We start from the raw sequence: 1,153,433 nt of genomic DNA, 5'->3' as shown, positions 1-1,153,433 counted from the left end.
AGCTAGCCCTTGGTTGTGTTTTATTTTTCCTATTGGGGTAATCATGTGCACAATGTTGGTTTTTGTTTTTTAAAGTTTTTTTTTCTGTAAGTTTTTAATGCCCCAGTTTCATCTGTAGAAGTCATAGTTTGGGGATTAGAGACCTCCTCTACATAGCTGAGGAAAATGAATTTCCCAGAGTTACAAGGTGTGGTTTTTGGCATATTCAGTAAAAAAAAAAAAAAAAAACAGGCAGTAAAAAGGAATTCCTAAGAACATTTCCCTACCTATGAGTAATCTGGTTTTGCTTCCTGCTTGACCTGTCTGAAGGGAACTGATCCTCCTGGGAATACCCCTGGGTTTCATGAGACCTTGACAGAATTGCGGTTTATGGGCAGAGCTAAAAAGAGTTGCTATTACGGAAGGAGGAACTGACAGCTTTGCTTTGTGACGAAAGACTGCTTGCCTTCTCTATCCCTTGACTCATCCGTGAAGTTTTTTGGGTCCAGGAATGTGAGTTGGGAATGACGAGAAAATGGCATCACTAATGGTTCAACACAGGCTCCTCTGGATGAGTGTTTGATAGAGAGAATGATACAATCGTTAATAGAAACAAAACTGGAAATTGTCCATTTGAGACCGATGTTTACTCTTAAGCCCATGGTTTTTTAGTCTTTATTATTAGTTTTGAATACTTTGGGAACATCTGAGCAGTTATGGATTGGGTCCCTAGAGAAAGAGATACACCAAATTTTTCTTATGGTTTTCAAGGGATTCAAAGACTGTGCCTTAGAATGGAAACCTGTGGTTTAAAATTCTACTGTAGAACTTACATTTTGAAAGGCACACCTCATATGTACTATATAAGTTCTTCTGAGTCCTATTTCATGGATGAACCCTTTGCCGACCATGACAGTTTTGTTTCAATGCTATAATCCAAGAGTGAGTAAACTGTGGTCTGGGGCCCTGAAACAGCCAGCCACCTGCTTTTGTAAATAAAGTTTTATTAGAACACGGCCACGACCATTTGTCTATGCGTTCTTTATGGCTGCTTTCAAGCTACAAAAACCAAGTGGATAGTTGAGAGAGAGACTGTATGACCCACAAAAACTGGAAATGATATTTATCATTAGAAAAAGTTGGCTGACTCTTGCTATAGAAATGGCACTTGGGAAAATGGCATTTATGGCTTTATATTTAACACATGTCAATAATTAACGATATTTGAGACATTCTCCAAATCACATGATCCTGGCAACCATGTGGCAGGGGGCTCCACCGGCCTTTCCCTGTAACCTGGGAATGTGGTCCAAGGCTCCAAGTGGAGGATGATTCTCACCCCTAGGGTGGAGACAAGGCCCTCCCAGGCCCCAGCCTGCCTCTGCAACGTCATCCCTGCACCACCGGTCACCTGGCATTGCACAGGCCGGCCTTGCCTGGCTGGTTCCTTCCTATACTCCAAGCTCTTGAGCACACTGGTGCCTAAATGCATGTAGGAAACTCCAAAGGTCACCGTTTATTTCATATTAATGAGGTGTGAGGTCTGCTTGCCCTCCTCGAGCGGCCAATGCCCAGCCCTTGCTCCTTGCCAATGTTGCCACTTCTATTTCCTGTAAAAAAAAAGTTACAAACTCTGAGGCCTTGAGTTCCACGGGGATAACACAGGGTGGTTTTGAGCGCCTCATCCATTCCTTCCCTCCGCCAGCTTCCCCCGCTGGCAAGTGTGAACACCAGGCCGGAAAGAGAGACAACGCCGCGGGTGCTGAAGGCGGGGCCCCTGGTGGCAGAGACAGGCTCCAGTTCCCGCCCCGTCGGCCTGCGAGGGTTGGGTCCTTCCTCTTACTCCCGACCGAGCACCAGGATGGCGCTGCCCTGCTCGCTGGGTTTGTGCCAGTCTAGGAAAGAAGAAAAGATCTCACAGAAGTCGTGTGAGATCTGCCCATCTTCGTCGAGGGTAAATACAATCCGATGAGCGGCGCCTAAATGGGAACCCAATTTGGCACGTAGGCCAGGCTGCGCAGTCATCATGGGAGAGGACTGGAAAGGCAAGACAGTCCAGGTTCAGAGCCCCGCTTCGAGGCAGGAAGCGCCTGAGGGGGTCTGTCACCCCCCCCACCGCCCATGCCAGGGAGGAGCCGGGTGCGGGAGGGAGGCAGACTGCACCTGCTTGGGCGCGTGCACCTGTTTTGGGCGCGTGCACCTGCTCGGGGCACTTGCACCTTTTCTGGGCACGTGCACCTGCCTGGGTGCGTGCACCTGCTCTGTGCGCATGCACCTGGTTTGGGCGCGTGCACCTGCTTGGGCGGGTGCACCTGCTCTGGGCGCGTGCACCTGTCCGGGGCGCGTGCTGGGAATGGCCGTCTCGGGGCGGGAGGGGGTTACACAAGGCTGAGCCTTCCTCCGGCCCCACGGGGCGCGCGAGCCGCACGCAGGGGGAGCTTCGAGGGCCTCGTCTGGCCCGCACAAAAGGCTGCCTGCTCTGATTAATGCTCAGAGGCCGCGCCTGTACCTGTTACCGGACATATGCTTGTCGTTACAGCCATCTGCCGCGCTGGCATCTGGCCCGCTCGCGCACGTTGGTGCCAAACGCTGACTTGAGAGGCGTGGACCGAAGGTAGGCTGCCCCGGGCGGCTGCCGGCTGGCGTCCTCCGGGGCACCAGCCAAGTGGGACCTGCTCGCTCCTGCAGAAGGCCGGGCCCCTCCTCATCATGCGGGGTGTGCAGGCACTTCCGTTTGTGATATATAATAATACATTTTCTCTTTCCTACTCACAACCCCTAAGACATTTGAATATTCTCCCAACGCGCTGGGTAGCGCGGTTCCCTTCTCGCCTGTGATGCAGACCCCTCCCTGGGAGTACTTGTCACCTGGCATCCCTTCAACATCACATTTCCTGCCCCGTCGCCTCCCTCGCTCAGTCCCCGGTGACCTCAAAGGGAGACGCAGTGGGTGGGACAGCATCTCTCAAAACCCTCCGTGGGAAGAAGCTGTCACTTCTACACGTGGGGCAGTGCCTGCGAGTATCGGCTTTAAGGTCAGGATGGCCATATGTTAAGAAAACGCAAAAAAGATTTCAAAAGCCACAGCCGCCCTCTCTGCAGGTAGTGTTTCCTAAAAACGGGGCGGGGGAGTCACGGGCTATGCAGAAATGCGTTCTCAGCAGCGCGAATCCTCTTGAGGAGGTGACCGCAGATCCTTGGTGGTCCCCAAGCCCTTGGCGAGGACAACAGTCTGTGTGCCTTCAAATGGCCGCAGGACACACAGGTCTACAGTGTGTGTGACATAAAAGTTTTATGGGAAGGTATCAAGAAAGAAACGTCAGGAGGGCTCTGGAAGGGGCAGTCATAGCGAAAGTCCCAGGGTTACTGAGGTGGGGAGGGGGGTGGCCCACGGATGCTGGGGCCACGCGCACGGCTGCAGTGACATCGCAGGATGGGCTGAGCAGGAGACAAAGGTGGTAGCGGTTTACAACGGCGAGCTCCCTGCTCTGGCCCTGAGCCCGCTGCCCAGTGAGGCACACCCCAGTCTACCCCCAAGGAGATCACCTTCCAAGTGGAAAAAGGAGACAAAATAACAAGCCAAATATCAATTGAGATCCAGAAGGACCCACTCAAATAGGTGACGGGGACGTCTTCTCTGAAGAAGGGCCATTTTGGTCAAAACCTGAGCGATGAGAAGGAGCCAGCGCCCCAGACGGAGGAGGCTGCAAACATGTCGAGGGGGGTAGTGGGCAGAGGGGACCGAGAGGGGCCCAGTGCACCCCAGGACTGTGAGGGGGGTTTGCATGCGACTCTGAGATGGGCGGGTGCTGTGCTTGTTTGAACAGTTTCCCAGGAACTCGTGTCCCTCCGGAACCTGAGAATGTGGCCTTATTTGGAGATAGGGTCATTGCTGAGGTCATCAGGTTAAGACCAGGTGGGTTAAGATGGGCCCTAATCAGTGACCGGCCTCCTGTAAGAAGCAGGAGGTAACACACACACACACACACACACACGCACACACACACGGAAGGGGAGTGGCCATGGGAAGACAGGGGTGGGGGAGCTCCGAGTGCCACATGCCCAGGGGCACCCAGGGGTCCCTGCTGCCACCAGAGTCAGGAAGAGGCAGGAGGGTGTGGCCCTGCTGACACCCATGACTTTGGACTTCCAGCCAGAGGGAATGTGGGAGAACACTGTGTGGCTGGGAGGCAGCCCCAGGAAAAGCAGGTGGCAGCCAGCAGCTCAGCCGGGGCCTGGGTGCCACGGGGGAGAGTTTGGGTTTCACTCAGCAGGGAAAGGGGAGCGGGTACGATCTGCCGGTAGTGTGGTCCTATGATGGGGTTTCCATGTAAAAAGGCGTCCACGGTGGTGGCCGTGGAGGTTCCGGCGAGGTCCAGGGGTCCCGGCCAGGGGGCCGCAGTGGGACAGGTGGGCCACAGAGACGGGGACAGCCCAGCGTGAAGCCGGTGGCGGGAAGGTGACATCCAGGCCACTGGGGAGGCAGTGGCAGTGGAGAGAGGGGTGGGGTGGGGGGAACTGGGCTGTAGGGGGTGAGCCGGAGCGAGGGCATTCCTGGGTTTCTGGCTACAGATGCCGGGTGCTGAGATGGGAAGGAGGGGTGAGGCCAGGTTGCGGGGAGGGACAGAGCCCTGCTCTGGGCATCTGTTTCAGATGCCTGCAAAGTCTGAGTGGAGAGGTGACCTTTCTTTCTCCCTCAGCCCTCCATTTCCGATCCTTTTTTCTTTTTTTTTTTTTTTAGTTTCCTGGAGAAAGTAACTTTTCTCTTTGGCCCAGCATGCGCATCTGGTGGGTTATATTTGCTTTTCAAGGCCGGGAACATCTTTCTGTGATCTCAACCCTGGGGAAGACACTCATGCTGGCGTCCTGGTGACATATGTTGGACTCCGGAGCCTCCCCGCTCTGAAGCTCCCCCTGGAGCAAGTCAGTAGGTCAGGGAGACCGTCCAGCTGCAGAAGGTACTGGTGATCTTGGTCCCCGTTCCAGCGGGTCCCGAGAACCGCCGTGCCTCTCTCCGTCCCTGCCAGGGCCAGACCCCGGGCTCTGCTCACCTCCTCTGGCTCACAATCACTTCTGTGTCCCCTGGGTCCCCTGCCACCGCTCCGTCTCAGAGGGGCTGGGGCCTGTGTCCCGCCAGCCTCCTAACCCCTGGGGAGCTTTCCAAATGGGGCTTGCTCTTTTCTTCCCTGACACTTTAGTGTGACACAGGGGATTTAATTTTATTTCCCTTGTAGTGTCTTATCGTTCTCTGTCTCAAGGGACTTGGGCCACTTGACCAGATGCTTGTTTTGGGGGGATGTTTGAAGAATCCCCTTGTAGCACCCCAACACCTGCTTCCCGGTGACGTCAGCCCAATCCCAGGGTGGGCGCTAACCCGGGAACCTCCTGTGCTCCGGACCTTCAGAGGCTGTAAATAAACCGTTCCCTTCTGTTTCAAAAATCCCGGCTTCAGCTTGCAGCCGACTCAGCCCCAGAGAGGTCCTTGCCCTTCCGCGCTTGCGCTGTGCGGCCTGGCCGCCTGACTCCGGGCCTTTCCTTGTCAAGTGAGGATTTGCGTGCAGGACATAATCACCAGGAGGACCCTTCCAGAATCTTCCTGATGCCTACCAACATGTTTCAACTCTCTCGTCACAATTGATATTCTTCTGTGTGGAGGCAATAAAGAAAATTTATGGCTCCTGATACATGGATTTTCTCCAGAAATTTACCGATGACATAAAAGGAAGTCGAGCAAAACCTGTTGCGTTTTACAACTCTTTTTAATATCTTCGTGAAATCTTCCTCTTTAAAGAGATGGGAATGTTTTAGGGCTGAGGCATTCTGCAAGGTGCCAGGTCCCAATTCCCATGTTGGTGTGACACAGGTCTCACAGCGCACCTGTCCTCCGGAGATCGTCGTTTTCCACGTGGAGCAAAAGCCTGGAAATGTCAGAAAATGAAGGGTCTTCTCACTTTCTGACCAGGAAGGCTGATCCAGACTCACTTGTAGCGACTTGAGTTGGATAAGCTGACGTGTAAACAGAGTGTTCAGAAGTGTTTAGCCTGGTGGCTATTGCGTAATCCAAACCACAGGATCCCCACAAGCAAACGGATAAAAATACTGTTTTGGGGCTTGTGGGAACCTAAGACACGATTTGAATTCGTTGCCCTTATCATACAATTGGCTGTGAGGGCCCTGAGGCAAAGATACAAGGGTGGGTGGGGGGCGTGGCCACAAAACAAACAGATTCTGGCTTCTGCATGATGTCACTTTGCGTGTTTCTCCCAAAGACTTGTTCATTTGGACAAACGATGTCCCCAGTGTGCAAAACAAACGATGTCCCCAGTGTGCAAAACCTGAGTTTGCAAAGTCACCGAACTAACAAAGATGAACGGTTGGAGGAGACAGAAAGCCTAAATCAATTCAACAAAGTGAAGAGGTGGGAAAAAGGACCAGCGATGGGAAAAATGTGAATTTTTCAATGTGACGGTGAATTTCAGTGTCAACGTGAGAAATAATGACATGGGAGACCCCCCCCCCCCCCCGCAGCCTTGGTCAGAACGCGACAAGTGCCCTGGACATAGGAGGCTGAAATGCGGCAAATTGTACCCTGCCTTGTCTCTGCTTCTGAACGGCACGGACTTTTTGTTTATGATGGAAATCATCAGTATGTGAAAAGAAATCAATCTGCCAGCATGTTCTTGTTTTTCTCCCCCAGCAAGGAACTCAGCTTATTTTGAAAAGCCAAAAGGAACACAGGCTGCCTCTTATAATTAAGTCCCCCCAGGAAGCCTTAGCCTCTGGAAGTCACACTTTCTCGAGGGACAGTTGGAACTACTTGGCTTGTATGACCTTGCAGGGACTTGAAAGCAAGCCTGTGAGATGATGTGCCCTTTCTGAGGTGCCTAGGGAGACACGCTGTGGAGAGTGGGTCGGGCAGGGGGATCCACAGGGGCCCGTGTGGTGGGGACGAATGTAAACCCCGGCACAATAGGGGAGGCCCTTCTGCATTAAGAGGCTGCCTACCAGCAGAGATCTGGGCACCTTCCTAAACTCCTGCGCGGAGCACTGTGACTGCCACCTGGCTTACCTACCCAAGTCCTCTTTTCAACAGGTACCAAGTCCCCCGAGAGTTTAGGGAGCAGAGGGATGACAGGCTACTCTAACTCCCACGTAGTGGCTTATCTAAAAAAAAAATGTGGCCTTAATTTGTCTTCTGCCTATGATCCCCTCTCCTCCTGAGCCCGATTCCACCCTGGCCTTCTCATCTTGAAGGAAGGAAAAAATAAATTTATATCAATCTTAGGATATTTTTGCCAGGCCTACTCAAGGCGATTGTTCAAAGCTCTTGGATTTGTGTGTGTATACACACACACACACACACACACACACACACACAGCAAAGCCCAAAACCTCAAACAATTTGAAATACACAGTTAAATGAGTGACAATATTTATCTTTTGGAAACGGCCTTTAAATAAAGACTCAGAGGAAAAACAAAAGAAAAATAATCATTTGGTATATTTCCCCAACATATTGGCTTTTTAATTGTCAGTGTATGTATTGCAGCTTCCGCCAAGAAATCTGCACCCGTGCTTATTACTAAAGATTGAGCATCACCAGGAAATTCTGTTACTATGGCAAACGCTTTTGTGGGAAGAGTAATGAAAGGAGTGTAACTCACCAAATGTGCGGCTGAAACCCGAAGACAGGAAGACGCTCTTTGCTCTTGGGCTTTAGCGTTTTGGAGGAAATGGCAACAATTAAATCAAAGATTTAGCAATCACTTGCTAGGTAAACAACCCTATTTTGAGAGCCGTGAGAGAAACAAAGGCAGATGCGAGGTCGGTTTCCTGGTCTCAAGGACCTTTCTTTCTAATGGGGAAAGGCAGACGTAATCACAGAAGAAGTTCAAGATAAGCTCCAAACAGCAAGCAGATGCTTACCTTAACATAAGACATGCGTGTTTAACGGAGAAATAGATTAGACAGTGGCTTCGAAGGGAGTCCAGGTGAGGGAGACAGGACGGGCAATGTTTGCTCAAGGAAGGCCTCGCTGGGGAAGAGGTCTGGGAATTGACTTTAATGGCGGAAGGTGTTGGGACAGGTCAGAGAGGGTAAGGATTGTGGAAAAGTTAAATTATATATTTGAGGGCTTAGAGGATTGACTAAAATAGGGCATCCATAAAGTTAGAGGTTGAGATCCTGGATTAAAAAGATGAATGAGTCTACATTCTGCAAGGGAGGGAGGTTCTTTTTGAAATGCTAAGGGATCTGGATATCATCCTAGGGGAGTGGAACAGAGGCACAAGATTTTCGATGGGGTTTGGTTTCCTTCTTCTTCCCAAAAGATGACAGCTGTGCAGTGATGGCAGTCAGTCTTGGCGGTGGGGAGCAGAGGAAGTCCTAATCCAGTAGTTTGTTCGCTCGCCCTCGAGTCTCGCTCTAGTTCCTGCTCTGAGGTTGGCAAACATGTTCCTGAAGTGTGTTACACTTTGCGTTTCCAGGCTTTGCGTTTCCTCCCCAGAGTTTGGGCTTTCTGCCAACAAGCCCCAGTCTGTCCATGAATCAACTTTGAGCATCTACAGCAGTGTCTCCCCAAAGCTTACTGCCCACCTTCTTGAACCCGCTGGTTTCCAGGGATACAGACACGGTCCGCCCCTGCTCCCACCAGGCTGCCGCCTGTCATGGGCAGTTCCGGGCTTTTGTGTAGAGGGCATACACACTCCCCACATCCTTGACCATCTTCAGACAGTTTCCTGGTTGCCACTCACCTCTCCAGACTCACGTTCCCACATGCTTCTCGCTAGAAAGTCAAGTCTCGTCTTGATTATGCCTCCATAGCTGGATGCTTAGACCTAAGGAGTCCTCTATTTCCACCCGGGACTGTGGCTCAGTACTCGCCCACCCAGTGCCTCCCATAGCTAGCCAGGCCAGGCCAAGGAATAGAGGTATAGAGCCAGGCATTAAGAGTATTAAATTTGCTATTGTGTAATATATATTAGAAAGTAAAAAAAATGGTAGGAGGGAAACTAGTTAAGATGAGTTAAATGTACCATGAGGGAGAAGGACCTGGGCTCTGGAGGTCAAAAAGGGACAGAAAAGGAGGTGAGAGAAATGAAAGAGGAAAAAAACATAGGGAAGGGCCTGGGAGCTTCCTGGCCCCGAAGAAGAGGGAAGAAGGGTGTCAAAGGGGACTGGAGAGCTTCTTGTGTGGAGGACGGAGGGAGGGAACGAGGGCACCACCAGCAGAGCTGGGGAAGTGGAAGGGACATTGAGCATTCGGACATTGAATTTAATTCCACAACATAGTAAAAATGAAAACCTCAATGCCTTACAGTGAGACAGGTTGCTAGTGGGTGGTTTTGTCAGTGAAGAGAACATAGGAACAAATCAGTAAGAGATAAAAGAATGACTTTAGAGAGCTGTTAGTATTTAAGTAGAAGTGGAGGGAGGGAGAGGAAGAAAAGCCAATAAAGAGAGAAGCAAAAGCCAAAGAAGGTTGCAATTGAACCAAGTTGTTTTAGGGTCACAGAAGTCAAAAAAAAAAAGGCTGAAAACTTAAAAGGAGATATTGCTACTGTCAAATGCTCTCGAGAGGTCACTGTGAATGCAGAAAACACAGAACACGGCAGTGAGGAACTCACTCATGCTCACTGGTGCAATCCCTGTCCAGCGGTGGAGACAGAAGTGAGACTATGCTAACCAAGAAGTCAGCAATTATGAACAGTCCTGCAAGTTTGCAGCTAGGTTTGGGTACGGATAAGTAGTAATCATTGGGAGATTTGGTGGTGAAAAGCGTGAGAACTTCTGCTCTCTGTGTGAGGACAGAGAAACCAGTCCCTGCATTTGTAAAGGCTGGAAAGACACAGGATAAAGGAAGCACCTATTTAGAAAGGGGGAAAAAGAAGATAGAGTGAAGCCCTCCTGCCTCTTGACCTGTTTTGTAAATCGCAGTGAGATCATTTATGGGGGGGAGGGGGATATGAAAGATTGAGTACTTAAGGAGAGGAAAAATGGTGGGGACGGTCATTACAGATTATGAGTTAGGGGGGAAGAAACAAGGTTGGAAAGAAACCCTGAAGAAATCATAGTGGTACAGCAAGAAGGGCCAATTAAGAGTAGAGAATATATATGTTCACCGTGAGCTCAGGCAGCTTTGCGAGAGCAAGGCTGTGGAGCCCAACTCCAGGGGAAGAAAGAAACGGACAAAGATGAGCTGAAGGCAGATTCTGCCCGGTAGAGGTGGCTGAGGTTCAGACGGTGAAGGGAGTCTGTGTCAGTACAAGTTGAAGTTGCTGACCATTGAGTCTAGTCCGGACCAATTTTGAAGTTCAGCGTTATCCACAGGGGTGCGGAGAGTGAGTTGAGAGAAGGCACAGGTGCACAGATCGGCCGTGGGGTAGACGGCAGGGAGGAGGAACCAGTGGAGGTGAGGGTGGTTCGGGGGAGGGTGCGCTGTTTCTTGGCTGGTGTGGTCCGTGGAATCACGAAGCAAAGAGACACATAGGATGAGGCACTAAATAATCCAATTTAAAATAGGGATCTTCTAGATAGGATTTCTGGACCCTGAATTACGACAGTCTGCGGTGGATCATTCTCTGTTGTGGGGCTGTCCCGTGCAGCATCCCTGGTCTCTACCCACCAGGGGCAACAGCGTCGCCCTCTGTTTGGGCAACCAGAAAGTCACCGGACATTCCCAAGTGTCCCCTGTGGGGAAGGGGGTGTGCAAAATCGCTCCGAGGTTGAGAGCCTTTGGGGTAGATGGTAGCAGATTTTAAAGAACAAGAGAAAAATAGCAAAGAAGTCCTCTGAATATGAGAAGGGAGTTAACAAATACAAGTGGCTCGTTGAATGGTTGCATATGTAATGGGATGTTATTCAGCTTTAAAAAAGGACTTTCTGATACATGTTACAACAGGGATAAACTTGAAGACATTCTGCTAAATGAAAAAAGCCAGACCCAAAAAGACAAACATCGTAGGTTCCATTTATATGAGGTCCCCGGAGCCATCAAATTCATACAGACAGCCAGTAGAACAGAGGTCACCAGGAGCTGGGGGAGAGGAAGAGGGCGAGTTAGTGTTTCCTGGGGACAGAGTTCCAGCCAAGGATGATGGAACCGTTCCTGGAGAGGATGGTGGTGATGGGTGGCCCATGACAGTGCATTTAGTGCTGCTGAACTGAACACTGAGAAATTGTTAAAGTGGTAAATGTTGTGTGGTGTATATTTTACGACAATACAGAACGGTATCCACACATAGTGGTCAGGCACAGTGCGTGCTGGTGGTGACCTCCGGTTTTCAGTGGCTCCAGAAGGGCATTTAACAACCATAGTGGTGATTGAAAGGGAGAACAGAGGGGCGCCGGGGGGGGGGGAGGGGCTCGGTCGGTTGAGCGTCAGACTTCGGCTCAGGTCCTGAGCTCACGGTTCGTGGGTTCGAGCCCCGCGTCGGGCTCCGTGCTGACAGCTCGGAGCCTGGAGCCTGCTTCCGATTCTGTGTCTCCCTCTCTCTCTGCCCCTCCCCCATGCTCTGTCTCTCTCTCTCTCTCTCTCTCTCTCTCTCATGCTCTGTCTCGTGCTGGCCTGAGCAGTAAGTGGCAAGCAGGCACGTGTATTCGCTCGGGTGCGTAACATACCGCCACGGACTGGGGGTTTCAAACAAGAGAAACCCATGTTCTCAGAGTCCTCTAGGCTGGAATGTGAGATCAGGTGCCTCGCGGTCACTTTGTGGCGAGGACTGTCCTCCTGGCTTGCAGACGGCCGGCTCTTTGCTCATCATCCTCACATGGCCTCCTCCCTGTGCACGCTGACTCCTGGTGTCTCCTTCTCTTCTTATAGAATCCAGTTCTATGGGATTAGATCCTCATATGTGTGGCCTGTCTTATCCTTGACTGCCTTCCAAAATGCCCTGTCTCCAAATACAGTCACACAGGGTTAGGGCTTCAACAGGTGACTTTTGAAGGGGGGGCGGAGTTGGGTCCACACCGCTTCCTTCTTTCCCAGTTAAATGGGGCGGTGGGCGAGGCCTACGTGAGAGGACAGGAAGGCAATGGCTTCGGCGTGATCCCCACCCAGGCACAGGCTTTCCTCCAGTTCAGGAGACGCCAGAAAGCAGTGATGGAGAGGAGCGCCCCGCAAGGAAAAGCGGCAGCCGTCTACAGGTGCAGACACAGCAGACTTGGACAGGAGCAGTCCTGAGGACTCAATGTCACTAGTAAAAGACACACATGGTTTATGGCCTCGGGAATAAATGACGGCCATTGCACTTGTTTACAAGGCAGAGAACCGCTTAAAACCATGGATATTTACAACACTCTAAATATATAATTCCTTCGAGGAGAGCAAAATAACCCACTATTTTCCAAGGCTATTAAATATTCATAAGGAGGAGATGGCCTTCCCTTTAAAAGCACTCACGGAGTTTTCTGTAGAGCAGGTGACAGACAGACTTGCGTTAATCTCTGACCAGGGAGACCAAGAGCATTTAAAGTAACAGCCTTTCCTGGTCCAGTGCTTTCCCCCTATTTATTTCTAAAAGCCTCGTCTCTCCATGCTTATGTTCTCACGCAGCTACGGCCAGGTAGGTGGCATTTAGCTGTTCAACATGATGAGACGCTAAATATGGTTTATGCCGGACCTAATTGCCTCTACAAACGGCATGGAGACTCTGTGCCTGCGAATGGAATTGGACTGCAGCTCGGCTGATCCGTCCTTGGCCACTCCTCTGACGGATGCAGATTGCTGCAAGATTGATTTGCCCATTGGATGGTGGGGAGAGCTCGAGTGAGCAGGCGGGTGGCACCAAAGTCCAGTTCAGATGGCCCATGTAGATACAGCCCCAGTCTAAATGCACGTTTAAAAATGCAAATTACAAAAGGGAGAGAACAACTAACTAGGGGAGCGCATGGTCTAGAAAAGCCTACGCGAGTCAGATAGGTTGTAGCAGATCAACATTCTAGAATGTGCAGGACCTCCTCCAGTGAGGGACTTGCAACCAGGAACTCTCCTTTCCTCATTCCGTCATGAAACGAGCTTTGGTGATCCACCTTGGACATTTCCTCTTTCTTTTTTTTTTTTTTTTTAACGTTTATTTATTTTTGAGAGACACAGAGAGACACAGAGAGACAGAGCGTGAGCAGGGGAGGGGCAGAGAGAGAGGGAGACACAGAATCGGAAGCAGGCTCCAGGCTCCGAGCTGTCAGCAAAGAGTCCGATGCGGGCCTCAAACCCACAGACTGCGAGATCATGACCTGAGCCGAAGTCAGTTGCTCAAATGACTGAGCCACCCAGGTGCCCCTTCTCTTTCTTAAATAAGCTACGAAAGCTTGTGTGTGAGACAGTTGGTCTGGCTTCTCCCACTATCTCCCCTGCCTGCACCCCAGGGTCTTCCCCCCTCCCCGCCCCTCTTCCTCGGGGCAGCCTTTTGGCCACGTGTCTGTAGACTTGTTCCCATTCAGGTCGTCTTCCACAACTCGTTGCTCACTGACTCAGGAACATCCTCCTCCCTCACTCTTCACGCCTGTGCATCCAGAACGCTGGATTCTCGGAGCTGAAGACCCGTGTCTCCTGGCCTGTGACCCCAGAGAACAACAGTTACCTACACCGCGCCTGGCTGTTGGCTTTCCAGACTTCTTCATTTCGTCAGACAAGCGCGTCTCCACAGCCTTGCTACCGTCCTTCTGTGTTCCTTAACTCTGATGCTGGGAATACAGTCAAGGTACGGATCCCTGGGAAAACCTGTTGGTGACACAACTGTAAGCTCGCTGTAAGCACAACATAACCGCGCTAGCTTATTCACTCTCTCTTCCTAGCAAATCACATCGTGATGAACCAGGAGCTTCTACCTTTGTCGTGACATCATTTACGCCTTGTGCAGTGGGGGTGAAGGGCAGCAGCCGTGTGAGCCCACGGGCACGGGCCGTCACATCGGCCCAGTGCTCCCCCGGGTGCCTCTCCCGCGGGCTTGGCTAGGACACAAGACAAGGCCGGTGCGTCCCTCAAGTTCTAGATCTGTGTTTGTCTTCCGGTTTAAACCCACCAAATCCATCAGACCTTTCATAGAGAACTGCTTTTCGTTGCTAGTGTGCCATTGAGATCAGTCGGTTGCCATCATCCCTCCGGAGGGAGCGCCCGGTGCCACTGCGATCCATGAGGACTGTGGCTGTCAGGCGGTTGTTGGCTTGAGAGGAACGTGGTAAAGAGTCAGCAGGAGCATTTCACATACCTGACCCCCTCCTGCCCGTTTATGTTCTCTTTCCTGCCTCCCATGTTCTCCTGCAAAGAGGCACCATATCCGAAAGGAGCCAGCTAGTACGGAGGACACACTATCAAGGAATTCTTGAGGGTCATTGCACAGTTTTGGAAGTTGGCCTTGAGGCCATGCTGGCCCCTAACGACAACCTGTCGCCCTGTGGTCTTGCTTCCGCCTGGACACTGCTACCTGCTGGGCCATGGGCGGGGAGCCCCCAGGCACACAGACCCACAGCTTGAATGCTTAAGGGACAGCAGAGAGAATAGAGGTCGGATGTGCAATAAGAACGGTGATGAACCCAGGTAGGAGGAGACGACACGATGGCAGCATCGTCCTGAGGTCCCTAAGCCAGCTGGAGCGGCCAGAGAAAGGCGTCCCGGGGAAGGGACTTCCCAGTGGCCCTCGGAGCGCCGGAAGGGGCTAGCTGGGTGAAAGGGGCAGGGGGCTGGTGGACACGGGGAACCACAGTGCCTGCCAGTCTGAGACCTGAAACACTGTGGAGCTCAGTTTCAGGACAGTTAGAAAAAAAAAATACACAATTGCTTGACGCAGCTAGAAACGGAGAGGCGTGAGATCGCAGGACAGAGGAGTTGGGCCCGAGATCCTGTGGGGACACGGCAGCCAGACTACATGTGCCAGGTGTTAGTCACCCGGGGACGCCTGGGAAGAGTCTCAAGCAAGTCACACTTGCATTTCACAAAGCCAACTGCAGGCAGGGAAGCTGGCCGGCCAGGCAGGCAGGCAGGTGGGCAGGACGCAGTTGCCAGGCAGGAACAGCAGATGCCAGTGGTGTGGTGTGGGTGGGACAGTGTTGCCCGCTAATGAAACCTGGTCGGCGGGTGCCAGGCACCTTGTGTCCAGTCAGGGTCGTGGCCGTGGAGTCCCAGTGACACGGACACAGCTGGTTGCGTGAGGTGCTCCAGCAGGCTCAATCTGTCGGCGCCGGTACAGATGGGCTTGAGATTTTGAGTCCTGCCCCCTCTTGTTTCTAGGCAGACCCGCTGGACCGAAACGGGCAAGGGCCTAGGTTATTTGGAAGAGAGCCACTGAAGTTATCAACAAGAGCTTGTATGCTGGGAAAGTGGGTAAGCACAGAGGGAGAGAGATGGTGTGAGGAGAAGAAGGGCGGAGGGACTGATGGGGTCAAAGTGAGGCTGAGATCAGAGAATAATGTCTGATTTTCATGGTAGAGTCTTTTCTGGTGGGAACTGGTAAAAACAGAAACCATTAGGGATGAGTGAAGAGACCGAGTGGCCCAAATACGACGGTGCGTCTGCACAGACGCCGAGCCCCTCGGACCACGGCAAGGTTAGTTGTGCAGAAGACTGACTGGATCAGAGACAGCAGCTCCAATGGACCCGTCAGGGTGCCACCAGAACCAGGGCAAGTCGCCATGGCAACCATGACAGGTGCGCTTCTGGGAGCTATGAGCAGGCTCAGAGCAAGGCAGCCACATCCTAGGCTCCATTCCCACGGGGAAGGTGCTTGGTGCTCAGTATGCTACGTGCAGAGCAGCACAGACTGGTGGGAAACTCTTGTACCCGGAAGCTGTCAGCCTTCTCTCAGGCTGAGCTGCCCCTTCAAACTGTGGGGAGCTTGGCTTGTAGCCGTTCCTCTCCCACATCAGGACTTCCCTGATGGGGACTCCTGATATGTCACCAGGGCTTAGCACCTTGTTGGCCCAGATCTTCCGTGTGCAGATGACCCCTACCACCAGGCCGGACCTCACAGCTGAGATCAGGAAGGGGACTCTGGTCATCCCTCTCCACGTCCTTCGTCCTCTGGTAAAATGGGCTAGGAAATAGGTCCAGGATAAAAATGGCAATGGCAACGTGCGTGTGGATTTAGATACTCACCGCTTTTGAGTCTAAAAAGATCCTTTCTGAGAGTCAAAAAAAAAAAAAGTGCAGGTGTAGATTTTATTCATCATCCCCTTAAGCGTTATCTTTCTAGAAAGTAAATCTAACTCTGTTGCATCCTTACTGATTATAGCACCAAGCCCCGCCCCCACAGCATGGCATCTCCAAAATCTCTGGCAGGTCCCGTAAATCTTCCAACTACTTCTTACGATGGACCCTAAACCACAAGCAGTCCAAGTGCACATCAGGGCTCAACATCTAGTCGATGAATTAGGAAATCTGGCCCCATGGCTGGGCTACACACTCCTCTCGCCCTTCTGGTGAATAGAACTCATCCTTTCGAATGAACTGGAACATCACAGCCTCTTGGGAGCCTCCTCTAGACCCTTCTGCAGTTTACTGTGTCCTCACTACTCTTCTCCATATACACAGTCCTGTATCACATCATGCGTCAAAGACCACTCATAAGATGACTACGTGTAACTGACTTTTTTATAGAGCAAAAACTGTCAAATATCAGCAGTTTCATACAGTTCAACCAAATGGTTGTCCCTCATTGTATGTGTGTATGTGTGTGTGTGTGTGTGTGTGTGTGTGTGTGTGTATTTAATAGAAATATAACCCTGCATTATATATCTGGGCCAGTTGCTGCTGATAAGTAAGATTATATCTTGCAAGTGTGGTCATCTGACTGAGTTCTGGCCAATGAAATGTAAGCAGATGTACTGACCGACAGCTTCTAGGAAACTTACTTAATAGATAACTTGTGTATACCCTTTGTGATTTCTTCATAGTCCTTCATCCATCCTGATTACTGGAATGTAGTTAAGATTGCTGGACCTCTTGCAACTCTTCGGGAATACGAGGATAAGGGATGCACCCTAGAGTTTATGGAGTGGTGAACTTCAAGTAGGTTGAACCTTTGATGGCAAATTGACCACATCAGCTCTGAACAGCTAGAGAATTTCTACTTTAGTAGGCCATGTTATCTGCAGCAGAACTTTCTTCTTGCTGATGCTTAATGATTTGAATTATTATTATATGCTTGCTTTCTCACTAGACTGTGAGTTCCTCAAAGGCAGGGGTTATACTGGTAAATCTGTGCCCTCAAGCATTCAGTAGCAAGCACTGGGCCTGGAATATGCTCAATAATCTTTGCAAAGTATTTTGGTGTTGTTTTGAACAGAGTGATTCAAGAATTGCTTACGTGAACAAAAGGCAACATTTAAATATTATCAAAGTTAAAAGCAAAACAGACTCCCTCCAAGCATATCAGTAAATGAACAGGAAAATAGATGTAAGTATGATCCACAGGCGTTTTTCACAGAAACAATGTCAGTGCATGCAAGCCTGTATTGCTATGTCAAAACATGACAATATGTATCCAATTTGTGGAGAAAAACTCACCTCAGGCACCTGACACACTATGGGATTCAAAGGGTTGAGACCGAATGAATAATAACCAAAGCAAATGGTCAGTAGACACATTTGAAGGAAAATGGAGGAAGGGAAGGAATGATAATTGGCAGAACGTGTAACTTCCTCCAATAATTGGCTTCCACGGGCTTAAACCCAAGTAAAAGCTGCACACCTAGCTTCGGTGGGAATCCGATCTGAATTTAGAGAGAGCCAACACTCCTTTCCAAAATTGAAAAGTTAGAAACTCTAAATCTTCCCTCTGTAAATTATGGCTTTCCGTTTAACTGCCAGGAACAATATAAAGTGTGCAAATAGCAGGCTATGAAATTGTTATAAATCAGAAATCAAGCACCCAGCCTCTCCATGACAACATGTGATTGTATGTTGCACTCTGCTCTCAATGCGGTCCACCGGGCACAGGCTTCATAATGAGATCATGGCAAGCGTATTTTCACTCGATGTGAAAAGTTTATTAGTACAACTCCAGCTATCAAAATAATCGATTTCTAAATCTAAACAAGCCGTTAGGGTGAGGGAGTCCTAGTAGATACAAGGGTTCAATGTCTAAATCAATAAAATTGTACAAGTCCAGTGACAAGTCAGATGTGCACAAGAGCGTCAGTTTTGCTGTTGCAAATGAATCACTAGCAATCAAATATAATTTTGCGTCATAAAGACCTGTGGCCGGAATCATAGATCTAATTCCCCTCCTCTGATCCAGGAAGAGACGGGAGTTCAATGATTGCTCTGCTCCCCAGAAAACAACTTGCTAAAGGAAGGACATTTTCTGGGCTCCTGGGTGGCTCAGCTGGTTAAGAGTCCAACTCTTTTTTTTTTTTTTTTAATGTTTATTTTTGAGAGAGAGAGAGGCAGAGTGTGAGCTGGGGACGGGCAGAGAGAGAGAGAGAGAGAGAGAGAGACATAGAATATGAAGCAGGCTCCAGCCTCCACAAGGTAAACACAGAACCCGACGCAGGGCTCGAACCCATGAACTGTGAGATCATGACCTGAGCTGAAGTCGGACACTCAATCGACTGAGCCCCCCGGGCACCCCAAGCGTCTGACTCTTGATCTCAGCTCAGGTCATGATCTCAAGACCATGAGACCAAGCCCCGCGTTGGGCTCTGTGCATAAAATGCAGATCCTGCTTGGGATTCTCTCTTCCTCTCTTTCTGCCTTGCCCCGTTCGTGTGCTCATTCTTGCTCTCAAAGTAAATAAATAAACTAAAAAAAAAAAAAAAAAAAAAAAGACATTTTCACCACAAAGGAGACAGAAATGCAGAGGGCACAGTGGCAGTGCAACCTGATGGAAGCAGCAGTTGATGAAGGCAGGGATTTCCGGGATTATAATGTGGCACCTGGTTCCCCCCAGCTGGCTGAGCTTGTCCGGGGTTTGGCGTCTTCCTGTGTAAAATCAGAGTAGTGGTTTAAGGGAAGGGAGAGTGTGATGAGCTGTAAAATTGTTGGGGAAGTGGTCCATTTAGAATCGTGGAGAGAGGGGAAAGGTGGTGTAGACAGATTCCACGGCACAAGCAGTCAGTGGAAATGGGCACCTGGTTTTGGACAGCAGGAAGTAAACCAAACTGGTGGGGGAACAGGCTGGGCCCTGGGTGGGTGGAGCCGCTGGGAACCATCGCAGATTTCTCACCGGCAGCCACCTGCTCCGCACAGTCCTCAGGTGGCTTCGAGAATCTGTGGGCCGCCAACCCGCAGCCCCCATGTGGGGCCCTCATCACGTCTGTGATTTTCCTAGACCTCTGCTGTAACTCCAGATCGGGCAGGGGTGGGCCAAAGCCTCTCTGCCTCCCCCTAGCTTCTGGCATGGGGGCAGTTGGAGTCTGGGCTCTAGAGACCTCCCCGTGGAGTCTGCCCCCGTCTCCATGCTGCCTCCCCTCTGTGTCTGCGTCCTCTTCTTATCAGGACACTTTGGTCTAGGGCCCGTCCTCCCTACTATGACCCATCTTCTTCTACCTAATTCCATCTGCAAAGGTGCTATTTCCAAATAAGGCCACATTCTGAGGCTGCCAGTGAACGTGAATTTTGCAGAGACACCGTTCCCCCATGACATCACGTACTTCTTTCCTGCCCAGGGGCTTCTCTGACTCGCGTGGGGTGCCCTCAGGAGTCCCGGCTGTCACGTGTGCGGGTGGCAGGTGACCCGCCAGATCCAGAACATGTGGACCACAGATTCCTGCTTGTGCCCCAGCAGAGGCGACAGATCGCAGGGGCCACTAGGGTGAAGCTGTGTGTGGAACTGAGTTTTTTTCTGAGGCCTGAGATTCTCAGGTTGTGGCTGCCTTGGGTGCCCGTGAATGCCTCCACTTGGCTCTTTTTTGGCAATTTATTCAGCACTGGTGGCTGTTCTTGGAAGAGTTGCGCCCGCAGAAGCTGCTCATTGCAGCCAAGAGCTGAAGTCCGCTCGCTCTCCATGCTCCTGTCAGTCACATGCTCCCTCCTGGTGGGAGAGAAAGCAGCAGGGTATTAAATGTGCCGTCTCTCCTCCCGCTACCATCATCTCAGCACTATTTCTAATCTGGTCGTTTAAAAAGCTCCTTCAAAAAAAAAAGCTCCTTCATACATGCCATCCTCACAACCAACTCTGTGAAGTCATTAATGTGGATATTATGTCCCCACTTCACATATGGATAAATTGCGACACAGAGAGTTGGATGATCATCCCAGGGGTGTATCTAGCGAATGACTGGAAGGACAGGCACACACACGTGTTTCCTAACCCCAAACGTGGTACTGTGGCGGGGGGGGGGATTGTTAAATGACCTTGTCAGGTGCCAAATGAGGACCGGACCCTACAGACAGATCCTAATACAGGCTTTATGGGAAATAAGTTAATCACATGTGCTTCTCTTGTGGCCTTTCTTCTGTGCCTATGCGTTTCTATTTTGTGTAGGAAGCATGTGAACTAATTAAGTAATATTCATCCCTTCAGTTAACTTTCGGGATAATGAGCTTCCATTGCAAATCCTGATTTATTCCTCTCAATAATTGCATTGATTTTGGTCTCATTTACGGTGTAAGGAATCCGGCGTGTGCTGGGCTCATGGCGCCAGCATGAGCCTACGGTTCCCGCCACGTTTGCACATGTCCTCCCAGCAAAGTGCAACATCGGCCATTCGGCCTTCTTTGCCTCAGTTACTTGCAAAATAGTGATAATAAAGCCTTTATTAGAAAAGAAGAAAGAAAGGAGGGAGGGAAGTCGACAGAATATTTAGCATTTTGATCGTTTAAGTTAGTATTGGTTAACGTTAACTGAAGGCACACAGAGTTTTGCGGTGTACTTGTCTTTTAAATTCTATTTTTGCTGTTGGTCTTGCTATCGTGGAGAGCCAAAAACTGTGCTGGGCGTCTTCCTTATATTTTTCCCCTCAAGAGTGCTGTTTCTTCACTAATACCCAGCGAGCCAGGTTTACCACCTGTGTTATCGATCTTGTGTACTGAATTATGGAATGTACCGGTAATGGAGATATAAAATAAATGAAAAACATAAAATATACGAAAACAATGAAAAAGTTTGTGCATTTGGTGTGCACAAGCTGCTTTTGGATTAATGTGCAAATAGACACCAGGAAAAATGACACATCATCACTGGATTCAATACCAAGTTGTGTGAGGAAGCTTCAAGGCTATAGAGAAGAACTCGGGTTGTATTCGATGGGAAAGTCCTACTGCAGGGAACAGAATGAAGCTAGTGTGCATTTATTTATTTATCTATTTTAAACTGTTTTTCATTTAAATAATTTCTACTCCCCACGTGGGGCTTGAACTTACAACCCTGAGATTGAGATTCTCATACTCTTCAGACTGAGCCAACCAGGTGCCCCCAGAATGAAGCTAGTATTTAAATGCACACGTTTAATTTGGTAGATGCTGTGAGCAAAGAACTTGAGCAATAAAATTGCTCGGGGAAAGAGCAGGATGTCTGGGTGTGACAGTACTGTTTTTGAAGGTCCCTTTTTGAAAATTGTTAGAGGAAACCTTTTAGAAGAGACGTGTCATCCTAAGGGGTTCCTGCTGCCAGATCGAGGGCTTAGATCCGCGTGGTTGACAAGAAAGACTGGATCTTTACTGTACAGGTATTTTCTGATAGGTGATACCGATCTTACCGCAGAGAATGTGGAAAGCTCAGGAAGGTGTAACGGAGAAAAAAGACACTTGTGATCTTGCTACTGGGAGAAGGCATGTAAGTCTTTGTGTGTGGTTATGTTGGCCTTGTAGGGGGCTGCAAAGAGATACATATTTTTCTGCATAAAAATGGAATTATTCTCCATAGTCTGTTATTATCCTGATTTTAATTTTAATTTTTAATTTTTTATAATTTTTAAAGTTTATTAATTTTGAGAGAGACAGAGAGAGTGCAAGCTGGGGAGGGGCAGAGAGAGATGGAGAGAGAGACAGAGACAGAGACAAAAACAGAGGATCCTAAGCGGGCTTGGCAGAGCCAGTGCAGAGCCCGACGTGAGGCTCGAACCCACGAAACTGTGAGATCATGACCTGAGCCGAAATCAAGAATCGGATGCTTAACTGACTGAGCCACCCAGAGGCCCTGATATCTTGATTTTTAAAATTAATATTATCTTACAGTTATTTTCAAGTTGTCACTCTTTGAAACATGTTCAATAGTATTGATATGGTCCCTAATATTAAACAATTCTTGTATTCTTGGAATAAATTTTACTTGATGATGTATTAGTATAGAATATGTTACTGGATTAAATATTACTAATTTTTTTAAACTTTTATTTTTAATGTTTATTTATTTTTAAGAGAGAGAGAGACAAAGTGTGAGCAGGGAAGGGGCAGAGAGAGAGGGAGATACAGAATTGGAAGCAGGCTTCAGGTTCTGAGCTGTCAGCTCAGAATCACCCAAGCGCCCCTAAATACTAATAATTTTTGAAAAAAATGTCTATTCATAGGGAAAATTGGCCCTGTTTTGTGACTACAATTTTATTTTTTAATACATCAAGCTTATATAGGTGTCACTGAATTAATTGGGATGCTTCTTATATTCTGCCATGCTCTGGAAAAATTTAAATACTAGCTAGACAGACATTGCTGCTTCTGGGACTTCTGGTTCCAGCAACGTGTTTGGCAAAATAGGAGTGTAGAACACTCCTATTACAAATACCTAGATGTGCTAAGTAAAAATAAAAAGGAGAACAAAAATTAAATAGACAGACAAGCTCCTGAGAAAAATAAAACTCTGAAGGTTCCAGAACAAGTCAGTGTTGAAAAGCTTGAGCATTGAGGGGGTGGGCCCATGCCCTGTGGTTGTTAACAGAGGCAGGGGCTCTGAGGCCTGGCCTTTGTGTAAATACAGGGATCTGAGATGGGAGGAAGGGCGGTCAGGGTCAGGGTTTGAAGTTTTTTGCCTCCTGTAGCACTGGGGCCATGCAGTACTGGTACCCTCGTGAAAAGGACAGCAGAAAAATCACGTAACCCTGGACTTCAGGTTCAAGTTATACAGCCAGAGGAATGACAGAAGTACTTCCGTTGTATCAGCAGTAATAATGGGAGGAAGATAATGGAATATCTTCAATGTTTTTGGGGAACAAATGCTGCCAGCCTGTAATTCTGATCCAACAAAACGTCTTAAGAGTATAAAGACAAAATAAATATATTTTTAGAAAAACAAATGCTGAAAGATTTTGACTCCAAGACGCTCTAATTAAGGGAAACTCCAACAGATATACTTTAAGCAGAAGGGAAGGTATTCCAGATGGTATGTCTGAGATTAAGGAAGGAATAAAGAGCAGAAAGTGGTAGAACAAATAGGTTAGAAGGTATGGGTTAACCTAGACACATACAGCATATATAAAACGATAAAGATGGGGGGCGCCTGGGTGGTGCAGTCGGTTAAGCGTCCGACTTCAGCTCAGGTCACGATCTCGCGGTCCGTGAGTTCGAGCCCCACGTCAGGCTCTGGGCTGATGGCTCAGAGCCTGGAGCCTGTTTCCGATTCTGTGTCTCCCTCTCTCTCTGCGCCTCCCCCCTTCATGCTCTGTCTCTCTCTGTCCCAAAAATAAATAAACGTTGAAAAAAAAAATTTAAAACGATAAAGATGGTTTCTTAGGGGGTTCAGGACACGAAGAAAAGTTGCCTGGTCAACTTCGGATGGAGGGTAAAAAACTCACTGTTTTGAGGTCTGTATATGATCCGAATATTTTAGTTAACTTTGCACTTGAATAGATGAACCCTACCTGGTGCAATTTCTAGAGTATCAGGAAAAGAATGGAGAATGCGTAATTCCAGACGAGAGGAGAAAAAAATGGACGGAAGTAGAAGACAAGTAGAAGACAAGACAAAAAATTAAATAGTAAGTATACATCAACTTTGAGAGATTTAACCAAAGAAAGATGATGCTGGGGTGCCTGGTTGGCTCGGTCGGTTAAGCCTCCAACTTCCGCTCAGGTCATGATCTCACAGTTTGTGAGTTCGAGCCCTGCGTCAAGCTCTGTGCCGACAGCTCAGAGCCTGGAACCTGCTTCGGACTCTGTGTCTCCCTCTCTCTCTGCCCTTCCCCTGCTCATGCTCTGTCTCTCTCTCAAAAATAAACATTAAAAAAAAGAAAGATGATGTTGCAATATTAAAATGAGATAAAATACATTTTAAAACAAAAAAAACATTAACAGACATAGAGGTTACGTGTGGTGATAAGGAGTTAAATACATCCGCCCACTCCCCAAAAAACCTACCCAGGATTTGCACATGCCTAATGGTTTGTATGTGCCAAAATCTGTAGAGCAAAAATTGATAAAAACAGATAATCACAGTGGGTGACTTTTAACACATGTGTCACAGTAACTGTGATGAAGCAGACAGGTAAACACGGATAAAATGATACAGAAATTCTGGACAACATAGAGAGGAAAACAGGCTCAGCAGTCACATGCAGAACACCACATCCCTGAGCCACAGAATATAGATAAGATATTGATAAAAAGTGGATCAGGTTCTGGGCCATTAAGCCAATTTTCCTACATGTCAGAGGACTGAAGTCACACCGGGTGTGTTCACTGAACACAGTGCAGTTAAGCTAGAAACCAGCAACTGAAGAAAACTCAGGCAGGTTCAGAAGTGATCAAGTACATTACGAAAGAACTCACGAGTCGAATGAACTATCTGAGTTGGATAAGAGACAGTACGATACTTGCAAACACTGGTGAAAAACACTAAACGCTAGTGAAGGGGGAAGAAAAGACCCAGACAAAGCTATCAGGAATGAAATGGGGGTTTATAACCATGGCTGGTGTAGACATTAAAAAAAACATACTAAAACAATAAGAGAATCTTACGAATAACTTTATGACATTACTTTTTTTTTTTTTTTTTGGTTGAAGAATGATTGACATATAACATCATATCGGTTTCAGGCATATAACATAGTGATTTGGTATTGATATACATTATGAAATGGTCACCCCAGTAACTGTAGCTACCACCTGTCACCATGCACAGTTGTGACAATAATACTGACCATATTCCCTACACTATACGTTGTGTGCGACTTACTTATTTTCTAACTGGCAGTTTGTAGCTCTTAACCTTCATCAGCTCTTTTGTACTTCCCCCCACCCTTTTCCCTTCCTACAATCACCAGTTTATTCCCTGTATTTATGAGTCTGTTCCCATGTTTGTTTGCTTGTTTGTTTAGTTTTTTAGATTTCACGTACAAGTGAGATCATAGGGTATTTGTCTTTCTCTGTCTGACTTGCTTCACTTAATATAGTGCCTCCAGGTCCAATCTTATGAATGGCAAGACTTCATTCTCATGGCTGAGTAATATTTCATGGTGTGTATGGATTTATATATCGTATTTGTGCATGAGGATTCACTTTGAAAGATGTGTACAAAGCAGTGTTTTTTTATAAAAGCAAAACTTGGAAATAACTTGGATGTCCACCAACTGTAAATGGATAAAGTTATTTAGATATGCACAATGGAATTCTAGACAACAATCTAAAACTGCTTCTGGCAGATTGGGCAAACTCCACAAATATAATATTAGGGTGGGGGAAACTTTACAAAAGAATGTGTTAGGGGCTGAATTGAATTCCCCGCCCCCTCACCATTCATATGTTGAAGTGTTACCCACCCTGCCCCCAGTGTGACTGTATTTGGAAGTGGGGCCTGTAAAGAGATAATGAAAGTAAATTGAAATCATTAGGGTGGGCCCTAATCCCACATGACTGGTGTCCTTATAAAAACAGGAAAAGACACAGAATGTGCACAGAAAAAAGGCCGCGTGAGGAACCCGCCAGAGGTGACCACATGCACCCCGGGAGAAACCAAACCCACCAATACCTCCATCGGGGATTTCCAGCCTCCAGAACCTCGGGAGGGTGGGGGGAGAGGAATTTTGTTGGTTAAGCTGTCCAGCCTGTCATATTTTCTTAGGGCAACCCTACCACACGAATATAGAATATCTACTTGAAATAAATGATTCCATTTATGTAAGTGTCAAGGACAGGCAAAATTAAACCATATACATGATGGAATATACACGAAGATGATAAGACTGTAAAGAAAAGCAAGAAAATGATTTTCATGAGAAGTCTAGACCGTGGTTGTCTGTAGAGGAGGGGGCCGAATGCCACGAGGGAAGGTTCTGGAGAATACTTCTAGGGATCGACACTGATCACATTCTTGCCTGCATGGTGGCTCTACAGGTCTCTCTGTGTAATTCCTTATACTGCCCATGTGTTTTATGTATTACTGGGTGTAGATAGAGCACTAAGGTGGCATGTGATAGGAGGAGCCTAGGGCAGGGGGGGGGTGTGGAATGGGGAAGGCAGAAGGGGCTTCCCAAGTTATGGGGAGTATTCTTACCCTGCTAACTGGTGAGCATGAGGGCATTCATTCACCACCGTTCTTTGTAACCTACTACATATACTTTGGAGTCACCTTGTGTCTACTCAATATTTTAGAAGAGCAATTTTTTTTTAAAGGTAAAAACCAATAGCAGTACGTGGCAGCTTCAGAAATTCCACTAGTATTTTGCTTGTAAAGGTGCCTAACAGGGTTGTTAGAAAAAATACAGGATACCCAGTTAAATTGGGAAGTCAGATAAACAACGAAACATTTTTAGAATAGATTGTCCTAAATATTGTGTGGGATACGTTTATACTAAAAAAAAAAAAAAAGAAATGTTCACTGTTTATAGGCAAATTCAGATTTAACTAGATGCCCTCCATTTTTATTCACAAAATCTGACAACCCTGTTCATATCACTGCCGGAACAATACCCTCAGGAACACCCCCTCCTAGAACTTTATTTCAATGAAAAGCATCAGTACCCAGCCTAAGATTTATATCCATTTTTCATATCATTGATTCCTCTCTGTCTTAGCAAAGGGCTGTTATACAAATTTCTTCATTCCTCGGGCATCTCCAAGGAATGTATCCAAGAACAAGCTAATTATCTTGTCTCTAAAACAAGATAATGATTCACCCCTGAACTTCCCTGTTTATGTTAAGGATGCTGTCTTAGGATTCTTTGTCGTAAGTGGCAGAAACTCAATGGGGCCAAATGTAGTCAAATGGCAGTTGATGGCCTCCTGGGGTTGACCTGCTTGGAGGGCAGGACACCACTGGGCCCCAAGGCCAAGGGGCCCAGGACTGGGACTGCCTCAGCGCCCCCTCTCTACAGGGTGGCCCCGTTCCCTCTCAGCTCTCACGGCTTCTCCCTGGACAGCCTGGGCTGGATTTGGGCTGTCGCTTTAGAGCTGGGCTCTTGCGATGCCTGTGTTCTTGGCTAGAGTAATGGTTGTCTGCTCCTGTGGGGGGTTCTGGAAAATGGACTGCGGTACAATGTGGGTCCCAGCTGGAGGCCCGGAGCTGGCCTGTGTGCCCCTGTGTGGCTGGCTGCAGGCTACAGACTGCCTCACTGGGAGGCAGGGGCAGGAAGGAATAACCTGTGGCTCCTAATTGGTCAAGGCCAGTTGAGGCGCAGGGCCCACCCCTGGGCCATTCCCAGCTGTGACACCTGGCAGTAAAGGCGGCCGGGGTGGGACACCAGCATCTTCCACTGCACGAGCGACCACATCTTGCTGTCAGTGGGACCCACCTCAGGGGTCTGTGTGTGGCCGAGTGGATGGACGCATGTGGCGTGCGTATCCCAATAGCTGGCGTGCTGTAGGCACTCCACGCATGTGCTGTTAGGATTATAGTTAATTTTGTTTTTACTAGTGGCTCACGAGGGGTATTATTTTGGGGGAAAAAATAGAAAAAAATACAGATACCAGTTTTTTTTCCCCCAGGAGTCCAGAATCCAAAATTTGAAAATTTCATTGCTTCCATCTTCTTTGTCTATCAGACCCTCTGGCTGGATCTGGAATGTTCGGCGTAGGAACCCCGTGTGGTGTCTGGGCCCTCACTGCTGAAACAGTCTGACAGACTTTTCTCCCAACAACACCCTCCCCCGAATACATCCTCAGTCACGTGATGTATTTCTCTTGTGAGTCTGTCTCTCTCTCCCTCTTCCTCTTTCTCCCTCTGTTGTTTTTTTTTATTTTTTCTGTCACAGGTAGGCCTCGATGTCTGTTCTAAATGTTTATTTGTACTCAAATAATAGCTGCATATTTAAGCCAAATCAAATAGGAGGAAAGATGTATAACAAACCCCAGAAACTCTCTGCCTCACCCCTCCTGGCCGGTCTGTCCAGTCCCCAGAGCCAACCTTCTAGCCCTTATAGATATGTTTCTTCTGGGTTTTTTCTTATCTCCTCCATAGGTTTGTAATCATGACAATCATTTATCAATTTTAAGCCCGATCATTTTCTTTCTGGTAGGATGAATGCACGCCACAAGGAGCCCCTCACTGACACGGCGTCCCCACATCCGGCTTGTCCCCGCACTGACACTGTGTCCCATGTCTGGCTCGTCCCCACACTGATGTCATGTCCCCAGGTCTGGGTAGGTGGGAACCCCTGTTGACATCTGCACATATACATCCTTTGCAAAGCCAGGAAGTGTGTTATGATTGCATTTCCTGGTGTATTAATCCCTTTAACTGGACAATGCTTGCTTCGTTTTCTTCCTCGTATGCGTTGAATTCTGTCCCCAGGCCTTCTCATGTCTTAAAAGGTCATTCCTCTTCCCTCCCACTTGATATTTTGACTGATGTTAGAATTCTAAATTGAAAATGTCACTTTGTGTTCTTTCATACCCAGCGTTGTAGTTGGGAAGCCTCGTGGTTTCTGATTTCTATTTCCTGGTGTGTTTCTAGTATTGTTTAGTTTTGTGTTAGACTTCACCCACATAGGCACGTTATGAAGTGAGGTGACTGATCACGGAAGACATTGTTCCCTCACTGGACACACACTCACTACAACAGGGACCTTTCCTAAGCCACTCACACTAGGGTTTCTCTCTTACTTCCCTCTCTGCCCTGAAAGTCTTGGCCGTTTCTTCCCTTGTCCCCAGAGCGTGTGTTATATTTCACTTTGAGTCACTTCTTAGCGACTGCCTCCAAGACATCAATTAGACTGTCCTCAGTTAGAGCTCCAAGGGCACACGCCATGCTTCTTCATATCAGAGCTTTTACACAACTTTTAGTTTTTGCTCAAGAAACTGTGGTTGATGATCCGTAGTCCTATCAATTTTTGGCACGATTTCTGAAATTCCAGATATTCAACAAGGTCAATACGTGTGACAATCTTTTGACTGTTGATTTTTAAACAGATATTCAACTCAGACTCAAAGGTCATTTTTGTTGTTGTTTTTGTAAGTTAGGGTTTAAAGTATGGAGCGAGAAGACAGTACTGTCTGTTCCTACTCGTTCACTAGCACGTTCTGCCTGGTTTCTGTTCTAGTGATGGTCCCGATGTACACAAATGGATTTTGCAAGTGGGATTTTGTGCAATACTGTATCAAATGTATTTTAATTGTCATTCTAGACATATTACATCAACTACATTGCTTTCATCTTTAAATCTTGTAATTCCATCAAAAAAGCAATCAAGTTGTCTATAGAATGATTTGCTCCTCACAAACACCTGGTTGATTATGGCTCCTGGTTCTATTATCCTATGGATGCCTTCAGATTTCCACCTCCCTTTCCTCTATTACTTACTGGAGATTCAAGATGTATGCAGATAATTCAAATTTACCATGTTTCGCTGATTATTTTATAATGCCATTAAGTAGAAACGTGGTACTGTATCTCACAACTGAAGAAGTTAAAACAAAGACATGCATGAATTGAGGTGCAAAGATGCAAACGAGATTTTCCCTGGAACTGAAAATTGAGTTTTGTCAGAGACAGCTTTGCCTGTCAGTTCCTTTGAGGCCTCTCAAGCCCTCCCAAATCTGTAAAGTTGTAAGTGACCACCACACCTTATCTGCCCACCTAACACCAAATCCTTGGGAGTAAGCTTCTCTCAGTATACTCACTTAATTCGCACCTTTTTTTGGTTTTTGTTTTTATTTTTACACTTTCTCCACCTTGCACAATTTGAGTACACATCCAAATATTGTAATTTGCGTGATCACAGCACCAAAATGTATCCATGAACATGGGATATGTGTAGCTCTCGGTCCAGACTGTAAAGACCATCAAGCTGCTGACCAAAGCAGACACTCCATGTGGCCAGCTCTGCTATCCTTGCCCAGGGGCAGAGCACTCTGAGCCGTGCACACCCACTCCTCCCCTGACAGATAATCAGGCAGTTTTACTGGGGCTAAGAAAAGAAAATAAGAGGAGAGGGATGGGGAAAAGAAGTGGTCGAAATATTTTTTGGCTTGAGTGGGAAGTGGCAAGCAGGATGTGCACATAGCAGTGGCTGTCAAATGGTGTGGACACTGAGAGGTGTCCGAGAGGAACAGAAGTGTTGAGTTGTACTAGTAAATGCAGTTTTGAGATATCATTCAGAGGCTAATGGTGAAATTTTAGCCAGAGCAATTCTACAAAACTATTGGCACAATTGCTGTATGACGTATTTTCTTGAAAGATAAAGGAGAGTCTGGTTCCTGGGGACTCTGCAAAGACATCTAAGAAACTGGGGGATTGGGGAACGTTACCTCCATCCACCGGCAAGGCAGCTCTCCCCCTTTTGGCGCCAGAATCGGTGAGAGGGAAGTACAGCATCTTGCTGCTGGGCTCAGGTCTCGCAAGGTGTCAGTTTCTGAAGACAAGGCAGAGCATACACAGGACCTGGTGTTCATTGGCAAGGAGAAGTGAGCAAGGCTCCTTGGTCGTGTTGTTTTTACATTTGGTGACTGCATTTGCAAGTCAAACATTTGACGTGAATCCCAGAGGAGGTTTATAACTGGAGTTTACAGATATATATTTGACCTCATTTGCCTTTGGTCTTGTAGAATGATGCCCCGTAATTTATCTCATCTACACATTGGTCACCAGACACATGTGCCATTTGTGAATTGAGAACAGAGCAGAGTTCCAAACACACTGGATGAAAGAGACACCATGAATAAATACTTTGTGTATGGATGCCAGTGAGGTTGCACCAAAAACTCTGCCATCTGTTGGGTTTTATTGGCGCATTAATGGTGACCTGTGGGTCACATAAACACTTCATATATTTATAATACAAATGCTTTGGACCAAATATGCCACATTTACTGTGGGGCCAAATATTTCCAGCTGTATGCACTCCACAGCCTGTACTTTCCACATAATTTAAGCCATGTGCTTTGTAGTGTGTATAAAGTATAACATATTCATTCTCAAAAACAAGTAAGATTTGCTCCTCTTTACTACGATTCACTGAAGGACAAGTTAAAGATTGTGAAACTGGATGTTCCAGACTCACCCTTTCCCATCCGCAGGGATGACAGTCCTGCTGAAATGGAAGCTCTCTTCCAGAGAGTGGAGGGCTGTGGGTTGAGCACAGATGCCTTCTCTGAAGGTGTCTAGGCAAACCTAGGAGGCTGCCCAAGGCTTGCATATGGAGTCTCCTGCTCTTAGGATAAAACAATGGCTGTCACTGGCAATAAAACTCCCAGCAACTAACTGCCACCGAGAATGGGGAGGCCAATTGGTTTTGTTCTGTGTCTGCCCTCAGGGTATCACAGATTGTATGGGATTGGGAAGTCCTCATGAAGGATATGAAATGTTGCCTTGTTTGCTATAACTACAGTCTATGGAAACCATTCTCCATGTATTTCCCTAACCCCACTCCTTCATGAATAACACAGTAAAGTGAAAATAGTACGACTTTGAAGTTCAATAGATTTGAGCTTTAATCCTAGATTTGCCTCTGTATGATTTTAGGCTGCTCTTAATTTGTGTGAATACTCAGTTTCCTTCTGTGGAAAATGGCAGTCATGATCTACGTTGCAAGATCATCAAACACTTTATCACTGATGTATAGAAGCAGTCGGCAGAGAGTGGCCATTCTAGACACTGTACTCGTCCTTACTTTCTTTATCACAGCAGGTAAATAAATGAGACAGAGCTTAGATCTTCCGGATCTTTTCTGCTTTGCTTTGATCTTTAGCACTGGGTACAGATTATCCCGAACAGCAAAGACATGGAAATGGCTTTGCAAAGCTGAACAAGTTTGTATTACTTATAAAACCATCTAATCAAGAGGCTGTAGATTAGCTCTGATGACAAATGACCTCTGATTTCCAAATCAGCATGCTCTGCCTCATTTCTTTATCAAGATTTCAGTTCTTTGGCCAAGGTCAAGCACGAAAGGGAGAAAATATTTCTTTAGTGGAAGGTAATAGGGAAACGTTTATTTATATAAAAAAATTAATGTTTATTTTATTTTTGAGAGAGAGAGAGAGAGAGAGAGAGAGAGAGAGAGAGAGAGAGCCAGTGGGGGAAAGGCAGAGAGAGAGGGAGACACAGAATCTGAAACAGGCTCCAGGCTCTGAGCTGTCAGCACAGGGCCCAACGCAGGGTTCAAAATCACAAATGGTGAGATCATGACCTCGGCTGAAGTCAGACCCTTAACCAACTGAGCCACCAAGGCACCCCAACAGGAAAACATTTAAATGAATGCTCTTAAAAAATATATATATATATTTTAAAGAAAAGTAGAAGTTGTCCCAAATACATACAGGATAATTAGAAATTCCAGAGCATAGGAACACTATGGCTATTAGGCTATTAGGTCATTGATCAGGATCTAAAACTTTACTTGCTAAATTTCTCTTCCATTTCACTAGTGCTAGGATGATAATAACAGCCATGATCCGGCAGATGTGTACATTTCATCTGTGACTCAATTCGAACATCTAATTATGAGATGTCTACTGGTAACATTGGGTAGTTTTAGTCTACACAAATGTGTCTGTAAGAAACGAAAAGCATCCATGCTTTCTTGAGTTCATGTGGCTTTACCATTGGATATGGGGGATCTCACAGCAACCAACTGTGGGAGGCAGAGCTAGAGTGCACGGGGATAAGAAAGTGAGGAGCAAGAAATTTCCTATGCACATGGTCCTCTCCCCTAGATTTCAGTTCCTCACCTACCCCCTCCATGAACAGCTGCTCCTTAGCACACCTTGCAGGCCATGTGGCCTTGCTTCGACCTGGCCTGGCCGGACACTGAAGATCTTGGTGCCCTGTTCATCATTGATTCTGATTATTCTTGGTGGTTATGTTCTATGAAATCACCACAAACACTGAACTGGTAAACACTGACACCTCGCTCCTAGAGGAAAGACAGGGTTAGGTTCCTGTGAGCTCCTAGTGACCACATTTTCATCAACTGGTCATAACCTTGCTTTGTGTGTGTTTCTGTTTAAGGATAACTTCTTTAATCTGTTGATTCATCAACAGTCCATCAACTGTTCATTCATCAACTGTTGACTCATCAACAATGGATGCATGGCCATCAGCTCTACAACCCACGCCTGGAGGAAGCTCATCTGAGAACCACAACCCAGACTTCCTGAAGTTAGAAACAGCACATCACTTCATCACCATATGTGGGAGCCATTTTAATTCTTAAAAAAAATTTTTTAATTCTTTATTTATTTTTGAGATTGAGACAGAGTGTAAGCAGGAGAGGGGCAGAGAGAGAGGAAGATACAGAATCCGAAGCGGGCTCCAGGCTGTGAGCTGCTGGCACAGAACCTGACATGGGGCTCGAACTCACGAACCGTGAGGTCATGATCTGAGATGAAGTTGGACGCTCAGCTGACTGAGCCACCCAGGCGCCCCATGAGGAAGACGTTTTAAACAGTGAAATCACCAACAAAAAGCATAGAAAGGCATAAAACACAGCACTAAATGGATTGCAAAAAGGCACTTACAGTATGAGAGATGAATCAGGAAGGCAAAGTGTGGCCTTGTTGGACTCATGTGGGTCAAGAGACTCAGAGATTTGCTCTGTGCACGTCTGTGCATGACTGCAGAAGCACCACTCGTACTGATTTGGGGGTTACACATAAATTTGCACACACAAATCTCTGAATAATGAGGATCGACCGTCTATGACTTTGTAGGTTTAGCAGCCCTTGGCCTCTGTATTTTGACACCAGTCTTGTGGGAGAAAGACAGTTGGGATCAGGCAGCTGTGCCCCGCTCTAGTCCCCTGTCTGGCTGCGCACCAGGACAGGGGCAGGGGACCTCCCATTTTCCTTCCAGTGCACTTGACACGTGGGCTCCTAGTAACATCCTTCGTCTCCTTTGTATTGCTGCAAAGAGGAACTTAGCATCCCTAAATTCAGTGAGTGTTTCAGGCCAGAAATGCAAGGCCATATTTATGTAACTGACTGTCCTCTTCTCACTTCTTGTTCCATATGTTGTCACGGGGTCCCACAGAAAGGAGGACCGGACCAGCTGAGTGGGGGCGGGGGAGGACTTCTGTGGCTCACAAGCGGATGGGTTGTACTTCACTCAACCTCTTTGGGCTCTAAGTCCCAAGTCCCTAAGATGATGATGCTGTTGCCTCTCAAGATTACTGCTGTGATGATCAACCCAGAGCCCTACACCGTCCAAGTTATACCAAAATAATACATGGCACTTTGGAGTCTTGGGCATATGACCGTGTGACTGTGCTCATCATGTCTGCTTGTGCCTATGGCCCAGCAAACAAAGCTACTGAGGATGCTTCCACCCTGACTCTACCAGATACTTTCATAGACAGGAGGACAGCCAGGCCATACTGTGTCTGACCCTGTCTTCCTTCACGGGAGTGTGGTTGATGGCCTCCAGGGTACACTCTGAACCCGGAGGGTGGGGTGATGCATGAGTCACCTCTTAACACAAAGTCACACAAACACAAGCCTTTCTTTCATTTTCACGGGCAAAGGGCCAGGAGTCACTCCATCTTGCACGTATGTCTTTGTCTTCGACCAGGAATAAAGAGGCTTTTGCATTTGCAGAATCTCTTTCTTTTCTTCTTTTTTTTTCTTTTCTTTTCTTTTCTTTTCTTTAATGTTTTTATTTATTTTTGAGACAGAGAGAGACAGAGCATGAATGGGGGAGGGTCAGAGAGATAGGGAGACACAGAATCTGAAACAGGCTCCAGGCTCTGAGCTGTCAGCACAGAGCCCGATGCAGGGCTCGAACTCACGGACTGTGAGATCATGACCTGAGCCGAAGTTGGATGCTCAACCGACTGAGCCACCCAGGCGCCCCAGAATCTCTTTCTTCATAGACTGGGAAGGTAGCAGTGGAATGAAGGGTCTTCCTGGGGATCCCCCAAGTCCTCAGTTCTGATTTGAGCACATGGGCACAGATATAAACATACACAGATGAGAGAAGTCAACCACAGTGGCTGTCTGCCAGCTTGTGTGCAGGTGGGTGGTCTGAGGCAGGAGCCCTGTTGGGGGTGGGGGGGCGTGCTCAGCTGCTCGCTGAGGTGCTAAAGTGGTGGGTTTGCAATGGAATTTCGTTCCAGCCCTGAGAACCACCCCCCCACCTCAGATGAAGTCATAAACGACAGCAATAACATACTGACCTAGACATAAGTCAACAGGATTCTGTTCATTTTACTTATTTGAGTCAAATACTGGTCTCACCACAATCTGAGATAGGGCAACAAAGGGAATCAAAGAACTCAATTCAGATAGTTGTTCAAAATCTGGAAGGTGGCACCAACTGTTATTTCCCCCCTGGTGATGGGGACAGTCTTCTAGTTCATATGCGATGTCTTGTCCAAAACTGTGTTTGATGGTTGCTTATCCAAATGTCGACTAGACCAATATGTTATCATCAGCAAGAGGGCCCATTTTCACAGAGCGAACGCTGTTCGTTTCCTTCTCTCAAGCCCTAGGCGGCCCCATTGCCGCACCGGGGGGAGCCCAGATTCCCTTGTTTCCCCACCCAGGCGGCCACCGTCTCTGTCTCTCTTGGGAGACCAGTCAGGCACCTGCATTTTCCAGAGACTCTTGCTTCTCCCTCAGTTCCTGCTAATGGTGGCTTAGCTTCTAAATTCTAAACTTTCCTTCCAAAATCACTAGATACCTGAATTAAGAGCGCATTTTTTTTTTCTTTCAAAATGCAAAGTTCATGCTTGGGCTCCAAAAATCCCTACAGGTCGGCAGCCCACAGCACGTTACTGAGAGCAAGGACAGCCTGCACAGCTGGGTATGGAAAGGCTCTGTGACTTGATAAGCACCGCCCCCCACCTTGTTCAGGAGTCTCAGTGAGAAAACAATTTCTAGTCCCGGATTGAGTCAGTTAAGAGGCTAGAGAAGAGGGCAATGGATGCTGATGAGGCCAAGAGAGCCAGTGACAGCCTTTCCTGCCACTGAGAAAAGCACTGTCCCCATGTGTCTTGTGTCCCTCACTGCCGTGTCTCCGTGTTCTCTCTCCTTCCCCAGAGTCTCTGGAAAACCACGATCCAGTAAGTAAGGGGTTAACAGGGATTCGGCAGGGCCCGCCTCCTTCTCATTGGTCTCCTGGGCATTACCAGTTAACTATTTTGGATATTGCCCTGGCGTGCTGCACAGCACTGCTTTGGAGGGAAGAGGTATCTGTCTCACCCGGGTCGTAGAAAGAGAATTGTCCTAAGTCAAAGGAAGACAAGGCTGGAAATAAAGGAGGATCAGGGATGCCATGGGGATGGGAGTGTGGCATCGCCCTAATTGAGATGCCATCTCAGCTTCCCCTTCCCCTACGGTCCTGCTTAGGGGACTGTCCCCTTCTGAACAGAATGGGAAACAGGGTGGAGGCACCTCGAATGCTTGGCAAGGAAGGGAGGTGGAGGGAGCAGGAGTGATTTATAAATCCTCCTTAGAGCGGAGAAGCACCTTGCTATCAGTTTTATAGCTGACTCTCCCAGCGCTTACAGACAGACCTGTGATATCTGCATTATTACAGCTTCCCCACACCCATCCTTCGCACTTTTGTAATGTAGGGAAGAGAGAGATTAATTGTATGGTGAAACTCTTCAACAATCTGCGGAAGCTCTGCATTCCTGACATTAATCTTTCCCCAAGTGCCCTGTCATTAACTTGAAAAATCAACCGGGCAAAACCTTAGAGAAGGTTCATGCAAATGGAAACACATAAATAGTGTGCAGGATGAGATGGGGCAGGGCTGTCTGGCTGCCTGAGGACCTAGCAAGATGATACATAAAGCTTTTTTCCAGAATGCTCCATCCATGGAACATGTCATTTATCCACAACCCTGGACTGTTGAGTTAGAATCGCTTATTTTGGGCTTGGGCCTGGTAAGAGCATGAAAAACATTTCCATCTTCAAGTTGGTTTTTTTTTTTTTTCAAATTATGCAAATAAAAAATCACTTTTCTCCCTCAGTCTCCAAAAGAAAATCTCATTCCCCTCTCCATTTGTGGAACCAACCAGCTGCCTTTACCTAAATTGTCTCCGATGTGAAAAGAGAACAAGCAGAATGCGTTCATTTGGAGATTTTCCCCTATGATAAGTGTTCCGTGATGCCAAATTTGATTAGTCTGATCGTATGTAAAATTGGCTGGAGCGCTCTATTGATGTATTAATTTTGGAACTTTCGGATCTGCTTTTCCCGATAAGACTCTTCCACTCGTGAATGTGCTCTTATGTAAATAGAGCTCTCCGTGCTGGCAAAATCATGATGACAAGCCAGACGAAAAAAAAAAAAAAAGAAGTTTCTACCCAGGAGAAATGGTCCTCAAGTGGGGTTTGGTGGGTATGGATTTCACCACAGAGGCAGTCCGGGGTGGTGGGTGCAGATTGTATGTCTCTGAACTGGCCACTCCTCTGTAAGTTCACACTTTAAGTTTCTTGCTGCAGAGTTTGACGTGACACGTTGGTGGCTTGAAGATGAGAAGTACGGAGGCACCACTATTTCACCTGCTGCTTGCAAGGCATCTCTGGTGTTTGCAGGGAGCCGAATCTCCCCAGCGCAGAGTGCACTCTTCCAAGGTCATGTTGACCAGTCACCTGGTGTAGGCAGAGCCAAGGATACACGATTGAAATACAACCAGGCTAAACGAACAGACATAACTAGAGATTCTTAAAAAGGGAAACTTAGGGATTTGCTCAGTCAGTTTCTCTAGGTTTAGTGGAAAGCTAACTACATAAATCGCATCAAACCTGTCATGTGTGTGATTGAAACCCAGAATAGAGTAGAATTTAAGATAAAAGGTGACTTAGCACTGACTAGATTTTGTCCTTTGTGAATGGTAAGTGATCACAAAAGTTAAAACTTAGCAGAGGCTTAGATTTAAGGGTTTGTTTTCAATTACTCATTCAATTAATGTTTCTTGAGAGTCTCTGGGATGTGGATGTCACTATTAAATGAGGCAAATGGTCAAGAAGCTTATAATTTCAACAGCCTAAGAAAAATACTGGGATAACAGATAATTTAATCACATATAAACAGGTCACATGTGGACTCTCCCGAAAAAACCCTCTTGTCTCTGGTCCTGTAATGTCTGTAGCTGGGAAGAATAAAAGAATGATTTGACGTCATGATTAGGGATTTGTCTGGACTTTGATTACTAACTAAATTAATAGTTTATTTTTATTTATTTTTACTTTGTTGTAAGTGTATTTATTTATTTTGAGAGAGCACGAGCGGGAAGGGGCAGTGAGAGAGGGAGAGAGAATCCTAAGCAGGTTCCCCACTATGGGCATGCAGCCCGATGGGGGCAGGAACTCAAGAGACAAGTGAGATAGTGACCTGAGCCACCAAAACCAAGAATTGTACGTTCAACCTACTGAGGCACCCAGGTGCCCCAATAATTTATTTTTACAAACTAGATGTTCAACCGAAGTCAAAGTCATTTGTGCGCAAAGTAAACATGTTTGAATTTTCACACTTTTTACAAAGAACATCAGGAAGGCAGGTTGGACTAAAATTTGGTGGAACTTTACCTATTCAGATCATTTCCTTAAACTAAAAGTAGTAATTAATACTTGTGTAGCACTTATTAAGTGCCAGGCCCTGTTCTAAGACACAGACATGCACACACTTCATTGATTTCTCTAAAGCAACCATATGAGGGGCATATAGCCATCGTCTGCATAAATGAATGAGGGGCGGCAGAACGTGTCACCTGAAAACATGACGCTTTGGCGTAAGGGTTATTTTGAGCACAAGACAGTTGAAAACAGCAGGTGCAGGAAGGATGCTTACCCCTCCCCTTTCTTCCTAAAGCAAGAGCTAACCCCCCCTGTGAAATGTGCCCTCCCTGAACCGGGAAGAAAGAAACATTCTCAACACCAGGGATGAGAGTTGAGGTGGACAGAAATCCCTACAACCAGACCTTGTTATGATAACCACTTCCTTTGGTCTCCCCTTAGTTTTTAGTCACTGTCCCTCAGTTGCCTTTGTTCAACCTACCCTATGGCTTTGCCACTTCTTTGGGTCTTCATTTTCCTGTAGGGCCTCCTGTGTACATGTCCGTATACAAACCCGTGTGTGCTTCTCCTCTTAACCTGTTTCAGGTCATCTTAAATCTCAGGAGCAGCCATAATAGAATACTTCATTAGGCACAGGACTCAGGATGATGGTGGTCAACCCCACAGATGGTCCCACATTCATCAAATTCATACCACAGACCCTGGAGATAGAAAAACGGCCAAGACCTGACCCTTGCCCCATGGCATACCTTCTAGAAAATGGATACCGTACGGACACAGAGGAGCCCGGAGTGGTGGCCTCCTTTCATGGAGGATGAAAGGCCCCGATGGTGGGCGGGGCGTACGATTCTGCCTGGAGCCTTCACCAAGCATTCGACACATTGAATTCTTGGGTTGTCAGTTCCTGCAAGGTGGCTTGGGCAAGCTGAAGTCATGTGTAAAGATTCCCCAAATTCTGACTGTGGACTTGAGGCAATACAGTGGTTCCAGCTGTGATCTTTTTCCAAACAGAGCAAGAATCAAGGTTACAGTATCCTTAGAAGTAAGAAAGTGCATTGCTAGGTTTATTGCATCTAATGTGAAGATCTTGGTCAGCACCAGGAGGAGGGAGTGGAGATAATGTCCTTCGTGTAGAAGTAGAAGAGATTACAGGTCTCTGGGGATTGCCTGAGACCCCCCCCGCTCCCCCACATGCCCCTATTCTGTTCATGAGACAGTTCATCAGCAACAGTCCCTGACCTCGACTCCATATCCGGAGTAATAACAGTATGAAAGGTAACAATAAAAGGAAATTAATACTTCTGAGAATTGCAGAATCGAGTGGTTTTAGCAGCAACTTTACATTATTTTGCAAACATTTTTCAGGGCCAGGGCTCACAAAGAACTTCATGACAGCAGTGTATTGGTAGCACGTTTGCTTGGATGGTGTGGTCCAATAATATGTGTGTGCTTGTGTGTGTCTGTACGTGGTTTACCAGTCTCAAACAGCCGTGTGTAATGTGTACATCCCAACAAAAGTCACCTGAGACCCTTCACCTAATCTGGTTAGATCAATCTCACTTTCACGTTCACCGCTGTGTCTAAAAGAATCATGCACATTCTACGGTTATTTACGTATGCTGGCTCCATAAAGGGCAAGGTTGAACTCTTTTCCTAAAGCACCCTGTACATTTTCACATGCTAGCACTGTAATAGAATTTCAAGTATTTGCCCGTCACTAGCAATCTGTTCTAACTTCTAAAAGGTGAGGAAATTGAACGTGGTATTCAAATCAGGAATTCCTGAAGGCTCGCTGAATTGGCTGCTCCTGGCTGTCGTCTTGCGGCCATGCTGTGCACCTTAATTTTGCTTCAAGAATGTGCCTAAGGGAAACATTTAGCCACTGACACTTCGAAACCTTTATCGGACGACTGGGCACTGGCTTCATGAAAGATGCATGGTAATCATAAGAAAAGTCAAAAGTTCCAATTAGAAAGTATAAATCATCTCTACAGCATGAGAGGCAAACCATGAGCCAACGCTTGGAGTTCACAGCCTTGAAAAACAATGCTCTCAGCCCGCATACTATAGTTTGTCTGCATTAGGGAGATGCTGAAGTGATGCTCCTTCCTCCACCAGGGTAATGGCCAAGTCCCTCAGCACTCAGCGCTGTGGTTGTGAGGGATTCACTTCCCAGAATCATGGAATCCTGGCAAACAGAGGCACAGGGATTCTAGAAGCCGTCAGTGTGAGAGAAAGGCAGCATTCTCACCTTCTCTAAAGAAGATTGTCACAGTGTGCTTTGATCATATTCTTTGTTTTATTTTATTTTTTTTAAAGTTTATTTATTTACTCTGAGAGAGAGAGAGGGAGCAAGAGGGGCAGAGAGAGAGAGAGAGGGAGAGAGAGAGAATCCCAAGCAGGCTCAGTGCTGGCAGCACAGAGCCCAACATGGGGCTCAATCCCATGAACCTGAGCCCAAGTCAAGAGCCAGACGCCCGACCGACTGAAGGGCCCAGGTGCCCCTTTCATCATATTCTTTGAAAAGGAATATGAGAAATGAAGACACTTTATTCACATGCGACTGCAAAGGTCTTTCTGAAAGAAGCGTTGGTGAGGGTGTGGAGAAATTAGAATTTCCATCATTGCTGGCGGGAATGCCACACGGTGTGTTCCTTTCGGAAAACGCTTGGACACTTCCTCAAAATGTTAAACGTAGAGTTACCATATGACCGGGAGGTTCTACCCCGACCTACACACGAAGAGAATCGAAAACTCACGTCTCTGTGAAAACCTGTGTACCGAAGTTCTTACTGGCATTTTTTCATAATAGCCAAATTGGAAATAGCCCAAATGTTCATCAACAGATGGATGAGTAAACAGAATGTGGGTTTTTGCGCAGTGGGCTATTTGATATTTTGTTAAAAAAAAGAATGAAGTTCTGATATACTTTACAACATGGACGACCCTTGAAAACACTGTGCTCAGTGAAAGAAGCAGTAACAATAGGCCACATATTGTGTGATTTCTTGACACGCAATGTCCACTCGAGGCCAATCCAGAACCATAGACGGTGGATCAGTGGTTTCCAGAACCTGGGGTGGGGAGGCCTGGAGGGCAGAGCTGAGTCACCTGAAGTGCTTGTTTTGGGGTGATGCCGATGACACAGTGGTGATGTTTCACAACTCTGTGAATACATTAAAAACCACTGAACTTTAAAGAGTGAATGCTATGTGGATTATAGTTCAGGAAAGCTGTTATAAAATTTTTATTTTGAGCTGCGTTAGATGGTCCAAGCCTCTGTCCCTGCAAATTCCTGTAGATGATCAAGATTTAGCTGGTTATTTCGAGACGTATTATAGCCTGAAGATAAAATAAAGCCGCCTTTAAAGATAAACAAAGACAACAAAGCAACAAGAAGTTATTTTTTTCACATGTGCTAGGATTTCATGTTTTCAAACATCTGAAGGGAATCATCCATAAAATGAATCAGAATGATAATAGATATGTTTTTGCAATACTTTCCCAGATGGTTTATTCAAACACATTCCGGGCGATGATAAATACAGAAGCTTGTGGAGTTTCGTACTACGAGACTCAGTTGGAGATGAGGCCAGAGAGCAAGTCCTCGGAGGGAGCATTTCCTACTCGTATTTTCTAGGCTGTAGAGCATGTGTTAGTTGAGGGAATGATTAAATGGTTTATTATTTTACGGTTGTTCCTCGATGGAGGAAGTAGTAAACGCACGAGTGGATAAATATGGGATACGTACAAGCGGGTGTCATTGTGGAGCCCTGACTGTACTTCCGAAGTCGGCTTCTTCCTTTGGCTCCAAGAAGAACTTTGGAATTTTGAAGCGCTTTCAAGAAATGAAATGATCCTAAAATATTTGTGGTCTGGTTTATGTGCAGAATGCGTCCCAGAGGGTTCTCTGGTTTCCTAACTACATGAACAACGACGTTAAGAACTTTGAGCATAATGACACAACACGCCATAGTCCTCCAAACCAAAATGAGAACAATGTTTCCTGAAAAGTGTCCTGAAAAGTAATTATTTTGGAGTGAAACCTCATACTCAGTTACATCATGTAATCCTAAAATACTTTCAAAGGAATTAAAGCAATATTGAGACGACACGGGACTTTTCATCAATCTTTAACTATTGGTTTTCCCTCCCGAGCCCAGGAAAACCAAGACTCCCTATGAATACATGTGCTGTAAAATGTCCCCAGTAGAGAACCCACAACCCCAAGGTCAGGAGTATGTTCTACTGACTGAGCCAGCCAGGTGCACCTAAGCATTTGAAAAGTTAAAATAAAATAAAATAAAATAAAATAAAATAAAATAAAATATACCCAATAGAAAAACAATTTATAAACATACTGTTTGCAAAGGGAACCTAAGAGAATACTGTTTCTGAATGTTATCACACTCTTTGAGTCCTTTGACATGGGGTCACTTGCCATTTTTGAAAACATTTTTAAGCAAGAGTTAGCAGTCTTCCCTCAACAAACAATCAAATTGGCAGAGTTTATAGTTGTTAGAATGTGATAATTTATTGATTGAAACAACATGAAGGTCATCATTGGACTTTCTCTAGAATGCCATTGCTTCCATCAACGTCTCCTTATGAGGTTAAGAGCTCACAACCCAGGAGGGCAGAAACCTCAGGTCCAATCATTGATGTTTAAACATTTTGAGAATTCCTTACTGATTTATTAACATGAACTCGCGCACTCTTGAGACCACATAAGAAGTAAGTCCATCAGAATTATCCTGGGGAAATTCTTTGGTTAAAGAAAATGCTATGAAAATATTAGTCAATATCACGGTGTTTTACACATGGAAAAATGTGATGCAGTCTGCCAACTCTCTTAATTCTGGAGTTTGAACAGTTATTCTAGTTTCCTTGACTATAGGGCTCCTTCTTCCCACCCTCTGACAGCTGTTAAACTCATACAAAATAGAAGACCTCCATGACATTCATTGGCAGTCACATGTCCACCGCCCCTGTTCAGAGACCAAGCCCCCTCCCGTCTAGCCAAAGTCTCTAGATGAATTCTTGACCCCTTGGCTTCCCTGCCTCTCCTTCCTCTTCCTGGCATTTCTTCTTATTAACATCTTGCTAGCCATTCCTTCACTCCAAATCTATTTATTCTGTAAAATGGTCTCTGAATGACAGGTTAACAGACTACAAGTATATAGCCCTACTCCCAACCCTTATCAGTGATCATCTGTATCAGACTCGTGGCACACACATTTACAACTTTGTTTTTAAGTTAATTCGGGCACATTATGACCAGTGCAGATTGTGTCGTCTCGGAACCCACAGACCACCCTGACTTGATTTTTGCAAGGTACCTCACACAGCCAGCCTTGCAATGAATGTCCGTCGACCGCATGAGCAAAGCGGGGAGAGACGAAGACTCAGGCAGACGCTCATCAAAGAAGCATCTAAACGGTGAATGATTACCAGTGCAACAACACGCCATTCTTCCTCTGACCTGTGACATTGTTCTGGAAGTCAAGATCCTCTGGTCACTGAGTAATCAGATGTATGGATTTACTCCCTTGAGCTGTACTTGAGAAGAACTTTGATCGTTACACTCACAGCAGAGACGAAAACAGATTTGACTCCAGCTCACTCCGGTAGTTTGCAAAGAGGTAGGCTTCACAGACACACTTTGGTCACAAAAGTGGGCATCGTTGCTCAAAATAGTGTTTAAATTTTCACTTCAGAGTGCTTAGAAGTAACCCAGGGTGAGTATGTTTATCTCAGGGTGACAATTGGATTTTGTAAATGGAACTGTGCTTTTGGTCTCTCTTACATGGCAGGATGTTATAGGAACAGAGCCATAGGATTTCAGTGAGTGCTGTTCGCACATTCGGCCAGCTAGATTGTTCTTGAGTGGCTCCAACACAGACCACTTGGGTACAAAGGGTCAAACACAGTCCAAACAAATGCTTGACAATAATAGGTACAAAGGGCCCCGTGTCCTTGGTGAATGATTAATCATAAGCTATCATAAACAAAAGCGTTCTATACATTTGATAAACAGGTTTGTAAAAGAGTACAGGAAATACAGAAGAAAGTCACAGCTTTCAAAATTCAGTGCCAGCCATAGGTAGCTGGGCGATATTTGGGGGCATTAATCTTTTTGAGGATTCTCATTAACACTTTGAGTCAGGCTAGGGTGACTACGTCTGCGGCCCCAAGTGGGTAACATAAATGCGTCCGTAATCAACATGCACCTGAGCATTCTCACGTAATTCTTTCTTTCTGTTCTCCATTCAGCAGATTATTTTATGCATATTCACTCCCAGAAGCCGCTGTAAGGGAACATCACTTTTTTGCGCCTATATATTTCCTCTGCTTGTGAGAATCAGGGAGCAATTAGCCATGACCACCACCAAGACGAAAAGGCTGCTAAACCCTTCTCACAAAAATAAAAGGGAAACACTGCCACGTATTGAGAATGGTCGAAGGATAAAATGAGACCGTAAAAAAAAAAAAAAAAGAAAAAAAGGGAAAAGATGGATGTTTTTTTGCAGATGTGTGGAATGTATAGAGCCAAACACACGTGGCCCTCCCAAGTGGCCTGCTTGGAAGATTGTACAAATCTTTTCCAACTTCCCAATAACTTTGCTGTAGCTCAGAACATTTCTGAAGTTTACCCGCTAGAGCTTATACTGAGGCTCACTTTGTAAGTCACTTAAGAAAACGGTTTGCTCCCTCAGCAAGAGGGTCAACCTCGGTAGGGGCAGGGTTATGAACACCTTTCTTGGTCCAGAAGAGAGGGAAGTGAGCCCACTGTACTGGCAAAGAAATGATTGCAGAAGGAAATCACAGGCCAACCAGGAGCTGGGCAGGCCTCAGGGACTAACGGAAATTATAGCGAAAATGCGAAAGGAATGGGCTCTGGTGATGATCTTGCTTTTGGGCGACTGGTCAGTCTGTCCAATGGAAATGCTTGAGAAATGGCTCTGAGCCTCCTCAGTCACTGGGGGAGGAGAGGACAGGGGCACCTGTCAGCTCCTTCTCCTGCCACACTTCCCTCTCCCTCAACACCATGGCCCACGCCTCACACTTGTATGGACAATAAAACCAAACAACGCAAACAACACAACACATTGATTCCAGAACCTTTTGGTCGTAAAGGGCAGCATGGCTGGTTGACCCACAGAAAGCAAAGGGAAGGCAGAAAATATAGCCCCAAATGTCCTCTACATTCTTTCTTTCGTATGTCACAACCATTTAAAAAAATTCTAGAACCTTTATTCTCTTCCTTCTCCTCTCAAGAAGACAGGTCTGTAGGATCCATAAAAGGAGTTTCTCATGGATTCATGTTGTCTATACTTTATGTCATGGCCCCTCCTGTAGGCAAGAGCCCTGAGTGAGTATGTCCCCCCTGGCCTGTCCCAGGACACTCCACTCCTGCACTGGCCTCCTCCCGTGTCCCCAGTCTCTGGGGGTCCCTACTAGTGATGGTGCTTGGTTCTCTTCTGCACTCTAGGGCAGGGTCATGGAGACCATAGCCCAGGGATATTACACATTCTATGATTTTATTACCATTTTGTATCAAATTCACTTTATACTATTCCTTTAAGAGGGCCTCCAATCCTCTGGAATTCTGTTGGAGAGAAATCTCAACCCCCCAAAGTGGTATAAGGATTAAAGGAGGTAATGCGTGGAACTTGTATGTGCGGGGCTGGGGCATGGTGGGAACTCATTTGATGAATTATTTGTCCTTCAGAAAGCTCCGGCAAGCATTGAGCGGTGGACTTCACTGATCAGAAGTTTGTCCCTATAACTTCTACCCACTGATTCCAGATGTATTGCGGCAACCACATGAAACCAGGATGATGCTTGAACATCTCTCCGTGTCTACTTTTATCCATGCCCAACAGCCTTATTTTTGATGGTTTTTCCTAAGAGATGAGTGTTCTTCTCCTCTTATGTTCCAGTTTCTTTTTACGTGCCAGACGAGTATTTTGAAATGACCTTTCTGCTGGATATGCTAGAGTACACGTTCGTCAAATCATCAAGCTGTAAGCCTTAAATATATACAGCTTTCCGACTGTCAACTCTATCTCAATAAGGCTGGGAAATAATTTTTATATCCGTCTCCTACGGTGACACTGTTTTATAATTTATTTTTTATAAATGCATGCTTCCCTTTCTTAAACGTTCTCGAGCTAAACTTTATCCTAATTGGTGTTGGCGATAGGAGCAAATCTGTACTGAACTCTCGTTGCCGGCCACAAGCTGTCGCGTAGCCTGTTTCCCTCCCATCAGTCTCTAAGGTAGCACACTTAGCGCCAGCAGTTTGCAAACGAAAACCACAATCAAGTCCCCCCGCAGGCACGTCCAAAATCCCCCCAAGGACACCTGGAAGGAGAAGGATAAAGCCAGATTCAAACCCAGATTCAGACCCAGACCTGCCAGAGTCCATACTCCCTTCTGCATTCCTCTCTGTCTTTCTGGCTCTCCTTTTGATTCTGAATATGGCTGCAAGGTCCTTTGTGTTGCCTGTTTACATTCTGTGAGTCTAGCTCGTTGGAACTTCAGCCTCGTGGCAGTACTTTTGGAGCCCCACCTCTCTCTGCTATCCTTATCTTTGGTTAGATGCCCATCTTTTAAAATTATGTCCGGGAACTTTGAAGCACCGGCGCCTGTAGATTATCTCTCTGACCACACCAGTCAGTCAAACCGCCTGTTGTCAGGTATGTTCCCTTTTCTTCATCTGAATTGGGATTCCCTTTCGAGGGATCTCTTTACCTTTCTTCAGAAAGTTTGAATTGCCTTGTTGATGCCATGGTTGTATGTGTGACTTTGGAAAGCCTTTGCTCTTTGTCTCTGTCCCCCAGCGTACCTGTTTCTTCCCCTTTTTCCATTAGTAGTCAACATCAAAGCCTTTTCCATTTCAAGCTCCCAGGTCGTATGGTCTCTGTCACAGCTGCTCAAATCTGCTGTTGTGTTGCAAAAGCAGCCAGAAGCAACGTGTAAATGAATGGGCAAGCTGTGTTCCGATAAAACTTTATTCATAAAAGTGTTCGGCGTGCAGGATCTGCCGGTAGGCTAGAGTTGGACCCCCCTGCCTTAGACTATAAAATTTCCATTGGAAAATCAAAGCTTCGATCTAATATGAAACCATTGTGGATTTATGATTAAGTTCACCGTAAAAACCAAACTCCTTTCCCATTAAAATAGCTCCTTTCCTAGATCTCCCTATTTCTGGCAACGACAGCCACATTTTCCTACTCATACACATTTAAAAATGTAGAGCTGAATATTTGATTCCTCCTTTCTGTTCACTGCCATATATCCCACATCTGTGTGTTTCCATTCTCCTAGCTGCTGGGACTTTATCACTTCGCATCTGTATTTGTACTCTTGGCTTCGCACCGATAGACCTGCCTTCAGTTTTTCTCCCCAACTCGTCCTTACCATGGCTTTTGGATAATTATTTTGAAAACATTGCTTTTAACAATTCTTTACTCTTCAGCCTTGAAAACCTACCAGACTCTGACCTCAGTCTGCCTTTCTCCTTCTCTTACTCTGCACAGGCACACTAATGCTGCCGCTTGCTTTCTCGTTCAACGCTCTGTTGAGGTGGGGCTGACATTTAAGAAAGCTATGTTTATGTAATGTATAGAACTCTGAGCAAAACCAGTGTCCCCGTGTCACCACCAGGGCCATAGACAGATACATCATCTCCCAAATTTCCCTTCTGTCTCCATTAGTATTCTTATCATCATCATCGTCAGTGTGTGTGTGTGTGTGTGTGTGTGTGTGTGTGTGTGCATCTAGTAAGAACACTTAAAATAGGAGCTACCCTCTTAGCAAATTCTAAGTATACAGAACAGTATTGTGAACCACAGGCACCATGCTGGACAGTAGCTCGCCAGAGCTTCTTATCTTGCAGAACTGAAGCTTCATACCTTTGACCCTCACCTGCCCATTTCCCCCGCCCCCAGCCCTTCTCAACCACCTTTCTGTTCTCTGCTTCTCTGAGTTTGATTGCATAAAATTTGTCTTTTATTTTTTTGTGTGTTTTTGTTTTAGAGACAGAGCACGAACAGGGGAGAGAGGCAGAGGGGGAGAGAGAGAATCTGAAGCAGGCTCCACACCCAGTGCCCAGACCAACACGGGGCTCAGTCTCCTGACCCGGGGATCGTGACCTGAGCCAAAACCAAGAGTCGGATGCTCAACCGAGCCACCCAGGTGCCCTGAGTTTGATTATTTTAGATTCAACCTGTAAGTGAGCTCACGTGCTATTGGCCTTTCTGTGTCTTGCTTATTTCACTCAGCCGACTGTTCTCCACGTCCCTCTCTGTTGTTGCAAATGGTAGGATTTCCTTTCTTTTTAACCAACGGCTGAGTAACATTCTATTGAATGTGCACACCACAGTTTTTAATCCATTTCTCCGTGGATGGACACTCAGGTAATTTCCACGTCTCGGCCCTGGTGGATAACGTGGCAGTGAACTTAAGTGCAGACGTTTCAAGATCGGGATTCCACCGCAAAATAAAAAGACAACATACAATCGGGGAAAATATTTGCAATGCATATATCTGGCGAGGGGTTGATATACAAATTATAAAAGGACCTCACACAACTCAGTAGCAGGGGAACAAATGCTATTTTCCTCTGCTAGGGAGCCTGCCTTGATGCATTCTCCTGCCCCTGTTCTTTTGCCCACTCTATTTCCTCTGTTCAGAATACCGTTTTATCTGGGAAACACCCATCCACATTGTCTCTGCTTTCAAAAGGAGAGCTTGGCTCTTACCTTTTCCATGACGCCTTCTTTGTCTCCTCTATCCCATAACGCTGTCTCCAGCGTTCCTTGTAGGGCAGGCTGTCTCTAAGGATCATCTGTCGCCTAGTCATACCCTGCTTTGTGTCGTTTTCTACTGTTTTGGAAGAGTTTGCTTTCTCTCTCTAATTAAAGCCCCATTTGCCAAAGTCAGTGGTGTGTCCGACCATGCCGGATGTCGTATTGATGGGGGAGTCACTCGACATCTTTGTTGAATATATGAATGAATAGATGAATGAATGAATGGATGGATGCATGAATGAATGAATACTGATATTCTTTCCTGCCCCCAGTCTCCTGCCTTATCTCTTATCAGCTATTGGATTTCAATGTGAGGTAGCTTGAGAAAAGAAAGTTAAATGAATTAATCCTTATAGGCCATCCCCAATTTTCAAATTAGCTGTGTTTTAGATGTTCATTTGTCAACAGAGAGCCAAAATTCAAAGGACTTTATCATAGAGACGCTATTCAAACCAGAGGTTATAATAGGATCCCAGATTGCTACATCCAAGGCCATTGTTTTGTAAGTGGTTTGAAATCCAGGAAGATGAAAAGGCACACATAACAAAACAGTGCTGTGCAAGGCCCCTGATTAAAACAAAAACGAATTAGAGTATTTCCCTCTCTGTTTTGGGGGGGGATGGGGTTGGAGAAGGAATAATCATGCTTAGGATAAAGCAGATTTTATTATAGGAAAATAAAATGATAGGCAATTTCATGGATTTGCTAAAGGGGGCCTTTATGTTGCTTTAAAGATACTAGATGTTGATTAAAAAAAAGTGTTTTTCCCCCAAATATACAATTTCCTTAGAAATTAATGGCTTTCATTTTCTTTTAGACGTAGGATTATCGTCGCCACGGCTTTTATGTGTATCAGCTTTAACTGAAATCTTTTTGTTCTGGATCAGAAACAGAATGAAAATGTTCATGAAGCATAGAATGCATAAACGAACGCCGTCTGCTTCTTACAGCCTGTAAAACATTTTTAATGTAAAATATTTTGAAAAAAATAAAAGAAGAGAAACGTTTCATATCATGGGAAAAGATACCGAACTTGAATTTCAGCGCCCATAAACCAAGTTTTATCAGAACACGACCAGGATCACGTGTTGACAGACCGGCTGCGGCTGCCTTTCCCACTACGATGCCAGAGTCGAGGAGTCAGACAGGGACTCGTATGGCCCTTTTTACAGAAATGTTTGCGGACCCCTGCTGTGTGGCCATGGGGTTGGTGCACAAGGAGACTTTCATAAATACAATGTGGAGAGAAAAGAGCTAGCCTCCAGAGTGCTTGCCTGTAACCCACGCAAAATTAATCTATGGGGAGAGGAGTCTGAAGGCAGTGACCTCCGTGAGGGGGCGGTGAATGGGTTTCCTGAACTAGGGGGCATTTTCTGGGTGCTGGAAGGATCTGCTTCTTGATGTAGGCTCTGGATACACGAATGGGTTCCCCCAAATTCACTGGACACTTAAACGATTTGTTCTCTTTCCTGCATCCGTGTTAGACCTCGATCTTAAAAGTTTACTTTAAAATTTAAAGAAAGAGGGGTATCTGGGGGGCTCAGTTAAGCGTCAGCCTTTTGACTTCAGCTCAGGTCATGATCTTATGGTTTGAGGGTTTAAGCCCTGCATCTGCCTCTGCACTGACAGGGCAGAGCCTGCTTGGTATACTCTCTCTCTCCCTCTCTCTCTTCCTCTCCCCCACTGGTGCTCTCTCAAAATAAATAAACAAACTTCAAAAAAAAGCTTTAAAAAAATGAAACAGGAACACCTGGGTGGCTCAGTCGGTTAAGCATCCAACTTCGGCTCAGGTCATGGTCTCACAGTTCGTGGGTTCGAGCCCTGCGTCGGGCTCTGTGCTGATAGCTCAGAGCCTGGAGTCTGCTTCGGATTCTGTGTCTCCCTCTCTCTCTGCCCCTCCCCTATTCATGCTGTTTCTCTCTCTCTCTCTCAAAAATAAAACATGAAAAAAATAAAAAAAATATGGGGCGCCTGGGTGGCTCAGTCGATTAAGCGTCTGAATTTGGCTCAGGGCACGATCTCGTGGTCTGTGAGTTCGAGCCCCGCGTCGGGCTCTGTGCTGATAGATCAGAGCCTGGAGCCTGTTTCAGATTCTGTATCTCCCTCTCTCTCTGACCCTCCCCCGTTCATGCCCTGTCTCTCTCTCTCTCTGTCAAAAATAAATAAATGTTAAAAAAAAAATAAAATTTAAGGAAAGAGTCAAGGAAGAGCAAAAAAAAAAAAAAAAAAGAACGATGAGACAAAGAAGTGAAAGTAGAGGGAGGAGCAGAAGGGCAGCCCCCCCTTGGTGTGGCCATCGCTGTCACCCCAGGGCCGGGGGCAGGTGATCCTGTCTCTGTTTGATCGGAAAGGAAACCGAGGCTGAGAAAGACCCAGCATCCTGCCCAAGGTCTTCTAACTGATGTAGATGGCACATATTTTAATTCAATAAGAAACCGCTGTTGGTCCCTCCTTTTTCTGAAGAGAAGGAACGACTCCCCCAGCCACAGCCAGAAACCTGAACTGGCTTTTTCCCACCTTGGGATGGGGAGGCTGGAGAGTCCTGGGGGGGGGTGGGGAGCCATGGGACCAGAGCTTTGGAGGACAGAGACCCTGGCTGTGTCTGCATGCTTATATCACTCCTGGGCACTTGAAAATATACAGTTTCTCATTTCTTCCACATTTGGTGCCGCTGCCTTTCCAGTCTGGAGGTGAGATGCTTTATCCATATGTAATATCCAGATGTAAGCTGCACAACCCTTTCAATGGCCTATAACGTGAAGACCAGTTTTCAGCAAGATGAAATATACTGCTGAAAACCCGTGGCGTGCAGATATTTAAAATTATCAACAGAAGAAGCAAGGAAAGTTTTGCTCTCCTGGAATGGGATACGGTCTCCAAAATTCCATTTCAGGATCACGTCTGTGTGGGCCTGGATGTATGCTGCTAAGTTGAGTGAGTGAGCAGGTGAGGAGCGAGTCTCAACGCGATGCTGATTCTGATTTGGCTTCTAGGAAATGCAAGTGGTTGCACGGAATTCAGTGTCGTAAAAACAAAACGAACAAATAAACGTCCGGGTAGGTGACTGCAGTCTGTGGGTGAGTCTGCAGTGACCGTTTACGTTTATTTCTTGCTCTTCACGCGTGTGTGGTCCGTTTCGGCGTGGGGCTTGGACTTGCGTTTGGTACAAAGCCCCTGTGGGGATCTGTGCCCTCAAAGCCAGCTGGGAAAAGAGTCCCAGCAGCCCGTGGATGTCCAAGCATACCTTCTCACTGCAAGGACAGGTAAGGTGTGCTAGCCCAGTGGAGCCCTCCTCGGATGCTGGCTTTAAGTCCCTTGACTCTGGGGCACCTGGTGGCTAAGTCCATTGAGCGTCCAACTCTTGACCATGACCTCACAGTCATGAGAGATCGAGCCCTACATCGGGGTCCGTGCTGAGCACAGAGCCTGCTTAGGGTTCTTTCTCTCTCTCTCTGTCCCTCTGCCCTTCTCCCTCGTTTGATCACGCTCTCTCCAAAATAAACGGTCCCTTGACTTTATTAGGAAACAACACAACAGAACGCTCTCCTTCATTTACTCTTCTGCTCATCCTCCTTCTGTTTCTTTCCTTCCTAAGCGATTGGGTATGGCATGCTATTACCACATGGCAAGACTCAGAGCCATCCCCGGGTTATCCGTCCCAGTTCTGATCTCCTCACCTCCTTCCTGCGGGCAACCTCACGTCTACACGCATGGTCTACACATGCAATGCCTTCATGATTCTTCACTCACTGCTCTGAGGATGTCGCAGTGGATGCAACACAACCCATCTCATTTACCACGTATCCACAACGTTCCATTGTTCCCCTCCTGGGAGATCAGTCACACAAATCCAAAATGTTATTTCTTCCCCTTGGAAAACAGTTCCGTAACTCTGTATTATGGAAGGACACGCTCCCAGGCACCTCTGAAGACAGACCCGAGAACCAGATGAGGAAGTGGCATTAAGCTCACCGGGGCCGGCTCTTCTGGAGATGGAGAAAATCTTACCTGTGCGCTGGCAGGCGGCATTCATCCACCAGCTGAGACACTGGCCAGGGACAGACTCGTGAAGGTGTGTGTCTATTATTGCTGAAGGGCGGCCAGCACTGACTGTAACCGGAAAGACCTTTCCTTTGATCCCAAGTAGGTCAATGCAGCAAACACACCGTGGTGACAGTGACGAGTGAATGGCAAATTACTGGTTCCAGACGTGAGTACCCAGGAAGTGACCTCCGAAAGGAGCCAGAACCTTCCAAAATCAATAAACTAATGCCAGAAACGCCACACGTTTTTCTCTATATTGCACATATCAATGATAAAGTGCTACTCTGGTGAGAAAGATCCGCAGGTATCACACATTCAGGCTCACATACCAACTTTTTCTAGCACTGGAAGATGGCAGTATGGACGTCAATGAACTCAAGGGTCCGGGGATGTCTCCGAGCACCTGCAGCCCTAACAGGTTACAGGGGCAGCGGCGAGAGCTAGTATCTGCAGAGCTCAGTTGTCGCATGACTCTGACTCACATTTTCGGCAGAAAATGGACTACACGCCTGCCCCCACCCTAGGCCACCCCACCCCTACCTCTCTCTGTTCCACCCCACCCCACCCCACTCCACCCCTAACCCCACCCCACACCTACCCCACCCCTACCGCACTCTGTTCCACCCCAACCTCCACCTCACCCCACCCCACCCCTACCGCACTCTGTTCCACCCCACCCCACACGACCCCTACCCCACTAAGTTCCACCCCTACCCCCACCCCACCCCACTCTACCCCTATCCCCACCCCACACCTACCCCACCCCTACCCCACTCAGTTCCACCCCAACCTCCACCTCACCCCACCCCACCCCTACCCCACTCTGTTCCACCCTACCCCACCCTTATCCCACTCTGTTCCACTCCACACCACTCTGCTCCATCCTACCCCACCCACCCTTACCTCCACCCCACCACACCCACCCCTACCCCTACCCCCAATCATTGTCTCCGGCCCCAGTGTTGCCTGTCAGGTTGCTCCATTCTTCACTGTTTTTTCTCTATGTGCTTTCCTTGTAGGCTTACTCCATTCTTAGACAAGAACAAGCTTTCTTTTTATTTTTTAAAATGTTTTTTTTATTTTTGAGAGAGAGAGAAACAGAGCACGAGTGGGGGAGGGGCAGAGAGAGAGAGGGAGACACAGAGTCCGAAGCAGCTCCAGGCTCGGAGCTGTCAACACAGAGCCCGACTCAGGGCTTGAACTCACAAACCGTGAGACCATGACCTGAGTTGAAGTTGGATGCTTAACTGACTGAGCCACCCAGACGCCCCTCTTTTTTGAAGTTTGTTTATTTATTTTGAGAGAGAGAGACCGAGAGCGAGAGTGGGGGAGGGGCAGAGAGAGAGGGAGGGAGAGACAGAATCCCAAGCAGACTCGGCACTGTCAGCGCAGAGCCCAATGTGGGGCTTAACTCATGACCCTGAGATCATGACCTGAGCCGAGATCAAGAGTCGGGCACTTAACCGACTGAGTCTTAAACGACTCGGGCACTTAACCGACTGAGCCACTCAGGTGCCCCAACAACAGGCTTTCATAAATAAGAGGTAGTTTGTTATATTGAACAAAAGCTTTCCTCAGAAGAGGGTGAAGGTCCTTGGGGTCTCATCAGGTCCTCATCAGGTCAGGGACCATCAGACAGGATGTACGGCCCCTGGGAGGTCACGGTGGTCTGTCCGTGCCCGGGCCCTGGACTGGGGAAGGTGGCAGACTGTTCCAGGGCAGCTGAAGAAGGGTGGTCACACGTTAGACTGATCCACTAGACCCCTGTGCACGAGGGGTCTTTGTGTGTAACTCTGAGTTATTACTGAGTTTGGAGCAAAACGAGCCAGAGAAAAATCACTTTTCTCTGGCATCTCCCGAAAATTCCTACGACCCCCACTTTCTAGCGACAATCTCCTGTTTGTCCTCATCCCCTGATAGGACAGGGCCGGGGTGGAGGCGGGATCTGCTCTACTGCCCCCACTGACCCTGATGTTAAACTCGTCCACAAACACCCTCACAGACACCCCAGAAGAAGCTTTGGCCAAATGTCCGGGCACTCCGTGGCCCAGACAAGTTGACACATAAAATTAACCATCACGCATCCCAACAACCCCAATTCCTGGCCCCTGTAAAGATATTTTTAATAGTGGAAAAAGAGGGTTCCCCCACCCCCATCCTCTTGAAGCATCTTAGGTGTGTGAGGGAGTGGGTGATAACCATCCGCAGTGTAACAGTGTGAGTCGCAGTGCATAATGTGTGTGTGTGAGATGAATGGAATCTGTAATGTCGACAAACAAGGTGACAACAGGCTTTCACAGTGTTTCGCACACTAACTAGCTGCTAGCACATCACATGTAATTTGCTTTTCCAAATAAGCTGACACACAGGTCTCCATGCAACCCGAACACACAGATTTCTCTCTGAAACAGCCTTGGGCACATTCTAAAATCTCAGCGAGCCAAGTGGTGTTGAAATTATTCTTCATACCGGCTTTCCTTTCTGGGAGTCAGTATCAGAGGGGAAGGTGATTTGCAATTAAATGTCTGTCCGTCTTCCCAAGACAAACCTCAGATGTTCCAAAAGAGGGATGGGTCTAGTATTGGAAGGCGCTTGCTTCAACTCTCCAGCCGATGAAGGTCATGGCCTACATTTACGAAGGATTTTTCATGGAGGCACACACACATATGCACGCACATGCACACATGCATGCACACATGCACACATGCACACACATGCACATGGACACACATGCACATATGTGCACACATGTGCACAACGCACACACACATCCGTATACACGCAGGGACACGATGCATGAGCGTGCACACACACATGTGCACACACGCACGTGGACATGCATCACACACACAGGCACACACATGCATGCACGTGGACACACATGCATACATATACACGCATGCACACGTGTGCACACGTCCACCCACATTCACACACGTGCACACATGCACACACACATGCACACAAAGCATACACATGTACACATGCACGTGTACACACACATTCCCACACACACATGCACACGCACACAGGGCAACTAAAACACGAGAAGCAAAGGGAAAGGAATGAGTTGAAGAGGGAGGTACCCCCGGGATTTCTATATTTCTTGGGCAATTTTCATGTCGATGGGAAAATAGGAAATGTGAACAAGAGCTTGTTTCCTGAGGGAAGATTCTGCCTTTACCCCCAATTCCAGCGTGTACTTGGTGAGAGCTGCCAATCTGCGTGAGCTTTCAAAGCGAGACTCCCGGCTCACCCTTCCTTCCTGTGGGGGAAGCCTCCCCGTCACCTACATAACAGGATGTCCCTGTCCCCGTATCTTCAGAGCTATAGAAGTCTATGGCACTCTTATCTTAAAGTTAGAACTGCTACCCAAAACTCAACCTTTTTCTGCAGATAAAACAAGTTCTCGGTCTCATTCTGACAATTGCTTTTCTCATCCCTGCATCTGATTAGAGGGATCCCCCGGGATTGTACTAACTTAAATTAATTCTTTTGTACCGAGAGATATTGGCCAGGTTCTTCCTCTTGATCATTTCAATGGTTTCTAAATTTTACTTCTCCCTGAGCCTCTAGTGGCCACCAGCCAGCTTCGAGGCAGAGACTCCTCACCCACTTACATGAGGCGAGAATGGCCGCCCGGGGCCCTCTGGGGTCCTCCCCTGCCTCCGATGCCCCCCCTCAAATTGTGTCCATGTTACGGAAGTTTGCTTTATATTTTATGATCTGGGATTACTCCGAGCTGGGGGGGGGAGGGGTTCTGTTTCCACGTGTACCTTTATTCCGCATTCCCGAAAGTTCTGTCTTACATGGGGAGCTCCCGGGGTGGACCTTGACTCACCACTTTGAGCAATGGCTCTCATTGGAGTCACAGATCCCCCTCTAATATTTCCAGTAAATGGCGATTATAGTAAAATGGAATTCTGAAGCGAGCTTCGGCTTAACAGACATCCACCCAAGTTGCCAACAAAGGTTGTAGTATCACATTCAACCATGAACTCAGTCATTACTTGAACGAATTGTTGTGATGTGTGGCTATGATTCCCGCTTCATATCAGGCAATGGGTGCAGTGACGTCACAGCATGCACACGGCTCCTGCTCACAACAGCAGATGTGCCCTGGAAATAGTTCTCCGTGTGCCCTCTCCCACGGGGTCTGCAGGTATGGAATTGAGGTACTCTGCACAACGAGGAGGGGGGCTTCTTCATCAAGCTGTTAGCAGCTTTGGGATTTCTCCACTGGGTTGGTTTAAGCGATTGCTTGGTTCCCTTCTTTCCTGCACAGCCCCACTCAGACTCTCTGTGTTCGTGAACGTGGTGGCGATGGGGGTGTGGAGGGAGACGCTATTTCCTCGCTAACTGTTGTAAAAAGGATTGCCATCGTCACCAGCCAAAATGCATGGCACCCATGCAGCAATGGAGCTAACCTGTCAGCTTGTCAGGAGAGGTGCTTTGGGGAGCTGCAACACTCCCATCAGCAAAGCACGTCTCTCTGGACAGACATCTTCCAGTCATTTCCAACGCGAACCCCTTTCCGTATTAATTATGCTTCCTTTAACATTATAAGCAATATGATTTCGCTTCAGAAGTCATCACATTTGCTGGAGAGCCTCAAAATATTTATTGTTTCCCCACATCAAGCCTCCCTCAACGCTTGAGGATTTCACTCACTCAGGTTATTCTGGAGTCCCCAAAAGAGATTCTTTGCGTCCCCGAAAGAGATTTTTTTTTTTTTTAATGAGCACCAAGAAATGTTTTGAACAAACGAAGGACTTCAGTGAATCACAAGCATGGTGTACCAGGTCATCACAGGGCTGTTGACCAACGAGGTTGGAAGTGTCCGAACTTCTAGGTTTGTATTTAAAAAAAAAGATATTCTACTCCGTGCAACTGGACACAAGGTGTGTGAGGAGACACAGATTGGTAGCCAGCACCTGAGATCCTCCTTGCATACATCCACCCTCCTCTGTGGCTTGAAAAGGCACATGTGACTTTCACCATCCTGCGCTGTCATGGCCGCTACAGAAAGATCCAGAGCCCGAATCTGAGTGCCTGCATCCTCCCCAGTGTTCATACATGGAAGGAAAAATAAACCACGAGTCTTCTGGGGTAGCCTCCCTGCGGCGGTTACCATAAAAACTAACACGAGGGCCGCCTGGGTGGCTCAGCCAGTTAAATGTCCAACTTCGGCCCAGGTCATGATCTCGTGGCTTGTGGGTTCGAGCCCCAGGTCAGGCTCTGTGCTGACAGCTCAGAGCCTGGAGCCTGCTTCAGATTCTGTGTGTGTATCTCTCTCTCCCCTGACCCCCCCCCCAAAATAAATAAGCATTTAAAAATTAAAAAAAACAAACAAACATGAATGGATAAAGAAAATGTGGTATATATATCATGGAATATTACTCCGTGATCAAAAAGAATGAAATCTTGCCATTTGCAAGACGTGGATGGAACTGGAGGGTATTATGTCAAGCGAAATATATCCCTCAGAGAGACAGATATCATATGATTTCACCCATGTGTGGAATTTGAGAAACTCAACAGATGAACGTAGGGGAAGGGAAGGAAAAATAAGATAAAAACAGACAGGGAGACAAACCATAAGAGACTCTTAAACACGGAGAACAAACTGAGGGCAGCTGGAGGGAGGCGGGTGGGGGATGGGCTGGATGGGCGACGGGCACTGAGGAGGGCACCTGTTGGCAGGAGCCCTGGGTGTCGTATGGAAGTGATGAATCACTTGAATTAAAAAAAAAAAAAAAATCTAGCACATGCTTCCGTAAGGCTGTGAATGAAGTCAGTTTGGCTGAAGTAGGAGCAAACACAGTGACCCTTGAGGAATCGTATATCCTCTCCCACTCTTGTTTGCCTTTTGGCACGTTTTCATGGGAATCTGTGTATTTGCTGAGGGCAGGTTTTTGTGCTCATAGTTGAAAAGGAGGAGGAAGAAGCAGGGGACTCGAGTAGCAGGTCTCATTGACGAATGTGGTCGCGTCCAAAACAAATTCTGATTTTTTTTTTTTTTAACTTGTGGACTCGAAGCCCTTTCAAAAATAATTTTTAATCTCATCGGGCTTTTCAACTCCTGCTAATAATAATACGACGATGCTGCTGCTGGTAAATCCAGGCCCAGAACGTCAGGATGATCACTTTCAAAGCGGGCTGCAAATTCATGCCTTTGTATGTCTTCCCGTGGCTTTTCAGACTTGGGTGCAGTCAGGGCACAGCTTCTCACTTTCAACACAGGACGGGGAGGAGAAGGTGGGACACCTATTCCCTGACCGAAGAAGGAAACAGACTCAGAATCTCAAGGACTTGCCCGAGACCTCCAGGCTGAGAGCTGGGTCTGCAAGACGAATCATGGCCACGTGGCCTCTGTTCTCTGGAGACAGAGGTTACCTCGTGGGCTTTGCCAAGTGGAATTTCCTAAATGACTCTGGTCCGCACACAGATGCACTATGTCAAGTCAATGACGTGTTTTTCTTTTAAAACAGAACAATGAACCTCACAGTTGTCCCCTTGTGCGTAGATGGTGGCAAATTATTGTTTGCCAAGCCTTCTATCTCCTCCCTTTCTGTGTTCCATTGAGATCATGGAAATGCAAAGTAAATAACCATGGAGTAAAATGCCTCGGAGAGTATTTATTTAAGAGTATTGTTCCAGGATGTGCACAAAGATAAAGACTTTGTGTAATGAATGAGTGACTCCAGAGGCCAAATAGCAAGAAGTTATATTCTGTACCCAGTGCGTCCTGGCCTGGGTGAGGTCACCACGGGGTCCCTGAGGACATGCCCTTACAAAGGGGGTCACCTTGTCCCGTGAAAACCAGTCCTCGGAATCCGCAGGGGCAGGTAGGAAAATTCTCGGCCGGTTGTCAGTGTGTCAAAATGTCAAGGTGGAAAGAGGCCCACTGGACGATACGGGTTCGAGAGGGGGAACAGGCAGCATGGGCCCCCAGAGCCAACTGTGCGGCACGCAGACGTCAGAGAGAGGCCATCCGGAGAGGGCAGGCCGGGCCCCGGGAAGGAGGTTTGGGCCACGCACAGTGGGCAGCGTTCTCTTCCCCCGTCCCTCAAGGGCCCAACGGGGAAAGAACAGTTTTCATGTAACGTCTGCAGGGGGCGGGGGGGGGGGAACCATCGGCATTGGGGGATCCAGCATAATTGATTTTGACATCACACCGTTCCCCACAGATGCAGCAAACAAACAGACAGACAGACAAAACACGGATGGCCTAATTTGGAATGAAATACGATGCAGGAAGCACACAGATGTCTCTGCATATTTAATGATTATTGACTTTTTAAATTGGTTTTAAAATAAAAGCTTTCTAGATGAAATACAGATTTGGAAGGATTACTAGAAAGAGTGGCTTGAGCACCCACAAATTTTACATTAATTTCTTGCCCGTATGCATTAAAGCTCCACCATTTGCCTAATTTCCCGTAAGCGTATATCTGCTGTGCAAATTGTTTCGCCGTTGAAAATGCCATCCAGGCAATCTAGTGATGTGATGAACGGACTTTTCAGAAACAGACCTGTTTATTCACTAATTGCGTACGAAGTAAGCTGTAAGGTATCCCCGAAAAAACACAACACAACAAAACAAAAACCCACAGCAGGGCAAGGCGCTGTCTTCTTCGGGGAGCAGGGTGTATTGATTTACATAATAAGAACATAGAGAATTGAGTTTTATTGATATGGGAACACATTTTATTGCTTTCTCTGATGTAGTGGGTTGGATTCCCCATTTCATTAAAGCCAGATTACTGGCCCTGTTTCATTATCACTGTTCTGATTCTCAGGGAAAGTAATCTTCCCCATAGCTTTTTGTTACTTAATTATTATAGTGCGTAACAATCATAAAATTTACACAGAGCAGTCTTTGTAGAAATACGCGGAAAGCACGGTCTTTATGTGAGCGGTATGGAGAAAATACCTTTGGTCTTTTTCTTTTTCTTTTTTAAATTAGACCATCCTAGTGGGAGAACCCCCCAGAAGCTCACACACCTTTCTTGAGATTTTACACTCGGTGTGCATTATATGATGGCTCCTATCACACAGGGTCTCAGGTCAGATGGATACCAAAGAAATTCCCCTTTCATAGATGGAAAGACAGAACATCAGCATCAGTAACTCGCCCGGGAAGAGGACAGGTGAGAGTTCAAAAGTCAGGAGGAGAATTCGAGATGCCCCAGCATCAACTCCTCAATCCAAGACACACACAAAAAAATTGACCACAAGTTGCAACCAAAGTTTTTGCTAAGTGACGGCACATCCAGTCTTTTCAGCTTCCCCTGTCTTGTGCTAGACCCAAGCAAACCCCTTGTTTGTCTCTCTCCCGACTATTCTGTTCCACTAGGACGCTTGCCTGCTTCCAGTAGATGACCCCGCACCTGCAGGTGCCGGTTCTGAAGCAACCCCAGACGCTCCTGGCTGCCCACAAAACCCCCAGGCCCTACTGCTAGGAGCACAACATTGATACCAGCATGAGAGGGCACTTGGTCTCTAACCTCGGGCTCTCGAGCAGGAGGTCGTCCGGGAAGCTTCACGAACACTGAAGCCTGGCTTGCTGCCATACATTCTGACTCCGCTGGGGTGGGGTCTGACCCAGGCAGAACCTCCCAGATGATTGTGAGAGGCAGCCTAGCTTAAGAACCACTGCTCCCATCCCTGGGGCGGAAACGATTTGTCCCTTAATTTCCAGAGGTGAACACAGAGGCCCAGAGACGTGGACTCATGTGTCGAAAGTCACACAGCAGGGTGTTGGAGTCCTAGGTTTTCTGAGCCCAAAGCTGATACCCTCCAGACAGTCACCTCAGACGTGGGCTGAGCCTGGGGATCATGGAGGAAGATTTTATAAGGACTGATGCCTGGACCCCATCTGGCAACCAACCCCCTTATCGTCAGAGTTCCCTGGAGGAATCTAGCATGAAACATGGATCTGGAGACAATTTTACTAACCTGAAAGTGAACCCCTATAGGTAGGTTCCCTGCAGGGCGTGTGAGCCGGGTCGGTTCCAGGACGCCAGCCCAGGTCCCCCAGGACGCCAGCCCGGGTTTCCCAGGTCAGAAGACACGGGGTGGGGGACAAGGATCTGGGTTTAAAAATGACATAAAACTTCCCTGACAATGTTTTTTACAGACAGGATTTCGGGAACTAGTGCCATCCATTATGCACCATGGGTTTACATTCAGATGGATCTCCCTGCTCGTCCCTCCCTCTCTCCTCCCCACCTCCTGCTCTCCCTCTCTGTCCCTCTTCTCTTCCCCACCATCTCCTCTTTCGGTTCCTATTGTAACAATATGAAAAATAATTTCTAAATTATGCTTTATTCTACCATTGCAGCCTGCGAGTATTTTTTAGTCAACAGTAGTTTATGGAAAAAGATTTCACGCATACACGCGTGCGTGTGTCCTCGGCACTTGGTCTGTGTATTAACAGGAAATGAATCTAGCTTCTTAGGATAGGCTTATTTTACTTTAAAAAAAATTTTTTTTTTAAATTATCTAGTTTTGAGAGAGAGAGAGAGAGCACGAACGGAAGAGGGGCTTAGAGAGGGAGACATGGAATCCGAAGCAGACTCCAGGCTCCAAGCTGTCAGCACAGAGCCTGATGCAGGGCTTGAACTCAGGAACTGTGAGATCATGACCTGAGTTGAAGTCGGCTGCTTAACCTGCTGAGCCACCCAGATGCCCCAGGATAAGCTTACTCCAGTCTGAAAACATTTAGTGCACCTGGGTGGCTCTGTCGGTTGAGATTCGATTCTTGGTTTCGGCTCAGGTCACGATCTCATGGCGGGTGAGATCAAGCCCCGCATCGAGCTGTTCGCTGACAGTGAAGAATCCTGCTTCGGATTCTTTCTCTCCCTCTCTCTCTCTCTGTCCCTCCCCCACTCGTATTCTCTCTCTTTAAAAAAAATAAAAATAAAAAAAACCAAATAGACTGAAAACGCCGAGGAGAAAGTCACACACAATTCTCTCATCTCTCAGCAAAGTTATCTGAGCGGTACAGTCTCGTCCTTCATTGTCTCTAGCAGGCAGGATCGTGTGTATGTTTGGAACATTTCTAATTTAGATGCATCTGGTTGTAGCCCTCCTTTTCTTGCCAGCGAGGGTGAAATGGTAAGGTAAGCTTTTGTTGACACTTTCTGAATTCCCCGGTACAGAGGACAGAGAAAGAGAACACAAAAATAGAGACAGAAGGGAGAAAAGCTGGTAAAAGGAGAAACTGAAGGCAATAAGGGGTCGCTGGTGAGGACAGAGCGGAGGAGAGCTGGGCAAAAGTAGCTGGGGAAAGATCTAGAAGAAATGGAGTCGCAAAGAGCGGACGAGCCCCAGGCAATCCTTTCAGAGTTTCGTCAAGTGCTTTCTTATGGGATCCTCAAAAACTCTGCGGGGGGCAAACCCATCTGGCGCTAAGGGGACTCTGAGGTTCAAAGCGGTCAGGGAGGAGGTGGCAGGAAGCCAGAACCTTCTTCTGATCACTATTCCCGCCTTGCCCGCAGGCCCCCTGTGTCTTCCTGCCAGGCAGGAGGGGGCGAGCGCAAAGCAGACTGGGCCCAGGCTCCCCCCCTGCACCTGCATTGCCTGGGAGGGACCTCCTGACTCAAAGCACGAGTCAGACGCACGGGTGGGTATTTTGTTTTCCTTCTCTGCCTAATGGGGGCCAGTTCCGGTCAGATGCTGGGCCTACAATTTCCTTCCGGGGAGCTGGTTGATCCCACCGCCCCGAAGCTTGTGGGTGCCCCTGCGTCACGACAGCAACTACACCTGCACAGTTGTGGGGTGACGGCCAAGCTCCCCACGGTGTCAGTGCACACTGAGGCCTCGCTGAGCCGCATGACCCGTAGGACATTGGTGCTCCATACTTACCACTCGCCAACAATGCCTTTTTCTTTCCTGAGCTTGAAGGGAGAGGTGTTTAAATGTCACTGGCCCTTATCTCTCCTTTACTGTGTAGAAATGCAGGGACTGGGCCTTCTTAGCTGATTTGCATGGCAAACCCTCCATGCGGTCGTGTTCCTACGAGTAGAGGCTAGGGAGCAGGTTTCTGTCTTTCCACTGGAAGACGTAGCCACCTGCGTTTAGAGCTCAGAGCAGGTGGCCGGCTGGGAGATAAGGGGACAGTAATTTTAATCAACCGGAGCAGAGGCAGAAGACTCCAGCAGGGAGCCAGCACCCAGCAGAGGATGAACGGAGCAGTTGGAGGGAGCCTCTAGGAAGAAAACGGAAGAAGCTGCCAATGGCTGGGATAAATGTATCCAAATGTAACAGGCTGACAGGTCCGGGCAGGCCAGATACACAGGGCAGAGACACCTCCGGCAGCCGGCAGGGTGGGGGATTTTAAGAGTCTCTGTCCCTCGTTGCTGGGTCAGTTTACATGCCTGCCCTTGTCCTCTGCTGGGGACGGTGTGTCGCTGGAAAAGACCTCACAAGATTATCATGTTTTTCTCCGTTTGCCTCGAGTGCATGTTTCATGGGCCAAAAGTCACGTCGTCTGAGCCACAGAGGAGTAAAAACAGGGGCACAAGGATCCTGCTCCGAGCGCAGGGGTCGGGAATCTGTTTTCTCAGACAAACAAGTTAGCCTGAAGGAACAAAGTCTGAAAGTGAATCATAAACTCTTGTTTTGTTCGAGAACAGAAACTGTTCTTGAAAACATCTCTGTTGGATTTGGGGGCACAGACCGGCACTGGGGGGCCAAAAGTAAACTAGAAACTTCCAAGAAGGAGCAGACCAGCTGAAAAGTCCGTTCCGTCTTTTTTTTTTCTTTAATAATCAAAAGGCAAATATAACACACATTTTTCAACACACTGAAAACATGATAGCCTGTTTGAGCATTCAAGTAAACAGCTTTTGTTAACTGTCACATAAGTGAATCTAATAAATGAAACAAACAAAACAAAACAAAACAAAACAAAACAAAACATCCTTACTATAAAAGCTTTGTCAGAGGCCCAAAATGAATTTTGAACGTGGCTTTACAAGAATTAATGTAAGCAATCTGGTGATGACTCTTTCTTTTAAAATAAATCCTAAGGCATTTATGGATTATTGAAAATTATGTAGTTGAAAGAATTCCTCCGAATTGTATTACTTTCTTTACTGGAAGATGGTTAACGTTCTTTTGAATGGGAAAGCAAGCAATATTAAATTTAAAAATCCACATACGTTACCTTGAGGCAATACATTCAGATTACTTTCTCTTCAGGACATTAACACATGTATTGGGACAGCTCTGGGCATCTGCATAAAATGTATACGGCTCCTTAGAAGGTAGACCTACTTGTTGAGACTTCGAAAAACTACTTACAATTTATCTTTAACATCATGATCTGGAGAGGAAGCCTGACTTGTGCAGCTTCTATTTATATGCACACTGTGCCTGGGGGATGTTCGTCCATTTGTAAAAGCTGACTGACTTTGAAAATGTCCGAGATTCCAGCAAAAATAAAATATCAATCAGCTTAAGCATTAGGCAAATTATTTCACAAGCTAAACCGAGAAGATTTTCCCAAGTTTAACGATGAGTAGATTAAGAAAAGTTTCCCGTTTGGGGATAATACATTAAAAACCAGGGCACTTTAATTGTTTGGAAATACCTGAATGAAGGTCTCCGTTCCTGTCCTCCGGCAGAGGAGAGGACTGGATTTGACTCGAATGAATGAATAAAAGTACATAAAAGTATGAATTCTCCCCTCTGACCATCTGCCATTTTAATTTTTTTACTGATTTCCAAAATACTTGATCAATGTTGCTTCCCATTCTCGGGTATGGCTGTCATTCAAGGTCAAGGTCATGAAAATGCAATCTTAGTTCTGTACATGCTGAGTTTTCAGAGTTTTTTATCAGTTTCTCATTTGGTCTCGATCTACCAGTGTAAGCTTAGGGAAATTATTTCTTTTGCTTCACACTACTGAGAACCCAGAATGTTCTAGAGAGCAGGGGCCAGGGTCCTGGCAAACATTTGCGGAATGCCCGGGCCCTGCCGTGGCCAGGGCTGGCTTGCAGGCACACAGCCCTTTAGAACATACCGTTTAGGTGCGGCACGGATGCGATTTTGTTTACAGGGCAATGGTCCTCCCGGTTACCCTCTGCCAGGAATCCAGGCTCTTTTCCCAGAAATAATGCTCTTCCAAAGGGTAGATAAATATCCCCTCCCATTATATGGAGAGTTAATAAGATAACCTGAGAACTGCAGGCACACACCCAAGGGCAGCGCATGGCTGGAGCATGACCCTGTCACGGGAAGACTGAGGGCGTGGACGACACCAGACAGGTGACCGGAGAGCAGCGTACAGACCTCGGCGCCAACCGGGACTGGCTGCGGCACAGGCGGAGGAGGGAGGGGCAAGGAGGCACCTGTGAGTTTCCCCCGGGAGACTGGAGGAGGCCAGACTCCGGGTGGGGTCTGTAAGAGTGGCAGAGGGTAGGAAAGCCGTCACACGTGCAGCCTTCAGCTGACAGGTTGAGGTGTATGACAGACAGTAGAGGAGACGTCGTTAACAAAATAGGTGATGTTTCCTTAGAACGCGGCCCCAAGGAGGAGCCGGGAACGGTCAGCCAGCACCTGAGCGCAGGTATGAGTGGGGAGGAGGCACAGATGAAAGGGAGCGGCTAACTGTGCCCTGGGACCGTGGGGCGTCCCTGCTGAGGGACACACTTGGAGCTGTGTCAGTGGAGGAGAAATAATTTTCTAGATGTAAATTTAAAAGTTAAGTGTATTCTTGGCACAAATCAATGAAGGGAAAACGCACGCCCGAGGCATAATGGGGATTTGAGGGCCGCTGAAGCACAGGTGTGATGTGGGGAAGGAGAGAGGGAGGGAAGGGATCCAGGAGAGGTGACAGGCACAGGGACTTCGGGGCAAGAGCATAGTGGGCAAAATGAATAGGGATCACACACGCACACACATGCTGGCATGCATGTGACCATATCCACATTTATTTCATTACCTGAGAATGGGTGTAGACACCGGGGAGCGTGGGGGAAGACAACGGTTTCCATTTGGGGTGTCTTCCGCGTGCGGTGATGGCCAGAATGCAGACAGACTTACAAGAGTAAGGAAATCTTTCACAAAATAACGGGCACAGGCAGGATAGTGTCCCCGTGAAGAAGGCAGCCCGAGCCGAGGACTTCGTGACTGTCCCCTCAGGGAGAAGCAGAAACAACCATTCCATCTTGTTTTTCTTTTAAGTTTATTTATTCATTTTTGAGAGAGAGAGGGAGAGAGGGAGAGGGAGGGAGACAGAATCCCAGGCAGGTTTCACACCGTCAGTGCAGAACCTGAAGGGGGCTCAAACTCATGAACCGTGAGATGATGACCCGAGCCCAAACCAAGAGTCGGTGGCTTACCTGACTGAGCCCTCCAGGCGCTCCCCCACCCCCACCCCCCCCCCGCCACCCACAACCTACCACCTTTAACAGTGTGCCCAAAACGATACTTTGCCTCTATCACGTCACTGTATAGCACTGCTGAAAAGAGTTTGGACTGTCGAAACAGCAACCCAAGGTGAATGAAGACTTACCAGAGAACATTCCTGCGAGATTTCTGTTAAAAAGAATCAGTTTCACAACCGCCCTGTAATGTCTGTGTATCACCAGTTCTAAGCATACATTGATGTTGTGCATTGTAACATCCCTGAAATCCTTATGCACCTGCTAAGCACAGGTGGCCAATCTGCCATTGCCCTAATGACATGTGACTTAGCTGTAAATCCTACAGCATGAGGGGGTAGTGAGAACCCCTCGATATTTCAGTCAACAAAACACTTACAGGATAAGAAAGTTCATTGGATAAAGGCAAAGGAATCGATTCGCCAAGAGAATACAGCATTTCTGAAGGTTTATGCACCAAAAAGAGCTTGTAAATACCTGAGATAAGAACCGAGAGATGTGCAAGAAGAAGCAGAAAACCTGGAGATTTCAATACCTGTCTCTCAGTAATTGATACAAAAAGATAAAGAGATAGTCTGGGTGGCTCAGTTGATTAAACATCCAACTTTTGATTTCAGCCCAGGTCAGAATAATCTCACAGTTCATGGGATTGAGCCCTGCATCAGGCTCTGTGTTGATGGTGTGGAGCCTGCTTGAGATTCTTTCTCTCTCTCTCTCTCTCTCTGTCCCTCCACTCCCCCCTCTCAAAAATAAAGAAAGAAACATTAAAAAAGATAGAAAACCGATAAGAACATAGAAGATTTGAACAACGCTCCCAACCAACTTGACCTGACAATTGTAGACAAAGCAGAATACACAGTGTTTTCAAATGCACACAGAATATTTACCAAGATAGGCTGCATTTTTGGTCATAAAACCAAAGAAATGAAAGCATATTTTCACATAAGGAATGTACGAAAGTATTTATAGCAGGTTATTTTGTAATATCCAAAAGGTGGAGACAACCCCAAACCCCATGAAAGGTGACCAGATAAACAAACCAGTCTATTCACACAATGGAACACCATTCGGCACTAAAATGAACTGGTGATATTTATTCTAAGTAGATGACTCTTAACTCTGCCGCAAGGAAGAAGTCAGATACAAAGAAGAATCTGTACAATTCCACGTAAATGGAATTCTAGCACAATGTTGTGTAGAGACAGGAATCAGATCAGCATTTCCCTGGGGAGAAGGGTGGAGGTAGGAGGGAGGGACAGGGAGGTACGACGAAGGGGCAGGAGGAGACATCTGGACGTGGCGGGTGAGTTCATTTTGATAGTGGCCATGGCATCGCAGGTAAACACACACAAAAACTGAACAGTAGATATGCAGTTTGTTGAGTGTCAGTTACACCTCAATAAGATATTGAAAACCTCAATCGGTAGAAATCAGAAATCTGAAATGAGAAGAAAGCCTTGTCTCACAGTTTTATGGGCATTATTTTTCTTCCTGTCCTGGTGGCACATGAAACAACGGTGCATCTTACAATGAAGAACACACAAGACTCAGTACGTTACAAGTATACCTTCCCCCGCCCCCAAATCCCCTGTAACGAGTGTCTCCGAGAAGACGAGGGGCTTTGCAACCTATTTGCCCGGGGAATGGATTTTTCAAGTAACACGTAGAAGCCATGGGCAAGAGGGATAACCAAGGATCTGCGCGGAGAAGTAAGGATCTAGACAACCCACATTACAGAGTAGAGCTTTCTATCAAGGCGCACGGGTACTATCCCAACTTGTGCTTTTTCGTCTTCCTTGAGAACAGTGAACTCTCCAAATGCAATCTCATGCTCTCGACGTGTGTAGTATTTACCCACTTTCACAACAGTAGCAGGGTGTTATTTGGTTGTGACGGGTTCCGGAACTTGAAGAGATTCTGTAGCCGGAAGTTTGGGTTGGGAGCTGTGGGCTCAGAGGCAGGTGAAACCCGCCAAGAGGTGAATCCATGAACTCAGGTGGGGAGAAGTTGGAAGAGGGCAGCTCAGAACTCCACGGAGGATGAACAGGAGAACCTTCTGGGTCCCTTCTGAGAGAAGAGGGTGGGGAGGAAAGGACGGACGCGAGCAGTACAAGCCGGGCAGTGGCCACGGGGGCCACACACGAGGATCGTTCGTGGTTACCATGGGCGACTATTTCATCGTGTTCATCGTAATAACTGATAATAAAGTAACACTGCACGCATTTGCCGTTTATCACAGTAACACTGTGACTTCGCGGGAACCCCTACCTGTCCTCTCTCTAAAAGGGAGTTCAGGCATCTTGCAAACAAAACAGAAGAAAACAAACAAACAAACACCATGTGAAAAATTCAGTGCATCAGAAACAAAGCAGGCTACAGCGGCGAGGTGCATAAAATAAACCCAAACTTTGAGCTTCCTGGCAGCCCCAGGGAGCAGGAAACATAGCACGTGAGAGGTAGCAGCTCCCGGTAACTCACAGAAGGGAAGATCGCTCTCCGCGTGGCCTACGCCCAGCCGGCAAGATTCAGACACTACACTGCACAGTCATATCACCATCATTTCACGGCAAGTACATCGATAGTATTCATTTACATATAGCTTGGGGCAACTTTTAGTAAAAATCAGACATGATATTGAGGTATAATTTCATGAACATGTTTATTTTTTCTGGCCATTAATTGGGTCCAAAGATGGAACTTAGCATATCTACATCACAGCTTCCCTTAGATTATCTTCCCCAGTATTATTTCCCGGAAAGCAGGCTGTTGATGGCAGCTGGACGGCCGGAGATAACAGTGACGGTCGTTAGCATGGAAACGGATCGCCTTAATTGCTGAGTGGGGACGGACACAGGAACCTTGGTGGCCAGATAAACAGGGACAGAGTTAATTCTTCCCTTAAAAAATCAGGAAACCCGAAGGGAAGGCTACCCCACTCGGCACAGAGCGGGGCTGTAGGGACAGCTGCATGTAAAGTTGTAGTCCTTCTCAGGAAGCAGTTTGGGGTCTGTGCCAGAGCTTGAACCTGTGCTCCTGGGAGCCGGTGGTTCTCTGTCCCTGTTGATCCCCGGGCTGCCCCCATCACTGGTACCCGAATCTTGTGAGGAGGGCAGAGTCCCAGCCCCCACTCCAGACCTGCTGAATAGGAATGTTAACAGCGGGTGACGGAAAGACTCCGGGGTCTGTGGTTTAGCAAGCCGCTACCCACGGACCCTCTGAAGTTCGGGAACTCTTGCCCACAAAGGTCAGAGCCTGAAAAAAAGTCTCAGAGTTGGCGTTGCCACTTAGGCAGGGCGGGAAGCAGACCCTCCGGGTTCATGCCTGATTTCCATTCCTTCTCTTCTTTCCTTTATTACATTTCTTTCTTCCCCGTGCATTTATTGAGCAGCTACTATGTTTGAGGCCCTGCATGAAGGCCTTAGGCTCAGAGATGGATGGAAGTTCTAACAGCACACGAAGCCCCAGGAACGTACCGGAATAAACCGGTCTGTGGGGTTTTTTTTGAAGCTTTTTAATTAAATGTTGGAGATCATTGCTTTGGTGTGGTGAATGTTCAGCCCATCCTTCTGAAAATAGATGGAAAATAGAACCGTATGTCTTCTGTGACCCTTGCTGGTCCCCGATAATAAAACTCTGGGCTGTTTCTGATTCAAGTTCGAGTTTAAAGGCCTTAATGTAATACAGGCTATATCAAAATAATTTTTTTAAATTTTTTTATGTTTGTTTATTCTTGAGAGACAGAGAGACACAAAGCGCTAGTGGGAGAGGGGCAGAGAGGGAGGGAGACACAGAATCCAAAGCAGGCTCCAGGCTCCGAGCTGTCAGCACAGAGCCGGACGTGGGGCTCAAACCCACGAACTGCGAGATCATGACCTGAGCTGAAGTCGGACGCTTCACCGACTGAGCCAGCCAGGCGCCCCAAAATAATTTTTTTCCAAAAAAAAAAAAAAACCAGTACCTGGGAGAGGTGAACCTCACTCACTGAGTCATCTAGAAATTCTGCCTATTTGGTATAAAAAAAGAAAGGGGGAACAAAACTGAAGCTCCAGGACATGGCGGGAGTGGTGAGAGCTTAATGCAGAACTTGTGGAAGGTATGGAGAATCAGTCAGCTGCAGGCATTTCTTGCACACCTGTCATGTTCCAGGCAGAGTGGGAAGCTCCGAGAATTCAAAGATGGGAAACACGGAATTTCTTCCCTAGCGCTGCTGAGGACCCAGCAGGGAAGGCAGGTGTGCTCGGGCCAAACAGATACAAACGTGGCTCTTCCGCGATCCCCGTAGGTTGTGACCGCATAGGAGTGTTTGTTTTCTATTTACAGATCAATTCTGGTTTCTTGACCTCATCTTGCTTTCTGCTCCCTGCCTGCACCTGTCACCCGTCCAGAGTGAGAGAAGCCCTCGCTGCTTTTGGAGCCAAGGACAGGTCTAGGCGGGAGCCCCTTTGTGCGGGGTGGTCATGATCACTGTGCTGTCTTCCTGTTTTCAGCGGGGCGTGGGAATACCATAAGGCCAGCTTCACTTTCTGGCTAGATTCTGGGATTTCTCTTTGAAGTTGCAAAGGAAGCATTGAGATTTCAGAAGCAGAGCCTCAAATTGTTAACCAAATGTGTAAAAGTTGGCCATGGTTATAACCGGACAGCACTCAACGTAAACAGGAGGAACCCCCGGCCTGCTTAAGATCCTGTCGCTTCGTAGGGACAAAATGCCTGGTGGTCAAGTCCAGAGAGGAAAGCGCACCTTCCTTGGGAGGTGGATTTCTTTTCCTCCAGTTACCCCACTTCTGAGACCCTTCCCCAAACTGCCACGTCTTTGCTGATGCACCTGTCTGCCTTTATGGCAAGCATGGCTTTCTCTTCATTTTTCCTGCCTTCATTCATTCACTCATCACCCACTTAATAAATATTCTGAGGGCCTTACAGGTGCCAGGCAAATGTGGTCATCAGCTGGCTCCCGATGGCATGGCTGGACAGTTGTTCAAGTCGCCCCTTCCTTAGTTCAGCCGGTGCCCAGCTTCTCGTCAGCTACCGTGGCTGTTAGTGTGGTCTTGGGTGGCCCAGAACCCTAAATAGCTCATCAGGGAGCATGGTGCGATCCCCAGAATTCCTTCTCCGCACCCATTGCTATGACCTTGACATGAGAGGTGACTAAATGAGGGAAGGCTTGCGTTGAGCTGCCAGCATGGAAGGTGGGGGCTGGGTGTCAGCTCAGAGGGAGTGTGAGTCAGAAAGACTGAGGTAAAAGAAAAGACAAATTAATTAGCTTGTCAAATCCTTCTTCTCAGAGAGCAAGGATGCTACAGACTCTTGCATAATCAAGTGTCACTCCCCAGCAACGGGGAGATTCCATACCTCGCTTCTCTTCAGGTATCAGTTTTTGTTTCAAAGGTGTTTGTGAATTAGTGCAGATTTCACAAAGGTGGAGAAAGATGCAGAGAGGAACATTTTGCAACATTAAATAAGTCCAGTTGGATCTTAAATCTGTATACGTGTAGGTCTAGATGTTACAAGATTGAACATGATACTCATTTTTTACATGGGAACTCAATGGTTATTGAACACAAAATTGTGAATTGTTTTAATAAAAGTAGTTAATGAGACTTCTATGACATTTTCAAAAGCACTTTTCAGCTTGTTTGAATATTTCTATGTGCTTTCTTGCCATTCATTAATGTATGGTTTGTATTTTGCAGGACTAACATGAGGAAAATTCCTGGGTACATCACCCCCAGATGAATGTCTAAGGAGATTGTTCTGACCATGAATGACATATTCCAATTTGGGGTTTTATTTAAAATTTCCCTGCATTGAAAAACTTGAAAGACTCAAGACATACTTTGTGGGTCCAGCTACTGATTCAAGAGAAAATTGCTATGTTAGTAATAGTCATTTATATGACAAAATTATAATATTTCAATATTTTCTGCAATAATGATTCATCCCATACAGCCGCATTGGAATGTTCAGATATGACATATAGAGCTCATGCTTTATTTTCCAACCTGTGAATTGCCTTAAGAATTTTATTTATCAGGGACGCCTGGGTGGCTCAGTTGGTTAAGCGCCTGAATTTGACTCAAGTCATGATCTCATAGTTCGTGGGTTCCAGCCCCACGTCAGGCTCTCTGCTGTCAGCACAGAGTCTGTTTCAGATCCTCTGTCCCCCTCTCTCTGCCCCTCCCCTGCTTACATTCTCCTCCCCACCCCCGGTCTCTCTCTCTCTCTCTCACTCACAAAAATAAATATTAAAAGCGTTTTTAAAAATATTGTATTTATCATTTCCACTTCCGTTGCTTTGGCGGCGTGATATTTTTCCAAATTGAAATAACAAAACCTTGCCTACAAAGCTCTTAAAACCATGACCCAAGAAAGATTGCTTAACCTGCCATTATCATCAGTAGAACACAAATATGTGAAAAATATCCTCATTATACGACCATAATCAGTGATTTTTATTCAAATAAAGGCAAGGAAAATTGCATGAAATAAATACATGATAATTTATTAATTTTGTGTGTGAATATTTTATTGCCTCCCCAAACATGTCTGCCCCACCATCAGAACATCTAGACCTAGGCACGTTTAATTTATTTTGTAATTATGAAGATCTATTTGTCAGGGCAGAAGACAGAGTGCATTTTATTCAGCAGTTTGCTAGCGTCTAAGTTGTTTGGGCTGCTCGAACTCAGCAGTTTGCTAGCGTCTAAGTTGTTTGGGCTGCTCGAACTGGATACGGCAGGCAGAGCGGCTTGTAAACAGCATGGCGTTATCACTCACAGTTCTGGGGCTGGAAATCTGGGACTGGGGTGGCAGGCTGGGCGGGTGAGGGGTCTTTCCCAGCTGCAGGCTTGTCACTATATGTCCCCACACGGTGGAAGGGGTGAGGGAGCTCTGTGGGGTCTCTTTTCAAAGGGCACTAATCCTGGTAATCCTGGGCGCCTGGGGTGCTCAGTCGGTTGGGTATCTGGCTCTTGATTTTGGCTCAGGTCATGATCTCACAGGCATGGGATTGAGCCCTGTGTCCGGCTCCAAGCTGATAGTGTAGAGTCTGCCTGGGATTCTCTCTCTACCTCTCTCTCTGCCCCTCCCTCCGTTGAGTGCACTCTCTCTCTCTCTCTCTCTCTCAAAATAAATAAATAAACATTAAAAAAAAACATTTAAAAAAGGGGCTCTAATCCTAATTAGGAGGGCTCTGCCCTTATGACCTGATCATTCCCCAGTGGCCTTACCTCCCCATACCATCATCTTGGGGGTTAGGATTCCAACACATGAATTTGGGGGGGGGGCACACACATTCAGTGGTGCCTCCCATTGGCAGGGGCGAGTTTGGAAGAAGGCACAGCCTTCCACGAGATGTTGGCGTCAGTCTTTGGCTTGTTTCGGGGGAACTATCAGAGAGGGTGCTTGAAGAACCCCTAAGTCTGTTGAACTTTCCAATGGAGGACTTAGTTCTGTTGTTGCAGGAAATGTTGGGCGTCCCACAGTCTTTACCACCCCTTCTCGGGTCATGGTCCGCTGTTCTCTTGGGAGTTTACAGGTGTTCTAGTGTTGCAGGCAAACCAAAACAGCACGCCTCTAGACAGCTATTATCCACAGAACGGGTGCCCAAATGCTGAGCTTCCCCTTTCCCCATTTTTATAGAAAGAAATCAGGTTGTCAAAGGCAAGGCCCACTTAGCAATTAAGCCTCAGAAACTTGACCTGAGAAATACAGTGTGGGTAGAAAGGAGAAACACACTTCCCCAGCCTTCAAGGAGGAACCCTCTCACACGCCAGCCCTACCACAGGGCACAGTATCTGGGCGCACAGTAGGTGTTCAATGGAGGAGAAAGGAATGGGTGAAGTTATGTGTGTTAAGTTATGTGTACGAAGTATGTGTGTTAAGCTCATTCAGTAACTAGAATAAATTATGACAAGAGCTTGAAATCAGCTTCATGTTAAAAGTCAAGGGAGAAGCTATGTACTCAGGGCAATTTGGCAACTCTCAAAATAACAAATGTTTCTCTTGGACCAACCGATAAGAATAACCCCTTCCTCCCAACAGTTACTGGTGCTGGACGGCCACAAAACTCCTGAAACAGAGGAGTTGGTGATGCACCTACAATTTTTTTTTCATTCTTTTTTCTGTACCTTCTTAGAGTATTTGGTTGTTACCCATACCTATGTGGCCATGTTTAAATTTTTTTTTAATGTTTATTTATTTTGAGAGGGGGGAGGGGCAGAGAGAGAGGGAGACACAGACTCTGAAGCTGGCTCCAGGCTCCGAGCTGTCAGCATAGAGCCCGACACGGGGCTCAAACCCATGAACCCTGAGATCACTACCTGAGCCGAAGTTGGCGGCCACCTGGGCGCTCCCCTATGTGGCCATGTTTAAATACTACTTTGATTCTGTGAGTCGCGTGTTCCAGAATTCAAAGGCAAAAAGAGAGGGATCTGCACTGTTCTGTTTGGGCCTCATCTGTTTACAGCAGTGGACGCAGAATAAAATTTGCCCAGATTTTCCAGCGACTAAGCGTTTCTGGTTTGAGGAATGCTCTTTAGAAAGCCTCCTTTCTAGGCTTCAGATCACGGGGATTCTACGTAGCACCCTGGCTTGCAAAGTTGCAGAGTCATTTACAAACGAACTCTTCTAACTTGCGAAAACTTCAGTGGACTAGGAACAAGGAGAATTCAAATTTTATTTTTTGAAACCACTGAAATGGGCATACCTACGTGACCAGCACTCATTAGTGTTAATAAAGGGTAACCTGTTAAACTTTAAAAAGGGGAAGCTCAATTGTGCACGGGCAGGGGGCAGGGGTGCTATCAGCATAGTCATCACCCAGCATCCTTAGAATCAAAGCCGCCCTGGTGTTTACTCCAGGGTCCCTGAATCCGCATCTCTTCAGCTGCGCTGCCCCAAAGTCTTTTTCCTTCAACTGGTTCCTTTGCCCGGTATTTTCATTGCCCCCTTAGAAATTTCTAGAACAATTTTGACAAATCCCTCTACTTAAGAAAGGAGTTGTAGTGTGGTATTTCCATACTGTGTGAAAGAAAAAAAAAGTGCCAGAGTAGCAAATTGATGACTGAAACGATTATAAACCCAGGAAGCCTCGTGCCAGTGGCAGGACCAGATTCTGAGTGCTTCTGTGAGCTCCCAGCCCTCTTGGTCTCCTCTCACGTGCGGCTCCGTCGCTGCTGAATCTTTCCTTCGTCTTAAAAACAAAACTACTCTACGGGGTCTGAAGCCTTGATGAACACTTACTAACGAGCTTATATCCCAAAAAGTAGATTTCAAACTTTAATCTTGACTGACTTTTAAATGGAACCTAAGCCCAATAAGGATCCCTATTAAAAAAAAAATACAATTGAAAGCCTTACGAAGCTCTGGAATAGTGGGGGAAAGTGCTGATTTCCTATGCTATTATGAGCTCCCATCCCCCCCTTCTTTCAGAGAATTAACATATTATGCAAATTATTTTACAAATATGGTGCAGATGTCATTAATAAAACATGGCAGTGGATCTGAGCCTCCCATTAGCATTTTCATTGTGTTTCCGTCCACTCGGCTGCCTACAGCTTTCTCTGCCTCATGAAAAGCTCTGTTGCTGTCATCAGAAGGCTCTGTTCGAAAGAGCATCAGAAGCCTGTGTGCTCCAGAGCTGGTCGAGCTCCGCGGGCCAAGAAGGGGACAGAGGGAGGGAAGCCCGGGTGGAGTCAGCATCACGCCTGCTAGCCAAGCACCTACGCTCTTCACAAAGCCATACTCCCTTCCTTCCACCTGTTTTCCTGGGGATGACATCATAGGCTCCTCTATGGATGCCCTCGACGCAGAAGGTCAGATTAGACACGGTCAAGTTTACAAGTTTGCTCTCTTCCAGTAGGTGGAAATATTGTTTGAGGGCTGGATCCAGAGCCGGCAGCACAGCATGGTTTGACCTTCAGTGATTTGTTCTTTGATGTTTGTTCTGACTGGGAGATGCACGGTCTCTGCGTCTGCGCTGAGGTTTCTGAGTGGCCATTTCTGAGCAAGCATTCATTTCTGCCATGGTGGACATCGAAAGCCCAACACACTTTAAAGCAACCCCCATCTCTCATTCGATGGGCACGTGCTATTTGCAAGGAAAAGAATTTTTTTAAACGTCAATAGTGTAGTAATTGCCATCAGTCTTCATAAGGTGTCAGGGAGAGGTAGCAATGCTGATAGCCAGCTTAGAAACCATCCGAGGAAAATTACCCTGGAAGTTATGTCCCAAGCACACACTCTAAAATTAATTCCTCGGCCGACTGGAAACTAATACTGCTAATAATGAAAAGGGTGTGTGTTGTCAGGGGGCCAGATAGGAAAGGCATTTACATCTCTTAGCTCAGATCAACTCAGGTGAAATCATGTAGATGATTCAGCAAGAAAGGGACCATGCTGTTGCCTCAGTGAATCAGATTGGGGGCGGGGAATGTGGTGACCCCCCCAAGTGAGTGAACTAAAGCTGGGGGACGGATAACCCCGTGGCTGAGCTGACCGCGTATGGGGAGTGCCCACACACTCTCTCTCTCTCTCTCTCTCTCTGTCTCGGAGCTGAGTGGGCCCAGCTGCTGATAACAGGTACACATCCTCCCGTGTTTCAGAATCCTCGTTTCTACCGTCAATCTCAGGTAACGGGACGCTGGCAGCCGCTCAGAGGTGGGCATGCACGCGTGGGTACCCACGTCGCTTGCCCCACAGGGAAGATCCAAGCAAAGGACACATCTGGCCCACAGAGGCCACCAGCACCCGTCACCGCACGTTACAAACACTACCAGGAGGCAGCCGCACTAGGGCGCCTCGCCTGGACCTTCTCTGAGGGACTCGAGCTGCCTCGAGTTTTCAAATATTTAACTTTAACCTGTTTAATATTTAGCAAGGCTAAAGAAATAAAAGATGAATTATTGAAGAGACTGATGTTTTTAAAACAAAAAAAAAGTCACAGGCACACGGCTTTGTATCAAAAACTCATTTCACAGGCATTAATTTTTTAATAAAACGCTGATTGCATGATGAAGTGGTGTTTCTAAGGAGCCCAGTAGCCACCAGGAAGCGTGTCCTTGTATTCTCGGGTTACACGCGCTCTGAGTTGAATTCTGTCTGAGGTGGGTTCTAGAAACTGTTGAAAGGAATCGGGAAGGACAGGACCCTTGATTTTTCTCCTGATTTGTGACCTGAACCAGCACTGGAAACCTAGCCTGGGAAGAAGGGGGGGGGGGCAGCGCGCCTTTTCAGATCATGACTCTGTAGACAAAGGGATCAGCATTAGGGAGTCGTGTTTTCTGGGGGCACAAGGAGAGGGAGGGGGGCCGGGGTGGTGAATTCAAGCAGAATCACTAGGTGGGGCTTTGTTAATAGAGAAATCTAGTGCCAGAGCCAGCACAGATGGTGGCATGGGGGAGGGGCGGGCATCTGGGAGGGGCAGAGGAAGGACAGTGGCTAATTTCTCCCTCTACCTTTTTTTTGAGGGGGGGGTAGACGTAATTTGCAATATCACTTTGCATCTCTCTATTGTCTCTGTAATTGAGAAAATGCAGGAGCTTTACATCTATTGTCAACAGCTCACAGAAACTCCTCAGTAATGCTTGGCCGGGAGCAGATATTTGCAGGGGTGTATGAAAGTCATGCTGCGGACAACCTTGCGTTGCGAACTGTCTTACGATGAATATTGTAGACAGAGGCATAAACAGAATGTAGGTGAACGGACTGGGGTCTGGGGAACATTGACAGGATGTAGGCTAAAAGATAAACAAACAAACAAACAAACAAAAAACCACACTGTCACCAGGAGAAATTTTCCAAGGTCATAAAATCAAATTGGAAAAGAGGGAGAGAGAATCTCAGACTCCAAAAACAAAAACGAAAACAAAACGTTAAGTTGTTTTAATTGGAGAAGGAGAAAAGAGTCGGTCTTCGTGGCAAGCACTGTAAAATTTACTTTCTGCATGGCGACAGTTTATGGGGATTTATGTCTGCCCCACCGCAGGGATGCATTTGTAAATGCATATTTATAAGTCCTCCTGAAGCTCAGAAGGAAAGCAGTGTGATAGTGACGCTCCGTTCAGGAAGTGACTGATTCCTGCACCCCTGGGCTGAGGGAGGCTCCAACGATCAGAGACCGGGGCCCCTCTGTTCCCTCTGTTCCCCGGGGGAGGCCAAGCCTGCACTGCATTTAAGGATCTTTCAGAAGCTCTAGAACCAAGTGCGTTATTCCAAAGACAGCACGGCTTTGGGCGTTGATGGCCACATGGGTCGGGGGAGAGAGAAAAGACGGGGTGCCTCTAAAATAAGTGGGAAGGCACCCCCAGGAGACGCTCTTTCAACAGGCTGGATGCATTCCTTTTGTGTTTTATTCTTTTGAAGGAATGGAAACTTGATTCCGTTGTGAGGGCAGTTGCCGCTGTAGACAGAAGCACACTTAGCTTTTCACCGAGAAAATGCAAGACAGTGAACAGCGCTCTGTAAAAACATCAATACTTTCTATTTATAGAGCTGGTAAAAATGGTTTGAGGTCAAACGCAGTGATGGCCAACGCTTTCAAATTCTACACATGCAAACCACACTCGCAAAGATCTTTAAAAACATCAGGTCAAAGGTCCAGAAATGCGACTCTGAGTCTGCCATGTTGATTTCATTTCCAACACACAGAGGTGGGTGTTTAAACTAATTCCAGAAAGAGGGTTTTAGGGCCGCTCTTACCATGTGATCTGACGTACCCTGCACGTTTGCTGGGGATAGATTTCTTTTTAGAGGTTTGTCTGCTGGCTTTTGTAAGGTCGCATGTCCTGAGGTACAATGGAGGAGTCATTCATTGCCAGTGCGGGGGACTGACCAGATTTGGGTCTGCATAAAGGTTTCCAAGCAGCATCACTGAACTTGGAGATTCTCTAGCCTTTCAACCAAATAAAAACTTTTCCCAGTTTTGGTGGGGAAGAAGGGTGGAAAGATTGGGGGTAGATAATCCACATACAGCCCTTTTTACATCACACACGCACCCGCACACACACCTGCTTGTTTTTGTAAAATACTTGATTTAAAAAACTCTTTGGGAAGCCTTAAGGTGCCTTCTCTGGATGAGCCCTCTCTGAACGTGCTCGTCAGCCCTGTGCTCAGGAGCTGGTGCTCATCCGCAGAGCCTTGAGGGTCTTTGCCAGAGACACAGAGACCCCCGCATGCTTCCCCTCCCGTGGGCTCTCCACCTAAACCCTGAGCTCTCAGCTCGGAATTTGCGAGACGAACACACCGGGTTACTGGCTATTCGCGGTCCTCCCCCACTGGTGTTCGTCTTCCTTGCTCGCCCCCACTTCCCCTGCCTTCCTGTGCTCTCCGGTGACTTTCTCCTGCAGGACTGCGTGCCTCTTATCTTCAGAGGGGGGCACTGCAACCCCCAGCCCCACACGTGATCGTCGATGTGCGTGAAATCCTCCAGTGCTCTTTCCCTCTGTCTTTCCTCCGGCCCCGGCATCCCTGGCCGCCCCCACAGCCTTCCTGAAGCCTCTCAGGGCCCCAGAAGCAGCGGCCCCTGTATGACAGGTGCCCAGGGCTGGGAGCGGGCAGGGAGCGGGACACACAGAGGCCCGGGGTGGTGCCCCTACACCTGCCCGCAGCTGTCTCGGGATGCTCACGTCCACAGGGCTCGTTCAGTCTGCTGGCCCTCCCTGGACCATAACCATGAGTGCTCCTGGGACTTCACCCCTCGCTCCTCAAGCTGCAGGTTCTCAGCCATCGATGAGGAGCTGCTAACCGCAGGGCACTTCCTGGGCCCGATGCTGATGTGGGACTAGTGGGGGGGGGGGGCAAAGTGTGCACTGAGGCCACCCAGGACAGTGTGGCCGCTCACTGCAGAAAGATGGCATGGCTGCAGCGAGAGGGGACAGGGCACCCAGGAACCCCAAGCTGGTGAGGCCGAGGGGGAAAGGACAGGGAGACAGAAAAGCACAGTCTTCCCGGATCTGCAGGTGGCTGGGTGCGGCTGGAGCAGGAGCACGGGTGGCTTGTTCAAGGCTCCAGCCGGTGCACACAGACCGGGGTGCACCTCACAAACCTCCGGGACCTGGCACTTTAGCCTGGGGCCCTGAAGGTTCTTAAGCAAAAGAGTAAAAACAATCATTTGCACTTTAGAAGCCGACTCTGACAGCTGTGTGGGGAGCAGGCTGGAGTCCGCCAGGGAGAAAGCAGGCGGACCAGTTAAGGGTTTGTGGCAAAGCCGCGGGAGACGGTTTACGTGAAGGAGCATCTCGGCAGCCCGCATGGGCAGAGGCCAAGATTACTGGCAGGCGGGAGGCCCTGCATCAGTTGTGACTCACTAGTAGCTTACCAGTGCTCGCAAAATTGGTCAGCCTGATAGCTTCGGTATTAAAGTCCTTGCACAAACTCTGGTCTGCCCACACTTGGCCCGGAGGCAGGGGTGTGGGTTGCATTGATGGGACAGCCTGCGTGTGACCGCGCACTGGGGAGCAGCATCACCTGTCGTCTCTACCGCCCGAAAAGCCCCCACGAGGAGAGTTCTTCCGTTAGCAAAAGAAGGGGGTAATAAGTCGAGGAAATCCAGAGCAACGTGCGTCTACCATGTACTGTTTTCCAGTTAAAAGTACCTCCCCTGGGTTTCTGGTTAGCTGCCTGAGGTGGTAAACATAAATAAGTCTGTCGAAAACAATGAAATTACAGTCTGCTCAGTGAGAATCTGAAAGCAGAGCTTTTCCGCAAAAGTTTTGATGCAGATATAAATAATTGCAAGTGTCTGTATCCCACGGTTCAGGGATATCGTGCGACAGCGGTACCTTCGCATTGAAAACGGCGGACGCTTTCACTGTTCGGAGCAGGACGTCTCTGACTTCCGAGATCCTTCTAGAAACAAAGACCTCTTTCTCCCCAATCTCTTCCACCTCTAGATGAGAACGTTACCTTCATCAGCCCTTAGCCATCCTGTTATGTTTTGTGATTTGCTTTGTAAGTTCCCAAACCTGTACACAGGGTAACCGCAGAAGGAGTACGCGGAAAGAAGGGGAGAAATCTTCGCGAACAACGGTTGTCTGCAGGTGTGAGCTTATGGCGGTGGTGGCTTACCTTCAGTCCCCCAGTAAGAACGAGCCCCCGGTCTGTTCCTGCACCGCCGAGGCTCCGGTAGAAACTGGTCAGAGCTCACCTGCTGTTGTGAACCTCACGTCTAGGAAGACAAATCTATCCGTTCCTGATGAGGGTGCCTTATGTCAAGTGCTTTGGCAGAGCACCTAGAAGGAAAAAGAGCCTATGAAAAGTGTTGGCAAGTCTCAATCCAGAAATCTGTTTACTATCCACATCATTTTGTGCTGTGGGAGAAAAAGCAGCAGAAGGTATTTCAAAGAAAAGTATAATACTATCTTACGTTATGTGGGGGACTGATTATTTTAAATTAACCTGTTTCATCTGGTTGGTGCAGGTGTGAGAAAGGACAGCTTTGGTGGCTGTCACTGGCCGATTCACTCACTTCCCATATCTGCCACTGGGACAGATGTTGGGACGACAGGAAAGCATCGGTCGTGATTTGTGCCATCTGAGAGAGCACAGCTGAGACAGAGAGAGAGACAGAGAGAGAGAGTTAAAAAACTCATAACACAGTGTAACATGTATGGGGTCAGACAAGTGCAGGAACATCCTGGGCCCCAAAGGGGAGAGCGCCTGCCTTTGTTTACAGACACGGAGAAGACGCTCCAGTGACGTCTGACCTTGAAGACGGAGTTAGTGTTTATCAAATGTCCTGCCTCTCCTTGAACAGGGGGAACACAGGCCTGACACCAGAAAACACCAGGACCCACCTTTTGTGGAGACTCGATGGATGAGAAATCTTCAGATACGGGGACCTCCAAACACATCCGCTGAGAACGTGCTAGTTTTCTGATCATTGTAATTTGAAAGCAGATCTTCATTTCAACCATATTTATGAAGCAGAAGGTTCCAGCAATTTGGGGTGGGCCTCAGAGGCAGGTTTTATTCTTGCCCTCGTCGCCTGGAGAATCCCTGCCAGGGTTGCCGGGCTCACGAATGTCTATACCCAAGAGCAAATGAATATTACTTTACAAATAGCGGGCACCCCTTCGACACCCCCCCCCCCCGGCCCCCGATGTCTGGTGAATGCTCAGTTCAACAGTTTGGGTTAATGACGAAGCCAGGTTACGGGACCTAAGCCTTATGCTCCCTTCTCCTTCCTCCGTGGCCTCTGTGTGGACTCTGTGAGGCCACCACCACCTAGGGCATCACAGCCAGTTGGGCTGGGAGACTGGGGTCCGTCGGCACAGTATGGGTCTTCTCGTCTGTCGATGCCCAGCCATCCAGCCACCTTTCAGGACTTCACAGAAGACAGGAGGCAGAGGAGTGGCCGACGGCTGGCTGTGTGCTGCTCTAAGATGCCGTAGCCCCGCCCACCAGAAGACCCAGGTCCAGGGGTCTAACCCCTGGGATAGAGTGTCCTCCAACTGTGGCACGAGGTAAGGTGGCTCGGAGGGGCGTGTGTGCGTATGTGTGCACGGGCGTGTGCCGCAGAGACAGAGAGAGTTTTGAGCCAGGGTTTCACGCCCTTCTGGGTGGGCCCAGAGCAAAAGCCTCAAGCCACGCTGTGGCCACGAATGATGGGGAAGAAGGAGATAACATGAGAGCCGGATACCTTCCCATACGTTACTCTCCTGCCAGGGATCTCGCAGTCTCCGCAGGAGCAGTGATTCCCAAGCAAAACTGCTCAGGAATGATTACACACTAGCCCTATAGACGAATTGGAGGGGTTCCAACAAGATCTGCTCGAGTTCCCCGAGCTGGCGTCTCTTGGGAAGGTTTTAACTAAAATTTGGATGATGGATTCTGTTTCAATAAACGAAGTGATGGCAGCATTTTATTTATTTATTTACTTACTTACTGAGACAGAGAGGGAGAGGGCACAAGCAGGGGGAGGGGCAGAGAGAGAGAGAGAGAGAGAGAGAATCTTAGGCAGGGGCTTGATTCCACAACCCTGGGATCATGACCTGAACCAAAATCAAGAGTTGAACACTCAACTGACTGCACCACTCAGGCATCCCAGGAGTGGCCTTTTGTTTATTTGTTTGTTTGTTTGCTTATTTGTTTGTTTATATTTATATAGACAGAGAGAGAGTGCACAAGGGGAGGGGTGAGGGAGAGAGAGAGAATTCCCAGCCGGTGCCACACTCAGCACGGAGCCCATTGTGGGGCTTGATCCCACGACCCTGGGATCCTGACCTGAGCCAAAATCGAGTCAGATGCTCAGCTGAGCCACACAGGCGCCCCAGAGTGGCATTTTAGATAGATGAGCCAAAAGCAATATCAAACGTCCAATTTCTTAACTAGTTACTCAGTAAACCCTTTGAGTTTGGCATTACAAAGTGGTGGCAATGACCAGGTAGCCTGATAATTTCACATCAAACACTCGTTCCTGTTTTACAGACAAAAAAATGTAGCTTTTACGGACCAGGGAACCGGCCCTCACCCAGGGCTCCTCCTCCTCCACGTGACGGCTCTGTATGTGACAAGCCACGGCCAGCACGTCAGCCACTGCACACTAGTGAACACTTCCCGTGTCTTCAATCACTTTACTTCCTGGAGGTGATGCTGGGACCGCAGGTGCAAAGTAACGGTGCCCCCAGCACTGGAAGACTCACCCGCGGAGGGGACACGCTTGCCCTTCGGAGCTGGGTCTCCTTGTCCCACTTCAGGTAAGGCAGCTGCTGATGCGCAAGAGCCTGGGGGGATCGGGTCCTGTCGAACAGCGTACAACGCGATCCCGCAGCCAAGATTCTCGTCCGTCGCCAAGACTGCAGGCACGGCTTTGGGACCGTCCTTGCATCACAGCAATGCCTGGGAGCTGCGTCCAACTCGCCTCCCGAACTTCCTCTCCTCCGTGATTTGTGATCCTGATATTTCTGGTGGAGATACTGACATCTTTATGGAGCTTTGGGAAAAACGCTTTCCCAGAAATCAGTTATTAAGAAACCGTCGTCCAGATATCCCCAGACTTCTCTCAGTCCCGGCTTCTCCGTCCGCATACCCTGGGAATAATAACATTTATCCACTTATCCGGCATGGCATTTTGAGGATATGTAGGTGGATTGCTTCAACACGCATTTTCCAACTCACTGGTCTACAGATCAAACCTATTTACAGAGTGCCTAGTGTGGACCGGGAATAATGTGAGCCAAGGCGTGAGGGTGAACACAACCCATGTTCTTTGTCTCTCACGGAGCGCAATTAAGTAGAGGAGATGCACACCGTGCTGTTACACGGCCGCACAACGCAGGCACGTTTTGAATGGGGCGTACGGAAGAAGTTCAGCACGAGCGTCGCATCTGATTTTCATCCTCAGGATACTGAGGACGCTGAGAAAGTAAACTTTAAGCCGAGATCTGAAGGGTAGTTTGGATGAATCCAAGCATAGCACGTCCCAGAGAGATGGGAACTGTGTGTGGTCGACGCGGAGCAAGGGCAGGTATGGGTGTGATGCCTATCTTGAGGGGTCACGAGGAGAGGACGCATTTTCATTTTAAAAGCAAAGGAAAGCCACTTAATGATCCTGGCGTGGCCTCACGTGTCTCTCCTACCAGACCATCAACTCTTTAAGGCGAGAAACCCAGATGAACCTGTCGTGCCTCCCCCACAGCAGCAGATACTGTGACTCGTTAACTAAATATTCGCTAAGGACAATGTCCCACGTTACAGAAGTAGCAAAAGTGCTTCAGGAGGTAGTTTCCTCCAGCTTTGCCGCCACTTGAAAGGTCCTTGTGCCGCACGAAGACGGGAATGTGAGCTGTGTTCCATGGAGCGGGGTAGGTTTTAAAATTAGAGGCAAGTACCGCACCCCGTACCCTCCACACGTATGTGTGGATGACGACGAATACCTCAACACGTTACACTTCCTTCCTTCTGAAGAGGCTCGGGGTGACCTTTGCTCGTTCCCTTTGGGGCTTGCAGGCTATTACAGGGAAGCTGGGGAAGGTTTCACGCAGCTCTTGGCTGACACTTCCCGGAAGGAAACACACATGGAAAGACCTCGGGGCACGCGTCCCGATGCTCTGGATGAGGACCAGCAGCCTCGTCTAGCAAGTGGGCGTCCCCTCCCGTGGCTCAGGTGGGAACAGAGGGGCGTCCCCCCAAACGGTTCTGATGCCCTCGCCCGGCCACCTGCACATTCAGCATTTGACACTCGGGAAGGGAGACATGCTATCTCCTTCCACAGAAGGTTCCATAAAAGGGAAAAACTCAAGTTCTCATCATGTGTTCCGTGTGCCTCGCAAGGTGTTTCTTGACGTATACTTCCTTTTGTAAATTCATTATTGTAACAATTAGGGATAAAAATGGGTTTGACTTAAATGCTCTCTGAACAGTCTGAGTCTGTCCTCTGTCTTGAGTTAAAAATGCTGAGGGGTTTGTTTTGTTTTTGCCCCCAGGGGAGAAATGCCTTATTATACGTCTGTATTGAGGGGCTCCTGGGTGGCTCAGCTGGTTGAGTGTCTGGCTCTTGATTTTGGCTCAGGTCACGATCTCCTGGTTCATGAGTTCGAGCCCTGTGTCAGGCTCTGTGCTGACTTCGTGGAGCCTGCTTGGGATTCCCTCTCTCTCTCTCTCTCTCTCTCTCTCTCTCTCTTTCTCCTTCTTTCTCTCTCTTTATCCAAATAAATGAACATTTCTTTAAAAAGACTATTTTTAGCATTATCATTTGGGGAAGCGAACATTAGGGTGATATCAAAGAAGGGGCGCCTGGTGGCTCAGTCGGTTGGGCATCCGACTTCGGCTCAGGTCATGATCTCGCGGTCTGTGGGTTCGAGCCCCGTGTCGGGCTCTGTGCTGACAGCTCGGAGCCTGGAACCTGCTTTGGACTCTGCGTCTCCCTCTCTCTCTGCCCCACCCCCACTGATGCTCTGTCTCTCTCTGTCTCAAAAATAAATAAACATTAAAAATTAAAAAAGAAAACAAAGAAAACTGATCCTTCTACGGTGCTAGGAACCCAGTTGACACACAGACCCTTCTGTGTCGAGAGAGCACAAGGCAGAGCATTGTTCGTGTCCTAGGGATGGACAGGAAGGTGATGAAGCCGCAGCAACGAGCACGTCCTAACGGGTGGTCAGCCTCTGTGTGTGGACGCTGGGACCCCTATGAACGATTTTAAGGCATTTTGGCTGTTCAGCTGGTCAGGTTCTTACAGTGACAGACTGGGGCTTCCTCCCCAGCGATGTCACCACGAAGGACACGGCAGCAAGAAAGCAACTCGCGGGCCTAATGGAAACTTTTCTTCTCCGGTAGGCACAGAAAGCAGCGATACAGCCTTTTCTGTGCATCTGGGGTTCTCTTCAGGCGACCCCGCGGGACTTGTGCGTGGAGAGCAAGCTGCTCCAGCATCTGAGGACAGGGTCAGAGAACCTGGAGGCTGCACACATCTCTGGTCCTGTGGCTCCTCAAGGAATGTGGGACAGCGTGTACACGTTTAAGTTGAAAACGAGCATTTTATCACGTTCCACAGCTGCATGGATTCACTTTCCGTTAGAACGTGCATTGCGGTGTATTTGTTCCGGAGGTAGTTTTGTAAACACTTTGGAGTTGAAGGGGTACCTGGGTGGCTCAGTCGGTTGAGCATCTGACCCTCGGTTTCGGCTCAGGTCATGATCTCATGGTGCATGAGTTTGAGTCCCACGGTAGGCTCTGCACTGACAGCACAGAACCTGCTTGGGATTCTCTCTCTCTGCCCCTCCCCTGCTCCACTCTCTCTCTCCCTCTCTGAAAATAAACAAACAAACAAGCAAACAAAAACTTTGGAGTTGAAGTTTCCCCCCCCCACACACACTCACGTAAAATGAGTATCGCATACTCCAACAGGATGAGCCAATCTCCAAGGTCAAACCAGTTGGTGAACGTGGGCTTATTTTTGACAGACTAAGTCTATCTTGGTTTCGTACTTTGACTAAACACTCTCCTGTGACAACCGTGTTGTTCTGAGTCCATCACAGGTGGGCTGGCAGGTGCAGCCAGCACAGAGCTGCCACGAGTTGTCACCCACCTGACTCGGGGCGCTGCCCCTCGGCACCTCCTTCCTAGGCTTCCTCTGCTCGTGGTCAAAGACTCTGGCTGCCCTGCGCCGGCCCAGCCCAGTACCAGCGCAGTCAGGGCGGGCGTGCGTGCACCTCCAGTGCAGAGGGAGAGACGAGACAGGCAAATGTGAGGGGGTGATTGTGGACAGGGGCTTCCAGGGTGCCATTTTGAGCCAGAGGAAAGAGTCCATGCAAAGCAAGGATTTGGGAAATGACTCCATTACGATCAGTCCTCCCCACGGACTCCTGGTCCCTCTTTCCACCCAGGGCACGTGCCCTCCTAGCTGATGCTGCCTGCCAGCCATGGCTCTGGTGGGGACGGTGAGAAGTCATCTTGGTGAATGACAAGACCCAGCAAATGCACAAGAGGGGGTGGAGTCGAGAAAAATAATTGAGGATGAGTTTGATTTTTGCTATTATTTTGATATGTGACTTTCACCGCTGGAGGGGAGACGTTCTTTTGCACCTGGATGCTGGGCTTGGCCTCCTTTCCCACCTGAGCTTCCTCCCTGCTGCCTCCGCGGTGACTTCCAGCCCCCTCGTGCCTCTCAGCCCTCTCCCCCTTCTTCCCAGGGCCTCCCCGGCAGCTTCCCACGGTCTCCATCACCCCACGGTCTCCATCACCAGCTTGCTCCTCTCCACTGCACCAGTCCCATCGCCATGGAAACATGCAGGCATCTCTCTGGTCTTAAGCTGACCGTCTCCTGACTCCATTTCCCCTCTGGCTTTGCTTTGCAGCAAAACTCTTCGCAAGAGCTGCCTCTGCTTTCTGGGTAAACTCCCCCTGCCCATCCTCTCCCAAACACGGCCAGATCGTGCCCACAGGTCAGTTTCTGCACGGAGCTGCTCGTACCAAGACCCCCAGGACCACCCCAGTCTCAGTCTTTGGCTCTCTTGACCTGAATATGTAACACATTTGGTCTTTGCCTCCACCTTGGTCGTTCCAGGACACTGCACCTTCTCGTCTGTCTTCTGATGACACTGGTTGTCCCTTCTCTGTCTCTTCTGCTGGCAATGTCTCTTCCGCCTGCCTTCCTACAGTTTGAGTGTCCAAGGACGGATGTCTGGCCCTTCTTCTCTCCCAGATCACCACGCATTTTCCTGGGGATTCTCCTCCAGTCTCGGGGCCTTAATTATCCACCCCCAGTGTGCTCGGGGCTCACACGTGTACGGGCCTGACTCAGACCTCGTTCCCGAGGCCCACCCTCTCCCAGCCATCTCACTTCCCACCATCTCCACTTGTCTGTCTGGTAGCACCTCAGACTCAACACAGCCAACTCTGACTTCTGGTCTGTCTGTCCTCAGCTGCCGCACAGCCTTCCCCATCTTACCGTGGTGGCAGCGACATTTTTTTCCTTATCGTTGAGGCCACACAACCATCTGTCACATTGGGTTCTGCTCTCAGAGGACTTCATACCCAGTATCCAACTGCTTCTCCCCCTGCACTGCTGTCCCTGCTCTGAGCATTTGTAAGCTCTTGCCTGGACCACCATAATAGCCTCCTGACCGTTCTGCCCCAGTTTCTTCTTCTTCTCTTTATTCTCAACCCGAAAGTTAGAATGACCTTTTGAAAACAAGGCACATTAAGCCCTTCAATTCCTTAAAACCTGCAGCACTTTGCCATTTTAGTCGGAATAAAAACCAGAGTTCTTTTATAATGGCCACAAGACCCTAAATCTGACTTCATTTCAACAACACTCTCCCTCCTGCTCTGTCTGCACTGACTTCCTCCTTTTTCTTTAAACATACCCAGAGTTACTTGCCACAGGGCATTTGCACTGCGGGGCGCTTAGGCCCGAATACTCTTCCACCAGATTTCCTTCACATCTTTGCCCAAATCTTACCTTCTCAAGGTCACCTATTCAGATAAGTCCGTGTAACATTATGATTTGCTGTTAGTTTTTCTGGGTCCCTTTTATTCTGCTCTCCATTTTTTTTTCTACTGTATTTCTTAGCACTGTATAACATGCTCTATCATTTAGTTACCCATTATGTTTGGTACTGATTGTTTGCCTGCGTTGGGATAGAAGGTCAGCTCTGTGAGGGCAGGGCGCTGCGTTGATTTTGTTCAGTAGTGTTTATCCCAAGAAGCTAAAATAGTGCCTGGCTTATGGGCAATTAAATAAAGCAGTCATCAGCATCAAAATGAGCACCAGGGTAGGGACTACAAGAGGAAAAGGTGAAGGCTTAACTGTGGAAACAGACCTGCTAGATGTTGGATGGAGAGGGCAGGCTGTGGTTAACAACGGAAAAGCAGTTTTCTGCTTCAGGTGGGTAAGAAGGCCTTGGAAGGAGTTTTTGGGGCTCCACAGAATCAGCCACGTCTAGGAGCAAGGGGAGAGCTGGGGAAGGAGATGTGACACATGGCAGGGAGACTCCGAGCCTCTCAGAGAGTTAAGCGCAGACCCGAATGAGGGTTATGGCACAGGCCGGCTCTCTAAAGAGCAGAACACATTCTGGAAACCAAGAGTTGGAAATGAACACAACTGGGTTGTCAGTTTCTAGAATGAGGGACTTTGCCCCTCTCTGCCGCATGTTCCCAATGGGTATGGCGGGAGTGCTCTTGGTTTCCGATGGCTTCCGGAGGACACCGAGTTTGAGAGTGACAGAGAGCAGTGTGGTGTCTGTCCCCACGTGAGGAGCCCTAGAAACAGTTTTGTTCTGACGCTGGCCGCGCCTGCCTGTCAGGCCTGTTTTCGCTTTGACCCATCACAAAGCCTACCCATCAGCAGAACCTTCTCTATTGCCCTGTGTCTGCCGATTTGCATCTTATAATGTCACTGTCCCTCTTACGACAGACTGCCCAGCGATTAGAAAGCTTAATGTGGAAAAATCTCAGATGCGGTCAAGACCTGGCTTGAATTCAGAAAGTTCTTGAAGATTTTTTTTAAGTTTATTTGTTTATTTATTTATTTATTTTGAGAGAGAAAGCATGAGCAGGGGAGGGGCAGAGAGCGAGGGAGAGAGAGAGAATCCCAAGCAGACTCCTCACTGTCAGCGTGGAGCCCCCTACCCCCTCCCGGACGCAGGGCTCAAACCCACAAACCATGAAATCATGACCTGAGCTTCAGTCAGATACTTAATGGACTGAGCCACCCCGGCGCCCCTGATGATTTTATATTCCAGAAGAATCTTAAGGGTAAGACTGAAGAAAGTGTTTTTCTTCCTACAGGAGAAAAGAAGGCAGAACTTTCCCCAGATTCTTAGTGTTAATGCCTCCTGAGCTATTCTATGTAAAATGCTACTGGGTTAAGAAGAGTTGCATATTTGCAAATATTTAAATACTGCTCCTTTTCCATTTTCAAACAAGTTTTGTTGCCATCTGATTGTTGATAGGTATCTGCTGAATTTCTAGCCTTTCTTGTCCAGTTGGAGATGAAAATGCCAGGAGACAACTCTTTCCGCACCAGGGTTTATGTTTTACTAGAGAGACAAGGACATTTCCGTAGTATTTTCCTCTGGCATCAATTCATCAATTTGCTGTTATCAAAAGCCCTACTGTATGCAGGATGTTTTCTCAGTGCCCTGGACACTTTAGGGAGTGCAAACTCTTGTGCTGTCTCCGGAGGTGGTAAAGAAATTACGGGAACAACTTTGAGGAGACATCAGAGGGCAAGACACAGGCTCCTGGACAAACCAGAGGAGGCTTCCTGGAGGAAGGGACACCGTCACTGCTCACGCATCTGAAAGCCATCACATAGGAAGTCCCCGAAGCGGAGAGAAGGTAAAGGATTTACCCAAAACGGAGTGAATAGAATCAGGAGAGATGTGCGGAAAACTTTCAGCGTGCCTTGTTTTTTTTTTTTAATGCTATTGAAAACTAAGAGATTGAGAAGAACCAAAAAGGAGCAGCTAAGGTCATGTCCTCTAACAGCCCAAGTGAGGGCATGAAGGTCAAACGGGCAGGTGGGCCCGGCACCACCTCTCTCTCTGGTCCGAAGGTCAGGGTTTTCTGTATTTTTCTCCCAACTGTTCGCCTACCTAGATTCCCTTGTCTCTTCTCATCCACTTTTGTCAAGATTCTACCGCACTTTGAGTCACGACACAGGAGGCCGCCTCCTCTGGGACCCTCCCTGCATCCCTGCCTCCCTCAGAAGCATGACGGACCGTACTCGTACCCGTGTTGCTGTTGGCCGCTGAACACAGCCATCCTGCACGGGGACTGCACTTTAACTAATCTCGGGGACCACCCCGGAGGTGGCCGTACTGACACAGCATGTAGGCCCCCAGTGGAGAAATGCTGGAAAGACTGATTAAGCGAACAAGAAAGGCGCCCCTCCTGTGCTCCTGCCTCACAGGGCAAAGGGGACTCCGGGGAGAAGGAGGGGCCCCGTGAGGGGGATTCGGGTTCTCCTGTGTCATGTTGTCCTGGATCCAGGTGCACTTGTCCTGAGGACTAGGCTTCCATAACAGTGCGATGGCTCAAAAGTGTGTTGTTTTTTCTTCTGGACACAAACTTGCAAAATGGAAGCCTTTATTATTTTTTTTAAAAAATTTAAAATATTTATTTTTGAGAGACAGAGTGCAAACAGGGGAGGGGCAGAGACAGAGGGAAACACAGAATTGAAAGCAGGATCTGGGCTCCGAGCTGTCAGCACGGAGCCCGATGTGGGGCTCGAACCTACGAACCATGACACCTGAGCTGAAGTCAGACGTCTGACAGAGCCACCCAGGCATCCCTATTAATCTTTTCTAAATCCATTTCAAGACAGGAAAAAGAACCACTTTTTCTCTGATTTTTTAAAAACTTTCTTTTTAAAACCTGCGTCAAGAGTTCTAATTGTGGTATAGAAAAAGGGCACGAAAGGAGCTTGTGGTAGCCCAAGGTAACACCCCCACGTTTCACGGCCGCTACCACGTTTCACGGCAGATGCCGGTGACTGGCCTTGCCTTTACCAGTCAGTAGCAAAGAACATGAGTCAAAACCACGCTGGAAAGGAATCAAATGTTCTATCACTGGAAATCACCTTTTCCATGAAAAAAGAAAATAAAAGCGTATGGGTAAATGTATTCCTCATCTCAAGAACTAGAAATCCAGCTTCAAATAGACTCGGTAGTTTCCTGCTCTGCTGAGCCAGAGCTATCCCATTAATTATGGATGACATTATGTTTTAAACAAATACAAATTGTTTCGCTCTCACCTTTAGAACTTCCTGTAGCAAATGTTTTATTCCCAGTGAGAATCATTTTGCACAGCTCAGGTCCTTGGATTATTAGAAAAGCTGCAGTAATATAATGCCATCCAAAAATGTAATGTCTTGTTGATACCTGACTTCCGTTGTGCTGTGTCATTTCATGGGAGGAGGCAGAGGAGAGGAAGACGCAGTCCTCTCTCCGGTTACTGGTGATGACTCACTCACTCAATAGGCAGGATGAAGGGGGAGACTCCATCCCCAGGCCGAGGACAGTGCACATTCCGAAGTTGTCCCCTATTTTCGGCTCGTGGCAGACATCACTGATGGGTGGAAGTTTTCCACGTGGTCCAAATGCAACGTTAGAATTTGTTCTGGCCCAGGGCTCCAGTTACCCAATGATGGAAGAGGCTGGCGTGACCTTATCTAAGTCAGTAAGTCTTTCTTTGGGTCACTATGGACTTAGAAGGCTTGATCTCTCCTCTCCTCTCCTCTCCTCTCCTCTCCTCTCCTCTCCTCTCCTCTCCTCTCCCCTCCTTCTAGGAAGGCTCAAGTCAGTGTTTGGAAACCTTTTCTAGACCTTCCTTGCTGGACTGGTGTGTGGCCTGCAGACAGCAAGACTCCAAGGGTCATCCTCTCCTGCAACCCAGTGTCCGTTCTGTGTGACAGCTGCCCAGTGTGGGTCTGAAATACCAACGTTCAGGGGCTGCCCCACAGGAAGGAATGTGTTTTTCCAGCCAATTGTTCACATGAGATGTCACCAGATCAGAGGCTCCATTTGCGGAAGTGAGGCGGAGTCATTTACCCATTGCCTACATGGGGTCAGCTGACCCGGCTTCTGGTTTCACTCCTCATCACCCACCTTTGGGTCTTCTCCACTGGACTCGCAAATCTCTCTTGACCACCTCTAGACGGAGAACATGTTTTCATGAAAAAGGATACCGGCTCTGGAATCAGATCCTAGATTCAAATCCAGTGTTTTATTTATCTTTAAACAAACACCCAGTGAGAGTTTACTTTGCTTGAGGCACTGAGGTCCAGCCTTTTGCATTCATAATCTCATTTGACTTCACAACACCTCTAATGCAGACTCATTCATTATCCACCTTTACCACCATGAAAATGGAGAAGCTGGGGAAGAGGGGAGGATTTGAATCCTGTTCTCCTCCGCCCCGGAGAGGATGTCCTCAAGCCAACTGCCTGCCCCTGGACAAGTAAAGCATCTCAGACCCAGGATTTTCCCACCTGAGCTTTACCTTTGTCATGTGAAAGAGTGAGGGTGAAAATAAGGGTGAAAATAAGGGTGAAAGTGTGGCATCACTGTGTTTGCCAAAAGAGATGTGAACATTCTCATAGGCATTCGTAGCCTGTAAGAAGGTTTGGTGCTATTCTTATAAAGGAGGAAGAAGAACACAGTTTGCAAGTGGGGAATTGGTGAGAAATAAGGAAGCCTTCACTGTGCCTGTCCTGAAAGCATCCCTACTGACATAGAAGCAGCAGCGAGAGCTCAAGTTTTCTCTCCATTTCTGGGCCCTGTGCATATGTGGCCGTCTGGCAGAGCTGCGGTGAGAGGAACTCGGCTTTAAAATATATAAAACTGACATTAGAAGAGAGAAATTTGGGTCCCGTACAAGCGACTACATAAACCAGAAAGAAAGGAAGAAAGAAAGAAAAAAGAGGAAGGGAAGAGAGAAAGGGAAGTCTTCAGTTTCCCTTGGTAGCAGATTATATTCATTGTAGTAACAGACGGTATGAACATGAAGACTTAAAGGAAAAGTTTTATCAGTCCCTTATTCATTATGCCGATGGGGAAAGGCATATAGAGTGAGGATTTAGGCTTCAAAAATTCATCTGACTTTTTCAAACAGGTTTCCAAATGCACGTAGAAGACAAATTGGGTAAAATCAAGAGTTTTGGTGACCAGAACAAAGAAGAAAATAGGACAAGGTAAGGCGAGGACCCAGAAAGGCAGACATTATGGCCCATATGGGTGGGCCTCCACGTAGCCAAATCAAAGACAGAGAAGTGATTCACAGTGTGTTGAGATTAAGCGGACAACAAAGAAACATCCAGCCAGGTGCAACACATCTTCTGAAAGTTATATACGAGTGGGGGTTTTTCCTACTGGTCCTCAAAAACAGTACCTGTGAACATATGAACATTTACACATTAAATAGCTTAAGTTTGGGGAGGGTGGTTCTTAACACATCCATCAATGAAGTTCTGTAAAAAAATCAAAGCATTCTGTGTCGGGCTCTGTGCTGAGCATGGGGCCTGCTTGGGCTTCTTTCTTTCTCTGTCTCTCTGTGCCCCTCCCTCATGTGTGTGTGCACCCGCTCTCTCTCTCTCTTTTAAGATAAATAAATAAATATAAAAATAAAAATAATCAAAGCCATGTGGGCCAGATGTAGAGCCCTTGGTGGTGCGACTCGATCCATGTGGGCAACTAAAACCGTAGACTTCCTGGCATATCAGGGAAGTGAGTCAAGTGTGTCACTGCCTGTTCCTGTGCACCTGGTGATAGGAAGGTGGGAGCAGGGGTGAGTCCTAATGATCAAACTTGGAGTCAGAACACACGGGGCTCAGGGGCCCTGACAGAGCTCGGAGCCAGACCCCCAGCAACAGCAATGACCCCCCTCCCACCCCACTGCCATAGTGCCGCCATCCTGCTGGGTCGAGTTCCACAGGGGCCACTTGGACACGGACGTGGAGACCATGAGCTGACTTCAGGCACAAAACAAAGCCAGGCTGAACCAAGATGAAGCTCGTACAGCAGAAAGACTGCTGCTCCTTCCTCCAATCTTCCATACTCTGTTGGCTGGAAGGGCATCTGGCCAATTAACTATTCACACAAGTCTTCCGCAAATCTGTCCTGATCACACTTTGTCCCAGGAACCACTCTACATGCCTGGTTATGAAACAATCCCTAACCTCATGGGACTTCTTCAGTCACAAAGAAACTCGACAGAGTGCGTAATCCTATCGGGTCAGGAAGCAAAGTTTGCCGGGAACGGAGGGCTGAGGACCATTTCCCAGGGCTGGGCCATTCCAATGAGTGTCAAAGATGGGTCTGAAGTCCAGCAAAGGCACCGATGAAGGACGTGAGAGGAGAGGGTGCCAGACGGAAGGCTGGAGAGAACATGCGGCTTTCATGGAAGGAACAGTCATGCTGGCTGGAATGTACTGGGTGGGGGGGAACCGGGGAATGGAGACGAAGGTGTACAATCTAAGAATGGGCACAGAAAACAAGATAATTGATATGGAGCTGCTATTCCTTTTACAAAATGTAACAGGGGTGGTTTAAAACGCCTTATGAACAGGTAAACTAGCTCAGATTTTCCATATACAGAGGAGTAAACTCCAACCATCTGTCACTAAGTCTAAAAATACGGAAGTGGAAAACACATACCTGGGAAAGCGGGCAGAGGAAGGCGAAGGAAAGGAAGGGAGGAAAAGGAAAGAAGGGGCATAAAGAATACTCAGCCAAGGTGGGATTCCAGGTGTACAGGGACAAGAAAACAGACTTGAAAGCTGGGCCCGTAACAGGAAGATCAAACGTCGTAGACGTTCCGAATGTCTTCTTGCCCCCAATCCTGCAGGGGGACGGCGACCTGGTGCCCAGTTCACACCCACCAGTCCCATGCCTTCAGGCGTCAGAGGCGATGCTTCTGGTTTCGTGTCACTGGTGCCACTGCAGTGGTGGCGGCCACTCAGCCTGGGGGATTTCTGTGCGGCGCCCTCCCATACGCACACAGGCAGTATACCTGATGGCCCAGATGAGCGAAGGTGTTTGTAAAAAATACGACGGAGTCAGAAGTCTTCCTTACGCTCACTGAAGCCACAGGACCTAGAAAGGTGCTGGGGACTCCCCGCTTGGTTGTCTGGAGAGGTGACGTAGCCCCTCCTATGTCTGCAGACACCTTGATCATTGTGGATGCATTCCGCTGACTGGAAGCCGGTGTGACGATGTGGGAATTATATGGGGGCAGGGAGAGCGTTTCCATCAGGAAGACGGAGGGCGAGTCAAGCGGAGATGATTCACGCTGGGAGAACAGAGGCGACACCAGTGAGGGGGAGCGTGACGGTGACTCAGTCGTAAAAGGTGAAAAAGTGGGCATGGTGTGGGTGGGATCAGCTTGTGACCCACGCTCCACCTCGTGGTGTTCCCATGGGGGCACATTCACACACACAGCTCAGAAGAGAGCAGAGCTCAGGACGGTCGAGGTGTTGTGTGAAGAGGTTGTCTTGTGGGACAGATAGTAATGAGCAGGCCAGGCAGGTCCGTGCAGGCGGACGGACAGCACCACGCTGGGCCAGGCGCCTGAGAGCAATATGGTGGCAGGAGAAACAGCAGCCGGGACAGTCGGCCGTCCGTGCAGCTGTGTGACCCTGGGCTCGGTGTCCCCATGTGTCCCCAGGCGTCGGTGGCCTGGAATGGCGAGTTGGCTCCAGTCTCCTGCCATCCCACAGCCATGCACGGAGAGCAAGCATCCTCTCTGGTCTTTGTACGAGGGGTGGGGAGTTCTGCTGGTTCCATCCAGTGCCAGTTGCACACCATGTACGGATCTCTGCCCCGCACGCCAGAAGCGAGGATGTGAGTGCATTTACAGGGGCTCAGGACGGAGACAGACAAGGGCCCCCCAGCCGTGCAAGGAGACTCGGATTCCACTCCCCACCCAGGGAGGCGGCTCCAAAGGGATCCAGAAAGCTGTCCCATTTTATGCCCTGATGGAAAGCTTTTCCATGGCTGCCCAACTGCCTTACAATTGATGAGGTGAATGAGAAAGTCTTGGTCTTGGTCGCTGGCTTTTCATGCTCCTTCTTACCTCAAGGACAGGGCAAACTCTAGTCCCTCCTACTGGGAGGATCTCAACATCTCCTTCACCCCCAGCGGTTGTGAACTCTATTCCCCTTTGAAGGCAGCTCAACTGTCTCTAACCTGGGAGGCCGTGCTTGCCCCGTTTCCCCCAGATTGAGCACTAATAAGCTAATGGGTGCTCTGTCTGTCGTTACAGACTAGTTATACACAAACATGTGCCATTATGTATTCCTCTTTCTCGCTGTGCTGGAATCACTGTGAGGCAGGTACCGACTTTACTCCCAGATGGATTCCCAGTATCCATCCCGAGACTGTACATAATAGGCATGCGAGCCTGTGTTACATAAATGGATCTATGCAATCCAGACATCACTGTATTTTAAGGGCTCTCTAGCTTCCTGTTACGGACCGAATGATGTTCCCTGAAAAGGCGTGTTGAAATTCTAACCCCCCAGTACCTGTGGACGTGACCTGATTTAATGAAGTGTTGTTGCAGATATAATGGAGTTAAGATGAGGTCACTAAGGGGGGGTGACACCAGTATGACTGGTGTCATTACAGGAAGAGGAAATGCCATGTGAAGACAGCCCCACGGGGAGACGACCACGAGGACACAGAGGCAGGGGATAGAGGGACGCAGCCACAATCCCAGGAATGCTGAGGATGGTCACCGCCACCACCATGAGCCAGAAGAGGCAAGTGCTCAACCCGGGGTCTCAGGGAGAGCATGCCTTGCTGACGCGGTGACTTAGGACTTCTGCCCCCAGAACTGCGAAGCTCAGAGCTAGATTTCCATTGCTTCAAGCCACTGGGGTTGTGGTGCTGTGTTTCAGCAGCCCCAGGGAACAGGTACACCTCCCAGCGCGTATGTACAGGGAACACCTTCAGGTGAAGAGTCTTAGGAAAGACTCCCTGAATCAAACAAAGTCATTTGAATGACAAATGCCAAAGTGACACGAATGTTCTCTTCAAGTTTGAAACCGCTGACGGAGACATGATCTGGAAAGCAGACCAACACGTCCACGGTGCAAATATTTCAGTTCCTTCAAAGTGTGCCTGTTGGTGAGGAGAGAAAAGATGCTATGGTGGCATCAGAATTTCTAGAAAGCTTCCACTTCTAAATGCCATCCCGTGTTTTTGTTTTCAGTCGTACAAAGAAAGAGGACATCTAAGTGTTAATATATGTTCTGAAATCGGTCACTTATTAACAGGAATGCCCTTGGAAAAGTTATTTACCATGGCTCTGTTCCCATTTCATCACATGTAAGCGGAAATAATCAAGCCCATTTATAGCTTATTAGCATCAAATGAGATAATATGTGAACAATTCTTAGAAGAGTGTCCAACATATATTAAACCCACTCTTATTTGATTGCTAATTATATTGCTAAGCGCTCGACTCCAGAATCCGGTTTGACATTTCTTTTTTCCCCGCCTGTTCTGTGTTCTGGTGTTTTCATCCTGTGGTTTGGTCCTCTCGCAGGATCTTGCTGGAGCCCTGACATGACCCTTCACATGTATTCTGGGCTTTGCACTCTGTCTAATCAGTAACGTCCAGCAGCCATATGTTTCCCCCCAAAGAAAGACAATTTATATAAATATATAAAACTTACAACTAGAAGAAATTTGTCCTGGCTCTTTCCAGACTGGGAGGGAGGTACCAGTGGGACTGCGGTGCCTGAGACTATGTGACAAGGAGACTCAGAAGGCTCTGCCCCCTCAAGCCCCACCCCAAAGAGTCTGGAGAGCAGCAGAGAGTGGCCGGTCACTGGGGGTCCATCCGGCACAGGCTGTTGAAGACTGAGCATTCCTGGGGCCCTGCCCGTGGATCCCTCCTGTGCTTGGGGCTTCCGCGGTCAGGGAATCCGGGGGGCCACAGGCGCCCCCCCACCAGCCCCTGGGCTCTCTGACACACATGGGCCTCTGGGGGCTGGTTTCCCACAAGTTGAGTGCAGGCTGAAATGCAACAGAAGAGAGAAAAGCAAAGCAGTTTGAGCAGGACTAGGGAGTAAAGAACTTGGCAACGTAAAACACTGAGTTTTTTCAGTTCCTTGTCGAGTATAATAACCCCCTGAATATTCATATGTAACCTTTTCTAGCGCTGTGTTCGGTGCTTATTCATGCACCGAGAGTGGGTGCTGGTGACTCACGGAGCCTGTTCCGGGCTGTTGATGTTCGTCTCCAAGCCCCCACCCCACGCTTACCCCACTGTCAATTCTGCGCAGAAGGCTTTGTTGGTTGGAGCTGCGGCTGTTGTTGCTATGTTATTTCTCTAGGACTTTGAAAAGACATGCATCCGCCTGCACCCCAGCCCTGGACCGGCTCATCTGCATGCGCCTGTGGTGCACAGAATGCCCTCTCTCCACCCCTAAAATCCGTGTCCTGGTCCGCAGAACCTGTGAACGAGTGAACTCACATGGCAGAGTCTCCTTTGAGTAGGTCCAGATCTTCAGGTGGGAGATGATTTAGGATTATCTGAACAGGCTCAGTATCACCACAGGGGTCCCCGTGAGCACAAGGGGGGGGGTAGGAGGTACAATGTCACAGTGGTGCAATGGGGAACACCCCCAACTGGCCACTGCCGGCTTTCAAGGCGGAGGAAGGGGCCGTGAGCCAAGGAACACGGTAGCCTGTAGAAGCTGGGAAAGACGAGGGCTGGGATCCTCCAGAAGGAACCAGCCTGCCCACGGCTTGGTTGCAGCCTGGTGAGATCTGTTTCGGACTCCCAACAATTGCAAGTGTAATCGGATGAATTTTCGTTGTTTTCTGAGCTTCGGATTGTGGCAGTCGGCTACAGCAACAACCGGAAATGAACATATCCCCCCGCCATCTTGAAATGCTGCAGCTTAAGTGGGCTTTTCTTCACAGCTTAGGAAGTATACAGCCAGTGTCATGATACAATTTCTCAGGCAGACCAGGACACTTTCTTGGGAGTGAAAGAAAGTGGCATTAATGAATACATGGAAACAACGGGCATGACTGAGAATATCTGCCCCAACTGTAATGTGGTGTTGTCTTCTGAGCATGCGAGACAAACATCCTGACTCCGTTGCTGATCGGTTCTGAGCTGAAGGAAGTGGCCAGCCGGGAAGCAGCCAATGTGGGTGGGTGGTCTTTCCTCCTGCAAAGTCGTGTCTCCACACAGGGACCAGGGACGCTTGTGATTCTAAAACCAGATTTCTTTGTCCCTGCCTGTTTTTCTCCTCCTGGTACCCTCTTCCTGATACCTGCCTGCACGTGCCGGGGGAAGTGACATGCACTTTGGGGCAGAGGTGGGAGGAAGGGAGTCGAGGAGGTGCACTGAAGATTCGAGGGAAAATTATGACATTTAAGGGGGAGACATTCCCCACAGCTCCAGATCCACACTATCTCATCCCTCATCGCCTCCCCTGCCTATTATTCTGGAATTCCACATTCTTTCTTTCCTCTTTTTATTCAGGTCAATAATTTAAACGGGAAAATAAAGCATCAGTAGAAGCCTTACAAGAAAAGAAAGATAATTAACTGGGGACGCTCTCTCTGAATCCACCCTGGGCCACAGCAGAGAAGTCAGAGTATCAATGGAAATCAGAAGTCAACAAGGTGAGAAGCCCCAGGTGGTTAAGAAGCTGATTGTGTGTTCGTTGGATATGTGTTCCCAGAAAAAAACTAACCAGGCATCTGACCACTGGCACCCAGTGGGAGAAAGAACAGGGACTGAATAACTTTTTGAAAGGAGAGTAGACTTAATGGATGATGCAGAGGTTAACTTAAAATAATACTAATTGCAAGGACGTGGAGAAAGAGGAACCCTCGTGCACTGTTGGTGGGGATGCAAACTGGTGCAGCCGCTGTGGAGAACAGTGTGGAGGCTCCTCAAGAAGTTGAAGATGAAACTACCCAACAATCCTGTAATTGCACTACTGGGTATTAACCCAAAGGATACAGAAACACTAACTTAAGGGGATACACGCACTCCTCTGTTTATAGCAGCATTATCAACAATAGCCAAATTATGGAAAGAGCCCACATGTACACCGACTGATAAATGCATAAAAAAGGGGTGATATATAGCACCTCTTTATATATATCTACATATGTGCGTGTATATATATCCATGTAGATACATACACAATGGAATATTACTCAGCCATAAGAAGAATGGAATCTTGCCATTTGCAGTGACATGGAAGGAGCTAGAGAGTATAACACTAGTGAAATTCATCAGACAGAGAAAGACAAATACCTTAAGATCTCATGCATATGTGGAATTTAAGAAACAAAACAAAGGGGCAAAGAGATAAAAAAAAAAAAAAAGCCAAGAGAGAGGAAAACCAAGAAACAGACCCTTAACTGTAGAGAACAAACTGATAGTCGCCAGAGGGGAGGTGGGGGGGGGGGGGCAAGTAGGGGATGTGGATTAAGGAGCGAACTTGTCGTGATGAGCACCAGGTGATGTATGGAAGTGTTGACAACTGTATCCTGCACCTGAAACGAATATAACACTGTATCTTAACCAACTGGAATTTGAATGAAAGCTAATATTAATAATAATCGCTCACATTTATTGAGCAACTAAAATGCATCAAGAACTGTTCTAAGCAGCTTTCCGACTTTATCTCACTTGCTCTTCCCCATGTCACCACTTACCTCTATTCTAAAGCAAAGAGCACTTTAGCATCTTGCTGAAAACCACACAGTAGGAGGCGGAGTTCAATTCAGACCAGCCCAGTACCAGAGCCCATAGACTTGAATTCAGATACAGGAGAACGTAACGGAAGTCTGAGCTGGGAGCAAGCCATCACCATGTAAAGCAAATGGAAATATTTTGTACGGAAGATACACTAATAAAAATAATGAAGTTAAGAGACATGGAGGAAAGAGGTTGAACAGGAGAAAGACCCGTAATGTAGATGGACGAGTAGGAGAAAAATAAGGAACAGAGAAGGTGAGATACTTTAATAGACAAAGACAGAGGCCTCCCAGTATTAAAGGGAGATTAAGACCAAAGGCTGAAAGGACGGATAAGGCACCCAGCAGAGCAGAGAAGAGAAAACCCACACCTGCTTATGTGAGAAGAGATTTAAGAACATGAAGAACAGAGAACACTGTCAGAGAGAATAAGTACGTCACCCACAGAGGAAAGAGTCAGGCTGGTGGGCGGCCAGCTAATGGCAAACCGAATGCAGGAAGACAACGGTCAGATTTCCCCATGTTGGAGTGAAGAGAGCCACAGGCGTCCATCTGTGTACACATAAACACACGAGGTAGATAAGCTCTCTGGCACAAAGGACCACAGGACGTTTGCACTCAAATTCGTCTTTGGAAACATATTTGGAGGCTGTGAACTTCTACAGAGAGACGTTAACTCAGGAGCACACTATGACATACGGGCAGCAAGGGAAGTCAATAAATTAGTACATTATGTTGTTTTCTCAGTCAGCGGTGACCCAAACCCACACCGCACGGGTGACCACAGCAAGAAGGAGAAGCAAGCCTGTAGGAATCTAAAACCCCAACTGTGGGTGACAGCAGCATGGTGGGGGGCATGGGCGGGTGCCTAGACAGGTGGAGGGGTAGCTGGAGAGAGGACCATGCTCAGTAAGAAAGGAGTAAAAAAGTAAAATTACAGGTCTTAATAAAATAAAGAGAAATATAACAAATTTAAAGGTAGAATAAATCACATTATAAGGCACCAGGAAAAAAAAAAAAAACAAAACACCTACCCAGTTAGAAATAATGAGGAGGAAAAAAGAAATAAAAATAAAATTTAGCAAAGACAATAAAAAGAAGGTATCAGTAATGTCTGTAAGGGTAAACAAATTAGCTCACCAACGGTCAGGCTGCTCAGATTTGCTGGATGAGAAAAAGGCAAACACGGGAAGTGATCCTGCAATGAGATGTTACAAAAGACGCATTGAAAACAAGTATATGCTGCATTTTCTGAAGATAGATAAGCCATCAAATATACGCCAATAAGAAACTTAAGATGGTGATTTTGTCAGTAGGCAAAAGAAAATTCAAGGCAAAATGCTTATAAAGGATATAAAGGGGACACTTCATTTGACAAAGTAGGGAACAGTGATGCTGGGCGTGACACGACCCCATAGACAGAAGACATACTGTCCAGGACGCAGGGGCCAGTGGTGGGGACCCACCCTGATTTCCTCTATGAATACAACCTCAGTGAATTCTCAGCTGCCTCCAGACATGATTCTCTGTCCATAACTCATTAAAATTGTAACCCAATGAAAGAATAGTTTCAAATTAAAAAATATTTTTTTAAATGTTTATTTATTTTTGAGAGAGCGAGAAAGAGACAGAGCACAAGTTGGGGAGGGTCAGAGAGAGGCAGACACAGAATCCGAAGCAGGCTCCAGGCTGTCAGCACAGAGCCCGACGCGGGGCTGAAACTCACGAGATCATGACCTGAGATGAAGTTGGAAGCTTAAACTTGACTGGGCCCCCCAAGCGTCCCGGGAAAGAGTAGTTTTAAAACTCCACAGATGAAGAAGCAAACAAAAAAAATGTTAAACAAGTCTTTTGTTAAAACAAATACAGAATGAATTTGGGAAACGCTTACGAATGAGTAACAGTGGGAGCAGATCACGTCAGATTTCCTGGAAAACTGCTAATGTGCCTGAGGAAGGTTATAGCTGTGATCACATTTCTTAGACAAACAAAAGTTTAAAAAAACTTAAAAAGACGGGAGAAATCAGCATGCAAATCAAAAAGCCGGACAAAACCAAATAAGAACATAAAAATGAGCAGAATCAATGCAACTCAGCGGCAATCGCTAACACAAACATCAACAAATTTTCCTCCCCTGAAATGTTAGTACAAAGATATACTCTGGCAAAAGAAAATTCAAAATAATGTTGGAAGGAAAGGGGGGAAATAATAGCAGATATAATTGATTTAAAAATAAAAAGAATATCGGGAATAATACACCTTAAGACCTGTTGAAAGGGTGAACTCCTGGGTAAAAAAAAATCATAAAATGTCCAAATGGTCAGAAGTGATAGAAAAACTGAGCAGTCAGATCACCATTAAAGAAATTAAAATGATAATCAAAGAGTTTCTCAGGCCAGGTAAAAAGTCGGGGGGAGCTACGAGTAAGGTGAGTTCCATCCGACTCTCAAGAACATCTCTGTCCTCCCAGGGGACCCCCAGTGTTCAAGAAGGTCAGGAGAGCTGAGAGCCAGGGGCCTCCATGAAAGGAGGTTGCAGGTATCTCCCACACCCGCCTCTGAGCTTGTTCCCCTCTCGCTGCAGATTTTCACCCTCAAGGTCAAAGTCTAGCTTTGTCATTGCCAACAAATGCCATTTCACCTTCATCTCAAATCTGTGTCTGCTGTACTCTGACCACCACCTCCCCTCTTTCCAGAACCCTCTCCCTGGTTCCCTGACCCTCCCCCACCCCCCATGGCATGGGTCCACCTGCAACCACACTCCGTGGCCTCATTTACTCATCCCTCTGTCTGCGGAGGCCCTCTCTTTCCTCACTATCCCACAGAAGTTCCATGGCCAACCACAACTGCCACGCCCTTGAGTACCTGTCAGCCCCTCTCCCCTTTCTTGTTTCTTGATGCTCACTTGTCACAATCACAGACTAACTAGAACTTTCCACCAAATCCTTGCTGACATCAATTCAGCCTAAATTGGGGTAGAGAAAAAACAACCGTGATTCTGGCCTTGTGTTAAAGGTCACAGACCTCGAGGAGGCCCTTGATGCTTCCGGCATTTGCCCTGTATTTCTGTGGTTCATCTGTTTGTTGGCTCACCTCAGTGGCTGTTCCTTCCTACCTGTCTCTGTTGCCACCCAAGTCCACACCCTCTGCATGGCCCCATCGCCCAGATAGTGTCCCAGCCTGGACTCCTCCTTCCCGTACCCCTGAGTTTTCCCTCTCCTGGACCAGTTCTGTCACCACATCAATGTTACAGGTTTCCCTGTCTGAAAAAATAATGTACAAAACACTGGGATCTCGGGAACCTGGGGGGCTCAGTCGGTTGAGCGTCCGGCTTCGACTCAGGTCATGATCTCGCGGTTTGTGAGTTCAAGCACCGCATCGGGCCCTGTGCTGACAGCTCAGAGCCTGGTGGCTGCTTCGGATTCTGTGTCTCCTCCTCTCTCTGCCCCTCCCCTGCTCATGCTCTGTCTCTCTCTGTTCCTCAATAATAAATAAATGTTAAAAAAAAAAACTTAAAAAAAAAAAAACACTGGGACCTCTCCATCCTCACAGACATGGCTTTGAAAGTAAAGTGCCTTAAAAACATGGTCTATATTGTCTCCCATTTTCACTTGAACCCAATCCTACAATATAGATGCTTGGCGCCCCGAGCAGCTCCCGTCCCCCAGTCACTGATGGCCTCCTTCTAGCTATTCCGGGCGGCGGGTATCTTCATTCTCGTGCTTGACCTTCCAAATTTACTGAGCAAAGCACATTCCTCCCCCCTCCTTGATATACGTTCTTCTTTTGACTTCCAGGGTGACTTTTCTGTCTTCTCGGATCTTTGCGTCTCCGGCCTCGTCTTCCTCCCGCATCTCATCCTCGTGTGATGATTGCAGCTGCAACAATTTTAGGGACTTGGTTCCGATTACTTGAGTTCCCCTGCTCCCCGTCTCTCTCACACCCCTAACTGGTTCTGCCAGAAACGCTTTTGAGGTCCACTTTCAGAATATACCCATAATCTTGTTTCTTACCCCTTCCCTGCTAGTGCTCGGTCCAAACCTGATCCCTAGTCCTTCTACTAGTTATGAAACAGCAAATGGGTTCCCTGATTCCTTGTAGGGAGAGAAGGCAGATTCACTCATCCTGGAGAGCTTCCTGTGGTGTTCGTGAAAGGCAAGTAGGCATGTACCCCATAAATCGGAGGAGTTCACACAGGTCCATATGGAGATGTGTGTGTGTGTTATTTGTGGGAGGAGGGTTTGGAAGAAACACAGGTGCCCATCACTAGGTGAACAGAGAAGTGTATTTGATGAAAGCATATGGTTGCGTTTTATGCCACATTGTGAAGCAAAATTTAGCAACATGGAGAGATCTTGAAAACATAGCACTGAGTGGAGAAACAAAGCAGGATCTGTACCACAAAATTATTTGTGTGCTTTAAGATCACATTTATACTGTGTGTCTTTCAAGGATGCATTTGTATCCAAGGACATTTAATAAGCACATCTGAGTTAGTGCCTTGGTGTGGAAATGGTTGCATCCATGGCGAACAATGAAGAAAATAAAGCGGAGGGTCCTTGGGTAGACCAGGAATTACAGTGTGCTGTGACTCACCTGAATCTCTTCCCTGGTGGGAGAGAGAGGAAATTAGGCAAAAAGTTTTCTCAATTACCTTAACCTAATCTCTGCTTTAGATACACGTGTGCTATCATATCTTGTCCTAACAGTGCTTCAGACATTCTCTAGAAAGTAGAAACTTAAGGGAATCTGATTGTCAAAACCCCTCTTTTACAGAAGAACACGTTTTCCAAAATGTCATCATCCTGAATAAGTTACAAAAAAAATACCTGTTGCTCACCACACATATGCACATATGCACACACACACACACACCCAGACACACACATCCCAGAGCTCTTTAAGGGCTAGAAAAAAAAAAAAAACTATGGATAAAATGAAGCCAGAGCCCAGTCAAAGTAAGCACGGAAGCCAATGTGACAAAGTTGAAGACAAATACCGAAGTGGTAGCCTAGTTCTGGGATTAATGGGGTCACTTAGGGGAAGAGATTGGGCTTTGGGAATGCTTGAGAAGTGTCCTCCTTGAATTCCAGCCGCTATCCAGAGCTAGGGCGACTGAAGGAATTGCAGCTCAGAGAAGTGAAAAAAAAAAAAAAAAAAAAAAAGCCTGATCGCCTTCCTGCAAGGAAACCCAAAACAACATCTCTAACCCTGTTCTTTTCCAGAAAGAAACAGTGCCCTCTGAGAATAAGGGGGCAGAAGCTTGGTCTCATGTGGATCGGGAGTCTAACTGTACACAACCCTGTACTCAAGGAAACTCCAGGCTACGGCATTTATATGAACATCCTTCTGGAAGATGGCATCTAATATATTTTAGGGCAAATCCCCTCTGGAGCAAACAACCCTCAACCTTGTTCCCTAGAGATTTCTATACATCACACTTGGCCAAGTATTAGCTCACAATAAAAAAGGAAATAACCATACCGTAAGGAAACAAGTCTCTACAAGGGAGACTAAACAAAAGCCACAAGTAACTTACTGCCATTCTCAAAGATTTCACGTACCATAAGAATCAGACTCAAGGGGCGCCTGGGTGGCTCAGTCGGTTGGGCGGCTGACTTCAGCTCAGGTCACAATCTCGCGGTTCGTGAGTTCGAGCCCTGCGTCGGGCTCTGGGCTGATGGCTCAGAGCCTGGAGCCTGCTTCCAATTCTGTGTCTCCCTCTCTCTCTGCCCCTCCCCCGTTCATGCTCTGTCTCTCTCTGTCTCAAAAATAATTAAAACGTTAAAAAAAATTAAAAAAAAAAGAATCAGACTCAAAATGTAAGATGGGCGAGAAAATAGAAGATGAGGGAGGGAATAAAAAAGACTTGATAACTGGGAATTTTTCAGAGCTGATTAAAATAAATGAAATCAGAAGAAAGTAGAGTGACACCTTTAAAGAAATGAGAAAAGTAAATGTCAGTCTAGATTGCTGTACATGACGAAATCATCTCTCAAGATCAAGAGTGAAATAAGATTTTTCAGACAAAACGAAACCTGTAAGCTCACATTTATACTGTCTGTCTTTCATATAGTAAGAACGTCCAAGCCCAGATCTATCCTAAAGGATCTTTGGCAGGAATACTTCAGAAAGAATAAAAAGCACCCTCCAAAAAAGTGCACCAAGCCATTGGCCTTGGGAGCTCGTGGGAGCACCTAGCTAACATTGGCATGTGAGAGAGTAATTGAAATGTCTCATCAGTTGGGGTAAAATTAATACTGAGATCGTATGGCCAACATAGCACATAAGCATCATGGGGTAAGAGGAGAGATGCCAAGGTCTTTGTCTCCTTCATGAGAAGAGTAGATATACTGAATTAACGTTAGGCTTATTATTTTAAATGGAAGTATACAAAATGCATACAAAATTATATATATATATATATATATGTATATGATATTTTATCATATACATGAATTAAGTGAAAGGAGAAAAACAAAGTGATATGGAAAACAGAAGAACAAACAGCACGCAGGGCGGTGGTGGAAATAAATCCAAATATATTAGTAATCACAAGGAATACGTTTGTGAAGTGAAAGACATTTCCAGATGAGACTTTAAAAATCAAATTATAAGCCCTTTGCAAGAGATAAGCCTAGAGCACAAGAGCATAGAAATGCTCAGGTAATTAACTGAAAACTGTGTGCCAGGCAAACAGCGGCCAAAAGAAATCTGACATAGTCATATCAATATAAGGGGAAAAAAGGCTGAAAGGCAAAAACCATTATTACAGATGAAGAGGGTCATTATATCTTAATTTAAGTTTAAATTGCCCAGGAGGGCATAAAAATTCTAAATATTTATGGATGTAATAAAACAGCTGCAAATATAATAGCAAACAATAGACAGAATCCTGTGGAGATGTGGGCAAAGCCTTCGGTGGAATGAGACCCACTCACCTAACTTGGTGAGCGACTGACGGGTCAGGCGGAAAATGTGTGGCTCAGGGAGGGAGATTTCAGGAACACAATTAACAGGCTGGATGTAATGGGTACATAATGAAACTTCTGGTCAACAATTGAGAATTCTGTTATTTTCATTACTATAAGGAATATTGACGTAACTATCGTGCACTGTGCCGCAAGGTAAGTCTAAATGAATTTCAAAGAAGCAAAATAGAGCAGGCCACGTTCTCAGATTACAGTGCAACCGACTTGTAAATCAGAAAGGGGAAGAGTACTTGAAAAAACAGAATATATTGAGAAACTTTTAGAACTTCTAATTCACGGGGCACCTGGGTGGTTCGGTCAGTTAAGCCACCGACTTCGGCTCAGGTCATGATCTCACGGTTGGTTTGGGAGTTCGAGCTCCACATCGGGCTCTGTGCTGATGGCTCAGAGCCTGGAGCTTGTTTCGGATCTGTGTCTCCCTCTCTCTCTGCTCCTCCTCCACTCCTGCTCTGTCTCTCTCTGTCTCTCAAAAATAAATAAACCTTAAAAAATTTAAAAAAAAATAAAACTTCTAATTCATATACCAAACAGGAACTAAAGAGACGCCAGATGCAAAGGGACAGAGCACCAATAAGCGTTAATGAAAGTTGCACGGATCCGTGCACGTGGGGCAGCATAGGAAGGCTGGAAGGGACATTCCGGGCTTTATACTAGAAAATAAAATCAATGAAATATGAATAAACTAAGCTTGACATTTAAGAAATTAGGAAAAATAGTTTCAAGCAGAGAGGGAGGCAAAGCATAAGAGACTCTTGAATGCGGAGAACAAACTGAGGGTTGATGTGGGGGTTGGGTGATGGGCATTGAAGAGGGCACTTGTGTGTAGACAATGAATCATGGGAGTCTACCCCCAAAACCAAGAGCACCCTGTACACACTGTATGATAGCTAACTTGACAATGAATTTTATTTATTCATATTTATTCATATATATATATTAAATTAAGAAAAGCAAAATGAGAAGTCTAGAAAGTGGAATGAAAGATGTGATAAAGGTGGGAAGAAAGAAACAAATTAGCAAACACAAATGGAGAGGGTCAACAATATCAAAACAAAATGGCAGTGTTCTTGGACAAAATGGCAATTTAACCACCAGCAAGACTGATCAAGAAAAGTGGTGGTCAAGGGTGGGGGGCACAGGGCACAGATGGTCCCCACTGGGGCTGCAAAGGGAGCAAAAGTAGAGACTTGGAAGGTTTTTTAGAATTATAAAAATCTAAACAAAATGGACAGATGCCTAGAGATCTACTGAAGTTGGCCTTTGAAAATCTGAGATTATCTCTATTTGAATTAGAAGGCTTGAACAATCTCATAAGCATTAGACAAATTGAGTAAGTATTTGAAAATCTTTCCTCAAAGAACACATCAGCCTTGTGCAATTCTACAGGTGAATTCTTGCAATTTTCAAGGAAAACACAGTTACAAATTCTTCTTGAAAAGAAACAAACAAACAAAAAGACTGAGGCTCTTGGGTGGCTCAGTCCATTGAGTGTCCGACTCTTGATTTCAGCTCAGGTCACGATCTCGCTGTTAGTTTGTGGGTTTGAGCCCTGAATTTGGCTCCATGCTGTCCGTGTGGAGCCTGCTGGGGATTCTCTGTCTCTCCCTCTCTCTCTGCCCCTTCCCTGCTCATGGTATCTCTTTCTCTCTCTCTCAAAATAAATAAACATTAAATAAAAAGAGAGAAGAGAGAAAATCCCTCCATTCATTCTTGATATCAGAATGAAACAAGCAAAGTCTGAAAAAATAACAAGGAAGGATAAATATGTTTCAGGAGCAGAGGTGAAACCCTTGGCCGTGACGGTGGTAATAATGGCAACACTGGGGCATCAGTCCCCATCTGCCTCCTTGGTGGGCTCCACACCTGTGCCTCCAGGCTCCCTGGCCATCACCTTCCTCCTCACTTCTCACGGTGAGGGGAGGAGATCCTGGCAGAGGTAGAAGGTCCCTGTGAGTGACAGCAGGGACCTTGAGGAAGGAAGGCAGTCGCTTCAGCATGCTGTGGATAATGAGGATTTACCTGACGCCATGGGTTCCTGCCTTTGTCCTGTGTTCCCTGAAACTTCGCTGAGAACCAGCTGGAGAGGGGTTTCTCTGTCTTGATGCTGACAAGGAGCAAAACAACCTGCATCCTTGTCCTCACGGAGCTTCGAATCTCCTCAGAAAGACAGAGTTCCTAGAGGAAGAAGGAAGAAAATGCAGTCCCAGGGTGTTAAGAGCCTGACTTTGCCCGGTGGTTAGGGAAGGCCATGCCAGGGAGATGATATTTGGTCTGAGATTTAAACAGGGGTGAAGAGTCAGTCAGTCAAGGAAAGGAAGAGAAGATCCAGGTAGGTGGAGGGAACTGTGTGTCCATGCGTCTGCCCACGGGAGGGAACATGTGGCCTAAGGATCCAGAGTCTAGTAAAGGAGAGGGGAGGAGCGGGGCTCGGTCAACCAGGTCCAGCAGTCCCCAAGAAAGATCGGGTTTGAACTCAGGACTTCAGTCACTCTAAAGGAAGGACACAACCAAGTTAGTCTTTTTCTAAAGCCGTTTCTGTCTGTGCATAAAGGCAAGGAGCAGGGAGCAGTAATTAGGAGACCATTGCATCAGTGCAGAGCAGGGTTGGATGCAGCCTGGACAGGGTCGGTGGAGGGGGGGGGGGTGGGGGTGCTCTGAGATTTGGAAGGTAACCACCGAACTTGAGGAGCAGGTGTGGGGAGTGAGGAAGACAAAGGTATTGGGGGATGGGTTGATAGAAGGTGGCACGGCCACTCACAGGAAGGAAACAGAGAGAAGGACCAAGGAAGGGTGAGGCGTAGACGCGCGTGAGGTGGACGCACTTTGGAGACAGCCAGGTGGGGACCTCATGGGAAACACAAGTCTGTAACCTGGAGGTGAGCTCTGGGTACAGACTGGAAGTTATAAGGCGTCCAGCGCAGGTGGGAATTTGGACCCCATGGGCTGTTGGTCACGAGCAGTGGAAGACTGCAGAGAGCAGGGCACAGAGTTCAGGATCGAGGAACTCCCACCCTGAGATTTGGACAGATGACGAAGAAGGAGCCCCAGAGAAAGAGAAGGAAAAGTGGGAAGACTCAGCACACAGAGAAGCGCGTGCCCAGGAAGTCGCGATCGACCAGGTCAGAGGCTGCTCTTGGATCGTAACCCAAGAGCTGAAGGAGTCTCCTGGACCAGACACGGGCACGCTGTGGATGTCGGTGGGGTGGTTCTCAGCCCAGTTCAAGCGGTGACGTAAAGGTGGATCATGAGAAATTGGGGCAGCCGTTCTCGTTCCCAGTCGATGCTGTGATGCCTTCGCCTGCTCGCTGTGTCAGTCATTTCCCACTTCTCTCCCGCATAGCTTTTTGGGTAACACGTTGAGAGGAGACTCGAGCATCAAAGAGAAGATACACGATCAGTATATAATCAGAGCGACGCCGTGCTACAGGGACCCTCCAATGTGTCAGTCAATACGCTGGGGTCTTGTGCATCTTGGTTTTACAACAAAAAAGCATGACCCCATCCATCACTATACTACATGCCGCCAATTATCAGGAGTGGTTCTAAGTCACAGAATTCGTGTCCCACCCCAGGATCGCCAGGGCCTCGGGGTGGCCTCCTACTCCCTACACCGTGGTCTCCCTGTACTGTACTCTCCTTGGACTCCAGGAACATATGCTTATGTGCTGTGCGACACTCAGTCACTTGTTCCAGGGCATCAGAAATGCCAGGGACTCAGTAAAATGAAGTTCTTATGCCCCCCCCGCCCCACCCCGCCCCGCCCCACCCCGTGACATCAATTCTGATTTATTGCTTCTTTGGGGGAACTCTGAAATCTCTCTCCAGGCTGTGCCGATAGAGTCGGCCCAGGGTTGGGACTCAGAGGAAGCCCGCCCTTTATGTCATCCTGCCACACGTGGGATTCGGAATAACTATGCTCATCGTAGGATTATTCGCCATCAAACAGTCTAAATGATACCATGAGGTTTTGTTCACTGAGAGAGGGTACACTCACCAAGGACCAAAGGAAGAAAGGAGAGCTGGCGAAGTTTGAGTTGACCAACAGACACTTTTGTCTCCCCTGGGCCCCGGAGAGCTCCCTGTCCTGCTGGCCGCAGACACACGGGACCAGTGGAATCCTTTGGGGGGGGACAGCGGCTGCCCTTTGCCAGTGATACGGACCCTACCACTAAGCCAAGGCTGGCTACAACCGTGTCTATACAGGGACAAAGAAGGAAGAGGTGAAATCTAAGATACAAACTTAGATTTTTTGTAATTTAGATTTTTTTTTCCCTTTCCTCAAATCTTTGAGGCTTCAGGCCAAACGATAGCTGAGAAAAACGAAGAGGGGGGAAAAAAAAACCTGGGCATATACGTTCAAAATCCTATTTTTAAATTGTTCATAATTTGATTACTGTTTGCTGAGCTCTATTAATCTCCAGAAGAGTAGCTACATGCAAATGTAAGCATTTTAAGGCATTAAAAATTATGCAGAATAAATCTGAGTAAAACTCCAAGAATATGTATGTATATGCAACATATAAATTATAATTTAAGGGCCTTTCCAAGAACATTTGCTTAATAAATAGGAATGAGAATAGGGGTTTTTGCATTGCTAATTATTACACTGCTTTCGCTTTCCAGATCTCACAAGATGCTAGCACATATGATACAGGTATTCATCTGGATGAAAAGGCATCTTTAACACCGATTTCATGAGAAGAGAGGAAGGTTCAAGAAAGGCAAGGCCTGTGATTCAGAAAGGGTGTTCCGGAATACTGTAGATATTAAATGGTGCTTGTGTAGTAACAGAAAGAAGTCATATTTACTCCAAGGTAACAAAAGATGGTCATAGCTCCCATCCAGGAAATAGATTGGAATAAGTCCATGCAGTTCAAAAATAGAATATGGAGAGGCTTGGTTTGGACCAAGATTGCTTAAACTACTCTTTCACTAAGGAAGAGGGTATTATAATAGAAGGACAAGTTTGCTCAGTTACCTCTAGAGTATTGGCACTCTCAGAACAATAAAGTTGTCAGTGATGTTCTGGCACCAACCAGCTGGGTTCGTGAAAAGCAGAGGTCACGCGGGATCCAGGGCCGCGAGCGAGCTCACAAGTCTCTCACCTCTGGTGCCCTGTACCTTGGGCTGCTCTCCTCCAGTTACTGTCTAGAACTCTTCTCCCTTCTCCAGATTTTAGCCAGTTCAGTTCCGAAACACAGAGACCAGTCACCGAGGGCTCAGGAAGAGTAATAAGAAACAAGCTGGTGAGCAACTCTGGATGTTGTCAAGGAAACTGCATGAAGGTCTCTCCTCGATCAAAATATTTATCCCGATCTGTGCCTGTTTGTTGTTGTGATTCTTTCCTGCTGGACTTAACATTTTCACAGCGCTGACCACAGGGATGTGCCCAGTGAGTTCTGACTCTTTGGAACAGGAGCCATGAAAAACTCAGAACGTGGACACAATGTCGCTGTTCAGCACCCGTGCCCTCTGCCCCTAAAATCCTGTGTAGGTAGGTGGTGGGAAACACGGGCTTCTCCGCTCTGATTATTGGGAAATGATGTGTCTTGCAACCACATGACTTATGTGAGCCCACAGTGAGAATCAGTGACCACCAAGAAGAGAGTTGTAGGGTCCTGGCTGCATGGTAGAGGGAACCCCCTGCATAAAGCTTGTGTGAAGTTCAACACTGGGAAGCAAAAGTATTGGAAGTGGAAGCCAATCATCGGTCCCATCTTGTAAGTCTCATTTTCCCTTTAAAGACAGTAGACTGTGTCACACTTTGTTTAAAATGGCAAGTGAAATTACAGATTTTTAGGCACATAACCCTATCGTTACATCCAAGGTGAAGAGCGACCACGTAGGGTACTGCTGGAAGGGTCCCTAAGCTGTGTCAGGTTCTCAGACGCCTTTAGAACCTTCCAGGTGTACTATTGGGAGAATGAGCAAGTGTAAGCTGGGCTTTAGCCTAATATCTGGGGTGAAGACAAAAATGGTTCAAGCTCTCTCAGAAGTGTCGTGGTTCTCATTATTTGAAGCTCTGAGGTGTGAACACAAGTGTGAAGCATGTGGCAGTGAGCACCCCCTGGCACCATGAAAGTGGCTTAAGTCGATATTCAATCAAAAAGCAGACAATTTGCATATTATTTTGCTTTTCTTTCTTGTGTGTTCTTTTTCCTTCTTTCCCTACCGTCCCCTCTTCCCCCCTCCTTCCTCCTTGCTTTCCCTTCCCCAAGGCTCTCACATCCCTCCCCTACCCCCTGCCATGCACCTGCTCCCACTCATTCCTAATGCCGTCACTCTTGAACATTGAAGTGGAAAGAGGAGGGGACTGTTGTCACCTCGGTGACACTCCAGAGCAAGGGTTAAAGTACATTCTGGATTTCCCCCTCCACTGCCTCTCATTTTTGGGGTATGTTGGGAGAATTGACATCACCTCCAAAATGGCAGCTCAGGAGACAGAATTGGTTAATTGAACTGGGCAGGCAAGTTTCTGGGGTTCCAAGCAACGAAACAGGCTTCTTTGATTCTATATTTGTTTTTCTTTTATGCTGTGTTATCAATTGTGATTTGTAAAGAAAATAACATAATTACTTATTTGCTATACTGTACATTGTGTATATATTTAATGCTTGCCAGCAAAAGAATAGCAATGCTCTTATTAAATAATATGATCTTGGGAAGAGCTTAATGTTTTTATATTTTGTTTCTAGTGTTTAGTTCTTTTTGTCCTTCCATTTTCTGACACGGAGAAGGCACATTGAAATCACTGCTTAAGAGTCACTTGAAGGGCGGCGCCTGGGTGGCTCAGTCGGTTAAGCAGCCGACTTCGGCTCAGGTCGCGATCTCGGGGTCCAGGAGTTCGAGCCCCGCGTCGGGCTCTGTGCTGATGGCTCGGAGCCTGGAGCCTGTTTCCGATTCTGGGTCTCCCTCTCTCTGCCCCTCCCCCGCTCAAGCTCTGTCCCTGTCTCTCAAAAATCAACAAACATTGGGGCACCTGGGTGGCTCAGTCGGTTGGGCGGCCGACTTCGGCTCAGGTCGCGATCTCGCGGTCCGTGAGTTCGAGCCCCACGTTGGGCTCTGTGCTGACGGCTCGGAGCCTGGAGCCTGTTTCCGATTCTGGGTCTCCCTCTATCTGCCCCTCCCCCATTCATGCTCTGTCTCTCTCTGTCTCAAAAATAAATAAACGTTAAAAAAAAAAGTCACTTGAAGGAATTCCTCTTTGTGTGACTATGTATGCCTCCATCTCAATATACTGTCGGTTCATTTACCCCATTCTTTTTAGTTTTCAGGGACTGCTCTTGTAAAATTATGTATAATTACATAAAACATTTACATAATTTCAAAATTAAATCTAAAAAATGTAGTATAGGCAAAGAAGCTTAACCTCCAGTCCCCTGGACCTTATTCTCTTTCCCTCTCTCCACTGCTGAATTGCCTCATCTGGATATTTTGATGGATAGATGTATGTGGACATACATATGTCTCATACACATGCATATATTTAATACATTCTGTTCAGCTCTTTATTGGTTACATTTGGTTCGGTTAATCATATTAGGTTAATAATATTTGGTTAATAGCATTTATTTGGTTAATAATCCAGAATTATTGGTTATTCCTGTCAGAAGACTAAATGAGTTAAAAGTAACAACAATCAGGGTGGTCTGGGTGGCTCAGTGGGGTAAGAATCGTACTCCTGATTTTGGTTCAGGTCCTGATCTCACTGTTTGTGGGATCGAGCCCCCCATGGGGCTCTGTGCTGAACAGCAGAACCTGCTTGGGATTCTGGCCCTCCCTCTCTTTTTCTCTGCCCCTCTCATACTCACACTCTGTCTCTCAAAAATAAATAAATAAATATTTTTTGAAAAAGTAGCAACAATAATTTGAGTGCCTCGGTTTCTGTGGTTCAGAAACTCTGCAGACTAGCTGGAGGGCACAGTGGGGAGGGGCTCAGTTGAGCTGAGAGACTCTGGCGGTGAGAGGCAGATAGCGCCTGGCTCCGAAGCCAAGACAGGGCCACCGGGGGCAGCAGGGCAGCTATCTGAGATCACAGGAGTAATGGAGGTAGACGTGGGGGCCCATCTGAAATCACCCCCACTGGCCAACGGGCAATGTGAACATCAGTAAGAGTAACTGCATTGAAACACATCAAATGTGTTCCAATCTACTGGTTCATAATGAAGAAAAAACCCAACTCATTGGCTTTGTTGCCTGCTTAGAAGATACTAGAGAAACAGCTCCCTATTTGGAAAACTGGAAGAAAGGGGGGAAACTCAAGTATTTATCCTGCCTTTCAAGTTTCATCTTATGGAAATATTCTGGCTTTTGAATGAAAAAAAGTAATGACAGATTCAGAACATCACCGTGTCACTACTGCCGATGGAATAATGGATTGACATCAGTTAGCATCACGGGTACTTTCAGTTCCTAACAAATATGGCAGGAAAGCACATTAGACAGCACCTGAGGAAGGCAGTCAGCAAGATTCTTCAACAAATACATTGTCACAAACAAAAAAAGGAAAAAATGACCTAAAAGTTAAAAGGGTCTTAAAAGAATAGTATATCATTGCAGTGTGTGTTTTGTCTTGAATTCTGATTTAAGAAAATAGATAGCTAATTTGGGACATTAAAATATTGACATTTAATAAAATTAAGAAATAACTATTTCTATTTTTTATATATCATAATCACATTGTTATTATTTACATTTTGAAGTCATTGACTTTTAGCCATTTATAATAAAATATTTACAAATCATGTGACCTCATGACTGAAATAACCAGCTGGCGTCTGCAGCAGGGGAAAGTGTAAGGGGGGATATACGTGGAACAAAATTGACTGAACTGACCATCCGTACAGCCCAGTGAATGGGCATATTTGAATGTATTACACTATTTTCTCTGCTTGGTGTAGATTACGAATTTCCCATAATAAAACTTTATGAACATTTTATATGTATATTTCTTTTTATTGTTTAAGATTCTTTTAAATGGCTCAGTTGGTTGAGCGCCAAACTTCGGCTCAAGTCATGATCTCGCGGTTTGTGGGTTCGAGCCCCACATCGGGCTCTGTGCCGACAGCTCAGAGTCTGAAGCCTGCTTCGGATTCTGTGTCTCCCTCTCTCTCTGCCCCTACCCCACTCATGCTCTGTCTGCCTCTCAAAAATAAATACATATTAAATTTTTTTTAATTAAAAAAAAGATTTTTTTAATGATTATTTTTTAGACAGCGTAAGTTGGGGAGTGGAAGAGAGAGAGGAAGACAGAGAATCTGAAGCAGGATCTGCACTGCCAGCACAGAGCCCAACATGGGACTCAAACCCACCAACCCTGAGATCATGACCTGAGCTGAAGTCTGACACTCAGCTGGTTGAGTCATCCATACGCCCCTTATGTATGTTTCTTTTCTCTTTCTATTCACACATATACACATGTAGATATGTATTCTTTATATAATAGGAATTATATTGTTTTTTTAATTTAACTTATACTCCTAAAAATAGACTCATTTTTTTCTGTAATTAAATGCAACATGACTTAATGGTGGACATTTGTGTCCAGTTCTTTCACGCTCCACTCTGCTTACCACTGTGGTTAAATCTTTGTGCTCATTCTTGTTAATTTTCCTTTTTCTTTAACTTTGTTTATTTATTTATTTATTTATTTATTTAGAGGCAGAGAGAGAGAGAGAGAGAGAGAGAGAGAGAGGGAGGGAGGGAGAGAGAGAGAATCCCAAGCAGGCTCCATGCTCAGTGTGGTGCCAGATGAGAGGCTCAAAACCACAAACTTGACATCATGACCTGAGTGGAAATCAAGAGGCAGATGCTTAAGCAACTGAGCCCCCCAGGCACTCCTTTTGTTAAGTTTCTTAAGTGTACTTGTTGGATACGATATGCACCTGTTTTTAGTATTTTTGCTACTGGTTGTCAACCCGCCCTCCCACAAAGTCTTGACATTGCTAATAGTTGGTTCAAGATGCATTCTTGTCCAAAGGTTCCATATGTTTTCCTAGTTTGTTACTTTGATAGACAAAAATTGGACCCTAATTTTTTTTTGCATCTCCATGGCTTATGGTCAAAGGCCTGGATGGGAAAGGCTCAGGATTATACACCTGGAATCTTTTTATAGAAATTAGGATTGAATGCATATTTGAAAAGAAAAGGTCTAGGTTTGATATTGATCATCATGAAATCTCAGGATATAAGGAGTGATGTCACTTCCACATCTATAAGAATATATTTCTTTCAAGATCATTTCCCCAAGAACAACCTATATCCAAATAAAACAATTGACATATGAAATCAAAAAAACAATTTTTATTTATTGTTGTTTTTATTTATTTTTTACTTTTTAAATGCTTATTTATTTTTGAGAGAGACAGAGCATGAACGGGGGAGGGTCAGAGAGAGAGGGAGACACAGAATCTGGAGCAGGCTCCAGGCTCTGAGCTGTCAGCACAGAGCCCGATGTGGGGCTCGAACTCACAAACCGCGAGATCATGACTGAGCTGAAGTCGGACGCTTAAATGACTGAGCCACCGAGGTGCCCCTGAAATCTAAAAGGCAACAAAGCTAAAATATAAACAAATGAAAAAGAAATAGAATTCATTAATTTTTTTCTTGTTGACTCCTACATATATTATTTGAAAATCATGGTAGTAGTTTGCTCCTATCCTGTGATCTGTGTGGATTCCAACAAGGAAGCAATTAATAATTCTTTTGACCCTGACTTATTAAAAAATGTGCTTTTTCCAGAAGTGAAGGCTTTGATTTTGCCCCCAAGGACAAGTCCGGATCAATCTTCTCCAGACAGCTAAGAAAGCCCAGGAAAGTCGAGAACACCCTACCATCTCTGAGCCTCCCCTCCCATGGTGGCCACTGACCTTCAGGATGGGACATATCTGTCTGGGCATGCCCGACACCTGGCTCCCGCTCGGGAGCTTCCCATCATACCCGCTGCTCACCCTACATGAAGCAGTTGTCTTTTTGGTGTTTCCATAGAAATCCTGCAGATATGAAACAGACTTACCAGGCCCCCGGAAGACATCCTGGCATCTCTCTTATTTTGGTGATGTGTTGACCACACTTTGAGAAAGAAAACCCCAATGTGTTATCTCAGAAGACGGTGATCAGAACGTTGGTATGGTTCTCACCTGATCCTTGCGGTGATGGGGAGTTGTTGTTACCTCTCAAGATGGCTGCCTCAGTTCACCCTTCCCTTCACCCTGCACCCAGGAAACCATTCCTGTTAATTCTTCTCTCATGAGACAATCATTCCGATGTTTCACATCATTTCGTGTTCTTCAGTCTTCAGGAGAAAACACTCCTCGTCTTCCAATTGTGACTCAAATTGTGTGGTTTCGGATTCTTTCTCTGTCTTTCTCCATGGTGGCTTCCCTGCAGGGACAAGCAGAGCTATATTCTGTCTTTCCGTCTGTGTCAAACTGACACCAGTTCCCACAGCCCATGAGTTTCTCTCAGCTTATCGTCTATGAAACTCCTAACTGGTTTTTATGCCAACTGCTGCCCTCTATCTTGGGCACATACAATTCGATTTTTTAAGACCCAGGTGAAGAGTTAAATTTCATTTTGTTAGAGTTCGCCATTGCAGTAGGCACCATCAAATCTTCTTTGGGTCTTGGTTCTGGCATCCGTTGAGGCACCTCTAGGAACAAGCAGCAGACAGCCTGAGTAGGCAGTTTAAGTATCATATATCCCAAGTATCATATATTAAGCTCAGATAGGACGCTCCAAAGTCTGGAACCTGGGAAGGTTCACACCTCCCTCTCCAGCATCCCTGTCTGTGCACACTGCCTGCCCACAGAGTGTGGACGGGACAGGGTGTCACTGGCCCTACCACTGAGAACCACCAACTCTGACTCCCCAGGTCCTGGGCCACTGTCTGGGCATGTATATAAGCACCGACCCTCCTGATATGAATATAGACTATGGACTATATAACTACTTAAAGTGGGGTACTGTTGTAAACTTAATAAGGGTAGCTATTCTGGTTCTCCTCTATTATCTCCTGTAACACCTTCTAAATGAGTAGGAGTGCTGTAGGCATTTAATTACTAATTCAAGAATAATGGGTGAAGCAATCCTAAACTTTCATGTTCTTTGCCATTTTCAAGAGGTTGTTCTACTAAAATTAGGTGGATCTTGCTGAAGTTATTTTTTAAGTGTTTTTTTTTTTTTTTGCATTTTTAAATGTTTATCTATTTTTGAGAGAGAGAGACAGAGACAGAGAGAGAGTGCAAGAGGTGGAGGGGCAGAGAGAGAGGGGACAGAGAACCCAAAGCAGGCTCCAGGCTCCAAGCTGTCAGCAGAGCCTGACGCGGGGCTTGAACTCAACAGTGAGATTGTGACCTGAGTCGAAGTCAGATGTTTAACCAACTGAGCCACCCAGGTGCCCTTCTTTATTAATTCTGAGAGAGAGAGAGAGAGAGACAGAGAGAGCATTTGTGTGTGCTCATGCACGTGCATGCATTCGGATGAGGGAGGGCAGAGGAGGGGGGAAAGAGAAAATCTGAAGCAGGGTCCACACTGTCAGAGCAGAACCCAACTCAGGGCTTGATCCCATGACTGTGAGGTCATGACCCGAGCCAAAATCAACAGTCAAACGCTCAGTTGACTGAGCCACTCGGGCATCCCTGAAATTACTTTTCTTCACTGTTCCAATTTGCTTTTTTTCACCAATGAACTGAGGTTCGTTCACACCTAAGATTATCGAGTGTGATTCTATCAAATCACAAGACTTCCCGTTTGTCCATTTTTATAAATGAAAAGAAGCTCTTTCAACCGCATTATGACCATTCTCAGGCTTTTACGATCTTCATCCATTTGAGTATATGGCTGAGGGGTCATGTACAGTGAGTCCTCCTCATTCACAGATTCCGTATTTGCAAATTAACCTACAGGCGGAAGTTTATTTGTGACCCCAGCTCCTCCCCCACGGGGCTCGTGTGGTCATTTGCAGACATGTGCTGAGCGGCCAAATGTTGGAGTTGCTCCTGGTGCACATTCCCAGCCGAGGCTGAGCAGATGGAGCCCTGACTTCCTGTCTCAGCTCTCACAGAGTGAACAAGCATAGTTTTTGCAGCGTCTTTAGTGCCACGTTTGTCACATTTTTTGTGTGTGACTTCACTGTTTTACAATGTCCCAGGCATAGTGCTGAAGGGCTGACCACTAGGGGAAAAACACAGGTCTTAGATGAGCTTTGTCCGGCATGAGCCACAGCGCTGTTGGGTCTGAGTTCAGTGTTAGTGAATCAACAATCTATACCAAATAAGGCATCTTTAAAGAGAAAGGCATATAAGTCACGGCTACGTATTGATCAGTTGATGGAAATATGGTGACCGGAGGCGGGTAGGAACTTCACCCTGTATTTCCTGGAGAACTCCAGGTAGACCAGAACTATGCGAATAATCGACTATACTTCATCCATGCACCAATATCTGTCCCCCTCCGATTCTTCCATTCCTCACACAGCTTTTTCAGGTGTGTAATTGTGTTCCTTAAATGGGACAACAGAGATAAATTCACAGCTGCCAATATCCAAGCTGGAAGGGCGGGCAGCTGAGCCTGACATCAGAGAAGTGGAGACACAAAATGACCTGCCGTTGATTGAGTGGCTGTTGTGTGCCAGGCCCCGTGGAGAGCACGTGGACGCATTAGCTCCTTACATGCTCACAGAAACTGCCTGATCTGGTGGAAATTGCCGTCCTCCACGATTTATGTTTGAAAACACTGACACTTGGACAGGTTATTTAGATTGTCAGGGTGACATAGAGAAGACATCAGAATTAGATTTTAAACCCTAGTCTGTCTAACTCAAAGTATACACCCTAAACTACCCACATCCTCTCCAATGTCTGAACAAATTAAAGCAATTTTCTTTCTGGGGAGGACCCCTCCCATTGGCTAATACCTCCATGACGCTAGGCTCCAACTTGAAAAGCTGGATATATTCATAAAGTAAATTATGCAAACATTTCAGCTTGCTTAACGGCCTGAAGTCTGGGAAGTCATGTGTGTGCATGTGTGCATGTGCGCGTACGTGTGCGTGTGTGTGTGTGTGTGTGTGTGTGTGCCGGGTGGAACAGAAGCTCCAGGAGAGCTTGACTTTTTACACCGTTCCCGCCTCTACTGAGTTTGGCACTTGGCAGATGCTTGGTAAGTATTTGTGGAATGAATGATTATCGCAAACAAACGCGTGTCTGGTAGAAAACACTGAAGCGATGGCCTGTTTCAGTGCGTACTCTAGAAGAGACTCCAGAGTCCAGCCTGCCTGTCAGCTTGCTGTGGCAGTGCCAGCAGGTAACCAATTTCAGCCTCGGATGGGCTGGGTATAAACTAAGCCGTTTAATAATTTAGTCCTATCTACCTTAAAAGAGAAGGGTGAAAAATGCTTCACTGGTCTGGACACTTACCTGGGGAAACCTCTGTTCGTTTCTGGTAATGGCTGATGTGATAAGGGATTCCAGAAAGCTGGTGGATAATGTTATACGAAGTCTCCTATGACTCGTTCAGACCCACATTTAGGTTGACTTGTATGAAAAAAGAACCATATCATCTTCTTTCTTAACGTCAGGTAATAATCTCATGACGAAATATGGGGGGAATCAATTAACGATACACAGTCTCAGTAGAATTAGTAGGTAGCATAAGGAATGAGACGCAGAGACTTCCTTAGAAGGAACAATATTATTCTGCCCGTTGTGTACTTTGTCATTGCCACGATTAAATACTCTTTTAAAATGAATCACATAGTAAATCATTCCATAAGGGCCTGTCATTAAAATGAGGAGCATTTATTACATTCAAACGTAGCTAATACTCGTCTACTCGGTAACATATCAGCAGCCTCACCTCCTTTCCCTTTACAGCATGAGTAGAGAGAAATGAAAGAAAGAAGAGGAAATAACATATCGGATCCTGTACTTTATCCTTCACCCCGCAGGACGAATCTAAGATCTTATAATGAATATGTATAAGATAATGTGGCCTCATTTTTTACAAGGTGAGTAAACATCACCGGTGCACTTACATCCTCCTGGTAATACGTTAGTTTTATGCTGGCTTTTAATGTTGGTGGCGAAAATCAAGTTTATATTTCTGCACAAACACAGCAGTTTATGCCATCAGCTTTATGAGGTAACTGACGTCAGTCTGCCGCTGATTAATAGCCAGTGATTGAAAATAAATTGTTGTTGAATGGCATGCCATTAAAATAACATCGAAAATATCCCCAGAAATCATAAACAGGGGCAGCCAGTGCCAGTATCTGTTTGTGATGAGGCATCTCTTCGTCACCCTTCCCGATCCCCAAAGCCTTCTAGAAAACACAATTTCTGTGAAATCTAGGTTGTCAGCATGAAAAGAAAGTTGGCAGAACACTGGGTTCCGTTGCTAAGCGATCCTTGGCAAATAAGATACGTGTACATTATGGCATTTGATGACACCTTCGGGAGAGAGGAGACTCCAACTGGATGGGAACACACGATTTCCTGGAGATGGGTGAAAGGCCACGGGAGCCCAGAGTGGGGGGGTCTGCCCTGCTACCGAGGACCCCGAACCAGAGGCCACCTCAGTTGGGAGATAAAATTAAGTTCTACTGAATATTTAGAGTCTAAGTACTTTCTTCCCATAGCTACCCTTGGTTAGCCTTTGAGAGGGAGAGAGTGATGGTTCCACTGTTCATTGATCACTGTGTGAAAGAGGCGTTAGTCTTTGAGGATCGTAGGACCTTAATTGATTATCTCCATAATTCTAGTGAAAGTTACCCATAAAGATCCAGCAAGGACATGCTCCAAACTAAGAGAAACATGAACGAGACCTTTGACTGGACCATTGTCAGCTTGCTTCCTGGGGTTTCCAGAAACACTTTCAAGTGCTCTGTAGCCTCCAGTGGCTTGGTTGTGGATGTTTCCTCCTGCTTTTGGTAAATAAGTCACATTTTCCAGGCCTGTTGTTCTCTGTGAGATGTGACAGCTTTCTCCAGATGTTCCCAATGCTTCAGCCTGACAGATCAACCCACAATAACACGGCGGCTCGTCCGGTCTCTTTTGTATGAACATTGTATTCCGAGTCATATCCGCTCCCCTGAAGGTGTTCCATGCGCGCGCTGTGGGATGTTCACCAGGATGGTCAGCAACCAGGCGCCTTGACAAGAGTCATCAGAAATTTGCAACCCCGAGGGGAGAGAACATTTCAGAGCAGTATGTTATTCTGAAACTGAGGCATCCTCTGGTGAAACAACATGGGCCAGTTAAAAATGACTCGACGAGGCGGATGTTCAAAGTTCATTTCATTTCAGTGGAAGCTGCGTTAGCAGACGTAAAAGAACAGCATTGACTCGCAGGCCTCATGTGCTTCTTAATCCTTCACAGGCCACGTTCTTAAAACGTGCTGTTAACAAGGAGGGAGATCCCCAGTGCAAGGACTGTCAAGGGTTGCATCAGAGACGCATTCGGGGGCCTTGACACTTACAAGCTCATTCTCTGGGGACCTTTGGACATAACTTTGTTGGAAGCCTGGTTGTTACCCACCAGCTGGAAAACTGGACAAGTGAGGGTCTCCACACTTCTGTCTCCTCCCCCATGAAATGTGGAAACTAGAGCTATCTACCTTTCAGGGTTGTTATAAGAATTAAACGACCTGGGTGGCTCAGTTGGTTGAGCGTCTGACTTCAGCTCAGGTCACGATCTCGCAGTTCCTGAGTTCAAGCTCCGCATCAGGCTCCGTGCTGACAGCTTGGAGCCTGGATCCTGGTTCTGATTCTGTGTCTCCTTCTCTCTCTCTGCCCCTCCCCCACTTGCACTCTGTGTGTGTGTCTCTCTCTCTAAAAAATAAAAAAAATTTTTTAGAAGACTCACCTAAGAGATTTCTAGAAGATAATTGTCCCTAGCTCGAAAATATATATTCAGCAGAGTCCACCTTGTGGGCCTTATGGACCTTCCTGAGGCCCTTAGATCTGTCTCTGGACCCTCCCACATGAGCATGTTGCCCACACTGTCCATTTCTATCAACAAAAAAGCGTGCCCTATCTTAACAGCATGATCTGTCTCCTGTGGGCAGGCCAATGGGAATTAGAGTATCATACGGTTTCCAAGTCCAACACTTTACTTTAGCAAAAGAAAACAGTCGTCGGAATTAATTTGTTTACCACTATTTTCAGTTCACACACAATCTACATTATCAAAATGTGTAAAGATTATTTAGCTGGATTTACTATCAAATGAGAAAAATCAGGTCTGTCATCCCCAAATCACTGGTTTAATGTTCTTACGCTTGGGAAAACAACTGTAAATTAGCACCCAATTACTTGCGGCTAATTCAAAATTTCACAGCCAAAATTTGAGAGTCCACCAGATTTTAGAAGAGTTGATATTTGGTAAGTAATTACCACTTTTTGTATTTTGTACAATTGTTTCAAGCAAGGTGTTACTCTGTTTTAAAGTACTGTGGTCTGGGGGTGCCTGGGTGGCTCAGTTGATTAAGAGTCCAACTTTGGCTCAGGTCATGATCTCACAGTTTGTGAGATACATTGGAAATAATGATAATAAAATACAATCTATGCAAATCTGTGCCGCACAGCTGAAACAACACTCGAAAGGATGATTAATAGGCTTAAGTATTTATTTATACTAATAAACAAGGCGTGAAAACCAAATAAATAAGCACAAAATTCAATAAGTTAGAAAAGAACGATAAAGTTCACCTAATGCAGCATATGGGAAGCACTAACAAATAAACAAATAAAAATGTCAGAGTCAAAAAAGAAAGAATAGTAGTAGCAATTGTTCAAGAATTTAAAAAAAACTTAAAGCCAGATTCTCTCATAACTAAGTCATTGATAAGGACAAAAGGGCTAACCCACAAATACACACATTTCTCAAGGATTCAGTAAGGGAAGACAGAACTACAACAAAAGATCACATCAACTATCAGACACTGTTTTGATCCAATCTATGCACACAAATTGGAGAATCAGGATAAATGGGTGATTTGGAAGCAGTAATGGAACTGACCCCAGATGACAGGAATAAACAGAGCAGACAAATAGGCAACAGTTGACAAATTGTAACCCTTAAAATGTAGCAGATAAGCTCCACTGGGGATTTCTCTGCAATCTTTCTTCTTTTTTTTTAATTTTTTTTAATGTTTTTTATTTATTTTTGAGACAGAGAGAGACAGAGCATGAGCAGGGGAGGGGCAGAGAGAGAGGGAAACACAGAATTCAAAGCAGGCTCTGGGCTCTGAGCTGTCAGCACAGAGCCTGATGCAGGGCTCGAACTCACAGACCATGAGATCATGACCTGAGCCGAAGTCCGACGCTCAACCGACTGAGCGACCAATATTCAGGTAACCTCCATGCCATTTAAACTGCTTCAGAACAGAGAAAATAATTTTGAATTTTTTTTTAATGTTAGCATGGATGGTAAAAAGGAAAAGAAAAAGAAACCACAGGTCAGTCTCACTGAGGAATAATGAAACAGAAATACTAAACCAAATATTAGCTTACAAAATCCAAATTTATATGAAAAAACACCCTATGAAGAAGTAGGGACGTCTTGTTTAAGAATATAAAAACGATTTAATATTAGAGAACTTATCAATGTAATTTTTATAAGAAAGTAGTAAAAGAAAAAAGTCATAGGCTTATCTCCATCGAAGCTGAAAAGGCATTTAATAAAATTTAACATCTGGGGTGCCTGGGTGGCTCAGTTGGTTGAGTGTCCGACTTTGGCTCAGGCCACAATCTCATGATTCGTGAGTTCGAGCCCTGCATCGGTCTCTGTGCTGACAGCTCAGAGCCTGGTACTTGCTTGGGATTCTGGGTCTCCCTCTCTCTCTCCCCCTCCCCCACTCATGCTCTGTCTCTGTCTCTCAAAAATAAATAAACGTTAAAAATTTTTTTACATTTAACATCTATTCTTAATTTACCAGAATATCTTATCAAAATAGGAATAAATAGATAACAACTAGATACGAATGCTTCTATATATCAACCCCAAAGCCAGCATAGTATCATGCTGAGCAGGCAAACATTGGTAACATTCCCATTAACATCAGCCTCAAGCAGTGATGTTTATCGTCACTGCCCACCCTCTTCCCCTTGTAACATGGGTTTGGAGAAACTCGTGGCATCATTAGATAGGAGGGAGGAATAAGAGACTCAAATTTAGGAAAGAAGGGGAAAAAGTAAGTAAATTCATAAACAAATTTAATATATACATGACTTTAATAGAAATAGTAGTTATAGTCCTTCAGGGGAAAACCGGTTTGATTATTTAATAAATGGTGTTGGAACAATTGAATCTCCATCTGCAGGAAAAAATAACGAAGTGACATTCCCTTCCTCGTTGCCAACTCCAAAATAACTTTCAGCTGGGTTAAACATTTGTTAAAATCAATAACAAAAATAAACCGTTATAAACATACAAATAATACAGATTCCCACAAAGACCTCTCTCACAATTATTCAGGAAGGAGAAAGCTTTCTTAAGAACACTAAAAACTCAGAAAACTCAAAGAACGGGCTGATAAACTTGTTACATTATACTTTTTAGGACCCTTCATTAAAAAAACACTTAAAAAACAGAGTAATGGCATAGTTAGAAAAAACAGAACACAAATTCCTGTGGTAGAAATTGAAAACATCAGACTAGCTAACCTCTCAATTAGGTCCAGCTTTAAATTTCCATTAACTTAATGCATTTAATATATTCACATGCACTGAGCCATAGACACAGGCTTCCCTGGGCACATAAAACCAAAGATCTGTGTTGAGGTCCTTACCCCTGAAGGACTCAAAAATGCAATTGAAGCAGCAACATAAGCACATGAGATAATCAGAAGACTTTGAAAGAATGATTATTGGTCATGGTGATGATGGTACCAAGATGGTTTTGAACCTCCCCAAATACGTAGATGGAAACAGCACTTACAGGATCAAAGAAAAAATCCGCTGACAACATTTATAATAAAATGAAATAACAAGGCTCTTCTAGCAAGCCTGAACACAAGTTGCTAGAATGAGGGGTCCCCCCACACAAGCCTGGACACTCTCTGTGTCTGTGTGGGAAGCAGTGTGAGCAGAGGTAGGGGTGGTATATGGAAGAAACCCCAAAGAGCCAGGAGAGGAAGTGGGGGGTGCTGATCTGTGGTGTTCGTTCTGACTGACTGCGAAGGGTCTGTGGTCAGATCTAGAGACACGATCTAGATTATTTTATTTTATTTTATTTTATTTTATTTTATTTTATTTTTGAGAGAAAGAGAGAGAGATAGTGGGGGGGAGGGTCAGAGAGAGAGGGAGACACAGAATCCGAAGCAGGCTCCAGGCTCCGAGCTGTCAACACAGGGCCCTGACATGGGGCTCGAACTCACGGAACCTCAAGGTCATGACCTGAGCCGACGTCGGACGCTTAACTGACTGAGCCACCCAGGTGCCCCGCCATGTTTTCTAAAACTGTACAGATCAGCACAAGAAGGAGTTCTTCATAAGTTGACAGACTTATAAATATATAAATGTTATAAATAACATGGACAAATCTGGAGACTTTTCTTCCCTGCTCTCTTCTTGCAGAATCTACAAAAGAACTAGCTCCAGGCAGCCAAAGCAATTACAGAAAAATTGACGGAAGTCCCAGTAGTGACGATGGAGTCTGTGATCACTGAGGGGAGCCAGACCAAGTGAGGGATCGGGAGCTGACACAAAATGCCTCCAGAGCAGAGGACAAGAAAGGACAGAGAGAGAATATGGATACATATGTGGATTTTAACTATATTTAATCATCAAAATTGGGACTGGTCATTTAATGTTACTACTATTCTGAGATTCTTATTTCTGTGATGTGGGAAAGCGATCGGTAGTTAAAGGATGTTATAAGCTTTTCACCATCTTCCTCTTTCAGAGCCAGGATTCTTAGTCTGAAAGAAGTAGGCATATACTTAATATAGAATTGGTCTAATATAAACTCTTTCAACCTGGATTTAAATTGAAAACATTGAGGGAAGAAAACGGGGGTGGGGGGCACCTCAGTGGCTCAATTGGTTAAGTGGCCAACTTCAGCTCAGGTCATGATCTCATGGTTCGTGGGCTCGAGCCCCGCGTCAGGCTCTGTGCTGACAGTTCGAGCCTGGAGCCTGCTTCGGATTCTGTGTCTCCCTCTCTCTCAGCCCCTTATTTGCTCTGTTTCTCTCTCTCAAAAATAAATAAGCATTAAAAAAATTTAAAAAATAATTGAAAACGTTGATATATACTTAAAATATTTTTATGATTAAATAGATAATTAATCATGTCTCTCAATCTATTAAGTATCTAGTTGAAAACTCTTTTTACCGAAAAGCATCAAAACAATAATCCATCGGGTAGCAGTGAAGGGTCCCAATGCCTAGACTGTGGCCTTGTTTTGAAAGAAAACTGGCCTTCTCAGAGAAATGGCTGACTCCAGATCCGCAGAAGGAGACCTTCAGGGTAGAGTTGGAGCACCTTGCAATACCAGACCTCGAGGAGGCTATCAAGGTTAGCAGAATGAAGTCAAAAGACTCAGGAGCCAATTTCAGAAGACTTCCACTGGCCAAAATAGAAAAATCTGAACTTCAAAAAGAATAAAAAACTCAATGAATTACAACCCTCATTGAGTAGATTTAAATTCATAAGTTCAAAACGATATTAAAAAATAATAATTGCATTTTGGAGATGTCTTTACAACTGCATAAGTATAAGGGAAGAATGAAGCATTTGTCCTGGTTTTTAAAATATGAAATGTAGCATTGGCTAACCAAATAAGAGATGAGAGAACGTTTCTTGCTTTAAACTTATTCCACATTATTTTTGAAATGATAGAATTGAAATAGCATCAGTTTGCAACCCCAGTGAAGGAACGGACTTAGGCTGTGGGCATAAACAACAGCTACCCAGCGAAAAGGAAGAACATTCCAGATATTCTGTGCCTTGTGATGAAACAATCTGACATCGCCTGTGCTCCTGCCAAAGGCATCAATCTGGACTCAGCTGTCAGTTCGCGGGAAAAACAAAGGACAGACGAGCTCGTTGAACGGCACAAAGAAAGTGCGGTCGGTGAAATCCAGACTGTGGGAGGCTCTGCGGGCCAATTAACGTATCCCAGATCTTCTGAACAGTGTAATTGTAAGGGAAATAAAAGATGGGAAAGGTAACGTGACCAAAAAGAGACTTTTAAAAAATATGAATTCTTTTTTTGATGAGCAAACCTGAATAATTGCATGCAGGGATGCCCAGCTGGATGCATAAACTGTCAAGAAATGCAAGGAAGTAATTGCCACAAAAGTCGGTGAGGACGGAGAGACTTTGAGGGGCACAGGCCCCATGGAAGAGCTTCTATCCTGTTTGTGAATGCTGGTGTGGACCTTACAACGGTTCACTAAGCTGTATCTTTGTTCTGGGTGTTTTTCTGCATGTGGGCTTTATTTTACAATAATAAAAATATTCTTTTTAGTCTATAATGCAAAACTAAAAGAGAATTTACTACGAAATGTAATTTACGTTCATCTCTGTATTTATTCAGCAAATATATAAAGAGCACTCTGAATGTGCCAGGCACAGACTCTACTGAATATTGTCCAAAGGGAGCCAAAGGTGGGCAGACAGATTAAATCTTGGGAGATTTCAGAAACCTGGGATCACATCCAATGGAATGGTTTTCTAAAATCTTGCTCAGAATTCCAACCAATGTGAAAGCAGAGGTAAAACCCTCGAAGATGACTGTCGCTGAAGCGGGGACGTGACAGAAAGGATCGCCACTCGCAGGTGTAATGAAACTAACTCCGGACCTGGTCGCCAGTGAGGCAGGGACGGGGGGGAGGGGACTGTGACAATCCCCTGTCCCACAGGTTTTTAACCGGTCAAATCATCAATTACAATGCAGCAGAAGATGTCAAATGGCCAAAAGTCTGGCCAGAACATTCCCTAACAGCATTGGCAAGAAAAGAACTTTATAGAAGACACTTGAACCAAATCTAGATGCCTTAAACTTGTATTAGGAGTGCTTTTAAGACAAACCACAAAAATAAAATCTGTGCCTGGTTCCAGCTCGTATCCATGACATAAGACAAAAGGCTGTCTTTGTGAACAGATATTAACAGATATTAACTGTCTCTGTGAACCAATATTTGTCACCTCTGGCAAAGGATTTGGTCACTGGGAAGATATCTTTATTTAGCAACACTCGATTCCTTTGTTGGAAGCTATTTTATGTTGCATTTGTGTGTGAAAAAGGAAAGTTTCTAAGCAACCGTATTGTATGCTGACTGTCTAATCCCAGGAAAATCAGAGTGGGTTTTTTTTTTTTTTCTAGAAAAAGGCTATGTATCTATTTCTTATAAACGAAACCCTTCAAGCCTGTGTTGCTTGGTTATCAGAACTGTTTGGAAATGGATAATATTTTTGACATCAAAGTTTCCAGGTGAGAGAAAAGATAAAGCCAAAGGGATCACAGACAGAGCCCGGCTTGTTTCCCTCAGCCCACAAATGAGATGCCTACAGCTTATTCCCATTTAATCCCTTATCTTTGCCAATAAATAGAAAAATCAAATGAGTTTTCTCTGCCCCCCGACAAACCCACTGGTAAATATGATGGTGAACCTGATGGCCCGTACTCCGTCCAGTGGAAGAATAATGGTTTTGGTCTTCATAACCAGTGCTCCACCAGAAGAGAGGTTTTCTCAAAACAGGGCCGTGTGGCCAATTTCTGTCTACATTTGTTAACGAACAAAGAACTTTTTTTCCCCCTAAGCCTTCCAGTGAAGCTAGCTTTATCCCTCAGCTTGGGGAGTTAATTTAGATGATTGTCTTTGCCTTTTCAAATGCTCTCTTCCTGATAGATGGTATCTGCTTGTTCCTGACATAACAGTGCTCAGCTCATTATATCATGCTTACAAAGCAACATTATAGGACAATAATTACGGACCGATAATAAACAGTGGTTCTTTTCTTAGCTCCCTAGAGTGGGGTGTTAAATGCTGAGAGGCTATATTTTTGTAGTTAAGCATGCAGACAGGCAAGACAAACTGGGTTTGTATCACGGACCCATTCACTATGCCTGCTTCCAGACAGGTTAGTTAGCCTGTGTGTGTCTCCATTTCCTCTTGGCAAAATGGAGCAAAGCGTATCTCTGGGACATAAATGCTCAATAAACGTCACCCACTAGGAGAGGTTCGGTGCTCAGCATTGCAATTTCCCCACAAAATGGATATTTATGTAGAAATCGAAGTGTGTTTTCTACATTTCTAAATTTTTTCGAGTTTTCTAGAAAATACATATGTAAGGAATGACAGATTTGAGCATGTCTAACATCTGAGAATCAGTCTTTGATCTTATATGAAGTGTTCTTTTGGGGTGTTTGGGTAGCTCGGTCAGGTAAGTGTCTCTCTCTCTTTTTTTTAAATGTTTATTTATTTGAAAGAGAGAGAGAAAGGGAGACAGAGAGAGAAAGACAGCGTGAGTGGGGGAGGGGGAGACAGAGAGGGAGACACAGACTCCGAAGCAGGCTCCAGGCTCTGAGCTGTCAGCACAGAGCCCGACGTGGGGCTCGAACCCACAAGCCACAAGATCATGACCTGAGCCGAAGTCAGATGCTCAACCGACAGAGCCACCAGGCGCCCCAAGCATCTAACTCTTGATTTTGGCTCAGGTCATGATCTCACGGTTCATGGGTTCAAGCCCCGCATGGAGCTCTGCGCTGACAGCTTGGAACCTGCTTGAGATTCTCTCTCTCTCTCTTTTTCTCCCTGCCCTCCCCTGTTCTCTCTCTCTCTGTCTCTAAAAATAAATAAACTTAAAAATAAAAATATATACATATTTTTATTTTAAAAAGCATTCTTTGAACCACCTACTTTGAGAAGAATTTGGAAAGTGAAAACTCCCGGACCCTGCTTCGGACTTAGAGGGGGTGTGGCTGACCTGACGGGATTTCGTAATTGGTGTGAACAAAATAACTCCAACGCTTTTGCACATTTTGAGGCAGAACGGTTTGTCAACATCCTTTCCATGGTGCCCCTGTTTCTCCGGGCTTCTCTTTCACTGGAACCTTCTCCACCAGGAGCAGAGTAACCAAGGAGAGACCGGGATGGAATACTAAATAGAAAATGGCCTAGAGGATTCAACCTGGGTTCGCTGCCAGGTCAGCTGGAAGCAGGAGAGGGAAAAAAGGAGCCAAGAGACTAATGAAGCTGGAAAGGGTGGAGCTTGGAACACGGGCAGCCCTGAGTGGACGTGGGCCACCGTGCATGCGTGTGCCCCCGGGAAGGGGGAGCAGGGTGACCTCACCATCCGGCGTCCCCTGCAGAGCGCTGGCGCTGCGACAGACTCCCTGGGATGCTATATTTATCTCTGGGTGCATCCAATTTTTTTTTTTTAACTTGGGCAGCGCGAGATGCAGCCCAGTGAAATGCAGAAACGCCCCCCACCCCATACCTCTCCTGCACCCTCTACCCGCAGTGTGGACATTGCCTTCTGGGGAACAGTGGGCCTCGGGCAAGGGGCGGGGTGTGCAGAAGGGAGACATCCTCCTGACCCAGAAGAGCAGCACCGGAGTCAACACCACACCTGTGTCCTCTGACTTTGTGTCAGGTCCTGGGGGGACCGCGGGCGTTTCCAATTCTGCCTGTGGCACTGGGGGAGGGGCACAAGAACCAGCCATCGGTGTGTTCCTCAGAGCAGACGGAAGGTAGGCTGGGGTAGGAGCACAAGAGGAAGGCTCCTTTATTTGCACGACGTCCCGGGTGCCCTCAGCGGAGGGGAGGCTCAGCTGAGCTGTCCCCTCGGCTACAATCACTGCAGCCCTGGGTAATCACTTACGGCCCGAGAGAAGGCCCAGTTCCATGGCTGCAGTTATCCTTGTAGGAGATAGTGGAGGCCCTGGAAAGAGGAGAATGTTGGGGTGGAGATCCCTGGCCCCCCTGCCCTCAGCTGCAGCACTGGGGCTGGATGCACCGGTTCCTTCCTCCCACCTGCTCTTCCCCGGCCTCCCCTCCTCTTCCCCCCTAAGACCGGCACTTCCTGCAACCGAGAGCTCCCTCCCCTTGAGGCCACCAGGCCTCCTGCTCCCCCAGGACAGGCCCCCTGGCCCAGCAGAAGCCACCAAAGGGTGGTGTCCACGGACTGCTGGCCTCTGTCCCTCGCACGGGGCACCCATGTCTGTTTCTGCTCAGACCCTGGTCCACCTGTCTAAGGCTGTGGAGTCATTTTAGTTGGTCGTGATCCTTATGGTCTTAACTGAATGGAATAGAGAAGGAGCCAGCGTTCATCACGGCTGATAAAGACGGGTGTTACTCAAATCTCCCTTCAGCGGTGTGTGAGCTGGGGGTGTGTGCACACATGTGTTCTCCTGTGGGAGACGTGTTCCTGCCGTGAGTCACGGTGCAATGGGAGGTCCTGCCCCACCCGACACCAGTCCACACCCGGTGTGCACACATGGGGGCTGGCCCGTCTGGATGCTGCAAATGAATTTGGGCCACAACTCTCCTCACATCACCCCTGGACCAGTTGTTGAGGGCTCCAGACGCGTTTCCAATCCTCACTCTTTTCATTTGATGTTTGATGAGTGCCCCATTCCTGACCGGACTCTGGGTTCCCCACTTGGTGTTTCCTCATGCCCTTTGCTCTCGTCCTCTGCCCACCCCCTAATACCAGGGCAGAGACTTGGAGCCCTCATTTCACGACAGACGCGTCTGTGAGCGATAGGGTCAAACCAGCCTCCATGGACTTGGGTGTTGGAAATTCTCCATTTTGATGACGCTGTTAGACTTCTCTTACTTAACATCAGTTTTCTGCTCATGAACTTCATGGCAGGGGGTGGACACATTGCATATGACTCTAGAGTTTTTGTAATTATGGAACTCATCATTCCAACATTCATTACACATCTATGTCTCCGTGGAAAATTAGAGAGAAGCAATACTCACTCGTCAGTATAATGCACACACGTACGGTAACGGCATGTCACACGGCACATGTCACAGGCCAATGTGCTGTTTGTGACGATGCACAACACAACAAGAACGCAATTACAGCAACAATACTGGTCCCTTCTGTGTGGAGGCTTTCCAGGAAATGACGGTGTCTGGAGTTGATGGCTGCTGGCCAGCCTGAGGTCCTGCCCAATCACCTGACCCTCTCTGCCGGGGAGTCTTTAACGCACCAGCCTGGCTGTCTGCAGCGGTCATGCAGGACAATTAAAACTTGTTTCCACGCTGCGTGTCCTGCTTTCAAAATTATTCACACCATCCAGAAATCCTCTCCCAGTCAGCCTTTTCCTGCAGGCTCCACCATGCAATTTTCTATACCTCTTGCTGCTCCTAATTCTATAGCTAAATTGATCTTCTGCACCACACTTGGAAGAGGGAAATGAAGCTTTTAAAGCTTGCTACAGATTCAGAGAGCTCCTCTCTTGGGTGTTGTCTATGGTCTCAGCAATTATATTTTTTTGGCGAAGGCATTTTTATGTGAATAAAACAATCTCAGTTTCTTAAATGAGACAATTAAACTCCATTTTACCTTGCTTCCCCAGGGCCGTGAGGTCCTTACTCTGCGAGAACATCTTTGTTCAAGTCCCTGATAGACTTTTACTCTCTTTATTGACTGACATCTATGTTCTGAATTTTTCATGCCTGCGTTACACGGACAAGACAAGGTAGGAGTTGAATGCTGCCCTGCGGGTGTCAGGCGGGATAGTTGAGACCCATGTGGTAACTGCCAGTGCTAGAATTCAGCTTCCCACACTCTTGCTCATATGATCTTTGGGTTGATAGCCCTTCCCACCCTGAAAGTAGTCTTTCTACATGCTGATGGGAGCAACGACTTGGTTACTCAACACCAATTCTCGCAGCTCTGTATGTTCCAGAGTGTTTTGCCACCGTGCCCAGGGTCTTGCAATTTGTAGATCCGCTCTTGCTGGGAAAAGGCCGGGCTGACTGAGTACTTGAAGTCAAGGGAGAAGTGTGGTGCAACAGGGAAAGCCCAATGTCTCGGGGGTGGATTTTATTATTGTTCAAAATACTCATTTTCCCTCCCTGGGGACATGATACTTCTTTGCCCATAGATATCAGGCTTGTCCAAGGATCGGCAACTGTTCCTTCAGAGAGAAGATTTGGAAGGATTGTGAAAGCCCGGCCCCCACCTTGCTGAGTGCAAGTCACTTGTGCTGACGTTGGGAAGTGAGACAAAGTGGCATGTGTCATCCCTGAGCAGAGGCTTCATAAGCTAGCTCAGGCCCTCTTATCTCCCTTTTCCTTCTGCATCAAGATCTATAGCATCCCAGATGGCAACTCCATTAGACTGGACCCCAGACTGAAGATAACACTGAACAGAGCCAAGGCTGGCCCCAAATGACGTGGAACACCAGCATGGAATCAACCTGTGCTGTTATAGTCCCTGAGAGGGGAAGAGTGTTTGTTAGCAAGCGCTGCACCCTGACTGATACACTTTCTAGTCTGTGAGTGTTTCTTTTGTAGTCACCATGCCTCAGAGCCTGGAGCTGTTACAGATCCTTCTGTCCTCAGTACCTTCTTTTGTTACAAAGTTGTGCAATGACTTTGAAAGAAAAGTTTCCAGTTCAGAGATAAGGCTGGTGGTGGAAAACACTGTCCCAGGAGAGGGGCTGAGATGGGCTGGAGAAGGGGGTGCGCCCACAGGGCAGAAGCACACGGCCAAGAAGACATCTGCTGGGCCTGGGGGTCAGCTGATCAGTGGAGGCTCAGTGCGGGGGAGGGGGTGCTGAGCTCAACAGCAGGATGTGTGAGCCTCTCAAACACAAAAGCCATAAACAGTTTACTCTTCTACATTGTACCCAAGGTTTATAATCCATCCACAACTGTGGCCTGTACAAATTTACATCAAAGCTTAAAAGGCATGGAATGATGAGTGAAATCCATGGACACCATTGCCCGGGGAATCATCCAACTTCCACACATCACGTTCAACAGTGCCGGACATGGACTGAGGGAACTCGGCTGTGTGGAACTTGATCTCTTAAAAAACATATTCTGAACTGAACCGCTACATGAAATTTGTGGACATATGATGTTTGTCTGTCTGTGTATTTACGCATGAAGTACATTGATTTTGACAAGGCGCCATTGAGTCCAAACAGCTCATGAAGCACACGGAAAAGAGGAAACTTCTCGTTGTTGTTTAACGCGTGAGGACACTGTAGAACCGATGCTGAAGGTTTCCAGATGAGGATCTTCAGAGAGGTCAGGGATGTGTGCCTGCAGGTGTGGAGAGAGTGTGGAAATATACGATTTCATAAAGATGTACGGCCTTGTTTCATGACTGTGCTGGCCTTGAGAAAGAAACCAGGATGTGTTTATTGGTCCTCAGTGCTCTTTGGATGGACACAACTGCCATAGACCGTAGACATGCCCTGGGCACCTCAAGCCTCTCTGTGCGTCATCTGGACGATGATCACCTCCTCTTTCTGGCTTTCCTGCCCCCGCCTAGGGCACTTTGATCTATTCTGTTTTCCCACCACACACAGAATCCCTGGTGGCCAGTTCTGATGTCCCTGCAGCTATGTCCCTGCACAAGGTGGGCACATGTCCCTTCCACAGGAACTCACATCACCTTTGTGGTTTTCACATTACTGCTCCTGATGGGCTCACCTTTCCCTCGTGGCCGGTGATAGACGTTGAGAGATCACAAGTAACCTTAACTATACTTAGTGTTGGGTCTTTAGGGATCGCTGTCTTCTGTCCTTGGACACGACAGGTGTTATTTCACAAGAAGTCTTTACATTTGTGCTTCCTTCACCTGGAAACACCCCCCCTCCCACCCTACCCCGTGCACCTGGAAATGCAACCCCCACCCCGTGCACCTGGAAATGCACCCCCCCAACCCGTGCACCTGGAAACACACCTCCACCCCCCCTCACCCCGTGCACTTCCCGGGACTGCGGGCTGTTTGTTCTTCAAGACTCAGCTGAACTGTGAACTGGCCTCCCTACATCCCCTGGACTCCACTGTCCGTCTGCATCACAGTGTCATTTCTTTCCTTCCAAACCCAGTAGGGCCAGTTGGGACGGAACAGTCTCTTCCTCTTTCACTCTGATCTGTGAGAAGCAGTGGGAGGAACCATGAAGGTCAAGGTGTATCCTAGTCATGAGCCCAGAATGCGGCCTCTCGGGGTGACCATGATGCCTACAGCCCATGAGGGTAAAGTCCAGACAACGGCCCTCTCTGCACCTCCTGGAGCCACAATGGAAACAGTTCGGGGTCACGGTGGCACCTTGACCCCTCACAGAGCCCCAACATGCTAGCTCGCAGGGCCTCCTGGGGGCTGCAGGGCTGCCTGTGTCTTGGAAGGGTTTTTTATAAGTAAATAAAGTTGCTTTAAAACTGAAAAGACAAGGATGGGACTTGTTGTTCCTGGAATTATTCCCAGGACACACTATATAACAGAATGAATGTGTTTATGAGTTAAATGGAAGAGCCATGAAAGTCTTGGATAAAAAGAGAGCATGTTTTGGTTTCAGAAAAGGGCAACATACCCTTTTCATGGTGCCGGAAAGGAATAAACTTTTTGTATAAAAATAAATTGTAGTCATTAGGGTGTACAGAAAAATATGTGCTATTAGTACACTTAGGAAAAGGCCATCAATGAAAGAAATTTTCAGACACTCCTGATTTTAAACATAATGTAGAATGATTCTGTTATGAGGGGCAGTAATTGGGTAATGACAGAGGGTGCTAGGTGGGTGACTTAGTTTGCATTAATTAGAAATTAGGGATTATAAGAAGACATTATTATAAACAAAGTACTACTTTAAAAATAATTCAGTCATATAACTCCTTATTTCACTACAGTTTAGGAAGTATTTTCATTGCATGTATGTGCTTCTGGACATGGATAGTAGATACATCTTTGGTTTCATAAATTGTATTAGAATATTTCATCTATCAATTCTGTTCTATTACATGCAACATAGAGAAATACACTGAACAACCTTTATGCATTCGGGCAGCCTGCTGTCAAGCCTCTTTTCTTCTGTAAGAAGCATTTAAATATGCTTGCCTTCCTGTCTCCTTCCTTCCTTCCTTCCTTCCTTCCTTCCTTCCTTCCTTCTCTCCTTCCTTCCTTCCTTCTTCCCTTTCTTCCCTCCCTCCTTCCTTTCCTCCTTCCCTCCTTTCCTCTGTCCATTCTTTCCTCCCTCCCTTCTTTCCTCCCACCTTCCTTCCTTTTTTCCTTCCATCCTTCCCTCTTCGTTCTTTTCTTCTCCTTCCTTCCTTCCTTCCTCCCTTCATCTTTCTTTCTCTTTCTTTCTTTCTTTCTTTCTACCTCCTTTCCTCCCTTCCTTCCTTCCCTCTCTCAAATTTGTCCTCCTCTGTAGTGAAATGATGTAGAAACATTTAGATAGATAGCTTCAAAAACACAAAGCAATTTATCTTGGAAGCAGACGTGTGAAGGCACAGCCTTCCCTGTGCTGAGAAATTCTTTGAAATAGAAAGGAAAACCCCAAGTGAAAAGGGTTTATTTAACTGTAAATTTAATCAAGAATAAAGATCAATAGGGGTGAATGTAACAAAGGAAAAATCACTTATTACTTATAATGTACGAAACTGCAACAGAAGAAGCATATTAACAAGACCCCTAGTAAAGTAATACTGAAAAACCATGAAAGAGATTTTTATATCCTATGAAATCCCTAATTGGTTAATCCCTGGGTGTTTCAGGCTGTTTTTCCAAGTTATACAGATGAGGAAATTGAGGGATTCTGTGGCTGAAGGCCATGGAAGGAGCCAGTAAAAGAGTAAAGCTTGGAATCAACAGCTCTGAGCTCAGACCGCAGACAGAGACAGCTTCTCCAGTTTACAGAAAACAAACTGTTCCACAGACCCCTGCTGTCTGGGGAATATGGGGGCTCAGGAGGCTCCGCACATTTGCGGGGGAAGAATCAGTCCTGCCCCCGTCCTCTCCCACATAAAGCTCCATGCTTGGCCCTGCAGGGAATGAAGAAAACAGACAGGCAAATAGTCCTTTGAGACAACAGCCCTGTGTGTGCTGGAGACCCAGTTACCAAATGTTCCCAGAGAGAACCTGGTCTCACAGGCAGGACAGGGCTCTGACAGATCAGCCCTGGGGTCCATTAGAACCATCACTTTTCATACAAAGCCAGAAGCCCTGAAGTAGGCTTTTCCATCTTCCGTGCTCTACATAATTAAGATCCTTTCATTTTCCATTTATGCACTCAGCAGTAACACCGTTAAATAGCAAACATTGCCCATTGGTTTCTTTTTTCAGCCTCGTGGAAGGACGCGGGCGACCAGGAGCCAAGGGTCTCCTCCACTTGTGTCTATGGGATTTGTGGTTGAGGCTGGGGCATGGGAAGTTCAGGTGAACATCAGAGGTTTAGTGATCGACTCGGCTGTTCCCCTGCTCCCTTCGACCGACCTTCCTGCCTACTGAGGGGACGTGGCCAGGTACGCTGAACACCCGCATTTAGCACAACATCATTCTGTCGCTGGTGAGCAAGGAGCTCCTGGAGACAGCAGCCATGCCCCAGATGTGTCAGAGAGAACGTGGTGTTGACCTGGTGGTCTCCATCCCCCCGAATGCCGCTCTGCAGAGAGGATCAGCAGTTGGACCACGGGACGAACAGGTGCACGCTGGTTCTGGGCGCTGGCCTCCTGTTTAAGCTTCAGAGGGTGAGACCAAGGAAATGGCCAAAGGGCATCCTTCCTCGACATCTCTGGAGGAAGTACTTTGAATAAGGAAACCCTTACGGTCGGTCACAAGGTAGAACGTGCATGTGGAGGGCAACAGAAAAGCCAGTGGTGGGCCAGGGAGCTCAGAGCATCACCACAAATCTCACCAAAGTGAACCATCCCCTCCCCCACCCCCAAGGCTTCTCACTTCCTTTATTAAGCTTGAGAGTTCATTACCTAGGAAGATCCGGAAGAAAAGCTTCAGCTACAGGTTGGTTTGGCTTCCAGAAAAATAGGCAAAGGGAGAAAAACTTGAGAAAGTTGGGAAAGATAGTGCTTTTCTGGGCTGAAAGGGCACAACATTACTGAGGGGGTTCATTGCATTTAAAAAGTTGGCCAGTTGTGCATAGGAAACTGCCAGCCTATCAGCTCAAACTGTTCTGTTCTGTTTATTTACAGCAGGCATTAAATTGGTACATTAGTGATTTTCATTCTTGCTTTGCAATAATACAGCACATGTCTAATTACATTTATTGTAAATATCTCAATCTATGGCAATTAAAATATATTTTCATGCTCGTTCATATTTTTTTTAATGTTTATTTTTGAGAGAGAAAGAACACAAGCACAGAAGTGGCAGAGACAGAATCCCAAGCAGGCTCCACGCTGTCGGCACAGAGCCCAACATGGGACTCGATCTCACAAACTGAGAGATCATGACCTGAACAGAAATCAGGAGTCGGACGCTTAACTGACTGAGCCACCCAGGAACCCCATGCCTTTTAATGTTTTAAAAATCCACTCAACCTTGATGCAAGAGATTTCTGCAGGGGGGAGAGGATGTTGAAAACACAATGAGAGGATAATCCAGCCCTAAAGGCTTCTGAGTCATAGTCCTGGATCTTCCCCTGAACTTTCCTCCACATCCTTCCCTTCATCGCCGAGCCCCTGACTTCAGAAATACACCATCATCTGTGACAAGAACAGCTTACGAAAACCTGTCCAAATTTCCAGCATCCCTCCCAACTGTTTTGACCTTTCCCCCTGTGACTCCACACACAAGAGTGCATCCCCGTCCTGGGAGCTCATCTGGCAAATGGGCCAATCCCAGCACAGCCACGGCAGGTGTTTGAGGATTCCGTCTACGAGATCCGTTTGAGTTGGATGGGCACTGAGCTCTTGTCTCATGTAGGGACTCCTGTTTCTACAGATCTGGGCTTGTGTTTGAACCTTTCTTCCCTGGTCTCAGCCAACTTCATCAATCACCAGTGATCACTGAGTACACGTAAGGCTTCTCTCTTCACATCCAGAAGCAACAGCTGGGTAATTAGTTTTTACCCCACAGCAAATGGGGTTGGAAAATAGTTGTTTTCTGGGTCCAGTCTGGGGGCCGAAGCACCATGCAGAGACCCATGAGAAAGTCTCATTTATCCAGGAACAGAATGTCTGAGGCTTTTGTCTTCCTGGTTCTTCAGAGCCCTGTGGGACTGTCCTTGCTCCATTGTCTTTTTTTTTTTTTTTTTTTTCAGTACAAATTGGTTAATCTCTAAAAAACCTAAGTGCCGGACATGTCAACATCTGACCTGTTGTAGATTCCAGATTATCAAACAGGATTAAAAAAAAAAGAAAAAAGATGCTTTGCTGGAGCCCACACTGTGACTTGGGGGTCCAAAAGCAACATCCATTTTCTCCCTTTTATAGCCAAATGGAGGACTCCATGGTACCACGAGCTTCAGCCATGGTATCCATGGTACCATTTTAAACACTGCAACATTTTGGGGGAACAGCCTTGGTCTCTCCAGATATCTTTTTACCTTGTTTCAGTTTTATGCACTATGAAAATTCTCCCCAAAAGGCTGAGAGGAAAGAAAACAAGAGAGATACCAGAATACTCTGGGCTACGGAAACAGAACGCTGAATGAGTGTATGTGGTGGATCCCATCTGCTGAGTATCCAAAACTCGGACAAAGGGTCAGGGATTTGTCTGTTTTGTTTAGTGCTGTAATGCCAAAACCTATTATGGTGACTGGCATAATCAATAAAGATTTGTTGAATGGATGATATGCATTTTACAAGAGGGCAAGCCAGCCTTGGGGACATTTTTTTAAAAGCAGGATTCAATATTGCCTGAGTCTGATCTTCAGGTTAACAATGCATTAATTACTGGAGATATACTCCTTAAATCTTTTTTTTTTTTTAAACAAACAAAAACTGATCTATTTTTTTCTTTTTACGATTTCTATTTTCACGCTCAAGTTTGGCATTTTGGAACACCATCTGAATGAAGTCACCATCACATTTAAAGGGCAAGGTCAGATGAACCGAGAAAACAACATGGCAATCATCATAAAAGGAAATAGCAATAATCATATCCATAAAAGCAAATTTTAATCCAGTTAACTAAAAAGAGAGTGAGAAAGACAACGGCTATATTGTGGCTAATGGACAATTCCTATCTTTATTCTGTGCTGGAAAAAAATGCATGGAAGCATTCATCGTTTGTTTTTTTTTTTTTCTCAAAAATGAAAGCAATAAAACAAATGAGAGTCCTAATCTTTATTTCAAATAAATGAAAAGAAATGGGCTGAAATCTCCTTAGTTCTCTAAGAAAAAAGAAAGAATACAAATGAGGTTTACTCTGAGGCTTTTGGAAGCTAATGATGGAAAGTTAGCTGTAGGAACACACTCTTTGACAGCGTGTAGGTCATGAGTGCAGAAATCTCAATCTTGCGTTAAGTTTCAACCTGGCCTAAAAGGGTGTGTGTTTGCTGCGGAGATTTGAATGTGGTGCCCACTGAGTAAGAGTGTGAGTATTTTCAGCTACATGTAGCTGTACCCTCTCCCCACTCCAGACGTGCGTAGAACGTCTCTGAGCCACCATGTTGGTTCGGTTGGATCAGCTGCTGTGTATAAGGGCTGACGGTCCTTGGGACTGTAAGTGCACCTTTGATGCCATCCAAGTGCCTGCACATCCCCACAAGGCTGTGTGTGCAAGTCCAGGAAGGTATCAATCAGCAGATATCAAGAAAATAACAATTGACAAAACTCGACCTAAAAGAACATCAGACTACAATTGTCATCTTTGACTTCTTCTGAAGTCTAGACGGAAAGAAAACCTCCAGTCGAGCCTTTATAATTTCCTTCCCTACGCCTCCCCTGTGCCTTTACCAGACTGAGACTTTCACTTCCTATGGCTAAGGACAAGTCATGTTGTTAGGGATCACATTCCTCATTGCACAGCATTTAGTAGGATGACTATCTTGTGTACAAAGAGAAGCTACCCCAACTCCATGTATCATTCACATAAATTCCATGCTACATGCTCTCGACGTTTTACAGAACACATTGATTCAGAGGACTTTATGCAGCCTCACACAAAACGGGGCCATTGAGGTCCATAAATGTTCATGCACACACCCTAATTCCTAAGATTCGCATGTGCCCTCCTTCCTAGATTTCCAGACATCCCTGCCCAGGGACTGATCTCATGATATTGTTTGAACACAAAACAGCACCTCAGTATTTTGCAAGTGTTATCATAGCTCTGAATTGGAAGGAGCTGGACCAAGGTTTATCTGTAGTTAGCTGTTTTTAAAGTCATTATGTAGGCAAAAATCACACAGAGAAAATTATTTAAAACCACAAAGTATATCATATCAAAAGAACATTTGGCCAAGAGCTAAAAATCAACCAAGAATTTATTAAAAACCAGGAAAAAGAATGGAAAACAAAATACTTATCACAATTTCAGAAAAAGTATGCCAGACAAGAAATGAAATCATGAAAGAAATGGTTGACAGATTTTTGCCATTAAAGTGTTAATCATATAAAAGATGAAAAGAAGCCCATATGAAAGAAAAATGAAAACAATAATAGGGAAGATATTTGCATCAAATAAACCATATAGAGAATTAATACCTATAATAAATAAAATTGTTTGCAGACAAAAATAACATTATAAGGACTATAATAAGTGAAAGAGCCCGGGAAATGAATGGAAAATTTACAATGGAATGTAACTACTAGGGATAAAATGTCTATGTTCCTAGTTATCAAAGAAACGGAAATTAAAACAAGGCTTGCAACCATCGTATCCCTGCTAATACTTTTGTAAACGCTAGTATTCCCCACTCTTCAGCCTTTTGGAAATTTGCCATAAAAAATAGGTGGTGCTATAAACAGATACAGTTCTTCTTGGTGAAAGCAGTTTGAGGATGTTCCAGTGCCATGATGTTTCAGTCACTCTCTCATTCATTCAAGAAATATTTGTTGATCGTCTACATATGCCAGTGACGCTAACATCCGTTGGGAATTCAATCATGGACATGGCAGGCATATTATTGCCTTCATAGTTCGTACAGTTGTTCTGAGGAAACAGGCATTAAAAAATAAAATAATACGTATTTTCAATAGTTGGGATACTTTTGATGAAACACGAGTAACTGTAACTGAGTAGATTACAGGTTGGGGGGCAGATTAAATCAGTGAATGAGAGGGTTCAGTAACCTGGATGGTCCCAGGGAAGTCAGGACACACCGTCACCTTTATTATAGAGGATTCAACCTCTCTGGTTATCTGCCCGATTTTCCCAAGAAAGCAAAATGTCAGCAGAAAATCTTAAATTTGAATAGAACGCCGCAGGTAAAAAGGGAAGGAGGAAAGAATATTCTAGAAGGAAGACAGTGAAAGAGACACTACGTTGGAAGGGAGGGAGCTGCAGGTCGGGGGCGGGGGGCTCCTCTGCAGGGAATGCAAGGGACACTGCGGAGTCCTGGAGGGTCCGGGTGCTGCACAGCCAGTAAGCCTTGCTGAGAATTTGTTTCTTTATCCCAAGAACAATGGGAATCCAGCTGGAGAGGATTAGCGAAGAAGAGGCGTGGCTTCCATTCTTAAAATGCCCCTCCGGCTGCAATCAGTGTCTGAGGAAAGTGTCTACAAAACTCCAGGAGGGATCATGTGGCGATAGTCCAGGTGAGACGTGATAAAGACAGGTGTTCTTTATACTGGGGTATAAATACCCTGGGAGGTACACAAAGTTTCTGCATGTGGTTTGGGGCAAACGGGCAGCTTTGAAAGACTCACCTTCAAGATCCCTGAATTCCTCACCTAATCTCTCTTAAAGCTGACTAGCCTGAAAACAGGCCCACAGTTTGTAGGGAACAGAACCTAGTTCTCTCACATTGCCCTTCAGCCAAGACCGTTTCCCCGAGTAGAAGTTGGCTGGGGTGCTGCTGGCAGGTGGGGAAACACTCACTCTGTCCTGAAGGGGGCCTGGGAGATGTGCTGCGTCCCCCACTGAGCCCCCTCCCTCCTGCCCCCCAACCTGTGTTCCTCGTCCCACCTGTCACCCCTCCAAGGTCTGGGCTGGCCTTGCCTTGGGGACCCATCAAGAATCGGGCTAGTGTTACAAAATGCGGACCCCTCACTGCAGCTGCTCACAGAGCTTCAAAGGATTCAAGTCGCTCCACTCCTTCCACTACTCTGTTTAGATGGCCTTCTGTCTTGGTCAGCATCGCTGCTGGTCCACGCAGCTTATCTGTGGACCCATTCATTCTCCCTAAGGTACCCCAGTTCCTGTTCCCCATTCCTTTCTCAGGCTGTGGCCACTGCCTTTATTCGGTTACCCTCAAAATTGGACAGGGGCCCGTGAAGAGATGCCCCCCTGGGTCACCTGGGTACCACATCTATTTTTTACCTGTTCCTATTTATGATAGGAGCCCAGGTTCCTCCTGATGATTGCAGTCAATTATGCTTGTAAAGATGGCCTCTCTGTCTTGTCTGCCAGTCTCTTGGCACAAGGACTTTGAAGCCACTGGCCAGGAGGTGTAGCTGACAGTTTATGGGACTCTGTGTATCATGATGGAAGTGTTTCACTCTTAAACCCTAGAATTTTGGAGACAAGAGGGACATATTTACAAAGGAAGGGGTGAAGAAAATGGGGCTACTCTAACTTTCACACCTGGGACCTATATATTCTACCCAATATGGACACAACACTTTATAGTGGTATTTGATTTGGGGTATATGATATGTAATAGAGAATGGCGTCCCATTATCATATGGTATCACCCCCAAGCTTGCACCTTAGCTCTGCCTTCAAGAGGCTACCCCATTACCCTATCAGGTCAGTAACCTTGGGGGTAGTGTGGTATGGGAGAGGATCACTGGATTCCATGGTGGGTGCTCACTCCTCAGGACTTGTGCTGTGATGTGGGTTGCTCCGTCCAACATGACACGGTTCAGACAACTAAACTCCAGCAGGTCCTGGAGGAGAGGTGTTGGCCCAGGTACTACAAGGCAGGAAAAGCAAACCCATAATGAACATACGTATCAAGGCCAAGCGAGGGAAGTTGTTGTCGATTCCAGGGGAATCAACTTGCTACTGAGAGGCTAGTTGACCTCCTCAAATGTTGGTGTTTTACCAGGGGGGCTCAGCATTGGTCTTCATTGTTTTCAGGCTGGATGTTCTGCAGCACCAGTAGTGAATTAGCCATGGAGAAGGGGAAACTTTGCTGTTGGGCCCAACTAGCCTTAATTCTTGACACTGTGGTACTCTGTTTATGTGCTCATTGTTCCAGAGCCAGGGTAACCCAAGAGGGCAGCCAACTGACATCGTCCGGTCTAGCCTTTTTGTTTAAATGGCTACTCGGTATTTTTTCCATGGTGGATGGTCTCCGAGGGACATTAATCCATGGCGGACAGTCTCTGGGGCACATTAATGTGTGATATGAAGACTTGCTTGCTTTTGACCATCCCCATAGATGTCTCTTCTTGCATAGGCCCCGGACCTCTTTGTACACAATATTCCAATCTTTTTCATCCAGGCCCCTAAGTAGCCAAGCCATTTGTCACTGCCAATGAGTCCTTATACATCTTGCCTTGCTTATTTCTCTTTGTATACAATATGGATAAGCAGGTGAGACACCTGGCACTCTGCCCAGTTAGAAGACTTCCCCTCACTACAGGCTTGCGGGGCCAACCCGACGAGGCTGTGATTCAGCAGCAGCTTATTCTTATCCTGCACCCGTGCACTGAGTGGACCCAACTGCATCCAAAACAAGTTCTTGAACATTCACAAGTTTTTAGTGTGCAGTTGTTGAAGGTCCTTTGTCGGCCAAGCCTTTGTTAACTTCTTTCTTGTGCATGTATCAGGCGATGATAAAACTTTACACCTTGAAAATTCTGTAATTCATATTTTGAGCCTGTTTTTGTGTTTATAATTCACCAGAGGCTTCACATTCTGTTCAAGTATGGTGTCTTCTGGTCAACGTCCAGGAAGCAAAGTGAGTTCATCCAGATCTGCCTAGATGCAGACACCAAGACAGGACTAGACATGCAGGAGAATGATAGCGCTGGGTGCTGGTATGGAGTAGGGCATGTGGGTCACGTGTGGATCTGACACCTGTGAAAGGCGGGGGGAGGGAGGGAGAGCTGGGTAGGAGGAATCTTGGGCCACAGGGAAGACCCTTCCAAGTGAAGACTTGAACTAAAGTTGCCAATGACTGCGTGTTGCGTGTTATGGGGAGAGCCCGCCAGGCTTGGTGGTTGTCTCTGAATAACCTGTGGGTGGCGATTGTGGTCATGGATACAGAAGCTGGAGCACCAGCCATTTATGCTTCTGTAGTAGGAAGTCCGAGGGGTGCATTCTCATGGCAACCGCACCAAGGTCCTGTGTGGAACCTCTCTTCCAGCACATGGATGGACACCAGAAGAAACAGCCGTGCTGGAGGCAGATTTCAAAATCAGATGCACCAAGGCTTTGCAGATTACAGTAACGCTTTCTTACTCTTACCAAAAAATTAAACGGAAGCCATAAAATGTCATTTCAATGAGTGTAAGAGTTCAGGGAAGACTTTCTCCAAATCATGTGATGCAGAACCTAGTCCCATGTTTTGCCGGTGCTGATAGGCAATATCAGCACAAAATATCTGCCTAATTTCTGAAATATTCCTAGCTCTCCATGAGTTATTTGTGTAAACCCACATCTGCTCTGCATGAATATAGGAACTTTGCTATATACCCCCCAGATTCTCCTCCCGAGAGCTGATCAAAGCGTCCCGTGATTGGAGAAAGTTGATGCCCTGGGTTTTGTTGACTTCAAAGGGATGAGGTTAGACTCTAATCACTGTGGTGTCTGTTAAAGATTCATTCGGAGTAAACACTCATGAATGTACCTTGGCATGTCAGTTGCTATTTTTAGCCTAAAGTGAGTTTTTGTCTTGTTTTGTTTGTTTGTTTTTTAGAAACTCTCACTGTGTTGCACACATTCTAAGCATGGGAAAATTATTTTTGTGATTGATTATTCGGAAAAAAAATCAGGATTTTCACATGTCCTTTTGGGATGGAGAGGCTATGACTTCTTATGTGCTGCTTTAGGGCATTTGTACTGTGCTTATGAAGTCTCTTACTGCTTGGCTCACAATCTTCCAGTGGATGGTAATGGAAAGTCTTCCTATGTTTTAAGTGGAGACTAAGTGCTTCCTTTGAATAGGTAATCACAGTGGAAGATGAAAAAGAAGAATTATGCCCACAATAAGACGCTAATAAGCCTCAGGAACTACTTGCCATTGCTTTTTCAACTTGAAATCGCCTTTTCGCATCAAATAGCTAAGGGCAGGATACACAGTTTATTTAAGCTTGAAATAAAAATAATAAAGAACTACAGAAGTTTATAAACATATTTAGAAAAGTCAGCATAAATTCTAACATGAATCCAAAAATAAGCAGAACAGAAAAATAAATAAATAAACTAGCCCCAAACTGACGTTTCTTTATTTGAAGTTCTAGCTTCTCGCGGAAACAGTACATGTGATGGATGCTGAAAAATTAGCTGTGGGAAGGAGGTCCTCGCACTTTTCTAACACTTTTCATGAATTGTAACTAAGCCTTGAAATAGTACTAAATTCTGTTGGATGTTGTGCAACCCAAGCATGAAGGCGATGATTTGGAAGTCATTAGAAAGGAGCGTTGGTGCGATGAATAATTGGCTCACCTTATCCCTGAGGGACTTGGAATACTCCTCCACTTGTAATGCCTTGACTGTATCAGACCTTACACTTCTCGAATCCCTTGGGGGCAGCAGCAGGGGGTCGCCTGCCTTCTCGCAGTGTCCAGTTCTCCTTTGTTGGAAAGCACATACTCTCGTCAGCGTGGCCACAACCTAGGGTACCATAGGGCCAAACCCACTTCTGGGGATGGCTCTTTCTTAACTTAAGCCAACCCTAGGGACTGATCCTTCTCTCTAGAGTTGAGTTTGGGCAAGGGTGTGTGGTGCGAACGCAGCCAAGGACGTTAAAGAGAAGATTCGCTGGGTATTTGGGAACTGTTTCTTTGCTTTTACAAAACCCTTCCAGGAGGTAAAGAACCAGTAAAGTCATGCTGTGATGCTCGGATTCAGGACAGCTACCTTACAACTGGGAATATTAGGATGAGAAGCAAAACAAAGAATGGGAAAAGCCACCGTGTTGTTTTGACCTTGAAGAACTTGCTGGACTGTTGAGCTATGGTTTCCATATCAAAAACAAGGGTCAACACTGCAGGTCAATGAACCAGACTTCGATGTGTCCTGCTTCAACAGTGGGAGGCATTGCTGACTCCTGATGACAAAACATCTTGGGGGGGCCCTGAGATACCGTTACGGTTTCTGAGAGTACAGACCTACTTTTTCCAGCAATTGCAATATGAGATATTTATCCAAAGGATACAAAAATGCTGATTCAAAGGGACACACATGCCCCAATGTTTATAGCAGCACTATCAACAATAGTCAATGGAAAGAGCCCAATGTCCGTCAACTGACAAATGGATAAAGAAGATGTGGTATATATATATATATATATATATATATATATATATACACACACACACATATATATGATGAAATATTATGTATTATTATAATATATATTATATATGTATTATATACAACGGAATGGAAAGAATGAAATCTTGCCATTTGCAACAACGTGGATGAAACTAGATGGTATTATGATAAGCAAAATAAGTCAGGCAGAGAAAGATAAATGTCATATGATTTCTCTCATATGTGGAATTTAAGACACAAAACAGATGAGCATAGGGGAAGGAAAGGAAAGATAAGATAAAATCAGAGATGGAGGTCAAACATAAGAGACTCTTAAATACAGAGAACAAACTGAGGATTGTTGGAGAGGAGGCAGGTGGGGGGTGGGCTACATGGGGGATGGGCATTAAGGAGGGCACTTGTTAGGATGAGTACTGGGTGTCATGTATAAGGGAGGGATCGCTGGGTTCTGTTCCTGAAACTAAGACTGTATGGTAATGTTAACTCACTTGAATTTAAATTTAAGAAAAGAAGAAAAAACCCACAGGTTTTGTATTAATATTACAGCATCATTTGCCTTTTTACTCTCTTTGTTGCATAAGGGTATATATATATGCTAGGTGTTTTCCAAAGTTTCCATGACCTTTGATATAACAACAGACTCATTTAGGAGCAGATATAAGAATCCAATTTCTTTTTATTCAGCCAGGCATTAAAAGAATTTTTTAAAATGTCAAACAATGCCCATCTTAGCAAGGAATGTTTTGTTTTTTAGTTATTTTTCATACGCATATGTTATTTATGCTACCATGTAATAGATGTCTTATTAATTGCAAATAGCTTCATAAATATTTACAATCTTTTCTATGCTCTATTATCTAACACTGAAGGTACTAGTAGATAGAATCGACATAAACGAGAGCTTTTTGGAATTATCAGTGATTTTGTAAGGGTATAAAAGTCACCTGAGACCCAAATATTTGGGCATTGTAGACCAAACATATACTTTTTAAGTGGAAAAAAAAATCTTAAAATTCATTTACAGTAGCTCGAGATCCTCATTTGACAACAAAAAATTCATACCAAAATTAAGGCATTTGTCCAAGTTTCCATGGGTTCTTGGTGCTATCTAGGACCCAAAGCGTGCCGATCCGACTTCCAAGTCTACATCCTACCAGGTACCACTGTTATTGGTGGTAAAGATGTTGGCATTAGAGTCTACTGTAGTTAGGTGGACATTGGTTGAACTTTACCCAATGTCCTGGTCATTCAGAGAATCTGCTGTGTCACTGTTCCAACATAGGATGGTCATGTCTGTGTCTCATAAATCCAAACCCTGTAAGACTTTAGATAATTGACTTCATTTCACTGGACTGCTCAGAATATGGTGATGATTCTTCTTTTATTGTTATTTTTTCTCTAAGGTTTGGCCTCCAGATCTGTCCCAATTCGATCTCGAGCATTTGAGGCGGTCTTAAAGGTGACAGCGCTCAGAAGGCAGGAAAGCATGCCATTGCCAGCAGTTACCTCCTTCTGCAGCTCGACTTGACCTGTAACCTGCATCATTATAAAATTCATATTCATTTATTCCTCACTATGAAGCTAATACTGAGCTGTAACTTGGAGAAGTTACCTGCTATTTTTTTGATGTTTAATGTTTATTTATTTTTGAGAGAGAGAGAGAGAGACGGAGCATGAGCAGGGGGGAGGGTGAGAGAGAGAGGGAGACACAGAATCGGAAGCAGGATCCAGGCTATGAGCTGGCAGCACAGAGCCCGACGGGGGCTCTAACTCACAAACTGTGAGATCGTGACCTGAGCCAAAGTCGGATGCTTAACCGACTGAGCCACCCAGGTGCCCTGCAGGCGCACCTGCTATTAATTAAACTGATTAATGTGACTATTAGACTCAGTTAAAAATACTTTTTAATTTTACAACAGTGTGGCTTCCTACAGACTTAGAAAACAAGAAAGAACAAAACAATTAACACATAGGGAAAAACAAGAAGGGTGCTGGGATTCCATTCCCAGCCTTATGCAGTGGTCCAAAGTAACTACCAGTTTGCATTCCCCACTGTGTACTCAGCACATCTCCACCTTTGATTTGCAGGACTTGGGGAACTGATTTTTGGTGGAGAAGAATGCTTAAGACTGCAACAGATACAGATACAAGAAGGAAGATGTGGGAGAAGCCCGGGAAGAGGGCTGGACCCAGTGGACAGAGCAAGTGTTGGGTGAACACAGAGACCCTGTCTCTTATCTGAGCTAGTTAGTATTTGCTTTGATTGTGACTATGTAAAGCATGATCCGTTATTTCAGTATTAGAAATAGAACAGTTTTTATTCTAGAAATAGAAATACAATATTTCAGTATTCTATTCATCTGCTCAGCTGTATTGAACACACCTTGGGTATTCAAGAAACTTTTTTTTTTTTGAAAGAATAAATCAATGCTGGGGCACATGGGTGGCTCAGTTGGATTTAAGTGTCCGACTCTGGATTTCGGCTCAGATCATGATCCCAGGGTCCTGGGATCGAGCCCTGCGTTGACATCCCTGCTAAGCGAGGAGCCTGCTTAAGGTTCTGTTTCTCTTTCTCTCACGTTTTCCCCAGCTCTCCCTCTCTCTCTCTCTCTCTCTCTCTCTCAAAAAGAAGGAGAAGGAGGACGAGGAGGAAGAGAAGGAGGAGGGGGAGGGAGAGGGGGAGGACGAGGAGAAAACAATGCTACTGGAGGCAGAACAGTTTCCCAAGCGTCCACATGTATCCATGGACCAATCTCCAGGACCTATGGGTTGTTATCTTCATGGCAAATGAGGCTTTGTGGATGCAATCAAATTAATCTCCCTGAGATGGGGAGATTATCCTGGATTATCTAGGTGGGCCCAGGGTAATCACAAGAGTCCTCATAAGAGGGAGAGGTGACAATGGCAGAGGTCCAAGCATGATGCGAGAAGGACCCAATTCGTCATTGCTGGCTTTGCAGATGGAGGAAGGGAGCCATGAGCCGTGGGAGGCGGAAGCCTCCGGAAACAGCAGAGATAAGACACAAGGTTCTTCCCTAGAGCCTCCCAAAGCAGCCATCCCAGACAGAGCAGCAGAGACACTCCTAGTGTGGCCCAGCGGGTCCCTGTCAGACTCTGACTTACTGAACAGTTAGATGGTAAATTTATGTTCTTTCGAGCCACTAAGTTTGTAGTAATTTGCTATAGCAGCCACAGGAAAAGGATACAGTGTTTAATAAATATTTATTGAAATTGAACCCCAAAAGCTTGCAACTATATAATATGCGATGCACTAAACATCCCTAGGAGGAGAAGAGTTTTAATGCCAGAGGGTCTAGTCATTAATTTCCTGAACGTCACGTTTCAGGGTAGAAGAGGAAAGGTAGGGCTCAATTTAAGATTCAGATGGGAGAAAATTTCCCAATTAGGAGACATGGCAGTCAAGCTGAAGAATCAATTTCCTTGAAGCATCTCCTGGAATAATGTTCGGAAAAGACAAAATATTAGGCAGGACATAAGTTACTGCGTTTCCATTGCCTTAATACCTTCTTTCAACTCATGTCTCTGCAGTGCATTAAAAAGTGGCTTAAAGCCCATTTAGTTAGTGGCTTTCCTTCTGTGATGTATTCCTTGGGAAGCCTCACTACCCTTTTCTGGTTCGTGACTCCTCTGACCAGGTAAGCCTCTGCTTTCAAGAGCTCTGCATAAGAAATAGTGTTTAATTTTGTTTTGTTTTTTTTTTTTAACGTTTATTTAGTTTTGAGAGACAGAGACAGAGCAGGGGAGGGGCAGAGAGAGAGGGAGACACAGAATCTGAAACAGGCTCCAGGCTCCAGGCTGTCAGCACAGAGCCCGATGGCAGGACTCGAACTCATGAACCCTGAGATCATGACCTGAGCCAAAGTCAGCAGTTAACCAACTGAGCCACCCAGACACCCCAAAAGATAGTGATTTTTATTAAAAAAGTATTTTGCAACATAGAAGGCATGTTTGTTCTCCTAATTTAAGTGTCTGATGAGAAAATTGAAGGATGCTACATTGTTTCCAGCCAAGATTACTTTTATGAATCTAATTCTGATACATGGTCATAGAAACTTGATTTAACACTGCAATCTATGTCATTGTAAATGCTTTTCTTAAACCTCCAAGAATAGTGTATTACTAAAAACCCTTAATTTTTGCTAATAGCCATATAGATCTAATGTTCTATAACTAGATTTGGAGAAATAGTACAATTCTTTCTTTTGGGGCAAAAAAAAAGGTATGTTACTTTATTATCTTTTGGTTTCTAAAAATAGGCTGGAATTAAATGTCATGTACCTTTGGAATTCATTTTATAAATATACTTGGTAACTAGGAAACTCACATTGTCATTATTTATAATCTAGGAATTCTTTCCATGGTAACTGTTATAAGGTCACAATTATGAAGCCACATGGAGGCTCAGAGGCTATTTGAGAATTCACCAAAAAAAGCCTATTCATAGGAGGTGGCAATGTCTGATGTTCAGATCACTAGATTAATGAGGTGAGGGCTTACGGACTTACATGAGTGGTTGCACCTATGGTTCAGCCTGGTCTTCTCTGCCTTGGACCTTCTTCTTCTTCTCCTTCTTTTTTAATATTTACACATTTTTGAGACACAGAGAGAGACAGAGCATGAGCAGGGGAGGGGCAGAGAGAGAGGGAGACACAGAATCCGAAGCAGGCTCCAGGCTCTGAGCTGTCAGCACAGAGCCCGATGTAGGGCTGGAACTCACGAACTGTGAGATCATGACCTGATCTGAAGACGGATGCTTAATGAACTGAGCCCCTACCTTGGACCTTCTTTTGGCCAGGAAATATTGCCAATGGTACCAAGGCTCATTCTGCAGCCTTGGAGATGCCATGTGCCATTTATAGCATTTTCTCCTTCTTGTGACATCACATGTAGGTTAATCAAATTGCTACATACTGGGGCTGCCAGAGCCCAAGATTTGAGGCAGAAGTCCATCTGAGGGCTCGGTCTACACAACTTCAAGTATGGTCTTCGGAGTATGTCCCAGAGCCTTGCTAGGCAGCTCCCTAGGGAGCCCCAAGCAACAAGTGCCCGTGGTCAGCTTTGCTCCAATCCCACAAGAGCTGGGGCCGGGCCCTTCACGAACCACACAGATAACACTTGCTCCGAGATGCCTTCGTGGTTTGTCCATCCCAATGGGAGACCCAGCTTCTTGTCACAAACCCATCAACCCTTGCAGAGCCAACATCAACCTGAGCCCCCTGAGTCATGGGAAGGAGGCTGTGCCTGGACTGTACAGGGACATCAGAAGATCCAGGGGTCTAAACGTGATGGAATGATGGAAGGGTGTTGCTGTTCTTAGAACCAGATTGGCTAAGGAGGACTTAACACCCATTTTGTATATGACAGGAAGGAAAAACATTGGTGTCATCAAACACTACAAAGAAAAATGATGTGAATTAAGAATTTAGAGAATAAAATCTATTAAAATCTAGCTCCCATAAATGGCAGAAAGCCATACAACTTCGGCAACGTCTTCTTGAGGGTAAATCACACGCTTCATGAGATTCGTTCACACGGTTTCATACAATTCGCTGTAGCTGCCTGACCCAGCTTGGCCCGCAAAAGTTTGTTATTCAAAGGCCATCAAAAAGCAGCTTAAATAAATACCAATATGAAGAAAGGGGAGTAGGCAATACCTTACTTATAATTAAGTAACAATAAATAGAAAGGAGATGCTATATTATTTTAGTCTTTCAGATCAGCAAAGACTGAGAAGTCGGTATTTCACAATGTATAAGGATGTGGGACAAGCGTCTTACCTGCCTTGGGTGGGTGTGAAACTCGGCAGACTCTGTTGGAAGAGCGTTTTTGGGAATACCTAACAATATGAAAGACAGATTTCCTTTGACCTGGCAGTTTCATGTTGTGACCTTGTATATTTGTTTTATTTTCTTAGTTTTTAACATTTTTATTTACTTCTGAGAGAGGGAGACAGAGTGTGAGTGGGGGGGAGCAGACAGAGAGGGAGACACAGAATCGGAAGTAGGCTCCAGGCTCCGAGCTGTCAGTACAGAGCCGGATGCGGGGCTCGAACTCACCAACTGTGAGATCATGACCTGATGCACGCTTAACCCACTGAGCCACCCAGGTACCTTGTGACCTTGTGTATTTGTATGAAGGATTTACTTTGTAGCATTGTTTGAAATACTGAAAGTGCAAACTCGGTAAGTGTCTATCCACATGAATTCCTTAGTTAAATGATGGCACATCTGGAAAGTAGAGCTGTTTTTTTTAAAAAATAAGACAGATAAATCTGTGCAAGTATGGAAATTTATTCGAGATATGGTGTAACTTTTAAAAGATGCACAACACTGCACAGGATAAACTCTCATCTGTACCATAAAACAAAGAGAAAAAATATATATATATGTATCGGTGTTCACAGACGTAGAAACCTCTGAAACACACATAAGAAACTGTTCGTGCTAGTTTCTTCCAAGATAGTGAATGAGACAAGGTGGCCTTTTCATTATACTTCTACTTGACTCTGCAGGGGGAAAAGCATACCATGTACACCTGTTGCTTTCAATTGCAAAACTAATTAACTAAAGTTTCCCATTTACTGGAAGCATGCCAGGATGCAGCTAAAAGAAACGGTAACATTAGGAGACCAATTTCAAAAACTATATACTAGTTAGTGTTACTACTTTCAGTAAGCAGCCAAATAAAATGCAAAGAGCTACATACGCATCCACTGAAGATTTGTCTGTAGTAGCAGAACGATTTTATAAGTAAAAGAAGACAAGGACTTTCGGCTGCCATACAGTAACTGGTAGAAGTAACTACGAAGCTGCACAAAATCGCAGAGGCAACTATTTCCAGCTGCAGCGGACAGCGCAAGTGCAGAACGGGGTTGCCCCAGAAAAGAGACACACGGTGGTCCTGGGTCAACCACCTTTCTGCCCACAGCCCCTTGGTGGACCAAAGGCAAGGAAGGGAGCCCCAGGGGACCGGGGGGGGGGCTGCTTCCGAGTGGCTGGAATTTGGGGACAGGACCCAGGGGAAGGAGCGTGTGCAGTGTAAGAGCTCCAGAAAGTGCCCAGGGTCTGTGAGCAAAGGCAAAGTGATGCTGTTGGGCGGGGAGGCGGGGAGGGGGGGGGGGTGGGCTGGAGGGGTGGAGGGGTGGCTGGGTCTGGGAAAGGGCAGCTCCGGGAAGCTGTTGGCAGTGGGGGATGCTGCAGACAGAGAGAAAGTGCCCCACACTGGCCCCAGGGCACTCGGCCACCACCCAGGCCAGGGTGCTGCCTTAGCCAGCCGGAGCCTCTATCCCAAAGTCCCACCGATTGGATGGCTTCAACAACCATCATTTGTCTCTCATGGCTCCGGACGCTGGAAGTCTGAGCTCAGGTGCCAGCATGGTCCGGTTCTGGTGGGGGCTTTTGGGTCCTGTCCCCACATGGCCCCCTCCTTGGTGTGTGCAAGCAGAGAGGGGGCTCTCCCGTCGCACCCACTTGACCTCATCTAAACCTAATTACCTCCCAAGAGCCTCATCCCCCAACGCCCTCACATTGGGAGGTAGGGCTCCAACATACTAATTTGGAAAGGACCTATCCAGCCCCTACCAGATATTCCCCATGTTACATTAAACGAAACGTGTGTGTATGTGAGAGAGACAGAGAGCAATCTGGAAATAAACCACCTGAAATGCTAGTAATGTTTACGCCTGGATGTTCTCTAAGATCAGGTACAGGAATTTTCCAAAAGGCACCTCCTTTCTGCTTTGGGGACTTCACAAGTGCTGTTTCTTCTGCCTGGGATGCTGTGTCCCCATTAGTCATTAGAAAATGATACTCAAACCGCGGTGAGATGCCACCTCACAACCAATAGCACAGCTCTTCTAAAAGTCTGTCAATAAATCATTGTGAGGGTGTTGATTCACAGAAACTCTCGCATTGCTGGCTGGAGCCTAAAATGGTAGGGCACAGTGGAGAATGACTTGGGAGTTTCTTAAAAGTTGAACAAATATCTACTGTACCGGCCAACAATTCTGCTCCTCAAAGAAAGGAAACCAATGACCACGGTAAGTTTTCTACAAAAACGTTTGCAAAAGATGTATCCGTAATCACCCAGACCTGCAAATACGCATCAACATCTGGGGATCACATCAGCATCCAGGGAGGCAGACCTCTGGAGGGCTGGGGGCTCCAAGGTTGGTGATTACCTGACTTTCCGCCCGATTAAAATTGTTTACCGTGTGCACGTATTTGATTTGAAAATGTTCAACTAAATATAAATTGCCCACAGCACAGAGCAAGCCAGGGTTTAAATAAGGAAAATCTTACAATATCATACTATGTTTTCAAGCCAATTTTGGATTCTCTTTGAATCAGCAAATTCATGTTTAGAAATGTATCTGTGGGATAACAAGAATGTTCTTTTAGAGGACTATTCACAATAGCAAAAAATTAGAGGCTATTCCAATATCCCGAAGCAGGGGTCTGGGTGTATCGATGACAGCATATCCTTACAAGCACAGTTTTGCAAGCCACTCCGGTCACGTTGAAGAAGAATGTTCAACCATACGCAACGACTCTCCCCATATTGTAAGTAAACGATGTGCATTCGTGTGTGAGGTCAGGAAGGGTGTGTTGTGAAATGCTAATAATGAACACGCCCCCATTTTCTCTATGAGCGTGTCTGGATTTTCCAACAGGTCTCCTTTCTGCCTTAGTTCTTGGAAAGCTGAGTCCTGATGATGCAAGCTCACAGGACGGACTCCTCTTCAACCTTCAAACCCCCAGGCTCAGTTACCTACAGCCAGACCTCTTCCCAACTGGCCCCCAGCCCGGCCTGCCCCCAACACCACCCTGAGTCAGGGCTCTGTGTTCTTGACTCACATACCACTTTCCTGCATTTCTAATTCTGCAGTTATTTAGTCTGCGTCTGATGCCCTCCCCACTCTCTTTCGTCGGAGGCTGGGGATCCGTGTTGACAACCACTGTGTACCCAGTAGGCAGGTCACACGTGGCACATGATAAGGACTCCGCACATACTTGCCCAACGAGGGAAGGAAGAGACAAGCGAGCCAAGCCACACACAGCAAGGGCAGGTGAGGGCAGGTGAGGGCTGGTCACAAAGTCACCAGCACTGAACCCACAGGCACAGGACCAAAAGCAACCTCTGTATTTCTAGCAAATCCGTGTTTTTCACAAGTTCTCTCTAGTTTGGATGTGGGAGCAATGTAATCAAATTTGTCGTACTCGGTAGGATTCGACCAGCTTCTTGGGCACCCGATGACCCTAGAATAGTGTCTGGCATGTCCTTGGCATTCAATGAACGTTCTTTGGAAAACTGAAGTTGGTCTGTTTAGAGCAATTGCTCAGTCTTTCATATTCCCTCCCCTTCCCCTGGCAGACTCCCCAGGAGATGCTGAGATGCTCACTGAGTCGAGTTTGGTAAGGATGCTGGTCTTTACACTGCCTCCTCTTCCTCCAGTTTCTAGAGGGATGTCGCTTGTACCCCCGGGTGATGGGACCTCTACTGCCCAGCCACAGGCTGGTCAACTCCTGCTTTGTTCTCCCCCAGCTCAGCTCTGAGTCTGCGTGAATGAGCCGTCTTGACTCTTGCTGGCCTGCAGGGTCCCGAGGGACCCACAGTGCTGTGCGCCGAGCCCTAGGCTGGAGGTCTGCGGGGAGGTCCCACTGCAGGCTTAGCTCCCCTCAGGGCAGGCTCCTCAGCTGACTCAACTTTCTCAACACCACCTGGCAGGATCTAGGAACTTTTGGTCCCTTCCTTTCCTGGGACTGCTCTTGGGAGAGCCCAGCTGCTGACTGGCTCACCGTGGCGGAACCCCATTGAGATATATTATTCCCATGCCTGGGAAGCAGTGTGTAATACCTCAGAGAATAAAGTCCTTACAATGGTCCTTTTCCAAGCTAAAAAAAAAAAGAAAGAAAGAAAGAAAGAGAGAGAAAGAAAGAAAGAAAGAAAGAAAGAAAGAAAGAAAGAAAGAAGAATGGGTGTGTTGAAGGGGGAAAAACAGATGTTAGGACATATACATTTTTTTGTCCGTAAGTAATGCGTCAAATTTAGATTAGAAACTATACGTGAAGCACAAATCCCAATGGCATGGATGCTATGATAAGGTCAAGGCTGAAGTCTCTCTTACGGCTGAAGTGTATTTGGATACAATGAATGGAAAGAAAGATGAACCGACCTCTCCGTCTCCATGTGTGTGCACGTATGAGTGTGCACGAGTGTGCATGTGTGTGCTGTGGTGTGGCTGAGACCTCCCCACAGCTATGGAACCAGATGAGAGGGACATTTTGAGATGCTTACTTTTTAAAGCCCTCCTTTAATGAAGGCCACAAAACACCTGAACACAAAATACCAAGCAGTGAGAAAATTAAAGTAATCCAGCAAGCAAGACACTAGTGTTGCCCCAACAACAAAAAAACGTCAGAAAAGGCCATTTAGAATACATCTCACAAATAAACCATAATTTCTCTGTTTTTAAGTTTTGTTTATTTATTTTGAGAGAGAGAGAGAGAGAGAGAGAGAGAGAGCAGGGGAGGGGGCAGAGAGAGAGGGAGAGGCAGGGAATCCCAAGCAGGTTCCACACTCTCAGCACAGAGCCCAATGCGGGGCTCGAACTCCCAAACTGTGAGCTCATGACTTGAGCCGAAACCAAGAGATGGACGCTCCGCTGACTGAGGCACCCAGGTCCCCCCATAAACCCTGATTTCTGTTTGTATTCACAGGTTTATCTTCTAGGAGGCAAAGCTACTTGAGACATTAAAGCAAATGGCGCTGCTGTTCAGAGGTGCCCGGCTGCTTTATTTAATCAGCTTATCTAATGAAACTGAAGAATTAATTGGTGGCATGCAGAGGTGACAGATAATGCTGGTGGTCAGCCACGTAAGGAGACCTTCCCACGCGCCCCTGGCCATGAATCCCAGCTCCTGTCAACACAGCTCCATTGGCCTTATTTCCCATGCCACCTCTGTTTGCTGGGACGGATAAGTTACAGAAGAAGGATGAGAACTCAAGCCCGGAACAGAAGCAAAGAATGACAGTGTTTCTTTTGTTGTTGCTGTTGCACTTTCGTCGGTAATCTCTCCTCCCTCTCCCTTGTTCTCAGTATGTACCCACGCACCCATACGTATGTCCATGTGTTATGCATACATAATGTATACGCATTATATATAGCTGTATATATAATGTGCCTTACAATTCCAAAATATTTTCACATACATTACTTATTTATTTTATATTTTTGCAAATGCTTGCTTTGGAAGATAAGGCAGGGATCAATTTATTTGTTATTTATAATTAACCAACTAGTAAGAACAAAAACACGAGGACAAGTTGCACAGCATTCAAAATTAAGTAGTGGGGCACCTGAGGGGCTCAGTGGGTTAAGCGTCTGACTTCAGCTCAGGTCACGATCTTGCGGTTCGTGGGTTCGAGCCCAGTGTCGGGCTCTGTGCTGACAGCTTGGAGCCTGGAGCCTGCTTCAGATTCTGTGTTTCCCTCTCTGTCTGCCCCTCCCCTGCTTGAGCTCTCTCTCTATCTCTCTTTCAAAAATAAGTAAACATGAAAAAATAAAAAAAGTCAGTAGTAATAAGGCTGAAAAGAATAGCACAGAATGAAAGGAAAATTAAAAATTGATTCAGCTAAACAAAACTGAGGATGTCAAAAAGTTTGAATAGAAAATGTAATATTACCTAAGAATTCCAAGGTTTTAAAAATTCTCACTGCGTAATGAGAGGAAACCATAGAAGATATTGGTTGTGTTTTCCGTACACACAGGGGGACTTAGAGCTATTTTAAGGTTGCATGACCAACAGGCATCTGACTCTCCGCTCAGACCTGGGTCTCTGGATTGGGACATTCATACTCTTTCCAACCAACTCTGTAGTGAGGCTCGGTGCTAAACAACTAGCTATTGGTGTAGGTGAGTCTACTCCTCAAAAAGAGAAACCAGCTGAGTCTTGATAACCCAGTGCACCGTTGCAATAATGTAGAATGTCTTCTAGCTCAAAGCAAACCTATGTGACTGAGTTGCATACCATGGAGTTGGTCAGGGTGACGGGCATTGCTTTGGACAATGGCCGATGTGATTGGCTTGGGACAGCCACGTTCTGATTCGTGGTAGACCAGTAGACAATGCACTGAGGAAAATTGAAATGTTTCAATGGCAAGAAATGCTCATCGTCTCTGGGCGTCATTGATGTCCTAGGCATGGAAGCATTCATGAGCAAACTACAGACACCTGCCCGACAGACTGATGATTTGTCCACCCAGAACAATGCAAACGTGGCCGTAGGAAGCATGGTCGTGCTGTCCCACACTTGCCTGGGGAACATCCCCACTGGAGCATGTATTGTGCAAACCCTGGGATAGGTGATCAGAGGCTGTGGTTTGCCCTAAAATAGCAGGTGCTTCTTCGGACGTGGCCAGACACAGAAAACTTAGTGCACTTGCCCAAAGGCTGAGCGCTTCCAGACTGGGATGAATCCACAATATGAAGGCAAGCTTCCAGCTCATTCTCCTCTGCTCCGGGCACTCCAAAGACCACACACTTTCAACGGCTGGTGACGGCTGATGACAGGAATGATCAGGACTCACGTTCTCCCGCTGTCAAAGAGTTTCCCCAAGCTCTTGTCAGCAGTCCTAGCTCAGCCCTCTTTCCAGGTGTCTTCTCATCTTTCAGTTAACTCCAACCCAACTCCTCCTGGAACAGCGGACTCAAACGGATCCATGCGAGGGCCCTTTTTTCTCTGAAAATATGTGTTTTTTTTATTCCCAGCCCCCTGGAAGTCCATTCTTATTTGGTTTGTTATTTTGTTGAAGATGGATTAGCAGGGGTCCTTGCGTGCACGAGACTGGTCTCCGCTGGATAAGGGGTCATTTTCTTCAAGAGGCATCTTCCAAGAAGGGTTTCAGCAGCCAGGATGTGCCCTCTGGAAAGGAGTGCCTATTGTTGTGAAATTCTCTCTTTTTACGCCTTTTAAGAATTCCGTCATTTTTTCCATCTACACAGATATGTGGACTTATTCATTGTGCATTTCTTTCCATGTCGTTTAATAGCATTGAAACTCAGACTTCAGCTTAGGTCATGATCTCACAGTTTGTGGTTTCGAGCCCCGTGTCGGGCTCTGTGCTGACAGCTCGGAGCCTGGAGCTGCTCATGCTGTGTCTCTAAAAAATAAATAAATGTAAAAAAAATTTTTTTTTAAATATTTATTGTAGTGAAGTAAGAATTTAATTCACTAGGTTGATATGCTTTTAAATACCAATAGCTTTCCCTCTCTCTCTGCCCCTCCCCCGCTCATGCTGTGTCTCTAAAAAATAAATAAATATAAAAAAAGTAAAAAAAAATATTTACCTTAACGTAGTAAGAATTTAATTCACTATGTTGATATGCTTTTAAATATGAATAGCTTTATGATAATCCAGTGTTAATTTTCTAAAGAAAGGCAGACACTTGATTGATAAAGTATGTATAGCAATTTACACGGTATGCTCACTACAGCAGGGCACATGAGAAAAGCAGTGAAATGGGGCCACAACTCTGAAAAGAAAACCAGAAAGGAAAATCCAGAGGGAAATAACCCAAAAAGTAACCTCTGTGGGGTCACATGGTGTGAATACTACCTGACTTGTTTTCTTTTGTCCCTTCTAGTTTTTTGGCGAGAGGATACTGTCCCGTGAGAGAAAAGTCTCATTAACAATTACGCTCGGTTTGTCACTGATGAGAACGTGTCAGCAGATCAGGACAGCATAAACCTGCCAGTACGGATCAGGAAGCCCCGTCACTGACGTAGCCGTAATAATTCAGGCCACTTCGCGTTACAGGTTATGTGTCCACACGTTTATGCTCTTAGGTCCCAGCTGCCAGCTGTCAGGGAGTCGGGAGCCCTGTTCGCGACCGCTGGCCTGTCCTCCCCCATCACCTCGGCTGCACCTGCACCCGGCGGGGGACGGGAGCCTCGGACAACCTGGCCCCGGGCCTTGCCTCCTGTCCTGGACTCCAGCCTCCCTGCCTGTGTCCGTTTTGTGTCTATGTGGCCCCAGGAAACAAGCCCAAGTCAGCTCTTCAGAGAGGCTGACGTATCTAAAGACAGTTCTCGAAACATTCTGAATTTCCTCTTTGCCTGGTCCTTCCTCCCCGGAAATGGGATGATTCAAAACTTCCCCACCACACTTCGGTCTCTAGCAGGGACCCGCATTTGGAGGGGGTCTAATGCAGGAAGGCCCCTCTTTCCACTTCCACTGTAGGCAGCAAAGGTGTGTGTGGGTTCTGTCTCTGCCGACCAGCTGTGGCCACCTGGGGTCTGACCTGGGGGCAGGGGGTGGGAGGCCGTCTCTCTCTGTCCCTACTCCTTCCTCAATGTCTCTCTGCCTCTCTCTGTCTCTGTCTCTATCTCTCTCTGCAGAGGCAGCGTTGAACTTCCAGCAACGAGAATCTCCATGGAGCTGCTGTTCTGACAAGTTCTGGAAGGTGTGGTTTGAGGCGCTGTTCCTGGACTCTTAGCTCCAAGCCTGGGCTTAAAGCTGTTTCACTGGTTCTGTGAACGCCACGATACGCTGTCCACAAATTCATTTATTTTAGGGACACCGGCAGGAACCAGTTTCTACTGTTTGCAGGTAAGGACTCCAACTAGTAATTCGCTGTAAGGAAGAGCCTCCCAAACTTTCTCTATTCAAAGCATCCGAAATGCTGTAGTGTTTTTCACAGCATGCTGAGGCCAAAAGAAATGTCTGACAGTATGTATTTGTTAAATTCATATGGGTACTTAAATTTATTAAACAGGTTCAAACATCTTAATGAGTATTTACACCCTAACAACTTAGTCGTCATATGAAAAATAATGTAGCTATACTGAAAGCAAAAGTATGGATTTCGCTCTTACCTAAGCACAGTCACTTACCGCAGGACGCGTGCACCTGTTGGCCACTGAACAACCCGTTTAATCTTGGACTGGACTGAGTGCAGTCCCCTCCTTTCCCATTGGCGTTGATGTTCCTGTACAACCTTTTTATCCTCGTGAGAGCCAAAAATCTGGTTTACTGAGGTATGACGTCATCCCATGAAAAGTAACGTGATGTAATGTTGAGACGAATTACTTGGAGCTGGTAATTCATGAGATGGCCCACTGATGTGGAGCGTGGCTGTGCCCCCCTCAACTGTGCAAGATATCCTGTGTTCCCCTGTGTTTCCTGAGCCTCCCTGGGGGCATTTCAGCACGCAGTTTAAGAATCAGGGCTCTAGGATAATATAAAGTGTTATAGACGTACAGGATACAAACTAAGACACCAAGGAGGACCCCTTCACTTATTCAACAAGCATGAATTGAGCGCAGCCCAGGATGTAAAGATACACAATTCCTCACTCAAGAACCTTAGAGGCTACTGAGAAACTAACTATCTGTAGTAGCTAAAATACGGTCAAATTTTAATTTTCAGGGAGGTATGTGAAAAATGCATTGGGAACACAGGAAAAAAAGAGCCACACTCTGCATGGGTTTTATCAGAAGAGACTTATCAGAAGAAATTTATCAGATTTATCAGAAGAGATTTATCAGCAGGTCAATACTTGCAAAGAGACACAAAGAATGGGCAGAAAGGGGCACCTGGGCGGCTCAGGCAGTTGAGTGTCCGACTTCGGCTCAGGTTGAGATCTTGTGGTCCGTGAGTTCGAGCCCCGTGTCGGGCTCTGTGCCAACAGCTCGGAGCCTGGAGCTTCTTTGGATTCTGTGTCTCCCTCTCTCTGCCCCTCTCCTGCTCTGTCTCTGTCTCTGTCTCTCTCTGTCAAAAATAAATAAACATTAAAAAAAAGAAAGAATGGGCAGAAAGATGGAAGAAGGGCATTCGGGGTGAGGAGGAAAGATGTTGTAAGAAAATACAGTGACACGTGCTGGGATTGAGGGAGAGACAGCATCTGAGGCTGAAAACGTCAAACGGGGTGAGCTGGCAGGAAGGGGACCTAACAGGCCTCCAATGATCAGCTGTGGATATGTGTGTGATGAGAAACTGTGCACAGGACATTGCTATCTCGTCTTCTTGACTGAATGATGACTGTATACGTTTGGGGATCTGGGAGTTAGAGTTGGGGGAAAGAGGGGGGCGCCGTAGCAAAGCCAAGAAGAGACTAGTAAGGAGGCCCCATATGGATAAACCACCGGAAACAGAGACACAAATGGGGCTTGCGTTTGTTAATGGGGAGGAGCTACAGATAAACAAGTAAGCGGGGGGGGGGGGGGGGGTCGGTAAGTGCTAGGGAGTAAATCCAGTGAGCGGGAGAAGCTCGTGGGAGTCCAGTCTGGGTGCAGGTGGGTGGATTTGCCACAGGATGGCCACGCATGGCCTCCCCAACACTGTGACATGTCATAGAACACCTGAGGGAGGCAGGTGAGCAGAACACGCGTGGACCTCAGAAAGAGCGTCGCAGCGGCTCTTAACTGGGCACCATTTTGTCCCCAAGAGGCCTTTTGACTGTGTCTGCAGACATTTTTGTTCATCACAAAAGGGGGTGGCTGCTGATAATTCACGGGTAGACCCCGAGTCTACCTCCTAAAATGCACAGGACACCACTGTCAACAAGGAAATCACCAGCCCAGGTTGTAATTCGTGCCCAGGCTGAGAGACCCCGGATGGAGGGAGAGACTGGTGTCACGTCCTGAGTCATGACAATAGTTGAGAGGGTGTGTCTGCGTTGACAATATGTCGGCAGAGAAAGAAAAGCAATGGACGCATTTGCAAAAATGTTTAAGGACAGAATCCAGAAAATTAGGATTAGACGGCAGCTCTAGGGAGGAGGCCGCCTTTAGGAAGACGCTCGGGTCTCTGGGTGGCCCGTCACAGCGGGGAGCACTCAGAGATGACCTGGGATGACGTGTGAATGAAGCCAGTCCTCTCACAATTCCCTGCACCTGGTAGGCGCTCAATACTTGCTGAATGACTGCAGATTGATTCTGAAGGTGTTTGAAAGTCCCGGGAACAGAGATGGGGCCGCACCTGCCCTAGGCATCCATCACTCATCTGTTTTCTTTTCTTCATGTCCACGATTAAAGGAGAGTTTCTATGTATACAGTTGCTTACTTGTCTATCACCTGTCTCTTCCCTCCAAAATGTTAGCTCCACAGCGGCAGGGATCTTGTCCACCTTCTTGGGTGCCGTGTCCCCAGATCCTGGAACTGCGCTCACCCCGGGATAGGGGCTCGCCACACAACTGTAGAATGTGGGACACAGGCAGCACACATGGGAGAAGCCGTGTATGGAACCCGGCCAAGTTCTAGGACAGAAAAAGAAATCCTCGAACAGGTGTCTGGGCAAGGTGTGCTGGGTAAGGGAATCCTGGGGGAAATATTAGCTCTTAGGAGACAAGAGAACCAATCCTGGAAACCAAACTAAACTTGAGAAATAACCTAGATTAAGCATTTGGAGTCAGGGAAAGGGAAAGTCTGGAAAGGAATTAAAGAAGGAGGGGCTCCTGGGTGGCTCAGTCGGTTAAGTGTCTGACTTCGGCTCAGGTCATGATCTCATGATTTGTGGGTTCAGGCCCAGCCTCAGGCTCTATGCTGACAGCTCGGAACCTGCTTCAGATTCTGTGTCTTTCTCTCTCTCTGCCCCTCCCCTGCTTATGCTCTGTCTGTTTCTCAAAAATAAATAAAAATTAAAAAAATAAAAAAATATAGCAGTTAAAGAAGGAGTAGTTGGAGGTAAGGATAAGAACAAAAAGCAAACAAACACCAGCTGGGAAGGAGGAAGTTTGGCAGAGGAGTGACCGCAGCTCCTGGGACCCCCAGGGACACAGCACAGCACAAGGATGCTGTTCAACCTTCCAGGGCGAGACCACTGGCCACAGGCGGAAAGGTTATTCTAAGCCTGAGACTCTCTTGTCCATCACGGGGGTCACCTGGCCAGCCCCGACCCTACAGGACCCCACCCGACTATAGCCCCGTACAGCACCCCATCCCCACTCTCCCCAGGAGTCTCAGCCTCCTGGGCCCCCAGCCCTGATCCAGAGCATCCATGCAGAGTCCTTCCTCCAACTGGGGTGCTGCCCCTTTGCCTGGAGGTCCCTTCAGTTCCTGCAGCCCCTGTCTGCAGGGGCGACCACACGGAGACTCAAGGACCGTCCAGCTCTGGGACTCGGCAGAGTCCCAGAACCCAGATCCCGGGGGTTATGGAAGAGAAGGCGAGGAAGGGATTAGAGACATGTAAACCAGTTTTCCTGGGAGTGTGATTATTTCAGCAAATGAAAGAGTGAAGACATGGAATTCTCCCAAAAATGTTATCCTACAGTCCATAGTCCTCTGTCTTGTCCTCAGACAGAAGCATCAAGAAATCCTACAAAATTGCTCTAATGCTTTACCCAGCCCAGATACTATTATAAGACCAGGGGTTAAGAGCATACAGTCTGGGCACTTGTCACGTGTAGGGCAATGCGCCTCCCCCAGCAATGCAGTGGCAACCCCGGGGGCTGGGCGCACCCCACAGAGGGCCCGGTCCCCTGTAGTATTTAATGGGAACCCTTCGAAAGAAAAACGAAGGACATTTGCAATGAAGAGAGTGACTTTCAAGAGATCCAGGAACTTACCAGAGGCCTCCCAGCCACTGGGTATGAGAGCGGGTGTCTGTCCCCATCTCTGAGACCCTCCTGGCCCTGCGGGCTGTTGGTGGTCCAGGCACCACAGCTCCCTACGGGAGGGCTCACCACCCACCCGGTTCAGAGCACCTGGTTTCAGTCAGAATCGCCTACCCATCCTCCAGTCTTGGGTATGGTAGGACATGCTTGTTTTCTCTGTGGGTGACATTTGGGCAGCTGAAGCTTGATGGCTCAGGTGCTGAGGTCTTCAGGAGGAGAAAGTGGGCCCGCCCTCTTTCCCGGCTGCCTCTTCTGTCCTTTCTTAAGAATCCTGGGCTCAAGAATTGAAGGAAGCCATCTCCCACCCACACCGCTTTTCACCTTCTCACAGATAAGAGATTATTTCCTGGGTCTATTGATTTCCTGATTCTTGAGAACAGAACATGCGTCCCCAGGACTGTGGGAGTGTGAAACGACAGGGTTGGGGGGAGAGGTTCAAGTGTACTTGAAAATACGGACATCCACGGTTTTCATATATGCCCGGCGAGCGTCAACTCCGTATTAAAATTTCAGGGCTCACACAGCTAAGATCAAAGATCCCGTGTCATTTAATCATCGTAAAGCTCCTGTCCACACAGCTAATGAGAGCACGTCATGCCCTAAGCCTGTTAAAAATGATATGAACGAAGTATAGAAAATGCTTTGCAGGGAACAGTCTCAAGCTGGTCCCTTTAGGGATGACTGAGACGAACTAATCGGTCTCTTTCATGTCTAATTTATAGGATTCTAATTATAGAGGCACGCCATTCCTGTGGCTTTATCCCCAGCTGCCAGCATCCGTGTGCCTGGGACCCTGCCATCCTGCCTCCACTCTGTGACTCTCTCCGGCGTCTTCTCTCCAGCTCTGATATCCATCCATGCAGGAGACGTTTGCCGAATTGCCAACTTCTCCACGGCAGCCCTGCGCATTTAACAGAGAAGGAAGACACTCAAGAGAAAACTCTTTTTCTGTGCGGAGCAGAAAAAAACTTAGTGGGGGTCAATAGCGGGGAATGATATAGTACCTCACCCCAGAGGAATGTGTGACTTCTCCATGGAATCTGTGGTCTTGCTCTTTGGTTGGGACTGGGTCTGACGTAGCACATTCGCATTAAATATTGATGCAAACAGCTCGCATTATTGAAAAGAGGAGGGAGTGTGCGTCTAAGACTTGGCGGCCTTGGCCGCTACTGAAATTCGCCAGATTTCAGAACGACCGAGGAAGAGCTCCAGAAAGAGCCACGCACACCACCGAATCCTCTGCCTTGCGCCTAGGTTTAGACGAGCACGTGGGGAACGCACTTGGAAATTTAAGATGCTCTAGGGCAGATGTGCTTAGCGCGGGACAGCGCGCTCCGAAAGTACTTCGGAAGCCTGCGGACTTTGCTCTTTGCTCCGACCCAACCAAACAGCAAAGGAGACAACCTGGGAGACAGAGAAAACAGCTTGGGGCAGGAGGCAGACCCCTCCTGGACGCCTTCTTCCAGATGCCGGATCCCTAGGAATGTGCTTCTCCATGTCCTGGGGGACCGCGTGGCAGACCGATGTGTCGGGGGGAGGGCAGGGAGGGTGGCCGGACAGGGCGCGGGGGGAATTTCTGCACTGTGGTTACCCTGTCTTTGTCCTATTTTACGTGATGGGGTTTTGCGACCCATTGTCAAGGGGACCACGCGTGTATTTCACCGGCACGTCTTTGTTTTCACGCCAGCTCTCACCCAGGCTGATTTCCTCTGAAGGTGGGAGTAGCACAGTGGTGGCTGGCAGACATAAATATTCAGCCCCTGGAAATGCACACTAATCAAACAATTTCCTGATGTCGTTTGCATATTTTGGTTAGTCGCAGATGAAATTAACTCACCAGGCGATGTTTACATGCGCACTGTCATCACCGGCGAATTTATCAAGAGTATGCGGGGTGAGATACTTTTTATCACACAAAGACACCACCTCCAGATGGGTATTTTTGTCTAAAGTGTAGCCTGACCAGCTGAGAAAGGAAAGACGACAAAACGCTCCCGCGAAACAGTTTTGAGTGTGTTTTAAGTGTGGTGTGGCTCCTTGGGCCCATGAAAGCGGCCTGTCTCGGCAACAAAAGTCGGAGCCACCACAGGACGGGATTGGAATTATGCGTGTCCCTTATAATGAACCTCATTATGCAAGGTGGCCTTGTTCTATTATGAAGCAGGGCAGTTTACGGTCTTAACTGCTATTCAGCTTCGAACAATGACAAGGAAAAAAATCCCCTACCCCATGTCACAGCTAATCCTTTGTCATGCTCACAATTTTGTGTCGTTTGTATGTGTCCCTCAAAGAGAACTTCCCTGCCGTGTTCCTTGCGCCCAGCAGCCTGGATCCCTCACCGCAGCCCCGTTTCACATCTCACTTTCACTTCTCCTGAGAAAAGCTACCAAATTCCATATGCCGTTTTGCTTCGAAGAAGTTATAACACAACGGTCCCCTCCACAGTCTAATCTGACATTATATTTATAAACAATAAGGCCCATTTACCATTCCGTGTGAGCCCCTAATTCCACCGGCGGTTTATGTGCGCTCCTGGACAGAATTATAGCTGGGGGCACGTTATGTGGCCCAACGCTACATCGTGGCTGTTTGCATGGCTCCTATGTTTAATAAGACTATTCACCGTCAAATCCCTTTTCTGCACATTTTTATTACCCCACAATAAATACAGAGGGAGATCCTGTTTGGTGCCTGCATATTTTGAGGTATTTGGGGGCCATTATTTTTAAGCACCAACCCATAAATTCCAGAATATTGTTTTAAATGCCCGAGCATTTCATCCTGGTGTGGCTCCCATTTCCAATATAACACCCCAGAGGCTCCACACGTGTATTGGGAACGGCTCACCTGGGGTACTTGTCAACGTCATGTATTTACCTGCACCGAGAAGAGGGTCCTGTTAGGGCCATGCAGAGATGGGGAAAAAAAAAACAGAAAAAAAAATTGTTTTAGAAGAGGTATTTGCCTGTCGCACGTTGAAGGAGGCAGAGGAACTGCCTGTCCCTGTCACGCAAGAACACTGAAAAGACTGCACAATTAACTGATGATGAGTGCAGTCAACAGGGGGTCTAGATCTTTCCTTCTGTTCTCTCTCCTGCCCCTCTTCCTCCCTCTCCCTCCCTCTCCCTCCTGCTCCTTCTCAGGCAGAGGGTCTGTGATATGGAGGTTTGGAATTCAGCTCCACGACTTACTAGCTGACTTTGGGCAAGGTATTTAATATCGCGGAGTCTCATTTTCCCCAGCTGGGGGAGAAAGACAATAACAGCCCCCACCTCATATGGATGTCATTAAATTTATTCACACGAGATGTGTCCATACGTCCCGGGGTTTGATGTGTCATAACCACTCAGTAAGCGTTGGCCCCTACTTACCTTACAGCTTTGCTTTTGAACTTATATCATTGTGATGAAATAAATGAGAGCACTGATTTGGAAAGTGTGTTTTGTCTTAAGCAAGGCAAAAAGGCAAACTGTGTGTTTCTAGGGCTCTGATTATCTGAGTGATTATTGCGACAGTGATCAGAGACAATGATCATGATCAAGCATGAGGTATCACTACACAAGCCACCACGTAGAGGAACCTTGAAAACGTCGTGCTGAGTGAAAGGTGCCCGTCACAAAAGACCACATATCGCGTGATTCCATTTTTATGAAATGTCCAGAGTCAGGACATCCATAGACAAAAGTCGACTTGCGGTGGCCAGGGGCTGAAGACAGGGGACTGAGGAGTGGATGGTAATAGGGTCACACAACCCAGCGACTATCCTAAGAACACAAATTTTCCACTTCAGTGGCGTTCAGAGTATGTGAATTATACCTCAATAAACCTTTTACGGAAAATGGGTATCAGACAGAGCAGAGCCAAGTTCAGAATTCTGAGGTTCTTACTGAGGGTCCTTTCATGGTTTGATAACTAATGAATTACTGAGTGTGTTGGGGGGGGTGGGGATTTGTTCAACAGACATAAATCCAAATACCATCCAGCACATGCACATACATAAGATGAGAGGCTGTGATATTTCTAAAATTTCACAAAGTGTCTGCTAATCTAAAGGTAGTCTGTCACTGCAGGGGACAGGTGAACGAAGTCAGACATTGGAGAAGCCCACCCTTCTCTCAGAAGTGACCCTTCACCCTAATTCGCCAGCAAAAGGCTCGCAGGGAAGCAAGACACCTAAATAAAGAATATTAAGATAACATCATGGATCATTTTGATACTATCAAGTATTGGCATAATAAAAACTCCCAAGGGGCGCCTGGGTGGCTCAGTCGGTTAAGCGTCCGACTTCGGCTCAGGTCATGATCTCACAGTCCGTGAGTTCGAGCCCTGCGTCGGGCTCTGTGCTGACAGCTCAGAGCCTGGAGCCTGTTTCAGATTCTGTGTCTCCCTCTCTCTCTGGCCCTCCCCCGTTCATGCTCTGTCTCTGTCTCAAAAATAAATAAACGTTAAAAAAAATTAAAAATAAAAAAATAAAAATTCCCAAAAATACATATCAAAAAAGTGTTGATAAAGGAGAGGAAAATATACAGAATGAACCACCAGGATTTTTACCATTATTTAATTGTTAGAAACTGTTGAGTATTTTAGATGGTAAATGTTAACCACAACTTAAAAAAAATTAATATCAATAAGCGTGTTTCACTGCAAATTAAAATTATGAGGTTTGACACCACAGCACTTTTTTCTATTCAAGTAAGACAGCACCTTTTCGGAAAAACATAAACATTGAGGTAGTAAAATTTCAATTTTTATTGATGAAAAACGTTTCGCACAAAACTGTTTTAATAATTTCGAGTGAAAATCAGTTATTTTTGAACTTAGTGATGTTTGTTTCCTGGCACCTCCAAGCAATGTCATCTGAAAAATAAAATTAAGCCTGAAAGTCTCAAAAATCAAGTGTACATGGGAAAAATATATATATCTTTAATTTCTGAGAGAGAGAGAGAGAGTGTGTGTGCGTGAGCAGGGCAGAGGCAGAGAGAGAGGGAGACAGAGAATCCCAAGCAGGCTCCACATTCAAAACAGAGCCCAACACAGGGCTCAATCCCATGACCCTGGGATCATGACCTGAGCCGAAATCAAGAGTTGGACACTCAACTGACTGAGTCGTCCAGGTGTCCCTCTTTTTTTTTTTTTTTTTTTTTTACAAGGGAAAATATTTTAAAGTGAAAGATTTACAATAAAACTTTACTGGATTCTGTACAGATGCAATCCAGATTACTTTATGGAGAAAATCTGAAGTTGCCACCAAAATTTAGACACATTTCTACACATTTAAATTTGCAACACCAGAGCCATGATAAGTTAACTACATCCGAATGTGTTCTAAAAGATACAAATTAAATAAGCACTTTATTTACCACCTGCACAGGTAATCTCATGTTTCTACTGTGCACCAAATAAAACTGGAGAAGTTAAATAACGTATCTGAAAAGATAGGGCTTCAATGAAAGAAAACTGGAAGACTTTTGGGGTATCACTTGTAGCAGAGGAGTGTGGGAGTTGCAAAAACGGGTTGAAAATTGCATCACACTTGGTACATTCACTTTAATAGTAACTGAATGTGGAAACAGGAAAACATTAGTAAATAATCCCTTTTGAAATCTGACTTCAGCAAAAATCATTCGGAAACAGTCGTTACCCTCTCTGGCTTGAAAATACGCCCATGTCCTCAGTCAGTAAGGCTGCTGATGTTCCTGAAAATCTCCTTGGATCGAAAATGACCTAATGAGCAAGGGTAAGTCAACAAATACACAGAACACGCCAAAATAAATGATGTTTGCCACTTTGATAACAGAGAAAGTATAAAGAAACTATGGACCTGGAAATGATTGGAAATTTAACTGCTGCTTGTGCACAAGAGTTTATTCAGTAGCAGTTTGAAAATGTGGGTGAGGATATAAAGTGTCTCCTTGGTCAGACGACAAGGTACCTCGTGACTGTCCGTTCAATAGGATTCCCGTCTTCCGGGCACCTGAGTGGCTCAGTCGGTTAAATGTCCAATTTCGGCTCAGGTCATGATCTCATGGTTCATGAGTTCGAGCCGCACATCAGGCTCTGTGCTGACAGCTCAGAGCCTGAAGCCTGCTTCGGATTCTGTGTCTCCCTCTGTCTCTGCCCCTTCCCTACTCACACTCTGTCTTGGTCTCTGTCTCTCTCTAAAAAATAAATAAATAATTTGTTTTAAAAATAGGGTTATCTTTGGAAGACTCTGAAGCACTTGCCTATGTCAGTCATGACATAGACTGGATCATCATTTAAACGGTGATAGCAGTATCCAAAATATTACAGAAACAATTTCCAAACGATCCACAAATAATCTGGAACTTTTAGAGAAAGTTACGCTAAGCATATCACATGGTAAACATTTAAAAATATGTGTAGTTTAATGCAACTAGTTAATGCACAAAGGAGGACGTATTTTTACTCTGTGGCACATACATCGATTCATATATACTTCTATTTTAATAACAGTTGTTAAAATTTTAATTTCATAAAACTACCACTTTTCTCAAAGGTACATAAAAATAAATAAATAAGAGCTAAAAACTTAGGAAACTGAATAAAAATCTTTTTTTTTCCTCTCAGAGTCATCCTATATTGTATGTCTAGTACAAATTCAATCAAAATCCCTGTGGGAAATTTTGGAGGTGGGGAATATAGGCACATTCATCCTGAAGATTACCTGGAATATCACCCATAAGAAATCAAAGAGTAAAATTTTGAGAAAGAAGAGTAATGAGGGACATTTTCCAACAGACTTAAAGCCTTGAGAGACGAATCACTTTGGTCCCGGTGAACGGGTCGATGGGTTGAAGAGATGAATTAGAGACATATTGACATATTGCAAAAACAGCAAATAATAATAAAAGCAACATGAAGTGAAGAAAGACAGGATTCCATATTACATTTTTATGAAGCAACGTATTATTCTTTGAGAGGGAAAAAAACGAATCAGGCTATCGTTACACGTAACAGACAATACCGGGGAATATTTTTCTTTTCTCAAGATGGCGACGAATCTTATGCTCATGAAGTGATGGGGCGATCGATACAGTCAACCACATAAGAAGCTCCCCTATTTCATAAATCAGCATAAATAATATTAAAAGGCAAACAACTACCTAGGAAGAACTGAAACAAATACGGCAGACAATAGATGAATGTCCTTCATGCATGAAAATGGGGCACAAATCAATAGATGAGACAATAATACAGCTAGGAAAGAAGTTTGCAAAGAATGTGAACGGGCCATTTACTAAAGAAAAAGCATTTAACCAGCGTATATTACACGTAGTATCTTTTCTTTCACATTAAACAACTTTTTAAGATCATATGAATAACATTTTTTTTCCTCGAGAAGGCTTACGAAAATATGTCGCGGTTTGTTGTGTTTTCCCCTCATAAAGTTACTATTTTCCCTCTTTGTAATTAATGAGTATCACATAGAGAGATAATTTGAGATTATGTAAAAACCTTGTTTCTCATCATATTTTGGGTACTACTTTTAGCATCCAGGGATGATTTTGCCTGAAACAATGTTTACGGAGGTGTTTGCCAAATGGGGGTTTTCTATGTTCATCATTCTTTCTATATTTATTCGCTGGAATGCTACCGAAGGTCAGGTTTCTCTATTGGTGGAGAAACCTGGCAGACAACACCACCTATGGTGTCTACCAAATGGCGATTTTCTATTTCTATCTTTCCTTCAACACATATTAATTGGGATTCTACTGTGAAGACAGATTTTTCCCTTAGTGGACAAACCAGGCAGAAGCCACATTAACCGAATGATCCCAGCAAACATCGGTAGGGGCAGGCACATCGCCTCGCATTTCCAGGTGTATATGCCAAGAACCCAACACCTTCTCTGTCAAGAACACAACACTGGAATTTAGTTATGAGGAAGTTTCAGACAAACCAAAATGAAGGACGTTATGTGAAGTAACTGGCCAGTTATCCTCCAAGTGTCAAGGTCTTAAAAGACAGACTGAGGCTATGGCTTGGAAATTAAGAAGACATAGCCGTGAGTGCAACCAACACTCGATCTCGAGTGACATCCTGGACCAGAAAATGGACGTGAGGGGGGGGGGGCACTTGATGAAATTTGGATGAAATATACAAGTTAGATAATAGTAATATACCAGTGTTTTTTTTTTGCCCTAATTTTTATATTCTGTGCTCCTATCGTGGGCAGAATTGCAGTGAAGGATATACAGGAATTCTTTGTAGTACTTTTGTAACTTTTAAAGTCAACATACTTTTGCTAAATGAAAAGTTAAAAAGAAACAAAGAATTAAAGATGAAAAGGATTATTGAGGAGGGCACCTTTTGGGATGAGCGCTGGGTGTTGTATGGAAATCAATTTGACAATAAATTTCATATATTGGAAAAAAAGTAAATGTTAAAAAAATAAAATAAAGATGAAAAGGATGTATCCTTTCAAATCCTTTTGAAAATCATTTATTGATACACTTGAGGACACCATTTCACCATTTCCCACTTTGCACTACTGGAGAACAACTCTAAAGAAATAATCAGAGTTGTGGGCAAAAAAAAACCCCATACATTATAAAAATTTTCATAGCATTTTAATTTTCATATATATGCAATATACTTATAGAAAGACTGCTGTGGAAAGAACAAAAAAGTTTATTTAAATATTTTCTGATGACATGGTTTTTTGAAGGCTTGATGGAGGTTTTATACACAGGGAAATCCCAAGCCTTGCCAAGATCCCCAGAAGAATACGTATCCAAGGATAAGAATCAGTTGAGAGAGTTCAGGTACATTTCATTAGTAAATAGATCTACAATGATGATGTGTTCAGATGTGTCTTGCTACTTTAAAAAATATAACACTCCTGGAAGAGAGGCAGAGAAACTGCACAGATCTCGTGGTGACTATTTGAGCTTCTAGGACTTCTCCAAATGTTGTAAAGACTGATGTAGGACACACACACACACACACACACACACACACACACACACCAAAAACCCTCTGTACAAATAGCCTCTAAGCAAAGTACATGGCTGCTGGTGACTTCGCTGTCCAAGACACTAACTACTCATAGCCACTACACGTGGAAAAGTTACATGATACCAATACAGGCTACAATATACAATGTCCTTACAAATTTTGCATGGGTATACAAATAGAAGGATAGAAAGATGAGAGACAGAGACAGACCCAGACACAGGGAGAGACGGAGGGAGACAGAGAGATGGACTGATTGTTAACAGAGGCAGCCACCCCACGCTGTATCAGGGATAAGGGATCTAGGCAAGCTTGGGAGTAAAAACTAATTCTTATGGTGGTAGGAGTCCAATCCTTTGACCTCTTATCTAGATGCTGTGGACCATGGGTTTTCTGCATACAGGTCTCTTTCAAGAAGTTCATTCAAGAAGGCAGGTAGGATCTGTCTATCTTTGATGTCCCCCACTTTCCAATTACATTGCCTCCTCCGAAGAATTCACATTTGGTAGGGAAAATTGGGACCCAAGTGTCTGTTCTGTGTAGGTCAAGACCTCTTCCAAGAAACAAAGGGCTTGATCAAATTTCGTTAAGTTAAACCGTGTTTACCAGAGTAACTATTTCAGGGGCACCTGAATGGCTCACTCAGTTAAGTGTTTGACTTCAGCTCAGGTCAGGGTCTCACAGTTCATGAGTTTGACCCCTGCGTCGGGCACTGTGCTGACAGCTCAGAGCTGGAGCCTGCCTCGGATCCTCTGCTTCCCTCTCTCTGCCCCTCCCCTGCTCATGCTGTCTCTAAAATAAGTAAACAGTGAATAAAACTTAAAGGATAAAAAATAGAGTAACTATTTCAAACATGAGGCATGAAACATGTTGGTTTGGAGACACAGCCCCAGGGTGGAAAGCCGTGCTGGAGCTAGCAACTGCAGAATGCCTTTGTGGTCGCTAAATTGATGGGCCAAGAGGGAGGAGTGGTGTCGAGCACCCGAGACTCCAAGAAGCTGATGGGAGCAGTGGTCTGCTGTGGAGGGATGCCCCAATGCCCAGAGATTGGCAGGTGAGTGCCCAGAGCATGGGTTATGCCTCTGGCCCCCTCTCTCTGTTCTCACCACTCCAGCAGCGAGTAGGGTGGAGAGAGAGAGGTGGAGAGGAAGTGTCCAGCTCAAGCCTGCACTCATTTCTTAACCTTTGGATTTTCCATGGTGCCTACTCACACCAGAAAGACAGCTCCCACCTTTTCTTTCCTCATGATCTGGACCTCCATCGAGTATAAACCTGGACTCTGAGTCACCAAGCCTGGCCCTTGACGTGTTAAAGGAGCAAACGGTGGAAGTTAGAAAAATCTCAGGGCAGAACGATACGAAAATGTCCCATGAACCTAGAAGGGTGAATCACTGACCCCTCTGAGCCTGAGATGAAAAGAAACAATTCTTTCTCAGCGTGTCTTACAGGGAGGACTCCCATTTGAATGTAAAAAGCGGAACCTTCTCTGGGCACTTTTGGTCTAAAATCTCAATTTCCCCAAAGCAGTTGTGTATTTGGGAAACTGCAGACAGACTGTCTCTTGAATAAAAGCGAAAGATCCCCCAACACATTTATATTCACGTTTTTCAAACGATTTCTCCTATTTCCTTAGCCTAGAAAAAAAAACTAGAAGAAATTATGACAGATTAATATTGTTTCTGCCGAGGTAATAACAGGGTGAGAAATTCTTTATTTTTTCTTACTTTCACTTTTCCCCCCAAAATTTTCACCAGGAATATTACTTACTTTTGTAATCAGGACAAAAATTCCCCCTTTTTCAAAGCGATCAGAGTCAAAGAGGTGACATAACACTGAGTGAAAGGGGTTGTGTGCGGGCAAGGTGAGGCAGCTCCAAGCGCATCCTTCTGTAGATACCCAACATCCTTTTCTTTGGTAAATTTTGATCCTTAGAGGCACACATCATTATCTCATATTAGCTTTTTGCCGAATTCGCCTTTTCCCAATTCTGTTTTAGCCTTACTTCTTACCCAATGCTGCTGTTCTTTGACAATTTATGAGATTTCACGTGCATATGTTAAAAGATACCTTATAAAATTGTTCCTTTCTCTGGAACATCTGTCTTCCTTATGTGGCAGATATACAGCAATTTCCTGGGAAATTTATTATTAAAACAGGAGAAAGAAGAGAGATCTCAGGATAAACTGTGACGATTATGATGGCAAGGCATGATTAAGAGATCAGATGCCCTCTGACACTGGAATTCTGAGGGGGTAATTTTGCTTTCAAATGTTCTTGCTTTTATGCAAATGATTTGCGCTCACTTTTTGCCTCAGTTTCTCAGGATGCAAAATTAGGTTTAACACATGTTCTAGTCAGCCAAGCACAAGATAATGTTTGGAAAACTTAAAATATTATGATATCCACTTTCTTTTGAAAACTGTCAGTTAAATTGGTATTTTCTTTGAGATACCGTACCAGGTACCAAAATAAAAGGCAGTTTCTGTAAGAAACTGCTCTGTGGATCCTTGGGTTTTCATTTTATTAGACAGGAATTATAACAGCTCCCCAAGAATTCACTACTTGGAAACAGTGAGTGTCCTGGCCAACAATTGTTGTTAAAAATTCTGCCTGCCTTCCTTCCTTCCTTCCTTCCTTCCTTCCTTCCTTCCTTCTTCCCTGCCTCCCTCCCTCCTTCTTTCCCTCCCTCTTTCCCTTCCTTCCATTTCTCTCTATATTTCTCTCTCTCTCTCTCTCTCTCACACACACACACACACTCACACACACACACACACACACACTCACACACACACACACACACAATTTAATGCCCTTAAGAGTGCAAGGTGCTATTCAAGATAAGAATTATGCTATCTAATATGCTTATCATTCAGATTTGATAAAAACAAGGATGTAAAAGTTTAGGGTCTGAGGTAAGAGTTAAATATTTTCCCCACATGTGTGCTCTTTGAGTACTAGCCTACACGTCTCTGTGTTACTACTATCATCAGTCAGACGGAAGCAAAAAAAAAAAAACAAAAAAAAACCACACACAACTTCACTTTAGGGTCTGCAAGGCTCAAATATTTAATAAATGTGGACTACGTGGTCATACCTAGGGCAACACATGTGCCTTAGTGGGGGGAGATGGTAACAGGACGAGAAAAATGGTGGGTCAGCTGTGGGCGCGTGCGTGTCCTGTGACTGGGGGTGGAGAAGGAGATTTAACTCTATCCCCAGGAACCCCTAGCAAAGCCAGTCTGAATTTTCCAAGTTAATTTTGCAAATGTAGATAATTTTATACTCTGCTCACATAGAGGAATATAGTTAGATCTTTTTTCTTAAAAAAAAAGATATCTCTTTAAAATTTATCTTCTGAGGAAATAAATGAGTTCTATGTACAGTTGTAGGGTTTTATTTTTAGTTCACTACGAGCTATCATAAGACGTCTTATGCAAAACATCTCTTCAAAAAGTACCTTTTAGGGAATATTAGTTAGTTCTTTGAAATGGGAATTTATGATTAGTTCAAAGGGAACTAAGCGATGCTTAGGGAACTGAGCGACGCTTTAAAAAGCCCGAGCAACGGAATTCTGGATTTTCGTCCAAGAACAATGAAAAACAAAATAAAACTTCTTTCACTAGGTACAATCAAAAAATGCAAGTTATTTGTCCCACGGTGTCTGATCTGGAAAATCTGATAGCCACAGGGCATTTGAGTTCTTTGAAGGTTTCATTAGAGCAAGGAGAATAACACAGGACAGAAAGAATGCACGCACGATATGGAGAGCACCCAGCATATAAACTTTTATGGAGCTAATTCCCCTCATTAAATAGGAGAAGCCACTTTGAACCGCTGGGTTAACACCTGCAGAGCAGTAGGCTTCGCGTGGATTATAACATTTCCATTTGATGTTGAACGTTTCTTGGAATCACCGTGCACGTCCAAGATTTTGACTTCTGAGGTTAAAGCGAGTGCGTTTATGGCGAGGCCTAATTGGGAGCTGGGAAGGGCCGAGCTGTTTGAGAGCAACCGTGTTTTTTAAACCGGCCGTCTTTCTGGCTAGTCAGGCTCCCTCTCCTTCCCAACAAGGGACGTTGTGCTCATCATCTGCAAGCAAAGTGCTCTCTTTCACAGAGAGCTGCTGCTGCTGGGAGAGCCACGCCTGCAGCTGGCGGCTCCCCACCGAAGAGGGTAAACCGCCCTGCACACTCGGGGGCATACGCAAAGCCACTGAGCCCGACTTTGACCTTGCGGCATCTTCAGGAGGAGCGCTCGTGGATTTCAAACATTTTGAAAGGCAGCCTCATCACAGAGCTGCCTTGGGTGCTGTCGGCCTTGAGAATAAAAACTAGAACATACGGTCTCTCCCTGTCTAGACAGAATGGTACTGTCCCAGACAGAAAGGTCTCCACAGGCCAGACAGTCTGGGCGCCACTGCAGTGCTGAGCGCCCCACGATGCCCCCGTGTGAGGGAGCGAAACACGAAAACAGCCGCAGTGTCTGCTGGATAATTAGCAGGACCCGGTTCAGCAGCAGCTCGTGCTGTGTGTGTGTGTGTGTGTGTGTGCAGATCTCTGCATGAAGCTCCTGTTATCATACACGAATTTAGACACAGGCCAGATGCAAAAGCAGTCCACATGGGTTTGTTTGGTTTTTTTTTTAATGATATAACCGCAAAGAGTAAATTATGTTGAGTCTGAGATCGCTTATAAAGGACAAACGAAATTTTGTTTGGGTATTTTATCTTAAAATCCATTTTCAAACCCCGGAATTAAGAAGCTCAGAATTCAAACAGTTCCGTAGGCAACACCTAGATTTCCTTGGATTTGGTGTCGAAGAGAAAAATGATTGAGGGAAATGTTATTGGGAAGGCATGTGTTTTTAAATCTTGGTGGCTTTCACACTTAAAAAAAAAAAAAACACTTCTCCTCAGTTTACACCTGGGTTCACAGCTATAAAAGATGGCAATTACCTGTCTGCCCTGTCTCTCCTGTGACACATGTGTCAGTGCAAGCAGCAGCTCTTGGCCATTAGTGGATCCAAGACAAAAGTCTGGGTGACTTTTGAGGTACATTTCATTCTTAAGGGTCTTGCTTTACTCTTAGACCCTTATTGAATACCTCAGAGGATAGCAGTTTAATCTCTCTTCCAATATTTTCTGCTCTAAGGAACGTAGCAAAATGTACGTGGCTTTGAGCAACTTGTACTCTGTGCTGATGGGGACAGGGAGGAAAGAAGTCCCAGTGTATCTCAGGGTGCATGCTGACTGGTACCCGTTCAATGATGAACACTGCTTCTTCTGCTCACAGACTGGTGCAATGTCTTGCCTTTGGATGGAAATGATATAGATTCAAGACACCTTGTGAGATAAAGCCACAGCCAGAGTCCCAAAGATGTTCCTGCCTCACTAGAAACGTTGCATCTTAAAAGGTAAGAATGTAGATGTTTCCATCGCTGTTATTTCAAGGTGTTTTTTTAAACTCCCTGGGTAGGTGAGTTTTCTGAAAGATACATCGCAGGGAATTTTTCAGGGCTTGTCCTGGTTTAAAAGAGTTATTCTGTTGGCAGAGGAAGGTGTGACCGGGATCAGAGCGGACATTGTGCCATTGGGTTGCTCAGGGCAGGACACGGACTCAAGCCCGGGGATCCAGGAGGGTTGTGTCCTTGCCTGCAGTCCCCGAGTCAAGACTGAGCTCATCTTCGGGTGAGCCTGGGTTATGCAGGACAATGCGTGGAGACACTGATCACTGGGGCCTGGAACCAAGTGGGTCCCAGCAGCCTCTAGCCCAGCAGCGAGGTGGCCTCTCAAGGTTCTGGAGGGAGTGAGCCCAGTCCATGCCATCTGCCCCAAAGCTGCCTCAGCTATACCTTAGTCCTGAGCACAGTTTCCTGTTCTTCCCTTGATGCTCTTCCACTCCCACCCACGTGGCAATCCATGGTTTCCTGTGCATTGTGGCTGCAAGCCTGCCTCTCCAGTCTGTGGTGTCCCCTCTTTAGCATCCAGCCAAGGGGAAGCTGAGAATTTGCTTGCACATGGCCAGACACAATGAAGGCTCCTCAAACCTCAGGTGGCCACGAACAGCTGAGCATTTGTTTTAGTCTGGTTTGTGGACTCTGGACATGTGGGCCAGCACTTAAATCTATCCCTGATGTAGAATCTAAAACTGTTCTGGAAAAAATGCCTACGGTTAGGCAATCAGAATAGAGAAGAATGTAAAAGCAAACAAAAATGGCGAAATCAATGGAAGATCCCAAAGAGCAGCTACATTACTCAACAAAGAGCAGCTACAACTCAACAAAGAGCAGCTACATTACTCAAAGTCACAGGAAGAAGCTACTGTATAGAAACTGGTCCCTCCAGACACTTGTTTGAAAAGTATACGAAGGTTTTACCTGACTTAGAAAAGCTGAAACTTGGTTTCTTAGAATTTTGGTCTGCAAAATTTAAATGTATGTTTTTTGAGTTTATATATTTAAGAAGGCTATGTTAAAATATTTTAATTGAAAAATTCCCACCGTAAGAATAATTTTCTGCAGATGGGATACAGCTCATCTATACATAGTTCTGTGGAAATGTTTATCAGTTCTCTATGTTTGAGGCTAAAACAATAAATGCATTTCCCTCAAAATGAAAGGGTGTATCATTATATGTCGAAGTGTAGAAGTCAACTGCAAAAAACAAAAAAGCAAATTCTTTCTTCACTTGGAACTTTTTGTGTTTTTTTTTTCTTGAGAAAGAGAGAGAGAGAGAGAGATAGCAGGGTAGGGGTAGAGAGAGAGGGAGAGATCCCAAGCAGGTTTCCAGCTGTCAGTGCAGAGCCTGATGCAGGGCCCGAACTCATGAACCATGAGATCATGACCTGAGCCGAACCCAAGACTCATATGCTTAACCTACTGAGCCATCAGGTGTCCCTATATATATATATTTTTAAGGTGGCAGTAGTTTAAGTGATGCATATAATTGAGATGCATGGAAAAGGGTGAAAAGTGGTCTTTCCAGAAGGATGGGATTATGGGAAACTGTATTTTTATATATACAAGTATATATTTTCCAAGCTTTAAACAACGAACCGTGATAATTTAAAAATAATCAGAGTAATCCTTTTAGGCAAACAAGGAGACGTTACATGTTGCTGGACTAGAAAGAATGCAAGCTCCCTCCCCAACCGCTCCTTTTCCAGTTCCTTCTCAGGCTCCGCGTTCTCCGCAGCCCAGTGATGGCTGTTCTCTGGGGCCTCTGGTGTCTTCCTGTCATGCCCTTCGTCCCACCTCACACGTGGCCTTCCAGCCCCCCTGACTTCCGGGTTATGCTCTGATTGCCTCCACAGCTGAATCTCCAGTCCCAGACCCCAGTCACCTCCAGGCAGGCCCCAGGCTATGTCACATAAGCACCTGCACCTTCAGCTCTGAGCCAGAGTAATCTGCTCCACTCCCCTTCTCCCCATCCCACATTCCCAGTCCGCCATGGCGGGGCTGCCATTCTGTGGGGACCTCCATGGAAGCCTCAGGCTTTCCTTCGTCTTCCTCCTGCCTCTGCCCAATGCAGTGCCCTCTGTCCCAACCTGGTGCTCGCCCTCCTCACCCTCGCCATCACCAGGAGCCTCTCGATGGGTTTTCTTAGACGTCGCCCTCATCCTCCTCCTCTACCAATTAATTCATCTTCTCATAGCTGCCGGAATGACTTCGTTTCCTAAACCAAGTCTCGTCACCTTGTTTCTCTGCTCCAGATTGCCCTGAGGTGAATTCAGACTTGCTGGCTGGGCCAGCAATTCCATAATCTGCCACTCCTCTCCTAACACAAAAATACTTGCTCTTTCTTTAAGGAGCCCCTTTTGTTCAAGTGTCCCTGACAATGAACTTGCAGCCCTTGTTTCCCAGAGGCTCTGCTCCCATGACCTGCCCAACCAAAACCCCACTTCTTATTTCAAACTGGGATCTAAGGTCACCTTCTCCAAAAAGACTCCATTGAGCGCTACAAAACTGAGTTAGGAACCTATCCAGGGTTCTCGCACGGTACGTATTTGTCTCCGCCACTGTTTTCTGCCCTACATTTTGAGCTCTTTCAAGGCAGCCATGTCTCATTTCAGGGTGGTGTTCTCAGCCTCCTGCACAGTGCCTGGCACATAGTAGAACTCAATAAATATTGTCGGGTGAGTGAATGCATAGAGGCTCTCTCAGCAAATGTTTATGACTATTTGTAAATAGGTGTTGGAGCCATTCAGGTGCCAGATATGATTCATCACTGTCAAGGACAAGATACGCCATCTCTTTACTGATGTTTGGCCTTTCAAACCTGGTCCTGTATTAAGCATCTCAGGTGTGAGATAATAAGGGACATGGAAATGCACTCGAATCTCAGGGTTGCTGGATAAGGAGGCTTCCCAGTGACAGATTGGCAGCCTGGCCTGAGCAGAGGACTCTAGTGTCATGGTCTGACCTCTCTAAGCCTGTGTCCCCATGTTTACATCAAATTCCTACCCCGTGTGGGGATGGGGAGAGCTTTAAAGAAATCAACATCCAATTATGGGTGTCAAAGCTTACGATTGACTACCTCATTCCCAACAAATAGTCCATCAGATCTCAACTTTTTCTTCAGATTCCGTTTCATTGAGGTTGTTGGGTGTCAGTCTTTAAAGAGCTCAGCATCTGTGTGTCTCTCTTACTTTTTCTTTAAATCCAGCAGTTTTAGGCTATTATGGTAAGTATTTTATCTTCAACTTGACATTAGTTATCTATGATTCCTAGATACACATTTTAAAACTAAATCAATGTTTAGAAACAGTAACCAATAATATCGAACTAGTGGGTGTCTCTTAAAATGTTAATATTCACGGAAGCAGTCACCAACGTATCTGAAATGTCTCAGTCTAACAATTTCACATTTCTTCTCCTTTGAGGCTGACCTTCTATACATTTAATTACCAATAATTGTCCACTAGGTATAATATTATAAGAAGTAAATATCAATAATTAGTAATTGTGTAAGACAGTTTAATTTTTTTCTTTGGAGATATTTATTTTTAACTGTCTCAAGTGTGCAGCAGTTGAAATATTAGATAATGGATTTTTATTGATTTTTAGCTGAACATTGAAGACGTACAAAATACATTTCCATAACTTTGATGCTCATGAGTTTCAAAGTGTATTGATTAGATTGATGTAATATGTCTGTTTGTTTAGAATATTAACGTCATGAGAAAAGTGCGTTCCAGCAGATAGATGTGACATGTTGTATTGAAGAGGAAGGAGGGGGAGAGGGAGGAGGGGCGAGGAGGGGTGGAGAGGAAGGAGGTAGGAGAGGAGGAGGAGGAGAGAGGATGGAGAAGAGGGGGAAGGGAGGGGGAAGGAGGAGGGGGAAGGGAGAAGAAATGTCCTTCCGATACCAGGCATCAGCTGATCTGTGGATCAGAGAACCACTTACCTAACATCCTGCTGCACATGTCCAGGTAACGGGACCGCCTCATGCAAATCCTGAACAGCCACAGCCTCCTTTCCTCTTAAATGATTGAGACCATAAAGCAGCCACTGCCCCTTAATATGTTTGTGGAACGAGGGTTTAGGAAAACACAAGATAGAGCTCTGATTTTCACAACAATTAGGGAAGTGATGCTTTTTCATCAGGGTCACTCTCAGATAAACGATGCTTGGAAGTGAGTTGCTGAAGGCTCCCAGCGGCTGAGTAACTTATGGAATCCTCTTTTCTTCCAGAGAGAGGTCTCTGAAAAGTTCATTCAAATGCAAATGACGCTAGTGACAAATGCCGTGTTAATTTATTTATCAGAGTGAGCTACATAATTTTAACCTCGGGACTGTCTTTCTCTCTGAAATAACTGGGCCACAGCAGAATCAATCCAGTTCCTGAAGCCATCATAGAAAATAAATCAAAATGAATATAGTCAATCCAATCAGTTGCCCGTCTATTGATCTGGAGGGTCAGAAACACAAAACTGATGGTGCACAGGCCCATGTGACTGGATCTCGTGGTCTTGGTGGAAGTAAGCTGTAAACTTAAACCTCCGTGAATGATCTCTGCCTGTTTCCCTTACTTTGTGCTTAGGGAGCAGTGATAAAGCAAGGCTTTGGGTCAGATAAGATGTGACTGAATCCTTCCTCTTGCATTTATTAAACATATGACTGTGGGCGAACTGGTTTATTTCTCGTATAATCATCATCTATAGAGTGGGAATAAATAGACCTAGCTTGCAGCATCACTCTGAGTAACAAGTGTGCAGAGCATATGTGACTGCCGTGTAATCCGTGGTGGCCCTGCCCCCTCTCCCCGACCAAGGGCTCTTCTCAGCTGACTGTTGTTTCGTGGGAAAGAATCGTTGTCTTTGAGGACAGAGGTGGCAGTACAGATTTCTAAAATTATTTTCCAGTGATTTGTTTGGGGATCTTAAAAAGTGGCCAGACAAATCCTGACCTGTACATCCCATTATCTATAAAAATCAATCCCTGTTGGATGACGCACCGAAATGTGAAAGGTAAAATAATACACTTGTTAGAATAAAGCATACGAGAATATCTTGGTGACTCTGAATACAGAAACACATCTTAACTGAAACCCCCAAAACACTAATCATTAAAAACTGATGAATTGGGCCACATTAAAGTCAATAAATTCAGTTCACAAAAAAAGACCATTACGAGACTGAAAATATAAGCTGGACAGCAGAGAAAGATATTTGCAGGTACATCTATTAGACGAAAGACTTGTATCTGCAAGGTGCAAACAGCTCCCATAAATCAATAAGACACAGACAAATAATGCAAGAGGAAGACTGGTTTACAAGGCTAGAAAACTCACATCACAAGAGAGGATATCCAACTGGCTGTTAGACATCTGAAAAGGTGCGTGATGCGCCTTCATGATGCGTGAGAGAAATGCAAACTGAAGCCTCTAAAATGGCTAAGGGTCAGTGAGGATGTGTGACAACCAGGACATATGGACAGTTAGTGAGAGGGTAAAAGGCACGGTCACTCGGAAAGACTCTGAAACACCCCCTGAAGGAGAGCTTGTGCATCACATATGGTCAGCGGGGCACCCGGGGGGCTCAGTTGGTTGAGCGTCGGACTCTTGATTTCGGCTCAGGTCATGATCCCAGGGCTGTGGGATTGAGCATTGTGTCGGGTTCTGTGCTGAGCACAGAGGCTGCTTGAGATTCTCTCTCTCTCTCTCTCTCTCTCTCTCTCTCTTTCAAATAATATATATATATATATATATATATGGCCCAGCAATTCCACTCCTAAAGATGTACCCAAAGAAATGCACTCACATGTTGACCAAAAAGTATACTTGAGAGTGTTCAGAGCAACACTGTTGCTAACAGCTCCAACACGGAGACAATCTCAAGGCAGCGTTCTCACACACTGAATATGATGTGGCACAGAGAACGGAAAACCGTTGCTACGTACAAGAGTGTGGATGGATTCTCATAAGCTGGTGTTACTCTAAATCAGCCAAATGCATTCCACTCCACTTATATAAAATTCAAAAAGAAACAACTTTTCTGTGGTGTTAGAATTTATGATTAAAAGGTGGTGATGGTGGGAGGAGCATGAGAGAAGCTTCTGGAAATGTTGGTAATGTTCTCTTTCTTGATCTGGGTGCTGGTTACATGAAGGTGTCTACCTGGGGCGCTTAACCAGCTTACCATTATGATTTGTGTACTTTTATTGGTGTATATCTCAATAAAAAAGATGCTTTTGTAAGTTTCTTATGACAATTTTTTTTAATGTTGGTTGGTTATTTATTTATTTATTTATTTATTCATTTATGTAGAGAGAGAACAGGGGTGGTCCAGAAAGGGATAGAGAGAGAGAATCCCAAGCAGGCTCCACACTGATGCTGTCAGTGCAGAGCCCAATGTGAAGCTCAATCCCAGGAACAATGAGATCATGACATGAGTTGAAATCAAGAGTTGGATGCTTAACTGACTGAGCCACCCAGGTGCGTTCCCTCTTGTGACATTATTTCTTGAAGAAAATAATTCTTCTTTTTTTTTAAGTAAGGTCTACCCCCACCGTGGGGCTCGAACTCACGACCCCGGGATCAAGAGTCACGTGCTCTACTGACTGGGCCAGCCAGGTGCCCTGAAAATAATTCTGTAGTGTAAAATGCAATACATGTTCATTATTGAGAATTTTGAAAATACAGAAAAGTTAACGTTATCTATAAATCTGCTATTCTGTTTGTGTACGCCATTTTTGTTTTGACACATTCCATTCCAGCATTTTCCCTTCTAGTCATACTGTGTGTGCGTGTGTGTGTGTGTGTGTGTGTGTGAGTGACTATAAAACACATTATCCAATATACAGCATATCAGTTTTTCAGCCTGCTTTTCTCACTCAACAGTGTATCCAGAGCACTCTCTTCTGCCATTAAATACACTTCAGGACACTTCAAAGCCTCCCTCCTCCAGATGAAGCCTGCTGCTGTGGTTAGCCCGTGGCCTTGACCATATGTACTTTCATCTCAGCATTGCTTAAACTACACATTTGCTGGAGCCTGCAGCTAAGTAAAACCAGATCATTAAAAACAGATCAATTGAGACCTAACAGGATCTTAGCCACAGTCTTCGGCAGTGGGCGGCCCTGAACCCAGTGTTACTTCATGTCGTCATTGTTGAACTGGGTTAGGAAGCCCTTGCCAGCGTCGTCAGCAAGAAGGGCACCGATCGCACGCCGACTCGGCCCTCGCCCGGGTCCAGTCGCCGGCTCTGAGCTTGGTGGTCGGCAAGCTTGAACAACAGGAAGACTCCAGGCTCTTCGACACCTCGGTCAGGGAGCCAGCCCCGCGGCTGCCCCTGTGTGACTCTGGGCGAGGGGCCTGGGAGTAGCAGGAAAATGAGGGTAGTAACTCCTACCTCGTAGCACAACGCACGCATTTATAAGATGACCGAGCAGGGCAAGAGTGTAATAGATGCTGGACACATTTAAAGAGGCAACGATCGAGTCACTTCCGTGCTTACAAACCTTTGGGTCCGCGCCTTAGCATGACCATGAGATCCTCGCGCTGTGTGTTCTGCCTCTAATGGGATGTCAGGTCACACGCTGTGTGCTATCCACTCGGGGCGACGCGCAGCTTCCTGACCCCAAAATGCCTTATGCACTTTTCTCTACCTGGAAGCCACTTTTGCCTCATTCTTCTCCCCATGTTACCAATCTTCACCCATGTACCCTAGTAACTCATGCCCCACCCCGCCTCCCGGACATTTTCATGCAGATCTGCTATGTCATCGTAGAAACGTTCTCTGAAGCTCACCTGCGCTCTCGACCTCTATGGCCCCTGGATTGACCACATGGCAGGAATTACCGCTGAAGTAGCCTATTCCCCCTGCTGGGACTCTCTCAGATGGCGAGCTCCCTGAGGGTAACGCGGGGTTTGCTTGTCCGTCTATCGCCAAGGGCCGGCACAGAAGCTGAGAAATAGCAGCTGTACACAGCTGGGACTTCCGGTACGATGCTGAACAGAAGTGGTGACAGTGGGCACCGCTGTCTTGTTCCCGGTCTTGGAGGAAAAGCTTTCAACCTTCAACCTCTTCACCACTGAAGAGGATGTTAGCTGTGGGCTTGTCATGCATGGCCTTTGTCCTGTTGAGGTAAGTTCGTTCTATGCCCAGTCTGTTGAGGGATTTTATTATGAATGGGTGTTGTGCTTTGTCAAACGTCTTTTTCTGCATCGATTGAGATGATCGTGTTTTTACAAATCCTTTATTCTATTCATGCAATGTATCACGATGATGGATTTGTGCATGTTGAACCCATCCTTCTATCCTAGGGATGAGTCCCACTTGGTCATGATGTATGATCCTTTTAATGTGTTTCTGAATTCAGTTTCCTAATATTTCCATGACAATATTTGCATCTATATTCAGATCGGAGTCTACAGTTTTCTTTTCATGTAGTGTCCCTATCTATCTTTGATATCAGAGGAATGCAGGCTTCATAAAATGAGTTTGGATGTGTTCTTTCCTCTTCGATTTTTCGGAAGAGTTTGAGAAGGACGGGCATTAGTTCTGTAAATAAAATGTCTTTGCTCATGGGGAAAAGAACTCTTGGAGGTATTTGGCACAAAAATCTGACTCCATAAACTCTAGGGAAGCAATGTCTACCTTTGTGTCAGTTGTTAAAATTTTATCAGTGTGTGCATGGCCCCACCCCTCTCCTTCAACCCCCTGACAATGTTTTTCTTTTTTTTCAGTCATGATGCTAAAGTTAAGTTTTGTAGACATGAGAGCCTGTCTGTTTCTCTAAGTTGATTTTCTATCTCTGCTCTGATACACGTTTATTTCAGAGCTGGGCTCTCTAAAATAAATCTCAATTTTTAATGTCCAAGCAATTGACAGGCACCTTCCTGAAAGGCCTTCATTACAGACTACAGCTTATCACTGACTTGGTAACACAAATATTAAATGATACGGTGATGACATATGATAGGGTCCCCAACCTGAAGAACTTGCAATCTGATTAGGGTCTAAAAAATAGTTGTAATTTATCATATAAATAATCTTGAAGCAAGGAGTTATTATAAGGATATTTGTTGCAGTGTTAGTTATTTTAGTTGAAAATCGAGAAATAACGAGGACTCGACTTTTTTAATTATAATGAATTATATTGCTGCTACTGAAATTATACTTTCAAAGGTACTTAATAATGTTTCCAAGGATAATTCATTTAGAGAAGAAAAGTAAAGAGAACAAATTCCAAATAGCTCATTATCTGCTATCCTATGGGAGAAGAGTGATGCGGGTATGGGAAAGGAAGGTGTGCTTAAGCCAGCAAAATTAGGTTTAAAAAAATTAATTACAGATCTCTTCTCATTTTATTTACTATCCCTATAAAAGTTTGTCTTCTGTCTTTAATACTGGTGAGATTTCTCCTCACCTGTTTTGTCTAATTGCGGGCTCTCTGGCAGATCAAGAATTTGGAACCAGTTTAGAGAAGGGCCAGCATGGCGAGTGAAAAAGCAGGCTGTATATTCCCATTTTCTACAGGTCTCAAACAGATGACTCTATATTTGGTTTACTTATGTCATGGTCTTAAGTTTGATCTTGTCTCATATATGAAGACACCAGGCTCATGCATTGCCTACTTGTGAATCTCTCCTTAAAAAAAGGTGCTTTCTAGGCAATTGCCAGAAGGCACTAAACAATAATGGGTTTTAGTTTCGCAAAGAACCTTGAAGATCTGTTGCAACCCTTCTCTTTATGAGGAGGGAAACTGCGGTTCAGAGTCTGGGGCACTTGTTGGTACTTAATGGCGAAATCTTCTTCCTCGGTGTCATTTTTTGCTTGTCTCTGCTGGATGACTTCCCTTGTAATTAGCACATAACTCTGCAGGGCTACTGGGGATGAAGCTGGGCCATTTTCTGCCTCTTTGCTGAGTAATGCTGGAAGGCCTAGCAGGGTCGAGCAGGGTCGAGCAGCCCAGAGCACAGTGCCGTGCGCAAATTCAGGAAGCAGTAGAAAAAAACATCACGGCAAGTGTATGCGGTCCTCAATGCATCATGTTTAGCTACGACTTGCCTACGTTTTGATGATGTTTATTTTCTCAGAATTTTGTTTATTAATTTGGAAACCTTTAGGAGATAACATAATAAGGAGAAAGAGACTCAAATATTTAGAAACATAAACTGACCCAATATGATCACATTTTAGCCATTGCAGAGGAATATTTCCAAGAAATTTAGTTTGCGAATTAAATCTCGGAAATGAAAGAGTAACCTAAAGACTGTTGGTTGACCAGGGGATATGATATGATTGAGATAATTCTACTACAGAGAGATTATCTCAGCTTTGTTTTGTATGACATAGGTCACGTTTGACATTTTTCCTTAGGGTCCTCTAAATCACAGTGCACATCATAAAACAGGTGTCGAGCGCTGTCCCACATTGGTACTCTTCTCTCACCATTAATAAAATAAAACACACAGCCGCCTCTTTGACCTTCAAAGGCCAGGTGTGAATATTGGGTGAAACTGAATGTCGTGTTATTTGTGGGAGAAAAAATCGCCATTTTCTTAAAGAACTCTCGGGCAGCGCTCTGTCACGTGTGCAATGGGGCCAGCGGGCGGCAGGCACCCAAGCCCCTAGAGGTTTGCTGGGCTCTGGATCAGTGTGCTGCCTGGGGCACCCTCCCTGCCTCACGTTCCCCTTGCTTTCTCCCCAAATCCCCTCTCAGAGGAGTTCAAATGACCGGGGCCGTTTTCCAAAGCACAAAGGAAGCGAAGCAGGCACAACTTCGCTTTGTTACCGCATGAAAGATCCACACGTTCACCTGTCCATCAAGCATGATGGGCCCTAATGGGTTCCACTCAAACCAAAGATTAAAAAAAAAAATCTGTTGGAGTCATTCCCTTGGCCTTTCTTCAGTTTTCATGTTTAAGGAGTGGAAAAATCAATAGAGCTGAGGGCAGCAGGATGGGATTATAACTCATCTACCCTCCTTCGCTCTATGCCTATGCAATATGACCTCTCTCTTTGCTTTGCAATTTCCTATCATTAATCATCGATTCCTTGTTTGCGCGACTTCCCCTCCCATCGGCGATGATCCATGGCATTGGAAGCTGTCTGTTGTTTTCTATCTGAGTTGCCTTAAGTGAATAATCAGAAGACAAATTGCTGCTTAATATTGTGTCGAGATGAACTAAGGACGAGCATCTGCAAAGTATCTTCCATGGTGTGGCTGAGGTATCTCCCACACAGCCCTGCTTGTGTGTGTGTGTGTGAGTCCTTCACGCGGAGGCCGATACTCAGGGTTGTTTAAACAAGTTACTCTGAACCTGTTAGTCTCTCTACAACGAGACCCCGTGCAATTTTTTTGTTTGTTTCTCTGCCCTGTGCTCACAGCACTGCCTATTTGCAGGGATGTTTAAATTTTCAGCGCTGCCCTTTTCCTTGGTTTCATTTACGTTTTTGTGGCATCTTTTTTGCAATGTGTTTTAGTCTGCTACATACTGTTTGTCCACTGAGCTCTTTCATTGTAACATGATTTCAAGAGGTCTCACCATATTCTCGCCTTTCTTTTCTCAGCGCATACTATTTTCAGTTTCCTTGCCAGAGCTTTCCCTGGTGCCCAGGACGGTCCTAGTTCTCTACCTGTTGGGCCATGGCCCTTGCCAACAGTCCCTCCTTTCATGCTGAAGAGCAAAGGCATCAGAGGGAAAATTGTGATGGTCTCTTTACCCGGGAAGTTGTTACTTCTCTCAGATTTTATAGCCCTCTTCCAGGCATCTTTATTCCTGGGAAAAAGTGATTCAGTAGGCATTTAATTTAGATCCACCTTTTCTTGTCACGAAAAAAATCATAAAACAGTGCCAGAGAGTCACTGGTATACAGATTGGTTAAAGTCAGTGGACAGAAATAGGGTAATCTGGAAAGAAAGGAGGGGGAAAGAGTCCCACCCAGACTCCACGCCAAGGGGACTGTGATATGGGGCAAATATTGGAGATGGGGGTTCTGGAGGCCGAGAGAAGACATGTTTCAATAGGTGAAGCATATTGCTGTGTGCTCAGAGGCCTGGAGAGTTGGGGGGGGGGGGCGGTGAGACCTTAGGGCCAGCAGCATGACCACCAGTCGTCCCCCGGGAAAGGACACTCTCTGGGAAGAGACCAGCCCAGAGGGGAGAGGGTGTGGCCAGAGTGAGAGGTGAAGAAAGTGAAGAGGAGGGCTCAGATCCTTTCAGGAAGCTTTGTCATCCAAGGGAGCCAAGACATTGGATGTTACCGGACAGAAATAAGAAATCAAGAGGTTTCTATTTTTTTAATAAAAGAAGCCAGAACACATTTGTATGCAGGTAGAAACGAGCCAGTGCAGAGAAAGCGGAGATGTGGCAGGGGGAGGAGGTATCTTTCTGCAGGAGGAGAGGAGGCATGGTGTGGGGGATACCAATGGGTGACCATCAGTGTGAAGGAGATTGCCTCATCACTGGAAGCTGAGGAGGGAGAGAGACATGGGAGCACCACACTGTCTGGCTGGTGGCAGTGAGTGAGCTCCTCCCCCATTCTTTCTGTCTTCTTAATGAAATATGAGGCAAGTGCAGGACTTAGGAAGATGCTACAGGGTGGAGGTCCCGTGGGAATGATTTCCATGTGTGACCTGTGCGCTCTGGGATGAATTTATGCCCATACACCGACACTGCTTGAGACCGGTGCCCTGCAGACGCCCGTCACAGCCAGGACGTGCCTCCACTGTCTAAACAATCCTCTGCAATCTTGGCCCCGTCTACATTTCTGATATTTTCTTACATTTCTCCACTTCGCTGTGTCTTTCTTACTTTTCCTCCCTCTTCTTTTGAGGCTGCCTCTTTCTGGGCCCTTATTCCCATCATTGTTCTGGCTGGAAGTTTCATATCCTACCTCTGCGAGGGCAACGGGTCAACTCTTTTATTCCAGTCCAAGTAATACCCTCAAGATGACACTTCCCATTCACTTCCCTTGCTCCCTCCAATCTGAACAGAGTAAGTTCTGTCTTTGGAAAGCCATAAAGATTTCATTCATCCATCCATCCATCCATCCATCCGTCCATCAATATTTTTGGATCATCTAGGATGTACTGGAAGTATGCCAGGTGGGCTCCAGGGAGACAGTAGTGAGTAAAGTGATCTGGTCTTGTCCTCATGGAGTTTACAATCTAGAGAAGGTGCTATGAAGGAGAAGACACCCCTAGTAGCTTTATCCCCTGTCTACCCTTATTATTGGCTGGGCACTGGCCATCTGTTGTTGACAATATTTTTAGACTTCTTTGCAGCTAGGTGTGACAGGTGAATCAGTTCAAGCCAATGGTTTGTAAACGGAAGTGTCATGTACAGTTTATGGAAGGTATTCCTTTTTTTAAAATCTTTTTATTTATTTTTGAGACAGAGAGAAACAAAGGATGAGCAGGGGAGGAGCAGAGAGAGAGGCAGACCCAGAATCCCAAGCAGGCTCCAGGCTCTGAGCTGTCAGCACAGAGCCCAACATGGGGCTCGAACTCACGGACCGTGAGATCATGACCTGAGCTGAAGTCAGACGCCCAACCGACTGAGCCACCCAGGCACCCCTGGAATGTATTCTTAAAGTAAGGGTGCATGGCTCTCCTTTCCCTATTTCCGCATCATGCTGCTTGGATTGCAGTTTGGACTCAGGAGCTTGGTTGACCATCACAGACAATATGGTGGAAGCCAAACGTTGAGCCTCATCAGGGTAAGGTTCTGGAAGGACCCTGGGTCCCTGGCACCTTCAGAGCTTCATCTGGCTCTATCTGGCACTGAACTGTTTAGATAAGAAAGTATAGGATTGTTTTAAGCCATTGGTATTTCAACTCTTCTGTCACGCACAGTCGGGTCTAATTAAAATAAGGGCAAATAATAACCCCCCAAAAAATGCAGGATGCTCCAAGAATGTATAATCTAATCTAGTTTAGTGACATAAAGGAGTTTTTTGAGGGGTACTCGACATGTAGCTGAGGTCAGCAGGAAGACGTGGAATTTTAGACACCGTGGAATGAGGCTATTCCAGGTGTGGGGAGTGGTATCACAAAGACCCTAAAATGGGAGAGGATGTAGCACATTCAGAGATCCCCAAACTGTGGCTCTAGCAGCATAGAAGAGGGGGCGTGACACAGCATGAGCCTGAAGAGGTGGGAGGGGCCAGCCGTCCACGTCAGCACCCATGACGGGGTGGGCCATGGTGAGAATTTCAGTCTTTATTCTACAATGTAATGGGAAGCTATGTAAGGTTTTATGCAGCTATTTCAGTGATGAGATCTGGGCTTTTAAACTATACTTACTACAGTAGGGGGGAACTTAATGGAAGTGAACAAGGGCAGGTGCTCAGGGCCACCTAGGAGGCTGGCATGGTGCCATTTACTCCAAGGAGGAAGAGAAGGAGGAGGAAATTGTCAGGCACAGACAGAATAGAATATGGAGGGTCCAGGAGAGGGTGGGGTTTCTGGTTTTTTCTGGGTTTCCCTTAGATGGGCATTACCTTGGGGCTCCTGGGCGGCTCAGTCGGTTGAGTGTCCAACTTCAGCTCAGGCTATGAGCTCGTGGTTCGTGGGTTCGAGCCTTGTGTCGGGCTCTGTGCTGACAGCTCAGAGCCTGAAGCCTGCTTGGGATTCTGGGTCTCCCTCTCTCTCTGCCCCTCCCCTGCTCTCTCTCTCTCAAAAATAAACATTAAAAGAGACATTTTTTTAAATAAAAAGAAAAGACGGGAATTACCTTCTCTCTCTTATTTTTTAGGTATCAGCATTTATAATTTACCTCCTCTATGACATTCCAGGCTGTCTTTTGTGCCTCTGTGTGTCTCCTCTCCCACCTAGCACAGTGCACTGCTCACAGTAGGTTCGCAAAGCATATTTAGTGTTTTCGTTAACAGATGAGTGAATAAACAGTATAATTCTTCCCAAGGGAATCCAAGTTAGCAGAACTTGCTAGAAAGCTCCTTTGAGACTTGTTTATTTGCTGACTTTGTTGATATTTGTAGCTAAGGCAGCATAATCTGGAAGATGAGGTCTGATTTTGCAAATTTATTTGCCTCTGAAAACAGCCCATATTACGGAGTTATCAGTACGAGCCACGGAAATGGTGCAGTCTGTGTTCTCTGGCAAATAGAGTTTTTTTTTTTTATATGAAATTTGTTGTCAAATTAGTTTCCATACAACACCCAGTGCTCATCCCAAAAGATGCCCTCTTCAATGCCCATCACCCACCCCCCATCAACCCTCAGTTTGTTCTCAGTTTTTAAGAGCCTCTTATGAGTTTCTGAAGAAAAATAAAATAACAACTTTAACCCACTGAGCTTTTGCAATCATGTGGCAATAACTGGAGAAGGCCAGTGGCTTTTCCTCCTTTGTAATCATGCAGGTTTGAGTAACAAGTTTTCAGTGGCAAATGATTTCACTGCACCCGGTGACTTATTAGGGGTGGTTTATCCATTGTTTTAATGCCCTTTCTAAGTATCAGGAAGTGAGCACAGAAACACACGTATTCTGGGAATTGATGACGAGCAGAGAATCAAATGTTCTGTGCTTAGCAACGCTCCTGAGCTGTGGCCTCATTTCTGCGGGAAGCATTCCACGGCGGCTCAGAGGCCCAGGGCAAGACAGGGCCACCCTGAGCCCGAGGCTCCGGTGTCAGCAGGGCCTGGGGGACAAGTGGAGACAAGAACACACGCAGACCACAGTTCAGGGGCTGCTGGAAACAATGTTCCTTAAAAGAATTCAGACTGTTCCTGATTTTAAGAGCTCATTCAGCAGTTTGAAAGGTAGTGTCCCCACCGCCCCCTTCGCAAAGGAGAGGGAGAGCCAGGGAGCCCACGGAAGGTCCACGGCAACCGCACAGATGTGCATGAGCTGCCCAACGCCAAGTTAAGAGCTCAGGAGGAGGGGGGGCTTAAGCTCACACCAGCAGGTCTCCTGGGAGGCACCAAAGAACGGCGTTTTCCCAGCAGGTCACTTTAGTGTCCACTTACATGTAATTGTTGATAGCCCATCACAAATCAATCTGTCGTAAAAACCCCTGCATGGGGCAAAATACACCTTTGAGAAGAAAATACGTGGATGTACGCATGCGGTCTCTCTCTCTCTCTCTCACACACACACACACACACACACACACACACACACAATCCCAATAAATAAATTTTGGAAAGGCAAAACTCTCTTAACCAGTAAGCTCCCGGGTAGTAATCAGTAGATTTAAATAACTCAAAAAATTTTCAGAACAATTAAGTCAATCAGTAAAGCTAATAACAACTACCTTTGAAAGAAAAGTTCACACTGGAGGTTAAATCATGGGTTTTATTTTTACCGCATGACAGCTTCAGTCCTCTGTCTCATTTGTGAATATCAGAATGAAATCTTCACTGTTTTTTTTATTTTTTTCGCTTTTTTTTTAAATGTTTATTTATTTTTGAGAGAGAGAGAGAATGAACAAGGGAGGGGCGGAGAGAGGGACAGAGGATTCGAAGTGGGCTCCATGCTGACAGCAGAGAGCCTGACACAGGGCTTGAACCCACGAACTGTGAGATCACGACCTGAGCAGAAACCAAGAGTCGGATGCTCAACCGACTGAGCCCCCAGGCGCCCCAAATCTTTGCTGTTGTTTCAAAAATGCGTGGCCATGCACATATAGTTCCCCCCCTTTCTGTAAATAATTTCGTTTTAATTATATTATAAAATCACTGCACACAATTTAGAAAATGCATAAGGATATAAAAAATGAAATTACCAGAAATCTTGTTCTGAAGGCTGTGTTCCATAGCCTGACTTTTTTTCTAGTGTCCAGGTGTGCATTGGTCGAGGTGATTATGAGCATTGATTGGGCATCAGTCAGGCACCGTGGTGTATACTGGGTCAGCATCAGCTGATTTATTCAATTAATTCTGCACGAATGTCACTAATTTTTAACACTCTACTGTATAGTCTTTTCCATATCACTAAAATTTCTTAGTAAATATGTTTTTAACATCTACACATTTTATAAGATGGACACATCAATAGCAGGTTTATATAACTCACAGATTGGCTCTTTCCAATTTTCATTAATGTAAATAATGTAAATATTCTCACTGTAATTTACTACAAATATTAGCATAATAAAATTTTAACAATTAAATCATTTATGTAAATCCTTATATGTGTTTATTTTTTTTCTTTCTTTTTTTTCTATTTTATTTATTTTGAGACAGAGAAAACGAGCAGAGGAGGGGCAGAGAGAGACGGGGACAGAGGATCCGAAGCGGGCTCTGCACTGACAGCAAAGACCCTGACACAGGGCTCGAACTCAGGAACCATGAGATCACAACGTAAGCTGAAGTCAGATGCTTAACTGACTGAGCCACACAGGTACCCCCTTCATGTGTGTTTCTGATTGCAGCATTCAGATAGACACCCCCCCCCCCACCCAGTAGTGAAATGCTAGGTCGAATACTTAGAACATTTTCAAGACATAGCATTTTTTAAAAGAGAATTTTTATAGCAAAAGATATTCTACGTTGATCAGATTTGCCTCGTTGAAGTACAAGTTAAGGGCTGAAAATCAGTCAATCATTTGGGCATCTCTACACAGGCAAGCTGAGTGATCGGAGCCGTTAGTCAATCGGATAGTTGCTTGTAATCCAGTTCTGGTTTAATTCAAATTCCTTGTGGAAAGTGGGAAAGATCACAGTGAGTGTTCACTGTCCTGACGACCTCTGGGGACCGAGGCACATGGATGCTGTGTGGTCAGGAGCTGAGTGGTGTTGAGCTAGGTCCTGCTGCCCCAGGGGCGACTTGGGTGCTGTCAGGGCCCCTCTGATGAGGGGGCCGCTGGAGCCCAGAGTGGGTGTCTGCCAGCCAGAGCGGGTGCCTGGTGCCTAATAATACTCTCTGCCTTCTCTCACTATTCCAAGAACAATGATTCCAGGATCGTCCCCAGCAGAGCAAACAAATACCAGCAGTCGGACCAGTACCGGTCTGACTCGCCCACACCTTGAAATCCCATGAATGCCTTCCATGCAGAGAGTCGATTTGGGGCCACACGCAAAGCCCCCAGCTTAGCAAATTCCTGACAGCATCATCTTCCTTCTCTTCCTGTCCTCCTGGAAAGCAAAGGCTGCCGGACGAAGTAAACCTCCACGAGGAAAACCAAAGAGCAGGAAGTCAGATCGTCATAAGGAAACACATTTGGATCGTTTTATCCCGCTTCATGCTGACAAAAAGCACCTAGGATAGTGAAGTCAGAGTGAGGATATACCGCTGAACCAGGAATCCAGCTGACGTAACGACAAGGAAGAAGAAAATGGTTCAGTGATTTGTGAAGCCTGAAAAGGTATAAAGAAAAGTGCTGGAAAATTTACTCTGATAATTAAGTGAAAGGAGAAATAGTAACCTGATTTTGGATTTGGTAGAATACACATTTGGTGCAATATGCAAACAGGTCAGAGCAACCCCCAACTCATTCTAGGAGAAAAACGATATGGATTTAATTGTAACAGCTTTATTGAAGAACGACTGGCAATCATAAAGTGCACATACTGGGGCACCTGGATGGCTCAGTCCGTTAAGCATCTGAGTCTTGATCTTGGCTCCAGTCATGATCTCACAGTTCGCGAGAGGGAGCCCTGAGTCGGGCTGTCTGCTGGCAGCATGGAACCTGCTTGGGGTTCTCTCTCTCTCTCTCTCTCTCCCTCTCTCTCTCTCCCTCTCTCTCTGCCCCTCCCCTGCTCACACTCCATCTCTCTGTCGAAAAAAATAAATAAACTTAACAAAATATAAAGCGCACATATTTAGGGTGCACAACTTCCAGGCCTGGCATGTGCCACACCCGTAACCCGCGTCCCAAGGGTGACGCGTGCCCCTGTCTCCCCCACAGCGGCCTTGCGCTCCCCTGGGATGCCCCACCCCTGCCCCTCAGACCTCTCTCCGGGCAAATCCTGCTCCACAATCTGGGTCCACCCGTTTGCTGGGACGTTATGGGAAAGACAACCATTCGTCCACTGCGGTCAGAGTAGGTGCTGCCCGAAGCGAGAGGCGCAGCGACCTAGGGGAGCCACTGCCTCTAAGGGCACGCGGAGGAGCCTCCTTGCGCTCTATGTTGGTGTGCAATAGCGTGTTGTTTTCATCCCGTTTCCCTCCAAACTCTCCTCCACACGCCTCCGTTTCACAATGTGCCTACTTTCCTTGTCGTCTGACCGTTTGCAGTGTCGTAGACTGAGGAAACACGTAAGGAATGACATCACGGGCAGCGCTGTGGCTAGGAATCAGAATTTTCAGTTTTTTAGGATCTCCGGTAGCACACCTATGGGTCCCGTTAAGGTGAAAACGGAGGGACCGGTTTTGGAGAAATGTGGCCCAGAGAATGCAAGCCGAGGAGAGGACACAGGGCCACCCGACTCATCGGGCCCTCCTACGCGAGGTCACCAAACACTCCGAGCCGCTGAGAAATGCACTCATTTGGATGCCTTCTCCAGCACGAGGGTCCAGATTTAGCCTGAGCCCACGGCGGAAACTTTTTGCGAAGCTGCTCTGTGCGGACAGGAGCCCCGGGGAGGCGACGCTCTGAGGACATCCGAGGCCCAGATTCCCGCCAGCGTTGCCTTGCTAATTATTCCAACTTCTTATCTTAACCCCTGAGTCATGAACTCACCAAGGCTGAGAACAGACATTTCCATATTTGGAGGCCTGAGCAGGCCCTGAGCTCCTCGATCTACTTGTGTTTGTTTTATTTTGCTTTATCTCAGTGCTGGGAGGGTCCACCCAGCTGTCTAAATTTTCGCCCTCGGAGCCGCAGAGTTTGTCTGGCCTAACTTCCTATCTTCCCGGAGCACCTGTCTCTCCCTGAAGTTTCCCTTCCCTTCCCTGTGCCAGTCACTCCCCCACCTCCCGCCCCTTCTCAGAGGCAGGGTCTGGGAGCCTCGCCCAGCCCCGCGCTGGAGCCTGATGCCCCCTGGTCCCCACCCGGTAGGAGCAACGTCCCTGCTCGGGACTGGGACATCACACCCGCTCTCCCTAAACTGCAGCTTTTGCCTGCAGGGCATTGAGAGGAGTTTTGGATTCGGACCCTGCCGTCCATTGTATTTGCTGTCCCCGGGTCCCTTGTGCCTCTGGGACTCACGGGTGTGAGGAAACGTCTCCCACCTCGGCACTGAGTCACTGAGAAAAACACCCAAGAGCACAAACGGAAGACTGCACGCTTCTCTCCGTAATGACACCAATGCATCGGTCAGGGGGCTCCGCGTGTGGCTGTTACCTTGTCCCCGATTCTCTTCTCTGAGCCGAAGCGTCACCAGCACGGCATGGGGGCCAGGTCTTCCCATCTGCGTAGCCCAGGCTGCCAAGCAACAAGGCAGGTGTTTAGAAAACACATTGGCTGGATAAGATGCTTGTCCAAATGCCGTATTTCGAACTTTCGTCTCCTCTGGAAGGACGTAATACCCTGTGACGGAAGTCCACATAATTGCCCATTAAAACATCGGCGTGAAGTCTGAGTCTAGGAATCCTGTCAAGGAAAGAAACGATCCTCTCCCCCCTTCCTGGGTCCTAGTTACCATGGTTTCCTCTTCAGACTGTTATCTTAGCAACCTGTTCTAGACTCTTCGCAGGGATCTACTTCAAATTCACCAGTCTGTAGTTGGCCTCAAAGGGAACTTCTGTTTCACGTGGTTATTGAAACGTCACTTAATCACTTCTGGGATCTGCGTTCTTTTCTCCCGCTCTGTTTGTTGAAGATCACCAAGATGTCCCCCATTCACAGAAGCTCCCTGGCCTCTGAGGTCTCCCTCAAGGTGCTGTCAGGTTGTCCACAGTTCCACCCACGTTGGCTTTCTACTCTCCTGGTGTCTTCCCTGAGCTGACTTTCCATCTGTACCGGCACAGCGTTATGTCTGAGATTGTCCAAGAGGGAGACACAGAGACAGAGGAGAGGAGAGAGGAAGGGAAGGAGGGAGAAAAGAGGGAGGGAGGGAGGAGGCTGTGCATTCAATCCATTACAGCGTAATCCCGTGAAATCCTTGAGACCCTACAAGCCGTGCTGAGGCCGAGTCCAGGCCACGCATTAATATGTTTTCCAGCTTTTCTCTCTGGCCAGCTTTTCTTGGATTTCTCTTTTCTAATGGACGTTTAATCAGATCTCCACGCATGGCAGCTTTTGCCGCAACTGCCTTCTTTTAGCCTTTTCCCGCAGAAGCACTAAGAGATTTCCGTTTTCATGGCTCTGGTCTGCAGGCCGTGGTGGCGCCCACAACTTTCCTGTGCAGCATCGGGAACGCTTTCAACTCCCACACAGCCCATTTGCCTGAGCGTCGTCCTGACCGGAAAACGCAAGAGCGTGTTGGAGTGAGTATGGCTCACAGTGAGGAAAGGGCCTGCCGGGAGCCAGGAGGGCAGCCAGGCCAGGTGTTGGGGGCATCTGGGCACAGAAGCCAGGACAGTATGTGGCCAGTGTCAGCCTCCTTTTCCGGGGACGGGACGGGTTTCAAGTTCCAGAGGGAGGCGTGCAACAAAGGCCGCATTCTTCTGGTTGCATGCGCGCCCTTGAAAGCCCACGGTACCTCCTACCGCAGCCACCCGAGCAATCTGGGATCCCACACAAGCGTGCCGTGCCTTCTGGAGAGGAAGTGTTTAAGAATATTTTAGAAACAACAACAACGAAAACAAGAACAAAAACAAAACCGGCTGCCAGAGGCTGAAACTCGGAAATCTCAAAATTCTTATGCATCCCCGGACCTTCTAAACAATACGAATACTCTGCTTGGGTAAGTCCATAAGAGAAGTCACTCTCTGAAACAATAATACTCTGTTTCGCTCAACCTGGGGCACCGAAATAATAGAGAAAGTCTCTGCTCTTAATTTCTCTAGCTGGATGAGATCTGAAGAGCTTGTGGCCGGAGTTTGAGTTGGGTAAACACAAGCGGGACAGTGGGACACAGGAACCTCCCACTAGCTGGGCACTGACAGATTTCCCTTCATTCCCTAAAGAATTGCTAAAACCAGCAGTTAACAACAGTAAACATCATTACTTGGCCTTGAGGGGCACTCAAGTTAAAATAAGAGATTCGAAATCTGTACTTAAATACAGCCTTGGTCTTAAAAGTCCATAATCCTTCTTTTGTTCCTAACTTTGCTGCAGTAACTTCCTTCTGAAGTACTCTGCCTCTGTTTACCTGTTGAGATTTCGTAAGTAATAATCTCCAGAAACAACTCCTTGGTCAAGTGCTCTTGGGTTGTGTTTCCGGTTTTCTTCACTGGAAGACATTAACATAGGACTTGGCTTTAACCTCTTTTTCCTTGGGCTCAAAACCAAAGGGGATTAACATTATTTACATATGCATGCATTTGCTTATTTTCAAATTTTTAAATGTTTATTGATTTTTGAGAGAGAGAGAGACAGAGCACCAGCAGAGGAGGGGCAGAGGGAGAGAGAGAGAGAGAGAGAGGGAAACAGTGAATGGGAAGCAGGCTCCAGGCTCCGAGCTGTCAGCACAGAGCCCGGTGCAGGGCTTGAACTCACGAACCACAAGATCATGACCTGACCTGAAGTCAAATGCTTAACTGACTGAGCCACCCACATTTGTTTATTTTCAATCCCAAGGGCCTCATTAACATGAGGTGAAGGTTGAGCAATGTGGGAAAAAATTATCCTCCCCTTTGCTGCACCTCAAGTCAATGGTAGAGCAAAAATGAAAGTGGAGTAATGATATTTTGGGTAGTATTGTTTCTACTGAGAAGTTGATTGTAGTTGTATTTTGGACCGAGGCAGTTTACTAAAATGTTTTGCTGAAAACTTCTTATAGTACAGCTAATTCTCATTATTAGCAGGTATTAAATTCCATAAAGCCACCATGAACACAGGATGAGCAAAGGCTGAGCCATTGTTCCTAGGGGAAATACTGGGTCGGGTTCCTCCAAGCTCTGGTTACAACACTTTCACCAACCAATCAGTCCATACTTTTGTCCTATATGTGTTTCTCTTTGAAGGCATCTGGCATGAGCAAACATTATCTAACGTGCATTTTCCCTGTAAGTCTCCTCCCAGCCTTCTTGCATTTAGGAACAACTGGAAACTCTGCAGGACTACATGTGGGGGCTATTTTGAACAGTGAAATTACCAATAGAAAGCACAAAATGTGGAAGGCATGACGCTAAATACCACAAAGATGACTGTTGTCCCAGCCCAGGAACTGAGACGCAGAGGCAGGGTGTGGCCTGTTTCCACCTCAGCTGGGAACATGCACGACGGGCCACACAAATTTGGGGGCACTCTGTGCGTGTGCATGAGTGAGAGGAAAAACCATCTTGAGTCTTGTTTTGGAGGGGTGGGGGCTTACAAATAAATGTTAATGAACAGATGGGTGTGCCAATACAGGATCTATACATAACGAGGATTGACTGGACTTCTGAAAGAAGCACGTAAATTATCTACATTCTAAGATATCTATATTCTAAGATATTCTTTTGCCAATACGAATATTGACACTTCTGAATATTCCCAGCTTTCTTTACCTTACTGTCTCTTCTTAGAAAATCTCTTGGAATTAAAAATATTTCCCCAGGTTATGACCCTCCACACCACCCTCAAATTCACTAAGGATGATGATGTGCTTGTGTGCTGTTACACGTGGACTCACTGACGGGAAGGGACGTGGCGGATGCAGTCAACACCTCCACGCTTATGCCCTCAGCTACCCCACGTGCCATGTTCCGCCATGTTTTAGGTGTTCTGGACATTCTGCCTGAGGATATTCTCTGTCCCACAGAGGGCAGACCAGAAGTGAGGCCGAGTGACTGAATCCCCCTCTTTTGGATGACTCTGGGCGGCCTCCCAGCAGGAAGGTGCCCCATTGCCCCCAACACTCTCCTGAACTATTGACCACCCCACCTTTCCTGTGTCCACACCCCTGCTATGGACTGCCTCTCATGTTAACGACTCATACAAATCTGCAACTCAGGTTCTGCTTTTATAGTAACTCACACCAAAGTAGAAATCACTTTCTCTGGGAAGCTTGGTCAAACCGTTTGCTTCTCTGCAGAATTGTTTGAGCTTCCAGCTTAACGACACAGCGGGGTCTGGCTGACACGGCCTCTCTTTGCACTAATTCCTTGGTGCCCAGGTCAGCCTCCTATGGCTGCTGTTACAGATTACTACAAACTGGGTCACTTAAAACAAAGAGGTGTACTCTTTCACCGTTGTGGAGGCCAGGAGTCTGAAAGCCAGGTGTCTACACGGCCATGTCCCTGAACTCTCTAAGGGAGAATCTGTTCTGGGTTTCTCAGTCCCCAGTGTTGCTAGCAGTCTTTGGCTGGTAGAGCCATCACTCTGGTCTCTGTCTCCATCATTACATGTGTATGTCTTTGTTTTTTTCTCTCTTCTTATAAGGACATGGATCAGTAGGTTAGGGTATACCCTAACATCGCATCTTAACTGCATTACATCTGCAAAGACCCTGTCTGAGCAAGGTTACATGCACAGGGGCTTGCTTGGGGCTTGAACATGTCATTCTGGGGACACAACCCACAACAGTGAACATTACTGTAGGTGCTATTTGTCTTTTCCTCTTGACTCTTTTACTTTCCTATAATTGCCACAGTGTAAGTCCAGTTGTGGTTCGCCTAAAAAGAAATACACATATCGTGCATATTAAAATATAGAGAAAATAAGGGCACCTGGGTGGCTCAGTAGGTGAAGAGTCTGACTCTCAGTTTTGGCTCAAGTCATGGTCTTGCGGTTGATGGGTTTGAGCCCCATGTCATGCTCTGTGCTGACAGTGCTGAGTCTGCTTGGGATTCTCTCTCTCTCTCCTCCTCTCCATCTCCTGCTCTCCATCTCTCTCTCTCTCTCAAAAATAAATTAATAAACATTTAAAAAAATAGAAAATAAAGCATATATCAAGTTGATGTCTCTTAAAATAATTACATTCTCAACCTTAAGCATTAAACATTTAATATTCTAATTCAACCAGAGATACTCATTTAACATTTGCAAAATATTTTGAAAGCCCTGGGTGAAAGTAACAATTAACAGCGGCATGGCTGTTCAGGGACAATCAAATAAAACATTGAGGTCAGAACTGTATCTGCCCAGGACTGGATGGGGGTTTGCAAAATTCCAGGTGTCCTGCACAGTCTTACTTCCTCCTGCCAGGGCATGGGCATTAACAGAGCCGACAGTATTTTATGTTTCTTCCAGCTATAATGTATTCTGCACGAGCACAGTGCTGCGGACCGCGGATAAAACAACAGGTATAAATCACAGCATTCACCCTGAGGAGCAAAGCTTGAGAAGGTCCGCTCTCCTTGAAGGTTGTTTTATTTCTGATTGCTTATTTTGTACGATTTTTACTTTTTTTTTTTTTTAATGTTCTGTTGATGTTATAGCAGCCAATGGAAATGAAGGCGAGTTACCCCGGAAGGAAGGTGTGCAGGGAGTTGGCAGTGTTGTGCCCAGAGCCACAGGTGCGTCCTCCAAAAGGCAAGTGATGCCTGGCCCCCGAAGTGCGGCTTGGAGTGGAGCTAGGCCCGTGGGTCTGCCTCCTCTCCTCGCCCCCCCAAGCAGAGTCTGTTGGGCTTTAGTGACAGGAAGTCACAGTGGTGTCATTTTCAGCTGGAGAGAGAGACAGATGCACCCAGATCAGTATCACTGTCCCGGATCAATGACACATTGTTGCCTCCCCAGGCTTTTTCAACCATGGCGAACAACCGACTTTTTCATTCTGTCTGAGGGTCTTCTTGGTCAACGTGGTGCAAAAAGGCTGCGTTAGCAGCAGGTTGAGATTCCTGTATTTGGCAACCTTCTTCCGAGAAACATTATTATCATTTTGGTCCAAATCACACTGCTGGTTGGTGTCAGTGTCGTCTGTAGGTGAGCTGATGACAGCAACCCCCTCCCGACCTCTCCTGACTGTAGAGAAGAGGGGACAGCCTGAGTGGTCTCCATGATGGTGAAGAAGCTTGCCAGCACCCCAGACCCTCTGTGAACACTTTCTTTTGTTTTTAATGTTTATTTATTTTTGAGAGAGACAGAACATGAGCGGAGGAGGGGCAGAGAGAGAGAGGGAGACACAGAATCGGAAGCAGGCTCCAGGCTCCGAGCTGGCAGCACAGAGCCCGACATGAGGCTCAAACTCACGGACCGTGAGATCATGACCTGAGCCGAAGTTGGATGCTTCAGCGGCCAAGCCCCCCAGGTACCCCTCTGCGCGCACTTCCGAAGAGTTGCTGAACCATTTCCCAGGTGAACAGGTGAGCAGGACTCTCTGATGTCGCGGAGAAGGGGTGGCAGGTGGGGCTCTGCTCTCAGCAGGTACCTGGGCACCGAGCAGAGAATCGAGGTGCTCTACTCGGAAAGAACAGGAGAGACTTTGTTTCCTCTTTGCCTTCGCAGGATAATTGGCCCACTTTCCCCTTGGCACCTGGGTGAACTTGGTTACACACCCTACAGAAACGCTTCCCTGGCTGTCCTGTCCTCACCGGGGGACTTCCTAGCATACCATGTGGCACTCATAGGTGCACGTAGCAGGAGCAGGTCAGCATAAGAGCGTGTCACGGTCCCTCTGATGCCACATTCTACACGTACGTCCGCAGGTGGTGGGAAGGGGTCTTAGGGCCATATTTCTGGGCAGTGAGGAAGTATATGCACTTGTCATATGCATTTTAACAGCTGGAGATCACATAATGTCACTGAGATCATCCCAGGGCAGGAACGGCGGAGAGGGAACATTTCTAAGTCCCGGGTCACTGCTGGCTCCACTCTACATACTGAGCCAAAAAGCTATGGTCACAATGTGTCTAGATTCAGGTAGAGATGACAGGGGGCTCCTGGGGCGGGGAAGGGGGTGGGGAGCTGAGCCCCAGAGCCAAAAATAGGCCTGCTTTTCTGATGCAACTGGAAACTCTTCGGTCACTCAGATGATGTTCCTAATATGTATCTTCTCATTACCTGCCTCCACTGCTGACTTGTTTTGGTGAGGACAAATTCAGAAGGCCAAAACTCCGCAGCAAACATCGCGAGCCAGAGAAGGATACACCGTGTGCCGTGTGAATGGCGTGTAGTGCCATTTCCCCTGGTATCATCACGGAGCACAGACGGCTATTATCACCATGTTTCCATTTTCCTACAAGACGTAGTTTTGGTAAGAGAAAACAGGCCAACAGTTTATTTAGTAAGCGATAAAAATACATTCTTAAGGACTGACTTTGACTTTGAGTAGTTCGTGTTTTCCAACCTGAGCTGGAAAATGGGCTTCCTTCCAGCACCTGTTAATCGTGTCCCGAATCCCTAGGGCTCCAGCGAGCACATAAATTTGGGCGCCCATTAAAATATCTCACATTCCCCAAATCTGGCGTTTAATCGTTTGCATGTTCTCGTATCACACCGCCTGCCCAGCGATTTCTTCTTCAGAGAGCCTTTAGATGCTAATTAATTAGATAATGTGTTCAGGCTGTACCTTTAAGTCCAATTCACAATTGCATCTGGCAGATGGAGCCAAAGGAATCTGTCCCAAGACACCACTGAAAGACACACAGCCGCGCGGCGGCCCCCCTCCCACGTGGCCGCTCTCCCTGCAGGAATTAGCAGAGGCACAGAGGGAGACAGCGCTGTCTAGAGCGGAAAGATGCCAGGCGGGCCTCTAAGCTCGGGAGAGGCTTCACAAAAGGAGAAAACATGTTTTTCATCTCTCATAATTAGCCTTGGTAAATATGTAAGGAGTTGTTTTATTTTGCTTGGAAAAAGGAAAAAATACAACCACCCTGCTGTGAATTGGTTCATTCGCTTGTTGATGAAGCAAACAAACTGCGTTCGACAAGGGCGGGGGTCCTCCCGGTGGCCCGGAGCCCAGGGCAGGGAGCACCGCCCGCCTGCCAAGAGGACGTCGGCCCCAGGGTTCATCTGCACAGAGGCGGGTTTAGGGTAACAGGCTTCACATGGTTAGGTGTCTGGGTCCCCGATGTCGCGGGGAGCTGCCCAGAGAGCACTGCAGGAGGGGCGCACATGCCCCTGTGGCCTGACCCCCCCCCCCCCCCCCAGGGAACCGCCTGAGCCAGAGTGAGCTACTCCGGCCGGGGCTAGGCCTTCTGCGGCCGCCTCTGTCTTAGCCCGTTTTGGCTGCTGTAACAAAAACACCATAGAACGGGGGCTTAAAGAGCCAATGCTTACTTCTCATACTCTTGGAGACCAGAAGCTAGTCCGCGATCAGGGTACTGGCACAGAGGGGCTCTGGCGAGGACCCTCCTCTGGCCAGCTTCCCCCTGTGTCCTCATGTGGAGGAAAGAGGGTAAGTGAGCTCTCTGGGGTCCCTTTTACAAGAGCGTCGAGCCCACTCACAAGAGCTTTGTGACCTAATTGCCTCCCCAAGGCCCCACCTCCTGACACCATCACACTGAGGGCTGGGATTGCAGCACATGTATGAGGAGGGCACACAACTCTCACTCCGTTGCACCTCTGTCTTTCCAGTGACAGAGAAAAACTCAGCCCCTTTGCCGTGACTCCCAGCACCATCAGGGACCATCCCAGAGCCACAAGCCCCTGTGAGCTCCGGGAGGTGTCTGTCATGCCTGAACTGCCATTCTGTTCGTGCACAGTCCTGCTTCCTGACCCCCGCGGCCGCCTGTCCCAGCCACCAGCCCCAACGCACTTTCTGTGTGCCTCCGCGTCGGCCTCTGGGGACTTGCCCCATTTAAGCCGCCACCAAAGTTGTCACTTGTGGTGCTCAGAGCCCAGACAGCCTCCAGTGCACAGGGGTGTGCAAAACATCCGTTCCAGGAGATCCACGCTGGGGTGGGGGTGGAAAGGGACTCAGGCTGATGCGTTGTCTTGGGTGTTTCACAGGCTCCAGAGAGTAGTAATTATAAGGATGATGGAATGCAGTGTTTCTTGCGAGGGCTCTTGCTATGTCAAAGCAATGGATCCCATCAAGGGGACAGTTTGCTCCCCAGGGGATTTGTGGTGAAAAGATGTCACAGCTGAGGGGAGGAAGAGTTGTTCTGACTGACATTTGGTTGGCAGAGTCCAAAAAGGCTGCTCACCCCCTACTGTACACAAGGCGGTCCCCCCCAGACAAAGAGTGATCAGGTCTCAAATGTCAATGGCGCCCAACTGGAGAAAATCTGCTTCAGAGAAAATCAACGTAGGCAAGAGTGGTGAGTTTAAGACAAGCATGGGAGTCAGAATGCTATGAGCCGAATGTTTGTGTCCCCCCAGGTTCACTAGTTGAAACCCTCACTCCCAGTGCGATGGTATTAAAAAGTGGGGGCATTGGGAGGGGCGCGTGGGTGGCTCAGTCGGTGAAGCATCCGACTTTGGCTCGGGTCATGATCTCACGATTCCTGAGTTCCAGCCCTGTGTCAGGCTCTGTGCTGACAGCTCAGAGCCTGGAGCCTGCTTCGGATTCTGTGTCTCCCTCTCTCTCTGCCCCTCCCCCACTCACACTCTCTCTCTCTCTCTCTCTCTCTCTCTCTCTTTCAAAAATAAGTAAACATTTAAAAACAATTTTTTTAAAAACTGGGGACATTAGGAGGTGATTAGGTTTGGACAAAGCCCAGAGTATGGAGCCACTATGGATGTAGCACCCTTGTAAGAGCAGGAAGAGACACCACATGGGGACACAGGGAGAAGATGGCCCCCTGCAAGCCGGGAAGGGGGCTCTCACCAGGAACTGAGTCTGCCGTCATTTGATGTTGGGCTTTCCAGCCTCCAGAGCTGTGAGAAAGAAGGGTCTGTTGTGTGAGCCCTTCCCTACCCACCATCTACCTATCGTTACAGCACACTGAGCCGACTAAGACAGCTTCTGGCAAAATATAAAGAGATCACCCTGGTCTTCAGCTGGAGGGCAGAAGAAGCTGAGAATCCAGAGTCAGATAGCACTCCATTGTTCCTAGAGTGGTGGGTCCCAGAGGGGACTGTTCGCAACCCCAGTAAATTTGCTACGCTGTCCTCAAGACTCTGATTTCGAAATAGAAACTGACCCTGAAAACTGGGTCAATGAACTTGAATCCTGAATCCCTGGACAAACGGACAGCCGTCAACCCTGTGCACCTGCCGAGGGGGACTACGTGTCCCTGTTAAAGGCCGGCACTGTCGCCTTGCTTGAAGATCACGTGATGTTCTCTGCCTTGCAGTCACACCTCCACCTGTCCCCACCCATCCTCCACGTCAGAACATCGCCCCACTGGGGAAGGGCAGCACCTGCCCAGGGAGGAAATGCACTTCACATGGGATCTCGCAGATATTTCTGGAAGCCAGGAGACTGTGTGGGGATGAATTCCAAGGGCATTAATCACAGTGGGGAAGAACACCACATGGGAGAAGGGAAGGAATGTGCAGATAGGAAACTCGGGGATATAAGACTTGGCACCTTAGGACTGTGGGAGACAGTGGGAAGGTCGTGAGGACTCTCGGATGCTTGGAGAAAGTCGTGGCTCGCACCAAGTGATCTCGAAATGTTGGAGCCTCCATGGCAGATGAAGGGAGAAGGTAAGAAAGTTCAGAGAAGTGGCCATGCTCCCTGGGAACCAGGTGTCAGAAGTATGAGTGACCGGCTTCCCACCCTCCCCGCTGAGCCCCTGTGTTCCATGTTTGCAACTCGGCTCCTGGAGTCTGGACACCCTTGACCTCAGAGGGAGTGTTTCTGCTCAAAGAGGGTCCCTTACGGGTTTTGTCTGTCCAGCTTCCCATGCCAAGACACCAGGACAAAGGTATCGCTGTGCTGGTGGGAGCCACGGCCCTGATGTTCAGAGACAGGGGCCACAGTGGGGACGCATGTGTGTGGGAACCCAGGGCTGGGGGCACACGTCATCCTGGGGACTCTGCGGAGTGGGGGTGGTTGGCCATAGATGAGGCAATGGTAGATATGCAAACTCATCACAAAATGAAAGCTTTTCACCCAGATTTTTCAGACGTTTCAGTTCTTCCTTATTAGACACAAAGTGAAAATACCACCAGTGAGCAAACATCTCAGAAGATACTCAGGTTTCTGCATTGAGTAAATGAAAACAAACAGCAAGCAACTTTTTTTTTTCTCACTGATCAAATGGCAAAAATATTCTAAATGGCAATAGGTACCGATGATAGTTCTGTTAAAACAGACTTCTCACCCTCGGGTGGGAGTATGATGGCTACAGCCTTCTAGGTAGTGATTAAGTAAAGATAGCCTTTGGTCCAGTACATACTTCTCTGGGAATGCATCCTAAGGCAGTACATCTAACTAGGAAAATAAAGCTTGATGAAGAAGTTATGTTTAATGGAGTGATTTATAAGATGGAAAGGGAAAAAAGTAGAGGAACAGTTAAAACCACAATTATTTAGCTCTTCGGCAGAATACCGTGCTGTCTGCTCAATGATTATGCACACCTTATAATAAGATGTAACTATAGGCAGAATAATATTGAAATTATATGGTAAATGCTCGAAATGCAATACTAAGTGTAAAACTCGATACCTTCCAGAGAACATGATCAAAACATATAAAATATTTGCTTAAAGATGTGAAACTTGTATCAAAGCAGACACTTTTTCCGTTAGGCTGGAACGTTGGAATGGTTTTACGTGCAGAGCAGTTCGATATGGCCCTGCACGCAACTGGCCCAATAAACCACTGTGTCTAAAATATTTTTCTTAATAAAATAGGAGTATAAACGTATAAGTACCTTACCCCTAGCCACATCTGTGATTTATACGGTTCTATGCCCTGCCCTCCACTGATATCCAGCCCAGGGGTTGAGAAGTACCTGATTCGAATTCCTCCTGCCCAGTGAGGGGAATTTTCTAGAGAGTAGGTGGGCACAGGTGTCCTGGGAAGGAAAACAGAGAGGTTTTTCAGGCTGCTGCCCGCCAAGGGGACAGCCCTGCCTTTATTTGCTTTGCAAAGGAATTTCCCAGATGAAGTGATTTAACCCCTGCCCTCAGAGGACTTTAGAGTCAGACAAATCAGCCTCTCCTGGATATGGAGCTTGAGGAGCTTCCTTTCTGTAAAATGGGGATGTGTAAAGTCCCTAGCACAGGGCAGAGGATAGCTTTCCAGGTGGCCCTTTCTGTCTCTTCTCCCCACCCCACCCCCGCCTTTCTAGCAAAGGCCCTGTTTCCCAGGCCAGTTCTTGGGCTTTTGCGAACAGATGCTAGGGACAGATGCTGGGAAGACGGTGGCGTGCCTCGTCCCAGGTGCCTTGACTCTTGAGAGCATGGAATGGGGAAGAACAGGACGCGCTTGTGTTGAGACTATGTGTCCACCTGCCACCCTGGAGAAAGAAAGAAAAGCCACTGCAGGCGTAGCCCTGCCTGTGGGAGACACAGCTGGATGACACGGGAACAGGACATCGGTGTCATGGGGTCCATCTCATGGAGGGCTGGAAACGGTGCACGTGGCACCTGCTAGGTGCTCCACATATGTGTGTTTCCTCCTCCATCCCCGGTGTAAGAGATGGCGAGAACACGGAGAAACAGGGTAGACTGTCGTGAGCTGGGAAATTGACTGTAGGAGGGGGTCTAGCTGGGGAGGCTAGGTTAGGAAATGGTGGGTGAGGACACGGAGGAAAAGGTGGAGGTTTACAACACCAGCCCCAGGAACTGGGAGAGGCCGCTGTCCAGGGGCAGGGACAGGGAGGGCAGGGGGACACCGTCCTTCCCTCGAGGGTCTCCCTGTGGGACCGCTGCATTGGCTCGTGTCTGTGCACTGCACTGGGTTTGCTTCTTTCTTCTTGGACAAGGGGCTCCTCATTAAGGAGGTGACAGAGGGGGTCCTGAGCCAGCCTCTGGCTTGCACGCTGACGTGTCATTTCAGCCAGGAGTCGAATAAGCAAGACCAAGTGCGGTTCAAGTGCCAGCTGGGGACCGAAGGAGCGAGAAAAAGCGCGAGCTGCTCCCTCCGGGTTTGGAGAGGAGCAGGGAGCCCCGGAGAGAGCTTTTTCAGGCTGGCATGTCCTGTGCTTCAGCAACTCTTGTCCTGGGTTCGGGTGCCTGGAAGAGATGGGCTCCCCCGTCCTGGCTGAGGTGGCACCGCTCAGGTCCCCCTCACGGGGGATCTGCCTGTCCCCTCCCTTCAGCCGACTCCAGTTCGGGGGCTGTCGGACTGGGGACCCACATGCTTCAAATGGATTTTTCTATTTTTGCCACTGCCTCTTGCTGCCACTGGCAGATGCGAGCATTTTCTGCACTTCTTACCCCCCTCGCTGCCCGGGTGCAGAGGGAAACATAATGCACCAGGGCCAAGGCTGTTCAGAATCCAGGCACCAGAGGAATTGGAACAAAGACAGGAACAGCAGGTGTTTGCGCTGGACCACCTTTCCTCTGCCTGCCCGTGGCACTTTGTGACGTCACTGGGGGCGGGTATCCACCGTCAGTTAGCATTCTGGTGCCTTGTTACCACGTTAGGGGTCTTTAACAAATTAGCCTGCCTCTTGTGGTGACACATCGGCCGTAGAGGTTTTGGATATGGGATGACGTACGCAAAAGACGTACACAGATGCACACACACTGGAGGGAGGGCTTTCCTTTCCTGGCGGTGATATTAATATGCACCGGGGTTGATTTAATGGTGGAATGTTAATATCTCACAGCAAAGCTTAGAACAGCCCAAGGGGGTGGAAACCCGGGACATTATCAGATGAATTTCAACCAAGGTGGATAAAGAGTCAAGGTCATTCTTCAGTGGGAACTTGTGTCACGGGGCCTGTCCCAAACGTCACATCAGGACCAGGATGGCACTCCCTTCAGCGGACGCAGGTCAGCTCCTCCAGAGGGCATCTCAGCATCTCTTCCATCCCAGGGGAACTGCTCTGTGTCTGAGGCCACTGAGAAGTAAAGTGATTGAGGACAGGAAACAGATCGGAAGCACTCAACTTAGAATGTGTCGTTTTTTCCTGCCCTCAATTCCTGGCGTGATATCTGGCCAAAAATATGTCCTCCTCCTGTGAGTGGTTAGAGCCAGCGCATACATTTCATTGCCTTTTCTCGTCTTTCCTTCTTTTTCAGTCCAGCTTGTCTTTTTGTGACAGGTGAGTCATCTGTGAGGGCTTTCTTTTTCCCTTGATCTTTATGTCACCTTGGACACAGCTGGAAAGACCCACTGTTGCTACAGATCTGTTCACTGGAGGCCCCCCTCCTCCTTTTTTTAAAGTTTATTTATTTTGAGAGAGACAGAGAGAAAAAGCGTGAGCAGACGAGAGGCAGAGAGGGAAGCAGAGAGAGAATTCCAAGCAGGTTCCACAGTCACAGCATGGAGCCCAACCTGGGGCTTGAACCCATGAACGATGAGATCATAACCTGAGCCGCAGTCAAGAGTCAAAGGCTTAATCGACTGAGCCAGCCAGGTGCCCCTCATGCGAGCCCTTCTAATTTTATTTAATATGTTCAGTATCTAACTAAGAAGCTGAAGGTAAAGTCTGCAGCCAGCAAGTCATGAAAAGGGCCCATTTGGGGGCCAAATCTGAGGAGATATACTCTCCTTAATTGCTCATGCTGGGATAGACACGTGGGGTCTGGGAGGCCTCTAACATGGGGAGAGGGGTCAGAGGGTTCAAGGGGTTGATCCAGAATGAGTTTGGCCCTCAATTCCAGATCCCCGGCCAGTGGCCAATAAGCAGAGATGCCGAGCTGGTGTTTCCCGGCTGCTGTGGCAAAATAACCACCGAGGGAAGATCAGACCACAAGGGAAGTTTATTCTCTGTTGGGTCTAGAGGACAGAGGTCTGCGGCCAGCGTGTGGACAAGCCTGGCTCCTCCCAAGGCTGCAAGGGGAACCTGGCTTCTCGAATCCACCTGCCCACGTGTGGGGCGCCCAACCGCCATGGTGATCGCCTGGGGGCGCATCTGGGTCCAACATCCCCTTTCACACTCCGTCCTGTTGGATTAGGGCACACCCTAATGACCGCATCTTAACTCGATTACCTTCAACTAAGATCACTTTCTGTGGTTTAGAGGACTTCAACATGTCTTTTTTTTTTTTTTAATGTTTATTTATTTATTGAGAAAGAGAGAGTGACAGAGTGTGCACAAGTGGGGGAGGGGCAGAGAGAGAGGGAGACACAGAATCCAAAGCAGGCTCCAGGCTCTGAGCTGTCAACACAGAGCCCAATGCGGGGCTCCAACTCATGGATTGTGAGATCATGACCTGAGCCAAAGTTGGGAGGCTTCACCGAATGAGCCACCCAGGCGCCCCTCAACATGTCTTTTTTGAGGGAGACACAATTCGGCCCCTAACAGGTGCCAGTGAAAACTCTACCAACTCAGGTTTTGTCCTAGTGACGTGTTCTATGTCACACGTTTACGGTGCAGGAGCTTCTAAGGCCCCTCCACAGAGCTTCCTGTACGATCAGGGAAAGCTTAAAAACAGCATTAAAATTAAATATTTATCCTGATCTTTCATAACCCTACTTAGATAAGGGGCAGCTATTGCCATGCTAATTAGTTTTACCTGCGTACAGTTCTTGGCAATAAAAGGCCCTTGCACATAATTAGTTTGCATGAAGAAACAACCTTGGCAAACATTAAATATTTAGTAACGAATATCTAATAACTGAAAATACTACGTATCATAGCTGACCATAGAACATACGGTTCTGGGTTCACAGTGTGCCAGTGGATAGAGGCTTCATAAAGCACGTGGGTCTGTCCCCTTAACCTCACCTGGGGAAGCTGACCTCTGGTCCTCTGCATCTCCACACACAGAGCCCCCTGGGCAGGTGTGAGACCCACATGTACAAACCTTATCGTGATCTTTCGCTTTATTCAGGGCTCCTGAGACCCAGGCTGTATGTTTCACTAAAAGTCCAATTTCTTAGAACTTATCTTTCAGAAAGTCCTCTGTGCACTTTATTTTTTTTAATTTTTTAATTTTTATTTATTTTTGAGAGAGAGAGAGACACAGACTGTGAGCAGGGGAGGGGAAAAGAGAGAGGGAGACACAGAATCCAAAACAGCTTCAGGCTCTGAGCTGTCAGCACAGAGCCTGACGCGGGGCTCGAACTCACGAACTGTGGGATCATGACCTGAGCTGAAGTCGGATGCTTCACCAACTGAGCCCCCCAGGCATCCCCCTCTGTGCACTTTAAATGGAGATGTGAGGAAGACTAGGGTGTTTCCTCATCACGGTCATCACTGCGATTATTTCTGCCAGCATTACCTTCTCGGGTCCCGGTACAGCCTGGCCCCTCAGCTGGAGGGTGGGCAGCTAGGTGCAGCTCCCCTACATGGGCCCCTGTGATGTCTGGGTTCAGGCCTTCTGTAGTACCCTGTCACCCCAACTGTGGTTGGACTCAGTCACCCTCCTGGTGAGCAGCGCATGTGCTGCAGAGGTGCAGCAGGCCAGCCCCGAGGTCGGGTGGCAGGGTTGTGGTGCTGTGTGCTGCCCAGCTCTCTTCTCTCTCCTCCAGGGCTTGCTCTGATGCAGCCAGAGGGGCTCCCAGGACAGGTGCTGAGGCCCTCAACCCCACTCCCTGGGAGCATACTTACGTGTGAATAAGCTCAGAAGAGAGCTTCTTGGTGGAGTGTGGGGTGACTGCGTCCCTGGGTAACATCCTGATGGCAGCCTAAGAGAGCCTGAGCCAGAGGACTAGCCCATTAGGTCCAGGGTCCTGATGCACAGGAATCATGAGTAGTAAATGGTGTTCAAGACTGTTGGAGACCAAGCTGTGTTCCCCACCCCAGATTCACAGTTTGCAGCCCTGACCCCAAAGAGACTGTACTGGGAAATAGGGCCTTTAAGGAGAGGTGATTAATGGGGTCATAAAGGAGAGGACCTGAGCTGAGAGGCCCAGTGTCCTCGTAAGAAGAGGGAAAAGCAACATGTGCACAGAGGAAGTGCAAGGACCCAGCAAGAAGCAAAGTAGCCTATACCTTGACCTTGGACGTCTGGCCTCCAGAACAGTGAGACAGTACATGTCCTCTGTTTAAGCCACCCAATCTACGGCACTTTATTAGGAAAGCTGCTAAATTTGGGGATAATTTGTTACGCGGCAATAGATAACTAATACACCAGCCAACACTTGTGAGGTTCCCGTTACTCTGGGCTGGGAACAAGATAGGACAAGATGAAGTCTCTGGCCCTTCAGATTCTCACAGTATATGAAGGGTACACCAGCAAGGGGAATAAAGTAACGGGACTCAGCAACAACAAACCGTCACAATCCTGGACAGATGGGCAAAGTATCATTGGGGATTTGGGTGGGGGGGGCCCTTCACTGTGCCATGGAGGAGGCAGGGGGGAACGAATCCCACCTCTCTGAAGACCGGTGGCCAAGGGGGCCCATAAAGGATGAGTAGGAGTCCCACAGCTGATAGGGGTGGAAGGGGAGGGCAGTTCGTGAAGAAGGAAGCCCTGGACACAACATAGAGCACCCCACGTGCTTGCCCCCGTGTTCTGGAACACACTCAGCAGTCCTCGGGCTTTGCCTCTGTCATCCTCATGGTAGCCCACTGAGGTTGGTTCTGAAATGACCCATTTTGTCATGGAGTCTGTGGTGACTGAAAGAGGTGAGTAAGTTGCCTGTGGCCATATGGCCCTCCCTCTGGTTGCCAGGTTTCACACCCTGCCTGCAAGGGAAGGAGAGAAGAGGTCCTTGATGTACAGCAACTTCTAGGGGGTCAGACAGAGCAATCATCTAGGAGAGCAATTGAGAAGGAGCAGGATGAGTGATAAAAGGAAAATTAATATTGTCCAGAATCAAAGACAGAGTTTTCATAGGTTGGAATAGTGTTCCCTGCCAAAGGCAGCAGAATGATCACGTCAACTATAGGCTTTGGGGAAGTGACAAGTGTCGATGGCTTAACAAGAACAGAGACAAGACTCCCATCCAATGTGGGGGGGGGGGGGGCAGGGCAGGGGTGAGGAGGTGGGAGCTAAGACCTCTCCTTCAAGAAGTCTGACTGCAAAGTGAAGGAGAGAAGCTAGGGCACCGTTCAATCTCATGATAAATTATGGTGGGTGGACCCTTGCTTCCTTGATTCCTTTCTCATCTGATTCTAGAAATTTCTTCAAGTCAGTTGGCTTTTGGATGTCCAGACATCTGCTTATGGCTCTCTTTGAACATTGTCCTCCTCTTTTAATCAATCTGGAGTATCCCTGTTAAGGACGCCTTCAGATGGTGACTGGTAACTGGCCTATAGTGGGGAAAGCGCTGGACTTCAACAGGACGCGTGAAGAGGTCAGATGACAGTGTACTGGCAAGTAGAAAGGAGACCTCAGAAGGAAAGCTCTCTTCGGTGAGCTTCCCCCCAGCCCCGCCAGGCCTGTGAGTATGGGGTCTTCGAACTCTTGTGCCAGAGAGAAGGTTGAATTGAAAAAATACAAACTTTAGAATTTCTTGAAATGTTGATTTTTATAAAACCCTGGGAAGCCACTCTCTGAACCAGGCTGGGCCCAGGATATTACCTAAATCCCACAGCATGGAGAAAGGTTGCAAAGGTGACACACTTTCCTAGATTCTCCAAGTTGACATCATTTTTGTTTTTAATTTGCCTTACCTTGCTAACGCAGAGGGTCACGCTTATCAGGGGCAGTGATTTCTGGAAAGCTGCACACGCACACACACACACAAACTCAGTTTGCTGGATAGTGAGGGACTGGATTTGTGCATGGAGCCACCGCTGAGGCAAGATCTTGAAAGAGTTGAAGCAAGCTAACGGATAGAGCAGGAGGCATGATCAGCCTTAGAGAGGAAGCAGCAGGTCAGAAACCTCATGAAAAGGAGAACCATGGATGCGGAGCAGGTCACAGCTGGGGTCCGACTTCATCCCCGTTGCATAAAACACACGGATGTACGTGATGTTGAGTTCAGTTGTGAATTTCCCAGACTTACAGTGTGGAAGTTCAGCCAGGGTCCCGGAGCAGACCCCACAGTTCTGCAGTAGAATGTGGCTCAGTGTGCGGGGACTACAACCCAAATGCCGTGCAAGCTTGGGTGGGCATTGTTGGTGTGGACAGCGGGATCCACATGGGGCTCGGTGTAACGTAATGCTGAGGTCATAGTGGGGCTTCTGAGTTTTTAAGTCTCTTATGGTTTGCCTCCCTCCCTCTCTAACTTTTTTTTTTCTCCTTCCCCTCCCCCATGGTCTTCTGTTAAGTTTCTCAGGATCCACCTAAGAGTGAAAACATATGGTATATGCCTTTCTCTGCCTGACTTATTTCACTTAGCATAACACTTTCCAGTTCCATCCACGTTGGTACAAATTTCATATTAAAAAAATAGTAATAATAAGAAAAAACATAGTGGGGCTTCTGTAACTGTCCAAACGGTCATGAGATCCTCGACTTGTAAACTGTGACATGTCAGACTAGTAAATGCCCTGAGGAAACTGCAGTTTCTGCCTGCTGGAGGGACCCACCCTGAGCCTGTCCACTCTGCCCACCTGCTGGTGGGACCCACCCTGAGCCCGTCCATTCTGCCTACCTGCTGGAGGGACCCACCCTGAGCCCATCCACTCTGTCCAGGGTAGAGGAACCACTATACATGCCCAATCTCAGAAGCTATTACTTCTCTACAGAGTACTTATTATGAACCAACACTTCTCTATTAATTCATACTTCTTATTGTCCAATGGGCTGGCCGTTTGTTCTGTTGGTCTCCATAGCCAAGAAAATGTCACCTATGTGATATCAGAGCCACTGTCCCTCTCGTTCTTTCCATCATCCCTCCCTCACCCGACCTCTGCCTGAACTGATGGCACAGGGCTGTGGTTGCTTAGTATTGCAAACTGCGTGGACATGCCCACCATCCCTCTCCCACGTTCCTATCCCCAGATACCTTTCCTGCGCAGAGGGTGTAAGAATAATAAGGTGAGAAATGAAGGCTCTGATCACAAGCCGTGGTTTGCTTCTGTGCTGTAGAGAAGCGTCCTGTGTTGAATTCTGTTTCCCCCAAAGAGATAGGTTACAAGGCATAATCCTCAGTACTCCAGAGGGTGACTTTAATTGGACACGAGGTTGTCTCAGATATGATTAGTCCAGGTGAGATGAGGTCACGCTGGAGTAGGGTGACTTCTAATCCAGTAACGACTGATAAGAAGTTATACAAGACGACGGCTGTGCAAAAACAGACACAGAAGCCACACGAAGACCAAGACAGACGTGGAACCGAGCAGGCGCTGAGCAGGGAACGCCTGGGGCTTCTAGAGCTGGAAGGGGCAAAGGAGTCGCCCCCACCCTGGGTGGCAAAGGGCTCAAGACCCTACTGACACCTTGATGTGGGACCTCTGGCCTCCAGATGCGAGGGAGAAGTAAGTTCTGTTGTTTGCAGCAACCCGTTCGTGGAGCCTTGTCACAGCAGCCCCAGGACTCTCCCACAGCCATCTCCCGGGGCATCTCCACGCCTAATGCTTCTCATCTCAACAGTGGGAATCCCAACCGAGAGACGTAAGGAGAACAATCAACAAAAATCTGAAAAGACCTTCATCGGGTTGACGCACAGACTATGCTATGTCTGATGGGTAAAGTCCAGGCACTTTGCCTCTGAAAACAGGGGTAGACCCATCCTGGCTACGATTCTGCCCCTAAGTCACGCTCAGTTCTGTTGTCTTCAAAACTGGTGCAGGGACATGGGCACCACTCATCTTCATTCAGCCACACAAAAACGCAACGGCTCTTACATATTTCATTGACTTTTGATTGATATCCCTCCCGCTTCCAGCACGGAAGTGAGGCAGCAGACCATCAAAACACGGACCCGAGTTTTATGCATTCCAAGCATGGTAACCCTGCAAAGACCAGACAGTAAAATACATGATAATATATGGTTATGTGGTCTAGTACATGCTGAAAGGGTGATAAATTTTTGTGACTCGTGTATGAAGATGTATCTTTCTAATACCGTGGGACTCGGGTTATTCCATTTATTTATTTCATCAATTTTGTTCTTTTGTTTTCCTAGCGATTTCTAGGAATGACAAACTGATCATGGTTTAATACAAACTGTGAATCTTGCCGTCCCCTGTGTGTGACTTACAGGGTAATGAATGGTGGGGGTGGGTGCGTTTTGAAGATGCTCTCGGTTTTCTCTGTCTTCGGGCAGTATTTGCCTTGATCAATTGGTCGCAGGTCAGACATCAATTTCTGTTTGGTGACGCAGACAGCGTGCGTAGCCGTGTCTGTGGGTCGGCTCCCCAGCACCGCCTGGGAAGCAAGTCAGGGGGAGGCTGATAATTGAGAGTTCTGGCTCAAGGAGTGAGGGCATCTCCCACTTTTTCTACTAATTTCTTCAAGGTCAAGTTCAAATCAATTGTCACTTAGCATTTCACCTATTTTTTACTTCAGTGTTCAACTAATTAACCAAATGTTACTTTATGTTGTAAAACACCATAAAGTTTATAAAATACTGTCATCTTAAAATAATTATCTTTTCCTTATTTTTCCTCTTTCTCCCCTGCCTCCCTCCCTCCCTCCTTTCCTTCCTCCCTTCCTTTCTCCCTCCCTCCCCCTTCTCTTCTTTCTTTCTTTCTTTCTTTCTTTCTTTCTTTCTTTCTTTCTTTCTTCTTTCTTTTTCCCTCGCTGCCTCACTCCCTCTCTTCCTCCCTCCTTCTCTCCCTCCCCCTCTCTCCCTTTCTTTCTTGTGTGTGTTTGTGTGGTTTGTCATTCTAATATGAAGATCACCTGAGCCACCTGACTTCTCCCAGGTCCCTCTTTCAGGAACAGGAAAGGCTGACCCAGAAGGCCCATGTCTGACTTCATCTACTCTTTCCATGACACCAGGACCTGCTGGTCAATGTCTCCAGATTGTCCTTAGGACCTGCCGTGATGTGGAACACAGCAGACACCTCACACACGTCTGCCCCGCCGATCAGGGTTGGGGCTGGTCTGGGGGGCAAACATGAGAAGCAGAGATCTCTTATGTGCTCCTTGCCTTCAGAAGACAACCCCGTCCAGTAAGCTGAACATTCACCTGAATGCACTATCTTTTCACCAATAAGATTTGTAGAAATGCATCAAAGGACCCCAGAAAACCACACGTGTGTCTGTTCCCAGGAAGACGGGTTTGTACTGGGCGACAGAGAGACGGTGTAAACCTTCCCCTGAGGACAGGAGGAGTGAGACAGTGTGGGAGGTGACCACGGCTCTTCTTCTCATGAGGATTGCAAAGTTGTGATTGGACCCTTCCCTCCTGTTTCTCCAGAGTCCACAGATTTTATGGCCTGTTTGTCACCGGTAGACACTCCTCAATGATTCCATTGAACAAAATAGAAACACAGAACAAAATAAGAAAGATGGGGGGAGGGGAAAGTGATCAGCCTGCGTGCTGAATTATCTTTGATTTCTGCTTCTCCGTCCCAAACGCTTGGTTCTCCCGGTGTTCACCTTCCTACACTGTCTCCCATACATCTTTCTTTCATCCTGTGATGGAAGCACCAGACATGTTTTCCCATTTTGGGGGCGTGAGAGGATTGATTATTCTTGAGACCACAGGCCTTGTGTCTACTGCTTGGGGGAACGTGGATCCCAGACTGGCCTTGTAACATTGGCCTTGTCCCTACCACTTCGTGTGAAATACTGACTTCGTGGGTCCGGGCACAAATAGGAGCCCAGGCAAGCTAACAATTGAAACAGGGCTCAGGGACAAGGCCACGTGAAAATTACGCTCAATAAGTATCTGACACGAGAGGGGATATTTTGTAAGTAACGTTAAACTTCCCTTTCTTCTGTCACTACAGGACCTCACAACTGCTCTTTCTTCTATGACTATGTCAATAAGTCATGGGGCCTGGTGGGAGCGTGTCTATACATCAGTACATCCTGAATGATTGGGAGAACGGAGTATCACCTCTCATAGTTACTTTTCCCATGTACATTACTAGTGCATTTCAACTGGCTATACAGATATGAACGCCATGAAGTTTGTGCCTTAAGTAATAATATTTTGCCTATTGGGCATGGCTATAGTTATTTCTTACAGTCAAGCAGATTAGATCTACGAATAAAGGAGAAAATTCAGACAGACCTGGGTCATGTCAATTATGTAGAACGCAAATCTAAAACCTCTACTGAAAGTGTATTAGAATTTTGTGACCAGGTAAGTAGTTTGGGTTGGAGGATATGACAAGACGGTCTGTAATGAAAAGGGAATTAAGGAACCAGTGGCCTCTCACAATAATGAAGAATTATGTAAAGCAGAAATGTAAGAAGGATTATGGAAGTAATTGAATTTCTCTTTTTAGTTTTCTTGACACCTCTGTGTTATATGGTCATCACAGCACTCCTCATTTATCCACCTCTGAGTAGACAGAAGGATCTGGAAATACCTAAATACAGTAGCGATACAGACGTATTAACAAGCCATCTATTTGCCAGCTAGTGAGTCAGTCATATCTCATCCGTCTCATGTAATCAGGGGCTACAAAATTTAATCAAGGGCTACAATATTTCATGCTTGTGAGGCCATTACTTTGAAATATTGTTGTTGTTGTTGTTGTTGTTGTTTTTAAGTACAAGAAAAGACCAGTACTTGCATTGGGCTTTAAAGCAATACTATTGAAGTATTTACAATAACTTCGATGAAACTTGGAATACGGAGCTCACATGATTGGGAATCTTAATCTTAAAGGTGAAAAAAATTTTCCAGATGACAGGCAAAGAACAAAGTTCTCAACTGTTTATTTCCCCACCTCCTTTCTCTACATCTTTCAAATCGATGCCTAATGGGTGGTGAATACAGAGGAAGATTTTGAGGACAATTGTTGCCTGAATATTATCTCTTTTTTTTTCCGAATGGTTTTAAAGCCAAAATATCAGAGGGATACTAGATTTAGTGGAAGGTCCTGAGGCATGATAAAACTGCCCAATACCCCTCATTGTGTTTACTTTGTTACATTTTCCAGTTTAGTGCCTATAGCCCTGGTCTTTGTGAGAGAGAACACGTGATCAGGTGATCTGGGGAAACATGACATCCTATGTCTGATCTGCCTTTCAGAAAGTCACTAGATATATTTGCCAGTTGAAGACTAGTAACTCTTGGAGGAAAGAGACATTAACAGTGGAATCATGGCAATCAGGTAAGTCGCCATCAGAAGAAAGGCCAAAGACGTCTATATGCATTTCTTTATTCTGAAACCTGAAGTGGTACACAGATTATCGAACTGTATTGTAAAAGGAAACAAAATGTCCTACAAATATTCAGAAAATAAGAGCTCTGTGATCATCTGAAGTGGAACTATTTATATATATTGAAGCAATTTCACCCCCGTAATCATAGAGAAGTCTTAGACTTGCATTTATTTATTTATTTATGTTTAAAGTTTATTTAAACAGTCTCTACACCCAATATGGGGCTCAAACTCACAGCCCCGAGACTAAGAGCTGCATGCTCTACTGACAGAGCCAGCCAGGCGCCCCAACATTGCCTTTACAACACCTCTTGGGTTGGTGATAAAACCCAGAATTTCTAGGTATGACATTTCCATGGTGTATGATTTGATACTCTTCAAAACTGGATTGCTTTTCCCCATTGCGATATTTCTTCAGATGACAAAGCAGCGTGTTCAGTGTCAGGACAGTAATGCGAGGCGGTGGGTTTCTCTTTAATCACTACCTCACCGGACACCCCACGATCTCAGGGAGCAAGGGCGTGAGTCCTGGAGCTCCCTGTTAGGCTGGAGTTTCTTCCACCTTCGTGAGTCTCTAATGGGGAGAGAAGAAGGAAGGAAGTGAGGAAGAAGGTGGAAAGCACTCAGACTTTATGTTCCTTGACTTCATGAATAATGATAGTGTCACAGGTTGACACAATGGCCCTGTGCAAGTCCTAATCGTTGGTGCCTGTGCATGTGGCCTTATTTAGAAATAGGTCTTTGCAGATGCAATCAGGTTAGGATCAGGTCATTAGGGAAGATCTTAATCAATGACCTTTGTCCTTATAGACGCAGAAACCCAGGGAGAACACCATGGTGGCTGTAGAGGTGAGGCAGTTGCATACCAAGCGACACCAAAGCCTTCTGGAAAGAGCCAGATGTAGGACAGGGCCCTGCAAACAGCTTGACTGCAGATTTCTGCCTCCAGAGCTGAGAAAATACATGTCAATGTGATAAGCCACTCAGTCCTCAGTACTTTGTTATGGCCACCCCAGGAAACAGGCATAGATAGCAAACAATTCCTTTCTTTTGACCACTTTAGGCCTGATGTGAGGCCATTTACATACTTTATTCTTTACATCCGCTCTGGTAGTCGGCTGTTACCTTCCACCCTAGCGGTGACAGGACATTTGGTGGTCTTGGAGCACAGAGCTGGCCTCATTATGGAAGCTGCCAGAAATTCAGCTTCTCAGGCCCATCCCGGACTTGAGTGAATCAGAAACTCTGGGGGTGGGTCCAGCTGATGCTGAAACATGATCAGGCATAAGCACCAATCATGTAATCATCCTGGGAAGGATGGGGGGGAGATTTGGATCCAAATCTCTGGGGCTCAGAAGCTCCCATCCCACTTGACAAACAGGGTACACACATACCCACTCACACACACAGCAAAACACACACAACTGCACATTCACCCATAAGCATGCATACACACACACATACACACACACACACACACACACACACACACACACACACAGCTTTGGAGAATTAGTCCAAATAGCAGAAAGCCTAGGCTGCCCTCCACTGGATTCTGTTACTTCCCTGAGGGTCAGGCATTCTTTCATTGCTTCAGGAGTTTGAGGGATGCCTGGGAGGCCCAGTTGGTTAAGCATCTTGATTTTGGCTCAGGTCGTGATGCCAGGGTGGTAGGATCAAGTCCCATGTTGGGCTCCACATTGAGTGTAGAGCCTGCTTGGGATTCTCTCTCTCTCCTTCTGTCCCTTCCCCCTGCTTGTGCTCTCTCTCTCTCTCTCTCTCTAAAATAATATTAAAAATAAATAAATAAAAAGAGTTTGCAATGATGATGGCTGTTTCTGCTGGTATTTCTCCAAAGGTCGAATGACAGAAGGCCACACGGTCTCCTCATCAGGAAGAAAAAAGAGTGAACTCATCTAAAACAATGCCTTTGCTTGCTTTTATCTCTGCAAAGATCATTTTTCGTTAACGTACTAACTTGACTTTGCCCTATACAAGATTTCTTCCAGAATATTCTCACCTACTCAGGGTGAAATCTTTAAGGACCCTGACTCCAGCTTGTGAAGTTTAAAGCATTTGCAAGACAGGGGTGCCTGGGAGGCTCAGTCAGTTAAGTGTCCGATGTTGGCTCAGGTCACAGTCTCATGGTTCGTGGGTTCGAGGCCCACATTGGTCTCTGTGCTGACAGCTCAGAGCGTGGAGCCTACTTCAGATTCTGTGTCTCCCTTTCTCTCTCTGCCCCTTCCCTGCTTGTGCTCTGTCTCTCTTTCTCTCTTGGAAAAAAAATTAACAAATTTTAAACAAGTCCCATTTTCTAAAGACTTAAGCACCAAGGCAAAGCAGCCCATTTCAGTGGCAGCCCTGGGGATAGAATTGTAGGGTAGAGAGTAGTTTGTGATTCCAGTAAGTCCTTTTTTGTTCTGTCATGGGCATTAGCTAACAGTCTTCTGCTACTACATTAGACTTTGGTACAAAGTTATATTGGAGATACAATAATTACATCAGCATTTCCAGTTCTCTCCCCTGGGAAAGACCTGAGCCCTGCTCAGAAGTGTTCCTACCTCAGTGGGAGCGTCCAGGGACCCAGGGCAGCCCCAGCTTTATCTGGTTTACAGGTTCACCTCTGCTTAGATGTATTTGTAGTTCAAAAGTACGCTTTTCAATACCCCTTGACCGGATGATTTCTAAGCTTTCTTCCAGCCCTTAGTGCTTTAGATTTCTGTTCTGCTAATCAGGGGACTTTGAGGCACCGGAGTGCTGTTTTTCTAGCTTTGGGCTTTGCCAGTATCTTCCCCAGCCAACCCCATCTAAGAGGCATGTCTTTGGTGGAAGTGTTACAAGAAGGACGTGTTTTTGTACAGATTCCCTTTGACAATACATTGACCCAAAGCATACAAATTCCTTTGACTCTGAAGTTGAATGAAAACCACACCTCCTTGCCTCCCACCTCGGGACTGTCTTCACAGGGTTCCACATGCTGTCTAGGAGTGGGTCCCTGAAGTGCAGAGCGTAACTGTCTTTAAATAGCTGCTGATCTTTGTATCATTAATTTCCCGCTCTGAACACTGAAAGGCCTTGTAATTATCCAGCTGTAGGAACACATAAGATGGTACTAAATTTTGCTTAAGTAGAGCCTATTGCGAAGACGGAAGCCAAAATATATAATTAGGTTGGCATTAACATGCGATAGCTGTGCTAGCTCAGGGGCACAATGGCTGGGATGCGTGTGAAGGGCAGGCTGTCTGGGTAACGTGGCAGAAACACTTACCTAACAGCGTGGCCTCCGGTGGCCCTGTCACAGCACAGCACTGGAGTGCGGGTACCGCTGTGCGCAGACAGTAGGATTGCACCTTGTGGCCCCTGCAGAGAGGAAGAAACAGCCTTCCCTGTCCAGGGAGCGAAGTCTACACACATAAGTGAAATGCAGAGTAATTAGATTATACCGTCTCAGGCTGATCCCAGTGCAAGAAAACAGTTGCTCTGCCCACTTACATGAAGATCCATCCCGCTGTTCCCAGGCAATGTTGACAGGGCGAGGGTCACGATTTTCCATAATGAATTCTAAGAGAACCCTTTAGACGAGGGAAGGAAAGTGGCTGCTTTGACTTATTGCCTGCCTATAATCATGATTAAAAGTCATTGGTGGTTCTGTGACAAGCACGTTGTTTCCCTGTCCAGCCGTGGTTTGTAGAAATCTGCAGTATGGCTGTGTCAGGCCAATTTAAGACATTCAGGCAAGAACATAAACATTTTCTGCTTAGAAGTCTATTGAAGCATGTAACATATTCTTTAAGGGACAAAATGGTGCTGTCAGTTGTTCAGGAGCTGTCCAAGGTGTAAGCTTGTTTGACCTATAAAAGCAAGGGTATCAGCCATGGAAGCTTGGGAGAAAGAAATCCTAATTACTATTAATGAGATTCATTATAATATGGAGTCTCCCTGCGATGAATTTTAAATGTCCCTTGTCAGTTTTTCTATCAACATGGCGCAGAAGAAAACATCTGCTCCTGAGTGCCATGTTGCTGCATTCTTATGAGCTGATATGGATAATCTATTTATTGTTGGACTTGTCATGTTGGTGGAGGGGGGATCAATCCTGCCCTCAAATCAATTTTTCCACCAAAAGTGAAAAGCTGAGGTGCTTGTGTGGTATGTTTTTAAAATCACATATTACAAATAATTGAGAAGAATTAAATTCTGTGTTTTCCTTCCCTTTTCCTGTCCCCCCGCCCCCTCCCCCTCCCCCCCCATTTGGATTAGTACAAATTACTCTAGCTGTTTCTCGTTATCAGATGGAGGGAATTATTGTCAACATAGAAGCAACATAAAAATTGGGAATAACCTATTTTATTTTCTTTTTTCATATTCCACACTCACAGCACACCAGTACCATATTTCAAGACCCCAACAGACTGATATGTCTTCTACGCTGGGCAATACTGTTCCTGAGAGAGTATTTTTCTCTGATTCTTACTTGAAAAACTGGAAGATGATTTAAAAATCTCTTTGCAATTTAACTTCTTTAAGTAAAATGTTGTTTGCAACTCTACTTCTCTAGCATAGATTAAATACCTTATAGCCGTTGAGCCTTACTTTTCTAAAATGTGGCGATGTTTCATTGCTAAAATACAAACTTCTGAGGGAGATTTGTTTTCATTTTTGTAACTTTTTATTTTTTAGAAAGAGACAGAGGTCACATGCACACGTACAAGTGGGGCAGGGGCAGAGAGAAAGAGAGGGAAAGAGAGAATCTCAGGCAGGTTCCACACTTAACACCAAGCCCTACCTGGGGCTCAATCTCAGAACCCTGAAATCATGCCCTGAGCAGAAATCAAGAGTCAGACGCTTAAGGGACTGAGCCACCAGGCACCCCAAACTTCTGTTTCTTAAAGGTAAGACTTAACTGAATACATTAGGGATAAGTTCCACTCAGGATGGTATTGGTTCTTTAGAAATACTTGCATCTGGCCGTAAAACAATACAAAATTTCCACATATAGACACAAATGATTTCTCACTGTTTATATTGCATATAAAAATTTAAAAAATTAAACCTGTCACGTGAAGTTTTTATAGTACTTTTAATTAGTCAAACATATCTAAAAATGTTTCTAAAAAAGTGTAAAAATTTTTACTAATCTTTATTTCCATCTAAATCCAGCCTAATGTTTCAGTATTATTTCCATCGACTATCAGAAACATTGCCTACCCCATTTTACCTGACAACTTCACTATATCTGGTTCTTGTTGATGACTGCCAACCATTTATGCAACCAAAGGAAGCATTTTTAATCAGCATAAAAATTTCGGCACCTTGTCTGTGCTTTGTCTTCTTCCCAGCTACAGGGGAGTCAAGAGTATATTGGATGTAAAGGAAACTGTGACGACCTACCTGGAGACGTAAGAGGCATGAGGAATTGATTTTTACTAGAAGGCAGAGAAGAGCTGGTCTCCGAGCAGATCATACCATCAGCACTGGGGTGGGGGTGCTCCTTGGGGGAGCAGTCTTTTCCTGGGCAGGTCCTTAAGGACTTTTGGGGAGCAAATGTGATTAAATGATGAATGGGACTTAGCAACCTGGAAAGGAACAGAACATTCCAGGCAAGGGGAATATTTGAGGAAAAGCACGATGAAGAGTGGTCGGCACGCAATTTTAGTAAAAACAGAAATAAGGTAAAGCAGTGGTAGCCTCATTACGGTATAAAGTCATGGGACATTTTCGTGTCGTTATTTAAGCAGTAACACAGTAACGGTACTGGTTCCGAGGGATGGTCAGGTGACCCCTCACCAGGATGACCGGAGATTGAAAGAGTAATCAAAGACAGGGGGCAAAGGAGTTGTGAAAGCTGAAACATCTTCATCCTACGTCTTTAAAACAGGGGTCCTTGGCGTGGTGAAGTGCAAACTTCAGATATTTAAGACAAACATTCAATAACTTCCAGGCATTATTTTTTTTTTTATCTCCAACACCTTGATGATTTTAAAGCACACACAGAAAGGAGGAGTGTAGTGATGTAGTTTTTAACAATGGAAATAAATGTCAGTTTTTACTTTGTACCGACCAGTGTGTGTGGGCCCTGAGCTGGCTAGGTGAGTTTGAAGCTCATTCCTGCCACTTACGTGGTTGGCGAGCCCAGGAGACAAGCCGATCATCCCTGTGACTCTTCTCATCTGTAAAACAAGGATGATCACAGGACCTAACTCAGGGCTTTTCCAAATAGACTTGATTTTTTTCGGGAAGCTTCAGATTCACAGCAGTATTAAGCAGAGAGTACAGAGAGTTCCCCGATGCCCCTGGTGGCCCCCTGACACTGCCTCCCCGCTACAAAAGAGTGAGACATCAACTGCAATCCACGAACCTACGTGGATACGTGTTCATCCCCCAGGTGCCGATACTTTAGATAGTCTACATCAAGTCACTCCTGGTGTTGCACACTCTACAGGTTTGGAAGGTGTACATAGGCTCTTTTGTGTTTTTTTGTTTTTGTTTATGTTTTTTTTATTTTTGAGATAGAGAGTGGGAGCGGGGGGAGGGGCAGAGAGAGAGGGAGACCCAGAATCTGCAGCTGTCTCCAGGTTCTGAGCTGCCAGGACAGAGCCCGACTCAGGGCTTGAACTCATGAACCGTGAGATCATGACTTGAGCTGAAGTCAGATGCTTAACTGACTAAGCCACCCAGGCGCCCCCAAAAGAAGTAATTTTTAAGAGTTCTGAAACCAATGTAGGCTGTCAGGGAAAGCATGAGATCAGCTTGTAGACAGTTCCGGAAAACGTTCATTCTAGGAGGTACTTGGCTTCTTTCATTCACGTAAATTATTACTTTAACAAGAATTTATCTAAGGATCTATTGTGCACTAGGCACTGTCTTTACACCTAGTAGAGAATTAGAATCTTGTTAGTAATGATTCTAACGTATTTTTTCAAGTGAATGAAACTACAATAGCAATGAAAATGTAAAAGCATTGAGAACAGTGATTATATCTCAAATGCGTTATAAACAAAATCTTTGAGAGTTAGAATTTGAATCAGTAGATTTGCCATTCATTTCTCTTCTTATTTGGAGGTGAGGTATTTGATCTGTATAGCTATTTATCTACCAATATCTATATCTATATGTAACTATCTATGCATTTATTTGAAGCAAAAAATCACTTGTGACCTTATGAATTATTCAGAACTTCCACTTTGACACAAGTGGTAATCTTTCCATGTATTTTAACTCAAATTTCTTTGAACAAACATCCCGTCTAATTTTTTCTTTTACATAAAGCAGATTTGATTCCAGTGAAAGTAAACACTTCAAAACCTTTGATGATAAAATTAGTAGATGCCAATATTCGAGATGTCTATTTAGCATTTTTCTTCCCTCACACATTTCATTGCCTACATGAGGTATGATCTTTGCCACTCCTAAGGGTGAGCCAACTTAGCTCTAGCAGAGAGTTTCAAGCTACAGCATCCGGAAAAAATCCCCCTTGGAGATGTTCACATAGATCAATACTCAGAGATTAAAGTAACTCCAAGAAATGTTAACGGGTAACAAATCTGTTCCCTTTCTACAGATTTATAATAATTATTGATTAGGCTCATTATCCTCCAAAGCTCTAAAGTTAGTTGAGAACAAATAGTTAAAAGTTTTAGAAGAATGGCCTTGTCAAGATTTCCCTTTTTGTGTATTTCATGCTGATGTGCGGAACAAATCTTAACGTGATACATCTGAGCACAATCTTTGCTGATTTTTTTTTACTGGTGTTTCCATTTCCTGATAACTGATTTGGAAGATGTTTCAGTATGTTAACAAATCTTTAGCAAGCTGGTATCATTATTAAATTAATGCCTAAGAATATCCACCTGGCAGCAGAGGGCAGACATAATGTCAGGGAAACTGGCACAAAACATGTTGAACTAGTAAGAAGGAGAAATGCCAAGAAATAGTGAAAGATGGTAGCCAGAGAGATGAAGGGAAGGAGGGAGACTCAGCAACTTTATGAAGGCGAGATCAGCAGAAATTGGTCGTTCTATGGGATACACGGAGAAGAGGAAACCCATGGTCAGAGACTCGAAACGAAGCATCCATTTGAGACAGATAAATAATATTTAAAAAGTCCTCATTATATCCCTGGTGAGTTTGGCAAGAAAGAAAATTGCGGACACTGATCATAAAACCATGCCTCTAAAGAGTTCAGATTGTAAAAAGCCAGGCACAAAAAGTCCAAACAGGCACACACAATCGAGAACTTCTAGAAATGTAGCAGCCAGCTATCACTATCAGGAGAGGGAAGCTGATGTCAGGGAGAGTGTGCCCATTAGAACGCCTTGGATATTGACCACGACAATGACTCAGCTCATTTTGAGGCTAGGCTGCAGGTGGCCGGCACTATTCTGAGTTACCTGAAATGTATCATCTCCGTCCTTGAAGGGGACTCTCAGGTCGCGCTGTGATTCTCCCCATTTAAAAGGAGAAATGATTTGCCAAAGGGCCAGTAACAGAGGAGCTTTGGGAGGATGCTCAGAACAAGAAGTGCCATCAAGAACTGCGTGGGCCCACAGTTTGGGTTCAGAGTTAATAGATGACCATCAACATTGCTCCTCTGCTATTTGTCCCCCCCCTCCCCCGCCGACCTTCCCTGTTAGCAAGATCCGTCTTTCAGGGGCGGGTCAGGGGCGGGTCAGGGCGGGTCAGGGCGTTCGCCTGGGGACTGGAGTCCCGGATTGCTGAGCAGATGATCAGACAGTGCCAGCTCCTTGACAGGGTTGGGGTCTCCAGGTCCCCTGTGCAGAACATAAATGTGTGATTGCAAAACCAGTTTCAGCTATCTTTGGAGAATCGCAAAGGGAGTGAGAGGGCAAAGCCAGGAGCGCCCGAAACTTCAGAAGCACCCACTCGATGACAGGCCAGTTCGTGGTTGGATCGTGGAGTGGATTGTGGAGTGATGAGGCAATAGATTCGCGAGGCCTATTTGAAAAAGGGGTAATAATTTCGAGGAGTCAGCGGGGTTCACTGCCAACAAGTCGTACCTCACTTGTCCTCCGACACTCTTACAAGACTGGCGGCTCGCGGGATGACATCGACGGGGTGTATCTGGGTCTCATCAAAGCTTGTGACAGAACCTTCTGTCAAATGTCCATGGAAACAGCAGGATGACTGAGCTGGCTGATAGTAAAACTGAATGCAATGTAAAGTAGCAAATAACTGTAAAAAAAAAAAAAAAGTGGTGATTAATGTACTGATAGCAACCCGAAAGGAAGTTATTAGCAGCAAAGCCAAAAGGTTCTGATATGATTAAGTCCAGTCAAATGCTATTACCATTCACTTACTCGAAGCCATAGAAAACATGCTTCTCAAATTAGTGAGCAATCTAATGATCGGGGAGGGAGGGGGCGTATAAATCTCCTACAGCAGGTGACTGCATTGTGATTCAAATTATCCAGACATGCCTGCGTGAAGCTAAAAAGAAACTGTCACAAAAAATCTTTCAGAATGAGGTAGATACCTATCAGTTCAGAGTTGGTAAGGATTTCTGCTTTTACTGTGGTGGCGTGAGGCTGGATTCCTCCTCTGGAGATTAAGGTAAGCAAAATGGAAGTAAATAAAGCTCACCTTTGATGAGACAAACAAAAAAAGAGGAAGGAAGGGGGGAGGGAGGGAGGAAGGAAGGAAGGAAGGAAGGAAGGAAGGAAGGAAGGAAGGGGAAAACCCTTGTAACCTCCCTTGCTGCTGAAACTGTCGCTTCCATATCTTACTGGGGGAAATAAAAATGTGCACAACATTTAAGGCAAGCCATTCGGTCATTTACCTAAATTTGAATGTATGTAATCTTTGAATCAGCGACTTCACTTCTAGAAGTTTGTTCTACTGACGGATCTCCATGTTGGAAAGATGATGTGAAACACGTAACATATAAAGTATTACTATAACGTAGCCCCAATATAAATATCCATTAGTCCATCTATTATAAAAAAATAAATAAGTAAACAAATAAGAATAGGCCATTCCTCCAGCAGAAGAATTTCAAATAAGTTATACAGATTCCTCACCCTGGGGGAGTCATGCTGGTAATAAGGACCCCTGATAGAGTCTGATGAAAATGGCACTTTATCTCTGGGGTGGTCTTCCGAGAAACCCAAGCCCCCAGTCTAACCATGAGAAAACCATCAGACAAATTCTATGCACGAGCTTTCTGCAGGAGACCTGGCCAATCCTCATAATTGTCACATGCAGGGAGAGCCCAGGAAACTGTCACAGGCAAGCAGAGCCTCAGGTGACATGGCAGGGAAATGTAATGTGGGACCCTGGGTGGGATTCCCAAGTAGAAAAAGGCATTAAGTGAGACGAGGCAGATCTGAATATACTATGGGCAGAATCTAGTAATTAAGAATCGATCAATATTGACTCATCACTTATAACAAGTGCACCCTACTTGTTAATAACAAGGGAAGCTGAGTGTATCACTAGAGAGGAGCTCTTTCTAGCATCTTCTTAATTTTTCTGTATTTCTAAGGCTGTTAAATATATAGCACTTATTAAATTAAGGGGATGGGGAAAAATGGAAATCATGACATAGAAAGCCTTAAGGTGTAGCCAAAACAATGCTTACAAGGAAATTTTTAGCTTTATTTATTTATTTTTTCAATATATGAAATTTATTGTCAAATTGGTTTCCATACTACACCCAGTGCTCGTCCCAACAGGTGCCCTCCTCAATACCCATCACCCCCCCTCCCCTCCCTCCCACCCCCCATCAACCCTCAGTTTGTTCTCAGTTTTTAAGAGTCTCTTATGCTTTGGATCTCTCCCACTCTAACCTCTTTTTTTTTCCTTCCCCTCCCCCATGGGTTTCTGTTAAGTTTCTCAGGATCCACATAAGAGTGAAAACATATGGTATCTGTCTTTCTCTGTATGGCTTATTTCACTTAGCATCACACTCTCCAGTTCCATCCATGTTGCTACAAAGGGCCATATTTCATTCTTTCTCATGGCCACGCAGTACTCCATTGTGTATATAAACCACAATTTCTTTATCCATTCATCAGCTGATGGACATTTAGGCTCTTTCCACAATTTGGCTATTGTTGAGAGTGCTGCTATAAACATTGGGGTACAAGTGCCCCTATGCATCAGTACTCCTGTATCCCTTGGGTAAATTCCTAGCAGTGCTATTGCTGGGTCATAGGGTAGGTCTATTTTTAGTTTTTTGAGGAACCTCCACACTGTTTTCCAGAGTGCTGAAATCAGTTGCATTCTTATACACTAATAATGAAGCAACAGAAAGACAACTAAAGAAACTGATCCCATTCACAATTGCACCCAGAAGCATCAAATACCTAGGAATAAATCTAACCAAGATGTAAAAGATCTGTATGCTGAAAACTATAGAAAGCTAATGAAGGAAATTGAAGAAGATATAAAGAAATGGAAAAACATTCCGTGCTCATGGATTGGAAGAATAAATATTGTCAAAATGTCAATACTACCCAAAGCTATCTACACATTCAATGCAATCCCAATCAAAATTGCACCAGCATTTTTCTCGAAACTAGAACAAGAAATCCTAAAATTCATATGGAACCACAAAAGGCCCCGAATAGCCAAAGTAATTTTGAAGAAGAAGACCAAAGCAGGAGGCATCACAATCCCAGACTTTAGCCTCTACTACAAAGCTGTAATCATCAAGACAGCATGGTATTGGCACAAAAACAGACACATAGACCAATGGAATAGAATAGAAACCCCAGAACTAGACCCACAAACGTATGGCCAACTAATCTTTGACAAAGCAGGAAAGAACATCCAATGGAAGAAAGCAGTCTCTTTAACAAATGGTGCTGGGAGAACTAGACAGAAACATGCAGAAGGTTGAAAGTAGACCACTTTCTCACACCATTCACAAAAATAAACTCAAAATGGATAAAGGACCTGAATGTGAGACAGGAAACCATCAAAACCCTAGAGGAGAAAGCAGGAAAAGACCTCTCTGACCTCAGCCGTAGCAGTTTCCTACTCGACACATCCCCAAAGGCAAGGGAATTAAAAGCAAAAATGAACTACTGGGACCTTATGAAGATAAAAAGCTTCTGCACAGCAAAGGAAACAACCAACAAAACTAAAAGGCAACCAACGGAATGGGAAAAGATATTTGCAAATGACATATCGGACAAAGGGCTAGTATCCAAAATCTATAAAGAGCTCGCCAAACTCCACACCCAGAAAACAAATAACCCAGTGAAGAAATGGGCAGAAAACATGAATAGACACTTCTCTAAAGAAGACATCCGGATGGCCAACAGGCACATGAAAAGATGCTCAACGTTGCTCCTCATCGGGGAAATACAAATCAAAACCACACTCAGATATCACCTCATGCCAGTCAGAGTGGCCAAAATGAACAAATAAGGAGACTGTAGATGCTGGAGAGGATGTGGAGAAATGGGAACCTTCTTGTTGGTGGAAATTTTTAGCTTTAAAAGCCTACCTAAGAAGGGAAGAAAGTTTCCAAATCAGTGATCTAGACTTTCACCTTAAGATCACAGAAAGAAGAACAAATCAAAACCAAAAAAGAAGTAAGGAAAAAGAGAGAAGGGAAATCAATAAAATACAAAAAGAACAAGCGATAAAAAAATTATCATGGAAACTTAAGCTGGTTTTCTGAAAAGATAGACATTATCAACAGACTTCCAGCTAGATTAAAAGAGAGAGAGAGAGACAGAGACAGAGAGGTCTGTTCATATCTATTTTTACATTTATCTATTTTACCCTTTGTCTCTCAAATTTTAAGAGATGCTTATATGTGAAAGGTATCAGCTCTTTGTCTGAATTATTTGTTTTGTATATTTTCTCCCAGTTTCAATTGCCTTTTGCTTATGAGTTTTCAACATACAGTTTTTATGTATTTTAAATAGTCGAATTTATCAATCTTTTCTTTTATTGAATCTGAATTTTGAGCCATGGTTAGAAAGCTTTCCTTTACACCAGGTTAGAGAGATTTTTTCTTTTAGTACTTGTATGATTTATTTAATTATATTTTTCTTTTAGTACTTGTATGATTTATTTAATTATATTTAGTTCCCTAATCAGTGGAGTATATTCTTAATTATAGACTGAGATATGCATCTAATTTTGTCTTTCCCCAGGCGCCTGTGTGGCTCAGTCAGTTAAGCATCCGACTTCAGCCCAGGTCATGATCTCGTGGTTCGTGGGCTTGTTGAGCCCCACGTCGGGCTCTGTGCTGAGCCTGGAGCTCAGAGCCTGGAGCCTGCTTCGGATTCTGTGTCTCCCTCTCCCTCTGCCCTTCCCCCACTCGTGCTTTGTCTCTCTCTCTCTCTCTGTCTCTCTCTCTCAAAAAAAAATTTAAAAATTAAAAAAAATAATTTAATCTTTTCCCAAATGGTTGCTTATTTGTTCTTCTGCTATTTATTAACAAAGCCATCTTTTCTCCAGTGGGTCAAGAAACTATTGTAAACTTGTAAATTTCCATAGGTGCCTATGATTCTGTACTTTATATATTTACCCCCTACTGGTCTATTGTCTATGCCCACATCAGTACCGCACTGTGTTCATTACAGAAGTCGTGTTATAGGTCTTAATCTCTGATAGAGTGAGCCCCATCCTTAGTTTTTGTCTCTCAGACTCTTCATGAGTATATTTGCATGTTAGTTTCTCATATGAATTTTATCCAGTTGTCTAACATTGCAACATGGTTTGTTGGCATGTTCACTGACATGACATTCATTTTGTAAATCAACTAGAGACAACACACATCTTTACAATGTTGAGTCTTTGAATCCAGAACACAGAACTGATTTTCCATTTGGTCAAGTTGACTTTTGCAATTTTCATGAACACTTTCAAATTTTCCTCCTAGGGGTTGTGCACAGTTCTTGTTACGTGCGTTTCTAAAGGACTAAATTTTTTATTGCGATTGCAAGTGGAACTTTCTCTCCCTGCTTGTTGTTTGTACATACAGAAGCTGTTGATGTTTGTGGGCTAATTCTATATTCTGATACATCACAGAATTCTCTGGTTGAGATTTTACAAGTACGCTATCTTACCATCTGTAAATAGAGAAAAAAAATCTTACTTTTTTACTCATTCTCATGCCTAATCAATTTATCTTGTATGATTGAATTGTCTAATACCTCTACTGAATGTTGAGCAGTAGCAGACATTGGTGATGTTCTTGCTTTCCCCCAACCCTAAGGGAAATGTCTCTAGTATCTCTACAATTTCCCTCATTAAATAATATGGTGGAGGGATTAAGGAGTGCCCTTGTTGTTATGAGCACCGGCTGATGTATGGAATTGTTGAAACACTATATTGTACACCTAAAACTAATATAACACTGTATATTACCTATGATGGAAATGAAATGAAATGAAATGAAATGAAATGAAGTAAAATAAAACAAAATATGGTAGATTGGACACTATGTATCTATCTGTGTATATATGGTATGTGCATATGGTAGGTATATTTTTATTAAGAAAGCATTCTATTTTCTTGAGTGTTCTTTTTTTTACCATGAACAGATGTTGAATTTTGATAAAGGCTTTTTCCCATCTATGGGGATTGAGAGAAATAGGAATGAAGCTATTTTTTTACTGAAAACATCTCAGATCTTTTCATTGGGAAAGAATCACAGAAAATCTTTAAGAAAATACACTGTATAGTATTTCCTAAATTAAGAAATGTGAATTTTTTTTTCAAAAGCAAACTTTCAGAACTTGTGTACCGATGAACACACTTTGGGGAGCAAAGACCTTGCTGATCCCCATCTGCCCTCCTCTGTTTTGTGGAAGGATAAAAGTGGTCCTGCAGAGGTTAGCACAAATACTAGATAGTGTTAGAGTCAGAACGGAAGCTGGCATCTCAGGACCCTTCTTCCTGTGGTGGGGTAACTCTCACAGCCATTCTCAGGAACTTTATTAGAGGATCTTAAGAGAACTCTCATATAATATGCCCAGCCAACTGGTGTGGTGATCTTCAAACTCAAACTAGTTGAGAAGGCAACACATCTTTATGGAGATGCTGTGAGTAAGGGCTCACGTGAAAGAAAGACTTTTGGCAAGAGAGTCTTCTGACACCCTGGCAAATTATTTTGTATGTGTTTATTTCTTGTGAATTACCAAGGTTCATACAAGTTAGAAATCCAAGAGCAGGAATTGTTTGGTTTGTTTCTTTCTTTCCCCTGTCCAGTGTATAAAGGAAGCAGCACAGAGGATAAGAATCCCATGGTCAAGATCATGACTTTCCATGAATGTGAATTCTAAGAACAGACTCACTGAAACAAGGAGAAACAGCAAAGGCGTGCCTGTGAAACCAGTGGGTCCATCAATACGTCTGGGCGTCTAGCCCACGAGCTGGCTCACCTTCAAGGCCAACTTGATACAGCCTTAAACCCAACAGGTGTGTTGAAGCTATAAGCACCATCATTTGTCTTTTCCTGGGGCGATTTGATTATGTTGTCCTTCGCTCTCCAAATGGGCCTAGACATTTCCACTGTCAAGACTGAAAACCCAGTTTTTCTTGTCACTTGGTGGCTTCCCCCAGCTTTATTGGCTGTCTTCAGGGATTCCACTAAAAATCACCAGGCGTGTACTAACGACCACTCTCGGATGAAGCCAAAGCCGCTCAAGAGATGACCGTTTTGCCCTTTGCTCTGTGCTACTGACATTTTCATGCACCCAGAAATAAATTAAATCCAAATTTGATCTTTCTTTATTTGCCAGAGCTCTTGGACTTGAACAGTGACTATGAGCCACCATGCACAAAGGGCATATTTTACAGAGGTGTAAAGATAATGTATTTATCTCGTTATGGCCCATAAATTGCCCTTTTAGAGTGTGGGCTTTCTACCATTTTTACTCCCGCGAAACTAAGCATCTTTTGAGGCATCTGCCTCAAAAGTTTGGCTCATCACTTCTCTGTGTGGAGACCTGCCTGTTGTCATAGAACCTTTTGCACTGGGCTCAAGACCCCCAAGTTTCCCCCAAAACCTCAGACTTCAGGCTCCAGCGCAGTCTTGTAGGCTTGGCCTCTAGATCTTTCAGGTCTCTTTGGCTATCCACTGTCTGCCAGTGGATTTACTCTAACCGTTAGGCTTAAATGCATTTTCTCAGGAGAAGTCAGCCATAGTGTTGCATTGATAACGCTACTCGTTTGGGTTACATGGTGTCTTTCTCTTCCGTGGACGCGCAGGGTTACCTCCCATTAACGTGAGTTACGTGGACACATTGACGTAGGAGCAGATCCCCTGGGCACTATGTATACTGCACAGTTGTTAGTGGGGAAGTACTTTAAGCAAATACCCCACACGTCAGAAAATGATTAAAATTACTTTCGAAAGAAAGAGGAAAACTCTTTGGCTGACCTGGGAAGGGCTCAGTTCGAGAAGATGGCAAGTTCTAATTCCCCAGCGTTCCCCGGTATGAAGCATCCAGAAAGCATCCCACCATTGACTATTCCAGCCTCCCGTACCTTCTTGACGTCATCTCCTCGGGTACAATTCACTCTTTCTGTAGCTGCCCTGCCTGCGGTGGTGGCTTTGCCGGCCAGCAGCGCGCCCCTTTGCAGGCAGAGATGTGCAGGACCGGTCAGCTCACGGCCGCGGAGCCTCCAATCAGAAGCCTTTCTCCTGAGGTCCTCAACGGATTCCAGCAACTGTCCCAAGGATCTTTGCTAATTTAAGACCCTTGGCCTCGGTATTTCCTAAAACCTGTTAGTTCCCAGCAAGTGGCCAAGGCTCCTGAGGTCCCCCAAGCAACTTGAGTGCCTGTCCCCTGTAGTCTCATGATGACTATGGTGAACTTGACTTGCAAGCGAGGGGTTCACCTAGCACCGAACACACAATACAGAATCAGCATTCGAGCAGTGCCCATTCTGGATCATTCCATTTCTCGTATGGCACATGGCGCCGCAGTGTGGTTTGTTTATTTCCTGGGCTCCCGGGCCGGACTGAGACACGTTGAGTCTTTTCCATCACAAAGTGAATGAGCGCTACAAAGGAGTCAGGTCTGCTCCAGGAATGCGCTGGGTCTCACCGAGCCTCCCTCAGGACCAGACAACCTGAGCTAGTTTGACATCCTGCACAGATGGTGTTGGCAGCTGTGGGGACCAGGTGCACATTTGGACCTGCTTCAGGAGGTCTATCGTATTGTTGTGCCGCTGTCCACACTCTCTAGAGAGGGATGCGGAAGAAAAGGGGAGTGGGCAGGAGTGCCAGCTGTCTTTCTGGTCTGCCTGGGTTGGCACACCCTCGTGTGACCTTCATGTCACCTACATACAAGCCTGGCTCTGTCACCCCCTCTCCCAGCCATGAGATGTCACAGGAAGACAGTGGGGATAGAGAGAGAAAGTTAAATGCTCATCAGAAGCACAGGAAATAGTAAACAAATGCTCTCCTCTCCCCTTCCCTCCCCCGTTTCAATTAGAGATGTAAATATATTCAAATGCCTCCTACACCCTAGGGTGGTGCTGAGAATTTGCTGCCCTTGGCAAGATGGGGGAAAAAGAGCCACAAAAGCGCCCACCCCCTCACAGCTTACAGACCCTCCCATCACAGACTCAAGGAAATATTGTGCTGCCCTAGGCAGCCTCCTGCTCTTCCTGAAAATCCCTCCCCGGTGCAACTTAATTCATCTCTGCCGGGCCGATCCATATCACACGTAGACAATCTAAGGTCAGGGTGGAAAAACCATTCAAATGCATTCTAATATAAAAGGGAACATCTACTCCCAGACTAGACTGTCTTCATGTTATCATTAAACCATGGATATTTAGCTCTGTGTATTGCTGTCATATTTTCCTCTGGGATTACAAATTCTAGATAGCTGGATAGAAAGAAGGAAAGAAGGAAACTTGAATGAGGTTGTTACCAGGAATGAATTTTAGCTTTCTCTCTCTCCCTCCCTTCTGACCCCTTTTCCAATTTTATCACCATGTGTATAACACATCCATTCCAATGTTGCCTGGCCAATCGTTGTAGTTTTGTTTTGTTTTGTTTTGTTTTACAAAACCTTTAAACACACACACACACACACACACACACACACAAAGTGATTGCTGCATAGAACAGTCTCTTGGCATTAATGTACATGCTGTGCCTATGTGTGATGTATACCCTGTGTGTGTGAACACCGTCATGGATGGCTGCGGGACCCAACACAACATGCAAATGGCGCCTTCACACCATTTGTATAAATATTATGAAGCCGTAGATCCAACCAGCAAACAGTTAAATAAGATACATTCTGTCTACTTGGACACACGTATTGAGATAATGTCCGGAAAGACCAGGTTTGCACTGGGAATGCTCAGACTTCCATTTCAGAGCCAGACACGGGAGAGGCAGGGAATGGCTCAACCCCCTCACCCCCCTGGGGTGTGTGGGTGGGCACCCAGCCTGTCCAATTCCACCTGCCCCCCTGACCCCCAACAAACAGCCCCCCGTGGGCTACCTGAAGCTGCAGAAACCTTCACGAGGATGGGCCGGAGTGTGCTCACAGGCCTGGGAAGCAAACTCAAGACTGTTTCCCTGCGTCCCCTTGGCCCATTCAGCATCTTGTCCCTTTAGGGGGGCAAGGCCAGGCGAGGACCTGTGCAAGGCCCATGACGGGACTTCCCTTGCCTGAGCCTAAGCGATCAGTCATCTTTGTTGGGCTCTTACGAGCCCGCCTCTAGGAACAGCTCTGCCCAAGTCCCCACTCCAGTCACACACGTCATGTTCATTATCTGACTTAATTCCTCCAGGGTGGGTGTTGTTCCAAGCAGGGAAAGGGACTCTGGAGGAATTAGCTCAGGGAGCTGGTATGTGAGGAGCAAGGACTCGGCCGAGCCACGCCCGAGCCATGCCTGCTGGCCCCCTGCTCTCCACCTCACCCAGCGACTCAGGGCCTCCTGACACATGACAGGACGACTTAAGAGGCACCATTGGAAGCTTGCAGTTGACAATTTGGTAACAGCATCAGAGGGAAAATCAAGTATTGGTGAGTTGGGAATGACAGATGGCCGGTGGGGGGGGGGCAGGGGGGCGCTGTCAGTGAAGACAGAAGAATCCAAGATTTGCTGTAGGCACTCCTGTAGGACAGTGAGGTTCCCTGGCCAGGGTGCAGAGACACCCAGGCCCCATTTTTGCCTACATACAAGTCTGTCGCCCCATCAAGCTTTCCTCAAAGGGCCCATACTCCAGCCTGGACACAATTGGGCTTGACCTGTCCTCTGTTTTGCTTCTCAAACCCCTCCAGGCCTGTGCTTTCAAGAGGTTTTGAAAGCTGAGGTCAGACACCTGTTCTACAAATTTCAAACTGCTCCAGAAAGTGGCTCTGTGCGCCCTCTGTGATGAGCTGATGCACGCAGGACGTCTCTAAACCGTGTCTGGAAACATAACACCCGAGCTCCACGCCCTTCTGGAAACCCTGGTTCTTGTATTCTGATATGTCTGTTTAGAGTCATGTTCCAAACCCAGCGAGTCAGGGTTGAAATGACAATGTTTCCCAGCCCACAAGCCTCCTTCCTTGGCGGTTTGGGTAGCGTTGCTATGGTAACCCCCAGCCTGTTTCAAGACACGCTGATGGTTTCCCAGCGCATGACAATGGGGAAGAGATCAGGTTGCCAGGCCAGCAGCCGCTGTGGAACATCCCCTGCGATGAACACCCAGTGCAGGGGGGAAGGTGGGGAGCTGCACGAAGTCACAATACAACCCAGGTTTGCAAATACTGGCTGCAAACATCATCAAACCATGCTGTTTGCATTGTGCTTTCGTCTTCCCGAGGCCTCCAGTCAGTTCTGTGTTCTTCTCAGCTATTATCCTAACCTGTAAATGCCGGACAGAAGAGAGAGTCTGGGAAACCATTCTTTTGTGTTTAGGGGGAGAAATAGACATTGGGGATGAAAAACAGCGCCTTCGTTTTCCGGCTGCCTTTCGGCGTGGCGGTCTCCAGCCGCAGTTACATGGCACCTGTTGGTCTGGCTGTGCACCTGCGGAGGGGGCGGGGCCAGGACGTGCAGGTCGAGGTGCCCAGGGTGCAGCCGCCCCACACAGCATTTCACTGCCGCTGCCAACATGTGGATCCAAGAAAAGGTTATGTGGTACTTCTTACAAAATTGAATTGACCCAGAAAATGCAAGAACGTCACACCTAACGGTTGAATCATTGGGCTCTGAAATAGATCCGTTCTCTGACTTTTAAAAGACCACGATCGCGGTACGTGAAGTGCGATGTTTGTGCCATTATTACTGACGTGGACAACACAAGCCTGATTCCACGCAGTGTCTGTATCTCTTGCTTCGTTATCCCATCAGCGGTGGGTCGCCTCACAAGATGAACGATTGTGTGTGTCCGAGAAAATCCAGGATGGCTGAGAAAGCAAGGTGATCGTTAATTAAGGGCTGGAGCACTAGCAAAGATGCCTGCTTATGACTCATGCAGGCCCCAAACGGATCGTGAATCTTGAAGACGATGCATCGATGATTTGATTTTACACGATAGCACAGCACGAGTTTTCCTTGATTCCGCGTGAGGCTCGCTGTGCTGTGGGCATGGGGCCCTGGTGGTCTCTGGGCCAGCTCAGGGCGTGGGCCCCTCAGCCTCTCCCCCTCCTCTGGCTCACCAGCAAAAGGAGGGGCTGGGCTTCCTTGATTTTCAGCCTCCACTGCACAAACACCAGCCCCTGGGAAGCATTTTTAAAAACACGATGCCAGAGTCCTGTCCCTGGCAAATTGAATTGGAGCGTGACCAGGACATGTGTATTTTTTTTTAATAAGCTCTCCAGATATTTCTAATTTCACCCAGGATTTAGAACTACTATAGGAGATAAACTCCGAAAATCTCAGTTAATCCAAAAATAATGTGTTTTAGGGCACTGGTTCTCACCTGAGCGTGTGCCAGAATCATCTATAGGGCAAACACAAGGTGCACAGGCTGCCCCCCCCCCCTCCCTGGGGTTGAGTTTCTGGTTCAGTAGGCTGGGGCCGTGGCCTGGAAATCTGCCTTTCTAGCAAGTGTCTGAGTAGCACTGAAACTGCTCCTAGGGACCAGACTTTGAGAACTTCTGCACTAGGGTGTATTTACACGAAAATGCACACCTTTTTGTGATTGTTGTTCTTGTTGTTTATTTATTTTGAGAGAGAGAGACAGAGACAGAAAGCAAGCAGAGAAGGGGCAGAGAGAGAGAGAAGGAGACAGAGAATCCAAGCAGACTCCGTTCAGTCAGCACAGAGCCCCATGTGGGGTTTGAACTCACGACTGTGAGATCATGACCTGAGTCCAAATCAAGAGTCAGAGGCTTAACCGACCGAGCCACCCAGGTGCCCACCCCCCAGGAAAAAAAAAAAGACACAATTTTTAACAACATGTGTGACAGCTTGGTGTTGTAATTTTGCATCACAGATGCAAAATTGATCTTTAAATGATCAATCTTCAAATGATCACGTTCCTGTAGTTGGTGAATGGTGAGATGGCCCTGCCAGTAGGAAGGTGTTAGGGTATCTGGAGGTGTCTGATGGGCAGTCCCTAGCTTCCTTGCTCTGCCTTCAATTTCTGATCACCTCTGGAACATGCCCAGTGAGTGACAATGCTGGGAGCAGTACGAGCCACACCAGGGTGATCCCCATACTCTAAGCAAACCACCGTTAACTCTGTTTTGTCGTTGTGACGTTTGCCCAGGGCTGACGTATCTGTGACGGGCCCGAGGCACTGGGGTCCTTTCGGTTCCCGTATGCTGCTCGGCCCGCATCACCTCCCCAAAAGAGAAGTCACCCAGATCTTTCCTATAGAGCCTGCAGATCTTTCCTCTGACGCCCAGGACGTGTCCCTACACTGGGACTTTGCATCGTGATTACTCAAGTCTCAACCAAAAACTTGGTTTTCCTGCCAAGGTCTCTGTGCTTGCCCCCAGCTTGCCCATCTGTTTGCAGCAGTGGCCTTGAGGCCAGCGTGATCGTACTCAGAAAAGGGGCTTCAGCCTTATTTGAGCTGTTTGCTAAACCTCCCCTGTCCCCGCTTGTGGGGACCTGGAAGGGTCCCCATGGTGGAGTTAGGGCCACTTGGCAGCTGTGGTCAGTGAGTTATGAGAGACATGTCCTTGTCCTTGCCGGGCCAGGCGTTCAGTTGTCGTTAAGAAAGACCCAGAAGGATGCATACCTTTCCTTGGGTCACGAGCACAGGCTAGCCTCCTCCGCTGTAGTCAGAACGGGCTGGCCGGAGCAGGGAGCCCCCGGTGGCCTGAAACGGACAAGGAGAAGGAGGAACAAGCCTCAAAGACCCAGGTGGCTGCTGTCACAGAACCAAGCATGTCCTGACGATGCTGTTTCCTAGGAAACCTCCTACACTGTCAGTACCTCTGCTCTCTTCTCTTTTTTCAGTACGAATTCCCACCCTTGGGAAGGCCCAGGCCTTAGGTATTCACCGATTACTAATCGGAATTCTTTAGCTTTCAAACTATCTCATGTCCACAAGCGAGCATGCAGCTGAAGCGCTGAAGTTCTGGGTCCTTGGAGTTCACAGTTAATTCTTCTTCAAGACCAGGTCACACAACAAATGCGGAAGGGGCCTTGAGAAGATTGGTGACCTTGTCTGTAAGAGTTTCAGTGGACTCCCTGATTCCAGATCGGCCTGTGTCCTGACTCCATGCTTTCCACGTTTTGTGGTACATGATGAAGAGTCCTTCTCACACTGGTGGATATTCTCCTGCAGCAACTTTGTGTAAGTCCACCTCACTTTCTGTGGCTAGTTCTCTGAAGAAGACTAGTTTGGAAGGAAGAACTAAGGGTTTTTATTTTGATGCATTGAGAAGAAAACAGGTACATTACAAAAAAATTTTTTTAATGTTTATTTATTTTTGAGAGAGAGAGAGCACGGCGGGGGGAGGGTTGGAGAGAGAGGGAGACACAGAATCCGAAACAGGCTCCAGGCTCCAAGCTGGCAGCCCAGAGCCTGATGCGGGGCTTGAACTCATGAACCACGAGATCATGACCTGAGCTGAGACGGACACTCAACCAACTGAGCCACCCAGGCACCCCAAAAACAGGTACTTTGTATGTGAGGTTTCTCCAAATATACTGATGGGTGGAATCATTTCCTGAGTGGCTCCTATGGGCTAGGCATCGAAGTAAGAGCCTTCCACAGCCATCGAACCTTCACAACACTCTGAGACAAGAGTATTAATCCCTATTTTATGGATGAAGGGACTGAGCCTCAGAAAAGAGCATGCTGCCCAAGGTTACTCAGCAGGGCTAGGCTTGGAATCCAGGCCCATCAGAACATAATCAGTGGCTTTTCCAAGGACCTGCATGGTGACCTGACACTTCAGGGACGTGAGAAAGTTGTCCCACCTGGAAGTCTCACCGTTTGGAGAGTTTTTGTAGTTATCCAGCCCAGACTGCAAGTGTCTCTGCTCCCCAGGAACTTTCCTTCAGAGATAATGATGGGGGAGGATATGACCGGGTGGAGAGAAGAAACACTAATCTGATTGCTTCTACATTCAAATGGTTTATGATAGATGTTGGGGGAGGGACGGACACACTGCCCTGCTGCTGTGAGGCACACAGAGTCCTTTCCTTTCAGACATATACATATTGAACAAACACCTCCCCTATCTTCCTCTGTTTCTGAATCTGAAGGTGCACATATATAGCTAACGTTCAAGCCACATTCTTGTGGTTTTCTTCTTTCATCAAGGGTTTGAGTCTTTCTCATAAATGTACAAATAAATGGAGAATTCTCAACAAACGATACAACCTGATTTCTGCCAGGGTTCTAAGGTGCAAACTACGGCCCTGGGTGTGGGAAGTTAGTGTTCTTTCCAAAGGCCAGAATGATTCAGACTCACCCCAAGCAGTTCTCAAAACTAATAGCCCATGTGACTATTCTTGTTAGTGACCATCAGGGGCATATTATTTTCTCCAAAGTCGTTCTGTCTAACTCACTTTTGGCATCAGGAATGGGCACTTTCGAGCTGTAGCCCAAATGACAATGATGGTCCACTCAGCCGTGCGGCAGTGGAAGCCATTTAGAGCAGCCTGGTGAAAGTACAATTATCTTAATACCCTCCTGATCCCAGACTAATTTGCAGGGACACATGTCTGTTTTCATTTTCTCCTGAGATAATCCCATAAGACGAAGCTTCTACACTGGAGGAAGATTCTATGGTGGAGCAGGAAGGGCCCGGCTGCACACTGAGGATTCACATCTGGGGGACAGGCTCCGTGGGGCTCCATGGGGCTCTGCTCTCCTAAGACCCCAAATCCCACCAAGGAGACAATGAAGCCCAGACATTCTTTACGTCATTCCACTCAAAGTGGAGACATCCAGCTAATTATCAGCTTCCATTTGACTAATTCATTAGCTAAACAAAATTAATGCTTGGGAAATTTGAGAGGCAGCTTTGTTAGGCTCTAAGAGGACTTGCTCATCAAAACTTAATTTCTACAAAATAGAAATAAATACAGATGAACTGAAGACTTTCAAACCCACGCACACACATACACACACACACACACACACACAATGATTGGTGTAGGGGTTTGGAGAAAGGAGAAGAGATCAATTCATTTTTACCAAACCAAAGTGGATCATAAAAATTGTTTTGAATTTTCGTCTCTGAAGAGTCAAATTTTCTGTAACAGGTTTGGTTTATTTGGGGAAAGGAATCGCTTTGCAAGCTTCTACTATATTCTGGAAGTGAAGGACACAACCTTCAGTGAGAGAGCGACTTTCCTCTGTGTGCATGATAACAACTGGCCATCAGTTGTGTGAGAGAAAAGCGATCTCTACTGAGTCTCCAGTCGACTAACTAGACACAAGGTTGGGAACACACCACATTTTTCTCACTAAAATATGTTGCAATTTAAAATTATACTCAGTGATGCAGGAGTGAAACCCAAGGAAAGTATGAACCAACTAGGTTAGAGGAGAAAACATGGCAATGTCCATTTGCAGGGCCAGATGGCCATGCCTGGGCCACGTCTGCTAAATGTTCTATGCCTTTGGATTGACTTCTTTAGGGAGCAGAGTGGCAAAAAGTGAGCATCCCTTGCACCAAGCTCGGTGGGGGGATTTGTCATTTGGGCTGATAATTTAGGCCACGTCAGCTATCTGTACAGCCTGGAACCAACTTCCATGTAGCAACCACTTTTTGCTCTATCATTTGAACAGATAATGGTTTCCAAATGTATAGAAATTTGACTTCTGTACCTTTTACTAACAGAATATATGCAGCACAGACATACCCCACTTTTAACCTCTCTCTCCCTCCCTCTCTCTTCCCCCCCCCAACACACACATTGACAAATTACAGTCCATCACAATTTCCTTTGCTTTTTAAATAGTTCCATTTAGTAATTTTTTTTCCTATTTCAACACAAGCAAAGGAAGAGACATCATTAACAAGTCGTTACTGCCTTGCCTCCCCCTAGAACTCATATGCACCCAGTTCCGGTGGTAATACCAGAGTCTGGGAGGGGGCGGAGGGTAGTTGGAGATCAGTTAAGCAGGGGTGATATTCCACCCTCCTCGGCCATAGCTAACACCTCACTTTGTAAGTGTGGGTGTTCTAAGTGAATGGTCTCCTGGTATATTGAAATGGAACCTGACGAACCGATCAATGCTTCTACCCAACTCTCCTTCTTTTTGGCAATGAATGAAGCCCTACATGGCAATCCACAAGACTGACTCCACATGACGGCAAACAAGTTTTGAAGCATCGCTTTCCAGACAAACCATGGGGTTCCGACGCGGAATACATGCATGCCTTCTATTTTCTCCCTTGCTTTCAGAACATTGGTTTCCACCAATTAGAAAAGAGTTTGGGTGTTTTATCCCCTTTTATTAGCCATTCGTGGAATAGTACTAGGAGGGCTTCTTTTGGTCGTTTTGGTTGCCTCTGTGTCATCATGCAAAATGCCTTCCTCAGTGATAGGTATGAAGACTGCTTAAGGATGCTGATTGTGTCTACACAGGTAGAAACAGAGAAAAAAAAACACCAAGTGAAAATCGTCTATATTGGGATGGCCTCTTGATTCCACATGACTCTAAATAACTGATTTGGTCCATTATTTTCTCAAATTTACTGAATTTCGTCCTGAATTAGCCAACCATTTTCAAGTTCTCCAGAGACCGCCTGTTCACCATAACTGCCAAGAAATTAATATTCATCAGTATCCTCCTTTGCTAATCAGGAAGCAGCCCAACTGTTATGACTTGTTATGAACTTTGAGACTAACAGAATAGCCATTTGATGTACTAGAGAGAGTGGGGCAGGGATTTATTTTAAGGGGTTGGCTCACACGATTATGGCGGGTCCAGCCCAGAGTCCACAGGGTGGGCCAGCAGGCTGGAGACCCAGAGAAGAGATGCACCCGTGGTTATTTCTGATTCTAGAAGCATCAGTCTTGTCATTGCCCGATAGGAGGATCATCACAAACACAGCTTTTGTGGCTCCTCAAGCAGATCCTGAACAGATGCTGAGGGTCCCTCTGGAGGGCACACACCATGCGTCCCACCACCACGCGGGGAGGGGCCGCTCAAGAAGAGCTCTCCAGCCCCAGGACCCAGCTGTGCCGGGATCCAAAGCCTGATTTCCAGCAAGAATCTCAGCTGATCGTCTCCTGGTGGGGTGAACTGAACATTCATTCCTGTAGGGTCCAGGACACTGGCAGTCCTACCTGTATGAGATGTTAAAGTCTTTCATTAACTTTCTCCACAGGATATGCGAGAGGTCAGAAACATCCCAGATACACTCTTCCTTGCCCCCACTGCATAGAAACAACCCAATTCCCCTTAATAATCAAGACGGATCACTCTAGCCAGTACAGTAACCCTCTTCTTTGACTGCTGGTTCACTGGCATGAGAAATGACACCGGCCAGAGGACATCTTGCCTTCTGTTTATGGAACCATTGTGGTCCCCAGTGAAGGCATTCCTCTTTGGGAACAAAGACCTATAAGTTGTCAGAGTCCAGGGGTGCCTGGGTGGCTGAATCTGTTAAGCGTCTGACTTCGGCTCAGGTCATGATCTCACAGTCCGTGGGTTCAAGCCCCGCATCGGGCTCTGTGCTGACAGCTCAGAGCCTGGAGCCTGCCTTGGATTCTGTGTCTTCCTCTCTCTGTGCTCCTCCCCAGTTGCACTGTCTCTCTCTCTCTCTCAAAAATAAATGAATGTCAAAAAATTAAAAAAATAAATAACTTGTCAGAGTCCAAAACTGCAAAGACAGGAAAGCAAAATTTTATCAGCTACATATTAGTGAGATTGGTCTGTTGGCAGAGTGGGCACACAGCAGTGGCTAAAGTCAGATTAATCCCAGTGAGGGAAAGTCCATAGAGCTGAACCCATGCATAACCTCCATCCCTACTGTCATGGTCTCTTTGTTCATGAGTCTATTGAATAAGAGTGAGGGTAGCTGGGGAGACAGATTGACTGATATGCCCAGATGGATCACATCATCTGTCCACCTGATTCCTTAAGATCTCTTCTTCTAACAATGATCTTTGTTGAGCATTCACATGGACACAAATATCTTCATAATCTACGATTGTCTGGAGAATCATTTTCTGATCCCTCCTTGCACTTTGGATGATTAATAGAAGGGTTGGAGTATCATGTCCAATGATTATATAGGTGGCTGACTCTGGAGGGTAAACAGAAGTCAATTAGTTGATTAATAGGTATATTTGTCAGCACCCTTTTTGTGCCGGACACTTATTATTTCTTGGGTAAGAAAAACTAAACAAATTTTAATCAATAAATGCAACTTGAACTGACTGAAACAAACCAACAAAAAAAGTATTCCATTTATATCATTGTAAAGTCTTCAGGAATGGCTGGATCCAGAAGCTCAATCAAAGTCATTGAGTCTCCCTTTTGCATGTTGGCTTTACCGTTGCATGTTTGACTCTCGGCATAGCAAGGAAAATGTCCTGGGACTGGGATTGCATCATTTCCTTCTGCTAAAAGCAAGCGACATTTTCTGAAAACGTTACTGAGAGGGGGCTGCATCGATTACTATTTTTTTTAAGTTTTTAATGTTTATTTATTTTTGAGAGAGAGAGGGAGACAGAGCACAAGTGGGGGAGAGGCAGAGAGAGAGGGAGACACAGAATCTGAGGCAGGTTCCAGGCTCTGGGCTGTCAGCACAGAGCCCGAAGCAGGGCTTGAACCCATGGACTGTGAGATCATGACCTGAGCCGAAGTCGGACGCTTAACGGACTGAGCCACCCAGGCGCCCCTGTATTGATTACTTGTATTGATTATATTATCCACGTATTTGCCCAAACTTCATTTAACTTAGTGCAGTGTAAACAGAGTCCCAGGATACAGGGCACATAGCAAATCATCACCCAGGTCAGTGTGAAGCTCCAAGAAATGTTCATACCCATAGCAACCGCTCTGCCTTTACTACTGGCCCTACAGGCAGGGTTTCAGATCAATTTCAGATGAACAACTCCAACTTTTCACCTGACTTCTCAATTATCTCAGGGTGGGCGAGGCCGACAGGCAAATTGCTGTCCCCTTCCTCTGAAATGCAGACCTACATTGTCCAACAGTGAGACGCTGAATAGAGACTTGAACAGTGACCATGGAAATCTCGCGTAGACCTGCAACCTGTCAGCCCCAAACCTTCCAGAAGAGTGAGTCTCTCCCCCTTTCGGTGGAGGCTTGGCTATGGGGTAGACAAGAAAGTAGGGCGAGATGAGCAGGAGATCTTGGAAGATCTCAATACCTGGATGAGCAGATTTATGGACAGGAAGTAATTGTGGAACAATACAATTTACCAGAGTCAAGCATTTAACTGGCTATAAACACAACCAAAATTATGAGAGGAGGTGTTTAATGAGTGCTGATGAAGAGAATAGACTTTTTGAAAGAAGGCAAAAACTGAGCTGAATTTGAAATACTTTTATCCCACATATGTTAATTTTTTACAAAGCTGCATATATTTTTAATATTTAACACATGTATATGTGTGTGTGTAGCTTTGCCAAAAATGACTTATGAACAAAATGCCACAGAATATAATACATACAACACCTTACCATGCAACGTACTTGTTACACACACACACACACACACACACCACCACCACCACCACCACCACTATATGTTCCAACAACACCAAACTATGTGAGCACTCAAAAAAAAACAAAAACAAAAACAAAAACAAAAACGAAACAAAAAACACCTAGCAGGTTGATTCAAAGTTTGTACTGATCCTTAACCTTGACCACACAGATAAATCACCAAGGAGCTTGAAAAATTATCCCTGTTTAAAATACTCAAATCCCAGATTTGGGTGGTGGGGACCTGCATTTTTAGGGCTTCTGGCTGATTCTAAGGTGCAATGAGGGTTGGAACACATTGCTTCCAGCAAGCTATGCTCTCTGTCAAATTTCCTCTATCAAAGTTTTGTCTTTCAGGCAAACTCCTATGGACCCTTCAAAGCCCTTCACTGGGTTAATCTTTGGAGTAAAGTCTCTGCTCTTTCCATCTTCCAAACTGCTAGTGAAGAGAGTCACTCTTCCCTCTGTATCTTCAACTAGGAGAGATAGCAGGTGCACAGATTGCCACCACGAAGACAAAATAGGTGACATCCACAGAGCGCTGTTGTCTGAGAGCCGTGTTTCGTGCTCCACAGTCCCTCTTGGGACCAGACTGAATAACCCATTGCGGGACTTTCTACAGTCGAAATCCTGCTTGCTATCTTGTCCAACTCTGTCCCGCTCTCATGGTAGCACACTCTCAATAAACCACATGCGTCCAAATCCTTGACTCAGCGTTGATTCTGCAAGAACTTGACCAAAGACACACATTCATAAAAAGTATTCCTTGCTCCAGGGCTGTGCTGGAGCTGGCTTTCACCAGATTACAAGAGCTGCCCTCCCTTATTATTTCAGTTTTTCATTCAAGGAAGTCATTTTGGTAGCTTGAGGCCAGCCACGGTTGGAGTAGTTCCACCGAAGAAATTAGCAGCTACTACAAATCAGGGCTTTTGACTTTTCTGGAGAACCGTTTGTTAAACATGTATTAGCACTGGTTATTACTCTGGCTTTCTTAGCCACGAATGAGTGAATAAAGCACATTTGACCTGGATTTCCTCCAATTTTCCTAACATACCCTTGCCTCCTTTCAACAAGTCTTTTGTTCTATACCAAGTTCCTAGACAGTTTTCGTCTTCCAAGCTTATCTCATTTTCTTCACAGACTCTATCTCCATGGTTCCCTCCATTTTTCCCATACCCATGACGTCCCGTGGGCTCCAGCTTCTAATATTTGGCTATCTCCATCAGTCCTCAGGAATATCAGATAAGACTGAGTTAGCCTCCAGGACGCCTAGAACTTGATTACACTCTGCAAACGCCTAGCTGGAGGAAGGTATCCCTGGCAGCTTGAGCCATGCCTCAGACCCTTGCCATGGGACCCTGTAGACCTGGCTAAGGACAAAGAAGTGTCATTAAGGGCATTTCTAGCCTCCCACTTGCCACACGATTTCAACCAGTGCTACCCCGACCCACGCCCTGGGGACACCAGAGTCAGCTCCTCCTTAGGTTGGCTACGTATCCAAGTATTGGATCCCCAGAAAGGAAAGGTTCTTGTGCTCCTATTGAGTGTAGGGTCATAGTGGCCTGAGCGTGACAGAGAGGGGATGAAACTGTGTCTGAATTTGTCTGGAAAGTCAGGCATATTCAGAAAATCAAAGGGTTAAACAACTCAGCCATCTGCAAGCTCAGATAGCAGCAATGATCTGCACATGTCTCCATAAATCATATGCCACATTCTCCCGATAGAACTTCCCAACACCCGCAGCCCACTTTTCTGCACCCTACGCTATAGAGCTTCCAGTAAGTTCTTCAGGACAATGGGCTGTGGATGGTCCAAAGAGAGGGAAGGGGCTAGAGAAATCATGTGAGTAGAAGCCATGAGAGCGGGTGTTGGGTAAAGACATTTTATGAATAGTTTTAAAACAACCCTGAATGAGTGCAGTGAGCAGTTTGGTCCCATTCCTGGCAGTAGGTGTAAGCAGAAATGCAATTCGAGAATCCAGAAAATAAACCAGAGCCCCCACGTCAGAGGTCAGGCTCAGCACAGAAGGTCAGGGCCAGGGCTGGAAAGATGCTTGTATCATGGGGTGGGGACTCTGGGACTGTTCAAGACGCCCAAAGCCTTCTTCAAAGGCCGGAAGTAGCTCATTAAAAGCAGATGTCGGCCTATTTCCTCAGACCTTCCCATAACGCATCACACATTTGTTTCTCCGCATCATCCTTTCTTGTTTTCCAGGGGACCAGCCTCACCACCATCCAGACGCGCCTTTCCCTTGCTGCGTATCCTGGCCACAACTTCTCCAGTCTGTCCTCCTCCTGCATGTTCTGTGTTGTCATCTTTTGTGGCCCCTTTGTTCCCCCATGACCCCTCTTCCATGGGGCTCTCGCCCACCACCCCCTGAAAACGCTCCCGGAGGGGGCAGGTGGCTTCACCGCTGCTGCCCACAAAGAGCCACGGGGCCCGGTTTCCAGCAGCCCCCGACACCCCCCTTTACTCCATGCTTGTGGAAAAGACATTCCAGGTTTTCTCCTACTTCTCAGTGTCCTTTGCTGGGTATCCCACATCATGCCAGCTCCACCTTCCGCACACAGAGTGTTGTTCAGGACCCCATTCGTGGTCCCCTTCTCTTCTTTACAGACATTACCTCCGTGGCTCTCCCAGAGCCCCGGTCACACTCCACTCAGGGTTTCCATTTGGACTCCTAAGAGGACACTGGCTCCAACACACCCCACACAGGGCCTCTGCCTTCCAGCGCACACAAACATGCGTGCACACGCCCTTCCTCTGGCCTCTCCCATCTCAGACCTCCTTCCTTCTACTTTCTCACCTTTGACCCCTCCTTTTTTGTACATCCCACACCTAATGCATTAGGAAGTCAATCTGACTCTACCTTCAAAATATATCCAGCATCTGACCCCGTGGTCTCCCCTGGGAGCACCCTGGCCCATCACAGGAGGATCATCCCAGCCACCGTCCCCTGCTGGGGCTCCCCACTACCTTTCTTACCCCCATACCATTGTCCGCCTCCACCGGTTGGTCAGTGCACTGGCCGCTCCTCTTCCCAGAGTCCTTTGGTACTCTCTAGTTCTCCGTGAAACCAAAGTCCCCACAACGGTTGTCAAAGCCTTGTGTAGTCCGGCCCCTGCCTTTCTCTGACCTTAGGTGTCTCATGATACCTCACCAGCCTCCTCACAAGTTCTCAAACCAGCTGGAGGCTCCCTCCTGAAGCTCTTGCCCTAGTCCCTGTCTGCTTGGAACTTCTTCTGAGTATCACCTTTCCAGCGAGGCTCTCTACACTAGCTCATGTTGCAATCCCTTCCCCCTCCGGGCTGTCACTGCCACTCTCCCTGGGTCACTTTTCTCCCCGGCCTTTATCCCCTTCTGACAAATTGCATAAAACTTGCCTTCACTGCTTGGTTCTATTTGATTCCCGAGTTGGGGTGTTGAGTTTTAACACTGAGAGATAATGCGTTATCTGAATCTATTTGCTGCCTGAATTCCAGATAGCAAGTAACAAGAATTTGGATGACAAGAGATTTGTCCAGATATTTTGGTGGTGGGGGGGGGCAACAAGGAGTGTAGTCAGAGTAGATAACACCTCATGTGTCCTCCAGCCCTCGGATCCTGGGCTTCGGTGATTCTGGCCCTATTATCTCCAAGAACAAACAGCAGCTCTGGTCCCGAGATCAGGCACGAAGCACAGGTGTCATTTGTGACCACGGTCCGTTCTGCACAGCCCCAGACATCTTGCTGGGTTCCCGTACAAGAGTCCAGTCTTCTGAAAGGACACGTGGCTCTTCTGCAGCCCCCTGGACACAGCAGTGCCTCTGTGTGCCTCGTCTTCCATAAGATGCACCTGTCGGAGACCCTGCCCGCGAAGCCTGCCAAGGGAGCAAAGTCCCCCACACAGCGCTCCTCCCTCCCGAGAATGACGGAGGCCGCGTCCCTGGTCCCCAGCTACCCTGGCACCGTACCAGTGGTTCCTGAGACATGCATCCCTGCGGTTCTAGGAAGCCCAGCGCTGTCCTCACAACAGTTTTTCGAGCTACCCAATTTTCTGTAATCGTCTTTCTTTGGGGCTGAAAATAGACAGAGTGGGATTCGATGTTTGCAAGTTAGGACCAGATCTGGAGAGAGAGGTTTTTGTGTCTGTGACAGCTCCTGTTCGCTCTGCTAGAAACGGAGGGGAACAAAGTTCCTGGTAGTTTGGTCTTTTAATTCCGACTTGAAACTTTTAAAGGCGCAATGCTTGACCTCCTTCATAAATTATTTGACTGCAAAACAGTCACCTGGGCTGGGATTTCCCAACCTCAGCACCACTGACACCTTGGGCCGGGCCGTTGTCTGCCGTGTGCTGACCTGTGCCGTGAAGCGTGACTGCGGCGTCCCTGCTTCTACCCACGGGGCCCAACAGCACGCGAGCTCCAGCCGTGACGACCAGGACATCTCCAGGGCACGTCCAGTGTCCCCCCCAGAGCGGGAGAACCACTGATCCTGAGGCAGGTGGGAGTGTCCTGTGTATTTCGTTGTCATATGAGGAATCCAGGGGACAGACAGAACCCCGGATTTTATTCTTTGGATGTGAAATTCCGAAAGAATGGTTTCAGTCTGATGCATTCTTCCTTGCTGCACTAAAAAGAAGACAGAACACCTGCATAAATATTCTAAATTGTTTTATTGCCTAAATATGTGTAATTTAGTCACCTCTCCGTTACAAGAAATCCTCACTTAAACATTATGTGTTATTTCTTGAAATGACAGTAGGCTGTGTCGGGCTAAAACCAGGGGTGATACACTTGGAAAACTTTGCAATTGTGAATAAGTGGTTATATTTTATGTTTTTTCCCCTCACATCAAACTCTGTTTTCTGTCCACCTGTTCTTACTGAGGACAAACGTTCTGTTATTTTCACATTCATGTTGTGCTTTCTAATATTGATTCCTTCCTAGATTACATTGTTGTAGAAGTGTTACTAAAGCCATTTATTTAGCAATAATAAGGTAGATGCGATATTTATAGCTGTTGCATTTTTTTAAAATACTATAAACACATTTTACAAATCTCATAGACCATAACTAGAATTTTGACATGTGGAAAATCTATTCTTAACACAACAGAATTAGTAATTTTCCAGCACAACTGCTAAAATATGCTATGGCAATTTCTAACGGTAAAAAATAAATAAATAAATAAATAAATAAATAAGCAAACTGTTGTTAATATGATAAATAATTGATTATCATTTATTACGAAATAATTACCTTTGAGCAATTATCACAGTTAACAAGTGATTGCTCTGGGATTATTGCTTAATTACTATTAAACAGCGAAGTACATATGGCATATGAAATTCATTGTTTATTATTATTTTTACAAGCACAGATGGCTTTAGTGCAATCAGCAAGACTAATGGAGAGTAATCTTTTTTAATGTAATTACCACATGAGTATGTCAAATCATTTTTTCTTTTTGCTAATACAATAATGCTATTTTAATTAAGATGCTAAGGGCAGTAATTTTTTCCACCTAACTAGACCAAAAGGAAAAGGATATATATTCAATATATTTTTAAAACTTTATTACAAAAAATCACATTTTGTAAATACGAATCACACTGGTGCCTCTAACCTTGCTTTTATCGTCGCTGAAAAAAAACATTTAAAAAATCTTATGACTCAGAGACAGTTCAATATACCATCAAACTTTAGTGGTCTGTAACAAAGTAATACATTGTACATTTGGGTATGTGTGTAGTTTTGGAAAGAATGTTGATGGAAGGAAAGAGCATAAGGTAAAGGAGATCATTCAGGTTTCTGTGGGTCTTTATTAGACCAAGGGGACTCTTCCTAAAGAACATACAGGGTTTCCATTATTCTGTAAATAGAGAAGGGATAATGTAGAAATACAGTTGTCAGATGTGCAGATGTCTTTCTAAATCTCCACCAATATCTCCCTCCCAGAGACTCTGACCCACCGTCCGTTCCCCATGACAAACCCAACATGAGCATTGTCCTTAGATCCCAGCCAAAGCAAATGTGCACGGAAAATCCACCTGTGCAGGCATGGGGCCTGGGGCTCTCAGGAGGACCAGGGTCTCTGGGCACATCTCTTCCTGAGGCCTGGGGACCCAGGGACTCAGAGCACACCTGGTTCAAAATGGCTGTGTGTGAAATGCCAATGGTCAGCTGACTTCCTGTCGATTGTAGGACAATTCTGGGTCAAGTCTGTACGAGATCGTGTCTGGTCGGGATCAGTGCTTTCGGCCCCAGATGGTCGCAAGATGATGGCACAGGTGGTTATTTCCACCTGATGGTACTGTCATCTCCAAATATGAGACTCAGATCACAAACATACCTTTCATGACTCCCCAGTCAACCCTGGATGGCTGCCGAGGTGACCCCCGGGGGCCACACACCATCCGCCCCATCACGCAGGGAGGGGCCGCTCAAGACGAGCTCTCCAGTCCCAGGGCCCAGCTGTGCTGGGATCCACAGCCTGGTTTCCTCAGTCACTTGCGTCTTGTTTGGATTTCGAAAAGCTCTTCTCTTCCGGTGGACACATGTACTCTCCTCTACTAAGGCAACGCCCAGTGCAGGCAGGTCACTGGGATCTACCTGCTTCTTCTCTTTCTTCCACACTCGCATGAGAATAAACTCTCAAAAGTGCATCTGAGAGGCCACCTGATCCGCTCCCAGCCCTTCAGCACACCCCCACGCTGCTCACGGTGAATCTCAGACCCCGTGGCACAGCACAGTCATCTGGCAGACCTTGAGAAACTACTACGTCAGGTCATCGGCCCTTTCCTGCACACCCAGGGAGAGGACAGCCTTCATTCTGCCAAACACGAAGCCCTGTGGTTTGTTCAGAAAGGCCCATGAAATTAAAACTTTTTCAAACCTGGGATTGTCCATCAGAGAAATGATGAAGAAGGACTGGGTGGAATAACCGAAGCTCTTTAATTGATTCAAGATATAAAAAAACAAAGCGGGGCGGGGGGGCAACTGGGTGGCTCAGTCAGTTGAGCATCCAACTTTGGCTCAGGTCGTGATCTCGTGGGTCGTGAGTTCAAGCCCCGGGTACGGCTCTGTGCTGACAGCTCAGAGCCTGGAGCCTGCTTCGGATTCTGTGTCTCCCTCTCTCTCTGCTCCTCCACCACTTGCGCTCTGTCTCTCTCTCTCTCTCTCTCTCTCTCTCTCTCTCTCTCTCAAAAATGAATAAACATTTAAAAATTTAATAAAAAAGAAATTTTTAAAAAAGAAGAAAAGTGAAGAAAGGAAGAAAGAGAAAGAGGGGCGCCTGGGTGGCTCAGTCAGTTGAGCATCTAACTTTGGCTCAGGTCATGATCTCGCGGTCCGTGAGTTCAAGCCCCGCGTCAGGCTCTGTGCTGATGGCTCAGAGCCTGGAGCCCGCTTCGGATTCTGTGTCTTCCTCTCTCTCTGCCCCTCCCCTGCTCTCACTCTGTCTCTCTCTCAAAAATAAATAAATATTTAAAAAAAGTTAAAAAAGAGAGAAATAAAATGAAGGAAGGAGAGACAGACAGAGACAGACAGAGGCAGGCAGACAGACAGAGACAGAGCTACTAATGACCGCTGGGTCGTTTAGGCTGTTCTGCCACCAATCATCCATTCCAAATAAGCAACTTGTATTGTATTCTAAAGAGAATTATGAATCGCTAACTTTAATAATGTAAAAAGGCCTTCAAACAGACAATTTTTGGTGGAAAGCAATAACTGACAAGTTACGTTTGCCAGACCTCACCCGGCTTCGGCTGTCAAATGAAGGTGCGTGTACTTTTACACCCAAGCGTTTGTAGCGTGCAAGTAACGCACCCACTAGGTAGACGTGAGCTCACTTCAAAGCGTTTCCAGCTAATTTTGCAAGTTTTTGAGAGACTGCCATCCAGAAGCAGCCTCCCCACTACCCGCCCTGTGGCCCTCTCCGCCAGCTTCTCCTGTCACCTGTGTCTGCTTCAGTGACTAATGGCTCTCTGACTGCTTCTGTTCTGCTCCCGGCTGTGAGCCCAGGGGCCAGTGTGGTCCCACAGAAACTCAAACGGCATATCTCTCTGCTGTAGGTGACAAATGCGTGTCTTTTCTTTTTAAATTTTTTTTAATCTTTATTTTTGAGAGAGAGAGAGCAAGCAGGGGAGAAACAGAGAGAGAGGGAGACACAGAATCCGAAGCAGGCTCCAGGCTCTGAGCTGTCAGCACAGAGCCCGACGTGGGGCTCAAACTCACTGACTGTGAGATCATGAGCTGAGCCGAAGATGGACGCTCAAGCGACTGAGCCACCCAGGCACCCCCTAACGTGTGTCTTTATTGCAAGTCAATTGCATGAAGCCGTTCAGCACTCAGCTGTGGGCAACCCAAGGCTGGGAGTCTCCTCCACTGTTACCTGGACCCCGCCGTCCTCCACGATGCTTGGCTCACAGAGCTGCCTGTACAGGTCCCAGCTAATGCCTACAGCAGCAGCACGGACCTGGGCCTAGCACTTACCCCCACTCGGAGCCACAAGGTCGGGCAAAACACCCCAAAACACCCCACGGCTTCCCTCGTTTCCTACTGAGAAATCGTCACAAATTTTTAGAACCATTGAGCAAGACGCTTTGACCCTGAGTACAGAATGTTATTAAATTGCACGTTTTGCAAAGTGCCATCGGCACACTGCATGGGGCACTTCCTGTGATCAGGGAAGTGTCCTATGTCTGCGCTGTCCAGTGCGAGGACAGCTAGCCACGTGTGGACGTTGAGTGCTCGAAATGTGGCGAGTGTGGCCGACAAACTGTTTTTAATTCAATTTAATTTTAATTTATTGAAATTTAAATGTCCTCCAGTGGCTAGCGGCTGCTACACCGCCGACAGCTCAGGCCTAGACTTTTCCGTGATCACCTTTTCACAGGCAGCTTATTTGCCTTTTATAACATCAGGATCATCAGATCAAACCCATCACGCAAACATGTGCTAGAAGGATCTCTCTAAACCCTGGATCCAATTATCATCAGATCGCCTTCATAGTTTTCCTCACCTTCTGCACTGGGCCCTCCTCTGTGTCGTCCAAATGTCCTGGCCGGACTGTCAAGGCCTCCTCGGGCTGGCCCCTGCCCTTCTCACCCACCTCACTTCCCAAGATTCATCTACACAACGCTGCAAATGAAATTGTTGCGTGAGTGGACCCTGAGTTACGGCGAATCATCTTCCATCCGTCCGTTTCCTGGGGGTAAGTTCATAATAATTCCCACTTATTGAGCTATCTTCCTGTGCCAGACACTGGACTAAGCAAGTCACTATGTTCTTTCTTGAGATCCTCATAGGAACTCTACAAACTATGCACTCACAGCCCTCTCTTACTGCTAAGGATAAACTGACCCTCAGAAAAACAACCTTCTTCTAATTTCCACCTTGGATTGATGGGCCCACTAGACGGTAGAGAGGAAGTCCCGCCTTGCCCACACTGTCATCTCATACCTGGAGTAGAACCTGACCGAGTGGACACCGCATTGATGTTCGTTGAATGAATCCATGAGTCAGCTTTTACATCCAGGTCCGTCTATCTCCAACGCATGCACACCTTCCTGACCACAGCTATGCTGCCCGGCAATCGATTATTCCAAACCATTTGGAATTGAAGTCTCAGAGAACGTGGGTGGGCAAAACTTTTCTGTGAAGGGCCAGACACCAAATGCTGCCTGTGGACTTGGCACCTGGTAAGGTCTCCGTCGCGAATGGGCAGCTGTACTGTGTGTGCCCGGCTGGCACGCACAGCAGGTCAGTGAGTGGGGAAGGTGGCAGTGCCACAACACGTTACTTGCAGAAACAGGCAGTAGCCAGATTTGACCCACAGACCCAAGTTTGCGGACTCCCACTAACTATCAGCAAGTAGTAAATTTTCACCATTTAATTACCACAGAGCTGCTCACGTGCTTTGGAAAGTCACATCCAATAATCTCGTGTGGCAGCTTTAGCTCGAATTTCTTCCCCAGTTGTCATCAAAATGTCAGTAAAGTACTCTGTATTATTTCTTCTTCATTTGGATTACTAGAATAAGGATCTTTTATTCTCCTTCGCAATTCCCTTGCCGTCCCGTTAGTGATAAATACCCCAGAGGCCAGGCTGAAAGTCACATCCACTAATAAGGGTAATCATGTCGAAGAGAAGCTCTGATTCATCTCCCAGATGCAGGCACATAAACGGAATTTCTGCTTCCTCCAGTTCTCAGATGCATGCACTCAACAGTGTGAAAGTATTTTGCCAGTGAGAGAAATAAATGATACCCAGGCTGTAGAAATATAGAATCTAAGGGTGACTTTAAGGTTAATTGGCAAATGAATAAAGACCCAAAGTCTACCCTGGATATAGGCGAGAACAAGGGGCGTGTTTCCCAGTGTGGTTCGATGCTGAGATCATATCATCTAGGTCTTACAATAATACTCCGGAGCGAACATTCCGTTCCTGTGTTATTTTATTTGTGCTGTTAGGGTTGACTCTGTGCTTGACGGGAAGTAAGTTCAGGTTTTGAAAATAAATTCAGTTGTTAGCATGCTTTTGTTGCAGCCCCGTGAACTCTGCCGGGATCTGTCCACATGTCTGAGTAACTATGCACGTGTTGTCTACACATGTGTATCGTCACCGTCCAGGAATCAGGCAGAAATCATAGAATTCCAGCTGAAGGACCCCAGGCAAAGAGGCCAGGTTGCCCAGAGGCCACTCTCCCGCCAGCTTGCTCTGTGTCTAGTCTGTGCGTGCAAGCTTGGATGCCCCGGTCGGGCAGCAGATGTGAGTAACCCAGCCTTCGAAGAACAACCAAAGAAGAAAGGCCATGAAGGGCCACTGCCTCGGTCTCTGGGATAAGGGAGCAGTGGGGTCCTGGAGGTACGGCAGCCTTCGTGTCTGACAGAGACTACCTGCCAAGGTTGCCTTGAAGAAACGCAGGCCCTGGGGTTTCAGATCTAATTTCGGGGAGCCGGTGAGCACATTCCCAATGTGTAAATATCAGCGACTCCTAGTTTTTCCCTCCATGAGGAAGGGGCCAAGCTTCCCATATATGTCAGTTGCACTTGGTCAGACGGTCATCACTTATGACCTCTGCTTTGGTGCTCTGAAGACTGTTGAGGTTTTAAGGATCTCCCTCAATAACAAATGAAATGATCTGGAGGGGTACTAAGGTCATTGTCAACCGTTGTCTTCGTGGAAAAGCGAGTCGAGAGTTTCTACTAGCAAACACTGGAGGCAGACAGGTAGGGAAGCCCCAGTGATGGACATCACTGTCCTCACAGGTCGGCCTTGCTGATCCAGGGTGAACAGACCAATGGGCCCATGTTTCCTATGTCTCGATATCAGCAAGTTCTGCACCAAAAAGGCATTGAATGAAAAGTGTTCCCTCCCTGCTGCTTCCCTCACAGATGTACCTGCGTGATGACAACATACACAACGCACGCAGATTTTTGGTGTAAGGATGGAATGTCAGCAAGCTATGAAAAAGGAGGTGGTTCATATTGAGAATGTCTGGGTGTGCTCTTCATGGACAGCAATACTTAGGGGAGTACTAAAATATGAACGCGGAATGTGACGATCAGGCAGAGATTTTAAGTTTTTAATATTGCAGAGATTTTAAGTTTTTAATATTGCAGAAATATTCTTCTGCAGCTGTTGTGGGCGCCAAGCTGCCTTCAGACCCACAAATGGACAGGAAGGGAGCCAGAGGACAGAGGGCCTGCCCTCCTGGAAAGGAGAACTTGGCCACACCCAGGCTACCCCACCCCGCCTCCAAGAGAGGGCTGCATGGCATGCTGACTTGCCCTTTCTCTTGCCACCGAAATTATTCTGCCCATCTGGCAGAGCCTGTCTCTTACACCACATTGGCTCAACCCAAAACCTTCTTTGCTTTTGGACAAAGTAGGTTGCCATTTTAAAGATACTAGGGAAAGAGCTGTGGAAATATTTTGCTTCGGGTCTGAGGGCCTTGGTCATGAGAACAATGTTTCAGGTAATGGAAAATGTATGCCAGCACAGGGTGCTGGGTCTTGAGTGACCCAGGGACCCATGCGCTCTTAAATAATTTCCATGTGTGAGAGAGAGAGAGAGAGAGATCGGAGGTGCTTTGAAACGCAGGGTCCAAAGCACTCCATCTGCTTGGATTCTTAGAGTATTTCCTGACTCAGACCACATTTGTCCTACGAGGGTTAAGAAATCTGAACCCACCATCCTGCCTCTTTTCTTGGCTTATAGTATTAGGCTTATCCCACATAAAGTCTACGAAACAGAGGACACTTTTTATTACACGTGGGACCTGACCGGTGTCAGGGAAGAACATCCTCTGTTCCATGGCTGGGGCCCATGGAACAAACTGGTGGAAAGATTCACTAGAGAAAAAAACAATTCAAGGAGAGTTTTACAAAGACAGAGGAAGCCAGACGGTCCAGGCCTGTATACACGTGAGGCCACACAAAGGGAGAGGGGCTTTGAGCTTCCGGGAAGGGTCACAAGTCATGGAAAGGTGAGGGACAAAAGACGGGGAAAATAAGGATTATTTTGCCACCTAGCAGAGAGCCTCTCAGGCCATCAGACTTGTTTCCCAGAGTAACTTCCTTCCTCGTATGGAAACACCTTGACCACTGGAAATTTCCTTTACACAAGCGGAAATTTATTCTCTGTTTTGTGGCAGCTGGCGGGAGGTAAGTCGCTTTTCTTGTGTCCGCCTTTAATGTAAAGTACTCCAGAAGCCGGAGAGGCACATTTTGGGGTGGCGTCCTCTGATTCCCATGAGTGACGTCAGCCCAGATTGTTTTGGGGGGCAGAATATGGCCCTAACAGACTCCTTCAAATCATTATAACTGAAGAGTTAAGGGTGGTTTACAACAAGATTCTAAATAGAACAGTCAATATAGTTTAATGTTAAAGCACTGCTCTCTAACTATTATACCTGCAAAGGATAAAGTAAGTAGGAGTGGGAGATGTGGAGGGCGTGGTAGAGTTTTGGGGTGTGCCTAACTGGGCGCCACGGCCCCCATGTGGTGTCACAGTGGTGCATTTACCGCAGCGGATTCGTTCCAGTCCGGGCACTGGCTGCTGCTTGCCGGGGACCCGAAGAGGGAGTCTGGTGACACACACACTCACAAAACTGATAGCCATGCTTTGTGGGCTGAGGGGGCCCTTGCTGGTGGGGAGACTGAGGGAAATGAAAAGTGCTCCCTTTGTCGGATTTTGGCACTTGGTGAGTTAATTGTCTATTTTATGGATAATTAATGGACGGACTGGAAAAGTGGCTAAAGGAGAGCAGGCCCAGCAAAGACAAAGAGGCACAGCAAGAAGCCTATTTATTGTCCGGCCTGGAGGCCCGGAAGCCACGCCCAGGTCACTGCATCCCTCGTGTCCCCTTGCAGTCACAGGAGGCACCCTTGTCAGCAACTTCCACTAATAGATCCTCCTCCTTCTTAGACCTGCGACCTGACCCCGCCGTGATCGCCTCTGAGCTGGTCTTCTGGCCAGTGTGCACGCCCAGCACTTCCTGGTCCCCCGGCCGGTGGGCGTGACTTCGGGAAATCAGGTGTCCACCCCTCACCATCAGACTGCTTTCCGGCAATTTCAACTGTGGAGTTTAATGGGCTATTGTGAGATTTAATACAGTGAAACAGAAGCATAACTAGATCATCACGTGTATGAAAATCAAAAGTTACCTGGAAGAATTCAATAAAAGCAACTTTGTGTTTTACTTTGTTTTGAAATCACTTTTCCGAACGGGTGTAGATGAGGTAGCTGTAAATTTCAAGGCAAAAACTCAAGAGCTAAGTTATCTGAATTTAACTGCTGCATAGGGGTTAATAAGTTCTTGCTCTGACATCAAGAAATACAAACCGGAGGAGACAATCCATTATTTATCCTCTGCGTGTATTAATGCAAGAAATACCATGGCAAGTCTGATTAGCAGAAGCATTAGCAAGAACATCAACATGGGTGAATGGGTATTTATATATTTTAAGACATTCAACCAAAATATTTAAGATGTGTATGGTTCATTTGTGTATTTCTGTGCATTAATCTTCTCTTTTTTTTCCTATGAACCAGCAGCCAGTCCCAATCACGGAGGGTAGTAGGATTTCTTTTCCTCTTTTTTAATGTTTATTTATTTTTGAGAAAGAGGTGGGGGTGGGGGGGGGAGAGGCAGAGGAGGGGCAGAGAAAGAGGGAGACACAGAATCCGAAGCAGGCTCCAGGCTCTGAGCTGTCAGCACAGAGCCTGATGCCAGGCTTGAACCCATGAGCCATGAGATCATGACCTGAGCTGAAGTCAGACGCTCAACCCGCTGAGCCACCCAGGAGCCACAGGTAGTAGGACTTCTACTGGGTAATCTTAAACTTGTGTAGTGAGCATTTAATTGGAAAAGAAGCCTCTGCTAGACCACTCCAGATGTTGAAAGGGACAGGCTTCCCACACAGGAAACGAACTCGTTCCCCAGATGGGGCTGGGCCAGTCACACAGGGCCACTCTGCCTTCCTACTTTTCTTCAACCATTCCTGCGTTCTCTCCCTTTTTGAAAAGACACATTCTTTCTCCAGATAATCGACTTCTTTCCATGAAGTCAGTTAAATGTAAAGTTAGCCTGTGAGCTCTTCCATTTTCTTAGAGTAACCTTGCACTGATTCTGCTCTGAACCATTCAGTTGGTTTATGATTTCACTCCCAACTGACAGTCTTAGCCTCATTCGTTGGTTGCGTTCCTGGAGACGAACCTCAAACAAGCTTTCATGCATCCCACGGGCGCCAGTCAGTGCACGGAATGACAGGCAGATGTCGGTAGCTTGTTGTGAAGATGTCCTTCATGCTGCCTTTCCTATATATTTCACCTCTCTTTTCCTAGCCTACTTTTTTGAGTTTAACAGCACAATTATCTTAATCTTAAAAAACCACCAATATCCAATATGTTATCCCTTACCTTCAGAAATCTTGCAAGACTTAGGACTCTATGTGACGCTTGGGCCTGATTTCAAAGCTGTAGAGGAAAAAAAGAGAACAGACCTGTATCAACCGAATGGCTTTCTATTGTCATCGTCAGTACAGGGTGCTTCCTGTTACAAAGCCTTCTCAGATGCTGAACCCCTTTTCTGAGCCTGTGACAGTGCAGAATTCCTCCTCAGCCCCGTGTTCCTGGTCACCAGTGACGGTTAAAAATTACCCCCTGCTTGGGATTCTCTCTCTCCCTCTTTCTCTCCCCCTCCCACGGGCCCACACTCTTGCCCTCTGCCTGTCAAAGTAAATAAATAAACATTAAAAACAAAAACAAAAACAAAAACCCTATTCCCATCTTTTTTTGTTCTGGAAAACCACTAACTGCAAATGACCACCCATTCTTACTGGTCTGGGATAAGACTCAGCTTCACACTTCTGCAATGACTACAGAAGACCTTCTCCTTCCTTCTACAGACCCGTGGGCAACTCTGTGGTCCACTTGCCCTTGTAGACCGGCCCCTATGAAACCCCAGGCCCCTCCCTTTTCTCCGAGGTATTAGTCATCAGTGAAGGTCCCCCCGATTGCAATCACCTGAAGGAACTTGTCTCTGATGCACATTGTCTTCCAAGTCTGTCCATGTTTCCATATGTTAAGTGTTAATTTGACAACAACTACTACTCGCTTCCTCACCGGGTTGTTGTAAGGCTTAAGCGCAGTTAGCACTTAAGTGCTTAGCAAGATATTTACACACAATCACAGTTATTTTTACCGGTAGCAATACATCGCATAGTCATTTATGCTTATATAATCATTGCAATAACTACTGTCAAGACAGACATTATTTATTCCCATTCTACAGATTAGGAAACTGAGAAACGTCCGTCCGTTCATCCAAATCCCTCACCTAAGGGCCAAACCTGGGATTCAAACCCATAGCGTTTTCAATAGTAAGCAGCCTAGAGACAGAACTGAGTAGTCAAATCTGACGTCACGGAAAAGATAGACTGTCATGCTGATTTGCCCTGTTCCTCCTCCCAGGGCACTGTCACACGTGCTTGGCACCCTGGGCGGCTGTTCCTGAACAGGCCACGGCATCTCTGACCCCCCACTAATCTCAATCTCGCAAAACCCCTGAGTAGTGGAATCATCTTTGCTGAACCCCGGGAGCTGGCCTGGCAAGTTGCCCCACAACCGAGCCGCCTCCAGTGTATCCACTTGGAACAGAAAGGCTGCCTGCCTCCTGCAGGAAGCTGGGTGCCCCTTGCAATGCTGCTGGTCCCTTGCCTCCACCTCCGAAATGTGCCTGGAGTTTAGACTATTGAGTGACAAAAATAACTAGCCATCAGAATGGATTTGAAAACTTCCTTTTCACAAAATCAATTCATTGAAGGGATTTATTTATGAGCATGTCTACCCTGGCGTTCTTTTTTTTTTTTTTTTTTTACTATAATATCAATTTCAATCCATTGTTAATCCAATGAGCACTAAAAAACGTACTCAATTGAGCAGACGTTTTATTGATGACTTTGCTCTCTGCCGGCGGGCTGCAGGTGCCGCACAGAATGGCAGGATCTTTCAAACAGCAGCCAGTCTAGTGTGGGAGGTGTGGGAAGTGTCATTGGGTAAGGGCGCTAATTCCTCCCTCTTTCTCTCCTCCCTCCCTCCTTCCCGCCCTCCTTCCCCTTCTCCTCCCTCTCCACCCTCTCCTCCTTCCTTCAGCTATTGGCTTAGTATCTGCTGTGCAGCAAACACAGAGTATATACTGCTGAATATATTAGACATCCCTTCTGTTTCCTGGAGTTTACAATAAGAAGAGACAAACGGTAAGTGAACAACATTTAAAAGGGCATTTTCAGGCTCTCACACACAGGGAGAGTATTGAATGGTGGCAGAACGAGGCTACATCTGCATGGCCCATACGGCCCGCACAGGAGCTGAACGTCACGTGTGTCCCCTTCACCTTTGTGAGCTGGCCTCGGATCCCTCTTAGGCTGAAGCGTGGCCCATCACCATGGCTCCTTGGTGTGGCTCCCTCGACACTTTCTCTTACGTACTCTGTGGCTTCAAACAGAAACACTATCTTTCTCGCCCCCTTGGGAGGGAGTTCTTTTCTCATCTGACCCTCCAAGGCATTCTATTCTGTGCAGAGGTTGGTGGCAGAGGGTGATAGAGAGTCAGTCCCCTGGCAGACGAACAAGTCTGTCTTTCTAACAAAAATAAACAGACAGCCAAATGTGACAGAGCGGCAGGGTTGAAAATAGCTTGAGATATTAGGCTTTCTGGCTTTTATTAGAAACACAACCTTGCTCTGGGAGTGGAGTCCTGGTTGTGACACGTTGGAACGCAGCAAGGAAGTGGCCTTTCTCTTTGGGCTGTCACAGCTCTGGGGGCACAACAACTTTTCCCTGGGACACGGGGAACCTTGGGGGCCCTCGGGGGCCTTTCAACAGTGTGAGGCAGAAACGGGCACAATCTGAGAACCAATCCTGCATGTTAGACTCTACAAGGCTGTTCTAGTTGGTTTTTCTCTGAGTGACAACCTCAGAAACCACGCAAATCCAGACTCCGATCCAGAAGAGATTTGGCAAGCCGTATGAACATGCTCACCCCCTTCCACTTCGACAGGAAAGAGAAACACACGCAGCCGTGCTCATTGAAACCGCAATGACATACGAGCCCAAGATGTATTCGGAACGAGCCAGGTCTTAAGGGGCGGGGCAAGGGAGCCATCCTGCTATCACCTGTCATCACAGGGAAACCGAGAGATCTTTGGCACTTGCTTCCTAGAGTTAGCATATGGGCTATTTCATCATGTGCTGCGACATGAATTTAGACAGGTGTTGTTGGTGACATATATTCACAATTCACAATCAGTTTAAGAGACAATCCAGGCTGAACCTCCCCGGCAGATAGGGTCCCTCTCTTTGCTCACCCACTCTTTCTTCTTCTCTCCCCTCCTTCTTTTTCAAGTGATGACACTGTTACCTTCTTTTAGGACAAACCAATAGTCAATAGTAGGGTGAGGGCTCTGGGACCTGGGGCTAACGCCATCTCTCCAGACCACACAGAACTGGGCGATAACGTCAGGACAGGGGAGGCACGGTGAAAGGTATACCCTGAGTTTTCCAAGGTGAAAAGAGCTTATTTCATTACATATATGATAACATGACCACTGGGGGAAAAACAGATAATACTATAAGTGACAAAGAAGAGAAAATCTCTAGTAATCATTTAGGGAAAACCACCACTGATATTTAGATATTTATTCCCAGAAGTTTCTCCGTGTTTGCATATTTGTGTGTATAATTTTTGAAAGGTTGCATTGTATGGTTTCGTCCTTTGTAACAGACACATGTTGCATGTATGTGCCATAACGTATTTAATAATTCCCCTATTAATGGTCATTGGTTTCTGACACCTGTTCTCGAAAAGCAATGCTCTGAACATTCTCTACGTGTATCTGTGTATCTGTCTCTATTTTATCAGATCAATTTCTGCCAGTAAGTTTGCTGGGTCAAAAGTTGCTGACATCTGAATGTTGATTCCTATGCTCAGAGGGCCATGGGAGAAGTTGACAACATAGAACCCCATAACAAGAGCCTGCCCTGTGTTGACCCCAGGCAGAAGGGAGAAGACGGCACGGATTGAAGCTGAAAGATGGAAAAAGGAAGATGAAAAAAGGAAAGATGAAAAAAGGAAGTGCCCTTTTGACTCAGTGGCCCTTCTTCCGCACTCTCGAAAACACCTCGAACAAGTTTCCCTTCAAGACCAGCTTCACCCAGAGTTGTCACCACTGAAAGAAGTCCACTCTACAGCCCCCAAATGTCCCAGGTTTCATAATTAATGAGAAGAGACTGCCGAGAGAGACAAAGATGGCAGAGAGGTAGGCAAGACACTTGCCCGTGTGTGCATGTGAGCAGGGAGAGGGTCATGGGAGGGATGAGGTTAAAATGGGAAGCCAAGAGGGGAGAAGTCAGGACAGGGACTTGGGGGTGTGAGACTGAGCAACCACTGGTCAGACAGGATTTAGTCCTTTTTGTGTGTGAAATCGTTCACTTCATTTCAAGCAACAGTCACAATCATCTCTCAAACAACCACGCTTTTATTCGGCTCATACTATTTGCACCGAAAAAGAAATCTGGAAAGATCCACCCTGAGCATAATGATTTTCTTCTGGAGGGTGGAACTGGAGGGGCAAGGGTAAAATATCTTACGTCGTACAGTTTTGAAAGTATTTTCTGAAGCATCTGAACATTTATTTTGCATTTTATGGTTTCTACATATCAAAATAAATGTGTGCTGGTTGAATAGGTGGAATTTTAGATGGTGGGTTTTTTCTGAGTCTACCACAGGGAAACTTTGTGTTGGAAAGAAGAGGAATACAGACGCAAAGAATCGCTTTTGTTGAAAAGATCAGGAATAAAAATAAGTCAGCGAGGTAGGGATGAGCACGCTGTGCCTATTTTCTCCCTCACCTATTCCACACGAACAAAGACATGATAAGCGCCAGGCCAGGCCAGGTATTATGCTGAGCACTAGGGACAAAGGGAACAACAGATGCAGTTCTTGCGGGATGACTAGGAATACTGATCAATGCCTGTGGGCCAGACATCCCTCTTTCCAGTGCTTTGTGTGATCATCTTTCCTGATTTATCACAAGTGCCAAAGCTTTGGGTATTGCCACACTGCACAGATGAAAGAGCTTGGGCAGTGCAAGGTTAAGTAATTTGCCCAAGGTCACATGATGCTGTTCATCAAATCTGAGATATTATCAAGTGCGAGATAATACCATGATTTTATGTGCTATAAAAAAAAGTTGGGGCTGGGGTGCCTGGGTGGCTCAGTCCCTTAAGCTTCTGACTTCAGATCTCTTGGTTTGTGGGTTGAGCCCCACGTCGGGCTCGGTGCTGACAGCTCTGAGGGTGGAACCTGCTTCGGATTCTGTCTGTCTGTCTGTCTCTCTCTGATCCTCACCTGCTCACGCTCTCTCTTTCTTTCTCACGAATAAACATTAAAAAGAAAAGGTGTGGCTTATTAACAATATAAAATGCCATTGAATAAATGCCAATATGAACGGGATTGGAAGACTGATTTTAGGGATATTAACCTGTGAAAAATGTGCATCTTTTGTTTATGAAACATGGGAGTTAGCAGTTGGAACACCAGGACTTCCCCCTGCACTATACAGGCTCTGACACTATGCTGTTGGACAGGGGACAGCCACCCTGGGAGTGCCTAGTAGGGTTCTTGTACAGAAGCACACCCTGACAGTGGGGCAGGGAGGGGGCGGGGCTCAGAGAGGGACAGACACCTGCCAGGATCGAGCTCCACCTAAAAGCCACAGATTGGGTACAGTGCACCAGGAAGAAAGATAAACAGTGTTCTCTTTATGGATGGGACATGGTGCTTTAGAAGAAACATGTAATCCAGAAAGGGGAAAGCTGACAAATGGGGTGGGGGTGAGGGAGTCGCCCCAGGGGATTGTGGGACTGGGGTAGGGTTGGAGGAGTCACCCCAGGGGATTGTGGGACTGGGGTGGGGTTGGAGGAGTCGCCCCAGGGGATTGTGGGAGAAGATTTGGGAGAAGAAGGTGGGTCAGGGAAGCCATGTTAGGATATAGCTCTGCCCCTATGTGCAGGAAAGGTGTTCACGTCCCGGGATGACATAATCAGGCTTGTGTGTGAGCCCGGTCACCCGCACTAAGTGGTCACGTGACTATAGGGCTGGAGTGATGCGGCCAGAGCAGTGAGCACCCTTGTGTGGCTAGCCTCACCCGGCGGTGGCTCGGTGACCCCGTTTGGGGGGCCGGGGAGGACCAAGTGGGAAGAATGAAGACACATAGGGAGGGTTTAGACATTGTTCACTGTGTCCGCAGCAGCAAGAGTCCTCCGGAAACCATGGAGGGGAGGCCACGGAGACAAGACGTCTTGGCTCCCGGCACCTGTGAGCCTGCACACCTGTGTAAGTGACCTTTCCTGTCCCTGGTGAAGCTACTCCCCGGTGAAGCTACCCCCTCCAGGGTGCTGCTGCAGTAGCTCTGCCGTCAGCCCTGCAGGGCCGGATGGGAGCACCGGATGGGAGCACGGTGCTGAGTGAGCGGAGGGGGAGCACGTGGAGGGGACAGAGGGGGACTGGCCGGGAAGTCCAAGGAATCCCAGAGGAGCGTCCTGTCCTAGAAGTTACCAGAACATATCTGAAGAAGAGAAGGTCGCTGGCTTCCTGGGCTTCCCAGGTGGATGGCACTGGAGGGTGCTCCCTTGGGAAGAGTGGAGACGGTGGGAGCAGCAGAAACCAAGAGAGGCCACTTTGGTGTGGCTGGACGTCGTGTCCCCTGACCACGGTGGGGGCCGTTTCATGAGGCCGGGTTGCAGGGTCTCCCTGGCCTCTGAACTTTTCTGTGGATTTTAAGGGTCACACTTGACCTTGGCCCCTGGCTCCCCGCCTCCTTCCTACCTGGAAGCCAGGCCAGTGGCCACCAGAGGAGCAACGAAGGATCTTGCAACCGTCAGAAGACGAAAGTGACGCGCTAAGTTCCCTTCGCATGGTGATGGACTGTCCGGGCCCTGGGCTTCCCGTTACGTGGAAATCATTGCGTCTATGCGGCGATTCACTTACTCGGGTTTCTGCTCTTGTCAGCCCAGCTCCGCCCGCAGCGAGGCCCTCACCTTAGGGAGCCCTGCTCTGTTGTGGGCAGGAGGCCTGCCTGGCCGACGGAAGGGTGGGACCCCGGAGAGTACATGTTCACGGCGCGAGGGTCACAAAGAAAGAGCTGGGCGACCCAGGAGCCAAGGCAGCCTTGGGAGGATTCTTTCGTTTTAATGAAAAAGACGGGTGTATTGACATGGTGCAAAGGGCCCAGGAGTGAGTCAAAGGCCGGACACGGATGAGAGAACTGAAGGCATAGTCTGTGGTTTCTAGCCAGGTGACATGAGAGGCCCCCCCACCCCCAGGGGAAGATGTGACTTTCAAGTCAGTAGGGCAGTTCTGGAAAGGGGAGAGAAGGAGGAGTGGGCGCAGTGCCTACAGCGGCCTCCGTGAGCTCGTGGCACGTCAGGAGCACCCCGGGAGCAGGGGGGACGCGAGGTCACGGGCGGCGCTCTGCGCGGGGAGGCCCTCAGGTCCGGTGGCGGTGGTCCAGAGGCAGAGGAGTTCCTGCAGGCAGCAGGTGGTAGGTAAGCGCCCGGACCAGCGAGATCCCGGAGCGGCCAGAGAGACGGAAGAATGGAATTTTAAGAAATTGTAACTTTATGACCTACTTCTGCTGACCTCCTTCTTCACCCTCCCCGAAACTCAGCCGAAAGCGACCGCTCGTGGCTCTCTCCCCACTTCTTGCGCTCCGTGCACGGAGTCCACCCCTCGTTCTGTCGGTTCTGAGTCTGGCCGGTTCCGGCTCCCAGGCTGCCTCCTTCTGTCTCAGCCACTTGGAGGTGAGCGTGTGCTGCTCGGAGAGCCCTCACCGGGTCAGCAAGGATCTGAGTTACGTTCCCTCTCTCGTGTCCCTGTCATTTCTTACCTTGACTCCTAATGATCTACGTCCTGGTTTCATCTCCATGAGATTATAAAGCCATCACATCTGGACATTCTTGCTCTTCCTGTCACGGTGCCTGCAGGTCAAAGCGCAGTGTGGTCTGGCCAGATTAGCGCTGTTCCCCAATTGCACGTTGCCTTCCAAAGGACATGGCTGGAGCCTGGCTTCGATGGGAGAGCGAGAGAGAAATGACCAAAGATGACTGCTAGGTGTTGAAACCGGGAGCCCAGAACGCAGGGGGGCACCACTGGCGAGGTGGGAAGAGTTGAGAGGGGTGGGTTGTGGAGGGAAGATCATGAATTTCTTTTTGGCTTGCTTGAGTTTGGGAAGACGCCAAGCAGGGGACCGGATTCTGACACCGTGTTGGGTGATGCAGGCTGCGGACCTCGCCCCGGCGGGCAGAGCACCCAGCAGCAGCCAGACATCACCCCTGCAAACGCGGGCGAGGCCAGGCTGGCCCTCCACCTCTCCCTGGCTGCTCTCCCTCATCCCGACGCTGGAGATAGTGCGGACGGGAGGAGAAAGGACGTCTCATCTCATAGGCGGTGACGAAGGGGAAACGAGAGGAGTTCTCTGGAAACACTTTTTAAGGCTTCCTAGGACGTTTTGCGGTGTATGTCAGTTGTTATTATTCTGACATGTCCCAAACAATGCTTTCTCATGGGAAACAGAGTGAGCTCTGAAGCCAGATGCCATCTGGAGAGCCTACCTCCTAGGGTCGTTGTTAAGATTAGATTAAGTTAACGCATGGAAACTTCTCAAGCAGTCTCTGGTCCATGGTGAATGCTTGATGAGGCAGAATGAAACACTTCCTACCAGGGTCACCGTTACTCTTCTGTGTGCCTGGAAATAGGTGAGAACACAGGGGAGGGTCATCTGTATGAAGTCTTTCTGATAACGTAAGACACGAGTAGAGACTGACTGGGGACATTTCCTCAGCTGGGTTATTTGGGAGGAAACAGACTTTGCCCCACAGGAGCCACAGCTCTGGGCGGAGTTCAGACACTCCCATTACCATCTTGCCGGGAAAGATCAGGGAAATATGGCCCCGTTGTCTCTCTCTGGAAGCTAAGGACGAAGTTCTTCTCAATCTCCAAAGAAGGCAAAGAAAACAAAGCCTGGAGTGTGTCAGATGCTCTCCAACCGTTCAACCTCCTCGTTTCTCATCGAGGACAGAGTTTAGGGGAAAGGGCTTTGCTTTTGAGTTCTGACTGTATTCTCCAGAATGGATTCCGAGGATACCTTGTAGGGGCTGTGAGCCTCGCGGGCACGGGCAGAGGACTGGAGAGGAGGCTGCCGGAAAGCGAACACGGGGAATTCTTGGCCGGCCCTGAGCTCACCAAGCCCCGTCCCCAAGCGACATTTAATCCACAGAAAGCTTCTGTCTTCACATGGAGGGTTTCTGCAGATTCTAAATCATCAAAATAATAATATTTAGATGCCTTCACCATGAAGTCTCTTGGAGGGATACAGTCGTCAAAGTCAACCTGGACTAAGGCTATCTGTGTGGGCTCTCACCTTCACACAGGAGGGCTGGCTGAGCTAAATTTAGCCTTTGGAGGGAAGGCCGACCAAGTGCCTCTGTGGCCAAACGAGTAAGAGTTGGCTATGGTGACTTGTTGTCTGTAGCAATCCAGAGAGACTTCAGATTTCAGTAGGCTCCAGAGCACCCGCCCTTTCAAACTCACTACTCTTCCCTCACAGCCGTTCCGTTGTGAGCAGGAGATAAAAGAAATAGTAACCGTGCTTCCTTTCATCTGAGAATCAGTGTTGTAAAAGAAGAAGGAGGAGAAGGAAGAAGGAGGAAGGATGAAGGTGGAAGGAAGAAGGAGAAAGGGAGGAAGGAAGGAAGGAAGGAGAAGGAAAAGAAGAAGAAGGAGAAGAAAAAGGCAAAACAAAACGGAACATCTCTAGGTGACCAACTGTTAAAGAAAGATTTCTTCAGACAGATGCCCAGAACCTTTTGATAGTTGCGGTGTATGTGTTCGCTGTTTTGCTTTATGACTCAACACTTCTGGGATTAGATTCCCATGAATGTGTCGTCAATTGCTTCAAATTCGTTAGATTTTCAAATACAGTGTTCAGTTGGTTGTCTTCGTATCATGATAATCATTTCATGCCCAACTTAGCTGTGCTACACTGCCCAGATCTTTGGTCAAACATTATTCTAGATGTGTCTATGGAGGTACTTTTTAGATGAGATTAGCATTGGAATTAGTAGACTTTGAGGAAAGCAGATTACCTTCCATGAGGTGGGTGGGCCTCGTCTAATCAGTAGAAGGCCCGAACAGGAAAAAAAGCCTAACGTCTCCAGAGGAGGAAGGAATTCTGCCAGCAGGTGGCATTTGGACTCAAGTTGGAACATCAGCAGCTGTGGGACACGCCCACCCCACAGGATCACAATCTCTCTCAAGCTCTCAGTGTTGATGGTAACACGTCAGGGTTCTCCAGGGACACAGAGCTAATCGCACGGTGTAAGTACCCTACATGCTTACACTAAAAACTCATTGGTTGTGCATCTGAAACTCACACTTATGTGGCTGTCCTCTATTTTACCTAGCGGCCTTCATAGGAGGGGCCAGCTCATTCCTTCCTGGGGTTCTCTAAGCCCTGCTCTTTCCTCCACTCATGCGATCCTTTCTCCAGCCTTCAGCCCTGGTTTGTGAAGCCATCCCTTGCTCGTCACCCCCTCGGTGCCCATCCCATCCACCCTGGTCACGGCAACAGAACGAAGCTTTGAAAACCTTTCATCACACGTTTCATAAATTACATCCTTTGCAAGATCAGGGCCACATCTCTTCTGATGCGGTTGGGGACCAGCTGTCACCGCATTACTGAACCTGGGGAACACGGCCCTCTGCGGTATCGCTCTGCTTTCTCTGTTTGACAGTCCACCCTCGCTAGTCCTGCCTCATCTGACTGACAGGTCTGTTTCCTGTCTCTAGGAGCATCCGGGATGTTTTCCTGGTAGCAAAGTAATAACACAAGAGAAAATAGGACCAAGATCCATCAGTACAGTCAATCCTTCTCATCCTAAACACCCACTGTTTGCAGAATGAATAAACGATGGTATTACTTAATACCGTAGGTCAAGACAATGCTAAAATCTTACAGATAAAAAGTCCTGGATCACCGTTTGTAACTACTTGTCTAACATGCTGCCCTTTCACTATCCTGTCATCTGAGTGGTAGGGAGCCATTAAGGATAATTAGTAACAATGGCAGTTAATGTCAGTTGGTACTTACCACGTTCAAGGCACAACAACAGTAAGAAGAAGGTACTGATGTCCTCCCCGGCACCTCGGTAGCAGCTACGTTGGTTAAGTGTCCGACTCTCGATTTCAGCTCAGATCGTGATCTCAAGGTTCGTGAGTTCGAGCCCCACGTCAGGCTCTGCGCTGACACACAGATCCTGCTTGGGATTCTCTCTCTCCTTCTCTCTCTCTGCCCCACCCCTGCTCATGCTCTGCTCCCCTCCCCAAAATAAATAAATAAGTAAACTTAAAAAAAAAAGGAGGTACTGATGTCAATGCAAGTTTAGAGATGAACAAACTGGTGTGCACATGACTCAGAGCTTTTGGGGGCGCACTTAGGGAGTCTTGGGCACTGGGCCCGGGGCCATATGGGCTCCAAGTCACCTGCTCAAACACTTTTAGACCTGAGAAATCCTTATTCATGGGCAACGTTTTTCGTTTTTATAGGTCTTTATGAAAAGTGGCTGTCAGATTTTCCTTATTCAGAGTGGAGCCTGGAGAGCTGGAACAGAGTTTCCTCCAGTGTGCGCATAGGGGACGGGACAGCGCCCAACAGCACCACACGGAGGGGACAGCGTCCAGCAACGCATACACGGGAGAGGACAGAGTCTAGCAGCATGTACACAGGAGGGGACAGTGTCCAGTGTCTAGAGCAGGACATGGCAATGTTTTCCTCGACCCTGTTGGGGGCCTGGCTGACAAAGACAGACTCACCGGAAAAGCACACACACTTATTTCATATTAAGTAAAGGGGGCCTTCCTGGGGGAAGGAGGAGGCGAGGCAGCGGAGGGAGTGCTTAGCTGGGTCGGATGAGGGGCAGGCGGTCCCGGAGAAGCAGGACAGGCCCAGGGCAGGAGGGGCAGGTGCAAACAGCACAGCCTGCTTGTTCTGATTCTTCTGGAGCCCTTGTGTCTTCCAAGATAAGGACGTGCCTTCCCTCTGGGAACAGGAAGACCACCTTCCGGGGAAGTTCTGCACCTGTCTCAGGGCCGGGCGGGGGGAGGGGGTGTTCAGAATGACCATCCTGCTTCAAACTCCTTCAGTAGCCTCAGGGCCATATTTGAAATGGGTATCAAGTCAGGGACTTGCCGCTGCTTGGATGTGGGAGGATTCTGTTTCTTTTTTCCCATTGTTGCTGGTCTGCAACCGGCCAGGGAGAAAAGGGAAGACGTGGAAGGAGGCTAGAGAGCAGAAAAGAGAAGGCCGGGGGGATAGGATCCAGAGACCCTGGGAGGGCCTGGCCGCGGTCGAAGCGCAGAGGACTCTTGTGTTCGCATCTGCGCCCCACACGCTGACCCATTCGACGCAGCTTCCTCGAGAGTTTTGTTGTTGTTGTGTAAATCTTCAAATCTGTATTCTCTGGTCTGGCTGAGCTGGAAGGAGGGAGGGAACACTGAAATGTGGCTTCAGATCCTCTCTTGGAAAGTCAACCCTCCCTCAGGAATCTCTGCGGGGTGGGGGGGGGGCTTCCTGTGGGCTGGTCTGGCAAGGCCTCCTTTACCCTAAACAGGCAGGTGCACCTCCCTCCTCGCCCCCAACCCCTGACAGGCTTTGGCAGCCCAAGACTGGAAAATTCCAGGATGAGAGAGAGAAAGCCAAGCAACCCCCAGCTCTGTGTTCTTACTGCCGGTGGTAGTAGTCCTGAAAAGTGAGACTTTTCTCTCGGGAGAGCTCTCCAGTGTGGACAGAGAACGTTCCCCCTGGAGAGGGTAGTGTCAGGACCGGGGCCTAGGCCTCCAGAGATCTGTCCATCCTTACCGCAGTGTGTGTCTTCCCCGTGGGGACGGTGGAATAATGCACATCTACAAGGAGCTGCCTTCTGGGACCAGAGTCGCTGGATAAATGGGTAGAAAAGGTCACACTTCTGTTCTGGACCGGGCTTCTCCCCATGTATTCTCCAGCCCGGCTTCAGGGATGGCTTGCCCTTGCCTTCCTCTGACCATGTGGTCCTTCCTTTCCTAGGAAGGGGCATGCTGGACTGCAGGGCTCTCTCAGGGTGAGCCATGCCAGGAATATGCTTCTCACACCCCTGTCTGTACTGAGCACCGTTCAAACAGGCTGTTCCATAGACACTGGTCTGGATTTTTTTAATTTTTTTTTTTCGACGTTTATTTATTTTTGGGACAGAGAGAGACAGAGCATGAACGGGGGAGGCGCAGAGAGAGAGGGAGACACAGAATCGGAAACAGGCTCCAGGCTCTGAGCCATCAGCCCAGAGCCTGACGCGGGGCTCGAACTCACGGACCGCGAGATCATGACCTGGCTGAAGTCGGACGCTTAACCGACCGCGCCACCCAGGCGCCCCAACACTGGTCTGGATTTTAAGTGCATCTGACCACCTTCCCACTCTGGGCTCCCCTGCAGAGGGAGGTGGGAGCCTGCCCAGGGGTGCCGTGCTCTGGACCTTTATCCCCTTGGTCACTATGGAGAAATCCACCCTCCAAAGTTACCTGCCTTCGATAAAAAGACAAACGTCTCATTTCCATCCATAACTTTCCCAACTGGTTTGTATTCCTCTGGGCTTCTCTTGCAAAGCTGTGCTTTGAAAATTCCAGGAGATCTGCTTCATTCTTCTCTGTGCCCTTTCACAGCTGTCCCTTCCCTGGCCGGCCCAGGACTCCTCTAGGATGCTCCCAGCGCCTTGTTCTTTTGGTTTCCTGTGAGACTCCTTATTTGAGTGTGTCTGAGTGTGAGTTAGTGTGTGTGAGGATGTGAGCATGTGGGTGTGTTTGTGAACAAGTGAGTGTACATGTGAGTGTGTGTGTGTGTGTGTGTGTGTGTGTGTGACTGAGGGCTCACCATCCACCGCGGCTTGAGTACCAGACGGAACCTTTCCACAAAAAGATTACCGAAGGAGCGCTGATTAACTTGTCCTCTTCCTTTTTGATTATGTTTTTTAAAGAATTTTTGTGTCTGACATAGCAAGAATTGGAAGATTTCATGTTTCGTTGGAAAAGAGATGATGCAAGCTCCAAACTCCTTGCTTCCGGTTTCCAAAAGGTGCCAGAAAGGGCCCCCCGAGAGTTAGGCTGGCGCTTCGGGAGCCCAGCCCTCCTTCGGAACAAAGGAGCCCTCGATTTACTCCTCTCTAGGCCGATTTGAGCAAGTTCAATCTTTCCATTAACCCCCGGTAGCCAAAATGACTTCCTAATACCAGTTAATTAACAAATGCTGGTGTGCCAGCAAATGGATTGCCGCGAGGGTCTTTGGTGTGGTCCCGGCCTGCTACAATGAAGTGTGAGCCCCCCTTTGTTCTCCAGTCACTCTTCCAGTGGGCTCACAGCACTCAGAATCTCAAATGAGCTGCCTGATTAATCCCGGGGACTCTCCTGGGGGAGGGAAGGGCCTGTCCATTATCGCCACTTTGCAGATAGTAACAATTTATAGGGCTTGGCAGAGGTCATGGGAGAATTAGCATCTGAGCCGGAATAAAATTCCCAGGTCCCAAACCCCTCTCCTCTCATCCCGTTCCCAAGACAACACGGCTTCCTCCTCTTGCGGTGAAACCAGTAAATGTGCAGGCAGGCCTCCTTGCGTCCAAACGAACGACTGTTCCGTACGTGCGGCCTGGCTGGCATCCCACGGTCAGAAAAGGTACGGAAACGTCGTTAGTTTGGGCACGTATCTTACTGAAGGGCTTTTAGGCCCCACGCACGAATCTGTGGCCAGGAAAGCAAGGCCACTCACGTGAGCCGGGGAGCCTCTCCTGCTCGGGTATTCCCGTGCGGGGTCCCCGAGAACAGGGGCTCCCGGGTGCCTCCTGCCCACGACGGGTGGGTGGCGTGTTTCCGTCTCTCTCTCCGCGTGGGTCACGGTTGTGCTATGGCCACAGCCACCTCCCGCCACAGCAGAGGAGGAAACGTCTTAACAGCATCGCAGGGCTGAAGTGCAGGCCTCTGCTTTTCCAGAACCAGACGTCTGACTGGAAGGAATAGACACCTGAGGTGAATTCATTCAATTCAACAAGCATTCATTACGCACCGTCTAAGGAGGAGCCAGTGCCGGGAGCCGCGAATGGGATCACAGGCAGGCAAATTTCCCAGAGTGACTTTGGGGCGACCTTTCTGATGTGCTCCTGTGGAAAGTCAGAAAGGCCCTGATGATCTCTTGATTCCCTCCAGCTCAAGTGTTCGGGAACACTGTGGTCACGTCAGACATGTTTATCTTAGTTTGGAGGTTCAATTGTCAGAGATTCCTAAGGCTAGACTCCCCACCCTCTCCGTTAACATAAACAAGTTCTTAAAGAGATTGTGGGAACTAACTAATGAGTAATTAGATGCCTTCCGTAAAGTCACTAGGATGAAATTCCAGCAGGGACCCTTTGGTAAAGCAGAGTTCTTTGATAATGCAAACACATTCTTTGCATTCCAGATTCCAGCTGGCCTTCAGGGTGGCTGGGGGGGGCGGGGGTGCTTGCTTTGGGGAGCTGACGGGAGGAGGGCCTGTCTGACCCTGCTAGCTGTTATCCGGAGGACTCTGGGGAGGGTGGCTGGAAGCAGGAGGATAATTCTGGGTTTTGTTGTATCTGCTTGGAGAATGAAAAAGAAAAAAAAAAAACAACAACCTTGAATATAGAGATCATACTATTCTACACTCACAGGTTATTACCAACCTGCTGTGCTGAAAAGCTTTACAGTTATTATTAATGTATTTGAGGTGAGTATCAAAGAAATAGGCATTCTTTACATTTAGAAAATTGCAACCAATAAGAGGCATGCCATTGGTCATGCATTTAACTTCTGAGATAATGAATCATTGTCCTGATCGTTATCAAACCTGAATGTTTATGGAAGAAACACCCTCTCCATGAATCTTAAAAATTGCATGCCCTTATAAGCGCGTCACATCTCAAAATTTGGAAGTCATTACAAACATTTATGGACTATTTAAAGCTGACAAATGGTAAACAGAAATGTCATTTCCTTCATTAGCACCGAAAAAGCACCTTCTTCCCACCTCCCGCCCCTCCCCAAGTCTGCTGTTCCCTTTGATGAATTGGTCGATTATTTCAAACAATATCGTTGCACAAATAGACATTAACAGGAGTGATGGCAGCCTGCAGCTTCTTCCGAATTGCATTCCGGAGGAACATGAATGACAGCTCACATGTGGTCTGCAGGCCCGTATTTATGCAATGAGGAAGGACTTGTTCCGCGGATCACCTCACCACAGGTGGCTCACCTACCTGAGAGACATCTTAGCCTCAGAACTGGCAGGCTTTCTCATGCATAACTCACCTTTATTTCCATGGCAACTGAAAGATGACTAATCAGATGAAAAGAGTTAATTTGTTTAGTTTGTCAAACTCAAGAAGAAGCCTCAAGGTTTAAGTTTTACAGGAGGCTGCGCCTTTTGACATTGGAAAGAAAACCAAGAAAGTGAAGAGAGAGAGAAGTCAGTGAGAGTCTCAACAAAGAGACTCAGAGATGAAGAAGTCTGAGAAATTCAAGGGTAACCCACTCTTTGACATACTATCAAAGCCAAGCCCAGAGGTGACACAATTTGGCAAGTTTAAAGAAGGGGGGGAAAGGCATCTGGTAGACCTCAGTACTGCTTGCTGGTGCCCGGGACCCTCTGGTGGGGGGTACATGGTCACCCCCGCAGCCTTGAGGCATCAGAGGGTGTCTTGATTTTGTTAGAATATGAGAATGTTGAAGGATGTTGCTGGAAAAAGACACCACTGCCCTGTACTGGGAAATGTCATAAATGTGCTGGTCGGAATAAGAAATGTCCCTGCAACCTGTCCCTGGAGCTGTGGTCCCTCAGTGGCCGCTCAGCCCTGAGCCTGCTCCCAGCCGGAAGCTATAAGGGTAGGACCTGCCCAGCCCCCAAGGCCACAAGCCCCTATGGCAGGCTGGCCTAGGATTCCTGGTGGTGGCTGCCCGGAGGCAAAGAGCTTCTGCAAGTTATTCGGTGGGTTGTACTTTCTTCCACATGTGATTTCTCGGTTATGGCTGTCGAGCCATCTTACCAAAGATGTAAGTAAAATACTTTAAAACTGACCTTACCTTGGAGTAATTTTCAGCGACCTAGACTTACTGCTTTCATCACTTTTTAAAACTCCGTACAAGTACTGAAAAAGTTTGTGTATTGGCCATAGTTTTCTTTTTCCCTTCCTTCCTTCCTCCCTCCCTCCCTCCCTCCCTCCCTCCCTTCCTTCCTTCCTTCTTCTCTCCCTCCTTTCCTTCCTTCTTTCCTCCCTCCCTTCTTTCCTTCCTTCCTATCTTCCTTCATTCCTTCCTTCCTCCCTCCCTCCCTCCCTTCCCCCTTCCTTCCTTCCTTCCTTCCTTCCTCCCTCCCTTCCTCCCTCCCTCCCTCCCTCCCTTCCTTCTTTCCTCCCTCCCTCCCTCCCTTCCTTCTTTCCTCCCTCCCTCCCTTCCTTCCATCCATCCTTCCTCCCTCCCTCCTTTCTTCCCTTCTTTCCTTCCTTCCTTCTTTTCTTCCTTCTTTTCTCCCTCCCTCCCTTCCTTCCTTCCTCCCTCCCTTCTTTCCTTCCTTCCTATCTTCCTTCATTCCTTCCTTCCTCCCTCCCTCCCTTCCTTCTTTCCTCCCTCCCTCCCCTCTTCCTTCCTTCCCTCCCTCCCTTCCTTCCATCCATCCTTCCTCCCTCCTTCTTCTCCTCCTCCCTTCTTCCTCCCTCCCTCCCTTCTTTCCTCCCTTCCTTCCTTCCTTCCTTCCTTCCTTTCTTCCTTCCGGAATTTAGAGAATGTTAACTTTTGACTATCTTTTTACCACCAAAAGATCTATTATATTTCTATATATATATAACTTCTTTTCTTTAAACTAATATCAGTGCTAAGCATTTTTAAAGACATTACTTTAAATTTTTTATGGTGGAAATTTCAAACCTGTAGGAATTAGAGGATAATATAAGTTTATATACTAATCACCCAGCTTCGAAAGTTCACTTGAAGACAGCTTTGCTCCATCTATAATCCTACCTTGTGCCCCTCCCCCCTGAGAATCTTGAATCAAATTCCACAGGTCATATTGAAACCCTTTAAAAGTATAAAGTTGAAGAAAAATCAACAGAGCTGCACGAATGCTTCAGTGAAGCTCGATTTTAAAGTAACCTTTATAAGGGGCACCTGTGTGGCTCAGTGGGTTAAGTGTTGGACTTTGGTTCAGGTCATGATCTCATAGTTTGTGAGTTCGAACCCCAGGTCGGGCTCTGTGATGACAGCTTGGAGCCTGGAGCCTGCTTCGGATTCCGAGTCTACTCCTTCCCTCTCTGTCCCTCCCGTGCTCATGCTCTGTCTCTCAAAAATAAATATTAAAAAACATTTTAAATAAAGTAACTTTATAACATAAAATAAAGTAAAATAAAATAATAAAAGAAAAGTAAAATAAAGTAACAGGTTTCCTCTCTTCCTCATACCTCCCCTCCTCCCTTCTTAACCTTCTGTTTCAGGAACTTGGTACCACCCGGAAAACATGTTCAGGGAGGCTGTCAGCACATACACAACCCCTGTGGAAACCGTCTGGATCCTGTATTTCCTGTAAAACCCCTCAGCCCCTTCCTTGGGGGTACGGCGGTGGGGGGGGGGCTCACAGTTTTCTGAAAACCATTGTCTGCCCAACAAAGCAACAAAACCACTGTTCCTCTTTATCCCAAACTCTGTCTTCATGGCATATTTTGTCACGGAGGATGGTTTTCAGGAAGAATATCATTTCTTCCATAAATATTTTAATGCCTCTCTGAAAGATAAGGCTTCCTCCCACATGTAACCTCAACACCATTATCACACTCCGAGATTAACAATCACTCCTCACTATTACTAAATATCCACTCAGTGTGACATTTTCCTGATCTTCTTTTCCTTTCTTCTGGTTTGCTTGATTCGGGAATCTCATAGAGGTCCGTTCGCTGCAAATGGCTGACCTGTCTCTCGAATCTCTTTTAATAAATACGTAGCTTCTGTTGTTTTCCTTACAGTTTCTTTGTTGAAGGAATTTGGTTGTTTGTTCACAGTTTGCTGTGTGCCTGTTGTGTAATTCCTTTGCGTCCTGTATTTTCTGTAAATTGGTAGCTAGATCTAAAGATTTGATGAGATTTGAGTTACAACTTTATTTTATTTTATTTTATTTTACTTTTTATGTAAAAATTCCTTATAGGCAGTGTAAGGTTTCTATTAAGAAGTTCATGATGTCTGGCCATCCTTCTCTTTGTAAAGATAGCTTCCATTATTAATAATAGGCCCAGAATAGATTAAAAATAATTTAGGGCTTGTGAAATGGTGATATATTAATTTGATCATTCCTCTTTAATTTATTGTCTATAATGTGCCTATAAAGAATATCTTTCCCTCACATATTATTGAATTACCCTGAGGTAGAATTCTTTTTTATTTATTTATTTTAATGTTTATTTATTTTTGAGAGAGAGACAGACAGAACACAAGTTGGGGATGGTCAGAGAGAGAGGGAGACACGGAATCTGAAGCAGGCTCCAGGCTCCGAGCTGTCAGCACAGAGCCCGACGCGGGGCTCCAAAGCACAAACTGTGAGATCATGACCTGAGCTGCAGTCGTTGCTCAACCCACTGAGCCACCCAGGTGCCCCCCTGAGGTAGAATTCTAACAGAAAATTTACAGAAAATATTATATGTGCTCGATTATACCTTATTATTTACTAGTTTTCAAAACAGCGAGCTGTTTTCCTAGTATGCTCTAAATATGATTTATGAGATGTAAGTATCATGATAAACACACAAATTAGCATCTTTGATGTACTTCAGTTCATTGTATTTATTAACCTTAAATGTCTCCATTGTTGGCTAGCGGGAGTCTTTCGAAAGTGGTTCCTGAATTCTAGTGGTCTTTGCTAGCTCCCTGCTTTCCAGAATGATTGGATGTTGCGGACTTACCTTAACCATTTTCCTCCTCAAGCTGGAAGCAGTCGTGTCACCAAGTGTCCTGGTTCCTTTTAGTGGGAAATAGGATTTAGAGACCATAGTCTTGGTACTAGGGTTGCTAATCCCTAGATTCACTAGACGTTTTCAGAGGTCAGAGCTAAACACACACACATCCATAAAGATGAGATAAAATGTGAGTTCATACTGATTGATAAAAGCACATTACATTCAGGACTACAGTCATATTCGTGTCAACAGCCTTAATTCTGTACCTTTCTCCATGTTCAATGACAACCTAATTGCTCATTTGAGTTATCTCGCACCAGCTACTCATTACACACACAGTGTGATAGTATTGTCTCAGAATGGCTACCTCAATATAGTCACTAGCAATTTGATTATTTAAGAATATAATATCTCCCTCCAGTTCTGTTTTAGCATCCAAACCACTAGGGAAGCACAGATAATTAATATTCTTTAAAGTTACTTGGGATTTTTCCTCTCCATGTGGATATGCCCTTAACCTGATAAACAGTTAGGGTCATTGTTTTTCTTTTGCTTTTGCTTTTTAAAAATCACCTATCTGACATGACTTTTGTGTAAGTATTTGTGTGGGCTTTTTGTTAAATATACAAAATGAACCGCATTGAGGGAAGACTGGCTTCTATGGTTGTCTCTCCTACAGATTCCTTCTATCCCTCTGTAGGTACTATTTTTGAAGATTGTTGTATGGAAAATACTCCTGTGCTTTTTCTCTTCTCTACTGCTCATACTGAACACTTCTATGACCAGCTGTGAGTAAGCTTTTCTTCATACCAGTCAGTTCTCCAACTCAGCAGCCGACACTGACTGGGTGTCCTTCCTACGTTAGCTCATTCCTGACACTATCTCCCAGGAGATGGAGTCAGATCCTACAGGTAAGGAGCTCAATCCCACAAGGTTTGTTAACTCCTTCACTTATCCAGTCATCAAGTTTTGAGTTCCTGTTATGGGCCAGTGTTGTGGCATCATGTTAATTGGCAGAGAGACAGGAGTTACCAAAGTAGATGCAGTTACTACCCACACAAAGCTTATGATCTGAGTGGGGAGAGGGCCATTAAAGAGAAAATACACAATGCTTTTGTCACAATTGTGATAAGCATTGCTGACCTTGGATCTTCTAGTGTTCTGTATTCAGAAACCTGTATAAAAGGAGATGAGTCCAGCACTATTTTAAGTACTTACAAACATTAGCTCTAAGGAATACTGTCTGAATTAAGTTATAGATAACCAATCAGTGAGGAAGGACGATTAATGCATCTTCTCAAATCAGGTTCTGTCTTCCTCTTCTTTGTTAGTCTCTTATATGCACTGACACATTTCTTTCTTCCATTTATGCCCCAATACTCTGAAAACTCAGTTCTGCTTTCTCTGCTATTACTGAACATACTTTTTCTGAGAGCCCTCATGAGATTTCTGACTCAGAACAAACTGTAGTAGCTGGTACTGGACTAGCCTTCTAGCAATAGACAGCTAGAAAAATGTTAGAAAATATATGTTTGCAGATATCAACAAAAGAAAGATATAACAAAAGAAAGTATGGGAACATAATCCACAACAGGAAAGACACAAATGAGGTGATCCCTCGATGCCTTGGCTTTCTGCCTGGCTTATTCTTCTGGATTATGGCCCAGGAAGGGGGGGCCCAAGCAGAGCCTGGGGCCTCACTGAGATGAGGTGATAGAGATCAGAACTCAGGGAGGCTGAGATTTCTGGTTCAAAGGTAACTTCACAGGGAACGCGCATTTGGAATTTGGGGGGCAGAGTACTTGAGAGCAAGGGGCCACACAGAGAAAGAAATCCAGAGTCTACTGTGAATTTCCTTTGAGTCTTGGTCTGAACATTCTGAAATAGCAGTAAAGTCAAGAACAACTATCAAGGAAAGATAACTAGCAGGGGAGTACAAGCTAAAACAAAACAAAACAAAATAAGCAACAACAACAACAACAACAAAAATGACTGAGGTTCATATAGAGCTGGGAGACACTTGCCTTCTATCTAGCTTGAACATCCAGGGCATTCAGTAGAGCTTCTAGAAAGGCCATACTGCAAAAGTAAGACCAAACTAGCCTTACCCCAAGTCTACTCTAACAGAGCATAAAAACAACCCATCAAAGAATTATAAAGGGGGAGCTGATGTTCCAATAAATTAGCAGGCTTCCAGAACAAAGCCCAGTGCTCTGACAGGAAGGCAGGAATCCAGACACTGAACGATACGGATGATGTCAAGTGTCCAGCTGAAATTACTAGACATAAGGAGAAGCGGGACACGTGGCCCACGACCAGGAGAAAAATCAGGTAATAGAAGCAGAGCTGTGCCGTGCCTTTCTCATGATCATATTTAAAGATTTCAGTTTCATTGTGATCTTCCTACTTGCCTGTTGCATGACGCCTGGAACTGCTTCTCTGAGTCTGTGTCTTCTATAACCAGACACGCCTGTCGGCGTCATTTCCAGCATCCCTGCTGGCTCTCCTCTGCCTGCTCTTGGGCAGGCCTTCTTCCTAAGCATTAGTCTCCATCACAGCTCTTATTTCTTTGGTCTCTTCCTGACCGGCCCTAAAAGTTTTCTTGGACAGTTTTATTTACTCCTATATCTTCAACTAAAACTCCATTCGGAATAAATTTCAACAGCCACTGCTTTTATTATGATAAAATACGATCGGAACTATTATCTTGTTTCTGTGCGTGAGACTTCATCAGATGTTACACTCATTATTTTCTTTTCATTGTCACTTAACTCCGGTGTGATGAAAAGCTTGGGCACTCCTTAACACAGAAGGAAAGGACAGCTCAGTGAGATTAAGGTACTTGCTCAAGGTCACCTGTCTGGGAAGTGGTCTGGCACAATCTAGAATCTAGGATTTCTGCCCTTTGTAACATGCTCTTTCCAGATCTGTAGTTTCCTAGAGGAGGAGTTTCATATCCCACGAAGGCTGAACACATGGTGGATTATCTCATATTCAGTACTCGTGACACCTGCCGCTGAGAAATTAGCTGCGGGTTTCCTTGCATTTTGAAAGGGAAAAGTCTCCTTTTTGGGCAGTGATGTGTAGACGGAGTTCCTTTGAATAATGTCTTTAAATGGACTGAGGCAAAGCCTCTCAGGTGATTCATGCATCACACTGACATTCCAAAGAGTCGGATTGCACAACGCACTTTTGACTTTCTCCCTCTGAGCAATTTCAACTATGTGTGCTCACATGTCCTGTCGTGGAGTTCTGTGCCGATGTGGATGTTTGGTTTCATTCTAGACCAGGATTTTTATCTGTGTGGAAACAGGCAGGAAAGTCCAGGCTAACTCCAATAACAGGCCTTGGGTTGCTTACATTTTTAATTCATTGGTATTCGCTTTCTTTATGGGGTATTCAGTGCCTTACATAACAAGCATCTGTCAGTGGTGATGATAGCTTCCTTATATAGTTCATGCCCCATCACAGCAGTGAGGAATGCTACACACAGTTTCTTCCCTTAACTCAGGCATCTCTAATATGCTCTTTGATGTAATCCCATAGTATTTGGTTTGATAGCTGACCTGGAAAGTCAAGTGGTTGGACACATTTTGACTTTTCACAGTTTGCCTTAGCACATTCAAGTATGGGTCAAACTCAGTAGCCCGTAGGAAACAACTGTCTTTCCCCCACCTACCACGCACCCCCACACAGACCTGCCCACACGTATACAGTCAAGCAACAACAGAAACTAAAGCACAAACACACAGATAAACAAAAACACTCTGAGAAAACCAAATTTTCACTGAAGCTCTTTTCTGTCCAGATCCATGTTACCATTCAAAATTTAAAGTATTAAAGCAAAACTTCTAAAATAAGCTAACCGTGTTTTACATTAGTGCCTTTGTTCGATGTGTGCCTCTAACATGTATCTCTTATATTCCTCAGAATTGCACATATGATTGCATATCTAAACTCTGCATACTAACAAAGCTAAACTTGTGTTGTTCTCAAAGAGGAAACAAATTTCATATTTATAGGCATTAGCATTTTCAAATGCTCTAAGATTTATGTCTTAGTGCCCCGTGCGTATAGAGTCTCTTTCAGTGGGGGGATGCAGTAGTATTTTGTAGCTTTGTATTCTTCTTTCTATCTAACACATACGTGCTTGTCAGTAGAAGGTGGAAGTGAGGATTAAATGAGTAGGGTCAGAGAGAGAGTTCACGGTGTGCTTTCTGAGCCCCGTTGCCCAAGAGCCCATGTCTGTGCGACAGGGGAGTGTTGGTTTCTCTTGGTTGTTGAGTTCTGTGTTGAATTCGTCGCACACTTCATCATACCGGGGGTATGCTCGATGCTACACAATTTGAAGCGTTTCTGTTTCCCGAAAGTGCAGCCACACATCACATCCACAGAATGTGCTTGGCGACCAACTGTATTTCCTCTCGCAAATAGCCTAAACAAATAAAGTTCTAGACGCTTCTTGCCACCTTGAAACAATCAGGTTTAAAATGGAATTGTAGAGCTAGCTAGCTGTGGCAATTAAATTGGCATGGGAGCAAGAAAGGGCTTTGTTGACTTGTGTTTCTAGGAAATATACAGTGTAGATGTCACTGGAAAATGTATTTACACCAGTGGTTTAATAAATAGAGGATTGAGGGACTGTTGGCCAGGGTGCACACAATTTAAAGTTGAAACAGGTGATAAAATAGCACTATGTGAGCCCCCAGATCTTAAATTGAGGGCTTGCAAGACTTTTAGCAGCACCAACGTGCACGGAACCTTGATTCTGCTATACAGTAAGGACTGTACTATTTGGTAGAGCCTGCTTAGAGCTAAGGACCGATGGCTGCCCCAGGAACTCTGCAGGGATTCGTTATTACCCCATTTTATAAGCGAGGAAACTGAGGTTCATATCATGTCAGAAATTTAGCCAAAGTCAGAAAGGTAGAAAGCAGTAGAGACGAGATTTGAACCAAATCTTCAAAATCCATTCTATATTTTAATAATCCCTCTCTCATTAGGTTATTCTACATTAAAAAAAAAAAAGATGTTTTCCTTTGTTCATTAGTGACTAGAATGCATAGTCTAAGTCCCATAAGTATCGACATCAGATTTCTAATAAGTCAGTTTCTTTAGAATATGCAAATTGTATTCAGATGATGTTCCTTTCAAAGGCAGACAAGGGCTCAGAACCAGGACTCGGAAAACTGGGCACAGAGCTGCAGTGGCCTGTGTTCTGTCTTCGGACTTCTTGGGTTTTTTGTGACTTAGTTCCTTCATCTGAGCCAAAAAGGACTCAGCTCTCAATCTTTATCATCTCCCATTGCTCAGTTTCTGTGATTCTGTGATTCTATGTTGTATCATTGGGCGAAAAAGCACGTTCCCCTTCAGTCTCTACGGCTCATCTGCTCCGTAACCAACGAGATAGACTAGAAACAGGTTTTGGTTCAATCATGTAACATGGTCTGTGGGGACTGGCCCCTGGCAGGCATGAGAACTGACCTTTAACGGTGGCCCCAGAGAGAATGCTACCTGTCCCACACAATTCCTTTAGAGATGACAAATGGCCCTGGGTCATAAGGGGGTCGCCCTGTTGCCTCTCAAATCCACCAAAGTGGATTATGTGACTTCTTTCTGATTTGGGGGAGAACTTGTAGAATGAAAAGTTGGTGTTAGCCGTCTGGGTCAGCGTGCAGATTATTTGGCTGAAAATGCAGGAAAATAAGTACACTCAAATCAAACATTGAGCTAAGCTGTATTCTTCTCTGCTGATTTGGTATCAGCCAAAAGAGTGGTGGCCTCTCTTTCCAGTACCCATTTTATTTCCTTTCAGTATATTGATGTCCAATAAATACGTAGGTTTTTTTTAAGGTTTATTTATATTTGGGGGGGGGGGGGAGGAGAGCAGAGGAGAGGCAGAGAGAGACAGAGACAGAATCTGAAGCAGACTCCAGGCTCCAGGCTCTGAACTGTCAGCACAGAGCCCGACGCAGGGCCCGAACTCACAAGCAGGGAGATCACGACCTGAGCCGAAGTTGGACGCTTGATGAACTGAGCCACCCAGGCTCTGAGCCCCTAACTACTGAGCCCCTAAATACGTAGGTTTTAAAGTAAATATGACTGAAAATACTTAAGTATTTCATTGTTTTCTTTAAAAAATGTGCAACCTTACAGCCTCTATATATTGTTCAATCTCAAAATCTGTTTTGATTCACTTATTCAACAAATATATGAATAAATAAGTGAATATATTATGAAAGCGGGAGTCTCACCGAGTTAGGGTTTTTGTGGTGTTCTCATCTAGACTGCAAACAATGTACAGGCACAGCTCACAGATATTCCGCTTCCGGACTGCTGCGATAAAGCAAATATCACAATAAAACAAGCTGAATGAACGTTTTTGTTTCCCGGTGCATATAAAAGTTATGTCTACACTATGCTGTAGTCTATTAAGTGTGCAATAGCATTGTGTCCACAAAAGCAATGTACATACCTAAACCAAAAAGTACGTCATTGCTAAAAAATGCTAACCATCACCTGAACTTTCAGCGAGCCATAACCACGGATCACGGATCACCATAACAAATGCAAGAATGATGAAAAATCTCTAAAATATGTGACAGTTACTAAAGCATGACCCCGAGACACAAAGTGAGCAGACTATTGGTAACCACAAAACCTTCCATTTGTGAAAAACACAACATCTGCGAAACCCAGTAACGCCAAGTGCAATAAAACGAGGTCTGCCTGCACTTACCTCTGGGTCCCCAAATTCTGGTGAGGACAGATGAAGCTAGACTGTGCTCTGGTGATGTACCCCCAAATCTCAGTGGGCGTGACACAAAGTTCTATGTCCCACTTATGGCCCAGACTTAGGTGGGTCAGGCGGCTGTCTCCCGAGCGTAGACGAAAGACCCGGGATCCTGCCATTTTAAACATGTGGCAGAGAGATCACAGAAAAACGCACACAAGTTTGGGTTTTTTTCGGTCATGAGATTTGGTGACAACACAGCATCATGTCTGTCACGATCCCTGACGCACCTTTAGCATGATACTTTCTTCTTTTGAGAAATCGGGCAAATCCATTTCCACACACCTCAACACCAAAGGAAAGCAACAGACTTGAAATTGTCTAATAAGATGGCAAGAATTCCCTAAAACATACTCATTCGATGACAGTGAAAATTGGTTTGAAATATTTACTCTTCGTGAACGCAAACAGATCTGGCTCCTATGATTCAACAGAGGGCATGGACGCTGATTCCTCCGGTTTGCTACTTGAAGAAAAAGGTTATGCTTCAGACAAGGGGAAACTCGAGAAGGCACACGACTTAGTGCCTTCAAAATACAGCTTACAAGGAAAAACGAACAGACAGAGGGGAACCGATATGTCATAAAATGCTTAAGTGATTTATCAACCAATTGCAGTTGTGGGCCTTATTTGGATTCCATTCAAACAAACCATAAAAAAATAATGGGACATTTATGAGACAATTAGAAGTTTGTACACTAACCAGGTATTTGATCACATAATAAATTATTAATTTTTAGATGTGATAATAAGATTGTGATTCTTTCATTTAAATAAGCTTTTGTACATTTTAGAGGTACCTACTGAAATATTTAAAAATTAAATGATGTGATGTCTGGGATTTTTTTTTTTTCTCTCAAAATAATGAGGGAGGGGAGTGGATGGGGTAGGATATAACCAAACTAACTTCTTTGGTTTGGTGGTCTTTTTGTCATTTTTTTAAGTTTATTTATTTATTTTGAGAGAGAGAGAGTGAGAGGGAGAATCCCAAGCAGGCTCCACACCGTGAGTGCAGAGCCCGAAGGGAGGCTCAAACTCACGAACCATGAGCTTATGACCTGAGCTGAAGTTGGATTCTCAACCGATTGAGCCCCCCTTGGGTTGCTAAATTTTGAAGCTGGGGTCTGGGTACATACGGATTTGTTTTATCATTCTGTCTACTTTGCTTATGTGTATTATATCTCACAATAAAAATTTTACAAGTCCCCATAACACAGTATTTTATTTAGGGGATTAATTTTTTCACTCTTGATTAATTGCCTCTTTTTTAATATATTGATTTCTCTTCCTGCTTCCTTCTTTATTTTACAAAAAGCATTCACCTGCTTCACCTTGTCTGTGGTTCTATCAGAGTCATCTTTAACTGTCTGGGCAGAGAACAAAGATGTGGGTGCTTGAGCAGAACACAAAGATAGGTTTTGCCCATCCTACAGCTGTCCTGGGTATGGATTCGATGCCATCCTGGGCACCTCGGGATGCAGAAGTGGTGTGTGAGCTCCTTGCCACAATCGCATTCTGTAGAAGTGGCCAGTGAAGGAATCTTTCCTGCTTTCATCATTTCCCAAGCATCTGCCTTGAATTTGAACAATGGCTCGAAAAAGATTATGTTCCCGAAGAAATTGACAGAGCATTGGTACCAAAAAACAAATGAAAACCCCTTTTATTCCTGACTTAACAAATTGTGCTGATTCAGTAGTGCTGAAAAATATTCTTCTCAAGACATTTGGGGTCTTGTTTCCAGTCCTGAAGCTCTTGAGATTCAGCTACTGACTATTACCTAGAACGTTCTCAGTACAGAATTCAGGGATCTCGGGAGTAAGCTCTGTGGTTCCAGTTAGGACCAACTATTGACTTTCTAGAGAAATAACATTGCTTTGTAATTTTTTTTTCTTTGTCTTCAGCACTCTTTATCAAAGGAATGAAGCTTTGTTTTTAGTACTTGGAGTAAACAAGGAAGGAAAAAGATTTATAAAGTTATAGTTCATAGTTTAAAATAAGACCAAATGCCATCCATTTTCCCTGCCAAGCTGAGAACTGGATCCCTCTTAAACCTGATCAGGTTCCTGATAGAGAGCACCTAATCATTGTGTTGCATTTCAGGCCCTCTAATTGAACTTCAAATTACACATTTAATATGATGACACTTATTCTGATGACACTTCAGTATAGAGAATATGTCTTTCGGTGTTCTTCAATCCTTTCCAACTGGGTTTCCATTGTATCTTCAATATGATTTAAAAAAAAAAAAAAACCTGTTGTCAGAGAAGAAAATCTCCATGATCTGTTCATTTGGAATGTTCTGGCTCTTCTTGTTACACCCCTACACTCATCTAAAAGACCTTGAATGTGGTACACTTATTTGATGTCATGTAATGGGCTCATTAAATGCCTTTCTGAACTATTAGGGTTTCACTTGGAAAATGTCAGTATTAATTCAAGGAACTTAGAAGAAACCAATTAGCTTCCTCAAATCAACAATTCAGACTTCCAGGTGGTGTTCAGGGGATTCTTGATAATGAACACTTAGCAATATCGATCTAGAAAACACCCTCTATTACTTTAAATAAATCCCATTGGCTCCATAGATAGGGAAGTCAAACTAAATTTGGGTATTGCTCAAATGACAATAGGGAAGAAGGTTGCTCTGTAAACCCAACTAGACTTTTCAGAACCTTTGCCAATCAGTAAGACAAAAAGTGTCTCTGAGCTTTCACCTAAACAAACACCAGAAATAAAAAGATATAGTTCTAGCTCCACAGTTCTAGCCCCATAAGCATTGCTATATAGCATCTAAAAATTTGCCAAATCATTACAGTGTGCCTGGTTCTTTCCATGCTCAGGGAGCATTAAAGCTTGCTTCTGGAAGAGCTGCGAATAATCAGTGATGAGAAAATGAGTGGAGTAGAAGACACAAGCTGGGTAGTAATAAGATAGACATTTTGATGGATGAGAGAATTTTTTACAACTTTTCAAGCGCCACCAAAATGAATGTGTGTTGAAGACCATCTTTATCACCTTTCTTTTTTTTTTCTGTACGACAAAGGGGTGAGTTTCTCCCAAAGGACACCCGCATCATTAAAGCGGAGGATTGGAGGCCGTGAGAAAGGGAAAGATTCCAGCCTGCCCTTGTGGGGTTTCCCACTCTGGCTGAGTCAGTATGTCCTGTCTTCCCCACTCCATTGCCTTTCCTGTCCGCTCTGTTGACCTCAAGCTGCAGCCCCAGAACTCAGGGAGATAGTTTCCCACTGAGTGTTCCCCCATCTCCTACAGCTGCCTGAGGTTAAATATCTCAAACAAACCCTTTGTTAAATATGATGGTCCATCACATCTTAGCGACTCTGCTTCCTTGACCGAACACATACTCAGTGAATCCTCTGCTCTGTTCACAACCCTGCATTTGTTGTCCACCTGGCATTGTCTCATGACCTTGGAGACCACTGGAGACGAAGCACTGATTTATTGAGCCAGTCAGTTAAAAGAGTTAACCGAGCAACTGTCATGTGGTAGCCACTCTACAAGCCATAGGGATACAAACTTGCATCGTTAAAGGGCTCTAGTGAGAGAGACCGACATAAAGAAGACTATTTACTGTGAAGCCCCTAAAGCTTGAGCATTTGACTCAAAGGGCCTCTTCCAAAGCCCCATGGCTAATGCTTCTCCTTTCTTGTTGAAACAGCTTTTCTTAGGTAAAACTGACATGTATTAAATTGTATATATTCGGTGTATAACCTGATAAGTGCTGACGTGTGTGGATGCCTATGAAACCATCAAAATCAACATAACAAGTACATCCGTCAGCCCTCCAAGTATCCTCATGTTCCGTTGCATGGCTTTGTCACTGTGGATTAGTTTGCATTTTCTAAAAACGTATATAAATAGGATCACATGCTTTGTACTGTTTTGTCCATCTTCCTCCCCAGCATAGTTATGTTGACAGTCACCCATGTGGTAGGTAGCGTGTGTCCCGTTCACCCGTCATGATTGCTGAGCAGCTTTTCCTGGTACAGATGCCCTGCGTTGTGTTTATCCATTCACGTGTTGATGGACATTTGGATGGTGTCCAGTTTGGGTCTATTACAAATAACGCTGCTGTGAATACCCATCTAGAAGTCTCTGTGTGGACCTCTGCTCTCATTTCTCCTGGGCAGAGAGGAGTGGAATGGTTGGATCATATGAGAAACCTATATCCCCAGTTTTCAGAAACTCGTTGATTGTTTTCCAAACTGGTTATATCATTCCACATCCTCACCAGCACTTGTCATTATCAGTCTTTGGCATTTTAGCTATGGAAATTGGGATGTAGTAGCATTCATACCGTGGTTTCACTTTTCCACATGACTGGTGATGCGGAGCATCTTTTCACGTGCTCATTTGTCATTCATATACCTTCTTTGGTGCAGCGTCTGGGTAAATACTTTTTGCCTGTTTTTTTTTTTTTTTTTTGTATTGAGGTGTTTGGTTGCTGATCACTGAGTAAAAGACATCCTGTCTTAGACATTCTGGATATACATCCTTTATCAGTATGTGATTTTTGCCTCTTGTGTATTTATAATCTCTAATGTTATGGTGCATAAACTTTTAGAATTATTATATACTTTTTTAAAAAAAAATCTATTTTTAAGTAACCTCTACACCTCACATGAGGCTCGAACTTACAACCCCAAGATCAAGAGTCACACGCTCCACTGACTGAGCCAGCCAGGTACCCCAAGAATTATTATATACTCTTAATGAAATGAGTCTTTCATGAAATGACTTTAGCTTTGGTATTTTTTGCTCTATTTTGTGTGATATTCATGCAGTAACTCTAGTATTACTTCTATTAGTTTTAGCATAATGTACTTCCATAGTTTTAACTTTTTTGTGTGGCTACTTTTATTAATTGTTTTCATGTTTATTAATTTTTGAAAGAGAGAGAGAGAGACAGAGCACAAGTGGGGGACGGACAGAGAGAGAGAGAGAGAGGCAGGCTCCAGGCCCTGAGCTGTCAGCACAGAGCCCTGCACGAGCTTAAACTCACAACCCATGAGATCATGACCTCAGCCGAAGTCAGACACTTAACCGACTGAGCCACCCAGGTGCCCCTTGTGTGACTACTTTTAAAATGAATTTTTTTCAAATGCCGTATAAGTTTGAGTCTCAGTTTTTTATCTAATGTGACAATCTTTCTCTTTTAATTCGGGTATTTAGAGCATTTACATGTAGTATGATTATTGACAGGGTAAGGTTAAGGTAACCATCCCTCTACTTATCTTCTGTTTGTCTCATCTGTTCTTTTTTTCATTTCTCCTTTTTTCCTTGCCTTCTTTTGAGTGGGGTATTTTTTATACTTCTACTTCATCTCTTATGTTGGCTTATTGGATGTAACCTTTATCTATTTTGTGTTTTTTTTTTTTAGATTTTTGGATATAACATTTATATCTAATTTGTTATTATAGTGGTTTCCTTAGTGTGTATAGGATACATTTTAACCTTAAAGTCAAATGTCCATGGTATTATTATGCCATTTCACAAGTAGTACAAGAATCTCACAATAATATACTTCTAAATAAATATAGTCATGTATGGGTGGGCATCTTTGTCGGGTCAAAGGGAAGGGTAGAGTAGACAGTCCATTTTAATTCAATGTGAATTAATTCAACTACATTAATTATTAATTACTTATTTTATTATTCTATATTATATACAATATGTTAATTGCACTAGTAAAACTATTCATATCTTATGGTAGTATATGTTATTATTCATTGTTACACATTGAATTCACTCATTGAATTCAAATCTTGAAATTGGAAAGGTTATCATTGTTACACATTGAATTCACTCATTGAATTCAAATCTTGAAATTGGAAAGGTTATCTTGAATTAATGTTATGCAGCAGGTGACGACTACTTAACTCCTATCTCATAGCAGTGAGAGGAAAAAAAAAGAGGAGAAAAGGAGAAAGATGAAGAAGAGAAGGATGAGAAGGAGAGGAATCTAGAGCACAATCATGAAAGTCCATTTTAAGAGATTATTTTAAAATGTTTGTTTATTTTTGAGAGACAGAGAGAAAGTGAGTAAGCAGGGCAGGGGCAGAGAGAGAAGGAGACAGAGAATCCCAAGCAGGCTCCACGCTGTCAGCACAGAGCCCGACTCGGGGGTCAGTCTCAGGAGCCACGAGATCTGAAACCAAGTGTGAGACGCTTAACTGACTGAGCCATCCGGGTGTCCCAGAAACTCCTTTTTAAATATGAGAAGTATTTTTCTCGAGAACCAGCTTTCCCACAGCCTTTCTCCGAGTTGTGAACACACACCAGGCTTGTTACCCTCGGCCTTACCTGTCTGCTGGCTCATCCCGGATTCCACCTGGGCTGCTGTCAGGAGCATTATTTATTCTCCCCGTCATGCTCTGCCTCTCAAGACTCCGCGCATGTTCCCTGAGCTCGAAATCGGACCCCCTGCAACAAGTTCCCGTCGACTGCCCACGTTCTCTTCCTCACTCCCATTGCTGTAACTGATCTATGGCTGGACAGATTTTCACTTTCCTCTCGACGGACAAATTCTTCTTGTTCTCTTGATGCTGATTTAGGCGATGCTTGCTGTGTGCTCACTCTTTTTATAGAAGCAGAAACAGAAGGAAACGGGGGGTGGGGGGGTGGAAAATGGTGGGGAAGAAACTCCCAGGAGCGTGCGATCACCTGGCCCCTCTCCATGCTGTCTCCTCTTCATGCTCCTGGTCTCCTGGTATCTAAGGTCCAGAGGAAAACGCAGACACAGATGTCTCAGCCTTCCTCACTTCAGAAAAAAGTCTCAGGGAGTCACAGAGAAATACTAGGTCTTATTTTTCCGTAACATGAAGAAGGCCCACGGTGAGAGATCCTGAATGTAAAATAGATTCGGGTGGTGGCTGCTTTTTGAAAAGCTGAAACTCAGAAGATAGGTTAGAGTAGGCAAATTGTACAGATGGACAAAGGATGGAAGAAAATAGGAGGGAAAGGGACAGACAGATGGCCAACTCCACGCTTCCTGCTTTTCCTCCAAGACGATTCTTCTGGGTAAGGACCCCAGGGCATTCTAGAAGGGATTTCTCTCTCTTGTTTTGGTTCCATTAGCTTGTTTGTATTTAATCAGGGTTTGCTGTAAACAGTATAGCCAAGCTTCTCTTAATCATGCCTGCCATTCAGGGGGTTAAATACCAAACTCCTACTTAAAATCACAGCTACACTTTGATGAAAAACCTTGCCAACCCACCCCGTTTTACATTCTTCCCATTGGTTTTCTAAAACAGGACTAGAAAGTGCTAGTAGCGTGTTTTGGAACTCCGCGTTCTTTGTGGTTTTCTAAGTCACTTAAAATTTGGTTCTACTTACTGCCTTATCACCACTAATCAGGGCTTATGTGCGACTGGAAAATTAGAACCTTCACACGTGGCAGGCAGGAGACAGAGGCAATGGCCTCAGAAAGCAAACATCTAAACACCGATGTGATTGCTAAGGACAGAATATCCCCCTGTGCCTGCGCGGTTCTGGAAGCCACCCAAGTTATTAATAGCTATGGTGACAGGCCCGTACATTATATTGTTTCCTCATCGTCGAGAACGGAATGTCAGGCTGTGGGGAGTGTGACTATGTGCGTTGGCCCTGTTGGGGCTGATTTTCTCCTTTTGAGGGCTTTCTGTCCTTTGTGCTCTGCCCACTGCTGGCAGGCAGTCATCTCCGTGGACGATGAACAAGAAATGACCTCACAGAACCAGTCCGGTGATGACCCACCACCCGTTCCAAGTAGGGGCAGGCACCGGGGCCACCATCCAATGTATACAGAGGGGCATGAAGCCACGTGGTTTGTCCCCGTGCCGGGAAGATCCACTGCACGGGATAATTCTGCACCTGTTACCTGAGTCCCCGCGTCACAGGGCTTGCCCCCTCCTAGGCTGGCCCCAGGCTCCCATCCAGTGTTTTTGTGGCTTTGCGGGCACACAGATCGGGGTGACCGCGGCCCCCCCTCCCCCCGCCGGGTGGCTCAGACAAAAACCAGGTCCGGGCACAGATACGCATTTGGTGCCTGGGGGTGGGGGTGTGGGAGTAAAAGGAAGAAGTGGCTGGAAACTCCCAAGGGGACATTAAAAACAAAAAAGCCCAAGATGATGCCCCCCCCATCAGTTAATGTTAATGCATTTCCTCAGTTACTTATTCAGAGGGGCGTATTTTACATCCACCATACAACATCTCACGAGTTTTGCAGGCTTTCCACACAGCCCTTTACATGGAGGGATGACATCACTTCTCATTCCTTCCTGCCCCCTCCCAGTTTTGATGGCACATGGTGAATTGGGGAGACACCCTCCCCTGCTCCAGCTTTTATAATGAATTTACTATCCTCTCCAATCAATCTGTTCTCGTAACGGCAAGATTGTGATGCTTTAAAAGCATTATTGCTGCTGTTCCTTCACTCAACCATCCAGATTTTCATATACTTGAGAACCTGGGGCTCTGGAATTTGTGCACAATTTTTTTTTTTTTTTTGCTAAGCCCTGGGACCACTGTAAGCCTACTCCTTCACAGGTGCTCAGAAATATTGGTTGGTCGTATCAATGAGCTAAGGTACTCCCTTTGGAAATCTGACATGGGAACCCATTCACTTCGGTTTCTGCCCCTTCAGGATAATCGGTGGGGGATGGGAGGAGAGATTACCCAGACCAAACAAACATGCAACAGATTAATCTGAAAAAACAAGGTGTACCGTCTGTCTAGTTCAGTGTCGGTTTTGGTGGTATTCTATGTATTTAACACGTGCAAGGGGACAGCGGCTTGGAGCCTTTTTAGCTGCTTTGGTTTCAGGATCCTCCTAGATTTTCTGCAGACCCACACACCAATTCTCTCCATTTCCACTTTACGGTTCTTGCCAGTTTTAGGTTCCCACGTGTCCTTTGGCACCATCAAATGCGAAAGAAGTGTGCAATTCGGAGTTTTTCGCGTTGCTCCTGAATCCTCCACTTGGTCAAGTTAGATGCTCTTTCCTATGAAATCATTCTTGCAACCTTCCTTGCTATTTTGAAAAGATACTGTTTTGACTTTGATAAGCTTTGGCACCCTGAATTCCTTGTGTTTGTCTTTTTCCTTGGGCTTGCCCAAGGCAAGGTCTAACACTGTCACGTCAGTAGGGGAGGGCTTGATTTCCAATTCCAAATCATTTTTATTTTTACCACTCAAAAAGAAACGCCATGTCTGGGGGATAAGTGTCAGTGGCCACTTTGAAGACAGTGGGCTCATGTTTCTAGCACAGTTAATCCTTGAAGTCATTTTTCTGGTTTTTTTTTTTTTTGTAACATGTATATATTCTTAAAATTTACTTTGTTGCCTTGAATGAGTCTCTAACTAGAGATATGCCTTCCCTTCCTTTGGGATCTATCATCGTTTTTATACTTACTGGTTGGGGCAAAGCAATCTCTTAGCTATTCTCTCTCATTCTTTTTTTTTTTTTTTCCAAAATGTCAGTTATCTTATGATACAAATCATAGCATCTTAGAATAGTCACTTAGGAATTTGTTACACATCCTTTTCCTTCCCTGTCCCCAACAGATACACACACACACACATACACACACACACACACCTCCTACTACAAAAAAAAAAAAAAAAACATGCAAGCTAGGGTGCCTGGGTGGCTCAGTCAGTTGAACGTCGGACTCTTGATTTCAGCTCAAGTCATGATCTCACAGTTCATGGGATCAAACCCTGCATCAGGCTCTGCGCTGACAGCACAGAGCCTGCTTAGGATTCTGTATGCCACTCCACCCTCCCTCAAAATAAATAAGTAAACTTAAAAAAAATGGCAGGCTAACTACTAAGCTAGGACAGAACCTAGATTCCTAAGTCCTGCCCAGTGCTCTCTGTGGGTGATGAATGGATACCGGGCTCCTACGCTCGGCACATTATGGTAGCTGGCCATTAGTTCTGTCTTTCCTGAGGCAAAGATAGAATAACAAATAGGACACATATTTATTCTTTTTCTTCCTTTACCTCAGGGCTTTGTGAGATCAACTAAGAAAAGCAAAAGTCAAGTATTCTTTTGCTATTTAAACATCCACAGAGTTAACTAATAAAGCAGTAACTCTAGATAACCAATGTTAGCACAGTTCACAAATGACCTTCACGCGTATCATCTCATTTAATAGTTGACTGTATATGGTAGACGTAAATGTTACACCTCTTCTATTGTTGAGCATGTGGAGGCTCAGGTGAATGAATTTTTTTACGTTCTAATACTCATCCGTAGGAAGGCAATATATTCTGACACCAAATCCATTTTTTGTCCATTGTAGGCTGTGGGTTCCTTTCCAAATTCCATTGTCAGTCTGTTCTACACTTCAATAATTTTCTCACTTTGCGCAAGTCTTATATCATGGTTTAAGTATTAAAATGTTTATATGTTATTCTGGGGGATTTAGGAAGGAGCAGAAGGATATCAGGGGCTACAGGCTGACACCCTGAAAAACGGCCTCATTGGCATTCTTTCATTCGTGCATCATTTCGTTTATTGATCCATTAGTAGTGGGTTGCTGCATCCTCTGCGCCAAAGACAATTGTAGAGTCTGAGGGATACCAACGTCTCTTAAACTTCACAGTTTAGAGGGAAGGTTAGAAATTGTGATACCAGCTGGCAGGTGCCAGAGTGAAGGTATGCGCAGAGGACGTTGAGCACTTGGACAGGAAGAGTCACTTAGCGGGAAGCCGCCATCTTGTCTCTACTTTCCACGTGGTGTCTGACTGACGCACTCTTCTCATCCTCTGGCTGCCCAGTTAGGTTCCAATATAAGTACTAGTTTCAAAAATAATTCCATCACTCCTTTATGTAAATTAGATTTTCCTGTAGAGTTTTGTGATGCTCCACACTTTGCCTTCACAGAACTTGACAACATTGGTTTTAAATAGTTATATGTGGAATTACTTGTCTGCCTTTCTTCCCCAAACTGTAACCTCCTAGGAGCAGGAACCGTATCTGTTTGATTTGAAAAGGACATTCGAGGCCAAATATGCAGAGGAGAAATTTTAGAAATATGTTTTACTTTCAATAAGTGAACTTGCTTCAGGTGTACCATACATAAAATTAAAGCATCTTCATAGAGAAAATTTCAATGGGCTTCTTGATGAATTTGGTACCAAAATGTAAGTTCTGCTTCCCAGTTAAAAATGTAGGTGGAGTTCATTAACTACCCCGTGTCTTTCTCACGTTCCACCCCCCTGCCCCCCTACTAATCCAAGATGAGAGTGCAATGACACTCCCTTTCCACAGCTCCTGGATCCCTCTTCCCCAGAAGAACAAGGAACCCAGACTTCTGCCCAGCAGGTCCCAGCCTGTCCTACCCGCCCCGTGGCAGGGGGCAAGGATGTTACTGGCCACACACTACAGCCACTGCTGTCAAATGAAGGACCCACTCCACAGTTTGGACGAGTGACCTGTCCTCTCATATAGAGAGTAAAGTGGGGAGACTACAAAGAGGCCATAGGTTGAGGCAAACTAAGAAACCATAGAACATGAGAAAATATTTAAGAAGTAAAATTTCGAAGGGTCTGCTATTTGGAAAGGCAGTTAAAAATGTTCAGAACATTTCTCACATTGACTTATTTTCCAGGGGCACCCGTCTCCAGGTAAAAGAGTCTAGTATGTTTTCCTATTTAGAGATGATACGGAAAGCATAGACTACACATGAATTGGAATCATCGAGAGCAAATTTGTTTTTGCTTCATTTCACCTGGCGTTAATGGCTCGGCAGGAGCCATGGGAAGGCTTATTCTTGATTTAAGAGATGGAAATCCAAACCAATTCAATGTTAAGTATGATGTAAAAACCTATAAACAAATTGCAGATGGAAACTTTGAAACAGGAATAGTTATAAATGAAAATATCAGTGTGACTCAAAGCATAAAGCCAACTCTAGTTGACCCGTGAAGAACACAGGTTTGAACTGTGTGGCCCCCTTGTGTGCAGATGGTTTTTGATAAATAGAGTACAGTATTATTAATGCATTTTTTTTAAAGTTTATTTTTGAGAGAGAGAGAGAGAGAGAGAGAGAGTGCACAAGGGGGGAGGGGCAGAGAGAGAAGGAGACACAGCATCTGAAGCAGGCTCCAGGCTCCGAGCTGTCAGCACAGAGCCTGGCGCAGGGCTCGAACCCACCAACTGCTGGATTCTGACCTGAGCTGAAGTCGGATGCTTAACCAACTGAGCCACACAAGTGCCCTTCTAATGATTTTCTTAATAACATTTTCTTTTCTCTACTTAACTGTAAGAATACAGTATATAATACATATGACATACAAGATATGTTAACTGACTGTTATCGGTAAGGCTTCTGGTCAACAGCAGGGTTCAGTTGTTGGCGAATCAGGAATTATGCATGGAGGGGTGGGTCCTTAGCCTCTTTGTTGTTCAGCTGTACTATCTGAACATTGAAATTGTGCTAAAAACCCAAAACTCTTGACCTGAGTTATACCCGTAAGAATCAGCTGTGAAGGTGTCAGGGCACCCGAGATCAGAGTGGAAGTGCAGGCATAAGGGACAGATGACAGGAAACACTCCTGCAACAAATAATCAATTTGGAACCTCTCCTCTTGTTACGGACCCTCTCCAAAGCCAGACTTGAACGAGCACATTTGTAGAAAGTTTTGGTGAGTACTTGCACCTCCAAAGACACGTGGAGTTAAGAACGGTGTGCTTCCTAGGATGCCAGAGGGAGTGAGTTATGGGGTTGGATTCTTAGTCTAGCACAAATTATAACTCTCAGCGCTCAGTTTTACCTGGAGGAAACCTTTGGTGACATCACTCTTCCAATGAGTATAGAAGATGGTTTGATGTGTGTGAGTCACGATTTCCTTAGCTTCAGAATGATAAAAATGGAGATGGTCCCACCGAGGGAGCCAGCGTGAAGGAGTCCAGGGCATGTGGTCAGTCTTTCCGGACCACACAAATCACCTGCAGGTCTTGTGAAAATGCAGACTCTGATTCAGCGGGTCTGGGGGTAGTGCTCCTGGTGATGTCATCGCTTGCTGATCCTTAGACACCTTGAGAGGCCAAGAGCACCATCTGATGGGAGTCTCTTGTGGAGATGAGGGGGACCTCATCGAAGAGAGGCATTTCTCCCAATGCCCATGGGCTCAGCAGGTGTTGTCGGCAGCACTGGGAGTAGAATTGCATCAATGTGCCCAGGACTCACTGAGAGAGAACATCGCTGGGAATCGCCTGTAAGAGAAAGGTGGCTTTGTCCACAGCCAGACCCAGAGCGGGAGCCACTGGGCCAGCAAGAATGTTCCCATCTCTTCTCTCAACTCTGACCCATCCTCACTATGTGAGCTTCCAGGGTGGCCAAGGACAATTTACTCTGGGACACTGGGAAAGGTGGGTGGGTGGCAGCTGGATGTAGGCGGGTCCTGCACTCATGGCTGGTGGAAGGTGAGCTGCCCTAGGCACCTATTGCACGCAAAAGGCAATAGAAAACAGATTTGAAGATATTTGTTCCAGGAGTTCCCTGCCTCATGTAGTGTGACAGATACTGGCTAATTGTTCACCGGGTGACTTCCCCTTCCTCTGGGTCATAGAGCAGGGCCATTTCCCAGCTTGCCTTCCAGTTGTGTCATCACACAACCGAGTCCTGGCCATTGCCATACGAGAAGTGACACGAGCCAGTCTTAGGCAGGCTGTGACTCCCCCCTGCCCCATCTTCTGCGCTCCAGTCCCCACCTGCTGGCTGAACAGGGGAGCCCTCCACAGACCATGAGGAGGTTGGAGACATGAGAAGGGAGGACCGTTGGTCTCTGGATGACTGGGGTCAACAGACTGTGTCATAAGGGAGAGAACTAGAATAGGAGCACAGGTTTATTGTGTGGAGCTACTAGCCTCTGTGTTTGTTGGCTAAGATGTCTAGCCTACTCGAGGATAAACACGGGTGGGGTTGGAGACTCACTAGGGCCAAACACCAACCACTGGGAGTAAAACTGGGTGATGTAGCAGCTTGTACCTTTAACGAGGTCTTTCTTTGAGTCACTGTGGGCAAATGTTTGGCTTGTGACTGCCCTTGGCACCGAGTCTTCTGTCTTTGTAGGGTTTACCGTTTCATCCTGGGCTGAAAGGGGTAATGGTCCCTGGCAATCAGCAAGGCTTCTCTTCTCTTCATCCAGGGAACTTCTCTTGCTTTTTAAAATATGGGATGTTATCTTTTTATAACAGCTTCTAAGCCCAAGAGAATGACAACTGTCTACCAATTGCAAAGTTGTCCGGAGAACTATTTTCCCCGACAATGCACACGTATGTACAACCTACTTACCTACAAAGGTGTTCAAAAAGTCACTTTTGTAATACTAGGATTGGTTATTTTATTCAACAGTAATGTTGATGAACCACAATAGGGACCATTGGGTGAAGTGGTTTTTCTTGTTATCACACAAGACCCAGTTAGACTGAAATCAGTTTAACAGATTCCCAAAAATAGGTTCAGCAAAGAAAACTGTTCTCCAGCATGTGACAGAATTTATACACGTTTCAACCAATCGTTTGAGATCATGGCCCTCCAGCCCCTTTGTTTGCTGAAATCTTAAAAGATCAAAACCTCAAATTGAATTTGGTTTCATTTCATTTTTCTCCAGAGCTTTGATCTCCCCCTTGGAATTTATCAATAGTTTCATTCTCTTTCATTTTCTTTAGACTTTGGACACTAAGTGGTGACATCAGGAAAATGTCACCTGGGCAGGCTCACGCACCTTTCTTTGAAGCAGTGCATGTTCCCTGGGGCTGTCGGAAAGGCGAGCCCGCAGGTATGCCAGCGATCTGCTCAGGACTAATTCAAAGCAAAGCAAAGGCACATTTGAGGCATTCTTATTGTGAAACAGCAATGGAAATGAATGCATAGATTTATTCGCCTTTACTATTTTCTATGAGAAGACACCTAGATCTGCTTCTGCCATTGTAACAATCAGGGAAACCACAGAAAATCCAGATTGCATTGTGCTGAAGTCAAAGCATACAAAAAAACGTGATCGGTATAAGTAGGCTTTTTAAAAATCTGAAAATGATCTGAGAAATTAGAACAGGTAATAGGAATGTATTATAGGCATCTAATGAGACCTAGCCTTTGAAAAGCTCATCTTTAAAGTTTTACAAAGCATCTTGAATTTTAGAGAAACTTCCTGGGTCCACAATAATGGAGCAGCCCAGGGGGCTACAGTACTTAGGGAAAGTGAACGAACTACAAAGGTAATTCTTTCCAGTCTGTAACCACGCAGGCTACAACCCGGTGCTATATGGGGATCTTTGTAACTCACATGGGTAGAACATTGTACTAGAATTTGTTTGATAAAGTCATTGCTTATGAATAAGATGTAAAGGGAGTAGAATGGGGGGAGAATATATTTTTAGTTTTTGAAAGCAGTGCTACTGTGTTGGGAAACCATGAGCATTCCAGAGAATTTACCATTGCACCATAAATAGAAATATAATTGCTTTCATCTTCATTACACAGATTTTTATGTGCAGCTAAAAACAATTTGAAAACTTTAATGAAATTATACTAAACTTTTACTTGGAACAGCGTTGTTGTTTTTCCAGCTAATTTGATGATTTTTTTGTTGTTCTTATAGTTGTTGTTGAAAATTTCCTGATGAGACTAAAAATAAAAATAAATCTTATTAACTTCTAGATAAAGATATACATTTAAAAGTTGTGGGGGGGAGGGGGGAATCAGTAAGTAGTGCAGAGTAATAGCCAGGGGTGAAATATGTCCCATCGCAGAATGTTATTATAAAATAACCTTATGCTCTTTATTGTGACATGAGTTGAGTTTGTTGCTGGAAACTGACGGCAATAGAATTTTGACAGAAACTTAACCCTCTTTGTAGATTGTGGGATTTGTAACATACTTTTTGTCCAACTTATGTAATGTTCATATGTGATACTCATTTACAAATGTCAGATTTTAATTGGTTGTTGCTTTTATTGGGTAGATTTATGTAAGCATAATTCTGCTAAATTAGGTACCACAATTTGAGAATAGTAATAATATATTTTTCCACTCGAGAAAATACATTTTAAATCATTTTAACCCACTATAAACATTTTGATAGTAGTTTTTAGAGACCACTCGTAAAGCATTTTTAAAAAAAGCAATAATATTGGGCAGTGTTTGAACACAGAGTAATAATTCATACCAATTACTTTGCTAAACATAAGGTCTCAGGCCCAATAATATATCATAATTCATACCTTATGGGCTGATAGCAATTAAAATACCGTCATGAAGTATATTGCAAACATACATAACTGTTGAAATCTTGCTTATGTGGAATAACATTTGGTGTTTTATTAACCAGAATAGTACCTCTGTTTATTTTGTTGACAATGTTGTAATCATTAGAGAACCATTCCGGGAGTACCTTTAATATACACACAGACTCGGACTTTATGTCATATTATTATGACTCTTAATACTGTTTCTATTGTCACGGCTATTAACGCTTTTGAGTCTGCTGACTATCCAGTCATGTCAGAACAGGTACAATGAGATGGTTCTAAAGTGAGGTCAACACACACCCGAACTCTCCCTCCAACTGTGAAGAAAACAAACCAACTGAACAGAAAGGCCTACTTACTGACTTGGGAAAATGTGTTCTAGAAAGTCTCCGAGGGGTTTGGCCTCTGCCTCTAGAAAGTCAACAAACATTAGATGAGACAAAAGGGATTACTAGATTGAGTACATATAAACTATCCCGGGATGCCCACGGTACCTCTAGCGGGTGGCAGTTGGGTCACCTTACACCTACGCAAGCCCTAACATGAGACCAGGTTAACAGAATAGACAGTGGTGTCGTCTGGACCCACACGTGTTCAGGACGGCCTACTTCCCGTAAGCTTTCCCTTGAAGTCTTACCTCACAGTTTCATACAACACCGTATCCCCAGTCATTGAGTTGGAAGATTGTAAAGACACATTTTGATATAATAAATAGAAAATTTCTGCACCTCAAGTTAAAATGATGTAGACCTTGGAACCGTAAAGTTGAGGGTTTATGGTCTGACAGCCCACTTAACGCTCTGAGCTTCAAATCCAGGATGAGTGTGTGTACATGAGACTTGCCATGCCATTGGTATATATCCGTGTTAGGAATAGTGTGTGCGAAGCACCCAGAGCCGTCATAGCCAGTGCTCGGTGCACATTTGAAACAGGTTCTGGAAAGGTGCAATGCTTGAAAAGTTTACTTTTCACTCTAGTCCACATAAATATATTGTGTGTGTGGGGGGGGGGGATCAGTTCAAACTTTTGATCCAGTGTAGACATTAAGTGTCTACAGTATGCAAGGAATGGGCAAGGAACCATGTACATCAAGGAATGGTGGCTTCTTTCAGTTGCTTGGTGGCTGAGATCAGGAAGTCAGGCATCAGGGAGTGAGAGGAGAGAGGCAGCGTGTGGGGCTTGGCTGCGGTTAAGCTGGAGGTCAAGCAGAATGCTTCCCTGTTAGATACATCTGTAACGTTATTCGCTTAACTGTGCCTTAACTTTGCCTTTCCGGTTTTCTGTCTTCTGATGCTTTAACCCCTGCGCCTTGCCAATCCTGGAGGAGCCGCCCCTGGGGACTAGTCACATTTTACAGAAAGTAAGCAACTCCCACCACTGCAGAGCCCACACTCAACAACCTCCCCCTCCAGCCACTGATCCTTCCTCCCTTTGCCCCTGCCTGGGGCCAGGTACCAGATAACTAGGGACCACCCCGCACATGAAGCCCTCTGAAATGATTCAAACTTACCAGATTCTATGCCTGCATACCCTGCATCGCCCAGCCCTTCCCAAGGGCATCATAATAAAAGCTTCGGCTCCGAAGTTCCGTGGCCCCCTTTGCTGCCTAGCCGATCCTGAGCTTCTCCCCCTGGCAGGTAAGAAACTATCTGTTTTAATGGAAACTGTCTCCAGATCTGGCGGCCTCATTATTATTCCTAAATGACAATTATTCTTAAAAACTGACATATGCCTACATGGTGGTTACGTCTGAGTAATCCATAAAATCCTTATTTTAAACCACTAGGGCCTGTAGCCTGCAAAATGCCGTAAGAACAGAAGAAGGTGGGCAGCAGAGACGGGATGGCCTGTCACTGCCCCTGCTGGTCGCGCCAGGGAGACGGCAGCAGCAACAAATAAACACAACCAGAAGAACACAGCTGCACCTTTTATTGGTATGGTGACTTCGCAAAGTCTGGTCTGAATACAGAGTTCCTAGTAGCGACACAGCGCGGTCTGACGGCACGGCTGAGGACGTCCCCGCAGCCACAGAAGCACATGGATAAACGGGGTGGTCGTGTTACAGGGGGGTTGAGCACATACAGCAGGTGAGCCATGCAGCGCAGCTCCGAGGGGACGGCCACCCGGGGACGCAGCATCTCTGCCCCAGGCGGCAAGTCTCAGCGAGCTCCTCTGGATCGCGTAGACCTCTCACTGGAACGACCCTGTCACCCCACCAGCTATGGATGTGAAGCCACACGTGTCTGAGCTCCTGTGACCGATGGTGGCGCCAGGAAAGGCCACGACGGACGGAAGGAGCTCGCGAGACACGTAAGCAGAGACACGGCGCAGGGAGGAGCGGCCTCCTCATCAGGGAAATGAAAAACTCGGGACTCCGTGCATGCGTGTACAGGCTTGGCGCTGGCGGGGCTGAAGCAGGGGCACAGTCTCGAGGGCTTTAGGTCCTCTAGGAGAAACAAAGAAAAGCATGTGGAGGAAAGAAAATTCTAGAAACGAGCTCTTTCAAACGGGTGTTTTGAAGGGAGCACCACCAATTGCATAAAGTTATAAAACAGGGTAATAAACATGTACATCGTGATCACGTTTGTAAAGTCCAAGGAAACACCACACCTACAAAGAAACGGAACATGTGTCCCGCACAGCGTGTTCTAGAAAAGCGACGGGCCAGCGAGGAACACGTGGGCGGCGCTACTGTACGGCGGGCGCGCCCTTCCTCCCCCCACGCTTTTCCAGGCCCTTCTCTCGCCACGTAGGGGAAACACGGCCCCAGGGCCGCAGAGCCCAGGAGCCAGAACGGACGGATTCCGCCGGAACTAGCGAGAAAGAATGCGCACGCGCACAGCGCACGCACGCACGCACGCACGCACGCACGCATGTGTGCGCATGCGCACAAGCACAGGCGGGCCCTGGTGGCCTCTGCTGGCGCGTCCTGGGTGGCTCTGCGTCCACGCCGCGGGAAGCACCGGGGACAGGGCAGCCTCGGCGGCGGCCATCACCGGGCAATGTCGCTGCGTCCACCTGCTGTGCGGCTCTCACATGGTGGAGTCCCACAGCTCGGAAGGCAGCCGGCCGCAGGAGGCCCCGTCGGGCTTCTTCACCAGCGTGGGCTTCTTGCAGGGAGGAGGGGGCGGGGCCCTGGGCTCCGAGGGCTGCAGGAGGTGCTGCCAGTCTCCTCTCCCCTCGCAGAGCTTCCGCCTCCAGTCCAGGAGCTCCTGCAGGGCCACGCTTTCGTTCTCCGAGAGCCTCAGCTGATGGATGACCTGGGGTGTGGGGGGAGGGGAGGAACAGCACACACAGTGAGCGAGTGGAGAGAGGAGAAGAGCCACACCGGGGCCGGGATGGGTGTGAGGGGGGCTCAGGCGCTGCTTGGAGGCCTCCAGGCACTGCTGTCAAGAAACTATACGGCCGCTGGGCAGGGGGCCGCTGAAGTAAGATGGCAGACAACATAGTATGTACGACAGGTGCACCGGCCCAGGAGATGAACCTCCAGGCGATTCCAGAAACACTCAAACATGTGTATGCCCTTCGCCCGCTGTCATTATACATGTTCTTACGACATCTCACACTTTCCCCTCATTTATCACAATTGTAACCCTGTTTGTAATGGGTGCTTTTGGGTTCTTCGAGGCTTGCCAGATGCTAGGGTTCAGCTCTCCCATCTGTGGGAACATGACCCTACTCCTGACTACAGCAGGATAACCCAAGGATGGAGCCCTGCTCCAGAGGGCCCCTTCACGGTCTGTGTTAACAGAGGACCACACTAATATAGAAGTGGTTTCCAAGAGTTGGGTGTGGCAAGGGACAGCCACCGCAATATCCAACGGGCTAGTATGACCCGGGCACCTGCAACCCCAATGGAGAATCAGCACATACTCCTTTGCAGCAGCAACTCAAAGCAGCGATCTCAACTAGCAGCTATGTGCTCTCTGACCTTGCGCCTACAGAGACAGACTAGGAGAGCATCGTGCGGTGCAATTCCCTCTTGCTTCCTCAGGATACCATTTTTTCTGGCCATTCTAAAGTGAGTATGCCAGACATCACAGTGGGAACACAGGAAAATTCAGAAGAAACAAGAAGTCAACCCACTTCCAAAATACCTACTGCTCTGTTCTGGTGCCCCTTCCAGCCTCCCCAACAAAACAAAAGAGAATACAGGAAAGCAGGACATGGCATTTGGCTCCTGGGTAGAAGCAGTCACTCAAAAGCAGCAAGCACAGTCAGTGCTCCAGGATGGTTCTAGAGCGAACACCTTTAACCTGGACACGTGAGCCTACAGTCTACCCGCAAAAGAAGAATTAAAGCTAGAATAAAAAAAAAAAAAGATGGCAGAAGATGGAGATGTGGTGGTAAACCACAGAAACTGGGAATTCAAACCCATACTGAGAGTGCAGAACTAGATTTCTGGAGCTGGTTACTAGCGAAAATAGATCCCTCAGACTGGATGTACATATAATCAGAAAAAAACACCAAAAAAACCCCCCAAAAAACCTAAGTGTGGAAAATAGGACTGTGATGGTCTGATCCCTGAAGCCACCTCCAGGAATGAATGCCGAAGTAGTACCCCCCACCCCTTAAAAGGGTATTTTTCTCCAGTGTCCAGGATTGCACCAGAACAACCTGGAAATGAGGCATTCTCCTGCTGGGAAGGCTTTTGTGGAAGCCAGACTGACCCTACAGTCACAAAAGTGAGCCAAGAAAGAGAAGATGTAAAAATTATTATTATTGTTTATTTGAGAGAGAGAGAGAGAGAGAGAGAGAGAGAGAGAGAGAGAATCCCAAGCAGGCCCCATGCTTTCAGTGCAGAGCCTGATGCGGGGCTGGAACTCACAAACTGTGAGATCATGACCTGAGCGGAAACCAAGAGCCGGATGCTTCACCGACGGAGCCACCCAGGTGCCCCCAGACTATTTTTCAGTAATTATTTGGGGTGCTAAATATGTACCAGGTCCTTTTCTAAGCACCTTAGAAACATTAACTCAGCAGTCGTCCTGAGAATTGTATAAAGCAGTGCCACCTTTTTGCAGATGAGGAAATTGAGGCCCAAAAATGTAAAGTGTAATTTGCCCAAAGTTCCATGGGAAATGGTGTAACCAACCAGTCAAGCTCTAGAGTCTGTCTTTTCAAGTATTACTTTATGCTGCTTATCACTGACTGAATAGCTGTGGGGCAGAGTTTGATGTATGCTAACGACCAGCATCCCTATGCCATGGTCTTCTTTGTTCCTTTCCTCAGTGGGGTTCACGTGGAATCTGTATGCTTCCCCCACCAATATATTTTAACCCCTCTATTCCCTCCACCAGTGTATGCTCGGCGATTACATTTAGCCTCAATCCTGTTCACTCTATGGTTTTTAAGCATCGTATACATGTTCCTTGACCCATGGTTAGCACATAGTAGCGATCTCTGGAAAATACTGTCATGGGATTTATTCTTGTGAGAGAACATTTAATTCTACCAGTCTCAGCTGATTTTTTTCCCACCAAGTGTCCTTGAGAGATCATCTTTCTTAAGTAACTTAGCTTGAGGATGATCTAATTAGAAACAAAACAAAACTTTCATATCTGCATGGGATTTGATAGGTCATGGCAGTTTACTTACTAGAAGGAAAAAAAAAAAAAGAGAGATAAATTACCCAAATCATATATTTAAAGCATCGGATAGCTCTGGCAAACTGAGAACCAGAAAAACTGAAATTCTGGATGGGGAGACTCTTTCTGAACAGATCATTACCAGCTGCTCCCCCCCCCCCCTCCTGGGACATTTGCCAATTCTGAGTTCTTTTGTAGGTCTAGAGAGCCTTTTCTAGAAGAGAGAGGAACCATACAATGTGTTGCAGTTGTATGAGACTAGAGGCACAAATTGGGAAATTGAGGACCCTCAAAGGATGGCCATTTTCCCCAAGGGACATCTGTTACATTCTTCAGCTGTAAGCACGCGTGGTGACTTAAGCCAAAGGCTTATGAAAAGCAGCGTGAAATTCCCCTGCATGGTTGGAGGCGCTTCTGAAGCAAGTATCTGACCGGGGAGATAGGAGCCTCAAGCCCCTGACTGCTCTGCAGATTTTGCAGCCGAGTGGGGCAGGTGGGCCTGGGAGCTCTGAAATGCACAGCTGGAACACATCTGCACTCCATCGGGGCTAAGGAGCACAGACACCTGGCAGGCTCTGGGCCAAAGCATGGCAGGCGGTGCTGCCTGGAGATCAGGGATGGAGTAGACGCAGGCTGGTTCTCCGCTGCAGCTCTATCTGTGACTGGATTCTGGAGGTCCTCCCTGCCTCAGCTTCCTAGCGCGATGGTGGAATCTCTGGGGTAGAAAACATCGTCTGTGGGGGCACCTGGGCGGCTCAGTCCATTAGGTGTCAGACCGAGGCCCAGGGCATGATCTCACAGGGTGTGAGTTCGAGCCCTGTGTCGGGCTCTGTGCTGACAGCTCAGAGCCTGCTTGGGATTCTCTGTCTCCCTCCCTCTCTCCTTCTCCACCCCTTGTGCTTTCTCTCTCTGTCTCAAAAGTAAATAAGCCAAAAAATAATAATAAACATAAATAAATAAGTAAATAAATAAAACCATGGTCCACAGCATCTACAGTTTGTTAACACACATGCTTACTGTGCGATCAGAAATTACATGCAGAGACAAGGAAATTTACCCGAGAGTCAAAAGATAAAATGGATTCACAGATGATCCAGATGTAGGGCTAGCTGATAACAACTTGAAAGTACTTATGATGAAATGCCTAGGGGAGAGGAAAAGATGGACAAATCGAGGAGATAGCGGAATATACCCACATAAAAGGAGCCCCAGAAGGAAGAGGTGTACAAAGAACGTGGCAAGGCAATATCCCAACAGATAAGTCCCCCGACTTGCAAATGGAATCAATGCACACACTTCAGAGGCTCAGCAAACCACACAGAAGGCAGACCACACGCAGGCCACCACCACCAATAAGAAAACACGAGGCGGATCCTAGGAAAGCAAAGGCAAAGCAGAAAAGCTTTAAAACCCTAAAAAAAGACACGTTGCCTTCAGAGGAACAACAGCGAGAGGCAAAACGAACTTCTAAGCAGAAGCCAGGAAACCGCAAATCACAGGTGACAGTACTGGGAGAAAGGAATTCAGCCTAAGACTCTGTTCTCGAATAAAAATACCCCTCAGAAATAACAATGAAGTAAAGTTGTTTTTAGACAACAAAAAGGAGGATATTTGCCGTCAGAAGTCTTTAATTTTTTTTTTTTTAAAGTGAAAGAAAATGATCCCGGACAGAAAAATGGAAATTTAAGAGAGAAAGACACCGGAATTAAATCCAGGGGTAAATAGGAGTAACATGCTTGGAACGTCTTGCAGACTATAAATTTTCTGCGGAACAAGAATGCATGCCAACAGCAACGGCGGGAGCCCCGAGGGGTTACGTGGAGTTTAGAGGTTCTAAGGTTCTAGCAATATGAGGAAAATAGCCAAAGTAACAGAATCCCTTAAGAGTCAGTAAGTCAAAAATGCAGGCTTTCTTCTCTAGTGAGACTACAGGAACGACAGGGGAAGAATGTATAATGAGCCAGTTATATGCAGAAAATGTGAAATAAGAAATACTGCATTAATTAAAAGAAATCAAGGAGGGTACAGAAAGAATATAAAAATGGAGGCCCAGTCTAACAAAACAGAGAAGAGCCTAAAAACTAGACAAACAGAATCCAAATCTCTACCCAGCTGCTGGCATCGCTCTTCCGTGGCGTGAGGGCCCCGGCTAGATCATGTCCTTGCCAGTGCATCTGATAAGCATCCAGCCCTGTCCACTCACCAGAAGCCGAGTACCACCACTCTGCGTGTCTTCTCAGTCCTAGACTCTCTCTAGCAGAGCCCTTCCTAATGACCAAAGATATATGTGAGATGCGACGCTCCGCAAAGACCTTCATGATAGGAACACATTTGCAGATTGAGCCACTGGATGGCAGTCTGTGGAGAGTGCCTTTTCGTGGCCGCCGATCTGAGGCTTGTGGGGAGGGGTCTTGACATAAAATGCCCCAATCCCCCGAGTTACTGCTTCCCTTTTTTGAAAAAATAAATAAATAAACGCACTTTCTCAGAGCTTCTCAGTGTTTACTAAAAATATCTGTATTCCCAAGTATATTATAAAAGGTGAAACTCCTATGCCCAAACCATTAGAAAGCATTTTCTTAATGAGGATATTGATGTCTTGAATAATGGAGTAAGTAAAAAAGACAGCCATCTTTGAATCAACAACCAAGAGCTTTCTGTGCTTCCTTGATAAGCAAAAATTTGACTGATGTTTGCAATAATCAACTAATGCTCAGAATAAACCCTTTCATTGAGAGATCCCATGGAACTTTATTGTCTATTATGGAGATTAATAGGTATTGAGTAAAGTCTAATAGGCACATAAGGATAGTTGCCAGAATGGTATAAATGAGATGTTAAAATACTAACATTATTGATCGTCGTTTAAGAAAGAAAAACAAAGAATTTTCACAGCTTATTCCTTAGATGAAGGTTAAAATTCCAGGTAAGGATACACGATAGGTCACTACTTTCAACGTAACAAAGTTCAGAGGGCATTTTAAAATTATCATCTGTGAGACAATACATAGAAGATCTGGAGATGAGCGCGGTATGCCCGGATGAATGATGTTCAATCTGCTTTATTTAGATTTTATTACATTTATTAGACTGTGAGGCAAAAAATCATATTTGTTACAGGCAGAAAAGGAGCTTTAATATTTTAGAATAGCCAACAAATGCAACTACGGATGTCATGTAAGTGGTGGTCAAGGAGGGACACCCGGGTGGCTCAGTCGGTTAAGCGTCCGACTCTTGGTTTCAGCTCAGGTCATGGGTTCGTGGGTTTGAGCCCTGTGTCGGGCTCTGTGGTAACAGCATGGAGCCTGCTTGGGATGCGCTCTCTCTCTCTCTCTCTCTCTCCCTCTTTGCCCCTCCCCTGCTCTCTCTTTAAAAATAAATAAATAAACTTTAAAAAAAATGGTGGTCAGCGCGCCTGGGTGGCTCAGGGAGTTAAGCGTCTGACTCTTGGTTTGGGCTCAGGTCATGATCTCAAGGCTTCATGGGTTCGAGCCCCACATCGGGCTCTGTGCTGGCAGCATGGAGCCTGCCTGGGATTCTCTCTCTTCCTCTCTCTCTGCCCCTCCCCTGCTCACCTCGTCTCTGTCTCTCTCAAAATAAATAAATAAACTTTAAGAATAATGGTGGTCAAGTACTATATAAGCACCCCCAAAGTATTCACCATATTATTCAGCACTATAAACACATCTGGGTCAATGTTTCTCCATTTTTTTTAACATTTTTTTTTCAACGTTTATTTTTTTATTTTTGGGACAGAGAGAGACAGAGCATGAACGGGGGAGGGGCAGAGAGAGAGGGAGACACAGAATCGGAAACAGGCTCCAGGCTCTGAGCCATCAGCCCAGAGCCCGACGCGGGGCTCGAACTCACAGACCGCGAGATCGTGACCTGGCTGAAGTCGGACGCTTAACCGACTGCGCCACCCAGGCGCCCCAATGTTTCTCCATTCTTTAAATTTCCTGCCCTCTTGGTAACAACAATAACCCTCTTCCTCTACCATTATTTCGAGTTTCATGATAAATTAAGTATTATCATGAAAAAAGAAATAATGGACTTTTTAACAAAAACTTTAGTTTTGAAAACAGACTTGTAACTACAGAGAACACACTGATGGCTTCCAGAAAGGGAAGGGGTGGGGGGAAGGGAGAAATAGGGGCTGGGAATGAAAGAGAACACTATCATGATGAAAATAATTGTTTGAATTTAGTTTTGGTATTGGGGGGGAACCATTTCTTTTCAGGAAGAGAAGAAATGATGCCAGGGATCAGGGATGCAACTGGAAATGAGTGCCTAGCATCTGCTGGCTTGACACGCAGGTTTCACTTACTGATTTGTTGTTTGGCTAAAGGATGCCATATGGGTATCTTTTAGCTTCAAGCTTGTTTACCGTTGCTTCAAAGATTTATCTCCACCCCATGTCACTTCAGACAGCTAGTCACTTATTTATTTTCTTTTCTGGCATGTTTTATATTATAGTGTTTGGACACAAAATCATCATCTTTCGGAACCAGGAAGCAACTGTTATAACTGGGAACTTAGAAATTGTCCCATACCTATGATGCTGGACGCCCACACTCTATCACCTCTGTGCCACACGAATATTACAAATGCTCTGCTGTTTAAAATTTTTTTTAAAATATTTATTTATTTTTGAGAGAGAGAGAGAGGGAGAGAGAGATTGCAAACTGGGGAGGGGCAGAGAGAGAGGGAAACACAGAATCTGAAGCAGGCTCCAGGCTCTGAGTCATCAGCACAGAGCCTGATGCGGGGCTTGAACTCAAGAACTGTGAGATCATGACCTGAGCCACCCAGGCGCCCCGCAAATGCCCTGCTTTTAAAGGAACCATGCTTAAAAGTGTATTAACGTGTTGCACATGGCGTAGAGATGGAGTTGCTCAAAAAGAAGGAGTTTTTTTAAAACCTTCTTTCCCCCATTTACCTGGGAAAGGGGACTTATGGAGGACGGTCTGGAGAAACTTCACAGAGGAGGAAGTACCATTTGATATGAATGCTGAAAGTTGAGGTTGCCACCATTTGGAAAAGGGGGAAAGAATAGGCAAGAAGAGGCATCTCCACAGGACCTGAGGTAGACAAGTGTCAGTAGTGACCCTGGACTCCCATCCTGTCTCAGAGGACCACCAGTCCATGAGCAGATGGGTGCTGGCTGGAGGCAGCATGGTGGAAGATCCAGGGTCTACAGTAGTGCTTGATTCAAATCTGAAATCTGCCACCCAGTGACAGTCTGTGACCCAACTCATCATCCTCATCTGTAAAGTGGGACCACAGTAACAATCTACCTCCCCAAAACGCGTGAGGATTTACATGAGTAATGTGTGTGGGCCACATAAAAGAGTATGTGAAAATAGTGAGTGCCCTATAAATGTAGGGCATTATGATCTCATCATCATTTGCTCTGTGACTTGAGAAAATCCCTAAACATTGCTGAATGATGATTATCCTGATGAGTCAATTGGACAACATTAAATGAAAACACTTCTCACAACTTAGGGCCTTAAATAAAGATAAAGATAAAAATTAAAATTAAAATAAAAATAGGGCACCTGGGTGGCTCAGTCGGTTAAGCAACTGACTTCGGCTCAGGTCATGATCTCACGGTTCGTGGGTTTGAGCCCTGTGTCGGGCTCTGTGCTGATGGCTCAGAGCCTGGATCCTGTTTCAGACTCTGTCTCCCTCTCTCTCTGCCCCTCCCCTGCTTATGCTCTGTCTCTCAAAAATAAATAAAAACTTCAAAAAACATTTAAAAAATAAGTAAAAATAAATACAAATACAAATAAGTCTCTTCCTTAGCAACACGAAGCTGTCAAAATACTGAGCACCATACTGCATTTATAAAATAACTATGATTTCTGCACATATGATTTAAAACTAAAGAAAGTTGTACAGAAAGAAATGAAAGGTCCGGAGGTCCTTTGAATTTCAGGAGTAAGATAAAAAAGGGTATAAATAGATTTTAGTGAGTAATTTAAACTGTTAAGCGTAATGTTGCAGAAACAGATTTGTATATGTACTTTTCAGGGGTCCTCAAGTTCTCTGGATGATCTAATATATTTCGTATTTTTATTTTCATGATATTTTTTCAAAAGTAATACAATCGTGCCTTGGATCATTTGAATGCCTACTTTTAAAGCCAGTGCTCAGCGAGACTTTATTCTCTAACTTCTTATTTTATTTACAAGCAGGATGCCACACGGAATATCACTGATATTGTTGCAGGCTAACCAGAAGAGAGTAGTTGCGTTTAATATGCAAATAAGGCATCTCCCCCAAGAAAGCACTAAGTGATATTTCAGCATGGGTGAGATTAATAGTTTCCCAGCAGTTCAAGCAGAGAAAAGTGGAAGGGCCTTGGGTTAACCAACAGCACAAGACAGTAGAATGTAGTTCTTGGAATCTGAGTCAATGCCACGTCCATATTTTCACCAGGACTCTCATTCCAGCTAAACGCACTCATACCTACCATGAATGTGATAAATTTTAATTGTTTGCTTTTGTAGGTTTTTGCCATGTTGAATTTATAAATTTGCTTCAGTTTTATAGCTGTAATGAGAACAAAGAGGATGAAGACATTTTATGGAACAATGTGTGTGTCTACATTTAATCACCATTATAATAAGTTAACTTCAGAAATGTTAAGGGTTTAGGGGGATTTTTTTTTCGTTTAAAAAGGGTCATATGTAATATGTGAGAAAATGTTGATCTATGTGGGTGGAATTCCCCGGAGGTAGAATCTGTTGCTTGATCAGATCACGGGTGTCCTTTAGGGTCCCAAATGAGTAAATTAATCTCTGCTCAGCAAGCACAATGCATCCAATGTACTTCGAGAGCTTAAACAGAGTTCGTGTCTGAATGTCTGCATGCAAAGGTTTAAGGAAGGGAAGGGAGGGAGTTTTTATCATAATTGACAACCAAGAAAGAATTTACTAAAAATCCAAGCAAACGGGCATTTAGTTGGGCAATTTGAATTGCAATGTGGGAGACAGATTCACGTGGAAACCTGACTCATGCTCCCAGGAAGACAGGGCAGTTACAAAGGCGGAAGGGTGTGAGTGCAGTTCTCAGGTCCTCCAGATAAAAGAGGGGTGGAGAGGAGCCTAACTCAGGTTGGTTGGGTTAAGATGGAAATTAGGGGCTGAAACTTGTCCAACAAATCGCACTGCCTCCTCTGAAAGTGAAGGCGAACAGCTCCTGGTGTCCTGGTGAGGAAGGACTCAAGTCCGGGGGAAGGCTTGCAGCTGGCAAAGAGCTCAGAGGCCCATGAGAACGTGCAGAAATTCCCCCTCCCTGGTGGCCTCCTGATGCTGTTTTCAGAGACGCTTGCAGCCAGGCTTACTTGCTCTATATTGAAATCTTCTTTCACACAGTCTATCAGATTTGTGTTTTCATTTTTTTTTAAAATAAACTTAGGGCCAATTGGGCATCTCACCCCCATCAGGGACAGGGAAGGAAAGGAGGAGAGTGCCTTCAAGCAATGGCGGACTGACCCCGATCTTACACTTGAGATGTAGTTCACATGTCACAGATTCAGATAAGACCCTTTCAAACACCATACAGCCCTGGGAACTTATTCAAAATGCTCTGTTGCTCTGAAGTCACATAGGGTGTGGGTGGTCCCAGACCCATTAGTTACTCGGAATTCAGACATGGCTAGATGGCTCTGAATGGCTAGTGAGTGGGGCCATTGAAAGACAGTGGGACAGTCACTGCAGACTTCAGGGTGGCCAGAGAGTGCAATGCCTTAGACGATCAGACAAGCTTATCCTATGCAGTGGTCGGAGAGTTTGTGTTTCCCCCACCCCAGATTCGCATGTTGGGATCCTAACCCTCAGTGTGGTGCTATCTATAGCTGGGCCTTTGGGGAGGTGATGAGGTCATGAGGGTAGAGCCTCAGTGAATGGGATTAATGGTTTTATAAAAGAGACGTCACAGAGCCCCCTCACCCCTTCTGCCTCTGAGGACACAGAGAGAAGTCTGCGACCTGGAAAAGACCCCTCTCCTGACCGTGCAGGTACCCCGACCTTGGACTTCTGGCCTCAGAACTGTGAGAAATACATTTCTGTTGTTTATAAGCCACCCAGTCTGTGGCATTTTGTTATAGCGGCCCGAGCAGACTAAGACATCCCATGCCCAGAATTATTATTTTTGGATGGCGTGGGGAAAAAAATGATACTATGGTGTAAGAGGTACAACTCCCAGACTTCTAGAAAATGGAGCAGGCCATCTGTCCATTTAAATGCCTTTGAAAACAAAGTCAGTACAGGATCTAATAATATACCTGGAAATTATTCTGTGATTTTTATTTTAAAATTTGACATTCAAAAGAAGTAGGAAAGCTTCAAAGCTTAGGGGCCAGTTGTTATTTGGAGTGGGAAAGCCGAAAGTCACAGTTCATGGGAAGTTGGGACAATCTGGCCCTCAAAGGAACAGACAGATGGAGCCACCTCGCAGCCATGCAAGGCCTGGCAGCATCATCGGAGTGTCCCAACCTCCCCCCACCCCCCCACCAAGTGGGCTGCACGGGATGGGGTGGTGTTTGTGATCTACAACCTCTGGTCAGTTTCGACCTCCTCAAACCTGTAGCCTCACGTTCTCCTCTCTGTTCTCAAGGACAGATCAGGGAAGGCAAAGACAAGCCATCCACACTCAATAAACAGGTGCCTTGGAACACCTCCTTTCGAGCTCCCAGTGGGCGCGAGCAGAAGATATACATGAACCACATGGTCCAGGCGTTTCCCTGTGGGCTGCAATACTCATCCTCAAGCAAAATCCCCTCCTTTCTGCAGGGTCTTAACAGGAAGATTGCCTCATCGATAGTGTAATCCTTAGAAAATAGTGCCACTTGTAACACCTGCTATTACTACGTCAACGACTCACTATAGGGATTTAAAAAAAGGGTTTCATCCTGTTTTTGAGAAAATCTTGCTGATTTGATATTTAGAAGTTCAAGACATGAATCTAGTTCTCATTTCCCCGCCTGGACTTGTAAAGTATTTTGTGTCTTCTAAAGTCCAGAGGTATCAGGCAGACATGAAGACAGAATTTGCTAAAAGGATGTAAAGACTGAGTTCATGGAAGGTCTACATCTCAAATGGGTCATTTTCACTAGGTTCCTCCCTTTCCAGGGTCAATGACTCTCTCACAAGCCAGAGAAAACCACAACGTGGTGTAAAGGCTTAATGAGGTTTATTACTTGTATATCTTTTTCATTAATTTTCAATAGATTTCTATTGTGTCATTAATAGAGTTCTCTGAGATGAACTAATTAAAAAATGAGATATAGATTTCTTTACTTCCTGTGGATACGCACTTCTATGAATAATATTAATAAATGTAAATTAATAATTTGCTACTGATGTTTTACCTTAAGTCTTTCTCTTCCAGGGTAAAAATAAACTTTGTTAAATAATTCATATGTAAAATCATGTTGCTGTTCATTTGTCGCAGAATTGATTTCTCTATTGACTATTCACCCAAAGGTGAAAAGAGGCATTTACTGACATTTATGGAAATTAAAACAAGGAAGCTTCTTGGCTGACTGAATAGTGAATATTAGTGTTTCAAATGCAAATCCCATTCCTACTTGATGCTAACAAGATGTTGGAGGAGAAACCATTAAAAAGTGAAATTTGAAAATCACAGTTTCCAAAGCCAAAGTCTACCTAAATAGAACTGAAAGATGTGGCATAAAATAACATGTGATTCAAAAAAAAAAACTTTGATGAAAGGGTTGTATATTTTCATTCTGTGAAAAAAAAAATTAAGAAAATGATCTGAACGTCAAAGTAGCATTTCTGGTTTAGGCAAAAAAGAGTTGATCCTTCTAACTCAGAAATAGGTATTTATACAGGATTTCAATTGAGTTCATTCTTGCTCTTTTGTTTCTTCTGTTGCCATTTTGTTTCCTTTGTTGCCAAGGGGCCAAATAAAGGGGAAAATATCTTTTTAAAGGCACTTTGCGAATTCTATTGTAAGCAATGGGCAACCAGGCAGTGAGGGAGGAGAGAGAGAATTTGAGCTTTTTACCTTATCTTTCAGTTTGATTTCTTAAAAAAGTTACTAACTGTTCTTGACTTTTATAAGTAGTACTATACTGGAACACATTTAATATCATTGAAATGGACATTTATTTGCATTTGGTAGACGATTTTAGGTTAATAGCTATGAATGAAAATGGACTCTGATGAGTGAATGTATAGTTCTTCCTATTAATGGACAGTTATAAAATAGAAATTTATGATTGTACTATACATCATGCAATGTAATTAATTTGTGACATGCTGGGATATGGATTTTATATGAGCTCTGGTCTTTCACCTCAATTCATTAAAAAAAAAAAAAACCATGGCAGCATCAGTATGAGTGACTAGATTGTAACAAATTGATAACCTATATTTAGGGTATGTTTGTAGTAATGACGTATGATAGTAATGGGGTTGGAATCCAGAGAATATACAGAAAAACAAATCTATTATACTGGAAACACGGAAAGTAAGAACATTACAATTTTTTTTTTTAAAACGTGTTTCTTGGGATTATATGGGAGACTCACTGCCAACAACAGGAGGTATTATTGAGGATAATTAATCTACTAGGTTTGATCTTTCCAAAGAATAAATCTATTCATGTAATTGCTGTGTTCAAAACGCTGCAGTGCCGCCATTTTGCCTGACCTAAACCATCAAGTCTCCACTCTTTAGCAGGTCATGGGAAGTCCAGTATTTTCTGGCCACGCTGATTATTACTGCTTCGTCACCATCCATTCTCCCACGGACTCTCTCTGTCAGCCCATCAGATGTAGCCAGAATACACCTGAAGTTCTGTTTCTCTGCAGTGGTCCCATCTGTACGCCTAAACGTGGGATCCTTTGAGGCTTCTAAGGCCCTATGTCTAACATCATCTTCATGCTATTATTTTATATTCTTAAAGCATTTTTCACATGTGATTATTCTAGTAGTTTCTCATAACCATGTGAAGTAAGCAGGTTCTGTATTATTAGCCTCATTTCAGAGATGCTGAAACTCATCTTTAGAGCCCAAACTCACTTGGCTAGTACCTGATGCATGCAAGTTCAAGCACACTGAGTTTAGCTGGTCTTCTCGGGTACAAACATAAGGACGTCCTTGTGTGTGAACCAGCAGGTCAAACCATGGTAGTGAAGTCTCCAGAGCCTTTGGAGGCTGCATGTAGAAGGATCCTCTCTCTTGTTTGGTTGTTCCGCTCGCCAGGATCCTCATTTGCGTTAGTATGTAGGACACAGTCTATCTGTTAATTTATTGATATCACAATTTTTTTTTTCTGGAAACAACCACAATCTGTGTGTTATGGCAATAAATATAATTAAAGAAGAATGAGAAAAGACACTTCAGGAAACTGGATATTAATAAAATAACCTAATCCGAGTTGATTTTTGAAAATCAGATAATTAGGAGAAGGGCATAGTTTAGCAACTCCATGAGCCATGGGATACACTGTGTTGGGGAAAGTTATTCTCTGTCATCAACCTTGATCTTTCCGTCCAAAATGGAGTTACTGGAGTTCAAGTTTCCACTTGAAAACTGGAGGTAAGAGAGGCCCTTCTTTACAATCATTACATGCACAAAAAGGTCCTATAAGTATTAAAACATTTCTCAAGGTGCCCAAGTTGTTATACAGGATTAACTTTGTGCCTGGGAAAAATTAAGTCCACAGGTTTTAAGGAATTTCTGAGAGACCAGTTGTCAAGAGTTATAAGCTTTCCTCCCTCTCTCTCTCTCTCTCTATATATATATATATATTCATTTAAATATATTGGAATATTGCTTACATCCATATATATATGGATGTAATAATTCTATCATCAGAAGATATAATTTTTGATATAATAAATACTACAGGGGCACCTGGGTGGTTCAGTTAGTTAAGCGTCTGACTCCTGATTTCCACTCAGGTCATGATCTCACTGTTCGTGAGTTCGAGCCCAAGTCAGGCTCTCTGCTGGAGGCACGAAGCCTGCTTGGGATTCTCCCTCTCCTCTCTCCTCTCATTGCCCTTCCCCCTGCTCATGTGCACATGCTCTCTCAGAGCTCTCTCTCAAAATAAATACTTAAACTTTGAAAAACAGACTTCTTTCCAAAAATATATAATAAAAATCACCTGGAAGTGTATAAAATTAATTTGAATCCACTTGGGCTTTAAGATCCAGGCTTTCTATATCATTGACTTCGTGAAACTTCTTCCCAATATCACGGTTCAGTTGCTTTAGAACCTATTTCTGACAGTCAGGTTTTTTTTTTCATAAAATAAATTCTTTCACCGTAATTAGCTGATTACAATTTCAGCACAATTGAAAACTTTCTGTTCTTTCAGTCTGAATTTTGCATTTAAAAAACGTTAGGCCACATTCGTGTCCAGAGCACCACATGTAACAAGTCAGGGAATGAGCGACACAGGTTCCCAAGTGACTCTCTTCCAGTTCTCTTTATCTTGAGCGGAAATAGAGCTGTTTGTCTACCTTTTCTCCTTACAGAAAAGGCAAGAGATTACCTTTCACTTTAGATTTAGAGCAGACCCAAGTTTTCAAACCTGGCAAATGGTTCTCAAGAAAGACAGTACAATAAGAGTCCTAATTGATATTTTACATTTAGCCCCTAGCTGTAGTTTACAATGAGAAAGTCTCCCTTTTCTAGACTTAACACTTACCACGGATGCCGATTCCAACTTGTCTTCATTTAAACATCTAGTGATACGTAGAGTTCACGCCCCTTCAGCCACACTGGCCACCTTGCAACTCAGGCAAGGTCCTATTTCAGGGCCTTTGCTCTCCCCCCACCTAGAATGTTCCACCCTGACATCAGCATGGCACACTCCTTACTTCTTTGCTCTGTCTTTGCTCAATGAAGCTTTTGTTGACTTTCTTAGAACTCGCTACTCAACCCAACCTCCTTCCATATCTGCTCTTGTCACTCCCAAGCTTGCTTATCCTGTTTACCTTTCCTCGTATGTTTTATTACCTTTTAGCATTTTATACATCTCACTTAAATATCATTCATTGTTTGCTTTCCAATGCTAGAATTTAACTCCCAGGAGGGCAAGGACGTTTGTTTTATAGACCAAGGTGCCTAGATCTGTGCTGGACACAAGCTGGTACCCAGTAAATATTTGTGGAATGAATAAATGAATCTCTGAAAATTCAGTTCTGTGCCACCCACTTCCTTAGAATCCAAAACACTGTATGTATCTTATTATATGCTTTAAGTTGTTTTATGCATTACGCATAAATATATGCATATAATGTGCAGAGTTGTATACAAGAAAAGCACACTGTTTTATACATAAAACATATAAAGGCATATTGTTCTTTATAGCCAATATAAGGGATGTTCCAGAGTCTTTTCTGTTGCATGTGACTTTTACATAACACGCCAGCTTTAGAGCCTAATCACCATATAAAATGTGACTTTAATATCCTCCAACCAGTCATGCAACTGCCTGTGATTCTATTTACCAAGTTTATTGGTACATTTTTAACATGAGACTGAATTTAAATATTTGAATAAATTTAGGAAATATTCTATCAGTCTGCTTCTCTTAATTCATCGAAAGCTGCTACCAGATGACAATTACACTGAGTTGGCAATTTATTGAGCGTTTGTGTTGGAATGCAAAAATGATTAAGATACAGTCAATGCATTCTCTATATGCTCAAAGTCCCAGGGTCTACACACATGTGCATAATTATAATACAACAAAATAGGTCATATAAAGAAGATATGCACTGTAGAATTACAGGGACCAATTTATAAAGGCAAATGACGACTTTGCTTAGAAGGAGTGCTCAAGGAAAGCCATCAGGAGGCAAGTAATATTAAAGAAGAGTCTAGAAGGTCAGAGATGAATACAGAAAACAGTCCATTTCAGGCAACGTACTCAGCATTGAGAGGAAGTGGGAAACATGGCCTTATATTGTAAAAGGCAGGGGAGAATCGTTATTGGTACAGAAAAATGTAAAACTACATTGTCAATTTACACCATTCTCAAAAATAAAGTCCAGGTAGTTTAAATTCCTAAATGCAAGAAAAAAAGAAAAAAATGTAAAAACAACAACAAACCACACACACACACACCCTAAACTTTAAAACATATATGGAGAGAGAGATCTTTATGGCAGCAGGGTAAGAGAACTTTTGGGGGAGGGCTTTCTCAATGAGAAAGATTTTTTAAACAGTACAACAAAAGCACAATCTATAAAGATAAGGGTTAATCAGTTTGACTATATTAACACTATAAATTTATGTGTGGTAAATGCGTCAGCTGGGCCACAATGAAAGAAGCCCACCTCTGCCTATTTCTCTCAGTAATTATATCTAAACTTTGGATAAAACACACATCTATCTGAGGACCAGAAAAGTAAACCAAAACAAGTGAACTGTGGAGGGAAATCCAAATTTGGAGAATGCACGCAGAATAAGGACACACTCGGATTAAGGAAAACTAGGAAGTTCTTGAGGCTGATGGAAATGGAACTAGAAGGAGTGAAGCTATAGAAATGGTAAGTACTGGGATAATAAAAAGAAGATTTTTCTCTACTGACGTTGTCTGAAGCGTGCATGACAGTTTAAGGCAAAACTTATAACACCTCCTAGGAGAATGTGTTCAATGTATGCAGATATAACGTTTCTGACAACAATTAAGTAGATGTAACATATGTGACAATTATAAAGAATGTAGATGTAATATATTTATAACTGTAAACGTATGTAGATGTAGCATATGTGGTGACGATAAAGTAAAGATCAGCGAAAGAGGTTAAAAGGAATGATACGGTTGACTGCAAATAGAGTGACAGGTGTGTATATATTACAATTGCTAAATCAACTACCAAGAAAACACATACAAAGACATATAGCTGAAATGCCAACAGATAAATTAAAATAGAGGACTTAAAAATACTCAAATAATCTGAAAGAAAGCATCATTGGGAAATAGAAGAACAAAAACGGTGGTGAGAAACAGAAAAACATAAAATGGACAGACCAAAATCCAATCACATCCATAATTACATTAAATGTAAATGGTCTGAACACACCAAATAAAATACAAAGACTATCAGACTGGATAAAAATAAACAAGACACATCTATATATTATTTACAAAAATCACAAGTTAAATATAGAGACATAAATAGGTTAAAAGTAAAGGCATGGATTTTCATTGGGATAGTGAGGGGGTTAATAGTTGTGATAATAGTTGCATAACCCTAACAGCTTACTAAAGAACCCTTGATTGTATAGTTTAAAGGTGTGAACTGTATGGTATGTGAATTATATCTTAATAAAGCTGTTTAAAAGTAATTAAATGAATGGAAAAACATACCTTGCACACAATGATCAAAAGAATGGTTATTTCAATTTCAGTCAAAGAAGACCTCAGGAAAAGGAATATTAATTATCAGAAGTACAAATGATAAACAGATCTATTCATCAAAAAGATGCAATACTCTTCAAGGTCTACACACCTAATGACAAAACTTCCAAATATATAAGGTAAAAACAGATTAACCTGAAAGGAAAAGTAGCCAAAATCTCAATTATAGATGGAGACTCAGGGTACTCTTCTCTCAGTATTCAGCGGAAGAAGTGGACAGAAAATCAGTCACAATACAGAAGCCCCACACAACACGGTCAATCAACTTGACCCAATAGACATTTCCAGATCACTATATGACAATAGCAGGATACTCCTTTTCATGGAAATTCCACCCAGATAGACCCTATTCTGGGCCATAAAGTAATTCCTGATAAATTGAAGAGAACTGAAATTATGGAAAGTATATATTCTGAGATCATAATGTAGCTAAACTAGAAATAAAAAACCAGAAAGATATCTGGAAAGTCCTCAAATGTTTGGAAGGCAACAACATTAGTCAAAGAGGAAACCCTAAGAGAAATCAGAAAGCATGAACTGAATGAAAATAAAAGCAAAACTATCAGAATTTTCAGAACACAGGTAACATAGCCAGAGATGGGAGTGTACTACATTAAATACTATTAGAAAAAAACAGAAGGCATGAAATCAATGTTCTACACTTGCTAGTTAAGAAACTAGAAATAGAATCAATTACACCCAAAGCAAGCAAAAGGAAGGAAATATTAAAGAGCACAGAAATCAATGAAGCAGAAAAATAATAGAGAATATCAATACAATCAAAAGCTGTTTTTAAAAGATCAATGAAGTTGACAAACTTCTGGTTAGACTAAGAAAACACTATAACCAGGGGCACCTGGGTGGCTCAGTCGGTTAAGCGTCCGACTTTGGCTCAGGTCATGACCTCACAGTCTGTGGGTTCGAGCCCCGCATCGGGCTCTGTGCTGACAGCTCAGAGCCTGGAGCCTGCTTCCGATTCTGTGTCTCCCTCTCTCTCTGCCCCTCCCCTGTTCATGCTCTGTCTCTCTCTGTCACAAAAATAAATAAAAACATTAAAAAAAATTAAAAAAAAAAAAAAGAAAACACTATAACCGAAGTGTTTGCCATGCAAGTGACTGACGAGGAATATTATTCAGAATATGTAAAGAATTCTTTCAAGTCCTCTAGAAACTCATGCAAACCAGTTCGGAAATAGGAAAAGGATATCTTTGGGCTACTAGGTCTGAGGACATATGAAAACACTCGACGGCAACCAGGGAAATGTAAGACAAAGCCATAATAAGATCTGTTTTACACTTACCACATCATTAAAAAAAATAAAATTAAATTGAAAAATTAAAAAAGAAAGATTAATTAAACCAAGCGACTTCCAGGAAAAAAAGTTGGGGGAGAAACATTCCCTTTTAGAGGTGTGTTCAACTATTTTGGGGAATTATTGGCAGTAACTCCTATGGTTGAAAATGTGCACCCTCAGAAATGCAGTATTTCCATTTCTAGGGGAAACCTTTGGATTTTTTTCCCCCTAAATTACAAGTTAGGGGCACATTCTATGATCTTCACCGTAGCACTGTTTGTAACAGTAATAATTTGGAAACTTGCTTTTGATCAAGTTTTCCACTCCACTTTGTCAAACTGCAAACATGTTGTTTTTAAGAAATGTCATGAATATATCTATGGAAACCCTCTTTCTGGGAAAAGTTTAACGTGGAGGAGGCATATTGACACCTACAGTTATGTTTTTAATTAAAAAATTTTTTTTTGGTGTTGAAAGGGAGCTTCTAGAGGCACCAGTAAGGATCTGCGCCAAAGCCCTGGTTGTAGCCCTCTGGCAAATGTTTGTGCATCTGAGTCCGTGCTGCCATATTGTCACTGGACATTCAGTACATCCCCGTGCATCTTTCATAGAGCTCACTGGATTAAGAGTCTCAGGACCCCGAGAGACACGTCCAACCACCTTGTGAGGATCTGGAGGAAGACAGTCTGGCTGCCAGAGGCACTGCTGTCCCCTGAGGCTGGAGGTGGCAGCAAGGCGAGACCCGCCCTTCCCGCTGGGGCCGGGTGTTCCTAAGGCCTTACCTCTTCCAATGGACTTGCTCTCTCCCGAGCTTGCGGAGGGAACTTGAACGCCATGTCGTGCTCAGAGCCTGTGAGTGTGTCCCCTGTAATCTCCCTTCCTACTGCCTCCCTCCTCCCGCTGCACGTTAAGGCTTTACATTTAACCTTGAGCTAATACTCAGAATGAAACAGCAAATGAGAGCACCATGCATCCAAATGGTGGAAAAAACACCTCAACAAGTAGAAAATAATCCGCAAATCAGCTCAGAGTGACACCTTTATGTACACTGTAAAAGCATACGAATCATCCAGTTTTACTTACGGACATGATATAATTTATGGGTACGTTCATATTAGTAAAAGTGCAAACATGGATGGAGGGTTATGCCCTAATTTCCGGATGGGATTCACCCCGGCGTGGCAGGTGGGGATGGGATATAGATTTCTCTAAAATATATGGTGCCAGAGCAGATATGGTGAAATGTAACGATTTATTGAAGTTGGGTGTTTTACTCGTCACTGTGCTCCCCCCCCAAATATATAGTATTCCATAGCAAAATGTTTTTGAAAATCACATACATGCCAGCCACATTTTATCAAAATCCCAGAGAAGTGCTGTGTCATGCTGATTCTGTCTAACCCCCTATATATTTTAGATAGCATCTACTATGTTAGAATCAGAATTGATGTTCAGAATACTGACCTTGAAAAAAAAAAAGAACACCAAGATAACATAGCAAACATTGTTTATACGCACTTGTTATATGGCAGGCTGCAGGCTTGACATGTTACAGGTATTTTCTTTAATCAATTTGAAAACTAACTGCTACGTTCTGTACCTACCTGCTAAATAACAGTTATGGGATTTATACCCATAAATTTTGTTTTTTCTTTTTCTCTTTAGTTTTGTTTTCCTTTTTCTTTTAGTTTTTTCTTTTCTTTTAATTTTAAAAATTAAATCTTTTTAAGGGAATAGTGCAGTTCCTAAGTTAACTAGAATTTGTACTCAACCACATTTTCTCAGATGCAATGTTACTTCCTCCCTCATACAGTGGTATTGACTCACTATAGCCTTCCCATCTGTAAGGTGAGCATGGAGAGATATCACAAGACCTTCTTATTTTGCATTCTTCTCATACTTCTTAAAACTGAATTATCTCCTCATTGATAATAGTCAACATGTTCACTAGAAAAATATGCATTTGAATGCATTTGGGAGAGACACAGGGTGCAATTTTATGGAGGAAAAATACAAAATAGGAGATTTGCTTTTGTCTTTTATTTCGCAAGTTTCTCTATAACTATACAGGATTCTTCCCTTCTCTTTTGAAAATGCTGCCACTCAACTCATACCATCAAATTAATTTACTGCCTTCATTTCTGGCACGTACTATGCAAGTCACGAGGGGTGCGTGCCGATTCCCTGAAACCTCAGCTGTGTGAACAAGCTTCCCATGATATGTCTCATCTCGTGTTTGCAGCTTATAAATGAAATATTTATACCTTGCCTTTTGAAACAGTTATCTAATTTCTATTTCCCACCATGTGCTTTAGAATCCTCCCTTAATGACTGAGTGTGTCTACATTTTGTTATTTTATCTAGCACTGTTTCTCTGCCATGATACCTATCAGGCATTTACGTGACAAATACGATGAAATACTGAGAAGGCACTGGCTTTATTTAGTGCCCCCACCAGTCTTCACTTTGTTGATATGTGATATTACAAAAAGGTTTCTTTGCTGGTTCAGTAAAACAAACCACATAACAATTTGTCTCTTGACTGTGGATCAATTGACATTGATTACGTTTCTGCTTTCTTTGGTGGCGGTGGTCTGAGTGGGCTAAATACTCATGAAGCTCTTGGGTGCTGGACTGCCACTCTTTTATCCGAAACCACCAATGATTTCTTACGATGGATATTTGAATATGATAGATATTAATGATAACTTTTTATGCTCTTTAAAAAATCATAACAAAAAGTTTGGTAAGTAATATGATAACTGTCCACAATGAAACTCAAAGATCATGAACCACACAATGTCGTCGAGGAGAACAAAACCTGAGAGGAATCAATGGCGAGAAGTGGATGGTAGTAAAGGTAAAATGAGAACGTACATACATAAGGTACGCTCAAGTGAAAAAAGAAAGTGGCCCATTTGTCAATAGTAGGTGTAGAGCCCTAAACAGGTGTATAAATTGACTTCAGGCTGAGGGCAAGAACTGAGAATTTTATTTTATCCCTTCCCTCCTTGTACCCTCCTGCCTTTGGGTCCCTCCCCCACGGGGTTCATGATTTTGCTCTATTTATAATCCACGGGGTTCCTGTGTCAGGTTACCCGGCCTTCTGAGTCAGCAGAGGGTTGCAATCACGGCGAAAAGAGCTAAGTCACCCTGGGTTGGAAGGTGCTCTCAGTGTTTCCCTCACTGCTGAGTCTCCTGCCGCTGCGTTACTTCGGACGGATCTTTTTTCATGCCAAATGGCACACACTCTTTTAAAAAAGCTACTATACATCTCATAAAATAGCCAGTAGATAAATGGCATATTATTTTTATAAACACCATCTAATTTCAAAACCGACCTGGATCTCTGGGATTGCAGAGTTGAGCGCTGGAAAGTGCCACAAAGCCCTCATCAGGGCCAGCGTGCGGGATTGCAAGGTATCACGCACTCACTGCTGGCTGTGTAAGGTCATGGCTATTCTATTTTGCTCCACAGCAAGGACCTACAGAGCCTTCGCTGTAAGGAGCAACAACGAACACAGCCACATGCACGATATGGCTAAGGTCCCAGCTTTCATTATTTTCAAATATTTCAAGGGCAATATATTTTCACTACTTTTTAAAAATTGTTTATTTTTGAGAAAGAGAGAGAGACAGAATGCGAGCAAGGGAGGGGTAGAGAGAGGGGGAGAGGCAGAATCTGAAACAGGCTCCAGGCTCTGAGCTGTCAGCACAGAGCACAACGTGGGGCTTGAACCCACGAAGCGTGAGATCATGACCTGAGCTGAAGTTGGATGCTTACCCGACGGAGCCACCCAGGCGCCCCTATTTTTACTACATTTCTGTGAAGTCATTATGTTTTAAAAATTGTAAGAAATGTTATGATGGAAAAGAACATAAACTACATTGTCTCTCCCCTGCACCTTGAGGAAAGAGACTACTAGTCTTTGCTGAGGCGCTAACCTCATGAGAAAACGTTCCACGTCTATATCGGTGTCAGTGACAATTGTTATTTGCGAGCCATGAAAAGTAATTCTGGACATCTGAACAGGTCGGACCTTCACTGGAAGGTGAGAGAGAGAGACTGGAGTGAGAAGGAAAGTGTGTGGCAAGTGGGCAGGAACCCAAGTGGATTCAGTGCCCGGAGGTCATCGTAACACTGCCTAACAGCTGCCCCAGAGGGAAGTCACCTCTGCCACATGTCACCTCCTTGGTGACATCTACTCTTCTCGTCCCTTCCATCATATGTCTCTCACGCCATAATCCACGGTTGACAGATTGGCTGAGCCCCCCTCACACGTATCGTCTACCTCACAAAGGAGGGAAGGAAAGATGAGCCTCTCCCTTTCTGTTTTCATCGTGAGAAATCTCAGCATGTGACTGGCAGCTAAAAAGCCAAGTCATAAATGTCCACCATGGCTACTTAGGTTTTTGTCCTGACCCAAAAGTCTTCAAACTGTGTGAAAAAGTTGGATGACTCCTGCAGTGCTATTAATGGGTTTTGGTCACGTTCATTCTCAGGAATAGGACATATGATCTTGATATCCATTCAAACCGTGCACTCCGAATTTTCCCTATGATCTTTGGCAAATGACTGAATCTGTTTCCTGTTTTCTTTATCTACAATAATGCACACGCATTTTATCTTTCTTAAAGGGATTTCACTAAAATCCTTGATGATGCCAATTAAACTCTAGACCTCCACAAAGAGAAATTCAATTTGTAGTCAACATTTAATTTTACTGCTACATACCCCATCAGTCGAGGGCTGATTTTATAGAATTCTTATCTAATTGCATTAGTAGAAAATTTAAAATGCGATATGCCTGTATGTGTCCATATTTCCTGTGGAATATGTCACACAAGAGTCGTTTTCGCAGAAAGACGTGTGGCCATTAAATGTGCAATTTCACATAACTCTTACAGCTTTTCAACAGCGAGAAACGTGTCCTAGCATGAGAATCCCCACACTTTACAGGGAAGAAAATGAGCCTGGTTTCCTGCTCCCTTGAAGAAAGGCACTGTGAGATGACTGCAAGCCAAGACTGTTTGCATCTGAACAAAAAGTCCCCGCTGACAGGTAGGAATGGACACTAATTCCTCATGATCTTTCCCATCTCTATTTGCTTCTTAGCCAAACCCATGCAAGACCAGGGAAAAAGTTACCTTCTTTCAAAATTAACCCTTTCTCTATGAACCACGTTATAGTGGGAGCCCTGGAAAGGGTGTCAGGTGGCCGGCATCTGTGCTCTGAAGTATAGGAGTCAGTCTTCTAATAAAAATCAAACCAGTGTTCCTTACAAGTAGGCTCCCCCTGTGAATTCTCTCAGATAAAGCATCTGTAAGGCTTACAAAGTAAAGTCAATACACCTCTAAGGACCAGAGGGGAGATAGGATGATCCGTTATTGTAGCCTATCAGCATTTTCTTTCTATTTCAGTACCTATACATCAGTGCAAGTGATTTGAGCCGACTGAATACTGTAAGATTTATTTTTAAGATTAAAGTTATTGATTTTTCTCACTACCTCACCAGTGTTATTTGGAAAAAAATCTCAGCTGATGCCAATAGACTTATCTATATAATGCCAAGTATGCAGACGAAAACAGATCAGTGGCTGGGTTGTTGACTTTATGGAAGCATCTGGATACTCCACTGAGTTTTTTAAAAAGATTTTGATGTAGATATTTGACATCATCAAAGTGGTACTATAGCTCCATACAAAATAAGAACCCTGTTGCTAAAGCAATAATTTTGACCCTGTTGATAACAAGCTCTTTGATACATTGTTGGGTGTGTTTCACCTTGAAATGCAAAGTCATCTTTTTGAAGATAATGACCAAAAACAGTATTTTAAATATTTTAAAATTCAGCATTAAAAGAACACTAAATTATATGATATAAATCCTTTTTCTTTCTAAACACACTAGTGGTGTCGTTGGTTTTTTTTTTGTTTGCTTTTTTCTTGAAGCGATAATCTTCTTTAGTTTGGTGAACTTTTTAAAGCCAAACACATTAAGCATATACACAAAATCACTGAAACATGTCAAAAACGGCTTTGTGAACTGTAATCTCATTTTGGCTTTATAGTGTCCTGATCATATGATACATTTTATTTACCTATTTTTTTACGTTTATGCATTTTGAGAGAGAGAGACAGAGAGACAGAGAGAGAGAGAGAGAGAGGGAGAAAACACAAGTGGAGTATGGGCAGAGAGAGAAAGAGGGAGAATCCCAAGCAGTATCCCTGCGGTCAGTGCACAGCCCGATGTGGGGCTTGATCCCAGAACTGTGAGATCATGATCTGAGCCGGAATCAAGAGTGGAATGCTTAACCAACTGAGCCACCCGGGTGCCCCTAAAGTAAGCTCTATGCCCACGTGGGGCCTGAACTCACGACCCCAAGATCCAGAGTCATGTGCTTGACCATGTGCCCCCATATGCTATATTTTAAATCAATCTGGGCTATGTGGAATTTAGAGGCAGTCAACGAGATAGGATGGCATGCCGTAACACCACAGGTGCCTCAAGCATTTTATTTCTGTGCGCTTTGCCCTCAGAGTCCTATTTTAGCCGAGGTCAAATGCGGAAACTGTGTTAGCATCACTCGGTGGACGTAACATCGTCTTCATCTGACAGTGATTTTTTAAAGACCACAACATAAATTATGTCTATAATATTCAATTTAAAAGTATTACATTTTGTTTGTTTTGGGCATTCTTCTTCTTCCCCTTCTAACCAGCAGAGAGCTGGAGTCTGCTGACAGAGAGAAAGAGGGATGTTGAGCTGGAGATAACTTAGGGCCGGAGTGAGAGCAACCGTGTGGTCTAGTCCAGGAGGAACGTACATTCTTGGTCACGCCACACCAAGTCTGTGGTCGTAACTTATTTCCAGCTGTCACTCAAATGTGAATATCTGAGGGTCCTTACCTGAGTGGTGTGGGTCTCTCTCTGTCTCTGAAACGATGAGGTCGTGAAGGTGCTCACAGAAAATCTGGGGAACCCCTCTTCTTCAGGTAAACCTGTTGAGGTCAACACCAAGTCGAGGTTAAGTTGGGTGTCCTTCCCCCAAATAAAAAAAGCTGTGTACTTACTGCAAAAAAAGTCTACTTTTTGCATCTCATGGATGGAAATGATGGTCAGCAAATACTCATTGGATAAAAATTTCCTAAGGAAACATGGGAACACAAAATACTGTTGCAATTCCATTAAATAAAAGATGCAGGATGTTGAAAAAAGCAATGAAGGGATGGTGAGGAAATGTTCCATAATGGCACAAAGTGAGCAGAGAAGTACTGTAGGGGAAACTGAGGATGGTTTGGTGAAGCAGCGACAGCAGCGGGAGGAGCCTAAGGGCCTCAGAGAGTGAACGGGTACCTTGGGCCACTACAGTGGAAAGTTGGCATCTCATTTGGGCCGCAGGGAGGAGAAGAGGGGAGTGGAGGACAGACCAGACATTATCGAGTCTACGCGTCACACGAACTCCATTGGCTAGTGTTCACACACAATGGGGAGGAAGGGGTTGGTGGACTCCTATGAGGAAAAGGCCATGGTAACTGCCCACCCCCAGCAGACCAATTCATCACCAGCCTTGCAGGACAAATAGAGGGTTCAAGGACATGGATAGCCCCCACTGAAACACTACAGAAGTCCCCATAGGCACCAGAGGATTTTATCAGTGATCCCTCACGATAGAAACAGGGTTTCTCCACCTCAGTGCAGCTGGCGCTTTGGGCTGGAAGTTTCTCCGTTGTGGGGCTGCCCTGTGCACTGTGGGATGGTTAGCAGCATCTCTAGTCTCTGCCCTATATGGTAGTAGCACCTCACAACTGAGACAGCCAAAAAATGTCCCCCTGGTGGCAAAACCACCGCTGACTCAGCACCAACAGGAGACAGGGGTTGAGAGTCACCACAAGTGACTTGTTCATAAAGATAAAAGCAAAAATGAATGACTGGGACCTCATGAAGATAAAAAGTTTCTGCACTGCAAAGGAAACAATCAACAAAACTAAAAGGCAACCGAAAGAAAGGGAAAAGGTGTTTGCAAATGACATATCAGACAAAGGGCTAGTATCCAAAATTTATAAAGAACTCACCAAACTCCACACCCAAAAAACAAATAATCCAGTGAAGAAATGGGCAGAAGACATGAATAGACACTTCTCTAAAGAAGACATCCAGATAGCCAATAGGCACACGAAAAGATGCTCAATGTCACTCCTTATCAGGGAAATACAAATCAAAGCCAGACTCAGATACCACCTCACACTAGTCAGAGTGGCTAAAATGAACAAATCAGGAGACTATAGATGCTGGCAAGGATGTGGAGAAACAGGAACCCTCTTGCACTATTGGTGGGAATGCAAACTGGTGCAGACACTCTGGAAAACAGTGTGGAGTTTCCTCAAAAAATTAAAAATAGATCTACCCTATGACCCAGCAATAGCACTGCTAAGAATTTACCCAAGGGATACAGGAGTGTTGATGCATAGGGGCACTGTACCCCAGTGTTTATAGCAGCACTTTCAACAATAGCCAAATTATGGAAAGAGCCTAAATGTCTAACTGACAAATGGAGAAAGAAGATGTGGTTTATATACATAATGGAATACTACTTGGCAATGAGAAAGAATGAAATCTGGCCATTTGCAGCAATGTGGATAGAACTGGAAGGTATTATGCTAACTGAAATAAGTCAGGCAGAGAAAGACACCATATGTTTTCACTCTTATGTGGATCCTGAGAAACTTAACAGAAGACCATGGGGGAGGGGAAGGAAGAAAAAAGTTGAAGAGGGAGGGAGCCAAACCATAAGAGACTCTTAAAAACTGAGAACAAACTGAGGGTTGATGGGGGGTGGGGAGGGAGGGGAAAGTGGGTGATGGGCATTGAGGAGGGCACCTGTTGGGATGAACACTGGGTGTTGCATGGAAACCAATTTGACAATAAGTTTCATATTAAAAAAAAAAAAAGATGGAAACATGAAAAGAGGAAAATTACCTGACGGAATGAGCTCAATCCAGGGGCCTTAAATTATGAAGTGATAGCTGCTCTTCTCTAAAATTGTAATTAACCAGTATGGTATAATTGATCAGGCATATACAGGCTTCCCAAATTCAAGATCATTGGGAAATCACTGCACGCTTTTTCAGATCAGGAGTGAGTGAGCTCCCCAGGAAGTCCACAGAACCCTATCAGCACATAACAAGCCCCCCTACCCCCAGTCAATCTTCCTGTTACAGATACAAAGGCCTTGGCATGGAAAGGTTAGCTTCATCGAGACCAGGCACACTGGGGCCAGCACCTGGAAAGGGACAGGCCTACACATGGAAGTCATGGGGCAAGATGGGTCCTGGCCACAAGCAACAGCAATGTCTGAAGTTGGCCAGGGGAAATTATATTAGAGACTGGCATAGCAGGTGTGGGAAAGGGGCCAATCAATCAGTGTTTGAGTGATCTGGAAACTAAACCAGGAGGGAGGAATGATGGACACCTGAGATCAGTCACAAATTGGAATCCCAGGCATCCAAATAAGCAGGGAGTCAGCAAAAACTGGGTGTCCAGGCAGGAGGGCACAGCCGAGTCCGGGATTCATGTGTAGCAGGAGTGTCAGAGGTGTGGGGGCTGGTGGGGGAAACACAGAGCTGACTGACGAGCAAGGACAGACGTCCACCTTCTGGAGCACTGGGTTCCAGGAATTGGACGGTGGGGAAGAAAGCTGTCATCCATTTTCCAAAACTAAATTATAAATCAGAAGTTTGTGCCCCAAATAAAACAGAAACTCAGTGTGCCGAGGATACAAACTCAGAGCCAAATCAATAGCATAATGTGCTATATATCACGTCATAAAGAAAGTTAAGAAGTATTTGTGGTCATTGTCTGAATAAGGCACTGGGAAATACAATGACTAAAGGAAAGTCCTGCCATTGCACAGGAGTGGCCTTCCACCAGCACACACAGCAGGGTGATTTGTGGGTTAGCATCCTGGAGAGAGCAGGGATGAATTATGATGGAGGGGATTAGGGGAATGTGATGGTGGGGACGCCAAAGGGTCTGGGCATTCCGGGATGAGAAGGCTCCGAATGGTCAAGAAGGTGAGATGGGCCTCCTTGGGAGAGCTCCAGGGAAGAAGTTCCAGATGGTTCCATGCCTCAGGAAAGGACCACTGAGAGGGTGTGGTCAGTGGGGGCCCCTGCAGAATGTGCTGGAAGGTAGAGAGATCAAGGGCAAGCACTTCACATGCCATCTCACAGATGTCTGACAGTAGCCTGTAAGCCACGGGCAACACTGTGGGTTTCCAGAGGGGATGGGATATGACGCCATTTTACCTGAGTGGTGAGTGAAGAGGCATTTCTTACCTGTTGACTAAAGAAATCACTGATCCCAGAACCTGTGGCAGGGTCACCAGGGTAGGGACAGAGGGTGTCACTGTGGGGCAGGTGAATGTGTGGGGACCCCGGTGTGGAGGGGGGGTCAGGGAGAAGAAAGCGGTGCTGGAAACCTTGGTGTGGATGGTATCTCCTCCCCTTGGGCAGGTGCAGGTTGGGGGAGAAGCTGAGACTGACCAGCCTGGGGTGCAGAAAACCCTGCCTGGATGTCTATAGCAAACAGGTGGGAGAACCCCACTTGGGCCAATATACCCAGCAAGTGGAAGCAGCAGATAAAGTAATAGCCAGGCAGCCCTGGAGGTGCAGACGATGTTAGAAGGCAGAGTTTTGTTCCGCTTTGTTTTTGACCAAAAAGATTTCTATCTTATTGTCATATCGGAAGCAGCACGTGTTAAAGGCAAATAATCTAAAAGTGACACCAGAAGAAAAAAAATTTGTGGAGGAAAAATGTATTACTATCTCTATTTGAACATTTAAAAATAAACATATGACAAAAATCATAAAAATTTATACATATAAAATATTTTACATAAATTTTATATATAAATATAAAATATTAAAAAATGAAAAAGAATACAGAATATTTAAATACACTAAATAAAAGGCTCTATTGTTCTTAAAACATCCTACAAATCAAAATAAAGGACCTACTGTCAGATTTTAAAATACGGGAAAAGAATATGTATAGAGAGGAAAGAGAGTATATGGCCCCTAAATGATGAACATGTTCATTTTCATTAAGTACCTGAAGAAATGCACATAAAGGTACAATAACTTAGCCACCTTATTGGTCAAGATAACAAATATTTCAAAACTTTTTGTTACTGAAATTTCATACACATATAAGAGTCAAGAGAATATGCAAGGAAAGTCCACGTGCCCATGACCAAGCTTTGGGATGTTCGTTATTTCAATTTTGTTTCATTTACTTCTCATTAGCTTTGAAAAAAAAGAAAGAAAAGAAAGATGTAGCGATTGTGTCATTTCACCTGTCAGCTAGCCAAAGACCCCAGAAAAGGCCCCAAGTCTTGGGGTAAAGAATTCTACTGTGTTCCTACCAAGTTAAAGGTTCTTGATCAGTGTTGGGGGCCATCGAAGGTCAATCTGGAACCTTTATTTGTCGACTTCCATTGAAGGCTTCTACCATGGACAATTGCTCGCACATACTCATGAACGTGCTTTCGTTTTCTTGCAGCCACAGCCTTGTCCCCAGACCCCATTCTGTGGTGATAATTCCCAGTGGATGTAGTTCTGTGTCCTCAACACATTCTTACTACAGCGGCAACAGTGGGCCTCAAAATGCTAAGCATGTCCATTTGATATGAAACCATCCGTTTAAGGAGCCATGCTTATCCAAATTAGAGCAAGGGCTAAGAACTTCTGAAACTGTCCCTGTCCTACTCCCCAGATACCCAGCTCTTCTGTTCAAAGAAAGCATGCAGAGGCTCCGAGAAGGCATTCCCCACCTGCTGATCTGGGCCACGTAATAGATGGCAGCACTCTGTACAACATGCTGTTTGGCACTGGGGCTTGGCAGGGGGGAGTCAGGAAGTCATCAGCCTTGATCCAGGGGCCAGGTAGAGGGAGGAGGCTCCCTGCTCCTCTCCCTGAGCAGTGGGTGCTGCTCAGAGCTTTGTCAATTCATCCTTCCCCGGGATGCTCAGGGGAAGTGTATTTAGGACACTCTCCTCATCATGTGCAGTGTGGATCCAGGCCCTGGACTTCCCTGAGTTTGTAAGGTGATTTTGAAAAGGGAGAGACTCTGCGGTGGTGAAGTCTACGCATAAAACCCCGTGGGTTCATGTAGAGCCTTCTAAGAAGAGAAGAATAGGGCAGGCTGGAGAGGGTGGTGTGGCTCTGAGTCTTAAGTAATGAACCCCTTAGAATCTGCCAGCCACAATCCCTGAGGCTCTGTTGGGACCCAAGTGTGTTTAGTTGATAGCAATATATGATTCTCCTTGCGTGTGCTCCCAGCTTACCAAATACCTCCGATCTCAAAGTCATGATTCTCCTGGTTTTTGTGAAACTGCATGCTGGCGTTCCCGTCTCTGATCATTTATTCTGTATCTCCACGCCGGTCCTTCTCAAAGTATGTTTCTCAAAGCTTGGCACTCCACATAGTTTTGTGGTCAGATTTTTTCCTCATTTCTCTTTAAAACTTTTCCTCTGATGCTGCAAATGATCCCCATTTCTCCAGCTCCCGTGAAAATCCTGCCTTCCCTATCTTTCCCTCCTGGAGCTCCCCTTAGACTCCCGAATTATCACCAGCATTTATGTCACGACTGTCTACCGCCAGAAGTCCTTCTCATCGCTCAAACTCCAAACCCAACCCACAGGATAAACCTCTCAGAACTCCGTTTCTTCTGTGAAAGAGTGCGCTGTTCTCTCCCTCCTATCCCAGTCCACCCTGGAACATTCTCCTTGGTGTTAACAGGACCAACCCACACCTGCTGTTCCCAACCTCAGGCTTTGTTCCACTCTTCACCCTGAGTAACACAATCAGGGAGGTTTCTCCAAAAGAGCCGATGTATGGTGCCCCACCCTCTCCAAGCAAAGATGAGTCTTCCAGAGACACTCTTTGAACTGGCATTCAACGCCATCTTATTCACTGACCTACGCCATCAAAGTAGCTCACTCCGATCCCGCCACGGAGATAGATTTTCTTCCCTGGAAGGTGTGTCCTTCTAGTCTGAATCTCCTTCATTTTGAAAATCCCAATCCTCACCAGGAGCATCTGTGAAATCCCAGCCCTCGTGAATCTCTTCCTCCATGTGGTGGCAACACCAGAGCGCTCCTTTTTTGTGTGGTTGACCTGACACTTGTCACTGGCTGCCCTGTTCTGTGATCTCTCTTGACACATAATGCTAATGCTCTACATATGCTCTGCTTATACCCAAAGAGCACCTCGTGATTTGCTTAGACTTCCTACTGCTCTGCACGCATTGCACAATGCCTGCATGCAACTGGTGCTTAATAAATGCTTTGTGACTGATGTGCACCTGCCTCTCACTAGGCTTCTTCAGGCCATTCTGTCCTTTATATTATTTTGAATCTTCGAACCCTCCAAGGGATTACACAGAACCTTTCCTGGAACGCTCCCATAAATCCCGACGTCCATTCATTCCACCAAAATGATATGCGAGTTTGACTCTATGCATGTGTGTATTGGGGTCGATGTCATTGGCATAGATTCTAGCATTACAGTCTGTCTGGTCTTGGACAAATTAATTCGCGGCCTTGTGCCTTATCGACATCATGCATTTTTGTTTTTATTGGACACATTTTTCAGTGATCTTGCAGCTCCAAGAAACCTAAGCTTTTCTGATATCTGTGTATTAGGTAATGTATATCGAGCACTATTTGGGGTGGCATCATTGTACCTCATAACAATCCCATACGGCAGGTCCCCTGATTATCCCCATTTTTAAGATGAGAAAACAGAGGACCAGAAAGGTTACGTAATTTGCTCACAGCCATGGAATCAATGAACCTCAGAGCTGGGGCCTGAGCACAGGCAAACAGGAACAATGCAGCGTTGCCAGGAAAGAACAGTCAGCCTTTGAATCCAGCTGTTTTTAATCGGGACTTCTTAACTACAGTGGAGGAGATTTAATTAAATGGAGTCCAAATTAGCAATTATTCAATATGACTTCAAAATATTTTTAGCCAGAAGGAGTGGGGCAGGGCTTTCTACATGCCCGAGAAGCTGGCTTTCTTTGCAAAGCTACCTTCTGCTGCTGAAAATAGATAATTGCACAATATTCCAGATTGTCAAGTGAAGGCTTGCTTCCTCCTGGCAGCCAGCTTTTGAGTCAGACAACAGTATGAGTTCCAAAGAATCTATACAATTCCCATAAACAAAGTGATGTTGTAAAACGTATATGTGAATGTTTTTCACGGGCTCCAACCAGAGGAGCCCTGCCAGCATTCCACATCTACCTCGAGCAGTGCTGACGAAAGCCGTTTTTAGATGTTTCCAGAATCACTGGGGTTTGGTGCTGCAGTGGCGCTCGGTTCGATACGGAATCTACAAAAAATGCAGAGCGTCCCATCCAGTCCGTCCCCACGGAAAGCCCTTTACACCCAGATAACCCTTACTGCGCACCGACGATAAACATAACGCAGATAAAAAGAGAGATAGTCTTCACAGAATGACAAATGTAAAATCAAATGCAATGACTGTGTTCTTTAGTTGCCATTTGTTTCCTGATGCCCAGCAATAAAATGTATATTCACTGAGCAGCAAGCAAGCAAATCATACTGAACATAAAATGGCCTGGCTGGAACTTCTTTATGTCTTTATTTCCCCCACGAAATAAACATCTTTATACTCACAATATTTTGTGTGATACAACGAAAATGTCCTAACACTGAAAACTGTTCTTTAATCTAATGATAAATACCCACAAGTCCAGGGAATAATTAAGTATACCAAAAAAGATCTAAGTCTGTGTTCACATCAATAAAAGGATGGCAATTAGAGTAAATGATAGCTATAATTACCCACACATAACTATACTTCAGCAAACGAACAAACAGAGAATTATTTCTGGGAAGCAGAGGTAGCATGCAGATCCTGGCATTCAAGATAAATCATTTCCTAGAAAAATAACACTATTTCTGATTCAATTAGAATTCCAAGTTATTTTAAACATTTATTTCCATCTTGCGCCTTTATTTAGAAAGCACACGGACTATCCCTGGTGAATTAGGAATCGGTACCAGTAACCGCTTTCAGAGCGAGGATGGGTCACACCTACATCAGGCGTGGCACAGGTGTCATATCGGGTCAGTTCTTATCATACTGATGGGCAGAAGTTTTCTGACTCCACACCCTGCACAGAACTTACTGGTCCCTACGTAACATGCAACATGGCCCCAGTCGGTAAGTGCTTACCCAGTGCTAAGTATCCACGGCACGGTGCCCGATGCTGTAATGATGATGAGAAGGTGGCAAGAGCCGGGACATCCATGGTGTTCATGAAAATAGAACCACATAAACGTGGCAAGTGGCTTTGAAAGACTGAAATCCCAACTGAAATAATTTTCCTTTTGTGCGTGTGGCTCCTGATTATTTCCAAGGGATCATCAATTAATGACAACTCAGAACTAGCTTTATTTTAAACTCTGGTCCCTATGAGATTTAAGGGGTAGTGTGTTCTAGGGTCTGAACATTTGTCAGATGCTGAAGTTGAGAAGCCCGAGAGCCCTACATATTTAATGTGATACTATTAATTTCAGGCAATGTATTCCACAAAAATTTCCATCTGGGGCTAGAGGATTTTTTGTCTGTTCCATTGGTTTTTGACTTTACTTTGATTTTTAGAGTAAAACTCACAGATTTTTGTATGAGGTTTTCCAGGATTATTGTCCAAGCCATAACGTTTGGCTTTTGACTCAGGACACAGACAAATTAAATAATTTGGTGACAACAAGTTTCTATTTTCTTTTTCTTTATGGTAGGATAAACTTCACCCAAGTTGCTAGGGAGAAGGACACTGGGTGAAATTTTAGCAAAAACGAATGAGGATAAGGTCATCTTTCTTAAATAGATGTGTATTCAGTTTTGGTCATTCTAACATATTTTAAATTCCTTTTTTTTCTGTTTAGTGGTGATCTTTAAATGCTCCAAAATTGCAAGGAAAACAGGTATTAATTACTTTCTTAATGGGTAAGTGTAGTCCTTGTGAAATATACTTCTATCGCATACTTGCTGGCTATTATTGTCACTCAAATTCCATTTTTATTACATTAGGACTATTTAAGTTCAATATAAGGGTATACAATTGTTTTTGTTATCTTTACCTCCTCACAAAGGAATTACTTCTCACATCAGAGATTTCAGAAAGTAACCATCTTAATTTTTTTTAATTTAAAAAATTTTTACTTTATGTATGTAGGTATTAATTTATTCAGAGAGAGTGAGCGCATGTGCGGTCGGGGGTGGGGCCAGAGAAAGAGGAAAAGACAGAATCTTGAACAGGATTCACACCCAGTGTGCCTGATGTAGGGCTAAATCTCAGGACCGTGAGATCATGACCTGAGAGGAAATCAAGAGGTGAATGCTTCACAGACTGAGCCACCCTAACTCCCCAGAAATTCACCATCTTAAAAGAAAGATTGTATCTCAAAAAAAAAAAAAAAGAAAAAAAAAAAGGAAGATCGTATCTGTATACGTCCAGCTAAACAGATGCACATAGATGTGAACGTCAAACATTGACATGGGGAGTTTTACAAAATTCCTCTTTTAATTAAGATGTTGTCTCAAGGGTGGAAAGGTGGGAGATAATCTTGCTGTCTGACAGCTTATTTACTGTAAATCCTGGCAGCCCTAAAGGATGGAGTGCATGTACTGAACACATGTATGGCTATCTGTAATCAACTCAGATTTGTAGTTGTTGACACAGAGATATACCACGGTATTCCAAATGGGGGGAGCAGAACAGTAAAACTACATCCATGTATAACTCAAACTTTATAAAAATAACGCCAAATATACGATGTAGATACACGCATTTGTGTGAAAAAATAAAACTCAACACAGTGAAATAATAGACATTTTTGGAGTATTTCTAGGTAATAGGATTGATGGTAGTTTTTATTCTTTATTATTCTTCCCTAAAAGAATTGTTCTTCGCACTATTCTAAAACATGTATAATTTTCATAACATGCATGAAATTATAAATGCCACATTAATAATATGTTATTTTTAAAAGCTGTGAAATTCAGTCAGGAGACAATGTTTAGAAAGGTCAAAACTGGGGCACCTGGGTGTCTCAGCTGGTTAAGTGTTTGACTCTTGACTTCAGCTCAGGTCATGATCTCCTGGGATCGGGATCGAGCCCTGCATTGGGCTCTGTGCTGACAGGGCAGAGCCTGCTTGGGATTCTGTCTCTCCCTCTTTCTCTGCCCCCTCTCCCCCACGTTGCTTGTGCTGTCCCTCTCTCAAAATAAATAAAGAAACGTTTTTTTTTTTAAAGGCAGGACAATACTTTGGGGTCCCGAGAGCCTGCATCACTCTTTGCTGAACTTTGGTCTTTTCGCGGTGGCAATACAATTCGGTCAGTGGTTTCCTTTTTCTAGCGGTCTTTCTTGCTGGTAGAAAAATCCTTCTGTATCTTACTGATGTAAGATACTTACTGCCACCCCCCACCCCACACCTCCATTGCACCAAAAAGCCTCTGCCTTGTGATCTGCCTACTTTTGATCATTATTCATTATGCTTGCTTAATATGGTGGGTGAGATTCCTAAACACATTTGGGTTTTTCTCCTTGCATGTGATTCCAACAATCTTTTTTCCGAGTGTCAACAGAGAATCCCCACACTGCTCTGGAGACCTTAATGCTCTGTTCCCACCGACTACCTGCCTCTGGTCCCTCCAGGTAACCTGTGACTTGTCACTGCAGTGCCCTGCCTGGTTTTCATCCTACACCCGCTGTCCTCCTCCTGCTCTGGACCCTGGCGGAAAGCACACGTGGGCGGGCAATGTACTAGGCCTAGAAGCTGCACCCCCAGCCTCCCTATGTTCTCCTGGACCTAGAGGGACTTCTGACACAGGATGGGGAGGGACATCCCTATGCGGGATGCATAGAGTCCCTCCCTCCTGGAGCCCCTCCCCCCAGCCCCTCCCTCGCCAAACCCCCTCTTCCTTTCCAGAGTCCCACCCCCCTGGAGCCCTTCCTCCCCAGCACCCCCCTCCCAGAGCCTCTCCTCCCGGAGCCCCTCCCCTATCTCTCAACCCCTCTCCTCAGAGCCCCTCCCCTATCTCTCAACCCTGCTCCCCTCCCCCAGCTCCCCTTCCTAGGAGCCCCTCCTCCTGCAGCCCCTCCTCCCCTGCGCTCAGTGCTCCCATTCTGCAGGTTGTGTTGTGTTGTGTGTCGTTCTCTTGTGCTTTTCATGTGCATTTTCTCTACCAATGAAGTTGGGCTCTGAAAAATGTTTGTGCTTATTAATGTCCAAAAACAATTTCCTATTCAATAGTCTTGTTTATAAGTAAACTCTGAATATGAGTCTTCATTAGTTAAATGTGTTGAATACATGTGTATACTTATACACACACACACTAACACACACACACACACACAGTTTTTCCCCTTTGTGGTTAGCACTCTTTTGTGGCCTGTGTAAGAAGTTCTTCTTTCTTTTCCTACCTCTGAAGTTAAAAAAAATCATCCTATATTTTCTACTACAAATTTTATTTTATGTTTGACACTTGGATGTCTAATCCACCAGAAATCTTTTGTGTGTAGGGCACCAAGTAGGGGTCAAGTTCACTGTTTTCCTCACATGGGTAGCCATCGATTATCCTTCCCCCAGCGCCCTGCAATGCCAAGTTCGTCATAAATTAAGTGGTTATTTATGCAAGCTGGGAAGCTTTTCTTTATTCCCCCCTTCTTCTGCATCCCTAGTCTCTGGAAGAGTTTGTGTAATATTGGCATTGTTTCGTCCTTTTTAAAATTTTGAGGCAACTCACTGGAAAAGTCATTTGGGCCTAGTGTTTTCCTCATAGAAAAGTGTTCAATTACAAATTCAATTAATTTAATATTTACGTTACCGTTTAGCCTTTTTTATTTTTTTTGGGCCCATTTTGGTTAGTTGTATTTGTTTTTTAATGTGTCTCCTCATCTAAATCCACAAATTAAAAATAAATAAGTAAATTGGCAAAACTGTCTTGGCACAAACTGTTTGTACAATACTCAGTATTATTTTTCATTTCTGTAAGATCTGTGGCAGGTCTCTTTGTCCCCAGAGTTGGCCTTCTGGGTCCCCTTCTTTATTTCCCTGTCACCCTTGCAGGAAACTTGGCAATTTTATTCATGCTGCAAAGATTGTTTTTGTTTGAAAACTTTTGGGTTTGTTATTTGTTACCTATTTGTTATAAATTTCAGTGACACAGTTCTTACCTTTGTCACATCTTTCCTCCTACTTGCTTGGTGTTTAATTTGTGGTTCTGTTTCAAACTTGTTGACATTTAAAAACCCCAATTTTTGGCCTTTCTTCTTTTGTAATGTATGGGTTTACAGACGTACATTTCCACTGATTAAGACATTAGCAGTATCCTGTGCGTTCTGTTATGTTTTCATTGGCATTCGTTCCAATATTCTGTGCCTTCCCCTCACATTTAAATGTTAAGCATCATGTTTTACATGGTTTTCAGAAATTTTAGGCTTTAAAATATTGTATTAATCAATTCACCTTTTTTTAAAAAAAGCACAGCATGTTTTTTTTTAAATATTTAATGTTTATTTACTTTTAAGAGACAGAGCATGAGTGGGGCAGGGGCAGAAAGAGAGGGAGACAGAATCCGAAGCAGGCTCCAGGCTCTGAGCTGTCAGCACAGAGCCTGACATGGGGCTCAAACCCATGCACTGGTAGATCATGACCTGAGCCGAAGTCAGATGTTTAACCGACTGAGCCACCCAGGCACCCCAATCAACTCATCTATAATGGAAATTCACATTAAACGGGTCTCTTAAAATTTCATGGATTTCGAGTTTAGTCATTTTCAAAGGTGCTTTTGTGTCTACCATCTACGACCTTTCTATTTGGCCTGTTTTCCAGAAATCTCCGGTTTACCTCTTTTTTGACAACTTTTGGGTGGGCTGGCTTTTATTAATCTGTTTTACCCTCTCTATTAGTTTGGAAATTATGTACTCCACTATTATTCCTTCTGTGGTGGCCTTTGAAATTACAGCTAGTTTGAGTTATCTGTGCGTAATCAGAAACGCTGTTTTACCAGCTCGACTTCACTTGGTTTTTTCATTCTTTTTCCTGTTTGTATCTCCGAGAATTTGGGTATGCCTGGCCTTCATCTTCCAGTTCTTACCTTTTTCTAAAACTATCTTTAGCTCCTTTTCATTCTTACAGAAGTTTTTTATTGCTTATAAAAATCTAGGGACACTAGGGTGGCTCAGTCCATTAAGCAGCCGACTCTGGCTCAGGTCATGATCTCAGGGTTCGTGGGTTCAAGCTCCGTGTGGGGCTCTGTGCTGACAGCTCGGACCCTGGAGCTGCTTTGGATTCTGCGTCACCCCCCCCACCCCTCTCCTGCTTGCACTCTGTCTCTCTCAAAAATAAGCAAACAATTTTTTTTTTTTTAATTCTAGCTTGGCAATTATTTTATTTGAGCACATGACATACGTGACTTTGGTGTCTTTGGACTTCCATTGTTGCTCTTTGGAACTTGTCTTTTTTTTAACTTCTGGCTGCTTTTAAGATTCACTCTTAGTTACCCGTGGTTCACTATGATATGCCTAGGAGCAGTTTTGTTTTTATTTATTCTACTCAGGCTTTGTTTGTTTCAAGAAAAGTCACATTTATAGACAGAAAGATGTCTATAAATTTCGAGGAACATGTACATTCTTGTTTGTCAACAGCAATTCATGGCCCTCTGCAGTCTGCTATGGTCTGAGTGTCTGTCCCCCCTCCTCCCAAATGTTTATTTTGGAATCCCAGCCTTCAAGGTGATGGCTTTAGGAGGGAGGGCCTCTCAGAGGATGTTAGGTCATGAGGCTGGAGCCCTCACGACTGGGGTTCATGCACTTCTGAAAGAGACCCCAGAGCCCTGGCTCATTCCTTCCAATCTTGTGAGGACACAGGGAGACTGGCAATCAGCCAGGTGGAGGAGGGCCCACGTCGGCACCGACCGCACCGGCCCCGCTGATCGTGATCGTGGACATCCGGGACTGTGAGCAAATACTTCTGCTGTTGATGAGCCGCCCGGTCTGGGTATTTTGCTACAGCTGCCTGGACGGAACTAGACAGCAGACCATCCCCTGCCACTCACGCAGCCTTGGGCAATGTCGGATTCTTTCTGCACTTAGCGCAATGTGCTTGAGAGGCACCCGTTTCGTGGCGTGTAAGGTTAGTGCCCCCCCCAAACTTTTTTGGCTGTTTATCCACGTGCCAGGCAGCCTATACAATGGCCCCCAGTGAGCCCACCACCAGGCACTCACAACTCATCTAACCCCCTCCCATCGGGTAGCCGGCACGGATGACCTACAGACAGAATGTGGCAGACGTGCTGGGCATCGCCTGCAGGGGTGGGCTAGGTAAGGACCGCAGCCCCCACCCAGATGCTCTTTCTTGCTCTCTCATGGCCAGCTGCCCTGGTTCGAGGCCACCCTTATGGTGAAGGCCGTGTGAGTGGGCTGGTGAGGTCTGCCAGCGGCCATGTAAGTGATCCTGAAATTGGGCCACTTTTCCATCAAGCGACAAGATGACTAGGGTTTTGGCCAACAGTCAGTTGACAGCCGCCTCACAGGGGACCTTGCAACAAAGGCACTCCCCTCAGCCACAGCCAGATTCCTGACCCACAGAAGGTATGAAAACATAGCCTTTTGTTGAATTAAGCCTTTGAGTTCTGGGAGGCGGTAGTTTTTACACAGGAGTAGATAACGAACATGACCCGGTCACCAGTTGAAGGTATCCATTTTAAATATGTGTATTTTTTAATGCTGATTTATTCTTCAGAGAGAGAGAGAACACAAGTGGTGGAGGGGCAGAGAGAGGGGGAGACACAGAATCCAAAGCAGCATCCAGGCTCTGAGCTGTCAGCACAGAGCCCAACACAGGGCTCCATCCCATGGACCGTGAGATCATGACCTGAGCCGAAGTTGGACACTTAACCAACTGAGCCCCCCCCAGGCTCCTGGAAGGATATCCATTGTAGGTGATTATCAATAATCATTTGCACACAGGCATTCACATGGACACAGTCTTCTCCGCTGCCTGCATAATCTCTTTCTCTAAAATTCCGATGACTCTCTCAACCAAGACTTCCATGTCTCCAAACACTTTCTGGAATCCTTAATCTTCTCTTCGCTTCTTTGTGTTTCATTCCAGATATCCTCTGATTTATCTCCCACTTCCCAGGTTGTTTTTTTTTTTCCCTTCTCCCAAATGACTGTGTCTAATTAACTTTATACCCATCCTCTGTTGTACTTAATTTTATGACTATTTCTCAATTTCAGAATTTCCATTTGACACGTTTTTATAGTTTCCCATTGTTTCTGCTGATTCCTTCTTTTATCTCCTTGGGCAGAGTGTAAACATACTTATTTTAAAGTATGTGCGTTTGAACTCCAATCTTTCAGGACCCCATGGATGTAATGGCAATCAACAGATATTTCTGCTTGTTCATTTTTCATCTTGCTTTCTGTCCTCATGTGCTCGGTTTTTTTTGACTATGTGTTGAATTACTTGAAAAATGGTCTGTTAGAGCAGTTTGAAGCCTCAGATGCTGTAATTGTCCTTTGGGGGACACACACACACACACACACACACACACACACACACACACACACTCTGCCTCCCAGGCACCGGTGGGCCCTGTCAGTCCGGGAGGACCTCCGTCCAACATCAGGGATTGAAATGATCCATAACTGTGCTGTGGCTTCTAGTTGGGTCCACCTGACCTTTGGACACTTCAAGGCTCCAGCCCACGGCCTTGGTAGGCCCTGGACTTAGTCTCCCCACAATCCTTGGAGGCAGTCAGAAGTCCCTCCCCGCCTCTGAGTTGCCTTCTGGGGATGAGGAAAGTGCCCTGGACGTCCCTCAGAGAAAAGCCTAGAATGTCAGCCTCCTTGCTTGGCCTCTATACATTCCATACTGCCTTCCTCAGTGTCTTCCCAGGATCTCACTGTCTTAATAGTTTCCTAGTGCCTTTAATCAGATTAAACAACAAAGAAAGTTTTGGCCAGCTTTTCTGCATGTTCTCAGGAAAAGATTGGTCTGAATCTTCCCGAGATTCAAGTGGCTTTGTCTAAGCCACTATTTTGGATACACACAGTCTAGCCAAGTTCTAGATGATGCATTCATTGATACTCTCCAATTAGATGCTTAAGGCCTGTTTGGTGTTTACCATGACTTCAATATTATTTCCCTTCACACCATTCAGAGATGAGAAGAAAAAGGTATGTTTTTTTTTAAATTAAAACTATTGTTAAAGCACCTATCTCTTCCTTTGGTCCTGTATAATCTCATTTTATATTGGTTCCCACATATGAGATACTCTGTAACAATCTCTGAAAAGTCAACTAACACCAAATGCAACTGTAATTCTTTAACCTAACCAATAAAATGCTACAATACACCCTACAGTAAAGTTTATGATCTATGTTGCAGGTTTTAAGCCTACTTCATTTTTATGTCTCAAATCCATTCTCCCTAGAAAGTTGATAGAGCTTAATACTTTCATCTATTTACTTCCGAGTTTAAAAAGCACTTACCATTTGAGACAGAATTCCCATTTTCAGCCGTGATAGCACTTGAGAGTGAATTAGATAATTGAATTCCATGGTTATTTGCATTTCTGTCTTGAGTCTCGGATACAATTTCTGCTCTACCAGGATCATCTCGGCCAGTTAGGTTCATGTTAGTCTCAAAACCTAAAACAAATTTCGGAAAGGATTATTCTTTACTCATAAAATGGACCGAATAATTTAATAAAATAGTAGAAGAAAATAATAAAACTTACCAAATGAAACCTTAATTGTATGGTAAATTCATAATCACCGTTAATTAACTTTACGGCCTACAAAATATTCACCGAATTTTGCCACAACACTCTAACACATCATAGGAAATATTAAGTGGTGATAATGAATTTCATGATTTGTTATTTTCAAGCATATCTATACACAAAGTTTGATGTCGTAGTCTAATAACCTGTCACTGTAGCCCTGTGTGTCTTGAGAGCACTATTTCCTAAAAGAAGCATGGAAATAAATTCAGAAGTTTTCTCAATTATTAAATTAAGCAGAGCTGAGCCAACCCTCTAGATTGCAAAAAATCACAAATATATTTTCGGCATCATTACAAAATTAGTTATTATCCATTTAGGAAGATTAAACTTTACAACCCCACTTCTGGATTCTGTACACTAACCACATTACCTAATTGTTCACTGTCCGTCCCCTATCGGGGGCTTGGAGATCTATGAACATGGAAACTGTTGTCCATATTAGGCCAAAGAGCCAAATGAAGATTTTTTTTTTTAAATTATGTAGGAATAATAAAGTAAAACGCAGCAAGTGCCATAGACCAGAGCATGTCAAGCAAGCACAACTGTCCATCACAGGGTCAGGTGTGGCCCTCGCCACCTCCCATTCCCCCAATCGGGACCCCTCTGTTGGACTGGCCAGTGAGCCGTGATTGGCTCTTGCTTCCCCAGGGACCTCAAAAAGCTCCAACGTACTGGGGGATTTTTGTTCACCCCAGAATAAGCATGCTGCTTCTGATCTTTGTGTGCTGGGACACAGTGGATTGTGACTGCTGTTAGGTTGGCCTTTCTCAAGTTTTAGGCTAACAAATTATTCTAAAGGGATAAAAAGCATAATTCACTTTATTATACTTTACATGTGGCAGAACAGTTCATCTCCAGTGATCCCAAAGGAGGGAGGGAGGAAGGGAAGAAGGGGGAAGGTTGGATGGAAGAAGGAAGGATGGGGGGAGGGAGAAAAGGAAGGAGGGAGAAGGATGGAGGGAAGGAGGAAGGATGGAAGGAGGGAGGGAAAGAAAAAAGGAGAAGGCCAGCAGTCCAGAGCTGTGCCTCCAGGCTGCACCTGCCATGACCCTTTTTAACTCTTCCTTCTAGACATGATCTCCCCTTGCCCTTGACCTTACATTCAAGGAGCGCTGCATATCCAGGCATATCCAGAGCTCCTTACTGACCCGTGTTTCTGTGCTTTGCTGTATGCACTCCCCGGACCTAGAGCACCCCGTCCTCACCAGCCCTGCCTCTTCCTGCCCACCAGTGGGACTCCTGGTCAGAGCACCCACAGTGGCCTGTCATTTACAAGTGGAGTCTGGCCCAAAAGCACAGAGAGGAGCTAGGTCTGCCCAGATGGGAAGGAGTTTTTAGGCAGCAAATGCTGGATGAAGGCAAAATGGACAGAGCTTTGAAAACCGTGCAGGGGAGTTGAGATTCCAGGGACCGAGGAAGCCACTGCAGCTCCTGACAGGTCGCATTTAGGAACCAGGCAGAAAGGCTTTAGCCCAGCCAGTGTGCATAAGAACAGTGGTGAACCTGAGATCCGGGGGTCAGAACCATGTGAGGTCGTGACAACGAGCAGTTATCGAACAGGCTGGCACTAAATGAGTATCTATTTCATTCGGTTGACTGTAGTTTGCCATTAAAAAAAATCTGAAAGTCAGTAAAACTGGTTTGGATTTAAAGCCATCTCCAGGGTGCCTGGGTAGCTCAGTCAGTTGAGCATCTGACTTCGGCTCAGGTCACGATCTTGTGGACTGAGGTCGAGCCCTGCGTCGGGCTCTGTGCTGACAGCTCGGAGCCTGGAGCCTGCTTTGGATTCTGTGTCTCCCTCTCTCTCTCTGCCCCTCCCCTGCTTGAGCTCTGTCTCTCAAAAATAAATAAACGTTAAAAAAAATTTTAAAGCCATCTCAAGACATATTTATCTGCCTCTCTTCAAGCTATTTTTTTTTCATTCTTTAATTCACTTGCCTGCTGAATGCCTACTAGGTGACACTCTTCGGATGCTCCAGATGCGATTATGATGCTCACCTCCCAGTAGGACAACCAAGAAGTAAACAAACGAGCGGATCATTAAAAGTGGCAGCCTCCAGGCTGGGTACAAAGCTGAAGGGCAGCAGGGGTGAGAGTCACCGTGTCAGGCAGTTTGGTCAGGGAAGCATATTTAGGGGGTCGCACTGGGGCTCAGAGAAGGAGGGAAAAAAGTGACTGTGGAGAAAGACGATGTCCCACGCACATGAACACATAAGGCAGGAACCAGGGTGTAGGGTCCTAATGGGTTGGGCATGTGAAAGGAAGGGGCAGGTGGGACCGGGGACAGGCATATGGCCCGGGGCCTCGGAGGCCACCGCAGGAAGGAGCTTACGAAGGGTGTGAGCCAGAAAGCCCCTCACTGGGTAACTCGGGACAGTCCCCTTCCATCTGGCAGGACAAAAGTCAACCCTCCAAGATACTGCTTACACTCTTGGTACCAACGCTCAATGCTAGTTTCCCTCATAACTGATTCCCAGCTCGTAATAACCCACGTATTTGTAGTCAACACCTCCCATTTTGCTATGAGTGTTTTAAAAATATTTCCAGTCAGGTTAAACTGTAGCCAAGGACTGATTTTAAATTTGTCCTACACGTGAGGCTGGGATCCTTACACGACCTACTAAAATTTTCTTTATAGTTTTACCTTAAAAGCATATGTCCACCCAAGGATGGCTTTGGACTGGAAAGAGGATTTAAGTCCTTCTTCATGTAAAAGGCAAGCACTCACGGCCAATCTGATGGTGATCATTCACTTTGCTCTGACAAAAATTACCATGGCCTGGGGGTTTATGCTGGGCCACCGCTCTGCTAGAGGTGACATCTGGTTTTTCTGATTCTGAGCAGCTGTCTCTTCCACGCCCGTTTTCGAGATGAGCTCACTGAGGTTTGGGGAGGTTACCCACATGCAAACCTTTCTCAATTAGTAGGTGTTGCAGCCGGGTTCAGACCGGGGCGGGCCGGCTCCGCCATCCACCCACATTCACTCCTCCGCTTGGCCCTTCTATGCAAAGTCTTCCATCATTTCATTTGCTGATCAAAAGGATAAGGCAGCTGTTTTCCTGTGGCTTTATTGGATCACCGTGCCTCGGTGGTAATGAACTGAGAACCGTAGGGTAAGCATTATATTGCAGCCACTGAAAGAGTTGCAACATCGATATAGACGTCTCCACTTTGGCGTTATCCAATATTCATTAATATTAATTGCGGGGATGGTTCTTGGCTTACTAAATTCTGTGTCAGCCTCTGCTCATAAACGCCTTTGCTCCAAGTTAAATCCAAACACGCAAAGACGTCTGTGCCCCAACTTGTTAATGCCTGATTCAACTACAGTGAGGGTCAAACACAGAAACGCTCAACACTTTGATTTTGCTGTAAAGGGGCAGTTCGGTACACGAGTGGTTACAACATTCCTCGTGGAGAGTGTGCCTGGACCCTGCACTTAGGCAGTGAAGGAACTCCAGCAGCGAAAAATCAAGAGGACAGCGGCATGAAGCCTGGAGAAGCCTTACTTATAATTGTGCAAATACGAGTGCATCCTTTAGGGAGAATTCTAAGAGGAATCATCCAGAGCAAACCAAGCCGCGAAGCCTGTTCACGCCTCCAAGCGGTGGCCGCTGGGGTTTTGAGGGTGAAGAAAAGGCGGTCACAGTCACAGCAAAGGAAAATATCTGAGACTCTCAGGAAATCTAAGCAAACAAATACAGGCGTGTGTGCTGTAAAATCCTGTATAACGATTCGAGGTATGTCTGAATCACTTTTGTATCTGCGCGTGTTGTGTAATCAGTGGTTTATGCAATTCAGTGGCACCTCTGGTTGGCTGCTTCACCACACAAGTTAATTTGAATACCTGTGCTGTTTTCTCCCAGCCTGTAAACAGGACTGCTCTGTGACCCCTGCCTGGTGCTGTTGTTACAGGTACGGGAGAAATGAATCACCCTGGGATCTGACTCAAAGATAAAGCCTTGGCCTTTCCACTGGGATACGATTGTTAAACACAAGCATGCAACGTGGACACAGTTGAGTTGAATCTTAATCTAGGGGGAGAGTTCTAGCAAATCTCAGAAAACGGGAATTCAGTTTTGCTGTGTTCGTTTTTATGTAACGAAAATATCACACTGGGTGGGTGTGATCCTTTGAACACTGGGTTTCAAGAGAAGGTGATATTGCCCACCAGGAGACACGTGGCAGTGTCTGGAGACGGTTCTAGTCCTCACACTGGAGGAGGGGGTGGCTGCTGGTATCTAGTGGGTAGAGGTCAGCGATGCTGCAACGCCTCCAGCAATGCACAGCCAGCCAGCCCACCCCCGCGGTGAGGAATGGTCCTGCCCAGGATGTCCGTGGGGCTGAGGCTGAGAAGCCTAGGTCAGACGGTGCCATTTGCCCAGTCGAGTCTCTCCACTCATTTCTTATTTCATTTAGATTGAGGTCCAAAGGCTTCCTGTGGCTGAGACCATCCACCACCTGATTCCCGGCTCGTCCTGGACCTCATTTCCAACTACGCCCTTGCCACTTAAGCCTGGGGCCCCTCCGCTAACACATCCCCCTGTCCGGAGAGAGCATGGACAGAGCTCTGTGTGTAGCTTAGGCTCTGCTCAAATCTGCCCTGAGCAGACAGGCTTTCTGGACCACCTTCTAGAAGATAGCACCTCTCTCCGCCTCAGGTCAGTTTCTTTCCTTACTCCCGGCTTTAGTGCCCTGGGTGGTCCTTCTCACGGCAGGCACATTCCACTCCCATCATTTGTTTTCCGCCTGCCCCTTGTGGAGTGCAAGTACGGGCACAGGGTAGGTGCTCGATAAAATATTTGCTGAAAGAAAGAAAAAATAGATGGGGCGCCCAGGTGGCTCAGACGGGTAAGCGTCTGACTTTGGCTCAGGTCATAATCTCACGGTTCGTGGGTTCAAGCCCCGCGTTGGGCTCTGTGCTGATGGCTCGGGAGCCTGGAGCCTGCTTCAGATTCTGTGTCTCCCTCCCTCTCTCTCTGCCCCTCCCCTGCTCGCACTCTGTCTCTCAAAATAAATAAACGTTAAAAATTTAAAAAAAAAAAGAAAGAAAAAATAGAATAAAGAATAAACGAATTTCTATGACAAAATTGCTATAGAGACTTTGTTTTCTAAAAGGAAACTACGTGTTGTGTAATTGGAAGAACTGACGAAGTTACTGGCTGAAGAATTCATGTGAACGATGAGGGAGAAAAGTCAGGAACAGTTTCTCCTCGTTCATAAGAGATTACTGGAATCGTGAAAAGACTTCCACTGTTTTTACACGTTTGAGTTCTAATCTCTACTTATTTAAAATTATGAGGTGAAGAAAATTTCACGTTGTGCGAGGGGGACGTTTTCTCCATATTCAAAGGGCCAGAGCTGGTTGTTTTCCACCTGCTTGTTAACTTGAGTGGAGGAAAGGGCTTTGGGATCTTTGAAATCTGTTCCTGACCCACAGTAAGCATTCAGGTTTCTACTACTGTGCTACCAATCAGCAAGGTTTATGCGTGGTCAGGTTTTTAAGACCTTAGTTTACATGGTTTTAGGAACTTTAATGTCAGACAACTGCAAGGAGCGTGACAGATGTTGGCTCTGGAATCTTGGTGCCTGGACAGGGGCAGAGGGGGGTTGACCAGGAGTCTTGGCCGTGAGGGTCCCAGACTCACACTCACTTGCAAAGGCCAAGTCAGAAACCCAAGGGTCAGTTGGTCAATGCATGTAGTTATCGCTTGCATGAGACAGCTTTGCTTTATTTCCTCATTTTAAATAAACCTTCAATTCACTCCCTAAATTGTCATTTTTATTCTTTTTCTTTTTAAAAAAAATGTTTAGTGCTTATTTATTTTTGAGAGAGAGAGAGAGAGAGAGAGAGAGAGCGAGCGAGCATGATCGGGGGAGGGGCAGAGAGAGAGGGAGACACAGAATCCGAAGCAGGCTCCGGGCTTCGAGCTGTCAGCATAGAGCCCGACACTGGGCTCAAACTCTTCAACTGTGAGATCGTGACCTGAGCTGAAGTCAGACACTCAACCAACTGAGCCACCAGGCGCCCCATCATTTTTATTCTTTTTCTTAAAGACACTTCCACACCTGTCCCCCACCATGGTATAATCTTCAATGTCTGGAAAAAACGACTGTCTGGAAAGCCTTTCTGCCCACAGACGAGGGGAAACGAGGGGAGGGAGGAGAGAAGAGAGAGGAGAGGGAAAGGGCAGAGAGAAGTGGGCATAAGTTTGCAAGTTACGCACCGTCACCAGAGTGGGATCTAGCACGTTCTTAGGTAAGGAAGGGCATAACATAAAGACTGTATTGGGGGGGGGAGGGGCAGAGGGAGGAAGAGAGAATCTTAAGCTGTCTCCACGCTCAGCACAGAGCCCAACACCAGGCTTGATCCCATGACCCTGGGATCATGACTGGAGCCAAAATTGAGAGTCGGACTGTCAATGGACTGAGCCATCCAGGTGCCCCAAGACTGTAATTTTTAAATGTTATTAATCTAGCAAAAATGTGTCCAGCTGGATGAGGCTGGAGGAAAGTTCAGAGAGAAGAGCACAGAGCATTTAGGCTTGGGCAGGGTCAGAAGGACCGGCTGGGCAGGGAGGTCCGAGTTACAGGTCCCTTGGAGCTGAGGGACCTCAGTAAGTCAGCACCAGCCGAGGTGAGTGGACACAGGACAAGTCTGGGGCTGTGCACATCGACCTTCAAGGGACAGCCACATGCCCAAGGCCTAAACAGAGTGGCAATGATTTGAAGCAGAGCATTTATTAGGACTGAGAAGACCGTGTGTGGGAGAGACTCCAGGGTCTCTTGCAGGAGAGCGATGCAACCCCCCCCTCCCCGCAATGGGCAGCAGAAGGTGAGGCCCAGTGACGGTGGACACAAGCAGGCAGGTGTGGGCTGGGAGACAGGGCGGAGGGACAAAGGGGGGCTGAGGGCACCCATGCCACTGAAAGGTCGTACAGAACAAGTAAGGAATGAGCCACGGTGTGTTCCTTTAAGATGAATGCTAAGCACGTCATTTCGTTCTTAGTTACCTGAACTGGAGATAATTTTAGAGTGTATTTTGGAAACATAGGAGACAGGATCCAGGTTTCAGTAACGCAGGAGAGAAAAACAAACTATAGCCGTTTGACTGATTTAATACCGAGAGTGCTATGCAAGGCAGAAAAAATGTGAAAATACATTTTCAACTCATTACTCATGCTGGCTGGGATTCATTCCGCAACTCTATAGGAAAATTCCTCTTCTAGAAAGGCTATGCGCAAAGGGAATGTGCTTGCTTTTTCCTCTTTGGCATTAAGGAAAGGTACAAACAGCGAGACGTGGCTGGCATAGTCCTGCTACTTCTCGAGTTCTCGTTCCTAAAATTTAGGAGTTACAGCTGGACTGTGCTTACAGATACACATAGATGGTGTGTAATTAAATTTGGATGGGATCACTTAGCCCAAGTCGGCATCTAGTTTGTATTACAAGGAACAATGTCTTTTACGCCTCTGATTTTTCTAAAATCTTAGAGGAAGAAATACAAATAAGGGTTTAGCACTCCTAAATTGCCCTGCGTTCTGCTATAACAAGTTTCTAGGAAGTGAATTAAACTCTAAAAAAAAAAATACACGATAGCACAACCCAAACATATGGCTTATTGCCTCAGAGAAAGACAAATGTCAAGTGTAAGGATTCCCACAGACAGTGTCTGATCCTAACCTCAAATAAGCAGACAGACCTCATGTGCAGGCTTGCGTAACGAGACATGAGATGTATGCAGACTGGGGTCTTCCCTACAGGGGGTGCGTCTGCTCACACTGAGGGGTGCACGCTCAGTCTCTACAGCTTTTGTACAGCACAGGTGTAACGGACCCTAAGCCATGTGAATCTGACTTTATCGCCCCTTTGCTCATATTTGCAGAAAGGTGTCAAGGGAGGGCTGCAGGGTCTAAAAGTATCAGGGCACTGGAGACGGAAAACCAGATTCCCATGCGATTACCCTTGGGACGCACCTGCGTCCCACGATCCAGTTGTATTTCCATAGGAACTTGATTGCTTAGGAAAACAGAAAACAAAAAATAGAGCACTGTAGCAGTTGCAAAGGCTGCGTGGGTTGAGAAAACATAATTTCCCGACGCTACTGATCTTAAAAGGCTAACTCCGGCCCCCAGTGCACCTTCCTACTCTTTAACAACCCTTATGAAATCGCCGTTCTTGAGTAGATCAAAATCCCCCCTTGAACTTATGTTTCAAGCATTCTTCTGTGCCAGCAAGTGCCACAGATGCTGACCCTCCAGGCTAAGTAGGTTGGAACGGCAATGCTTCCTCGTCCCCCTCTCCGAACTCCTGCCACCCTCTCCCCTGCTAAGTGCAAGGAGGGGGTTGCACTAGAAAACACCAACTGAGTCAGGAAATAGAGTGATATCTTCAACAACATATGTGCTGAGCCGGGGAAGAATAGTAAAGCTAAAAAATGCCTGTGGGTATAAATAGGGCTTTTAGAACCCAGAAATGCACAGAAAATTATGTCGTGCCAATTTTCCTTTAAATTTAACTAGCTGGATCCTTTTGTGCCCATCTATCCATTCTGTCCCTGCCATAATGGGAAACAAATCACGCCAATCCCTTCCCTTTCCGTGTGCTTGGGTAGCTCGCCTCTCCTATAATTAGCTGAATATGCAACATCTAAACAACACGCTGGCCTGGCCCGGAGACCCATTCCTCATGTGTAATTTCATAGGTCATGCGGTTATTTATATTGCTGTTATTTTTACATTTCCCAAGTGCCAGGTGGTAATGTAAATCCAGGAGTCATGGAATGCAGCTCTGTGGGCCCTGGCGGGGGAGCGCTTTGGTTTAGGGAAATGGGTCCCCCTCACTTTCCAAGGCGAGGAGGATAATATTCTGCTCTTTTATCAGGAACATGTAGTATTTGTGACACCCGTGGGGCATTGCGTGATGGAACACAGAGGAGTCCCATGCCCTTCTACTGGCACACGCATCCTTTCTTACGTCAACGTCCATCCCTGGATCTGATAGAACCTCGGAGGGCATTTATTTAATTTTTGTGAGAACTGTATGGAGTCTATTTTGTCCTCCCGGTATTTGGTCGCCTTTATATGTAGCTAGTAATAGAGCCCTTCTTGGATCTTTAATAGATAATCTGCTTTAAGAATAACTACTTTGGGGGCGCCTGGGTGGCTCAGTAGGTTAAGCGTCCAACTCTTGATCTGGGCTCAGGTCATGATCTCACGGTTTGTGGGATGGAGCCCTGCGTCGGGCTCTGTGCTGACAGCACGGAGTCTTCTTGGGATTCTCTGTCTCTCTCTTTCTCTGCCCGTTCCTCACCTGCTCTCTATCTCTGTCTCAAAATAAATAAATAAGCATTAAAAAGAAGTTCATATACATAAAAAAAAGGATAACAGCTTTGGTCCTTAAGAATAATATAATCTATGTTCCTCCATTTCAGGGACATTGGCTCACATTCCAGTCCTACCCTGATGTTCCGAGCCCTCCAGCCAGCCCCGATCTCCATCACATAGACTTGAGCATGACTAGAGGTTTACTGATCCACATGCCTGTCATTCCGGACAGGAGAGCTCTCTACTTTCGGACATTAATTTCAACCGTGTGACTGCGGCAGGTGAGAGAGAACCAGTAAAATCAGCAAGAGTTAAAAAAAAAAATCGCAGTGATGTATGCTGAGTCTTTTCAAACTCCTTGTTCAGGAGTAATCACAAAATTTGCCCACCTCAACTATTTAAACCCAAAGGGCACGGGCCAACACCAACCGAATAAGCACAAACCATTTACCTCAAGCCCGTTGTGTCAACATCTAACCGAGAAGAAACTGGACAGGCCTGGGGCCAGGACACCCAAGGCGGGATGGGGCGGGTGCTGGGCTTGGGGACCCCACAGGCCCTGAATGACAGTCACTTCCAACTGGTACAGAGATATTTCAATATTTTAACAACAGCAAGGTGGCACTGTGCTTGTCTCTTGAGGAACAGCCCCACCTGCCCACATTGGCTGGTTGGCATTGCTAATTCCTTAGGCTTCTAAACTCATGTGCGCCTGTCCTTGGATTTCCCTTGAGCCGCCGCAGTGACATGTCACAGTATAGATATCAGTTACTCAGAGGGAGGACACTGGGACCCTGTAGGGCAAGGCTGCCCCTGTGTCTCAAATGGGTTCTCCTTTCTTCCAGGAGAGCAGGAAGAAACCACCAAATGGCTGGTTGGCAGGTGCGATCCCCTTTCCGCATGCCCCACAACTAAGCATTTCTCATGAATCCTTGCTAAAGTTATATGTTTACATTTACATGAATATAGAGAAATCAGAGAGAGAGAGAGACACCTATTCTACCCACGCGGCCTCGTGTAGGTACCCCCAAACCTAACTTGACCATGTCACCATGCCCTTGTATAAAACCCTATGACCATAGTGCACGACAGAGCACAGACTGGCCCCTAGCATGAAGGCCGGGGTCCACCTGTCCTGGAGCTCCCTCTCCTCATGTTTGGTCTAACACCTCCCCCCCCCACTCCTGTCCCTCCATATAAACCCCACCTTCTGGACCAGTGCTCCAAAAGACATATTTATAGGTTGGGAAATCAACTTAATGGGTCATGGTAAGCACCTAAAGATGGAGAAGAATGGAATGAACTGAATAAAAATGCTGCATTGCACACGCATGGAGGGGAAGTGGCGTTCTGTGACACCCAAATGGTGTTTTCACACAAGCCGTTTCCCACCGCCTGGATCCATTGGATTTTTCATGTTTCCCTGCTGTCTGCTGCTTCTGAACAGTCCCCACATTTGACCTGAAAAATCCATACAACTTAGTACAATGCCTGACACAAAACAGATCCTCAATGCATTTTTTAAATAAATGAACAAAACTTGGGGCAAATTGCCCGGTGTTAGTGTCTAATTTTTTTTTTTTTTTAGTGCCTGAAAAGAACTGCATGTTTTGGGGCCATGTCATAGAATTATTTTGTTACCTGAATTTAAAAAAAAAAAAAAAAAAAAAAAAAAAAGGACATTTCTCCTAAAATCATTACAAAGGGTTCCCAGGACGGATTCAATCCTCACAGCAATGAAAATGCTCTCTGACTAGCAGCTGGACCACATCGCTGGGTTTTCTAACGACCATCAGATTAAAAAGACATTTTTATGATCCCTCATCACCATACATAAGCCCAGCGCCTCTTGTGTTGTGCTGCTCTTTAGTCTCTGTGAATTAGGCACGATTTCAAGGATCGGTAAACGAACGGAGACCCCTGCACATCACAACTGCACCAGTGAAATTAATGTTAACAATTAGAGTTTTACTGTCTTGTATGACACATAAGTGATTCAATCAGCCTCTAGTTGGGCTAAGGTTTATGTGGACACGAGGGGTGGCCCGAAGGCGCTCGAACAGCATGGTAACACCGGAAGGCGAGCCAATGTCTGGGAAATGGAGCACGTAGACTATTTTTTTCCTTAAGGATTGCAGCTGTTATTTTGAAAGCAATTTATCCATTAAAAAATCTGAGAAGGACTCCATCACCGGATATATGTAAAGGTACCAAAATACCAAGAGACGAAGCAGAGTCAATGCAATTCTCATGAAAATAAAATACATTAAAAAATACTCTTTTGCTGCACAGTGTCTTGGGGCTGGGCGCTGGCTGGGTACCTAAGAAAGGACGTGGGAGGGGGCCCCCCATATCACAGCAGTTGTTTGCACATTGCTGCGTCCCCTCCATTCTGCTGCGAAAACCAGCCTGCCTCCGTCCAACCAGTGAGGTCACCTGAGAACAAGATCAAGTAAACGTAGCTCCAGCGAACGGACCTGGCATGACGTCAGAAGGTAATTTAAAGGCTGGGAGCTCAGCTTCACTTTCTGGTAACAGGGAGATGCCTTTTTGGGGATCCTAGTTTTCCCCCGACGCTTTGTCTCCATCTCAGACTTACTTCTTCCTGGATTGTCCACCTTTCCACATCAAAGAATAGTAAGACCAAAATCCAAAACAGGCACATTTGCCTGGGAGATTCCCTCACGTACCCACTGTGTACACGTCAGTTCTCTGATTCTTTAAAAGGAAACTTTCCTTGGCAAAATTAGGTTTGGTGATGAGCTAGACTTTTGGGTGTGAGGAAGCTGTTTTGTAGGTTTCTCAGCAATTCCGGGGAATGCACCAATTCTCAGGCATCATGGTACAAGACGGGTTTCACTGTAAAGCTGTGTAATGTCAGATGCAGCTCATGCCTGCCATTGTCTGGGCCCTGCATCCTGGAGGACCTAGTCACCTGAGTGCAGACCAAAAGAAACGAGATTGTTGTTTACTGTCTTATTACAATTACCATGTGTGACTGCAATAGGCCAGTGATTTGCAAATGTACAGAGGACGGGTATGAACGTTACAGATTTCAAGGAGAAACCAGAAAAAAGATGGAAGTAAAGCCAGAGCAGAAAGCACCCCGTGAAGCTTCGCACACAGCGGATGCCAGGTGACCGTTGTGGACCCATGGAACCGAGCGCTGGATAAAGTGATATTGGATAGAGCCGGCTTTCAGGTAGTGTGAGATTTTCTAGGCTAATCTGAGGATTAATCATAAAAATGATTCAAGTCGGCATAAAGGACCTGAACGCTGGTAGGCAATTAAGAAATAGGTTTTCCTCTGCCAACACTCTTAAGGAGAGACAGACCATGGCACAGATCCAGCCCGTCTTTAGGAAAACATTCCATGCACCGTGTCGCTTTTAAGCATTTCTTCACAGAAGGAAGAAGACCCCAGGATGTTGTATTATGTGGCAATAATGAGATGCAGATTGTCAGGAAGGTCTTTATTAACTTGCTTAAGGAGAGGTGCTGAGAGCCTCCGAAGATAAAGCCCTGGGCTTCTCTTTGGAGCCCCCAGTGGGAGTTTAATTCACAATCCAGTAGAGAGACCCACAATTCACAATAGCTGCTTGCTTTAACGGGTTGATAGCATGAAAAATATTTACTGGTTATGAAAGATAATCCACTTCTGAAAAGACGACCTCTTTTTTTTTTTTTTTCTTCAGAATTCCAGGTACAATAGATTCTTCTCCCGCTGACAGTGCATCACAGAACATCCCAGTGGTGATGGCTGCTCAGCTGCCTTTGGCTCATTGCAGAAGTGACGAGCTATTCATGCAAGATACATGTCTCTGGGAAGACTGGTGGCTACAGACCCACAGCCAATATGTTCAGGTAATTTCCCATGATTCCCACTACTCAAAGGTAACTTCTTGATTGGGTTGATCTACGTATTTAATTGCCACACCTCTCTTCTTGGTTTTGCTACTGGGTTTCAAAGGATAACGAAACACCACGGTCTAGTGAGCATACCATGGCTGTGAGACCTGTGAGCTTAATATTTCCCCAACAAATCCTTACTGAGGGGCCCTGAATGGAGGCCTGACGCTAGATTTTTGTCCAGACCTATTTCTAACTTCCGGCCATTACCTTCACCTGTTTCTAGGTTGCCATGATTCAGAAACTACTGAATCGCCGCTGCTTGTTTTCATTTCTTTTGTCTAGAAGGGCACCAAGAGGCGAGTGATGGAGGCTTTTCTGGGTGCCTTTGTCCTATCCCAATCATGGGGGCAGCTGAAAAAAAATCACCGGAAAGGAAAAGGATTCCCGTCTCTTTTCCTGGTCATGAGTTCCTGTGTAACTTTCAAAAGTAATTATCCTCTCGGACGAGGACTCCGCATCTTTTCAAAATCTCAATTGGTTTTCGAGGCTGACAATGGCCTCACAGAACAGAAATAGGAATCTCTCCCTGGTTTTGGAGAAAGGAGCCTTGTTTGATTCCTGACTCTGGGGCCCGTTAGTTCCTGTGATTATGGGAGAATCACTTAATCCCTCCAGGTCTCGGATTGCTCATTAGCAGAGGGGAATGCTGACACCTGCTTCGCTGGCCTCACACAGGGCTGAGGATCTGGGGACAGAAGAGACTGTGCGTGCTCGGGGCAACAGGAAAGAACCGTCCACAAACATTGGCTATTAATATTATTAGCAGAATACCATTAACAGATGTTCCACAGCATTTCTGAGTATTTCCAGTTACACGAGGTCACATGCCCATACCTAGAACTGCTATTATCCGTCTGGTTCGTTTCCCTCCCCTGGCTCTTTGCACTCTTGTGGGGAAGATCCTAAGCGTTCCTGCTGAACTGCCACGTGACCAAGAGAGAGGATGGAGACCGTTCAGGACCTTGTCACGGAACTTCCAGGTGGAAAGCTCATCCTGCCTTCATCCCACGCAAGGCGACTAGTGCTTGCTGTTCCATCTCTGTACATTCTTTGCCCTTCACGACTACGCTCTGATGGGACCATGTACCCCAGGCTCACGTGTCTCTGCACACAGCGGGTCCCCTGGCTGTCATGCCTACTCCCACTTGCGCACCTGGATGGCCCTATCCTCTCCGGGTTGGGTACCATTCTCCCTGTTCGCAGGGCAGCCCTGGGGTGAGGTTCTTGCAGCCTCTCCGGCAGCCACTCACCAAGCACACCGTGTGACGTGTCGTGAGAATCTGAGGAGGTCCAGGACCTCTCTCCACCAACAAGGTGCGAGCACAACCCTGAGGCTCACGGGCCACTGGGAGCTCAGTTATGGACCCACCGATGGTTTATGACCTTCAGACTAAAGCCTCTCTCTTCTCCTAGACTTTGACTCACTGAATTGGATGGGACTGGCCGCCTCCGACAGTTGGTGAGAGGGCAGGGGCCGGATTTCTCCATTTCTTGACTCCCCGTAGCAAGCCCTGTACTTGCATTAAGTAAATGGGTTAGGGAATTAGCTCTACAAGTTAATGCAAGTCCCTTACGGGCCCCCGGTTGCACAATTTCCTTGTGTGAATTCTCGGGCATTTATAAAGAGAAGGTGCTCTAAATGGTGGGAAGAATGTCACAGCCATTCACAACACACATTAGGCTTTTTAAAGAGTGTCCAACTGATACAGAGGACAGACAGCCCTGTGCTTGTCACACAGGTGGGTTGGCTGCTGACCAATTTATTAACACTGAAAGCTCATTTTTAAGCAGAGGTGAACCAAGTATTATCTGGGAAATTAGAAACACTACAAACACGTCCCAAACACAGAGGCCACCTGTTCCTGCAGAAGGGCCAAGAACTTGGTGAAAAACATCCTTTTCTCCCAGAGAGGGATCTTCTTCTTATGTCAAAGCTCGGCTCCCCGGCACTGGGAGAAACCTAGATGGCTCTTCCTCGCCTAATATCCACTTGCTTCTCGGGGATGCTAAGCTCATCTTTCCAAAGGACTTACTCATTTGGAAAATCAGGGACATTTAGTGTTAACTCCAGATGGTTCCAGAACGCGGAGGAATGCCTTCTTTCACGGGAAGGAGGCTCTTACGTGATGCAGGAAGGCAGACAGCAACGCATCAGTAAACTATGTGCCTGTCTGTCCACGCCCTTCATGGCTGTCAGGATGCCTCAGGCCACTCCCCTGCCCCCAGGAAGTCACCAAGGAGAGAAAGCGTGCAGGGAGGGAGGAAGGCGAATGGCCCTGCACTAGACTGTGCTAGAAGTGTCTGCGTAGAGGCAGGAAGCCTAGGGGAGGCCAAGCCCTGCATCCCGTCACGGGAGGCAGAGACATGCATAAGGCACACCCATTTCTTGTGCTGTGATCTCACCAGAACGCGTCAGAGATGAAATGAAGAAAGTGTCCCCAAATGGCAGCTCACAGACACCGTCCTTGAGCAAGTCACAGATCTCTGCCAGGAAGTGCACGACATTTCTGTGATTTCAAAGCATTCTTCTTGTTACTAAACAATGACTGAGTAGCTGTCCCTAACGTGGCATAGAAGCATCGAAACCTCATAAAATCTTGATTTCAGAAGCACCTGTAGCTTGTCTTTTGGAACGTTGGTCTTTCACCCTTAGTCTGGGTATAATATTTAGAGATCCACACCTGTGTGTGTGTGTGTGTGTGTGTGTGTGGTAGTAGAAGGGGCTCCCTGAGACAGCTGCCCTCCTCAGGGGTTTCCCTCAAAGCTCCTTGGGAAGATCTCACAGGCCGGTAGTGTATTTTCGGTGGAAATCTAACCCCAGAGAATTATTCTGTCTCTGTCATGAAAACTGATGCCATGCTTTCCGGAAGCAGGTTTCTCTTACTCTTAGGAGCAGTGGATCATGTCTGTGAAGGCTGAAGTGGACGGAGTGGTCTGTACTAATTAAAGTGATTTAAGAATACATCTTTCATTTTTTTCTAAAGCACTTTCTAGAATAAATCTTTTAGTTTTTCTAAAGGACTTCAATAATAAAATATTTATAAATATTTATTGATAAATTGATTTGACATTGGAATGTGCTTCAAAATCATCCAGTAGGGGTGGAGGGGCCCCGGGCGGGATTAGAGACAAAGCGAGACTGGCCGTGGAGAGTCCATTAATCTGTTCCCTCTGCTTTTGCATATGCTTGATGCCTTCCATACGGCCAACTTTAAAAAGAACTCCTTTTCAAACAAATGGCCCAATGGGATAATATATTAAACGGTGAAAATTCATCTAACACTCTGATCGGAAAACTCAAAATACTCTTTACTCAGAATGTTCCTGCAGGATAATCAAGTATTTGAGATGAACAAGAATTTCCATTTGGCTTAGGTGATTCTCTTTAAGTAAAACTGCCTCGAGGGCTGCTTTTTTTCAGGGAGGCTTTTCACCAAATAGGTATTTAATAAACACCGACTATATGCAAAGAGACGTACAGTTTTTGTTGTTCTTTACATCATTTTTGACTACCTATTTATATCTTATAAACTATGGATGCACTATATCAAAAGTAATAAAACAATTTTTGTAAGAACATTCTGCAGATCGGACCCTTCCTTACTCAGCTTGGCTCTCCTCCTTTCTTCTCCAGATATGCTACATTTTTGCCCAACTCCTATCATCCTGGTCTTTTCAATGGGTGGAGAGAACAGCATGCTGACTTTATTTCATGTTCTAAAATAAACCCAACTAGACGCTGGACACCATTTGGTGCAATGGAGCACCCTAGTGGCCTACACCAGCCGATGACTCTCTCCCTTCATTTGAATTAGGTCTCATAATTTTTGAAACTGAGCAACTAGAAATAATTGGCATAATAATATTAGTCATATTATGACATCAGATGAAAAACATTTTGGGACCAAATGGGGTAATTGCGTCTAGAAAGGCACAGATAATTCAACATCCAGTCATTCTCAACGTCAAGGGCCAAGTGGCCCACATATGGTATTCCAAAATTGTATATACACCCCAATAGCCGTAAAGTGCATGTTTGGCATTTTTAAATGTACATAACCACTTTCTCTACCCCAACCATATGGCTCCCACCTGCTGCGCCTCAGGTAAGCAAATGTGAACTTTCCAAACCTTGTCTTAAAGACAAGAGGGAGGTAAGAGACCTGCCCTGGTGGGTGATGGGGGGGGGGGTGCAGAATCGCTGTGTGCTCAAGGCATGTCGATGTCTCTCTCCCAGATGGATGGGCGCAGGGCAAGGGGGTTCCTCTCTGTGCCTTAAGCTTCCCATCTGTGCAATGGGGATAATAGCAGCAGACAACTCTTCATCTCCGGAAAATTAACTGGGTTATTAAAACGGTAACTACAGGGCAAGCACTACAACCACTCACTGCTAATATCATTCCTCTCGGGCTATGGGTTCATCGCCACCTCCACCCTTCCGTCTGGATGTGCATCCTGCTCTCTTAGCATCTGAGTGACTTTGCACATCTCAGATCGCACGCCCACTAGTCAACAGAACGTGAACTGTTTTGAGGAAGATCATGTTTGTGAAATCCTACATCTAAGTCTGTGGAGCAGTGACGGAGCAGAATTATACACGGTAGGACTTCGTTACTACACAGGACTCATTGTACTTGATATTTTAACTGGAGATGCCCAGAGCGGGGTACTAATGATTACTAATGTAATCTCCTCAAGGTCACTTTCCAAAGAAGCGAGGGGAATATTTCCAACGCTTCTGCAAAATCGGCGGAACAATTTCCCCAGACCACAACCGCAAGAGATGAGGGTAATTAATTCAGGTGCCTGGAGGGTGAATTAGCCACCCACTGGATTATTTGGTAAGAAAGCCATTTCAGGTGAAAATACGGATATCTTTAAATATAAAGAGGATAAAGGAAAAGATTTAAAACCTTAAAGGGAAGAAGTCCCAAGACTATAGTAAATCATTAATAACAGCCATTCAATTCATTCAGAAGAAAATGGATTACTGACTTCAGGATCAAATTGTGTAAACCTTAATCATCACGTAGCAGCTCTAGTGATTAGTGCCAGCACGAAAAACTTTTCTCTTCCGCATCTTATGTCTCTTTTATTCTGCAAGAATAACCTGTAAGATCCCATGAGGACATGCCATGCAAACGTGCCAAGCTACTTCCCACATCACAGACCATCAAGAACTACCCAGTTCTCAACCGTTGTAGGTGGAACTCCTGGAATCTGGTGTGGGGGGATGACCTGGTCTCATATTGCTAAGTTTTCGGTTATGAAAACTATGGTGTTTGCACAGAAGCTGCCAATTCATGTGTTTATGAGAAAGTCGTAAATGGCTCAAGCTATTTTTTTTTTTCAAATTAAGAGTGTTTTGTAAAAGCGCACAGTAGAAAAATAGATATTTTGTAATTTTAGGCTTGCACTAACAGTGTTGTACTTGAGGGCTTTTGAATTTTTTTTAATGCTTTTATTTATTTTTGAGAGAGAGAGACAGAGAGAAGGAGACCACAGAATCCAAAGCAGGCTCCAGGCTCCGAGCTGTCAGCACAGAGGCTGACGTGGGGCTCAAACCCACAAGCCGTGAGATCATGACTTGAGCTGAAGTTGGACGCTTAACCGACTGAGCCACCCAGGTGCCCCATACTTGAGGTTTTGATACGTGTTCTCAAATACTGGTTCATGCCACCGCAGGGAAATGTAATTAGCAAATTCACACACCACGCCGGAGGCCTCACTATACCTCTCACTATGCTGAGTCCTCAGCTCAGAGATTTCCAGAAGACCAACTGTGTCTAGAAATCCATTCACTTCACTTTCGTCAATCAAGTCAAGAAGAATTCACCCAATTCCTAACTCCAGTAAAATGAGCTGTATGTGGTTTTTTTAGTTCTAAAAGCAAATATTAATTTGTTCCTTTAATGCTTTGCTCTTAGATTCCATTTTGTTCCTTCGAATACAACATATGACTCGTGAAATTCAAACATTCCTCTACCTACAAGGATAATTTCATTTTTTAATGGGCCTATCCTTAAATTGTTAGCAAAACAATTCGCATATTTTTTTTGAAAAATGAAGAGGGAGTAAGTTATCGAGTCATTTGCTAAGTATTCCTACCTTGATCTACTTGTCACTTACTCAGATTGCTTTCTAAATATTTTAGAGTTTTTGTAATTTTCCTGAACAGAAAAGTAATTTTCCTAATCAAATGATGAAAGCTAACATGTTTACATATTTTCTTTTGGAGACACAGCAGGTTCGCGTGTCCATAAAATGTCAACATTTTATTCCCACTCCTACCACTTGACCCGAAGAAGGCATTTAACCTCTTCACCTTGAAGTTTCCCATCTCAGTCTGTAAAGCTAGGATGTTAATGGTTTGCCATTTACCTGGAGGGGTGGGTATCGATGGCATTATGACAAAAGGGACCTGTTACAACTTCCTTAGACAGAAGATATGAACGTATTTCTTCCTTAAGATACAATACATTGGGAAATATTTTGGTTTTGTATAAAAGCCTTAGAATGTTTTTTGGAAGATGAATACATTAGTTGCGATTATTATGAGAATCTGTTCCCCGGGGGGGCCTGGGTGGCTCAGTCATTTAAACGTCCAACTTTCAGCTTGGGCTCAGGTCAGGTGTTGTGCCCGCCTGAGTGGATGGTCAGTGCAAACCCCCCTCTAGGCTGAGTTACTCAATGAGAAGATACAGGTGTTAACAGAACTGCGTTAAGATGTCCCTGGGGTGGTACTCGAACCGAAGAAAAATCATTCATCCGAAGCAATACAAAGGTGAGCAGCATGCAATCTAAGGTTGTGAATGGACAGGTGGTCACGTGGAGTCACCTCTGCCCAGGACACTCGGGCACTCGTGGTGAGCTGTGAATGCAGCGGGAATCGGCAATGTGATGCTACAAAAATACCACTTCCGGGTTATCACGAAGCATATTATTAGAGAAAAGAGCACCAGCTCAAGCTCAGCCTTGCTCTAACACCTTGAAGTCACTAGACTTTGCTGATCCCAGTTTTGGCACTATGTATTTTCATATCACGAGGCTTTATGTGCAGAATGGAAATATTCTTACCCCCTTGACCATATTGGCTGCACAAGATGTTTTTAAGTGGGCATCTGCTCGGAATGGCCACTCGGTCCCCTGAAGCCGTGTTTAAGCAACAGACAAGGATGTGCGCGTGTGCAGGCACGTGGACCCCAAGGCGGAGATGCACACCCGTGTGCTATGCACCCCGGCGCGGGTTCCTCTTTTGCCTGCCTTCGGGGTCCCCGATTCTCCTCCCTGCGGGTTCCTCTCCGCCCACCTCCGGGGTCCCCGATTCTCCTCTCCGCCTACCTTCGGGGTCCCTGATTCTCCTCCCGGCCGCCGACTTGCGTAGCAAGCTCCTTCCGGAGTTGAAGAGGCTGGTCAGCTCGTCCAGGGGGCTGCTGAGGGCTCTGCAGTTCGGGGGGCTGTAGGGCACCGGGGAGGACGGGCTGGCGCTGGCCTTGCGGTGCTCGGGCCTGGTGGCCCTCCCGGGGGAGTAGGGGGCCTTGGGGAGAGAGCTGCACGCACCCCCCGCGGGCGCAGAGTGGGGCGGCTGGTGCGCCCTGGGCGCGTCGGGGCCGGCTGTCGCTCGGGCCGCGGCGCCCACGGACTCCGGGGGGAAGGCGAAGTGCGTGGGCGGCCGGGGGGTCGGGGGCGCGGGGGGAGGCGGCGGCGTGGGGGGCGAGCCGCCGGTCGCGGGCGGGCCGGGGGACGCGGGCCCATCCCCGTCGCTCTTGGGGTTCCTGGCGTGCTGCGGGGACAGCGGGCTGGAGCCTTCGGCCTGCACGGGGTACTTGAGGTTGGTCTCCAGCACCGGCAGCTTCTTCACCTCCAGCGGCGTCAAGGGCGACTCGTCGGACGCCGGGGAGCAGGTGACTGGGGTCGGGGGGAACACCAGGAGCGGGGGGCGGTGAGGGAGCAGGTTGGGGAAAGGGGCCGGGATGTCGCACGCGTCTCTGCAGGACCCGGCGGCCAGGCAGCCCCCGTCGCCCTCTTCCCCGGGGACGGGGTTCCGACTGTCACTGGGCAGAGCTGGGGGCGACGCGGACGCCTCGGGGGGCGCGAAGTACTTCATCTCCTCGTACACGGCCTCGGCCTGCTCAGGGCTGCCGGCGCGGCCCAGCATCTCGATGTACACGGGCTCGGGCTCGGGGTCGGGCTCCGGCGGGGCGCGCGCGGGGGGCGCGGGGGGCGCGGGGACCCCGAGCGCGCACCTCGGGCCGCCTCTGCGCCGCGCGCCCGCGATCTCCTCGGAGGAGCCGCTGAGCTTGGTGTTGGGGCTGCGCTTGGGCTTGCGGGGAGGAATCTTCTTCATGGTGCTGTAGTCGTCGCTGTGCGGCCTGGGCCGGGTCAGAGCTGGAGGGGGCACAGGGGAGGGACGCAGGTGTCAGCCAGGCCCCCTCCTTACCCCGGGGTCCCACCGCGAGCACCCCGCCTGCCTCCCTCCGCCCTCCAGAGCCCTGGACTCCCAGCGAGGAGACCTATCCAGACCCCGCAGCTGGAGGCCAAGTGTACCGGTTGAGGAAGGCGTCAGGTGGGCAGCGAGGTGGCCCGGGATGGTCAGCCACCTGCACAGGGGAAGGGCGAAGCCCTGGGGAGGGCCTTTCAGATCTGCTTTCTGGAACATACTCTGCCTGCACTCCTCGGGCCTGATACAGCTGTGAAGTAAGTGTGGACTGAACCGACCCTCCCCAGGGCCGGCAGGGACCTTGGCTAGTTAGTGGCATATGGATGCTTCCTGTAGGAAAGGCCTCGGCTCCTTGTGAATGGTATACGGGCGACAAAACACCAACATGTCCTGGGGAGATTACTTTCTTAGAAAGGACTTTCTAAAAAAGATGCCAAGGGTGAGTTTTACAATTAACCAGTATATTTGAATCCTTAACAGAAGCACGTATTTAACGGGAATCAAGATACAACATGTCACTAGGAACTTCTAAGTGGAAGGGGGTGCTGGGCTGGCTCAGGAAGAGCCTGGGCCGCTTGATCTCAGGGGTCAGGGTTTGGGCCCCACGCTAGGCTTAGAGATCACTTAAAAAAAAAAAAAAACAGAAGGTAAAAACACAAAAACAAAAACAACATCTAAGATGGAAACTTATTTTTTTAAATTATTTCAAATTTTTTTAACTTTTATTTTTGAGGGGCGAGGGCAGACAGCATGAGCAGGAGAGGGGCAGAGAGAGAGGGAGACACAGAATCCAAAGCAGGTTCCGGGCTCTGAGCTGTCAGCACAGAGCCCTACACGGGGCTCAAACCCACGAACTGCGAGATCATGACCTGAGCCTGTCATAAGTCCAACCGACTGAGCCACCCAGGCGCCCCGCCCCCTGAGGCGGAAACTTCTTGTTGAAACAGGAGATATTTAGAAAAACAATGAACGAAGAAGAAAAACTATTTAAATATGACCCCAACATTTATTAAAGGCTAATTTTTAAAAATTCCAGGGGTGCCTGGGTGGTTCAGTCAGTTCCGCACCCGTCTGGATCTTGGCTCAGATTTGTGAGTTCTCACAGTTTGTGAGTTCCAGGCTCACATCTGCCTCTGTACTAACGGCGTGGAGCCTGTTTGGGATTCTGTCCCTCCTCTCTGCCCCTCCCCCGTTTATGCGTGCATGTGTGTGTGCGCCCGCTGTCTCTCTCTCTCTCAGAAAAAGTAAATAAACCTAAAAGAAATGAAAAACTTCCAAAAAAACTTTTTAAAACATATTTTTACTATACATTGTAATCGTGTTCTTGTTCACTATAATGGCTCTGGAAACCGAGATGTTAATTTTAAAAAACTGCAGCCAGTGTTGCTGAAATAGCAAAAGTTCTCAAAAATCTTGAACTATTTGATTAATGTGGTCTTTTATTCCTCTGAAGGAATCCTTCATAGAAGCACAGCTAATTCTGCTGAGTTCCTGAGCTGTTCAAAGCAGCCAGGTTTTCTGTCACATGCACGTATGGACAGTGGATTTAGGTCCCGGTGTGTTGTCTCCTTCCTGCAGTCATTCATTTTGTCCTGCATTCCAGCAGCACTGACTGAGACACATTTGTGAACACGGACAAAATGTTCCCTACCTTCTTCTGCCCTGGTGGGAGGTGCAGACAATACAAACAGTAAAAACAGACAAGTAAATATGCTCACACGTTGGAATGTGCTACATGCTAGGACCAAGAACAACAGGTCACAATAAATGGTCAGAGAACCGTGTGTGTGTGTGTGTGCGCGTGCATGTGTGTGTACGTGTGTGTGGGGGGGGAGGGGATGGCAAGGTGCCAGCTGTGAACTTGAAGGAGGTCATGGGCAAGTCTCTCTAAGCTCCAGTAGAGTCACACACAAAATGATGATGTCAGTAATTATCTCAGAGGAATAAAAAGGAGAGACATTGTATGTGAAGTGGCCAGCTCGTGCTCTGGCACACTGTAATCATGGACCAAATTGGGGCGGGGGGGGGAATCGAAATGAGAAAGGAAAAGAACAAAATTAATTTTCCAACCCACTGGACATCTTTGTAAGCCAGTATTATACAGGGTTCCCCAAAGCAGCCAACTTTTAAGAGCAGAAAATACCAAACATGCATAACTCCGTAATTCGTGAGCATTATTCCAAAGGCTTTCAATGTGCTAAAACACAGCAGCTCATAAGCTTCTAGAAAGCTAATGAAGCAAACACATTTTTAACATTAGTATTACAGAATTGTTCCGAAGATTTGAATAATTTAAAGGATTTGTGGCAGATTGTATTTGCCAAAACTGGCTTCAGTGGTATTTTCAACCCCACATGCTCTTCCAGAACCTCTGTGACTGCCTGCCCCCGATGAATAAACTATGACAAAGGGGAAGCCACCTGCCTTCTGAGGCTGGATCATGGGCAGTACAGCTTCTGTCTGGCTCTTGTACCCTTGGGACACATCTTGGGGGCCCTGATCTTTATGCATGGCATCTGTCTACCCTGGAGCAGCCCTGCTGTGGAGCACATGTGTGGAGAGGCCACAGAGATGAAAGAAATACCGGGGGACCCCATCCGCTGGGGCCCTCAGCTGTCTGGGTTTCCCCAGCCTAGACACCAGAAATATCTAGTGAACTGAGTCTTCTGATGATTCCACACCAGCCACCATATCACCACAGCTGTGGCAGAACCAGGAGGTGGCTTTGCTGAGCCCAGCCAGCTGCTGAGAGAGAACAACATCATGCTTGTTATTTTAAGCCACTGGATTTTGGAGAGGTTTGTTATATGGCAATAGAAAGCTACTGTAGATATCGGTACCTGGAGGGTGCTACTATGAGATTACTTGAAAAGTGTGCCAGTGGCTTTGGAAAATTGGAGGATCCTTGAAGAGCATGTTAGCAGAAGCGTGGTGATCCTTAAGAGTGCTCTTGGTGAGGCTTCAAGGGGAGGGAGAAATTCTGGAACCTGGAGGAAGCACAGCCCTTTTTATGCCACCACGGAAGGGTCAGCAGCACTGTCACCTGTGGTGGTGTGGAAAATAGAAACCATGCTCTGGGAGGTGGGTGATCTAGCGAAGGAGGGCTGCAGGCAGAGTGTGAAAGCTGCCTTCTGGATTATCCTAGCTTCCTCTAGTAAAATGTGAGAGTAAAGACATAAGCTAAAGAAAGAACTAGTAACTATAAAGGAGCCAGGGCTTTCTGGGCTTGAAAATAACATGGCTCTTCACTGCCAGGCTGTCCAGATGGCAAATAATTCCCAAGTGAAGAAGTAACTTCCAAGCAGAGATGAAATCTGGGCCGTTTCCAGGAAAAACAAACATGGGGCCAAGATCATGGCTTTGCGACCCTTTGTTAAGACCTCAGAAAGATTTAAATTAGGGCCTCACGCACCCTTCCAAAGCAGCAAGACCACAGGACTTGTAAGAACATTGAGAGCTTTGCCCCACAGAACTCCTGGAGAGAGCCCAGAGTAGAGAAGAGATTGTCTCAAAAAAGTTAGTGGCTGTGGCTTTTCACTAGTGGAGTGGATTAGAAACCGACTCACAAGAAACTCACAAAGCTTTTAAGGGAATTGTATCAGCGTGCACTGAAAGGAGCAGAGGCGTTACAAAATGGAAAGTTCTGGTGCCTCAAAATTTTATGAGCAGAAAGCAGGCTGAGAGCCCCAAATAAGATGCCTCTTGTGGATCAGGAATTATAAATCGAAGGTGAGCCAAGACTGCAGAACATGGACCTAAGGGTCACAAAAAATCATTTCCAGGCATAGGACTAAATTCTATAGGCACATCACATGCCCAGGTGTTGTACAGAAGTGCCTCGTGCCTCCCAAACCCCCCGCTCCGGTCAAGGGCATCCACACCCATCCCTCCAGGTACCCCCCATAAGGAATAGAGAACCTGTCTTCAGATAGAGGGGGGCATCCTGGAAGAGCTGCCTGGCTAAGCAGCTGTCCCTGAGCCCGGGACACCAGGGTCTGGCAGAGATGGATGAGGTGGGGACTTTGGGTCTGGCCCTGGTAGGGGTGAGGGGATGAGGCTTTGGGGAGTTTGGAGGAGGAGGGAGTGTATTTCAGATGCGGGAAGGGTATGAATTGTTTTGTCCAGTGGGTGGAATGGAACTGAATTTCCCCCAAATTGGCCACAATAGTGTTTCTAGTCCTATCAAGACTCGGAGACTGTTTCTCCTTCTTCAACCCGGATGCACCCTTGGGACTGCCTGACAGGTGGAAGCTGGTGAACACGAGACGCACGACCACCGGGGATGCCTGGCGCTCTCTTCCTGGAGCCTATGAGCCTTTGCCACACTGATTCTCTACATATGACATCCAGGTACCCTGAAGCTGTCATGCTGCACACACCACGTGGAGAGACCATCTCCAGACAGAGATGCCCAAGGAGTCCTAGTCCTTAACACGGCGGAGGCACCAGAAGTGCAAGTGACCGGCTTTCGGGTGATTCCAGCCACCAGCCATGGCCTGCAGCTTCACAAGGGACCTTGACTAAGAACCACCCAGAGGAGCCCAGTGAACACCCACAATCCAAGCACTAGCATTAAATTGCTGCATTGTATCTAAATCCCTATGTTTTGGATGAGCTGTTAAACAACAACAGATAACTGATATGTTCCCTCAAGGTTTGCTTTTGATGCAGATAGAATGTTGGGTTTTTTTTGTTGTTTCATTTTGTTTTTGTATTAAACTGTTATAAATAGAAGTAGCATGGCTTATTTGGAGGCAATAGAAAGGCTGGCCTCCAAGGCCCCACTGCCTGGGTCCAGAGCATGGATGTGTGACAAGGGACAGGTTATATTACCACCGCTCCCCGACTCAATGTTCTCAACCACAAAAGGGTCACAGTGATAGCGCCACCCCACTGGGTAGCTGTGAAGATTGAAGATGCTTAGAATAATGCCCAGCACCTAATAGACACTGAGTAAGGGCCAGCTCCTATGGTCATCGTCTTCCTACTTGCTACACAACCAGAAATTAACCATGAGTGACCGGCAGGCTTCCGTGGAGTGTGGGCCGGGCTTCGGCAGCACCAGACGACCTGGGGTGCTTTACTGAGAATGCAGACAACGCGTTTGCCCGCCCCACCCCGTAACTACTGAATTCAATTCTTTGGGGGTGAGACCTGGAAAGCTTTGGTCTTCATAAACTAAAATTAGAAATCTACAGTTGGAGTATTAAAGTCTCATTTGATTTTATGGCTGTGTGTGTGTGTGTGTGTGCACGCATGTTCACACAAATGCTTGCTAATAGTTCATTTGCAAATATGGATGTAAGGGTTATGAAAAGTGAATTTCTGTTAAGAATTTTGTTTAAAAAAAAGAATTTTGTTAACAATTGTTTAGTCTTAAGATTTATGGAGAAAACACCTGTGACTCCATCAAGATGCGGTCAGGGAGTAATATTTCACGGTCAAAGGACACCTCTAGGGCAAGTCTTGGTGTCCTAACAGTAGCTTAAGTGTTAAACCCTGCATTCTCAAACTTGACTCTTATCTGAGCTACTGTGCAGTGACCTAGGGACTTATGTCATTTTTAGGTTCCGTTAGGAGATAAGAATGATCGTAGACAGAATACTTGCCCTTTGAGGGTTTGCTAAGGCATGTCGGTGGCTTTTAAGTTGCCATTTTGCCCAGGACACAAATTATTTGGCTCTATTCTCACTGAAAGCCAAGGACCTACATATTTAATCTATGAGAAAAAATGAACGAGAAGCTTGTTCATCAAGAAAATATTTGCCTCTGTGTGTGTGTACATATCCACTGTATTCCAATCCTTCCAGGGTGATTTTGCCTCGTGTCAGAGGAAACTTAATGCTTAGTACGGGACCTTGGACATAAAAGATGTCCAGACTAGCTGCATACATGAGTGAACGTAGCATCAATTTACAACCAGCTACAAACTGGAAAAAGGAAAAACAAAAAACAAAAACAAACGGGGCCTCCCCTGAGCCGTGATATATTGTGACCTTGTTATCACATTTTTTTTCAGTGGGAGGAGTCCGTAACCTTTGCCGTTAACCCATCTTACCCATTGGTCTGCACCCCACATGTGTAATGTCACTTAAGGTCCTTCCCGACCCCTCCCCACTCTCCAGCAAGGGCCAGCCCCCTTGCTTCGCGCTCCACTCCATCTGCTGTTTTTGCTGTTACTCTATCTCATAATCTGTTTGTCCATTTATCTCCCCCACTGGTCTCTGTGGCCCTCTGGGGGAGCCAGATCATGGAATATACTGAATTACTATGTGTTGAATGGACAAATGTGTCCATAAATTGTGAAATCCGCAATCCTGTTCTTCTATATCCAGTGACATATTCTCAGGATGGCGTTCACGGAAGACCTGATTTCTGTCAAATTTCATGGAACAGCAAAACAGAATCAAGGGGCTTCTGTGAAAAATACACTGACAGTCCGAATTCAACAAATCCCAAGGGTAAAATTTGAACCTGGCCAAATTGTGCTCATTTTGATTTACCAATAAGAATCAAATTGTTCACTGAGTACGTATTCAGTGCCTAATGTGTGCCAGGGGCTATTCTAGAATAAAGATGTAAACAAGATAGTGAAAAAAGAAAATTGATAAAATGTTACTTCCAAGTTAAGTCAAAGATGAACTCTTATATCTATGCATATAAGTTGCCTTGTTGAGAATGGAGTTAGGCAGGATTTGCTTTTAAAAATTACGGATTCCTCAAGGTATTATTTCTAAGGAATGGGCTGCTGTTTTCCTTCCTAGTTACTGTTTGCAAAGAACAACCCCAGGCTTTTAAAAAATAGCACAGTTGAACAATGCAGGCAGGTAGGACTACCACACCCCCCCACCCCCCAACCCCCCGTGCAGTTGAAAATCTGCATATAACTTTTGACTGTCCCTAAACTTTACTCCTAAATAGCATACTGTTGCAGCCACCTTACCGATAACATAAACATTCGACTAACACATATTTTGTAAATGTCTTAGGCGTACTGTAGTCTTACAATAAAGCAAGCTAGCGAAAAGGAAACATTACTAAGCAGTTTGAATTTTATACCAATGTTAATCTTATCCTCTTGTTATAAAATAATCTGAGAATTCAGCCTAATGGTTTTCCTTCACCTAAAGTAAGCTAATAAAATTTTTCTCTATTATGACTACTTAAAAGACAAGTGAAAAAAAAAACATTAGTAAGAAAATCAGAAGGAAGAGAAAATACATTTTCAGGATTGTACTGTACGGAAAAACATTCCATGCATAAGTGGACCCACGCAGCTCCAAACTGCGTTGTTTTCAAGGTCAACTAGACTTGCAAATAGTTGGCTCAAGCTTGCTAATAGCTTGTGCACAGGTGTCAACATTTGCTCGGCTTATCAAACTGCTTCATGCTTTCCAGGCACAAAGGTGGTGAAAAAAGTGAGCCCTCTCCAGTGCCTCCCTGTATACTGGCTGTGGTGACTGGGGGAAAACCTATAGGAGAGGCATGTGTTAATAAGAACAGGCCTGGGCACAAGCTTGAACGTAACCTGATCACTGGTTTCTCTAAGATTCTTGGCTCTCATTTTCCAGCAGTTCCCCTTTACCAAAGGACCCTCTGAGCTGACGTGTCGAGTTTTTGGTAGGCCAAAAGGAATGACTCGGGTAAGAACGTGACTAGTTGTGGTCCTTTTCTTGAGAAACCAAGGTTCACAGAACATTTTATATAGCAGTCCGAGTTCCTTCCTGTCTTCTGCAGAAAGATGATTTTGTGACATATTACTAGGTACAAAAGAACCCAGCGTTGTCCTCATGGTACACACACGAGGCGCGTGGAATCAATGCTGTCTGACAGAAGTTTCTATGATGATGGGAGAATCCACACCCTTGCAGTGTGACTCATGACTGAGGAACTGAGTTTGAAATTTCACTGAATTTAAATGGAAAGAGCCACAAAGAGCTAAGGGCGTCTGGACTGGCCACCTCCAGCTCCTGTCACAAATGCATAAACGGGGCCAGAACCCCTGTGCGCGGCAGGTTTATCTCTGGAGGGCGTGGCCACCATTACAGTTACGGACTGGAGACCCAGGTGCCTGGGCCTCGCACTGGCCCCCGACTCCTGATCCTACAAAAACCAGCCGGCACACTTGGCCAATCCAATCAGCAGGTTCGATGTAAGGAGTTCATCTTCCACCGCAGGAGATGAGCGGCGGTCATAAAGTCCACATTAAGAATCTTGTAAGAGGGGACAAATAATGTGACAGCCATCAAAACACTGCCTTAGGGGGTGGCCTCCAAAATGCCAGTTCATGGGGATGTGATCAGCAGGGGAGACCCCGACAAGTGCCTTAGTCACATGCCCGCTGGAATTGGGATCCAAGGACTTAACGTTTTACATAAAAATCCTGCAATCTCTTAAGTGAGACTTAAGAGCCTGGTGACTCCCACAGGAGTAGGAATTTCAGAGGCTGACCGTGTGGCCTTTCTCTTTCCTCTTCATTAATCTTTTATTCTGTCATCTTCTTTTTTATATATTTTTCTCTCCTATGGTTCTTGAGTAACCATTTTTTAATAGACATTTTTTTACTCCATCCCCAACATTTTCTCACCCTTCATGGCGACGTGCCTGGTGGGCACCTGACGACTCCAGACCCTGAAGCGCAGAGCAGTGGTTTGTAATGTGCACGTACAGAACTTTCTAGAGGTTACAGACTACTCTGCAGCTGACTTACTCAGAGTCACAGAACCTGTGTGCGGTGTTGGAATCTGGGCAGGGAGCCGTCTCACATACACGGCAGTGTTCAACCTCGTTTCATGTCGCTTCGAACTTCTGATGCTATCCTAGTCTATTTCCCTTTCTCCTTGTCTCGTTAGTGTTAGCTTGTTGGGCGCTAATCTTCCTCTTCCAATAAAGCCAAAGGGATCCTTCTTCTCATCTCAGCACACCTGTTTCAGCTCCACCCTGTAAATCCTGCGCAGAGGTCCCCAAGTAAGGACGGAAACGGGATGTGTTCCCCTTTTCCAGGGAATGCGTTCACGATGTGCTCAGTCTACGGCCACTTCCAGCCTGTGGGCTACATCAGAGGCCAGTGGCCCTTCACCTCCTGTTCTAACATCGTGTCTGCGCTCACATCTGCATCCGCCGAAGCCTGACCTCCCGAGGCCCTCTGGAGCGCTATTTTCACCTTTTGTGGCTGTTCTTGCCACACGGACGTGAGAAACACACCTGCACTCCTCTCCCCAGACTTAGGAATTTCTCCCACATCGCTGATGCCTACGTAGGATCATGGCATGACTCATACAGTACAATAGTAATGGGATTAGGCTTTAATAAAAATTCTCTTAAAGATCTATTCTTTCTTAAAGCGACCAAAAAAAAAAAAAAAAGGCATCTGGGAAGATAACTGGGGCCTTCTCATTGCTCGTGGCCACCGACCCACGGTCTTCCCACCATGGCGTCACCCACCTGCTCCCACACATGAGTGTGTGGTTTTGCTGTGCCTTTGAATCCTGGGCTCATTTGTTAAGGGAAGGAATTGTGATCCATCCTGTGTTCAGGTGATACTTGTTAGTGAAATCTAACTCGCTATTTCATGCAGAATCTCACACTCCACCCCACCCCGGCACTATCACCTCTTACCCTGTTTATTTTTCTCTGCAGCGGTGATCTGCTAACAGACTTTATCTATTTACTTGTTTATTGCGCTGAGCATGTGTCTTCCCATGCTAGAACGTAAACCCCACAAGGAAAGATAATTGTTTGTTTCCTTTATTACGTATCCCCATGGGCCTACGACGGGCCTAACTTTCGGTAGGTGATACATAAACTCTGTGGAATTAGTACCTGTTCTGTCAAGGGGTGCTGCCTCGATGCTTCACTATTGTAAAAATTAATCATCAGGCAATACTAAGCCCATGAACTAGTCGACGACAGATTGCACTGAGAAAAGACCGTGGCTTCCTCCTTTCTTTGCATAAATATTTCTAGGCCACCAACGTAGAAACTTCCCTCAGCTAGACCCCCCAAGTTCTGCTTACTGAATTCTGCCGTGGTGGGATTCTCCTCTGCCTGAATGTTTCACTCTCCACATGATAAAACAGACTTAATTTTTGATTAGATTGTGGTCATAGGGAAGCCTGATGGATTTTTTGAGGATTGTGGTCAGCGAACATCTACGCAGACTAAGACAGACACTCTGGTCAGAGCCCCGACGTGGAGGATGCTGACGTGAGGCCGGGAAGTAAGGAAATGATATCTAAGTGGCTTTTCCCTAAGACGCTTAGAGAACTGAATACATATTATTTATATTTAATGATGAAGAAGCTGCTGGCAAGCCAACAGCTGGACGGATTTCTATTAAAAATATATTAGGGCAATGATACTGCTGTGGGCACTCAGACACCGGAAGGCAGAACATCGGGGCCCCAAACAGGCACTCCCCTCCTCTTCTCCACTGACCTTCACTGGCTGACTCCCTTGCTGCTGCCCATAGGCAGGCGCTCACGGCCTCGTAGGAGGCGCTCAGCCGCGTGGTGGGGTCCCTCTTTGGCTTGGGTGGAGGCTGTTTCCGCGGCGACGGGAGGCCACTGCTGTCATCCAGGCTGGACACCGAGTGCAGGGAAGGAGACCGGGTGGACGGGCCGGCCAGAGACTGGATCAGGCCATCCACCGCCATGGGTACCGGGATGGAGGTGTACTGGAAATGCCTGGGTCCACCCTTGTCTTCGGCTCTTGGGGGAACAACACACAAACAGCACCCCACCAGAGGGGCCCAGATGCATTATTCAGATGGTAACAATGAACCCGCTCAAGCAGACACAATCACACCGTGGCCGGAGGATTCATGGGTAGCACTCTGGTTAACCCGGCATCCAGAGAGGGCGGCCCAGCCTTCCGGCCCCAGCTCTATGATGAATGAGCACGGGGGAGATGCATCACAGTGACTTTTTCAAAATCTCACACAAACGCAACCCTTCTGAAGGAGCGCCCCGTTTTCTATCAGGCACTCCCTGAATGAATTTTTCACACTCTGATTATTAAGCAAGTCAGACAACCAGAATTTCAATCTGAATGATAATTTCGGGGATGATAATATCCATCGTAATAGAGAGTTACTGATGCATCAAATGCAAGGAGTTCATCATCGCCCATTGGCAAAGAGCAGATACTTGACTTAAAACTGTCAAAAGTTTACACTCCTTCGCGCGCCCTCTCTCCCCTTCCTTCTTCTCCCCTCATGTAAACTCCGTGAACAAATCATTTCATTATGCGCAGAATTATTATTTTTGTTCTGTTACTTCATCTGGTTGTCCAATGCCAAGCGAACCGCCACTGGGATCCAGTAACTCAATAGAAAAAAAAATTCCTTCTTCCCTTAATTTTACATCAGGCGAATGAACACATAATCAAATTGGGAAATTGGGGTGGCGGTTTAGTGCCTGCCGTGAAAATAATAAATATTATTCTGGGAGTCAGATGAAATGAATAGTTAGCTGGTCTAAAAAAAAAAAATTCCTTCTGGCTTCACATGTCAATGTAATCATGTACTGGTGAGATGTCAATGCATTCATTTTACAAGGAGTCTCCGAGCATTTGTTCTTGTAATTATATCTTTGTGTGGCAGAGCACCAGCCGGGCTGGGATCTACCACAAGGCAGAGCCAGACACCCATGTAGAAAATGAACTAGCTGAAGATGAAAGCTAGCACTCAGTGAATAATTTGTTTTCCCTGTAATGTTTAATTACAGTTTTCCGTACAAAGGGAATTTTTTTTCAGTATTTAATCACTGAGATATTTGAAGCTAATTAGCGAGAGACACATCACCATTTCATCTTTAATAAAAAATCATTTGACATAGGCATTGAAGACGAAGGGGAGTCGTTTTCGATGGGAAACAACCAGATAGCGCCAAGTTCCTGCGGAAAAACAAACATCTGCCCGACGGCGAGTTAGGACCCAGGTCCCTGCCCTCCCAGGGAGGGCGACTGAGGGCCACGGGTGTCCTCGTCATTCACAGACAGGCAAGAGTGACAAACTGGAGGAGGACCAGGTTGCCTCCACATTTCTATTTCGAGCTCAGCATCCGAAGTGAACTTTAAAATCAAAAGCTTTCCCCCAAACCTTCCGTATTGGCGAAGAAAATGTGACAGATTACTAAGGGCAATATATACATACAACCATTGATTTCACTACTTTTCTGCTTTCAGAAAACAGAATATACCATTATGCCCATTTGGGGGGTCAGATTTCCAGAAGTTTCTACGAGTCACCCTTATATACATAAGACTTGTATAGGGGCACCTGGGTGGCTCAGTCGGTTAAGCGTCCAACTTCAGCTCAGGTCATGATCTCACAGTCTCGAAGTCCATGAGTTCAAGCCCTGCATCAGGCTCTGTGCTGACAGCTCAGGGTCTGGAACCTGCTTCGGATTCTGTGTCTCCGTCTCTCTCTGCCCCTCCCCCACTCACGCTGTGTTTCTCTCTGCCTCTCAAAAATGAATAAATGTTAAAAAGAAATTTTTAAAAAATGGACTTACATAAAGATGTCAAGCACCAAGTTATATATTTTTGCTAAGACAGAAACGTTAGCTGCCTTAAAACTTTGGCCTTGAGATGGTAAGTGATACAAGCATCATAGGGGAAGCGGTGATTATTTCCTCTGGCAAAACTAACACATATAGCACCTATTGCAAGAAAAGAAACCACAAGAGGGGACCCTTTTAGATTGCGAGGAGGTTTCAGATAGCAAACTGTGCATGTATCCACTCTTCTTCCCGTAACCGCTGTCATGTTTGACTGAACTTTGCATTAAGGGCTATCGGAATTTTCTTGGCTCCACGGATCAATTACAAAGGTAATTAAAGTTGCATTCTATCTGCCTTTACCTTTTGGCTCCTTCCTCTGGCTTGTTTCTGGCTTCTGCCTTCTCTTGATGGTGAGCAGCCTTCATTTCGTTCCGGAGCCGGTCATTTTCACGTGCAATGTCGGAAGCGTTCTGAATGACCAGGGCATCGTAGGTCTTCAACCCCATGTCCTCTGTGATCTGCAGGAAGCTGTTGATGGACGTGACCTCTCGCTGTCTGATGCTCCTTTTCTGAAGCAAGTGCTGGCGTGCTAGAAATCCCCTTATAACTTCCATAAAAGAACACAATCAGGGGTCAGCCAGAGGAGCAGAAGTGAAACCCCAGACGTGCAACAAACAAAAGTCACAACACATGTATGTTTGAGCAGCTATAAAATAAGACCCGTTTGACTCAGAATAAGAGTTCACAAAACATTCTAATCTCGTATTTGAAAAGATATCGAAACCCAGCAATGATAACACTAGACGCAAATTCCTTAATTCGAGTCCTGACACGTCCACACTTCTTTCCCTAACACAGGCTGGATGTGATGGACTGGATTAAAGTCAGAGGGCAGGAAGTAGGTTCAAACCCCAGAGAATTCTGCAGTGGGGCTCCAACTGGACCATTTTAGGACCATTATTATATCAGAAACGTCTGAGGCTTATGGAAGTAGTCTTCTGACATATCACGTGATGTGTTAACCAGGCCGTGATTAAACTCCTAGAAAAGCTAACACTGCATTTAAGACATTGGTTTTCCCTTGAAATTATAGATCTTAGAATTCAAGCAGTTCCTTCTAACCGTAGAACCTTAGAATTGGAAGGGACAGCGTCCTAAGGTCACAGTGCCCACACGGGAATTCCTGCACCTGTCCACAGCATCCAGGGAAGGGGTCATCTAAATCCTCCCAAACACACGGGCTCCCTCTCTCACTTAAATGCAGAGTCTGCATTTAAGACTCTGGAAAGAGATCGTGTAGAAATTTAGGATGTCCTTTCTGCTTTCCGGGGATATGGAGCTAGAAAAATGTGTGAGAACCGGGAGGAATAAGTGGGTGAACATACTTTGAAATCGTCAGCCTGTCACTAACTAATGGTAAGACTTCATTTTAAAGATACTTTCATGTGTTAGACCTTCCATCGTCAAATGCCAAACCCCGGTGATAATTAATACGCCATTAGGTCCATTTTGCAACCAAAGAAAGAGCTTAGTGAAGTCAAGAAAACTTCTCTAGGTAAACACAACCAATGAACGGGAGAGCCAGGGTTCAGCTCTCCGTGCTTACATGACAAACTCACTCCTCTCCCTTTGACCATACAGACGCTGCCTTAGCTCTCCAGAGAGCAGAGCCCCAACGGAGGAGTCATAGCGAAGCATGTTTGTGATTCATGTGAGAAGGTGCGTTCTAGCAATGGGCACAGGGTGTAAATGGAGAAGGGCGTCTCGTGAGAGAGGGAGCCCGTGTGCTTGGGAGGATTTAGATGACCCTTTCCCCTGGATGCTGTGGACAGGTGCAGGGATTCCCGTGTGGGCCTTGTGACCATAGGACGCTGTCCCTTCCAATTCTAAGGTTCTACGGTTAGAAGGAGCTGCTTGAATTCTAAGATCTATAATTTCAAGGGAAAACCAATGTGTGTAACAAAGATGCTTTATTTTTCTTTATAGTGCATGTCAGGAGTGGGGAAGGCCGTAAAACATGAAGTGTTTTATTTATTTAAAAAAATTTTTTTTTCAACGTTTTTATTTATTTTTGGGACAGAGAGAGACAGAGCATGAACGGGGGAGGGGCAGAGAGAGAGGGAGACACAGAATCGGAAACAGGCTCCAGGCTCTGAGCCATCAGCCCAGAGCCTGACGCGGGGCTCGAACTCACGGACCGCGAGATCGTGACCTGGCTGAAGTCGGACGCTTAACCGACTGCGCCACCCAGGCGCCCCAAACATGAAGTGTTTTAAAGTATTCCCTGGCCATAGAAGAATACATGTGTGGGTTTTTTATGATACTCATTTTGATGCCTTTACTTGATTAGAAGGTGGAAGGAAAGCTGGACACGACTTTCCACAATTATAGATGCAGAGGCAAATAATGAGCAGACATCCAAAGTGCTTAAGGTAGGGCTCCTGGGTGGCTCAGTCGGTTAAGCGTCCGACTTCAGCTCAGGTCATGATCTCACAGTCTGTGAGTTTGAGCCCTGCATCGGGCTCTGCACCGACAGTTCAGAGCCTGGAGCCTGCTTCTGATTCCGTGTCTCCCACTCTCTCTGCTTCTCCCCTGCTTGCACTCTGTCTCTTTCTCTCAAAAATAAATAAACATTAAAGAAAAGTAAAATGCTTAAGGCTTTTTTTTCTCCCCCAAATGGCAATACTAAATGTTTACCTACTCTGGAATGCAGTTGTATTAAGTGCAAAACAGTCATGCTGAACTAATCTAAAGGGGAAAAATATTAAGCCATAAAAGGTACTATCAGACTTTCAGGATTATAAAATGCACAAGTGTTAACCACGCGACGGGCACGTTGAGAGAGAGAAGGACAAGAATTCAAACTGGTCAGTTTGCTCGCTCATTCCTGTTCCATTAAAACAATTTGAGACATTGACTTTGGAAGGGTGAAGGTGAGGGTATATTCCGGATGTTTAATCTTGTGGAATAAAGGGAAGAATTAATGTGGCTCGGCTAGACTTCTTCTGCCCCAGGGAACAGCAGCACTATTCTCTGCACGCACATTCACCGGGGGTCTATCACTCTGCCTCCGGGGGACACCGTGTTCTCACACTTCATACTGGCGGCCTTTAAAAACCCTTTAAACATGATATAACAGTTGCTCAAAATTGGTGTCTTTAATAAGAGGCAACTAGGAAAAATGAATTTGCCACAAATCAATATTGGTCCTCTTGCTGACAATTTAAAAGACTGCTTTTATACACTTAACAGCATGGAGATCTTCACAGACAGCTTTCCTCCAGGACAGAAGGAACACAGAGGGTCCAAAAGAAGCTTCCATGAGGAATAATTTAATATTAAAATGATTAACGTTACAGCTTTCTCCCCAACGCCCCCCCCCGCAACATTTACAAAAGAAAAATGAGAACGCTTGAAAAACTGGAAATAACTCTAAATTACATACATTTCGAGTCAATTTCACACTAGCAAAAAGTATGGAAGGGGCTGTTCCAAGAGATGTAAAAGTAAAAATCAATAATTAATGCTTTGCATTTAAGAGCCTGTAATTTTAAAGCTGCTTTTATATCCATTATTTCATTTATGTAATCTGGAATTACAGTTTTTATCTTGGTGCCATTTTTTTTAAAGACCTGTCTCAATTTTGATCCTTAAAGGTGAAGGAGTGTCTAGATTTCTGCTTGTTTCTTCAGTTTTGGGTCAGGGGGGTCAGCTTAATCTTTGCCTTTAAATACAGGAGACCTTTCTAGTGAGCATCCCTGATGGAGGAAGATGCGTGTTCTTCTAATTGTGATGTAGGAAACTTTCCAGGAGAATCTGAGACCCTGCTCTATGGACGAATACCGTGCCAGCATAGGGACCTCCAATGACTCCACAGCTCAGGTATTAGGCACTGGTCTGGTCCATGGGGCCTCCCAGCCCGGTTCTAGCTGAGGCTGCAAATGCAGATTCCGATTCTCGAGGTGGTGGGGGCCCGAGCCTCTGCATTTCTAACCGGCTCGCAGGTGATGCTGACACGGCAGGGGCTCAGATCACCCGGCAGGTGTGGGGCTCACTGGCCTTTCCCTACACGGATGAAGGATGACCAGACTGTCATAACCCAGAGAGGAGCCAGACTTGCCCAGAGCTGGGGGGGAGGGTCTGCCTCCGTCACCTGGGGCTCCCCACGCCGCCTGGCTGACCTCCAGGCTGGTGAAAGTGGCTTCGGGAGACCACGCAGAGAACCAGCCACTCGACCTGCAGTTTGGAGGACACGGGGGCCGTGGGCCTGAGGTGGGTGCTGGCAGGCACTGACTGCCTAATGGCTCTGCTGGGAGGGGACGTACCTGTCGGGGTCCCAGCCTGTGTTTCTCAAGCACCAGCCTCCTTGTCAAGAAAGAGATGACTGTTTGGAGTCGTCTAGAGAGGCTTGTTTTAAAGCACTGTCTGTGGTGACTGGGGCTGAGGGAGAATTACAAGTGAATGTCCCAAGGGGAGCTCATGTCACTTCTCAGGGAGGCAGTGCACAGGAGTGCTGAGGTGCTCCCCTGGGCTCCAACAGCCTTTCAACGCCTGCAGCCCTTCCAGAGAGACCCTGTGCCGGACCCCCCAGGTGCCGCTTGGACAGAAGAGCAGCCCCGTCCCCTCACTCTTCCCTCTCTGTCACCAGCCCCAAGGGTCCACACACACCTGCCCGGACAGGCTGAGAGCCACGCCCACACCCCACCTGTGGGGCCTGAGCTGGCCAAGAGGGATGGTTTCACCTGGAAGGGAATTCTGAGCTTCGAACGTTACTTGGACTCGACCTGCCAAACTCTGATAGTTCAGGGCACCAGCGTGTGGCAGGGCTTTTTCTCATCAGAAAATGATGGGACCCCTAGGAGATTTCAAGCAGGGGCTCCATGGACAGGGGCTCGGACAGAATAAAACCAGTTTCGGACTGAGTTATGCTTGTGCTGGACATTTCCAAAAATAGCAGACAGCCAAGCTCATGTCAGCAGGTCCACCAAAAGCTAGCATGTCATTTCTCCTTCTTCAGCCTTTCTTTAAATATTTGTTCATGATATATAGTATAATATAATCATTAAGCAAATTAAAAACTAGTATCTAGTAAGTACATATGCTTTATGGGAAGCATAGTGAAGATTTTTCCAATGTACCCATTTTCAATGGTCACTTGGGTTTTTATAGGAAAAAAATCTTTTAAGTTTTTAAAATTAAGTTTATTTATTTGTTTTGAGGGAGAGGGAGAGAGGGCGAGCACAAGAGGGGGGTAGAGAGCAGGAGAGACAGAATTCCAAGCAGACTCTGAACCGTCAGCGCAGAGCTTGAACTCACGAACTCATGAGATCACGACCTGGGCCGAGATTAAAAGTTGGACGCTCAACACAGTAGGCCACCCAAGCGCCCCTATAGGTACAAAATTCTACATGGAATCTCCCCTAAAGCTAAAACGATGCTGTCTGCCATCAAAGGTAACACTCCAATATCCTTGTCACTTCCTAAAGGAAGCTAAGTGTCAGGGATTTCACCAAGGCATATGTAGAATTATGTAAAATGTGGTTTGGTGAATTTGTCTGTTCTGGTCCTCCAAACTCCAGCAGCATATACCAGTGGTGCTGATGGAAATGAACTAGGACTCTGCCTCATATCTGCGCCTAAGTGCCACACGGGGGATCCCAGTGTGGATTCAAAGGTACATCTTCCTGTCCTGTGCTTTTTGAACAGATCAACAAGCATGAATATTTGCCAGGGGGCGGACATGTAAATTGCAAGAAATGAACACTCTCTCTTCCAAATTCCGATCGAGGTGAAAATTTGCTGTAAGATTTCAGATGAAATGACCACCACATAAAGTATGTGCAGTGCATACAAGTGCTGGTAGAGAGCTGCCTGAGCCTGACTGTTTGCCCGGCTCCTCGAAACTGCCCACGCACAGTGTCACGGAAGGGGCCCGCTACCGTGTGGATCCCACTGACGTTTAACTAGAGGCGCACTAAGTGATTTTGTATCTCACGACTCAAAGACATTCAGAAAGGTTAGTGTGTAATTGTTACCTTTTTGGCAGGTTATAATTTTCCTCTGCAGCTGTAGGCACAAATCATTGAGCTGGCCGGCGTGCCAGTATTTTAGAAACACTTTTCGGACTCCCATCTGAAACACAAACAGCAGGGAGACATTAAACAGCATGAAGATGCCAAAAATAATGATGGAAAACAGTCAGGCAAGAGATTTTTCCAGGAGAGGATTAGAAGGAACAAAGCTAACAAAATTAATGCCAGTACATCTTCCTTAATTTTTTTTTAATGCGATTGCATTCACTCGCAATCCCAAAGGTTTTATTCTAATAAGTGTGTTTGCTGTGTGCACACAGGGTCGCTAATGTTTCCCAATGGCCGCTCACTGGAGTTGGGACGGCTGCCCCACGTGGTGCCTGTGAGAAACACTAGCCTTGGTTCCGGCAGGAGAGAAGACCGTTCCTGTCAATGGTCAATGAACACTCAGATCACAGAGTCAGAGCCTTGTCCTCCCTTTACGATTATTTTCCTTTTTCAACTCAAAGCAGGCTGAGTCCATGAAAAAGGAAAACAATAAAACAAAAAGACCAAAACAAAACAAAACAAACCCAAAAAACAAACAAAAAACCCCAAAACCCCGTAACACTGACATACAGAATTGTTGCCACTCTTTGTTTCCACCACCCCCTATGTGATTATAAAGTGGATGTGTAGATGACCACGGTTGTAGAGATGTAGCACAAAGGTAAAAGTCTCCACAAAGCCATCGATTGGCAAGGATCTTCTAGGTGATCGTATGAACAGTAACACAACGAACACTTCTCGCCAGAGCTTTGAAAAAGCGTGTCGCCAAATCGGCTTCTACAAAAGCCTTAGCGGTCTGCAAGCTGGTCTGGATGCACTGCGATGGAGGAAGGCAGCTGTCAGAGAAAAGTCTTTAAAACCACAGAACAATCAACCACATCCATCCATTTTTAAAGACATCTTCTTGTGTGTTGTGCGTGTTTTCTACAAATTCGCAGAATTGCGGTAGATGTGAGGAATCCCTTCATGACGTAAATTCCCACAGCCTCTTAGGGGAAGCAGGCGTGAATAATTGCAGAAGAGCCCAGTAAGGGCTAACATGAAACGCCGCAGAAGCTTGGAGGGGATCTTCTGCTAGATTAAGACAAAAACACTGCTTAGGCAAACCTTGTGATATGTTCATAATCACATTCTCAGCACTGGAGACAAATACCGGCGCGATGAGAAGACTAACACGTGTGCTCCCAAGCATGAGCTGGGGACATTAAAATGCTAACACCCTCCAGCCCCAGCATACATCACAATGACACCCGAGGCTTGCACGTATGCACACACCATTAGGTACTGGAAGGGTTTATAGGTCAGACTTGTCTCCAGAACGCTTGGCCAGAGGTGGTTTGCGAAGCTTTTCATATGGAAACGGAGTTATTCCAAACAGATGTTGTCACCCGCCCCCCCCTCCATCCTTCCATCTAGCTGTCCCCTTCGCCATGATCTGTTGTCTTAATGAAACACGCAGTTGTGCAAGAGGTTGGGGCCTGAATCTTGCATTGTGGCGGTCAGGGGGGTTATCAGATCAATGGGGAAAGTTCTCAACTACTGTCTGGTTTCAGAGGCTTCTGGTTGACTGAGTGCTATTCTTTGTTTAGTTTTCTTTTAGTTGGTTGAAATCTGAGACAGTCACCTGGGTGGGGAGCTACAGAGAGTTGTTACTTCCCCCCCTCCCCCCCCCATTGTATTGCCATTCTCTCTCCCTAGTTATTTTCCATAATTCATCATCTTTTTTTTTCCCCCTTCCCAACTGCTGACTTATTTTGGCAGTCAAGAGGAAAAGCAGTTGGTACTGTCTGTGGGCACTGCGGAACAAATCTGTGAGACAGGCACTGGGAAGGAGGGAGTATGGCAGCTTTCCGTTCAGCGCTGACTGCGGTATGCAACTCATTGTGGGAAACTTCATCCCAAAGGCAAAATTCATGCAAACCTGGGTCCCCAAATGAAACTCCAAAAGACTGATAGCCTGCAATACTACGCAATGGGGGGAGGAGTCAGTAATGATCACTGGGGGAACTAATTTATGGTGGGGGGGGGGTTTCAACATGGGCAAAAGACCTATGGAATGGAATTAAGAGAACTGGGTTCCACTCTCTTAACTAAAAGGAGACCCTGGCTGGACAGGAAGGTAGTTGGGTGGGATGACAAAGATCTCTTATAGTGACATTTCTAACAGCCATTCAAAACACCAAAGGAGGTTTATTTTAAGATTTCTGCTAGATTGGAGGGGGGGGGGGGCAAAGGAGGATGGTCTCCTCAAGGGGCTCACAGCGAAGCTTTTGGGGAAGATCAGAAGTAAGAAAAAATGACAGAGTTGTGTCCCAAGGACACCAAAGAGGAAGAAGTGATCAAGATGGTATTAGGTGGGATTCAATGAGAACCAAGTTATCTAAGCCATGTAGTCCTGAAGGATGGGCAGGTACTCTCCAGGGTGTCTAGGGATGGTGGGAGAAGATGAATGTGGGACAGAAAAACCAGCTGTTCCTTTCCTGTGAACAGCAAGGGTCAGAAAACTATCTTGGGGTACAGCTGCATTTATGGTGATAAGGGAAGAGGCCATGCATTGTAAACAGTGGCCACCTCATGAAGAGTCTTCCAGGGACAATTGGACATTTTCCTAGGAACAGTGAGGATGCATTGGGAGATTTACAGAGGTTCCTATCTAAATTTCATAAAAATAGATTTTTTAAATTTTTAAAAATGTTTTTATTTATTTTTGAGACAGAGAGAGACAGAGCATGAGCAGGGCAGGGACAGAGAGAGAGGGAGACACAGAATCCGAAGCAGGCTCCAGGCTCTGAACTGTTAGCACAGAGCCCGAAACGGGGCTCGAACTCATGGACTGTGAGATCATGACCTGAGTTGAAGTTGGATGCTTAACCGACTGAGCCACCCAGGTGCCCCTCATAAAAATAATTTTTCAGATTGTATTAGAAATTTATAAAGTTCCTTCTTAAAACTGTCTGGAGAATAGGTTGTCAGACTTGGCTTTGGGAGGTCCCTGGTGAAGCGGGGCAATATAAGGTCATCAACAATTTGGATTTGTTGTGGGTCTGTTGGCCAACTCTTACTTATCCTTCACGACTGAAATCAAACCCCACCTCCATTTTGATATCCATGCATCCACTTCTAGTAGGGCTTTGATGACTTCCATTTGCATTCCCATAATATCCTACAGATGATTCTTTGTTTCTCTTATTATATTGCATTGCATATTTGCCATTATGCACACATATTTAATCTCCTGAAGAATATGAAGATATATTCTTGAACTTCACAAGTGGTAAGGATGTGGGGAGGGTTAGATTCAGATTAGAAACAGAACATAAGGAATTGTGAAGTCTTGGTATAAGATGAGTCATAGCAATGGATGATAATGTCTTCAAGGATGAAAATAAGGTATGATGGACAATGAAGGCAGAAGCCAACCCAAAGTTATTGAGTAAGCTGGAGATAAGTCATGGAAGCCAGTAGGTGACAGAACACATGATGGGGCGGGGGGGATAAAGGGAAAAAGAAAAGTGGGGTGAAAGCAGTCCACAAATGGTGTAGATGTAAGACAGAAGGTTGGGGAGCAATGAGTCAGCTGGCCCCATTCCTCCACTGAGACAAAGGAAGTGAAAAAAAACTGAATCCTTGTAACAGAGTATTTTCAGGAATGTCCAGGTGTCAGTTCACACAAGGAGGCTAAATTAGAAGAGGAGTAAATATGGATGCGGTAGGCTTTTCTCTCAATGTATTAGAGATGTCCCAGGACCCGACAGTGGCTAGTTAAAGAGGGGTCTGAGTGCTTCACAGGGCAGATCTGCATGTCTCCAGGCAGAACAAAAGGAGTCCTTGTTGAGATCCACGGATTGGGATGATGGCAAGGGAGGAACTGGGCGGGAATGCGAGCACGGGGCATGTGAGAGTAGCAATGCTAGACAGACAGATGCTCCTCTGGGAGCCAGAAGGACAGTCCAGCCCCCAAAGCTCCTGGTGAGTGGGTATAGTTATGCCCATGAAAATTCTCCAGAGGTAGAGCCAAGGGCTTTGTAAGTGAGGGAAGCTTCTGTGCTTTCGGTTCAGTGGGAGGAGGCGAGGACGGAAGGCTGAATTCACATCACAAGTATCCCGCTAAGGCAGAGCTGAAGACTTGTGAACGTGGCTGTGTACTGTGCTACCATCACATTTATATGGGCTAGAAATTTCTTCTTTCAGCTGTTTGGGTACACTTTACACATATCCAATGGGACCGCCCGCCCACCCGCCCTTCCTTCCTTCCTTTCCTTCCTTCCTTCCTTGTCCTTCCCTCCTTCCTTCCCTTCTTTCCTTCTTTATTTCTTCCCTTCCTCCCATCCTTTCTTTTTTCCTTTCTCTTTTTTCCTATATATATATATTTTACCATGTAATTTACTCGTGGTTTGGCATTATTTAGAGACACTCATTGGTATTTTAGTATTTGTTCGAATTTGCTGGTCTTTTAGAGATGTCACGTTTATAGTAAATGCCTCTTCTCTCCTTAAAGAATGAAATTAGCCATTTAGTAGTATTTTGGATTTCTTTGTCAGAAACTGTTTTGAATAACACATTTTAGTATTAAGCCCTCTGCTATCGCTGATGCTAAGAATTAGTAGGACATACATCTAGGATTCTTTTTTTTTTTTTTTTTTTTAATCAGGAGAATCTAGACAAGATCACATGAGTTCTAAACCTTCATTGTCTATTAATGATGTTGACTAGGAGAAAAGCGTTGGTCTTTTTTATTTTTTCTATGGAATAAGTTCACGTAAAGTTACTCTGTGATCAGCGCATTAGTGTGCTACACCAAATCCAACAAATTAGGCTTCGTTTGAATGCAACCACATGTCCAGATCACCTACATTTTTAATTTTGGTTACATTCTCTTAAAAGAAGGTGTTTCTTAGAGAACCAGAGAAACAGAGAGGTTAAAACATTCTCCTACAGAGCCCTTTCCCTGTGTGCTCCCCAGACGCAGACTGTTCTGATCTGAGATTAAAATGTTAATGTCATTCTGACTCCTGTAAAAGTAAACCATCTGTGAATTATAGTCATTGCTATTTTTATTAGAAAACCATTAGGTTTTTTCTTTTTCTTTTTGAAGTGACAGATTTTCAAAGATTAAGCACAATTGTCATTGATGACTTCGAAAGCTTCAATTACTGTTACCGTTCTCAGGGAGTTTTTAGAGGTGTTGGCTGTGGGAGCTCAGACAGCTGCTGGAATGGCATTTCCATGGAGTGTGGGTGGCCTTGAGGCTGCACGGAGAGAGGTCAAGGGAACCTCTGAGGATGGCCTTCCCCCTTTTCTCCTTGTCCTCCTTCTCCTCGTCACTGAATGCTGCCTCCTAGCACAGAGGTGCGGGAAAGCAGAGAGGAGCCAAGCTTGGTGGCAGAGGCTGCCCTCCAGTGTAGTAGAGGGACAGGCACCCACGGTTTCCATGGCAACCCTGCATCCTACTGGCCTTGCCCTTTTAGGAATGTCCCACATTCACTGACTGGGAGACCCACCGGCAAAACTATCTTCAGAGCGATCTTTCTACACATCAAGCTCATGTTACATTCATGCTTATAGTTACTTAAGAGTAGGTCATGATTTTCAGGATAACGTTCAAACTCTCGAAATGTTTATTAAACTTCTCATAGTATGGTTTTACTCAACGCATTCAGATTTGTCTACTCTCAAACTACATCCTGTTGCTTGCTGTTTCAAAACGGGAACGTGTTTTTCTGCTCTGGTTTCACGTATATGATTTCTTTTTCCTTCAACGCATTTCTCTAAAGCGTCTACTGGATAAGCCCCTATTCATCCTTTAAAACACAGATGGCTTGGTGAACTCTAAGTTTAGTGCGTCCCTTACAACAACGAACTCATTCTAACAGCGATCCACGTCACTAATGCACCTTGTATATATCTCTGTAATACTACCGAGTTCCTGTTTTTGTCATTATTTGTATACCTGTCTGAATATTCCACATGACTGTGAGATATGGGTGGGCTAGGATAATGTCGGAAAAATATAAAGGGCATGAGTTACATCTATTAAGGTGAAAGAGATAAAAGTAAATGGAATACAAAAATGAAGAAAGTAGAATTTCAAGAGTGATTTTAATGGACACTAACTGTAACATGAACTCAGATATTAAAAATATAGTTCATTTTAAATATGTTAAAAAAGCCTAAGTCCATTTAAACTATTTAAATGCATTCATTTTGTAAAAACGCATCTAATGCAAAGAGCAAGACACAAAGACGCTACCTTGCACATTTCTGGTGCCACCACATTTCTCATAGATGATTATCTCAAACCGAAATCTAGATTTTATCTCATAATTCTAGATTCAGTAGTAGTTTATAAATAAATAGTAGTTCGGGGCTCCCGGGTGGCTCAGTTGGTTAAACATCCCACTTCGTCTCAGGTCATGATCTCGAGCCCCGTGTCGAGCTCTGTGCTGACAGCCCAGAGCCTGCTTCGGATTCTCTGTCTCCCTCGCTCTGCCCCTCCCCCGCTCACCCTCTGTCTCTCTCTCTCAAAAATAAAATGAAACATTAAAAAAATTAAATAAATAAAGTAGCTGCCTTCTGGCCACCTTCCTGACTGTCTCCAATTTATTAATCTTCCAGAAGCCTTCAATGACTCCATATTGCCTAGAAACTAAAATGCATATCTTTGGGTTTGGCATTCAAAGTCCTCCATAATATGATATTTGTTCATCTCTGAAGAGCTCACACTTTTTACTCTTCTACAACAGATGTTACTGACAGTTATTTTAACTTTTCACACACTCTGTGAGAGCAGAAATCCAACGGGAGACTTCTGTAGACACTATCAAGGGCCAATAGCATTCTTATGCTTGGAATTTGTATTGAATAATGTTACTACTGCTGTCAGCATTATGGTAGACATTGTCCCTCTACATCTATGTCTATAATTCTTGAAATAGCTTTATTAATAATTACCATAAATTATGTTTTAATAATAGTTTATGTGAATGCTTATTTTTTTGCTACAAACATGCTTTCTTTTTCATTATTACTGACAAAGAATTAATCCTTAAAAATTTTAATCTCCCTTACTTTAAAAGCATTAGCATTATTCTAATAAATATTTGTCCCATTTAAAGACAAGACATATAATGTTATAGTTGCATCAACAGTGGTCATCTTTCACTGTGATATTAGCATTCCGAAAAAAAAAAATGCCTGGTATCTCTCCAAGTGCCTACCAAGTAGGTCTGTTCCCAGACAAAACGGGTTTCTAGACAGCATGATGAACACCACACTCTTTCTTTTATGTGTTTTGATGTCTGCATCACTCTCCCCTCAGCCTGGTTTTCCTTCCTGCTGATCTGAGGATGTCATTGTGTTCCTCTAAAACACACTTCTTCCTACTTTTACCATGCAAAGCACTTTCTGTGCCTACCACGTAATCCCTTTCAAACAGAAACAGCTTCAAACTCCAACACTTCCACATGCACACCATGACCAGTCCTGCACACATTCGTGGTTCTGTGTCATTTTCACATACTCTCAGGCACATGGTATCTTGTAGCTTTCCCAATTTTTCTTTCTCTTATTTATTCATCCATCCTACCAAGTGTCTGTCCTCCCCATCTATTTAATCATTTATTCATCCATCCCTAACTCCATCACCCATCCACACATCCATCCATCCCTCCATCCAATCACCCACCCACTTATCTATCCCTCTGTTCATCCATCCAGCCACCCATCTATCCATCCATCCACCCATCCATCCATCCATCTACCCATCCACCCATCCATCCCTCCATCCACCTATCCATCTATCCTTCCTTCCATTCATCCATTCATCCATCCATCCATCCATCCATCCATCCACCTACCCATCTATCCTTCCTTCCTTCCTCCCTTCCTTCCTTCCTTCCTTCCTTCCTTCCTTCCTTCCATCCATTCATCCACCTATCCTTCCATCCATCCATCCATCCATCCACCCACCCATCCATCTGTCCATCCGAACATTTGCCAGGGGCTTTCCCGATACCAGTCACCTTGCCAGGCTCCAGGACCACAAGGACAAATAGAATATAATCTATCCTTTCAAGAAGTTCAGTAAAACAACCATTTAACTAAAATTCATCTTCTCCGGGCTAAATTCACACATTTCCCTGATTTGCTTCTTGGATTCATTATATTTATAAGGATGGGCATTATTTTATGTGTGTATATTTTATTATTAATATTTCAGTATTTTACATTTTTCATGGTAGCTTTGAACAACTACCAAATGGAAATATTCTAATGTTCAGCCTGGCTCTGAATGTATTTTTAAACATCCTCAGAGGATACATTTATACTAAAATACAAGTTCTCTTTGTTATAAATAGACTATTCTTGAAGTTTAACTTCAACACAGAGAAGATAATTACAGCCACACACATCTAACAGAGTACTGTATCTTCTGGTATTTGAGGAAGGTGGTTTGGCTCGAATTACACATAATTACAGGCTAAGAAAATTAATTACTCTCACCTGGAACAGTATGACCTGTACAGCAAGCAGTGATGAATAAAAACTACTATTTTGAGCTTCCTGGTGAATAACTTACTGTGCGATCCTGTATATTATTTCATTACAGAAAGCATGTCGACGTGGTCAAGAGCACTTACAAAAATAAACCTCTTCGTCTCCAAGTCACACATGGTGAAAAGCAAACCAAAGCCAAACCCAAACAAAGCAGACCGGCTTCAAAAGCAGATAGGAAAGTGCATCAGATAAGTTAATGTATTCATTTCAAGAGCGCCGCTGGTCTTCCTTTGTAACAAGATGGCCTCAAGAACATCACTAGGAATTACCTGCCTCATGGAACATACACGTTATAAACGATTAAGAGCAGCAAATACAGTCACAGCCCGTCATGCCGCCTGTGGCACAGACGCCCTGGCAGGGGCCTCCGCCACCAGTGTCCAACAAGGCACTTCCCTTTGCACCTTCTGATGCTTGCTTTACTTCCAAAAAACAGGAACCCTCCCGGTCCTTCGTCGCGGGCACCGGCTCTTATCTTGCTCATCCTCAAGAGTGCTTTTAGATATAATAAAAAATACATAGCTTTCCTAATTGTCCCAAAAACATGTTCTGTGGTTGTGTTCATGGGTTCTTTGAGATTCACCTGCATGTATTCTTTCAGCCCCTGGAGGGCCGCGTGCTTCCATCGTTCAGAGCTCCGCACGTATTTTGTGCAGCAAATTCACGCTTGTTAGAGATGCCGGTTTGAAAAGAGATCTCGCTCTTCAAGTGATTTAACGGGCCTATCTGTGGAAGGTCACCGTGAGTCCTCTCCCGCCCCTTCTCCGCTCTTTGTCTCGCCCATCACAGCTCCATGTGCACGGGCTACGACACCCGTTTGTTAACTGGCTTCCTGGCTCTGCGCTTGCCGTCCAACAACACATTTTTTTCACGTTTAAAGCATAAATCATGTCACGTTACCACCCTCTTTGAAGCTCATCGGTGGTTTCAAAGGGAACTTAAAACAGAATGCTGTGTTTTGATGCAACCAAGGTCCCAGGGGCTTGGCCACCGCTCACCGCTAAGCACCGACCTCAAGACGGTGAAACTGCTTCCTGATCTGCAGAAAAACCCTTTGCTATTACAAGGCTTGGGGCATGTAGCAGGTGCTTAATAAAGGCTTACTGCAGGACTAAATAAACCTGGAGCTGGGGAAAATTAGATCGACACACACGAGATGGAACTGGATTAGGCACGGTCGAAACTGCCGCGTTTTAGAAGCTGTCAAGCAGTTGTCAATTACCGTCCAGGAAGACTGAGCTTTGCAGGGCCACCAACCAGTGTAATCGCTACGATTTTCTACCCTTCCCAGCAATAAGTTCATCAGCCACTCACATTCATTTTCCTCCCTAGGGCGGCAATAATGAAACAAAGGAGGCTGAGAAAACACTGCCCCAATGCACCGTTCTCTCCCCTCGTCTCCTTGTTCCTGGGGCTCTGTCACCTGCCCCAGCAGCTCTCAGCCGGCACCCTCTGTCCCCGCCCCGCCCCTACCTCCTGCTCCTCAGCCTTCAGATCTCAGCCCCCGAGTGTTCTTCTTACAGATGCCCTTCATGACACCTGGCCTGTCTATACCGGGTCCTCACGGGTTGCCCCCCCAGAGTGGATCCCAGCCTGTGCTTATTCGTTAGTTTAGTGTTGTTCCCCCTTAGCCAGTAAGCCCGCAGAAGAGGGGTATCGCAGTCCTTCTTTACATCACACCCCCTTCTTTATAATCACCTTGGTGCAACTACAGGGACATCAGTGGTGCTCCATAAATGCTCCTTGACTCGATCAACCAGGAAGCCTGAGCTAGAGGAAATTCGGTTGGTCTCCAGGAGATGAAAGCTGGGTCAGGAACAGGCACAACTACCTCTCACTTGGCAATTATTAAGTGCCTGATTTTGGACTTAGTCTTTTGTGTAAGGAAGTTGAGAGAACAATATGAAATTACTTCCAAGGAGAAACTATCACACATGTCAGTAAGGCTTGACGGTGGATGCCTTCATTTCCAAAAAGAGAATGTCGCAGTAAGTAGGTTCATTCATTCAGTCGACAAACACCGGTTCCATGTCGACTCTGTGCCAGACCCTGTAGGGGATGTAACAGTGAACCACAAACACGCATGCGCACGGTGCCTGAGGACATACATGAAAAAAGAGAGACATACGGTTTCCTCAATGGAGTTCAGGGTGAAATAGGAGAGAGAGGCACTGACCGAGAATCCAATTCTGTAATATTATTTTTAAAAACTGAGTCGGTGAAGACACAGAAGACATTTGGGGCAGTTATCTCTAGGTAGTTCAATTGCAGGTGATCTGTACTTTCTTCTTTAATTTTCTCTATTTTTCAAGTTTCTTATCAGAAATAAATACTACTTTCATAATAAAAATGTGTCTGTATATATGTATGCGTGTGTATTTAGTACAAGAGAAAAAGGGAAATAAATATATGTGCATATATATAGTAATTCCCAGTTTATAATGCACACAGTACCAAGAGATACACTAGGATCCCTAACGCTTATTATTTTCAACATTAATAATTCTAGAGGAAGGGAAGGGATATGAGAGAAAGAATAATTTTATGGGCTATTTTCTGGCTTGTACTTACAGTTGATTTATGAAGTGCTCCTTGAGTAATAAAACAAAGGTTATAAACCATTAATTTATTGTGCTAATAAGAGCCAAGGGCTCCAATACCATTGTCTTGTCTTAGAAGATGTAAGAAAAAAAGTGGAAGGTGCTTAAAACTTTAACAGTTTCTTGCTTTTACTTTTATTATCTTTTCTCTACCGTACTATTTTAGATTAATGAAATAATAAATCCTTCATCCAACTGATTTTATTTAATGTTATGGTAAAATGTTAATCTTGCAATTCTCAGCACTGTTAAGAGTGGCTCCTTCAAAGATCATATATTTTACAAAGACACACCACGAAATCTAGGCCACTCCTTGAAAATTACATTGGAAGATGACGATAAAGAACATAATTACTGTAATTTTTTTTTTGGTTAGCGAGCACACACAAATAGAAAAAGTGCATTTCGTTAAGATTTGGGGTTTGCCCTTTGTGACAGCCTTTTGTGACTTCTTTCAGAATCTCAGTCCCTCTCGCTCTCTCTCATACACACACACACACACAGACATGTACATGCGCACACACACGCACACACATCACACAGGAGAACGAGCAAGTATCATCTCATCTGGGTCGTTGGGACGGAGCTGACGCTCTCATTTTGTGGCTCACTTTCTGTCTGTAGGATCTTGAATAAGTCACCGGAAGTCTTCCTGGGTCTGACTTCTCGTCCTCAATATGTCTGAGGCCATGTAAAATCTGTCTCAATTTCTCCTTCCACAGTTTCCAGTCACAGTGACCATGAGCACCTGCTTCAAGGGAACCTCACCTCACAGGACTCTTTCCTTTGCCTGTCCACAAAGCAACCCCCACCCCAAAGTTTCAAAATCCGCTTGAAAGGACAATGACACTTCTCTGGGAAAGCTCCCCTACATGGGGGCCAGCCAGTCCCCGGCGCTGACTTCCCCTGCGCTCTGAGCTTCTGTGTTCTGAAGCAACACCCCTGGCGCCGCGTGGACCGACTCTGACAGATTTGTTTCTCCCTTTGTCATCCCACCAGATGGCTTTAAAATGAATATAGCATTCAAATAACTCCACAGAAAAAAATCGTCCTATAACCAGTTGATTCATATAAAATGTGTGAAAACCAGATTATACCATTTATTTTTCCACTTAGAATTAGTAGTTTCAAAAGTTTTCACTTTACATAAATGACATAACATTGCAAAACAAGCATGTTCTGCATTGGGGCTGAGTGCCTGCCAGTCGCTGTCGCATGGCTTGGGGAAATCGGGGCAGAAAGTGGTTGATTAAACATGCAGAGTTTCGGAGGGATTATTTTCAAAGGCACCTTAAAGTAGGACGGGACTAAAACTGTATATATTTGGGTAGAGAAAATATCTGAACAATTTTGAAAAACAAACAACAGAAGGTTAATAACCAGTGGCATCGTTTAACTTGTTTCCAAACTATGACTTAATTCAAACTATCTGTATTCCACCCCCCCCCCCCCCCACAAATGAAGTGATCTGAAGACTCTGTTTCATAAGGAAAAATACATCTGGTGAGACACAGAAAACACTACTGGAAGTGGGCCAGAGTGAGTCTGCTCAGATTAGCTCAAGAACCCTCCATATTCCCCCTTAAACAACTGACTTAAATTCTGCCATGAAATGAGGATCAACCTCTGACTGGTCCACCATGTTTTTCAAACATATCATTTAATTGGAAACAGGGCCAAGAAACCGCGAGCAAGGAGGACTCCTTTGCGGCTGATGCTATATCCTGAGTTTTCTTCCTTTTTGTTCAAAATAAAAGCACCTTATGTGAAAGCGGCGATGTTGACGATGTTGAGAGAATAGGATCATGAATGAGTTTGTCAAAACTCATGGTTACTGCTTGGAGTCATGGGAAAGAAGGCTGGCGTGAGGGCCAGTGATGTAACATACACAATAGGTCACTTTTTGTTTCAAGGCCAAAATGCTTTAGAGCAAAACATGGTCAATGGGACTACATGTTTTCATAAATGCTTAAAATCATTAATTTGGCCCTATGCACTATTCTACATAAATTGTACTTATGAGGTGGCAACCCATTTGAAAAATACTTTTTAATTACAGAAGGACTTTATGAACATATTGATCATAGATCCAAGCTAAAATTCTACTTGGCCATCGTCTCAAAACAATTCCCCAGATATGACCATTGTCAGGTTTGGGTTGTGAATTATTCCGGATTGTAAAAACTCTTGCACGTCTGTGGCATCTGTATAAGATGTATCCTGTGGTTTGGCCACTTCTTATGGACAAAGACTCATTCGCTGGCCACGCGCAAAGGCGTGGATGTCTACCCCGTGCCCGCTCCTTCACCGTGTGGCAGGGACGCGGGGGCAGACTCAGCACACGCGCATCCCTTCTGATGGAGACGCAGTCAGCAACCCCATAGAAGGTGTGCGGCCTGAGGGGCAAGAGGAAAGCAGAGAAGAGAAAGCAAGTGTCACGGAGAGGTGCAGAAGGCTGGGAAGTTAGAATATGGCCCAGCCAACTGCAAACTGGGTAGATTTACCAAAATGGCTTTTTATGACCGTTCCCAGACTGCCTTTGCTCAGCTCCAGTCGTGAACTGGAAACCAGTGTTACCCTGACGCCCAATTTCAGGACCATCACCCACAAGCATCTGCCCCCCGGGACCGCCCAGGGAATGGCCAGCGCAGCAGCCGGGTCTCAGCTCAGAGCCAGGACTGGTTAGAGTCACACCCTTCCTGAGAGCTCTCTCTTGATTCCAGTCCTTCTCCATCTTCCACTTCTTTTCTTTCTCTCCCCTTTCTCCTTCTTCTCCTTTTCTGTCCAAGATGCAGTTAGGAACGAGAGTCCAAAAGCACCGGGTCTTGAGGGTCACTGGCTGATGGTTTGCGTGAGAAAGATTGGGATCAGAATCGGCCCGCGACGGGATGCACTCTGTGTGGTTCTCCTTCATCTACCAGGTGAATGATCAACATAAAAAAGACACGAACCGCAAGAAGCAATCTGCTCAGACTAATAAAGGAATCCGTAAGTGCCTTTGATCAAAGCTCACACTACGGTGCATAATCTATGCCTTTCAAGTTCTCTAATCTGAATAAAAGGGCTTCAGATGGTTACATTGAAAGATATAGATCGAGTTCAATGCAGTGGAAAGAACACAGCATAGCAAGACTTAGATGCTGGGCTCGGCAAAGCAGCCTTGCCACTGAAACTAAGCACGAACCGCACCGAATGCCTTGATGAGTATGTTGACCCTCAAGACTCTATTTCCTCGTGTCCCACACGAGGCCATTACCGTTCGCCCTGCTGACTTTCCTTTTTTGCGTACAGTTGTTCTTCGGAGTTGTTATTAGGTTTAGATCAAATGGAGTCAAAGCTCTGAATAGTTGTAGCACATTCTGCGGATGGGAGGAATCATTGTGTGTGAAACATTAAAAATTCCCATGCCTCATGCACTGACCCCAGACCCCCAACTACATAGGGAATAAACATGCGTGGATCGGTGAACAAACCCAGTGGCTCCGAAAGGAAGATGTGTCCACCGCACCGGAAACAGAAGGAGGTGCTGGGGTCCACCACCGCCACGGAGGCGGTTCCGGGGGTGGGAGCCAATGTTCAATGGGAGAAAATGGAGCTAGAAGCCCCCTACTGATGCCTCTGAGACTTTCCTGCACAGAGTCTGGTTAATGTAAAGGACTGAAGCAATCTCACAATGTCTCCAAGACAAATCAGAGCGACAATCAGGGGATCATCGTATTTTTAGTTAAGAGAATTGAATTTCTGGCGAATATTCTATGCAGTTTCACGCAGCAAAAGATGGCTCTGATCTCTGTTGTCTGCTAGCGTTGCTTTTAAAACTATGGAAAAGAACGGCGATTAATTCCTGGTAACCGTTCACAGCCAAACGATGAACACTGACTTCTTAATAGAAACATACGCTGTGACTCTTAGCGATTTGGGAACCATGCCACGGAAACAACAGCCATCCATTAGGAACTTACTGCTGTTTCAACAGCTCCTCATTCGATTTGTCCTGATTAACCACCCGAAAGAGAGACAGGCCAACCCTTCCTGCAACTAGCAACACATTTCAAACCAATGCTTTGCTTCTGAAACTGAGGAGTCTGGCTTTCCAGGTCAGGAATAAATGATGGTTTAAAAACCCTTTTGCTCTCTGACTAGCATGAAAGGGAAGTATGAATGTGCTTTATTGCTAGGGAGTTAAAGATTGGTCTTCTGGTATAAAGCATACGAAAAGTTACATCTTGGAGAAGCTGAAGAAAGCGGTCTTTCCCGACGATTCAATATGGAACACACAAGCAAGCATGCAGCGAATAAATGAATTCATTTATTTTTTCGTCCTGTATTTTTAGCCTCCTTTGGGGAGTTAAAGAGTGAGGAAAATAGACCGGTGTGATGCGATGGGAACCCGTTCCCATTTTGTCTTCGGATGCGCTTCTTCCAAAGTCCCAACACGTGGTCCGATTTAAGAGCCTCCCTGCTGCAATGTCAAGTGTCCCGGCACACGCACGAGTGCAGGAGGAACAGTGGCTGCAGGTGAGCCACCAGGTGAGCCACCTGCCTCCCGGGCACCGCCACGCGTCACCCCAGGCTCTCCGCATGCGTATCAGAGGACCGGCGCTCGTCACCCGCCGTGGTTACCATCTGCTGGTAAAATAACTGTTTTGGATTCCCTCACCTGTTCTCTAAGACTCCCAGCTTCTTTTCACCACCAATAAAACACGTTATACTTATCTGCGAGTGTTTGTGAAGGGAAAAAAATACAGAAAATCTCAGTGACATATTCCTGAACTGCTACTACCCAAGTACTTAAGCTTAAAGAGGCCGGCAATGACTCAGCGGAAATGACCTCCGTTACCCGTGAGTCTGTCGGACAATTCCGTATGGGCACCCACATCTCCTGTCGATGTGCCTGTGATCAGTGCCACAGTGGGGAGCAGACACCCCCTGTGTTAGTGATTCCTCCTTGCTCCCTTTCTAATCCGGTCTCCTGGCACGGATGTGTGTCCATGACTATACAGACTGTGTGTGCTGCCTCCTTCAGACTCTATTTAAGGTTCATCTCCATTATTAGTTTAAGACAAAGAAAAGGGAAAGAACGATGATAAAGGAAGAGACCAGGTGGTACAGTTAAGTCATCACTCACGAATGCTCAAATTCTAGGCTCCTTGTCCTTTGCCACGGGTGATGCGTGCACCTCCGTCAGCCCAGCAGGGCTCCTCCTGTGTCCCGGAGAGTGGGCGCTTCCAGACACATCTAGCAATTCTGAACCATCTGAAGGAAGGTCCTCCTCTTTGGCCTGGTCCATGATCTGACGTTGCCTCTTGGAAATGCTCCACTACTTTTTTTTTTTTTTTTAAGTTCATTTATTTACTTTGAGGAGAGAGAGAGTGAGCATGAGCAGGGGAGGGACAGAGAGAGGGAGAGAGAATCCCAAGCAGGCTCCACACACTCAGCGCACAGCCCTGTGCGGGGCTTGAATTCACGAACCATGAGATCACGTCCTGAGCTGAAACCAAGAGTTGGAATCTTAAGCAACTGAGCCCCCCAGACCCACTACTATTTAAAAATGAGATTTATGTCCGGGCGCCTGGGGGGCTCAGTTGGGTGACCGACTTTGGCTCAGGTCATGATCTCGCGGTTCGTGGGTTCGAGCCCCACGTTGGGCTCCGTGCTGAACACTTGCTTGGAGTCTGGAGCCTGTTTCGGATTCTGTGTCTCCTTCTCTCTCTGCCCCCCCCCCCCCCGCTTGTACTCTATCTCGCTCTGTCTCTTAAAAATAAATAAATGTAAAAAAAAAAACCACATTTAAAAAAACGAGACTTGTGCCTCCTTTTTGGTAATTGTTGGGTTTTGCCAAAGCTGCTAGCTGCCATGATCTTTGCCGCCCATGCAAACCTTTGGTTGTTTTATAGCTAGAAACATCCAGGAACTCCTGGTGTCTTGGGCTCTATTCTGTTTCCTACTCCTGCATCACAACGACCTTCTCAATTCTTTGAAGTTTCAAACCTCCTGTTCTCAACACTCGTCACGGATCGCATTCTGATGTTTAATACCTTACAGCATGCCTCACTGCTTCTGGGGAGCCCCTCCCAGGCTATTCTGTCTCATTAATGTTCCCCCCTTCTGGAAGGAGGGGCTGGGTCCCCACCGTGCCCTGGGACTCCGCCAACTCAGAGGGTTACAGAAAAGAATTAAACGTTTCCAGTTATGTATGAAGCTTCTGCCAAGAAGCAAGGTTGAAGGGACAGTGACGTTGTCAGTGTGTGGCAGTTGAGAAGCAGCGAAGAGAAGCAGTAAACAGACACTGGACGACCCCAGAGGGGCCAGGAAGTGGGTCTCCAGAATGCGGATGACCTACCCACCAGAAGCCGAGAAATCAAGGTCCTCAAACTGCCTTCTCTGACTTCTACTCTCTTTCTGATCCCTCAGGAAGTCTGAATGACAAGGCTGCACCCCAAGACATAGGCAAACAAGGAAGCTTCAGGAACCCCACGCCACGCACCCCCCCCAAGAGGAGCCCGCTGGCTCCCCCCGTTTGTTGCCATGCTGCTGACACCAGTAAATCAGAAAGAGTGAGTGATGTGTTTCCAGGGAAGACGCTTAGTGTCCCCTCTTGCCAAACACATCAGAGTTCATGCCACTGAGACCGGTGGCTCCCACAATGACTCAGCTCACTTATTTAAAAGTCCTGAACTGCGACGTTAGTAGCTTGCTGGTCACTAACCTGCCAGCCTTGCAATTTACACTGTTGGAGAACAAGGCGACATTTCTCCTCGGCAGACAGCTGTTTCTTCTCGACCGGGAGCGTGTCGGCCAATGGCTTGTACCTGTGAAAAAGCAGCGGGAACACTGAGAGCCATGACTGAGTTCGTCAAGCAAGTGCTTCTGTTCAACGGGATTGTCTTTGTCACACTGTTTCTTAAATTCTCCCCAGTTCTTACTTTACCCTACGAGTCCCCAAATCTCCGTCCGCCGTGCACGTAACACTGTACAACCGTGAAATAACCCTCATCTGTTGCGTGGAGAATGAGTTTTAAAATGAGCCAAATATGTATTTCAATCCTTTAATGTGTGCTCAACACTATGATCAAGGGTGGATGAAAACCACTTAACAAGAGAAAATTGGAGAGAGAGGAAATGAATGGTTGTCACTGAAATAGTTAGAATGCTCTTAAAAACATACCTTTTAAGAAATCTCAGAATTCTTTATCCCCATTTGAAAGCGAATCTAGATGTAGTTGGAATCCGTAAGAAAGGAATATCAAAACCTCCAGAAGTTTTATCTCAGCGAGAGGTAGAGAAGCTCTTTCCCCACTTACTACATATCGAGCACTTTCCATCTTCTAGAAGGATATTTATTTATTTACTTATTTACTTATTTATTTATTTGCAGCTTCCTCTGAATCACTGGCTGTCATTCCCTAGCCGAAATCCATGGCAACATAATGCTTTTCTATGGATTTTTTTAAAATGCCTTTCAAAATTACATAAGCCACTTAAAAAATCTATATGAAATTTCCGTTGCATGCAGGGTATCTAACCTGATGTGTAAGTAAAACTGTATTAAGGGAAGAAGGAAGGGGAGGAAGAGGAGGAAGAAATAGGCAAGGATTTGCGTGGGTTTACCATTCCCGTGTCGAGCTGCTCTGGGAACTTAATGCCAAGAGGTAAATCACGGAAGTTCCCTGTTACTTCCTGCAAAATATCTTAGCTTTCCATCAAAGTTGGTTGCAGCAAATCTGGCAACTTCTAAAATGAGTTCTTTGTTTCCTTAGAGCAACGGAGGAAGGAAGTGCCTTGCCTCCGGGTCTGTATCCACCGGGCTCCCTCGAGCAAGCTCTGAGAGGCGTGCCCCCCACACACCCCCCACCCCCGACACCACACCAGAGGGGCCCACACGTCTTTCCATCTGCAGGTGCTGCAGAGCAGGGAGGTTCCCTGCATCACAGGGGCAATGCTGCAGTCACGGCGGGGCTCGCTCGTGTGGAACGCACACTGAGAAACCATACCTAGTTTGGATTTTTTGGTAGCAGACGTTTATTGCCTTTCTTACATCCTTAGCACTGTCACTGAAAACGGAGTTATACTGGTTGCCCTGGGTGGTAGCCATGCGTCAGACAAAATAAATACATCAACATCAGCAACAACCCTTCCTTCTCGTAATACAGATTTTTGCTCGTGCATCAAACTCACGGTGCAGGAGGGTGCAAAAATAGCGGGTAACAGAGGCGGAATGTAAAAATCGTAGTGCCAGAGGCAAGGATATGAAAAATCTCGCACATCATTTTGATCCCACTGCATGCACTGAAATGGTCTGTGGAAGAAGTCGACCATTTTTGCTTTGTTTTGTTTTTCTTTTACTGGTCATAGTGTGGTTGCTGCAGAAGAGACAAGGTACCTCCAGGGTAGAACAGAACAGAGAAAACGGGTAAAATGAGGTATGTGTGGGGAGGGCCGGGATTGGCAGTCACGCGTGAGGCAGGTAGCGGGGGAGACCCTCTAAAAGGGGTGGCCATCTCCCCACGTGCCGGGGTATGTCGTCTGCACAGCAGTGAGCAAACACGGGTTACGTCGCATCAAGTCTGAACGGGTCAAAAGCGACAGATGATGACCCACACAGTGTGTCTGAACAGGAGACAAACTGGAGGGGGGACGACACACAGCCTCGGGTTCTAACTCTGCAGGGAGTTGCTAGGAGACCCTTGGGCAGCCATCTCACCGGTAATCCCCCCTCTTGGGTCTGCCTGCGTGTGTTTTCAGGACGCGGCAGAAATTCTATACTGCATTTAAAGCATCAGTCTAGGGGTGCCCGGGTGGCTCAGTCAGGGAAGCGTCCGGCTTCAGCTCAGGTCATGGTCTCACGGTCCGTGGGTTCGAGCCCCGCGTCGGGCTCTGTGCGGACAGCTCAGAGCCTGGAGCCTGCTTCGGATTCTGCGCCTCCCCCTCTCTCTGCCCCTCCCCTGCTCATGCTCTGTCTCTCTCTAAGATAAACAGTAAAAAACCTTAAAATAAACAAATAAATAAAAAGCTTCAGTCTAATCCCTGTGTGTTGTGTCTTCAAAGTGTGCGAGCTTCCCCAGGGGATGGGCCATCTTTGTGCATTCCCTCGTGTCTGTTAAATTGCCTTTGTATGCACCAAGCACAAATAATGATGAGGGGTCAAAAACATGGGCTGGGGGATGGGGGGTGGCAAGGGACATTTCTCCTGCATGGAAAGAGAGCAGGGGGCTTTTCGTATGTTGCCACTCTTACTCCCCACAGAGGCAGGAGGCCTGCATGGTCATCTTTTGACACTGAGAAAGCCTACGATCACAGAAATCCAGTCACTCCCCTGGGTTCACACAGATGATCTTATGGGTTGAACTGCGTCCCCCCAAAAGGTGATGTGACTTTATTTGAAAATAGAGTCTTTGTGGGGCGCCTGGGTGGCTCAGTCGGTTAAGCGTCAGACTTTGGCTCAGGTCACCATCTCACAGTTCATGAGTTTAAGCCCCGCATCAGGCTCTGTGCTGACAGCTCAGAGCCTGGAGCCTGCTTCAGATTCTGTGTCTCCCTCTCTCTCTCTGTTCCTCCCCGGTTCACACTCTGTCTCTGTCTCTGTCTCTCTCTCTCTCTCTCTCTCCCTCTCTCTCAAAAATAAATATTAAAAATTAAAAAAAAATAATAAAAAGAAAATAGAGTCTTTGCAGATGTCACACGGTTAGGATGAGGTCGTTAAGGTGGGCCAGGATCCAATATGGCCGGTGTCCTGATAGACAGAGGAGGATGCCACGTGAAGACAGGGATAGGCAAGGAGAAGGCCGTGTGACGAGGGGGCGTAGGTTGAGGGGATGTGGCTACAAGCCACGAGCGCCAAGGGTTGCCGACCGTACCGGCAGCTGGAAAGAGGCCAGGAAGGATTCCACTCAAAGTCTCAGAAGGGCATTGCCCTGCTGACACCTTAATGTGAGACTTCCTGGCCTCAGGAACAGCGAGAGAATGGATTTCTGCTGCTTTAAGCCACCCGGTTTGTGGAACTTTGTCACGACAGCCCCAGGACACTGACAGAGGTGGTAACCATGGCTGAGCGGGGATCTGAACCCAGGGCAGCACGACTCCAGAGCAGTCCCTTTGCTGCCACTGCCACACTTTCGGCAGGGACTTACAAGCCCCAGCCCCAGAGGGCTCTAGGGTGGAAACTTGGAGCACGAGAGACAGAAAAGATGGACCCCGGCATAGCAACAACACACTGCACACCCAGAGACGACAACTCTCGTTCCTCTGACCTTTGGGTGACTGGGCCTCTTTGATGGTAAACTCGAGCTCATAATGAAATACAGACCCATTCAAGCACTCAGGAAAGCCAGCACGTCCCTACCATTTAGCCAGAGTCACACAATGAAATGAAATCACTCAAATTATCTTTTTATTCCCTTACAATTGTCTCATTCTGGAGCTCTGCTAATTATCGCTGAGAACTGAATTGACATAATTCAAGTATCTGAATACAGTATTAACAAGTCAGAACAAAGATCTTACACTGGGTGCTTTTTCTCCCATCCTTTTCTATTGTTCTTTTGACACCTAAAATGGTATAATTCTGACATTTCGACTGAAAAGACAAAGACGTCATCTCAGACACGGCGAGGTACTCTATTTTAGTGTAATTAAAAACATCTTGTCTTTTGGAATGTTGAGCGTCATCTATAGGTGGTGTCACTCACTGGTCTATCTCACAGAAACTTCAACCTGAGACCAAGTGGTAATAATGAGCCTGGGGACAGAGCATGAGTCCTGAGCACAGGTGTGATGGAGCTGGGACTTCCATTCCCTAAACCCTCCTCTGCCTCTGTGGTCCCAGGCAAGGTCACCTCGACCCACTGAAGATCTCTGTATTCAGGCTGGCACCTTTCCTGGGTCCAAGGTAATCAGTTGGCTCTAAGAGGCCAATGTCCAGTCTTCTAAACGACCCACTCTTGTCTCGTCCTTCCTGGTTCAGGTTGAGGTGAATGACAGGGATCTAATTCTAGCCCAGAGTCCAAGCCCCAGGGCTCATTCATTCGGGCTCATTCAGTCAATCAACCAATACTAACAGCAGTATTGACTGAATACAAAATTTGGACATGGAACGCAGCAGGGGGCAAATCAGATGAAAATTCTCAACATTTCCTGAGAAAGAGAGAACAGAAACATACATGAGGAAGGATGGCCGATATGATGAGAGAGATGGAGAAAAATGGGGCAGAAAAGGCTTCGCGGAGAGCAAGTACCTGACGGTGAGCTGGGGAGCTCTCTGGGGAAGAGGAATCCAAGTTAAGGGACAGAGCAGCAAACCCAGATGCACCAAACGGGGTCATGCATGTGTCTGTTCAAGGAACACCAGGGCAGTGAACGTGGCTGGGGCAGAGCATATAGAGGAAAGGTGCAGGAGACAGGCTCACAGAGGCGAGGATGCGACCATGTAGGGGACTCTAGCTTGGACTCTGAGAGCCCTGGGGAGCTGCAGTTTGGGCACATGGGTCCTGCCATTTGACGCCAGAAGAGTCACTGAAGCTGCTGGCCTGGCGGGGGTGGGGGGGAGCCAGGGAGACTAATTAGAGACTCTTCTCACAGCCCGGGAGGGAAGCAGCATACGTGGGAGGAAGTGGGTGAGCCCTGTCTAGGGTGGGGGGACGTGGGAGGGGTTCCTGATGGATGGACGTGGGTGCAAAGGGAGGAGCGGACCACCCAGACTCGGGGAGGAAACTGACATCCACAGCGGGGGAGCAGGCGGACAAGAGTAGCTGTCTGTCCAACATAGCACAAACAGGAAGGAGCTGGTCAGCACACCCGAGGGGGGCCACAAGAAGCATTCTTCTGGAACGAAGGATGGGGGGACCAAACCTCAGTCAACACCCCGAAACACGACCACTGCCTCCCGGCTGCCAGTTGTTCAGCTGTTGTCAGTTTCATGTGTCCCAACCCTCTGCCTGACTGGTGGGGACGGTGCTGACCATCTAGTCGACGGTCGTCACAGTGCTGAGTGCTCCTGTGCCCGTGTGCCTGCAGCCGAAAGCTGTGTTCAATGCTGCGTTTGCCTCAGGAACATGACTGCTGACCTTCGATGTCCCTTCTTCTAGTCAGCCCATAGCTTGAATGGTCAATATTCAAGTGTGGCGTTTCACGGCAAGTTCTATCACAGTGACCGAACAGTTCTCCAACTTGCACACTATTCATTGAGTACTTTCTCTACTTCAAGGATTCGAGTACAAGAGGCTCCCAACACACTCGCACCATCAGACACAGGGTGACACCGAAATAATACCAGGCATCACGATGCCTGCCAAAATCGTCGGCAAGAACCACCTAGTAGGTTGTATTCACTGGGGGGTCTCTATATTCTAATAGGGATACCCTGAAGTCAGAGAGGCAGACAAGAGCCAACTAATTAGAGGCATACAGCAAACCCTCAGGAATGAGGTATCTACTTGTCTTTTCCAAAGTGATTGTTCCTTCCCCATTTAAGGAGAACTTTCACATCCTATGTCTTGTGAACCTGGTGACAAAAGAGAGCTTATAGAGTGATCACAGAGGTCAGGTTAAACCAAGTAGTGACTCTCAATTGACTACTTTAGGAAAGGTACCATGAAATCCTAGAACTGTTTCCTCAGGAAAATACAAAGTATGTGTATCAAAGCTAATGCTTAACAAACAAACAAACAAACACCTCAGGTGCAATTTCTCTGAAACTGATTGTCTGCTTTATATCGACTTCATCTCGTCATTGCCAAACACAATTCTGTTGTGAAAGTTTCAGTCCCCAAATATTTAATTCTATTCAGCAAATACTTATTGAGCACCTATTATGAACAAGATACTCTGCCAAGAAATGCATAGGTTAACAAGACGGGCAAAGCAATGTTCTCATATTACTGCCTATGCTCCAATATAAAGCATGATGTTTGGGGCCAAAATTATATATCAGAAAAGATGTGGTTTTCTTATTTCAAGACCTCATGAAATTTTCTACTAATGGACATATTTTACTAACTTAATCAGGAACAACAAAATAACGTTTGGGGAGCACCATTAACCTCATCCCTCAAGAATGGGCTGGATAATCCACACAGAGAGGAACGGGGTGTTTTGGGAGCCCTGGCGTGGAGGTTGGTAGAAAGAGGCAGCTGGCAAGGGCAGAGGAGGGAGGGGAGGGGCAGGAAGCAAGGCTGGGGCCGAGTAATTTCAGAGGAGCCCAGGGAAGGCAGAGTTGGAACTGCGGTCAGAGTGTAAATGTTAAAGCATGTCAACACTGAGAAAGCGTGTGGGTGGGTGACCGGGGAATCCGGGGCCCTGCCAGAGACACGGAAGAAGACTGAGACGGTACCAGACATGAGCAGATGGCGGGGGGGGGGGGGGGACACAAGTGCTGGTTCGCAGCGAAAATAGAACAAAAGGTCAGTAACTTGAGGGTGAAATAGAACCAAGCGAAGTTTCTTGGGCGTTTTGTTTCTCAGGGGGCAAGGGAGAACAACAGAGCTCGTAAGCAACATTTACAGAAATATACAAAGCCTGCATCCTATTCATGCTTATTTTGGGGTCCGGCTGTTTTGCTCCAGATCATTTTGGTCATTCATTTTTAGCTCTGATGGGACGAGGTTGCGGTTTCTTCTAGAACCACTCCCTTGATGTTTCCCCACAGTGCACTCCACCTAGCAGGTGCTCCAGACGCGTGGCTCTGTCTGTGGCTACGTAGGGATGCATTTTGCTTGTTCCCCGCACTTGCTGGGACCGTTCATTTTGTTCTCCATATGCATGCTCTCACAGCAAACACAGTGCAGGTGCGGAGGGGTGATTTTCTAGCTATTTGGGGCTAATTTCCAGCATTCAGAATGCTGAGTGGTGGGTTGAGTGTAACAGCTGCCTAGCAACGGGCTTGGGGGAGAAATAAAATCTATCTCAGCGTGGGGGGAGCGGACCAGAGAGCAAAATGAGACAGACCGGGACTGGGTTTGCAGAGGTGCTTTTCAACCAAAGAGGAGCACTTTTTTTTTTCTCTCTCTCTCTAAAACACATGAAAGCAAATAGATAAAGTTGTTAAAAATCGTCGTTCACACAAAAACGTATGGTGCTCCCTAAGCGTGCACATTCTGTCTCACCTTCCCGTGACTTGGGGTCTAATAGCCCTATCTCCCATCGCAGGCTTGTCCAGGCTCTGCCCACCCCCCTGCACTGTCCGTCCTGAGCTGTCTGTCCTGTGCTCACACGACTGTACAGCAAGGGCCCTGCTCAGCAGCCCCAACGGATCCTTTATCACGTGCACCTGCCCGTCACTCTGTCTTCTCCCAGCTCCTCACGGGGCCTTTGCGTCAAGGCTTACACACCTCTTCCGGTCCTCCCACATTTCTCTGCACTTGCTGTGCCCTCTGCCTGATCTGCGCCCCAGTGCGTCCATCACCTATCTCCACCCCTCAGTACCCACGGCTCTTCCTGTATATTTACCAGAAGGACAGGAAGGGGGCAGTAGTTGTGCTTGGCAACAGCTTTTGGGTCTCTTGGATTGTGCAGGCCGGGCATTTGGACTTGAGCTTATTTTTACATCTACCGGGGTCCACTCTGGGCTTATCAGTGCGCATCATGATCTGCATATGACTTGATGAAGAGAAAAAGACACTACGACAATCCCGGGCCTCCTGTTGATGCCACTGGTCAAGACTGACTTCCCTTTTCTTTCCAAATTATGGTGAAGAGGCCACTGTCACCTTTACAAACATGGGCACACCATTCAAAGGCATGGTGGCATTTCACATCCCCATGTGCTTCCAAGCTCAAGAGTCCCCAGGAATGAAGTCCTTGGGAAGAGTGGGGAGGCTATGGGAGGAGCTGCCCCCAGACGTCACCCCACACCCACCCCGGCTCTGGCTGGCAGGATTAGGGGCACTCCTCCCTCCCATGCCTGGTTCTCCAGGATTGGAGATGGAGCAGCGGGGAGGGAGGGAGAGACGGAGGGAGGGAGGCAGGGAGATTAACAAAGTGCCTATAAATTCCCGGTGTGATGACAGGTTACTGCACGCCAACACTGAATTCTCACAACAACCCCAGGGTGACATTTAAAGAGGCTGCGGGACACCTTCAGAGTTCGTTTATAGCAGAGCTAAGGGCTAATCTGGCTTCCACGAAGTTTCTGTGGGAGATGAGATAAAAGCAAACACATGCCCCTTTTGTTTCTGAGCTTGAAAGGTCAAAGGTGACCATCGTACAGGATAATGTATAAATGAGGAGTTTTAATGGGACACGATGTGGAAAAGCAAGACTTTAGGCTATAGTCCCTTCAATTCCAAGACTCACTGCGCAGGTGGCTGTTGCTTCCGTTACTATTATTTTAACAACACGATTATGTTATTATTTTCATGTCATCACATCCATGACGATGAGGCACTTATCTGTCACAATCCTAAAACACAGCACCACAAATTCACACGCAACGTCTGGCTTCTACACCACTGCTGGTAGAGACCCTGGGAAGAGGGAGGGGGCAGCATGGAGGAGGGAGGGAGTCCTGGATTCCTGAGTGTTTACTGGACCAGCCCAGAGGCTTCCATGGAGCCCCCCCTTCACCCCCAAGTCCCCAAGCTGACTGCAGCTCTCAGGCTGTGAGTTCTACCAAAGGTGTTTTTGTTTTTTGTTTTTTGGTTTTTGTTTTTGCCACACCTGCTGCTGTGTGAACTAGTGTGATGCATTGCTGGCCGGCGGGGCAAAGGTGGTGACTGTGAATGATCACGGCAAGACCCATCCACTTCTACTGTCACCTCGTCCTGGAAAGCATCCCATGCCAAAGCAGACCGCCCTCCCAGAGACGTGGCCTTATCCCAGGGCACTCATTTATGCCCTGTAATCAAGCCAGGGGGCTCTCCCCTCCAGACAATATGGAGGTGAGTAATAAAAAAGAATGCTAAACTCGACCTTAGCTCCTGGGATTCGCCAGTGCTGCTAGGCAGATAAAAAAAATGAATTCAGAGCATCTGCTAAGAATTTCCATGACAATACTCTCAAGTTCTCTTACTTAAAGCCAGTCTCACTGTTTCATTTTAATTGTGCGATGTAACAACGTTCTGTGTGTTCAATAAACAGATGAAAGGGAAACAGTACATTAGAAGTGGCCTGGTGTGAAACATACACCACGTTCTTTTTCCCCCCGCAGCCGTCGCAGCCGGTGACATTTACCTTAGCCAGGTTTGTACTCGCTTCGGATACAGCCCTTGGGATTTTCCTGCACACAAGCCCCATCCGGGCACGCACAGCACTCCAGAGCCATCTACCACAGGGGACCCTGAAGACTGCGCCCTTCTGGTGGACTGAGGTTGCAAAGGGGCTGAAATAAATGGTCACAGGCAAACCACCTGATCCTGCGGCTTCTGCTCTCGTGACACACGCCCAGAAGGCTGAGCGCCCCCAGTGCCTACACTGAAACTGATGTGCTGGCGTCTTTCCCCCTCTGGGCTTTGCAGAATTTACTGGCTCAGTCAGAGCTTGTATTTATCAGGTACAAGAACAGCTTGTGTAGTTAAACTGAAAAGAACAGATGTTCATTGGTTGTTCAAGCCTTTAAATGAGAGACCTCTTCAAGCTATGTGGTTTAAGTAAAATTATCCCATTTCTAAAGCAATTTGCTTCTTCACTGAATATTCGCCAGGGTCAGTCGGACCACCTAGCTTCCGAGTAGGGACACGAAACCAAGGCAGGTCATTTGTTGGAAATGTTTGTTATTCCAGCGTTTTCTCTCCCTACGAAACAGAAGGCAATTCTTTTCCTTGGGAATGGCTGAAACATTTTACGGAGATCAGTAGCTGATGCCAGTTTTATTATTTCAATAAGTTTATGCCTATTTTGGACATGGAACTGAGGTGCTTACTACCATATGAATCTGCTGTGGAGAATGTCATTGTCGTCATGACTGGTTAGCAGATCATGAAGAAGTAGTATGATCGTCACAGGAACAGTCTGGTCCTGCAACTAGATCTGACTATTTCAATAGTAATGAAACTTTCTTTCAAATATCTGCTTTGAAAGCGTGTGACAGGCTTGAATGATGATTTGGAGATCAGTGTCTGAACCCAATTGTGTTTGTTAATTTCAGAGAGTACCACAATTACCCAGAACAACATGGGTTTGAACTGAGTGGATCCACTTCTATGTGGATTTTTTACAACACACCACATAAATGTTTGTTCTCTTCCTTACAGTTTTTTAAATAACATTTTCTTTTCTCTGGCTTACTTCATCCTAAGAATATAGTATATAATACATGTAACATACAAAATACGTGTTAATCAACTGTTCATGTTGTCGGCAAGGCTTCCAGTCAACAGAAGGGTCCTAGTGGTTATGTTTTTGGGGAGTTGAAAGTTATACTCTGATTTTCAACCGCAGGGGGGTTCCAGGCCTATAACCCCCACCCTGAGCATGTTCAAGGGTGAACTATAGTTATATTTTTAGAAACCACTTTGCTGAGGTATGGTTGACAAAAGCTGTACGTATTTAATATATTGAACTGGATGAGTTTGGAAATAAAGGAAAACCTGTGAACTCATCCCCACGATCAATGCCATAAACATACCCATTGCCTCTGAAAGTTCCTCCCACCCTCTTTGGTTTTATTTGTTTATTTATTTGTGGTAAGAACACATAATATAAGATCTATCCTCTTAGAAAAATTTTAAGTAGACAGTGTTGTCATCTGTGGGCACAATGATGTACAGTAGATCTCTGGGACCTATTCATCTTATAGAACTGAAACTTTGTACCCTTTGACCTTCACCTCCCTATTCCTCACACCCTCAGCCCCAGGCAGCCCCCATTCTGCTCCTGCTTCTATGCATCTGACTTATTTTGCATTCCACATATAAGTCAGCTCATACAGTATCTGTCTTTTTGTGTTTCTATGAACCTCCAGGTTCATCCATGTTGTTACAAATGGCAGAATTTCCTTCACTTTTAAGGCTGAATAATATTCCATTGTATGCTGATACCGCATGGAAAGTATTAAATTTTTAAAAAAAATTTTTTTTTCAACGTTTATTTATTTTTTTGGGACAGAGAGAGACAGAGCATGAACGGGGGAGGGGCAGAGAGAGAGGGAGACACAGAATCGGAAACAGGCTCCAGGCTCTGAGCCATCAGCCCAGAGCCTGACGCGGGGCTCGAACTCCTGGACCGCGAGATTGTGACCTGGATGAAGTCGGACGCTTAACCAACTGCACCACCCAGGCGCCCCAGTATTAACTTTAAAATACAGCCAACCAATACTTATATAAAAGCCAAAACAGATATTCCTGTGGTGAGTCATCAAAAATGAGCAGTAATAAATTCTAACATTAATTGACTGAATTAAGTCATCTTGAGCCAAGAAATGCTAGAAGCATACAGTTTTTTAATTTTTATTTATTTTTTAATTTATTTTTTTATGTTTATTTATTTTTGAGAGAGAGAGAGAGTGTGAGCAGGGGAGGAACAGAGAGAGAGGGAGACACAGAATGCCTGGGCTGTCAGCATGGAGCCTGATGCAGGGCTCGAACCCACGAACTGTGAGATCATGACCTGAGCCAAAGTTGGACGCTCAACTGACAGAGCCACCCAGGTGCCCCAAGAAGCATACAGTTTTAAGAGCATATGATCAAAATTATAAATTTAAAATAAGGAACAGAATTTTTTTTTCTTTTCCGTGAGACACTTTAAATTGACGTGACTTTTAAACAAAATAACAGAGATGCTTTGGTAAGAGTGAGGGGTAAAACGCTAAGCATTAGGATCCAGTACACTTATATTTTGAGGGAAAATTAAATAAGCACCTAGTTGTCATATCAAATCGTAATTACTTATCGTCACTTATTGTCAGTTTGCAATTATTTACTAGATAAGTTCAAATGATAAAAGATGCATGATATTTGAGGTAGCTTAATAATGCATGTTTATTATCATTCACTGATAGGTACTAATATTCCTAATTAAAGTTTTAAATAAAAAAGACATGATTAAAATTGGCATTAACTAGAACCCTAAGGGAATTGGTAACACACAAAATGCCCTGACTCTTCACATCCATTAACATATCGCACACCTTTGACATAGCACACACTTAAAAGTGTTGGTGTGTACGGTTTTTACTTCTTACATTACTTCCTTTGATAATTACCCATTAAAATGAACACACTGGGTGGCTCAGTTGGTTAAGTGTCTAACTCTTGATTTTGGCTCAGGTCATAATATCATCGTTCATGAATTCAAGCCCTGCATCAGGCTCCTCCCAGATGTCACGGAGCCCGCTTGGGATTCTTTCTCTCCCTCTTTCTCTGTCCCTCCCCCGCTTGTGCACATGCATGCGTGTGCATATACACACCCCCTCCTCAAAAGTAAATAAAAACTTATAAATTAGTAAGTAAATAAAAAATAATACAAAAAAATTGACACATTGTACAGCATTCTGCTTGATACTGGAGGCAATGGTGAATAAGACATTGCCTTGCCTTTGGGTATTGTCTCAATAAGATGCTGGACATTGTCCACTGGACCCCTGGAAATCACTTAACTTTACGGAGGTGTGATTTCATTGCTTTTAACTAAGCTATTGTACAACCCTGCCGGACTAGGACGTAAGCCGTGAGAAACTGATCTCGATGCAGATGGTTCCCCTCCAGAGCAATGCAAATGGTGTTTGCCTGGGCAGTGCAGACAAAATTTGTCAGTAGAGAAGATAGATCTCCGTAAACCAGATTTTCATTCGAACTGGTTTTTAACATCTTATTAGTTTCCTCTTTTCATACGGAGCTCAACAAAATCTGATATGCTTTATATTTGTAGGATAGTCATGATTTTGCCGTTTTGAAAAATGATGCTTAACCACAATACGTCCGGGGGTTAAGGATCGGCAGGGATGGGTGTGCGTTCTAGCAACAGTCAAATCCAAGTCAGCTCTTTATCCCCGCATACTCTCCAATGTCTGCAATTCACGTTCCATTCGCATACACATCACTGTATCGAAACGTCGTGTGTCAAGATAGCTAACATCTTCTATGTCAAATCCAGTAACTATTTCCGGGCTATTCCTCCCTCCACACTTTTCTGTTTTCATTACAACCTGATCGCTCTGTAGCACCGACTTCTCCCTCCTTGAAACGGCCTCCCCAGTGGCCCTGCCACCAGAGTGTCCCTCCCATGGTCCGGCCACACCCCAGTGTCCCTTTACAGCCAGTTCCTCCGATCCGTTGGTCTGTTTTTCAGCACTCGCTTCTGGCTGTCCTGGAAAAGTCTTCCCCGAGCAATCTCAAACACACTCAAGGCTGTAACCAGCACTTAGGAACTAATGATCTGAAATGTGTGCGTCTGTAAAACACAAAAGTCACTTTCCTGAGCTGCAAACCAGTCTGTGGGACTGCCTGCCAGGCGGCACGACATGGATCGCCCAAGTACTCCGGAAGCCTTACGCGGTCCACACCCCACTCCTCCCGCAGACTCCCCACTGATCCAACTCCACGGGATCCACCATGTGTCCCCCTCCCCACTTGCCACCAGGAGTCTGCGGAGTCTGCTGAGCTGTTGGCCTTGCTTGTGTTACATCCTAAACATCTCTGATGTTTATGCCCTCTCTTTCATCTCATTTAAATTCTCTCTGTAAAGCCTCAACCGCTTCTTTCTCAATTACTGTAATCAACAGTGCTCTGAGACACCTGCTTTGCCCTGTCTACTCAAGTTTTCACACCGTTTTGCCCAACATCCTTTAGGGACCTCCCACCTTCAGCATTCACACTACGGGGTCCTTCATGATGCCTTTCTTACTCTATCTTTGTCTAAACACCTCCCAGCCGTCCAGCCACACTAGACTGTACTGAACTCACCCTTCTTCCTCATTGTGGTGCTTCCACATATGCTTATGGGAACAACTGACCCTTTGATTCTTCTTCTGGTTCATTCTAAGTGGTCTTCAAACCTCAGCTCAATGCCATCTACTCCAGATGAATCCCTTCCCTGGAAACTTATACTGCCTGGTCCACACACTGTCTGCATTCCCTTGTATCACATCGCTCCACATTGTCATTTTCTATGCCCCTGGCTTCTGAGACAGAATGTTCTATGCACTCTAAAGTACCCTGCAGTGCCTGGCATGTTGAAAACATTCAACAAGCTGTTGTTGAGTGAGTAGACAAAGGAACAAGAAGAAGAAAAGAGAAATGAGGTAGAATTTTAATGATTATTTAAATATTGTTTTATATAGGAATAGAATTAAACCTATAACATTCATGCATAAATAAGTATATTTATCTATAAGGCAAAGATAATTAAATACTTTCTAAAATATTTACTATTATTGTAATGATCACTCAGGGATATATTTCTTTCTGGTGACCATCCCCTTCTACCAACATATAAAAACCAGTGACCACACTATCGCCCAGTGGATTTTATGAGTCACCAAGATAAAGTGCAGAATTCCAGAGCCAGCCACTTCTTACTTGTATTTCTAACATATTGAGGGGTTTGACCACTTTTGTCTATCTGGCGCCTGGTCACCCTCTGCAGCTGGAGGTGACTATCTGGTTTGTCGCCTGCTGTCCTGGAGGTGGTGAGGAGGCGTGGCTGTGTGGGTTCCAGCAGCACAAGGAGCAGGTGCACAAGGAGCGAGGAGGAATCTGCAATGCAGACCTTCTTTCCCCCCGGCCCCTGTGTTCCGCCAGCTCTTCCCTCCCAGGACTCTCTTCTCTTATTCATTGCTTAAAAAGTTTTTTAGAGATTCCTTTTTCTTCAGATGCTAACATGCATATTGAATGATATTTTTTTAAAAGTCTGTGGCCAATCCATCAAAGAAACCATTTTAAACCGTCTACAGCCAGGACTGCCGAGTAGGTGAACTTCAGTGAAAGTGACAGAACAGACCAACTTCAAGCCTACGTTGACAGGTAGCGGGTAACACGTATGCTGCTCAGAATGGTATATCCTGCGTGACAGCAGGGGTCTCTATTAGAGACAGGAAAAGATGAAGGGTTCAGCTTCACGGACTCAATCCCAGACCCTCCACTTCTTCCGCAGATTGATGCAAATATTTGCTGTAATGACGGTGCCCTCGGAAACTCCTGCTGCCCGAATCACCACCTCCCAGGCGAGACGTCCACACAGGCACAGGGTTTACAAGAAACCCGCCCTTGTGAAACATTTAAGCTAAGTATCTTGCTCACCTATGCTATTCTTGGAAATGTTTCTGGCCAGCATTAAGTGCTGACTGTCCTTACAGCATTCTTCAGAGGGCACGGAGTTCTTGACCGCAGTCTCTTCTCTTCCTCTTTTCCCTCATCTCATTATATCTTTCAAAAGTTCTTCATTAGCAACATGCCTTGATCTACACGGATTTTTCTTCTCCCCAGCACCCTCGGTGAGTCAGTCCCTAATTTAGAGATACAGTGGACAATCTGTACTCCTTATGTCTGGCTCTCTCTTCTGCAGAAACTCTTTTGGTCCCAGTTTCTATCGACTTCATATTCCTGTGGCTTTTCTGACGCTGCGCTCTTTGGTTTGAATCCACAGCCCCGGTTATAAGCTGCTGACGTTCAAATATACATATTCAGTAGCCATCAGCTCTCGGTACCTGAACCCACGACATCCAAACCAGCCACATTCTCTTCCCTCTGACACCTGCTTCTCTGCTATTCCTTACTTCAGTTACGGGCGCCGTTACCCAGTCTGTAACCCAAGATAGACCTCTAGAAGCCATCCCCAATCCTCCCCTGTCTGAAGCCCCGTGCTCATAGTCACTAAGGGATGCTACCTTCGTGTTCACAATATCTGGTTTCTTACATCTGTCTTTCCCGTCCATTCAGTGTTCCACTGTTTTGATTTCAGCTATGATCACATTCACTTAAAACCAACCCCCACATAGCTGCTCAATGTAGTTCTTAACCAGGGGTGGGGGGGGGGAGTATTTTTCCCTCCTGGGGAACATCTTGGCAGTGTCTGGAGACATTGTGGGGCATCATGATGGGGATGGGGGTGCTCCTAGAATCTGGTGGGTAGACCCTAGGTATGCTGCTGATATTCTACAATGCAGAGGTCAGACCACACCAACAGAAAATCATCTGTCCCAGAGCATTAAGGGTCAAGGTTGAGAAATGCTCTGCTCACAGATCTAGCTCAGCCGTTAGCAAATGTTTTTTTCTATAAAGAGCCAGATACTACATGTTTTAGGCTTTCTTGGCCATAAATTCTGCATCATAATGACTCAACTCTGCCTTTGTAACATGGAAGTGGCCAAGGACAAGGTGCAAATGAGCAGGTGTGCTCCATGCCAGTGACACTCTATTTAATAAACAAGCAGCTAATTGGGTTTGGTCTCTGAACCATAGTCTGTTGTCCCCTGATCTTGCTTAAAGGAAAATAAAACCACATTGTTTTACTGATTTTAAACACTTAATGCTTATTAGCTACAGGATAAGTGCCCCATTTTGGATCCTAAAATCCACAGGTCTTGGCTTTCTTTCTGCTCTCATTTTCTTGGCTTGTTCCGTTACTGCAGTAAGAATGTCTTTCCTCATACACCTTATGATGTTTCTCATCTCTTTCCTTTATTGATATTAACTTTACCCAATCTCACCCTGAGGTCTCATTCCAAGTCTGAGGTTTCCCCCATCACCCCCTTCAACAAGCTTACTTCTAATCATTGCTCAAGACTCAAGAGTCTTCTAGACTCTTCTAGAAACTTCTTAGGATCACTGCTCTCCGGTGAGACAACGGGCTTTACTTCCAGGCTCTGATGACACACCACAGCACCCTGAGGAGTCCATCCCCCCAACTCAACAGGGAGATACTCTAAACTTAGGCAACACTTACTCATCTTTGTATCCCCAAACTCAGATCTGCTGCAGGTAGTCCGCAGGAGCTTAGTCTTAAATCGAGCGCATAAGTTTTATAAGCAACTTTTTGAGCTTTCAAGCTTCCAGGGCTTTAGAAACACTTGAGCAAGATTTAGGGCAAGAAATAAAATAACTTTTTGAGGGTAACAAAGTATACTATGCATAATATAACATCTAACTTAGTTCAATTTTATTTATGATTGCAACTTTTCTTAATATTAAATACTTGAATAAATAAGTAATGTGTGCCAATCCCCAGGAGAGAATGTAGACTAAATAAAATGGAATGGAATGGCAATAAAATGTAGTAAGGGCCAGAGATATTTGCTTAAATCTTAATTTTTGAGCCTGATTCTTATAAATGTCTGATTAAATGGCTATAGCAATATTTGCAAGTAATGCTTGCTGTGAAGATTTCTGAGATAAAGGTACTTTTAAAACAGCATATCCCCCTATTGTCATTACTTATTAATTTTTGGAATGTCTTAAGAATTTGTTGAAGTCTCAGGGTTTAACTGTGTTAAAGCACTAGTATATTATCAATAAGAGAACAGGAGATTTCCTGCTAAGTCTTAAAATTCTACTGTGGGCAAGGCAGGTGGCACTTTTTTCTTGAGCCAAAGCATTTTTTTGGCATGGGATTGAGGGCAGAATGTTCATAAGCCTGTTCAGAATCCCATACATAAATATGCATTTCTGACCATTTTGGTCATAGAAACGTCCAACCTATGAATTCCCTAAGAATAAGAATGAAAGTCATCAGCTTCCTGGACAATTTCTAACGTGCTTAATTTTAGCTTAATTAAAATCCCATGCACGTTCAAACAAATATAGTATTCGCCTCCACTTCCTATCCAAAACTCTTGTCTAGCATCATCATTTCATAAAATACCAGCTGCTCTATGTTAATTTTTATACAGAGATACAAGTCTGTTTAGAAAAAATTAGTATACATAATCTGAATAATCAAGGGAGAAAAGTGTGCCATTATCTAAACTATCAAAATTATCTTTAAAAAAATACAAGTTTTCAAATAATACCATTATTTCAGGAAGTTCTCTGTTTTAAGAATAGATTATAGTTGCTCACAAGATAGCCTAGGAACAACTTAATAGATAAAATTCCCATCTAGTAGGAACCCAACATACAAAAAAAAACAAATTTACAGATATCTGCTTTCACATCTGGATAGGGGAATAGTGCCTGGTCTTACCCTCCATCCACAAACAACTTAAAACCTGATAACACATGTGAGGCAATGGTTCTCAGAGCACTGAGAACCACACAGCAAAGGTAGTGATCCCTAAGAGACAAGAAACAAAGGAGGTAAGCCTTAGGCCTCCCAGATTACTTCATGAGGGAAGATTGCAGACTGTGGCTTAAAGAGTGATCCCAAGTGAAGCTTGATGATGTCCTCGAATTGAGGACATGGCCTGGGAAGATCAGGTATGCCAAGGTAGCTTGAGTTCACAGAGAAGATAGTCTGAGAAGAGAAAGCTACACCAAGAGAAGATTCCACAGACCTTCAGTGTCCCACTCAAGTCTCCAACAGAATACTGTTAACACATGCATGTGAATAAACTATCTAAGTCCCATAAAAGACTTATCCAAATGGAAGAGAGGGAACCATCCCAGGGCAAAGATTAAAAGAAGTAAGGCTGTTCCCATCAGCCAGAGTGAAAATCCCATAATTTATGAGGCACTGAATAGAGAAGTCAATTATTTTGCATAATTAGTATGAAATAATGAGCCCTAGGCTATGTACTGGCCTGGTCCCCCCTAGAAAAACATGAGAGCAAACTGTCAAAACAAAAAACTGTTTCCAAGCGATTTCATTATTTTCCAGACCAGATTCAAAAATATTTGTAGAAATACAAAAATACGTACCACCTGAAAAAGTAACATGCATAATGTCTGGTACTCAATAAAAAATTACCAGGCAGGCAAAGAAGCAGAACTATCCGATCTATAATAAAGAGAAAAATGAATCAACCAACACTGGCCCAGAAATGGCAGAGAATGGAATTAGTAGACAAATAGATACTAAAAGAAAGGCAAAATATGATAAAGATTGAAGGATTTTTGAAAAATCCAAATTGGACTTCTATAGGTGAAAGCTATAGTATCTGAGGCAAAAGATGCATTGGGTTGGATTAAGTGTGGATCAGACATCGCAGAAGAAACACTTAGTGAACCTGAAGACATAGCAATAGAAACTATCCAAATTGAAACTGAGAAACAAGGCTAAAAAAATGATGAGCATCAGTGATCTGCACTCATCAGTGATGTCGCAAGTGATGGGACAACTTTATGTATCTAATAAACATGTAATTAATTGTAGTATCTAAATTAGAGGAGATAAAAGGGTAGACAGAAAAAATACTTGATGGAATTATGGACACAAATTTTCCACATTTGATGAAAACTGTAAACTCATAGATCCAAGAAACTTACAGATCCAGGAAACTCATAGATCCAAGCACCCTGATGAACCCTAAGCACAAGAAAACATGAAGAAACATGCACCACAATGCATCATAGTCAAATTACTCAAAAGTAGTAAAAAAGAGAAAATCCTAAAAGCACACAAAAAGAAAAAAGGCAAATCTTGTACAGAACAGCAAAATTATGAATGACAGCCAATTTCTTCTTGGAAAGAGTACAACACAGAGAAGTAATATCTTCAAAATACTAGAAGAAAAACGTGTCAACCTAAAATACTTTACCTCATATAAATACCTTTCAGAAATGAAGGTCAGAATGTACCATGTAAAGAATGAACTGTCATGTAAACTACGGAATATGAATGACGATGAAGTGTCAATGCAGGTTCATTGATTGTGACAAGAAATGTGCCAATAAATTATATTCACACTCAAGAATTCAGAGAAACTTAACAAAACTCTGCTGGGGGCTGTTGATAATGGAGGAGGCTGTCCCAGTGTGGGGGCAGGGGTGTGGGGGAGAAACTCTCTTTATTTTCTAATCAGTTTTAGTGTAAACTTAAGAGTACTGTAAAATATGGTGTATAAAAATAAATTAAACTGTAAAAAAAATGAAGGTGAAATCTGTATATGATCCATATACATACAGCTTGGAGGTGAGCCGTGGGTCCATATAAAATTTTATTGTGTCTCTTTCCAGAACTCCTCCTCCTACCCAGCCTCACTAGGGCTTTTGTGTTGCCTGGACATCCTGTTTCCTGCCCTCTAGCCTGATGTCTGGGGCTTTCTTTACCCCTCTTCTCTGGGCACTCCTGTGAGTGAGTCTGTATCTGGGGCCGAGCTGCAGGTGCCAGGGAGGGGGGATCAATAGGGGTTCACCCTGGCTTCTTGGGACCACTAGTCTTTTGACTGGGGAAGAAGGCTCCCCTCATCAGAGGCCCCTGCCATGGGACTACTCAGGATGGGGCGCAAGAGAAGGGAGGAAATTAAAAGCGCTGTATTTCCACACATTTGGAGCCTTATGAGTTTTATATCCTGTCTCTTGAGCCTGAAGTAGGGCTTCTCCTGGAGCTGTTTCTGTTTGTGCCAGTGCTGACTTCTGGGTTTAGAGATGCCTGGATTTAAGTCCAGGGGATACTGGGGAAAAAATGGTAAACTCAAAATCAGCTTGAAGGTGCTGTTTAGATAAAGGTAAGTTTATATTAATTGCTTATAATTAGAAAAGAAAAAAAAGTTTCATATTGCTGATCTAGAACTTCCACCCTAGAAATGGAAAAAGAAGATCTAACTAAACCTAAAGCAAGCAGAAGGAAAGACACAATAAAGATAAGAACTGAAATCGGGAAGGTGCCCGGATGTCTGAGTCAGTTAAATGTCTGACTCTTGATTTCAGCTGAGGTCATGATTTCATGATCTTGAGACCCAATCCCTGCTTGGGATTCTTTCTCTCACTTTCTTTGCCCCTCTTCCACACACACTCTCTCTCTGTCAAAATAAATAAATGAACCTCAAAAAAAGAAGAGAAACCAATGAAATTACTTGAACATAAAGCAATAGAGATAATCAGAATCAAAAACTGGCTTCTTGAATAAATGAATAAAGTTGATAAAACTCTGGCAAAATTGATAAAACCCTAGACTCGTAAAGAAAAAAAAAAAACACAAACAAACCCAGAACATACAATTATCAGTATTAGGAGCAAAGGAAAGGATGTTGTCACGGACACTGTAGATATTAAAAGTATATAAGAGAATGATATAAACAACTCCATATAGATAAATTTGTCAATTTGGATGAAATAGAACTATTCCTCAAAACCCACAAATTACTAAAATCCAACCAAGATAAAATAGGTAACATGAATAGCCCTAGAATAATATTTTAATTTTTTTAATGTTTATTTTTGAGAGAGAGAGAGAGGGAGAGAGAGAGAGAGAGAGAGAGAGAGAGAGAGAGAGAGAGAGAGACTGTGTGAGCAGGAGAGGGGCAGAGAGAGAAGGGAGACATAGAATCTGAAGCAGATTCCAGGCTCTAAGCTGTCAGCACAGAGCCTGACGTGGGGCTTGAACTCACAAACTATGAGATCATGACCTGAGCCAAAGTCGGATGCTTAACAGACTGAGCCACCCAGGTGCCCCAAATAGCCCTGGAATATTAAAGAAATTGAATTCAGACTTAAAATCTCTCAAAGTAAGAAATCTCCACACTTAAATGGCGTCACGTCACTATGCAAATTCTACCAAATACGGAAAGAAAAATTAATGCCTATTCTACACAATCTTTTCCACAACATAGAGGATAGGACATAATCTTGGGAAAAATGTTTGCCAATTAGATATTTAATTCATATGTGTCTTCAGAATCTACAAAGAACTCTAAAAAACAATTAAGCCCAATGAAATGTTAGGCAAGATATTTGAATAGGAACTTCAGCAAAGAAGACCTATGGATGGCAAATAAGTCTATGGAAAGATGCTCAATATCATTAGTCACTAGAAAAAAGCAAAATGAGGCACCTGGGTGGCTCAGTCAGTTGAGTGTTTGACTCTTGATTTCGACTCAGGTCACGATGTTAGTGTTGTGGGATCAAGTACCGCATCTGGCTCTACACTGAGCGTAAAGCCTTAGGATTCTCCCTCTCTCTCCCTCTGCCCCTATCTCCCCTGAGTGTGTGTGTGTGCGCTTGCTCTCTCTCTCTCTCTCTCTCTATCAAAAAAGAAAGAAAGAAGAAAGAAAGAAAGAAAGAAAGAAAGAAAGAAAGAAAGAGAAAAAAGAAAAGAAAAGAAAAGAAAAGAAAAGAAAAGAAAAGAAAAGAAAAGTAAAGTCACGATGAGATATCAGCACATATCCAGTAGAACACCAAAACTGAAATGGCTGATAAAACCAAGTGCTAAAGACTGTGTGAGTAATTGAGTTCCCATACCCTACCAGCAGGAATACAAAATGCTATGCCCACTTTGGAAGGCAGTTTGGCAGTTTCTTAAAAAGTTAAATGTATACTAACCATATGTCTCAGCCATTTCCACTCTTATATTTTCACCCTTGACTCCACCCCCAAAATGAAAACATGACCGTACAAAGACTCGTATACAAAATGTCATACTGGCTCCACTTGTCATCACCAAATGCTGGGAATGACCTAACTATCTGTCAACAGGTGCATAACATACAAAAGCAACACCACTCTGTGAACTACAGATACATACAACTCTATGTCTGAGCATCAACATTACTGTGCTGAGTGAAAGAAGCTAGAGAAAAAAAGTACATACTTTATGACTGTGTTTGTATGATATCTCAGAAAATGAAACTAACTGATCTCGCTGTTCGTGGGTTGGAGCCCCACGTCAGGCTCCGTGCTGATAGCTCAGAGCCTGGAACCTGCTTCAGATTCTGTGTCTCCCTCTCTCTCTGCCCCTCCCCTGCTCACACTCTGTCTCTCAAAAATAAATAAATGTTAAAAAAATTTAAAAAAACAGATGTATTTGATCACATGTCAATTGTATTTCATTAAAACTGTTAAAAATTTTAGAAATGAATGAACATCCATACAAAGAACTCAGAGAAATGTAACAAAAAAATATGTTCTGGATGTTTACAATAGGAACCAAAGTACTCACTCCTTTTGATGTTCAGTTTGCATGTAAGTAAACGCCAGAAGAATAGCTCCTCTGGGTGGAAGAAAGCAAGGAAAATGGATTCAGAGGAAGTGAGTGGTCTGAGATGTTGATGAAAAGGTAGCTCACGTAACTGCTGGAGGAGTAGCATACATAACACACGTTCTGACAGTGTGATCAACAGCAAAACCATTAAATGTCAGTCACTGGTATTTGATGTGTTGCATTTTTGATGTTATAAGTGTATTTAATGGATAAGGATTATTCCCAATGGGATATGCTGAAAGGTAGAAAAAAAAAAACAGGTTATTTTTTCATGTGCCTGTAAGTTTTACAGAGTAATTTGGTCATAATACGGTTTAGTCCGTTAGTGAGAGTTAATGGACTCTCCACGTCCTCAATGGCCACATTTACTGTATATGACTGCAGTTGTGCTAAAAGTATATGGAAATACATATCTGTATAGGAAAATATGTATCTCTATCTTTTTCTGTTGGTGTAAGTGGATACTTCTTATCTCAGAAGAAGAGGACCCAGTTTAAAATGTACACTAAAGAAAATAATTTTTTCTTAGTATTTTTGAATAATTGGAGTAGAGATCATCAAATTTAGACTCCATAGTATGATATAAAGATGTCCCATTCTTTCACTCAACACTCTTACTCAATATTTAGCAATCATTAATGTGAAACAAACAGAAAATGGAAACCTATCTTATACAAATAATGGATTTGAATATCATAGTCTACAAGAATTGCAAAAGCCTTCAATTAGCTAGTGTAGCTAAAAGTTTCCTCTATATAGGAGATGATCCACAGCTATCTATGAAAGGAAAGAAGGTCAGAGTATGGAGAGAAGGTAAGGGGAGGGAAAAGAGAGAGTAGTGTTTAAAACTATGATCCTGGGAACAGGGCATCCCTAAGACGTCATCATTTTTGTCAATTTTCAACATTTGTTGTTTATCTGAAATTTTAATTTAACTAGGTATCCTGTGTCTTACCTGGCAATCCTCCCTACTGCCCAGGCCTCAACCCAGCCATCCAAAAAAATTTTTTGAACTAAGTGAGTCTACTGAGCTAGTATGGTTGAGAGGCACTGATTTAAAGAATTTGCTCTAGGGATGCCTGGATGGCTCAGTTGGCTAAGCATCTGACTCTTGATTTCAGCTCAGGTCATGCTTTTAGGGTCTTGTGATCAAGCCCCACATCGGGCTCCTCACTGGGTGTGGAGCCTGCATGAGACTCTCTTTCTCTCTTTGCTCCTCCACCCCTTTAAAAAAAAGAATTTGTCTGAAAAATGTTTGGTGTGTGTGTGAATGCCTGAGTGCACGTGTGTGCACTTAATAACAGGTCTACACACATTAGGAGAGGCGTAAGGAGTTAAGAGCATTCCCTGGAAAATTCCCAGCAATAACCTGAATATTTTGTTAATTATTTCAAAAATAGCAGCGTAATTATTAGGTCTTGTACCAGGCCCCATGTTAGGTGTTGGGGACACGGTCTAAAATAGGAGACTGGTATGTGTCATTAAAGTGGTATCTCAATAAGACCATGAGAATATATTATGGTATAATGGGAAGAGAAAACTCTTCTTTATTTCAAATCTTTCTATTCCAATAATAAAGAGCCAGAATAGGAAAAATGCCTTTAACACTGCATTTCTAAGGTACACTGTAGCATGTCTTGTAGAAACTAACCATTCTCAGTGCACATGCATCACAAGAGTATTCACTAAGATTGGTTCACTAAGAGGGACCAATCTGTAGTGTAATGCTAGAGCACCTGTGAAGCAGGACACATGACTGGAACACAGATCTGCAATCAACCACCATGAATAAGGGCACTGGGTTGGGGCTAGGGATGATGCATGTCCTGTATCAGAAAGTTTACGCTTCATTTGGAACAATGGCCAAGGCATAATAAAGAACTAGAAGTCAACACATAAAAGTATCTAACGACACAGTGCTGAACTATTTAATTCTGGTGTGGAAAGATGATTATGGCGTCAATGTTGATCTTGACTGTGGGGAGTAGCAGGCATAGAGAACAGATTATTCTGAATCTACACTTGCTCCAAATACACCTCTCTCTCACTGGGATGAGACCAGTCAAATTTTTAATAGACCATGTAATGACTCCTTTTAAAAGGTTTTTTCTTGACAATTCTATAAAAGCCAAGCTTGAAATGATGTGTAGGACATCTCTCATGGATGTCATCATGATGAGATTGGGAAAAAAGTCACATCGCCCCTTATCTCTAACCATCTGTCTGCTGAGATACTTCAAATTATTCCTATTAATGTATTTTCCTCTTGAATCCCTCACTAGGCGCATTGATAATTTTCAGGTCATTCTGTAGGGCTCCTTTTTCTGCAGATTTCATTGTTTTGAATATATTATGAGTTCCTTCCTAATATAACTTATCCTATCTCTCCAGTTATGGAGAGAGTAGACGAGGCACTATACAGAAATATGTTGGGACTTTGTGTCATAAATGGAGAGATTTGTAAGAATACTGAAGTTTAAAAATATGTTATCATCACCATGTTTTGAAAACTATTAATTCCTTAAAACTATGGGTTTCCGAACAATAAGACAAATTGCTTTCATTCTAAAGTTAAATACATTCTGCTCAAGGTAGAAATATTTATTTCATATAATATAAATATTTGCTTACTGAAATGCCACAAAAGTAAGTTTTCAAGTTTAGTAATTGGGTCTTGCAATAACATAGGTATAGTATATTCAAGTGAGTATATTGTGGAAAGACCACAAAGTGGGTCAGCTCTAACTGTAAGTTACTTCGTTAAAAATAGCGTCTCCCCTAAACATAGATCATCTGTAGAGTCTACTGTGATTTGGTATTTTTATTCCTAAATACATTCCTACTGCATGAATTGATTCTCCACCCGTATGGTATCACAGAAATTGCCTTCAGTTAAAGCATTTCAAAGAACAGGAAAAAAAAAAATCAAATGAAGCTATTTCTTAAATCAATATGGGAGTACAAATCCAGTCACTGTTGTATAGTTATCAAATAACTCGAAATTTTGGAGAATGGCTCATGGTATTTTGGAGGGAGTGAGAGAGAATATTATTAAACTGTGGCCAAGGCAAACCGGAATCACTGTCTCATACTAAAGTCTATAAGGTTGCCCTAAAATGGAAATATCTTGGCATAATTAAAACACGCATTTTCAGCTGGTTAGATACTGACAACTCTTTCAGCCCTCTAATCAATCTTGTATAGGATACCATTGAATATTACAACTTGGACACAAAATTCAGAGCTCAAGTATAAAACTATACAGAAAACTGAAACAGTATTCATTCATGTCTTAGTTTATTCAACGCCTAGTGGCTGGCCACCTGTTACGTGCACACAATAAAAGGTTTTCCTTAAGAGGGCTTGCATCTCCCGGGCACGGCAGAGGTTAAAGCATCCTGGCAATGTGCCGAGACTCATGAAAAGGTGGGTGCAGGGGTGCTAGGGGGGCAGTGTCCTGGTTTGCCAGGGGGCAGTCCCAGTTTATACCTGTATTCCTGTCAAAATTATTAATTGTTCCCCATTTCACTATAAAACATGCCTAGGTTTGATCAAGAGGCTATGCGGTCACCCTTGTCATTGGCAACAGCAAATATTAGATTTTAGAATAATTCTGCTTGTGGTATCCTGATCCATAGACTAGGGTTAGGTTTCTACATTTAGTGTGTATGATGACATTCTAATAACCTCATGTCCACTATTTACTCATCAGACCCTCAATGTGAAGGTGAGAGGAGTCATGGTGCTGAGTCAACACAACATTTGAGGTTGAATTACTCATATCCAGAAGGATGACTACTTATGGACTGAATGTGTTGCCCCACCCTCCAAAATTTACATTTTCAAGCCCTGATACCCAGTATTTGATGACTGTATCTGTCAAGAGAGCCTTTAGGAAGGAATTAAGGTTAGACGAGGTCATAAGGGTAGAGTCCTAATTCAATAGGACTTGAGTCCTTATAAGTAAAGACACCAGAGAGCATTCTTCCTGTTTCTTTTTCTCTGTGCCTGATTCTCACTGTCTCGTTCTGTTTGTGTGCACGCTTCCCAGAAAGGCATTGGGAGTTCACAGCAAGAAGGCAGCTGTCTGCCATCTTAGGGGAGAGCCCTCACCAGACACCCACCCCGCTGCCATCTTGATCTTGGATTTCCAGTCTCCGCGACTGTGAGAAAATCTGTATCTGTCGTTTAAGCCACCAGCCTGTGGTTTTCTGTGATGGGAGCTCCACAGACCACTGCAGTGACCGATTGCTTGCACGGTTATGCTGAAGGGTCCCCAGCTCAACCAAGGCATCTGGAATCTCTTTAGCTAGTCTCAGCCAAGCGAGAAAATGGAAAGAATGGTTGAGAAATAGAAATTTAACTTATGCATTCTGGGCATTTAACTCAGCAAGGCAAGATAATCAGATTTGGGATTTCAATTCCTTTGGAATTGAGTATCTCTGGACTTAAATTTACAGGACGCATTAATCTTTGAACTTTTATTTCTCCCTGGGAACTTAATAATGGAAGAAAATGTAGAGTCAAATTTGGGGAATATCTAGGCTACTGGGGTTTTATTGTCTGAGTCACTCTTTTGTTTTATTTTGATATTTTCATATAGTCCAGTTGTAGCATCTCTGGGAGACTCAGTTGGACACCGTGTCTAGACAGGGTTTGCAACAGAAAATAAAATGCACTTACAGCCATGAATATAGAGTGCCCTTGAAGTCAATTAAAATAATGCACTCTTGGCCCACTTCAGAATCTTTGGGTGCAAAATCTATACTGCTTATCAGGTGCCCCAGAAGTGGACCCAGAGAACCAGTGGGGTGCTCATGATGATGGGAGAGAGGATGGGTTGAAGGACTGGATGTCCCCTCAGGGGAACAGCCACACCCCAGGTTGGTGACAGGCTCACTGGAGGAGTCCAACGTCCCAGCACACAAAATGCCACAGAGATTCATGGAGGAAGCTTCCTCTTCTTTTCTGCTGTCTCCTTACGGATCGAGGTGGGATGATCCTCTGGCCACCCAATCCTGCACACTTCCTGAGGGAGGTGCAGTGACAGACCAATCGGACTGGCAATTTTGGTGAGAAAAACACATAGCATCCTCAGCTGCTAACGAGCAAACTGCTCGCAAAGACCGTTGGTGGTTTTCCTCAGTTTCTCCAAGCAGCCAGCCTTCCCTGAACAGCCTCCCTCATGGAAGAGTCCAACTGGGCCCACGCTGTCTCTAACTGAGGGGTCAGGCTGCTAATCCTGGGTTGGCCCTATTAGTGGGCACGTCTGTCTCTTTCACCTAGCGCCGTCTACGAAAAGTGATATTTTGACCATTTTCTCTTCTCATCTCGGTCAAAAATTGAATAAGGAAAACGATGCTATTGATTGGGTCCCCTCAAAGATCCCAATGATGCCCTGAGGTTCTCTGTAGACTCCTGAATTGTTGAGGTCGCTCAGATATAATCAGTGAAAACTGTACATACTAATGGTCACATTAAAAACCACTGTTGTTGTATAAACAGAATTAAATAGTTTATTAAGTAATGTAACAAGCACCTTGTAAGTAAATATTTAAAACTGGTTTGGCCCTGGAAAGCAACGTCACCTTGTGATTATGTTCTGCCTGACATCACTTACAACTAAAAACATTAAGATATATCCGTGGAGGGAACTGGGGAAGCCCAGGTAAATCAAGTCATAAATAACAAGATTCAGAATTCTGGGACTGAATTTTTTACTGCACTCCCCAAATTGTATTAGAGATGCAACAGAATCGTCAAAACATTGAATGCATGCCGAATGTAGCTTCATGTCTATTTTCCCGAAGCAGCAATAATGACTCTGATCCCATCAGTTTCTTATTGGATGCTTCCTCAACTGGAAATGTTTGGTAGATTATTTTAGGCTGGTCGGTTGGGGGTATTGTTTCCAAGGTCTTGTTAGAAAGTTGTAAAATGTTCCTGTTTTTGCTTTTCTTGCTATTTTATTTACTTACTTATTTATTTGCTATTTATTTATTTATTTATATTTGTGAGAGAGAGAGAGAGAGAGCGCGCACACACGAGAAGGGGGGGGCAGAGGGAGGGAGAGAGAGTCTCAAGCAGGCTCTATGCTCAGTGCAGACCCCCGTTCAGGGCTTGATCCCACAACCCTGGGATCATGACCTGGGAAGAAACCAAGAGTCAGATGCTAAACTGATTGTGCCACCCGGGTGCCCCACTCTTTTGTTATTTTAAGTGAGACTGTGCAAGTTCTCCGTTTCCAAGGAGAAACGGAGCCTCCAAGGAGCTTTCCTACTGTCTCGGAGCTCCTTTTCCAGAGGCCCTGACTGATGCTTCCATACTGCCTCCACCAGCCGCATGCTGCCGTTGCATGGATACGCAAGGTCGCTGGGGAGGGTGGGAAACTTGGTGAAATTAACTGGATCAGTTTTCAGGAAACAGAGCAAAGAAAATCCAGAGTGCAGGGCTCTCTGCAGGGCTGAATTTTAGAAATCTCCAGGGATTTACTTTCCCTACTGAGGTAGAGGTGCTTCTGCCTGTGACTGCTGATGACAATGAAGCATGAAGAGGACGCACAGGACGCAGTAGTGGAAGACGTGGATGGGAACACGGCCAATGTCAGTACAAGACCGGTACCGGGGAGAGGCTAAAAACAGTGTCAGGGACGAGAGGTGCGAGCCGGCCCCTAACTCTTGGGACCTGAATTTTCTCGGCTACAAATCAGGATGCGACCACCAGTGCGAGTCATAGGGGTGTGGTGAGGATGTGCTTGGTGATGGCCCGTGCCTACTCAGGGCTGATGAACGCCCTCCAGGCACATTTACATCAAAGCCGGAAATTAGCAATGGCATAATGACTAATATCTGTGTGATGAGAGGAGTTGTCTCAAAAGGTTATTATGAGGAGCAGAATAATGAGTGCAAAGTGTAGATCTGGAGCTTGACCCATTGGGCACCAGTCACACGCGGGGAGGATGCCCATGCTGCCACTGGTGACAGTGACTTCCCATCCTGATGACATCGATGCAGTAAAATGCTCCAATAACACAAAAATGGGAGGTTATATAAGGAAGAGATAAAAATGAATGAACGGGTGAATGAATGCTGTCCTGGGAGAACACGTGACGCACAAGAGCAGATTACAGATCTGAGCCAGATTACAGAAGCAGCAAAGCAAACATCGGTCACCTCTCCCTACCTGCTCCCTTTCTATAGAAACTTTCCCCCAGCTCCACTGGAAGGGGGTGCATGGGACTAGATAAAGAGCTGCCTTTGGGCACAAGCCACTCACCCCATTTCCTGCCAGCACGGTTGTCTGGAACAGCCCCCCTCACCCATTTGTGCCCACGCAGTCTGGGGCTGTGTGGGGCCACATGCAGGGCTGAGCTGTCACAGCAGTGACCGTGCGGCCCGCATGCCTAAGACAGTTACATTTGGTCCTTTATAGAAAAAGTCTGCAGGTGCCCAGAGTAGATTACGGGAGACGTTACGATTCATAATCCACTGAGGAGCACAACAGACTCCCCGCAAGAATATAGACTGAAATGGCTTCTAGAACCTGTGACTTCCGCTTCCCTTTCCTGATTCACATTTCATTGAAGAACAACACATCCCCTCCTCCCAAACTTCACAAAGCCAACCCTGTGGATCGGCTTTAGCAGGAAGAACACAGTAAACCTTGGCAAAATTAAGCCTGAAGAAAAGAGGTCTTTTGCCAGTTAAAGCTTTGGGGACATTGAATAGCTCACGTTTCTATTAAAGACCATTGACAGTAACCGGCAGCACTTGGCGGAACGAGGGGAACTTTTACAAGATTCCCGACTCAGACCCACAGTTCTCGTGACTGTTCACTGGGCAGCCGCCACCCATGAATTTAATCCAAGAAACTGAAGTGTGGCTCGCTTCATCCCTCTCCCTGTGCCCGATTTCGTATCACGGCCGTGTTCCTTCACAGCCTGACTGTTGGGCAACGACGGGGTCATTTAAACAAGTAGATGATTCAGACTATTTCTAAGAGGGATCTCATCCAGCCCCAGTGTCAGAGCACAGATCCGAGGGCGTGCTTCTCGCCGACAAGTCCTTCTGAGTCTTTTCCAAATAAAGTCACCTCTTCAAACGGCCAACCCTGGAGTGATGCCGTCCCAGTGTCCCTGCTGACCACAAACGAGTCCACAGATGAATGAGGGGCTACAGCCCTCAAGCTTGCCACCCCGCATCCAGAGCTAGATTCCAACACATCTCCCTGCTGTATCTGGAAGAAGATGAAAACATAGAGGCTAGTGCTCCGAGGAGAGCAGAGATTCATGCCACTGAGGTCTGGCACGCGCCTGGATTTCTGCTGGGCAGCGGGGTTAGTTGCAATGTCCCAAGCACACAGGGCATTAAAGAAAGCTCTGGAGAATGATGTCAGGGCACATGAGAAGGTACAAGGTACCATTGCTCTAAGGACTCCTCAAAACAATTTCTTTAGCATTGCCTCATATTATTCTTCCCTCGATTCTAGAATTTGGAAAATAAAAATGATGGTATTATATTATTCAACGCACTGAACTCACATATACTTACTGGGGAGAGAGGAGATAATAGAAATTCATACGCACAGGCATAGCTATGAAAGATTCTTTTTTTTAACTTTTTAATTAATTTTTAAATGTTTATTTCTGGGGGGGGGGGCATGAGCTGGGGAGGGAGAGATGGAGAGGGAGACACAGAATCTGAAGCAGGCTCCAGGCTCTGAGCTGTCAGCACAGAGCTCGACACGGGGTTTGAACCCACAGACAGGTGGGATCATGACCTGAGCTGGAGCCGGATCCTTGCATGTTCTCCCTTTAAGAGTATATGGGCATCGTTCTGGCACTGGCTACTATCAATGGCTCCTCCCAGGGGGAAAGATCTGGGTTGGTTGGCAACTGTTTGACCAAAAAAATGCAAGGGCAGGGATGTGCCCCTAGTTCCAGGCCCCGCCGCTAGGACGACTTCAAGCTTCCTTTCTTGCCCCAGGAAGTGTGAGCTGTTGACTAAGAGGTCTGAATGGTTCTGCTGGAGAAGCAGTGAGGCCCTAGACATGGGAGTGAAGAAGCTGTCAGCCTGGCTAACATGATCATCTTCTACCTGGCAGTAGCTTCTAGAAAGACCCCTAGCAAGAACTGCCCAACTGAGCCCAGTTAACCCACAGAACCAGGAGAAATAATGAATTGTCGTTCTATGCCACGAAGCTTTGGGGTGGTCTGATACACTGCAACAGATAAACCGAGCAGGAAGTGCACACATTCGGGGCGCCTGGGTGGCTCAGTCGGTTAAGCGTCCGACTTCGGCCCAGGTCATGATCGCACGGCTTGTGAGTTCGAGCCCCACGTCAGGCTCCAGAGCCTGGAGCCTGCTTCAGATTCTGTGTCTCCCTCTCTCTCTGCCCCTCCCCTGCTCACGTTGTCTCTCAAAAATAAATAAATGTGAAAAAAATTTTTTAATAAAAAAAAAAGTAGACACATTCCCACTCTTTGTTGTGTGTTTTATGGTACCTCCTATGAGCAGAACAATTCTCCACCGTATTCCTTGCTCCACCTTGGCTTTGGCCAAGGGACTGACTGAAAGCAAGGAATATAAGGTAGTGACAAAAACCACAGCTGGACAGAAGCTGTAACAGCCACTTAGACCTTTTCTCTTCCTCCTCTGACACAGAAAGGGCACGTCCTATGTCTCAGCTCTTCCTGGGGCCCATCATGAAAAGGAGCCCCCGGTCAGAGCTGGTCGGAGCTCAGGTGTGCTCCGTCTAAATCACAGTCAGAGGAGGGCAAGCGAGAGATAAACCTTTGCTGTTGTGAGCCACGGACGTGGGGTTTTATCTTCTACAGAATCGAGTGCTGAGAGCGAGCCCTTTGTAATGCCATCTGAACAGTCTCACAAACCAGAGAACCAGACCAACGTCAGGGAAAGGCACTGAGACAGAAAAGCACACGAGATCTTTCCCGTTCAGTTTCGCAGAGGGTGACTGGCATTCTGCTAGATCCCAGGCACACAGTGACACCGGTGCCCCATCCAAGGAGCCTATGGCCCGGTGAGGGCTCACTGCTTAAGTATTTTCTGTAAAGGGTCAGAGAGTAAATGTTTTAGGCTGTTGTTTGCCAAGAGACAAGATTGAGGATAGTACGTGGCTATGCATGGGACCATTTAAAATGTAAAGGACACTTTTAGCTCTCAGGCCATATGAAAGTAGGGGACACGATCTGGCCTAGGAGCTGCAGTTTGCTGGCCTCTGGTCTAGTGGTTGACGTCGGCTACATGAGGGGCTATTTCCAGGGTGCATATAATCAGTGTATTACACGAGCCCTTCCTGAAGCTTAGAGAAGAGACACAAACCAATCTGAGATTTTAGGAACCATTTTCTGAAGGAAAGAAAGCCGGAGTGGATCTTGAATATCCACTAAATGCTGCTGAGTAAATGTACAAAAAGGTAGAAAGGATGAGTTTTTGAAACCACAGGTTATGTGCACATAAACTGTATTTCCTCCCATTAACACAAGAGCATTGTATAAGAAGAACAAGCACCCAAAACTTCCCAACCTAACTTGTCCAGGTTTGCTACATATAGACACCGTAGGGACACTCTACAAACACAGATAGCCTAGCCAGCCTCGACTGCCATCACAAAATACCACAGACTGGGCAGCTAACCAAAAAAAAAAAAAAAAAAAAAAAAAAGTTTATTTTCTCATAGTTCTAGAGTCTGGGAAGTCCAAGATCAAGGTGTCAGCCAACTTAGTTTCTACTGAGGTCTCCTCTTGGCTTGCAGAAAGCCGCCTTCTTACTGTGTCCACCAAGAGTATCCTCTCTGATGACTCTTCTTATAAGGACACTAATCCTATCAGATCAAGGCCCCAATGCCAGTTTCATTCTGAAAACACTGATTAGATACTTGTAATGCACAGGAACTGTTACTGAATATGAGATGGTCCCTACCTGGAAGTCCTGGGACATGTGAAATGCTGTACTTTATCTTATTTTAATTTTTTAAATGTTTTTATTTATTTTTGAGAAAGAGAGACGGAGCATGAGCAGGGGACGAGCAGAGAGAGAGAGGGAGACACAGAATCTGAAGCAGATTCCAGGCTGTGAGCTGTCAGCATAGAGCCTGACGCGGGGCTCAAACTCACAGACTGTGAGATCGTGACCTGAGCCAAAGTCAGACGCCCAACCAGCTAAGCCACCCAGGCGCCCTTGTACTTAATTTTAAAAGATATTCATCTCCTATTCTTTTATGCTCTTTTCATAGAGATAAACTCAACTCCTGGTTGAGTCTATATGTCAAACTAGACTTGGGAGAATACAAAGAACAGAGGTAAAAACCATTTTCCAATCGTTCTCTTATATGCTATAGTCTACACACACACTCACGCGCACACGCATGCACACACACATTCACACACACACACACACACACACACACACAGAGCCATGGTCACCACCCTCCTCTGGGGGGTAGGGCAATTCAAATAGCCGCTTATTTTAGTCAGCAGCCTCCTCACGCTGGTGGCTCAAGTGGAAATTCTGGACAACAAAGTGTTACATCGCTTTTCTTAAATGAATGTTTTGTCAAATAGATTTTCCATACTAGTTGCATAGTTGGTTTAAAACATAAATGCTAGATTTTATTCTTGTAATATTGAAAATAGTTTATGCCAATGTCATTTAAAAATTTCACCTTTTTAATACAGGATTGCCAATTTCCCTTCCTTCCTTCCTTCCTTCCTTCCTTCCTTCCTTCCTTCCTTCCTTCCTGTCTTTATTTCTTTCTCTCTCTCTCCCTTTCTTTTCTTTTCTTTCCCTTTCTTTCTTTCTTTTTTTCTTTCTTTCTTTCTTTCTCTCTATTGTTTTTTAACTGCCTAAAAACAAACATAGTCCTTATTTCACCAGTGGCCGTGTTCCAATAAAACTTTATTTACAAAAATAGGTGGTGGGCTAGATTTGAGCCATGAGTGTAGTCGGCCAACCCCTGATCTAAAAACTATTTTGTTCATAGACATAGAGGAGAAAATAATCACACATATACGTTCTTTTAAGTAAAAATTGTTAGGTGAACATTATACACAACAATTTTAGAAATTTTTAACGGCAAGGAAATCCCCTAATTTAAAGTTTGTGGTTTGTGGAAACCATGAAAATGGTTTCCAAGGTATCAAAGTTTAGTAACTTTTACAAAAGCTTGGTCAGTGTATTTCATTGTTTCCGGGAGTGTTTTGTTTACTCAAGCTGGAAGAATATACTTAAAGCTTGAACAAGACAGGTTTGACCTGTGTGAGTCCACTTACATGCAGATTGTTTTAGATAAATACGGTACAGAAATGTAAATGTGTTTTCCCTTCCTTATGGTTTTTCTCAATAACATTTTCTCTTTGCTACCTTACCTTATTGTAAGAATATATTATATAATGCATATAACTAACAAAATACGTGTTAATCCACTGTTTCTGTTATCAGTAAGGCTTCTGGTCAACAGTAGGCTGTTAGTAGGTAGGTTGTGGAGGAATCAAAAGTTACATGTGGGGTTCCAAGTGCTTGGGTAGAGGCATTCCTAACCCAAACCCCACTGTTCAAAGAGTCAACTTATATCGGGGCGCCTGGGTGGCTCAGTCAGTTAAGCGTCTGACTTCGGCTCAGGTCATGATCTCATGGTCCGTGAGTTCGAGCCCTGCATCGGGCTCTGTGCTGACAGCTCAGAGCCTGGAGCCTGCGTCAGATTCTGTGTCTCCCTCTCCTTCTGCCCCTCCTCTGCTCATACTCTATCTCTCTCTGTCTCTCAAAAATAAATAAACAAAAAAATAAATAAATAAATAAATAAAAGAGTCAACTGTATAAACAGTAAAATCAATGCCCGAAAAAGAGAACAAAACAGAAGATTCTTGCCACAGTCTGGTCAGAATGCAGGGCTAAGCAGTACATACAATGTCTCAAGAGCAGAATTTACCTTGACAGGAAATCCGAGAAGGAAAGGCGAACAGGGTATCCATATCGGATAATCTTCACCATGTCCAGGACTCCGATATATTGTAGTTGAGCAGATACATAAAAATTATCAAAGGTATCTGGCAGCCTTGAGTTATTGGGCTTGATGCAATGAACAAAGTGGGGCGTGCGCTTCTGAAGTTTTCCGATAATATCTGCTAGAGATTTCTAAGGAGAGAAGCAAAACACAACTGATTCTCCAAAGAAGACACTGCCCGAAAATGTAAAGAGTTTATCTTCAACCCACAACTCTTTTATTTAGTCTGAATTCTCTGTGCTGTGTGTGTCCGTGTGTGAGTGCTTACTGGTTTCCAAGCGGTCAAAAACAGGGGGGGGGGGGGGGAATGACGCAGAAACCCTCTACAGTTGACAAGATCTAAATCTAAATTTTGGAAAACCGAAAAGTCCACTAACCCTGAGTTGTGATGCAATCGTGACTGGACCTCCCCATTCTAGTCTTTGAAGAAACGAAGAAGTTCCTTTCTTTTTTAATAACTGTAATGAAAATAAAAAGAAAGAAAGGGTGAGCGGATTTATTTATGTAAGCATGTATCGACTGATTTTTAATTGTAGTTGACATTAGTCTCAGGTGTACAACATAGGGAGCGATCTTAGTAGTATTTTACTAAATTGCATTTACAAGAAAAAATTTACCCTCCCATCCACATAAATTCACTCAGACTGTAAAAATCAGTACCAAATGATTTTTCTGCGACGGTACTATGAATCGGGGAAATTGAAACTGCGCGTAGAAGAACCCCATTCTTGCCAGCCTTTCAAGCACACAGAAGTTGCCGTCCTGTATCTATTTTGATTTTGAGAGTAAACAGCGACCCTGCCTTGCTGGGTAGCACAGTCCGCGCACCTGGGAGCCCTGGGTGTATCATCACCATGCGTGTTATCACGAAGCAGCAGGCTTACCACCAGGCCAAAGGATACTATGTTATGCTATAAAGGTTTGATGTTCTAACAAGCGCTGGTTTATTCCCTTAAGTTTAACCACAATCAACTTCTTCCCATTCCTCCTCTTTTTTTTTTGAACTACTAAAAGGAGTTAGTAAATTATCTGTCTGAAAAATGGCAACAATTTGTGTTTTCCTGGATGAGTAATTATATACGGCTCTTAAAAGAAAAAAAAATCATATGTAGCAAAGATTAAATGATAATGGAGATAAAAGAAGTCAGTGGAAATGGAGCCAGTGGGTAAAGAAATAAAGGGCAGAAGGTAATTAATTAAACTCCACCAGGGGTTAAAAGGAACCGCAGCCACTAATGTACCATTTGCATTTCACAAAATCACGCAGACTCAGACCAACGTATCTATAGATCCCAAATCATTTATGTTACAATAAAGAGGTCTTGGTAGGAGAAGAGAGCCTGATAAAAGACTCTTGTCAATGTGGTGCTATTGCTACCATGACAGCAGCTGATTTCTTCCCGTTGACATGAACTGTCAGGCTGGAATGACCCATTGTAACTGACAAGGGAATGTAAAAGGAAGCAATTGGTCCAAAATCAACCGGTTTTCTCCAAACACAAAGCCAAGTGTGATGCTCAGTTAAACAGTGGTAGAGCCCTACGCTGCCAGTCACAGGGCTGGCCGTGCAGAGATGCAGCCAGTATGAAGGGAAGTGAGGAATGGAACACTTAAGGAAGAATCGTAATAAATAAATCTCCATCCCTTGAAACTGAACGCTCAATTTCCCTTTCTGGGTGGAAGAACCACTGTGAATTATCTTCGTTTTGCAGTCCTTTAGGGAAAAGACTAATGGCATCTATGCCTGGTAATGTTTAATAATTAAGGTTAAAAATTACAGTGTAGAGGTGGGTGGTGATTTCTTGCTCTCGATTTCCAGCATGATTGAGGAAGGAAGGGCCAGAAGGTTCAGTGAAATCCTCAGGAGTAGAGATCTTCCTTACAAAGAGTAACCCTTTGTCTTTTTTATGTAAAAAATGCCACTTTGTATGCAGTGAGATTGAATTCCTGTGGTCACACAGGGCAGCAATGACTATATCGGAGGATCTCTAATTGTAGGGTCCACTGGCTAAACACACACACACACACACACACACACTTATTTCTAATATGTTATATACATCTTGCCAATCTTCTAAAATAGAGCTGATTCTAATTATGCTTTCATTTTAATTGGTAAGCTAAAATGCATTCTAACAACCTACAACAACCGAATTTCTAAAACCGATTGTCCTGGACAGCTTCCCAAACAGATTTCCCCTCTCTGCAGTTTTGATGGAGACAAGCAAAACAAACCAGGCTACCGTCAGGCACTGAGTCCTTAAAGTTGCCACATTTCCTACCTGTTTCCTATCCGTTTGAAACACCCCTGCTGAATTTTTACTTCCGTGGTACAAACAGTCAGAACCTTTATGTTGTGAGTGTAACTGCACGTGTGGAGGGCAAGTCCACACTGGAAGTGAGGGTGATAAGAAAGTACGTTTGAAATCTACAAAGTCTACAAACATTCCAGCACCTGAGAAATACACAAGGTCTGTAAGAGAAACCACAATGTACTGTTTGGAGACCTGAAGCCTCAGCAATGATTAATGTCAACAGAATAAGGTAGCTAAGTTTCTTCCCCGGAAGGCTAACGTTGCTGCAGTCACTCCCCATTCATCAGAGGGACAGTCACAGAGACGAGGCATAAACAGGATGTTGCAGAGACAACCAATAAAATTACTAACGCTCTACTTGCTATCGAACTTCCCCTCTGCTGGACTCTCCCATCATGTTTCCTCTGTCTGCTGGTTCTATGTCAGGCAGGCAACCTGTCTTTCATTTTAAAAATCAAATGATTTATTTCCATCAGTTTTCAAGACTGCATTAAAAAAAAAAAAGAAGAAGTAAACGTACTGAGAAAACTTCAAAACAACCAAACAAGAATCATAGAAACTCCTACCTTACTAAGTTCTAGATAATTCCTGTTTTCTCCAATAACTGAAGAAGCCGTCATCTTCTTACTGAGCAGGGCACATTTATGTCCTCTGAATTTAAAAGAAGGATAGGAAGATACGAGGGATCCTGTCTGTGACAGTTTCGACTGGAACAAGTGATTGATCACGACATTTTCACTGGCTAGGAAATAAATAAAAGCATATCATGAGTGGCATTAAAATCAGTATTTTTTTTAAAAAATTTGTGAACGTTTGTTTTTGAGACAGAGAGAGATAGAGCGTGAGTGGGGAAGGGGCACAGAGAGAGGGAGACACAGAATCTGAAACAGGCTCCAGGCTCTGAGCTGTCAGCACAGAACCCCACGCGGGGCTTGAACTCATGGACCTGAGATCATGACCTGAGCCGAAGCTGGACGCCCAACCGACTGAGCCCCCCAGGGGTCCCCAAATCAGCATTTACATGAGCAGTAAACACCCCAGTGCTGCTTCCACTACAACTTTCCAAGTGCAAGATGTCACTGAGGGCGTCTGTCTTCCCCTTTGCCCCTATTTTGTTTTCCCCACCGTTCATCGTAACACTTGATGAATTCTGATCTTCCTCTTGCCCTTGGCCAGGAGTCTTGAACCGGGTCTCCTGTCCTGTACTTGAGCACCTGGCCCTTGGTTCTCTGAGCGACACTCGCTGCTCTCGTAGCCGTGGGAGCCACACCTCACCTTCTAGGGTCTCCGGGCCTTCGGTGCCCTTGGCCAAGTCCTGAAGACCTGTGGCTTCGGCCAGCCGCTCCCCATCCCCAGAAACACACTTCCTCGGATGTCACTCGTCTCCAGGTGGTATTTAAACACCTGTGGGAGACCCTGTCTCATTTGGTTGTACCAGGTGTCAGGGGAAAGAAATGCCCTCTTTTTTCTGATCCAGTTAAGCTATACATGTAAAACGCTGATATATTTCAGATGTTACGTTACACAAATTCTAATACATTCTGGCTACAAATTGGAATAGCACAGTGAAAACTGTATGCGGCAATTGGAAATCTAAAAGGCACGCTTCTCATGTCCCCTATGTCTGTATGTAGACAATCCTCACGCTTCAGTTTCCTTTTCTACAAAGTGACCATCCCATACCCACCTTGAGGATTATACAGGATTAAAGGGTGAAATAATGTGCATATCATTTGGGATCCTGCTTACCTGTCAGCTAGCGAGCAGTGGTCAGTGGCAAAGCAGTGTTCCTAACTTTTCCACATCCATGTTATTCTGCTTGCTCAGGCTAACATACTTAGTGGCAATTTGTACAAAGGAAAGTCACTACGTTAATAAACAAACAGGGAACCAGGGAGAAATGTCAGAGAGGAAGGAGAAACAATTATGGAATGCAGGAAGCAAAAAGGGGCTCTGTGGTACTGGATGAAAAGTAGAGCTCTCAGGATAAATTCATGATTGTTAAAAATTTTTTTAAAAATGTTTACTTATTTTTGAGAGAGGCAGAGACAGAATGTGAGTGCGTTAGGGGGAGAGAGAGAGGGAGACACAGAATCCGAAGCAGGCTCCAGGCTCTGAGCGGTCCGCACAAGGGCCCGATGCGGGGCTCAAACTCACCAGCCGTGAGATCATGACTTGAGCCAAAGTCGGACACTCAACCAATTGAGTCACCCAGGCACCCCAAAATTCATGATTTTTAATATAGGACTGCATCTCTGTCTGTTACCTGTATATCTTTAATTGTCTAGTTCAGAAGGGGCCTAAAAGCAAGGACAATCCAGTAGCAATGAGCTCACAAGCCCCCAGCCCTCAGTGTTCCTTAATACCATTCTTGTCTATGATAAACCTAAGCGTGTCAGGCACACAGCTGATTCTGAGGCGTAGAAGATGATCCCAGAACATTTTGGAAGGCAGGACTATAAGACAGTGCTAATAAAGATCATGAGAACCTGAAAAAGAGCGTAGGGGCTCATAGACTGTGATTCATTGAATGGAAAAGAATCCATGAGTCCATACTGATAGCAGTCTAATTCATCAATGAATGACAAAGGGGAGATCGTACAGTTGAATGTTACTATTGATGGGAAAATTGGTGGGGGGAGCAGAAAATCACAATAGCGCGACCATAAGAGGCATCATTGATTTAGGCAAGAATCATTCCTGCACCCCAGCCAGCGGGTGACAGTCTGACAATATTTCCTTGCCTCACCTCCCTCACAAGCTACTTATCAACTACAGAGTGAAACAGCAGCTTTCAATTACGGAAGCCTGAAGGATGCCCCCTTAACAAGGCCATGCCACCAGTAGGGTCTCAGACTGTCACTGTGTTCTCCAAACAGGAGGGGCTGAGGACCCGCCAGCACCTCTGTGGGGTTCCCACCGAGCAGGGACGGGCTGACACCCACGTGAGGAAACTGCAAATAAATCCAGATTGAGGGACAGCCTTCAAAATAACTGGCCTTTAGGTTTTAAATGTTAGTCACGAAAGAAGAAGAAAAGCAGAGAAAATGTCCCCGGTGAAAGAAGACAGGAGGGAAATGGCACTCAGTGCAGTGACTGGCCTTGAACTGGGGGGAAATCATTACGAAAGACATGGCGGGGGTAAGCGGCACAGAGATAGGAACTGGGGGTTAGACATCAGGATCGTGTCAAGGTTCAGAACTCTGATAGTACTGATGTTTTGTAAGATACCGTCCTTGATCTCAGGATGCATACCAAGGTGTGTCGGCAGAAAGATGCCTGTGGCTTACTCTCAAATGGTTCAGAAAATACATGCACATGCACACGCACACACACACGCACACACACAGGCACAGGCACACAGAGGGAATGGACGGGGGAGTAGAAGACAGGGTGGGAAGATGGGAGAAAGTAGAGGAAGAGAAATGAAGAGAGGAAAGTAAATCTGGGGAAGGGCATTTGGGTGTTCTTGGTACTAATTTTGTAATTTTAAACTTGAAATCGTTTCAAGTTTACGTTGGACTCGGAAGCATCCCCTGCAGGGGTCTACAGACATTATCACATCGAGTGTCTTCCTGCCAGCAAATCGGGATAAGCTAACTTTGGTGTGCCTTTTATGAGCAGGTTTGTGGAGACGCTCAGAGGTAAAAGACACAATAGCTGTTGACCAGGTATCACACAAACAAAGGTATGTTTGTTCAGATCCCGCAACAGACCCTACCACCTTCCTCATGTGTGAGCTTTTTGATAATATGAAGACTGAATTAGATACTACAAAGTACCTTGCGAGGTACTCGAAAATAAAAAAAAAAAACCAGTATCTATAAATTACACTTGCTTTTAACAATTACTTACGACATCAAAACATTTTACAGATTAATAAAATACTATCATAACCATGCTTTTGTTTACATGATAGAATAGGTGAGCAACCATGGCCTGTGGGTCAAATCTGGCTCGTGGCCTGTTTCTGTAAACAAAGTTTTACTGGAACGCAGACCTGTCCAATTGTGCTGTCTACACCTGCTCCCTCATTATAACAGTAGAGTTGAGTAGTTGCAACAGAGACCTACAGCTTGCAAAGCCTAAAGTGTTTATTCTCTTGTCCTTTATAGAAAACATCTCCCATTTACCTATAACAAGACACTGTAAATTTCATCCTCTTGTTCAGATGTACCTGCAGCTGAAGGCATTTGGAAGAAAACAAGACTCACTTCCTTTTTCTTGGAGCTTATTAGCAAGTGTACACAACAGAATGACTTCAAAATACAGGGACGGTGTGAAGATAAGCAGATAATCACAATATCACTAACCGCCAGGGGCGCCTGGGTGGCTCAGTCAGTTGAGCCTCTGACTTCAGCTCAGGTCATGATCTCACAGTTTGTGAGTTTGAGCCCCCTGTGGGGCTCTGTGCTGATCGCTCAGAGCCTGAAGCCTGCTTCGCATTCTTGTGTCTCCCCCTCTCTCTGCCCCTTCCCTGCTCATGCTCAGTGTCTGTCCCTCAGTAATAAATAAATGTTAAAAAAAAATAAAAATAATTTGATATCACTAACCGCCACATTCTCTTTCAAAATATATATTCCATTGCCTGAAATACAAAAGTAAAGAAGGCACGGCACCGACTTCAAAAAACACGCTATAGATTAGATCTTCAAAAAATATATGACTTGAAAGGTCATTTATTTATATGACTCCAAATGGAAGTTGACATCATTAAAAACTAGAAGGAATATATTTGCAATGATAATTAGTAGGGTCACCTATTTCAATTCTTTCTTTCTACATGATACTCTTCCAATCTCACGCCTTCCCCACCGGTCTCCGTTTCAGGAGAACTCGGTAAGCAAAGGTCTGAGAGACAAGCAGAGTAATTCCCTGTGAAAAACTACATTGTGCATCTGCTCTGCTTGATTGGAGGTAAGTATGTGCCTCAAACCAGCGGTGACACGGATGTCTTGTTTCCAGCTCGGAGGCACTTAACTATCTCATGAAGGTCTATCGCTATCAGGGACTCCGTTCATTTAGAGCAACTTGCAGCACAAAAGATGATATATTTTGATCCACTGAACAGGTTGTTTGGAAAATGAGAAGCCCTGCAGAACTGCTAATAAGAAGGAATTGCTAGAGGAGGCAGAAGATACATACTGGTACACACAAACGCACCACATGTAAATGCCATATAGTAACTTACATGTTGTGTAGAAACAGATACATGCGCCTAAAGGGCTAAGATTCACTGAGTTGATGGGGCCTATAAATTTGCAGATACATGCATCCACGCACGTATGTGTGTGTATATAAATTCGTACACTCCCTCTGCTCCGTGGGCTTTAATTCTTTATAACTGAAAGTACATAAGAATAAAATACCACCCTTAGGTGTGCTCCAGAGTCATCTTAAGTAATGGAATTCACCCTGCTGTGGCCTAAATAATTTTGGAAGCTGTATTCGTCTTCATTAGTCGTCACAAAAGAGCTTTTTTATATTCATATCGCTAGAGTGGTAAAGGTATTTTATATTTCTATCTGCTAAAAGCTTCGTTAAATTATGGTTTCTACTAGACTCCAAATTAAATTGTAGCCAATGTCCAGTGTGGCAAGATCCATTCTTTACTATTCTGGGCTTTAGGATGTAAGAGATATTTCAATTATTCTGTAGCTGGTGGCATATTACCAAGGACAATGTTCAGAGACGGAGAGACGGAGAAATAAAGAATGTGTGGCATTTTAACCATAGGGGGAAAACTTACTTTTCATTACAAATAGAAGATTCTGTGAAAGGGAGTCTTTATTTTTTTCAATTGCTCCGACAATTTCATACGTTACCTATAATAAAAGAAAATGGCATAGTTACTAATGTTTAAACATGGCCACCAAAATAATTTCCTTTAAAGAATAATTTGACTCAGAGGATGTTTTCAATTATTCATTAGAGAGGCGTGTCAGGTCTTCAAGTTCATGTTACACACAAGTTCAAAGCTCCCATCCAGGTGCCGTCTTTCTGCACATGAAAAAAAGGGACACCCCTCCTGCTCTAATTTTCCAACTCCCCCTTCTGACTGCGAGTTCAAGAGAACATGGTGGTGGCTCCCATTCATGCAGGCCCCCTTTATTCTCGAGGACCCTACCCTACTCAGAAAACTCACTAAACCAGGAAGGAGGACTCTGCCATGCCTGGGGAAGGAGGAGTGATTTCGGTTTGATAAATTCAATGGTCTCTTTATTGAAAAGGTCATTTTGGATCATTTAAACACTTAATCTGAAGTCTTTAAAATCAAGAAAACATGGGGCACCTGGCTGGCCAGGTCAGTAGAGAACGAGACTCTAGATCTCTGGATTGTGAGTTCGAGCCCCATGTTGGATGTAGACATTATTCAAAAATAAAGTCTCTTAAAAAAATGAAGAAAACGTATTGATTCTGAATTAAACATATAAACACAGACCCTCCCCCCCCGCCCACACACGCACACACACACACACACACACACACACACACACACACACACACACTAGACTACCTGATTTTCTCTAACAACATTCCTTGCTGTTTTTGCTCCTGTTCTGGCCTTGTTTTGAAATGGCCATTTCTACATCCTGCAGTAAAATTCCTGCCGTACCTTGAGGGTAGTTACTACAGACTATTCAGCTCTGTCTGCCCCCCATACTTAGCAAAATGCCTGTCGATTGGGCACATTTATTTATTTGTTTTTGTTTCAAGTTTTTATTTAAATTCCCGTTAGTTAACATACAGTGTAGTATCGGTTTCTGGAGTAGAAGTGATTCATCAATTCATCAGTGATTCATCACTTCCATACGACACCCAGTGCTCACCCAACAGGTGCCCTCCTTGGTGCCCATCCCCCATCTAGCCCATCCCCCACCCACCTTCCCTCCAGCAACCTTCGGTTTGTTCTCTACAGTTAGTTTCTTATGGTTTGCCTCCCTCTCTTTTTTTTCTCTTCCTCCCCCTACGTTCATCTGTTTTGTTTCTTAAATTCCACATATGAGTGAAATCATAGGATATTTGTCTTTCTCTGACTGATCTATTTCACTTAGCATAATACGCTCTAGCTCCATCCGTGTCATTGCAAATGGCAAGATTTGAGAAGATATTTTCAAATGACATATCTGATAAGGGGTTAGTATCCAAAATCTATAAATAATTTTTCAAACTCAACATCCAAATAATAAACAATACAGTTAAGAAATGGGCAGAAGACATGAATAGACATTTTTCCAAAGAAGACATCCAGATGGCCAACAGACACGTGAAAAGATGCTCAACATCACGGACCATCGGGGAAATACAAATCAAAACTATGATAAGATACCACCTCACACCTGTGAGAATGGCTAAAATTAACAACTCAGGAAACAACAGATGTTGGCGAGGATACAGAGAAAGAGGATCTCTTTTGCATTGTTGGTGGGAATGCAAACAGATGCAATCACTCTGGAAAACAGTATGGAAGCTCCTCAAAAAGTTAAAGATAAGGGTGCCTGGGTGGCTCAGTTGATTAAGTTCAGGTCATGATCTCATGGTTCATGAGTTCAAGCCCCACGTCAGGCTCTGTGCTGACAGCTCAGAGCCTGGAGCCTGCTTCAGATTCTGTGTCTCTCTCTGCCCCTGCCCCACTCACGCTCTGTCTGTCTATGTCTCTCTCAAAAATAAATATTCAAAAAAATTTTTAAGTTAAAAATAGAACTACCCTACAATCCAGCATGGGACACATTTAATAAATATTTGGTGAAATGAACAAAAAGGTTGTGTTATATTATGACCAACTATAGCAAAACACTGTGCTGTCCATTTCATTCAAGATTGTGCTGTTGAGTCTTTCATTTTCACAAGATCATGTGCTCTGGAAAGTTTTCACAAATGGCCCCAGGACATGGATACATGGAGAAAAAGCTAAAGGCCTCCTGTTAAAACTAAAGTTCAAAACTTCTCAGTTGGGAGACTCCAGTTGGTCAAGTTCCCTGGAAAACAACATCTAGTACATGCATCCAAGTACAAATAAATGCTCATCGAGGGCAGTCTGATGCTTGTAGGAAGCCTGGGGTTTAGCACAACTTCATACTTTGTGTAACATTAGCAAATCTTGAATTAGTTTGTGCTAACTATTTTGTGACGATGTCACTCTCAGGGTCTTTCTTCGTGTATGAAATAATACTCTGAAGGGCACTCCAAGTCTGAGAGCGCCTGACTAGGGTTGGTTGACCACCATATGGACAGGGTTTCCGTGTACAGCTCAACACAAGTATTAGACACTTCCCACAACAGCATATTCCTTTATCATCACAATATAATAATGCAAATGACTGAGAACACGTGAAGTAAAATTGGCATTACTGGAGTGTTAATGCATCGTTCTAAACAATATTTTTTTCTGGGTCCCAAATCTGGAACGAAATACTTCCTCAAGAAGCCCTTGTGTACTTGAGGAGAAAATCAAATGAGACTCCCTCCTGAACCCTGGAGGTGATTAGCAGCACACTATTGGGGGGGACTCAATGTTTCTAGTTTTCAGTGGATGGATCCAAGAAGTATACACACCCAACAAACACATAGGTGAGGGTTTAATTTTTTTTTTTAATCTCAACAATAAAATACAACCAGATTCCAAATTTGGTCTCTTAACCATGACAATTTCTTTACATCAGTGACATTTAGTATTGGCTTTGTCAAAGGCAATCTGAAAATCTAAATAAAGGATACCCACTCGTGACCATTTATTACGTCCATGTATAACCTGCTACCAACAGCTTAAAATATTTCTGACTTAAGCTTTTAATTTTGAGATATTTGCAGATCCCCACGCGGTTGTTAAGAAATAAAACAGGCAGATCCTGTAGACCTCTCACCCAGCTTCCTCCAATGGTGACATCTTGCAGAACTATCACAACCAGGGTAGTGGCATTAATGCAATGACATTAATGCAGGACATTTACCTCAGCGCACAGATCCCGCGTGCTGCCCATTTATGGCACACTTACCTCCCCCAAATCTGTTGAACATATTGGTAGGAGTCTGCTTCTGGGCCCTTTACTCTGTTCCATTGATCTGTGTGTCAGTCCCCCCACCAGTCTTGATTACTGAAGTTTTATAATAAGACACTAAATTAAATGGATGAATTATTCCCCAATTATTCTTTATAAAAATTGTGTAACCTATTCTAATTTAGTCACCATTCTGTATAAACTTCAGAAAAACACTGCCTATCTCTATCTCTATGCCTCGACAAATTTTTGCTATGATTTTGATCGGCATTGCATTAAACCTGGGTTGCGATTTGGGGAGAAGGGTTACTATGTTGACTACTATGTAAGTTACATAGTAACTTACATACTATGTATGTTACTATGTAAGACTACTGCCCATACTGTCTTCTAAGCCGTGAACATGATGCGCCTCCTTCTATGCAGCTCTCTGGGTTCTTTCATCAGTGTTTTGTGGGTTTCAGCAAACATATCGTCTGCATGCTTTGTTAGATTTATACCTCTTCACATTTTTTAATGAGCGATTGTAACTGTTATTGTATTTTTCATTTCAGTGCTCTTTATTAGAATATAAAAGTACAATTGATTATTTTGTGTTTATGTTGTATCCTGTGACCTTGCTGAACTCACTTATCGGTTGTGTTTATGTTGTATCCTGTGACCTTGCTGAACTCACTTATCGGTTCTATGAGGCTTTTTTCCTTTTTTAGTAGATTCCTTGGGATTTCATACACAGACAATCACATCATCTATAAAGAGGGACAGAGTTATTTCTTCCTTTCCAATATATCTGCCTTTTCTTTCATTTCTTGCCTTACTGCACTTGCTAGGACTTCCAGCATTGTGTTTAATAACAGTGGTGAGAACGGGCATCCCTCCCTTCTTTCTGATCTTGTGAGCAAAACACTCAGCTTTTCACCATCAAATATTATGTTAACTGTAGGACATTCGTAGATGCTCTTTATCAAATTGAGGTTGTGTGTCCTCTATCCCTATTTCTGAGTGTTTTTATCATGAATGAATGCTGAATTGCCAAATGCTTTTTCTGCATCAAATTGATATGATCATGTGACTCTTCTCTTGTTTAGCCTATTAACATGGTGGGTTATCTTGACCGATTTCAAATATCAGACCAGCTTTGCATCTCTAGAAAAAGAAATAAATTATTCACAGTGGATCATTCTTTTCATACGTTGTTACATTGCAGTTGTTAATAATAATAGTCTTTTTGCATATGTGTTCATGAGGGATACTGGTCTTCAGTTTCCTGTGTCTGTGTGGGTGTGAGTGTGGTTGTGTGTACTGTCTTTGTCTGGGTTTAGTACTGGGCACTACTAGCTTCATAAGATGAACTTAGAAGTGCTCTCTCTTCTATTTTCTAGATAAGACTATGTAGTTACCGTTAATTTTCCTTTAAACGTTTGGTAGAATTCTCCTGTGAAGCCACCAGGGATTCGAACTTTCCTTTGGGGAAGATTTAAATTACAAATTCATTTCCTTGATGCTTATGGGGACATTCAGTGATCTCTTGCATTGGGTCAACTGAGGTGGTTTGTGTTTTTTGAGAAATTGGTCCATTTCATCTAAGTCGTTTGTGACCGTTGGGTGTCTATCCCTTCTGATCTTTCTGATGTCTGCAGGGTGTGTGGTGACATTTCTGATACATTGCACCTTGTGTCTTTTCTCCTTTTTCTTTGTCATTCTTTCTACAGGCTTGCCATTATTTTGGTTATCTTCAAACAACCAGCTCTTTGTTTCATTGATTTCCTTTAACTTGTTTCAATTTCATCGATCCCTGGTCTTGTTACTGCCTTCTCTTTGCTTGCTTTGGGTTTACTTTGCTCTCACTTCTCCAGGTTCCTGAGGTAGGAGCTTAGATCACTAAGACTTTCCTCTTCTCTCACATGGGCATTTAGTGATATAAATTTTCCTCCCGACAACGTTCCTGCCGTGTCTCACACAGTCGGTACGTAGTCCGTATTTTCATTTTCGTTCAGTTCAGCACATTTTTTTCCATTACCTGGAGACTTCCTTTTTGATCCATGGATTATACAGAAGGGCACTGTTTGGCTTCCAAGTATTTGGAAATTCTCGTGGCATCTTTCTGGTATTGGTTTTTTAGTTTGGTTCCATAGTGGGAGGTAAGCCCACTCTATATAATTCCATTCTGTCTGAACTTTTTATTTTTTTATTTACGACCCTGTGTGTGGTCTTTCTTGATACGTGTTCTGTTGGAACTTAAAAAGCAGGCATATGCTGCTCTCATCGTTGTAAATGTTCTGTAGACGAGTAGAGCCTGTTGGCTGACTGTGCTGCTGAGTTCTTATCTGTCCTTGCGGAGATCCTACGTAGATGTCCGGGCACATGTCCAGAGCAGGGCGTCAAAGTCTCTAGCTTAAACTTGTTTCAGCTGGCTTCCTCTCATGCCACTCAACAGCCTTGTTGCTGCCACGTGGGAGAAGTCAGGCTCCCCATTCAACCACCTCTGACAAAGAAGAGGAGGGCACTCTCGTCACTGTTGGGCAGAGAGGTGCTCTGGTCTCCTGTCCCCCTCGTCCTCCCTCCCTGGCTTCAGGGTGAGCAGGTGGGAGGGGCTGGCATGCCCCTTCACTGCTTCCTACGTGGGCTCCACCGAGGGGGTTTGGGAGAGGGGAGCTGTGGCCAGGTTAGCTCTGGGTGGTGGCGAAAGTCCCGGCCCCCGACAAGGCCTCCTCTGACATCCCCCTCCAGTAGGGAGGTGGGGGGGATAACACAAATTCAGAAACTTAGCACAATACTAACATCTGACCTATGCCTAGCCACCTCAGAATTGCATGCCCTACAAGGAAACTGTATTTTAACAAATGTAACTAAATGGCTGTGTTTGTTTTTGCTTTAAAAAAAAATCAAAGAAAACAAGGTGGTCACAATGAAAACTATATAATCGAGACTAAAACAACACACATTTACTTTACTTTTGTCCTAAATGGACGCGAGAATGTGAAGTTAATTTTGAGAACAAATGGAATATAAGAACAGTGATCACTCACATCGGATCCTAATCAATCCTCACCATGTGCAGGAAGACATCCATGTCATCCAACAGTATCTCTGATCAATCCTCACCGTCTACAGGAAGATGTCCACCTCGCCCAACAAGATCACCAGTCGGTATTCACCATCTGCAGGAAGACATCCATCTCACCCGATGAGATCTCCAATCAATCCTCACCATCTACAGGAAGACGTTCACCTCATCCAACGAGATCCCCGATCAATCTTCACCGTCTACAGGAAGACGTGCACTTTGCCCAAGGAGATCCCCGATCAATCTTCACCGTCTACAGGAAGATGTCCCCCTCATCCAGCAAGATCCTCCCACATGTGACACATTTTCTTTGCACCGTCCTCCTTTCGGCCACACTGCTGCCAAATCCCTCCCTTGGCACCCATCCCGCCTTTCCCTTTAGCAAACTCTCCAGCTCCTCCAGCTGCCACGGGCCAGTCTGGTGCTCAGGCCCGACGCCTGGCACGCTGTAGGGGAGAAAGCTGCAGTCTTCCAGGACAGCATGCCTGCTGAGTTCCAGCTTCCACAAGTCACGACGCCTGGAGGGTAAGCAGGTCAAGACGCTGGGCCTTCACAACTTCTCGTCTATAGAACACGGATGGTAACGTCAACCTCTCTCCGCGTCCTTCTCCATCTCTGTCTGGCTCTCTCAAGGTGATTTTGAAGACAAGTGAAAGAGGTTGTTTGCACTTAGCTTTGCACCATATCTATGGTTTTCTAGTCAACGCCCCCCATACCTGCTTCTAACGATCACCTGTACCTTCTTCTCAGACCCGTTCCAGAACTTTTTACCATATTGACCTGAGAAAAACTCATGAGTCCTGGATGTTATCTGCTCAGTGGGCTGTCCATCCCATAGCTGTAATTTCATCACCCAGAATCCATGTATCACTTCACAAAGGAATTGCTTCCAAACAAAGCAAGAGTGTGCGGAGCACGTCAGCCACGTACAGCTGGGCATCTGGGCCTCTAGGAGGCAGAGGGGCAACAAGTGCATAGAAAAGAAACCACAGAAACCGGAAGATCTTAGTGGGACAAACACCCCTGGCTCCCAGAATCCAAAAGGAGGCGAGTCTCCAAGCCTGGTTAAATAGACAGAGAAATGTCTATGAGAGGGAGATGACCAAGGAGAGACTCAATCTGTCCTGGAAACCACACATGGCTTTGTGAGATTGTGATGTCACAAGGACAGATCAAGGTCTGCCCTCTCAGCTGTGTCCCCGAGGCGGAGGGACTGATGGACAGGTGCTGCGGGGGCCGCAGAAAGCAGGTGGGAGGCAGAGGCCTTTCTAGGTCACTCAGGATGGGTGGCTGTCTCTCAGCCGTGCCTTGCCTTTCCTTGCTGGTTTATTATTCGGGGATGAAAAGAGAAAAAACATCAAAGTAGCAAAAGATAGAGGCCAGTCTACCCTTTCAAACACATTTTTTTTTCCTTTTTCCCCTCTGTCTTTACATAACTGGACCTCCGACTTTATTTTTTTTTTTTTCCTCTTAAGGATTGGGAGATAGGATTCATGCTTTAAGTGGCGGCGTCCCTCATGCATGTAATAGAGACATTTATATGCATACGGCCCAATACAAATCTTTAAGGAAGCTGTCACGTCTTTAAAGATCTCCTTTGGAAGGAGTCCGCTCAGTGAAACGACTCCGGAAGACCTAGCATTTTGCTTCTGTTTCAGCAGTCAGCAAGGCTCCTGCAAAGGCTTTGGTGTGGGGGGCTGAAGGAGGGGGTGCGGTGGGAACCAGGGAGCAGGGGCCGTGCGCCGCTCTCTGGAAAGTACTTGCTGTAACACTCCGGCACTACACTACACACAATTAAGAGACAAATTACGTTAGCTATATATGTAAAAGAATAAAGCTTTCACCATGGCTACGAATCACGCCTCATCCAGCTACCTCGTTTCCTGGGTCCACAAAGACGACTTAGGAAACGCCAACCACATGCACTCTCTTCCCGACTGAAGGCTGCCAGGCTCATTGCTTGGTGAAATCGCCAAGGAACCCGAAGCCAAAAGTGGGAGGGGTCCTGAGCACCTACCATGCACTAATACCCCCAGTGTCTCTGCAAACATGCTTCGCAGATTGCCCACAGGAGGACATTCTCTGGGGCTGAATACACACCACATACTTTAGACTCCCTCCCGGGCCTCTTTGCTCATCACTTGTGGGAGTGGAACCAAGGAACCTGCATTTCTCACTCGCTCCCAGTTGATTTCTGGTGCACCTTCAAGTAGGAGAATCATGGCTCCGGGGATCGGTGGCCTAGGCTGCTCTGGGAATCTCCATGCGATGCCGGCAACGAGCAAGGGGGCCCAGGGATGGGGTTTGCAGAGAAGTGTTTCCTGGGCATTTTAGGTATAGAACAGTGACTCCAGTAGATATTGGCATATTTTAAAATTGCCGATCAGTTGAAAATGAGACTTACACTATAATTACATGCAATGCCAACCTTTCCCCTCCCCCCCGCCCCCCACTTAGGATGGTCAGCATTTTGTAAACAGCTGTGAGCTCCAGAGACAGGAGTTTCAATTATTTTTATCTGAGACAGTAGTGAGAGAGCTCGGTGCTTTTCAACTGATTGTCGTGGTACCCGACAGAAGCCACAGCCCGTGCTGGTAGTTTGGGGAAATGAGAATAAAAAGAGCGTGCTACAGCAGAAGGGGGGGGACGGACCCAGGGTCCTAAAGAAGACTTCTCACTCTAGTTTCTACCCGCCGACCTAAAACACACTTATGGGACGCACGGATCCTTCGCTGCAGGCACGGCAGCTTCTCTGAAAATCAGTTCCTTCTTTATTCAATTTAATGTTCACTGGGGCCAGTTCACACTGAAGTTTGGTGATTTTACCAGCATAGCCCACGATACAGAAAATTATTTTAAGGGAATGGGAACGGGCTATGCATGAACAGAGTAAATGGGCACAAGTAGATAGCATCTACCTACACTTTCAGATTGCCTCCGATGTGGCTAAGAGCCAAGGTGACTACATGCAGTCCCCATCAGATCGAGGACACTGTCAGGGTTCAAAGACTACATTTGGAAAAACCAATCAAGGAAAACAGCTAGGGGCAAGTCTTTTTATAATCTTTTATATTTTACAAACACCTTATAAAATGCAACACATGTGCGTTTATAAAATTGGGAAAATGATAAAAATAATGAAGTGGAAATAAAGTAAAAAATCCCTTTTCTCAGAGAAAGCCAATATTAATCTGTCTGTCATCTAGCAAATCGATTCTTGTCTATGCACGCTCTTCAAGAAAAAAAAGGACGGGCCACACATTGTGATGGGATTGGGGATGCCCTGTCCTGTTTACTTGCACAGTCTGCTGGCCGGGGAACTGCCCTCGTCTGCCCAGCGATGGTCAGACCCAGGCCTGTAGCCAGGCTGCAGCAGGAGCCACAGGCTGCAGAAAAGAGGGGAGAACCCTCAGAGAGACTGTTCCACCCCAGCACAGTCATTCCGTTCTCACCCCAGAGCCCTCTCTCCCAGGCCCCAGTTCTCCTGGGGCACGCTGCCCTCAGCGACAGCATCCAGGGTATCTCCTCTTCCCTTCCTTTTCTGGTCTCGGAGGCGGTAGTCGCTTCCCCTGGGACAAGTCTCTGTCACCTCGATGTCACTTGTCTGTCTCCATGTTGCCTATGGAAACTATTCTCTGTACTCTGCTCCTTCTCCTTGACTATTTGGTGCAGTTTCCCCTCCAGACTGCACCCCGACTGACTCCCCGCCCCCAGCCCCCCTGTTCCCAGGTGCTCACTCTGGCTATTCCTGTTTTGGTGCCAATGGCTCAGATGCGCCCACCTGTTCTGAAGCTCAGGAAACGACAGGGATAGATAACCACGTTCATCACTGTGCAAAGCACCTGAAGAAAGAGAACGAAACTCTCGAAGGTGAAAAGAAAAGCAAAGAGAATGATGCAGGGCCTGGCAGGGCTGAGAGAAGGCAGTGGAACAAAGCGCTAAGAACTAGTCATTCCCGAAGGACCGTGTGTGCCAGGGCATCTCATGGGTGCCCTTACGTGAACCCTGTGGAGTGAGCACAGTGGACCTCAGCATCCGGACAGGGACGTGCAGCCTCACGGGTGAGAGGAGGAGGAATGAACACAAGCAGACAGCGCACTGTAGGCTGGACACGTAACTGTGACAACTCCCAGGCTTTACTGCAGGCGGGATCAGGAGTGAGCAGACAAGCATCTAGGCACCAGGCCACCGTGGAAAATTCTCGGGGGACCTTTCAGGGCCTCGCTCAGAGGTTCGCTACTGAGACTGCTGGTGTGTTCATTTCCCTCCACCGTCACTCTTATCTAGCTAAGACATCGTCCACAGCCTGCACAAAACACACCGCATTAGAATGGGGCAGTTTTCAACAGCAAGCACATTCTCCTTAGGAAGGCAGTGAGCTAAGGACAGACCAAATTGTTAATTAGATTATCATATAAATAAAGTATTTCTTTTTAAAATTTTTAATGTTTATTTATTTTTGAGAGAGAGAAAGACAGACAGAGACAGAACACAAGTGGGGAAAGGGCAGAGAATGAGAGAAACACGGAATCCGAAGCAGGTTCCAGGCTCTGAGCTGTCATGTCAGCACAGAGCCCGACGCGGGGCTTGAACTCACGAACTGCGAGATCATGACCTGAGCTGAAGTCGGACGCTCAACTGACTGAGCCACCCAGGCGTCCTGAAACAATGTATTTCTAATATGGAAATCTGCATTCCCACAAAGTTGAAGTGTTAGAAGCTAAAGTTTCTGTAAGGGAGCCACCTTCAGTGACAATTCAGGCATTTCAGGATACCCAGATTAGAGCATGGACAGCTTTTGTGAGTTTCTGGCGGCACTGGTATTCGATTTATGTGTATATGTGCATTTACTTTGTCTATCTATGTATCTATCTATCGTCATCTATCTAGTGTAACTGATTTATATATCTAGGTCTACCTCTATGGATGTATTGATCTCTGGCTCTCATACCTAGTTTGAGATCTCTTGCTCTCGTACACAGTAGTAATTGCATTAGCACCATGCAAATATGGCCGTAAATGCTTTTACAGTTTCTCCCCCTGCCAGCTAAGCTTCAGGGGAGAAGCACAAAAACAGAAACGGGCAGGTGATGGGGGCGAAGGAACAGCCCCTGCTTCGGGGACAGGAGCTCTTGTCTGCTCTCGAATGTGGAGAGCACAGAACATATTATATATATTTTTTTAATTTTTTAATATTTATTTATTTTGGGGAGACAGACAGAGTGCAAGCAGGGGAGGGGCAGAGAGAGAGAGAGAGAGAGAGAGAGAGAGATACAGAATTTGGAGCAGGCTCCAGGCTCCGAGCTGTCAGCACAGAGCCCAATGCGGGGCTCAAACCCACAAAGTGCGGGATCATGACCTGAGCCAAAGTCGGACACTTAACCAACTGAGCCACCCAGGCACCCCAAACATATTATATTTCTGATGATCTATAAAGGACATGTGGTCCATAAGCCCAAGTCACGTGACATCCTGGCCAAGGGGACGCGAGCTGGGGCTGGAAATCATGGAGCCCAGGGCAGACAGCCTGTGTGAATGAACACCAGAGAGCAGGGCCAGGTGGGGGCAAGCAGCCCAAGGGCTCAGCAGCACCTAGTGCCCGGGGAAGGTGTCAGAGGTCCCCAGCGGCCGAGCGTCTCAGAGACACGTGAAAGCACGGGGGCAGGGCCAGCCCCGAACCCTGAAAGGTGTGGTGACGGTAGGAGACCACGCAGCACAAGGAAGGAGACAAGACAGGACTTCCGTGGCGGCCACTGCACAAACCGTCCTCTGTGGCCGAGGCTGGAGGGGCCTAACCTTTCTAATTATGATAACTAAAAAGGACTACCAGTTCTGCGTTATTGAACCTGGTCTGTGGGTGCCAGTGAAAGCCAATGAAGGGCGTCCTGTTACTGGACAGAGACCAGAAATCTCCCTGGAGCTGCCTGGGTTTTTATCTGCTTCCAAGGAAAAGACCATTTCCGCTGAACATATTTTCAAATGTGGCCTGAGCCAGACATCAGATGGAATCTGATCACATCCCGACTTGCGTGTGCTCAACTACGAGGTACAGGAAGAGCAAGAGTGGTAGAATGATCAGGAAGATCTGGTTTTTTAAAGGAAAAGCAGACTTTCTTCTTCCAGCAGGGAGACATCAGCTCGGTGGTGAAAAGGCTTACAACACCGGTTTAGGAAAAGCTGATGAGGACGAGCAGCCGTCACTGCCACGAGCCTGTCTGTTATTAACACGCGGAAGAAGAGGAACCACATTTAGCTCTGAAGAGTGCCACCAGAGGAACAGAGAGAGAACGAAATAGCAGCTGTGAACCCACTTTTAAGGAAAACTTCTCATTCAGTGCTTTACTGGTAAACTAGAGCGTCTTCCGTCAGTCGGTGGCAGGGGACGGGGGCAGTGGGTACGTACGTGGCCGTGAACCAGGGTACTGGAGCAAGAAGGGATTTGGATCCACATTTGGATTCTAGCGTGAGCAGCGGAGACAGGGGCGGGGGGCTCTGTATTTGGCAATTAAATGGGCTTCTGATTTTACCATGAGTTGACAAGTGAGGGAAATATGGAAAATCAGTTTTACTGTGTTATGTTTTTGAAGTGGGTTGAGAGGGAGGGGTGTGTGGGAGGTGGCTAGGGAATCTAGTGCAGTCGCTTCTGGATCAGCTCAACTGAAGACGCCAGCCAAGGAGAGGTCCTAACTCGCACATACGCAGGCGTGAAGCCCGCAGACAAACAGACGGGAGTTTCGGGAGTCACCTCATGCACGACACTGAATCATGAGGGTGTATAAAGTCCTAGAAGGAGACAGAAAATACTCTCCTGGGAAACACTGGTATTTGCGGAATGCAAGCAAATCCACTTCTCAAATTTACAATCCTTTTCTCTACCATGTTGTTTACATGATGCAAAATATAATTTCCAGAGAAGACGTGGTTGGGATTACCAAGTGACAAAAATGCGCAACTTTGGAATATACTCTTGAATCCAGTACGTCACATCAGAAGGGACGTAAAGATTGGGTTTTAGGAAAAGAAAGTAAAGATCATCTTCAGGCAGATACAAATGGGTCTGATAATTTCTCATGTGTGGTTTCAGCTTTCTATCTGAGGTTTGCTGAAAAGAGTCTCGATTTCACGTGTAGCGGTAAATTGATCTCTCTATGGCCATCAATATTTATAGGCAGAGGCTTCTGTTTTTTACTTTTCCATTAAGTGATTCTCTCTAACAGTAATGCTTGCTTACATTCTGATTGACTTTAAGTCATAAATACTAATAAAGAAAGTTAGGAGCACATAGTATAATTGTTAAGGGTCCTTATCTGGAATCTTAATATAGACATTGCCTTGAAATTTCTGTACCTGAAACTTACAAATAAGCCTCAATGGTTTCTTTCAAGGAAAAAAAAAACAATCAACTAATGATTAGACATCAATAGTCTAGGAAACCTAAAGTTACTTATTTATAACTTTCTGTCAGTCCAGGAAGATAGCAAAACCTATTAAATCTTTGAAGAAACAGTAAGATTCCCTAAATGAGATCCTGCATTTTCTCTTCCAGACAAAACCCTGGATCAGGAAACGTTTATCATGTCTCCTACAAAAATTTATGCCAAAGGCAAAACTGATACGAGCAACAGAGCACCAGGAGTCTTGTGGAGTTAATTTTTATTTTGCCACAAGGCTGCCCCAGAGGTGAACAAACACAGATGTAAATTACGTTCATCCTGTGTCGGTCAAGATATCTTTGTCAAATATCCTTCAATAGCACCAGTTTGGCTTGGACCAGACAGATTTCATTGTTATGTCTGGGGATTCTGCCTGGAGAAAAGAAAGGGAGATGAATGGATGGCTCCCTATTGATTAGTTCACCTCCTTTTTCTTTTGATTTAAAGATTCACTTTCCGAGCCTTCTGGGGCACATTGTGTCTCCCACAAATCTCTGGGGTGAAAGCCAGTGACAAGCTACAGAAGGTGTTCCTGGTACAGGTGGAATGGGAAAATCGAACAGGCTAAGATTTCCTCTGCATACATGTTACGTAAATATGTCTAAGGGCAAGGAGGCTGGCTGTCATCACTCCAGCACCTGGAGTCTCCTGCAGTGTCCCTGAGACAAAGATCTTGACTTCCCAGAGATCTGAGTAACAGCATCCATTTACCTGATACATTTCAATTTTAGTTTATTCAATGACAGGGGTAGCTCTTCTTCAAGGAGAAGGAAAAAAAAGAAAACACTCAGATGCTTTATAGACTGGCCACAAATCAGTAACATCATCATTCCCTCACATCACTTCTATCAGCAATGTTTTAGTAATATGGTTCTCATAAAGCTTCTCATAAAGGCCTGTAGAAATCAGTGACACGAACACTAATGATCAAGGTCTACGTGTCTGGGATTACAATTTTACCTGCAGGGATGCAGTTTAGGGGATGGAAAAAGAATCCGGATGAAAATAATCAAAATCTACCCACAGAAAGACACATCTGCCAGCACATTATATAAGGGGGCAATACATTTACAATCTGTCATAAAATTACATCATATAATAAGCAGCATACAAGTTGCAGAGAATGCTTTAATTTCCTTAAGGCAGATAATATGGAAAGGATCTTCTAACATCTGCAGTAAAACTCCACATGCCTCTTTGCTCCATTAAAATATTAGTCATAAAGCTAAATGATAAAGAACATAATTTTTTACAAAAATTCTGAGATCAAGGTAGAGCTACTTATGAAAATAACCTGTATATTCGGTGAAAAACAGGATGTCGCATTAATGTAAGTGAAAACATTATCTAGCGGTTCAGTTGGTTAAGCATCCAACTTCAGCTCAGGTCACGACCTCACGGTTCGTGAGTTCAAGGCCCACGTCAGGCTCTGTGCTGACAGCTCAGAGCCTGGAGCCTGCTTCGGGTTCTGTGTCTCCCTCTCTCTCTGCCCCTCCCCCACCCATGCTCTGTCTCTCTGTCAAAAGTAAATAAACATTAAAAAAAAACTAAAAAATAAACATTAAATTAAAAAACATTATCTAAAAGTTTTCTCTTCTACTACAATTTTCACAGATAGAGAAATAGCTTTATTTCTGCACTTACTTGCCACTAAAGTTTTTCAAGCACGATAGGAAGAGCAAGAAAATACCATAATAGAATTTTGGTTACATTTTTCCCTATCATCTGCTGAAGTGATACTAATTACACCATAATAAATAAAAATAAATAATCTAACATGACTTGCAAAACATTGCTTTATGCACCGAGTACATTACTAAGATATAAAAATTAACAAATGTACTTTTTAACCACTGAAAGACATTTTATCATTCACTTTATTTGAGCCAGTCAGTTGGGCTCCTAATAGTCTCATCTGAAAATATACCCAGTTGATGAGAAGATCCAGGAAATATTTTCTCTTCATTATCTGTTATTGAGGAGTTCAAAATTCTGCTAAATACAGTGGCACTCTTTCACGGGGAGACCTTCAGCTATTGGTGGGGAAATATGACTCATGTTTGATGCAACATCTCAAAGTAATCGCACGTGCATTGATTTCTTGCCCAACATGTGACCTTCAGAACAGGTTTATGAGATTAACAGTGATATTCTCTTTAATTACAAACTTTGTGAATGTGGCAGCTGAGGGTTGGTGTCTGTCCTCCTCAAAGTCCTGGCCACGGAGTCCCCATGTACCTTGGGTATCTTCTCTACCACACCACATGGATTCTATGACTACAGACAACGAACACTTTAAGAAATTCATACACACCATGGTGGAGACGGGGAAACACGTGGTCCTGGAAATGGGAAGTGAAACACAGTGTTGTGACCCCCACCCCATGGTGGGTTGAGCCGTGCACCCTCAAGACCTGTGTCCACCCAGAACCCCACAATGTGACCTTGATTGGAAATAAGGTCTTTCAAAGGTGTGATTACATCATAAGATGGGGTGGGCCCTAAATCCAACACCTGGCATCTTTAAAGAAGAGGAGAGGAAGCCACGTGAAGACAGAGGCAGAGATTGGGAGTTGCGTCTACAAGCCAAGCCCCGTTGACTGCTGGCAACCACCAGAAGCCAGGAGAGAAGCCTGGAACATATTTCTCTTGGACCCTGCCAAAGGAGCCAACCCTGCTGACCCTTGATTTTGGATTCTGGCCTCTGGAACAGTGGGGATCAATTTCTGCTGCGTCAGGCCACCCGGCGTGTAGGACTTTGCTAAGGAAACCCCAGGAGACTCATGCAAAGCTGTTCAACCCTTGATGAACCTCTGAACTTCACCAAGGCTTACTTACCTCGAAAACTGACACAGCAATGTTTATACACGAGGTTGTGGTGATAATGTCTCAGGAGCACGTTATCATCAGAAAATGCTACGCAAGCATCAGACATCACTATTGATTAGGGAAGGGAGAGATCAATGACATCTGGATTAGGCTAAGAACTTGCTCCTAAGACGGATAAAGTTTGGAAAGATAGGAAAGGGGCATCTCAGGTGAAGAAAACCGCACGAGCAAAAAGAGAGGTGGAGAAAGGTAGGGCTCACTTTCAAATGAATCAAATGTGGTAAAGAAATTCCACCTTTTCTAGCTTCTGATGGCCCTGAAGTTCCCGGCCCTGTGCTGGCAACTCTCCATTCCCTGCCTCCACATCTACATGGCCTCCTTTTCTCTCTCAAGTCTCTCTGCCTCATAAGCATACTTGTCCTTGGACTTAGAGTTCCCCCAGATAATCCAGGTTAATTTCCTCACCTCAAGATCCTGTATTTCATTACATAAGCAAAGATCTTTTTTTCCAAATAAGATTCCATTCACAGATCCTAGGGATGAGCACATGGCCATATCTTTTGGGGGCTGCTGTTCAGCCCACTACAATATTTAAGGAAGAGAAGGAGGCTGAAACGCAGACACATCATCTCAGGCAAGAACAGTATCACCAACTTGATTTGTATAAACCAGGCCACTCGCATAATAGGACACTTATCTGGGATCCAAAGACAATCACTTTGTCATACAATAAATTATCACAATAAACAACTTTCAGACAGAGGCCTTATGAGCAGACAACAAAGGTCAGATGGGCAGGTATCATACATTTTATAACTATTACTTTGACCTGTATTTTCATTAATTTAATTTTTATTACTTCAGATTGCTTTAGTATCTCCTAATCTATTCACTTTTCTTACATTAAAATTTAGGACCTTCAAAATACTATTTCCCATTAGAGTTAGTTCAGAATCACCTTAATGGAAATTCAAATTTCCTGAGAGCCAATGTCTTCTTCCAAATCATAATTCTTCTTTCTTTCAAGATCCTTAATTTTAAAAGCCAATAAAATTAGACACACTTCTGGATTTAATGCTTATCCATCATTTAAATCACCAGTGGAAATTCAAGAGCAATTCCTAAAACAGCTAATCCATATATGATTTAAAATTTGCTAAAACAAATAACAACAAAAAACCCCTCTGCCTTCTTTAATTCAGATTCATGCTCCTTAATGAGACCCTGTTAATATTTCATGCGCAACCTCTTCCCATTTACTTTAAAATATTTCTGTAATGGAGATTGGAAAATACACCAGGCTCCTATGAGTAATGAAAAATTCAAATGTGTTTAGGAAAGATCTTCAGCTATAATTCAAATAGTGTTTCTTAAACATTTCTAAAAGGACCTATGAGCCTCTGCTCCAGACAAGATTCAGAAGCATGGCAGCATCTTGTACTTAAAAGTAGAACAGTCAGATGGGTGAGTCCACCCTGGGGGGCTAGACGTCAATATCATTACCAGCCTTAATGATCATCCTTCTCGTGAGGGGCAAGTTTCCACTAACAAAACCAGGTAAACCAGTCATGGAAGGGCAGGTGGTGATGGGAGAGATGCTCTAGCCCACCCATCTGGCCAGAGAAGAGGCCACAAAGAAATTCAAGACCCCAGAACCATTGAGCTCTTCCTTGGGGTCAGCTTGATCACCAAAGGGCTATTTAGGAACGCTCATACTACCATCCAAAACAGACCTTGCATACGGTCTCTAAACCAATGAGCTCTTTGCGACGTCTCTTGATTTATAAAATGTGGAATATGCTGCTTTTCTTGAAAATGCAATAGCTCAAAATTAAGTATATGTAGCTACATCTGATGATTAGAATGGCATATGGCTTGACATATTGCCACAAATTACATATAATCTATACTGCAACATGTGAACAAGTCCTTAGGGAGTCCTTGGGCTAAGACTCATTAGGAGATCTCAGTGAAATGAGAGATTTTTATAAAACCACAAAATTGACTCCAATTGTGGAAAATCCTGCTTAAAACATAAAGGCACTTTTACAGAAAAATTCATGATTCCACGGGGTTTGGCCCTGTGGCAGCTAATCGATTGATTTGCTCTGCTTTGCTTTATTGCTATCAGAGCTCAATGAAATAACTGTACTTACTCAAACTATTCATTGTTTGTTCCCCCAATTTTTAAAACACAATTGAAACAAATTCTATTAAGAGCTTGTAGAATAATATTTAGAGGCAAACATAAAATAATTAACAAAATATTACTCCAAAGCTTGGTCTTGTTCAGTCTAATGCAGTTGGTGTTTATCAAACAATCTAATACATCTCCAAGATTCTATACATACAGACTTAGGAGGCTGGTCAGGTATAGACTGACTTAAGATAGGTTCCATGACACTTGGAAGAAAACAGGAAAATAATTTTCCAAAATCACTAGTTATATCTTATTGTAGCATTTCGTTTAAAGCTTATGAATTCAATAAATGCTAGATATGAAGAAAATATATATTAGAGAATTCAAATACGGGACTAGAAGACTGCTACTGTTCTAAAAAAAAAAAATTAGGGCCGCCTGGGTGGCTCAGTCGGTTGAGTATCCGACGTTTGATTTCAGCCCAGGTCATGATCCCAGTGTTGTGGGATCAAGCCCTGAGTCAAGCTCCACACAGAGCAAGGATCCTGCTTGGGATTCTCTCTCTCCACCTGCCCCTTCCCTGCTTGTGCCTGTGTGCATGCATACACGCACCCTTTCTCTCTCCAAAAAAATAAAATAAAATAAATTTTAAAGGCTAACTCTCTCAAATATAAAAGATAGTGAATAAGTTGATAACACTCTGGGAATGTGTGTGTGTGTGTGTGTATGTGTGTGTAAAATCTCGGTTCATCACACCTTGCCATGCTGCTACAACGTCCCCCCAGGGTGCTCCTGGCCCACCTGGCCTGTTCAGGTCTATTTCTTGCTGACCCCATTCCCCCTCCTTTTCGCTCGGTCTTCAGGATTCTCTTTCCTACTACGTTTCTTCTTTTCCATGCTCTTCTTGAGTGAAATTTTCTAGATACACATTTCCAAAACTATGCCTAGGTTTCTAAAAACAGCCAACCCCTTTTATTTTATTTGCTGCATCCTATTGACATTGCTATTAAAAACCTCAAATCCGAAACATCTGCCCTGAAGAGCTTTCCTTCCAGGCTGCCCCTCGATTCCCCAGGGTCTCCTCTCCTGGTCGGCACTAGAACTGTCCGTGCATCGGTGGGGGGAGAGACCTCTGTCACTTCAAGCGATGGCGCCTCTCCTGCTTTGGACATCTTGTCAGTCAGCATCCCGCTGTCCCCTAGAGAACACCACCTGTGTGTGCCTCTGCTATCATCCGAATGCGGTCCGTGCTTGAGCGTTTCCATAGCCCCCTTCCTTTCCCCCCAAATCTGTCGCGTATCGTGTCCTCTGTCGTCCTTTCTTCATCCCCCACACTGTCGGAAAGTATCTGGGGACTTAACACTGCCAAGAGGACAGAGTCCTGAGAAGTACATGCATGCTTTTTCATGATTTGGCTAAAAGCGGCCAACCTCTACAGACTTAACTGCACTTCTTATACCATTTCCCAAATGCAGCGTGTGTGGACATGGCAGAATGGCCCCCGGCACTCTCAGGAACAGCTTCCTTCTTGTACTGCACACGTTAGAAGGCGGGAAAATTCCCAGACTCCTTTGCAGCTAGTGTCTGATTGCTCGTTAGCCTCCCCCGGCCTGGCACAGCACGGTTCCAACAGACTCAGAAAGTAGACGTGCTGGGGCTCATGCTTCCTCTCTGTTGTGCCCGATGAGCATATCACGGAGCATGGAGATCTCCAGGCCCGGTCCCTGGGTCACCGGATTCTTCCACGTTCAAGTGCCAGAGGACGGGCACTTGACTGGTGTCAGCGGTAGCAGGAACTGAGAGTCAGTTCCCATAGCAGCAGGTTCTCAGTTTGGCTGGAAGCTTCCTGATCGAAGACGAGGTCACGGCCATGCTGGAAGGCCCGTCCTGTGCCGGGGTTTTGAGTCATTCCTCAAGGTCCCACTGAGAGTCTCATGACAACTGTTCTCCTACACCACATGACTTTCCACTTGAGTGCTACAGTGGGTTCTGCCTCTCTGCCACCGAATCCTAGGGGACGCACCTGCCATCGTCCTTCGAAAGTCTGTGTCTCCACTGCACTCCTCCTTCCTATTATCCTTACTGAACTGTAACTCATCCCCGAAGGCCTGGGTCACATTTTCCCTCCTCCGGGAAATACTTCTGCACTTTCTTTGGGAGCCAAATGATTACTTCCTCCTCCAGGGTAATGCAGAACATTGTTACTGTTACCAGGGTTGTTATAAGCAAATTCTATCATAATTATTGGTTACTTTGCCTTCTCCTTATTTATGGAGACTAAGATGTTTGGGGGCAAGGAATATGGTTTATTCGTCTTTGGTTCTCTAATACTCTGGGTTTGGCACATAGTAGCATCTCAGTGAAAACACTGGCTGAAATGATCCGAAATACACTGTGGTTACTGACATAGTAACCACAGCTGGGGGCTGGATCAGAGGTAAGGGGAAGTAGATTTAAGTTTCAAAAGGTGGCTACAATGTGACCTTGTGAAGAAGACAAGGAGGATAGTTCAAGCTTGAGCAGAAGGAGTGTAAGCCGGGAGGCACGCGGAGGAAACAGTGAGTGGATTGGAGAAAGTCAACTGAACAGAGGTTTTGCACAGGGGGGTTGTGACGGATAAGCCATGGCTCAAATGACTGGCATCAGCTCAGAGAAGCCTGGGATATTAGCCCAGCCTAAGGAGGGAGGTTTTTCTAGACAGGTAGGAGGAGGTCCTTGAAGGTGTTTAAGAGAGAAGAGCGTGAGGGCATCTTTCTTTACTCAGGGTGATGCGTGCTTTAAGAAAAATAATACAATGCTAAAAACTATATTGAAGGTAAGTCAACTCAGAAAACCAATATTTGTTTGGATAATGAAAGGATCCCACAGTTCAGAGCAGACCTCTCTGTATTGAATCCAAGGCCCTTGTGCTCACATTATGTTACAATCTGGGGAACATTACGGAAGGATCTGACTGCCTGCTTTATCACCCACATTCTGAAGACGCAACGTCCTCATCAGGTTAAAATAAAATAGCTTAGAAGAGTAAAACTGTGTGGGTTGTTCACCCAACTTTCATTCCTTGAAATAATAAACTCTAAAATATCTAAAACTTTAAAGCTTGTCCTCAAGACGTTTGGTCCATCACCGCATGTGATAACATCGTGCCTCCACTCGACTTACCCTTCCCGCATAGTGCGTGACTCTGAACGCTGCACCCCGATCTTTGAGCGCAACGTTACCGTTCCCATCCTTCATGGGGGAATAGACTGCATTTGTGTTTGAAGATTCTAGGAGACTTTGTAGCTTCTTGGGAAGATTTGGTTCCATCGACCACATCATTTGACTTTCTTCATCCAATAAAGAGAGAAATCCAGATGGCTTCTGGAAATCAAGAAGAGATAGTCATGTTTTGTCTTTTACTCAATTTTATGATTTTGTTATTGTTCACGTACGCTCGTTTGGATTTTCATTACGTTCATATAAACTTTTAATACACACTTGTGTTTGCTCACTATTGTAACCCTGACACCTAACAAAACTCTTGATGTAATGTAGGCCCTAAACAGTATTGATTGATTAATAATTGATTGATACTGAATAAATAAATTAAAAAGTGTGTTATAATGTCCTTAAAACACTGAAGTTATTAAAAAGGATTTCTCATCTCAATAAGAAACATAAAATTACTAACTAAAGGAGAGGTATTTTTTCTTGACCTATACCCCATATCCACCACTTTATATTTATGGTGGGGTCAGGTAACTTACCCAGAAACAGAACCTACAATCATGTTGAGTCATAAAAATTGTAGAAAACTCCTATTCAGCAGGAACTAGAAGTGACTATAATATCAAGACCTAGAAAAAGTAAATATGGAAGCTGTACCTCGTAAAATTCAAATTAGAAGTCTGATAGCTCCTAGCTGTCAAACAAGGAAGCTAAAGTCATGCCCAAGCAACCACTTAAAATTAATCGCACGTGAAGGAAAAGCCTGCTTGAAAGAACTTCTTAAGCCCTAACAGTTTGTTCCCTGCACAACAGAACACCGTTGTGCCCACATGGTTTACACATCAGGTGAAGAACTTTTACCCTGGGCTGTGCTGTTTATCTTTTCTTTCCTAGGAGAGTTTTCTGTTCACGTGTCAAATCCTAGGAGAGTTTTCTGTTCACGTGTTCACGTGCCTTTAAAAACAAGGCAATTTATGTTGTTTATTTACCTTATTCTGTCATATATTTTAATTCTTCACATCAACTCAGTGTGCTCTTGGAAACGTGAATACCATAAAAATAATTCTTCCCAGGAAGTGAAGGGATCAATACTGACCCCTCTAGCGATTCAGTTTGCGTTTTTACCTGAGGTCACCAAACCGTAGCATCACAGGCCTTTCGTGATGCTATTGATTTGGCCAACAGAAAGCCATTTTTTTTGTAGCTGGAATAGTTTAGTTGTCCTAAGCCTCTTGGAGTTGCCTGTGCATGGTAAAGGAAATGTAAAAACTATATATAGATATCTGAGGGCTGCAAAAGTTGAGATCCTTCCAAGGCCACCTAGAGAAGAAAGTTTGGAAGTGGCAGCCATAAGGAGGCTCGGTGGGGGCTCACACACCAGGGGGAACCCTTCGGGAACCCTTTGGCAACTAAAGCACCATCTCTGGAACAAGGAGATAGATAGCTTCCCTGGGAAAGGAGGAGAGAAAGAACTGATTGAGAAAGAGGCCTGGGAAGGAACTAGGAAGGCGAACTCCCTGGGTCACTAACACCTTGAGAGACTTTTGTTACCAACAGAAAAATGTATTTGATGAGGAGATTTGGAGAAGGAAGTCCACTGTGTGGTACATGACAAGGTTCTCAGAGAGCCAGCGGCCCCAGCAAGAGCCCCAAGATGACAAAAATACACAGGTACACAAAGTGGATGAATAGACACCCTAAAGAAAAGTCAACGTGGAGTTGGCAGAGGACTGGTCCTGCCCGGGATGTACTAAGAAGATCAGAGATTCTCCATTTCAATTTATTTGCTGAAGAGTAAGATGTTGATATGTACGATCAGAAGCTGCTTCTTTACCTATGCTTCTGAGCATCACGCCATGATTCCCCTCCACGTGCTGTTACACTCCCCTCCTTGTTCCCCACCCCCAACCCCTGCCACGAGTCCATACGGACACACAGTGGGAGTGTAAATGGACTAGTTAAGGATGTTGCAAGTGCATGCATATTTCAGGGCCAGTGACAGACCTTCTCTTTGGAAGCTAGAATTTAAAGCTTTAATGGGTGTTTCAGCAACTCAGAGTCAAGGCCCCAAGGGAAGTGATCAATTCCCAAAGAGCCAGACCACTCTATTTCAAAAGCAAGATGATATTTTCCAAGGATAAGATGATTGGATACCAAGATAATTTGTATTGCCGCCAGAAATTTTAAAATGTGTATGTGTTTTCTGAACGTTTAATATAAAACCATGAAAGAATGCTGGTAAACAAACTTACAGACTTGGAAACTTGCTCGAGTGTCTAAAGAAGAAAATAGAACATGGAGAAAAAGTCCTAAAAACGACCCTCAATTCCTTCAGCAGTGAGGGTTCAGGAGAGACTGAACTGTTCTCCTGAAGGATATGCCATTTTGCCTCATCAACAGAAGGTGTCGAGCACGGACAGTGTGGTAAAATGCACCTGACTCGTGGAGAGTTGGGTAAGAATCTGGATCTACCTCCACGCTTCCTGGATACAAGACAAATACATGTTTGTTGAAATATGAATATGGTCTGTGCAAATATTTCAGATATTTGTGAGCAGTAGAGGATTATGGGTACTAAGAAGGAAACAATAAGCTTCCTTGGTATTATTGTAGGGTTTGCTTGTCTGCCACACAGACCTGCGTATTTGTAGGTAAACATCCAAGTTTCACCCTATACTTGCTATGTCTTTTCATTTTTATGGGCATCAAAGAGAAGTAGCAGTCTGAAATGTCCCTTCTCATTTCCCCCTCATACTGATGAGGGTCCTCCTATTGAAATAATCACTCCAAGGTGAAATCTCAAGGATGGTCGTCAAAGAGACAGAATTAACATCATTCTGCTGACCACTGGTTAGCAGTCAAGGATACAGAAGCGAGAAGGAGGGTGGCGGGTACCTGCAGCTTCCCATACCTGGTTCACTACATGTTACTGTCACTTTGAGGACATTCTTTAACCTTACATACAGAAGTTATGTACTTTATGTGTCATGATGAGGGAGGGCTTTCTGGAAGAAGAGGGCTTCTTCTATAATTAAAAAAAATGTTGACAGGTTGGTAATAGAAACGAGAATATTTTACATATTAGGCAGATGTATAAATTTGTAAGTCTCCGTTTATACAAATAAAGAGTAGAAAATCACATTCTGTGCTCTCCAATAGCTGAATGGTGTCAGTTTTCAACAAAGTTTGAGTGTCTTAAAGATATTATTTAGAGATGTATATAATATCTTCTTAAATTAGTAGGTAGGATATGGTAGATTTTTGTTAGGCAAAGATCCACACCTGCGTAGATCCTGAGGTTATGTGGATATATATTTTTTCTTCCAATGTTTTTCCATATTTTAATTTAGAATCTTTGAAGATAAGCTGAAAAGATTCTATTGAATTTGTTTCATGATCTCGTTAGTCTTAGTATTGTTTTATAAAATACTAATTTTGCACATTGGGCATTTGTAACTGTGCCACAGGAGAGTTTTGGTGACATAACCAAGGCTGAATATCTTCATAACAATACAATCTGGTATTTCCAGTTCTTTCAATGAATTGAGAATCCTTCAAATGCCTCTTCAGAAAAAGCTAACTTGTGCTCCTCATTTGACTGAAAAATCATAAATACAATGAAGCCTCATATACAAAGAGATCTCAAAAATAAGGCCCACTGAAAGAAAATTCTTTGTCTCTAGCATATTTGAATCCTGTAAAGTATCTAATTATATTATGTGAATACCTGGAAAAAAAAATCCAAAACTCCAGTCTGGTTACCAGGAGAATAAGCTGTTTCCATGGCAACTCCCTCTTGTACACATTCTGTTTGCTCGTGTAGAAAAAGCACTTCATTGATATAGTGGTGCATCTTCTCATTGGTCATGTTGACACAAAGCTATTGTGGGGAAGAAGAAAACAATTCACAAGATAAGTATGGCCATGCAGATCCACTCCTTCTGTGACCATTTCAGATCGGTGGCATATTGACTCACGAACGTTCCACACCAATCAGTTCATTGCAATCAAGCATTAGGGTACGGCTTGAGAAGCCAACGCAGAAAGCTTCACTTCATATTGTTGACTTCATACGGTCTGATTATTCCATTTTGAATACATTAAAAACCACAAGAAGTATAATGTACAACACTAACTAACAAGTTGGGGGACTATATTTGGGTATTTAAAAAAAATTCCAATTGCCTCTAGTCAACAACTGAGGATAAAAGTTGGATTTACCATGAAAGCCCAGAGAGGGGAGCAACATCTCCTGCCTCCTCACTTCTGTTCCGTACCCACGATGGGCAAGAGAACGGGAGTCTCCTTCAGAAAGAAGAACTTCTCTACGCATTGTTGCCGAAACTATTTTCTTTATCAGAAAGTTTTTTATACTCCTCCAACTGTCAATTCTTCTGTCCATCGAGAAACAAATATGTTATTTCTTAATCTGAAAAATTATCTTAAGTACTAAAAAGACACAAAATACCCCAAATCTTACAAAAATGAAGGCTTACTTCCTCTCTAGGCTATGCCGTCACTTCTCTGCTTTCTTTTGTAACAAGAAAACCTCCAAAGAGTTGTCTCTCCTTATTATCTCAAATTCTTCTCCAGCACCCCCCCCCCCACACTGTTGAAGCTACTCCGATAAACTTTTGCCCCAGTGTTCCACCAGAACACCACCAGAACTACGTGAGCATTCCAAAATCCAATGTTCAATTCTTGGTGTTCATTTTCCTTGACCTCCCAGTGATATCTCACAGGGATTCCTCTGCCTCTGCTCTCTTCCAGGACACTACAGGCTCGTGGACTCCTGCCCCCTGGGCCACTGCTTCTCTACCTCCTTTTCTACCTCTACCTGGAGTGGCCCAGGGCTCAGTCTTCTCTGTCTACACCCACGTCCTTCATGAGCTCATTTAGTCTCGCACACCATGGGCATGCGAGCAATTATATTACATCAGATAAAATCCAGAAATCACTAGAACTATTTAGAATTGAGTAAGTCACTGAAAGTAATGACAGATGAACAATTCACATAAATCAAAGTAACTGGGAAAAAAAGCTTTTAAAAGAAAATCAGGGGTGCCTGGGTGGCTCAGTCAGTTGAGCATCCAACTTTGGTTCAGGTCATGGTCTTGTGATTCATGAGTTTGAGTCCCACATCAGGCTCTGTGCTGACGGCTCAGAGCCTGGAGCCTGCTTCAGATTCTGTGTCTCCCTCTCTCTCTCTCTCTCTGCCCTCCCCTGCTCTCTCTCTCTCTCTTTCTCAAAAATAAGTAAACATTAAAAAATTTTTAAAGGTAAAAAATAAAAGAAAATCAGATCTCATCTTCAAAGGAAATAATATCTAGGATTATATTTAATATGAATGTGCTATAGTTATATAGTGAAAATGTCAAAGATTTTGTAGGCCATAGAGACTGAAATAGTCACTGGAGAAAAGAAAGACCACCCTACATCCCTCTTTCCACATATCCACATTCTTCTGCAAGTCTGGTATCATCATGACACCTGCTAAGTGGGAACTCCTCCTAAACATTCCTGTCCCTCGACTGGGAGCTCATGGCTTCTCTCCTAGACATATAAGAACAACCCTTATGTTTCAGCTTCCTTCCTATCAGCAGGCCAAGCCTCCTCTGCAAATGACCAACACCAAGAATTCTTTAATTCTCCATATGGGTGTCTACACATGCAGATAAAGGTGTGGGTATTCATGAATTAAGAATAACCTGAGAATAGGGGTGCCTGGGTGGCTCAGTTGGTTGAGCATTCAACTCTTGATTTCAGCTCAGGTCATGATCACATGGCCATGAGATCGAGTCCCGAGTTGAGCGCCATACTGAGAATGGAGCCTGCTTAAGATTCTCTCTCTCCCTCTCTCTCTACCCCTCCTTGACTCATGCTCTATTGCTTCCTCTCTCTCTCTCTCTCTCCCTCTCTCTCTCTCTCTTTCTCTCTCTCCCTCTCTCTCTCTCTCTCTCCCAAACAAAAAGAAGAAGAAGAAGAAGAAGAACAACAACAACATGAACATAGAAAAGAAAAAGCCGTTTTCTCACAAATCCAGCTATTGGGGAGGTTGGGGGTTTAAGGGATTCTATGGACATGGAATCTCAGAGGAAGACGTTTCAGGGAAGAAACAAACCAATCAGTACAGGGCATTGGTCAGAACACACAGTTTGTCCTGAGACCAATGGTTTGCTGCCGGGTTCCATTCCTTACTTCTTACCAAGACCAGAATTTCGCGAGTAGACACAGCTCAAATGTCTTTAGGGACAGTGACATGGTGACAGGACTGAAGGCATGGGGCTAGGCTGACCAAAGTGTGTTTGGAGAGCTGAAAATGGGGAGGCTCAGACCTAATCCAGTCCAATTACTTCAATGATGAATGTACATCGACGTTTTGTTAGAAATGTACAAGGTGGAGAATAATCGACACAGAATTATACCAGATAAAATGTTTAACTAATAATAATTACATTAGCAATAAGATCTAAATGCCATGCATTGACACTCGGAGAATAACAAAAGCAATTCCTATTAACTCCGGGCCAGAAAACGATGGTCCCGGACTACTGCCCTCATTTCCAGTCGCTGTTCTTGCAGCTCTGACTTCACAGTAAAAACAAAAAATCGTTTTTGTAAACTTGGCCATCAAATGAGTGTCTTTAGACTGAAAAAGCTTTCCTATTGCATTCTACTACAAAACAAGATGTAGGTTAAAAGGAAAATAACCATGCCGCATCGCTGCTGTGTTGAAATTACTTCGAAACCTGCCCCGCGTCAGGCTCTGGGCTGATGGCTCAGAGCCTGGAGCCTGTTTCCGATTCTGTGTCTCCCTCTCTCTCTGCCCCTCCCCCGTTCATGCTCTGTCTCTCTCTGTCCCAAAAATAAATAAACGTTGAAAAAAAAATTTTTTTTTTAAAAAAAGAAATTACTTCGAAACCTAAAGAACTCAGACCATTTGTTTAAACTTAGACTTCAACTTTGAATCATCTTCTTCCTCCCGCTACCCCTGCCGTGGTCTCTGGGATTTCTTGAGTTTTCTCCCTTCTATCTGATTTGGCCAGTAGTTGCTAGGAACTTCTTCTCTCTGTGCCTTGACAACTAGAGTCCCTGAGATACACGCAAGGTTGGAAGTTCTTTGTAAAGTACAAGTATCTTAGATAAAGCCTCACTGTCACCCATCAATTCTCTGAATGTATATAAAAAAAATTACAACCACAGTCACTTGGGGTGACAACATACCACATAAGACATCTCACGTTACATGTTTGGACACAGACCTATCAGGTTAGCACATTATCGTTGGCAAAGGGAGAGATGGAACTCATTATTTAAAGGCCGAATGAAAAATATTTCCTTCCTTGGTGCTGACACAGCCTAGCACACCCTTCCGCTTGCTGTCCTCCATCAAAACTGCCACCAGCCGACCAAGATCTGTGCCTTTCTTACCCTCCAGTATATGAATCTCCAGAAGTGATTCTGGAAACACAAACCCTTCTCTAACATTGCATAGCATCTGTCCACAGTAGGGGCCCCACTAGGAAAGTCATACATTTATTTGTCTCTCTCATTTTACCATAAAAAAGAAACAGAAATCTCTGAAAATTGTTGTTAGAGAAGAAAAATGAAGAAAGAAAAAATCGTTCTACAAACGATTTCACTTTGTTTAAAAAAATAAGATTTTGAGATGTTCCCCAATCTAATAACGTGTTATACTCCTGTAATACTGAAGTAATTTTGTTACTAAAGATGAATAAATGCTATAAAAGGTTATTAAAATTTGAAATAGTTGCAGTAAGTGAACAGAAAATAAATGACTCCATTATGGAATGAGAGCGTTGGAAAACATTCTCTTTAATTATATGATATACACAATTGTAATGTTTCAAACATTTTGATATTAAAACAGACATTAAATCATTTAAGAAAACACAAATAGGTTCTGTATCTCAGCAGTCTGATCTTACGCCAAAGAAGTGGTTTAAAAGTGGGGAGTGTGCCTCGATGCAATATATTTTAGGAAACAGATTGCTCAGGAAACAAATATTGAGGCCATAAAAAATAAGATGATGTCTGTTACCGTGTGAAATGGTAAAAAGAAGTCTGATAGAGGATATCAAAGTATAACATCAGTGGCTGATTCTCTCTTGTGCAAGAAATACCCAAATTATACGACGTTTACCTTTCCCCTCATTTCAAGACCCTCTAATTGAAAATACTTGGATGTGGATGTCTCAAACACACGGAAGAGAATTCTCTTATCATTTTGTGATCATGATGGACGGCAGGTCTGTGGTTGCAAAAATTACTTTGGATGACAATCTGACTAAATCCTCATTGCCCCTGACTGTCTCACGGCTGATCATCTCTCTATATACCTGGCTGTTGTCACTGATGTAAGCTTTTTTATAATACAAACAGATATTTCATTTGCTACTATTTAACTAATATTTTATTGAACTGAGTATTGGCTTCACCGAATCAGTCCGCTGTTCTGGTCAAAATGGTGATACCAAGTGGGAATGTGGTCGAAGCCACGGTAAAATTGGAAAGAGCTGGAGGGGGTCCAAGTACAAGTTTTTATTCCTTTTTTTTTTTTTTTTTTTTTTGCCCCAAGGAAGGCCTGAAGCAACCTGCCAAACTTCAGCTAACAGAAAAAGGATTTGGCCAGTGCTTCTGGATACAACTCAATTTCTCAGTCTCCTGGTCAAGACGACTCATAAAACATACAGCTCCTGTACCCAGCTTCAGCATTCAGAAGCTGCAGTACCAGATGGGGTTTTGTGACATGGGGTGATCCGAACAATAAATCTGAACCTTTTATTGTACATCATGTTCTTTGTATTTGCGGGGGGGGGGGGGGGGGGAAGTAATTTATGAAAATCCCATAGGGAAAATTCCAGCTCGGTGTGGAAAACTGAGTAGGCTGGGGAGTGAGTTTTGACTTGTAGTCTTTATTACAGTGGCGTTTTCTGAACTGGGATATATTTGTATTTCGAACAGAGGAGAGCAGTCCTCAGCGGTAAGGCGTATCACTGGGAGCGCGCACGGTCCAAAGCAGAACGGTTTTCAAACTCACTTTCAAGTAATGCGGACATGATAGTTTTTTACCAAGACAGTTTGCCTGTCCCTATTCTATATTGTTTAAAGCCCTCACTGGTTGAGCCAAAGCTAAAATATAAAAGAATTGCTGTAGCATGAACTTCCAAACTGCCAGCAAACATAGCTAAGGGCGCTGATATGAATATACCAGCCTGTGTCAGATACCCAGCTGAAACCTGAAAAAAATGCATCCTCCCCACCAACGGTGGCCCCAATCCTGGCCAGAACCTGCTTATTCCGGATTTATCGTCGCTAAACTGTCTTTGTTGTCTGTACGTATGTGGGTACGTATTAAACACAGTGAGAGAAATACACAGTGAAAGATTTTTATAGGCAAAGTAGTTTACGTATTGGTCTGCATCAATAATTGAGAATACGATCGTCTTCAGTGCAAAGCAATCATTTTTACTTTTTGACTTCATCCATCAGAATCGTAATTGGGTCCCTTTAAATTTCCGGGTATTCCTTAGAGTAGCCTGCATGCGAGTGCAGGTGAGTATTCATAGATGAAAATGAGCAATTATTAAGTACTGCTTAATTAGCACGCACCCTTCTCTGATTAAAATACAGCCTTTGTACATTAAGTGCCGTTGCTAACTGGTTTAATAATAAAAATTATGCACCCCTTGAAAACACTCTTTGGTAACAGAACATTATTGCTTATCCAGATGGCCTATCATTTGTATTAATGACAAACTTAATTTCTTGAGTAAATTTTCACCAACTGTTCTCCCTTTATTTTCATTACTCAGTGAAATATCTCTGAAGCAAAAATATAATAGAGCATGACATTTACATCACAGAATTAAAGTAGGAGGTTAATTAAAGCCGACTCCAGTTGAAGGCACAACCCCAGGCATTAGACGCAAGTCACATCCCTAACTGCACACTGGAAATGACCAGGAGCTTTCATAAATGCTGATGTCTGGGCCTGACCCCGAACCAATGAAGTCAGAGTGAGGCTTGATACATTTCAAAAGCCTTCCAGGTGATTTTTTTAATGCTTATTTATTTTTGAAGGAGAAAGAGACAGAGTGTGAGTGGAGGAGGGGCAGAGAGAGAGGGAGACACAGAATCCAAAGCAGGCTCCAGGCTCTGAGCTGTCAGCACAGAGCCTGATGCGGGGCTCGAACCCACGAACCGCGCGATCATGACCTGAGCCGAAGTTGGACATCTAACTGACTGAGCCACCCAGGCGCCCCAGATGATTTTAATATGCAGACCTGCCCGGTGAACACACTGAAATAGAAGAGAGCACAGAGCATACACTATCTATTAACTGGTTTGTTCATCAATTAGCATAGATACGAACATATAATACACTTACGGAATGCCATTAGATTGTGCAGGAACGATGTTAGATTTCAGATATTCTGCATTTTCTGTATGTGCTTAGCGGAACACTAATCGAAGGAAATGTCAATTTATATTATCTAAAAAATGCTAAATCAGAACCCTGTTGGAGAAACCTTGAGTTAAGCTAAGTTAATGGGCTTCTCTGCAGGACTTCTCAGGGCCTTTCCTGTCCCGGGTATACCGTGAATCTCTACCTTCCTCGGGTAGAGGAAGCCTCGGGGCTTTCCAGATTGCTATATGTTCTTTCCCCAATAAATCAATCATTTCTGATGTTGACACATTATCTGTAAAACAGCAGGTGCAGGGGTTGGTGAGGGAATAGCATGTCTCTGTTTCAGCTTTTAAATTCTGTAATTTATTTTGCCTTTTTGAATGTCGTGCAGGGGCCTTTCTTCTCTCTGTCCTTGTCTGGGAAGGCCTGTTTCCTTTCTCTCAGCCCCATCTGTCTCAACCTGATAGACAACAGTGGCTTGGCCAACACTGATGTCACGTAAATCTAGGAGCGTAAAACGCCGTGTAGACGCGGTGTGCTGGGCCCCTTCCCCCAGGAGCCTCAGGCGGCAAGCAGGAGCTGGGCACCCACCCACACCAGGCGCCCGCTGCTGCCGTGCAATCTTCCCTGGAATTGCTTGGCTTTCGCCTTTCCCGTCGCCCCGGCCGTCCGCCCCTCTCTGGTGGATTACTCTTTCCTAAACCAAACCTCCTTGCCTCCTCCACTGCCCTCTGAGATTTCAAAGTCAAACTCTGCAGACTAGGTTTTAAGCAAATGGAGATGGAAGTTACTTCTAGGCACAAAAATATAGTTTTTATACAGGCGAAAAACATGTTCTCTCCCAACATTTATTTTAGTGACTCTCTCACTTAGAGCAACACAGCTCTAATATATATATATATATTATATATATGTAAGATATATATAATATATATATAATTAAATATTTTAATGGGACTAATTCATACCTGTGTTCTCCTTTAATAGCAATAATTACCACTTGGGGATTTGAGCGAAGGACTGAAGGGGTCAGCCAATAATAAATCTGTTGGCTACATTGACTGCCATATTCTACATAATAATCTTCTAACATCACAACTGGAAAATACAAGTGAAAGGAAAAAAATATTTTTAGATATTTTGTATGATACCTTGTCCATAAAATATATCCTTCTGTTTGCACACAAGCCATGCCCAGGTGTTGGAAACATAACTTCTGGTAAAAATTCTCATATTTTAAACCTTCGAGGACTGTACTTTTCATCAGTTTTCAACAAAACGTGTGTGTGTGTGTGTGTGTGTGTGTGTGTGTGTGTGTGCGTGCGCGTGTGTGAGTGTGTGTGTGTTTGGCAACAAATCTCAGCTTAATCAATATGCCTTCCCTTTTCAGAGCACCTGGGTGACTCAGTCAGTTAAGTTTCCAACTCTTGGCTTCGGCTCAGGTCATGATCTCCTGGTTTGTGAGCTCGAAGCCCCACATTGGGCTCTGTCCTGACAGTGCGGAGCCTGCTTGGGATTCTCTCTCTCTCTCTCTCTCTCTCTCTCTCTTTCTCTTTTTCTCTCTGAGGACTCTTTCCCATAAGGCTTTCTCAGGAGTTAGAGATCACAGAGCAGAAGCGGCTGACACAGTGGGGGCTCGAGAACTTGTAGTCATTATTGATTATTAGCAGGAACATAAATGAATCTACATTCCTGGCTAGCACATCTGGATGTTATATCTAAACAGCCACTATTGTAAATTGAAGCATTTTCTTGGTTAGTCATCACTAAAAAAAACCCTCAATTCACTCTTGTCTGGAGGGACCTGATGTATATTTCCAAACCCATTCATTCTTCTCACTATGTCCTGTAACATTTCCTCTTGATCACGCTGGAATTCTCCAATAAAGAAGACGTGCCTGCATTCTCTAAATTATGTACGCGTAGTAAAAGGATGGGGAGAAACACTCCACGATGGGAAAAAATGATGGCAAATAAAATTTATTGAAAGTTTCTTGTTTGGGTTCATTCCCCAGCACCTCCACCAAAAAAGCCAACCAAACAAAAACAAAAACAAAAACAGAAAAACAAGTTCTTGTTTCTACATTTAATAGAGTAAATAATGTTTTATCCTAAGAGAAATACAAACAAATATACTCCTGAGCAGGCAGTAGCTTCGAAAAGGTACACTAATACCACACAGTTAAATCTAGCCTCAAAGAACCTTTGGACCCGGAAACAGCACAGATCATGACTCCTGAATCCAGAGTCTCATGTTGTGACCTTCTTTTTTTCTTCAATTTTTTTAATGTTTTATTTATTCTTGAGAGAAAGAGAGACAGAACTTGAGTGAGGGAGGGGCACAGCGAGAGAGGGACATGGAATCTGAAGCAGGCTCCAGGCTCTGAGCTGTCAGCACAGAGCCCAAGGTGGGGCTCGAACTCACGAGCCGTGAGATCATGACCTGAGCCGCAAGTCGGACGCTCAACTGACTGAGCCACCAGGCGCCCCTCATGCTGTGACCTTCTATGAGTTACTTAAATTATCTGAGCTTGCTTCCCTTAATGCTAACATGGCGACAGTATCTAAGGGATAGGTTTGGAGGGGAAAAGGTCATTAAATGTACTACACTTCACACAATTAAAATTGCTTTTCCCTGCCTCATTTTGTTTCCTCAGAATAACTTTTCTAAAAGTGTTACCTGAAGAAGACTTACTTTTTAAGCTTTATTTTCTGTTTATTTATTTATTTATTTTAAGCAGGCTCCACGTCCACAGTGGGGCCTGAACTCTGAAATCAAGAGTCACATGCTCCACTCGCTGAGCCAGCTGGGCGCCCCCACCCCCGCCAACGACTTCTAACCGTACTGTTTTTTAAAAGTAGGACCCAATATTATTGCAGGAAGTACATTAAAATAACATCTCGTTATTTAATTGCTCTTTGCTTCTCTATAGAAACTGAGTGGCCCGCCCTACACTAGCATTCTGCTATGTAAGGAAACTAAACTTTCTCAAATTGTGTTGTATCAGTAGCTTGGTGAGTTGTTGAAATGATTTCAGAAAACTCAACATCCTAGAGCAGAAAATGGTTTAAGATAGAGTTGGATATTTAACGTATGCATGATTTTGGAATCTAAATGTGATGCAATGTAACGATAAAATACTTTTTGTTTTTATAGATCCATTGGGTGGTAAGCGGATCAATACTGAAGCCTAATAGCTATCAGGACATTCGACAGGATGAGGATTACACAGGTACTATCAGACTTGGAGCTAACATAGCAAAGTGTTGCTCACGAAGGCTTCCCAGTCTTTCTCCCCTGGCGTCTGATTAGAATTGGCCCTTCTTGGGGTGCCTCGGTGGCTCGGTTGGTTAAGCATCCGACTTCGGCTCAGGTCATGATCTCGCGGCTCGTGGGTTCGAGCCCGCGTCGGGCTCTGTGCTGACGGCTCGGAGCCTGGAGCCTGTTCCGATTCTGTGTCTCCCTCTCTCTCTGCCCCGCCCTGCTCACTCTCTCTCTCTCTCTCTCTCTCTCTCAAAAATAAATAAAACATAAAACAAAATTAAAAAAATAAAGGATTGGCCCTTCTTCTATTTGCATCCTGTTGACCACACCATGGCACCTGCGTCTGGAACAGGACCTAGAACTTCATTCACATGCCAGCACTGCTGAATGGATGAACTGTAAACTTCATGCACATGAGCCAGAAAAAATTCCCTGCAGGTAATGCTAATACTCTGTCGCAGAGCAGAAACTGTAACACCCACAGGTATCCCTTTTGTAAAATGGGATACTCCACGTGAAGGGTGATGATTTTATCTTAGTATCATTTCCAGGACAGCGATTCCACAACTAAGGATTTTATGTAATTCTTTTTTTTTTTTTTTTTGAGGTCGACGTTGCCAAACTATGTAATCTCATTTCATAAAATTTTAGAAGTCAAGGTATCTGGCATTTTCCAAAGTCTTTAAACACTTAGCCCAAGCTGGATTGAATTATTGTTCATCCAGTAAATCTCACCTTTTAGAAAAGAGTTTGTAAGCCGGGAAACGTTTCAAATCTTTGACAACCCTTCCGAAATCAGCTTAGATGGAGCCTGACGTAAAGATAGGTCATATATCATAATTTTATCTTCTGCCACAGAAGCTTTAAGTTTCACAAATGTATTTTCTCTTCAAATTCTCTATGTTTGTACAGTAGGTTGTTGCTATGCAATTTTACTAGACTCCATAGCTGTAAGTGTTTCATTATATATAGTTGCATGTTATGAGTGTAGTGGGAAATTTAGGAAAATTATTGAACGTTAAATCATTAGTTTCCACAACTTTGTTCTTTGTGCCTCTGGTAAAGATTTATAGCATGTAGAGCTTTGCAATACCATTTGTTAGGTGTGGAAATATTCTAGCATTTATGAAAATAATATTTATATAATCTCAAAATATTCTCATTTCTTAGAATAGTATGTTATGGACAGTTTTAAACATAGTCAACAGCAACCAACATAATGAACCCCCATCTGCCATCAATAAGCCTGAAGAATTATCAACAATGACCAACTCATGACCAATTCTGCTTTACATTTTTCTATTACCCTCAAAACTAGACCCATTTAAAGTAATTCTTAGGGTGTCTGGGTGGCTCAGTAGGTTAGGCATCTGACTTTGGCTCAGGTCATGATCTCATAGTTCATGAGTTCGAGCCCTGTGTTGAGCTCTGTGCTGACAGCTCAGAGCCTGGAGCCTGTTTCGGATTCCATGTCTGCCTCTCTCTCTGCTCCTTCCCAAATCATGCTCGCTCGCTCTCTCTCTCTCTCTCTCTCAAAAATAAACATTAAAAAAAAGAAAAAATACTAAAGTAACTCTCAGATACCATGTCATTTAATTGGCAAGTATTTTAGTATAATTCTCTAAGATATAAGAACTTAAAAACACGTCCACAGTACCTTTATCACACATAATTTTTATCAATAATAACTCCTTCATTTCATCAGCTATCCAGATTTTAAATTATATTAGTTAAGTGGCAATTTTTAGACTTCGTTAAACAAATAAGGATCCATGCCATGTCCACATATTTAACTGATTTCTATGTCTCTTACATCTCTTTGAATCTGCAGGCTACCCTTGCATTTTTATATGTTAAAGAAATCAGGCCATTTGCTCCACGCGGTTTCCCGCACACTGGATCTTGCAGAGCGTATCCCCATGGTTTGCTTCATCATGTTCCTCGGTCCCCCATCCCTGTTAATTAGCGGTTGGCTGGGGAAACTTCATTACATTAAGGTTTTCTCTCTCCCTTCCCCTCCCCCCTCCTTCCCCATCTTTCCTTCTTGGCAAGAACACTCGACGGGCATCTTGCCTGTGTCTCTTTCTGCAGCGTTAGCAGATACTCCCTGCCTTGATTCATTACTTCCCAGGAGCTGCAGGAAGGGGCTGCTCTAATTCTGCCATCTGTCTTTCCAGTTATTTGTAGCGGGAACTGCTCTCGCCTCCGCGAGTCGGGCGGCCTAGGCAGGACCGGCATCTCGAGACACCAAGCCCTTCTGGCTGAGTGTCCAGCAAGTCTCGCTACCTGCTTACGTGTAATCGTGTGACTTTAGGAGCCCTCTACCCACTCCCTCGCCTAGGCGACCTGCTTCATTTCAACACACTTTGTCTTCCTTTCCATCATGCTCTGGCAAGCTACTTTTAAAGCACCTAAGCGTTATTGGTTTTGTGTGTTCGTGTTGCCCCCTGGCTTCTCCGTCAAGTTCTCTCATTGTTGGTGGCGAGGTTCTCGTTCGCTCTTCTCCCCTTTCCAAACACACAATTGCATCTGGAAGGAGCAATGTCTTTGCCTCTCTCTTCCACTTTCCACAGTCAGGAAGGGGACTGCTTTCTCCTCTCCGACATCACTGGCGCTGTGATGTGCAAGGGACAGCCTTGTCTGGCTCACTACCTTTCTGTTTATTGAGCATTCCACACTTGGGATTGACTGGCTGCGTGATGTCGAAGAGTCGCCTGGAGGGGCTTCTTCCCCGGTGTGTGAGGAGATATTTTTACAGAGCGAGAGAGGAATTTCACATGATAAAGGAGAGGAGGGTTTATAAAATTCAGGATTACATAACAGAGAGTGAGCTGGCAATACTGTCATTATTTAAATAATGAGGGTGGTAGATTCAGATCCTCCTGAATTATACTTCGGGACTCCAATTATTTATACGACCTCCTTCTCCTGATGCATCAAACTACTGCCAAGTTTCTATACATATTATGCCGTATGTATATAATTTTGTATATATAGTACATATATAATACATAAATATATAAATGGATAACCATGCAGAGTAGAGTTTTATATATATACATATAAATGTATATATTTACTTATTTATATATATGTTTATATATTTATATATATACATATAAATAAATATATAAACATATATATAAATACATATGTTCTATTTTTTCCTCTATGTATGGTCTTTATTATAATATATAAAATACTTCTAGTAGAAACGATTCATTAAAAGTCAAAGAAAACAGGATTAGCATTTCCTATTAACTGAAATAAATTCGTATCTAAGGAACCACAAAGGCCCATCTTTTAGAGCTGCCTGGGGACACTGAGGTTGGAGATGCTGAGGTTTTGAAATGCTTTTTAGTATCTCCTCCGATTGTCCCTGTTCTAAACATTTGTCAGGCTGCTTATGGAGGAACAATTGACATACATACATTTATTCCTGAGTAAGAAAACCGTTAGGAGATCCACTCTGAAGATGTCTTCTTTTGAATTTATTCTTAAGATTTCAATTGAAAACATATTTACTAAGTCTCTGTTATATACAAAGCGCTGTACCAGACACAATTTCAATGCCGCAGGAGTTGACATTCTAGCAAATAGCTGATAGATGGGTCAAAAAGCTCAAAAGAGAATAAAATACATAGTTATAAAGGCACTAATATTCTTCCGGGTTTGATTCTGAACACAATATTGATTTGTTAAACATTTTGTTGAACGTTTGCAATGGAATATAAAATGAAGAAGTTCACGTTGTCTTAGCAACTCAAGAATCTAGAATGTAGCATTCAAACCAAAGCTTTTAATATAAGTTCACATTCAGATTTAGAAATCTGCTAAATCCACTATGAGAAGAGATTTGAAATCATCACAAAGAAAATAATTTTATTCTTCTGAATGGCTCCTAGTTGCAGTTGTATACCACAGCCCAACAAACCTAGGAAAAAGGTACATTTTTCTAAAGAAAAAACTATTTTTTTTCCCTAACTTAAATCTAAGAATTGGTTTTGAGATTTTACCCAGCCGTGCCTCAAACTACCTCTTGGAATTTAATAGAGACTCATTCTTTAGATCTGAAAACATGCCGTGTCTTGCGATATGAAAATATCAGGCTACGAATACGTTCTAAAATATGTAATTAAAATAGCTACCAGAAAGAAAACATAAGGGGTACATATAATTGTAGTAAAACAAATAAGTTTTAATAAGGAAACAACTTAAATACTTTGTACATCTCAGTCATCAGCACAGACTGGATGGATAACTATGTGGGGTGTAGAGAAGGGGGTTGGGAGTGTGGCCCCACAGAGACTGTGAGAGGACACCGCCCCACCTGTGGTTTCTGCATGTTGCTTACCAGGAGGTGAAGAAACCAGGGAGTGTCATTAAGGGACATGGCAGCTTGCATGTTTTCTAAGGCAAAAATGTCGAGAATCAATACCACCTCCAGACTGCGGTCAACTACTCGTGTTGAGAGATGCATCCCAGTCATGGCCTGTGGACCCACGATCTTACCAGTCAGTCCTTCAACTGCCCTGTTCCCCTGTGCATTGCTAGTCTCCTTACAGTAAGTGACGAATAAATAAAACCACAGTCCCCCTCTCCCTGCTTAGCCGTGGATACAGAAGTCCGAAAGGACAAGAAGGCTATGGTCTTATTTCATAGCAGACTTTTGTGAAGTTTTGTAAAGAATATGATTCATGGTGACTCACCCTGGATTAGGTGAGTCAACATGATTTAGTCTCTATTCACAAGATGCCGCACCAGTGTTTCGTGGGGGAAAAAATAACGCTGAATTTTAAAAGGTTTTCAAGTGTTCCCATTTACAACAGTAACAGTGGCCCTCCGCGATTTCTTACACACGGACATGAGTTAGAAGAATGATGCCAGAACCTCTATGCCAGTAACCAGCTTAAACCCCACAGCTCTGTAAGTCTCTTGTAAAGGAGACCAAGGTTCGTTATAGATTTCTTCCTCTTCACCAAGACAGCTCACAGAATGGGGTTTCAAATTCACATCTGGTGTCATTAACCACCACATCATCTACCTTGAGAAAATAAACCCAGGGGCACCTGGATGGCTCAGTCAGTTGAGCGTCTGACTCTCGGTTTCGGCTCAGGTCGTGATCTCAGGGTTCGTGAGTTTGAGCCCCGGATGGGGTTCTATGCTGACGGTGCGGAGCCTGCTTGGGATTCTCTCTCTCTCCCTCTCTCTGTCCCTCCCTGACTCATGCACTCCCTCTCTAAATAAATAAATAAACTTAAAGAAAAATAAACCTGAACAAATGACAATTATTCAAAGCTCTCCCTAAACACAGCCCACTTGTGATTCTTCCCATGATGTAGCACAGCCTGGTTTTCTCTCTTTCCACCAATACCTCCTTATTGGTTTATCTCTCCTTCCCTGCTGCCCTGGACAAGTTCTTTCTACTCTCTTAACAACTAAAGTTTAGATATGCTTACTTTGATTTCATGAATCATACATTACTAAGGAGATACTTAAAAAACAAGAAAAGACACTAGTACTTTTCAAAGTGCCCTAAATTGTTAAGTGGATTAAAAACAATCAGTGCCTCTTTAATCTGTTTTTTTTTTTTTTTTTATGAGTTTCCGACAGGCATATGTATGAATGTCACACAAAGCCGGACCTACAAGTAACAGTATTTAGCATGATGGAGTATTTCCATTCTGATTTTTGGCCAAGGTTTTTGAAGACCTTTGCCTTGATTCCACAAAGCGACACCCTCTGTCTCTCAAACCTTGTTGAAACAACATCTCTGTAAGCACAACTCAGCTCCACACTGTCTTTTAAAAGAAGTACTTCGGGGCGCCTGGGTGCCGCAGTAGTTAAGCGTCCGACTTCAGCCAGGTCACGATCTCGCGGCCCGTGAGTTCGAGCCCCGCGTCGGGCTCTGGGCTGATGGCTCAGAACCTGGAGCCTGTTTCCGATTCTGTGTCTCCCTCTCTCTCTGCCCCTCCCCCGTTCATGCTCTGTCTCTCTCTGTCCCCCAAAATAAATAAACGTTGGAAAGAAAAAAAATAAAAAAAATAAAAGCAAGTACTTCAGTTTAAAAAAAAAAATTATGCCCGTTGTTTACATGCCACGCAAAGAGGATGGATACGCCCATGAACTAGGGATACAAATTTTAAAACAGGATAGCAAAGGACTTATTTTAATTCTGTATTTGCAAGTAATCATGCAGATAGTCTCTACTGAATAAAGGAGTCAATTTATTAGCTGAAAAAAAACACACATGAAAGTGATAAAGTTTCAAAAGAAATGCACTTACTTGTTCAAATTCATTCTTTTGAAATTCTTCAAAACCAAAGATGTCCAATATTCCAATATCCAACGTCTGTGTGCTGAAAGGAAACAGCGAATCAGTGACCAAGCACACGTAGAGCCCTTACATGACCCCTGGCCCCATCCCCCCTCCAGGTCAGAGACATCGGGACACTTTGCATATCACCTTCCAGTAGAACTAAAAACAGCCAACAATTATCTCAGAGTCTCATACAAAAGCTCCGAAAAAGAAAAGTGTTCTTTTAAGGCTTTAATTTAAACACAGATACAGGAGTACAACACACTGATTTCTAAGCTTAGGATGCGACGGTATATGGGTGGCCCCGTATTTGCTCCTCTGAAACAGTCTTTGTGTCTCTACTTCAACTGCATGCGCTTTCCCTGGAAAGGAAGTCAACCTGCCGACGTGCCCTCAGCAGCTCCTCCTTCTCCTCCTTGTCTCTTGTTAGACCACACGAGCAGTAAGTCCCGCAGTTTCTTCATCACGTGTCAATGTGGTACAAGCCACGATGAAGCTGTGGGCACCTTCTCTGATAGACCGAACTGTGCCACGTCAAAACATACAGAGCGACCTTCCTAAAGAAATCCTCATAAACAAAGAAGAACAAAGGAGATGATCCGTGGGCGTACAACTGGAAGAAAGCGGCGTGAGCACCTTACGATACTGCTGTTTTCGGTGAAAACTCTCTCTCCTGGAGTTTGCTGGCATCTTGGAAGGTCCAGCCACAGACGAGGAACCTCATGTGAGTGAAGAAAGCGGGGAGGAGAACCTAGGGGTGGTGGGAGCCCCGACATCCTGGACTCTGCGGGGAGCGGGGGCACCATGAGGACAGGGCATGAGGTGGCTTCTTACACAGAAAGCCCCGGATGATTCTGGAATGCTGGTCAGCAGGCGGCACATACCCAGCCTTCCCACTGCCCTGCTCTGGAGTATCATCAGGAGGACCACTGTCCTGATTCTCTGCCAATGGCTGTGATATTTGATCATCGTGGATTGTTTCAATCCCTTAGTTGATGCACCTTCAACCACCTTAGTTGATTCACACGCTGGTGTTGTTTTCTGTCCACTTGACTGGTCCAAACCGCACAACTGGAAACTAACTTTCTTCTTGTGCCTGTATTTTGTTTGCACAATCAGTGCAGAACCGTCATGCTTTAGGGTCTGTAAGATGTCACTTAAACGACCAATTTCTCATAAAAAGGCAAGGTAATGATTCTATGATATCTTGTCTCTAGGATTAGTTCTTGTAGATGGTACCAATATGAGCTTCGTAAGCAGGAAAGACAGTATTTTAAAAGCCCTTAACACAAATTTCACACGGCAGAGAATATAAAGCAGCGAGGGAAAGAGACAGTCATTAAATGGATGTAACCAGGTCACTGATTTAACTTTCCAGAGGGAAAAATAGTTGGCTTTGTACCTCACCCTGTGTGTCCAGATAAACTCTGCCTGGATTAGAGAGATAAACGTTAGAGCAAGAAGCTCTGAAAATGCGCAAGTAAACAAAGGTGATCGTTTTTTCTGCTTTCGATTCTGAGAGAAATCAAAAGAAAATGGTTAAAAGGACGATGACACAAATACCAGATTCTTTTGTATTTGTAGAAATAAAATTAAAAATGATTAGAGGAAAGTGTTATTTTAAAACGTGTTTTCTCAATTATCTTCATAGATTTTTTTTTTTCCTGATTGGTTGACCCACGTGTCCAGTCACACGTCATCTTGCCTCCTTCCACCCTGATGACTTTACAGTGTGACAGGGGGACACCGGGGTGATGCTCACTCAGTGGTGGTGGTGCTGAGGTGTAAGATGAGGTGCTGTGTTAGGGTGTGTGTGTGTGTGTGTGTGTGCGCACGTTTCACATAATGAGCTGCACTGTTTCCGTTGTAGGCGCTGGGTGACAAGGGTGACAAAGCTTGCCAGTTTTGGAGATGTTCAGCCTTGGGTAGGAATCCTGGTTCAGACACTTTTTAGTTGGACAACTGTAGGCAAGTTACTAGAATTTTCTGTGCCACAGGCTCATCATCTATGAAACTAAGGCAGCGAGTATTATCTCTCCACCCAATGGTTGTTACAATTGTCAATAAAATCCTAGGACAAGAGCCTGTAGACAGTGCGTCTCTAATCACTGCAAGTTGCTTTTAAAAAAACACTTCGGGGTGCCTGGGTGGCTCAGTCGGTTGAGCGTCCGACTCTTGATCTCGGCTCAGGTCGTGATCTCACAGTTTGTGAGTTTGAGCCCTGTGTCAGGCTCTGCATTGATGCCACTGAGCCTGCCTGGGATTCTCTCTCTCCCTCTCTCTTTGCCCCTTCCCTGCTTGTGCTTGTGTATGCTCTCACTCTCTCTCAAAATAAATAAAGTTAAAAAGAAAAAAAAAACCATTTCCACCTGCTATAAAAATGAACAGGAGGGCTCACAGAAGAAACATAAAGGGCTAATAGGTAGATCACAAATGTCAATCTCATTACAATTACAAAAGAAATAAAATTTTCAAAATTAGGATGAGAACGATATTCCCACACACTTTTGCTGGGAGCTTAAATTGGTAGAGTCTTAAATAACAGTTGGTTACATGGCATAAAGCTTTGGCACCCTCGTATCATTCGAACCAGGATTTCCATAGACAGGAGCCTATACTCAGATGATTATCAGAAATGCAACTAAAGACCTACAAACAAGGGTGCCCACCATTATCTTCATTATAGTAACAACAACGAAAAGAAGTAACAAAGACCCCACATAGAGACATGATTAGTTAAATAGCATGCATCCTCTCATGGGTTAATTTGGTGAATCTATCAAGTTAATAGAAAGCACTATGTAAGTTCTACATAAAGAATAAGGCCAATTATATATTCAGAAGACCTATGACCTCTTCAGCCCAAGAAGAGAAATGGAGATGCTTTTGTTTACTTCTTTTTATTGTTCTGCATTTTCTAAGGTTTTTATACTGAAATACTATATTTTTATGACCAGTTAATATTTGATGTTTACAAAGACACTGCAAAAACACGGGAAATGTTCTTGAACAGCAATAAGCTATAAAACTAAAACTAAAACTAAAAAAAAAAAAAAAAAAAAAAACCTAAGCTGGAAACAGAATTTATACCATTTGTATACTGAGCGCATCGTACTATAATTTCACCCATGTTAAAAAGTAAATCTGTGGCACAAAACAAGTAAAGCACCTGTTAGCAATAGATGTCTTCACTGGTGGGCCTACAGGTGATGTCTTAATTTTAAAATGTTTACTGGGGGCGCCTGGGGGGCTCCGTTGGTTAAGCATCCCACGTTTTGATTTCAGCTCAGGTCATGATCTCACGGTTCACGAGTTCAAGCCTTGCGTTGGGCTCTGTGCTGACAGCACGCAGAGCCTGCTTGGGATTCTCTCATTTTCCCTCTCTCTCTCTGCCCCTCCTCCACTCTCTCTTTCAAAATAAATAAACTAAAATAAATAAATAGAATGTTCTACACTGGATATTAGATTACTCATCATCATCAACTTTTATTAAAGATATATATCTGATGGAACACATTTTGGGCATTTTATGAGTTGGTGGAGGAAAGAACAACAATTACCTCAGGGCAGAGAGAGGGGTGGAGCCCAACAGTGAGGGCAGAGAAGGGCATCTGGCTTTCCAGGATGGGGAGAAGCAGCAGGGACCCCGGGGTCAGGGAGAGAGAGCAGGGCTGTGCTCTGAAGGCCACGTGTTGGTCTCCAGTGTGGATATTTCATGCCAACTTATACCAGAATCTCCCACTCAGGCCTTGACTCCTTGCCCGATTCCCCGCTGGCTTTGGCAACAGCGGTACCATATTTATAGTGCATGGTGTTGCGGGAGACTGGGAAAAAGGGAGAGAGCTATCAGTGACCCGATGTCACCACCTATGTCCTTCCCCTTCTCATAGGGAAGGTGACTTCCTGTTGGCATGCAGAGGAAGGATGTGGGGGCCACCCAGGTGTGTTTGGGCGAGCAAAACGTGTTAGAGATTCCAATTCAGCTTCAGGTTGGTAGATGATTAATTCGCAACTTAAGAGTAGCATAGATGTGGTTGAAAGAGCACTTCTTCTATAGGGGGTTTTCCCCATACTTCATAGATACTGGATTCCAAACTAAATTTGGCCGCAAAAGAAAAACATTATGAAAGAAAAAGATGGGAAGGAAGAAAAAAACCCAACTCGGGGCGGGGGGAATTAATGCATCTTAAGGATCCATTTTGCAACTACTGACAGATCTAATGTGTTCATTTTTTTTTCAAAAATCTATTTCAACCTTTATGATTGAATGAAATATGGGTCTGTTACTGCCATAGCAACGCAGGCAGAAAGGTCACAAGAACTTGTAGCCAGCAAAGTGCCCATGCCGCGTGGCAGTCAGCATTACTGTCATTTTTCTTATTGATATCTTGACTCATATTACACAGGCATTTAACCCAACATCCTATTTCTAGCTGGGAGGAGCAGACAGAGGTCATCTGATCCACCAGGATTCGATCCCACAGGCAGAATTAACATATTAATGAGATGGTCTCTTCACATTCAGCCTTAGGATTCTACTGAAGGCTTTCCCTACGGTTAACAAAACTGCCTTGTTAAGGCAGTTACTGCAGTAACTTATTAGTAAAATACAATCCCTTTTATATCAGAGGTGACATCAAATGCCAAGGCAATTGTCTGGTTTTGTTCTTGCCTTTCACGTGTGCAAGAATAGGAAGGGAGGAAGGTCCGGATTCAAGAAAATGTCTGCCCTGAAACATGGATGAACTAAGTTTATTTGGGCAGAGAGGTCCAGTGGTTTGCACAAGTCAGGTGCTGTCCTCGATCATCCCTTGAAAGGTTAACTACAGAGTGATCTTAGGTATTTAGCCATTTTAGGAAACAGCTCAATCCTGCCTGATGCAAAACCCTTAGATGCAGCCAGAACTGAAATCAGTCTCTTTGGCTGATCATTGACCTATAGGACCCCAGATGGAGGGGGGAAGACTGGAATCTAAAATCACTGCAGACTAGAGCAATCCGCCTGTCCAGACACCCCACCCTGGGGATCAGATGCACTTACACGGAGGTGATGGGTGCGAAGTTCCTGAAGATGTTGGGCCACGATCTGGCCTTCCCCAAGTCTACCACCCAAATGCTGGAGAATTTAGTTAACCTAACCCACAAGGTGCCTCGTTGTGGAGGCCAGTCACTAGTCCTGCAGCCTATCTGAATCTCGCAAGGTGTTCGCTCATCTGTGCCAGGAGGCAAGGGTGGGACTCCGGGGTGCTTGCTTTGGGGAGTCCCTCCTTTTTATTCTTTGACCGAAGCAAAGTACATGAGGTTTATTGTTTTCTGAAAACATGTCAGAAATTAGGGAAAGAGTGTGCAGTTGCTGACAAGCTGAACTGGAACCGGGTGATGGGTGGGGACACTGTCACCAAAGCAGCTGTCTGCCTCCTACTAGCCCACGGATATCGCGCACGCCTACATGGTTCCAGTCCTTCTTTGCACTCCTTCCACTAGAAAGAGAAGTTAGGGAGTCAAAAGCTGAGACCTCTTGAGATGAAAATGGCAGTTAATTAGCCTGGATATACAAGAAAATCTTGGACTGGGAGTAAAAATCTGAGCTACCATTTTATGGAGTCGTGTTTGTCAAGCACCGTTAAAACATTTAAAATGCTTTATTTCATTTGGCCTTAACGACTAGCCTGTGAGGTAAGTACAGTGATCACCCCAGTCTACAGAAAAGAATACTGAGACAGAGGACAGTGAAGGTCTAAGTTGCCCAACGGCACCCATCAGGATTAGACAGACCCAGGACTTGAACCCAGGCTGTCCAAGACTAGCCCCGCCTCCCAGACTAGCCCTGTGAATTACCGCAGAAATTGACTGCCAGCTGCTGGTCCTAGAACCCAGCCTGATTCTGGCCTACAGGAGCTGGGAACGGAACCCTCCCCACATATAAGAAGAGCAGAAATAATAAAAGATCACTTAAACCCTCCCTCTTAGCGAAAGCTACAACTCACAGCTGGAAAGCATTAACTAGGAGAGGTGAGAAGGGACTCCTGAACACTGCTTTGCAGATGGAAGGAAAAGCCTGGATAGTTCTTGACGATTTCAATCTGTAATTGACAAGTACAGGGAAGCCTCGCCGCGTCCTTCAGCGCGTCAACAGCTCAGAGTAGAGGACTTGGTGGTGCCCATCCCCAAGCAGCTTGCAGCGAATCTGCGGAACAGTGAGCCGGGAGAGGTCAGCCTCAATTTCAGACCACGGTGACTTCTTTGCGTACTAACACCTGCCGAAGATCGGTGTCTGTGAAGGCAGGTAGCTTCGGGCTCTAGGGCTCCCTCCGTTTCTTAAATGAGCCATTGAGAAGATTCTCCAGTGTGTCCTCTGTCCTGTGGCCATCTGAACCTGCACGCTCTTAGCTCGAGTTCAGAGCTCTCCAGCTCGCTGTGCTCTCTGCCTCCCCAAGAGAATGAGTAACTCTTTTCTTGACCATAAAAACAAAAACAACCCTTTCTTGAAAAATTGTATTTGTTTTATGAGCTTCTCGGACACTGCCCTAGTGCCAATTTCCTGGTTCTTTCTGTGGTTCTGATCTAAGTAAGGCTCAGGTGGAGACAGAAGATGCAGGGAGATGGAGGAGGAAGGAGAGAGGCAGAATGGAGAAAACAAGCCAACGGTGTATCTGACGCCTGTTTCCATCCTTCAAACCAGTTTAGATCATCACAAATTAGGTAATTAGAATTGTTGTGATGTAGTCTTTGGTCTTGAGATACACACAGTTTTAATAAAAGTGCAACTATTACATAGGCCATCTATACAGGGCTATCCATGGAAAAGTGTTTTTTTTTTTTAATTGTCAAAACAAAAATCAAATAACATGTGACATAAAATCATTTTGACTTTAGCCACCCCAATCAGGAAACGATGTGTCCCGAGGTCCTGCAACTCACGGATGGCTGCAATCTATCCAGCAAAACATATTTTAAGAGCTACCAAATATTTGGGTGTAACTGTTGTTTGCCAACTCACCCTGACTGGGAATCACAGACTCAGAGGTCTTGAAACCAAAAACAAGCCAGAGGCTTGCAAAGGCCAAGCCTCCATCTACAGGCAAATGGAATATGAACCTTACAATTTTGGGGACTGACACAATTAAGTTTCACAAGGCATAACTGTCTTACTAGAGCTTTCTTTAAAGTTAAGTGTCAGGCTCAGAATAGAAATCCTGGTCTCTTGCTTCCTTTAACACTTTAAAAAAAAATTAAAACCCAGATAAAAGATAAAATTACTGTACTCAACGTAACACTTCAATCCACTGGCTACAGACCACAGGAAAAAGCGATGTTCCATTTTCTCCTTTGCACGCTTTCCTGTTTCCCGCTGGTTCACCGAGATGTAACTGACACACAGCACTGCACCTTTAATGGGTCCCACGTGCTGATCTGATACACGCATATACCGCAAAATGATCGTGCTCTTTTAACAGAGCTCCTTTTCTCCCTTAAGAGTGATTCTCTTTGCACCCATGCCCTCCTGTTTATGAGAGCTGGCTACTTAAGGTTTTAAAGAGCACATCTGGATGTTTCTGGGAAATTTAATAGGAAGTTTTGAGGAACCTAAGTCTTCCTCACCCCAAGGTTTGGGATTTGGGTACCCAGATGAGGGAACCAAGCGTTTGGGAACACCGGGAAGTGGGGAGGTATCTCAGCATCTGTCACATCATCCCTAAGATAGCTGTCTTTCCAACAATCGCCTTCGAATGAATCAAATACAATCTGTGGCTCAAAGTAGGTGCTGTGAAAATTAAATTGATTAGACAGTGATTTGTAGCAAGCAGCTGTTCCTGGATAACCGCCTGTCCCCAAACTCTAAACGAAAACATTAAGTATTTATTATGACCCCTCAGCCCTGCCATCAGGTTGAGGCTGATCTCACCCGAGGGCTTGAGGTTGGCTGGGGACTGGCTGGCTAACAGACTATTTCTTATTTTCCACAAGCAAGCCCCCAGACGTAGGCACATAGCAGTGACAGGGATCTGAGAAAACAGATCTGCATAAGGGCTCAGAATTGGCATATAGTTATCTTTGCTGTATTCTTTTTTTTTTTAATTTTTTCAAAAATTTTTTGACATTTATTTATTTTTGAGAGAGACGGAGCATGAATGGGGGAGGAGCAGAGAGAGAGGGAGACACAGAATCGAAAGTAGGCTCCAGGCTCTGAGCTGTCAGCACAGAACCTGATGTGGGGCTCCAACCCACGAGCCGTGAGATCATGACCTGAGCCGAAGTTGGACACCCAACCGACTGAGCCACCCAGGCACCCCAGTTTTAAAAAATTTTTTAATGTTTGTATTTATTCTTGAGACAGAAAGAGACAGAGCATGAGCAGGGGAGGGGCAAAGAGAGAGGGAGACACAGAATCCAAAGCAGGCTCCAGGCTCTGAGCTGTCAGCACAGAGTCCGTCGCAGGGCTTGAACTCGTCAACCACAAGATCATGACCTGAGCCGAAGTCAGACACTCAACTGACTGAGCCACCAGGCTCCCCTTTGCTGTATTGTCTTGGCTGGAGCAAGTCACAAGTGCAGCTCAAGTTCAAAGAGAGGGGAAATAGACTTAACTCTCGATAAGAGAAGTGTTGAAAGCCCTACTATATTCCCCACACAGATGCAGAGAAATGAAGGACTGGGACCACTCAATCTACCAAAGCCTCTTCTCTTGAGAGGGGCTTCTAACTAATTCATTTTTTAGTTCATTCACCTTTTCAGTGAATATATACAGAACACTTAGTTTTGCAAAGCCCTGTTCAAGATGTCAGAAGTCCACCTACAAAAAAAGCAGAGAACAACCTTGCTCTCGGGGTCATGTCCATATAAAAATATCTGAAACTTTACATAACGATTTTATGGGAAATGAAGACACCATCTATATTTGAAAAGGTTAATTTAAAATTTTAGTTTTAAAACTATGCTTTCTTATCATTCTTCTGGCAGTCTTCAATGTGGGAGGTGTTTGGGGGAAAACTTGGGTTTCGATCCCAACATACTTGGGGTTCGTACGTGAAATCCATCATTGCCAGACTGTGTGACTAAGGCCCCTTACTAAACCTGAATTCCAGTTTCTTTATTTGAAACAGGCCCCTTACTAAACCTAAATTCCAGTTTCTTTATTTAAAACAGGGAGTCCACAATACTCACCTCATGGCTAATGTCAATATTAACTTCAGTAATCCTTGGCACAAAGCCCAGCTCATTTATAGGTAATGTCTAATAAATGATAACCACGATAATTGCATCTTTTTCTTGTAAGTACACCTTTATCACGTATTAACATCTGCACAGTAGCCAGGCTTAGAAATGTATTTTTAATTTTTTTTAACGTTTATTTGTTACTGAGAGACAGAGAGACACAGAGCGTGAGCAGGGGAGGGGTAGAAAGAGGGTGAGACATAGAATCTGAAGTAGGCTCCAGGCTCCAAGCTGTCAGCACAGAGCCCGATGCGGGGCTCAAACTCACAAACTGTGAGATCATGACCTGAGCCAAAGTCGGTCACCCAACCAACCGAGCCACCCAGGCGCCCCGGAAATGTATTTCTAATGAGATGGTATATGAAGCAAAAAAAGTTGAAAAACCTGGAGCTGACAGAACCCAAAAATGTTGAAAAGCACATCCTCCTCAATTAGAAAATTGTAATAGAAACAGGCAAACAATCTTTAAGCTTGCGGTACAGACATTTCCTCCCTGGTGTTTTCTTCAGGGAGAGACAGGGTCACCAAGAGCCAGATTGGGACATTGTGCTCTCATTTCTGAAAGGCACTGCAGCATTATTTATTCTGGCAGAACAGCCACTGTGCTCAAATGACAGGCAGAGAGGAGCATAATAAGTACAGATTTGGTTAACTCTATTGAGCAGGACAGGTTATCAAGGGGTGGAAAAGAGGCCAAATGCATTTCCCGAGTTAGAAGTAAAACAAGAGAGTGGGCATGGCCAGCAGTGCGATGAATTTTATCCTTTGGATAAAATATACAAACTCTAACCTCTGCAAGCTGGGCTCAAAAAAGAACCGGAGAAGGAGAAGGCTGGGAGGTTTTTCATTAGCCTTCTAAATCACCGAGTTTCTTACACATTTTGTTGAATCTGTTTGAGTCTCCAAAAAATATTTGCAACTTATATGATGGTCGTTACCGAAAACGAAAAGCAACCCCTGTCTGATACGAAAAATGTCATATTCTCATAGTTATGACAAATCTCTTTTTCCATATCCTGAAAACATGTACTTAAGGGAAAAGTACATGGTTATTTATTGGTTCAATAATCCGCACTGTTCTTCAAACAATTTATCACATAATCATGATTAATATTTAAATGTATCCATTATTGTGTCCATAGTATTTGGTAATGTTTATAACAAGGGTGGTAAAAATTTAACCATTATTTTGTATGTATTATGTGGCAATTTAAAATTTTGAGCATTACAATAAATGCTGCTTTGGTAAAACTCTAATATTTTTCATTCCTCTCGATCCTTCTATTGGAAAAAAAAATGGATCTCCCAAAATAATGAAAAACAAATGTACAATTACAGAGAAAAGGTTCTTAGCTCTTCAGGAAATCATTATACATATGGGTGTTTTGGTAAGGAAACGGAGCAGAAGGAGAATTATTTAGAAAGCAGGTTTGTCTCAGATAGTTTGCTAAATTGTGTAGTTCTGGTTGTCATGGCGATAGCACCATGATTTAAATAAGTCTACACAGAAATAGAAGTCACTCATACTATATTCATAAGAATCAAAGAAATCTCATTATTTAATGGGGAAAAAACTTCCCAGTTTGGGTGAAGGGAGAGAAAAACATGGTGTGTCAAATTTATTTTTCTGACAAACTGTTTGTTATTTTATCTCTGAAACAGCATAAAGACAAAATATTTAGAACTAAACAACAAAGGGAGCGCTACATGGTAAGCGTCTGGAAGGCACTAGGTCCTTGGGAGATACTTTACAGACTCAGGGTCAACAAAATCATCGAAAAATAGGAGACAAACATTCCACTTAGAAAGTAGGGGAAACAAAAACAAAAACAAAAAAGCAAAATTCAAAGGAAGTGAAAACAGGGATATAATGAAACTGCAGGACCTAATAAAAGGAATAACATTAACGTGAGAAATGAAAACAAAAAAGATGTTTTAAGACAAATAATTTTCAGAGGCAGGTTTCAAGCAAGATTCCTCAGTGATACTGGGGCAAAGGCATATATAAATAACCAGGAATGTCAATGTTGTCAAATTACAGCTACAGGAGAGATTGAAGGACTATAAAGCAAAGCTATGATTTAGTTGGTGAATACATTTAAAATTAAAGTGGACAGTTTTCTACAAAATATGAATGACTTAAAAAAGAAACAAAACAATCTGATTAGACCTATAAACTTTAAAATAATGAGTAGTTGGGGCACCTGGGTGGCTCAGTTGGTTAAGCGTCCAACTTTGGCTCAGGTGGTGATCTCACAGTTCGAGCCCCACGTCGGGCTCTGTGCTGACATCTCAGAGTCGGGCTCTGTGCTGACAGCTCAGAGCCTGGAGCCTGCTTCGGAATCTGTATCTTCCCGTATCTCCACCCCTCCCCTGTTCATGCTCTGTCTCTCTCTGTCTCCCAAAACTAAATAAATGTTAAAAAATAAATTAAATAAAATCATAAAATAATTAGTATTCAAAAGGCAATCCACCCTCCACCACCCGAAAAGATTTTAGAAAGACTTTCACCAGGCATTCAGGGCACATACCATCTTCCTTTAGCACACACCGTTTTAGAGAGGCGAGAAACAGAGAAAGCTACGCAATTTTCTCTTTCACATAAACCTGAGAGCAAAGGATTGGATAAGAAGGAAAAAAAAATAGAATCTCTTCTCACTAGTGAAAATAAATGTAAACATCTTTAATAGACACTAGAAAATTGAATCTAGGACATTATGACCAAACAGAATTCACACTCTAAATGAAGAATTTTTCAACATAAAATATATATATATATATATATATATATATATATATATATATATATGTCAACATAGCTTGCTACATGAGCAAAGAAAGGAGAGAGTCGCAGTACTCTCAATGTGTACGGGAAAAAAGCTTTACATTAAGCTTTACATTGAAAACACTTAGGAAAGATTATCTCTGAAATCCTAAGTAAGCAGATTACTTAACGGCAGATATTTGGAGGTATTACATTAATTTGGAAACAAGAGAAGAATATCCACTATCACCACAAATTATCAACATTATACTGGCCATGCTAGCCAATGTAATAAAGGAAGAAGAAATAAAAGACATAAGACACAAAGAAGAAAAAAAAAAGTAATTATGATCATTTACATTAGAAAATGCTAAGCTATTCCACAGGAAAATTATTAGAACTAATAAGAAAAGTCAGCAGGGTTTCTAGATAGAAGATCAACATATGAAATGCAAGATTGAGAGTTCCCAATAAACAAATTAAAATGTAATAGAAAAATGGCAACAAAAAGTACAAGTGCACAGAAAAAAATCAAGATGTATAAGAAATTGACAAAAATACAAGGATATTTAAGAAAAAATACATGAACAAATAGAAATAAAGATCATATTTATGGCAGAAAAGAATCTAAACAAACCAATTCTCCCCATATTAACCTATAAATGTATTTCTAGTTGAAATCCCCAAAGAATTTTTTTTTATGGACTGAGTCAAAATGATTGTAAAATTCATATGCAAAAGTAAAGATCCAGGGATAACCAAAACAGAGAGGAAAATAAAAAGTTATTATATGAGGACTTACTTATTAAAACAATATGTTAGTGATACAGTTTTAGTGAAACATTAAAAATCAGGAGGGGAAAAAAAGCATTTCTAATAATTGGGGACAAGTGGGGGAGGGATCGTGGAAAATTTGACTAAAAATATAAAATGTTATCAATCCTTCATATAAACAGAAGTAAATTCCTGATGTTTTGAAAATCTAAGGGTTTCAGGAACAAATGGAAGGGGACTTTGAGGAAGGAAAAGGCTGTCTATTAGGGGCCTGAAGTCAGACCACCGCGTCCCGGCACAAGATAGCATTTCTTCTTCTTCTTCTTCTTCTTCTTCTTCTTCTTCTTCTTCTTCTTCTTTTTTTTTTTAACATTTATTCATTTTTGAGAGACAGAGAGAGGCAGAACATGAGCGGGGCAAAGGCAGATAGAGAGGGAGACACAGAATCCAAAGCAGGCTCCAGGCTCCAAGCTGTCAGCATGGAGCCCGACACGGGGCTCGAACTCACAAACCGCGAGATCATGACCTGAGTCGAAGTCGGACGCTTAACCAACTGAACCACCCAGGCGCCCCAGCATGTCTTCAATTCTTAATGTCTCACAATGTTATGCTGATTTGCAACAACAACATCTAAACAAATTAAAAAAAAAAAAACTGTGGGAAATTTACCCATTATTGATGATATTGCTGTATCTGGGGCGGAAGAGGAAGAAGAAAGGATCTTTGTCGGCAAACAAAAGGAACTTGAGCTTTTACTTGTAATCTCCCTTCTTCTATGTGAAAAGTCTGAAGCGGAAGTGGTGAGTGTTGGCAGTGTTCCTTCTAGATAGGAGGTGAGTGACTGACCTGGCCACACCCTCCATACCCTTCCTGATGCGTACATCTCCCCCCACCTCCACAAAAAGACCCTTCATGAAGACAGATATCATATGTTAAACAGATAAAGAAAAAACTGGGTAAGTCTATTTTCTTTTTCCCACAAATGCACAGCAGGTGTTTGAGTATTTCTATGAGGCATTTGGGAATGAATAATATAAATTCATTTATTAAAGAATTAAGTCCATTATAATCGATAAAGTCATGTACAAAATAACATTTTGCCAACTCTTAATGACTTAGGAACTGATGGTCTGGATTTTTAGATTATCTCTCTTGCAGATGTCTTTTTGATTTGTACTATCCATCAAAGAGTTTAAATCTTGATAATCATTTTAATAAACTGTTAAGGGAGAAAATTAAAACTAATAAGTAAATATTTGGTTTTTAATTGGATTCATTTACACCTTCGATCCTTACTTCAGAAGCAAGTTTCACTTCGTTCCCAGTTTTGTGTCTCTAATTGAGGACAGATAATGTCTCTGACCGTTTTTGAACTTTTAACCAGAATTTATAAAATGCATATCAAATGAGACAGAGAGAGAGAGAGGGATGAGGGAATGAGATTTTACTTAGGATTTTCAAGTGAGGTTCAATACATCATACGGTCAGATGTTTCCTTGGGGAGATTAATTACCAATTTACCAGAATAACGGTGAAAAAGCATTTAATATCTAGACATTTTTTTCTTACTCCACTTGCCTATCACTTAGCTTACCATTTAGACTGCTACTTCACTTATTTCATCCCCAAAAAGATGGGGGGGGGGTATTTCAAATTCTCTATTCCTTAAGTGTTACGGGGAAGATGTGTGTGATTTGGCAAAAAGATGCTTTTAAGTTTATTTACTTATTTTGAGAGAGCGAGCACACAAGCAGGGGAGGGGCAGAGAGAGAAAGAGAGAATCCCAAGTAGGCTCCAAGCTGTCAGCCCAGAGCCCCACACGGGGCTCCAACTCATGAACCATGACATCGTGACCTGAGCCGAAACCAGCTGTCAGATGCTCAGCCGACTGAGCCACCAGGCGCCCCACCGGTAAAAAGATTTAAGTTATTTTTAATATCCCTTTGCTTTGTGATGGTCACCAAGCCCTGCCCTACCCCACACTGTTGACAATCACTACAGATTGTCCAATCAGCGACATGGGTAGTTCCCAAGGAGAAGACACTTAAATCTGGAGTCAGGAGATAATCGTACAAGTTCTCTCCCTACTTGGGAGGATGATGGAGCACAGATATTCTGAAAAATCCCGTTCCTCCTTTTCAAGAAAATCTTTCCTCCTCATCTGGCTCAGGAAGGAGTAAAACACAGCCCACTTAAAGCCTCCAGCTGGAGGGAATGATGGCAAGCCATCAGCTAACACAGAGGCGACGCATCTGTGGGTAGCATTTGGCAGGGTAATGATGCTGTTGCACCCTTTTGAGATATTCAAGTCACAGTGATGGACCACTCTCATCCCCAGGGACGCTCCCAATGGCTGCCACCTTGAAGAAGACGAAACAGCAAACTTGTAGCTCAAACACTTATCCTGCCCAAACTGGCCTCGTTTCTTGGCAAAAGATAAAACAAATGGTACTTTCTTAAGAACGTGTATAAATGTTATGGCCACATTGCATAGCCTTTTAAAAGTCTTTTTAAAAAGTCAGAGGTTGCACCTGACATTTCAAAGAAAAAAGAAGAGCCTTCTGGTTAAATAATTTAAGAACAATATAATCACACACACACGCACACACACACACACACACACACACACACACACACACATCCGATTTGGATTAAGGTCTATGCATCCTGTGGAACCCAAGAAGCAGGTGTATAAGTAATGACAAATCCCCCTCAAGAAGGCAAACAAACAGCCTGGAGACGGGATTTGACACAGTCATAAGGCGGCAGGTAAAGTAGAGATGATCTGTGCAAACAGTCCAGGTATGAACCATAATCCAAAAGATATTTTTAATGAATGCTGGAAGTACAGCACAAAGATGCTGTCTCCTTAGCACCATCAGGCCCTCCAGCGCATTATAAACCACCTTTATGACTTCCTGGCCCTGACAGACGAGATCCTTGCCCCATACTCGGTTATAGCTAAAAAATCTAACCTACCAAATATAATCTCACAGACTAGGTTAACATGCTTACTGCCCTATTAGTGTTTGAAAAATCATTATTCACCTACTAGAAGGTATGTCAGGGTATGTTGTTAAAAATCACAGAGGTTTTCTGAAACTGTTGACGATAATTTTTTAATTAAAAAACATCTCGAGATAGCCACAAAATCATTACCAAAAATACTCTGACTTAGAAATCCTCAAGAACTATCAGGACACCATCAACCACACTGACAGTATAAGTTCAGAAGTATTAAATTCATTAATAAACAAATTGAAAGAGCGCGTTACAGCCCGGGTACATGGATTTTGTTCAGGTGGGTTTGGTCTATTCATCCCCAGAAATTACGTGAGGGACTCTATGTGCAAGTCTGTTTATGCCCTTCACTGGATTCTCAAACTAAACTCTGACCTAACGAAAGACACTATTACATTTCGTAAGTACATTAAGCCCTACATGATTGCCTCAAATGGGTGATCACAACAAACTTGCCTACATAATCCAATATAAACGGGAAAAATACTAATTTCTAGTTAAAATCCTTGGAACTCCCACAAACGTGTGCCTATGTGCAAGTAAATATTCAAAATGATTAGTATATGAACTGAATTCACAGCAGAATAAAACTGAGGAGACTTCCCAGATCAACGTAAGCCACATATCCGGCTGACCCGGTTAATCCACTGTATTTTCATTTCGGAGCACCAAGGTCGAGATAGGCCCCCTCCCCCGTTCAGCGAGACAGTCTTCAGACCAAATACACATTACCCAAAATGCTGACACAGGTTCCTTTTGTAACCCAGCCTGCAGAGCTCTCCAAAGCTATGCTTCCATTTTCCCTCCAGGAAATATTTGTTCTCTCTAATGAAGAGAAAAGAGCAAGTCTCATCTAAGGAAGGAGGGCAATCTTTCTGAGGTCTGAACATTAACTTGCTTCTTCCAATCCTACCGCGAAATCTCCACGTTCATTTGGACACTCACAACCCTTCCAGGGGTGTCAGATGCTGGGCAGGAGTGGGTTCACCTGCCTCGGTGACAGCACCTGAAATTTATGTCCCCCGGGACGTGTTTCTGTTTTCTCGTTTCAGCGAGTGAGTCATCGGCTGTGGCACGCGGGCTGACGCCGCCGTCCCCTGCCAAGACCCCAGCCAGACTGCTGGTTGCCATTCGGTGACTATGCCGATGGGAATCTTTCTGGATATCTAGGATGTTCCATGCTAACTTGCAAAATGATTTTTCTTTATTATCAGAATATATGCATTCAGAAGCAGGGCCAAATACAGAAAGCATCCTGCTGATGATTTCAGGAACCAAATCACTGAATTGATATGTGAATTAAAAGAAAAAGAAAAACAAAACAAGAAAAGAACTGAAGAAAACTTCAACTCCTCTCTAAAACGGTCTGGCTCTCTTTCTCACTGGTGTATCTGTTTAACACTTCTGTCTGTTATTTATTTTAAACAATTTTTAACGTTTATTCATTTTTGAGAGAGAGAGAGAGACAGACTGTGAGTGGGGGTGGGGCAGAGAGAGAGAGAGAGAGAGAGAGAGAGAGAATCCAAAGCAGGTTCCAGGCTCTAAGCTGTCAGCACAGAGCCCAATGTGGGGCTTGAATTCACAAACCATGAGATCATGACCTGAGCCAAAGTCAGATGCTCAACCGACTGAGCCACCCAGGTGGCCCTTCTGTCTGTTATTTTAACCCCACACTACAGTTTTCCTGGGTAGGAGAGGCAGCATTGAAGAGTGAGAAATTTCACAAGTGATATCTTTTCGACAGCCTTCTTTTCTCTTTCCATAATCAATCTTAGTCTGCGGATCGAAGGACAGAGACTCTAGACATTTGCTGGGGTGGTGACCCCCTACCTCCCGTGAAAGATAGCATCACTTTCATATGGAAAACCTGGAGCCTTCATTCCAATTTGACTTCATTCTCCCACCTGTCTCCAGGTGCTCAGAGGCCCTGAGAGCACCAGCTCTCTGCTCAAGTCACAGCCAGAACATAGTCCAGGCACTGCCTACTCACCTGTCCACAGCTAGGAGCTGGCATCCCGCCACGTGAGTTTTTCCTCAAGGACCCCCTAACTGAGTGGGAAATATCACGGTTTCTAGCCCACGTAGACCTCATCTGTGCAATAATCAAGGACCACACACTGCGCTCTGGACTAGTCGGGCAAGCGAGTCATGGGCGTGTCCAAACAGAAAGGACAGAATATGGAAACTGATCAGGGCACATCCATTGTCATTGCTTACTGCAAAGACAACGGAGCAAACAGAAAACGTCCCTCCCATCCGGGAGTGTACGTGAACAGCGACATCCCTATTTCTAGGGAGCAACACAGTTCCCCTACTTGCCACTCCCCAAAACAAACAAGGTCACCAAATCCAAATTCGGTGGAAGAGACTGGACCGCATCTCAGGTTTTCAACATGCCGCCCATCTGCATTTCTTCAGAACCTTCCCTCTCCACAGACAGACTGCCATAAACCAGGAACATTCTTTCCAGCCATACCCGCCACGATTTTACAGTCGCAGCCACTCCCGCCACATCAGGTGCCACGCGGACAACTTTGTGTGCGTCCTCTCATTATCCTCAGATAACCCTGGGCAGCAACCGAGGTTCTTGGAGGAACCAGGGGGAACGGGTGTGGATACATGAGGACTCAGGATGAAAATGAGGAAGATGAATTGTCAGTTTTGGTGTCTGAAGACACTTTTGGGGAACTCGTCCAAAGTTTCTATAAGTCACTGAAGCCGAATGTAATTAATCATAAAGTTTTTAAATGTTTATGTTTAGCTCAACTAAAATATTGTAAGAACGTAATACAGTGTAAGCATATTTAAGAAACCGAAGGCTCAGTACAAACCCCCAAATCTCCATATGTATGCTTGAAACTCAAGTTTATTTACCGCATATATTTGCATGCCAAATCGTGCTGCCCAAAAAATGTGGATTTCAGAACAGGCAGACAGAAATGAATGAGTGCACAAAGGAATGAAGGGATGAACAAATAAGTAAGTTCGTAAATAAATCAAGCATATGGTCGATCTCACTCTACCTCGTTGGTCTCTTAACCTCCGTATGCTAACCTTCTATAACTTTCAGTCTATTTATTCTTAGGGTGTGTTTAATGGTGAAACAGAAAATGTTGCACAGGTTCGACTTCTCAGGTGTCCTCAGGAATGTAAACCATTGTACTCAGAACACATGAAGAACGTGAGTGAAATTTGGGGAACATTTGGGGGACTCTCCCAAGGTTCCCACAACCCCTCTGAGGTTCAAGAACCTCCTGGCCCGTGGGGGTCTCTGCAGGGGCCAAGTTTGCACCAGAACTCTGGGGAAGGTGTCACTTTAGGGAAAAGTGATCATTTACAAAAAAATTTTTTTTAATGTTTATTTATTTTTGACAGAGAAAGAGAGAGAGAGAGAGAGAGAGAGAGAGCGTGAGCAGGGGAGGGGCAGGGAGAGAAGGAGACACAGAATCCGAAGACACAGGCTCTGAGCTGTCAGCACAAAGCCCAACACGGGGCTTGAACTCACAGACTGTGACATCGTGACCTGAGCTCAACTGACTGAGCCACTCAGGCGCCCCGAAAAGTGATCATTTTAAATGTAACATTGCCAATTCAACCGCTCGGATGGAAGTGTTGCACTGTGAGACGGGTCCAAGTTTAGGAGTGGCAAAAATTATTTTATCATTTTTTTTTAAATTATGCTATTAATGATACTTTCGTTAGGCTCTCCAACATTTATCTCATTTTAGAATCACACGCATGATATCCTTTAGAAAAAGTTCATTGCAGTTCAGAGCATGTATTTTGTTTACAAGTTATAAAAAGTGAATAATGAAAATGCTTGTGACTTCTCAAGGCGCTGTCCCATTCCCAAGCCCTCCTCTACCTTCGACCCAGAGAAACCCAAGATGCACACCTGGGGAAGTGTGGGGGCTAGATCGTCTGTGCTGTGAGCCTGCCCTGAGGGGGCTGCCCCAGCACGGGTGGCATGTGGGCAATGAAGGAAGGAAGACATGCCCTTCTCACACCCTGAGGACTACAGGGGGAAACCTGTGAGGAGCCAGGAAAAGGTCAACCATAACCATTGTCCAGCTACAGGAAAGTACATCTCCCATGGGAGCCCTTCCCTTCCTAGAAGGCCGTCAGCTACCACACAGAAAGGACCCCCACCTTGGGACACTTTTAATTCCTGTCTCAACACTGGATATTTGGGGACACAAAGAGTTCACAGAACAGTGATTTGGGAGCAGAGCAGCCTTGGGACCTATCTCTGTGTTCCCCAGGGTCATAAACATTGTCCTCAGACCACACCCTTTAAGGGAAGGTGAGGCATAAGAACACATGTTTTCATTACGCCACAAATAACACTTATTTGCTAGAGTAGAGTAGAGTGGTTGCACCAAGACATGTAGTAATACCACAGATTTGAAGAGCTGTGGACAAGTCTACTTATGTTGACACAATAGAAGAAACATTTTCTTGTGGCCAACATGGTGTGGTCCATCATGCTGCCTTTTCCGATCAGAGATAAATTTAATGTCTCCCTAGTATCTTTTTCAAAAAGTTTGTAATTTTATTAAGTAAAAGAACAACAAATACTTAAAAGCAAGACTTTCTCTTGTGACTGTTACACTAAAAATAGCCAACCAATATCGCGAAATGGAGAAGGATTTCTACAATGATCAGGGAAAATAAATCATGGAAGTAGGGAGGTATTAAGGAAATGTATCCAGAATCCTCTCTATGTCACAAACTTTGTTCATAAGATGATGTTCTGGAACACAGCGGGTGGGGCCCGGACAGAAACCTACTTAGAGCTACAGGAAGACTCGTGGACAGGAATATAGGAGACGACAGTCCCCAAGTGTTTGCACATCACATCTGCTATCACAAGGCAGACAGGTGATTGAGTCCACTTGGGAAGCGGGGAATCTTCAAGCTGCCGGATACTGCTGTTTCCCAGTCAGGTAAGCTACCTCCGTGGGGAAAAGAGACCCTGGAAATCATCTTAAAGACACCTAAGAAGAGTAAGCAGACCTCAACGTTGGTCTGACTGCAGTGAACAAAGTGTCCGAGGGAAGACTTCTCTTTGGGGAGAAGGGCTATTTCCCCCGGAAGGACCTGGACAATACAGCTTCGGATTTGCTGAGAAAAAACTGGCCAGTGAAGAATGGACTAGAAGGCCAGTGTTTCCAATATTCTTGGTGATGGCCAATTGTCTACATACGAAGTTATTGGAATTCACATATGGATGCCCACGTGGTTTCAACATAGAATTTGCCTATGGCTCCATCAGTCACTAGATGTCAGCTGACAACATGCAGTAGAGTCGAGGCCAAGTAATACTAGAAAAGTCACATACAAGGTAACTACTTTATCAGTGTTTCTATAGAAACTATTCTATATTACTTTAAAATCACACTTTCATTGTTGAAGATTGTCAACTCAATGTGAACAAGCAGCAAGTTATGAGTAAACTGTCAGGGCCTCCTGCATATCTAGTGACCACACCTTGAGGCCTGCAGGAGCGCAGGCCCATCACACCGTAAGACAGATGGATTCAGTTGTATCCTTTGGGAAATCCAAGGAAAAGTGATCCAGCTCACTCCGCACAGGAGTCCCAAAGCCTACGTGCCTTCTGGCATCAGATAGGCCTTCGGTCTTTCAAGCCCATCAGCTCCTAAGTGAGCACTCACATCTTGTTAAGTAGAGATGCTTCCTCCTGGTCCTGGGGTTTCCTCTCACGGGGGGACGTTCCACAGGCTGTAAGTCTCCTGGGCTCTGCGGGAGCACCATCCCCCACCGCGACGTGAAGGAGGAGGCCCTGGCAGGAGGCTGGGGACTCTCCTCCCAGGGTCCCTGCTGGTCTGCTCCCAGAGCTACCTCTGAAAGGCCAACCGGGACCACCGGGCAAGCCGGGCCTCGGGAGGGCAGAGGTCAGAAGCAGCTTGCTCACCGTCAGCAGGCATCTCTCGGCTCTGTTGTCTCCTTCACAGACTCCGTGTCTTGGCTCTTAATGCCCTACTCGACTGTCTTACTTCTTGGTTGAGGATCAGACATGAAGGTGAGTGCTATTATATCCTAATGCCCTCCAAAGACCATGAAAGCACTGAGTGAAGAGCTGACATTCTCACAGATTGACAGGCTATAGGACTCCCTTCACTCTAGAGGTCAAAGTTATAGTTTAGAAAAAGAAATGTCTTGGAAAGTGGATTAAACACCGACACTCTGATCTGTGTAGGCATTCTCAAAGGCAGGTGCATCGGAAGGGGGGATAAAGAAGCTGGCCGTCCACGCATCACAACTTTCCAGAGCTGACATTGCTTCCACAATAACATGTTGTTCTTGCCTATTTCACGGGATTTCTTCGTTTTCCTTTTTTTAAGTGTGTATTTATTTTTGAGAGAGAGACTGCGCGAGCAGGGGAGGGGTTGGGGAAGGGCGTTGACAGAGGATCCAAAGCAGGCTCTGTGTTGACAGCAGAGAGCCCAATGTGGGGCTCAAACTCGTGAACCGTGAGATCATGATCTGAGCCAAAGTCAAGCGCTTAACTGACTGAGCCACCCAAGCGCCCCGACAGGATTTCTGCTGAAGCTGATTGATACATATGCACCTTGTGAACACAAAAGTTTTAAACTGACAGAGGTATTATATTATTACACCATATGTCATACTATACATCATATATAATATATACGTCATATAATAACATATATAATACATTATGTATATTGTCTTTGTTGCTATTTGTATCATTATTCCTTTTTGCCTACTTGAACCAAATCATTTTCAACTAATCCCAATAAATAAAGCTTTAGCGTGTTTCAGTTTCTGGAGTGCCCTGACCACAGAGTGTGACCCCTGGACGAAAGCTGCCCCAGCCGGGTGGGTCCCTGGTGCGGGTAGCCTACGAAGACATGAATACCATAGCGCCCCGCAGGTGGGGAGGGGTCTTCGCTGTAATCTTACTGGCGAGATACTAGCCAAGCAGGTACTGCAAAGGCTGGTATTCATCCTAATTAACTAATCATCAGCATCTCCCACATCATACCCCAGGATTTCAACTTAGAAGCGGTGCTATTTTGAATCTGGGTAGAGAAAGTAATTTTTTTTTGCTGTTCTGCTGTAATCCAGGAAATGGGTCCAGCATTCCAAGAACAAAAATGTCATCTGCTTCAATTCTGCTTGACTTCTCTTAATAACTTGTTACAGTACATCTTATTTACAGGGATTCTTTCTTGCAGAATTCACCAAAAAAAAAAAAAAAATGTGGTGTGAAAGATACGCCCCTTCAGCATGAAGGGCACTCACCAACTTTAACCATGGGATACACATTTCTTATATAATGTTTCTGACATGATTACACATACCCAAAAAGTGGGGGATTCATAAATAATTGAAACCTAAGTTTATCCCAGTGTTGAGACCTCTCTGAGACTTAGGAAATGGGTCTGTAAATCTACAAATCCTTAAGCGTTGCATGAATTTCAATGAGTTAGAAACACTGCAAACATAACCTTTCTTTGCAGTGTTTTGAGATTTAAATTTAGGTTTGGGTGACCCAGGGGAGAAATGAGAGGGAAAAAAATGCGAAATTTGACTCATCTGAGAATAGTATGTCTTCTAAGTTAAACTTGTAATACATTAAATCACTTCTAATTTCCCACTAATCCCTGTCTTCATTCATTTGCTTAGTAAAGAATTTTAAAAGATAGCACTAACACCACAAATTTACATATTGACACAGCAGCAATATTCCCACTGAAAGGGAAATATTATGCTTTCCAAGGTTCGTGTGTATATATTTTTCTGTGTGTGTGTATGTAGTCAAACATCAAGACTACGTATAAGTTTTTCCAATTATATACATTTAAGGCTCTGTTAGATTTAAATGTCAAATGGAAATTTTCTAGAAGTTTCTTTGTGCGGCCGGATTGATAATATTAATTTTCTTCAATGTCAATTTCAGCAGTGTTGCCAATAATTTTATACAAGATTAATTTGCAAGACTTAGCATATTAGTATCATGCTGTGAATAATCTCCATATTTAAAGGAAAATTACAAATTAACTGATAATAAATAATTAAAAACCAAGAATCCTCACCATACTGAACTGTAAGGTAGAGCCGCTAAAATACAGATAACAACCCCCACCCTGCACTCCCACACTGTGCTGTGCACGTGCGGATCAGTGTGCGGTGGGATTTCTAAGTGTACATTTTAATGAGGACTTTGATACCCCTTTGTCTGTGACTCTTCTGAGAGGTCCATGTTTCTTTAAGAAGCATCCATTAATACATGTTGGTTCTAGTGTTTTCCAAGAAACCGCTAAAGGCAGCAATTTTTAGGAAACTGGTGGAGAACTCTATACGGGCAACAAAGACATTCTCAAGGGGTTTCATTCAAAGATGAGCACACGTGTGAATTCTGCTTTCAATGCTGCTCAAAGTCATTGTTAGTGACAAGAATACTAACCAAGTATGCCATGGATGACTATAATTTTTAGACCATAAATAGTTCTGAAAAGCTACCGCTTACGGGCGAGTAAGGCTATGAGTCAAAATGATAACCAGAGAGACCTTTCGTCAAATAATCCACAAAGTGAAGAAAATAGGAAGCATCACTAATCTGAAACACATCATCTAACTGGTCCTAAGACAGACAGGAACTCCTCAACAAATGTAAGTGCTTTATATATTCCTTAACAGTATTCTTGCCAGATTTATCTTTTTTTTTTTTTTTTTTACATTTCTCGTGCTCAAAAGGCCATAATATACCTTCAGTCCAGAGAGAATGCATTTGTATCTCCATGCATGAGATATGATTTGATTAATCCATCAATGGGTGCCAGTCCGGGGAGAGGGTTTAAATCTCTAAGAAACAGTCAATAAAACCCTTTAGGTAAAGTCACTTGTTCAAACGAAATGTTTTAATGATAGTGTAACTTGGGTGTCATGCTGGGTTACAAAGCATCTGTAAGAGGGGAGCCTTTTAAGTCGGCTCAGGACTAAGAGTGCAGACCTGTGTCCGTCCATCCTACCTGCTGTGCTCCTCTTGGCTCTGGAGGCAACAGTTCATGGTATTCACCAAAAAGCTAAACAAACGACCGAACAGGGATTTGGCCAAGAGATCTCGGTAAAATTCAGCCATCTGTACTGTGTGTCGTCGAATGATGGTGTCTCCTAGGACAGCAGAAGGGAGAGGAGAGAGAAGAACGAGGTTCCCCTCATTTAGAAGCAAACAGCACCGTGCACGTCACATAGCCTCACACACCAAAAGATGTTCAAAACACGTGATAACTCTTATAAATGAGGTCTCTTAAAATGTTTCCCCAAACGAGTGCCATGTACGTTGCAATCTTACTTGCTACAAACACTGAGCACGGCTTCCGACCCCCATGCAGGCTGTGTAATTTCCTTTCTGTTAGGGAGTCAAGGGTTGGCAGGGCCCCTCTTAACAAGCATTCTGGTAACAGCTCACTGGTTTGACTATGAATCCTCCCCAAGGCATCTGGAAACCTGGCCACTGGGGAAATCAGTCCTATTTTAAATATTTTCAAAGACATGGTCCAGCTAACCAAAATGCGAGTGTGGAGTTTGGGAACAAGTTTGGGCCTTCGGGCAGAAATGTTTATGTCATTCTCTAAGACATGGGAATCCAAATCTTGAGTGATAAGGCTTTTAAAAAAGAGTAGAGTAGAGAAGAAACCAAGAAAAAAAGGAATCAGTGAGGAAGATGTGGGGCTGAGCCTATGACAGCTTCTGTGCTGGAGCGCAGAGAGGAGCAGGGGGTCCAGCATTCAGACCGTGTGGCCGTGGCCAGCCTGGCTAACTTGTGCCACTAGGCTGATCAGGGAGTTAAGTGATAGGACGAGGGCTGTGTGAAATGACAGCCGAGCGTTTGATCGGTGGAGATGCAGACTCAGGAGGAGAGCTGCTTCTGAGATGGGCTGAGATAAAAGAAAATAAAAGGGGGGGCACTTGGGTGGCTCAGTTGGTTAAGCGTCCGACTTCGGCTCAGGTCATGATCTCGCAGTTGGTGAGTTCAAGCCCCGCATCAGGCTCAGCGTTCGGCGCAGAGCCTGCTTGTGCTTCTCTCTCTCCCCTTCTCTCTGCCCCTGCCCTACTCTCTTTCCCTCAAAAAATAAATATGCTTTCAAAAAATTTACAAAAGAAAAAAAAGAAACACAACAGCAGGTAAGGAAGACTCAAGGACCTACAGGTTCAAGGCCACCAAGATCAACAAACTAAGTGGCTACGAGAGCAGGTGTGCCCTTGCTGATATCATAGAATTAAGGTCCCTGGAGTCAACATGATGGAGGGTGCTGGAAGGTGAGTAAGGACAGGAGGACAGTGTAAGCAGAAAAACCTGCCTGTAGTAAATTCTAGATATTAATGGTGAGTTCAAGTTTTCTTTAAAAAGTCACGAGAAATGATGAATTTGGAGAAGTTCAAGAAACAATGTAATTGGATGCAAGGGCTGGTACAAAATGGCTCAGAATACAGCCTAAGTTTGGTGGGCCCGAATCATAAAGGGCCTCCTGGGCCAACCCAAAGAGATGAGGTTCGCTCTGGAAGGCCTGGGAGCATCTTTGAAGGGCTGATGTCCATGGATGAAAATCCTACTTGCAGAATACGATTCAGAAAGACTACTCCTGAAGCAGTGGGGAAGGAAGCCAAATGAGATGAGACCAGACAAAAGATGAGAGACAATGTCATTCGGTGATCAAGGGAAGGAAAGATATATTGAGGCAGCGGTGATAGAAATAAAGAGAAGGCAACGAGAATGGGAGGGATTTGTGGAGTAGAGCCGGCTTGTGTCTGGTCTAGTCGGTGGAGGAGGAGAAGGAAGAGGTAACTGAGTGGACAATGGGCAGATCCATACAGTTCCGGAACACAGGGGGAACTCTCTGAAGACAAGGCACAACTGATAAGCCACATACCTAAATACCTCCAAGGTAGGTCCAAGAGGAGAAGCAGGTAAAGACAGTGGTGATTAGAGGAAAAAAAAGACCAGCTGGAGGGTGAGTCCTTAAACTTTCAATATGAGGAAGGGGGGGAAGGTGCTGATGTACGGGGAATAACCAAAGGGCATATAGGAAGACCACTGTGTTTGCCCACTGCATAGACACGCGTATGGCACGGAGATTCCCCGTGTCCACACGTGACATGTAGGCATGACAGCACTGGGTTCTAATCCCCAACAGGCCATTTACTAGTGATTTGAGGTGCAAAGCTATTCATCCTCTTTGGATCTCAGTTTTCTCATCTGTTAAAGAAGGAAATGGCGAGGCCCCCTTGGCAGCCATTTGTGAGGATTTTAAAAGTCTGGCATTTACAGCCCGTGGCACATTTCCCATCAGTTTGTAAGTGTCCCATAAATGGGAGCGATGATTAGGACTTAAAACGTAGAGGGTATCGTGGCACGACATACACAAATGGTTCCGACGACTCAGCTGAATAGATCCTCTTGGGCTGATGACTGGATTTGTCTAAAATGACTGACCGGCTAGAAAAGGTGACTGTTTCATCAGAATGGTCTCTCAAGAGCTTCACGAGCTTACAAGGCAGAGTCATAATTGCGTGAACAGATGAGTTCATAAGGCTTTCCGCGTTTGGCATTCAGTCCGTGGGGGCAGTCACCGGAGGTGGGGAAAGGCAAGGCGGCATTGACTTTCCGTGCCTCCAAGATGGCCACAAACTGGACAGAATGAACGATCAGAGGAGGGTAAAGCTTACCTTTAAAATACTGGATATCCGTTGTTAAAGCAGATACCAATTCATCAGGTGACACTTGCAACAAACCAGCCACTGAAATGAAAGCAGCGTTGAAAAAAATCAAGTTAGAACGTATATATTTTTGATGGTAAGAACACCGTACTTTAGGGCCATCGTTGATAAGTTTTACATATGAGGAACTGTGGGTATTAAAGAAAACTGAACGGCCACTTTAATTATCAAAGTAAATGAGAGCAATCGCTTGGAGTTATCAAAACATTACTGAGTTGGTTAGGCTCCTGTATTAAATCACAACAGGCTTTTTTTTTCCCTCCTCGCCCTCACAGATGGCCCTGAATCGTTCTCCCAGTCCCTGGTTAAATTACTTTGATATGAGGTGAAGATATGATGTTCACTGACAATCTGTGGTTTTAAGGTATTTTGAAAAAATCTGGGAGTGACTAACAAGGCTACTTCAAAGGGGAGAGAGAGGTTTTTGGCAAGACCTCTGAAGGCAAGTAATTATATTGTTTAAAATGTGTGGTTAATAACATGCCCCCAAAATACACTGGGCGGCAGGGTGGGGGTGGAAAATATTCAGAACGACATAAATAAACCGCAGGATGCACCTAAAAATCAGCTCTGTAAACATGGTGGGAAGCATGAGAACATAATGTGCCCACTGCTCTTCATTCCCAAAACCATTGAAAAGAAAGAACAAAGTGGATACAGCTCTTTTATGATTTTTTATTATTATTTTTTTTTTCCTGCTCTATTCTACTCCCAAAGAAAGCCTTCTTCCCCCTGCTTTTCTGTACTGTGTCTCCATCTACTGGCCGGTCTGCAAAACTGCACACCCACGAGGTTAGAGAGAGATGTGCTCCACTGACCTTGTTCCAGAAGCTGGAGGTCAGAGACAAACGCGGAGTTGGCCTCGGTCAGAGCAGTGAATCGAATGTCTCCAATGTGCAAAATTGCTGCTAGGATCACAAACAGATTCTCTACCTCCTACGCGTTTTAGAAAAAACAGAAAGCGGAGAGAATTGCTTACAAGAAAAGATAAGACAAATCCTTGAAAAACCTAATAGGTTAAAAAAAAAAAAAAATCAATGCTGTGAACTCCGTTAGTGGAGCTGGGATTTTCAGATCCCGGGGGTCTGGCGAGAGAACTACCAACCTTCTGCTCAAAACCAAAACCTCACAATTCAGTGCACATTTTGTCTACATCAATGTCTCTGTTCCTTAAACAAAAAAAAAAAGGCGGGGGGGAGGAAGTGACGTTCTGATATAAATCAACAGCTTCTTGACAAATCTCATAATGAAAACTGGATCACCGTGTCCTGAGTCTGGCTGGCTGGACCTCACCGGGGCGGTCAGATCGCCCGCATCCTCCCAGAGCTGGACGCGGAGGCGGCTTCCTTCCAGGATGCCTGCTATATGGTGCGTATCTCCCAGTTACCTCCGCTCTGAGATGAACCGAGGCTATGATGACAGAACTTTTCACTCCTGCTGGAAAATTCAGGAAGGCACAATACAAATATCTATGCCTAGGTAAAAAAAATGCTAATTGTGTTTTTAAGGTATTTTAAGGAAAACAGAAAGAAATGGATGTTTGGCCAGAGCCACCTTTGAGCAGAAGGTAGAAGGAAGTAAGAGAACATTTGTTGAAAGACGGTATCTGAGAATGTGGAACTCTGCATAAAGAAAGAAATCAGACCTTAAATCTGGCTCGTGGACCGCCATTTCGTGGCAAGAATGAAACATCAAGGGAAAGCTGTAGGCTAACAAATACACTTCTCTAGAAGAACAAATATTTAGTATAACGACATCAATAGTAAAGCTGGTTAGGTTCCACATTGGGCAAGTGACATAGTCTTCAAATCCTCATTTTTCTAGTCTGTAATTTCGAAATAAAGAGCTGCTCCCTGTGAAAAGTTACTAAGAATAGGTCTTATTCACTTTATAAATATATAGGTGAACATACAGCCCTGGGGACTTCCATGAATTTCCTCCAGAACTTCTGGTTTTCACCACAAAATATGATTCTATCATCTTGAAAGTGAGAACACGGACAAGGACGGTCTCTAAGTAATTTTTCGGGTATGATACCGTAGGATTGTGGCAATACTTAAAAATGGGCTTGGTAACCCACAAATTACAGATGACGGTTTCGAGTTTTATTCAGTTATGCTAGTTACAACAACATTTTACTTCTTACGCGAACTGACAACTGCTTCCTCCCTTTTCTAATAAATCCAGTAACTTCTCAGTAGCTTTTCCAGCGCCCTGTGAGGTAGGGGCTCTGCAGACGGGGACAGGAAGGCTTTGTCCTGACCTCAAGGATCTCACAGCTCAGCAGTGGAGACATAGTGTGACAGTCGGCCACACTACGGATTACCGTGTGCGGAATCTTCTGCCCTGTGAGCAGAGGCCAGGGACGCTGCCCCGTGTCTGCCTGGACCCAACACCAATCCCCCGCCGTCCCGCTGGCCGGCGATGGCGGTGATGACAGAGGTCGCAGGTGGAGGCACCTTAAAGGACAAGTCTGGATTCAAGGACCAGAAATACCTTTCTTCTAGCCTTACTGAACATGATCTATCCTCATAAGTGCACTAAAATGTCCCCATATCAGACATCCTAAAGGATCACAGTGAAACAATTACTTTCATGTCTTTGTTAAAAGGCACACATTTCTTTTACCAAAGAGGCTGTTAAATTCTCTCTTAGCTACCTCAGGTGGAAAGCACATTTTGGTTGCCCTGCCTTTGAGAATCAATCATGGATTTTTAAAGCCCTGTTTCCAGGCAACGGGCACTTTGGTAGAATGGTTCCTTATCCACCTGTCTATGCCAGTTTCCTATAAGGAAGCAGACATTTTAGGCACAGAAGAAGGGGGAAAAATAACCTAAAAGTACAACCGTAGCAAGTCCAAGGACAGAAACCTGCAAATAGGTTAGGACTTGCTAAAAGAAATATACAGATCGTATAATTAGGAAAAACCAAAAAACAAAAAAAAAGCAACAAAAAGATACCATATGATTTATGTTGCTAGAATTCCCATCTCTGAAAGGGGCAAGGGTGAAGTGGCCAGAGCTGTTTCATTTAGGGAGAGTCCCCATTTCCTTATCCCTCCCTCCCCACCCCTTCCTAGACCTCCGTGCCCTGTGGGCTGTGTCTATGTGGACTAGGGTGAAAAAGAAAAGAAGCAAAGACCCAAAGCCATCAACTTACTGCCCTAAGAAAAAGGACATATTTAACTCTATGACTAAATCTGGGTTTGGCCACTCCAAAGTTACCCATGCAATCTTACATTCCTTGCTAGTGAGGAAGTCCCCATAATTCAAAATTACACCAAACTGAATGAGGAGGGAACAGCTACTGTGTAAGGGAAAGACAAATTTGAGGGAATTTTGAGGGCACTCCAGGCTTAGCTCGTTTCACATCTCTTGTCCAGGAGACCTGTGCTGTCCAATTCGGTAACCACTGACCACACAGGCTACTTAAATTTAAATGAATTAAAACCAAGAAAAATTAAAAATCCGTTTCCTCATTCACACTAGCCACATTTCAAATGCCCACTAGCCACACATGCACCTGCCATATATTGTGAAGCACAGATCGAGAACATTTCCATGACTACAGAAATTTCTACTGTAGAGTGGCGGTTTGAACCTTTTAAATTGTATTTTTCAGCCTCATAATACCTGCAGGTGTAACTCTTTAAGAATAAGAACAAGCTTTATGTTGCACAGAAAACTTTAATGAGAGATTAGGTTACTTTTCAAAGTGATTCTTAGTAGCAAACAGTTCCTTGCCTTTGTTTTCTCTAGAACTGGTCAATGTAAAGTTCTTTGATCTGTTTTGCTCTCAGGGTTCTTCTGGTCAAAGGTCTCCTTGACCACCTTCTTGAAAACAGACGCTCCTCCTCTATTTGTCTAAACAGTATCTATGACCCTGGACCCCCCCCCCCCCCCCCCCGAGAATGTACATTCTAGGAGGCACAGACTGAGTTCTGTCCTCTGCTGAATCAGGAGTATTTGCAACAATATCCGGAATATAATAGGGACTCAGTAAATGTTTTTGAATGAAAGACTTGTGTAAATTAGGACAAGGATGGTTTTCTCAGTGAAATATTTTATGATACGACTCACCATGTTACTGAAGCCAACTACATTCAGGGCTTGTTTCAAAAGAGCAAATTTCTCCCTGTTCACAGAATGCTCTGCTGTTGATACGTCTTCTGGTAGGGACTGGTTCAAATACCTGTTAGGATAAAAAAAAGCACACAGCCTTATAGCTTGGCTTGTGGTCAAACTCCAGTGGTTAAAAGTCACTTCCGCCATATTTGGTCTCCAGAATAATAGAAGTCACCTGGACATTGCGTGCCCTGTGTTTACAAGGCTTTGATACATAATAGCACATGATGTTTCAGGAAGGAAAAAAAAAGTTCTTGCTGTACCAGAACCTATTTACACTGTTTCACTTGGTTCTCACCTTACCTGCACCCTTCCTACCGAAAGGAGAAGGTCACAGGTGTTTTAGGCATTTCATATAGAAATCTGGTGGGTCCTATCACATGCTTTGTAATTAATACTTTTATTAAAGATTTTTAATTTTGAGTAATTTATTATTTCTTCTGGCCAATATCCTTTAATCATGCAGTGGCTGAGTAATTTGTTGATTTATTGCTCTCATGCAACAAACACATAGGGATCATTTCCCAAATACACAGCTGCTGGGGATATAGGTATAAAGGACACGTATAAAGTTAAAGGGCTCATCCCTGGACACTCAGCAACAACAAAAGCAAATGTATCCCTATGCTCAGGAAAGAGAGAATATAATATACAATATACAGTATGCAAGTAGAATAATGGAGATGAACAAGAGGTGTTTGTAAGTGTTCAGAAAAAGGACGGAACCCAGAGTGGATAAAAGTCTACAAGACAGGAAGAGGCTTCCTTTCCAAGAGCCAATACCTGAATAAGAATTTTCCAAGCAAATTCAGGACTTAAGGGTGCCCCTGGAATACTTAGCAACATGTACAAAGGTACCCAGCATTGACTGTGCCTGTGGTGTATACAGGAGCTCAGGTATGTTGGCAAAATGGTAGCCACGGGTGAGAGAAGCAGAAATTGGTGAGGTTGGAGAAGTAGTCAGAGTTTTGTCTCTCTTGCAAAAGAGCTTCCCTTAGGTCTTAGAAATGATAGGCAGTCCTAAACGTCTTAAAACGAAGAAATGGCATGATCAGATCAGAGTTTGAAAAAGTGTTCTGATAGCCCAGGAAAGATTACCTGGAAAGGGCAAGGGTGCTGGGTGATCCAGGGAGACCAGCAGTGGTGAAGAGGAGGGGAGACAGGTGCCCTGGAGGCAGGACTGGCAGGATGAAGGGATAGACTGGAGACAGAGGAAAGAGAAGAGAGAGGCATTAACGAGGTTTTGCAAGATTATGTCTCAGGAAACAGGGTAGAGCGTGAGCTCATTGAACCAGAGTGTTCTCAGCAAGAAGGATAGGTTTTTGAGAAAGTCTTATATTTTATATTGGTCAGGTTGACTTTGAACACCTTGTTGGGATTCCAGTAGAATTCCAAAAAATAATTGGCTGTAAGGACCTGACATTCAGAAGAGACTAGAAAATAAGATCTGGAAGTCATCAACATGCAGATGACCAAACCCTTGTGACTGGATGAGCTCACCCCAAAGAAGATGCTAACATTTTCGGGATGAAGAAAGAACTGAATGTTCAGGAAGGGAGTAGGAAAATTAAAACAAGCCAGAGCCGTCCAAACAAAAGGGTAACATTTTCAAGAATGATTGATAGTGACAGAAAAGAGACCGTAGACACAAGGAAATGGGTGGTGGTGTGGGGAAAGACACAGACTGCTGTTGATGGTGGGGCCGTGAAGACTTCTCTTCCCTCAGTGCTAGCTCTGAAGCATGCAAGTGAGGGAGTCCAGCCTCCTGGGGTGGGGACTGGGAGAGCCTTCAGAAGATTTCCATGCTGAGTTGGAAGCCCACAGAAGATCCTGGATGGAAGGCTGACAGAAAGGGAGGTGGAGGGGGTATGAAGAGCAGAAAGTTGCTAGAAGAGGGGCACCTGGGTGGCTCAGTCAGTTGAGCATCCGACTCCGGGTTTTGGCTCTGGTCATGATCTCACAGTCATGAGATGGAGCCCCAGATTGGGCTCTACTCTGATGGAGTTGGCTTGGGGTTCTCTCTCTCCCTCTATTTCTGCCTCTCTCTCTCTCTCTCTCTCTCACTCTCTCTCTCTCTCAACATAAATACATAAAAACATTAAAATAAAGTTGCTAGAAGGGAAGAGGGTTTGGGACTGGAGCACGGTGGGAGGGCATGCCTTCCACCACAGAAGGGACACGGCCTCTCGATATGCCAGCTGAAGTGACAAACACGGGTCCAAAGGCTGCTGGCGTCTCAGAGCCGCAAAGAAACCAGCGCTTTGAGGCTTCAGTGTTTCGAGGAAAGGAAGAGGTTGGGTCTAGATGACTAGGCGCCGCTGGCTGGCGGAAGCTGTAAGAATCTGAGGTATTTGCTGTGGAGACAGACATGACTGCCAAGCTGGGAGGCCCCGGAAGCCGAGTGGACGCTGTGCCGGGCCCGGAGGGAGCTGGAGCCCAGCTCACGTGGTGCACGCCCCTTCTCCAGGGATCTCCTCTGCTGTCTGACCTGGGATGGCTGGGTTGGGGCTGGGGCAGTAGAACAAAAGGTCAAGGTCAAGGTCATCAATACTAGTGAGGAATTGGGTGGGATGGTCAGTCATTTTGCCCAAAATGTGCAAAACTTTAGTGACTATAAAGGCTTGATTAAAGATAGGAAATTGCGACCGCTGTCGACTCTTCTGGTTCCCACCACAGTTTTCCATCCATCTTCCTGATGCCCTCTTTTCTCTCCCACTTACTTGTTGATCATCACAGAGGCTACTACTCCACTGTTCCATAAAAGAGACCAATGAACCTCCTTCAGAGAACTATGGGCTCCTGTTGACATTATAGAGTCAAATGTGTGAAATACCACCATTTTAAGATTCTTAAAAAATAATCAGTTAACAAGCCCTACCTATGGGCATTTCAGTATTTCTTTAAGCCACCCCATCCCCCATTTCTCGTGTCCTTATGGTAGAGAATTTACAGCGGCTACGACCTGCTCCGTGAAGCAGTGAGAAGAACCAGCATTTTCACTTCTGCTGAATTCTGGATGGAGGAAGCCAAGTGAAATTAATCTTAGTAGTTGCAGACTGGGTTGTTAAGAATGCAATGGTCCGGGAGAAACTCAATCAAAATCGGGTTGTAGAGGACAGTTTGCCTGATGGAGGAATGATGCTTTAAGTTTGGTTGTATGTTCCTCTGTGGCTTGAAAACTTGATGGCATGAAAATGACCAAAAGAAAACTAGAACTCAATGTCTTCTATATGACTTCAAAATTTCTCCCACTATTCAATCATGTCCAGGATGATTTCACCAGAAATATAGTTCTTAGCTGTTTACAAAACTGTATCTTACAATGGAAAAGTACGGGGTGGCTCAGGCGGTTGAGTGTCCAACTCTTGATTTCGGCTCAGGTCATGATCTCAGGGTTCATGGGATGGAGCCCCACATAGGGCTCTGCACTCACAGCACAGAGCTTGCTTGGCATTCTCTCTATCCTTCGCACTATGCCCCTCCCCCACTCTCTCTCTCTCTCTCTCTCTCTCTCTCTCACACACACACTCTCTCTCTCTTTCTCAAAATAAATAAACTTTATTTTTTTAAGTTTATTTATTTTGAAAGAGAGCTCAAGCGTGAGTAGGGGAGGGGCAGAGAGAGAGGGAGAGACAGAAGCTTCTGTCAGCACAGAGCCTAATACGGAGCTCAAACCCACAAACCATGGGATCATGACCCGAGCCTAAACCAAGAGTTGGACGCTCAACCGACTGAGCCACTGAGGCGCCCCTCGAAATAAATATACTTCAAAAGATTAAATAAAATAAAATGGAAATGTTACTATCAGAAAAAAATTGAGGTTTATTTTTTGAAGATTAAAAGTACTCACCTTCTCTTTGACATGATTTGTTAATGAAACCACAAACAAGCAAAGAGAAATACTTGAAAAATACATCTAGGAATATATTACAACCAAGAATCTGGAGGTTTAGAATCAACTCTTATTTGACCCTTTATGATAACATTTTTTTTTAAGTTTTTGTTTATTTATTTTGAGAGACAAAGAGAGAGGAGGTGGGGAGGGGCAGCTCCTTCACACTGTCAACACAGAGCCCGATGTGGCACGCCATGAAAGTGTCTGATTCAACTTTTTATGCTCGGACTCCAGGCACGATGTGTGTGTGCACATGCACACATCTGTTTGACACACATGTGCACACACCTAAGCCTATTTGACTTTAATTTATGAAACGTCATGAATACATACGAAAACTCTGTAATCATGAGAACACATTTAGCTCTCAATAGGACTGCAGATAATCCTACTAACAGTCCAGCAGAAAGGCAAATGACTAAATGAGGCCAAGTTAGAGGTTACACATCTTGAGTAACACTCTATGCTAGTTCCACTGTTCAATGGTGGGAGAAAGAAGTGAAAAGACATATTAAACAAGGGAGATGAAGGAAAACAGGAAAAGATTACCCTTATTTTTATCATGTGTTTAAATGTGGATTATTTAGTAGATAACTCCATTGTCTCTGAAGCAGGTAGGGACAAGCCGATTTAGCAGGTCAGTTATGTCCAAAAGTATAGAATTAAGTTATATGGCAAGTAAGTTGTATCCAGCCTGATTTCTGGAAATAGCAGAAATATCCCGCCAAGGAACAGATCAAGGCACCAAGTTTTTCTGAAGATGCACTTCCCCAGAAAAGTCTGTTTTTACTAAATGCACTTAGGTTTCATCAACAACAAAAGGACAAAAGCACTGCGGAAATTCGGTAGTCCCATTTTGTGGAAATTTTGATAACACTGTTATCAACTATATGAAGTGATATTTTTCAATAACTTTAGATCCTTGATCATAGGTGTTGTCTGAATTGGTAACTACAAGGAGACTTGTGAACTACTGCTTCTCAGCAGACCTTGACTCTGCCACTGTCCCTATTCATTTCTTCCCCCCGAATTTCTTTTAAATGTTTGAGAGAGTGAGAGAGAGCGAGAGCACTCAAGTGAGAGGAGCGACAGAGAAAGAGGGAGAAAGAGAATCCCAAGCAGGCTCTGAGCTAATCAGCCCAGAGCCCAAAGCGAGGCTCGATTCCACACACCAGGAGATCATGACCCCAGACACAATCAAGAACTGGGCGCTTAACCAACAGAACCACCCAGGCGCCCCCTTCTCTCCAAATTTCAATAGCTAGTTAAGCGTGGCCAATCCTTCTCAAGGCAAATTCTAGGAAAACTAACTTTCTAGGTTCCTCATTGACGAATCATACAAAAGTCCTAATTGGTGTGAAATGTGTTACTTGATAATGTTCTATTAAACAGGACTTTAAAAGTAGGTCAGGTACCATATGTTTTCACTTTTATGTAGATCCTGAGAAACTTAACAGGAACTCATGGGGGCGGGGAAGGAAAAAAAAAAGAGGTTAGAGAGGGAGAGAGAGCCAAAGCATAAAAGACTCTTAAAAACTGAGAACAAACTGAGGGCTGATGGGGCGTGGGAGGGAGCGGAGGGTGGGTGATGGGTATTGAAGAGGGCATCTTTTGGGATGAGCACTGGGTGTTGTATGGAAACAACAATAAATTTCATATGTTTAAAAAAATAAATAAAAAATAATAAAAGTAGGTCAGGACAGAGAAGCAAGCAACCCCCAGTTCTTGTCTTCACAAAGCTCAGCATCCAGACCCCAACGCCACTGCGTGCTCCCTAACTTCCATGACCGATACACAATTTTACTTTCCCTTGGATAACTTTAAATCACGAAGATGTGGTATTTTTTCTCTCTCCATTAGTTTAATAGCCTCAGGAAAACAAAGTGGAAAGACAGAGGGATAGATGGCAGATTGGAGGTATATTTTCTCTCTTTTCTTTTTTGTGTTTGTTTCATATTCTCCAGTTTTCCAAGAATCAATGGCTGTTACGCGTAACCAGGAAAAAATATCTCTATAAAACCATGAATTAAAAAAAAAGGAGCATAATTCTGTAGGGATTCATCCGGTTTGTTGTGTATATCAATAATTTGCTTCATTTTATTGCTGAGTAGCATTCCACAGTATGAATGTACCACAGTCTGCCAGACCAGTTGGTCATTTGAGGAAAATCCAGGTTGTTTCTAGTTTGGAACTATTATGAATAAAGCTGCTATGAACATTCCCATGCAGGTTTTGGGGTAAATGTAAGTCTTTGTTTTTCTGGGCTAAATGCCAACGAGTCCAAGAGCTCAGTCATAGGGTAGTTTCGTCTTTAGACTTACAGAAGAGTGTCAACGGCATCGCTCTGACACGGAGACCGCGAATTCAAGGTGGTGGTGACGTGATCTGAATATCAAATACAAACAGTGACTGTTTGCAAACAACCCACCATGGAATTTCAAGGGCCTGTGTCCCTGCTCTGGGACCCGGTACCTCCTGTCTCCCGCTGGTGCCAGGCACATTAAAATAGCAAATGTGCGACTCGTAAATGAAAGCATTCTGGAGATGCCATGCAGGGCATAGTGATCACGGAACTTCAAAACTTCACAGTTGCTAAGAGACTAGATGTTAATTTTTTTCACCACAGAAAAGAAATACGTAGATGACAGAACACAGGTATTACTATATAATATATATAACGTATATGTTACATACATATATATGGACATGTACACATACGTATATGTATACATACATATATTTGCATGTACGTAATATATACATTACATACATTATACAGTAATATGTAGTACCATATATATTTAATATATATGTATACACATAGAGTACATATATATACATATACATATACACATACACACACACACATATCAAACCAACACTTGGTACACCTTAAACTTACACAACGTTATATGTCAACCATATCTCAACATAAATTTAACAAACTAACTAACAAACAAAACACAGCTGTCCTGCCAGTGCTCGCCAGGCTCCACCATTCCTTGACACAAAATAACTCTGTGGCTGCATGTGTCCCCAGGATACACTGGGAGGGAAGACTCGAATACAAATAAAAGATATTACTACTTGAAGCCACGTGCAAAGATATCGCTACTTAAAGCCACGTGCACAGCCCATTCACCAAGTCAGAAGCTCACAGACTACAAACATGATGTTTTGCTCAGGGTTTTATCTGCCCCTTAAATACAAAAGAACAATGTCTTCTCTATTCTGGGCAGAGCTGCTTTTTACTCGGGGATGTTTAATAAGTAAACAGAAACCAGGTAAGGCAAAAGCAAATACTTGGCATCAGCACAGACAACACTGCTTACGAGGTTTTTTTTCTCTTTTTTAATTTTTTTAGTGTTTATTTATTGACAGAGAGGGAGGGAGGGAGGGAGCGGAGACTGAACAGGGGAGGGGCAGAGAGAGAGAGGGAGACACAGAATCCGAAGCAGGCTCCAGGCTCCGAGCTGTCAGCACAGAGCCTGACGTGGGGCTCGAACTCACGGACCGCGAGATCATGACCTGAGCCAAAGTCAACGCTCAACTGACTGAACCCCCAGGCACCCCCTGTTTACTAGTTTTCTAGTGAAGGTGGTAAACAACACCTTCTTGCCCACACACCCCCACCTTGCTCCTAAAAAGGAAATTCTTTTCTTTATTGTTTCTAAGCTATCTGGAAAGTATTAGTGAATTTTAAATCCCGCCCCCCCTTCAACGGGATATGAATAAAGTTTTTATTATCCACAGGTTCGGACACATAAGTCTCCAGCAATGAAAATATTAATATATTAGCCTCAAACTATTTTGTTTGGAAAGAGGAAACCCTGGCCAGTGGTCTTCAGGAAAAAAACAGAATCCATTTAATAAATTATGTATTCAGAAAGACTCTGGGTCTTGTGACATTCCCAGAATAGTTTGTCCATATTTTTCTAATCAGTCAGAGTATTTCTTCAAAACATCTGGTGAAACAAATTCTCAACTCTTACCATCTTTCAAATAGTGAATGCTTATGGGTCATCTCACTTGTTTCTTGAAACCATCTAATTCGAAGAGCTGGGGGTGGAGACCCTAGAACAGAGTGGCCCCACCTCTTGCACAAAGACTCAGGGCCAGTGTCTGGGGGGCCCGAGCCCCAGTGTGCAGCCAGTCCCCCAGCCTTGTGACCAGCACGGGCCCTTCTGCCAGAGGAGGGGGCGTCTTTCCTTTGCCCTGAAGCCCTCACAGAGAACCATCAATATTAAAATGGTGAGATGAGGGGGGCGCCTGGGTGGCTCAGTCGGTTGAGCGTCTGACATTGGCTCCAGTTGTGATATCACGGTTCGTGAGATCGAGTCCTGCATCGGGTTCTGTGCTGACAGCTCAGAGCCTGGAACCTGCTTCGGATTCTGTGTCTCCCTCTCTCTCTGCCCCTCCCCTGCTCATATTCTGTCTCTCTCTCTCTGTGTCAAAAATAAATATTTTTAAAAAATTAAAAAATGTGAGATGGGGAGAGACAGAAGTTGCTGCTCAGAACATGGGCTTGGTCTGGCCTTCACGAATGGCCAAGGGGCTGCATCTGTGGGGGGTGGAGGAGGGGCTCTCTGCGGTTCATGTCGTCTCCCCCCACCCCGGCCTGCCCAGGATGGCCCCAGCCGCACAGGAGGGCAGTGCAGAGATCTATATAAATACACAAATATGCTTCGGGCAAGGCTGAACGGGCGCTGAGATCCTCCTCAGGGAAAATGGTCATGAAAAAGCACTGTGCAAGTTCATGGCCATGACGCTGTTGTGCAGGACCCAGTGCACCATAACCCTGGGTTTGAAACACTGACCAGGTAGCACCTGCAGTGACACTCCTCTCACACGTCAGTGTGACAGAACGTGCGACGCAGACACGTTATTGTTGAGCAACACGCTTCTTCGGGGTCTCCACGGGGACCTACCCACGAACTTATCTCAAGTGTTCCCTCGGTGCTAACTCCGTGAAAGCATCCTGCTGACCATGGCTCACAAACACATCAAGCAACCGCTTCAGACTTCGTAGATCCAACAGGGAGTTCTGCTTTCCTCTCAAATGAATTACAGGAAAACCCAGGATCGCCAGCAACTTGTTCTGTGAGGCTTCCACAAGATGAGCAAACGTCTCTAATACGTTATGACTTGATACATGAGCGATGTCTTGCAATACGAGTCGTACGTGATGCTGAAAGTCACATGATCACAACTGAGCCTATGATTCTCCTCTCTCTCTCTCTCTCTCTCTCTCTCTCTCTCTCTCTCTCTGCAGGATTGTGGGTGATCGTCTCGCATGCTTGGATGCTCGGTCTCAGGCCACAGTGTTTGGCAGAAATCCGTGATTTTTCAGGACGTTGGAAGGTGCCCCCAATTGGCACTGGTGTATTTTTTGTCACTTCAGAGCACCCAGGGACAGTCCTTTGCTTTTCCAGACAAGAGTGAGCTAAGAATGCTTTGCTCCATTCTAGGTCATTGGATAGGTGCCTTGTTAAACTTGCACAAAAAGAAAGATTCCATGGAGTCAATACATAGCAGTGATTCCATTAGTGATCCTGAAAGCCTCCCTACACAATAACCCTCCTCTCTCTTGTCTCCCTCGCACCAGCCGTAAGGGTTTTCAAAGGGAAGTGCAGCTTAATTTGTTTATTTTTCTTTATATTTTGTACTTTCTTTATTATTTCGTATTAGATAACAGTATTGTAATCATTTTCATATGAATATTTTTGGGTTGAACGAATCATCTGAGTTTCTATTATTCCTTACGGGGAAATTTGCTTTGATATGCAAGTGCTTTGGATTACAAGTGTGTTTCTGAAATGAATTACGCTCACAAACCAAGGTTTTATTGTACTTCTTTTATATATATATATATATATATATATTTAATTTTAATATTTATTTTTGAGAGAGAGAGAGACAGAGCACGATTGGGGGAGGGTCAAAGAGAGAAGGAGACACAGAATCCAAAGCAAGCTCCAGGCCCCGAGCTGCCAGCACTGAGCCTGACACGGGACTCAAACCCATGGACTGTCAGATCATGACCTGAGCCAAAGTTGGACACTTAAGCAACTGAGCCACCCAGGCACCCCTACTGTATTTCTATTACCCACCCTAATTCAGTCTCCCAGGCTGACGGATAAGAATATTTGCAACATTCAAACTTCTTTCTCCTCCTATAGGGTGTAGAACTTCCCTCAGCCAGGTTGATTCTGCATGCACCGTGAATCCAACAGGAGGACCTCCATGTTCCCTGTTCCCCACAGCCGTCAGTTTCTCAATGGACACCCAGGGACTGTAGTATTCTCTGTCTCCCTCTGTTCAAATCTCCCCAAACACTACAGAAGCTGGTCTCCTGGACCCATGCCTGCTCACCCCCAACCTAGTTTCTGCTCTAAAGGCAAAGTTCTCTTTTCAGAATGTCAATTTAGTGAATGCATTTCCCAAGTCCAAACCTTAAATCCTTCCCATTGGTCTTATTTTTTTAATGTTCATTTATTTTTGAAAGAGAGAGAGAGAATGAGCAGAGGAGGGGCAGAGAGAGGGAGACACAGAATTCGAAGCAGGCTCCAGGCCCTGAGCTGTCAGCACAGAGCCCAACATGGCGCTTGAACCCATGAACTGTGAGGTCATGACCTGAGCCAAAGTCGGACGCTTTACCAACTGAGCCCCGCGGCGCCCCTTTCCATTGCTCTTAAAACACGAATTCCCTAGCGTGGTTCCCAAAGGCCCACCCCATCGGATGCCATCCGTTCTCCAAGCCTCTTCATGCCCTCTGAGCTCTTGCTACATGGAACTTCCTTTGGTCCCTCAGACAGACCTAAGTCTAGTCCACCTCTGGGCCCTCACTCATCCTGCTTTCTCCACTGGGAACATAACCCACACATACTCCCCATGGAACATTCTGTATGAATTCCATTGCTCTTGGCAGCCCACTTTCTCTGGGAAGTCTTGTAGGTTTGGATGTCCTCTGTACGAACTCCCCAAAACTGTGTGTTTCCTCCACAAGAGTGCTTTATCAGACTCCTATCAAAATTGCCTGGATGTGTATCCCCATAACAAAGCAAGACGGGCCTTGACAAGTAGTTTTCATTCTGGATCAAAGAGAATGAGTGTGTGTCCAAGCCTCTATCTGATTCATCTTCCCAATGTGTACAGCCATCTAATCACTGTCCTACTCATAAACATTTCACCCAAACAATAAATTCTCTTACATGTTTTGCAAGACTCCCCACAACACGGCTCTTCCCCATCAAACTATTATTATTTGGTTGTAGTCTGCACATGTCATTGCCCTCCCTGCTGTGGCTGCCACCATGTGACTTCATATTGACCCTTGATCTTTCTCACTCTCTCACCAGGATTCTCTTCCTGACCAGCCAGACCTGGCACCAGACCAGAAGCAGCTCTCCTGGGTCTCCAGCTTGTGGATGTAGATCTCGGGACTTCTCAGCCTCCATCATGTGAGTCAATTCTGTAAATGCACATGTACATGCATACGTATATGTATACTATGAATATGTATATGTATGTGTATGTGTATATGTATATGTATGTGTATGTGTATATATGTGTGTGTATGTATACGCATGTGTATGCATATGCATATATATGTATATGTGTGTACGTACATGTATATGTGTATATTCATACGCATGTGTGTATATGTGTGTATGCACATGCATATGTGTATGTAGATGTACGCATGCATGCATGTATATGTATGTGCATATATGTATGTGTGTGTGCATATATGTATGTGTATGTATATATGTATATGTATATACACATACCTGCATCTATATTTCTCCTCTTGGTTTTCTCTAGAGAATCCTAATACACTCTCCTTTCTCCACTTTATTTATTCATATATTTAAATATTTACTAGTTCTTATTTAATATATAGAAATTAAATGTCACCAATGTTATTCTTCTTAGAGGTCATGCCTTAAAGTTTCCCATGGATTTTCATAAAACCTAAGTCATTACTGATTGAATAGTAGGTTTTATAAACACCTGAAAGCTTCCAAATATATCTCAAAGTTTCCATATATACCTGGTCAGTTCCATTTATACCTGGTAGGTTCTCAATATACCTGGAAGGTGCCATATGCAGCTGGCTGATATATAAACAGTGAACATAAGTTCTACCCTTCTCCTTGGGCCAAAGATTGGCAAAAGTAAATGAAAATCCAATGGCATAAAAATCAATCATTCTTTTGTCAAAGCAAACAAAAACCTGTAAATGCTACAGTGAAGAATTAATTTAGAAAAGGTTTTAGTGAAGAAAGGTTAGTGTAAGAAACAAACATTCAGTACATCATCAGAGGCAGAAACTTGCCTAAGTCCTATTAGCAGTACTAGGAGAGAAGTATGACAATATGGGAGGCGGGTGAGGAAACCAGAAACGAGCTTTAAAAAGAAATAAACATAGTTCATCAGATAGTTTAATGGCCTTTCCTGATAAGATACTTACACAACCAGCAACCTTAACCTTCAGCAAGAAAACTGCATGTGCACACACTTGTGCAAAGATGTGCATCCCACGTACAAAACCTTAAGGCCTGGCTTCGTGATAGCACCCAAATTATGTTAAAAATGTTTGTCATGTGACTAAGAAACATCAGCCCCTCCATTTTAACAAATGGGGAATTTTATGGAGAAGTTAAGACGATTAAAATAAAAATGTACTACATTATTTTTAAAAGATTTTAAAAATACATTAAGAAAAACCTTTTCAAGCACAAGAGCTTATTAAAATGTAGGCTGTCCCTGGGGTGCCTGGGTGACTCAGTGAGTTGAGCATCTGACTCCTGGTTGCAGCTCAGGTCATGATCTCTCGGCTCGTGAGTTCAAGCCCCGCATCTGGCTCTGAGCTGACAGCACAGAGCCTGCTTGGGATTCTCTCTCTCCTTCTCTTTCTGCTCTTCTCTTGCGGGTTCTCTCCCTCTTCTCTCTCGCAAAAATAAATAAATAAACTTAAAAAAAAAATGTAGACTGTTCCTAGTAAAGTAAAGCAATGTAGCCCAAAACCAAGTATCTAACAAGATGATGTCAGATATGGAATATAAGAACTGGTTGTTTCAGGATAGATTCATGAAGTCAACTAAATACTTTATTTCTCGTTTTTGCTAAATCTGTTATTTTCTTAAAAAATAATATATTTTTAATGTTTCTTTTATTTTTGAGAGAGAAAGAGTGGGGGGGGAGCAGAGAGAGAGAGGGGGGCAGAGGATCTGAAGTGGGCTCCATATGACATCAGAGAGCCTGATGTGGCGCTCAAACTCATGAACCACGAGATCATGCCCTGAGCTGAAGTCAGACACTTAACCGACTGAGCCACCCAGGCACCACAGCTAAATATCAGTTCTCATTTAAAACCTGAATAAAAATGATTATGTTAGCACAGACAAAACACTCGTTGCCCATAACTTTTCCTAATAAAATCAAGAAGACAAGGATGGAACACGTGAGCTCTACTTTGACACTTTCTACCTACTGTACCCCTTGTTGATCCTATTTTCTTAAGTTTATTTATTTATTTTGGTGGGGGGAGGGGCAGAGAGAAAGGGGGAGAGAGAATCCCAAGGAGGCTCTGCACTGTCAGCACAGAGCTTGATGTGGGGCTCGGTCTCACGAGCTGTGAGACCATGACTTGAGCCGAAATCAAGAGTCAGGTGTTCAACTGCCTGAGTCACCCAGGTGCCCCTTGCACCTATTTTTAATAATTTCTAGTAAGGAATGGCTGTGGACTTATTGTTATCTTTATAAACATGCTACATATGTTCAATAAAATTATACAGAAATATCATCCACAGATGATATTACTATATAGAATATTTCAAAATAGAGCCGGGGTAATCTAAAAGACAAATGATAGAAGGAGGTTGTTAGCACTCAAAGTAAGCTCTGCTGCTTCTTGGTTTTGTTCCAAACTTTGAAATAATACAGTGTTCACACCCCAGTGCCAAAGGCAAGCTACTTACTAATAACAAGAAAACACTTTTCATGAAGTAAAAATCCTGTTGTATTGTGCATTTACGTCAAAATCCTTCTACATAGGGGAGCCCGGGTGGCTCAGTCAGTTAAGCATCTGACTCTTGATCTCCACTCAGGTCTTGATCCCCAGGGTCATGGGATCGAGCCCCAGGCTGGGCTCTGCACTGAGCTCTCTCTCTCTCCCCCTCTGGCCCTCTCCCATACTTGCACACACACACACACACACACACACACACTCTCTCTCTCTCTCTCTCTCTCTCTCTCTCTCTCTAAAATAAAAAAAGAAAAATCATAATATGTGAGAGAATATTTGGAGAAAAGACTCAAGCATGTTGCCTAAAAGTCATTATCTAGACATTTAAAAACTAACTGAAAGGCTAAAAAGTCTAAAAACTTACTCATATCCAAATGATGTGTTTTCTTTCACTCCTGATGTGATCTCTAACTTTCAGATGTTCATATGAGAAAAGCAGGTAAGTTACACAAGAATATTAAAAAGTAATCACCTAGCTAGAAAGGTACTAAATCAATAAAAGACTAGTTTTTCCAAGGATGACCAATAGACATAGCTATTCTGGGCTTAAAATGTTTGTCAGTCCCGAGGAATAATTAGCATTCTGCCTTAAATTGCCTTCAGACCCTGAGGTAGTGAAATGATATTCCAACCTAGCAGAATCAGGTCACCCATTTACTAATACCTACTACTGTTATCACAACGTGATTCTGTATGGAAATAACTTCATAGTGTCTCTAAACCAGTTCTACCCATTAGAAGTGTTTATAAAATAAAATTATAAAGATCAATGAAACTCAGAAGCATCTTCACGGTCAAAAAAAAAAAACAAAACAAAGAAATTTAAATGGATTTGGGGGGGGGGTGTGCTGTAGATTCTTTAAACTTGATAGAAGTCCCTCTTTGCTTCTTTCAGCCCAATCTGCTGCTCTAATAACTGCAGTATTTATATTTAAGGTATCACACGCTTCAAAGAGTTAACCTTGAATCTCAACTTTGATGAAAATAAAAGCTCCTAAAATTAGAAAGGCTAAAATCAGGAGATATTTACGTCTGATTTGTTAGGGAATCTGAGGCTTAGAACTGAATTACACATGTAAACTGATAAAGTTAAAAACCACAGACCATAATGATAAAGAAATGACCACTCATGCCTTATTTCCATTTCCTCCCTGGCTCAAACAGATGATGGTCTCAGGAAAGTTTTATTTAAGAATACGAGGTGGGGGGCTGGCCCCCTTGCACCCTCGATCTCTGTCTCCTCCCCGGGAATGGTGCTTTTGCCAGGAGCACTGATGCATGCAGGAGCCTTCCGTGCGGTGGCAGGGGAGGGAGGAGAAATCCAGAGCAGGTGGGCGACGAAGAGGAGTGGTTACATCGCATCCTTGGTCCTGCTTTATCTTCATTACCCAGGCTCGGAGCCTTCTGCAGCTGATTCGCTAACACCAGCTACTCCAAATGTCCTTTTCAGTCTCCTCTAATTTACATTTTCACATAGGAAATCTCTTCCTGTCGAAATTGAAAATACCTCCTAAATGGAGTCAATCACACATTTTAGCCAAAGAGAAAAGAAGATCCATTTAAAAATGTCTGATAATGGAGGATGTTGAAAATGCTGATGAAAGGACATTTATTTAAACAACTGTACTACATCTATATAAGCATCCAGATCGGGAAACTGCTGTAGGGTTTAATATGTTACTAAGTTATTTTGCATTTCAGCACCCACTATGTATTATGATGTGATGCTGGTAAACAGTATTCTTGTAGGTAAAGCAGATACTGGAAAGAAGCACATTAACAGTCATCGCTTGGTTTTCCCAGCATATGGTACTTATGTTTGAACAACAAATGTTTTCAAATTTTTCTTCTTCGGGGACAATATTCATTTATCTCATTGGATTAACATTCTTTAAAAAAATTTTTTTTAATGTTTATTTTAAGAGATGGGGTGGGGGCGGGTAGAGAGAGAGAGAGAATCCCAAGCAGGCTCCGCACTGTTAGCACAGAGCCCAACATGGGGCTCGATCCCATGAACCATGAGATCATGACCTGAGTCAAAACCGAGAGTTGGACGCTCCAATGACTGAGCCACCAGGCACCCCATTGGAGGATCATTCTTATCCTCACAGTGATAAGCCAAGTTCCATTCACGGATCAATTCATCCACTGTATCTTAAAATGTCTAATTTAAAATTTTTTTTAACGTTTATTTATTTTTGAGACAGAGAGAGACAGAGCATGAACAGGGGAGGGGCAGAGAGAGAGGGAGACACAGAATCTGAAACGGGCTCCAGGCTCTGAGCTGTCAGCACAGAGCCCGACGCGGGGCTCGAACTCACGGACCGTGAGATCATGACCTGAGCCGAAGTCGGACGCTTAACTGACTGAGCCACCCAGGCGCCCCTTAAAATGTCTAATTTTAAATGAACCATACTTCTCCACACAGGCCTCAGTCCTGAATGAAGCAGGGCTCCCACCCTCTCATTACCCACTAATAGGGAAGATTGTAAGCAAAACTATAAAACATCAAATTTGTTCTAAGAGAAGTGACCACATCACATGAGGTCTGTACTGCTTGAGAGACTCCGAGAGGCTTCTAAAGACAGATCTGGACAAAGTATATGTTGGTGATAGCCTGCCATGCTTTTGTTATCATCAACTGCCAACACAGTAAGGCTTAGGTCAAATAAATGAAATACTGAGTTTCCACATGTGCCTAGAATTGTGATTACTGAGGGTTCCAAGATGAACAAGACACAGTATTTGTCCAGAGACATTGCACAAGTCAGCACGGGAGACAGATGTGCTAAGACAAAATTATACTATTATGATAACACGCTATTGTATTGCAAACAATACTAATATATATTGTAGCAATGAATAATTGTTAATTATGAGAAAGACAACTGATATTTTGTAAGGTCAATTTGGGTTTTTTTTTAAAACTTATTTTTTATTATTTCATTTTATTTTATTTTAATATAATTTCTTGTCAAGTTAGCTAACATAGCTAACGTAGAGGGTATATAGTGTGCTCTTTGCTTCGGGAGTGAATTCCCATGATTCACCATTTACATACATTTCAGAGAGAGAGAGAGAGAGAGAGAGCGCGCGCAGGGGGAGGGGCAGACGGAGACAGAGAGAGAGAGAGAGAGAGAGAGAGAGAGAGAAACTCAAGCAGGCTCCACACTTGCTGCAGAGCCCAACATGGGGCTCAATCCCACAACTGTGGGATCACGAACTGAGTCGAAATCAAAAGCTGGAGGCTCAACCGACTGAGCCTGTTATTTATTTATTTATTTACTTACTTACTTACTTTTAAATACTAAAATTCTGGTGCCTGTTTCCATCAACAACTGGCTTGATCAGAAACTCTAGATGTGCATTTCAATGAGTTAACAGAATAAAATGTTACCAATTCCATAAACGCACTCTCTCTCATCAGCACATTGTCTAAGAGGCTTTATGATCTTGGGGACTCTTCAAACATCACACAAACTCCCTTGTCTAAGGGAAGTGAACGTAGAAGTCATGCAGATATGTAGAGGAAATATGCCTGTAACCGTAACTATAGTGTTTAAGACAGAGAGGTGATAAATAACAGAGTTATTATTTAAAACAATGAACTGGAATTTAAAACCCAAGGTCTAATCAAACAAGAAGTGAAATGAAGTGCCTTCCCTGACATGCAGATCTTTTGGCCTCTCTGGTACTTTCTGGAAGTGAAAAATTGGGTATGTTAACAAACTCAAAATGTGGTACGTTTATGCCAATTAAGTCATATAATAGATTGTTAAATGTATGCATAATGAAACTGGCTTCTAGATATTAAAAAAAAAATCAAAGTTAATTAAGCGAAATGACTTCTCTTTGCAACCAGGAGGGGAACATGTCTGTAGTACCCGAAACAGTAAAACATGACAGTGAACTTCCCTTGCTGCAATGAGCTTTTCGTTCGGATACCAAAAGGAAGGGACGTTTCTCTCAATTAATCAGTGTCCGGGGAACACTGTCTAAGAAAACAAAGGAACAAAGGGTCATGGAGGTCTATTTTCTGGTTCCTTCGTGCATTTTCATAGCTCATCTTTTCAAGGTGATGCTGTCACATCTGGTAAGATCCTTCTCCCCAGGACTCTATGAAACAGGGAGGGACAGGGAGCCCAGACTCAAGCGGAGGGCAGGGCAGGGCGGGGCAGGGCTCCACGGGCAGAGCCCCGCACTGACACGCAGTGACCTCTCCTTGCTGGCTTCTTCTTCCTTGAAGTGGCTCCATGCTGCAGATCCCACCAGGCGTGTTCACCAGGCACCGTCCGCAGGCTCATCCAGAGCCTGTTCTCCCGGGAAGCTGAGTGCTTCCAGCCCACCATCCCCGTGGGGGCAGAAACATGACAGGCAGGTGGCCCAAGTTCAGCAAAATGTACTACGAGTATGCCTTCTGATGAAATCGAAGTAGAAGCAGTCTACTGTGCCACACAGGACAAAACACCTTATTCTTAAGGGCTTCTCTGTGAAGAACTACTGCGTGTGGTATCAGAACCTTGTCACCTTGCAGGTGTCCCTGCTGTTTATGGTGTTTAGGGTCTCTTTTTATTACTAATTTGTTTTGCAGAGGTCATCAGTCGGCAGGGATTTCACAGTGAGGGTTTATAGGTACAACAGGGGGACTATTGTACCAAGCTCATGCATCTGGTGTAAGAGACAATTGAGAAATAAAGTCAGTCATCACCGCGTGATGTGCTGTTTACCATGAAATATTTAAACAGGTGAGATACTTCGATGGAACTGGAGGGTGTGATGCTGAGTGAAGTAAGTCAGGCAGAGAAGGACAGATACCGTATGTTTTCACTCATATGTGAAACTTCAGAAACTCAACAGAAGACCGGGGGGGGAGGGGAAGGGGAAAAAGTAGTTACAAACAGAGAGGGAGGCAAACCATAAGAGACTCTTAAATACAAAGAACAAACAGGGTGGATAGGAGGTGGGGGAGAGGAGAAAGTGGGTGATGGGCACTGAGGAGAGCACCTGTTGGGATGAGCACTGGGTGTTGTATGGAAGTGATGAACCACGGGAATCTACCCCCAAAACGAAGAACACACTGTCTACACTGTATGTTACCCAACTTGACAATAAATTACATAAAAAAATAAAATAGAAATAAAATAAACAGGTGAGATACTGTAGTGTGCCTAGGACAAACCATTTTGTGCCTGGATATTGTGTTCTCCCTCTCTCTCTCTCTCTCTCTCTCTCTCTCTCTCTCACTCACACACACACACACACGCGCGCGCGCATACACACACACACAATGCATGACCCAACAGGACATCAACAACAGCATGGCCTCACTGTGCATAACATCACCCAGTCCCTTCCATTGATACTGATATTTTGAGCACATTATTTCAGATAAAGGGTGGGATTCATCTAAGTATCTAACAGCTAAGGCTCTGGATTAGCTCTCTCGAATACTATTCCCAAAATAAGTACAGAACTGTTTAGAATTTATTTTTTTAGAAATGTTTAGAATTTGTCAAAATATCGAGCTGTAATCACATTTAGTAACATCCATTTCCAGGGTGGATGTAGAGATGCTTAATTACACACACGTGCACACACACACACACACACCCCCATCATGATCTACCCTACATACATAGATAGCTGATGTATCTGAAAATAGTTTAAGACTACTATTTACTCTGGATTTACAATGAAGAGAAACAATCTCTTCATTTCTTTAAACGGGAAACGTTATCATTAGTGAAGAATACCTTGCTTATTAGTAAACTTCTGTGGACCAAGTAGACCATGCCTTTCAAAGGGAGAGCTGGATCCCGCTGAGTAGGGAACAGTCCCTGTGCCATCCAGAGGGACATCGGGCTAAATCTCGCAGTTAGTGGGAACTTAGACTTATTCTATTAACCAAGGCGCTAAGGGCCACAGGGAAGGAGAACACCCTGTTGGCCCTAGAAATTACATAAAGCCAGACAATCACAAGGCTACCACCTTGGTGGAGGGAGCACCCTAAAGTCTCTGCCTACAGACGGACAGGCCACAGGGAAACTTATCTGGGCAGATTCTGGGTGGGCAAGTGTCTCCCCTCAGAGAAATCATAATCCTAGCCAGTCTTCTCTTGGTTTCAGTGGTTTAAAGTTAGACTCTGTATATGCCCTTAGGATATTTTAACTAAAGAATTAACCTAAAAATGGCCCCACGCCAGTAATACTCCTGGAGCATTTCACCAAAGCAAAAAGACAACAAATGTCTCTACAAGACTAAGCCTCCACTCGGGCCACTCAGGAGTCTCCCAGCCTGGCCACCACAGGACACCAAATCAACACCCCAATGGACAAAGACACAGAGAAATCATTATCTCTGGGCAGACATAATAAATACCACTAGCAGAGCCTTGAGACCTTCAGATGATCCAACGATCGGTTATGTATGGCATAAGGAGCATGTTTAAAACAGCGAAAAGAAAGGGAAATACAATAGGAGAAAAGAACAAGAAACAATATTTAAGAGGAAGCAGATGTGAAACAGAGCCAAGAACTCTTAGACATGGAAAAACAGGTCATTGAAATTCAAATGCAACGCACGCGTTAAATATCACATTAATCACTGCTCAAAAACGGGTTAGTAAATTATAAGAAAGCAGTGGAGAAATTGCCCAGAATGAACCACAGAGAGACAGAGATGGAAAACATAGAAGAGAAGTTAGGAGAGAAAACAGAAGGAACAGCAGGCACCCGAACGAGTTCTGGAAGAAAAGAAAAGGGGTAAGAAGGAGGAAGTAGGAACATTCACAGGGATAACGGCCGAGCAATTTTCAAATTTCAATGAACTTTTCAGGTTTGGTGACATAAAGGCAGCTGATGATTTGCAGATGAAAGTCTCAAGCAGAATAAATAAAACAGAATTCATATGTAGAATCATTGTAACAAAACTACAAATCTATACGGATGCACGTGCTCACACATAGAACAATGTTTGTTTATTGATCCATTTTATCCCATAACTCCTATGTACTAATGATGGTGCCAGGGTCTAGGGCATTAAGTTCAATGAGTCATTGAGTCATGGTCTCAAATCTTAAGATACTTGCTCTCTGAATGAAGACAGTACCATAAATAAACACTACATAGGCCATGATGAGTTCCACAGTAGAGAGATACACAGAGCACATGGGAGTTAGGAACATGGACAGATTCCCGGTGACGATAAAGGACAGAGGAAGGAGTCAGGAAAGCGTCAAAGGACAGAGGAACCCTAAGACGAACTTTTAGAATGAAAATGTTTTCTAGGTGGAGGAGAATCCATGCAAAAGGAAAAGTGTGAAGGCATTCATTCATTCATTCATTCATTCATCCATTCATTCATTGAACATGTTTGACCACATTCATGATGTGTGTTCTTACTGGAGGACAGAGGGCTGGGGGAATTTGGTAGGAGGTTAGCTTGGACAAGAGAAGCCAGACCTATGGATAAATAGCTTTTAGGCAGGCTGGAATGCCTGAGAGCAATGGTTTCAGAACTTTTTCCATCATGAAAACTTTGAATCTGAACCTTCAGTAATTCCAGTACATAAAACAGGTTAAAAAAAACAAAAACAAAAACAAAAACAGATGCTCACATGGAAGGGGAGATGTGTTTGCAAACGTGTCTGTGTGTGTAAGTGCGTGTGTGCTCATGGCTGGAGCCCTGTGAGTCACAAGTCCTCTCCTGACTGCATATAATTTGTGAGTGTCTTTGTTAGGTCCATCCCATGCACAGATATTTCATATGTTAGCAGCACTGACCAAAGAACCAGTGTCTCCATTTGTCTAGTCTAAGCGGCTTTGGCTGGTGCACACGTCATCTTTCTATTTTTGCACACATTTGTTTTCTAATTCAAAACGTTATTGACATATAATATTAGAGAAAATATTTTGCTACTGATGTGTCAGATTTTCTAGGTGGATAATCATTATCTATCAATAATAGTGATTTTGTGTAATCCTTCTCGATACTGTTTAGTCCTTTTTATTTTCTTCCCTTATCAAAATCCTTCCAGCTTTAGGATCAATGTTAAAAAAAAGCCTGAATCTATTGCACAACTAAATATCATGTCCACTTAGGACTTAAGATAATGTGTGTGTGTGTGTGTGTGTGTGTGTGTGTGTGTGTGTGTGTGTAACACTCCTTTAAGTTTGGGGCTCCCACAGACTTGGGAGTTGGGATTTGGGAGTTGACCATTACTGTCTTTTGGCACCTTCTAAAATAGTCAATTGATTTTTCTCTTTTTTCTTATTGATGTGGTGTATACTAATAATTAAAAGCTCTTAATCTTGATCATCGAGTATCTTTTAATGGAGTGCTAGCTTCTACTTGCTAATGTGTTACTCATGCCTCTGTATATCTACAAGTCAGATAATGGTCTATATTTTTTTGATATTGGTAGATCTTTGGATGTGTTACTAGTATAGATATGCTAGATTTTTAATTTTTCCGTAAATTTTTGACAATGAGAAAAGTCTTAAAAGAAGAACATAGAGACAGCCAATACATCATTCTCCCAACAATGTGAAAAAAGCAATTGTGTGATATATTTATTTCAGATCACTGTTTTTAACAAATAAATTTCACAGATAAAGTAGCATCCCCACATTTGTACATTATTTTACTTCTTTATCAGATGGAATAAGTATGATCAACTTTGTGTTTACCTTTTCCTTCTACTTTAATTTTTTTTTAATTTTAACATTTATTTATTTTTGAGAGACAGAGAGATACAGACTGCAAGCCAGGGAGGGGCAGAGAGGGAGGGAGACACAGAATCCGAAGCAGGCTCCAGGCTCTGAGCTGTCAGCACAGAGCCTGATGCGAGGCTCGAACTCGTGAACTGTGAGATCATGACCTGAGCTGAAGTGGTACACTTTGACTGAGCCACCCAGGCGCCCCTGTACAAAGGATTCTTATTCACATAGTGTTACTACCTCTGTGTTTACACATACTTCTTTTTTTGTCACGAAGGATCAATACCTTGTTTTCTAGTAAAGTTTCTATTTGCCTTTACTTCTGGATTTAGTTTCTAAATTTATTACATTGTTTACAAAGAATATAGTCTGTACATTTTCTTAATTTGAGAGTTTATTCAAGTTTAATTCTATGTCCTAAGACAGGATCAAAAATTTTTTTTATCATTTTGTTTATTGTATCCATCCTAAGTGTACTTTTTAATCTTTATTCCTTATTCCCCCCATTCCCCCACCCACCTCCCCCCTGCGAACATCAGCTTGTTCTCTACAGTTAAGCCTGTTTCTTGGTTTGTCTCTCTCTTTTTTTCCCCTTTACTCATTTATTTTGTTTCTTAAATTCCACAGATCAGTGAGATCATATAATATTTGTCTTTCTCTGACTTTTTGCACTCAGAATTATACTCTTTAGCTCCTTCCATGCCATTGCAAAGAGCAAGATGTCACTCTTTTTTATGGCTGAATACTTTTCCATTGGACACTTGGGCTGCTTCCATTATGTTGGCTATTGTAAACAATGCTGCACTAAACATAGGGGTGCATATATATTTTCAAATTAGTGTTTTCATATTCTTTGGGCAAACACCCAGCAGTGGAATTACTGGATCCTATGGTAATTCTATTTTTAACTTTTTGAGGAACCTCCATGCTGTCTTCCACAGTGGCTGCACCAGTTTGCCTTCCCACCGACAGTACATGAGAGAACCTTTTCTCCACATCCTCGTGAACACTTACTGTTTCTTGTGTTTTTTATTTTAGCCATTCTTACAGGTGTGAGGTGGTGTCTCATTGTGGTTTTGATTTGCATTTCCCTGGTGATGAGTGATGTTGAGCATATTTTCATGTGTGTCCTGGCCATCTGGATGTCTTCTTTGGAGAAATGTCTGTTCCTGTCTTCTGCCCATTTTTAATTGGATCATTTGGGGTTTGGGTGCTGAATTGTAGAAGTTCTTTATATATTTTGAACACTAACCTTTTCTTGGATATGTCGTTTGCAAATATCTTCTCCCATTCAGTAGGATGACTTTTAGTTTTGTTGGTTGTTCCCTTTGCTGTGCAGAAGCTTTTTATTTTGATACAGTCCCAGTAGTTTATTTCTGCTTTTATTTCCCTTGCCTCAGGGGTTCATATCTAGAAAGATGTTGCTACAGCTCATGTCAGAGAGATCATTGCCTATGTTCTTGTCAATGATTTTTATGGTTTCAGGCCTCACATTTTGCAATTTAATCCATTTTGAATTTATTTTTAGATATGGTCAATTTTTTAGTAAGTCTCTGAAATGCAGTATTGATATGGAAAGCTATCATTTGCTTAGCTGACATACCTTTGCTCATTATCTTGCTTATAGGAAATTTCAGCTCAAAAGCAAATACACCTTTAGGCCCATTCACTTTCTATGACTTTTACTTTAGGGCACTACTATTTGTGAGGCCTCTCGTGTTACACATCTGCCTACATACACTCCTTCTCCCTAACAAATTACTCCATTCTCCTTTTCAGTTATTCGTATGTTCATGTCTTTATATGGATCACAAGTTTTTCTTGTATGTTAACGTCCACTCAAGGTGACCTACCCAAATGCAAGACTTCCCCTATTTCTGGATGAGTGCCACACGGCTGCTCAGATATAAAACATGTGGGATTAGGTCTATTAATAATATAGTATGTGTAATAATATGTAGTGCTTCCTGTAACATTTATACGCAAGATGGTATGCAATATAGCACATGATGGAATCATGTAGTAATATAGCTTGTTATTAATAACTACATGACTGCATTTATTTTGTTTTTAATTTTTTCCTAATGTTTATTTTTGAGACAGAGAGAGACAGAGCGTGAGCGGGGGAGGGGCAGAGAGAGAGGGAGCCACAGAATCCGAAGCAGGCTCCAGGCTCCGAGCTGTCAGCACAGAGCCCGACCCAGGGCTCGGACCCAGGAACGTGAGATCATGAGCTGAGCCAAAGTCAGACACTCAACCAACTGAGCCACCCCAGCACATTTATTGATGCATTTATTGATGTGCATTTATTGCATTGCATTTATTGATGCATTTATTTACTGCATTTATTGATGTGACATACGAGGAAGCATCTGGCTCCTGCCCTTCTGCCTTTGCCCTCAGAGTCTTCCAGGTTGGTCCCATCATGTTGTCACTTGCTGTCCTGAAAGCCTCAGGAATTCATCCTCATTTCCTCTCCTTTGCAAGCTCTCTGTCCTCCCTGCCGTCCCTGCCTTCCAAGACCAGGGAGAGGAGAAAGCCTGGAGGGCAGGCTCACGATACCTGTCTGCAAGAGTTGGGCTGAACACAGCTGAGAAGAGATGGGCTGGAGGACTAGCAGGGGGATGTCTAAAACACATGTGGGAGGATAGAAAGTTCTAGAAATCTCACAGAGATGTTTCAGGCAGAGCCCCTCCGGAGCAAGTCTTGGCCACTGGACCGAAAATGGGTCTGGTGGAAAGCAGCATGGCGTGGAAAGATAGCATAGCATTGAGAGCTCGTTGGGTTCTGAGTCTCACTGATGCCTTCGGACATTCCAGAACTTAGTTCTCTCTGCATTCTGTTTGTTTCTTATCGGTGGAGATGGCGGGAAAGGCAGCCTTGTGGGGCAGCTGTGAGGACTCAGGTTGGCTGGAATTTCCGTGATGTGCTCAACACTTGGCCATCGTGGCTCCAGGGAAATGTTCTGTCCATCTCTTAGGTCTGTTTCCACACAGCACAACATTTGCCCTACCTGACTGTACCTTGTCCCAGAGGAAAATCTGCAAACTTTCAAAAATCTTGTAAAGTACAAATACATTTCCAGGTCAGAAGGCCTTATCTGAGAATCATTCAATGAGCTGGGGTTCTCTTTAGGGGTCTCGGGGAACCTCTGAAGGTCGGCGCCTGCAGGGACCACACCACATGACCCGTCAGAGAACGTGGTTCTCATTAGAGCGTGTCAGAATCCTGCAGAGGATTCCTCCCGATGCCCAGGTCGTGCCCTTGTCCCATTACACCGCAATCTCTGGGAAGTGGGAGGCACCAATGGGCTCAACAGTCCTTGAGAGATGTTGGAAATCACTAACTCAGAGAGAGTTCTCTTGCTGCTCTCTGGAGGAAGGCATAAGACAGAAAAGATGCTAAAATGCAAATCTAACTCATCATAGCTACCTCCGCAGCCAGGAATACCGTGGGTATTTGGACACAACGCTCATTTTCTCCAAGTGTCCTGTTGCTCTGTCCCCTCTCCATCTGGAACATTCTTTATACTTGGTGAACACCTTCCCCTGCAGGCAAGGGGTGGACGCTAAAGCGACTGAGCCCCCCAGGTGCCCCCCGAGTGTTTCTCTCAGCGGGACCCTGGAAACGCAGCCCGGGTTATCTTGCACCCTGGTGTTGGTTGCTGCTGACACAGTGCCCTTCACCTAAACAGAGCCGCAATCTGAAATAACTTATTTCCGTGGGGGCTATGTGCTTATCTTACTTATCACCTGCAGTTCACAAGGCGTACTGATGACGAGCCGGGTACGGTGCGTTAGCATTCGTCACTGTGAAGTGCTTATCCTCCAGGGAGGAGGTAGCCCGCCATCAGCGTGCGTCACTTACGGCTTTGCTCCTACAGCTGTCCATCACCAGAAACTGCATTAGAAAGCACAACTCCTGTTTCTCTTTGGTGTGGCTGGTGGCCTCTGGGTCTTGCTGCACGTGCGCCCCCCTGTCCCCATGGACGCTGACGCTCAGCTGGTGTCTCTGCTTCTCTAGTCCTGATGCCTTCGCCTATGTGGCGTTCATCTGTCTGCTAGGGCTCCTGCCTCTCCCCTCCCCCGCAGCACAAAGTCTTCTCACCTGCTCCTGGGGCCCCTAGTCAGATGTTCAGGACACTTTTCACACTGTAACTGAGAAGGCTACCTGCTGATCGCCCAGATTTTGAACATTTTGAGCGGCTTCCGAGTAGCGACCGTCTCTTTTTCTACAGCCTTGCAAAAGCGCACTGTGTCTGGGGTAAAGGAGATAGTGCCTCCTTTTGAATGAGGGAAGGACAAGGGCGGACTTGAGGACTTGAGTCTCCTGGCTGCCCACAGCCTCTGGATGGCTGGTCTTCCAGGGTCCCCCTTGTCTGCCCAGCAGGCCGTCGGACTCCTTGGCCCATTTCAGCTTGCAAGACCTCGACCATGTGTTGCCACGGTTTAGGCCGGGGTGACAAGAAGGACTGAGGGATGAGCCTTCCAAGCAGGTGGCTGAGTGTGGGCTTCAGAGCATGGGTCGTGTAGCGGCCCAGCCACAGTGGCAGTGACCGGACTAGACATCACGTGGGCGAAGCCAGGAGATCAGAACCTGCTCCGTGTGCTGAGGGGGTTTAGGCAGGGTGGACAGCGAGGATCTGACTTTTCTTTAGAAAGAGCACCTGACTGCGGAGCAGGGTGTGGGTGGTACTGGGGCCAGTCAGTGGTGGGAAACCCAGAAGGAAGGCTTGAAGGATTTCAGGTGGGTGACGATGGGCACCCAGCCCAGGACTGTAGTAGGAAGATGGGGAGGGGGGGCCAGATCTGCTGTGTAGGCAGCAGGCATGGCCGGGACGTGTCCACAGACGAGCGTGGGAAGGGGGAGAGTTAAGGACAACATTTCAGGTGATGTCATGGGAGGGGAGACTTGGAGGGGAATTAGATGTGTTGGGGAGAGAAGCAAAATGATGACCCCAAAGCTATTAGAAACTCACAATTACAGTTTTAACACTATTTTTATGACTCCTGTGTGTAAGTCACCTTGTGTACGCCCAATCCCTGTCCCCACCAACCACTGGTCAAAGTGATTAATACCACCTCTGCATGTAAGCAAAAGGCAGGGATCGAAGAGAGGCCATAACGACCCACGGAGTGCCCATGGCCATTGAATGGCTTAACTCCGGTGCATCTGTCCACCATACTCTCCCTTCACTGCATCGTTATTTCTGAAAACAGATGCCCAGTAAGAACTTCATTGTTTTAAAGATGGGTCAAACACCTTAGAAGATACCACAGAAAGTCCGGTACTGGTGGGGGCACTGCCATTTCAGAATCGAGGGCACCCCGTTCATCATATGTTAAATGTCCTCACACTCCGGGGAACCTCTCTCCGGCTGATGCCCAGCTAACTCTCGCAAAGGACACTGTGCACTTAGTTCTGAACAACACGATGTCAGGAGGACATCAGGGAACTCAAACCCCCTTGCTGGAATGAGCTTTCTTAGATGCCAAGAGTCAAGAGAAGGGATCTCGCATTCAATGCAACAGAACTTGGGAATCATTCACTCGCTGCTAAGAGCGAACATGCAAAAATTAAGCTGAACACCTCAGGGTGTGACCACTAGATTAAAATAGACTTGAGGCGCTGAGCAAGATCCCACCAGCCCTCATGCGCGGCAGAAGGTGTGAAACCAGAAGCCCACTCGCGCGCTGTGCCACACTGCTGGAGACGACCCACTGACCCACCTATGTGGCGCCCACTGACTGCTTTTGCGCGACGAGGAAACATTCGAGGTTCTGCGATGCAGAACACTGAAACAATGGGAGAAATGCAGCAGCTGTAAAGCAGTAAGTGAGGAGAGTTTGGAATATCCCTCCACGAAATGTGGCTCCATGGGATTCTGCTGAGACACAGCTGACCCGAACAAGGAGACTCTCGCCCTAGAAAGTTCAGCACCACCGACCCGCAGACAAGGGGGTGAGCAACGCTTAGGAATCATCACTGGGCGGTTTGTATTTGCAAAGAGGGAGACATCTGTGGAGCTGGGGTGACAGCCCGATGAATGACCTTCCCCAGGCCTCAGCCAAAGCACAGGCTGGGCTCTGCTGTGTTTCTGGAGCTCTGTTGAGATCGGTGTTGCTGAAGGAGCCATACAATGGAGGGGACACAGCTCACAGCATCTGAGGTCGGTCCACCGGACCAGGAGTTCCCATGACTCTCCCCAGTCTCATCTCTGGGCAAGTTAACGCAGCCAACAGAAGTAGCCAGACGAAGTAGGTTTTTTTTTTTTTTTTTAACGATTTTATTTATTTCTGAGAGACAGAGAGCGACAGAGTGTGAGCAGGGGTGGGGCAGAGAGAGAGGGAGACACAGAATCTGAAGCAGGTTCCCGACATGGGGCTTGAACTCGTGAACCGCGAGATCATGACCTGAGCCAAAGTCAGACGCTCAGTGGACTGCACTGCCCAGGCGCCCCAGAAGAAGTTTTTATGTGTATACACACAGAGGTTACTGGGTATATTTTAACATATGTTTTGACTCGATGGCCCTAATCTAACAGTGGAAGGCAACAGAAACCCTGCTTCCTCCAGGATTCCGTAAGGAGTTTCACATGGTTGTCAGAGTTCAGTAACAAAGAGACCTCAGTGTCAGAACAGATAAAACTGGCCAACTCTGAAAATAAACACCCCCAGCGCAACACTGGAAAGCCCCAGGTTATGGCAAATAATAAACAAGGAACGTCGTGACATCATCCTGAAGGTTTTTTTTTTTTTTCTCTTCGGCACAAGCAATGCTTTGGGGAGATAAGAGTAAACATAGCCCATCGTCAATGTGTATTTACTCAGAAGCTATTTTGTGCCAAGAACGATTCCGGTCGTTTTCAAGTTACCAGTGATCCAGACAAGTAAGTATCCATGACCTCGTGCAGCTTAACTTCCCACTGCAGGGACACACAAGGTGCAGCAGGGGCATTCAACCAGTAAATTCCAGAGCCTGTTAAGGTGCTGCGTGCTCTGGACAGAAGAAGCAGAGCCTGCTAAGAGTGACTGGGAATGCGGTGTTTGGGGTTCAGGTGGGGGTTCTACTGGGGGCTCACTGAGACAGGCACAAGTGAGCGAACTCTTGAAGAGGTAATGAGGTTAGCCAAGGCAGAGTGGGAGGAAGAACATTCCAGGAGGAGGGAAGGGCTAGAGCAAACCTAGGATGGGAAGCTACCCAGGTGCCCCCGGAGCAACATGGAGGCCTTAGCGGCTGAGTGGGGAGCCACGGAGGACTAGAAGGGAGGTCAGCGCCAAGAGGGACCAGATCACACAGAGCCTTGGAGGCTGTCAAGGGTTGCGACCCTCAGGGAAATGAGGAAAAAGCACAGGGTCGGCAGAAGAGTGCATTGAAGAATCGTTCTGACTGTTGCATTGAGGACTGGTTACTTGTCGGGACAAAGGGAGCCCAGCGGGACAGGGACAGGTGGGTGATCGCCCCAGAGCGGTGGCAGAGCATGACAGGTCACCCGTGGCTCGGGAAGGAGGGCATATGGAGGCTCAGGGGCGCTCTGGCTGGGGGAGTGGGAGGCTGGGGAGGATGGGGCAGGTGTGGGTGGGGCGGGCCGAGCAGGAGCCCAGGCTGGGGGCGGTCAGGGACAGGGTTCTGCTATTTAGGAAGTGCCTCGGGGGCTGCACAAATGTATCTTCACAGAGGCAGTCGCTTTAAGTATGAGCCCTGGCATGCACCTGTCTTGGCAAGCTAACTCCTCCCAAGGCCACTTAAGGGGCCTGTCTTGGCAAGCTAACTCCTCCCAAGGCCACTTAAGGGGCCGTAAGTTACCAGCAGAAGGAAGAAGGCGGGATCACTTTACTTCCCCCAACAGCCCATGGGGAAGCCTCCGCGGCCGAGAGAGCTCACTCACAAAAGATGCCGCTGTCAGAACAAAGCCAACACAATGACCTGTGACCACACAGCAGTGCCCACACCTACGTCCCCAAGCCGTAGCACAAATGCAGGTGGGGAAAGATCTGGCCGAGGAGGAATTCATGAAAAACGCCAGGTCTCTGTGTGCCCATCCACGATAAGGTGAACGGGAACCTGCTGTGGCAGAATCCCCAAACAAGAGAAAAACAAAGAAGCCCAAAGAGCCTGGCCCGAATTCTGAAAATTCTGAATCTACAGGAAAGCAGGGGTGAAGAGGGCAGGGGGTGAGGGAAAGTGTGTGGGCAGAAGGCTTGCCGCAAGAAGGGAAGTGAAAGTGGGGCAGTTTGGGGTCACGATATGGGGAGAGGGGCCAGATGGTGGGGGCAGTGGAGCAAGGTGAGGGGTGGAGAGAGGTAGGAGGGCAGGGGTGGGTGGAGTGGGAGGTTGAAGAGGGGTGGGGGTGGGGAGGGGTGAAGTGGGGGATGGATAATGGGGAGGGGGGAGTGAGAAGGGGTGGGGGGCAGAGAGTGGTAAAGTGGGGGGTAGAGTAAAGTGCGGAGGAAGGGGTGGGTGGAGGGGGCTGAAGAGGGGCCGGGGAGAGGTGAAGTGGGGGGTGGAGTGAGGTGGGGGACAGGGGTGGGTGGGGTGGGAAGTGACAAGGGAGGAGAGCAGGGGTGGGTGGAGTGAGGGTGGGGGGCAGGGGGTGGGGCGGGGGCGTGGAGAGGGACCGGCTAGTGGTCAGGCTCTGTCTCCTCTCCATCCTCACCGTAAGTGACTGGAACCAGAACATGAGATGAACAGCTGACATCGGTGCCCTTGGGCTCCAGCCTCTCCTTGTGTGCGGGGACATTTCTCTGTGAGCTGCCATCACCGTGTGGCTCTTTTTCAAACACTTCCCTGAAATCTTCCACCTGTCATTTGGAGACCAGGGTTTGAGAGGCAGACGTGGGGTGTATCTAGGGCCTGGCCACGGCCGTGGCTCCTGAGCCGCCAGCACGTGCCGTTGGGTAACTCAGTCAACCCTGGCTTGTGTCAGGCCAAGCCGCGGATGAGGGGAGGTGACATATGTCAAGTTCTCAGCGCAAACGAATGTTGGTTGTTAGGGTTTTAACTGCACTGACAGGCTGCAGATTTACAGGAGCAAACGGCATTCGCTTCAAAGAGCCCAGGGAACGTCACTTTGGGTCTGCGTGCACACACGTGAACACATGTTGTCATCACAGGGGTCTGTGTAAACCCCTCATCATGTTATCGGTTTCAGAACCCAGCCTGTAAGATACACAGTGCATGTCTGGTTCGAACCGGACACAATCCTCTTGAGGAGAACACACGATCGGTAACAAATCATGCATTCCAGAATCTTACTGAGGTCATCATCTCTTGTGATTAAGTGAATGCAGGTTTAGACTTAAAGGAAATCTTTACTTTTTTTAAATGTTTATTTATTATTGAGAGACAGAGAGACAAAAAGCGTCAGCAGGGGAGGGGCAGAGAGAGAAAGACACAGAATCCGAAGCAGGCTCCAGGCTCTGAGCCGTCGGCACAGAGCCTGACACGGGGCTCGAACCCACGAACTGCGAGATCATGACCTGAGCCGAAGTCGGACGCTCAACAGACTGAGCCACCAGGCGCCACCCCTCCCTTTTCTTTTTCCCACTCTGGCTGATACACAATGACAAAGCATTTGAAGCATTCAAATTGATTTTTTGCCCCAGGGAAAACATGAAACAGGAAGTTTTCCAGAAGTGTACAGGTTCTGCTTTAGGTTGTAATACGACATGCTCTGTTCCCCTGCTGTAAGGGGGGACCCGCGGAGAAGCCAGCGTGGGGTCCCGAGAGCCAGCCCCGCCTGTCACCACCCGGCCACCCTCCTCTCCGCACCTGCCCTCATCACCCTCACTGCCTCAAAGGGCTGTGCTGATTGTCATCCAAAGATCCGACTAAATTTCCACCACGGAGAGATGTCACAGTGACACGTTCCTGTGTGGCATTGCCCCGAGGTCACACCTACACGAGGAGAAGCCTTGCCAAGGTTGCAATTATTCCACGTGAGCTAAAGCTCTAACAGGAACTCATGGTCTTTGGCATCACGGTGATTAGTTATGCACATATGGCTCCGACGGAAAAGAGCCTTCCATTCTAGCAGTAACGACAGAACTGACTCTCCTCTAGGCTCCGGCAGCCGGCCACCCACCCCGACCACATGCACGACAGTGCTGAGGCCAGTCCCGCTTCACGGAGGACCAAGGGGAGGCACGGAGAGGTTGCGCGATTTCCCGAAATGACCTAGGCAAGGAGAGGAGGGTCCCATGGAAGCTGTGTGCTTTCCGCTGATAAGCTCACTGCCGTCAGCAGCCCACATGCCTTTGTCATCGAATACTGACAAGGTACAAAGCGGTCAGCCCACTGCAAGGACAAAAGCCCCTTAAATGTCAGCAAGAGCAGAAGTGGACTTGACAGGCCACGTCGACGTGCGGTTTTGCTAACAGTTATTCGTGGGCCTTGATTTCGGGACCAGGAAGAGCACCGTGTCTTCCCCTGTACTGTCCGTCTGATGGCTCCCGCGAACCGCAATCGGGGACCGAAGACCATCGGGGAAAGAGCATGTGGAAAACAAGGAGAAGGAGTATGTGTACGTGTCATGGTGATTGACTCGGCAAGGGGATGAAACGAGGCTGGGGCAGACGTGGGCTGGAGTGATGGGGACGGCTCACCCAGGCTCGCCTGTCGCAGGGAGATGGCCACTCTACCTCTGCCCCGGGGGAAGGCCATATGGGGCTGCTGGGTGCCCGCAGTGGAGGACACTGGCAAGCAGGGCTGGGACACAGAGAAGTGGCACCCACTGCATTAGCCTGACATATATGGTGGGTGGCACACACGTGAGCATGGGACGCTGTTGCTACAGCTGCATGGTAGGTTTTGTGAAGGAGACCAACTCTCTCTTTCTCTCTCTCTCTCTCTCTCTCACACACACACGGAACTGTGAGAGTTTTTCTAAAGTAATAGGGAGTCACCAAGCCAACCCCTGAGCATGCTCTGTGGTTCTTCTCTATAAGCTTCAGGAGCCTACCTGAGCCTCACATCCAAAACAGATGATATCACCCCCACTGGCAGAGGGGCTCCCGCCCGCCATCTTGATATAGCATGATTTAGAATGCAATAAAATAATTTTTATTCATAAAGGGGAAATAATTCAAACGGAGAGAGACAGAGATGAGAGAGACAAAGAGAGACCGGGAGGGAAGGAGGCTCTTGGAAATGGAAGGGACCCTGCTGTGAGACACTGAGGCAGATGTGGAGGTCATTTTCAGTGAGTGTCTGCCTTAGGTAGGTAAGGTGGGGCTTCCCTTTGGCGAGAAACATCATTACTACCACGGTTCACACCTACACAAACTGGGGGACGCCAGCCACAACTCTTTATCCTAAACTTTTGGACCCAGACATGTTCTGTTGTGCAGACGATTTTTCTTTACTTTTGTAAGTTAATGGAGTGTTTATATTCCCAGCAAGATTGGCAGGATGCTTTAATCAAACATTTTAACTCTGGGAAAAACCATACGAATATTCCTAACAAGTGAGAGATATGTGTCAATTCAGGTTTAGATTCTGCTTCAGACGAGTTCAGGTTGTGTCAGTCCTTTTACCAGCATGAGTCAGAAATAAACGGTCGGTTTTCAGAACAATTTTGTCTTTGGGGACTACGAAGAATCAATTGGAGATCTATAGTCCAGATTATTACATCTAATTTGCTGACCGGAAAAGCGAGACTCAGAACATTGAGCTCTCCTAACACAAGAGTGGATTTCTTTTTTCATAACTGAAAGGTAAACGTGGTCACTGCTCATCGAATGTCACCCGAGTTTATTTCCTCACTCGCCTGATGCTCAGCTCCAGTCTGAGGCTCTCGGAGACAGAAGTAGAGAGAATCTCCAAGTACATGTTAATAATCCCTTCCTTCAAATTCCTTAAGGCCTCGCCAGCTCTGTTTCCTTGTATCATCAAGAAGATTTTATCTGATGTGACAGAAAAGCAATACTTATTAGATACTTCGGAGCTAGGAGGTTTCCAATTTGCTAAATTGGAATTTACCAAATATTATTCTGACATGAATGTAAAGAGCAAGAATTAAAGAGGCAGGAAAACAATAATCTGTGTAGACGGGATGGGGGGTAGGCCAGGCCTGGCCAAGCAAGAGTGAGGACATCAAATCAGCACTTGGTGATGCATTTAAAGAACCAAGATGTGAGGATATATGGGGATCCCGGTATCTCCTTTCGCACTGGTGCCTGGGAAAGTAAAGACAACCAAACTGGAATTTCCAGGAACAGAAGCAGAACTCTGAAAAGAGTTATAGTAAGAGTAATAGTCTGGTGATGCTGAGAAAAGGTATATTTTCATCGGTTTTCTCCAAATCATGAAGTGCAGACAGTGGAATTAATGTCTGTATGTCAAGACAGAGTGTCAGTTTCCAAATTCTGAGGCTGGCCATCACACTTTCCCAGGGGACAAACAGCAATCAGGGGCAACCAGTTGAGCGCTTGGGTCCTGGGGGACAGATCACCGGGTTTGAAATCACGGTGCCCCCATTTCCTTCCTGCACAGCCCCGGGCAAGTTACATATCTGGTAGGTCTCAGTGTGCCCATTTGTAGAACAGGAGGAGTATTAAGATCTATCTCATAGAGATGCTAAAAGATTTAAATGATGCGGCACCTGGGTGGCTCAGTCAATTAAACATCTGACTTCAGCTCAGGTCATGATCTCGTGGCTCGTGAGTTCGAGCCCCACTTCGGGCTCTGTGCTGACAGCTCAGAGCCTGGAGCCTGCTTTGGATTCTGTGTCTCCCTCTCTCTCTGCCCCTTCCTTGCTCACATTCTGTCTGTCTGTCTCTGTCTCTCTGTCTCTCTCTCTCTCTCAAAAATAAAAATAAAAACATTTAAAAACAATTTTTAGATAAAAAAATAAAAACAATTTAGAATGCTCACAACTCTCCCATAGGATTCTGAAGACTAATTAAAGAGGTAGAACATGTCCCTCATACCGGTGTGGTTTGTTGTTTTCTTTTCCCCTCTCTCTCCTCATCTGGGCGCACGTGACTCCAAAATGGAAAGAAGGAAGAAACCCCTGACGCTGAATCCTCGCTACTGGCTTTTCACAAGTGAAATTTACCTGGCCATTTACAGAGGTGACCCAACCCTTTCCATTATTTTCAATATTCTAACCTTCAGCGAGGATGATGCAATCTCTTATGGCTTAAAATTTTAATTTTTCTACCTGAGAAAGAAGTAACCCAGAACTGCTTTTTATGATAGAGGTGACAGACTCCACAATGTCCGGACTTAGTTTTGCTTAACTAATTCTAAATAAAAACCTGGACACAAACATCGACCTCGTGCTTTCACTTTCATTTTCCTTAAAGATGTCCCTGAGGCACAGTGGCAAAGCCAGTGGTTGCCAATTTACAGGCCACGTTGCTGTGGGCACAATACAGAGGGTGAAGGGTGAGGGTCAGTAGGACTTAGACTCCAGTCTGGCTTCTGGATGACCTCTCCCTCTTCATGCCCTGGTCTCTCTGATGCAGGAGCAGTCCTCTGCTCAGGTCCAGGTGAGGATTCAAAGAGACAGGGAAGAGAATAGTAGGACGGGGTCTGGAGGATGATGGGCGCTGCTCTCTAAGTTGTCGGTATCACAGTTGTGATTATCATGTAGATAACTCATAATAGAGTCAGGTAGAGATACATTTTGATTCCTCTTATCTTGAAACTGTGTCTTGGGAGCACCTTCAAGATTTGCTTGCCTAAAATATGTAGCCAAATGAAGAGTCATCCTCAAATAATAACGTAAGTTTACCCTTACCTATTTTTCAATTATGTGAAACTTTCTCAAGCCAAGTTAAATGTGCATAAGAAACCCTGAGCGAAAGAAATGAAGTCTCAGTGAGCGTTAACTGCCACAGCGTCCTCGGTGACAGGTGCACTCCCAGGCAGCAATCACAAGTTCAAATACTGGATGAGTCAGAGTTTCCTAACACACAAGGTTAGAAACAGGTCACAAGCTCTGAGTCAAGGGCTGCTTGCTCTCAGCTTGTAATTCACAATCTGACCTTTTCTGAAAATGTTACTATGCAGTGCGGCGGCAATAATTTTACGACGCTCATCAGTATGAAGGCAGATTAGGAATAACTTCTTTGCATTTTGGAGCCCAACTGTTCTGGGATGAAAACCTGTAAACGCTGTTTAAAGCACACCGAAGATAAGCAATTAACGACTGTGTCTAACTTTCATTAAAGCCCAATCCCACGAACGTGGACTATATTTATCCTGAGATGCAAGGTTAGGAATACGTACAAAGGAGTTTGAAATAGAACTTGAAAAACAAACAGCCAGGAAAAAGAAGTAAATCATAGGAAGAACCATAAATCAAAAAGAAACCTTTAGTGATGAGCCTTTTTTTTTTTTTAGCTCCTGACTTTGTGGAGATGGCACCATCTAGTGGAAATTCTTGGTAAATGCAATCTTATTTTCCCTGCTTTAAATGTTAGTGACCCAGAGACTTGTTTTTCCTTGACATCATTGTTGTTGTTGTTTTAACAATCTGTACAGAAAAATCCTTATGCAAAGTGTTATAAATATTGTCTCCATGCAGTTCAGCTATAGGAACTCATGGCTGTACCATTTTTATTCCATGGTTAAGCAACAGTGCTATCTGCTTGTTTTAGGTATTGTTCCAATTTTACAAGCAGGAAAGTATTTTTAGGGGCATTTAACACTGAAATAAACCTTCATAAATTTTCATGTGAGACTCTGAAAACTTTTAATTCCAAAAACAGAGTCAAAGTTTAAAAAAAGACACTTATGTAGCTTTAATTATAAAGCATTAGCTCCAGCAATGTTTCCTTCTCTTTGGAGTTCAATTACATAAGAACATATGACGGATACCGAGTATGTCTGCAGCCCCCAGTTACTGTTCCATGTCTATTTTATGTTCCACGCAGGCAATGAGTTGTTATTAAAGAAGGAAAGAGGTACATTTGCAGGAAGCAGGCTCACAATTCTTGGTATTATTTGCCTTAAGACTCAACATACTTCATCAACATTTCAGTTCAAGCTGCACTGTGGGATGAACATTGAGTAAGCAAAGGCATATCTGGATGGTCTATTTTTTTAAAAATTTTTTAATGTTTATTTTTGAGAGAGGAAGAGAGCTCAAGCAGGGGAGGGGCAGAAAGAGAGGGAGACACAGAATCCGAAGCAGGCTCCAGGCTCTGAGCTGTCAGCACAGAGCCCGAAGTGGGGCTCGAACCCATGAACCGTGAGATCATGACCTGAGCCGAAGTCTGACACTTAACCAACTGAGCCACCCAGGTGCCCCTGGATGGTCTATTTAACAGATACCTCAACATCTCTGTAAAGAAAATCAGATCAGTAGATGTGATGGTAACAACAGCACTCTTCCTAATAGTCTATTTATACATCGTGATTTTTCCCATACCTGTTGGGTGCTGATTTTAAGGGGGAAACTCAGAAGGGCCACTGGTCTGTGAAAGGTCAGAAAGCTAGCAAGTTGAGATTTACACCGCCGATTGCAAATGACCCAAACAATTTCAAAAATTATGGTCCTTGAGATACATCATTACTCCATAAAGATTAGACCCCAACCCCAATTCAAACGTCAGACAAATACCAACTGCCCGAGCCTTGCCAGCACCATAAAAGGGAGAAGACCCACGCCACAGAAACCCCAGAAACAATGTGATGCACATGATGCATTGTAACTTGCAAAACACCCTGTTTTATTATTAAAGAACATTATGTCTGTGTTATTCTCATTGTACAAACGCCCCAACTGATATTTTTATGAATCTGGAGTGGTGGTGTGTATTTTTATTGAGGAATGTTGTTTTGTTCCCATTAGATATTTATCATACATTTTAATAAAATAACCTCTTTGTTCAGGGGAATTGAATGATTCATGATTTTGCTGACTTCTTTCCTGTTGGAGCTTCTCACAAAGGAACCCCTGACTGTTTGACTTTCTAAATAGCCTGAGTGATTCCAAACTCTCTTTTGCAAAGAGGGATGAATGCGGGGGCGGGCTCCCCCATAAAGGAGACCTTGTTTTCTCTCCCCCACGCCCACACGTTCGGAAAGACGGGTCCAAACCCCAGACCCAGAAGTTAAATTGTTTCTTTGAATGGTAGAAAAGATTCCGGTCCTTTACTCTTCAGTGGCTCTAAGTCCGAAATGCCAGGCACACGCGTGCAAATAGATACAGACAACCCCCTAAACCAATTATCTGCTGTCTACATTGACATTGTACTCGTAAGCATGATTCGGAACACAGAAATCCGTAAGACTTTTCTCCCTCGCTTCTACTCCTGAACACCTGATGTGGGGTTGCCCATCCGATGCGTTTCCTCCCAAGGACAACGTCTCCCATTAGAGACACTCAATGTAGCAAAACAAAGCCTTGTTCCAGGGAACAGGTCTTTCAGTGCTGTGGATACATGACATATTCCCTTTGGCACAAGCCTCCTTATGGTTCTGGGTTTGAGTTCCTCCTTCACGAAATGAGGAGATTTGGTAAAAAACATTTTCAGTGCCCTAGGAGCTTAACATTTCCATATTTTTTTTTAAATCACTTTTACCTAGGCTACCATGCTCCAAAAGGAGTATTATTTTTTCTTTTTCTTCTGAATTTCTGTTGTTTGGGAACACAGTAAACCCCCAAAGTCCCTCAGTAAATAAAACACAATTCTGATAAGGCCTTAACTTTTTGATTACTTCTCTCCTGCTCTGCATGACCCATTGTGCCTATACTCCTGGATGTAATATTTTCAAAGAAATTGACTGAGAGTGGTTGGTAACGTCGTGGTAAGTTAGGACAGGGCCGTTCATCCCCTTCAAGTGGCCCTGTGCCCCACTCTCAGTAACGCCTCACGGCAGTGGCCACGACAGAGGCTGCCCCATTGTCCCTCCAATCCATTCCAGGAGCCCCTTAGACCCTATCACCCCGGAAAAGCCCCATCTCTCACACTTGGCATCTCGACCCTACAGCCCCAGAGGCTTCTCTGCCTTCATGCCTCAACCAGCAAGACAGGTCCTCCTCCTCAGGCATTCTTTCACTTTTCTCGAAAGGGTTCTCAAAAATTATGAAACACACGCCACTCTTCTTGAATCCAATAACAAACACCCAGTAACTCCAAGTCAGATGTTAGCAGGCACCTGAAATAAATCTGTATCTCTTTCGGAGTCTAGTGCCTCTGCCCTGTCCCAGATTTACTAGTGAGCTTGGTCGGTACACCCAGCTCCCTCTGCTCCCTTTTGCACCTGTTTTTCTCCCCTGAACGGGGCTCACTCTGCCCACTGTTTTCTTCTCATCCCGATCCAAATCTGGACCAATCCGCATGGGAAGACACATCGGATCGGGCAGGTGGCAGAAATACCCTCAGCGTGAAGACATTCCTCAGCTCATATCTTTAGGAGTCCCTCACCTCCATCCTGTCCTATGACCAATGCATCTGCATTTGAACAAATGCTTTCTGCCTCCAGGGCAGCAAATGAGCTCCTCGGTTTATGTGCCCTTTGTCTTCATCCCTTATGCAATTTCATCTGTTACTAATGAACGGTGATTGCCACATAATACTGCCCATTATTTCAAAAGACTGCCAAAGATTAGGAATGCATAACTAACGTTATATCCAAAATACCCAAAGGAACAGAAAGGTTTATATAGATGCTCACTTATTAATTCTGATCTGAAAATTAGGAAAACAGAAACACAACTTAATACGTACACAAACCTCAACACTCTAAAAAAAAAAAAACTGTTGCAATCCTTTTACAGGTGGTTGTAACCTAACAGTACCCAATTTTTCTCTTTGACCCACCCACCACTTCTCTGAAAAATCAGGAGAAAGTTTAAGACTGCTTAAATGCCACCACGACTTCAGGACGGAATTACCACGTAGAAAATATGCAGTCACTTACCGGTGTGCACATAAATTATTAAGGTGAAGCCCGTATTTTTCTTCAGCAGATAACCCATCCATCAACAAGTAGAAAATGAGAAAATTGCTCTGGCCAAGAGGCTGTGAAACAAGTCTGGATTTCTCGAGCATGTATGTATAAATTCTGGCTGGTTAAGAAAAAAAAGGGGGGGGGATTCTGTTAAATGGCATTACTAGTTTCATTCCCATAGATTTACACACGCTAACGAATTGCACGAGATAATAACGCAACTGTTTTCAAATACAGACCTTTTGAAAAATAGCTGAGGCTTTATTTTCTAGAGCGGTTTGTAGGATTCCAGGAAGATTAAGCAGAAAATACCAAGAGCTCCATCATACCTTCTCTCTCCTACCCAGCACACCGTGTCCCCTATCATTAACCTCTCGTGTTAGTGTAGTAAATTGGTTAGAATTGATGAGCCAATATTGATGCTTAATATTAATTAAGTATATAAATGTGTGTTGGTATTCACTCTTTGTACACTCCACCGGCGTTAAGACGTTCATAATACCATGTTCTCCCAGCACAGTAACAAACAGAATGGTTTCACTGCCCTTAAAAGCCCATGCTCCAGTATTTATCCCTTCCTCTCTCCCTAAGCCCTGATGCCCACTGCTCTTAGTACTGTCTCTACAGATTCACCTTGCCCAGAATGTCATATCGTTGGAATCATACAGTATGCAAAACTTCTCAGGTTGTAATCACTTCAGTTTCCTTCATTCAAAGATATACATTTAAGGTTCTCTGTCTTTTCATGGCTTGAGAGCTCACTTCCTAAATCATCGGATAAGAGCCCACCCTACGAATGCACCAGCTGATTTATCCACTCACCTATTAAAGGATATCTTGGTTGCTTACGGTTTTTGCAATTACGAATAAAGCTGCTATAAACATTTGTATCCACATTATGTGTGGACATAAGTTTTCAGCTCAGTTGGGTAAATACTGAAGAGTGTGATTCCTGGATCGTATGGTAAGACTATGTTTAGCTTTGTAAAATATCACCAAACTGTCTTCCAAAGTGGCCATGACATTTTGCATTCCCACAAGCAATTAATCAGAGTTCCTGGTGCTCCACGTCCTTGCCAGTATTTGGCATTGTCAGTGTTTTGAATTTTAGACATTCTAATGCGTTTGCAGTGGTATTTCATTTTTGTTTTAATTCACGTTTCCTACATGACCTATAATGTGGAGCATCTTTTCATTTTTGTATTTTCCAGTTGTGTACCTTCTTTCATGAGGTGTCCAGATATTCTATTTTGTAAATTGGGTTGTTTTCCTATTGCCGAGTATTAAGTGTTCATTGCATGTTTTAGTTAGCAGTCCGTTATCAGATGTGTTTTTCTTGTTTTGCAAATATTTACCTCTATCTGTGGCTCATCCTTTCATTCTCTTAATGGTGTCTTTCATAGGACAGTCATTTTTAATTTTAATGAAGTCCGGCTTATCAATTATTTATTTCACGGATTGCTGTTTTTAGTGTTATATGAAAAACTCATTGCCAAACCCAAGGTCACCTACAATTTCTCTTATGTTATTGTTTAAAAAGTTTTATACTTTTTTTTAAAGTTTATTTATTTTGAGAGAGAGAGCGAGAGAGCAAGTTGGGGAGGGGCAGAGAGAGAGGGGGAGAGAGAGAATCCCAAGCAGGCTCCACACCACCAGTGCAGAGCCTGATGCGGGGGTAGAACTCAACAAACAGCAAGATCATGACCTGAGCCAAAGTCGGATGCTTAACCAACTGAGCCACTCAGGAGGTCCTATAGTTTTGTTTTTACATTTAGATTTATGATCCCTTTCAAGTCATTTTTTTTTTTGCATGAGGAAGTCCTGCTATTTTAGTATAATTTGTTGAAAGAACTGTCATTTCTCTATCAAACTTTGCTCTTTGTCAAAGATCAGTTAACTATATTTACCTGGGTCTACCTGGGCTCTCTATTCTGTTCCATTGATCTACTGGTCTGTTCTCTCACCAGTACCATGCTGTCTTGGTTCCTGCCACTTTAGAGTAAGTCTTGAATTTGGGTAGCACCAATCCTCCAACTTTGTTCTTCTTTTTAAACGTTGTGTTGGCTTTTCTGGATCTTTTAACTCTCCACATAAACTTTATGTCAATACCCACAAAGTAACCTGCTGGGATTTCTATTAGGATTGTACTGAATCTATAGATCATATTGGGGAAAACTGACATTTTAACAATATCAAACCTTCCTATCTGCAAACATTGAATATCTTTCCATCTATTTTTTTCTTCTTTGATTTTTTTCATCAGGGTTTTTATAGTGTTCCTCACAAAGATCTTGTAAATATTTTGTTAGATTTATAGCTAAGTGTTTTATTTTTTGGTAGTGGTGGAAATAATATTGTGTTTTTAATGTCAAGTTCCAATTGTTCATTGCTGATATTTGGAAAGCAATTGACTTTTGTATATTAAGCATGTGTCCTACAACATTGCTATAATGGCTTACTAGTTCCAGGAAATTTTTGTTGCTGATTCTTTCCAATTTTCTACAGAGATAATCATGTCATCTGTTAACAAAGACAGTTTCATTTCTTTCTTTCCAATCTGTGTATATTTTTTCTTGTCTTATTGCATTGGCTAGGGCTTCCAGTACAATGTTGAAAGCAAGTGATGAGAGGAGACATCTTATTTTGTTCTTGACCCAACACAGAACTTTCATGCACAAATACGATCTGAAACAAGACATGTCCCTGGGTATAACAAAGGCACCAAGGTAAGTTTTAGAACTTTCTTCATTAATGTCTTACAATTTGAAAGCACAAGTCATATTGCTATGGTATATATAAACAGATACTGATTATAAAGAGCTCTGCTATAGACCCTAGCAAGTGTTACTATCAACCAGATCAGAAGTATATACAGCTACACTATACAAAGACCAGATACATAGACAATAGTGTCTCACTGCCGAAAATCGTGGAAGAAACCCACTGTAGCAAAGGCAATATAACTTGAATTTATGCGGGTACAATTTGATATACAGAAAGTATACTGGGCAAATTTCAACATCTATATCAAAATTATAAAAAGGAGCCAAACGATGGTTTATAGCTTAGGGGTAAGATAATGAAACAGATGCTTCAATAATAAAGTTTACTTCCCAGTTAAGGAGGAAGACAGGTTATGTGTCTATAAAAGCACATGCCCAGTTTGAAGAGTGTCTAGCCATCTGCCTAGTTCATTGTGACCTCACATGTCCAGTAGCAAAATATCTAATATCCATTATTTGGAGCTTCTGCTGCTAAAGATTACAAAAATACAAACAAAAACAACCCACATCACAAAAACATGTTGTTGGACAATGGTGGGAGAATGCAGCATGGAGATCACAATCCCGATTTTGCTTCCAGACAGGACTGGCAATACAGAAGCTACTGTCAATCAACATTTATGGCTGGGGCGCCTGGGTGGCTCAGTGAGTTAAGTGTCCGACTTCAGCTCAGGTCATCTCGAATCTCGTGGTTCGCAAGTTTGAGCCCCATATCAGGCTCTTGCCAACAGCTCGGAGCCTGGAACCTGCTTCGGATTCTGTGTCTCCCTCTCTCTCTGGCCCTCCCCTGCTCATGCTCATGCTCTCTCTCTCTCTCTCTCAAAAATAAAATTAAAAGATAAACATTAAAAAAATTAAAACAACATTTATGGCTATATGTTTGGCAGGCTGAAACTTGTAGTTTTTCTGAACTATACTTTTTATTGGAATTTAGGTTTATTCTTTTTTTTTTTAATATATGAAATTTATTGTCAAATTGGTTTCCATACAACACCCAGTGCTCATCCCAAAAGGTACCCTCCTCAATACCCATCACCCACCCTCCCCTCCCTCCCACCCCCCATTAAGGTTTATTCTTATCATTATGAATGGTCAGTAAACAATGAAGCATTTCAATTTCAAATGCACCCGTAAATTATTGTAGTTTTCCACTTTGAAGTAAAGATTCACGGTCAATAATTGTTTTGGATCAAAAGGTGACAGTTGTTAGGGAGTCAAATGGACATAGTTATTTCCTACATTTGAACTAGAAACATCATCTTGTATAATGAGTCTGCGTATAATTATTCTAGAGTCCAGCCTCTAAAAGTAAAAAAAAAAAAAAATGTGAGGTCTCCTGATTTTGGTTTCATATAGCAAATCTACTTGAACTAATGGAAAGACTATTACGTGCTTTCCCTCTGGTAAAGTTCAGTTAAGTGGCCCATTCAGCCTGTCATAATGGTTATAAATGCAAAAAGAAGAAAAACCCCTCAAAATCAGTACTTCTTATTAAGAAAAGTTGTCTTATTAGAAACCTTTTAGAAAAGTTGTCGTAAGTGCATAAAGCCTCTTTCAAAATATCCCTTTAATTAGTTGCCGAAAGGTGATGCTAAAATTAGAACAGGGAAGTGTCGTTTCTTTTCCATTTCTCTTGGAGTATTAAATCAGGTGATAATTTCAAGAAGAGATCTTAATTACTACACTTTATTTCCTCTCTTTTTCCCTCTCTTAAATTATTTGCTAAGAACATTTTCCACTTAACATTAGCAATATTAACTCTACTCAAGAGGATATTTTTAAAAATCTGTGCATGTAAGGAATAAGCTTCTATAGTTGTTCCTTTCCATTATTTTTTAGTCATCAACTACAGGAATATCAGAGGCCATGGAGTACTGGCCATCACGCTTCTGCTTCTGTATTCAGAGAAAAGGGTGACCCTACGCCCATTTGTCCCAGCCAACATCCAAGCTTCGTTTAGAGAAGCATTCAAAACTAATCAAATTCCACCTCACATAGTGATTTCAATACCTTTAATCTAAATTCAAAAACAGCGTAATTAGCAATCATCCCAGTTAGCTCATCTCCTGCAGAGAATAAAATTGCTGTGGGTTAGCAGGATTCTGATCGGTAGGATTTTGAGAAAAAAGTATCTTAAAAGAGGCCCTTAGTTAGAAGAAAACACAAAACAACCAAAAATTCTAATTTCTCTGAGACTCTCATATTCTTCCAGATGGAGAAAATGTCAGCCTTTTGTTGTGTCTGAAGTGACACTAAAATAATGGAAAGAAAATGATAGGTGTGGAGTTAACGGGGTTTGGCTCATTCATATAAATGTCCACACACAGAAAGAGACTTCCTGCTAATTGGTTTTTTGACTTCTCAAGACCTGTATGTTTTAAAAGATATTTTATTTCAGGAACATTCCTGATTAAAATACACCTGTGATCCTCTGTCTTACCAGAAATCTATATATGAATATGTTTCTCAGAAAGTTCTGGCACAAATGTAGATGTTTGTTGATTATATATGACATAGTACTCAGTAAAATAGTTTATAGAGCTATGCCAACTTCTGTTCAATTATAAAAGAAAATGGAGGAAATAAATATCCTCTCCTTCAAAAAAGACAAATGCCTGCCCTCGATGCCCTTCCCACTGACTTCCAGAAACTTCCAGCACTCACTGTCACCATGCCCCGCCCTTCTAGTTATAAATCATGACCAGTTAGGATCTCTTCCCAGAGGCATATCATGTCTTCATGGCCATCGTGTCTTCAATTAAAGGTCACCAAAAGCACACTCTTGCTTAATTAAAATATCCAAATATTCTCTCTTTCCTGAGAAACGCTTATGCATTTCTTTTGACTTCATTATTCAAGGTTAATACAAGGGGTGGTATAAGGAAAGGTGCCTCAACTAGCAGCCCAAGTGTGGCTCCTGGTCCTGACTCTGGCTTTGTCAATTTTCACGTTTCTCTTTACCCCATACGGATGTGGGGACGAGGAGGTATAAAGGTCCCGGGCTTCCTGTGGCCTCCAAGAGGAAGGGACTGCTATTCCATGCATCTGTGGTGTACCAGGCTCTGTGCTGGGGCTTTTCAGACGGTGCCTCATTTAAATTTTCTTGGAGGCCTTGTCACGTTGAAACCCAAGTGGCTGATCACCACTAAAAGATGCTGCTCCTCAACGGAGCTAAGATCACTTAAAGCACTCTGAAACTTCTAAAAGAATGTCCAGTTGACAGGACAAGCCTAAGGCTCAGTTATGATGCTAATAACAAAGATGGAGACGGTCTTCTGGTTCGTTTTCCGAAGGACACAAGCAAAAGCCCTAACAGACTGTCCATTTCATTGGTTTCAACTGTAAGTTTAAAAGTTTCCCAAGCAGATACTATGGCCCTGGAATATATATTGGGAGACATTTCTGATTGTTAGAAAATTTGTTTCCATTTTTTTAACCTTTATTTATTATTAGAGAGAGAGAGGGAGAGCACACAGGGATGGGGTAGGGGCAGAGAGACAGAGAGAGACAGAGCCCCAAGCAAGTGCCGTGCTCTCAGCACAGAGCCCAACTCGGGGCTCGATCCCTCAAACCGTGAGATCATGACCTGAGCTGAAACCAAGAGGCAGACGCTTAACCCACTGAGCCCCCCAGGAGTCCCGATTTCGGTTTCTACTTATGTGGATGTGGGTGTCTTCAGGATGCAGGCAAGACAGGAGCCAAATGCACTTTACGCCGCACATGTGGACTCTGAGTTCCCCCCCCCCACCCCCTGCAGACCCTTCCCCAATCCCTACAGGATGGAGTGGGCACTAAGAAGGAGAACGTGGTTCCATTCTTACCGGACACAAACTGTCTTTATGAAGAAAAACAATCTCTAATTAAAAAAGAGCCAGAGTTAAGTGTTGGTAACTTCTGCTATCGATTTACGTTCCCAATAATACGCATTCTCTGTGGTCATGAATGAGTTCATGCGGCCTTCACACCACGTCCTCCCTGAAAGGAGGAACACAGCTGATGCTTCATTTTATTGGCTCTTTACATCCATTCCTTAGATTCATCGACCCAACAAAAGTCAGGGACTGCCCACTCAGCCCGACAGACCAGAGCAGTGCCACCAACAGGCTCATATCCCAACAGGAGACACAGACAGCAACCAACCAGACAGACCAAGAAAAGGACACTTCCAGATATCGACAGGTGCTATGAAAGAAATGAGGAAAGAGCCAGATCCACAGTGAACAGAGCTGGGATCCAGTGGACACATTAGAAAGAGAGTTTGGGGAAGAAGAAGTGACCCGAAAGGATACCAGTGCAGTAAGAATTGCCTGCACTTTCCAGGAGAGGGAAGTATCCCCATCCCCTAGGCAGCAAAGAGGAGAAACTAAGCCGTGGCCTCACCACCAAGGAACTTAAATAGTCCAGCGAGGCTGGAGGATGTGAATGGGGTGGGAGGACCCAGGCACAGGGGGCCCCGTGGGCTGTCCTCTGAGAGCCCAGAGTCCAGTCCTGGACTTGACGTTTGATGAGACCAGAGAGGGGCTACGCAGATTCAGAGGGAAATGGCTGAGGCCTCCTCGCAGCCTGACGGTAATGGCTGATTTCAATTTCCACTGAGCCACAAAGTGGGCTATCTTCTTAATTCACATTTATGCATTTAAATGAGGCAGTGACTTAGAAAAAAAGAAAAACGAGGCTGAAAACCACAAAGCGGGCTGGCTTTGTGTCTTTAGGAGGGACGGGTGTTCTAAACAAGGTTAAATTGAGAAAACATGGGGACAAAGAACCTCGGTGGGGACACCCAGGCAGTAGAAGCCAGAGTGGAAAGGCTCTCTGCTCACTGACAAGCAGGAAGTTACCACTGCGGAGCCACCAAAGGCCACCAGGATGGGAGACCATCTGGGCAACAGCTCCGGGCCCGGAGAGACGGCCGGGAATACCAAGGTGGGTGTCAGAAGTGGGGCGACGCAGGAACAAGCCAGCATATCTCACTTCTATGACAGTGACTCACCTGCGCGCACAGACTGGGGTGTTCTGGGAGAGCCTGAATATATCGCAACTCGCAAACAGTCATATTGGTTTGTGCTGGGTTATAAATGACCAAATGACAGGATAGGTGAAGCGGGTTGAAACTATTGGCAAAACGGGAAGAGGCAGACTTTATGGGGAGCTACAGCACATCAAAGCGAAATCAGACCACGTGTTGCAAAGAAAACGTTAATTTATACGAAGCATGCAGAAGAAAGCACTAGAGATAGGTAAAAGCTTATTTCAAACGAAATCACAACAGAAAAATAATTTGCCTGAATTTCAATGTAATAAGGCTTAAACATTTTAAAAAAGAGAAAAAGCAGACGAAACCACAACAGAAAAATAATTTGCCTGAAGTTCAATGTAATAAGGCTTAAACATTTTAATGTTTATTTATTTTTGAGACAGAGAGAGACAGAGCATGAACGGGGGAGGGGCAGAGAGAGAGGGAGACACAGAATCTGAAACAGGCTCCAGGCTCTGAGCTGTCAGCACAGAGCCCGATGCGGGGCTCGAACCCACGGACCGTGAGATCATGACCTAAGCTGAAGTCGGACGCTTAACCGACCGAGCCACCCAGGCGCCCCAAGGCTTAAACATTTTAAAAAAGATAAAAAACAGACGAAATCACTACAGAAAAATAATTTGCCTGAATTTCAATGTAATAAGGCTTAAAAATTAAAAAAAAAGAGAAAAAGCAGACCTCAGGAGTCTCCAAAGTTTCCAAGTTTAAGCTCATACTCCTCTTATTAGACAGCCTGATACTTTGCAAACCACAGCTTGTTTTGTTATCCTGATGAGTGTGCAATTCCACAAGGAAGCCGTTAGGAAATGCACCAGAATCCCATGTTTCCTGGGATGTGTGAACTTCCAAAAGCCTTCCCGTCAGCGTTTACCCACCAGCATCCTCCTCAATCGTGAATGTCCCAGAGGAAGAGACCACCTCATCACCCAAGGAAGCATCTGGTGGGTAGATAGGTTTGCCCGGGACAGGTGGACCGTTTCAGCTTTGCATGTCTAGTTGCCGAAGGAGGTCTGAGCCTTCGAGCTGGGCTCCAATGCGTCACCTGCAGCAGGGACCTGGCGCACAGCCCACTGACTGAGCTGAGCGCAGGGGTGTGGTGGCGCTCACCCAGCTCCCCACCGCGGTCTCAGCTCTGCCTGCCCTTTCCACGGTGACCAGCAGTGACCACAAACCGTTCGTAGCCTCCATTGGAACCTTAGAAACATTCAACTTCACAAGGAGATTCTCTCTAATTAAGTGAAACAAAGCTGGGGACACCTAGGGGGAGCTCAGTGTGTTAAGTGTCTGATTCTTGGTTCCGACTCAGGTCATGATTTCACGGTTCGTGGGTTTGAGCCCTGAGTCGGGCTCTGGGCTGACAGCCCAGAGCCTGCTTGGGATTTTCTCTCTCTCTCTCTCTGCCCACCCCCACCCCCGCTCGCTTGCTCTCTCTCTCAAAAAATAAACATTTTTTTAAAAAGTGAAACAATGCTGAAAGGAACACAGGAGAGAATGGTCTGGTGTCTAATTTTATAGTTGGGGAAAGACGGTAAGGACACTCACCCCATGTGCACACACAGATCCAGCCTGGAGCCCCCTGCACTGTGCCAAACGACCCCACTGAAGAATGCTGTGTGCTTTGTGACCTGTACTTCCAAAGACGCCAGAGGTCTGTATCACATTTTTTAAAATGTTTGTTTACTTATTTTGAGAGACACAGAGGTAGGGGGGAGCGGGGGGAGAGAGAGAGAGAGAGAGAGAGAGAGAGAGAGAGAGAGAGAGAGAATCCCAAGGAGGCTCCAAGGGCAGCTCAGAGCCCAACGTGGGGCTCAATCCCACGAACCGTGAGATCATGACGTGAGCCGAAATCAAGAGTCAGATGGTCAACCAACTGACCCACCCAGGTGCCCAGGTATCGTGTAATTTTGAAGATTTATAAACCAGAAAATGAACCACTGGGGAAAAGATTGAAAGGATATCTTATCATATGTCAAAAGATGGCACATATTTTAAAATGAATGGCAACTTTAAAAGTTGCCCTAAAAAATCTTTAAAAGACCCTAAAAAAAGACCAGCTATGATCTTGATCATGAGAGAAAAGCTGGGAATATGGCATCAATATATTCTCCACCATTATTTTCATTGGTGCCTTTGAACCTCACACCCAGAAAACCTCTCGGCACTCTTGAATGAAAAATATAAATCATTAGGGATTCAGCAACTACCTCAGGTCCCAAGTGAAAGGTACTGGATGAGTGAAAACAAACCATCACTGACAAAGTTTTCCCAATATTTGTACGTTACATCCTTACCTATGGGACGACGGTAAGAGGTTTTACACATCACTTCGTCCCGAGCATGCTGATGCATATACCAGGGAACCCAGAATAATTGTATTGTTAAATAAGTAATCAGATGGGAGAAAATATTGGGCTGAAAACCAGACCACAATGCTATTTATTAATTAAATCTTCTTCAAAACAAGGAACATTCCCTACTTTTCTATAGCTGGTGTTTCATAAAACTAAGCATCATACTTTCTGACATATATATATATATATATATATATATATATATATATATATATACATACACATACACACACACACACATACTCCGATTAGGGAGCTGGCATTAAACTACAAAAGCATGGGGTGACTGGGTGGCTCAGTCCAGCTCAGGTCATGTTCTCACAGTTCATGGGTTCGAGCCCCACACTGGGCTCTGTGCTGACGGCTCACAGCCTGGAGCCTGCTTTGGATTCTGTCTCTGTCTCTCTCTTCCCCTCCCCTGCTCACCCTCTCTCTCTCTCAAAAATAAACATTAAAAAATTAAAAAAAATTAAACTAGAAGCAACAGATCAATGAAGGAAACATGCAACGTCCACTCCACCTTAAAATTTGTGAGATAATGCTCCCTGTCCAATAAAACCCTCACCATTCTTTTAGAAATGCTGATAATTTAAGGGAACCCAGACTACCATAAAGTACAAAATCAACCTGTAACCTACATTTATTTGACCTAGTTTGAGGTGCAATAACCTTACTCAAATTTGATTTACTATTTTAGTGAGCACTTAAAATTCAGAAGGCTTTTCCAGGGAACCCATTTGAATAATTCAGCTCTCTTTAAAATTTGTGTAAAGTAGTTTCAATTAATATGTCTTTTATTTTTCTTTCAGAAAAGGAGTCTGGATAACAGATGTAATTGTTCAAAGGTATCACACTGGCTAGTAGCTTCTTCAAGTGCTTGGTGCCTCCTGTTTGGAGGTAACAATGAGGTTCCTTTTTTTTTAAGTTTATTTATTTATCTTGAGAGAGAGAGTGTGTGAGCAGGAGAGGGGCAGACAGAGAAGGAGAGAAAGAGAGAATCCCAAGCAAGCTCTGCACTGTCAGCACAGACCCTGGTTCAGGGCTTGATCTCACAGACCATGAACTTGTGACCCGAGCCAAAATCAAGAGTCGGGAGCTTAACCGACTAAGCCACCCAGGCGCTCCAACCATGAGGTTCGTAACCTGAAAATCAGTTTAAGAAGTAAAGACAACATAATGGACCCCCTCTAAGGGGGTCTGGATTGTGCCCCACAGACGATACGCCTATGTCCTAACCCCAGGACTCGGGGACGTGACCTTGCCTGAAAGCGGGGCACCTGCCAATAGTCTTCAAGTTCAGGTGAGGTCCTGCTGGAGGGCACGGTGCTTCCAGACTGGCACAGCCCCCACTGTCTTGCACATCCTGCTTCATTCAGGTACATGTTCTGCTGGTCTCCGTGGTCTACACTTTCTAGTTTACAAATAAGCCTTAGAGAGTCTCCGTGACTCGATCAAGGTCATAGGGGCAGTGCTAAGGTTGGACCTAAGACCCAGGACTTCTGGAGTCTGAGCTCAGTGTGGAAACATCAGCTGCATGGGCTCTTTGGAGTCCGCGGCCCCTTTATAGTTCTTACCACTTCTTACCCCCCCCCCCATAGAGTTAGTTAGAGTTAGAGTTACTCCCCTAGAATCAGCCAGCCCTTCATCCATTTATTCTCTTGGCATTTATTGAACATTAATTCCACCAGACACTGTGCTGGACCCTGGAGATACAGCAGGGAACGCAGATTTACACTCTGGTGGGGAAGAGAGGCAGGCAGATAGGTCTTAGCTCCTCGACTATCCTGCAAGCCTTCAGCGGCAGGACCCAGTTGAATTTACTTCTGAACTAACAACACAGCAGTATGGACACCTACATGTCCAATAAAACATCAAATAGATTTTTTTAGAAAAGACAAAATTGTATTGGTGCAGCACAGGTCCCACTTCATTAAGACTGGTGTTTATCAGGGGAAGAGGAGAGAGGTGGGGCCAGAGGGCCTGTGACCAGCCAGGCAGAGACTGGAGTTGGGAGCCAGGAGCCAGCAAACACCAAGATCTGGCAGGAACCGTCAGCGGCTGGCCAAGGCGAGGAAGGACTGACTCCTAGCGACATCCGAGAGAGTACCATCCCGCGGATCCCAGACGTCCGTTCGAAGTCACCGAGCCTGTCATGTTTTGTTAGAGTGGGTCCTGCATGGCCAAGCACTCTACAGAACCCCTTCCATGCTGACAGGCACCAGGAGACGACACACACTATGAAGTCACTCCTCGGGGTGCCAGAACCCTGCTCATCAGTTAGCAGGTGCTTCGTGGGCAGGCTCTAGAACGTGCAGAATCAGGCAGTGTCTCTAGAACAACGTCGCCCAGGTCCCCTCGAGACTGACTGTTGGGAGCTCTGGAGGGGTCTGCACCTTCCCCTCCTGGAGCAACCCCAGCATGGGGCGAGAAGGTGGGGTGCATCACGAGGAAGGCGGGTGGGAGGGCCTCGTGATCAGGAAACGTACTTCCTCTCTGTCACATCCACCAACTCTGCGGAGCTCACATACAGACCTTTGTTCTCCAGACCCTCTCCACCTGGTAGCAAATATCTGAAGGCACTTGGCCACGCTTCCCGAGACTTCTCCTTTTCAGTCTTGCATTTCTTCACGTGCGCCCCAAAGGGCTTGAACGTTGTCTTCCGAGGCACATCCTCTGCACACATGGCTCACCGTTCCCCTTCCACACAGGGAACAAGGAGCTGAGCTCCCGTCTGCCCGCTCCGAGCCTCCCTGCTCCTTGTCATGCAGTCTCAGCCGGCACTGGCCCTGTTTGTCTAGCAGTACGTGTTGTGTTCTTAAAATCAATCAAAAAGGAACATAGAACCAGCAGAACAATCATTCTGCCAGATTTTTAAAGGAACAGAGCAGGAAGCTACCAGACTAACAAGCTGGGGCTACAGGGAGCAAATCAAGGATGCTAATGAGAAGTGGATGAGTGGGAAAACAAAACGGGGGTGCAGAGAGGTGGGGGTGCGCCTCCTTCCACGGAGGTCCGGCCTGCTGCTTTCCCAAGGGGCACCACACCCAGGCACCATTCTGCCGAAGGCACCCCACGCTTGCACGCGCAGTTCTGCACCATGCAGAGGACTTTTGGGTCAGGGAAAGCCCTGGTTCCCCCTGTGAATCACACTCCGGCCACGTCACTGCTGCCTCCAAGAAGCCATGAGAGTGGTACCGTGGATGTGACGATGCTGGAGCGTCCTGGGGCCCCGCTAACAGGCGGCCGGTTAGTGCACTGCAGCGGTCCTGCTTCCCCTGCACATGCGCATATATATAGAATGATACTCTAAACTAACACTCCTGAAGGGGACATATTAGATTCCAGCCAGAAAAAAAAAAAGTCAACAAAATTAGTAATGGGCAACACCTGCAAAAGCCCCTTAGTGCCTCTCCGCTTTGGTAAGGGGAATGCCGAATCCAGAAAACACAAGGTCATGGGAGTGATGTCCAGATAAGTGGTTTCTCCTCCAAGGCCCATGTGCATAAAAGCATGGCCAGCTCGACTCAGGCTGGAAGAAATGCCTCTCAAACTTGGGTGTTCATACGCACTACTGGGAATCTTGTTAAATACAGAGCCCCAGTCCGTAGGCCTGTGTTTACGACGAGCTCCCAAGTACCCTGGAGTCACACATGGAGTGGACAGGGGCCTCCCGCAGCACCGGGGACTTCCTCCACCCCTAGCTCCAACCGCTGGGCCCCGAAAGCTCAGGGTTTACGGTCAGAATTGAAGAAGTCGGGGGGACACTCTCACTGCGGTGTGATAAAACCAAGACCTGAAAACCAGACTTTGAGGCTCAAGATATTTCTTGGCTGAGGTCTTCCTCAAATGGTGGACCTTCAAATATAGCTCTTTGTCACAGATTTTTCAAGACATAACATTCCTATTGCAGAACTGAAGCTGTTAACTTCAACATCTAAAGTTATCTTTTGTTACGTCTTTTATACATTTTTTTCTTACCAAATTTCATTTACTAATAATGGATTTTGGCACTTACTGCAAAATGCAGGCTTTTTCTTTCTTTTTTAAAAAATGTTTATTTTTGAGAGAGAGAGAGACAGAGCACAAGCAGGGGAGGGGCAGAGAGAGAAGGAGACACAGAATCCGAAGCAGGCTCCAGGCTCTGAGCTGTCAGCACAGAGCCCGACGCGGGGCTCAAACCCAGGAAAGGCAAGATCATGACCTGAGCCGAAGTCGGAGGCTTAACCGACTGAGCCCCCCAGGCGCCCGAGCTTTTTGTTTCTAAGTCATGGTCCAAACCAACTTTTGTTTCTTGAAGCATACTTGAAAACACCAAATAGGACTGATCTCTTTCTAAAATGATTACACTTAGCAATTAATTGGTTGCTAACGGCTGTTATTAATGTTTTTACAATACTTGATTCTTCCAAGTGCATGGGCTCCCCACCTACAATTCTTTTAATTTGCCTGGATAATCTGTTTTCATTAGAAAACTGTAACATCTCAGGTGAATTCTAAATTAGTTTAATTTTAAATAAGGGCTTTTCATCAAGTACACATTAAATATTGAAGCCAAAAAATAAATAGTGTTCTTTGGCTTTAGTTGGGTGCTTATTTTGATGTTTTGATTTAATCCACTCATTTTAAAAATACACATTCACTTTTATTTAAAATAGACTTCAGTGTCTGTTTTATGAAGGAATTATTTACTCCAGTCATAATTTATTGTAATTGGGTGTGTGAGTCATTTCTGTGTTCAACAATTATGATCCATTTCAGCTGTTTTTCGTTAGGTTCCCGATTAGATAGTTTACACAAGAATCATCTTGAAAAAGTTCCCCTCACATTTCTGATATCCCTCAATTCACAAGAGGTTTTGAACTCATAACCTGACATCTCAGGTGTGCAGATAGCCACACACACGTACGCACACACATGTGCACGCACACGCACACTGTTGTCACCATGCCTGGAGTTTCTCTGCCCCCTGCTGGCAGCTCCTGAGATCTGCCTTTGTTAATGTTCTACTTACCTCCCGTTAGGTGTTTTTTCCTCTCGCAGAATTGTAGTTCAAAATACTTTATGAAACAACTGGACAGGTCATTCAGAGTTGTCCTGGCGTGCCCAAAGGCTTCCAAGATGCATATGACCTGCAGAAAAATGGAAACATTTACTGAGCAACTCGTTTTTAAAAATAAAACAGGAATAGTAGCAAAGATCCAGGAATAGTCCATCATCCAGGAGGTTCTCTGTTGTTGGTATGATACTGTGTTGAATTTTTAAAGTCACTCTTTCTTCAACTGCAAACTACTGCCTCCTTCTGTCTCAGAATGTAGCTAATGTTAAGAAGGTAATGATACACAGAGGGTTTCATTTGGCTTTGCTATCTCTTCACACAAACATAATCAACTCAACACATGTTATTTGAGCTTTGAGACTTAATAAAACAGTAGAAATGCTTTTGTGGTTTTTGAGGGAAGGAATTGGATTTAATATTGGTTCTTTTAAAACCAACAAATTAGGGGTGCCTGGCTGGCTCAGTTGTTTGACTTCAGCTCAGGTCATGATCTCACAGTTCACGAGTTCAAGCCCCATGTCGGCTCTGTGCTGACAGCTCAGAGCCTGGAGCCTGCTTGGGATTCTGTGTCTCCCTCTCTCTGCCCCTCCCCTTCTCTCTCTCTCTCTCTCTCTCTCCCCCAAAAATGAATAAACTTTAAAAAAATTTTAATGCTGTTAACAAAGATCTTCAGATCAACCCTAACATCTGAAATTCTTAACGTTTCCTTAAACCTTGGCTATAGGAAAATAAAACACAATTTCTTCTCGCAATTGATTGTGTCTATGATAATGATGATGACCAAGGAATCCTCTAAAAAGTATGAAAATTTGGAAGTTTCAAAGGTATTTTTCTGTATCTTTCAAGTCATGGATGTTAAAAGCAGTTTCTGCATCAGCCGTACGAAGGAGCACACTAATTAATACATTACTTTATTGATACAGGGGGTTCTTTATAGTTTCTGGTGATTGTATTTTTTGAGAATTGTATTCTAAGTTTAAAAAAAACCCAACTTTGCTGCTACTTTTTAACTTTCTGAATGCTGATCTACTAATGCATTCGGTTCACCTGGAAGCATTTCATATACTGAAAAATTATAAAATAATACTTTGAGCCTAATCACAAATCCAAAGTGCTAAAAGTTGTGGTAATAGTAAAATCTTCCAAAATATCTACCAAATATTGAACTTTTGGAGGAAACATGTCGATTTCGGTCTCTTAGTAATAACCTAGTTTTAAAGATCATAACAGTTAATTGATAGTAGTGATGCCAGAAATGTATTCTGAAAAATAATCTGAAATGGTATTTATAAAGGCCCTGTTTTGTTTTGTTTGCTGCTTTTCCAGTAATTCAATATTAAACAAGCATATCATGGAATTGATAGTGTAAGTAAATCGCATTTTCAACATGTATGTTATACCTAGTTTCTCTTTAGATTGAATAAATCTTTCACCCCTTACATTAAATAATTATTTAAAAATTCATAAAGAGGGTTAAAATGAATTTTTAAAAGTATTCTGGATTCTAGCTATTTTGGTGCTATAACTGAAAATAAACTGCTTTTTTGGTATTCTTACAGAGACATAAAAGATAATAACATTTGCCCAAACAGGAAATACAGGGTGATGGTTCAATACACGTTCTTTGTAGTAACAAGTAGATGTGTCCACATTTCACCTCTGCTAATGATAAATTATATGACATTAAGCAAGTTTCACGAACTCCCAAGAACTGCATTTTCCTTTATTCCACCACAGGAATAACTCCTTCAGTGCTTATCAATGTCGGGTATACAAAGTTCTCAGCATTCAACAAATAACAAAGATAATTTTATTTTTGTTGATAGTAGTAGAAAACATTCATTTTGTGCCAAGAATTATCCTAAAGTTTTATATATATAACATGTAATATATAATATAAACAAAGTTATATATAAAATTATGTATACCATATACATGCACACATACAGGTACACATGTATGTTTATGCAGATATTTCTTTTAATGCTTATAACTATTGTCTCAGGGAGCCCGGGTGGCTCAGTTGGTTAAGTGTCCACCTTCAGCTCAGGTCAGGGTCTCACAGTTCTTGAGTTCGAGCCCTGCGTCGGGCTCTGTGCTGACAGCTCAGGGCCTGGAGCCTGCTTCAGATTCTGTGTCCCCCTCTCTTTCTGTCCCTCCCCGACTTGTGCTCTGTCTTTCTTGCTCTCAAAAATAAATAAAACATACCAAAAAAAAAATCTAGTGTCTCCATTTTATATAAAAGGACATTGAGAGATTAAGTAACTTCCCCAAGGTTCAGAGATTACAGATAGTGGAGCTGGAATTCGAACCCAGGCAATGTCTCTGCAAAATCAGCATGCTTAATCAGTGCATCACCAGGCTATGAGTGCTGGAATAACAATAAGGGAATATAAGGCATAATGTTATATAAATCTAAAACTATTGAACAAAATGCAAAAGCTCTTATGGCAATCTTTCATTGTGTGCTGTTGGTCCATAATTCAAGCCTACGATATTATTGGTTACACTGAAAAAACATTTTTTTTTTTTATTCTCAAGTTAGTTAACATGGAGTCTCATCTTGGCTTCAGGAGTAGAAGCCAGTGATTCATCAGTTAAATACGACACCCAGTGCTCATCCCAACAAGTGCCCTCCTTAATGCCTGTCACCCACTTAGCCCATCCCCCACCCCTTCCCCTCCAGGAACCCTTGGTTTGTTCTCTGTATTTCAGAGCTTCTTATGGTTTGCCTCCCTCCCTGTTTTTATCTTGTTTTTCCTTCCCTTCCGCTATGTTCTTCTGTTTAGTTTCTCAGTTTCCACATGAGTGAAAACATAGGATACCTGTCCTTCTCTGACTGACTTATTTAACTTAGCATAATACCCTCCAGTTCTATCCACGTCCTTGGAAGTGGCACGATTTCATTCTTTTTCATCCCTGAGGAGTAAATAACGCTTTTTATCTTCAATTATCCACTTGGCCAATAGGTGGCACTAAGTAAATGTGTTAAGAGAAATACCAACCACACACACACACACACACACACACACACACACACACACACACAAACCAGCAAAACTGATTATTGTTCCACTGCTCACCTTAACTCTCAAAGAAAATCATGAAAATATGGTACAATAACAAAACTTTAAACAAAAATATAGGCAAAAGGAAGTATGTATAGATTTCCTCAGTGGTAACTGATTCAAATTTTACTGGTATGATTTTTTTCAACTTACGACTGTGGGTTTTTTGTTTTTTTCTCTAAGATTTTCATAGCTTTGCCACTAAAAGTTATGCAATATTATTATGATAGTAGTTAACGTATTGTATTTTCTAAGAGTAAAAACCTGTGTCTTCCTCAATAAAAAAAAAAAGGCTTACTCATGTGTACCACACCACTGTGCTCTGTAAAAAGCAGTTATTCAATAAATGTGTATTTAAACAACGTAAATGGAATTGAATGTCCCTTAAAGCTGAAAGTCATTTGGGGAAGAATTAGTGAAAAGTCCCAGGCAGTTGTTTTTTCCCCCAAAACATGATTTTTACGTTCCAAAAACCTATTGCCAGGGAAAAATCTCCTGCTTGTACAGCTTGAAATTCAAATACAGGGATTAAAAACAACAGTCTGAACTGATGGTAGCTATTTTGAAGCTGTACAGGGGAACCAGAGCAATCTCCATGGTTGTAGGGTTCAAACCCGTTGCGTAAAACACAACCCGAACCGTGTTGCCAGGGCAGAAGGTAAACCCGCGTAGACCTTTCAGGCATGACAACTGAAGGAGGAGATTAAAATTCAGAAACATGACAGCTGTGTGTCCCTTACAAACACGTGTATGGCCTCTATGAAAGTATCCAGTCCTCTCTGGAGCTCAGTGTCACCTCTCTAGCTCTCCGGACCCCACCTAAACCTGGTTCTTCCCTCTGTGCCCTCATGGGTCAGCAGGGAGCCAGCTCAGACCCCTTCACTTTGCTCTCTTCCTCCCCATACTCCAGGTTCTAATCTTTAATTATGTCATCGATGGAAACCACAAGTAAGATGCTCTCTTTTCTTCAGCTTTACATGACTCTGCTGACACCACCCCCCTGCGCCCTTCTTTTTACGTCCCGTGTTCCCTATTTTTCAGTAACTGCTGATCCGAATAACCTCTAGTGACTGCTTTTCTTTCGCAGTATACTGCGATCCAGGGCAAAATTGTGTGGGCTAGACTCCCCAGGGGAGATGCCCTGTGTGTGTCTGTTGCACACGCAGCCCCACATGGCCGCATCGTGGATAGTGGCTGCCAGCGTGGGAACCCACAGCAATGTCACACCACCCAGTGTGGCCGAACTGCTTTCCTATTCAACTCACCCACCTCTCTCCTTTCAGGCCTCCTAAGGAAGTTTCCTTTCATCCCACCTTGAATTGAACTTTAAGCCTTCTACTGAATCTCAGCTCCGCAATCAAGGATGCTCTTTTCTATTCATCTCCTTAATCAGACTTTTCTTTCCCACAAGAAGTACTGGCCCATCCCCGAAATGTACAAAGTTTCACTGAACCCCTGTGATGTTATATTTACAGTCGATTCATATACATTCATTAAATACTTGTATTTAATTCCCACTTGTACACCAGGGCGCTGTGCAAGAACTGTGGGTAAGTTTTGAGAATGCTTTGAACACCAAATGATATTCATCTGGATTGTAATTAAAGGGAAGCCAAAAACAAAAAACAAACAAACAAAAAAAAGACACCCAGCATAACTGATACGAAGTGTAAGCCATACTTAATCCTGGGCGATGTTACCTTATGAGGCTAGGAATCACTTATTTATGACATCCTTAATTTGCATGAGAAATGAATAAAACAACAAACAAGTGAATTAGAAATGGTTTTCCTTGAAATTTGCATGGATATCATAATATTGATTCCCAGACGCTGATTTGGAAGAGTTATATCTATCTAAAGAAATGCAACTTAGAATGTATTTACTTAAGCTAAACTGCGAAGCCAATTTACATAAAGTAATCTAGAATGCACTTTAGAAATTGCACAGCCTGCTCTTTCCAGAAGGATCATTTTAATAAATGATTGCTTTAGTCTATAACTTACAGTGAGGACCACTGTTCCTTGTCATTACACTTAGGCCAACAGCTCCTGGTATTCTGTTAGTTAACCTGAGTCTATTTGATAACTGTTCTTTAGAAATTCTCTAACTCTGCTATGTGAACATAGATAATTATGGTATCCTACCCAAGTCAACCCAAAATGTTAAATTATTTTGAGCTGTGCTGTACAATTATGCAGGTTCTCAGTATATGGTTTGAGCTTAATAAATGGTTATGAGTTAGTCATTAATGAACACATATGTCACCATAGATATTCTTCACAAAGAAAGAAATCTCCAGAATCAGGTGTAGGTTTGGGAATCCGTAAGAGTGGATTTAATTTCTTAAGGACATCTTTTTCAGAAGTCGAAAATATGAAAAAAATTACATGGACCTATCAATTAAATATACATTCCTCTCATTTCTTTTAAAACTATTTTTTTTATTTATTTGTTTCGAGATATAGAGAGAGAGCAAGGAGGGGAGACACAGAGAGAGAGGGACAGAGAGAGAATCCCAAGCAGGCTCTCCGCTGTCAGTGCAGAGCCTGATGCGGGGCTTGATCTCAGGAACCATGAGATCATGATCCTGACCTGAGCCAAGATCAAGACTTGGGTGCTTAACCAACTGAGCCACCCTGGCAACCCAAGTTCCTCTCATTTCTAAATGACGAATCAGATACTAAAATTTCTAGAATATTGGGGCACCTGGGCGGCTCAGATGGTTAAGTGTCTGACTCTTGATCTCAGTCAGCTCAGATCTTGATCTCAGGGTCATGAGTTCAAGCCCCATATCGGGTTCTGCGCTGGATGTGGAGTGTACTTAAAAATAATAAATAAATAAATAATAGATAGATAGATTTTTAAAAATTTTTAATGTTTTATCTATTTTTGAGCAAGCACAAGCAGGGAGGGGCAGAAAGAAAGGGGAAAGAGGATCCAAATTGGGCTCTGCACTGACAGAAGTGAGACCGATGTGGGACTTGAACTCTTGAACAGCAAGATCATGACCTGAGCTCAAGTCAGGTGCTCAACCGACTGAGCCACCCAGGTGGTCCAAAACAAAAATTTATTTAACAAATAAGATTTCCAGAGTATTCTCACGTGCATGCCACCATGGCAGATATCCCTTGGCCCACAGCGATAAGTTGAAAGGGCAGTGACAGAAAACCAAATACAAACAGCACAATTCTCACAGGGTGATGGGTTTCTACATATTTATATAATGTGTGAACTTTTTATTTATTTATTTTAAATGTTTATTTATTTTTTAAGAGAAAGAGAGTGGGAGAGAGGCACAGAGGGAGGGAGATGCAGAATCCGAAGAAGGCTCCAGGCTCTGAGCTGTCAGCACAGAGCCCGACGGGGCTCAAACTCACAAACCGTGAGATCATGACCTGAGCCGAAGTCGGATGCTTAACCGACTGAGCCACCCAGGCGCCCCAAACATTTCAACTTTCAGGTGGCTTTGTTTTAGGGAATAATCTAAGATAACAGCAGCTAAGTTTTTACTCCAATGTAATCAGACACTTTCAATATCAAGTCGCAGAATGAACTGGCAGGTATCTTTCTGCAAATACGTGCCTGGCAAGGCCGGTGCAGGGGTGATTGTGGAGGGGGAGGCGTGCACCTGTCAGGTGACACCAGCACACTTCCCACACCTTGCTATGAAATGTGCAGCAAGAGAGAGGGGACTGGAACCACACTGCCCGTCATGTGCATGACACACAGCACACGCAGCAAAACCTACGGGGTCCCGATGACGGACAAATGGTTTATCCATGTTAAGTTCATTTGCTATGTTTAAGTAAATGAATTGAGGTGACTTGGGATAATTAACTGTGTCTTAGATATGCTGAAAATACTTCTAGATATCTTAAGCATGTACTCTTTCACGTGCCACATAGTACTTGAGCTCCCACTGTGTGGCAGGCTCTAAGACGGTGTCTCTGAATTCAAGGGACATGCGCATGTCAGCCACTTAAGACATTGTTGAATAAATGAATGAGGGACAGAGGCCACATGGCCCCGCCTGGGGGGATAGGTGTTCAAAGGTGGCTCTGGCAAGAATAGGAACAGGGAAACTCTATGAGGCTGGAGAACAGTGTTACCAGGTCAGATTGACGGGATACTGTGATCATGGGTGAAGCAGGGAGAGGCTGGCATCGAGGCCGAAGCCAGGTTTCCAGTGGGGCAATGAGAAAGTGACTGTGCCACTTATTTGATGGGTGGCCTGGGAGGAGAATGCTGAAGAAACCTGGGAGTCCCTGCGTCCAGCTCTGGACGTCTTAGGGATGCACACTGTGGGATATCCAGGAGGGCTGCTGGGCAGGGGTCTATGTGGGAAGAAGGGGAGCTGGTGGGGCTAGGATGAAGCGTGACAGCACATGGAGGGGACGGAATCATGGGATCGGAGAGCATGAGGAAGCACAGAGCATAAGACCCCGAGGCCCCTAAAGTAACAGGGCACACGTAAGGGAGTCTTATTTTTGTCTCAAGCATAGAATAATCATCATGAACTTGGGTTATTCTAGTTATTTCCTCTACAGTAATGAAATTGGAAGGCTAGCCCTGCAGGTGGAGACCCCCAGGGCAGCACACTTTTGGGTTCTGATCATGCCCCGATTGGTTATTGATGGGCTGTCTTTCCACCCACTAGGGCGTCTGCCTAGCATACGTGTTCCCTGCAGGATCCTTCTAGCAACTCTTGAGTTTGCACTTCCCCTCTACTGTGGCCAGAGAAAACCTGCTAAAAATACCTACCAGGACTGTGTAAAAACAAGACACAGTCAGTGGTGAGCACCCTACAGGTGTATTCTTGGGTAAAATTGCCGAGCTTTATTGTGTGAAATTTCTGACCTCTATCTTCGCGGCTAATAGGCCTTTCTGGTTCCTCCTTGAACCCTGGAGATATTTTAGGTGGATGAAGTATCACCACAAGGAGTCTTCAAATAAAAGCAGGTGTTACTGAATGTAACTTAAAGTCAGTTTTAATTGCGTGAAGGGAGTCAAAAGTACAAACTCCCAGTTACAAGGTAAGTCAGTCCTGCAGCTGTAACGCACAGCATGGTGGCCACAGTTGAGAAAACTGCGGATTTGAAAGATGCCAAGCAAGTAAATCTTAAAAGTTCTCATCACAAGACAAAAAAATTTAACTGTGTGGAGTTATGGATGTTAATTAAAAAATTATAGTGATGATCGTTTCGCAATACATGCACATATCAAGTCACTACGTTGCATACCTAAAAATACCAAAACGTACATCAAACAAGTCAATATTGGAGATGAACTTTTATGACCTGCCCCTCAATAGCATTAAGCTTTCTTGTTATCAGTTCTGTTTTTTTAAAATGTTTACTTATTCTTGTAAGAGAGAGAGAGAGACAGAACACGAGCAGGGGAGGGGCAGAGAGAGAGGCAGACACAGAGTCGGAAGCAGGCTCCAGGCTCCGAGCTGTCAGGACAGAGCCCGACGTGGGGCTCGAACTCACGAGCCGTGAGATCATGACCTGAGCTGAAGTCAGACGCTTAACTGACTGAGCCACCCAGGGGCCCCTCTTGTTAGCAATTCTTTTACATACTTTGAAACTTCACTATCACCTCTCAATAGTCCCCCACAAAACGTGCTAATCGGGCCAATCCCCCAAAAATGTCTACACACCGAGTGGCACTTTCTATGTGAACAACAGTAATCTCTAAGTATATTACATGTTTTCAATCCAACTATTCTGAGCAACTATAAAAAAAGAGTATGTATGTTCAAAATATTTTAAAATAAATCTTGAATGGCATTAATTTGCACCAGGCCTCAATCTTCTTTTTCTTTCCTTTATTTCCACAAACTTGGACCAATTAATGGTCAAGTTTATGGTCTATTATGATGTTCCCTTTTATTCACAAACTACAGGTGTCCCAGCTCAACATATTCTCTGACCCAAACAAGAAACTTACGTGCTTAAATTTGGAATCAAACATAGGCCTGCTGAAGCCAGATCTGCACATCAGGTGTCTCGTTATTTGTTTGCTGGCTTCAGACTTCCCCGATCCTCTCTCTCCACTGCCAGAAAACAGAGAGAAAACTCAAGTTTAGCATCTTGGAGAATGTAGCCAACAATTCAATGAGCAGCCATAATCCTGATACAAAGGTGGTGAGGGAAGGACGGAAGAACCTTTCCTGAGTGTATGGTATCATCTAACTCTTAGCTTTGATTTGCTCATCCGAAATATTTAGTACATGTGTACTCGGTCACGTGCCCTCTGTCGTTCCGGACGCTGAGGCAGCATATGAATTTGATGAACGTCTGCCATCCAATGTTTTGTGCTCAGCTTTGTAAATGAACGTAAGTGAGCGGGACCCCAAGGGACGGCCTCTACAGTGAGGATGCATGTGTCCTGGAGCAAATGGCCTTGTAAAAGCTTTCTGAGCCTCCCAGGAAAGACATTACACCTTCCTTGGCCAGAGTTGACCAGGAGAGTAAGGTGCCTGGCACACGGCAGATCCTAAAATGGCCACTTGCCTCTTGAGGCTTCTGTCAGTCTGACGTTTCACGTTCTCCATTTTCCTTGAATCCAGGAAATAATAGTAACCAAACTTGTTATCTGTAGTGACATTTTTGATGTTTCTCAAAACTCATCCAATTTCTATAAATAATTGTACTATATTCCTGACATGAGAGGATAGAGGATTATGTAAAATTCCAATACAGTTATTACTTACTAAATACCAAATAAAGTGGTTAGTGCTTCCAGATAGAATGCTGAGGAAAAGTCTTTACTCATCTGATAGCTTAAAAATTAAAAAAAATATATATATATAAAGCTCTTTACTAGTGCTTTTTGGGCTTCTCCCCTGATTATTTGTACTAATGAATTGGAGGAAAGGGTGTTTGCCAGAAAAGCTGAAATGTATTTTTTTATCCAAGTCTCCAGCTGCTAACAAAATACTTCCCTTCCCCGCATCCGCGCCGACCATAAATATTTTAATGACTTTCAGAACCACCACTCTGGCAGCCTGAGGGGAGCAGGTGCCAGAGGCCCAAGCAAGATAAGGAGCTCCTTTTCTAGGTTCAAGGACATTTGCTTGTAACCTTCTAATTTCAGAGCAGAAACAATTTAGATCACTCGTGTTTGAAATTTCACTTCTACCCTTGTATTCGCTGTTATAAATTGGATGGTTTATAAACCTTGATTTTGTAGAGATTCTGCTCACATTTACGCAGGGTTGGATCTTGAAAACACCATTTTCCTTTTAAAAATGGCGCTCCTTCTTTCAGATGAAATTTACTAAGGGCCTACTATGTGCCGGAGTCTAGGCCAGGCTGCAGAGCTCAAGAGGTGCATCCGTGGGCAATCCGGGGGCCATCATCCATCGTCCGGGATGCTCTCCAATGAACACCAAGCACATCACGAATGCATACTCAAACTGCAATGGAGCACAGCAAACAATGTGCCAGCAGGTGGAAGAAACCAGGGAAGACTTTGGGGGGTAGGCTCATTCTTGGAGAAAGGGTAGTGGAAGGCAGCCTTCACCCAACATGAAACACTCAACCGGTTCTTGCGCAGCATCTATTCTGAAACCGGAAACAGGTGGTGCATGGACGATGGTGAACGCAGCCGGCAGTCTGCACAGCTGGGAGGGTGTGCGGCTGCCCTGGAGGTCACGTGAGTGCTTTCCCCGCTCTCGCCACTGCGCATGCTCTGTCACTCCACGTGGGGGTAGAGAGAATGATCAATTCTCTTACCTGGCCAAAATCACTAGCAATTTCAACCATCTCATAAAATCTCAAAATGGGCATATTTTGTTGAAACTCTGAGTAAAATACAAGGAAATTAAAAAAAAAAAAAAGAATACAGCACAGAGCAGGGTAGGATATCATATTGCAACTAAAAATCCTAGCATGATGTGTTCAAGAAATATCCCTTGATCTGAAAACCCAGTATATGATTAAACTAGAAACTGACGGAGGATTTTGGGCAGTGCCCATCATGGACCCATAGAAATCTGAAAGCTTATTTGAACAGCCTTGTCTGCAAAACCTGCACGTGACAGAGGCTGACCTTATTCTGCTAACTTCACAAGTTACTTCTATGTTCAGCTTATAACATTAATTTGGATTTGCTCAACACACTGTTAGGATAATGGATTTTTGTCACATGTGCTCTGACAATTAATTAAAACCATCTATCAAGGCCTTCAGAAAATTAAAGATAAGATTGATTATGGTGAACACCAGACTCTCAGTTATAGCCCACGACAAAGATCTGAAAATTATTAAAAACTGTTTCTCAAGATGAAGCTTTGTGTGCTAGAGAGGCCCATAATTATCAATCAAGTGAAAAATAAAATAGAAATTTGAAAATAAAAGTTAGAAATTCCTGCTCTAGTCCTAAGTTATAGGACATGTGTTCCAGGAATATTTGCATTTTGATCTCCAAATCTTAAATTATCCTTTGTAAATGCTGGTTATGAGACACAATAGACTCTTGGCTGTGATCTTTTCTTTCTTTTTTAATTTATTGTCAAGTTAGCTAACATACTGTGTAGTCTTGGCTTCAGGAGTAGATTCTCATGATTCATCACTTACATACAATACCCAGTGCTCATCCCAACAAGTCCCCTCCTCAATGCCCATCACCCATCTTCCCCACCCCACCAAACCCCCACCCACACCAACCCTGCTTGTTCTCTGTATTTAAGGGTCTCTAATGGTTTGTCTTCTTCTCTGTTTGCATCTTATTTTTCCTTCCCTTTCCCTGTGGTCTTCTGTTAGGTTTCTCAAACTCCACATATGACTGAAATCATGTGACATCTGTCTTTCTCCAGCTGACTTATTTCACTTAGCCTAATACTCTCCAGTTCTATCCAAGATGTTGCAAAGGGCAACATTTCATTCTTTTTCATTGCTGAGTAGTATTCCATTGTGTGTGTGTGTGTGTGTGTGTGTGTGTGTGTGTGTGTGTATGCCACATCTTTATTCATTCATCAGTTGATGGACATTTGGGCTCTCTCCATAAGTTGGCTATTATTCATACTGCTTCCCTGATCTTCTAAACAATGTATTTAGTTGAGTTCTAAACTTACTAATTTTAATGAATTAGTATAATAAATGCAGAAAGCCTTTATCGTAGTCAAGACAATCAAGGAAGTAGAGAAGCCATATAAAAACATCAATCCTGAAAGAAGAGGATGACTAAAATAGTAAGTCCCTGTGATCACACATTTGTTCTTCACTTCTTGAAACCTGAACAGGAGTGCCTGGGTGGCTCTGTTGGTTGTGTGTCCAACTTTTGATTTTGGCTCAGGTCATGATCTCATGGTTCATGAGCTCGAGCCCTGCATTGACCATGGTGGACCCTGCTTGGGATTCTCTCTCTCCCTCCCTGTCTGCCCCTCCTCTGCTCTCTCTCTCTCTCTCTCTCTCTCTCTGAAAAATAAATAAATAACCAAACAAACATTAAAAAAGAAAAAAAACCTGAACGAGGAAAAAAAGTTTTTTCAGAAAGACTGAAAGACACATGGCATTATTAGCCTTTAAAAATGTCCCAAAGAGGGGCACCTGGGTGGCTCAGTCGGTTAAGCATCCGACTTCGGCTCAGGTCATGATCTTGCGGTCCGTGAGTTCGAGCCCCGCGTCGGGCTCTGTGCAGACAGCTCAGAGCCTGGAGCCTGTTTCAGATTTTGTGTCTCCCTCTCTCTCTGCCCCTCCCCTGCTCATGCTCTGTCTCTCTCTCTGTCTCAGAAATAAATAAACGCTAAAAAAATTTTTTTTAATAAATAAATAAAAATGTCCCAAAGAAATACTAATTCTGCAGAATATGAGCAAGTCCAACTGGAAAAGCAATCCCATGAGCAAATTCATGTAGAAAGCACTGGGTTAAAGATAAATGGGTTTTTATTGAGAAGGGCACCTTTGGGGATGAGCACTGGGTGTTGTATGGAAACCAATTTGACAATAAATTTCATATTAAAAAAACGATAAACGGGTTTCTTTACTAAAAGAACTTGCTAGATATTATGAAATCTGTAGCAGGCAGACTCCCAAAGGATATGATTCTTTGGCTCCTCAGAGCTTCGCTAAGACCTATGCGTTTCAATAGAATTAAGCAGATTCAATAAGAACTTAGGAAAACCCACGGATTTGTGCCCGGCATTTTAGGGAAGGCTGGGTGGGCTGCCAGAAGCCTCCTTGAGCAGGCTGCAGGGGGCAAGCCACGCACTGGTGTCTGGCTTGGAGAGTGGGGAAGCTTCGTTCACGCCCAGAAGCCAGACTATGGGTTCACATCCCACATACAGCATCCACTGGACCCTAGACTAATTAATCACCATTTACTAATTCACACTATTGGGCTCACATCCCAGATTCACTATTTACTGATCACAAGGCCCTAGACTAGTTACTCCTTATAATACACAGTCACCTGACCCATAAAATAGTGATGCTAAAGCTATGGGTAAGGCAATACACGGAAAGTACCCAATGGAGGGTCTGGCACTATGTTCTCAATACGTATCAGTTGTTACTACTGCCCACACTATTATATACTCCCCATAATCTCATGGGTTTTTAAAAGTGTTCCCCTTTTCATCAAAGTTACACTAGAAAACCCAACAGAGCAGATAAAAATAGAGTTGCTTGATTGGAGGATGGCGGAGGCCTCCCCTGCTGCCGGTGCCCCTCCCATCTGGGGACACTTCAGCACAAGTGTGAAAAAACTACTTGCATGCTACTTTGAAAATCAGAACACTGAAGTTTGCAACCACCAATCATACCCTCCACTGAACTTCTGACCAAAGTGATAATGTAAAAGTACATAAATAAGTGCTTATTTAAGTATTTAGATGTCTTTCGGGTTCTATGCAGTTGTCCATCTTTACTCACTTTCATTTCACTTTGAGGAGTTATGGAAAGCTTTATTCACACATTTGTTTCCAGTCAACACTACTGATTATAACTCAGGCAAAGCCATGAAGGTTACAGAAGTCCCCTCTGGTAGAATTTTCTCCTAATAAGTAACGTATTTCTTGGGACACCTGGGCAGCTCAGTCAGTTGAGCAACCGACTTTGGCTCAGGTCATGATCTCACGGTTCATGAGTTTGAGCCCTGCATCGGGCTCTGTGCTGACAGCTCAGAGCTTGGAGCCTGCTTCCGATTCTGTGTCTCCCTCTCTCTCTGTTCCTCCCCCACTCACACTCTGTCTCTCTCTCTCTCAAAAATAAATAAAGGTTAAAAAATTTTTAAAAAGAAACATAATTCTCAATGCAGATCTTGTTTTAATACCTAAATAATTTTAAATCATTTATCAGTACATAATCACATTTCACCTCTACTCTCTACTTCTTGTGGTACTTGTGTGTATGGAGGAGTGGGGGGAAGAATTTTTGCTCTGATGTAAATCACTGTCATGAGCATCTGGTAATTTATGAGCTAATGCTACCATTATGTTTCAGTATAAAATATTTCCGGGTATATACTTTGGGTAAAATACAAGCAAACATAAATACCCAGGAGTGTGTGGGAAAGCCCACATTTGTAAGGTAATAATTTGTGTTTTGTATTTGAGCAGCACCACATTTTGTGAACCATGGTTCGCTAACAGCAGGTGCCTTTCCTTCCCCAGGGTTTCTAAGGCTTGAAAGCAAAAACACTCTGGTTCTAAGTAGTAAATCTTCCAAATGAATTGAGTTTCAGGTTAAGTTTGTTGGTATTGATTCAGCCACACTTGGGGCTATTTCTAATAACAACGATGTCTCTCCTTTGTAACGAGTCAAATGTACTTATTGCCAAGACATACTGGACTGCCGGGTGCTGAGGAAGTAAATAAACAGAAACCACGAGAAATGAGGACAGCTTGACCGCCAAGCCTCCAGCATGACGCCGAGCATCCATTCGGCTAGGCGCGGGGAGCACTCACCTGAGAATGAAGCACTGGGACCGCTGCTCCTGGAAAAGCTGGTGGAAGGCCCTCTCTGCACAGGAGAAGATGTGGGGCGGCAGGGAGGAGCAGGGCTGCCCCGAGCTGCTGAGATAAAGCTGGGAGACCTGCAAAATGTGTGGGACACAGATGTCTGTGAGAAGGCTCCAGCTCGTCTACCTCAGGACACAGTGGACTTCTTTCCAATACACAAATGTGACACAGTCTATTTTTGAATCTCATTTGTAACTACAAAACGTCTGGGAAATTACGCTCTTTCAGCACGTTTTAAGGGTTCACCATGATAAAACAGGGGCATACCCTTGATCCTGAATTACTTGGTTCACAGGTTTGAAATTATTCTGCTGTCCTTAAGCAGAGCAACTGACACAAATCCAGTTTAATAGACACCCACGGAGTAAGCTGAACCTGGGCTAATTTACATCAAATGCAATGTCTCTCGGCGACATTTCATTTCCGTAACGTAAGATAGAAAGGGTTTTTAATCCGAATAGAAAGCAGTTGCAGTTGAAACACAGAAGAATCTACAAATTTCTCAGAAAAACAAAAATTAACTTAATTTCAGTGACACAGTGATTGATGAGGATTGCCATGGTTCCAGTGTTTTTAGTCCTTTTGAGTTTCTAGTAAATTCTGCTACATTAGAATTAATCATTAAATGACAGGGAGGTGTCTGAGCTATGAAGAAATAGCATACTTATTTTTTATTTATTTATTTTTTTTACAAAGTAACTTCCTTGTAGCCTCAAGGATGTCAAGGTTGGAAAGTTCAGGAGAAGATAGAGGGATGAATCCAGACAAGACAAAAGGGCCTAGAGGCTCAGTGTGCCTGTCCTGTGATGGTGGCCTGGGTCTTGGACTCTGTGGGCATTATGTGGTGATGGGAAAGACCTGAATGAGGCACCCTGACTCGATGGTCACACTGCATCAGGAGCAATTTCCCGATTCCAATGGTGGTATGCGGGTTACACAGGTGAATGCCTTGGTTTGCACAATGTTTGGAAATGCACAAGGCATATACTCAAGGTTGATGGGACACCATGCCAGCAAATCATTTGAAAATGGTTGGGGAGAAAAAGTTGTTTGTGCTATTTATCTGCAAATTTTTCATATGTTTGAAGTTATTTAAAACCATAAGGGAAATAATTTTTTTAAATGGACGAAATGATCTACAGCTATAAGAAATAATTGGATGAATCGCACAAACACGATGTTGAGTGCAATCTATCAGACACAGAGAGAACACTCTCGATGATAAAGTATAAAAACAGGTGGAACTAATCTACACTGTTAAGAAGTCACATGACCTTGGCAAGCTACTAGTGATTGCAGAAGAGTGAGAGTGTGACTTCTGGAGAGCCAGAAATGTTCTGGATCTGAGGGCTCATGAAAATGTATCCATCTGGACACTTATAAATCCATGAGTACTATATCTCAATAAAAACTCCAAAAAACCCAAAATCTGTAAACACTGGTTCTGGTGCAGAGACCAGAAAAAGAGATCAGTGGAACAGACTAGAGAACTCAACCCAAGCCCACACATGGGTGGGGATTTGGGGCACAAAATGGGCTGTTTCATGCATCAGTCATACAGGATGGTGTTCAAAAAACCAATATTAGTAAAGGAAAAAAACACTGATCTCTAGCTCATGTGATATGTAAACATGAATTCCAAATGCATTTAAGTCCCAAATATAAACAGCAAAACATAAAACATTTACACAAGTAAAGAGAATAATACTGTCATGATTTTGGAATAAGTAAATACAGTTCCCAAATACAAATTATAATGGGAAGGATGACTTAATATCACAACAGCACATGTGACAACTGCTTTTCTACCACAAACATCAAACATACAGTAATGATGACAAAAGTCAAAGACAGGAGATTAAGCTGTGCATAGAATCCATATATTATCCGTGTCTTATAAATGACTCCTACAAATATATGCCTACAAAGAAAAACTGGAAATAAAATTGAAAATTGGACAAAGAATATGAACAGAAGAGAATAACTAATAAGCATGAGAAAAGATCAGTAACTCTGTTATCCAAGGAAATCCCATTTCAAACAGTAGGGTAATAGATACAAAATACTGGTAACTTTATCACACAGTAATAATAATAATCATCATCATCATCATCACCATCATCATCATAATAGGGGTGTCTAAGTGCCTCAGTCGGTTAAGCCTTGATTTTGGCTCAGGTCACTATCTCTCAGTTGTGAATTCGAGCCCTGCATCGGGCTCTGTGCTGACACTTAGCAGAACCTGCTTGGAACTCCCTCTCCCTCTATCTTCTCCCCCCCCACCAAGTAAATAAATAAACATTCAAAACAAAAATCATAATAATAACAGTAATAATGGCTTACACTTGATGTGTGCTTGCTACTGTTCTAAGCACTTCATACTTATTCATCTAATTCTTGTAGAAATTACAAGTGGGGTATGAGAATCCTCTCCCTTTTTACAGGTGGGAAACTGAAGCAAAGAAGTTAGCGACTGGTGCAAGGTCACATGTCTAATTAGCGGTGGGGTTGGTTTCAAAAGGAAGTTTTCGCCAGCACTAGAAAAATGCATCTGCAGTACTGAGGGCTGTTCTTGCTAACTGGAACAGTGATTTAGCAACAACTTCTAAACTGAAGAAGGTAGGCTTGACCGCGAATCTCTCTGAAGAAACTCTTGCACGTTGGCAAAAAAGCACACACAAAACAGTTCTTAGCACTCTTTTGTAAGAGCAGAAAACATGGCAATAATTAAAAATGGGTATAGGGTTTAATGGATGAATATACGTGATTGTGTTTTAATATGATAAAATACTATAGGACATTTAGAATAAATTATCTAGATCTAAAACTATCAATATAAAATATTTTTGAAAGCACAGTGACTAATGAAAATTTTCTTTCTTTCTTCCTTTTTTTTTTTTGGTAAATGGATATGGTTTGTATGTCCTCTGAATGAATTAAAACAGAAAATAATGAAAAAAATTAAAAATGAAACAGAAAAAAATGGTATATGCAGTTTTTTCTTGCATGTGTACAACAGGACCCCCCTTATCCACCAGTTATATGTTCCAGGACCCCCAGGGGACACCAAAAACCACAGAGAATACCAAACCCTATATACACTTTTTTTTCCTCTATGTACAGAACTATGATAAGGTTTAATGTATAAATTAGGCACAGTAAGATTACCAACAACAACTAAGAATGAAATGGAACACTTATAACAATATGCTATAATAAAAGTTGGTGGGCGCCTGGATAGCTCAGTCAGTTAAGCTTCTAAGTTTGACTGAGGTCACGATCTTGCAGTTCGTGGGTTCAAGCCCCGTGTCGGGCTCAGTGCTGACATCTCAGAGCCTGGAGCCTGTTCTGGGTTCTGTGTCTCCTTCTCTGCCCCTCTCCCACTCCTGCTCTCTCTCTCTCTCTCAAAATAAATAAACATTTAAAAAATTTTAATAAATAAATAAATAAATAAATAAATAAATAAATGTTGTATGAGTATGGTCCCTCTCTCAAAATAACTTCTTGTCTTGTACTCACGCTTCTTCTTGGGATGATGAGAGATGATCAAATGCCTATGTGATGAGACAAAGTGCAGTGAGTATCGCAGGCACGTGATGTAGCATCAGGCCACTACTGACTTTCTTTTTTTTTTTTTTCTTAATTTTTTAATATGTTTTTATTTACTTTTGAAGGAGAGAGAGAGACAGACAGAGCATGAGCGGGGGAGGAGCAGAGAGAGAGGGAGACACAGAATGGGAAGCAGGCTCCAACCTCTGAGCTGTCAGCACAGAGCCCGACATGGGGCTCGAACCCACGAACTGCGAGATCGTGACCTAAGCCCAAGTCGGGCGCCCAACCAACTGAGCCACCCAGGCGCCCAAGGCCACTACTGACTTTCTGATGCTACATTAGAAGGAAGATCAGTCCCTGGCTGACCGTGGGTAAGTGAGACCACGGAAAGCGAAAGCTCAGATAAGAGGGGGTGATTATATGTGTGTACGTATAAAGATTAGATGAAAGGATAATAGTTTCAGGGAAGTGGTTGTCATTGCTCATGAAAAGGAATTTGCCTCTGTTGATAGCACACTATACCATCTGATCTAAGACACCATATAATTAAAACATAGCTTTATTTTCTGTACTGCACAGAAAATAAACGTTACAGTTAAACCAAGGCACGATGTGTTCTTACTACTTCTTTATAGCTGCATCCCAATCTCAGGAAAGCATTTGAACAAATACGACTTCTTTATTTGAAATAGTTTTCAAATTTTTGTATTTTTGGTTATTCCAGAATTTAAAATGGCTATCAAAATAATTAATGATAGCAATGTATACACTATAACTCATAAACTGACCAGGGAGTATTAGCCTAGCTGTATTTTCTTGTAGGACAAATATCTGTTCTTTTTGAACACTTGTACTAACACCATTTCACATCCCAAGTCCAACATGGGCCTGATCAAACTCTAACAGAATGCTTTCAAACTCAACCTGTAAAATCTTGCTGAGAATTTCATTAAACGTTACAAACAAGGCCAGACAGAAGAGAGCCAGGAGCATATATGACTCCTACGCCATTTCTTCAAACTACTTAGTGTCACATCTTCTATTTAGGCAAAGTTTTACGAGACATTAAAGGCGTAATGGATCTTGGGTATCTAAGTTTTTTCATTATTAGCTAATAACCTTTCTCAGATCTCTTTTCTTATAAGCCTTCTCCTTTCCATGCAGTGTTAGAGTTTACATTGTAGAATATTCCACCGCTACCACCTGGTAAGACTTAGCTTGATGCTGATTCTGTGCTTTATATGTAATGTCAGTACAAAATGATAATGTCAATAATAATAATGCCAATAACTTAATAATAATATTAAATAGATAATAATTCTATTTTTTCCTAGTGAAGCTTGAAGATTTTCACTGACACAGTTCTCGTTTTCTGACAAGCCATGTAACCTTTAGATTGGCTACCATTGCCTTCAGCATTAATAACATTATTGCGTATTCTCATGTGGTCCAGCAAATACCATCAGCGTCAGCCACTCTCTTTCGCGCGTGCCTTCTCTCTCCACTTCACCTCATTCTCTCCCCGTCTGCATCATCTGGAAACCAGAGGATTCTGGTCGGCGGAAATTTTAAGTGCTCTGTTGTAGCTCATGGGGGACATGGCATCACGTCAGCCTCACTCATGGGTACCTCCCTGTGCTGGACTCTCTAGTTCCAATGAATAAGGTCTTTCTTTTTTAAAGAATCTTCCCTCCCTCTTTCCACCATGCACGACCCCTCTCAGTAAACGGCTGGGAGACTGCAGAATCCTGCCCCATTCGGATGTTTGAAACCAACCGCGCAGTCCCACAGTGGATGAGAGGGCCAGGCCCAGGCCCCCCAGCTGTCCAGATCCCATAACCCGTGGAACCTCCCTGACGTCAACAGCGTGACTCACAGGGGCTCTTGGCGTCACAGTATGGTATGAATAGGTCACTCTTCTTGTGTGAGTGGGTTACCTACTCATGATCTATATAACTATATACAGATGACATATTCTGAAAAAGTGTTTTACAAAGGAGGACATATAATAATTAAAAAATTGCCTGAAGGCTTGGCATTTGTGCTGAGAGAAGAGTCTGTCACGCATTTTGCTCTGGGGTTAGGTGACCTGGATTTAAATTCTGTCCCTACCATCGTGGAAGGCTTTAGAAAATTTGCGAAATCCACATGAGGCTTTTATTACCTCCAAATGGAAATAATAATTCTTATACTGATTGCGTTGCCTTTTGTGATTATGTGACGACATATGGGATGACTTTTGCAGCAGGCCTGCCACGTGATGAACCCTAGACAGCACCAGGTCCCTTTCCAGCACCACTCGTCCAGAGGCAATGAGCCCTGCTCAGCCCCTCCAGCTCCGCGCCAAACTCGAACGCGCAATGGGAATATTAGGAGACCGACAGTAATCAGAATCTGAAAGCTAATGAAGCCCTAAGCCAGGCATCCCACACTAATGCCACTTTACACAGTGGGACGGCTTAATCTCACTGCCAGTAGCAGCTGAAAAGAAAACGGGCACGATCATTTTTGTGCCCTTGTGTACGCAAAACCATAACTTTGAGAGATAATCTCCAGGTAGTTTATCTGGAATGGTGTCGTCATTTCGTACATGGGAGATGTCCAGGTGGTAGATCTTTGGTTCATGAAGTCCATGGTAAAGGTCATGGTGGGGAATACCTGAGAAAAGCCTGATGTTGTTGCTTGAGGGGATAATTGTGTATCTGTTGCTGACGTGTTCCCCCTCAGGACGTTCACTTGTTCGCTGGTTTCCGCAATGATACAAACACCAAGAAGTTCATCCTTTCTGATTACTACCTCGACAATGTGTTAGATCTGGTTCTTTAGTGGCCGCCATCTGTCTCGTCACTGTTGTCTCTCCATCCCTCCTCCCTCCTGTTCCTCCTCCCCCTTTAACTCTCCTCCTTCTTCATTGCTTTCTATTATTTTTCTCCCTCATTCCTTTTTAAAAATGTTTATCATTTTGAGAGAGAGGGAGAGAGCACAAGCAGGGGAGGGGCAGAGAGGGAGGGAAAGAGAGAATCCCAAGCAGGTTCCGCACGGTCACAGAGCTTGCCATGGGGCTCAAACTCACAAACCATGAGGTCATAACCTGAGCCAAAATGAAGAGTTGCTTAACCAACTGAGCCACCCAGGTGCCCCTCCACCTCATTCTTAAATGTGGTATGAGTCTTAGAAATCTTACAAAATGAAATACTCATGCGAATTATTCCTAATCTTGCATCCGATGTCAAATCTCAACATTATTTCAATTTAACCTCCAAAAACTTCACATATTCACCTGAAACTGGTTTTTCCTCAAAAATTTTTCTTTTCCTTCATGTTCTTTTTTGTTATGCATCCTCCTAGGCCCACAAATTAAAAACCTGTGTCTCCAACAGATGCCCTTCTCTTTATTTTTTCCTCAAGCTTTTTATCAGTGCATATTTTACCTAAATAGATTTATTTTCCTCTTACTTTCTATGCCAGCGTCTGTTGGAAATGATAGATATAAAGGATAATACATATAAGTTATATGTTGCATTCACCATTTTAAGTTTTAATGAACTGTTCCTGCAAAAATCTCAATATATCATATCTTGTTCCTACAATAATATAGAAATATGTTTCTTGATGTGTCTCTCCTTTCTCTATTAATGTGTATTTCTGAAAGAACTGAAAATACAGCTTGATATTTGAGGGTGTTAAACTGCCACACTGTTAACACCCTAAAAACAAACCACAAAGTCACAGGTTTGTTTCATTTGAGATACACTATATATTATAACATGATTAGTAATGCCATACTAAAATAATTTATTATGTTAAATTTTCCCTAATACTTAGAATTTGACCTCTAGGTCTATAGAAGCATTTAAATAAAATATATATATATATATATATATATATATATATATATATATATTTTATTCAATTAGTTAAAACTAGCTTTTGTCTCACCAGAAGATTCTTACTGAGTCTAAGATCAAATGTAAAAACATAAATATAAGCCAGGAACAACACACTAAGTGTCAACTTTAAATAGCAGGGGTTCTCTCTCTCTCCGTCTCTTAAATTGAATAATAATGAACTTATGAAAAACCAAAGATGAAGAATTCTGTATAGCTTGTGTAAGGCAAAATAAAAAGCCCCAAATACTTATAAAAGGCAAAAGTTCAAAATATAATGTTATAACTTAAAACAACTATCCAAATTAAACTCCAAGAACTTAGAAAGAAGGAGACAACAAAAATAAAGAAGCAGAAATCAATTATATAGAGAATAAATATACACTAGAAAAAAATTAAAAGTCAAGAGATGCTTTTCTTTGAAAAGAGTAATACAATCAATAAATTCCTAGCAAACGGATTTTAAAAAGTCAGAGAAGGCCCAAATTACCAACATATGGAATGAAAATAAATCACTCAAATTCTACACACATTAAAAAAATAGGATCGTGAATAATTATATGCCAAAAACTTTTGAAGATTAAATGTAAGAAACAGAATCCTTGAAAAACAAAATTACTAAAAACTGACATCAAAAGAAATAAAAACATGAGTAGTCCATATGTCTATCTAATAATCACAGGTTAATGTTACTCCTCTGGCAGAACTGCTGATCCCTCTTGTCCTGGGCTATCATGTGCCCACACAGTCAGACTGCCCAGGGCTAAGGCTGGGATTGGGCCGAGTGGAATAAGGACAGTAGGCAAGGGGCAGTGGTTTCAAAGCAACGGTGGAAGGGACTTTGGGAAGAATGGTGGAGGTTGGGGTAGTCAGGATGCACTCTCTTTCTCAGGAGGTGTTTCTGTAAGAATTCTTCAATGATTCCTTGGGAGCTTCAAGAAGGTGATGTCTCTATCCCTTCCCCTCTCCCTCTCCCTCTTCTCCACACTTCCTCTTGCCACCTCCCTCTCCAACTTCTCTGAGCATGTCCCTGTTTCAAGAACCTGTGTCTACTCCTCTCTCCTGTTTGTCATGTTCCTGCTCCCTACGAGGGATTCTGCTTTAACTGGAAACAGCCTTGTGAACAAAAGAGAGAGAGAGAGAGAGAGACAGAGACAGAGACAGAGACAGAGAGAGAGCTTGCACAATGATATTTTGATCTCTTACTACTCAAAAATCATACTGTGTTTTCAGTTGCCTGGAATAATTTTCCAAAAGCAATTGCTCTTTAAATTTTGAAAGTCTCATAATTTAAAGTAGAAAGTCATTTGGAAAAATGTATAAATGCAATAATATCCTTTCTTATTCTCACGGTTCTAACATCATAGAACTTTTCTGAAAGAGGTCATGATGTTAAAATACTTTACACCAACTGACCTTGAATTAGTCAGGAAGGAATGGAAAACAGAGTAATGCATTATTTAATTTTAGAAGTCTGTCTAGTGACTACAATTATAGGAAAATTACACATTATAAGTGCAAAGGAATCTTTTGATAAAAATAACATCCTGTTCCATTTTTGTCTCAGGACAAATTAAAGTCACTATTATGCAAATATTCAGTTTAGAATTTTCTGAGAAGTTTCTGACTTTACTTATTGTTTGCAGGTTTCTTCTCAATCGATCATTTGATATGGATAGGTACGTCTAGTGGGTGTTACCCTACATTATTAAATGGTATTCAAAATTTTATACTCACCATGGTGGAATAAATTGGAAGCTCTTTGAATGGGTTAACAAGCAAGAGGATGTCTCCAATAAAAGTCTGTTAAAAGAAAAGGATACAAGCAGTCAGTAGACTATATAAACAGGACACTTAAAATTAAAAATTATAGAATTTTTAAATAATTTTGCAAAATACAGAGAACAAATAAAAGCCGTATTTTAACATTTTGTGATCCTATGGAGAGTTTGTAAATAAAGAAACACAAAAATATAATTCAAATAAAATAAAACTGATAGGCTTGTTCCACCAACCACATAACAACTCAAATAACTGGATTCTAAGAATTTATTTTCTTAAAGAGGCTTTGTGAGAATCAGAGTGAATAAAAAATATAACATTAAAACACATGGCAAAAAATGCTGAAGGTAATAAAGTAATGAGTTCTATGCTGCTACGGAACAATAATAAGATGCATAACGCAAATTTAAAGTACAAAAAAGCAAATATAAATAATTTGCTATTAAAAAAAGACAAGTAATGAGATATAAAGGCACAAAGAACAGATGGAATAAATAGAAACCAAATAATAAAATGACAGATTTAAACCCCAAAACATCAGTAATTACATCAAATGCAAAACTACTAAATACTCTAATTAAACGACAAAGATTATGAACTGGATTAAAGTACTTTAAATATATGGATTAAGAAAATTAGAAAGTAAAAAGATAAAACAAGATATACCTGCAAACAATAATAACAAAAATGTGATTTAGCAATACTCAATTCATGAAAAAATAAATAAAAGTGATGAAAAGGGACATTGCACAACGGTAACATGTTAAACCAATCAGGAATATATGGCAATTTAAAATTTCTATGAGACTAAAATTTAGCACAAAATGCATGAAGCAAAAACAGCTGTAAAGAGAAAAATTCAACACAGTAGTGGGGATTTGTAACAATTTGTTTTAGTAACTCATGGAATAAGCAGACAGAATGTTGAAATAATTACCACATTGACTGACTTATACACAACAGTGTTAGCAAACAATTGCAGAATATACATTCTTTGAAATTGATCACAGACCAGTTCCATTGTATTTAAAGGACTTGAATCACACAGAGTATGTACTCTGATTATGGCAGAAATAAGACAGAGATTACCAATCGATATCTAGAAAATTACAAAATGTCTAGGAATTATACAATACATCTGCAAATAACCTATGAGCCTAAAAAGGAGCTACAATGAAAATGAGAAAATATTTTGGTTATCTCCTAATTTGTGAGATGCAACTAAATATAAGTATGGAAATTATTGCCCGATATGATATTTATAATGCTAGAAAAGAAGAAAAGCTGGTAATTAATGATCTAAATGTCCTTTTCAAGGAGCATATCCGATTACATCAAATTATACAGAAATAAATAATCAGTATAACAGTAGAAATTAAAAGAATAGAAACAAAAGTCAGAAGGTGGCCTTTTGAACAATGTAATAAAATGGTGAGTACCCTAACAAGACTTCGGAAACAAGAGAAAATGCACAAGCTACTAGTATCCAAAATACGACATTACTACATACAGTATAGACATGAAAACAGATGAACAAATACTAGGAATCATACTTTAGTCACTGTGGCTGGATATTCAGATAATGTGATAATGTGACAACAATCCACCATCTTACCAAAACGAACACAATAAGATATAGAATGTCTCACGACTTTATTTTTCTGAAAAAGAACTTTGAATCTCTAAGAAACCTTTCCACCAAGAAAATTTAAACTTCACTGGTGAATTCTTCCCAACATCAATGAACAAGATAAATGTTACACAAATTATTTTAGAATATAACAGAAAAGGAATACCATTACATTTTAAGAGGTCTGCATAAACTTGGTATTACACACCTAACTAGTATATTCAAAGAAAGGAAATTTACAGGTTTCTCTCTTTCATTAAGTACGTGCAAAAATCGTGAACAAAATATTGACAAATTAAATCCAGTAATACATTAAGCAGATAATCTGTTTCAACCAAGTAGGCTTTATTCTAGTAATGCAAGGTTGGCTTCATATTAGAAAACCAACTGTTACAATTTATAATGCTAAAGAGTAGGGATGCCTGGGTGGCTCAGTCAGTTGGGCAGCTGAATTCAGCTCGGGTCATGATCTCACAGTCTGAGTTTGAGCCTTGTGTTGGGCTCTGTGCTGACAGCTCAGAGCCTAGAGCCTGCTTCAGATTCTGTGTCTCCCTCTCTCTCTGCCCCTCCCCTGCTTATTCTCTGTCTCTTTCTTAAAAAATAATACATACTAAAAAATTTTTTCCAATACTAAAGAGTAAAGAATAAAAGCCATATGATCATCTCAATAAATGTCAGAAAACATTTAATAGTATTCGATGCCCACTCCTGACTGAAAATAATAATAACTTTGAAAAGTATTAATATAAGGAAGTTAATCAAATAACATTCAACTAGATCTATGGCGGGGTTACTGCAAACAACGTGCTTAATGATAAAACATCGAAAGCTTTGCCCTGGGATCCAAAACGAGGTAGGGATGCCTAATATTGTCACTTCCAGTCATCTTTCTATTAAGAGTACCATCCCATGAAATAAAATAAGAAAAGAAAGTAAGGAGGCTATCAAGATTTAAAAGAAAAAAATAAAAGCCATTATCTACATACCATATAATGGTATGTGCTGAAAATCCCAAAGAATCTCCATATAAATCCATGTTTACATATGAATTTAGCAAGATTGGCAGATAAAATATGCATATTGCAATAGAATTATATCTCCATATTTGTCATAAACAATAAGAAAATGAAATTCCCTTGTAATTTTCAATAAGAAAATAACATTTATTATAGCATTATCGCATCAAAACTTGAAAAATGCCCAGAAACAGGTATAATATAAAGGGTCAAGAGTTCTACACCAAAAATTTAAAAATGTTCCAGAGAAATGAAACACAACCAAAAGAGGGATGTTAATCTTCCATGATATATAGAAGACTTCCATGTGTTAAGATCTATCATACTGCCATAGCTATTAAGATCTTTCGGTCCTGGTTTAGACACAAATGGATCCATTCATACAACAGAATATGTATTCTCCTCCCCATGGTCATCTTGTTATGACTGTGGGGGAACACTACTCTGGACACTTCTCTTGCACCACTGTGAAATCACTTCCACCCTAGTAACATACCTTAAATGTTAAAGTTAAAACAATCAAACTGCCAGAAGAAATACAGGAAACTAGCCTCGGCCAAATTTTATGACCAAGGCCAAATTTTCTTAAGTGGGACACAAAAAAACCCTCAACGTAAAGAATTTTGTGAAAATTGCAAACTTCTATCCTGCACACCTATTCCATAGACCTATTCGCAGACGAAAATGGAAGCCGCCAACTGGGAGAAAATGCTCACAACATGTACATCTAACAAAGAAAGAGTATTCTGAATATATACAAATCCCTACATAGTGATAAGAAAAAGTAACATGACCCATTCATGTTTAAATGCCGATATAACTGAACGGTCATGTCCTGAGCCAAAATGGCCAAGTGAGCAACACACACCTACAGGTCACCATCATCAGGGAGTGGGAAGACGTGAGCTCAAACCACAATGAGGTAGCAGACTACCTGTGAAGATGGCCGGAATCCGTAAAAACTGACAGTACAACAGATAAGACTGAGTATGCTGTGGGTGGGCAGGGTGTGGAATCCTGAGCTGTGTGGTGGGTAAGCACTCTGAAAAAGTATTTGGGTGTGTCTATGAGGCTGAATGTCCCTGTGATGCTGCCATTCCCGCGCTGGGTTAACGCCCTGCGAACAAAGCTCTACGTGGCCCCCACAGAAATACGCACTCATATTCGCACGTTGCCAAAAAAGGCATCAGGATGGTTTCTAACAGTATGATCCACCCAAGTCACATAATTGTAATGGTATATTTCGAAACCAAAAAGTGGAGACAACTCAAAGGTTCCTCAACCGTAGAGTAAATACATAAATTAGGATATATTCATACAGCAGCTTATTTTACAGAAAAATGGGTAGCTATTGCTGCCAGCAACAAGATAGATGATTATCGGAAATATAACAATGAATGAAAGTTGACAGAGGCAGAAGAGAACACCCTGGATGATTCCCTTCAGAGAAAGAGAGAAAAAAAATACAAAGTGAATCTGTAGCTACATATACGCCGAAATCTTTTTTTTTTAATTTTTTTTAATGTTTATTTACTCTTGAGAGAGAGAGACAGAGCGTGAGCGGGGGAGGGGAAGAGAGACAGAGGGAGACACAGAATCTGAAGCAGGCTCCAGGCTCCGAGCTGTCAGCACAGAGTCCGACGCGGGGCTCGGACTCACAAACCGTGAGATCATGACTTGAGCCGATGTCAGACGTTTAACCAACTGAGCCACCCAGGAGCCCCGATACACACTAAAATCTTTTTAATGATTAGGGTCAACTGGGGAAGGTGCTGCTTATATTTCATTTCTTTATGAAGCTGCTGGTTACTTGAGCCTGTTCACCAGCTGAAAATTCATGATGCCATACACCCGTCACAAGTTGTGCCCTATTCTCTCTACGTGCTGTGATGCAATCCAACATTGACTTAGAAGGCTTGGCCACTGTGTTACAGCCATGTACAGGAGAAAAGAAAAGGGAAATGATTGCCCCAAAGGGGAAGCTTTACAGTGAAGTATCTGAAAATTGCTCAGAAAAATGAAGAATAAGAGATCGAGGGAGAATCGGGAAATGTGCTAGGGAAAGAAAAATGAGGAACTAAAAAAAAAAATCAAAACACTTCTAAGTTGCATTTTTCTATTGATATATAATTTTTACTTTGGTCTGATTATTGAAACTATTTGAGACTGCCTTTGCAAATATATTTTGTGATAAACAAAAACATTGTTCAGAAAAATGTGATCTGAATGTCAGCGATAGATTCCCAGAGTATGAGCTTGTATAAACCTATGCCATATTCTCAAGAGGCTCTGTTGATGGAAGGGAATGTTATAAAATGTTTTTTTTTAATTTAGAAACCTACAGATTTCCTTTACCTCACCTTTCTAAAATATCACTTTTTTTTTTTTTAAGAGAAAGAGTGTGAGCAGGGGAGAGGGGCAGAGGGAGAAGAGAAGAGAGAATCTAAAGCAGGCTCCAGGCTCAGCACAGAGCTCAACAGGGGCTTGATCCCATAACCTTGGGATCATGGCCTGAGCTGAAATCAAGAGTCGGATGCTCAACCTACCGAGCCACACAGGTGCCCCTTACTTTTTTTTTTTTTTTTAATAGCTCACTTCTAGTGCACCTGAGTGACTCAGTTGGTCAAGCGTCCAACTTCGGCTCAGGTCATGATCTCACGGTTTGTGGGTTCGAGTCCCGCGTCGGGCTCTGTGCTGACAGCTCAGAGTCTGGTTCCTGCTTCGGATTCTATGTCTCCCTCTCTCTCTGCCCTTCCCCTGGCTCATGCTCTGTCTCTGTCTGTCTCAAAAATAAATAAAACATTAAAATAATAAAAAAATAAATAGGTCACTTCTATTAAGTGTTCACAAGGGTCTATAATAGATTGAGTGGAGGGACATGGAATGACATGGTAGGTACTGCATATGGTGGGTGAGGCTTCAGATACAGGCTAGGGGGCAGTGCCAGCTTGGGGAAAACGAGTCTGTCTACAGAATTTCCAATGTTCTCCAAGCGAGACAGACTTCAACTTCTGACACAAGCTAGCCTCTTGAGCTGCTCTTAACAAAAAAAACCTGCTACATCCCACGGGGTTGCCTAGAGGGGAATGTTCAGTCAGTGGCTCAGGTGAGCCAGGCTGCCTACCTGGCTAACCAGATGTTACAGGAGCCTGTGTTTATTTTGTGGGGTTCTTTCATTATGAGTCTTGAGGCCTACCAGTGTGTTTATAAAAAGAATTCCATGTTTATCTGCCATCCACAAAGAAATATGATTGCATAGTCTATTCTCTCTGTTCCAGTTGACCATAATCATTCAGAGAATGAAATGCCTTTATTCTCTGCATTTCCTAGCAAGCAAACACCTCATCTCTTGCAATTAATTTTGTTTGATGGTTTGGGCACGTCCTACTGCTATGGGCTATATGGAAGCTTCCCAATCTGATATCCAAATGGAATGCTATGCACTTAGTTAAAAGAGTCAGTTACGTTTGCTCCTGGGTTTTGGCACACACACACACACACACACACACACACACACAAAAGACAAAGAAAGAGAGAAAAAGGAAAGAAAGAAAGAAAGAAAAAAGAAAAGAGAAACCTACAGATTGTTTTGAAAGATCGCCTTATATAACCAGTCAGACTACAGCAAAAAGAGGAAACTCCTGGTTAAACAATTAATTCTGCTGACATGTGTTATGTTGGCACTGATGGGCCAGTGGTAGCAGTGGGGGTCCATTCTGCATATATTTTGAAAGGAAGGTTGCTGAGATTTGCATGAAAACGTGACTTGGGACATGGAAGAAAGACTAGTACCAACACCGAAGCTAGGCACTTTGGGCTGAAAGCTGGAGGAGGAATAAAAGGGGCAGGGAGGGGGGAGGCATGCAGGGAGCGTGGTGGGGAGGGTGTGCCGGGGGGGGGGGGTAGGTCACATGACCAACTTTGAATACAACATCCGCTGAAACCAGGGTTTCTGTATTTGTGGCAAGGAAACTCCCATTTCCAATTCATCATGGACTGATACTTTTGTAAAACGTAATAAAAATGAATTCCTGTAAATGTGACATTGGAAAAGACAAAGACATACAAAGCACAAGCCTGGATTCTTTTCAGATTCAACAGAAGGAAATGAAACCATCAAATTGCTATAAGAGGTTCTAAATGCTTACTCTCCCTGCAGAACGGTAATAAAAAGCTCATACACCCAATGGTTCACAGGATACTTTGAAAATCACTTGTTATTATTCCATCAATAATGTTGAAATTGCTTGTCTACCCATTAAAGGAGAGTTCCAATAACATAACTTAGAGCACTCATCACAAAATTGATCCCAGACGATTTAGCTCTTCAATATTTCAGGTATGGAAAGGAAGAAAATCACGTCTCACACGGTGGCAAATTTATATTTTATGTGAGCTTGAACAAAGCAGGGAATATTAATTCTGATGGTCAAGAGAGAAAGAGAAACCCAGTGAGCAGAGAGAGTCTAAGAAGAGGGTCCCGTGTCGGGAGGAGCTGATAAACAGCAGGAAATACCTGTCACTTGCGATTGTAAAGTGCTTGACCAGGCCTCATGGTGAGTAAAATCAGCATGGGTCCTATTCTCACTGAGCCAGAGCCCCACACAGCACCCAAAGATCAATCAAGGGACCAGTAAGGTATAAAATCACAAGCAGTCACAAGAAAGATCCATCACAACTTTATCTGGGGAGGTTTCCTTGAAGACTGAAGAACTTTTGAGGGGCAGTTTGTGAAGCTAAGTGTTTATTTCATGGGGTAGAGAGAGAAACTTAGGGGAAAGCAAAACAGGCTGAGAAATATCCTTGGTGTAGACAGGAAGGCAGCTGCCGGAGGCCGACAGCATCAATGCTTAGTGTCCGGGGGCCGGATCATGAATGAAGATTGTGGCTGTCCTCCCATGAAAAACGAGAAGCCACAGAGAAGTCAAAGAACGGGGGTTTCAAGATTACACTGGTTCATTACAAAAATTACTCTAGCTCCTTGTGAGGTCAGGTGGAGAGGGAACAAGTTTGTCTCTGGACGGCTGGGAGGCGGTTGGGGAAGAGAGGACAGTGGCCTTGATGAGAACGGTGACCGCCAGGAAGTAGACTAAGCGGGTATCGGGGAGACAGAGGCACTTGAGAAGCATGAAGGAAACACAGAAATCCAAAACAGTTCAAGCAATGGTCTTCTGGCAATATAATTAAGAAGTCAAAAGGAGGAAGTTGTGGTAGAAGAGAAGAAATCAGCACAATGCTAGAAAAGGTGAGGGAACGGAATAACAACAATACACAAATCACAAGAGTAACAGGGGCCAAGGTCATCAGGTTTCCCCACTTTATGCCAATGACGTAATTCCCTTCATTTTGATATAAACATTTAAGTTTACGTGTATTTGCAGAGGCGGCCGATTCATCCAAGCGTTAAGAGGCTGCGCTGAATTTGCGTAGGTTAATCAGCACCTGGCAATTTATGACTGGTAAGGAAATCTCAGGCTTCACATTTACATGAAAATTACTTAATCAATTTCTCGGTAGACCAGGAGAAAAAGGGGGTTATCAAAAAGGGATAGCAGATATGGGCATAATCAGATTTCCCTACAGACATTCTGATTGAATTGCTATGAGTTGAACATAACAAATTCAAGGACAGAGAGAGTCGGACAGAGCCAGAGACTGAGATTACATGGGGTCTAAATTGTTCTGTGTATTGGAAGAAATAACACATATAAACCAGGGCAGAACCACAGCAAATTAATTCTCCATGCCGTTTGTCAACTGTGTCATATATTCCTATCCTGTTATCAGAGATGGGCGTATAAAGTATTTACTTTACAGACAAAGCGTTTCCTGATAACTGAGAGGGACAATAGTTTCTCTTTTCACTCACACTGACCTGAGGAGTCAACTCTACCTCCTCAGCTTTCTTTTCCAGATCGGGCAGGCTATGTAGAACACAGGAAACAAACGGCATTTTGATAAGTGACTTGAAGATCCTTCCGTTTCTAGCAAGATCTTCTTCCACAGCAAACTTGACAACCGGAAAGCTGTCTACCCACAGGGTATTACCTTTCACTTAACAACTCTGAAATTTGGATCTCTGCTGAACCTGCCTTGGAACTCAATCAGAATGAACCCAAACTCGGAGAAATCCACCTTAAGCTGTCAGCATGCCCAGAGACAACACTAAGCCCTTTACCTGTAATATCTGCAGCACTGAAGGGTAAACACTGGCAGCAAGACAAAGGCAGTGCAAAAGGCAATTTCAAGGGCACTTACATATATCTGATTGTTCCCAAAGCGCTTCTGAATTTCATAAAGCAGGCTGCCATCATTCAGCTCACTGAGAGTCGCTAGGTCATCACTGGGAGCAGGAGGCATCAGCTTGACCTGGGGAAAAACATAAGTGAGATCAATTCTAATTGCTTTCCAATCAACTTTCTTCACAGCTGGATGTCCCAGTTTCAATTACATGTCAAAGGTTTAAAGGCCACGTGAGCCTGAAACCGCTATTAAAAGATGAAATGGTTCGCTTCCAAGGAACAAAAAATTCAACAGCCACAGAGAAATGTATTCAGATGAGAATTTCGGTCCTGTGCCCGTGAGTGTGCACGCACGCTCACACACACGCACTGATACGAGCACCCCCCGTGTTAACCTTACGTCCCGCAAAGGCATTAGTCTGTCAAAATTATTTCAGCATGTTGATTTTAAATGTAGACACCTGAGTCCTCTGTAAGACAAGCAGCTGAAAAGCTCACATATTTGCAGCGTTTTCCAAAGCTAAAGCAAAAATTTTCATATTACCGTTGTTGGCGTGGTGAAGGAAGCAGTGTGCCTGGAATTTACTTTCTGCATGCATGTAGGAGGAGGCCAGATTTTGAAGGAAGACTCCAGAATCTTGGCTTGGGATCTTTATTCTTTTCTACATTACACTTACAACGAAAGTAGCTGTGAGATTAAGATAATTCTGCCATCAAGAAAAAAATGCCTCCCTGTTCAATTTCATGGAAAGTGACAGTTAAAAAAAAAAACAAAACACCTGGGAAACATTTCAATTAAAAAAGCAATGAATTTGAATTTGGATTAAATGTAAATCTATCATTTACGAGTAAGAATGGACAATTTTTTTTGTAATGTTTATTTATTTATTTTAAGAGACAGGGAGAAGGGGCATGTGTGAACAGCGGAGAGGCAGAGAGAGAGAGAGAGAGAATCCCAAGCAAGCTCCACACTCAGTGGGAAGCCCAGCACAGGGCTTGATCTCAGGACTGTGAGATCACGACCTGAGCCGAGATCAAGAGTCAGACCCTCAAGTGACTGAGCCACCCAGGTGCCCCCCAAATGGACAATGTTTAATTTTACATACACAAGATAATGTTGTGCAAACTAGGCACTCGATCTACTATGACAGCTTTGGTTTTCTTATGTCAAAACACAGGGGAGCCAAAGAACAAGAATATTGTTATTAACGCCTCTGAGGGCTCATGGGTGCCCATAGCGAATTTTTAGCAGCAGCAAGTTTACTTCTCTTATTTGTGTTCGTGTTTGTATTCTCTACTTGCATTTGCAGTTCGTATTTATAATTGCATTACAAATTTTATTATCGTATGCACCACTGTTACATAATTTGAACTTACATATTACTGCTTATCAGCTAAATGTCTATGGCACTGACAATTACAAGTCACTGCCCTCCCAGACTGCTTATAATCCTAATGTATTAATAATGGAAACTCAAATTCTTTACTGGGAATCTCAAATGGTCAGAAGAGTGGTTTGTTTTTTCTTCCAGTTACGAGGGTGTCATGGCCATGGGCTCTGGTATTTGAGACACCACCATTTGGGAAAATAGCAAATACCCTATCCAATATGTATTAAAAATGTATTAAAAATTAATTTGTGGGGCGCCTGGGTGGCTCAGTCGGTTAAGCGTCCAACTTCAGCTAGGGTCATGATCTCACAGTGTGTGAGTTCGAGCCCCGCGTCGGGCTCTGTGCTGACAGCTTGGAGCCTGGAGCCTGCTTCGCATTCTGTGTCTCCTTCTCTCTCTGCCCCTCCCCCACTTGTGCTCTGTCTCTTTCTGTCTCTCAAAACTAAATAAATGTAAAAAAAATAATTTGTAAAATATTCCAGACCTCATAAATGTCAAGAACAAGCCTCTCCCTGCCCCCCAATATGCACACACAGAGCCAACACCTTGGGTTTATTTTCTCTGCTTTTCTAGCATTTAAAAGAAATATGCCTCAAAATACCTTTCAGAATTAACCTGAAATTAAGGTGCATATAACATAGTCTTATTCAACTTAGTTGACTAGTTAATTTTAATTAGTTAGAGGCATAGCTTTAAGACTTTGATACTTTCACTAATTAGTTAGAGGCATAGCTTTAAGACTTTGATACTTTCACAAGTACTTACTTAAATAGTTGAGTGGCATCCAAAAGCTGCTACTTGTGCTGATAAAAATAGAAGTCATAATGTTCCACAACCCCCAGTGTTTTCTGGGTTGTCAAAATCAGTTTTGGGATTGTGTGATATCTGTGTGTGTGTGTGTGTGTTTTTAAACACGATACACTTAGTTCTACTTTGAAGAGTCTCATAATCCGAAAATGCTGCCAGGTAAGTAACTAGAAATGTGCTTGACGTACGCTGTGTTTGATTCGGTATTTCGTATCAGTCAGGCTCATTTGGGTAAAAATCTTACATACTGATTTGAGCTTCCCCACCTTAAATTCTGGAAACGGAAGCACATTAAGAGATCGACTACGTGTGTGTGTGTGTGTGTGTGTGTGTGTGTGTTGCCTTAAGTTTTTATTTTGAGAGAGAGAGAGCGTGCACAAGCTGGGGAGGGACAGAGAGAGAAGAAGAGACAGAAGATCACAAGCAGGCACCTTGCTGTCTCTGCAGAGCCTGACGTGGGGCTCAGACTCACGAATCATGAGTTCGTGACCTGAGTTGAAACCAAGAGTTGGATGCTTAACCAACTGAGCCACCCAGGCTCCCTTACATTGATTATTTTTGTATTCAATGGGATGAATGGGTTGAAATCTCAGTGGTGTATCTTCCTGGTTGTGGGAATGTGAACATTTTTCTTCCCTAACATTACTAAGTCACTTTCAATCCTCTTTCATACTAGGAAAGGTAATGATGGGTCCCTCATTGGAGGCTGTGAGGATCAGTTTGCATGAAGGCCCAGCAAGGTGCCTGCTCTGTGGATAAGTGGGAGTGGGGGGTACATTGTTACACAGTAAAACATCTAGAGAGGGCCGTGAGCACCAAAGATAAACTTTCTGCCAACTTCCCTGAGGACTGCCTTTGGAGGGAGGAGGGAGGAGGCATTTGTAGAGGGCTCCGGGCCAATCTCTGTGGCTCTCCGCAAAGACACTCATCTTTCACCTGCTTTAAAAATTGGAGTTCTTTTTCATACATCCCTTTATGGGGAAGGATCTGCTGTGAAATAATAATTTTAAAAAGTTTGAAATTCAGTGATGTGGTCCTTAATTGGTAGATGTAGAACTTAAGGCCCAGAGAAGCCACACGGTTTCCCTGGGGTCACACAGCTGAGCGGTCAGAAGTGGAAGCTGGGACAATAACCATTAGGTAACAGCGGAGAAAGTCTAGCAGATAATGAATCAATCTGACAACGTATATTCAATAGTTTGCCTTTCGTTTTCTTGCTCCCTGGCCCGTAGCCAGGCACCTTGTTCGAGGTTTAGTACAAAGAGGGAGATAAGGGGGGCCCCTGGGTGGCTCAGTCGGTTAAGCGTCCGACTTCGGCTCAGGTCATGATCTCGCGGTCTGTGAGTTCGAGCCCCGCGTCGGGCTCTGGGCTGACAGCTTAGAGCCTGGAGCCTGTTTCAGATTCTGTGTCTCCCTCTCTCTCTGACCCTCCCCCGTTCATGCTCTGTCTCTCTCTGTCTCAAAAATAAATAAATGCTAAACAAAACAAAAAAAATAATCAAAGAGGGAGATAAGGGATGAGGTCTTTGACCTCAGTCTTTACAGTTTGCAGGGGGAAAAGTGAGGATGGTAAGTAAGAAATCACAATGAGGAAAAGCACTAGGAGGGAAAACAGGATGCTCTGAAAAGTGACCAAGTGCGCTTTGGCTTGGATGGTCTCAGAAGTCCTCTCTGAGGAAAGTGCAGCAAAGCTGAAACAGGATATAACTGCGGGAGGCCGTCCCATGGGGTGTGGGAGAAGATGGGCAGGGAGAGGGGAGGAGGGGGTAAGAGTCATAAAGTTAGAAAGCCCCCTGGAAGGCGCCTGTGGGCTGCAGGGTGGGAGGAAACAGGGCAGGTGGTGGTGCAGGAGGAGAGGGGGGCATGGGACAGGGATGGGTGGCAGAGGAGGGGAGCCCCAGAACTGCACTGGATTTATTACCTGGGACCCGTGTACAAAAGATCAAAGGTTTAGGGGCCCCTGGGTGGCACAGTCGGTTAAGCGTCCGACTTCGGCTCAGGTCATGATCTCACGGTTCACGGGTTTGAGCCCCGTGTCAGGCTCTGTGCAGACAGCTCAGAGCCTGGAGCCAGAGACACAGATTCTGTGTCTCCCTCTTTCTCTACCCCTCCCTGCTCACACTCTGTCTCTCTGTCTCAAAATTAAACACTAAAAAAAAAAAAACAAATTTCAAAAGATCAAAGGTTTGCTTATACTGAAAGATACCTGCACTGGGTTACAGGGTCACCGGCTCAAGTGTTTGCCCTTAGACATGAAAGGAACTCAGAAAATAACTACAAATGGACAAGTATGTGTTTCCAAGAAATAAAGACTCCTGGCAAAAGTCTTTATATAGAGAGAAGCATAAAAGGAAACTTTCATTATCAACTTAGGGATGGAGGTAAATATCTTTTCTTTCCAGTGATTTTGCAATCATTTCCTAAAAGTATCATAATGCACACATGTACATAGACACAGATATTCACCCCCCAAAACAGGTATGTATGTGTGTGTATATAGACACACTTTATACACACACACGAACACACACATATATATGTATTCATGCATCTACATGATATGATACAAGACAATAATGGGTGGCAATAAGTTGGAACGATGCAAAAATAAGACAAAAGTCTCCATCAAGTTAGCATCCATATTTAACTCCCACACCATCATAAAAAGGAGACAAATCAAAAGCGAGATTTTTTTCTTTAGAAGAAATGGTTTATGTTTCTAAGATAAGAAACTTCCTCTTACAGCCATAGCTCTAACAAGCTCAATGCGGACTTCTGGGTGTATGTTTAGAAAGCGCATGCAGAATATGAACGGAAGCCCGACATTTGTTCTGACAAGCCCGAAAGAGCTATTGCAGACATCCGTTGGTATTTTTGTTGATTTCCATCCACAGTGGCACAGCTGTTTCACGGGGTTAAGGAAAGTACTAGGCTGACAGTAAAAATGTGGAGACGCCTGAGCCTGTCTGCGGTAATGAAATGTGACAAATACAGTGTGACAGCAGATCAAGGGAAGAATTCCTTGCATTCATCACATCAGGAGCCCAAAATAATCAGGAAGGAGGCTTTGATGATGGATTGTAAGCAAGGTTATCAGAGGGACACATTCTTTATAAAGATTTCAAAGGCACCGGGGCAGCTGCAAGTAGAAAGGACCAGAAAAACACATCTCTGAATATTTTTATGTTACAGTGGCAGGCTTGATAAGGTCTACTGTCAAAGTCTGCCAAACAATTATAACACAAGATAAAAGTGAGGCGGGAAAATACGTAAAAAAAAAAAAAATCCTCTCTGAGATTGGCCACTATGATTTCCATGAAGATATATATCCCTATCTATCTGTGTAAAAGGGGAGATCTAGAACATAAAGTAAATAGAGCTCAGGATAGAAGGTCAGGAAGAACTTCAGAGAAACACTTTGAGAAATGTTTCGAGATCCAAAGGGAACTTAAGTTTGGGAAACAGTCTGATTTCCCTGACTCCAGGTCGTCCACACTTGCTTGGAGTGGCGTCACCTTTCCTGTTTTGTTCGTTTGTTTGTGACTTTTCATCCCTGGGAGATTAGCAGTACATGTCCAGAAACCATAAGTCCAGGGGACAGAGGAGGTGGTTTGACAAACAGGAGAAAACCATCAGGATCTTGAGGAGGGGAAAAGGACCGAGTATTCATGAATGAAGAGGAGAGAGGAAGTTAGGGAAAAAATGAGGTGGCCAAGAGGTCATAACAGGGAAAAGGGTGATAATCTGACAAAATACTAAGTTTTCCAAAGCTTAAGCCCACCACCGTGCCTAGATAGCATTTTAATTATTTCCCCTTGTTTTCACTATTCTGTCAGATGTTTCTTTTAATTTTCTTAATGGTTTTATTCATTTTTGAGAGGGATTGAGACAGTGAATGAGCCGGGGAGGGGCAGAGAGAGAGGGAGAGACACAGAATCCGAAGCAGGCTCCAGGCTCCGAGCTGTCAGCATAGAGCCTGACGCGAGGCTCGAACCCATGAACTATGAGATCACAACTTGAGCTAAAGTCAGACGCTGAACCGACTGAGCCACTCAGGCGCCCCTGTTAGATGTTTCTAAGACAACAAAATGTATCAGGTTCTTTCACTTCCTATTGCTTCGCCTGGCCAAGGGTTTACATTTTTGCGTATGCAAATATGGGTATTTCTTGGACCACAGAAAGAGAATTCTCGCCAATTGTCAAAAGCCCTGTAGCGCACAGGCAGCCGTGGCCTGCCGACCCCTCGCCTATTGATGGAACCATCGCAAGTCGACAGGGCTCTGCCAGGTGAACGGGGAGCTCCTTGGGGGTGTCCCCAATGAAGAACCAGATCCAGAGTAAAGAAGTACTTGTGACTCTTGGCAATTCGCTTCAGGTTCTGGAATTTGGTCATTTTCAAACTGAATCTGTAACGTGACTGTAAGTTAAGTAATGAAAAAGGATAATAACTTGCCCATGGTGGGATTTTGAGGATTAGGATAATGCAGGTGAATGCATGGTTAAGCACTGAAATGTTAATACAAAGTATGATTTTGTATTATTATTATCTAAAGTAATCTACATTTGCATTGAAAAAAAAATAAAGCACGGTGGATGTGTTGACTGGAATTAGATCAATTAAGAGCAGATACATTTAGTGGTAGAGAACTCAGCCATTCTGGCAAAACCTAACATACAGTGAATCTATACAAATAATAACAATAAAAATATAAATACATCTTACTGCATTTTTTAAAATTTAATGTTTATTTATTTATTTTGAGAGAAAGAGAGCAGGAGAGGGGCAGAGAGGGGGTGGGGGAGAGGATCCCAAGCAGGCTCTGTGTGGCCAGTACAGAGCCCTACACGGGGCTCGATCCCAGAACTGTGGGATCACAACCTGAGCTGAAATCAAGAGCTGGACACTCAGCCAATGAAGCCAGCCAGGTGCCCCCATCTTACTGCATTTTTACTCTGTTCTTGGTAATTGTGTTATAACCTTATAGCTCTCTTCTTTTGTCAGCTCTGTAAAAACCCTGTGAAGACTATACTATGTACCCATTTTATAGATAGGTCTTATGAGCTCAAGGAGCCTAGAGTCTAAGCAGCAGACCTGAACCAGAGTATCAGTCTTCTCTGCACTCCCAGGCTACCGTGCCTTCACTAAATGGGATAAAAATTGGACCCAAATTTCAAGTGTGAACTAAATTTTTATAAATATATTCAGAAAGGAAGGAAGCAGAAGAAGGGAGAGAGGGTAAAGTTAGGAAGTCAGGAAGTTAGAGAAGGACAGAAGGAAGCAGGGAGAGGAGAAAGGGAGGGAAAGGCAGAATGAAAAGGAAAGAAAAGGAAGAACGTATTACACACTTTGAAGGAACTTAAGAGGAATTCTCTCTCCATTCTCAGAGATAATACGTGTTCGTTTTGGTGATTATCAGAACCGAAAAAGTTTCAATCAAGCCTTGAATATTCATTCACACAGTTACCATTTGATAAAACCTACATTTTAGAAAAACCAGGAAGGAGAGATACAGTGGTTTTTGTTTCAATTTTTAAGGAAATTTTCCACATTCCACGTTTCCTTTAAAATGCTATTCAGAAGGCTCTTGCTTCCACAAGCCTTTTCTGAAGCTCTCCTGTGAAACGTAAAAGTATAATCCAGCCAGTGGGTGACGTCGATCTTCCTCGGGAGAGAATCAGGGCCAAGGAGGGATGACAGCGGTGCCTTAAATCTTACCTAACATTCAATCTGTCTACTGTTACAAACTGAATTGCATTCCTCCAAATTCATATGTTGAGGCTCTCGATGTGAGCATTTGGCGATGGGGCCTTAAGGAGGTAATAAAAGTTAAATGAGGTCACAGGGGTGGGGCCCTGATCCTATAGGATTGGTGTCCTTATAAGAGACACCAGACAGTTCTTCCCTTCTCTCTCTTTCCTCCCCACCGCCACCACCTCCCAGAGGAGGACACAGGGAGAAATCAGCCAGGATGAGGACCTTTATCAGAAGAAACCTCATCAGTTGGTACCTTGATCTTGTACTTCAAGTCTCTAGGACTGTGAAAAATAAATTTCTGTTGCTTAAGCCACCCAGTTTGTAGTATTTTGTCATGGCAGCCTAAGCTGACAAATACACCTACTAAAGTTGGTGAAGTGTCTGACTTCAGCTCAGGTCATAATCTCACCATTCATGCATGGGTTCAAGCCCCACACTGGGCTCTGTGCTGACATCTCAGAGCCTGGAGCCTGCTTCCAATTCCCTGTCTCCCTCTCTGTCTGCCCCTCCCCACTCACTCTTTCTCTCTCTCTCTCTCTCTCTCTCTCTCTCTCTCTCTCTCAAAAGCAAATAAATAATAATTTTTAAAGTATCTCAAAATTACAAAAACCATTTATTAGTTATTTTGACATAACAAAAATTAATGAAACTAAAATTAAATTTTGAAAAGATGGCCTTTGGAAAACCTAGCTAAGATGTCTTTAAATTATCTGAAATTAGAGTGAAATAAAACAGTTTCAAGGATTACTCTGACATGTATAAAATCACTCTGCCACTTATAAAACATGAAGCATGTAAAAATCATTTATTTCTGTAGGAATGGTAACAGAAAATACACTAATTTCTATATCTCCCAGCTCATCAAAGTGATCGCCCATAACCTAGGCACTGCGGGACACACACACATACACACACACACACACACACACACACACACACACACACACACACAAAGTACACCACCACAGTTACTTTCCATAAATGACTCTTAGTGGTTGATTTTTCTTTCTTCTTGTTATATAAAATAGTTGGATCTTTGAAGGAAACAAAAAGCATACTCCATGTAATAATCAAAATGATGACCAAACACATAACTGTTATTCAGGAATATTCAGGAATCAGCATACTGGCTGAGCTCACATTCCTGATATAGAAGTCAAGAGTATAAAATTAAATCCTTCTACAGCACAATAGCAGCTATGTTTAATGGTCAGTATAATGCCATGACAGTGTGTATATGGGAACTTTAAACCAAGTATTAACCTTTAGGTCATGAATTTTTCCTTGAATGGAAATTTGTGGGTGTTTGGTTTTGAAACGTTGGATTTTAAAGCATGATGCACTAAGCAGACACACAGTAAAGACGTGTTACCTGTTCAGGTTTGGTGGGGACATTCACCGTGGCATCTTCAGGGACGCTGTCCTGAGACTGTCGCTTACATAGACCTTTTCTTGCATCTTTGAACATAATGTCTTTTTCCAACATACTGTCTTGCTTGGCAATCGGCAACACCAGGGGACTGCTACAGAAAATAATCAACATTGTAATTAGTCTTCTCCGGACACTGTCGTATTAATCAAAAAAGACCATAACAAAACTGGGCAGTGACAGAAAGGTGTTTTACTCAGATAAGAAACTGCTTCTCGACACAGAGGGGAAAAAAACAATCAACGGGAAATCTGTAAACTTTTCTATTCTAAATTTCACTCAATTTCAACCTTAAAAGAAAAAAATATATTCAACTTGAGAAGAAAATGTTTACAAATGTATATATGACATAAAAGAAAATCAATAAGCAATTTATAAGCAAATTATAAGCTAAGGTTGATGCATGGTTGAACTAAGTAAGAGATTTAAGTGGGAAAGTGAATTGCAAACACGTAAAGGCCAAAATTACACAATTAATTAAAATATTATTCATATGCAATTTAAAATATGTTATAGAGGGGCGCCTTGGTGGCTCAGTTGGTTGAGCGCCCAACTTTGGCTCAGGTCATGATCTCGCACGGTCTGTGAGTTGGAGCCCCATGTTGGGCTCTGTGCTGACGGCTCAGAGCCTGGAGCCTGCTTCAGATTTTGTGTCTCCCTCTCTCTGTGCCCCTCCCCTGCTCATGCTCTGTCTCTCAAAAATAAACAAACATTGAAAAAAAAATTAAAATATGTTATAGAATCATGGGCAATATTTAGAGTTTGTAATGAAATATTAATAGGGGAATCAGAGAAGAATGATGTGCTCAAAGGTTGAAATATTACAAACAATAAGTTTCATTACTTCATATGGCTCAAACTAGGCAAAAAAAGAAAATAAAAACCACTTCATTTTATTTTGTTCCAAAGACATCATTGCCAAAAGAAAGCCATTATTATATAATGTTCATTAAAAATTAACACAATCTAAATGTTTAATTTGCATTGTAACATTTTACGATAGCGAGATTTAAAACTGCATTTCCCTAAATGTTACCATACAAGCAAAAATATATACCTATTTAATCAAGTGCGATATATATAAACATATTTATTTCATGTATTCTGTTATAGCACTTGTAATTCTAATTAACGCTTAAATGCACTTTTTGGTTTGCAAAAAATTCAGGTTTATTGAGGTATGACTATGACTCACTTTTTGTAGATGTACATGCATTTGTAGATGTATGTGTCGAATATATATATATAGTTGTAAATGGTTAAATATATGTATTTGTGTAGCCCACATAACCAGTGCTATATAGGATTTTTATCATTCCCAACCATCTCTTTGTGCCTGTTCTTTGTTTGTTTGTGTTTTAATTTCTTTAAGAAATCTCTACACCCCGTTGGGACTTGAACTCACAGCCCTGAGATCAAGAGTCACACTCTCCTCCGACTGGGCCAGCCAAGTGCCCATATTTGTGCTTGCTCTTTGGAGCCAGTCATGTCCACTCACCTCCTGCCCCTTGCAACCACTGATAATTACTTCTTTCACTATAGTTTTGCCTTTTCTAAAATGTCAGAAAGGGATCATAGAGCACGTAGCTGCCTGCATCTGCCTTCACTTACTTAGCATAATGTTTTTTTTTAATTTTTTTTAATGTTTATTTATTTTTGAGACAGAGAGAGACAGAGCATGAACGGGGGAGGGGCAGAGAGAGAGGGAGACACAGAATCTGAAACAGGCTCCAGGCTCTGAGCTATCAGCACAGAGTCTGATGCGGGGCTCGAACCCACAAACTGTGAGATCGTGACCTGAGCCAAAGTTGGATGCCTAACCGACTGAGCCACCCAGGCGCCCCACTTCTCTCTCTTTTTAAAATCCACTCTAGTAGGTATGTTAGTGGTTTTTCGCTGTGGTTTCAATCTGTATTTTAATGTGCTTATTCAATATAAAAAGCTCTTCTCTGGTAAAGTGGGTGTCCAAATCTTTGTTGCCTGAGTACTGGCTTTATATATTCTGGTTCCCAGTCCTTTATCAGATGCATACATGGCAAGTATTTTCTCCCAGTCTGGGTCTTATCTTTTCATCTTCTTTATAGTGTGTTTCAAAATATGTTGTTCCTTTTTTTTTTTCCTCTTATGACTTGGGTTTCTTGTGTCTTATCTAAGAATTCTTTTCTTAACCCAAGATCAAAAAGGTTTTCTCCCAGGTTATATTCCAGAAACGTTATAGTTTTGTGCTTTACATTTGAGTCTATAATCCATCGTGAGTGGGTTTCATATACGGCGTTGTACACGCGTCAAGTTTCGTTATTTTTTTCCTATGGCTGGCTGTCCAAGTGTTCCAGCCAATTATCTGGATACCTTTGTTAAGATTCAGTTGACCATATATGTGTGGGTCTATCTGGGGGTACTCCAGTATGTTCCACTGATATAGCAGTCCAGTCTCACACCAATATTGCATTGTCTTGCTTTAATACACCTTCACAGTAAGACTCAAAATCAAGTACTAGGATTCATCCAACTTCGCTCTTTTGTTTTGGCTATTCAAGATCATTAACATTTTCATATAGACTTTACAATCTATTTGTCAATGTTTATAAACACGCCCATTGGGACTTTGATTAGCATTGTGCTCAACCGGTAAATCAATTTGGGGGAGGGTTTATATATTAACGGTGTTGAATTCTGTCATCCATAAGCACAGTATCTTTATTTATTCTGATCATTAATTTTCCTCAGTATTCTTGTAACTTTTGGTATTAAAACCTTCCAAATATCTGTTAGATTTATTCTGTTCTATTGCATGTTTTCACGCCATTACAAGTGAATTTTTTATTTCAATCTCCTCTTGCTGTATACAGAAATGCAAATGATTTTGTAGATTAACAGTGCTAGGGGTGGAGGAAAGCATCCTGAAGGGCTTCTTTTAGTAACCACAACGTCTCATTGTTTTACAGCCTGTCTCTGTGCCCTATCTTCCAAATGTACAACAGAGTCTAGCAAAGTGTGGAAAAACAACAACAACAGTAAATGGGCTGCATTAATGCCAGGCCTGAGGGAAAGGCCCGAGGAACACTTTTACAGAAATGTGAGGTCGGTTATGCATCCCTTGAGCTCTGGATGATGATGGTTTACTGAATGAAGACATATTTAAGTAGGTGAGGCGACAGGGGAGCACACTAACGAGGCAGCCTGGTGCAGAACAGTGACAAGTGTACTGTGTCTGTGTCATAAAAGTACAATGTTTGATGCTCACTCTGCCATCCTGGGCAAGCTATATACACATTCTCTAAAACCAATCTGTAAAAAAAGACCGGTGTTGGATTTCCAACATAATGCATACAAAGGGCTTAGCACAATGACTACAGGAATAAGCAGGCAGTGAAATTAGCTATTGTTAGTTGCATGTGCCCAGCGCTGTGAAGTTTGCTCTGCTTACAAACTAACAGGTCAGCTTGGCACTATTTCATGGAGAAGCGTGGGAGACAAGAGATTCCCAGATCTGAGACGGAGGATGTTGTTACTCACAGACGGCACACACAGAGTTTTGTGTTTGCACCATGTCCCACGATGGGCCCACACAGGTAGACCTCCACGGACACCTGCACCCACAGTGTGTTGTGTTGTAGGACAGAGTCCCGGGCAAGAGTCAAATACTTTTTGAGCGAGCAGTGAACACTGCACCAAGTAGCTGGTAAGCCAGTGCCACTCCCCTCAAGTGAGTTCTGTGGTTTCCTTGAGCTACTTGGTGGCCTGTATTTCTAACTACACAGGCCTTACAGTCTGAAAAACTGAGCAACAATGTGCAGGGTGCTCAAAGCCCATGGCAGACTATCCTTCCCAAGAGTACAGTTATTAATTTTAAAAATTCTTGGGGCGCCTGGGTGGCCCAGTCGGTTAAGCATCTGACTTCGGCTCAGATCATAATCTCCTAGTTCGTGGGTTCAAGCCCCGTGTTGGCCTCTGTGCTGACAGCTCAGAGTCTGGAGCCTGCTTTGGATTCTGTGTCTCCCTCTCTCTCTTCCCCTCCCCTGCTTGCACTCTGTCTCTCAAAAATGAATAAACGTTAAACATTTTTTTTTTAAATTCACTATATGATGGGGATGATTGTAAAGCTTATAAAAATTTCATATCCAGATCTGCTTGAATACCATCGAGTGGTAAGGTATCCACAACTGCAAAGGGGCCCTATTTCTTCCGTGAACAACTGGGCAACACTGCCCGCTGCCCTAACTGGTATTCATCCTCTCTGAGCTTCCGAGGTGTGTCCCATGCTTCTCTGACATGAGAACCCTTCAGGTATTTGAAGACCATTGCAGCTTCCCTATATTTTCTTTAATTTGAGTGGACCATGCACAAAACATTTTGATAATTACATGGGATTTAAGGCATGGTCATCTCCATTCTAAGTACTCCATCCATACTAACTCTTTATGGAACAACAACATTATAAAGACACATCTACTATTCCACCTATTTTATAGATGAGTACACTGGGGGACAGAGACACGGACTGGCTGTGGACACACAGGGAGGCAGGACTACAGCTGGGACCTGAGGTCCAGAGCTTGTGTTCTTAGCCACCAGTCACACTGGCCACATCCACAATCCACCCTCACACCTACCAAAATGTGTCCTTACTTATCTGGCCTTGTATATCAGCCATCTCTTTCTTTCTGCTTTGTCAGGAAGGTTTAAAAGAAAAAGAGAAAAGAAAAAAAAAAAACTAGAGAGGTTTTGCCTACACTGTGCCAAGTGTTCTGAGTATAAAGTGATGAATAAAGCCGTGGTTTGACTAGTCAGGTAGAAACCACAGAAAGTCACCAGTTAGAAAGGATTTCTATGTTCCTGTTGTAAAATGTATTTATTTATTTTGAGCACAGAGAGAGAGAATTATTTATTTTGGGCACAGAGACAGAGAATCCCAACCAGGCTCCAGACTGTCAGTGCAGAGCCCAGTACGGGGCTCAAACTCAGGAACCGTGAGATCAAGACCTGAGCCAAAGTCAGCCGCTGAACCGACTGAGCCACCCAAGCACCCCAAAAAGGATTTCTGAAAGGGAGAAACAGTGAGTTTACTAAAACAGCCAAACAACCCCTTTCTTATCTCAAATCTAATCACAGTGTTACTAGCGGGTTCTATCGTATTTCCAACTGAGAGGTATACTCAGAAAGAAGATGGATCCAGGAATACAGTGACCTCATTCTAAGTCAGTTTCTGCCTCACGTTGGCAATCACCTGACTTTCTAAGCCTTCACAATCTCTGGGCCACAGCTGCGCCCTTGCAAATGCAGGAGTTAGATGAGGCAGTATCTAAGTGTATGCTAAGCCCTACAGTTCTGTGATGCTAACACGTGCACCCTCCTCCGACGCGTTTTCACCTACGTCTTTAAAAATCACTTCCACACTCAATAACTTAATATCATAGGTTTACTACTAACAATAATTGTAAGTAACTAGTTAAAAATACTCTTATTCATATAAGAAAAACAATGATTCTAAATAATACAGTTGGATCACATGGTAACATATTTGTCATATGCATATTTTCTATAAGAAAATGCAAAGCATGAGGCACGTGGGTGGCTCTGTGGGTTAAGGGTCTGACTCTTGATTTCAGCTCAGGTCATGATCTCACGGTTTGTGGGTTCCAGCCCCGTGTTGGACTCTGAGCTGAAAACTCAGAGCCTGCTTAGGATTCTCTCTCTACTCTCTCTCTGCTCCTCCCTTGATTGCATGCTCGCTCTCTCTGTCTCTCTCAAAATAAATAAATAAACATTAAATAAATGCAAAGCATGTACCTTGGCTGCCGGCATATGGTAATGTTTTGAATGTCCATGGAACAACTCTTCTTTAAGTTTCCATTCCACTTGTAAAATGAAGGATATTTCATCCATAATCATTGTGATTACTTACGGCATTCATCTAAGCTCACTTCTATATATTTAAATTTTCACTGATTATCCATTTGTACACTGTGAAAATGTATGAAAATGATATTTTTCTAGAAAAAGGAATAATAATGTTTAAGTACTCACTGCTGTTTGTTTCAATACATGTTAAATGTTTATCAATGCAAAATATTTATGATATGAGATGGATTTTTAGAAAAATAAGATGTAATTATATAGACAGAACAAGAATTCAATAAAGAAAAAGAAACACACAAAGGATAAGAAGGAATGGACCAAATTAATAGGAGTTTCATTAAAAAGGTAGACTACTGTGGGGGGTGCCTGGGTGGCTCAGTCAATTAAGTGTCTGACATGATCTCACTGTGGTGAGAGCGAGCTCCATGTGGGGCTCCACACTGGGCATGGGGCCTGCTTGGGGTTCTCTCTCTCTCTCTCTCTCTCTCTCTCAAAGGTGGACTACTGATGCAGATGGACTTCACAGTCTCCTCTCTCAGCTCACCTTCAGAACAGCTTCTCTCCAGCTCTAGACTGCCTCCCTCCCTTTTCTTAGAGCTCTTACCTTAGAGAACGTTCCAGTGTAAATTCGCCCTTTGTCCCTCTGAGCTGTAAATATTCTACAACTGGCAACATCCTTCCCCAGGACCTGGGAGCTATTCTCTAGAAATGTAACCATGAGGCTCGTTGAGGGAAGGAGCCCCAATCTCCTGGTCTCTGTGGGAGGGTAGGAGCCTCACTTCCTTAAGCACCAACCAGTGAACTGTGGATGGCCTCCTCACAAGGACCAGCCTTCCTGCTTTTCCAGGCTTTTCCACACACTCATCCCAGCGCTTAAAAGCTCTCTGACCTTTTGTATCAAGAGTCAAGTTCAGTCTCTCTCCCTCTAGTGCAAGAGTCTTGAATAAGTTCTTCCTTTCACCCTTAACTTCTCTAGTATAAATTTTTCTTTTGACATTAATGAGTGCATTTTTTCATGCTTGTATATGTTTTCCTGGACTTTCCGATTTTTCCTCCATGAGAAAATTTTAATTTTATAAAAAAGGTGTCAGGAATAGAAGTCTATCAGTGAAAACCAGAAAAAAAATAGTAAGGAAAATAGTAAAAGAAGGCTTAAGTAAGGCAGATTCCACAAACGTAAAGAAAATGAAACAGCTACTATCCAAGAGAAGTTTAGACTAAAAGGGCGAGAGATTGCTTTAACCTGACTGTGGAAAAAAACACATGACACTATTCCGGCAGAAAATCAATTTCTGAACTCTATTGGATTTAGTCAAGACTTACTTATTTCTAGAAACATAAAAGGCATTTCATGCAGAGCAAATGTGCCTGTAGGAACTGGGATTTTGTTTCTGAAAATGGAAACAGGAAGGTAATAAAACAAAACTAACACAAGCAACAATCATTGCCCATTCTAACACCAGCAATTTTAGAAAACTATAGAAAACAAACAAAATTGGCTATATGGAGATATAGTAGGCCAACAAAAAAAACCTCATCAAAATAAATGTAAAGAAATGGCATATATGGGGTGCCTGGGTGGCTCAGTCGGTTAAGCATCCTACGCCAGCTCAGGTCATGCATTCATGAGTTCGAGCCCCACATCGGGCTCTGTGCTGACAGCTCGGAGCCTGGAGCCTGCTTCGGATTCTGTGCCTCCCTCTCTCTCTGCCCCTACCCCCACTCTCAAAAATAAATAAGCATTAAAAAAAAAGGAAATGGCATATGTGACTCAGTTATTGTGGTGGTGACGTACTGAATAGATCTCAATTTTAATCCTAACAACATAGCTACATAAATGACTTACCACAGGGAATTTGGGTTTTTCTGCATCTACAAAATAATTATCTAAAGGTTAATTTCGAAGGAGACAGTTCCTGGACAGCTTTGAATTAATTGCTATCTTTGCCCAACACCATCCCCCCCCAAATAACTTTAGTTTGTGTCATTAAAAAACTACAATGAAAGAAAAACCACTTTGATAAAATATTCCTTGTGTTTAGGAAACAAAAATGTCAATATGTCTCATGGTTAAACGGGAAATGACACTGTTGTTAAGATACTTGATATTCATCTTGTAGTTCTCAACCGGTACCTGCAAAGAAATTTTCAGACTCTAAAATAAAGTGAGTCGAATGCGTCCACTCTGGGAATACATGAAGGGAATTTCTGGATAGGCCATGTTATACTGTTATGCTGTGTAGCATGCGTTTATGTTTCTGAATAGGTATTTAATGAATGACATTTATACAAAACAACATGACTATCGTTCACTTGAATCAAGGAAACACTTAATAATCTGCATTTCTCCATCATTTTTAGCAAGTACATTTGATAGAATGTGGTAAAACTTAAGTCACCAGCATGGGTGTGCCGAGTGAGTGTGTATACACACGGCATATAATATAAAAAGAGAAGAGAATGAGGTGTGGGTGTGTGGTAGCTTATGGAATAAATGCTCTGAAAGGTAGTGAGCCCCATCTCTGGGGCAGTTTCAGGTGTAGGGGAAAGAACTGACTAGAAAGGGAAATGCTGACCCCGTCCCTCTTACCTTCATGAGTTAGGCAATGTGTCTTCTAGACCTCAGTAAAAATCAGAGACTCACGACAGTGTGGTTTGCAACCAACTTTAGAAGACTGACTAGTTATCCAACCATGTTTGAGGGATAGTGTAAATGGTTTAAACTTGGAAATCAGATTAAATAATTCTCCATGTCTCATCGTGTCCCTGGATTGTGTGACATTTCTCTCCATCCCCCACTAGACCATGGAAGCCATTCCTACCTGTAAGTTCACGTGGAACTGACCGACAGCTTTGTCAAGACTGTGTGATGCAAAGCTTCCAAAGACTCTGAAGAATCCAGGGCTGGGAGTGTGGTCCGACTTTATCTCAGGTGAACTTATTTTACTGCAAAATGGTCACGGGAAGCTGCGCTGATTTTGAAAACGTTCAGGTCATTCAGGGAGAGTAGTAAATGTACAACAACAACCGCCTTAGAGGAGAAACCAGAGATGTGGTGTTCCCCCATCAGGGGCAAGGCCATTAATGGATGTAGCACAGGTGTGTCTAAGGGTCCAAGAGTAAAAATGCACTTTTCAGTATTGCTTATCCTGAATTACTCGGAGACATTTCTGCAAAGAAAGCCCCACGTGTGGTGTTGAGACATGGGTCGAAGGCTATGTCCTTCATTTGCAACATAATTTTTCTAATACACTGCATGACAAGACTGCAACCATGAGCCCAATCGATACTCAAGGCAATCTTCTTGGGCCTGTTCCCAGTCAGGCTCAATAATTATTGAAACTGCTTTGATATGCAAATCATATTTATTGTCGATTGAGCAAGAAAGGCTGTAGAAGAAATCTTGTGTGGCCACAGTTGGCCTGCTTTTGAATGAATGCCTGATGGGCCTCTCTCAGAAAATGTGGCCTCTTCAAGGCTTTCCATAACATCTACTCTAAGACTGTTGTGGGTCTCAGGTTTTATTGAGGTCAAAGACACATTGCACAACCCATACTCTGCCCTTTGAAAAATCACCACAGGGTATTTCTTCTCATCAACGGCCACTTGGCTGATGCACCCTGGGACCTACGCACCCCTAGCCCCTTGTGCTTTTTTCGTCCTTGGCCCTGCTCAGGTCTGCCTCTTTCCAGACTTTTCCCTGTCACATCTTTTCTCCATCCCAAGTGCTACATGACTCAGAAACCCTGCAGACCCAGCCCTGAAGCAACCTAATCAGAGGACGCACCCGCCCAAAGCTGGTCTTCTCTGAGATTGGATGTTTCTTTCCAGCTTCTTAGAAAACAAGTCTTTCTCTAAATGGTTCATATTCAGTTCGACAGCACCAAACGGCAAGCTGAATTCTATTGTCTCCCCGTATAACTACAAGACCTTTCTTCTTTAGATGATTATGCTGACAATTCACAGACGGATGGAAAAACATCTGGTTTTCCTTTCATCGTTTCTCAAGCATGTATGTCGAATCACAGTGAGCCAGACGCTGCGCTCTAAGTGTTTCAGAAAGATTTTCACTGAGTTATCAAGAGCACGTTCAAGAGACATCTGTCACCGCCATCATCATCACTGGGTGGCCTCCTGCAGTGCAGTTCTGACACTGACTGTCCACAGCACAGACCCCACAAATGAAGGGCACTGTTTCCAGCAAGGCTGTTGCCCCTATGTCAGACACGGCCACGAGTTTGGGGGTCTCCATGCCCACCCACACTTCCGACCAAGCGCCTACCAATGTACAACTGGCGTTTGATGACTCACTAGAACAACTCACAGCGCTCGGGGATGCACCACATTTACTACTACGGCTTTATTGCGGAGGGCACAGGTCAGGACCCGCAGTGCGCACGCTCTCTCTGGGTGTGGTCCAGAGGGCCCTCCCTGTGGAATCAGGGCATATCACCCGCCAAGCCTACAGAGGTGCTCCCCAGTCAGCAAGTTCCACCGGGTCCTCCCTGAGGTTTTGTTACCTAAGCTTGATGGACTCCATCACTGGACTCCTCCCGTCCTGGAGCCCAGGCTGACTCAGTGCTCAGTCACTCCCATTGCTGGATATTCCGGTGTGACCAGCCCCCGGCCCTGAGGCGCCCTGGCGGCATAAATTCAAGTGTGACCCCCGGGATCTTTGACATCGGAAACAGTCCCATGACTTGGGAATTTCAAGCTTCTAGCATCTCTCCTCCCAAGAAGCAGGGAGAAAGGCCTGGACAAAGTCTTAACTAAACAACACCCACATTTTACACTTGAGGAGAAAGGTGGCAAAGACTTTGACCAAACTGCCTGAGTCAAGAGCCAGCAGGTGCCGAACCAGCACCGGAACCAGGATGTATGGCTCTGGGGTCTCTGTCCATAATGGCCACACAGCGCAGGGCCTCACAGGCCACCTCTGGGAGTCAGTGTAGATGCTCAGACCAAGCAAGACCAACAGTGTGATAGATAACACGGTAGAGAGAGGTAATGGCCCCATGTTGTTCCATTTCACCGGTAGCTTTATCTTGAAAGCAGATCAGCAGCACGAGGTATCGCAAGGGGCCTTCATGCTTATGGTTTCTGCGGAAGGGAAAGGTCTCCCCAGTCGCAGACTATCTTTTAAGTGGTCACACGAAACACTTCTGCTAAACTGGCAGTGGCCCACAGCCAAAGCGGACTGACCACAACAGCCAAATTCACATCAGCAATTTCCTCTTTCAAGCCAAATCAGAGGTTTTAGCATTGCCAATAAAAATGACCTCCTCCCTGAACCAGTAGAAGACTGGGTACCTGTGTATGACACGGGTCACCTCCCTTAAGTTCTGAGTGTCAGACTGGGATTTATAACGTGGGGATACAGGAGGAAGCATTTGTGTTGTGTGTGTCAAGACATTTAGCAATCAAGATAAAAAAAGTCACGGGAATACAAGACAGCACAGGGAAGACAGCCAGTGATATTGCAATGGTGTTGTAGGGTGATTCACGGGAGCTACTCTTGTGGTGAGGACAGCACACAGTGATGCCGAATCACTACGCTGTCCGCCCGACACTAATGTGCCATTGTGTGTCATCGGTACTCCAATTTAAAAATTAACAACAAAAGGGGCGCCTGTGCGGCTCAGCCGATTAAGTGTCTGACTCTTGGATTCGGCTCAGGACATCATCCTACGGCCGTGAGATCGAGCCCCATGTTGGGCTCTGTGCTGACTGCAAAGCCTGCTTGGGATTCTCTCTCTTTCTCTCTGCCCCTCCTGTTCTCTCTCTCTCTCTCAAAATACATAAGCTTCTAAAAACAATAAAACCAAATAAATAAAACTTAACAACAACAAATGAGAGACAGTACTTGTGCTCTTCTGAGGATCAAATGCAGTGACCCACACAAACCACTCCGCACAAGTCCTGATGTCCGGCGGCTGCCCAGGAACTGTCAGCTGTTGTCACTGTTGTTACTGCTTGGTGAAAACCCACAACTGGTTGGCGAACCACTCCGCCCACTAGGTACTATGCAGAATTGTTGCGAATTCCAACTCAAGGACCCCGTGAAATAGCATATTAGAAGCAAACGTTGGCACGTATCAAACTTTTCAGTGACTAACGACCCTAGGAGAGGGGCGTCTGGGTGGCTCAGTCGGTTGAGCGTCTGACTTCAGCTCAGGTCGTGATCTTGCGATTGGTGAGTCTGAGCCCAGCATCAGGCTCTGTGCTGACTGCTTGGAGCCTGGAGCTGCTTCAGATCTGTGTCTCCCTCTCTCTCTGCCCCTCCCCTGCTCACGCTCTGTCTGCCTCTCTCTTTCTCAAAAATAAATAAGCACTAAAATTGTTTTTAAATACCCCGGGAGAGCACTTCCATGTTCAAACACCAAAGGGTGCATTCTGGCCATGGCTGTTCCATTAGTGGCAATAACTTGGACATGAGACCCTGGGATCCATCTCAGGACAGGAAAGACAACACAGGGAGGAGGCACCCAGTCAGAAGTCAAGAAAGAATAGAGGGGGAATAGCAGTCGAGTATGATAACAGTGGTTGCGAATTTCAGGCAGAGAGGAAGCCTGCAAGTTAAACAGATAAGGAACATCGTAGCTGGGAAGGCTTCTGAGTTCAATCTAACATGCTCATTTTGAGACATGAACTTGAAAGTCAGGCAACAAATATACACTTCATCATGTTCACTTAAGTAGGAGATATCTTAGAAACGTCGAATGTGGAACAGTTCAACAGTATAGGATTTTCCTATTGATTATATGTTTCACCACCATTAGGGGTCCAGCTAACAGTGAACCACAGCAGAAGTGTCGTTCTTATCCTATCCGTGGGTGAGCACACAAATCCTCACGGGACGGTCAACAAGATCTGACATTTGGAAAGGGAATTTGACTTGTGTGCTGAGGTAGCAGATTAAACCGCTCAATCGTTTTCTTAAAATTTTAAGCAAAACATATCCTAGGAAAATGTAAAAGGAGCCAGTCAACTGTAGAACACAAAGGAATAGGAAGCGGGATTTAAAACCAAAAGATGAGCCATGATAATTCAGAGGAGGTAATGCGTCATAAGTTCTCAGAATGAGGGCTGCTGATAAAAGGTGGGTGAAGAGACTTTCTGAAGAAAAACAACAGAGAGAAGAAGGCTGTTGTAGTTTTTTTTTCTAATTGTACGCTTCACGCACTATCTTTTCTGGGGCAAAATAAGGAAATGAAAGGAGCAGTGAGCTTCATTCATTCGAATGCTTGTTCTTGCCTGGAGCAGAGGAAAACTGACCACGAGGCCCCCCCTTTGCTCTTTCCCCTTCTTCCTGGATTTTCATTTTGTTCTAATTCCTTCTTCACCTCCCTAAAGCTGAGGGACTTTGGAAATACCTGAAGATCAGGCTTCACATTTAAAATTCAGGTTATCAAACCACTAGAGGATGCACTTGGTTTAAATGAGGGAAACTTGGATTGTCACAGAACAATGGTGTTTGTTTATTTTAATGGAGGGAACAGCTAGAAAGCTTTTGCAGAAAACTCAGCAATGCTGAGGCAGGAGAGAGAGAGAGACACAAGATCAAACCCTCCCGGACACCAGGGCTAAACCACGGACGCTCCAACAACTGATATGTGAACAAACGCTGCTTTGTAAATGATCTGCAAAAGAATTACACTTATATTTTCTGTGACTCACACCAATGCTCTGATCTTTTTCATATATGTTCTCTATTACAAGAGCAGTGTGTTAAAAATATCCTACACATTTCAGTAAGTTTCTTGTCCCAATCAATCACCATTGTGCTATAAAATACACTCAAAGCAACAAATGCTTTTTTTCCCTCAACAATGCACACATTTACCACTTTAGAAAAAGTTTTGACCTTTACAATGTTTGTGAATTTATTTATGGAAGAAATTTGAGTGTCCATATTTGTCCTGCTCATACAAAAGCACAGCTCAGAAGAGCAGTTATGGAAAGTAAAATTTCAGGGTGCCTGGGTGGCTCAGTCGGTTAAGTGTCCGACTTCGGCTGAGGTCATGACCTCATGGTCTGTGAGTTCGAGCCCCACATCAGGCTCTGTGCTGACAGCTCGAAGCCTGGAGCCTTCTTCGGATTCTGTGTCTCCCTCTCTCTCTGCCTCTCCCCGCTCATGCTCTGTCTTTCTCTCTCAAAAATAAGTAACCATTTAAAAATTAAGAAAAAAAAGGAAGTAAAATTTCTGCACTAAAATATAACTGTACCTAGTTGGTATACTCTCTCATCTATTTGCTGCTGGTTCGTATTTATTAATAACACTACAAAGACAATGAAAAACAGATAACATGTATCACAATCATAAATTATAAAGACAATTTAAAAATGTACTTAATTATTACCCTTAAACTAGTCAAGTCTATTTGCGATTTTTTTTCAGATTAAAAAAAAGTAAAACTATGATTGATTTGTTCTTTGATTTAATTTTCAATTCTCTCTCTGAACAAAAAGAACAGTGGACTGCAGTGAAAACATAGGTTGAAATTCAGTATAAACTTATTGCAAAGTTTCCAAGCTCCAAGTCAGTAAGAAACAATGTAATCAAAACAATTATATTGAATTGGGTAGAATAAATAGGCCGCTTAATAATCTGTTCAAAATGTGTTGCTGAATCAACAATATAAAAAAGTATATAGAAGTATCTTTGGGGGCAAATTGGCTGTTATCAGTTTCTTTTATTTTTTTAAAGGGAGAAGACATAAACAAAGCTATAGATGCATGGATAAGTTGATATTTATCCCAAATAACTTATTATGAAAGAATTTGGTTTTAACGCAAACTTGGGATCTGCTTACAGTTTAACAACTCTTTAACTGGAAAGCCCATACATAATTCTAATAGTAAAACAGAATCTGTTGGGTATTGATTTTACTCTCACCATATGAAAAGAAAAATTCTTCCATAGCAAATGTTTGTATTACTCCTCTCCTCCCAGGGCTATCAGTAGTATAATCACGTAAACATGATGTCAAACTATTCCACCTGTTCATTTGGGGTCACTTGATATTTATCTTCTTAACGGTTCCTAACTGGACTCTAACTTCTAGTTCTATGGCTTTTTTTGTCCTTTTTTCTCCCACATCCATGTCATGGTATTTTTCTTCCACCTGTGAAAACAGGGTGCGGAAGATCTAGGGTAGGAATGCTGGGCTGTAAATCCTGATGTGTCCTATCCCAGCTCTGTGATCTTGGGAAAATAAGAGACGCTTAATTGCGCTTTGAAGATGGAAGAAGAGAATCCATGAAATTCTTAGCAGAGCGTCTGATATAAAAACAAGCTCCTTTCTAACACAGTTAAAAAGTCCAATCCGATGATGAATACGTGCCAGCATTAAGTGGAGAATTAAGTAAACGTATGCATTCGCACACAACTGTAGCCTCTTGAATTATCAAGAGTAACTTAAAATTAAAAGTATTATTGAATGGCTGTGATGGCATCTGTGCTGAAATGCGTGTTTCCCTCTGAGCTTTCTTATTCAGCACAGCCCCCCCTTGCGAGGAGGCAATTGGAAGCATCTCCTCTATTCCCCGGGAAAGGAGATCAAGTCATGCTAAGTCTGGGCATCCATCATCTCTGATGGATGAATCTGGGAAGAGCATCTCCTTAGCTCCCTTCTCTTTATTCGTAGAGCGAGCCTGCTTGTCCCGTCCTGTTATGAGCTTTGTCTGGAAGCTCCTCATTTGGGAGACCTGATCTAGTTCACAGGTGCCTTGGACGTGGTCGGTAAAGCTGCCCAATAATGGGATCCATTTAGGGGCGCACAGGTGGCTCAGTCGGTTGAGCGCCTGACTCTTGATTTCGACTCAGGTCATGATCTCCGGGTTGTGAGATTGAGCCCCACGTCATGCTCCACGCTGAGTGTGGAGCCTGCTTAAGATTTCAGTTATGCCCTCCAAAGCAGCCCCTATCAGTGATCAGGTGTAATTTGGTCTCCATCATTACAGCTGGATTACTTTTCAGTCTCTCTGAACCCAAACTGTGTTATTTATTCAGGGCGCCCTCAAATATTCCAGTAGGAGACAGATTCGCTATTGCCAGAAAAGAAACAATTTCATAGAAAGAACTTTCCCAAGGTCCCACTGCTTGTATATACCAGATTTTGTTTTTCAAAGCGAAATATTTTTTCCTTACGTAGATTAGATTCTTCTTTTGTTGAGATATGATTCACATAGCACAAAATCCACACTTTTAAAGTGTACAATTCAGCACTTTTTTTTAGCCTATTCACAAATTTGTGTAACCATCACATCTGCTTCTAGAACATTTTCCACTATCCCCAAAAGGAAACTCCATCTCCATTAAGAGTCATTCCCCTTTACCCCGTCCCCACTCCTGTAATCCACTAATACACTTTCTATTTCTATGGATTAGCCAATTCTGGATGTCTTATCTAAATGGGATTATACAATACGCAGTTTTTTGTGCCTGGCTTCACTCACTTCGCATAACATTTTTGAGGTCCATCCTTGCTATAGTATGTATCAGCATTTAGGAGATATTTTAGACAACAAGAAATCATTAAGCTTTGTACTTTAGAGAGAAAAAGTGAACATCTGTATTTCCTACTTTAGGAATTCAGTCATTTTAACAGTCACAGGAAATCTTACAAATCAGTTCAGCTAAAAATGTGGAGTGTGTTTAAAATCTGACCTTTGGTCCCATGGTGACAAATTGAAACACTAACTAAAATAATAATGTTTAAGAGAATCAGCCAGTTTTCCAAAAATTATGCTAAACTCGCGACCGTCAACAGTATTTTGTGGTAAGTATGTTGACAGATAGCTTCAATTTTCTAATTCTTTTCATTAAAAGTCCATCTTGCAATGGACTGTAAAATGGTGGTTAACAGGGACGGCAAACAAAATAATCAATCTTCAGCGAGCAAGGGCTAGGACATCAGCATTCTACACTAAAGGCACTTACAGCTTGCTGGAAAGTGCTGGAAGGTCGTGGAGAATCTCCTCATATGGCTCCTCAGAGGCCAAGGCAGGAACAGATAAACGTTCTTTAACCCTTTCTTCCCAGGCGATTTCAGCTTTCAGCAGCATTTCCTCAATAAACTCAGAGGCAGCAATATCTACAAAAAACAATACAAGACACAGAAGAAGTAGGAGGCGAGATCACAGAAAACGATTCACTTGGAATAATTCTGATGTGCTTAAAATGCTAAAATTTATGAACACATAGAGCAAAATGAAAAACATTAAAAGTTTATGGTAGGAATAAAATTGCAGTATTGCCATTTTATTTATTTATTTATTTATTTATTTTTAAGACTTTAAAGTTTATTTATTTTGAGAGAGACAGAGACAGCATGAGCAGGGGAGGGGCAGAGAGAGAGAGAGAGAGAGAGAGAGACAGAGACAGAGAAGCCCAAGCAGGCTCTGCACTGTCAGAGCAGAGCCCAACATGGGGCTTGAACTCACAAAACTGTGAGATCATGACCTGAGCTGAAACTAAGAGTTGGACACTTAACCGACTGAGCCACCCAGGCGCCCCATGCCATTTTAAAAGGCTATCTTGTTTTATATCAGTGACATATTTAATTACAAATGAAATGAAAAATATAAAAACAATAGTCATCAAGTGGTGATGTGTAAGATGTAAAATCACGGAGAAGCTAAGCTTGAAGGAACTTAATGTCATTTTATTCTCTGCAACTCTTCCTTCAGCTTGATGAATGAAAAATATGAAAATAGTTATACCTTCCCGAAGACTGGGTTAGTATAAAACTTGTCGTAGGCGTTCTACAAACATCCTATTAAATAGGTAGATGGACAATAGTCATGTTATGAGAACAGTAAGTCTAGCCTTTCTCTGTGATCTGTGTTTTTCAATCTGAAATATAACTATATTATAAGTTACAGGTTGACAGTAACATCTGAATATCTTTAGGTGGGCATATCGATGTGCCTTAATCAAATTCGCACTTACTAACAATCAAAACCGGAAGTCAGTCAATCCTGAAGAAAAATTTGCATTCATAACAATTAGGAATCTAATGGGTGCAACTCTTCTTTTTCAATCCTCATCACTGAACTTCCTGGGATCATGACTTGAGCTGAAATCAAGAGGTGGATGCTCAACTGACTGAGCCACCCAGGCGCCCCAAGAAAGAAGTATTTTCATTCAATCAACAAAGATTACTGAGAGTCTTTTATCGGCCCATCACTGTGTCACTCATGACCAATAAAGTATGGAAAATGGATTCTATTGATGGTAGACTCAGCATGACCCACATGGGCAAAACTGTGTATGACAGCCTTCATATCCTGAGGTAGCCAGGGTTGAGGCCAGACCAGACATTTAGTCATGCCCTGGGCCCTAGGGCTGTGGGTTGCCTTGGGTGTCTATTTGGGCACATTTAGGTCTAGCTGACACTAGACCTAAAAGGTAGAAGTGTGACAGATGGGAGTCTAGATACTCAAGGGTCAATCATATATTCTCTTCTCTGGGAAAGAAGCCAGGGATATAAACTTGAAAAATGTGATCTGTTGGAACTACAGTAAACAGAGGATGTGACATATTTCACAATACATATTTTAAAGAATAGGAAAAAAAACTATAAATTTCTATTTACTCTTTACCATTTTGAATTTTTTTATGTTTAGTTTTGACAGAGAGAGAGAGAGCGAGCACAAGGGAAGAGGGGCAGAGATAGAGGGAGACATAGAATCCAAAGCAGGCTCCAGGCTCCACGCTGTCAGCACAGAGCTTGACGTGGGGCTTGAACTCATGAACTGCATCCTAATGACCTGAGTCGAAGTCAGATGCTTAACCGACTGAGCCACCCAGGTGCTCCCTTTTTAAAAAACAAAACAAAACAAAACAAAACAAAACAAACCACATGCTTTTGTAGTTAATGGTAAGATTACTACACTATCATTAATATTAGCCTGATTCTAAAGTTAGAAACTATAAAGCAATCTTAGAGTTTTGTTCGTTAAATCTTCAGTTTATTTGAGCAGATAAGATGGACTAGGGGCGCCTGGGTGGCTCAGTTGGTTAAGCATCTGACTCTGGATTTTGGCTCAGGTCATGATCTCACAGTTCCTGGGATCGAGCCCCACCTTGGGCTCCACACTAATGATGGGGATCCTGCTTGGGATTCTCTCTCTCCTTTTCTCTCTGTCACTCTCCAGCTTATGCTCTCTATCTCTCTCAAAAAAAAAATAAACATTAAAAAAGATGGATACACTTAAACAACATTTAACTCCAAAAAAATAAGAAATAGAGAAAAACTCTCATTTTGTCATAAGCTGGCGGTTAGTCATGTAATCATACACCTGTAAGTATATCCACTGACAAATCTCAGGCATAAAGTGCTTTTAGATTATTAAAGTATAGCAATAAGAAGAAACTGAATTAAGTTATTTAGATCAATTACTACCTTCAAAATTTTATATCATTTTATTACTTATGCTATACTTTTCCTAGATTTTTATTTTTGTTTTTTATTTTATTTTATTTTTTTAATTATTTTTTAAATGTTTATTTATTTTTGAGACAGAGAGAGACAGAGCATGAACGGGGGAGGGTCAGAGAGAGAGGGAGACACAGAATCTGAAACGGGCTCCAGGCTCTGAGCAGTCAGCACAGAGCCCCGACGCGGGGCTTGAACTCATGGACCGCGAGATCGTGACCTGAGCCGAAGTCGGCCGCCTAACCGACTGAGCCACCCAGGCGCCCCCTAGATTTTTATTTTTAACAAACAAATAACTGATTAGTATATTTGTCAAATTTTAAAAGCTAGAAAATGAATAAGCATCTATTTTTTAAATTAGTGTATGTACATATGCAATAACAGTGGTAAAAAGAACTCTAGAAATATTCAAGAAGATACTTATTAAAAATAGTAACATTAAGATTTTCAAAGTTTTAAATTAGCTTGAGAAAGTCCGTCTTGATTTCTACAGTATACCTATCTGTGCAGAAGAAAACATTATTATTGTTTTAAATTACTCTAGCAAGGGGACACCTGGGTGGCACAGTCGGTTAAGCGTCCGGGACTTTTGATCTTGGCTCAGGTCATGATACCACAGTTCGTGAGTTCGAGCCCCACGACTGACCACAGGGAGCCTGCTTAGGATTTTCTGTCTCCCTCTCTCACTGCCTCTCCCCTGCTGTCTCTCTCTCTCTCTCTCTCTCAACATAAATAAGTAAGCATTTTTCAAATATTACTCTAGTGAACAAGTGTATATTTGAAACGATAAGAAAGTAGTTAAATAACAGCAAAATATTTTAAAGTAATTGACATTGAAGGAATCACTGCCTAGGAAATTAAAGCTCAAAAGCAGATTGCACCCAAGTCCAAGGGCACCCTATACACGGAGCCCCTCTGGAATGTCTTCTCGTAAAGGTGCTGGGGGGGGGCGGGGCACAGGAGTTTGTGAACAGTGCTTGGACCCGAGCGTGTGCACAGAACTTGACAGGAGAGGCTGACTCTGGTGATGGTGGATGAACAACTCTGGTAGGAAAGGAAGGAGACTGTAACTGCCGGTGGTCCCAGGATGCTGATCACCTACCTGAGGCCTTCTCTTCATTGCAGTTCAGAAGGTTTGGATTCGCCTGATGCATCAGAAGAAGTTTCACCAGGTTTGTCTGAAACATTAAAGATCACGGAAATAAGAAAGTGTGGTGGATACTGAGGATTCGTGAGTAGGTGCTACGCAGTCCTGGCCTCCAGGGCACTTAGAGTCTGGTGGTGTGAGAAGGTATAAATATATCCTACACTAAACGTTTCTTACCCCCTCCACTGCCAGTTTTTTTCCGTTTCTTATATAAAAAAAGTGACAGACACTCCAACAAAAAATTACCTATCAAATGAGGTATAAATCGCTGAGGCTTTGAAAAAAGGCTCACTTAACGCCTTTCAGGTTTATTTTAGGGCATCTTTTGGGAGGAATCGCATATTCTACGTTTTAAGTCTTTGTTTTAATTTAGCAACTCTAAATTAAAGTCTCACCAGTATGGCCTAATCACGGCAGCCCCACAGGTAATATGAACTAAAGTCACGTGGGAAGATAGGGAAACTTACTCCCAGGCTTTAAGAAGAAAACAACTTGATGAGAGATTAATCTATGTTTTAAATCTTATAAAATAGAAATTCAAAGAATACATATAATGTACATGTATCACTGACAGAGGGGAAATGAAATAATTTCCAGTAGGTCCAACTTTTTAAAATGGGTCATTCATGGTATCTTTCTGTGTTTCTTCCCCAAATTATCCCTATTTCCTGGAGTTGACCACTGTCGTGAATTTTGGGCTATTGCTATGTTTTCCTTATAGGTTTAACCCTTACGTACAGAAGTATGTCCAAACTACATACTGCCCAGTTGTATCTGTTTGTGACATTTATAGAAGTGAAATCCTAGTGTCTATATTCATAGATGCCCCGCTCTCGTGACTTAACACTGCGTTTTGGAGAATCACCAGAGGCAGTGGATGTGAACAAGATTTTTCCATTTTCTTGGCTGCATGTAACTGCACTGTACAAATGTATCACAATTGGTCTGCCCTCCTCAGTGGACATTCAAGTCATTTGCGGTCACTTACTTTCACAAATAATGTTGCTACAGACACTCTCATTTATTTCTCTTGGGACACAGGTGCAAGGATCTCTTCTGGATACAGCACTTTAGGGGACAGAAATTGCAAGGCAAAGGTCTGGACATCATCAAAGTGGTCAGAGGGCTCCAATTTTTTTTTTTTTTTTTTTTTTTTTTTGCCGAGAGCTCAAATTTACACTCCCATCCCCAACAAGAGTTCCCGTTGCCCCATATTCTATGTAATAATTTGTAATTGTACATCTACATATTGCTAGATTCACATGCTCTCCAACACTTGTTTTTGTCATTTTTTTTAAGCTTAGCTATCATACTGGGAATGAAGTCATATTTTGGTCTAGTTTTACTGATTTCCATGACAGCGAAGGACAATGAACACCTTTTCATGCGTTTAGTAGCCAATCTTAGATTTTCTTTTGTGGAGTGTCTATTCAAGACTTTTTCACCCACTTATTACTGGAGTATTTGTCTTTTTATTAGTGATCTGTGTTCTTTGTATGTTCTAGATACACTTGCCAGATATGCATATCCCAAATATTTCCTCCCATTCTATGGCTCGCCTGTGCATATTCTTGAAAATGTTTTTTTTTTTTTTAAGAACTGAAGGTTATTTTCACTTTGTTTTGCTTTTGTTAAAGTGCAACATCTCTACTTTTTCTCTCTAGAGGTCAGCACTCTTTATGTTCAATAGCTCTTTGCCTAATCGAAGGTCATGACAATATCATGCTATATTTTCTTCTAAAGTCTCTATCATTTTAATGTTTATACGTATGGACCACCTCAACTGAGTTTTCACAAATGGCACATAAAAGCTCAAATTTATTTTGGTCCAGCACAAATGTGTTGTTTTTCAGCCATATTTCTTAAAAAAACAAAACAAACAAAAAAACCTTTTTTTCCTCTCATACCGAATTACTTTGCTACCTTTGTAGAAAATTAATGGGATACATATGTCCCTGCCCACTTTTGGACTCTGGTCTATGTTTCATTGATCTATTTGTCTGCCCTTATCTCATTCCCTAACTACCTTGATTAGTGTAGCTTTATAGCCAGTACTGAAATCACATAAGTGAAAGACTTACAGTGGGTCTTAAAAAAAATCTGTCATTTTCTTACTTTTTAAGATAAGTTTGTCCATGTGGGTACTTTGTGTCGCCATATAAATTTTAGAATGAACTTTTCAATTTCTAGAAGAAAGGGTTTAGGATTTTGATGGGAATGGCTTTAAATAGACACTGTACTAATTTTCTATGGCTGTTAAAAATATCACAAATGTAGTGCTTTAAACAAAAAGAAATTATCTTACAATTCAGCAACCTGACACATGTCTCACAAGGTTGAAATAAGGGTATTGGCAACAGGATGTTCCCTCATGGCTCTCGGGGAAGATCTGTTTCTCGACCTTTACAGCCTCAACAGGCAACTCATTCCTTCCCTCACCTTTGAACCTGCATCTCTCTGACCATCTTTGCAGAGCCACACCTCTCGCAGACCCTCAGCCAGGAAGAAATGTTTCTCTGCTTTTAAGGACCCATCTGGGTAATCCCCGGAAATCTTTCCATCTCAAAATCCTTAATCAACCACAACTGCAAAGTTCTTCTGCCTTGCCAGGTAACAAATGTATTGTCAGAAACTGGGTTATTAGGGTGTGGGCATCTTTGGAGGATAATATTCAGCCTTCCACAGCTAGCGCAAAAATATTCACTGTCGCTACACATGAATGTGGCTTTGCCTCTCCATTTATTTAGCTCTTTTCTCATTTCTCACTGCAGTGTTTCATCGTCGTCAGTGTAGAAATCTTCTGTTAAAATATTTTATTAAATATATTATTATATATTTTGTGTTTTCAATGCTGCTGTGAACAACTTGACGTATGCACTTAATGGTTCTAGTTTTTCCATTTTTTCCTGATTCCTTTGGTATTCTTACCTTCCTTTCTCCTTTCTCCTTTCTCCTTTCCCATCTGTGTCTTTTGTTTCCATTTCTTGCTTTATACGGATTCGAATGAGACTGGCTTTTCCAGTCTTGGGTTTTGCTTTTTAACATGTGCTGTGATGTTCTCCCCACATGGGGAGCTTCACATCCAGGCACACTGAGGCATCTCCCCACCCACCAATGATAGCTCCTCTTAGCACTCTCATTAAAAAATTAATTAGATTTTAAATAGTCTGCTTTCCCAAAGCCAATTCAAAAATCAGTGTTTGGTTTTCCAGGACACAAATTACATCAATAACATTTAAATTACATTACAGTAGAGAGATTATATTTAGAAGTTTATTTTTACTTCCAAGTACACAGTTTACTAAAGAAAGAATCTCTTGAAATCTGAAAGATAGAATACATACAGCAGATGTCCAGGACATTAAAATATGTACAGAAGAGAGTTTGGTTATATTAAAGATCAGAGAGATTTGCTTGCGTTTAAACCAAATGGAAGGGGAGAAGGAAAAGAAAGACGAAGAGCAGGAGAGAGGGAAGGACAAAGGAAGAAAAGGAAGGAGAAAAGACAGAAGAAAAAGGGAAAAAATCCAAAATTTAGCTAAGATTGCCTTTGGTTTCCACAAATCTGAAAAAATAGTTAATAAACCTAAAAGCTTTCATATCTCTGCAAAAACGTCAGACCATCACAGAGTCTAACAATTAACTTCACATTTCTAAATTCAATTCACGGTTTCCAGAACTCCAGAGAGAAACTTGCGCAATCTCTCAGCAAACCAGTCCTCATCCCCAGCTTCAACTAGAACTGCAGAAAGCATTTAAGTAATCAAAGCAAAATGCTTCCTACATAAAAATCTGCAACAATAAAAGTAACTCCATTTTATTTCAGGCCCATAAAAATAAGCATCCGTGTGTGGAAGGAGGAAGCTTTTCTCATTTGGGAAATTCCTTTATTTTTTTAGAGATGGTATTTCCCATGCACTTCCAATTAGAAATCAGGGAAGCACATCACAGAACTAAATTAAACAGGCCAGTGCTAATTTCAATTACTCTCCTCCAAAACATTTGTTTTATCCTCACAAAAGATCTTTAGGTAAATTGCTTCATGTGTGAATAGGTCGAGCGTGCAACCCAGTAAGAATTCATCTACACTAGTACAAGACCGTTATAATCACCAAAGGCACCGGAGAATAAGGTGACTGTGCGTGTATTGGGGTGGAGGGGTGAGTGTGTAAAAGGAGACCATAATGGCTAATAGAAAATACACATTTAAGCTGAAATTTAAATCCATCCAAGATTCACTGGATATGGACTTCATTCGTTGGAGAGTTGTCCTTCAGATTGGATGAATTTAGCAAAATTAATTGCTTGATGGTCATTTAAATTCCCTCTTTGAAGAGTCAAACAGTAGCAATCAGTGGCTATAGCTGGTTTCTGTCTGAGACGCTAAAAGGGATCATTTCACAACCTAAGGAGAAGACACTGAAACCTTAAAGGTCCGGAACGCACAGTGTGTGCCTCCTACCTCACTGGTGTCTGCTCTACACTGTAATGAGCCATTGCCTCCCACTCAGAACCCCCTGGAGGATTTCAGATCCAACATACAAAACCAGCTAATAAATGGTTGCCCCCCGCCCCCCGCCATGTGTCCCGCTACGATTTCACATGAAGCACAGATCCTGTGTCCGTCCTTCAGAACACAAGCTCTCCAACTGCTCCAGTTATCTGCGCATCCTTCCCGAGTGGGTCCCTCCTCCCCCCACGTGGCAGCCTCCTTGCCCCATGACCTTCCTGGTCCTGCTCCTCGATTAATGCCTATGCTACCCCACAGGTGTTGCCCATGCCATCTGCCCCTGGCTGGACTCCCTTTGCCCATGCGCTGTTTTCCTGGGGTGCCCATCACAGACGTGTGCGCCTGGTCCCTGCTGCCCCCAGGGCATCCCTCCCGCAGCCCGCTGCGCAGGTGCACGCACAGAGGGCTGGAAGGACAAGCACCTGCCACCCGAGGACCATTGCGGGCCCCCTCATTTGTGGGCAGAACTGCGTGTTCCGGGTCAGGCCCTGTGCTGATGAGAAACATCGCTGTCTGCCCACCCTGTTGGCACGCATTAGGCACCAGAGGGCAGTGGGGACAGATGCAACCCGCCATGGTAAGTGACATGGTTCAGAGATACAGGTGCCACAGCCAATGCAGCCACTGAAGCATCGTCTCCTCATGGTCTACCATGTCAGTAAGATAGAACCACTTAACAATCTCAGGAAAAGCAAAGAACATGAGAGGATGCACATGGTGGCATGTTCCAGAAACTGGAAGTGGTTGGGTATGGTCACCTGTTCCAACCTGGTGGGGGAGGCTGGGGAATGAAGCCGGAGAACAAAGCGGACTCCCAGGCACAGGGGCTTGCAAAGTGCACTGTGGAGTGGTGTTTCCTGTCCGGGCACAGCAAAGGATGCTATGTGCTGACACTGGATGATACCTGCGTTGACAAGGCTTACATGTGCAGAAGGGGTGGGACAGTGCTGGTGGGCTGGTGGGCCAGGCCCCGCGTAAGGATACTGCTCCTGGACAGGGTGGGGGCAGTGGTTACATCTCACATAGCCTCACACCATTCCCAGGTGGGAACTCATGGACTCAGGTTTATTAGGCACCGGAGAGGGGAGGAGGGGGGAGGAAGGATGATGCCCAGTTTTGTGGTCAATAAATGATGACCCATAGAGAGAGCAACTCATTGGGGCTGGAGAAAGGAGCTGATGATTCCCTTCCCATATGAGTGGAGGTGGAGGGCAGGTTGGTAGAGATTACCCAGTGGGCACTGGTCCTTGGGGGGTCTGCACAGTGAGAGGGAAACAAGGCAGTTTGGGGAGCCATAGACAGGTAGAGCACTGGGAGTTTCAGGTGAGGAGATTCCCTAAAGATGTATAAACATGTCTTTATATAGCCTGCACGGAGCACTGAGCCTGTCAATACTGAGTGCTCAGAGGGGTGGGAGGAAAACCAGATAGTGACTTTATGTTTTCCTACAGCAAAGAAGAAATATCTGAAAAACAAACACAACAAAAACAAAACTCTCTGAGAATATCTTAATTCTTATGAACCTGGGGAAAAAAAATGTTTCTGGCAATACAAATGACTCCTTTGAACATCAGTATACACAGGCTGTGTGATACAAAATACTTTGGAAGGGAAGGATATTTAGGATGTAGCATTTGTGCGGTTACTTTCTGATGATTTGCTGTAGCATCACCAATCCTACTGTGGGCACTAAAAATACATCAAGGCTAGAATCAAATTTTACTTTATGTACGATTCATAAAAGAACTATAAAACCAAAAGACATCAGTCACATAAACGATTCAGTTCCCAGTTTTAGACAAGAACAAGCCATCTCTTTTTTTCTCACTGGAAAGTTCATATAAAGGGGAGTTTTAAAATATATATGCCATCCCAGGGGTGCCTGGGTGGCTCAGTCGGTTAAGCATCCGACTTCGGCTCAGGTTGTGATCTCACACTCTGTGAGTTCGAGCCCCACATCGGGCTCTGTGCTGACAGCTCGGAGCCTGGAGCCTGTTTCAGATTCTGTGTCTCCCTCTCTCTGACCCTCCCCCGTTCACACTCTTTCTCTGTCTCAAAAGGAAATAAACATTAAAAAAAAAATTTTATTTAAATATATCCCATCCCAGTATAAATTTCAATAAGAAAAACTGTTACAAATTATGAGTTACCTTCTCCATAAAGGTATTTATATTTGTAAGGTATTTATAAGAAAGTGAAAGTGCTATGAATGTCTCTAAAAATGCCATCAGTCTTTAAAAATGTTAGCATTTCTAAAGCTTTTTTCTTTTCCTGAATGGAGATATATTTACAGTAAATTCCTTTAGAGTTCTAAATCTCCCATACACATAACTTGATATTCAAATAAAACCTAGTTCTAAAATATTATTTCCAAAATGAATATTAAGTGGTATTTTTACAGATGAACAAATTTTAAATATAATCCTCTATATTGTACGGTATTTTCTTGACAAAATAAAAGAAACACAATTTATCCAAAATCTATTAATATAAATCTCTTAGTTGTTTTTTTTTTCTCTAGTCTGAATCAAGGCACACATTTTGGTTTTGATGTCATGCATTCTAACAGAAAAGCCCCCCTCTGCCTCTGAGTGTTAGTGCTTTGCTTCAAGTTCTTGGTTGATTGATCTGTCTTTCAATTCCTTGGGTTAGTCTGCTGGACACAGAGACAGCATGGAGGGCAAGCAAAAGTCTTCACTGCTTGGAGCTTACATTTGGGTGGAGACCCCACCTGGATAGGTATAAGGGAGCAAAATGGAAAAGCCACCTAGGATCTTTAGATCTATCCTTGGTGCTGAAATGTGTAAGGGTTTAGAAAATACTGAATTAATGACTAGTCATTTTCTAGAGAAGCTGAGGATAAATGTCACTTTACTTTTTAAACCTGCCTCATTTGATGACTATAACTGGGCAATTCTGGAAACCTTTGTGTCGGATGTTTGTCTGTACAAATTTAGCAACTGAATCAATTGACTAGGACACACCCCAAATGCTGTCTCATGCATTTGCCTCTGCCATTCCCCCAGAATCTCCTGAGCTACAGAATAATCCCCGTTTTAACTGAGGTTGATGGTTGCCATTGATTGAAGACCTTGGGGCCAGACTCTATGGAAGAAAAATTAGTGAGGCTTGTTATGTTCACACAGCCAGTGAGTGGTTGAGCTGGGTTCAGAGCCAGGGAGGAGGCCATGGGAGTCCTCAGAACAAAACTGGCTTAATCCTTGGATGGGAAGAATGAAATATAGGTGCTTGTGCAGGGAAGTGTCCAGGAAATACAGGCAAGAACAAAAAATATATACATCTTTTTTATAAAAGTTGGGGTCAAATATTTTTCAGCTGGTTTTGAAAGAATAAATTGAGCAATTGGAAACTGTTTCTCCATTCATTTATCACTAGTAAATGATGAGTGTTGGGAAAATCACTGGGGCACCAGAGAAGTAGGAATAAAAACATCAAGCTGAATTACTCTGCATCTTGCAAAGGAAATGTAGCTTTGAATCATATTTCCCACATTAAGTTCATAACTGTTTCTCTAGGCTGAAAACAAAGACTCAGAAAACCCAAAGTTTGACAAATTGTTCAAATATGGCAGATAATGGGGTGAGAGTACTAATACCCATGAACTCTCCCTGCCTTATTCGCCAGCCATCCCGTTATCTTACAGCTTGCGTGTGACAGGAATCACTGGCAAGCTTTATGAAGGCAGCGGTAATTGTGCCAGGCTCGTGTTTCTTAAATCACAAAGGCACACAAGGTATCATGCTATGTATCTTATACCGAACATATGTATATAGGTTAATCATTATTTTGTATATATGTTGATATATACCAAATGGTATATCTGTCAGCCACTATTTCTTTTTGTTAAAGGTAACTGTGTAAATTAACATTTAAAAGAATCTACTTTCAATTACTAAAACCAAATGCCAATCCGCTTACCACATAGCCAACCTGTTTTATCAGTTTAATATATTCACTAGTCTTGTATCAAAGTTATAGAAAACATGTCTTTCTCCATGATACAAATTTTATCTGAGTCTTATCCTGTTTTTTACCACCTTATCATCAAATAAAGCTTAATTGTAGGCCCTTTAAAAATGTAGTTTCTTGGGGGGTGCCTAGGTGGCTCAGTCAGTTGGGCGTCGACTTCGGCTCAGGTCATGATCTCATGGTCCGTGAGTTCGAGTCCCGCATCGGGCTCTGGGCTGACAGCTCGGAGCCTGGAGCCTGCTTCGGATGCTGTGTCTCCCTCTCTCTCTGCCCCTCCCCTGCTCATGCTCTGTCTCTCTCTCAAAAATAAATAAGGACATTAAAAATTTTTTTTAAAAAAGGAGTTTCTTGGGCAGAACTTCCCCTTTCTGCAGTGGAGGGTTTCCCATGAACCCCTGAAATGTCAGTTCCTTATTTTCATACAAACTCTTGGCCTCTGAAATTGCAGGCCCATAACTGAGAAAAGTATCAGGAGCTACATCTGATTGCCTGAGGGATATAATTTCTGAAAGCTACGCATTCTTTCTGCCTTAATCATATAGCTTCCGGGAAGTGGAACAGAAATGTCTAGATGTTCTTACCAAATAGATCTTGGAGTCAGAAACTGGTCACATTGAGACATACTCAACATGTAGAACCAAAGATCCCCACAGACACCTTATAATGGAAGTTATACAAATGCACCTTCATTTCTCTTCTGCCCACAGATGGGTTTCATGTGAAAACAATCATAAATTAACTTCTTCATCACTTTAAAACATACCAACTTAGGGGCACCTGGGTGGCTCAGTCGGTTAAGCGCTTGATGCCTGGTTTCAGCTCCGGTCGTGGTCTCACAGTTCCATGAATTCAAGCCCCACATCAGGCTTCCTGCGGACACTGTGGAGCCTGCCTGGGATTCTCTCTCTGTTTCTTTCTCTCTCACTGTCCCTCCCTCTCTCTCTCACTCAAAATCAATAAACTTTAAAAAAAGACTTCAAAAAAGATTTAAAAAAATACCAACTTAGCCTGGTTTCTTCCACATCCTCCCTGCCAATTACAATAACCCCTGGGAGGGGCGCCTGGGTGGCCCAGTAGTTGAGCATCTGACTCTTGATTTAGGCTCACATCATGATCTCACAATTCATGGGGGCTCCGTGCTAACAGTGTGGAGTATGCTTGGGATTGTCTCTCTCTCTCTCTCTCTCTCTCTAAGATAAATAAACATTAAAAAATTAAAAAAAAAATAACCCCTGGAAATAACAAGCAACCCAGGAAGAGGTCTGAATAGGCAAGAAGACAGGGAAACTGGCTCAGGGCCTGAGGAAGGGAGGAATCCCAGGTAACCGAAGGCTAGCCCAGACCCAGTGTTTCCCAGCCTGACTTAGGGACAGAGAGGGGCCTGGGTAGATGCATCCCTCCCTCATTCCAACTGTTCATTCCAGCAATAGCAGGTGAGTCCAGAACCATGATCTGCTAACATGTAGTGCCAGATCAAGCACTTTTTCTTCCAACCTGCTGAGACTCTCCTCCCCAACGAGAGGCAAACACAGCTGGGAGGGGGTGCCTGCAAGAGGGAGAACGCCCCAACAGGCCCCCAGTCCTGAAAGTCTTTTGTCCCTGTGGACATCCGCCTACCTCACCCAGAGACATGGGGTAGCCTGGCTTGGGAAAACCTCTTCCACCCTTTGGGAGAATTAGAAGAACACCAGGGGCATCAGATAAGCCAAGTGGACTAAAATGACAACTCAAGGGGTCTGAAAATGAAACTGGAACTGGAACCACAACCCACTCAAGTAGAACAGGCCTTGCAGGCTGAACTTAAACAGGCTGACTAAAACAGAAGACTTACGTAGGACCAAGATTCTCCTAACATAATAGCTGAAGTGTCCAAAATGCAATTAAAAACCCCTCACCACGCCAAGATCAGGACATCACAACTTGAAAGAGGCAAGATGATGAATTGGCAACAAGAGCAAGGGGGATGGTGTGGGAACCATCTGATGATGATGGCAAGGCAGCTCTCATAAGAATGCTTCAACAGGCAACTACAAATCCTCTTGAAAAAAATTGAAGTCCATCAAAGACACGGAAGTTACAATGAAAAAACAAAAAGCCAAATGGAAATCACAGAACTGAGAAATACAATAACAAATAAAATACCCCAACTCCTACCAAATATTTCATGTGACCCACAATGAAGTAAAACAAAAACCACACACTGGGTTCTGATAAAAACAATTTAAATGTCCAATAACAGAAGAGGTGATGTAGTTAGTCCGAGGCATGTCTTTAAGAAAAAAAACTTGCTAATTGGGCACCTGGGTGGCTCAGTCCATGAAGCATCTGACTCTTGATTTCAACACAGGTTTCCTGAGATTGAGCCCTGTGCCGACAGCAGGGAGCCTGCTTGGGATTCATTTTCTCTCTCCGTCTCTCTGCCCCTCCCTCACTCGCTCGCTAAATAAAGAAACTATAAATAAATAAATAAATAAATAAATAAATAAATAAACAAATAAATAAATAGATAAACTTGTTAAATCTAGTCCTATTGCCCCAGAGCACATTATCCAATAAAAGCAGTTGAAGGAAAACAATTTATTATTCCTTGAAATGATACCTGATCTAAATGTCCAATCAGAAAAGTTGAAAAATTGGGTAAAATGAAAGCCTTAATTAATTAAGTTGTAGTAGCATTCTGTTACATTTTACCAAGCTGTCAATCCCTCACTTCTGGATTTAGCTCCTTCCAGAGGGATCCCTGACTACAATAAGCACGTTTTGATAATTCACTGATTACCATTTCTTCAGCTCAGAGGAACAGGTAGTGTTCTAGGAAATAGCACTTGCTTATATGTTCGCTTCTCTACGTTTTACTAAAGACAAAACCTCTCACCCAGCGTTTTCCAGTGTGCCACGGTGCTAGAAATGAAGCATGGGTGTATTCATGGTGTACTGAGGTTATTGATCCCCCAGTGCTCCTATGATCTACAGGGGGATCTAGGGGACCTGGGGCCCCTGGGCCCAATGGCTTCACCATCTACAGCCTCGGGTCCCTTAATCTATCCATTTATTTACACAAACATTCACTTGCTAAAAGCACAGTTTGAAGTACTTAATAAATAGCCTGTTAGAAATATTTATTGAATGAATGAACCTTTTCATACAGGAAATGTTGTCAAAGCAAATGATGTTTTCATTAATTTGAAAGACTTTCCCTAAGCAATGTGCTTTTTTATTTATTTATTTTTTTTTTAATTTGTTTTCAACGTTTTTTATTTATTTTTGGGACAGAGAGAGACAGAGCATGAACGGGGGAGGGGCAGAGAGAGAGGGAGACACAGAATCGGAAACAGGCTCCAGGCTCTGAGCCATCAGCCCAGAGCCTGACGCGGGGCTCGAACTCACGGACCGCGAGATCGTGACCTGGCTGAAGTCGGACGCTTAACCGACTGCGCCACCCAGGCGCCCCAGCAATGTGCTTTTTCTAAAATGACTGAAATGCAAATGTTTTCCATTATTTCAATTACTGCAGTACTCAAATTTTATGATCGCTATTTTTCATACCCTTTAGGATCTAAGAGACTCAACTTGGTATGAACTTAACTTAAGGGGTGTGACTGTCACCCTAGACCAATGTTTGGGAATCAACAAGTTTAACCTCAACTTCCCTATTTATGTAAAATTGAATTATCTTCCCAAAGAGTAGTACTCAGGCTTTCTCTAACACAAAATATGGTGTATTTTATAAATAGATTTTGATATTATTATGAACACTGCTGTCATATTCACCTACATAAGTCATTTAAAAGTCAGTTTGCTTCATGATATAATGGTACCTGGTGAGAAAGTAATTTGTGCACTAGTGACTCAGGTTGTATTAGCTGTAGCCAAAAATCAATTCAAAGAAAAAATATCTGATAGTCTTTCTTCATTCATTAAGATGAAATGTAATTTATATGAAAAATAAAAACCCAAATGCAAATCTGCTGTACTTCTAACTGTAGAGAACAAATAGAATTTTTAACGATTCATGAAACTGTGAGCTATGAAAAGGACTGTGAAATGTTAAGAAAATAACAAGCCCACTCTATGCAAAATGTTTACAATCGTGCATCATTTATCCAACAGTTTTGACTACAACACACAGAATCCCGAGAATGTATGCTTTATGTATCCTTCCAAAAGACGATGTTTTCTTTGAACCGTAAAACTATTCGTTTCCTAATATGATGCCATTAAAAGTCACATACGTAGTACACAATTTGAAATGAAAAAATTACATACGAAATGATACATTAATTACAGGTTTTTTCAAAGTAATTTAGGAAATCACTTCACCTGGCCATACTTTGCTGCCAAATGGAGCGGGGTCCAGTACTGATTGTCTACTATATTGAGGTCCCCGCCATGTTCAAGGAGAAGAGACACCACTTCCTTGTAGCCACTGGCACACGCCATATGTAACTGCAATGAAGAAATATTTTGTTATGCCACTTAAAAAAAAAAAGCAATGACATCAAAACAATTTATTCAGTGGCTTGAAGAGAGCTAATAAAATACTAGATCCAAAATACCTTTTAAAAAAGAACATACATGCGGTTTTATTTACTTGGTATCAGTGGACATCATCCTTCTTTGCAAAAAGGCTTACAGGTGAGTTATTTATTCTTCACCTTCTGATCCGGACAATGTGTGCTTTTTCATATAATTCCCATTTCCCCTTTTAGTGTCGCCTTCTACTATAATCTGAATACTTTTATTTTTTTTTTATTACTTATTTTTGATAGAGACAGAGCACAAGTGGGGGAGGGGCAGAGAGAGAAGGAGACACAGAATCCGAAGCAGGCTTCAGGCTCCGAGCTGTCAGCACAGAGCCCGACGCGGCGCTCAAAGTCACAAACCGTGAGATCATGACCTGAGCCGAAGTCGGACGCCCAACCGACTGAGCCTCCCAGGCGCCCCTGAATACTTTTAAATATAAAATACAATCATCGAACGCGTTAATAATTCCTGCCCATAAGTCACACTCGCTCTGAAATTCAACCCCTGTACTTGGTGTGACCAGAGGAGATTCGAAGATATAAACGACAATAGGAAATGTGACGGGATCATTTTAATGCTTATGAGCAGGTAAAAGGGGTGGGGACACCAGAAAGGATGAGTTAATCCTGACAGACCTTAAAATGATGATGCAGCTCTCATCTGAACGTGCTCCCCATTTAGTTTCTGAAAGCAACCTGATTTAGAAATGAAGGCTCAGGAGCCACAACGAGGAAATCAGGGTTTGCAGAAGGATTCAAACTTTCAGATGCGGTAAGTCCTGTTTCCAATGCTGCAGGCTTTATATATAAGCCAACTATCATCACGCTCCAATTTATTCCTTTTTTTAAAATTTATAAATGTTTATTTATTTTTGAGAGAGAGAGAGAGAGAGAGAGAGAGAGAGACAGTACGCAAGCAAGGGAGGGCAGAGAGAGAGGGAGATCTAAAGCGGGCTCCATGCTAACAGCCCAGAGCCTGATGAGGGGCTTGAACCCATGAACTGTGAGATCATGCCCTGAGCGGAAGTTGGAATAATGAACTGAACCACCCAGGCACCCCCAATTCTTTTTTTAATGTTTATTTTTATTTTTGAGAGAGACAGCATGAGCAGGGGAGGTGCAGAGAGAGAGAGGGTCAGAGGATCTGAAGCAGGCTCTAAGCTGTCATCACAGAGCTGGACACAGGGCTTGAACTCACAAACTGCGAGATCATGACCTCAGTCAAAGTCAGATGCTCAACTGACTTAAAGTGGTTCTCAATTTATTTTTTATTTTCTTTTTCAACATTTATTTATTTTTTGGGACAGAGAGAGACAGAGCATGAACGGGGGAGGGGCAGAGAGAGAGGGAGACACAGAATCCGAAGCAGGCTCCAGGCTCTGAGCCATCAGCCCAGAGCCCGACGCGGGGCTCGAACTCACAGACCGCGAGATCATGACCTGGCTGAAGTCGGACGCTTAACCGACTGCGCCACCCAGGCGCCTCAAGTGGTTCTCAATTTAAATGAGGTTATTAAGTAACCACGTGACTGATTTCCTGAACGTAATATTAAGGAACTATGAGAAAAGGAAAAATAAAAGTAATATAAAAGTAGTAAAAACAATGAGTTCTTCCTGTTTTTGTAGCACGGGATTTTATAGCTGTTTTTATTACAAAGACAAAATTGCAATAAAGTCAAAAGGACTTATTAAATACATGTACATATATATTGCAAAAACATTTGCTTTTCTACCTCTGGTCCTAGTTATGCTCTTTAATGTACAGTATGTAGTTATATGCTTATTTCTTGTACTTGACTGTACCAAAAGAGCAAATATATCCATCCAATTTAAAGCATGAACATTAAGAGATCACATTTCACATCAATCTTCCCATACTTTATTACATATAGAACTTACCTCATTAATATTCTAACAAACAGTCCCCCAAATAAAATATCCACAAGTATTTTAGAGAAACGTAATTTTATATATTTGTTCTCCAAAAAATATCAATCTTTCACCTGCCCCTAAATTTATTCTGCATTATTGAATAATCAGTTAATTCGGAGGTTACTCTGAACTATGTGCACTAAGATTGGGATCTCAGAAGGTTTTCATTTTTAATATAAAATGCACCAAGAACTGTCCATTTGTTGGTCAGCACCTGATACTAACAATGTCAAGTTCACAGGATGAACTGCTTACGAGTAGATTTGCTTTCGACTCAGCAAAACTGGGTTCTGCCATCTCAAACTCAGCCCAGCTCTCAGCCTGTCACGTCAGGCACTGCTCTCAAGGAAAAGACTAGAAGGAAAGTCTTGGCTCACTCGGCAGAAACACTATCCAAAGCATGAGCTCCCAGTGACCTCTCTGGAGACAGACAAATTTAATCCTAGGCAATCTCAAAATGGAGGTAAAAAACCCTGACTTTGAATACTTTCACACCATCACAAGAGATAACAGAATTTTAAAAATTCGTCATCGTAAAATATCAAGAGCTTAGAGCCTTTACCTCGATTCTCCTGGCAACCAAATTCTGAATCCATAAGCAAGCCTACAGACCCTACAGGGACACTCTCACCATTAAGTTAGAGTGTAAACCATGGCTATTTTCTGAAATGGAAGTTATACCCCTACCTTGCCGCTATTGCTGGAAGCCATCAGGTGCCAAAATGTGAAAGTGTTTACCACCATGGCATCTCAGAATACTCCTCTCCCGCTATTATATGGGGTCTTAGGAGAGACACAGAGGTGGTTGTTGTTTCGGTTGACAACTGGCAACAGCCTCTTGGCAGGACGACTGGAAAAGGACGACCTTGGAAAATTATGGCAAGTTGGGAATTACTCTTCTAACAGACTGCTCTTCAGGAAAGCACAGTGCGCCGTCACCTGGAGCATATAATCCGCCTGACCAATCCCTAATTAGCGGGCATTTCTGTATTTGCCACACTTCTGATCTTATACAAGATTGTTCTGTTGATAATCACTATGTTTGCATCTCTGACCATTTCCTTCTGACACATTCCCAGAAATAGAATTGGGATTCTAAAACAATGAACGTTTTTTTCAAGTTATTTCTGTAGGATGCCACACTGAGTTCCAGAATGCTGGTGCCAACTCACACCCCAACCAGGGCTGTAGGCAGGGACTCAGCTTTCTGTGTGCACAGACCCTGTGTGCATAGACCTGTGTGTGCATAGACCTGTGTGTGCACAGACCCTGTGTGCATAGACCTGTGTGTGCATAGACCTTATGTGCATAGACCTGTGTGTGTGCAGACTCTGAGTACATAGACCTGCATGTGCATAGACCTGCGTGTGCATAGACCTGTGTGTGCACAGACCTGTGGGTGCACAGACCTATGTGTGCACAGCCCCTGTGTGCATAGACCTGTGTGTGCATAGACCCTATGAGCATAGACCTGTGTGGGCATAGACCTGTGTGTGCACAGCCCCTGTGTGCACAGACCTGTGTGTGCATAGACCCTATGTGCATAGACCTGTGTGGGTGCAGACCCCGTGTACAGAGGCCTGTGTGTGCATAGACCTGTGTGTGAACAGACCTGTGTGTGCACAGACCCTATGTGCATAGACCTGTGTGTGTGCAGACCCCATGTACATAGACCTACGTATGCATAGACCTGTGTGTGCACAGACCTGTGTGTGCACAGACCCTGTGTGCATAGACCTGTGTGTACACAGACCGTGTGTGCACAGACCCTGTGTGCATAGACCCTATGTGCATAGACCTGTGTGTGTGCAGACCCCATGTACTTAGACCTGCGTGTGCATAGACCTGTGTTTGCACAGACCTGTGTGTGCATAGACCTGTGTGTGCACAGACCTGTGTGTGTGCAGACCCCATGTACATAGGCCTGTGTGTGCATAGACCTGTGTGTGCATAGGCCTCATGTGTGCACAGTCCTTATGTGCATAGACATGTGTGTGCACAGACCGTGTGTGCACAGACCCTGTGTGCATAGACCTGTGTGTGCATAGACCCTGTGTGCATAGACCTGTGTGTGTGCAGACCCCATGTACATAGGCCTGTGTGTGCATAGACGTGTGTGCACAGACCGTGTGTGCACAGACCCTGTGTGCATAGACCTGTGTGTGTGCAGAGCCCATGTACATAGGCCTGTGTGTGCATAGACCTGTGTGTGCACAGACCTGTGTATGCACAGACCCTGTGTGCATAGACCTGTGTGCGCATAGATCTGTGTGTGCACAGACCCCATGTGTGCACAGTCCCTATGTGCATAGACCGTGCGCATAGACCTGTGTGTGCAGATTCTTACTTAGCTTTCTAGTCTTTGCTGTTAATTTCTAAAACAACTATAAATAATTCCAGTGTATTCAACTTCTAACAATGGGTCTCTTTTAATATATTTACAGGATAGTTGTATTTCCTTTAGTGAAATGACTCTCTTACTTGTTTCACTACTGAGAGAGGGTCATCTTTTTCATTCATTTCTATGAACACTGCATATTTGAGAAATATCAACACTTTGGAAGAGCCAGTGTAAGCATTATTCCTGGTTTATTATCTGCCTCTTAATTCTGCTCTTGTTTGATGCATAAATGTTCACTTTAATTTTTGTTGTAGTCAATAATAACAGGGTTTCCCTTTGTGTTTTCTCCCCCTATTTGTATAGCGGAAGGGATTCCACCACTCAGAATTAAGTCCTTTTTATTGCGTAACATGGAAAATGGGCATCACTGTTGTCTCTCAGTCTTGTATTTGTGCACCTAATTTTTAAAAAGAAGCTGTGTGTGAAATTTGAAATATATGCTCACTGAATGTGGTCTTATTTAAGGTCTGTGACCTCTGCCGCCCTACATCGGGAAGGTCACTCTAAGGTTAATGCCAAATTTTGATGAACATAATGTTGGGAGTAAATAAAAATCAGTCTTGAGGAATAGCTATTCAAACACCTACAGAAATGAGTCCAGGTTTTGAACCAATAATTTCACATCTTCTCCTATTCTACTTTTATGTCAGAATATTAACAGAGGATTTTTCCTACCATAGTTTTGACTGAGTGTGAATATAATATATATCCTATCTCAAAGTAAGACCATATATATACATATACATATATATATACACATATATATACATGTATATGTATATATATGTATATATATGTATATGTACATATGTGTGTGTATATGTATGTGTGTATATATATATATATATATATATATATATATATATATTTGAAAATGGTTGTCCAAAAACTGCCTAGATTACTTTTGACTCCGACCTCAAGAGATAAAAGGACAGCGTACATGTGGGTGTACCTGTGCTGGGGGGGGGGCTGGGTTCCTTCCTAATTCATGTCAGGAGAGCCTGGCTATGGTGACCGCCCACGGAAGCCATGTGTCCTCAGCGGCACGGCGAAGACACTGTCACTTAGGTTTTGATTCCTGCCTAGAAAAAGTAAAGGGCAGCGATGGGCTGGCTTTCCGCTCGGTGGGCTGCAAGGGGAGGTCACAGACACCCTGGCATCCACTGGCCCTCATGAGTTCACAGGGGCAAAAACAAATGCGGGCAGATTTTTCCAGGGACAAGCTGTGTTCGTTTTCAGTTCTGTGTCAGGGGGGTGCCTGAGGGGGCGAGAGAGACAGGCTGGAGCACTTCAGATTCCCTAGAACTGAGGCAGGTGTAAAGGACCATCTGGAGATCCCCAGTGATGACGGTGAGGAGGTGATATCTGAAGAACCTCCACATCCTCACAAGGGAAGGGGTCCGCTTCTAGCCCAGAGAGCAGGACATTCTCTCAAGGAAGGTCAAGTCAAAGCCCTCCATCCCCTACTGCATCACCTCCTGCCCATCTGTCTCCTCCCGTCCTCTCCCTCAACTTCTGCGACACTGAAGAGAAGGCAGTGGCAGAAGGGGAAACAGGTGATCATGTCTACCCTCCCTTCTACGGACTTCCTGATATACCAGGAACAGGTTCAAGATGTAGCTGAACTTGAGGTCCTTAATGCCTGAACCCACCAGCCCCTGTAGGAACTGTGCATAGATTCAGGGGGTTTGCAAACTTGGTGGGAAAACAGTTTTACTTTTTTCTAACCCCGACTGAAATGTAGCAAATTCTTCAACGGTGAACATAGGGTACACAGCTGTGATGCTCTCTACCATCACAAGAAATATTGTCATATCACACTGCTGTCCTAGCAGAAATGTCCAAATATCACCCCGGTTCAAATCTACTCTAAAATCATGGTAATGGTTAAAGCTGTTACTCGGTGCATTAATAATGGAGCATGTGCATTAATATCACAAAGTTAATTTTAATATTATGATTATGATGTTTTGATAGAACTGTCTTTCCTTGTAATTCCGGGTGCCATTTTTATTACATTAAAAGCACAATTTTGACAAGGAATCCACAGCTACACCAGGGGGGTTAGAAGGTAATAGGACATAAAAAGACCAGTGAGCCCTGACTTCATGCCAGCAGGGAGTTTTCACTGTCATAAAGGACCGCACATTCTAATCTCTAAATTGAGGCTACGCATCGTGACATAAACTGCGGCCAGAAAGCTGATAGCATTGGCTAAGTCTTCACCCAGAAGTAAGGGATAAACCAGCACTACTGACAAAACAAAGGGAGTCAGAAATAAAATTGTTTGATGTTTGCATCTCATGAATAATTCTTTTCCAACAGACCAAGTAAATACGTCCCAAGGCCAGATGTTATATATCAAAGTCTGTGACAAAAGAGTGAAGAACCAGCATCTTTATAATGTATCTGAAAGTCATTACTGTAGATGTTCAAAGAGCATCTATGCACTCAAACTCAGAAATGCATTTCCATATCCTCTGTAACAAGGCTTTTTTTAGGGGGGGGGGGTTGTATCCTTTTCTCAGGTTTTGTTTTCTTTTAAAAAGGGTATCCTTGTACAGCAAGAGATCTTTTTAAGAGAGCTACAGTAAGTTTGGTAATTTTGTCGCATGTTCTAACAAAGGAGAAAAAGGTATTGAGCCTTTCACTGATAGCTTCGTCTTCTTTTGCACAATTTGACAGTGTGGGAAATGATTCTGAACCACAACCGACAGTCCAACTCAGGATATGGAAATCTGTGGACTGGCGTCTTCTTACTGTCGACCAACAACAGACAGGAACACACAATCCGGAGGAGAGCTCTGGGAAGGCAGTCATTAACATGATAGACTGATTGATTCCGACTGAAGAATCAAACTACATTACCGCTTGCTAAACACTGTGATCTTCAAGGGACAACTTCCTAGCCTCCCGATCACTACTAATTTCCTTGTGAAAAGCTCAATGATCAAAGATGATCATTTAGTTATTATACAACAATTATTTGCAATGTTTATGCTCTCTGCTCAATAGAAAAAAGTCACAAAGAATGTCAAAATTGAAGGTGGTGGAACTCGATCCCAATTTATTGTTCTGTGTTGATTGATTCTTTCAATAGCTTCACTACCAAAGTACGTGGGTCCTTTGATTTGACGATATTTGAAACACTTATGCAATTTTTATTTAGCAGTGATTTTTTTAGAGGCATATAAATCTGCAATATCTTAAGCCAAACAAAGACACAAAGGTCTACTGGGTTTCTGCGCTGTGTTAGGCATTGATGCGTTACACGCATTAAAAGAACTATCACCCACTACAGTTTGGATTTTGAGCCCACCACTCCACTGCATCTTCCCTTGGTGAAAAGACCAGTGACCTCCCAACACACAGTCCGAAGGTCAATTCACCACCTCCAGTCACTTGACCTCTCAGTGGTTATCTGATAGTCAACCGTTCCCCCCCACACACACCCCCTCCTTCTCCCCCTCCTCCTCCTCCTCCTCCTCCTCCTCCTCTTCCTCCTCCTCCTCCTCCTCCTCCTCCTCTTCCTCCTCCTCCTCCTCCTCCTCCTCCTCCTCTTCCTCCTCCTCCTCCTCCTCCTCCTCCTCTCCTCCTCCTCCTCCTCCTCCTCTCCTCCTCCTCCTCCTCCTCCTCCTCCTCCTCCTCCTCTTCCTCCTCCTCCTCCTCCTCTTCCTCCTCCTCCTCCTCCTCCTCCTCCTCCTCCTCCTCCTCCTCCTCCTCCTCCTCCTCTCCTCCTCCTCCTCCTCCTCCTCCTCCTCCTCCTCCTCCTCCTCCTCCTCCTCCTCTTCCTCCTCCTCCTCTCCTCCTCCTCCTCCTCCTCCTCTCCTCCTCCTCCTCTTCCTCCTCCTCCTCCTCCTCCTCCTCCTCCTCCTCCTCCTCTTCCTCCTCCTCCTCCTCCTCCTCCTCTTCCTCCTCCTCCTCCTCCTCCTCCTCCTCCTCCTCCTCCTCCTCCTCCTCCTCCTCCTCCTCCTCCTCCTCCTCCTCCTCCTCCTCCTCCTCCTCCTCCTCCTCCTCCTCCTCCTCTTCCTCCTCCTCCTCCTCCTCCTCTTCCTCCTCCTCCTCCTCCTCCTCTTCCTCCTCCTCTTCCTCCTCCTCCTCCTCTTCCTCCTCCTCCTCCTCCTCCTCCTCCTCCTCCTCCTCCTCCTCCTCCTCCTCCTCCTCCTCCTCCTCCTCCTCCTCCTCCTCCTCCTCCTCCTCTTCCTCCTCCTCCTCCTCCTCCTCCTCCTCCTCTTCCTCCTCCTCCTCCTCCTCCTCTTCCTCCTCCTCCTCCTCCTCCTCCTCTTCCTCCTCCTCCTCCTCCTCCTCCTCCTCTTCCTCCTCCTCCTCCTCCTCCTCCTCATCATCATACTTCCTTTCCTTGGCTCCTGGGACACCTCATTCTCTTGGTTTTCCTCCTACCTTGAGAGTTTCTCCTTCCAGTCTTATTTCTGGATCTTCCTCTCCTTCCTAAGCATCGTGGCTCGGTCCTCAATTCTCTCTTCTTCTTCTGTGTCAGAAGTGTGATTTTATCCAGGGTCAAGGCTTTCAACGTCACGTTTATGCTAGTGTTCCCAAAAGTGATTCTGCAGTCCAGACGCCTCCTGAGTCCCAGACTCCAATATCCAACCACAAACCCAGCGTCTCCGTGAAGAAGGTTCAGAGTCACATCTAGCTCTGTGTTTCCCAAGCTGTCCTTGTCTTTTCTGCTCCAAGCTCATTTGGTCCTCAGCCCTCTCGGTCTCACCGGACGCCAACTCCATCGCTGCAGGTGCTGAGGCTAAAAGTACGTGGAGTCCTTCTGCAATCATCCTTTCCCCTACACCACCTGGCCATCAGGAAAACGCAGCGGATCTTCTTTTCACGCGGACACAAGTCAGCCACTTCCCACAGCCTCAGCTTCCTGTAGCTTTGAGCTCCACCACCAACCACACCTCTCACCTGAACTCTCAGTGTCAGCCCTGCCCTTTGACAGTCCATCCTTAACACAGCAGTCAGAGTGAGTGATGCTTTTAGAAGTGAAGCAGGGCTGTGCTCTCCTCAGGGCCCTCCCACGTGTTCCCGTCTCACTCAGAGTAAGTGCAGAGTCCTCACACAGGCACACAAACCCTGCAGGACCCGGTCCAGCTACCTCACTCCTTTCCTTTACTCTGCTTAGCTTCACAGGCCTCTGTGCTGTTTCTAAATCTTAATACACCCACTCCGGCCTCAGGGCCTTTGCACGTACCACTCTTCAGCCTGGAATGCTCCTAGGCACCCCTGCAGTGTGTGCAGACTTCTCTCAGGTCATTACTCAAACTTCCTCGTCAGTGAGATCTTACCTGTGTACCTCCCAGCATGTCCTTATCTTATTCTTTTCTCCTTTGCATTTGTCATTATTAGCATGTTACACATTTAGCTCATTTATATGGTATATTATGTATCTTCCCCAAAGAAATGTAAGCCCATGATAAAAGGGCTTTTGTGGCTTTGTTCATTATTATTTTGTTCACAGGTTAGGGTTAATAAATTACTTCCTCAATAGATTAATTCTAGTATTTTTCCACTTGAATGTGATTTTTCAATAAACTGTAAACACGCTTTGTTCTCTTTGCTTATAACTTGGAGTTATGTTCTTGACAGTCTTTAGAAAACCTACAGTCCAAAGTCCGAAATCAGTATCTAGGAAGGTTATTCTATCCAGAGGTCTCAGGGTGTTCGATTTGCGTTTAATAAATCTAAAACCGTATCGGGTCTCACACAACTTTTATCCACTTAGACAAGCCATTTCTCCCATCGCTGTGTTCAACCTCACACCTCCAGAAAAATGCAGAGTAGAACCTGAATCACTGGCTCCAGAGGCTTCTGTGCGTCCCACGCTCCGAGCGTCATACCCCTTCTGCTAATCTACTTTCTCTCAATGCTTCCCCCTGAGCCTCAGTACATTTACTTCCACGACAGTTAACTTTAACACAGGCATGCTCAGTGCAAGTCAATAGTGCCAAATGTTTCTTACTTTCATGACTAGACATTATGCTTATATGAGAATTAATCCAAATTTAATTGTACTGGTTTTTCATTACTGCCACTGTGCCCGATAGCTGTGGAAAAAAAGCAATGACAGGATTTCACTTGGATTTAGAAAGTCATTCCCCAGAGTGACCCGTAATTTGTTTTATGTAAAATGAAAAACGAAAACATTCTCCCATAAGTTCCATCTCAACGAATCACACGGACAAAGTAATGCCTAAAAATTATTCCAGGGGCACCTGGATGGCTCAGTCAGTTAAGCGTCTGATTCTTGATTCTGGCTCAGGTCGTGATCTCATGGGTTCGTAAGTTCCAGCCCCAAGTGAGACTCCAAGGTGACAGTGAGGTGCCTCCTTGGGATTCTCTGCATCTCCTTCTCAATCTGCCCCTCTCCCGCTCTCTCAAAATAAATAAATACACTTTAAAAAATTACTGTAAATTTTTTAACAAAATGGAAGGGAGGCTTGAAGAAAATACATCAGCCTACAAACACTGGTTTTTCTCTGAGTGGCGACATAAGTGATTTCTGTTTCCGTCTTTGCGCACTTAACGCGTTTTCAAGATTTTTACAATAAATATGTAGAACTTTTATGATCAGAAATAAAGGACATTTGTAAACGTTAATTGCATCCAATTCCAGGCTTTAGAAATCAACTTAAATCCTCTACATCAGCAATATTTCTGAGCCAGTTATATTAACTTACCAGCGTCACCCCATCATCATTTTTCTCATTGACATTTCCACCATCGGACAAGAAGTGTTTGACATCTGTTAGCATGCTCACGGGTCTCTGCACCTTCAGCTGGCACAGTGAGGTCAGGTCCACGCCTACGGGGAAAACAGCCTTTGAAACAGAAGGCAGAGATGCTTCTCAGCCGCTGGGGGTCAAGCCTTAATTTTATCTCACTGTTCTTTCAACGTGTTCCTCTTTGAAGCCCCTCTTCTGCTTTGAATTCAAAGTCCTCATAATGTTTTCTCTCGGCCCGCCTTCTATTTACCGCTAGAAAATAGTCTGGAATAATTTTCCTCTGATTCTATCCCAAAGATGTGACATGACACCTCATCCATGGCAGGCTCTCAATGTTCGACTGTCTTAGTATGGATCATCAATGTGCACTGCCCAAAGTAGTTTAAACCATTTGAATGGAACTGAAATGAGTTCTAAAACATGGTTTTTGCTCTCTATAATTTTCAGGCCAAAATAGTTCCTCCTAAAAGCAATAGAATAGAATAGAATAGAATAGAAATCTCTGGAATAGAAAACCACCTTTGGTGGGAAACCTGGAAAAATGTGAACAAAGTCTGTAGTTTAGTGAGTAGCATCATACCTGAGCTAACTCCGTACTCTGGATAAACGTACCACGTCTGTGTGGGGTGTTGGCATGGGGAGGCGGGGAGAAGGTGTACGGGAACTCTCAGGGATGTTTTGACAACTTCCCTGCAGATCTCAAATGTTTTCAAATTAAATGTAAAAAGATTCTCCAATCAAACATTTCATGGCTGTTCACGTTAATAAAGAGAAATGAACTGAAGCTGAGGGAAGTCTGGAAGTCAGCCTTGCCGAGGAGGGGGATGGGCCATGGAAAGGTCAGGTCTGCTCCCCTCCTGTTAGCACCTGTTGTCAGCATTTATTCTCACCCAAGCTTTCGTGTGAATCTCCACGGTAGCTCGAACCTTCACATTTATGCATCCTGTTCCCAGGATTGGTTCCTGGACATAACAGGTGTTTAATAAGGGGAAATAATCCACCTTATTCTCAGTGAAAGTATAATGATGATGATGATGATGATGATGATGATGGTGATGATTAACACCTGCCTCTCAGCCAGTGGCTGCTAGAAATCAGCCACCTCCCTGATTCTCTCTCTCTCATGTGACTCAGTCCTTGCCACAAACAGGGAGGCTGGGTCGGCACAGGGGACCCAAGCATCAATACCAGAGTGTTCCTTCTGGCCATGCCAGCCTGTGCCTGACCTCTCTGGGGTGACTCTGGGAAAGGTATGTAACCTCTCTGGTCTTCTGCATCCACGGTCACTCAGGGAATGATATATATCCCAAAGAAGTGCAGCTACACTCACTACATACGAGATCTGTCCACGGAGCAGAGATCATTCAACCCGTTGCACATCTGCCTTCATTTTCCCCTTAGAGCCTGGAACCTCCGCCCCCTGGTCCAGCTCTCTCTCAGATCCTGGATGAACATTGGGGGTCAGGCTTCCTGGATTTTGGTGTCGTGTCTTCTATTACTACTAGTAATAATAGTAGTAAGTATAATATATTATATATTCCACATATATTATGCATATTTTATTAACATAATATAATAAGTATAATAATATAATAGGTCTATTTTATACTAGTGCCAGTGGGAACAGGTAACTCATCTTCTGCCTCAGTTCCTCCATCTGCAAAATGGGGCTGATGGTTTTTGCTTCACCAGTGGTTATGAGGACAAACGACAACACATCGAGCACCTAACACAGTATTCGGCTTGCTGAATCGAGCAAGTACTCGCTAGATGTGAGCTGTCCTTTATAGTCAGCTTTCTATTACATGGGCTGTACGCCATGCATTCGTTGTTTTTCTTTGCAATAAGGAGGCAGGCAAGACCCAAACAGAATAAAGCAAAATGCGCTATTTGAATAATGTGGTTTGTTTCAAATACTCTGTCCAAAGCAAACCCATTTCACTAGGAGGATGAGAGGGGGGAACCAATTACCAGCTTTGAAATTTCCACATGCCATTTCGGAAGAACTAACAGATTTCCCTAAGAGTTGCTTTGAGGTTTGTTAAGAACCAACTAAAACTATCACTCTATTCTCATTTTTAGGATTGTCGAATTTGACGTGTCAGTTAATTTTGGAAAATACTATTTCTCAAATGTCAGTGTTCAATTTTGCACACTGAAGTCGAAGAATCTGATGGCTACGTTATTCTAAGTTCTATAACACTGCAGTGTTTACTGGAGTGGTACGTATCTTTTAGAGAATCATTTGCACACATCATTAAAATTGAGCTGTAAAAGAATAGAGCTCAGTGATAAAAGACACATTAAAGCAGATTAGAGATCACTCATTTACCACATGTCATGAGAAAACAATCTATTTCAGCCACTGTTGTGAAGGTATCAGAGGGGAATATTATGATATTGTATCTTACTATTTTAAAACTTCATTTTGAGTCAAATATGATACCACATAAGATGCGATTTTAGATTTTTGTTATATGTTTAGGAAATAAGCAGAAATCTATTTTCAGCAAGACAATGGAACAGAAATTCCCTCTCTTCTTGCTCAAAAGTCTTAAGCTACTCCAGGAAAAATATAACCAACAGACCATAATAAGCCTATTTTATAATGGAAAATAGGCCAAGTCTGTCTTTTTTAAAAGAAAGTAAGTTTTATTTTCATCCTGTTCTCTGAAAAAAAAAAAAACTAATACAGGTCCTGATTGGATTTATTATTTTGACAGGAATTCATTAATTTTTTTTTCAAAATGAACACATTTAGGAAATATTCAGGAAATAAGAAAAACATCATTTGCTTGAAATTTACAAGTTATTACATGTGATACTAATTACTATTGCCTGAGTACATTTGATAACATCAGGTGATATGTAAAACTGAAATCACATTGACACATCAAGTCAGTCTAAACCCTATCTTAATTTTCCTTAACTGCCTCTCTCAAGATAATATTGGTTTTTTTTTTTTGTAACAATTCAACTTTTCTTTTTCTCCATTATCCATTTTGTATTGGGGGTAGTCTGTCACTCTGATGTGACCTGCCCCGTGACTATAGCACATCATTTTCTTAGTTTCTAGAATTGGAGCTAAGGATGCTCTGAGCAAGCAAATAAAGGGAGCTGATTCTAGAAAAAAGGAACAAACATGTTCAAGCCAAAAGGCTGTTATAACCCTCTACACCATCCTTTCCATCAGTCTCACCAGACGCACAACGTAGGACCGTCCCCAGCAAACTGGGATACACTCCCACCTTGACAATGGGTGACTCTGAAGAGGGTGGTGCAGGATTGGCATTTCAATTTAATTTTACTAAGTGGAAGAAATATACAAGGTCACTATGGACTGATTAATCCAGGAGTCTCTTAAGGAATTATCAGGAATACTACTGAGCAGTGAAAACGAATGAAATGTTGCCATATGCAACAACATGGATGGAACTAGAGGGTATTATGCTAATTGAAATAAGTCAGAGAAAGATAAATATGTGATTTCACTCATATGTGGAATTTAAGAAACACAACAGATGAACACAGGGGAAGGGAAGGAAAAATAAGATAAAAACAGAGAGGGAGGCAACCCATAAGAGACCTTTAAATACAGAGAACAAACTGAAGGTTGCTGGAGGGGAGGTGGGTTGGGGGATGGGCTAAATGGGGGATGGGCATTAAGGAGGACACTAGTTGAGATGAGCACTGGGTGTTACATTGAAGTGATGAATCACTGGGTTCTACTCCTGAATCCAATACTACACTGTATGTTAACTTACTCTATTTTAAATTAAAAAAAAAAAAAAAAAAAGAACAATCAGGGAAGGCTAAGCCAGTTTCTGAGGCTGTTTCCACAACAGAAAGCCTAGGGTTTTAACGAAGGCAGCAACGGCACAATGGGTGAGGGATGCGGACATATTACGGGGATGTCAAGGAAGGAGAATCCATAAAATTTGGCGACAATTCGATGTGAGGGATTTAGGAAAAGAGAAGTGACATTCAGATGCTTGGATTCCTGGTCATAAGGGTAAAATGGACTCTTGGTAGGGCATGAAACTTCCATAGTGGGCATGTTATCCCAAACCGCCTGATATCCAAGGCAAGATACTTGGGAACAGTGCACACGACAAGGCAGAAAGTCTTCTAAGAGATCTGAGCCACAGGAGTAATCTTGGGAGCAGGCAGGCGGTCACAACACAAGGAACAGGGTGAGATGAACCAGAGAACATTCTGGCATCTGCCTGTGCGGTCACACTTCCAAAGGAAGTAAGTGGGAGCTCAAAGAGAATGGAGGACAGTATGGAATGATCACTGCAGGTGAGCGAGGTTTCGCGGGAGAGTGTGATGGAAGTCAAGGGAACACTACAGGGCGATGAGGGAACACAGGCGGGAGAACGGAAGGGTGATCAGCCAATAGAGAGCCAAGCAGGCAATGGCCATCTTTGGAAGGACATTTCCGGCAGAGGCTGAACTTCAGTGGGCTAAGGAGAGGAGATTAGGAGCTCAGGAGAATAAGTGTGAGCTTTTTTTTCTAAAGGATGAATTTCGAAGGAAGGAGAAAGGGCATGCGCAGCAAAGTGAAAAGAATCCATGTATATATCTTTACCCGTGCATCTGTGCTGGACCACCTTGTGCCTCCCCCCGTCCCCCCTGCAGTGCTTTCTTCCCTCGCTCGATCATTGTGCAATTAGTTGCCTTCTCTGAAAGCCAACTGGCTCACCTCACTCTGCCGATCCAATATGCATCAAGTCCTCAACCAGCCCTCCGTGGCTGTCTTGTTTTCCAGCCCAGGAAGCCCAGGCGGTGAGCTGAGGTTAATTGCTGTGCCCGGGCGTATGCTGTATGTCAGTGGTGACAGTACAATTAGAACCTGTGACCAGCGATTTGCCACGTAATCAACTTCCTCACAACCTCGCCTGCCTCCTGCCACACGCGTCCTGATGGGACAGCGTGCTAAGTACTCAGCCTGGAAACTGTATGGTGCGCAGAGAATATCCGAGGATGACAGCCACCTGGTTCTGAGAATGTGGTTCTGAAACACTGAGCGCCAAACGGTAATACGCATCAAGTCAGGGGATCTTAGAAATGTCTAAGGATGTCAGCCCACACTGTCATGGCAGATAACCCTGAAAGCACGCCAGCGAGGAGGCCAGAGAATAAATCGAATGGGTGTGGCAGCTGACACAGACACGTAGGAGGGACCCAGGCAGAATAGGAGCACACCGTGCACAAGGCGAGGGAGGGGCAGACGGTCGTGAGGCACAGGCCAGCACACCAGCAGTGACAAATGGAAAACAGAATTAAAAATTTAGGGGATATTAAGTTGAATCTGTTCCAGCAAACATGTATTTTACAAACTGATTGTGACAGCCATCGTCGTGACAGATTTTCTCCTAACCATCGAGAATCTGTGCCGCCCTCTCTTTGCCCTCAGTCACGTTCAAAATCACTTATTTTTCTTTGCATAAGATAGATAATACTGCCTTTGTAAATATCAAATTTTCTTATTGAACAAAATCCTTGAATGAGTGGGAAAGGTTTATAAGTCAGGTTAGTTCTTTTGCAAATAAAGGTAACTTCATTTCAGTTTTCAAAAGAGAACTATTTACTACCGTGGCTATTAGAAACTCAGAGTAAGGAAGGAAGAAATCTGCTAATAGAAGTGGCTCAGCTAATAACACAACTGAGTTGTTTGTGCAAATTCAGAAGCGTGCGTGGTGAAGTCCAAGTTTCACAAAGGCCGAAACAATAAACTTCACAGCAGTGGGGTGTGCAAACATAACTTCAAGTCTCAATCCCTTTAGCAATAATGGAACCTGTCCCCAGCAAGTTGCCGCTGACAACAGGTTCAGAGATCTGAATGTGACCCTCACTTAAGGAGCAGATACAAGGAGTGAAGGAGGTGCCTCCGTCACCCCGGCTGGGACTCGGTGACCTTCCGTAGGACAGCTGGGCTCACGGCTCACATTGTCCCTAATGAAGATAACAGTACTTAACCCACTCTCAGAATTCATGAGATTATTTTTTTAAGAACCCCTGGCTGTGAAGTGCTAATTATTATTATTATTCTAAGCCATCCTCAGAATAAACCTTTTGATACGAGAGATCTGGAGGAGGCAAAGAGCACAGGGAAAAAAGAGGCAGATGTGAGGGCTTTTCTTAGAATCGAGAAGGACAGAGTGACAAGCACTGTGTGGCTCTTAAAACTTTTAAACTTCTCTGACAAAAGATCATACTTGAAGGGTCTGGAATTTCTTTGTTGTTATTTATACCTAAACAAAAAGGGGGCGGGGAAGTGGCAAACTTCTTCAGTCGCGTACCATATCGGGCTCAGGATTTCAAACACCTCCCACTCTGCCAATGCTGAACTTGCTCCTGAAATTATACGTTTAGTCTGTGCAATTAAATATTCTTTGGGAGGGAATCTATCTGGGAGCTCTACTCATCTTTTCAGGCTAGCAACATGACCAGGGCGCTTCCTTCTGACATTTGTGTTTCCACGTGTCAGCAACAGTGGATGCTGTGCAAGCTGCCCTTGACTTAAGTCCTCCCTCACTGGCATTCACAAGGACTACCCGCTCCTAAGAGAATACACTTCAGATGACCTCGCTCTCGTTAACTCAGAATTCAGTTATGCTGGTTCACTTCCCTTGCCCTCCCAGTGGAGAATAGATTATAATTACAAACCCAGTCCCACTAATTATGGACTTTAGATGCTTGTTAAAATGTTCCTTCATTCTTGGCCTCTAGATTTCTGCTGCCTTGCAAAACTGCCTTGACTAAACCAACGAGGCATCGCGGGGGGAACAATGAAATTCTATATAGAGAAAAAATACTTCATTTTACACAATCTAGGGAAACCACATCGATCTGAAATCATGTGTGCGTGCCTAAAAGATAGATAAAATATACATTTGTAATTGTACCACACTGTCTTTAAATCTATCTCTCTATAGTTTTTCACAGCAACTGCCTACCATTTTCATCCAGATAGGTCAACAGGATGGAACTAGATTCTGTCCCTTCCATGGCATAATCCAAGGGGATATTTCCATTAACATCCTGGAGAAGGACATTGGCTCCAGCCTGTAAGCGAAAAAGAACAAATATAACATTATGTATACTGGTAACAAAGAAAGCGGGTTTCACTTCTGCATTAGTTGGGAAACAGATCCAGAAAAGTCTGTCTTAGATAAAACCCTGTAGAAGCATGTGGGACACTGTAATTACTTTTTAAGACAAATATAATAAATACTTTGTGAGAAACTCCAACAGGCTAAGAATGTTCAACTGACGTTGGCAAGGCCTTAGCCCCGGCTTCTTCCTCCCACCCCTCTTGCTACACCCAAGATATCCGATCCTTGCTGGGGAACCAACCACACCTCTGCGTTGGCTGCCTTGATTCTCACACAGCAGAAGGTCCCCATGCCTTTGGAGGGTCTCCATAGAGAACTCTTCCGTGAACTTTGATCTTCCCCCCAAACTTTCCTATAAGCTCTTCAAGCACTTTGCTCTCTACAGAAAGTCATCGGAGAGCTGTTCTCACACTACCATGTTTTAATAAAGGCCTGGGCTAGTGGCTTCCGGGTGTTTTTCTTTTCTCTTTACAGAAACTTTTTTTTTTTTAAAAAGCACAATCTGTAGATATTAATGGAATATATTAAATATGGCCATTACATAGCTTTTTGCTTCAAAGCACCCTTCATCAAGCACCTCTGAGGATGCATGTTTCCCTCTCGCCCATCCCAGCTTAAACACAATGACGGTTTTACTTTTCCTTTTCTCCAAGGACATGACACAAGCACATACCACTGACCAAGGGATGAGTTCACTGAACTCAGGCCAGACGAATGAATGTCTTCCCCTATTCGTTTTACTGAATACAAGTCTGTGACGCCATATTTATAAAGTTCATATACTGTCCAAGTGCACGTTACATAAAAAGGTATATAACATTCATAATCTTATATACCACAATGTGGGATTTTGCCCTCTGTGATTCTAGATGTATATTCAGTAAACAACCTTCCTATACATTACCAAGTCCGCACAGGTTTTCCAAAGGGCTGCTCTGGAGACATTGTAAACACAGAAGTAAAAATAGGCCAAAGTGGCAAAATAGCGTACCTCTTAATATCTGCCCTGAATAAACTATGCCACTCACCTCACCATCTTGAGTGTGCCACGTTATATTTTCTGTAACCACATGAAGATACTCCTCTATTTGAACAAATTAAGTTATATATTTCAGATTTTCACTTTGGTAAGGAAGCATGTGCTTTTAAGGTCCTGAAAACTTCAAACTAAGTCTTCGTAGTGCATTTAATATTTTTAGTTATTCAGAGTTTGAAAAGAAATTATTCGAGGCAACATTGTTCAGTAGACTTTGCTAATGATTCCTTTCCTTTAGTGGCCAACCAGGAGAATAAGATTTTGCATACGTACCCAAGGATCAATTGTTAAAGAGCCAATTAAGAGAGAACTACAGGGTCTCATTATTGATTTCAATACTAATAGACAGAAGTAAATCTAGTTATTCTCTTTTCCCAATGCATAAATGTTTCCAATATAACCTTATCTACGCCAAACATCTGGACCCAAGGCAACAGCGAATATACGTATCATCATGTATCGTCAATAACAACAGAAATAAATAGGACACAACCTGGTGCTGAGGGAGACTGTGCACTTCGAGAGAATACGTTCTACTCTACAAGAAGTAATGAGGCTCTTTCAAAACAAGTCTGAAGGTGACCTCTGATGCTGAATATAGTTGCGGAGCTCATTCGCTTCAATTCCCACCCACTTGTCACTCAGCAGTCTGCATCGCTGAACTCTCAGGGGTTCCCTGTACAGAAGCCCATCTTCCCAGGGGGCAGGAACTTCCCTCATCAAAGATCGAATTTAGTCCCCATTATCTGCACCCCCTCCCCCAACCTGCCTCAGTGCCTGGCACATACAAGGCACTGAAAAAAGACTGAGTGAAACAAACTGAAAAATAAGGAGCCAAAAACCGAACTTAAGCTAATTATTACAAAGTAAGGCAGAGAACTATAATTTTTAGCTAAATTCTTTTTAACTAAATTTCCTGACCTTTATTTTCAAGGGCGCATGAATAAAATTACAAAATCACTACATGCATACTTAAATTCCCTGCCTTCACTCTTTTTTTTTCAATATATGAAATTTACTGTCAAATTGGTTTCCATACAACACCCAGTGCTCATCCCAAAAGGTGCCCTCCTCAATACCCATCACCCACCCTCTCCTCCCTTCCACCCCCCATCAACCCTCAGTTTGTTCTCAGTTTTTAAGAGTCTCTTATGCTTTGGCTTTCTCCCACTCTGACCTCTTTTTTTTTCCTTCCCCTCCCCCATGGGTTTCTGTTAAGTTTCTCAGGATCCACATAAGAGTGAAACCATATGGTATCTGTCTTTCTCTGTATGGCTTATTTCACTTAGCATCACACTCTCCAGTTCCATCCATGTTGCTACAAAGGGCCATATTTCATTCTTTCTCATTGCCACGTAGTACTCCATTGTGTATGTAAACCACAATTTCTTTATCCATTCATCAGTCGATGGACATTTAGGCTCTTTCCATAATTTGGCTATTGTTGAAAGTGCTGCTATAAACATTGGGGTACAAGTGCCCCTATGCATCAGTACTCCTGTATCCCTTGGGTAAATTCCTAGCAGTGCTATTGCTGGGTCATAGGGTAGGTCTATTTTTAATTTTCTGAGGAACCTCCACACTGTTTTCCAGAGTGGCTGCACCAGTTTGCATTCCCACCAACAGTGCAAGAGAGTTCCCATTTCTCCACATCCTCTCCAGCATCTATAGTCTCCTGATTTGTTCATTTTGGCCACTCTGACTGGAGTGAGGTGATATCTGAGTGTGGTTTTGACTTGTATTTCCCTGATAAGGAGCGACATTGAGCATCTTTTCATGTGCCTGTTGGCCATCCAGATGTCTTCTTTAGAGAAGTGTCTATTCATGTTTTCTGCCCATTTCTTCACTGGGTTATTTGTTTTTCGGGTGTGGAGTCTGGTGAGCTCTTTATAGATTTTGGATACTAGCCCTTTGTCCGATATGTCATTTGCAAATATCTTTTCCCATTCCGTTGGTTGCCTTTTAGTTTTGTTGGTTGTTTCCTTTGCTCTACAGAAGCTTTTTATCTTCATAAGGTCCCAGTAGTTCATTTTTGCTTTTAATTCCCTTGCCTTTGGGGATGTGTTGAGTAAGAGATTGCTACGGCTGAGGTCAGAGAGGTCTTTTCCTGCTTTCTCCTCTAGGGTTTGGATGGTTTCCTGTCTCACATTCAGGTCCTTTATCCATTTTGAGTTTATTTTTGTGAATGGTGTGAGAAAGTGGTCTACTTTCAGCCTTCCGCGTGTTGCTGTCCAGTTCTCCCAGCACCATTTGTTAAAGAGACTGTCTTTTTTCCATTGGATGTTCTTTCCTGCTTTGTCAAAGATGAGTTGGCCATACATTTGTGGGTCTAGTTCTGGGGTTTCTATTCTATTCCATTGGTCTATGTGTCTGTTTTTGTGCCAACACCATGCTGTCTTGATGATTACAGCTTTGTAGTAGAGGCTAAAGTCTGGGATTGTGATGCCTCCTGCTTTGGTCTTCTTCTTCAAAATTACTTTGGCTATTCGGGGCCTTTTGTGGTTCCATATGAATTTTAGGATTGCTTGTTCTAGTTTCGAGAAGAATGCCGGTGCAATTTTGATTGGGATTGCATTGAATGTGTAGATAGCTTTGGGTAGTATTGACATTTTGACAATATTTATTCTTCCAATCCATGAGCATGGAATGTCTTTCCATTTCTTTATATCTTCTTCAATTACCTTCATAAGCTTTCTATAGTTTTCAGCATACAGATCTTTCACATCTTTGGTTAGATTTATTCCTAGGTATTTGATGCTTCTTGGTGCAATTGTGAATGGGATCCCATTCACAACTGCCTTCACTCTTTTAGATGGACGTTTGTGACTTCCTTCCTTCCTTCCTCCCTCTCCCTCTTCCCCTCCCTCTCTCTCCCTTTCTCCTTCTCTCTTTCTCCCCTTCCCTCTCATTCTTCCCTCCTCTTCTTCTTTCTAACACTGGATAGGGTGAGCGCCCCACCTGCATCAGGGGTCCTGATGCTGGGTATATCTTGAATTACACTTCTGAAATCTTACCTCTGTTAAAAAAAAAAACAAGAACAGGGTAAAAACCCCACCATTGAGAAGATTCATGACTGGTTATTACTCTTAGTGTGAATGGCTCAAGTGTTAATGTGCACTTTTAGTTGTTAATGGATCCCACTGGAACTGAAGGGTGAGGGCTTGAAAAATAGGACTTCTCAAAATGTCAGAGACTTGCCACAATACCATCAGGATGGTCTAATGTCCAGAAAACAGAAAGGGAAGTGCAGTTGGGAATTAGCAACATTTATAAGGTATTGTGTTAGTACTTGTTTTTCTTAAAAAATACTTTGAGCCACTCAGTAATATAGAATGAACTTTTCTCAGTTTTGCAAAGCAAGAGCCATTAAGTGATTCAATAAAAGTATCAGTCTGACATTGTCCATTTTTAATATGGAAATTTCAAAACACATGTATTCTAAAATATATTTATTTTTTTTCTCTTCCAGACATGATATTCCTCAATGCTTTTTAGAAATGTTCCTTTTACATTTCAAATTTCATTCCACTGATGCTGAATCCACCAAGTGGTTTTTCAGCTAGAAGGATAAAAGCCGGGGAAAGTGCTCATGAACTGGTGCACATATTAATTACAGTGTTTCCGTGGATACGGGGCTCACTATTTTCAGTACAGAACATGGGTAACAACAGCAAACTTTAATTGCCCCAGTGTTGGTGTGTGTATCCCACTGTAAGCACACTCTTTTATTTCAGGGCATGAGAAGCAGGACGAGGGGAAGGTGTTAGACTAGATCTTCAAATACAGCACAAAGAATGCCCAAGGTTGGGGGTGCCGGGGTGGCTCAGTTGGTTGGGCGTCCGACTTTGGCTCAGGTCATGGACTCGCGGTTTGTGGGTTCGAGCCCCGCGTCGGGCTCTGTGCTGACAGCTCGGAGCCTGGAGCCTGCTTCGGATTCTGTGTCTTCACCTCTCTCTGCCCCTCCCATACTCATGCTCTCTCAATAATAAATAAATGTTAAAAAAAAATGCCTAAGGCGGCACTCGTTCTATTATACAAGAACAATAGCCTTAGCCATCACCACACATTTTCTAAAGCTTAAACAATATTTTTAAATAACCGAATGCTGTACTTTATAAAAACATACGGCTTAGGAGACAGCTGCGTTAAAAGGCTGGTGAGAGCAAGACTAGATGGAAGAGATAGATACTTTCTCGTTTATATTCGGTGCCCATGAACACCCTAAGTCCCGGGGCGTGTGTGCGTGTGCGTGCGTGTGAAGCATCTTCCTAGTTTTACATTCCTACGCCTAATCACCAGATGTCAGATTTCTTATCCTGACGGTAGTTATTATCCTTTAATGAAAGAAGGCATTCCAAATTAAGAAAAACGTGCATCAGTGGGAACAGCTCAACCAAGATGTTATATTCGTGTGATATAGACTGTGAGGCAAGTCCTTCAGTTTGGTTTTGAGACCATCAGTCATACGGTGATTGGTTTCCATCGGGCAAGTGAAAGCAGTCGATGTTATCTATGCCAAAGGCCACTCCTCACATACTTTCTGCAGTTGCGGCCTGAACAGTTCCCACAGGGAGCCCTGAGGACATTTTCTCTAAGGAAGGCCACCCCACCTCCAGTTGTCCTCACCTATGTCCCTAGAGTATTGGAAATGGAACTCAAATACATCAACACCCCACTCCTCCTCCCAGACAGGAATCTCACCTCTTGCCTATCAGATAACCTATGAACACATAAGTGCACCTTTCTTGTAAGCAACATTTTCCTGGTTTGCTTTCTGTAACAATTTAATGTCAGTGAATATGCTTGCCAGTTTGTTCATTGAGTAGTGATTCTCTAACACATGAATACTGAAATTGATGGCATCTGAATATTTGCTTAATTGGCTTCAGCAAATACCACTTTTTATACGCCAACACTTTCTGGCAACTTTTTATCTTGGTATGATTTCAAATTCAGTTAAAGCTGCAAGAGTAATGCCAAGAAACCCTGTGTACCTGTTATGAGTTGAATTGCGTCCCCCTACCAAGAAATGTGGACGTCCCAGGGGCCTAGTACCTGTGAATGTGGACTCATGTGGAAACAGGACGGGTGCAGATGTCATCAGGTGAGTTAAGAGGAGGCCATGTTGCAGTAACCAGTGGGACAAGTATTCTTATAGGGAGAGGGGCTTCGGGGATGCACACACACAGAGAGAAGGCAGCCAGGTGAAGACAGAGGCAGATATGGGGGGCGATGCAGCCACCAGCCAAAGACCAGCAGGTGCCCCTGGGAAATGGACCAGACAACTCCTGCAGGTTTCAGAGGGGGCGCGGCTTTGTGGACCTTGACTCCACCCTCCAGAACTGTGGAATGACCAATTTCTGTTGCTTTAAGCCCCCACACCAGTTTATGGTAGTTTATTATGGCAACCCCAGGAAACCAATACTCTGCCCTCTACCCAAATTCGCCAATGTATACTTTCCTCCTACTTTTGCACTATTTTCCCCAAATCTCTTAAAAGTGAGTCAACAGGCACCACACATCCCTTTACCTCTAATATTTTAGTGTATATTTCATAAGAATAAGTCTCATGCATACAAGTTATCAAAATCAGAAAATTTAGCATTACTAACTTCTATTACCTAAACCACCCTGCACACCCAAATTGGCGTTACCTTTTCCAACTGTATTGTTGACCGCTATTTCCCCAGCTCGGGAGGTAACCCATGATCCCCCGGCACATGTACTTGTCCTTTTGCTTTAGTTCCACACAATTTGGGACACCTCTTCAGTCTTCTCAAGACCTTCTCTCATATGTGTTACGAGGTTTTTGGCAGGGAAACCAGAGAGGGGATAGCATATTCTTCCCATCATACCCTATCAGACGGCACAGGATGTCCCTTGGTCCCATCAGTGATGAAGTGAACCTTGATCACTGGCAGGGGTGAGGTTTGCCAAGTGTTTGCAGGGCAGAACGGAAACTAGGAACCCATGCGTGCATGCCCATATCGACAGACACATGAACGCCTGAATACAGGTCTTCCTTACAAGAGAATACCAACTCACCCAGGCAGACGGCATGACAAGGTTAGAATCCGGCATTCGTTAGAGTAATAACTGATTTCAATGGGAGTCAGTAAGGGATGGTAACACTACATTCCTGCGTGCTGGAAAGGCAGACATTTGAACGAAACCTTGATGAGGAACAGAATATTTACACAGTCTTCAAATATCCTGCCACAAAATATTCCACTTACATATAAAAATGTTGGCATCTAACCTGATAGGAAAAATAGAAAATTCTGTGAGTGAATGTTTTGTGCTTTTGAATTGCAGATGGGTTCTCTTCTTTCTATAGAAACTTCTGCATTATGTGCTAGCAGGATAAGATGAAGGCTGTCCCAGAGGAATGTATAATGCGCAAGCAATTATTTTGGGTCGCAGCACATGATATTAGGAGTTTGCAAACGTTCAGTTTAAGGATACGGGGAACTGTATGGTGAGATCACCCCAACTTTTTCTCAAGACTTCAAGGGCCTGTGTCATCCAGACCCCAACCCCTTAAACGTCCAAATATTCTGAATTCACTTGACCAAAAATGCTGTATTTGGGAAGCGCGACAATATTCACTGCTGAACTATTCATGGAGTCTCATATTAACTGAACAATAAAAGTTGCTATCCAACAAGAAATGCACATTCAAAACAAAGAAACACAGATTTGGATAAGAACAAGAAGTCTAAATGGGGTTTCTGAAATAGAAGAAGTCTATAAATTTTTAATGACGTATTTCCACTATCTTGCATTCATTGAGATGGTAAGTTTAGTGACACTATTCAAAAATGGAAAGTGGTGAGTCACCTGGGTGGCTCAGCCACCCAGCTTCTGGGCATCTGACTTAGGCTCAGGTCATGATCTCATAGTTCATGGGTTTGAGCCTCACATCGGGCTCTATGCTGACAGTTCAGAACCTGGATCCCACTTCAGAGTCTGTATCTCCCTCTTTCTCTACCCCTCCCCTGCTCGTGCCCTGTCTCTCTCTGTCTCTCAATAAATAAATGTTAAAAAAAAAATTTAATGAAAGTGGAGTATCAGCCTTCAGAGAGCTGCAAAACAGGGACACATCTGTCAAGGAGTGTTTGAGTGAGAGGTAGCAGGAAACAGGAGAAGGGGAGGGAAGTTCTCCTGGTGTCACAGAAGCCACGCTCTGAGTGCTGGGTTACTGTTCGCCGATTTCAGGACCGAGGACAAAACACCTAATTCTGTCCATCAGCTTGCAAGGTGGAGCCAACTCTTACTACTTAATGTAGATGCCAGTTAACCTCGGTATAAATGTATGCAGTACCCAGCACAGTGCTGACCTACAGCAGCCACTCAATAAACTGTACCTGCACTGATAAACGTAATCAAAAAAGAAAGAGTATCTTATTAAATACAACATTTGTGGGATGCCTTGGTGGCTCAACTGGTTAAGCGTCCGACTTCGGCTCAGGTCATGATCTTGAAGTTCGTGAGTTCGAGCCCCGTGTCGGGCTCTGTGCTGACAGTTCAGAGCCTGGAGCCTGCTTCGGACTCTGTGTCTCCCTCTCTCTCTGCTCTTCCCCCACTCATGCTCTGTCTCTCTTTCTCTCAAAAAAAAAAAAAAAAAAAAAAAAAGAGTTGGTATTCTCAGGTCGCCTCGGTGGCTCGGATGAGCATCTGACTTCAGCTCAGGTCATGATCTCGTGGTTTGTGGGTTCCAGCCCCACGTCGGGCTCTGTGCTGACAGCTCAGAGCCTGGAGCCTGCTTCGGATTCTGTGTCTCCCTCTCTCTCTGCTCTTCCCCCGCTCATGCTCTCTCTCTCTCTCAAAAATAAATGAACATTAAATTTTTTTTTAATTTTGAAAAGTACAGTATTTGTAAAACCACCATGGGCTAGCGTCTAATACGTCACCCACCCCTCTCTGCATGCAGTATTTGGCGGGGCCCTGAATGCAAGCTCCAAACAGCATGGGCAGAATGCAGTGGCTGAAGGAGAGAAGGAAGGGCAGTTCAGCCCCAGCTCCTTGAAATGCTGAGGATGGTACATCTGGTCTGATTCCTTCCCTTCTTCCCCTCACTCTTACCATACAATACATTTGACAAAGGCAGCAATGAGGAAGCAAAATAATTTCAAAGGCAAGAAATGGTTCTAAAGCTCCATGCCCAGACTATGCAGCCATCTGAGGCAAACCAGAAAAAATGCCAGAATGCCCTCTCTTATGACCGTTACTGACAAAAAGGCAATGTGCCCTGAGGTATATGTGAGAACTCTTTGCAAATCTGTTCCTTAAAGAGAACCCACATGGAACAAAATACTTTGGTGAAAGATTGAGTAGAAACTTATAGGTACTTCTGAAAGAGATCTCCAAAAAATCCCACCGCCTCGCTTATTTCCAGGTAACTTACCACTTAGTTTCTCTGCAAGTCTGTCTTCCAGTGGCCCCGCAAAGCACAACAGACCCTTCACTATTGCTTACGAGCAGTTATTTGCAAACGAAAAGAAAACTTCCTCACAATTCTGCCCTGTCTTCAAGGACAAACTCCAAAGAACTGCTAAAGCTTCAAACAAATCAGAGCAAAGATAGCAAACCATTTTTATAAAAAGATAAGCAAAACTGTAAGAGTCCCCCCAAAATGAAACTTAACATCACTGAACAAAAAGAATAACAGATACTGATCCAAAGGGCAATCAAATGCAAACAGGAGTAAGACACACATGTTCTCATGAAACACCTACTCTCTATGCCCTGCATCATTTTACATTTATCATTGCTGTTGGATTGGGAAATCGAGCAGAGATGCTATTTTATGAGGTACGTTCAGCAAGCAACCCCTCTCCTTCTGAAATATTCATGCCACCGAAGGAAACAGGTGAAGAAACTGTTAAACCTCAACACATTCAATTGCCATCTCTCTTCCCAAAGCTCAGCTGAGACATCATCGTTGAAAGCCCTGTGGCAGCCAGGAAGGAGAATGTCAGGTGGGGTGTGCACCAGCAGAAACCTGTAACAGAGCGGATTACCCCGGATGACCGCCAGTGAACGAGGCCTCGAAGGAAGAACCCATCGTCTTGCCACAGGACATCCCTCCTGTACTTGAGTCGGACCAACCAAGGGACCGTGGGGCTTCTATCCGCCCACAATCACGAGAACTTAGGGAACTGAATCAGAAGATTCATGCATCTCTGGTCTCAAGCAAAGACTTTCCCATGGGTTCCCACTGTTTAAGCAGAGAGAGAAAACTAAAAGCATTTAACTTTCTCCAGATGCTAGAATGTTGGCAGATAATGCAGGAGGCGATACCATCGGGGAATCCATTCATTCATTAAGAACTATGTATTAAGCCTTTATTATAATTAAAATGTACTTTGATTTTTAAATGATGGTAAATCTTTATGGTAATAAAAATCTCAAAACCTGTATTACAACCATTTAAAATTTTATAACAGTTGAGATGATACTGGAACACATTTTTACAGCTCCCGCTGTAAGCATTCTGAGGTCAATAATTATTATGCTGGGAGCACATAAATGTTTATTGTGACCCTGCTGTCATGCAAAGTTACCAACCATGTCAAGAAAACAAAACATGTAAGAAAGAAAGGGTAGTTGTAAAATGCCAAGTAAACTGGTGTGGATGGCATTTACAGTCACGCTGGAGAAGTCTGTACACGTTTCCACATATGACAGCGGTTTAAAGGGACACAGGGGAGGACGGGCACCTAGCAGTGGGCAGACCTGTTAGGGCCTGGGTCTGTGGCACCAAGAGCTGAATCCCCATCTGCCAGACAAAAGATGAAAAGCCAAAGTGTAGCGATATAAACATAGTTATTTAACACGAATAGATATTGCCATGACCGTGAATAATAGTGTTGTAAAAACAGAGAAAGTAACAAAAATTTGGATAAAATGTCTAAAGTAGGAGAATACTTGGGGCGCTTGGGTGGCTCCGTCAGTTAAGCATCTGATTTTAGCTTAGGCCATGATGGCAAGGTTCATGGGATCAAACCCCACATCGGGCTCTGTGTTGGAAGTGCAGAGCCTGCCTGGAATTCTCTCTCTCTCCCTCTCTCTCTCTCTGCCCCTCCCCGGCTTGTTCTCTCTCTCTCTGTCAAAAATAAATCAACATTAAAAATAAAATAAAATAGGGGCACCTGGGTGGCTCAGTCGGTTAAGCGTCTGACTTCAGATCAGGTCATGATCTCACAGTTAGTGAGTTCAAGCCCTGCATCAGGCTCCGTGCTGACAGCTCGGAGCCTGGAGCCTGCTTTGGATTCTGTGTCTCCCTCTCGCTCTGCCCCTCCCCTGCTCATGCTTTGTCTCTCTCTCTCTCTCTCTCTCTCTCTCTCTCTCTCTCTCAAAAATAAGTAAAAACATTACAAATAAAATAAAATAGGGGCACCTGGGTGGCTCAATCAATTGAGCGTCTGACTTCGGCTCAGGTCATGATCTCACGGTCTGAGTTCGAGCCCCGCATCGGGCTCTGTGCTGACAGCTCAGAGCCTGGAGCCTGTTTCAGATTCTGTGTCTCCCTCTCCCTCTGCCCCTCCCCCACTTGCACTGTGTCTCCCTCTGTCTCAAAAATAAATAAAAAATTTTAAAAATTAAAAAAAATAATAAAATAAAAAATAAAAGAGGAGAATACTTAAATAAGGACATTTATATGACACAACTGCGTATTACTAAACCACCATGTAGAAGAAAATTTTAGGACCTGGGGATGTGCAGAAAGTGTATATAAAAAGAAAAGCTACCAATACATACATGTACACATCATATCAGGTAAATTCTGTGTAAATTCTGACATGTGGGGAGGGGAGACACAGAGGACAGAACACATCAAAACATACTCAGTGATTAGCTCTATGCGATGGAATTATTAGTGATTTTTAATTTTCTTCTTTACATGTATGGGTTTCCTTCAATTTTCTACAATAAATGTGTGACATTTATATTGAGAAAAGTATTCTTCAAAATAAACAATGAACAACACTCTGAAACAAGATGAAAACACAGGACTGTTCTCTTGGGTCCTGGATGAGTTTCAAATCTACTAAAGTCAAAGGTGAGCAGTAAAACTTTAGACAAGTCAATGATTATCTGGCAAGCAAACCTGAGTAACGTTTGAATCAATGAGTGGCCACGATATAATTAAAGGTCAACCATCCAATTAAAAGATACAATTTCATAAGGAACCACGGTGAATGAGTGTTTCTGAGAAAAAGCTGAGACAAGAAATCATGGGTTCCACGTTAGTAAAGAGCCCCCTATGGTGAGGGTAAATTGAACATAATTTGAAGGTATTGTGCAATTTGCTTATATTACGTGTCCTACTAAGCCACTCATTTATTTCCCTTCATATCATGGTTTTACGTGAACCACACAATATTCATTGACAAAGACCTTGCACGAAATGAGGCAGTGTCTTTCTACCTCACTGATTTTCATTTAATTATTCTCTAATACCAGTCAGTGTTCCCTGCTTTTTAAAAGGCTTATTTTCACTGAGATATCACCTCACACCAGTCAGAGTGGCTAAAATGAACAAATCAGGAGACTATAGATGCTGGAGAGGATGTGAAGAAATGGGAACCCTCTTGTCCTGTTGGTGGGAATGCAAACTGGTGCAGCTGCTCTGGAAAACAGTGTGGAGGTTCCTCAAACAGTTAAAAATAGACCTACCCTATGACCCAGCAATAGCACTGCTAGGAATTTACCCAAGGGATACAGGAGTGCTGATGCATAGGGGCACTTGTACCCCAATGTTTATAGCAGCACTTTCAACAATGGCCGAATTATGCAAAGAGCCTAAATGTCCATCAACTGACGAATGGATAAAGAAGATGTGGTTTATATACACAATGGAATACTACTTGGCAATGAGAAAGAATGAAATCTAGCCATTTGCAGCAACGTGGATGGAACTGGAGGGTACTATGCTAAGTGAAAGAAGTCAGGCAGAGAAAGACAGATACCATATGTTTTCACTCTTATGTGGATCCTGAGAAGCTTAACAGAAGTCCATGGGGGAGGGGAAGGGTAAAAAAAAAGTTACAGAGAGGGAGGAAGGCAAAACATAAGAGACTCTTAAAAACTGAGAATAAACTGAGGGTTGATGGGGGGTGTGAGGGAGGGGAGGGTGGGTGATGGGCATCGAGGAGGGCACCTGTTGGGATGCGCACTGGTTGTTGTATAGAAACCAATCTGACAATAAATTTCATTAAAAAAATAAATACATAAAATAAAAGGCTTATTTTGTTCATCCGAACACTCCATACTTTGCTCAGAGAAAATACAGCCTTTTCTGGTTTTGTTTACCGGCAAACTGTGAATATGGACAATTGATATTTTCTGTCCCTAAATACCTCGCATTAATGGTCCTCACGTGTGATTTATCTCTGGTGCCTTATGGTATCAGCTCCTCTCTTTTTCTTTCTTTAGTCTAGCATATTCTATTACAGTTTTAATGTTCCACACTGCGATATTTATACACATACGAAAGGGAAACGACACAAAGTGTATATGTCCTTGCATTTGAGCCTGGGACACAATTTGAAACTTTCCTAGCATTTACTTCCCCACGTTTGAATGACTAGCTTCTCCCATTAATTCCCACTCTGCCATCCACAAGGAAACTCTCCAGCCATGTTTCCCCTGGACACTCACGACAGCACCAGCTTCTGGTTTGCCTTCTAAATCTGGCTCCTCTCTTCCAGTTTTCTCTGCAGCCTCCTGTTTCTCTAACAGTCTTTTAATTGGTATACTTTGGACCATCTTTCAAATGTTCTTTCACTTTTTTTCATTAATTTTTATTTAAAAATTTTTTTAAATGTTTATTTATTTTTGAATGAAACAGAGACAAATGCGAGTGGGTTAGGGGGAGAGAGAGAGAGGGAGACAGAGAATCCGAAGCAGGCTCCAGGCTCCGAGCCATCAGCACAGAGCCCGACGCAGGGCTCGTACTCACGAGCTGTGAGATCATGACCTGAGCCGAAGTAGGACGCTCAACCGACTGAGCCACCTAGGCACTCTAAATGTTCTTTCATTTTGACTGGGTGACCTGATTTACTCGAGGGCTTCTGTTCCCATGTGTGTAGATGAGACTCTCTCTCTTGAGTTCCAGAAACAATGCCTCCTGGACATCCCCCGGTGGATCTGTCATGGATTCTGACCTTGACATGTTCAAAAGGAATGCATAGCCCTCCCACAGAAAAATTTTTTTCTCTGATGGTCTTTGCACCACCCCTTCCAATTTCCCAAACACAGATGGCTTGGAGTCATTTTTAAATTCCCTCTCCTTCTTTGATGTTAAACGACCCACATTACTACTGATTTCACCTTCAAAATATAACATCAGTATTTCCTTCACTCTCATCACCACATCCTAAGCCCAGAGTGACTCACCAGCATTTCAGGTCATGTTCTTGCAAAGGCATTGCTTCCACTGAGGGGCCTCTTCTGTCTTAGTCCACGTGTGCGCAGGGCCACGGGGGTGAGGTCCACGGGGGTGAGGTCCACACACAGCCTACTTACCCCATCCCAACCCTCACCCGAAGCTGAGATTTGATGTGAGGCACGCATAAAAATATTGATGTAAATATATTAATATTTATACACTAAGAAACAAATTAGTGTTTATGCTCACTTTCACCTTCTTTCCTACACAGTATCCACATTTAAGACCAAAGACCCTTTGGTTGCTCTGTTGCTCATGTATCCTTGGGAGCAAGGCTAGCACACAGCACACAGCGGACGCTCAATAAAAAATGTATTTAATGAATGAATGAATGAATGCACATAATTCGCCAGAGATATTTTTGAAAATAGTGTTTCCATTTTTATCCTGAGTTTGAGGAGAAGACTCCCTCACAGCTTATTGAGAATGGCTTTTTTTTGTTCTAAAATATCATCAGAATTTGTACTAATCCAGAGCATAGTACGTGCGAGAAGAAGCAGGTGAATCTGACTGCCGTAGGAAAGGTTAAACCCGTCAGGATTCAAGGATCCCTGAGCAGATCCATCAATGGTGTTGTGCCAGGTGGAGAGGTGGCTTCCTCTCCAAACCCAGCCCCAGACCCCTGGGACAGTTCAAATTAAGTCTTTCGATGAGATGATGTGACAAGTTCCCTGCCAGACTCTGCAATCCCATAACCCTATTCCATGTTTTGAGGTCTCTTTCGCATCTTCGTATCTGTAGTTCTCAGATGAGGGTGCAGAAGTGGTATAAAAATTATAAGGCAAAGAAGCTACCTTCAAGGTATTTACAGTTTATTTAAAGGGTCCAGTTAAATTTATGAAATAATCCCCACTCTCATCAAAGCCCAAGAAAGGCAGTAGATACAGAAGCGTGGCAGAAATGGGACGGACATGAATTTTGGAAACAAACCCCAGGTGGATCCTCACCTGGTTGTGTTGCTGGCTGTGAAAACCCCGGGCGATGACGTCATTAAGACCGACTGTCATCTCACTCGGAAAGGAGATGGAAGTGAAGTCTCTTAAAATATTCTATTGTTGAGAATTTCTCATTATCAGCGACCTTCCAATTAACTCTCCCCAATCTCAGACTGATGCTCTCAAAGTTCTGTCCCTGCACATTTTCACTGTCGACTAAACCCTGCTCAGAGGAGGTAACAGAGGTGAGGGCACTGGATCCTGGTGGAACCAGCCCCTCACACATCAATGTCCTTTCTCCTCTCCAGCTTCACTGAGGAGCTTCTGCGACTTTTACCTGCATTTCATGGCACAGTATGTTTTTAAGAGATGTCTCCCAGGTGTCACGGTCAAACGCATTTGGGGTCCCTGCAGAATCTCTATCTTAGAACTCCACACTGCCCCAGAGCACTGTGAAGCCTCCACCTGCTGGACGGGTCACAGTGAGACGGGAAGCCCTGGGCCAAGTGCTTGGGGCACTACTGAGCTAGACTGAGTCCCAGGGACAGTCTGTAAGGACCTCATCACGAGGCACCTGGACTGGGGATGCCCAAACCCTTTTCTTTAATGGTAACCCTTTTTTAAAATTTTTTTTTAATTTTTTTTAACGCTTATTTATTTTTGAGACAGGGAGAGACAGCATGAACGGGGGAGGGTCAGAGAGAGAGGGAGACACAGAATCTGAAACAGGCTCCAGGCTCTGAGCTGTCAGCACAGAGCCCGACGCGGGGCTCAAACTCACGGACCGCAAGACCATGACCTGAGCCAAAGTCAGACGCTTAACCGACTGAGCCACCCAGGCGCCCCAATGGTAACCCTTTTAGTTACCAGCTTCATTATTTAAGAATGGAGGCAGGTGGTAACTGTGTCCCCACGGATGAGGGCAGCATGACAGGTGAGTGTCAGAACCAAGGACATAATTCTAGAACCGATGTTTGCCGATTCTGAGAACCAGTTCATGAGGAAAGCAGCACTCTGGCCTGGACCTACTCCTCACGGCCTCTAAAGGGAGGGCCCCGTGCTGCACAGGCTCACAGCTGTCATAGCTGTGTTGTCTTGTGCTTCCTGGAAACATTATTTTATTTCTGCCCCCAGCCTTAGAGTCATGTGGAAACTGCCATCAAACACTTCTCTTGCTTCTGTTACTACTTACAGATTTATTCCCCTTCTACTTCCTCTAGGCTGACAGAAAATACTGGATGGTGACTGGATTTTTCTATGGCATCGTTTTGGCTTGGCTCTCTTTTTTTTTTTTTTAATTTACTTTCTCAAGACAAAAAAGTTATCTTATCTTTTATTATATTCCTTATTCCTATATACACTCCCACCTGACTCCTAGTCTGCCAAGTTGTAAGCCAAAGTTTTTAGTAAAAGTCTTCAATTATTACAGAAAAGGGTGAAAGCACTTCTGTCTGCCAAATGGTTCCCACACTAGGTTTTCCTGCATACTCTGCGTACCCCGGGCAGTCAGACGGAGCGAAATTCAAACGTGTCTTAGTTTTTCTACACTTTTCCCACATCACATCTTTCCTCCTCATTTTCCTTCTCAGTTGCCAGGTAAACGCAGATTGCTGATTTCTCCTAAATCTCAACTGGCCAAAGATTTAATAAACGGCATGAAATGACATGTGCCCACCAGACAAAATACCAAAATCACATGAATGATAGCAAACCAGGGGATAAAGTGTGTGTGTTTTCTGAGACACAGTGTGTTTTCTTACTCCTGCCCCATCTCCACAAAAACAACTAGCAGCTATTCAAGTTTTAACACGGAATCCTGAAATTCTGTTATATTATCTGCAAATTACACAATTCTTAAAGTTAAAACCTTCTTAGGTGTTAGGATTTCTTTTTAAAACACAGACTACAATCATTAAGGGAACACAGCCTACCAAGTCTTTCAAAGAGTGATTTCATTTGGCAAGTCCTGGCTCAAGCTTTCTGAATTTTATATATATATATATATATAAATGTACATACATATATGCATATATAAATATATATACATATATGCATATATGCATATATAAATATATATGTATATATATATGCATATATGTATATATGCATATATGTGATATCATAGAAAATTATAGATAGAAATTATATATACATTAGACATCATAGAAAATTATAGATAGAAATTATATATATTAGATATCATAGAAAATTATAGATAGAAATTATATATATATTAGATATCAGAAAGTTATAGATAGAAATTATATATATATTAGATATCATAGAAAATTATAGATAGAAATTATATATATATATATATCTCATAATATCTTCATTGAAAATGAAAAAAAATCTAAAGACTAAATTACCTAACATCATATTTCTGTGAATATTAAAATACCCAGATCTGGTTGTTGTAACAGATATAATATTGAAAAAGAAATGAGGGTGTCAAGAATCATGAATGACAACAATGGTATTACAGGAAAGTACCAGAAATATGCACTGTTCTGGGTCTGTGTTTACGAGCCCTCCCAACACGAGCAAGCAGTGTGCAGTATCCTGGTACGATAATGTGCTTTTCCAATGCGGTTTAAGGACTGAATGTTTCTTTAAATTTGACTGTGAAGGAATTTCTTATCTTGTGGAGCTTGATTTATTAATAAACATTGCATCCAAGTCCCCGGGATGAGTTCGGAATTAAGTAAAAAACACTCTGTCACCCACAGCTAGCAGCCAGTATGGCGGTCAGGCGTGCTCTTCCAATGGAGGTAAAGAGGGAGCCGTAATGACCGGGATCAGAAGACCAATGTTTCTCTATGCTCATGGGAATGTCTTGACCCTTTTCTCTTCTCTTTAGCTGAACAGACTGTATGAAAATCTAACCACCTCAGAACTACGGGGTCGTCGAAACAGTGATCACTTACAGAAGTGGTTCAATGCAAGTCATTGCTAATAAAATATAAACTCCTAAGCAATGCTACATAGAGGGCACACAGTAGGGGAAAATCTGCATGGGATACTGATCATCGACCTACAGGGAATGAACACTGAGAAAAACACAACTTGAACCAAAAGTCAAGGCATATGATAACAAGTTATTTTCTTTCACTGCTCTATACACAATCCAGCGCTACCTACGTAGAAGGCACATTCCAAATCTAAATCGAATTGTATAAGGACTCCCGGGCTATGACACCCACAAAGGGGTGATATTTCATCATCCCAAAGCCGTTCTTGAGATGTAACCTTGAACACAAGGTCGGGGGGCAGGGGGTGAGAAACGAAGCAGAGCAGAAATGCCACATGATGCTTCTAAGTAAGTACTTCCAGGCATCTCTGACCCTACAGTAGCCCACGTCCCACACAAACTTGCTGTGGGGCATGATGGCACAGCCCTTCTCATGCAGGGTTCTGGACTTGGCTACTTTGTCAGTCTTCCAAGGACTGAACTATTAGATGCACTCCAGAGGTACAGGCCAGCCATTTCACATGAGGAGTGTCTTAGAGCATCACGGTGTAATTCTTATGCTGAAATTCAGTTGGCAACAGCTAGGAAAAACTCAGTTACGTGCTTCTAGTTTAGAAAGAGCCAGATGTGTAGACATCCGTATCCGTCCTCAGAGCTCTCTTTAGTTAAACTTCTTCCACTCAGTCATGGAGGAAATAAAACTGATGATTGTGTTCCATTGTAAATAGCAGCTCTTTTAAATTACAAATTACTCATCATTTTAAGCGTGAGAAACTGGAAACAGCTGAAATTCCCCAAAAGTATTACAGCATCTAAACTCTAGAACACTGTGCAGCCTCTAAATACACGTTTCACAAAATACTTAAAAACATGGAATAATTTTGCGATATTGCAAAGAAACCGTATGGACTAAGTGGGTGCTACGCTCACCCCCACAAAGAACCAGGAAGCTGTGCATTAAAATGATAACATTGACTTTCTCTGAGCTGTGGGATTGTGGGAGACTTTTATGTTCTTTTGGTTTTTCTATATTTTTCAATGCTTCTGAAATAAATGTGAATTGTTTCTGTGATTAGAAAAATATCACATCTTGGGGTGCCCAGGTGGCTCAATTGGTTAAGTGTCCGACTTCAGCTCAGATCATGATCTTGTGGTTCGTGGATTTGAACCCCCCATCGGGCTCTCTGCTGACAGCTCGGAGCCTGGAATCTGCTTCGGATTCTGTGTCTCCCTCTCTCTCTGCTCCTCCCCTGCTCACGCTCTCTCTCTCAAAAATAAATAAACATTAAAATATTTTTTTAAAAAGAAAAACAATATGTCTTACTAAAAGGGCATTCAGAAATTAAATCTAAATACTTTACAATATTAAATTATTAAATTTTTTAAATTGTCTTAAATGTAGATGAAAAAAGGTTATAATGGAAAGCACTTTTGAAGAAGAAGTATAATTTACCAAAAATGGGAGCTTACATAAATGAACAGGGAAGCCTAAGGAAGTTTTCCTTATGCCTTGGACGTGGACACATGTGTGTCTCAAACTTTCCAAGCCTGGGAAAAACCAAAAGGACTCATGTTTCTGTCAGATGCCTATGAAAGTGTATTTCTCTGTCCTTCAAAGAATTTTATGTCAAGTCATAGAAAAATCACGAAGCACACACTATTGCCCGTTTTCTGAAATCCCTTTCATGGTCTTAGTCCCAGTGAATATTGAGTGAGAATTTTCACCGTAAGGTCAGGATGGATTTTCACTATAGATTTTAGTGATGGGAAGGTTTAGGCTGTGGTAGGACATACAACAAACAGAAGTCAAACTCTTAGAAACACAGAGGAGAAGGGTGGTCACCAGGGGCTGGGGTCGGGGAGATGGGGAGCTACTGGGCAGAGAACCAGCCTCCAGTTACAGATGGATGGATGTGCTTTCAGGCTCTAACATACAGCATGGTGACTGTGAGTAGTAACATTGTTTTGTACACTTGAGTTTTGCTAAGACAGTAGATCTTCCTACCACATTCTTACCACAACAGAAAAAGAATTACTGGCCACTACGTGAGTTGGTGGATGTATATTAATTAATCTGAATGTGGTAATCGTTTCACAAAGTATGCTTATATCAGATCATCACGTTGTACACTTAAAAAATATACAATCATGGGGCGCCTGGGTGGCTCAGTAGGTTAAGCATCCGACTTTGGCTCAGGTCATGATCTCACGGTGTGTGGGTTCGAGTCTCACGTCAGGCTCTGTGCTGATGGCTCGGAGCCTGGAGCCTGCTTCCGATTCTGTGTCTCCTTCTATCTCTGCCCCTGCCCTGCTCACCCTCTGTCTCTCTCTCTTTCAAAAGTAAACATTAAAAAAATTTAAAATATATGTATACACAATCACGTTTATCAAGTATACCTCAATAAAGCAAAGAGGCTCTTGGGTTTAATGGCCACAAACAGGGGCTAGAAACCTGGATGTCTGCCCAAGTTCCTTTTTTGACCCACTTGCCTTCAGATCTAGTGAGATAAATTAAGTAGGGTAAACAATAAAATGTGCCTCCCGAGTCCATCACAGCGATGCCAACCGTGTTCTTGGCAAGGGCCACGCTGTGGTCCTTGCATGGACAGCAGCCAGCCTGGCCGCAGCGAAGCATGGCCAAGAGGTGATAAGTGGGTCAGCAAACGCACACTGCTCTTCAGAGAAGCTTGACGATAAAAATGAGAGAGACACTGAGGTGACAATTACAGGAAATACGTTTGATCAGGGTTTTCCTTATTTTCTGAATTAATGGAAGATCCTGGGACCTAACTATGAATTTAAAAGAAGAGTCCAATAGAAAGACCATGGAAATGAGAGATGATAAAGTGAGGAAGAAATCTTTCGAAGGGTGGAAATTAGTTGAATCTAGAGAGGACAGATGAGCACATAGTGTAGAGAGAACGAACACACACCTTTTGGAATGGAACAAAGGCTGTGAATAAATGTGGGGGGGGGGGAGGAATCAACAGTTTGTTGGGTGAAGCCAAACACATTCAAGCCTGAAAACTTATTTTGTCAGTGGAGTTGAAGGCAAGATAAACTGTTAAGAAAGAAGTCGAATATCATATGTAGGGTCATTTACATAAAAAGATGGGGCACCTTGGTGGCTCAATTGGTTGAATGTCCGACTTTAACCAGGTCCTGATCTCATGGTTCATGAGTTCAAGCCCCACGTCGGGCTCTGTGCTGACAGCTCAGAGCCTGGAACCTGCTTCCGATTCTGTGTCTCTCTCTGCTCCTCTCCCACTCAAGTTCTGTCTCTCTCTCTCTCTCTCTCTCTCTCAAAATAAAATGAATAATTATTAAGAAAAAAATTTTTTTAAGTTGATAAAGACATCAGCTCTGCCACAGGTCTTGGAGAATCAGACTTACCCTGAACCATCTGGAGTTATAGCTCATTTTCTAGGGAGAAATATAATCTTAAACAGCAGGGTGCCCCATGTCTTAATATTTAAATCAAAGTGATGGGAAAGATAAATTGTAACGAAACAATATAAAAACTTTATACTAGTATAGAATGGTCCAAGCAACTAACGAGTAAAGTCTGGGAATGAGTTAATTTTGACCTCTCAGTTGAAGCCACTAACACAAAGTAAGCAACATGCTTTTGAAATATCATTTACTGTTTCAGTTATGACAGAATTGTTAGTTCCCAGAAACTAACACCCATTAAATGCGGCACCCATTAAAATGATCTGGTTCCACACTGCCCACCAGACACGGTCCATGACACCCTCTATCCAACAGGCAAAAAAATCGCGAACATCAGACGTTCAAACACAAAAAGCCAAGGATCGAAAAAACCTTCTGTGTGTGTTGTTGTGGCCAATGGTAAAGATACTGCTGAGCTCCTGTTAGTAAATGATTGTCCACCTGCTAACATTTTCCCTGCACCTGATTTCAAGGAGTGAAAAGCCATTCAAACATCTCCTGGGAGGATGTAACAGAGAAAATTCACCATTACCCTGGAGCACCTGGGGGGCTCAGCTGGGTTAACTGTCTGGCTCTTGACTTTGGCTCAGGTCATGATCTCGCAGTTCTGTGCTGGCACTGAGGAGCCTGCTTGGGTTCTCTCTCTTTCACTCTCTGCCCAGCCCCTGCCTATGTGCTCTGTCTCTCTCGTTCTCAAAATAAATAAATACATTTTTAAAAAATAATAAGCAAATAAATACAACTAATTACAATGACACTGTATCCTTCAATTGTCTATTACTCACTTCTTGTAATTATGTATCAGAGCTACCCTTTATAGAGTAAGATTTATTAAATAATGCCAGGACATGTGGAATATCAAATTATAGCCTCCCAAGTTTTTCAACAGGAAAAGACAAAAAGCCCGAGATGATCTGTCAGTAACACGGGTGAATCATTTTCTCCAGTATAAATAAGCACCCCGCAGTGTTTGACTCAATTAAATTATTCTCCTTTCAAAATAATGAGCTCCAAATGAAAGGGATTTGTTTCATATGGTTCCAAATGCCACGGGCTGTTACAGTGTTCAGATTTGCCCCGGCTTTGGAAGGGGCCGCACTGCGCCATCAGATGTGAAAATTCAGAAAACTGCAATAAATTCAAACCTTTTATCCAAAGTCACATGAGGAAAGAGGGGAGAAGAGAGCAAGCAGACCCAGAGACCATCCTGAGCGCAGTCCCGTGGCACCTGATGGCAGAGGGAAGCCGGCTGGTGAGCCAAGTGCCTGAGCAGGTTCTGAGCGTATCCTATAAGCGCTCACTCATCGTGTGCTTCCAGACACAACACAGACACATACATGTATAAACATGCTGGGATAAATGTGAAATCGAGATTTTCAAGAGAATAAATCCTGACATGACTGGAGTTCATCAATTATCAGCTTTTGAGATTTATTCCTAATAGAAAAGCTTCTTAAAATCTGGGAAATGGCAAATTACCTTGAAATTATTAAAAAAAAAAACAAGGTAAAATATTGAGCTATAGAACATTAGTGTTTGAATATGGTGCAAATCAGAAAATATTTTCAAAAAATCAGATAATGTAAGATGAAAAATAAAAATGTACATATGGGAGATGCTCAACAATCACTAAAATAAGGTAAGTAAAAAAATTCGCAGTGGAAAAACTATTATGATATATATTATGTTATATATATAATTAAATTCATGTATTTATATATAACATAAATATATATATGTATATATATTTATATATAAATATAAAAAATTATAGTGCATTATTTTATTGGGACCCAAAACATTTAGATTTGAGATTTTATTCTATTATATAACCTCTCTGATATCTGATTTCTTTGCATAAAAATAGAGATTATATATTAAGTGTGTTGCTCACGTCATAGAAATACTCTATTTTCCCAGTGAGGTATTTGTAAAACTTTGAGGAAACTCCAAAGCCCTATTTAACTATGTGCTGGAAATTGTAAAAATCATATTTCTTTTGGTCTAAGTTTTGAAAAGTTACTGCAGAAACCCATCATTTTCTTGGACACACCCCAATTCCGAAAATATACTGGGTTTAGATGATTTCCATTTCATACTTAAAATTCCAGAAAGTATCAATTGTCTTGTTTAGTAATAAACACAGTGGGTCCTCATTATTCCTGTTTGCCGAATTATTTTGTAACACCAAGATGAGCACTTCGGGTACACGGCCATGGCCATTCGCGCACATGCATGAACATTCCGGTCACCCAGTGCACATGCTGGGAGCCGAGCTTGTGTGAGACGATGCTGCGTCTTCTTGGTTCAGGGTCGTAGTGAAAAAAAGTCTTACTGTAGTCTATTTGGTGCCATGTTTTTCACACTTTTGTCCTTTTGTCGGTGATTTTGTTGCTTAAAATGAGCCCCAAGCATGGTGCTGAAGTGCTATCTACTACTTCTAAGCGCAAGGAAGCTATGATGAGCCTTATGGGGAAAATATGTGGGTGGATAAACTTCCTTCAGGCATGAGTTACAGTGTCACTGGCTGTGAGTTCGATGATGTTTATGAATTACCAGTATATATTTAAAAATGTGTCTTTACGGGGCGCCTAGGTGGCTCAGTTGGTTGAGTGCCCGGCCCTCGAGTTTGATTCAGGTCAAGATCCCAGGGTCGTGGGATCAAGCCCTGTGTCAGGCTCTGCGCTGGGCTTGGAGCCTGCTTATGATTCTCTCTCTCCCTCTGCCCCTCTACCCATCTCCCCCGCTCACACTCTCCCTCTCTCTCTAAAAATAAAAATAAAATAAAATAATAAAATAAAATAAAATGGTGTCTTTAAAACGAAAGACATCGAAAACAAGGTTCATACGAGGGCGCCTGGGTGGCTCAGAAGGTTAAGCATCTGAGTGTTGGTTTAGGCTAGGTCATATTCTCAGTTTCATGGGTTCGAGCTCAGTGTTGGGTTCTATGCTGACAGCTCGGAGCCTGGAGCCTGCTTAGGATTCTGTGTCTCCCTCTCTCTCTGCCCCTCTCCCACTCATTCTCTGTCTCTCTCTCTCTCTCTCTCTAAAATAAATACATATTTTAAAAAATTATAAAAAACAACAATGGGAATGACGGCCTTAGTAGTCCACTCTGGGGACTTCTGGCTCTGTATGAATTCTAGCATTAGCAATACGACAACAGATCACAGGGACTGGGGTTCAGATTAGGACACCAAACCTGGTCTCAGACACTGTGTTCTGGCCTGCAATGTATGCACTGCCCTCTCTGAGCACCCATCCCTCACCTATCGAAGGCAGGTGAAAGCTAGCACATATGTAGTAGGGTGAATTAATCTCTATGAAGCCTGTAGAAAAATATCAGGCACATATGAAGTGCTGTATAAAAGTCAAGTATTAGTATCTTCTAGAATTTTGTAGATCATTTGGCAAGAATACTGACAATATTCACAGTACCTAAACCTACTCCATAAACACAAACCACTTGTGATCCAATTAAAGCAGGAATGTTCTAATGCTGTTCAGGATACGACAGCAACACACACATTCACACATCTCCACTTAACAAAAACCCACAATACGTAATTATCTCAACTCACCGAAATCTTTTTTTTTTTATGTTTATTTATTTACTTTTGAGGGGGTGGAAGAAGGCAGAGAGAGAGGAAGAGAGAGAATCCCAAGCAGGGTCCGCGCTATCAGCAGAGGGCTCGAACCCACGAACCGTGAGATCACGACCCTGAGCCGAAACCAAGAGTCAGACGCGTAACCGACTGAGCCACCCAGGTGACCACCCCCTTTATAAAAATATGTTTATTTATTTACTTTTACGAGAGAGAGAGAGATGGAATTGTTTCTCTAGACAACGATTTCCTGACAATCTTGAAAAAGATGATTCAGATGCTTTTAACACAAATTCCAACCCTCTCGTCTTCGCACCAAAAGGGGCAGGCCATCTGCGACTCGTGTCCTTTCTCTCAAGCGCTAAATCCAATCCCACACCAAACATGGACAGCCTGACCTTGCACACGTGCAGATGCCAGTCACGTCCCACCACCCCACCGGGGCTAGCCTGGCAGCTGACAGCAGGGTGCTAAGTGCCCCCCATCCTTCCCCTCCGCTTGTTTGTTCTCAACACAGCAGGCAGTGACCTTCTCAGACATAAGTCAGATTGCATCATTTCTCCACCCAAACTCTCCAAAGGATCCCCGAGTCACCTGGGGTGAAAGGAGATTCCAATGTCCCGCCCACTGGTGCCAGCAGATCCACCGCCTGTGTCTCTGACACTGGCCCCCCCTGCCCCCACCCGCTGCACTCCAGCTGCACTGGTTTCCTTGCTGTTCCACAAATACAAGACCCTTGCTACCCCCCCACACCCTGCTCACCTCGTGACTGCCCCTCCATGTGGCTCATGGTTCACGTGTCACCTTCTCCATGAGGCCACCCCTTAATACTCTCTACTCCTCTCTTCTTGTCCTTCCAACGGTTCTCTGTGGGTGACATCCTGTGTATTTGACTCATTTGCGTGTTTGTCCTTCTCCCCGGTAGAATGTAAGCCCCACGAGGCAGGGATTTCGGCTACTTTTGTTCACTGCTGACCCTCTTGGTACAGAACAAAAGGCACTCAAATATTTACGCAGTCTCTTACGCATCAATAATCTTTGGAAAACGGAGAGAATATTGGACAATACAGCGCTAAACCAAGTACAATGGCATTTAATTCTGGAAATAAAATAAATCTCTCGTTTGGGGTTGTTGATGGGAACACGTTTCTATAGAAATTACAATTTTTAGGACAATGTGTTTCATCCATATTTATTTAAAAGTAAATTATTCCCGTGGATGCTGGCTGGGCTGGCTCTTAGATGGTGGCAAGGAGACTATTCAGACTTGCTTAAGCCACTAATCAAATTTCTCAGTCTCACTTTACTTGCTTTGGTTTGTTTTTGCCACGCTCTATAACATCCAATGTCTTTCCGCCCACTGTGTAGCACCTAGAACATAGTGGTTATTCAATAATGATTTGCTGAATGAATGAATAAACTGTAATTTCTTCAAAGGCAGGAACTGTGTTGAAAGTGATAATCAATAAATATTAATTAAATGCTCGGTAAATGAAGGTCACTAAGATAACTATCAGAAATAGAACTATGCATACGATGTGAGAAAAGGGAACTGCAGAACCAGGAAAATGTTAATTCGAAAACTACAGATTTGACCTCCAGCTCATACATGAAGGAAAGTCAAATTCTGTTGCTCAGTTCTGTCTGTCAAAGAAACGCAATGTCATCAGACATTGAGAGGCACATGTTTTCAAAAAAATCCTGCACAACTTCTTAAAACCTTTGTTAGAGCTAAACTCACCAGAAAAAAAAAATCCCCAATCCTAATTCCAAAATAATTAAAGTGTGGTGTGAGGGTCAATGTCAGCATCTAAGCTCTACCCGGAAACAAGAGCAACATGTAAATCTAGTGATTGTTATACTTAACGTTTTCATTTCCTCATAAAGAAATGTTGCAGATACTTCTTTACCAGATGTCACCAAGAGGATAAGATTTAATAGATACCGTGTGTCTAGTTGGCTAAAAATTAAGAACAGAATGGACTGTGGACTTAATGAAACAACACTTCTCAAACCATTTTAGTTAAGACTGATCTGCAAATATTAAGGCTTATAATTTCCCAGAAAAGGCAGCATAGCTTCACATGACATCTGTGCAATTTGTTTTATGAACTATGTGACCCACAACCTTAGTCTCTAATTATCTGGTAATTCCAGGAAAACAAACGATCACACACACACACACACACACACACACATTTTTTTATCAACCAGAGTATTACATATTGTGAAATGTTACTAGTTAAATACACAGCCTTTTATATGCCATCCAATCATCAAATGGTAATAAACCACATTGCTTTACTTACTAATATAAGCAGCAGGACGATGTCAGGGTTATCACAAGCACAGGCGATGTGCATTGGTGTCCAAAAGTCTTCATCCTGGTGGTTGACATTGACCCCTCTGTCAATCAGGATCTCTGCAATGAAGGCATTATCATACCGAGCACACTGAAAGAAAGAAGAAAAAAGGAAACATATTTCAAACAGTGATAAGGTTTATTGCAAATGTCCATGAAAAAAACTCCACTGGCAATCTAGAGGTTGAGAGATGGGGCTAAATGGAGAAAGAATGTATTCATGTTCTCCAGCTCACATAAGGGGCACGTGGAAGGCTCAAGGGGAAATTACATCCATACACAGTAGAAAGAAAAATAAGAAAATAAGGACAGACATTAGGAAGGGGGGGAGATTTTCACTATTTGGGTCCTCTTCTCATGTGTGTGTGTGTGTGTGTGTGTGTGTGTGTGTGTGTGTGTGTGAACAAACTTTATTATTTTTTATATGAAATTTATTGTCAAATTGGCTTCCATATAACACCCAGTGCTCATCCCAACAGATGCCCTCCTCGATGCCCATCACCCACCTTCCCTTCTCTCCCACCCCCCATCAACCCTGAGTTTGTTCTCACTTTTTAAGATTCTCTTGTGTTTTGGCTCCCTCCCTCTTTAACCTTTTTTTTTCCTTCCCCTCCCCCCATGGTCTTCTGGTAAGTTTCTCAGGATCCACATAAGAGTGAAAACATATGGTATCTGTCTTTCTCTGTATGACTTATTTCACTTAACATAACACTCTCTAGTTCCATCCACATTGCTACAAAAGGCCATATTTCATTTTTCTCTTGCCATGTAGTATTCCATTGTGTATATAAACCACATCTTCTTTATCCATTCGTCAGTTGATGGACATTTAGGCTCTTTCCATAATTTGGCTATTGAAAGTGCTGCTATAAACATTGGGGTACAAGTGCCCCTATGCATCAGGATTCCTGTATCCCTTGGGTAAATTCCTAGCAGTGCCATTCATCTGTAGATAAGATTATCAGAAAATCTTGGACAATTTACCATAATTATCTTTCTGAAATACACATTTCATCACATGATGTTTCTGCTTTAAAATGTACAGAGTTTGTCACTGACCAAAGAATAAAGCTTCACTACTGTACTGTATCCAAGGCAGACATGACCCTTCACAGTCCTTCCGAATTCATCCCCCATCATACTCAAATGCAACCCTCATACCAGTTGCATAGCACAACTAAAAACTCCACAGTGCCAACTTGTAACAGCGAACTATTATAATTTCGAAATCTTCTAACATAAATTTTAATCACTGTATAATACTGTGCTTTTTGGAAATTTCATAGACTACTAAGTGAAACTCTCCAGGAAATTGTTTTGCTTCTTTTATTTACTATTTATAGGTAAAACTCATAAAAAATATGGTGGTCAGTGCTGGCTTCACGGGTGCACGATCTCTGCAGTCATGCGTAGATGGGTCCTGGACTGGGTTTAATGTTCTGTGGCCATCATGAATTTCCCATAATTTTTGAAGAGTCCCACATATTCATTTTGCCCTGGACCTTATGAATTATCTGGTCTACAGAAGTCTGATTTTTTATATTTGTATCTAAAAGGCTACATTAATATCAAATGCATATTAGTTAATTAGTTTAAAAACGGACCTAAGCCAATAAATCAGCTAAATATCTATTAGCAAAATTTATGGGTTGAAAGATATATGCTTTTTATAAGATTTCGATGCATAAAATAAGTTTCCGTCCCAAAAGAAACAGTAGCCATACCACCACCAGAAGTATTGCCATGTCAAGTTACCAACCTATTCACTGGATAGTAGAATTTTAAAAAACCACAGGAGCACTTCCCTTATGAGTAACAGGGACCGGATTTACATTCCTGCCTGAATCAGCTGAAACAAAAACAAAACCACTCAGAAAAAATATGACTTCTGAGAGCTGGGAAGAAAGGAGGCAGTCACATTGTTGCTGTCGCTCCAGCTCACAGCCTTGAAGGCATTCCCAAGCTGCAGCACAGAAAGAATCTGTGTCACCCAGGGCCACTCAAGAGGAGACTGAACCAAAAGTCTAGAGACCGAGCTGGCCAGTGTGCACAGGACAGAGTCACAGAGAGGACAGAGCTGCAGAGAGAACTTCAAAGATCTACAGAAGGCCCCCTCAAGTACACAGAAGAGTTCTGATCAGTGCCCGCACCCCAGGAAATGACACAAGGTCCGGGACAGAACCCCCTGAAAAGGGAGAGGAGTCAGAGTTCATGCAATGCCATAAATAGCGTCTGTTTCAGCAGCCAGAATGGAAACCTAACTGAAGGTGGCCTTGGGTGGAGCACACACATGTCTTGCTTCAGTGCAGGTGTAGAAGGGGAGATACGAGCCCTGGGCTGGATGCCACTCTATTCCCACCAAGAAGTATTAAATTCAAGTTCTGAAAGGATCACACTGTTTCCAAATAACTCCAATGCCCCCCACAAACAGAGCTCAAGATTATTTACAGAAATACAAAAATATTCAGTAACCAACAAGGCAAAATTCACTATGTCCAACATCCAAGAAGAAATGACCAGATGTATAAGAAAGCAGGCAAATAAGACCCACAAGGAGGAGAAAGAATGATCAATGGGGAACCAGCTCAGAAGTGATACAACTAACAAAGGACCAAATCTGTGTGTTAAACTGTTACGATAAGCCACATTCTGTATGTTCAAAACACTGGGAAACCTTTGAACACAGTAAGTAGAGACATGGAAGATAGCAGTAAGACTCAAATTTTACTCCTGGAGATGAGAACTACCATGCCTGAGATAAAAACTATACCAATGAATGGAACCAACAATGAACAAGATGTTGTGGAAGACAAGACTGGTGAACCAGTAACGTAGATTCCACAAAGGGCGTGCGAGCAAAAAAATGACTTTAAATAAGTGAACAGAGCATTGGTGAGCTGTGGGACATCTCCAGACAGTAACCACACAGATTGAAATGGGGACTACGTGGATTGATTTATGTTTTTTCCTTAGTATTTAATTCTCATTAAAATTAGTAATTAGAAGATAGCCCAATTGTTAACTGATATTTCAAAGAAAGAAAGAAAGAAAGAAAGAAAGAAAGAAAGAAAGAAGAAGGAAGGAAGGAAGGAAGAAAGAAAGAAAGGAAGGGAGAGAGAGAGAAAGGAAGAAAGAAAGAGGAAGGAAGGAAGGAAGGAAGGAAGGAAGGAAGGAAGGAAGGAAGGGGGAGGAAGGAAGGAAGGAAGGAAGGAAGGAAGGAAGGAAGGAAGGGGGAGGAAGGAAGGAAGGAAGGAAGGAAGGAAGGAAGGAAGGGAAAGGAAGGAAGGAAGGAAGGAAGGGAGGAAGGAAGAGGAAGGAAGGAAGGAAGGAAGGAAGGGAGGAAGGAAGAGGAAGGAAGGAAGGAAGGAAGGAAGGAAGGAAGGAAGGAAGGAAGGAAGGAAGGAGAGGGGAAGGAAGGAAGGAAGGAAGGAAGGAAGGAAGGAAGGAAGAGAGGGGAAGGAAGGAAGGAAGGAAGGAAGGAAGGAAGGAAGGAAGGAAGGAAGAGAGAGGAAGGAAGGAAGGAAGGAAGGAAGGAAGGAAGGAAGGAAGGAAGGAAGGAAGAAAGAAGTATGAACTGTGGTTCATAAGCATAATACAGTCATGGAAAACATTCATATTTCCCTCCTTGAGACCTGGAGGTCTCAAGAACATAGTCAATGTAATGCAAAATCATGGCACACGTCCCATAGAAAGGAAGATAGAAGCAGGCATCAGTATTGGGATGTGTGGACGCATGTGGGGCAATGGCGGATGTGAAATCTGAGGGATTAGTTTCAGGTCTGAACCAAGATCTCTGCACATGTGATGTACCGTGTCATGTGTAACCGTAATGAAGACTGTATGAATCGTGGCCCCACCGACAGTGGCTGCAGGTTTGGATACGATGACTAATAAGATACGGATCAGAGTATAAAGGCTCAATAAATAGGTTTTAGAATTGGGGCCTGGATCCAATTTATTTTAGGAAATTCACATGCAGGTAATTCCTGTTCTGTTCTCTTTATCATTTTGATAACTCACTGCATAATCAACGGTGATGCGACTCCTCCTTCCGTGTGTCTGTCAAGATATCCTCATCCTGCACCTCGGGAATCCGCATTTACAATTCAGAGATACCTACAGTTTGCCTTTGCGGTGTCTTTCACCAAAAAAAAGACTTAATTAGATACAGTGCTGAAAATGGTATCAGCCTCTCTCAAGTAAGGTAATTTTTAGATCCACATTTCCACGGATCATGAATAATAATTTGACAGCAATAAATACCTTCTAATCACACTTGTCTGAAAAGATTATGATGGTTGAACATTCCTGTTACAATGTTCTTACAACATTATCCTTAGATAGTAAAGCTAATTCTCGCTAGAAAGAATTTTCTTCAAGCAAATCTTCCTCCCAGTTCAGGCTCCTTTCATCACTTCAACCAGTTTCTGGCAACAGCTTACAGCACCAAGAAGGTGGCTGAACAGCCACTCTGTCACCTTCAGAGAGCTCTGACAGCACCAGTCCACCTTGACTGCCTGGAACCAAGTCTCCAGCTCCTCCCGTCCCCTTCCCCTGCCTCTCTAAGGTCCAGGCAGGACTGGCTGCATAATTTGTGGGACCCAGTGCAAAAGGGAACAGTGAGGCGCCTTATTCAAAAATGGCTAAGAATTTCAAGATGGCGACAGCACAACATGAAACCAAGCACGGGCCCTGCGGAGCACAGACTCCCGTGTGACTGAGCGGACCGTGTGCCCGTGAAGCCCTCGCTGAACTGCCCAACCTCTCAACCAACCTGCCCCCAACCAGGTCCCTCAAGTCCACACACTGCACTGCCTTCCAGCCAACTTCTGGTTCATTCCCTCACCTGGAAATGTCCACAGAACCTCAGTGGAAATCAATCTCTCTGGAAACACCGTCTCTCCTGCAGCCTTCTTCAGTGTAGAGAAACTTTTCTCCTATCAGGCCCTGAAAAGGTTTGGCCATTTTCTGAGCTTATTGATTTTTTTTTTAAGTAAGCTTTACGCCCAACATGGGGCTTGAACTCATGACCTGAGATCAAGAATCGCACGCTCCACTGACTAAACCAGTCAGGCGCCCCTTAGCTTATTGATTCTTTTAGAATCATTGTCTGTTCACCTTAAAGTGCTTCTTTCTAAGATTCACTCTATCCTTACATACTACCCCTCTTCTCCCAACCGGGTCACTCTCCTCTTTCATCAAAGTTAGGGACTGAGATCACAGCCGTCCCCATGGTCTGAGGACATCAGCAACACTGGGTTACCCCCCTCTCTGAAAGCGTGAAGTGCCTTGACTCCAGGACCCCACAAACCTCCACCACGTTTTACTGGAGTTACCGCCCCCTGGTTTACCGCCACCAAGACTGGCTCCACGCTAAGTCGGAAGTCCTAACATCACAGCCCGTGACGACAAAAACATGGTGTTCTACCTCCTAAAGCATACTTAGAGAGCAACAAGGCAAATAAGTCTTCCTCCAAGACTGTTTATTGAGTTAGCCAGGATTAGTGACAGGGAACACTCTCCACACCAAGTCAGCAGTCCACAGCTTCTCGGTGACGCATGCTTCCACTCTTTGGAACTGTTTCTAAACAACAGTAACATTTCGCAAGGTTCAAACCCCATACAACACGTATTCCTGATTCCACTGAAAAGACCCGAGAAATCATAGAAACCAAATAAACAAATACAGACAATTTTAAACTTAAGATGTTCTGCCTTCTCCCCACATCTTGTCATAAGAGATACCTTATGTATTTTAGTCCTTCTGGTTAGCTAAGGAGTATGTCTTGAACAACCCTGAAATCTATCACTCAGAAAATCGAAAGATTTCTCCAAACACTGAATTCACACATTCATCGTGCATACATGCAAGTTATCACTTGCAAGTTTTTGGCTGTTGTTTTTTTTTTTTTTTTTAACATGAGTTGGATATACTGTGATATTAGCTTTCTCATTCTCGATGTCTATACATTTTCAGCACACACTTCCCTTTTTACTTCGCAGTGTTCGCTGGGGCAGAGGAGACAAGCAAAAAGTTACCGGGACAATATCTAATTTGATCCAGATATCAGTTATTGAGTGGATATCATGTGCTAAGCACAAGTCTACTATTAAACAAAAAAATTATGTCTGAACTCTCTGGAAGGGGTGGGGGAGGGGAAGCAATATGATTTATACAATCAATTTGTTTTCATCATTGCCCATTTTTCCTGTCTTATCTGTATGAGTTCTCAGCGATTCAAAACATTTCTACAACCAGACACAGATGGACAGAGACAGGGACACACACGTATAGAGATTTCTATCAGTAGCAAAATGAATTTGAATCTGTTGCAATTTTTAAAGTTTTTGAAATCTCTCTAGAACTTCCATATGGCCCTTTGTACTGAATACCAATCCCACCGGCCAGCCTTTCCAGCCAGTGCCTGGATCTGCACAAAATCACTTCAACTTATCTGCCACTATCTCACATTGAGGAACTGCACTCATTACATGCTCTTGACCAGACCTCTCATCATTTTTGCTTTTCACGTGCAGATGGTCTCGTACTTACCATGGTTCAACTTCATGATATTTAGACGTTACGAAGGTGTGAAAGAATTTTGAATTTGGATCATGTCCAGGGCTGGCGACACGCAGTTCACCCTCTCGTGATGCTGGGGCAGCAGACGCAGCCCCCACGCAGCCACGCCATCATGAGCAGAGACAACCGAGATGCTGACAACCATTCTGAACCCAGGTAACCATTCTGTGCGTGTAGTTTTCAGTAGAGAATTCAATAAATTACAGGAGGTAGTCAACATTTTATTAGGAAATGAGCTTTGCGTTCAATGATTTTTGCCCAACTGTAGGCTAATGTCCATGTTCTGAGCACATTTAAGGCAGGCTAGACTCAGCTATAATGTTCGGTAGGTTAGACGTATCAAATGCATTTTGACTTCATGATAGTTTCAACTTCCGTGGTTTATCCAGACATAACCCCACCGTAAGTCAAAGAAGATCTGTATCTTCTCCCTGGTAAATACTTGTACTGCAGATTACCTTGCCATACAGAAATGACCCAGAACATCTAAAGTTGAATTATGGTTATTATTATTGCCACCTGCCTTCCAAACACACATGTCTTCCAGCCAATTGAACCAAACTCTAATTATAAAACTGGCTATTTCTAAAGAGATACAGATGTACCATTGATGCATTTCCAGAAAATTTTAAATCCTAATCAAACTTTTATCCTTTTAAGTGAATGTAAACTCTGCCCCTTCGGCTGCAATATTGGTTTGCTTCACTTTGGATCACCAAGATTTTGTTAGGCAACACTCTATTCCAGGTACTGTGCTTGGAAATGTACATGTAATGTTTAATGACATAGTAACTACACTTGTTTAATGTAATTTAATTAAACATGTAATGTTTAATAACATAGTACCAGACAACCCACTTAAATGAGATTGAGGGTGTTCAGAGCATCCTACAGAGTCACGGTGTGGGCTACCAACAGCCTGAATAGAACTGGAATAGTACTCCAATATGGGGTACTCAGCACAGGATCTGAGTCTTGAAGGATTGTGGGGGGGAGGTGGGCTGAGACATTAATCATAATCGATTAATTATTCACTGAACATCTACCATATGCCCAGGGTGGTGCCATGCCAGAGTTGGTCTATGAACTAGATACTGTCCCCAGTCAATAGCCAAATTCAAGAGGGTAATGCAGTCAAAAGAGAAGTATGATGGGGAAGTCCAGTGAGCTGTGGGGCCATCTCAGAGAAGCACCCCAAAGTAGGAAACAGCATGAACAATCTGGAGGAGGAATGAAAATAGCTCTTTGGGGAATTACACATCATTTGGCATGGAAGGCCTTTCTGAGCAGGAGAGTTTCAAGCTGATACCTCAGGGAAAACCTTTCTGGGTGCAACATCCAAGTTCCAGTTGGGAAGGCTCTGTCCCAGTGCTCTCCATGCCGGTTGGCTGGGATTTTTCTCAGAGGGGCTCACAGATCAAAGACATCTGTAAAGAATTCCTCACCCATCTGCCTTCACCCTGTCATGAAAGATTCTGATTCATTATAAAGTGGGTTCTATTATTGCAGAAACAAAACAAAACAACAAAACAAAAACCTTGCTGGTAACTTTACTACCGAATTTTTTAGAATTTTTGAATGAACCAGTCCTGTGTGGTACATTTGCTCAAAAATGAAAACTCACTCCCTTCGGTTTCTGGTGACCTTCTGAGAAATGCCACAATGTGCACTTTTACCCCCTAACCCATGCACGCAGGCAATCCAAATAAAAATATACCCGCAGTATAGATCAAGGTTAAGATTTTCAGTCAAGATGCAGATGGATATTCTATTAATGATAAAAAACGCTGGACTCAGACTTTCCAGTTATGGATAACATGATTCTCACAGACAAAAGAAATGTTGGATTTTACCATGCAAAGTTGGGCCACACATTTGACTTTTGGGGCACCCGGGTGGCTCAGCCGGTTAAACATCCGACTTTGGCTCAGGTCATGATTTCACTGCTCGTGAGTTCAAGCCCCGCGTCGGGCTCTGTACTGACAGCTCAGAGCCTGGAGCCTGCTTCGGATTCTGTGTCTCCCTCTCTCTGCCCCTCCCTTGCTCACGCTTAGTCTCTCTCTGTCTCTCAAAAATAAGTAAAACATTAAAAAAAAAAAATTGAATTAATTACATCCTTGGAAAAATGTAAAGGAGTCATGGTTTCCAGGCAACAGAAACTCTACTTCTAGCACTTTCTAGCATCGTCCTCAGACTGCAGAATGGTTGGGCTCTCCTCCTCAATGACATGATCACTTGGGTCCATCTTGCTCATTCAATCGCCTCTGCTTCCTGGTGTACCATCCTGTATCAACATCCCCTGTTCCCCATCACCCAAGAAACTCCCAGGGACAGTCCCTGGAGAGGGCACATTTTCTTCTGCTATGATTCATTTCTTGCCAGCACTCGGCCTTACAGCTTTCCCCTTATACCTTCCAGGAAAGCAAAGGAGGGTAGAGTAACCTGGTGGATGCCCAGACGCTCCGGAGTGGGTGGGCAGGGAAAGTGTAGACAACTTCCACATATCTATCCACCATGTTTGCTCTTTAATACCTAAATCAGTTTTAAAATAAAATCTTTCTTGGGGTGCCTGGGTGTCTCAGCTGGTTAAGCGTCTGACTCTGGAATTTGGCTCAGGTCACAATCTCACGGTTCGTGAGATCGAGCCCTGCACCGGGCTCTGTGCTAACAGTGCGGAGCCTGCCTGAAATTCTCTCTCTCCCTCTCTCTCTCTGCACCACCCTCTCAAAATAAGTAAATAAACTTTAAAATAAAATGAAATCTTTCTTTAGACGTTTCCTCCACAGTCTTAATATACACATCACAACAAATACTCTGAGCACAAGAGCCCAGATAATATGCCCATTTCACAGATGGGAAAAATGAGTCTCCGTGAGCTTCAGCATGTCCTCAAATTTAATGAAAGGAATAAGTGTACATGAAGTTACATATGAGAGGAAAAGACCAACAACAGCTGGCCTGTGACTCTTTTCAAAATACACTATTTTCTCCTCAATTTAAAAGATACTAAGATGTTGAAAAGCTGCTACTGTGGTTATTTTCTAATTACTACTGCTTCTCCCAGCTCCTGAAGCTTGAAAGACGTGTATAGTGAAGCCCAATGAACAGCCAATTCAGACACCAGACTTTCTCGTAAAGAGCAGGAAATGATTAAAATTTAAGCTTCTAATAAAAACGCAGCCGTAACCACTTTGATTAATTTCTTCTATTATGTGAAAGATACATGCTGATTATTGTAAATGATCGAGCAATATGTAAAAAGACAGAGTAAAAATGAAAAGACTTTGTCTCCTTTCCCCAACCTGAGTCACTGTTAAAAATTTTTCTCTAGCCATCAAGATTTTCTCTGCTTTTGAAAAAGTTTCTCTTTCCCTCGTCTCATCTATCTACCTGACTGTACTAAATACACTACACTCTAACCTACTTTTGGTATTTACCAATATGTCGTGAACAGATTTCCGTATCTGCTGTGGCTCAGTATTTTTGATAGCTACCTGATGTCCACCATGCAAAGACCTGTCTTTATGTCAAACTAGAATCCACCAGGTCAAAGAAAGTATTGCCCATTTCTAACATATTTCACTTAAGCTTCACTGGGGTCTGCTGCTGTCACATTAAAAGAATTTGGATTTCATACCCCATTCAAGAGGGTTTGGTTACCATCACGAGCTCCTTCTCAAGAGCTCATTTATTAGCAGTCAGAACATAAAACCCTGGACAGTATTTTAGCAAAACCTGTGTGATTCTGTTTCCGAATCCATAAATATCATAATTTATTTTTTTAAGTTTATTCATTTATTTTGAGTGAGAGAGAATATGAGCAGGGGAGGGGCAGAGAGAGAGGGAGAGAGAGAATCCCAAGCAGATTCTGAACCGTCAGCACAGAGACCAACGTGGGAGTCGAATTCACAAACTCTGAGACCATGACCCTGAGCCGAAATCAGGAGTCAGACGTTTAAGCGACTGAGCCACTCAGGAGTTACATCTGAGTTTTCGTCTATTTGCCCTCCCAAGACTAAATGCCTGGGGTGCAGATACAGTTACCTGCTGTCAATATTTCCCCCCTGTCTCTCGCAGGAGTGGACACCTGCCATATGTTTGATACGTGAATTATTTAATGAAGGGCAGGTAAACAAGCTAATGGGAGGCATTGGTGGAAAGTGTGAAAATTAGATAAAACTGAAGATTTTATATGATAAAATACACTAAAACCTTCTTCGCAAATATTTACCTGCAATCCAATGGCATTTGTTCATCTCCAACATCAAAATTCTCCTGGCACTTCTGAGAGAAACGTACCGAAATCTACACTTGGAATGAGTTCACTCAGCGTTAACTACGTTAAACGAACAAAACTCCGGAAATCTCAACAATCTCCGCAGCTTATTCTCGGTGGCCCACACAAACATATGCTGCCCTTTTTCCCCAAAGACGTTGATCTGAGCATCTATAAGTAGAGCTTCGGTGCTGGTAACACATCAGGCTTCCTAACGCAGGATGCCCCCAAGGTGGGGCAAACAGCAGCCCGGCTCAGTTGACATTTCAGATGCCTAAATTGCCTTTTTCAATACCTACGGCATGTTGAAACCCTGTAATTTTCTCCCTCTGTCAACCTGCAATATTTCATTTGCTTTTATTTACTCGGGAACCCCAGCAAAAGGGGACTCAGCACCATGCCCGTAGCCGGTTAGCTGTCACCGGGCTTTCTCTTGCGCACTCCTCCTGCGCCTGCCCTTTATCTGAGGCTCGCAGCCCTGCCTCACGGTAGAGAAACGCTACATACGTGCACTGAGTGCGAAGTTGACGCAGCGTTTCCCTCTATCTTATCGCTTTAATCCTCTCCTTTCTTTTTTCCTTCTGATTCCACCATTTCTGAATCTTTATACTCTGTGACCTGGGCCTCAAATAACTAACTTCACATTAGCCAAAGAGATCCTCACGTCCTTGGAGCCCAGGCATGCATGCATGCGTGCATTCGTTCATTCATGGATAATGGATTGAGTATTTCCTATACATCACACGCCAAGGACATGAAAGTGTCTAAGACAGTCACAGGTTTTGAAAATTCAGGCTAGCAGAGAGAAAAGGCACATCATCCATTAATGAGAACCCATCGTGACAAGATCGCTAGGAGCCAGGAGTGTGCGCTAGGAGATCTTCGATAAAAGGGTAATTAAGTCTGATCGGGAGGGTGGACAAAGATGTCAGAATGTTCTTCCCAGGCAGGCGTGGCCTCCTTATCTTTCTCTTTCACTGTTTTCTGCTTACCCGTATTCTGGGTCTTCTCCAATTGGTGTTTGTTTTTTCTCTCTCCCTCAGAAAACTAAACTCCATATGGGCACAGAATGTGTTCTGAACCTTCGCACCCCTAATACCTATCACAGCATCAGTTATTAATTAAGTAGTTAACGCATCAACTTTCCTACTCAACAAACCTGCTGAGCGTCCTCTGTGTGCTGGGCACCCCCCAGGCCCGGCAGATAAAATAGGCTGAGAAGAATATGCCCAGTGCCTGCTCTCAGGGAGCACACAGTCTAATAAACAGAACATAACTGTCGGGTCCGTAGTCTGTTTGGTGGCACCAGAAAGAAACCAGCAGCCAGCTGAAAGTCAAGTTGGTCGTGGAGTCATGACGGCAGGCTGCTACATCCTCCAGGGCAAGCCAGGGGAGCCTGTTGTGTTAGAGGACTTCTGAATAGAGACCCAAGCAAATGAAGGCATGGGCTGCGTGGACACCTGCGGAGCAATGTTCCAGGTGGAAAGGACTGGGGCGGGGAGCACCTGTGAACATGGTGGGCACAGCAAGGAGCCACGAGAACAAGAGGGGAGTAGCTGGGGCGGGGCCACAGCGGAGCAGGTCACGGGATGGCTCTGTGTAGGACTTTGGGTTTTTCTTGGAGCGGGAAGGAAAGCGTCTGGGATATTCGGATGGATGAGTGACGCTGATTGGGCTTCTGTGTGGGAACGGACTTCAGGGTAGGCGAGGAGGGTTGGGGAGAGGAGAGATGATGCTCCCTGCCCAGGGAAGGGATGATGGTTTAAGAGAGGGTGGCTATGGTCCGGGGGAAGGGAGACAATGGCATCTGGCTGTGTGTCAGATGTCCAGAAAGCAACCGCTGATTTGCCGAAGGCTAGGATGCACTTTCATGGGCTCGTTACCCTCAAGTGCATAACATATATAAAGAAGTGGCTATTTCTTTCTCTCTCTCACAAAGACACACACTCAGTAATAATGCATTCTTGGCAATATTAACAATGCATTGATGTGATTTGTTCGCAGAACAGGTCTTCCAGCACTCGGATTAGAATAACGGTGTGTTCTCTGAAAACTTAAACGAACAGCTTCCAGGTGTCATTGGAAAACACATGACAAGAATGTTGTATTTGTCCTCAGAGGCCAGAGGGGAAGCTCTGTACTGTCTGCTACTATGTGACCCTGGCCAAAGTGTTTCATTCTCCTGTTTTCTCATTCCAACTAGGAAGGTAATAGAGGCATATTCCCAACCACACTGAGAATGAAAAATTAATTCATATGAAAATGCATCATAAATAATACAATATAATGTATATGTTGATCAATATCTAACATATCAGAGGCACGTCATGGCTTAAAAGTTATTTTCGTATCTATTTGATCATCACGATGCACGCAGCGGTAGGTACACATCACAGCAAATACTCTGAGCACAAGAGCCCAGATAATATGCCCATTTCACAGATGGGAAAAATGAGTCTCCGTGACTTCGGCATCTCCTCAAATTTAATAAAAGGAGTAAGTGTACATGCAGTTACATAGGAGAGGAAAAGACCAGAAGCATCTGGCCTGGGATCTAACCCTCTCCCGATCATCTTTTGATGGGGGACATAGAGACAGGGGTAGACACTCCCAAGGAAAGAGCGTAGAGCCTGGCCTGGTCTCTTTTGAACATGCTGATCACTGCACCTCCTGGTAGAGAGATAATCGTATTGGCCAAGGGGAGGATGCTTGTCTACAGAAAGCTGTTAGCAGCGCGTCCCTGGCCTAGGATTATCATCACCATCAGACCCGGGACCCAGGGATTAATGAGGCAGGGCCCCACAGAAACATCACGCAAGCCACGTAATGATCTGAGTGTAAAATGGAGAGATTTCAAGGCCAAAACACTGCAGAGAAGGAAAAAGTAATCTAGACATCTGTCTCAACCAAAGCTGGAGAGAAACAGTTTACATTTCTTCTACAGACTGTCACCTATCAACAGTCTGAGTTATTTTTCCATGCTGCTGAGTGCATAAGAGGATTGTCTGTATCCCAGATATCCTGAGTCTTCTGTGGGTACAAGTTTCTCTTCTATGCACCGGTTCTCAACCTAGGCTGTAAATTAGAATCAGCCGGGGGAGCCCAGAATGGCTACATCCCAGAAAAATTAAGTCAGAATCTCCAGGCATGGGGCTACGGTTGGGAGGCGGGTGTCGGTCTTTTACAACTCCCGGGTGATTCTAACGTGCAGTCAAGGCTGAGAACCCGTGCCGAGTCCTGAAGCTTCCGGCTGTTTGATGTATCGCCTTCTTTCACATAGTTCACAGTACCGTGAAGAAATACAGCTGATCTCTGACCTTGGTAGATGATCTTAAGTGAGGTTTTTCACATTATGTCAATTTTGATATATTCCAAAATGAAGTCTTGAAGACCAGTAAATTGAAACCTTTCACTTAATTTTTACCTGAATCAGTAACAATTTCTTGCACAGGAACCTAATATTCTTGTGTTCATGCAATTATTTATTTGGTGATTGACTTATTCACTGCTTGGTCCCCCAAAGAATGTAGGTAAGCTTTATTCACATTTATGTGAACCTGGTCACCAGCAGAGTATCGAGAAAGTTCACGGCAGCAATAAAGGCAACTTGTAGAAGCAAGAGAATGATTGCCTAGGAGTCTCCAATGGATACAATACCATCTACTTCTTTTTCTACAGCATCGTCTTGAGGGCAGGAGTTCTGACTCCATGTATCAAAGATTAATTACAAACGTCAGTGCAGAAGTAAACACTGCAGGTCAATATCTGAGCCTGATCATTTGGAAACATCATGTGTTGACCAGCCTCTGGCACGTGTACGTTTGGCAACTGAGTTTGGAACCCAGGACTGATTCTCCCCCCTGCATCCCCCCCAGGCCTGCCCAGGCCATACGGTTCTCACCAGATGGAGCAGGGACCCTCCTGAGGAAACGGGGGTGTGCGGATCCGCGCCCTCCTTCAGGAGCCGGAGCGCTGCAGGACGGAAAAAGGAGAAGGCGGTTAGAGCACGTCTTTTATCCACCCCGTGAATACAAAACCTGTAGCGGTTCATTCAGCTCTAAACTGCAAACAGCCACAAAAGCGAAAGACACATGGATCGCCATCTGACCTCAACTTCGTGTATGTAGGGCTGAGGGCCTCTATCTGCACATTCAAACTTAATCCTCTATTTGTCCGTATAATTTCCTATCACAGCTGTGCAAATTATTCAGAAAAAGGAACACTTTAAAAAAAATCGTATTTACTTCAATTCAAGTTAGTCAACATACAGAGTAGTCTTGGTTTCAGGAGCAGAACCCCGTGATTCATCACTTCCATACGACGCCCAGGGCTCATGCCAACAGGTGCCCTCCTCAGGGCCCGTCACCCATCTAGCCCACCCCCCCCCACCCCTTCCAGCAACCCTCAGTTTGTTCTCTGTGTTTAAGAGTCTCTTATGGTTTGCCTCCTTCTCTGTTTTTATCTAATTTTTTCCTTTCCTTCCCTTCCCTTACATTCATCTGTCGTGTTGCTTGAATTCCACATATGAGTGAAATCACATGATATTTATCTTTCTCTGACTGACATTTCATTCAGCACAATACATTCGAGTTCCATCCATGTTGTTGCAAATGGCAAGATTTCATTCTTTTCGATCGCCGAGTAATAATACTCCATTGCATATATATACCACATCTTCTTTATGTATTCACCAGGGGATGGACATCTGGGCTCTTTCCGTACTTTGGCTATTGTTGATAGTGCTGCTATGAACATTGGGGTACATGTGCCTCTTTGAATCAACACTCCTGTATCCTTTGGATAAATACCTAGTAGTGCAACTGCTGGGTCATACGGTAGTTCTATTTTTAATTTTTTGAGGAACCTCCATACTGTTTTCCAGAAAGAGGAAAACACTTTTGCATTTTATTGTTTCAAAGTGTCCAGTCTGGATACCCTCTGTAGGGCCAAATAATAAAAAGAAATTACTTCACTAGGCTCATGTAGGCACTGGTTCAGTTAACTTTATTTTTTAATCTCGTTAGGACCCATTGGTTTAAAACAAAGTTTATACTTTGCATGTTAAACCTCCTTTCATGTGACAGTAGTGTACCCATCATTCCAAGAAGCACTATGGGACAAGGCCATTTCTATCTAAATTACTAATGCCGGGGGTGCCTGGGTGGCTCAGTCAGTTAAGCGTCCGGCTTCGGCTCAGGACATGATCTTGTGGTCTGTGGGTTCGAGCCCCACGTCGGGCTCTGTGCTGACAGCTCGGAGCCTGGAGCCTGTTTTGGATTCTGTGTCTCCCTCTCTCTCTGCCTCTCCCCTGCTCGCACTCTGTCTGTCTCTCTCTCTCTCTCAAAAATAAAACATTAAAAAAATTAAAAAAGAATAATGCCAAATAGGTCAAAACATATGCCAATTATCACACTAAATGCACAGTTGGAAGGTGACCTGTGTTTCCATTTAACAGCAAAGGTGAATTCATTAGTACAAGGAACGCCCCGGGGAATAAGGAGACCTCTGCTTTTTCCACTGGCCCCAGGGCCAGCCTCGCAGAAAGGTTCATCAGCTCCCCAAAGCACTCTCCTGGTTTCCACAGTTAACAGCAGTATCACAGTCTCAATAAAAAGCCGTTAGTGCATTTTCCACAAAAATTATAATTAAAGCAACAGTGACTCTTTTTTTCTATTGTAACATAGAACTGAATGAAATGGCTCAGATTCAAACTTGTGCCTCACTGAACACACTCTCTTTCCATGAAGGTTCTTGGCAGTCTGGAGTGCTACCTGCATGTACCTTCTTTGCTATGGCACCCCAATTCTTTTATGTGCTTCAATCCCCAGTGTGTCCCCATCTTCCCCAAAGCTAACTGCACGTCAGAAGGGGCGCCACGGGTCCTGGCGGACACGGCTACTCCGGCAGTCCCCTCTCCAGAAAGGCCATCCCTTTGATGGCATGTGCACTGGAGGTGAACAGGGAAGCAGAACAGCCTGTCCAAAATGAGGGTAAGGTGGTGACAGCAGAGGCCATCCACACCCAGCCCCGCGTGCCCTCCAGACAGCCCTTCCTGAAATCAGAGTGCCTTTGTCCAAATGTCTCTTCCCAGGGAACTCTGACACATTCCTGTGCTCGGTCCACAGCGGTCACATGTGGCTTCTTGGATCTGTACCCGCTCACGCCCGTCTGCACCCTGAGAGCATCCTTAGTAGGAGAGGATCCACACCTGTTCATCTTCCAAATGGCTTCCTCTTGGGATGCTCTTTCTCCAGTGAAGAATTTAATTCTCCTCGTAAGACAAATTCTCCAAATGTGGGTACTTTGTTACAACACAACTTGCCCAAGATGGCTGTCTCACGGGATCGAGAGTAACCTGACAGCACGTGGGGCATCCATTTACTTCCTTGGGCATCCTGCCCCTTGGCCATCAGGACAACATCTAGGAAGGCATTGCCTTTCCTGTCCTCTCTGTATTCCTAGGAGCAGTCCCGCATGGCACAACAGATGCCCTTTTGCCCCCCTGTTCCTGGCTCTCTCTGTGCACACGAATTGTAAACAGACACACTTTCTGTTCCCTCACATCTTCTTACCCTTACTTTTTAAGTATTTTTAAATGTTAATTTATTTACTTTTGAGAAAGAGAGAGAGAGAGAGAGAGAGAATGAATGAATGAATGGATGAACAGGGCAGAGGCAGAGAGAGAGGATCCCAAGCAGGCTCTGTTCTGTACCATCGGCGCAGAGCCCGATGTTCCTTGGACTCAGGAATCGTGAGATCATGACCTGAGCCGAAATCAAGGGTCAGACACTTAACTGACGGAGCCACCCCAGTGCCCCTTCTTACCCTTAATTTTGAAAAGCCCATTGCCGACAACGAAAAGTGAATTTAACATGTGTATCAATGCTTTCCTCAGAAGATGAACAGCACTTTTCCCTGAATGTTTATTTTTTTAACAAATGTACGTATTCATCTTGAATTAACTAATGTCTATAGAGTGCTTTTACAGCTTCTACAGCCAAGCTCTTGAACTACAAATACAGTAGGAGGCAGATTATAGTGCTTATGACATGTGTAAAACGCCATCAGGTTTCTTGAATCGAATCCACCTTGCACATGTGTAGTGAGTTACACATAATAGGAGCCGGTGACACCCTGGCCTTGGGGTTCCACAGACTTGGCTCTGGGGCCTGGCCCCAATGGGAGAGCGACTGAATCCTCTGTGCCTCCGTGTCCTGTCAGATCAAAATAACGGACAGTCACTGGACTCAGGTCATGGGGGCCCTGAGAGAACGGAAAGGGGACGACAGTACGGCATATTCGTTGTGCCCCCGGCACTGGGTACCGATCTCCAAAGGATTCCTATTAGTATAATTATTCTAAGTCACAAAACCCCATAATAACAGACTTTAGAATCCATAACTTAAGGTTTGTTCTCAATTTTCTCAACACCTTCTGATTTTTAAACGTCGAATGTAAGCGTAGGACATAAAGAACCCCAACCTTGCAGCATTCACCCAGACGATGCGTGTGTGATGTGCCAACCATGAAAGGGTTGAAAAGGATAAGGCAGGAGACCCTACAGGATTCGGACACCAGTTTGTGGGCAACAAAGTAGATGACAGGGTTTCAAGCAAAGGATTTGAAAAGATGCATGAGCTAAGCATAATATGGGCTGAATGTGTGTGTGCTTCCTGAATTCCTGTGTTAAAGCCTCAGCCCCCAAGGTGACCAGATCAGGAAGGGTGCTGCCGGGGGCTGATTATATGGGAATGAGGGAGATAATGAGGACCGAGACCTCCTGGTGGGATTAGTGCCCTTATTCGGGTACGAAGAGACCACAGCTCACCCTCTCTGTCCTGTGGGGACACAGTGAGAAGGAGGCCATCCATAAATGAGGAAGCAGCCCTCAGCAGCGGTCACCTCTGCTGGCACCTTGATCTTGGACTTTCTGGCCTCCAGAACCGCGAGGAATAAGTGTCTGTTGTTTAAGGCCCTGGTCTACAGCATGTCTGTTACAGCGGCTGCTGGAGGGAAACACAAAGGCCTGAAGGGGTCTCTTGCTCCCACCCTCTGTGTAAGTACTGAATGCAGGGTGCCTAAGTGGCTCAGTCGGTTAAGCATCCTACTTCGGCTCAGGTCATGATGTCATGGTTCATGAGTTCAAGCCCCACATCGGGCTCTGTGCTGTCAGCGCAGCGCCAGCTTCAGATCCTGTGACCCACCCCCCTCCCGCCCCACTCAAACTCACACTTTCTCTCTCGCTCCTTCTCTCTCTCAAAAATAACCATTTAAAAAAATAGATGAATTCTGAAAGCGGATTCACGATAAGGCAGTGGGGTGGCAGTCACAGCAGTGAGCGTGCACAGCTTTGTTGTGGAAGATAGAGAACACACTAGGCAGGCGGGGACACAGCGGGAGTCTGAGCTACATGGCATGGGGGGGGGCGTCTATGGAGCACTGACACCACAACCAGGGAGAGCAGTCTGTAGGGTGCAGAACGTAGATGAGTAATCAAGAGGCAGGGGGAGCCGCACGGGCGTACTGGGATGGATGGGGACGGAGATCTGGGTGGATGCAGGGATGGAGGGAGGGAGGGAGGGAGGAATGGGTGGGTGGAGGGAGGGATGGATGGATGGATGGATGCAGGGATGCAGGGATGGATGGATGAAGGGAGGGAAGGATGGGTAGAGTGATGGAGGGAGGGATGGAGGGAGGGAAGGAGGGATGGAAAGCTGGACAGACAGATATGCCTTTATGTGTTTACTACACATTTTACTGATACAAAGGCTGTGTAACCCACAACTTAGAAATAACTAAATATACAACGCTGAATGTTGTAAATGCCATATAGCCAATTGATCTCACAGAATAATTTTCATGCTTTTTGTTGAACTGTTATATCCACAGCCAGTCTGTGGCTATAATTAGTGCATATGACCTTGACATTTGGGTAGATATTCTCACTGACACTGGTGAGTAGAGCTGGGGGTGGGGGGGTTGTAAAACTATGGCTGGCAGGCCAAATCCAGCTGTGGATTTTGTAAGACTTTGAATTAAAAATGATTTTTACATTTTCAAGGCATGCATAAGAAAAGAAATAAAAAATAAAAAAATCAACCAAAAAATTCAAGAAGACTGGGCAACATAGACTTTATGTGGCCTGTAAAGTCTGACATATTTTCTATCTGGCCCTTTCCAGAAAGTTCGCTGACTCCCCTGAAGTATGTCAGATGTCACTCACTTATCAAGGACCTGAGAAACATCTGTGGAAGTAAGACCAGGGTTTTTAGACAATGTATCATATTTTGTCACATTTTTGGTGCAGACATAACACGTTTATTTTTAATTTTTTAATTTTTATTTTTGAGAGACACAGAGATAGAGCATGAGCAGTAGATGGGCAGAGAGAGAGGGAGACACAGAATCCAAAGCAGGCTCCAGGCTCTGAGCTGTCAGCACAGAGCCCGACACGGGGCTCAAACTCATGAATCATGAGATCATGACCTGAGCCGAAGTTGGACGCTTAACTGACTGAGCCACCTGGGTGCCCCTGACATAACGTATTTGTAAGTGTAGCCCTGAATGAACACATCCTCCAAAACTTCTTAATTCTAGACGATCAGTAAGACAGTAAATGACGCCGACTTTCGTGGTGTAATTCTCTCATCTCAGGCCCCCAACAAGATGTCACCGAACCCAGGGTTGGAAAAAGATGTGACACATGAGACAGCACATGATTGGGGGGCACTTTCAGCACTCACCGCAAGACACAAACGTGACTTCGAGGGCCTAAATGAACTAGTTAGGAAGTGATGAGTGTTGCGTATTACCCTTGGTTTTATTGCCATCTACCTAACTGTAAGTTTGTATGCTTTCACTTTTCTATAGGCTTTGTTTCCCTGCTGTACAACCAACTGGCAAATTCCTGAACATTTAACAGGGGGCTCTCAGGGGCTAGGAAGGTAAACTCAGCCCACCACGGGGTGGGGGAAGCCCGAGGTCGAGAAGGAGGGGGGCCAAGAAGGTCCAGGATGAGGCAGGCACAACACCCACGAACTCCAGAACTTTGTGCCACAGTGACAGACAAGGAAGTCCCACCCCTCTCGTTTGGGCCACACATCAGCCTACGGAGAAAAGAGGTGGGGACCATTTGAGCATGGTTTTTCTCCCTGCATAGAATTTGAGCTATTGTCCCAAAGGGCTGATTTACAGCCCTGAATTCAAACCACGGACTGCACGCTAAGCGGGTTGCCCGTGGAGACCAAGGTGGGGACTCAGCTATTGACAAAATAAACATGTTTTCATATAAACACACACACACAAACGGTAGAGTGAGCTAAATTCTAGGTCTCTGCAAAGGGTTAAAACCAGACATGGTAAAGAACTTAGATGCTAAGATATAATGAAGAAAAATGCCACTTGCAGCCTGATTATTTCATCACAAAGAATTTCAAAAGAGGAGAGGGTCCATGTTTCCAATGCCAACATAGCAGAGCACTTTTCTAAGTACTTGGGGTCTGACAGGCCAAGAGCAGCAGCAGCAGGATAGAGAAATTCCAAAACCAAGACACGAGTCAAAATCCATTTTCAGGCCCTCCAATTACTCCTTTTGGGTAAACCTACCAAATGTAGGTTAAAATACTTTCTCCCCAAAGGTACACGTTCATGGCAGCCTCGTAATAACGAGACTCCAATCGCCAGTCGAGTGAAATGGCAGGGTCTTTCTGTGACAATAAAATCCGCAGGAAAACAGCCTGAGGAAAAACAGCCATCTGGGGACCAAACAGAATAATGAAGCTGAGGCTTCCTTTTATAGTGTCGCCGCTTGGAACTGATTCAGCATTTATTGTATATTTGTGGCTCCGTCATCAAGCTGCCACAGAGCTCCGCCGAGATGTCTGTGTGCGGGGCATGATTTGATATTTAAAAAGACACATTCGGTCTTTAAATCTTCAGCCATAGGGGTAAAAAATGGATGAAAAGACATCATAAAATTTTGCTAAGGAGCTTTACTTGAATATGCATAGGCTGTCCCCACTCCACGTCCCCACCATCACCAACAATCCCCAAACCCAAGAGTTCAGCTGGTAATTAGCACTTGTTCCGAGTCTCCAGCTATTACTGTGACTTATCTGGGTAGATGCCACACAGCACATTTAGGATGGTTACTGGACAGCAACTGGGGACAGTAACTGTTTTGGGGATCCTATGAACTGATATGGATACCTCACTACAGCAGCAATCAATGCTCGTGTGATTTTCACGATGAGAGCAGGTTTATACTCACAAAGATTTTATGTGTAAAATCAATGCCTGGGTGGCTCAGTGGGTTGAGCGTCTGACTTCGGCTCAGGTCATGATCTCACAGTCCGTGGGTTCAAGGCCCACGTCAGGCTCTGTGGTGACAGCTAGGAGCCTGGAGCCTGCTTCTGATTCTGTGTCTCCCTATCTCTCTGCCCCTCCCCTGCTCGTGCTCTGTCTCTGTCTTTCAAAAATAAATATCATTTAATTTTTTTTTTTAAATCAACAGAGGGAAGGATACATGAAACACACCATAATCTGGGGTTCTAGTTGGAAGTCCGGTGAAGGCATTTTCTAGAGAGAGGAAAAGACAACTCTTAGGTGATAAAATGTCAGCAAGTGGAAGGCTTGGTTGGGGGGTTGGGGAGGTGTACAGGAGTTTTTGATTTATTTGCTCAACTCTTCTGAGAGTTTAATTTAATTTCTAAATAAAAAATTACAAAGAATGACCACAAAAAATCAAGGCAGGGTCCTTTTGCCCCTGAAAGGATGGTAGAAACATCAATTGAAGACTTCCAAAAAGGTTGGGGAGCCTGGATGGCTCCATCGGTTGAGCGTCGGACATCGGCTCAGGTCATCATCTCGCGGTCTGTGAGTTCGAGCCCCGCATCGGGCTCTGTGCTGATGGCTCGGAGCCTGGAACCTGCTTTGGATTCTGTGTCTCCCTCTCTGTCTCTGCCCCTCCCCCGCTCATGCTCTGTCTGTCCCTGTCTCAAAAATAAATAAACATTAAAAAAAATTAAAAAATATATTTTAAAGACTTCCAAAAAGGTAGATGTGAGAATTTCCATAACAATCGATAGTCTTCTAAGAAATGCTTTGAAAGGTTTATCTTGTCAATATGTCAACAAGGAAGGGAAGCAGAAAGCAGGAACGTAGAGATTAGGTTATTAACCCCGAAGGCATGTCTACTTGCACAGCAGGAAGGATTCCCCGCCCTAAGTAGAACTCAAATTTTAGGATGTCTAACAATGACTTGAGTTTTTGTGTTTTTTTTATAGATTTTTCTAGTTCAGTGATTCTCAACCTACTTTTCATTATCACTTCTTCTCTGTCAACGTCTACCATGAAATTGTAGTACCACAGGCATTCTGTCCATCTGTTCAGGTGCTGTGACCTCTGGAGGGCAATAGCCCATTGGTAAAGTTAACGCTTTTCTCCCCCCAGAAAGACTTAGGGCCATGTCTCCCCAACCCTTCAGAATCACGCCCTAGTCCTACGTCCAGATAAGGATTCAGGCATCCAGGGATGGGATCCAAAACTCTGCATTTCAAACACACACTCCAGGAGATTCTGGTGCAGATGGCCACCTAAATTCACTTTGAGACAAAGTGCTAGGATTTTATAATCTTGGAAAATTACCTCCAAACACCTTACTTGGAACAAGAGACTTCATGGCAATGTTAAGAGCCCACGGCAGATCCTTTCCCATTAATCGGTCATTGAGAACGTGGCCCCTGGCACTGCTTGAACCGCGGGAACCGTCAGAACTATTTATTCTCAATAAATGAATAATAATGAATAATATTCTCAATAAATGAATACTTAGCCAAACCTGTCTGAGCTGAATCTTGGTTTGGGGGGTGATCTGAGAGGTCAAGGTCCGAGTCAATGGGGAGGCCTCAGGTGATGCTGGAGTCCAAGTCTCGGGCAATGATGCTCAACCCTCATTATGCTTAGAACGTCTCCCAGAACTTAAAAATAAATTAATCCCCCGGTTCTGTCACCAGATTCTTAAAATCAGGAAGTGCCCAATTATGTATATGTTTTTAAGGTCAAAGTACCTTGATGATTATGATACTGGGAAGGGTGGGAAACAGCGGAAATCAGCATCCAAAGGGCTGGCTGGCCTATTTGCACCCCAGCCCACAGCGATCTGAAGAGGGTCTAGCAGGTTCTGAAGCTCGCCTTGAGGACTTGCTTGGGTTCTATATTCAGGGGAGGTGCTCAGTCACACATTAAGTGGTTGCTTCTGATTTGGATCAGGTCTACCTATGATAGAAGACAGGATCCAGTAGGCAGAGAGGGAAAGATTAGGACCTGAGGTCCCTGGGTGGGGAAAAACACCTATTTGGGAACAATGCTGGGGGTGTGTGGCCACAGCAAACCCCCTCAGGCTTAAGGTTCCTCTTAACAATGGAACAAACCCCACCTACTCCCCCTCGGGGTTCCCTCGGGAATTTGATGAAAGACATACTTATGGCCAGAGACCACCCCTCCTACAATGGGAAGGAGCCCATCAGGAATGGACAACCCAGCACCTAGAGCGATCCAGCCAGTAAGGGTAGAGCCTGAAAAGGACCAAAGGGGAAGGGATGGCGGAGGGGGAGGGCTGACCAGAACCTTATAAAGCAAGGACCCTCCCCTACAGTCCTCGGCGTTCACTTTCCAATGTCCCCTCTCAGGAAAGAGAGCTTTGCTACTACTCTTCCCTTCTGATCTTACACTTTTAATAAACTTCTGCCCGATGCTCATTCTGTGTCCCCCTCTTCCTTCTTCGAAGGGGCGAGACAACGAACCCCGGGTATTGTGGTGAAAAATCCTGCAACAACCCGCATCAACAGGACATTCAAGAATGCCACCAGCCACTCTCCTGGAAGAGGAGACCCAGGTAGTCAGGGACGAGTTTGGGTTCTAGGCTTAGCAAGAGAACTACAGACAAATCAATCACGTGCACTGAGGACCACCTTAGTCATACTGACCTACTGAGCTTCTGGTAGTTAAGGCTAATTTCGTATTACTTTGCAATGAGTTTTTGTTGTTGTTGTTTTTTCCTTTTTGTTTTTGTTTTACTTTGCAATTAGTTTAAGAGTTCTGCTTTCCTACTAAACTTGGTCAAAACTGGATCTGATTAAAATCTGGAAGTTGTGAGACGGAGATCCAAGATCACCATGGCCAGGCTGATTCAAAGCCCCACCTAACCCGCTTGTGCAGCTGTGACTAATGCAACAAATGTCCAGTGCGTGTCTTTTATGCGCTAAGCACTGTTTCAGGAGTTGGAGGTACAGCAGAGAAAAAAATAGAATAAATCCTGCTTTAATACAGTTTATAATGTTGTGGGCAACAACACATGAAGATAGAAGGCAAACAAGCAATTATTGTATATTAGAAGGATTTGTAGTTCTCGAACACTGACTAGATATGGTGACTCTTTTTAGAAAATGATTTGCCATTTCTCTCTTCAAATGTTGCTTGTAACCCCTTTCCTCCCTTCCCCGCCTTCAAGGCCATCACTGGCAAGGAGCTGAAAAAGTATTAAAAAAAAAAAAAGGCTTCTATCAAACTCACCTGTTCTGTAGAATTTCAACATATATTACTGTGCTTATATGCCTGGCAGGAATGAGGAGTGGCCTCTGTACCTAAACCAATCCTAAATCATTACCTCTCTGAATATTCCAGAACAGACCCAAAGTGACGATTTTACAACCACACACAGTTAACTACACCCTATTTGTTCAGACTGCGATGGAGGTATAGTAAATCCAGAATGTACACAATATAAATACATGCTTTGCTTTTTATTTTTCTCTATAATCCTCTGTCAATTTACAACACATAACTTCAAAATGGGCTTTATAGTTCAAATTTTAGAAGTAGCCTTAGCTTAAAAAAAAAAAAAGGATTCATTTTCCAAAAATGGTAAAACAAATGACGTACATAATTGACATTGCTACTAATCTAGAATTCTCTTTACATCTTATGGTAAAAAATGGTAAAAAAAAAAAATGGTAAAAACATGAGGTACACAATTGACGTTGCTACTAATCTAGAATTCTCTTCTTAGGGCAGTAAAAACAAACAAAAACAGAAACAATAATATAAAAAACATCCTTCAAAGTTACTAAAATGTGATTTACTTGAAATGAAAAGTAAAACAAGTATTTACCCTCTTTTAAAAGTAAGGTAAAGGGGAATGGTGGGGGGGGGGGCGAGCAAAATAGGGGAAGGGCAGTAAGACTACCGTCCCCTGAGGAGCCCTGGAGTAACACACAGAATTGTTGCATCATTACATTGTATACCTGAAGCTAATATCACATTGTATGTTACTTTTACTGGAATAAAAATAAATCATGACAAGCCAGTTTCAAAAAACTAAATCTTAAAAAAAAAGAAAAAAAAATAAGGCAAAGGGGAGAGAAATATCTGAGTATTTATGCCACTGACCACGACCTAAAGATAAACTCAGACAGAAGAGAGCGGTAGAAAGCATCCTAGGCTAATCCTTGATTTATTGGTAGTTGGGTAGATGCAGTCTTTTATTCTTTCTTATTTCCCCTCCAGTCTTCCTCACCAGGTAACTGACAGACATAACACTGAGTGCAGGGTATTTTGTGAATTCCAAGGGTCTCACAGATATTCTTGAGTTTTAAACTCGTTTTAAAAGTGAAATTTCAGGGCGCCTGGGTGGCTCAGTGGGTTAAGCGTAGGACTTCGGCTCAGGTCATGATCTCACGGTCCGTGAGTTCGAGCCCCGCATTGGGCTCTGTGCTGACAGCTCAGAGCGTGGAGCCTGCTTCGGATTCTGTGTCTCCCTCTCTCTCTGCCCCTCCCCCGTTCATGCTCTGTCTCTCTCTGTCTCAAAAATAAATAAACCTAAAAAAATATTTTAAAAAAAAGTGAAATTTCATATGAGCAAAGTTTGCTCTGCCAACCTCCACAAATTGGAGCAACAGACTCCCTGAAGAAAACTGGAAAGGCTCAACAATTTTTTTTTCAATGCTTTAATTCTTCATGAGCTAAAAATAGAGTGAAGTATTACATGGAAAGACACCAGGTACCTTAAAGCGATCACAAATGAAAACACTTGAGAATTGGTCCAAGAATAGGCAATGTATGAAAGAATAAAATGTCTACCACCGGAATGTTTCCAGGTTTGGTCGATTATGAATACAGCTGTTCCCAACATTCTTGCACAAGTCTTTTTGTATAATAATGTGTTCATTTTTACAGGGCACATACCCGGAAGTGGGAGTGCTAGAATACAAAGTGTGCACGGATTTGAATGTACTAGGAATTGTCAGAGCTTTCACAAGTGGGTTATGCCATTTTACACTCCCACCAGCAATACACCATGTTCAAATTGTTCCACGTTCTCATCAATGCTGGACACTGGGTATTTAATGGAGCCATACTTATGGGGAGGACGACCTCTCTCCACGTGGTTTTCCTTCGCAGCACCCTCATGAGTTTTAAGGTTGAGAATCCTTACACAAGTATTAGTCATTGGGAGATCCTTTTCTGTGGTTCCCCAGTCTCCTATCCAATATTTTATAGTGGATTTTAGCATGTTTTCTTACTGGTTTACAGCAGTTCTGTATCTATTGCATATCATTGCTGTTGCTTTATTTGGCTAATGTAGAAAATCACAGTACTTTTCAAATGATAAAGTAACCTTGCATTCGGGGGTACAGACAATGGTCTACTTTGTTTGCTCGGTGGTGATTCCATGAAATTCACTTTTGATAAATCACAGGTGCACCTTTATTGCCAAATCTTACTGTGCGTTCTGTTTCACACTAAAAGATTAGAAAATGAAAAAAAGGTGTGACAGTACTGTTAAAATAATGAGTGCTAACGTTTCAAAATCCTGGATACTAAATAATAGCTATTCTTTGGTAAGTCTACCTACAGCAGCTAACATCAGTGAGAACAAAAATGCTCTCCAGAAACAAAAAATCTTGTGTGCCACGAGATGGCACGTTTCTCCTTCATTTCCCAGGACATTCTTCATATCAAGGAAGCCATGATATATCCCTATGAAAACCCCAATGCCCCTTTTTTTGAAAACATGGAAAGCTGATCTTAAAATTCACATGGAATTAGAGGGGGCCCTGAATAGCCAAAACAATCTTGAAAAAGAATGAGAGAAAAGAAAAAGAAAGTTGGATGCCTCACGTTTTCTGATTTCAACCCGTAATAAAACACTACAGTAATCAAAACAGTGAGGTACTGGCATAGGATAGATGTACAGACCAATGAAATAGAATTGAGAATCCAGAACCCATAAACCCATACACAGATGTTTAACAGATTGTCAGTGACTATTCCACATCATTCAATGGGGGAAGGAATCGTCTCTTCAACAAATGTGTTTGCGGGGACAACTGGATGGCCACCTACAAAAGCATGAAGTTGAACCATTATTCACAACATATAAAAAAATTAACCCAGCAGACCCATAAATACAGAGAACAAACGTTAAAAGATTTAAGTGGACGCTCCTCCAGAGACAATATACACACATGACCACAAAGCACATAAAAATGCTGAACATCATTAATCATTAGGGAAACACAAATCAAATGAAAACCACAATGGTACCACTTCACACTCACTAGTATGACTACAGTAAATTTTAAAAATAAGAATAACAAGTGTCGGCAAGGATGTGGAGAAACTGGAACCCACCCACACTGCAAGTGGCAATGTAACTTTGATGGTTCTTCAAGATGTTAAATACGGATTACCATGCTAACCTTCCTACTCCTAGGTATAAACCCCAAAGAGCTGAAAACAGGTACTTGAACAACTACTTGTTCATGAACGTTTATAGCAGGGCTATTCACAACAGCCAAAAGGTGGAAACAACTCAAATGTCCCTCGAATGACTGATGGATAAACCAAGTGATTATATCTACAGCATGGAATAGTATTCGTCCATGAACAGGAATGAAGTGCTACACATACAATAAAAATTAACCTTGACAATATTATGCTAAGTGAAAACAACCAGACAACAGGCCACATACTGTGTGATTTCACTTACTTGGATTATCAGCAATAGGAAACCCACGGAGATGGGGAGCGGATTAGCAGTTATTAGGGTTGGGGGAGGGGTAAATGTAGGGTGACTGCTTAATGGGTATGGTTCCCATTTGGCCGGGGCGGGGGGGGGGGGGGTGAAAATGTCCAGGAACGAGATGGTCCTGATGGATGCACAACATTGTGAAGGTGCTCACTGCCACTAAACTATACACTTTAAAGCAGTCAGTCAGTCAAGTGTTCAACTTCAACTCAGGTCATGATCTAACAGTCCGTGAGTTGGAGCCCCGCATCAAGCTCTGTGCTGACAGCTCAGAGGCTGCAGCTTCTTTCAGATTCTGTGTCTCCCTCTCCCTCTGCCCCTCCACTGCTCATGCTCTGTCTCTCAAAAATGAATAAACATTATTTTTTTTAAATAGTTAAAATGAGACGTTTTATTTAAGATGTATTTTACCACAATTAAAAAGTCCTCATCCCCCTGTTGTAATGTCTTGAACTTTATAACCTTCTTAAGCCATGTACATTTTATTACAATTAAGTTTTATACAGCTATATCTACAGAGAATCTAACGTCACGTAACTTTATTTATATAACTCCCATTTGTGTTGTTCAATAATTCTGAGGTAGAAAGGGAACAACTTTGGGACATAATTAAGTCTTCTTATCTGCATAATATTCATTTAGAAATTTTTTCTCCAATGTGCTAAACGTCTGCACACTTTAGTCCCCGTAACAATCTCAGCAGAATAGTTTTGAATTCATAGGTATCGTTTCTGGTCACACAGAGCTAGTCTGGTCAGCACCACGGACACCAGTTTTTACAATTTTCAACTCAGCCTCAAATTAACCACAGGCTCTTAGCTGTTCCTTGACCCACCTACCCTGCTGTTTCCCAGGTTCCTATTTCAACCACTTACTTCCTTTTGGAGTCTCGTTAATCATTACATTTTTCTTTTCTATGCTCAGACATATGCCCCATTAAGCATTTATAACTGTTGTCCCCAGAGAAGCTCATGTAGAAAAATATGTACCGTGTGACGCATTAAGGCAGAGAGATTAATGCCGCCCCCTAGGAAATTATCAATTCCAATTTCAGTACTTGCCAGAGGCTTCAGCATTCAACAAAACTGAGGGAGCCCGCCCCTTCCCGGGATGCTGATGACCGCAGAAGCCACCAGACCAATCTATCTAGCGGTGTTAGGTCTTCCCATGGAAGGACTGCCCGACAAACACAAAATCGACAGTTTTTAATGTCCCTGCATGTGGAATAATTTACTTTGGATTCACCAATTTGCAGTGTGTGTCTTAAACATTTTTGGAAGTCTAATATTATGCACACCGATGAAGTTACACTGGTGAGTAGTAAGCACTTCGGCTCGTCCCCGAGGTACCAAGCACACTTCTGTTCCTTGAAACACCAAGGCAATATAAGGCATGCATGGTGGAAACCATTCTTGAAAGAGCAGCCTTTTCCTGGTGTCCACGTCTGACTTAGCCAGACCCCATACTGAGCGTTTACGCGTGATTCGTGATGTTCTTTGTTTAAGGATTCGTTACCAAATGTGAAGAGAAGGCCAAAAACGTCAGCGGCAAGGGTAAAAATGAGTTAAGCTGCAGGGAGATTTCAAACTGTTGTCCCTGGAAGTGGTGCCTCTGACGGAGAGACACTAGAGACAAATAGGCTTTTGTCCTGAGGTGCCACGTGGTCAGCCTCCAAACCAAGGTCTGGTGCCCTGCTCTCCTGAAGCTCACGTCTGCGGCAGTGGGGTTAGTCTGGGCTGTTTTCCAGCCTGTTGACAGTCATCGAATACACAACCAACCAGTGTCGTGGATCATAAAAGTCATCTCTCTTCAACCCAAAACTCCCTAAAACAACAACAGAACACTGGTTTAGCCAGAAACTGGAATGATGAAGTAAATGACAGAGATCACTGAATAAGTACATCTTCCATCAGTCTGGACTCGACACGAAGTAAACACAAACAGCAAAACCCAAATGATCTCTCCTCCTCCTCTTCTCCCCCTCCTCCTCCCCCTCCTCCTCCTCCTCGCCTCCCCCTCCTCCTCCTCCTCTCCCTCTCTCTCTCTGCCTCCCCTTAACTTTTCTGCACGACCCAACCAGAACACGCTTATTCTCTGGTTTTCCTTCTGTTATTCAAGCTACAACAACCTAATAGGCAACACATGGACAGACCACATACAAAAAGCGGATCCTTTCTGAAAGGAAGAAATTTGAAGTAGGCGTCACACACTTCCCCGAGCCTCACACTTATTTAGGGGACACAACGACCCAGCTGTTACCTGAAAACATGTTGGACACAGAATCAGGCCAACGTTTCTCAAGTCCACATAGGTCAACATTAGAGCCTGACTCTGATTCGGACACGTAAAAAAAAAAAAAAAAAAAAATTGAAAAGTCTATATAAATAATAATCTGTTAATACCTCGGCATGTGAAAACTAATAAAAACCTACAATAAGAATCTTGATTTTACAAATGAGGGAATGGGGACTGAGGACACACAAAAATGTTCAGTTACATTAGAGGATAGCGGTGACTCAGGGTTTTGATCCCTAGCAACGTGAAGAGTTAATTCCAGAACTGAAGCTCCCCTCGTCTCCCTACTTCCATGCCTTTCTGAGAACGTGTCCTTGGGAGCTATATTATGTGTTATATAGTGTTTCCTTAAAAAAAATTCCAAGAAAAGTTTTACATATTTTCAGAAACGTTTTATATTACAAACATTAATTTGTTATTAACACAAAAGTGCCATGAGTTGACATTTGGTCACACAGATGTTGTGTTCCCCAACAGAGTCCTGGAGGTAAACAGCCATGTAACTCTGAGATTTATGGCCACCTTTAAGACAGGAACTTAAATTAAGTAAATACATGGCACTGATCTATTTTAGGAAGACTTTGCCCTTCTGGAAATCAGTTGAACACCTAACTATATTCAAATGTATTTTTTTGAATTTATTTATTTATTTTGAGAGAGAGAGAGAGAGTGCAGAGGAGGGGCAGAGAGAGAGAGAGAGAGAGAGAGCAGAGGAGGGACAGAGAGAGAGAGAGAGAGAGAGAGAGAGAGAGAGAATCCCAAGCTGGCTCTACACTGCCAGCACACAGCCCAACACGGGGCTCAAACTCACAAACCATGAGATCATGACCTGAGCCAAAATCAAGAGTCAGACGCTCAACCGACTGAGCCCCCCAGGTGCCCCTGAAATGTATTTTCTAAGCTTATGATTCCAGCGGCCACTTGATTGTTCCCAAGGCATGAAATGAAATTCCCTGTGGCCTGCACGGTCTTCCTGCCCCAGAGCAGTGGCACCACTGGTGAGATGCCTCGTGCAACACAAAACCCCACAATCCCATCCCATTTTCCTTAGATTGTAAGTTCTCTATCATAGTTCTAACAACACCATTTTATAATAATTATTTACACAATGTTCAGACTTAAGGCCTGGCCCCACCTACTGCTCATCGTTGCATCAAATTTTGGTCTGGCGCATTCAGACTCTGGCTTCTGAAGTTTTAAGAAGTTTACTTTTTGTACTAGGCTACAATCTTGTATTTTCTAATCATCAAAACAAAATTCAGATCATTATCACATACCCAAGGTTCTGCAAAAAGGATTTATCATGAACATTTCTCTAGGGTTTCTACATGTGTAATTAGAAAAAAAAAAAAAAAAAACACTGAAGCCCCAAACTAAGAAAAAGATAGATTTTTATTTTCATTGGATCAAAAGATTAGCCCCTTTGAAGCCTCTGGAATATACTGGAAGGTATAGTCCAGAGTAGAGCTGACAGCGAAGATAGGCGGCTAGCCAGAAGATTAAGGGATTAACGATAGAGTTGAAAGGCACAGATAAGTCACATGCCTCCAGAACGAAATGGCTGAGACATCGTCAGGGAAGCAGTGATGTACAGAGATAGCGGGAATGCAAAATGGTGCAGCAGTGGAGAAAGCACAGAACCACGGAGACGCTAAAGAAATGGACGGCCCATCAGCAAGTCCAAGCACAGGTGGCCACAGGCAGGAAGGAAAGAACACTCTGAAAATAAAGCCTCCTAGGCGCAAAAGTCCAAACGTGCATGGTTATTTTACAGCATGATTACGTGCACGCACGCGTGTGTGTGCACGCGAAATCCAGTATTTTGTGCAAATGTGATCAGCTTAATTTCACTGATGACAATCACTCTCAACTATCAGAGCAGTCAGTTCAAGCAGCTTAATTAGGAAATTAGTGTAACTATGTAGACAGAACAAAGTTTATAGAACATATCTAGGAAAAAAATTAGTAGACAAAAAATGATTATACAGATCTACTATTTGGTTCAATATCTTTTGTGGTAAGGTGATACCTGGCATAAATGTGTAATATTCTAGTCTTGTCTAACTTGCCTACCCTTTAAAATATTCTTTTTTAATTTTGCTTTTTCCTCCCAAAGGAGTTCTTGTTTAATCTAACTTGATCATACAATCTAGTTGTTACTTTCAATAGACCTTTTTACTCTGGTTTTGTAATAAAGATCTAAAAAAGTAAGAAGGTGATTTAAAATCAACACTGAAAGAACTAGTATTTGAGAAATAAGAATATAACTCAAAGTGTGAATTTAAAAAAAGTATATTCCGAGGCACCTGGGTCGCTCAGTTGGTTCAGCATCTGACTTGGGCTCAGGTCGTGATCTCACGGTTCGTGAGTTCAAGCCCCACACTGGACTCTGTGCTGACAGCTCGGAGCCTGGAGCCTGTTTTAGATTCTGTGTCTTCCTCTCTCTCTCTGACCTTCCCATGCTCATACTCTGTCTCTCTGTGTCTCTTAAAGGTAAATAAATGTTAAAAAAAAATTTTAAAGCATATTTGTAAATCCTTTGTCATGAGTTGATTTTTTTTTAAGTTTATTTATTTATTTTGAGAGACAGAAAGTGTAATCAGGGTAGGGACACAGAGACAGGGTAGAGAGAGAATTCCAGGGAGGTTTCATGCCATAAGCACAGAGCCCAGTGTGGGGCTTGAACTCATGAACTGTGAGATCACGACCCAAACCGCAACCGAGAGTCAGACACTTAACCGATTGAGCCACCCACACGTCCTGAGTTGTCTTATTTTATATGTTTCAAATTACATACACTACTAAAACAAGGGAAAAAATATGCAGTGAGGAGAATGATTTTGCACTCTGGGAGTGGCATATATCAGCAGGAGAACTTTCCTTCAAGGTTGACACTGTAAACATTTTATAAAAAGAGTTTTAAGTGTTCTGAATGGTATTTAATTCACTTAATTCTGCAAAGGCCTTTACAACTGTTTCAGGGTTAACCCCATGTATTTCAAAAGATATTTTTAAAACTTTATGTTAAACAGAAAGTTTAGCTTAACGAAATAAATTTTGAATTAATCTCTTTAGAGATGTGGAATTCAAATGACTAACAGAGGGCAGTGTGCATAAATGTGTGTGCATGCGTGTCACAGAAATGGAGAGAGACAAAGAGAGACCTCCGAACATGAGTATTTATTACCAAGTTCTAATCATGAAAAAGACAGAGCAGATGGTCAGTGGGCATGCTCTAGGGTGATCCCCAGAATCTTTGCTTTCTGGTGTTCATGGTCTTTTATGACTCCCTGGGAAAATAAAACAGGGGTTTTAATCATTTGCAAAAAGCAGAAACAAGAGAAAAGAAGGAAAAGGTGAGGGAAAGACAGACACAGAGGACAGCTGAGAAACTGACACACCCTATGTCCCAAGCCTTCCCCGGAGCCAGAGGCATTCACAGAAGGTCCTCTGAGAGGGTATTTTCCTCTCGCGTTGTATCATCCTACAGAGGGGCCCCAAGTTTCACCTTTATAGTAAAAGGATTTGAGTGTATCTTGTAGAAGGCACTGGACTTCCTATCTGAAAAGTGAGGGTTTTAAACAAGACACAGAGAAAGCTGTGGAGGGTGAGCCGAGAGCCAGTTCATATGCAGACCGCGTAACTGACAAAGGCACGTACATAATTCATTATATTCTGTGAAAATACAGGTGCCATTCTCAGCCCCCACTGCAAGGTGTTAGATGTAGAGTCTCATTTTGAAGACTGTTTATGTATTCTACTGTTTTCTCTGTTCCTCAGTTCATTGGTTCTTTTCCGCCAGAAATGAAGTAACTGGAAATACGTTGGCTGACATGGTTTTGAAATCCAGTTTGGTATTGGATGAGCTTTTCTGCTTTGGCTTCTTTGCTGCTATTAGGTTTTTATCTTTCGCATTTCAAAGGCTCTCTCAGGGCACTTGGGTGGCTCAGTGGGTTGAGCATCTGACTTCAGCTCACGTCATGATCTCATGGCTGCCCAGGTCACGATCTCTTGGCTCCTGTGTTCGAGACCCGGGACGGGCTCTGTGCTGACAGCCCGGAGCCTGGAGCCTGCTTCGGATCCTCTGTCTTCCTCTCTCTCTCTGCCCCTCCCCCACTACTGCTCTGTCTCTCTCTCTCTCTCTCAAAAATAAATATTAAAAAATTATTTTAAATATTAAAAAAATTAAAAAACCCTCTGTGCTTGTTCATGCATTCACTTTTTTAAGAAATAGCAGTTAATAAAAACAGAATAGGCAAGAAAATAGGTTATTTGTCTCGGTTTAAGTTAGATAAGCTTTGACAATAAAAGTTTGGTCAATCCTTACCAAACATAAACATTGAAAAAATAATCAAAAAATGTCTACTACTCGCATAGAGATCTTTACAGGTCATTCAAGTAAAACGATTCATTTTGACTACTGTAATACAGCCTCATGATAAAATTTTGTGCCTTTAAAATTATCAATTCAATTAGCTACTAGGATCTTTTTAAATGTCTGATTGTGACATTTAAGAGCAAATATACATACACTAGGATAACTAAATTTACAGTTATCCACAATATATTTTTAAAGGTTCCTCACGATAAAAATTGTGGTATAATATAAATTTAAAAAATCACATTACCAATTCACATGCCAATGATTGATTCCAAAACTTACTATCTTTGCTAAAATTTATTTTCATGAAGCACTTTAATAAAGTCATACAATTTTATATCCCCTCCCCACGCCCCGTCCAGTGCCCCCCTGCACAGAACATTCGGGAGAGGGGAGATGAAATTTGTTAGGAGGCTGTTCTTTGTCTGCATCAGTTTCTACTTCTGCACTGAAAATAATTTATACTTGAAGTTAAATCTTATGAGAAATTTGATCCTGAGATTTTCAAGAATTCTAAGGCAATTCTGTGGCAGCTTCCAGTTGTGATGGGAGCATGTAATTATTCTGGTATAAAGACCTGGAGAATCACACTATGATAATATTGTGGGAAACTCTATAAAAATCAGGCAATCCAAGTATGTACAAAATAATAATAAATTAAGAATAGCATTAATTGTAACTTACACTTACAAAACTGCGAATTCATATTCATATATTTACAGAGTAGGCACCATTATTTTAGATGAGTAAACCAGACACTGACAGATTAACTTGCCTAACTTGCATACCACCTCCCAAGGCAGACCGTTATGAATACATGAAATCACTTCCTTATGTAAAGCTTAAAAAATTATGTTTCCACGCAATGGCAACCCCCTGGATTTCTCTACCCATTGGATCCCGCTTAGAACAAGTCTAAGTCACAAGAAAAAAAAATAAAATAATAACTAAATAAATAAATAAATAAATAAATAAAACGAATAAATGAATAAATAAGGAGTAAGTTCTACATGGCAATTCTTCAAATGCTCAGAGCCATTCGTCCCTGTTTGAGCCTTCTCTCCCCTCAGCCAAACGCGTTTCTCTTTGTCTCTTCCTCCCTAAAATGGTTTTAGGCCCTTCACTGTTCTCACGGTCCTGGTGAGCTACTCAATCCTTATGTACCAAGGCCCCCGTGTTAATTTACATTACCCCCTGACTTCTGCTTCTCTTGGTTTAGAAACTGTACTTCTATCAGTACAGCTTTTGATTTTCCTAATTGGGGAAGGTTGAACACGAGTATCACAGCAAATCGCATCTCCCAAAGTGAGTCATCGTTATTTTAGAATTTACATTTGCCCCAATTAATTTTCCTGTTGGTGGATTAAGTACACGGTTCAAATCCATAAAGATTTTTTTTAGATTCTCTTTCTACATTCAATGTGTTTTCAACTCATCCCAGCTACACATTTAGGAAATGCATGCAGGCCACAAATAACAGGTTTCAAATGGACAAAAAGCAAAAATCCCAGAGGCGGCAGGAATTCTGAACCTGAGGCTGATGTGTTCTGCATTTGGCATATCAGCTCTGACCAGTCTAGTGTGGTTCAACGTGAAGAAAACATCCACGTGGAATACATAGAAGAGTCTGTGATAATAGTTATCTAGGGCATCAAAAACTTGACACCAGAGCCAAGCCAGGGACTTGCCCATGACCTTACCTTTGCGATAACTGTTACCAAAACATTGCAGTTAGTCTACTAATTAACAGAGGAGGTGGGCTTATGTTCTAGTTATACTTGCTTGTGTATATACCTACACTTAAGGTAACTCCTTAGTTAACTGCATAGTATTCTTCCATAGCATAGAATCAGTCATTATAGAGGTGCCTGGGTGGCTCAGTCAGTTGAGCATCGGACTTCAGCTCAGGTCATGATGTTAGAGTTCATGAGTTCAAGTCCCACATCGGGCTCTGTGCTGACGGCTCAGAGTCTGAGGCCTGCTGCAGATTCTGTGTCTCCCTCTGTCTCTGCTCCTCCCCCATTCATGCTCTGTCTCTGTCCCTCAAAAATAAATAAATATTAGAAAATTAAAAAAAAAAAAACTCAGTCATTAAAAATCAATCATTTTTAAGGGGCAAGGTCCAAAAGTGGTAAGTCTCCTTTTACAATTCCATTTACAATGGCACCAAAAAGAATAAAATACCTAGGAATAAACTTGATCAAGGAGGTGAAGGACCCTTACTCTGTAAGCTATAAAACATTGATAAGTTGAAAATGACACAAACAAATGGAAAGATATCCTATGCTCGTGGACTGGAAGAACAAATATCATTAAAATGTCTGTGTTGCCCGAAGCAATCTACAGATTTAATACAATCCCTGTCAAAATACCAACAACAATTTTCACAGAAGTAGAACAAATAATCCTAAAATGTGTATGGAATCACAGAAGACCGTAAATAACCAAAGCAATCAAGAAAGAAGAACGAAGCCAGCGATAGCACAATCCCAGATTTCAAGATATACTTCAAAGCTGTGGCAATCAAACCAGTCTGGTCCTGGCACAAAAACAGATGATCTTAGCAACTTTCTCCTAGACATGACTCCTGAGGCAAGTAAAACAAAAGCAAAAATAAACTATAGGCACTACACCTGAATAAAAAGAGTCTGCACAGTGAAAGAAACATCAACAAAAGGGTAAGGCAACCCTGTGAATGGGAGAAGATATTTGCAAATGATATAACTAATAAGGAGTTAATATCCAAAATATATGAAGAACTTATACAGCTCAACACTAAAAAAAAAAAAAACAAACCCAAACAATCCAATTAAAAAATGGGCAGAGGACCCGAAAAGACATTTCTTCAAAGAAGACATCCAAATGGCCAACAGACGCATGGAAATAAGCTCAGTATTACTAACCATCAGGGAAAGGTAAACCAAAACCACAATGAGACAGCACCTCACACCTGTCAGAATGGCTAAAATCAAAAAGACCAAAAACAACATTGTTGGTGAGGATTGTGGTGAAAAAGGAAAACGTATGTACTGTTAGTGGGAATGCAAACAGGTGCAGTCACTGTGTAAAACAGTATGGAGGTTCCTCAAAATACTTAAAATAGAAACAACATATAATCCAGTAATTACACTACTGGTTATTTATCCAAAGAAAAAGAAAAGATTATTTCCAAAAGATATATGTATTCCTATGTTTACTGCCGTATTATATAATATATATCACATAATAATATATTACATATATGTGTATATGTATATGTATATGTACATATATACATACACACACACACACACACACACACGTATATACTGAAATACTACATGGTCATAAAAAAGGTTGAGATCTTGGAATTTGCAACAACATGGATGGACCTACAGGGTATTATGCTAAGTGAAGTAGGTTGGACTGAAAAAGATAAATACCATATGATTTTGCTCATATGTGGAATCTAAACCACAAAACAAATGGGGCGCCTGGGTGGCTCAGTCGGTGAAGCGTCAAACTCGATTTTTGGCTCAGGTCACGATCTCATGGTTCATGGGATCGGAGCCCCAAGTAGGGCTCCACTTGGAATTCTCTCTCCCTCTCTCCCTGTACCTCCCCCCCTTGCATGCTTTCTCTCTCTCTCCCTCTCAAAATAAGTAAATTTTTAAAAATTTAAAATTAAAATCAAAATTAATTTAAAAACCAAAACAAATGAATAAACAAAAAGCAGAATCGGACCCATAAACATAGAGAATAAACTCATGGTTGCCAGAGGGCAGAGGTGGGGGGATGAGCAAAATGGGTGAAGGGGAGTAGGAGATACAGGCTTTCAGTTATGGAACCAATAAGTGATGGGGATAAAAGGCACAGCACGGGGGACACAGTCAATGATACTATAATCGCGTCGTATGGTGACAAAATGGTAGTTACACTTGTGGTGAGCGCACATGACATATGGAGATGTTGCATCACTATGATGTACACCTGAAACTAATGTAACATTGTGTGCCAACTATATTCAAATACAGTATTAGAAAAAATTAATAAAATAGGGATGCCTGGGTGGCTCAATCGTTTAAGTGTCCAACTCTTGGTTTCAGCTCAGGTCTTGATCTCGAGGTTTGTGAGTTCAAGCCCCGTGTCAGGATCTGTGCTGACATCTCAGAGTCTGCTTGGGACCCTCTCTCTCTCCATCTCTCTCTGCTCCTCCCCCACTCATCCTTGCTCTCTCTCTCTCCAAATAAACATTTTACAAAAGTAACTTTCAGAAAAATACAATAAAATAAATTTTGAGAATAAGCAACTAAACCAAAATTGGATCATATAAACTTGGTAACTATTCTTGGCCCAAAATGGTTGCGTATTGGAATGTCATAGCATCAATCTGCAGCAGCGGCCAGCTGTGAGATCCAAAGGGAAGATCAAAGGGACTGAGGTGGGCACATGTGGCAGAAAGCCATTTCTACAGGACATCATGTGCCCCTAGATGCCCTTGTCTGTTTATCACCCACTACACATGGCTCCATTTCCCTCTGATCAGATCAGATCAGAAATAGCATTTGCGATCTTCATTTTATGAGAACAAGAGGTAATTTTGTTTAGTTATAGAATCATCTCCAATCGTGAAGGAAACGAAGGCCACTGTCAAATCTACGTTGCCCCAGGGTGTTCACCAACGGCTTCTAGGATTGCACAGCTGGAACGAGCCGGGATTACGGCTTCTTGTGTCATGCACCAATTATGTATGAAGCAGTTCATTTGTCAGAGGCAGGCTTCTTGCTTGCAGACGCTTCCTGCGAGAGTTTGGTCGTGGACTGCAACGGACGCTGTTTCCCTTTTTATCTTTCTCCTATCTCCACACACCTCGAAGTCAATCAGTGGTGCTCTGTGTTTCTAGCGTTGTGGGCCGCTACAGTGCAAGGGGTTGGAAGGGAAAAGTGGTTTCTGCTACAAGCCTCTCACAGGCCAGCCACTGTGCTGGGGACAGAAAAGACACAATCCTGTCCTGAGCTGTGCAGTGTAGGGAAGAGGAGACAGTTCTATCAAGAACTATAGCAGAAGGCAAAGACAAATAAGCACATTCCAGATCCACGGACAAAAGGCCGGCGGGCACACGCAGAAGTTTTATTCTTTCGGCCGAGGCAGTCAGGGAAGATTCCTGAAGCAGGTACTGTTTAATTCAGGCCGTGAAAGATGAAGACAACAGGGACATTTTGGGATAGGAATCAGGGTAAGAAATGGAAGGAGGAAACACAGAGGCGCGGGAGATCAGCCATAGCACTCCAAGCACCACAACATTTCTGCTAGACCAGGTTCATCCTGTTGTCCAGAGGGATGGCTGGGTCACTGGAGACAGGACAGTTATTTTTGTTTGTCACTGTCCTACAGGTTGTACAACATTTAGCATCTCTGCCCCCTGGGCAGAGAATTTCAGTAGACCCCAAGAGTATGACACACCTGCCCAGGTGAGAAGCTCTAGAATCCAACTAAAACTTCGGGATCCCCTGGAGGGCGTCTTAAAACACCGATCCCTGCCGCATTCCCAGTAACTGATTCAGCAGGGGTGGGATGGGGCCCGTGAATCTGCATTTCTAACAAGCTCCCAGGTGACGGTGACCCTGGTCCTTGGGGAGGCGTATGTATGATGCACAAAATAGAGACACAGAAAGTAATACTGGCATGAAAGTCCGGAACGGCATGCAGATTATAGGGAGAAAGCATCTCTGAAGACAAATGCCTCCCTACATTCCTACTATTCCATTCAAAACTTAGACCAGAAAGCAGCTGTGTGCTTCAGAAATTGTCTTAGGAGAAAACAAGACATATGTTGATCTCTTATCCCTTTGAAGCAGCATTCCATCTGCCAGCTGAGCAAGAATTCACATTCCTGATGAGAGAGAGAGAGAGAGAGAGAGCGCGCGCGAGCGGAGGAAGAGCAGAAAACCATACCAAGGGGTGGGGTGGGGGGGCTTCTCATTCTGGGCTGTAATGCGCACCGGCTAAGGACCGCACCTGCCTGTGCCCGTGATTACCCTCCCTAGCGTATAACCCCCTCCTGGGCACAAATATGCACTGAGAAGATACATGTGGGGAGTTCAAGTGAATGGGTGGAGGAGAGCTGGTAAAACATCAGAAACAGAGACGCAACAAGACAAAGGGTGAGCGCTAGCGAAGTTTCCAACAGCCTTTCAGGCAACAGTGAGCAAAACGCAGGGTGGGGGTCGGGTCTGTGACTGAGACTCACTAGTGGGATCTGCAAGGGAGGCGTTCAAGGCCCACGATCGGTTCAGACAAAAAAAAAATATCAAAAGTAACTACTAGGTTTCAAACTGGAGTTTCTGGGGGAAAAAATCACCCTATACTGACAAAGAGCGTGCAGGAGGAAATTTCTGTAAAGAAAGGAGAGTGGGGGTATAGGAAACAGAGCCGCTTTAGGCACAGTTTCAGATGCCTGTGTGGTTTTTGGAGAAAAATACAAGAGGAAAGATTAGAGTCATGCCCGGACTTTGGAAAATTAAATTTAGAATTTACCCCAAGGCCATGAGAAAGACATTCGACATTTTTTACTCAAAAATCACACTGACAACTGTTCTGCATATAAGACCATGGAGATATTTTTTTTAATTTTTTAAATGTTTACTTATTTTTTTAGAGAGAGAGAGAGACAAACACAGAGTGAGTGGGGGAGGGGCAAAGAGAGAGGGAGACACAGAATCTGAAGCAGGCTCCAGGCCCTGAGCTGTCAGCACAGAGCCCGATGCAGGGCTTGAACTCACAGACCATGAGATCATGACCTGAGCCAAAGTCGAACGCTTAACCAACTGAGCCCCGCCAGGTGCCCCAAGACCATGGAGATTTTAATAAAATCACTGTCATTATGGAATGTCACATGAAATCCCTACACAAAGGTATAATATAGGCGACAACACCCTCATCCACACATAATCTGGGACCTCGATGAAGCATAACTTCCCTCCTACAGTGAGGTTACAACATCAGGGGTGAACCCTCTCACTGCACATGGTGGGATCCAGTCCACGGCGGTGGGAGGGGGGTGTGTAATGAGAGTGTTAGGGGTCTTCCCAAAACTATGCCTTCTCCTCCCAGGTCGTCCAATTCCCGATATGGACGTAACTGCTGGAAACAAAAGAGATGGATCAAAATGCTTCAAGGTGTAGGAAAACAAGGGTAGTTTTGATTGTACTCATAGCAGGAATTAGGCTCTCTCTCTACTTCCATGAGAAAACAAACAAAGAAGGCAGCAAGTCTAGACAGAGCCTGCATTCCAGAGGGCTGGCGAGGTTAACCCAGAGACCACACACTGACCTTGGGTGTTTCGGTAAATACTAGACACAGGACGCATTCAGTACGGTGAGAAGAGCTGTTGAGTTCGTTGCGCTGTAGAAACAATGTGTAGCTGTGTGGAGGTGTTTTATGTTAACTTGCAAAATGAAGATACAAAACATAACGTGCATGGCTGAGTGCCTACGCTGCCTTAGGTGCCGGGATCCAGGGGGAGAGGTGACATCCAGGTCCTGCCCCCCCGTGGAGCCCACTGTGAGGGCCAGATGCAGAGAAGCAAATGAGCCATGTCATACACCCAGTGACCCACACTGCCACAGGGACATCTCAGGGCACCCTGGGAGCCGACCTGGGGACACAGGACTGGCTTCTGCATGGAGGTGCCCCAGGCTCGAAGCTTCGAGGTAGACGGAGACCTAAGAGTGAATGGGAACCATCCGGGGGGAAAGGGCTGGGGGTGTGGACTGCTGTGTAACATTCCAGGAACAAGACAGTACGAGATGCTGGGACCCAGGATGAGGAGCCAGGCTGCGTGTGGGGTGGGGTGGAGGAAGGTCGTGCATCAAGGAATCACTCTGGAAAGATCAATACGACTGATGATTGGGAAAGGAGTCAGGAAACTAATATTATTAGTAAGAGTTCTGCATAGAGGAGACAAAATTTCTGTTTGTGCTTTGGAAAGACTGTAATGTTCAGCCTGTAAAGAATGAGCCAGGGGAAGACCAAACTGAAGGCAGGTGATTGGTTTATGGACAAAGGCACTTGTCCCTAAGTGGAGGTGACAGTGGCCACAACAGGCAGTGGGGATTTCCAAGAGTGGTGCATTTGTGGTAGGGTCCCGTCCCTAAGAAAAAAAAAGGCAACCTGGCTGTATGTGTACGTGACATCCCTCACGACCTTGTAACATGAGACCACCTAAGCGGACTGTGTGTTTGTGTGTTACCATATATGGGAGACAAAGAAGTAAAAATGTATAAAAAACTGTGCCATGTTCGGGGCTCAGTTCTTTGGGTACGAACCCAACTAAGCATCACCGGCAGGAATAAAGTTGCTTCCTGGAGAGAAAAGCCTCAGTGTCAGGACTCTGTGTGAGAATCCAGCTACACATTCAAAAATGCTTAGGAAGAGACCGCATCCCTGTCTGTATTCACTAAACACATGCTATGGTTACCTACTTCCTGCAAGCATTGTTCTAGAAGCTGTGAAGGGACAGCATTGAAGGAAACGAAGCTGTTGCTCTTGTAGACCTGCATTCTCCTGGGAGATCTCACACACACACACACACACACACACACACACACACACACCCAAATGAGGGATTGGCTGTACAGCGAGAAGTGCAATGAAAACAAGAATCCAGGGTGGATGGAGAGGGAGAGGGGGCTGGGGAGAAGCCGGCTCACCCAGGAGTCAGAGAAAGTGTCTCCGATCAGGTGACATTCCAGCAGAGAGCTCAGGAGGTGAATCTATGCCCTTGTAGGCTCTAGAGCCAAAGGTGCAAAGGTCCTGAGGCAGGAGCGGGTGTGGCATTAGTGAGGAAACATAAGAAGGCCAGAGAGGCTCAGGAAGAGTGTGCATGAAGTTGCGATCAGGAAATTGGCTGGAGTGAGGCAGGACAGAGGGCAGATGCCATGGTGTCTTCTTGCCCCCGGCAAGGACTCAGATGCCACGGTTGGTGAGCCCAGAAGCCACTGAAGATGTGGAGGCAGAGAGGGGGTGCTGTGGGAGGCTGTTGCCATAATCCAGGCAAGACATGGTGATGGCATATGGGACAGTGGCCACAGAAGCAGTTGGAGGTGGTCAGATTTGGAATCCCTCCAGAGACAGAGGGAACAGAATGTGTGCCTGGATCAGACAGCGTGAGGGAGAGAGAGGGGGGAGTCAAGAAAGCGTCTAGGGCATCTGGTGTGAGCAACGGGTGGCAGGGGGAATTCACAGAGTGGGAAAGACACGCATCCAGTGTTGTTAGGGGTCGGGGTGGGGGGCCCGGAGTGTGCGGAGGGCAGGTGTGCACATCATGCTACAGGGAAGTCTGACATCCAGGAAGAGGCCTCGGCTGGAAATAGACAGTGGGATTCAGGGCATCCACGTGGCCTGGAATGTCATTTCCTAGAGGGTGGAGGGTAGACAGAAGAGAGCCCTGAAGTTCAAAGTTTGAAGACTGAGAGTAGCTGCCCAGAAGACAGAGAAGCAGAGACCGGCAAGGCCGACAGGGAATCGAGGAGAGACAGGTCCAGAAGCCAACTGAGCAGGAGACATGACCTGGGACGCCACCCAGAGGATGCCGCTTCCAGCTGACAGTGAGGGGGACAGGGAAATAAGTCCCAACTGGCACCGAGGAGGTCATGGGCAAGTGCCGGGAGAAATCCCGGCAGCGGTGTTTTCGTGGAAACAACAGACGACAGAGAACAGGACACAGAGTTCTTCTGGCCATGAAGGACCAGCGAATGAAGGGGAGGGGGCTTGGTTTAGTCTAGAGCTCTTTCCCTTTCCACTCTGGACAACGTGAAGCATTTTGCTTCCATGGAATGACCCTACGCAATGGACGATGATGGGGCAGCTGGAAGAATGGCAATCTTGAGAAGCCCGAGACAGAGGGGTCCAGCGGGCAAGTTTGACCTTGATGCCAACAGGATGCTTTACAAAACAGCCCTTATAAATTTCAATTTCCGGGGTGCCTGGGTGGATCAGTTGGTTGTGCGTCCCGCTTTGGCTCAGGTCATGATTTCGTGGTCTGTGAGTTCGAGCCCCGCATTGGGCTCTGTGCTGACAGCTCAGAGTCTGGAACCTGCTTCAGATTCTGTGTCTCTCTCTCTGCCCCTCCTCTGCTCGCTCTCTCTCTCTCTCTCAAAAATAAATAAAACATCAAAAAATAAAAATAAAAATAAAAATAAAAATAAATAAATGTCAATTGCCTAGAAATTGTTTGTTGAAAACCCTCAGATAATCCCTGATGATCTATTCTGCTCTGTCCATTCCCGCACACACTAAATGACTTGTCTCATCTCATAAATGGCAAATCTACAATCTGCCTACAGAACATTCTTCTTTGGACTGTCGCAGCTGCACTGTCAAAGGCAAATGCGATCTACAAACTGTTCTGGGGCTGCACTGGTACACCGAGCAGCAGTCGGAGCCTCCGACAGATTGTGCCTTTTTCCTCCAAAAATTACAAGTCTCTTTTTCTTCTTTTTTTCAGAGGCTGTTCTGAGCACAATGAATCAGAAAACTCTTGGTTTATGCCCGCAGCAGCAACACTGCCTGAAATTTGACGGGTCAGAGACCTTAGCTGCAATATTAATTTGGTGACCTAAAAAGTTTGTTTTTCAATGGAGTCAAAACTAGAGGGGCGCCTGGGTGGCTCAGTGGGTGAAGCATCCAGCTTCGGCTTAGGTCATGATCTCACAGTTCATGAGTTCGAGCCCCGCGTGGGGCTCTGTGCTGACAGCTCAGAACCTGGAGCCTGCTTCGGTTTCTGTGTCTCCCTCTCTCTCTGCCCCCCCCCCCCCAACTTGCACTCTCTCTCTCTCAAAAATTAAAAAAAAAACATTAAAAAAATAACTTAAGAATGTGCAGAGTTACAACGCACAGATTTCATATTCTGCCATTAATTCTCGCTCGACATTTACGTTTGAAGACAGCAGGTCCAAGAAGTAATATCGTTTGAGCAAGAAAGTGAGAGCAGTAAGAATACAAAACCAGGAGACAATATGTTATTGTGCCAGTATCCACCATCTGCCCCCCTACCCCGTGAAATATGAAAACTTACTAGGTTAAAAGTTTTCAATGTGTTTTTCCATCCGATGTTTCCCTCCCACACTTTTCCTGACATTCACATGAGAAAACGGGTAGCAAGTAAAGAATGAGACCTAAAAGACTAGTTTCTGCCTTCATATTCTTGCTGCCATGTTGCCATTCCTTTTGGAAAACCAGAAAGAGCCTTAAATCACTGTCCCAGGCAGGCTAGGGGCTGCGACGTCCACGTATGAAGATTCATAACTGTCTAGAGTGCCCACCTACAACTGAACACACTTGGGTAAAACCAATCTTCTTTCTCTCCTCTCTCCTCTCCTTCTTTCTCTCCTCTATTCCAAATGCCCAGCTCCCTGCATGGCACTGAAGGTCTCCAGAGACCGTGCCCAGCCTCCCCCAGCCCCAATCATATCCAAGTGCCTGCAGTTCTGGAACATTCCATCCTTCCAAGACCTCAGGCCTTTGGCCAACTTTAGCTTTGCCTCAGTGTCCTGACTCAGAAGAGCTGAGAGACGCCAGTCCCCTTCGCCTCACGCTCCTCCTTGACCCACCGCCCTCACCGTCCATGTTGCTTCTCCCATAGATGTTAAGTACTGTCGGCCTTTGTCTGCTGCAGCTGTGCCTCCTGCCAGGCCGCCGAGAGCAAGCTCTACTTCTCTCGGTGCTCCCCATCCCTAGCCCACTGTTGGGCACACTTGAAAACATGAGCCCTTAATTCTGAATGAATGAATTAATGGATGGACTCAACACCGATCCACTCATGTTGCCCCGCACTAGGTGCTATCAGAATCTATTTGGAAAAACTACAAGAAGCAAATATTCACCAACGATGGGGAGGCTATAGTCCATGAATACTAGTTTCAACAGGAAGCAAAATGTCCTGACTTTTCACATAGACTATCATACAATATCATTAGGGAAAGTATTTTGCTCTTTAGCTAATTAATTCCAAACACTTGTACCGACCGCCTGGAGAGTTTAGATTTCATGCGCATGATTATGACGGAGAACTCTCACAATGGCCTGCTATCTACCTAGTGACTGGGCTTGCCCAAGCCCCTCTGCCCAGGCCCCTGGACTCAGGCAGCCTCCTGTGGAAGCAAGCAGTAAGGGGCCAAACACCTTCCCTTAACAGCTCATTCCAAAAATAAGCTGTCCACAGGGAGACAAATGTCCCGCTAATGCACTCAGTCCTGCTGCATGCCAGCCCGACCTCCCGGCCCCCCTCCCCAATGTTCCTGCTGGTCCTGCTAAGGCCTCCCCAGAAAAGCAAAGCTTCTTCCGCCTTGATTTCGAGATGCTTACAGATCTAAGGTCAGTGTCCCCCCCCCCCCCCCCACCATTTGCAACAGGCTTCATATAAGCCTCCTGACAAATCCAGACTTGTTTCTATTGGTCAGGAGGCTCTGGGGCTTCACTGCCTGGCTTTCAATCCGGGTTTCCATCCGGGTCTACAATAACTAGCGATGCGGGCTGTGACGAGTCCCTTCACGGGTCCGAGTCTGTGCATAGGCCTGTTCTGGGATCACAGGGCCACGACGGGGAGGAAAGGAATGAAGACATTTTAAACCCTTAGAACAGTGCCTGAACCATGGTAAATACTCAATAAACCCAACTCGTATTAGTCCCCTGTGAACGCCTGTGACGGTGAATTATACACATTAACATACCTAAGCCACGGTGCCCAGCTCTCTGGCCAAACACAAGTCTAAATGTTGCTGTGAAGGTATTTTTTCAGATGTGACTTAACTCTTCAGTCAATTGACTCTGATTAAAGCAGACGGCCCTCCACACTGTGGGTGGACCCCATCCCATCGGTGGAGGATCTCAAGAGCAAAGGTGGAGGTTTCCAAGAGAAAATGGAATTCTGCCTCGAGACGGCAACACAGAGCCCTGCCTGAGTCTCCAGCCTGCAGATTTCAAACGTGAGACTGCGACCCTGACTTCCACTTGAATTCTCCGCCTCCCAGCCCACAGATTTCAGACTCGCCAGCCACCACAACCCTGGGGGCCAACCCTTTAAAATAAATCTTCCCCACCCCGTGTGTGTGTGTGTGTGTGTGTGTGTGTGTGTGTGTGTGTGTGTCCTATCGGTCCTATTTCTCTCCAGAACCTTGACCAACACAGACACCCTCTATGCTGGGAACAGGGGTAGGAATATCACAGCGTTTAATAGGGCAGGAAAAGAAAATACACTTTCTGATCGTACCTCTGCTCTGTCTTTTCTTTTTGCCCAGAAGCCATTCTCCCCTTTTTGTCTATTTCTAGCCCCGAACATGGCGCACGGCAGATGGCAGGAGGTCAGTAAATATGAACTAAGTAATGGAATGGATGCTGAACAAGGAATGACCGTTTTCTTACATGGCAACCGTTCCAGTAGAAGATACAACCGTGGAACACCGTGGAAACCTCAAAGAATCATCACAGGCAACACAATGGAGAAAAAGATTAGTGCTGCCTGAGAATGTCAGAGAAAGTTCCCCCAGGGAGAAAGAGGTTCATGTGGAAGAAAAAGGTGGAAGAAGGTTCTAGGCAGAGGACAGAGCTTAAATAAAGACCCCAGGGACACAGCAGTGAGAAAGTACATTTCCCATGCTGGGAACTGCAGACCACGGACGCAGCAGAGTCCAGACAAATTTCTATCAATTCATTCTCTCCCCCCACCTATTTATTGCCTGGGATCAATGGAAAGTAGTCGGCCTGGGGCAAGAACAAGCAGCAGACGCAGAATAATGAGGAAAGAGACAACTTTCCCCCCCAATCACCAGAGAAGGAAAATGGCCTCAGCATAGGTAAAGAAGAGATTGATTCTCCTTCAAATGCTTTAGAAAATTCTGGAAGAGAGGTTCCAAACTGAGGATTTGGGACTAGATGCTTTCCCAGTGTCTTGTAACAACATAATTCAACTCTCCCCTTCTCCGGAGGCCTGGATATCAGGACCACGGGGCTGCAGAGGAGGTCAAGGGAATTGCAGGGGCGAGCTGTAGGGGAGGAAGGGAGCAGGGCACTAGGGGCCTGGGGGCGGGGGCGGGCAGCACCAGGCTAGAGGAGGAGGGAGCGGGGCTTCGCAGTTCACCCAGAGCAGCCCTGCAGAATGAGTGGAATTGAATGGCAGAAGGACCTCCCTCCCATGGAGATAGAGTCCTGGCCCTGAGCCCTACCTGCACAGCCCCACGCGGCTCTGGGCTGACGCATCTGTATCCCAGAACCCAGCCCCAGAGGGGCCACACTTGTCCTCAAACATCTGCTTAATGGCAACGTGTGTCCCAGAGGAAACAGAGTGTCAGACATCCCACCGACAATCAGAGTCAGAGGATGGAGGAAAAGGATGTCTGGTAACCGTGAACTTTCCATGGCTCGCAGGTGGCTCTCTGCTGGACAGAGCACCCATATTCTCGTGCTGCTCTCCAAATGGCCTCCTTTCCGCACCTGACCGTCGAGTTGAAGCAACTGGCTCAAACAGTTCAGAGTCACAGAGCCACAGAGCTGGAAGAGTTCACACACAGGGACGCGGGACCAGCCCGGAGCCACCATCAGAGCTGCTATGGCAGGCAATCTGAGGCAGCACAGGGCAGCACTGAACGCCAGGTTCACTCGCAGGTGGGTCTGAATCCCCCCTCTGTCCCTGATTAGTGCCCTCATCCTGAGCAATTTGTTTCACCTCTTTAAATCCAAGTAGCTAATCCATAAAGCTGGACAGTATTTGCATATGCTTGTACTGATTCCAAGGGCCGCTCTACAAAGTCCCACAAACGGGGCCAGGAAACAGGAACCTCTTGTCTCACGGTCCTGGAGGCTGCAGTCTGGAACCCAGGAGTCAGGAAGGCCTCCCTCCCTCGGAGGCCCTGAGGGAAACCCTTCCCTGCCTCTCTCCTCGCTTCTCAGGGCCACCAGCCATCTGTGGAGTCTGACATCTGCCTTCGTAGGTGGCCACCTTCCGTCTGTGTGTTTCTGTGCCCAAACTCCCTCCTTTCATAAGGGCACGAGCCCTTGCTGTAAGACCTACCCTCATCGAGTGTGACATCATCTTAGCCTCAGTGCATCTGTAAGACTCTAATGAGGTCACATTTGTAGTTTCTGGGCAGGCAGGAATTAAGGAGATCACTATTTCACCCAGCACAGTGCCTCACAGGGTTATTTTGAGGGTTAAATGAAACAATGCATTTAAAGTATTCGGGGCACCTGGGTGGCTCAGTCGGTTAAGCATCTGATTTCGGCTCAGGTCAGGATCTCAAGGTTCGTGAGTTCGAGCCCCTCATCGGGCTCTGTGTTGACAGCTCAGAGCCTGGAGCCTGCTTTGGATTCTGTGTGTCTCTCTCTCTCTTCCCTTCTCCCCGCTCTGCCTCAAAAATTAAAAAAAAATTAATAAAGTATTGAGACAGATGATGGTCACATATTATGCTCTCTATATAAAACTCTATACACATATAATACATGTATGCATATATAAAAACACACATTATATGTAATATTTCATATAAAAACATGCATTGCCCCAGCAGAAAAGGATGATGAAGACAATGCTCAGCTTAATAATGTGGATTTTTCCTTTCTATCCATTTCCGAAGGTACTATCCATCTGCTGTTTCTCATTAATTCATGTTTACAACCATGCCCTGAGCTTATCTGTCTATCTTGCCTTTTTTTCTATTTCATTATAATTTATAATACGGTTGCCCAAAACCTTCCTAACGCTACGCTTTTATTCCTGTACATTAACACCCGCTATCATTGTCTTTGAACCCCACGCCAGTCAGGGTCATGACCAGCCACTCGTGACTGTTGCAGCACTATCTCCTAATTCTCTTCTGAGCCCGAACAGTGGCCAACACACTGACTGTGCATGTAATAAGACATGACAGATGTCACCTGAAGTCCTCTGCGTGAGTTACCTAACTAATCCTCACAGCCACTTCTGAGAGGTTCGCTCTGCCTCTCAACCTTATTTTCAGGGCACAGAAAATGCCCTGGCCAGGCTCACACAGCTCATCGTGTCAGGGGAGGAAATGACCCGCCCTCCCGACTGCAGGGTTAGGATCACTGATGCTAATCCCCGATGATGCTTCCCTCAAGATGCTCTCCGTCAGACACCTGCCTTTCTCTGCCTCTGTCCCTGCATTCCAGCTGTTTTTTGCAGCCAAAGCGTCCTTCTCTCCCCTTCTACCAAATGAAAATCTTCCCACAGAGCAGTTTCAGATTCATCTCATCCGAACCTCACCCCAGTGAATGCCCTCTGTGATTCCTTTTAAAGAGATCAATTTCAGTTTGTTTGTTAAAGGACAGTGTATCTTTCCATTAAGATTAGAAAAGCCTATGCAGCATGCTTCTTCCTCTCTTTTTTTCCCCCAATTATTTTCACAGTACCTGGTAAAGTTACGGCTACAAAGCAGGCGGTTAAAATAATTAATACTTGTCAGGAATATGAATTCGGTGTTGGCGAAATACTAAGCTACTCATTAAATTCATACGGAATCCCTCAGATTTTAACTGCACTTAATTTCCAGCTCTTTATGATTCTATAACTCGTTCTGAAATGGGTCCCTTTAATTACCTAGCCACTATTACCTATTAATTGGAAGCATCATAGTCCAGTGAAGATCACTCTGGAAAATTCTCTGTGAAACTCGCAAATGCCCTGGGCTTCTGGATTCAGCATGTCCACAAGCAATATTCATTTAGCCTTCCAGATTTCTGATGTGAACATATGCCTGGAGCCAAAAAACGCATCCTTTTACTTAAATTCTAGAAGTGGTCCCTTGGTTCCTGTGTCTGCCCCACGTAATATCTTACCTGAGCTATCTCTTCCAAAATGCTGGCCCTCCTCTGCCAAATGAGAAGAACAGGTTCATTCATAGTTTCTGTTCCCAAATCACTGAGAAATCAACAAGATGAAAATGGTTCTAATAAAGCTGTCATTTCTCTCCCTCCGCCCACATGTGGTACCATTCTAGATCATGGAAGGTAGAGACAGCAGTATACTGCTCATCTTTTCGCTGAGAATGTTCCTTTCCCCAACCTCTACCTTAAAGACGGGATGATGCTTTATATTTCCAATCCCAAGTATCCAATCAATACGTAAGACATTCGTATTGGCTGAATCCCACCCTTTCGGGGAGGGTCTAATCTACATTCAGTGCCAAGTATATACTCCTAATTTTGAGTTCTAGAAGTACGTATTCTTGTAGAGTAGTTAACACACATCACACTCAATTATGTTCATAGTAAATGCATATAGAGGACCAGGATTGGATATCTGTTGGGTGGCTCTGACCCCACTCTAAAGGTGGAAGAGTCTTGGTTTCAATTTCTCTAGGGGTTAAATTAAATCCATTTATTGGCTGTCACATTTTCTCATTGCCTACTTGTGCAGCTGGATATGGGGAGGTTAGGGAGACAGAATAAGGCTGCATTCCGTAGAAATCCAAAGCCACCACTGGGAACCAGGGCCATGGCAGAAGGGTCATCTTCACATAGATAGGATGGTAGCAGCAAAATATTATCATTGGCTCCTTTTACATTTATACTCTAGACATTAAAATATAAATAGAAAATAAATTTTAAAAAATAAATAAATTTGTGTAGTAATCACCTGCTTTATCATTTTAACCTCTGCATCAGTCCTAGCAAATACAAGGAGAGGGCTCATCTAAGTACCCACCAGTGCTAAGTCAAAGGGAAGCCTCATTTCAAGTTTCATGTGTGAAACACTTAAGAAATATGTGAAGTTTATTCTCTGACCCAAGACTATACACTGGGGGTATGGGTGGGAAGGGGAGAGAAAACTTGGTCCTAATGATTTACTTATAAATGTCTAAGTAAGCTGTCCACCCATCAATAGATAATTCAATACATATTGGACTAATGTATCTGCTACATTCTAGGTATATTCTTAGAGGGCTCTGGATAATATGCAAGCAGATAATACTTCTGTGAACAATTCAGGGGCAGTACAGGCATCAGTGTTTTACAAATTTGTATGTAAATCAACACAACTTTGGGGAGCTTGAGTGGCTCAGTCGCTTGAGTGTTCAGCTCTTGGTTTCTGCTCAGATCATGATCTCATGGTTCGTGAGTTTAAGCCCCATGTCAGGCTCTGTGCTGACAGTGCAGAGCCTGCTTGGGATTGTCTGTCTGTCTGTCTCTCTCTCTCTCTCTCTCTCTCTCTCCCCCTCTCTCTGCCACTCTCCCTCCCATGTTCCCCTCCCAGTCTCTCTCTCTCTCTCTCTCTCTCTCTTAAAATAAATAAATTTTTAAAAATCAACACAACTTCAAGATTTTGGGGCCAGAAGCAAATGAAGGTGACATTAACTGAAGTAGAGAATAGAAGAAGAAATTTTGGTTTGGGAGGAGATAGGGAAGGATATTCAAAGGTGAAGGTGCCAAGTAAGGAATGTAAGGATCTGGAGCTCAGCAGAAAGGTCTGAATGCAGATTTGGGAATCACTGGAGTGGGGGACAGGGAATGAAATGAGAAAAGGTAACGCCTTCTAGGAAAAACAAGTGGAAAGAGGAGAGAGTTACAGTCAGAGCATTACACCACAGCCCTTAACCTCAGCCCTCCATGGAAAATGGGGCCAGCATCTGAGGGGTAAGAGAAGGAAACAGAGTTTCACATTGTTATAATTTGATTCTTCCTAAGAGTCAACTTCTGATCTAAGTGAAGCTGGACATTACAAATCTGCAACTACACTTCCAAGTTCTCTTGTGGCTGGAATAAAAGGGACTCTCAGAAAATATCTGGCATATAAGTTAATAAGTCTTCTTAAATTGTAACCAAAAAGGGGGGCATGGGGAAGGGTCTGAGCAGAAAAGGAGGGAAAACATCACAGCATAAAGAATGTCTATCCCCATCCCTGTCCATTCCTTTGACAGTGAGGAGAATTCAACTAGACAAGAGGAAGAAAGGATTCCAAATGGCAGTGGAGGCAAACCCACTTGTGTGGTTGATAGTTTAGTTCACTTACCACCCAAGGCCAACCTGAGAGGTGATGTGTTAAATGTTCTCACCACCAAAGAAGAAACCATTTAATTTTTTTTTTTAAATAAAGGGACTGGTGAAAATTTGGGAAAGTGGTAAGTTTATGACCATTCTGGTGATGCCTTCACAAGTGTATACTTCTCTCCAAACTCATCAAGTTGTACACACTAAATGTATACAGCTGTTTGTATGCCAATTATACCTCAGCAAAGTTGTTAAACAGACAAAACAACAACAAAAAGAAGCCGACTTGAAAGACAGGATGCTATTGTGGACAAAAAGATGATTTTTTAACTCAGGTAGACCTGAGAGAGCAATTATTTCTTGTAAGGCTCACTATCTGCACTCATACCACAGGAAGAAAATCCAACCTACTGCATATGTTCATCAGGACAGTGAAGTGACAAAAGTCATTTAAATTATAGACATGCACAGAGTAAGCCTGCAAAGTGCTAGATACTAAAAGCATAATAAAGTCACTCCGTTGCATTTATTCTGCATTTAGTAATAACATATTGTGGATTAGTTAGTAAAAGCTGACTGATATTTGGGAGGAGAAATTCTAACAGAGGAACTGCATTCCATTTACATTTTCTCTACGTAGACACTTCCTCTCTGTGTCCTTAGCTCTCCCACTCTGTCTTTCTCTTTGTGTCTCCCTCTCCCTCTCTCTTTTCCTTTTGCATGGTATATGTCAAAGAAAGTGAATTGAAAGCCCTAAAACAAAATGTAGAACATTTTTTTTAGATGGAAAAGAATGTCGAACACATTTTACATTGATGTAGTACATTAAATTGACAAATTAACACTGAAGTATCACCAACTCTCAGAAGAGAACAGTAAAGCATTGAAGATACTAAATTTGAAATTACAAAAGTGCAACATTTAGAAAATAAAACAAAAATTCTGAATTGCTTCTCAGTGATATAATACAAACCTTAGCGTGAACAATATGTTGTCCTTTGAAAAAGTATATTTGATTCTTTACACTCAGCCTTGGAATTATGATAGAAAATGTATTTGTTTACACAAAGGTAGAACTATAAAGTTTGAAATAATAATTTAAATGGAAAAAGTTGGTTCTCATGGCAATATTTTTATGTCTCAATTTCATAAACATGTACATTTCACTATTTGAGTAGTTTCAAGATAATTGAAAATATGACTACCATAATTGAATAAATACTTTTTCCTGACTACCTTTCTAGAAGTACAACATATGCTAGAGAGATTATACTGCCTCTAAAGAAATTGCTTACCTTTTTCAATGCAATTAAATTTTTTAATTTGCGGAAATTAATACTCCTGTGAAACTGTGAAGTCTATTGGTACTCATATGGGAGTTTCCAAGGTACATGAGAGACTCAAAAAAAAAAGTACTATTTCATTTGGTCATACTTAGGCCAGGTCCAAGGATAGAATTAGTATGTCATCTGCGATAGACTGAGTTTTTGTGCCCCCCCACCCTGTAAAGTCATATATGAAAGCCCTACTAAAACTCAGTGTGATGATATCAGGAGTTGGGGCCTTTGGGAGGAAAATTAGGGCTAGATGAAACCATGAGGTGTAGCCTCCATGATGGGATTAGTGCCTTTACAAGAAGAGGAAAAGACCAGAGCTACCTGTCTCCACCACCTGAGGATACAACGAGTAGGCGGCCATCTACCAGGAGGTGGCCAGGAATACCGCTCTCACTGATGATACCCCCTCCCGTTCTGGCTTCCTAGACGCACCCCTAACACTTCTAAGAACACATCATTCTCCTAGTTGTTTGGGCCAGGACAAACTTGCTGTTATCCTGGAGTCTGTTACTCCCTGTGGCAGGTAGGACTTGTGTTCCATAATTTTGCCTTCGGTGCTATGCCTGTGAATATGGTATAGTATCTGGGGAAAGGAATTAAGGCAGCTAATGAGCTGAGCTTAAAACAGGGAGATTATTCTAGATGATCCAAGTGAGCCCATGGCCCTGAAAACACATGCACCTTGGAAGTGGAAGAAGGCGGCAAAAGATTCAGCCAGAGAGACGCAAGGACAGAAAAAGAAACAGGAGAAATTCCAAGCAGGAGACGGACACTTCAGCGCCCCTTCCCGACTCTGAAGATGGAGGAGGGGCTATGACTGATGGAACACGATGGCCCCTGGAGACTGGGAAAGTCAAGGAAGGCGATCCTCCCTTGGAACCTCCACAGAAAGCACTGTGGCCAGATGACACCTGGATTTCAGCCCAGTGGGACCGGTCCTGGATTTCTGACCCTTGGAACTATAAGATGAGGCATTCACACCCTCTTCAACCACGTACTAAAGCAGTGGTCATTCGTTATGGCAGCAGTGTGAACTGATACACTCCGCATCAGCATTTCCTGTCCACTCTACCCTGAAAGTACATCCCCAATGGACCATTTCTCAGCACACCCTCGCTCCACTTTGGTCCAAGCCACCCATTCGTGCCCAGCTCACTGACAAAGGCTCTAAACCGATTTCTCTGCTTCTCCCTCACGATTCCTCATTAAAGTCAGAGTGCAGCAGCCAGGTTGATTCTGTTAATTCCTGTGTGCTACCAGGTTTCTCTTCTGCTCAAGACCCCCCAGTGGCTTCAGAACTCACTGAGCGCAAAAGCCAAAATGCTTTCCCTGACCCTTGCAGTCCCTACCTGCTGGCTTCTTGCTTTCCATCGTCTTCATTTATTTTTCTGTTCCCACCACACTGGTTCCCACCGCCCCCTGCCCCCGCCCCAGGCTGGGATGCTCCCCCTCATGGCTCTGCACTCACACGAAATGCTCCTCCTCAGATATCCATACGCCCAACTCCCCACCTCCTTCTGGTCTTCCTCCCTCCATATTCCTCGTTGTCCACCATATTGTATACCTAACTCTACCTCATTATTTATGGTCACACACACTAGACAGTTGGGCATCCCAGAGACAGATTTTGTCTGCTTCCTTTGCAGTTGCCTGCTGCATAATAAAGACTCAATAAATATTTGATAAATTAATACACTTTTCCTATGAAATACAGCTCCTGAGTTAGTTCTTTGGTTCCTATCCTCACTGCTACTATCCGAACCCAGCTCACTCTAACACTGCCTTGCCATCCCTGGATTCTCAGTCGGTGTCTTTACCCATACTTCTTACCCTTACCCTTCAATCCATCCTACAGGTAAACACCCCTGATTAACATTTGCTAAACACTATTTGCAGCATGTGAGTTTTCTTCTTTGGAACATACAATGGCTCCCATTGTGTTCTGCTTCAGGGTGTGAAGTATCCACAATAATCCTATCTCCTGGAAACCAGTTTAGCAGCCGCCCTCTTCACCCCTGCCCCTTTCTGACAAATCTCCATGCCTAGAACTCACGCTGGCAGCTGTTGGCCACACTGCCCAAGTGTGGTTTCGGCTTTCCTTCCTTCAGAGCCCTCGAAAAAACACCTTCTACCACCAACCACTCCCATTCTACCAGACTTCATTTCTACTGATCGTTTTCTACTTTATTACGAGGACTTTTCCCCTCTCTACTGAGATTAGAGGTTTTCTAAAGACAGGATTCATATCTCTTCCTGTTCTTGACCACCCAAGTGACATGCCTACCTCAGCATTAATTCAGATTTTATGTCTTCAATGTCTTCCCCTAATATTATATCTTATAATAAGTGTTACATATTATACATATATTAAATAGTTCCTCTTGTTCTCTGGGTTTATTATTTTACCATTCTTAAGTTTTTTAATCCAAACTGAGGCATTATTTGCCCTGTTGATACTTTACACAAGAGACTTTATAACTTTGCCAAGAAACTTTGTGGTTGCATTCCTTTTAAATCAATATAGGGCTTATGTCTACCTGCATTCTAATTTAGACCTGTTCCAACAACCACTGCTTGGTGAACTTGAACAAACTGCTTCGATTTTTCACTCAACAGCACCGGAAGGTACCAGCACCAGCAGAAGGGCCCAGTGAACCTGGCTGAGAGCGCCAGTGCCCCTCGAGGTGCTTCCAGCTCCACAGAGAAGATGGCTGTTACCTGAAGAGCTATAAGTGAAATATGAATAACAAAAAAGGAGCTACCTCCTACTCCTCTGGTATTCCTACCCATGAAGGAGACAATAACGAATTTTGCAGCACAATCTCATCCTCACAGGAAACAATTTCATTGGGGGGGAAGAAAAAGGTTCATTAAAAATTGGGGAAATCACATGCTTTCCAGGTAGGCAGTTCTTTAAAAATATATATATATATACAATAATTTCACCAAAAGTTTGCATTTTGTTCATTTTACTAAGAGACTTGGAGGTCTTAACTGTGTTCATTAGAAAGAGGATTTTCCCTGGACGATTTCAGACCTTCAGTAAAAAGCCCCAAATATTTAGAAGAAACGTTACCCTTCATCTCCCCACCAGGAAACCCACACCGGAAAACGTGTGTGCCCTGTACCTTCTTTGTCATCGTGGTGGATAATTGCATCCTGTATCATGTCAGCGAGGTTAAAATGAACTTTTTGATTCTTCCCATGCTTCAGCTTTTTCAGGAACCCTTCCTGCTTCTGAAAAGCCTTCTCTCTTTCATAGTAGGCTTTGATCTGCTCACAGCGCATGCGTTTCACCAGCCGCTGCCGTTGGCCGAGGGGAAGGGACTCCAGCAGGCACTGGTCAATTTCCATCTCATGGGTTCGAAACACGTTACATAGCTGAAAGCAACCTACGAGACACATGGTGAGAAAGTCAGTGGACCCACTGTCACGACAATACAGCAGCACCACAGAGCACGCTCGATTTCCCATTACCCACCCCAGAGGTCAGCAACTCACTCACTCCCCTTTGTGCTTGGCACGCAAGCACGCAGGCCAGCTTACAGACCAGGGGAGAAGTGAAGGGAACTGGTGTCACACTCAACATTGCATGGTGATAAAACAAATAAGAAAATTAGAGACAGATGTGTGGCTTTGCACAACGCAATTACTGGCAAACCATCCTTACTGTTTTTGTAAAGGCCTAAAAGTTTTACCGATGCATTAAAGCCCCTTCGTTGAATAATGCCAACTAAACTGTGTGTGAAATTCTGTCAGAGAGCCATTCCCAGTCTTTGAGCACAGCCTAATAACACTGGTTTTGTATATCCCGATGACTCTGTGTATCTAATGGAATAGAACCTATGTAGCCTAGCAACTGTTCATGTGACACCCTGGATATTTTCCACCAACATATTGCTAAACACTTTTCTTAGTGATTGGTAATATCCCTTTCTAAGAGACCTAATAATGGGTAAGCAATGAAACAGATTTTTCTCTTGGCAATTCAAAATCGTGGATAGAACTGTTGCCGTTGTGGTCTCTGTCTTAGTAACATAGTGATTAACAAAGTGAGCTCTCCATCTTGAAGCTGAAAACCTTCCCTTTCTTTCGCTAGGATATTCCTTATTAATGCCACTCAAAACACCTGTAACGGAATCGTACAGGCCCGTATGTTTACCACTAGAATAAATGTTACTCTTGGCAGGAAATTAACACTGAAAATTCTAGAATGTAATGCACAGGCTCAGATAAGCGTTGCATGTTCTTCCATTCAGATATCTATGATCTTAAGTCTCAAGCAAGTAAAAGTAGCAATGCGTGCCCCAAAGTGTGGTTGATCATACACTATATCTGGAAAGATCACTCAGAAAGGGGTCTGTTTCTTCGTCTTTGGAGATGTGCCCAATTCCTCTGAAAGGGCACCAAGTTGTGACAGTGCAAATTCCATTTCTGTCTCGCTTGAGGCTTTGCAAAGTGTCATTCTCACAACCGCCAGGCAAGACCATCTCTCTTCTGCAAGTAAGGAAAACGAAGTTGAGCGAGGCTGTGATTTGTCCAAGACCAAAAAGAGGACTCTGTGACAGCCACAAATGTTCCATAAAGGCTCAAGAAAAGGACAGAATAAGAGCCGGGGATTCCCGACAGCCAGATACTTAACATCCATAAGGGGGACAGGGGAGAGGCAGAGTTGGGAAATTTTGTTTTGGTCGTTTTTTAGCATTTGACAACATTTTAGAATCGTATTAATTTCATAAACATCTCCATCTTTGTGAGTATTTGTAAGTGTGGTGTTGGAAAAAACACTATACATAAAGCATTCCCTTTCCAGTGACCTAACCACAGAGAGACAGCAGCAGTTCTGAAATAATGACAAATCACTCTGAAGTCTCTATGATAAAAGCCAGGATCACCGTCACAAACAGATCCTCTGGGACAGCTCATTAATAACGGCAGGAAAGATTCTCTGCTTTGCAACCTGTAGCGAAAACTGTACGTGGGTTCCCGGGACACTGTGACTCGCGTGACCTTCCTGATTTGTCAGTAGGTGCCCAGGGAATCAGCAGAACCACGGGAAAACCCAGAGGGTCAGACCAGTGACCTCACAGAGTGTTACGTGCTGATCAGCAGGCAGTCAAAGGTGCAGGATAACCCAATAAACACAACAGTCCTCTAGTGTTCCGCTCATGAGAAAAACCTTCCTGTGAAATTTTCAATTAACTCTGAAGGAGTCTGTAGTGTCAGCTCACGATTTATCGAGCAGCCCTCTCGGTCTGTCAGAAAGGAGTGCTGAGGGATGTTCATAAATTAATTCTCTTACGATTCGGAAAATCGGAGGCCAAGGCTGTGAACTTCCACGTCCATCCATGTATAAAATGTTAACTTTTCACATATTTTCTTGTCAAATAATTCCCCATGCTTTGACTTTAAATGGTCTGAACTTTGAGATTTATTTTACGTTCTACAAGCACAGCGGGCATTGTGACTTTCTTTTTGTCTAATTCTGGATGGACCAGCTGCACCATGTATACATGCTGTAGTCAGTCTGTAAGACACCACACTAAAAATGACATAGTAATGGTAAATGGAGTTTTCAGGCAGTCTACCCAGAACCTGTGGAACTTGGTCACCAGGGCACTAAGAATAACAGTCATTAGCACCTCAGGTGACAGTCTGGGCAGGCCAGGCAGGCAGGGGGGTGCGGCTGAAGAGGAACTACTGTGTCTGAGCTGGACAAGGCTGGCTGGCCTCCCCGGGTGGGGGGTCTTGGGCAGGCACTGGGTCTCAATTGTCCTGTAGCAGAGTTGACCTGGTTCTGCCTGCCCAGCAGCTGGACTGAGTGAGGGCTCTTCCCCGGAAAAGACTTTAATTCTTTCCCACTATTTTGGCGTTCTTCACCCACCAAAGGCTACGCATGCACTAACACCATTTCCACTTCACACAAACCACCTTCTCACAATAACACGTGAGTTCCTTAGGATACAGGGCACGTGCTGTAGTAAAACAGCATATTTTCATTGTTGCGGCAGAGACTGACTAGGGAAACCCGTTCTCTTTTCTCCTTGAACACGTAAGTTGACGTCAGTTTTGACCTTCCCAGGGCTGGCTCATAAAACAGAAAAAAAAAAAGCCCACACGCACTTTAACATGTTCTAAACCTCCTACAGCCTATGGATATGGCAGTGTGGACACCACATAGCAAAGATGGTCCCAGGTAAGGAGCCTCGGTCCCCCCCATGGCTCCCTGGAGCACCTGCCACGAACCAGCCCCTGTCCTAACTTTTCATCTGACAAAGAAATTCACTTCGATTGTAGTTAGGCGCTGCTATTTTGGGTTTTAACTCTTCCAGAAATTAACATCACCCTAGCTAGAGGGTGCCGCGGTTCAGAAGTTTGTTTGGTTTTCTCCGACCGTGTTAAATGGTGATCAAGGGAACATCCAAAGCTCTGCAGAATTTTGAATGACAGGACTGGACCATTGCTACCTACCAAGTGGGGTTCTAGCAAATTTGTAACAATCAGTAGGGGTGGAGTGGGAATGAAATCGTTGACGTGTCACGTCTGCCTATTACCACGGTGCACAGTTCACAGTCAATTCCAAGCTACCACTGTCGCATTACTGAACAGAGAGATGGGAATACGTACTCTCCCCACCTCAGTGTGGGGGCCAGCTTCCACACAACCACTGCATCAAGCCCACCATGGAGACTCATGGCTTCATTCTTGCATCGGAATCACAAATACTCAGGAAAAGATACTCCAGAAAGACCCCCAAGGTGTAAGAGAAGCAGCATCAAGAATTACCCACATCTCAAGAGAAAATAACTATAACATTAAGCATAACTGTGTGTGTGTGTATGTGTGTGCTACCCATTAAATATATATATATATATATTTCATATATATATATATATATATATTTGAGTCTGAGTCATCATAGGAAGCAGACAAGAGACCATATGCTTTAAATTCCTAATCATCAAAATTATTCACTTGTAAAAGGTAATGTTAAATAACAGAAAAACTAGAAAAACTAAAATTGAGTTCCAATTGTAGGTATCACATTTTCTACTTATGACCTGGGGTGAAATTTTCAACATTTCTAAGATGCTTGAAATAAATAAAAAAGAGCTGGTGTTTCAAGTTTGCTGGGATACTGAAAAAATAGGAGATAGTTTGCAAAAAAAAAAAAAATGTCCAGCACAAAGTAAAATACTCAATGAACGGTAATTATTTTTATGAGGAATATGTCATGAGGATCTGTGTGTATACATGGAATACGTTAAGAGAACTGAAGAAAAAGGAATGTGTTATATGGAGAGTTCTCTCTCCCTTTTTTGCTCTTTCTGGTTCTACCATGTGCCAAGAATGTTCCCAGCACAAGGTCTTTGCACCTGCTATTCCCAGTGCTTGGAACATTCATCTGATGGAGGGAGTTTAAATGGTTAGCATCCTTCCCTTCTCCTGGTCTTAGCTCAAAATCTCCAACCTCGTGATGCTTTCACAGGCCCCTTTATTTCTATTTGCAACTCTTCCCTAACAATATTTCCAATTCCTATTTCTTGCTTTTTCTCTTAAAGTTTTTATCGCCCTGAAATATATTTTTACAGCATCAATCATCACACTTAGACTGTATATTATACTCATACCAATGCTGTTTGTAAAAAACACCACATATTTTATTTATCTATAAGCCCCCCCACCAAAAAGCACGAACTTGGACTGTTTTATCAGCAGTTGGAAGAGCAGATATTAAATATTTTTGTTGTTAATTAAATCACTGGCAGAAATATCATATGCATTACTAAAACCTGACCCAGCACTGACATATAGTAGGTAGCAAATGCTTATGACTTGACCTACCCTTCTTTTGGCATGGGGGTTATATACATGGCTGATCTGAAATTCTAGATAAAAATTCAGAGACATTTGGTGTGCCTGGGTCGTTCAGTTGGTTCAGCATCTGACTCTTGGTTTTGGCTCAGGTCCTGATCTTGTGGTTCATGAGTTCAAGCCCCACATCAGGCTCCAAGCCAACAGTGCGGAGCCTGCTTGGGATATTCTCTCTCTCATTCTCTCTCTCTCTCTTTCTTTCTCTCTCTCTTTCTTCTCTCCCTCTCTCAAAATAAATAAACTTCTAAAAAATATTTATAGACATTTACCATAGGCAGAAATCCCTGCTCAGCAAATATGCATCTCCATAAAATAAAACTTGAGAGCCGGCAAATTTACATGAAGGAAACAGCAAAGATCTATGTTCAGAAATCATTATGGAACGTCTAGTAAAAACTAGCAGCTTTGGCCTTGGAGACACTGTGCCATGATCTCAGGATGCTGTGTTGTAGCAAGCCAGAAATATACAGAATAAAGTTAAGGAAAAGGCAACTAGGAAAATGAGGAAATTATTCTGGGGATACAACTGCCAGAAATGCCTTCCTCTCCATTAGACTCAGAACCTTCATGTGGTGGGGCGCCTGGGAGGCGCAGTCGGTTGAGCATCCGACTTCGGCTCAGGTCATGATCTCATGGTTTGTGAGTTTGAGCCTCGCGGCAGTCTCTCCACTCAGCACAGAGCCTGATTTCAGATCCTGTCTTCCTCTCTACCTCTCCCCTGCTCACTCTCGCTCACACTCTCTCTCTCTCAAAAATAAATACACATTAGTTTTTTTTTTTTAGTATTTAAACAAAATCTTCAGGTAGCCACAGCACACTCACTGCGGGAGAGTTTTTGCAAAGTTATCCATAAGTGCTAGATAAGAAAAAATGGTAGAAGCAAGGACATCTCCAGAAACTTGGACCCACTTTCAGGGGAGCAGACATTCGTGGATGGTTTATGAAGTTAACTCTGTCTTAGGGCACAAAGCAAAGCAAATTTCAAAAAATGCTTTAGAACTGAAATTATACGGACACCTTCTTAACACTGGAGAACTGGATTTCAACTACAGATGTGGAACCACACCTGCCAATTTGTTCAGAAACTTACAAAGTCGATTCTAAATAAAGCATATATAAGGAAGAAAGTATAATGGAAATAATACTTTTTTAGAACCAATCATTGATCATAATTTCACGGATGAAATTAAAACCGTTCACAGAAATAAATCTACGGCTTTAAATGTATATATTAGAAAAGACTGTATTCTTAGCATCAGTGACCAACACATGTGATTCATAGAAAAGAACAATAAAGGAAGCCCAACAAGAAAGAAGAAAATAATAAAATCACGGTACAAATGGACAGAAACGAAATAAGGACTGAGCAAAGATGAAGAGATGAGAAACAGAAAATATCCAGAAAAATATATCTTACCAAAAACGACTCAAGAAGCAAAAACTTGAATAGATTTATAATTACATGAATTAAATTAATTGTCCTAATGCGGGTAAAAGGAGGAAAAATCAGTTACGTTGTAAACACCGTTATCCTTGTAAGAAACCAAACACATTCTATGACTCAGCCGTTAGAATTGATACCAACACAAGTCAATACACACACACAAGAAGAAAGTTACATTTTCAAACCTAGAATTGACGTGCACCCTTACTAAGGTCTAAAAAAAAAATTTAAACCTATCATTTCACACTCATTTGATTGACAGTGTTGTCCCATTACTATGAAAGAGAAAATTGGAAGTACTTTGCTAAACTGAAGATATACCTCTCCCACAACCACTGTAAGTACTCTAGAAACCTTTTGATACATGTTGCAGATAAAAATAAACACACACAGGGCCACCTGGGTGGCTCAGTTGGTTAAATGCCTGACTCTTGATCTCGACTCAGGTCATGATCTCAGCTCAGGTCATGATCTCATGGTTCGTGGGTTCGAGCCCTGCATCGGGCTTTGTGCTGACAGTGTGGAGCCTGCTTGGGATTCTCTCTCTGCCTCTCTCTCTCTGTCTCTCTGCCCCTTCCCTGCTCATGCACACATGCACTCTCCCTCAAAATAAATACACTTCAAAAAAATAAAAATTAAACAAATAAAAAATAATGCGTAATGAAAGAGATTAGAAGTACCAAAAGTCAACTTTGAAAACAATCCCTTCTCTGATTTTTGGAGGAAAGAAGTCTGTTTTGCCACATGTACCCGTCGGATTTTCTGCTATTGGTACTGGCAGGAGGGACACCTAGATCAATGGCACCTGAAAAGGACAACCTGCAGAGACTTCCGCACACAGGCGGCCCGCGGTCCGTGACAAGGTGCAGGTGCAAGCCAGAGAGGAGAGTCTTCCCAAAGCCAAGGTGGGGCCCCTGGACACCCTTAGGGAGAAACGAACCTCTACCCAAACCTCACACCTCACACAGAAATGAACCCGAAACGGATCACGGATCTGAATGTAAAACAAAACTGCAGTGCATCCTGAAGACCGCAGGATGGAACCGCTGAGCCCTGCCTTAGACTTGACCTGGAAACACGGCCCATAAAAGAAAAGGAAAGAATGAATTGGATTTCAGCTGAAAACACAACACAGCTGTGTGAAAGCCACGCTCAGGGTGGCAAAGTGGGGAAAAGCAGTTCTTTTTGTTGTTTTTTGTTTTTTGTTTTTATGTTTATTTATTTACTTTGAGAGAGATAAAGAGTACAAGCAGGGTAGGGGCAGAGAGAGAGGGAGAGACAATTCCGAGTAGGCTCCGCGCTGTCCTCGGGGCTCAGACTCCTTAACTGTGACATCAGGACCTGAGCCGAGATCACGAGTCGATGTTGAACCCACTGTGCCATCCTGGCACCTCTGGGGAAAAGTACTTGTAACCACCTGTCTCACAAAGAATCACCTCTAGGGGCACCTGGTGGCTCAGTCGGTCAAGCGTCTGACTTTGGCTGGGGTCATGATCTCACCGTTTGTGAGTTCAAGCCCCACGTCGGACTCTGTGCCAGCAGCTGGGAGCCTGGAGCTGCTTCGGATTCTGTGTCTCCCTCTCTCTCTCTCTCTCTCTGTCCCTCCCCTGCTCTCGCTCTCTCTCTCTTTCTCAAAAGTAAATAGATATTAAAAAAAAAAAAAGAAAAAAGAAAAGAATCACCTCTACAACACACACACACACACACGCACGCACGCGCGCCTTAACTTTCAGCAGCAAGAAGGCAGGTGGTCCAACTGGACAATGGCAGAAAGTGACGGATGTTTCAGGGGCACAGATGGATGACGGCCAAGCATAGAAGAGACCTCCGACAGCACCAGCCATTAGGGAGATGCCCACCGGAAGCAGTGACCCATCACTACGCATGTATCAGAAGAGCTGAAACAAACATAAAACTAGTGGGGGGCCCCGTGGGTGGCTCAGTCGGTTAAGTGTCCACCTTTGGCTCAGGTCATGATCTCACAGTCCGTGGGTTCGAACCCCGCGTTGGGCTCTGTGCTGTCGGTGTGGAGCCCACTTCAGATCTTCTGTCTCCATTTCTCTCTGCCCCTCCCCAGCTTGTGCGCTCTCTCTCTTTCCAAAAATAAACAAGCATTAAAAAAACTTAAAAAAATAAAACTACTGACAATACCAAATACTGGCAAGGATGTGGAGAAGCAGGATCTCTCCACCTTGATGCTGGGAATGTAAAATAGTGCAGGCATTCAGGAAAACAGGTTGGCATTTTCTTTAACCACATTCTGTGGCAACATGTCGAGGTGAGATTACGTGGCTCATCAAGACCATTCAGGGTGGACTCTGACATGCTGCGGTCAGGGCAGGTTGCAAACTCCAGGAACCAGCATGAGAATGGTCCCTTCTTAGAACACTGCCCACCTACACTTTGGTGCAGGACAGCTGTCACCACAGGACACCAACAAGGCAAGAAAGTTAGCAAATGGTGCCCATTTTGCTGGACTCATTTTATTATTATTATTATTATTATTATTATTATTATTAATTAATGAACTAGATATTGGTGGATATGCTTTTGTCTTCCAGGAATAGACCTCAAAAGGCTGAGAATAGACTGGATTCTGGCCAAAGGTCCAACATATTGTGGGCACACTTATAAAGAAAAACTTGTCACCCTGGTTTTCCATGAGGATAATGAATCATCAGAATGAAATAAAAATAAAAATAAGTGCTCCAATTTCCCCCGTGAAAAGAACGAAAATACATTTTATCGTTTGTAGGTAAGAATGCGCATTTATCTGAATTTACAGGTACGAATTCGACGTCAATTCCACCAGCTTATGTTTCAATTTGGGGGATGCCTCCTCTCAAAGACCTCAAATGTATACAATTTCTGTTCTATGCCTTGCTTCCCTCACTCCCTATGGGATTTCCCTGATGAACATTCCCTCTGCATATTGCCGTGTGCTCCTGAAGCCCTCTCCCAAGACTCTGCTTCTAGGGAACACAAACTAATGCAAGTAAGATTATATATTTTTTTCTCTCATTTTCTATTAACTTTCACGGTTTACACCAAAAAGAAGACATTTTTTTGGAGATGCGAAATGTATGTCTATAGGCTGAACATACCTAATGACGTAGGTTTCCAAAATCTACAAGTCATAGCAGCACAAGAAATAATAAGACACACCTGCAAAAGAATAAAGTTGGGGGGCGCCTGGGTGGCTCAGTCAGTTGAGCATCGGACTCTTGATCTCGGCTCAGGTCATGATCTCACGGTTCATGGGTTCAAGCCCCACGTTGGGCTCTACACTGACAGTGTGGAGCCTGCTTAGCATTCTCTCTCTCTCTCTCTCTCTCTCTCTCTCTCAGCCCCTCCCCTGTTTGCACTCTCTGTCTCTCTCTCAAAATAAGGAAATAAACTTAAAACAAATTAAAAAAAAGAATAAAGTTGGGCCCTAACCTTCTATCATATGCAAAAATTAACAAAAATTTATTAAAGCCTTAAACATAAGACCCAAAAGTACAAAACTCATAGAAGAAAACAGAAGTTTTAGGACACTGCACCTGGCAATGATTTCTCGGATAGGACACCACAAACACAGCCGACAGAAGCAAAAATTGACAAAATGGATGAATATGCAAATTTTTGTGCATCGAAGGACACAACACAGTAAAAAGGCAACCTAAGGAAGGGAGGAAGATACTTGTAAATTATATATCTGATAAGGGGTTAATACCCAAAATATAAAAAAACACCCTTACAACTCAATAACCTAAAAATTAAACAAGCAAATTTAAAAATGGGCAAAGGACTTAAACAGACATTTCTCCAAAGATGATACACAAATTTCGAACAAGCATATTTGTTAAGAAGATTAAGAAGCTCACAATTCTCAGTGAACCGCACATCACAACTACAATGAATCATCACCTCATACCCATTAGAATGGCTCTTACCCATCACCCACCCCTGAAAAAAGGGCGGGGCAGAAAATAAGTGTTGGCAAGGATGTGGAGAGATTGAAACCCTTGTGCGCTCTTGGTAGGAATGTAAAATGGTTTACGACAGAAAACAGTTTGGAGTTTCCACAGTAAATTAAAAATGGAATTGCCAGAGGGTCCAGCAATCCCACTTCCAGGTATATCCAAAACACTGAAAGCAGGATCTCTAAAGATACACTTAAACACCTCTGTTCACTGCAGCATAGCTCACAATGGCCAAGAGATGGAGGCAACCGAAATGTCACTAATGGGTGAATGGATAAATAAATGTGGTCTATCCGTACGATGGAATATTACATAGCCTTAAAAAGGAAAGGAATCCTACCACATGCTATAAAATGGATGAACCCTGACGATATGCTATATGAAGTAAACCAGGCACAAAATGACAGATACTGTGTAATATATGAGAATAAGAAATGAGAATGCTGGTTACCAGAAATAAATGAGAATGCTGGTTACCAGGGGCTGGAAAGAGGGAGACAGGGAGAGTTGTTGTTTGATGAGCCCAGAGTATCAGATCTTAAAGATGAAAAACTTCTGGAACCCTGTGTCACAACAGCGTGAATATGCTTAACTAGTGAATGATACACTTAAAATGGTTAAGCTAGTAAATTTTATTTTAGGTGTTTTACCACCATTAAAAAAAAAGTGGGGGGAAAAAGAGAATAAGACACAAGGGGCTGTATCACAGGAGTTTAAAAAATATATATAGTTTAGGGGCCCCTGGGTGGCTCAGTTGGTTAAGCATCTGACTCTGGATTTTGGCTCAGGATCAAGCCCCACATTGGGCTCTGCACTGAGCATGCAGCTTGCTTAAGATTCTCTCTCTCTCTCTCTCTCTCTCTCTCTCTCTCTCTCTCCCTCCCTCCCTCCCTCCATCCCTCTCCCCTGTTCACATGCCCTCTCCCTCTCTCTAAAAAATTTTTTTCTAAAATAAATAAAATAAAATGGTTTAGGTATTTCATGAAAATAGTTGCAAACTTGCTTATCCCACCTAATAAAATGTTTGTTATGAAGTCTGAGAGGCATAAGTCAGTTGTCCGGGGCGGAAATTAGCATATGTGCACATACAGGTGTTGAGCACGCCCGTGTGTGTGTGTGTGTGTGTGTGTGTGTGTGTGCGCACGCGCGCGCGCGCGCGTGCGCACATACACTCACATCTATGTTCCCAACCATTGTCCTTGCAGAAGCTTTATTCTCAGAATCTATTGTTATAATGTGCTTCCAGAGTTATTTTTACTGCATATACAATGACAATGAAACAAAGGAACAGTGAGGATTTTCAAAGACAAGAGTATAATCAATTTCAACATACTCCCCCAGAGCCTTAAAAAAGAAAACTTCTTCTGAAGGGTTGAAGTCTTTAAAAAGTGCTAGATTTTAACATCTTTGTAATCAAGCTGCAGGTTCATATCCCTCTTCGTGGAGTGAAAAATAGTAAAAAGAAATTACATTTGGCAAAGAAGATATAGATGCTGTGCCCTAAAATATCTCGGGATGTAGGTCTACAACGCCTGTTTTGTAGAATCCTGCACTGAAACATTTCTCTGAATAATGGAGAGACAGACTCAAATAATTTAAATTCTTTTTAAGAAAATCAACAATGCTTTTCATCTCACTACTGGCTGTCTTTAAATTTTTTCATTTACATATCAAGGGATCACTTCTTCGGTTTCTGTGCAATTATTAGGGCATGCTTTTCTAATGAGAGAATGTGAAAAATGTTCTCTCTTTAAATTAAATTGGAAATAAAACAAATACAGAGGACATAAAAATTGCTGCATACTCTGGAGTATATTTTTTTACACATCAACCTATATTTTTCTACATTTAATATTTCCTTATTAACAAGTGATTTGATTACGACAAATAGCATTTTGGTAGACTTATAGTCCTAATTCTTTCCAGAATTTGTTTCAGGGTAGCAATAAATCTGAAGGTTATCACCTTGAGGTAATGTTTCCGGTTCATTATCCAAGTGGACCCACATGTCTAATCAAATCTATGGTTGATGGCAGGTCATGTCATGACCGCTCTACACTGTGTCATATTCCAAAATCATGCCCATGTGCTAATGCCCAGAACCAAGATTTACCTTGATATGTAGAGCACTGAATGACCCTGCTCCTTTTCAGAAGACAACTCAACGACATTTAGGATCCCCAGAGTCTGGTCATTTGGAGCCCCACCTCTAAATATCAACTAGCTATTATATCAGATATACACTCAATGAGAACTTGTCTGGAAAAGTCTGGACCTTTAAGATCAGAACTGCCTACTACTGGCTGTTCTCAGACACTGCTGATGGCATGCCATATTGCTAAAATCAAGTCCTGACTTTTCCTGAATGCCCTGCCTTTGTAAACACCATGGTCCCACTACTGGGTGTCACCAAGATGGCTGTGATCACTTCCCTATCCATCCAAGAGACGGCGATGCTCTGGAATTAAACAGTCTCAGACAAGCTCGAATTCCTGGGGAGCTCAAAAGAGAACCTCTCTTTTGGTTCATTCTGAATAAAACAGATTTAGACCCTCTACCCCAAATATACATGTTTGGGCCCCCAAACTTTAAACAATTTTCCGTTCTTAATCCACATCCGCACATTTCACCTTTCCTAGACACACATCTTTAATTCTGGCCGGAAGAGACTCTGCTCACTCTATTCCTGCCGGGCAATGTTTGTAATAGGCAAATTCCCTAGTGTTCCCGACTGTCTCAGAATGGGATACCTGCCAGTTTCAACCCACTGGTTCCTCTTTAGGAAGCTGAGCCCTGACTGGCTCCATGACCCCACCAGTCAATCATGCAGCTTCCTGGATGCCTTTAGCCTAAGTCCTGAAGCAACGCTATAAAACAAGCATTGCAAATAAAAAGTAGACAGCAATGACCAAATGCTGTGCATTAACAGCTCCTCTCCAAATGTATTTACTTCTATTTGAAAGCTTGTGTGTATGTGTCAGTGCAACTGTAATTTCATGGCCATAAGTAATTTTTTTTATCCCATCGTTTCCCTAAGCCCTGCAAAGATTTTTGTTTCAAATGTTACTTTCATATAAAATATTTGATAACTGACACTATTTTGATATAAAATATTTTCAGTCCTGAAATGAGCTGAAACAAAACTGAACTGCACACTTAATATTTAATTTTGGCTTTATAGACTCTGGTTCCCCCCACCTTTCCTTGTAATAGGATAAATTTAGGGGAAAACATCATATGCTAAAATGTCTATCATCGTTTCTAGGTTAAAAGAGAATTTTTAGTTTATAGTTTGTGTTTTTAAACGATTTCCACTGTCCTTTGCAGTAATTTATAAGGTACATTCAGATAAAAGAAATTCTTCAAGGTCAACTTAAAACACAAGGTCAAAACACAGACTATGATTCACAGATAAACATCCCCATGTCCAGCATAAGGACCCTCCTCATCTCAAGTCGTAATTATTGCATTAAACACCCTTGGTTTCTTTCACCACTCTGCTCTGCTCGTGGTGAAAAAGAAAAAAGAGAAAGCCTGCCTTAATACTAACCTAAAATAATGGTATAAGAAACAAAGCTCATCAAAGTCCTCAAGCCCTTCATCCCTGGGTTCCACCTTGCCCGCTGAATATTATTATTAATTAGTGCACCATACAAACCAACCAGTCTTTTCCATGCCTTGCATCTTTACTCATGACTTCCTGCTACTCTGGTACAGAATCTGAGACTATCAGTGAGCCTCACTATTTCTTCTGGGAGCACCTTCCTTCTGGAAATCACCTCCCCTCTCTCCCTGCACGTGGTCCTAGTGGGGTTATTACAAAGGCTACCCAACTCAACTTGCAGGGCTGGAAAGATGACCTAGGTTGGGCCCATCACAATGGCCTGTACATTGAAGATCGATGACTGGTCCCAGTACGGGATATGATCCTAGTGTGGACAATTCAGGACTCTTCCATGAGATTTAATAGATGAACATAAGGAGATTAAAAAAAAAAAAAGACCCTGTCTTATTTTTTATTATCAATCCACTAGGATGTAGGTATGTGCTATCAAGGCTCCTATCTTCTGACTCAGAGAAAGAGACAAATAGAGGCAGAAACAGAAAGAGAAGAAAAAGAGACAGACAGAGACAGAAAAAATAATATAAGTTAAAGCCCCCAGATTCCAAATTCATTAGTATATGAAGCCAACGGAATTGGACTTTCCAGGTATAAGGGCCATTTTCCACATACGAAAGCCAGTAAATTCCCTTCTGTGCTTAAACCCTTATGAGTTGATTTTCTGTCAATGGGAACCAGGTGACTCATATAACACAGAAGTTCATGATGATCTTTTCTTTTTTTCCTGGTAAAAGATACATCTCTTTAGAGCACGGACTTCTTTTCTCTTCTGCCGTGAAAATGTAGGTTATTTCCACTAGTAGAAGGAAGGTTTAAACTTCTATATCATAGTGAATATTTATTGTTATAATTATAGTGAATATTATTATATATTACTTATTTTAAAATAATACATTTTTAAATTTCAGGAAGCTTCCCCCCTCTGCTCCTATATGCTGTGCGCGAACATTCCCATCAGTCAGTCCTCGGTAAACAAAGCGAGGGCCTTCAGTGCACGTGGCTATGAACCAAGACATAAAAAGGTAGAAGCAAATGTCCCTGGTCACAAAGATGTAACCACACAGTTGAGCATTCATACACATGAGGGAAAGTGCCGGCACAGTGACAGTACTCTGTGCTTCTCACGGGGCACATGCCAACATGGCTGACCACCTGCAGAAGGTGTTGACCCGCCAGACCAGAGAGCACACTCCTGGAGCAGGGAGGTTCAGTGTCCCCCCTCGGATGCTAGCACAGACCAAGGAATCCAATTCTTGCATTTAATTTTTCCATCTCCACGTACCTGACATGGGTGTGAAGCAGTTTCCCCGTACAACCCTATTCCCATGACTAACTGGACACTTCAGTGAACACGCTTCCCTTCTCTCCGCCCCCTCTACAGACCACGCACCCCTTTAGGGAAGGACCGCCTCTAGTTTTGCTCACAGGTACATCCACAGAGCACCCCAAGGGGCCTGCCATGCAAGGGACTCGACCTTTCATTCACTCATTCAAATATACTATGAAGAGCCTGCTACATGCAAAGTTCAGTATGCACACATTTGATGGCTACAAGTGTCATCAGTCACCACACTGCACACCTAATGCTTATTCCCCAGGGTAAAGAGGACAGTCCTAAACATTTTCCTAAAGAAAAACAGATAAAGTGCTACGTTAATTCCGATGCAAGGACAATTGAGTACTTGGAGGCCGAGTACAACTCCGCGGCATGTGACCTGAACGCTGATAACAAGCAAAATCTGGAAATTCAAAGACAAGAAGACATTTCTCCATTTCAAATGGGGGGGGGGGGGCAAAAACAGAAGAAAGGCAGCAATCACAGAAAAACTGAAATCATTTGCAGTGTTCATTTGGACCAACCCAAACACACATTAAGGCGAAAAGTCGAAAATGAGACTACCACAAGTGGAATCAGAACATTTCTAAGGGAGGAAACAGTCCTCCATTTTTCGCTCTGCCACAGAGAGCCACTGAGGACCTGTCAACAGCATGTCCAATCACAGCAGTGGGATCTGTGGAGAATCAGGAAGCTGATGGAGGAGCTCGTAGGGCAGGTGGGGTGGGAGCACGCTTTCTCGGAGCTGAGGCGTCAGGGTCCCAGCCTCACCGGAGCAGGACCTCCGTGGAGAGCATGGGAGGTGAGAGCATTAGGAGAAGAAAGGCTCGGGGCTCGAACTCATGAACCGTGAGATCACGACCTGAGCCGAAATCAAGAGTTGGACACTCAACCGACCGAGCGACCCAGCCCAAGACAATTTAATCCCACGCCTTATAAGGATTTCTTTCTCACACTGTCTTTATAAGCAGCTCGGTATGTGTGCACCACAGTCACCATTGGTAAGAACTGCCATGAAGCCTTTACCCCAAGAGTCCACGTAGACCAGTGAGACGGTGCTCCTTACTCTGTGGGAGGTCTGATGGGGAGGGGAGCAAGGAGGTCTGCGCGAGACTGATGTCTCTGCATGTCCAGAAACACACTGGGGCCTTAAGAAGGGGCCAAGAAACAGAGTACGTACTAAACGTTACAAGGTTCAGAGGTCACCTGCAACACAAAAAAATTATTGTAGATACCAGGGAAATATAGAGCAACACCGTTTAAAAGATGGTTTCATTAAAGCATATTAATGATGGTCATTATGTGAACTAATTACTATTGATGACTTATTTTCATTTATCAAATATTACTGTGTCATTAACATATGCCCGATATTATCTTTTTAGAAAAATTTTTTTAGAAATTTTTTAAAAATTTCTTTTAATGTTTATTTATTTTTGAGACAGAGGGAGACAGAGCATGAGTTAGGAAGGGGCAGAGAGAGAAGGAGACACAGAATCTGAAACAGGCTCCAGGCTCTGAGCAGTCAGCACAGAGCCCGACGTGGGGCTCGAACCCACGAACCGTGAGATCATGACCTGAGCCGAAGTCGGACGCGTAACCGACTAAGCCACCCAGGCGCTCCATGTGCCTGATATTATTAATGTGAATTTGGTTCTAACACCAAACCAGGTTCATTGGATGGATGATTGCTCTTTCTTTGCCTGAGGGGCTCCATATCCTGCCAGACCGGGTGCAGCCTCAGCATAAGCAGGTGACCCAGGGAAGACCCGGTCCTGAATACAGAGACGGAGGGATGCATGGTGGGTAAAGGGAGTGGAGGGGGAGAGTAATGAACTTCCTGACTTCCACATATACCAGCAAAGTGAATAAGGATGGTGTTATTGGCTACACTTTTCAAACCAGGACATCAAGAACCAAGCCCTAGTGAAATTAAGTGAAATACTAAAGATTAAACAGAAAAAACGGGGCAGTAGTTAAAACATGCTAAGACTGGCCCAAGTGGTCCCATAAGTAACAGGTGGCTGTGGAAGACACAAGCTGCCTCCATCACCCACGGGGCCATGCTTGTGACCTCGGTTCACCTGGACAGAGAGTGCCATGACACTTTGCTGGGCCCATCGTCAACTGGCTTCATGGCCCACCACACACGTTTCTACTCCATGGATTCCAGGTGAGAAAACAAAGAGGTTAACACTTGACCAGGATCAATCTAGCACCGTATGTTAATTATACTGGAATTTTTTTTAATGTTTTAAAAAAAGACTTGTCCAGGATCTCCCAAGATGAGAAAAGGCAAAGTGACGTGTGATTCTAGTCACGAGTGCTCTGTGGGAAGGGTTTCAGTCAGTCCCCAGAGCTGAACCTCACAGGTAAAGTTGTTCAGAGGAGAGCATAATGAACCAGAAATTTAGGAAACAATTCAACCTTCAAATGATTTTCTCCTCTCAAAGATACTCTGCAGAATTGGCTTTTATGTGCTTAAAATACGAGGCTCCAAGAGGCATATCCCTCATCCATGTCAGATGTGTTTTCAGCCACTTAGATAAGTGTCTTCCTCTTCTGCTAAAAGCCTGAATGAAAAAGAATGGCCAATTGATTTCCACAAAACCATTCATTCATTTATGTCTGTCTCTGCTGTCACTCCTCCCCTCCAGATAATAAATAATTCAAGCCTCTTCTATCTTCTCCTTACTCAGAGGACCCTGAAGCTTTCGCCTTTTACTTATTCCTCCCTTGACCACTTCCTATGAGCCAAAGACCTTTTTTATGCTGAATCAAACAAAACTGGGAGCAGTACTGAGAACGTACCATTGATTCATGCAGTGTCGTAATTCCCCTTTGGCTTTGTATCATCCTGTTTCTAAGTGCAGCGCGGCTCCCAACTCACTTTTTTTACCGACATCTATCTGCAGAGATGACATGTTTACTGAACTGTCCACAACGACCTCTAGAGAGTTTTCGAAAGATATGTCAATAAGAATCATTCCAACAGACTGGGTGCATGTATGACACTTTCTCCTTAGAAGGGAAAAGATAACCCTACTGTGGATTGGAACAGAAGTTTTCAAAGCGTGGCACAAGAGGGTCGTTTCCATATAACGACCACTCTTAGAACACGATGTTAGAGGTACTGATCTCGCATGAGTTTATTTGTGGCAATTGGTGAAAACCTGTTTCCTCTACGTCAAGGCTCTTCTGAAACTTCAAGGTCATCACCGTTATTGCCATTGTTTTGTCATTATTTTAATTTCTCCAGCAATTGGACGATGCTCAAGGGGTTTTTTGTTTGTTTAAGTCCCAACACATAGCCTAGAATGACAACAAGTGGAGGCATGGATGGGTTTGAGTTTTCAAAGATGAGGAAGTAGATACAGTGAATTAAAAACCCAAGTATTTCCCAGCTTAAAAAAAGAAAAACTTTTTTTGAGAACCACATCTCCACCCACCAATTGACCTTAATCTCCTTTTTCTTTTAGAAACCAAAGCACATAGTTGGGGCGCCTGAGTGGCTCAGTGGGTTGAGCATCCAAATTTGGCTCAGGTCATGATCTCGCGGTTCATGGGTTCAAGCCCCACATTGGGCTCTGTGCTGACAGCTCAGAGCCTGGAGCCTGCTTCCGATTCTGTGTCTCCCTCTCTCTCTGCCCCTTCCCTGCTCCTGCTCTGTCTCTCAAAAATTAAAATAAAACATTAAAAAAAAAAAAAAGCACACAGTGGTCTTCAACCCCTCTCCGATGATGGCTCAAGACACTGCGGTCTGAATGCCACTCACTCTTGTCCATTGACACTGCTCCTTGTCTGTTGTCCCAGTAGATCCTCCTCAAACATGTGCCCTAATCTTGTCACATCACACTGGCTGCTCAGCAGACCCTGCCTCTGACACTGCGATGCTCCTGTTCTTGACCAAAGACCTCCTCCTCCCTTTGTGAACGCCTTTCGTCTATCTGCTTCCCAGAAGTGTCTGACCTGAGCCATGTATCCCCGTTGCCTAGCTCCTCCTGTAGCACGGCTGAAATAAAACCAGTATGTTCATTACCCCGTGTCTCTAAATAGACATCTCTAGCCTGACGTCAGACCCATATATACAATTGTATCCTGGGCAGCTCTCCTTGGACATCACGGGACCCAACGTGTCCTGGCCTGTCTCTCTGTCTCTGGGGCACGTCTGAGCTTAATGAAAACACCATACACATAGTCGTTCAAGCGAAAATATTAAGTGCCAGTCCTGAATATGCCCTCTCTTTCATCCTCTGCAACTCCCAAATCAGTCCTATAGCCTAAGATTCCTTAGTACTCAAGTCTCCTTCAAATTCATCCACTGTTCTCCATTCCGAGGTCAATGACCAACACAGACTTCCCTCCACCTGGGTGTGGACTGCCACAAGAGCCTCCTAGCTGGTCTCCCCCACCCCACTCCTGCTCTCCTCCTCTGGTTCTCGATAGTCAACCCCACTAACACCAAGCTTTGCTCTCCACTCTAATGGGTGAGAGATTTTAATGGATTCCAATTACTCTTAGGAAAGATCTAAACATGGTTACATAGTGTATTGGGCCTTCACGATCTGGACGTTCAGGCTTAGGAAGGAAGAGTGTGGACCGAATTCGGACGTTCCAAGTTTGAAGAGCTGATAAGATACAGTGGCCTGCTTGGGTTCTGACCACATGTACATAGAGACCCTGATAGAAGCAGAGCCACAGATGTTTTCCTGGAATCTATCCCCAAAGATGCTGGGAATGAAATAACCGAAATAAGACACATTTAAAGAAAAAGAGCAAGGCAAAGCACAGAAATTTTCACTAATCAGACAGCAAGTTCTGTTAATTCTGTCCCATAAAAACTTCTCGAATCAGTCTATGCCTCATCATCCCCATGGCCACCATTCTGATTTCAGCTTATTCTCCTGTCTGTCCCCCTTTCCAATCTCCCTTTTAATCCACCCACCATATCGCTACAGAATGACAGTCCTGAACGCAAACCCTACCACATCGCATACTCTTCAAAAATCACCCCGTGAACTCTCTCATGTGATGAATACCATAAAAATGCATCCTATCTGTCCAAATACTGCACATTTGTTCTCCCCCCTCCCCACCGTGGGACTCTGTCTGTTTGTTCTTTGAATGTACCATGCACTCTCCATGCTGTATGTCACACAGAGCGTCTCCTCTGCCCAGGTTCCTCACCCGTCCATCATCAGTAGATGCCGCCCCACCCCCTTCCGTCAATGCCTGCTCGCTCCCTTGGAGAAGACCGGCCCCCTCCTCACACGCCTTCCCCGGTGCAGAACCAGGCACCTTGCTCTGCATTCTCCCCTAACTCCGACTTACGGAAACATGAGTGCTCACTTTCCAATCTCCCCTCTAGACTGTGAATTTCCCGCACCAAAGAAACCTATCCGCCCATAGAAGCTGGGTGTCCCGCATCATGTCTGGGCATAAGTGAAGGATGGAGACATTTGAAAGCAACAGGTGTGAAGTAGGGAGACAAGCAAGGAATCTGGAAGAAAATGAGTCAAAGACTTCCACCAGCACTTTTTTCAGGCAAGGAAAAAGTTAAGAAATTAGAGATGATCACAGAGTCAAAGTAGGTAAACATTTGGAGGTAAATGAGGCACATAAAAGGGTTTGATGTTTCAACGCAATAATGAAGCGGGAGCTAAAACGTAGTCATTAGGTAGGAAGGCATTTGAGGGGCGTATATAAATACCTATTTAAAGAAGTTTGGAAGGTAGAGAGGGAGGGAGCCAAACCATAAGAGACTCTTAAAAACCGAGAATAAACTGAGAGTTGATGGGGGGTGGAAGGGAGGGGAGGGTGGGTGATGGGCATCGAGGAGGGCACCTGTGGGGAGGAGCACTGGCTGTTGTATGGAAACCAATTTGACAATAAATTTCATATTAAAAAAAAGTAACCTTCAATTTAAAAAAAGAAAGAAAGAAAGAAGTTTGGAAGTAAAGGTAAGTGGACTTACAGACCCTTAGCTTGAACAGATAAGAGCAATGAAATAAAGAATAGTATTTATCTATGAGTTTGGAAAGTATTAAAAAAGTGTTTTTTAAAAAAGTTAGCTTCCGAGAGCCTAGATTCTCTGAATTAGCAACATGTCCATCCCGGCCTCAGGGCCTTTGCACTTACTACTCACTCTGCCTGGCACACCCTTCCCACAGATAGTCACATCCTGGTTCTTTCACTTCATTCAGTCACTTAGAGGTCATCCTTTTATAAACTATGTAAAATGGACTTTCACCCCATTCTGCTGCCAGATCACTTACTAAATCTTTAAACTTCTTTGTTTTCTTCACATCAGTTGCTGCCACCAAAATTTTTTTTATCTACATCTGCTTGTTGACTAGCTTGCTCTGTCTCACCACTGTAATCGGAATTTCAAGGCGGGAGTGATGTTAGCTGCCTTGATTGCCCTTGGATTCTTAGCCCGCAGACCAGTCCTTGGAAAAGAACAGGAATTCAGTATATATTACCGAATTCATAAATATAGGAATGAATGGGATAAAAAAAATGTAATCAACTTCATCTATTCAACTCAGTTAAGTTACCATGGCATGTTTATGTCTCTAAAGTGACATGAGGTGTGAGCCAACCACTGGGAGCATAAAAAGCCCCCTTTCATTCACCAAACAACCTACAGAAAGAGAGGGCATCACATTAGACTAACAGATGTCAAGTGAGACCACAGGTGTGGAACCCTCCATACACAATGATAAGCCTTGAATAATGTAAGGCCAAAACTGCAGCAACACACAAAGAGACGGGTATTGGATGCACCCCTGGGACACAGCAGCCATGACATTCCCGAGTCTGTATAAAAAGTGAAATATACGAACAATGCCGTCAAATGTTGAATAACAGACATATCACTGTACTGATATTCTTCAACTGTTCATTTTACGACTGATAACAAAAATATATATATACATACATATACATGAAATATTTTTATATTTCTATATTGTTATATAGAGAGATATAGATTAGATTTGGAGTTGTACATAGATATAGACATGTGACATTAAACATAAAGATCTTTATGGATGCCTGGGTAGCTCAGTCGGCTAAACGTCTGACTTTGGCTCAGGTCATGATCTCGCGGTTCGTGGGTTCAAGCCCCGCATCAGGCTCTGTGCTGACAGTTCAGGGCCTGGAGCCTGCTTCAGTCTGTGTCTCCTTCTCTCTGTCTCTCTCCCCTTCCCTACTCATGTTCTGGCTCTCTCTCTCTCTCTCAAAAATAAATAAACATTGGGGAAAAAAAAGATTTACCTTCAGCAGCATATTTAATTTCTATCTTTTTCTTAATTGTGTTAGGTTCAGGGGTCCTAGATGATCACTAGTGTGAGAGCTTTATTCATGTTTTCTTTCATTTCGATAACATTCAATAAAGCAGTGTTCACAAGATATTAAATCATTGTTATAATTCTTATATAAATACTCATATATTATCAATGCTGTTATAAAGAGAAGTATCCATTTAGAACAGTTGTGCTATGTATTAAAACTAATTTTAGTAGAATCGTAGGTGCTATTGATCTACAGATCTTATTCTAAGATTACAAAATTTGGGGCACCTGGGTGGCTCAGTCGGTTAGGCATCCGGCTTCCGCTCAGGTCATGATCTCACAGTCCGTGAGTTCAAGCCCTGCGTCGGGCTCTGTGCTGACAGCTCAGAGCCTGGAGCCTGTTTCCGATTCTGTGTCTCCCTCTCTCTCTGACCCTCCCCCATTCGTGCTCTGTCTCTCCCTGCCTCAAAAATAAATAAACATTAAAAAAAAACTAAGATTACAAAATTTAAATTGCAAGGTATGGGGCACCTGGGTGGCTCAGTAGGTTATGCGTCCAACTTCGGCTCAGGTCACGATCTCATGGTCCCTGAGTTCGAGCCCCTCATCGGGCTCTGTGCTGACAGCTCGGAGCCTGGAGCTTGCCTCAGATTCTGTGTCTCCCTCTCTCTCTGCCCCTCCCCTGTTCTCTGTCTCTCTCAAAAATAAATAAACATTTAAAATAATAAGTAAATAAATAAATAAATAAATTGCAAGGTGAATTTTTTTTAAACCTGGTTGAGAATTTTTTTTTCACTTCAGATTAGCTGAACAATTTAATACTGAACGAAAACATAAGTATTTGAGAACACCTAACAAAATATTTTAAAAATCAGAACAGTATGCTCGTGAACGAGGCAAATAGATCAGTGTAACTGAACAGAAACTAGAAATTTATGCAAGGACATTTTGGAATTAAAATATGAGAAAAATGGAATTACAATTCAGTGGATGCGACCCATATAGAAATAGAAGGGGGTGACTTTCATCTCACACCACACCATACATTAACTTTTACAAGGATCAGAACTTAAAATATAAAAATAAAAGCTTAAATAAGACAACGACTAACCATTTAACTTTAAAACAGACAACCAAAAGCAATAAATAAAACCAAAATCCATAGGAGACATTGTTTCTATAAATTATTACAATTTTAGATGCCAACCAACACCCAAAACAAAAACACAAGAGAAAAATAGGAGAGCTCTCTTCAGCACACGCTCAAGGAAATATTGGTATTTCCTAATGTAAAAGATAACATACAGTTGATAATGAAAAGTATAAACAATCCAATCAACAAATGAGAACAAGTATGAAGAAATAGGGCTCATACAAAATGGGGGAAACCTTCATTATTGGTAGAATAAAATTACACCTTTGGGAGAAGGTGCTGACAGCATCTGAAGAAGGACCACATTCCGGGATGCCAGAGATGCAGGGATGGGCTTCCTCTGCTGATGGTGAGAATCTGAAGTGCCACAGCCTATTGGAGAGAAATCTGGCAGTTTCTACGCCACTTAAAATGGCACAGACCATTTGATTCAACAACACTGCCCTTGTGAATCAATACTTTAGTAATAGAAGCCCAAATCCTAAAACATAGTGTTTTATTTCCTATCAAAAAGGGAAGTCTAGGGGCACCTGGGTGGCTGAGTCGTTGAAGTGTCTGACTTGTGGTTTTGGCAGTTCACAAGTTCAAGCCCCACTTTGGGCTCTGCACTGATGGCATGGGACCTGCTTGGGATTCTCTCTTCCTCTCTGTCTGCCCCTCCTGTGCTCATGTTCTCTCTCTCTCTCTCAAAATAAGATAATAAACATTTTTTTTTTTTTTTACAAAAGAGAAGTCTATAAATAAATGGCTTAATAAATAATTCACATGCTATGGAATATTACTTAGCAATCAAAACAAAAATAGTTAGACATATTTACTGGCCAGAAAAGATGCCCATGTGGTTAAGAGAGAAGGGGACACATCTGAGTTAAAGGTAGTTATTTGGGAAAATACAGATGAGGTTTAAAGCCACAGGAATGGATGAGCCAACCAGGGATTTTGCAAAGTGTCAGGACCAAGCTCTAAGAAGAGAAGCCCTCAAGGATTCAAAGGAAGAGCTGCCACTGAAACAGTTTCGAGAAAGTCCCAAGAATTGCCAAAGAAGAGGCAGAAGCGGAGTGAGAAATTAACGAACATAGGAAGGACCACTGTCCACCAGATTTTGCCACATAAAGAACGTTTAACTAATACGGATTCGGTGGCGTGGTCAGTGGAACAATCTGTAGAGTCAAGAGGGAGAGTGTGTAGGCAAGTTTTCCAAGAGTGACCATGAAAGCAAAGAAATGCATTGGCGGCCAGGAAGGTCAAGGGAGACTGATTACCCAAAGTCGGTATATTGGGCCCTGTATGTACAAAACACGTTCCGAGGAGAAGCGACTGAGGGAGCAGAAAGCAGGGGTAACTGAAGGAGGGAGGCAAGAGCGGGTAGGGTCTAGAGCACCGTGTCTTTCTTTACACACACACGGAGCAGCAACTCACGGCGGGCAGAGGGAAATTCACACACCAGCACCTTCACAGACTTACTGGTGGGAAGATGCCCAAGTTGCATCTGACGGCTGTTTTCTTGGGCGGGAAATTTAAGGATCTTCTAGGTGTGAGCAACCACATGCAGCACGGGAGGAGCGAGGGGGAGGTTATCGTCCGACACTGACATGAAACAAGCCTGCGTTCGCCCGGACCTCGCCTTCAGGGATCATCCAGCAGCTAGGTGTGCGCACACACACGCCGGGCTCAGCTGGGTTAGGCATGCATTGCTTGAGTGCAAGGGGAAGATGAGGCCAAAGGGGTCGTTTCGTGGAAGGACCACAGGCCTGACCCGGGCACAGGGTGCGCCCAGGGGGTGAGGCGGTCCCGGGACCAGCGTCCTGGCGTGTCGATGGGCTTGCAGCATTGCAGCGGAGGGGGGGGGGGGGGGGAGAGGGGGGCTCTCAACACCTGAGCAGCAGGCCTAACCAGTGAAAACGAGCAGGGAGGACCTTTTGGTGGAAGGAGCGTTTATGAAAACGAGCGAGGAGAGGAAAACTAAGGTGACCTTGGTATTGTGAAATTTTTTTAATATGCAAAATAGCAGCCTTTGTTGTAGAATTCATGTTTGGGTGCCGGGAGTGAACTAATGGTTCTGGAGTATATTCATGTGAAGTAGCTTCCACTCCCTTCCTACTGCAAACAGTGCTGTCCAGCCCCACAGACTTGGAGAAGTAAAACCGGGAGAGACACAGGCCAGGCACAGGTCCTGTTCCCGAGGCACTGAAGAGGCCGGAGCAGGGCGGACCTCACGCTTGTGCCCGTGGTGAACAGTAAGTCCAAGGACAGCTCCGGGCCTTCATGTGGCCCAGAACTCTCATTCCTCCCTCCTGCTCCTGCCTGCACCTCACTGAGGCACCTGCCGGGTTCACTCGCCACCCACCAGGCGTGACTCAGACAGAATCGCACGACAGACCCGTCCAAACACACTTCCTGGCCACAGAGATCCCGGAAGCATCAGCACTTTCTGTGGTGGTGCTCCAGAGCTTTCCAGCGATATCGTGCTTCCATGGGAAATTCTTATACTCTAGTTTTCGACTCTTCTATATAAGAGATATGGAACATGCAGAATTAGGCCAGAGCCCACGCCATGAGAAAGGAATGTGGGTGGAGATGTGGGTCCAAGCGATTTCTTCCTCTATATATTCTCTCTCTGACATGCTCTTAAAGTTTTCTTTCCGACTATAAAAGTAAAACATGCCGGGGCACCCAGGTGGCTCAGTCGGGTGAGCATCAGACTCTTGATTTCGGCTCAGGTCATGATCTCACAGTTGGTGGGACTGGGCCTCAGCACAGAGTCTGCTTGGGATTCTCTCTCTCCCTCTTTCTCTGCCCCTCCCCTGCTTGCCCTCTCTTTTTCTCTTTCTCAAAATAAATATACTTAAAAGCAATTTTTTAAAAAATAAAACATGCCCACTATAGACAATTTGGGCTAATTCATAAAAGTAACAGAGAATTCCATAGTTAGAATTAATTACACAAATAATTATATTCAGTATATAGTCATAATTAATATCTAATACTTATGTTTTCTATTTATATATGAATAATTATAATTATAACTAAAATAATTATATGATATATACAATTATACTTATAAAAACTGATTATTGCATCAGCTAGACTTCCACTGTTAGAATTTGAGTTTAGACCTTTCAGTATTTTTTTTAATGTTTTTATTTTTGAGAGAGAGAGAGACAGATAGACAGACAGACCTTGAGGGGAGGGACAGAGAAAGAGGGGTACAAAGGATCCAAAGTGGCCTCTGCACAGACAGCCAAGCCTGATGTGGGGCTTGAACTCACAAACCGTAAGATCATGACCTGAGCCAAATTCAGACCCTCAACCGACTGAGGCCCCCAGGTGCCCCTAGACCCTTCAGTACATACATGCTTTAACACTGAATAATGAGTATTTCCCCAGATGAAGTTAAAAGTTCCATGTAAGCATTCTTGATTGGTCTCCCGACATCCAGACATAAGGCTCCCTTACTAGGCCCACAGGGGACTCTTTCTCACAAGTTCTTACTCCTACCCTGGAATTCGACCACTTCCTGCATTGCTACCTGGTTGCAAGCGGGCACAGCGTGGTGACAAACCAGGGCCACAATGAAAAGATGGGCATGTGGACGCTGATGCCAGGAAGAGATGACGTGAGGAACACAGGCCAATTCGCCTTGTCAATAGATCATTCCCAATATGAGGATCAAGGGAACACAATACGGAAACACCCGATCCACTGAGAACAACAACAAAGCTGTGGATTATGATCCTTATCGACAAACCCTCTGGGCGACAAACCCGCATCGACATGCCCCCACTTTTCCTTCTATATTCTCTTCATCCTCCAAGATCCAGCCCAATTGTGAAGTGCCCTTGACCGGGGGCACACAATGAAACATAGTTTCTGACCTCCATTAGCACACCATACCAGTCCGCCACGGAAGTCCGTTCTTGACACTTCCCTGCTTCTTTTCCACTTTATAGATATTACCAAACACCGAGCGTAGGACGTGGTCCGATCTTTTGTAAGCAGTATGCAATTACTTTGATAAAATTCATCAGGAGCGTTTTCCCCAGGTATTTGAAACATTTCACTGTTCTTTCATTTTACATTTCATCTAGGCTGCAAGAATTAACTCCAGTCACTACCATTGACCAGACATCATCGCTTCTTTTAATTTTCTGAAATTCTAAACTCAAATCATGCAGCTGAAACAAAAGTAACATAAGGCAGGAAGGGGCAGCTTCACGTTGTATTTGGTGACTAACTGCTCTCGGAACCGCCCCAATTCATGCCCCTCTGTCCCTCTGGGCTTCTGCCCAGCTCTCCCGGCTACCTTCCACCAGGTGTGTTCACTCTGACCGGCGATCACCCAGGTTCCTTGCAGAAATGGTGCAGAGGGTTGAAGGAATTTCCTCTGCAGAGGCACAGGAAGGAGAAATAATGACACTGTGCTAATGCAGTGCTATCCTACATATATTTCACCAAGACAATAACCCCAGGATTTCAGGGATTAAAACAAAAAAACTATGCCCATAATTCCTAAAGCTGCTGCACATCCCCAATTGTATCAATGAAAGAGTTAATCTTCAAACTTACAAGCTGATCAATGAATTCCTTTTGGAACTAAAATTATCCTGCAAGCCAGACACATGCCTCTTTGGGGTCTGGTGAAGAGTGAGACGTTTTTTGTTCTCATTAATCATAGATTCTTTTTCATTCCTATATACATCCCCCACGGAAGACAAAAGAAAGGTAGAGATTTTTTTCCTTCTCAGTTATCATTATCTTTCACTCTCCTTTAGTGCAAAACTCAAGATCCGTTCAAAATGCGTTCCCTTGAACAACGTTACTTTACATGGAACATGTAATGAATGTCCTTTGCCAACCAAACCCTCGTCCTAAGAGGAAACCATTTTCTACTAATGTCATATGTCACTTTAAGACGAGGACATACATGTGCAGAAGTTTTCAGAAGTGCCACAAGAGAAAGCATGTGTGTCTGGCAAGCCATTTTTGCTATAAATGTTTCCCTCTTCATGATTATCTTCCAGAGAAGGTTCAGATGCAGCTTTTTATCTAGCTCAGAAAATCGTTAAAAAAATCAGGCATTGAAGAGAGCCTTTGTGGACTCATCAGAAAAGCCAGTGACAAACTGTTTTCACCATGCTAGCGTCCATGCAGAGCATTTGGTACAGATGTCACTCGAGTCCCTGAGCACTCCAAGGTAAACGATGCAAGGACAAAAGTTTACTGTCAAGGATAATGGGAAAGATCAAGCTGACAAGTTGAGCTTTGAAGCAGGAAGAAGCAGTAAAATTTGAAAGAAACACAGTAACCAAATGGTTTCAGCCCTACATTCGTGAACTAAGTTTTTCTGCAAACACTGTATTATCATAGGCTGATACCCAGAAATATCCTAAAAATCCCTTTTCACGAATTGCTAGTTGTTTTTTTTTTTTTTTTAATTGCTGTGTGTATGTTTCCTGAAAAGGTCAAGTTTTAAAGATTTCTGTACCGGCAGTATTTGGATCACAGTGTAACAATTTCTGAACCTGAAATTAAGAGGAAATACATTCAAGCATGTAACACATCTTTCAAAGTCACCGTTCCATGCCCCCCTTCTGCATGTGGCATGCCGGAAGACCAGCCCTGATGCTGGCACCTGCACAGAATAATATTTCAAGAAGACAGCCATATGAGCAAAATGTCAAGCTTACTTACAGCACTTGATAAAATGATAGTGAGACATCTTTCCAGCTCAGACAGCAATCTCGCTCCGGGTTCCAGCATTGTCTTCGGCTACAACTGGAGTCCCCAGGCAATGCATTATTCAGAGCCCTTCCTCAGGTAACAGTTTACCCCGGGATGGATTATCGAACCGAGGCTCTGTTCCTTGATCCTGCAGAAAGCTTCAAACTCATTCGCATGCCGCAGCTGGAGTTCGGAGAAGCCCCTCCCGGGTGGATCTGGGGCCACCACTGCTGCACGTGCTATTGTAGCGCCAATGATTGACAGGGCTCCGAGTGCCACAGTCCCGGGGATCGTCCGCTCTAATTGGTGCGCACACGCAGCCACATTCTGCCCGCACAGAGGTGCTGCAGTGCGGCTCGCCTGGTCCTGCCTGTTAATGGCTTTTCAACAGCTTGCAAATGGCAGCAAACTAGCTGATGAGTGGGCTGGAGGCAAGAAACCCAACCAGGGATCCTAAATCTTATTCGTGCACATTGTCCGTGAGCCCAATGTGACCAGATTCCTAGCCGGTGGCACAGCACACTATTTTTAGTTACCACCAGTTGCTGTGTGTGAACACGAAACGGAGAGCAGGACCTCAAAATACCACCTCTTAGAATCGGAGGTCGTAAGGTCCGCCTCTTCGTAATGAGGAAATGACATTCCATTTCACAACACATCTTTTCGGTTTTCTACACGCAGAATGTCAAACTTCAGTTAGCCCCCAAAAAAGCTTGTGGTTTGCGAAGCTTTACAAATTTAGGATTCTGCTACCTCTGCAGACCGTGATGGATATCACTGTACGACCGGATGAACGAAGTCTGACTGAATTGGAATCAGAAAGAGAGAGATATGTGGTCTTCAAGGATTACTGCAATAAGAATAAATAACATGCTTATCCTGCAATAGCCACGTTAGCAGAAGATGAAGGTCATGTTTAAGTCACTTACAGAGGCAAATTAATTGTTCTTACAAATTGAGATTTTTTATCATGATCTCTGCAGGTGATTTGACACAGTCTAGAATTTGTGTTTCAGATTTTGAGGGCATTGGAAAGAGAAATATGAACAAGTAGGTTAAATGTGTACATCCTTTTATGGCAAAAGCTTAGGTGTGGGATTCCCTTACTAAGCAAAACTTTAAGAGAAACACCTCCATTAAGCAGAAAGATTATAAAATGCAAACCTATGCAACAAAGGGTCGTGACTTAAGTTTTCAATGAGAAATCATTCCAGCCATTAATTTTTTTTCCTTAATGTTTATTTATTCTTGACAGAGAGAGACAGAGTGCGAGTGAGGGAGGGGCAGAGAGAGAGAGAGGGAGACACAGAATCCAAAGCAGGCTCCAGGCTCCGAGCTGTCACCACAGAGCCCGACGCAGGGCTTGAACTCATGAACCTCGAGATCATGACCTGAGCCGAAGTCGGATGCTTAACCTACTGAGCCATCCAGGCACCCCCATTTCAGCCATTTAAATAGTATGATGTCTAGAAGAACAAGTTCAAGGTCTGGGTCAGGACGACCCTACTGAGCCATCCAGGCACCCCCATTTCAGCCATTTAAATAGTATGATATCTAGAAGAACAAGTTCAAGGTCTGGGTCAGGACGACCCAAGTTCAGATCCAGATTCGATCACTTACTGGAGTACCAACTTGAACAAGTTATTTTATCTAGAGCCTCAGTTTCCTCACGGACACATGGGAAGTACAATTCCTAACCTTTGTTCCAAAGGTCAGAAAAACATCTACAGAGATTCTGGTTTGTACTGTCGGCATGCACTAAAAGGCTACCATCAGCATTAACGAGGAAACGACAGCATATACTGAATGACTGCAGTGGACACAGTAACTTGTTTTCCCAGGAACTGGACTGAGGATTTTGAACTGTTACCAGTCATACATATTCTTCATCCATTCTCTCATTCATTCATTCATTCATTCATTCTACAATTAACTATTGCCTTTATATACAAGGAAGATACAGCCTACTATTTAAGATTTCCTGTCTGTTTCAGGAACACGCATGTCTGTTACCCAACAGAGAGCCAGGCTCTCACCTCGTGACAAGTCTTCATATACACAGACAGGAATTATGTATATGAACGTGGCCCAACATCGCTGGGGAAGGTGCTATCTACCTAGATATCACTACGCCCTCCTTTACACAAAGGTATGTTGTCTACCTACCTTCCTTAAATATACAGATTTCTTACTGTTCTGCAGGTTGCATGTCTTCACATAATACATTCTCAACAAACGGCATAAGACAACTGAGCTCTATCACACCATTCCCTCTTCGAAAGGAAAAATTAATGTAGGAGACTCAGATAAAGCATGGTGTGCGCTTGGCAAAGAAAATATGTTATTGAAACTAGGATTGATTGGGGCCCAACAATCTGTTATTAACGAACCCAAAACCCCCTCAAGTCAGAACTCTGAACAAAATCCCCCGTGAACACTAACATCTCTCCCCATACTTGAGGGGCTTGTTACCAAATGCGTTTGTGATTCTCTGTTTCATTTATTCCACAGATATCCGGCAAGTCATTGTCCACTGAGACACCGGGAAGGTTGGTGTCGTTCCTCCCCTCATAGCGCTTGTCACCTGGTGAAATCTAGACAGTCACGCAGGGCAGCGCAGGGCAGTGCGCTAGAAATTACAAGATGGGAAACATGGATCTCTGACCCAAAGGAGTAATATACGATCCACTTAGAGCTGAAGGAGGCTACCCTAAGAGATGTATTCTACCTTTATTATAATACTCGGGATCTGCTTCTTACGCATGAGCTGGATATATAGATAACCCCCCCCCAGATTAAGAAGTTCTCTCCTCTCTTTTATCTCTGAAAACCACATACTTGTATTCAAAACACTAGTAGAAGTACGTTCAACCACAGAGAAATACAGCTTTATGTTAATCTTCATTAGCAAACAAAAAAAATGTATGTAGGCATTAATAAAAACAGAAAATAATTCTGGCTCTCTTCACTTCACTTCCTTTTATAAAATAGAAAACTACTGGTCATTTACAACTGGCTAGTATTTCGTGATCTCTGCCCACCCCTAAGAAGCACAAACTCGGTGTTAGGAGATTAGACTGAAAGGTTCAGGATTCTTTGGATCTGATTCAGTAAACATAACATCAGCAATGGTGATGGTAGTCAGGAAAGACTTCGATGGATTAGCTGCATTATTAGTAACTTCTCTTGCCGACTGTGCTCAGCAAACACATTAAAAGAAGTTGCTTTTCTCAGTCACAAAAGTTACACCCTCACAAAACATTTCATTATCTTTCAGAATTATCACAATGACCCATTGTTCTCTTTGAATGTCACACATAATATTTCAAAAGCAATTTGGAGTAACAGAGAAATTATTTTTTTCTCTTTTATGCGCCCAACAGCTGCTCACTATTCACACTATTTCTGATGAAAACACATGATTTCTTCCTTTCAAATGTTAGCATCATTATACACCAGATTTTTTTTTCAAATAATTTCCTGGCCCCCCCAAAAAAATATATGAAAGGAGAATGATTCTTGTGCCAGACGAGCATTTGAAAATTACGCACTTATTATTAAATATCTTTTTTATTTTATTTGTTATTTTTTAAAATTTACATCCAAATTATTACTAAATATCTTTTAAAGTGGGATGTGTGAAATACACCAGTTTCAAAACAGTTTTCCTAATGAAAGCTCACGGGGTGAGATAGCATTCTGCTTAGTCCTCTATTGGGACAGATCTATTATGCCAGTCTTTTCATAGACAACTTCTAAATCTAATAGTCCTGTAAGTTTCACACTTGATCAAACGATGGGAGTAAAACTCAAGTTTATAAACACCACTAGTTTATGTAGGGTTCGTGTATGTAGTAAATTACTATAAAAATGCCAAGTGGGGCTATAAATCCATGCGCAAATTGTAATTCAAATTCAAGCTCTATGATGTAGGCATCTTTGCCTCTGCTCTGGGAATAGGTGGGGGCAGAGAAATATTGGGGTTTGGTGAAACAAATCACACACAGGTTTTGCTCCATACATAACCCCCACAAAATGGCTGGGAATTAAATTTACAGTATCACCTGTCATGCATACTGAATGCTTTTAATCTAGTAGATGGGAGCCACCGCCTTCTCTCCTGAGAATAATGCTGGTTTAGTAAGTGGGGGCCCTATAAGACTTAGGGGGCTTTTTCTGAAGAGTGCAGAGAAAGAACAACGTGTGCTGTCAAAAAGAAAGAGCATCACCAAACTCAGTATTTGCTAGAAAATCGGTCTCATTGGTCATCCCACAGATGCCTCAGGACCAGGATCAAGCCTGCCTTGCCTGACTGATCAGACCCCCCGCCTTTCTAACCGGCTCCCTCTTCATAGTCTGCCACCTGTTGGGACTGATCTATATTTCAGCCAGTATGTTAAATCACTGGCTCCCCACCTTCAAACAGTCCCACAAATCTCCTATCAGAACAAGCAGACACTTAACTTAGATGCAGGCAATCGTGGGGGAACAGAGGAAGGAATTTACAACCTGGATCTGCATGGCTGGAAAGACAGGACAGGTTAACACGGACCACCCTTTCTATAACAGCAGAGCAGTTGAGGATGCTAACCCAGCTGAGCACTGCTTAATGCCTGAATGTGAACATGTAATATAAAGGCCGGAAAATATTCATCAGTATTAGCACTAATATTTTCATAGAAGAGCAATGCAAAGTAAAAAAGAATGCAATTTTAAAATTGTTCTGGAGCACCTGGGTAGTCAGCTCAGCACCCGACTTCGGCTCAAGTCATGATCTCACGGTTCATGAGGTCGAGCCTAGCATTGAGCTCTGTGCTGACAGCTCAGAGCCTGGAGCTGCTTCGGATTCTGTGTCTCCCTCTCTCTCTCTCTGCCCCTCTCCCACTCTCTCTGTCTCTCTCTCAAAAATAAATAAAAACATTTAAAATTTTTTTTTAAAAAAATTGTTCCACAAAAGAGAGATGCTCTTTATGTAATGCAATATAGAGTAATATAACATATGCATATATGTGCACTGAAATGGATATGTATATATATCGATTTATACACACACACACACACACACACACACACACACACACACAAAGGCTATATGTGACTCTCCAGTTGTTCCATAGAGGCATCTGGTTACTCACACTCCCTTTGTGATTTCTACCTCCCTAATGAAAATGAAATGTGTTTGGGGCGCCTGGGTGGCTCAGTCAATTGAGCGTCCGACTTCGGCTCAGGTCACAATCTCACAATCCGTGAGTTCGAGCCCCGTGTCGGGCTCTGTGCTGACAGCTCAGAGCCTGGAACCTGTTTCAGATTCTGTGTCTCCCTCTCTCTCTGCCCCTCCCCTGCTCATGCTCTGTCTCTCTCTGTCTCAAAAATAAATAGAAACATTAAAAAAAATTAAAAAAAAAAGAAAATGAAATGCGTTGGATTCTAATGAGCATGAATTAAATAAGCTACCTAGGAGAGGACACTTGCAAACCTTTGCAAATGGATTCACCTGAACATTACCAGCACTTTGAAATCTTCTCCAGCGTGTGTGGAGCAACCATTCAGGATGACCCGCCCACTTTCAGACATTGCTCTAATTCACCAAAATTTCACAGTGAACACAAGTTTGCATCCCTACCCATAAATGAGACACGGACAGTGTTAATGTCTGTACGACTGCAGTAAGTGTGTGTGTGTGTGTGTGTGTGTGTGTGTATGCAGGTACAGGTGTGCAAAAGAGGAAGTAAGCATTCTCTGCCTTGTTTTTCAATCCATTTGCGGGAGTACACAGCTTTCTGCAAGTGGCGGGCAGCCAGAAGGGACTTTGCATGACAACAAAGGTAACTGCAGAGATCAGCGATGGCCTACGTAACGAGGCTCAACTAAGTGGGCAGAAGTATTCACAATTGTCACTAAGGAGACAATTCCAGGGCAGTATTTTAAGGATGTAAAAGATCATCTCAATTTTCCTGAAAAATATGAAAGGAATTTTGAGGAAACTGACTTTGGAGCCTCTCCTTCCATCTTCAGTAATGGGGCAGCTCTCGACATGGGGCTGTCGAGTCAAGGAGCACTGTCAGCCTTGGGCTAATGGTTAACATGCCCAAGGATATAATCACACCTTAGAAGGTAAAGGTAGAGCATAACTCGGGGGAGATTTGGGGAGTAATCACCCCAGACTCATTTGCTTATATTATATATTATTATATTTTAGGGTGTTATAACTGGAAACTTCTCTTCTTGCTGGAGAAGAGTTGTTAACATATTCTCTCTCTCTCTCTCTCTCTCTCTCTCTCTCAACAACCCCCACTTTTCTGTCCCAGGGATAACTGGAGGAACTTCTCAGAGTGAAGCTATAAACACAGGTAAAACTCCGCCGGCAAAATGAAGCCCCAAGGGCAGATGGCACCTCCTTTCTATTACCAAGGCTCCTCCAGTGGGTGGCCCCTTCTTACACTGACCTGCGGGAACAGGCTTAGATCTGAATCCTGTCTCTGCCACTCCCTAAAGGTCACACTACCTCTTTGAGGTTCAAATTCCTCAGATGAAAACTGGAGATGATGATACATACTACACAGAATTCTTACGCACAGGCTGGCTAGGCACTGGACCTTCCCAGCCATTATTTTCAAAACGACGTGTACACGCCTGAGTTTCACTGACCTAGTGCTATCTTTATATTATTGAAAATATTTATTATGTGATCTGCCCCGAAGACATCACCACCCTTTGGTATGGCCGTGCAGACATCCATGACTAGTGAAACCCGATCTCCATAAACATTTGTTCCATGTGTGTTATGAGCCAGGCACCAAATACATGGCTCAGCTTCACAGAATTCCATCAATCCTGGAAACACGTGCATGCACGATGCATGTGACAGTTACAAATTGGGCCTAGACCCTGCCCTAGGGAGCTTACCAAGATTGTAGACCAGGAAGTAGGAATTATCGGAAGACTCTGCACGGTATCTTGAATGGACAGCCTTATGAAGCTGATCACCAAAGCTTGAGAGTCTGGATAATACTCCTGAAGAAGGGGCGTCTCATCAGACACCTGAGCGTGAGTGGAAAGAAATCTGGCCAAGGAGGTGGGCAGACAGGGTGACATGGGGACATTCAAGACAGGCTCAGACTAGGAAACAAAACAGTTGGGCGTGACTGCAGGAGAAGTTCCTGGAACGGCCAGGTGACAGGTGAACCCAGGGAAGTCAGCAGAGTCCAGGCTGGAGACAGGGGTGAGGTGATTCTATTCCTTCACGTGGGTGCTGGAAGGGGGTGGTGAGAGGTACAATTTATGAGCACCACTGGCTGGAGGGAGACGTGGCAGCAGGAGACAACAAGCGGGGCGGGGGGGGGAGGTCATCTCAATGGGCACCTGTGCAGGGAACACATGGCAGGGGGGCTGGAGGCCGGAGCAAAGGTAGTGGGGCGTGGGGAGAGCAGACGGCACATCCTTCAACCAAACCGGAAGCCCCTTCACCTGTGTCAAAGTCCCCTCCCTGAGTTTGTTTTCTTCTTTATAAGCCCTCCGTTTCTGACTTTCCCAGCATCCTCAGAAAGGGCAGACTTAATCTGATCTAATGTGCCATTTTCACTGACCTCCCATCACCAATTCTAGAATGATCTCTAGGAGCCCAAACTCCACAAGTTCTGCTCCTAGAAATGTCATCAGAAGAGAGTCAGGGGTGCCAGAAACAGTCACCCGAATTATTCCTCCCCCTGTTTTTCACCCCTCCCCTGTTGCCGTCAGGGTGGCTTGGGTCCCAGATATCAGAATCGTCCTGAAACCCAGGTAGTCAAAAATATAAATACACACAGTGTCGTTCCCTTTAGCACTTCCAGAATAAATATTCAAATCAGTCGTACAGAATAAGTAAATCATGAATAAGCTTCTCGGTGAACAGTTTTAGGAAGTGACTTCAAATTTCTTCTGAAGGCTTAATTTCGTACAGCAATTAAAATGTGCTTAGCATGTAGCAAGCACTATTCTCATCACTATCACGTACCAAGTTACCTAATCTTCATAACCGACCTCCAGAGTAGGTACTATCGTCTTTTTCTTTTTTTTGAACAAAAGAAGAAACTGAGTCACAAAGACTAAGCAAGATGTCCAAAATCACACAACAGCGAGAGCACATGATGACCCACCAAGACGCTCAGGCCACAGTATAAGTCACACCCTCTTTCAAAGCTTGGGGATCAAGCCTTCCTTTCAGATTCTAGAGCGCATCAGAGACTCTCAACCCTGAGCACATACTTCTTCCGTGTGGAACGTTCCTTACTGCCTTTCGCACCACCAACCACCTTTGTTTGATTAACTCAGCCCTACCTATTATGTACCTATAGAGAGAGAAGAGAGAGTGAGGGAAGCTGCCCATAGAAAGGACCTACAGAGAAGGAAAAGGCGAAGAAGGCAAGAAGGTGGGGAACAGAAGGTAGAAAACAAGCAATTGGGGATCAAACATGGGTGAATCACCTCCCCTTTCTCTGTCCCCCACCCCTTGGTTCTTTGCTTGGGTGAACTACAGTTACTTACGAGGGCCATACCTTCTGCTTCTGCATCCCATTATGGATTATTTATGTCCTATGTGGGCTTTCTCTCAAAATGCTAATATGATGCTAATACAATGATGTTTACTCTTAAGCCCTAGCATATCCATCACGGCAGCACTGCAGTGTGCGGGGTCAGTCAACCATGAGCCCAAACGGAAGGGAAGTGTTAAGAAAAGATCTACAGATAAGTAGTAGGACTCACTAGAGGGAAGAGGGATACATTTTTATATACAGGATTTAAGAGGCAGAGAGGTAGGGAATTTTAAATTCTTATAAAGTAGCTAAGCCATAACAACTTTAATAGACTTTTCTTTCAATTTAACATAGTATAGCTGCTAGCAATCATAGGCAGGCTGTTAATATTACAGAATTATTTTCAGAGCACGGAGGATGTTCATACACATCTCTAGACCCCAATATGGAGGTGTTAATTAAGTGGTTTAAGGTAGGATGTAATGCCATGGGTGCGAAGAAATATCACCAAAATAAAAGTCTCACATGAACCTGATGGGGTATTTTGAGGGTGTCAAATGTTAACTCTTCATTTACATGAAGTTCAAGACCATGTAAAACTAATTTGTGAGGACAGAAGTTTTAAAAGTGGACTATTGCAGAATGATGGAAAGGTTTCATATTTTGATCAGGCATGTTTTGACACAAATATAAATATAGAGAGATATAAAGGTATATGAAGCTTTGAGCCGTAAGATCCATGCTTTTTACTGTATCAAAATTACATCTAAAATTTTTTAAGGGTTGCAAAAAGTAACATAATTCCAAACACAGCAGCAAGAGGTATATATACCAAAAGAGATTTCCAAGGGGGTATAAAACAAAGGTAATTCATCTTACATTTATCGTTTCGACAACCACTGGCCGACAGGCTCCACAGATTTACGCAGATGCATACACTTATAAACACAGACTAGTCACTGCCCTTAGAGTGATTTCCTAGCATGGTAAACTGGCAATTATAATAGAATACGGCCAATGCAAAAGCAAACTATAAACACAGTGTCATGGAAGCAAAGCGGTAAGTGTCATTCAGGAAGAATGGTGCTCACAAGAGGTAAGAAAAGACGGTTTCCAGGACAGGGCACCAAGCAAAGGCACAGCGCCTCAAGACTCCTATACGCCAGCTGGATTTCGGGGACATGGGCACTGAGGCTTAAGAAGGGGTTAGAGTTGAACCTGAAGAGACAGACAAGAGCACATTACTACGGATGCTGCATGTGGCCACAAAATGCTTCATCATCTCGGCCATCTTTATTTAATCTCGAATCCCACAGCCTTCCACAGACTCTTGCCAGAGGGCCCACAGCTTTCCAAAGAGATCCCTGACCCAGTTAAGACCCTTCTTGAAGTTGATGGAGAGTGGCTAGCAGATTTTAAACAAATGGGTTAAATCGTGAGACTCTGTGAAGGAGAGCTCCCAGGGAGACAGGACGGGCAGAAGGGAAGTAAATTAAAAGCTCTGACAAAAGTCCAAGCCAGACATCATGAGGCCTAGAAAGAGAGCCGTGGCGGTGGGACAAGGCAGCCGGGACAAATTCTCAGGAAGGAAGCAATGACTGTGAGCCTGCCAGGGCGGGAGCGGAGATGCAGAAGGGAGAAAAGGAGTGGTGCCCCATTTGCTTGGTGAGGTCATCGGTGGGACAGAGGAGCAGAAAAGCAAGGGGTGGTTTGGGGAAAGGCAATACGGGATTCTGTGTGGCTGGAAAGTCTAAGTAATGTCCCCAATAGAATACAAAGTACATACAGGAGGTGTTCAAAAGGTCCTCTCCTTCGCTGGGGCACCGGGAGGCTCAGTGGGTTAAGCATCCTACTCTTGATCTCAGCTCAGGTCGTCACCTCACAGTTCATGAGTTTGAGCCCCTCGCTGGGCTCTGCACGGGCAGCGTGGAGCCTGCTTGGGACTCTCTGTCTCCCTGTCTCTCTGCCCCTCCCCTGCTCAGCTGCCTCTGTCTCTGAAAAAATAAATAAATAAACCTAAAAAAATGTCTTGTCCTTCAATCCTTGTAAAACCGTCGTTTGTCAATTCAACCAATAATTACAGTGCCTCTGCCATGCACAGGGCCTGTGCTGCTGCTGGGTTTTGGTCTCCATTCACTCCTTCTTTTACTTAGCCATTAGTAACTGTTTTTATAGTGTCCATACTGCGAGGCAGGGTGGCGGGTCCTGCGGTAGAGCCGGGGGACAGATAGAGACGCTGCCTGTGACCAGGTCTCAGACAGAGAAAACGAAATGATATGCTTTTCTGGATTCTTTAAATTCATACTTAATAAATAAAATAAAAAGGAGGAAACAAGGCAGTCTCTAATCTACTGAGGAAGCACATTTTACAGAATCTGGGGGCAATTCATCATCAGGGTTTGAGAGACTGCAGACGACCAGACCACCCAGGGCACTGAGGACCAGGGTGGGGGGTTACAGACATCAAGAGCTCAGCTTAGAGACAGTGAGTTAGGGTTGCTTCTTGAATGTTAGGGAAACGCTCTAGCAGAGAGTGGGTTATTTGGTCTACGTAGCTCTTAGGAGGCAATGGATTGACAACGGGCACTTGAAATCCATAGTTGATAGATACTTTGGGTCCCTGGACCCATTCCAATGTGGGGGGTGTGGGCTGTGCTTCTCATACAACACCAAACAATTCTCTGGAGACCGACAGGCGTCCTACACCATTCAACTCAACTCAACCCAACTCTGACACGGTCCACTTGGAGACAGTGTAAGATCCACAGGTTAAGGGCTGAGTCCCTCAAGACTGCTTCTTCCCCCTCCCCTGCCCCACTTCGGATGCCAGTCACCAGTCCCCGTAACCCTTGCCTGTACTTCTGACCCACTGGCTATAAGTCAGAGCTTCCAACCATCCCCTCCTTCATTTGCTATATAGCTGCTCACAAAACTCAGAGAAACACAGTACTTGTAAGATCACCAATTCACTGTGAGGGGACAGAACTCGAGAAAGGCCAGATGGGAGAGACGTGTAGGACCAGGTATGAGAAAGAGGCGAGGAGCTTCCAAGCCCTCTCCAACGGAGCGCACCAGCGTCCCCAACTCAGAAGCTCTCTGAGCGCTGTCCTTTTGGGTTTTTATAGAGGCTTCCTTCTATATGCATAATTGATTAAATCACTGCCCAAAGGCGGCTGATTGAAACAGCCCGCACCCTCCCCTCCCCTCAGGTGATAGTGGGACTGAAAGTTACAACCCTCCAATCACATGGTTGGTTCTCCTGGCAACCGGCCCCCACCACAAGTGCCTTCCAAAAGCCACCTAATAAACGCAACGAAGGACATCTTCCTGGCTCTCACCACTTAGGAAATTCCAAGGGTTTTAGGGGCTCTGTCGCAGAAACAGGGATAAAGACCAAATATATACAGCGGACCCTGAATAACCTGGGCTTGATCTGCCGCATGCACTTACACAGGGAACATTTGCAGCACAGCACTGTAAAGTATTTCCTCTTCCTTACGATTTTCTTTACCATTTTCTTGTTCCCTGGCTTTCTTTACCATAAGAACATAGTATATGATACACAGCATACAAAATATGTGTTGATCGACTGTTTACGTTACTGCCAAGGCTTCCGGTCAACAGTAGGCTGTGAGTAGTCAAGTTTGGGGCAGTCGAAAGTTATACACAGATTTTCAACTCTGTGGGGGGGAGGTCGGCGCCCCTCCACCCCTGTGTCGTATAAGGGTCAACTGTATTTCTTATGAATCACAGGTATGAAAGCCTCGGGTATGAGAAGATCACCAGGGAGAGAAAAATCTGAGGGGCGGGGGGGAAGCCTTAGCACTGACGCCAGAAATGGAGACAGCACATGCACAAAAAGAGGAGGAAAATAATATACAGCAGGCAAGATGTGAGCAGGGAGAGGTATCTCCCTCCTACTCAGCTAATTTGCTCTGCTTCTATTAGATCATACATTTTGCACACTGTAAGTCTCCATTTCCTATTTTTCCTGCACTAACCTACGAACGCAAACCTGGCCTTAGTTGTCTTTGAATCCTCCCTGCCTAGCACATGGTTGTTTGATCAACACACTAATAAAAAACAATGTGTACCTGGTATAGTTAGGATACAGTAATGGTGGTGTTTTCATTAATAATAAACATCTACTTAGGCCATTCTTTATCTTTGCTCTGACGCTCTCCTGGTGTCCCCTGCATCCAACTGTAAGGAGAGAACTGATTAGGTTCTAACAGCTTTCTCCTCTGCCTTTTGTCTCTTGCACTGAGTTACTGATAGATTCTGATACTTTTCTCAAAAAAAAAAAAAAAAAAAGTTCCTAAAATAATATGGCATTTAAACGGCTTAGAGTAGTAAGGAAGGAATTCAGATCCTGCACTAAAAACCTTCACAGTTCCCTTAGGGGCAAGGAGAAGAATCTTCAGTTTAACTCACTCAGAGACTGGTTTACACACAAAGGGAAAAAACCAAACCAGCTGCCTGAGGACCGATTCCGTGTCAGTATCATCCTATGCCCCATCACCAACAGGCTAAGGGGCAACTAAAAGAGAAAATGGCACAGGGACTGTCCACTGTTTTCGCAAATTCCAAAAGCACATACAGTAACAGCGAAGATATTAGAATTCACGAGACAAATTAGGATTGCACTTAGTTCAAAACATTTCATTTGGTTCCGAATGCCTGCTAATCGGCTTTGCTACTTGGGCATAAGATATTGACAAAGGGAACAGACTTTCTCCTTAATGTCTATTACATATTCAATTTTCATTTGAACACGTTACTCTTCAAATACTCAATTTAATAACAGTCATTGAAAGACTACTGGGCACAAAACCCCTTCCCTAGAGGCTAATTTGGACAAGATGACCGACAAAAATGCATGGGTCCCATCCTCAAGGGACCTACAGTGTCTTGGGGAAAGGAGGGTATGCATGAACGTCGTTAGCTAAATCTGGCACAATTGTTTAGGCCAAATAAGTGCTTCATGCTGTGCTATGGGAGCCCCGAAGACAGAGTGACTCATTCTAATTTGGGATAGAAGGGGATGGAGTTGAGCTGAGCAAAGAAAATGGATAAGGAAGTCGGGATTGCAGAAAGGTACAGTCAGCTCAGGAAAGAGGGAAGTTCGTGCTTTATTTGTGTAACAATAGATTTTGTAGTAAGGAGGTAGATAATCGTAAGTCAGGTTGTTTGGGAAACTAAACCTAGAATAACCTGAATGCCTCTGGCAACCGCTCATCTACTTTCCGTCTCTTTAGATTTGCCGATTCTGGACTTTTCATAAATGGAATCAAAACCATATGTGACCTCCGTGTCTGGCTTCTTTCACTTAGCGTAATGTGTTCAAGGTTCAAAGGTTTTGTAGCACAGATCAATACTTTGTTCTTCTTTATGGTAGAATTAATATTATATCATATGGATATACCACATTTTGTTGATCTATTTCAAATGATGGATATTTGGGTTGTTTTCACTTTTTGGCTATTATAAATAATGCTGCTACGAATACTTATGTAGAGGTTTCTGTGTGGAGATGTGTTTTAAGTTCTCATGCTATATATATCCAGCGATGGCATTTCTGGGCCATATGATAACTCTGTAGTTACAACTTTGCACAGCTACCAAACCATTTTTCCAAAATGCGTGCGCCATTTTATAATGCTATCAGCAGCATACCAGACTTCCGATTTCCTCACCTCCTCGCAAAAACAGGATATTGTCAGATTGTCTGCCATTTTTATTGTAACTGCCCTAGCGCATATGAAGTGTATGTCACTGTAGTTTTTGAGTTGCATATCCTTAATTATTAACGATGTTAAGCATCTTTTCATGTGCTTATTGGTCATCTGTGTATCTTATTTGGAGAAATGCCTATTGAAGTTCTTTGCCCATTTTTTAACTGGGTTATTTATTGTCTTTTTATTGTTGAGTTATAAGAGTATATATTCTGGAAAAAAAGTCTCTCATTAGATACATAATTTTCAAATATCTTCTCCCATCCTGTGGGTTTTATTTTCATTGTCTTAAAGGTATCCTTCCTACTCCATACATATTAACTTTGATGTAGTTTACCCTTTTTTTTCCACTCGTGACTTTGGTGTCATAATCTAAGAACTCATCGCCTAATCCAAGGTCACAGATGTTGACTCCTATGCAAGCCAGCCACGGACAGACTAGTAGTCTACGATCTCATTCTTATGTGAATCTAAACACTGCAACCCCAGAAGCAGAAAGTAGGTTGGCAGTTGCCTAGGGGAGGGGGGAAATGAGGAGATCTTCATCAAAGGGCACAGGCTTTAAGTTGTGAGATGAATAAGATCTGGGGATCAGATGTCCAGCATCGTGACGGCGGTCAATAACACTCTACAATACACTTGAAATTCCCTAAGTGTAAGTCTTAACCATTCTCACCAAAATAAATAAACACACGAAAAGATACCCCTGTGAGGTGATGGATATAGTGCTCAGCTTGGTGTGGTGCCCACTTCACAATGTTTGCATGAATCAAGTCAACCCACCGTACACCTTAAAATATACACAACTTTATTTGTCACTTATACCTCGGTAAGCTTGGGGAGAAAAGAAATTAAACTTTATTTTTCCTGTATTAAAAAAAAAAAAAAAAAGGAGGCACCTGGGTGGCTCCGTCGGTTAAGCATCCAACTTCAGCTCAGGTCATGATCTCGCGGTTCATGGGTTCAAGCCCCACATTGGGCTCTGTGCTGACAGCTCGGAGCCTGGAGCCTGCTTAGGATTCTGTGATTCCCTCTCTCTGCCGCTCCCCTGCTCACATTCTGTCCCTTTCTCTTTCTCAAAAATAAACAAACATTAAATTTTTTTTAATTAAAAAAAAAAGATTTACTGGGGCACTTGGGTGGCTCAGTGGGTTAAGCCTCCGACTCTTGATTTCCGCTCAGGTCATGATCTCACGGTTCATGAGAGCGAGCCCCACTGGCAGTGCAGAGCCTGCTTTGGATTCTTTCTCTCCTTTTCTGTCTGCACCTCCCCAACTCACGCATGCATTCACACACACGCACATGCTCTCTCTCAAAATAAATAAACTTTTCTTTTTAAAAAAAGATTTACTCCTGTGCTTCCTGCTAAAAATGTTATAGTTGTAGCTCTTACACTTAGGTCTACGATCCAGTTTAAGTTCATTTTTATGTATTTTATGAAGGACAAGCTCAACTTCATGTCTCTACATAGGGATATTCTCTTGTCCTGGCGCCATTTGCTGAAAAGCCTACAAATTCCCATTGAATGGTCTTGACCACCTTGTCAAAAATTGATTGATCACAAAGGTAAGTAAGGGTTTATTTTTAGACTCTTGATTCTATTACATTTATCTCCATATCTAGCCTTATGCCAGCACCATGCTGTCTTGATTGCTGTAGTTTTGTGGGAATTTTGAAACCGGGAAGCATCGATCCTATAATTTGGTTCTTCTTCAAGATGGTTTTTGGGGCGCCTGGGTGGCTCAGTCGGTGGAGCGTCCGACTTCGGCTCAGGTCATGATCTCGCGGTCTGTGAGTTCGAGCCCTGCATCGGGCTCTGTGCTGACAGCTCTGAGCCTGGAGCTGTTTCAGATTCTGTGTCTCCCTCTCTCTCTGCTCCTCCCCCACTCATGCTCTGTCTCTCTCTGTCTCAAAAATAAACATTTTAAAAAATTTTAAAAAAAGATGGTTTTGGCTCTATGTATTCCTTGTACTTACATACTGATTTCAAGTTTAGATCGTTGATTGAAAAACACCACCTGTAATTTTATTTCATTTTAAGTTTATTTATTTATTTTGAGAGAGAGAGAGAGTGGGGTAAGGGGCAGAGAGAGAGGGAGAGAGAGAACACCAAGCAGGCTCCACACCATTACTGTGGAGGTCAATGCAGGGCTGAAACCCACAAACCATGAGATCATGACCCAGACCGAAGTCATGAGTGAGCCATCCAGGGGCCCCCAAAAAGACCAGGTATAATTTCAATAAGAATTGCATTATTTATTTATTTATTTATTTATTTATTTATTTATTTATTGTTTTTTTTTAATATTTATTTATTTTGAGAGAGAGCGTGTGAGCAGAAGAGGAGCAGAAAGAGAGAGAGGGAAAGAGAGAATGCCAACCAAGCTCCACGCTGTCAGCACAGAGCCCAAATTGGGGCTCTATCTCAAATTGTGAGATCAGGACCTGAGCTGAAATCAAGAGTTGGACCCTTAAGCCACCCAGGGGCCCCAGAATTGCATTTAATCTGTAGACCAGTTTGGGGAACACTGCCATCTTTCCAACATTAAGTCTTTCAATCCATAAACGTGCAGTGCATTTCCATTTACCTAGGGCTTCTTTAATTTCTCCTAACAACTCTTTATAGCTTTACAGGCACAAGCATTGCATTTCTTTTGTTAAATGTATTCCTAAGTATTTTATTCTTCCTGATGCTATTTTTAAGTGGAATTATTTTCTTAAATTCATTATCAGGTTGTTCATTACTAGTTAATAGAAATACAACGGAGTTTTGTGCACTAATCTTGTATTCTGTAAAACTGCAGAATTCGTTTATTACTTACATTTGTGTGGTAGGGGAGGGGGGGTCCCTAGGACTTTCCATATGCAAGATCATATTACCTTACAACAGATCATGTTACTGCTTCCTTTGCAATCTCAATCCTTATTTCATTTTTCTTGCCGAATTTCCCCGGCTAGACCCTCCAGTTCGTTGCTGAATTGAAATGATGAGAGCAGACATCCTTGTCTTTTTCCTAATCTTAGGAATAAACCTTTCACTCTTTCACTATTACATGTCATTTAAGGTGTGGGTTCTTCATGGATGCAGTTTATCAAATTGAGCAACTTTCCTTCTATTCCCAGTTTATTAAGTGGTGCATCCTGAAAGACTGTTGGATTTTGTCACATGGTTTTTTTTCTAGGTCTATTGAGATGATCTTGTAGTTTTTGTCTTCTTTTCCATTAATATGATGCATTACCTTGATTGACTTGCACATGTTAAACCAACCTTGCATTCCTGGGATACATTCCACTCGGTCATGCTGTATAATCCTTTTATATGTTTCTGGATTTGGTTTATGAGTATTTTATTGAGGAATCCTTTTCTTTGTATATTCACAAAAGGCACCTGTGCATCATTTTCTGGGAACAGCTTTGTCTGGTTTCAGTATCGGGGAAACACTGGCCACATGGAATGAGTTGGGAACTGTTCCTTCCTCTTCTGTCGTGATGTTAAGTTTTGACGATGTTTTGTTACACAGTAAAGCTAACTTACATGAGCATGATCAGGATACATGCTAATTGAGTGTCAGGAATTAAAGAGAGGGAAGGAGTGAAGACGAATTTGAGAATGTCTCAAGCATATCCAGAAACGAGGGCACATTTGGATGCAATCCCTCATTCACACACTCTCAACGTTTCCACAGGCAGAATGTCAAATCCAGAAAGGTTATGTAGATTTTCCTAGACACCGAAATGTGTCCTGCTATATCTAGAAAAAGCTGAAAGCAAGTATTTTCACATTTTCCTCAAGTCTAATTGAACTTTAGCCATCCTCAGACAATGTGTCTCAAGTGCTTTCTCGACATTTACATATGTTCACAATGAACCCCACCTTTCCAAGCTGGAAAATTACTTTAGAACTTCAGTCAAGGTGACTTCTTGTTCCTTTCATCTGGGGCTCAATGACCTACACACAGTCTCACTTTCAGACGGGCAGTGCTATTTCTTGATTCAGAGTCTGCCTTGGAATAACCCCCTGTCCTCATCCTGGCTCACACACTGCATCCTGGTTGAATTTCAAGACCTCGCTCAAAGAAGAACTAACCTTTCCTGGTTTCTAGGTTCATTCGACAGGGAAGACATGGTCTACAAACAGAGACGCAAGAACACGAGACAGGTGCCACTGCTGATGACCTACATGACATTGCCCACAGCCTGAAAGGCAGGAGTGAGTGCGTAATTAGACGAAGAGCCGTCCGGGCTCAGCCCCCACCACCTCTGTTCTCACCCAGCCAAGGTCACTGCCTCACACCAGCTGGTGCTTCTTCCTCTGAGCTGCTCTGTATGTGACGTACATGGGATCTTAGCATCTATCGTACTGTCCCACTTATTGTACGTCTTCCCTGCACTCCTCGTGGGCAAGAACCATGTCTTATTGGACATTTTAACCTAGGCACATGGCACACATTAAATATTAAATCAGTACACAGTGAATTTGAATTCTGAAAAGTGAAGGCATTCATCTTTCAAGAGTGTGCAGGTATGAACTAGACCCTTCTCATTAGTGTCGACTGCCCAAATACACCATCACAGGTAGAATCTTTTATTACAATGATCATTTCCAGGGGTGCCTGGGTGGCTCCGTCGGTTAAGCGTCCAACTTCAGCTCAGGTCACGATCTCACAGTGTGGGAGTTCAAGCCCCGCGTCAGGCTCTGTGCTGACAGCTGGGAGCCTGGAATCTGCTTCAGATTCTGTGTCCCTCTCTTACTCTGTCCCTCCCCAACTCATGCTCTCTCTCTCTCTCTCTCTGTGTCTCTCTCTCAAGCATAAACAAACATTAAAAAAATGTATAATAATCAGCTCCAGTAAAACCTTGATTCAAGCATATTACCACTTCTTTCACTGGCACCTTTTCTCGACACCTTATCCCTATTTTCTTTTGTCTTCTCGAAGATTCCTCTCTCTTTAGACACTCATTCACTTCTTGACCAGGCCATGCGTAAGGCACAGGACCGTAAGATGTGTAAGCCCCAACGACCATCTGTGGAAGCCTCTGCAGAAGCAACTGAAGGGGAAATGTAGCCATTATAATGGTTACAACTTATCCATGAACTAAAGCTTGCACTTGATTACAATCTCCACGAAGATGTACACATATGCTTGCATGTTCGGGAAAAGTAAAGCAGGTACTTTGCCGGCACATATCACCTGCTTTCTATCTAGCTCACCTTCATTTACAACCAGAAGGTGAAAATTGGGCAGGCACCGTTAATTTCTGGGTCATGCCTCTTGTCTGTTTTGTTGAGTCATTGTTACGCCCCAAACCACAAGTTTAGACTTGGAGGCTTCCATTGTGGTTCTCCTCCATTTGCAAGGGAGAGGAATACGCCCCGGGTCCTTGCCTTCTCTGGGCCTCCATTTACTCATCTGTTACATGGAACAGAAGACCCTTTGCTGGGATTCTGTGAGGTTTTGTAGACGACAGACCTTCTCATGCAAGGTCTGAGTCCCTCAATCACAGACGCAATTCATCTTTTCAGTGATCACTAATTGCTAACCCGATTCCCGGACAAACACCAACATTATTTATCCTGGTTTTGTGTTCTTTAAAGAGCCTTCAAAAAGCTGTCCTCATATGGGAATCTCTAAACTCTGTAGTATTCAAGTTTTATAGGGCTCTTGGTGAGGCAGATGGTAGAACATAAAAGTTGTTCCGATTTTAAATTGAACGGAATCCAGTTCTGGCTCTGTGTCATTTTTCTGGTGGTTCCAAATTAATTCCTTTCTCATTTGTTTCAGTGTGACTTCCAACTTGGAATTTTTTAAATGATTAATTTGATTCATTGAATAGGTGCTTTCTCAAGGTCTTTTTTTTTTCCGCCCCCCTTTCTTTCTTCCTTGGTCGCTTTTTTGTGATCTCATGCAGGTGGAGACAAAAGTCAAGGTTCAGCAGCCAGTCTTGGAAACTAGAAGACTATCAGATATTCCTACAGCAGTGTCTCCTTACATGTTATGCTGATTTTTCCTTACTCATGGATAGCTAAATTATATGGACTTCTTGATCACTGAAGTGGTACTTCTTTCAAATTTAGACAGAAGATATGACATCATTTTACAAATGATATATGCAATACCTAATGGGTATTTTTAATTTTTAAAGTTCGTGTAAGAATTCATCATTCCATACATACGGCTTTTGTGTCACTGAAGGCTTTCCTATCATCTCTTTATTAAACTTAATTTTTTACTGAAGCATCTGGAAATGAACTTGCAGCAGACCTTTGTTTATCCAGAAGGGGCAAACAATACTCTCATACAGTCAAGGTGAAAGAAAAGGCAGGGGGAGCCTGGGTGGCTCAGTCGGTTAGGCATCTGACTTCGGCTCAGGTCATGGTCTAGCGGTCCGTGAGTCCGAGCCCCACGTCGGGGTCTGTGTTGACAGCTCAGAGCCTGGAGCCTCCTTCAGCTTCTGTGTCTCCTCTCTCTCTCTCCGCCCTCCCCCCCCCTCCCCCCCACTCACGCTCTGTCCCTCTCTCTCTCTCAAAAGTTAAAAAAGAAAAAAGATTAAAAGAAAGAAAAGGCAGACACTCCTGGGGCACCTGGGTGGCTCCGTCAGTTAAGCGTTTGACTCTTTTTTTGTTTTTAAGTTTATTCATTTTGAGAGAGAAAGAGAGAAAGGGGAAGGGGCAGAGAGGGAGGGAGAAAGACAATCCCAAGCAGGCTCCACCCTGTCAGTACAGAGCCCCACAATGGACTCAAACTCACAAACTGTGAGATCATGACCTGAGCCAAAATCAGGAGTCAGACTCCCAACCGACTGAGCCACCCAGATGCCCCAAGTGTCCGTCCGGCTCTTGATTCCAGCTCAGGTCATGATCTCACGGTATGTGGGATCAAGCCCCTTATCTGGCTCTGCACTGATGGTGTGGAGCCTGCTCGGCTTCTCTCTCTCCTGCCCCCCCCCCCCCGCTCTTCTCTCTCTCTCAAAAATAAACACCTAAAAAAAGGCAAACTCTCCTTTGTCAACCATGCCCAGCTCTGTGCTCTCTCCTCAACCTCAAGGTCCCTGGTCCCTGTGCTTAGCTCCTCCCGTTTGCTTCGCAGAGCCTCTGCCACATCCAACAATACAGAAGCCAAAGGGAATCCAAGATACAGACGAGGATTTACTGGGAGCCGCAGGGTGACTGCAGCAGAAAGGGAACGCTCACAGGACTTCTTCCCAGACCACTCCCATCGGCATCTCCCCAGGCACGTCAGACACCTTCCTGAGGACACCTCTGTCCCCAAACCAGGGCCGGATCTGTCCGTGCCACCAGACGCACCAGCATCCAGAGGGATCACAAAAATCACGGAAGAGTGCTCCCCCCCACAAAGCACTCACATGCCCAAACATTTTGGGGAACAGTCTCAAGAAAAAAAAATGCTAGCACAGCATAATCCGTAAAAGGGAGGCCAGGGCGCCTGGCTGGCTCTGTCAGTAGAGCTTATCACTCTTGATGTCAAGGTCATGGGTTCAAGCCCCACGTTCAGCATGGAGCCTCCTGAATAATAATAATTTTAAAAAAGGGAGTCAAAGAGAGGAAATGACTGAAGCAGGCAAATGTTAGGAAGGAAATCGGGTACATTAACATAAAGGCCTCCATCTGGCACCACCCAAGAGTAAGCGTGTACGTTACGCCCTTACTAGGCAGGGGCCTGTCGCTCTGCGTGCTTTCTTTCCTTTACACGTCACCAAATCCCTGTGAAACATGTACTGTCACTCCCTCCACTTTACAGACGAAGAAATGATGCATGCCAAGGTTACTGTTCAAGGTCAAACAGAGAGGATGCCCTGGGCACCTGTTTCAGGCAGGGTGGTCTGTCCCAGAGGGTCACATGACCTTCCTTCTGCTCCTACTAAGTCATTTCCTGCTTCTCCGATGTATTTGATGAATTACATTAATGACTGTTTTTTGGGTTTTTTTGTTTTTTGTTTTTTTTTAATTTTTGTAAACGTTTATCTATTTTTGAGAGACAGAGAGAGACAGAGCACGAGCGGGACAGGGGCAGAGAGAGAGGGAGACACAGAATCCGAAGCAGGCTCCAGGTTCCCAGCTGTCAGCACAGAGCCCCACGCGGGGCTCGAAACCACGAACTGTGAGACCATGACCTGAGCTGAACTTGGAAGCTTACCCGACAGAGCCCCCCAGGCGCCCCTGGTTAATGGCCATTTGTGAGCACCCGGGCGAATCCTCTCATGTAATACACACACTTTCTGGGTGCTGCACAAGCTCGGCTGAGCACGTGTCTCTGTCCATCAACCCTTGCGTCTATCGTTTATCACCTCCGATCTCTACTGGTGGTGTCAACTGTAGCCCATCTGCTGAATGATACGGTGCAATTTCGTGAGACTTCTACTCCGATCAGGATCCTAGAATGTCGATCAGCGTTCCTACACTTTTTTGCTACAGATGGTAGAGGCCATCGTGGCCTGTACTAAAAACAGGGAAAGCATTTGTATCCGATTCAGTTCAGATTTCACACCATATTTTTTTTTTAATTTAAGACAAGGAGGGAGAAGTGAAGTTTCCATCCTAGCAAACACAGCTGAACCGACTTCTGTTCCACCCCGCGGTGTGGAAGTCCTCCCTTCTCCCTCTAGCGTCCCCACTTTATTACTGCACCGCACCCAGCAGCCCAGGGGCCCCCCTCCACCGCTGCTCCTCCACTTCTGTGCTCAGCCTGCGCCACTGAGGGCCTCCTGTGGGCTCAGCACCGCGATGGGGAAATGCGCCCCTGAACCACACCGAGGGGGCCGCCCCTGCGCTGGGGACCGCGGTGACAGGCATCAGGGTCACCCAGAGGCCTGGGAGCATTCCTGCCACCTCCCCTGGCTCCACAGGCCCCCTCTGAATTACATCACCTCCAGCACCTTCTCCCCAGGGGCGACCCCCGTGCCTCTCCGTCTACACCGCAAGACCAGAATGGCTGGCCCTTCTGGAGAAGGACACAGAGGAGGGAGGACGATGTCCCGAGCGGTGCCACAGCACTTTGCCAAGAAGAAACAGATATGGGCCTGACAGGCAGAGTCCGTCTGAACGTCCAGATATGATGGGCAAGGCCCAGGGGGACGGTCAACATTGTCCAGCAAGTGAGAAGGCCTGAAGCTGCTTTCCGGGAATGTCAGGAAAAATCAGGCAACCAAGAAAACAGCTTGTAAGGAGTGTCCCTGGGGACCACACGCTCCACCCCTTTCGCTGCCCCTCAGTAAATGGGGACAAGGAATCTCTTACACCGGGTATATTCCTCATGTCGACATGGGGTACGAGGGTGTCATTTTTTACATGTCAGTCCCTGCGCAGAGTAGGCAGATGGGTTCAACATGCACTCAGGCTACACAGACCTGTACGTATGTAGATAAAATCTGTGAACAACACAGTGAAGGTCAGGAGTGGGAGAACGTGACAAAAGACAACAGAAGAAGAGGGACTTGGTCGGGGGTTTGGAGAAAGGTGGGCTGGAGCACACGTGAGGCACAGGTGTGCAGGAGGAGGGCCTGGCCGGTGTGAGGCCCGAGCCCTGCCGTCCCTGGTGTAGGGGGGACAATGGCAGATCACTAATCAATGAGCCAGAAAAGCACCGTGGCTACCATGGGCAAGGACGTGGGAGTTTCTGGGAGAAGCAGCAGTTAAGTGACAAAGGGCATCTAACATGTCCTGTAAACACAGGTCACAGGGAAACACTGCCTCGGCCGCTCTGTGTGACGGAGACGTTAATACAAACCTTCCAAAACAGGGATGGGGGCTAACGTCAGAGTTTCCAGAAATCTGCACAGCTGAAAGTGGTAATTATCGATCATTAAAGTCACAAAGTGCTGTGGGAAAGCGATCCTGACCAGCTAAGAAAATCCAGGAAAGCTTAATGGTGTTTGCAAGGCCTATTTAAAATGGGCGGTTCTCAGACAAGCTGTGGCTGACTGAGGAAGAGCGGTGGGGGACCAGGAACCGTGGGGGAGGCCGAAGGGAGGGGGAAGCCCACACACAAACAGCCAGGAGTCCAAGTTCAGCAGTGGTGTAGAGTTACAAGGACAAGCTCACAGCAAGCTGTGTGGTAGCTGGAGACCCCCCCGCATGCGGGGTTCAGTCCCACGATGCTCCCCGGGGGACAGTAAGGGCAGGCAGGTTCCCTCCCTTCCATACCAGCACCATCCATCCAGGAGTTTGGGGACCAGTCTTTCATCAGATGTCAGAATGGGGTGGTGCATTTGGACATCGTGGGGCATCAGAACACAGTAGGGCATCAGGACACGGTGGGGCATCAGAAGAGCAAGGGGCATCAGGACATTGTGGGGTTTTAGGACATCATGGGGCATCAGAACATCATGGTTATTAGGACATTACGGGGCATTAGGTCATTGTGGGGCATTAGAAACTGTGGGATACTGGAATATCCTGAAGGATTTTTTTTTTCCTTCACATAGAATAAGTCAGATTGTAGTCCCGTTAGATAAACAAAAGGAAACATTCCTAGATACATTAGGAAGACAGGCTCCTTAGAAACACTGGTTCTTGGGGCGCCTGGGTGGCGCAGTCGGTTAAGCGTCCGACCTCAGCCAGGTCATGATCTCGCGGTCCGTGGGTTCGAGCCCCGCGTCGGGCTCTGGGCTGATGGCTCAGAGCCTGGAGCCTGTTTCCGATTCTGTGTCTCCCTCTCTCTCTGCCCCTCCCCCGTTCATGCTCTGTCTCTCTCTGTCCCAAAAATAAATAAAAAACGTTGAAAAAATTTAAAAAAAAAAAAAAGAAACACTGGTTCTTGGCACTCAAGGCCATATTTAGCCCCAAGGTGCAGTTGTTTTTTTTTTCCATGGGAGTCCGTACTGTGCCAATGAGCTAGTCCTTCAAAAATGAGGTTAACACGTGACTGTGAGAAAGGATATGAGGGCTTGGCTTCTAATCAGAACCCGATCCCTACTCCCAGATAGAATGTGTTTCCTACGGAACGGCTGCTGCAGAAGCAGAAATGTTCACACGTGGATCACACATTGCAAAAGTGCAGCATCCTACTGGAACGTTCCAAATCTACTCATCCCTCCAGACATCCACCCAACCACCCCTCCACGTTACCTTCCTGTCTTCACTTCTTACTGTATTCTTTCTCCCCCTGTTACAGTTTATACATTTTAATCCCTCCCTGGCTTTCCCAGTAGGGAGTCCCAGGGTTAGATTGTTGGTACAGGGATCTTTTCCACCAAAATATCCTTAGTATCCCTTAAAATGCTACACAGAATCCAGGAGGGGAGTCAATACATTCACTGGCTGAATTTGTTATAGCAATCAAAGATCACTCACAATTAAGGGGGGGAAAAGATTGGGAAAAAAGGAATCTACTGAGGCTTGTCTTAAAAACAAAATCGCATCAGAACATAGGTGAAATTAGTCGATTAACTGCTTTTGTCCCTTTTATCTAGTATGATCATAGCCACGGAACAAATAAATATAACTAAATAAGTTCAGTACTATGAAAAATCAGCTACGGAAGTGAATTTAGTCACAGAAAATTAACAAATTAATTTGAAGAAGTTAATAGTATAATTTAAAAGAAATGAATAAGTAGTTTTAATTTATATTTAAAAACACTGTTTCAAACATCAGAAGTTACTGGTAATAATTCAAATATTTTAAATCAGGGGCACCTGGGTGGCTCAGTTGGTTAAGAGTCTGACTCTTGATTTTGACTCAGGTCATGGTGTCACAGTTTGTGGGATCAAGCCCTGTGTCGGGACTGAGCCATCGGTCAGGCTCCCAGCTGAGAGCACAGAGACTGCTTGGGATACTCTCTCTCTATCTCTCTCTCTCTCTCTCTCTCTGTCTCTGCACCTCCCCTGCTTTCAAAACAAACTAAAACAACATGTTTAAAATTCTTCAAATATTTTAAGGTTCAACACCTCAAATCAAGAAAAGAACACCAAGGTTTTATACCAAATAAAAGAATAATATTTTAGAGTAAGCCCATAAATGTTTGCTACCCTTGGCTCATTTTAGAATCAAATATAACTAATCTCAATTAGCAATTCAGAACACATGCATTACCCTTGTTAGGCAAAGTAGACCGTTTAATGCTTCACAAACTGATTACAACATTTTAGGATGATGTAAATATGTCCAGGATTTTCTGTAATTAGTAAAACTGGCTGTTTCCCTGACCTCTTCATTCCCAGCATGGTCAAGACCCAGAACAAATCTACATCAGTCCACTAGATTTTGTTTTTAATATTCTACATGTTTATTCCTTTTTGAGAGAGAGAGAGAGAGAGAAAGCATGAGCGGGGGGAGGGGCAGAGAGAGAGGGAGACACAGAATCCGAAGCAGGCTCCAGGCTCCGAGCTGTCAGCACAGAGACTGACGCAGGGCTTGAACTCACGAACTGTGAGATCATGATCTGAGCCTAAGTTGGACACTAAACCCACTGAGCCACCCAGGCACCCCCCCCCCTCCAATCCACTAGATTTCAAGCAAGAGGTTTCATGATATTTCACAAAAACTCCTAGCAAAATCTTAAAATCTAAACGTGGTGTTTCAAGATTGCAATTACATGTAAAATGACTACCAAGCGTAGTCATTGAACGCATGCCTAGACAGGAAAGATCCCAAATGAGTTGAAAGTCACCGATACAACACTGTGTGCCTGTGTAATTAGGAAGGGTCAAGACCACCAATGAAAAGATCACACTTTCTCAAAATCACTTCAAGTCCAAGGAACCAATTACTTAGCAGCGTTAACCTAGTTCCTGGCTAGGTTAAGATTTTTTTTTTTTTTAAGTTTTAATTTCTTTTGAGAGAGAGAAAGACAGCACATGCTCGCATATGTAAGCTGGGCAGGGGCAGAGAGAGGGAGAGAGAGAGAGAGATTGAGTCTCAAGCAGGCTTCTCACTCTCAGCACAGAGCCTGACGCGGGGCTCATTCCCACGAACCATGAAGTCGTGACCAAAGCCAAGATCAAGAGTCTAACGCTTAGCCCACTGAGCACCCAGGCATCCCTTGCCTGGGTTTTTCTAAATGGTGAGGGAAATACAAAGGATAGACTGGGGGCAGGCTGGGGGAGTGGGGCCACAGTCGGGGGTACGCAAGGACATGCTCTAAGCCTGTGGGTCTTTGGGATATTCTCATAATTTCTCCCATACACAATCTCCAAATACTATACAGAAGAGCTTAGAATCATCTCAAAATTTGAAAAAATTACTTTTATTATCATTAATAACAAGCCAATAAGACTAGCATACCAAGTTTTAGGTGACCATATGTTTACAATTCTCTAAACAGGGAAGAATTATTTTTTCCCCTTTTTTTCCCTATGTGACAAAAAATGACATACCTTCTTATTTAAAAAAAAAGTCTGTTGGGATAGAACCTACTGAAATTTCCAATAATTTACTCTTATGATGCAGTGTAGCTACAATAAATAGCAGAAAATTCTGTAACGTGGGTTTTAGGAAGCTTTCTAATTTTCCACTTTTCCACAACATGGTCCAAAGTCCATCAAATACTCGTTTCCACAGCCTATATTTCAGTGCTCCGTGGGATCCGCATCTCCAAAGGAAACAAGTGTGCTCAACGGAGGCACTCAGTTACAATCATCTCTGACCTTCCTCTCAGAAAAGTGCTCCTTTTTTCTGCAAGGTTGTTATATGGGTCAAAACACTTTACATGCTGAGTTCAAAGTCATCTAAGAACCACTCAAGTAAAAGGGACTTCGAATTACATTTTTTTTCCCTCTGTCCATATTTCTTTCTGTAAAGGAAAAAAAAGAGGAAGAAGAAGAAAGAGAAAGAAAGAAAGAAAGAGAGAAAGAGAGAAAGAGAGAAAGAAAGAAAGAAAGAAAGAAAGAAAGAAAGAAAGAAAGAAAGAAAGAAAGAAAGGGAAAGAAAGAAAGAAAGAAAGAAAGAAAAAATCCTCATGGTGAAAAATGTGTCCCTGATATTTCCCCAGTAGTCAAAAAGTCCTGCTTTTTAATAAGACCTGCTGGAAAATCGAAAGTTGAGAAAACTAATTTACTTATAAAAACCATAGTGCCATGAGTTCAGGCAGGACTGATTTCACCATCAGAGACCTGTCACGGGCTACCTGTCCTAAATGCCCCAAAGCGACAGTAAAATGAAAGAAGAAAAGGGTGCTGCGGCTGATATAGCGGTTGCTAAGTTTCAAAGTATTTTCACTTCAAAGTACTAGAATTTCTAACAGAAAGTCAAATGGTCCCGTCATGACAGTGAGTCTAATGTACCATTTCCCCCCCACCTTCTCCTGTGCATTTTCAGTTTGGCTTGACTCCCTCCTAGTAGGCTATTTTTAAATGTACTAAGTTTCATAGTAGCAGAAATTTCTAAAGATGATGGACACGCCCTCTGGGTGTGGAAGGGTCCACAGCACTTACTCACACGGTATCAACACCTATGAGTCGCCTACCAGGGTTGGACACGGGTCTATGCACCTTGCACCGGTTCGGTTTGCAGCTCGCTGAAGCAGGTAAAATGTTACAAACATGCACGCTGCACTGGAGATCGAAGCTTAGAGAAGTTTGGTAAATGAGCCAATATCCGAGATCGGCAGGTATGAGAGCTGAAATGCAAAGCCAGTTGTCTTACATCGTCACCCGCCCCCCCTCCCCCCGCAGCCAGCTCCCCCTGCCATGTCACACCCTCTCAGAGCCTTACTGCCACATATTTTGCATTAGAATCAGAGTACTAGAAAATGTAGCCTTAAAAGTCAAGAGTTAGGGGAAACAGCGGTAATCAGGAGTGCTGGCTTTGCTCAGCTGAATAATTTTGTTTGTGGAAATAGGTGTTAGAGGTGCATCCAGGGAGAGGAGGCTGTGCAAGTGGATGGCCCGGTCGCTGCACTTAAAGACTGAGGACATTTCCCAAACGTCGAATAAAAGTCTGGTACCATCACAAATGGATTTTCTTCTTCTCTTTTTTAATGTTGAATTATTTTTGAGAGAGAGAAAGGGGAGGGGAGGGGCAGAGAGAGAGGGAGACACAGAATCCGAAGCAGGCTCCAGGCTCTGAGCTGTCAGCACAGAGCCTGACGCGGGGCTTGAACTCACAAGCCGTGAGATCATGACCTGAGCCAGTTGGACGCTTGACTGACTGAGGCACCCAGGCGCCCCGCAAATGGATTTTCTTTTGTTGATTTGTCCTTCCATCAACTAAGAGGATGCAAAACCAAAGAACCCCATTTCGTTTCTGAACTCACTCAGTACAAAGCTGGGAGAGCACGGACAGCTCTGTGAGACAATCTGAACATTTTTATAACTGATGTAAGGAGCAATTCTGAGCCAAAAGAAACCATAACACTGGAACCCACCCCCCCAGGAATTCCCATAAATTTCAAAGGCATTTGAATTTTTTTTTAATGTTTATTTATTTCCGAGAGAGAGAGAGAGAGAGAGAGATTGAGTCAGAGCATGAGCTGAGGAAGGACAGAGAGAGAGAGGGAGACAAAGAATCCAAGGCAGGCTCCTGGCTCTGAGCTGTCAATGCAGAGCCCGACACGGGGCTCGAACCCACCAACCGTGATATCGTGACCTGAGCTGAAGTCGGACGCTTAACCGACTGAGCCCCCCAGGTGTCCCCTGAAGAAGGCATTTGAGTTTTTAGGTCATTGAGTGGGGTGTCAGTTAACTACATTCACTGATTCCAAACATAATTAGGGGGCGTGCACTGTACATGAGATGCTCCACCTAGTGTGTCGAGGGTCTCTGTCACGGATAGAAGTGCACTGTGGCCTCTGACTAGCACTGGGTTACAAATTAATGGCCTAAGTGAGCACAACCCTTGCTGTTTTCCCATGATATTTGTGAAAAGGAAATGACTACATGAGGAGCAATTTAAACCACACATAACTTCGCTCAATATTTCCCTTGTTCCAGGGCACCTGGGGGGCTCAGTCAGTTGAGCGTCCGAATTTGGCTCAGGTCATGATCTCGCGGTCTGTGAGTTGGAGCCCCGCATCCGGCTCTGTGCTGACAGCTCAGAGACTGGAGCCTGCTTTGGATTCTGTGTCTCCCTCTCTCTCTGCTCCTCCCCTGCTTGCACTCCACCATTCTCTCTCTCAAAAATAAATAAACACTGAGCCAATACCATACCATCTTGATGATGACAGCTTTGTGGTAGAGGCTAAAGTCTGGGATTGTGATGCCTACTGCTTTGGTTTTCTTCTTCAATATCACTTTGGCTATTCGGGGTCTTTTGTGGTTCCATACAAATTTTAAGATTGCTTATTCTAGCTTTGAGAAGAATGCCGGTGCAATTTTGATTGGGATTGCATTGAATGTGTAGATTGCTTTCAGTAGTATTGACATTTTAACAGTATTTATTCTTCTAATCCATGAGCACATAATATTTTTCCATTTCTGTGTATCTTCTTCAATTTCCTTCATAAGCTTTCTATGGTTTTCAGCATACAGATCTTTTACATCTTTGGTCAGGTTTATTCCTAGATATTTTATGATTCTTGGTTCAATTGTGAATGGGATCATTTTCTTTATTTTTCTTTCTGCTGCTTCATTATTGGTGTATAAAAATGCAACCAATGTCTGTACATTAATTTTGTACCCTGCAACTTTTCTGAATTCATATATCAGTTCTAATAGAGACCCCAGAATTGGACCCACAAATGTATGGCCAACTAATCTTTGACGAAGCAGGAAAGAGTATCCAATGGAAAAAAGTCTCTTTAACAAATGGTGCTGGGAGAACTGGACAGCAACATGCAAAAGAATGAAACTAGACCACTTTATTACACCACTCACAAAAATAAACTCAAACTGGATGAAGGACCTGAATGTGAGACAGGAAACCATCAAAACCCTAAAGAAGAAAGCAGGAAAAAACCTCTCTGACCTCAGCTGCAGCAATTTCTTACTCAACACACCTCCAAAGACAAGGGAATTAAAAGCAAAAATGAACTATTGGGACTTCATGAAGATAAAAAGCTTCTGCACTGCAAAGGAAACAATCAACAAAACTAAAAGAATGGAAGGGGAAAAGATATTTGCAAATGACATATCAGACAAAGGGCTAGTATCCAAAATCTATAAAGAAACCACCAAACTCCACACCTGAAAAACATATAATCCAGTGAAGAAATGGGCAGAAGATATGAATAGACACTTTTCCAAAAAAGACATCCGGATGGCCAACAGATCCATGAAAAGATGTTCAATGTCACTTCTCATCAGGGAAATACAAATCAAAACCACACTGAGATACCACCTCATGCCGGTCAGAGTGGCTAAAATGAACAAGTCAGGAGACTATAGATTCTGGTGAGGATGTGGAGAAACGGAAACCCTCTTGCACTGCTGGTGGGAATGCAAATTGGTGCAGCCGCTCTGGAAAACAGTGTGGACCTTCCTCAAAAAACTAAAAGTAGAACTGCCCTATGACCCAGCAATAGCACTGCTGGGAATTTACCCAAGGGATTCAGGAGTGCTGATGCACGGGGGACTCGTACCCCAATGTTTATAGCAGCACTCTCAACAATAGCCAAATTATGGAAAGAACCTAAATGTCCATCAACTGACGAATGGATAAAGAAGATGTGGTTTATATATACAATGGGATACTACTTGGAAATGAGAAAGAATGAAATCGTGCCATTTGCAGCAACATGGATGGAACTGGAGGGTATTATGCTAAGTGAAATAAGTCAGGCAGAGAAAGACAGATACCATATGTTTTCACTCATATGTGGATCCCAAGAAACTCAACAGAAGACCAGCGGGGAGGGGAAGGGGGAAAAAATTTACAGAGAGGGAGGGAGGCAAACCATAAGAGACTCTGAAGGACTGAGAACAAACCGAAGGTAGATAGGGGGTGGAGGGAGGGGAAAGTGGGTGATGGGCACGGACGAGGGTACCTGTTGGGATGAGCACTGGGTGTTGTAGAGAAACCAATTTGACAATAAATTATATTTAATATAAAAAAAAGAAAAATAAATAAATAAACATGAAAAAAAAATTTTTAAGGATTTCCCTTGTTCCTGCACACTTTGTTCTACTGTTCTCAAGGCAGAGGACAAGTCAGGCCAGAAATCTGCTTTAGGTTCCAGTGAGTAATCATATCAAAAATCAACGCTTATGGGTCAATTCCTCTCTAGCTTGCCGTTAAAACCATTTAATGAAACAGCAACAAATAAATGGATAATTTCAACTCCTATAACATAGAAACACTTTAGAAAAAAACACAGGGGTTCCTGGGTGGCCCAGTTGGTTGAGTGTCCAACTCTTGATTTCAGCTCAGATCATGATCTCATGGTTCCTGAGTTTGAGTTCTGCGTTGGGCTCTGTGCTGGCAGCTCAGAGCCTGGAGCCTGCTTCGAATTCTGTGTCTCCCTCTCTCTCTCTGTCCCTCCCCCTGCTTGTACTCTCCCTCTCTCTCAAAAATAAACATTAATAAAAAATTTTTAGGGGTGCCTGGGTGGCTCAGTCAGTTAAGCATCCAACTTCAACCCAGGTCATGAGCTCATGGTTTATGAGTTCGAGCCTCACTTCAGGCTCTGTGCTGTCAGTTCAGAGCCTGGAGCCTGCTTTGGATTCTGTGTCTCCCTCTCTCTTTGTCACTACCCACTCACACTCTGTGTCTCTTTCTCTCTCTGTCTCTCAAAAATAAACATTAAATTTTTTTTTAATTTTTTTAAGAAGAAAAAAACAAACAAAATGTAATAATCTTTAAGAGCAGCCTTCAAAAAATATTTTTTAACCATGAAAAGACCATTCATTTGTTAATATCAATTTGGAATTTAATTTTAAAAATTATGAGAACATAAAATCTTCCCAGACCAGTTGATACAAATGAAAGTTTTACTATCCCTTTTGGAGATGAGAAAACTAACTATGGGTAAATTGGAGTAAAAAAAAAACTTATGTGTATTTTATCAGCATTTGGTAAAACAACAACAACAACAAACCAACTTTCCAATCACAAGGAAATCTAAAGCTCTAAAATCTCAGTGAATTTGGGCAGAATCCTAGCCTAGGTAACACACACACACACACACACACACTTCCAATCACTCCAGTTTATTTTGTAGCAACCCATAAAACAACTAACAGTAGGGTATCATCTCCTTGAAGCCAGGCACCTGTGTCTCATGTATTCTTCTACAAAATGCCAGCATACAGTAGGTGACCAACAAATACCTGCAGAATCAATAAATGGAAGGAACACTGATACTGGTCACTGCCCACCTTCGTCATTTCTCTCCCGAATCCAGCCATCTACAAAAGGCTAATGACTACGATACTACAAGCAGCACTGAGTACATGTCTGGTACTTTCCAAGGTGCAGCAACGGTGTCTCTCGATAAGAAAATGGTGGCCTGTTCAAAAGGACAATCCACGCTCAAGTAAAGAAGGTACGTGGCCCATAAAGGAGGAGGCCCATAAACTCCTTTATGTTTCTAAACATAATATGTATATGTATATGTAGAAACATATATACACATATGTATATGTGTATGTTTCTAAAAATACACATATAGTCATTACATTATCAATAATATTCACTGGATTTCCATTTTAAAACCATCCCATAGAGGTGGAAAACTTAACAGTGATTACGAAAGGCAATGTACCATATGTCTACCACGAACACGCCATTTTTGTCGACCAAAAGCAACTGCCTATCAGCAACTTCATATACTTCAAGCTGATCAAAATCAAGGTATGGCGGACAGAGACTGGAAAACAGAGGAGAGAAAGAACTTCAGGAAAACATGGGGGAGCGAACAACAGCAGGTTGCAAAATGGGGAGATACAAAATATCATGTGTACCGACAGAATAATAAACAAAGGTTTAGGTATGGTTTTGAGGTGACACAGGTGACTGACCAGGAAAAACTAACAATAATAGTACATGTACATTAAGCTGAGCGGGGGGAAGGCAGATCGACGGAGGACAGCAAAAATGATGGCGTAGGATGGGCTAAATCCTCACCCCAAGGAGCAGGACAGCAGCAGACGGTGCCCAAATAAAGTAAGTGCGGTCATGGCATATTGTTAGGAGTCTGGAGGTATCTCCCCCAAGAATTAAAAACAGAAATAAATGCACCTCTTTCCTGTGCAAAACTAGGTGAACACATTACGGGCGAGATCACAGATTTTTATCATGAGCCCCTCGGTATCATGTGGTTTATTTTAACTATGGTATGTTCCATTGTGATATACATGCATTTCAAGTAACAAAAATGCCTAACTGATAAGTCTGTTGTAAGCGTATAATGAGACGATGCATATAAAGGACCAACAGTGCTGGGCACTGTCAATAAATGGTGGCTCTTACCTTTTTTTAAAAGCCATTGTCAACTGACAACAAACTGAGGGCTGATGGGGGGTGGGAGGGAGGGGAGGGTGGGTGATGGGTATTGAGGAGGGCACCTGTTGGGATGAGCACTGGGTGTTGTATGGAAACCAATCTGACAATAAATTTCATATATTTAAAATAAAATAAAATAAAATAAAATAAAATAAAATAAAATAAAATAAAATAAAATAAAAATAAAATAAATGCCATTGTCAAGGTTGAGCAATGCAATCACATACTATGATCTAAACACACACCCTGTTTTGTGGAAACAAAGGCAAATGTGTGCAGTTTTAAGTATATTATAGACATTATAGAGGTACTTAAAATGTTTATGTGTTCTCGAACAAGAAAAGTGTCTTCCTTCCACGGCAAGCTTCAATTTTAGGTCATACATAAGAATTTGCTGAAGCGCGTAGAATTGAGAAAATCACCTTCTTTCCTCTTCGTCTTTTAGAATTTTGCCAGTGTTTCCTTTGTCTAATGTAGGAGTTCCTCAGGAAGATTTTCAGAATTTAGATTTACTTTATTTTTCTTTTTAATTAGAACTATGAATTTAAGAGAGACTGAGCTAAATCTATCAAAAAGCCAAAGCAGAAAGAGAGAACCAAAAACAAAACAAAACAAAAAAGTAAAAAAAAAAACACAAAACAAAACCAAAAAAGTTTGATAGTGAAACATACACATCCTAAGGTTAAAATAAGGAAATTAAAATTAGCTAGTGGAAAATGCAGGGTTAATTCTGCATGGGGCGGGGGAGGGGGGTTCCCTCCTCCTAAAGAAAGTGTGACCCGGAGCTGACCCACTTACCACAGCGTGGATGTGGATGAGAGGCTCAACCAGAAGGAAAATAAAACCTCTGGAAATCTCTTCCCTGCATTTCCTTAGTCTCTCCTTGCAGCTCTGGTCCACACTGGGCATCTGAGACATCCCTCTCCCCCCCCTACCGCTGCCGCCCCCCTCCAGGCAGCTGATGGGGATTCCAGTAAGTTAAAATCTGACTTTTTTTTTTTTTTTAAAGTCATTCTAGAAAACAAAGACGCTCAGGTCGACCTAAGGGCAGCCCTACATTCAGCCCCACAGCAGTCGGCTCCTGTTGTCTGGTGAGCAGTGCAGATCTTTAATTAACAAGAAGGGGAGGTTAAGTCTACTCAAGGTAAGGGGGAAAAGCAAAACAAAACAAAACAAAAAAAACTGAAGACTTGAATCTGTAAAGAACTCTGACTTGTGCGCTACTTTTTAGCTCCAGAAACACCTAGAGACTCCAGCCTGATGCACATCAAAGTTGACACAGTAAATCAAGTTTAAAGGTTTACCAGCCAGAGGAGCCCGCCAGAATGGAGTGGAGGGGGTCAGGGGAGGGGAGAGGAGGTGTGACCATCGGCAGCTTTGTTTATTGGAGGGATCAGAGGCTGCTTGCTGTTTGGGGCCAAGTCCTTGTCGTGTGTCCAAACAGCCCAGCAGGTGGAGCAGGGCTCTGCCCGCATCATGATTAGAGAGACCAGAGGCTGGCCGAGAGTCCGGGAGCAGGGTGAGCAGAGGCTGACTAGCCTTCCGCTAAAAGCATGTCACCGCCTTAACTGCGGTCCTTGTTGAGCCCTTGGGAGTGTAATCTTGTGGGATATTCAAAACTGTCTTTGAGAAAACCTAAAAAAAAAAAGAGAGAGAGAGCGAGAGCGAGAAAGGAAAAGCCCAATTGGGGCTCCGAGTCAGACCCCTCGTAACCCGCGGGAGACCCAGACTTTTTTCTAGTCACGTTGGGGTTGGTACCTCTGGCTTGGTTCCATTACTCCATTCAACTTCGTGGAATAAATTAAACAAGCCTAATACTCCTATGAAGAGCCAATACAGGAAATGTGAACTGTGATTTTCTGATGTGACAGTCCAGGCTTCTGCGACTGGCCACTGAAAGAAATAAAGCTCTACATGTAAAACAACTAAAGTTAACTAAAAAGGAGAGGAAATGGGCAGGAAGAACAAATTCTCAAGAGAAGTCAGGACTTGCGTATTTATATTTCAGAATTATTCAGGCCGTCAAAATGCCCATGAAATATATAGATTTAATCTATTTAAAAGAGTTCAGGGGCCCTTAGGGTGGCTCAGTCGGTTGAGTGTCTGACTTTGGCTCAGGTCATGATCTCACGGTTCATGGGTTCAAGCCCCGCATTGGCCTCTGTGCTGATGGCTCAGAGCCTGGAGCCTGCTTCAGATTCTGTGTCTCCCTCTCTCTCTGCCTCTCTCTGTCTCTCTGTCTCTCTCTCTCTCTCTCTACCTATCTCTCTCAAAAATAAACCTTAAAAAAAAAAGAGTTCAAAGTCTAGGGGTGCCTAGGTGGCTCAGTGGGTTAAGCATCCAACTTTGGCTCAGGTCATGATCTCACAGTCTGTGAGTTCGAGCTCCACGTCGGGCTCTGTGCTGACAGCTTGGAGCCCAGAGCCTGCTTCGGATTCTGTGTCTCCCTCTCTCTCTGCCTCTCTCTGTCTCTCTCTCTGTCTCTGTCTCTCTATCTACCTCTCTCTCTCAAAAATAAACATTAAAAAGAAAAAGAGTTCCAAGCCTAGGGGTGCCTAGGTGGCGTCTGACTTTGGCTCAGGACATGATCTTGAGGTCTGTGAGTTTGAGCCCTGCATCGGGCTCTGAGCTGACAGCTCAGAGCCTGAAGCCTGTTTCAGATTCTGTGTCGCTCTCTCTGCCCCACCCCCACTCGCACCCTGCCTTTCTCTCTCAAAAATAAATATTAAAAAAAATTTTTTTTTAGTTCAAAGTCCAGAAAGGAATACACTACTTTTTTGATCTATATGAACCAGAAGTCATCGTGGCTTATCTTTCAGCAAATGCAATCCATAACTGATCATAAAGAATCAAGAAAATATTCCTCTTAACTCCTCTGCCTCATATTACAGAAATTTTGATTTAGAACAATGCTCACTAATGACGGCTTCAGCCTCCTTCCTGCACAAGGATCCCACACAGCGCATGCCTGAGTATTTCCAAGGAGCTCACCAGAATCATTTATATCAGGCCAGTGCTGGTGCAAACCTATCATTTGTTCAGCAACTGGGCTGGGAGTGCCTAAGAAAATTAATCCAGTGACGGGGACTGTGCCAAAGAACACTACGAGATGCATTAAGTTCTAGAGTTCTCTGGAAGGGTGTTCGGTCCCCAAGTATCCCATCGGGGGACAGGTACAGGTAAATTGGAGCCAATCACCCAGTGACGGATTCCAACACATTTGTTAAAAGATGGCAGGGTGTCTCAGCCGTAGCAATCTCTTACTTGACACATCCCCAAAGGCAAGGGAATTAAAAGCAAAAATGAACTACTGGGACCTTATGAAGATAAAAAGCTTCTGCACAGCAAAGGAAACAACCAACAAAACTAAAAGGCAACCAACGGAATGGGAAAAGATATTTGCAAATGACATACCGGACAAAGGGCTAGTATCCAAAATCTATAAAGAGCTCACCAAACTCCACACCCGAAAAACAAATAACCCAGTGAAGAAATGGGCAGAAAACATGAACAGACACTTCTCTAAAGAAGACATCCGGATGGCCAACAGGCACATGAAAAGATGCTCAGGGTCGCTCCTCATCAGGGAAATACAAATCAAAACCACACTCAGATACCACCTCACGCCAGTCAGAGTGGCTAAAATGAACAAATCAGGAGACTATAGATGCTGGCAAGGATGTGGAGAAACGGGAACCATCTTGCGCTGTTGGTGGGAATGCAAACTGGTGCAGCCGCTCTGGAAAACAGTGTGGAGGTTCCTCAGAAAATTAAAAATAGACCTACCCTATGACCCAGCAATAGCACTGCTAGGAATTTACCCAAGGGATACAGGAGTACTGATGCATAGGGGCACTTGTATCCCAATGTTTATAGCAGCACTCTCAACAATAGCCAAATTATGGAAAGAGCCGAAATGTCCATCAACTGATGAATGGATAAAGAAATTGTGGTTTATATACACAATGGAATACTATGTGGCCATGAGAAAGAATGAAATATGGCCCTTGGTAGCAACGTGGATGCAACTGGAGAGTGTGATGATAAGTGAAATAAGCCATACAGAGAAAGACAGATACCATATGGTTTCACTCTTATGTGGATCCTGAGAAACTTAACAGAAACCCATGGGGGAGGGGAAGGAAAAAAAAAAGAGGTTAGAGTGGGAGAAAGCCAAAGCATAAGAGACTCTTAAAAACTGAGAACAAACTGAGGGTTGCTGGGGGGTGGGAGGGAGAGGAGGGTGGGTGATGAGTATTGAGGAGGGCACCTTTTGGGATGAGCACTGGGTGTTGTATGGAAACCAATTTGACAATAAATTGCATATATTGAAAATAAATAATAAAAAAAAGAAAAAAAAAGAAAAAAAAGATGGCAGGTGTTAATCATCCGCCTAGGAGGTGTGTGGCAAGAGGAGAATTAGCCAGCTGGGGTCCAAGAAGTGGCTTAATTCTTCGGGGGCTGAGGGAAAAGCACACATGAATGTCCATTCCCTCCAGCGGAGACCCCCAGAAGCACTCCTGAGGTTGGGCAAGTTTCGGTCAATGCTCATGCACTCCAGGGGACTGTGTGGCATCTCAGTGACAGAGACTTAGCAGGACTGGGGTGGTGCCAGGTGGCTTGGAGGAGGGTTCAAGGATGCAGGGTTTTCTCTGGAGCAGATGACGTTAGGACACTGGGTTAATGCTAAGGGGGGGGGGGTCCACACATCTTATCTCTTAGGAGTGAAGAGGAAAGAGAGACTAAAGCTGGAGCTGATGTGAGCATCTCTCATATCCTATCGTGGGGGAAGTTCATATCTGAAGCTTGAATAAGGTCCTTGTTTCTGTCCGTGTTCACAAGGATAACGGAGGATTCTCGTGTTTGTCTTGATCCTTCACAGACACAGAGTGTCTGATGTTGGCGTTTGGTGAAATTGTCTATGTTCGGCAGAAGAACAGAGACGTAGAACACAGAACATGCCCGTGTGTGTGCCGGGCAGGACCTGCGTGGAAGGGCCGCTGTGGTGTCCTCAGAGTAAGCGGAAGAGACACTTCCATGGGACAGGAGATGTGACCTGCTGCCCAGGACCTGGGAGCACGTGGGAACATAGCAAACATCCCATGTGGTAACATCCTAAGTGCCACTTCATCACAGCTGTTTGAGGGGTGGTGACCCCGATCCTGAGGGGAGGGGGGGGTTCCCTGGATTCACAGTAGGCTCTGAGGAAGGCAGGGCTGGGGGTGGGGCTACCAGCACCCTCACTAGCTAGTCTGGCCCACCCTTGTCCGGTGTTCTCAGTAACACTGTCCCATGCCGTAGGTCAAAATAGAGGATGCAAACCATAGTCTGTATCCTCACTGTTAAAATACAGGGGAGCTATTTATGTGTCAAGCTGCAGATTCGAAAGCAGACAGTACCATTCTGTCCTTAACAGTATCTCAGATGTGTCCAGATCAAGGAAGCTACACCTGCTTGTTAGCAGCTCACGCCTGTCCCTATAGCTCTGTTCCCAGGCAATTTATTCCCCAAATCCGTGACTGGGATTCTCCTGTCTGTTGGATTCACCCAACCCCAGGGCTCCTTCTGCACTTTCCACACAGTTTAACTTAGACTAGCACTGAATCTTCTGTTTTCCTCGTAAGCTACTCTGGAACAGTTCCTTGAGTATTCTAGTTTATGTGAATCTCCTTATATGTTGTGTTGATACTAAGCAACGGCTAATGCATTTTCCCCCATCGCTAAAAGCTGTCAGCCCATTTCGTAAGCATTTTATTCAGCCCCACTTAACCTCTCTTCATTTATTCACAGATTTCAAGAGACAAAAATATTACCCTCTTAGGTAACATTGAAATGATAGTGTGTGAATCTCCTTATGCTATAAGGTAGGCAACATTGCATTCCATCCAAGTTCACCAGAACTAACAACGGAGTTCATCAAAAGAGTTCAGTTTAGGGGTGCCTGGGTTGCTCAGTCGGTTAAGCGTCCGACTCTTGATTTTGGCTCAGGTCATGATCTCATGGTTTGTGGGTTCAAGCCCCACGTCAGGCTCTGTGCTGAGAGCACAGGGCCTGCTTGGGATTCTCTCTCTCTCACTCTCTCTCTCTCTCTCTCTGTTCCTCCCCCAGTCATGCTCTCTCTCTCTCTCTCAAAATAAATAAATAAACTTAAAAAAAAAGAGTTCAGTTTACATATAACTCCATAGACAAAGGGATTTTTTATTTAGAGGGAACGATAGTTACTATTTTCTTTGGAAAGGAAACAATGGCTTACAAATTCAAGTAAATTAAAAATTATTGAAAGTCTTCCATTTCAATAGCAGCTCATATTTTAAAAAAAATTTGTAACATTTCTTTATTTTTTGAGAGACAGAGCGTGAGCGGGGGAGGAGCAGAGAGAGAGGGAGTCACAGAATCTGAAGCAGGCTCCAGGCTCTGAGCTACCATCACAGAACCCGACATGGGGCTTGAACTCACGGACCGCAAGATCATGACCTAAGCCGAAGTCGGACACTTAACCAACCGCGCCACCCAGGCGCCCCTCACTTTGTTTTTTTAATTAAAAACAAAAAACAAAGACAACCTTCAGCTATCAAATCCTATTAAGAATGACCCCACGCTGGTACCAAAGCACTTAAGATAGAATGAATCCTAAGTAATGAAGGGTAGCAGAATGTGCCAGCCCAAAATATGCCACTTTGCTATGCTGTTTCAAGCTCGCCAGCCCTTCTCTGAGGGCCTGTCCCTGTCCAAAGACAAAAGAACTCAGTTGTCATAAATCCCCGCCCCAAGAGTTTCATCAACCTGGGAAGACTGACTCTTGTCACAGGCAAGGGGACGAGAAGTTGACCCCCCACCCAGACAAACTTTGTCACAAACTTTCGTACCTACCACCTGTTCTTCTAAAGCCCCATTCATCCTTCCTAAAAATCATTTCCTCTCCCTCTGTATCCCCCTCCACTTCCCCTAGTAAGATGGCATTTGATCCCGAATTCTTGGTCACCTCTTAGACTTACTCATTTTTTCCTGCATATCTACCATGCATGCACGCGATATACATGTTCCAAAACTTCCCTTTGCTTTTCTCTTGTTAATCTGCCTTGTGTCACAGAAGTCCCACCTAAGAACCCAAAAGGGAGGAGGGAAAATTCTTGTCCATCCCTACAGTAGCTAACATACCGCACCGCACACACACACAATGTGCTCCCTTACAGAGTTGTTATATCTCAAAAAGTGGGTGAAATCTTTTTCACCTTACTTTTGATTTTATTTTTAACTCAAATTGTTGCTATTCATGGACTGCAAATATTGGCAAGTCTCCTGCTCTCCCTCAGAGCAGGAAAAGTCCTGGGAGTGTAGCAGTAAAAAGAGGGGAAGACAGGATAAGCTCTTTCTTTTCTCTCTACACTCAGCCATGTTATACTCAAAGTCAGGACCTTTTCCAAATTTGCTAGAAAAAGACAGAATCAAGAGCCAAATAAAAGCCTATTTAACTTCTTTTTATTTGAAACTTCAAAGTAGGTCATTACACAGTGGAGAGGACAAGGAAGAAGAAAGAGAAAGCAGTTAACATACAAACGAAGGCTCAACAACAGTAAAACCCAAATCCAAATGCTTTTTCTTCTAAAGCACATCATCCAGTATTGTCAGGAAAAATAAGTCATGAAACTGGCTTTTGTTGTAATGTTCCCTTCCGATCATTATGAAAGGCCACTAACTGTAAGCTAAAAATGAAAAAGAAAAAAAATGTAGCTCAGCACGCAAACTGAAAGGATGCAGACATTAACCATTTATGAACCTGAGAGCCAATTTTTTTTCTTCTAAAAACAAGTGAGGGCAGCCCGGGAGGCTCAGTCAGTTGAGCATCTGACTCTTGATATTGGCTCAGGTCGTGATCTCACAGTCATGAGATCGAACCCCGTGTCAGGCAATGTGGGGCCTGCTTGGGATTCTCTCTCTCCCTCTCTCTGCTCCTTCCCTCTCTCTCAGAATAAACAAATACACGTTAAAAAATAAAATAAAAAATAAAAACAAGTAAATTCCTATTTTCTGCTGAGCCCAATTTTCAGCTATGTTTTCAAATACCTGATGTCCTTCCTCCGTGTTTAGCAAAAAACTTCTGTTCTTTGCAACTAACCAAATTACATGAATGACTGAAGCTCTAACTCATCTCAAAAATTATTTCTTGGCTGTGGCAACCAAGCTCATGATTGGGGTGCCTCATTATGCCCTTGAGACAAGGCTTCTCAAACTACAATGTCACATGTATCACATGGGCTCTTGTTCATATGCAGACTGGATTCAGGACCTGTGACTGCTTTTCCACCAAGTTCCAGGGGATATTAACAAGGCTGGCCCATGGACCAGAGAACTGGGCTTAGGGAACTCAGTAAACATTTGGCAACCCATGATCCACATACAGAGACTTAGACAGCAGGGCCTGAACCTCTTTATTCTTAATGAACTCAATAAATGACCTGAAGGCATTCTATCAACATCGTAGGGTTCCTGTAACCAAGGAGCATGGCTGGGTGGCCCACAACCACAGAAAGACATTCTCCCAGTGCTGGGGGCTTAGAAAGCCAACAAAATCAAGGTTCCGGCAGGGTTATGCTGTCTCCAAAAGTTCCAGAGAACAATCCTCCCTCACCTCTTCCGCGTTCTGTGTGGTCGAGAGGCCTTGGTGGTCCCTGGGTGGTAGATGCCCACCTCACCTTCACCTCCATGCCCACACAGCCTTCTCTCTTTTGTGTCTCCTCTGTCTCTATGTCATCACATGGCACTTCCTTCTCTGTGTGTCTCCTGTCCAAACTTCCTTCTTCTTATAAGGACACCAATCATTAGATTAGGGCCACCCTGCTCCAGCATGACCTCATTTTAACCAATCATGACTGCAAAACTCTGTTTCCAAACAAGGCCACATTCACAGGGACCAGGCATTATAACTTCACAACGTGTCTTCTTGGATGCACAATTCGACCCAAAATGTGGGAGCCCCAGAGTTTAGGATCCACTAAAACTGTGTTTCTCCACACTGATGACCCATTAGGATTCCTGTGGAACCTTCAAAATCCCAGCAATGCTGGGTCCCAACCTATTAAATCAGACCTCACAGGGATGAAGCCAGGCATCACTCTTCTTTAAAATTTCAGGTAGTTCGAGCGCGCTATAAGAGTTCAGAACCCCTGTGCAAGACTCAGATTGTACAGTTTCCTTGTGAAACTGTGGACTGTTTGTAAATGCAGTGTTTGTAGTTTTGTTTTTTTTTTTTTTTTTCGTGAGCATGAATTGGGAGAAAAATACACCAGTAATTTAGCCTATGCTAAAAACATGCTGTTTAGAAAACAGAGGTTTTTTGAAAATGCTCTTCAAGAACCCAAAGGTTTCTCATCAATATGATGACAGATGTTCAATTATTTCTTCAAGGTGAGCATAATATGGGTCATGAGATGGCTACTCTTACATATATCCATCACAGACATTTGGAAATAAAGGTCAGGAAGAAAGTGCATGTGAAAGAATTAAGTCCAAGAAACTTGAACTTGGGAAGTTAATCTGCTGAAGTTTGTGATTTCAACACTGTTTTCAAGTCTTTCTTATGGTCTTCTCTAATTTTGCTCCAAAGGACTACAATATAGGACTACATTTGGACTATTCTTGCCAAATTGTCCCCAGTTTTTCCAGAGTCGTGATTTCAGAAAACACTTGGAATGGTTTCTAAATTTTTAAAATAGAGAGATGTAATTTCTGGGTAAAAATGAAAAAAGAAAAAAAAAAAAGAACAAGGTGTTCAATACATACAGTCAGCCTGGAGTTCTTAGAAAATACTTTGAAAAAACTTAAATGAGTAATATTGGGTGTCACTTTCCTTCTGGATTGACAATAATTCTATATTGGCATTTGCTTTGCTCTTACAGTGATAACTGGCTAAATAATCACAACAATTTTATGAAATAATAAACTTCGTTGTGTTTGTTACAAGATGGTGAGAAGTCAGGAACTACAGAAATACTAGTGTAGGGGCGCCTGGGTGGCTCAGTCGGTTAAGCCTCTGACTTCGGCTCAGGTCATGATCTCACGGTCTGTGAGTTCGAGCCCCGCGTCGGGCTCTGTGCTGACAGCTCGTAGCCTGGAGCCCGTTTCAGATTCTGTGTCTCCCTCTCTCCCTCTCTCTCTGCCCCTCCCCCGTTCATGCTCTGTCTCTCTCTGTCTCAAAAATAAATAAGCGTTAAAAAAATAAAAAAAAAAAAAAGAAATACTAGTGTATTATAAAGCAGAGCAAAAGGCACGGTACATTAATGAAAATACCAGGTCCATCGAGAGATACAGTATAATAAAACACGAGAAGTAAAATACTAATATGGAAGTGTACCAAACATATTGATCAGGTTAATAACAATAAACAAATCACACAACCTGTTCAATAGGAAAGGATAAGAATAAACTGGTCAACATGTTGTTCTTTTGTAGAGCTACCACATAATTCACCATCCAGAGGGATAGAAGTTACTGTTAATAATTATACAAGGATGACAGGTGCATTTAGGGACCATCCCCAAAGCCTGAGATGTGTGGTAACTGCATTGGGTTCTTGGTTTCCCTTCCCCTGCCACCGCCTTAGCCTGTGAAACATCTTTCTAATGTCTTTTCCGTGATAAAATACGAAAGAGCGAATATGTAAGTCAATACCGATTCCAAAATGCTGGACACAAAATCCACAGATGCCAAACCATTTTATGAGTAAGAACGAGTTAAATTATGCTGTGGTGAAATCAACCCCAACTCGCAGCGGCTGAAAACAGCCAAAGTTTCTTTGTCTTTCGTGCTACATGCTCATCAGATGTGGGCAAGGGCGGGGGGGGGGGTCTCTATTCAGCTTAAGCTTGCACATTGCCAGTCACCCTGCGGGAGGAAGGTTTCCAAGGTCTCACACCAACCAGTGACTGGCATGCCTGGAAAAGACACAGAACACCTCCTCACACCTCCTGTGGCCAAATTCGTCATGAGGCCACCCAACCACGACACGCCTAGAAAGTACAATCCTACCTCGCCTCTGAAAGAGGTGAGGTAGAGAAATTTGCAAATATAATTCACGAGTACTCTAAATGCACCTTCCTCATTCAGTGTCCTCTCAAGCCTTGCTCTTACTCCAAAGACCTTTCTAGCTCTCTTGGGTGTACTGTTGTTTTAGAAGGATGGCAGTCTACCGTTATTCTTTATTCTTCGGTATGGTTTTCTCCCTGATTTCTGTCTTGCTCTGCGCTGTTCTTACAACTTCCTACTGAGTGTATCTAAGGCTGCTGCTACAAAGACGCTGCGGAGCAAGTCACATTTTACAGACGTCACTTTCTGTACTGAGTCCTTAACTCTTAGCAGGCAACGATGCATGTCTTTGCCCAATCTCCATGATCAGTACGCTCTGGAAAATAGCCACATTCATCAAAGTAAAATTAGGTAAACTTCCTTTCCCAAACAGGGCAGTGATTGTAACACACAGGTAGTGTCCCTTTCAAGACATAAATATTTGACTAGATGGCACTTAGCACTTCGACAAGCAGAGAGCACACACAAAATCCCATACACAGGATGATCCCCACCATGGAAACTTAATATGGGTATATGATACATAAGCTCGGAGAAAAGGATCTTAAAGGATGTTATTCCTTAGCAATGGGATTGCAGGCCATTTAAACATATGTATTTCCTTCTTTAGATAGTTGTTTTGTTTTCTAAATACCATGCACTAAATTTGTATTTATTTAGATTGTTATTTTAGGGGGGGGAAATTGTGTGTCCTTCAAGTCTTGGCTAGATTCAGATGTATTTGTTGTTCTCTGAGAAGGTTGATTTGTGGCCCAGATATTAATCTCTACTTACGGGCGTGTTATGGCTTTGAGCTATTTTTAGAACACTGTTTGTATGGTTATAATAACCCAGTGCTTTACAAATAGAGTCAGATGCTATGGGAAGTCATCCCAGTATAATATTTCAAGTCCACTATGCTTACTTGTGCTGTTCATACTGAAATATGAGGTTGAAGTCTATAAGATAACTAACATTTTACATTTTAGTAACCCAAAAGAATATTATAATTAAGGATCAGGAAAACCTTTCCGCCCAAATCAACACTCTTCTAGAGCCCTTTGCATCTGAATACAGGAAGTCCGAGGGAATAATGCCATCAACCCCGTCCACTTGATGTCTGGGTCCTTTTTCCACCCCAGGATGATTTACGAATATGCTCCTAAAAGTAGTTCTTATATAACCTCTTACATAGCTTCCTTGATTGAAAATATGAAGAAACTAAATGTGTACAAAAGATAAATCCTACTTACATGTTTTTAAGAAAGCAGATATAAAAACAAGAAATCATTAGTGCTCCTACCATTTTGTTTAGAATGTAACAGCCAAAACACGCAACATGCAATTTTACAAATCCTCAAATGTTATTGTTCTTTGAAGGTTTTCATTAATATCCCCGTATTTCCTTATAAATGTGACCTACAAATCTTTTGAATGTAAAATACCAATGTTAAAGTTCAGTATTATAATAACTTTTGCAATTTGTATTTTTTTTAAATCCTTTTCTACACAGGATCCTATTTGAAGTGGATGACCCCATAATCCTGGGAGGTCACTCATCACCTGTCAAAATCATTCATAAACGTTGAGGCAATGACTCCATGTACCCTAATGTTGCTTAATGCAAGCCTGTCTTCCTTATGTACTTCCTCAGTTCCCCCCAAGCCTCCCTAGCCCCATTCCCCCGCTACACACACTCACAATCCTTTATTTGGCCAATCTCTATTTATCCCCCAAGGTTAAACTCACTCTTGACAACCCACTCGTGACATAGAAGAAGCCATCTCTAAATTGGCTTGCCAACTGTCTCTGCTGTCTGTTTCCACAACACTACTTTCCGATATTGACAGTGTGAATTGAAATGTTCTGCCTAGGCATCATCCATGGTCCGCTGGCCGGGTCTGGGTGTGCTGGGTGCTGGGTAGGGGTATGTCACCTCCCTCCCCTGGTCAGAACATCCTCCTCCTCCTTGTAGACCTGCAAGTTTAGAAATGTTGTGTATTTCCCTTTGTGCTTCCGGTATCTGTGAGACAGACTGGATTTATAAACGTGGACCTAGACAGAACAGGGCCAGACTGAGATGTGAGGTCAAGAGTCAGGAATAAATACTCTGCGGTGCTATAGCACGGAGTACAATGTAGTTTCTCGGCATCCTCTCACCTCTTTGAATCTGAAATAGTTCATCACCATCAAGAGAAGGTCCTGAAAACCAACCCCTCCTGATGAAAAAGACTGGGGAATCAGAACGGACTTGCAAGAAAAATGTGTTCCAATGAGGAAAAATTTCAGGTCTTCAGCTCGCCCTAAAAGGGCTTTAATGATATGCAGAAAATTCATTACTGAATGAATCTAAATACTCTATACTGTCAAACGGAGATAATGAACATGCGTTAGTTCCATAAACTCTTTGGAAATGCCAGCAGGATCCAAGCAACCCCCTGTGATTATAACACTGTTGACACACTTTGCCCACTTGATAACAACGCCTGGGGCTGCCCTTGGGGAAGCAGTGGCCAGTAAACCCCAGTGGGCCCATGGCGATAAGAAATGCAGGCAGTGTATCTAAATAGACCAGAAGAAGGGTGGAGGTTTAGAGGAAGGAAAAGACAACGCCCTCAATTACTGAAGCCATCTTCAAACAAGAATTTGACGGTAATAGAGTCTGAATATTTTGTTCAATTTAGCTTGCATATTGTATGTATATATCACACGTATAAGATTCAGGATGCTGACAGTCGAAAAGAGTTTCAAGCTAGAATCATTAATAACAGTCACATTACTAAGGTGTGATTCTAGAAATTTGTATTAGATAACACATACACTTCACCATTTTGCTATATGATTTTAGTGGATCATAATAAGCTCATATGTTGCTTTTTGCTCACCTGAAATACTCAAACCGTGACACCCTAAAATGTTTACACTTATTGTATTAATTATATGCATCCATACGGCATCATATATTCATTCAATATAAAGTTAATTTAATTAAAATACCACTCACATCTTCTGCCATACAGAAAAAAAAAAAGAATTCAACATTTCATTTTAGAAAGAAACATGTGAGTTAAAGCCTTAGGAAACAGTTTATATACATTTATTTTCCTCAATATTCTTAGACTCTCTCTGCAGTCTAAATGTTGTTATATAGGGGCGCCTGGGTGGCTCAGTCGGTTAAGCGTCTGACTTTGGCTTAGGTCATGATCTCACGGTTTCATGGGTTCGAGACCCACGTTGGGCTCTGTGCTCACAGCTGGGAGCCTGGAGCCTGCTTCGGATTCTGTGTCTCCCTCTCTCTCTGCCCCTCCCCCACTCCTCTCTCTCTCTCTCTCTCTCTCTCTCTCTCTTTCTAATAAACATTAAAAAAACTAAATGTTAAATACATTTATATAGTATTTTCTGGGTTGCTAAATTGTTCAAAACCAGCGGCTACTCTAGGAAGAAGTCTGTAACTGATTTTCCTTCACTGGATCTCCTCCATCCTGATCAATGTTGGTAACGCCCTGGGCACACACTGCCTCTAGACTAGTCTCCAGTTAGCCTGGAGACTTCCATTCCCATCTGTAGAAATGTAAACTTTACCAAGTTCCTACCCAAAATCTAGGGGGTCCCAGCTGCGTCCTGTAGTTACTACCTCTGTTTTACACCTTACTATTTCCTTTGTATCGTTTCAATCCTTGACATCTAATTTTTAATTCTTTTTTTAAGTTTATTTATTTATTGGCAGGGGAGGGGCAGAGAGAGGGGGAGAGAGAGAATCCCAAGCAGACTCTGCTCTGTCAGCACAGAGCCCGATGTAGAGCTCGAACCCACGAACCGTGAGATCAGGACCGGAGCAGAAGTCAAGAGTCTGACGCTCAACCGAAAGAGCCACCCAGGTGCCCCTAATTATTAATTCTTAATATCGAATTCTATTGATACAACAACTAGTGTAACTCTGTCTCCTGTCAGGCTGACACACCCACCTCCTCCTGTCCCCTCCATTTACATCATGAGGTTGGAGGGGGGCTTGATGGCAAATTCTCCCGCCCTTACACCTGTGGGCTGGGGCAGAGGAGAAAGCTCAGCATGTTTCAGCAGGGGCTGAGTTATTATAGAACCGGAAGGTTAAAAGCAGGATTATATCAGAGGAGACGTGCTAATGAGTAAGGAAATGAGTAAAAGACATTCAAGAATGAGTAAAGACATTCAAGAAAGTCGTCAAAGCCAAGGCACGAGGCAAACCTTGATGGGCACTGGATGGATCTCAGAAAGCCCTGTGCTGCCACGTGTCAGGAACTACAACACCCAGGAAGTTGAGGGATTGAGGTTTTCAAAGACTAGGAAACATTCAGGAGGTCATCCTTCCCCAAGAACTTGTATTTAGGAGGCAGGGAGTACAGAGCGGTGATGCCCAGGATAGGTAGTGTTGGAGTTGAGGAGCCAGGGGAGATCACGGGTGGATATGCCACCACCGTTAGAGAGGACACGGGAGGAAGACTGAGATCCCCGAGGTGGCCCACACCCCACCTAGTTTTTTATTTGTACTTAAGACTGCATACCCTTATTGGTGTGGATGTAGCCTGTATCTTTTGCCTACATCTTTGGGGTCCATCAATCACCACTGCCTTGGGACAAGCTCACTGACTAAAATTAGAAGCCATTAGAAGTTTCGTATCAAGAAGGATAATGCCAAAGGGCAGTGGGTTGGCACCTGGAAGAGAAGCCAGTCTGTATGTCGTAGGACTTTAAAGACATGATTCCTCAGCACCTATGCTTACAACATTCTGATGTCAGAGCAATGAAATACACATGAGAGCTACAAAGGTATACTCAACATACCACACACAGGATTACATCATGATATGGGACCAAGAAAGAAAGCAAAGGAGCAAGGATGTGAAAATATCCCATAAAAAGGGTCATGGTGCTCTTAGTGATGTATATCCCGCCCAGGACTGTCCGTATTCTGAACTTGTACATGAAAAACCGAGTGGGCATCAGGATGCCAGAGGCTTCGTTACAACCAGACATCTCGATGAGGAAGCTGACCCACAGATGGGTGGGTGTGCGTGAGCTCTGGTAAGACCACTGCAGCTCTCTTAGAAAAGAGATGCTTTCGGGGCACCTGGGTGGCTCAGTCAGTTGAGTCTCAGACTCTTGATTTCGGCTCAGGTCATGATCTCACGGTTTATGAGTTCAAGCCCCGCGTTGGGCTCTGTGCTGATAACGTGGAGCCTGCTTGGGATTCTCTCTCTCTCTCTCTCTCTCTCTCTCTCTCCCCCTCTGCCCCCTTCTCCCAATAGCACTCTACTTAAAAAACAAAAAGAAAGAAAGAAAAAAGATGCTTTCTAAACACGCAGAACCAACCCAACAACGAGAGATACAGAATCATGGGCCGTGTGCCTCTCTGATAACATGTCTTTTCTAAGTGGTCATTTCTAGTCTTCCAAGACTTCAAGTGGGCGTCCAGTCCTGGCAGCTATCTGGATCTTTTACTTTCTAAAATAATTCCCACTTGAGTCTATTCTGTGAAATGGATTGCAGTTAGAAATTTTGTTATATAAACAAGTTCCTCAGTAGCTAGTTTTCACCTTTCAAATGGCAGTTATAGGGAGCATTTTTAGTATTTTAATTCTTGAGCTAAACCTCTCTGGTCATAGACATTAACACCTGTTGTGATTACAGACCATGTTGAACAACCTGGAGAGAAAGGAATTCTTGGTAAGGAAAGAACCTCTCTTTCTCTCTTACTGTCCGTCGGTCTTTCTCTCTCTCTCTTTCTCCCTCAGTAATACTTATCAGGGCCCCAGCTGCAGAAAGAGAGAAAAATTTAAATTGAAGTCTGCTTCAAAAATAGTGCGGATTTCCTGGCACTGGACATCTGAAGTCCCTGAATTGAAACTTTATTGAGAATCAATGTGCTATGGGCCTTTCTGTGATATGAGTTAATAGAAAAGCCATCAGGGCTGCAAGAATTTTCATCCAGTAGCAGAGGAAACACTGTCATCACAGAACATGTTTGATGGTTCATAGGAGAGAAAGTTTAAAGTTTATTTCATGACTCCCCATCAAGGAACGTGCGTGCTCAGCAGACTACTGGTAATACGAGGGTACTTGGTTCTTGCAGCTACAACATTCCCCAGCTTGCTGGGAGAGAAGACTTAGAAAAACGATGCAAAAAAAAAAAAAAAACCCAAAAAAATATAAGCAGGTGAAATCCAGATACATATAAAAGGGATTATACACCATGACCAAGTAGGATTTATACCAGGGATGCAAACAGGCTTAACACGTGAAAAGCAATCAGTGCAAAACACCATATTCATAGTAGAAGCACAAAAAACCAAAAAACAAAAAACCCACATGACCATTTCAAGAGACGAAGAAGAACATTTGATAAAATCTGACAACATCTTTTGCTAGAAACACAGCAAAACAGGAAGACAAGGGAAGTTCCTCAACCTGCTAAAGGGGCATCTACAAAACCCGTGCTAGCATCACACTTAGTGATGGAAACCAGCAAGTTTTCCCGCAGAGGTCTGAACAAGACAAGGATGCCTGCTCTCACCACTTCTCAACACCACAAAGGAGGTTCTAGCTGGGACACGACGGTGAAAAGAAATGGAAACCATCCAGACCGGAAAGGAAGAAGTAAACCTATCTCTACGGAAAAGGATGTGATGTCGTGTATAGAAAGCCTGAGCAATTCACACACAAAAATCTATTACAACTAACAACTGAGTTCAGCAAGTGTGAAGAATACAAGATCAACACACAGAAACCGACTGTTTTCTGTACGCTCATGGATAAATCAAAATAAAAATTTTAAATTCTCTTTACAGTAGCCACAAAAGTCATGACAATACTTAGGAATAAAGTTTTGAAAGTCCAAGATTTATACGCTGAAACCTACAAAACATTTTTTAAAAATTAAGGACCCAAATAAATGGAAAGACATTTCATGCCGATGGGTCAGAATCCATCATCTTAAGATGGAGATATTCTCCAGAATGATACACAAATTCAACACAAACTCTCTTAACATTCTAACTGGATTTGTGAAGAAATTGGCAAGCTAATCGTAAAATTTATATGAAAAGGCCAAGGACCTAGACTAGCCAAGACAATCTTGAAAGAAAGGATAATATTGGCAGGCTCACATTTGCCAATCTCAAAACTTACAGAACAGTGACAGTAATCAAAACAACGTGGTACAGGAAGGTACGGCTCAATGGAGTAGTATTCCCTTGCATTTATGGTCAACTGAATTTTGACAAATGAGGTGCAAATGAGAAAAAGACCAGTTTTTGAACAAAAGAGGCTGGCACAACTTGGTAGCCACACGCAAAAGAATAAGGTTGGACCCTTCTTAAAACCAGACACAAAAATTAATCCAAAATGGATCACAGACATAAATGTAAGACACAAAAATACAGAAGCCTTAGAAGAAAATGCAGGGATACATCTTTGTGGCCTTGGATTAGGCAATTTTTTTTTTAGATATGAAACCAAAAGCACAAGTGCCAAAAAAAAAAAAAAGGAGATTATTTGGACTACAGCAAAATTTTACACTTTTGTCATCCAATTGATAACCATCCACAAAATGAAAAGACAACTATATAGGATGGAGAGTATTTGAAAAGCATATGCTTTAAGGGACTGGTATTCAGAATATATAAGGGCATTTACAACTCAATAAAAAGACAACCCAAGTCCTCAAAACCCTTGTTCATGACCACTCATGACCACATTATTCATAACAGCCAAAGAAGGGAACAACAGAAATGCCTATCAACTGACCAATGGAAAAATCCAATGTGGTATATCCAAACAAAGGAAGACTAGCCAGTGTAGACAATGGAGTTTTGATGCATGCTACAGGGCTATATTATAACCTTACGTTAAGTGAACTAAGCCAGTCACAAAAGGCCACACATACATGATTCCATTTATAAGAAATGTCCAGGAGAAGCAAGAAATCTATAAAGGCAGAAAAATGTATCTGTGGTTGCTTGAGTTAGAGGTAAGTGGGTTGGAATGGGAACTGCCTACTAATAGATACGGGGTTATTTGGGGGGGGTAGGTGATGAAAATTTTCTGGAATCAATTGTGAGGATGATTGCATAACGGTGACCATACTACAAATTGTTGAACTGTACACTTTGAAGGGGTGAGTCCTACGTTTTGAGAACTGTATCTTAGTGAAGATGGCAAGAGTTGACTTAGTCATGTCTGTTCATGTTTTACTGTGGCCCGTGACATAAATTCATACACCCTGTTTCATTCACCCAGAGTTCTTCACGTTACCACGTGTAGCTTGTAGGCATTCGGACTATCTTTGTGGTTCTCCTTAGTGGTTTTCAGAGAATCAGAAGACATCTTTACATGCTTTTCCATGCCCAGATTTTGTTTTCACATCTTCAAATGTCTACTGGCCATTTTTATTACCAGTTTTTGCTGTATCTCAATGCAGGGAACAAATCAGCCTGGTCCCCTGGGCTGATGCAGTTACTACCCTTTACCAACTGCCCACAAGCAGTCAAGAAACCTTCTTTTCTCCAGGGGACCCGGCTGCAAACTCTGGAGGTAGTATCTGCAATCCCCCTCGCCTTTCATACTCAGTCATCACATGATGTCAAAATTCCCTTGATCCCTCTCTTCATCATCCTTCCCTTTCTCCTGCTGCCACCATCCTGACTCTTTATCTTCTAGCCACAAAGCCAGATTATTTCGTATCCTCCTTATCCTTTCTCCTGCCCATAGTTTCCTTTCACCCAACTCGTATTAAAATGATTACTAAAATATCTTTCTCTGTGGAATGCTTTTGGCTCAAAAATAATTATTTCCCCATTGCCAAGGTTAAATTCAATCTTTTGGCACTGAAATGCCTCCATAAACTGCCACATCCCATTTTCCCCATGTTAGTTTATAGTTTTCCACATCAACTAGTCTTCTACCTTGGTCAAGTTGTTCCCATTATCAATCTGAGCAAACCTGACAGACTTCAACCCCCACATCTGCAGATAACATTTTGCTTCTGCTTAGAAATTCTCCCTGCCTGTCTCCACTCATCCATTTTATATCAAGTTAAGTGTCCATTCCGTTAAATAGTTTTCTCATCCATGTAGTGAGGAGAACCTGAGGTTTAGAAAAATATTTGAATCCCAGATCCACCATTTGTGATAACAAAACCACTCTCTATATTTTTATTTCCTCATGTCTAAAATGAAAATAATATCACCTACTTTCGGGGGTATCTTAAGAATTAAGTAATATAACGAAGGTGAAAATACCTGCATGATGTGCAAAATATGTTCAGTACTCAGCAAGTGGCAGGTGTTTTGTTGTCATTATGCTTGTTTTTCACCATCAGAATCAGAACTGTTTTCACTTCCAGACAAAAACATTCTGGATCAAATATGTTAGAGTTCATATTTATCAAATTATGCCATTGGATCTTTTGAAATAAATAAGCCCTTGGTCTACACCAATGTTTCTTACATGATCTGTGTGTGTAAACTTTTTTTTTAATTAATTGTGGAAACATACGTGGTACTGCCACTGAAATCAGGATCTTGAAGAGATACCCGAACTCCCATGATTTTTGCAACATTATTCACAAGAGCCAATATACGGAAACAACTTAAGTGTTCATCAGCAAGTGAATGAATAAAGAAAACACCACGGACTATCCCCCAGTGTTTGCAAGAACATGGCAGGATGGACCTAGAGAACACGATGCTAAGTGAAATAAGCCAGGCACAGAAAGAGATTTACTACGTAATCTCACCTACATGTGGAATCTAAAAGCGTCAAACTCATAAAAGCAGAGAGCAGAAAAGTGGTTGACAAGGGCTGGGGGCAGAGGCGAGGGTCAAAGGTACGAAGCTTCAGTTCCGCAAGATAAAAAGCTCTGGCGAGTTACTGTCCAGCATGGTGCCTGTGGTTGACAATACTGTTCTGTATACTTAAAATTTGCTAAGAGGGTAGTTCTTATTTTAAGCGTTCTTACTAGACACACACGCACACGCGCGCGCGCACACACACACACACACACACACACGACGGCAATAATAACAAAGAGGGCATGAGGAAACTTTGGGGGAAGATGCATACACCTGTGGCCTTGATTTTGGTGATGGTTTCACAGGGGTACACTTCTCCCCAAACTCACTGAGTTATAGACATGAAGTATCTACAGCTTTTTGCATGTCTATTATACCTCAACAAAGCGGTAAAAGGAAATGTGTGGTCCTGCTCAAGTATGAAGCTCGCACCACCTGCAATACACCCTACCTGGTCGACATCCATCCCATGAATCCCCGGAGCAGGCAGCCGGATGTTGCAGCAATGCCACATTGGTCTACACACTTCTAAGGACGTTCTGTCAATGCCTGTACTTGATATAGAACAGCACTGGGTCACACAGGCATGCCAAAATACTATCACAGTTGCCTATGAAGCCATTTTTATGTTACTGGTTTTTTTTTATTTTCTTTTTTTTTTATTTTCTTTTTTTTTTATTTTTGAGAGAGAGAGAGAGAGAGAGAGAGAGAGCAAACACGAGTGGGGGAGGGGCAGAGAGAGAGGGAGACACAGAACCCAGAGCAGGCCCCGGGCTGCAAGATGTCAGCACAGAACCTGATGCGGGGCCCAAACCCACAAACCGTGAGATCATGACCTGAGCTGAAATCAGACGCTTAACGGACTGAGCCACCCAGGCACCCCTATGAAGCCATTTTTAAATGCAAGTACCCTAAGCGGTATACATAGTAAGTTTCCTAGAAATGGAGCTCATCAATAAATCATGAGACGCTTAATGTCAACGTCAATGGTGTTCCAGCGTGCTCTGTAGCAGTGATTTTAAAATGGATAATGCCTGTTTCTCCACTTCCTGCCTTTTCTTACATCCTCTGACAGCTAGGTACCTTCCGTGGGAAAGCTTCCTTGGGCAGGTAGAACCTGAAGGTCTAGTTGATTACGGAGTGGATATTCCGTGCACTAGTAACGCACTGAGGGCGTGAGGTTGTATCTAGAAATACTTTCCTTGTCTCCTGAGTTCCCGTTTTGAATAGGCTTACTATCTTCACACAAGAACGTGCACCATTACTCCAGAAGTGACTTTGCGCCAGAAGATTTGTTTGATTTACTTGCTTGTGTGGCTTGTCGTGTTTGGCTATTTCCTGGACACAATTTTCCATGAGTATGGGTGTCCGCAGCCCTCCACTGGTTTACACGTAGGCAACAGGTAACACCGCCTGCACAGGAATGGATACTTGTGTGGCTGAGTTCAAAGGACCATCTCATCTACCCCATCATGTTAGGGTGCTAGCGCTTCCAAATAAATATCAGGGTATGAACAGCTTGGGGTCACGAAACAAAAAGAAACACATTGCACCATACCTCAGCCCAGTCTCAGTTCAAACTATCTGTACCCTTTCATAAGAAATGTCCGCGGATCCACACGCGACTATTAGAAAGTCATAAAAGCATTCAGGCAGCACTGCTCTGGTTTAGAGAGCTCCGCTTCTCCTCCCAAGGAGAAATGCATCGTCAGCAAGCATTTTGCCAGGATCTGGCAAACGTTGCCCTTGGAAGTCTATGCCAAGAGAATAAGAGAGAGCAAATATTGGTTTCTGTTATATAAACAAGTTATGCCCTTCTGTTCTCCAAGCTGAACTAACGGGAAGGTAAACCGCTCTTAGCATGCGCGGGCCCCTGGTACGAGACGGGCTCTAACTTCACAGTGATTATTCCTTACAAATACATCTGGTGAACAGACACTATAGAAACTACACTGCATATCAGACAGAGGTAGGGCAGTACCTGCCACATCACAGATAGAACCTTCTCCTCCCTCCAGTGTTCTCAGTAACCTCACGGGATAGACAAAGCCTAGCGTATGCATTATAAGTAAGACAAGAAAGGAAGCAAATCACATCCATTATATCAGATTACTTTAAATAAACCACTTATTATAAAGGATTACAACAATCAAGGCTTCCTACCTAGAATAACACTGTATAATGACTGCATGCTGAAAATGAGTTCTGAACATGATAATATATCATGTGAATAAATTATTTTCATGAGACCTGACCACAGGCTGCATAAATATCTTTTAATGTTTATTTTTGAGAGAGAGACAGGGCATGAGTGGAGGAGGAGCAGAGACAGAGAGAGAGACACAGAATCTGAAACAGGCTCCAGGCTCTGAGCTATCAGCACAGAGACCGATGTGGGGCTCGAACTCCAGAACGTTGAGATCATGACCTGAGCCCAAATCGAACACTCAACTGACTGAGCCACCAAGGTGCCCCAGGCTGCTTAAATATTAAAATATTAAAACTTGTTTAATATTTTTTTTATTTTTTAAGGTTTATATCTGAGAGAGACAGAGTGTGAGGGGGGGAGAGACTGAGAGAGAGGAAGACACAGAATCTGAAGCAGGCTCCAGGCCCTGAGCTGTCAGCACAGAGCCTGACGTGGGGTTTGAACTCGCAAACCGCGAGATCATGACCTAAGCCGACGTTGGACCCTTAATCGACTAAGCCACCCAGGTGCCCCAAGACTCGTTTAATTTTTGATTGATGTGTACTACTGATGATATTTTGCACTATTTTCAAATACCGTTTTATTAGAATATCCAAACTAAGTCTTTAATACCATATTCATCGTGCCTATGTAAATAAAAATGCAGTTTCCTCCCAGAAATTTCATCCTGAGAAATTTGGCTTGAGCGTATTCCTGAGTACAACTGAATCAATTTCACACTTACTCACCTCCCTGTCTCTGGGAGGTGGTCCATTCATTGGTTTGCCATCGCCATGGCAACTGTGCATCATGGTAACAGGCCAGCCAAGCTCACTGCTGTTCACGTCCCAGCATATGGTGAACTGCCTCAGGCAAACAGAAACCCTGCACCTTTGCAGACGAGCCTTTCTACTCATTCTTCGCCTGATATTTTAACCTTGATGTGTTAATTCCAATTCAACACTAGAAAAGCAAATCTAAGATTAATTTTTGATTGCGAGTCGTGATGAGTTTGGCGGTACGACACCTTGGTTTCTCTCACAGAATCTTCCTGGTATAGTGACAGATGTCTGTATTCGTTCCTTAGAGCTGCCAGAACACAAACAAAGTGGTCTAAAACAACACAAAACTAGTGTCTCAGGGTTCTGGAGGCCAGGAGTCCAGAATCAAGGTGTGGGCTCGGCCATGCTCTAGGAACCATCTGTTCCATGCCTTCCCCTCTGCTGGCGGCTGTCACCAATCACTGGCAATTCTTGGTTTGTAGCTGTACTTCCTCTGCCATCACACGGCTGTCTTCTCTCTGTGCCCAAGTCTGTGTCTGTGTCCCCAGGAAGGACACCAGTCCCATTGGATTCTGGCTGCTCCAAGAACCGATCTTAACGAAGTATTTCTGCAAAAACCCTATCTCCAAATAAAGTCACCTTCCGAGGTATGGGGGTTAGGACTTCAACACTGCTATTGAGGGAACACGTATACAAAATGAAGAAGAATCAAACGTCTCCCGGGCGCACTGTGTCATTCATCTGTGAGGAGGGGCTGCCGCAGGCACATGGTGGGCTCAGAACAGTGGTGGTCGAGCGGGAGCCGAGGGACAAGCTGGGACACGTGCCTCGGAGTTAGCGCTGCTCTGTCATTCATCCCTGCACTCGGGGTATGGCCAGGGGCCTCCAGCAGGTCCCCCATCGCTGTGGGGGAGCATCAGGAACAAGAGGGAGGGGCCAGCTCTGCCAGGGGGCCCAGGGGCACCTGCATGTCCAGCCTTCCGAGGAAGCTGGGTGGGTGGATGACCTCGGCCGCACGACAAGGATGCCTCCCTTGTGGCCACAGCGTTTCACACAGATGTCATCCACAAACACTTCACAGAGCCTCCGCCCTGCACTTCTCTCCACAGCTACAGATCTTGTGCGAGAAGACCCCGGCTGAGAGCCACTCGCTCAGGGGACCCGGGCGGCAGGCAGCAGCTTCGCCGTGGACTCAAGGGCGCACCGCACAGGAAGCCCCACTCACGCTCCCAAATGGGAGAGACCGGAGAGCAGGAGGCAATTCAAGCTCTTGGTGGAAAATGGTTTTTCCACAATGGGTTTTTTTTTTTCACTGCAAAGCTCCTAATATTTGGAATCCTTTTATAAAATTAAAAATGAGATTTTAATAAAAGAGTACCTTAATTACTCTCAAAGGATGCTTACTGTTGGTGCCTTAACTCAATCTAACATGTAGCCCCACTGTGCAATGACGTATGGGCATATATGCATGTACATCTATCATCTACCTCTTTACCTCCCTACCAATTCATATCTACATATATATGTGAATATATATGTATATATGTTGTACAAATATATGTACAAATGCTTTTTGTTACTATGTAACAATAAAATTAGAGAAAATGCACATGCGGTCCCTGAGTTTCTATTTGCGTAATCCCCTTCGCCTTTCTAAGTGCTAAGTACGCATTCCAACTCTTTCTTTTGAATAACTTATTTACTTATTTTCATCCATTCCATTTGTACAATTGAAAATTTTGCTTCTCTTCTAAGGTTGTAGAGTAAACATGCCATTTCCCACTTTGAGCTAGAAATCAACAGCAATCGTCCCCAGCTTCCAGTAAACCATGGTGGTTTTGTTCACAGTGTGGTTTTGATACAAACTTAGTGGGTAGTAACTGGCATTATTTCTAGACTTGAAACTATCAGAGTCTATCTCGTATGGTAACAAACGCTGTTCAGGAAACTTTTGCTTCAATTATAATTTATAGTTATGTCTCAGTTATAAATTGTGTGTGTGTGTGTGTGTTTGTGTGTGCGTGGTGTATAAATATGCTTGGCTTAGCATTCCTTCAGGGAACGTTCTCATTCTGCTTGTTACACTGGCCAACGTAATGTGAGTTCAGTTTACCCGTGTGCCTGTGACTCCCTTTGTCCCCTTACAGAGTTATAGTGCATGAGTACTTGATGAAAACTTGTGGAAGGATTGGAAAAAATGAATAATTGGCTTAAAGAATACACACAGATCCAAACATTTCATGATCTTCTTTTAAGAAGCACCTGTTAATGAACAATTACTTAATAAACACCTGCTAGGTGTTCAATGCCAGCAAATAAAAATAAATGCACGGATTAGATTTCTGTGTGGTCTGAGAACTTTGCATTTGTTAGATACCATCCAGCTCTCTAACACATTCATGAGAGACCATCACCGAAAGAGGGAGTAGAAACGCTCCACTTTTGGATGAAAAGATGATAAATGTAGATTTGATTTGGGAAGCTAGTATAATCTGGAAAAACGAACCTCCAGCCCACAAGCACCACTCACGAGACAGTAATGAGAACATGATTCGTACCCAGTTAAGATGGCTGGAAGAGTGAAATCAGAATTGTGAACCAAAACCATAAAGGTGGCAACTCGAGGCAAAAGCAGGCCGAACACTCCGAGACAGGTATTGATAGAAAAGTTTGTGAGCTGAGCGCTGACCTCAGGTTTCTGCCTTGGGTCAAAAAACAACCAAAGAAATGACCCAAAAGGCCAAGAAAGGAAAAAAACAATTTAAGATGGTCAGAGACACAAGACAGTATCACAGAAGCCAGACTAGAAGAATTTCAAGAAGGACAGGTATTATTGCCATGGTAGACAATTTTGGCAATTGTTGGCAAGTCAACACAGCATTGACGTGGGGGATCCGTGAACAGCATATAGAATAAGGAGAGATTATTTGCGCCCAAATGCAAAGAACCCTCCCCAAGGGGCTTCACAGGGCCCATCAAGGAAAAGCCAGTGCTGCTGCAATCCGGGGAGAGCACAGCGGCTTTGGGACGTGGCAATGTGCCGGCCGTGGGGCAACTCCAGGTCAGAACCAGCACCAAGAGATGCACTTTGAAACCACTTCTCACCTCTGTCCCCGGAGCCCCGGTGTCGCCAGCAGCAGAGCATGTGAGGAAGGAGAGGAGGACAGACACACAGCACACCCCACGGGGCGTCCTAGAAGACTGTGCGATGGGCACACGGAGGGTGGGGGAGGCACTACCATGAAGTGGAACCAGAATGTGTGCAACTGGGGGTGGAAACAAAACTACACACATGCTACACACACGCTGTCGTCAACACCATCCCCTCCCCTTCCCGCCGTGGGAACAGCGCAGCCCAGAACACCCACAGATAAAAAACACAAGATCTTCCCCCAAAGTGGTTCCCAGGGTAATGAGAGCGAATGGAACAGTACGTGTGCACTTAGGGTAAACTAGGATCAAAGACCATGACCAGTGTAGACAAAGGCTCCCTCTAGGGCTTCTGATCCAGACTGGTAGGCTCACGGAAGCTTCCTGGGGAGGAGAAGCAAGGACCAGTCCCTGAAGGGTGAATGAAAACGCCTGGCTGGCTCAGTCAGCAGAAGGGTCGACTCTTGATCTTGGGCTCCTGAGTGCAACCCCGTGTTGGGTGTGGAGACTACTTAAAATACAATTTTAAAAAACTTAACAACAAAGCAATGGCAAGGACGGACGAGGCTGGGCCATGGGGCACAGCCGGTGTCCAGCCGCCACACAGGTGCGCACTGGACATTGTGCATTTGAGAGCGTGTTTCACATTTCATTCTGCTGTAAGGACGAGATACACAACCGGGCCGGATGGACGCTTGAAAAGCGTTCGGAGTAAACTGTCGGTAAGCTGGTAGTGTGTGAGGCGAAGGCAGCAAGCACCTGATCTCCTAAGTGCAGGTACGGGGCTCAGAGGAAGCCAGGCAGAACGGAGACGAGAGTGAGCAAGCCGTGAGACAGGCCAAAGACAGATGGAATAAATAAAAATAAAATATGCTCCAGCAAACAAGACTGTGTCTCTAGGTGGCAACGACGGCAGAACTAAGCCATTAACTTGTCACTTCCGGGCTGACAGCTCTGTCATCCAAATGTGGTCACCCACTGGTGACACGTGGTGCTGGCCCCACATGTGCTTGACCCAAGGAAAGTGACAGCAGCCTAACAAACAAGCGACAGCTGTAGCCAGATGGCCGTGCTCTCCAATTCAGGAAGCACGTGGCATTGACCCAGGACACCTTCTACCCCTGGGCTGCTGGACTAAACCTCACTCTGGATCCTCATAACCGCATCAGCAGTGTCCTAGGACTCAAACAGTATGGGCTTCTGCCTCCTTGCGTTCTCTCCTTAGACATCAACTCAGTCAAATTTTCCCTTGCTCTTTGTGTGTGTTTCAAACTGAGTCGGGAAACAGAATGATACAGGCATTTTACTGTAGTGCATGAGCTCTTTTGTTCTGCCATCTTGGGGACCCGCTGGCTGGTACAGCCCTTGGAAGCAAGGGCTTCCTTGCTTTAGGATCATTCCCCACACGACAATAGCCACGAGGAAAGCACAGGAAATGTGGTGTGGTTAGAATGACAGACGATACTTGTGGAGTCATGAGAGAGAGGTGGAGAAAAATAGTCAGGGGTCGAATCATAAAAGGCCTTTCCTTCAAAGCTTAAGAAGGAATTCATCCCCTAGGCAATGCAGAATCACGGGAAGATGTACAGAGCAAAAAATAAAAAATAGTAGGATGTGTGGGAAAATTCTGGACTAACTATGGAGAATGCACTGGGGGGAGCCAGACTAGAAGACAGTACTGCTCAATTCCAGAGGGAAATGAGGAAGACTTGAGTGACAGTCTCAACCAGACGACTGACGAGAAGGAAACAGTCAAGAGCCAGCAAAGTGGGCAAGACCGGGTGACAAGAGAATTAAGAAGGAGGCACTGGAGTCAGAGCCAGGTAGGGCCGGCCACTCATACATGGGACAAAGGGGCAGAAGGCGGGGGGTGGGCCATGAGTTCAATCTCAGACTGAGGCAGCTGGCCACAGAAAGGGGTCTACTAGATGGTTGGGCAGAGGAGTCGAAAACAGGAGACAGATGTGGCTGAAGACCTAGGGAAGGAAATTTCCAGGTATGATTTGCAAGATGAAGCAAGGGAAAAGATGAAATTACTCCAGGGGATTGTGTGGAGTGAAAACAGATAAAGACAGATTCTTTGAAATCCCAATATTAAAAAAAAAAAAAAAAGAATGGATAAAAATGAGTGTGTGAAGGAAAGCGAGGAGGACGTGTTCATCAAGGTGTCGATGTGATTTCGATATTACAAAAGGCAAGGAAGAAGCTTCCGTAAAAAGACACAGGCACGATGCCCAGTACCAACGCATAATTAGTTTTTATCAAATGCCTAAGATATCAGGTGCATTTTCAGCCATGCATTATTCCTGTGGAAAGAGTATTTCTCTTTGAGATGCATTCTCAGAGAGCAAGTTAAGAGGCAAAGAGGAAAAGAGAAGAATAATGCAATGCTTTCTCCCAAATGCAGTAATGCATTTTCAAAGCATTAGCAGGGAGGGATCCGATGAATGTGTTTTAATTGGAAAAGCATATTTGGAAGAAAGGCAGAGCTCAGGGAAGGATAATGAAATAAAGACAAACAATGATCGTTACTTTCCTCTTTCAATCTGGTTCATTTCGATTACAGACCCACAGACATTATGACTTGAATAATCTCAACGTGCTATAAACGATTCCCTATTATTTGCCTTAGTTAAAAGTCACGGTGGAACACACCCGGCAAATGGGACATTGCCAGCTTGCTTTTCTATTTCAAACTCTGTTTGTACTCTAGCAGGTGAGAGGAAAGCTATTTTTCTACTTTCTTTAAGGAACAAAAGACCCCATCTTTAGGTCCAAGGTGTTAAGTCGAAGTAAAGTGTCGGTATCACTTGGCGACTCGTTTTCTAATATTGTTGAGCACACACACGCTCTGTGTCTTTACCCACAGGCGGTATTTGAGTTCAAAGCTCGGGGTTCAGTGGGGCTGGACGACCAGGCAACTGCAAAGACTCTGTTCTTTCTGAGAGCCCTCTGCACAGCTGCCAGGGGGCTGACCCTGCTGGAAAGAGCAGCCCAGCAGCTCTGGGGCTCAGCAGATGGGGGAGGGGCCGTGTCGCCAGTGGCTAACCGGCCCCCAGGCCTGCTGTCGCCCCTCATTGCTCACATGCTCCACCTCTCCCTGCCCACTGGCAATCTAAGCCGTGGGGGCCCAAAGACAGTGAGCTGGCCCGCCAGCCAGCTGGCCCTGTCACCGTCATGGATGTGGACCAGAGCTGGATCCGGCTCCAGCCGTGCGGGCGTTCACCGAAGACAGAAGCCCAGACTATCCAGCCCACGGAGGGGCCAGAGAGCCTGCACCCAATGCCGCTGCAGGGAATCTGGGCGCACGGTTTCCCCTTCTGCTTGGCGTTATTACCAAAATCAGCTATTTTTCCAATTTGTTAAGATGTTTGTTTGTTTTTTTCCAGACTTATTTTTTAGAGCAGTTTTAGGTGCACAGTAAAGTTGGGGGGAAGGAACAGAGGTTCCCCATATTCCCCCCCCGGCCTCCACAGGGCACAGGTTACCCCATTATCAACAGCCCCCTCCACAGTGGTACATTGGTTACAGTTGATCAACCCCCACTGACACACCGTCATCACCCAGAGTCCATAGTTCATATAAAGTTCACTCTTGGTGTTGTCCATTCTGCGGGTGTGGCCAGATGGACGGTGGCCTGTGTCCACCATTACAGTATCACACAGAGCCCTTTCACTGCCCCCCAAATCCTCCATGATCCGCCTACTCATCCCTTCTCCCTGCCCCTCCTCCCCCTGACAACCCTTAGCAACCACCCGTCTTTTGACTGTCTCCATACTATTGCCTTTTCCAGAATGTCACAGAGTTGGACCCCTACGGTACATGGCCTTTTCAGATTGACTTCTTTCACTTAGTCCTCTGCATATCTTTTCATGATTTCATAGCTCGTTTCTTTTTAGCACCGAGTAACTGTCCATTGCCTGGACGTGCCACAGTTTATTTCCCCATCTGCCTACTGGAGGACACCTTGGTGGCTTCCAAGTGTTGGCCACTATGAATAAAGCTGCTACAAACATCCACGTGCAGGTTTTCGTGACACGTTTGGGTAAACAGCAAGGAGCACAAAGGCTGGATCTTGTGGGAAGACGGTCTGGTTTTGTAAGAAACCACTAAACCATCTTCCAAGGAGGCTGCACAAGTTTGCATTCCCACCAGCCATGAATGAGAGTTCCTGTTGCTCTGCGGGCTGATATTTCTTAACCCTGAATCACTTTCTGATGCCTCCCGGTGTCCTGGGAGTGGTATTGTTTGTTTGGTTTTTTTCTTTCCACAGTGTTTTAAATTGTTTCCGTTATTTCAATCTTCTAAAAGTTGGATCCCAGACATCTACCAATGCCAGCCCTCCCCCCTCCCCACAGACACCACACACTAACGCAATGCTCCAATGTTCTTTGTCTTCCTAAGACTGATGTCCCCTCATGCACTTGACATAAAGTGCAATATGCCCCTTCACATGCTCCATTCTGTCAGTCATTGCTGACACATCAAATATTCACTCTCTCCTCTACATGTTTTGTATTGATTCCTCATTGCCACTCTAAGAAATTCCTACAAATTTACAACAAAAATTTATTATTTTATAGTTCGGGTATTGAGAGGTCCAAAATGGGTTTTCACTGGGGGGGGGGGGGGAACTCCACCTGTCAGTAGTACTGTATTCATTCTTTTTCTTTTTTTAATTTTTTTAATGTTTATTTATTTTTGAGAGGTGGGGAGGGGCAGAGACAGAGGGAGACCCAGAATCCGAAGCAGTCTCCAGGCTCTGAGCTGTCAATGCAGAGCGGGGCTTGAACTCACGAACCATGATCTCACGCCTTAAGCTGAAGTCGGACGCTCAAACAACTGAGCCATGCAGGCGCCCCGGTACTGTGTTCATTCTAAAGGACCCGGAGGAAAATCTGCCCCCTTGCTTCTCCAGCTTCTAGAGACCGTCTGCATTTCTTGATTTCTGGCCCCTTTTCCATTTTCAAAACCAGCGGGGCACCGTCTTCAAATCTCTCACTCACTCTGACACTCTTGCATCTTTTTATAAAGACCTTTGGATTATAATGGAACCACCCACATAATCCAAGATCTCCAGATCCTTAATTTACCCACATCTGCAAGGGACATATTTGCAGGTTCTGGGATTAAGACATGGATATATCCTTGGGGGAGCATTTTTCTGCTTGCCTCACCTGGGACTCTAGCCACCAATACGGCACTGCTGTGATACATGTAGGAGATATACATATATATGATTTTTTCAGAATCGTGAGAACGAAGCCCAGAATTCAAGTTGGAAAGAGGCGTGGCAGGGTAGTCAGACCTTTTTGGATAATGGGATACACACCTTGATTTTCAATGGGGGAGGAATAATCAATTGCATCATGGGTAGGATCAACGATAGAGAAAGTGAAGGGGGGAGGGAAGCCAGACAGAAGATCGGCCGGTGGCTACTTGCTCTCTTTTCGTTGCAGAGTAAGGACGGTGGAATCAAAGGAGAATGGAGAGTCGCCAAAGGCTTGAGGCAGGAGAATGATCTGTCCTTAGAGTCAATTATTGTGACAGCTAAGTGGTGGGTGGGTGTGAAACCAAGACAGAAGAAGTAGCTGGGGGCCTCTGCCTCGTCGAGGTACAAGACAGAGGTCTGACCTGAGGCGGTCACGGGTAGAGTGAGGAGCCGTGTGGAAGCACACGTCTGCTAGGAAGCTTCCAGCACGAAGCCAGGGCATCCAACGGGAGAAATGGCCCCAGGCGGAGGCCAAGGAGAGGGAGGCGAACTGTTCACGGACTGCTGTATGACCCTCGTCAGTCTCAAGTCCAGGCGAATGAGGACAGGGCTGGCGACAAAGATTAAAGACACTGATCGTCAGGGCACTGGATTGGCTCAGTCGGTTAAGTGTCCGACTCTTGATTTCTGCGCAGGTCATGATCTCACGGTTTGTGGGATCGAGCCCCACATCAGCCTCCGTGCTGAAGGCGTGGAGTCTGCTTGGGATTCTCTGTCTCCCTCTCTCTCTCTGCTCCTCCCCTGCTTGCACACACCTCTCTCTCTCTCAAAATAAATAAACTTTAGAAAAATAATAAACATAAAGCCCCAGATCATACCGGATATTTCGTAGAGGTTCCCTGCATTGTGTTCAGAAGGGCTGAGCACATGGGCCACACCGGACCCTCTGCTCTCACGTGTGTGGTTTCAGGCACACAACGCACACCCCCTTTTCCCGGACACCCAGGTGAGACTCTGGTTCCATGGAAAAGTTGCCAGGCCCATTTGTTTGTGGTTAAATTCAAATTTGCCTTCTCTCTATGCCTTCCCGCCTAGCTTTCCCTGTACCTTCAGCCTGTCTAGGCTGCTCTCGTTTGAAAAGCTCGTATCACGGACAAAATCATCAGTGATGCGACCCATACGTTTACCACGATATATCACCTTTTCAGAATCAAAATGCCTCTCCTATCGGCCTCTCTTATCACAGAATCAGCAGCAGCATCTCTTGATTGAGCGTATTTTATTTTATTTTATTTTATTTCCGGGAATTTCCCTCCATGTGGAGGGAATTATGTCAGGTACTGAGAATATAAAGAGGCACAACAAATACATGTTTCTGAGTTGATTCGTGAGAGTCAAGAGTCAATCTCAAGGTTTTCAGAAGACAAAGCACCCACTAATTTTAGAAGTAAGACAATCAGTTGCCCTTGCTTACGTTATTAAGCCACCACTAAGCATAAGGAGGTGTTTGGAAATCTGCCTGGGAAAGGGATCTAGGGTGTGTTGTGCTGTGTTTTGTCTTGCTGGGATTTTTTTTTTTTTCTTCAGGAACACAGAGACAGGAGGCCTGCCCTCTGGGGTCACTGTGAGAATTAACTGAGGTAACATTCCGAGAATCACCTGACCCCCGGCAGGCTCTCAATTTAAGCCAGTTTCTCTTTGTTTTGTGTAAACACCCAGCTCGCTGGATCAGACAGAAAATGCAAACGCTTTCCGAGGCCAGAACCGATGAACGATTAGGGCAAGAATCCAGGCGAAGGGTCACACAAGAGGAGACGTCGGGGCTTCGACGTGCCTGGGCCGCCCGCAGGAAGCACCTGGTGTCATGTGGTCACGCACCTGGGGCGGGGGAGGCTTGGGGCCACCAGCTCTGCCAGCCTACCCAGGGAAGTCGGGGAGATCACCGGCTTCGTGCGGGGACCACCTACCTAGAAAAGACATATATGCACCTCGTTCAGGGAAGGATCAAAGACGTCTGCCGAATTTGCCGTAAGTTACCAGTCTGCAATTTCTGCTCTAGAATTTATTTGCTCAAGGTTAATTATAATAAACTTCCCTTAAATATAAGTAAAGACCAATTGTGGAGATACCTAAGACCCCGCCCGAAGGTAGGGGTGTGCTCGGGAGGGGTGGCAGGGAGGGAGGAAGCTGATGTGTACTTTCTTTTATGGATGCCACGAGGACAGCTGCAGTATTTATTGTGTGCCATGGGCTGTGAACAGCACTGGGGATCCAACACTGAACAAAACAAGTTCTCCCTTCAGACTATAATTTTTAGGGAGAGAAATAGATAATAAAGAAATGTACCGTGTTTCAGAATTATAGAAAAAAAGTGTTTCACAAAGGTGTGAATGCCCATATATGTATACATATATATACATACATATATATATATAACATATATATATACATATATATACACACACATATATAACAACAAATTTCCAAAACCTATATGAGGAAAATTGTAACACACTCCCGGAAGACATAAAAGTAAGCCTGAACAGATGGGGATACATGCCATGTTCCGGGCATTTCAGTATTGTAAATACTCTCTAGCATTAAAATAGCATTTTAAAAAAAGCATAAAAATGCACAGGTTTAGATACTATAAATTATATGAAATGATAAGAGAAAGTACTATGGCATTAAAAGATTACATGAAATATAATTCACCATGAGTTAGCTTATGCCTCAAAATATAAACAAACTTTTCAAGGTCTTCTTGGACAAAAGAAATTTTTTTTGTATGCTAAACGTTTTTAAGGTAAATCGATGAGCTAAAATTCATAATTAGATTATGCAGTAGTTATTTTTTTATTAACAGCTATAAAACTCCTGATTGATATAAGCCCAGAAAGACATATCAAAATTTATAACCATACATGTTAGGCAATATTAATCTCTGAAAAGGAGCACAGACTTCACCAGCAAGACTGGAAATCTGCGTGAGGAGAATGTAAAATCTGACCAAACAAAAACCAGTTGACAGCAAATAAATTGCAACCAATAAGTAATCATCATACCTTATCATTTAATCTTGGCGAGAAAAAAAGACAGATATCCTGGACCATTCCTAGCCAACAAAAAAACCATTTAAAACCCTGATTTCTATTATAAGGTGTACTTGGCATTGGGATGTACTGTCATGGTGTCACAGTTATTCTGATTGATTACCCTCTTTACCATTTTCTCCTAAACGAAATGACTCACCGTTGATAAAGTGCATGTATGTGCGCATTCGCACACGTGCGCGCACATGCAAACATCATATTCACCCATCCCCGACATCCTCCTGTAACTTGTGGAAATAACAAGGACACAATTTAGTCTTTTTAAAATTTGTACTGGAAAAAGACAGATTTTTAAATTTTTCTCATTTTTAAGTGATACAGTGATAGGGAATGAAAATGAAGCACAATTACAGCATCGATTAAAGTGTAAACAAAGTTCCTATATGGTAAGAAAGACATGTGCAGCTCTCCACAGACACAGACACGCAGCCAGGTTCCGTTTGTCTAATATCCCTTACGTCAGGCGTGGAACCACATCAGGAGCGGTGAGCAGGACATTTGTAAATGTCAGGCAACTTTTCTTTCCCGCACGGCCATAGTTTTCTATATAGAACACGATCTCTTCCCTAATAATTTCTTTTTCTTTCTTTTTCACCTTATGGGAGTGTTACAACACACAAAAGTCAACTAAGGGGAAGAGAGACCACACGGTACGTTAGTAAATCTCTGATTGCTGTAGGGAATGCTGCTGCCGTCAGCGCCTCTGCCCCGTGATGTGGAACAGGGCCTCGGAGACTGCGCCAAGGAGGGCCACCTGTGTCAGGATTCCTTGCCCGTGTTGTTCTACAAACTCGTGCAAGTGCAACTAGAGACTCGATTTGCTACTTTTGAACCTGAAAGACCGGTGGGCAGTTGAAACTAGAGTATTTATGAAGATCCTGCCATCGGCAGCAGTACTGCAGGCACCACCACTATGCCATCGCTATCGTCATCACCACCATCACCATCATCATCATGACCACGATCACCACCAGTGCCTGTAGTATCAACACCGTCCTGCCACCACCATCATCATCACCTCCATCACCATCACCGGCACCACTACCATCATCATCATCATCACCACCACTGCCTGTATCATCACCACCACTATGCCATCACCATCATCATCACCACCATCACCATCATCATCATCACCACCATCACCACCACCGTCACCACTACCATCATCATCATCATCATCATCACCACCACTGCCTGTATTATCAACACCACCATCACTACCAGCGTCTGTATTATCAACACCACCATGCCATCACCATCGTCGCCACCACCATCACCGCCATCAGCCCCACCAACATCATTATATCTGCACTAACGGATGCGGCTGCAGCATTACAGCATGGTACACTTGTGAGCTGATTTTTGTCATTGGGATATCTTGCTTGTCCTCCAAACAATCTTGGGAAGTAAGCCACAACTTTTCTAAAGGACTACACCTGTTTCATATGTGAAGAAAAGTTGGATTCAGACAAGTGAAGACATTTAGGGACTTGCCCAACACCTTCTATCTGAAGGTCACAAATCAGCTCTTTCACCCAGACCTTCTGGGGACTCCGCGCTCTTTCCTCAAAACCACACGGTCCCTTGGAAAGTACAAATGAAGTAGTATCTGAACTACAAGGTCCAGTGACAAGTTCGAAAGAATGATCCAGATTAGGGGCACCTGGGTGGCTCAGTCGGTTAAGCGTCCGACTTCGGCTCAGGTCATGATCTTGCGGTCCGTGAGCTCGAACCCGGCGTCGGGCTCTGTGCAGACAGCTCAGAGCCTGGAGCCTGTTTCAGATTCTGTGTCTCCCTCTCTCTCTGCCCCTCCCCTGCTCATGCTCTGTCTCTCTCTCTGTCTTAGAAATAAATAAACATTAAAAAAAATTAAAAAAAAAAAAGAAAGAATGATCCAGATTAGAAAAGGAGGGTGGGGACTGCCCTCATGACTCCATCTGCACACTGCAGATTTCTACTTATTTCAATTCCAGGTTTAGTCCAAACCCTGCTCATCCAGCCTTAAGTGATCTCAGCCACCTGGCATTTGTATAGCAACCGCTAGACAACCGGTGCCTAACTCCAGCATGGTGCACCCCTTGACACATACCATTTACCTATTTTATTGACAGACCCCGTACACCCTACTTCTTGTACACCATGTTGCTCTTGGAAATGACCCGATAAAGATCCAGGGAACGACCAGCTAACGATCCAGAAAGGTTTACTCTTGGGTTTAAGGAATACTATGTGGCAACCATCTTGTGGCAACCATCTTGCAACAGCCCTCGAGGGTCAATGGTACACATCTCTCCCCAACTCTGTGTTCAGGAACATCATGTTGGTAGCTTGGAACCAGCCATGGGGGAAGTAAGCATCCTTCAGAAACCAGGAAATGCTACCATCAGGGTTCCTTCTCCCCAGTCAGTTGTTGAGCGTCATGCATACGACTGCTTGCAGTCACGGGTAAACTGGCAGGGAGCTCGGGGCTCACCAGTCCTGCATTTTCTTCAGAGTCCTCGTCTGAGCTATACTAAGTGACTCTGGGCCAGCTCTGACTTCTTTTCTCTGACTTTTTCCTGGAGGAGGGATAACAGCTACCACTTACCAAGCTCACTCAGGGCTCTTTCTTGAGTGATCTAAAAGTCAGTTCTGAAACGCGTTCTACAAACACAAAACTCCATTATTTTGATCATACCGAGAAACAAGTATGAGGTGGGAGTGGATACACCTCCATTGGGCATCTGTTTGTATCAGTGTTGTACTGGGAGGAATGGAGTCCACGCCATCTTGTACAGTGAAGCTTCCCCAGGGCTTAGTTATCAGTCCAGTGCTATTGTGGTGACTATTTTCTCAGTTAAACTTTCAGAAAGCAAATGGGGGAAAATAAACATTTAACACTGGTAAAGTGCCAGCCAAGCTTTATAATTAGCTACATTCAAGGCTGTGGTGTGTGTGTGTGTGTGTGTGTGTGTGAGAGAGAGAGAGAGAGAGAGAGAGATTACACTTCCATGCCACACACTTCAAAGTTCTTAGATGTACCTTCAAGGTCCCCTTGATACATTTCAAGACCCCTAAAACGGGCTCCCCTAGGAGAGCCTATCTTCAGAAGACCCCCCCACCTCCCTGCAAAGAGGGCAGTTTCTAATTTCTCATAAAAAGAAACCAGAATAAAAGACAGGTACTGCCCCCTGAGAAGTGTGCTCAGGATACAGTCCGTAGGGTTTCTGGCCAGAAGTGACCACTGCTGCCTCCCAAACCCTCTGTCATCCAAATGCCATTCCTCTCAGCCATGTCCAGGCAGTCCCTGGCCTCACTGGCCTCGGTACCCGCATGTCACACAGTCAGAACACATGCAGACCTGGGCAGTTTGTAACCATGAGGGTCCGCACTCACGAAAGAAATGATGGCACAGCATAGCGAGAAAGAGGGTCCATCACGGCCAAGGGTCACAGTCTCAATATCAAGGCAAACGTTACCACCAAGTCCTAGTGTCCACTGGGAGTTTATGACATGGCAGATGATATCTACACATGTTTAGGTGGGAACCTCATGGAAACTTTGAGGCAAACAGAAGGGGGTCTAAGCACCCACAAAGTGGTGAAACCAGAACCCACACCTAGTCCTGACTCGAGGTGTCCACGTCTTGGTCACACCCCATGGTGTGAACCAAACTCCGCCCCCTTCCGCTGCTCCTTTTATCTAAGATGTGACTCAACATGTCCTTTTTCCTCATGTAATATCTAAGGTTTTGCACAGTTGGGAAGCCCCCGGAGCCTTGTTCCTCACGCAGAGGACTGATCTCCACATTCTTCCTCTAATAAGTTAGATCACAAACTGGAATATTAATTTAAACATATGAATACATTTTAATGCCTAAAAACCATTAAAATCTAACAGTGTATATAGTAAGGGATGGGAAAAACAACTAGAAAAAGTATCGCTGCTCTCTTTTAACAAAGTGTATCATCAAAAGCATTCATTGAGGGGCGCCTGGGTGGCTCAGTCGGCTCAGCGTCCGACTTTGGCTTAGGTCACGATCTCACGGTTTCGTGGGTTCGAGCCCCGCGTCGGGCTCTGTGCTGACAGCTTGGAGCCTGGAATCTGCTTCGGACTCTGTGTCTCCCTCTCTCTCTGCTCTTCCCCCACTTGTGCTCTGTTTTTCTCTCTCTCTCTCAAAAATAAATAAACATTAAAAGATGTGTATTTCTTTAAAAAAAAAAAAGCATCCATTGAAAGCAATTAGTTCGCCTAATACATTTACTTGGGTCCAATAAGAAAACTGTGGATTCCATTTTGCTAAAATCAGGTCTTAGGTCATTAATGTGTATCAAGCCTTAAAATACGGTGGAATCACTATTATCCTGCATTTTACAATCACAATAAACACAGATTATTGTAATTAAACTTTAATTAAGCACTTTAAATTTTCTTCAAATGAAGCTTCCTGAGGAATCATCCTTTATTCACTCAATAATACATTTTCTTATCCTTTCCAAATATCCGTTTGCTACCATTCCATAGAGAGAGGCATGTGTACTCGATACTGAAGAATGTTTTTTTCTTAAAACAAGCAAGCATGGCCATTGAGGATGAAATCAAACATCTAATTTCTGCAGAACACGAGACAATGTTTTATCTGCTCCCATCCGTCTTCAGGTTGATGTTGATGTGCTTATAAAGAAAACACCACATCTGTTACAGAGCAATAAAATCTTAATGTAACGATTAAAAGTGTACTTAAAAATCGGTAACGGCATAAAATGCAGATGACCTCATCATAATTTTCCCTGATCCAGTTATAGAAAACTGTTTCAGAAGAATATTATTAAAAATATTATTAAGAATAATCCATTTTCTTTACTGTTATTACAAAAAATGTTGCAATACTTAGTCAAACTATCAATAGTAATATTTATATGATCTGCAGGGCATTTCTACTTTCTGGGAATTTGTTTTGTTTTCATTTTTTTAATATTTATTTTTGAGAGAGAGACAGACAGAGCATGAGTGGGGGAGGGACAGAGAGAGAGGGAGACCCAGAATCCGAAGCAGGCTCCAGGCTCCCAGCCGTCGGCACAGAGCCCGACACAGGGTTCGAACTCATGAACTACGAGATCATGACCTGAGCCAAAGTCGGATGCTCAACCGACTGAGCCACCCAGGCACCCCTACTTTCTGGCAATTTGTAGATAAGATTTCAAAGTGAAGACATTCCATGGATAAATGAGCATATTTAACCCATTTCAAGAAATAGTACAGGATTCAAGATCCTGAAGAAAGTCACAGGACCAAAAATCCCAATAACTTTTGTTAAGAAATAAATGTGCATTGTTGAATATAGAGTATCTGAAGGTTTGCTATACTAGTATCTTTATTTTCAAGTATGCTGAAAAATTTTCAGGTAAAATGTTCAAAGAAAGATGAGAGAAAAAGTTGAACCCATGACCTTTAAAGCAGAAAATGAAAAGTTTGTAGTGCCACAGCCACGTGCTTAAATCAATCGTTTACTGAATGTTGCAGTGCATTAAATGATGCATTCCTTATAAAATAATGTACGTACACCTATCTTCACTTTAGTATTTTTAAAAATTTTTTAATGTTTATTTGTTTTTGAGAGACAGAGAGAGAGAGAGACAAAGCATGAGTGGGGGAGGGGCAGAGAGAGGGGGAGACACAGAATCCGAAGCAGGCTCCAGCTCGGAGCTGTCAGCACAGAGCCTGATGTGGGGCTCGAACCCATGACCTGCGAGATCATGACCTGAGCCAAAGCCAGAAGCTTAACCCACGGAGCCACCCAGGTGCCCCTTCATTTTAGTATTTATACAAATATACATAAAGATGTAAAATGAATAAATATACATAGCAGAAGTCTTTAAAGTCACTTCTAAGAAATATGTACATGTTTATTTTGGTTCCCTAACTCTGATTTAAGTAACACCGTGGCAAACAGCCCATAGTAATGGGTCGCCCAAGGGTGTTGAGAAATTCTCAGTGATGCACATTCAATCATGTCAACTGCCCTTCAGAGTCTTCTTAGCAAGTCCAATCTCAGGCCATGTCGAGTAAAGAACATCCACTTGATCTCAATATTTATCTCACCTAAAACTTTCCTAATCTTCAAGTGTGTACTTGTCACGTGTGGTCTCAGTAATACAATTAAGCTTTATCATTTTCAACATGCGGAGAATTAAAATGTTGCTATAACTCTGTAAGTACGATTCTCTTGCTTGGCTAACTGACTTTGAGGCCACGGTCTTAGAATAGTTCCGGTTCTGGAAAAATATAAAGCCTTACATTTCTGATCTAAGCCGATCCACTTTGATTTCTAAGAGTAGCTCTTTGGGACCTGCCTCTGAGTTTGGAAATGGGTGCAGGGATGAAGATTGGGCATTCCTAACTAGGAAGGTATACCCCAACACCAAATTTAATACAGGTCTCTTTTCCCTAAGTAGCAAAAAAGTCTCTAGTTTTCTAGCCTTTAACAAAAATGAGGCTTGAACATAACAGCTCAGAATCACACGAGAGCTAAATAATCTCTTGTAGAGAGAACTGTCACTGACACTGCCCACCAGCCTCCTTCAAGGTGCTCCCTGGTCATGCCAGGCTCATTTCCTTTGGATGACATCTTCAAGTGCCATCATTGATGAAATAAAGGCTTTTTCCAAAGGGACAAAAGAAAAATCTTCCAATATCTTCCTCTAACACAAGAGCCATTGCCATTTAATTGTTCTACAAAATGCTGGCTTTGCCACAAAGTAAAATCCATAAAAACACGGCATTTAAAATGCAGGCCGCAGGGGGGCCTGGGTGGCTCAGTCGGTTAAGCATCCAACTGTGGCTAAGATCCTGATCTCCTGGTTAGTGAGTTAGAGCCCCACATCAGGCTGTCAGGGTGGAGCCCTCTTCAGACCCTCTGTCTCCGTCTCTCTGCCCCTCCCCCAATCGTGTGCACAAGCACGCACGCACTCTCTCTCTCTTTAAAAATAAACATTTAAGAAAATTAAAATATTTTAAAAATAAATAAATAATAGAAATGAAAATCAAATTCATACTGCCTACCACTTGGCATTCCCACCATTAGGCTGACCACTGCATACCTCTGCATATGTTAATATGAGAGCAAATATCTTCCCACCTGTGGCCTTCATTACGGTCCAGTGTATGTAGACTCTAATTCATGCATTGTATCAGTAAAGGGATGAAGCTAGTTCCATAATTATAGCAATAAGCCGATCATTGCCCCTAAAGTTTCAAGTCTATTTTCTTAAGGTTCTGTCGATGGTGCATGCATCCTCTGTTACAGAGCCATTAATGTGAAGTTTAGTGGCAAACACTCGTTGCGTACTCTCGGCATGTAACTGTCATCTTGCAATGACCAAATGAGCGAATACTCTTTACCACCTTCACCCCTCTTCTGCACCCCGTTGAAAATCATACAAGTGTAGAACGAAACAGAAATCAAGGAGGACATGTGTGTATTTCCTCCCATTAGATTACTCATGACCAAAGACCAAATAAAATATCGATCTAGTCTTTTGATTGAGTTTTCTGAGGTCTGCCGCCATTCCCTTCTTAGCTATGGGCAGAGCAAAGCCAAAAATTGATTATCACTCATTTCTGGATCTGAGCCTCATGGATCTTCAAAGCCTGACTAGTTAATTAAATACGGTAACAGAATCCCTGATTAGAACTTTCTTCATAAGCATGCCATTAATAAACCCATTTTTCAATGTAAGAAACATCTGCGCATAACCAGCATAATATTCCCCCTTAACCACAGCATTTCATTCACCGCATGACAGATCGTAAGTTATCTGACCCACAGGGAGGCAGATCATCAATTTATAGTTCCTTGCTCGGGTTTCCTGGACAAACCATGAAGTTTAATATACGTTGTAGGTCATTCATCCTTCATTTGCTCAAACGATAAAATGCCAGCTCTCCAAACACTGAAAACTGAAAGAGGAGGGGTCCACACAGATTGTTATTCAACTGATCCCACCAACATAAGCCTGTTCTGCTCTGCCGTGTACCATGGCGAGGCCACAGACTCATAAAACAGTTTATGCTTCTGCAAAACAGATATTGAACATGATCTGCCTGTGCGCCCCGTAAATTACCAATGTTAAGAAGGGTGTTTTCTTAGAAAGAATCTTTGGCGAACACCGATCGGATCCGTTTCTCTTAACTCAAGTACCGAACATGAAACACTGACAATTTTTCTGATAAATGACAACTCAGCGTGGTATGCTGTTAAATCTGAGCGTAGCCAGAAAGCTGGGGGTGATGCATCTAGGCTGGGAAAAACACACAAGTGGAAAAAAAAACACAGTGGCGCAAGACGCAGGCAGGAGCAATGAGATGTGACTTAGCGACGTGCCCTTTACAGTTGAAGAAACTAGAAAATGAAAGTTGAAAACGTATGTCCATTCTGCGTGGAATTTAGATGGAATGTTCTTACAGGCAGTGGAGAACGCATCCAAGTTTGGGATTGGTACCCAGGATGGCACAGAAACCAGCCACATGAGACATTCTTATTTATTCCACAAAGAGACCCACTGTGCTACGCACTAGAGACAAAGAGAAAAACAAAAGAAAGCGCCCCTCCCTTAAGACCTTAGACTGGGGTTGGGCGGAGCCAGATATGTGCATATGGACCCCTCCAATTCTCACACCCACAATGATAGGCTTCTCTGGAAGATACCACCTTACTCTCTCCAGCTCCTGCCATTTTCTTCTATTCAGAGCGCTCCAAAGCCTCCATGAGCCACAAATTTTATCTGCTGTCTCCACTTCATGATGGACATTCACTCTTCCACCCACTTTGTCTCCCTTATAGTTGTTCTGTCCTCTCCACCTTTAAATAAGTATCATTACTTCCGATCTTACCGTTCCCCATCTCTCTCTGACACTGCCTACATTAATCTCTCTACCTTCATGGATCAGGTTATCTCCCATAGATAAGGATATTTGGAGCAATTAGAAAGAGGAAACACATCAGATTTAATATCAGAAATTTCAGGCTTTACTTTCAGGAATGTCAACCATTGTATTAGTGATGATGGACCAGGGACTGAGTTTTCTTGGGACCTGTTCCATTCACCGCCCCCCCCCCAAGTTTCCTAGAAGCAAAAGGAAAGCTTTAGGTTTTAAATATGTCTTACTTCCTTAAGTTTTTCTCATTAGTCATCAAGGCATTCAGTTATTGATAAATAGAACAGAAAAAGTGGAAGTAAGAAATGAGAAAGTCACAAAGCCTAGGTCATATTACAAGCTTTAGATTTCCGTTCATCAATTCCTCTTCCAAAATTATTGCCAATGAGTTAAATCAGTTGCGTTGCATCCCAGATCCTCATTACGAATGAGGCACTGGCTAATACATTTCTTTTCTCCATCTGTGGATGAGAAAACCAAACACGGAGAGGTTGTGTGACTTTCCCAAGGCTGTACAGTTTGCTATGGTTACTGGTGAGATTCCAACCCTATACCCTGACTCTGTAAAGTCATAGGATGCATCTTCAAGAAACTCAAGGATTCAATGCATTTTATAGCCTAAGCTATTTGCCATCTTTTGGAACATTATTTGCAAAAGTTTTCTCCTCCTCTGCTTTCATAAATTCGTAAACTTCTCCTGCTGTGGAAGTCCAACATGTGGCTGCAAAACTAAATCTCTGAGCTAGAACAAGTTAGTTGTAATCTGTTGTCCACTGGACCCAAAGAGGTTACGTTAAGACTCTATTCTCGGAGTAACCCACGTGAGGCAAAGCTGAAGCAGATCACTAGGGAGTGAATATGTAACTACTCTCACTTGACCTGAACCATGTATTCTGATGCCATCGGTCCTTGTGAACTGCCGAATCTGGTGATGCTCCTCTACTCAACAAAAGTACACACACACCTGATAAATGTGGCTGAGTTCCACAAAAGTGAGGTTTTCTTGGACCAGCTTGACAGCTCCAAAATATTCCTATTCCAAATTTTCTGGACAGAGGGTATCAAGACAAATCAAACCATTCATTAATCCATCATTAAGTAAAACCTTGGAATGTGTTTGGCTTTTGCAAGGAGCAACGGGAAATGTAGAAAAAGAATAAGGCGTGTTTCTCGCCTTCAAAAACTGAAACTGGCAAAGTAATACAAGTGTGGAATACTAGGCTTGACCAGGATCCCCTAGAGTAGAGACTATACACCCCAGCCAGGTTCTGTAGCAAGGGGAAGCCACCGAGTAAATTTCACCCACTGGAATGTAAGAGAAAACAACAAATACAATTTTGAAGACGTTCCCTGGAAAGGAACTTTTCCTCCCCTTTCCTTCACCATGACAGCTGAAATACAAGAACGATCAGCAGGGCTGGAGCTCCCATCTTGGACCATGAGAAGCCACCAGATAGGGATCCCAGTCCATGATGAGGCCACCACGCCCGCCCCATGCTGTGCACCCTAACACATTAGAGAGAAAAATAAATATCTCTATTATTCAGGCTACTGCGATTTTGGATGTTTTTGCTTCTTTGGCCAAGCCTGTATATACTTAAGTAACACAAATGAAGAGAACTGAGATCTCTTGATGCTTGGAGGGTCCTTTCCCCACACTTCCTGTTCCCTCTTTGCAAGGAAATAAGAAAAAGTTAAGAACTGCCAAGTGTTTTTACTTATACCTACAGAGGCTTGTCAGCTGCCATTCGTGAGCCGGTGAGGGGCAGAGGCTTCTCCTTCCAAAAGTCCTCACCCACTAGTACGACAAGTAGGGATTCCACTTCCCCCACTTCACCCTCCCTGAGGGAAAACTGGAAAAATGACTGTTCCCTACACGAAGGGTTAAGTACCTCTGAGTGTACAATCAAGGGGAGGACCAGATGCCAGCAGCTCCAAGAGCCAGCAAGAGAGTGTGGGATGTTCTGAGCACTGCACTTCTGGAGGTGATGAACATTAAATCGACAGTACAGAACTCCTTCCCCGGAAGCTACAGGATGGTCAAGATGAAACCATCCGCTTTCAACAGTATGTACAAAGGGTGGCCCAAGGGAGATAAATGGTATCCAATTACAACCCAAAGGTTACCACTAAAACAGCATTCTTGCCTGGGGGCCCTCTCCCGAATCCCCCATTAGTGTAGGTGAAGCAGTAACTACCCTCATTAGGCACATGCACAACTTACAGATATAGGAAATGTAAAGCCAGAGCAGAAATGCAAAAACACAACAACAACAACAACAAAACCAAAGCAAAACAAAAACCTTAAAGTCAGAACAGGCAACATTTCAATAATTACACAATGATTATGATAATTAGTCCGAGTTCTAACACTTTCAGGAATACGCAGCCTACCTGAGCAAACATAAATAAAATATGCTTTTATAGCCACACAAAACTAAGGAGGTGGAGGAAAGCCATGTGAAGAGTCCAGTACAAAGTCCCAGTCCAAAAATCAGAGACTCATTTTCCAGGTGCTATGTGTATTCAGTTGAATACAGGCCGTTGGGCTCACCACCCCAAAAAAAAACTTGCATCTTTTTATTCAGGGCAATTTTTAATTCAAGGAAATATGGATTCATTTCTATGGGAAACAAATGGAAACCTTTGTTTTGTTTCCAACTCATTGTTATTCATCAGAAAATGCTCTGGACACAGACTATACATGAATCTACACAGCTATCCGCCCTGTCAAAGACCCCAAAGGTAGAAGAGGTGGACCGGGATGGTATTCTAGCAACTCCGTGCCTGTGCCCAAGAATCTCATTTAGTCGGCTGCATTTATTTTGAGAGAGAGAGACAGCAGGGGAGGGGCAGAGAGAGAGAGAAGGAGAGAGAGAATCCCAAGCAGGCTCTGCCCTGTCGGCACAGAGCCTGATGGGGGCTTGAATTCACGAACCATGAGATCATGATCTGAATCAAAGTCAAGAGTCAGGCGCTTAAGTGACTGAGCCATCCAGGCGCCCCAACCTCTGACTGTCCTTCTAATTCTGTTGTCACACATCCTCCCGGACCCAGAACTTTTCAGCCTGAGCTGGCTTTTTCTACTTCCTTGAAACTGCCTCAATGGGCCACCTCTAGGTCTGCACAAGTGGCCCACCCCCACCCAGCAAGGCTGGACTGTATAGGACTCATGATTCTGCACTTAAGACAGTGAAAGAGACCACCAAAGAAAAGATCCATAACTATGAAGATAAATTAAAATATGTCCGTTTCAAAAAGGTATCATACAACAAAAGTAAAACAAAAACAAAAACAAAAGAAATCTGGAAAACATTGAAATACTCACAGAAAAAGAGTGAACTGCATCACATAAATAAAAAAGCTAAGACCCAAATGATAACTGGGTAAAGACAATCTTCCAGAAAGGAAGCATAATGATTAACAGTCATTAACAAATGTCAGCCTTGCTAGTATTTAGAAGTGCAGCATCACAAATATGTGATATAATTTTTTATTATACTTTGAAGATAAACCTAAAAGTTAACATTTTGCCTTAAGCGAGACACCTAACTCATACTCAGGATATGGTGGCAATCGACTAGATACACCCTCTGCCTCCACAGAGCCTGTACTCCAGCAAAGTGGAGACTTACTAACCAAACAATCACATATAATTAATGTGCTCATGACACAATGAAACTAAAAATCTATTTTTGAAAATCAGGGTCCCATGATTAAATGTGCGTGTGCTCCACTCAGCTAATACCATCCTAAGACTGGTTCTGTTGAATCAAGGATCATCAAAAGAGGTGTTTGGTATTCCCACAGCGTTACAAATGAGAACCCTGGTGGCTCATCAAATCAGCATTTATTAAATACACATTATTCAGGATGGAGCTGTATTATTTTTTTCAGGATCAACTGTAACTTACCCAGCTAATTTAGTAATGTACTCCACAAGTGGGTATCAGGTTCATGGAAAAAAAAAAAAAAAAAAAAAAAAAACGCCTTGAAGATGACTTTCCTGGGGTATATAGACTGTCCCTGATGTCCCTGATGATCCATTTGGTTTTACCCAACATGTTTAGTCCATGTGTGTACAAAACATTGCTGGCTGTAGTAGGGCAAGGGGCTGGCCCTGATGGGGTTTTAACAGAGGAGATACAAATCCAAAATAAACAACAGAGATTTTTGTTTCTTCCCCAGTAGAATATCTGTGAGCTTCCAAAAGAGGGCACTTTATTAAGTTATAAAAATGGGCTTAAGGTGGAAATATGTGAGATTTCCAGATTGACAGTTCAACACATGAAAAAGTAACATATTTAATGAAGAATGTATTCTCTCCAAAGGTCATGGTAGAGGTCTTCAGTGAAAAAAAAAAGTCCATGAAACTCTCCCTGCCCTAAATACCTCCGTAGTCCTCATGACCTAAAATTAAAGAACAGAACAAGATACACAAGGAGATATAGGTAACAGTGAAATCAATACAATGCAACACATAGTTACTTGACAGTTAAACTGCAGGCATCATTGGTGGCTGATCCTGGGGTTTGGAAGTGAGGAGATCATTGCAAATTGGGACAAATTAGTAAGGAAGGCTTTCTGGGAGAAACTGTATTTAAGTTATGACGAATTGAAGGATTTGAGTGTTTAAGTTTTGAAAGATTTGTAAAGGTAAAAAGAAAAACATAAAGAGATTTTTTTTTAAATATGGCGGCTTCCTTGGGGACAAAGAAACAACGAGTTCTGTGAAGCAAATCCAATCCCTTGGGTTTTAAGTTAAGGAAACACAGACTGAGACTAGTTAAGTGCATCCTCCCACAGCTGGTTAGCACACCCCTGGACTTAAAGCCTGTTTCCTAGACAGAAGCTGTATCTGTTCTGCCACTGTGTTCCAGTGAAGACCTGGCCCGGCCAGCGTCTCAAGGGTAAGTCTCTACTTCCACTCTGCTGATCTTCTCTTTGGTCTCAGAGTTTTCTTGGACTTGAGACACTGCTATTAAACTATCTGTTGTGACCTGGCACCCTAGACTGGTTTAAACACTTGACCTGTCTTCTTTCCTCTTTACCTTACTTTCTTATCATTTGGTTAAGGCACTGTCATTTCTTTCCAGCCCACATCTTCTTAGAAGAAAGTGTAGAGAAGAAGGAAGGAAGGAAGGAAGGAAGGAAGGAAGGAAGGAAGGAAGGAAGACAGGCAGGCAGCAGAGAGAAAGAGGAAGGGTGGGAGGGAGGGAGAGAGAGGGGGAGGGGGAGGAGGGCAAGGAAAGAAAAGGAAGGAAGGAAAAGGAAGGAAGGAAAGAAGGGAAGGAGAGAGGAAGGAAGAATACAGAGAGAGACAGGGGAGAAAAGAAAAAAAGAAGAGGAAATAAAATGAAAAAAAAAAAAGACTCCACACTGTCGCCAAAACGTATGTTCACTTTTGCCCAATTCCCATCCCCAGTCCCAACTCCTCCTGACTGTGGAATACAATTTAAGGAACTAGGTTGATTTCCTAGTTAATACAAGAAGCTGCACTTTAAACACTGCTGTATTTATTCAAGCGGGATAAAGCCATGTCTCCTCACTGTTAGTTTCCTGTCTTATTCTTGGCATTGGACCTCATGTTCCTTGTCCCAAATTCTACCCTCAGATCTTGATAAATAGCCTCAAGTTGTGCCATCTGGCCAAGAGGTTAACTATTTGTTGTAGGGCCTGTCCCTTTATGGGATTTTGCCCTTCATCTCATTCACAGTGCTTTCACTTAAAATAAAATAACACGTAAACAAAAAGCTGTCCGATGTGGTAAATACCGATGCTAATCTGGCTCCATGAAGCAGTTCCCCGTAAATGCTTAAAGCTCCACGTCTGTACACGCTCGTCACTTTTTTTCCGCTCGTCTTGTTTACTGTAATCTTACTTCCTCGTGTCTCAGCTGATGCTCGGGTATCCTACGGTTACCAACACCCCATGTGTTCAACTTAATGGGATCAGGTTCCAGGCAGTGAACTGACACCGTGGAGACGCGTTTACTCCCCAGACACAGGAAACATGAGGGAATCCTAAAACACGGAGCATATTTTGGAAGTCCATTCATAATGATTGTAGGGCACTGCCGTTAGGAATATCGTAGGAGAATTCTTGTAAGGGTGTATTGTAACACCCTGGGTTTCAAAGAATTCCCTCATTAGCATACCTGTTAACACAGAGATGTGAGAAAGGCTAATTTAAAAAGAACTTACAAGAAAAAAGCAGGCAACACACAACAGGATTATTACTGAATTAAGATTCCCATATTCATGATCCTTAAAAAAGAAATAAGTGAGTTGGGAACCTACCCTCTCACATTCAGAGAATCCTCTTATTGGCATATACTGTTTGCTGAGAAGCTTGAAGTCCCCTCTACGCAGAAAAACTCATATACAATAAGCTCAAATCGCCACGCAGCTTTGAGCACCTACAGGCATCTGTGCTAAATGATTTCTTCAATGAGTGTGTATGGAAACACTCTTTGCTTCAGTCTTGACTCAAAACTATCACTGAAGCCAGAGGCTATAAGCTTTAATTAAGAGTCTAATAAGGAAGCGTGAAAAGAATTGAGAGACTATTAATGTAAGTAATTTGATGAATTGAAGCGTGCATTTATCTATTGTATCTTCTTCATAAATAAAAAATGTATGTCAAAATCACTTACCAGCGACCATCAAACTTAGGTTGGCTCTACACGTGATCTGTCACTTACTGTAAACTTTAATTTGTATGGAAATGCAGTTTCTTAGTAAACTAAAAAAAATTTTTCTACAAACACCAAAAGAAGTTTAAATAATTTAAATGTTCCAAGGACCATATTTAGGACTGCTTGTTTTAAGAAGCTACATTTGCCGGAAGTTTGTCTTTGAAAACTGTGCTTGCTCACCTAGCAGTACAAGCTATTTTGTCATAGAACGTTGATTTGATCCACCAACCTCATGACAATTAGCTCGCCATCTGTGATCCCAGTATTTTGCAACTTCATCCAAATTTAATAACTTGACCTTAATTGACAGGGAGATAACAAGATAGCACCTCACAGTGGCTTTTCCCAAGTCAGACGGTTGCAGAACAAAGATTCGAACCTCAGCAGCTGGACAGTAAGTTTGTGCTTTTAACCCTGACATTGTAGTGCTTCTTCACAAAAGGAAGTGACAGACAGAAATATTAACAGTGACAGCATCTGGTGTCTAGGAAAGAAAGGCAGAAAGGAGATAGAAAATTCATGGGAGGTTCCAACAGACCAGTTAAAGAAACACTGTGACCTAAAGTCACATTTAGGGGTTGAGGAGTAAATGCAAAGCAAGATATTCGAGACAATGTGTAGACTCTATTTGTGAGACTAAGAGCCTTCCTTCCAACCATATAGTTTAAATTGATTTATATAAATTAATGTATGTCACTTATAAGATTTATTAACGCAGTAATAATTAGGTCAGTAGTGACCCTGAAGTTCTTCTAAAGACTCTGTTTCGATGCAATTAAACATTAACTTATCGGGGTTTGGGAGCAGGATGTGTCTCCCCCAGAATTGTTGCCATGAACAGAACACACACATTTCAAGAATTTAAGAATCACTTAAATGAGGCTGAGATCACTGTTTTTCCAAAACAATATAAGCAGAAAAACCATTCTTCACATATCTGAGAGTTTTCTACTTTTAAGACCTATATGCTTTAATTCTGAGACTGTATTTTTTGGAAATGTATTTATTTGCACATTTGTATTTAACGGAAAAGCAAGTATTACCAGAAAGTTAGTGATTGAATAAACTGTGGAACGAATGCCTGAGGCAATGGCTGGTGCTGTCTTAAATTCTCATCAGATGTGGCATCTGTAACCAAGCTCCTAGTGTCCAAATCCCCCCAAAATTGCAACATATGCTTCCAAGAAAAAGAATAAAGTGTCTGTCCAGTTACTGGTAATCTTAATAGAGCCAAACAGCTGCCAAAATCATTAGAGGTTGGTGACCCACGTGTGCCTTTTTTGAGGGAAACAATCTGTAATTAATTCCGCATTCACCAGCTGGTATCATTCCTGCTCCCTTACCCCCCCCCCGGTGCCCCCCCAAATAAGCAAACCAAACGTAGAAAGATGGAGAACAGCATCTATTGCCAGACTTAAAAGAAGAAAAAAAATTGGCAGTATTTGCTCAAGCAATACACATTACAGCATAAAATGAGTAAAATGCAATTAATTTCATATCATTTCAGTTACGTGCAATCCACTGATTGAAGGAATCATAAATGTATGGGTTCTCCTTTCGGGATTTTCGCTAAAGCCCCATTAATAAGATAATAAGCCTACCTGGCTGACGCAGCGACTCACAGAGTAGTTGTTCTCCGGTAAATATACGGCCCCTCGATGTGATGAAAAATACGATTATGGCACTGGGGCTGATATCTAGATCACTGGTTTTCACCTGGAGGTGATTCTGCTCCCTACACACTCTGGCAATGTCTGGAGATGTTTTTAGTTGTCAAAACCATGAGGGGGCGCTGCTTCTAGCATATAGGGTAGAGGCCAAGGATGCTGCTAAACATCCCACATGCACAAGACAGCATCCAAAACAAAGAACGACCTGGTCCAAAAGGTCACTAGTGCCAAGGCTGGGAAACCCTGATCTAGACATCTATATGCTAATGAATCCACCATTTCCATGTCTAGATTGATGCTTCTAAAGAATCAGAACATACCAGTTGGATCAGGAAATGCGTAGACGTTACACAGCAGCCACCCGATGGCCGGTATCAGAGGCTGGGGGCTCAGAACTCACTTCTCATATGGACCCTGCCTCTTCACATGGGAAGTACAAACCATAAAAGGCTACTGCAAAACAGGGCCATCCAAACGCACATACAAATGAAATTACAAAACGAGGCACTGTCACGCCATGGTCCAAGACTGTGAACAGACCATACCTTTCACAAGATTTGGTAAACAGTATCCGTGATTTCATTAATTTGATTATTTCCATTGTAGATTCCAAGTGGCTAACACCAGACGACCATTTCAAAGGTGGCAGCTCGAAATAATCTAGCTATGCTTTTGCTTCCGAATACGTGTATTAAGTAAGGTTATTTTTGAGGCAGTAAAGCTCCACTGTAAAACCTACCGGCGAGAGAAACAGACGAAGGGAGGGAGGCCCCCATGCGCCGTCTGCACTCGGTCACATCTTGTCTAACGGCGCACTAGGGTGATTTTGACTCTTGCTCCCATTGGGACCCGGAGGGGGATCTCTGTGCCTGTTATGTGTAGACCCTCAGTCCTCACACTCTGGACATGGACTAGCCATATCACAGTAGTTTGGGGTTTTTTTCTTAAGTTTTAAAAACATAGGGGTGCCTGGGTGGCTCAGTCGGTTGAGCGTCCAACTGTGGCTCAGGTCATGATCTTGCGGTTCGTGAGTTTGAGCCCCGCGTCGGGCTCTGTGCTGACAGCTCAGAGCCTGGAGCCTGCTTCGGATTCTGTGTCTCCCTCTGTCTCTCTGCCCCTCCCCCACTCATGCTCGCGCGCTCTCTCTCTCTCTCTCTCTCTCTCAAAACTAAACATTAAAAAATTTAAAATATATATATACACCACAGAGCAATCATTTTAACTTGAAATCAGAAATAATATCCACTAGGCAAGCGGATTTTAAAGTCATCTTCATATTTGCAAAAATTAATTTCACATGAAATACCCATCTTCCTCACACCCTTCGACAGAAGCCTTTACATCCACGTTCCACTTACATCTTTTTCTCTCTTATATTCTGCTACCACCTCAATCTGGATTTCATCATTTCACTCATATTTGTCCCTGTCCCTGTCAGCACAGCACAATCCTTCATTCACGTGTTCTCATCTGAGAGCCACAGTTTCCATAGCACAGGTGGTAGCACGCAAGCCAGGTCTTGAATGATGGGGGGGGGGGGGTGGCGGGGAGGATGTGGGCGAGGGTGAAGACGTCTCAGAAGAAGATGACATAATAGCAACACAGACAAAGATGCACAAGTGAGAAAGCACGCTGGCGAGCTTGAAATGGTGGCGACCACAGGTCATGTGTGTGACAGGGAAAGCTCCTGGACCCTGGGGCAGACATAAGACGTGACCACTTAGCTGAGATGTGGCTGATGGATTCATGCATTTGGTAGAGACATCAACTGGGTGACTTCTGAAGTCCATCCTCAAGATGAGATTCTTTAACTATACCGAATGTTGACATGAGACGCGTAGGTTGAAAACACAGGCTATGAGGAGATTTGGGGTAGAGAGCTTGATTAGGATTGGTGGGCGGTCAGAAGATACTGAAGTCCTGGGACCTGCAGAGCAGTGACCACAGAGGCATTATGGAGGTAAACTGGGTAGTGACATGCAGGACGGAGGACGAAGGAAGGATGAAAAATTCAGGGATATCACAGAAAACCGTCAGCCGTGTCTTTGGCATTCTGGAAGGAAGCTCTGACGTGGGGCAGCAGTGGTCCAAATGTAGCAGAGGGAAAGGATACAGCAATTTTGTGAGGAGAGAAGAGAGGACATTCCCGATCTAAACGGATCTGATGGGGGAGGCAGAAGACTCCGATTCCGCTGGTTCCGTTAATAGAACCAATTCGATTCAACTGATTCAAGGGAAGGGACAAGTTTAGTTAGAAAAATTGAGTTCCCTTTAAGATAAATTAAATTGGAGGTTCATGTTCACCAAATGTCTACACCTCTTTCAATGCTCAAGCCCCACTCCTCTGCGAAGCCTTCCCTGATTTAGCGCAACTAGAGTTGACAGCGGTGTCTTCACTACTATCTCTGCCCTTGAGACCTCTTCTCATCCCGCTGTTCCCCTTACTGAGTCTGTTATATCGCACAGTCTGTATTTAATCTCATGCTCTGTCCAGATAGCTCCGGTATAGAAAGGACTGGGGACTTTCTTTGACATTCTATTCTGGGTTGAATTCTGTACCGCTTCACCCAACCCAGAAATAACGTATGCTGAAGCCCTAACTCCAGTACCTCCGAATTTGATCTTCTTTGGAAACAGGGTCATTGCAGATGTAATTAGCCACAATGCCAAAGACTGCAGGCTAAGCGCCAGGAGGTAGGGGAGAAGTGTGGCATAGATCGGTCCTTACCACCCCACCCCCCAGAAGGAACCGACCCTGCAGATACCTTGACCTTGACCTCCCAGTCCCTGAACTGTGAGACAATGAATGTCTGCTGTCGAAGCCTCCTAGTCTGTGGTACCCTTGTTATGTCAGCCCTAGAAAACTGATTCACGTGTGAAAAAATTAGATACTGGTATGTTCTTAGGAATTATGGGATCCAATAAGTAGATTCTCCTGAAATACAATTTTAAATCCCTGTGGAAAAGAAGGAACAGATACTAAATAGGATTTACTTCTATTCATTTGTTCATTCATTCAGTAGTCGAACAGGAATACACTTGCCAGAGATTTGCTTTCTGGCACATTACTGGATCACATAAGTCATAGAACTCATTACTTTCTGAATAGGGAGGAATTTGTGTATCTCCGAACTTCCGGCCCCATTCTGGACAATTCCAGAGCACATGAGAAAGACGATCTTTTCTAGTACATCATCAGTACCTATGCAAAATAGTCTCTGTACTTAAGTTTCTTTTCTTCCTCCCTTTCTGACTTTGATTCCGCTTCAACATGTGGAAAATAACTGATAACTAGTTAGCACCCTTCGTACACGATACCGGCTGTATTATACTGGGGAGAGCTGTGTAAAAATTGCAAAGGAGCATTTATATAAATCTGCAACATATTTATGTTGCTTGAAATTAATAGTAATGGAATTGTGCTTAATGTAAATCTAGAACAATGTATAATATATGCACAATAAGAGCAGTATTTTCTGAAATGTATAATGCTCACATTTCCTTATTTTTTTCCACATTAGGATTCAGTTGACGACCCACAAAAAGGAAAAACCATTGTATTTACAAAACAGATCATTAAATATAATTACATTTACAGGCAAGACTACTTAAGGTCCCAAATACCAGGCTCAGCGGCAGATTATCAGACATAAGGAGAACAGTTATCAGTTTGAATAGTGCCATTTACCACGCAGCTGCACAGAGGTGAGGCAGAAAGCAGGCACCTAATACATTTATATTGCAGCAAATTAAGTCTGAGAAAAAAACAAAAAAAACAAAAAGCAAGACTCTCCTCCTGTAACAGACACCCGTGTGAGAAAAAGTCTTTGTAGATAATTAAACTAAGTTGGATTCCATTTTAAAAGCAATATGGTTTGCCCTACTTGTCGCCTAGCACTGAATCGCAGAAAATCATTCATAAACGACAAGATCTTATCAGGGAACCTTGACTTAAGTATCCACAGAACATCACAGTTTTTGTCCTGCAGGCATCGCACAAGACCCACTATGTATCGTCCGTGAGGTCTCCCGACCTGTTCCCCATCTCACTGACCCACCCTCTCCCCTAGTGCCACTGGCACTCGCTGTCTCTCTGCTCCCCTCTTGCAGGGACAGACAGACACTGGCTCTCACTTTGCCTCCGTTCCTGTGCTCACCTGCCTCTCTCCACCTGGATGGCAGACCTCGCTAGGTCAGAGGACATGTCTTGTGCTGTTTCTGCCTCGCACTTGGCACAACAGGGCTACAGATGCCAAGTTCAAGGACAAAGGGAAGGAAAGAGAGAAACTGGAGGAAAGGAATGGAGAGAGAGGGGAGGGGAGCTGGGGGAGAAGAAAGGAGGAGGAGGAGGTTAGGAGGGAGAGGACACAGAGAAGATGGGTCTTGCCCATCACAGGGAGTAATCTGAGTTCTCTGGGGAACCCGCTTAAATGACACTCCCCTGCTCCTGGAGGACGGGTGTCAGGGCACCTGCTGGAGGCTTTGCTGGGAGAAACGAGGCTAAGAGCCACTGCGACAGCTTTGCTTCTGATGACACACACCCAAGGAAGGCATTTAAATTGCCTGTATCTGTGCTACAAAGAATGGGAAAAGCTTACGGACTCACACGCCTCTGAGACTGAAGAGAATTTCAATGTATATTATCATTTGATAGAACTGTAAAAATATATCAGATCGTCAACAGATTTTTACCAGCCAATTTTCCCCTTGACAAGTACCAATTTTGTTCCACGTGTCAGATTTTTACTAATTCAAGGTATCACGATCAGTAACTCCCCCAAACAAGTAGTTATTTACAAAGCGTTTTTTAATAAGAAATTCAATTCCATAACGTTGACCTAAACACTAATTTCTAATATCCAAATAACAGATAGAGTCTGACTAGATCTATTCACACATACAAACTGCGGGGGTTTTTTTTCATGTAAAATGACCTGTGGTTTCATTATGATTGTAATGTTTGCTCACATATATAACTGTTTAGATAGTTGATTGATAGAGATAGATAAGTGATAGATAGATAGATAGATAGATAGATAGATAGATAGATGATAGTTACGTGTTTACAGAGTGTATACTATAGTTTTGAAAAGGACTTTCACATACATCATTTCATTTGATTCTCATTAAAGCTGAAGTGACCCAAAGATCTCATGATGCACACCGTATAATGCAGACACTGTCAGACAGTGGTATTAAATGACTTGCCACAGATCACGGGGAGGGAGGGGGACAAGGAAGAAAGACGAGGGAGAAGGCAAGAGAAATGAGAAGTCAGAGAAAACGAGTATGTGAGAAGTTTTATCCTCATTTTGCTCATTTCCTCACTGACCATACACTTAAAATTCTGGTAAGCTGCTACCTTGGAAACTGCTGGTCCCAGGGTCACAGTCTCGGGTCACAGTCTCAAGGACGAAAGGTAGCCTTCCTTTCAATGTGGCTTTGTTACATCAAACTTCTCATTAAAACAGATACAGTATGAAAGTGCACACGTGCTTAACTTTTCAAAACTCATATCTTGAATTCGTTTATATAATGCCAGGAACTTCAGGTCCTTCTTTTCGGGGGAAGAGGTGACAGGAAAGCCACTCCCTGGCACATTTACTCGTCCCACATTTTTACATGCTGTCCTTTTATGAGACCACTTCTGTAAACTCTTAAGAAAACATAGGATTTTGGATGAAAGTTGTATTCCCCCCCCCCCCCGATATACGTGTATGCGTGTGTGTGTGTGTGTGTGTGTGTGTGACATTTTGCATATGGCTTACTGTGGTCAAGTAAATCTCATTCTTATTTACATTGTTCAAATTTGTTTATATCTATTTAAATATCCAACTTGCTTCTATTTGCAGTACTTTTACACAAACAGGAGAGTGACTGAGTAGAGTTCAACCCACACTTTGGAAGAAAGAGAGAAAGGAAAAGAGGGAGAGCGGGAAGGGGAGAGATTTCTCTGCTACAGAAAGTCACCAGCCGGTTTTATTTTTATAAAGCAGGTTGCACTCCAAGGAAAGAGTTGGCTGCCTTATATTATCATCGGTGTGTTACAAATTGTTGTTGGCCACTGACCTGGAGCCATCTGCTATGCAAGATGAAACTATTCTGTGCTCACCTGTGTGAAATCTGGACTTCTTGCCTCTGGTAAGACGATCTTGATGCAGATTTAAGAAATTTATTATGCTACTGATCTGTAGAGAATGTGCAAAATCATCTAAGCACCAGGAATTCTTTCTTCTATTTTCTTCAACACTTTAAAAACAGCACCTATTGCAAGATGCTTAGGGATTTTTTTTCTTTTTTTTAGGTGTATCAGTGTAGGTCGCATCGCTGAATTTATGTCTCTTCTTCAGCCTGGTAGAGGTTTTCAATTCTATTACATCATTTTAGAAAGTTAAAATCATCATTGACTTTTTTCCAAAGCATCTTGAATTCTGACATTCTCTTTTCTCACTGAGAGATACCTGCATCGTAATTCCTGCTGCTATAGGTCAAGACTGTTCTGAAACAAGCAAGCCAGAACCTCAAAGAACACCCATATGAGGTTATTTACTATGGAATGCGATTTTGTATATCTTTTACATATCTATCCTTAGGGACTAATTGTCCCTTTGTTTTGACTTTATCCCTTTTTTCAAGTAATAACTACTGGTATGGAAAACAGGTGCAGTTGTCTAAGTCACATTATATATGGCGAGTGGAAGCTGTAATTTTAGGACTAAGAAATGCCTCTCTGTTCAAGACACAGAGAAATGCTTTGCACAGGACACTGAAGGTTATCCAGCATTTCCCTGGTTGGAGCTGTGAATTTTTCCTGCCTTGCCTTCAAGGGAGATATACTGAGAAGACTAAAGTTATCACCTAGACCCAGGACATCTAGACATCTCAGGAATATGGTTTTCCCATTTCTGTTTGAAACATCTTTGATAATGAGCTCTCTATATTTTAAGATCATCCCTTCCTTTATTAGAAGCCACATTTGTATTAAAATATGAGGAATTTCTTTGTGTCCTTTTCAATTTCTTTCCTAAGTGTTCTATGGTTTTCCAAGTATAGATCTTTCACCTCTTTAGTTAGGCTTATTCCTAGGTTTCTTACTGTTTTTGGTGCAATTGCAAATGGGAAATGTATGGAGGTTCCTTAAGAAACTAAAAATAGAACTACCCTAAGGTCAAGCAATTGCACTATTTTGTATCCAAAGGATACAACAGTACATATTCAAAGGGGTATATGCACCCGAATGTTTATAGCAGCATTATTAACAACAGCCAAATTATGGAGAGCGCCCAAATGTCCATCAACTGATGAACGGATAAAGAAGATGTAGTGTATGTGTGTACACACACATACACACATACACACACACATACTGACAAGATTTCACTCTTTTTGAGTGATATATATATATTTATATATATATGTATATATATTTATATATATATGTATATATATTTATATATATATGTATATATTTATATATGTATATATATTTATATATATATGTATATATATTTATATATATGTATATATATATATGCATATATATATATATATATATAGCCATCAAAAAGTGTGAAATCTTGTCATTTGCAATGACGTGGATGGAGCTAGAACGTATTGAAATAAGTCAATCAGAGAAAGGCAAATATCATATGATTTCACTGATGTGGAATTTAAGAAACAAAACAGATGAATATATGGGAAGGGGAGGGCAAGAAGAGAGAGAAACAAACCACAAGAGACTCTTTATGACAGAAAACAAACCATGGGTTGATGGAGGGACATGGGTGGGAGGTGGGCCAGATGGGTAATGGGTATTAAGGAGGGCACTTGTGATGAGCCTTGGTTGTTGTATGTAAGTGAGGAATCACTGAATTCTACTCCTGAATGAGTATCGTGCTGTATGTTAACTAAAATTTAAATTAAAAAAATACAAAATATATGAGGCTAATGAAGCATTCCTTGTACAATCTTCTCCCACCCCACCCACTGGTCCAAGGCCGACCATACAGAGATAACAAAATAGGTGTAATGATTTTCTACATGAAAGGTACAACATGCTCTCTACCATTTTCTAGGGTAGACCCTCCCAGGACAAACTTTCCACATTGCTCTTTCTAGACTTTAACCATTCTGGCTTATTTTCTCTGTATATACTCCAGATATACACCTCCTCCAAATGAATACAGTACTCTAAATGTGAACTCATCCACTTAGGGTATTAGATACTAGGTTTCCATATTGATCGCCTATCTGCATTTATGATGGCTCATGACGCTAAGCATTAATCACCTAATACCCACAAATTTATTCCAAATGCTCTGTTGTCAAGATAGGTCTTGATTTTCTGGACTTGTGCATAACATTAATATTTTTAATCAGCCAACAAGGCTTAAAATTCTCCCTAATAAAGCCTTCCCTGTTATTCTTAACCCCAGATATCAGCCTGCCAAGATCTTTAAAGTGCTGATCCAAATCATCTAAAGTATTCGTTTTCATAACCCAGCCCTTGCCTTCTAGGTATACACCATACCTACATATGTATACATGCATCCCAGGACTTCACAGAGTAGCATCATTTGTACTCAAACTGCAAATGCAAACCCCCAAGCCCAGCAAAAGCAGAATGGATAACCACATTCTGGTATACTCAGAAGAAGAAATATCCATCAATGAAACTGAATAACCTACATCTCATGCAACAAATATTCAGCGATTCCATTCACACAAAGTTCACGACCAGTCTGAACAAAACTCCATCCCTGCGTGTGCAGGGATGCAAAAATAATAACACTATACAGACAATAAAAAGAAATAAATACTATAAAAGTAAAGACAGTGACTAGTGGAGCTGCTTACAGGGGTTTATTTCTTGATACATGAGTTTACCTTATAATAATTCGTTAAAGTTGCTGTGTATGTTACATGCATTTTTTCTCTTTTGAGTGTCATAGTTGTCAATAAAAAAGACTAAAATTAACTTAAGAGAATTAATGAGAATGACTGTCCTTCTACAACCCACTAAATTAGAATCAGAAGTAGTTTGCATGGGGGAGTGTGTAGGTGTGATCTGATTACCATGTTAGCACCTTTCTTTTCTCATTCGCCTTCTACCGTGTCTCATGGTAGTTTTATTCAGAGGCCAGTTTTTGTCATGACAGCAACATGGCTGCAGCAGAACAATGTAAAGAGGGAGAAAAGGGGGAGAGAGGGAGGGAGGGATAGACAGACAGACATATAGACAGATAGATAGATGGATACAGACTCAATAATGGAAGAACCATTTGGTTGGATCAGTCCTTAACCCTGAAAAATCACCAGAGCAACAGATTACTGGTATGCTGATAAACCTGAGCTAAATCATGGTCTACTTCCCAAGTCTGATTTGGTTCAATTGCACCCAAACCATTTGGGTACTAAGTAATGGGGAAAACAGGAAAATGAATGGTGACTGATACACATTCACACGAATACCCATATACATAATCATGCATAATGTTACACATCCATACATACAGATACTGTTATGAAGGAATATACACCAAGGTGTAAAAGGTATATTCCCACAGAGTAGTGGAAATGTGAACTATTTCACTTTCTGTTTTGGTTCATATGTACTTTGCAATGTTTCTATAACAGTCAATACTCCATCTCTAGTGTGTGTGTGTGTGTGTGTGTGTGTGTGTGTGCAACTTCCACTCATGAAGTGCCTTCATGTTGTACATGTATCTTACTGGTCTTGAATATCACTTGGAATCCCTTTTCAGTCTTCTGTTCCTCAATGTTTTGGCCTTGATCAATCCTCTACTTACATTTCTTCCTATAATTGTCACACCTCTCTGCCTATTCTTTCAGCTATGTCTCATTAAAGTTGATCTTTGATTGCCCAAGACTGACACCAGTCAATTAAATACTTTGCCCTAAAGGCAACTTGGCTCAATTAACCTCTCTCACCTCACCCAGAGTCTCCTATCCACAGACGTGGGTCACAGCTGATCAAGGCAATGATGCCGTCGGTCAAATCCAAAAAAGTTGGAAGACTTCCTTGTTAAAATCAAACTAAACTCCAGCCTATGGAGTGGCATCAGCAAGATGATGGAATGAGAAGCCCCATCTCTGGTTCTCCCACAGATCCACTGACTTGACAAAAATAATAAATAGGCCAAAATGCCCCACAGTAGTTACTGTAGCCCAGGCAGGCCCAATGCCAAGAATAGCTGCGTTGAAATGAATAAGAAAAGCCTTTGGTTTCTATCCACAACTGCCCTACCCCCAAGTTGGCACAGCCCCTCATGATTGGGAGAAAATTCCCAACCCATACCTTCAACCTCAGGAAGGAAAAAAGAAGAGAGGAACATGCATGGAACATTCCAGCTTTTGTAGGCTGCCTGGGGGACTAGTTTCTGTCTAGCCTGACGCGGGGCACTGACTGAACCAGCACACCCTGGATGCCTGGGAACCACTGAGAATGGAAGAGAGCTCCGTGACTTCCTCCAGCACCAGAGAGCCTGCCGCATCACAGACACCAGAGGGAGGGGGAGGTTACAAGCTCCTGAGAAAGAAACTGGTAAACCTGTCCAACTGGAAGATCACACAGAGAAGATGTATCCCCATAAAGGTTTAGGGGACTCCCAGAGTCTCTAACTAGGTTGATCGGTGAAGGTTTGACCCTGTACATAGCCAGACTATGAAAAGTAGGGTAGGTGGCTGTTATTTCATAATCCCAAGTCCCAGGAAGGAAGGAAGGAAGGAAGGAAGGAAGGAAGGAAGGAAGGAAAAAGAAAGAAAGAAAGGAAGGAAGGAAGGAAGGAAGGAAGGAAGAAAGGAAGGAAGAGAGGAGGGAAGGAAGGAAAGAGGGAAGGAAGGGGAAAAAGAAAAACATGACACAATCAAAGGAAAACCAAGTCTCCAAAATCAATCTTAAAGAAATGAAAAATCAATGAAATATCTGACAACAAATTCAGAATAGCCCCATTAAATAAGACATTAAAAGGAAATCAATATACTCAAATGGGATTCCTAGAAGAAAGACAAAAAAAGAGAGTTTCTTTGAATACATACTGGCTAAAAATTTTCCATGTCTAAGGAAGGAAATGGACATCATATTTAAGAATCTCAATGTATTCCTATTAGGATGAACCCAGAAGACCCACATTGAGACACATGATCAAACTGTCAAAAGTCAAAGATGAAAAGAGAATCCTGAGAATGGCAAAAGAAAAGTGACTCATCATGTACTAGGGAGCTCTCATAATGTTATCAGCAGATTTCCCAGGATAAATCTTTCAGGTCTGAAAGGAGTGGGCTAATATATTCAAAGTACTAAAAGAAAAAAAAAACTTGCCAATTGAGAATATACCCGGCACCTGGTGGCTCAGTCGGTTAAGCATTTGACTCTTCATTTTGTCTCATGTCATGATCTCTCGGTTCATAAGATCAAGACCTGCATGGGGCTCTGCAGTGATGTCAGGGATCCTGCTTGGGATTCTCTCTTCCCCTCTCTTTCTGTCTCTAATCCTCGCTCAAAATGAATAAAATAAAACATTTTAAAAAACAGAATATACCCAACTGTCCTGCAAATATGAAAGAGAAATAGACTTTCCCAGATAAGCAGAAGTTGAGAGACACAGTACCAAGAGAACTGCATTACAAGAAATGCTAATCAGAGTCCTTCAAACTGAAGTGGAAAATGCTCACAGAAAAAAGAAAGCATGCAAAAATGTAAAACTCTCTGGTAAAGGCAAGTATGTACTCAAACACAGAATCCTATAATACTGTAATGATAGTGCTTACATCACTTTTAATTACAGTATAAAATTCAAAAGACCAAAGCGTAAGAAATAACTATAAAGTTATGCTAATGGATACACAGTATAAAAATGTAATACGTGACATCAAGAACATAAAATGGCGGGGGGTGTAAAGGAGTAGAGATTTTCTATAAAGTTATTATCAGCTTAAAATAGATCTTTATATGATTTTTTTAATCCCCACATAGTTAACATACCATGTTATGTTAGTTTCAGGTGTACAATATAGTGATTCAGCACTTCCATACATCACCCGGGGCTCATCACAACAGGTGCACTCCTTAATCCCCATCCCCTAATTCCACCATTTCCCTGCTCACCTTCCTTCTGGTAATTCTCAGTGTGTTCTCTGTAGTTAAAAGTCTGTTTCTTGGTTTGCCCTTCTCTCTCTCTCTAATCTTTTTAATTTTATTTATTGAGAGAGAGAGAGAGAGAGAGAGCAAGAGCAAGGGAGGGGCAGAGACAGAATCCCAAGCAGACTCTGCACGGTCAGCACAGGCACCCCCCCCCTTTTTTTCCATTGCTCATTTGTATTGTTTCTTAATTTCCACATACGAGTGAAATCATATGGTGTTTATCTTTCTTTGATTAATTTGTTTTGCTTAGCACTGTACTCTCTAGTTCCATCCATGTCCTTGCAAAGAGCAAAATTTCATTCTTTTTATGGCTGAATATTCTACCTCTTCTTTAGTCATCCTTCTATTAATGGACACTTGGGCTGCTTCCATATTTAGCTGTTGTAAATAATGTCACAATAAACCTAGGGGTGCATGTATCCCTTTGAACTTTGTGTTTTTGGGGTGGAGGTAAATCAGTAGTGTGATTACTGGATCCAAAGGTAATTAATTTTTTTTTAATTTTTTTGAGGAAACTTCATACTGTTTTCCACAGTGGATACACCAGTGGGCATCCCCAACAACAATGCAAGAGAGCTCCTTTGTCTCCACACCCTTTCCAAAACGTGGCTATTTCCTGTGTGTTGGTGGTGTTGTTGTTTTTAATTTTAGCCATTCTGACAGATGTGAGGTGATATCTACTACAGTTTTGATTTGCATTCTCCTGATGATGAGTGATGTTGAGCATCTTTTCATGTGTCTGTTGGTCATCTGTATGTCTTCATTGGAGAAATGTCTGTTCATGTCTTCTGCCCATTTTTAATTGGACTATTTGTTTTCTGAGTACTGAGTTGTATAAGTTCTTTATATATTTTGAGTACTAATCCTTTATCAGATAACATCATTTGCAAATGTCTTCTCCCATTCCATATGCTGCCTTTTAGTTTTATTGATTGTTCCCTTCACAGTGCAGAACTTTTTTAGTTTGCTGTAGTCCCAATAGTTTATTCTGCTCTCATTTCCCTTATCTCAGGAGACATATCTAGACAGATGTTGCTATGGCTAGTGTCACAGAAATTACTGCCTGTGCTCTCTTCTAGGATTTTTATGGTTTCAGGTCTCACATTTAGGTCTTTCATCCATTTTGAGTTTATTTTTGTGTATGGTTTAAGAAAGTGGTCCAATTTCATTGTTTTGCATGTAGCTGACAAGTTTTTCCAATACCATTTGTTGAAGAGACAGTCTTTTTCCCATTAGCCTTTCCTGCTTTATCAAAGATTAATTCACCATTTAATTATGGGTTTGTTTCTAGGTTTTCTGTTATGTTCCATTGATCTGTGTGTCTATTTTTGTGCCACTATCTACTGTTTCAACTACAGTTTTGTAATAGAACTTGATGTCTAGAATTGTGATACCTCCAGCTTTGCTTTTCTTTCTCAAGATTGCTTTGGTTATGCAGGGTTTTTTGTGGTTCCCTATAAATTTTAGGATTATTTGTTATAGTTCTGTAGAAAATGCTGTCGATATTTTGATAGGGATGACATTAACTTTTTAGATCGCTTTGATAGTATAGATGTGAACAAATTTTTCTTCTAATCCATGAGAATGGACTGTCTTTCCATTTTCTTTGTGCCCTCTTCAATTTCTTTGATCAATGTTTAATAGTTTTCCTAGTATAGGTCTTTATCCTCTTTGGCTAGGTTTATTCTTAGGTAGCGTATTATTTTTGGTGCAATTGTAAATGAGATCATTTTCTTAATTTCTCTTTCTGCAGCTTCCTTATTAGAGTGTAGAAATGCAACAGATATCTGTACATTGGTTTTGTGTTCTTCAACTTTACTGAATTTACTTATCAGTTCTAGTACTTTTTTGGTGGACTCTTTCAGGTTTTCTACATATAGTATCCATGTCATGTGAAAATATTACTTCTTCCTTACCAATTTGAATGCCTTTTATTTCTGTTTGACTGCTGTGGGTAGGACTTCCAGTTCTATGTTAAACAAGAGTGATGAGAGTGGACATCCTGGTCTTGTTCCTGATCTTAGAGAGAAATCTTTCAGTTTTTCCACCACTGACTATGATGTTGGCATGGGTTTTTCACAAACAGCCTTTATTATGTTGAGGTATGTTCCCTCTGAACCTACTTTGTTGAGGCTTTTATTATGAATTAATGTACTTTGTCAAGTGGTTTTCCTGCATCTATTTCAATGATCATATGCTTTTTATCCTTTCTGTTGTTGATGTCATGCATCACATTGACTGATTTGCAAATATTGAAAGACTCCTGCATCCCAGGAATAAATTCCACTTGATTATGGTGGGGGTTTTTTGTTTGTTTGGTTTGTTTGTTTGTTTGTTTGTTTAATGTATTGTTGGATTTGACTTGCTGGTATTCTGTTGAGGATTTTTTTATCTATGTTCATTAGGGATGTTGTTCTGTAGTTTTCTTTATGGGTGTGTGTGTGTGTGTGTGTGTGTGTGTGTGTGTGTGTGTGGTATCTTTATCTAGTTTGGTATCAGGATGATACTGGCCTCATAAAATAAATTTGGAAGTTTTCCTTCCTCTTATATTTATTGGAATAGTTTGAGAAGAATAGGTATTAACTCTTCTTAAAATGTTTGGTAGAATTCACCTGTGAAGCCTTTGGGTCCTGGACTTTTGTTTGTTGGGAGTTTCTTGATTACTGATTCAATCTCCTCTGCTGGTAATCAATCTGTTCAAATGTTCTATTTCTTCCTGCTTCAGTTTTGGTAGGTTATACATTTGCAGGAATTTATCCATTTCTTCTGGGCTGTCTAATTTGTTGGCATAGAGTTTTTCAAAATATTCTCTTAAAATTGTATTTCATGGTACTCTTTTGTTATTTTTCCTCTTTCATTTGTGATTTTTTAAGTCTTTCCTGCTTTTTATGAGTCTGCCTAGAGAGCTTTATCAATTTTGTTGATCTTTTCAAAGAAACAGGCCCTGGTTTCACCGATCTGTTCTATTGGTTATCTTCTATGTCATTTATTTCTGCTGTAATATTTATTGTTCGCTTCCTTCTGCTAGTGTTGGCTTCTGTTTGCTTTTCTTGCTCCCTTAGGGGGAACACTCAGTTGTTTATTTGAGGTTTTTCTTTCTTCTTGAGGGAGACTTGTGTTGCTATAAACTTTCCTCTCAGAACTGCTTTTGCTGCATCACAACAGTTTTGGACAGTTGTGTTTTCATATTTGTTTGCTTCCATGTTCTTTTTTATTTGATTTCTTGGTTGACCCATTCATTCTTTAGTAGCATGCTGTTTAATACCCAAGCATTTGTTTTCCTTCCAGATTTTGTTGTTGTTGTTGTTGATTCTTAGTCTCCTAGCATTGTGGTCAGAAAAGATACATATGACTTCAATCTTTTTTAATTTCTTGAGGCTTGTTTTGTGGCCTAATAAGTGATTTATCCTGGAGTAAGTTCTGTGTGCACTTGAAAAAAAATGTGTACTCTGCTGTTTTAGGATGGAATGTCCTGAATATATCTGCTAAATCCATCTGGCCCAGGGTGTCATTCAAAGCCACCGTTTCCTTGTTGATTTTCTGTTTGGATGATCTTTCCATTGATGTACTTGATTTGTTAGTCTCCTTGATAGTTGTATTACTATCAATTCAGTTCCTTTATGTCTGTTATTGTTTTATGTATTTGGGTGTTCCCATGTTGGATACAAAAATATTTACAATTGTTATTTCTTGTTGGATTGTCCCATTTATTATTATATGGCGTCCCTCTCTGTCTCTTGTATAGCCTTTGTTTTAAAGTCTATTTTATCTGATATAAGTATTGCTACTTCTTTTGATATATCCCTTTGCATGATAATGTTTCTTCATTCCATCACTTTCAATCTAGAGATGTGTTTAGGTCTCAAATTAGTCTCTTGTAGGCAGCATACGGATAGGTCTTATTTTTTTTATCCACTCTGTCACCCCATGTCTTTTGATTGGAGCACTTAGTGCATTTACCCTCAAAGTAACTACTGATAGATAGGTATTACCATTTTCTTACTTGCTTTGGGGTTGTTTTTGTAGTTTTTCTCTGATCCTTTCTTCTCTTACTGTCTCTCATGGTTTGCTGGTTTTCTTTAGTGATACACTTGGATTCCTTTCTTTATTCTTTGTATGTTAGTGGCTTTTGATTTTTGATTAGTGGCTTTTTTTTTTTTTTACCATTAGGATTGTGTATGACATCTTCTACAGCGGTCTATATTAAGTTGATAGTCACTTAAGTTCAAACACATTCTTTACTCCTCCCTCCCCAACATTTTAGATATATGGTGTCATACTTTATATCCTTTTATCTTGTGAATCCCTTGACTATTTTTTATAGAAATACTTATTTAAACTGTTTTTGTGTCTTCTACCTTTCATACTGTCACTTATAGTCTTTTCTTTCCACTCAGAGTCCCCTTTAATATTTCTTATAGGGCTGGTTTAGTGGTCATGAACTCCTTTAGTTTTTGTTTGTCTGGGAAACTTATCTCTTCTTTGTTTAAGACTTTATTTTTAAGTAATTGTTACACTCAATGTGGGGTTCAAACTCACAACCCCAAAATCAAGAGTCATATTCTTTATCAACTAAACCAGTCAGGTGCCCCTTATCTCCCCTTCTATTCTGAATGACAGCTAAATAGGGTATTCTTGGCTGGAGATGTTTCCCTTTACACCTTGAATATATCATGCCACTGCCTTCTGTCCTGCACAGTTTCTGCTGAAAAATCCACTGATAGCCTTATGGGGATTTCCCTGGTATGTAACTGCCTTCTTTTCTCTTGCTGCTTTTAATTTTTTTTTTTATTTATCACTACTTTGTTTACCATTTTGATTACTATGTGTCTTTATGGGAACCCCCTTGGGTTGATTTTTGTTCTGTTTCATTTTTTCGAGAGAGTGCACATGCAAGTAGTGGAGGGGCAGAGGGAGAGGGAGAGAGAGGATCTTAAGCAGGCTCCATGCCCAACGTGGAGCCTGACAAGGGGCTCAATCTCATGACTGTGAGATCATGATCTGAGCTGAAATGAACAGTCAGGCATTTAACCGACTGAGTCACCCAGGCACCCCCTCCTTAGGTTGATTTTTAGGAGATCTCTGTGCCTTCTGGATCTGGATATCTATTTCATTCCCTGGGTTAAGGAAGTTTTCAGCTACTATTTATTCAACTAAATTGTCTGCCCCATTTGCTCTCTCTCCTCCTTCTGGGATCCCTATAATGCAAATGTGATTATACTCGATGAAGTCACAGAGTTCCCTAAGTCTATTCTCATTTTGCATAATTCTTTTTCCTCTCATTTGTTCAGCTTGATTACTTTCCATTATTCTGATTTCTAGTTCATTAATTTGTTCCTCTGCTTCTTACAGCCTCCTATTTATTCCATCAAGTATATTTTTAATTTCATTTATTATGTTCTTCATCTCTGATTGATTCTTTCTTATATAACTATAAGACATTTTATGTAATCCCCATGGAAACCACAAAGAAAAACAACAACAGAAGATCTACAAAAAAAATAAGGAAGCTAAGTATGTCACTACAAAAGATTGACAAAACGTAAAGGGAGGCAGCAAGAAGGGGAAAAAAAGAACAAAACAACTATAAGATAAACAGGAAACAATGAACAAAATGTCATTAGTAAGTCCTTCCCTGTCAGTAATTACTTTATATGTAAATGGTTTAAACTTTCCAAACAAAAAACATAAAGTAGTTGAATGGAAGTAAAAAAAAGAGACTCCCTTTTTTTTTTTTTAAATCTTTATCTTTGAGAAAGACAGACAGACAGAGCATGAGCAGGGGAGGAACAGAGAGAGAGGGAGACACAGAATCTGAAGCAGGTTCCAGGCTCCAAGCTGTCAGCACAGAGCCAAACCCGGGGCCGAACTCACAAACAGCGAAATCATGACCTGAATCAAAGTCGGACACTCAACCGACTGAGCCACCCAGGCACCCCAAAAAGAGACTCACTTTAGATGTAATGGCACACACAGGCTGAAGGTGAAAACATAGGAAAACATATTCCATCTAAAGAGTCACCAAAAGAGAGCAGAAATAGATATATTTATAGCAGATAAAATGCATGTGAAGTCAAACACTGTCAAAAAAGACGGAGAAGACATTATATGATGACAAAAGGGTCAATTCATCAGAAATACATAACAATTATAAATATGTATACACCTCATGTCAGAGCCCAAGTACTTGAAAAAACTGCCATAATTTAAAGCAGAAATAGATCGTAATACAACAGTGGCAGGAGATTTCAAAAGCTCATGTGATGGTTCATTCTGTGTTCATTTGGGTGGGCCATGGGCTTCCCAGATTAAACATGGTTTCCGGTTGTGTCTATCAAAGTGTTTCCAGATAAGATGAGAATTTTAAGTGGTGAACTCAGAAAGTAGATTGCCCTACCCAGTGTGGTTGGGCATCATCCAATCCACTGAGATCCTGAAGAAAACAAAAGGCAGAAGGAGAAGGAATCTGTCCCTTTATCCATGCCTCATGGAGCTGGAACATTTCACTTCATCTTCTGCCCTTGGAGTAGGATTGATACCATAGTTCTCCTGCTTCTCAGGCTACAGGACTCAGAATGAATTACATCACAAGCTTTCTTTCCTAGGCCTCTGGTTCGCAGAAAGCATACCATGGGACTTCTCAGCTTCTAAAATCACATGATCCAATTCCTGACAAAAAATTTCCTTTTCTTTCCTTAACCCTGACTAACATAGCCCATTTTCAATAATGACGAGAACAGCCAGACAGAAGATCAATAAATGAAGAGAGGACTTGAACACGACTGACCAATTCATCCTAGCAGACATACACGGAACACTCTACCCAACAACGACAACATACACACCGTTCTCCAAGTGTATGCAGACATTCTCCAGGGTAGATGACATATTAGGACATATTAGCCACAAAACAAGATGTAAAAATTTGAGAATATTGAAAAACAATTAAGAATATTGGTAGGCGATCATACCAGGTATCTTTTTTTTTTTACCACAACAGAAAGAAACTAAATATCAGGAACAGGAGAATAAAGTGGAACATTCGTAGGTATGTGGAAAAAACACACTCCTAAAAAACAATGAGTCTAAGAAAACATCACAAAGGAAACTAGAAAATATCTTGAGACAAGTAAAAATGAGAACGCAACATAGCAAATCTATGAGACACAGTAAATCAGTAGCAAGAAGGAAGTTTAGAGCAGTAAACACTGACATTCAAAAAGAAGAAAGACCCGAAATTAATAACCTAACTTTACACATGAAGGAACTGGAAAAGAAAGTGAGCCCAAAATTAGAAAGAAGGAAATAGTAAAGATTAGAACAGAAATAGATAAAATGGAGAATAGAAAAAAATACAGTCATGAAACTAAGAGGGGAGCTTTGAAAAGATAGACAAAACTGAGAAATCCTTAGCTAGACTAAGAGAAAAATGACTCAAATAAGTCAGAAATGAAGAAGATATATGACAACTGAAGCCAAAGAAATAAAAAGATTTATATGAGACTAGTATGAACAACTGTATGCCAACATTGGATAACCTAGTAGAAATGGATACATTCCTCAAATATACCAAATACACCAAAATATACCAAAAATACATCAAAAAATCTGAGCTGAACTATACCCAGTAAGGAGATCTAATTAGTAATCATAACGTCCCAACAAAGGAAAGCCCAGAACCAGATGGCATCACTGGAGAATTCTACCAAACATTTAAAGAAGAATTAATGCTAATCCTTCTCAAATTCTTCCAAAAAGTTGAAGAAGAAACACTTCCAATCTCATTTTATGATCCTAGTATTAACCTGATACCGAGACAAAGATACTACATGAAAAGAACATTACAGACCAATATCCATGGTAAATATTGATGAAAAATCCTCAACAAAATAGTAGCAAACCAAATTCAAAGCACATTAAAATCAATATATACCATGACCAAGTGGGATTTACTCCTGAGAAGCAGGAATATTTCAGTATTTGAAAATCTATTAATACAATACATCCCATTAATAGAACAAAGGGCAGTGACACCTGGGTAGCTCAGTCCATTAAGCATCCAACTTCAGCTCAGGTCATGATCTCACGGTCCGTGAGTTTGAGCCCCACATCGGGATCTGGCTGATACCTTAGAGCCTGGAGCCTGCTTCAGATTCTGTGTCTCTGTCTCTCTCTCTGCCCCTCCCCTCCTCATGCTCTCTCTCTCTCTCTCTCTCTCTCTCAAAAATAAACATTAAAAAAAACAAATTTAATAGAACAAAGGGCAAAATTTACATGACCATCTCAAATGACACAGAAAAAGCATCTGACAAAACTCAACACAATATCCTTCCATAATAAAAATGTTCAACCAGGTAGAAATAGGAGGAAATTATCATAATATTTTTTTAAAAGCCATATATGAAATGTTAGCCATGGCTAACATCATACTCAATGGTGAAAAACTGAAAGCTTTTCCTGTAAGACCAGGAAGAAGGAAAGGATACCCATTCTTACCACTCTTATTCAACAACATACTGGAAGTCCTAGCCAAAGCAATCAGACAAGAAAAAGAAATCAAAAACATCCAAACTGGAAAGGAAGAAGTAAAATTATCTCTGTTCACAGACAACATGCCCTTATATGTAGAAAATCCTAAAAAACTCCACCTAAATAACTATTAGAATAAGCAAATACAGTGAATTTTCAGGATGCAAAATCAACACACAAAAATCAGTTGTGTTTCTGTATACCAGGAATGACAAATTTTTTTGAGTGAACAGTTTTAAAAGAAAATTAAGAAAACGATCCCATTTACAATAGCATCAAAAAGAATAAAATACTCAGGAATAAACTTTACCAAGGGAGTGAAAGATTTGTACTCCGGAAACTATAAAATATTGTTGAAAATTTTTAAAAAGACATAAATAGGGGCGCCTGGGCAGCTCAGTCAATTGGGCATCTGACTTCGGCTCAGGTCAAGATCTCACAGTTTGTGGGTTCAAGCCCCGCGTCAGGCTTTGTGCTGCCAGCTCAGAGCCTGGAGCCTGCTTTGGATTCTGTGTTTCCCTCTCACTCTGTTCCTCCCCCACTCATGCTCGCTCTCTTTCTCTTTCTCTCTCTCTCTCTCTCAAAATTAAATAAAAATTTTAAAAAATTAAAAATAAAATGAAATAAAATAAAATGAAATAAAATAAAAAGACACAAATAAATAGAAAGACAACCCACGTTGATGGATTGGAAGACTTAGTATTATAAAATGCCCATACTTCCCAAAGTGATCTATAGGTGTAATTCAATCTCTATTGAAATCTCAATGGCATTTTTTGCACAAATAAAAAAGTCTATCCTAAAATTTACGTAATGCCAAAGGACCCCATATAGTGAAAACAATCCTGACAAAGGACAAACTGGAAGTTTCATGCTTTCTGATTTCAGAACATATCACAAAGCTGTCATGATCAAAACAGCATAGTATTGGCCCAAAGACAGATGTGTAGACCAATGGAACAGAATACAGAGCACAGGAATAAATCCTCCTGTATGTGGCCAAATGATCTTCCACGAGGGTGCCAAGACTACCTAAGAGGGGAAGGGTAGTCTCTTGAGCAAAGATGCTGGGAAAACTGAATGCCCACATACAAAAGAATGAAGTTGGATCCTTACTTTATACCACATACAAAAACCAACTCAAAATAGACTGAAGACCTAAGCATAAGCCTTGAAACTATAAAGCTCCCAGAAGAAAATATAGGAGATCAGCTTCATGGCACTGAACTGAGCAGTGGTATTTTGCCTATTCTACCAAAAACACAGACACCAGAAAGCAAAAATAAACAAATGAGACTAAAGCAAACTTTAAAATGCCTGTACAGCAAAGGAAGCAATCATCAGGGTGAAAAGGCAATCTAGAGAATAAGAGAAAATATTTGCAAAACCTATATATGGTAAGGGGTTAACATCCAAAATATTTAAAAATCTCCTACAACTCAACAAGAAAAACAATATTATTTAAAATGAGCAATGATCATTTCCAAAGATGATATACGACCAACAAGTATATGGAAGGATGCTCAACATCACTAACACAAATCAAAACCACAACGAGGTATCACTTCACCTGAGTTATGATGGCCACTATCAAGAAAACAAAAACTAACAGGCTTTGGCAAGGATGTGGAGAAATTGGAACCCTTATGAACTGTTGGTAGGAATGTAAAATGGTGCAGCCATTATGGATGATAGTATGGAGATTCTCAAAAAAAATCATATTCCATTATAATAATATTCCATTATATATATATACATATATATATACACACAAACGGATGTATATGACATGTATATGTCATGTATATGTATATATGGCATGTATATGACAAATGGATGAATCTTGAGGTCTTTAGGCTAAGTGAAACAAGTCAGACAGAAGAAGACAAATACTGTATGGTCTCACTTATAAGTTAAAACAAAATTTTAAAACAATCTTGTAGAAACAGAGAACAAATGGGAGCTGGGAAGTAGGGAGATGACTAGTGGTGGGCAAAGGTCAACTTCCAATTATAAAATGAATAAGTTCTGGGATGCCTGGGTGGCTCAATCTGTTAAATGGCTGACATCGGCTCAGGTCATGATCTCATGGTTCGTGGGTTCGAGCCCCATGTCAGGCTCTGTGCTGACAGCTTGGAGCCTGCTTCAGATTCTGTGTCTCCCTTCCACTCTGCCCCTCCCTGGCTCGCTCTCTCTCTCTCTCTCTCTCTCTCTCTCTCTCTCTTTCTCTCAAAACATTAAACATCAAAACATTTTTAAAAATTGTAAAGTGAATAAGTTCTATGATGTAACATACAGCATGGCGACTATGGTTAACCATGTTATGTTATATGTAATTAATAAGTATAAACTGTAATATATAAGCAAGAGGTGGATATTTAAAGTGCTCACCACACAGGCACATGCGAAACTGTAACTATGTAAGGTGACAGATGTGTTAACTATACTGCGGTAATCATTTTGCAATATATACTTGTATAGAGTCCCTTCCTTGGGCACCTTACATTTACAGTTATGTCAATTACATCTCCATAAAGCTGGAAAAAAATTTAAAATAGGATTATCAGACAATTTAGTAATCCCACTTTGAGATATATGTCAAAAAGGAACCGAAAACGGGATGTCAAAGGGATATTTGTATACCCATATTCATCACAGCATTATTCACAGTTGCTAAAAGGAGAAAGAAAGCGAACTGTCCGTTGATGGATGACTAGATAAGGAAAAGACAGTGCATACACACAATGGAATATTATTCAGCGTTGGGGGAAAAAAAGCAAGTCCCGTCATACGCTACAAAACGGACACTACGCTAAGTGAGAAAGGCAAAACAAAAAGATGAATAAATACAGCATGCTTCTGTTTATATGAGGAATCTAAAGCAGCCAAACTCTGAGATGGAAGTGGGGTGTGGTTGCAGGGGTTGCCGGCAAGGGAGGGAAACTGGAAACTGTCATTCAAGGAATATAAGATTCCAGTTGTGCAAAGGGAAAAACTAGAGACCTGTATGCTTAAAAATGATTGTGACGGTAAACTTTCTGTTAGGTGCGTTTTGCCACAATGAGAAAAAAAAAAAAAAGCTGATAACAAAAAAAAATCAAACTAAACTCTACCATAAATTCTTATAAATAGGAATGTTAGAAATTAATTCACCTAATTTTATACATGGGCTAAATGAGGATTAATTGTAATTTGCTTTTCAACTAAGCAGTCAGGTTAGTTTGTAATGACTTACTTTTGTGAACTATTCTGGTTCCTTGTGTTTCTCTAATGGCTTAAAAATTATCTGTGATGAGGGTGTGTACCTAATACATATAATGTACTATTTCGGATTGGAACCTCTATACCAATTTATAGTCTCTAGGATACTTTATGAAGCTTGGGACATCGGACCTGCCCAGTTCTCTGGGGTCTCTGTCATTCTCCATCATGTTCCAGGATTGCCAAGAGCACCCCCAATCACACCTGATGTCCTTTCAGTAACCTGGCATGTGACTCACCTGAGCCTCACCTGAGTTTATTTAAAAGAAATACATAGGGGCCCCTGGGTGGCCAGTCAGTTAAGCGTCCAACTTCAGCTCAGGTCATGATCTCACAGTTCGTGGGTTCGAGCCCTGCATCGGGCTCTGTGCTGACAGCTCAGAACCTGGAGCCGGCTTCGGATTCTTTATCTCCCTCTCTCTCTGCACCTCCCCTGCTCATGCTGTCTCTCTCTCTCAAAATTAAAAACAAATCTTCAATAAAAGAAATACATACATAAATTTTTGTTTTAATTTCCTCACCTATCCTGGGCTTTCACCCAAGATTCTGGTTTGTTTTCCTCGTGTAAGCTCATTGTCTTTGATGAACAAGATGGGGACCAAAAGTACAATGAGGAGACCCATCTTTACATGACCTTTACTTTTTACATCATCAGTCCCTAGCAGAGGCGACCATGGCCTTGGCCTTCTTGCCCTACACACTGCGAAAATAAGCCTGTTTATGATCTCCAGCATTTTTTTTCAAACCTGCACTGGTGATGAGAGTTAGCCCTGACATTCTTCATGTGGGTTCACGTTACTCTTTGTCGATTTGGGTGGACATTTGCTCCTTCTCCACCTCGTCGGCACGTGCTCACCAAATGTCACCTCACGGGCGGGCCTTAGAGAGCGATGTGCCGTTTCTACGCGACTTCTTTGGCTTCCCCGTAATGACAGTGTGACTGCAGAGCCGCGAGGCTGCTTTGTGTCCCCCACGCCATCTACACCTCACCTGATCTTCCTGTCTCTGTCCCCGGGGCTCTTTCCTCCCGGCATCTCAAACCCCCTGCCCTTGGGTCCACTATGCACCCGACTGTCTCAACGTAGTACGGGATGGTGGGATCATTTTCTTCCAATGGTTTCACCAAGTTTCTGTCACCAACGAGCAGGCTCAGATCCCTCACAGCGCTTCCTCCCAGGGTCCTGCCGCTCAGGAAGAGCTTCTTAATAAGCACCCCAACCTGTTCAAGGAACCCAGACGTGCGCAGAACAACACTTCAACGGAAGTCTTAGCACACCGACGTCTCCTCCAGGCAGGATAACACGACCTGACCTTCAAAGAGCTCCTGTGCAGTGACAAGTCCCAAGCTAAGCGGGTCCAAGCAGGTTTATCTCCCTGAACCCCACATTTGACCCCAGGAGGCGGCCACTTTGTGGACTCCGTGTCACAGAAGAGGTCTAGAAAGGTTTTTCCTCGTATTCGTGGTGCCGGAGAAGTGAGAAGCAGACCTGGAATTTCAGCATCCACTGTCCACTTCAAGTTCACCTCCTCACTGACCATTTACAGTGCACTAAGCATTCATGCTTCATTTCACATGTACGCTGTATCGCACACTCAGCGTGCCACACACTCACCGTACTGCTCACTTACACTGCACCGCACACTCACCACGTCGCACACCTATGCCGCGCTGGTGCTCACCGTGTCGCACACTTATACTGTCCTGCCTACTCACCGTATGGCACACCTATGCTGTCCTGCACACTCGCCGTGTCGCACATTTACACCGCACTGTAATTTCTTGCCCCAATGCCCCTTTTATCACCTACATTAGGAAAATTCTACTCATCATCCTTATGTGAATTCTCATGCGTGTACAGCTTCAGCAAATAGCATGCTTCATTCCACTCCAGAAAACGGTGACTTGCTCCTTTCTACACACTAGAAAATGAACGCAGTAAGCTCAAACCTATATAAAATGCCTTTCACAGTATTCCATTCTACTAAATTCCTCTGTTTCTTATGCCAAAGTTCTTTTGTCTTGCTCTTGCATTTAGTTTTAAATCACTGAAATGAATGTAAAGTTAATGACTCACTGTCCCAAATCATAAAGATAAAAGGCATATTAATAGACTTTTTAAAAGAAGATTTGAGAGCTCATGGAATGATTTCTACCCAGGGACTCTCGAACCACGTATAACTGAACTGCTTATAACCACGAATCTAAATTAAAAAGAAAATGAGTACACCCAGAGAAGACTTTATCATTCTTAAACGAATTATTTAATATTTCAAATGTGTTCATTAAAGGCATACAGTGCCACATGCTAGCGGCTGTAACCCACCAAGTTCATTTTTAAAACACTAATTCTAGTAATAGTACAAAAGAAGGCATTCAACACTTCAGTTGTAGAAAAGGAATATATTCAAATGCCTATTTTTATGTGTAATTCAATTTAGCTTATGAGAATTTGAACATCAAACTCACCTTTATACCTACCTTCAAACGTTATTTTTTGTAACCAAAAACGTCCTCCGCGATTTTGAGGGACACAACTGACTTACTTTACTTACATTACTTTAATAGTGATGCTGTCTATCATAGGAATCGCGTGTGGGTAAAGGAGAAGCATAAAAAAACTTAAGAAATGAATATAAGGTATCAAGCATTTGAATGAAATAGGGGCTCTGCCTTCATGTTTTTTCCTCTTAAAATTCAGCTACAACTGAATTACAACTTAAAAATAAGCTACAACTTATTTTTTACATGTCCTTTTTGGGGGGATGATGATGATCTACCAAACTCAGGTTCCACGTAAATTACACTGAACGTGACCTTCAGGCCCCACCGTTTCTCCTCATCGACTCAGCAGACATCTTCCGGAAGGGGCAAGATAGCAAGTATTTGAGGCTACGAGGACCACGGGGTCCCAGTGGGTCACACATGCTCTGCCGTGCTGTGCTGTGCTGCGTGGCTTCTCCTGTCCTTTAAAAATGTAAACACCACATGTAGCTTCCAGGCTACAACACAACACAAAGAAGTCACAGGTCACTCCTGCCCCCAGCCTCCAGTGTGTTGCCACTGGCTGCTGACGGTTTTCCGTGGGGCACTTGTCAAAGAAGCCAAAAACAAAAAAATGTTTTTCTCTTAAAAAGAAAGAGCCAGATTTTTGCCTAGTGATAAGAGCACAGAATTAATAACCAGACCTTTATGCAAGTCCTGATCTATCCTGAGCTAGCAGGTGTGATTCTGAATACATTACTCCGTCATCTCTCTAGGTTTCTTTTCCTTATCTGTAACATAAGGGGATGATTTTCACTGGAGGGAGAAGGACACAGTGGAAGAGATCCGTGGGGTAGGGTCTGGGCTGGTGGCAGAGAGGAGAGGCACGGTGAAGTGAGACGGACTCCACGTGGATGAAACACACACAGCGGTCACTGCTGGAGTCTCCAAAAGGCATTTCCAGGGCTCTGAGTCACCTGCCTTTTGCAGGGATTCTATGCATTCATGTAACACCTACCAAGCCACACGTGAACACAGAGACACTCGAGGATGGAGAGCGGAAGTCAGGCATTCAAACACAGCAGGCAGCACTAAGGACAGGCACAAGCTGTGCGTGGAGTCGGAAGGGACATCTATGGGGTGTGGGTGTTCCGGGAAGATGCTCTGGATCTGACCCCAGCTGGACAGAGTGAGAAGCAGGTTTGCGGCACACAGAATGAATAAAGTCTTCGCATTCGGAACTGCTGAATTCTGGGTGGGGGCCGACAGGCAACTCCGTGCCGTCCAAGGTAGCAGACGTGAGTCGGGACCGTGGGGAGGCCAGAGGGTGGACGGGACGGGGTCAGGAGCCACACAGGCTGTGTGCAGAGCGGCACGGGCTCGGTGCCGTGGGTAATGGGAAATCACTGAAGCCTTTTCAGCCACAGGCCTCCTGGCCAAATTGGCATTTCAGATAAATCACTCTGGCATCTGTGATCGGATCTGAGGGCACAGCCTAGCCCAGCAAGCTGAATTAGGAACTCGGCCCTCAGCCCCACAAGGAGATGAAGACTTGACCAGGCATAGCCGGTAAAGGTCAGAACAAAGAAGGCTCCTCTCAGCAGTGTTTGCAAGATCAACCTTGAGGACCTGGGGACCAAGAGAAGCAGGAAGCAGGGGTAGAGGGGGTGGGAAGGGCGGGTGAAGAGTGCTGCAGACTGGGGCGCCTGGGTGGCGCAGTCGGTTAAGCGTCCGACTTCAGCCAGGTCATGATCTTGCGGTCCGGGAGTTTGAGCCCCGCGTCAGGCTCTGGGCTGATGGCTCGGAGCCTGGAGCCTGTTTCCGATTCTGTGTCTCCCTCTCTCTCTGCCCCTCCCCCGTTCATGCTCCATCTCTCTCTGTCCCAAAAATAAATAAACGTTGAAAAAAAAAATTTTTTTAAAGAGTGCTGCAGAGACGGCTTCCGATGCTGGGGCAGGGGAGAGAGGGGCAGGAATAAGGGAGGTGACCTGGAGAGAGGAAGAGACATTCCGAGCTCTGCTTGAAGTCAGACAGGCAGGCGTGGGGCCTCCAGGTAAGGGGCCCTGCAGGCAGATTTGGGCCTTAGAAGCACCCAAGGAGGAAGCCGTGGAGGTGCAGGTCTGGAGCTGGGGCTGGGCCACATGCAAGCGGAGAACGTGACAGGGAGGAGAGGAGAAACAGGGCCCACGGGGAGAGCCAGCTGGAGGAGATTCAAGGGAAGAAAAGCCACGGAAGGAGACAAAGGAGCCAGGAGCTGCTAAGGGGTGAGAGGTCTGCTGTCCACGCTGTTCACCAGCAAGGATGAGGGCGGGGGACCGTCTCTCTAGCAGGGTCTGAGAGGAAGCCGCACTGCAAGGGGCTGAGCAACCCTAATGAAGGAGGGTGGTCTAGACGACTCTATCCCGGCTTCCTCCATATCCAGGGACACAAGTGCACTGCAGGAATTATAACGACTGGGTCATTTAAAATCGTTCTTGTTAACACGATCATACAGAAAGAATTGCAACCCAGCAGAGAATACAAATCAGCTTGATGTGACGGTGCCACTTGAAATTTACCATCTATTAGAAAACAGCAACCCTTTGTCTACGCGCGCGTTTAGTTACAGGCGGATAATGTGAAGCGAAACTTCCTGAGACCCTCCTGATTTACTGTCAGGTCTTCCCAGTTACTATAATCAAACGGGAGAATAACCAAGTTATCTGTGCAGACTACTATCTGTGTTGGGAAAGCCAGGTAATTCTAGCTGGTGGGAGCTGGCAAAATGTGAACTCCCGAGCACCCTCTGCACAGACCTTCTAAAATGCAGTGCTCACGGAAATCACTCAGGGCTGGCTGAAGGGACGGTCCTGTGTCCCACCCAGATTCTCGTGGGTTCAGGAAACCCACTCTTACCAGGCTCCTCCGGGGGACCTAGATCAGGCAGCCCAGGCAGCACATACTTAGTCCCTGGAGATGTGCGACCTTCTTTCCTAGGTCAAGTGCCTGTGTACTTGAGTGACTGCCCATTCTCAGGAAATATCACAACAAAAATGTTAATGAATTTGTATCACTTTCCATGGGCTAAAACTCATCAGCATATTTCCCTGAAAAAAGAAAGTCGCTGCTTCAAGAAAGAGGCCAGTGAGTCCAAGTGCCTGATTTCAGTGAATGCATTAGTTTCATATTCTAGAAGCATAGCCTGAATCCATACTGAGGGTCCCATCCCAGGCTGGAGATTGCAAGAGCATGGCTGGAAACAGACTTGAGACAGAACAGAATGTGATAATCACCCACCGCAGGGAAGTTCTGGAAGAGCCCTGAATTTTGCCCAGGTGGGTCTACAGAAGGAGAAGGAACAGAATTCAGTGACGGGAAACTGGGAATGTGGAATGAGTGACCATGTCCACTCTCACCTTCCAGGGGCGGCTGAGAGGATTGGAAGAGAACCCAGGTGGGAAAACAACTTAGAAATGGCCCCGGTGTTGCTTCTCAAGTTCTAACGGTAAAGACGCTTGACTTCCTATGACTGCTTCCTCACCTCAGTGCACCTTGTGTGAAAGGCATCTTTTTTTTATGACCTGGCCTTTTTTTTTAATCCATAAAGGTAAATTACATATGCATTTCTAAATGAAATAAGTAATTTTCATTTAAAGGTCTTCTGTTCCCTTGACAGCCTCACCCTTTGCTCTGCAAAACTCTTCCAGAGTGATGTGTTATTCCTAGTACAGAAAGGAACAGAACAGCGGAATGGCCAGAAGGCTTGGAGAAAAGGGAACAACAGGAGAAAAGGGTGAGGATAGAAGAGATCAGTTACTGCTATTAAAATGCAGCATCTCAGGACCTCGTCAAGATAAAAAGCTTCTGCACTGCGAAGGAAACAATCGGCAAAACCAAAAGCAACTGACAGAATGGGAGAAGATATTTGCCAACGACATATCAGATGAAGGGTTAGTATCCAAAATCTATAAAGAACTTATCAAGCTCAACACCCAAAAAGACAGTCCAGTGAAGAAATGGGCAAAAGACATGAATAGACACTTCTCCAAAGAAGACATCCAGATGGCTAATAGACACATGAAGAAATGTTAACATCACTGGACGCTGCTGTTTGGTAGAAAGACGAAGTCCCAGTAACCTTGCCAAGACCTAGCTCTCTGACCTTGAAAAAATGACCTAAGTCCTCTGAGTCCTGTGCCCTGGTGAGAAGATCCCAAAAAGGCAGGTACATGTTTGAGGTGTTCAACTCACCACAGGTCAAATATAAACAAGTATCATTTTCAAACATCCTGGTTCCAGTGAAATATATTTTCTCACTTAGGCAAATGTTTTAACACATTACACGACCCGCAAGTTATGTACACACATACACATATATATTAGGATCGCAAACGCAGTGTATATCATGATTTGACTCCACACATTTTATCTCCTGATTGCTTAACGGGGAGGAAATGCTTCTTTTCTTCAAGAACGTTCATGATCTGCAGTGAGCTCACATTTGCCGGGCAATCTTCTTTATCTGCAGGAGTACTGACTTATCCACAGATCCTATTAATGGCCTGGAGCTTGTATGTTGAAGCATTCTCAGATCAGAGGGTATGGGGGGGGGGGGGGGAGCGGGGCATATTTAAAGTATTATTTCACATGCAAAATAAGACACTTTAGTTTTTTTAGTATGCACTGAACAAATTTCATTCCCCCAGTTCTCAAAGGACACAGATAAACAGAAATATAGCTTTATGCCCTCTAGATGAAATCGTATTGATTAAACTTATTTCTCCTTTGGTAAGTAAATATCACACTCTGGATGATTTTTACAGCAAGTAACATATCACAGGGGGCGTATTAACACTATCGCGAAAGCAATGCCATATATTCTGGTTTCCAAAAAGTCTATCACACATAAACCTCCTCTGCTCACACAGGTTGGTTACACGGGGCAAGGGGCCATAGCTGTTAGCTACACTACACAGGCTTGCGTAATTTCAATAAACTAAACAACTTCAAACAGACAAATTGTTCTGGAGGACCCTTAACCCACGGTTGCCAAATTACCTTCAAAGCCTTTTAAAATACCAAGAGCGAAATGTAATTTATTCTGGCAGCTATGCAGTGATCCCCTAGATAGGAAACCTGATGGCCCAAGAGGTCTGCCCTTTCCCTGGCCTCAGTCATGTGGCTTCGGTTTGGGGAGCTCCGCGGTGACTCTGGGGTCTCTTGTTGTTAGTCTCCCTTCGAAGTGGAAGTCACCAGGAGATGCATGGATGGACCGCATCCCCAAGAACCCAGGGCAAACTTGCGCGAGGCATGTTAACCCTCATCGGAACAGAGACCCCAAACATTTCACCAGATCTTCAAAGCAAGCCAGGACTGAAACAGGAGAGCGCGCCCCGGGAGCTTCTGCGCTAGGCAGGATGGAGACCGCCTGTTCTCCAGCCTTGCTGCTCAAGGACTCTCCTCCCGCCGGTTCAGAGCCGCTAAGTTTTACTGGACCCTGCTTAGCAAAAGCCAACCCCTTCTCCTCCAGGGGCGAAATAATTCTACCAGGTGGCAAAGGATGGACACACAATTTACACGTATTGGCTCACTCCCCAAACAGAGAGCTGAGCCGAGCGAGTGGCTCCAGCTTTTCAGTGTGACACAGATACGCCTGGAGAACTTGATGAAGATCACCCTCATTACCTGTCGGGGGCGTACAAGGCACCGGCCAAACCCAGCACTTGCACCCAGCCGGTGGGTCCTCCCCAGCCCCGGGGAGGTGGGCGGCGCCCGCGGGAGCGGGGGCCGAGAAGAGCCCCGGATGGGTACCACCGCTGCCCCGCCACTTGGCCCGGGCCCTCCCAGACAATGGGGCGGACGCTGTCCGGCGGGGGTCGCGGCCAGGGGTCAGTGGGATCAGTGGGAGAGGCGACGGCCAGGGAGCCCTCCTTCACCCCTACATCTTTGTTCTCTCAAGTAGTGGCCCCTTCTCATCCCCAAAGAGAAGAGGAGGACGGCCCCCTGCTGCCTTCCGGGGAGGAGTGGGGGTCCCCTAGGTGCCCGCGCCGCTGCCCTCACCTCCCGCCGCAACCACAGGCTTCCAGGTCCCTGCAAACTGCCAGTTTCGCCTCCTCTCCTGGGCTACGTCCAGAGTTGGGAGGCTTCCGCGGTCACACACCTCCCCGCGTCCCCTTCCCCGGAAAGGACCGCCAACCTCCTCTCCACGCCCCCCTCTCCACGCCGGCTCTCGGGCCGGGCACCCCGCGACCTCGGCGCGAGCACCCCCGCGCCCTCCCGGAGTCGCCACCAGCGCCGCGGGGCAGGGGTGCCTCTGCGCCCCGCCGGCCTCCAGACCCGGACGAGGCTGCTCGGCCAACCGCCCCGCGGCGGGGACCGCGCCCCGCGCCCCGAGCCCCGCCGCCCCGCCGCCCCGCCGCCCCGCCGCCGCCCTACCTGCCGAGAAAGGTCCGCGAGAGACGCGTGCAGCCGGGGGCGCGAACGCGGGATCCGCTCCGGGCGCGGCGCGAACGCGAGGATCCGCTCCGGGCGCGGCGCTGCGCGTGTGCGCCGGGCGCGCGTGCGGCGGGTGCGCGGGGCCCCTGCGCCCAGGGCCGCGGCGCGCTCGGGGCGGGCGCGGTGCGCGCAGCCAGGCCGACGGGAGGCTGGCCGCGGCCGCTCGGAGCCCGCCTCCGGGACCCGCGGCCGCCCTCGCCCCTCCCCGCGCGCCCCGCCGGCCGCGGGGCTCGGCTCCAGGCCCCGGGGGGGCGCCGCCTGCCCCGCTCCCGCCGCGGCCCCTTGGCTCCCGCAGCCCTCCGCTCCCGCCGGGGTGGTCGCCCGGGGCTCCGGCCGCCCTGCTGCCCACGCTCTCCCGCGCCGAGACCGCGCCTCTCTCCGCTCCTCCGATCCCCCCCTCCGGCTTCTCCCTCCCCTCGTTTTGCTGACAGGCTAAGAATGGGGCTCCCGCGTCCAACTTTTCCTTCCCGACTCCAGCAAGAGGACTGGGCGCTGGAGGGGAAGGAGGTGGCCCCGGCGTGGGTCTCCTGTGCCGTGACCCAGAGTTGTGACCTGGGCGGGCATCCCCCTCCCCACCCCCCCCCCCCGGACAGTCCGACCAGAACAAAGGCCATCGCGGGGACTGTGGCAGTTGTCAGTAGATGAGATGAGATGATTCAGAGGCCATACGGAGCCTTGAGATTGCCCTGAATTCTTGAAAATAGGAATTTCAGGTGGGACAAGATAATCATGGGCAAGGTCAAGGCTCTCTCTGGGCATCTGGTCTCTGTTATAATTTTCATGACAGAGTAGAAGACGTGCCCACCCACCCCCACCCCCAAATTTTGTTCCTGCTTGGCCCTGTAAACAGTCCTCATTTCGCCAAGAGAACTCTAGGCTGTCTTAATTCTGAAGTTAATGTGGTGCATGCGCCTGCACACAAACACGCACACACACACACACACACACTATAGTATATAGTCGCAAAGGGTCTTGTATATAACACATAACTTTATTCAAATGACTTTATAATCATATTAATTATTTAGAATATTCTTATCAAAAATACGTGATACATGAATATGTAAAAAACAATGTGGCGTTCAGAAAATTTCCTACTTATGTGGTGTTAGCCCCTGCATGTTCGGGAGTGGATTAAAGGACGATTCTGAGACACCGTCGTGATGTTCACTTAGATTTCATATTTTTCCATGCACTGAGATAAATTTTGTGAATTTTAAGGGGTCTTAAGGATCGACTGAGTTACCCTCTATGCTATGACATGACGTATATGAAGGTGTTTTCCACACGTAATGTGACAAGAATGTAGTCCCAACTCAGATTTCATTCTCACAAAAATAATTTACAGAATCAGTGAATTTATGAAAGCAATTCAACCATGGCACTAAGGATAATATGGACTAGTAAGAATGATTCTGAATTAAAAGTAAAATAAATACTTCAGCACATAATGGTTTTCTTGGCATTCTATACACTGGCACCAAGAAATAGCAAATGTGCTGTGAGGAGTATTACCCATTTCCATACTTATTGTGTGGCATTTTATCTGAAACCATTCTGTTTCTATATTGTTAAGTTTCTTTTTTTTTTTTAAGTTTATTTATTTTGAGGGGGTGTGGAGGGACAGAGAGAAAGAATCCCAAGCAGGCTCTCAATGTCAGTGAAAAGCCCAAATCGGGACTCAATCCCAGGAACTGTGAGGTCATGACCTGAGCTGAAACCAAGAGTTGGTCCCTTAACCACTGAGCCACCCAGGGGCCCCTATATTGCAGGATTTCTACAGTAGGAGAAACTTGCACAAATTTATCAAAAGTTAGTTCTGGTAGCCAGCACCCAAGACTATAATACCAAACAAGAGATGCCAGTTAATATACTAAAGTGGATTCAACAGGACAGTTTATGTTTTATAACACTAAGGTGCTTATCCTTCTCAAATATAGGTTATATATTTGATAAGTGTTTATATCTGTTATATATCTAAGTTTCTATGTTAGTACCTTATGAGAAAAAATTGTGAGAGAAATATATAAAGAAAACCCATTGATCACAAACAATATCGTATTTGTATTCTAACTATTCCCATCACACTCTGCCTCATCAGTCACCACAGTGGCTTCAAATACACAACTGACTTTGATAAGGTTTTAAAAAATGATTCTGCTATCCAAGCATAAAGGCAATATATTATTAAGAACGTCAATATTGGTTCAGTTCCCGAAGGTAATTTTCCTCTGTAAAGTGAGATACAAATGCTGGTCTGCCGTTGGCGAGCCCTCTGTTTACATGGAGACATCGGATTCTGAAATAGTAATTATTTCTCTCTTGCAGAAACGGGCATGATCCAGCTCGGCAACCCCCTGAGGGACAGGCTAGTAAAAGAAGAATGTCTTAAATAGAAACCCCAGAGAACCTGGCTACGAGCACGTCTTGACTTAAAGTTTTTGTCACTTTTCAGAACATCAATTACTGAGTCTCATCCCATGGAAAAGTGTGTGCAGTGACTTCTTTGTACTTTACTACACTCCTAATCTGTCCTCTAATAGACCGTTCTCAAACTGGAAATTTAAGCACAGAAATAATTTGCTAATTCTTAGTTGTTTGGGGCACAGAGACACGCATTCCCAAAAAAACAACACGTCCACATTAGTCATGTCCCTACAAGCATTGGTAGGAGTCAACAAATGGAGAATGTCATGTGTATTACCTGGAAACAGCGTTTTCTAAGTCACTGCACAGTCACACACTGCAGGGATTACCCTGCTTTACAATTTGTATGAAAGTCTGGTTCCTCTATCTATTTGCTATGGACTGAATGTTTGTGTACTCCCAACATTTGTATGTTGAAATCCTAACCCCAGCGTGATGGCGTTAGAAGGAGGGGGACTTCAGGAGGTGATCAAGTTACGAGATGGAGCCCCCTTCAAGGGGATTGGTGTCCTTATGAGAAGACACAGTGAGCTTGCTTGTCAGCTCTCTGCCCCATGGGGACACAATGAGAAGACAGTCCCCTGCAACCCAGAGGAGGGTCTTCCCCAGGAACCCTCATGCCAGACCCTGATGTCAGACCGCCAGCTTCCATAAGTTTGTGTTGTTGATGAGCCACCCAGCCTGTGGTCATTTGTCATAGCGACCCAAACTAAGACACCGTCTTATCCATTATTGGGGGGGGGTCACAATCCCCAGGCATAACCATGAACCTCCATATTTCTTCATGCAGACCCTGTCGGTTTTCATGTCGCGTATTTAGAATTTCTGTTTTCAGTGCATAATGTGTTGAATTGTCACGTACTCCTAAGGAACTGACCCCTTTATCATTTGGAAACAATCTGCTTTATCCCTCGGAATATTCCTTGAGATGAAATTTACTTTTCGTTATAATGATACAGCCCCCCAGCTTTCTTTTGATTAGTGTCAGCGCCATATCTCATTTCATCTTTTCACCTTTAAACTATTTGTAACTTTATATGTAAAGTGATCCTGTTGGAGGTGGGCGTCAAGAGGATGTGACCGCCAGTTGACCTGTGAGTTGGCCCCGGGGCGATCAGAGCCGGGCCCCCCCCCCTCCCCCCCCCCCCCCCCCCCCCCCCCGTTCTTGGAATGTACGTTCTGTCTTCAGGGACACAGCCCCTGAGCAGCATTGTGCTGTTAAGATCATCGGGATGGTCCCCGTGCCTGCATGCCAGGTAAGTCTCTATATAAACTTTAAGATCCTGGTAGGGAGATGGAGAAACCTACTGATTTTGCCACAGCCCAAGACAAGCCTCCAAGGTAAAGTTTCACGCATTAAAACTTCTACCTTCCCATCTGGAACAGCCGGCCTCTTCCTTCTGTCTTTCCTTGCCCTCTGGGTATGGGAGCCAGTTCCAGATTTTACCAGAGAGGCTTCCGTGTTTGTAAACCAACAGATTCTTGTAAAAACCATATCATTAGGTCTTAGTTTTTTGTTGTTTTTTTTTCAATCCAATGTTACAATCTCCGCTTTTTAATCAGACAGTTGGCACAATTCACATTGATCTCAGGTGGACATAAAGTATGAGAATTTCACATCAGGATTCTTCCACATAGTCCATATATGGACTAAAGTCTCAGGGCACAGGAATAGGGCTATGGCTTAAAGCCTGCCTACATCTGATTTGCCCATTCAATTAGGAGGTGTAAAGACAGTAATTTCACTCAGTGTAAATCTCTTGTGGAAAAGTCTGTCTGTATAATATGTGCATTGCTACACAAAAGGATCTTTACCTAGAAACATATGCAAATCAGGGGTGCCTGGATAGCTCAGTCAGTTAAGCGACTGACTCTTGATTTCTGCTCAGGTCATGATCTCCCAGTTCATGAGCCCCTGAATCGGGCTCTGGGCTGACAGTGTGGAGCCTGCTTGGGATTCTCTCTCTCTCTGCCTCTCCCATGCTCGCTCTCTCTCTCTCTCCCTCAAAATAAATTAATTTAAAAAAAAAGAAAAGAAAAGTTAAAAAATGCAAATCAGAAGAGGCCAATTGACATCTACTTTTTTATGCCAGACCATCTATCAAATGATATTAAAGCCACAGAGGTGTCTCAATGATATCTTTAAGTTACCCGTCATTTATTCAAGAGATGAATGTGAACAGTGATTAATGAACAAATGCCAGAAAATAACAGCAATTTGCTAATTCTCAAAGTGGAAACATTTATGTAGCTTACCAAGTCCCTTGGTATAGAAATGCCACTCTCCTCTCTGACGAGTTAAGTCATTTGTTACAGCCACGGGTTCATATTCACCTCCTGTTCAAATAGTCTATGTTTTGCTTAAAATCAAAGAAGGCCTTGCCATTAAGAGATGTTCTTCAAGAAACAAATCCCTAATTAATATTGAACACAAGGGGTTAAAATCTAGTTTTTTAAAAATTAATGAAAGTCGTTTGTTAAAACATCCTGGAGACATACACCTGCTATAACTTTTCTTTTACAAAAAAAAAATTGTTAAGTTTATTTATTTTTGAGAGAGAGGGAGACAGAGAGCAAGTGGGGAAAAGGCAGAGGGAGAGGGAGACACAGAATCTGAAGCAGGCTCCAGGCTCTGAGTTGTCAGCACAGAGCCCAAGATGGGGCTCAAACCCACGAACCGTGAGATCATGACCTGAGCCGAAGTCGGACGCTTAACCAACTAAGCCACCCAGGTGCCCCGCATGGACTTTAACTTCGAACTTTTAAACTATGACAGTTTCAATTACATCCCTCAAAAAAGTATGGATATTTCATGAAAAGACAGAATGATGGTCCTGAAAAAGATCTTAAAGGTAAGTTATGTTATTGATGAAGAGACTAAAGTCTGCAATAAGTGAGATGCATCGGCCCCAAATTTATTCAAATATATCGATCTGAAAAGGATCAAGAAAACCCATCACTCAGTTTGTATCTTAATCATGATCTTCAGAAAATCATGAAACGTCAATGGCAGAATTTCTGAATTTGCATCTTTTTAATAATTACGTAAGCCCTGCGCTAACTCTAAATGGTCAAAAGTAATCAAGTCAGGTATCTGGTATAACCAGTATCTCAGTACTAACCAATAAAAGACAGTTTTTGGAGACCACTGTTTTTACAAAGGAAGGTTAGAGGAAGTGTCCACAAGAAGACACTTACTACGTTAGACACAACAGTGCAGGATAGCCAGTTACTTGCTGGATTTCCACAATGTGCGCACGCAAAAGAGGGCTGAATACGGAAGATGCTCAACCGAGGCAATTACCTGGTCCATCCCCATCTGTTGAAGTGCGAGGATTTTCATTTTTCCTTAGCATATCCACCCCGTAACTATTATGATGAGAAATGAGAAACATTTAGCCGGCAAAATGACAGAGAAAATGGCATTCCATACTTAGAATCTGGTTTATTTTCCGCTGAAGTCCCTCTCGTGGGTATATATTGTTTTGTTTTGTTTTGTTTTGTTTTGTTTTGTTTTGTTTTGTTTTGTTTTTTTCCGGGCTACTTTATCAGAGAATAAAAGCAGTTATTTAGACAGAAAAACTAGAATGCTGTTGGGAACAGTGTTCCTGCTGTCCTGTCCGTGAGCACCCACTCTGAATCCTCTCATGTCTGGGGCTGCTGGAGAATGTAACAGTGCACCTTACTACCGCGTGTCCATACTCCTCTGCGAAAGCTATCCTCACCTGTAGGTACTTCATTCCACTTGCCCAGCACGGATTAGCAGAGGCCGTACGTAACCTGTTGAACTTGGGATGGGGCCTGCGGTTTCTGGGTATCAAGGTAGCAAAGATCTTTGCTGCGTGCCTGACCGTTCAGTGCTTTCTCATGACCAGCTGTGCCATCCCCGAAGTACAACTGAGTCACGATTGGAATGGCTTGTGTTGAGCTCTTGTTCTGACTTGATGGTAGTTTTTAATCTTCCCAAGAATCTGATACGAGGGTAGTCCACCTTGCTGTATTCAGATTCGGGTAAGATAATGAACTGACACATTGCCATTCACAATCGTGACGCAAGGTCTTGATGTTTTCCTCTGTGTGAAGAACCCATTCGACCAAAAATGTATATATTGTTTCCTACAAGGAGGCTGTGTAGAAACTTCAGTGGCTCCAAAATGGCGTTGTTGCTTCAGATTCCACTTTTGACAATGACATCGTGGCAAGCACTGTGTATTTCCCTAATAACAAGTTTTTCAAGACTTCCAGAATCGTTCTTGTAGTAGATGACATCTGCGTGGCTCTCAGAGAAGGCACGCTCCCTTGAGCCCTGGGAAGGGTACAGCCCACGACCACAGAACCATTCTGTGGCTCCAATTCATGGAAATTATTTAAATATTTGGGAGCCTGGTTGTTCAAATCTTCACCTTTATTTGCCAAGCTGTGAAACAAATGGCTTTTGTAATCATTTAAGTAAAAGGTATGTCTGGGGGGGTGCCTGGATGGCTCAGTCGGTTAAGTGTCCAGCTTTGGCTCAGGTCATGATCTCATGGTTCATGAATTTGAGCCCCGCATCGGGCTCTGTGCTGACAGCTCAGAGCCTGCAGCCTGCTTCCGATTCATGTCTCCCTCTCTCTCTCTCTGTCCCTCCCCTGCTCGCGCTCTGTCTCTGTATCTCAAAAATAAATAAACATTAAAAAAGGAAAGAAAGAAAAGGTATGTCTAATTAGGACAAGAAAATAAGAAGATGGGGACTGAGTTTCCCATTTCTGTCATAACCAACAACTTGGTTGTAACTAACATATTACCGTACCTTCCACCTTCAACCTAATGTCAAATATAAACATTCCGTAAAATCACACACACAAAAATCCATAGGGAGCATCACCTGGATGATGTTTCCTCTGACAGTTGGTGGAAGTCCTTGACTTATAACAGTGTTGTAGACACTCAAGGCTCATCCACAATGCCCATTCCCCCATTCTGAAGATGAGCAACCAGAGGACCACAGCACTGTGGTCTTGCCAAGCACGGAGGATTGGCCTCTAGGAACTGTCTGAATGTCCCTGTCTACTCCTTCTGTCATCTGGTTTGGTTTCCACTGATTATTTTTTCTTACTATTATGGGACACATTTTCGTATTTCTTTGCATGCCTGGTTATTTTTGATCGCATGCAATTTTCCTTTTCGGTTGCTGGATAGTTTGTATTCTTACAAATATTCTGGAACTTTGTTCTGTGATACGGTTACGTTACTTGAAAATTGTTGGGTCCTTTTGGATGTTACTTTTAAGCTGTCATTTTGGACACAAGACAAAAGAAAGGTTCAGTCTAGGTCTGACTGTCCCCTGCATTTGAGCTGTATGAGTATCCACGTGAAGCTCTCTACCTCGTGCTCCTCAAATTAAGGGGTTTCCCACTGTGACTATTGGAAATAGAAATTATTCCTTGTCCAGTGTGAGCTCCATTGATTGCCCCCTATAATTTTTTGAGTAGTTACTTTGCAGCCTCCGGCATTTTCTTCATGTGTGAACAGATCAATATCATGTGAATAACTGAGGAGGGCCACCTACGGATTTCTGGGGTCCTCTCACCTCTGGCGTGCTGTCTGTGAACTTCAGTCAACGTGGTGTCCTCAGACTCTCAGCCTGTTTTCTCGGCACAGGAAACGACAGGGCTCCACCTGGGTTCCCCCTCCGGCACCCGACATCTTCTCAGGGCAGTAAGCTCAGTGGTCACTGTCCTTTATTGTAATCTTGAAAAGTATTATTCGTGCATTCATGTCTTTTGTCTTACTGTTTAGTTGTTTTAGGCTGGAGGGTAAATTTGGCTTGTATGAGTCCTTCCTGGTCAGAAGTAGAAATCTTTGCTTATGTGTTGTCAGACCTCTCGGAAGAATTTTCTTGAACAATCAGTACCTGTGGTGAAGGGAAATGAAGAAAATCAGTTTAGGGAAATGAAGAAAATCGATTCAAATATAAAAACTTCTAAAAATGCAAACTAACCGAAAACCTCACTTGTCTGTATATTTCATACATTTTGAATGAACCAGCTGAAAAATAAAATACCTCCAGTGTACCTCATAGCAAAATACCCAGAACAAATTATAAGAATTCCAGCAATTGGACTGACAGCTCGGAGCCTGGAGCCTGCTTTGGATTCTGTGTCTCCCTCTCTCTCTGCCCCTCCCCCTCCCCCCCCCCTCAAAAATAAATAAACATTAAAAAAAAAGATTCCAGCAATTATCCTGTCATTGTAATCCAAATTTTAGTTCAAGTTCTTCTAACTATTAATATTCCTACTCCATAGTAGACAGTCTTGGGGCACCTGCGTGCATTGGTTGAGCGTCTGACTCCTGATTTCAGCTCAGGTCATGATCTCCACGGTTCGTGAGATCGAGCCCCAAGTCGGGCTCCGCGCTGGCTTGGGTTTCTCTCTCTCTCTCCCTCTCTCTCTCTGACCCTCCCCCATTCTCAAGCATGCCCATACACACTCTCTCTCTCTCAAAATAAGTAAATAAACATTTAAAAAAAATAGTAGACAATCTTTCACCAGTCTTTTCAAAGAGGATACTGTGCTGTCAATGAGTAAGAGATAAAGACACATTCAGATTCTCTGAACCCTGAGTTGCCCTGAGATACAGGATTTGTGAGGTTCCCATTCTCCCCTAAACTGTAAGAATTTGGTTTCTCCAGAAAAGTACTGGGGGCTACTTTTCAGGCTTTCTAGCCAAGTGAACATGTCCTACCATGTTCATCTCACTCTCATCTTTTCTTCTTAAATGTACCCATTCTCTGCTGAAGGAGGTGAGCACTGGATGCCCTGTGAGCTGGCTCCGGGCACTTGGAATGTCCAGTCCTCTCTTCTGTCCTTGGAACATACATGGCACTCACCATTCCTACAGGAGGAGAGGAGACATTTTCTAGGACAAGCGTTGAGAGAGTAATGCGTTGCTGAGATCACAGGGGTGGGTACGTGACTGAACCCTGTTAAAGCCTCTCTCTGGAGGGCTGGTGCAGAAATCTGCTTGTGTTGCGTCTACCCCAAAACAAGCCTCTTACCGCTTCCCTGGCCCCTTACGCCTACCACCACCAATCTGGTGGGGGGGTGGGCTCTGCTTCTTTCTTTGGTCCCTATTACCCTTCTGTAAAGGGCAGCCCAGTTTCAAATTTCACCCTCCCTACCCTCAGGTTGCAAACCAACATTAACATGCATTAGTTACCAGGGAGACACTAATGTCATTTGTATATGCACAACTTCTTGACGAAAAGATGACTTTTACAGACAACTTCAGACATGACCTCGTGGCTACTGAGACCACGTATGCATTGTGAAATCTACTTGTAAATCTAGGAGCTGTTATGAAAGGGTTTACAATCTTATAAAGATAACATTGACCTGGAAACATTTATTTTCTTAAATTTGAGCCTAGCGGACACACAGTGTTACGTTAGTGAAGGTGTACAACTTAGTGATTTTGACAAGTTTATACGTTACGCCACATTTATCACAAGTCCGTCCGGAAACATTTTTCCTTTTAAAATATTCTTACTTTAGAGCACAATTTTATAATTTAAATATATTTCCCCATTAATGTATAATTACGCATTATGTTTTCTTCTCATTCCTTTTGGATTCGAGCAATCGGCATAAGGCAAAGATCAGTGGTACTAAAAGCCCCTGGGGTAAAGAAAATGTGTTTCTGCTAAATTCTCTTGTTAAGCGAATGTTCCGCATTGCTACATGAGTGCAATTTACATTAAAACTATTTCAAGGACATCCAAGGGTCTAACACTCAGATATGTTTCACTTTATCAAACAAAGGGCAGATTGCTTTCCTAGAGTGAGCTTCAAGCTTCAAGCTGTGACCCCATGGATGTGTTTATCCTGTGAGCTCTGCAGTCCAGATTCATCACCTAAAGCCACACGCCAGCTCCCTTCCTCCAGGGGCCCTCCTTCCGTCCTGCTTACTCGTCTCTTGGGTCTTACTGCCTCAGGCTTAGCCCCTTCCAGGCTTTCTGGTCACACAGACTCTGATTCCAGCTTAATTACTCCCTCAGTTACCCCTCTCTGTTCAGATAGACTTTTTATACACTGACCTAAAATGGGATGCATTTCCTGAACCAAGACTCTGAGGCTTGTTTTCATTCCTAGTAACACTTTCTTCCCAGAGCAGCACCATCATGCTGAAGTGGATTCTGTCTCCACTTTTTTTTTTAAGCTTATTTATTTATTTTGAGAGAGACAGAGACAGTGTGAGTGGAGGAGGGACAGAGACAGAGAATCCGAAGCAGGCTCTGTGCTGCCAGCGCAGAGCTGTTGGGGGGTTCGAACCCACAAATGGTGAGATCATGACCTGAGCTGAAACCAAAAGTCAAGACGTTTAACCAACTGACTCCCCCCCAGGCGACCCGATTCTGTCTCCAACTTCATGAAGTCTGCTTAAGCTATAACTCTGTGGTTCATTCTGTTCTGACACTGGTATTTTACCTGTTGTTGCTAATCGACACAGGACAGCAAGATTCTCTGCCATTTCTCAGTAGTGTTATCTACCTATTTTGAAAGATATGATTAAATAACCAGGATAAGTGATCATGAAACCTTATTACAATTCCAACAGTTCTTAATATTTTATTATTGCAATAAACAGTTTCAAGCAGCTGAATCCGACAGACCTAGGGATTTATGTAATTGCTATGGTAGGCACTTCAAGCTAATCAGACAAGGTAAGACGTTCATTTAAACTGTTGTAGTTAACATTATTTTCTAGTAGCCACAACAGCTTTCAGTTTCTTCTTGTGGGTTTTTTTTTAATCTTACACTTATAACTTAGTTCAATAGAATATATTCTTTGTGATCATTACCATCTTATGTATTTTTAAAACATTTTTAATGTTTGTTCATTTCTGAGAGAGAGAGAGACAGCATGAGCAGGGGAGGGGCAGAGAGAGAGGGAGACACAGAATCCGAAGCAGGTTCCAGGTTCCGAGCTGTCAGCACAGAGCCCGACACGGGGCTCAAACCCATGAACCGTGAGATCATGACCTGAGCCACCAAGGCGCCCTACCATTTTATAGTTCATTTTTTTCTTCTACGGGGCACCTGGGAGGCTTAGTCAGTTAAGCGTCTGATTTCGGCTTGGGTCATGATCTCATGGTTCGTGAGTTCAAGCCCCGAGTTGGACTCTATGCTGACAGCTCAGAGCCTGGAGCCTGCTTTGGATTCTGTGTCTCTCATTTCTCTCTGCCCCTCCTCCGCTGGCACTCTGTATCTCTCTCTCAAAAATAAATAAACGTTAAATATTTTTCTTCTAGAAACATTTTTGATACTTACTCTTAGATATCTTGAGTTCTCCCCGTCCCTATCCCATCTCCACCATGATCTTGGGTCTTAGATGACCTTACAAGTTCATCCATGAGAGTCTATCCAATCTTCCAGATCCTCCAAACACCTATCAGACAAGGCATTTAAAATTACTCTTCCTGCGCTCTGTGGTCAGGTCAGAACTGTAAGAAACTGTAGAATCTGAGATGGTAAAAATGGAATGAATGCGGGGAAGCGACAGCATGCTTGCTTGGGACACGAATGGGAAGCAAAAGCAGCTGGTGGAGGAGAGGCCATCCTGGGAGGTGGTTCTAAGGGGGGTCAGGGAACCTGCAGGGAAGGGCCCTGTTAGAAAAGCTGCCCAGAAGGAAAAGTAAAGGGACACAGAAGAGCTGTCTCAGAGTCAGCAGCCAGCTCACCTTCTGGGTTCTGCCGTCTTCTTTCTCAGGCAACCCTGAAAACAAGCAAGCAGGTTCACTGTCCTGCTGCTTGTAACTAGGATACCATCTTAGGTAAGAGCATCGTCCTCCTATTAAAACAACAACAACAACAACAACAACAACAACAACAACAACAACATTGGGGACACCTGGATGGCTCAGTCCATTGAGCTTTCGACTTCAGCTCAGGTCATGATCTCCAGGTCTGTGAGTTCGGGCCCCACATCCAGCTCTGTGCTGACAGCTCGGAGCCTGGAACCTGCTTCGGATTCTGTGTCTCCTTCTCTCTGCCCATCCCCCACTTGCACTCTGTCTCTCTCTTTCTCTGTCTCTCTCTCTGTGTCTGTCTTTCAAAAATAAAAATAAACATTAAAAAAAATAAACTCTTACTTTCATGCTAGCTGCCATTTCTTAGCAACAAACTCTTTTCTTCCAAAAATAGAAAGAACACATTTAACAACAGAAATGTTGGAGAGACTGGGAACTAACATAAGACCAGGAAATTCCCTGCTAATGGGAAGAAGTAAAGATACAATGTCTCTTCCACTTGCTACAAAGTCCTGAGGTACGCTGCAGGGGAAGTACAATACACAAGGTGCCCCTGGAAGATGGGAGAGAGCCCAGAAAAGGCTGGAAATCCCAAAGCCTTGTTTCTGATTCTATAAGGTTTCCGTTCATTCATAATAAGGAGTTTGTGGCAGATGGAGGTTCCTCCTGAAAGCATTTCACATCCACTTGGCTCTCGGAAAACCATCCCCTACCCTGGGGCCGATGTGCTGGAGGCCTGATGGGGTCTCAACCAAGGTCAGGCCCCTCTGGTACCTGTGCTCCTACTTTAACCAGAGGTGCCAGTGTGCAACCGAGACCCCATTTGTCCCAGTGTGAGAACCTCTGTCATCAGGCATTTTTGCTTTGTTTCAAATCCATGGTGTACCTGCCATCACCTCTGGGCATTTCAGGAATATCTTTGTACTAGACTACGCTTGCCAGAGAAAATGAGGCATCGCTTCAAACAAACCTCTAGAGACCGAAGGGGTTTGTTTTAGCCACTAGATTTTCATGTGGTTATTCTTTATTCCTATTTTATTAGAAAATTGCTAAGAGTAAAAGGAAAAACATTATTATTGATCTCTGAAAACACAATGTTCACAACTTGACTTTTAGCAATTACATCTCATGGGTTTTGTTTAAATGGTTTTTTTTATTTGTTTTTAATGTTTATTTATTTTTGAGAGAGAGACAGAGACAGAGACAGAGCCTGAGTGGAGAAGGGGCAGAGAAAGGGAATCAGAATCCGAAGCAGGCTCCAGGCTCTGACGCACAGAGCCCGACGTGGGGCTTGAACTCATGAATGTTGAGATCATGACCTGAGCCGAAGTCAGACGCTTAACCGACTGAGCCACCCAGGCACCCCTCTATCTCATGTTTTTAATAATACCAAGTACAGTCGTGATATGTGATTATTACATTACTCAACATTCTCCATTTGCTTCCACCATAAAATGTATTTAAAAACCTACATAATATGCATATCTATAATGCAGATACATAGTACACATGTATTGCAAACATAACTTGCTTATGAATGGTATTCTGATATATCTATTTAGTTATTTTTATTTTTTCTTCTGTTTCTGAAAGGACGTAAGATCGCTTATAAGGAGAAAGAGTATAAAGTAGGAAGAGATGCACAGGATTAAAGAGATGCACAAAATAAAGGCAAAAGAGAAATTGAGGCAAAACCATAAAATGAGAGAAGGAATTGGCACACAGCACTGTCATCCAGAATGGCATCTATAATAAATAAGAGGTTAATAATATTGTGAGCATGAGTGGCCACTAGAACTGGACCTTACAGTTGTTCCACCGTAAGCCATAAAAATGAGTGTATATATAATTATAAGTTAAGATAAATAAGTGAATGTATATATAATATAATATAATATAATATAATATAATATAATATAATCAGTTATTATATTATATGTGACATAATATAATATAATCAATTATTATATTATATCATATATAAAAGTGAATGCATATATAACATTAATATATAATAGAATACTGAAGACATATATAATATTAATATAATATAGTGATTGCATATATAATATAATAATGCAAATATAATATAATATAATATAATATATAATACAATATAATTTATGAATGCATATATAATATAACATAATATAATAAAAGTGAATGTATATATACTCTGTTAACATTTGCATTTTTCACGTGTACTGCTTGTTGTGGAGAAGCCACACATTCTTGTTATTTTGGCCTGGGAAAATACCTTCCATGGGGCATTTTATTTAGAGACACACATAACAGAGCAGTCTAGGAGGCAGATTTTGGAGAATGATTGTAGCTAATTTTGCCTGTTACCGCACACAGTTTTAGAAAGTGTCAAGCATTTCAAGGTTGGAAACTCAAAAGTAACAATGCCCATTACTAGATAGCCTACAAATCACTCTTATATACAACAGGACTTTTCATCTTACCGTGGAAAAGTAGGGTTATTGTCTGTCCCATGTGATGTGTGAGATCGCTAGGCTTGCAGCTGGTGAGTGATTGGATGAAGGAAAGATCGAGAGACTTCAGCTCCCACAATGTACCAGCTTCACATTTACCACTCGTGAATTTGAGGCATAAACTTTTATTCTAAACTTATCACTTCCATTTTTCATTTACATTAGAAAGGTTTTCTTCTGAATTTTGGTCTTCTCAATGCGTCGAGAAGAATTTCAGGAGCACATGAGCTCAAGAAATTCTCAAGTGTGGAAAGCAAGGAGTCTCCTGTCTCCCAAGGTGATTTAAAAAACTCTTTCTCCCAGCCTGCCTGTGAATCACCCAGGAATCTTGTGAAAATACAGATTCAGATTCAGGAGATGGCAAGGCCTGGCTGACATCGTGGAATTTTCCAACATGCCGTGTGGATCTCTGGAGCTCCCTCACTCTTGGCTCGTGTAGGCTCTTTTCCATTTACAATTTTCTTTTAACTATGTACTTATTTCCTTATTGTTTTTTGAGACAGTGCACAGGCGAGTGCAGGGGAAGGGCAGAAAGAAGGGGAGACAGAATCCCAAGCAGGCTCTGAGCTATGAGCCCACAGCCCCATGCTGAGTTTGATCTCACCAACCGTGAGATCATGACCCCAGCCAAAATCAAGAGTCCGAGGTTTAACCGGCTGAGCCACCCAAATGTCCCTCCATTTACAGATCGTAGGATAACGTGTCTCCTTTGAGAATTTCCCAGCAACTTCCTTTAATGTGTAAGCTTTGAATTGTTGTTATTGATCTTTTTTTTACCAATGAAATGGATCTTTCAAGGAGGTCAACGGGTGCTCAAAACCATTCGGCTGGCTAGAGAAGCACTTTTAAAGGTCTGGTTTTCTGATCCCAAAGTTCTCTCCACCCTGTCACCACCCCCGCAGAGGAAGTACTGTGACACTCTCCCGTGGGAGGTGGTGCGGGCCGCAGTGGGTTGGCAAATGCAGGGGTGGGCGGTCAGGCCAGGCTGGCTGGGGAGACCCAGCGTCTCTACTGCAGGAGGCTCTGTTCATCCCCTTACAAGACACCTGTCACACGCCCCACGTGCCAGGTGCTGCTTTCCGGATCATGCTCTCCCCTGGTACCTCGGGTCCCACCTGTGCTGAATCTACCCAATTGGCCCTTCTGTGCCCACTTCAGTCTTGGCCCAGGCCGATGCTTCCCCTGGTCACTTCTCTCTGCCCTGACTCTTCATTTAGCTTTTTTTCAACCCCATCACTTCCCTCGCTGCCCCTTAGTGATCATCACGGTCTTTCCTAGTCTCTAATTCAGCTTTGCCTCCCTTCTCTCTATTAAAGCTACAGAAGAGGAGAGTTTCCTGTATGATTAGCAAAGTGGTTGGAAATACATTCTTAGGTGCTTAGTTTTTCTTGTGGGAAAATGCAATACGTCAGGGTTGATTTTCTACGTTTTTGCTCTTTAATCTCCTATTTTGAGTTTTACCTCCTATGTGATTTTCTTAGAAGATTGCCTTCATCACGGTCAGGAGAATACATTGCATTTGGCTGACTGATCTCAGCTGCGAGCTGTACCTCAGGGTCCCATCCCCACACTGCACGGCCCATAAATGTTGAATGATGGAAATGATGCCTGCAGTATCATTTCATGGTAAGCGCACAAGGTGTGACTGGCAACTGCCCGTAAGAGAAACACTATAAATTCCAGTGAAAAAACTACAATGATATACAACGACGGCAAGGTGACACCTGCATCCAGTGAGGCTCTCATGGAAACCCACACTGTGAACCTGGTGAGAGCCTCGTGATGTCCGTGGCTCATGTAGTTAAAGGAATACAGCTTGCAGATGAGGTCTGTCATCACTGAAGGAGATTTAGAAAGGAACACTACAGGGGCGCCTGGGTGGCTCAGTCGGTTGAGCGTCAGACTTCAGGTCAGGTCATGATCTTGTGGTCCGGTCCGTGAGTTTAAGCCCCACATCAGGCTCTGTGCTGACAGCTCAGAGCCTAGGGTCTGCTTTGGGTTCTGTCTCTCTTTCTGTCTCTGCAGCCCCCCTCCCTCTCTCTCTCCCTGTCTCAAAATAAATAAACATTAAAAAAATTAAAAAACAGGGGCGCCTGGGTGGCGCAGTCAGTTAAGCGTCCAACTTCAGCCAGGTCACGATCTCGCGGTCCGTGAGTTCGAGCCCCGCATCAGGCTCTGGGCTGATGGCTCAGAGCCTGGAGCCTGTTTCCGATTCTGTGTCTCCCTTTCTCTCTGCCCCTCCCCCGTTCATGCTCTGTCTCTCTCTGTCCCAAAAATAAATAAACGTTGAAAAAAAATTAAAAAACAAAAGATGGGGTGCCTGGTGGCTCAGTCAGTTGAGCATCCAACTTTGGCTCAGGTCATGATCTTGCAGTTGGTGGGTTCGAGCCCCGCGTCGGGCTCTGTGCTGAAGGCTCAGAGGCTGGATCCTGTTTCGGATTCTATGTCTCCCTCTCTCTCTGCCCCTGCCCTGCTCATGCTGCTTCTCTCTGTGTGTCAAAAATAAATAAACATTAAAATTTTTTTTAAACTTTAAAAAAAGAGAAAGGAATGCCACATACTGCCGAACTGTCTTTTCTTCCCCCAGTTCATCCAATTAGTTAGCATAACAGACACTGAGGATACAAAAAAGGATAGTATAATTCCTTGTCCAAAATAACCTTAACAGAATAATTTTATTAAAAGAAAGATCAACTATATCCATTTTATATACGCACTGTGGATATGTGACTGCATGTATGTAAATATGCATACAGGCACTGCGGATATGTGACTGCATATATGTAAATATGCATACAGGCACTGGATATGTGACTGCATATATGTATATATGCATACGGGCACTGTGGATATATGACTGTATGAATGTATATATGCATACGTGCACTGTAGATATGTGAATGCACATATGTATCTATGCATACGCGCACTGTGGATATGTGACTGCATATACGTATATATGCATGAGTGCACTGTGGATATGTGACTGCATAGATGTATATATGCATACGGGCACTGTGGATACGTGACTGTATGAATGTATATATGCATACGTGCACTGTGGATATGTGAATGCATATATGTATATATGCATACGGGCACTGTGGATATGTGACTGCATATATGTATATATGCATACGGGCACTGTGGATATGTGACTGCATAGATGTATATATGAATACGCGCACTGTGGATATGTGACTGCATAGATGTATATATGCATACGGGCACTATGGATACGTGACTCATAGATGTATATATGCATACGCGCACTATGGATATGTGACTGCATAGATGTATATATGCATACGGGCACTATGGATATGTGACTGCATAGATGTATATATGCATATGTGTGTACATATATACACATGCATACATATGCACATATAGGTAGCAGAGTAACTATATATACAGATGCATACTTACATACACATATGTGAGTTTTAAAACACAGGTGTTGCTATTATTCAGGCATCGTGTGGCCAATAGGTCTGGAGATGACTCACTGAAGAGATGGGTTATTATACTCTCAGAGCCCAGGAGGAGGGGGCATACCAGGCCGTGCAATGCACACAGGGCCCCATGGGGAAGCACCAGGGTCGGCCAGAAGGCAGAAGCAATGAGGGGAAAACATAGGCTGGCGCCTGTATTGTGATTCCTGCCGGAAGGAGCAGAATGGGCAGGGTAAGGAGATTTAGGACCCACTGGTGCGAATAATCCCCCTATGCTCTGGAGTAGAAGAGAACTAGGCTGAATTATGGGTGGGTTCCAAAACAGGTTGAGCCTATGGATTTGTCAGGCAACCAGTTTTTATCTACTGATACACAGCCAGTTACTCCAAACTGGCAGCTTGAAACAACAGACACGGGTCGTCTCAGTTTCTGTGGGAGCCCCGGTGGCTTAGTCGGGTGGTTCTGACTCCTGTTCACTCAGAATGTCAGCCGAATTCCAGGCATCACCACGGTCCTTTGGGAAGGATTACTTCCAGCTCGCTCACGTGGACATCTCCACAGAGCTCTCTCCTGGGTTCTCCCGAGAGAGAGAGGGAGGGAGGGGGAGAGAGAGACAGAGCGAGCGCTGAGGACAGAAGCCACAGCCCTTTTGTCATGAAATCCTGGAAATGACATCACAGGCAAGGCAGTACGTCCAGCCCGCACGCAACAGGAGGGCCTCACACAGGGGCCAAGGGGTGGGGAACGTGGGCCGCCTCGGAGACCACAGACCACACCACGAAGTCAGGAGGCATGAAGGAAACTATGAGTCCTCACGCTAGCCCTTAAACCTTACACATCTGCAGGCTCAGACACTGAAGGACGCATAACAGATGGAAAAAATAGAACAGTTCACGGACAGCTTGTTAGTGGCCTAAATATGCAAAGAACCCTTAAAAATGAAAAAGAAAATAATTAAATTCAACAGCTGAGCTCCCAGGAGACAGAAGGGCAGTTCAGAAAAGAAGAAATGCATATTTCCACCAAACATATGGGGGGAAAGTATTCAAGCATCGCCGCAGTTAAAGAAACACCAGTTGGGGCGCCTGGGTGGCTCAGTTGGTCAGGCGTCTGACTTCGGCTCAGGTCATGATCTCGCGGTTCGTGGGTTCGAGCCCCGCATCGGGCTCTGTGCTGACAGCTTGGAGCCTGGAGCCTGCTTCGGATTCTGTGTCTCCATCTCTCCCTGCCCCTCCCCTCTCATGCTGTCTCTCTCTCAAAAATAAACAAACATTAAAAAAAACAACAGGCAAACAAAAAAGGAACACCAATTAGAAAGAGATTATGCTTTCAAATATCAGAGACGTAGAAATTAAATCGAATTAGAACATCCAGAAGAAGACAGGTTTCTTCACGTAGGCTCCTAGTGGAGGTACAAAGCGGTATAACTTTTCTAGAAAGCAGGCTGCCAACAAGTGTGTGTTCATACATTTTATATAGAATTTCTCATTCTCGGTGTCTAGAATAAGAAGACACAAAATGTAGACGCAGATTTAGCCACAAAGATGTTTATCATAGAGTTACTTGTATTGGCAAAAGAAAAAAAAAAGTGGATGCAGTTTAAACATTCGACATTGGAAGAATTATGTAAATGGAAAAACCACCCCCTCTGCTAAATGAGAAGGGAAAGTGGAAGGATTCTCTTCTAAGTCAGAGAATGTTCAAAGAAAGTGGCTCAGCTCAGCTCAGCTCAGCAGCAAAGGCACTGCCACAAGATGAAATGTGTCCCGAAATAAAAAGGAGAAACTCAGGTTTGCTCTGGAGAGAAAAGAGGCAGAAATGGAGGAGAGGGGGAAGGAAGAGAAATTTGCGGAGAAATTAAGTATCAACTGAAACTTCCTCAACCCAGACATGTCTGAAGAACAATGATGTCTTCAGGGAGCATCAGGGTGTCTTCACTGCAGCAAGGGGGAACCCCCACCTCCCCCCCCCCCAAATCTTCAGTCACACACACACAAACGCCTTCTGCCATGTTTCTATTAAGGAGAATACCTGGAATTCAAATTTGGGTCAATGTGGTGCCGACAAGGAGACCTTAGGAGAGACAGTGAGGAGGTTGCAGAGAGAAAATAATTGAATGGAAGCCTGCACATAGAGTCAGGATTAATGGTGAGAAAATGACACCGCTCGTCATTTACAGAAATCCCGCTGAGGGCAGTGAACTTTCTACCATAGATATATGGGGATGCGGAGCCAATCTTACCTACAGCTCAGAAAGTAGGGTGACCCCAATTGTTACTTCCATCACCCAAATCATAGAATTCTATGCAGCCCTCATCAACGAAGCTTTAGAAGAAAGCGTGATGGCAGACGAGGGCGTCTGAGCCTTGTTGTTCCGCGGATAACCAAGTGCGGAATAGCAAAGCTGGTGTTGAATTTCGTAACATACGCGTTGTGACACGTGGAAATGGCGTGTCTAAAACACGTCAATATGCCTACGTGCGGGTGCCGGGGCTGACACGATTTTCGTCTTCTTTGTTCATCCGTATGCCAAACAATAAAAAGCAGTGCTTGCTTTCTTAGGCGATCAGATCTCTAAGCCCCTGGTAAGGCTGGCTGTGTGTTTACTGTCTCAGGACAGGCTCTCAAGAAGTAGAGCCTGAAGGAAGGATCCTTGCTCAAGGGACTCACAGCTCCTAGGGGAGAAGCAGGGCAGGGCAGGTGGGAACAGTAAGGAAGAAGCTTAAGGTATCTCAGGCATGCAACGATATTCCTATTTTTCCTTTAAAACCGATTCTTACGTGGCTGTTAAACTCCACACGCAGAGGATTTATTTCACAAAATGAATACGTGCTCATGTTTGGTGCAAGCTGTGTGGATTTGTTGTTTTCTGTGAATGGTCATTTAGAGACTTAACTGGTGACACGTAGGGAGCTAATCCCTCAAGACTGCTCTGTTCGCCATTGCCTGTCCTCTGACGCTGCAAAGTAAGTGCCTTGGGTAATCTGATACCAGGTTTAATCAGAATAATGTTGTCCCCCATGAGAATGAAAATACCAATATACGATTCTACCTTTGTTTGGTGGTGAGAGCCTCAAAACATCTCCTTACGACCCATTTGTTCATTGCCGTTTTATGTCATCCTCTGGTCTTACCTTGGGTGACCTCCACATTACCATCTCTGCTACTCTTACCCCCATCACAGTCCATTTTCACATAGCAGCTAGAACGATCCTTTTAAAATCCAAGTTGGGTCTCGTTTCCCCTTTCCTGAAATCCCTCCAAGGCTTCCTATCCATTTCCAAGAACTGAATGGTCTTTGCCCTTATCCTCACCTCCCACACCTCCCCTCCTTTTCTGGGCTCCACAAAGTCTGCAAGTTCTTCCTTCTGCCTCCCCCGTAGGCATGTGGTTCATCTGTTCAGTTCCTTGGGTCTCTTTCCAAATGCCACCTCGCCAGAGAGCCCTTCCCATGCCCCACTCGCCAACCTTTCCCCTCTTTCCTCCTTTATTTTCTCAAGGTGAGTGTCCTCCCTGGCGTATTTCATTTTAACTTGGAATTCTGCCCCCTGAAATGGAAAGGAAGCTCCCCGGAAGCAGGAACATGGTCTCTTGTTCATTTCTGTGTCCTCTGTGACTAGTGCTCATTGTTGTAGGTTCGTTATTTTTTGAATGAACACATGTGTTGACAACCTACAGACATTTCCTCCCATTTACTCCATGGTCCTGAAGCAGCTTCTGTCCTTGAAAATTAAGGACTCCTTTTCTCCATGCCTAGAACTCCAGAAACATTTCCTAATCCTGCCTCACCGGTCCCTGGGAATATGGGAAAGACCTATTCTCTATACTTAAACAGGTTTTTTGGGAAGGAATAAGAGTAAAGATCAAAACCTAAGCCTTAATGAAGGGGAAAACATTCCAACGACTGACATTTTCCACAGCCTTATTGAAGTATAATTGATTATAGCGACCACACATTTAAACGTTTATTGTGTATTCCCAGGTGATCGTTGATATAGACGATCATGTCATCTGGAAATCTCGGGACTGGAGAATAGTTAGCCCTAGAGTAAACGCTGCTCTGCCCTTTTGCGCCGAATCTCAGAAGGAAGACTTAGGAACATCAAACTTAACTTGTTTCTAACCTAGATGCGTTACATTTCTCTTTTATTCCTTCTTCAATGGGCTGGAACCTCCGATATGATACTGAAAAAAAAGTCACAGGAGCTGACTGGCTCCGAGTAACAAAGGATCCTAGTAACTTACATATTATTAGGCCAAGTGACCATGTGTCACAGCTCACTGACGCTCTCAGCATCTGGGGCCTTTACGCTCTATCGCCATGTTTTATTTTCAGTAGTTTCCATTGTTATGTCTACAAGTTCAATGATCTTTCCTTCTGCAGGTTTTTTTTTAATGTTTATTTATTTTTGAGAGAGAGAGAGAGAGAGAGAGAGAGCATGAGCAGGGGAGAGGCAGAGAGAGGGAGACACAGAATCTGAAGCAGGCTCCAGGCTCCGAGCTGTCAGCACAGAGCCCGATGTGGGGCTCGAACCCACGAACTGTGAGATCATGACCTGAGCTGAAATCGGACACTTAACTGACTCAGCACAGAGCCCGATGTGGGGCGCGAACCCACGAACTGTGAGATCATGACCTGAGCTGAAATCGGACACTTAACTGACTGAGCCACCCAGGAGCCCCCTTCCTTCTGCAGTTTTTTTAATCTGTCATTAAAGTCACCCAATATATTTTCCACATCAGACACTGTTAGTTTTTATTTCTGAGAGTTAAATTCAAATATTTTTATATTGGTGCATCTTCCCCATAGCTCTGGAATACACGGAATACCGTTATAATACCTGTTTAATGGCACTGCTTTCTGATTTGACATCCCTTTCAGTTCTGGCTTCACTTTTCTCCTCATTATAGATAGAATTTCCCTGCTTCTTTGCAAGCCTGATCATTTTTTATTGAATGCCACATATCATGAATGTTACCTTCTGCATGTTGGACATCGCTTCGTTCCTCTAAATATTTTCGTATTTGTTCCGACACGCGGTTTTGTTACTTAGAGCCAGTTTGATCTTCTTAGGTCTTGCTTTTAAGATTTGGTAGGGGAGGCAGAGCAGTGTTTAGTCTAACTATTCTCCACTCGTGAGACCCAATGCTTCAGTTTGCCCTGTGGACACAGCCACCAGCCCCAGCTTGCGTCAGCTTCGAGTAGAGTTCCCTCTGATTCTTTCAAGTACTCCTTTCCCTGCCCGACAATTCCCTGACAGTGACCATGTGGTCTTCAGTGCTCTTCACGACCATCAGTGGGCACCTGACACGTGTTTGCCGAACACAGCTCTCCACGTGTTCCCTTCTCCAGCAGTCTCCCATGGGAAATTTGCCCTCACTCTCAACCTTGACTCTTCCCTTCCATCTTATCTAGCCAAAGAGTCTGCCAGGCTCTGCGTCGTGCCTCTTTGTCCTCTGCCTGCACCGCAGTATTCCCAGGGCTCCCCTCATTCCTGTCTCGCCGGGATCACTCTCCTTCATTGTCTGATGCTCAGATTCTTGAAAACTATTGTTTCAAATATTTCATCCTGTTGCTAGTTGTCTCATGTGAGAAGGTAGACCCAGTCCTTGTCACTCTTTCTTAACTGTAACCAGAATTTCACCACCACCCCCCATATATAATTTCAGCCTATGTGCAACTGACAGGGAGTCCAGAGGGTGAGGTCTGACGGATGTCTCTTGTGTGTGTTCCTATCATGCCTTCCTGTGTCTTTCCAAGACCAACACCTGCTTCTCCACCAAGACTCTCTGCCTTCTCTGGGACTGAACTCCACAACGGTCTCTGTCTCCTGTAGCTTTTACTTCTTTCCTCCACTGGTTTTGAATACACTCAAATCTGTCCCAGGAAACTGTCCTCCAATCACTGGCCAACACTACTGAGTTGTTATTACTCCCTGCCATTTTTCCTCTTCATGGTGTAACTCTGTGTATCTCCCCATCTCATTTTCTGTCCTCTCCTCACACCATTGAAATATGGTTCCCATCTCCAACACTTGGTTAGAGCCACACTTTCCATGGTCACCAATAATCTGTACATTGTCAAATCCAAGACGGCACTTTTCTGTTTATTCTGTGTGATCCCCAATTGCCCCTGTGACTAGATCCCTTCTTCCTTCCTGAAAGAGTCTTCCTCCTGGGTCTTGGTAACCATCCCCTCACTTAGTTCACCTTCTGCTTCTCTGTCTTCCTCCCATATTCACAGGCTTCTCTCTTCCTGTTCAACCCAAAGGATGCCAGTTTGGCAGGGTCCACTCTTAGCCTTCTATTGAATTTATTCCTTGTGCTGTCTCACTGTTTCCAAAGTCAGAGAGTCATTTTCCCTTAGATACCGTCGCTCGAAACAAGCAGATTGCCCCAAACAGAAATTGTGTCATCAACCTCTGCCATTTCTGTCCCATCGACCCCAAGTGGTCCTCTATCCCCAAGAAGGCACCATTCTCATGCCAAAATCCAGAGCCGTTGTCCATATTTGATGAGTCAATAAATCCGGTTGAGTCTGCGTCTTAAATGTTTCTCAAATCTATATATTCCCATTCACCCTCCATACTATGAGCTTCATTCAAGATTTTCTTACTCTTTGCTTAGATTACTGCCATTGGTTTTTCGTGGCCTTCCTGTCCGCAGTCCTGTCCATGTTCACTCATTCCTTCGTTCAACAGATACTTATTGACTGCCTGGTATGTGCCAAACTCTATTCTCAGCAATGGTCAGGCAGACGCGGACCTCCTCCTGTGGAGCTTTCATTTTACATGGGGAGACTGGAGTCCCCCAAACAAACAAAACAAAGAAACTAACAACCAACAAGTCAAATATCACTTAGCGGCAAATTCTATGCCAAGAACTTAAGGTTGTATGGAGACGGAAACATCTCTAAAGAGACAGTATTTAAGATATGATCTAAGTAGCATGAAGGGCTCAGCCATGAAGAGGGAGGGCCAGGGTCCTTTAATTTTCTATCAGAGTTATTTTTCCAAAATGAAATTTTGTCAGGCCACATCCCTCAACACACACCTCTTCCCTGTTTGGCTTCTGGTAGAATCCAGATCAGCTCCTTATCTTAGCACATGAAGTAAGTCCCTGTAGACATGGCTCCTCCAGCCTCTGTAGCCTCATTAGTCTCAATCTTAGTCTACTCTTGCTTCTAGAACAAACTATCCCAGACTGGGGGACTTAGAAATGGCAGAGGTGTATTTCTCCTATTTCTGGAGGCTAGGAGTCTGAGATCAGGATGCCAGCGTGGTCGGATGAGGGCCCTCTTCTCACCATGTCCTTATGTAGCTCTGTGGGATCTCTTTTATAAGGGCATTAATCTCATTCCTGAAAGCCTTGCCCTCAATAATTATCTCCCAACCCACCTCCTACTACCATCACATTGGTCACTAGGTCTCCAACAGATGGATTTGGGTGGGGGGGGGGGACACAAACACTCAGACCATAGCAAGCTCTATTGTTTGTTCTTTCTTTCAGACCTCGGCAACGCTCGTTCCTGAAATTCACCTCTAGTTATCACCTCCATTTCTCACACATCGTCCTTCCCTTTCTAGAAAGTTATTGCCCACCTACCGAATGGGTAAACACTGAATGACTTGGGGAGGTGGGAGCCCCTCACAAGTTGTCCGTGCCCTGTCTACAGCATACTTTAAACCAGGTCTTCATTACCTGGAATATACTCGTGATGGGGTCTGTGCACATTCTTAGTGGAAAAGTTAATCCGGTTTCTGGCTCCTAGAGTTCCTGTGAACAACTACAGCAAATATTTCCAACGTGAAGGCGAATCCAAGTGTAAAAGTAAATTAAAGTTGGGACTCATGGAGGAGAATGTTCAAATTTCTATTAATGGGCAAAAGAAAATGTAACGTAGCAGTTCTTTCCTTTTGCTCTTGTACTTAAGTGGCAATGAACTTTTAATAGTTCTAATGTAAGTATACACCCCATTACAACATAAAGACACAGAGGTATGTTTACAGTGATACTAAGCTGGTGTTCAGGTTCAGGTCACGATTATTTTGGTCTTCATTATCCGTTAACCCGGTCTTGTCTTTCTGTTCAAATAGAATAATGAAAACCATACATCCACTGGAAATGTACTGTTTAGGTTTTTGTTCTTGAATATAAAAGAGGAAGGATGATTACTATGGAACGAGTTGTGTCCCACTCCCCCTCATTCATACGTTCCAGCCCTAACACCCAGGGTGATGGTATTCAGAGATAGGGCTTTCAGAGAGAAATTAAGGATAAATGAGGGCTTCGGGGTGGGAATCCAGTCCAATGGCACTCATGTCCTGTAAGAAGAGGAAGAGAGAGCAGAACCCTTCTCCCTGTCACAAAAGAACACAGCCAGAAAGCAGCTAACTCCAAGACACGAAGAGTGTCACCAGAAACCAAAATTTCCAGCACTGGCATTGTAAAAACAAAAAACAAAACAAAACAAAAAACGATTTCCGCTGTTTAAACCACCCAATGTGTGATACTTAGTGGGGACCGCCTAAGCAGACTGACACAATGATACAACCTACTGAGCAAAGTGAGCTATAATTTGACAGTGACCCTTGCTATGGAATCATCCCGAGTACAAGCAGCATTTTATTTTCCACAGTAATCCCTTCCACGGGCCTGTGAGGACCGTGCGAGGTAAAAGGGTTAAGTACTGTTTAACCAGTGTGTATACTCAGTTCCTTTTATCTCCCTGGGACTTATTAGCACACGGAGTATCAATCCACTAGGAATGAATAATACCTTGGATGACATCAGCTTCCGCCAACATGTGGGGGTTACTATGGTAATGGGGAAAGTTTTTCAGAGCACAAAACAAGCACCATGCTTGATATATTAGTCAGCCCGGGAAAGCAGTCACATATAAGCTACAGCATTCATTCAGTGAATAGTCATTTATGGGGCATGCGTGTTAGCAATTCCGCTGTTTTTCTGAACATCAAAACTTTGGCAGTTGTATTGAGGATCTTGGCAGATGTACAAAAGCGTTAACACTCATTTTCAGAGCCCAGTTGTTTGGGGGCTTTGTTTTGTTTTGTTTTGTTTTGTTTCAGTCTTTATTTCTTGGAACCCATATTTTCGACAGGTTCACAGGGTTTGGAAACCAAACACCAGAGTGAAAGTCCTGTACAAGAACTCGACTCCACTGTCCCCACAAAATAAGCAGTTTCTTACCCTCCTAGTCACTTAGAAAGTACTTTTCTTGTCGTTAATTATATTGGTCTTTTCTAGTACAACGTTTTATCACGCTGCCGCCCTCTCTAGTTTTTCTAAAAATGAAGTATGCTTGGGGCGCCTGGGTGGCTCAGTCGGTTAAGCGTCCGACTTCAGCTCAGGTCACGATCTCACAGTCCGTGAGTTCGAGCCCCGCGTCGGGCTCTGGGCTGATGGCTCAGAGCCTGGAGCCTGCTTCTGATTCTGTGTCTCCCTCTCTCTCTGCCCCTCCCCCGTTCATGCTCTGTCTCTCTCTGTCTCAAAAATAAATAAAATGTTAAAAAAAAAATTAAAAAAAAAAAAAGAAGTATGCTACACCAACATATCTCCCCTCTTCACACTGTTTTATACTGATAGTGCAGACCAAAACCTCATAGCGGATCTTGGTTTTAGCCATGCATTAAACAAGCTCTCATATGATTTCTGTGCATAAAACTTCCCAAATCCCGGCTCTGGCAGGAATTTCTAGCTCTGTGACCTTTGGAACAGGTGGAAGGCAAGTTTTGCACGTTGCAGGCCACATGCTGGGCCTTCAGGAAGAGGACCAGAACGTTGATATGCCATCACTGCTGCCCGTAGTAGCTGCTAACATGTGACATTGGCATCAGAAGGGCATCAGAAGGACACTGGCATCAGACCTGGGTGGGCTGGAAGTCACTCTGTCGACAGACCACTCTGGACTTGGGATTATTCGAAACTGGGGGAACACAGTCTTGCTTCCTTGCCACACTTCAGCTAATGGTTCAGTGAAGGACACAGACTGAGGAAACCATCAGTGAATGACTACTCCAAGCACCCTTGCCCCTACCCCCATCGAGATGGATATTGCTGTTGAGAGGGGACCTCGCAGTGACTTTTTGCCTTTAGACATTTATTTAGTGTAAAATCGGCCAATTCAAAATGTTTTGTCAGGAACGAGGGCATCAGTCACAAAACAGTAAGTTTCAAAAAAGGATTCATGCAGTTATGTGTTGGACCTACCCACATCTCCCCCAAAATGTAATGACTCTTCTAAAGTAATAATTAACTTGCTCGAGTTGTCAGCCTTCTCTCTGACTGATGCAGTCCCAGCCACCTCGTGGCTTGCTGATCATTTCATTTTTAATGTGGAACAATGGTGGGGCGCCGGGGGGGCTCAGTCGGTGAAGGGTCTGACTTCGGCTCGGGTCATGACCTCACCATTCATGGGGTCGGGCTCTGTGCTGACAGCTCGGGGCCTGGAACTTGTTTTGGATTCTGTGTCTCCCTCTCTCTCGGCCCCTGCTCACTCTCTCTCTCTCTCTCTGTCTCAAATCTAATAAATAAACATTAAAAAAATAAGTGTGGAACAATTGTCAATAGCTTTGGTGATGCAATGACTCTGAAGTTAATTTCACAATGATAGAGCCCACCCTTCTACCTTTATAGGTAAAAAAAACATTTGGGGAATTTGAAGTTTGTTTTACTTGCAGATGAAAACAAATGGACTAGAGTATCATTTTTAAAAGATCATCAATAATGCATAATAATGTGTGCTTGGGGTTTCAGAACACTTGATTGTATTCAATTCAGAGCAGAAATAAGAAGAAATGACCATCAAGCCACAAGGGCTGATTTCAAGAACAACTAGAACAAGGAACTTGGCTCTAGTGTCTTTCCCTGAGTATTGTCACCAGACTGGTTAACACGCAGGGCAGAGGACCCCCGGAGACCCCGAGCACAAGGGGTGCGGGAGTCTTTGGTCGCGCGTTCCTGGCTCGTGAACTCTTACCTGCTGGGAGATAGTGCCCGGAGTTCACAGAAAGGGGGGAGTCCCCCAATTCTTTAACCCGGGGGCCAAGATGAACTGGGATTTGCAGGCAGAGCTGCCTTTTCCACTGCCGTGGCTGAAGGTAGCGCAAGGTGGCGGCCAGTCCAGCAGCCCTCAGTGGACACTCCCTGGTGCATGTGTACAACCCGGATACTTGTGTATCTCAGGTCCTACTGTGTCTTCAGGCCTGCTATCCTTGTCAGAGAAAAGGTCTGGGCATAGCCTGGCACTGAGAAACACTTCAAACCACTATTAATTTTAAACTGGGAAATAGGTGACACTACTGGTCAGGAAGCAGCCAGGATAATATACCAAGAGGACAGACACTCTTCCGAATAAACTGTGGGGTGTAGGAAAGCCGTGACACGAGATTTCCTGCTTTCCTTCAGAAGGAAAGTAAGGTGGCACAAGGGTCCGCTGACCGTCATGATACGCCTGAGGTGCCTGGAGCAGGTGCGTGTCCTGGGTTAACGTGTGTAATGTGCGGGTCTGTAAACATGTGGCTGGGGCTACCGTGTACTGGCCTTGGGCATGCGCTACGGTTCCACAGTTCTGCCACTGAAAATCAGAGTGTCCTGGTGCAAGGAGCTTAAATACTCTGAGCCTCAGTTTGCATATCCATAAAATGGGCATAATAATAGCAACAGCCTTTTAAGTTTGTTAAGGGAGCAAATGAATTAATGCATGTAAAGCCCTGAAGGCCTGGTGCAACTATGTAAATTAGTATCACGACTAATGCAAGATGCCTGGACTGTACGAAGTGATCTTTAACCTCTCTAAATCCAGGGTGAACTCCACTGCCATCTATCTATCCACGACCAAAAATGTTCATTTTCACTGTGACGGTCCTGCTTTTCTTAGCTCTTCCTTTTTGAAATACATGTTGGGTGAAAAAGACCACTTAGTCCCCTCGCTGTTGAGCCTTGCCGCCATGGTCCTTCCTGGTGGAAGCGGCAAAGCCAGGGGGCGGGTGCACGTCTGGAAACTTCCTGGAGCGAGAGAAAGGAAAACAGAAGTGAGATGGGGAGTTCTGAAAGGAAATGAAAAAGGGGCCATAAAGGTCCCTCGGCGCATGTGATCCTTGATCCTCTAGGCAGTTCTCAAGGTTCCTGAAGAATGAAATAACAGCTATGATAATATCATAAGAGCAGCCGCAGAAGCAGCTGCACTGTCGGGCACCGGGACTGTTCCAGCTCTACCCACACACGTGCCCACATTCAATCCCAATGCTAGTGCCCCGTTGCTAATTCTCACTTTAGAGTAGAATCTGACAGAAAGAAATAACTTGCTCAACGTCACACAGCTTCCGATCGGGTCGTCAGACATCAAGACCACCTTCTTAGATAATACCCCAAACTGCCTCCCAATGATTACCTGAAATTGAGAGACACAGCAGGAATTTTGTTAGAAATCCCAGAGTCATTGAGGAAAAAACTCAAGTGTTGTGCTTCTGAAGATGCATGGCCCAGCCTTCCAAGAAGGGGTAATTTGAAAATGCATTTCGCCTTCTTCAGAAGCAACGATTTCACTGTTAAGCTTTGTGTTAGTAAGCTTAGTGTAAGCTTTAGTGTTCACATGAAGAGAAACAAAAGTAACTATTAGAGAAGTGTACATGTTATGTTCAAAAGTAAGAATAATACAATTGCTCCTCTGTCTTCATCATTATCACTCTTTTATTTTTAAAAAAAAATTTTTAACGTTTATTTATTTTTTTGAGACAGAGAGAGACAGAGGGGAGGGTCAGAGAGAGGGAGACACAGAATCGGAAGCAGGCTCCAGGCTCTGAGCTGTCAGCACAGAGCCCGACGCGGGGCTCGAACTCACGGACCGCGAGATCATGACCTGAGCCGAAGTCGGACGCTTAACCGACTGAGCCACCCAGGCGCCCCCATCATTATCACTCTTAAAACACATTACGAAAATCACTAAGGCTCTCAGTGGTCTAAGAGAAGCTGTTTGCTTCGGGATAAGAAGCAATTCTTCCCCAGGACTTCGTAATTCCCCCTCACAGACAAATGCAAGGTCTTTTGTCTCAGATTGACTGTTTTTGTTGTGGCGAAAATACATTTTATACTGTTCCAATCATATACTTTAAAACCCGGTTTTGTTTTTCTTGTCATTGAATTTACTTTTCCACGAAAAGGCTTATAATAACCCAGTTACGCTTGTGATTATCTGAACAGATTTTCAATGTCACTGACTGCATGGCAAAACCATTCATTTCGTCTTCCGCTAAACAGATACAGAAGGTATGGAATGAGTACACAAGTACCCCTAGGAAGCAGACCGGCCGCCTTCACCAAATAAACATCTTAGTAGGGGAGAGAAATTATAGAGACAAAAAGAAGAATATTAAAATTTTTGTTACGACTGGGTGAGAAAGAAGACGCCCATTCTCCTGGAGGTGATCGGCACACAGCTACTTTGGGAAGGTTGATTAGAGAACACCACCTGTATTTGCGAATCAGATTGTAAAACAACATCTATTTCTCAATGATGAGAAAGACAAATTCTACTCACGTAGTCTAGTTTTCATTCGCAGAAATAGGTTTTAAATGTCAGTAATTTCCAGATAGGCCCCCTGCGACATGATCCAAACATACTTTAAAATAATCCCCCCACTTTTTTTTTTTTGCCTGTTCTACGGAGAAAGGCTCATTCCAAGATCTAAGAAAGAAACCCCCTGCACCCACGTACATCCTAGAAAGGCACTGACTTACTCATTTTCAGTGTATGTTGCAAATAGTATTCACAAGAACAGCTTTCAACATTAACTCCTTTTCTGTTTTTTTGTTTGTTTCAATAATTTTTTTTTTAATTTAAGACTGAGTTTTGACAAATCAAGACTTCTAACCTGCAACTGGTCTCACAGTTTTCTATCTGATGAAGATCTCCCACCTGACATCCGCCCACGGTGACCACCTTCCCTATCAATCACCCAGGCTCTGGAATAATACCTGTGAATATTTTAGAGATGTGCACAGCTAAGAAGAAGAAGAAATAGTAGTTTCTTCTCTCCTGTTCCAAAATATATGTATCTGTTTTCTTTCTTATAAAACACAAGCCCAGATATCTCCTCTCTACTTGGAGTAAATACTCCAGCTAAAATCTATTTACTTGGTGTATCGTTTCAACGAACGATTAAATGTGCGTGCCGAGGAATACTTTTGAAAGTCAAGTATTTGATCACTGCAGGAGACCCAGAAGATGTACAGATTTCATGCTCTGGAAAAAGGGCAGCACCAGGCTGTTTACCAGACATTTTTATTCAGTGAGTTGTATGCCCAGGCTGCTTCCTAACTGGGCCTGTTTGTTTCCCACTTGTTATGAAAAATCTTTATTTTTTTCCTCTGCTACCATAAAAGCAATGAATGAATAATGTGGAGAAATTGAGAAAAATATCAAAAATATAATGTATTTATATCTCTGACACCCAGAGCTCCCAGGCTCCAGGCTCTGAGCTGTCAGCACAGGGCCCATTGCAGGGCTCGACCCACGAACCGTGAGATCATGACCTGAGCCAAAGTCAAAGCTGGTGGCTTAACCAAATGAGCCAACCAGGCGCACCTCTGACTGTTGATTTTGGCTCAGATCACGATCTCATGGGTTCATGAGACGGAGCTCAGCATTGGGCTTTGCACTGACAGCTCAGAGCCTGCTTGGGATTCTCTCTCTGCCCCTCCCCCACTTGTAGGTGTGTGTGCCCATCCCCCCCCCAAATTAATAAATAAACAGTTTTTATTTTTTTTTAATTTTTTTTAACGTTTATTTATTTTTGAGACAGAGAGAGACAGAGCTTGAACGTGGGAGGGTCAGAGAGAGAGGGAGACACAGAATCTGAAACAGGCTCCAGGCTCTGAGCAGTCAGCACAGAGCCTGACGCGGGGCTCGAACTCACGGACCCCGAGATCATGACCTGAGCCGAAGTCGGACGCTCAACCGACTGAGCCACCCAGGCGCCCCAGTAAACAGTTTTTAAAAAGTAGAAAGAAAAAGAATTTTCCTATATCTTTAAATATTCTTCAAGAAGGTAACTTTTAATGTCTTAGTGAACATTTTTAGAATAAAAAAAATTCTGGCTGCAGAATATTCCATCATATAATGTACCACACCTTATATTTAACCATGGTTCCAGTGTTTGACATTTTTTTTTGCAGTTTCCAAAGTTTGTAAATAGAACTGGGATTGACACCCTTCTTATATAAAGATGTTGAAGTATTTCTAATCACCTTTTTCTGGATAAATTAGGAGTGTCATTAGTGAATTAAAAGACATAAGTTTACACTGTATATTCTACACGTGCCCCAATTTTTAAAACATGTCTGAATTCACACTCCCACTGGCCCTGGATGGGAGCGCTTACCCCCATCCTTTTTACAGGGTCTGGCTTGACTTTGCTGAAATTTGATAGACATGTAGTATTTTCAGGAGAAGAAAATACATGTTTCCCTAAGTAACAGAAATTTAAGATGTGGGTAATGCAGGACTCAGATAAGATTCATTGACCTAAACCATTAATTGCATTAAATAACAATGGATTAAATAAAAAAAGAAGAGGTTAAAGGGATGCCTGGCTGGTTCAGTCTGTAGAGCATGTGACTCTTATAGAGAATGTGACTCTTGATCCCAGGGTCATGAGTTTAAGCCCTGAGTAGAGTCTGCCTTTTTAAAGTTGTTGTTTTTTTTTAACGTTTATTTATTTTTGAGAGATAGAGAGAGACTGAGCATGAGCAGGGGAGGGGCAGAGAGAGGGAGACACAGAATTGGAAGCAGGCTCCAGGCTCCGAGCCATCAGCACAGAGCCCAACGCAGGGCTCGAACTCACGAACTGTGAGATCATGACCCCAGCCAAAGTCAGACGCTTAACTGAGCCACCCAGGCGCCCCATGGAGTCTGCCTTTTTTAAAAAAAAAAAATTAATTATTTAACTAATTAAATGAACACAATGAGAAAACAATTTTTTTTAAAAGAAACAATTAAATTAAATAAGGCATTTCCTGGGAATTTTAGCTAAAAGCATGGCAAAACAAAACAAAGGAGAAGATAAGAACTAACGATATGTTTTTGTTAAAAAGCAATGAGCTGGGAATTTAAAAGTTAGAAGTGAAACAGCGAAGGAGAGATGAAAGTTTATTCTTTGACTGTAACCGTGATGGTACCTCTTATGTACTCCAGGAGAACCACAAACACATTCTAGTCTCACCTCCTTTGTCCAGGAGAATCTAGGGGCCACATTTCTCAGTATGCCCCTTCCCATGAGACTTTTGAGCCCACCTGTAAGAGTGTGTCACTGTCGATTTGAAAGGCCAGGGAAAAACACAGAGAAAAGCATTGTTATTACCTCCGGGGAGTTGCTGGGATAAGCGATCAGAAGAAGCTTCGGTGGCAGAGAAAGAGAAGTAAAGCACGTGTGGGTACCTTGCAGAGTAACTAGACTCCAACACCTGCAAGAAGAAATGGCCCCACGCAAAGGGCTTCATTCCTGCGAGGCAATTGTCCTTAAGTACGAGGCAAAATATTAACATAAATCACAATGAAAACATTCCCTTGTCATTGCCGTTGACGCAAGCATGACAGGAGGAAAATTGTGACACCATGCCTGATTAAAGAACAGCATTTTTATGAAATAGAAGCAGTTAAATATTCCTCACTGGATGAGAGCACACGTGAAGTCAAGCTCCGTGTCCTGCTTAAAGGACAAGAGCCAAGAGCAGTCGGGGGGGGGGGGGGGGGGAGGAGGGGGGGCGTGGCAGGGTCATGGCGAGAAGACCTCTGCGGAAAAAACGTGAAACTCGGAAGAAGGCGGCGAAGCTGTCATTTACAGGCGTGATAACTCTACACCTGAACACAGCAGAATTAAATGAAAAAGAAATAAACTATTAAATACAGATACAATAAAAACATTAAAAACCATTAAATGCAAGCCAGAAAGCGGTTGGTTCATTAAAACACCTACACAAAAACACTGTTTACGGTTTTTATCTTTAATTGAAAAGCAAATATCAGGTTCACAATAATCCCCCTTCCCCTGAAAGGGAGGTTAAATATAGCAAGAAATACTCAGTACATGTTGGGGAGAATTTTAAAAGTATACCTAAAAGCATATAGCATTCCTATGAGAGGAAATGACATGTTTTAAATTAAAAGAACAGTTAAAAATTGACAAAAAAGTAACGAATTACCTTCCACAAAAGTAGCAAGGGATATTCCAAATAATACACAGAAAAAGAAAGTAAAATGCCCAATAATCTACGGAAAGATGCTTACCTTTACTAATGGTAAGAAAAATTTTAAAATGTAATAATGAGATACGAGGTTTCACAATGGGAAAAAAAAAATTAAATGAAATCCAATCCCAGATTGACAATGTGGAGACACAGGAACTCATATCCCTGCTACTTACTGCCGGCCTTAGCAATATTGTTGCCGCGAGTGTAAAAGTCCCCCCAAAACTGAGAGAGCTTGAAAAAAGCATCTACCAAATTTTTAAAGTATACACAGCATAAGTTGCAATTATAACCTTTGACACAATCTTCACCTTAAAAATGTCAAACATGCATGATACCTTGGGGTTGTGAGCTTGAGCCCCATGTTGGGTGTAGAGATTACTTAAAAAATAAAATCTTCAAAAAAAAAGAAGTCAAACACGCCTGACCAACAAGGCACCCACCAAATGTTCGCACCCGGGGGCATTTCACAACCAGCTTGCTTGGAGGAGTTGGCCAACAGAGAACCTTGTCTTCCGTGCACACAGGCCTATCACTGCTTTTGGGAAAGTGGCTGGACCCCTAGTTTTCCTCATTAAATCCTGCACTCCCCTGTGCAAAACCAAACAGAATGGGCATTGACCCCGATAACCAACCCATGCAAAAGGGTCTGACTCCTGCGGGCTGGGCCACTACTCCCCTACCCGCAGAAGAGTGCACCTTGGCACCCGTCGTGGCCTCCAGCAGGCACCTCCCCTTGCAAAGGAGCAGATGGCCTCTCTCTTCTGCAAATTGGCCCACTGACCTTCAGGATCCTTTCTCTTTGGGCCCTTCAAAGTCCTCAGTCCATCAGTTCTCCCACTCTGCTCTGCATTTCCATTTCTTGTCTCATCAGTATTGATAATGATTAAAGTCTCTCCCTTCTTTAAAAAAGGGCAGGGCAGATGGCAGAATGTGCTCTTGAGCCTTTCTGCTTCCCAAGCTACACAACAGGTAAACTGGAAACATACATCCACTCTCACTGGCTCTATCCCTCTACCTTGCAGTCTCCCATTTACTGATATCTAGCAACTTCCCCTAACACTTGACTGACACTGTTCTCTCTGTGGATATTGATGGACACGCTTGGGGTAGCCAAAGGACTTTACCGTTTTAACTTCTTGACTTCTCTGTGATAGTAAAGAACAGGACATCCTGCTTCTCCTTTAATCACTTAATCTGTGGATCTGCTTCTGGGACAGCACAGTCTCAAGTGACTTCCATTCTCTATGTTTCTATGCTTCCCTTGGAAGTTACTTTTCTCCCCTGGCTGCTCTCCTTGTGTGCTCCCATGCATACACCTGCTGTCTCTACCAACCACAACCTGATGATTCCTAAATGGCTAACGTCACTGCAGGATTGTCCTCTGAGCTCTGACACTTAGAGTTGATTTTCCATGTCTCCATCTATAGACCCGTCTTGTTCTGTAGGTCATTCAAACTCAGTTAAGTTCAAAATTGAACTGTGTTCTTCCTCCAGTGTTTCCTGTCTCAAAAAAGGGATACATTGGCACAGACAGTGCTGTGCCACCCTGGTTTCTTGTCCAACCCGATGCAAAGAAAGACCATGTTCTCCAGCCCTCCCCACACCTAGGGGGATGCTGTGACCGAGTTCTGGCAGAGGACCACGGGCAGCAGTTTTGTGGGCTCCTTACAAGCCTGGTCCTGAGGTCTTCCCCATTATCTCACATACTTCTCACGTGGCCCCCAAAAAGATGATGCTTGGCGAAGAGTCACCCCACTTGCATCAGACTGCCCTCTGGGTGCTAAATGAAATAAAACCACATGGTGTTGAGCCCCTGAAGCATTAGGCTTTGTTACAGAAGGTTGGTTCACTCCCTTAATACAAACACCAGGTTGAAAACATGAGCAGCATCTGTAACTTCTCCCCCCACCATGAGATTCAGTCACTGTGGGGTCCTCTCCTGCCTTCATCCAGGGAACAGGCTTCCCCGTAGAGCCACCATTTTCCTTGGTCTGAAGCCCCCCCCCCCCCCGTCCCCCGTTAGCCCCACCTTTAGAGTTGACCCCACCTTTAGAGTTGACCCCACCAATCAGGTTCCACACTGCAGCCAAAGTGCCCTTTCTAAATGCAAATTTCATTCTGCCTTATCTGAAACACTTCCTTCATTTCCTGTCCCTACAGGATAAAAGGCTAACTCCTTAGCAGAGCTTATAAGGCCCTTCATTATGTGTTCCTTGCTTATCTTTTCATCCTTCAATCTCACCAGCCCTCTTTCTCTTTCTACACTTACGCAGTCTTGAACAGCTTGGAATACCTCCAGTTTTTTTACCTCAGGCCTCCAGCCTTGTGCATAGTTAGTCTCTGCTGTGAACGAGCCCTCTCTCCTGACTCTCTGATTCCTCTTTATCCTGCCTGCTGGGGTCCACGTGTCACCTTTTCCAGAAACCCCTCTGTCCAACCCCTTGTCCTCTCCTCGCCTCCCTAGGACCATCCCACAACCTCGGAATGGCCTGTTGACACGTGTCTCTCCCACCAAGCCCTATTGCACACTTCTCCAGAACAAACTGTGTGTCTTTGTGTTCTGAGTCCCTCCTGTGGTGCCTGGTACCCGGTGCAACAGAAGTGATCACCGAATTAATAAACGAGTGATGTTTGCATTCACTTACTATGGTATTTGATATTACTGAAGATGATATGTGCTCATAAAAGTATGTGTTGACTCTGCAAATAAGCAGAACTGGTTAAGCATGGTTCTATGTGGATTATATACGTGAGTTCATGTATGACGTATGTGAATTGTATGATATGAATCACAATGTCAGGGCGCTCTGACCTTTAGTGAGGTGACTGAGATAAAATGCCGCTTAATTTTTTCCAACTTCCCTAATTTTCTCAAGTTACTCCTTTGCCCGGAGTGCTCTCTGCCTTGTCGCTACTCAAAACCCCTCCCTTCCCTGCAAGGAGCCCCTAAGGCTCACCCCCCTCTTAGATGCCCACCCCTATTTCTCTAGCATCAGTGCCCACAGCTCTTTCTGGTGCCCTTGGCTTTTGTTTCTTTTTTCTATCATTTCATTAAGATATATTGTTTTCATATATTGAAGGCACCCTCCAACTGGCTTGTACGTTCTTTCAGAGCAGGGTGAATATCACTTTCCTTTTTATATCCATACGCAGACTGGTAGAACTGTGCACAGCGTAGGCACTTAACAAATGTTATGTAAATTTAATGTTAGGGATTTCAACATCAGAATCACCAAGGTAGTAGGAGATTCTTGACTATGCCAAGGCCGTCCAGTGCAATGCTTCAGGAACAGTGCTAAGAGTTTTTCACATTCTTTTTTTTTTTAATTTTTTTTAACATTTTTTTTTTCTGAGAGACAGAGAGAGACATAGCGTAAGCGGGAATGGGGCAGAGAAAGAGGGAGTCACAGATTCCAAAGCAGGCTCCAGTCTCTGAACTGTCAGCACAGAGCCCAACACAGAGCTCAAACCCATGAATGGTGAGATCATGACCTGAGCCCAAGTCGGATGCTTAACAGACTGAGCCACCCAGGTGCCCCAGAGTTTTTCACATTCTGAATTCCCACAATAGCCTTGTGTGTGAGTATAATTAACATCACCATTTTGTAAATTACAGAGATAACAAAGAGTTGCCAAAGTGTGCACAACTGATAAGTTGTGTAAGCCTATCCACTATGCTATATACTTAGAGTAGTTATATAGCAGCAGTTGAATTTTTTCCCTGTTGAGAGGGGGAGAGATTGGGGCAGGGAGGGAGATGTTTCCCTTTAGGTAATTCAGTTCAGTTGATTTTATCCAAATATTAAAAGATATCTTTTTGAGAACTTTGTTAATTTGATTGAGTTTTCACAGATATATATAAAATATGGCTGTGTGTATGTAAATATACATGTATATATGTACACATATAAGATATAAATAGACATTATGTAAAATATTTTAAGTTTTATACACACACACACATAAAATCTATAATGGATAAGTAAGTGTGAAATAAACCAAATTTATTGCAAGGATCCAAAATGCATCAGGATGCTTAGACGTGAAATTACATCTACTGAGTTATAGTAACTCTTTGAGATGTTTGTTCCCTTTGGCTGATGTGGTTTGGATTCTAGGGGCGATCAGGCAGTTAGCTACCTTTGCTTTCTCTTTACAGATGATTAATCGGATTAGCCTCTCCCCAAGTAACAAAGGACCTGCTCGCTACTCTGAAGAAACCCTAGCAAGTCCTAATTATGGGATCTACAGACAATAAAGGGCCCCCTGCGTTCTAGGACACCCATTAGTTCGGTGTTGTCATGGCAATGTTCTTTTCCGGGCTCCAGAGAAGTGGTCTCCCCGTGCCTAATTCCTCCAGGTTGGCAGGGATCTATTTCTCAGTGCTGCCCCTGCCTGATCGAAGACATGGCAGGAAGAGTCAGTGATGGAGCGTTGAGAGCCTGGCCTTTTCTGCCCCCTGCCCCCCACGTCCCCCTCTCCCACACAGTGGAGCTGTTTGCTCCCTGGATCCACGTGCGGCTGAGCCCGGTGTTGGGAAGGGCTGTGTGGCAAAGGGGAAGTCAGCACAAAACAACAGGGTGTCCGAACCTCCCAGGGAGGTGTTACGGCTAAAATGATGCAACCTAAGCTGCTCTGAAGAAAGTATGACCACCCAGCTCCTTGGGGCTGCATTTGCTTCACTGAGATCCCTTTAAAGACCCTATTCATTGATAACATGGTTGGATTCCTTTCTTCACTCTGGATGCTGGTGACAGAACCAAGATGGCGCCAGTTTGCTGTGCCCTGGGGCGACGTGTTAGCTTGGACACCTCAGTGGCTTGATTCTCCACACCTTGCAGTGTCTCCAGTTTGGCCACATGACTTGCTTTGCTGGTGGCCTTGAGCCATCGGTGTGTTGGGTCTTGCTGACTTCTGTCACAGCCGTGAGCACGTGCCCAGGTGAGCCCATTGCCCACTGGGAGAAAAAAGACATGGGGAGCAGAAAGGAGTCAACCCGGCTGAGGCCATCCTCCATCAGCCACAGACGTCTGGCTCCAGACAGGAGCAAGGCCAACTGAGACCAGCCGATATTACCAAACTCATGAGGTGAAGGTACAGGAATGATTGCACTTATTAGCTTTCAGAATCACTTGTTACTCGGCGTGGCTATGGCTAAGATCACCACTTTCACTGAGAATGCCTTTGGTGCACAGATTTCTTCTCATCGGTTCATCTCAAGTTCAGCGCAGAGTGCTTTCTTCATAAATTACTTGGCAGGGAAATGGTATATTTTCTTGAGCATCTCAGTACATGGGACGTTCCTCAAAGGCACGGATTGCATCCAGTTCACTCTTGTGCCCCCAGGGCCTGGCACACACTAGCCGTGTAATACGTTTTTGATGGGTAAGTGAATTCGTGAATGACCTAGAGACATGGTGTTCTTTGCAAGCTGGCAGTAGGAAGGGAACTGTTGGATCCTCCTTCAGTTGTGGGTCAAGTAGAATGGAGTTGTCTGTCCCATTTCTGGCCTTTTATACAAAAGAAATGCTTCCTGTGACTTGAGACCCCATGACGACTGGAGAATGAGCATCAGAGGTTGGCCCCGCCTCAAGTCCCAAGGCTACTTTGCTATTTAACAGTGAGCCCCTGACTGCAAACCCTGTGCTCTCTGTTTAACCCTCTATATCTGTTTCTGCCCGTCTCCATCTCTGTATCTGTGTCTCTCCATACCTCTGTTTTTATTCTGGCAATCTAGGTGGGTATTGTCTTTGACTTCTTTCCACTCTTCTTCTCTGGCCAGTTCAGCTGCCCTACTTCTGAAATCCCTTCACCAAGTGATTTGTTTCTTCCTTGGCCTGTCTTGCTTCCAGTCAACTCATCATACTTCATAGTCTGAGTTTAAGTTGCAGCTAAGAGTTTAATTCTCTGAGAATGACTCTAGGTCCTTCCAAGAAAAACGCTGTACTGTTGAGGAAAGAGTGTATGAAACAGACCAGGTAGTAGGTGAGCTCTACTCAGCTCCCAGGGAAAAGCCTCAAGATTCCCTTCTTGCCTCAGACCAAGACCTGAATCATTTCTCTGTATTTGCATCCATCAGGAAATTGGCAATGACACTCGCCAAATGTTAAAGTTGTCAATCCATGAACAAGTTTTGGAGAGGTTTTCCTTTACTTTTCCATTAGAAAAAAAATGTCAAACTTACTGAAAATAATTCACCACATTAAAACAAATTTCATGTGTTTATCATCCAATTTGAACTTTCATTAACATTTTCCCAGTCTTGTCTCATGTCCCTCCCAACATTGAAAGCAAATACCAGACATAAGGCCACTTAATCTCTGATAAACTTGCCACCTTCTTTTTTATTTTTTACATTTTTTAATCAAAAAATTTTTTAATGTTTATTAATTTTTGAGAGAGAGAGACAGAGTGCAAGTGGGGGAGGGGTAAAGAGAGGCGGACACACAGAATCCGAGCTGTCAGCACAGAGCCCGATGTGGGGCTTGAACTCACAAACGGTGAGATGGTGACCTGAGCTGAAGTCAGAAGCTTAACCGGCTGAGCCACCCAGGTGCCCTGCCACCTTCTTAATGTTCCAAATAGATTGTTTTTTTATAAATCTGAATTGGAGTAATGAGTACAAGTAAGGATCAGAGTGTAAGAGGTTAGGTTCATAATGTTACCTATATTTTTCCAAAAACAATCAAACACAAATACAGTGGATTTTTCTCCTACCTCTAATGTCCTCAAAATAACTGAAGCACCCCAAATCTTCATCCATTTCATTATGAACAAAGCAGTTGGTAAGGTTTTATGCTTGGCCCTAACCAACTTGATAAACTCTATTTGAAAAGACATATAAGGTGAACCTGTTTCCATAAAGTCAAGACCATAAAATAAAAGCCAAACAAACATACTCAGTAAACATCTATTTCCAGGTGTCAAAATACGTGGCCTGAGGCCTGTGTAGAGTCAGAGGGCTTAGATTCAAGTCCTAGCCTGCTCAGTAAGCTGACATTGACCTCATTACCTGACCTCGGTGCAGTGCCAGTATTAGTCTGCAAGGCTATAACAGAGTGCCCTATTCAGGGCAACCTGAACAACAGAAGCCGGTTTTCTCACGTTACTAGAGGACCCAAGTCTGAAATCAGCTTGTTCCTTTGAGGTCTCTCTCCTTGACTTGCAGCCGGTCACCTTCTCCCCAGGAGCTCACATGGTGTTGCCTCTGTGTGTGTCTGTATCCTGATGTCTGTCTTTTTAAAAAATCTTTACTTATTTTTGAGAGAGAAACAGAGCATGAGTCAGAGAGAGAGGGAGACACAGAATCCGAAGGAGGTCCTAGGCCCCGAGCTGTCAGCACAGAGCCTGACGTGGGTCTCGAACTCACAAACCACAAGATCGTGACCTGAGCCAAAGTTGGATGCTTAACCAATGAGTCACCCAGGCTCTCCTCCTGATCTCTTCTTAAAAGGAGACCAATCAGATTGGATTGGGGCTGCCCCACATGACCTCATTTTACCTTAATGACCTCTTTAAAGGCTTGGTCTCCAAATGCAGCCACATTCTGAGCAACTGGGGCTTAGGCTTCCGCATAGGCATCTTACAGGGGGATGATGCAATTTAGCTCATAACCCCGTCCCAGCTGAATGAGATAACATCTACAAAAGTGGCTGTAAACACTTTACAGAATATGTTTATTGTTTGGTCATAATGCATTTTTTAATCCACCAGAATTTAATTATGCGAATCAACTCTATTCAGTGCTGAGCCGGCTGCATGTGGAATTGTATTTTAAGAATTCATCATATTAAAGAGCATCATAATTAACACATACTCAATGAAAGGCATATAAACCAGCCAGATGTGTAATAGGTACAAACTGGAGTAACCCAGCCCACAGAAGGGAGCTCTCCCCGTAAGTGAGCAGAGTGGCATCAAACAGGATTTTGAAGGAGAGTTGGGATCTTAAATGGTGGGATGAAGAAGTCAGAACAACGGGGATGCCTGGGTGGCTCAGATGGTTGAGCGTCCAACTCTCGATTTCGGCTCAGGTCATGATCCCAGGGTTGTGGGATAGAGCCCTACATCAGGCTCCACACTGAGTGTGGAGACTGCTTAAGATTCTGTCTCTCTCTCCTCTCTCTAAAATAAAATAAAATAAAATAAAATAAAATAAAATAAAGTAAAATAAAATAAGAACATGAGATCACTGAAGACTTCTTCTTCTTGGTAGAGAATGAGGTCTAACTAGACCCTACTCTCTACTGAGAAATGGTAGAACTAAAATTAAATAGGTAAGACAGGGCCAGATTTAAAAAAAAGACTTTAAAGTCAGGCAGAGGACTTGGGGGATAATGAAGAAAATTATGTTGACACCATAGATATAATTATTTTTACATCATTGTGTTCATTCTTGATTGAACCATTGCCTGCTAATAAAAATAGACACCCCTAAATAAAGAACACAAAATAAAACTCTTCAGTGTGATGGTATTATCTGGATATGATTTTATTCCTTTTGCTTTCTGTTCACAATAATATTGGGCCAGTGTATAAGGTATCTATTGCTGTGATGCAAATTACTCCTAAATCTTCGTGGTTTAAAACAATATATATGATCTCACATAGTTTCTGGGGTCATGGACCCAGTGTCCCTTAACCATGTGATCGTGGCTCGAGGTCTCTCAGGAGGTTGTAGTCAAGCTGCCAGCTTAGGTGGTGCCATCATACATGTCGTCTGGTGCTTAGGGATCCACCTCCAGGCTCACTCATGTTGTGAGGAGGCCTTGGTTCTTCATTTTTGGCCACAGATCTGTGTTTATTGACATGCAAGTCTCATCATGGGCTTCCAGAGCATACTTACAACATGGCGGCTGACCTCCACCTGATCTGGTGGTCTGAGAGAAAGAGAGTATGTGTATGTGCGTGACAGAGTGTGAAAGTATGTCTGAAAGAGTATGTGTGTATGTGTGTGACAGTATTGTGTGAGAACCAGTATGTGTGTGAGAGAGAATGTGTGTGAGAGAATTTGTGTATGTGTGAGAGTGTGTGTGGGAGAGGGTACATGTGTATGTTTGTGTAAGAGAGTATGTGTAAGAGGCAATTGTGTGAGAGTATGTGTGAGAGAAAAAGAGTGTGTGCGTGTGTGTGAGACATAGTATGTGTGAGAACGAGTATGTGTGTGAGAGATACTGTGAGAGAATTTGTGTGTGTGTGTAAGAGAGTATGTATAAGAGACAATTGTGTGTGAGAGAAAAAGAGTGTGTGCGTGTGTGTGGTAGAATGTACGTGTAAGAGAGAGAGACAGAGAGAGAAGACAAGAAGAGAGACAAAAAAAGAAGTATGAAGTATGTTCTGGGGACCATTTGGAAGCCATCTTAGAAGCTGACTGTCCCATCCAATAATAAGGACGTCCTGTGGCTTCAAAAAATGTTAGCTTTTTTCAATATTACACAGAAATTTGTTCTTTACATTATCAAGGTGAAATGAGTTTTCACCTGTTTCTTTTCATTATGAAAATAGCTCAAGGTTAAAATCATTTGGGAGTTTTGTTTGCTGTTCAAATACCTTCCTTTGTGGAATTAATTCTAAGTTGAGGGTTTGCATTATCTTCAAGTGTATCAACCAAAAGTAACTGCTTTTGTAATTCCGTAGGTGAAACGTTGGTTACAGAATGAACTATGGATTCACATAGTTGTGAGGATTAAAAGTATACACGGGGAAGAACTCACTCCTACCAGTTCATTAGCAGAGGAAGAAAAGGTTGGTAAAATATTCAATAATTTTTTACTTAAAAACTATAAGATATAAAGCATTTTAAAGGGCTATTTAGTGTACACATTAAGATATCTACAAAATGTAAGCACAGAACCACAGTCCTTGTAGTGCAAGTGATGTTTATTATGTTAAGGGGCAATGAAGCTGGGTAATAAGGGTTTGGATTATATTGGTAGGAGGCATCCTGAAATGTTGGTTCAGGGGACAGATGGAGAATTCATGATTTCATGAAATGAAGTAGAAAGGGAAGAATCTGGAGCAATTGTCACTTTTAAGTTCTTGGATATGAGATCTGAATTGGATGTCAGTCACAAACACTGCTATCCAATATAAATAAACTAAACATTTTTTAATGAGAAAAATTATACATTGCATTTCTTAAAATATACAAAATGAGGAAGGAATAAATCTGAAGTTTCTTGACTGGCGAAGATTAAGAAATACAGATGAACGTAAAACATTGAGTTCTCCATCACTAGTGTTTCTGAAAAAAAGGTAAACATGAGACGCTCTGGAATACATGATGCGTTAGCTTCTGTGGATGATCGACCATCGGAGACTCATGAGTCTCATCGCCTGTAGAAAGGTGTAAAGTTCTTCATACTTAGGGAAGGCAAGAAGCATCAGGTTCATTTGGACGGTGGCAATATTATATGAGAAAAATGCGCGCGTGTGCGTGTAGTGAAAAGACCAACCACGTCAATTTCGGGGTTGACTAGGGATACAGGATATAATATAACCGTGAAGCCAAATTTTCCCCAAATGTGTAAAACTAGTCAAGGAAACTAGTCCATTCGGGAATACACAGGCACCTTTCTCTTCTCCTAAGGACAGAAATGGAGACCCGGCAAGGAAGTGCTGCCATGTTGGACTCACTAAAAGGAGAGCTGTCTTCCTTCAGGTAAGCACTTCCGTTGCTAGCTGAGGAAGCTGAAGGTCATGAGCGGAGCTGGCGCATGGTGGGAAGACTTAGTTGCCCAGGGGCCACATGCTTAAGAGGACCGGTGCTTGGTTCAATGCTCTGCAGTCACTGCTGTGAAATGGTTCACAGATTTGAACAAGGGGCCCCTGATTTCATTTTGCACTGGGCCCTGTCAATGATGCAGCCATTCCAGGAACCTGGGTTAATGTTCTTTCCATGGTTGGGAGAGGGGTCAAGGTGTTAAGAGGGCCGCTGGCTCTACCTACTGCCTATATGCCTTGGGTAAGATCCTTAAGTTCTCTGGCCTCTGTCTACTCACCTCTAAACTGGGGTTGTGATAGGACCTACTTCATAATCCCCAAACCACTATGGGCACAGAGCTCATTGCTATCCCTGTCACCGGTAATGGCATGAACGTGTCAGCTGCCCTTTTGATTGTTTTTTTGTTTGTTTGTTTTGTTGCTGTTAGTGTGAAACAGTTAAGGGAAAAAAATCCAGTCCAGACTGGCAAAAGCCCTGCCCAACCAGCACTCAACTCCCCAAGTTGCGTGTGTAAAAGTGACAAGAATGATCAAAGACTCAAGGTCACTTTGTACACTTTTAATGAAATAATTGATTTGACCGGTTGGTTATATACCTTCTAGATACATCAGATACGTACAAGAGAACAGTTACAGCTGTGAGGACTTAAAATTAGCCCTATCAGTGGAATATAGATAGGTGTTTGTTCCGCTCAAAACAAATACTAACCATTAGTAATATTCTCATTATCCAGTTGCGCGCCATCTTGAAAATAAGAAGGGGCAAGCACTGGGGTCTTTGGAGGAAGGGCGAGGTAGGCAGCAGGTGGTGACAAGGACAGGAAGAGCACACCTGATAAAAGGTGTGGCGTGGGGAGGACATGAACAAGAGATTGTCCTCTGAGTCCTTCAGTACTAATAACTAACATTTGTGTTCAGTGAATCCATGGACCCACTATCCCGTTAAGTGTCCCCACGGGAATAACCTAGATGGCCCCATTTCCTTTGACTTTCAAGTCCAAGGAGATAGCATTCCATAGACAGGACCCTGTTTCTGTGAAATAGTGAAAGAGTAAGTTCAAAGTCCGTACAGAGTCCTCTGTAAATTCACAAAGAGCTGATCAAAAAACGTTTCATGTCCGATGTGAAGGCACAGGAAGACATTACTTTTTGCTTATGTTTGAAGGGAAAGCACATTTAGAGTTCACCTTCTTTAAATACATTAATTGTCAAAGTGCAGTTCCGTAAAAATTAATATAGTAATTAGATACACGATGAACCAATGTGTAGGGAATTACGAGTTCAATTATTATACACTTTTTTTCCCTTAAATTAACTAATTTGAATCATAATGTCAGCCAATTTGCACACCCCAATGTGCTTCTTCCCTGGCAGAGAATAACAAAACAGACAGCCAACCTAATGGAAATGTTGCATGTAATGAAACTCGAGAGGGTCATGAGTCCCCTGGGTGACAGGTGTTATTAAAATTTGAAAGGACATTATTGTTACAGTTGGGCAGGGAATTTCAAATATTGGCGTTGCTGGGCACTAAGGCCATCTGTCTTGCACAATGCGCCTAGTGATATTAGTGAAAACGGGTACAAGCTGCTATATATTTGAAATAAGGCAGAATGCTTAAACCACTTATCTTCAAACACATGCATCCTCAATATGTGCCATTTCTGTGCTTGAAACCCTAATTCTGCCTAAACGAATCAACCCATTTTCCTCCTTCCTGTTTACATCTCTCCGATATTTTCAAGTGGAAACCTCACATGTAGAGATTGGAATGCAAATGGCTTATGCTCTGAGTCTGAATCTATCATTTGCACGCAATTAAATGATTCACATAATATTGTGCTTTTGAAAAAACATCCCCTGAAAAATATCTTCATTATTTTTTCCACCACACATAACATAATAGGCTTGAGTATTCACGTAGACTCCGTTCTCTGAAAATATTTTCTAAGCCAATTGTTTTCTTCCTTTGATATTCATGTTCTTATATCCCTCAAACCTTATCACATCTTTATGCCATGGAGGTACCCTGAATGTCATATAGTTCATTCTGTCTACTTAGAATCTTCCAACTTCATTGGTATGGCGGACGGAAGGATTGTACATACCTCAGGGTATGATGATTTCTTGGTGATAGCTGAAGTCACACTGGATTTGCTCACTCTCCAATTGCAAACTATTTTGCATAAATGCCTTTTTCAGCACTGTGGCTCATGACTTTCTAAGTGTATCCCCTGCTGATCAACTGGGGTCTGGGTTGCTGGTCCCTGGATCTATTAACGCGAATTACCCAGGCTAAACATTACCTTGTTATTTCCCGTGAGAATTGTTCACTTTTCTTGTCCCATTTAAATATTAGGTTCTTTCCTTTGGTGGTGATTACAAAGCTTTCCAAGTTGGGATGGGTTCAGAAAAAACAAAGCAATGGCTGTTTGTCCCCATTTTCCCTGCCAAAAATAAAGACGTATAATCAATTCGGAGTAGTGTTAATCTTTCGACAGTAACTTCTCTTGAAATCAGTCCATCATAATTCAGCTGAATTTGTCAGTGTTTGGCTCTTCCCTTCTAAGTAATTGTGAGCTAATTTCAGTTCTTCAGTCTATCTTCTTACTTACGTAACATGTACCGCATATGATGAAGTAGCTGCAGAGATTAGTTTTTACCTTGAACGCCACTTTGCACCATGCTTTCGTGTAGTAGGAGTAAATCGGCTGGTATGGGTTAACATGACAGGCTGGCGAAACTGGATTGTGCTTAATAGTGTTATTTCAGTGCACAGGAGAGGGCCCTCCCAGGGTGCAAGAGTAGGGAGGAGATCTAATAACTAAAGATGACAAAACTGGAGTACATTTCCTTGCAAGGTCTTGATCTCTCTACCATGAAAAATTGAGCAGAGGTTGTGGATGCTGTACCCAGCTTGTTCTTGCACTAGGTTGGTAAGATGGGTGTAGGTGTGTGTGTGTGTGCGGGGGGGGGGGGGGGGTGGTATCTCTGGGATGATTCTCTATTATTTTGTCTCTTATCTGAAGTTTAGAAAATTATAAAAGACATGGAATCCATCAAAATAGGAACACCTACAGTGACAAGAAATTGATAATCAACAGAATATCCTGTTGGATTGGAATGCCTTATTTTGAGTTTTCCCCATGAATTATCGTATGTGGTGCTCTTGGTATCCAAACCTCAGGTGGGGAAACCTTAGATGTCCTTTCTCAGGGATTAGTGCATATTAAAGGTGGTTCTGATCGCCAAATTCCAATGTGGGTGGCGATGGGGAGAGCTGTTCACCAAACCAGCAAGGAATTCTCAGTAATACCAGCTCAGTGTCCTACAATTCAACTCAATCTTGACACTATCTGCCTAGAGATAGGATCAAATTCTGCAGGTTAAGGGCTCAGTCCCACAAGACTCCCTACTTCAGATGCCCATTGCAAGCCCAGGCTGTCACCTGTGCTTCTGACCGACCAACTATATATTGGACATCCCAATGACCTCCGCCTTGGGTTCAGTAAACTTGTTAGAGTGGCTCACAGGACTCAAACATTTTACTCATGAGATCATTGGTTTATTATGAAAGGATACAGCTCAGGAACAGCCAGACGGAAGAGAGGCTTAGGACAAGGTATGGGGAAAGGGTACAAAGCTTGCATGCCCACTAGCAGTACAACAGTCTCCCCAAATCTCCAGGTGTTCACCAGCAGAGAAGCTCTTTAAACCCCATTTTTAATGGAAGCTTCATTGCAGAGGCATGATTGATTGAATCATTGGCTGTTGGTGATTGATTCAACCTCCAGTCCCCCTCTCCTTCCCAGAAATCAGGAGGCAAGACTGAAAGTTCTCTATTCATAGTGGCCCTGCTGGCAGCAAGCCCCCATCCCTAGGTGCTTTCCAAAAGTCACCTCATTAATGTAACAAAAGACACTTTATTACTTCTTGGCCTGGGAAATTCCAAGAGTTTTAGGAGCTTTGTGCTAGAAATGGGGATGGTGACCAAATATATAGTTCTTATTATAACCCACGTGTATAATCACAGTGTGTCATAGCCCAGACACGTCCTTATCTCTGCCTCCCCTTAAACCAGCCCATGGTTTTAGCTGAGTTGGAGAAGGTACCCAAAACTAGTTGAACACATCAGTGGGATGAACACAGCATCAGGATGGACAGCTCCTATCAAATTGTACACCACAGGGAGTTGTGTGTTTATGACGTATTGCAACTCTGAGGAATGATTAGGGAATTAGACGTAACTTCTTTCTAAAACAAAGATGCAGATGTGGATTTTGACCTTATATATTACCCATCCAATTAGTTTAAAAAAGCGATTTGGTTATAAGAATAAAAGCTTAACGACCGTTTCTGGTGATAACAAGCACCAGTAACTCTTTCCCCGCCGCTGGTACAATTCCCTCTGAGGGAAGGACATGTGGGTCACGTAGGTGACGGCCCCTGACGACATTTTCTGAGTTGTCAGAACACAAAGAGACCCCTCTAATTAATTAGCTGCCCAGCTGGCATGAACCCGTAGTTCGACTCATCGTGAAGATACAAACAATGACGATCAGACATGCCTGTTGGCAGAGCTCGGATAGGGACAATCTCAGAGAGTTTGTTCTGTATCTAGACTGATTCAGTCACTGGCCAGAGCCCCTGGCATTTGCAGCCTGAAAGCAGACATAGGCAATGCAAGCCAAAGAGCGTGGCTGTGTGCCAATAAAACTTTAGTTATGGACGTTGAAATTTGGATTTCATATAAACATCACGTTTCATGAAATATTCCTTTTCTTTTGATATTTTCCAACCATTTACAAATATATAAACCACTCATCGCTTAGGGGCCGTACAAAAAAATGGGATTTGGTTCGCAGGCTATAGTTTTCTGACTCCTGTTGTAGCATGTTAAAAAAAGAAACAAAACCTACTGCCTTATTTTAAAATAGTTTATGGGGGGCGCCTGGGTGCGCAGTCGGTTAAGCGTCCGACTTCAGCCAGGTCACGATCTCGCGGTCCGGGAGTTCGAGCCCCGCGTCAGGCTCTGGGCTGATGGCTCGGAGCCTGGAGCCTGTTTCCGATTCTGTGTCTCCCTCTCTCTCTGCCCCTCCCCCGTTCATGCTCTGTCTCTGTCCCAAAAATAAATAAAACCGTTGAAAAAAAATTAAAAAAAAAAAATAATAAAATAGTTTATGGGGTGGGGGTGGGGAGGCGCCTGGGTGGCTCAGTCCCTTGAGCATCCAACTTTGGCTCAGGTCGTGATCTCACGGTTCGTGAGTTCGAGCCCCAAGTTGGGCTCTGTGCTGACAGCTCAGAGCCCGGAGCCTGCTTCGGATTCTGTGTCTCCCTCTCTCTCTGCCCCTCCCTCTCCACACCCCCCCCTCAAAAATAAACAAGCATTAAAAAAATAAAATAGTTTTTGGATATGATCTGGACATTGTCAATATCCAGAGAATAATTGTAGTGATTAGGATAGCCATTGAGTGTGCTGCCGGAAAGGGGCATTTCCAAAGCATGTCCGCAGAGCATATTGAGCAGTGCCGTGATGGGCTGTTGAAACTGCTGTTGGGTAGTCAGCTCTGGGACAGCCCTATAAGTGTTAGCCTGTCTCTCGCAGCTTACGTGTCTGTTGCACAACCACCCTGGCTGGCTCCTGGAGACTGCCATGTAGCAGTGTAGCAAGAAAAGCAGAGTTTCATTTGGGAGAACGGAAATTTTAAATTTATGAAGTCCAAATTAATCGGAGAAGTGGACTCTACCCATATGACAACAAAGAAGCCTCGATGATATTGTGATCCCATAGAAAACTCTAAGAATAGTTTATCAGTCTTGTTTCAGTAGAATCTGCTAACTGCTGAAGGCAGTAGGATAATGACACAATTCTGTGTGGACACTGCTGATTTCTCTGACATTGGCATAATCCGGGAAGGACAGTAGGGGCTTTCACTTATTCATAAGTGTTTACAAGTAGGTAATGGAAGGTGACAAGGTTATCTAAATACAGATTCAATGTGGGCTTAATCTCATTCGGTTATAATAGGAATTTCAGCCAGGAGCTGGCTGTGCTGAAAGACACCTTTTTCCAAGGGCCATGGCTTCTATTTCCATCAACGATTCAAAATACCAGAGAGACAGAAATTAATAACGAATGACATCTGCAACAATACACTGTTGTATTTACAAACTAAAATGCCCTAGGTATAAAAAAAAATGCAGAAACTTGACTAAAATAGAGAGTAGCTAGCATTTCCGAGCCAGGCAAAGAAATGTGTGATGTACTTGAAAGTCAAGTAGAACCAACAGTGTGTCGTTGACAAATCATGTAGTCCGTTGAAGCTTCAGGATGGAGATGAGAAGTGAAGGCACTCACAATTTATTCAGTGGCAATTTAGGCCGGAGCCAACATAATTCCATCTCAAAAGATTCCAGTCGTCTCTACCAATGGCAGAAGTTCAAGTTGAGTGATAGCTCATTTCCAATCGCAAAACAGCCTAGTTGAGATAAATGCTTATTAATTTTTTTTCCAGGATGCTTACATTCTTAGCTTCTCTAAATTCTTGCTAGGACCTGGTGGCGTTGTTATTTATTCTCTTCCTCGGATTATATTCTTCAATCTCATGTGGCTGTCCCACTTTAAATGAAAACAGAATAGAAACAAGAGTTTTACCGATAAGTCAGATGTGGACGTTTCCTTGTTTTGAGAAACTACACGAGGCAGGGGTCGAGGAGGCCATTGCAAATAAGGCAGAAATGGGAGTGTGATTCCAGGAGCAGGGAGGTTTTAAGAGCTGCTTAGACAGAGCGTACAAAGTTTAAATCATAAGCCCTGCTTTTTATTGTTGTAAGAAAAACATCATGGCAGCTCACCTTTGACTGAGTCCAGTTTTCAGTTTGAATAACGGCAAAAATGTAAACACACATTTTAGTATTAGGCCCATCGAGGTGGCTCATAGGCGTGTGTGTGGTATGATCGGTCTACATCTGAACCCAATTTCCTGTCTTATGTCACAGTTACGTGGATGAAGATGCCTGTTTTGTGTTCTTATACATGTAATGTTTGTATTTAGTCATGTATGAAATTAACCAAATGCTATTTTGGACCTTATGGAATAACATTTTAAGAAGCAGGGCCATACCGGCTGAAGAGCGTTCAGTTTCCTGATTCATGGAGGTGACCAAGGTGCAGCATTTCCTCTGAAGCTTTGGCTTGAGCTATTCCAGGCTCAAGGTTTGGGGTGTTTCTGGTTCAGGCAGCAACCGGTTCCATTATTAAGCATCCCTAGTTTTTAAGGGTTATTTCTTTGTAATTAAACTTCTTTTCTCTCCTGTCTCTCAAGGCTTCATCTACCAGTGGAAAACACATTGCAACCAATCCAATGTTGTATCGTTAGAATTGACGTGCATCTCATCTCATTAAATGCCCTTTGGTTTTCCCCGGTGGAAGTTCAGGCTCTCTGAGGCTCATTTGTTGGCTTTATGATACTTCTGTGCTTCTGTTGCCTGGGCTCTCTGGGGTCTTCTCAAACAGTCAAACTTGTTCAAGTTCCCATAGTCTATAAAGTTAGAAGAATGTCTAGAACTTGTCTATATGGTTCATCCAAAGATATATGGCCAAACATTGAGAGTCTGTAAAGCATAATATATATGTTTCATATGTATACTCAAATATAGATTTCATGTATATTCACATATATTTCATATGTAGTATATGTGAAATGCCATGTGTACATATACGTATGTACATACACATACATTCATATATCATGTGGCATATGTGAAAACACTATTTGCTCAATAAATTTATTGGGCACCTACTCTGTATGAGGCACAGTTCTAGGTGTTCTGAACAATGTGTGTGATATATAGAGAGGTATATAATTGTCTCTGTGTTATAGACCGGTTCTTTTTTTTACTTGCTTTGCTTTTTTCCATATTTTATAGTAAACCTAGTATATTTTAGGCATAAAATAGATATATAAGAATGAATTATACATATACATATATATATTCATTCATGTATGAATATGTGTCTTCAAAAATATTCATTCTTTGAATGAACAATTTATTTCAACCCAAGAATTTATCCTAGGGAAATTATCAGATTTTTCTTACAAGAGTATCTGTTGAAGCATTACTCATCAAGAAAACAAAAAAAGGAAATAAGTAACTAATGCTTTCAGTGAGCCCCTTCAATTTGAACACCCCTTGAAGGAAAACCCAAGTCGCATTTTGCTGTTCCTGAAATTAGCCATTAAACCCGTTAAGGCATATGGTTATTTCATGCTTCACTAGGATTGAGCCAACTGAGGCCCTTCAGCCTCTATAAGTATAGAAATACCAGGGAGTTGTTTGAAGGGCAAGAAAATTAGAATTGAAAGCCCTGAATTTCTTATTCCTTCTGCCACTAAACTCACTCACCAGACCTCCCTCTTTCTCCTCCCTTCCCTTCCTGTGTTGAGCAGCTCAAGCCTAGTGCCATTGCGTGGGCTAAAAGCCAGGTCATTTCTTGCTTAGAGAGTGGAGGGTGAACAGGCACGGGGGCTCAGAGAGGGGCTCCCTGCTGGAGTGCGGTAGTAGGACCCCTCGGGGAGGGAGCTGTCTGTCATGGGATGCCAGGGCCCCGGCAGTGGGAAGAAGTGGTCTCCCCTGAGACGTGGCCCAGCCTGGAGGTTGCAGCCCAAGCAGGTTGACGAGGGAAGAGAGTAGCAGGGGTGACAGGAAGTTGGTAATCTACAGGGAGAGTGACCCAAACGGTGGGTATCTTAAGGACGATTAGAACTAGTTTGGTGTTGTTGTTTTGTTTTTTACTCATCAGACGAGGAGTTACAGAAAAACAAAAACAAAAACAAAAGGAAGCCACTAGAATGAAACTCTCGATGGTGATTTTGTTGGACGCGTTGGCGTGAACTCACTGTTCTCGATACCTGTATCTAGTTACAGAAATAAATATAAATGTGCATGCAGTGGGTGTTGCCCTAGCTCTGTCCACCGAGGGAAACTGAGAGCAGCCACACTCCCGTGAGAGTTTTTCACTACAAAGAACAAAGAGTCTTCGGAGAAATGGTTGGCTTCAGGGTTGAACCAAAAACATTACTTAATGAACCCACAAAATCTTGCGTTGCCAGAAGAAAAGCTCCAAGTATGGAAGAAATGTCTCGAGGACCCAAAAACCGGTTTGAAGGTTCAGCACTGGTCAGCTCGAGGACGAGTGAAGCATCAAAATACAGAATGAGTGTAATAATGTGCAATCTACTGAATAAAAACAAGGACTCTTAGCGCCTACAACCCTGGAGATCTATAGCCAAAACCAAGTTAATAGTTTGAAAGTATGATGAATAACAGACTATTTGCATATTTTCAAAGTATATGCTTGCAGAGTATGTGCTGGTTATAAAGGAGAAAAGAGTAGCCTAGCAGTGGAAAACCTGGAAGACACCACCTTATTTCATAATCAAAGTGAACATCGTCAGGGTGGACAGATCGACATCTCGCGTCACCTGAATGTGAAGAACACAGTGTTGCTTCTGTAGTTCTCTAGCCAAAGACCTATACCCTGAATCAAGTCATGACTAAGTAGCAGATTCGTGTGGAAGACTGTCCCGCTAAAGAACTGTTCCGTGAGCTTCCAAAGCATGGAGATCATGAATTCGAGAGAAGACTGAGTGAGGACTTTTTCCAGGCTGAAGAAGATGTGACAGCTTCTTGTGACAATGTCTGCTTCTGATCCGTTGATATAAAAGACATTATGGGTACAGCTGGCAGCGCCTATATGACATGCCTGAGGATTTTAAGGCAGGGTTACTTTCCCGAGCTCGATGCTGTGTTTTACTTTGTGTTTCCCTTGACACCACAGTATTCAAGGGTGGATGGAATGATGACTTGCCTCCTTACTCTTAAGTGGCACTGGAAAAAAAAATTTTGTACCTTAATCCAACTTTTCAGTAAAGCTGTGATTGTTTCAAAGAAAAAAAGAAATACAGTAAAACCTTGGTTTACGAGCGTAATTCATTCCGGAAACATGTTTGTCATCCGAAGCACTTGTATATCAAAGTGAATTTCCCCAAGAGAAATAATGGAAACTCGGATGATTCCTTCCACAACCCCAAAATATTTGTATAAACATGATCACGATACTGTAATATAATACAAAATAATAAGGAAAATACAAAATATAAGGAAAAAAACCAAATTAACCTGCACTTACCTTTGAAAACCTTCATGGCAACTTTTCTCCATCTTCCAGAACACGTGGCCATTGCTTTGATATTTTCCTGACTCCTTTGCTGCATCTAGCCCCCTTATTTCTTCTTCTTTAGTTGTGTGCAAATGGTCGATGTAGACTTGTTATAAAATCTTGCAATTTCAGCCACTTGCATACCTCGTTCATACTTCTTGGTGATTCCTTCTTAACATCCACCGTAATTATCTCTTTCTTCTTACCTCCTTTCTTTTCAACCTTTTTCTGCATGGCGGCCATTGTATACGCTGTCATGGATGTTGACTGCGGTACGGTATTAATACACTCTTGTCATAGACTGTATTGAATGTAAGTGGCAATAAGGCAGCAGAGGAAAGGGCAGCCTGACCTAGAATGGAGCAAAGCATTCCTAAGCTCACTCTTGTACGGAAAAGCAAAGGACTGTCCCTAGGTGCTCTGAAGTGACAAAAAATACACCAGTGCCAGTTGTGGGCACCTTCCAACGTCCTGAAAAATCACTGATTCCTGCCAAATGCTGTGGCCTGGGACCGAGCATCCGAGCATGAGAGACGATCACCCACAATCCTGCAGAGAGAGAGAGAGAGAGAGAGAGAGGAGAACCACTGGCTCAGTTGTGATCATGTGACACTCAGCAGCACAACCTATTCGTACTGCAAGGCATCATCTGTTTATCAAGTTAAAATTTGTTAAAAATGTTTACTCATCTTGCAGAACACTCGCAGAACAAGTCACTCACAATCCAAGGTTTTACTGTACTTGTTTATACTGGGTAAGTTCTTTGATCTCCCTTACCTTTGGTCTCTTCTTTTATACGGGTGAAGAAAAAATAGGATAGGAGAATGCATATCAAAACACTGCAGACTGCAAAGACTGTGGGCGTTAAGTTATTGCTACAAATCGTCATCGTCATAAGAGTAATGATAATACATTGTGTTAACAAAACCATTCGTCCATCTTGCCTTCATTCAGTTATTCAGCACCTAGCAGACATATAATTGGTGTCAAGCATCTTGCTGGGTGGAGAAATGCGACCTCGAACAAGACGTACAGGAGCATGAGGTGCAGTGAAGGGAGAGGATTAAGTCCCCGCTCCCGGCAGGTGTGACATGGGCTGTAATGAAGTAAACTGCAAGTCGCACCTGGGGAGGGAGGCGGGTGGAGCCCAGAAATCACAACGTAGCATCAGGAAAAGGCTCATCAAACCACGATGCTTAGATGGAGTTGGGTAGGATAAGATACAGCTAAAGAAAGGGAGTGAGCCCACTCGATGGATGACGTCTGAGAGTCATGAAACACGACATAATCGGGGACCCCAGGAGGTGCAGGAGGTCCCGGAGTGACTGGTGCCTCTGGGAGGGGGCAGGAGAAGTGTGTACGCGAGACAGGTGTATACGAACGTCACCCAGAGGACACCCGCTTCTGAACTAAAACAGGTGAGGGGCGCCTGGGTGGCTCAGTCGGTTGAGCGTCAGACTTCGGCTCAGGTCGTGATCTCGCGGCTTGTGAGTTCGAGCCCCGCATGGGGGCTGAGCACACGCTGGATTGCCAAGGTGCAGACAGAGCACTGCCCGTCGGCTCCAGTTAGCACGGCCATGGCTCCTGCCCCCCAGAAAGGAACTCAGGGGGCTTCCCCGGTCTCTGAATCACAGACGCCGAGCTGTCCTTGCCAGGGTGCAGCCAGAGTCCCAAGCTCTCATCCCATTTGAGTTTCTCCCTGTCCCCGGCCAGGCCCGCCTGAGGCTAGGAAGTCCACAAAGCAGAAAAGGCATCTGCCCGGCTTCTTTCCTTAGCCTCTCTTCCCTCATCTCCTGGTTCCCACACTTGACTTTCCCAGGATGACGCCCACAGTGTGGAGCAGGTGAGGGGAATGACACCGTCGTACATTCCCCAGTTATGACCTGGCGTTGGCGCCCCGCAGGTGCGGTGGATGGGTGCAAACCTCGCTTTCCTAGCTTTTGGGAGTATCTCCAGCTGGGGACCTTCAGGTGCGATTTCTTCGGCACAAGCCTCCTTCACTAATGGCTTAAGAGGTGTCTTCACCCTGGATTTCTGAGGCCCATCCCTCCGGCGGGCCTTTTTCCACCCCCGGGGGCCTCCTCTCTTGAGTGGGATCCCTTTGGGTTAACTGCAAGCCAGCCGCCATCTGCAGGGTTCATGGTTGCCCCGGAAGCTCAGGCATTTCCTCGCACTGGGGAAGCACCAGCTGGTGTCTGCACAGCCACCTGGCTTTGCTTTTCAAACATTCAGTCGGCAGCTCCGCCTCTACCCTCTTCCCTTTAGACCTTTTAGGTATGAACCAAATACCAGGGGTCGTGCCTCTCGCACCCCGGGGGCACCAGCCAAGCCCCCAAAGATGCTCTTGGTGTCCCTCTCATTTGGTGTTGGGTGAGGGGAGTCCCCCCGCCCCCGCCCTCACACAGGTAAGGAGAGAACTGCCACCAGAATGCAACATTTTTCTCACTTTCCGGTGTCTTCGATTTCACCTCCTTTTTATCTACAAGGTGGAAGGTGGGCTGGCAGAAACACTTCACAAACTCAAAGGGTTCCTGTTCGCATATGCATGTTCTTGGCAACTGTTGGTCTCGTATCATGCTCGGAGTTTAGGGCCTCTGCCAAGACCCTGCAACATCCTCTTTCAAGTGCACTGACCCGGGCTAGAAATGTCGACGTGGGGGCTAACGACTCCAGGAAAATGTGTGACTCTGAGAGATCACGGTGATGTATCCGTGACAGCTGAAGGTTGGCATTCATCCAGGAGTCCCAGAAAGACTAAGTTCCCTGGAACATTCTGTCTTCCTCTCTGGTCAGCTGCCATCAGGTCATCACTGGCTGCTTACTAGGTTAAGGTGATAGCTAACCAGCATGGGTAAGTCAGGACACAGAAAATAGCATTAAACACACGCACTCACTCACACACTTTGTTCACTGGGCTCTGTACTTTCTTACCTCCTTCCCTAAACACTACACACTAAACACTAAAGGCTTTCAGACCCGTTTCACTGGACACGCAAGGGCTAGAGAAAGGCTGTGTGTAGGCTGTGTGTGTCAGTGGGACAGCATCCCCGTAGCACACGAAACACAAGACGTCTGGGCGCCACGCCTGCGGCACGAGCTGGCTTCCCAGCACCTCGTTCTGAGCAAGAGCAGACATGTCGCGTCGGTGAAACTCACACATTGACCAGCAAACCGTGACCTCAGCTCCACCGGGGACGGTTCTGTGCTGTGCTTCCCATAACGCGGGCAGTGGAGACGAGGGGTTTTTATTTTTCCCAATTTTTATTTTGGTTTTGTCTGGCTATGGCGCTCCTTGATCCTTAACCGTTTCAAAGCATGTTTCCTGACAACAGGGCCTTCTCTTCTTTTACGCAACCACAGCACGGTCATCAAATTCGGAAGATCTAACCTTCATATGACACTTTAATCTGCCACGTACATTCCAAATCTGTCAGATGTCTCGGTAATGTTCTTCGAAGATTCTTTTGGTTCCGTTCTCTTTTGTTTGTCCTTTACTAAAGGGTCGACTCCTAGATTTGGCCAGTACCAACCCCTCTGGCAGCTTCCTTGTGTTCTTAGAAGTTTCTATGGCATTTGTTTGTTTGTTTCTAGCAACCACTCATCTTTTTACCGTGTCCGTGGTTTTGTGTTTTCCAAAGGTGTCTGATAGTTGGAATCATAGTCTTTTCATAGTCTTTCTTACATAGTCTTTTCAGACTTGGCTTCTTTCACTTAGTAATATGCATTTAGGATCCCTCGATGTCTCTTCATGGCTTGATACTTTATTTCTCTCAAGTGCTGAATGATATTCCATTGTCGGGATGGACTAGTTTATATGTCCGTTCACTTACTGACGGACATCTTGCTTGCTTCCAAGTTTTGGTGATGATGAATAAAGCTGCCGTAAGCTTGTGTGTGCAGGTGTTTTGTGGATGGAAATTCTCCAACTCCTTTGGGTTAAACACCCAGGAGCATGATGATGGTAAGAATAGGACCAGTTTTGTAAGAAACCCCCAAACACTCCAGTGTGGCTGTGTTCCAATGCCGAGTGATCACATGTATCGATTTTTTATCTTTTTATTGTTACTTTATTTTATTTTGTACTTTTCATCTTCATTAAGCTAATTACTTCATGGCTGCTGTATAAATGACCAATTCTTGAATTCGTGGAGTAGTTATAGAATTTCTGGACTGGTAATTGACGAAAGCATGTATATTCATCTCTTTGTCTCTCTTTCTATAGAATTACTTTATTTTTTTAAAGTTTATTTACTTTGAGAGTGAGAGAGAGAGAGAGAGAGAGAACAAGCTGGGGAGGTGCAGAGAGAGGGGGACAGAGGATCTGAAGTGGGCTCTGAGCTGTCAGTAAAGCCCGATGCGAGGCTCAAACTCACGAACCGTGAGATCATGACCTGAGCTGAAGTTGGACGCTTAACCGACTGAGCCACCCAGGAGCCCCTATAGAATTATTTTAATTGCTTCGGTAAGAATCTCTCTCTACAGTTGAGTTTTTCCTTCTGTTTTCACTCAACATATATTTCATTCCTGTGCATTTTCTGATATTTGCCTTAAGTTCATTTTCCACTTTGTCTGTGAAAATTCTTTGGGGCCTATTTTAAGGCTACATTCCTCCAAAGACAGATGGCATTTGTTATGTCAGCCTTCTGGGGTCACTACCATCCTGGGATGACTTTAAGTTAAATTCCTGGGTTTGGTGTATTTTTGGTGTTTTTGTTGTTGTTGCTGTTGTTGTTGTTGTTGGTTTTTGTTTCTGTTTTTGTTTTTGTGTTTTTGCAGATTTATAGGTAGTGTTAATTCATGCTGAAAACTGGCTGAACAATGAGTCTGTGGTTTCAAATGGTCAGAATATTTCCTTCCCTTTCCATCTAGAGTGACTATACATTCCGGCCTGTTAGAACATAATTATGTGTCTCTTCCCCTCAAAAGTGTCCCTCTTTGGAAGATACGTTATATGGTCACTCAAGGCAGAAGTCATGCAGGTTAAGTTTCCTTCCTGTCCCCTTTGGCGTGGCAGATTTATTTGTTTTCCTTCGTAGAATATGTGCTAACCCTTTAGGGATGGCTCTGTTCAGGGATTCCTACTGGACTTTCTGACCTCAGATGGCCCTAGGCTCCCTCTCCTGACCTCGGTCTCCTTTGCCCTATGCAGCCATCACAATAAAGCTATGTCCAGGGCACATGCATCATATATTGCAGGGTCCAGGGTACAACACTTGGAACACAGTTTACCGGTGCCATTGGATTCATGGCGGTTCTAGAACTTCATCCTGGATTGAACAGTAATCGCCATAAAGTGACTTTTGTTTGTCCTTTGGTAGTTTTGTCTTGCCTTCAAACACAATCTCGTGATCCCTGAGTTCCTTTTGTATACATTCGTCAGTTACTTCTTCTCCTTTCCTTTAAGCCCAATGACTCTTTGTAAGTCGAATACTCTAGACTGTATTGCTTTGAGCACAAGGTTGGGCTTAGGTTTTTGATCAAAACAAACATTTTCATTTAATTAGTGTGTCTCATTTTCACTGACATTTATTGATGTGACGGGAAGGTCTGACCTCAGTTTTCTCATCTTTCTTAAATTCTCTTTCCCATTTCCTTCTGAGTGATTCCTCTATTCTTTTTTTTTTTTCTTTTTTTACCTCATGGTATCTGTGTTTGTAACTTAGTGTGTTTGAATGTGTGTATCTCTCTTTTGCGCGTTTCGCAGGATTTGGGTCTGTGTTTATTTTGTCCTGAAAGTTCCTTTAAAAATTTTAATAATAGGGGTGTCTGGGTAGCTCGGTTGTTTAAACGTCCAACTCTTGATTTCGGCTCACGTCATGATGTACTGGTTCATGAGATCAAGAACATTGGGCCCGCTTGGGATTCTCTCTCTCTCTCTCTCTCTCTGCACCTGGTCCGCGTATGCTCTGCCTCTCTGAAAAAAACAAACACATACATAAATAATTAAATAAAAATTAAAAAAATTTTAATAATACGTGTGCCATTTTTTAAGGGAAGCTTGGGCAGTGGATCCTGGCAAGCGATGATAAGAAATAATGATACATTCACCTCTGCTTTCCTCTAATTTCCAGATGCGAAAACTAAAGCAATTAAGGTAACTATTAGAATTGACTATGTTACTAGAATTTGTGTGTGTGTGTGGGTGTGTGTGTGTTTAATGTTTATTTTTGAGAGAGAGAGTGCATGTGGGGGAGGGGCAGAGAGAACGGGAGCCAGGGGATCCGAACCAGGCTCTGCACTGGCAGCGTGGGACCCAATGTGAGGCTCGAACCCTGGACCCATGAGATCTTGACCTGAGCTGAAGTCGGACACTTAACCAACTGAGCCCCCCAGGCGCCCCTATAATTTGTGTTTCTAAAGGACTTATGTATGATCTTAAGCTTCTATTAATTAAGTTGTGAGATTTGGGTAACTCCATTGCCTCTCCAGCATGAAGGATAAGAATATGGGAGCCCAGCTACACCCTCCTGTCTCCCTTCCAACTCCAGGTGGCCTTGCAGGAAGAGCGACTTGTCCCCGAAGCATGAATAGTTGAAAGTATCGTTTATTACTTTTACTCCTGAAAGGCACTTCAGCTCAGGTAGCAGCCGGTATACACGGACCAACTGAAGTATTTCAGAATTCTCCCTGCCTGCCTTTGCCGCTCCGTGTGGCCCAGGAGACCTTTCTGAGCAACAACACGTTAGCAGTGTACTCTCAGGAAGGGGTGTCCGATATTGGGAAATATTTTGTTTCTGTGGTTAAGGGACAGAGAGGGCTTGACTGGGCTTGCCCTTTTCATCTTGCCTTGGACACAGAGGCGACGCCTGAAGGTGGAGGCCGCCATCTTTCACTCAACAGTTGGCCAACATGTTTGGTGCCTGGATCTATCTGTTCGCCACAACACCATTTCAGAGTTCTGTTTGGAAAGGTTAGAAGGGATGAAACCATATTTTGCAGAATTGCTTGCCCCTAAGTCCTACGGGCAAAGGTTACATCTACCAACTGGCTGTATTTAAGTGATTGCACTAATTCTGACTTAGGAAATGTTACAAGTTAGCATCAACAGAACCAACAGACCATACATAAGGGGCCCCAAATGAGACGGCCCTTTGAATCGAAGCAGCGCTAAATCTTAGGAACGATACACAGCTTTAACAGTTCTGCAACTAGAATTATCTTCATGAGGCTTAACTCTCCGTTTATTTTGAAATGAACAGAAAATTGCTTTATTTAATAGCTCTAAAAGGTGAAAAGGCAAAATGGCCCCAAAGAGTTTTGATTCTCTGTTGATTTTCCAGGGACACAAGCAGAACTGGAGACAATTGTGCTTCACAGAGAAAGAAAGCGGGGGGGGGGGGGGGGGGGGGGCGGGAGGAGGGAGAGAGAGAGAGAGAGAGAGAGAGAGAGAGAGGAGAAGCATCTTTAAAAACGAGTAAGTTGAGGGGCGCCTGGGTGGCTCAGTCGGTTAAGCGGCCGACTTCGGCTCAGGTCATGAGCTCGCGGTCTGTGAGTTCGAGCCCCGCGTTGGGCTCTGTGCCGACCGCTCAGAGCCTGGAGCCTGTTTCGGATTCTGTTTCTCCCTCTCTCTCTGCCCCTCCCCCGTTCATGCTCTGTCTCTCGCTGTCTCAAAAATAAATAAACGTTAAAAAAAAAAAAAATTAAAGGAAAAAACGAGTACGTTGAAAACATCTCAAAACAACACAGTTTTTAGTAATGTTAGCTCCAAACCCAAGACAAATGAGGGTAAGCGCAGGCAACTGATGTTTTACGTGACCCCAGCCATCTTGAAACCATACCAAAAGCCATTAAATAAGTACGAGGCCAGAGAGCAGAAGAAAGTCATACTCTGGTCAACATTTGCAGCAGAAGGAACATGCAGAGCACTTCTCCATGAAACGCTTCCACAGTGTATTCAAAAAACAGAAAACCAAAAGTAGTTTTAATTTAAAAAAAAATCAAATTGTTCAAAGTAGATGTTATTACGTTCAAAAATATTTTCTGAGCAACCACGAGGCTGCTGACAGTATTCTAGGCACGGGGGATGCAGTGGTGAACAAGACAGACGACGTCTTTTCCCCAAAATCTTACGTTGTCTTGGAAGAGGGTCTGGGCGGACATGTGTTGCCTTAAAGCGGACGTGTCCCCACACTACTCCATTCACTGCTGATGCCAGGCCGACTCCCAGAGAAGGACTCTGCCCAGTTTCTACCTCAGCTCTTGAATGACTTCCCTCAGCCTTCGCAATAGTAAATGAATATTATGCTAACCAACCAACCAACCAACAAATCTCCCCAGACCCTCTTTGTATTATGCTGTTTTTGCATGATTTGCCACCAGGTAAATTATGTGAGTATTATGTCTGCTCACATAATGTGAGCAGGCGACTCTGGCATCAATCAAGCCTTCTTACTAGAAACAGTGATGATTTTTAGGCAATGAAAAGACTTTCAAGCCCAAATGAATGATGCCACTCACTTATTTTTAGCATTTTTCGAATCAATAGTCTTCTGTCAAATTATCACTTAGACGTCGTCCTCAAAGTACTCTGTAGCAGGGATTTTTCGACGCTGATAAACTATTTTTGAACCAGTTTATTAAAAGGTATGGGGAAGGTCTTGTAACCTCTGTCCAGTGATGTGCCAGCTCCCGGGTATGTACTCAGGGACTCAGGTGGGAAAGAGCCAAAAATGAAGTCTTTCTCTTGGAGACCAACGAGACATGATAAAAGATTCAATGAGTCTGGTGTGACTATTATCGATAAATATCTTGATTTCAGGTTATTTACAATGCTTTCCACTCATCATTGCTAAATTCTCATATGTAAGACTTTTAACAAGCCAGGCATTTGAAATATTAATTACAAAAGATTTTTTTTTTAAAGATAAAGGGGAAAAGGTAAAAAAGGAACACTTTAAAAGCTAGAATGTTCCTACTGCTAGGTAAGATACTTCTGCTTTCCTGTTCACTTGAATTGAAACAAAGATTTTCTTTTTATTTATTTATTTGTTTTTTGTTGTTTATTTTTGAGAGGGAGAGAGACAGAGCGCGAAAGGGGGAGGGGCAGAGAGAGAGAGGGAGACACAGAATCCGAAGCAGGCTCCAGGCTCCGAGCTGTCAGCTCAGAGCCCGACGCGGGGCTCGAACCCACGAACTGTGAGATCCGGACCCGAGCCGAAGTTGGACGCCCAACCGACTGAGCCACCCAGGCGCCCCTAAACAAGGATTTTAAAGTATATACGAAACATTCGCACATCAAAGTCCAGCTACAGCAAAATAATCAGCCTCTTTTCATACACAGACTGATAAAGCCTTGCAACATTGGCTGTACCTGCTGTCTTAGGTAAAATATATTTGAATTCAGCCCTCTTTATAAGCTGCAGAAAAAACAGATTTTATCATAATCTGTACCAGCTTTAACTGTTAGCTTTTGGTAAACCTGGACCCAGCAGCTACTTTCTCCTCAGATGAAAAAATAAAAGCAGAAGAGATAAGAAAAGAAATGCAAATACAATTTATTGTATGAAAGACGATTGCTCTTTTATTTTTATAATGTATTCAAATTCTGCATGGAGAAGAAACTAATTTTAGCTAAATTCTCAAAGAAAAGGCCCAGACACAGCTTCTTAGATGAGCAAAAATCCTACATTATACTCCCTCCCTCTTTAATCAAGGAAAGATTAGACTTACTTGTGTGTTAATACCAAATGATGCTCTTGGTCAATATTTGAATATTCTTATTTTTGTCTGGATTTACTCTTCCTCGTTGCTTACAGTTTTCTCCGAATTAAAAGAAACAATATTCAACAGAGGCACAATCATCATTTCCTGTTATTTATTTATTGAGGCTGAACACGAGTCAACTTCTCATAATAGAGCAAAGGTATCCACAGAAAGACAATGATACAGAGCACGGGCTAGGGGCAGCGGTGTTTCCTAATGGGTGCCCCAAGAAATGCAAAGTAGGTGTTTCTTGTGGGCAAAAAGACTCAGAGACCAGCCCTTCTGGGAATGAATCAGATGTACTTTGTACGGATTCCAGAGGTGAGGTGAAATAGTGATGGAAGGGGTCCCATGCAGGCTGTCTGGTCAGACCCCTGTGCCTCGGCCCTACACGCAACCAGGACTGAAGGTCTAGCTGCAGGAAGAACAGGCAAGCTGTGGGTTAGACTCTTAGCAAATTTATTGAAGGACAAATTTCCTTACGGAAAACTAGGGATTAAAGCGTTAGTTGCACAGCAAAGGAAACCATCGACAAAATGAAAAGGGAACCTACGGAAAGGTAGAAGGTATTTGCAAATACTGTATCTGATAGGGAGTTAATATCCAAAATATATAAAGAGCACGCACAACCCAATGACAAAAACCCAAATAATCCAATTAAACCATGGACATAATACGTAATTTGTAAAGAAGATATAAAACAATGGCCAGCAGGTACGTGAAAAGGTGCTCAGCGTAACTAACAATGAGGAAAATGCAGACCAAAACCACAATGAGAGGGGCGCCTGGGTGGCTCAGTCCATTAAGCGTGTGGCTCTGATTTCAGCTCAGGTCACGATCTCGTGGTTTGTGAGATCGAGCCTTGCGTCGGGCTCTGTGCTGACACTGCAGAGTCTGCTTGGGATTCTCCCTTTCTCCCTCTCTGCCCCTTTTCCACTTGTACTCCCTCTGTCTCTCTCTCAGAATAAATAAACTTAAAAAAAACCCACAATAAGATATCACCTCACACCTGTTAGAAAGACTGTCATTAAAAAGACAAGAAGTAACAAGTATTGACAAAGATGTGGAGAAAAGGCAAACCTTGTTTTTTTCTTAAACTTTTTCGGTCTTTTTTTTTTTTCAAGTTTATTTATTTTGAGAGAGGGAGAGAGCAAGCGTGAGAAGGGGAAGGGCAGAGAGAGAGGGAGAAAGAGAATCCCAAGCAGGCCACCTGCTGTCAGCTCGGAGCCCCACGTGGGGCTCGATCTCATGAACTGGGAGATCATGACCTGAGCCAAAATCAGGAGTCGGACGCTTAACCAACTAAGCCTCCCCGGAGCCCCGAAAAGGCAATCCTTGTGCAGTGCGGGTGGGCATGCAAACTGGTGCAGCCTCTGTGGAAAATAGTCCGGAGGTTCCTCAAAACAATAAAAAATAGAACTATCCTATGATCCAGCAATCCCACTTCTGAGTTTCTAACTGAAGGAAACAAAATCACTCTCTCAAAGCATTATTTAGAACAGTCAAGTTATGGCAATAACCTACTTGTCTGTCCACAGATGCCTGGGTAAGGAAATCGTGGTATATATACAATGGAACGTTACTCAGCCGTGAAAACCAAGGGTCTTAATGCCAAGGGAAATAAGTTGGAGAAAGACGAATACTGTATGATCTCACCTATCGGTGAAATCTAAAAAGCCCAAAGTCATAGATATAGAGAATAGACTGATGGTTGCCAGAGGTGGGGGGTGAGGGGTGGGCAAAAGTAGGTGAAGGTAGCCAAAAGTTATAAGAATATCTGAATAAGTTATAATTAATATGAGAATAATATGAGCCACTAAACAATGTTTCTGGCCTTAAAAACAATGAGCGTAGTTGAAGGAAAGAAATGCTGTGTTTTAAATACTGAGGCAAACTGAAATACAGCACAGATATAATCTGTCCATGCCATTTTTTATTGAGATGTAATTCACATATCATAGAATTTACCCTTTCGGTGAGTACAATGCAGTGGTTTTAGTGTATTCAGAGAGGTGCAATCATTACCACCGTCTAATTCCAGAACAGTCTCACACCCCAGGAAGACACACCCTCTCAATTAACAGTAACCCCCCACTTCCTTCTCCCCTTAGCCCCTGACAAACAATAATCTCCTTTCTGTCTCTCTAGGTTTGCCTACTCAGAACATTTTATACAAATGAAATTATAAAATACAAATTTTACACTCTCAGACGGACTTCTTCTTGAATAGAGATGTGTCTTTGCACCTTCGTTCATGGCCACAGCCTTATTTTCTTTTAAAAAGTTGTGTTATAAGTTAGTGCATGAGTAGGAGATCCTTGGGTCAACTGGCTAAAAGCATACATTAGAATGAGGACAGTCTTTTACATTTCATATAAAGAAAAGACACCTAATCATTGATTGACCTTATTTCGTCCCTTTCTCTTAAAACCAAATATTCCAAAGCCATCCAATGGTAACTCCAGTGGATCAAGGACAAACCATCAAGTTAACTAATTTAAGCGGTCAAATTCATTCGCCTGCCTGGTTGTTTAAGGGCCCCAAAACAAATTCGTAATAGATATTAGGCTGCAACATATTCTGATTAAAGAATGCATTTACTCTGCCTTTACTGGGACCAACTATTGCAAGAGAGCCATTCCTTCTGCCTGGGACAGAGGGGGAAATCATGTATGGGAACCATGCAAGCCTCTCAATGCAATGGAAAGAAAATGACTGTAGCAGAAGAGTTACTACAGGATGGTGTGGTTACTCTCCTTACGCTGGAAGCGAAATGGATACGACCGTAGTAAGTGTGGCAGGCTTAAAAGGCAATTGGTAAAAGGCAGACCCATGCAGCTGTAACCCTCACTGACCATGGCGGGTGGGGTGAGAGGGAAATGTCTCCTTTATGGAGCTGTCTTCCCACCAGGAAAGCACACTCTTCCGACTAGGATTTACTGATGTGAACAGAGAGAATACAAAGGCAGTATTTCCATCAGAAATATTAAGAGGGTGCCTCAGTTGCTTGAGATTCCAACTCGTGGTTTAGGCTCAGGTCATGAGCCCAGGGTCATGGGATTGAGCCCCATGTCCAGCTCTACCCTGAGCATGGAGCCTGTTTGAGATTCTCTCTCTCTCTCTCTCTCTCTCTCTCTCTCTCTCATCCCTTCTCCCCTACTCGCACTCTCTTTCTTTCTCTGTCTCTAAACTAACAAAAAGAAATATAAAGCAATAAAAATAAACAGCAGAAACAGAGAAGCCCTTTCTCCTGCCCCAAGCCACCCCTTTCTCTTTGCCTTTTCTATCACCCACTCACTTTCCCCCTGGTCAAGTCTGACCTAACAGATTTAAGTTAATGGCCTGAGTTATGGGCTTGATTCTATCAACCACAAGACATCATTCTAGTGGCACGCTCTCATTGCAATCCTTAGGGTTTTGATTATTATTATATTAACATAGGGTCTCTACAAGCCAAGTACATCAGCCAACACAGACTTCTATGGGACGTTTTCTTGCTAAGTTCCATATGAGAACCCTGGACACCTAGGAAAAAAGGATGGCTCCAAGAGTGGAGACACTGAGGAATAAGGACAGATTTACTGTTTCGCACATAGCTGACAAGCTCCCGGATCCTGCTTTGCTCTGGGCACACAGGGATGATGAAGACAAAACCATTGCTTCAAAGAACCCAGTCTACTGAATGGTGATCATTATCTCTAAAGGCAGCATAAAATTTAAAATAGAGGCGAATACAAAACATTAAGAGGATCGCTTTAAGTTCCTGTGCATATGGACACCAGACCTGAGTCTTGAAGCATGAATCAGCATTTAGCAAAATGAGAAAGTGAAGGACATTCTACAGAAGAAATTACTTACAGCGTAATGGACAGACAAGGTCAAGGTCAGAAAAACGCAAATTACTCGGCATGCTGGCAGCATAATCAAATGTACAAAGTAGGAAATAAAGAGACAGGCAAGGGCTAGTTCATTAAGGGATTTTTTTGTGAGTATGATAATAAAAGGGGTTTGTTGATTTTCTACAAGGCCGAAGAGATCCATTGGATTGATTTGTAGAGAAAAGCATTACAACCTATGACAGAAGTCATTTTATCAGGAATAGTGTAGAATTTTATCAGTTAGATTTTCAAACTCGATCAAGATGTTGCTTTTATAATATATCACCTTATTTATAAGAGGAAGCTATTTGCTGATTTTCTAAATTTTTCCTTTGGTAATTTCTTTTTTACATTTCACACGTTTTCTGAGGTCAATGTTAAACATTTCATTTATCCTAGATAATCATCATTTCGTCCAATTTTCAAATTATTAGCTTGGAGTTTAGCAGGGGCTGGAGCGCTTAAAATTTGGAGGATTGTTTTTGTTGTTTAAAGTGGGAGCTGCTTGGGGCGCCTGGGTGGCTCAGTCGGTTGAGCGTCCGACTTCAGCTCAGGTCATGATCTCGTGGTTTGTGAGTTCGAGCCCCACAGAGGGCTCTGTGCTGACAGCTCGGAGCCTGGAGCCTGCTTTGGATTCTGTGTCTCCCTCTTTCTCTGCCCCTCCCCTGCTCATGCTCCGTGTCTCTCTGTCTCTCAATAATAAATAAATGTCGAAAAGATTAAAAAAATAAATAAATAAATAAAGTGGGAGCTGCTCAAACATGTGTTTCTGCAGAAGAGGGGCAATGGACCGAGAGAGGAGTGTTTAGGGTCAAGGGACCCCAGAAAATGGGAGGCGTTGGTCTCCGCAGAACTGCTTCTTGCTCCTCCCCTGCTGGCACTCTGTCTCTCTCTCTCTCAAAAAATATATCAACCTTAAAGAACACAATAAAATGATCTTGACTTAGAAGGTGTTGGCTGGAAACATTTGCCCGCTCTGTAACAGAACTCAGGAGAGCACTGTGGCAGCTTGGTGGACTTGACCTTTGTGGGCATGAGGCTCACTCTGGGAGCCAGGACACCTCTAGCTACCCCCTCCCCCTCCCCAGGTTCTTTCTTGCTTCTCTGTGACCCCCCAGGACAGGGACCACATGCTGAGCACCTCCTGTATACAGGAAGCCTTGCTGGACTGCAGGTTTTAAACCATCTTTTAGTTGTTTTGTTGGCTTCAGAGGCTTGTTTGTCCTTCTCTTTTAACTTGATGCTATGGTTTTATTTAAACTTTGATTTTAAATTAGACAACCAATCTTTGTTTTCTCTGATGCTTTCTTGCCGTCAGCATTTTCACTGTGGTCCAAGTTTGACTTGCTTCAATCTGCTTTCTTTATGTGGCCAAAATAAGTTATTGAAATAGGATATTGTTTTGATCCTTCCTCTAATTTTCTCTTTCTCCTCATTTTGAGCAAGTAGCCAAACCGGGTAATTCTTTTATACGTCCCTCCTCTGGGGATTTGGGCTGGGATGAAAGCAGAGGCAATCTGTCTCTCCTCATCTACTGTAAAACCTAAACCGATTGGAGATATTACCCTGGTTTTTCTGGAGGGGTCTGGGCAGGAGGACAGGCTTGAAAGACAGAAAATGGGGTAAGGGGAGTCCCAGCACACCTGGAGGTGGGGGGAGATCAACGGGTTATGAGAGCAGAGTCTCCTGGCCAGCGGCTTGGCTGCGTTGATGCCTCCTTACCCTTGAAGGTAGTAAGACTCAGATGGAAATCATGTCTGCGTACCTGGAAGGGTGAGCGTGTAGGACCCCGGCACCCCCTGCATCATGCCCACAGGGCCCATGAGGGCCAAGAAGACATGTGGTTGGGGTGATTCAGGTAGACTGATGGGTAGAAAGTAGACATGCTACTCATTGCCTTGATGTTTCATAAGACATGAGATATGCACACTGCTTCATGGCCTGAAAAGAACTGAAATCTACATATATCTGACTGACATGAGTGGATGGATTGAGAGCCATACCAGCTACATTTATAAAAAGCCTTGAGGGGCACCTGGTGGCTCAGTCTGACACTTGATCTCAACTCATGTCTTGATCTCAGGATTGTGAATTCAGGCTCCACACTGGGCTCTGTGCCAAGCTCTGCATTGGACGTAAAACCTACTTAAAAAAAAAAAAAAAAAAGCTTTGAATTTTGTTGATTTCTGTGCTCAACATTCTACTATATATACACTATATTACTCCAAACTTCCACTTCTTAAAGCTACAGGCATATTTCCCCCAGAGCTTTTTTCTTGAATGGGGTTTACTGTTCAGGGCCCTGTCACTGTCTCAGATAACAGGAAACAGAAGGAAGGACACAGGGCATAGCCTTTTATACCCTGATCTTGATTCGTTTGAGTCCACATAAAAAAGCAAATAAAAAAAGAATGTCGATTTTTCTTAAACTTGTTACAATGATCATTGCAATTATATTACAAAATGGTCTCCACCCTTTTTTAAATGTTGATTTATTTTTGAAGGGGGGGTAGGGGACAGGGAGAGAGAGGGGGACAGAGGATCCAAAGTGGGCTCTGGCTGACAGCAGAGAGCTCGATGCAGGGCTTGATCTCATGTACCATGAAATCATGACCTGAGCCTAAGTCAAAGATGCTTAACCTTAGGCACCCGGCATCTACTCTTTCTAAGAAGTAACCACTTTTAACAATGCTATGTATGTTTTAAATTTATTTATTTTTATAGGAACATGTACACACTTATTAATGAGCTCACGCTAAATTTACTTAATTCTCACCGGCCATATGTCATGACAGCACCCCAGACGCATTCTTTTATTTATTAGCCGCCCAGTATTTTTATTGTATAAAATGAATATTCTTTAATTTATATAGTTCCACACCCTTATTGATGGCATCCATTTATTTCTTTTTTGTGTGTTTTACCTTGCAAAACATCCTTGTAGGTATTTTTGTGTGCACCCGTATGAGTAGATAAATCTAGAAGTGAAATCTTTGGCTGAGAACACACATCTATAGTTTAATTTGTATTGCTTCTGCCAATTCCACCTCCATAAGGTTAGCTCAATTTATATTATAGCAAAAGAAAAAGAAAGAAAAGGGAAAAAAAAGCACACAGGTGGTGTGAATCCAGGCCCCATAGCAACGGAGGGACAAGGTGCTGGTTTACCTTTCTGGAGACTTGGTTCTGGAACTTTTGAAAACTGAGAACTCTTTGTATTTACTTGGGGCGAAGCCATGCATTAGAAAGTCTGAATGTATGATCCGGCATCTTTTCAGTATTTTGTGGTGGGGATGTTGTTTAGCTTTTATGGTTGGCCATAGTGCCGTAAATGGAGACTTTGTCTTTTTACTTGGCTTCTGATGTTACCTTCTGTACACAAGCTGTAAATTTTTATGCAGTCAGATTTTTCAGTCTTACATTTGATAGTAAGGGTTACAACTGGTGACACTTCTGTTGGCCTATATGAAATCCTATGAGTCTAGAATTAGACAGGACTTATGGAACCCTTCCTTGTCTTTAGGACTTTGGGACTTTTGTTGGTGCTGCATTTACCTAAAATTACAGAGTCATGTGTATGACTTAGCCTCAAAAAGCACCTAAACACCCAAATGTGTGTGTGTGTGTGTGTGTGTGTGTGTGTGTGTAACTTTCTAGTTGGAGGGACTCATAAGAAACTATAAAATAACTTTATTAAAATGGCATCAGTATATGCATGGCTATAATTTTGTCTCAGCTCAAATGCATGTCAGTTTATATCTCTAATTTTTTGTGCGTATAAACAAATGTGTACCGTTTAGACAAATTTCATCCGGAACATTTTTGATTACTGAAAACCCAACTCCTCATCTATTTAAATTTACACTGAAAATCTCTGAAGTATTATAACTCTTCACCACAGAAGATGTATATGCAAATGTAGTCTCAACATACCCTGAATGTAAAGCCAAATTCATCTAAAATTCTGTATGGCTGAGCACCCACAGCCATAGTTCTATGAATACTTTAAAATCAAACATTAGGTTTTTGCCTTGTTACATCCATTAACTGGTCTCTTAAGGAAAGAATATGGCAATGTCATAGAAATCGAACAAGAATGTGAAGGACCAAGGTTTTCATCATCTTGACAGGTGAGTAAAGTAACACCCAAAGGATATAAGACCTCCAAAGACAAATCAGTTTGTCTTCACTCAAAACACTTTACCACTGACAGTATGCAGTTTGATTCTCCTACCTTTGACTGAAGGCTCAGGCTTGAATTTTCTTTAGTGATATGCTGTGTGAGATGAAAGGGTTCAGTGAGTAGATGACATTGTGTAGTTGGAAATGATGTCCCCACATAACAATCCCTCAGTTGTGCGATTACAAATGAAACAATTATTAAGCCAGGAATGTTTACTCATAAATTCACCAACAAACATGCTGCTTTTAAGTTAATGGTGTACAATTTAATATAAGTTGAATTTAACAGAAGAAAGAAAAAGTGAAACTAAAGACATTTTTGAACTTCAGGGAAATGTTCCTTTACTGCAAGAGAAGTAAATCTATATTATTAAGGATAAGCAAAAAAGCAAAAACAAAACAAAAGAAAACAAAAAAACCAACATTTTTTTTTTTCAAATATTTGCAGTCCTGGGCTTGGCTTTTGTTTTTAATGTTGCTTATTTATTTTTGAGAGAGAGAAAGAGGGAGCAAGTTGGGAAAGGACAGAGAGAGGGGGAGAGAGGGTCTGATGTGGGCTCTGTGCTGACCGCAGAGAGCCTGATGTGAGCCTGGAACTCACAAACAGTGAGATCATGACCTGAGCTGATGTCAGACGTTCAACTGACTGAGCCACCCAGGTGCCCCACTACTCTAGGCTTTTTGAAGCTGTATTTCAATATCAGACAATATTGATTGATTTCCTGGTAGAAAGATAATGAAATTAATATACATTTATTTCTTTCTATGCCCCACCATGAAGCTACACTTACTTTCATGATTTTATTGCTCTATTGGGTTTATAACAGTTTTTTTCTGATTAAAAACTAAAGTTCTCACAGGTATACAGTCTTATTCCCATGGTTAAACAATTGATAGGCTTGTCCTTTTTTCAAAAGCTTCTCTTTTTTTTTTAAGTTTTAAACCAGTTAGTTAGCATACAGTGTTATATTACTTTCAGGCTTACAATATAAAGATTCAACACTTCCATAAATCACCAGGTGCCCGTCATGACAAGGGCTCCCCTTAATCCTCACCCCCTATGTTACACATTCCCCACCTACCTCCCCTCTGGTAACCATCAGTGTGAAATCTATCGTCAAAAGTCTGTTTCTTGGTTTGTCCCTCTCTCTCTCTTTTCTCCCTGTTGTTTGTGTTGTTTCTTAAATTCCACCCATGAGTGAAATCATTTGGTATGTGTCTTTCTCTGACTGCCTTATTTCACTTAGCATAATTCTCTCTAGCTCTATCCATGTCATTGCAAATGGCAAGATGTCATTCTTTTTATGGCTTAGTAATATTCCCTTGTATATATACTACATCTTCCTTATCCATTCATCAGTCCATGGACATTTGGCTCTTTCCACATCTTGGCTGTTGGAAATAATGCTGCTGTAAGTCAATAGCTTCTCTTATTCTGAGTTATACCACTATCTGTCTTTATCCATCCATCCATCACCCATCCATCCATCCTGTCTTTACCCATTCATCCATCATCCATCCATCCATCATCTATCTAGACATCCATGTCTCTATCTAGCCATCAATCTATCATCTATTAACCAGAGAGATAGTTTTCATCTTCTGCTGGTGTGTATGCATTTGTTTGTTTCTCCAGAACTGCCTCTAATTACTGTAAATACTACATCATTCGTGATTACCTTTTCTTCCTTGTATCATTTGTCTTTATTGTTTTATTATATGTTACAAGTTCTAAAATAGAGCATCAAAAATCTTATATGTCCTCTTTTCAATATAACTATCTCTTGGAGTCCTCTCTTCTCCTTGACTTTCTAAATTCTTTGTGTCTACTATCTGCCTACTATTGTTTTATGTTCCCTTACTGTTATTCTAAGAGTGATTACTACTACTGGTATCCAATTATTAACTCCATTTGGGGAACTATCCCTTATTTCCAAAGAGCACATTCGAAAGTGAAGATGAGCAAGAATAAATTTTCAATCCTTGTAATTGGAAAGTGTCTGTGTTTTAAAAATGTATTTCATGGAAAGTCTTGCTGCAGCAAAATTCTAAGTTAAAATTCTTTCTTATGTACAGTTATGGAGACATCAATCCTTTTAATTGAAGTTTTGTTGTTAGTAATGAGAAAATTTGATAGTTTTCTACTTCCTATCTTCTTGTGGTGATTTTTATTTTAGAAATTTTAGAAACTTATTTTTAAACTCGCCTTCTCAATTATTGTGATGATATACCTTTTTTAATGTTTATTTTTGAGAGAGAGAGAGAGAGAGAGAGAGAAAGAAAGAGGGAAAGAAGAGAGGTACACAGAGAGAGGGAGACACAGAATCTGAAGCAGGCTCCAGGCTCTGAGCTGTCAGCACAGAGCCAGACGCAAGGCTCAAACTCACAAACCATGAGATTGTGACCTGAGCCAAAGTCGGATGCCCAACCGACTGAGCCACCCAGGTGCCTCCCCCCATGATGATATACTTAATGTGATTATCTCATCATTCATTTTGTTGGGCATTTGTTGGTCATCTTTTACCTCTGACTCCTGATCACTGGCTCTCGGAAGTTATTTTGTGTTCGAATTTTTATCATTTCCCCATCTATTTTTTTCTGTTCTTTTCTTGAGTGCAATTCTTGGAATTGAGTGCAAACTGAGTGCAATTTTGGGGGGTGATTTTTCATATTGTTTATCTTTTCACTCATATTTTCCATGCTTTTGATTTTTATTCCACTTTCTAGGATAGGTCCTTTATTTCATACTCCTACTACTATTATTGAATATTTTAAAATCTCTTCAATTTAGTTTATTTTCCTAGTGTTGTTTGGTTTTCAATTTCTTATAGCATCTTTTTCTTATTTTATGGATGAGCCTTCTTTTTGAAACTTGAGTTCTTGAATCTTTCCATAGACATTTTTTTTTTCCTCTTTGGCTCTTATCTATTTCCTGGAGTGGCAATTGCTCCTGTAATCAGCCGTTCTAGTTAATCTTGGAGCCTTTGTTATCACAAGGATTTTCATTAAGTAATCCAATGGCTTACTTATATTTGAGATGGAAACAATAAAAGCTACTTGGAAGCTGTCTTTGTATGGGCAAGTTTTATCAGTCAGCAGCCTTATCTTTGGTAATTATTCAGGAAGCGGGAGAGTAAATTGGAAGGCTGTGATGTGAGTATTTGGGGCCAAAGTTTCTATAAAACAGACCTTTGTAATGTTTTGTCTGGTGGTTAGGCATCTAGGTGCTGGGGCAAGATATGGGGGGACAGTGTCAACTGACCTAAAAGCAGACTTTATGGTAACCAGTCCTTATGCGTTAAGCCTCACAGAGGGCTATTTTGTAATGGGAACAGATAGTGAATTTTCGTACCTGCTCTTTTGCTGTCAAAAGCTTATTTTATATCACTTATGATGTCCTAATGTTGGACTGAACTTACATTTCTAAGATGAACCTAATTGATGATGACCTGATTGATGATAATTGTATACATGAGTAATATGCATCGGGTTTTGTTTGTTTGTGTTTTGCCCCCTTGTTCTGCCAAAGTCTGAAGGTAAAATATTACCTTTATGTTAACTAAAACCTTGCATTTCTAACATTTTTAGATATAAATATCTAATGTAATCCTATGTGGTGCATGAATAGGGTTATATCTTGGCTCCGGACCACATGTGGCCCACAGACATGTTTTGTTTGGCACACACGATATTAAAAACATTGAGTCAGCTCCCATAAAAATGTGGAGATTTCATGTTATTTGAGAACCCTCAGTGGGTGACCTGAGCTCATCTCAGCAGAAATCAGCAGGGGTTGGTTCCTAGTCTCCCTTTGGGATAGGGTGTGTGGGCTCCAGATTGCTATCATCATCGGCACAGTTGTCATTCAGTCACTGATGTTGCCTTCCTATTGCTTGGATGGATGTGAGCTTGTAATCTCTGGAGTTAAGGTGAGAATATTTATATGTTCATTGCACATTTATGACTCCATTTTGTCTGTTCTTACATGGTTTGCATTACTTCCTTATGGATTCTATTTTCTGTGTGTGTGTGTGTGTGTGTGTGTGTCTTGATTTCTACCCTTGGCTTTGGACGAAGACCAATATTTGACACTTGTTGAGATGAAAAATGAATTTTGGGTCCTGATTTTTTGACCACTCATGGTTGAACCTTCTCAGATTTACTGTTGAAAACCAGATGGAGATGCAAGCACCCAACTCCAATTCCCAGGTCCAACATGCAGTAGGCTAATTTCCTCTGTCAGTGTCTTCTAGCTCCCCCAGCCACACAGCCAAGGCAGCCCCCCAGCCTCCACCCACCACCTTCCGTGCAGGGAAGAGATCTGAGCACAAGGGAGCCGAGATTTATAGCTGCCTCTGGTACCAGGCTTGTGCCCATCTACCTATTCTGGGTATTGTTTCTTTTGGGGTTCTGTATCCCTCAGAATGCACCACACCACTGCCAGCTTGGCCCTGGGTTGTGTACGTTTGTTTCGTAACAGTGTCACTCACACCATTGCCAATCCTGAGTTATTTCCTCGCCAGGTCTCTGAATCACAGGCAAGATGTCACAACTGACAGAAAATACTGTCTTTCCTTTTCTCAGGTGTTGTCTGTTTTCTGAAGAGAAAGCAAGATCTTTCATGAGCTGACTAGGTTGCCCTCAACCCTCCACACCCACCTTATTGATAGAATGAATTCTTCCCATATTCTGTCATTGAGTTGACACTGGGCCTCAGTTCTCAACGGTGATGAAAGGTTTTTAGTTGATCATAGGTATTTATTGGTAAGCTAAGAGTGGTTATAGACCAGACAAGGGCAGAGATGATGAGGGTGGTGATGATGTTCATAATGTCAACTGACACTTACTCTGTGACAAGCTCTATCCCAAATCTTAACATACCCAGAATCTCCCGTGGGATCCAAGGCTTCATTTCAATTCTCTTGCACATTCATGAAGTTCACATTTTATGCTCATGATGCCTCTATTTTAATTTCACTTGCTGAACTTAGCTTACCATGAAATCTTGTGGAGCTGGGATTTGGTTGCCATTTGTAAACTAAAATAGAAACATCACACTTTACTGAACACCAAATTATGTCAAGCATCATTCACTACATTGACATGAAGGATTTTATTTAACCTCTCTAAGAAGTGAATACTTTTCATTTAATTGCAAATAATATCAAAAACATATGAAGTTGACTTACTTAATGTAGAAAATACAATAAGAATTTTTTCCTTCCTTCAAAACACCTAAAATCCTGTGACTGTGTGTGTGTGTGTGTGTGTGTGTGTGTGTGTGTGTATGAGGGATATAGTGTGTACATTTAATAATTAAATTCTCGAGGGATGCCTGGGTGGCTCAGTTGGTTAAGCGTCCAACTTTTATTTCAGCTCAGGCCATGATCTTACAGTTTGTGGGTTTGAACCCTACGTTGGGCTCTGCCCTGACAGTGTGGGGCCTCCTTGAGGTTCTTTCTCTCCCTCTGTCTGTCCTCCTCAACTTGTGCTTTCTCTCTCTCTCTCAAAATAAGAAAATAATCTTTAATAAGTAAATTCTTCCATTACACAAGACATCACAGAGTCTTGTCAACCAGCCATCTTTCAATGATATATGTATACCACTCTCCTCGAAAGAAATTAATTCATTTTTGCAAATAACACTCACCAATAATTTTAATAGTCTATATGAAATTATTCTCATATAAATACAAAATTCAGCAAAAATTGTTTTCCACTTAGATACACCCTGTGAAGAATTATTTACCATGTTTTTAAAAGAGTACATGTTATATTTATATTCATTTTCAATGATTGATTATGATATCCTGACACATTAGGTTTATTATGTATGGTTTTACATTATGTTAAAAACACATATAAGGATTTCATTAATTTAAAGAAAACCAATGTCCTATATAAACTAATTTGAGTTGAATAGCCTTTTCTAAAAAGCCAAAATTTTCAATTGTAAAACACCAATTTAACACATGATGTAGTTTACTCTTAATATCCAAGTTAAAAAGAAGAAGAAGACAACTGTAATCTAATATCCTGGTATGTGGACATACGGTCATGAATTAAACTGATGGGGAAATTTTGATTTAGTTTATGTTGCTCAAGTTCACTTTCATTATTCCGATTGCCCAATAAAAGCTTTGCAGTACTTATCTGCCCACCAAAGTTGTTCCTGCTTAAAACAAAAGTTCTGGGGGGAGAAATCAAGCTTCACCAGAGATAGCTTTTCTGGTCACCCAGACAGAGAGCATCCTTCAAGAGGTGCTAACTGGGTATAGTCACGCAATTCCAGGGCTGGTGCCCATTTCTGTGGGCTTACACATTGGATTGCTGGTGTACCACCTTCCAGCACTCAGACATCACTGAAACTCAAACTGACATAAAAAATCTCTACCAACTGGATGGGGTATTGGGTACTCCAATGATCACCCTTGCCCCATACATAGGACATCACGGAAGCCAAATTGTGGCAAGAGCAGTCCGTTGAATGACTTTGGCCACCATGTTGTGATAAAAGACCGCATCATGCAGTCTTGTGTTACTTCGATGTCACTAACCAGATGTTTAGGTTCATGGGCCACGTCTTTTCTCATCCACTGTGAACAGCTTGGATACTTAAATATCTTAATACTTTAAGTGCCTCAAATGGTGTTGCAGGTAATGTGCGTAGGCGTTCTTGAGGTATTATTTATTCTTGTGTTTAATTTGCAACATTCTTGTCATCCGTTCTTGTACGGCCACAAATATGTTGGTTTGTAGCTTGTTGCCCTGAAAGACAATCTTCAAGATAAATAAAAAGTGGTAACTCTAAGGAAGATGCAGTTTTCATGATTTCACATATTAACAGTTAAAATTTGTTGGACCATTGTTAGCTGATAAACAGTGCCGGGAGAACTGGGCGGATGTTACCCCAGTTAGCCGTGCAAGTACGCTGGCTGATAGATGCTGTCTCCTTTTCGCCCACGTGGAAGGAAACAAGGCACATAGATATCTCAAAGCTTCCCAAGGTCACACAAGGTTACACACACAAGTGCCCTGCACCAAGACAGCTGTCTCTCGAGTCCGTAGTTTTGGGCATCATGACCTCATGCCTCCTAAGTACATCTCTGCCCCTCCCTGCAAAAGCCTAGCCATTTCTAAAGGGAATGCAGCTTACATAATCAAATTGCTAATGGGTCTGCACAACTGGAAACTGATTGCAACCTTTCTTTCCTGTTTGAGTCACCATACCTGGGACTTAGGGGGCCAACATCAGAGGCTTCTTCGGCTCATTTTCCTGTAACAGCTGCACCTCCTTATGTGAAGTGAATTTTGTTCGGATTGCTCTCATGTGAACACTGAGTGCTAAAACAGTGTAATCGGAAGCTAGAGTTAATTACCAAGACTTGAAACTTTTTAGAAAGGAAGGCTGGAAAAAAAAGGACATTGCTGTATTGTTAGTTGGTCTTAACTGACAGAATTCCTGATCAGCACCAGGAAATAACTTCGGGGTAATAATCTAGCTTTGGTTTATAAGTAGAATTGTTATAAATGTGTTTCAAGAGTGATAATACTCTGGATTAATGTAATCTTCCCATAGATAAGTCGTAGTAAGCAATTAAAATACTCGAATCCTCCGAAGCGATCTAATATTGTACGTTTTTATGACTACATTACGAGTTGGAAGAAGCCTCAATTTTATATATTCCACATTCCCTCTTCCAGCCAGCCTAATGATGATAAATTTGAAAAATGAGTCTCCTTTTATTTCATACATGAAAAAGTCAAGACCAAGAAGCATGGTCAAGTCAGGGGCCTGGAGAGAATTAAAGTCAGGATGACACAGAGGCTTCACCTCTAGTCCCAGCTTGATAAATTTGCAAAGAATCGGCTGCCCTGAGGCTGTGTGATCAAAGAACCCCACCCTCACTGAGGCTGGAGCGGTGATTGATTGGTAATGTCTGCAAGTTCCGGGGGTGCAGGAGGGATGCCAGCCCTGTTCACTAGCCCACATTCCAGACCTCCCTCCTCAACCTGCTGCCAAACACAATCAAAATGTAGCTTGCATTTGCTACACTGATTGCAGAACCACCTCAGCCAGAGCATTTCCCTGAGTAAATGTCAAGGGGCAGTGCAGAACTGGCACACGTGACCAGGAGCTCATGGGGAGGGAGGCAGTGCTCAGTGCCCAGCAGACCACCAAGACAGATTCCCCCTTTCCTGGGACATTTCTGAATTCTGCTGTGGGCAGATATGAAAGAGCAAGGTCAAGGCAATTAACGTCTTCGTCCACAGCCAGCCAGTGCAGAGAGGCAAATGAGAGAATGATCTATTTGCAGGCGCTTTGTCTCAGTACTGAAAGAACTTACGTAATGTAAATGTGTTTGAGTTCATCCCGAGGACTAGTCCAGCTTTGTTCAAGTCTGCTAATCTCTTTGGATGTTCCAGCAACAATTGTAGGATTTGAAAGTGGGCGCCCCCCTACACACAAGCCTCCCACTTGCAGGCATAAGCTGTGTCCCTGGGTCTGTAGTGCTTTCCCCAAACCCTTCTCCTCATAACCCACCTGTGGTTCTGTACCTTCTCTGCGCCCCTGGCTGCAAAGTTGAGGAGCTTCTTCACAGCGAGTCTCCTCCTCAACCACTAACAGACTCCTCTCTTGGGCTTTGTAAGCAAAAAGTAGCAATGAAATTAATGGTAGACTTTTGAGCTAAGGAGGCATTACAATTACATTCTTTACTTGGGCGTGTTTGTTTTTGTTTTAGAAATCTGGAGCTTTTAAGTACAATTTCTTGCAGTCACTGGCAAGTCCCTGTGTCTAAATACAACGGTGAAAGTCACCTTCCCTGAGATAAGGAAAGATGGATCACGCTCCTATGACAAAAGCTAGTGTGCAGGTCAACATATTATTTACAATTCTCTTAACAATGATTTCCACAAAAGTGGTTTGTTTTAACACCACTTCTCCCGTACCATTTTCACAAGCAATTTAAAGAAAAAAAAGAAGGATTTAAAATTTTGTATTTTTAAATAACATTTAAATTGCACTGCCATGGTGCATACTTTTTGAAATTATGAAAATATTTCTTATTACTGCTGAGTTGCCTGAGGCTAAGAGTGAAAATGTTCAGATATGTAATTTACAGGGTATTGCTTAAATTATGTGGCATTTTTAAGAGTGAGAATGTTAAGCTATATAATTTACAAGGCATTGCTTTCCAATAAAAAATGATCATAGAGGGGTGCCTTAGGTGGCTCAGTCCGTTAAGTGTCCAACTTGATTTTGGGTCAGGTCCCGATCTCTCACTTCATGAGATCGAGCCCAACATCGGGCTCTGCGCTGACAGTGCGGAGCCTGCTGGGGATTCTCCCTCTCTCTCTCTGCCCATCCTCCACTTGCACACTCTCTTTCTCTCAAATAGATAAATGAACAAACAAAAACGATCCTAGAACAACAGACGCCATTGCATTTCAATCGCACTCCTGAATCTGTTCTTTAACTTTTTATTTGTTTGCTTATTTTTGTTATTGAAGTACAGTTGACATACAACGTTATGTTAGTTTCAGGTGCACAAGTGTGATTCTACAATTCAATACGTTGTGCAACACGCTCACTATGACTTGCAACCACCATCTGTCACCGTACCGTGTTATTACAATATAACTGACTGTATCCCTTACACTGTGCTCCCATCTCCATGACTTATTTATTTTATAACTGGGAGATTGGACCTCTTCATCCCCTTCACCCATTTCACCCACGCTCCACACTGTTCTCTATATTTATTATTCTGTTTTTCGTTGTTGTTGGTTTGTTTGTTGATCGGGCCCTTAGAACTTAACTAGTTCTAATATGAATGAAAGGTTTTCTGTCACTATCTCAAGCAAACAGTTACGTTCTCCATTTAAGGTTTAACAAAAATCAGTGTAACTTCGCCTGCAACATGATAGAGAGGGAACGAGATAGAGTCAGATTCGTAGTCACCGGTCTCCTGTAGGAAGATGAACAAAGTAAAAGAGACCGGTCGCACATCCCAGTGATTAAAGACTTCCTGCTGGGTACTTACAGGGATGTAAATGAGTTCCAAATAACCAGAATAGAATCATTTCATAAGTGAATTGCATAAAATCACACCACTGAATATGAAGATGTGGGATTCTAAAATAAGATGACTTGAATGTTTTCATACGATTCCACAAACAGCTGCCCTATAATAGCCCATTGAGATCAGCATGAAATAGAAATACCAGCAGCCAGAAAAATATACTCGTCTATGCAGAAAAATATACATTTTATAGCAAAAATAAATCACAGAAATAAATAAATTTGGCACGTGTGGGTAACACATGATTTTTACGTAATCCACGCTTGCAAAGAGAGATTGGAACATTTGGAAAATGATACGGCATTGGGAAATTTCAATATATCACTTGATATAAATGTGCTGATTTTAACATGATTTTCCTGAGACATGATTTTTTTCGCCTTTGGTGTAACAAACCTCGCTGCCAAACCGAAGTCACAAAGTCTGTACAAACATAGGTTGCCACGCAATGCTGCTCTTGTCTAACGCAGTCTCAGCTGGGGACACATGTGCTCCCCATCCCTCAAGGGCAACTAGCAATGTCTGGGGACATTTCTCAATGGTCATGATGGTGGGGGGTGGCGAGTGGGAGTGCCTCTGGCATCTCGTGGGGGAAGACCAGGGGTGATGCTAGAGATCTTACTGTGCACAGGACAGCTCCCAACAATCCAGAATGTCAATAGTGTCACAGTTGAGAAAACCCGATTTAACTGGTTTACAAATCTGAATGGAAGTATGTAAAACCTTTCAAATTCTTAAAATATAAGCTAGTTCTCTAGTCAGTGAATAGGCCACCACTTACTTAAGATACCCTCAAAACACACTTTGCAGTATTAGACTGTAAAAGTTGTGTTTTTTTTTAAATTTTTTTCTGTTGTTTTTTAGAGTTTACTTACTTTTGAGAGAGAAGACACGGAGCATGAGCAGGGGAGGGGCAGAGAGACAGGGAGACACAGAATCAGAAGCAGGCTCCAGGCTCTGAGCTGTCGGCACAGAACCTGACGTGGGGCTCAAATTCGGGAACAGCGAGATCATGACCAAGGCTGAAGTCGGACACTTAACCAACTGAGCCACCCAGGAATCCCTAGACGGTAAAGCTTTTAAGGGAGAAAAAGGTTTTAGAGGAGGATGTGATAATTGAGTAAATAAAACTGGATGCTTTTGATACCCAATTTTCTGACTCCTATGATCTAGCCACTGTACTCACAGAGAGTGAAATTGTCTTCCCATTAATTACTGTGGACACAATGCCATCAAGCAATGTAAAAGGGCACCTCTGTTCTTAGCCTTAGCAACTCCACCCAGGAAGTGCCCTGCCCGAGCCCCTGGGTTTCAGAGGAAATCCATGTCTCACAGCCCGTGTGCTTCTTAAATGATTCCTGTGCTGGCTTTTCTTCCTCTGAAGCAAACCTAGCACTTTATCCAAGCTTGAGTAGTAAGACAACTGTGATGTGGATGTTCTAGAAGGTGGAGCATCTCAGAAATACTGAGCGTTAACACCCTAGAGCCTTCGGTGCACCAATGTGTTTAGCTGCAAATGGAGGTCTGACTTGTCCCAAGCCAACTTTAGAGTGTGTGGATACGATGTATTTTCAAACTTTTGTTATCAGTCGATACTTTCTTTTCCTTAGTGCATGCGCTGTGAATATACAGAGCAGGTACTTAAACTGAAACACGGTAAGACTTAACTCATTGACAACTACTCCCCATAAAAGCATCACCTAGAAAATTGAAATTACATTTAAGAAACATATTTCATTTCTTTAATGAAAGTTGGATTGGTTGTTGACTTCTGTCTCCCACACCCACAAACATGGAATTCATGGTCAAAATATCCACTCGCCTAGGGAATGTGTGTCTTTAATAGGTACTTTTAAAAAATAACAAAGACAAAAGAAAACCCAGAATAACAAAAACAAAAAACGAAACAAACCCCCCAAAATAACAAAAACAAGACCCTCAATACTGATCTTTCTCACTTAATAAATTGATTAATTAAGAAATTATTCTTTAACAATTGCTAAAATTAACATTCATATCCGGGATAACTAAAATCCACAGTAAATTTAAGACTTGATTTATATGAATAGTTTCAAACCTTTTTAGAAAAGAAACCGATTTAACAATCAAGAGCTTAAATACTTGGGTGTCAAACACTGGGCAGCTCTTGGACAATTTCCTCCTTCTCTGAGAGAACTGGCTAGCTAATCGTCATTGAGATCTTTTTTTTAGAAAAACATGAGACAACTTTCAATACAAGATATAGCCCAGGCCAACGCAGGGCACTAATTGGACCTGGACTCTCCAGTTCGAGTCTTAGGACAGTGAGGTAGTTGGTGTTGAGGAAAGGTCCCCGCAAATCAAAACAAGGAAGGAAGATCTAAGTTCTTGGGTAAGGTTGTAGGTACAGACAAGCCGATTCTAACACTTATTGCAAAAGACAAAGTAACTGGAATAGGCAAAATTATTCAATTTTAGCTCGTACCGTAAGGCTGCTGTAATCAAGACAGTATGGTGCTGGCCAAGGAACAGACATGTAGATCCATGAAACGGAGTACAGAGCAAGCAGTTCTGTGGGGACAAGCAATGGAGGGAAGATGATCTCTTCAACAAATGGAGATACAACAGCTGGGTATCGCTATGCGAACAAACAAACACCAAACTGCAAAATGAACCTCACGTGTTACAAAAAAACATTCACCGGATGGTGTAATGAAAATAAAAAAATAAAACTCACCTCTGGGAAGAAAACAGATAGATTTGTGACCTTGTGTTAGGCAGGGGATGCTTAAATACAACACCAAAAGCAAAACTGATGAAAGGAAAATAAATTAGAATTCATCAAAATTAAAAATATTTGCTCTGAGAGAGACACGGTTAAGGAAATGATAAGGAGGGGTGCCTGAGTGGCTCAGTCAGTTGAGCGTCCGACTCTTGATTTTGGCTCAGGTCATGAGCCCAGAATCGTGGGATTGAGCCCCGCATCAGGATCTTGCTGGGTATGGAGCCTGCTTCTCTCTCTCTCTCTCTCTCTCTCCCTCTGCCCCTCTCCCCACCTCACAGGCACTCTCTCTCTCAAAATAAATAAGTGAACTTAAAAAAAATGAAAAGACAAACAGATGAAGAGAAAATATTTGCCAATTACATATGTGACAAAAGACTTGCATTCCAATCCAAACATTTAAAGAACTCTCTAAACTCCACAGTAAGAAAACAAACAATCCAATAAAAGAAATGGCAAAAATTTGAATACGTGCCTTATCAGTGAATATACAAGCTGTGTGCAGAAGTTCAACATATCTAGCTATAGGTAAAAGCTAGTTAAAATCACAAGAGAGCATGACACATCAATTAGAATTGCTACAACTTTCAACAAATGAACGGATGAGTGCATGAAGAATTGACAATGCCCAAAGCTGATGAGGATGTGAAGTACCTGGGATTCTCACCCCCTCTGGGGATGCAGAAAGTCACGGCCACTCTGGAAAACAGTTCAGCAATCTCTTCTAAGACCAAACATACACCTGTCCTATGACCAACAATACCACTCCTAGGAATAAAATTAGCTTCACACAAAACGTGTACCTGAATGTTTACAACGTTTCTATTCATAGTGGTCAAAAAACAAAGACAGCACGAATGTCCTCTAATCAGGGCCTAAATGGACAGACTGTGGTCCATCTATGCAATCCCAGAACAAGAAAGAATGGACCACTGTTACCTTCAAAAAGGTAGATGAATCTCAAAAGCATACACTTCGTGTAAGAAGTCCATCTCAAAAGGTGACATCTGATATGATTTTATTTCCACAACATTCCGGTAGAGGAAAAACTCTAGGGAAAGAACAGATTAGTGGTTGCCAGGCAATTGGGTGGGGAGGAAATCTGTCTACAAAGAAGCATCATGAGTGAGTTTTGGGGGGTGATGGAATTGTTCTGCATCCCGATTGTGGTGGTTACACAAAAATACATACGTGTTAAGGCTCATAGAACGTACACAACTTAACAACTTTACGTAAATTTCTAGAAAATGAAAATGTTTGGTAACCAACTGGTTAACTGGATAGTTTGCTAAACCGTCTCACCATACTGGCTAACAGTTTGGTTGATTTAGCAGCAGTAACAGCTGAATGGAGGTTCCCAAAGTCCCAGACAGGAAAGACAGGGTGTGCCCCCACTAATTTAGGTGATACCTCCATGGGTCATTCAATATCACTTCATCACAAAGTGAAAACTCTTCTTCCAATTTCACTTCTCTTTAAAATCATGAGATAATGTCAAGGAATAAGTCTAAATTGAATGTTAGGATGTGTTAGAACACTAATCTACCTTTCTAGAGAAGAGAGAGCAGATTTAGGCTTAGAGTGCTGATTGATGATAGCATCCACCTAAAATTGAGTAAAACTATTTTATATGACACCTTCAGTTCATCGCCTGTGCAGGGACGGACCTCAGGTGGCCCTGAAGCTCAGGTTTGCCACGAGATGCTGCACCTGGGGACTGACCTTGGATCCAATCTATTAACTGAAGTTTGCTGGGAGAACCATACCTCTGCAGTGAAACTTGAGAACACATTGGGGGTTTCTTGCACCAGTTACCTGTAGTCGACATGCAGAGACTTATGTAATTGGGGTCTCCAGAGCGATCCAAGCTATCATTTGTTCTAACCAGGATGGCATTAAAAAACAAAAAGCAAAAAAACTTCAGAATGGGAAAAGTAAGCTTCTGACATGTAAGAGAATTCTCACAAGCACTGGGAAGTTGTGAGACCCAGTAAAGCCGTATTTTTATCTCCATTTGTGAATATGCTGAATTGTCTTCTGTTTCATGTCATACACTAATTTCCCATCGTTGGCCAAATAAAATTCTAGTCCTTTGATTACCTGTGGCTTTCCTTCAATCATTCTACTGTCACCCTGGTAACAACACAAAACAATGACCGTTTCCCTTTTGGGTTAGAGATAGATATAAGGTTTCTTTGTAAAATAAATGGATTTAAGTCAAATAGAAAACACTTGCATCAAAATACAAGTGTTAAGTAAACAGCAGAACCGGTGGTGCATAAATATAACTGAAGACCTTGAAGATGGCACTTGATGGAATGGGCGTGGCAGAAATCCTAATGGCGGCTCCCAGTGACTGATGTTGGAGAAACGCCCACAGGACAGCACAGTGTGGACTCTGGCTCAGAATTCCTCTTCTTAAATCCCGTGTTTACTATTTACCATCCTTGGAATCCCAAGCAAATAAATCCTCTAGTACTCAACTTTGCCATATCTAGATTGGAGTTAATCATACATTTCACCTTACAAGACAAAGAAAGGGTTAAACAAGACCTCGAATGAGAAACCCTTAGTCAAATATCTGGCATCTAATAAGTGCTCACCAGAAGAGCTCATCACAAAACATCTTCTCCAGCGTAGAATACGCACAACAAGATTTGCTCTCTTGTTAAGCAAACACCCCTGTCTATTAGCTACTTGGCAACAATTCATATTAAACCACCATCAGTTCATACTATGGACCATATTTTAAGTATTCAGATTTGGGAGTAGCTGAGAATTTTTCCATACAGTCAATATATCAAAAGTAAATGGCATAGTGCTCTGAGAACACACACACACACACACACACACACACACACACACACACAGAACATCTATCACTAGCCTCCAAATAAAACGTAATGCAAACCACACATTTAAAAGGACACTAATACCTGAGCTCTATGAAAACATGAGAAGTTCCTGGCATTTGGTTCAAGTAGACTGTAATGAGCCCTCAAAACATCAAAAGATAGTGGGAAACTGTCAGCACACCTGACTTTTCTTGAATAGCCCGATGAAATCAATATTCTGCCTCATGTTCTACAACCGTCTGACTCTTCACTCTGTCTCACCACTCAGTTGGCCACCAGGAGATGTACCCCCTGTTGGATCAATTTACGTGTAACAACTTGGAACGTCTGTTCAAGTGACAGATTAAGAATATTCTCTTTTCCCAAATCTGATGTAAGTTAAAATAAAGGGTTGGGGGCGGTGGGGAATCCACAGGCACGTTAAGCGGAAGAGATAGAGGTATGAGCCATCAGAGGACAAGTCATTTGACCCAGTAGCCAAAGGCAGAAAGTGGACAGAGGAGATCCGGATGATGAAGTGGCCTGTGGAGTGGTCTCAGGATCAGAGGGGGCAGCCAACCTTCTGCACAGAGCCCACGAGAGGTTTTAGGTGTGAGAAGAGGCAGATTTGGGGGGACGTGGTCTACAGGCTCTCTCTGAAAACGGCACACAGAACGCGTGTCTTGGGATAACACCAAAAGCATAAATGAGACAAAATGATAAATGCTACAGTTTTTCTCTGAAGACATTTTGAGGGTAGAATAAGGAAAAAGGAGATGATTTTAGAATCCCAGCATAAAGATGATCCGTTTTTCATATTTAAGGGTCCTGGCACTTTTCCAGTCACCAGAGACTGAAGTCTGTCTAGTGAACAAGCCCACCGACAAATACGGTTTCCATTCAGCATTTTTGTCACCGTTTTCTTTGATGTGAACAGTAGAGAAAGCAGTTATTTTAAGAACCCCTCTAATATGACAGGGGAAATCCAAGACAAAAGACAAAATGCCCAGGAGGACAACTCGAGGAACAGAAAATAAAAACAAGAACACCAAGAAAGCAAACTTTAATAGGGCAGCACATACAAATTCAAGAAATGAAAGTGGAAAAAATGACGAGAGCAAAAGAGAAGTGACATAGACTGTCTTTACAGGGGGCACGATCTACAGTTTATAGCAATTTCCAAAAAAAACGAGGGCAATAAATTATCAGAGCGAAGCACGATCATTTCCAAAGTTGAAGGGCAGAGGAATTCAATAGGAAAACGCCACAGGGAATTTCCCAGGACTTTGCAGCAGAAAATGTCAGGGTCATTACTACCCGTGTCATTCCTATTCTCCTGGGACATACCACTGAGCTCAGAGGCAGGCATCACGCAGCCACCCGCTGCCGAGCCAACGCTGTGAGGGAGCAAGACACAACCGTTGTTATGTTAAGCTGAGATTTGGGGGCTTTTTTTTCAGCAGTTCAGACATGCTGACTAAAATAGAAATTGGTATGTTGACCTGGGTGGGTTCTGTAACAAAAACCTAAATTATGTGGCCCAAGCATTGCAGTGATGTGGGGGTAGTCGGGCAACACTTCTGCAGGTTGGTCACAGGAAATGCAAACATTTGGTGAAACCACATGTTTGGTGAAACCCGTGGATCTGGGTAAAAGGTAAACTGCATTTAGCCACGTAGTACGAGAAACAAATGGGCTCCAGAGACAACTGGAGAACAATAGGCATACAGAAACTCTTGGAATAGGGAAATTCCATGAAAACTGGATCCTTGAAAGGTTATAGAAGTCTAGTTTCTAGAACATAGTAATCAGGAAGACAAAAAAAATGCGGGGTGGGGGGCACAGAATGCAAAGGGCCATTCTCAGTAGAATGCATAAATAAGTTACGGGGTTTTAAAACAATGGAATATTGAAGAACCATGAAGACAGCAGACCGTGAGCTAGGCCTGATTTAAAATCCCTGGGAGGGCGCCTGGGTGGCTCAGTCAGTTAAGCGTCGGACTCTTGATTTCCGCTCGGGTCACAATCTCACAGTTGTGAGATCAAGCCCCACATCAGGTTCTGTGCTGACCATGCAGGGCCTATTTGGGATTCTCTTTCTCTCTCTCTCTCTCTCTCTCTCTCTCTCTGCCTCTCCCCTGCTCATGCTCTCTCTCTTTCAAAAAAAAAAATTTAAATAAAATAAAAAAATAAAAGCAATATAATAAAAACAAAAAAAATTAAAAAATGGTAGCCACATTTTTTATTTTTGTTTAATATTTATTTATTTTTGAGAGAGAGACAGAGCATGAGTAGGGGAGGGGCAGAGAAAAAAGGAGACACAGAATCTGAAGCTGGCTACAGGCTCCAAGCTGTCAGCACAGAGCCTGACGCGGGACTAGAACCCACAAACCATGAGGTCATGACCTGAGCTGAAGTTGGACACCCAACTGACTGAGCCACCCAGGCGCCCCAGCATTTTTAAAAAGTACAAAGAAACAGATAAAACTATTTTTATACACTTTATTTAACCCAACATGAAATCACTATAGCTACTACTGAGATATTTTAGATTTTTTGTACCAAGTCTTTGCAATCAGTTTTTGTTTTTTTAATGTTTATGGCCCTCCTCAATTCAGATGCTAATTTTTCAACAGGAATTCTTGACCTATACTTGCATTTTGTACATAGAAAAGTAGAGTCACACACTCAGGCTGTTCCCAGTGTACTTAAATGTTGTCCAATAACTGAGCCAATTACCAGTTTTTGTGAGCAAGGCCAGTGCAAATGCCCAGTGGCCGCTTGGTGTGCTTGAGAGACTGCATGGACAAAGCTGTTCTATAGCTCAGCCTGCGTGCCTGTTACTTGGCTGTGCTCACTCTGCAAAAATCCACCTGGATACTGATAATTTGTGCCTTTTCCTGTACATACACGTGATTCTACAACTTAAAAAAGAACTCACTGCTTTGGAGTAAAGGCTGAGAGTGAGAAACCCTGGATCAGAGGACAACGTCCTTTTATCATAAGTCCTCCAGCATCATTTGCTTTCCTAAGCATACGTGGAACTTGTGGGACATTCCCTTAATTTTATATTTAAAGAAAACTTTTCACATTTTGTTTGTTTGTTTGCCGCATTCCTGGTAATGAGATGAATGCCATCCATGAAATTGAAGCTTAGTCTGAGTACCGAACCTCTGCCCCTGAGCTAATTCACTTGATGAAGCGGCCGGGCTGGAGGAGCTGTACAGATTCAGTGGCTTCATGATGGTATGTATTCGTCTACTTGCTTAAAAGGCTTTTGAGAAAGTAGTAGCTGCTATCGTTTTCTGGTTTCGCGTTTTTCTCCGAAATGCATGTGTTTGACCCTCACAACGACCTCATGAATTGTTGCCATCATAATCCAGGTGCCCACACGCGGGAGCGGAGACACAGAAAGGGTATGTGATTGTCACACATCTGGGAGGCGGCGGTGCGACAAGCGTTCAGACCCACATGCTGAATGCAGGCGTGTGGCATTGAATCAGCACACTGTGTAGATGAAAGTACGTGTGGATGTATACACTCCCGTCCGTTCTCTGTTGTACGTTAGTACAGGGGACACAGAGGCAAACAAGAATAAACCTACTCCTTGCCGGGCTCTACATTCCACACCCGAATACTGGAGGCCGCGGGGCCGCTCAGACAACTGGGCGCTCATTTGTCACGGCCCCGTCATGACAGTCCCGGCTGTGTAATCTCCCACCACCTGCTCTTTCCCACCCATCACGTGAACAACTGGTGTGGCCGCCCTGCACTGAGACCGGCAGGTGCAAGATGCTCGAACCACGGCCAGCGCCCTCACCTGTCGCTCCAACACTTGGCCCTCGTGTGTCCTCAGCTGGTCTTCCCACCTGCCCCCTCCACATCGCCACTGGCTCTGCTCCTGTTTGGAATCCGTTTCACCCTCACATTCCCCGAGCTTATTTTCTGCCTAAGGAAGGTGGCTGACCACTTTGCTCTTGAACAAAAACTGCATCGATTCTGTGTATATTTTCAGAATAGAAACACAGAATGCTCAACCCCCTTCCTCCAACAGAAAGCCGCAATGCCCTCAGTCCCCCACCCCTCTGGGCCCTTTTAGGATGCCCAAGAGCTGGGACTTCTAATACATCCATTTCCTGTGCTTGCCCAAGAGTTATCAGCTCGATGGTGTGAAAGGGACCTGAGAACTCAAAGTGACATTGATAAGTAATAAACCTCAGGACTCAATTATGGGAACCTGGATGATCTAAATAATTTTCAGGTATTTGCTTGTCACATTCATTCAGGCAAAGAGGAGTTTTCAGGTGTGTGGATGACAAGAAGGCATAGGATATAAGACGGGTTTATTACAGCTCATACACCTGCCCTGCCTTTCTTACGGGACCTGTGCAGACAATAAGTCCCAGGCACTCAGCACCTGCTACTCCGATTCCTGTGTCGTTTGCTCATCCCCAAAACAAAATACAGAGGTTAAAGGCAGACCCCTGCCAGATTTATATCCTAGCATTGACAGCCCTCTCTGTCCGTATTTATGCGGGATGTATCCATTACATGAATATTGTTGCTGAACTTGATGAACCGTGACAGAGGGAAGGCAAAGTCCACGCAGAAATTGCTTTTCCTGGTGCTTCAGACCGACTGTGAAATAGTATCGTTGACACTCCCGTCTTGTAAATGGGACTGCTAACTGCTAATTGCTCCGTCGATGAATAGGTAGCTGCCGGCTGCCTCCACAAAAATGAATTGCTGTCTTTCAAGGACGTCTTTAAAATCTCCTTGGATCCTGTGGACTCTCAAGGATTGAGTGGGTAAACATTTTTGTGCAGGAAATAAATATTTAAAACTTCTAACGCCATCCGGGTAGCCTACCATACCCATCCAAAGAATAACTGAGTCACCTCATCAAGATACAGTCAGTAAGTTCACACTGATTCTAAATTCTTCATTTATGCCTTAACTGTCTCCACTCCCTAAATTTGGGATAATCTTTAAAAACCATCTTCCAAGTGTGGTGATGTTAACTAGGTTTATGGGGGTGACCATTTCACAATATGTACACAAATATCAAATCATTACATTGTGCACCTGAAACTAATATAATGTTGCATGTCAAGTGCAGCTCAATAAAGAAATGAAAATTTTTAAAAATTGAATCTTGAGGGGCTCCTGGGTGGCTCAGTCGGTTGAGCATCCTACTCTTGGTTTTGGCTCAGGTCGTGATCTCACGGTTTGTGAGTTTGAGCCCTGCTTCAGGCTCCTCACAGTGTAGCACCTGTTTAGGATTCTCTCCCTCTCTCTGCCCCTCCACAGCTCACCCTCTCTCTCTCTCTCTCTCTCAAAATAAACACACAAATAATTTTTTTTTAAATTGAATCTTGAAGTATGCACAGAAATTAAATAAATGGCTCCTTCTCCCATGGGTCAGAAACATTTCATTATTTAGACACGTTGTATTTTGAACTGGCTCTTGGGGAAAAATGTGTAACATGTGTTTGTCTCCTAGACATCATGCCATCCCTCCTTTGTAAGTCCTTTCTTTAGGCTTCAAGTTGTCAGCAGGTCCATGCTATCCTGTAATCTGTGCAGATCCACCAGAGGGAGGGCCACAGTGTTGGGTACGGGTATTGATATGTCTAAAACCGAGGTCTTCTGGGGAGAATAGCCTTCCTCAGTGACCTTGGAGTCATGTCAGGAGACAGCACATTGTGCAGTAGATGTCCTCTGGAAATCCCCCAACCCTGTGAGCCTCAATCTTGGCTCCACAGGAGAGTCCCCTGGACAGTCAAGACAAACCATGTTTTCTTCATTTCAACAGAGTGGGAAATCTGGCCATAGAGACTCTGGGTTGTGTCCTAATAGGCACAAAGCAGAGTCTGGGGGTCAAATCGTAGGACTCAAGGTCATCACAGGTGTGAGGGCCCACAACGTAGGAGGTATCATCTCCAGCCCTGATCACAGGTCAACCATCCACTACACAGGGAGATAAACTTCATTTTGCCCTTTAAGGCCCATTTTTGTGATTTCTGTTTTTGCTTTTCTACATGGTTGTCATCACTGACACCAAGGCCATTAAAGCCAGGGGTAATGCAAGAGAAGCGAGGAGCTCTCAGAGAAAATCCTTGCCGCGTGATTCACTGTCACACCTCTGCCCTAGCCGAATACATTAGCGTTCCAGCAAAACGGCATTAGCAGATATTAATTCAGAGCAAATATATGGGCGCTCTACAAAGAGCGCTATTATTCTTAATTTTTGGCTATTGTTGAAATGCCTGCTAAGTATACATTTTTATAGTTATACAGTTTGTCTAATAATGTGCCACACGGAATGTCATTGTCACCTCCTTTTAGAGGTAAAAACAGTACTGCCAGTGCTTTTGTGATTCAAAAATCACAACCTGTTCATTTCAGTGTGCCCTCTTTCTGGTATATAGGTGATATCTGTGCCCTGCTGTTGGAGGGTATGCCCTGGGAGTCTCCCCCATACCGTGCATGGATTTGGGGGCCACACCATGTGAATTCCCTTCACTTCTTTCGTCCTTAGTTTGGACTGCTTATAATTCTGTTTTTAAATTGAAACTTTATTTTAGTTAAAGTGTAATTGACATACAGCGTTATGCTAGCTTCAGGTATGCAGTATAATGGTTCAGCAGTTCTAGACATTTCTTAGTGCTCGTCATGGTAAGTGTGCTCTCAATCCCCTTTGTCTGTTTCATCCTGTTCCCTGACCCGCCTCCAGCAACCACCAGTTTGTTTTCTGTATTTAAGAGTACATATTTTGTTTGTCTCTTTTTTGTTGGTCATTTGTTTTGTTGTTTCAAGTCCAATTACGAATGAAATCATATGGCGTTTGACTTTCTATGACTTCTTTCACTCAACAATATACACCCTGTAGGTCCATCCATGCTGTTGCAAACAGCAAGATGGCATTCTTCTTGTTATGGCTGAGTGCTATTCCATTGCGTGCATGTGTGTGTGTGTGTGTGTGTGTGTGTGTGTGTGTGTATCACATCTTCTTTATCCATTCGTCTATCAGTGGACTCGGGCTGCTTCCATAATTTGGCTATTGTAAATAATGCTGCGATAAACTAGGGGTGAATGTATCTTTTCCCATTAGTTTTTTCATTTTCTTTGGATAAATACCCAGCAGTGGAATTACTGGATCACATGGTATTTCAATTTTTAATTTTTTGAGGAATGGCCATACTGTTTTCCACAGTGGCTGCACCAGTTTGCATTCCCACCAACTGTGCAGGACCGTTCCCCTTTCTCCACGTCCTCACCAACACTTGTTGTTTCTTGTCTGCTTTATTTTAGCTGTTCTGACAGGTGTGAGGTGGTATCTCATTGTGGTTTTGACTTGCATTTCCCTGATGATGAGTGATTTTGAGCATTTTTTTCATGTGCCTGTTGGCTATTTGTATATCTTCTTTGGAGAAATGTCTATTTAAGTCCTCTGCCCATTTTTAATCACATTATTTGTTTCTGTTTTGGTGTTGAGCTGTATGTGTTGTTTATATATTTTGGATACTAACCCCTTATCAGATATATCATTCGCAAATATCTTCTTCCATTCCTTGGGAGAAGACCTTGCTTTGTCCTTGTGTTGATCGTTTCCTTTGTGCAAAAGCTTTTTATTTTGGTGTAGGCCCAATAGTTTATTTTTGCTTTTGTTTCCCTCTCCTCAGGGGACATATCTAGGAAAATGTTGCCATAGCCCATGTCACGAATTAGTGTCTGTGCTTTCTTTTAGGAGTTTCATGGTTTTGTCTTTCACTTTTAGGCTTTTAATCCATTTTGAGTTTATTTTCATGTGTGGTGTAAGAAAGTGGCCCAGTTTCATTCTTTTGCATGTAACTGTCCAGTTTCCCCAGCACCATTTGTGAAAATGACTGTGTTTGTCCCCGTTGTATATTCTTGCCTCCTTTGTCATAAATTAATTGACCATGTAAGTGTAGGTTTATTTCTGGGTTTTCTAGCCTGTTCCATTGAGCTATATGTCTGTTTTGGTGCCAGTACAATACTATTTTGATTGTTATAGCTTGGTAGTATATCTGGAAGTCTGGGATGGTGATACGTCTCACTTTGTTCTTTTTCAAGACTGCTTTGGCTACTTTGGGTCTTTTTTGGATTAATACGAATTTTAAGATTATTTATTCTGGTTCTGTGAAAATGTTGTTGGTGTTTTTTTTTGAAAGAGAGACAGAGAGAGAGAGAGAGAGAGAGAGGATGAATGGGGGAGGGGCAGAGGGAGAGAGACTCTTATGCAGGGTCCACACCCAGAGCAGAGCCCTATGGCAGGGCTCGATCCCACAACAGTGAGATCATGACCTGAGTTGAAATCAAGAGTCAGATGCTTCACCAACTGAGCCACCCTGGCACCCCTGTTGTTGGTATTTTGATAGTGGGTGCATTGTCTATGGATTTCTTTGGGTTTTATAGACGTTTTAACAACGTTGCTTCTTCCAATCCTTGAGCACGGAATACCTTTCCACTTGCTCGTGTCACGTTCAATGTCTTGCATCAGTGTTTTACGGTTTTCAGAGTACAAGTCTTTCACTTCCTTGGTTAAGTTTATTTCTAGGTTCTTTTTTTTGGTTCCATTTTAAATGGATGGTTTCCTTCATTTATCTTTCTGCTACTTCATTATTAGTGTATAGAAATGCAACAGATTTCTGTATATTAATTTTACATGCTTAGATTGTAACTCTCGATTTTATATTGTGCACCTGTAAAAACTGAGGTTGTGGCTTGGGCTCAGTACTTTACCCTAGGTGAGGATATGTTCCCCACACCTATAAGAAGTGGAAAGTAACCCACGTTCCAAACCTTGTCGCATAGACCACATGAAAGCATGGATGTCAAAGGCCCTGGCGAAATGCCTGGGTGGCCGTGGGTGCTCGGTAAATGTTATTTGAAAGCACTCAGTTATGGCCCAGACCAAGTCACTAAGGCTGATTTGGGATGACCAGCATTCGTGCTTGCCATCTGTATTTTACCCCTTTGTAAACGAGTCTGCAAATCTACTTAAGATTTTTGGCCTGGCTTCCCGATTATGTCTCTCACTAGCAGTTTATGCAATTGTGCTCTGTATCTTTCTTTAGCTTTCTTTAGCTTTCACTGTCAGTCCCTCCACTGCAACTCTGCAGACGCATCATTTATGCACCTCATTAGAGCAAGGCATGGGATCGTGAGGGGTTTTTAAAGGAGTCCGTGAGGCGCAAAAGGCCTAATTCTGTTGTTACCGGTTCCGTGTTTTTAACGAAAAAGAAAACCTTTGTTATGGCAGTGATTAGCAACTGGTCCTCTGGTGACAAGGATCAAAAGTTTACCCCAGAACAGCTGTAACTCCTGCCATCCACCCCCAGCTGTCCCAGATGGTATTTTTAGCAGCATACTCTCTAAATGCGGGAGGCATGAGTCAAAATATAGTTTAAAAAGAATATCATTATGGAGGCTCCAGGAAGGGAATTGGGTTTTTTCTCCTTTTTTTTTTTTTTTTTTTTTTTAATTTGTGTTTGCTGCAAATAAGTAAACCCCGATAGGGGTGAAAATAATTCCTCATCGGCTGGTCAATAAGTAACCACCAGAATACACTGGTGCAAACGGAGATCACGCACACACCTTCCGGACGCTCGTCTGCGACACTAGCGCAAACCGGGACCACGCTCGCTTCCGGTGAAAGAAAAACACGTGACTATACACTTCCTATCTCTTCACGGGACGGATTCGTCGCTTACCAGGTAGTCTTACCTTCCTGTGAATTGTGAAAAGAAATATCCCTTATCTGTCAAAAACAAACCCAAACAAACACCGCCACACCCGACTGTCTAGCTGTTAACCCCGGGGTATAAATGAGAGAATGGCGAACAGAGTAAAATGCTCAGTTTTGCAGCAGAGTGTTTCCACGGGCGAATACAGTCAGTGACCTTTGTGACCGGATCTTTGCGTCGGCGGAACTGCTGGTGAGTGCACACTTCACCTCTGCTGCCTCAGTCCCCTCCTCTGCAGACAAGGAGGACTTGGAGCCTGTAGGTCTGAGATAGTCACACCCAAGATCCACCTTTAACCGGGCCAGGTGATCCACTGTGAGGCTGGAGTAGAAGCTGCTTCCAAGGCTGGTGCTTGGATTCCTCTGACATTCCTGTAGCCGCCCCAGGGCCGGCTCCGAACATTCCAGGGTGGCCAAGCCTCTGCTGCCATCTCTGCCTCTTTGTCTTTCCTGATGAAGATTAAAAAAAAAAAAAAAAAAATCAGGGGCGCCTGGGTGGCTCAGTCGGCGAAGTGTCCAACGTCAGCTCCGGTCACGATCTCGCGGTTCGTGAGTTCTAGCTCTGCGTGGGGCTGTCCGCTATCAGCACAGAGCCTGCTTCGGATCCTCCGTCCCCTTCTCTCTCTGCCCCTTCCCCTCCCCCCTCTCAAAAATCAACTTAAAAACAATTTTTTTTTTTGAATCTTATTCATGCTCTAGCTGGTATCACCCGGTTTCACAGTGTTAGAGGATGAGTCCCGACTGTGTATCTATAGTCTAGGCTTTCCCCCAAACTCCAGAAACCATATGTCCACTTGTCTCCTGGCCCTTCCATTGGGAATCTTCGGAAACTTCCGCCCTAACGCAGACTTCTATATTCCTGCCAACAGGATATCACCCCATGACTTTTCCCAGCCTCAGGCAGAGGCAACCCGGTCCAGCAAAACCCTCACTCTTGAGCCTCCCCACCACTCTCACACCTGCATTTCCCCCCAGCTGTAAGTCCTGTTGTCTTTCCCGCCATCCCCACGGCCAACTCTTTGGTCAAGGCCATCACTCACCCTGGGTTTAATCTTGCCCTGACTTCTAACTTCCTGCCTGCCTCTGCCACGGCTTCTCTATGGTATATTCTCCACACAACCATCAGTATAAACCTGTTAAAATATATGTTGGCATTGCTCTGTGCACGACTCAACAACTGATTCCCATCTCAGAGAAAAAGCCAAATTTCTTTCCATCCCCATAAGGCCCTCTCCCTACGGGCTGCTCTGGCCCTCCTGACCTCACCTCCTGACCTCTCCCCACATCCCCTCCACCCCAGTGTTCCGTTCCCCAAACATGCCAGGCTGTCCACCAGCAACTGGTCCATTATTTGCCACATGACCGGCCCTACTCATCGATCAGTTTTAACTCAGAAGTCACTCGCTCTGTGAGGCTCGCTGTCTCTGTACTACTGAACTATCAGAGACTCCGAGCTCATTCCTGCTTTGGACTCAGACATTTCATAAGCCTCCTCCCTCTTCTATATCTTTTCCCAAGCACATATTACTATTATGTATAATGTGTGCTTTATGCGTTCAACCCACTTGTTTTCTGTCGCCCTCCCTGGAATATAAGTGAAATCGCCAAGCAGAGGTTTTGTCTTGTTCCATACTACATCTCCCAAAAACTAAAACAGGATGACACATAACAGGCTGCCAATTAAAATCTGTCTCACGATCCCCCACGTGGCTTGGAGGATGAGTCTTCAAGAGTTGTGGTCCAGAAAGCAAGGCATGGGACTGTGGTTTTACACAAGCAACACCAAAACAGAAAATCAAGGGATGGTGTTCAGCTAAACAAGTGAACAAAGAAACAGAGTTGCCTCACATTGGAATCCACTCATGTGATCAGTTAACTCAAGAGCCTGTGGAGACATAGACTATATATCCCTTTTCCTGTGGGAGGCATGAATGGCCGGGTTTCAAATGTATCAGGAGCTTCCATGAGTTTGACTATTTAGATACTTCTCATGTGTAGAAAGCGGGGTTCGCTTGGGTGGCTCATTTGGTTGAGCACCCGACTTGATTTCTGCTCAGATCATGACCCCAGGGTCATGGCATTGAGCCCCATGTCGGGCTCCACACTGAGTGCAGAGCCTGCTTGTGATTCTCTCTCTCTCTCTCTCTCTCTCTCTCTCAAAATTAATTAATTAATTAATTAAAAAATAAATAAGCAGAAGGTGGAATGGATGTTTCCAGGGGTTGGGGGGTGGGGAGGGAATGAGGAGGAGTTGTTCAAGGGACAGGAGATTCCAGCTCTGCAAGACGCCAAATGAGTTCCAGAGACCTGGGGTGCCACACGGGCCTATAGTTACCAATACTGTATTGTACACAAAGATTTGTTAGGAGGGTAGATCTCACGTTCTCTGTTCTTACCACAGTAAAGGCAAACTGTATCTGGGGGAGAGTATTATATGGATTTGTCTCCTGAGACCATGGAAACACCTTCCCATCAATGAGAGTTTCTCAAAAATTATTTGGTTGGTCAGAGAAGTGAAAACACCCCCTTCTCTCAGGTAGAGATGGGGCATAAGAATATATAGCCACAGGGGGTGTCTGGGTGGTTCCGTCGGTTAAGGGCCCGACTTCAGCTCAGGTAGTGATCTTGAAGTTCATGGGTCCGAGCCCCGCGTTGGGCTCTGTGCTGACAGCTCAGAGCCTGGAGCCTGCTTTGGATTCTGTCTCCCTCTCTCTCCGCCCCTTCCCTGCTCATGCTCTGTCTTTCTTTCAAAAATAAACAAACATAAAAAAAATTTTTTTAATATCTTGCGACATCTTATGCCTGGCCCAACATCCTTATAAAATAAAAAAGCATAACGGAGCTCATCACTGCCAAGAGCTCTAAGCTGTAACCATTCCTCAAATGGCTAAAGTGCTTGCTGACCCTAAGTGTATCTGCTGCCTGTAACTCAGGAGGGGTGTTAAACACTAACAGCGAGCAGTTGGCCACCTGCGCTAGAGGTCATGACACCCTCCTGGATGACTAGTCCCTTGTACGGGATGCCTCCTCGGGTTTCACCTGCAGAGGAACAGAGCCCAACACGACCGTGTCAGGGAGTCATCAGATAATGCTGCAGGATTCCTGCCCAGCTGCTGATGGCTCACAAGTGCAGAGCTAGGGTATCAGGTAACAAAGGTCTCCCCAGGTCCATTCTGTGGGGGAGGGAATCTAGCGCCCCCCGCCCCCCCCCCCCCCCCCCGCCGCTGAGTGTTCGTTGGGAAGAGCGCCCGTGTCTTTTCTATTTCTAATGCCGTGAGTCTAACATACACGTTGCGTGTACTAACAAATGATTGCTAATGGAACGACTCATGGGAAGCTTTCAGAATAAAGCATTCTATACCAACTCTCCATTTAATATGTTCAGTAAAAGCTGATGTGCCCCCAAGGTAAGCCCGTTAGAGCAAAGCCAGTGGGCAGTGCTCACCAGCGAATCTGTTAACCTTACTCACGATTTTTCATCCAGGGGCTGTGTTGTTAGTCATCCTGTCAATAGTATATTGATGAAAAGAAAAGCTGAATTCATCTTCCTGTCTTTTTTTTCTCTTCAGGCTTAAACTCACTGAATCTTCAATTACCTAGACTCAACGACAGGACACTTTCTACTAGCCTATTTCCTGTACATCAAATTTCAAAATATGTCAGATGCTTCCCACAATCTGTCTTCTTTGACGTTAGGTAGTTTTGAACATTTGTGTATATCACTTTGGACATAAGTGCCTTACTCAGTGGAGAGACCTCTCACAGCCACCGGGGAGAGGTTAAATGCATCCCTGGCTCTGTTTTGACTTTAAATAGAATGGCTCTCAGAGGATTACCCAAGAAAGCACTGCACTTGACAGAGACTTTGAGCTCTATTTTCAGGCTAACAAATTGCCGAGGCACAATGGCGTCCTTTCTCCTCCGGTCCTCATAGAATTCCAGGTTCTTTGAAACACAGCCAAATGAAACTTGGTCTCTTTGAATAAAGAATGGTATCCCCAAAGGACGAAAAGATAAGCTATAGTGGGGGGAGGCAGTGAATTGTTTTCTGGAGGAACCACACCGAAGTCTTTAGCGAGAGAATCGCACGATTTCCATCCACAGACCACTACAATGCACATCTGCCACTTTCCGGAAAAATCGAACCTGAATACTGAATTCTCTGGATCTCTTCTTGTTCTGGGTCATGTGGGGCTTCTGCCCCTTGGCATTTAAGGGCACCCTTTATTTCCACCCCAGCCCCTGCTTGTCGAGCTGAGACAATCCAGAATGACTAATTGATTTATATCAGTCCGAATGGATTTAAAAATTATTATTAACACTATGACCTCAAGAGATAAAAATGACAATATTAAACACTAACAAGTTCAAAGCTGCCTATCAGAATGGTTTCTTTCTCATTATGTCCTCACCGTTTTCTTGCCAAGCTTTGTACGTTTGCATTTAGAAAAATTTTGCCTTCAGCTCTCTATGCACTTGTCTTGCTCTGTCCCTTCTTTAAAATGCCAGACTGCGTCAATGACCGCTAGCCCGAACTTCCATTTCGCTGGACTTTTAAAGAAACAGATGCCAGGTGACTGAGATCTGAAAATGTTCCAAGAGTATCTTACAACCTATCAGTTTCTCCCTCTGTTTACTCTAGTACTGAGATTCCACTATAAAATGTTCATTTGGGGGGTTAAATGCCATCCTCACTGATGAGGGAGCATGGGGCAAATTGAAGGCAGAGTACAGGCTAACCTTACCCTCCCCCCACCCCTGCCAGGTGGGATCTGTGTGACACTCCTCAGACACTCCTGGCCGCCCAAGAACAGGGGAAAGAAAAAAGGAAAGAAAGCAGATGGTTGACTGATAGCGATCACAGTCATTCAGGACAGGGGTCCCCTTCAGTTTACTGGTAACTTACTAAACTGCAAGAAAAAGGCAATTTATCCAGACCCCAATCTCTGGAAACCTATACACTCTGTCTCCTGAAGCCCTGATATCACCCTCATTAAGATGTAAGGGGTTTAAGTGCTTGCCATGGTGATGTGGGAAACTAAGGCAAATGAAAATGTAAATTCCCTTACTGCCTACAGCTCACTGACAAGTCCTTGAGACCGGTAGAGTGACCTCCCTCAGCTGCCTCGATGATGACACTTTTCTGGGGACAAAAGAGAATCTTGGCTTCACACGATCCCAACCTCAATGACCGTGTAAGCCTACTTCCTTTATCTCAACTGCCCCAAGATACATGCTGGCGATCATGCTATAAGCTTATGACCCCCCAATATGCATCTGAAGGGTCTCATAACTGAGGTTTTATTAAACGGTAGTAAGTGGCATTTCCCTGGCAACAGCTAGCCCCTCAAGGTCCTGGAAACCTTGCTTCTAAAATACCTTAAACACTTACTCTATCCCTAACGCCCTCCCAACCCAAGGGTGGATAATAATGAGTTAACCCATCAGGAACCAGCGCAGCTCTACCTGGCCACGGGTCTTGTCCCCGTGCTTTAATAACATCACCTTTTTTGCACCAAAGACCTCTTCAAGAATTCTTTCTTGGCCGTCGGCTCCAGACCACCCCGCCATCACCCCAAAACTTCATCACTCACCACAAAAGCATTATTTAAAATGTTAAGAATAAACTTTTAGGGGTCTAAGAACACTCTAGATCTGAGGGGGTAAGTATGATGGAGAGGAAGGAGATTGTTGCTTTCTTAGTGGGTATTATTCTCTAGATTTGTTTACATCTATTCTTTTTTCTTAATTTTTTTTAATGTTTATTTATTTTTAAGAGAGAGAGAGAGAGAGAGAGAGAGAGTGAACAGGGAAGGGGCAGAGAGAGAGGGAGACACAGAATCTGAAGCAGGTTCCAGGCTCCGAGCTGTCAGCACAGAGCCTGACTCAGGGCTCGAACTCACGGACCATGAGATCATGACCTGAGCCAAAGGCGGATGTGAAAATGACTGGTGGTGAAAAGGACAGCACCCAGGTGTCCCTACATCTATTCCTGTTCAATGTCTACAGCAACCATTGATGAGTAAACAACGTTTCAAAAATGTAATGGCTTGTCCTAAATAATAGTGTCATGACTGCTGCATTCTAAATTTGGCCAGTAAGCATGGGTATAAGGAAAAAAGCTGGAGATGGTGTCACCCTCTTCTGATTCAGTGCTCACATCAACATGACTAGACGACTCACCCAACTGAATTAAGATTACAGGCACAAAAGCAATTTGCAATAAAGGGAAAATGCCTGACCAAAATTACTCTGACTTTTCTCTATTTGAACTAGTTGCTTTGGCCTGACTGGGAGGAAATATAACGTGGTAGAGTGTGTTCCTTGGGTTACGTACACTTGCGTTAAATGGCAAAGTTTTCACTTCTTAGCCGTGTGACTATAGAAAAATGACTAATCTTGCTACTAAATAAATACCGTTCCGGGAATAAAATGACTTGAAATGAAGAATATAATGAGAATAAATACTCCCATTAAAATCCCTGGCACAAAGTATTTATCGAAAAATTAATGTAACAATAATAATGATAATAAAGAGAATCATAATAGGAAGCCTAAGAGGAAAGAGAAGGCATTGCTCTTTAGATCTTTCAAGATAGTCATAGTATGGTTTGCAAAACATAAAACAGAAATCCTCATAATAGCCCGAAGACACGAAGACATTTATTTTCAACATTGCATTCGGTTCTATGTTCCATGTTTTTACGAAGGCCTTTGGCATCATGAAATGTTACTGGATTTCGAGCCTAATCTGGGCTTTATTATTGGAAAGATTTACACCTCAGCCATCCCAGTCAAACAGCTGGAGGTCTGTTGTGTCCGACTGGGTTTCACCTGCTCCCTCAGACAACCAGCTGCTGACTACAAGTTGTGGATAGAAATGTAGTCCTGCCAGTCGGTGTCATCACTCATTGACGTGAAGCAGCACTGGGGCTCTCACCTTCCCTTATGCTTGGAAAGAGACCTTTGGTGGCTAAGAACACGTTCTGCATCTTTTGGGTCAATGCAGCTGTCAAACAGGAGAGAAAGAACTCGGGACCAGGAATTTTCTTGAAAGGTATATGGCAGGGGAAGAGAATGAGTCTCTTGGCAAAATGACACAGCAGGTAAATTCTGTCTCAGGGGTTTTTTCCCAGTTGGCAGAGCTCGGCACCTGAGTCTTGAGACACTACATCCCCACGCCTTGTCTCCCCAAACCCTCTTGCGCAGTTTCTTGCCACAGGAAGTCTCTCCCCTCCAACAGATTCTTCACATGTCTGCCAACTCTGTCCTAAAACACATGCGATTGTCTTCTTTCTGCCTAATAGGAAAAACAGTCCCTGTTTTCCTACAAGGTTCAATTTTACTCCCTCTGTGACATGGGAAGACTTCCACAGTCTAAAAGCCATGTCGCTTGCTGGCCTGACCACCTCCATTCCCTCTGACCTCTGCTGGGACCCATGGCTCCGTGGTCTAAGATTCTCTTTTCCATGTGGATGGGCAGCTGGGTCAGTACCACTTGTCAGATAAGCCACCCTTGCTCCACGGAACTCAAATACCATTTTTGTCCGGTACTTTATCTCATGTATATTGGGTGTAATTCCTGGATTTCATATGGCTAAAATTATTTGGTTTGCTCTTGGGTTAAACAGATCTATTTATCTATCCCTATGCCAACACCACATTGAGCCGATTCCACTAGCTTTGTAATATCTGCTGACAGCCTGACAAATAGACTTTTCAAAAAGTTTTGTTGGCTATTCTGGAACATTTGCATTTTCATACGAATTTGAAGATCATTTCATCCAATTGCAAATTGGATAAACTCTAGTAATTGTTGTTGTAAATTTTAGCAAATTTACATATTAATATTGACAGAATTGACTTTCCTGGTATAAATAATGCTCTTTATTATGCTTGGCTTTTTGAAAATGTCAGATACATTTTAATTTCTTTATAAAAGGCCTTATTATTTTTTTTTTACCAAAAAACACAGGGCAAATGAAAGTAGCAGTTTTGGACATTCAAAAGGTATTTAGGCTTTTTATAGGTTTTTTTGAGAAGACAGAAGGAAAGATATGTATTAAAAGGAAGTGTTGGTGGTGGGGAACTTCTGGGTGACTAAGGTAATGACAGTCACTTAAATCTGCGTCACTTTGCATATCTTCCCAAACTCTATGCAGATCACCAAGAGGGACAAATAGACCCACAAAGCATCATGCCTTTAGCAAAACTACATCAAGGAAAAAGCAACAGTTTCAACAAAAATAACACGACAGAGCTGACGCCAATCATATCAGTGCCATCAATAGCAAGAGCAGGTTACATGCCATACACACACGAGAGACACGCCGAACGGTGATTCAGCACGGCTAACACGAGAGGAGGTACAAAGCACACAAGGCCCGTGGAAATAACGAAAATGTTGGAACATCGATCCTGATAGAGACAAAGTAGAATTTGAATCAAAAGCCTTCAGTGAAACAAATTAAATACCATTTCATTACTTTAAATATTTTATATTAAGACCCAGAAGGCATGAATACGTAGACACTAAATCACACATTTACTCCTCCATGAGACAGAAACTATGGAAGGTGGAGGCTAAATAGTAACACACTCTTGGTGCAGAGAGATCCAGTGAACAAAAAATATGGAAGAATGTTAATGACCCCAAGTGTAATTCTAGGTAAGTTTCCCCATTGCCAGACGCTGTTTCTACCTATGATGAAAAAAAAAAAAAAAAACATCATGAGCAGGAGGTAGGGAAATATCACAGGGATGGATGGGGGCATTTCGAAGGGGTCAACTGAAAGAGCCCCAGTCGCCAAAGCTGGAACAGTTAGAGGAAGAACAAGAAAAGGGGTCTTAGATTATAACCCAAAGCATCAAACAACATCCACAAGTCCATCTGATACAAACAAATGATTGAATATATTAATAGATACAGGAGAGGAAACAAATCTGCCATGCAGAAGAATTTCAAATAATTTAAACACATACTCTACCCTCAAATGAAGGCAACTTCCTATTCGGGTGTGGGCTGAACACGGTGACCTCCTTCCAAAGTAGAAAGTGGAGGAATCTGACATACTACCTCAGCCAGGCAATTGGGGCCAACATCTAGTCATAAATCATGCCGACAACATGTATACTCATCAAGACAGGATGACAATGGTTCTTTGTGCCTATGGTCTTCCTCTCAAGAATCCATAACCCCTGTCTCATCATGAAAAAAAAAATCAGGCAAATCCGAATAGAAAAGCATGCCGCACAATGCCTGAGGAGCACTCCTGAAAACCATCAGGGTCCTCACACACAAGGGAGGTGTGAGAAGGGGTCACGGCCAAGAGAAGCAAGAAACAGGGCAGCTACGTGTGATGTGGGACCCTGGATGGGACCATCAGGTAAGAAATAGGACATAGGAATAGGAAACCAGAAAAGGACATCACGTAAAAATCAAGAAAATATAAATAAAGCATGGGTCATAGTTCATAATTGTGTATCAGCACTGGTTCATTAATTGGGATGCATGGTACAGACCAAATGAGAATTCTGTACTAGCTTCCCATTTTTGCCTGTAAAGCTAGAACCATTCTCAAAAAGTCCACCAGATTTAGGGGCCCACATAGTGTTTTCCTGTTTCCACCGAGGTATTTTTCAGGAATTCCTGCTAGCAAAGTACGCTCAGGTGTTTTGCGTTCGGGGGATTTTTTTTTTTTTTTTTTTTTTGGTCCGTGATAGATGAAAGATGAGACATATTTTGAAGCAGGTCCCCCAGAGCACAGCATGCAAGTGTTCACTTGCTTAAAAAAGCTGGCCTCATGTGAGGGCATCTCTTAAGTAAATGTCTTGTTACTGTTGGGGAGAACAGATTTACGATTTTTGGCCACGAGGGAGCACTTCGGTGACTTGGGAAAGAACAGAATGGAAGGCCATTTTTACCGGCCTCTCCTACTTAATCGTGTAATCAATGGCTTCTTTTATAGCAAAACCTTAAAATAAAGTGCCATCTCTGTAACTGAATGTAAAGGACACTTCAACTGACAAACGATCTCCTAGTTGCTGAGATGTGTTGGCAAGGCCTGTTCTTATCTCGATGGATGTCGTTACGCACGTGCGCCACGAGACTAGCGGGGGCGCCGGGCAGGGAGCGGAATCAGGTCGTTGCCACTTGATCAGCTACCCAACCAGTGAGCAAGCCACAGACGACACAAACTGGGCCAAGGCTTCAGGTGGACACAGAGCCCTCTCACCCCGCAGGGCTCTAGGAAGCCAGCAGGAGTTCATGGTCAACGTAGTCTGCGTGGGCCGGAGAGGCCCCCAACCACAGACTCAGCCTTTTCCCATTCGAGGCTGGGGAGGAGGCCAGGACTGCACCAAGGTCCTTCACGCGGTGCGGGTCACACGCCTCCCTTAGTTATCTCTTTCTGAGCCTGGGGGGGCCACGGCGCCGGCCAGCGCGCGTCATCGGAATGGCTCTACCCCACAAGTTACCCGCTCTGCCCACCTGTTCCACGCCTTTTCCTCTGAGCGACTGCCAGGGTGCAGAACTTCCCGATGCTCTTGTTTCCTCTCCCACCGTGATGAGCCAACTACTGCAGCGCCACCAACATCATCTTACAACTAAGAACATCGCTTCCCCTTCAAAAACAAGCCAGTCACTTAACTCCCATCGTCCCCAACGGGCACGTTAAACTCCCTGACATGTCCCAAGGGGATGTGCTCCCCAACAACGTCCTTAGGTTTCCTGGGCAGATGGAAACCCTCCGTTATGTGATGCCTGCCTCCAACCACGACCCCAACACTTGAGCCCTTTGAGAATGTCTCCCCAGTGTGTACTGTTAATCTCTTTGCCTATAGGGATATAAAACTCCTGGAATTTAGGTGTTCATGTGAATGTTGGAAGATCTGTAGGCTTAACCTTAAAATGATGGATGAATTGTTGGTTGAGTTAATTGAGACCTCCTAAAAACGTAGGGGCGCCTGGGGGGCTCGGTCAGTTAAGCATCCGACTTCCACTCAGGTCATGGTCTCACAGTTCATGGGTTCGAACCCATCCGGCTCTGGGTTGCCTGGAACCTGCCTCTGATTCTGCATCTCCCTCTCTCTCTCTCTCTCTCTGCTCCTCCCTTGCTCACACTGTGTTTCTCTCTCTCTCTCAAAAATAAATAAACATTAAAAAAAAAAAAACCTCCTGAAAACCTTTCAAACCGAAGCTGTTTGAGGAGAATGATGATATTTCACAAGCCCTGACTAGGTGTTAGACTCTGTGCTGCTCACTGATGTAAGATAGAAAACATAAGACCCCCTGACCACTGGGTCTCAATAGTCCCACCTGGATGTGAATAACTAATGTCAAATTGAATTAAATGAAGTAAATAAAAAAAATCTAACATTTACTGAACACTGTGATGGCCAAGCTGAAAGGCATTTTACATATTTGATTTCTGCTAAGCCTCAAGACGATTGATGGTGGCATCACATGATTGGCCCCATGACAAAGCCCAAGGGGAGGTCCCCCGTGGTACAGCTGGGCAACACGGGACCTGGGATGCAGTCCCCAATGTGGCTGCCTCCAAAGCCCTTGGAGTGTGAGAATTTGCAGCATACTTTGGAGATTGACTCTATGGTTCCACTCCACAAACACTGCCCAAGGGACTCGCGGTAAGGACAGATCACTCAATTTTTGAGTGGATATAATATGGAAGTTGAGTTGGGTCATAGTTATAATAAGGTCTGTGCTGGAGTTTCTGTGTCCAGCCCAGGGATATTCCCACCCAAGTCCATATTCTCCCTGTCCTATGGGGGGCTGGAAGTCCGCAAAGTACATTTTCCAGCTTGCCTGCAGGATTTTAACTTCGATGTCACCACTGAGAGTGCTCTTGAAGAACCAGGGGAGGAAGCTGCTGAGGGCGCTACAGGCTCCGGGGACCCTCCTGTAGGTCATTTTCTATCCTGCCATTCCTGACCTCCTGAAGCCCAAAGCCATTGTCCTTCATACTTTATCAGGCGTAGAAGTTCAGATTTATGCGACATAGTCAGGGATTGATCATTTTGGGTACCAGAACTCCACAGGGCAACCTGTTACTTTGGGTTTTTCCCAAGGTGCAGAGTTTATACCGGTCTGGTGTTTGCTCCTTTCTGACAGTGGGGCACGTGAAGTTCTTGCCTGTGAGCAAAGTGTCCACTTCTGCTCTCGCACAATGTAAGCGCCTTCCATTCCGAGTTTTCCTTTTCTGTCCCTGACAGCAAAGAATTGACGTTACGGCTAATCACAGCTTTGGAGAGTTTAAGGCTCAGGTCTCCCTTCTTTGTTCTTTTAGAAAAAATATTAGGATATTATTATTACGTGCTCACCTATTCTCGGGTCCCCAAATTGCCCACGCTCACATGTCGTCCCCTGCTCTGTCATCACTGGTGACCTCAGCATTGTACGCATTTGTTGCAGTTTCTCAGAAAGAACCAGAAGGCATGGAGGCACCAAGGACAGTGCAGAGGGCTCTCCAAAAAACATGGCCCCAGTAAGACATGAGATCGGTTCAATGGCAATTAAACCTCTGAGTTCTCATTGTAAAAAAACGATTCACAAACTGTATGGATAGTTGAGTTTACAGTTTTCGCAGTTCCTGAGAAGAGCGTTCTGTTATTAGCTACCAAAGAGTTGGAGAAGTGGCCCTGTCATTGCACCCCATTTAGTGGGTCAACACCAGAGACAGAAGCAGCCTTTTGTCCTCACAAGTGAGGACACAGCTGGGACCGAAGCCAAGTTTTCTCATGCCTTCAAGTGCTCCCTGTCAGAAATCAAACCACCTGGAAAAGTAGATTAATTTTTTTTAATCCATTAGAGTATTAGCCAGTGAAACTTAAGACTGGTGCTTAATGAAGAAAAGTATGTCTTCAAATACCTGAATTAAATGTGATAATTTTCAAAGGTCTTTCTAGCCCACAGTTAGCTTCAAGAAATCACCGTTTTCCTTTTATTGTGCTCCTTCCCTCTTCCCAGAAGAAGGTGTCTTTTTTTTAAAGTGTATTTATTTTGAGAGACAGAAAGCATGAGCGGGGGAAAGGCAGAGAGACAGAGAGAGAGAGAGGAAAGAATCCCAAGCAGGCTCAGTCCTGTCAGCACAGAGCCCGACATGGGGCTCGAACCCCTCAACCATGAGACCATCACCTGAGCTGAAATCAAGAGTCGGATGCTTCACCAACTGAACCACCCAAGCACCCCAGAAGCAGGTATCTTCAATATAATTTTCTCATGAGGGAAGTTAGATTTCTGGTCAGTACCCTTTCGCTGTTAGTGTCCGTACTAAGTGACCCACTTTTGTGCAGGTGATTTTGTTAAAGGCTTACACTTTATTAGACAATAACGGATATTGGGAATGCCTTGTAATTTCAAAACTGTTTCTCAACCCTGAATTTTTTCCTACAAACTCCAAGCAAATGATTGATTTATCCCTAAAGACCATCTCTCTAATGAAAAAGAATCCTTTAAGATCACTTCAATTACCTGGTAGCAGCCGCACACGGCACTGTGTTAAGAAATGGCGTATGATTAGGTGGAAGGCAATTTAGCCAAAGCAGTTTGGATTATGGTGGCAGGACCAAAAGTACGATGTTTGACATAAAAGCGCAATTGAAAATGAATAGTCTTCCAGTGATGTGTTTGTCTTTTAAGTACAGTGCTTCTGAAAATATCTAGGTGCTATTAAGAAATGGGGGGGGGGGGATTTCTACTGTATTCTTTTGTAATTTACTTTTTAAAAATCTATATTCTTTTATTCCTGCTTTGCTCTCTTTGCAGTAGCAGAAGTGTGGAAAACCCCAGATACCCACACACTGAAAATTGTGACATCTTTAAAATGACTATCTCTGGGTCGTTAATATTACGATGCGGTCTCTGGAGGGGGGATGATTTTATGTTTCTCCCTCAATCTATTTAAAATAGAGCTAAATCAATTAGAAAAATTAGGACAAAGAAATCTAAGGTATTGACAAAGATCTGAGAATTTGATGAAAATATTCAAAGACAGAATGAGATGCAAAACTCCAGTGATGCAGCAAAAGTATCACTATTCAAGGAGTTTGTGTGTGTTGATTATTATCTCTAACGTTATTATTCTGACTAAATTATCGCAGGGCTGAGTTTATGCTTGGCCAAACGATATTGATCAAATCAGCGATGGGCAGGTAGGATGGGCCGAAAGCCACAGGGCTCAGCCAGGGAGAACAATTAGATTGATCGGAGATGTCAGCAGGCACTGGAAGGGGAACTAAGTCATGATGGTCACTCAGGGGCGAGAAGGCCAATACACTTACCCCCGGAAAAGAAACCATATTTCTATAAAGAGAAAATGTTTGGAGAGCTTGTCTTGCCATCTTCCTGCTGCAGTAAAAATAACAAAAGGATCAAAGAGTCCCTCTAACTTTAGCCTTTCCTTGGGAAATAGAGCTCAAAATCTTCTTCCAACTCAGACATCAGTACGGAAAGAAAAGTGCTGTATTGCTGAAGCAGCATTAAATCAGAAGGCGGTGCACATAACAGGTGATCTGCAAGGTGAGAACGAAATCTCACCCTCTTGTGCAGCGGAACAGGTGCAACCTAGTACATTCGTGCTCTCAAGATAGACAGCAACTAGTCCTCAAGTGACAGGACTCGACAGCCCTTCTTGTCCCACATGGTTCATCCTACATCCACCTGCTAATCAGGTGACCATCTGTGTTAGTTTCCCTTTATACAGAGGGATATAAGCTACCTCTGTGCCAGGAGATGCGGCGACCATCTTTCTTGATGTCACGTCTCATAGAGAAGGCTCCCGGTCCTTGGAGAAAGACTTTTCCGGGCTGGGAAACTGGCAAGTTTAGCTTTGAAAAAGATTGACATGCATTCAAGGAGACAGAGAAAGAACCTGCAAGGTTTCTAAAGAAAAAAAAAATGCTCTAAGGAAAAAGAGGAGAGATGTGTCTCTCCTTATTTTTAACAGGCAGGATTAAACTCTGAGTGTACTTTTATTTTCCCTACAGCTTCTGCTCCCGTTAGATCGCACAGCAGACCCACTGCCTGTGCTGCCCTGCTGTCCTTGCATGCCAGCTGGGCAGTTCTGGGTGGTCGTCTCCTCTGGGTGGTCGTCTCCGCCCTTGGGGAACCTGCCTTCCAATGTCACCCCTCCTTCTGTGGTTCCCGCAGCTGCCTCGCCTCCTCTATCGCAACTGCTCTGGGACTAAGCTGCCAGCACTCTGCAAAATTGCGGACTGCTTTAAAATAACAGCTATCATGGATAACTTCACTGGCTGATGCTGTTACACGATCTGTAATTTCTTTGTATATTTCAGCACAAACGTGGCGATGCGTGTGTGTGTGTGTGTGTGTGTGTGCGCGCAAGTTGCCTTTAATTCGCGCTGGAGGATTGAAGGGCAATGGAGGAAGCACAGAACAAACCTCAGGGTGGGTGACTGAAGACCCTGGTCAGGACTCCAGAGGCTAGTACATTAAGCTCCACGAGTAACACCATCCAATCTGCCCCGGAGGGCTATTAGTTAGCATATTTCACTGGAGAAATGAGCGATGTTCACGCTATATGGTTGCTGACAATAGTGTTAGGCACCTCGGCTCTTACGAGATCATGTATAACAACCTGGTGAGTAAATAGCTTAACCTTCCAAGTGGCGCCAAAGGTCTAAACCTCTGGTTGATCCTGTGACCAACAGCTTCAAAACTTTGGTGTATCTACCGTCAGAGCATGGTGGATTTTGTGACTGAGTAAAGTTTTCATGCCAACCACTTATTGAAGTACTTAAAAAGACAGAGAACTGATTGTCTGCTTGTGTGGCCGAAGTCAATACGCTCTGTCTCTCTCTCTAGTATTGTCTCCTGGTAGACATTTTGCTGGGGGTGTGGCAGTGGGGGCTACCTCCAACTGTTAGAAAGCTACTGAGGCTCGAAAAGGATATGGCGAGTATGAATCGCCAAACTGACTTGTGTCACATTTTAACAGGTGTATATCTGTCTCAGGAAAAACTTAATTCATGAAGCAATGACAGAAACAATAGGATGTGCCAATAGGAGACACTGAATGCAATGAACCCAAAATCTGAGAGGATAAGTAAAGCTTCACTGTTTTCTGGAAAAGAAAAAACCCACGCTAGTAATAAATAAATGAAAACTTAATTATGTAAAGGGAAATAAAAGCGATTCCACAAATTTTGAATCCACCAACAACTTGCAATAATAATCTTAAGGGGTGCCTGGGTGGCTCAGTTGGTTGAGCGTCCAACTTGGGCTCAGGTCGTGATCTCGCAGCTCATGGGTTCAAGCCCCGCGTCGGGCTCTGTGCGGACAGCTCAGAGCCTGGAGCCTGCTTCGGATTCTGTGTCTCCCTCTCTCTCTGCCCCTCCCTTGCTCATGCTCTGTCTCTCTCTCAAAAATAAATAAACATTAAAAAAAATTTTTTTAAATCTTAAAAGATCATTTGGTAGGGCACTTGTCTTTTGAGCCACTTATTAAAAAAAGGGGGGGGCGCCTGTGTGGCTCAGACTGTTAAGCATCTGACTTCCACTAAGGTCATGATCTTGCAGTTTGTGGGTTCTAGCCCTGCTTCGGGCTCTGTGCTGACAGCTCAGAGCCTGGAGCCTGCTTTGGATTCTGTGTCTCCCTCTCGCTCTGCCCCTCCCTCATGCATACTCTGTCTCTGTCTCTGTCTCTGTCTCTCTCTCAAAAATAAACATTAAAATTTTTTTTAAAAAGATCGAATGAGTTAAAAACAGATGGGCCTACAAAATAAGCAAAGTTCTCAGTTATTGTCAAATCAGGCTTTTCTGACCTTCATTTATCCCCATGCTTATTTATTTTGTATCAGGAAATACTTCCGTGCAAACAGCATTTATAATTTTGGTATTTTATTGTTGATGTAATTTTATGAATTACAATCCATAACTGTAGGCTGGTGAATTTCAGGAACTGCCCAAAATGGTGTTGGCTGAGCTCGAACTGCAAACTCTATTTCTTGGTCAGAGGTCTGGTCTCATTTCAGATATTCTGTTTTCAGTTCTGTGCTTTGAGTCTGTTCTTTGCATGCCTGTGTCAAGGGTCAGACAGAGAGGTGGGTGGGTGGGACTTGAAAGACCCTGTCCTTTCAACATCCTTCAACAGCTACGTTTTACCAGCTCTTTTCTGACTTCCTAGAGAATATGACTGGATTTTTCAAAAATTTTTAATGTCTATTTATTTTTGAGAGACAGAGACAGAGAGAATGAGCGGGGGAGGGGCAGAAGAGGGAGCCACAGAATCTGAAGCAGGCTCCAGGCTCCGAGCTGTTAGCACAGAGCCCGATGTGGGGCTCGAACCCAAGAACCGCGAGATCATGACACGAGTTGAAGTCCGACACTCAACCGACTGAGCCACCCAGGTGCCGCAAGACTGGATTTTTCTACACGTGCCGCACAACCCTTGGAGAAAGTTCCTGGTAGAACTCCCATCTCCCGTCCCCCCCGCAAATGCACACCCCACCCCCATGCTTCTCCTCACCCACCACAGCCTCCAGGTAACGGCTTTGTGCACATCCAGGTTTTATAGTTGTTTTCTTCTGGGGGTTTTGTCTAGTGGAGACTTGGTCTTTTAGTGGGGACATCATGGAGGTCCTGTAGCAGAAGTCCCCCGATTACTTCTGACCATACTTACCATCATTACCAGAACCTGCGGAAAGAGAGTGTATGCGCAGTGAAGAGGGGGGAGTAAGTCAAGGGCCTACGCCCTAAGCTTCCTAATTGAACCATGCAGATAATTACAGTACTTTACCAGTTTGCCTGTTTCTAGGACATTTAAATCCAAGAACAGAGATGACAGAGGTAGTTGTCACAATCTCTCATAGACCTTATCCATAAGGAACAAATCTTTGCCTAAGATCTTTGTTACCTGAATGGTGACTCATCTGGAGCCATTGTTATTACTAGCTTCCTGACAAGTGCTTCCTTGACCCCGTGAGAATTGTGGATACAGGAAACAACACCTCACTTAACACACTCTTTGCCCGTATCTTAATTCCCTTTATTTACTTGAAATGTAAAAAAAAAAAAAAAAAAAAAAAAAAAAATTTATTCCTCCCAATAAGACCTTAGATGATGCAACGTGAAAGTACCTTACCTGTTTAAAAACTGACCTCATCTATAGAAAGAAATTGATACAGGACGAGAAAGTGGCTTCCCAGGTTTTCCAAAGTTAGAGTTTACAAGGACTTCCTTCCTTTAATAATTAATGTCCTCAATCAAGAAAAACATAAACCGGCAACTTTTCTAAGCAAAACACCCACATGGGGAGAGATGCAAAATCCTCATGGCAAAGAAAGTGAGTTCCTGGCCACACAGAAATACTAGTATTCGATTCTGAATTAAACACAGCAAAATGGAAGTGATTCCATCCCAGCTGCCATTTTAGAGACATACACAGACTGTTCATAGCTTGGAATTTCAAAGACAAGCGTGGGGGTGAAGATTTACAGAAGGTTTTTTTTAGTTCAGGAGTAAAACGTGTTTGATTTGAAACATCAAATATGCCCTGTGTCGTCTCATTGTTTTGGTCTAGTGCGTTAATTTAAAAGAAAACCAATCGTTTGGAACTCCGAGACAGATATGGATAAGACAATCATTAAAGTGATAATATTTCTAGATATTGACAACATAACCATTAAAATTCTTATACGTTACAGCCTACCATTAATACAGTTCACAACATAGATGAATCTGTTGACTCCTGGTGATGTGTGGCTCATCCAGTTCAAGCTAAAGTAAGTGAAATTCAATGAGACTGTCTCAAGGCTCGGGGTCTATTAAACTTAATTCATTATTAAACTGAAAAGCTAATTAGAAATGAAGAGAGACAGGGCCGTCGATGTGTTCCATCCCGCGCCAGCCCGGTTCCAGAGACAACGTGGGGGCACGATCATCGCAACTCGAATAGAGTGTTGCACATCAAGACTTGCAAGAATCCTATTTATAGGAACTGTTTTGTCACCATTCAAAGGGAAGGTGATGAGGCTGGGGGGTGCTGGGCGGCTCGCTGATGGACAGCGGGGGTGTCGACCGGGCCAGGGGCTGGGCCCGGAGGAGGAGGGTGGAGATCTCGCAGGCAGCCAAGGGCACTGGGGGGCACAGGCCGCTTCTCCCCAGAGGGCGACACAGCCACCTGAGCCCAGACTCCCTGCAGAGGGGCCCAGGAAGGTGAGAGCCTCCACCCCAGCCCTGCAGCCTCTGTCTCGGTGCCATCAGGATACTCAGCTCCCACCAGCCAGCAGAGCGAGCTCTCTGTCCAGCCTGGCTCCTTCTCTGTCCCTGCCTCCTGCATGCTCCGTGGTCAGATTAGTCCCTGCTGCCTCAAGTAAAGCGACCTCTGAAGCCACCTCTTTGCTGGGATGCTGGACGCCACCCTCTCCAGCATCGTGCTTCACTTCCCTCTTCTCTGTCTTCACACGGACTCCCCTCGGGATCCAGGACCAGGGCCTGGTGTGAGCCTGGGATCCTCCCTCCAGCGACTGTCCTCGTTCCCTTTCATCTGCAGACGGCTTGGAAACGATTCTCTTTGGTCATCAGGACGGCTTGAGACAATACGCCTGCCCTCTGCTCTTCCCAACTCCCACCTGTAACTTGACCCACTGCCAAGTGACTTCAGACTCCACGCTCACAAATGTCCGCTTTTCTCAGATGTTCTGCTCGTCCTGGGCGCCTGGTGGAGGCCGGGCCTCCTCCTCCCCTCCCCTCTCCTCGTGGCCGGCATTGAAGCCCACAGGTTAGACGGTCAGCTCTGTGCCACAGTGAGTGTGGGCCAGGCTCACCAACCCAGACTCTGACGGGTGGTGTGGGGGCAGCTGCATTTCCAGAAAGAGGTTTCCTTGTGTGGAAAGAAAAATTTGCCTCAGATTGAGCCCCGTTGTGCTCTTTGGAGTGAGGCCGAACAAAGAAACTACTGCTGTTTCTTCAAGAAAGCACTTCAGATAGTTGAGGGTAACGCCACGCTGCCCTATCCCCCCATTTTACTTTCCAACACCCCCCCCTTTTTTCAATTTCGTTTTTAGAAAAATTGGTAGAGTTGACAATGCATTCACAACACTGTTCATTCACCTTTCCTTCTGTGTTTGATTGAGTTTTCCAGCTCTCTCCCTAGAAATTTCCAGGCCAAAGTGTCTGAAAAACAATGCTGGTTGACCCCATGCTTCTACTCCTGCATATCCACTACCATTTCCTCCAAGAAAACAACTAAAATCCCCTTGGTTAAGTTTCATTGGAATTTTATGCGACCCTTCCAGAAACCATTCCGTTCCCTGACATTGAAAAATCCCCACTGTTGGTCTGAATGTAACTCTTTTGAGGCTGGATTTGATTTTATGGTACTTAAAGGTCTATTTTCAAGCACCCCTATTGCATTTCTAAACAGGCATTAGTATCTAGAGTAATGTGAATGGAAAACGGATGAGTATCAGGGTCTCATCATCATTATACTGACCTCAGTCAAGCACAAACAGCCCATGGTGCCCAGCTAATGAGCACAGACTATGGGAGCAAAGAAGCCGCCCGCCCAACAGACTGCCCTGTCAGGGTTCACAGTTCAGAGTGTTTGAGAGCTTGGATGAGACACATAACCTCTCCGGGATCCCATGTCCTCTGTTAGTTATAATAACCCCCGTATCACTGAATTGTTGCATGCACTAAATTAGATAAGAGAGTATGAAGAGAAATCACAGACTAGAAGGAAATCTTAGCAAAACACACCTCTGACAAAGGACTTGTAGCAAAAACACACACAGAGCTTTTAGAGCTCGGCAGTAAGAAAAAGAACTTACCAACTGGACACGTGGGCAAAAGAGCTGAACAGACACCTCGCCAAAGAAGACCACCAGGTGTCAGATAACCATGTGAAAGTTCCTCCACATCCTGTGTGGTGAGGGGATTGCAATGGAAACAGTGAGATGACTGGATTCACCTATGAAATGACTCAAATCCAACACCAAATACTGGGGAGGGTGTGGAGCGACAGGACTCTCATTCATGGCTGTAGGGGATGCAAAATGGCGCCTCCATTTGGAAGGCAGTGTGGCCTTGTCTTACAGAGCTAAGCATGCTCTTACCCATAATGTTCCAGCAATCGTGCTCCTTGGTACTTGCCTAAATGAGTTGAAAACGTATGTCCCCACAAAAATCTGCACACAAATGTTTATGGCAGCTTTATTCATAATGGCCCAAATTTGAAAACAACTCAGTGCTTCAGGAGGTAAATACATAACCTGGACCATTCATACGATGGAATATTATTCAGCAGTAAAAAGAAACAATCCAACAAACCACAAAAAGGCATTGGAGAACCTTAAATGCGTATTACCAGGTGAAAGAAGCCGGTCTGAAGAGAGCTACATACGGTATGATCCAAACTGTATGATATTCTGGAAAAGAAAAAAACTAGGCAGACAACAAAAAGATCAGTGACTTGTCAGGGGGTTGGAGTGGGGAGGGATGAATAGGTGAAGCACAGAGGACTTTCTGGGCAGCCAAAGATTCCGTGTGACACTGAAGCAGTGGGCACGTGACTTTCTGCATTTGTCGAAGCCCACGGAATGTATAACACCAAGAGTGAGCCCTGACGTAACCTGTGAACTTCAGTTAATAATCGTGCATCAGTGTCGGTTCATAATAGTAGCGAATTTACCACACCAATACTAATGGTAACAGTAGGGGGAATTGACAGTGGTGATTGGGCGTGTGGGAACTCTGTACTTCCTGCTTAATTTTCGGTAAACCTAAAACTGCTCTAAAAATAGTCTGTTGATTTTTTTCACTCAAATTAATGAAACCAGTGCAAACTGGTTCAGTGCAGTGAATATACAAGCCGCTTAAAAATCTAACAGACGTCGTACGTCACGTGTCGGCATCAGACTACATCGCTAACCACTTCCTAGTAAGAAGTCAGAGATGAGAAGAGGTTTCTACAAATCCTGGGCCAACTTAGGAGAGAGAGTTGCTTTTCAACTTCCCTCCACCAGTGTCTCCCTGCCATTATCTCTCCCTCTGCCCCCAACTTTTGGGGATAATACCCTTGCCAAGGTTCCCAGTTTCGCAAACCATTTCGTACAACTCAACAGGAATCAATGGCCGTCACATAGGGACAGAGTAGAGATTGTGAGACTGCAAATGTTCGTTGAAAGTTGAATACGACGTGAGAAAACACTAATGGGGTCTGGTTTGCCTTTTACCGTTCCTCCAGTTCCTGGTTTTATCATTCTTAATATTTCTCCCTTTGACTGCCCTGGAGTAGAAGGCAGATGGTTCACGTTCATTGTTCTAGTGCTTCCCTCTCGTGGTTGCACGTGGGTATAACATCTCAGCAAGGCAAAGGCAGGACTCCGTTCCGTTGCCCCAAAAGAACATTTTGTGTTTTGTTTTGTTTTTTTCCAAACAAATGCAGCATATACAGGGAAATAGTCTCACGACTAGAGAAACATGTGACTTTAAAAGCGGTCTCTTGGGAACTCAGTAAACACTACCAGGCCAGGTGGTCCTGTATCTTTGGTTTGATAAGAGGTGAAGGGTACTTGACCCCTTCAGTCTTCTTCCCCCAGAGGCATACTAAGCCCATTCCAACCGTGAGGAAAATAGGCAAACACAGACCGAGGGACATCCTGCAGTGCAGCTGCCCCACACTCCCCCAAACTTCGAGGGCCGTGAAACGAAGCGAAGTCTGAGAAACGATCACAGACCAGAGGAGACAAAGGGGACGGGACAGCTGAGGTCAGTGTGGCAGCCTGGATTGGATTCTGCAAAGAAAAAGGACAGCAGTGGGAATACCAAGGAAATCCTAACCAGGTGTGGAGTTCAGCCAATCCGTCTAGTTTCTCGGTTGTGAGGATGTAAGACATTAACAGTAGGGGAGCCTGGGTGAGGTGTATCTGGAACTTTCTGTGCTGCCTTTGTAACCTCCTATAAACCTAAATCTAGTTTAAAATTTAAAAAATATCTATATACTTCACACATTTTCTTTTCCCTTTTTCTAAATGTTTTTATTTATTTTGAGAGAGAGATCAAAAGCATGCGTGAACAGGGGAGGGGCAAAGAGAGAAGGAGAGAGAGAATCCCCAGCAGGCTCCACACTGTGCAGAGTCAGATGCGGGGCCCGAACTCACGCACCCTGAGATCATGACCTGAGCCAAAATCAAGAGTCAGGCACTTAACTGAGCCACCTAGGTGCCCCACACATTTTCTTTAAAATATTTTTTTTAAATCTTTCTCAAAGCCCCTCCCCTTCCTTCCTGGCAATATAATTTCAAGTTCCTAATGTTTTTAATTAAATTATGTAACTTTCTGCACAGCTCGTCAAATTCATTTAAAAAAGCCATTGAGTTTTGCACCTTGAGTAAATTTTACAGGATGGAATTTGTACCTTAATACAATTTTTTAAAAGAAAGCAATCCTGTAAGGCCTATGCATTGATTCTAATTTGATTCCCTAGCCCTTTAAATATGGAAAATGTTTCTTCCTTCTTCCCGTCACCCCCTTCCTTCTTTTCATCCTTCCTCTTCCTCTTCTTCTCTTGTTTTGGGTTTCTGGGGGCGGGGGGAGGTCTTTCTTTTTAATCTTGTCCTCTTGTATCGAAATTTTCTTTTTCTTTTCTCTTTCTCTTTCTTTTATGCTTCATTCGTTGACAATTTCTGTGCTTTTGACGTCAGGCGTCATGCTGGGAATGCAGGGACTTCCACGGCACAGGCAAAGGCAGGATGGGCTTTCATGAGACTGGGGTGGTGCCCGCTCCCCACACGATGCCCAGCCAGCAGCCGGAACTCCAGCTAGTCTCGCGTTTCACAGACGAGCATTACCCCCACGCGGACAGGTGGCTGGACGGATCCCGCCGGGGAGGCAGCCACCCCCTGTGCGTGTTCCCACCGGGCTTGCTCTCCTGGGATGTGGGGAGACGGGCCTCTGGGAGCACAGACCAGGTCCCGCTGGCCTGCAGGACATGCGGATGCCCACACGAAGGCAGCCTGTCTCGTCTGCAGGAGTTTGCCCCGAGGCTGGACGACAGCTCCCAGGGTGGTGGAGAGGGAACCTCAGCAGGCAAGGCTGCTTAGAAACATCTTGTACAGGGGCGCCTGGGGGACCGACCTCAGCTCTGGTCACGATCTCGCGGTTCGTGGGTTCGAGCCCCGGCGTCAGGCTCTGGGCTGACGGCTCGGAGCCTGGAGCCTGCTTCGGATTCTGTGTCTCCCTCTGTCTCTGCCCCTCCCCTGCTCATGCTCTGTCTCTCTCTGACTCAAAAATAAATAAATGTTATAAAAAAAAGAAAGAAGCATCTTGTTCATTTTTGCTGTGGTTTTTGAACTCTAATCTGGCAGCCCTGGCCACTCTGTGGTTTACCCTTTAAAAATGAATCCATTTGTCTCATCTTCCAAGGGAGTCAAATTGCCACGTGTTATGCAGTAGACCTATCTGAAATGCGAATAAAAATGTGGCTGTTTTTCGTTCCCAGGTGACGCTTTACCCACACCACCCTGTTCACACCGAGGGTGGCTTCTAGTCCAGTGAGTGACCGGGGACCCCAACGGGATGCTCCCTCCCTGATGAGCAAGACCCCACACGGGGATCAGCTGTTCCTCAGGTTTGGAAGGAGGCAGTCGGGGCGATCCTGAGGGGGTGTGGGCAGAGCCCCCTGGTCTGCTCACACTGCAGGCTGGTCTTGCATGGGTGTCCCCAGACCCAGGAGAATCTTTTTTGAGGACATTTTCTTTCTCACCAAACCCCACCCCCTTTCCAAGTTTCTTGCCACTGGCACCTGATCCCCTGAATCCTGGTTCTTTCGCTCCTATCAGGTTACATTTAGGATGACCTCGGGTCCCTACGGATGCTCTTGCCCCACCTGTCCCTGAACCTTGGAAATGCTTAGTGTCCAGGGCAGGGTGTAGTCACAACTGTTTTTCACTGTTGGGTAAGGACAGGTGTTCTTCTGGGACCTGAAGAAGGGCTGGACAGAGTGGTGTTCCCAAACCGGGGTGGAGGGGGGGGCAGAGGGCTGTTCTCTCTTTCTTGTTTCTTTCTTTCTTCTCCCCTTCCTCCTCCTCCTCCCCTCCTTCCCCTCCTCCTCCCCCACTCCTTCCCCTCCTCCTTCCCCCTCCCTCCTCCTCCCCCCTTCTCCTCCTCCTCCTCCTCCTTCTTCTTCCTCCTCTTCCTCTTCTTCTTCTTTTAGTTTTGGTCTATTCAAGATAACTTAAAACCAAACAACAAAACCAGATTTCTTCAATTTCCTGCTAATTTATAAAACCAAACAGTGCGTGTCTCTTTACTTCTTTTGAATTCCAATGACAACCCCTCTTCTGTGTGTGTGTGTGTGTGTGTGTGTGTGTGTATCTTTTAAGCAACAACATTTAACACATATAACATGCCAGGCACCATTCTGTTCTTTCACATGTTCATTTCTCGCAACAACTCGGTCACCTGAGCAGTACTGAATCCCAAACAATCCAGCCAGGGAACAGCCCAGAAGGGCCTTGAACTCCAGGGGCACTGCCCTCGAGAGGAGCCCTTACTCACCACCCTGTACTCCTCTCCGCGAGCTCCAGGCAGGACCCCTCCGGAATTTTCAGGGCCCAGTGCAAAATGAGAAGGCACGGCCCCTTGTTCAAAAAGTATGACAAGTTTCAAGATGGGGACAGCAGAGGACTAACCAGGAACAGAAGCCTCTGCAGCCCCAGAAGCCAGCTCCGTCGCCAAGTGCTGCTTTCGGTCGTGCGGTCCTGGGGTGCGTGTGGAAGTGTGTGTGCGCCCGTGTGTGCCTTTGTGAGAAGTTATTGCCAGTTTTATAGAGAGGGAAGAGGGAGACACAGAAATTAAGTTGTTCTGCTGCCTACCAGGCATATGGTTGTTCGGTAGTGTAGTTGTTTGCTTCTCTGCAACAACTAGCCCCTGGGCCCGTCTCAATGGACAGGACAGTGTCATAACAGGATATCAACCGTGGCTTCAGCAGACAGGGCTCACCCCTCCCTCCTACCCCATCAGTTCCCATCTTTGTGATTAGCTTTAAAGACAGTGTGTGGGGGCGCCTGGGAGGCTCAGTTGCTCAAGTGTCTGACTCTTGATCTCAGCTCGGGTTGATTTCTCACGGTTTGTGGGTTTGAGCCCCATGTCAGGCTCTGTGCTGACGGTGCGGGGTCTGCTTTGGATTCTCCCTCACTCTGCCTCTCCACTTTCTCTCTCTCTCAAAATAAATAAAGAAACCGAAAAAACAATAAATCCAGTGTGCCCTAAAAAATTAGATAAAACAAAACAATTTGCCTAACATCTTTTCTTTTTTCTTTTCTCTTTTCTTTCCTTTTCTTTTTTCTTTTCTTTCTTTCCTTCTTTCCTAATTTATTCACTTATTAAGATCTAATTAGCTTTATGAAATGATTCAGCCAGCATCTCATCTAGCAAGTAGAAGGGACCTCCCGCCTAACAGCTTTTCACACATACAAAACGAAGTGTCCTATATTCTGAAACATTTTTTTAGTGTTTATTAATTTTTGAGAGAGACAGAGCATGAACAGGGGAAGGGCAGAGACAGAGGGAGACACAGAATGGGAAACAGGCTCCAGGCTCCGAGGTGTCAGCATAGAGCCCGACGCGGGGCTCGAACTCACAAACCGTGAGATCATGACTGGGGCCGAAGTCGGACGCTTATAACCGACTGAGCCCCCCAGTCAGCCCATGAAGTGTCCTATATTCTAAATATTGGTAAGGATCACACCAGGATAATGTTGCAAGATTTTTCACCACAATACCTGGGGTTTGTTGTCTCGCTGCTTGGAAGAAGGAAGAGGGGGACACAGAATGAGCATCGGGCAGAAGTTTATTAAAAGTGTAAGATCAGAAGGGAAGAGTAGTAGCAAAGCTCTCTTTCCTGAGAGGGGACATTGGAAAGTGAACGCCGAGGACTGTAGGGGAGGGTCCTTGCTTTATAAGGTTCTGGTCAGCCCTCCCCCTCCGCCATCCCTTCCCCTTTGGTCCTTTTCAGGCTCTACCCTTACTGGCTGGATCGCTCTAGGTGCTGGGTTGTCCATTCCTGATGGGCTCCTTCCCATTGTAGGAGGGGTGGTCTCTGGCCATAAGTATGTCTTTCATCAAATTCCCGAGGGAACCCCGAGGGGGAGTAGGTGGGGTCTGTTCCAGTGTTAAGAGGAACCTTAAGCCTGAGGGGGTTTGCTGTGGCCACACACCCCCAGCATTGTTTCCAAATAAGTGTTTTTCCGCAAGAAGGGCCGGGTTGGGTGACGGTGGGGGACTGACAGTGTTCCCTATTTAGATTTGGGGGTGGCTACAGGGGGATGCCCACTTTGTAAAAACGTGTCACCAAGTTGCACCCCAGAGGTATGGCATCTTATTGCATGCATGTTTTGAAATAAAACCTCCGTATTTCAAAAAAGAAGTTTAAACGTCCTGTTTCACATAATGAGTCTAGATTTCTGTCTTAGCAACCGAGTGGAAAACTATAAAGCAAGGAGGGAGCCGAAGCCCGTCCTGCGGCGCTGCTCAGGGGTTACAACCTCTCCTCCGGGGCGGGCAAGCCGGATTCCTAACCCAAACTACAAAAGGGTTTATTTGGTTCTTCTATCAGTGAGCTGATGCCCCCAGAGCAAACCAGGCTGGCAGGTCCCCTCTCTGCACAAGGACTGAGAAGTACAACTGATTTCTGCAGGCGTCAGGTGGGCTGCACGTCACTTCATCGTGGACACTTGCTGGCTGCTGGATGGACTGTCCCTGACAGGCGACAAGTCCACACCCTCGAGGAGCTGTTTACTAGCCCGATCCTGACTTCACATTTAAGACCAGAGAGTCTGGTTGGGCCCACACACTTAACCTTGCAAGCGCTGTCACAGGAAGTCCTAGGGTAACCTCATTTTTCCTAAAGTCAACTGGGGGCAAGATAGAAAAGAGGGAAGCGGGGCCACCGGTGCGTTGCACTGGGAAATCCTCCCCCCACCCCCCGCACCACGTCACCTCACCTCCGACCCACGTCCTCATTGCTAAATACACTCCCTGAACCAGTCTCACTTTCTGCACAGTTTCACACTCGAGGAAGACAGGATTCACATTGCAATGCTGGTTTAAACTGTAAGTATAGTCTATGTGGCTGAATTCTGCACCTGCTGATAAATGATGCTAAGTCATCAAAGAAGAACAAGGCGGCCAGCTGTCGATCACAGTAGCTTGGTGTGCAAGCCTGTGGATCCGTAGCATGGCCTTCTTTAACCATATGCTCCAAGAAATACTCAGTGTAGATCTTTATATATATAGTATTGATGTGAACAAATCCTGTTTGAAATATGTAAAATATTCATAATTTCAAATACTTTTTTTAACATATTTTTTTAATGTTTATTTATTTTTGAGAGAGAGAGAGAGACAGAGACAGAGCACAAGCAGGGGAGGGGCAGAGGGAGAGGGAGATACAGAATCGGAAGCAGGCTCCAGGCTCTGAGCTGTTAGCACAGAGCCCGACGCGGAGCTCGAACTTGGGAACGGCGAGATCATGACCTGAGCTGAAGCGTGACGCTCATCCCACTGAGCCACTCAGGCACTCCATTGCCTGAATTTTTAAAATGACATTTAGTTATATGGGGGCAAACCAAAAGAGGGGTAGTGTCAGCCAAACCCAATAAAAAAGCCAGGCAGAAGGCACTGAAGATTTTTATTTGGTTACTCACGTTAGCAGCAACACTAGGAAAATGACTCACCTCCTCGATCAGGACTCTTGCTCTGCCTATACTGTTAAATTATACTTTTGTAAAACAAAATACGTTGCAAAATATACTTGACTTTAACCAAAAAGCCAAAATCGTGGAAATCAGAGTTCTAAAGAAAGTTTAATCTTGAACGCAAAATACAAATCCTTCTTTGTGTTGTCTTGAAAAGCACATTGTTAACAACACTTCGGTGTAGACTGGAGCGAATTATTGTAGCCCAGGGTCTATTCTTGCATTTACTGTTTAAGCTAGAGAAAGACATTGTTGAATGAAGTAAACTCTTTACACCAGTGACATTTTTAAAAAGACAAGCAAAACAAGGGAGACTGACATTATAAGATGGCTATGCCAGCATCCACACACGTGATTCCCTATTAGACAAAAATAAGGATAGCGTCCCCAGCGTATCAGGATCCGTTTAACAAGCACACGGCAGGTAACATCCTTCAGGATGCCAAGAACCTTAGTGAAGCCTCGACTTCTTAGCTAATAACATGAGTGCTCTTTTGAAAGGCTGGGATACCAGCAGCAGTTGACAAAAAAGAACAGATCAAGAGAAAATACATTCCATTATTATAAACGTACTCATTAACTTCTACCGGAGATTTTATTTTTACAGAATAATTATAGGTATTTTTTCGCTGAATGCTTATGTGCATGAGAATTGGAATGACCCTACAGGAAAAGTTTCTGAAGTAACTGAATAAGCTAGGAAAAATACGTGGTAAGTGTTATCTGGTGTTCCATCAGGTGATACGGAATATTACAGACAAAAAGTGCAAACTTGAAATAAACCAAAAACCTTTAAATAGTGCTTGTATTTTATTTTAAGTCCAACCGTATAATACATTTAAATGGAAGCTTTGTTTAATTACTTTTTTAAGTGTTGAACGCAAGATTTCTGTAAGGTTTTTTTTTTCTTACTTCCTACAACGTTAACTGGAAGAGGTGGGGGAGGGGCATATTTAATATAGAGGGGATGAATCCTGAGATTTCCCAAAATGTCTCAATTAAGGTCCTGCGGACATGGGCGCTTGTTCCCCGGCGCACAACGGAATGCTGTTTAGGAAGAAATAGGATTATCGCCCCTCGGAAACCTGTGTTTGCTACCAGCCAAGCCGCGATGCCTAAGTTGCTCAACGTGGCTTTTATAATGAGAGGGCTACTTCTATCTTTCCTCAAACGGGTTCTATTTCTTGTAATTCACATGACACCCCTGGGCTGCGGCTGTCTGTTCAATTTCCTGTTTTGCTCTAGGTTCAGCAAATCAAAACAAATAGCTCACAGAAAAGAGTTCGGTAACTCCTGGTTGTCTTCCTCTGGCATTTCCAGTGAAGTGTTCTCTCCTTAGAGGCACAGAGAAAGGAAGGAATTCGCCGCGAACAAGGTAGAAGTAGGTCACAGAAGTTTCAATGCTCCAAAAAACGTGCCATCTCCATCTTGCGATATTTTAGCGTCTTCCCGCGGTATTGCCAGTTGGAGTTCATCTCCTTCTTCCAGCTTTGCGATGCCTGGAAAACAGTGATTTACAGGGACTTTAAGTGGTTGTACGATGCGGGGGGGGGGGGGGGGGCGCGTATTAAATAAAACTATGTCATGTTGGGAAAATGCTAACGTCCGCATGCACACCTCAAATCACACCGGTAGACGTCTGAACCAGTTACACCATTCCACCAGCCGGAAAACAGAAACAGCTAAAGCAAATGAGCAGAAAGAATGACAACAGATATCACTGTGTTTACCACCTACTGTCGATAAAATGGAGACGCTGAACGGAAACCAATGTCTGGTGGTAAGAAAAAAAGTTAAGTAATCATAGCACGTCGTCTTGATGGGATAGTATATGGTTAAAAGTGGTTTTGCTTCCTTGTATTGACAAAGAAAACTATTTATAATAACGTTAAGCAAAAACACAAAATAGAGATAGAAAAAAAGACACACACCGTGCAGTGTGGGTATGCTGCACATACACACTTAAATGTGCACATAAAATGTACACATTGTTAAAAGAAAAAAAAGAACCATTCATTAGCTAAGCCTATATGCTAACATAGTTTTCTCTACAGTCCAGACCATAGGATTAGGACTCATTTGCATTATTTTTTACAGCCTTCTATATTTCATGTTTCCTTAAATGACCATATCTGACTTTATAACCAAAAGCACGAAAGTACTTAGCTTCTCAAAACTGATCGATAAATCTGTGTGTGCCTAGTTTACAGTGATGCATCCTGTGATTCAGGAATACAAAACACAACTCGGGAACTACACTCAGTAAGCACGACGATGCGGACCCCAATACAGACCCCATGTTAAAAGGAAAATAGGAGGGAAAAGGAAGGAGGAGAAAAAACAAAGAAACCAACAAACAAAATAATATCAAAACTGCTAATACTTTCAACCAATAATTTAAAAGGTAGTTGCGTTTTCATGAATATGCAGTGAAAATGTATTCTAGGAACTATGTTACATATGTTAACATCCATCATCAAACCCAAAGCACCCAGATCTCCTGACAGTCAGTTTTTATTTACTGAATACTTAATGATATGCCAGGCACCTTTCAAGACACACAAGAGCTGTGATCAGAATTACAAAAGTTTCTGTCTCCAAGGATCTTGGGTGTCTGTCTGTTTGTTTGTTTGTTTGTTTTTGTAACGGACTAAGACAGACAACAAACAAAAGAACATAGTTTCAGGTACTGTGAAGGGTAATTGTACACTTCTCAGGATTAGCAAGGCATTTGATGACTACATTAAATAGTAGAAAGAAAAAAAAATAGATTAGAATTTGTTGAAGAAATCAGTTGTTATAAAGACTGAAGATAATCTAGTATTTCGAAAAGGCTATTTATTGATCACAGAGCATTAAGTAATGCTAACTCTCAAAATAAAGTCAGTGTGAACTGTTTTCAAGTAGGTTCTGTTTAAAATTCGAATGCTGAGTTATTGGCTATTTCGAGTCTTCCAGATTATAGCTATCAGCTGTACCTTCTACAACAGACACACTCAGTTTGTTCATGAGATGGTGAGTAAGTGTGTAAAAGAGGCACCTGGTCTTCTGCTGGGCTCCTCACATGGACCACCGACATATTTTCCAGGGTATTCTGTATGGAAGCGCTTCACGCACTCAGATACAAATCTGTGGCTTTTAATGGTTTTAAACAGATTTGCCCCAGAGCAGATTAAAATTGCAAACCTGAGGTGTCCTAGAGAACGGTTCTCATGATGATACTACGCCACAGGCATTGAGACTCAGCTTTACGGCCCAGTTAACTACTCTTAAAAAGCGGGCAGCTAGGAAGTGTGGCCGAGACCGTGAACACGGAGGGGCAGATGACCAGAAAGCCTCCACGAGCAGCTCGCGAAGCCGTAATTACTGCTGCATGTGAACAGCACAGACGGGGGGGCGGCCTCGCCATTTCCAAGGATCCTGCAACGGCAGGACACTGGTCATCGCTGGGCACAGGGGAGCTTTTCTTTATGAAAATGAGGGAGTTTCAATTTAACACACTTCCTCGTCATCCCGTAACAGCTATTTAAGGCAGTGGATCCAGAATGACAATCGTCTCCGTTTTTATGAACTATTTTCCTTCCTTCCCAATTGGCTTCTTGTGCACTTGTCGGCAGACAGCTTTGCGAGTTAGTGCTTCAAATAGCGTGGCCAGGGGCGCCCGGGTGGCTCGGTCAGCTAAGCGTCCAACTTCGGCTCGGGTCATGATCTCACGGTCCGTGAGTTCGAGCCCCGCGTCGGGCTCTGTGCTGACAGCTCAGAGCCTGGAGCCTGTTTCCGATTCTGTGTCTCCCTCTCTCTCTGCCCCTCCCCTGTTCACACTCTGTCTCTCTCTGTCTCAAAAATAAATAAACGTTAAAAAAAAAAAAATTAAAAAAAAAAACCAAATAGCGTGGCCAGTCCTCGGGCCTGTGTTTCACGCTGTCTTTTCACGGGAACAGTCTGGAACTGAAGACATTCCTCAGGGTTCTCCATTGGATTTGTCAAAACCACCAGGGAGGAATCAATGTGTTTAAGGCAAATATGGGCTCCCCCCACCCGCCCACCACCAGCTTTGATGAATTCACCCCCACCATGAAATAAAGACTATGTAGGCAAATACAGCCCAAAGGCCTGACACGAACAAATCCCACCCTTCCTCTTTTCTCTCTGCGTCTTCAGGGCCCCTGGGCTGCAGCAGCCTTGCACCTACATGTTCACACCCCAAAGCCATCCGTCTGCTGTCCCTTTCCACCAGAGGTCACCTGTATGAGGCTGAGAGAAAGCCACTGTGCAACTTGACCAGACCCTCAAACCGGCCAGGGCATTCTCTAGCAGCCCTTAAAAAAAAAAAAAAGAAAAAAAGAAAAAAAAAAAGAAAAAAGAAAAGCTTTGGGGGCTCCCACTCTGGGGTCACACCGGGTGGTTTATGCCAAGTTCTGGAACTTAGAAACTCTGCAAGCTAGGACACCGTGTGCTGCCTCCCTGTGTCTGGATTCCGCCTCCCTTGAACAGGGCGAATCCTGTGAAGGAGCACAGGTAAGGGACAGACAAGGTCGTCGGGCACGTGGTGACCGTTCTCGTTCTATTACCACTGCTGTCGTTATTATACAGTTTTACCTGCTGAAGAAAACGCAGTTTAGAATTGCTCTCAGTGTCGACAGCTCTGAGTTCGTGCCCTCTCTCAATGTATAGAAACGGGATAGAACTCTTAGTAACGATTTTTTCTGTTTCGATTAAAAGGAACCAGCTCATCATTCAAGAGGAGAAAAAACGCACAGCATATCAAAGAGTGTCTTTCTGTCTATTTATACAGAACTGTTATTTACCAGCGGAATAACAGGAATTATTGGGTAGTGTTTCAGGCATATTTTGAATACATCGGAACAAATTCACCAGACTCAGTTCGTCCCCAAAGACGTGGACTTTTTTCCTCTGTATTAGGTGTCCCATAGCAAAGGTGTTATCCGTGTATAAAACCTGAGGAACAAACCAAAGAACTCTGTCAGAAGCGAGCACAAAAAGGAGGCACTGGGCGGTGGCACAGGTGGGGCGTTGAACCTACCTGCCCGTATATAAAGAAGTAACCAGTTTCTTTCACCAGGATTTTATTCTCCTTTTCTTCCAGGGCCCTTCCTCTTTTAAAGCTGAGCAGCCACGGAACGAACGTGTAGGCTCCTACGATGGAGAGAGTAACTTGTAAGGAAGGCAGTTTTTCACCTCCACTTAGTTACTAGCCCGAGTCTGAAACTTAGAACTGAATTTCATCTTCAAGGAAAAAAAAAAAAGAAAAAAAAAGAGGAAAAGAAAACAAATCAGGGCGCTCTGCTGGTTTTTCAGCTGTGCTTGGCACATTAACCCGGACAACCATCGGAGACAGGAACCTGAGGGCAAACACTTCATAAGAATGTTCTGCGTTTTCTTTTGTTCTTGTGTATTGCAGCAATTTTCATCACGGACCCCGGTCTGCATGGCAGAGTTGGAGGCGAAAGGAAAAAAAAATGGACCAAATGTCTCTGAATAACACACTTACACAAGTTTTCTGGTTTTTCCTTGCTTCCCAGAGAGGAGGGGGCTAGCAGAGGGAGAATTTAGGGAAGGGCATCAGGGGAGAAGCCCCCTCCCCAGCGCACTGGGCAACAGAAGAGAGCTTCCAGAGAGCGTGGGAAGTTGCCAAGACATAGCCTTTCCTAGGACATGGTCAAGGAACTTGGCAATGTCCGTCTGTAATATTCACGTAAAGTGGTTTGTGCTCAGCACATGAATTCTCCTCCGGGACCCCTCGGGCTTCCCTGGGGAGTGACAGAGGAGCTGTGGTGTGGAAGAACCCCAGGAAGGGTGCAGACAGCAGCCAGCAGCTACAGAAAATGGGTCGGCAGGAGGGGACCCGATCTCTGTGCCAGAACATGGTGCTTCGGGACAGACGCCCTCGAGGAGGGTATAAACGCTCCTCTCCTGTGAATCCAGTGTGAAGTCACTGGGTTTCTCACCGTCATGTAAAGATTGGAGTAAACGGCGAACCCTGAGGCCAGATTAAGAACTGTGGGGTTGGGGGGGGGGAGGGTAGAAGCAAAATAGCATAAAATAATCGAAAAGAAGATGAGGGAAATGGTAACATACAGAGAGAATAATAAAATGAAACTGTGGTGGTCTAAAATAGTATAAAAAGTGTTCCCATATGATTGGTCATGTTGGACCACACGCGTCCCCAAGCTTCACCTCGGTCGTAGCAAAAAGGGAAACAATAATCAAATTCAGAGTCCATGGGACAATATGCCAGAAGCTCAAGAAAAAAACAACTTGTCCTAGACTGAGTTTAAAGAAAATGTTCCCTGGGGATTTCTGAAAGGGGCTGCACGGTAGGACGCAGCAGCTGGTAATGCTTTCACATTCGTAAACACAACTGCTGAGTGCGTGCACCCACTTCAGCGAGCTCCCCGAAGGCCAACCCGTCACATCTGAACTTTTTCCAAATGGGATTCTTGAGGGAAAAATAGAAAACGAAAACTACGCATTTTCTGAATGTTTGGAGGAGGAAAGGACCCGAGGTGATCACACAAAGCAAACTACCCCTTGAACCTGAGTTCAGTTCCCTAAGGCAGCTCTTCCAGTTGACATGCCCACAGGTGCAGGGCAGGGGCTGGGAGGGAGAGCCAGAGAGGAGAGACAGGTGCCCTTGTCCCTCCTCTCGTGTATTCCCAGGACCTGCATCAGTCCCCCAGGGGAGCCAATGCTCCCACAGTATCCGGCAGACCCCCTCACCACCTCGCTTTGCTGTTCCCAAGGTCTGTGAGGAAGCTTTACATCAGTAAAACCCACCAGTGCCACTCTGGATGGTGACAGTCCCTGGATAAAAGATCTCCCCAGTTACAAGTCACAGAGACAAACTCATCGTCCCGTTTTGATACTGCATCATTTCAGTGACGAGATGACAATAAGGTAGTTTCACATTTGTTTAAATGAGATCATGTACCCAAGGCACTTTCAAAGACAGAGAGCTGAAAATACGAGGAAGAATTAATCATCCTGGTTGTTCATACTGAAGGCGGCTGCTCTCGTGGGTTCCAAGACCCACGAGATGCCCTTCAAAACAGTACATATCTCGGATCCCGACTTCTCTGGGTTCAGACACTGTTTATGTTTGGTTCTCTGCTATTTGCCCAGGGCCTGACACCATGCCTGGCCTCCAGCAGACATGCAGCAAATATTTACTGAATTAACTAATTCAACTTTAAACATAAGCTAATTCAAAATGGCAGGGCGTTCTCTGCAACTACCCGCAAGCATCCGATTGTTTTTTAAAAGCATTCTGTTATTTACGTATTTGTTTATTTACTTTAAAAGCATTTTGTGAGCTAGTTACTGAAACCGTGTGAAATGCGACATCACTTGTGAACTAAAGTAACACACAGAGTTCTAAAACTGGCTAGAGATGTTTACTTACTAAACATTTTTTTTTCAATGTCGTAGGTTGATTTCCTATTTCTTTACACCATACTTATATCTATAAAATCAGTGAGGTGCTTTTTACCCAATTCCGCCGCTGTATTGTCAGCAAAGAAAGAAAAACAAATAGTTACTAGGTATATATTCTTACGTCCTCTCGGCATTTTCTTTTGGCATTTCATCCTATCTTGCTGGGAATGTTCTCATTAAAGAGAGTCAGTGCACGGTTACCTGTTTTAATGTACTGTCTGCATTTCTCCCCCACTGCACACACACACAGCACACACACCCACATACACGCACACGTGCGCACACGATTTCTACTCCCTAAGGCCAAATGCCAAGAATACAGCCCAGCACAGTATATGCACTCAGTGAATACGTGCTACTGAATGAGTGTCGAATCCTTTAAGCAAACAGACGAAACAGTAAATTAAAAGTAATTATAAACTTAAGCATAAATATTATAACGTGTTTCTACATATTAAAACGTGCTTAGATTTTTCACATGCAAATTAGACTACAGAGAAATGCTAATGAAAAAATACACACGAAGTGCCTATTCTGTAGGATGCTTTTCTTTTTTTTTCGTTTTTTTTTTAAACATTTATTTATTTTTGAGAGACCGAGAGAGACAAAGCACAAGTGGGGGAGGAGCAGAGTGAGGGAGACACAGAATCCAAAGCAGGCTCCAAGCTCTGAGCTGTCAGCACAGAGCCCGGACGCAGGGCTCGAACCCATGAACCACGAGATCATGACCTGAGCCGCAGTCGGACGCTTAACCGACTGAGCCACCCAGGCGCCCCTGTAGGATGCTTTTGTAAACCAGAATGCATTACTACTTATAGTCAGTATTTGAAAATTCGGAAGTACACTCCAAGAGTATTACTGCTTATTTTATCTTTGCTAGTCCACAGCTAAAATACAGATGTGCTGTGGTGTATAAAAAGGCTGAACTTCCCACCTCCACTCAGCTGTACATACTTGATGTACTGATCTGTTTTTGAAAACTTAAGAAAATTAATGTGTGCAACGACCTGCGAAATTCAATAAAAAGAATGCCAGTATTAGTTTGTGAAAATAATTTACGCGTGCACTTGAAAGTGTTTGCTCTTAAAAGAGTAGATCTTTCCTGTTCTGACATATAACAAATACATAAATTTTAGGTTGACAACATTTTATAGAAGAATCAGACATATTTCATTAATATTTGGTTTTTATTCTATTTTATCAATTGGACGTTTCCTTGCAAACATTCGTACCCCCAGTGTTACCTCCTTCAACAGCTGGAAATAGATGCTCAGACAGCAGCTGTCGATCAGAGCTGCTACATTGGTGACTTCTCTTGATTTTTAAATGTTATTATCGTACAGCTGCTGGAAATAGTTTTAAGGGATAAAATATTGATAACACATTTTTAAAAAGAGAAAGTAAACCAATTCAAGACATCGTAATTTTTTTGTATAAAGCAAGTATAGTGTGGCCTGGAAATCCATAGTTATCGTAGGCTTGATTCCATAGCTGAGGTGGAGCAAGGGAAATCAGGAGAAAACAAATGCAGCCGGGCAGGGCCGAGGGGCAGAGCTGTATGGAGGGCAACTGGAGGGCCCTGTAGGGCTGTAAGCAGTGGAGAGAAATGATTATTCCATCTTTTAGAAATATCACGATGCGGCTTCCAGGCAAGAAAAGGTACAAAAATGGGGGCAAAGAACCAGCCAAGGTGGGAGATGATGGCCATCTGTACCAGGATGGTGAGATGGGAATGAGCGAAATGGATTAATGCAGGTTGGATTCATGGGGAATAACTCGTAGGGTTTTGCGATTAACGTAAGGTGTTAGCAGGAACAGTCAAAAATGACACCCAGCATTCTGCGTTAGAGAAGCGAGGACACAGCCGTCATACTAAATGACAGAGGAACACTGCAGGAAGGGATCTGGGGACAAGTTCTACAGTGAGGCTGAGGTGCCACCAAGTTGTAAAGGAAGAGATGTGTACAGGCTTGGAGCTTGGTGGCTCGAGCTAAAGATCTACATCCAAACCATCAGCATGTGGCTGTTATATGACAACACAACACAGTATTTAAGAACACCACAGAAACAAGGTGAAAACAAAAGAGAACAGAACTACATCAGAGGTCTTGAAAGACATCAATATGGAGGAGATACATTTAGGAGTAATTTGCAAAGAGATTTAAAAGGAGACACCGAAAAGAGAATGGTTAGAGAAACAAACTTCAGGAAGCCTGTGTTTCTAGAAGACACAGTCATCAAGTGTTAGATTCTACTGGGAGATTAAAAGTAAATCTCATCCTCGCCTCTACGAAATAATTACGAAACAATTACGTAGCAAGGCAGAAATAAACAAGGGACTTCCGCCATCAACATGATTGAGGAAAATACATCTGCCCTTTCTTTACCTCTGTTAAGTCATGTGAAAGAAATGGACAGAAAGAAATGGCATGTTTTCCAGAGTAAGTTGAAAGGGTAACAAAGTCACTGAGCTCACACCGGGCTGGGTGTGGAAGGGCAGAGAGGAGGCAGAGAAAATAGCGACAGGTCCGGCAGTGGCCAACTTCATAAAGAGCCAGCAAAAGTCAACTCCCTAAAGGTGAAGAAGCCCTCACATGTACACAGAAATCTAGAATCTTACCATCCTGGAAATTTCAGTGCGGGTTAAAAGAACTTGGAAGACGAGGAGGAAAAATCCTCATTTAAATGAAAATAAAAAGTTTCAGAATGGAAAGTGGGTTTTACCCAAAAGAAGATGGAAATAAAGAGTTTAGAATTTGAGAAAAGAATGTAGAGCTATAGACTATGTAAGACAGGTAAAGAATTACCATCCTACACAGAACTGGAACCCTGAAAAAACCAGCAACAACAAAAGTCAAGCAAAACAACCACAGACTGAGAAACCACATCCTGGGCCCAGAAAGGTTGATTCCAAAATTCACCAGTTCCATGTGGCTGCTGTAACAAATTACGACAAACTCAGTGGCTTAAAGCAACACACATGTATTATGTCACAGTGCAAAACATGAGAAGTCTCGCTGGGCAAAGTTCAAGGTGTTGGCAAGATAGTGCTTCTTCTGGAAGCTGGAAAACCCATCCATTGCCTCTCCTAGCTCCTCCAGTCCACCTACTGTCCTTGCCTTGTGGCCTCTTCTATTTTCCCAGGCAGCAACCACATCATTCCGAGCTTCGCTTTCATCACTGCATCTCCTTCTTGGACTCTGACCCTACCAGCTTCCTCTGTGAGGACCCTTGTGATTACACTGGGCTCGCCAGGGTAGCTTCCTCAAATTTCTTATCTCAGTCACATCTGCAAAGTCTCCTTTGCCACATGAAGTAAAATGCTCACAAAAGTTTCAGGGATCAGGCTGTAGACGTCTTTGAGGTATGTTATTCTACCTATCATAATAGTCAACCCTGACATTTATAGCCAAATAAGTTTTGCCTTTTTAAGGTAAATAAACAACTCTTTGTACAGTCAGGCAAGAAAGTCAAGCCACTTATGAGAAGAAAAATTTCTCTTACCTTAGTTTTCTTTAATGTGCATCTAATGCCCAAAGACAGTGGAGAAATTCCTACAACTCAAGAGAAGAAATGGGAATTTTGTATCTAGACAGCTGTCCCTAATGTATAAATGTTTAAATGTTTATTTTTGAGAGAAAGAGAGATAGTGAGCAGAGGAGGGGCAGAGAGAGGGGGACAGAGAATCCCAAGCAGGCTCTGCACTGACAGCAGTGAGCCTGATGCGGGGCTCGAACTCATGAACCATGAGACCATGACCTGAGCTGAAGTCGTACGCTCACACCTACTGAGCCACCCAGGCACCCCCAAAGATACAGTTTTATCAGTGCAAAAACTTTGTGAGCATTCTTCTCATGAGCCCATTTTGGGTAAACTACTCAAGAATGGAATTCCAGAAAGTAAGAGATGAATGAGGAAAGCACAGTACAAGCAAGCACCTGCAGTGGGTATTGAATATATTTATCTGTAAAATCCCAAACAAATGAAAGCTTGTAAAGAGAATGATGGCTTGACAGAAAAGAATGGAATCGGGGCGCCTGAGTGGCTCAGTCAGTTAAGCGTCCAACTTTGGCTCAGGTCATGATCTCATGCTTTGTGGATTCAAGCCCCGTGTCGGGCTCTGTGCTGACAGCTCGGAGCCTGGAGCCTGCTTCAGATCCTGTGTCTCCCTCTCTCTTTCCCTCCCCTGCTCGCGCTCTGTCTCTCTCTGTCTCTCAAAAATGAATAAACGTTTAAATAAATAAATAAATAAACAAACAAACAAACAAACAAATGTTCCGAATGATGGATTATGTCAGCAAGATGGCAGTGTAGGGAGCCTTACACATCATCCCTGCACAGAAACATTGATTTGACAATAATATTGGTGCTGAGATACCTTGAAAAGAAATCCAGAATCCAGCTAAGAAGTAGAAGCTAAGTAGTAGAGCACAAACTGAGCAGTCACATTTTTATAGGTAAGAGGAGCAGTTTCAATTTATTCACCTTAGTCCCTCCCCCAAACAGGCGTAGCTCAGCACCAAGAAGGCTGCCTCAGCCTGTGAGTCCTCCATGGGGGGGGGGGGGGGCGGTGAGATTGAAGGGTGCACCTGTGCCCTATGGCCTCTCAGAGTGCCTTCTAGGGAGCTGGTTTCCATCATCTCACCCTGTACTTAGTGTGGAATAACCAAAAGAGTTTGGTGCTTGATACAGTTAGAAACAAAGAAAAGGACAGGACAGTCTCTTATACCCAGCATTTTGTTTTGTTTTGTTTTGTATGACTGAGGAGAAGCAGAGAACAGATTCTTTTCCTCCAGGAGGGAAAGGAGGAAGCAAAGGGGACCTTGCTCCTGTCTGGCCTTAGAGTGGCTGATATCAAGCACTGCTGACCAATGGAAGTGTCTTCCAGGGAAAGTCAGTCCATGGGGAGTAGGAGAGGTAGTGCTTCTTCAAATGCAGAGGCAACAAAGCAACTCTACAAGGAACATGAAGAACCAAGAAAACCCAACATAAATAAAGGGATAAAACAAATCTTCATAAACCTGAAAGAAATGGCTATCGTGAATTATAAATCACTTTCAACTCCAGTATAAAAGTTAAAAGATGAAAGTATTAACAGAATTATAACTATAGTAATTTGTTAATAGATACACAACATAGAAAGATGTAAACAGGCATATATCAGTAACAAAGTGTGGGGGAGGGAGAAGTAAAAGTGTAGTTTTTATAGGAAATTGAAGTTAAGTCACCATCAGCTTAAAATAGACTACTGTAACTAAGCTGTTTTATGTAAGCCTCATGGTAAACACAAATAAAAAACTTGTAGTAGACACTCAAAATACAAAGAGAAAGGAATCAAAGCTACCAGTACACAAAATAAGCAGCAAAGTAAGCAAGACAGTAAGAAAGGGACAAAGGAACTACGAAACAGCCAGAAAACAATTAACAAAAGGAAAATAATAAGTCCTCACTATCAATAATTACTTTAAATGTAAATGGATTAAATTCCCCAATCAAAAGGCATTGAGTGGCTGAATGATTTGAAAGAAAAACAAAATCCAACCATATGCTGTCTACAAGAAAGTCACTCAGCTTTAAGGACACACATAGTGAAGGGCAGGATAACAATATTTCCTCCAATGGTAAACAAAAGAGACAAGAAGTGGCTACTCTTGTATTAGACAAAATAGACTTCAACAAGTCAAAACATGTCACAAGGGATGAACAAGGTCATTACATGATGACAAGTGGATTGATTCATCAAGAGGATAAAACAACAACTATGTATATACATACACACACACACACACACACACACACACACACACACACACACCACACACATACACTCAACATTGGAGCCCCTAAACGTATAAAACAAATGTTAACAGATTTGGAGAGACAAATACATAGCAATACAATAACAGTAGGAAAATTCAATACCCTACATTCAATAAAGGATAGGTCATCCAAAAGAAAATAATAAAGAAATAGTGTGCTTGAACAACACTACAGAGCAGTTGCACTTAACAGATATGCACAGAATGTTTCATTCTACAGTAGCAGAATATGTACTCTTCTTAGATGCACAAAGAAAATTCTTAAAGATAAATAAAATGTTAGGGCACAAAACAAATATGAATAGATTTAAGAAGACTGAAATCATACCTAGCATCTTTTCCAACCACAATGGTATGAAACTAGAAATCAGTAACAGGAGAAAAATTGGAAAATTCACAAATATGTGGAAATTAAACAATGCATTCCTGAACACCTAATGGGTCAAAGATAAATCAGAAGGTAGGGGCACCTGGGTGGCTCAGTCGGTTGAGTGTCCAACTTTGGCTCAGGTTATGATCTCATGGTTCATGGGTTCGAGCCCTGCGTCAGGCTCTGTACTGACAGCTCAGAGACTGGAGCCTGCTTCAGGTTCTGTGTCTCTCTCTCTCTCTCTGCCCCTCCCCTGTTCATGCTTTGTTTCTCTCTCAAAAATAAATAAATATTTAAAATATATATATATATTTAGAAGGTAAATTAAAAAAATATCCTGAGCGAAAGGGAAATGGAAACACAACATACAAAAACGTATGGGATGCAGGAAAGCAATGGTGCTTAAGTGCCCATGCCCACTAGCAAATACATGTTGTTCAAGGCTTGCTGGTCTCATAAGGCTGACCCATGGGTCCAAAGAGCGAAGCACCCACACAAGCACCCTTCAGTCCGTGGAGATCATGCATACTACTCTGTGCAAGTCATGTTCACGATCAAGTAGCAGCCTCATCTTTTAGAGTGATTCACGGCAATCCTGTTTGGGTCAAATGTGTGAAACAAGCCTTTTCTAAGTCATATGTTAAAGATTTTATCGTTGGTCCTAAGGTCTTCTTCGGACCTTAGTTTAATCCTTAGTAAACAGTCTGCTGCCTATTAAAGGTTGCAACCATATGACTTTGGAAAATGCAGAGCAATAAATAATAGAATTTCAAATAGTTCAGTATCTGCGTTACATTCAGGATAATTAAAGTCACAAAGAAAAACACAGATGGAAGATAGCACTCTTGGCAATCATTACAAAGGCCAATCCAAATTCATTCTCTGGGCTTCTTCTTGTTTCCCCATTCCTGACCCCCAGCTTAACCCTCTGACACTCATGAACTCCCTGTTCTGGTTCACCGCCCAGACATTCCCCAGCCCCTCGCCTGCTTTATTTCTCTCCATCGCACTTAGTTTTTTCATTCTACATTTTACTTGTTCATTTGCTTTTTCTTTTTTCCTGTTTTCCCGTCATCAAAAGGTAAATTCTGTGAAAGCGAGGAACATATGTATCTTATTCATCGCTAAGCCCCACTGCCCACACAGTAACTGGATGTTGCATGTCCTTAACCACTATACGCAAAATAGACAGCAATCATCTCACATTGGATTGTCATAAAAGTGTTATGTTTATTTGCACATACGATATATTTATTAATAAATTAATGAATATAAAATATTTATGACCTGTTCAGTTCTATCTTCATCCAGTTAAGATCTCTAAAACCTAACAAATAGGAGAATTAATACTTGTGAAGAAGATCTCAAGTCATTAGAGAAGCCAAAATGATTTCTAAAAAATAAAAAATTGAGTTTGGCTTAGTACTCATTTTGTTTGATCATAGGCTAATTATTTTAAATCTCTAAGTGTTAGTGTCTCTAAGATAAGTCGGCTTGTTGGATTATTACATTCGCCTAAATATTTATTACCCAATCATTTTGATAATGGTTAAATTTCTTACTTTACACCTGATTCTAAGAAGTTGAGGAAAACAGCTGATTCGTGATGAAGTTTGAACAGAATCTTAGAGGTGTGAGTAGAAAAGTTACAGGGGGGGCCATCTCATTACCTTTTCGTATAGTAGGTGTGTCGCTGTCTGCAATCAGTTGCAAGCAGTCTTGAATGACTGAAAAGCAAAAATATATCCTTTTAGTTACTTGAATAGGAACAGTAAGGGGAGGAAGAAAAGTGCCTGAGTCCACAAAGTTATTTTTCCAGAAACACCGAGCCAATTCTACCTCCTACGGATCCTGCACATTGTTCTACAATTACTTTGTGAAATTTGCCCACAGATATTTATTATAAATTTTACTTAAAATAGAATATGTCCTTGAAGTTCATGGTTTAGAAAAACCCTACACACTGTTGAAAAACGGTAAGTATATCATCTTTATTGTTCACCCTAACTTGCTTTCAAATATTATGCCTGGACAGAAAGCGAGTTTATTATGTGTTTTTCAAGTCTATCATAGACATGAACCAAACTACCAGAATATTCCAAAGTGATTTTTTTTTGTTTAAAAGAATCCCTAACGCTAATTAATAAGTCAGTGGTCGTGCTAATAATATTAACATCACTGAAAATAAAAACAATTGCTAACATTTATTGAGCGGATATAAATACAGGCAACCTCACAAAAATCCTAAAAATTACATCCTGGAAACTAAGTCCTGCAAAGTGTAAACAACTTGTTCGGGGCCTGCAGCGGGAAGTGACGGGGCCAGAATTGAAACCATGCCCATTTCACTCTGGAGCCAAAGTCAGGCTTTTGGTAAAGTGTTTTGGACCAAAAAAAAAAAAAAAAAAAAGAAAGAGGGAACATCGTTAAAAATAAAATGGGAGATTTCCCTGAAACTGCATAATCAGTAAAACTTCTGGGAAGCATCAGTTCGCATCGCATCACTTATCACATGTACAATATTCCAGAAAATATTCAAGGAAAGAGAGAACTATTCTGTTAAATAAAGACAAATGCCTCCAGGTGAACGCAAAATAAGGACATTTTCCATGGGAACAGAAAACAAAGCAGTACATATCTCTGAAAATCATAAAACAGAAATTTAAGCATGCCTATTTGAAATTAAGAAAATATTAGTTTAGAGTTTTTATTATCCAGTAAGTATTTTATTCCGAGTTGAAGTGGGATATTAAGAACATGCTTCTCTCTGTATACATTTTAAGAGCTTGACACAGTGAATTCTGCTTCAGTTGATTAACTGAAAACATTCTGATATTTACAACACGGAGTAACAGAGGTAATCGTGATAAGTTCTTCCCAAGCTGTGCAAAGACACAGGCCTGCAAAGAATACAGCGAGTATTCACATAAGAAAATCTGTTATCAAGTTTCCCTTGGTATTTCAAGGTGGAAATATCATGTGAACAACTGCAATTCTTGTATGACTCTGAAACTTTTCTACCACGTTTTCATGTAAACCTGATCATTTTGACAGAGGCAGAACATTCTGGACTATTCTGTGATTCTTTTATTGATCTGCAAAACAACGGGAGCCATGTCTATGCCATAGGGAAAATGTGACCCAGTGCTGTTACGCTGACAGACCTTCTGCCACGACAAATATGTCAAAGCATCAACAGTGGCAAGATGGTCATGAATAAGGACGGCTTGAGAGAAAGGATTTAACGAAACAGCCAAAGCAGTGAAAGTCTGAGGAGCGTGCACAGGATCTAGGGGAGCCCTGCTAAACCTATTTGAAACATGTTCCTATCTCTCTAACAAACACTTCTTAAGGGCTTACTGCTCAGTTCTGTGACAGATGCAAGGGTCAATCAGAGCATGTGAAGCTTTAATCTTTCTTCCACACAGAAGAAGAGGCAGATGTTGACACAAGTCAAAGTCAAATTTCCAAACGTTCCATCTTTCCTTTGCAGCACATGTACGTGTACATAGAGATTAAATGAGATAATGCATGTGGAGTATTGCGTACTACTCCCGATATGCAATAATTGCGAAATCAAGCTTGGTTATTACGGCAGTCGCCGTGTTAGCACTCTTGTGCTTGTTCTTTACTGAACCCAGTTAACTGGGCCCATGATGGAAGCCCACGAGGAGAGCACAAAGATCCGATTCACCCAATAAAGAGAAAACCAGGTTACTCCCTGTTTCAACTAACCCTTTTCTTGACCACTTACCCAAAACTCCACAGGAGTTTGGAGAAAGACTGATGCCTTGAGGCTACCAAACTGATAAGAAAACATCTAAAGTTTTAATCTCCGCAGCCCAACTCCAGTTGGCTACAACCTACATGTTAAGAAACAATGATCTATTCTATCATGTAGTAGCAGGAATCTAACTTTTAGAAGAAAATACACTATGGAGGGAAAAGTGTGTTTCAAGAAATACTCTTCAGAAAGGAAAATGGAATATTAAAAGAAAAGTTCAACAACAGTATTTGAATTATACTCACTGAAGCCAGTGCCATTCATTAATTTTCCTTACTCCAGAGAAAGTCACCGGGCTTCTGAAGGAGTTTTGTTGGAAATCAGCAGAGGACTTCCCATTCTGACCTCCAGAGATGCTGCTTGGGTCCTATCAACCTTATCAGTGTTATTTACCTCTTCACTTTCAGCTCTTCCTTTTTAGAAAATTCCATATCCATTGTCATCTTCTCTCTCGTACAACAGTCCTTTAGGACTTTCCCATTCAACACAGATGTGACCTTAAACTATAGATTGTCACTCACAAAAAGTGGGTCAAAAAAGCAACACTTTTTCATCTCTCCCAGTAGCAAAGATATCCAACCACAAGAGTTCTGAGAATGCACAGTCTTGTAAGAAACACAAGATTGGTAGCAAGTATGATGTTCATCGATTGTGTTTAGTTTTTAAAAGTCTTCATACATCTTTCCCTCTACTACAACAGAAGGAAATTTGAAGAGTCTGAGAACAATTTATCTTTTTAACGAATCAAGGCTATAGCATACATTAAAACTTTCCTGTGTGTGATGGGGTCACGCATATTTCTAAATGTATATATTATATATTATAATGATGTGTGAAAAAAAGGAAAATTGATCTTGTTAAGTACAAATTTACAGCATAATATTTATCCATAATATTAAACTTTGTGTAAAATATTTCTAAAACAAATATATGATATTGACGGCCAAAACAGTTCACAAAAGAGAATTCCTAAAATAAGAGTTTTCAGAACAAAAATAATTTGCTATTGCTCAATATCTGTTACAATAAAATCCAACCAACCTCACAACTAGACTAGCGTTGAAATATTTTCCCTACGGAAAACATCTTGAGTTTGAAAGCCATCTGTTTGCGTATAACCTTTATGTTACATTTGAAACACCATTTAAATAGAAAAAGGGATTGGAAAGTTTACGGGATTGCTGGTATCTGCTGTATTGTTTTCTGTATTGGACCCGAACCTTTTCAAACTGGGATCGGGTTTATTCTCTTTATTTCAACAAAAGTTCGATCTAATATCAACCAGCATAAATACTGCAATTATGCAGATCATACATAACTCCAGTGGAAAACACAGTGCGCTTCCCATTACATTCGCCCCATCCATATGATCCACACCTACTCCTCCTTTGTAGTCCTTTTTACTCTTCTCATTCAACCTTCTTCCAAGCTCTTCAGTCTGGATGAGATGTCCTTCCTGCATTTTCCTGTGTCCCTTCCTCCTTCTGTCTTCTTACTTAGTGCACCACAGGTTTTAAAGAATGAGGACCCTGAAGGCGAGGTCTCTCTTTTATTTCTGTATACCTTACCATTCAGTGTATGAGGTCACGAGAAATACAGTTTGATTTTTCCTGAGCTAGTTTTGAATAAATAATCAGTGGCTGGAAAAGTTTAACCAGGATAAATTCCATAAAGACCCCAATACTGACCTAATGATGAACACAGATTTATGAGGAAATTCAAGAAAGCAGGATTTGGGGAAAAACATTTCTACTGGAATGGGAATACAAGAATTTAGGGGTGAAAAACTAGATTATAAATTTTTATTTGACTGGCGATAAACAGTTTGCCAATACAAGTTAACAGAGTTTTAAAAGTATGTCTAGAGAGCTAAATTGAGAAGTATGTATTTGACTTACCAGGAAAAAAAAAATAGGAATTCCTAATCTTCACAGGGGCCTGCCTGATATATGTTGTGCTTGAGAAACGTCATACATGTGTCCTTGTGGAGACTAAGTTGCCACACGGAGAAGAGTGAAAACAAAGGTTCAGCTGTTGACTGGCATAAATATAATATAAGGGTGATTTGATCCCCAAAGCAATTATATAAATACAGCATCCAAGATAAATTGTGAAAAAAAATTAAAAGTTTGTGACTGAGTGTGTGTTTGAAGGAAAATTAAAAACTAATAATAAAAACAAGTTTTCAATTCTGGGTAATTCAGAAAGGTGGTAGCACTACAATGGCCCTGAGGAAGTAAAAAGGGGTGCTGGTTCTTTGGGGGTTTTGGAAAGAAGTTGACAGAGCAAAACAGAAATCACGACAGTTGATAGCAGTAAAGAGAGATATTATCTGAATGGAAGACTGTGTGTGTGTGCGTGTGTGTGTGTGTGTGTGTGTGCGTGTGTGTGTGTGTGTGTACAGAGTCCTAAGCATTAATTGGACATTGTCACACTGCCAGGTACCACTCCTGATTTCAGTATTTTCTATGCCTAAAGCACTGTAAGGATATATAAAATGGCAGTCCTTTGCCTTGGCTCATAAACACTAAGAGTAAAACACAAAACAAAACAAAACCCCAGGAAACAAAATGCCATCTTCCTAAGTTATTTCATTTCACAATTGATGAAACATTTTAATTTAAAATGACTAATTTTATAGTTGAGTCATCATCTCCACAGGATATGGCTCCCCCCCCCTTTTACCATGAATTCCTTGCATCGCTTTAGAACACTTCTCATTATTAATGGTGTATACTCAGAAGGCACTGGGTATAGGTAACTTACCAGTGATGAAAATTAGCTGCATGACACGATATGCACACATACTTGAAGCCAAGGAAGGTAAACACAAAAATACACCTAATGCTTGGAGAAAGCTATCAGTGAATTGCACAGCCAGCCCTTACACCTTCCACTCCGCCTTGGACATCTCTGCCTGGCTGCCACAGTGACGATTCAAACTCAGCATGACCCAAATTTATTTCTTTGTCTTCCTCACACCCACACGCCTCTTATTCTTCTGTTTTCTCTTAGTGGATATAAGTATCCTCTGAGTTGCCCAAGCTAGGAACTTTGTAAACATGCCTGATTCCTTCCTCTGCAATCCTGAAATCCAACAAATAATCAAGTTCTAATGGTTTGAATTTTTCAACTTTTGCTCAGTGTGGATTCCGTCTGTCGTTTATCTCATCCAACAGTTTTACTGAGCACTAAATTTAGGTCATGTGTTGTGCTCGGGATAGCAAAAAAAGGAAAAGAAAAAGAAAAGACACTATCTCTACCCCCATGGAGCTTGCGATCTAGGGGGAGGAACAAGTATGAATGAGAATCAGAGATCTAGGGGGAGGAACAAGTATGAATGAGAATCAGAAAGATACATTGGAAGTTGCAGCTGTAAGAGCAATACAGTGGCCAGACTTTGACCCAATCAGGAAGGCTTCCCTGAACAGTGACACTTAAACTGAAATTAGAAGAAAGAAGAGGCGGCAGGGTGGGGGCGGGGGGAGAGGAGGGGTTTGGCGCACCTGGGTGGCTCAGTTGGTTAAGCATCTGACTCAACTCAGGTCAAGATCTCCCAGTTCATGGGTTTGAGCCCCGCAATGGGCTCTGTGCTGACGGCTCGGAGCTCGGAGCCTGCTTCGGATTCTGTGTCTCCCTCTCTCTCTGCTCCTCCCCTGCTCACCCTCTCTCTCTCTTTCTCTCTCTCTCTCAAAAATAACTAAACATTAAAAAAATATTTTTTAAAAGAAAAGAAGAAAGAAGGAAGTAGGAACATCCCACACAAAGTCAATAGTCATGAATATACACAAAGGCTAAAGTTGGAGAGATACAGCAATATGGCTGAAGGGGGTAGAGACAGACAGACAGACAGAGACCAAGAGAATAATCAAACCCGACAAGAGGAGCAAGCGTGGTGGGTCCGTTCAGATCTTTATTCTCACTGTTCTCCTGACGCTAACACTTGCTCACCAAGTTGTGCCTCTTAGCTTTTCTACTACTTCTACTCCATCGCTTGCGTTTCCTCAGATTTGCCTTCCTAAACCAGAATTTTATCTTGTCCTTCTAATGCTTATAACTCCTTCAAGGGGGTTCCCCTGCACACAAAACCCAAACCTCCCTTCACAACCCCACGACCTCTACCCTCCCACACCTAGAAGCACAGAAGTTCATCCTCCCGCTCCCAAGACTGCGTATGTGCTATTCTGCCTGGCTAAATACTCCTCACCTTAGTATCTGGTGAAACCCATCCATCCCTCAGGGCTCAGGCCAAATATCAACTCTTTCCCTGATCCTTCCAGCTAACTATTTGATCCCACTACACTTTGCACATACATCTATTGAAATAACATTTCACTATATATCCTAATTGTTTCTATTACTGTCTCTTTCCCTAGGCTGAGTCACTTGACATTAAGAACTATCAGTTACAAATTTGCACAGCATCTGGTTTATATCAGACTAAAAACAAAAAATCTGTGGCACAATTCAGAAAAAAAAAGATATAACAATATGCAATTTTTCCAAATGATTCTTAAGAACCTCATCCTTAAAGGGCACTTGGTGGCTCAGTTGGTTGAATGTCCAGCTCTTGAGCGTGGCTCAGGCCATGATCTTGTGGTTCGTGAGATCAAGCCCTGCATTGGGCTCTGCACTGAGAGTGCACAGCTTGCTTGGGATTCCCTCTCTCTCTCCCTTCTTTCTGCTCCTCCCCTGCTTGTATTCTCTCTCTCTCTCTCCCAAAACAAATAAACTTTAAAAATACCCTCCTCCTTATATCCAACTTCATAATACATGTTAAGTCAAATTAAATTACTGCTTTAGAGAAAATAGATTCTATTAAAAAAACCCATCATTTCCATGATATCTGGACCCTCTAATAATCAATCTTTGGGCTCAGGGTTATTTGAAAAACATTTTCCATAACAGATAATCTTCAATAATAAGGATTTTGAATTTTCATCTGTAGAATGGTAGCACACTATGATACATTTTTTCAAGCAAATGGTTGTGTATTTCTCTAAAATTTCTTACTCTTTATTTCCCAGAAGATGTTCTAGAGCAGCAGAAACAAGAGAAAAAAGGTGAGCTGTTAAGTGTGACTTCACAGTCCATGTCAGAAGCTCAAAGAGCAGTTATCTACAGTTGTTTCCCCTCTCTATCTCAAATGGCCTGGCTTTAGGAAGAGGGGGAGAACTCCAAAACGAATAATCCAATGAAAAAAAGAGCAAAAGACATGAACAGACACTTTTCCAAAGAAGACATTCAGATGGCCAACAGACACATGAAAAGATACTCAACATCACTCATCATCAGGGAGATGCAAATCAAAACCACAATGAGATACCACCTCACTCCTGTCAGAATGACTGAAATTAACAACTCAGGAAACAACAGTTGTTGGCAAGGATACAGAGAAAGGGGAACACTTTTGCATTGTTGGTGGGAATGCAAACTGGGGCAGCCACTCTGAAAAACAGTATGGAGGTTCCTCAAAAAATTAAAAATAGAACTACCATACGGCTCAGCATTTGCACTACTAGGTATTTATCCAGAGGATACAAAAATGCTGATTCAAAGGGGTACATGCACCCCAATGTTTATAGCAATATAAATATAACAATAGTCAAGTTACAGAAAGAGCCCAAATATCCATTGACTGATGAATGGATAAAGAAGATGTGGTATAGGGATGCCTGAGTGGCTCAGTTAGTTAAGTGTCCAACTTTGGCTCAGGTCATGATCTCGCGGTTCATGAGTTCAAACTCTGCATCATGCTCTGTGCAGACAGTGTGAGACCTGCTTAGGATTCTCCCTCTCCTCTCTCTCTGTCCCTACCCTGCTTGTGCTCTCTCTCTCTCTTAAAATAAATAAAGTTTTTAAAAAAATAAGAAGGGTACTTGGGTGGCTCAGTTGGTTAAGTGTCTGACTCTGGCTCAGGTTATGATCTTGTGGTTCGTGAGTTCGAACCCTGCATCAGGCTCTGTGCTGACCGCTCAGAGCCTAGAACCTGCTTTGGATTCCGTGTCTCCATCTTTCTCTGCCCCTCCCCCAATCACACTCTGTCTCTCTCTCCCTCCCTCTCTCTCTCTGAAAAATAAATAAACATTAAAAATTTTAAAAAAGGATGTGGTGTATATATATATATATATATATATATATATATATATATATATAATGGAATAATACTCAGCAATCAAAAAGAATGAAATCTTGCCATTTGCAACAATGTCAATGGAGCTAGAATGTATTATGCTAAGTGAAATATGTCAGTCACAGAAAGATACATATCATGATATCACTCATTTGTGGAATTTTAGAAACACAACAGATGAATATAGGGGAAGAGAAAGAAAACTAAGATAAAAACAGAGAGGGAGGAAAACCATAAGAGACTCTTAAATACAGAGAACAGAGGGTTCCTGGAGGGGTGGTGGGTGGGGGATGGGCTAGATGGGTGATGGGCGTTAAGGAGGGCACTCGTTGGGATGAGCACTGGGTGTCATATGGAAGTGATGAATCACTAAATTTTACTCTTGAAACCAACACTACAATGTACATTAACTAACTTGGGTTTAAATAAAAAAATTTTTAAAAGCTTGAAAAAGAAAAAAGAAAGAGGAGGAGAAAGCCTGAACTTGTAAAAACATCGCAGTCAATAAACACTTGCAAATATCCAAGCAAAGGAATGATACCGAGGTGTTAGTGTGTATTTTGATGGTTCCACCTACTACAGTAAGACCTCTTCTTGTGTCTTTTCTACTTCCTGTTCCATTACTGTTCCCATGCCCTGGAATACTGTCTCTTCTTCCCTGAGTTGAGCCAGTCTTCAAAACTCAGCTCAGCTCTTATCCATCATGGTCTTAATAATCTTTCAATCTGTGATCTGAACTAACATCCTATAATACCATAGATCGTTGTCCTCTTGTTGGTACTAATGTTAATAATGGTCTAGATCTCTTCGAGACCCAACAGTTTTTGTCAGATCTGGTGTATTACACAAACATTAAGTGCATATAGCTCGCACAGTGGAAAACAACTCAGAATTTATAGTTAGCATATAACGAATGTAAACCTTTGTTCTCAAACCAATTTAGCTGTTTAATCATGAAATTAATACTTAATATGAAATTAAAATATTTTATCTCTAGAATAACAATAGTTTTCTCATAGTGGTGTTGCGAGAACCAAGTGAAGTCATAGTTTACACATGCTTTTCGTAAAGGCTAAAGAGCTTGTTTATTATTTTTAAATTTACATTAATTTTGTTTAATTTCTCCAACTCAATATTTAGCTTGTGGAGAGAAGGGACTGATTATGTCTTGGCTTCAAGTCTCTCGTCTAAAATGAGAACAATAATGCCAACCTAACAGGGGTTACTGAGAAGGTAAATGATGTCATAGAGCCCAACCCAGAGCTTGTGCGTGGAAAACACCCAGTAACTGAGTCTTTTTCTCCACTTTCCTATATATTCTTGAGTCTCCACCCCAGACCTTGGCCCAGTGGATGCTTCTGTATATTTGAGAAAAATCTGTTTCTTCTCTAGCTCTTAAAAAACGAGAATACCTTTTATTTATTTTTATTTTGTATTATTTAAATTTTAGTTAGTTAACATACAGTGCAATATTGGTTTCAGAAGTAGGAGTAGTGACTCATCACTTACATACAACACCCAGTACTCATCCCAACAAGTTCCCTCCTTTAATGCCCATCAACCATCTAGCCCGTCCCCCCGCCCCATCAAAATCTGTTCGTAACAAAGATACAGCTGTCCAATACAGTTCTTTTAAATAGGACTTGACTTATAAAAATAATAAACATTGAAACCAATATCCATTCCTACAGGATTACTGAGAACAACACATTCCTCAACATTATGGATTTATTTTTTAAAAACCTACCCATTTCCACAAAAGTTTTTTAAGGTGATAGAATAAAGAATGATTGAATCTTCAGGAAGAAACAGAAAGACCTTTCCTGACCTCTCCTTACACATCTTCTCCCCTCCTCATCCTTCACACTGCCGAATCTGTTAATTCTGCCCCTTAAATCATTCACTTCTTCATGATATTTGCCATTTTCTAGTACTGTAACGTACTCATTAACCATGTTTATTGACTACTTTCTGTGTCTTTCCACCTCACTGCAATGCAATCTCCAGGGGGCAGGAAACTTATCTGTTGTGTTTTCTAATCAACACTCAACACCTAGAACAGAGTTTGAAAGCTAGCAGGCCCGCGGCATACATGGAAGAGACACAACATCACTTTTGGCTGCTTTGATTGACTCATTTCCTGGTTCTTCTGCTTCCCAAAACTTTAAACTTGACAAGAACAGGGTTCAGATATTTGGTTGTGAGGTCACTATTTTATTTTATTACTGCTTTTGGAATTGAACGGGAGCCAGCTCTTGCAACACTGAAAAAGAAGTCATTATTGAATCAGGGGGGGAAAAATAGCACTTGGGGAAGATTCTGGTCAAAGATCACCATGACAACAGCCAGCTGTTTCTGTTCTAGGAAGGAACACACCCTTACTGGGTAAGAGCCTCCAGTTAGCCTAATTCTGGTACAAATTGGATGGCTGAGTTCTACACCATATATGCTTTCGACACTCACTTTCCAGTCTTGTAAGATAAAGCCCTGCCGGAAATCTCAGTGAAACAAAGCCTGGATGTTACAGATCTTTCCGACCTCCCATCTTTCCTTACAAAGGAGAGGGACTATGGGTTTCATGAAAGAACACTCCGAAATGGAGTTCAGCTTTTAGTTAAGTACCAACGTTGGTTTCGCAGTTATGACAAAGGATGGTAACGTAAGACAACAGGAGACACTGGATGAGGGGTATATGGCAACTCTCTGCCGTGTTCTTGCAACTTTTCTGTAATTCTAAAATAATTCCCAACTAAAAAAGTTTATAAAAGGAGAGAAAAAGAACGTAAAGCGGATTGACCAAAATCTTACAGTAAATATTTATTTAGCAGAGGAAAGAAAGATGGGTAATTTTTTCCCACTCTTGTTTTTATATTCTGTTCCATGTTGTCAACACTATTTTACTATTATAAATGAGACATGTATAATAAACATTATCAATAAAAATAATTTTTGTACTTCTATCATCTAAAACACATGAGCTTCTTTTTTTAAGTTATTTATTTATTTATTCTAAGAGAGAGAAAGTGCAAGTAGGGGAGGGGCAGAGAGACAGGGAGAGAGAGAATCCCAAGCAGGCTCCACGCTATCAGCACACAAACCATGAGATCATGACCTGAGCCAAAACCAAGAGTGGGAGGCTTAACCAACTGAGCCACCCAGGTGCCCTAAAACACATGTATTTCTATTAACTTTTAAAATCCCTACTGAATAACAAGGGGGGAAATATAAAGGTCACCCGATTTGATTAATAAACTGTTTAGTAATAAACTTAAATAAATATAAACTGTTTATTAATAAACTGTTTTAGCTCAGCGGGTATCCATTTGAAAGAATTCATCGTCCTGATGGACTCTTAGGATGGTTATCTCTAGGTTCTTAGAGCAAACATGAGAGCTGACAGCATTGATCATTATGACTCCATTTGTGAAGAAACTTTAACATGTAATATTTCAAAGCCATAGCGCTTTCATTATTATTTTTAATTAGGAATATCTCCAAATACACTTACGGGCTTAAAAGTGAGCTTTTTGGCTAATAGGAGCCATCTGGCAATTCTTTGATCCTGGATTTCCCCACATTTCTGTTTGTTCTACTACAATCAGAAATTATCTTATGAAACACAGAAAACTTAATAAGACCTCCATTTGAAACACAACACCATAAAGAAAAACAAAACAAGAGCCAAATAACCAGCCTGCACAATTAAATAAAAGCATTTACCCCGGGGAGGAGTGGATGGAGCACCGAGTGGGCACGCAGGCTGACGGTGATGTCCGCCCCTTCAACTACTGCCATTCAGTCTGTGAACACCCACCAAGCTGTATCCTTAAGACATGTGCCCTTCTCCGTATGTAAACAATACTTCAGTTAAAACCAAAACATTAAAACCAGAAATCCACGAAATTAGAGTTAGACTGCTGACTATGAGAGTGTCTCTATGACTTTTAGTGAGCCCAAACTGTGCCTCTACCCGGTGAACCAAGGCGGGGGCAAGGGGCTCTCAAACTCTCCCTGAGACTCTCGCCTTGTGATCAAATTCATTCTTTGGCGAATTCGTTGTTTTAAATGTCAAGTTAAAAAATTGCATAAGATGGCCTCTGATCAAAACCTGAGAAGTGAAGAAATATGGGAAAACCCCCCCTCCCAATGATTGCCAAATCACAGCATCTTACTTCATAGTGAGCCCAAGATCCATCAACAAATATTCATAGAACACCCACTGTGTGCAAATATCACGATGAATGTGTAGAGGAAATATGGCCCATACCACAGAAACCTCTACTCTTTAGTTGTACAGACAGGACACGTACAAATGACAAGGCAAAAACCCCACAGGTAGCATGTGACACTTACCAAATACTGATGTGATTCTAGGCATGCTGTGTGCTGAAGGGAGGCTTTCTAGCCCAACATGCCGGAGCTTACTCACAAACCGAATATACATGCAGGAAAATTGAAGTGCCTGAGTGAAACTTAGGTTGGACTTATAGAAAAATAAAAATGGGTGACATTCTGGAGTGTCATTTAGCAATACTTAGCTCTGAACCTTTTTGACATAGTCATAAAATGATGGCAACTGACGTTGAGTAGCAGAGGTAGAAAGCAGAGTATTCTAAAAAAAATCTAAAATAAAATTATATTTCTGTTAGGTATACATCCAATATGTGTGTGGATGTGGCTTAAAAATAACCATGTGATTGAATGCTGCATTCGTTTTTGAGAATTCTGTACATTTTAATTTTTAATATTATTATTATTATTATTTCAATATATGAAGTTTATTGTCAAATTGGTTTCCATACAACACCCAGTGCTCATCCCAAAAGGTGCCCTCAATACCCATCACCCCCCCTTCCCCTCCCTCCCACCCCCCATCAACCCTCAGTTTGTTCTCAGTTTTTAAGAGTCTCTTATGCTTTGGCTCTCTCTCCCACTCTAACCTCTTTTTTTTTTTTCCTTCCCCTCCCCCATGGGTTTCTGTTAAGTTTCTCAGGATCCACATAAGAGTGAAAATATATGGTATCTGTCTTTCTCTGTATGGCTTATTTCACTTAGCATCACACTCTCCAGTTCCATCCATGTTGCTACAAAGGGCCATATTTCATTCTTTCTCATTGCCACGTAGTACTCCATTGTGTATATAAACCACAATGTCTTTATCCATTCATCAGTTGATGGACATTTAGGCTCTTTCCATAATTTGGCTATTGTTGAGAGTGCTGCTATAAACATTGGGATACAAGTGCCCCTATGCATCAGTATTTATTACTTTTTTAATGTTTTTTTTATTTTTGAGACAAAGAGAGACAGAGCATGACTGGGGGAGGGGCAGAGAGAGAGGGAAACACAGAATCCGAAGCAGGCTCCAGGCCCTCAGCTGTCAGCACAGAGCCCGACGTGGGGCTCGAACTCACAGACCGTGAGATCATGACCTGAACCAAAGTCAGACGCCTAACCAACTGAGCCACCCAGGCGCCCCGTGAGAATTCTGTACATGTTTAAAGAGTTTAACGAGCCATTTGAAAATCCCAGGACTCCAAAATTGCAAGAAAACCTTTTTTAACTAACTATGAAAGAATCGTAAAACCTACATAGGGAAAATTATATCCAATTGGGAAATTTAAATTTTGATATTTAGTAAGGAGATATCACGCATTTAAGCATTCTTGGATATATAAATAAAACACCGTAAGAATGCATTTTCTTCCGCAGAATTACAATTTTTATAAAATTCCAACCAAAAATGTCAATCGATCTATAAAGTATTTGGAAAATTAATACATAAGAACATAAATGGACACTTTGAAAGTAAAAGGGAGAACCTAAGGTTTTTTGAGCCTTACTTAAATCAGAATAGAGTAGAATAAACAGAAACAAAGAAAGCTGTATAGATTCAAATTGTTCAGCATTTTCTCAACTCCAAAAAAAAAAAAAAAAAAAAAAAAGGATGCTACCAAACAGAAAAATAAAATCATGGGCTTTCAGAAACCCTCTTGGTTATACACATATTTTTGTAGTGCTAAATAAAATATGTTTTCCCTGCATGAGAGAAAAACTGAGAACAAACTGAGGGTTGACAGGAGGGGGGGCGGGGGAGGAGGGGAAAGTGGGTGATGGGCATCTAGGAGGGCACCTGTTGGGATGAGCACTGGGTGTTGTATGGAAACCAATTTGACAATAAATTTCATATTAAAAAACAAACAAACATATTATGAAATTTTACTGAATATGATAAATATACTATGGGGAAAAATAAATAGAAAATATATGAAATAAGAGAGAAAAAAAAGAGAATGGCGTCTAAAACGACATTCAAGCCAGTTTCACTGATGAGGAAGGAGAGCAGATATGAGCAGTCACTAAGGTTCTCGTCTTCAAACCTTTCATCTCAGATCTATGACTGTTATGAGTATATATACAAGGAGAGAAAGAGAAAGAGAGAGATGTACTATATACTGTATATATACACATATAGGATATATCCATATGCATACATACTGTATATATGTATACTATATATATATATATGTATATACTATATGAAAGGTTTATAAAAATCTTAGGCAAACCATGATCATGACAATAGCAATTACATCTGGGTTTTAGATACTAAGTAAATTTTGATTCACTTGATAGAATTCTCTCTTACTTTCCAAACTTTCTAAAAATTACAAATTATTTACAGAAAAATTTTAATCAGTGTATCATTTGTAGATGCCACCAAATCACAAATTTGTAAAAATGTGCACATGGGAGGAAATTTTAAAATATAATAGAGGGTATTTTGAGGAAGTGGGACTCCGGAAGTTAATTAATTTCTTACTCAACGTCCTTTCTTCTTAAATCTGCTGTAATGAGCCCGTATCCTCTCTGCAATGGTAAAGTTAAGGTTTATTTGTAAGATGACTGTGCAGAGGCTGGGGAGTAGTAGCACAGAGGCTGAAGAAGATTGAGGCATTCTGACCCTACTAGATATTAAAGCTCATTATGTTACAAAATACTTAAAATATTTTATTTAATACAGATAAACAGGATAATAAATCAATGAAAAAACAGTCTCAAAATAGATTCATGAGAGAATATTAACACAGTAAGCTTTCCAATGCAAACAAGTTGAAAATAAGCATCCCATGAAATTAGCTATATTTAATAGCAGTTTGGTAAGAAAACATAAAAGAAGAAGGGAAGATAAAGCTGGTGTGATGTGATCCACCAAATAAACGCCACAAGGATTAAGGAGTTAAATACCAAACTAAAACACTAAGTTATGAAAAAGTCAAAGTAGCAGATTATAGAATAGGCTGTGTAGGAGGTTACAAATACATATATTTTCAGCTTTGATATAGCAGAGAAAATCAAAAAGAAAAGTTTATCACATTAAATACACAGATGTAAAATCTCTGCAGAAATTTTAAAAAGCAAAATATGAAAATAGTTACACCCAAATTTTGTTAAACAGTATGTCTAACATAGAGCTTATTCAAAATCACAAAAAAATTAGGATAAATGAGGGAAGCCATAAATAAAAATTAGCAGGTGATAAAATTAGAAGTTACCCAAATATGCAGAAACAAATTCATCTTTCTCTTCGAGCAAGCAACAGATTACATTTGAGATACTCTTTGACAACTACTAAACTAGCCAGAATAAATTTTAATAAAATGCTGTAAGAATGTGGAGACCTTGTGCACTGCATTTCTGACTGTACACATTTATAACTCACTTTGAAAGCAACATGGCAGTAATAAATGTTCATCCTCTTTAGTTCTGATATTTCATCTATGGAATTTGTATGGAACACATAAAATTCCTCGGAAATAAGAGATCTGCGCACCAACTTTGGAAATGATCATGTGACATAACTGCACGATAACGAACTAACGTGGATGTGTGAGAATTACTTAGAAAGAAGGAAAATGCTTATTGTATAACGATAAGTGAACGCAAAAATATGCCGTAGTATATATATGGTGTGTTTTTTCAATTGTGTACAAAGTACAGATGATAAAATGCAAAGTATGAAAACAATTCACCTGCTCAAGTATAGTAAAAATATGAGTGTTTCGTAGTCTATATTTGCTTAAAGTCAATTGTGTCTAATAGACACAAAGCGATACTAAAGGTAATTGACACAAAGCATTTATAAAAATCATGGTTTTGCAAAACAGGAAAGACTTTTTTCCATGAATAAGGCAGTCAGTGAAAAATACGTTTACAGTCAGAGCATCGTGTGTGTGTGTGTGTGTGTGTGTGTGTGTGTGTGTGTGTGTAAAACAAAGTCTGTTTTAAAGCTAGAGCAATAAACACAATGAATCGCGGCTGCACACCTGCTCCCGGCGTGATCCCAGGGCGCGCAGCGCACCCTCAGGGAAGGTGTATCTTTACCTGACCCTCCGGGACTCAGGTGGACACAGCGCGCGGCGCTCTTCTCCTCGAGTGACGGACAGGGCTTCTGACGCAGGTGTGTCCCATCCGAGGAAGACCCTGTGCCCCCTCCCCTCCTCTGTGGTTAAGGCAGGGCCCAGCCCTCCAAGTCCGCTCGTCGGGGACAGACACCTGCCGGCGCGCCGGCTGTGCCACAAAAGCCACACGTGCTGTAGAGGCCACGTGCACAGCCTCCGGGCACCGCTCAGCGCTCGTGGAGGGGAGGGGGTCCCCAACCCGGAGGCCAGGGTCCACAACCGCACACCCGCGGACGCCGGCATCCCGTCTGCTAAGTGCTTCCGCGCCCCAAACGTACCTGTGTCTTCGGGACCCAGAGCGGCGCGCTTCCTTCTGCCGCTCTGGCTGGAGTTGCTCTCTCCCGCCGGGGCTGGTGCAAAGATCCCCTGGGGAGACAGAAACCCCAAGTTACAGCCCCGGCGTCGCAGGGGCGCGGGGGTGGCGGGGGGCGGGGGACGGTTTGCGGCGGCTGCACTCACTTTCAGCGCGCTGGGGACCGCGGGGGCCAGGCGCGCGCCGGACGCCCCGGGGGTTGCGGCCCCCGCCCTGGGGGGGCCCGGCTCAGCCCGAAGCTCGCGGGGCTCCCGGGGCCCCCGCAGCTCCGCCCGCAGGCTCCCCAGCTCGGCTTGCAGGACGGCCACCCTGCACAGGGACACCACCGACAGGCAGCAGGACGTGAGAGCCAGCAGCAGGGTCACGGCCAGCAGCGCTGCGTCTTTGGGGCGCGAGCCGGGAGGCTCCTTCACTTTCATTTCTTCTCCCCTCTCCGGGCGAGGACGAAGGCGTGACCGCTCGCCTTCCGCGCAGCCCTCCATGGCACTCGGGGGACTTGGAAGGTCCGGGCCTTTCGAGAAAGTGGCCGCAGGGAAGGGATCATTTCCTGTGAGCGGTGCTTGCTGAGGTCCCACACCGACTACATGGCCTGGCTGTGCCGTGGCCCCCGGGAGAGCTCCCCGGGGTCTCCCCGCGTCTGCCCAGCTGCATCCCGGCCCCCAGTGGGTGATAGGTCTTCCTGGCACCGGCCCTTCCATCCGATTGCCCAATCATTTCCTCATTTCACTTTCAGTATCTGTAAGAATTCTAATGGCATCTCCACACACACACACACACACACACACACACACACACACACACACGGGCCCCTGGCATCTCCCAGCCAGGCGGGACTCAGGGTTTGGACCGGCCCACCCGGGACGTGTGGAGCCCTGCGGTACTACAGGAGCTCCCTGCGGTGTGGCCCGAGCTGGGCCACTGGGGGCCACTCTGCGAGGGCAGGGGAGAAAGAACGAGGTTCCTGCTGGTGTAATACAAAGAATTAATGAGCAGGTCAGATAAGCCAAGTGCTTAGTACTGAAGTGCACTCCGCTGCAGAGTGATTCATGAACGGTCTCTAAGTGGGAAAGAAAACCAGATGTCCTCAGAGGCCGCAGGGACGTCCACTGGGGAATATTCTCTTTATTATCGTTGGAGCATTGCCATAAGAAGAATGGGGCTACACATTGGAGACGTCTTTACATTGGATGCGAGGGGGTCTTTACATGCAGGGGATGCTGCAACCAACCCCAGGAGCGCTCCGCGCAGCTCCGGGCCGGCTCAGCCCCACGCTGGCCGGGAGAAGTGGTTTCGACTCCAGCTCCAACGCTTCGGTCCAGACCCACCATGAACTGCCCTTTCCCTAAAGCAGCTTCTCTACTGGGCCCTATTAGGTTGACTGCCAGAATCGAATGCCTATGTGAACAGCCCGGCTCGGCTCACTTCACTTTCAAATTTCTATTGATGGACCCAGAGTTACTGCAGAGACACTGGTCCTGCCTGGTCTCCATGGCCAGCTCCTGGACATTTCCCGGTTTCTGGCTCTTTGCCTCTGGCACCGGCAGGTTGTGTAAGGAGCTCACACTTGGACAAATGTTACTGACCACTTGCCAAATTCTGGCTACATGACTCCCCCGTGTGCTAGGGCTACTGAGCAGTAGCTTCGTCCCACCTCACTGTCCCATGCCAGTTTCAGAAAGAAAGTGACTGAGATAGTGTAAGTGAGGACAAGGGTTCCCAGCCAGGGTGTGAGTCCTGGCTCCACCCCGTCACTCTCCTGGGGCCTCTGGGACTCAGTTCCCTCATGGGTGAAATGGGATGGTGACTGTCCCCGGGAATTCTAACCAGGCGTATACGAATATGGAACAAACTATATTCGCGATGCTCCCACTTTTCATCCATTTTCCTTCATTACATGAAATACTTTTCTTTATTACACACAGCACTAGCACACACACCTTTGTACGTGTCTCCTTGTAACACCTGCCGGGGTTTCCCAAACAACTGCTGGAGAACGGGCACATCTTCACCTTCATCGGGAGTCACAGAGCTGCCTGTGGATGAGTTCCCGCTTCCTCACTGTGTCACTAGGCATCATGTCATGAGACATTTGTTTTTACCTGTTAGGACTATGTTATCTTTTCCCTTTGCGTCTGCGAGTTCTGAGACCTTTTTAAAATGACTTGTCTGTCTCTCTCTCTCAAAAATAAACATTTAAAAAAATTAAAATGACTTGTAAAGAACATTAAAAAAAACTCTAAGATGATCTTTTAATGATTACCTTGGTTCCCCAAGTCAGCTGTTGTCTAATCTCTGGCCTGGAAGGACATCATTTGTGAGTGTGTGCGCACACTCCTTCATGTCAGACATTGTGTAATTCAAGTCTTCTGTCATAGCCCTTGTTTTCAGGCCAATCAGGCTGACACACACTACATAAAGTTGAAAGAAAGGAAGAAAGAAAGAAAGAAAGAAAGAAAGAAAGAAAGAAAGAAAGAAAAGAAAGAAAAGAAAGGAAAGAAAGAAAGAGAGAGAAAGAAAGAAAGGAGGGAGGGAGGGAGAGAAAGAAAGAAAGAAGGGAGGGAGGGAAAGAAAGAAAGAAAGAAAGAAAGAAAGAAAGAAAGAAAGAAAGAAGAAAGAGGAGGGAAGGAGGGAAAGAAAGAAAGGAAAGAAAGAAGGGAGGGAGGGAGGGAGGGAAAGAAAGAAAGAAAGAAAGAAAGAAAGAAAGAAAGAAAGAAAGAAAGAAAGAAAGAAAGAAGAAAGAAAAGGAAGGAAAGAAAGAGACAGAAAGAGAAAGAAAAGAGAAGAAAAAAGAACAGAAAAAAAGAAAAAAGAATTAGTTTGGGGATTATATGAAACCCTTCTGACTAACAGTAAGTACAACCCACTCAGGTTATATGTGTGCGTGTTAATATTACCTAAATTCATACAACTACAAGAATTCAAGGCAGTGCCTGAAACTGATGACTCTCTTCTTTTACTCAGGATGCTTGGCCGCTGCGGCTTCTTTCTGGAAATCAAATTTCTTCTGCTTCTCATGGGAGATTCTGCTCTCCAGATGCTGCTGTAAAAATTCCAAAGAGAGGGAATAATTTGATTGTGTTAGAGAATTAACTCTGTTTTTGTTGCTCTTGTGGGCAGAGGCCTTCATGCCCAACTGACTGGAGAGAGCGCCACCGACCAGCTCAGGGGCAGGTAGTGTCTCCTCTTGGATCAAGCAGTGGGCACCCTAAGCACAGAAAGGGAGGGCTGGGGCTTCTTCCCTGGAAGGCAGAGGGCAGCAGCTTCCCTCCACCCAGATATGAGGGTAGCGGTCACTGCCATGTGCAATCCTCCACAGCGATCACACGATCGAATTTCTCTGAAGGCAGGTAGAAACTACGTGGCGTTCGTGTGCTCCTGGATTTCTTATTAGAGGAACAAAAGGAAGTTATCACTCCATAAATCAAAGATCTGTTTCCTGTCAAGGAAATGGCTTGACAATAATTTAACTGAAATTCTGTTACGCAAATTGCATGCCATTCATTGAACAACAGGCCCCACCACAAGGATATTCAGTGAAGGAAGCTGGCATACCTGAGCCAAGGAACACTAGAATGTTCTCTGTCCGGACTTAGCCACTTTTTACCCACTTCTTTTTCTCACCTGAAATGTAAAACATTCCCCCGAAACAGCTATACCAGATGTAATAAGCAAATACATGTTCCTTGTCCTGTCCGCTCAGAATTGCCTACATGGGAATATGGGACTGTATATTTGAAAAGAATTTAATTTTTGAGTTTATCCAGGCATATGACCCAGAGAATAAAGCAAACAGGAACTCTGGCTGCTTGCTTCTTATACCGACAACCTCAAAATATCCACAGAGTTTAATTAGAACCTTCTAACTTGATAGTATTATGACGAATTAGCTTCTCTTATACACCTTCTATGAGGACAAAAAAGTGTCCTTCCTGAAGAACTGGACCATTCTAGCATGTAGACAACAACTCTTCTAGACATGTGGATAGACCTAACAATAGATCTCAGTAAAACTGGCTTCCGAAAGTGCTCAAAATACGGCAAATAGTAGGATACAAATAATTATTACCTTTGAGAAACAATCACATTGTTTTCTGTTGGAAATATATACGCAGTCCGTGAAACTTGATTTGGAAGGCTAAATGCTAATCACTCGGTAATTTAACCATGAACTGATGAGATGTTATCGAAAATACACACCTCTAGTCATTTCACATATGAAAAATGATGTTGGCAATGATGATTTCTATTTCTCAACAGTTTTACTAAAAAGAGGAATGTGCATTTACTGGAGTTTAGTTTGTATAACTGGTGGGAAAAACATCCACTTTTGTAAGAATTCAGTTTCATTTGTCAATGTCCTTAATTCGTTGTGGGACCGCTTTCAGATGTAACACTCTTGAGTAACGGTGGTTAAGTGTGAGCTTTTAGAAAATTTGTTTACCTCAATGCTACTTTCAATTACAGAGGTTTAGTTTGCAGTCTTTACGTTTATAATACCCACACAAATAAAATTTTACTTAGTATTAAAATAGATATATATCAATCGAGGCCATCATCTGCCTCCTTCATAGGTAGATGAATTTTTCTATTTCACATATACAGACACAGAATACACACTGACACATCGGGACACCTGAATAAAACCTGGTCCGATTGAACCACCTCAAAGACATTGGGCGAAATGATAGAGCAATTCTACCCAGGCAAGAACCAGAACTCTCTGCCTCTAAAAATTGAGGCAGAGCTTGCAAGCATTTAAGATAAGTTCTTTGTTATTTTGCTCCGTCAATGTTGGAAGAAAAATGATAGGGGCCAAGGACACAGGCTGAGTCAGACACGTCTGCGCGCCCCGGGCTGCTTTACCATCTGGACAGACACTTCCCTGCCCTGAATCTACAAAGTGATTTTGTTTAGATGTCTGTCTTGGTGGGATGCTGCCCAATCAGACGCTTAAATCCTAATAATTGAAAACGCAGCCCTGGTGACTCCATGCACGTCGTCCCTGTTTGCTAAGTGTGGACAGACTAGCGAGGTTTCTAACAACCATGTGTGAGGGGCTCATGAGAAGGAGTTCATCATGCTTAAAGAGAAACAAAGGAAACACTTGCTCCATCACATGTCTGTATATGACAATCTAGAACCCAGCCAGCAGTGTGCCAGGCTTCCAGGCTGAGAGCACAGGGTCCAGGAAGAGATCTGGGTCTCTAATGGCACTACCTGCTGCTGAATTAATCAACTCTTCATGCTCCCTGTTCGGGGATTTCGCATATTAAGTACTACATTTTCCTGATTCTTTAAGCCAATTTGCTACATGATTAGACGTTGATGCATCCAGAGACGTCCCAACTAGCTCTGCTAGCTAGAGGATGTTTATAGTCCTGCAATTAGACTTTCTGTACAGAACAGTTTTGAACATGCTTTCAGAATTTTTCCACGTGTCCACATCTTTAGAACTATAATGTAAAGACAGAAAAGGTCAGCACCCGCAGCTGGGAAAAACAGACTCATTCACTAAGAGTCTTCTTTCTGATTTCACTTATTTTTTGACAATTTCAGTTATTTCATCGTGTTGGGAAACAAGAAACAAACACCTTTGGAAATGCTACTATGTGTAATGGATCTGTCTTTTCTGTGTGGAACTAGAAGAAACCCAGTCACCTCTTTCTGAAAGGAAACTATGAAATCAGAATCGTGAGTCTCTGTATGGGGAGGGAGCCCCCTCAAACACACACACACACACACACACACACACACACACACACACACACACACACACAAGCAAAGGGGAGCCCAGGGTGTTTGGAGGCAGTGTGAACCATCTCTCTGTCCTTCTTACCAGCTCCCGATTATCTGTCTTTCCCTAGCCAAACTGCACGACAGCCCACAGACAGGTAGACAGTAGTGATGCCTTGGGCTCTAACTAGTCTGAGACAGATGGATGGGGCAAGGCTTTCCTCCCCCCTCCGCCCCTGCAAGTGAGCGTTTACATATTTATGTGAGACCAGAGGGTAGGGGGCTCCATGTGTCTGTGAAGGAAAGGGTGAGCCGACAATGGTTACCATCAGCCCCATGGGGATGAGCCACATCTCCTGGAGCCCCAAGCATGGGTAGAGTCAGTCCTCGTGTCCCAAGGCTGGGAGAATATAAGGAGAGCCCCAGTGCCCATCAGCAGACTGTGGTTTCCCTGGGGTTCGGTGATGGCTCACGGGGTTAGAGACACATGATCTCCCACCAGCTGGGCCCAGACTGCCCACCTTGCCCTTAAAGGGAGCCAGTGAGGTGTTTAGGAAAGGTAAGCAGTCCCACAAAGAAACCGAACACAGAAATGCCCCTGCACAGACACAAAAGAGAGGAGACAGACAACGTGAATTTTAAAGTTGACAGAAGATTCAATTGCAGGTAATTTTTTTTCAGGAACTGAGAAACCTTCCCATAATTTTCCTACTAAAGAGTTAAATAGGAGGAAAGGACAGTCAGCTCTGTCTTTGGAGCTCTGAAACACTGGCCTGCGGGCTCGAGTGGGAGCAAAACGTCAGAACACAGCACACAAAAGCTAGCAGATGTAAGAGGGTAGATTAAAGACACAGTGATTCAAAAACATGAAGGGGAAAAGTTCTTTTTCCGAATCCCATAAAGACCTAAAACCAGTTTGAAAATGCTCACCAAGTGGTAACTCCAAGAAAAACAGACCCAGGAAACCCTGATGAAATTCCTGAACACAGCAAAATCCGTGGGATATGTAGAAAATAAAGCATGTCAAACTTTGTGAGATGCATTTAAAGCTACTTTTATGAAAAAAGTGATAGCTTCAATTGTGTATTTTGGGGAAAGGTGAAGGATTTATGTGATCTGCAGAGAAACATATTCCAATTGTATACTTTAGAAAAGAGTGGCCAACAGTGTGCGAAGCATACAGGCCAGACTCCTGAGAAATTGAAGAAATAAGGGCAAATGAAGCTTAAAGATAGAAGAAAGACAAAAAGAACATAAGAAATTAATAAAATAAATGGCAAGCAACCATACAATGGAGGGGATAAAGGAATTTGGTTATTTAAAACAAAAAATAAAACGAGTAACTTTTAGGAAGAACAAAGGAAAAAAGAAAGTACAAGCTTGCGTTAACAGAAATGAAACCTCGGGCATTTCTAGAGCTATTACAGATGCCAGAAAGGTACTAAGAGGTGGTGATGAACAAATTTTTGCAATCATGATAAGGGGAAACAGGAGTTTATATTATTTCTATTTTCTGTACAAGAAAAATGAAATAATAAATCAGGGAAAGCAAAGGCCAGACGAATTACCATTCACCCGTCATTAATGCTCTAGGTGCTAGGGATGAGAAGGAAAGACAGACAGAGAAAGAAAAAAGAAAAAGGAATTAAGAAAGAGAAGTTAGGGGCGCCTGGGTGGCTCAGTGGGTTGAGAATCCGACTTCGGCTCAGGTCATGATCTCGCGGTTCATGAGTTTGAGCCCCGCATCAGGCTCTGTGCTGACAGCTCAGAGCCTGGAGCCTGCTTCTGATTCTGTGTCTCCCTCTCTCTCTGCCCCTTCCCTTCTTGCACTCTCTCTCTCTCTCTCTCAATCTCTCTCTCAAAAATAAATAAACATTAAAAAAAATTTTAAGAAAGAGAAGTTGAACCTTCCTGCTCCGTGGAGGTTAAATTCTGTTGTGTGTGAGATCATTCATTTCAAACAATTTTGCATTATAATAGAGATGCAAAATGGCTTCTTATCTGGTTTTCAATTTATTTTGTATCTGTGGTTGTCTTTTACTGTGTTTTAAATTGTGTACTTGAGATTTCTCCCTTTACTTCATGAAGGGATAGCTAAAACTAATTTGTTTATGTACTGTTGGCTAAGACATCAGCAGAGGGTTTTACTTGTTATCTTTAGGATTTGCTTCATTCTGCTTTTCTTGTTTTGTTGCTCTAACTTCTGCTGAATGCCTAAATCACTCATTTCCTTTCTTATTTGATACCAAAAAATAGGCTAGTATATGTCCTAAGAGCACTGCTTAGCAAGATTCAATCCGATTTGACAGGCAATGTTTTTATCATTCATATTTTCAAGAAAAATCTCACAATTTGGTTTGTTTTTCAGCCGTGACTCAAAAGCCATTTAGGAGATATTTGCTAATTTGTTTTAATTTCCAGGCATTTTTTTTTTCATTTTTCTTACCCATTTCTAGTTTATTCCATTGCGTTCTGATCTTTTCCTCTTCCTATTTCTATTTATAAAGTTTAACGTTTCTTTGTAGATTCATAATATTTTCATTTGTGTGACTATAACACAGATACTTTTATTTTTTACGTCTGCAATATCCTTTGATTTGCTTGTTTATAATATGTTACCAACTGATGAGATGGAGGAAAGTCTCCTACAACTAGTGTTTTATCTGTGCATTTCCAGTTATTCATCCTGTGGATTAGGGTTATGGGTACTGATGCTCTAATACTCAACGTTACATTATTTACCATTATGTATATTATTAGCATAAAGATATTTCTTAAAAAGGAGGATAATGACTCCTATCTATGACAGAGATTTTTTTTCCAAACGTTCAAGAAACACAAAATTTAGTCAACATTAACCACCCTCAAAAGGGAGAATTTTTTTGGCTTTGTTGCTGTTGGTTTGTTGTTTTTGTTGTTGTTGTTTTTGAGAGAGAGAGAGAGAGAGGGAGACAGCATGTATGTGAGAAGAGGGAAGGGGCAGAGGCAGAGAGAGAATCTCAAGCAGGCTCCACACTCAGCGTGAAGCCCGAGGCAGGGCTCAGTCTCAGGACCCTGAGATCATGACCTCAGCCAAAATCAAGAGTTGGACGCCCAATCGACTGCGCCACCCAGGCGCCCCACAATGGCAGAGTTTTTGTACAAGCTGCTGTGAGGAGTAGTTTTGGAACACGGTGAGAATAAACCCTCCGGTGGAGGTCCGTTTGCCATGTGATTCCATAGCTCTTCCTATCACAGAGTTTCTCTATTTCCTTGCTTCCTGAATCTGAGCTGACCTTGTGAGTTGCTCGGACCAATAGAATATTGCAGATGCGCTCCATTTCCAGTTTACGCTCTCTTGGACTGCTTCCCTGAGACCACCATGTAAGAAAGTCAGTCTATCCCACTGGGGGATGAGAAGATAAATGGAGAAGCAGCCCAGAGTCCCAGCCCAGGGCCAGCATCTGGTGTCAAACATGTGAGGGAGGCCATCTGGAGCCTCGCGGCCCGCGGAGCTGCCAAAGGCACATGGCCACAGTAGTGACCCACAGTGGGACCAGCAGATGCATTGGCCACAAAGCCACAGAATCGCAAAAAAAAATAAATCATCACTGTTATAAGCCACTAAATTAGAGTGGTCTGTCACTTAGCAATAGAGAACGAAAATATCGCACTGATTACAGTTTAATAAAAATAGAAATCATTTAAAAAGCTGGTCAAAGAGTTGTTTACTTGAAAATGTAAAACTATGTTCACAGATAAAATCTGAAACAAAGAGGTATACAAAACTGAAGTTAAGAAACTACCTTGGGAAACAATGAGAAGGGAAACAATTTACATTAAAACAGCCAGGCTATAGTCACTAATGAAACCCAACCACTGAAAACAAAGCTATCATCAAAACACAATCATATTCTGAAGAAATCAGAAAGGGAACAAAATAAGCCAAAATAATTCAGGAAATGAAAATTAAGTAACACATTGATGGTTAGTTGTTAATTATGTACTGCTAGTTCGAATGGGAGAAAAGAGAACTCCTTCAAAAATGCAAAATTAAAAAAAAAAAGTTGTTTTGGAAACCAATCTAGCAATACCTAGTAACACTGAAAACACAAAAGCACTTCAACTCAACAGTCCTGCTGCTGAGAAGTTACCCATGGGGGTGGGGGGCAGGGGTGGGGAAGGAAACGGTAGGAAAGGACTTACATATATACTGTCTCAAGTAAAATCAAATCCCATTTAGTCCTCTGTTGGGAATAGGCAACTTCTTCTGGTGTGTTTTCAGGCTACTCAAAATATAAAGCTACAGAGTTTATTGTACTCAAACTGTTTTATTACCACGTCTGATTGCCCAACAAATTTATAAGAAAATTTGTAAAAGCCGTATTAGATAATCGCGGAGACTCCTAAGACTCATCTAATATGTTAGTAAGAATTCATAAGTCTTATTGTCAATTACTTTTGAATTTCCTGCATTTAAAATGAACTGATTTTTTTTTTGTCTATTCGTCTTAAAAATAAGTCTCTTTATCCTAGTTTAAAAAAGAGGGTGATTTCCAGAATTTTAACCAAAAGCATAATCTGTTATCCCACAGCTTTAGCTGTTTACATATTTTAAACTGAATAACGAGCTTCTAATACTTTCAAAAATTAAACACAATCCAGACCCAAGTTGGTGTTTCCACACTCAGGAGGCAGTGCAAAAGTCCTGTGAAATTTTCATTATCACTTATCAACCAGCAGTACTAATAATTAACCGAGGATAACAAGGAAAATCAAATAAAGTATAAACTGTATCTGCTAGTGACTATTAAAATCCTTCCCCTCCATAGGGACACCTGGCTGGCTTAGCCGGTAGAGCATGTGACTCTTGATCTTGACGTTAGGGTGGTGAGCTTGAGCCCCACACTGGGAGTCCAGATTACTTAATAAATAAAAGTTAAAAAAAAAAAATCCTTCACCATTTCAGAACACTAATCTTCAATCATGAACTGTAGACATTTTTTGACTTTTTATAAAATTGCATTAACATATTCATAACATAAGGGGAGCCTGGGAGGCTTAGTCAGTTAAGTGTCTGAAGGCAGCTCAGGCCATGATCTTGCAGTTCGTGGGTTTGAGCCCCACATCAGGCTCTGTGCTAACGGAGGCTCGGATCCTGGAGTCTGCTAAGGGTTCTGTGTCTCCCTCAAAAAAAAAAAAAAAAATTTAAAAAGGGTGGGGGCTCCTGGGTGGCTCAGACAATTAAGCATCCAACTTCGGCTCAGGTCACGATCTCACGGTTCATGAGTTCGAGCCCCGAGTCGGGCTCTGTGCTGACAGCTCCGAGCCTGGAGCCTGCTTCAGATTCCATGTCTCCCTCTCTCCCTGCCCCTCCCCTGCTCACACTCTGTCTCTCAAAAATGAATAAATGTTAAAAAACATTAAAAAAAATTGTGTGTCTCCCTCTCTCTCTGCCCATCTCCTGCTCATACTCTCTCTCCCTCTCTTTCAAAAATAACCATTAAAATTTTTTTTCTTTAAAAACATACACAAAACATAAAATTTACCACCTTTATAAAGTCACTCTTCAATTTTTCTTTAACATAGGTGGCTTCCGAATTTATAACTGTCACCCAAACGCAGACAGGGAAACCTATTGCACTTTGGGAAACCTCTGGATGTCATGGATTTTGTGGCACAAAGAGGATTTATACATCATCTCGGGCTCTAGAAGGCTGGCAACGATGGTGGACCATTCCACTCTATGTGGTAAAGAGAAATGTGTTCTGATTCCCAGGAATATCCTCTGCCTCTAATGCCCCCTCTGGTCCTAGATTGTTTTGTTTTTTGTTTTAATGGTGGGAAAAAACATACAACATAAAACTGACCATCTTAACAACTTTTCAGTTACAGTTTAGTAGTGTTACGTACATTCCCACTGGCAGGCAGCCGTCACCACCATCCGTGTCCAGAACTTTTTCATCCTGCAAAACCGAACCTCTATTCTCACTAAACAACCACGCTGCTCCAGCCCCCGATAACCATCATGATCCTTCCTGTCTCTAGGATGCTGACGACTCTAGATACTCCTATAAGGGGACTCCTACAGGAGTCTTTGTCTTTTTGTGACTGGCTTATTTCACTTACTAAGTGAAATAATGTCCTCAAGGTTCATCCCTGTGATGGCTTGCATCAGAATTTCCTTCCTTTTCCTGCCTTCACACGTGAACAAAAACATCGGCTCTTCTGGGGTCTTGAGCCTGCGAACTTTCAGACTGGAACTTACCGCACCAGCTTTCCTGGATCTCAGGTCATTGGATTTGTAGCAGACAACGTACGCATATACACATATCTCATTGTTCCTGTCTCTCTGGAGAGCCCCGGTGAAGGCAGTACCACGTTGTTTATCCAATCATCCATCAGGGAGGGATGATGATCGACTCGGACTGCTTCACATTTGGGCTATTGTGGGTAATGCTGCTAGAATGTTTGTGTGCAAATACTTCCCGGAGATTCTGTTTTCAATCCTTTTAGATACATACACAGTAGTGGAATTCTCAATCTTATGGTACTTCTACTTTTAACCTTTTGAGGAAGCTCCATACTGTTTTCTGTAGTGGCTGAACCACTTTTCAGTCCCATGAACAGTGCAAAGTGGTTTCAATTTCTCCACATCCCTGCCAACACTTGTTACTTTCTAATTTTTGTCAGAAGCCACCCTAATGGCTTAGCTCTAATTCACATTGTAAATAAATTAGCATAGAAAAGTTAGCATATCACTTTATAAGTAATAGGTCATTGTGATTTTGATTTCCATGTCCCTGATTAGTGAAGAACCATTGACTATTTTTAAAGCTCTTTTAAAAATCTCCTTAAAAAATAGCACATATGCTAACTGGTTTACACTGTAAAATAAAGCTATGGACAGACACATAGTTCTTGCTCATTGATCGGCAAATTTTCTCAAATATGCTTGTAAAGAAAACTTCTGTCCTCCGCCCCGTGTATCTCTTTGGCTCTCACATGACTACCACACTCACAACATTTCTGATAACAGACGTGTGTGTGTTTCCCCCCATCAGCAATTCTCTGCAAAAACCAGCTGGGTGTCCTACAACTTAACTCAGTTCTGACTGACACGATCTACCTGGAGAGAGGGTCAGATCCCACAGGGGAAGGACTCAGTCCAACAAGATTGCCTCCACCCCTCTTCTGATGCCAGTCATAAGTCCGCATTGTCACCTGTGCTTCTGTTAGATGTGCTGTAAATCAGAGGTCCCTAACACCCCTTCCTCTGGTTCGATTAATTAGTGAGAGCAGCTCACAGAATTCAGGACGACAGTTTACTTACTGTTTACCGGTCTGTTCTAGAAGGATATGATGAAGCATACATGTAAACATCCAGATGGGAGAGGTGCATATGGCAAGGTATGTGGGAAAGGGTCTGGAGTTTCCACACCCCCTCCAGGAATAACACTCTCCCAGCACCTCTATCCAATGTGGCCATGCCTGCTTGATAATTAGAGTCTGTGCCCTTGGAAGACATCAGTCTGACATTCTCATCTAACGTCCTATCTGGTTGCTAGGTGGAGGGGTTGGTGCTCATGAACTTCTGCCTTGAACAGCTAGACAATATAGACACTCACAGATATAAGGTGATGACAATCTAAAGCTGGTGATCTAGCAAATAAATTTCACAGGTCTGTTGAAGGGACTTGAAGTTTGAAGTTCAATATAAACTTTTGCGTACCCAAATTATATTTAGATCCTCAAATGTTCAACCATATGAAAGTGCTTCTCTTACATTTTTTGAATACTCCTAAGTATTTTAAGTGAAAAATACATGGTAGAATAAATCATGTATAGAATGCTACCATTTCTCTAAGAAGAGATCAGTGTGGGCGGATAGATAGGGGATACATGGAATATATTATAAATACAGATGTATGTGTACGTATAATGACAGTTGTTAGAATGGTAAATCACAACTGAAATATTTAAAATAACTTTCCTTTATTTCAGGCAATTTTACAAGCCACAATGCCCCAAACTCTAACACCGTATTCCTAGAAAAGACTTCTGTAAAGTAGGGGAGGGGAAAATTATTAAAGCAATCACACACAAAAACCCTCCTACATTATCTTTTAAATACTAAGTACAACAAAACCTGTATTTTTGTGTAAAGATCCTTTTTCTTATTTAAAAAAATTTTAATGTTTATTCATTTTTGAGGGGGGGGGGGCAGGGCAGGGAGAGAGGGAGACACAGAATCCGAAGTAGGTTCCAGGCTCCGAGCTGTCAGCACAAAGCCCAATGCGGGGCTCAAATTAAGGAACCTGAGCTGAAGTCAGAAGCTCAACTGATTGAGCCACCCAGCCTCAGCCCATGTCTGAGGATCCCTTTTATTAAACATTATTTCATTTACACTTTAGGTCAGTACAATTTTGAATTCTATGCCAGTTACTGATCTTTCTTCTTTCTCCTACCTACAGCAATCTATTTCCCTGACATGTAATTAGTATCAACAGCTTAATGTGTCTACTGTGTATATTATATGCGTGTCAGATAACACGAATTCTATACCAACACTCCCCTCTGTGTGTATGTATATGTGTATTTTTGTTTGTTTTGAACTTTTAATGAGAAAAAAATATACTGAGCTCAAGGACACTGTGAGGTATATCACTGGGTCAAGAGTTGGTATACACACATCATATATATATATATATATATATACACACACACACATATATCTTTATATCTGTACATATACATATATATGTGTATATCTGTACATATATATATATGTATATATGTGTGTGTGTGTGTGTGTATATATATATATATATATATATATATATATATATATATATACATATATATATTCTCTAATAGACTATTACTATTCATGTTGCACTGCATTTTCTCCAGTAAATATATCACAGGTACTTTTGCAGATCAAAAAGTATAGAGTTAACTCCTTCTGTAATGTATTCTATTATTTCCCACTGATGGAGGTTCAAGCCGTTTTGCAGGTTTTTTGTTTGCTTGTGTGTTCTGGCTGCTACAAAAATGCCACATGAAAATATAATTTTACACAGGCCTTCATCTAATTATATTTTGGGGACAGACTCCAGAGTGAAAACACTTGGTTGAAAGTGATCAAATGAATCTTCAAGTTGAATACATAGATGCAATTTGGTCTCCAAAATGTAACAGTTCACAACAGCGCCAGCAACACTGCCTTGTACCCTTGTCAGCATGGGGGCTTATCGACCATTTACATTTTGTTCCTGTTAACCCTGGAAAACAAAACAGTGTATCGTTCATACACTGACACCAAATTAAATTGTTACTCCAACTACCTCCATATTGAAATGTCCTAATCCTACATTAATTTTACTAAAAATTAAATTCTTATGCTGTTAAAAGTTTATCTATGTATTTTGAAAGAGGGAGGGAAGGAGGGAGGGAGAGAGAGAGAGAGAGTGAGCATGAGCACAAGTGTGGAAGGGACAGCGAGAGGGAGAGTCCCAAGCAGCCTCCACACCCAGCAAGGAACCCAATATGGGGCTCGAACTCACGAACTGTGAGATCATGACCTGAGCCAAAACTAAGAGTCAGATGCTTAACCAACTGAGCCATCCAGGCACCCCGAATTCTTATGGTTTTAAAATATAATTTCCAACAAATCTTTCTAGAACTCCTATATTCCAAAACAACTATATTTGTGCTAAAAATGCTATAAAAAAGAAAAAAGCTTATCACGTCCTCTTCCCTTTTCCTATGTTCCTTAGAGCAATTAGGCAAGAATAAGAAATAAAAGGGATCCAAAATTGGAAAGAAGTAGTAAAATTGTCCCTGTTTACAGATGACATGATCTAATGTGTAGAAAACAGTAAGATTCCATAAAAACCCTAAACAGAACCAATAAATAAATTCAGTAAAGTTGTACAATATAAAATGCACACACAAAAATCAGTTGTGCGTCTGTACAATAACAATGAACAATCTGAAGGAAATTACGAATATAATCCCACCTACTATAGTATTTAAAAAGAATGAAATAATGAGGGTTAAAGTTAACCAAGCAAGCAGAAGATGTGAACACTAAAAACTACAAACCGATGCTGAAAGTAATCAAACAAGACACAAATAAATAGAAATACATTCTGTATTCACAGACTGGAAGACTTAATATCTTTCAAATCACCATAATACTCAAAGTGACCTACAGATTCAATGCAATCCCTGTCAAAATATCAATGGCATTTTTTTTGCAGGAATAGAAATAATCATATTAAAATTCATATGGAATTTCCATGGGCTCCTAATAGCCAACACAATCTTAAGGGGAAAAGACAACAAAGCTTCACCTCACACTTCTTAAATTCAAAACATAGCATAAAGTGACAGTAGTTAAAACAGTGTGTTACTGGTATGAAAATAGATATATAGACTAAGAACAGAATAGAGAGCCCAGAAATAAGCGTATGGCCATGAATATGATCAAAGGATCTTTGACAAAGTTGCCAGAGGCACACAGTGGGGAGAGGACTCTCTTCAACAAAGGGTGCTGGGAAAACTGGACACCCACATGAAGTGGGACCCTTACATCAATTCCATATACCAAAACGACCTCAAAATAGAGTAAAGACCTAAACTTAAGACCTGAAACTATAAACTCGTAGAAGAAAGCATATAGGAAAAACCTCAAGATGCTGATTTGACAAGGATTTCTTAGATATGACACCAAAGGAGCAGGCATTAAAAAACAAAAATAGACAATTGAGACTATATCAAGCTTAAAAACTTTTTCACAGCAAAGGAAACAGCAAAATGAAAAGGCAACTGACAGAATGAGAAAATATTGCTAGCCACATATCTGATAAGGCAGCAATATCCAGGATATATAAAGAACTACAGCCCAGCAAACCCCAAACAACCTGAGTTAACAATGGGCAAAAGACTTGAATAGACATTTCTCCAAAGAAGATATACAGATGGTCAACACGCACATGAAAAAGATGTTCAACATCACTAATCATCGGAGAGATGCAAATCAAAACCACAGTGAGATAGCACCTCACACTCACTAGGATGGTCACAAAGCAGAAAACGAAATGTTGGCGAGGATGTGTAAAAAGCGGTACCCTCGTGCTCTGTTGGTGGGAATGCAAAATACTATAGATGCTATGGAAAGCAGTTTGAAGGTCCCTCAAGAAGTTAAAAATAGAACTAGCCTATAATCCAGCAACTCTCACTTCCTAGTATACATCCAAAATGATTGACAACAGGATCTCAAAGAGATATGTGCACACCTATGTTCATTGAAACATTATTCACAATAACCAATACGTGGAACCTTAATGTCCATCGACCGATGAGTGGAGAAAGAAAATGTGGCGTCTACATACAATGGAATAAATACTATTCAGCCTTAAAATAGAAGGAAACCCTGTCATCAGTTGCAACACGGATGAATCTTGAGGACATTGTGCTATGCGAATGTCAGTGACAAAAAGAAAAACATTGCCTACTCCCACTTAAGTGAAAAATCTGAAGCAGCCAAATTTATAGGAACGAAAGGGTGAAAGACAGTTGTCAGGGGCTGGAGGAAAGGGAGAGGGGAGTCACTGAGTGGGGACAGAGCTCCAGTTCTGTAAGATAAAAATGTCCTAGAGATCCGAAGCACAAGGTGCATATTGCTAACACTACTGTTCATTTAAAAAGGATTAAGATTGTATATTTTGCTATGTGACTTTTAGCACAAAAAAGATAAATAACTGATGACAAAATAATAATTATGAAATGTATAAGCCTCATAGAAGCAAAATAGCTGACTAAAATAGCACAAAGGCAAGAGAAGGAAAAATGTAAGTACTATTTGAAGATAAATTATAAATTTAAAAAGGATGCTGAGAGAACTTAAAGCCTAAAGATGAATATTTTTAGGATATTAATTTGACTGAAATTGGTAAATAGTTCATCAATTTGCAGAATTTGCAGGCTTTCCCTTTTTAGAAAGTAACATGCTGATTTCAGTATGTGTATGGAAATGCAAATGATTCCTAACAGTCAAAAAATCTTGAAAAAAAATAAATATTGAGGATTTGCACTAAATGATTTCAAAACTTTCTATAAAGATTCAATAAGAGAGTAGTACTGAAATAAAGATAGTCAATGGAACAAAATAAAAAGGCCAGAGATAGTCTTTCTCAACCAACCAACCTCCCTGCCCTGCCCCCCTACAATGGCAGCACAGAGAGTCAATACTGGAATAGACTGCCTTGATCTTCTGCTCTTGGTTAGTGACTGGTTATAAGTCAAAACAAACAAACAAACAAACAAAAACTTCATCTCGCAGTTCGTGGGTTCGAGTCCCTCATTGGGCTCTGTGCTGACAGCTCAGAGCCTGGAGCCTGCTTCTGATTCTGTGTCTCCCCCTCTCTCTGCCCCTCCCCTGCTCACGCTCTCTTTCTCTTTCTCTCTCTTTCTCAAAAAATAAATAAAACACTAAAAAAAACCCAAAAAATTTCAAGGTAACCGAAAGTCTAAACATAAATGCCACTCTCTTTCTACACTTGCTTGTGAATACGTTTGTTTCTGGAACCTCTAAGTATCCAGCTAAGGAAAAGAAGAAAAGAGTTAACTTTGCCATCATTTTTATTGTCAACCTAAAGAAGTTGATGTTATTAATTAAATAAAGGTGTGGTATTCCAGTAGTAATGAAGGTTATTGATAATGACCTAAATCCATGCATAAACCTTACTCAATAGACAAGCAACCCATCAAATCAAAGTGTGCGTTGAGAACGTGGTTATGGGTTAAGACTGTTCACCCAAGTGCTTCAGAGGTGGCGCCTTGCTTCTTGTCACATGCAGAGTCAGTAGGATGGGGCTGAGAGCCGCCTGCCCCACTTTAGTTCCTGTGGACTCTGCCCTGTGATAAAAGAAGCCGTTCTTTCCTGCGACACCAATTTGCTAATCTTTTTCACCAGGATACTATCCACCAACTTTTATAACTCATGCGTATTTGCATAAGCAATCAATAATCCACAACCTCAGAAGCCCTCTAGTTGAGCATTAAGCTCATTCATTCATTCACATGGTGAGCAAGCCCTGTTCTGAACCATCAAGTGCCAGCTATGCAAAGAGTCCAACAAGACGTCTCATTCTCTTTCTCCTCTAGGGAGATCTTCTCCTCTCCTATCGTTTAAATGTTCAAGTTCCTCAGGGTAGGTCCTACCCTTCCTTTTAGACATTTGCCCTCAACATTCTCTTTCTGTCTCTCTTTCTCTTTCTCTCTCTCTCTTTTTTTTTTTTTTTTTTTTTACACTGCGGTAAAACATACATAACATAAAGTTTACCACTTTATCTGTTTTTTAAATATACAGCTCGGTGCATTAAGCACACATTGTCATGCACCACCCATTCTTGTGGGGTCATTGATGGCTACGCCAATGCCTAGCTTTAGATCTCTGTCCCAGAACCTAATGACCTGTTGGATGTCGTGTCCCTCAGGCTTCTCTTGTTTTTGCAAATGACAAAAATCGTCTCTAGCTAACTAAACAGAAAAGGATTTCACTGAATGGATTTGGGGTAACTTCCAGAATCTTTGTAAAGAACTAGGGAATCATGCATGGAGGCTCTGTATCTATATATCCCCTCCTGATCACACTGCAGAATTGGGCCCACAGGAATACCTCTGCTGCTGCCATTAGCACAGGCCCTTGAGCCTACACCGCCATGTGCATTCCTGTATCTGGGAAACCGTCAGAGCCACAGGCTCTGGAGGCTCTGAGCGGCTGCTCATGGCTACCGCCGCCCTAGTGTGCATTTTGTATGGCCTTCCTTTTCCATGTTACCACCCTCCACTTCAAAGTCTGGGGCAAGTGTGTCTGGTTGACAAAGTCTGGGTCACAGACAGAACCTGCACCTTTGCTGTGAGAGGAGCATCCCACACTGGGAGACCAGCTCTGACTCATCCAATAGAACTGCCAGAGCAAAGGATGGGTGCTGTGCAGTCAAAAGAATGAAAAATGCTCATTATTTTGTTTTACAGGCACTTCCAACTCATTATAAAATCAACTGGAACTCCTGGTGTTTCTCTCAAAACCTTCTTGTGTTCTCCTAATCATCCAGGTATTAAAGGCAGAGATACAGAACTATTCATTCTGTATTCTTCCACACTCCTCCCCATCAGCTACATCCCAAGTATATCTTGAATCCAGCCACTTTTATACAGATCCAACACCATCATTTGAATCCAAGTTTTTTTTTTTTTTTTTTTTACTTAGGATATTCCTAAATGGTCTCACCTATTATAACAGCTTTATTGAGATGTAATTTACCTGCAACGTTCTTCACGGGTTTAAAGGTGAAGCATTTTCATATAGTGAATACAGGTAGATAATATCTATTTCAGAACATTTTCATCACCCCGAAAAGAAACTCTGTATCCATCAGTAGTCACTCCCCATTTCCCCTCAGTGCCTCTTTTAGACAGCCATTCATCTTTTTTGTCTCAACAGAGGCACCCATTTTGGACACTGCAAATGAATGGAATCATATGGTACAGTTGAACGTTGAACAACGGAAGTTAGGGGGCTGAACCCCCACACAGCTGTAAATTCATATATAACTTGTGACTCCCCCAAAACTTAACTACTGATAGCCTAGTGCTGACCAAAAGCCTTACCAATAACAGTTGATTGAAGTATACTTTGTATATGTATTATACACCGTATGCTTATAATAAAGCTAGAGGAAACTAGGTGTTAAGAAAATCATAAGAGAAAAATACATACTGTATTTCTATTTAAAAGATCCGTGTGTAAGTGGATCTGCGCAGTTCAAACCTGTGTTGTCCAAGGGCCAGCTATACACAGTCTTTTGTGACTGGCTTCTTTCACTTTGTATAATGTTTTCAAGGTTCATTCATGTTATAGCATCTAGTAGTATTTCATTTCTTTTTATTGCAGACTAACATTACATTCATGTATGGGCACATGACATTTTGTTTATTCCACCATTACTTAATGGACATTTGGATTGGTTCCACTTTTTTTGCTATTATGAATAATGCTGCTATGAATAATTGTGCACAATCAAGTTTTTTGTGACCAGATTTTCAGTTCTCTTGGATATATACCCAAGAGTAGAAGTCCTGGTTCATATGTTAACTCCATGTTTAACATTATATGAACTGCTAGACTGTTTTCCAAAACGTCTCCTCCCTCTTACATAACCACAAGCAATGTAAGTGTTGAAACTTTCTCCACATTCTCGCTGACACTTATTGTTTTCTTTTTGATTATATCCATCCTTGTGGGTGTGAAGCACTATCTCATTGTGGTTTTGATTCACACTGCCCTTATTACTAATGACACTGAGTATCTTTTTACGTGCTTATTGGTCACGTGTGTATCTTCTTTGGAGAATGTATTCAAATCCCTTTGTCCATTTTTAAATTGGGTTGTGTTTATATTGTTGTGTTGTAATGTTTGCATATTCTAGAAACAAGTCCCTTATCAGATATGTGATGCCTACATATTTTCTGTCATTGTGTAGGTTATTTTGATAATGTTCTTTGAGGCACATTTTAAAAAATTTTTAGCAAGCTCAATTTACCTATTTCTTTTTTCTCTTTTGCTGCTTGTTTTGGTGTCATACCTAAGAAACCATTGCCTAATCTAACCAAGGTCACAAAGATTGTGGCTACATTTTCTTCTAGGTCTTTGTTCCATTTGGAGTTACTTTTTGTACGGTGTGGTGTAGGAATCCAAATTATTCATTTGCATGTGAACATCCAGTTGATGCATCACCATCTGTTGAAAAGATTGTCCTTTCTATAATGAACTGTCTTGGCATTTTTGTCAAAAATCCGTCTGGGGGGGGTACACAATTCAACCCACAACACTGTCATGTTTGGGCTATTTATTAATGGTACATAGATATAAATATTTGTGCACCTTAATCTTGAATCCTGAAACCTCAATGAACTCATTTATTACTTCTGATTTTAGTGGATTCCTTAGGATTTTCTATATACAAATCATTTCACCTACAAGTATAGTTTTACTTCTTCCCTTCTGATCTGGATACTTTTTATTTTCTCACCTAATCGCTCTGCACAGAACCTCCAGTATAATGTTGAATAGAAGTGGCAAGAGTATCTATCCTTGTCTTGTTCCTGATCTTAAGGAGGAAGGCTTTCAGTCTTTTACCTTAAAATACAATGTTAGCTGCATTTTATAAATGTTCATTATGAGCTTAATTTTCCTTCAATTCCTAGTTTGTTGAGTGTTTTTCATGAAGAAAGTGTGTTGGATGTTGTCAAGTGCTTTTTCCTGTTCATATGGTATCAGGGACTGAATTGTGTCCTCCAGAAATTCCTATGTTGAAGCCCTAACCCTCAGTGTGACTGCTTTGGGAGATATGGCCTTTAAAGGGATAAAGTTAAATATGGTCATAATCTTGGTACCCTAACTTGATAGCTGGGATCCTCATAAGAAAAGGAAGAGATCTCTTTACATCAACTCACAGACGAAAGGCCATGTAGGACACATCAAGAAGACCATCTACAAGCCAGTAAGAGAGCTCTTTCCAGAAATCAAATTTGCTGGCTCCTTGATCATGAACCTCTACCTTCCAGAACTGTGAGAAAATAAATGTCTGTTGTTTAAACCACCAGTCTGTGGTATTCTGTTGAAGCAGCCCAAGCTGACTAATGTATAGCATTAACTCAGGTTCTAAACCAATCTTACATTCCTATGATAAGGATCACATGGTCTTGATCAGGGTCCGTAATCCTTCTCTATTTTGCTGGATTCGGTTTGACAGTATTCTGTTGAGGGGTTCTGCACCTATACTCAATAAGGAGACCCTTTTCCCACAAATGATATTGGAATAACTGGCCAAGTATGAATGAGATCTGAGAAGTAGGTGTAGTAATGGACTTGTGTTAGTTTCCTGCTTTTATAGGTTGCATTACCAGTACACATGCAGGAGAATGTTCACTAAAAACACGTTGAAGTATTCAGAGAGGATGGGGCATTCCCTTGGGAATTTACTTTCAAATGCTTCCTTAAAAGTTTTTACCTTACCTTTACCTTTTCTGTAAGCTTCGGATTGTTGAAAACAACAAGAATGACATAATGAAAGGGTGGGTAGAGAATGAACAAGTGAGGGTGGGACGAGAATTGAAAGACTAATGTCTCCAGAGGAAGAAGTGAGAAGTTTAAGCAGGAAAGCGGAATCCAACAAGATGCCACAGGGCTCTTTAATCTTGAGGGAAGTAAAAAAGAGGGCTATTTTCTGTGCCCCATTATAATCTAGGCCTGCACTTTTTTCACATGCCAGGATCATCACTCCTTTGCATTCTCCCAAAGCTCAGGATGAGATAAGAACACCATTCGCTAAAATGACCTATTTCTCAGGTAGATTGGCCCCTCGTCCTTTCTTCTCCTCCAGTTCTACTAACAATAAGAATTAAAGGGCAGTGAGTTACTCCCCATTAATATCTATTTTCTTGGGGCGCCTGGGTGGCTCAGTCGGTTGAGCGGCCGACTTCGGCTCAGGTCATGATCTCGCGGTCCGTGAGTTCGAGCCCCGCGTCGGGCTCTGGGCTGACAGCTCGGAGCCTGGAGCCTGCTTCGGATTCTGTGTCTCCCTCTCTCTGACCTTCCCCCATTCACGCTCTGTCTCTGTCTCAAAAATAAATAAACGTTAAAAAATTTTAAAAATATATCTATTTTCTTAAATTTTAGGCTCTAAGCAACAATCATTCAAATAAGGGAAACACATGACGCTATTAGAACACAAATGGTTTGTATTTTGGATTAGCTCCCCCTTGAAAAATTAAAGACAAATAATTAAGATATGTAATATACATATGCCAAATATGAGGCCGACCCGAGAAAACTGGTCTTCATGGGGCAGTTCTAGTAGGACCTGGAGGACGATGGTCTAGAACCTACAATTCGTCAAGAGTATATGAAAATGTTTAAATTGCCCCTCAAGAATTTCTATTTCTTTTAATGGAAAGACAGTGTAAAGCATTATTAGCCACCTACCCCAACTACTTGGTATTCTAGTAAACACAGTATGTCACGCAAGCTAACCTCTCTCTGTTTCAATGATGAAAACGTCACTTACACTGGCCCCATGGCCTTCATAATCGCCCTAACTTCAATACTTAGATGAACCCTGTAATGCGTAGTGCAGCCTTTTGAGGCCTGCTCTTGCAGATGTCTCTGGAGTGCAGAGATATTTACATCCATTTTCCATCAATATCACTGTAACTGGAGTACTTGCTGTTTCCGCGGGATATTTTTCATTCACCCGGTATTTCTTGGACGCCAACTCTGTGTCCAAGGCAATGGGAGAAACGCTACAATTGTTTACCAATGGCCTCCAGAGATTTTGAGCTTCCCTCTCCCTAACCCAGTCTGTTCTGGGTTTAGAGGCTTGCACGGTCTCTAGAGGAGCCTTGAACTCACTTATACCCCAGGGAATATGTCCTGGGAATAAAGGCCACAAACATACCAATATGCCACATGAGATGCATATCTTATTGGTTTAAAAAATAGTAATAGGGATCACGATAAAAAATTTTTATAGGGAACTACAGGTACATGATTATAATGGAAGATAACAAAACTGGGGCATAATCACTACCAACCAGAGTAGAAATCTCAAGACAAGGGGTTCTTTGGCTTTTTGCCAGCATGCCTGCTAGCTTTGTGGTCCTTCTTGTCTTACCCTATACCACTTCTACTAGTCACTGCCAGGCTTAGTGATCACATCTCTTCTCTGTTCCATACCCACCCTCCCTGCTCCTTGTCTCTTTTTAAGTGTATTTTCACCTTTGTCTCCCTCCTCTGCTCAGCTTAAGTTACAGCCTGCAAGTGGCATGCGTCCTGCATAATTATTGCTTTTTCTCCCCCCTCTGAAGGGTGATTTAATCACCCGGGCAACTTCTGATGTTTCTACTTTAATCACCGGCTAGCTATGTGTGTGTGGGTGTGTTTCCTTTCCCTTACAAGTTTTGTCTAAACCTTAAAGAAATACAAAATATCCGTGCATCTTCGTTCTTAGAGAAGGAAAAATGTGGGCTAACTTTGGTGAACACATTCCACATGGGACACCTACTAAGCACCAGAAAGGGCTCAGCATGGTGCTAGGTGCTAGGTCAGACACAAAGAAATCACACTGCAGCCTGTCAGATCTTGGTTTATTGCAGAAGAAAGACATACAAAAGGGAAATCAGTGAGTAACAAAGAACTGAAGTGAATATAACGAAGTATCAAACCATAAAAGGTAGTGAGGGCAACTGCTCTACAGAAAGGAGAAACTATTCCTAGAACTACCAGGAATTTGGGTTATGGGTGTGGGAGCCTAACGAGGTGAAACGGCATTCGATTTAGAGGTGAAAGCCCCTGGCATGCTCAACTACATAGAAGAGAAAGGAGTCGGACTCCTGAAAGAGTCGCCACCTTTTAGAACATGGCTAAGTTTACTCTGTGAAGGACCCTAGGGACCAAGAAGTCTGACTCTAAAGAGAGATGGCAGTCACTAAGTGCCCTTTGTGAGGGAAAGGTGTGTTGTTTTGGCAAGTTAGAACAGGACAAAGATCAAGGAGTGAGATCAGTAAAGTTGGAAACCAGTTCTACAAACTAGTCAGTGATCAGGAATAAAGAACAAAAAGGAGTCAGGACAGTCCCTGGCATGTCACAAGCATTCAACAGAAGACCTACCTACTGTGAAATCATTTCAGGGCAGTGGTGGTTAAGGATGCAAAAGAAATCGGACTGGAAAAAGAATCAGTTTCCAAAGTATCTATTTCAGTACACGAGGAAGAGAACTCCCCTATTTTTTTGAGCTTTGGTTATCTATTATCTATCAAGGGCTGAAAAAAGAGAATGAGAAGTATTTCAAGGCTAACTTCTAGCTTTTCCTACAGAAAAACAAGTATTTTGGGGAAAGTGTGGTTTGCTGCGTAATATTTCTAATTTTTGATTGACAGCCAATTTTTTTGGAAGTGCTCCTAAAGAGTAAATTACTCCTGAACAAATTACTCAAAGGTTTGTTGTGGGGCTTCAATGGTCACTAGCATGCTCTACACTCGGGTCTGAACACTTGTAGGTATTCAAAAAATGTCTTTCCCTCCCTTGTCCTTAACAAGGTAACTGGTCTCTTCTCTGAACAGACCCAACTGTTGATGACTTTTAGCATGCAACAGAACGTAAAACAAGAGTTGGAGAGTGAAATGGGAATGTGAAAACTTTTTTTTGGAGTAAGAACTGAGGAATCTCAAAACTACTTCCTCTTGGGATTCAGGTTGGCAGTCTTTCAGGGAAATCTACAGGAGATCCTATCTCCCCCTACATCTGTTCATGAAGGGTGGTCTCGAATAGGTGAACTCTTCATCTCCACCGGCAGACAGCCATTTAGGTTTGTGACATTTTGTATTGTATTGTAATTGTAATACATTTCCTATTATCCAACTGGTTCTGACACTACTGAAGCATGTGAGTTTCTTGTCAGGGAAAGCAAGCTACAGACTCTTGAAGACTGAATGAGCATCAGGCAATTTTTAATCATCTTCAACCATCAACTCAATAGTAATGGGAGAAAAATAAAAGACCAGAATTTTGTGAAAAGGCACTTATGAAATCTGAACACAACAGGACTGTGAACAGTTAAAATTTATTCATTCCCAGATTCATTTAACTCATCAAATGCTTTGGGGCCTATTCATTCACCAGCAGCTCATATACAGAAAACATTTACTATTAAATTAAATGTCTGTGGGAGAATAATATGAAAAAAGAGAATATAAATCTAACTTACACTTATCATCCACACCATTACTACAATAAAAATTCATTAATTTCCGCACAAATTCAGAAATTTTATTTAACCATTAAGGAAACCTTAATGTTCTACCATATAATTTAGGCTAATAGAAAATTGGGGGGGGGGGAGACTAAATACAAACTATCTTAAGACATTAATCAAACTTTTAATGTTATCAATTTATTGCATATGTCAGTACAGAAAAATAGAAAGTATATTCTAAAAGAAATCTATTGTAAATGAAAAACCCAATGTAAATGTTTGCTTGCTATGGCTAGTACACTGTGTACTATAACATTCAAATTTGTTATAAAATTGTATTACTGCTTCAAATAAAATATGGCAAATAACAAAAATATGATTTACATCGTGAGACTGGGTTAACTTCTCTTATCCTGAATGTACCTAGATGTGTTGAAAACACATTTTCAGTATTCACTGTACTGACAGAAATTGTTATAAATTATATGAAACAACACACACTCATCCCTGTTACATATGTATATATGGCACTTTTTGTAAAAAGTGTCTCTTATACATAGTCCTATTTTTAAACTACAATTTTAAGATACAAAATATAAATGGAGGTATATTTGCACCATTTGGCAAAAACGTGTTGGCTATAATTAGGATGAATGCATTTATTTTGCTATACAAATGAATATATTATGTCTGATTAGCTAAGATGATTGCATATATGGTAATATAAATAAACAGAAGTGCTTTTCATTTTCTACCCTATTGATTTAAAAAATAGATGTCTGTGCTCTGTCATTTCCAACTTTACCTGAGTGATATGAAAATACACAAACTTAAGTGGATAATCCAAAAGCATTGTAACTAGTATTTTTCACAGTTTTTTTTCTTCATAATTGTTGTCAAACTTAATAGGAAACATGGAGGGGAGTGGTCACTGGAGGAGTTCAATACATCTCAATCATGACCTAATTTTAAAAGTGACTTCTGTGACATCCTTTAAAAAGTTTACCCTATTTTTTCCTAGCCTTAAGGAAGAAAGGGACTCAACAATGAAATTTCTCTTAAACTGAGATTGGGAGATAATTTATATAAAATTGAATATGGCCTTCATTCCGTATTGGACCAAACAAACCTATTCCCACCTCAAACCAAATCTTACAAAAATAAGAAATGAATATAAATGCATCGGGTGGTATGAATTCTCAATGAGAACCACAATGCAACTGATACATCACCAAAGCTGGAACTTGGGTGATTACCAAGTGTCTACAGCTCATCATGAAAAAAAAAAAATCAGTTTAAGCTGCCCTGTAACAAAATTGAAAATACCATTTTGATAAAAATGCCAATTTTACAGTCAAGGTATTTGCAACGTCAGGTGCTCTAGTCACTTTCTTGGTTAGAGGCAACATGCATTCGAACGTTTTGTCCTGCACAGTTAGGCAGCCTTTTCGCCCAACCTTATCTGTTAGTCGTTTTGTCATTTCCTGGATCGACACTGAAGAACCACGTCACGTATCCCTTTCCAGCCATTTCTCTTCATTTAGCACCTTTTATGCATCACAAACTATTTCTCCCCATATTCTACAATCTCCTTTTGAGTGTCCTTTTTGCCATCCCCCACTCGCCCCGCCCCAATGATCCCTTTTAAAATATCGGAACTTTCTCTAAATGAATTGTATCTTGACAGATTTAAAATCATTCTAGGATTTCCAAGTTTACAGTAGCTTAAAAACTTAAAATGCATTCATAAACTCTTATTACAGCTGCTCTTGCAAAATGAGCCAGAAATTAATACACGAGGTGGACACACTTCTATTCCCACTAAAACCTGGGTCCCAATGAAGGAGTGACTCATGAAGAATTCACATTTTATTAAGACCAACTGCTTTGGCCACAAAATTAGACATGTTGTGAAAAAACGATGTCACAGGCTTCATGGACCTCTGACCACAAGAGTTTGTTTTCTGCCCTCTTCCCATCTAAGGAAATCTCAGATACAGAAGCCAGGAAAGAATGATGTCCTACCACCCTAAACACAGTCCCTTCCCTCTGCTGCAGGAACAAATGCCCCTTAATCCGAAGAGAATGAAGGTGGGGGTGAATACACGAGTACTGTGCAACTTTTGAAAGCCTGGCTTTAGAGGGGGGAAAAATTTGTTTATAAACCTTAAAAAAAAAAAGCAGCATAAGAACAAAACACTGATGAAGAAAAAGCTTTTATACTTCATCAGCATAATACTCATTACAACTAAAGTGGATAAACCCCTTCACAAGTACTACGCTAAATGGTTACAGGGAAACATACAAAGGTACTCCAAACCTTAAAGATGATACAAGCTAAGGTGCACCAAGTAAGCTCATGTCTAAGTACACTACGATTGTTGTATTAACTTTTTTCTTTTGAATACACTACTATTTAGGAGAGTCATTCTACATCGCAATGACCAATAAGATGAAAAGTATCCTTTAATTGTGGTGAATTTATACATAAAAATACGCCTTCCATGATATGCATTACCAACTTTTTTTTTAAAGCATGACTTTTAAACAATAATTTATAGAAAAACAGGAAATCATACTTGCTAGAATTTTTTTCTAAATACTGACATAAAGTGAATAAGAATGTTATTTGGCAAAAGTATCTCTAGCCCTATCTCCATGGAAAGATTCTAAAATTAAGGTCAAGAATATTGACCCATGATTTCTCTGCTCTAGCCGCTTGCACAAAGCCAATAAATATAGCTAAATATTCAAAATATTCTATGTTAAAGCTGACATAATGTACAGAGCTCAATTACATCTAATTTTTGAGGACAGCCTGAAACAACGTAGCACAATTATACCCCATAGCTTATATTTTTTAAGGTATGTTCTGCAAGTTTTACGGGCTCTTTTTTTTTTTCTTACTCTTCTCTAAGTCTAAATACTACTTCTCACTTCTAGCCACGCAATTGTTAAATGTGGTAATAGGTTCTGTAAGAAAAACTTCTTGAGTTCCTTCATTCCCACACTCCTATGTGGAGGAGAAAAAGAAAACTTCCTGAAACTGTCTTTTAATGCTCTATAGAAGAACAACTGAAACATTAAACCAAAGAACAGGTTTTTTGCTTTTGGTTTTGTAACTTTTATTTTCAGAAAGTCCAATAAATGATATCTTGGCTGTTGTGGGCTAGATATATCTAGATACTGGACTTAAAACTCAAGTGTGGGAATTTCTGTAAAATAGTCTGTACAATCATGTAATGATAAGCCTCGCCAATTTATTTCTTAAACAAGTTCTAATTGTCATTATGATCGCTATTAGTGGTTGAGCTGTAGACTTACAAAATCGACAGAAGCTAAAATTCTCTTTGCCACCAAAATTACAAATGTTAAAAAGTTCAAATGTGCACATCAAAGCTGCAGTAAAATTCTAAATTTCTATTTTTACATGCTATGATCCAGACTGTACCTAACAAAACACGGTACATTTATATTGGAAAATGGGGTCCCATTTACTTGTAAGAAAAAGCTGGATCTCAGCATTCACCAGAGCAAAATGCAATGGCAGCCGGCACACAGGCCTCGATTTCACTTCTCGCCGAAAACAAAATAGAGTTTACATCAAAATAGATATAACCCAGGTTACCGTATATGTCGGTCAATGACCAGTGCTATTTACAGTAAAAACGATGCATTGCATAATTCAAGGACTAAAATACCATCATGCATTTCATTTTAACTTTTAAGGTGAAGAATGCAGTTACAGAACTAAGTTTGCTTGCCATGATTGTCCCGGTACTTACTAAAGGAATAATACTCAAAGGTTTCTCGTTGGCAGATCTCCTTCCACACCCAGCCACGGATCCAAGTGCCACGCGAAGCACACCATTTTGGCAACAAGAAACTTTTGAATACAATATGCTATTATACTGGCATATTAAACGAAAGATACGGATACATGACCACATTGAAAGGTTTGATGAAAACTATGAAATAATCCCAAGAATTACAGTTCTTCACATGTCAAAAACTATTTGGATCGTCTCAAAGGAGCACTGAAGTCCTTTCAGGGTTTAATGTCACTCTTCAGACAAGTACAGACATAACACACTTGTAGAAAGGAACATTCTTTATCGTTCCGCGCAAATTAAAATACAGTGCGTTAATCAAACAGAAGAGCATCATATAATCGTGACGTTGGGTGAGGTCTGTGCCATGTCTTCGGGAGAACGGCTTTTTATTGCTTCTCGGATGAAGTGTTCCAGGGCAGTAAAGTAGCCCTGGCACTGCCACGTATCATTATGAGTCCCGTCGGGAAAAATGGCTAATCTCTTAGTCCGAGACGGGGACAGTTCATAGAGTTGCTTCATCATTACTGGTGGAATTAACTGGTCGGAGAGCCCAGAGATAAAAAGAGAAGGCATTCTGCACTGAGCGATTTTTCTGTAGGATAAGAATTTGTTTTTGTAGCACCATAAAGGAAGGTAACGCATTGGGAAGAATGAAAATAAAGTGCTGGCCATATGCGGTATGCTTAAAAACGTGTTCTCCACCATAATGGCCGAAATCCGATGTGAATTTTCGGAAGCCAGATGGATAGCCACCGCTCCTCCCAAGGAACGGCCAAAAAGAAAAATTTTTGTTTTGTCAAGGTCAGGTCTAGTCATCACGTAATCTAGCACAGCTTCAGAATCCAGGTAGAGTCCCTCTTCACTCGCTTCTCCTTCGCTTTTTCCGTATCCTCGATAATCAACAAGCAAAAGATTAACTTTGAGGTTAACCAACATAAGCAATGCATTTGGTAACCTGTGACCTATGTTGCCTGCATTCCCATGAAAATAAATTATAGTCGGGGAATAGGGCGAATTGTCTCCAGTGTATCTTATCAAAATAAGGTTCAGACGCACTCCATCTTTGGTTCTGATGAAAATGTTTTCATGTGGAATACCAGTGGGCATGGGAACATAAAGGCGTGAAGAAGATGGCTGCTCTGGAAAATAAAGCAATACATCCTGGAATTTATACAGAATACCTGCTATTGACACGAATATTAACAAAAGTAAGATAATGCCTCCATACAGATGAAAAGTCACTATTAAAGGTAAAAGAGAAATACGGCAAAGGGCCCAAGACCACGAAGCCAAAGCTATTAGCCATCTTTCAACAAAGTTCCACAGCATCCAGGATTTTTCCATTGTAGCTCTTCGTAAGTGTCCTAAAGAGAGAGAGAGAAAGAGAGAGAGAGAGAGAATCAGTAATTCAATTTACATTATTTTAAAAGTTAAATCCATGTGACAGTAAATCACGGCACTAAGAGAACCCCTGGAAGGCTACATCATTCCATCCACCGTTGTTCAAATTCCCCTGTTTCTTCTGGTCTCAACAGTCTCCTTTCTGCTTCCACTGCTAGGAGTACAAAATATAAATATTCATCAAAATATATACATTTTTCTAAAAAAGTGCTTAATTACTGTCAGGGACTTTCATTAATGCATCCTCCTTGATTCGACACAAAAATCAGCTAATGCCCTGTTCCCAAATTTTTATGAGGCAACGGAGGCTCAGGGGCGTAAGTCAATGGCTGTGCTCCCAGCTCCTCAGGACGAAGAGCCCAAAGGCCAACGAGCATGATCCCGAAGCTCCTGGTGTGCCCATCAGTGGGCTAGGTAGGTTGAGAGAATTTCTTTTTTGTATTGAGGCATAAATGACATACATTTTATTGTTTTCAAGTGTACAACGTAAGGATCTTTGTCTATATTGAGAAATGATCACGGTATGTCTAGTTAACGTCTGTCACCAAACATGGCTGCAAAATTCTTTTTCTTGTGATGAGAACTTCTATGATCCACTCTCTTAGCAACTTCCAAGTATGCAATACGGTATTTAAAAAAAATTTTTTTTTTAATCTTTATTTTTGAGAGACAGAGAAGGAGCAGGGGAGGGGCAGAGAAAGAGGGAGACACAGAATCTGAAGCAGGCTCCAGGCTCCGAGCTGTCAGCACAGAGCCTGACGTGGGGCCTGAACCCACGAACCGCAAGATCGTGACCTGAGCCGAAGTTGGACGCTCAACCGAGCCCCCCCAGCACCCCATGAGTATGCACTACAGTATTAATGATAGCGGCCAAGCTGTACCTAATGTCCCCAAATGATTCATGTTATAACGGGAAGTCTGTACATTTTGATCCCCTTCACCCATTTCCTCCATCCCTGCCTCTGGCAACCAGCCACCTGTTCTCTGTATCTGTAAACTTGGGGTTTAGGTGTTTTTCTTTCTCTCTCTTTCTTTCTTTCTTTCTTTCTTTCTTTCTTTCTTTCTTTCTTTCTTTCTTTCTTTTTCTTTCTTTCTCTCTCTCTCTCTCTCTCTCTCTCTTTCTTTCTTTCTTGTTCCACACATAAATGAAATAATACAGATTTGCCTTTCTCTGACTTATCTCACTTAGCATAATGCTTGTCTCAAGTCCATCTGTTTTGTGGCAAACGGCAAGATTTCATTCTTCTTTATGGCTTGGTAATATTTCATTGTGTGTACATGTCATATTTTCTTCATCCATTCATCCATCAATGGATACTTAGGTTGTTTCCATATCTTGGCTATTGTAAATAATGTTGCAATGAACATGGGTGTCCATATAGCTTCCTGAGTCAGCGGTTTTGTTTTCTTTGGATAAACAGCCAGAAGCAGAATTGCTGGATCATATGGTAGTTGTATTTTTAATTTTTTGAGGAACCCTCCATACTATTTTTCCTTGGCTGCACCAATTTACATTCCCACCAACAGTGCCCGAGGGTTTCCTCTTCTCCACATCCTCGCCAATATTTATTTCTTGTCATTTTGATAATACCCATTCTGACAGGTGTGAGGTAACATCTCACTGTGGTTTTTCATTTGCATTTCCCGGATCAGTGATGCTGAACATCTTTTCAGGTACTTGTTGGCCATCTGTATGTCTTCTCTGGAAAAACTTCTATTTAGATCTTCTATTTCATAATCATATTGTTTTGTTGCTGAGTTGTGTGAGTTCTTTATATACTTTAGATACTAATCCCTTATCAGATATATGCTTTGCAAATATATTCTCCCCTTCAGTCATTTCATTTTGTTGATTTCCCTTGCTGTATAGAAGCTTTTTAAGTCTGATGTAGTCCCACCTAGTTATTTCGCTTTTGTTGTCTCTGCTTTTGGTGTCACAGATCCAAAAATCATTGCCAAGACAATGTCAAGGAGCTCACTACTTTGTTTTCCTCTAGGAGTTTTATGGTTTCAGATCTTAACGTCTTTAATCCATTTTAAGTTAATTTTTGTGTATGTTGTAAAGTAGTGCCCTAGTTTCATTCTTCTGCATGTGGATATCCAGTTTTCCCAGCACCATTTGCCCCAATTGTATATTCTTGGCTTCTCTGTTGTAAATTAATTGACCATCTATGTGTAGGTGTATTTCTGGACTCTATTTTGCACCATTGATCACTGTGTCTGTCTTTATGCCAATACCACACTGTTTTGACATAGCTTTGTAATATAGTTAGAAATGAGGGAGTATGCCTCCAGCTTTGTTTTTCTTTCTCAAGATTGCTTTGGCTAGTTGGGATCTTTTGTGGTTCCATACACAAATTGTAAGATCACTGTTCTATTTCTGTAAAAATTGCCATTGTAATTTCGGTAGTGATTGCACTGTACCTGTACACCGTTTTGGGTAATATGGACATAATAACAATTCTTATCCATGAAAACAGAATTATCTTTCCATTTATTTGTGTTTTCTTCAATTTCTTTCATATTTGTCTTATAGTTTTCAGGGTAGAGGTCTTCCCCTTCCCTGACTAAACTTATTCCTAGGTATTCTATTTTTTTATGGAGTTATAAACAAAACCATTTTCTTTAATTTCTCTTTCTGATAATTATTAGTATAAAGAAACAACAGATTTTCGTATATTGATTTTGTATCCTACAACTTCACTGAGCTAGGCAGGTTGAAGGCAAATTTTATTAAAGAGATAGTTAATATATTCTAATTAGTCAAGATCAATCTGATACAACTTATTGTCAATTTTCTTTTTCACATTATAAATTGTACCTAAACAAACTGAGGTAAGAATAAAATATTTTCTTCTTTACCTGCAGGATTTCCCAGTTAAACAATAATTTATTTAAATTAACTACTAGTTTCCAGCATTGCATTATTTTTTAGAAAGAGTTCAATAATTTCTTTCACACTGGATTAAAAAGAAATTTCAGACTGCTAGTATCATGAAATAAGCACAATCTTTTATACAGCCCTTACTACAATTTCCCATCATGAGTCAATCCAGATTAGTATGACATATTAGAAAGGCCATAAACACCTGGGGGAGAAGTGTGAAACGAAGACAGAGCAATTCTATTTGAGAACCAGAGAAAAATGAAGAAAATGACTTACTGGAGAAAAATGTTTTTAAAGATTTCTGAAAATTATAATTGATAAAAGAAAATACAGAAGAAAAGCACTTTAAGTCAATATCTTTTGGTTATCAAATAAAAAACTTTATGCATACTGTCTTAAAAAAAGCAAAAAAAGTGAGGTACGTTGTAAGCTTTCTTATGTAGCAGTCATCTATTTATACGTTTGCCAAGTTTTAAAAAATATTAAATCCTCTTTTACTTGCAAACAAAACTACCATAAAGAAGTTATTCTTAAATTTCATAGATAATTGCTAATGACTGATTTTTAAAATTTAAAAAATTTTATTTTTAAAAAATAAAATAGTATTTTAAAAAATATTATTTTATTTTAAAAAATAAAATAGTATTTTAAAAAATATTATTTTATTTAAAAAAATAAAAATTTATTTTTATTAGCTGTATTCCATAAGCTAATAAACTTGACACTTTTGTTCACTGAATTAAACACTGAAAAAAAAATCATAAAACCAAATTAAATTCGATTGGCCATAAAGGCGAGTTAGATGATGTAACAGATTTGACATTTCACCACTACCCCACCAACCATACCTTACTTACTAGCTCGCTGAACATACACTTTCAAATTTGAATTCTTACTCAAATGACTCTCTGAACATAAACCAACAGCACAGCATTTTCTTGAAGTTTCTCTGTGGTCAACACTGCCACCCAGCTGTAGCAAGTTTTATTACATGAACACCATGGTGAGCTAGAGAACAGCAGATACAGAAAGTCAAACAAAAAAATTCAAGCTTAAAAGCACCCGAGCACTGGGTGTCACGACCTGGTTAAAAACCAGAACTGCGAGGGGCTGCTTCAGAGCAGCCAAATAAGCCAATATTCCAGATCACTCATCAACCAATGCCTCTCATAATAATAGCCTCTCTGACGGCTATTTATCGACAGCTTAGATCACACAGGGCTACGCCACATCCCTTCAACGCAGTGCACGAATCTCAACAACATATCTGGCCCACTTAAACTTTTCATCTCATGTTTACTTACTTTTATTTATTTTTTTTAAGTACAAATGATTGTCAAGGATTTTCATGTGTACCAAGCGCTGTACTGGAGAAAGGTGAAAACACATCATTGTTAACTTTATACATCAAAATAAAAAAATTCTGTGTAATGATTAGGATTAACAAGGTCTGGGATATAAAATACCAACATACTAGAGTACCGCACTATTTCGAAAATAAGATACCACTTAAGGTATGTCTTCAGTGAACAATTTTACTGTCTTTTTCATAGTTAAAGCCAATCATTTGTGACAGTGGTATCAGAGAGAGGAGTAACTGAAACACCATTCATTTGGTGATTTAGTAGGAAAAAACACATGGCTAAAATTCCATGACCCTAAAATTCTGCTCTACCATATAGCTGCTGAACAATCTTGTGTTTATCACTTATTTCCAGTCTGAATTCCCTTTTCAGTGGAATAATTTTTTAAATGCCTACATATCAGGCTGGTCAGCATTACCAAATGAAACTAATCTGAAAAGCATGTACAGATACTATAGACATATGAACTTTATTTTCCTTTGTGACTAGTGTTTCTAGCTACACCACTATGTTCTTAACCATGTTCTGCTCAAATTAACATCAACACCACAATGTGCCAAGCAAATCTAGAAATTTGATAAGGGTTCCTATATCGTGGATAATCAGGAGTTGACTCAGTTTTCAAATCAAACAAAATTGTTACCAAAACTACTTGAACATTTCACATATACATATATATCAAACATAGAGAAAAAAGACTTACAATTTTCAATTATTCAAACTTGGAAAAATTATCTTTTTCAAAGTAGCCTCTTTAATTTCTAATTTCAACATATAATATTGAATTTAAATCTATAAAGCCAAGAACCGTTTTTCTCTTTTTCACTACTGTTATCTCTACTGGGTAGGACACCACTTTACATATATTCCAAACTAAAATGTTTTTTAAATGAATAAATAATGTATGTACATTATTAGCCTTCTAAGAAAACATAACTGTATTCTGAGTACTGGGCACATATATTTAAGACTGGACATTAGAAAAATGGCATATGTGAGTCCACTTTTGGTTAGCAATAACAAGAATTAAACTTAAGGTTTTCCAGAAAGCATTCCTGAAAAGGCACCTTAACTAAAGCTCTTTGTGATAAACAAATGCAATTTTATAATCTTAAATGGTGGAAGCCAGAATAAATGTCAACCCATTTGGAGGAATCTCAAATGGAAATCAATTCTAAGGACAGGTTAATAAAAACTGCTCTCAAGTACACACTTGAGAGTGTGCTGTCCCCTTTTTAATACGCTTTGGCATATTTATTGGTGGTTTAGACAGAGACCTCTACTCACAGACCGCCTTACTCTTACCTGACCCAATTTGATAGTAATTTCTGTTCCCCAGTCTGTGTCACACCTCTGTGCTCTTAAGGGAACTGGAACAAGCAAGCCTCGAATAGGAAGGATGTTTTTATTTTTAAAAAAATTTTTTTAATGTTTATTTATTTTTGACAGAGACAGAGACAGAATGCGAGTGGGTTAGGGGCAGAGAGAGAGGGAGACACAGAAAGAAGCAGAAGCAGGCTCCAGGCTCCGAGCTGTCAGCACAGAGCCCGACGCGGGGCTCGAACTCACGAGCTGTGAGATCATGACCCGAGCCGAAATCGGACGCTCAACCGACTGAGCCACCCAGGCGCCCCAGGAAGGATGTTTTTATTTACTAAATTTGTTGAAACCATCAGCAGAACACAGTTACTGGAGTCACCTGCTGGCACGTAAAAACAATTTCATATAGACCCAGATGTTACGAAAGTCCCTGCCAAGGCGCAGTACCTCTGAAACGGTACACCGCACGGATCCTACAGCTAGTGGTATGTAAGTCTGCCATCTATTTTGCCAATAAATTCGTGTAGGTAAAGGGTTAACAAAACCTTTTCTCTAGCATGAAAAAAATGACCTCTGGTTAACCTTCTAGCACTGTTTCCCTGGAAACCTGATAAAGGTGGGATAGCAGCCGTTTCTAAGCAACATTGTGCGTGGTAAACTTGACCCCTCTTGGTGAGCTAAATGTGGATTAAGCAGGCCCTGAGTAGGGCGACACATGTCCAAGGGGAAGGATAAAGAGGGGCTTCCGGCAGTGGGGATCTGACCCGTAACTGGCGTGTCCTCTGGCGAGTCGGACGCAGTGTGCACGTGCTATTACAAAAGATACTACTTCCCGAGGAGCAAGAAGTAGCCAAGTCGGGGTGGCATCTGCTCCCACCCACATGTCCCCTCCCTCTCCACGGCCTGAGCTATTATTATCTGGGGACAACACACCTGATGCTGACGTGCTGGGTTTTCTATCCCATGTCCTTCAACAGAGGGGACAGAAGTGGTGCCAGGTATGGTCTATCAGGTCTCCAGAGCGCGGCTATCCAGCCGCCGGTCACGGACAATACGCAAGGCAACTGGCTACACCCGAGAGTGCATTTTACGAGGCAAACGTTTATGAAATGTGCTTCCAGAAGACATCGATTTATTTGCCGGCTTCTTTTGCGTGCTCAAATGCGTCACGTTAGTATCATAAACAATCCACAGAAATGGTGGGTTAAATACGTTCAAAGTTAAACCAAAGTTGACACTAACTAGAAAGGTGCCTCGAGGTAAAAGGCATTCATTAGACCTGAAGACGGCAGAAACTCGGCCAACCGATAGACACCCTGTCATCTTCCAGGCCTCTCCGTCATTATCATGTTTTCACCTCATGCCTACATCTTGAATATCTGACTTATTCCCAACCCTCAGTTCTGCTCTTGCCACTTTATCACACCAGGCCTCGCATGTCAAATGTCTCTACAGCCCGTCTACCTGTGGCTTAAACCACCCCAGTAACTACTCACTGAGAATGTGATGCGCAAGCTCCCACCACGATCTCTCACAAAAAGTGCACCTCACCTGCTAACAAATCCAACAGATTCTCTCAATCTACACCGCAGCCCCAAAACCCTAAGCAGCACCGAACGCGGACTCTCCCTCAGCTTCCGGTAACTCAAATTCCAGAGTTGCTCCCTCTGACCCACCCCAAACAGAAGCATTTCCCAAGGTCCTGTCCATCTACCTCCTTTCCCTCAGCAATTTCATTCTTTTTCATGCCTCCGAGTATCACACTCGTGTATAAATCATTCTGATTCTCTATGTTTACTCCACCTACAATCTCGGTTTATCTGTTCCTTGAATACCTGATATTTCACTGACACCTCAAACTGCTCTACAACTAACCACAACCTTCTCCGCCTCACATTTTCCATGCTTTACATTACTTACAAACAAACAAAAAAAGCATGATGTATAAACAAATACTTTTTCAAAAACCACAGGTAAAATTCTGGGGCTCAATGTATAATAATATATTAAACTAAAATTTAATTAATGTGTTATAATTTCAAAAATAAGCATATTATCATAACATGCACAGGTCTTGACTCTGAATGAAAAACAATCAACTTAAAAAATAATTTTGTGCTTTTTATTTAGACCAAGTGATTAGAGGTATCATAGTGATATTAGTAAGCACGTCTCAAGAAATAATTTATTGAGGGGCGCCTGGCTGGCTCAGGTTAAGCATCTGATTTCGGCTCAGGTCATGATCTCGTGGTTCTTGAGTTCGAGCCCCACATCGGCCTCTGTGCTGACAGCTCGGAGCCTGGAGCCTGCTTCGGACACTGTGTCTCCCTCTCTCTCTGCCCCTCCCCTGCTCGTGCTCTGTCTCTCAAAAATAAAAATAAATAAAATAAAATAATCTATTGAAAACATGACTAATTTTTATTATGATTTTATTATGACAAAGTAGAAATAATTAGGATAGTTTTCCTTTCAGAAGAATAGTTTTGAAGCATCAGCAACATCTTGATGTACTATATAAGCACTTTAATCCTATGAATACAACTTACAGGTCTGGTGACGATCATCTTGAGAATTTTATGGTCCTGATTAACTTGTTTTATTCAGCTTAGTGCTCCATATGCTTCAGGTATTTAAGTATTAGACCATTATAAGTATACAATAACCAATTTAAGACTAAAAAATAAAAACAATTTGAAGCTGCAAATGTGTCAGAACCACCAGGTTGGCTAGTGTGAGCAGAGTGCTAAGTCAGCAGGGTTAGTGAGGGCGTGCTCCTCTGATCTCCATGAATTATCTTGTGTGTTCCCTCATATGTATGTCCTTGGAGAAACGCAAATGCTCCCATTCCGAGGAAAAATATTTAAATAAAAGAGATCAGTACGGAAGTCATGTCCATCCTCAGTGACACGAGTCCTTAGGATACTACCGCCAAGCCCGGGAGATTTCTCAAACCCAGCCGGGCCACTGAAGCACCCATACTTGGTTTCCCAGCCTCATCAGATTCCAGTGTGTCCTACCACACTATTTACAGATTAAAGACAATGCCACACACATATGCGGACCCTACCAGGTGAATAATAGTGTTTAGGCACTACAGACTATTTAAAAATTGTAAATGCACAGCCCCTGTTCTCAAGTGGCTCGTGATCTACTCAAGAAACAGACATGGGCATACCTAACAGTGCGTGTCTAACATAAGTTCATTTCAGTATAGAAGAGACAAAGAAAATCAAAGATCACAACTGTCCTTAAACACACCAACAGAAAAATAAAACCACAACTATGTGTCCTTTACAACATAATTTTTAGTAATCCCTGCGTTTCATCATGTTCAATTACTTACAGAAAACAAGTGGAAATGTACACAAATTCTTAAAACACAGGACAAAGCATAACTCCAGGATTAAGAATTTCTCTTACTTGCCATCAAAGAACTGTCTATGCCACTTATTTTTACTCAGCACAATTACTGACAGGAACTGGAAGTATTTAAGCATAACTAAGTAAACACCTGACAACCCCAGGGTAGAGGAAATCAGAGCAGTTGAAATAGATGATCTTTGAGGTCCCTCTTAAACCTGAGATCTTTCTATGCCAATGCAGACTCTCAGGGGTCACCAAGACCCTTTATAGGTGTCTTCAAGATCAATATTACAATTATACCGTATTTGCCTATACTCTATTTGGCTTTTCACTGTTGGGCATTTGCATTTATGGTACAAAACCAATGACAGGCAGCAAGAATCAAGGCAGAGGCACCAAGACTTAAGAATCATATTCTTTATCCCCACGGATTCCAGGAAGGGGAGAGAAGTCATTTTTACATAAGAATGTCACTGAGAAAGCCGCAAAAATTATTAATGTAATTATATGTCAACGAGTGAATATACATCTTTAATATTTTGTGACAAAATGGGAAGGATTATATCTCAACCAGTGAGTACACATTTTTAATATTCTGTGTGACAAAATGCAGAGGACACAAACAACACCAGCGCTGAATGCTGAAATTCTGAGCTGTGAGCTGACCCAGCTGCTTTTCTAGGTGACAACATTTTTACTGAAACAGCCACCTGATAAAGTATGGTCATTCAGAGTAAGATGTCTAGTAGACATTTTATGAAAAATGAATGTGAAGTGGCCAATAGCATCCCATGACTTCGGAGACTCTTCTGATGGCATCGTGGTGGTGACGATATTAGCAAACGTGACTTTTGACAACCTACGAAATGACTCAACATTTGGAAGAATCTGCCCAACACAGAAAACTAGTATTTTCCAAGTCACCAATGAATGATGTCCCATGATCCAGCATGGATAAAAATTCATTATAACATAAGCTTCTGGATGTCAATGTGACAAAGACGAAAAGTTCTTTGATACAGGCTTCGGATTCTACAGTGTGACTACCGTCTGTTGAATACTGCAGTTATCAAAGAACAGCCACGATACTCCTCCCTTGACAACTGCAGGGATATGTGAGCCCAATTTTCTTCAGAGTTTACCTAAAACCACCTACCTCAGGAGAATGAACGCAGAAGGATGATAATCTGCCAGCCTCCATTTACGCAGACATTAAAGATATTTACAGAAATGTAAAACAACGCCACACTCCTCATTAATTGTTTTGCAAAGACAGCTGTTTTGGATAAAAAAAAATTGTGGGGGCGCCTGGGTGGCTTGGTCAGTTAAGCATCCGACTTCGGCTCAGGTCACGATCTCACGGTCCGTGAGTTCGAGCCCCACATCGGGCTCTGTGCTGACCGCTCAGAGCCTAGAGCCTGGAGCCTGCTTCGGATTCTGTGTCTCCCTCTGTCTCTGACCCTCCCCTGCTCATGCTCTGTCTCTCTCTGTCTCAAAAATAAATAAACGTTAAAAAAAAAATTAAAAAAAAATTGTGAATATGTAATGATTTTTTTACTGCCACTTTAAAATGACGTTATATATTTTATAAACTCCTAGCTTTAATTTCTAACACAACAAATCTGTGTATAGTACACATGTCAAAAACATTTTGGCATCCTTGACAATTTTTTAAAATGTAAAGGGGTTCTGAGACCAGAAAGTTTAAAAACCACTGTTCCATAGTGCCTAACCCTAGAACCTTACTGCCTTTCCCTCCGCAGATGTGTCACCCTCACATTAAGAATGATGTACTACGGGGAGAGGAGGACGGCGGCACTTGTCTCGGCCCAGGAACACAACCAGGTAGCCACCAAATCACCCGAAATACGCTGGAAATCGACCCGAGGACTGACAGAAGAAACTCGATGACAAAATGGAGAGAAGAGGCCACACTGAAGCCGGCACCCCCAGTACTAGAACACTAAAAGTGAGGCGAGTGGACTTCCTGGTCGTGTTCCTGATCTTAGGGGAAAAGCATTCCGTTTTCCACCACTGAGTACAATGTTGCTTTGGGATTTTTATATACATGGCCTTCATTATATTGAGGTGTATTCCCTCTATACCCACTCTGTTGAGAGTTTTTATCATGAAATGATGTTCAATTATTTCAAATCTTTTTTAAAATACATTTTTAAATGTTTACTTATTTTTGAGAGGGGGGATAGGGGGAGGGGCAGAGAGAGAGGGAGACGCAGAATCCGAAGCAGGCCCCAGCCTCTGAGCTGTCAGCACAGAGCCCGATGCCGGGCTCGAACCCATGAACCGTGAGATCATGACCTGGGCTGAAGTTGGACACTCAACCGACTGAGCCACCCGGGTGCCCCTCAAATGATTTTTCCAAATGTCAAAATGACCATATGATTTGTCCTACAATTTGTTAATGTGTTGTATCATGCTGAGAATACTGAAATGTTTTTGCACCCTCAGAATAAATCCCTGAAACTAGTGTAGCACTGTATGTTACTATGCTGGAATTAAAATTAAAAAATAAATAACATAACATAACATAACACAAAACAAAACAAAACAAAATAAAATAAAAACAGAACTCCCCCACCTCCAAAAGAATGATGTACTCTTTTAATTTAAATATTCTGTGCATTGTAATACGCTGTTACAGCTTGCTAGATTCTGGAAGATAAATACCTTTAACAAAAACACCTAACAGTCTTCAGGTTCCCAAGGATCACAAACATAAGACAAACGACAAGCTTTGGAGAGAGAACTTTCAGCTCAGGCACAAGTTCTGTGTCACCTGGGTGAGGCTTTTACCCAATGAACCCTGCTTCACACATTCTCAAATCACTAAGTCCACATTTAAATATGGGGACCCTGAATAATGGGTCTTCCTGTCTATCACTTTTTACCTTGGGTATCAGTTTCCATATCTGTCGAACCAAACTGTTAAACTGAATAATCCCTAGGGTCTCACAAATTCATTTTACAGGTGACAGAGAAAAATGAAAGGCAGAACTGGAAAATAAGCATTAGATTACAAAATACATGGTCTTTACTGACTAGTAGAGGTTGGAGGGCCCAGATGACTTTAAGGAGTAATTGAAAAGTAAGTGAGAGAGGTTAAGTATGCACCAAGATTAAAAATGAGTGTCCGGGCACCTGGGTGGCTCAGCTGGTTAAATGTCTGACTTTGGCTCAGGTCAGGATCTCACAGTCCTTGAGTTCAAGCCCCGCGCCAGGCTCTGTGCTGACAGCTCAGAGCTGGAGCCTGTTTCAGATTCTGTGTCTCTTGCTGTCTCTGCCCCTCCTCCACTTTGCTCACACTCTCTCAAAAATAAATAAACATTAAAAAAATTTTTTTAAATGAGTCTCTAGAAAACTCAGATGCACAGAGATACAGTGATTTTATATTTCAACTGAGGTTTATAAGATATTTTATTCATCATACATTTCAGTCTCCTTCCCAGACCACTACTATCAAAGAAACATATTTTTAAAGAGCACACACTTAAAATTGTAGAAAATAAGTTTGGCTACACAACCTTCACATAAAACAACAGACCCGGCCTGTTTTAGGAGTATTATCGGGCAGAGACAAAGAAAAGCCAGGACTATATAAGGAACTATCATGAGTTGCTATGAACACTGCAATGCTTTGCTTTTGCTTTGTTAATGGAACTCGGGTCATTCTCTCTAGTGAAAGTAAAGTACACGATGGCAAACACTAAAGATTAATTTCAAGTCCAGAGTAACAACCACCATCAACTTCCTCCCTGCCAAAAAATATTATTGCTTGCCCACTGAAGCTGGTAATCTATTATCAACTCCTTATCCAAAATTTAAAGAGGAGAACTTAAATATATCAAGAACTAAAACTCAAACTATAGGGACACATTGTTTTTTAACTTTTCATTTTGAAGTAATTACAGATGCAAAAGAAAATGCAAGAACAGTAAAGAGAGGTCCCATGTACACATCCCCCAGTTTTCCTCCACAGCAACACCTCCCATCACTGGAGAACAGCATCAACACGGGAAGCTGACATCCATACAGGTTCTAGGTCATTCTATCACATGCAGATTTGTGTCACTGCCTCAGCAATCAGGAATTGACATCACAGGGGTACCTGGCTGGCCCAGTCACTGGAGCCTGTGACTCTTGATCTTGGGGTAGCAAGTTCAAGCCCCACGTTGGGGGTAGAGATTAAGTGAAGAAATAAATCTTAAAAAAAAGAATGAGCACTGTCATAATCATTGAATAGCTGAATATCCTGCCAGGCACACAGCACGCTCTCTGCCTCTCTTCACTAGTAAGAGCGAAAGGAGACACGATTAACTGTGACAGGGCAACAGGTACAAACTGGGACTGTTCTGGGCACAGCCAGATATATGGTCACCCTAATATTTCCTCATGTAACGCCTTGAACTTTTCAAGGTAGGTACCAGCCACCCCCACATACAGATGTGCCCAGGGTCATGTGGCTGTGGCGGGGGTGGGGGGGGGGGGAGATGCACAGAGCTGGCACCCAGGCGGTCTGGCTGGGGACCCGGACCACCACTGTTGAAAGGAACCATCACTACCCCATGGATCACCTCTTTTCTGGTTAGGCATGGCAACTGGGTTCTAAAGAGAGAAGGGACTGTCTTGTCCAGTGTGCTCACCGACCTGGACTGGGGTTGTGGTGCCAGAGCCCGCACCCTGGGCATGGCGTGGCATGGTATGGCATGGTGTGACATGCCGGGTGGTCAGTGTGAGCCGGGAGCGGCGGTGCTGAGGGGCTCGGCCAAAGGGAACTTAGTTCTGTCGGGGGGCTGGGAGCCTGGGGGGAGGTGGAGTGGGCGGAAGAAGCCCCTGACAGCAGGTGGCCCCTGAGGTAGCCAGCTGGTAGTGAGTGGGCAGGCGGTGGCAGAGGGGCCCCTGGGGACTGGGGGACTGGGGGGCAGTGGGGGTTGTGGTGGGAAGGAAAGAGTGAGAGGCCCCTGAGACCATCTGGGTCCAGGCCTTGGTTGAAAGTAATGGATCGGAAGCAGCTAGCCTTGAAAAACACCTTGAAGGGGGCCATGGAGTCAGGCAGAAACCCGAGACAGAGGTACAGGGATGCACACACGGCCCACCTCATCCCTTCCTGGGCCTGAGTTCTGGGGCAGTCTGGAGCAAGGAGGGCCCTCAGACACCACCCCCTCCAGTGCCATTGGACTGGGCCTGGCAGGTCACATCAGTACCATGCAGGGAAGGGGGCTCTGATTTGAGCCCCTCTCACATCACATGCCTGATACTTCTCATGTGTGGTTGCCTTTTTTTTTTTTAATTAATTAATTTTTTGACTTACCTCCAAGTTAGTTAGCATATAGTGCAATAATGATTTCAGGAGTAGATTCCAGTGATTCATCCCCTATGTATAACACCCAGTGCTCATCCCAACAAATGTCCTCTCTAATGCCCCTCGCCCATTTAGCCATCTCTCCACCCACAACCCCTCCAGCAACCCTCTGTTTGTCCTCTGTATTTAAGAGTCTCTTATGTTTTGTCCCCCTCCCTGTTTTTATATTATTTTTACTTCCCTTCCCTTATGTTCATCTGTTTTGCATCTTAAATTCCTCCTATAAGTGAAGTCATACATTTGTCTTTCTCTGACTAATTGAATACATTTTTTGCTTATTGCCTCAATAACTAGCAGAGTATGTAAGTTATTCTTTTAATCACACTTAAAATTATACTTTAATAAAGGCTGGAATTCTCACACAAAAAAGTAAATGCCAATTATTCTATTTTTTTAACTGCAAAAGTTTACATTGCATTAGACTTACTGATTCTGCCAACAGAAAAAAGGTCTTTGAAACAATGGTTACCTAGATGTGACACACGAATTCCCCCCAAACTAAAGGTTAACCAATTATAAATGCAACTAAGAAACTCCTAATTCATCAATGTACTATCATTTTTAAAGACCCTTGAGTCCATCTCAGATTGATAATTTCAGGAATAGTTTTAAGAATAAAAACTGATCATACATTAAAAAACCTACTACAAGTGACAGAACAGCATGGAGGTTCACAAGAAGACTGTAAAAAGTAGAAAGCAAATTCTAACAGCTGCTAACAGCTGTACAACAGGGTAAGAACGAGTATCCTGCGGTACTATTAAGGACTCTAAGGGAATTCAGTTTCCAATCACATTTCAAGTAATGAAGAATGCAGATTTAGCCTTCCTGCATCGATATATCCCCTTCTCTGCTAAGCGCTGGAAAGTGAAGAAACCATGCCAGCTGCACAGCTGAAATGGAAACACAAAATGCTATCAGAGTGTCGGGAGACACCACAGAATGAATTATCTATTTCCCTAACGGTTACCCACACGTCATCAATAATGAAGAAGCGTGTATTAATAGCCCCAGGGGACAAATGAAGCGCCAACTGCCTATGAAAATGGTGGACAGCCGACTAGTTCAGGGACTGAACTCTGCTTGGGCAGGTATCTCAAACACACCAGGTGGCGACACAGAGCATTTTTGTGCCTTCCCCTTTTACTGGAAGCAAGGAAGGGGTGGCAGATAGAGTCAACTGACAGAACAAAGAGGACAGCTCACTGCCACTGGAAGCCAATCACCATCTGTTCTGAGATTACAAATATCTGTAAGAAAGAAAATCATTTTAAAAAAATCCACGAAGGCTAAAAATGCAAATAATGATGTTAGAATTAAGACTGATAATGAGGGGCACCTGGGTGGCTCAGTAGGTTAAGCGTCTGACTTCGGCTCAGGTCACGATCTCACCGTTTGTGAGTTCGAGCCCCGCGTTGGGCTCTGGGCCGACAGCTCAGAGCCTGGAGCCTGTTTCAGATTCTCTGTCTCCCTCCCTTTGTTCCCCTTCCCTGCTCGGGCTCTGTTTCTCTCTCTCTCTCTGTCTCAAAAATAAATAAACACTAAAAAAAAAAAAAAAAGATAATGAAATTTAGTATGTTTCCAACTTATGAAGTGGTACTGTTCTAGACACTTTACTATAAACCAGATGGATGGAACTGAAAAGTCATTTTCTTATAACAACACTGTTACAGAAAAGGTAAGACCCTAGGCTAACTCATTAATGCATATAGTGCATGCCCTGGAAATAGTACACCTTTGCAATTTTAGTAGAATGCACTGCTGAAGGAGTTAACACCTATAAGAAACATTAACATAAACTATAATAACTTATTATGAAAGGTATCATTTGAGGGGCAAAAATCTTAATTAGAAGAATTAGGAAAACTAACACCTTTTTTGGTCAACATCCAAGAAGCATATATAAGGGCCCCAGGCATCCCTGAGGTGATGAAACAAGGTTCGGAAAGATTTTAGAATCTGAGTAATAATTGAGTTCTAAATTAGTGGGAAACAGAAAAATAGGAAAAGAATCCCATGAGATGAGTAACAAGAGAGAGGGCACCCTAGAAAAACGCCAGGCTGGACAGCTTCCTGAACGTATCACTGAGTGATCTTGTTAATCCAGCACAATCTGGTTTGTAAATCCTGTCACTCAGAGGGCAAGGGGCCAGAAGCGGGCCCGCGAAGGCATGTGGTGCGCCTGGGTCTGGACACACAGCCGTCCCTAAGCAGGTTCACAGTCATCATTTCCAATCAGCTACCAATGGGAGGCAGCCAGCGTGGGGCAGTGGAAAGAGACAGGTTTCCTGGCCTGGTCTGCTAATAGCTAGGTGGCCTTTGCCAACTCACTTAGCTTCTCTGAATATATACTTCCTCACGTCTAAAAGGGAGACGAAACATGTAACAGAAAAACTGCTGGCATCAAATGTCGTACGTAGTGTGTTAATGCAGCCACTTCTAGAAGACGAAATTTAAATATTCTAACATCCACTAGAGCAGGGTGAATGAAAGTAAGCACAACTACAAGTTCTGCTAGACTTGGATTAAATAATGGATGAGACTCACTGGAGAATACCGGAGGATGTGCACACAGGAAATAAATAGGGCAATGCGTTACCTTTCTGTCAAAACCCAGTTCAGGTAGCAGCTCCTTCAGAAAGCCTTTCCTGGACCTCTACTCCCCCCTACCAACCATTCCACATCCTGCAGTTCGTACAAATTTATGTGGTGACGCTTACTACTGTAGAATAATTAATTCACCTGTTTTACACAGACTGGGAGCTCCTCGATGACCGTGACTTCATCTATTCAATTCTCTCTCTATTTTCGGTAGTCAGTGCCTGGCACATAGTAGGTCAACAATTAACTGAATTGAGCAGTCTATGTTTTAGGTGGCATAATTATGAGATTCCATTACATGCATGGCAGCAAATTATCGTTTACTCAAATAAAATGCAACTTCTTGGTAAAAGACATGTGATTAATCTAAGTATGGACACAGATAAGTATTCACCCGGGCCAAAGAAACCAGGACAGGATCAATATAAACCAAACATCAAAACTGGAAGCCTCTTGTGCCTTAATGTTCAGTTACTATGACCTAGTGAACCTGTGTAAAACAGCCGAATAAAAGATTTGTTTTCGGTTATGATGCCCCGGGGAGTATCACCAGCATCGCATTTTGCAGAAAGCAAACGCTGACAAAAATCGACGGCAAAGTCGACTTCAATTGCGTGGGGTGCACTCGCGCCGTTTCTTAGACACCCCAAACTTGCTGCCATGCAATCCGCAGGTCTACACCTGTCAGTGGCGGGGAGCGGCCGGGACTCTGCGGGCCCTCTCTGACCGCGCAGCTGGGGGAGTTCGGTGTCACTTTCGCCAGGAGCGTGGGAGGGCGCGGGCCGCGAGGGGCGAGCTCCAAGCACCGGTCTGTGCGCGCTCCTGGCCAGACCGCCGACAGGCTTCGGAGACGCGCTCCGCGTCCAGCCCCGCACGGCAGCGCCGGGCGCTCGGTAACCGGCGCGCCCGCTCCCGCGACGGGCCGCGGGGCTGCGGAGCGGATCCCGCTCCCCCGGGGAGGAGGTTCGGGTCCCGGGCGCCCGCGAGGCCCCGCCGGCCGCCCCCCGCGTCCCTCCCAGGCGGGAGCGCACCCGGCGGCTCGGCGGCCGCGCACCGTACTTACTTAGACCTGCTCGCAGGCTGCGCAGTGGGCCGCGGACACGGAATCCGTTGCCGCGCGGCAGCGTCCCCCCGCGCCGCTTCCGTCGCTCCTCATCGTCCTCCTCCAGCCGAGGGGCCGCCGCCGTCGCCACGGTCTAGCCCGGAGCTCTTGCGGCGCCGCTCGCGGCTCCTCCACTTCCGGCCCACGCTCGGTGTCGCCGGCAAATGTCCCCGCCGGCTCCCACATCACCTGCTCCCCTCTCCGCCTTCCTCCTCCTAGTGGGAACCCGGCCCGCCCTCCCGGGCATGCGCACAAACCACAGTCGGGGGAGTCCCCGGCGACGGTGGCCGGCACGGACAAGATACGTTGGAGCCTGGCCACCGGCACGCTGGAACTCGCGGTGGGCGACCGGACCCGGCGGCTTCTGAGCCCGGGGCACCTGGAGGCCTCCTGCCCCTCATCCGAGGCCCCCAGGGTGAGTGTTGGTAACGCACCAGATTTCCCTTTGGGACACAGCTCTAAGCGTGTACACAGATTAGGATTAATTACCTAAGACAGCGTGTCTGGCCAATAGAGTTAGGAGGGGTATGTACCGTGCGTTCCGGTACTTCCTTAAAAACGCATCCGTAACTTATTTTGTTTCTGTTTTCTCCCAACCCAGCCCTCCCCTACCTCTATCAGAATGGACCTTCACGGGCAGATGGAGGTTTTATGAGGCCTGAACGTGAGGAGATTTAGAGTGCCTTCCAAACAACAGGAATGCAAAATTATCTTACTTCTGCAACTTTTCCAAAAGCACAAGACCAGGGAACACTGCTAGAGCCCAGGGCCTGGGACGTGCCCACACAAAGGGGCCCTTGAAGCTGGTGCTTCATTACCTTCACTTTCCTAAGGCACCAAGTTGTACTAAATTGTTTATCTACAGATGTCTGATCCCCCCCCCCCCCCCCGCCGCCTTGGTCATTCCCTATTCTCTGTCCCCTATTTTATATATACAAAGAATATTTCATATTTAAAAAAAACAAGACAAAACAAAACAAAAAACATGTATCTTGCCGTCAGATGGAGAGCTCCAGGTCAAAGCCAGGCTCTCGATATTAGCTTCTTGTTGTTTGTCACCTGATAAATGCCAGGCACTAAGATAGACCACTTAACGTAAATAAACTAATAGTCACAGCAACTTTAGAAGATACTTAATGAAAAACCCTTGATTATCTTTGAATCAAGGATTCGAAAGGCTAAAATATCATGGACTAGGATTTTAATCAATTTGGAGTTTGGTTTCATAATCCATGATTCCTCTCTTCCATCAGTAATACAAAGTGCAAACTCTGACATTATAGGAGCTCAGTAGATGCTGAACAAGGTATAAATGCGCACAAATGCCCTTTCATAAGATGGACTCTTGTGGGGGGTCCATTACCAACATTGTTGGGTGCTACTCCAAAATAAATTGATAATTCAGTTGAATAGTAGTTGGAGAAATTACCATCAAAAGAGTATCATGTGACTTGTAAACTTCATAGCTGATTTCAGAGAAATATTTGGATAACTTAGGTGCATTCGACATAAAAGGAAATTAATTGAATGTTGTTGGGCTAAGTCTAGCTCTGCTACAAACGAATGCTGTGAATTAAATAAGTGACAGTTTTGTAAAATGAGATTTTTGAACATTAGACAACCCCAAAGGGCACTTAGTAGCTCTAAAATGTTCTCAGAGACTGTTGCAGCAAAATGTCACTTTCTTAAAATATCACCCCTTAAAGCAACAGTATTTTATGGCAAGAGGAAATAACTCTCAAAGGTGTTTCCACCGTCATGGATAATTTTTCAGTTCTCCATGAAAGAAGACAAACCAAAACAAAATATTAGTAGAAATCAACAGTTCCTGGAACATAAGGACTGAGTTTGTTTTTATCTCAATCTTGAATGCCTAGCAAATTACTATATCATGGTTGGTGCTCAGTGAAGATTTGCCAAATAATTTTATTTTGACTCCTTGGACAGACACTAGAAGAATCCATAGTTGATTTCCAGGCATGCAACTCTTTATGTCTGTATTATGAATTGTATATTATGTATTTTTATGAATTATGTATTATTTCTGTATTAGGAGACAAGAACTCACATCCAAGCTGTACCATCATCAGAAACAAATAGGAAAGGACAGCCTTAAGCAATTTTGGACAAGCCTATTTTTCCATTTAAATGAAACGTCTGATGTTTGGCGAGGCAAGATGCCCTTTTCAATTATGGGCACTTTCACAAGCAGCCAATGAGATGAGTATTGGTACAGTTTACATAACAGCAAACAGAACTCTACGAGGCTGTCACTTGCTAGTGAGCAGACCAAGGCCAGGGAAGACTCAGGTTCACATTCCAAGGAAGGAGCCAGTGCACAAAGTGCTCTTGGGAGACAAAATCCTCACTCAGACAAAATCCACTCTCATGGGTGAAACACTGGCAAAGAGCACCTGCTGCTTTGGGAGGCTAACAGGAGTTGTATTTGTGGTCACGCTGCCACCAGGCTCCCTGGAGTCCTCCTCAGCCATGCAAGGCGGACCAGTGCCCAACCCGAACGTCACTGCGCGTGCGCACATCATCCCTGTGCCCTCAAGGCCTGCAGATGCGACTGCGCCTGCGCAAGCATCTTCACGCTGTCAGGGCCTCCCCGGCTTTAAATAGAGATTGCGTCTGCGCCAGGAACAGCTGGTGGAACCGGCTCTCTAGGCTGCGGCTTCCGGTTTGGAGAACGCACCTGGGGCTTCGCGTCCTGTTTGTGCGGCTGCGCGGCCCGGGAGGGGGCTCGGAGTCCCCGGAGCGAACGCGGGTGGGGTACGTTTGGCAGACAGACCCTGGGCTGGGGTGACCCAAGCCGGAGGGGACCACCCCGCGTCTTTTCGGCCCACCGATTGCTTATAGTCTTTAAAGTTTTTTTCTTGTTTCGGGACAGGAAGTCTTTCGGCCCATTCGCCCCGGCCAGAGTCGCAGGTGAGGGTCGCGGGCCGCCCTGGCGACCGCGCTGCGGTGGAAGCCGGGTCTTTGGTTCGGGGTTCTGGGTCTGGACCCGCACCCTTGGGATGCGGGGGCGAGGGGCCTGCCTCTCGGGAACGCAGCTGGCTGCTGTGATGCTGTGTTTGCGGACTGTCTGGTTCTGGGGACCCCCCTCTCCCCAAGCCGGTGCGAGTTCACCCCGGATACGTTGCGGGTTTTATTTGCGGGGTTGGGGGAGTGGTGTGGACCCCTCCAGAGATTTTGCAGGCCTGTCCCGGTGCAGTTGGAGAGAGATACAGTATCCTTAGAGGGAACCACCTTATTTCTCTTCTTACTTTTCGTCTTCTGTCAACCTCCTGGCTCCCACAGCCTTCTGGCTTTTTCCTATCACAAGTTTCTCTCCGGTTAGAGTCTCCCCAAATATCACAAGTGTATAAAGGCTGCTGTAAACCCCTTGTCTCACAGGGAAGCGCATCTTCTTGAAGGCGCTGCAGGAAGGAAAATTAAATTGTACCAGTCACTTTCTCTGCAGTAAAATAGCACTAAAGCATCATATTCACTGAATGCAACCTTGCTGGTATGTTTCATTGTGTCACTGTAGGATAATATAGGCAGCTACTGAATGGACGATGAGTCATTATTGTAATATTAATGATCTGTATTCATTCTCTTGAAAGTTGCTTATTCTTTATCAAGAAGCGAAGCATATCCCTCCCTTATTTCCTTAATATTTTATAATATTTATATTTTAAATGTTACTTGCGTCAACAAGTAGTATAGTCCTAAAATTGATCAAGGATTTACCAGCTACCAACTACTGTTGTTAAGCACCTTATGTAAATTATCTGAGTTCATCCTCCTCTTACCATCTGCAGTTATTAACCCCATTTTTCACTTAAGGACACTGACTCTCAGGGAAATTAAGTGGTTTCCCCATGTCACACAGCTGTTAAGTTTTGAGTCTAGAATTGAACTAACATTGGACTCTGGAGCCTGAACCCTAACCACACACCACAAGTCAAAAACATCAACTAACAAACCCAGAATCCAGAAGATAAAATTAGGGGACATGTAAACGCAGTGGTACAATTTTATGAGTAAAAATATTTAAAGCTGTTCATTTGTTACTAGTTTTGGAATCCTCGTTGTATTTATAGCAGTTTTGGCATACATGGGTGTCCACCCCATTACCTAGATTTCAGTGTTGTTATAAAGTAATTTGAGTCTTTGCCTGGAACTTGTTGAAGGAAACTGAGACCAAGTAGAATATTCAGATAGATCGGAAACTGTATTCCCACCTTGTACATTCAAAGAAGAATTTCTCAACATTCTTCATTTTTTATACATCATATATGGGTTGTAAATATAACATTATATACCACAGCATACTAACTTAAGGGGGCATGTTTTGCAAAGTAAGACAGTAAACATAAGCAGGTGGTTCAGTCCGTTATGCTGATAAGACACCTAAAGAGGAAGCAGTTACTGTATTCAAAGACAAAAGTCTCAGGAAAGTTGTCTCTCATGGGTTTATTTCTTGGTCTTAACTGACCCAACAGAAGTTGAGTTTCCTTTGTTAGGAATTCGACTGAGAAGTGGAGCCTTTTCCCCTAAAGGCCACCAAATGGCTGTTGTGGAACTTGCCCTGTGCAGTCATAGCTGCTAAATGGTTTTGACCAGACTGAATCCCACCAGGCATAGTGGGGAGTGAATGCAATCAGCCCCTGGCCTTTTCTCGTGTGCTTTTTCAGGAACTCCACTCTAGATGTTGAGTAATTCGTTCAGCAAACAAACCTACTAAGTGCCAGGCACTACTGACACAAATTACAACTCCTGACCTCAGGAGACTGGTGGGGTAGTAACGGCTGTACCATAACCAGCCATGTGATTTCTTACGCCAGATGTTAGACAACATAGCCTCGTACTGATGGTGCCTGTGGCTTGTTTGCTGCTGTGGGGAAATCTCACCGGCCCTGAGACCGCTACGGGGCTCCCTCCTCCCTGTGCAGCTGCTCTGAGGCTTGACGGGGATGTACTAGGAGGTGTCTGAAACCACAAGATAAAACATGGTTTTTATTCCCAGAACACACATTTTACATGAAGTCTTTGGTTTTTTTGGAGAGTGCGTGTGTGTGCAGAAGAGAGGCAGAAGGAGAGAGAATCTTAAACAGGCTCCACGCTCAGGATGGAGCCCGACACGGGGCTGGGTTTCACGACCCTGAGATCATGACCTGAGCTGAAATCAAGAGTTGGATGCTTAGCTGACTGAGCCACCCAGGAGCCCCTTCTTGAAGTCTTTTTTGGAAAAGTTAGTTGATTTTAGTGTTCTATGGTTTACATCACATAGTAGCTCTGATATCTTATAGACTCTAATAGGACTTGCATGAATATTTGAAACTTTAAGGAAATTTCACACTTGTGGTGACCACTTTAGGAAATAGTCTAGACCCTAGCCCAGCAAGGTACTCATTATTTCCTCTGACTTTAGAAGATACTTCAGTGGACAACTGTCTCGTGACAATTTACTTTTGTTGCAGCACTTAGCATTTTGTAATTAGTTCCATCATACCCCCTTTTTCTTTACAGAACATATGCTCTCTTAAAGCAGAAACATAGCACGGTGCCTGGTGGATATGTGGTCGGTGAATTGTTAGGGGTAACAGGCATGAGATGAGAATATGAACCCAAAAAATGTACTACTGAATTTAAATTTATGAAGCTGTAAACAGTTAGACAAAATAGTTAGAAGAGGTAAGTCAAGTAAGGATTTCAGGTGGAAGTTATTTTGAGTTGGGTTTTGAAAATTGATTGGAATGATTGGGTAAAGCTAGTGGTGATGTGAAAGTGAACACAGACAGACATAGGCTTTGTTTGGCCTAAAGAAGAAAGTAGCTGTTTTTTTTTTTTTGGGGGGGGGGTTGTTTGTTTGTTTGTTTTTTGGGCTTTTTTTTTTTGTGGTGAACTCCTACCTGTGTAGGAGTCCAAACTTCCTGCAAAGCCAAATTCAATTCCATGAGGCTGGTGGTTTGTTAGAAACATCTGTTTCTGAGGCTGTGTGGTAGTCTGACAGAAAAAGAGGAGAAATAAAAGGAAAGGCCTTACCTCAGAAGGCCAGAAATGAAATGCATTGAGCCTTCTTTTTCTGTTGTTATTCTTTTGCATCATGCACTGAATAAGGAACGGAATAGTTAATTCAATAGAAGTTGGAGTTTACGGAGAAAGACGAGGTAGTCGATTTCAATATTGCTAATGTAGTGAGTGGAGCTGCTGATACTTTTAGTAATAAATACGGAATAGAATTGAAGTAAAATAGTTGATTTTCATTAAATGTAGAGGTGGAAAGGGACAAAATTTATAAGCATTGATTCACTTTCATTTTGCAAATGTTGATAAATCTTTTATCATGAACGAAGCACTGTCTGTGAAGTCTTTATGTTAAATATTCAGTTGAAGTTTATCTTTGACTTAAAGTTCTTCTTTTTTCCTTATTAGCTAAACCAGAGGATTCCGCATCGCTTCTATGGCTACCCCACAGACTTCACAAACTGTTGCGTCTCACGTTCCTTTTGCAGATTTATGTTCAACTTTAGAACGAATACAGAAAAGTAAAGGACGGGCAGAAAAAATCAGACACTTCAGGGAATTTTTAGATTCTTGGAGAAGATTTCATGATGCCCTTCATAAGAACCAAAAAGATGTCAGGGACTCTTTTTATCCAGCAATGAGACTTATTCTCCCTCAGCTCGAAAGAGAAAGAATGGCCTATGGAATCAAAGAAACCATGCTTGCTAAACTTTATATTGAATTGCTTAATTTACCTAGAGAAGGAAAAGATGCCCTTAAGCTTTTAAATTACAGGACACCCACTGGAACTCGTGGAGATGCTGGAGACTTTGCGATGATTGCATATTTCGTGTTGAAACCAAGATGTTTGCAGAAAGGAAGTTTAACAGTACAGCAAGTAAATGACCTTTTAGACTCAATTGCCAGCAATAATTCTGCCAGAAGAAAGGACCTAATAAAAAAGAGTCTTCTTCAGCTTATAAGTCAGAGTTCGGCACTGGAACAAAAGTGGCTTATACGGATGATAGTAAAGGACTTGAAACTTGGCTTTAGTGAGCAATCTGTATTTTCTGCTTTCCACAATGATGCTGCCGAGTTGCATAATGTCACCACGGATCTTGAAAAAGTCTGTAGGCAACTGCACGATCCTTCCGTCGGACTTACTGATATTTCTATCACTTTATTCTCTGCCTTTAAACCAATGCTGGCTGCCATAGCAGATATTGAGAGAATTGAGAAGGACATGAAACACCAGAGTTTCTACATTGAGACCAAGCTAGACGGTGAGCGTATGCAAATGCACAAGGATGGGGATGTGTATCAGTACTTCTCCCGGAACGGGTTTAACTATACAGATCAGTTTGGAGATTCTCCACGGGAAGGCTCTCTTACACCATTCATTCACAGTGCATTCAAAACAGATGTGCAAACCTGTATCCTGGATGGTGAGATGATGGCCTTCAACCCTAATACACAAACTTTTATGCAAAAGGGGAATAAGTTCGATATCAAGAGAATGGTGGAAGATTCCGATCTGCAAACTTGTTACTGTGTTTTTGACGTACTGATGGTTAATAATAAAAAGCTAGGGCGTGAGACCCTGAAAAAGAGGTACGACATTCTCACTAGTGTTTTTACACCAATACCAGGTAGGATAGACATAGTGCAAAAAACACAAGCTCATACGAAAAAAGAAGTAATTGATGCTTTGAATGAAGCAATAGACAAAAGAGAAGAGGGAATCATGATCAAACACCCTCTATCCATTTACAAGCCAGACAAAAGAGGTGAAGGATGGTTAAAAATTAAACCAGAGTATGTCGATGGGTTGATGGATGAACTGGACACCTTAATTGTGGGGGGCTATTGGGGTAAAGGTTCGCGAGGCGGAATGATGTCTCATTTTCTGTGTGCTGTAGCAGAGAAACCTCCTCCTGGTGAAAAACCCTCCATGTTTCACACTCTCTGTCGTGTTGGTTCAGGTTATACCATGAAAGAACTGTATGATCTGGGTTTGAAATTGGCCAAGCATTGGAAGCCTTTTCATAAAAAAGCTCCACCAAGTAGCATCTTATGTGGAACAGAGAAGCCAGAAGTGTACATTGAGCCTTGTCATTCTGTCATCGTTCAGATTAAAGCAACAGAGATTGTCCCCAGTGAGATGTATAAAACTGGCTGCACCTTGCGTTTCCCCCGAATTGAAAAGATCAGAGAAGACAAAGAGTGGTATGAATGTACCACCCTAGATGACTTAGAACAACTTCGAGGGAAAGCATCTGGAAAGCTTGCGTCCAAACACCTTTATGTCGGGGGTGATGATGAACCACAAGAGAAGAGGCGGAAAGCTGCCCCAAGGATCAAGAAAGTTGTTGGAATCATTGAGCACCTAAAAGCACCTAACCTTTCTAATGTAAACAAAGTTTCTAATGTATTTGAAGATGTGGAGTTTTGTGTTATGAGTGGAACAAACAGCCATCCAAAGCCCGATCTGGAGAACAGACTTGCGGAATTTGGTGGTTATATAGTACAAAATCCAGGCCCAGACACCTACTGTGTGATTGCAGGGTCCGAGAACATCAGGGTGAAAAACATAATTTCTTCCAATGAACATGATGTTGTCAAGCCTGAGTGGCTGTTAGAGTGTTTTAAGACCAAAAGCTGTGTTCCGTGGCAACCTCGCTTTATGATTCATATGTGCCCATCGACGAAGCAGCATTTTGCCCGTGAATATGATTGTTATGGTGATAGTTATTTCGTTGATACAGATTTGAACCAACTGAAAGAAGTGTTCTCAGGAATTAAAAATTCCAGCGAACAAAGTCCTGGAGAAACAGCTTCCATGATTGCTAATTTAGAATATCGATATTCCTGGGACCACTCCCCACTCAGTATGTTTCGACACCACATTATTTATTTGGACTTGTATGCTGTTGTTAATGACCTGAGTACCAAAATCGAGGGGACGAGGTTAGCTTTTACAGCTTTGGAACTTCGATTTCATGGAGCAAAAGTAGTTTCTTGTTTAGCTCAGGGAGTGTCTCATGTAATCATTGGGGAGGATCATAGTCGTGTTGCAGATTTGAAAGCTTTTCGAAGAACTCTTAAGAGAAAATTTAAAATCCTGCAACAAGATTGGGTAACTGATTCAATAGACAAGTGTGAATTGCAGGAGGAAAATCAGTATTTGGTTTAAAGCTAGCTTTTCTAGTGAGGAAAGCCTGTGATCTGGTGGACACGTCGTAACAGGTGGTAAAGATAAAATTTTAAACTACATTTTGTTTTTATCCCTTCAAATTTATGCTTGAATGGTATTATTAGAATAGGAAAACAATATTTTTAAGTTTTGAGATAGGTAAGACCCTGAATAGCCCAAAGCCAAGAAAGAAAAAAATCTTTTAGCAGTGTAATATTTGATGACTTTTAAAACCAAGATGAAATAAACAGTTTAAAGAAGAGGTGTTGATATGATATCCCTATAGAAATCTAGAATTTTGACTCCAATATTAATAAAATACATTCAGAAGCTTTTAGAGTCATTAAAAGCATTGATCTAAATGGATTTTCTGGAGTCAAATAAAAATTTTAATAGTTGTTATATAATAAAGCATTGCAAGAAAGAATTGTAGTTAGATTTGTAAAAATATATCTTAAATTGAAGACTAAAATTCTTTTAAGTTTGAAATGTTGTAAACAAATTTGTTTTTTAGGGTTAAGGGCAAGCTCATAAATGAAACCTGTTATTGATGTAACTAGGTAAATTAGGGGAAATTGAATGAGACTTGATGGTCTAAAAACTTAAAATTAGATCAGTTTGATTAAAAGAAACTTACCATTTTGCAAGTATTGGGCCCACATTTATTGTTTCTCTAAAATAGAGCATGTTTCAAAGACCATGTTTTTATGTGAACTTTACTCCAAGATGAATAGTATTCACAAAGAGTGATTTTCCTAGATGTAATCCACATGTCAAAATAGCCTATGTGTTGGGACTTTCATTACAGAGAGGTAAATTGCTCTATTTAAAATGATTTTTATCTTAGGTTATTTAAATTCAGTGTATATAATATATATTATGTCTGGATTTATATACTAAATTTTGGAATACAGTGTATTCATTATGAAAAATATATTTTCATGACACCTCTGAAATACTTAAAATATGGAACCCAAGGAACTGTGTATAGATCATTTGTATGTAGTTTTAGATTTTATTGAAATGGTGGAACAAATGTAATTTTATTTCTTAATTTAAATAAAATATTTAATATGCTATTGAAATTTATGGTGGTTGATAGATTGATTGATTTTGAGAGAGAGCATGAGCTTGAGCCAGAGAGGAGGAGAGAGGGAATCCCAAACAGGCTCCACGTTGTCAGCACAGAGCACGATTCAGGGCTCCAACTCAGGAACTGTGAGATCATGACCTCAGGTGAAATCAAGAGTCAGATGCTTAACCAACTGAGCCACCCCTATGATGTATTTATTTTGAGACAATTTGTAATAGTTATTTCAATCAGATTAGATACTACGGTATCTATAATTTTTGACTGATTCAAATCAGGTTCCTATTTGAGGTCCTTTGTGTTTCATATTATTGAATGAACTTTATTAAAAATTTAAACTTGGGGCACCTGGGTGATACAGTTGGTTAAGCATCCGACTTTGGCTCAGGTCATGATCTCACGGTTGGTGAGTTTGAGCCCCGCGTCAGGGCTGTGCTGACAGCTCAGAGCCTGGAGCCTGCTTCGGATTGTGTGTCTCTCTCTGCCCCTCCCATGCTCATGTGTGCGCGCTCTCTCTCTCTCTCTCTCTCTCTCTCTCTCAAAAAGAAAATTAAAAAAAAATTAAAAATGCATTAAAAATTAAACTTGCATATTTTTATAATACCTAGTGAGAAAAACTACAAAATAGATAACCAGTAAGTGCAGTGGAAAGAAAAGTACCTAATTTTACCACCAAAGACAATAACATTCACTACTTCAGGTTTTTGATGGTAAGGAAAGCACAAAACACAGATTTACAGTGTAACAGAAAAGTGTAAAACTGTAATGCTTTATTTGATCAACTTTTCTCAGTGGGAGAATTTACAGGCAGGCCACTAAAATATGCCTACATCACTTTAAATTGCTGTTCACTATACCATTGAATGTAGTGTAATGTGTTCAGCTAGCCCATTATTGTTCGATTTCTAGGTTGTTTGACCTTGCCACCTTTTTGTTTTCCTAACGAACATTGTAATCAATCTGTACTGTGGTCTGTGTATTCTAGTCCTGTTTGTTTCTTATACATCCTTAGAATGGAATTGCTGATTCAAAGGTACATATTTTTTAGTAAATGGATACGCATTTCAAAAACTTGGCAACATGCCTTTCTAGATTCTTCTCTTTCCCATCTCTAAATGTTGGGGAGTTCGTTTTCTTAGTACTGGACCTGTTTTCTGTCTTTACTCACTCTCTACACATTCTCATCCATCCCCTGACTTTAAATATGCTGATAACTCTGATGTATTTTTAGCCCTGGTTTCTTTGCTGAACTCCAGTTCATGTATGTATCCACATAACGTCTCCACATGAAGTCTAATGAGCCTCTCGTACTTAATGTGTCTAACTAGAACTATAAAATATTTCTCATAGAAAACATTTTAAAATATGAAAGAGAATGGTGCAATGAATGCACGTGCTCACCACTCAGTCTGAACAACTGTCCTGTTTACAGACCTCGGGATTATTTTGCAGTCATTTAGATTACCTAACAATTCACAAGTGTTCTGTTCAGAACTCTGGATTTCTGCAATACACTTAACGCTCCTCCCCAGTGTTCCCCTCCTCACAAAATGGTGCATCTATCCACCCAGCTGCTCAAGCTGAAAACCATGCTGTCATCCTTGGTTCCGTCTGTTCTCATGTTTCCAATTCACAGAAAATCTTGTTGCCTGGAGCTTCCAAATAATCCAGAATATGACCTCTCACCACTTTTCCCAGTAACCATAGCCTGCCACCATTATTCACAGACCACGATCACCTCACTGGCCTTCCCTTTTGCAGTCTTATTCCACTACTGTCAGCTCTCAAGGACACTCACTTTTACTTTCAAAGATGCAGTCAATTCATGTTCCTCCACTAGCCAAAACTACTGAATCCCCATCACTCATAACTTCCAAAGTCGTAAATGGTCCATTGGAGGTGGCCCCGATTACCCATCTTCTGTTAGCTCTCTGACTTGATTTCCTATCACTTACCCCCTTGCTCACCACACTGTAGTCTCATCGGTCTGTGTGCTTTTTCCTTGAACTTCATTCAGGGCTGGTGTATGTTCCCCCACCCACACCCCCAACACCATCCCTTCATTCTGCTTTATTTTTTCCAAAGCACTGCACCTTTATTTCCTACCACTAGAATAGAAACTCCGTGAATGAAGTCACTCAGTATGTTTTGTTCACTGTTGTAATTGGTCACTCAATAAATATTAATGGAATAAATTCTCTGAATTATACTGAAAAGCCTACTTTGCTCTTCTCCAAGACTATGTGTTCTTGCCAGAAAGCAGGCAGGACAAGACACTGTTCAAGAACTCCACCTTTTTCTGCATTCCTGATGACATCACCATCCTGAAAGAGTTGCTTTTTGGTGTTTTTTTTTGTTTTTGTTTTTTGTTGTTGTTGTTGTTTTTGTGGCTGATGGCACCTTCTTTGAAGATCAAGTCGCTACCCTAACTGCTTCATAGGCATCATAGGCATGCACTCTACCTGGCATTAGGGTGAGCAGGTCTGGCTTGGAAACTTGGAACTCTTGTTTTGGGGGAAGTAGGTTGGACATAGCTTTAAAATATCTAATATGAAATTCTTTGAGCACTAGAGCTATTTTATAAACCGTTCCCATTCAACTTCAACCAATATATATTAAGTTCTTACTCTCCTTGATAGTCATTGGAGTGAAAAAATGAACAAGACAGTCTCTGCTTTTAAGGAACTCAAAGAGTACTGAAAGATAAAAATAATTGGAATACAAAAGAAAGTGCTTCCCTATGAAGGAATGATGGATTCCCTGGAAAGCCATATGCTGTAATGAAATGAATACAAGTTTTAGAATCTAGTTTTCCTGGGCTCAACTCCAGTTCTGCCACCAATTGTCTCTGTTGTCTGAGCAAATCACAATTTCCTTAAACCTTAGTTTCTAAACTTTCAAATGGAAACAGTATCTACCTCACGCAGAATATATGAAAACAGGGACACCTGGGTGGCTCAGTCGGTTGAGCATCCAACTCGATTTTGGCTCAGATCATGATCTCCTGGTTCATGAGGTTGAGCCCCACGTGGGACTCTGTGCTGACAGTACAGAGCCTGCTTGGATTCTCTCTCTCCTTCTCTCGCTGCCCTCCCCCCACTCATTTGCTCTCCCTTTCAAAATAAATACACTTGAAATAATTTTTAAAAAGCATGTATGAGAACAGAATTATAGTGCCCAGCATACAGAAAAACTCTCCAGCTTTTATCTGCTGCTCTTATCCAGGCCTCCCCAGTAGGGGTTCATTAATCCAATGGGGGTTAATAAGGGAGTGCATTCTGGAACCATAAGTAGAATTCCCTCAGGCATATTGGTATGGAGGGTTTGTCCTTGCAGAGGGAAGATTATAAATACAAGCATGGGGAGTACAAACATTTGGGGGAGAGTGTTTGTAAAACATTCAAATTTAGGTGGGAGGGGGAGGTATAGGTAAGTTAGGATAAATTTTGAATGATTTCAAATGCTACACTGCAGAACATGCATTGTATCTGGTGCTCAGGAAAAATGCACTGAAGAATTTTTAGCAAGGTATTTCAGGTTTTTGTCTAAGGCTGATTTCTTGATTCTCCCTCCTCAGTTCAAGCTCATGTAGCAAAAATACCATCAGCCAAGTAGCTTATACAACAAACATTTCTTTCTCACGTTTCTGGAGGCTGGAAGTCTGAGATCAGTGTGCCAGCAAAGTTGAGTTCTGGTGTGGGCCGTCTTTCTGGCTTTCAGAGAGCCACCTTGCTCCTGTATTTTCACGTGCTGGAGAGAGATCTAGCTCTGGGCTCTTCATCTTATTAGGGCACAACTTCTAACATGGCGCTCTACCCTCATTCACTCATCTCAACCCAATTACATCCCAAAGACACTCCCCCAACACACGCATGCCCCACTTCCAAGTATCAGATTAAGGATTAGGGCTTCTAAGGATTAGGGATTCTGAGGGAACACATTTAGTCCACAGCACCATCCCTTACGTTTTTTTATCTAAACGTTTACAAATAGGAGTGTCATCTAAGTACCTGGGCAAACAGCAATAAACACAATGGGCAAAAATTCTTGTCAACATATCATGACTTACTTTCATTCACTTAAAAAAAAATTAAAATTGGGGCCCCTTGTGGCTCAGTTGGTTAAGCGGCTGACTCTTGGTTTTGACTCAGGTCACGATCTCACGGTTTGTGGGTTCAAGCCCCACGTTAGGCTCTGTGCTGACAGTGTGGAGCCAGCTTGGGATTTGGAATTCTCTCTTCCTCTGTCTCTCTGCCCCTCCCGTCCTCTCTTTCTCTCTCTCAAAATAAATAAATAAAACATTTATATATATATCTATCTTTAAAAAATAAAAATAAATTAAAATGTATTTACCAAAAGGCAAAAATTGGACTTCTGGGTATTGTTCCTGTTCCTATGACTGCATAGCAAGTCAACCCCAACCTCAGTGGCATAAAACAACCATTTCCATCATGCCCACATATTCAGAACACACACAAGCAAAATGTCTTGTCTTGTTACCACTGTGATTACAGACTCAGCTCCGAGAGTCTCCCTCCCCGTGTTGGCTTTGAAGGATGTGCCCAGGGAAGTGCATGCTGGCAACAACCACGAGTGCAGAAATGGTGGTTCCCCAGCTAATCTTTCAGATGAGAAGTTGGCAATAGGAAACTAATACAGATTTTTGGTTCCAGAAGTGGGGTGCTGTTTAACAAATGCTTACGAAGTGGCTTTAGGAATGGGTGATGGGCACAGTCAGGAAGAAATGCAAGAAACACTATAGGGTAAAGCCTAAAATCTCCAAGGAGACTATTGGTAGAAATCGGGATTTCAAGGGTGCTGCCAACGAGGGCTCAAAAGGAAGGGAGGAAGGGGTGTCGTGTTATGTAGTGACAGAAGCTTAGTGAAATTGTCTCCTGCACTTGAGTAAAAAGAAGAATGTGTAGGTGCTGAACTTGGATGTATACCTACTTGCAAGCAAAGTGTCCACGATGCCACCTGAGTTCTCACTTTTTACCATAAAATGCAAAAGAATTTAAACAAAATCTGCTTTTTACAAAAAGAAACCACAATTTCATGACTTTGAAAATTCTCTGCTTCTCCAGCTATAAGGCCTGCTGAAATTAATGAATTGCTTCAAAATTGTCACATACAGAAAAAGCCAAAGGCGTGGTTGCGCAATTTCTGCTCTAACCTCAGAAATACCTGAGGCTCGGGGCACCTGGGTGGCTCAGTCGGTTGAGCATCCCACTCTTGATTTCGGCTCAGGTCACGATCTCACGTTTTGTGAGTTCAAGCCCCGCATGCAGTTCAGCTCTGACAGTGTGGAGCCTGCTTGGAATTCTCTCCCTCTCTCTCTCTGCCTTTTCCCCCACTCTCTGTCTCTTTCTCTAAATAAATAAATATACTTAAAAAAAAAAGAAAAAAGAAATACCTGAGATCAGATTATTCAACTTCACAAAGCATGATTTCAGATGACAGCCTTCGATCCTCTCAAGCTACAGGGCCTGCGAGAAGATGAGCTGTGTTGTGTTCCGGAACCACCTCAGCAGGAGGCTGAAGCAGAGAAGATCTCATCTTGCAAAGGTCTGTTGTGTGCCTTTTGCTGAGAGGAGAGAACCCCACTGAAATCCTCAGGAGACCCACGGGATTCTTCGGAAAGTTATTTCAGCAGAATCATTGCCAGTATGGATTGAAAGAAACAGAGAAAACCACCAAAGCTCTACTGGCAGGAACCAGTCTTGGAATGTCGTAGACTCTGGGTCTGGAATTCTCTCTTGTCCAGCAAGAGGGCAGACGCAGGATTAAAATGAGAGAGAGGCTAATGTCCTGGAGGAGACAAGAGCCCTGAGTGAGGGTCCTTGCTCTGATTTTATTAGGATCAGAAGGCTTACAAGCGTAATGGATGTGTACAAAGAGACAATGAATCCATGAACATTAACTCATGGGCGTGGGGGGGGGGCGGTAAGGGGGTTTCGAAGATATGCGGTGTTAGGGGTTTGGGTCAATACAAAACAAAGTCCTGGTGCTGGGCAGATGGTTGTCTATGGCAGGTGTGAGACGCCAGCCTGTTTATCTTAGCTTGCCTAGGGGATAAGACAGAGCTGCTACCTCTGGGTCAACAAGGCGCCTTTCTTTTGCTAATTAGCTCTCCTCTGGGCAACTTGACCCTGCTGCAGTCTATAGCCCTATTTACCTGTTTACCTAATTTGGTCCTTCCTTCCTGTGAAAGCAGCTTCCTGCTATTGTACTAAGTTGGGGGGTTGCTTCTGCCCTGAATACCTCATCTTGATTACCTCATCTTGGATGCTTTCATCCTGAGGCTTCCTATTCCTAAACCTTGTTAACCCAGTGGTGCAAGCTCAGGGAATTCCTAAACTGACTCCCCACATTGGAAGACTACTCAGCTGCAAACAAGCCTTCGTGCATGAACGAAGGAAGGATGGGTCTGAGGGCAGAACTACTGAGTACAGAGAGTCAGGCCAAGAACCACCGAGAATTATTCCCAAGCTTTGAAAACGAATCCAGGAATTCCCAGCACGAGCTTGGCTGGATTTCAGAACTGCTATGGACAGATGCTCCTTTCTCCCTTCCATTCACTCTCCCTCCTGAAAGGGAATGTCTACAGCTGCCTCCTTACGTCTCCGTCACCATTGCACGGTGGGTGTGTTGGGGGCAGATTATGTGGGTCTTCGATTTTGCAGGGCCACAGATGGACAGCTGTACCAGGCCCCTCATCTGCACCTGATTTGAGGCTTGAGTTTTATACTTTGCTGCTACTATAGTAGGTTGAGATTCTTGGAAACCCCAGGAGGGGAGCACATGCATTTTGCATATGGGAGGGAGGCCAATCATTAAGGATCAGAGGACAGACTTTGGTGAGCAGAGTGTAAGGCAGTTCCCATGATCCCTGGATAATGGTGTCCACACGCCTGTACAATCTTCTTCACTTGATTGTGGGCAGGACCTGTGACCTACTTCTTATCAATTGAATATGACAAAGAGGACAGATCGCCCCATGATTACGTTACATTGCGTGAGACTCAGTCTTCCAGGCAGACTGTCCCTACTTTCTGTCTGTCTCCCTCCCTCCCTCCTTCCATCTCTCTCCCCCTCCTTCTCTCTGCTGACTGTCATAGAAGTAAGCTGTCATGGATCCTACAGCTGCAGGAAACTGAAGGCTGCCACAGCCGTGAGAACTGGGGAGCAAATCTTTTCCCGATTGAGCCTCCAGTTGAAGATGCAGCCATGGAGAGTGAGTACACACGTCATCACGCTCTCCTCTTTCTGAAAACCTTCATTAAGTAGATAAGGAATGTATGTCAAAGTGCTAGCAGTGTTTAGTGCAT

At 43.8% G+C, this 1,153,433-nt stretch overlaps 4 protein-coding genes and 5 long non-coding RNA genes across 13 annotated transcripts; 5 read left to right on the top strand and 4 right to left on the bottom strand.

Moving 5' to 3' along the window:
- The first annotated feature begins 45,985 nt into the window (after window positions 1-45,985).
- LOC128314666 (uncharacterized) lies at window positions 45,986-49,770 on the top strand. Its single transcript, XR_008296515.1, has 3 exons — window positions 45,986-46,110; window positions 46,471-46,658; window positions 48,789-49,770. It is a non-coding gene; the product is annotated as an uncharacterized LOC128314666 (long non-coding RNA).
- Window positions 49,771-66,580: 16,810 nt separating this feature from the next.
- LOC113601120 (uncharacterized) lies at window positions 66,581-74,256 on the top strand. The gene is made up of 2 exons (XR_003422272.2): window positions 66,581-66,962; window positions 73,686-74,256. It is a non-coding gene; the product is annotated as an uncharacterized LOC113601120 (long non-coding RNA).
- An 83,305-nt stretch (window positions 74,257-157,561) lies between these two features.
- LOC128316180 (uncharacterized) lies at window positions 157,562-167,936 on the top strand. Its single transcript, XR_008299772.1, has 3 exons — window positions 157,562-157,663; window positions 166,824-166,933; window positions 167,578-167,936. It is a non-coding gene; the product is annotated as an uncharacterized LOC128316180 (long non-coding RNA).
- Window positions 167,937-211,024: 43,088 nt separating this feature from the next.
- Window positions 211,025-213,389, top strand: LOC128316164 (uncharacterized). Its single transcript, XR_008299765.1, has 3 exons — window positions 211,025-212,446; window positions 212,589-212,776; window positions 212,865-213,389. It is a non-coding gene; the product is annotated as an uncharacterized LOC128316164 (long non-coding RNA).
- Window positions 213,390-272,571: 59,182 nt separating this feature from the next.
- Window positions 272,572-276,384, bottom strand: LOC128316147 (uncharacterized). The gene is made up of 3 exons (XR_008299764.1): window positions 276,149-276,384; window positions 274,174-274,230; window positions 272,572-272,830 (listed from the first exon to the last, which is right to left on the bottom strand). It is a non-coding gene; the product is annotated as an uncharacterized LOC128316147 (long non-coding RNA).
- A 43,369-nt stretch (window positions 276,385-319,753) lies between these two features.
- MYO16 (myosin XVI) lies at window positions 319,754-925,443 on the bottom strand. 3 transcript variants are annotated; one of them, XM_027065214.2, is made up of 35 exons: window positions 925,319-925,443; window positions 775,985-776,248; window positions 731,676-731,746; window positions 716,863-717,006; window positions 688,939-689,047; window positions 681,932-682,056; window positions 670,705-670,830; window positions 657,840-657,915; window positions 654,238-654,391; window positions 637,380-637,530; window positions 628,071-628,181; window positions 619,122-619,187; window positions 609,892-610,019; window positions 603,930-604,035; window positions 594,865-594,982; window positions 579,655-579,802; window positions 539,091-539,202; window positions 535,830-535,947; window positions 534,961-535,032; window positions 532,263-532,404; window positions 507,435-507,507; window positions 491,179-491,331; window positions 487,404-487,604; window positions 465,523-465,598; window positions 460,340-460,515; window positions 457,836-457,916; window positions 457,384-457,589; window positions 421,208-421,310; window positions 403,298-403,394; window positions 397,623-397,869; window positions 395,197-395,468; window positions 383,661-384,707; window positions 362,786-362,944; window positions 346,097-346,188; window positions 319,754-320,145 (listed from the first exon to the last, which is right to left on the bottom strand). In XM_027065214.2, the coding sequence occupies exons 2-35, from the start codon at window positions 776,208-776,210 to the stop codon at window positions 319,918-319,920; spliced, it is 5,514 nt and encodes a 1,837-aa protein (XP_026921015.2). In that variant the 5' UTR covers window positions 776,211-776,248; window positions 925,319-925,443; the 3' UTR covers window positions 319,754-319,917. The 3 variants fall into 3 exon arrangements, with proteins under 3 accessions (XP_026921015.2, XP_053073761.1, XP_026921013.2); XM_053217786.1 differs by lacking the exon at window positions 925,319-925,443 and adding an exon at window positions 805,238-805,832 and having other exon boundaries at window positions 637,380-637,527; XM_027065212.2 differs by lacking the exon at window positions 925,319-925,443 and adding an exon at window positions 805,238-805,830.
- A 129,158-nt stretch (window positions 925,444-1,054,601) lies between these two features.
- On the bottom strand, window positions 1,054,602-1,087,252 carry TNFSF13B (TNF superfamily member 13b). Its single transcript, XM_027065210.2, has 6 exons — window positions 1,086,184-1,087,252; window positions 1,086,003-1,086,090; window positions 1,069,016-1,069,072; window positions 1,058,746-1,058,858; window positions 1,058,510-1,058,660; window positions 1,054,602-1,055,200 (listed from the first exon to the last, which is right to left on the bottom strand). The coding sequence occupies exons 1-6, from the start codon at window positions 1,086,733-1,086,735 to the stop codon at window positions 1,055,088-1,055,090; spliced, it is 1,074 nt and encodes a 357-aa protein (XP_026921011.1). The 5' UTR covers window positions 1,086,736-1,087,252; the 3' UTR covers window positions 1,054,602-1,055,087.
- Window positions 1,087,253-1,112,423: 25,171 nt separating this feature from the next.
- Window positions 1,112,424-1,136,070, bottom strand: ABHD13 (abhydrolase domain containing 13). Its single transcript, XM_027065211.2, has 2 exons — window positions 1,135,787-1,136,070; window positions 1,112,424-1,117,771 (listed from the first exon to the last, which is right to left on the bottom strand). The coding sequence occupies exon 2, from the start codon at window positions 1,117,749-1,117,751 to the stop codon at window positions 1,116,738-1,116,740; it is 1,014 nt and encodes a 337-aa protein (XP_026921012.1). The 5' UTR covers window positions 1,117,752-1,117,771; window positions 1,135,787-1,136,070; the 3' UTR covers window positions 1,112,424-1,116,737.
- Window positions 1,136,071-1,136,080: 10 nt separating this feature from the next.
- LIG4 (DNA ligase 4) lies at window positions 1,136,081-1,146,100 on the top strand. Of its 3 annotated transcripts, XM_027065208.2 has the most exons (4): window positions 1,136,085-1,136,240; window positions 1,137,879-1,138,600; window positions 1,138,719-1,138,756; window positions 1,142,252-1,146,100. In XM_027065208.2, the coding sequence occupies exon 4, from the start codon at window positions 1,142,280-1,142,282 to the stop codon at window positions 1,145,013-1,145,015; it is 2,736 nt and encodes a 911-aa protein (XP_026921009.1). In that variant the 5' UTR covers window positions 1,136,085-1,136,240; window positions 1,137,879-1,138,600; window positions 1,138,719-1,138,756; window positions 1,142,252-1,142,279; the 3' UTR covers window positions 1,145,016-1,146,100. The 3 variants fall into 3 exon arrangements, with proteins under 3 accessions (XP_014929928.1, XP_026921009.1, XP_026921010.1); XM_027065209.2 differs by lacking the exon at window positions 1,138,719-1,138,756; XM_015074442.3 differs by lacking the exons at window positions 1,137,879-1,138,600; window positions 1,138,719-1,138,756 and having other exon boundaries at window positions 1,136,081-1,136,240.
- Window positions 1,146,101-1,153,433: the final 7,333 nt, after the last annotated feature.

The sequence above is a fragment of the Acinonyx jubatus genome, chromosome A1, assembly GCF_027475565.1.
Source record: "Acinonyx jubatus isolate Ajub_Pintada_27869175 chromosome A1, VMU_Ajub_asm_v1.0, whole genome shotgun sequence".
Taxonomy (NCBI): domain Eukaryota; kingdom Metazoa; phylum Chordata; class Mammalia; order Carnivora; family Felidae; genus Acinonyx; species Acinonyx jubatus.
Note: the sequence above shows the minus strand (reverse complement) of the source record. Positions and strands in the feature narration are given on the sequence as shown.

What these genes read in the sequence shown, in the direction of transcription:
- MYO16 (XM_027065212.2), bottom strand. Translation starts at nt 805,265, where the DNA reads ATGTCTCACTATCATTTTATCAAGTGCT. An exon ending in AATAATTTATGTGCACACCG is followed by an intron (nt 539,203 to 579,654) that starts GTAAGTGACTGC and finishes TTATCCTAACAG; the next exon opens with GTATTTGAACCAGTCCCTAC. An exon ending in GAGAGACCCACACCACTCAG is followed by an intron (nt 320,146 to 346,096) that starts GTAAGGACCCTC and finishes CCCACACCCCAG; the next exon opens with GTCATCCATCAGCTGAGGCT.
- TNFSF13B (XM_027065210.2), bottom strand. Translation starts at nt 1,086,735, where the DNA reads ATGGAAGGGCCGGTGCCAGGAAGACCTATCACCCACTGGGGGCCGGGA. An exon ending in TCTGGGTCCCGAAGACACAG is followed by an intron (nt 1,069,073 to 1,086,002) that starts GTACGTTTGGGG and finishes TTTGCTTTTCAG; the next exon opens with TCATTCAAGACTGCTTGCAA. An exon ending in CACACCTACTATACGAAAAG is followed by an intron (nt 1,058,859 to 1,069,015) that starts GTAATGAGATGG and finishes TCTCCATCGTAG; the next exon opens with GAGCCTACACGTTCGTTCCG.
- ABHD13 (XM_027065211.2), bottom strand. Translation starts at nt 1,117,751, where the DNA reads ATGGAAAAATCCTGGATGCTGTGGAACTTTGTTGAAAGATGGCTAATA.
- LIG4 (XM_015074442.3), top strand. Translation starts at nt 1,142,280, where the DNA reads ATGGCTACCCCACAGACTTCACAAACTGTTGCGTCTCACGTTCCTTTT.